Source organism: Hyperolius riggenbachi, chromosome 2, assembly GCF_040937935.1.
Source record: "Hyperolius riggenbachi isolate aHypRig1 chromosome 2, aHypRig1.pri, whole genome shotgun sequence".
NCBI classification, from domain to species: domain Eukaryota; kingdom Metazoa; phylum Chordata; class Amphibia; order Anura; family Hyperoliidae; genus Hyperolius; species Hyperolius riggenbachi.
In genome coordinates this window covers 440,188,379-441,210,878 of record NC_090647.1, presented here as the reverse complement: position 1 = coordinate 441,210,878, position 1,022,500 = coordinate 440,188,379, and the positions used below count along the sequence as shown (strand labels likewise).

The following is a 1,022,500-nucleotide window of genomic DNA, read 5'->3' as shown; positions in this document are numbered from 1 at the left end:
TTTTTTAAAAAAGACTGGGATGGTACTGCCTATTCTGCGGGAGATCTTGGGGGTATATCATCCTCCACACTTTTCTGGGCGTTCACATCCATTGCTTAGAATCCTCGGCAGGCACACATTAGTTTTACCTGCTTGGATCTAAGATCTTACTTAACAGGAGGAGGGGTACATAAAAGTTCCATGGGATAAAAGAAAATATTCCCATGGGGTACACACTTGCATCCTGCATTGTGTAACTAGTGCGGCTACAGGGTCAACCTCCCCTACAGTCCCATACAGTTCCAAAAGAAGCACCAGTGTACGAAAGTCAAGTGTACCAGATCCTCGTTGTGTGTCAAAACTGCAATCTGGGTATCCCATGTAAATATTATAGATGGAACGTGTGCTAAAGTTGTAGGGGCCAAAGTGGGGATCCACCCCCCTACCCCGATCAATTCTATAGCATACTGAAAAGGGTCCATTTATTAATGTATCCAAAGTGCTTATTGCACAAGTTTATTCACTTATGGGTCCTGTGTACTAGGACTTGCAAGCTAATAACCCAGATTCGTTATGGCACCATCGAGGATGTCAGTTGGAAAAAAGACAAGAGGAGAAAAAGGGAGAAGAGGTCGCGCATTCAGGGGAGCGGGGGCCAGTGGCATGCCCAAACCAAAGTTTTAGGGTCCCAAGGTGTCAGGGATAGAAGCAAGCCAGTGGAAGCGGGAGGAGGAAATTGTGCCTGCTAAGACCCAGACACCAGGGTCCCTCACCAGAAAAAACAAGAAAAGGAGAAATGTACCTGCCTGGCCCACAGCATAAATGCATATCGCGGACTCAGGAGGGCATGAGCCAATGGCTAGACAAACTACAGTTTCCAGTCCCGGGAAAATCGGGGTTCAGAACATGCCATTGAAGGCAAAAGAGGGTATGTGCTGTCTAGGACCCGAACAAGAGGGTATGTGCTATCTAGAACCCGAACATAAGGAGTCCAGAACAGTTGAGGAAGAGAGAGGGAGGGGCTTGTCTAATTCATGCCTTGTCACTTAACATTTATCTCATAGTATTGCGGTGCCAGGCCCATCGAGAACAAGGGAAGCTTAGGGATCAAGGAAGCAAGCCAATTCCAGCCTATCATTGAGACCTATTGGTCCCATTGCTTCTGTGCACAGGATTACCCGCAATTCTCGTCGAGTTAACTCGCGATCACGATCGCCACCTCTTCTGGAGGGGCTGACATGCAGGAGACCTGCAAAACTCATGCATTTGGCATTGCCTCTATGCGCTTCCCTTATGTGCTCGATGAGTCGAGGGCACCCCTTCCCAGATTTGATGGACTTAAAATGCTCATTTATTCTCTCTTTAAGGGGCCTGGTGGTTTTGCCTACGTAGTAAAAACCACATGGGCAAAAAACCACATAGGATACAAATTTTGTTTGACAGGTAATAAAGGCCCGTACTTCCCACTGTACCCCTCCTAGACGGTAGTTCACACCCTCTCGCATATAGGGGCAATATCTACACTTCCCACACTTATGATTGCCTTTGGGGCGATTAAGGCTCAGCCAGTTTGATACTGGACATGAACGAAACTCGCTCCGGGTCAAAATGTCACCCAGCGTGGGGGCTCTTCTGTAAGCTATTCTAGGGGGGTCTGGGAACACTCTCTGGAGGGTGGGGTCTCTTGCAACCAATGACCAGTTCTTTTTGACTATCTGGGTTAATTTTTTGGCCATGGGGGTGTAATCAAACGTCAGAGTGAAGCAGTTCGAGGAGCAGTCGCAGGAGCTGACTGCACGTTTAGAGGCACGAAACTACGACAGAGAACTCCTTGCGAAAGCTAGGGATAGAGCTAGAGGCAAGGACAGATCCTCCCTCCTCTCCAGGACCCCTAAAAGCACAAAGAGAGGTCCCTTCACTCTGACGTTTGATTACACCCCCATGGCCAAAAAATTAACCCAGATAGTCAAAAAGAACTGGTCATTGGTTGCAAGAGACCCCACCCTCCAGAGAGTGTTCCCAGACCCCCCTAGAATAGCTTACAGAAGAGCCCCCACGCTGGGTGACATTTTGACCCGGAGCGAGTTTCGTTCATGTCCAGTATCAAACTGGCTGAGCCTTAATCGCCCCAAAGGCAATCATAAGTGTGGGAAGTGTAGATATTGCCCCTATATGCGAGAGGGTGTGAACTACCGTCTAGGAGGGGTACAGTGGGAAGTACGGGCCTTTATTACCTGTCAAACAAAATTTGTATCCTATGTGGTTTTTTGCCCATGTGGTTTTTACTACGTAGGCAAAACCACCAGGCCCCTTAAAGAGAGAATAAATGAGCATTTTAAGTCCATCAAATCTGGGAAGGGGTGCCCTCGACTCATCGAGCACATAAGGGAAGCGCATAGAGGCAATGCCAAATGCATGAGTTTTGCAGGTCTCCTGCATGTCAGCCCCTCCAGAAGAGGTGGCGATCGTGATCGCGAGTTAACTCGACGAGAATTGCGGGTAATCCTGTGCACAGAAGCAATGGGACCAATAGGTCTCAATGATAGGCTGGAATTGGCTTGCTTCCTTGATCCCTAAGCTTCCCTTGTTCTCGATGGGCCTGGCACCGCAATACTATGAGATAAATGTTAAGTGACAAGGCATGAATTAGACAAGCCCCTCCCTCTCTCTTCCTCAACTGTTCTGGACTCCTTATGTTCGGGTTCTAGATAGTACATACCCTCTTGTTCGGGTCCTAGACAGCACATACCCTCTTTTGCCTTCAATGGCATGTTCTGAACCCCGATTTTCCCGGGACTGGAAACTGTAGTTTGTCTAGCCATTGGCTCATGCCCTCCTGAGTCCGCGATATGCATTTATGCTGTGGGCCAGGCAGGTACATTTCTCCTTTTCTTGTTTTTTCTGGTGAGGGACCCTGGTGTCTGGGTCTTAGCAGGCACAATTTCCTCCTCCCGCTTCCACTGGCTTGCTTCTATCCCTGACACCTTGGGACCCTAAAACTTTGGTTTGGGCATGCCACTGGCCCCCGCTCCCCTGAATGCGCGACCTCTTCTCCCTTTTTCTCCTCTTGTCTTTTTTCCAACTGACATCCTCGATGGTGCCATAACGAATCTGGGTTATTAGCTTGCAAGTCCTAGTACACAGGACCCATAAGTGAATAAACTTGTGCAATAAGCACTTTGGATACATTAATAAATGGACCCTTTTCAGTATGCTATAGAATTGATCGGGGTAGGGGGGTGGATCCCCACTTTGGCCCCTACAACTTTAGCACACGTTCCATCTATAATATTTACATGGGATACCCAGATTGCAGTTTTGACACACAACGAGGATCTGGTACACTTGACTTTCGTACACTGGTGCTTCTTTTGGAACTGTATGGGACTGTAGGGGAGGTTGACCCTGTAGCCGCACTAGTTACACAATGCAGGATGCAAGTGTGTACCCCATGGGAATATTTTCTTTTATCCCATGGAACTTTTATGTACCCCTCCTCCTGTTAAGTAAGATCTTAGATCCAAGCAGGTAAAACTAATGTGTGCCTGCCGAGGATTCTAAGCAATGGATGTGAACGCCCAGAAAAGTGTGGAGGATGATATACCCCCAAGATCTCCCGCAGAATAGGCAGTACCATCCCAGTCTTTTTTAAAAAAATAGGGGTTTGGAGTTTTTTATAGAGGTTTTATTACATTTAGAAATAAAGAGGTAATTGTAATTTAGTGGGTAACAAGTGAACATGATCATAACAAAATGATTTCTGTTTTATGTCATAAGTATGCTTACATTTTTGCATCACAATGTTGGTAGAAGTTCCCCTTAATGCACTCATGTTGATTAAGCACAGAGCACTTTAATATGTTTACACTGAATGGAAAATGGTTCAACAATGTTGTTAATAATGCACACGTTATTTTACTTGCACTGCACGTAAGCTGCTTTGAACACATGTATTTGTTGCCACAGCAACCAGAACGCTGCCTACGCTTTTCATGCTGACGCAGCGCATCATCACTTTTCGCCGCTGGTCGGCGCGGCCCCGCCCCTCTCACCCCCGACCCCTAGTGACACCAGCTCCACTACTCAATTGTAGGCGCCCAGGGTGCGGCTTCCAAAGACATATACAGGAAGCCGCACGGCGCTTCTTTGAACACAGGCAAACGAGCACGTGAACAAGCGCCAGTCAGGCGCGAAACGGCGTTGTGCAGTCCCCCCACCCTGGTCACCCACACCCTGATACACCTCAGCGCAGACACCCGCAACAGGTTTGACGCATCAAGAATGTATTTATGCATGCTATATGTTTGACATCATGATGTTATAATGCAATAAACAAGGAAGCGGAACAAGGATACAGTTGCCCGGCTGGCTTTGATGTACCATATGTATTGAGACTTTTTTCCAAGTTACTATACCGGTTGCACGTTCCTTTGCTTTTATGTACATGGTGCCATATAGAGCGCAGAGGTGAAGATTTAAGGGATTCATGCAGGCTGTCTTTCTGCCCTCCCTCAAGAAAATGTACTGAGTGCCGAGTGGTGTATGTTTGCTACAGTGTACTAGAATTATTATAAGTACCCCAAGGGATGTAACACGTTTCGCAGGCACTGCCTGCTTCATCAGGCAATAAAGTAGGGGACAAACAGAATCGTCAATAGCACGTATAGCGCCTCTATTCTGTACTGCATCAACTGATACAAATGTAGCTAGGGTAATGTTTTGATTTTAAAGGACACATTTAAAATCAAAAAGGGGGGGGGGGGAGGAAATGACAGGTGTAAAGAGGCTGCTATATTTATTTCCTTTTAATCACCACCAGTTTTCTGGCAGTATTGCTATTGCTAATCTCTTTGGTTGCAGTAGGGTCTGAAATACACACATGAAAAAAGTTCCATAACAAATCCTGCGTCCCCTCCTGTCCCTGTGTCCGTGCTTTTGCACTACTGCACGTGTGTAGCATGGGCGGCTGTTAGGACAGGAGGAGGACGGGGCCAGGGGGCTGGCGTTTGCACGCACGGGGGCGCGTGCGGAGGGCGAGCACATGCAGGCGGCGGAGACTGGGTTGTGATGGTGGCCTACAGCCCGTTTTTTAAATGGGCTTAGGTCTGCTAGTAGACATATAAATCTGTTAGCGCTCATATGTTTTGTTTCTGCACTGAATGAAGCCTAGATGAGTACCCTATATGCGATTTTAGTATTCACTGCAGCTTTAACTATTCACTTCGTTTTCCAAGAGTCAGAATTTTGTTTATTTGCAGTCTTGATAGGGGGAAAACAGAATGTTCCCTCCATTTGATTTGGATGCCTACAGTGATTTCATTCTGTCGAAAACGTTGCTGCAAGCCTGGATGTAATAAAGCGTTTCCATAGAGAAGGCCTTTTAGCGTACAGGCAGCTATTCATTATAGCAGAGAAATTATTTCTGCCCATAAACAACTTTGTGCACTCAAAGAATATTGATAAATAATTTTAGCAGGAACTGAACTGTTCACATTGCTAGGCATTTACCAGAAAATGCACTGAAGCACAAGATGCCCCCAAATGCTAAATTATTAAGTTTCTCCAAATCAATTAATAAACTCTCTTAGTGTATATGTATATTCAGAGCAGGAATTTCAGTGCAAATATTTTGGCATTGGTACTTTTGGGCACCCAAAATGACATTTACTTTTCCCTGTAAACCTGATTGGTTAGATTTACACTAGATGGGATACCCTACCACATTTCCTGTCACTAGCAAACAAAGATATCTACAGATATTATGTTACGTATAGGATCTGTTTAGATGCGTTCTGATGTCTGTTGCGGTGATAATACGCAAAGTCCCGTGCTGCATGACTTTTCAAAGTCATTACAAAATGCACTTGTTTTTTAACTGACCTGAGGAAGCGGATACTAGCCCATGAAACGTGTTGTCCCCTACCAAGTGTGCTTGAATAAATATTCCTTTTTTACAATTTGATGTTTTTCATCATGAGAGGTAAGCTTGCCTCTCTTTTTATACCTATAAGCCATCAGTCTATTTTTTAAATATCCTGTTTTTTGGGTGCCTCCTACCCCATTATTATATTTTTTTTCAGGACACCAACAGTCTGACATGTCATAGAGGGCATACCATCTATGAAATGTCAGTTGGAACGGACAGTAATGGACAACTAGGGCGATCTCTGTGGACCTTACATAGGATCTGCTGTAATGTCCATGGAATGGTTGCGGTCTAGTGTGAAGCCAGCCTTGGGGTGTGTCATTATTCGGAATAGCATGGTAAAGACAGGTTAGGGTTAGCCATATTGGAGGCTTAACTATTACTGTTAAAGGGGCACTATTGCAAAAAAATGTAAAATTTAAAATATCTGCAAACATGTACAAATAAGAAGTACATTTTTTTCCAGAGTAAAATGAGCCATAAATTACTTTTGTCCTATGTTGCTGTCACTTACAGTAGGTAGTAGAAATCTGGCAGAAGCGACAGGTTTTGGACTACTCCATCTCTTCATGGGGGGATTTGTGTTTTGTCTTGATTTGTGACTAAATGCCCTACCTTTCCCTTATCTGAATGTACTTTCTCCTGCTTTGAAGCAAATTTCTCTTTTCTTTAGTTATCCCCCTTTAGGCTGCTTACACACTAAGACGTTACAGGCGCACGTTAGTGCAGCCTGTAATGCTCCCCCCAACGCACAGCAATGTAACACAAGTGGGCTGTTCACACTGCCCACGTTGCGTTACATGTAACGCTGCATGTTCTCCCGAAGGTGCGGCATGCTACGGCGTTACAGCGGCTTAAGCCGCGTTAGACTGTTTGCACATGCTCAGTCAGGTTGGGGAGGAGCAGAGAGCGTCCATGCACATGGCTAATTAATATTCACTGCACGTTGTGACGTGCAGTGTTTACTTCCTGGTGCGGCCGCTCTGTGCGGTGATTGGCCGACGGGACCACGTGATGCCGCATGCGTCCAAGAGTACGCATCACGGACGCCAGTGAGCTGCACAACGCGGCTCACTCCGACGTCCACATCGAAGAGCACCAGGCCTTGCGTTAGGTGCACGTTATGCGACCTTAACGTAGCACCTAACGCAACGTCTTGGTGTGCAAGTAGCCTTAATGTCTTAGGTCTTAGGTCTGTATGAAAATGTAAAGCCTTGCAGACACACTGGGCCGTATGCAATTAATTATTTCTCCTTAATTTTCTCCTAGGTGATAATTTTAAACTGTGCAATAAAATGCCTTTTAAGCCACCAGAAATCAAGAAAATAATCAAAATAATTTTCATTGTACCTTTCCAACTACTTTTGGTACTTTTTTAGTTAGAAAGTACTGAAAAGTCAGTTTAAATCAAAGATGAAAAATTATCTCCCAGGAGAAAACGCAGATGAAAAAAGTGAATTGCATATGGCCCACTACAGGGTTCTTGGCAGAGGTGGATGGTTAAAGGCATCTGTGCTCAAAAATCTGGCAAATGTACAGCAGCCCCATGTGTTGGTGAGAGGTCTGGACTGCTGATTTTTATTTCACATCAGCTTATCAGCCAGATGAAAGCTGTGCAACTGATTGTTAGGATTTGGAAAACGTTTTGTTCCTTGAGTTGGGTTTTAATGCAGCCATATTGTGTGGGAACATCAGTGGAGCTAAAGATAGAAACAGTGTATTGCTGGTAACTTATGGCAATTCTGTCCACCTCCTCTGGGTTTCCCGCATCAGCTTTGTTTGTCATTCATTAGATGTACAGAACATTGCTCACTTCTCATCAGTATGCCAGTGGTTTTGTTTTTCAGGGAAATTGCTGGTGAAAGCAGCAGTCCTCTCCCAGGGGCCCTCACTCACTCTTGTAATGCTAGCTTTATGCGCTCCTGGGACTTTTCTTGCTCTTACAGCCTTTAAAGATCACTGATAGTGTGTGGAGCTGTCATGGTAACTTCAGGCAGCCCTGTTCTCCCAGCAGACCTTCATTGTAACCTTTCTCTAGCCTTTTGTCATTGAGCAAAGAGAGCGAAACATGATGTAAGAGTCAGCATTAAAGCAGGGATTGTATGCATGGGAAGTGATAATATCTGATCTTACATACAAATCTGTGTATGTACAATATATAGTCAGTTATTTTAACTTGTCTAGAAAATAAATGTTTTTACAGTGTTTTGTGATACAAGTTATTTGGCCCCAAGTTAGGCCCGGTTCACATTAGCGGTCGCCGTCCGGAATCGCCGTGCCGGAGCCGGACCGCATGCAGAACGGACGGAACGGACGCACGGCATAGCAATGAAAGCCTATGCGTCCGTTCACATGCGTCCGTTTCGTCCGGACCGGATCCGGACCTGATCTGGACTCCGGCATAAGACCCAACATGCGCTATTTTTTGGTCCGGCTCCTCCGGCAGCCGTATCCGGAGCGGAGCCGGACTGCACCATCCGGCCAATACAAACCAATGAGAACCGGAGAGCGCACAACACACTGGCTAAAAATCCGGATGTTCTACCCCACTTCCTATGCGTATTGTAGCGGCGATTTTGGATGGGGACACATGGGCAAGCATTTTGGAGTGGAGCAGCAGTGACTTTAAACGTGCTGGAGATGTTGGCAGTATGTCGGAGGTGGAGGTGAGTGCTAAACAGCGGAGGGCCTGATTCCACAGGTCCACCTTCTGCTGACCTCCCAGACCCCAACATTTTTATTTTATTTCTACTATCTTTTGCCAAACGGATCCGGATCGCATCCTGATGAACACCTGATGCAAACTGACCGGATCCGGATCAGAACCGTACGGTTCCGATCCGGATCCGGTCCGGAACCGGTCAGGTCATCTGGTCCGTTTGGCAGAGAACCGCAAGTGTGAACCAGGCCTTAGGCAAAAATCGGTCTGGAAATTGGGTCTCATTCAGTAAGACTGAGCCCAAATTATGATAAAAACAGAGTAATTCAGCGGCCAGTTATAGCTGGAAGCCGTATTATGTCTTTCCCCAGTGTCAATGGCAGCCTGGAGGGGGAATAGTAATTAACCACTTAACGACCGCCCACTGCACATGGGCGGCCGGAAAGTGGATCCCACAAGGACCACCGCATGTACGAGAGGCGGCGGTCCTTGTACGGGCATGCGCGGAGCGATCGCGTCATTCGTGACACGATCCTCTGCCGGGGACTGGCTCCGCCCCCCTCGTGCTGTAACCCGCCGGCCGTTCGGAAGCGCCGGCGGGTTACTAGCACCTGGATCGCCGCATACAAAGTGTATAATACACTTTGTAATGTATACAAAGTATATTATACAGGCTGCCTCCTGCCCTGGTGGTCCCAGTGTCCAAGGGACCACCAGGGCAGGCTGCAGCCACCCTAGTCTGCACCCAAGCACACTGATTTCCCCCCCCCGCCCCCTGATCGCCCACAGCACCCCTCAGACCCCCCCCCCCCCCCCCCTGCCCACCCCCCAGACCCCTGTTTGCACCCAATCACCCATCAATCACTCCCTGTCACTATCTGTAAACGCTATTTTTTTTATTAGGTCCCTAACTGCACCCTGGGGACTCCTGATCTCCCCCCCACCGCTCAGATTCTCCCCAGACCCCCCCCCCCCCTTGTGTACTGTATGCATCTATCCCCCCTGATCACCTGTCAATCACCCATCAATCACCCCCTGTCACTGCCACCCATCAATCAGCCCCTAACCTGCCCCTTGCGGGCAATCTGATCACCCACCCACACCAATAGATCGCCCGCAGATCCGACATCAGATCACCTCCCAAGTGCAGTGTTTACATCTGTTCTCTACCCTAAACACCCACTAATTACCCATCAATCACCCCCTGTCACTGCTACCCACCAGATTAGACCCCTATCTGCCCCTAGGGCACTCAATCACCCACCCACACCCTCAGAACGCCCTCAGACCCCAGCCCTGATCACCTCGCCAGTGCATTGCTTGCATCTATTCCCCCCTCTAATCACACCTTGAGACACCCATCAATCACCTCCTGTCACCCCCCCTAGCACTCCTATCCATCAGATCAGGCCCAATACAACCCGTCATCTAAAAGGCCACCCTGCTTATGACCGGTTCCACAAAATTCGCCCCCTCATAGACCACCTTTCATCAAAATTTGCAGATGCTTATACCCATGAACAGTCATTTTGAGACATTTGGTTTCCAGACTACTCACGGTTTTGGGCCCGTAAAATGCCAGGGCGGTATAGGAACCCCACAAGTGACCCCATTTTAGAAAAGACACCCCAAGGTATTCTGTTAGGTGTATGACGAGTTCATAGAAGATTTTAATTTTTGTCAAAAGTTAGCGGAAATTGATTTTTATTGTTTTTTTTTTCCACAAAGTGTCATTTTTCACTAACTTGTGACAAAAAATAAAATCTTCTATGAACTCACCATACACCGAACAGAATACCTTGGGGTGTCTTCTTTCTAAAATGGGGTCACTTGTGGGGTTTCTATACTGCCCTGGCATTTTAGGGGCCCTAAACCATGAGGAGTAGTCTAGAAAACAAATGCCTCAAAATGACCTGTGAATAGGACGTTGGGCCCCTTAGCGCACCTAGGCTGCAAAAAAGTGTCACACATGTGGTATCGCCGTACTCAGGAGAAGTAGTATAATGTGTTTCGGGGTGTATTTTTACACATACCCATGCTGGGTGGGAGAAATCTCTCTGTAAATGGACAATTGTGTGTAAAAAAAAAAAAAATCAAACAATTGTCGATTACAGAGGTATTTCTCCCACCCAGCATGGGTATGTGTAAAAATACACCCCAAAACACATTATACTACTTCTCCTGAGTACGGCGGTACCACATGTGTGGCACTTTTTTGCACCCTAACTGCGCTAAGGGGCCCAAAGTCCAATGAGCACCTTTAGGCTTTACAGGGGTGCTTACAATTAGGCACCCCCCAAAATGCAAGGACAGTAAACACACCCCACAAATTACCCCATTTTGGAAAGTAAACACTTCAAGGTATTCAGAGAGGAGCATAGTGAGTCCGTGGCAGATTTCATTTTTTTTTTTTGCCGCAAGTTAGCAGAAATGGAAACTTTTTTTTTTGTTTTTTTGTCACAAAGTGTCATTTTCCGCTAACTTGTGCCAAAAAATAAAATCTTCTATTAACTCACCATGCCTCTCAGTGAATACTTTGGGATGACTTCTTTCCAAAATGGGGTCATTTGGGGGGTATTTATACTATCCTGGAATTCTAGCCCCTCATGAAACATGACAGGGGGTCAGAAAAGTCAGAGATGTTTGATACACCATAGTTTGTAAACGCTATAACTTTTACCCAAACCAATAAATATACACTGAATGGGTTTTCTTTTAAATCAAAAACATGTTTGTCCACATTTTTCGTGCTGCATGTATACAGAAATTTTACTTTATTTGAAAAATGTCAGCACAGAACGAGCGAGCAATAAACCGTGAAAGCTGCAGTGGTCTGAATGGAAAAAAAGGGTCTGGGTAAAGCCCACGGTCCTCAAGTGGTTAACACTGGGACATTTGCGGGAGCAGGGTAAGCCGTTTTTTTTTTCCAACTCTATGGCCCTAGTGAAGCTGCGCTTGGTACATGCAGACACACTGTCTCTTACTGGTCATGGTTCATTGAAGGAGAGACAGAAAAGTAAGCAAGTAATTGTATTTGTAGAACGTTCCTGAAATTCCATATTCATATTGTACTTGTTGCATTTTTCTTGAAATTCCATATTCTTCTTTTGGGTTTAAAGTTAAAACTTAAATGGGGGAAAAGAAGTTCAGTTTTACTTACTTGGTGCTTCTTCCAGTCCCTTGTAGCCGTGAAGATCCCTTGGTTTTTCGTCCATACCTCTCTCCTTTTTTGCCTCTGAACTGAAGCAATGCTGGAATACTGTTCATGCACAGTCCTGTCCCCACCTCCTCGATCACGCGCCATTGGTGCACGTAGAACTCTCCAGGCCATGGGAGCGCACAGAACCCTCCAGGCCATGGGAGCGTGATCAGGGGTGCCCCTCGATGGGACAATGCATAAACAGAAGTCCATGACTGGACAACGCAGCGAGTTTTCAGAGGGACACGGCGGCACAAAGGAGAGCCACAGGAGGAAACTGAGGAACCTGCAAGGTTACAAGGTGCTGGAGCAAGCCCTTCTTTCCCCCACTTAAGGTTCACTTTAGGGCTTGAAAATGACAGTTTGAAGTTCTGACACATGTTTCACATCACAATTACATTCCTGCTGCTCATTCAGCTCCTACACCAGAATAACAGCCTTTTAAACTTTTCATCACTATTCTGTTATCGGGAGTGTTTTTTTTCTTCACAGCCATAAAAAAATATTTATGGCTTCTAAATGGTTTTCAGGATAGTTGCCTACCATCCAACTGCACAGATAAAGCACTGGTTTTATAAAGGCACAGGCAAGTGCCAAGTAGGATTGGTACTATATGTTCACATGCATATCTCATCATGCTACATTTCACTTCAGAGGCCTTTTAATTAAGCTGAGCTATTGGATGAGAGGCAAGTACAAAACAGTGGAGTCATCAATCTGTCAGATGAATAGAACAGACTACCATAAAAGAACAAAGGCACTTATGTTTTATACACATAGAAGCATTGTGGCTTGGTGTACATCAAAGTGAAGTGTAGATTGCTCTCGACCATGCATGTGTTCAGCCCCCCCCAGATGCATCTCCAAGGAAACTGAGTACCGGATCAGGTCAGCTGAGTGCATTGTTCCCCCTTAGCATTTTTATCTTTGATATGTACGTGCTCTGTTGTGAAGGCCATAAATTTGCATTCAATCACCACAATGGACACTGGCACAATGGATATTTGTAACAAATCTTGTGGTTGAGGTATAATGTGGGGAGAAAAAGCTGAGTCTATACTTACCTGGGACTTCTTTCAGCCCAATATCTGAGGTCCCTCTGTGTCCCCCGGTCCCCTCCATTATGCCACTGTCACCATATGCGCTGTCCTAACTGCATGAACCACCTCAACTGTGCACCTGTTGCCAGGAGCGCTCTGTGAACACATAGTTCATAAAACCTGCAATTGCGCATGCGCAGAATGCTCCCGGATACAGGAGCACGATCGAGGTAGCACATGGCTGAACATGCGCTGTTGTTCATGACTGAGCCCGTCGCAAATTTTACCAGTTGACAGTGGCAAAACGAAGGGGACCGGAAGGACACCAATGGACCTCAAATGCTTCGAGGTAGAACAACTCAATTTTTTCCCCCTCGCGTAACCGCTCCTTCAAATCATTTGGCTGCCATGAGTAGTGTGTACCTAGCCTAGTTGTTCTTGGAGAGAGACAATTATACTAAATGGTATATTGGCTAAATGGTTAGCACTTTCTCCTTGCTGTGCTTGCTTTTGACAGAAGACTATTCTGCATGGATATTTGTTGTTTACATGTGTTTCATTGCACATTCCAAAAAACACACTGTAAAGGTAAAGTGCACCTAAAATGGTTACAGAAGTTCTAGTCTGAAACTATCCCCATGTACATGGTGCCAGTACTTACATACTGCATTACCTCACTGTCAAGCATTGTCCGCTTCTTCCCCTTTATACACACAGTGACATAGATCCCCACTCGGCCATCTGAGCATATAAACGGGAGTAGAAGGTGAGCAGGATCTCTGTCATTCTTTGAGTACAAAGAGGAGGGAGCTAACCGTGCTTCGAAGTCCATCTTTGGGTGAATGCACTGACAGTTGGGTTGTCCAGAGTTGCACAGCAGGGACCACGTCCCTATAAGTGTGTTGCAGATTGCAAGTACCAGCACCACAGAATGTCTTTTTTTTTTTTTATTTTTTTTTTATTTTAGACCACTTCAGGTACACTTTCATGTACACTTTTTAAATTTGCTTCCCTTAAAATAGCCTTACACTATGTTATGGACTATGAGGATAATGGGGTATATAAGATTGCAATTTCCTCAATGCTTTACCCTGCAAAGCTCTGTGGAAAATGTCGGTGCCATATAAATGCATAATAAATAACAAACTGTAACCCGGTACTTCCTGTGTGGGAAGCATTTGTGCCTGTAACTCAAGGCAGCTCCTTTTGCTTTCCATGCACTGTATAATGAACATTGAAAGCAGGAGAAACATTTCAGGGGATCCAATAGTGCTTTTCACATTGTGGAGGTCAAACACTCAGAAATCGCCACGAATTTTAAAACCGTAATATCAGTTAATTCATGCTTCCTCTTTGACTGCACTTTTTTGGATAGAAGTCTAATTTCTAGTCATCTGTACAGTCAGAATAGTTGCTTTCCAAACCTTGGATTTGTAAAAATAGCTAGTCAATAAAAGCCATTACCTACTACAACCTATTATTTTGAAAGTTTATGTTGAAAACTACGCCCAGGCAGGAATAAACAGCCACAAACTAGAATAGAATAGGTTTCAACTACGGCCATCCAAAATCGGTTAAAGTGGATCTGAGATGAACTTTTATTCATTGCATAATTGTGTTCCTTACATATAGTTTATAGGGCATTCCTCAAGCCAAATACTTTTTTTTAAAATTCCCTATAAACTAAACAAGCCTCGCCCACAGCTTCTCCAAAACGCCAAGGCACTCAGACCCATGTAGCAAGGTAGCTCAGTCTAGGCAGGAGGAGGAGGTGGTTACTAGCCAGAGATTTCAGAAGCAGAGGGGAGGGGGAGTGAATTTTTCACAGGCTGAGGGGTGGAGACACAGTTGCAGATTACCTGTGTAATGATGACAAACAGAACATGGCCACTCTCATTGTATCACAGGAATAAATCATCATAAACTGTTGAAGCTGTATGCCGCCAGATTTGCTGTGTAAACTATCTAAACTTTAGATAAGATATATAGACAAGTTACTTGTTCTAGTTAGTTTTTCATCTCGGATCCACTTTAAATAAATTCAGAACAGCTTGTGTTTCGATCCCAGCCATGCATCACAGGTTTGCTTTTAAAATGTATAAGATGTGTATGCAGAACTTGGAAATCAGTATATAGTATAGTGACTGCAGCAAAATGTCATTTTACAGAGTTTAAAAAACATTTTTATTTGTTTTTTTTAATCAATTTTCTCAACTACAAGGCCCTTTTTGAAAAAAAAAAAATTGGGGACTTGTTCCCATTTTGGGCCATTTGTAAGTTGGAAACTACATTTAGTTTAAAACAAATTCAAAGTACATTGAAATCAACCAAAAAACACAGTTTAGTTTATACTAGTTGTCCAAAGTAAATTATTTATCCATGTTTTCCTATGTATAACACATGACACAACTTACAAACTCCCGGTACCTAACCCGTTTGTAAGTTGGTGTGTATGTATATGTACTGTGTATACTGTATATATTATATTATAATAAATAAATACATATATATATATTGTATATCTTAAAGAAAACCTAAACTGAAAATAAAAATAAAAATAAGCATACACAAGTCATACTTACCTTCCATGTAGTCTACTCCTTAGTGTCTTACTCCTGTCCCACGTCCTGTTTGTTCACTGTGATCAAGGGAATTTTTTCCGTCCTCCATTTTGAAAATAGCCATTACCCATAACCGCTTTCTGGTCAGCACACAGTTAAACTGTAGCATCGCCCATTTGAGCCATAGGGAAACATGGACATTAACGGGCACATTAGTTGTCCACTCAGCTATAACTGACAGCAACTGATATTTTATTGACAGCAACTGATATATTTCAGATCTGACAAAATGTTGTCAGAACTGGAAGGGATCATTGTCAGAAGAAAATAGTGAGCTTCTGAGAGGAACTGATGGCAAGGTAACTATGCAATGTTCATTTCAAGTTACCTCATGTGTTTAGTTTAAATATTTTTACTCAGTACAGGTTCTCTTTAAGTTTCAAAGTTTGCTATGCTGCCTATGTGCTATTTTTAGGTAACTACAGAGCTAAAGGACCACTATAGCGGAAAAAGTAAGCAGTTAAAATCTGTCAGTTTTTGGACTTCTCCTCATGGGGGATTCTCAGGGTTTTCTTTGTTTTCAAAATCATCATCTGAGCACAGCAGTTGCTAAGTCTAACTACCAACATAGTGAGATACCAGCCAGACTCCCTACTCACTTGTGTACTATGCTGGCAGTTAGTCTTGTCAACTGTCAATCAGGGAATGCTTTTGTAAAGAACAAAATAAATACTACCCTCCCATGAGGAATGATCTAGTCCAAAACCTGTCAGATTTTAACTGCTTACCTTTTTTTTGCTACAGTGGTCCTTTAACACGATTTTCATTCTTTTTATTTGCATTTTTAACACCATTCCAAATTTCTTCTGGACCTGATACATGGAAAGTTGTTACAATCTTCTCATGTTAATTGACTGTCCTGGTATGTGTTCTGTCCCTGTATATAGCGAGCTTTTGAATGGGCAGCCAGTGATGAAGTTGCTAGACAGAACCTATGCTATTCTAACATCCTTTATGACGCAAGTAGTATATAGTAGTACTTTGTCATTTGGATAACTGTTCTTGTTGTAACTAAACAGAGGAAAGTAGTTCCCTTTAAGTACCGCACCACTCCAAAATAATAATCAAACATCAACTTTATTCAATATATATAAAAACACTTAAAAACCAAAATGAGCAACCATGTCAAAAATACTGGGGTTACATTCAATAATGAAAAGTACATAAAATCTCCACATAATGTATCAAAAACCAATAATGCACCTATACAAATAAATATGCATAACTGTGAACGTCCACATTGCTACCCAAGCAATGTGAAAAAAGGTAGGAAGCGAACCAGCATCACAGAGGTGAAAGACCGTGATGAAAAGTGAACAAGTGAAAAAACAAAAACAAACAAAGGAGACCAGTACAGTTAGACCAGAGTAAAGTGCTAGAGTGCATGAAAGGTCAGCGTTATAACGCTATGAAGAAAGTGCAGTAATATTGAAAAAGTGCTGTGTGCAACAAGTGACAAGCAGCGACTAGCGCTGTGAAGGAGCTGAAGCTTACCTAAGGTCTATATGTGGAGAAGGAATGACATGGTGAGCCGACCTGCCGTCGCGATTCGCCGCTTTCCGCAATGTAGCGGCTTCCTCTGGGCATGAAAATTTAAAAGTGATCTCGGAAATATAAGGAGAAGGACCAAAGTGGGCGGGCCTATAGATACACCTATCACATACCGTTTGTGCGCGGCCACGCACAACGGGAAGGCTCTGCAGCGCTAAATAGCGCTGCATCACTTCCCTCTCCTACCGCTAGGAATTCTGGGTAATGTAGTCTCCGAGGATAGAATAAGAGGAAATGAATACAAGCTGATGAAAGTGGCAATAGAAGCCACAAATTATAGAAATAATTAAAAATAAGAAAGCACAAGAGATATCATTAAACCATGGTGTATAAATACACCGAACATATATCAAAACAGAATAACAAATGAGTTTAATACTATAAATACCAAGACGCCGCCGATGTCGCCATCATGTGGTCAAAAACCATAAGTACAATAAACATCTTTAACACAATATCAAATAGGTTATAATGCATTAGAATACACATGAAAACATTTTTTCTATTAGAGAACTCTTCAGGAGAAGCCACCAATCCCATATAGGAAGGAATAATCGTCTTCTAGGTTCCAGAACAGGAATTGCAGTCAACTTACTAAAAACAAACAGACAAAAGGAAAATTATTTTATTTTATTTTATTTTATGGTCACGGCTCCTATCAACCAATCTGTTACAATCCTTCAATCCCTCAGGAATGCCCAATTGATATGAAGACAGTAGATCCAACAAAAGAGACAATTTTAGACAAGAGGACTACTCACAAGACCTCCACGTCTCAGGAGCCCCCAAAGACCAACCTAAGTCATGTCAAGTGGTGGAGATGAGAAATCACCACACGAACACCATATGGAACGTGAGGTCTGGTGCATGCATAGAAGGGAGCAAGAAGAAACAAGGAACACGGGGGGAGGAAGAGGTAACCACTCACCAAAGGGCGGGGGGGGGGGGGGGGAAGAAAGGGGGAGGGAGGGGAGGGGAGGGGAAAAGGGGAAGGGGGGTTATTTGTAACTTTCAATGTAAAAATCCCAAAAAGGAGAAGTCCTCATTCAAACCTACCGGTGATCTGGACCCCAAATCAAAGATCCACTTGGTTTCTTGTCTAAGAAGTGCTGCTACCACATTACCGCCCCTGGAAGACAAAACGACATGTTTTAGGCCACATACAGTCCAACCAACAGTACTACCCGCATGGGTTTTCAATGCATGGTCTGCAACCGGGGTAAGTATTTTTCCCTCTGCAGCATCCCTCTCCGCCAAACGAATGGTGGAGAGGTGCTTTTGTATTCTAGTTTTGAGTTTGTTTTTTGTTTGTCCTACATAGTACAAATTGCAGGGGCACCTCAGTAGATATATCACTGCCTCAGTTTGACAATTAATGAATTCATTGATACGGTGTACTCTATTCGTCCTAGGACTACAAACCTCCTTTGTGGGTATCATGAGTGGACAGATGTTGCAACGGCCACATGGAGAGGCTTTACTTTATGGCAAAAAAAAGACAACAGAACAGTGTGGTGAGGATGTGTACACCATACAACACATGTTGGAATGAGTTGAGAGAGGTGATGTCTAGACATTGGCCAATTTTACACACTGACCCAGTGTTGAAGAATTATATTACAGATAGACCGTCTTTAACAGCCAAGAGGGCTCCAAATTTTAAAGATCAATTGTGTAGGAGCCATTTTCAGAGATCTTTGAGCAGAGGCCATGGAGTAAAGGGGAGTTTTCCATGTGGCCGTTGCAACATCTGTCCACTCATGATACCCACAAAGGAGGTTTGTAGTCCTAGGACGAATAGAGTACACCGTATCAATGAATTCATTAATTGTCAAACTGAGGCAGTGATATATCTACTGAGGTGCCCCTGCAATTTGTACTATGTAGGACAAACAAAAAACAAACTCAAAACTAGAATACAAAAGCACCTCTCCACCATTCGTTTGGCGGAGAGGGATGCTGCAGAGGGAAAAATACTTACCCCGGTTGCAGACCATGCATTGAAAACCCATGCGGGTAGTACTGTTGGTTGGACTGTATGTGGCCTAAAACATGTCGTTTTGTCTTCCAGGGGCGGTAATGTGGTAGCAGCACTTCTTAGACAAGAAACCAAGTGGATCTTTGATTTGGGGTCGAGATCACCGGTAGGTTTGAATGAGGACTTCTCCTTTTTGGGATTTTTACATTGAAAGTTACAAATAACCCCCCTTCCCCTTTTCCCCTCCCCCCCCCTCCCTCCCCCTTTCTTCCCCCCCCCCCCCCGCCCTTTGGTGAGTGGTTACCTCTTCCTCCCCCCGTGTTCCTTGTTTCTTCTTGCTCCCTTCTATGCATGCACCAGACCTCACGTTCCATATGGTGTTCGTGTGGTGATTTCTCATCTCCACCACTTGACATGACTTAGGTTGGTCTTTGGGGGCTCCTGAGACGTGGAGGTCTTGTGAGTAGTCCTCTTGTCTAAAATTGTCTCTTTTGTTGGATCTACTGTCTTCATATCAATTGGGCATTCCTGAGGGATTGAAGGATTGTAACAGATTGGTTGATAGGAGCCGTGACCATAAAATAAAATAAAATAAAATAATTTTCCTTTTGTCTGTTTGTTTTTAGTAAGTTGACTGCAATTCCTGTTCTGGAACCTAGAAGACGATTATTCCTTCCTATATGGGATTGGTGGCTTCTCCTGAAGAGTTCTCTAATAGAAAAAATGTTTTCATGTGTATTCTAATGCATTATAACCTATTTGATATTGTGTTAAAGATGTTTATTGTACTTATGGTTTTTGACCACATGATGGCGACATCGGCGGCGTCTTGGTATTTATAGTATTAAACTCATTTGTTATTCTGTTTTGATATATGTTCGGTGTATTTATACACCATGGTTTAATGATATCTCTTGTGCTTTCTTATTTTTAATTATTTCTATAATTTGTGGCTTCTATTGCCACTTTCATCAGCTTGTATTCATTTCCTCTTATTCTATCCTCGGAGACTACATTACCCAGAATTCCTAGCGGTAGGAGAGGGAAGTGATGCAGCGCTATTTAGCGCTGCAGAGCCTTCCCGTTGTGCGTGGCCGCGCACAAACGGTATGTGATAGGTGTATCTATAGGCCCGCCCACTTTGGTCCTTCTCCTTATATTTCCGAGATCACTTTTAAATTTTCATGCCCAGAGGAAGCCGCTACATTGCGGAAAGCGGCGAATCGCGACGGCAGGTCGGCTCACCATGTCATTCCTTCTCCACATATAGACCTTAGGTAAGCTTCAGCTCCTTCACAGCGCTAGTCGCTGCTTGTCACTTGTTGCACACAGCACTTTTTCAATATTACTGCACTTTCTTCATAGCGTTATAACGCTGACCTTTCATGCACTCTAGCACTTTACTCTGGTCTAACTGTACTGGTCTCCTTTGTTTGTTTTTGTTTTTTCACTTGTTCACTTTTCATCACGGTCTTTCACCTCTGTGATGCTGGTTCGCTTCCTACCTTTTTTCACATTGCTTGGGTAGCAATGTGGACGTTCACAGTTATGCATATTTATTTGTATAGGTGCATTATTGGTTTTTGATACATTATGTGGAGATTTTATGTACTTTTCATTATTGAATGTAACCCCAGTATTTTTGACATGGTTGCTCATTTTGGTTTTTAAGTGTTTTTATATATATTGAATAAAGTTGATGTTTGATTATTATTTTGGAGTGGTGCGGTACTTAAAGGGAACTACTTTCCTCTGTTTAGTTACATGTACCTAGATTGTTCCTTTCTGCACACCCATGCAATATTACCCTTATTTTTGGGAAATGGGAGATGGTGCTTGCCCATAATGTTTGTAGAGAACTGTTCTTGTTGTATCTAGTTTCATTCTGCCTGACTGAATAGATACAGTGCAGTGTGAACACCCCCATGCTGTGTAATGTCTGTCTGTGGCTGGAATGAGTTAATGCTGTGAAAGCATCCTTCATCTGATAGGGATGATCATTGGCTGTGATACCTAAGGGAGCCTTGCTGAAGCAGTGATGCAATTTGTATTTACCTATTACAGCCCTTCTAGTGACGGCAAACATATGTATCCGCCTCCTTCTCTTTTTTTTTTTCCTCTTCTTGCTGGGTATGAGCTCATTCCCCTCAGATTTGGTGGTGTAAGTCATTTTACAGCTGCACTTGTCACATTTAACAATATCCAGTCTTTGTTTGAAGCTGCATCTAGACTGAGGGGCTATCAGAGCAACTTCTATTTGTGTCTGTGTCCTGCTAGGAGCGGCTAGAGGCAATGATGAGACGCTCCCATGAACGCAGCCAGCAGCTGGAACAGAAGCAGAAGAGATGGTCCTGGGGAGGTGCCCTGGTAGCTGGAAAAGAGGGTAAGTGCCTCCAGCCTGCATTGCAGGTCTGCAATACTCTGCAATATGTCTCACTTACATGGATTGCAAATATATTCTATATTGCTAATGGTGACCTATATCAGTTAATATGACTAACTAGCTGATTGCTGTGTTTCTGCTCTGACCAGTAGACTGGTGATGTGCTTTATTAGCGTTATCCTGAGATCGGCTGCTTTTGTCTGCACAGATAACTGAAATAAATAAGATGCCTTACTAATTAGCTAAGTAGCGTCTGTTCCTGGTGAAGATCTTATTGATTATTGTGGAAACGCTGACACACTGAGAAATGTAAATGCTACAATAGGAAGCGATTGTACATATTACAGTTATGTCAGTTAGGCCTGGAGTTTAGTCTAGGAGGAGTGTCTGGATCTCCACTAGGCAGCAAACGGGAGTGTGCTGCAGATGATCGATTAACCTCCTGTGACGCTTCGAAAAAAATAAATAAAAATTGGGTGACGTAATGGAATCATGGAGCAGGGGAAGCCTTTGATGGCAGTATAGATCTGTGTTTACTGCTTGCATGTTATTCATTTAATAGCTGTAATTAGGCCTAGTCTATGCTTGCTGGCATTTTATTGTATATATATTTTTGTAACATTTGTCAGTTACTTTTCAGGGGATCTTTTGCATATAAACTGTGATGTGTATTGCCTTTATAATGTATCTTTACTTATAGTTGTGTAATGCATTTCTGTTGGATGGAAAATGATGTATTTTATCACTTCTTGTCTTGCTCTGGTTTTGTGCCGTGCAGGTGACTCAGAATCCCCCCTATCCCCCGTGCTAGGCTTATCTAGCAACACCCCTGACCCTGAGCCTGTGACCTCTGCTGCCGCTGATGAGGCCTCCAATGGTATATTATGAGCACCACACAACCACTGTGTGTCTCAATGTTCAGTCACATTAACGTCATCATCAGCCTAGCTGTCTCCTCTAAACCGTGTATCTGTCATGCTAGTACTTCCTGGAGTGTACCGTGTGCCACTGTGTACATTACTGTGTGTTTCTGATGGAACAGAGCATACTGCATGGCCTGCAGCATCATCACTGTCTTGTGAGCCATCCCACATCATGCTTGCCATTACCATCGCTTGACATTTCTAATGCTGCTGATTAAAAAATGAAATGGCAATAAAAATGTTTTCACAGCTGGTAGTTAACATTTCCATTAACGTATATATTACGCTGACATTTTTATGACACCCCGATGCATAATAATAAAGTCTGGAAAATTGACAATATGTGCATAGCAATCAATTGTTCTTGGCTAATAGGCAATGCAAGCCAAAGTACAGGTAATTAGTAAAGCGTGTGAAGGTGGGCGTTACAAATTGTATATTCGAAGTTGGCCCACCCTGTCAACAGGTGCTATTGAAGCACACCTGAAGTGAGTGATATGGAGGCTGGCCTATTTATTTCCTTTTAAACAATGCAGTTTACCTAGTGGTCCTTCGGAGTCTCTATTTCTCATACTCTTAAGGCTCCTACACACGTCCAACTTGATGCACAACCAACCGCACAACATGACCAACCACACAAGTTATTAACCTGCTAAGTACGTACACACACACCAACCAACTCATTTAAATACTATGCCTGCAAACTTCACAACATGTCTGCATTCAAAAACCATAAAGTTGTTCAAAAGTACACCCATTCCAACCTCCATGATAGTTGGTCAGATTGATCCACCGGTTGAATCTGGCAAACAACCTGTTATCAGTTGGTCATTTGGTTGCTTGGTAGCTGTACACACACACACACAACCTATCTTCCAACAGACAAGTTTGAAAGATAGTTGGACAGATTGTTGGTAGGTGTGTATGAGACTTAACCCCACTGTAACAATTTAAAGTGAACCCAAGGTGAGAATGATATGGAGGCTGGCATATTTATTTTCCTTTTAAACAATACCAGTTTCCTGGCAGCCCTGTTGATCTATTTGGCTGCAGTAGTGTCTGCATAATGGCTAATCTTGTCAGATCTGATAATATCAGAAACACCTGATCTACATATGCTTGTTCAGGGTCTATAGCTAAATGTATGATGCTGGGCATACATGGCTCGATTTTGCCGCTCGATCGATTCCCCGCTCGATTCCGCAGGCGATTCTCTTTTCTTCCACTCGTTTCTTATCTTCTTAGGCAGATGATCAGAAGGATAGCCAGGTAACTGGTATTGCTTAAAAGGAAATAAATATGCCAGCCTCTGTATCCCTCTCACTTCAGTTGTCCTTTAAGTTTTTTTTTTTTTTCTTGATTCAGATTTGCTTGAACTGCCTTGCATCTGATTCACTGTTGAAATGAGCACAGTGAAGTGTGAGCGTTCTTCACTTGAACATCTTATTTAGTAAATGAGCTCCACTCTCAACTGGGTCCTTACCAGGGAGAATCAATGAGATGCAAATATTTCCAGGTTCATGCAGATTTATGTAAATGTTTATGCACATACATGCAGCTTGAAAATGAACCAATCAAGCCCCACCAATTGTTGGTCCATTTTCAAGCTGCATATATTTGCATAAAATGTACATAAATCTGCATGAACTTGGAAATATTTGCGTCTCATTGATCATCCCTAGTCCTTGCATGATTTTTTTTGCTAAGCAAAGGAAATGTTCTTTCCAATATACCTCATCACAACAGACAGGATAGAATAGAAATGATTACAGCAGCTCAGTTGTGATCATGACCACAGGTTGTATTCCTGTGCTAAGGAATGATTTATATTGCTATATATCTGTCTTCTAACAAATAGCTTAGTTATATTTAGGCCTAATAGACATTAGTCACCTTATTCAGTAGGGTGTAGCTGTCCTGTATGTATAGTGTGTAGTCTGTAGTCTGCTTTGACACCGTCAATACATTTTATGTATGTACACGGCAGTCTTGTATACAGTAGCTTACTTGAGCTTCGTGGGACATTAATCTGGGTCTCCTCTATAGGTTTTATTAATTATCTGTCAGGATTTTCTGCCTAGTCATAATCCCCTGTCCTCCATCCCCCAAGACTTTATCTGATGAATAATGCAACAGACACGCCACATTATGTCAGTGGCACAGAATCCAGTAAGCAGTATGCAGATGTGTTCTGCTCAGCAGATTGCAATAAAGAAAATCTTTATTTTGATTGTCGGGAGGATTTGCTGCCATTAATGAATACTGCAGAATTCATACTTGTGAGATTATTACAGTACAGCTTTACTGTAGTGCGTGCCACTGAAGAGGTATGTTTAGCTTTACTATAACTGTATATATAATGTATATGGTCACTTTTTACAACACTGATTGCTTTGCAGTGCTGTATTGATGACAAATTCCAAAGAGGATAGGTTTAATCTGTAAGCAGTGTGGAGTGATGAAATCATTGCATATGTGTCTTTCCAGCCTCCACAGGTTGTTCATAGAGCGCAAACACAGCTGAGGTGCCTAGCGCAACCATTGTTCACATGAAGTGCAGTGCTGTACATTTTAATACGGTGTGTGTGTGTGATCTGCAAGGACATATGAAAGTCCATAGATTTTAATATTACAGTTTGCATCTGTGCAGTGCCTTGCTGTGGGATGCATTACCACACAGCAGCACATTTCCACACAGCACCACAGATTGGATGAAAGCTAAGCACACACAGTTTGCAAGCGTTTAAAGGGGACCTGACATGAGATCTATAGGATGCCATATTTATTTCCTTTTAAACAATACTAGTTGCCTGGCAGTCCTGCTGATCTTACTGGCTGCAGTAGTGACTGAATCACACCTAAAACAAGCATGCAGCTAATCTTGTCAGATTTTTGCCAAAAACACTTGATCTGCACGATTGTTCAGGGTCTATGGCTAAACTATTAGAGGCAGAGTGTCAGCAGGACAGCCAGACCATGCGTATTGTTTAAAATTAAATAACTATATCAGCCTCCATATCGTTCTTTTTTTAACTAGAAAAAATATCTTTAAAAAAATGCACACTAAATCGCTTAAAACAAATTGCATTAGGATGCACAAAATCCCACACAGAAATGCACTGTGGTGTACGGAGTTGAAAACTTATACAAACGTGAATGCACTTTATATCTTTTAGGGAGGGTGTACATTAGCACTAATATAGCACCCTTGTTCCTTCCACTTCTCTTAAAGGGATACTGTAGGGGGGTCGGGGGAAAATGAGCTGAACTTACCCGGGGCTTCTAATGGTCCCCCGCAGACATCCTGTGTTGGCGCAGCCACTCACCGATGCTCCGGCCCCGCCTCCAGTTCACTTCTGGAATTTCTGACTTTAAAGTCAGAAAACCACTGCGCCTGCACTCCCGTGTCCTCGCTCCCGCTGATGTCACCAGGAGTGTACTGCGCAGACACAGACCATACTGGGCCTGCGCTGTGCGCTCTTGATGACATCAGTGGGATCGAGGACACGGGCGTGCAGGCGCAGTGGTTTTCTGACTTTAAAGTCAGAAATTCCAGAAGTGAACTGGAGGCGGGGCCGGAGCATCGGTGAGTGGCTGCGCCAACACAGGATGTCTGCGGGGGACCATTAGAAGCCCCGGGTAAGTTCAGCTCATTTTCCCCCGACCCCCCTACAGTATCCCTTTAAAGGGATACTGTAGGGGGGTCGGGGGAAAATGAGTTGAACTTACCCGGAGCTTCTAAAGGTCCCCCGCAGACATCCTGTGTTGGCGCAGCCACTCAACCGATGGTCCGGCCCCGCCTCCGGTTCACTTCTGAAATTTCAGACTTTAAAGTCTGAAAACCACTGCTCCTGCGTTGCCGTGTTCTCGATCCCGCTGATGTCATCAAGAGCGCACAGCGCAGGCCCAGTATGGTCTGTGTCTGCGCAGTACACTCCTGGTGACATCAGCGGGAGTGAGGACACGGGAGTGCAGGCGCAGTGGTTTTCTGACTTTAAAGTCAGAAATTCCAGAAGTGAACCGGAGGCGGGGCCGGAGCATCGGTGAGTAGCTGCGCCAACACAGGATGTCTGCGGGGGACCATTAGAAGCCCCGGGTAAGTTCAGCTCATTTTCCCCCGACCCCCCCCTACAGTATCCCTTTAAATACACATACTGTTATTACAGTAAATAGAATCCCGAAGAGAGCTTTCCTGCACAGTGAATGGCTATTACACTATATCTCTGAATAGAGGGAAAGCAGCAGGATAGTCTATGCCCCCATGCAGTTACTTTCTTCTGTGGCTAGGAAAATATTACCTTGGAGCAACACTTTTCCACTGAGTGTAATGAATCCCAAGTGGAAGTTGGGCATTCTTCTCAGTCTAGAGCATACATGTCAACTCTGGCCTGCGGGCTAAATCTGGCCCGCAGTGCCATCAAATTTGGCCCACAAGTGGTTTTCCCACTTTGCATTATATTTGGCCCGCAAGCACTTGAATGCTAAGCCTATATGGCTAAGCTTCAAAGCTATGAAGTCACGAGGTTAAAGAAGAGGGGCGAATAGACACAAGGGAATTGTATATGAGAGGGAGGATGGCCACTAGACACCAGGGAATTGTATGGGGGAGGGAGGGGAGCCAATAGACACCAGGCCACTGTATGAGGAAGGGAGGTGGCCACTAGACATTCAGGCCGGCCTGCAACTTGGTCCCAGTTTTCAGTTTAGTCCCACTGTTCATTTGTGTTTGACAACCCAGGTCTAGAGCAAGGTTGACTGTTGGAGTTCCAAGGTATGGCTAACAATAGCAGTGCTGACGTTGTCTTTGTCTCATCTGCTTTGGAGGAGGTTCAGTAGATTTTACAAAGCCTGCTGTTAGGGCTCAACCTTATGTAGCAGAACTTTTGTAAGGTATAATATAGGAAGTCGGCACACCTTAGAACAGATTGGTGCTGTATAGCACAAACTTCTTGACCTGTCACTGATGCCATGGACATGCAGCCTTAGGGCCTATTTCTACTACACGCAGATTCTGGATGCAGACTCCAATGACTGCCTATGGGAAATCTGCATCAGATAAATCGTGTGTAGTGGAAACAGGCCTTTAGGCCTCGTTCACACTATACGCGCTGGCATGCACATTTCGACAGCACGTATAGTATGCGATCAGCAGGAACATCAGAAGTGCATAGAGAGCACTTCTGCCTATGCGTGTTGCGCAGCAGTGTGAGGTGCTATCGCACTTCTGCACGCTTGTTTGCCAAAGTGCTTTGCTGATCCCATTCACTGTAATGAATGAGATTGACGGCGTGCGATCGGGTGCGCTTGCGTCCCAAACGTACGGCCATATGTGTTGCCTAATGTGAACAAGGCAAAATGCTATCGCTATTGGATTTTGTCTTTATAAAAGAACCTGCCATTCTGAAATGTGGTGTATATGATAAATAGCAAAATATCAGTCCACTAGTTCATTATATAGCATTGACATTTCATGGTGTGATTATTATTATTATTATTTTTTATTTATATAGCGCCAGCATCTTCCGTAGCGCTGTACATAATACAAACAATGGGGAACAAATATACATAAGAAATACAAGACACTGTACAGTCATGACATTGAATAGAATAAATATAGATACATACATAGTTGATATGTAGTTGGTACATGTACATATGTTAAAATAACAGCAGTATGAGAAACACTAGGAGGAGGTCCCTGCCCTTGCGGGTTTACAATCTAGAGGGTAGTGGGGAGGAAACAAAAGGGAAGGAAACACAAGGATTAAGTGGATGAGCCAGTGTGCCTTCAGTGCTGCCTGTGATGGCATATATCCTATGTTGCATATTTATTTTCTGGGATACCGACCACCAATAAGCTTCAGCAGGTCTTGCTGTGATTCCCATTGGACTGCAGCATCTATCTTGCAGACTTACTTCTGTGAGGTAAATCGCCATCATTTCACCAGAGCTGAGGAAACTAACACTCCTATTCTGCCTCCTCCCTTCAGTTTGTTAAAGATGTCCCAAAGTCCTTAATCTTACAGGTTTAGAGTCCTACAAGGCTCAGTTAACACTGATGGAGTTAACTTGAAATTACCTTGGGTAATTTTGGTGCAGGGTAAAGCCGAAAAACTGCTCTCCCTGCTCCTGCTGAAACTCCCGACCCACGTTAAATACTATTCCACCTCCGAGTTGTAGCAACTGGGCGAAGGTTCACATAATTCAGGCACCAGCCATTGATGGCGGCCGAATTACATCATGATGCTAACTGTACTGTGTATATGGCCAAATATCCTCCATTGACAAGCTTACAGTAAGGCTCTCGCAACAGTAAGAATGTGACTAATAAGCAGTTATGCAGACAGTGTCAAATAAATTATATCCCTTTACAACCCAACTACTGTAATTACTATGGGTGCTATTTAGTCTTGTAAACCATTCACCAGATGCAAATTTGTGACTTACTGGAAATGAACTATTTTTGAAATGTATATAATGAGCAACATAGCTTACTGCTTTAATAGCCTAGCAAGCATTGAAATGCTCTTCTACTCACAAAGGTGTTTACCACAAGCATCCATCATCAGCCAGCTTGGACATGATGGAGGCAGCCATTTTGTCGGCTTCTTAAATATTTATGAACTGGACAACAGCGATCGCTATAAAAGCTGAGGGGGGGGGGGGGGGGGGAGTTGGCTATGGCCTCACTACTCATTCAGTCATCTAGATAGAAGTATGCTGGCTGTGCAGTGAACCCGTATGCTTGATCCAAGTCAATTAATTATGTCTAGCGGTTATAACAAAAACAAACCGTGTAAGGCCATAGGTGAGCATAACTGCCAGGGAATAGACAACAAAATGCATATACTTACTAAGGCTACAATTCTGTGCTGGGTTTTTATTAAAGATTGTAGCTACCAACATGGCTGCCTCCGGTGTTCAGCTAATGGATATACATATTTATAGCTTACATGAGTGCCTCCTACTGGTTATAAATCATTAATATGGGAACTTGGACTCTAGTTAAAGGCTACAGTATCTTTAACAAACATATGCTAATAGCATTTGATTAATATAAACTATATAAGAGGAGTGTGTGCTTTACCTGAGTCATTTCTTATCTGAATGTCTAATACATCTCTCTGCAGCCTGTGACAAACTGTCCTCTTCTACCATGAGTCTGCAAAGGCCAGTGGACTCGCCAATCAGTAAGAGGCTCTCCGCTTCCACAGCAGCAATCACCCATTCCCCTGACCGAGGCAAGTGTACCCGCCGCCCCTCCTCCTTTCCATATGCTCACTTTGTTTTGCTTTCTCAGTTGTCATTGATGCTTCTCTTCTGGACTTACCAGCAGTATTCTTTATTCTTTCTGTGAATGTTGTCTAGTATTTCATAAAGAGACCCAGTCTTCTTCATGAAAGTGGAAATGATGTGCAGATTCTGTAATCGAAAGCTACCAAATGCCAGTTAGTTCAACATGTTTAGTAAGACAAAAAAAAGTCAGATACTTATGGAGAGGGAAGGCCTTGGATCCTACATATCCTTCCCTGTCCTCTCTTGGAGTTCCCATTTCACCTCATTTAAAATTGCCGCCTCCGGAAGCCTTCAAAATGCATTGGGAGTGCTCCTGTTCCCGAATACCGGCAGCTCTGTACTGCGCATGCCTAGAACGGAGCCACACGTCTTCATGAGCACTAAGAGACACGAGTACACTTGAAGCCTTCCGAGGCTCCCCAATGGGGTTTTTGACCAGTTGGTCAAATACATGCAACGGGGGTGACAGTGCAGGAATAAGGGGACCGAGAGAGGACTTGGAAGGGTTTAAAATCTACAGCATTTCCTCTCCATAGGTAAATATTTTTTTCTTTGCTTCAGTTTTACTTTAAGGAAATCTGTGAACATTAAAGGTGATTGTTGCATCGTCGGCAGTGTAACTTATCTGGTCACTATATTAATGTCTTGTTTTTTCTGTGTGTGTGTGTTCTTGTGCTTCCTCTTCACCCCTCACATGTTCACAGTTTCCATACTGCTGTACGCAGTGTGCTGTAAGCATGATCAGGTGTTGAAATCTGCATCTAGACTTGGAGCCATAAAACAATACTAAAAGTAATACCGTAATTTTATTTTTAGGGGACAAAATGTATAAAAATAGAAAAATTTGCCGAAGTATTTTAACTTGCATTGGTCATTATCATTGTTTCTTATGTCTTAGAGTTAATGTGCAATCTATGCCTTAATTTAGCCATTATAAAGGAACATACTGTAGCTGGGTGGCTGTGAAAGTATTCTAATTGTGGTTTCAAAGACAAACTAAGGTATTGTGATTGATTGTTTTTTATTGCAAAAAAAAATGTATCTGGCTCATAGTTAGCTGCACTCAGAATGCCTCATCCTTCTCCAAACTGTGTAGCTTTTCCAGCATTTGTGCTGATGTGTGCAGTGCCTTTCCTGAGGGCTTTCTGGAGGCTCTTGTGAAAAATTTCCTCAAATTCAAAACACTATTCAGATATATTTAGACCTTGTAATATAAGGCATTTTTAGTAGTAACTTTGTCATCCATTTTTGTTTTGTTTTTTTAACACAAATGCATTTTTTAAAATTGTATGTATTCTGTAGCATTTTTTTTTTAAGTTTTAAAGCGGGTATGAAATCAGAACTGCCTCTCTGCTCTAAAAGATACACAACAGCATAATAACCTTTAAACAATAAACATTACTTTGTTACAGCTGATACAAATCCTAGAATAACTCTGCACTGTTTCTTCTTCCTGATTCATGGAAGCAAACATATTTTTAACAGCCTGTGCTTTCAAATGAGCTTATCTGCCATCTCTGCTGTGGCAGTCATGTGACACAGGGGGGGAGATCAGATTACAACTTGTGATTAGACACAAATGAGGGGGAATTAAACAGGCTAAATTTTCTAAATACATACAGGGTGCACTTCTCTGTGTTCCTTCTGTCCTGTGCAAGAGTTCAGGTCCACTTGAACTGCATTGGTCTGTGACTAAGAAACAAATTGTCCTTTAAAAAAAAAAGCTACAGAATTAAGTATTTTGTAAAGTTTCTCTTTCTGTGCCACCTAAGAGGTAGTAGAGATCTGGCAGAGAGAGACTCTCTAGTTAGAGAGTGCTGGTTGTTGGGCTGGCTTCTCTTGTAGCTGTGTCTGTAATGGGCCATGCAGATTCTTTCCATCCTATTCATCCAAAGAGCCCATGCCTAGTTTGTATATGTTCATGCTTCCAGTCGTCTAAACGTTCCTTACTTTTAGGTGCAGGTGACACCCATTCACATCTTTGAGCTCCGTGTGTCACCATAATAAGAAAATTCTGCAACAGTGAAGAGTGCACTTAACAATAGAGCCTCTCAGCAGTCTGTATTTTTTTATTTTCTATGGCTGTTACATAGTTACATAGTTATTTTGGTTGAAAAAAGACATACGTCCATCGAGTTCAACCAATAGAAATTGTCATAGAAAATACAGATTGTAATGACACATGGCAAGAAAACCATACATTTGTTTTTATGTTAGTTGGACATTAATAAGCCTAAATAGAAATCATTCAGCATTTCCTGAATTATCTGGTGATACGTAATGCTTCCTATGTATCTGCACATGATATTTCTGCAGTTTGCTATTTGGTGGACAGCATGACAATTTGCTTCCCATATGGTTTGAGATAAGATGCTCTTTCAGCCACTAGATGGCACCCTGACATAAAAAGAATTGAGGAGAATCTGGTTCTTCGAAAGAAAAGATGAAATTTGGAGTGCCTGTAGCATGTTTACCATATACGGTATTTATGATGATTGTGCACCAGTCAAATCAATTAATTATTATTCGTCATTTATATATTATGAGGAATATGTGGGAACAGAGGGAACACTCCAAATTCTAAGGTAGGGAAGTAACCTAGGTTGGAAAATCTCAAACTTTCCCAACAAAATTGGAAAACGGGAGGGAGTTGTGGTACCAGTCTTAACTTTTAGGCCGGAACCTACTAGCAGCTTTCTCCTAAGAGCTTGTGATTTGTAAAGCTCTTGCTAATGCAATGCTAAAGGGGATTTTTTAAAAATCACATCCCTCAAGTGGGATCATACCCATAGCATTACATTAGCAAGAGCTTTACAAATCACACAAGCACTAGAAAAGTGCTGCTAGTGTGTCCCATGCCTTAGGGCTGGCTCACACTGGGGGTGTTGCTCTGCCTTGCCTAGGCATAAAGCTAGTGCAATATCACCCTATAACGGCATTCTCGCAGCAGTGTTTCTATGTTTAGAGAGTCAAACTCTTGCTGCATGTATCATTTTTCAGATCGTTTCTGCTTAATATGTACATTCTTTTAAAGTGTACCTGAACTATTGCTTAGGACAGAACTAAAACATATAGAAATGCACCCTGTATGTATTTATAGTGTTTAGCCTGTTGAATTCCCCCTCATCTGTGACTAATCACAACTGTAGTTTGATCTTTCAGCTCTGTCAGCAGGCTGCCTTGGCACAGCAGCAAATCTGTAAATACAGGATGTTAACAATATGTCTGTTTCTAAGAATCGGGAAGTAGAAACCGTGCTGATTTATTGCAGAATTAGTATCAGCTGTAACAATTTTTTTTTCTTTAAAGGTTACTAAGCTGTTGCTTATCTTTTGGAGCAGAGAGGAAGTTCTGAGTTCAGGTCCATTTTAAAAATCGATCTGAAAAAAATGCATTGCAAAAATACAATAGCTTTGCGATTTGTATTTTGCAGTGGGAACTATGCATACTGTCTTTAGGCAGGTGGACTTTTACTGCAACTGATAGCATGTGAATATAGTGAGACCTGTCCACGATATGATCGTAGTCTACATTTTTACTGAAGCACATAGATAGTGATATCATGGCTATGGTGTGTTTGGCAGGGACAGATGACCTTGCAGTGCAGAGTAGCCACGTCTCTGTTTGGGTGTGTCGGCGTGCCTATTGTTTGGTGCTGTGCAGCAGATTACAGGCATCTTGTACAGGAGCCAAAGCTGCAGTAAATCTCTTCAGGCCAGTTAGCGAGACACGCTGTACCACTGTGCTGAGGTTTAAGCAGTGGAACCTGATGTATTCTATAGCTCTATCACTAGCTGAGGAAATCTTTGTCTATTATTTAACCATTATCCTTTATACTAGCAGTCTCTCTAAATGGGAAGCCCTTATATGCTGTACATTATTATCAGTTGTGTTGTTAAAGTGGACCTGAACTCTTGTACAGGATGGAAGAAAAACAGAAAATGCACCCTGTATGTATTTATAGAGGTTAGCTTGTCTAATTCCCCCTCATCTGTGACTAATTACCTGTGTAATTTGATCTCTCAGCGGTCTCAGCTGGCTTCCACGCACAGAGCTAATTGGGGTCCATATGCCCATATGCAATTCACTTTTTCTCCTGAGTTTACTCCTAGGTGATGCCTTTTAAACAACCAGCAAGCAAGAAAATACTCAAAATAATTTTGATAGCACTTTTTCACCTACTTTTGAGTACTTTTTTCCATTGTAAAGTGCTGAAAAGTTATTTTAAAGAGAAGATGAAAATTTACTCCTAGGAGATAACTCAGGAGAAAAAGGTAATTGCATATGGGCCAGGGTGTTAACCATATTTCTGCTTCCATGAAAGCAGGAAGTAGATCCACTGCAGATTTATTGCAGGATTTGTATCCGCTGTAACACAGAAATGTTTATCTTTAAATCATACTATACTGTTGCTTATCTTTTAGAGCAGAGAGGAAGTTCTGAGTTCAGGTCCGCTTTAATGTTTTATGCCGACCTTACATGCACACTATGATTAAAAACCACTTCAGCCTACAGTGTTGTTCAACTTATGCATCCGAGCAACTTTCACCTCCCATTCGTTCACCAATAACTTTATAACTACTTATCACAATTAATTGATCTATATCTTGTTCTTTCCGCCACTAATTAGGCTTTCTTTGGGTGATACATTTTGCTAAGAATTATTTTTTTCTAAATCCATTTTAACAGGAAGAATAAGAAAGAAATGGAAAAAATTCATTATTTCGCAGATTTTGGTCATTATAGTTTGAAATTAATACATGCCACAGTAATTAAAACTCATGTATTTTATTTGCCAATTTGTCCTGGTTATTATACCGTTTAAATGATGTCCCTATCACAATTTATGGTGCTGATATTTTATTTAGAAATAAAGGTGCATTTTTTCAATTTGTGTCCGTCACTATTTACAATCTTATAATTAAAAAAAATATAAGGTACTTATCCGTTAGCCGGGCGCATCCGGCAGGTGGCGCTGTTGTTGATAATTACTTCACGTAACAAAACAGTGAATGTAAACGCCGCGGGTGGCGCTAATTGCATTCCTAGTCAAGATAACAATATGTATATTAAAAAAGTGATTTAATTAAATGAGAAATAAGCCGGCGGCAATGTATCAGATCAAGCCGCCGGCTTTGTGTCTCACTCTCCTCCCCCCTTGCCCTCTCTCGTATAGAGCCCTGGGGGGAACATGCGTGTCCCCCCAGAGTCGTTCGTCGCGGCAGGGAATCCTGCCTGTTTTATTGCGATGACCGACTCTGGGGGTCCTGGCACTGGCAGCCCCCCCCCCCCCCCCAGGGCTGCCAGTGTTCTATACGAGAGAGGGCAAGGGGGGAGGAGAGTGAGACACGAAGCCGGCGACTTGATCTGTTACATTGCCGCCGGGTTATTTCACATTTAATTACATCACTTTTTTAATATACATATTGTTATCTTAACTAGGAATGCAATTAGCGCCACCCGCGGCGTTTACATTCACTGTTTTGTTACGTGAAGTAACTATCATTGGAATTATCAACAACAGCGCCACCTGCCGGATGTGCCCGGTTAACGGATAAGTACCAAATATAATAATATACTCTCTTGACATGCATATTTAAAAAGTTCAGACCCTTAGGTAACTATGTTGTTGTTTTTTGTTTTTTTTTATTGTAATTTTTTTATTTTTTTATATAAAAAAATTTGTTTGGGTAATTTTTGGTGTGGGAGGTAAACCGCTAATTTTAAATGCAATATAATGTAATTAATAAAATATGTATGTGGGTGTAGTTTACTATTTGGCCACGAGATGGCCACAGTTAAAAAGTCCTGGAAGCGAACGATCTCGCTTCCAGGAACTAGAAAGACCGCGGCCTCCAATAAGAGACCATCGGGTTTTCTGCGGGGGACTTAGATCGATGAACGGGAAGTATATTCCCATTCATTGATCGTGGGGCTAAGGGCAGGCAGCGGCAGGAGCAGCACAGTCTATCTGGACAGATATATCCATCCAGACTTAGAGACACTGAAGAAAAAATAATTATAATATCATGAGTTGGTTGTGTAGTAGGGGTAATTACTACAACATTGGTAGCAATGTAGTTTATTTTCAGTTATACAGCTTTTTTTTTTTAATGTATTTTTTTTTTATAACATTGCATCGTTCTTTAATATTTGCAATTTAACATTACTCAGCATTCTAAATGTTTTTACAGGACAGGCAGTGAATTTTTGACCTGTCCTGAACTGTTCTCTGCAAAAGAAAAACACAATACAGTTGAGATAACCTAATCAGAAGTCGTAGAACTCAATGGCTATTTGCATAGATAACTGGAGTTTCTTAACTCTTCCTGTACTGGAAACAAATATTAGACTTATGTATCTGCTCCTAATTCTTTATTTCTTAGCTGTACTACACAACCAATTCATTATATATTATTTTTTATTATTATTTTTTCGCTTCAGTGTCTCTTTAAGTGGTTGTATTCTGTGCAAGCCAGTCTACTGCCACAATTTTTAGGACCTGCCGCAAAGAGGATGACTGAAATTAGTAGCATGAATTTATTTAGTTTATCCAGTATTTAAAAGATGTGGATGCATGTTAAAAAGAAATGTAATTCCAGGTGCTCAGTTGGCTTTGAAGTAGACCTTTCCTAGTGGCCTTCTCTATCCTTGGTGTCTGTATGCTTCTTAAACACGATTTGTTCTAGTTCTTTGCAGATCTATAGAAGATGTTTGGCTGGAAATGTTCTGTGATAACCTCCTCATTAAGCATGTGTATTTTCCCATCCTGCTGTCTGTTGCCCTATTTTGTGGCAGATTTGCTACAAACGTGTGCTGCTAATTGCGATATAGAGAGGTGTCGCAAGCATGTCATTGGTCAATGAGACACAAATCATTTGTAGCCAATACAGATTTTATTATTCATCTTATGCAAATTTATGCAGCTTGAAAACTTGACCTTGAAATTCCGCTACAGCTGCATTTTAGTTGACATTTTTTTAAGCTGTATAAAATTATCTGTGTCTCATAGACTATCCCTACATACAATGTGAAAGCCAATTCTAACAACTTCACCCCAAGGCGGTTTTTACCCTAAAGGACGAGCGATTTTCACCTTTCTGTGCTCATCCCTTCCATTTGCCAATAGCTTAATCACTACTAATCACAATTAAATGATCTATATCTTGTTTTTTTCACCACCAATTGGGCTTTTTGGGGTTGATATTTGTTTTCAGTAATTACATCATTTTCTATGCCTTTTAAAGGGAAATGAGAGGAAAAAATGAAAAAAAATACTTTCTCCAATTTCATCCCTTATGGTTTTAATATAAACACTGCTACTGTACATAAAACCCACACATTTTATCTGCCTATTTGTCCTGGTTGTACTAGGGACATAATTAAAATCTTGTGATAAAGTATGGTGACAATATAATAATTGGAAATAAAGGTGGATTTTTTTCTTTGGTGGTGTTTTTTATTTTCACTATTTTCACGTGCACGTGCGGGAGCATGCATGTGCACCCACGGGAGCGCGCATGTGCACGCGCACTTCGGCAGCAGCACTGTCTGACTTATAAAAACGTCCTGCTAGAGCCTCTTAATGGCTCCAGGACGTTTTTATAAGTCAGCATGACATTAAGTGGTTAAAGGGAAAATTCACAGCATAGTACCATTTGTTTCTTTTCTTTTCTTAAAACAAATTTGGTTTTGTTTGCCATTATTTCATTCCATCGTTTTAGTTTTGTTCTAACGTTCATTTGCTTCCATCCTTCAGCCCATCGTATGTATCTTAGTCCCATGGAAAATTTCATTGTGTCCCGCCTGCTGACTCCAACGCACTCTTCCTTAGCAAGGAGCAAGAGTGTAGCCATGCTATATGAGTCATGTCCTTCCGTGTCAGGTAATGTGGGAAGGAGATTGGCGCTTTAGGAGAAATGTTCTAGCTGTGAGGATCTTACCTTGGTGAAATGTAGATTAAAATGTACCGTACATCCTTTATGATGCTTCATTATACTATCAGTGCTAGTGGAGGGGTGTACAAATGTCCCACAAAATATTCCTGAAAATGATTTGCTCTGTTTTTTAGACTCCCCTCCATTTCTGGTCAGCAAACCCAAAGTCCCACAGAGACAGCATTAGTCCATAGCTTGTCTGTCTCTAGGGCTTTTTGCCTTGGAAGTTAATCATTCCCATAGACTTTCCATGTATTTTCCTTTTATAAGGCTCCACTGCCTATAAGTTAGAAAATTCACAAAAACTTCCAATGTACTCTCTGCCTGGTAGTGAAGAACTTTTGTAGACCTTTGTGGGTTGACCTGCAATAGGTGGAGAGAGGTAGATTACAATGCAGCATCAGAATGTATATATCTAACATGGATAATGCACGGTCCAATCACATCATTTCAGCCATCTGCTTTCTCAGACATGATTGTCCACCGTGCTGATCCTGCCCTTTTTTATGAAAACGCCTGAAAAATGGTCTAGGTTGAGTGCCTAGTTTAGTGCTAACATCCTAGCAATATTTATTTACTACTTATACCTGAGCATGGTGGAACAGATCTATTCCATTTTCTTACATAATTCAAACCATCTTTTTTTTCTGTTTTTGTATTTTATGATTTATGTCATGATTTATTTGCTTTTGTTTTAAGTTAACATACATTTTCAGTGACCAGTAAACCCAAAGCCTAGCTTCTCTTACACTATAATACTGTACAATGTATAACAATGTACATCACTTGCAGAGTTTCTGTGGAATGTTTCAGTAATGTTCAGGCTTATCTAATTCAGATTGCAGTGCCCCATGACAACCAGTTACCAATCATTTTCGCAGTGCAACTACAGTGAGCTTTAAGCAGATTAGTAGCCATGGTTTAGTTTGTTGTTTTACTGAAAATCCCCACAGCGAGGGGCGTGGCAGTTACTTGGCGTACATTTTAAAACCACGGCAAAGTAAATTGGGTGTGAGCTGTTGCAGATAGTAGAATATTAGTAATATTACCAATATTCTACTATCTACTATCGCCTTATTTTATCTTATCCTCACACTAACCTCCCCCACTAAGCTTCCACTTACCAATGCCTAACCCCAATCTACCCCCCCTCCCCCCTCGATGCTCTGTAATACAATAACTTGGCACCCAAAAATATTTTTTGTACCAAAATTAACCCCTAAAGCTTAACTTCCATAGCCAAACAGCACTTATCCGAAGCGCCGGAGCCAAATGGCACTCAACTCTACTATAGCTGAGTGCCTATTGCCACAGTACCGCCGCTATCCATAGAAAGACTTAATCCGTACTCTGGCTTCACTCAGTCACCACCACGTTCCCTGACGCTAGCTGTAGTTTGGTTATATAATTGCCAAACTCCAGTGCCTCCGATGCCCAAATTTTCCTGTAAGCCATATCTGCTAATTACATGAGGGCCCAACAAATGAGATCTCATGAATAGAAGCTGAAAAAAGAATAGGGGTAGATGGAAAAGGAAATTACCTGTGAGGGCTGGAACCCACAAGTGCGTTTTGTTTTCTTTCTTTTTTTTGAGCGCTCAGGTACACTGACCAAATGGGGGAGACATGGGAACAGTTGTTGGCTGTTCCTGTGCCCCCCTATGTGGTCAGTGTAATGATTGGCTGTTCGCATGTCACCTGCCTGTGTTCCCCTATGTGGTCAGTGTACTGGTTAGCTGTTCCTGTGTTACCCTACATAGTCACATAGTCAGTGTAGTGATTATTGGTTACTGTGTCCCCCTATATGGTCAGTGTAGTTTAGGGAGCGTTTGAAAACGCTAGCGTTTTGTAAAAACGCTCAGCTAATGTAAATGGATGGGGCAACTTCCACTGTAGTGATTGCGATTAGAAAAATCACAAACGCAGGACATACAGCGTTTTGGGAGCGTTAGCGATTCAATGTTAAGTATATCATCGCTGGCGTAAGCGCTCATCAAAATCTGCACGGAGCGATTTTGCTAGCATTTTCAAGTTACTGCACACTGTAACAAAATTAAAATTAATTGAAAGGACCAATCAGACTTTAAAACGCTAATCGCTACACAACCGCTGGCAAATTGATACACTTTTTAAAATCGCTCCCTAAAACGCTCATAAAACCGCTTACAAACTGCTCATACAAAATGCTAGCGCTTGCGATTAGCGATTGCGTTTTACAGTGGGTTCCAGGCCTCGTGGGTTCCAGGCCAGATCTGCGAAAAGTATTTAAAGTAGAGATGCAGTGAGATAATAATTCTGGCTTCCATGTAGATGCTATGGACATTATATTCAGATTGGAACAGACTCCGTTGAATGCACTTCCTGTTGATTTTGATTGACTTAATTCCAACCTGTATTCTATTTGCATGATATTTGCTGCAAGCTGGAATTATTAGACCTTCTATAATTGTGAGTTACGGCATATGTTTGGAATAAGTATTTCTTCTTGTTCACTTCACAGGAAGGGTTAAACTCCGGTTCGAGTCTTAGACTCCCTGCACACTGCAAATCCGTTTTGCGATTCCGATTTGCAATTCCGATTTTCCCTGAATGCAATCAACAAAAAAACGGAGGAAAAACACAGCATGCAGTAATGATTAAAAATCGTAATCATATGTAAAAAAACGATGAAAAATTGGAATCGCATGCAGTGTGCAGAAAGCCTCAGGCAGGGTTCACACTTATTAAAACTTGCAAAAACTCGCTTGCTGACAATGCAATGTATTTCAACAGCATTGCATTGATTGTATGCCACTGTGCATGTGCAAATTTTCTGAGTTTAAAATTTGGATGGCCGGTCTTTTTTTTTTTTTTTTTTTTTTCTTCAATTTTTGTTTCAATGCAAGTCAATTCGAACACAGAATTTTATTTTATTTTTTTTTCATGTAAAATTGAATGTGATCTGGAAGATATTTCGATATATTTTTATATAAAATTTACACATGAAAGTTTGTACAAAAGCGAAAAGAAAAATTGCAGACACCGAATCTTGCATATGAAAACAAAAGCTAATGGACAAGCACCATCTATATCCTACAGCTTACTCTCAGGCTGCATTTCCACTTGTGCGGTGCGAATCGCCGTGGTAAAGATTGGCATGCGGATGCGAATTTCTCATGCGGGTCTATGCAAATTTCCATGCGAATTTCCATACGAATTCGCATGGATGACGATGTATGCGAATTTAACCATGGCAGTGCTGGTGTGCTTTTCCATTGTTTCTATGCGAAATACAAATTCGCATACCCAAACCCCTCATGCGAATTTCCTATTAAATACATTGTATGCGATTCGCATAGCGGTATGCGAATTCTGATGGCCCTGCCATGTGAATTTTTTTTCTGCACAGAAAAACGCAAAGGAATCCCGACAAGTGGAAACAGTCCCATTCACTTGTATTGCTATGCGAATTTGCATGCGAAAAACGCATGCGAATTTGCGATAGTGGAAATGGGCCCTTACAGAAAAAACCTAGTAACATAGAAACATAGTTCTGGCTTTTGATGCATTGTTCATGTGAAAAATCACATGTTTTTTCCGCAATAAGTGTGAACTCTCTCCAAAGTAGTAGATCTCGGTAGGCTCAATGTGAAGAAGCACCCCGGGTGTATAGAAATGTTGAAGTAAAACCTCATGTGAAGGAGACCTGCTTCTAAAAGCCAATAATGCATTGTAGGCTAACAGTGTAAAGATCTTTATTGTACTGCGTGTTTCAGTAAAAAGAAAAATACTTGTCATGAAACGATCAATACAGATCAAACTACACATATACATTTATTCCCGGGAAATGAATTTTCAGAGTAGTAATTAAGTGGAAGATTACATGTACATGTTGTTGTTTTTTTAAACCTGAAGTGATATTTCTTTACTTAGTATAAGGCGGTGAGGACAGAATGAACCCATAAGAATCTTTTAGGTTGACTGTAGTTTCTATACAAGTTTCTTGCTATCTGCTTTTGGCATAATACTGGTCTGGTTCTTGGCTTGTATCCTAGAAGAATGTTGGCTTGGAACTCTAGGAAAGTTCATATGAAATGTGTAGTGTACATACCCTTCAATAATTGATATATTTTATGTCCGATATTCTGCTAGTAATGAATGACTCGACAATAACGTGTATGCTGCTGAATAACCATCAAAATTAATGATGTATTTTCCTTCCTTCTTCCTCTGTAATTTTCCTGCTCTACATTCTTTTATTCCTTGCTTTACACTGTAACTCTTTAGTCTGTCATGTGTGTCCTCGTGTAGCCCCTGTTAGTCCTCTCAAAGCTCCTTACAAGTCTTCTCCTGTCCGGAGTGCCGAGCGGAGGAAGACCCTGTTGTCCCCAAATGGAGCAGATGGAGCAAAGATGGCGTCATCCCCTGACTTACAGGTGAGTGGACTGTTATTTGATAGTGAGCCCTCCTTTGTAACCAGAGTGCCAGTGAAAACCCATGCAAACGCAGGGAGATGGTGTCCTGGCCCAGATTAAAACCGGGGAGCCAGAGCTGGAAAGTGAGAGTTCCATCCATTAAGTCACCTTGCTGCCACACCCACTGTGCTGCCCTATTGGAACCTCTATGGAGATTCTTGGGCATCTCTGGAGATGCTGGAATAAATGGCGCCTAGTGTGACTGCATTAAGTGAAGTTTGAGCCCCATGAGAATGCTAAAGTTTGAGCTTATGGCTTAATTCATTTATCATATTTTAATTTTCTGATATTTGTTTTGCTATTTTTTTTGCACTATTAAATATGTTCCAGCTTGTAATAGCAAGAAGAAGAATCGGGGTACTCCTGACACTGCTATGTAATGATTAGTCTTTAATTTGTGCAGTAACTTACATCATTCTTGACAAAAAGACGCCTACCTATTCCCAAGAGGCTGTGGGGTGGTGTCAGTGGGGGCAACGAAGCCTGGCGATCATTTTGCGCTCCTGCACATTGTCAAAGGCTCTAAGTGCTTCAAGCCATTGACAATGCTGAAGAGTACCGTGATAATTCTTCTTCTTGCGTACAAGTTGTTGCCTTCAACCCCCAGGGCACGGTGCAAAGCAACACGAGCCCACAGTCTACCTAACAACCAGTATGCAGGGGGTGGACTGTTAACTGTATCGTGATTGGTCCAGAGTACCTGCTTCTTTTTCCTCCTTTGTTCATATATAGCTTGTAATACTATTCCAGACATTATTTGTGTTTTCTTTTTCTTAACTTTATAGCCTGAAAAGTTAAAGAGAGAAAAACGGCCGACAACTCCTGTACAAGGCAATGGTTTGGGCTCTCCACTCCGAAGATCGGAGTCTCCTGCCTCATTGACCAAGAGATCATCTTCTCCAGCAGCACCAAAGTATGACATCCTAGAGGAGTACTGTGAACAGCTGTTCTTTACTGTAATCTCATTGGCAATGTACAGGGAGTGTGCTGATTACTTCAAACTTGTTTTCTAAGAATGAGCTTGTAATTCAGATTTTGCAAAATGTATACATTACATACCTATTCAAACAGTGGCGGACATACGGCCGTGCAGGCCGTGCCGCCGCACGAGGGCCCCTGAAGTTCTGCTGCTTCAGGGGCCCATTAAGTATTGCAGGTTTTTTTGTTTTGTTTTTTTTTTATTTATTTATTTTTTTTTTTAACCTGGGGGGCCCAACTCCTGTCCTCCCCCCTCACCTCGCCCCCCCCCCCCTCATGCGGCGGGAGAGCGGAAAATACAAGAAGTCTCCGGCCGGGGCGGCAGCTGCCGCTTGGTCTCCAACTTTGGAGACATATCGGAAACTAAGCAGCAGCTGCCTCTAGCGTCTGCTGCAGCCCCGGCCGGAGACTTCCTGTATTTTCTGCTCTCCCGCCGGCTGCAGCGCATACCGGGAGGGGGGCCCCGAGGTGAGTGAGGGAGGATAGGAGTCGGGCCCCCCACCCGGATAGCTACCCACCCGGCTACCTTACCCACCCACCCGGCTACCTACCCCGCTACCTAACCATCCACCCGGCTACCTACCCGGCTACCTAACCAGGCTACCTACCCACCCACCCGGCTACCTAGCTACCCACCCGGCTACCTAACCACCCTGCCGGCTATCTACCTGGCTACCTACCCACCCACCCGGCTACCTAACCACCCTGCCGGCTATCTACCTGGCTACCTACCCACCCGGCTACCTACCCACCCGGCTACCTAGCTACCCACCCGGCTACCTAACCACCCTGCCGGCTACCTACCTGGCTACCTACCCACCCGGCTACCTACCCCGCTACCTAACCATCCACCCGGCTACCTACCCGGCTACCTAACCAGGCTACCTACCCACCCACCCGGCTACCTAGCTACCCACCCGGCTACCTAACCACCCTGCCGGCTACCTACCTGGCTACCTACCCACCCGGCTACCTACCCCGCTACCTAACCATCCACCCGGCTACCTACCCGGCTACCTAACCAGGCTACCTACCCACCCACCCGGCTACCTAGCTACCCACCCGGCTACCTAACCACCCTGCCGGCTATCTACCTGGCTACCTACCCACCCGGCTACCTAACCACCCTGCCGGCTATCTACCTGGCTACCTACCCACCCGGCTACCTACCCACCCGGCTACCTAGCTACCCACCCGGCTACCTAACCACCCTGCCGGCTACCTACCTGGCTACCTACCCACCCGGCTACCTACCCCGCTACCTAACCATCCACCCGGCTACCTACCCGGCTACCTAACCAGGCTACCTACCCACCCACCCGGCTACCTAGCTACCCACCCGGCTACCTAACCACCCTGCCGGCTATCTACCTGGCTACCTACCCACCCGGCTACCTAACCACCCTGCCGGCTATCTACCTGGCTACCTACCCACCCGGCTACCTACCCACCCGGCTACCTAGCTACCCACCCGGCTACCTAACCACCCTGCCGGCTACCTACCTGGCTACCTACCCACCCGGCTACCTACCCCGCTACCTAACCATCCACCCGGCTACCTACCCGGCTACCTAACCAGGCTACCTACCCACCCACCCGGCTACCTAGCTACCCACCCGGCTACCTAACCACCCTGCCGGCTATCTACCTGGCTACCTACCCACCCGGCTACCTAACCACCCTGCCGGCTATCTACCTGGCTACCTACCCACCCGGCTACCTACCCACCCGGCTACCTAGCTACCCACCCGGCTACCTAACCACCCTGCCGGCTACCTACCTGGCTACCTACCCACCCGGCTACCTAGCTACCCACCCGGCTACCTGACCACCCTGCCGGCTATCTACCTGGCTACCTACCCACCCGGCTACCTAGCTACCCACCCGGCTACCTAACCACCCTGCCGGCTATCTACCTGGCTACCTACCCACCCGGCTACCTACCCACCCGGCTACCTAGCTACCCACCCGGCTACCTAACCACCCTGCCGGCTATCTACCTGGCTACCTACCCACCCGCCTACCCAGCCACCCACCAGGCTACCCACCCGGCTACCCAGCCACCCACCAGGCTACTTACCCACCCGGCTAAGGGCTACCTACCTACCCACCCGGCTGCCTACCTACCCACCAGGCTACCTATCCACCCAACCACCCATGGGAGCTGCGCGCCGGATGGAGGCTTGGACAGGAGGTCTGCTGCTGCAGGTGAGTAAATGTTTTTTTTTTATTATTTATTTTAGCAGGTGTATGTTCTGGGCAGGCCTGCCACATGATTGCGTGTATGTTCTGGGCAGGTCTGCCACATGATTGCGTGTATGTTCTGGGCAGGTCTGCCACATGATTGCATGTATGTTCTGGGCAAATTTGCTACATGATTGCATGTGTTTTCTGGGCAAATCTGCCGACATGATTGCACGTATTTTCTGGGCATATCTGCCGACATGATTGCAGGTATTTTCTGGGCATATCTGCCGACATGATTGCAGGTATTTTCTGGGCATATCTGCCGACATGATTGCAGGTATTTTCTGGGCATATCTGCCGACATGATTGCACGTATTTTCTGGGCATATCTGCCGACATGATTGCACGTATTTTCTGGGCATATCTGCCGACATGATTGCACGTATTTTCTGGGCATATCTGCCGACATGATTGCACGTATTTTCTGGGCATATCTGCCGACATGATTGCACGTATTTTCTGGGCATATCTGCCGACATGATTGCACGTATTTTCTGGGCATATCTGCCGACATCATTGCACGTATTTTCTGGGCATATCTGCTGACATCATTGCACGTATTTTCTGGGCATATCTGCTGACATCATTGCACGTATTTTCTGGGCATATCTGCCGACATCATTGCACGTATTTTCTGGGCAAATCTGCCGACATGATTGAATGTATTTTCTGGGCAAATCTGCTCACATTATGTGTATTTTCTTGAGAAAACCTGCACACAATTATGTGAATTTTCTGGGGAAAGGGTCACCAAAACTTGGGCCCACTGTCTTTGCGTTGCACTTTTCAAGGGAACCTGAGGTGAGAATAATATTGAGGCTGCCATATTTCTCTCCTTTTAAGCAATACCAGTTGCCTGGTTGCCGTTCTGGTCCTCTGCCTCTTATTCTTTCAACCATAGACCCTGAACAAGCATGCAGCAGGTCAGGGGTTTCTGACAATATTGTCAGAACTGAGAAGATTAAGCTGCATGCTTGTTGCTGGTGTAATTCAGTTTATTACTGCAGCCAAATAGATCAGCAGGGCCGCCAGGCAACTAGTATTGTTTAAAAGGAAATAAATATGGCAGCCTCCATATCACTCTCACCCCGGGATCACTTTAAATTACAGTTAGCTCCGCCCTTATCCGGTCATTGCCACGCCCATTTTTTGCCGCGGCGCTACGCGCCGCAGGTTCTATCCACGCCCATTTTTTGCCGCAGGTTATAGCTGCACCCATTTTTGGGCGCAGGGGGGCCCACAATTGATATTTTGCACAGGGGCCCACTGCTGCCTGTGTCCGCCACTGTATTCAAATGTAAACGGTTATACTTGCGTTCCATATGTATAATACAAGACCATTCACTCTCTGTAGAAGGGAATTGGGGGACCTACTAACACTGTTTGGGCTGTGGCTATATCGACAGCTTACATTGCAGGTCAAGTTGTAAACTCAGATGATCTAAACTGCAGGGAAGTGTTTCCACTGTACTATCTGTCTAGAATGAAACCATCTCAGAGAGTCCGTTTAAACACAGCGCAGCACCACAGTTTTATGAGAGACAACACTTTTTTTTCCATGTGATGTTCCCCCACGTTACAACAGCCTTATTGCATATGACTAAAGCCTGGTACACACTTTTAATTGACCAATCACTGACCAATTTTACCACCTCCATGTAGTACAAGGGCTTACCCACACAATTTGCTCACAGTATTCAATATCTGTTGACACTTATACTACATAGAGGTGGTAAAATTGGTCAATTGGCCATATCTAATTGAAAGTGTGTACCAGGCTTAAGGCTATGTACACGCTTGTAAATGTCGCCTGAACTATCTTCAAAGATTGCTGTACAAACACGCTTTTCTGATTTTTGGAAAAGTGGCCCCATACTGCAAGAATGTTTTATGAAGTGCTCGCAGGGAACAGGACACTTTGGCAAGCACACTTAAGATTTCTTGTCGAAGCGCTTTGCATTTGCAACCCCATTTTCTGCCTGCGATTTGTTTGCAATTTTTCAGTGGTACAATGTACAGAATTTGGGAATGCGTGTAAACTGCTGTGCAAATGTTAAATTGTGACAAAAAAACACACCTGATTCTACCATTTGTGCTCCCTACCCGAGGACAATTGTTTCAGCCTAAAAATGTGAAGCTTTACATAAGTTGGCATAGTACATATAATTCAAACAAGATTGCTGATCTGGTAGGTCATTTTATTACAAATCTTTGTATTGTGTAAAATGAGATCTTCCGTATCTCATCTATCTTGAGAATTTTTGCATGAAGCTTGTATTTTAGCTACGGTTTAATGTACAGATGAGCCATTACTTGCATCACTAAGTTGTTACTATAAGCACCATCTCACTGATGGAGTCTGAGACTAATGCTGCATACACACTTGAGGTAAAAGTCTTTGGAAAAGGCAAGATCACAGACCAATTGTACCCCCTTCCATGTAGTATGAGAGCCATACTCTACACAGTCTATTCTATGGAGCTGCACTCCCCATCAGATAAAATATTTGCAAGATGCTGCACACAAAGATGCTGTACGCATTCAAAAGATCTCTTCCTGCAATAGATCCATTCCTGCAAAATGCATTCATAGTCTGAGATCTGCAGATCATCATACACACCTTGTTTAACAGACTCAGAGCCGGGACAAGGTCCGTCAGCACCCAAGGCTGAGACACCAAAGTGCGCCCACCATCCCTCCCACCCCAGCGTCACACACTGATTGCTATTAGACTAATGGGTGCCCCAGGGCCCCCAACCTCCCCAACACCTTAATCTCTAGTTATCTGGCTTGCAGTCACTGTCATGTATCCCCTTTTCTTATTTCTTTCTGCTTCAAACACTATTGGGAATGACAGCTGAATGAATTGTGCACCCCCTCCTCCACTGCGCCCTGAGGCTGGAGCCTCTCCAGCCTCTGCCTCGGCCCGGCCCTGAACAGACTTCATCTGCATATCTGGCAATCATCTGCAGATCTGAAAATCCATTCTGGTGGATCTGATCTGCAGATGATCTGCAGATGATTGCCTGTTAAACAAGGTGTGTATGATGATCTGCAGATCTCATAGACTATGAATGCATTTTGCAGGAATGGATCTATTGCAGGATCTTTTGAATGTGTACGGGCATCTTTGTGTGCAGCATCTTGCAAAGATTTTAGCTGATGGGGAGTTCAGCTCAATAGAATAGACTGTAGGTATGGCTCTCATACTACATGGAATGGGGTAAAATTGGTCTGTGATCTTGCCTTTTCCAAAGACTTTTATCTCAAGTGTGTATGCAGCATAAGGCCCATATTCATTTGACTTTTTCTCATCTGAGTTTTCTTCTAGGAGGTAGTTTTTACTCTTCTTTTTAACTCTTTAACAGACAATTTAGTTAGAGGCTTGCAAGTGTTCCATGCCAATTTATTTTACACTTTTTATTTCTTCTTTGTCAGATTCCCTAGCTTCAAATTAGTTCTGCTGTAATGTGTATTTATGAGCATTTGTCACTAGGGGACCATGTGAGACAGTAAAAGAAGACTTCTGCTTTCAGTTTCTATGGTTTGTGCTTGGAGAGAGAAATCCAAGCAAGCCAAATATTTACAGCACAATAGTTCTGCTGAAGACGAAAGCAGTGCATAATCTTAGTGTTATAACTCGTTTACAGCAGTTAACAGGTTTAAAACAACTGTTTTGCACTTTGCAAATGAAAAGTCCCAAAAAGTAGGTGAAAAAGTACTATATAAATGTTTTTAGATTTTCTTAGGAAGTGGGTGGTGTGGAGGCATAACTTCAGGTTCTGGCAGAAGATGGGTTACAGCTGAGTGTGGATGACAACATTGTGGGACTGTATGAGTTCATGTTGCTCTTTCCTCCCATATGTTCATGCATCACCATCACAGCCTAGATTTTTTTTCTATATGTTTTATGATACTGGATTACTTGGATCCTGAGTCCGGCTTCTATAATTTCTCTTCCAGATCACTTTCAAAGTCCTTTACACAGTCTCCAGTAAAAAGCAGCAAGCCTTTCCCATCATCTCCTCTTAAAGCCCAACCCAGCCCAAATACTAGCCAAGATGCACCCAAGAAGAAGGCTGAGAAAACGAAAACCAGTCCTAAGACAGAAGAACATCCTGCAGAAGCCAGATCAGACTCCTCTAAATCAGACAAGAGTTCCTCTCCGGTAGAAAAGAAAGATGCCAATGAAAGTGAGTAATGAAACACTGCAAGCTTTATGGATCTGTTCAGTTGGGGCACACACCAGAATCCAGGTTTAGATGCATACAGACTTCTTGTTGGCCTTCCTTCTGTATGAGGAATTTAAAGTAAGAATGAAGGAGACACCAGTGAGGTCTCACAACTGAAAAGTATTTCTTATATACTATATACTTGAATATGTACACCTTTAGATTTCTGTCATTCAAAATGATCTCTTGTGATGGTTTGAGGTGACTGTATGCCAGTGATCCCTGTGCAGCCATGCCTAATGGTCTGTCTGCTGAGCTGAAGGTGCTGCATACAATATTGGGTGGATACCAAGAAAAACATTGATTGTTAAAAATCTTTTCTGCATTTTGCGTTTCTGCATTTTTGGGTGCGTTTTCATTACGCTTTTGTGTTTTGCACTTTTCATGATTTTTGTTGCGTTTGCGTTTTTTCAGTAGTTCCCCTTTGTCAATGGAGTAAAATACAGTATCGTATGTATATTTTTTTTTAAAAAAAAAGCATCAAAAACACACCTAACTATGCGTCTCCATTGAAATATATTATGAAATGCATTATATTTGTTTTTCCATGTTCCCCATAGACTTACATTGTGGGCAAATCTGCATTTGTACTCCACAAAGATAGCGATTCTGCTCAGTGTGCTCTTAGCCTAATGGTTCTCATACACGGTACAATAAAAATGTTCAATTTTTCCATTTATTCGACCAAAGCGATCGAATCGAATGAAAGTTTAAAAGAATGTTTTTTTCGATCGAGGAAAAATAATCGATTATCCCGTTTTTCCAATAAAAATCTGATTGGACATGTTGGAAAAAAATCTTTGGATTTTTTTTTATTTTTTTTTGAATAATGGAATAATCAAACAAAATGTTCTAATCGGAAAAAAATTGTACCATGTATGGGCACCATTGGACCCATGTCTTGTGTTAAAGAGACTCTGTAACAAAATTTTCAGCCTTATTTCTTCTATCCTATAAGTTCCTATACCTGTTCTAATGTGGTCTGTCTTACTGCAGCCTTTCCTAGTTGCACAGTGGCTGTATTATCTCTGTTATATAATCTAATCTACTTTCTGACGGCTTTTTTGGGCTCAGGCACTCAGGCTGGAATCTGCTTGTGATAGGATAGAAGCTATGCACACCCTCTCCAGGCCCCCTGCAGGCTTTGTGAGAGTCACAGACTGAGCTCCTCTCAGCCTATCACAAGCTGGTTAGCAGCTATGTCTTTTGTTTGTAAACACTGCCTAAATTGGCAATTATGAGCCAAGATCACAGCAGGGAGTGGCAGAAACAGCACATAGGGGCCCAGGAGAACATAATGAATAGAACAGTATGCTTTTTATTGTAAGAATTATAGAGTACATATTCTCTTTAAAGAAGCACTATAGCTCCTGCTATAATAACCTATTGAGATCACACCTGATGAAGCCAGCTGCGTCAAGCGAAATGCATCAGTTATAAAGGTTATTTCCCATTATTTTGTGTCTCCAGTTAGAAGGCAAGGACATCTTCCATTCACTACACCCTAAGGTGCCTCTTTTTTCTACCAATGATCAATCTGTATACCTCTGATGTGTAGTAACTTGCACATCTGTTAAGGCACCATTGATGCTTAACAATACATATACAGGTTTTAGATCATTGATCATTTCCTAAAATATAAGAAGCTGTGCCCATATCTGCATGTAGATTGTAGGTATTGCACTTAATGTAATGTACACTATATATGTAATGGTTAAGCACCCTTTGGCTTTCTTAGCCTTTGTAACAAGACCGTATTCATTGCCTACTGGATTTCCTTCCATATTCCAGGCTCTGGAAAGAACATTGCAGGGACAACTGATGCAGATGAGGCTACAAAGATCCTCGCAGAGAAGAGGCGGCAGGCACGACTGCAGAAGGAGCAGGAGGAACAGGAGAGGCGGGAGCAGGAAGAGGCAGAGAGGTTGGTCCATGCATTGTTATAAGAGTGGCTGTAGTAATCAGAGTAGTTTCATATAAACTGCTTATATTGTGTTCTTTTGATTTGTGAGCTGAAGCAGCAGTGCCTATGCTGGGTTAAGTTACAGCTGGTTTCTTGTACAGTATAAACTAGGAGGCAGGAGTAAGAAAAATTTGCGTTGAGTGTAGAGGGAAGGGAATTGTCATACAGACTTTATTTGCTTCAGGTGTAAAAAACCTTTTCTTCTAGATTTTAGATTGAAAATAAATGGTAGGAAGTAAGAAGCTGTTTATATTGCATATAAAATATATTAAATATTATATTGGGACTTTAGAAAAACTTACTGCAGTTGTTGTTATACTACACTGCAGGTTTTCTTTAGGCCAGTTTTACAACTATTTTTTGTGTTGCAGTGGGGATGCGATGCTCCTGCCACCTCCCACCGCAACGCAAAAAATTGCAAACATGGCCCTGCGACACAGTGCACAGATGGGGTCATATGCTTAGCGCCACGCGTTGCTCAGTGACTTACTTCCTACTGGGCAGGAAGTACATCACGGAGATTCCCTACGGTCCGTGCATGCACGACGCACTGCGCTTTGTCGTTTACACTTCATGCGTCGCCCATAGACTAACATTACCCCAAGCACCGTGCATTAAGCGTTGTGCTTACGGTAATGCACTGTTGCTCTTGTATCAGATCTGCTACTTCCAGCTCACCTCAAGGGACTGCAATAAGTGTGAAAGTCTAGATAGAGTCTATGGAGTCTATGGCATAGACTACCATTGCTTTTGTGGCCCCTTGCAGCAAAACAGGGTAACGCAACGCAAGTTTCACCCAGCTAGTGTAAAAGGGGCCTGAAAGGGGAAATTTTGTTTTGAACCTTTTTATATGCATTTAAAAACAAAGTAAAGAGCCTAAAATGTAGTGGCTGGATGGTGTAATGGTTAAGGGCTCTGCCTCTGACACAGGAGACCAGGGTTTGAATCTAGGCTCTGCCTGTTCAGTAAGCCAGCACCTATTCAGTAGGAGACCTCAGGCAAGTCTCCCTAACACTGCTACTGCCTATAGAGCGCATCCTTGTGGCTGCAGCTCTGGTACTTTGAGTCCGCCAGGAGAAAAGCGCGATATAAATGTTTGCCGTTAATCCCAGTGATAAATTGTCCTGAACAGAAACAAATGTATTTTTACAACAAATGTGGAATGCCATTTAAAGAAATACTCCACTAAGCATTGTGTTTTTTCCAGGGTAGCTGCTTAGTCAATAATGGGGTTAGCCGTCCTATTTAACCCTTACTACCAATGAGCTTTATCCTTTGCTAACCCACGGTTCAGATCTATTCTATAATGGGAAGTGCATTTCCACAGAATGGTATACATATATATCCCATATCCATCCCACAATTCACTACACTTTCAACGGCAGGATCAGGCTATACCTAACAATGCAAGTCCTGCACCTATTAGGAGTTAGTCAGAGTAGCTTCTAGGAACACAGTGCTCTGATTGGCCAGCAGTCATATGACAAACCAGTTTTCATCTTTGAGAAAAGATAACAGAAAAATTTATACTTGCCTACTGGCAATTTTACTTTCCTGGTGCATCTCCATGGCAGCATACTTATGGGTTGACGCCCCCTCAACATAAGACCATATCTCTAAAAGTTTTGAACCCACGGCCCTAGGCCATACTTTTGTATATTCTCTCTCCACAAAGCATTGTTTGTATGCTGCCATGGAGATGCACCAGGAAAGGAAAATTACCTGTAGGTAAGTATACAATTTTCCATTTTCCCTGATGCCTCCATGGCAGCATACTAATGGGATCTACATGGCAATAACCACATCAAAGAGGGGGAACAGGCATGAATGGGAATCAGTTCTCATGCCCACCACTCCTCCATTCTCCTCCGCACCCCTCCACTCTCACCTAAATGCCCCCCTCAGCTTATTCTGGGTTTGGCTATTGTGCGTCCTAGATCGCGTGCCCACTGGCAGTAACGCTATGTGCATGTGGTCACAATTTGTCAGCTCTGGTATGCTTTAAGGCCATCGTATCCACCTGATAATGGAAAATGAATGTCTGCACTGTTGCCTAGCTTGCTGCTCCACAAATGCAAGTGTGTGTTGTGTTTTTATCGCAGGGTAACGCAACAACAGTGCAAGACTTGGTACACTTACCACGTCGTGTTGTGCCGGAAGATCCTGATCGGCCGCTGAGTCGCCGCAAAGTCAACAGCATTTTACCGTTGCACTTTCGCAGCAATGGTGGAAGTAATGAGTCATTAGGCAACCCAGAAAATGTAAATATGTTGGCGGCGGTGCGGCGCACATGCCTCAGGGTCTTATGAATGCCATTTTCTGTGATGCGATGGATCGGAGCATCGCAACTTAATATACACATAGAGCCTGTTGATAAATGTGCGCTTTGAAGGCTTTTAAAGCTAGAACTACAGCTGTTTACTCTAGGACGTTCAATACTGTTGACAATCGTTGTCCAATAGCCCTGCACTGCTTGACCTCCACAGACTTCCACCCCCCCAATCCATTTTTGCTGTTAACAGTATCCAGTTTTCTGGAAATAGGGAAGTACAGATTGAGAGGTTTTGCATTTTCATCCTCTAAGCAAGTGACGCACTCATGTATGGAGTTGTGTATTGGATGATGATGGTCCTTTTTCTTCCCCTGGCATAAAATCCTAGCTAGAACAGCCTGATATGCCACCTGCTCCATCTAACTACTGGGATGGTTGATGTTAATACTCCAATAGACGTAGGCAATAGTCCTTGTCTTACAATTGTTCCCTCTGAGTTTTCTGGACCAAATCAATTAGATTTTCCATCTTGTCTGGAGGATGAGCTATGGTGTTTTTTTTCTGTGTCAAAAAGAACACCTAGATAGATTTTCTGTCTGGAAGGTGAAGGTTGGCTTTTTTTCTGTGTTGATTCACCAACCAAAATGTGTTAGCGATTCTAGAACCACTTCTTGATGTTGTAATATTACTTTTCTTGATTGTGCTAGCAGGAGTAGATTATCCAAATAGCTGTCAATTCTGATTGAGTTCTGAGTAGAGCCACCAATGTATGTAGTACCTTGGAGAAAGTGCTGGTGATGTTAACAGCCCAAATGGAAGAGACGAGAACTTTAGATGACTGTCTTGTATTGTGACATGGATATATGTGTCGCAAAGATCTATCAATAGCATAAGATACTCCAGTTGTACGACAGCAATTATTGTATGTATGGACTCTATCTTGAATCTTTGAGCTTTATGGACTCATTTAAGTATCTCAGATGGATAACTGGTCTCTATCCACCTGATCTTTTTGGTACTAGAAACACTAGCGAGTATACCCCCATGAAATTTTCCAGGATGGGCACCTTTTGAATCACATTTTGATCTAGAAAGTTCTTTTTGAATATTAATTAGATGTTTCTTTTCTGGATTGAAGATGGCATCTTGTTTTTATTTATTTATTTATTTATTGGTGGAGGCCTTTTACATGTCTACGTTTGACCATTCTTGATGGTGTTGGTGGCTCGCATATAGAATAGCAGTTCTGGTACCACCCTTCCACGTGGAAGCCAGAAAGCAGTCATTCACTGGCTACTGGGTGGAGGGGATAATGTGTAACAAGCATAATCGCATATATTTTGGTCAGTGCTGTTCAGGAATGTTATGGTTCCTTTGCGAAGGGGAAGTTGAGGGTTGTACTGCTTATGTTTCTACAGAGATTGTGTGCATAAGGGTGAGATTGTGCTGCAGGCTTTTGCAGGCCATTGGGTGACATTATGGCTCACATAGGACTTGCTATGTTAGGGTCACGATATTTGCACTGTGTTGGGGGGACTATCTGCACATGCTGTGTTGGGGGCAAAACATCTGCTCTAGTTAAATGGGAGACATGAGGGCTGCCCATGTTAATATGCGCGGTCTGCAATACCTAGGCTCAATGTTATGCTTTTCTACATCATTTTATGTATACTCCGGCCCCCCACCAGTCTGAAGTATATTGACCCGGCCCTTGGCCAAAAAAGTTTGGGGACCCCTGATCTATATTCTCTTGCCAGACTTGTCTGTAAGCCTTTAGGTGAGAGCTGACTGGAGAGAGAAACCAACAAAAAGGTTTTGTTGTTGGCTGTGGATTGGTGATGTTTGGTCTATTAGATCTGTGATTGGTTAATTGACTCACCTTCCAATTTCTACAGAATTCTCCTCCAGGCTTGTAAGTCATTGCTTCCTTAAACCTGTTCTGAGATCGATTTCTCTGGAAGGCTTGCTGTCTGCGAAGCCTCCTCTCCTCCAGTTACTATCTTAATGGTTCCTCTCTTCTTTGAAGGGTTTAAAACTTTTTTAGACATGGTCCTATCAGGGTTGAGGGGTGGAGTCAACCCAATAGTAATTCCCAAAAAGAACAAGCCAACTCCGGCTCTCTTGGACACCTCTTTATTGACCCACGAATGAACAGGTACACAATCGTCCCCAGTCTACAACTGTTTCCCGTGCTCTACACGCCGCCTCAGGACACGTGGGGCCTCAATAGTATGCTGCCATGGAGGCACCAGGGCAAGTGTTCTGCTGTATGCCATCATGGTTTAAAAACAAAAATAAACAAGAATTTTTTAAAATGAAATGTATTAATAAAATACAATTTTACGATACAGATGATTGGTGTATACTGCAAGCAATGTATTGATAAGTGCACTTGGTGCCAGCTATTGTAAATAGAGCTCATTTAACAGAACTCATTGTGCTTTAATTACTTTTCTAGACACCTGAATGTGTTCCTCTCTCAAAACAGACATATGTACAGTATGCATATTTTGAGATTGGCTGCCCATAAAGAACCGACACCTATGGAGGGGGAGGGGTTCATGGAGGGGGGGGAGGGAATGTTTAAGTTTATACTTTTCATACTTGAGATGTAAAGAGTCTAATATTTGTGTACTTTATTCTGGATCCTTAGGCTGAGGAAGGAGGAGGAGAGAAGGAAAGCAGAGGAAGAGAAGCAGCGGTTAAAGGAGGAAGCCAAGCTGCTGGCAGAGAAGAAGAGGAAAGAAGAGGAAGAATCAAAGAGAAAAGCAGAAGAAGAAGCAAATAGAAAAGCAGAGGAAGAAAGGCTTCTAAAAGAACAAAAAGAAAAGGAAATGCAGGCTTATCTGGAGAAACAGGTAAACCATTGTTATGTTAGTCCTACATGTACAGGAAAAACATCACTGTATATGTCTTCACATTAATGCACCCACTGATTTACCAACCATTCAGTAACTCTCTGTGGTCTATTACCCTGGAGAGGGCTGCTAAATTCTTGTAACTTAATAGCAGGCTGTTTTAATCTATCCAGCCAGGTCTGCAAATTCATTGATTTAGTCTTAGGGTTCGTTTCCACTATTGCGGTGCAGAATCGCCTGGATTCCACCGCTGTTGAAATTGCATGAAATAGCATGCGGATGCAAATTTTTGCGCGTTTTTTTGCCGCGAATTCGCATAGGTGAGGGTATATGCGAATTTAACCATGTCACTGCCTGTTTGAATTACATTGGTACCTATGCGAATTCGCATGCGAATTCGCATGAAAATTCGCATACCATAGCCGCATGCGAATTTCCTATTAAATACATTAGCGGCGATTCGCATGCATTCCACTCGCAGGCGAATTCGTTGGCTCTTTTGTGCGTTTTTTTACCGCTGAAAAAAACGCACCTCAACAACGCTACAGTGGAAACAGGCCCATCCACTTGCATTACATGTGCGAATCCGCATGCGTTGGACGCATGCGGATTCGCGATAGTGGAAACGAGCCCTTAAAGAAAATTTGAAGCCACCCTGAAAAAATAAGTTAGCTCCCTTTGGAAATGGAAGGGCCTGGATCTCATAGAGCCTTCCCGGTCCTCTCTCCGTGCCCTCAGTCCATCGCTGTACCCCCGTGAAAGGCCTTCAGGACTCCTCTGGGACAGGAGTGCTTATGAAGATGGGGCACATCCATTTTGCATATGCAGGATCACAGTATAAACCCACTTGTCTTCAGAAGTTCTTGGGGATGCAAGTATTTCTGAAGCCTTCATGAGGAATCCCAAGTAGGTATTCGACCAGTAAATCGAATAAGTTTCAGGGGGGATAATGGTGGATGGGAAGACCTTATTGGGATCCTTCCCTCTACATAGGTAAATATCAAACTTTCTTTCAGGTTCGCTTCAGTTTTACCGTGTTACCTACCCAGTTTACATATTTTGATGAACTGTCCCGCGTATCTCATCATCCCTATGTAACCCCAGCAGATCTTGTTACAGCTTATGCTGTTGCCTGAGTTCTACCTTTACATCAATCCCATTAGAAAGAAGAGGCTGAAGTGAAGGCTCGAGAAGCAGCAGAAGCCATGAGAGTGGAAAGGGAACAGATTATACAGCAGATTGAACAAGAGCGCCTGGAAAGGAAGAAGGTGAGTCTCTTGTTGCCATGAGTGAAGATGGCCATAACTGGTTTGGGAATTCAGATGGTATGTAAACAATTTTGTTAATTTTAACCACTTTATCAACAAATCAGTAGATATACGTCCTCTGTGACTTCATCTAAGCCACAAGTCAGTAGATCTACTGACTTGTACAGAAGCAGTGCTGTGCAGGATTGAGCTTGCGCCTGTGCACATTTCTGGCACTATCTGGTGCAGCACTAATTGGTGAATGGGAATATATGTTTCCTGAGCTAATGAGATTGATTTTTACTATTAAAAATACTTTTATTTTCTCATTTCATAGTGAAAAATACCCTCTGTAGCATTATTTCAGAATCAAATATCTTCACCATAAATTGTGACCGGAACATAATCTAAGTTTTGTGATAAGCAGTAAGAATAGCCAAACAGAATGTGTGTTTTTTATCTACAGTAGCACTTTTTATTTTTAAACTGGGATTGGTACAACCGAGAAATGTTTTTTTCTATTTTTTTTCTTTGTTTTCCCATTAAAATTCATAGAAAACAAAATTGTTCGAGGGGGGAAAAATGGCATCCAATGAAAGCGTAGTTTGTTTTGAAAAAAACAACATTTCTGTGTCCTAAGTAGGGATAAAGTTATTTCTGATTAAATAAGGACGTAGCTAAACTGTGAAAACTGCTCTGGCCAATAAGTGGAAAAAAGGTCTTTATGCAAAGTGGTTAAAATGATCATATAAGTATCATCTTGGTTTTTTTTAAGGATATTTCAATGATCCTAAAACTAATAACAGAGGTTGTATAAAAAAAAGCACCCTGAAATGTAGGAATCTAGTGCTTTACAAGGGTTCAGAACCACTGTGTTAAGCTAGCCATACTCAATAATAGCCAGATCTTAAGTCTTGGTGGTTGTGATGAACACTACTACCTTGTCCACTCAGTTTAAGCTAGAACTGATTTAAAATTGATTAAACTTTTAATGTTGTACACCCTATGCAGTACATCACAGCTGCTCACCCTCTGCTGCTCCTCTCCCTACCCATTCCAGACAGAGCTTCTGATATTCCTGATCTCACTTTCATTATTTGGGCACGTTACATTGCATCTGCTATGGATTAGCTGCCCCTAAGTGATGTTAACTCTATTTTTTGGGAAAAATGTATTTGCTGGAAAAAGATTTGAACTCCCATCTGTGCCATGTCAGGACATAGTGCAGTGGCTTCCTGAACGTTTTTAGTGAGTAGTCTGCGTTATTTACATTTACGCCTCCACATCCAGAACTTATTCTTAACAAATACAGGACATCCTGTAATGGGTTTACTACTAAAAATAATAATTTCACTGCAGGTATGTGAATCCAATTGCATACACGTTTTTCAGCCACACCACCGAGTTCTTATATGACCTACCTAATAGACCATCTACTGAAGAAATCCAGTCCAGTTTATCTGCAAGCCTTACACCCTCCAGGGTGCTCCAAGCCATTCTTACACTGTTTATGGTAGGGTTCTCAAACTTTGCACAGTTGGTCAATGCGATTAATATTCAGAAAAGTGGGTGGAGCCTACAAAAGCCAATCAAAAGTCACCTATTGATTTTCAAGAGGAATATTTCATTGCTGCTATTCTTGCACTCTTAATGGCACAAGCTTCAAACCTGGTACAGTTGGTCATTGGGTGACTGGTTCCATATTCCAAAAAGAGGGTGGAGCCAGAGCTATCAGATTTGTTTCATTTCGATGCAAATTATTGATGCCAAAGACCACAAAGATCACAAACTAGGTAATTGAGTAATTGTGTGTTAGGGTTAGAAAAAGTGGGCGGAGCCAACATCAGCCAAATACATACCTGGGCAATGCCGGGCCATCAGCTAGTAGTTAATAAATTCCACAATACCAGGAGAGGGAAGTGAGGAAATTGTGCATGATCCCTGGAATCGTGCATTGTAAAGAACACATTGCGTTATGGACACTGTGGATATGTGTGCAATGTATACTATACACCCCAGCTGATATTTCATCACAACAAGATCAGTCTGAGGCCTGTAAGGATTTGGGGAACAGACTGAATAGTGGACTGCCTTTAAGAAACTTCTGTTTATATTTATTTGCAGAGAATTGATGAGATCATGAAAAGAACCAGGAAGAGTGATGCCCAAGAAACCAAGGTATGCTTTCCTCTGATGCCTTCTATAGGGACCCATACACTTCTCAATCTGCCACCGGATCGACCATTGGATAAATCCTCTCCTGATCGAATCTGGTCAGAGAAGGATCCATTATCTGCCCACACACTGCAGACCGAATTCCAATAGACTTCAACATGAAATCTATTGAAAATCGTCCTAGCACCACCACTGTCTCTGCTTGCCAGCCTGACTAATGGCTAAATGTTTTCTGCCAATCTTTATTTCACTCTTCTCAGTTGCAACCTTTTATACTGGGGAGACGGTGCTGGGGGTTCCGTCGCATTCGTCGCTCGTCCCGATGTCTCATGCTGTTACCACCGCGCACAAAATTGAGCACATCAGCCCGACATCTGACAGCATGTCTGATCAATACATGAAACCAGTTTCGGCCTGAAATTAGTTGAATTGTTGACCAGGCATGCTCTTGGCAGCACTGATTTTGATCTGATGATCGATTGGCAGCCAAGTCGCCTAATGTTTTGCAAGCAACCTCACCTATGCACATGTGGGGTAATTATTCTTGGCTACTTGGAATTCACCTAGCTTAGACACTAATTACCCTACCTCTGCATAGGTGAGGTTACCTGCAAAACATGCACCATTGGGGAGTCACGAGGACAGATTTGAGAAATATTGTGCTAGTCCAACAAGTCTGTATGCAACTAACTGCTTAGTATATAGAACATGCACATAGCTGAGATACCAGAAACCCTCATGTCTCATCTTTGCTTCTATGACTGCTAACCTAAAAGCAGATCACACTTCTGAGTAAATAACAATGATTCTGCTTATGTAGTGTTATTTACTTTGTTTCAGAAGGAGGAGCTAAAACCAGAGATTCAGTCATCTTTAAATTCTGAAAAAGTAACAAAGGAAAATGAAACAGGTGGGTGAATTTATTTAAGTAAACAGTACTATTGTGACACTGGGTAATCACACTGAGAATAAGATAATCATAGTCAGTCAGCTATGGTCAAACACGTAATATCAGATAATCAGCGGTACAAAAGGACTGAGGCAAGGCTAGGTCAAATAACAGGCTAGGTTCATACACTGGTAGTCAGATGGCTGAGGTACAAACAAGGATGAGACAGAGTTGTTAGGCCAGCCGAGGTCTATACCGAGGATCAGATGACTGTATTACAGAGGGATGAGACTAATCAAAGTGAAGGGCACGCCAGGTCATACACGGAATAACAATCAGGATATATCTGGTCTAAGTAGAGTACATATTTATCGGCTGTGTGTGTGTGTGTGTGTATATGTATGTATGTATATGTATATATATATATATATATATATATATATATATATATATATATATATATATATATATATATATATATATATATATATATATATATATATATATATATATATATATATATATATATATATATATATATATATATATATATATAATATATTATTTCTCTGAAAACTAGCTGACTAGGTACAATAGTAAGCCAAGGTCCAGTGCTCAGCAAACTGATCGCTATCACGGAAGGCTATGATATGAAAGAAGTTACTCTGCACCACGAAGCCAAATTAAGTATAAAGGAAGCCCAATTCAAATAATGAAAGTTGTAGTTACTATTTTGTGTCGTCCTGTTTTCATGTGATGATCATTTTTTTTCTGTGGCTAGAGTTAGAGGAACACTGCTCAAAAAGGATATTTATTTTTGAGGTGTTTTTGTAGATGCTGGATAATTACCTTGTTTCTGAGCTCTCTAGGGCTCTACAGCTGTAGGTGTGTGCGATTTTCCTAGTCCTGCATCACTTCTGCAGCCATTACAGTTTCCATGTTGGGTTTCATTTTGTGTCAAGGAATTGGAACAGGTGTGTATAGCTAGGGCCGCTTTTAAGGGCAGCACGGTGGGTCACTGCCCGGGGTGAAGCGGGGGAGGGGGGAGAAGCGGGCTTGTACAGCGTGATGAGAGAAGGGGTGACGTGACTCGCCTCTCTAGGCTCCAGGAATGCACAAGATAATTATTTCTTCTAGATGACCCAATCTCTATGGCTCCAGCAGCATCTGTCATGGTGGGTTATGTCCTGAGACACGCCTCTGGAACCACAGGGATGGAAAGCCTAGGAGGAAGATGGACCATGTGTATAGCTCAGTCTCTCCACCCTTCTGCTTGCCAATCAGCATGTTGGAAGAAGAGCTTTCAGGATACCTAATCTTGGGGGCCCCTCTGGCTACCAACTACTGCGGGGCTGTCTCTGGCTACCTGTACTGGAGGCTACCTAATACTTTAGAGTTACCACTGGCTGTACTGGGGGCTACTGAATACCTATACTGTGGGCTACCCAACACTGCAAACTCGTGCTGAGAGCGTTTTAGCCTAGAAACTGCCCTGTATACAGCTAATCATGGAATGTTCTACTGGACACCACATTGGGATGTTCACAAAGCTTTTTCACCTGTTTTCACCTTGTATATGTTAAATTTTTAAGCTCCCAAAAATATAATATAATTATGGTAAGAAAAGTAATATTGAAATGAAGTTAATCAGGAACAACTTACTTTGAGTGATTATTTTGCTTGTAAATGTGCTGAAAGGTTAATTTTATCAATTAGGTGATAAACCATTTATGAGAAGTTTTGTGAATAGAGCCCACTGTATAGTTTCTCTGGTTCCCTCATGGCAGTATCCAAATTTTGAACATTCCATTGGGTACCATACAAACTTTATAAATGGAACAAATGCGATAGTATGCAGTATTTAGGATGTTTTTATTTTTCTGGCCTGACTGGATCTAATAAGATAATGCAGTTATCTTTTGTGGGGGACATACAGTATTTAAGCCTTAGTTCATACTAGTTCCTACCTGTTGGTAAACAGGAGGCGATTCAATTACTTACAAAATGTTCATACTTTAATACAGCCATTGCTGGGAATTTCCCTTGAAAGTCACTTGATCCAGGGATTGATTCAGAAAAGAGTCCGCTGCTAGGAGAGTGGGTGTTGCTTCCTCCGCTAGTAATGTCCCTTAGGGTGGGTGTGTCTGTCTGGTGGGTGTTGGCCTGGTAGGGATGCTGTGAGCTGGAGTTGCATGTGTCTTCTATATCTTTACAAGTGTGCACAAGCCTCAAGATGTTGCAGCAGTTCTCCATACATCGCATGTTAAATAAAGGACACCAGCAGAGAGTCAATGACGTGATCCCACCCAACTCCTCTTTCTGTGAAGGTATTGACTCTTTGCGGCCAGCACTGCAGTACTTATTTTTCTGTTCAGTTTCTTAGGGCTGTTTCACACTGAAAATCACGACTTTGCTACATGCGGCACTTTTTCCGGATCACAAGGCTGCAGTGTGCATGCTCCAATAGGAAGACACTGCACTAGCGATTTTCCAATCTCTTGAAGCTGCAGCCCAATCGCCCTCCCCCCAGTGTGAAATAGCCCTAACTGCTTGTGTATGAAAGAATTAAACCATTTTCAATATTTTCCCCAGTGTGTTTATAAATGTTGTGTGTACCCCTCATCATCCTGTCATACCTGCAATAAGAAACCATTTTAGACTTTTATAAAGAGACTGGTTAGGGTGTGAAAATACATCTGCCCTGGAAAACTTTACTACATCAATCTCATAGTTCCATGAATGCCCGTTATATGTGTCTTTGTGCCAGGTCCATTAATGTACAATGTGCACTGATAAGTGGGTCATACCGATATCATTTACAGGAAGTGCTATTAACTCTGTAGTGGTTTATGTTAAAGGAAACTTAGGATGCTCTTCGCCCTTCTGTGTGATTCCTCCCTCATGAGCCACCTTCTGGGGTCTGAATCTGTCTTCTGTATAGCTAAGTGGTGTCTAATAATACTAAGCCCACAAGCTCCTTTTCCAGATTGGCGGAAGGAGGAGGGGTAGAGGAACAAACGATGTGGTTGCCAGGACTCTAGGAATCTTTCTCTAGAGGTAGCAAGAATATAACACAATAGAATAAGGAGTAATTCGTGAACAGGGCCATTTCTAGACATTTTGGAACCAATAACAAAAGGAAAGGTTATTTCCAGAAATGATGTTGTTTCCCAAAATGTGTCTATAAAGAATACCAAAATTGTTACTATGCCAGAAACACTTCACTGGTCCAAACTCACTGAGCCTATACAACAAACACTTCCTATAGTTATTATAAATGGTATATGTAGCCGCTTTTGTAAAAGAAAACAACTATTGTTTATATACAACCTAAGTCATTACAAGTCAGAATATTGTCTTGAAAATCTAGAAGACTTGGAACAATCAATAAAGACCAAATCTAAATTAGGACAAAAGTAGCACCTGCAATATCACGGTTATGCTATTCACGGTGGCGTAGTGCTTGGCACTCCCGCCTTGCCACCCTCCCACACCCCAAAAACATACAGATAAGTTACTTGGCTTCCCCCTATATTGGCCCTAGACTATGATACATGCACTACACAATACATGCATAGGCATATGACTATGGGAGAGACTAGATTGTGAGCCCCTCTGAGAGACCTCTAAGCGACAAGACAAAATACTCTGTACAGCACTGCAGAAGATGTCTGTGCTATATAAATTATATTAATTCAGGCCTTGTTTGCTATGCAATTATGTTAAGCTCCTTGCAATGTTTTACACATTTTAACTTGTTTGCACCATGGTCACCTCTTTATCTCCATGTGTCATTTCTGCTGTCTTCTCTGTGTTCTGAAGAAGACTGGCTTCAGATAGAGGCTCATGAGGAAGGGGTGCTCTGAAGGGGAAGTGTACATTGCTGTTTTATAGTCATTTCAGACTGCTAATTCAAGACTAAATAAAGTATCGTGCAAATATTTGTACTGACATGTTTTATGGTTCCCTGGTTAATGTTTTTAGTGCAAATCAATGGGATATCCTCACATCTGGAAGCTAAAGAACCTGCTGTGGCAATCAGTGAGCCAAAACCTCAGGGACTCTTCCCCAATAGTCTGAAAGCAAATGTCGGCCTCGTGCACCTGGATGCCTTCGAAGGAAAATATAGCAGCTTGGATGATTCCACTGATGAAGTTCAGTCAATGGATGTGAGGTATGTCACTGTTAATCATATAATTGGCTTCCTTCAAAGCATCAACATATTGACCCTTATTCAATTCACTTTATCTCCTAAATTTTCTTCGAGGTGATATTTTCACACATTATCAATAAAATGCCTTTTAACGCACAAGCATATAAGAAAATTATCAGAATAATTTTGACAGTACGCTTTCACCTACTTTGTGGTTGTACATTTGAATAAGGCATCTGTTCAAAATGGCTCAGGATAGTGGTAGTCGAATATTTGTAAACTTACCAATATACTACTACAGTCGTACAGAAAATTGTCAGTAATATTTACCAATATTTAATTATGACCTAACCTCTCATACTCTCACACAGAACCCTCCTCTGATGGTGCCTAAACCTTACCCCATGGCCCAAAAGTGGTGCCTAACCCTTAAAGAGACTCTGAAGTCTAATTTTTTACCTCTTTTCTTCATAAATTCCTGTTAAGCATGAATGCCCCCCTTGAATCGCCGCATTCCCGGAGCAGATGGGTTATTCATTGCTGTGTAATTGACCTGCAAAGTTCTATGACTTTGCAGGTCGTAGATTATGCTGCCCTGACACTCAGGGCTTCTCTTACTGGAGAGGCTGAGCTTTGAGCTGTAACTCAGCCTCTCCGCAATCAATCTCCGCGAATCTCCGCCTCCTCCCCGCCCCTCTCAGTGAAAGAAGACTGAAAGGGGCGGGGAGAGGCGGCGATCAGCAGAGATTGACTGCGAAGAGGCAGAGCTACAGCTGAAAGCTCAGCCTCTCCAGGAAGAGAAGCTCCGGAGGTTTTCAGGGCTGTAAATACAGTAATAAATCGCCCATCTGCCACGGGGATGCGGCGAATCTATTGGGGCATTTATGCAGAACAGGATTATATGAAGAAAAGAGGTGAAAAAGGAGACTTCAGAGTCTCTTTAATACCCCCTCCCTGTAGGTGTCTAACCTTAACCCCCCTGTGGGCTACTAACTTAACCCTGCATCTAATCTATATTATAGCGCGCGGCCTTTTAAACAAGAAGCTCCTTGCACCATTTATAACTGCTTTGACTTTTTGGTACTTTTTCAATTGCAGAGTGCTAAAAAGTTAATATGAACAGAAGATGAAAAATTATCTTCTAGGAGAAAACTTAAAGGGGAACTGAAGAGAGAGGTGTATGGAGGCTGTCATGTTTATTTCCTTTTAGACAATACCAGTTGCCTGGCAGCCCTGCTGATCCTCTGCCTCTAATACTATTAACCATAGCCCCTGAACAAGCATTCAGCAGATCAGGTGTTTCAGTGGTTCAGACTTATAAGTCTGATCTGACAAGACTAGCTGCATGCTTGTTTCTGGTTTTAATCAGATACTACTGCAGAGAAATAGACCAGCAGGGCCGCCAGGTAACTGGTATTGATTAAAAGGAAATAAACATGATAGCCTCCATATACCTCTCTCTTCAGTTCCCCTTTAAGAGGAAAAGTGAACTGAATAAGGGCCCCACGTTATTGCATTGCACTGGAAGAGGTTACAGCTAATCATGGAAGAGCCATTTTCATGAGAATACTAGAAAAATGTGTTAGCGAAACTGGCTGTAACAAGAGATGGTGGGAGTAGTTTACACCATTCAGCATAAAAAAAAACCCTGTACAGGTAGTTACAATTTTATATATTACACTTCAGTGGTGTAACAGCTTTGAAGATTAGCTAGAAACTGTTAACCCATAATAGTAATGAGATGAAGATTATATGAATAGAAATATTGGTTTACTTGTACAGACTACCAACAGTATCCTTTTTCTAAAATGCCTTCAAAACACTAATAAAAAAAACAAAAAAAAAATCTGTAATCAGAATTTAGTGTTGCACATTGGGTTTTGTATAAAACGTTGTCGTGCTTTTCTCGCAGTCCAGTATCTAAGGACGAGCTGATATCCATCCCGGAATTTTCACCATTGAATGAAATCAATCCGAGTGTTTCTCTGGAGCAGAATGGGACTGATCACTCCACAGCTTTAGACGATCTGCTGGACTTCACCGGCCAGGCTACCTATTCCAAGATCTCCAGTGAGAGCATACACATTGATGACTGTAACAGAAACCTTATTGATGGATTTAACAGTCCTGGACAGGAACCTAAACTTAACACAATCTGCTGATTTACGCAGCACAGTGTAACATGGGTAATGTATTAGTATATTTTTATGTATATACAATAGAAAAAGTGCCTCATTTAAAGTGTTAGTGTGCATACACCTAAGTGTGCTTAAAATGTCTTGAATTGGAGCCCTGATCAATAAAGCAATATTCTTGGATTAGTGATTTAAACCTCAGTATACAACAGAGGCAAGTCCCCTCCAATATATACAGTATAAGCTGTTGCTCTGTGCTTAAAGGGTACCTGTAGTCAAAGTAAAAAAAAAAGTTAGATATTTACCTCAGTAGGGGGAATCCTCTGGATGGTGCTTCCTCGATCCCTCACGCCCCTCCTGCCCTGTGCCTCGGACCTTGTAAACGGACTGCAACAGTAATTAAAAAGAACCCGAGGTGGGTTTTAGAAATCCTAATTGCACACAGAGGCTGGGTCTGCATATAATGCCCAGCCTCTGTTACTATATTGTTCTCCCCCAGGCCCCCCCAGTCCCCCCCGCGCTCTGCTATCCCCCATAAATCAAACCGCCTTGCTAGCGACACACAGCATGTCAATAGCAGGCTGTTTACATGGCCACTGTCACTCTCGCCGCTCCCCGCCTCCTTCATATCGCCGCTCCCCACTTGCGCCCCTTCCCTCCAATCAGCGGGGAGGAAAGGGACGCAGGCGGGAAGCGGCGATATGAAGGAGGCGGGGGAGCAGCAGAGAGTGACAGTGGCCATGTAAACAGCCTGCTATTGACACGCTGTGTGTCGCTAGCAAGGCGGTTTGATTTATGGGGGCCAGCAGAGCGCAGGGGGGGTCTGGGGGAGAACAATATAGTAACAAAGGCTGGGCATTATATGCAAAATTAGGATTTTTAAAACCCACCTCGGGTTCTCTTTAAGAAAATTGTTCACGGCTGCACTCCTTTCTGTGTACAAGCATGGCACAGGCGCAAAGTACAGCTCACTCCTGTGCAGTAGTACCGAGCAGCTCATGCAGGGGTTTTTCTCCATGCTCGAGCAGCTCCATACTACTGCGCGGACCCATTGGCACCTGCGCAGTACGGCAGCACTTGTACACTGAGGAGAACGTGGCCATGAAGGCAGTGCAGGTATCCAAGCATGCTAAAGCCCATTAGAGTAAAATCACTGCAAGAGAGGAGCCACAACTTCCCTCTAGTGAGAAAGGTATATGGAGGCTGCTACATTTATTTACTTTTAAACAATGCAAATTGCCTGGCTGTCCTGCTGATCATCTGCCTCTATCACTTTTAGCCATAGACTTTAAACAAGCATGAAGATCAGATGTTTAACTGTATTTGCTGCATGCTTGTTTCAGGTGTGTGGTGTGATTCAGACACTACTAATACCAGAAAGATCAGCAGGACTGCCAGGCAACTGGTTTTGTTTAAAATGAAATGAATATGGCAGCCTCCATATGTCTCTCACTCAGAGCCGGATTAAGGACAAATGGAGCCCTAAGCAAGGTAGCAAATTTGGGCCCCCTCCTTCAACCCACTCTGCCCCCCCCCCCCCCCCCCCCCGAACACTAGCAAGTTACTGGGAATTTAGAAGTATATGGATATAAACACATTGTCATTGGGCAGCACGGCGGTTGGCGTTCTCGCCTGACAGCACGGGGGCCCCTGTTTGACTCTCAGCCAGGGCTTTTTCTGCAAAGAGTTTCTATGTTCTCCCCATGTCTGTGTGGGCTTCCTCCGGGCACTCTGGTTTGCTCCCACACCCCAAAAACATACAGAGAAGTTAATTGGCTTCCCCCTAAATTGGCCCTAGACTACAATACATACACTACACAATACATACAGACAGACATATGATGACTATGGTAGGGACTAGATTGTGAGCCCCTCTGAGGGACAGTTAGTGACAAGACAATGTACTCTGCACAGCACTGTGGAGGATTTTGGTGCTATATAAATAGTCATGCTGAAAGTATCCTGCAGAGTGGCCATAGCATACACACATTATTCTCACACATTGCCAGTAAACATATTACTTCCCATGAAAATGTTCACACTGTAATCAGGCTGTCAGCCTCAAACACTCTGACACAATGAAAACACAGGCAAGACCCCCCCTGTATACAGGTTTTTCACCTGAGGAATGTCCTGTCAGTAGAGGCTTGTACACAGCAGGGTCACAGAGGGTGAGGGGAGGATCACACTGACTGCCAGGCTGCCTTTCACTTCAATCCAAGAGATGCCCCACATTATAGCAAAGCACACAATACCTAATGATGTTACAGAGAGCGCTATACAGTCAGCATTCCATGGACATCCCGGATTCACCCCCCTTCTCTGTATAGCCCATGTGTGAAGGAAGAAGAGGGGGAATGATTACTTACGGAATCTGACTCCTGGGCAAAGCATCCTCTATTGCAGTCAGAGCCAGGCACATTCCTCCTGCTTCCTGGTCTCCTCTCCTCATGCCGCTGTGCATTTCAAAACAGCCGCCCCGCTCAGAAACTGAATCCCTCCGCCATCCCGAACTCAGCAATAGTCCTGTCTTCATGTTTGCGAATGTAAGGGGGACTATTTTATGTAGCAGAAGTACACATTCAGGAACCCACTGGGTTAGAACCGGGACACGGGCTTAGAATTAATTAGCATAATCAGGGGCGCCTCTAGGCATAGGCAGTACAGGCCTTTGCCTGGAGTGCCATTGGTCCTGGGGGCGCCATGTTGCTGGATTAAGCCACACCCCCAAATTAAGCCACACCCCCAAATTAAGCCACACCCGTGGACCAAGCCCCATCCCCGTGGGTGTTCTATTACTTGCTTCTGCTTTTCAGTCTCCATATGCCACCTCTGTCCCCTGCGCCTTCCTCTATCCCCCTGTGCCTCCTTCTGAGCCCCTTTGTGCCTTCTTCTGTCTCCCTATGGCTCTTTCTGTCCCCCTCTGCCTCCTTCTGTCTCCCTTTGTGCCTCCTTCTGTCCCCATGCGCCACCACTGTCCCCTGCACCTTCCTCTGTCCCCCGTGCCTTCTTCTGTCTCACTGTGGCTCTTTCTGTCCCCCTCTGCCTCCTTATGTCTCCCCGTGCCTTCTTACATCCTCCTCTGCCATCTTCTGTCCCTTTTTTGTGCCTCCTACTGTCTCGCTGTGCTTCCTTTTGCCCCCCTTTCGGCTATTTTCTGTTCCCTGTGTACCTCCTTCTGTCCCCTGTGTGCCTCCTTCTGTCCCCCTGTGTGCCTCTTTCTGTCCCCCTGTGTGCCTCCTTCAGTCCCCTGTGCCTCCTTCTGTCCTCTTTTGTGCCTCCTTCTGGCTCTCATGCCCTCTTCTGTCCCCCTGTACCCCCCGCTGCCCCTCTGTGTACCTCCTTCTGTCCTCCTATGCCACCTTCTGTCCTCCTTTGTGTCTCATTGTCCCCCATTGTGCCTCCTTTTGTCTCCATTGTGCCTCATTCTGTTCCCATATTCTTCCTGTCCCCTTGTGCCTCCTTCTGTTCTCTTTCGTGACTTCTTCTGACCCTAGTGCCTCCTTCTGTCCCCGTGTGCCTTCTTCAGTCCCCCTGTGCCTCCTTCTGTCCCCCTTTGTGCCTCCTTCTGTCCCCCATTGTGCCTTCTTCTGTCCCCTGTGTGTCTCTTTTAGTCCCCCTGTGACTCCTCCTGTGCTCCTTTGTGACTCCTTGGGCCTGATTCACAAAGCGGTGCAAAGTGTTTGCACGCCTGTGAAAAGCCCTTTATCACGCCTAAACTCAGTTCCCGGGCACAAAGTTTTGCGCGCGATGCGCCCATTAAACCCTAAGGGCGCTGCGCGCGGAGTTGCGCGATTGCACGTGCAAAACTTTGTGCACGGGACTTTGCGCGCGATAAAGAGCACAAAACGGTGCTAACTCAGCAGTGCAAAGGTTATCACGCCTAAAGTCTTTTAGGTGTGATAACTGAGTAATCACCGCTTTGTGAATCAGGCCCCTTGTGTCCCCCTTTGTGCCTCCTTCTGAGCCTCTTGAAAAGGGGGAGGGGCATAGGAGGGGGACCATGGACAGCCCCCCCCCTCCCCTCCGCCAGATGGTGTGTGCCGAGGTGGTGAACTGACAAATAGTAGACTCCGCGCCAGTTCACTGGCCGCAGCCCATAAGCTCACTTATGCAGTCTGCTGAGTCTCTGGGTTGTGGCAGGCAGAGCAGGGCTATGGGAAAATTGGCATCCGAAGCCCTGCACTGAAGACTATTTTCCTGTAGCTCTGCTCTGCCTGTCAGCGCGGAAGTTTTGCAGCCAGAGTTGCTGCACAAAGATCATTGGGGGAGCTGCTGCACGCCGGACGGAGGCCGTGAAAAGGAGACTTCTGCAGGTGAGTTCGTTTTTTTCCTTATAGTTGCAGGCAGGTATCATGGCTATTAGGGAGAACTAATGGGAAGGAGGGGAGGGTAGCCCTGCCTATGTGTATTTTCTAGTGAAACGCTGCCCACATTGCGTATTTTCTGGTGAAACGCTGATGCATTTACATGTATTTTCTGGTGAAACACTGCCGCAGTAAGTGTAATTTCTGGCGAAATGCTGCCGCATGACAATTATTTTCTGGTGAAACATTGCCGCATTAAGATTATTTTCTAGTAAAACGCTGCTGTTTTACGTTTATTGCCTGGTGAAACGCTGCCACATTTTCATGGGGGGGGGGGGGGGGGAGGGGGCGCCAAAAGTTTTCTCGCCTGGAGTGACAAAATGGCTAGAGGCACCCCTGAGCATAATGATGTGCCTGCATGCTGATGGGTTCCCTTAGCCGCACCAGACGTGTAAAAGGTACCGGATTGCATGCTGATGGGGCCCTTTAGTCCCTGCATAGGGCCCTAATCAGCTGCTTGATGTGCCTGGTGGATAATCCGGCCCTGCTCTCACTTAATTTGCCCCTTTAAGCACGGATCCCCTACTTTTTTTGGTCTGAGGACTGATTTGCAGTATGACATTTTTCGGGGAGGGGCAGGGTGGGTGGTCATGGTGTTGGATGTAAAGCGGGAATTTCGCTGGAAGGTGGGAACATGTAGTTATTACAGTGTGTTGCAAGGTCGGGAGGGGGAAGGTTATGGTGATCTGTTGGGGTAAAAGATCGGGTAGGTAAGGGAATAGCGCGTACAGGCAAATGGAATTGGGCCCTCAGCTCCTACACCCACATTTTAACTGGGCCAGGGTTTACCCCACAAACCACCCCACCCCCCAAAGAAAACCAGAAAAAACCCTGCATTTTGGTACAGAGCTGGGCACGGCAGAGCAGTCTTACGATTAGGTGAGCCGGTCCACAGGCCTGGGGTGCCACCAACCCTATTTCCCTCCGCATCCTGCACTTGGGAAGCTCCTGGGCTGGGACGTGGTGGGACTTCTGAGGCTCATGGAAATGCTCTTCTGGCTGCTGGTGTTGAGACTGTGGCAGGGCTGCACACAGGGCTCTGGACCTGCAGTGTGCCTGTATAATCTGGCTGGCTTCTCTCTGTATTTATGCACAGCAGTGCGCAGCACAGCATCACCAAGTGGCGCAGTCTTCTTCTTACTGTGTCACATGTGCTACAGTGTACTTCACACAGCTCTGACAGATGACTTTAAGTAGAGTACAGTGCCAACTGGGGACGTTGTGCTGCCTGCTGCTGTGCATGAATACATACAGATAGAGGCCAGGCCCGCAGACTGGCTCAGAACGTCTTGCCGACAGGCATTGGGCCGCGGATTGGTAGTTGGGTACCCCTGCTTTAAAGCAATATTTAGGGACACAATGTCAGATGCACAGTGGTGCATTAACAGCATAGCATGTGCAGAAATGCTGTGCCCGGTCTCAGTGTCACCACCATTCAGGTCCTCTGTTGCTGCTGGCACTGCCGCTCGGCTCAGGGGACAAGTGCCAATATAGATTTATCCAGGGGTCTAGTCCTGGAAAAAGAGGTGAGTGGACTCACCTTAAAAAAAATCTCTGCGCCGCGCACCAAAAATGGGCGTGGTTAAGCATAGCGTGGGTGTGGTCATGGGTGGGGCCAAATATACATGGCCTTAGCAGTGGTATGAAAGGTCTGCCAGGGGAAGTTTGAGCTCTGCCGTAGTGTATCCCCAAAAAGTAGATGGAATCTGACAGCATTTCACCAAAAATACACATAATCTGGCAGAGGTTCCTCCAAAATACAGATAATATGGCAGTGGTTCCCCCAAAATAGACAATCTGGCAGCAGCAGTTCCCCCAACATACACATAATCTGGAATCAGTTCCCCAAAATATGTGAAACCTGGCAGTGGATCACCCAAAATACATGTAACACCCAAAATACATGTAATCTGGCAGCAGTGGTCCCCCAACATACACAATCTGGCAGCGGTTCCCCAAAATACACGTAATCTGGCATCAGTGGTTCCCCCAAAATAGGTACCCTCAGTATAGCTAGCCAGGTCTATAGGTTTCCCCAGTATAAGTAGCCATGTGTATAGTTGTCCCCAGAATAGGTGGCCAGATGTAGAGATGTCACCAGAATAGGTAGCCAGGTGTATAGATGTCCTCAGAATAGGTGGCCAGGTGTATAGATGTCCCCAGAATAGGTAGCCAGGTCTATAGGTGTCCCCAGTATAGCCAGGTGTCCCCAGTATATGTAACCAGGTGTTCAGGTGTCCCCAGTATAGCCAGGTGTATAGGTGTCCGCAGTATATGTAGCGAGGTGTATAGGTGTCCCCAGTATATGTAGCCAGGTGTATAGGTGCCCCCAGTATAGCCAGGTGTATAGGAGTCCCCAGTATATGTAGCCAGGTGTATAGGTGCCCCCAGTATAGCCAGGTGTATATGTGCCCAGTATATGTAGCCAGGTGTATAGGTGTCCCCAGTATATGTAGCCAGTTGTATAGTGGCCCCAGTATAGCTAGTTGTATAGTGGCCCCAGTATAGCCAGGTGTATAGGTGTCCCCAGTATATGTAGCCAGGTGTATAGTGGCCCCAGTATATGTAGCCAGGTGTATAGGTGCCCCAAGTATAGCCAGGTGTGTGTGTGCCCAGTATATGTAGCCAAGTGTATAGGTGTCCCCAGTATATGTAGCCAGGTGTATAGGTGCCCCCAGTAAAGCCAGGTGTATAGGTGTCCCCAGTATATGTAGCCAGTTGTATAGTGGCCCCAGTATAGCCAGTTGTATAGTGGCCCCAGTATAGCCAGGTGTATATGTGTCCCCAGTATATGTAGCCAGGTGTATAGTGGCCCCAGTATATGTAGTCAGGTGTATAGGTGCCCCAAGTATAGCCAGGTGTGTATGTGCCCAGTATATGTAGCCAGGTGTATAGGTGTCCCCTGTATATGTAGCCAGGTGTATAGTGTCCTCAGTATATGTAGCCAGGTGTATAGGTGTCCCCAGTATATGTAGCCAGGTGTATAGTGGCCCCAGTATAGCCAGGTGTATAGGTGTCCCCAGTATATGTCGCCAGGTGTATAGGTGTCCCCAGTATATGTAGCCAGGTGTCCCCCCAGCTGGAGGGGAGCAGCGCAGTGGAGAGGAGCATTGGGCAGAGCATCGGGGAAGGGCGGACTTTTCCCTCACCTTGGGGCTCCTTTTCCTGGCTCTCCCCTCCAGAACGATTGCGGCGGTGGCTGGCAGCGGGCATCAGTGGGCGGGACTTACCTTCTCCTGTTCCGGCAAGTTGACGCTCTGCATGCCGCTGCTCTGGTCTTCACTAGACCAGACTAGCTGCACGCACAGCGTCAACTCGCCAGAACAGGAGGTAAGTCCCGCCCACTGATGCCCGCTGCCACTGCCAGCCACCGCCGCAATCGTTCTGGAGGGAGAGCCAGGAAGAGGAGCCCCAAGGTGAGGGAAGGGGGGGGGGGGGGGGGGTGAAACGTCCGCCCTTCCCCGCTTCTCTGCCCAATGCTCCTCTCCACTGCGCTGCTCCCCTCCAGGGTGCTAGGGTGGACGACGTCCACTCTCCAATAATAGTAAGTGGACGTCGTCCACCCGCGTTCACGCAGGACTCGACCCCTGGATCTATCAGAGCCCTGGCAGAAGTATGGGGCTCCTATTGGGTTGCAAAAGATCAGTTGTAATTCTCCCTGCACCATGGTGAATTCTCATTGGTCTACCACTCAGTGAACCACTGAAAATCCAGCCTGGTGTTACGGAGGATTCTTATTGGTCTTTTGCAATCCAGTGGGAGCCTGATGCTTCTGCCGGGGCTCCGATAGTTCTGTACTGGCCCATGTCACCCTGCCAAACGGCAGTGCCAGCAGTGGAGGAGGACCCGAGATAAGTGAAGACACAGAAAACCGGTGAATAGAGCATGGAATGGTTGGGGGAGAATAGGCTAGTGAGAATGGACAGCGCCCGTTCCATAGCCTTGCATTGATTCCATGGGCATCCGCAGTGTTTGCCATGTCTGTAAAAATTGTGCAGGTTGGGAACGTGCTCTCTGCTCCCACCCCATTTCCGCACCATTTTAAGTGTCAAGTGTAAATGGATCCTATGCTTAACACAGGATCTGCCTAGTGTGAACCATCCCTTTATTCCCACAATAGACAGAAACCATAAAATATATAGCTTATGCATTTCAGACCAATCAAGGACCCTTTCTCCTAGGTAGTAGTAAGGGCCCTTATATGGTCCAAAACCCACAAGCTGTAGGAAAATCCTAGCTTCTTTCATGAAGTGAAATCACTATTACAAGTATATTGCATTTCTGATCTGAGCCTTAATTAAAAACGTTTTAACCACACTTAATCACACTAACACTTTAAAGCACACCTGCAGTGGAAAAAATGTTAAATTCGACACAGCAATTAAAATGGGACAATTAGAGGTGTGTTGGCTTCTCTTGTCACTGTACAGGCATCACTGTAAGGCAGCAGCTTTTGAGACTGGTAATGAGGTATGGAGAGTTTCATATAGATCCTGATAGTGGTGGTCAAGTAGATGCAAATAACTTCAAGTTTATGCACATTTTTATGCAAATATATGCAGTTTGAAAATGAACCAATCGAGTTTTACCTCAGCAAGATTTGATTGGTTCATTTTCAAGCTGCATACATTTGCATCAAATTTCCATAAATTTGCATCTACTCGAAATTATTTGCTTCTACTTGACATCGTTAGATCCTGATGTCAAATAGATGCATTTTTCTAAGCGCTTTTACAGAGCATTTTTTTAATTCACTTGCTGACGCAAGTCAGGAAGTGAACTCTTTGACCTGGAAAAGAACAATGTATTTATTCTTAAAAACGCTCATGCAATCGCTGCACAAAGCGATTTTGTGAGCGTTTTTGTTTTTCCTATACATTCCATTGAGGCAAAATCGCCTCAAAAATGGTACAGACAGCACTTTGCTGAGCGGATCGTAAACGAACCGCTCAGCTGTGAACTCTCTCATGGGGAATCATTGCAAGTGTGAACAAGCCCTAAATGTGTATATTCCAGTTCAGATGCATTCCTTATTCTTCCTCTCAGAGTGGAGTATGGATAATTAAATGCATCCTTGAGCCACAATGGGAGTTTTTAGTACGTTGTAGAGTGGGTTGTTGACACACAAACACTATCTCATTTTGTGATATGCTGAACTACTAGTTTTCTATTCTCCAGTACAGGAAAAAATGGTATAATTGCTATAATTAAAGGGTCACCCCACTGTCTGTTAAAGAATAAACTCCTGCACATGCTTTAATAGGTAAGACTAGCAAATGCTGCACCATTATAACCATCAATAAAGTACTCAGCCTTTTCAAGTTAGGCAGCTTCATCATTCTGTAGAGTTGATTAATGGCATTGGTATGTTGCATGCTGCAGATTTTCTTTTTTATGATGTGTACACAAATCCACTTTTGATTGGCCAATTACTGACCAATTTTACCTCTTCCATGTACTATGAGCAGATTGAGTAGGTAAGCTCTCATACTACATGAAGGTGGTAAAATCTGCAATTGATTGGGCAATCAGAATTGGAAGTGTATATTACACACGTCCATCCTGAAAGCTCACTGCTCTCATCAGATTTATGAGGCTGGGTCTGTGTGTTGTTCTAACCAGAGCAGTAGGTCCAATACAGTCTGCAGGCACAGGTTTAACGTTACCATTAAACTGCTTAGTGTTCAGGGTGCTTTAGTGTTATATGTCTGTGTAAAATGCATCTCTGTGCAGTTAAAGACCATGTCTTAAATGTATTTTACTTGACCAGTAGTGCTGAATTGAGGCAGCCAGTAGCAGGTTGTGTGGGTGGGACCGCTGTTGATGTTTGGATTGTATATTCTTGTGGCGTAAACTACAAGGAGGAAGACACCGACTGCATTCCTGAGAGAAGTGTGTCCTATAGCAATGACTGTCTGTAATGCAGAGTCTGGGAGAGGCGCATTTGGGCAAGAGACCGCAGCTGTGCAGAGTTTTCAACTTCCCGCATACCCCCACCACAAAGCATGCTGGGAGATGTAGTCACTGGATATGAGAACATCTCTGTACTCTCATCCAGGAACTATATCTCCCGGCATGCATTGTGGCTCACCTGCAACTTTGTCAGGAGGTTGAAAATGCGGCAGCTGCAGTCTCTCCCTGGAGAAGATGGCCGATCCCATACAGTCGGAGGATCAGAGAAGCAGCACCCCACAGTTGAGTAATGACGCTCACCGCACCAGTGGAGGAGAGGAGGGCATGGGAAGCCTCAGTCTAGACTATTTAGCGGCTTCCCTCTATCTAGTAAGTATTTTTTTTTTGTTCACCTCGGGTAAACTTAAATAACATTGACTTTAGCTTAACCACTCAAATACCAGCGGTCTGCCCCCTTAAGGGCCAGAGACCGCTGGTACAATAACGGCGGAATCCCGACGAATCGCCTTATACCCGCTGCAACCACAGTAACCGCCGCATGCCGCGATCCTAAGGACACCCACTCTGCCTTCTCTGACGACAGTCATGTGAGTCAGTCAGGAGCCACTGACTGTGCCTATCAATGTAAGCCTATGGGAGTGGCTTACATTGATAGACACGGCCAGGAGCCAATGAAATCGGCTCCTGATCGGCTCACATGGCTCTGCTGTCATAGAGACAGGCAGAGCAAGTGAGCTGCGGCAAGAGACGTCTGGATTCAGAGGCGATAGCGGCAGGGAGCGACAAAAAAGGCAAATACTGCGCTGCTGCGGCGGTGATTTAAATCTACGCCCTGCAAGCCAGATAACCACCAAAACAGGGCGTAGATTTCAATCACCGTGGTCCTTAAAGAGGAACTGTCGCAAAAATCTTAAAATTTAAAACACCTACAAATAAGAAGTACATTTCTCCCAGAGTAAAATGAGCCATAAATTACTTTTCTCCTATGTTCCTGTCACTTACAATAAGAAGTAGATATCTGTCATTACTGACAGATTTTGGACTAGCCCATCTTCTCATAGGGGGGTTCTCAGTTTTCTTTATTTTTAAAAGTACTTAGTGAATGGCAGTTGCTCCGTCCAACTGCCAAAATAGTGTACAGCAAGCAGGGAGGCTGTCCAGCATCTTTATATAAATCTTTTTCAGGGAATGTCTTTATAAAGAATAAAGGCCATGCTGAGAATCCCCTATAGAGAGATGGACTAGCCCAAAACCTGTCTGTAATGTCAGATTTCTACTACCTACTGTAAGTGACAGCAACAAAGGAGAAAAGTAATTTATGGCTCATTTTACTCTGGAAGAAATTGTATGTGTTTTAAATTTTAAGATTTTCGCAACAGTTCCTCTTTAAGTAGTTAGAGGACATCCAGTGTCAAAATGAAAATCCGGATTTTCATTTTTACTGTAGAAAATAGCTTGGCATTTTTCTCTGCTGAGAGAGAGGAGGCGGGGCCAGGCACCGGAAGTCGGGTGATGCAGGGACTTTGGGACGGCATTGCGGGACAAGACGTCTCGGGTAAATATAACTTTCTTTTACTTGCAGGCTGCCGGATTTTCATTTTGACTCTGGAGGTCCCATTTAAGTTTCATTGTCCTGCTGTACAATAAATCTTTGGCCACTGATGGTATTCACTGATGGATAAGTATCTGCTTGTATTTCTCAGCACTAAGAACACCATTCATTCTGTCCAAATCCCACAACTTTATATACAGAAAGGCAGGCCCAAACGCAAACCTCCACCATGCTTTACTGTTGCCTTCATATGCTCTTTATTTAAAAGGAAGTACCCGCACCATCTTCAGAAATATGCATTTCATTAGATTGAGGCTGCTTACACACCAAGACGTTACAGGCGCACGTTAGTGTGCCTGTAACGCTCCCCCAACGCACAGCAATGTAACACAAGTGGGCTGTTCACACAGCCCACGTTGCGATACATGTAACGCTGCACGTTCTGTGCAAAGTGCAGCATGCTACGGCGTTGGAGCGGCTATAGCCGCGTTAGACTGTTTGCACATGCGCAGTGGGGGGCGGAGAGGAGGCGGGGAGAGCCAGCTACAGTAGCCGCGCACATGGCTACTTAATATTCACTGCACTGGCGGGCGCTGATTGGCCGGCGGGACCACGAGACACTCCGCATCACGTGGTCCCGCTGGCCAATCAGCGCCACTCTGGGAGACATTATAGGACTCGAGCCGCCTAACGCGGCTCACTCTACCGTCGACTCTTGCAGCACCATACGTTGTGTTAGGTGCACGTTATGCGACCTTAACGTGGCACCTAATGCAACGTCTTGGTGTGCAAGAAGCCTTAGAGTTGAGAGCGTATCAAAGAACGGGAACAAAACAGGGATTTCTTTTTATATGGATGCCCTGACAGATGGATATAGTCCTTTCATACAGACTTGATGGGCAGGAGTCGGCCAAAACATTTATTTATTTTAGCAAAAACAAAAAAAATGTTATAATATGCATCAAACTGACTTGAATGATATTTTAAAGGAGGAAATATTCTTCTTAAAACATATTTTTTTCTTTCTCTTAACAGAATGGCAGAATACGTCAGCAAACTTGCTTTGAGCCGACCAATGCTGCTGGCAGTACACAACCCAGCTAGAGCTGAAACTGGATACATTCCAGAGCCAACTATAACCTGCAAGTCTATCTATACCATAAGATGTCTGCATCAGTGAGAGACCAAGCTGCAGCTGCGTAGATCCTGTGTTCAGTAACATCTCTGGAGTACTACAGTAGATATCTTAAGGCTGACATTACAAAGCGTCTTGTGATAGGATGACTTGCCGCCAGTCTATTTTCTTCTCTTATGGGCTTTTGGTTGGCTTGTTCTGTAGTGGAAAAGTCACTTATTATTAAGGCAGGGCGGACGACAGACTTGAGTGAAATAACAAATGTGGAATGTGAGCAGACTGATGTATGCTATATGTTTGGATAAGAAGATTAAATCAGAAGACAACCTTAATTATTTCATTAACCATCCTCCTTCATCCTGCCAATAGATGAACATTGCAATCCAACAGAAGGGCCAGTGTATGAAGTGTATATGTGGAAGGTCTGGTAGACTTGTGTTCTATGGCATTCTTCTTTTTGGATTATAGACTATTTAAGTTATTAGTTGTGCTATATAATGCAGATTAGACACTGAAATGTCAAAACCTTACTCAAAAATGTTTTGGACCAAGAAGGAAAAATGTTGGGGCCTGCTGTGCTGAGAGTAGGTAAGTAATGTTGGGTAGGTCCTGCAGCTCAGCCATGCACTATGAGAAGAGTGAATTAACTTGCTGCTGATTTCATGGTTCCCGCGCAGGTCATTGTGGCCAAACTAAGTGGGCTTTCTAGGATCTCTTCATAACTTTTTAGTATTTAAAGCGTTATTGTACTTAAATGTGTGCTTAAAATAAGGCCCTGATCAATTATCCAGTGTACTTGCCTTATTGAGTTTACTTTAGAACAAAAGTACAAGCTTATCTCTGCCAACGTTTACATTATAAAAATGAGCCAGGATCAGCCCGGACACTCAGTGTTTTCATATGTTATCAGCTCTTCAGCAGAGATTTGCTTGTTCATGCTGGGAATACACGAGTCGATCCGGCGGCTCGAATAGCCGCCGGATCGACTCCTGCTGCCGTCCAGATCGATTCCTGGGGATCGATCCGGCGGGTCATCGGACCTGTTGGAAGTTATCAATCGAGCCATCAGCGGCTCAGTTGATAAGGGCGCATCGATCCGTGTATGCCTAGCAGCAGTATTTCTCAAACAGGTCCTCAACCATCAATAGTATAGGTCTTGCAGGAAACCTGACGTATGCACAATGTGGGTAATTAGCATCTCAGCAGTGCTGATTAAAGCGGAACCATAATGACCTAAACATGAGAAATTATTCAGGATACCCATTTTTACCTTAATTATCGTGGTTTCTGCGTCATAACCGCTGAATAGTCCACAGACTTTCCCTATCGTCCTGTGACCCATCGATCCAGCACGGAGTCTCTCTATTTAAATCCAACAAGGGTTTGTCAAATGTGCTTTCTTGGTCACACTCCCATTCGTGTATGAGTGCAGCAGTGTACTGCATATGCCCAATAGCAGGAAGCCGCTCGTGCATGGCTGTTTACTTCCTGCACAAGCAGTTTCATGCTGCATGTGCAGTATATGTTCAATTATGAATGGAAGCACAGCCGCGGTGATGAAAAGGGTCCCAGCCAGCAGCGGTGGGCTTGGAGAGGATCAGGGAAACCTCTGAAATATCCAAAGGCATCCTAATACTTAGGCAAGAGCCTTAGGCTCCTTTCACAATGTGCATTTTGCGAAAAGATTGTAATGCAACAGAACCGAAAAGTCCCATCCTGTGGTATCACTGCAGTACAACCATACAGTGATGCATGCGGTACAATGAATGCGTGCACTGCCACTGTTAATGTGCATGTTGCCCTGTAACTGCACTGCATGCTGTGCATTACCCTGACAAAATACACTAGAGTTGGGCCGAACCTCCGATTTTAGGTTCGCGAACCGGGTTCGCGAACTTTCGCGGAAGGTTCGGTTCGCGTTAAAGTTCGCGAACCGCAATAGACTTCAATGGGGATGCGAACTTTGAAAAAAAAAAAAATTATGCTGGCCACAAAAGTGATGGAAAAGATGTTTCAAGGGGTCTAACACCTGGAGGGGGGCATGGCGGAGTGGGATACACGCCAAAAGTCACCGGGAAAAATCTGGATTTGACGCAAAGCAGCGTTTTAAGGGCAGAAATCACATTGAATGCTAAATGACAGGCCTAAAGTGCTTTAAAACATCTTGCATGTGTATACATCAATCAGGGAGTGTAATTAAGGTACTGCTTCACACTGACACACCAAACTCCACTGAACAGAACAGGTATGCAGTGGCGGGTTCACTGAACAGAACAGGTATGCAGTGGCGGGTCCACTGAACAGGTATACAGTGGCGGGTCCACTGAACAGAACAGGTATGCAGTGGCGGGTTCACTAAACAGGTATACAGTGGCGGGTCCACTGAACAGAACAGGTATGCAGTGGTGGGTTCACAGAACAGGTATGCAGTGGCAGGATCAATGAACAGGTATGCAGTGGCAGGATCACTGAACAGGTATGCAGTGGCAGGATCAATGAACAGGTATGCAGTGGCAGGATCAATGAACAGGTATGCAGTGGCAGGATCAATGAACAGGTATGCAGTGGCAGGATCACTGAACAGGTATGCAGTGGCAGGATCAATGAACAGGTATGCAGTGGCAGGATCAATGAACAGGTATGCAGTGGCAGGATCAATGAACAGGTATGCAGTGGCAGGATCACTGAACAGGTATGCAGTGGCAGGATCAATGAACAGGTATGCAGTGGCAGGATCAATGAACAGGTATGCAGTGGCAGGATCAATGAACAGGTATGCAGTGGCAGGATCAATGAACAGGTATGCAGTGGCAGGATCAATGAACAGGTATGCAGTGGCAGGATCAATGAACAGGTATGCAGTGGCAGGATCACTGAACAGGTATGCAGTGGCAGGATCAATGAACAGGTATGCAGTGGCAGGATCAATGAACAGGTATGCAGTGGCAGGATCAATAAACAGGTATGCAGCCAGGGACAAGCTAAGGCTAACTAATCTTTCCCTATGAGAGACTGCAGTAGCTCGCCCTACTCTAACTAATGCAGGCACACGAGTGGCCACGGCCGCCGCTGCCTGCCTATATAAGGGGGGGTGGGGCTCCAGGGGCTAGTGTAGCCTAATTGGCTACACTGGGCCTGCTGACTGTGATGTAGAGGGTCAAAGTTGACCCTCAGTGCATTATGGGGCGAACCGCAATGGGGCGAACTTTTCCGCAATAAAGTTCGCGTGCGGTACCCGCACGCGAACCACCTAGGTTCGCGCGAACCAGGTTCGCCGGCGAACCGTTCGGCCCAACTCTAAAATACACCACAATGAATGTGATAGCCCTCTAGGAATCATTTAATCATTGCGCGTTAAGATGCGATGATACTGTCAGTTGTGATTACATGCAATGAACAAAGCAGGTGCGTAACTATAAATCATGGGGACCCCAATGTTCCCTTGCCAACCCCTGGCGACCCTCGCAGCATGGGGCTTACCTTGCAAGGATCAAAAAGCAAGTGTGAACATCATCATCTTCCCACCCATAACAAGTGTAGTCACAAAAACACCTGATCTGAAGGCCTTTATCAGAGGGAATAAAGTAATGGTTGGGGCCCCATTACAGCTCTGAGCCCCCCTTTTGTCGCACGGGCTGCTCCTCTGTATTTACACCCCTGTAACATAGTTTGAAAGGAGCCTAACCTTTTATCCTCACAGGTTTGCTTGGGTACAACTTCAAGCACATTAGTCAAGCAGAGATCAGCACAGACCGCAGCTTGTTTACTATAAGCATAGTCTAGCCGCCTGTATGGTACATACGGAGGTTGACATGCTTCTAACATTAAACAATGTAAGTACATTGTATTATTAATCAAACCTCATTTTAAGTTGTTTTTAAACACATTTAAGTAGGAGTGTAGGAACACTTTGATCATTTATGGTAATACTGTACTTTAATACCTCATCATCCTCATCATTTGGAATGGGCCTGAGTTTGTCTGCTTTACTATACTGTGATCAGAATCTAGGTCTTAAATGTTGTGCTGTAAGGGATTCTATGTTAAAGGGGTACAAAACCAAATATTGCTGCTTTAGTCTCCCTTCTTTACAGTCAGTGTTGTCCGTGGTCTGGGGTGCTCCAGTTTACAGACAGTTGCAGCCCTGGTAGCAGTGTATCCTCATTGCCGCATTTGCTGGAGAGTAGCAGCAGTTTCCATTGCAGCAGGTATAGGTTATGCAGAGAGTAATATGTATGTGACTGCACATGTTTAGTTACGGTGGTTGGCACACATGATGTCCGATGCCATCCTTTCCGTGTTCAGCCCGTCTCCATTTGTACCATCTGTAAAGGGAAAATCAGCAAGGAAGAAAAGCTGATTTCAGAAAGTTTTACTGAATCTTACAAAGAAATTAACTTAATTAAATGAGCAGCCACAGTATTATAATGGGCCAGTATGGTACACGGCAATATGCAACATCCAGCAATCCCAGCAACTAAATGACAGTACTCCTTATTGTTCTGACTACTATAAAGTAAGAAGGCGTAAAATATGCTTGGTTGCCGTATATTTATGGACATCTTTCCTGTCTGGATGAAGGAAAGCTTGCCACTGAGCTATTTATAACATGGTATAATAATAGCAGTAGCAGTAGGGCGCTGCCAATGCCAGTTATTAGAAATCCAGATTCTAGCAGCTTATTTGTATGACTCATGGCAACTGTAATCTGCATGCTACAGACATGCAGTAAATAGTCTATACTTTTTACCATTTCCAGCATTGATAATATCCCCAACCACTTTTCACAGGGTTGTGGCATGGCCATTGTGTAATGCGCTGAAATCCATGTACTGTAGTCAGGACCTTTGTACAGATCTCGCCTGTCCTGATAATTGAAGTAATGGCATTACGTGCACAAATCTGGCGCTGGTTGTATGGAATTCCGTTCTGGCAGTGGCAAAATCATGTACACACACTAGATGCTACTTGGCTGAGGTGACAATACTGGCTGAAAGTTAAGCATTTGTACGGGTTCCCTCCATTTTTCACCTCTAACTCCTCCCATTAGCCACTTCATTATGTGTCGCATGTTGTCTCCCCTTAGTAGCAACAGACTATAGCAGGCTTGGCTCCCAACATTTCTCATTCATTATAGTGAATAGAATTGCACTGCATTGGACAAACAATGCATGCAATCATGCCCTGAGATTTCCGCATGCACTCTGCATTGCTGAAAACATGATCAGCAAAGCACAGATGGGGACAAGACCTAAATCTTAAGGTGGCCATTAATAGTCCAATTTCTAGCGAAAAATCGTTTGAGCAATCAGATAACACTGATCGGATGTGATCGGATTGGTTGTAAATAAGCTCCGTTCATGAGCACAATCGATTACGAACTATTATAAAAACAGTCGTCCGATTTGTATTTTCGGTGTACCAAAATTTGGATTTTTTTTTCTGTCGGTTATGATAGATAGGAAACAAAGATTGGTTCATATATGGTGTAGTGAACGATTTATTACGCTATTTCACTTCCGATCAGAATTATCTGATCACTCAAATTACTTTTTGCTACAAATCGGATGTTTAGTGGCCACCTTAAAGGGGAACTGAAGTGAGAGGTATACGGAGGCTGCCATATTTACTTCCTTTTAATCAATACCAGTTGCCTGGCAGCCCTGCTGGTCTATCTCACTGCAGTAGAGTCTGAGTAACATCAGAACCAAGCATGCAGCTAGTCTTGTCAGATCTGACATTAATGTCAGGTACACCTGATTTGCTGCATGCTTGTTCAGGGGCTATGGCTAAAAGTATTAGAGGCAGAGGATCAGCAGGAGAGCCAGGCAACTGGTAGTGCTTAGATTGAAATAAATATGGCAGCCTCCATATCTCTCTCACTTCAGTTGTCCTTTAAGGATCCAAGACTGCTGAGAGTCTGGCTTCAGAGAGTGCACTGAGGTGTACAAATCCACTAGAAACACTGCCTGCTCTGACAAGTGGCAGAGGCAAAATAAATAACATTAACTATTTGCATCACTGTGAAGAATGATTTAAAAATACATTTATCTTTCTCAAAAAATAATGAAAGGTGCGATTCTGTGCTACTGATGTTCCAGAATGTTCCATAAGGCTGTGAAATATACATGGTAACTGCCATTTTAGTTAGTCATTGTAAACGGAGGTTAATCTCAGCTCATAACATTACATTCTACACGAATTGTATGACAGGCCAACTTCCCAAATAGTCATTTCATTTATAGATGGGTGGTTATAAAAATAAAGGAATCCCCATCTTGGAGCCTGCTGAGAAGAGAATGTTAGGTGACATGGAGGCAGGGCCGGTTCTCTCATGCAGCAAGGTGAAACATTTGCATCAGGCACAGAGATAACAGGGGCAGCATATTAGTAGAGTATTTACATTAACAGCATACAGTCAGAGTAGGAGAAGAAGCGAGACTCACAGCCAGCCAATATGCTATTGTGTTGAGCTGCAGCATGTCATGTGAGAACATTAAATGAAGCAGAACAAATTGTCGGGTGCAATTATTCCAAATCAGGGGAGTGCGTGAGCATCCTCACAAGTTTGCCTCAGGCAGCAAAACGTCTAGAACCGGCCCTGCATGGAGGTAATTAACATCCTGCCCAACCTGCTCATCCCTGAGAGGGAATCTCTCCATTTATACCTTTGCATCTGGACCAGGCTTGCCACAGAGTCTCTCTCCTTATGCTGCATTCTTTATAAGGGAAAAAGATGAGGAAAGGGAGACTTCTTAGTTGCTTAGAAATGTAAGAAGCTTATGAGTGATTCCATCCATTAATATCGTCAAAGTACGACCAATGTTTGACCAATGTTGAAAAACCAAAGAAAATGGTTTCCAAGTCCTGCCAGGCTGTCTTGTTCTGCAGCCCACCTTAGAAAAAAATCAATGTAAGCCATTACTAAGAAATTCATGTTATATGGTAGTCTTAGTTTATAAAGAGATCCCCAAAGCTGACTGTTCACTGCCAAGATATGGGAATCCATTAAAGGGATACTGTAGGGGGGTCGGGGGAAAATGGGCTGAACTTACCCGGGGCTTCTAATGGTCCCCCCGCAGACATCCTGTGTTGGCGTAGCCACTCCCCAATGCTCCGGTCCCGCCTCCGGTTCACTTCTGGAATTTCTGACTTTAAAGTCAGAAAACCACTGTGCCTGCGTTGCCGTGTCCTCGCTCCCGCTGATGTCACCAGGAGTGTACTGCGCAGACACAGACCATACTGGGCCTGCGCTGTGCGCTCTTGATGACATCAGCCGGATCGAGGACACGGCAACGCAGGTGCAGTGGTTTTCTGACTTTAAAGTCAGAAATTCCAGAAGTGAACCGGAGGCGGGACCGGAGCATCGGTGAGCGGCTGCGCGGGCACAGGATGTCTGCGGGGGACCATTAGAAGCCCCGGGTAAGTTCAGCTCATTTTCCCCCTACCCCCCTACAGTATCCCTTTAAGTCACTAAAAATATGCATTGTAATTTCAAAACAAAAATTATTTGTTGTACATAAGATGTGGGAATCGGCAATACAGGACCAGAAATTGTGTCTCAGCCCCTTAGATTCATGTATAGATTTAATATAACGAGAATGTAATCTGTATAAAGATGAAGTGCCATACGTTGTAAATGTCGTTTGTTGTTGAGTGGGTTACTTCATTCGTGTTAAGATGTACATACAGTATATTATTTGTTTATCAGCAATCAGAATTCTGTACACTGTTCTGGGCAGGTGGTGCAAATTACTGTATAGCTGCATAAGACCATTACTGACATACCTAACGCCATTGGGCTCTCATGCAGATGCAAACACTGTACGTGGCTGTAACAAGCCACACTTTACACAATCTTAGACATTCTACTTTAATTAGGAATTAAAAACACAGATGTATATAATCAGAAAGGTGGAGTTAGGCGCATTCACTGAGTCCATAACTGTGCAGGTTCTCTGACAACTAACATGCAATTAAGTATAGTTCCTATGTCATAATTAAAGAGTACCAAGGTTGTAAAACAGAAAAAATGCACTGTAAACCTGTCTTTCAGTTATGCAAGAATTGACGGGTGCCAGGGTTAGTAACTCAATCGCTCGCCCGTAAATTATACATCTGAAAGTCCACTCTTCCCCCTAGTGTTTCCAAAGCTCTGTGGCCACTCCCACCAGTATTACCACAGCCCACCCCACTCAACAGCTGCAGCCTAATAGGTGGCTGCTAAGCTAGGGGTTGGCCTCAACAACACAGGTGGGTGTGGCCACAGAGCTTCAGAAACACTTCAGGAAGATGAGGTGGAGTGTTGGAGTGTAGTCTCAGATGTATGATTTTCAGATGAGGTACTAACCCTGGCTCCCACTGATTTTTGCATAACTAAAACAGAGGTTTACATTACTTGTTTTCTATTTTAAAACATTGGTACTCTTTATTTAATAAGCTACGTGTATTAACGAGAACCTCATGCCAGTTTTGGTAGTAAGATTTTGAGCTGTGAAGGCAGATACCTGAGGCTTCATGTACATACCTGAACTTCTGCAGGACATTCTATTTGTGCATACCAGTACAACACACACAAATGCAGATAGACAAGAGTCTCCTTATAAAAGCAGCACAAGTATGGAAAATATACAGTACAGTCTAGATATTAAAAACTCTCTACAACAAAAAAAGTCTCAGGGAAAGCTCTTAATTGTTCCATGTCAGAAGCACCAGTAACCCAACCCACCTCCAAGCTATTCCAGTTGTGGCTTATCGGATGATGTGACAAGTCAAGGTGAGCTTGTCCACCATCCCCCCTGAGGGTCTTCTCAAATACACTGTAAGGAGTCTGGATACAAAAAGATAGAAGCCACAAAATACTACATGATGTATTTTAAATATTTGATTTGTAAATTATAAATACAGAAGTAGCATTTCTATAGCAAAACTTGTTCCTGCCTGGGTCAGCTTTCCAGAAAAGCATAAAACACAGGATAAATGGACACACATCTGTGTTGCCTCCCACCCATGCCACATATTGTGGAGTGTACAGGTCAGGCAGTGAGCATATTGTGCCCGATCACAGATGTAACATGGGTGACTACTGAAGCTGAACTCTTATGCTACTCAATGAATGGATGCTTGATATTTTCTATTTGGATGCATGTGGCTGCATATTTCTATGCAGACAGTAGAGGATGCTGTAGTATTCACTGCTGTGCACAGCCGGCACGGGGAAATGTGGGAAGGATAGAGACCTGCAGATGTGGCTGTATCATGGTGTAAGGTGTGGATCTTCATGTACTTGTCTATATAAATGTATGAAAATGGTTTTACCGCAGACTGTGGGTATGCAAAGAAATCTCAGAGGTTCTGTTCATAAGCACTGTCTCGTGATCCTTTTTTTTTTTATTTTAAAGACAGGTTTGTAGTAAAGGGCCACTATTGCGAAAAATTGTAAAATTTAAAGTGCATGTGTATAAAAAGTGCGTTTTTATTTCTGAGTAAAATGCACTATAAATTTCTATTCTATTATATATCGCTGTCATTTAGTCCTTCTCATAAGGAATTTTCAGGATTTTCTTTACTTTGGAAAGCACCTATTTAATGACAATTGCTCTGTTCAACTACCAAAAATAGTGTTTAAGAGAGTAGAGGATGGCCCAGCATAATTGTATAGATCCTTACTGCGAATACCCCATAAGGAGATGGACCAGTCCATCTCCTAGATTTTACATTTTACAATTTTCCACGATGGTGGTCCTTTAAGCTCCTAAATTGGCCTTTTGTATTCTGATTTTTACTACAAGAATATAAGCAAAATAAGCTTCAACACATTTCATAGCCACTATTAATCCCAGAGGGTAAAAGCATTGAGGTGTGTGCCCCATCCAACCAATCAGAGATCAGCAATCAGTGACTAGTGAAGTAACCCTGCAGAAGCTGATGTGTGATGGTCTGCAGTGCCAGTTACTGATCTCCACCGCTATTTGCACTATATTTTAGATTAAAGCCTTAAGTCATGAGCTGTTGATTTTAGATTTTTTTTTTTAAACAAATGCTAGAAAATGAACTGTAATGATAAGTGACATTGATGCCGTCATGGTTAATCATAACTGTGTAAAACGTATGAAATGTCACCAGATTTATCCCTAAGGAGTTATGTGTCTATGTTCTGTATAATGGCCACGTCCTGATATTACCCATGCTGTTGGTAACAATCTTGCTGAATGTGCAGTAAAGCTTTAGCATGTTCCTGTGACTTGACAAAATAAAACCCTTGATGTTCATGTGTCCTATTTTTTGTGTGTGTGTGTTTTTTTTAAGCAATACATTGGGTTGTCATATTTTATAATAAATTGTAAGACTGTGTTCTGCGCATATTGAAAAGATGAAATAACTGCAGTTACACAAATAACCAAGATCTGATTCAAATGCCCTAAATATAAATTGACCAATAGGTCCTGGTAAAATTATCCAATAAAGTTACATATAGGTATGTCCCTTTTTAGCCCTCATAAGATGCTAATCTTGATACAGGCAAATAGGGCTTTTGGGGACAAGCAACTTCTCAATATATTCAGAGATGTAGAGACGAGTTCTGAGTCAGATCATCTAATAATTAAAACATATATTTTATTAGAAACACTTAAAACCTATTTAAAAAAATTCACATAGAGCTAGAACAGACACAAGCTGATATAGCTATCACAGTAATCAGTGTTACATACAATAACTATTCCTCATACAATTTTTTGATTGCTCCCCTGTTTGAGGGGAGGGGTTTGAACGGAATTCATTGCCAAGTAGTGACCCCCACTATATAAACTAAAGTGGGGTCACACTGGGATCAGAGTGTCCGTATATACTTTAACCCATTTGCGTTCCGTCGTTTTCACTTGAGCAATGTTCACCTCCCATTGATTAGCCTATAACTTTATCACTACTTATCACAATAAACTGATCTATATCTTGTTGTTTCCGCCACCAATTAGGCTTTCTTTGGGGGGTACATTTTGCTAAGAGCCACTTTACTGTAAATGCATTTTAACAGGAAGAATAAGAAAAAACTGAAAAAATGCATTATTTCTCAGTTTTCAGCCATTATAGTTTTAAAATAATACATGCCTCCATAATTAAAACTCACGTATTGTATTTGCCCATATGTCCCGGTTATTACACCGTTAAAATTATGTCCCTATCACAATGTATGGCGACAATATTTTATTTGGAAATAAAGGTGCATTTTTTCCGTTTTGCATCTATCACTATTTACAAGCTTATAATTAAAAAAATATAGAAATATTTCATCTTTACATTGATGTTTCACCACTGAGGGGTTTTACCCCTTGAACACCTGAGCAATTTTCATCTTTCAACGATCCATCCATTCATTCGTCTATAACTTTATTATTACTTATCACAATGAAATGAACTATATCTTGTTTTTTTCGCCACCAATTAGGCTTTCTTTAGGTGGGACATAATGCCAAGAATTATTTTATTCTAAATGTGTTTTAATGGGAAAATAGGAAAAGATGTGGGGAAAAATATTATTTTTCCGTTTTCGCCCATTATAGTTTTTACATAATGCATGCTACTGTAATTAAAACCCATGAAATGTATTTGCCCATTTGTCCCGGTTATAAAACCATTTAAATTATGTCCCTATCACAATGTTTGGCGCCAATATTTTATTTGGAAATAAAGGTGCATTTTTTTCAGTTTTGCGTCCATCCCTAATTACAAGCCCATAGTTTATAAAGTAACAGTGTTATACCCTCTTGACATAAATATTTAAAAAGTTCAGTCCCTAAGGTAACTATTTATGTTTTTTTTTTATTGTATTTTTGTTTTGTTTTTTTTAAATTACAAAAAAAAAAAATTGGGGAGTGTGGGAGGTAATGAGTTAATTTATTGTGTAATCCAAATTATTTGTATGTGTAGTTTACTATTTGGCCACAAGATGGCCACCGTGAGTCTGTTTACATGCGACCTGTAAGCGTCCGGAAGGACGCTTACAGGAAGCAGTAGGAGGCTGGGAGAATCACTATGATCACGCTGTTTCTAATAGAAGCAGCGGATCATTGCGGGGGCTTAGATCAACGAACGGGAATGGATTTTCCCGTTCATTGATCTCCGGGCGAGCGGGCGGCGGCGTGCACGTGCGGCGGGAGCGCGGACAGCGGCGGTAGCGCGGAAGGTACGGATTTCTCTCTCCCTGGGGGTGAAAGGATGGAAAAAGGGACGGAGAAATTCGTACTGCCGGGGGTAAAGTGGTTAAAAAGTTTAGACCCTTAGGTAAATATTTACATTTTTTTTTTTTATTGTAATGGGTTTTTTTTTTATATTAACCAGTTCGGCCTTTCTGGACGAGCTTTCTCGTCCAGAAAGGCACTACTGCTTTCAATGCGTGGTGCGCGCGATCGGGCGCCCGCGCACCCGCCGCTAGCCCCCCGATCGGTGAATGGGAATATAATTCCCATTCACCGATCTAACTTCCCTGCAGAAATACCAACGCTTTCTATCCAGAGAGCGTGGTATTTCTGCCCCCCAGGAAACTCCTCTGAATTTTGGTTCCTGGATGCGAGATCGTTCGCATCCAGGACTTTTCTCACTGTGGCCATCTTGTGGCAAAATAGTAAACTGCACCCACATACATTTTTAATTAAAGAATTTGCTTATTTTACATGTAAAATAAGCAGTTTCTCTCCCACACCAAAAATTACCCACATACATTTTTTATTAAAAATAAAAATACAATAAAAAAAAAAAAACATAAATAGTTACCCAAGGGTCCAAACTTTTTAAATATACATGTCAAGAGAGTATGTTATTATATTATTTAAAATTATAAGCTTATAAATAGTGATGCACGCAAATTGAAAAAATGCACCTTTATTTCTAAATGAAATATCGGCACCATAAATTGTGATAGGGACATTGTTTAAATAGTGTAATTAATGGGACAGATGGACAAATAAAATACATGGGTTTTAATTACGGTAGCGTATATTAATTTCAAACTATAATGGCCAAAAACTGAGAAATAATGAATTTTTTTCATTTCTTTCTTAATCTTCCTGTTAAAATGGATTTAGAAAAAAATAATTCTTAGCAAAATGTAGCACCCAAAGAAAGCCTAATTAGTGGCGGAAAAAACAAGATATAGATCAATTCATTGTGATAAGTAGCAATAAAGTTATAGGCGAATGAATGGGAGGTGAACGTTGCTCGGATGCATGAGATTTTCGGCACTGCGGCGCTGAACCGGTTAAACATTTTATTTGGGTATTTTTGGGAGGGTGGGATGTAAACCATAGTTTTTTAATGTAATTGTGTGTTGATTTTAATTTTTTTTACTTTTTGTTGTAGTTTTACTTTTTGGCCACAAGATGGCGGCCATGAGTTTGTTTACATGACGTCACTCTAAGCGTAACACACGCTTGACGCATCGGGGAGGGAACGGCCAGAAAAAGTGAAGCTTCCGAGAGAAGCTGTCGCTTTTTCAGCGGGGGAGAGGAATCAGTGATCGGGCACCATAGCCCGATACATTGATTCCGTGGCTACCGAATCCGCGGCCGGGAGTGCGCGTGCACGCGCATGGTTCCTGGACGTAGTTCCTACGTCCAGGAACCAAAATAGGTTAATAGCAATAGATATACAATGGCCTAGATATACTCGACGTGTTTTCGTGAATAAGACGGTTGTATAATTCACTTCTTCAGGAATAGTGTATTATTCTCGGCTTAAAGGCACGAATACACTGGAGACTGGTATCTAAAATATAAACAAAGAACCCAAATGAGCAATAATAGCATTAAATAGCATGGAGCACTGCACACTCTGCACGACCAGACCATGCTATTAGAGAAACACTGCCACCAGAGAACTCACATGTGCAACCAAAACCTCTAAGTGTATTGCAACATCAAAGTATATATCATTTTTTAAATAAGATACCCAATTTACCAAGGTTTGTGATCCCAAAGGAAACATAACACCATATATGGACTGAGACACGGCGGTTTTAGGGTAAATAGCCCATGTTATCAAGTTATTCCGTTTCTCACATCATACGTCCGAAAGGTCAGCTAACAATAAAATGGTTGATAAATTTAAGTACGAAAGACCCTGCTTATTAGGATTTAACACTGATATTTATATGACGACGTGAAGCATAATTAGCATACAAATTGTTAAACAATTCCTTATCGGCAGCATTGCATCATAAATCACAGGTTAAAATCTGCAGATAACCATCGTACGGACATATCATGCAGCTGCGCTAAAACAGTGAAATGAGGATGTAAAATGTAAAGGCTTTCCAGACTATATTCAGAGGTATTATACTGACAATTTATATACGAGTCAATCTCCATCCCCGCCACTGTGTTCCTCCACACAAAGAAGGCGTGGAGGATCACCAATAAAAAATATTCAACTCTGGGAGGCACTTACCCCATCGATGCAAAGGTAGATCTCATATTTGTATATCATTTATATTGCAAGCTCCTAGATGTCATTGTAATTGGAAGCAAAGAGCGTGTTACCTAATATGAGAGACACACAATGTACAATATACATACTCACCTAAAGGATTATTAGGAACACCAGTTAAATTTCTCATTAATGCAATTATCTAATCAACCAATCATATGGCAGTTGTTTCAATGCATTTAGGGGTGTGGTCATGGTCAAGACAATCTCCTGAACTCCAAACTGAATGTCAGAATAAGAAAGAGAGGTGATTTAAGCAATTATGAGACTTATATGGTTGTTGGTACCAGAAGGGCCGGTGTGAGTATTTCACAATCTGCTCAGTTACTGGGATCTTCACGCACAACCATTTCTAGGGGTTACAAAGAATGGTGTGAATAGTGAAAACATCCAGTATGTGGCAGTCCTGTGGACAAAAATGCCTTGTTGATGCTAGAGGTCAGAGGAGAATGGGCCGACTGATTCAAACTGATAGAAGAGCAACGTTGACTGAAATAACCACTCGTTTCAACTGAGGTATGCAGCAAAGCATTTGTGAAGCCACAACTCGCATAACCTTGAGGCAGATGGGCTACAACAGCAGAAGACCCCACCGGGTACCACTCATCTCCACTACAAATAGGGAAAAGAGTCTAAAATTTGCATGAGCTCACCAAAATTGGTCAGTTAAAGACTGGAAAAATGTTGCCTGGTCTGATGAGTCTCGATAGTCAGAATTTGGCATAAACAGAATGAGAACATGGATCCATCATGCCTTGTTACCACTGTGCAGGCTGGTAGTGGGGGTGTAATGGTGTGGGGGATGTTTTCTTGGCACACTTTAGGCCCCTTAGTGCCAACCGGGCATCGTTTAAATGCCACGGGCTACCTGAGCATTGTTTCTGACCATGCCCATCATTTCATGACCACCATGTACCCATCCTCTGATGGCTACTTCCAGCAGGATAATGCACCATGTCACAAAGCTCAAATCATTTCATATTGGTTTCTTGAACATGACAATGAGTTCACTGTACTAAAATGGCCCCCACAGTCACCAGATCTCAACCCAATAGAGCATCTTTGGGAAGTGATGGAACAGGAGCTTCGTGCCCTGGATGTGCATCCCACAAATCTTCATCAACTACAAGATGTTTTCCTATCAATATGGGCCAACATTTCTAAAGAATGCTTTCAGCACCTTGTTGAATCAATGCCATGTAGAATTAAGGCAGTTCTGAAGGCGAAAGGGGGTCAAACACCGTATTAGTATGGTGTTCCTAATAATCCTTTAGGTGAGTGTATATACAGTGGCTTGAAAAAGTATTCGGCCCCCTTGAAGTTTTCCACATTTTGTCACATTGCTGCCACAAACCTGAATCAACTTTATTGGAATTCCACGTGAAAGACCAATACAAAGTGGTGTACACGTGAGAAGTGGAACGAAAATCATACATGGTTCCAAACATTTTTTACAAATCAATAACTGCAAAGTGGATTATTCAGCCCCCTGAGGCAATACTTTGTAGAACCACCTTTTGCTGCAATTACAGCTGCCAGTCTTTTAGGGTATGTCTCTACCAGCTTTGCCCATCTAGACTGAAATCCTTGCCCATTCTTCTTTGCAAAACAGCTCCAGCTCAGTCAGATTAGATGGACAGCGTTTGTGAACATCAGTTTTCAGATCTTGCCACAGATTCTCGATTGGATTTAGATCTGGACTTTGACTGGGCCATTCTAACACATGGATATGTTGTTTTAAAGGGAAGGTTCAGGGACGCTACAAAAAAGGGCCTCTTCTGCGCTTCATTGTGCATTCCACGCTGGCGCGCTGACGTCATCGGACGTCCTCCGGGCTGTACTGTGCAGGCCAGGTCGGGTCGGCCACCGGGAGCGTGCGGAGCGGCGCCGAGGGCACCTCCTGCCTACCACGGCTGGAGGAAGCCCCAGGTAAGTGGATGTGGATTTTTATTTTTTTGTAGCGTCCCTGAACCTTCCCTTTAAGCCATTCAACTGTTGCCCTGGCTTTAGGTATAGGGTCGTTGTCCTGCTGGAAGGTGAACCTCCGCCCTAGTCTCAAGTCCTTTGCAGACTTCAAGAGGTTTTCTTCCAAGATTGCCCTGTATTTGGCTCCATCCATCTTCCCATCAACTCTGACCAGCTTCCCTGTCCCTGCTGAAGAGAAGCACCCCCAGAGCATGATGCTGCCACCACCATATTTGACAGTGGGGATGGTGTGTTCAGAGTGATGTGCCGTGTTAGTTTTTCCGCCACAAATTCGTTTCGCATTTTGGCCAAAAAGTTCCATTTTGGTCTCATCTGACCAGAGCACCTTCTTCCACGTTTGCTGTGTCCCCCACATGGCTTGTGGCAAAATTTCTCTCTGCTTCAAACACAGTTGGGAATGACAGCTGAATGAATTGTGCGCCCCTTCCTACACTGCGCCCTGAGGCTGGAGCCTCTCCAGCCTCTGCCTCGGCCCGGCCCTGGGTGGACGGCCTTGTCTTGGTAGGTTTACCGTTGTGCCATACTCCTTCCATTTCTGAATGATCGCTTGAACAGTGCTCCGTGGGATGTTCAAGGCTTTGGAAGTCTTTATGTAGCCTAAGCCTGCTTTCAATTTCTCAATAACTTTATCCTTGACCTGTCTGGTGTGTTCTTTGTGCTTCATGGTGTTGTTGCTCCCAATATTCTCTTAGACGACCTCTGAGGCCGTCACAGAGCAGCTGTATTTGTACTGACATTAGATTACACACAGGCGCACTCTATTTAGTCATTAGCACTCATCAGGCAATGTCTATGGGCAACTGACTGCACTCAGACCAAAGGGGGCTGAATAATTATGCACACCCCACTTTGCAGTTATTCAGTTGTAAAAAATGTTTGGAATCATGTATGATTTTCGTTCCACTTCTCACGTGTACACCACTTGGTATTGGTCTTTTACGCGGAATTCCAATAAAATTGATTCATGTGGCAGTAATGTGACAAAATGTGGAAAACTTCAAGGGGGCCGAATACTTTTGCAAGCCACTGTATATGTACCCACAAACCAAATGTTAGTCAGACCTACAGAGGTCTGCATGTAAGAACACACACATCCCCAGTGCCCCTGCATAAGAGATCACTCACTTGTCTGTGGGTTGTAAGTCATGGAAAACCAGCTGAAATTTAGCAGAAAACAGAAATCCTGGTAAATAAACCACACTTGCAATAAGCAGTTCTCAGCCTAAACAATCCACTTATTTGGCTTGTATGTGAAAAGGTGTAAAATATCCAAGATCAACAGCTGAATATCAGTACAAATTGAGGTGTTGTTGCTGTATATGCACTAAATGTACGCTATGTATACAGTAGATGATGGAGGAGCGTGTGCTCAGGGGCGTAGCAATAGGGGGTGCAGAGGTTGCGACCACATCGGGCCCCCGAAGGGCCCTTCCTCTACTACAGTATCAGTCCTGTTGGGCCTTTGCTCATTATAATCACTTCTATAGATACTTTGAATAGTGGTAATCATTAACAAACTGTTCCCCATCCCCTTCTTGCACTTCTGACACTGTAGTTGCCATTGGCAGGTTTTTGTGCGCCGTATCAATTGTTATGTTTAGGGTGCTTGGGGGACCCCATTGTAAAACTTGCATCGGGGCCCCCAACTCCTCAGCTACACCACTGGGTGTGCTGCATCAGCGTTCTGCGAAGGGGGAAGGGGGGGGGGGGGGTTGGAAATAGCTAGCTGTTCATTTATCATTCATTTATGGAATGGGGCCTATTCTAAGGGCTAGCTGAGGTGTGGAAAATCTCTCACACACACTACACATTATGGAGCCACTAGTTAGTAACTGGGTCACATACTGTCAGGCCTTGTTCACATTGTGTTCCATTCGCATGGCCGTTAGCGTTGGGTGGTTTTTGGTTTGTCTTTTTATTTTCGATTCCCGGCGCTTGGGTGGGTGATTCGTTTTTGTGCTAAGCGCTTTTCTAAGCGTTTTTCCCGAGCGGTTTTGTAATTCACTCCCTGAAGTCAGGAAGTGAACTCTTTGACCCGGAAAAGAATAAATACAATGTATTTATTCTTAAAAATGGAAACAAAATCGCTGCACAAAGCGATTTTGTGAGCAATTTGCGTTTTTCCTACACCTTCCATTGAGGCGGAATAGTCTCAAAAATGGCCCATGCAATGCTTTTCTGAGCGTATCGGAAACAAACCAGATGTGAACTCAACATAGAGAATCATTGCACAAGCGTTTGAAAAAAGGGCAAAAATGCCCTTAGTGTGAATGAGCTCTAAGGGCCCTTTTCCACCATAGCGTTTGCGATTGCTAAATCGCAAACCACTAGTGATGTTCAAATCTCTACGGTTTTCTTTTTAACATAGGAATCGCGGTAGGTCATTTCCACTACCGCAATTCGTTTTTTTACTTAATCGCGATCGTGCGGCAGAGCGATTATTGCCGTGATTTTGCTATGCAGTGCATAGCATAGCAAAAATAGCAAAATCGTGATTGCAAACGTCGGGAAATCGCCGGGAAATTTTTAACTTTTGCTGAATCACAATCGCTAGCGTTCAGCGCGAATGCTAGCGATTGCTAGTGGAAAAGGGCCCTAAGTGTCTCAGCTACATGGAATCTACCTAGCTGAAACACTAGTAACCCCACCTGTGCATAAGTGAGGCTGCCTGCAAGACATACACCCTTAGGTAGTCACGAGGACAGGTTTGAGAAACACTGTATTAAGATAAAAAAAAAGAAATGTGATTGCATTAATTTTTCAAGAACAATAGTTAGTGTTCTATTTAAAAGGGGAAAAAAATATCTGGGCAGTGTCTGGGGTTAGGTACTCATTGTTCACATGGCAGGCGGTAGGAAAAGAACAGCAGAAAAGCAGAAAAGCACATTATAAAGGGGGGGGGGGGGGGGGGAATATCCAAAGATTGAGATTATGAGATTACTGATGTGATTTGTGAAATATTTCTTGGCCACTAGAGGGTGGTAACGTACAAGAAACGGGCCATGTGGTGTCTAAATTGGCAGCAGAAAAGCACAGGCATATGTTCAGTAAAAGGAAAATGGGCTTGTATTACTTTGAGAATGTCAGAACTGTGGGTATAAAGCAGCCCAGTGAGCCCACACACAGCTTAAATATTTTTGCTTTCCATCTCTTTGGCATCTGGATTCAGTAACATTCCTCAAAACTCTAGTCCCACATAAATAATTTTATTATTATGTTTTCCCATCTGTCATTGTGCTGTACAGAGTGCAACAAATCCATGGCCATGCATAGTTCATAGCGGGCGGGTGTGATGACAGACCTAGGGCCCGTTTTCAAACGGGCTTAGGTCACTAGTTAGTACATAATAGTACACACTACAGCAAGATCATACAGCAACACAGGTGTACATTGTGTTGATAAACCAGTACAAGAAACAGAATGAATGTCCTGCCCTTCTAAGTTTACAATCTACAGTAACTGTGAGCTAATATTTGAGAAAAAAAAATCCCAAAATAAGTGCAAAGCTTCGAAAGTCTTTATAAACCTTTCCAAATACACCTGAAGTAAGAGCAATATGAAGGCTGCCATATTTGTTTCCTTTTAAACAATACCGGACGCCTTGCTTCATCCTGATCTTTCAGGTGTCAGTAGTTGCTGAATCATGCGCAGATCTGCATGCTTGTTCGGGGCTATGGCTAAATGTATAAACGGCAGAGGATCAGAAAGAAAACCAAGTTGAGAAGTACTACCTAAGCCCATTGCAGCTCAGTGTTCCCTACCTTGCTGGCTTAAGCTTTAGGGTGCAAGCATTGCTGAATAATTTTGCATGGGAAATCATTGGCCATACAATTCTATGGGCACTTTCACATCTCTGCGTTGTTATTCTAACTCAATGTGTGCCCTAAGTTTTTGGATAAGGGGTATAAGGATAAGGAATAAGGATGTGCATGCTCCGTAGTCATTGACCATGCTTTAAAATAACGTGTGTGTTATAGTTGGAGATGGCTCGAACCTCCAATTTTAGGTTCCCAAACCTAGAATGCGAACCTCTGCAAAAAGTTTGGTTTACGCAAACTTCCGCAAACCGCAATAGACTTGAATGGGGAAGCGACCTTCGAAAATTAGAAACATTTATGCTGGTCACAAAAGTGATGGAAAAGATGTTTCAAGGGGTCTATCATCTGAGTTTTTGCATGGCGGAGTGGGATACGCGCCAAAAGTCCTGGGGAAAAATCTGGATTTGACGCAAAGCAGCGTTTTAAGGGCCGAAATCACATTGAATGCTAAATTGGAGGCCTAAAGTGCTTTAAAACATCTTGCATGTGTATACATTAATCAGGGAGAGTAATTAGAGTACTGCTTCACACTGATAGATCAAACTCACTGTGTAACGCACCGCACACAGCTGTTTGTGTAGTGATGGCCGTGCTGGACTGGTGCGTACCATGGCAAGAGTGCAGGCCATGGCGGTTTTCAAGCCCATATGGTCGCCGGGCTGAGGTAGCTCAATGACACAACAACAGTGACTGTCCAGCTGATCAAATTTGGTCTGTCCACAATGAAGCAACGACCTTATTATCTTGGGTGTTCCCCCCTCCCCCAGAGACACTCATATAGCCGGCGGTCATTGCTTCATTGTGATACGCAAGCCCCCTCACAGCGGCAAGGTAACGATCACGAAGGGGAATTGACACATGTACATGCCTTTTGTTTTGTTGTTGCAGCTGCAGTGCAGCCAGAAAAATTAGGCAGGCATGTACACGCATCAGAAAAATTATTATAGCGGCCGCTGCTAGCTGCGGCCTTAAGAAAATTAAGGAATCCGCCTGGAGTCCTGGACCCTGTTGGTGGTGGCGGAGAAGGCAGTCAAGCGGCCTGCAGGCAGAGATGCTGTGTGGGGACCGACTTAGTCATGGAGCAGGCAGTTACACGGCGTGCAGGCAGAGATGCTGTGTACGTGGACTGACTTAGTCTTCGGGTGGGCAGTAGCCCTCCGGGATCCATGCCTCATTAATTTTGATAAAGATGAGGTACTGAACACTTTTGTGACTTAGGCGACTTCTCTTCTCAGTGACAATGCCTCCAGCTGAGCTGAAGGTCCTTTCTGACAGGACGCTTGAGGCAGGGAAAGACAGAAGTTGGATGGCAAATTGTCACATCTCTGGCCACAGGTCAAGCCTGCGCACCCAGTAGTCCAAGGGTTCCTCGCTGCTCACGGTGTCTACATCCACACTTAAGGCCAGGTAGTCAGCTACTTGCCGGTCAAGGCGTTGGTGGAGGGTGGATCCGGAAGGGCTAAGGCGAGGCATTGGACTAAAGAATGTCCACATGTCCGACAACATCATGAGATCGCTGGAGCGTCCTGTTCTTGCCTGCATGGACATGGGAGAAGGATTACTGGCAGTGGTACCTTTATTCCGTTGTGCTGTGACATCACCCTTAAACGCTTTGTAAAGCATAGTTGCCAGCTTGTTCTGCATGTGCAGCGTCCTTTCTGCCTTCTGGTGAATTGGAAACATCTCTGCCACTTTGTGCCTATACCGAGGGTCTAGTAGTGTGGCCACCCAGTACAGCTCATTCCACTTTAGTTTTTTTTATACGGGGGTCCCTCAACAGGCTGGACAGCATGAAAGACGCCATCTGCACAAAGTTGGATGCAGACTTACTATCCATCTCTTCTTGTTCTTCCTCACTGATGTCAGCTAAGTTCTCCTCCTCCCCCCAGCCATGAACAATACCACGGGAAAGTTGAGCAGCACAAGCCTCCTCCCGCCTCCTCCTCCTCCAAAACAACACCTTCCTCATCATCTGACTTCTCTTCCCCACACGACTCTTCCTCCTTCTCCTCCTCCCCCCTATGTGCTGCTGCAGGTGTTGAGGAAACATCTGCTTCTGCTGAGAATTCATCCTACAACTCTTCCTCCTGTTCCTGTTCACGCTCCTCCACAGCTTGATCCACCACTCTACGCACGACACGCTCCAGAAAGAAAGCATATGGGATCAAGTCGCTGATGGCGCCTTCACTGCGACTTACCAGGTTTGTCACCTCAAACGGCCGCATGAGCCTGCAGGCATTTCGCATCAGTGTCCAGTACTTCGACCAGAACATCCCCATCTCCCCAGACTGTGTCCTTTGACTGTAGTTGTAGAGATACTGTTTGATGGCTTTCTCCTGTTGTAGCAGGCGGTCGAACATCAGGAGAGTCGAATTCCAGCGAGTCGGGCTATCGCAAATCAAGTGTCTCACCGGCAAGTTGTTTCTCCGCTGAATATCTGCAAAGTGTGCCATGGCTGTGTAAGACTGCCTGAAATGCCCACACACCTTCCTTGACTGCTTTAGGATGTCCTGTAAGCCTAGGTACTTACACACAAATCTCTGAATTATGAGATTCAGCACTTGTGCCATGCAGGGTACATGTGTCAACTTTCCCAAATTCAAAGCCGAAATTAGATTGCTGCCGTTTTCACACACCAAGTTGCCGATCTCCAGTTGGTGCGGGGTGAGCCACTGATCCACCTGTTTGTTAAGAGCAGCCAGGAGAGCTGCTCCAGTGTGACTCTCCGCTTTGAGGCAGGACAGGTCTAAAATGGCGTGACACCGTCATACCTGGCATGCAGCATAGGCCCTGGGGAGCTGGGGCTGTATAGCTGGAGAGGAGATCGCAGCACCAGTAGAGTTGAACTGCCACTCAGCCATGGAGGAGGACGACAGCGAAGAGGATGTAGCAGGGGGAGAGGAGGTGGCAGCAGTCCTGCCTGAAAGCCGTGGAGGTGTCACTAGGTCTGCTGCACAGCCACATACACCCTGCTTGCCAGTGGTCACCAGGTTGACCCAATGGGCTGTGTAAGTAATGTACCTGCCCTGACCATGCTTGGCAGACCAGGCATCCGTGGTCAGATGGACCCTTCACCGAACGCTGTGTGCCAGAGATGACACCACTTGCCTCTCAACTTCATGGTACAGTTTGGGTATCGCCTTTTTGGAGAAATAATTGCGGCCTGGTATCTTCCACTGCGGTGTCCCAATGGCCACAAATTTTCGGAAGGCCTCAGAGTCCACCAGCTGGTATGGTAACAGCTGGCGAGCTAACAATTCCGCCAAGCCAGCTGTCAGACACCGGGCAAGGGGGTGACTGGCAGACATTGGCTTCTTCCGTTTAAAGATTTCTCTCACGGACACCTGGCTGCTGCTGTGGGCAGAGGAGCAGGAACCACTCAAGGTGAGAGGTGGAGTGGAGGAGGGTGCCTGTGATTGTGAATAAAACACCTCATAAACTGCACCAACAGCAGGTACTTCATCCTCCTTCTCCTCACACCTTATGTCCATAGTGTCGCCTAACTCAGACATATGAGGTGGTGTAACTTTCTTAGCGCCTTCATCTTGTTGTAACAATAATGGTTGTGAATCAGTTAATTCCCCACCAAATAATTCCTGCGAAGTGTCAAATGCAGCGGATGTGGTGCTTGTAGTACGGCAAGTGGCTGCGGAAGATGAAGTGTTCTGCGTTAAATAGTCAACCACGTCCAGACAATCTTGGGAGTTGATGGGACGTGCCTTATGCTGTGCACTGTACTTTGGGCCAGGGCGGCCGAAATCATGTCAGCACGACCTCGAACAGACCTGCCGGGTGGCCTGGCTCTGGGTCTGCCCCTGCCTCTTTGTCCATATCAGGGGGATGAAGTGAAAGGTATGCACTGACTTGACTAATACAATGTGCAGTCACACAGGTGCAGTGAAAGGTATGCAGTGACTGGTATTACAATACAATGTGCAGCTGTCACACAGGTGCAGTTAACAGGTATGCACGGAGTGGTATATTACACAGCGTGAAGTCACACAGGTACTGTGAACAATTATGCAATGACTGATATTACAAATTTGCAGCTGTCACACACACAGGTACCGTGAACATGGGCAGTGACACTGCGTGCGCTCACGTAGGTAAATGGGTGCACTGAAGAACAGGTAGGTATATGCAGTGATGGGTATTACAAATGTGCACCTGTCACACACACACACAGGTACCGAACAGGTACAGTGACACTGCGTGCGCTCACGTAGGTAGGTGGGTGCACTGTGAACAACAGGTAAGTATATGTAGTGATGGGTATTACAAATGTACAGCTGTAACACACACACAGGTACCGAACAGGTACAGTGACACTGCGTGCGTTCACGTAGGTAGGTGGGTGCACTGTGAACAACAGGTAGGTATATGCAGTGATGGGTCTTACAAATGTACAGCTGTCACACACACAGGTAGTCACTGAATGTGCTGGCAGTGGCACAGTAGGAATTACCAAGGGGCCAAGGTCCAGCAGCTAAGACTGACTGACAGGGCTGTATATGCAACACAAGTGTCTGTGGGACACACACACACAAAAAAATAGATCACAAGAACAACATTAGCTCTCAAAAGAGCTGTTGAGGATGAGGAGGAGTGCTTTTTAGAAATAAGGATCAGCAAGAAAGAGCAACCTAAGAAGCCTAACTAAGCTTTCCCTAATGTCTCTGCAGCACCTCTCCCTTCTCTAATTACTGCAGCCACACGAGTGAGTGTAATGCCTGACGCTGCCTGCCTTTTATAGGAAGGGGGGGGCTTCAGGAGGGAGTGTAGCCTGATTGGCTACCCTGTGCCTGCTGACTGTGATGTAGTATAGGTGGCGGGTCGAACCGCCATAAAGTTTGCGGTTCACCGCGAACGCGAACCACCGAAGTTCACACGAATAAGTTCCTGGGCGAACCATTCGGGCCATCTCTAGTTATAATGCAGTGTCCATTGCGGCAAACATACATTACACCTACATTATGACATGCACACAGCCTTAAACAATAAGTGATGTCCTTGTCTATGAAAGGAAGGTGAAGTATAGAAAGAAGTGCAGTCACTGACTACAGCTAGAGCATCCAACTTCATTGCTATACTGTATGTTACGGCTAAAGCCAGGAGTTGGCTGAAGTGGGAATTAGCTAGGCATTTCCCACAGTGGCCACAATGTAACATCACCGTCCAGGCAGCCAAAGTCCAACATTGGGCACCCGATGTGCGAAATGGCTTTCCTGACATTTCACTATTTTTTTCTGGTTTCTTGTTACTTTCTTAGACATGACAGAATCTGGAAAGGTGGAAAGGTTAGTGTACGGCAAAGGAGAGGAGGAGGTTAGTGGTAGGCACAGAAGAGGGGAGATTAATTTTAAGCCAAGTAGAGGGAAAGTTAGTGTTAGACAGAGTAGAGAGTAGGGATACTGACCGCGTACAGCGGAATTAATTTTTCCGCGATTCCGGCCGGAATTTGCCATAGCGCTATAGCGGAAATTCCGCGGAACGATGCGTAATTCCGGCGGAATGCGGATTTTTGTACGCCAATCACAAGGAAGCCCCTAGGAGAAGCTTAAAGTGAGAACAACAGGATTTCTTCATGAAAATAGGAATTTCTGCATCAATCAGAGGCTTACAAAAACCACCTAAACGGATTTCTGCATGAAAATCGGAATTATTTCAGCACCAATTAAAGTCTTAACAAAAACCAATCAATCCTATGTTAGCAACCAGCTCCCTAGCTATCTCACCTATCCCAACCATTTTGTATATGTCCCATAGCCTACGCAACACCTCCTGCGGCGCCAAAACCACCACCATGGAACCACCGTCAGGTCCCAAAGCTTACGCGACACCTCCTGCGGCGCAAAAAACACCGCCATGGAGCCACCGCCACATCCCAAAGCTTATGTGACACCTCCTGCGGCGCAAAAAACACCGCCATGGAACCACCGCCACGTCCAAAAGCTTACACGACACCTCCTGCGGCGCAAAAACCACCACCATGGGACCAACGCTAGGTCCCATAGCTTAAGGGGCACCTCCTGCGGTGCCAAAATGACCGCCATGGAACCACCGCAAGGTCCCATGGCTTAAGCGACACCTCCTGCGTTGCTAAAACGACCGCCATGGGACCACCGCTAGGTCCTATGGCGTAAGCGACACCTCCTGCGGTGCCAAAATGACCGCCATGGGACCACCGCTAGGTCCCATGGCGTAAGCAACACCTCCTGCTGCAAAGAAATTAATAAAAAAAAAAAAAAATGACCGGTGGAACAGCCACTAGGTCCCATGGGCTACCATTTAGCAAAAACGAGGTTTCATTTGCGATTACTTTAATTTTTCCCCTGGAATGCGGAATTCCGCGGAAATCTGCAAAATTCCGCGGAAATGTAATGGCGACGGAATTTAGCCCTGGCGGAATTCCGCAATTCCGGCGGAACGGAATTTGCTCTTTCCGATCATCCCTAGTAGAGAGATTAGTGTTAAGCACTAGAGAGGTGGAGGTTAGTGTTAGGCATAGGCCTGCAGGTTACACTTTCAAAAGAAAATGCTTTTGTTGTCCCGCAGTGTGACTGTGTGATGGCCCTGCCCATGTCATCATTCTCCCTGGTAATGGAGGGAGAAGCCAGCGTACGAGGAGCCTGGCCTGTGATCAGAGCTGGAACAGATCTGTACACTGTAAATGAGAGCAACTAATTAATAGGGCTAAAATGTCTTAAGTGGCTTTGCGTGATGTTCGTTAAGCCTTGTTCACATGTACCAGGTATGTCGCCCGGTAGTGATCGGGACTAGATCCCTCAGGCGACAGTGCATGGTTGACTCTGTATAGACATGTTGCTAGCCTCCAGGCTGGGGACATATTCTGCTGCTATGCAAAGTGGAGGAGGGCTTTCAGAGTGGCGCACAAGGAGCAACTGGATGCAAGCGTCCAGTAGTGGCGGTGCTCTATTGCATGCACATCTGAGCGGGCACCTAAAGTGAGAGGGATCTGGAGGCTGCCATATTTATTTCTTTTTAAGCAATACCAGTTGCCTGGCAACCCTGCTGATCCGCTGAGTCTAATACTTTTAGCCACAGCCGCTGAAAAAGCATGCAGCAGATCAGGTGTTGCTGACATTTTTGTCAACTCAAGATGCACTGCTTGCTTATTTCTAGTTTGATTCAGACACCACTGCAGCCAAATAGAACAGCAGGGCTGCTAGGCCGGAAACTGGTATTGTTTAAAGGGAAAAAATATGTCAGCCTCCATATATCTCTCATTCCAGGTTCCCTTTAACGCTATGGAATGGAATCTGGGGTAAGGGGGCAACTAGACAGACAGGATCTGTGTAGAGAAGAGAAGGGGCCACTAGAGAGCGCTGTATAGGGGAGGGGGCATCACTTGAATACCAGGAAACTGTATGGGGGCGGACCACTAGTGACCACTATAGGTGACAGGGGACCACTAGACCACCAGGGAATGTTGTACAGGAGGGACCTCTAGACCACCAGGGAATGCTGTATAGGGGAGGGGGACAACAAGACAGCCATGGAACGCTGTATCGGGGGAATGCTGTACAGGGTTGGAAGGAATAACAGACTACTAGGTAATGCTGTATAGGGGATGGAGGGGCCCATTAGACTACCAGGGAATGCTGTATAAGGGACCACTGGACTACCAGGGAATGCTGTATAAGGGACCATTGGACTACCAGGGAATGCTGTATAAGGGACCATTGGACTACCAGGGAATGTTGTATAGAGGACTACTAGACTACCAGGGAAAACTTTATAACTGGGGTTTTTATTAGACCACCAGGGAATACTGTAAAGGAGAGGGCGGACCACTAGACTAGTAGGGAATACTGTAATGGGGGAAGGGGGGCTGCTAGTGTAACCCGATTAGTCTCTGTGTTCTGCCCCGCCTGAGAGGAATCCACCAGACACTGACTTAAATGCGAATATCAAGAATTTACCTAACAATGGTCAACTGGTAACTTCTCAACCAGTAACAACTTTCAACACAAATATACAGTATATTCTTTTTACAATACAAGTCAGATAAATCTTCTCCTCTTCACAGCCGGTGCACCGGTAAAAGCTGCGGAATGAAATTCAGGTTACTTATAACACTTCTTACAAATAATTGAGCTACAACAGATCTATCTTTTTCTTACAATCATCAACCACTACTCAATACAATATTTGTTCATCACAGTACCATATGCTGATGTATTAGGGCTAGGGGGTAAGAACAGGTCTACTGAGCAATTCAAGTTCTATACAGTCTCTGTCCCTTGTTACCAAGTCCAGTCTATATTGCTCAGCAAAACCTTAGGGTGTCAGGGATTCTCTTCTGTTATGGTACTGAAGCAACCTTCACTTTCTTTGGTTGGTTTATGGCACTGAAATAATTTACACTCTTTGGCCCAGAGGATTTCTCAGACTCTCTTTCTCTATACTGTGGCCCCCAAATAAAATAATAATAAAATAAAATAAAAATAATGAACTAAACAGATAAGGGATCAAAGAAATAAGAAACACAAAGAAAACAAATGCACCCAGATATAGCACTATTATCTCTCCATAGTAAGACCACTCCTTCTTTATGCTGTTTAGATTTCACACTAAATAAAGCTCCAGCTTATGCATAGAGATGGCCCGAACCCCCGATTTTTGTTTTGCAAACCTCTGCAAATGTTCGCAAACATGCGAACTTTCGCGAACCGCAATAGACTTCAATGGGGAGGTGAACTTTGAAAACTAGAAACATTTATGCTGGCCACAAAAGTGATGGAAAAGATGTTTCAAGGGGTCTAACATCTGAGTTTTTGCATGGGGAAGTGGGATACAAGCCAAAAGTCACGGGGAAAAATCTGGATTTGACGCAAAGCAGCGTTTTAAGGGCAAAAATCATATTGCATGCTAAATTGGAGGCCTAAAATGCTTTAAAACATCTTGCATGTATATACATCAATCAGGGAGTGTAATTAGTGTACTGCTTCACACTGACAGAGAAAACTCACTGTGTAACTCACTGCACACAGCTGTTTGTGTAGTGACGGCCGTGCTGGACTGGTGCGCACCATGGCGAGATTGCTCTTCCTCACTCAGTGATGTCAGGTAATGTCTGACTGCCTTATCAACTTTCGATGGTTCTTTCTCTACCATAGTTAAAGCTTACATCTATTTTTTTTAAATTACTTTTTCTGCTGGCTGTTCAGTACCTGTAACAAGAATCTTTTATGGAGGGCAAGTCTGCCATTCATTCAACTGTGTGAAACCTTCGATGGTAGTACTTTCTCAGTACCATGGTGACCACGGGTAATGGCCGGGGAATCAGATATATTCTTCTTATGGTGTATAATCTTCCACTGCACTACCTGTGTGCACTCAAAGTGCAGGCAAAGCAGACAGGTATGCTTTTAGTGGAAAAATATCAATTTATATATTTCTGAATAAAAGGGCAATACAGGCGATATAAGGTAGAAACTTACTTCCAGAGGGTCCCAATCCACTTAGGACCCTCGTTTGGCATCTAGCGCTTCCCACCCAGTGTGGTACTAGCAACCTCAAAGATCGACCCTGCTCAGTGCTGCCCGCTCCTGTCCCGACTAGTTTCGGCTCCTGCCGTCATCAGGGGATAAACCGTTTGTCCCCTGATGACGGCAGGAGCCGAGACTAGTCGACGCTGTGAACTAACACTAATAGATTGACTATCTGGATACGAGGATTTATCCTAACACAGCTGCAAAAATACTCTTCTTGACAAAGTGGTGCGCCACAGTATCTACCACATAGACAGGCATGTACACGCACCAGAAAAATTATTATAGCGGCCTTAAAAATTCAGGAATCCGCCTGGAGTCCTGGACCCTGTTGGTGGTGGCGGAGAAGGCAGTCAAGCGGCCGGCAGACAGTGGTGCTGTGTGGGGAGCGACTTAGTCTTGGGGCAGGCAGCCAGCAGTCACACGGCGTGCAGGCAGAGATGCTGTGTGTGGGGACTGACTTACTCTTTGGGCGGGCAGTAGCCATCCGGGATCCATGCCTCATTCATTTTGATAAAGGTGAGCTACTGAACACTTTTTTTGACTTAGGCGACTTCTCAGTGACAATGCCTCCAGCTGCGCTGAAGGTCCTTTCTGACAGGACGCTTGAGACAGGGCAAGACAGAAGTTGGATGGCAAATTGTGACAGCTCTGGCCACAGGTCAAACCTGCACGCCCAATAGTCCAAGGGTTTATCACTGCTCACAGTGTCTACATCCACACTTAAGGCCAGGTATTCGACTACCTGCCAGTCGAGGCGTCGGTGGAGGGTGGATCCGGAAGGGCTAAGGCAAGGCGTTGGACTAATGAATGTCTGCATGTCCGACATCACCATGAGATCGCTGGAGCGTCCTGTCCTTGCTTGCGTGGACATGGGAGAAGGATTACTGGCAGTGGTACCTTTATTCCGTTGTGCTGTGACATCACTCTTAAACGCATTGTAAAGCATAGTTGCCAGGTTGTTCTGCAAGTGCTGCATCCTTTCTGCCTTCTGGTGATTTGGAAACATCTCCGCCACTTTGTGCCTATACCGAGGGTCTAGTAGCGTGGCCACCCAGTGCAGCTCATTCCACTTGAGCTTTTTTATATGGGGGTCCCTCAACAGGCTGGACAGCACAAAGTTGAATGCAGACGTACTATCCATCTCCTCTTGCTCTTCCTCAGTGATGTCAGCTAAGTTCTCTTCCTCCCCCCAGCCACGAACAATACCACGGGAAAGTTGAACAGCACGAGCCCCCTGCGACACCTGCTGCGGTTTTGCTTCCGCCTCATCCTCCTCCTCCAAAACAACACCTTCTTTCCGTTGAGCAGCACAAGCCTCCTCCCGCCTCCTCCTCCTCCTCCTCCAAAACAACACCTTCCTCATCATCTGACTCCTCTTCCCCACATGACTCTTCCTCCTCCTCCCCCTCTGTGCTGCCGCAGGTGTTGTGGAATTATCTGCTTCTGCAGAGAATTGATCCCACAACTCTTCCTCCTGTTCCTATTCCTGTTCACGCTCCTCCACAGCTTGATCCACCACTCTACGCACGGCACGCTCCAGGAAGAAGGCATATGGGATCAAGTCGCTGGTGGCGCCTTCACTGCGACTCACCGGGTTTGTCACCTCCTCAAACGGCCGCATGAGCCTGCAGGCATTTCGCATCAGTGTTCAGTACTTCGGCCAGAACATCCCCATCTCCCCAGACTGTGTCCTTTGACTGTAGTTATAGAGATACTGTTTGACGGCCTTCTCCTGTTGTAGCAGGCGGTCGAACATCAGGAGGGTCGAATTCTAGCAAGTCAGGCTATTGCAAATCAAGCGTCTCACTGGCAAGTTGTTTCTCCGCTGAATATCTGCAAAGTGTGCCATGGCCGTGTAAGACCTCCTGAAATGCCCACACACCTTCCTGGACTGCTTTAGGATGTTCTCTAAGCCTGCGTACTTACACACAAATCTCTGAATTATGAGATTCAGCACATGTGCCATGCAGGGTACATGTGTCAACTTTTCCAAATTCAAAGCCAAAATGAGATTGCTGCTGTTGTCACACATCACGTTGCCGATCTCCAGTTGGTGCGGGGTCAGCCACTGATTCACCCGTTTGTTCAGAGAAGCCAGGAGAGCTGCTCCAGTGTGACTCTCCGCTTTGAGGCAAGACATGTCTAAGATGGCGTGACACCGTCGTAACTGGCATGCAGCATAGGCCCTGGGGAGCTGGGGCTGTGTAGCTGGAGAGGAGATCGCAGCACCAGTAGAGTTGAACTGCCACTCAGCCAAGGAGGAGGGCGACAGCGAAGAGGATATAGCAGGAGGAGAGGAGGTAACAGCAGGCCTGCCTGCAAGCCGTGGAGGTGTCACTAGGTCCGCTGCACAGCCACGTACTCCCTGCTTGCCAGCGGTCACCAGGTTGACCCAATGGGCTGTGTAAGTAATGTACCTGCCCTGACCATGCTTGGCAGACCAGGCATCCGTGGTCAGATGGACCCTTGACCCAACGCTGTGTGCCAGAGATGACATCACTTGCATCTTAACTTCATGGTACAGTTTGGGTACTTTTTGGAGAAATAATTGCGGCCTGGTATCTTCCACTGTGGTGTCACAATGGCCACAAATTTTCGGAAAGGCCTTAGAGTCCACCAGCTGGTATGGTAACAGCTGGCGAGCTAACAATTCCGCCAAGCCAGCTGTTAGACGCCGGGCAAGGGGTTGACTGGCAGACATTGGCTTCTTCTGCTCAAAGATTTCCCTCATGGACACTCCTGCTGTGGGCAGGAACCGCTAGCAAGAATCCGTCTCCCCTGCACTTCTCGCTCTAGTGACTGTCTTGAACTGTGCGTCATCAGTTCAAGCCGGTCACTAGAGCGAGAAGTGCAGGGGAGACAGATGTCTGCAGTCATTGCGGGCACATTGCGGAGGTAAGCTGCCGCTACTGACTCCAACACCCGGGGGGGCCAGATACACAAGGGGGAGGGGGAGCGCTGAGGTCATTAACCATCACGGGAGCGTGAGGAAGGTAAGCAGCCGCCTGCTGCTGCTACAGACACAAGGGGGAGGGAGAGGAGGCTAGCGGGGGGAGTACTGTGATTTAATCAACGCTGGAGCATGGAGAAGGTGAGTTGCTATTAACACTACAGGGGGTGGGGGGCAGGACTGACAAGGGGGAGGGGGAGAGGAATTACTGCAGTGAAGGGAACACAGGAGGGAGACACATAGGGGATACATGAGGACACCTGGGGGGGCCCAAGACAACACATGGGGGACACAGGAGGACCCATGGGAGACACATAGAAGATACATGAGGACACCTGGGGAGACATGGGGGATGCAGGACAACACATCGGGGACACAGGAGGACCCATGGGAGACACATAGGGGATACACGAGGACACCTGGTGAGACATGAAGGGGGCAGGACAACACATCGGAGATACAGGAGGACCCATGGGAGACACATAGGGCATACACGAGGACACCTGGGGAGACATGGGGGCGCAGGACAACACATCGGGGACACAGGAGGACCCATGGGAGACACATAGGGGATACATGAGGACACCTGGGGGACACAGGACAACACATGAGGGGCACAGGAGGACCCATGGGAGACACATAGGGGATACACGAGGACACCTGGGGAGACATGGGGGTGCAGGACAACACATCGGGGACACAGGAGGACCCATGGGAGACACATAGGGGATACATGAGGACACCTGGGGGACACAGGACAACACATGGAGGGCACAGAAGGACCCATGGGAGACACATAGAAGATACATGAGGACACCAGGGGAGGCATGGGGGCGCAGGACAACACATCGGGGACACAGGAGGACCCATGGGAGACACATAGGGGATACATGAGGACACCTGGGGGACACAGGACAACACATGAGGGGCACAGGAGGACCCATGGGAGACACATAGGGGATACACGAGGACACCTGGGGAGACATGGGGGTGCAGGACAACACATCGGAGACACAGGAGGACCCATGGGAGACACATAGGGGATACATGAGGACACCTGGGGGACACAGGACAACACATGGGGGGCACAGAAGGACCCATGGGAGACACATAGAAGATACATGAGGACACCAGGGGAGGCATGGGGGCGCAGGCCAACACATGGGGGACACAGGATGGCCCATGGGTGACACAGGAAGACACACAGGTGATACATGGGGTGCACAGGAGGACACATGGGAATACAGGAGGACCCATGGGAGAAACAGAAAGACACATAGGGAATACATGAGGACACATGGGGAGACATGTGGGGCACAGGAGGAAACATGGGGATACATGAGGACACATGGGGGGGACACACAGGAGAGCACCATTGGGGAGAACATGTACAAGACGCTCCTGGAACATGGACACACCAGGTTTAGTATATTTTTTTCCCCTGGTTTTTGCCCTCTAAACCTGGGTGCGTCTTATATTCCGGAGCGTCTTATAGGGTGAAAAATACGGGTAATTAGTCAGTGTTGGCACATTGTAAAATATTTCCTCTATCTGATTTACATTCTGAAATTGATATTTGGTGGTGACATCTTTAGTTCTGCCAGGTTGATCTGTATGGAATGTTATCTGCTACTGAGAATTCTATGCTTGTCAGTTGGAAATGATGTTATTTCCCACAATGCATTGAAATTCACAGACAGCAAACTGTCAGGACCATAGTCATGACATTCCACCATGGGAGGGTTTTCACCAGAATGGCCCTCAATTCACTAAGATCATGCTGGAGATAAAAGTCAAGAGAAACTTGCCACCATACAGTGAGAGAGTTATCTTATCTCTTCATTCCTTAAAGGCTGCCATACGCTGGTCGATTGCCACCAGATCAACCAGCAGATAGATCCCTCTGTGATCGAATCTGATCAAAGAGGGATCTATTGGCTGCCTACACTGCAAACAGATTTTGAATCGATTTCACTATGAAACCGATTCACAATCTGTCGAACGATTCGAAATTCTGATCAGAAGAAAATTCATTCACTACACCATTAAAGGACTTACGAGGCCAATAATAGAGAAAAAAAATTAAAAAGTTAGCTACCTGCGTCAGCTTGTAAGGCACGGAGGACGCCATCCGCGCCCTCCGTGCCGTTCCGCTGGGTCCCCGCCGCTCAATAGCCCCCCGAACGGTCCCCGAGCGGCCCGGGTCGGGCTCTCCAGACTGTACAAAGATGGCGGCCGGAGCTGGCCGCGGCTGCGCAGTCCGCATAGCCGCGAGTGCGGCTGCGCAGCTCTAAGGCCAACCCCCCGATCCACGCTACAGGAAACAGCCTGTTACTTGGATCGGGGGGTTGGCTTAGAGCTGCGCAGCCGCGGGCAGCTCCGGCCGCCATCTTTGTACAGTCTGGAGAACCCGACCCGGGCCGCGCGGTCGGGGACCGTTCGGGGGGCTATTGAGCGGCGGGGACCCGGCGGAACGGCACGGAGGGCGCGGACGGCGTCCTCCGTGCCTTACAAGCTGACGCAGGTAGCTAACGTTTTTTATTTTTTTTTCTCTATTATTGGCCTCGTAAGTCCTTTAACAAACTAATCTTTGCTTCCTATCTATCACAGCCAATCAAGAAAATCCAAATTTTAGTTTGACAAAAATCCAGTCGGACGACTATTTTTTATAATCGTTCATAATCGATTGTGCCCATCAATTGAGTTTATTTTCAACCAATCCGATCAGAATTTCTGATTGCTCTAACATTTTTTCGCTAGAAATTGGACCGTTAGTGGCCACCTTAAGAGCTGTGTACAGAGAGGCTGTGTTAGGTGTAATGTAAGATAAGGTAAGAACTGTGAGTGGAGGGCTGTGTTGGGTGTATAGTAATGGAAGAGGCCCATTCACACTGTGGCAATTAGCAGGCGATTACTACTAATCGCCGGATATCGCCAGCACTCTTTAAATGTTTATGACTGCGTCACGCCAATTGGCCTCATGACCTGGGGGCGTGTTGTGCTGGGGATCGTCGCTAGGAGACTGTTAGACGTCAAAACCGCCGTCTATTTACACTGTTTAGCGCTGCGATCTACGGCAGCGATGTACTGGGGACAGTCGTGTCACCCGGTTGTCCCCCGGTGAGGCACAAGAGCGACTGGCTCTCATAGGCTGATGCCTATGACAGCCGAAAGCTGTCATTGGCTGGCGGGTGGAGGGAGAGAGGGCAGGGGAAAAAAAACAAAACGATATTTATCCCCCCTCCAAAATAAGTAAATAAACAAGGCAGCAGTGATTGGAGCCCAGCAGCAGAAAGCAGAAAAAGGGGGGGGGGGGGGGTGGAGGGGATCACTTGTGTGCTGATTTATACCGCCCTGCAGCATGCCCTTAAAGCTGCAGTGGCCTGAATTGTAAAAAATAACCTGGTCACTATGGGGGGTGTAAGCCTATGACCCTGAACTGGTTAAAGATCTAGCACAATATTAGCTACATGGCAGTGATCTCACTGCCGCGATTGTGGGCGATTCCGGCTGATCGCTAAACGTGCTACCTGTAGCATTTTCACATGATTTTAGAGCGATCGCAATTACAATGCTATAAAAGCGATAATCGCGATCACTCAAAAATCACAAGTGTACAGTAATTTTACATCGTTAATCACGGTAAAATCACTAGCACAAAACGCTAGCGATGTGTTTGCAAGTGATAACGGGCCCTAAGAGCTGTGAGTGGAGGGCTCTGTTTTGGGTTTATAGTAATGAAATGTAAGGTATGATAAGTGTTGTGTGTATAGTAATTAGAGATGTCAGCGAACGGTTCGGGAACCGTTCGCTGGCGAACCCCTAACCCTGTACTACTTCCGGGTCACCATGACCGGGAGTAGTAAGTCTGCACTGGGCCGGCGGTGCGCGTCCTTGATCGCGCGCCTGTTGCCGGGCACTTTCTGCACATGTGCGTGACGTCATGAATGACGTCACGCCCATGCGCAGAGATTGTCCAGAAACAGGCGCGCGATAAAAGACGCGCACCGTCGGCCCAGCGCAGCCTTACTACTCCAGGTCATAGCGAAGTAGTATTTGCCCATAGAGATTCGCTAGCGAATGGTTCGCTAACATCTCTTAAGGTGGCCATACACTCGTTAGAATAGCAGCAGATAGATTTCTGATCTATCTGATGTGTTTAGGAACATTTTTTACTAGGAACAGATTTCCAATAGATTTCAGTTTGAAATCTATTGAAAATCGATCTGATGGCATTTTTTTGCCATCAGATTTCCATTAGGGCCAATGCAAAATGATAAGCAATCTGAACAGATCAACCTAGATTTTCCAGCCTGCCAGATCGATTGAAATCGATCGAAATCGGCCGCAAATCGATTGATTGGTCAATCGATTTGCAATCGACCAATTGATCGATCGATTTTGATCGATCAATCGGCCAAAAATCGGCTGAGCGTATGGGCCCCTTAATAGTAATGTAAGATAGTGTGATAAGCTGTAAATAATGTAAGCTGTGAGAAGAGGTCTGTGTATGCTGGGTGTAAATGGGCCCATACACTTATAGATTTGCAACAGATTCGACCATTAGATAGATTTCTATCAGATGCCTGTCAAATCAAATCTGACAGGAATCTATCTGATGTTTGCCACACACTAGGAACAGATTTCTAATAGATTTCAGAATGAAATCTATTGGGAAATTGATTTTTCCATCCTGTCAAATAGATCAAATCGATCGAAATCGGCTGCAAATCGATCGATCTGGGAATTTGATAATCGATTTCTGATCGATTGATGCTATAGAATCGATCAATGGCTGAAATCAACCAGTGTATGGGCCCCTTAAGAAAAGATTTTATACATACCTGGGGCTTCCTCCAGCTCCATCCGCCTGAATTGCTCCCACACCGCCGTGGGAACCAGGTCCCGTTACTGACGTCATCGGAGCCAGCCTACACAGGAGAAGTGCACCCTCTATGTATCTCTTCAGCGGCTGCTGGAGAGACACGCAAACAGCGCACTTCTCCAATGCTGGGCATACACGGCGTCGAGGGAGGCATATCAATCGAGCCTGATGGCTCGATTGATAATATCCGACGTGTCTGATCACCGCGGGGATCGATTCCGCGCTCGATACCCTCGGGCGGACAATATCGACAAATCGAGTGGAAGATAAGTGCCGGCGGGGACGAGCGGGAATCGATCCGGGCGCACGCGCAGACGCGGCGGGAGTCGATCCGGCGCTAATCGGCCGCTGGATCGACCCGTGTATGCCCAGCATTACGCTACACTGGCTCCGACTGACGGCAGTAGCAAGACCCAGTTCTTGTAGCTGCGGCGGGCAGCGGAGGATGGCGGCATGGGAGCGATCCAGGCGGATGGGGCTGGAGAAAGCCCCAGGTAAGGATAACATTTTTTCTTTCATCTCTGGTTCACTTAAATGGAAGATAAAAGCTGTGGGTGGAGGGCTGTGTTGGGTTCTAGTAATGTAAGATAAGTGTTGTGTGTATAGCAATGTAAGATGTGGTGGTGATAACCTGTAATGTTAGCTGTGAGTAGGCTGTGCAGCACACTGAAGTGAATGCAGTAACTAACTGTCGCCAGATCTGCAGTATGTGAGTGCGGGGCTGAGCTCGCCTGTCACTTCCGGGGGAGGACACACACGGCTCTCAGCACAGGCAGCAGCGGTATTAGGTGATCGCTGGGTGTTCGGGCACTTCTAGTGTTGGATTGCAATTGGCGACTGCGAGTCAGTGACCTCTGCTCCATAGACAGCAGCCGCTGCTCTCCGCTCAGGTAAGCTCTTCCCTGGTGGGCTGTGATTAGGGGAGAGCCTGTTATAGACGAGCTGTATGATAGCAGGCAGATTGCTGCAGATAGATAGCAGTGTGAATGAGCGAGGGCATTGCTGCAGAGCACAGCGCTGTACAGAGATAGCAGGGGGTGTGAGGGGGGATCACCTCGTGCTGCTGCTCAGCAAGGCCCCTTCCCTGTAGTGTGATTAGGCAGTGCTGGTATGCCGCTACAATCACTGGTAATCCCCTCCTCCAGGCTGGAAGGCTTCATGCCTCTTTCATTATTGCTCTCTATTGTTCTGCACTCTGATCTCTATTGCTGTACATAGCAGAGGCCAGATTACATGGTGACACGATGCAGCTCCTCTGCACTCATCTGGCATGCTTTCCTGACAAGTGCCGTATGCTCATTATCCTTGCCGCAGAACATTACTCATTGCTGGCTGATGCCATGCTACAATTGTATATTTATGTCATATTGGAGGAACTTTTTTTTTTTTTTAACAAGGGTGAAATATCCCACTAGAAGCTGAGGGGAACGTGCTATTTATTCAGTAAAAGAGCTGGCAATGCTCTACTGCGTATATTGAGGTTTTTCATACATATTTCCCCTTTATCCTCCATGGGCTTATTTTATTGCTTACATTAGGATTATTTTCCACGTTTTGGTGAATTTATTGCTTTCAGTCTTATTGTGTTAATTGATTGGTCTCCCTGTTACTTTAAAGCCATTGTTGTAAAGTTTTTATATAGCACCGACATATTACGCAGCGCTGTGCAGAGTATATTGTCTTGTCACTAACTGTCCCTCAGAGGGACTCACAATCTATTTCCTCCCATAGTCATATGTCTATTTATGTATGTATTGTATTGTGTAGTGCATGTATCAGTCTAGGGCCAATTTAGGGTGAAGCCAATTAATTTATCTGTATGTTTTTGGGATGTGGGAGGAAACCCACACAGACACAGGGAGAACATACAAACTCCTTGCAGATGTTGACCTGGCTGGAATTCGAACCTGGGACCCAGCGCTGCAAGGCGAGAGCGCTAACCACGACGTCACCATGCTGTACTAGTTTCAGGTTTAATAATGTTTTTTATTTGGAGAGTATGGTAGCAGCATCTGTAGAACACTTGATGAGGTGGTGACTATACAGATAAGGTCCATATGATGTGTTATCTCTAGATCAGCGGTTGAGATGGATGGATGGCTGCTGGCGATTGTCCCCGGCGTTAAAAGCTAGAGATCCACATCGTAATTGGGATGAAGTTCATCTCACAGCATTGTTCGATTTTCCTGTTTATTAGACTAAAACAATCGAATGAAAGTCTAAAATTTTTTTTTTTCCGATCAACCAGAACCAGTGGCGTAGCTATTGAGCTCAGGGCCCTGGTGCAAGTTTTACATCCCCCCCCCCCAAGCACTTGCTTGATATGGCACAACAAAACCTGCCAGGGTCATCTATTAGAGGTGCAAGAAGGGGATGGGGAGCAGCGTGTAAATTACTACTATTCGAAGCCTCTATAGAATTGATTATAAACACCACAGGACCAATAAACTTTGGTTTAGGAAGGGCCCCGATGCGGTCGCTACCTCTGCAAACCCTATTGCTACACCCCTGACCTGAACGCTTGCATCGGACAGAAGAAAAACAGAAATGCACCCTGTACGTCAGAGGTCTCAAACTCAATTTACCTGGGGGCTGCAGGAGGCAAAGTCAGGATGAGGCAGGGCCGCATAAGGAATTTCACAATCGCCTCAGCCTGCCCCTCTCACTCTTCCTTCACAGAGAGAGGCGGCGATCCGTGTGGCGATTGACGTGAGGAGGGGCAGAGCTGAAGCTGAAAGCTCTGCCCCTTCCAGGAAATGCCGGCGGATTGCCCCCCGGGCGATTTGGTGCTCTGCAGCCTTCGTTTAGCGGCAGGGATGCGGCGGATTACTTGGGAGCACTGAAGCGATCTATAAGGAAACTTTTGCCAGTGAGGGCCACAAAATATTGTATCGAGGGCCGCAAATGGCCCGCGAGTTTGAGACCCCTGCTGTACGTATATAGAGAGTTTAGCCTGTCTAATTCCCCCCTTATCTGTGACTAGTCACAAGCTGTAATTTGATCTCCCTGCTGTGTCAGCTGACTGCCACTACAGATCTGTTAATTTATAAACTCAGGATGTTAACTATATATCTGCTTCCATAAAATCAAGGAAGTAAACACACTACAGAACAATTGCAGGATTTGTATCAGCAGTAACAAATGTTGTTATTATGATGTTTCATATCTTTTAGAGCAGAGAGGAAGTTCTGAGTTCAGGTGCGCTATAAACTGAACACTGTAGAGCCCTGGTGCCCACCCTACTCTGAAGCCAACACAGTTTGGCCATGAGAGAAAAATTCTATTGTCAACCAAACGCAACTTCTCATTTATACATACAGTTCAGCAACATTCATGCCCTGTTTAAACCATCCAGCTGTAACACACTGCATGTTTTCTGCATTTTCTTCTGGAATTCTGTAGATCTGACAGCACATGTAAATCTGTTTTACATTTAATTTTTTTTATTTTTTTTAGTGCATTGGAAAAAATGCAAAATGGTACGGTTTTCCTCATCCATTTTTACATATAGGAACATGCATGTTATGCATTGAATAGTGTATAATAGTGCACACACAGGTGGTACTCAGGTGGAGTGGGCAGCCACAACACAAAAGGCAAAGTGCAGAAAAGCCTGCATTGCAGATGAAGATGGTTTACACCATGAGAAGACAGTTCAGGACCTCTAGTAACCATTTTCCCAGGCTGAGAGACAGCATTGTCAGTCCTATCCCAGCTCTGATGGCTGTATACACAAGCTGTATTACACTCGGCTAAGGCAGCCATTAAGGACAGCCTTGTTCAAGAATATAGAATAAAGAATCGCATGTGAAAATTGATAAAAAATCGGAATTGCATGTAGTGTTCGAGAGGTCTAAGGCCTCTTGCACACTGCATGCGATTTTGATTTTTAATCGGTTTTTCACAAGCGATTCAGATTTTTAATCTGTACTGCATGCTGCGGTTTTTCTGTGTTTTTCTTTTGATAGCATCCAGGGAAAATCGGAATTGCAAATCGGATTTGCAGTGTGCTGGGAGCCTTAGAGTGATTGGACAAGGCTTTTGTACAGCAATGTATTTTGGCTGGATAGTGTACTGGTTAGGGGCTCTGCCTCTGACACAGGAGACCTCGGCTCAAATCTCGGCTCTTCCTGTTAAGTAAGCCAGCACATACATAGGGAGTCTTGCCCAAGGTCTCCTACTAACACTGCTACTGCCTATAGAGCGTGTCCTAGTGGCTGCAGCTTTGGCGATTTGAGTCCGCCAGGAGAAAAGCTCGATATTCGGTAAATATTATTTGTTTGTCGTTGTGCACAGAATCCCCCATTTTACTAATCTACATGGTAGAAAATAGCCAGATTGGGTAACTGCTTTCTACTTTTCTGTGAGAACTTAGTTTTAGGAACACAAAGCCAATAGAAAAATTGAAATACAGTAGTACTTATTAAGGGTTACAGGAATCTTAGCTGTAGCAGACTTACGTTGTCAAGAGCAGTATTTATCAGTTTATCATGCAATGTTCAGTCCTGTGTGGATGTCAGGGGCCGTGACTGGGTCTCTCAGTATGTAGTGATTTGACCACCACTGCAATACAGACTGGACAGGGAAACTATCCTGCGGCATGTAGGAGCTGTATTCATGCTTGTGCTGCTGTTTTCCTGCGCTTCTCCCCAGAGTAGTGAAAGCAGCAAGTACAGTCTTGTACCACACTAGTCAATGCAGTTATTGACCTCAAATGCTGAGTCGGCAATAACTGCAACAGACAGCCATATGTTGTGTAAGGGCTGCTTTTTTCCCAAATGATTGTTCTTATATTCTTTCAGAGCTCCACTTATTGATTTATATTTTAATTCGACACGTTGGTGAACTTTCAAGAGGCAGTTGAAATTGGGAACATCTTATGTCTGTTTACTTGTATTTCTGTTCCATTCCTCAGTTGACTGTATTTGCATTGGATTCATTGCTGAGGTACTGCACTCTGTGTGATACTTCTGGTGCAGCACTTTGGATACTGCACAGAAGTAGCAATGAGTTTGTTAGAAGAAAATAAATGCACCAACCTTCAAAGCTCAAGCCTCTAGTACACTTGAAATGAGAGCGATATGGAGGCTTCCATATTTATTTCCTTTTAAAGGGAACCCCGAGGTGAGAGGGGTATGGAGGCTGCCATATTTATTTCCTTGTGAACAATGCCAGTTGCCTGGCAGTCCTGCTGATCTTCTGGCATAAGTAGTGTCAGAGTCAAAACCCTGGAACAAGCATATGGCAAATCCAGTAAAACCTTCAGCTGAGTCAGAGTACCTGATTTGCATATGCTTGTTCAGGGTCTATGGATAAAAGTATTAGAAACACCGGATCAGGAGGACAGCCAGGCAACTGGTATTGCTTATAAGGAAAAAAATATGGCAGCCTCCATATCCCTTTCATCTCGGGTTCCCTTTAAACAATACTAGTTGCCTGGAATCCCTTCTGATCTATTTGGCTACAGTAGTATCTGAATCACACACATTAAACAAGCATGCAGCTAATCCAGTCTGACATTAGAGACAGATGATCAGCAGGACATCCAGGTAATTTGTATTGCTTAAAGGACAAATGAAGTGAGAAGAATATGGAGGCAGCCATGTTTATTTCTTTTTAAACATTACCTGCATGGCAGCCCTGCTGATGTATTTGGCTTCAGCAGTGTCTGAATAACGCCAGAAACAAGCATGCCGGTAATCTTGTCTCTCCTAATCTGCATATGCTTGTTTAGGGTCTATGGCTATAGAGGCAGAGAGTCAGCAGGATAGCCAGACAACAGGTATTGCATAAAGTGGACCTGAACTCTTGCACAGGACAGAAGGAAAACAGAGAGAAATGTACCCTGTATGTATAAGCTTGTCTAATTCGTCCTCATTTGTGTCTAATCACAAGTTGCAGTTTGATCTTTCCCCTGTGTCGCCTGACTGCCATGGCAGTGGTGGCAGATGAGCTCATTTGAAAGTACAGGATGTTAACAATATGTCTGCTTCTATAAATCAGGAAGTAGAAACAGTGCAGAGTTATTTTAGGATTTTTATCAGCTGCAACAAAGAAATGTGTGTTTTTGTTTGTTTGTCATTTTTGTTTTTGTCATTATGCTGTTGCGTATCTTTCAGAGCAGAGGACATTCTGAGTTCAGGTCCACTTTAAAAGGAAATACTGTAAATATGGCAGCCTCCATATCCCTCTCGCTTCACTTGTCCTTTAAAAGGAAATAAATGTCAGCCTTCATATCCCTCTCACTATGAACATTTAGAAGGTGGTCTACACCTCTTGCTGTTTGTTAATAAACTATTTCTTGCAAGCAGAGCACAGTTATTTGAATGTCTTTACAGATAATTGAGTATCATTATCTTTCTCCCGCTCTCTATTCTTGGGCCATATTCACGAAGTATTGATAAACTTGCCATGTGCTCGGAAAGCACGGCAGCTTTACTGCTACTTACGCCGACTACGAAGCACAAGTTGAGCTATTTGGGCAACTTTTGTTTCCTAGGTAACAGGCACATTGCTAGGGTAACTCCCTGTGGCCAGCACTGTAGCTCTGTGCTGCTAATGATTGAGGATTGCCACAAAGTTGCACAGCTTGTTACTGCTGCAGTGCGACTATACAGTGAGGCATACAGTCCAATAAAAGTATGCTACACTGCCACTGTAAATGCACGCATTACCCGAATAACTCACAGTATGCTGTGATACTGCGTCGGAACTCGTCACAACACACTTGGTGCGGAAGCCCCATTGGAATATCATTGCAATGCAGTGATGTCCGTTTGCGATGCAACGCAATGGACTGTGTAAAGGGCCCTTATGCGTTACAACAGGAAGTTCTGTGCAGACCATTTTTCTAAGAGAGTATAGATTGCAGGTTACACTGCAGTGCATTTCAGCTGACAGACATTTATGGAAATCCATAGATGGCAGCTATATGGTACCCTTATAGGTATGAACTTGCCAGCTGATGCAGACCCATGCGTGTGAACTTGCACATATTGTTTCTGCTCATGCACAGGCATGCACAATGTGTGTGTCACTTGCATACGCAACATACAGTTTGCATACACACATGCCAATGCTACATGTTTTGTTGCATTTCAGCCTGAAAGATCTGTTGGTATTTATGCTCTGTTTCAACCTTAGTGTTTGTAGAGATGTGTTTTTAATGAGCATTTAATAGCTATATGTGCGCTGAGGCAATGCAGAAGTAGTAGGTAGAAAGGAGCTTTGTAAGCTGTCACATTTGCTGTGTCTCTGCCTTGCTGTGGGATTTGCTGTGCTTTGCAGTAACATGGTGCTTTTTAATAGAGATGATGATTCCTGTAAAACTGCAGTCCTGCTGAGGTGTCTGATTTACCTGCAAAAAAGACACAGGCTCATCTCAAGGCGAGAGACATATGCAGGTTTATATATTAATGTCCTTTTAAACAATCCAGATTGCCTGGCTGTCCTGCTGAGCATCTGCCTCTAATACTTTTAGCCATAGACCCTGAACAAGCATGCAGATCATATGTTTCTGACAAGATTAGCCACATGCTTGTTTCAGGTGTGTGATTCAGACACAACTGCCACTAAGATCAACAGCACTGCCAGGCAACTAGTATTGTTTAAAAGGAAATAAATATCCAATGTAAATATGGATTCCACACATGCCTATGCACCCGTTTTTTGGGGGGTTGTACAAACAGCTGGGAATGGGAAGGGTTAAACACCTGTGTGAATTGGGCCTTTTACTTGTGTGTACAAAGCTATAATATGTTGGAGGGTCTTATCTGAGCTTTTGTTTTTAGGCAGGGGTCGGGTGACACTTGTGAAAATCTGCAGTGTTTTGCTGCAGTGTGAAAATGCATGTGAAAACACACAATTAATTTCTATGGGTCACTGCGTTTTTCAGGAGGCATCTGCATAGCATTTAAAAAAGGAAAAAAATCTGCACTAATGGTCTGCACTACGCACCACTTTGCGGTTCCTCATTGAAAATCCCTGGATACTGGAAAGAAAATATATGTATTAGGCCTCTTGCACACTGCAAGTGATTCTGATTCCGCTTTTTAATCAGTTTTTTACTTCAGATTCCGATTTGCAGTATGCTCCCTGCACACTACAAATCGGAATCTGAATCGGATGTAAAAACTGATTGAGGGCTGGTGCACACCAAAACCTGCTAGCAGATCCGCAAAACGCTAGCAGATTTTTAAACGCTTTTTTTTATTTTTATGAGGCGTTTTGCGGATTGCTGCTGCGGTTTTCAGTATAGTAGATTTCATATATTGTTACAGTAAAGCTGTTACTGAACAGCTTCTGTAACAAAAACGCCTGCAAAACCGCTCTGAACAGGCGTTTTTCAGAGCGGTTTGCGTTTTTCCTATACTTAACATTGGGGCAGAAACTCATCCGAAATCCCAAAAATGCCTCACCCAGGCATTTTTCGTTTCTGCAAAACGCCTGCCGCTCTGGTGTGCACCACCCCATTGAGATACATTGACCAAGCAGATCCGCAGCCGCAAGCGGATCTGAAAACGCGGAAAAAGCCGCTCGGTGTGCACCAGCCCTAAGGGCTGGTGCACACCGAGCGGCTTTTTGGGCGTTTTCAGATCCGCTTGCGGCTGCGGATCTGCTTGGTCAATGTATCTCAATGGGGTGGTGCACACCAGAGCGGCAGGCGTTTTGCAGAAACGAAAAATGCCTGGGTGAGGCATTTTTTGGATTTCGGATGCGTTTCTGCCTCAATGTTAAGTATAGGAAAAACGCAAACCGCTCTGAAAAACGCCTGTTCAGAGCGGTTTTGCAGGCGTTTTTGTTACAGAAGCTGTTCAGTAACAGCTTTACTGTAACAATATATGAAATCTACTATACTGAAAACCGCAGCAGCAATCCGCAAAACGCTAGCAAAACGCCTCATAAAAATAAAAAAAGCATTTAAAAATCTGCTAGCATTTTGCGGATCTGCTAGCGGGTTTTGGTGTGCACCAGCCCTGAAAAGTGGAATCTGAATCGGAATCACTTGCAGTGTGCAAGAGGCCTTAAAATGCCCGCAAAACGCACAGTCATGCGGCAAAACGCCTGCAGGGGAATTGTCTGCAGTTTCCGAAGACACAAGTGTGATCCCTCCCTGAACTGTGTAAAATTATTTAAAATAAACACATGATGTACCTGCAAATGAATATTACATACTTACCTCACTGCCAGTTCCTCTCAGAAGCTGAACATTTTCTTCTTAAGATTCATTCCAGTTCTGACAAGATTTTGTCAGAACTGAAATATATCAGTTGCTGTCAGTTATAGCTGAGAGGAAAACTGATGTACCAGGTACTGTCCATGTTTCCCTATGGCTCAAGTGGGCGATGTTACAATTTAAGTTTGCTGACCAGGAAGCTGTTATAGGGTAAAGGCCATTTTCAAAATGGAGGATGGAGAATTCCATTGATCACAGTGGACAGGCAGGAGAGGAGAAAAAGATTGATGAGTAGACTATGCGGGAAGTATGTATGACGTGTGTATGGTTATTTTGACTTTTCATTTTCAATTCAAGTTCTCTTTAAGTTTTAAGAGATGGGAATTCAGTAGTCAGTTTTATTTGATCTATTTGATTTATCAACCTGCAATAAAGCTACTCATTACTATTTTTTATTTTTTTTTTATACCTTATACGTTACATGTAGACATTTGTTAAGTGGAGTGACATTATGCTATAGCTAATGACATCCAAATGCCTTTGTTCTTTCATTACCTTCAGTCATCTGAGTAGCAGCACTTTAGAAGTGACACCCACCCACCTTGTTTATGACTCTTCCCCCAAGTGCTGTATTAATCCCTAAATTGTGGGAATCACTTTGATTTTTGTTAAAGTTACAGTGTTTATTGTTCATCCAAAAGAGAAGATTATGTATTTAGCAATAACCAGGGGTCACTTGGCAGATTGTTTGGGATTATGTTGAAAGCCAACACCATAAGCTGCTGCTTATCTCCTGCCTGATCTTTTCTTGGTCAGCCCGGCTGCAGAAAGTGTGCTCAAATACAACTGGAGTTCATTTCATGCACTCTACTCTGACTGGTTTATGGTGACTTTTATGAAAGAAAACCATAGTGTATTGTACACAGACTGATGTTTTAATTTTAATATTGAAGACATGGACAGATTTAATACATACCATCATTTAGAAATCAGTCAATACAGTCCTGGAGCCAGCACACTGTTTAGAGCCAGCTCCACTGATAACAGCTGTGATCTTAAAGGCTAGTTCACAGTGCTCAGTTGAGTTGCAGAATTCTGCATGTCAGCTCACTGCCCATATAATTCAATGGGCCTGTTCACAGTACTGTGTTGTAGCTGATCACTTTATTCTCACTTGCTGCATGCAGGCTTTATGTTAAAATGGACCTGAACTCCTCCATAGGGCAGAAGGAAAACCTAGATACATGCACTCTGTATGTATTTAGAGAGTTGAGCCTGTTTAATCCCCCCTCATCTGTGTCTAAGTTGTAATTTAATTTACTCCTGTGTCACATGACTGCCACGGCAGAGATGGCAGAAAAGCTCATTTGAACGTTGAGGATGTTTACAATATGTCTGATTCCATGAATCAGGAAGTAGAAACTGTGCAGATTTATTGCAGGATTTGTATCAGCTGTAACAAAGAAATGGGTTTTGTTTAAAGGTTATTATGCTGTTGCGTATCTTTTAGAGCAGAGAGAACATTCTGAGTTGAGGTCCGCATTAAAGTCTATGTCCAGTCTTCATTGCAATTCACACTCATTACAATCAGGGCTGTGGATTCGGTAAAAAAAATCATTCGACGACTCAGTTTATGAAACCACCGACTCAGACTCCAACTCCGACTCCAAGTACCCAAAATGGCTCTGACTCCGATTCCTCGACTCCGACTCCTTAGTCTATTACTTACCGGGGCTGTAGATTTTGTACAAAAATCATCCGACTCCTGACTCAGACTCCTTGGTTTATAAAACCTCCGACTCCAGGTACCCAAAAATGCTCCGACTGCTCAACTCCGATTCCACAGCCCTGATTATAATACCTGCTTTATGCAAGTGACCACTGTGAACCCAGGGCTAGTTCAGTGCTTAGTTGTCAGCTTGCTGTCCATAAAATTCTATGGGCCTGTTCGCAGTACTTACTTGACCTGAGGAAGCGGCTTACGCCAAGAAACGCGTTGTCACAGTGCTGTTCGCATTTAATAAATGAAATCCTATACAATCTTGTTTCGACTATATCCTAATTTAGAAATTATACGTGTCTTTGGACATAGAGTATTTTTTCTCTTTTCAATCACACAAATTCTCCAATTGGGCTCCTACTATCTTCCAAATCAATCATACCCTACTTAAGCTGGCCACTAACGGTCCAATTTCTAGCGAAAAATCGTTCGCGCAATCAAATTCTGATCGGACGAAAAATCGTTCACTACACCATCAACTAACCAATCATTGCTTCCTATCTATCACGACCACCAAGAAAATCCAAATTTTCGTTCGACATTTTTTTCACTCGTTCATAATCGATTGTATCCACCAATGGAGATTATTTACAACCAATCCGATCAGAATTTCTGATCGCTCAAACGATTTTTCACTAGAAATTGGACCGTTAGTGGCCAGCTTTAGTAGGGTTTAGATCTCGCTAGTACAGTGAGCCGAATATTTTTTCATTTGGAGTTGCGACCGACATCTAGCAAGAAAAGGCAGAGTGGGGGTGGCACTTCCCCCATCTTCGCAAATGAGTGGTTGCCTCCGTGAAGCAACCCACACTTGTGAGTATAACCATACCAGAAGTTACTGTACCCTAAACCCAGCTAGACGATATTACACTAGATCGGGCTCCCGGTGGCCGGGTGTTTTTTGTTTGTGTTTCTTTAGCCTCATCTGTTCGCAGTACTGCATTGTAACTGATCGCTTTATTCTACCTCACTGCATTCAGGCTTTGAATTAAAGTCTATGTCTAGTTTGCTTTTCAGTTCACACTTACTATAATGCGTCCATTATGCAACTGACCACTGTAAACCAAGCCATAAAGAGGAACTTAACCAGTTTACCCCCAAGGGTTTTTACTCTAACGGACCAGAGCAATTTTCACTTGTCAGTGCTCCTCTCTTTTATTCCCTAATAACTTTATTACCAATCACAAGAAAATTATCTATACCTCGTTTTTTTTTTTGCCACCAATTAGGCTTTCTGTGGGTAGTACATTTTGCTAAGAATTTTTTTATTCTAAATGCGTTTTAATGGGAAAAAAACAAAAATATTAAAAAAATATTTCTCAGTTTTCAGCCATTATAATTTTAAAATTAAACATTCTCCTGTGGTTAAACACGCATATTTTATTTGCCGGGTTGTCCCGATTATCAAACCGTTTAAATTATGTCCATATCGCAATGTACGGCGACAATATATTATTTTGAAATATAGGTGTTAGTTTTCTGTTTTTGTCTTTTTGTTCTGGCCATAATTACAAGCCCCTATATAATAAATTAAAATTCATTTCCCCCCATAAAATATAGATTAAAAAAAGCGCAGTCCCTAAGGCAACTATTTATTTATTTTAAGCTGATTAGTATTTACAAGTGTTTTTTTTTTTGGGGGGGGGGGGGGGTTGAAAGTGTAATTTTATTAATAGTGTGTATGTATTTGTGTGTGTATGTACATATGTATGTATGTATATATATATGTATATATATATATATATATATATATATATATATATATATATATATATATATATATATATATATATATATATATATATATATATATATATATATATATATATATATATATATATATATATATATATATATATATATATATATATATATATATATTATACTTTTTGGCCACAAGATGGCGCTAGTGAACACTCTCCCGTATAAGAAGTGATTTATTTATTTATTTATTTATTTTTACACTGCATTAAACTGCGACAGCTTCCTGTTTTTATGAATGGACGCGGCTGCTGTTTGCGGTCGCGTCCATTCACTCCAGGCAGTGCGATTGGGTAGAGGACTGCTCGGTCCTCTTCCCCAATCACTCAGCACGGGATCCCGATGGAAACGACGGCGGTAGCGGCGCGCACACGTGCGGAGCGGTGGCGGGAACGCGCGACGTATTAAAACGTCATGCTGCCATTAACAGGCAAAAGCATGACGTTTTAATACGATAGATTGCCGTTAAATGGTTAAAGGACCAATATCACAAAAAAAATCTTTTCCAACTGCCAAGCAAGCAATATCTCCCTGTGTGCATAGAACTCTCAGTAATGAACATTCCGTACAGATCACGAAGTAGGACTAATGCTAGGTACACACCATACAATTTTGTGTTAGATTTTCTCTTAGATTTACCTGCCAGATAGCTTTTTTTCCATGCTGTAGGTAAATCTAACAGAAGAATCTAACAGAAAATTGTATGGTGTGTACCTAGCATAAGGCCCGGTTCACACTTACGTTAAAAAACGGTCCGTTTGCGGAACAGATACTGTACTGTACAAATAGAGCGGATGCGAATGGATCCAGTGTTAACTTTTGGAACCATTTACATCTGTCCCTTCGAACGCATCCATTCCCCTACGTTATGCTGAACGGACCGCAAGTTTCTTGCAGCACCAATTTTTGTGTACACTGCAGCCCAGTGGACCTGAAACGGAAGCTGAAACCCTGCTTTGGAGGCAATGAGAAAACTGAATGTTTCTACACACTAGTGAAGAAACGGACCATCCTAAATAGAAAAATACACTTTAGGGTTGGGAGGATGTGGGGGAACGGAAACGCAGTGGCAACGGAATGATAACTGATCTAATCGACTGGTGATCGGATCCATTTGACACTCCAACTCAAGTGTGAACCGGGCCTAAAGATGTCACCACTTGTGATACATTTCAGAATGTAAAAGACTAAACACTGAATAATCTATAAATGAGAGCCCTTGTCCAGCCTTCCATTTTAAAGGATACCTGAAGGGAAAAAAATAAACAAAATTCAATATTTACCTCAGTAGTAGAAATTCTCTGGATAGTCCAGAAATCTCCCCCATCCTCCTTAAAGGGACACTGAAGTGAGGATATGGAGGCTGACATATTTAATTTTAAACAATACTGTGACTCCTTCACGATCTTGGCAATGCTGATTACCAAAGAAATCGCATATGCATCATGTTTCAATCAGTCACAAGCAGCCAGAGCTGACAATTTAAAAAACTTTCTCTGCTATGCCAGCACAGCACCCAGCTGACAAACTCAGAAATCAAGGTTGAAAGAATTCCCAAGGGCCCTTTTCCACTGTAAAGTGATGCAAATGCGGCTACCTAGCCGCATCGCATCACTTCCGCTGGCGCCCGCGTCACTTACCCATCTCCTGAAGTGTATGGAGGGGATGGCGGGCGGCTGCGGCCATGCGAGAAAGATTCTTGGAATGCTCCGCACGCAGTGGAAACTGTTCCATTGCCGTGCATTAGTTACAGGACACCCGCGGTGCGATGAGGCTATGTAGCCGCATTGCACCGCATGTTATGGAAACAGGCCCTAAAAGAACCCTTTCACTAGCCTAGCAGTCTCCAGGGGAGTTAACACCTCTAGAAGCTGTACTGGCTAACTGGGATTAGACCTAAATAAAAATAAAACCCCTTCAGCTTCACCTGGGGCTTCCTCCAAGTCTCTGTGTGCCTCGCCGCAGCTCCAATGTCACTCTGTTCTCCGGCCACGAGAGTGGGCGATGCAGAGGGGACAGAAGGTGGTTTTTAAATCTTTACCAGGTGGGTAATAGGCTTTGAACAATCTGTATTAGAGAGCCATCCCTGCTGTGCTCTGTAGCTGACCATGTGAGTGCATTGCAGTAGTATCTTGGCAGGAGGTGATGAGTGGAGGTGTTTACTGTGACATGCGGTGAATGGGTCATTGCAGTAAATCTTAAGCAAATCTTTCTTCATCTGGCACTGCAGTAAATCTTGGCATGTTGAAAATGTCACTACCTGCTTTGTGCAAGCTTGCGAGACGCCATAAGCCAAGGGCACAAAGAGATATATGAGAATTCTGCGAAGCCCAATACACCCAACTATATACAGGTGCCTTGGTTTCAAGAAAACTTAGTTTGACATTTTTACTAGTACATTGTTACAGTACCTGCAAAGCATTATTTTTTTTCTTTTTAATACCATTAAATTACAAAAAATATCAGGGCTACAGAAATTTTGTAGTGTTATAAAGAATGTGCCATCATCCAGTAAAGCAATGCTGAATTGGGAAAAAAAAGTAACATACTTACCTCGATAGTGGAAAGCTTCTGGGTAGTCCAGTGGCTCAGATCCTTCTACATGCCACCTTTCTAACGCTATGCCTTTTCTTATCTTCTGGCTGGGAGTGCGGCCATGGACAAGCATAGCTGCTCAGGGCATATGCAAATACGGTCCACGCATGCCCAGTAGAGGGAAGTGCTTGTGCACAGAGGAATTTCTCCATGCACGGGCACTTCCCTCTTCTGGTTATGCATAGATCACACTCGTGCATGCCCAGTGCGGTAGTGCTGGAGGCCCTGGTCTGTCTGAAGGCGCTCTCTATAGCCATTTTCTGGAAAGGCAAGTTCTGCTCATTTCTTCAACTAGAAATAACAGGCAGTGAACACAGGACAGATGCCGGTACTATTTCCATGCTTGTTGTCATCACCACTTGCCACCCCCTTTTTCGCACTTTTTCTACAGTACTACAATAGAGGGATGCTGGGAAATGTAGTCTAACATCTGTTGTTCTCAGGGCTGTGGAGTCGGTACAAAAACATCCGACTTGTTCTTCCTACTTCTGATGTCACATGGTTTAAATCTCCTGGTAGCACCCAGAGGAGGCAGGAATTGAGAAATAATTTTGTTTTCAAATCACCTGAAACAGGTGTTTTATCAAACACACATTTATTTCTATACACTGTTTTAATCATCTGTCACCTCTTTTTTTTAGTTGGGGCTTGGAGGCCTTTTTTACACTTGACGTGTGTACTGCCGCGACTTATCACAAAAATCGGCCTCCATATGACCCCACGCCACCGTGTGGCGACAGGTCATATGCATAGCGCCACCCCAGGCTAGTGGCGAACTCCCTGCTGGGCAGTAAGTACCTCACTGGGCTTCCCGTCAGTGCATGCTGCATCGCACTGCTCTCCCGATGTGCACATTTGCTGCGTTGCACGTTGATTTACATTGCTGCACAGTGCCGCACGGATCATGTGTTAATGATTTGCCGACTTTGTGTCAGATAGGGTGATTATGGCGCACTGCATTAACTGTGCAAGTTTCCTTTGAATATTATTGCACTTGTGGTAAGAAAGGGTAGCCCAACGCAAGTTTTAAATGCTAGTGTGAAAGGGGCCTTATACCTTAGAAGGTTTTTGTGCATTGGTGTCATCTGCTGACTGAAACCACTACACATGAAACGGCTACACGTAATAAATCATTATCACTTGATTAAAACACGGTACATGCACTTTATGCTGAGTTAAACCTAGTGGTAAGTCTGCATGATGTTTAGTCTTAAGCCCAATCTACACAATACAATTCTTTGTGCAATTTGATTACGATTCTATTTACGATCCGATTAAATCCACCCGTTAGAGCAGCTCCCTCCTTCAACATCTTCAAGGCCCTCAAAACTCACCTTTTCATTCTGGCCTACCACCCCTCACAAGTGCTCCAAACCCACAGCTTAACTCTGGACCCCTACCTTTCGTGTCCCTACCTCTCCCTCTAGATTGTAAGCCTTTGGGCAGGGTCCTCCTCCTTTTGTGTCCTACCTGATCATGCACCTCCATTACTGTGCACCCATGCTATGCATTTGAGTGAACCTAACTTGCCTAATCTCCATGCTCCCATCCAGTGACTAAGCATTACCTTGTACTCCTACTGTGCTGCGTGATCTGGTTTTTCTTGTATTCCTGTATTGTCATATTGCTGTATGTCACCCCTAAATATTGTCTGTAACCTAAACTACTGTCCAGCGCTGCGTAATATGTTGGCGCTTTATAAATAAAATAAATAAATACATGTCCGATCGAGATTCGATTAAATTCGATTTGCCATTGCAAAACAATGGTGTCACGGAAGAGCCGCGAGACCAAAGAGCACAATCTGTTTGCTGCACCAATTGCCATTGACGTGCCAGATCAGAATCTTATGTATATGGATACCAGGCAGTCAGCCTGGGGTCTTCTTTTAAAAATCTAGCTTCCATAGCTGCTAGAGGAAGTCTGTTCCTGAAGCCTTTTGCCTGTTCAATTAGCCAGAAGTGTGAAACCCTAGCTGGAGTCCTGGTGTAAAACTCAAAGGGTGTTATAGCTGGTCACGCTCAGATGATTATTAACACACCAAAAGGTGGCCAAAGGAAGCTAGATCCAGGGGGTCCACTGAAGAACTCAGACACAGAAGCAGCGCTGGGGAACAGATTTAAATGCATGTGGTTTATGATTTCGGTCTGTTAAATGAAAACCGTGTAGAGCACAGCTATGAAATTCATATAGTCTTATTCGTTAAAATCCACCCAATGTGCTGATATAAAATTCATAACCATAACCCGTCCGATTATGGGTGTACGATCCTTCTCGGGGGCAGGACAGCCTAACGCACTCATGCAAGATGTCATATTAATCGGTATTTTCTGACAATTGTGAATCCGCTGTCCGCCTAAATATGACATTTATCGTTTATAAGTTACAGTATTTTACAATTTAGGCTGCTTACACACTGACGTTACAGGCGCACGTTAATGCGCCTGTAACGCTCCCCCAACGCACAGCAATGTAGCACAAGTGGGCTGTTCACACAGCCCACGTTGCGTTACATGTAACGCTGCACGTTGTTCGGAAAGTGCAGCATGCTACGGCGTTGGAGCGGCTATGGCCGCGTTAGACTGTTTGCACATGCGCAGTGGGGGGTGAGAGAAGGCGGGGAGATGCTGCTACAGTAGCCGCGCACATGGCTACTTAATATTCACTGCACTGGCGGATGCTGATTGGCCGGCGGGACCACGTGATGCGGAGTGTCTCGCTCCGCATCACGTGGTCCCGCCAGCCAATCAGCGCCACTCTGGGAGACCTTATGGATAGAGCCGCCTAACGCGGCTCACTCTACCGTCCTCTCCCGAACCACCATACGTTGCATTAGGTGCACGTTATGCGACCTTAACGTGGCACCTAATGCAACGTCTTGGTGTGCAAGTAGCCTAAAGCTCAAAATTCCCCTAGGAGGGGGTGGGCTGTCATTGGTGGGTAATTCAGAGGGGGCAGGTATTGCCACACCCCCCAAACCAGCTTCATCAAAAGCACATTGCCAGCAGGCGGACTGGAGTCCTCCATCTTAACCTCATCTGGATTACAACTAGACCTGCTGCTGGGCAGAGGACCACCCAGCAGCTATCTTGGAACTGTAACATCTGCTTGGATTACAAAATATGCCCAAAGGCCTATGATTCTGAAACCAAGGACTTTGCATTTCTTTTCCCAGAAAGGACATATTTCCACGAACTTAAGTATTTCCTTCCCTTATTTTTATTTTCCATACTGTGCTATTTGTCTCTATAATTGTTGTTTTTAAGGATTTTCTGTATATATTATTTATATTGTTTTCATAATAAACAACGCGAACGTCATTTATGTGTTTGGCTATTATTCAGCAACACAAAACTGAACCCTGGCTTCTGAAGAGTCGCTACTATTGTGGATAGCTAGATAAAATAGTGTGTTTTAACCGTTTTCTATTTTCAGGTCTAGAGTCAGCCAGTCAGTGGATTCCTCTGTCCCATGGTAACAGAGGTGGTGGCAGTTATACCCTAAAAATAGTGTGTGAATTGTATTACCTTAACTTACAGGCTCCCTTCTAGTCGGTCTGCTGCCAAAATCACAGTGGTTTTCGCGCACAGATTGCGACCACAGATTGCATGGTCTGTGTGCTGAAACCGGTTGGAAGGCATTGTGCGGTCCGGCCACTGAGGGGGCTTGTGACAAATGGCGAATCAAATCCTGATCGGACATGTCAGATTTAATTGGATCAAAAATAGAATCGTAATCGAATCGCACAAAGAATCGTATCGTGTAGATTGGGCTTTACCAGCTTGCCTTGGGCTTGGTTTCTCCTAAGAGTCTCTGTTGGGCCCAGCTGTATCCATGCAGCTTGCCTTCATTCAGTATTGTAAACAAGGATACAGCCATGAGTGTGGTAGATAGGTAGGCCCTTGTGGCGAGGCTTATGCTGGAATTTGGGGCTGCCCTTTAATAATAATATATTTGTACCCAGCTGACAATAAAGGTGCGTTTTTTAAAGGACAACTGAAGTGACAGGTATATGGAGACTGCCATATTTATTTATTTTTAAGCAATCTCAGTTGCCAGGCAGCCCTGCTAATCTATTTCACTTCAGTAGTGTCTGAATCACACCAGAAAGAAGCGTGCAGCTAATCTTGTCAGATCTGAAAATAATGTCAGAAACACCTGATCTCCTGCATGCAAGAGGATCAGCAGGACAGCCAGGCAACTGGTATCTTTTTTTAAAAGGAAATTAATATGGCAGCTCCGTATCCCTCTCACTTTGGTTTCCCTTTAAGTTACCTCAGAGGACACCTGTACACATTGTAGATTATCGTTTGAAATGGCCCCAATCAGCTGCCTTGGCCAAGAACAGTCTAGCACAGGCTTTCTCACCCCAGGGTTCCTTGAGGATATTACAGGGGTTCCCTGACATTTCTCCCTCAGGTGAGATTGGCCTCAGATGGAGGAGTGAAAAAGTACCTCTTTGGTCCTCTATATAAAACAAAGGGCTTCATTAGGGTTCAGTATAATAAGGAGCACAGTAATAACAAAAGTATGATAGTGAGGCAGTATTATAAAGAGCCCTATTATAGGGACTCACTATAATTGTAGTAAGTTGGAACTATAATAAGAAACATGACCACAGGTTACTATAATAAGGAGCACTATAGAGGAAGAACATGGAATGGAGATAACAAAGAGGCTGTTACTTAAAGGACCACTATCGCGAAAAAAGTAAGCAGTTAAAGAGGAACTCCAGTGAAAATAATGTAATAGAAAAAGTGCTTCATTTTTACAATAATTATGTATAAATGATTTAGTCAGTGTATGCCCATTGTAAAATCTTTTAAATCCCTGATTTACATTCTGACTTATTACATGGTGACATTTTTACTGTTGGCAGGTGATGTAGCTGCTGCATGCTTTTTTTGGCAGTTGGAAACAGCTGTAAACGGCTATTTCCCACAGTGCAACAAGGTTCACAGACAGGAAACTGCCAGGAGTACCACGGTTCTCAGTTTCTTGCGGGAGGGGTTTCACTACGATATCAGTCATACAGCGCCCCCTGATGGTCTGTTTTTGAAAAGGAATAGATTTCTCATGGGAATATCAGCTACTGATTGGGATAAAGTTCAATTCTTGGTCAGAGTTTCTCTTTAAAGAGAACCCGAGGTGGGTTCTAACATTGCTATATGCATACAGAGGCTGGGTCTGCATATACTGCCCAGCCTCTGTTGCTATACCGATCCCCCCCTAAGTTCCCCCTGCGCCCTGCTATGCCCCCATAAATCATCAGCCGAGCTGTCGACAGTGTGTCCCAGCCGGCTGTTTACTTCTGTAAGTGTCAGTCTCGGCTGCTTCCCCGCCTCCTCCATAGCTCCGGTCCCCGCCCGTGTCCCTTCCCTCCAAACAGCGGGGAGGGAAGGGACGCAGGCGGGGACCGGAGCTATGGAGGAGGCAGGGGAGCAGTCGAGACTGACACTTAGGCCTGGTGCACACCAGAGCAGTTTTCTGAGCGTTTTGAGTTTTTAAATCTGCTGCTAATGTTATCCTATGTGTCTGTGCACACTGGAGCAATGAGGTTTTGTAAAAAACCCCATAGCATTACATTGGGAAGAGCTTTTGAAACCTCTAAAAGCTCTTGCCAATGTAATGCTATGTTTTTTTTTTTTACAAAACCTCATTGCTCCAGTGTGCACAGACACATAGGATAACATTAGCAGCAGATTTAAAAACTCAAAACGCTCAGAAAAACTCCTCAGGTGTGCACCAGGCCTTATAGAAGTGAACAGCCGGCTGTGACACGCTGTGTGTCAACAGCTTGGTTGATGATTTATGAGGGGCATAGCAGAGCGCTGGAGGGGAACTTAGGGGGATCGGTATAACAACAGAGGCTGGGCAGTATATGCAGACCCAGCCTCTGTGTGCAGATAGCATTGTTAGAACCCACCTCGTGTTCTCTTTAAAAGCAGACAGAACTGACAGGTTTTGGACTAGTCTGTCTCTTCATGGGGGTTTTCAGGGTTTTCTTTGTTTTCAGAAGCACTTCCTGAATGGCAGTTTAACTGCCAAAGCATTTTTACCAGACAGCCTCCCCACTCGTTTGCACACTATTTTGGCAGTTAGACTTTGCAACGGCTGTTCTGGAAATGCTATTGAAATCAAAGAAAAAGCTTGAGAATCCCCCATAAGATGGACTGGTCTAAGGCCTCTTGCACACTGCAAGTGATTCCGATTCAGATTCCGCTTTTTAATCAGTTTTTACATCTGATTTGCAGTTTGCTCCATGCACACTGCAAATCGGAATCTGAATCGGATGTAAAAACTGATTAAAAAGCGGAATCTGAATCGGAATCACTTGCAGTGTGCAAGTGGCCTAAAACCTGTCGGTTCTGTCAGCTTTTAACTGGTTACTTTTTTCACGATAGCGGTCCTTTAATAACATTTTTAGCCGCACCTTCTTTTAAAGACCTTTCCTGTCATCTTCATTTGTAAATGTTTCTTCTTTTTATTGTTCTTCTATTCTGCTAATACCTTGCTTACAGCCACCACAAATTCCTGCATACATAGGAAATTCTGCCAGGGTTGTGTTGCATTGCTTTTGTTTGTAATACAGCTTGTTCTATTTTGCTCTGGATGAAAACTGCAAACCTGCTATGACTGTGGTGGTGGGAAGTGTGTGCTTGGTGCGTTCACATACTGGTGTGTTTGCAGTGCATTTATACAGTCCTTCGTATACACAGGCCCTAACATTGACTCCCACAATTTTTTTTGAATATTGTCAGTAGCATACGAGGAAATAAATATGAAGTTATAAATTAAATTTGCATTCATCTGTTTTGCTTCACTTCCTCATTTAGCATCCTTTAAAAAAAAAAAAAAACAGCAGCAGTTAGGACACAGCTAATACTGTATTGTAATTGAGGACACCTATCAGAAAGTCTGCTTAGATTACCTTTTCACCTGTTGAAACTCTGCTTGTATTGGCAGTCCTAGTGTGGCTACTGGGTGGACGAGCAACTTTATAATTGTAGGTGTTGCCTGGCCTTCTATATGACATCTGAAGGGGATGGAATTTGTGTGGGCAGGTGACTAAGCTCTGTGGATGCTGGTTGGGAGATAGCCAGGGGAGCTGGAAAAATGAGGCTGGGTGCAGGTGTTATACAGAAATTCATGACGTTGCCTTGAATTGGGCATTGCATAGAACAAATATTGTTTATGACCATTTACAGATTTAATAATTTTAACCTTCGCTTCATTCTGAATCATACTAGTTTAATGACGGATAGAGAGACAGCTGACTGACAAATCTAAGGATAATATAGTTATCTGTAAAGACAGAAGAATAACTGAACTCTGCCTGAAGGAAACTGCAAATAGACTGAGTTCACTGAGGCAGATCTATTAATGTGTCAGCAGTTATCACTCACAGAGTACTCTCTGTACCACCTTCACGAGTTTCAGTTGCCACTCTCTATCTGACATTCTATGCAGGTATGAAAAGTGTCATATATAACAAGGCTTTTCAACCTGTGGTACAAGTACCACCAGTGGTACTTTGCTGTTGGCCAGGTTTGCCTGCCACTTTATTACCCGCTTGCCACTTGTCCTGGTCCTGTCCTGCCTCCACAAAGTTTGGCTCCTCCTCCCTCGCTCTTTGCTGTGCTACTCTGCAGCATACTTCAGACCTCAGATCAGTGGGGAAGAGACAGCCAGGTAAATAGTGCACAGTAATGGCGCAGATACAGAAAGAGACATCACTGCTCACTTCCTGTACTTGAAGTATACGCGCCGTCACCATGCACTGTTTGCCTGACTGTCACTTCTCTGCTGCTGGCTTACCGATGATCTGAGGTGTGAACAATTCCACAGGGCAGCACAGCAAGGAGTGAGCCGGGCGGAGGAGCCGAACTTTGTGGTGAATCACTGCCTAGCTCTCAGCTCTCTGATAGTGGGTCTAGGCTACCTATAATTATGCAGGGGGGGCGAGCACTGTAATAACAGTGCAGGAGATTAGGGCACAGCCGGCACCATCATAGGCCGAAATAGGGATTACAGTCAGTAACATCGGCGCCATCAGAAGACAGTGCTGAAGTTGCTTTTAAAACACTGCAATTCGGCTTCCAGCAAGAGCCGTATACCAGCTGTATCCTGCGCCCAAGTCTCCCGGCGGGCAGTTCATATGTATGCGGGGGGGGTGGGGAGGGGGAAGAAATTTGCAAGGCTACCTATATAGGCAATCTACCTACAGATTGCCAATACTGACAATATGTAGGCTTGCAATCTAATTGTAGTTGTTTTCCCCACCAATGCTTCCTACTTTTCCCCTCCCATATGCCCTCTTCTTTTCTTAAAGTGTACCTGTAAGAAAAAAGTGCCCCGGGGGGTACTTGCCTCAGGGAAGGGGAGGCCTTTGTATCCTAAAGAGGTTTCCCCCTTCCTCCACAGTAGAAGGGATCCAGCTCTGGGAGCCCCAAAGTTCTCCTTGTCGGTATGTGCGCATACGCAGTAGTATTTGTTTTCCTTGACTGCAGTGCTTGAGTTTAGGTCTTCTTCTTTAAAGAGGTTCTGTGGGATTCTAAAAATCAATCAAACAAGCTGACACTTATCTGGGGCTTCTATCGGCCCTCTGCAGCTGTAATGTCCCGCGCTGTCCTCCTACGATGCTCCGTTTCCCGCTGCCGGTCCCGGTTGCGTCATCGGGAGCTTACTGCACAGCCGCAGTGTAATAACTCGTGTGATTACACTGGGACCAACGGGAAACGGAGCATCGGAAGAGGACGGTGTGGGACATTACCGCTGCAGGGGGCCGATAGAAGCCCCAGGTAAGTGTCAGCTTGTTTGATTCTTAGGATGCAAAAGAACTCCTTTTAAGTGAGAAGAATAAGGTGGCTGCTATATTAATTTCCTTTTAACCACTTTAGCCTACAGGGTTGAGATTTTTTTTTTTACATCTGAGCAACTTTCACCTCCCATTCATTTGCCAATAACTTTAGCACTACTCATTACAATGAATTGATCTATATCTTGTTTTTTCCACCACCAATTAGGCTTTCTGTGGGTGATACATTTTGCTGAGAATTAATTTTATTCTAAATCCATTTTAACAGGAATATTAGAAATGGAAAAAATTCATTATTGCTCAGCTTTTGGCCATTATAGTTTGGTAAATAAAGTACATAGGTTTTAATTATTTGTAGCATGTATTAATTTCAATTTGTCCCGCTTATTACACCATTTAAATTATGTCCCAATCACAACGTATGGCGTCGATATTTAATTTGGAAATAAAGGTGCATTTTTCCAATTTGCGTCCATCACTATTTAGAAGCCCATAATTTAATAAATCATATTGATATACTCCTTTGACATGAATATTTAAAAAGTTCAGACCCTCAGGTAACTATTTATGGGTTTTTTTTTTTTTTTATTATTGTAATTTTTTATTTTAATTTTTTATTAAAACTTGTATGTGGGTAATTTTTGGGTTGGGAGGTAAACAGGGGATTTTTAATGTTTAAAAATGTATTTATTCAGTACAAAGTGTTTTTTAGTGTAGTTTGCTATTTGGCCACAAGATGGCCACAGTCAAAAAGTCCTGGGAGCCATCGATCTTGCTCCCAGGAAGAAGTATGAAGAGGGGTAACTTTTTGATCTCAGAAAAGCCGCAGCGTCTGAAGAGACGCTGTCGGCTTTTCTCCGGGGGGGTCCAATCAGATTTATAATCCCTTTCATTGATCCCAGCGATCGGGGGGGGGGAGTGGGGAGTGCGCGCGACCCGCGGGAGTGCGCGCAGCCTAACTGGACCAAAATGTTCGTCCAGTTAGGCTCAAGTGGTTAAACTATATGAGTTGACTGGCAGCCCTGCTGATCTATGTCTCTGCAGAAGTGTCTGAATCACCAGAAACATGCATGCAGCTAACCTTGTCAGATGTGACAATAATGTCAGAAACACCTGATCTGCATGTGCTTGTTCAGGAGCTGTGGCTAAAAGTATTAGAGACAGAGGATCAGCATGATAGCCAGGTAACTGGCATTGCTTAAGGCTGGTTTCACAGTGAGACGTTGCGTTTTAGGGGACGTTATGGTCGCATAACGTGCCCCTAACGCAACGCCTGGTGGTGTTGGAGCAGGACGCTGCCAAGAGCCGCGTTACAGGCAGCTCTTGGTGCGCCTGCTCTGTCGGAGGCACTGTGGAGACCACGTGAGCGGAGCTCTCCGCATCACATGGTCCCGCCAGCCAATCCGCGGCCGCTCCATGATGTAAACACTGCAAGTGCAGTGAATAATAAGTAGCCATGTGCCTGGCTACGTAGCGGCCTCTCCCCGCCTCCTCTCCGCCCATAAAATGAAAAAAAAAACCCTACTGAGCATGTGCAAACAGTCTAACGTGGCTTAGCCGCGTGTAAAGTACTGCATGCAGTACGTTATGTCGACGTGCTGCGTTACAATGTAACGCAACGTGGGCACTGTGAACAGCCCATTGATTTTTCATTGCTGTGCGTTGCAGGCTGCGCTAATGTGCACCTGTAACATCCCACTGTGAAACCAGTCTAAAAGGAAATAAATATGGCAGCCTCAATATGCCTCTCACTTAATTTCTCCTTCAACTGCTCACTTTTTTCACTGTAGTGGTCCTTTAAACAGTTGAAATTTGACAGTTGGAAAATGACAGTTTAAATAAGACAGTTAGAAAACGGCAGTTAAAAGTTGAATTCATTTTCCTACTGTCATTTTCCAACTGTCAAATTTTAACTGCCATTTTCCAACTGTCAAATTTTAACTGCCATTTTCCAACTGTCAAATTTTAACTGCCATTTTCCAACTGCCATTTTCCAACTGTCACATTTTAACTGCCATTTTCCAACTGTCACATTTTAACTGCCATTTTCCAACTGCCATTTTCCAACTGTCAAATTTTAACTGCCATTTTCCAACTGTCACATTTTAACTGCCACTTTCCAACTGCCATTTTCCAATTGCCATATTTTAACTGCCATTTTCCAACTGCCACATTTTAACTGCCATTTTCCAACTGCCACATTTTAACTGCCATTTTCCAACTGTCACATTTTAACTGCCATTTTCCAACTGTCACATTTTAACTGCCATTTTCCAACTGTCACATTTTAACTGCCATTTTCCAACTGCCACATTTTAACTGCCATTTTCCAACTGTCACATTTTAACTGCCATTTTCCAACTGTCACATTTTAACTGCCATTTTCCAACTGTCACATTTTAACTGCCATTTTCCAACTGTCACATTTTAACTGCCATTTTCCAACTGTCATTTTCCAACAGCCAAATTTCAACAGTTTTTCGACTGCCATTATTTTCCAACTGTCATTTTTCAACTTCCATTTTTCACCAAACACAAGCTTTGAGGTCCTCAATGTTGAATGTTGATTTGCCACCTCATTTTGTGTTCTGGGGGCTAGATTTGCATCACGATTTGCACCGCGATTTGCACAATTTAAAACTGTCTATCTCTAACAGTGACAGGTGTCAGATATGGTGGCTGGATAGTGCAATGGTTAAGGGCTCTGCTATTCAGTAAGCCAGCACCTATTCCGTAAGGAATTCTTTGGGCAAGACACTCTAACACTGCTACTGCATACTGAGTGCGCTCTAGTGGCTGCCTCGCAAGCGCTTTGAGTCCGACAGGAGAATTATTATATGGATAACTGTAGAAAGGGAGTGGTAGAATAAGCCTATGTTGGCTTTTTATCTTCCTATCTTGCTTCCAGTCTAATGACCCATTTATTGGCTTCAGCTTTCATAGTGGTTCTCTTTCCAGGCTAGCAGCACTTTTAGCCACCTTTGAAACCTGTCCACACATTCTCTTACCTTAGTGTTTGGTACTTGTGTTCCTCCAAGATGGTGACCCTCTTTTTCTTGGGCTACTTCAAATGTATTTATTTATTGTGCATTATGGTGATTTATTGTTGCTGAGTTGTTTTTCAGATTAACTTGCACTGGTTTTTTTCTTGATAAAGAGGTACTTTGTTGCTTTGGAATTTTGGATCATCTTGATTACAGAATGAATTACAGATCTGTTTGTATTAATTTTTTGGAGTGCCAACCATTTACTTCTCTTTACAAAAATGTATGGCGCGTGTTTTGCTCTGCATGGCAGTATTAATTGAAATGAGACAGCAGTGTGTTGGCACAGAAATGCATGCAGCAGTTTATTGTCAGAACACACTGCTGCACAGCACATGAGTCTGTAACACATTACTGAAATAAGCTCAGCAATGCAGCAGTGCATCCTGACCTTCGCGGTTGTTATCAAATTACCATTTTAAAGGACCATTACAGTGAAAAGGTAAGCAGTTAAAACCTTTCAGAACCAACATGTTTTGGACTAGTCGAGTTCCTCATTGGGGATACAAAGGGTTTTCTTTGTTTTTTAAAATAATTTCCTAAATGGCAGTTGCTAAGTCTAACTGCCAAAATAGGACCAGCCAGCATCCCTACTCGCACACTATTTTGGCAGTCAGACTTCACAATGGCCGTTCAGCAAATGCTTTTGAAAACAAAGGGAAACCCTGAGACTCCATCGTGAGGAGATGGACTAGTCCAAAACCTGTTAGTTCTGTCAGCTTTTGAAGCAGACCTAAACTGAGAGGTTCCTCTCTGCTCTAAGGAGATAAGCAACAGCATCATAACTTTAAAGAAAAACATTTCTTTGTTACAACTTACAGAAATCTTACAAAAACCCTGCAGTGTTTACTTTCTGGTGTCCTAGGAACACAAAAGGGTTAACCTCCTGTGTTTACATATTAGCCCAAACTATGGCATAGAGTGGCACACCTGACTGCCCTAATTTACACTTGCTGTTTACTTTGTTGATAAGGCCTATTTAGACAGGCTAATCTCTCTAGACCAGGGCTTTGCACCTGTGGTACGCTTGCCACCGGTGGTACTTTGCTGTTGGCCAGGTGGTACACACCAGATTTGCCTGCCACTTTTTTGTCCCCCTGCCACTTGTCCTGGTCCTGTCCTGCCTCCATAAAGTTTGGCTCCTCCACCCTCGCTCCTTGCTGTGCTGCTCTGCAGCATACTTCAGACCTCAGATTAGTGTGGAGGAGACAGCCAGGCCAACGGTGCACAGTGATGGCGCAGATACAGAAAGTGACATCACTGCTCATTTGAAGTTTACACACTGTCACTGTGCACCGCTTGCCTGGCTGTCTCTTCTCTGCGGCTGGCTTACCAATGATCTGAGATGTGAACTATTCCGCAGGGCAGAACAGCAAGGAGTGAGCCGGGCGGGGTAGTCGAACTTTGTGGTGAGTCACTGCCTAGCTCTCAAGTGGTGGGGCCAGGCTACCTATAATTAAGCGTGGGGGTGGGGTGGGACTTGTATGGCTACCTATACTGGCAATCTACCTCTAGATTGCCAATACTAACAATATGTAGGCTAGCAATCTAATTGTAGTTTTTTTTTTCCCCCACCAATGCCTCCTACTTTTCCCCTCCCAAATGCCTTTTTTTCTTAAAGTGTACCTTGTAAGAAAAAAGTGACCCGGGGGGTACTTACCTCAGGGAAGGGGAGGCCTTTGTATCCTAAAGAGGTTTCCCTCTTCCTCCTCAGTAGATGGGATCCAGTGCTGGGAGCTCCATAGTTCTCCTCATCGGTGTGTGCGCATGCGCAGTAGCTGCTCTCCATTCAGGCTCCAGCAGAAACAGCAAGCCCGATCGCATCCAATCTCCTGTGCAGGCACACTGGTGGTACTTGAAAGTTTTCAAGCAATTTTAGTGGTACAATTAGTGGAAAGGTTAAAAAGCCCTGATATATAACTCCTTGAATAGGTGGGAGGAGGGAAACAAAATGTATAAAAAATGAAAAAACATTTGAATGTAATGATCGATCTTACCTCAACCAAGAAATAGTGTATCAAAATGATTTATTGGGACACTAAAAAGACGATGAGTTTCACGGGTCTAACTAGCTTCCTCAGGTGAATAAAGTAGGCGCTCCAAGAACATTGTGATCTGTATACAGGAGAAAAGGTGAATTCAAACAGGCCCAGTGTCTGTGCAGATCACCACGGACTTGGAGCACCTATTAGAGGGTGTTTATTGACCTGAGGAAGCGTACTATATGAGAGGCATATGCATTACTTTTTATTCACTCTATTTAGTGTCCTTGAACGTTCTTTACTGCCATTGATAAGTATGTTATTTCTGTCTTGTTCTAAATCGTTAACAAAGACAACTTTAACAAGACCTGAGGAAGCAGGTAAGAGCCATGAAAAGTGTTGTCTTTTTATTGTCACAAAAAAATACCATCATCCCAGCCTCTATGGAAGCGCAACCGCGCAAAACTGCTTTCAGGCTTATAGAATCTGCAGCGGTACGTGTGTAACCACTGTTCATGTGAATCTATATTGCAGGTTGTGGTGTCACTGAAATAAATGCTTGCACATCATTCGCAACCAAATCATTTCTTCTTCTAATCTTTGATGTTGACACCTTGTGTGGTCTGAGCATGCTGCAGCAGTGTACCAAGGGCGATTGTCGGGTCCATAATGTATTGCGTAAAATGAAGAGCAGAGAGCGTGCATCATCCGTCCAGATTTGTGCATTTATTGCGGATAGGCAAAAACCAGTGCAGATACAATACGGTGCATAACATGAATCATCTGTATTACATGTTTGATGTGCATATCATAGTTGGCAGACTTATCTGTATTCCCGTAATTAGCCCGTCAGTGATGGAGGTGGGAGCATGGGAGTGAGATGGGCCTAGCGACGGCCGTTTCGCGTCCTCCTGGACGCTTGGTCACGCTGCGCTCCACTATGCGCCGGCGACGCTTGGCCACAGTTTACATACGGGAGGGTCCGCCTCCCCTGTGGCGTCACAACGCCGGCGCTGATTGGAGCTCAAGAATTCCTCCAATGGAAGAGTCCGCGACGCATGATGACGTAGACGGTGGCCAAAGGATAACACTGCGTGCGCTCCAGCTTGCCGCATCGGCGTGCGTCATGTCTGACGCGTCCCGCACCACCCAATCACTGCACTGGCAAAAAGCGTGTCGGGCGGCCCAGCCTGCAAATCAATACAGCCGTTCCCGGTTGCTCCAGGATCAAGTATAGATCATTTTTTTGATAGGGTGATGAAAGACATAAAGGCTGAGATATATCAAACCATGGTGCCTAACTTGGATAGCGAGGAGAGGAAAGCCCTGACATGGCTAAAGCAGAATAAGGAGTTGGTGATAAGAGGAGCGGACAAGGGTGGCAACTTGGTTATTATGTCAGCCACCCAATACCAAAACGAGGCCGAGAGGCAATTGGGTGACAGGTCTACATATTGTCCGCTCCAAGTAGACCCAACCCTTAAGTACCAAACAAACCTACGTTCTCTGCTTCGCAGAGGCGTAGAGAGGGGATTTCTTCCACAAAAATTGGCCCGCGATCTGCTTCCTTCCCATCCTCGCTGTCCGGTGTGGTACCATATACCTAAAATGCATAAGTCTGTGACCGCACCGCCGGGACGTCCCATAGTTTCCGGCTGTGGGTCCCTCACGGAGAGGCTGTCCAGATACCTCGACCATCTCCTGCGCCCCCTCCTTAAGGGGGTGCCCTCTTATTTGAGGGATACGTTGGAGGTTCTGCAGATGGTGGAGCGTGCCACGTGGGTCCCCGGTGACAGACTGGCCACTATTGATGTGGTCAGTCTGTACAGCCGTATTCCCCAGGATCTGGGGATTGAAGCTGTTAAGCATTTTTTGAAGCGTACCGATAGAGATGAGGAATATATTGTCTTCGTCTGTGAATGTTTGGATTTTGTATTGAGGCATAATGCCTTCATGTTTGATGGACAATGGTACCATCAGATAGCGGGTACGGCCATGGGGACCCCCGTGGCATGCTCCTTTGCCAACCTCTTTCTGGGGGCGTGGGAGGAGTCTGCTGTGCTCTCGGACAAGAATCCATTCCGTCGGCACATCAGACAATGGTCGAGGTATGTGGACGATGTCCTGGTGGTGTGGTCAGGTACGGACATACAATTTGAGAGCTTTCTGCGCTATATTAATAGCAACACAATTAATATGGAGTTCACTGCAGAGATGAGTGATGTAGCGGTGACTTTTCTTGATTTAAGAATTATGGTTAAGAACAATGATTTGTGTTGCGAAGGATATAGGAAGCCAACGGCAACGAATTCCCTCCTTCACGCTAAAAGTTTTCATCCCCAGCACGTTGTTAAGGCCATTCCATATGGCCAGTATTTGAGACTACGGAGAAATAATGCCGATGATAAAGAATTTGAAATGCAGGCAGCTGATTTAACTAAACGTTTGTCCAATAGGGGTTATGAGGCCACATGGTTGGAGGAGGCATATCATAGGGCTAAATGTCAGTCCAGACAGAGCCTCTTGACATCCAAACAAAGGCCAAGACCGTTGCGGGACCGGATAACGTTTACTTTTGATTACACACCCATGGCCAGTCTAGTCAGGAAAGCCATTTTTACTAACTGGCCCTTGGTAGAAAGGGATGACACCCTGAGGCAGGCCCTTGGCGGCCCCCCGAGGGTGGCATTTAGGAGGGCACCTACGTTAGGTGATATGCTGACTAATAGTGAGTTCATCTCCCCCAAGAAAGGAAATTGGCTGGATACAGGCATGCCCAAAGGGAATCACCGATGTGGGCATTGCAAGTTTTGCCCTCGTATGATTCCCAAGAAGCGTGTACAGGTAGGAAAAGAGAGCTTAGCGGTTAATACCCTAATCACTTGCCAAACTAAATATGTTGTATACGTCCTCTTCTGCCCCTGTGGACGTTATTATATAGGACAAACCACTCGTCCCTTGAAGGAACGAGTGGGAGAACATGTGGGGTCGGTGAAAAGTGGAAAAGGTTGTGCTCGGTTTATTGCTCATATGAGAGATGAACATGAAGGAGATGTAAAGGGGTTAAAATTCGCAGGTTTAGAGAGGATAGATAAGGAGAGGAGGGGTGGGGACAGAGCAAGGAAATTGTTGAGAAGAGAAACCTGGCTAATTTTACAGACTGAAGCCCTGGGCCCTGTTGGCCTCAATGATAAGGTCGAACTCTCTAGTATGTTGGATCCATGACTTATGATGTGTGTCTTCAAGTAAATGAATTTATGTGCGTTTTCAGGGACTGAATGCGCATGATGATTACAACTGCTGGTTGTCCTGTTAGGCGATGAAGCCTCCCCTTCTTGTTTTCCCTTCTCACTCCTGTGTCCTTTCCCTTCTTCTTCCCCCCCCCCCCTGCTCCAGCCTTTTCTTCCCCCCCTCCCCTCCCCCCCCCCCCTGTTTTACCCCTTCCCTTCCTTCCCTTTCCCTCCCCCCTCTCATCGTTTCTACTATGGGTTTCATATTGGATCAGTGAACGATCTAGGAACCATGTAACAGCTTATGAATATATGGAATGATTATATAATGTTTCTGCTCCTCAGCCCCAGCATCCAATTTTAATGTTGAAACACAATTTCACACTCACACAGTTTCTTCACTTAATTGTAATTCACCAGTGGATGAGCCAGTGACGTTTTGATTGACTGCCACATATATATACGGGCAGGATAGTGGATGGATGGCCATGGATGCACCTGACTAGCGTTCCACACGCTTTAATGGACATCACGCACCCTGCCGGAAATTTTGAAACCGGCATTTGTCCCCTGCAATACCAGGATGTAATGTATCCGGGTGGTGGAGTTAGATCAATTTGTTTGCGCTCCACGTGACGCGTGTTTATGCGGCCAGTGGGCCGCCCGACACGCTTTTTGCCAGTGCAGTGATTGGGTGGTGCGGGACGCGTCAGACATGACGCACGCCGATGCGGCAAGCTGGAGCGCACGCAGTGTTATCCTTTGGCCACCGTCTACGTCATCATGCGTCGCGGACTCTTCCATTGGAGGAATTCTTGAGCTCCAATCAGCGCCGGCGTTGTGACGCCACAGGGGAGGCGGACCCTCCCGTATGTAAACTGTGGCCAAGCGTCGCCGGCGCATAGTGGAGCGCAGCGTGACCAAGCGTCCAGGAGGACGCGAAACGGCCGTCGCTAGGCCCATCTCACTCCCATGCTCCCACCTCCATCACTGACGGGCTAATTACGGGAATACAGATAAGTCTGCCAACTATGATATGCACATCAAACATGTAATACAGATGATTCATGTTATGCACCGTATTGTATCTGCACTGGTTTTTGCCTATCCGCAATAAATGCACAAATCTGGACGGATGATGCACGCTCTCTGCTCTTCATTTTACATTGTCCATATCTCTTCCTTCATAGTATAACAGCGGAGCACACGTCCTGCATACAGTGTTTGTATACTAATAAGACTGTCAGTACATTATTGACCACCTGTCCACGTAAAACCCGCCTGAGAGGCTGGAGTCAATAATTCCCCCATTAGAGAGGAGAAGTGCCACGCTATTCCTATTCTCTTTAGTTCAACGCCATAATGTATTGCTCCAGGTTCCACAGAGATCACAGTGCCAATGCAAACTGCTTTCTTCCCATGTTGTGAAAGTTTCTTTGAGATGCAATGGTGTGTCATATAGGTGGTCTTTGTAATATAAAAACACACGTCTCAGTTATGCGGCACCGACAGGGATTGGCTGATGCCGGATAAGTGTGCTTTCTGGTTGTTTGAGACTCCATGCTAAAAATAGTGCCATTCTATATACTTACCATGAACTATGTATTCAATGTCAAAATACAGTAATTACAAATATATGAACCTTGGAGGAGCCATAGAACCTAGTCTTTAACAACAGCCTAAAGGTGGCCACACACAATCTAATAAAATGATCTGATTTCATAAAGTACCAAATGCTTTTAAAAAAAAAAAATATTCTACCATTTTTTTATTTTTTTAAAATAAAAGTTGATCAGCAGTGGTGGCGTTTTCGGATACATTTTTTTTAATGAAAATTGAATTGTGAAGGGTAGATTGTCAATTTCTTAATATATACACCCAAGCAATTTTCTTACGTTTTTTACGTTTTATCATTTAAAAAAAATGGGGAGAAATTGAACACGTGTAGGGAATGGAATGTAATCCTTGAATTGAAAATAATTTTTATAAAAAATTTAATGTTGCGTGGCAACCTTAAGAAGTTGGCCTTCACCAGTGTGAGTACTGCCGGGGATTTGTGCTGGTTGGTTGAGACTGCTGGTTAAGTTGGGTTGCAGATAACTGGGACTCTACTGTGTGTGTATATCCTTGATAACAAGTTTCTTTTCCTGTTTGCTTTGAGCTTTGATGCTTTGTTTAACGTGAACCACGTGGCTATGGTGTGCAAATATCAAAGATAATAGAACAAAGGCATATCTTAATAAACATTTATATATTCCCTAGACTACTGCAAATATGCTGAGGTAAGATAAAGTTTACTTGTCAATACGTTTTTTTTTTCCCCCTTGGACTGTACTATTTATTGCATGTTACGATTCATTACAGAGTGATTGATTACATGTCAGGTAGGCTGGAAACAGATACATGTTTCTACCTATTCTATTCATTCTTTACACCTTTGATTTGTGATGTTTGGTGATACAAACCAGGCCTATTGCCTATATCACATTTCTCGAGATTCCACTGGACACACGCGACCTTTGCCAAACACATTAGCAAACCACACAGCGATACTTCTGTCTTGACATGAATAAAAAGAATGTTGCTCCTGAGCTTGCACATTCTCTGCCTAGGCACCAAAGGAAGTCACATGGGGAAGCTTATGAAGGGAAGGAGCTTGGAATTTTATGGCAGAGCTAAGGACACCAGCTTATGAGCCAGCAAATATATAGTAGATCCCTTTGATCATTTTTCATTAAATAATATTTAGAAGAAATGTGTTTAAATCTTGAACATGTGCTGATGAATTTATTGGTGGCAGGAATGTCGCCAGCAAGGAATCACTACTTGATCCCTCTATGCTGGGAGGGGCAGAGGATGGATTGAGTGGTGGGAGAGTAAAGTCATTGGGCGGCCAGAGTGAGTAATGAGAACCATGGTCTCGGCCAGCGATCGAATGACTCAATCCACTAGGTGGAGCGTTGGCCAAGGCGTCGGAGGCCACTATACACACACTAGATTCTCAGCAGAGGGGGCCATTTGCTGCCGCCTAGGCCCTGTTTCATTTAGCATGTATGTGGGGCTTTAGAAGCATCCATCTCCTTCAAAATACTACAACAGAGGGGGGGGGGGGTACAGAATTGTTTGGCAAGATTCAGTAGTTAAGGCTGTTTTCCATAGGCAGCTGGACTGCGTGCTCAATCAGCAGTTACCAGGCAGCAGCAAGCAGTTGTGAGAGTTCGACAGTCTTTTCAGTGCCTATCAACTGCTTTTGGAAACGTTTCCTGTTTCCACTACATGTGGATTCTGGTTGCAGAAAAACTAACTCCAATAAATGCCTATGGGCCTTTTTCCACTAAACGCGATTTTTCTGATGCTGATTTTCCATAGGCATTCATTGGAGTCAGTTTTCTGCATCCAGAATCCGTGTGTAGTGGAAACGCAGGCCCTTAAGGCTCTTTCACACAGGCAGCTGACAACCGGTGAAGTCACTGCCTGTCACCAATCCATAGTCTGAAGGCGGCCTTAGGCTGTTAGTGTTACCTTTGTGGTCCAGCAATTTCCATCAGGATAACTCACAGCATGCAGTGTGTTACCGTGTGGCGCACACAACTATGAAGTCAATGGACTGCAAGGTGCCCTGTATGATTCACATTGCAGCAGTCAGCTGCAACTTTACATCAGTTGCGTTGCCATCCTAGGTTTTAGTATGCGTAACATATATATAGTGTGAAAGGAGCCTCAGAGGCACACCACCTTCCAAAGCATCGTGTTGAGCTCAGCCAGCTTGGCCACTAGGATGGATTCAAGCAGTCAGTAAGTTTGTAGCTTGCTTTGGGAAACAAAACAAATTTACTTTATCAAACATCCCTATCTTTTTATAAAGACCATAAAAAGGGGCGTAACGGTGCCAAGCTTAGACGCGAACAAGGAAACTTTTTTTTATAACTTCCTCATTGCAAGTTATACTTCTATATACTACTTGTATATAATTATGAGGGAGTGCCTGTTTTAGTTCTGGGAAATATAGTGTATTAAAGACAAAGACCTATTTCTGAAGCTTGCATATTGTTAAGTGGCAATACAGTGCACACTAGTGCTCAAATACTGATTTACTAAATTGAAGCTTGATATAGCTGTAATACAAAACTTTGGCTTAAGGTGCATACACACCTTTGACTTTTATGTTGGGGATCATGACCCGATTTCCTTTGGTCGACATCGCTGGGCCGGCCTGTACAGACGCGTGTCAGCTGTGTAGCGTTCTGTTGCTATCTGGGCTGTGGAGTTGGTGCAAAAATTATCCAACTCCTCAGTTTATGAAACCTCCGACTCCAGGTACCCAAAATTGTTTTGACTCCACAGCCCTTGCAGGACTATGAAGTGGGTAGAAATATCAACCGACTCCTCAGTTTATGAAACCACTGACTCCATGTACCGAAAAAATTGCTCCGACTCAAACTCCAACACCACAGCCCTGGTTGCTATGCGGACGGACGATGGAACGGTGCTTACGTTACGCCACACAGGGGAGCGGTGTGCACAAAGGAGTTGGCTTTCGCTTAGCCAAGTTGATACGCCGGATGGATCGTTTGCAGAGCAGAGGTCAGGGGTTACTGTACACACATTTGAGGTGGTTGTTATAGTTCGGCTGAGAATGCCTCGGTCGGCTTTAGTCAAGCTTGTGTACAACCCTTTAGTTGTGCAATGGCTGAGCAATGTGATTGTATTCTGCCCAGTACATGATATGAAGAGAACAGTGGACTCCTGTAACCCTCTGCACATCAGGAGCTGTGATTGGGTCCATTAAAATCAATAGGGATTGTTGCACGCATGGGCACACTGCCTCGTGGACACACTGCTCGCATCATTAACATTCACATCAGTCATGGCTCCATACAGAAACTACCACACTGCAGACAGCCATAATAAGTTGGTATACTCTGGGCTGGGGGGACTCCTCACACTTTTTTTTCCCTTCCTGCTTGCTACCAGATCCAATAGCTAGGGGCCCCTGTAGTGCTTTGGGGTATGGGATGAATGCCCTGCCTGCAAGCAATTTTTACAAAAGCCAGAGGTGTACCATCTCCATTCTGTTTTCATTGCGGGGGTGGGGGGGGGGGGCACACACTTGTCATTTCTGCTTTACACAAAGCTGAACAGGAGTACCATGTAAAGGTGCTTTTGATATTTGAGCTAAATCTCACATTGACTTATTGAGTTTGACATGCAATAAGCTGCAGTAGTGTATGAGTGGGGTAATGCAAAGTTACTTTTTTTTTTTTTTTTTTAAATTAATCCTACTATTTTGTGCAGTTTCTTTTGGGGGGTAAAGTGGAGAAGGGATGGAGTACCTTTCTTGTGTTTCTGCGTTCCCTCTCTAACTTTCTCTGTGACACCCCGATCTCTTGTTAGCGTTTTTGCTATCTGTGAGACAGGAAGTGAGGGGAATTCATCCTTATTACAGACAGGAAATGCTTACAAATCCAGTACCGGGAAATTCAAAGGGCAGGAGAAACTTGCAACAACCACAGCACTTCTGTATGCAGGTTACAGGCTGCTGGTAATGGGGAAGTCTTTACACTCAGTTGGCTGCCAGTATTCCTCTGATTTCTTTAGGTATGTAAAATCAGTAATGTCATACAATTACATTATTGATTTATATTGAGCCATGAAGTGGCCTCCTCATAAGTAAAAGGACTGCTCAGATGACTTTCCCCGCTGTTTGAATGGTATGGCTTACAAGTCCACCGTGTCCGCACTCCTCTTTTGAATTCGCACCCCACATGGCTGCCAGCATTCTAGCACATTGGGCAGGTGTGTGGTGTCACACATTCAATGCGCCGTCAACCGCGTGGGGCGCAAATCCAGTAAAGGAATGGCAGCAGGCGGTGGAGGGTACAGTATAACTGCACGGGGTACATGTACATTATGAGGGGGCAGTGGCTGAGGGTGACGAGGTGGCGTCACAAGGCCGATTGCTGCCTGTGTTATATGGCAGCCAACGGATTTCTCTCCGATCAGAGAGAAATCTGTCTATTTGTCGATCAGCCACCAAATTCACTAGATTTATGGGCACCTTTATATTGTATAGCTGTGAAGAATAAGTGAGATTTGGATGTCTCAGCGTGTGTTCTTGAAGATTGCTTTTAAATTTCATGTAAATTTGGTTATACTTCATGAATAGTCTGAAATAAAAGCATCATGTATCAGTGTACTTACAGTACAATCTAGATAATGGCTTCTATAAATACGAGGAGTCATTCAGCAAGGGTGCCCATTACACTGCCTTATAACTACCTCGTATCTCATCAAGCTGGAGGAAAAAAAATCTACATTATCAGTGAAAATGATAAATCTGTTATCAGCAATAGCAGCCTTGATATTTCCTATAGAAAGATGTGAGCCGCCAGTGAAATGCTGACTACAATGCGCTGTGTACATCCCCCTCCAGCTGATATTTCACTTGTCCTTTGCAGAAAGACAAGGCGTTTGTGTTTACTCAGCGGATCTGTCGGTTTTTTTGTGGTCGATCATTATATTTCCAGACATAATTTGTGTGCCCTTCATATAATCTAGCATGCTAGTTACACTGGCGGTTGTGACTTACTTGCCATAATCCCCTCATTAGACTAACTCATTCCATAACATTACATTACATATGTGTCATTTCCTCATGCTTAAAGAGACCCTGTTACATAGGCTCAGAAGTAAAATATCTGTGACCATGCAGTTATGTCTAATGCCTAGTCTGTAATGATCACTGGCATGTAGTGCCAAATTCCTGGCGTTCATTCACGTATAGTATTGCCACTTAGTTTGTAAGCATTTGGCACGGTTGTTGTCTCCCCTCTTCCCCCAATCCTCGTTTACCCTTCCCACTGGCTGACTTGAACTGCTTGTTCTTTATAGCAAACCTGTGTGAAGATTAGTAACTTACGAGATAATTGTAGTACAGCTAACACATAGAACATTAGTAGCAAAGAAAAGTCTCATTATCTATTCAAAAGATGTTCTCTGAGCTACAGCCCTGTTTTCTGAAGCACTTAAAGGGACTCGGAGCTGCATTAATTAAAACATTTTATACATACCTGGGGCTTCCTCCAGCCCCATACCCATGGATCGCTCCTACGCCACAGTCCTCAGTCTTCCCGCAGCTCCGATAACCGATCCCCACACTCCCGTAAGTCGGGCCAGTCTACGCAGGAGAAGTGCACCCTCTACGTATACCCAAACAGCACACTTCACTTACGTCAGACTGGCTCCGACTGACAGAAGTGCGGGACCCGGTATCAGAGCTGCGGGAAGACTAAGGACAGTGGTCTGAAGACTGAGTGATCCAAAGGTATGGGGCTGGAGGAAGCCCAAGGTATGTATAAAAAGTTTTTTATTTTATCCAGCTCTGGTACACTTTAAACAACCATGGAACCAACATAATACGCTAAAAGGTTTTCGCGTGGGGGGGCTGGAGGAGAGGGTATCCCTATACGCGGATTGCATGGTGTTATACCTGGAAGACCCCAACAATTCCATAAAAGGTGTACTTGACATATTCAACTCCTTCTTGATATCAGGACTACAGGTTAATTGGAGTAAGTCCAAATTACTCCCTCTCACCCATTGTACCTTAACTAACACTCCACTTGACTCAGTCAGTAGACTTAAATATCTGGGTGTTTGGGTATCTAATAACACTTTGGATTTTTACCAAGATAATCTCCTCCCTTTATTACAAGAAACTAAACGTAAACTTACTGGCTGGAAATGCCTTCCTTTGTCCCTTATTGGCAGAATTAATTTGGTCAAGATGAAACTCTTGCCCAAATATACTTATCTATTTAGGAACTCTCCTATATGGATAAATAAAAACTTCTTTGCACAATTAAATTCGTTGATTAGCACCTTCATATGGAACAATAAAACCCCCCCGCATCAGCCTTAGGAAACTACAAAGACCTTGGAAGGAGGGAGGACTTGCTTTCCCCAATTTTTACAAATACTTTATAGCTAGTCAGTTGGTGACTGCTCATTGGTGGCTCGCTCAAGACCAGTCCAATTCTTCCATGGTTTTAGATGCAGCATATCTGGGCTCTTATGAGGCTCTCACCCAAATTCTATATAGGGGACTGAAGGCGCCATACCCACTGACAGCTAATATGAGAGTTATTGTTAGGGCTTGGAATGTGGTACACTCCTGGTATAATGCCCCACCACATAGACTATCCCCAAATACCCCCATATGGAACAACCCAACCCTTGCCCAATTCTATACTATACCCGACCCAATCATCTGGATAAAGAAGGGTGTCTCCCAATTATCACACATCATATCAAATGGGACCATAATGGACTTTGATAACCTCAAAGAAAATTTCTCTCTTCCAAACAACTATTTCTTTCGGTATTTACAATTAAAACACGCATTTCATGCGCAATTTAAGAGATCAGTAAGTGTACAAACCTCAGAATTAGAGGATATCCTTAGAAATGAAAATCTCCAGAAAACACTCTCTACGCTTTATCAACATATAATCTTACTCACTGAGCCTCACACGGTATACAAACAGCCATGGTCCAATTTGTTTCCTACTATTGATGATGAGGATTGGGAGAATGCCCTTATAAAACCATTCGAATACCTAATTGCCTCAAAAGATAAACTAATTCAATTTAAAATATTACACAGGGCCTATATGACTCGTAGTTGACTTGCAAGATTCCAATCTTCGAGTTCTGCTTCCTGCTGGAGATGTGGGGAAGAACTAGCAAACTTTGACCACATTTTCTGGCTCTGCCCCAGGATAGCCTCACTCTGGGAGGAAATTTGTAAATATATCACTAAAATAACCAAAATAAGGGTCACTCCTGAACCACTACACTGTCTTCTGGGGGAAGTGACGGCCCTAGCCCCTACCAGAGCTCAAAGAACACTTTTGGGTCTATTACTGTTTTACTACAGGAAAAGTATATTATTACAGTGGAAACAACCCGACCCTCCATCAATCCCTTACTGGAAAAACCTAGTAAATTCATCCTTGCACCTATATAAGGCCGCATACATTGCTAGGGGATGTGCTGCTAAATTCCAAAAAGTTTGGGGCATATGGACAAGAAACAGGGAAACGCTCTCTTCAGAATAAAATTTTAGTCTAAAAGAAACTAGGGATCAAAGATGTCTTTCTTTCCTGGGGCTCATACCTGCAACTTACATCACTCCTCGTTAGGTCAACCTATAATAATAATAAAAAAAAAAAAAATGTTCGCTGGGACACGACATAAGAGGAGGGGGAGGATACCTTCAACTTTAAAATGCATCCTTAAGAATACATGCCAAATGTGATATGTGAGGTAATGTAGGAAATGCTACACACTGTATTGCATGCAATATGATACAGAATTAATTATCTGAATGTTGACTCTATTATAGATACAGCTTACTGTTAATACCCAACACCATTTATTGACTTCTTCTTAATGTCTGTACGTTGGAATCCCCAACTGTTTTTAGGGACTGTTGTATCTAAATGTATGTTCTCTTCTCTAAAAACAAATAGAAAGAAACTTTAAAAAAACAACAACCATGGAACAGTGAGAGACAGCTTTTACTGCAGGAAAGTTCAAAGGGTCATTATTTCTGCTTTGTTTGCTAACTTAAAAGACAGTTTGGGTTTTAAAACTGCAACTGTGACAGGATGATGCAATACTCCTTTTCTTTGCTACTAATGTTTTATTCATTATCTGTACTACACATACATTTCATTATATATTTTTTTCCGCTTCAGGTTTGCTTAAAGGACAACTGAAGTGAGATGTATGTGGAGGCTGCCATATTTATTTCCTTTTAAACAATACCAGTTGCCTGGCAGTCCTGCTAGTGTACTTGACTGCAGTAGTGTTTGAATAACACCAGCAACGCCTGATCTGCTGCATGCTTGTTCAGGGGCTAATGTTAAAAGTATTAGAGGCAGAAGATCAGCAGGACAGCCAGGCAATTGGTATTGCTTAAAAGGAAACCAATATATCAGCCTCCGTATCCCTCTCTCTACAGGTATCCTTTATAGGCCATCACTTTGCAGAATCTTATACTTTGTATTCTCGTCAGACCTAGTGCTGTCTGTAACCCTATTTATTGCCCAGTGCTGCATAATATGTTGGCGCTTTATATAAAATAAATATATACTATATATATTTACTTTGCCTTTACTATATTTACCCCTATTTAAGGGGACAGGTTACAGTTTAGATGTTGGTGCTATATAAAATAACAATGATATTCATTTTACTATTATTATTTTTTTCAGGTATGCTACATGTGCACCATTGTACTCTGTAACAAGACAAATTCTAATTCTCTAACCATTCACTGATCCTTCGAGTATGTTCAGGCAAATGTTGTGAATTTTAATAATAAATGTTTGAAAGGATACCCGAGGTGACATGTGACATGATGAGATAGACATGTGTATGTACAGTGCCTAGCACACAAATAACTATGCTGTATTCCTTTTTTTTCTTTCTCTGCCTCTTTCAGGCAGAGAAAGAAAAGAAGGAACACAGCATATTTATTTGCAGTATACCATTAGACAATGCAGTATAACGGCTTGCAGTATACCAATGGACTGCATGCAGTGGTTTACTGTAAAACATGCACGCTAACAGTGACAGTGAAGTACTCTTTTCATTGACTGTATGCTTCACTATATCCAGCGCCCCTTTCCTGCTGTGCTCCTATTCCAGGAAACACAACGCAACTCCCACTGTGAACCGAATGGCTCATACACCCGAGCCACCGTTGTGGCAAGAGCCATAAAATAAAAAAACGCGACAGCTCGTCGACCAGGTCCCTCTGTGCAACAGCCGTACACACGGCGCACAGTGGGACACAGATTAGGTGGAAGCTGTCTCCGAAGGTTCCTCCCCCCCCACCGGAAGCTCCATACAGTGGCTTGCAAAAGTATTCGGCCCCCTTGAAGTTTTCCACATTTTGTCACATTATTGCCACAAACATGAATCAATTTTATTGGAATTTCACATGAAAGACCAGTACAAAGTGGTGTACACGTAAGAAGTGGAATGAAAATCATACATGGTTCCAAACATTTTTTACAAATCAATAACTGCAAAATGGGGTGTGCGTAATTATTCAGCCCCCTTTGGTCTGAGTGCAGTCAGTTGCCCATAGACATTGCCTGATGAGTGCTAATGACTAAATAGAGTGCACCTGTGTGTAATCTAATGTCAGTACAAATGCAGCTGCTCTGTGACAGCCTCAGAGGTTGTCTAAGAGAATATTGGGAGCAACAACACCGTGAAGTCCAAAGAACACACCAGACAGGTCAGGGATAAAGTTATTGAGAAATGTAAAGCAGGCTTAGGCTACAAAAAGATTTCCAAAGCCATGAACATCCCACGGAGCACTGTTCAAGCGATCATTCAGAAATGGAAGGAGTATGGCACAACTGTAAACCTATCAAGACAAGGCCGTCCACCTAAACTCACAGGCCGAACAAGATGAGCGCTAATCAGAAATGCAGTCAAGAGGCCCATGGTGACTCTGGACGAGCTGCAGAGATCTACAGCTCAGGTGGGGGAATCTGTCCATAGGACAACTATTAGTTGTGCCCTGCACAAAGTTGGCTCTTATGGAAGAGTGACAAGAAGAAAGCCATTGTTAACAGAAAAGCATAAGAAGTCCCGTTTGCAGTTTGCCACAAGCCATGTGGGGGACACAGCAAACATGTGGAAGAAGGTGCTCTGGTCAGATGAGACCAAAATGGAACTTTTTAGCCAAAATGCTAAACGCTATGAGTGGCGGAAAACTAACACTGCTCATCACTTTGAACACACCATCCCCACTGTCAAATATGGTGGTGGCAGCATCATGCTCTGGGGGTGTTTCTCTTCAGCAGAGACAGGGAAGCTGGTCAGAGTTAATGGGAAGATGGATGGAGCCAAATACAGGGCAATCTTGGAAGAAAACCTCTTGGAGTCTGCAAAAGACTTGAGACTGGGGCGGAGGTTCACCTTCCAGCAGGACAACGACCCTAAACATAAAGCCAGGGCAACAATGGAATGGTTTAAAACAAAACATATCCATGTGTTAGAATGGCCCAGTCAAAGTCCAGATCTGAATCCAATCGAGAATCTGTGGCAAGATCTGAAAACTGCTGTTCGCAAACGCTGTCCATCTAATCTGACTGAGCTGGAGCTCTTTTGCAAAGAAGAATGGGCAAGGATTTCAGTCTCTAGATGTGCAAAGCTGGTAGAGACATAGCCTAAAAGACTGGCAGCTGTAATTGCAGCAAAAGGTGGTTCTACAAAATATTGACTCAGGGGGCTGAATAATTACGCACACCCCACTTTGCAGTTATTGATTTGTAAAAAATGTTTGGAATAATGTATGATTTTTGTTCCACTTCTCACGTGTACACCACTTTGTATTGGTCTTTCACGTGAAATTCCAATAAAATTGATTCATGTTTGTGGCATTAATGTGACAAAATGTGGAAAACTTCAAGAGTGCCGAATCCTTTTGCAAGCCACTGTACATTGTGTATGGAGTTGCTGTTGCTAGTCCGCATACAAACGGCGGACTAGCGACAGTTGCGTCGAAGTTGCGGCGACAGGTGTTGCCGGCGATTGGCCAAGTTAATCGCCTGGCGACAGCTCTGACAAGCGACTGTTCGTGGCGCGCGCCTCATACACACTGGCGACCTGTCGCTGCAACCACGTGGCAGGCGCGGGTTGCGGCGACAGTTGTAGCCCATGTGTATGAGGTTTAACCTTCATGTACTGTATGTGAAAACCCTTTCCAAATGTCAATCTGCATCATTTCATCAACAGGTTTGTACTGTTGACCTCTCCTTTGGCAATAAGCCAAGACCAATTAACCTGGTTGTAACTTGTTACATGGATGTTAATCCTTTGCACTTGTAAAACAGGATTGTATTTTTATATGTGTTTTTAAGTTTGTTTTACATGTGCTGTTGTACATTCATGCTTTTTGGTGACCTTCAGTGTACCCTTTTATTTGAGACTTCTGCCAAAGAAGGGTAGGGTAGGTTTTTTTCTTTAGGCCTTTTTCACACTGGCATTCAGAAAGGGCTTATTTTAGGCTTCTTTGCAGATAGACAAAATGACAAGGTGTGACTTCCTCATATATTTGAATTGGAGAGTTCACACTAGCTCGAAGGCCCTGTTCACATCTAAAAACGCTAGCAATTACTGCTAGCGTTTTGCGGGAGTGATTTTTCCGCGATTAACACAGAAAAATCACTGGACACTGTTTTGGGAGCAATCACGATTAGCGGTTCTATACATCTTTATCTCAATTGCTCAGGAATCGCCTCTAAAATGCTGCATGTAACGCATTTGCGCTTAACGCTAACCGCAAAACGCCCGCGTTTGCAGCAGTGAGAACACTGCCATAGGCTAACATGGGCTAGCGGTTTGTGGTGAGCAGGAATTGCGTGATTCCCGCTCAAGTGGGAACGAGCCCTTATAGGTAGCATTGGCCTGGCTGTTCATTTGAAAAAAAATGTCCCTTGCTGCATTTTGATGACTATTGGCTGGCATCCTGCTTGTAATGGAGGCAATTTGGAACAACACCCCAAAACTTACAAAACAACTTTAAGGAAATCTTAAAGTAAATCTGTAACAAAAAAAAATAAAAATACAGGAGGGGGAAGCCCCTTTATCCTAATGAGGCTTTGCTGTCCTCTTCACTCTTCATTCTCCAGGATCCAGCATAAGCAGCCCCGGAAAAATCCCCTCCCCTGACAAGCTTTTTGGCTGTGGTGCAGGCGCAGTAGTGGGTGCAATATTTACCTACCACGCTCCTGCTCAGGTGCCATAGCGGCTTTCCAATGGGCTCCAGCAGAAATAACTGAGCCCGTTTGGGTCCGCTCAACTACGCAGGCGTAACTGCACTTACATATAAGTTCTTCTCAGTGCGATGGATATAGTTTAGTTCAGTAGATAGGAGGTGCTTACAATAGTGTTTCTCAACTGAACCTCGGTTACTCCAACAGATCATGGAGGGTCTGGTGAAATTAATGAAAGTGGCAAATACTGATCCAGTAATACCGATTCAATGATAACTACAATGCAAATAATTTGTTAAAAACCTGATCTAGTAAACTTGGTTCACGGTTGTCGCGCTCCTCCGTTGGTAATCTAAATTTTTTCTTGCATTTGTGTCTCGCTCTTTTTCTCTTCACACACTTTTGTATACCGTTTATATTTTTTCTTTTTCAATTATTCTGTTTCTTTCCCAATTTTAAGGGGACACAAGCTGCATGAGTCCTTTTTTGTTATTAATCTGTCAACAGCTGTTCGTAGAAGCTGCTTGTGTGACATAGGCTCTGATGCAAAGCTTTTTCCCATGAGTTGTCTCTCCATTTTTTTTTACCTCGTATTGGTATTCCTTTTCCATATCTAACAAGTAAACTTTTACTTAACCAGGGACAACCTACTGTATTTTAAGTGACTTTTCACTTGCTAAAAAGTTATCCTATAAATAAAGTGAAAAAACTAATGAGAAAGGCCATACACAATACATTTTGTTGGCCGAATTAGACATTAAAGTAAACGAACAAGTCTAAATTAGACAATTAGTCTAATTGGACACACATTGTAGTGGAGTTTTGTGTTTGCGATTGACAGAATGATCAAAATCACAATTGAAATGCAGAACCACAAAGTTGGTTATTGGTGATGTGGATCGCAGTGCTGATGTAATAAAATGTTGTATAGTATATGGAAGGCTTTAGTTATGAGCAGTGGCACTGCATGGCATTAGCTGAAGTGTTGCTATTATGCAAGTCTTAAGGCGCGTACACACACTGGATTCCCGTAGAATACCCGCCTCCGACAGTTTGCCTGTGTGTACAGTCTGTCGGCAGGCTGATAAGGCTGGTTTTGACAAACCCAGCCTTATCAGCCTGACGACAGACTGTACACACAGGCAAACTGTCGGCAGAACGGCCGCCCCGCGGGCAGGTCTGACGACCCGTCGTTTGCGGGAATCCGGCGGGTGTACGCGCCTTTAGCTACGTGCTGCATTTGTTTCTCAGCCCTTGGAGTTCCGGTTTCATTGTCTTATTGTTTTGTCTCTGGAGCGTGTATGTCTGTTAACCCGCCTAATTAATGATACTATAATTGAGATCATTGTGCTTCAAAGTATTTAAACACATGTAATTACACTTCAGAAAACATCTTATGTCGAGCTTCTTAAAAAGTACCTAAAATAAACAAGTTGATGTGAACTAATTGGTGTGTTTGTCATTGTCGCCAAGCAACATAATAAGGAATTACACTGCATCATGTGTATGATTGAAGCGCAATCCATTTATATGATATGTAAATATTTGAAATTGGTTTAGTGCATTGCAGCACCACATCTGGGAGAAATGAAATGATTGCTCTCTCCACCCATAGCTTGGCCTGTAATAATCATACCTCCCTTGCAAAGTCCACTGGGCCCTGGAAGGATGTTATGTCTGAGATTATGTGTGGGATTGCTGTTATTTGCATAAAACTTTAAAACTGACTTTCACTTATCTTTATAGCTTGTCCACGGTACAAGCAGTCCCCAACCTGTCAATGAGACCACCCCAACGAAAATGCAAAATTTATTTACGTGGGAACAAGGAAAACATTTTTTTTCAAAAAGACTGTAGCTTTTGAGAAAATCCATTTAAAAAAAATCAAAGAAAAATGACAATTACTATTATAGAAAATTTCATGTAACATTTCATAATTGCAATTAAGCAAAATTAGCACATTACAATTGTCACAAGGACAGAAGGAGGCACAAAGGGTCATAGAGGAGGAAAAGGTGGTACGGAAGGGCACAGTGGAGGCAGAGGTGGCACAGAGGGTGACATGGGTGGGGAGGGGCAGATGTGACAGAGGGGGGATACTGGAAGCAAAGAGGAGGTACAGGGGACAGAGAAGGCACAGTGTTCTGACTTAAAGGGGCACTATGACGAAACATTTTAACATTTTAAATATGTGCAAACATACCGTATATGAATAAGAAGTACGTTCTTTCCAGAGTAAAATGAGCCATAAATTACTTTTCTGCTATGTTGCTGTCACTTACAGTAGGTAGTAGAAATCTGACAGACGCGACAGGTTTTGGACTTGTCCATCTCTTCATAGGGGATTCTCAGGGATTTATTTTTTTTCAAAAGCATTTAGTGAATGGCAGTTGCACTTTCCAACTGCCAAAAAACTGTGTAGCGAGCAGGGAAACTGGACAGCATCACTGTTTAAATCCTTTTTAGGGAATATACTGTATAAAGAATAAAAACCTTGCTGAGAATCCCCTATGAAGAGAGGGACTAGTCCAAAACCTGTCGCTTCTGTCAGATTTATGCTATCTACTGTAAGTGACAGCAACACAGGAGAAAAGTAATTTATGGCTCATTTTACTCTAAAAAAATGTACTTCTTATGTGTCTGTTTGCACATATTTAAAATTTTTAAATTTTTTTGCCATAGTGCCCCTTTAAAAACGGATGCAGGTTAAAGGGAATGTCCAAGCAAAATAAAAGAATGAGTTTCACTTACCTGGGGCTTCTCCCAGCCCCATGCAGCCATCCTGTGCCCTCGTAGTCACTCACTGCTGCTACAGTCCCCCGCTGGCAGCTTGCCGACCTCGGAGGTCGGCAGGACGCATTGCGTACATTTTTACGCATTCCCGCTAGTGCAGGAACAGTAACACATACATTTTTACGCATTACTGGTTTAATGCGTAAATTTTTACGCAATAAACCAGCAATGCGTAAAAATGTATGTGTTAATGTTCCTGCACTAGCGGGAATGCGTAAAAATGTACGCAATGCGTCCCGCCGACCTCCGAGGTCGGCAAGCTGCCAGCAGGGGACTGGAGCAGCAGTGAGTGACTACGAGGGCACAGGATGGCTGCATGGGGCTGGGAGAAGCCCCAGGTAAGTGAAACTCATTTTTTTATTTTGCTTGGACATTCCCTTTAAGAATGAACCTAGAGTTGTGCATTAACCGGGGACTATTTATACTAGAAATGTACACTTATACATGCAAACATTAAAGGGAAGGTTCAGGGTGGCTCTTAAAAAAATAAAAATGCCCATCCACTTACCTGGGGCTTCCTCCAGCCGTGGGCAGCCAGGACGTGCCCTCGGCGCCGCTCCGCAGGCTCCCGGTCCCCTCCGGTGGCCGACCCGACCTGGCCAGGCCGGCTGCCAGGTCGGGCTCTTCTGCGTTTCAAAATGCGCCTCACGGGGGCGTGCTGACTTCATCGGACGTCCTCCGGGCTGTTCTGTGCAGGCGCAGTAGGAGGGGACCGGGAGCCTGCGGAGCGGCGCCAAGGGCACGTCCTGGCTGCCCACGGCTGGAGGAAGCCCCAGGTAAGTGGATGGGCATTTTTATTAAGAGCCACCCTGAACCTTCCCTTTAAGGTTCTTTTCCCACTGCAGCAGTAAACTAGCATTTTTTTTTTGTTTTGTTTTACCACATCGCTAAACTTACAGTGAACAGATCCTATGTTATAAATAGGATCCAGTCACACTTGTCAGTATGTAACCGATCCGTTGCAGTAAGTGGACTGCACTTCTGTGCCATCCGCGATAATCCCGTACAGACGAGTGCGTTTCCCATATAGCCTATGGTTAGATAATATTATCCAAACATTTTGTATAGCGCTTTTTCTCCTGTTGGACACAAAGCGCTTAAGAGGCCACCTTGCAGTGTTAGGCTCCCTGCACACTGCAAATCCGTTTTCCGATTCTGATTTGCAATTCCGATTTTTCCCAGAATACAATCAACAGAAAATGGAGGAGAAAACGCAGCATGCAGTAACTATTAAAAATCGTAATCGGATGTAAAAAACAATTCGGAATTGCATGCAGTGTGCAGGGAGCCTTGGGGAGTCTTGTCTTGAACGCCTTACTGAATAGGTACTGACCCTAGCCAGGAATAGAACCCTAGTCTATCATGTCAAAGGCGGTGCCATAAATCAGCACACTATCCAGCCACTCAGTTGAAGCGCATCCACGGCAGACTCCAGCCAGACCACAACAGACGATCATAGTGGACACTACACTATCCGCTCCCATGGCGTCCGTGGTCCTGCTGCAGATGGGAAAGCAGCCCAACTCCTGGTACCTTGGGTCGGGTCAGAGTATGTCTGAGTGGGTACCATATCTGAGGCCCTATTGCTCACACTGCCTGGGAAATGAAAGCATGCCATATGATAGAATATGGTAACATATCTGCATCCACTAATTAGAATGCAGGTTGAAAATGTCTGTTGCGATATGCAGTGAACAATTAAAATATCCAGTGGAAAAGGACTAGGTGATCATCGCCATAGGAAGGCATAGGTTCTTTTTATAGGGCAAAGTCAATTGGAATTTAATTAATTGGTCATGATGGTTCAATCAAATCTGCCAGCAATCAAATGGGACATTGATGCATGTATGGCTTGCTTTTAATGTGGTTTATCTATGCTAATTTCAAGTAACCTCTGGATCCTACTGATGTACCCATGGGATACATGTACCGTGTGTTTAAAACCTGGGCTCTAGGAGCTGCTTTGCCAAACATAGTGATATCGGACTGTGAAGAGGTCCACCTTTCAAGCATAATTTCTAGATGCTATTAAAAGAAAATCTGTAAACAAACTGTTCACTCCAAGAGAGACTGAATTGCAGCTTTGTTTTTCCTAGCAAGGTTTTCTGAGCAGCTGCGGTAGTCACTGGTGTGGAGAGAGTGTCAGAGATCTGTCAGGCTGGAGAATCACTTGTAAATGACATAAGTGGGTGTGATCTCCTCAGGTCTCTGAAGAATATGTCATTGCCCACACTTTAAGCAGAGGTTTCCTCTCTGTCAAAACTTGCTCACCTCCCTCTGTAATGCTGTTTTTTTCCCAGCTTCTTTGTTTAGGAACAATTCCATGTTATTCTCATAATCAGCTGTTCTGAATCGTTTGGTGCTCAGCGCAGCCTGTTTCTGTTTCTTTGAAGAAAAAAAACAAAAAATCCACCAAGTCTTAGGCCCCGTTCACACTTGCGTTTTGGCAAATAAACGGACCGGATCCTGACCTGATCCTGATCAGAACCGTACGGTTCCGATCCGGATCCGGTCCGTTTGTATCAGGCATGCATCAGGCTGCCATCCGGATCCGTGGGCAAAAAATAGCGAAATTTGAAAAAAAAATGTTGGGGTCAGCACAAGGTGCACCTGTAGAATCAGGTTCCTCCGCTGTAGGCCTCACCTCCACCTCCGACATTCTGCCAAACAGCTCCAGCACGTCTGTCACTGCTGCTCCACTCCAGACATGCTTGGCCCATGTGTCCCCATCCGAAATGGCCGCTTGCATACGCATAGGAAGTGGGGTAGAACGTCAGGTTTTTGTAGGCAGTGTGTTCTGTGCCTTCCATTCCCCATTGGTTTCTGTGTTCCTGATGGTGCTGTCAGGCTCAGGTCCGGCTCCGGTCCGGGTGCGTGGGCCGGCGATCCGGACCAAAAAAATAGCGCATGTTTGAAAAGAGTCCGGATCCGATCCGGCTCCGTACTGTACGGAACGGACGCGTGTGAACGTCCGCATAGACTTTACATTGCTATGCGGAACGTACGTTCCGTTTGTACAGTATGCGGTCCGGATCAGATCCGGAAAATCCGGATAGCGAACGCTAATGTGAACGGGCCTTAGGCAGGGCACACACTTGTCGCTGCAATATCGCAGACGGTTTTTCATTTTTTCACCGCTTTGCCATCACATTGTTGTTTTTCATTTCCACCTACGATTTTTGCTTTTACTTTGTGGTTTTCCATTTTGCAAGTTTACAGTAGAACAAGACTTGTTTGATATGCGTAAAAAAGCAGGAAGTTCTCAGATATTTTCACCACAGAGAAATGCAAAAAGACAAAACATGGACAACTGCAAAAAAAATTACAAATTCTCAAGTGACCCATTGACTTTAAAGTGAACCCGAGGTGAGAGTGATATGGAGGCTGCCATATTTATTTCCTTAGCAATATCAGCAATATCAGCTGCCTGGCTGTCCTGCATACCCTCTGCCTCTAATACTTATAGCCATAGACCCTGAATAAGCATATGCAGATGAGGTGTTTCTGACAGTATTGTCAGAAGTGACAAGATTGGCCACATGCTTGTTTCTAGTGTAATTCAGACACTACTGCAGCCAGATAGACCAGCAAAGCTGCCAGGCAACTTGTATTTAAAAGGAACCTAAACTGAGAAGGATATGGAATTTTCCTTTTAAAATAATACCAGTTGCCTGACTCTCCTGCTGATCCTGTGTCTCTAATACTTTCAGCCACAGCCCCACAACACGCATGCAGATCAGGTGCTCTGACTGAAGTCAGACTGGATTAGCTGCATGCTTGTTTCAGATGTGTGATTCAGCCACTACTGCAGCCAAAGAGATCAGCAGGACTGCCAAGCAACTGGTATTGTTTAAAAGGAAACATCCATATCACTCTCAGTTAAAGAGGAACTGTAACGACAAAACGGCCCCTGGGGGGTACTCACCTCGGGTGGGGGAAGCCTCAGGATCCTAATGAGGCTTCCCACGCCGTCCTGCGTCCCTCGGGGGTCTTGCTGTAGCCCTCCGTACAGCTGTGACGCAATATTTACCTTCCTGGCTCCTGCGCAGGCGCTCTGATGCCTCTCGGCGCCGAAGTAGGCGGAAATACCCGATCACCGTCGGGTCTGCTCTACTGCGCAGGCGCAAGTTTCCGGCGCCTGCGCAGTAGAGCGGACCCGACGGAGATCGGGTATTTCCGTCTATTTCCGTGCAGAAAGTCGCCACAGCGCCCCCGCTGGAGCCAGCAAAGGTAAATATTGAACTGACAGTCGGCACAGTCGCCGGCTGTTCGGAGGGCTGCGGCGAGACCCCCGTGGGACAGAGGACGGCGTGGGAAGCCTCATTAGGATCCGGAGGCTTCCCCCACCCGAGGTGAGTACCCCCCAGGGGAGATTTTTAATGTTACAGAGTCTCTTTAAGGTTCCCTTTAAAAAGCAAATAAATATGACAGCCTCCATATCACTCTCACCTTGGGTTCACTTTAAAGTGAACCCAAGGTGAGACCAACCCAAGGTGAGACCTGCAACAAAAAAATAGATACTTATCTAGGTAGAGGTAAGCCTCTGGATTTTGAAGTATGCCTGGAGCCCAGTAGGAAATTCAGATGTTTGTCCTTCTATTGTGGATTTTACGGGATTCAGCTATGTGTTTATCTGAGACATATCTAATATGTGCTTCACAAATGTTATTGTATTGTAATAACTGTTCATTACATAATGACATGCCTCCTAATTTGTAGCTGTCTCTCCCAAAAAGATTCCCCCAACCTCTATGCTTGTCCCCCTTCCAATGGTAAATGTGGGTTTTGTGTAATATATGGTGTATGATACAGGGAATGCCAAAGTTGTTGAAAGATTTGGCATCACAGCTGGCTGACAAATCTTCCTTCTTTCCAATGTTTCTTTATTGATGCGCACTCTGAATAAAATCCCAAATTATTTCTGATTTCCTACATTATTCGCATCCCATCATTATTTGCTCATGCTACATTTTTCAGATTGCTTTTTAAACTGTCCTTATAGCTTTCTTCTTACGCAGTATGACCAGAGTATGAGAAGCTCCCTGTTACATTTCTGTTATTGTTCTTGTCTGCAGCCGGTGCTGAGAGAGGCTGAGACCCATGCGGATGTCCTGTATCCTGCTGTTCCCTCAGTGAATAGGTGAAGAATGACGCAGTCTGCAGAGTTCCAATGAAGCCAGCTCAGTCTCCTTTGTACACCTTGACAGCCGTGACACTCATGCATAGTGTGACAACAAAGGTAAAGAGAGACAACGCTTTATTCCAGGCTTATGGAAACTGCTGCATACTAAACCCGGCTCTTGCATACAGATAATAACCTCATACATGTGCCAGCTATTGTGTGTCAGCAATGAGATTCACATTTATTTGTATAATGTTTGTTCACACTTGCTTGTATTATTTCCCAGATATTGCATCCATTTATTTTATTGATTAATAAAGGCCTGACTCCATTCTAAAGCGCTTGCTGAGAACACTGAACAAGTCACAGTAGTTCACATGTGCTCATGAAGCTTACAATCTAATGTCACTAATGCAGTCCTATACTTGTGCACGTGTAAAAGGGACTCGTTTGGGTGAAAACTGACCAACCAAACTACAGCAAAATTGTTTTACCAGGGGAGTTGTTTTTTTTAAAGTATTAAATAAACCTTTTCTAAGTTGAGTGGGTCATAAATCGAGAAGTCCATCACTTCCTCTTTTTTTAACCAGTTATAATATATATGTTACAGGCAAAGTACGAAATCAGGCATTCTATAGAATGCCTGAAGCGATTAGGAAAAACATGAAAAATGTCTGTTTCGTTACGTACTTTGCCGTCGTTCAGGCAAAGTGTAGAATACCCGGTTCTCTATAGAATGCCTGCTTTTTTTCACAGTTTGACTGTAACAGCTGCAATACCTATGCTGTCAGTGAGGAGGCTAGTGATGATGATGGGTGCATGCATGCGGATATTTACTGTTTGTGGAAAGTGCTGCTGTGATGGAGCCTTCAGGTGCTGCCAGGGGGGAGCCCATAAGCAGGAAAGAGAGAAAAGCTGGACATCATGGGCAGGGGGGGGGGAATGGCAGTTGGGTTTTGGCAGTTGAAGGCTAGTAAGGGGGAGGAGCCTGAAAAGCCATGATGCAGCAAAAAAAAAAAAAAAAAAGGTCATGATACAATGCTCTACTTGTAGCAAGATAATAAGCATGTTTTTTTTGTTTGAGAAAATAGAGTCAGAGATTAAAGAAGAGACCAGCCATTGGTTAGACTGACAAAGCCAAGCAGAGGCACAGACAAGAGAGCACTACTGGGAAAAAACAAGTAAGGGCTGGTTCACACCAAGCGGGTTTTTCTGCGTTGTAGCAGCCACTTGCGTCTGCGGATACGCTTGGTCAATGTATCTCAATGGGGTGGTTCACACCAGAGCGGGAGGCGTTTTGCTGAAACGCATACTCCCGGGGTGAGGCATTTTTTGGATTGCAGAGGCATTTCTTTTTACATTTGCCTCCAATGTAAAGTATAGGAAAAACGCAAACCGCTCTGAAAAACGGCAGTTCAGAGCGGTTTTGCAGGCGGTTTTGTTACAGAAGCTGTTCAGTAACAGCTTTACTGTAACAATATATGACATCTACTACACCAAAAACGTTACACAAACCCGCAAAATGCTAGGTGAAACGCTACAGAAAAATAAGAAAAAGCGTTTCAAAAATCTGCTAGCATTTTGCGGATCTGCTAGTGGGTTTTGGTGTGCACCAGGCCTGAGGAAGAGAAAGAGAGAGCTGCAGACATAACAGGAGAGGAGAGAGACAACGTACGTAACCACCAAAAAAACACATTTTGCACCTTGTCGAATCTGCCTAGGCAAAGTACGTAACAAACAGACATCTTGTACTTTGCCTGAAATGCTCAGGCATTCTACAGAATGCCTAGGCATTGTATAGAATGCCGGAATTTCGTACTTTGCCCATAAAAGATAGATAGATAGATAGATAGATAGATAGATAGATAGATAGATAGATAGATAAAAGGCCCATACACGTCGGATTTTCGTGAACGACGGGTCGTTTGAACGTCCCGTCGTTCGCCCGCCAAATCGGGCGTGTGTACAGACTGTCGTTCGCGCGATAAGACTGAGTTTGAGCGATCCGCCCGGCGGATCGCTCAAACTCAGTCTTATCACGCGAACGACACTGTACACACGCCCGATTTATGCGTGCGGACGACTGAACGACGGGACGTTCAGACGACCCGTCCGAAAAAATCCGACGTGTGTATGGGCCGATAGATAGATAGATAGATAGATAGATAGATAGATAGATAGATAGATAGATAGATAGATAGATAGATAGATTTTTTTTTTTTTTTTTTTTTTTTTTTTTTAAGTATGTTTTTGTGTGTCTGTATCGCAATCACTTGAAAAACACCTTGACCAATTTCAACGAAACTTGTTATACAGACTCCTTACTACCTAAGAAGATATGTTCTGGGAGTCTTGCGTCCTCATTGCACAACTGGGTGGAACCACAGCCAATCAGATTTCACCTATTCACATCAAAGGAAAAAAAATGTCAAAGGCTGCCATTCTTACAGCAATAAACTTGCTACAGTTGGTCACTTGGTCGCCAAGGTGAAAAATTCAGGGAAAGTGGGTGGAGCATAAAACAGCCAATCCAATTTCAGCCATTTATTTTCAATGGGAAAATGTCAACTGCGGCCATTCTTACACTGTTAATGGCAAGGTTCTCACACTTGGCACAGTTGGTGACTGGGATTAATATTCAGGAAAGTGGGTGGAGCCTACAACAACCAATCAAAATTCACCTATCGATTATAAAGGGGAATATTTAAATTGCTGCAACTCCTACACTGTTAATGGCAGAGGCGTCAAACCTGGTACAGTCAGTCATTGGGTGACTACAATTCAAATTCAGAAAAGGGGGCAGAGCCACAAATAGCCAATCACATTTTTTTCTTAGTAAACTGTTTCCACTCTCACATTATTGATGCCAAGGACCCCAAAGCTCACAAACTTGGTCATTGACGGACTGTGTGTCAAGGTTAGAAAAAGAGGTTGGACCCGGCAACAACCAAATACATACCTGGGCAATGCTGGGTCATCCATTAGTACATTTTATACCTGTTGGTGCCTTTGGTACATCAATTTTGCTGCTGATTGTCCACCCTTGGTGGAGGAGTGTTACTTCATTCTTCAATTCAGAGAGCGACTTCTTAGTCCAAGTGGGGTTGGGTTTATTTTCCCCACCTGGCTTTACAGTGGTTTCCTTGAAAGTAACCCTGACTTGTGAGTATATTTTCACTAGGCATTTCCTGTACCCCCTGGTGTATTGATATATTACACTATATTGGGCTTTCAGTTGTATCTCCCTTTTGTTTTACAAACCAACCAAACTAGAAGTAGGAGTGCTTGATAGTAATCGAAACCTAGATCTTATGCTGGGAATACACGGTTCGTTTTTGCCTTCGTTTAAACCTTCGTTTCGATTGTGCCTTTTGTCCTTTTCGATCCCGAAATAATCAGTCATACGGTTAATATCACCACCCACGGTTTAGTTTTTTTTTCCGATTCTGATGGTTTCGTTTTTCCAATGATCGAAGGCTGCAAAGAAACGAAACGAAAATCCCTTTTTACAGGGACGGACTAGCATAAACTAATATATAATCGATCTGAACAGCCATCAAGCCTACCAATGGCTCGATTAGATGGATAAAGAGAGATAATATCAAACATGTTCGATCACTAGTCGTTCGTTTTTGGGGTCTATTAATCGAAACTATAATGAGATTATGACTATTTTCACATACGTTTTCAACACTCGATTCGTTTACCGAACGAATCGAAGGTTTAAACGAAGGCAAAAACGAACCGTGTATTCCCAGCATTAGAGCTGCAAAACAAAGATTTACTTTAAATAAATACAGACATCACATGGTATCCATCTAAACCAGCTGTTTATGACTGATGTCTGCACAGCTATTCTCAGGCTCCTGGTTCACCTTTGCTCAGGAACAGGTAAACGGCTAGATTGATTTTTTTTTTTTCAGCTTAATAACACAAGTCTTAACCTCCCTGGCGGTCTATTAAGATCGCCAGGGCGGCTGCGGGAGGGTTTTTTTTTAATTAAAAAAAAACTGTTTCATGCAGCCAACTGAAAGTTGGCTGCATGAAAGCCCACTAGAGGGCGCTCCGGAGGCGTTCTTCCGATCGCCTCCGGCGCCCAGAATAAACAAGGAAGGCCGCAATGAGCAGCCTTCCTTGTTTTGCTTACATCGTCGCCATAGCGACGAGCGGAGTGATGTCATGGACGTCAGCCGACGTCCTGACGTCAGCCGCCTCCGATCCAGCCCTTAGCGCTGGCCGGAAGTTTTATTCCGGCTGCGCAGGGCTCGGGCGGCTGGGGGGACCCTCTTTTGCCGCTGCTCGCGGCGGATCGCTGCAGAGCGGCGGCGATCAGGCAGCACACGCGGCTGGCAAAGTGCCGGCTGCGTGTGCTGCTTTTTATTTCGCTCAAATCGGCCCAGCAGGGCCTGAGCGGCGACCTCCGGCGGTGATGGACGTGTATAGTCGTCCATACCGCTGAGGAGGTTAAGGTGGCCACACACGATACAATAAAATGATCCGATTTGACAGTAATTCGATAAACGATCGTATCTCTCGAAAAAATCGAAAGGTTTTTTTTTTCATTCGACTGAAAAATCTGATCGGATTTCCCGTTTTTTTCCGATTTAAATCGATCCGGAATGCCAGATACTTCTCTTCAATTGCTACTAAAGATTGTATGGTGTGTGTTGGATTGTTAATGTATTAATATACATACCCTAGCAATTTTCTCTGCGTTTCCAATCATTTTTATCATAATTGAGGAAAAAATTGAACATACGTGTGTGGTACATTGGTCATATTTTTGAAATGTTACAATCACTCAGAAAAATTGATTGCAATTCTTAAATTGAACAGATATTTAAAAAATTGTATGGTGTGTGGCCACCTTTAGACATCGGTTCTTGCATGACCACTCCCTCACCACCCCCACCTTCATAGCAATGAATGGGCACAATCGGCAAAGTTTTGCATGTCTGCTTGTAGCTGAATGTCTGACTGCATTGGCTTGAAAGTTGCTGGACTATACCTTGCCTACTCAGGCCTATATGGGCTTTAGGCACCATTCTCAGGCTAATCTTTGTAGCTGATCACCAGACAGCTAGGTTTTCAGGTAACACACTTTCTTATATCAAATGTCTTAATTGAGTTTTTGTAAATTCTGTAGTTTCGGCTAGGTTCACATTAGCACTTGCAATTGCACCAGGGGAGGATAATTTAAACCCTATTGATGCTATCGCTCCTCTGACTTTTGCATGGTAATTTCCCAGAATTACAATGTTGCCCAGGAAAAGGCTAAAAGTCATTGCATGTAGCATGCACTTGATGCAATGTTAAAGGGAACCAGATACGAAGCACCATTGTGTATTTTACCATATATATCAGTAAGAACATTAGAGAAAACACTTAACATGCTCTCTGTTTCATCCTCACTGCTAAAGCTGGCCATACACTGGCCCGATTTGCCGCTGTTTCGACAGCAGATTCGATCACTGGGATCGAATCTGCTGCCAATCGTTCGCGCTACACGCCGAATTTCGATCCATTTTTTCTGATCCCGTCGATCGCTCCGTGCGGAAAATTACCGTCGATCGCCCGCGGGTAGGGAGCGCGTCGCTAGCGGCGTTTGAGTGCCCGACGACCGACGCAATAGAGAGGCAATACATTACCTGCTCCGCCGGTGAGACTGCCCCCGCTGTCACCGCTGCTTCTTCTGGTTTCCGGCATGCTTCAGTTCCTCCTGCCCGGCAGGAAGTTTAAACAGTAGAGGGCGCTCAACTGTTTAAACTTCCTGCCAGGCAGGAAGAAGTAAAGCATGCCGGACCTGGAGACCAGAGCGGAGAAGACAGCGGAGACCTGGGGACTGGAGTCGCGCCGGTGGAGCAGGTAATGTATGCAGAAGGGGGGAGCGGTGGCAGCACCACCACCACAACAGATTGTGAACGGTTTCAGGCTGAAATCGGTTCACAATCTGTCTGCAGTAAAGGTAGCCATACGATCCCTCTCTGATTAGATTTGATCAGAGAGGGATCTATCTGTTGGTCGAATCTGATGGCAAATCGACCAGTGTATGGCTACCTTAAAAGTGTCTGTTAGCAGCTGTGATAAGAATCCCGGACTGAGCATTCAGTCTGGCTTTGCAGGGAATAATTATAGCTCAGTCATTATAGCAGGGCCACAAGGGGGTAGGCTTGGGCTTGAAAAGATACCAGAGAAGACAGACTCCGCTATAATCTTTCCGTAGCAAAGCTAGACTGAGTGCTCAGTTGGGGATTCTTATCAGAGGTGATAACAGTCAGATTAAACAGAGAACAATGAAACAAAGAGCAGATTAGGTGTTTACTGTCATATTCCCACTGATTTATAAGGTAAAATACAAGAGGGTGCTTCAGCTCTGGTTCTCTTTAAGCATGAACATGGGTGTGAATGGCGTCATAGAAATGTTTTTGTTTTCTTTTTATCATTCCCACCTAGGAAACGCCGGCACTCATCACCAGTGTAAATGTAGCCGCAAGGCGCATACAAATGCAAAATACGACTGCAAATTGTCACCAACCAGGATCAAACTCGATCCTATGGGTGACACTACAGCACCCCAATGCTTTACTAGACAACAACCAATGAACATTTTCTGTTGCCATGGAAGAGGGGCGAGGGACATTGGTGCAGCACCAGGGTGGATTTGATTTTAACCAAACTGATTTATTTCTCGAGTCAGTAAGGCTTGATTTAAATGATAGTTTTCTATCATTTAGACTAATTCTTACTGGAATAACTTTAATATGCAAGTAGATGAATATATTTAAAAATAACAACTTTTCATCTTAGTTTTTTTTTTTATCCTTAGTACTACTTGTCTGCTTGCCCCTCCCTCCTCACATTTAGTTTCACTTTCTTGTACAGTTCTATTCCACTCCAAACAATCAGAAAAAAATATTGTTTCTATTCTTTTCACTGAACTTCTTGAAACTTAACACTGAAAGGTTTGATTCTGTATTCATAGCTTTGTAGGACAATAGGATTAAGGTCTTTTTCTCAACTCTGTTCATGTTATAACATTTTTGCTGTGAAGAAGAGGCATGTGATCTCGGCTGAGTCAAATTCAGTTTTTAGAATTGCAAAAGTAAACCAAGCATCTGTGATGATATCTTGTAGGCAGAGAAACTGCCCAATAATCTTTCAAAAACCTTTGGAAGAGCATGACATTGTGAATGTATTAATGGAATGTATTTACCCAAAACATTTAATATATACAGCCTTATTCTACATAATTAAAAACTGTTTATTTCATGATGGAATAACCTTTGGATGGTATTGCTAATATATTTTCCTCAAGCATTTTATTTAAAAGAAAATAATGATTTAAATAAAAAAAATCTGATTTATTTTAAAATCATTGATTTTTACCCATGCTGTGCAGCACAAAAAGTGGCTTCTGACTGCGAAGTTAGAATGGGATCAATGGACTGCTGCTGGTTGTCACTTAATGCAGACCTGATCTCTTGCACATCACACAATGAAAAGGCTTTATTCCACATAGTTGCTGAAAAAATGTCATTTCTCTTTGTACTGTGGTTAGGCAAATAAACCCTATCTAATTAGCAACCGTGAATAGACTGCAGGAGAGCTCTGTCTAGGCACCTTTCCTTATAGTAAACACTAAGGCTTAAAGGGAACCTAAACTGAGAAGGATTTTTCCATTTAAAATACCAGTTGCCTGACTCTCCTGCTGATCCTGCATCTCTAATACTTTTAGCCACAGCCCCTTAACAAGCATGCAGATCAGGTGCTCTGATTGAAGTCAGACTGGATTAGCTGCATGCTTGTTACAGGTGTGTGATTCAGCCACCACTGCAATCAGAGATCATCAGGACTGACCAGCAACTGGTATTGTTTAAAAGGAAACATCCATATCCATCTCAGTTTAGGTTATCACATTGTGGCTAATCTTTTAGAGCAAAGAGGAAGTTCTGAGTTTAGTTCCACTACAAAGGTTCAGATCATTAAAGCAACCTCAGGCGACACCTGTGATCATGCTAAATTCTTGAGATTGTCCTAACCATCCACTTAGGCTGGTAACGCTCTAGCGTGTGTACTGGCCTTCAGATAGCCTCACACAGCCAGCATATCCTACTGGATGACTCTGTTCTAGGTAAGCCTTGCAGAATGTAGAAAGCCTCTTTCTCAGCCTGGAGAAATATCAGAACAGGTCAGCATCTATGCTGCACTATCAGCAGGTTGGTAGAGGTTAAATTCAACCCCTGTATACGGTAAGTCTGCCGGTAGTATGCAGGCAAGCATTTGTTAGCCAGGATACGCAGTGCTTTCTCCTTCCTCTACTAGAAAGAATCTGCCCCATCAGATTGGGCTTTTGAATGAGAACAGTTGTTCATCAAGGGGTGTGTTCAGCAAATTGCCAAGTGTAATGTTTAGGTTTATGTGATTATTTAAATCGCTGTGTAATGTTGTAAGTGTAAGCTAACAAACCTTACAAGTGTAAGCTAATAAACCTGTTCTCAGCTGTGTCTAACAGGGCTTGTTTTGTGTATACAGAGCACGGGTCATTCAGATGCTAGATTTCTGTCACCCTCCACAACTGCTAATGGATTGTTAGGATGAGTACTGTACAGAAACACAGTTAAGCTATAGCCAAGCAGTGTGTATTATTCCTTGGAAATGGAAAGGGGGACAATGGCCAGAGAATAAGAGAGCGTCGTCCTGAGGCGTGGGGGATAAAAAGACAAAATGTACTTGTTTCTCGTTTAGCCATCCACCCTAGGAAATCGCTGAACAATGTCATGGGGCAGCTGTACACACTATAGATTTTTGGCCAAGACAACCCAAAACAATCATCTTGAATGAGAACTATTTAGCACGTATATGATGCTGTAGACATTTTTCAGTTAACGTAATCCTGGTAGCAGACTGTGCATGTATTACATGAGCTAAAATCAAGGTAAAACTGCCACTTTTTTGGGGCCATATATTGGATGTAATTGTATGCAAAGCTTTCCACACCTTACTTACCTTCATAACTGCCTATTTAGGAAGCCATAAATATTTTTTTAGCTAACATGACAGATTTTGGCGGCTTTCTTCCGCTATCTGCTGCTCGACGAATAGAGGAGTAGCTGATCGTCTGAGATTCATTCTGGCAGAGGAAAGAGACATTGTTTAATGCTGCATTCAATTGCTGCCGGTTAAAGTTTGCTTCCTTAAGGCTAATTTCACACCAGGACGTTGCATTAGAGGGGGCGTTAAGGTCGCATAACGTCCCCCTAACTCAACGCCTGTTGGTGCTGGATCTGGACGTCAGAGTGAGCCGCGTTGTGCAGCTCACTCTGGCGTCAGTGATGCCGTGATGCGCACTCTTGTGCGCATGCGGCATCACGTGGTCCCGCCGGCCAATCGCCGTACAGAGCGGCTGCTCCAGGAAGTAGACACTGCACGTCATAACGTGCAGTGCATATTAATTAGCCATGTGCCTGGCCGCTCTCCGCTCCTCCCCAACATTACTGAGCATGTGCAAGCAGTCTAACGCGGCTCAGCCGCGTCCAAAGTACTGCATGCAGTACGTTGTCTTGTGACGCAGCGTTACAATGTAACGCAACGTCCGCACTGTGAACAGCCCCATTGATTTTTCATTACTGTGCGGTGGGCTGCGTTACAGGCTGCTCTAACGTGCGCCTGTAACATGCCACTGTGAAACCAGCCTAAACTGTTCCAATATGCCTTCATCCATCCAACCTACCTTCCTACCATCTGCAGACAAAACTTGTTAGGCCTCTTCCATACTGGAGGCTGAACTGCTTGGCCAGTAGCACAATATCAGTCCTACAGTTGTGAGTTGATCCATGGGTTGGATCGGGCTGTTATCAGTCACTCGTCTAGCCATTTGTCACATGTACACACACCCAGTTATCATTAATCGGAGAACGTTTGGATAATAGTTGGGCAGAAAAAGTTGCACGTGTGTATGAGCCTTAAAGGACCACTATCGTGCAAATGCTAAAATCAAAAATACATGTAAACTCATACAAATGAGAAGTATGTTTCTTCCAGAGTGAAATGAGCCATAAAATCCTTTTTCCCATGCTGCAGTCACTTACAACAGGTAGTAGTAGAAATCTGGCATAATTGACAGGTTTTGGACTAGCCCATCCCTTTATGGGGGATTCTCAGGATTTCCTTTATTTTCAAAAGCACTTAGTAAATGGCAGTTTCTCCGTCCAACTGCCAAAAAGTGTCCAGAGAGCAGGGAGGCTGGCCATCATCTTTGTATAAGGGCTCATTCACACTATGTGCTGCGCTGTCAGTTTTGACGCAACGCACATAGTGTACGATCCACATGGCAACATGAAAGTCCATAGACTTTCATGTTACCATTCACACTACAGGTGTGCGTTCCCATGCGTTACGATGTAACACTTCTGGGGACATAAAATCGCACGACGCACACGTTTCCCGACGGGTAAGGCTGCCGACGTCTGCGCTCTAGCGCTCCACGAAGTGCATTCCGTGCGTTGACCGTGCGATGGCAGCGCAAGCACGAAATCGTGTTCGTGCTTGCGTTGTGTAGTGTGAATGAGCCCTAAATTATTTTGCAGAGTGTAACATACTTCTCATTTTTACGTGTTTACATGTATTTTAAATGTTAGCATTTTCGCGATAGTGGTCCTTTAAAAGTGTTGAATTTTGCTGTACATACTTTACACACAGTGGGGCTGGTGTTCTAAGGCCAGAGAACACAAAGTACAGAAATGATCCAGGAAAACTAGGACTGGATGATTGTCCACTTTCAGATGGTAAGACTTTGCAGCTCTTGCCTGGATCAGGTCAGAATATAGCGACTGCTGAAATGTTACCTGTCTAATAAAAGCGGGACAGTCTTGATTTATCCTGACGGCAGGTGTGTGACTGCAATCACAGTCTCCAGTATAATAACCTTTCAGCAATCTCACAGTTGGGCCTGATTCACAAAGCGGTGCTAACTCTTAGCATGGCCGTTTTCGCGTGAATTTTCGCATTGTGCGCGAAACGATAACGTTTTTGTGCGCAAACGCGAATTTTCACGCGAAATCGATATTGTTTTCACGCAAAAATTAGAGCTTGCGTGCGAAAATGTTATAGTTTTGTGCAGAAATTCGCGATCGCACGCAATGCGAAATTTCGCGCGGAAACGGCCGTGCTAAGAGTTAGCACCGCTTTGTGAATCAGGCCCAGTTTTCTGAAATAACTTAGGTGAAAGTTTCTACCTTTTCCCATTAGCTGAGAAGTTGTAAGTCATCCAGTTCACATTTGCTCAGTCACTTCATTTTATAAGTGTTGTCCTGCCATAGCACGTCAGCCTCATTTACTGTACATGTTAGTTCTACACAACTTTATACTATAGTGTTGAAAATCTTTTTCTGTAAATGTGAGATCATGTTTTTTTCCCCCTTTTTTAGGGCGAGCTATAAAGGATGGCAAAATCCCGATCAAGATCGCCTAGGTGGAAGCCCAGGTACTAAGGAAATGTGCTCATTTTTCTGTGAACCTTTTCTTTTACAGTACTGAATTCCTAGTACACTCTGTAGGGTCACCACAAACACACATTGCTAGTGTAGAGCTAGGTGCCAGATGCTGCTACTTATTCCAAATTGCTTAGTTTCAGGGATCTTTACTGGGATTACAAAATAAATTATTTTTTATATGCATTTAGTTTAGCTTAGTGAATTATTGGACCTTGCCTGTGAGCACTGGCACAAGGATGCGCTGTGGTCAGGGATTTTAATATACAGCAATAAGGTATGCAGTTATCATGTAAAGAAGTGAAGCAGGCACACCATCAATTGCTGGGTGCTTGATGAAATGACATAGGCAATGTCACTGCAATGTCACTTGATTAATATCTATGAACACAGTTCATCAGCACACCAAGTTATATGCAACACACTTTATTGTGCATTGCATCTAACTTGGTGTGCTGATGAACTGTTTTTGTGTTTTAATTATCCGTAATCGGGTGCCCAGGCGGTGAGTTGGGTGCCGGATCCAAGTAGGTTAGTTTTAGGCACTAGAAGGGGGTGTTAATGTTACACACTAGGAGTGGATTGTTAGTATGAGAATGGGGGCCGGGTTAGTCACTAGTAAAATTATTGTGAATTACCAATAATTTTATTAGTGGCATCACCTGGCACCCAAGTCACAGAGTGGCATCTCTACATGTACTCATTTAAAAGGTAGCTGAAGTGACATTACGAGATAAACCTCAACATATAGTACCAATCCTCGTCTGTGTTCATTTTTTCATTGCAAGGGTTAATAAACCAGTGCTGTATCTATGCAGTCAGACTCCCACAATAGCTATCCTGAAAACGAATTAGCGGCTATAAAACTTTTGTGTGATTGTGCAAAATGTTGCAGGCTGTCCCCTTTGTCTTGCTGGATGCAAGTCAAAAGTTACGCTAACTTAATTGAAAGTATTTAATGCCAAAAAATGCTTCTTGCTATAGGGTTAGGCTCAGACGAGTGGCAGAGCAGCAGGAGGTGCAGCGTTTGTGACCACACCGGTGGCCCTCCAACTACTGTTTTATCCCGTTATTGGAAGTATGCTTGTAATTATAACCTCAGTATGTGCATTGAATAGTGGTAATCCTTATTAAATGATTCTCCTCCCTTACTTGAAGTAGATGGGAGGGGAAAAGTGTTAATGCATACTTATCTTATTGAACTATAGGCTCTTCAGGCTCCTTACTGCCTCCCCTCTGTCTTGCTGCTGTATGCCTCATTTGGTACTCGAGATGGATCTTCAGAGTGCATGCGATATTCATCCATGCGTCTTCTCTACACTCATGCCTGCACAGCTGTGTGTAGCAGCCATTGCTACGAGCGACCTGGGCATGCGCAGTTCTGATTCTGTCTGAGCTGCGCATGCCCAGGACACTCAGCCACAGCTGCTGTGCACAACTGTATGATGAAGCACGATGCATGGGGCACACAGTGTACTGGGGGTGCGCCAGGCCCCAACTGGTCCCATTCGCATTCGTCCCCATGGAGCATACAGTTGCAAGACATAGGGGATGCTGTATGCAGTTAGGGGCCTGGAAGCGGAGCAGTGCTTTTCAGCGCTGCTAGATTTGGGCGCAGCCGGCGCCTCCATAGACTTCAATAGGAATCATTCCTATTGAAGCGCTCAGTGAGTAACGTCGGCTCCGTCAGAAGACAGAGCCGAAGTTGCTTAAAAACATAATAATTCGGCCTTCAGCAATCGCTGGAAGCCGAATTATTTCATTCCCCCACTATCCATGTCGGCCTGGAGGGGGAATAGTAATTAAATCGGCCCGGACTTGTGCAGAAGCAGGATCAGCCATATACCGCTGTATCCTGCGCCCAAGTCTACCGGCGCCGATTTCAAATGTACGCCCTGGAAGGGGTCTGAATAGCCTGTAGATAAGCGAAGTAAGTATATAGTAATCCTTTTGTTGCCCTCAGGTAAACTTTAAACCTCTCTCACACTGCAGTTGTTCATGGCAGGATGTGGTAATCCATATCACTTGTAGTGTATAGAGTGCTTGAGGTGAACCAAGGTGAAACCTGTTTTGGGCTCTGTAGCTCTTTAGCTGTGCCACTTATCAAACCCTGTACCTCATTCACATTTGTGCACTGCAGTAGTACGCAGTTTTGTAATGGACTATTGCATGCATTGGTGTGCATTGTGCTCAGAAACACTTTGCAATACATGTAAACGAGTGCTTTAAAAAATTGCATTACAATGTATGTATATGGCTGTGAGGGAAGACAAATAATTTTTATCACTTTTCAGCCTCACCATTTATCCCCCATTTACTCCTATTAAACTATTAAATCACCATATTGCAGGGCCGTAACTAGAATGTATGCCCCCCCCCCCCCCCCCCCCATAAAGATAGTATGGGGCCTCCGGGTCAGATCCTTTTCCATCTGGGCCACAGCTTAAACAGTAGTGCTCAGCCCAACTTGAATGCTCCTACATGGGGGCTTTTGGCAGACAAAAAAGCATTAGGACCACAAGGTCATGTCTGTCCACCCATCTGCCCTCACATGTCTGTAGGCAAACCTTTACTGACTAGTCTTATTTGCTTTTTGCCTTCCATCTGTACTAAGTTACCGAAAGCTGCTGTCTGGTTCATAATGAAGTTCTCAATATTGCCAATGTAAATATATATCGTATGTGGGATTGTGAGGATCACTTTGTTCTAATCATGCATGCCTATAATCAAGACTGAAGCTATTCAAACCATCACTTTGCCATCCTTTTGTGTGTTACATGCTGGGATATGTAGTTCTGACAGAGGTGGTTTCACGTGAACTATATGCTTTCTGAGAGGTGTCTAGCTCTTGTTCTTGAGGGCCAGGAACCTCAGACATTTTATGTATGGCCCTAATTAACAGATGGAAGTGAATAAGGGGAGGTGTGGTTTTCTTATATCTAGTCCTTATTTAGAATTGGTTATATGGAGACTGATTTGGAAAGCATCACTCCACTTTAATGCAGTATTATGATTTATTTCCTTTGTATAATTCTCGACATTGAATAAAACCGAATTAATATATTTATTTTGTAGACCACCTCTGCACAGAAGTCCAGAGCACAACAGACAGAGACCCTTCCAGGATCATTACCACGATGATGATGATGGCTTCCACAGAGACTCAAGAAGACCGGCACACTGGGAGAATGAACGCCGACACAACAATTCCAGAAACACACCCTATAATTACTTTAATGATAATAAGTATGAGCAAGGCTTGCCTGTCTCAGATTTAAGAAGATCTCCATATGATACAGCAAATCGACTGAAGAAAGTATTCTCACCAGAACGACGGGGCGAAAGCAATAGAAGATTACCACCAAAGTGTCCCACAGATACAGAATACAAACATCACAACAGAAACTTCTATAATGATAGAATTCATGAACGGAATGCATATAATAGTGAAAATGTGCATAATAATAGCTTTAAAGCAGTTAGAAGAGAGGACAGTTTTCGTAGACCTTACAACAGAGACTTTGATAGGGATTGGCGTGAGGGTGATGGACACTGGAAGCAACATGATCACCCAAACCAGTACTTTTCACCTCCTAGGAGAAGACCTGAAGAATTTATCGAAAGAAAATCTGTTCAGAAGAGGTAACATATGCACATAGCTAATATCCTCTAATCTTATTTGCACAGATATAGAAGTTGAAATAATTATTTTTATGACTGACTTCTCACTCATGTCATGATGGTTTATGTAAATAGGTTTCCTGAGGATGATTATAGAGAACCTGAGCAGCCTTTCAAGAGATACAGAGAAGCAGAACGGCATGACTTCCGACCACAACCGAGAAGCTCCCAATGGAAAGATGGCCATCCAGAACGACCATATTATGCAGATGAGTGGTCTAAGGACAGAGACCAGAGAGCTCCTAATCCTGTTGTGCATAAGAAACATTCTGGAGAGTTCACCAAATTAGAATATGACTATAGTCATAAATCATCAGTTTATGTACATACTAAGCCCATTTCGTCATATGAGCATGCCGAGAGGCACAACCGTAATGATGAGAAAAAAACAGCACCTAAAAGGACTTCACAACACCACAAATCATCTGACAGAGGTAGTCAAGAAAGGAGGTATGATGATAGGTCTTCAGGAAGTTTCTCTAAATACAGTTCAAGGAAGGATGGTGATAATGACTATTTCAAAAATAATATTGACATGAAGTACCCAAATCATAAGCACAATGATAAAGAGAGAAAAGAGGATCATTACTGGAGAAGAAGAGAGGATGAGAAACCGAAGGATCTGAAATCTCCAAGACACTTGAGTAGCCAAAATCCCCAATCTCAAGACTCCAAAGCTGTATTGAAGATCACCCCTGAAAAGGAAATTAGCCCTGTTAATTTGGCTTTGAAGAAATCAACGGATAAGTATAGGTATTGTTTTTTTGCTTAATGCCATTCTTGATTTTTCTTTCTTGGTTTTTCTGTGAGGCTGAGGTAAAAGTTCATGCTTCTTTCTCCTGTGAAGATGGGAGAAAGTCAAAGATGCTGAAGTATGTTTGCATTCAAAAATTTCCATTCATGGATCAAAATTCAGTGTTTGGTGGAATTGAAGTGGTGAAGCATTGTTTATCTGAGCTATTAATAGAAAGCGCCCATGGTGGGGTTCATTCTAAAAGAAAGAAACACAATACTTAAAAATAAAAATGAAAGCCGAAATAATTCATGCTAGCAAATATGGAAAACAGAAACTTCAAAATATTTTCTTAAAAGGTCATGCTCCCATCATATATGACATGCCTTGTGGATCATATGAACACTGTTCTTCCAAGCCTAATATTTTTCGCGGAAAACATCTTTGGGAATGGTTTACGCGCCCAGTGACTTCACTCTCCAATTAACCTTTGGAAACTAGTTCGACGATTTGATGATTAATTAAATGTTGTTTTTATTCCGCAAAGAAAGGGGGGGACACTTACAAACGTTTCCATGGCGGACTTTTTTCTGGAAAATAAATTGTAGCCTGTCAATCACATTCTCTCTGATTTGTGGAATTTTTGTAAACTGCTGTAACATGGCCTTATTACGCTATAAACTCAAGATCCTGTCCCTCATGCAGTAATCAATGTTAATTATCTTGTTTATTTTTGACTCTGTCATCAAGATGTGTGGGACCATGCCTGAGAAGAAGAAATTATTTTAAACTCGTTTAACTTCATTAACTAGCTGCTGATTTTCTACTTTGAGTATGTCTGGAATTCAACAAATTGTTATGGAAGCCGCCACACCGAATCAAATAAGTTTTGCTTTAATGAGTATTAGCCATTTTAGTGAAGAGGAAATTATTTCTTTACATCCTTTTATATCCTTGAACTCTGTCTCACTAGCTGATTTCTCTCACATGTGACGTAAACTTGTGAATCCGGAATTCAAAGAAAATAAGTTTGCTCTAGATTTTACCACCAATCAAGCTAAGAAACAGTGATGATGTGAGTCGAAGCAACCTCATGCTAACGACGTTAAAAAGGAAAACCACTGGATAAAAATGTGCTACACTTCTTGACATATTATTGGCTTTGACACATAAGTAACACTTAATTATAGCCTCAGAACAAGTAAAACCTTATTTAACTTCACACCTCTGCTGGTAATATGGAAGCCTTAATGCTTAACAGAGCAAGATTCATAATGCCAAGACCAACCAAGAGGCCAACATTGCAAAGTGATGGCTATGATGTCCTCTTCCGTTTAAAGCATGCATTGAAAGTCGCATGAAATTTATCTCGCCTCACAAATTTTTGATAGAGCAGGAAACAAAATTAAGTGATTTGTCAATCCCACCACCACTGAAATATAAGTAAACCAGCAAAAATCCTAATGTAGTATTTGATGATTGCTTGGCTTCATATGCTGCTATGTAAATTTACGTCAACCATTTGGACTCTATTTGTGAACTGGAAGAACAAGAACCGGTGATCAGGTAAGGCGTTATTTTGGTGCTACCATCAAGCTTTCTGCCTTTTAAGTTTAATGTGAACCAGATGTTGTTTAAAGAGACTCTGAAGTCTCGCTAAAATGAGGTTTTTATTTTAAAAACCTCATTAACATTATAGTCTCACCTAAAACGCTGCATTCCTGCAGCTGGACAACCCCCCCCCCCCCCCCCCGATCACCCCAAACTCACGGGGGTACAGGACTTACTTGGTCGTGGATTTTGCTGCCGCGTCAATCAGCGCGTCTCTCCGCCTCTCCCCCGCCGCTCTCAGTAAAGGAACACGGAGAGGGGCGGGGGAGAGGCGGCGATCCGGCGCTGATTGACGCACATAGAGGCAGAGCCTTTATGCGGAAGTTGCCTGCCCGTACCCCCTGTGAGTTTGGGGTGATCGAGGGTGTTTGCAGCCACGGGAATGCGGCGTTTAAGGTGAGACTATAATGTTAATGAGGTTTTTAAAATAAAAACCTCATTTTAGCGAGACTTCAGAGTCTCTTTAAAGGATAACGTTAGTGAGAGGTATGTGGAGGCTGCCTTATTTATTTCCCTTTTAAGCAATATCAGTTGCATGGCTATCATGCTGATCCTCTGCCTCTAATACTTTTAGCCATAGACCCTGAATTACCATACGCAAATCAGATCTTTCTAAGATTATTGTCAGATCTGACAAGACTAGCTACATGCTTGTTTCTGGTGTTATTCAGATACTACTGCAGCCTAATAAGTCAGCAGTGCTACCTGGCAACTGGTATTGACTTTTAAAGGAAATAAATATGGCAGCCTCCATATTCTTCTCATTTCAGTTGTCCTTTAAAGGGAACCTAAACTGAGAAGGATATTTTTTCTTTTAAAGTAATACCAGTTGCCTGACTCTCCTGCTGATCCTGTGTCTTTAATACTTTTAGCCACAGCCCCTCAACAAGCATGCAGATCAGGTGCTCTGACTGACAGCAGACTGGATTAGCTGCATGCTTGTTTCAGGTGTGTGATTTGGCCACTACTACAGCCTTAGAGATCCACAGGACTGCCAGGCAACTGGTATTGTTTAAAAGGAAACATCAATAGCCTTCTCAGTTTAAGTTCCCTTTGAAGGAGTGCTCTCATAGCTTGACTCTTCTTATGAAATAAAACTTCACCGAGTTGATTGCAGTTATCAAATTGATTTCAGGCCTCCACTGTTAACAAACTTTAGTAAGTTCATCATGTCCACAGTGACCAAGTCCACAGCTATTAATTAACTAACCAACATAAATTTGACTATCCGGAATCGCAACATCAAGACTGGTGGCCAGTAGACATTTCAGACCTTCTCTAGCCTGTGTTTAACGTGGCGTGTTCAAACATACTACGAGGGAGAAGAGTCTTGCTATTAAATTTCATTTCTTTAGGTAATTCCAGTATTTCACATGTTTAACTTTCCTGAGTCTCAATAAACACATTCTGTAATCACGATGGCCACTTTCTGCTACATTTGCGCTTCACTGTCTTTCATTTGAAGCCCAACTCCAGGCAATACTTGAAAGTCACTGAGACAGGAAGAGCAGAACACCTGCCAAATGGGGACATATATTGCAATAAACAATTTAAAGGTTTAACCACTAACCCATTGTCTACAGAAAATATTTTTTATTGCAGTCTTTGTCTCTGGTGGAGAAACCTCCACATTATCTTCCATTTGTCCTCTTCTTTACACTGTTGTTTAGAAGTCAGTAAAACTGAACATAGTTTCTAGCTGTTTTCTTTTCTATGCAATACAAACAATTTGGTTGGATGCGGTATATATGTATACATATATATAATTGTGCCATTTTTTTATATTTGTGCCAATGTGTGGTAGAATTTCAGAGGTCATAAGCTGTGTCTATCTTCTAGAGAGCCTCACCAGCTTAAGAACTTGCCCAAAGCCCTGCTACCAAAGTCTGAAGCTGCGCAGATCCAGAGACCATCAGATGGGAAGCAGATTTTGGATCATTATATTGAAAAAAGGTACCCCCTAATTACATTAGGAATGAGTTGTTCTATATTAGAGCCAACCTTGTGATTGAGTCCCAGGGTTATTTTGAATGACTTACATCATGAGTCCCCGGGAAATGATGGGCTGTATCAGTCACAATATTATCTAGAAAGACGATTGATATCTCCATGACAACCTCAAACTGTGGCAGCTCAAATGCACTGTAGGGTCCTTTTTAATAATTTGTCATATTTAAAAAATGGCAGTGATGTTTAATTGTAATTTCTGTACAAATTCCGGAGACACCTATAATTATTAATAAGTATTTATATAGTGCTGACATCTTTTGCAGCCCTTTAAAGAGTTGCCTTGTCACTAAGGGCCTACTTCCGCTAGTGCCGAATTTAGCACGATTCTGCAGCATTTCCGCGCATGCAGGAGGGGCGGGAAACCGCTACCTATCTTTTCAATAGCTTTGCCATCTTGATCGCACTGGTGTGCGAACCTGGACAGCATGCTGCAGATTTCTGTAGCACTGCTTAGCAATTTGGGCTGCGTCTTTACAGCACAAACAGAGCCACAAACGAATCAGAAACTGCCATAGCTCCAAGAGCATTTAAGCCCCAACTGTCCCTCTGAGAGGGCTTCACAGTATTGGGCCTATACATGATAGAGGCCATCAAAGTAAAATTTGCACTTGGGCCCAAAGCACCTTAGTTAAAGGAGAACTGTAGTGCGAGGTATATGGAGGCTGCCATATTTATATACTTTTAAGCAATACCAGGTTGCCTGGCAGCCCTGCTGACCTGTTTGGCTGAAGTAGTAGCGGAATCGCACCAGAAACATGCATGCAGCTAATCTTGTCATATCTGTCAAAATTGTCAGACAAACCTGATCTGCTGCATGCTTGTTCAGGGTCTATGGCTGAAAGTATAATGCTGGGCATACACTGGTCGATCCGGCAGCCGACTGGCCGCCGGATCGACTCCCGCCGTGCCCCCGCCGGCGCTTCTTTTCTTCCGCTCGATTCGCCGCTATTGTCTGCCTGCAGATATCGAGCACGGAATCGATCCCCGCGGTGATCGTACACATCGAATATTATCAATCGAGCCATCAGGCTCGATTGATAAGCCTCCCTCGACGCCGTGTATGCCTAGCTTTAGAAGCAGATGATCAGCAGGATAGCCAGGTAACTGGTATAGCTTAAATAGAAATAAATATGGCAGCCTCCATACACCTCTCTCTCCAGTTCTCCTTTAACCACCCTGGCGTTCTGATTAAATCGCCAGGGTGGCTGCGGGAGGGTTTTTTTTAAATAAAAAAAAAACTATTTCATGCAGCCAACTGAAAGTTGGCTGCATGAAAGCCCACTAGAGGGCGCTCCGGAGGCGATCTTCCGATCGCCTCCGGCGCCCAGAATAAACAAGGAAGGCCGCAATGAGCGGCCTTCCTTGTTTTGCTTATATCGTCGCCATAGCGACGAGCGGAGTGACGTCATCGACGTCAGCCGACGTCGTGACGTCAGCCGCCTCCGATCCAGCCCTTAGCGCTGGCCGGAACTTTTTGTTCCGGCTGCGCAGGGCTCAGGCGGCTAGGGGGGCCCTCTTTCGCCGCTGCTCGCGGCGAATCGCCGCAGAGCGGCGGCGATCAGGCAGCACACGCGGCTGGCAAAGTGCCGGCTGCGTGTGCTGCTTTTTATTTCATCAAAATCGGCCCAGCAGGGCCTGAGCGGCAGCCACTGGCGGTGTTGGACGAGCTGAGCTCGTCCAGACCGCTCAGCTGGTTAAGCCACTGGCTTTGACTACAACCTAAGTTTCCCTGAATTCAGCTAGAACTGGACAGATGTGTTCAGGTGGCAGTGCACTTACCTTTATGGAGTCCCCTGATTAAATTTAATGTTTAAGCAAGCAACATGTTAAGATTTGAACAAACGTTCACTCTTTCAGGAGTAAATCTACTTCCAAGGAAAGACAGATGTCTCAAGATCTTGTAGCCGTGGCTGGAAAGGAGAAGTTTCATCCTGTGTTTGAACACCTGGACTCCTCTGTGAAGGGTGGTGCTGCTGTACAAAGCACCGAATTTACTCACGAAATCATAACCATTATACATGAAGTGAAAGGTAAGGGCAAACACTGTTAAGAGCCTTGAGCTACTGATACAGTGCAGATAACATGTCATTTGTGCCAGCATCAAAGAGCCTACGCAGTCTACGTTTACCTTAGCTGCATACTGCATCCAGATTCTGCTTCCTTTACTGCTTGTGAGTAGAATCCCAATGTGATCTGCCCATCCCTGTGCTGAGTTCCTCCCTGCATAAATTACATCTACAAGATTTGCCCCGCACATAAAACATATATTTTAGACAGAATTTACCATCTCTGGCAATAACAAAGTATAGCGGGACATATTTTAAAGGCATGTCTAGATGGGGGGGGGGGGGGGGGTTGCAGCTGCCCAGAATCCCTCAGACTAGGGCCAGTGCAGTTTCTGGGGACAGGCACAAGTTGAGACGCCAGCATATCTGCAGGTATCCTGCAGCTCACAGCACAGCCCCCTTTAATTCCCTGCTACAGTTGACTTTGGAAAAATTCAAATGTGATCAGCACCCACGGTTTCCAAAGGAAAAAATGGTGGTGTGCTATGACCATCCGACCTCCAGTACCTCTGGGACGGCAGCAAGCCATCCAAAAAAGTGGTCAGCACCTCCACAGTAGCTCTTTTACTTTAAAACATAGCTCTTTATTCAAAAATAGTTAACAGCCATAAAAATAGATGGACAAGGTATGGGGCTGGATTCCAGCGACAGCCCGCTGTTTCAGACCTCTCAGCCTTTCCTCAGGCTGGACAGTCCCACACTAACTCATACTCGCAACACACCATCTTATATACCAGCCTCTCACCACACAAACCAATCAGAAGAGGCTATGCTCTGGAGGACCTGATGGAAGACTGCCGTGGCTAGAAAAGGACCAATGGGATCATGGAGTATAGATCCGCCGTGCAAAACCCAGTATGCACCAGCAAGATCCCTCCACCTTAAAAATAGTGCACTAAATTGCTCATTATAGCGCTGAATATGCTGCAGTGTCCCCAATATCTAGGCATACAGTCACCCAGTGGTCCTGTAAACAAAAGCATTATCTTACAAACTCCCATTCCCCACGCCGCAGCCACCATGTCCCCACCTGATGCATGCACCAATAGAAGAGTCCCAGCGCCGTTCAGCCAATCAACCGCTCTATAGAGAAAAAGGGCGGGGACGAGCGGCGAAATACGGAAGCGGGATCGAGACGGAAACCTGCTCTGCGCTCCAGGTGCAGAGTGGAAGAGATGGTAAAAGAAGTTCACTCCCCTTCTGCGGCCGCCGGCCAATGGTGTGTTAAAATATCAGCATAGCCAGTCAGGGCCGGCCATTCAGACCCAATCGCCGCCCCTCACAAATAATAAACAAAGACATGTGCATCACTGCACTGGCTAGCACGTTATGCGGACAAGACATCCGCATAACCATACCAAAAGAAATACGGCCTGTTGCTGTGAAAAATTAAAAGGGTCATGAACCCATCTCCCGCCCAGCACCACATAAACAATAAAAATTAAAAAACAAAAAAAGCATGCAAAGGCAGGGACTGGGAACTGCAACCAGGGGAGAAAAAGGAGGGGGATTATAATTACCAAACAGCCCTATAGCAATCTCCAGGTCCATCAGATCACACCCCCCACAACCTGTAAGGAGAAAAAGCAAATTACAAAAATAAATACATAAAAATCTCCAAAGAGCATCAGAATACAAATCACAAGAAACAATGATATCCTGACTAACCTTATAAATATCCTCTATCTACCAGGACTCCTAACCCCACAGTCCCCCCCCCCCCCCCCCCCCCCAAATCATTCATCCCTGCCACTATCCTAACACAAAACCCAAATATTATATTATATATTTGAGCCCTGCTGGACCAAAGGTATTAAGTTCGCAGATTCATCTAGCCTCCCTTCTCAGTAATTCCTTAACTCTACTTCCTCCCCTCCAACAACTGGGTACCTGGTCTATCACTTGAACCCTTAATTGTGACACTGAATGTCTGTTGGTCAAAAAATGATTAGAAACTGCCTGTTCCATGCATTTTGTTCGTATTGTGGACTTATGTGAACAGATTCTGTCCTTCAATCTCTGGGTAGTCTGTCCCACGTACCCCAAACCGCATGAACATTTTAAAAGATAGACCACATATGCGGAGTCACAGGTGTAGTAGTCCTTGATGTAATATTTCCTTCCAGTTGATGGATGGGTGAATTTCGGACCTTTGAGGATATTGTTACACATATGGCAACTTAAGCATGGAAAAGTTCCAACGGTTTTTGCTGTCGTGCCTTGCGTAGAGCTAGTCCTCGTATGCATTACTTTGTTCCGGATGGTAGGTGCCCTCCTATAGGACATCAGTAGGGGCTCTGAAAATTCAGGTATATTTGAATATGCCTCTTGAATCACACTCCAGTGCTTCTTAATAACTTTTGAGACTTGTTCACTCGCTGTTGAGAAATTGGTCACGCAAGGAATGCGTTGTCATACTCCTCTTTTCCCTTTTCTTCTTTTTCTTACTTTTTCCTTGTAGAGAGGATCTAGGGTAACCCCTTTCTGTAAATGTTTGCTCCATCTCTCTCAATCTGATTTGGCAAGTCTCAGGATCAGAGACGATCCGTTTGACATATTTTAAAGGCATGTCTAGATGGGGGGGGGGGGGGGGTTACAGCTACCCAGGATCCCTCGGACTAGGGCCGGTGCAGTATCTGGGGACAGGCACAAGTTGAGACACCAGAATATCTGCAGGTATCCTGCAGCTCACAGCACAGCCCCCTTTCATTCCCTGCTACAGTTGACTTTGGATGGAGCAGCAGTGTGTGTACAGAGCATGGAGCAGCTCTAGGGAACTTAAAGTGAACCGAGCATCATTTTTAACACCCAGGGCAGCTCTATACCAAATAAAAAATGCATTCTAAAAACGTGGTTTATTATTAAAAAAAACTTTAATTTTACCTCATTTTTTTACATCTAAGAGTTAAATTAGCCACTTTGTCCGACCGCAAAGGACCTGCGGTCCCTGAGCAGGAGATGGTGAAAACAGATAAGAAATTGCCTCTTTAGACTTAATTGACCACAAACAAACCCCCGTTGTACTTCAAACAGAAAACATCAGTTACAGTTGAAGAATGTCACACCTAGCCTGGATAACAGCACTTTTAAAACAGCAGGGGTTGAGCTTCTGAACAATGTCAGCCCTTGCAACTATTTGAAGCCAAGAGCTGCTTGGATCCCTTTAAGAGTCAGGTATGAGCACAGCCCTGTGCCCTACTGTGTGAATGCTTCACTTTCCCCTTCATTAGCAGTGTCTGCTGTCCTCATTATTATCTGTATCCGAACTGCTCCTGACCGATCCCGTTGTCGGATGGTCAGTTGGACAGGAAATTGCATTGTGTACCCAACATCATGTCCTACCATATTATTATACCGTATTGTGCGTGGCTGCGGGAGATCTTTCAGGATCCCCCCCCCCCTTGAAAATCCTTGGTTTGCCCTTGTGTATATATATATATATATATATATATATATATATATATATATATATATATATATATATATATATATATATATATATATATATATTTCCTGGAAATGCTGAACTGTAACTAACGTGTTCTACAGAAATAAATATATGCAGCTAACCTCAATTGAAACAATTCTATTGAATTCTAGTTAGAGCTGGTCACTGGCTATTTTACAGCTTTCAGATCTAGCCAATTTTTGTATTCTATAAAGAACAATCTTGTCCCTAGTGTCAATGTTATTTTGCATATTCAGGTGCAAAGTGTAGTGCTGGAAATTCTTGTCAGGAGTGGAAGATTGCTGTTTTTTTTACAAGGTTTTTAAAGCACACCTTGCTTGCACCATGTTAAGCCTATTTAAAGAGAGTTTATCAGTAACCCCTAGCGCAGCACAGTCCTTCTTGCTTCCTACTATTCCTTGTTGTTATACACAGCAAGCAAGATCACCACCACCACACCCGATTAGAATACGACTCACCCTCTTGGAAGACCAACAGTATGGTCTAATGGCACCTTGGGGTTATTCCCTGGTCACCCCCGACCAATCGATCTAGATTGCTTCCTGCAGATACTGGGACCTCCGTAGCAGGCTCAATAATTTTCCAATATTCCCACTCTACGTTATTCCTCTTCATATATTCTTATATACAACCTCCAATAAAGAGGCACAACATAGCGTAATACTGCTAGTAAAATTTTAATACTAAAAATTATTGCACTTACACTTTTAAAAGAATGACAGCACATGAGTTTTTAGACGGGCTCTCCCCCGTATATGTGGGCCACCGAGGGCTTTCCGTGGCTGGTATCACCTGCCGCGCGCACTACCCGTCCACTCCTCACCGCACGCTCAGGTCCTTGCGCTCTGCCACTTCCGGGTACCGCCCTACTGGTTTCGTCAATTGACTCATCAGGAGCTCCTGATGAGTCAATTGACGAAACCGGTAGGGCGGTACCCGGAAGTGGCAGAGCGCGAGGACCTGAGCGTGCGGTGAGGAGTGGACGGCTGTGCGCGCGGCAGCTGATACCAGCCTCGGAAAGCCCTCGGTGGCCCACATATACGGGGGAGAGCCCGTCTAAAAACTCATGTGCTGTCATTCTTTTAAAAGTGTAAGTGCAATAATTTTTAGTATTAAAATTTTACTAGCAGTATTACGCTATGTTGTGCCTCTTTATTGGAGGTTGTATATAAGAATATATGAAGAGGAATAACGTAGAGTGGGAATATTGGAAAATTATTGAGCCTGCTACGGAGGTCCCAGTATCTGCAGGAAGCAATCTAGATCGATTGGTCGGGGGGTGACCAGGGAATAACCCCAAGGTGCCATTAGACCATACTGTTGGTCTTCCAAGAGGGTGAGTCGTATTCTAATCGGGTGTGGTGGTGGTGATCTTGCTTGCTGTGTATAACAACAAGGAATAGTAGGAAGCAAGAAGGACTGTGCTGCGCTAGGGGTTACTGATAAACTGTCTACAACTTTTGAAATCCCAGCGCACTGCCTGAACTGTGGACATATTAGTTGGAATACAGAGTGCGCGGTGTTACCCATACTAACCTATTTAAACAGACACTGAAGCGAAAAAAAAACTATGATATTATGATTTGTATGTGTAGTACAGCTAAGAAATAAAACATTAAGATCAGATACATCATTCTAATTGTTTCCAGTACAGGAAGAGTTAAGAAACTCCAGTTGTTATCTCTATACAAAAAAGCCATTATCTCTACCACTTTCAAAAGTTGTGGAGAGGGCAGTTTTCTGACTTTTATTATCTCAACTGTTAGTTAACTATTTACTTTTCCTCTGGCAGAGGAGAGGTCATTAGTTCACAGACTGCTGTGAAAGAATCATTTTGAATGCTGAGTGTTGTGTAATCTGCACATATAAGAGAATTATGCAATGTTGGAAAAAACACTATATACCTGAAAATAAAAATATGAGAATATTTTCTTTGCTGCTAATCTTCTAGTAATTATTCATAGTACACAGCCAATTCATTATATCATATATTTTTTTCGCTTCAGTGTCTCTTTAAAGAGACTCTGTAACATTAAAAAGATCCCCTGGGGGGTACTCACCTCGGGTGGGGGAAGCCTCCGGATCCTAATGAGGCTTCCCACGCCGTCCTCTGTCCCACGGGGGTCTCTCCGCAGCCCTCCGAACAGCCGGCGACTGTGCCGACTGTTAGTTTAATATTTACCTTTGCTGGCTCCAGCGGGGGGCGCTGTGGAGGCTTTCCGTTCCGAACTACACGGAAATACCCGATCTCAGTCGGGTCCGCTCTACTGCGCAGGCGCCGGAAACTTGCGCCTGCGCAGTAGAGCAGACCCGACGGCGATCGGGTATTTCCGTGTAGTTCGGAGCCGACAGCCGTCAGAGCGCCTGCGCTGGAGCCAGGAAGGTAAATAATGACGTCACCGCTGCCCGGACTCCACGGAGGGCTGCAGCGAGACCCCTGACGGATGGAGGACGGCGTGGGAAGCCTCATTAGGATCCGGAGGCTTCCCCCACCCGAGGTGAGTACCCCCCAGGGGATCTTTTTATGTTACAGATCCTCTTTAAGCTGGCTGGACATCTGAGTTTACACTTTAACCACATTCCTTGTCTGCTATGTCATATGCTTTCCTCATCATCATCATCTGCTCTGTGGGGTGGGAGGCTGGTTGCCAGTTGGTTCCCACTTAAACACAGGCAATTTTTCATGGACCCTTTGTGATTTTAAGTGAGATGCATGAAGTAACAGAGAAAAGAGGATTTGGCTTCATAGCTTGAAATTTTACCAATTTGCATTTTTTTCAGCCACCTCAAATAGGTATGTCTTGGGCATGTCACTAGATGAGCTAAGAAATCATCTACTCTCTTCCAACCCAGCTGGAAAGGCGAATATATAGAGTTGCAGTGTAAACTTAGAATTTTGTAATTTATTTGAGATGCTGAAGTTTTGCTCTAAGGAAGGGGTGTCCAAACTTTTTAGGCCAAGGGCTACATCGTCGTTCTGTAGGGTGCTAAGGGTCGAGCTAGCAAAATTAAACACAATCATTTGCTGATTACCCTTGGGTACGCTATGTCTGTGACACTTTGTCAAATATTTCCAAGAGAAATAACCCATATACTGTGTGCAGTTAGCACAGTGGCAGCTGCTAATCCGTGGTTGTTACTGCTGCTGGCACAGTGGCAGCTGCTAATCAGTAACTGCTACTGCATCAGTGGTGGCTGATAGCCTACAAGCGTGCAAATGGGAGGCAGAACAGTGACATAAGGTGGCCCCTGCAGCTGAAGCCTGTGGGCCACATGTAATTAACAGCTGTAGAGAGCTTTGGGGGGGGGGGGGGGGGGGGAGGGCATCAGAAAAGGCTAGGCAGGCCGTATTTGGCCGCCGGGCTGGACTTTCGACATGCCTGCTCTAAGGCAAAACGATGGCCATTTACAAACTGCAGAAAATATTCTTTTTTATATATATTTTTTAGTACAGTATTTTTATAGCGCTGACATCTTCTGCATAGCTTTTAGAGTATTTGTCTTCTAACTAACTGAACTTCAGAGGGCTCACAATCAAACCTACTATAGTCATATGTCCATTGTAGTTTAGGGGCAAGCCAATCAACTTATCTGTATGTTTTGGGGTTGTGGGAGGAAAACTGAGTGCCCGAATGAAACCCATGCAGGCACAGGGAGATCAAATTCCTTGCAGTGCTACAAGGCTCTTGTGCCACTGTGTTATCCATAAAAAATGGTTCTCTATACATATCCTCTTAGCATGTGCTCTACCCTTACATTTAGTATAGCATTTTATGCTTGGGATAAACTACTGCATGGAGTTCCTTAATGTAACTGATGCTCAATTCAAAACCATGCACATTAGTACAATAATATAGCATCCAGCTAATATTATTTATTTATAAAGCGCCAACATATTCTGTGACCCTGTACAAGTAGGAAAAACCAACATGCGGTGCATAATACAGGCAATAGTATACATCAAATATGGACACTGGCGCAAAATACAGAATTGGTAATTACAGTGGCAAATGTAATGTAACATGATGAATAAAATGTATAACAGATTGTAAGATGCGAAATGAATAACAAAATCCAAGACTCAAAACAGCAAGAGAAACCTTGTGTGCTTACAATCTAAAGTTATGGGGGGGTCGATCCTGCTAAGAATAGTCTTCTCTAGAAATATCTGATGGCTTTACAGCTGACTTTGCCCCTTTGGGAAGAGTTCTCTCTCTTTTCTCTGTGTGAAGGATACACTGGTTTAACAGGCAGGACATAAAATCCTCCAGCTGAGACATTGTTAGCACTTCCTATTGCAGTCATTGTTGTTTTTTTTTTATTGTTTCTGGCAGTATTAAACTATTTTTTTGCATTACACTACATGGTTTATTGTAAAAGTCCACTTTTTGGTTGCAAATGAGTCTCAGGTTATGCCGAAGAACATATTTATATTTGACTTTGTCCTTCAATTTCTAGGAAACCATTTCAGGTCCACTAGAATGTCCCTCCATGAACGCTTTAGCAAGCTGCAGGAAGATGGAGACCTGCAGGAGATAAATCCTGATACTCTTGCACCACAAAGCAACCCTGAGATTCACAGGTAAGCTGGTCCAGGAAATACTCCACAATATCTGACTTATGTGTGCTTTGCCTGCCTTAAAGAGACTCTGTAACAAAATGTTGTGCCTTATTTCTTCTGTCCTATAAGTTCCTATTACTGTTCTAATGTGGTCTGTCTTACTGCAGCCTTTCCTACTTGCACTGTCTCTGTAATAAATCTTATCTCCTTTCCTCTGTCGTGTCTGTCGGGCTATGGCTGGAATGTGTGGAATGTGCGGAATGTGCAGCACTGCTTGTCATTGGCAGAAGCTTTACACACCCCCTCCAAGCTCTGCATGAGTCACACCAGATAGCTGTTTACAGCCTATGATACTCTGGTTAGAAGCCATGTCATTTGTTTGTAAACGCTGCCTAAAACTGTTAATTACAAGCCAGAATTGCAGCAGGGAGTGGCAGAAACAGCACAGAGGGACACAGGAGAAAATAAGGAATAAAATGGTATGCTTTTTATTGTAAGAATATTAGAGTACAGATTCTCTTTAAGTTATTCTTGCAGCATTTCTAAAAAAAAACAAAAAACAAAAAAAAACATGCAAGTTTATTTTAGCTGCGGTGACTTTGAGGGTGAGATATTACTGATAGTTAAAATATTGTCAATTTCTCATTACCTGATAGTAACCTGCCCTTTAGCACCTATCAACAAACACCCTTTACATGCCTAACATGAGCCTCCCTCTCCATGCCTAACATTAAAGAGGATCTGTAACCAAGGATTGAAATCCATCCCAATCAGTAGCTGATACCCCATTTCCAGGAGAAATCTTCTCCTTTTCTTGAATAGATCATCAGGGTGGTCTGTATGGCTGATATTGTGGTGAAACCCCTCCCACAGTGTGATGTCAGGACCTAGGTCCTGACAGTTTCCTGTCTGTGAACCTTATTGCGTTGTGAGAAATTAAATCTTCCAACTGCCACACAACCAGAATCTCCCTCTACACTTATGTATAGCTATAAAAGCTTTTAGCCTATTGTATTGTTAGTGCGTGTGGTTATAAATAATGGCAGTTGGTGCTGTCTAGTTTTGTTTTTTTCTTGTCTGCCAGTTGTAAAAATGATTATGTGCATGCTGATTGTGGCTCAAACCTCATGGACAAATTACATGGTGAATATCATTTTATTTCTTGATCTCTCTAATATTTTAACTCCTCACTTTGTAATGTATTGATTTTTTTTCTTCCCCTTTTCGCTAAAGTTCCTTATTAACCCCCCCCCCCCCCCCCCTTCTTTTTCACTAACCATAATGTCCCCTTTATGCTAAACACAAACCTCTGTCCCCACAATCTCATAATCTAACAGCTAGCCCTTTACAGTTCCGTTATATTACAGCCAAACCGCATTATTATCCCCTTCCGCTACAATTCACTTCTTGCCACTGAGTTTGCTACGCTGCAGATGAACGCAGAACTGATCTGTACACTAAGCTATAAAGTAGCTAAGCGTCTGCACCCAAACTAAGCACCCGGCGCTCCTTAGCCACAAATCTACATTGTGATCTGTGGTACTGCCGTTAGCCGTTACAACAAAATTAACTGCTTCCCTAATAATTGCAGAAGACGAATGCTGTTATACTCTGCACATCAAATCATTGTGATAACGTAGTCAAAAAAGAACAAATTTTTAAAAAGACAACTATTTTTTTGACAATATAATATTAGAGAAAATGTGATGTACTGCATAGCACCGTGTATTCTCTTCACTATTATTGATAGTTAAAAATTTCTGTGTTCTTGGTTTTAACATTGCATTTATATAGTCCCTGTCAAGGGGCACTAGTGCATAGCGGCAGTCCGTAGCATAGATTTTTTAAAGCTATTTGCAGTGTGTGAGAGCAATAGATGCCTTTCTGATCAGAGAGTGATCTATCTTTTACCACAAAGGTGGGGTTTACACTCCATAGTGGAGTTAAGGTGAACCAAAATGAACCTGCATAGGAAAAACCCAAAGCATTTGCTCCTAGCCCTGTAGCAATGGTTGTACAGTGCCAGTAGCAATTTAGTTGATGAAATTATTTTGAATGAATATTTTGTCACCATCATTTAATTTTTATTCTGGCAGGAGAATTGACATATCGTTGGAAGAGCTTCAGAACAAATCTCTAAAGAAAACAGTGGAGGTACAACCTGTAAGTATTAGTGAGATAGTCATCTTTTCTGTATAATAAATCCTGCTCCATGCTCCTATACAGGTTATACTTGGTGCAAAGCAGATCACCCAGTCAGGCAAATCTCAGTGACCAGTCATAATGGAAATCACAATCAACTGTGTTTCCTAAAGATCTTTTTCCAGTGGTGCAGGTACATAGCTGTGGGTTACATTGGGAATGTTACAGTGGTCCCCCCAGAAGTGCAGGGTATTTTACTAAAGGGAATGGCATTTATTAGGTTTTCCTGTTTGATTCCTGGCAAATTTGATCATGTTGATTTAATGTGCCAGAAATCTATGTCCCAACTTGTCGGAGCGATCCTAATTTAGAATTATTTTTTTTACCAAAAATCAATTGAGATTATTGATCGGACTGGACGGAAAACCTTTGTTTTTTGGGGGTGAGGCAGGAGTGGATTGACGACCCGTAGTATTGCACTGCATCGAATAGTGCAACGCTGCAGTTTGATCAATTTACAATAGATTTCATGCTGAAATTTAGGTGCAGTAAGCGGAAGGATTCAAGCCCTCTCATCAGTTTTCAATCGGAGAGTGGTCAATCTTCAACCTGGAAGTGTGTGGGTACACTTAAAGGGAACCTGAAGTAAGAGGTATATGGAGGCTGCCGTATGTATTTCCTTTTAAACAATATCAGTAGCTTGGCATCCTGCTGATCCTCAGCCTCTAATACATTTAGCCATAGACCCTGAACAAACTGTGCAGTTTGTTGCCTGCGCAGGGCACTATTGCGGATGGGAGCACAAAGAAGGAGACACATGGGCAGGCCTGCGCAAGCACAGTAAGCCTGTTGGCGAAAACAAAACCAGCTGGCAGTGGGGGACTCGGTGGGTGACTGCGAGGGAACGGGATGGCTGCAGGGGGCTGGTAGAAGCCCCAGGAAAGTTAAAACTGATTTTTTTATTCATGCCTTAAGCATCCCTTTAAGGAATGCCCTCAGTATATGGACTAATTCCAAGCCTCCCAGGAAGAGAGACGAGAACCACCAGATTTAGGGCTATTTCACACGGGAGTTTTTGCAGTGTTTCAGACGCAGCGTTTTTTGGGATCTATCATGGTCCCATTCAAGTGAATGGAGCGTTTAGAGCTGGCTTTTGTAGACTTTCATGAAAGCCTGGCGGTAGATCCCAGCGGTGTCTCATCTCGAAAGCAATATGTTGCTTTCAGAGGCGGAAAACAATTGCAGAGACCCGAACTGCTAGCCTTGAAGGCTTCCCAAAAGCCTTCAAAAGCTAGCATCTAAACGTGGCGCCGAGCAAAAGCTCGGCAGAAGCCCATGTGCAGCAGCCCTAACTAAGGTAAACCTGTGACGAAGGGTACAGGAGGATTTTTACATACCTGGGGTTTTTTTTTCGAGCTCCCTGTAGTCAGCCTGTCAGTTTCCTTGATGTCCTGACTGATCCGCTGTGAAGTCAGTGATCCAGCAGAGTTGTGGGCCACTGTGCTTGCCATGTTCTGGGCTGCACATATCTCCTGCATAGTGTTTCTGTGGCCGGAAATGTTCTGCGCAAGTGCAGTTACAAGGGTACAGGGGCGTGATTGGGGATAATCTGTAACTGAGCCTAATCACTGACCTTAAAGGGGTTGACAGCGTCACAATGGAGGGGACCAGGAGGACATTGAGGGAACTGGCAGGCTACAGGGGGTAAGTAAAAATCCTTTTGCTCCAGTTATCTCAAGTACACTTTAACTATAAGTGAGAGTCACGTATGAGAAAGGTATTTTGCAGTGCCATTTATCCTAGATATTTTTTTTTTATAGTGGCCGTAAAGCATTATGCAAGAATTTGCGGTGATCACCTGGGATGTGTCATGCTTGCGTGTGAATTCAGGATGCGATCGTGCGCTCTGTTTTCTAAATAGGCATTCACTGCTTTTTACGTAATTACGTCAGATCCCCGAGTACTAACATTTCTCTAATATCCTTTATACGTTAAGTAAATAAAAAGCTCCTTTATGTTGATACAAGAAAGCTGATAACTGAATAGGCTTTGAGAAGTCCCATCAGATGACCTCTGGGGTGCGCATACTTCATGCTGATAAACTTTGTGTCCCAGAGGGTTGGCGGTTACAGTAAGGAAACACCTAGAATGCTTGCTTTGTATTCTGTTATAACCTATTATTTGTTCAGCAGGCGTAGAGATTGGAAATGGAGAGCGATGTGTGGCTATAATTGATTTGAGGGGGAGTGATCAGTTTATAAATATTTGCTGATATGCATTAATATATAACTCAGAATGCTTATAATGTTTAATATGGCCTCTTTTCTTGGGAACTCTGTTTATTCACTTTTAACATTGTCCTGTTTATCTCTGCAATGTGAGTGTATTATTTATATGAATTGTATTCTGATAATGGTATAATAAATTGTTTATGCCACAGGATTACATTTTCTGTCAGGAATTACTGGCCCCTTACAGGTTGGGTTGTTTTTGTTGTGTCATTTTCAGTTCATGCCTGAAACAATTAACCTATTTTATATGTTTATTGAGGTTGCGTGCATTTTTTTCTACAAGGAGCAGTATTGTTGATTTACCTTTGAATGATCTTGTTGTTGTTTGACTTACCTGCCTTATTTCAGCTCACCGCATTGAGCTGTGTAGAGCCCTTTGTACCTCAGCCTTTATCTTATTATGCTTCTGTCATATATGCTCAAGCTTTTTAGCCCTTGAGCAAATCACATATTTATTCTTTCTTCTAAAAGTGCCTGTAAACGTTACATACTTGTACGCTAATGGTTTCTGAGATATCTAAAAGACAATATTGCTGCCTGTTGGCTATGAACAATCACAAGTAATGCATGAGATAGATAGGCTGAATATGTCCTAGAGGAGAAATGTGTCTCTTTGGTGAATAGATAAAACTGAAAGATCCGGTATCAGAACTGAACTATGGTACTTCTGGTCCTGAAGCCCTAAGTCCATTTTTTTCTCATTACTTATTTAACTGTACCCAGGACTAAACAAGGGAAAGTCCTAAAGCAATCCAAGCTATGTAGAGAAGCAAAGTGGTGAACAGAACAGTTTTTCATGAGTGAAATGTGCTTGAACTGTAGTACAGCCTAACTTTCTGTCCTCTGTGAATTTAGTTGATGGGCAAGTGATCAATCTGGAGTGACCATGTGATTCCCAAAATAAGAAGAAAATTAGAGGTCTAACTTAATTTCCCAGCATTACAGTGGAAAACCTATGGTTTAAGCAGGGGCGTAGCAATAGGGGTTGCAGAGGTAGCGACCGCATCGGGGCCCTTGGGCCAGAGGGGCCCCGAAGGGCCCTTCCTCAACTACAGTATTAACTCTCTATTGGTCCTGTGCTCATAATAATCACTTCTATAGATACTTTAAATAGTGGTAATCATTAACAAACTGTTCCCCATCCTCTACTTGCACCTCTGACACTGTAGTTGCCATTGGCAGGTTTTGGTGCACCGTATCAATTGCTATGTATATAGTGCTTGGGGGGGGCCCCATTGTAAAACTTGCATCGGGGCCCACAACTCCTTAGCTACGCCACTGGGTTTAAGGTGGCTGTAAAGGGCTGTAACAGGCCGTGAAAATATTTTCCATATTTTAGCTTCTCAGTTCACTGCCCCGCCTCATCCATATTCAGTTCTATTCAAAAGAGATGAGCAGGAACTTGGGTCACTTAGCATGCTGGCACAGCCAACTGTAGACTAGTGGTTGACCGGAAGACCCAAGTTTCTAAACAGGAAGCCAGAATATGCAGGGGTCTTGTCCTGCATATGGATTACCTTTTTTTAACGCTAGGGGCCCTTTTCTATTGCATATGTTCCAATCAAATTTTTGAAACAGTCTTTTGGCCAACTGCAAAGACACACTTGGAAAAATAGAAATGGCGGCGCAGGGGCGTAGCAATAGGGGTTGCAGAGGTTGCGACCGCATCAGGGCCCTTGCACCAGAGGGGTCCCAAGGGCCCTCCCTCAACTACAGTATTAGCTCTCTATTGGTCCTGTACTCATAATAATCACTTCTATAGATAATCTGAATAGTGGTAATCATTAACAAACTATTCTTCATTCCCTTCCTGCTCTGACACTGTAGTTGCCATTGGCAGGTTTTGGTGCGCCGTGGCAATTGTTCAGTGTTCTCCCCAGAATTTTTTTCCAGCCGGGTGGCATGAAAAAGTAGCCGGATGGGGCACAACAGGGGGAATGCAGGACTGATGCAACTCTGCTTACAGCATAGGAGGAGGAAACAAGCTGTCAGCCGGGTGCTCTCCAAAATTAGATGGGTGGAGCATCTGGCCAAAAGAACCTGGGGAGAAAACTGAGCCTCCATATGGCTCTCAGTTCAGGTGTGCTTTAAGAAATACACCATCTGTCTTAACCTTTTACCGACCGCGTCACGCCGATGGGCGTGGCCGCGGCGGCAGCCCCAGGACCGCCTAACGCCGATTGGCATAAAGTCCTGGGGCTCTGTTTTGAATGAAGCATCTCATTCTCGGAGGGCGGAGCTCCGCCCCCCTCTTCAGTCTCCGAGCGGCTATCGCCGCTCGCAGACTGTTAGACGGCGTGATCGCCGTCTAATTACCCGTACAGCGCTGCGATCAGCAGCAGCGCTGTACTGGGGACAGCTGTGTGACACGGCTGTCCCCTTCTGAGCCATAGAGGTGATCGGCTGTCATAGGCTGAAGCCTGACAGCTGATCACAGGGATTAGCCGGCGGGGGGAGGGAGGGGGGTATATAACAAGAAAAAAAAAACACACTTTTTATTAAGAAAATAAACTAACACAAATAAACAAACAAACACTGGGGGGGGGGGGGGGGGGGGCGCGATCAGACCCTACCAACAGAGAGCTCTGTTGGTGGGGAGAAAAGGGGGGAGGAATCACATGTGTGCTGTGTTTTGCAGTCCTGCAGCTTGGCCTTAAAGCTGCAGTGGCCAATTTAATGAAAATGTGCCTGGTCTTTAGGGGGGTTTAACACAGCAGTCCTCAAGAGGTTAAAGGGACTCAGCTGAGAATAGTAAAAAGGTTTATACATACCTGGGGCTTCCTCCAGCTCCATCTGCTAGGATCGCTCCCACACAGCTGCCCGCAGCTTCGGGAACCGTCACTGACGTCAGTCTGCTCCAGTCTATGCAAAAGAAGTGCGCTCTCTACGTATCTCTCCAGTGGCTGCTGGAGAGATGCACAAACAGTGCATTTCTCATGCATAGAATGGAGTCGACTGACGTAAGTGACACGACCCAGTTCCCGAAGCTGCGGGCAGCGTGGGAGCGATCCTAGCAGATGGGGCTGGAGGAAGCCCCAGGTATGTATAAACCTTTTTACTATTTTCAGCTCTGGTACACTTTTTAAAGTGAACAGTGCTTTTTGTTTTATTTGGAGCCACAGAAATCCATCTGACAGTGCAGGTGAAACGGACATCCTATAGTTAACACGTGTCTAGAGCTATACAGTTATATATATTGGGCATCGTTAATGGTACTGATCGACCACGATCATTCAGTCAATGTTTTTGGGGTTGATTCCTCTACCAATCATCTGATTGGTAAAGTTTTCCTTGCTGTTTGTGGACCCCATCCATTGTTTCCGGCTGAATGCATTAATTTGATCAGGAATCGTGTCGCATGTCCATGTCCCTACAGATCACACTGAGAAGCTGCAAATTCACACCTAGATATGAACTGTTTGCATTTTCACATGAAAAAAAAAAAAAGTGCAGCATGGTCTGAAAGGACATGCTGGCCCCTTGTGATTTCAGAGGTTTATTAGTGTATCTTTTGGGTTTAAAAAGGTGGAGGAGGGGAGAATAAACATCAGGACAGAGCTTTATGTGTGCAAACTTGCCTTACTGAGGTCACAGCTGGGCTGCCAGCTACATTCCTTTTGCTTGTACCTGTCAGATCAGAAGGATTTTTTTTCCCTTCAGTGTTGCTGTCTGTGTGCTCCGTGCTCCGTTCTCCAGGCAGCCACAACATCCCACTCTCTGCAGCCAGTCCAGAGCTGCTCCTTGCATCTTGTGACAGCCGGGGGAGGAGATGAGTGATTGCCTGCACTTCCCACTCCTCTCTGCAGTCCTCTAAACCAGAGTTCCCCAACCCTGTCCTCAAGGCCCACCAACAGTACATGTTTTGCAGGAAAACACAAATATTCACAGGTGGAGTAATCAGTGTCTCAGCAGAGCTAATTACCTACCTGTGTGGATATCCACAAAACATGCACCGTTGGTGGGCCTTGAGGACAGGGTTGGGGAACACTGCAACAGTTACAGAAGTGCCATATTTCACAGAGACTTACACGTTCATAAGTAATTACGGATACACATTCAGAGGGGAGGGAGAAGGACAATTGACCTAGTGACGCAACTGTGAGGAGGAAAGGAGGCACCGAATTACAAATTACAAAGCCAAATGGGCCATAGTTTGCCCTGCCCTGCCTTAGCCACACAGGCTTCAGAGTCCCTTCTCTGACTACTACTGACTACTTATGCGCCTCATTCCTGGAAGAGCACTCAGCAGTCAGTAGTACAGATGGTCCCGCATACTGCCGAGCACAAGCCAATGACTGTACAAGCTTGCTGGAAAGCACGAGATCTTGTACACAGAGGAGAGAGCCCATCGTGTGATGCAACTGGGTGGGGCTTATCTCACCCGGGCAGCCCACCCACCTATTTGATCCTGGGGAGAACACTGTTATGTATAGAGTACTTGGTGGGGCCCCATTGTAAAACTTGCATCGGGGCCCACAGCTCCTTAGCTAAGCCACTGAGGCGGAGCAATGTTTCTATTACTAGCGCCACTATGCGGTTCAACTCCTCCTGAAACACAATCACTGTGCATGCTGCATTCTTTCTGTGATTAGGATTGCCAGTGGGAGTACAGGAAAATCATTGCACAGAAAAAGTATGCTGAAATTTGGGACATTTGCAGGGTGCAGTATCTTCAGTGGAGAAGGGCCCCTAAAATAAAAATAAGCTAGAGTTGTCCTCACAAAAGAGGGTTGAAAATTGCAACTGTAAGAAAACTTATTACATACCAACACCCTACCTCCAAGTGTTCCTGCATTGTAGAACCTATCTGTTAGAATAAGTGGGGTGCTCAGAGAAGGATAAAATATCTTAACATGTAAAAGTGAAATGGGCACATAGCTCCTGTAAAGTATCATACAGGCTAAAAGAAGCACTTGAGCTGCCTATATGCACACAGTGCATCTGTTACCTAGAAAAGTTGTTCTGTTAGCCCACAAATTGTTTTCTAGCCTATGAAACATATTATCCCTTTACCTGCATGATAACTTGCAGAAGCTTCAAATGTTTTAAGTGATTTTATACTTTTTGGTAGGGATTTCTTTCATATTCTTGTTTATACCCTCTGTGGATCCACATTTAGCCTCAACAAATGCCAAGTAGTCTTGTTCTCCATCTTTGTTTCCCTGTTCATAATTGGTAAAAGAATCAGTTTGGGTGCTATGTATAAAATACTGCCTTCGTGACATCCCTGGAGCTATGTAGTTAGACAGACGTGTGTGACAGCAACTGTGGTAACTGCAGGCCTGCCTCTAAATTGATTTAGAAGAAGTTTACAACCAGGCAAGTCCGAGTGTAGTTAAAGGGGTTCTTTCGCGAAAAAATTACACAGTTAAAAAATGTGACAGATGACAGGTTTTGGGCCAGTCCATCTTTTTAAGGAGGATTCTCAGGGCTTTCTTTGTTTTCAACAGCATTTCCTGAACAGCAGTTTAACTGCCAAAATAGAAAGATACCAGCCGGCCTCCCTAATCACTTGCACACTATTATGTCAGTTAGATTTTGCAACTGTTGTTCAGGAAATGCTGTTGAAAACAAAGCCCTGAGAATCCCCCTAAAGCTGGCCACTAACGGTCCAATTTGTAGCGAAAAATCGTTCGAGCGATCAGAAATTCTGATCGGATTGGTTGTAAATAATCTCCATTGGTGGACACAATCGATTATGAACGAGTGAAAAAAATGTCGCCCGAATGAATTTTCGTCGAACGAAAATTTGGATTTTCTTGGTGGTCGTGATAGATAGGAAGCAATGATTGGTTAGTTGATGGTGTAGTGAACGATTTTTCGTCCGATCAGAATTTCTGATCGCTCGAACGATTTTTCGCTAGAAATTGGACCGTTAGTGGCCAGCTTTAAAAAGATAGACTGGCCCAAAACCTGTCATCTGTCACATTTTTTAACTGCCTACTTTTTTCGCTAAAGAACTCCTTTAACCTCCTGGGCGATACAATAATATCGCCAGGGGGCGGCGCAGCACATTTTTTTTTAATTATTATTTTTTTTTAATCATGTAGCTAGCCTAGCGCTAGCTACATGATAGCCGCTGTGCAGCGGCATCCCCCCACCCCCTCCGATGGCCTCCGGCAATCAAAGCAAACAGGAAATCCCGTTCAGAACGGGATTTCCTGTTTGGCTTCCCCCGATCGGGATGATTGGCCAGGCTGCGCACGGGGTCTTGGGGGGGGGGGGGGGGGGAGCGGCACGGCGGGTAGCGGCGAATCAGCGCGGAGCGGCGGCGATCAGTATATACACGCAGCTAGCAAAGTACTAGCTGCGTGCAACAAAAAAAAATTATGCAAATCGGCCCACCAGGGCCTGAGAAATCCTCTGTGGCGGTTTACCCCGAGCTCAGCTCGGGATTATCCCCCAGAGGGTTAAACACCTAATCTGTATAGTGGTTTCAGGTCAATGACACAGAATATATTAAAATGAAGACCTGCTGTGATGGCCTCTATATAGTTCTCAGTAGAGGTGTCCTTAATCACCTCTTCTACAACTCATTACACGATAGTCTCACTTGTGTACATTCTGCACCTTTGTCAAATGAAATAAGTTAAGCCCTCCAGGTCAGGCAAACAATCCACCTCCTGCTGCATTCTTGCCTTGTCATATAAGAATGTGAGAAATGCTAATATAGGTGATGCTTTATATACACCTGAGAGTCAGAATAGTCTCCCTGTGTACATTTTACAGGTTAATAGTTACACAGCTTGTAGGTAAAATTACATTTGTACTCTCTATACAGTATATTGTTCAGAAATATGTTGTTGTTACTAACCTGGTACAACCATAAATCTGTCTTAAAATGGTATGAAACTCAAATCACATCTATGGACTAAACCATTAAACACAGCATAAAGCTAATAGTAAAAACACTTATAAATGTTTTCCAAGTTATTGCAAGGGTTAATATGGAAGCGTCTGCTTCACTCGAAAGCTAATTTGTAAGACTGCAGTTGCAGTACTAAAATTATTAGATTGACTTGAGCTAAACTAAAGGTGTAAACCATGCAGAACAGCCTCTGCTGTACTGGGGGGAGGGTGTATAGAATGATCATATTATGCAACACTTCTTATAAAGTATACAGAGCTGTTTCCATCTTCTTGTTCCTGTCAATCTAACGTTGGTTTTACGCCTTACATATGATTACATGAGCTTTGTCAGATCCTACCACATCTGTGTAGCAACAGGATATTATTTACAAGTTAAATCCTGTCTAATTATCCTCATACAAAATACATTTTGATAAGATTACATTACAAAATCAAAGTGTGTAGTATGGGGCTACTCTTATGTCCCTTCCACAGGTTAGGCCCAGTTTTTGTGATATGTTTTAGAACCCATTCAAACACAAGGAGACCATACAAACTCTATGCAAAAATTGTTAATTGAACCCCGGACCCTAGAAATTAAACGTAAGTGCACAGATTACAATGTATATGTTTGTGTTTACCATTCATTCATGTGAACATCATAGTTGCCATTGTTGTATCCCAAAATGCTGCATTTGTATACTTTTAGTTGTAGTACTATACTGTATATATCTGTGGGCTAATCATATTTGAATAAACGTGATTTTGATTTCAATTGTATTTTACATAGTAAAGCACTTTTTGCTAAGGAATGTAGGAAATTATGAATAGGCCTATAGTGTTCAGGATATCCAGAAATTCTAAATGATCTGTCTATCTGTATACCAATTGGTTTGTATAAAAAAGTAATTATTTTCTTCCTTCGTTTCTTAGGCTAGACCGAGAGCTGTTGAAGATCCGCACGACCTGCGGCATGACATAGAGAGGAGGCGGAAACAGAGACTCCACAGTGAACATAATGGTACCACTGATGAAAAATTTGGGGACAGGTTAGTGTTACTAGCTTGTACTGGAGCAGGTTTTTCAGAGCAATTTTTTTTTTGCCGTTCCTTCTGAGTGTGTTAAATGACATCTTTTGTTGGCCTCATGTCTGAAAGTATCGGCACATAAGTAGGAAGGTTAGGGTACAGTTTGTTAGGAATTGCTAGTGTAGGGGAGGTTTTTGTTTATGCTAACTCATATAGGCTGGCTGGTGGTTATAGGGGTTGGCAGGAATGGGGGTTTAGGATTAGGTGATAGTTTTGTGCAACTTTATAACAACATTGATGCAAAAGCAAAAAGAGCTGAATAGATGGTGCTGAAAATCAACAGACCAAATTTATGAGTACTTTAAGGAAGTGTAAGAAAATGTGCTGTATCCTGTTTGTAAAAAATAGTGTCATGCTGACCTTAAAGAGAATCTGTATTGTTAAAATCGCACAAAAGTAAACATACCAGTGCGTTAGGGGACATCTCCTATTCCCCTCTGTCACAATTTCGCCGCTCCCCGCCGCATTAAAAGTGGTTAAAAACAGTTTTTAAAAGTTTGTTTATAAACAAACAAAATGGCCACCAAAACAGGAAGTAGGTTGATGTACAGTATGTCCACACATAGAAAATACATCCATACACAAGCAGGCTGTATACAGCCTTCCTTTTGAATCTCAAGAGATCATTTGTGTGTTTCTTTCCCCCCTGAGGGGGGAGTGCATAGCAGAACCACAACACTGAAGAACTTGGCAGCCTTCCAGACACAGGCTGACAAGTCTGACAAGGGAAAGATACATTGATTTATTACAGAGACTGTGATAGTACAAAGTGCTGCAGTAAGCCAGAACACATTAGAATAGCTTTTGGAACTTGTAGGATGATAAAAAACAGGATGCAATTTTTGTTACGGAGTCTCTTTAAGACGCAGTATCAAGTAATTCCATAATGCAGTCATAATATCTTGTGTGTTCGGATGGACAGAGCCTTTTTGCGGTATCCTAGGCTGTACCAATCATGAATGTAATTCTGGAGTATATTCACAAAAAAAAGTTAAAATTTATGTGCACAGACTGCGAACATAAATTTTATTGGAAGTAATGCAAATTAAAAAACACCTATTTGCATCATTTGCCTTATACAGTCAGTGCGTATGTTGCTTGTATTCCACCATTATGCTAGTTGTGTAATGCGTGTTACGCAAGCAATGCACATGTTGCCGTTCCTTCTGAGTGTGTTAAATGACATCTTTTGTTGGCCTCATGTCTGAAAGTATCGGCACATAAGTAAGAAGGTTAGGGTACAGTTTGTTAGGAATTGCTAGTGTAGGGGAGGTTTTTGTTTATGCTAACTCATATAGGCTGGCTGGTGGTTATAGGGGTTGGCAGGAATGGGGGTTTAGGATTAGGTGATAGTTTTGTGCAACTTTATAACAACATTGATGCAAAAGCAAAAAGAGCTGAATAGATGGTGCTGAAAATCAACAGACCAAATTTATGAGTACTTTAAGGAAGTGTAAGAAAATGTGCTGTATCCTGTTTGTAAAAAATAGTGTCATGCTGACCTTAAGACGCAGTAGCAAGTAAGTAATTCCATAATGCAGTCACAATATCTTGTGTGTTCGAATGGACAGAGCCTTTTTGCGGTATCCTAGGCTGTACCAATCATGAATGTAATTTTGGAGTATATTCACAAAAAAAAGTTAAAATTTATGTGCACAGACTGCGAACATAAATTTTATTGGAAGTAATGCAAATTAAAAAACACCTATTTGCATCATTTGCCTTATACAGTCAGTGCGTATGTTGCTTGTATTCCACCATTATGCTAGTTGTGTAATGCGTGTTACACAAGCAATGCACATGTTGCACATAGAACGCAAGTTATGCAAATAGTGTAACGTGCATTACTTAATTTGCGATACGTCAGTTACAATTTACTTGTGTGGATCTTTTGTGAGCATACGCCTTTGTAACTTGTACCTGTTCTATTTATTGTATAGTGCTTACCTGTTATACTTATTTTATAGTACTGTGTAATGTGCTTGTGCATTATAACTATAAGTATAACCATATTGTGCAAAAATCAAGCTGTAAGCTGAGAAAGATTGCTTTATTGTGATAATTTCTTGATTTGATGAAATTATAGAATGGAAGAGTCTAATAATCTCAATCCTTTAAATTAATTGTAGAGCATGATTTATGAGGCAAGAGGGGCAAAACACTTTGCCCCTTTCTCTCCTGAAATCAATAGGCTGACTTGGAATGGAAACAAAAGCAAGAGGGATATAGCGGCTACCATATTTATTTCTTTTTAAACAATGCACATTGCCTGGCTGTCCTGCTGATTCTCTGCCTTTAGGTGGCCATACACTGGTCGTACATATACTTTGGACATATACAAAGGCGTATGCTCACAAAAGATCCACACAAGTAAATTGTAACGGACGTTACGCAAATTAAGTAATGCACTTTACACTATTTGCATAACTTGCGTTCTATGTGCAACATGTACATTGCTTGTGTGACACGCATTACACAACTAGCATATTGGCGTAATACAAGCAACATACGCACTGACTGTATAAAGCAAGTTATGCAAATAGGGCAACAGGGACAGGAAGTTCAGTGAAGCTGCAGCCCAGCAGAGAAGAGGCAGCGGTGACCGGGAGGACTAGCGCCGGCCGGAGCAGGTAATGTATTGCCGCTGTATTGCGTCGGTTGTCAGGCATACGAACGCCGCTATCGATGCACTCCCGACCCGCCGGCGATCGAGCAAAATCTTCCGCACGGACGGCTCGACGGGAACGATTGATTTTGGACGGAAATCAAGTGTTTGCGCAATGATTTCACAGCAGATTCGATCACAGTGATCGAATCTGCTGTATATTGGCAGGAAAATCGTTAGGTGTATGGGCACCTTTTGATATTTTTAGCCATAGACCCTGAACAAGCTTGCAGATCAGATGTTTCTAATTGAAGTCTAACTGGATTAGCTGCATGCTTGTTTCAGGTGTGTGAAACACACAACTGCCTCCAAAGAGATCAGGATAGCCAGGCAACTGGTATTGCTTTAAAGGAAATTACATATGGAAGCCTTGTTTTAGGTTCCCTTTAAAGTATTTTTCAGTCTTAATTTAAGCAACTGTTGTGAGAAGAATATGGAGACTGCCATATTTATTCCTTCTTAAACAATACCAGTTGCCGGGCAGCCCTGTTGATCTATTTGGCTGCAGTAGTGTCTGAATCACTAGAAACAAGCATGCAGCTAATCTTATCAGATCAGACAATGTCAGAAACATCTGATCTGCTGCATGCTTGTTCAGGGTCTATGGCTAAAAGTATTATGGCCCATACTCACGAGGGACGGCGCGCGCGTGTTGCGGCGACAGGTCGCCCGTGAGTATGGGCCGTTGCACGCGCGCGCACCCCGAACTGTCGTCCGTCGCTCATGTCGCCATGCGATTGAAAGTTTCAATCGCATGGCGACAGTCGCCGCCGCATCCCCGCCGCAACTGTCGCTAGTCCGCGTGAGTACGCGGACTAGCGACAGCAACCTCCATTAAAGTATATGTAGCTTCCGTCGGAGGGAGGAGGAACGTCGGCGACAGCTTCCGCCTCGCCGCTGGTCCCTCTTCCGCGTGTGTACGCGGAGGGACCTGGCGAGGAGCTGTCGCCCACACGCTCACGTGTGCTGGCGACAGGCAACATTTGCAGCCCGTGAGTACGGGCCATTAGAGGCAGAGGATCAGCTGGACAGCCAGCCAACTGGTATTGCTTATAAGTAAATAATTATGGCAGGTTCCATATCCCTTTCACTTCAGTTGTCCTTTAAAGAAAAACATTTCTTTATTACAGCTGATACAAATCCTGCAATAAATCTGCTCTGTTTCTACTTCCTGCTTTCTTGGAAGCAGACATGTTGTTAATGAGCTTATCTGCCCTATCTGAAATGGCAGTCATGTGACGCAGGAAGAGAGCAGATTAGGCAGGCTAAACTCTCTCTAAATACAGGTTGCATGTCTCTGATTTTCTTCTGTCCTGTGCAAGAGTTCAGCTCCACTACGTTTCTGCAATGTGATTGTAGAAGGAGGAGGGGCAGCACTACAGACATGATACAAGCTGGGGGGGGGGGGGGGGGGAGACGGACAGCAGGAGACGAGTGCACAAGAGGCTGCCTTGCTGTGCATGGCTGTCTCTCCTCTGCATGTTTATTTCTTATTACTTTGTTTGGGGGCAGAGGTGTAAAGTAGCATCACTTCTCCTGCTCTTTCCCCCCCCCCCCCCCCCCAGCTGCATTGGACCAGCAGCTGCCATTTTCAACTGCTCTGGCATGGTTACCTGCAGTCTGGGGGAGGAAGGGGAGAATAAAGGAGCCGCTCTGAGACTGCCCTAGACTGCTGGACCCACGTGGCTCTCATCTTTGTAACTCCTGGAAGCTGCTGCTACTGGCCAGGGATGTGTGTGCGTTTTTTGCTTTGCTGCTTCTCTCTTTTCATTGATGAGAGAGAGAGAGAGAGAGAGAGACACCGTTATAAAATAGATCCTATTACTAATTGGAGAGCAGGAGGGAGAATCTGAGCAGGAGTCCCACCCCTTACAACCCGCCCAGCCAATCCCTGCTCCACCAGGAAGCGTGAGGTGGCAGGCAGAGGAGCACTCCTGCAGGGTACAGAATCCGCCTTTGCTATTGTGCGAGGCTGGCGCTGATTGAAAGCAGGCAATGGAGCGCTCCTATGTGAAGTTTCATAAGGTTTACAGCGCTGGATTTTAGGAGCCCCAGGCGGCGGGGTTTCAAATCAGCCGGGCAGCCCGCCCACCTAATTAGCCCTGGGGGGAACACTGTTCAGCCTATGGGGAAGAAGTATGGCAACTTGTGTTTCTACTGGAGCTGATGATCTTGCAGGTGGGACCATGGCTCTGTTATTGGGCCAATCACTGCACTTGCCATGGTCCTGCCCGTGAGACCATCTGATCCAGTAGCAATCCAAGTTGCCATATTTTATTCCCCTTACTGCCGCTAAGACTTACTTTCAGGGTAGGGCTTATATTTTGAGCATGCTCGAAATTCCTTCTAGGGCTTTCCGGTACTTTCAGGGAATATCTTAATTTCAGGGAAAGAGGGTACTTGTGCTTACACAATATGGCTGTGTGTACACAAAAGGGAGCACAGACGGGAATTAGAGGAGTTTCCTAGCTGGCAGTGGTGGGGTTCGAGGACGACATGGGAAACCTCAAGATGCCGCCCTCTTCTTGGTTAAGTATCTGGTATTTGGCGCTGCACCTGCCAGTTAGACTGGCTGGCATGCCATGTAAGCTAAAGTCTTTCTTACTGTGGTGTAGAAAAGATCTGAAACCTCAGATAAAAGTAATGTCCACTGCTTGAGTTTTGGAAGTAGATTCTGTGTTCGGCATGGAACAAGCATGGAGTTGAAACATGCAACACTTGCATGTTAAAGTGAAACTTAAAGGGAACCTTAGCAAAATAAAAAAAAAAGTTTCACTTGCCCCTGCAGCCCTCAAAGCTCCTCGAGTGTCCTCTGGTCCCAGTTTAGTTTTCAGTCACGCGTATTCTTTTCCACCTTGCCGGTGTCGAGCACATCCTGCGCAGGTGTACTGCACCTGTGCAGGACGCGCTTGACGGCGGCAAGACGAACAAGAATACACGCGGCTGGTGGCCGACTCCTACTCGGTTGAAAATGAGACTAATGGGCAGCGGGGACCAGAGGACACAAGGAGCTGTGAGGGCACAGGATGGTTGCAGGGGGCTTGGAGAAGCCCTGGGTAAGTGAAACTTTTTTTTATTTTGCAGGGTTAAGGTGGCCTTTAAGTGAACCTTAAAAAAAAAAAAGGGGTTTCTCTTACCTGGGGCTTCTACCAGCCGCCTGCAGCCACCCTGTGTCTGCGCCATCACTCCACTGCACAGATGCAGTGGCTGGCGACTGGCCTTGTCGCCGAAATCGAAACTTGGGCACTGCGGGCGACAGGAGCATCGAGGAGTGACAGCGCGGGCACAGGGTGGCTGCAGGGGGCTGGTATAAGCCCCAAGTAAGGTTCACTTAAAGGAAACCAGAGCTGAGTAAAAATAAGTGTTATACATACCTGGGGCTTCCTCCAACCCCATCTGCACAGATCGCTCCCACACTGCTGTCCTCAACCTTCTCCTGTGCACATACCCAGTCCCGTAACTTCCTCCAGTCTGCGCAAGAGAAGTGCGCCCTCTATGTATCTTCGTAAGTGGCTGCTGGACAGTAGGCCTGAACGATTTATCGTTTTTAAACCGAAATAGCGATCACGGATATGGCGATTCTGTGATCGTCAGAGTGGCGATTTTTTACAATATCCCGCGCCCTCCCGCTCTGCACTCCCCCTCGCCGCTCTGTATACAAGTTGCAGCGGCTCTCATTCCCGGCGGTTCGCCTGCAAACTTCTTTCTCCCGCTGTGTGCCACCTCTCCTCCTCCGTCATCAGCTCTTTTGGCTTCTTCCTCTGCCTAGCGTGTCAGCTGGGCGGGCGCCGGGCATCAGACTCCGCCCACAGGCTCTCGTTTCCTGCGCTGTGCGCCGCCTCTCCTCCATCATCAGCTCTTTTGGCTTCTTCCTCTTCTTCCTCTGCCTAGCGTGTCATCAGCTGGGCGGGCGCTGCCTCTCCTCCATCATCAGCTCTTTTGGCTTCTTCCTCTTCTTCCTCTGCCTAGCGTGTCATCAGCTGGGCGGGCGCCGGGCATCAGACTCCGCCCACAGGCTCTCACTCGTTTCCCCCTGCAGGACAGTGGAACATCAGAGCTGCCTCAGGTAGACTTTTAGTGGCTGGAAGAAGCCGGCAAGTAAAGCTTTACTTTATTTTACCTCTGAGCCTCCACACACGGGCTCTCACTTGTTTTACCTCTCCCTCCATTGCTAGCTGGGCCTGTCAGTTAAAAATAGTGTGGCAGGCAATCAGGCTTAGGAAATGAAATTACAGGATCACAGTTCAGCACCCGCCTCCTTTGCACAGTAAAATTCTGAATGAGGCTTACAGCCTGCTAAAGCTTCATTTGATGAAAATCGTGGATTCAATTGAAATCGCAATTTCTGACAGAAATCGTGCGATTCAATCTTTTCCTAAAATCGTTCAGGCCTACTGGAGAGGTACGAAAAGATCGCACTTTCCTTGCGTCAGACCGGCTGTAACTGGAGGAACTTTGGGAAACTGGTAACGGCGCCGGAGAAGGCGCAGTACGGCGGCGTGGGAACGATCTGTGGGGATGGAGGAAGCCCCAAGTATGTATAACACTATTTTTACTCCGCTCTGGTACATTGTAAGTTTCACTTTTTAAAAGGAAGTCAGTAATGGCACCTTCCTTGTTCCTCCCACTCCAGGTTTCTCATAATTACCTATCATCAGTTGGGAGACATGCCTATAATAATAGCGACTTGTTAACTGCAGCAATAAAAAAAAGTTTTCCCTGCTTAAGTCTTTACCAGTCAATTTAGCAGGTAGAAAGGGGGCATTATATGTAAAATTTTGTGTTCCACATAAAGAAAAATATAGTACCGCCTTCAATAAATAAAACATGTGCTAGAAATAATATACATCCCATTTACAGCTCTTCCACAGATGATGCTTATTACACAGTCAGATAATGACTAGTAATGCTAGAATCTGTCTCGTTACATTTATTGAATCCATAGAATGGATATGTAAAGTGACCCTGGTACAGGGAGTGACAAAACTAGTAATACTGGTTACTCATTAAATGACCCGCATATACTTGTAGTAAGAAATCAATTTATATCCATGCCGAAAGATCTGGAACATGCTGTACTGGATGGCCTCAAATTACTACTAGTTCCACCCTAAACAATTATTCAGACAACAAAGATGAAGGCCCTATACCAACATTCCTGCTGTGAAAAATGCAACGCACTTGCATTTCCAGGCACTTCTTCCCAACATGATTTTGATTTTATTTATTATAATGGAAATCATAATGCATTTGCGGGAATTTGACAATGCTGCATTTGTATCCATTTAGTTGTGAGGAAGGGACCTAAATAAAGCAGTTTCATGAAGCAATAGCTAAAAGTATCCCCTGAGGCTACTTACACACTAAGACGTTGCGTTTAGGGGACGTTATAGGGCACATAACGTGCCCCTAATGCAACGCCTGGTGCACTCTGATGTGGACATCAGAGTGAGCCACGTTGTGCCGCTAACTCTGGCGTCCGTGATGCGTACTCTTAGATGCATGCAGCATCACGTGGTCCCGCCCGGCCAATCGCCGCACAGAGCGGCCGCTCCAGGAAGTAAACGCTGCACGTCACACCGTGCAGTGAATATTAATTAGTCATGTGCCTGGCTGCTCTCCACTCCTCCCCAACACTACTGAGCATGTGCGTACAGTCTAGCGCATAACGCACAGCATGCAGCACTCTCAACGGATGTGCTGTGTTGCAATGTAACGCAACGTGGGCACTGTGAACGGGCTGATTGATTTTTCATTACTGTGCGGTGGGGCTGCGTTACAGGCTGCACTAACGTGCGCCTGTAACGTCTTACTGTGAAAGCAGCCTTAGTCCTATCTGATATTGCAATGCATTTTCAAACACATTTTGCTTTCTCTCTCTCTCTCTCTCTCTCTCTCTCTCTCTCTCTCTCTCTCTCTCTCTCTCTCTCTCTCTCTCTCTCTCTCTCGTAATAGTCTTGAAAGGTAACTTAGAGGAGCTCAAGTGAGAATAGTGTAATAAATAAAAAGTGCTTCATTCTTACAATAATTATGTATAAATGATTTAGTCAGTGTTTGCCCATTGTAAAATCTTTTAAATCCCTGATTTACATTCTGACATTTATCACATGGTGACATTTTTACTGCTGGCAGGTGATGTGGCTGCTGCTTGCTGTTTTGGCAGTTTGAAACAGCTGTAAACAGCTATTTCCCACAATGCAGCAAGGTTCCCAGACATTAAACTGCCAGGAGTATCATGGTCCTCAGAGTTTCTTGTGGGAGGGGTTTCACCACAATATCAGCCATACAGAGCCCCCTGATGATCCGTTTGTGAAAAGGAATAGATTTCTCATGGGAAAGGGGGTATCAGCTACTAATTGGGATTGGTCACGGTTTCTCTTTAGGTGTGCTTTTTATATTCCCCTAGAAAGGTAGTGTGCCTTTTTCTGCCAGATGGTGTCTCTATACCTCCTGCTGTGCTTTCAGACAAAATGTATTGTTCCTCGAGGTGGATCTGCCAGTCAAGCTATCTGTTTAATTGTCTCTCTGACTAATATGCAGGCAATATTCAGGTGTGTGTGTGTGGGGGGGGGGGGGGGTTGTTTTTACTAAAGACAAAGTCTGAACACTATTGTGATGTTTTGCTGTTAACAACTTAAAAAATACAAATGACAATTGTTTAAAGTGACCCTAGTGTATAGGGATATGGAGGCTGTCATATTTATTTCTTTTTACACCACTCCCACTGTTATGATTTAGGTCTGTGGGTGGAAGTGCCCACTGCATGCATCCTCCAAGCTTGTCAGGCATGGTGGAGTCATAGTGCGTGCGCACACACGCGCACACTAGGGAGCAGGTGCCGCTTTATCATTTATAACTGTAATTCTTTACCTTTACATGAAATAGTTTATCATGTATGACCTGTATTGACATTAACAAAAACCCTGTTTTCTCTGTGCAGTGATGCTTCAGGCAGCTGTTATGGACTACAGTCCCAGGAAACTGGAGAATTACAGACTTTATCCAGGATGAGCAGGTCATCCTTCGACAACTCCACCGGGAGAACTTCAGTAAGTGTTATTAAAGCATCCCTGAACTAGACTTTCCTACAGTTGATCACATCTCTGCCACGTGTTTGAGGTCCATGTTTTGTAGGAAAGCCAAATGAAGTTTGTTTTTTACACGTGGTAAGAAACTAGGAGCAGCCCCCGTAAGTAATGACAATCCCCACAAACCCCCACCCCCGACACACTATTACACTCCTCCCTCATGGGGAGGTTAATTTTTTTATAAAATGTAATGACAGGTGCTCAGTTTGTTTTGAAGGTATGGAATGCTGAATGTTTATGCAACAGAGACCACCCCAGCGCATTATTATTCCCATTCTTACTATTCCGCCGGAAGCTGCGCCAATGTCTGCCTCACCATCTTCCCTCCTCTTCTCAATAGAAACAGACGAGTAGGAGTGCTCGGCCCCCAATGTATTTATTTATTTAAAGACTGCTGAAGCCAAATAATAATAATAAAAACAAAACAGATAATCGCCTATGAGGAGGGATGGCTGTGAATCTTATACAGCCTTCCTGCTCCTCTCTCATGGTCCCCCTGTTCTAGCACTGTGTCCTGGTGATCTTTTATGTATCAGTAGTCTCCATATTTTTCTCACTTCAAGTGGGCTTTCATTTTCTTTGCTAAAACTGGCACATTTATGTAAACTGTCGTTTTTAGTTGTTGGCCCAAGTTACATTAAAACATTGCTTAATCACAGAGAAGCATTAGCTAGAAATGCATGTGAAAATGCCTTACTGGCTTTTCAGACATAAATACACAACGGGGCGTATTTTTTACTTACAAAGACGTGCAAAAGGGGAGCAGCTGGCCAGAGCAACCAATGAGACTTCACTTATTCACCGAAAACGCTAATCGATGCTCTGGACAGTTGCTCCGATTTACGTTGTCCATCGCAGTAAATGAGCCACTTTGTAGAAGTAGTGCAAAACTGTTGACATTTTAGAGATGAAACCCTCAGTCAGATTTACCATAAATAGGCGACTTGTTTACTTAAGGGCTGGTTCAGACGGACGTTCAGAGGCGTTGCGTTCGTTGACGTCGCAGTGGTGTTGCGTTCAAGCTTTCGGGGGCGTTCGCGTTGCGTTCTGATGCGGTCGCGATTTTTCTTCCCCTAGGGGGACATTACCTGTCGCGGTTAACCGCCCCTAGAAGCTACATGTAGCTTCCAGGGGCTACTTGAACGCCAGGGAAAATCGGGACCCGAACGCCACGTTCGTGTAAACGCGCGTAAAAGCTTGGTACAAACGCTCCCATTCACTTGAATGGGAGCGTTTAACGCCAAGCCCTGAACGCTGGCGGTAAACGCTGCACAAGCGTCCGTCTGAACCAGCCCTTACACAGATCTCTCTAAATTTCCACTAGTATGCACTGGAGCCACATTTAGAGGAAAGACCTGTATTTCTTGGCATAGATTGTAATATTTTATTGTATGTTTATTCAGCCAGTAAATCAAGTTTCTTCATGTGTTTTCGCCGCCGAGTGTTAGCTCATCAAGTGCCTGCCTGTGGGTTATCCGATTAGCTCACCTGAGTTTTCCTACCATGTGCTCAGCCTACCACTGCAGAGCTTTGTTTATCCTTTCATTTAGATAAATCATTGATCATTAATACGGCAAACTGCGCTTTGAATGAGCTGCTCATGTATGAGCAAGTGAACACAGCTCATTTCTATTTCTATGAACGTGATCTGATTGTTCCATAATGATGGCCTTGTGAGAGACACCCAGTTACATCCTGTATTTCATTCAGTGTAATGCTACCCATGTTCAGAATTTCCTTTTCTCTGGCGATCTTTTTACTGCGTTTTATGTTTGAGGACATCATTCCAGACATTAGTCGCAAGTAGTTATTACATCGCTCTGGAAACCGCCTCATGGGGAGGTTAATTTTTTTATAAAATGTAATGACAGGTGCTCAGTTTGTTTTGAAGGTATGGAATGCTGAATGTTTATGCAACAGAGACCACCCCAGCGCATTATTATTCCCATTCTTACTATTCCGCCGGAAGCTGCGCCAATGTCTGCCTCACCATCTTCCCTCCTCTTCTCAATAGAAACAGACGAGTAGGAGTGCTCGGCCCCCAATTTATTTATTTATTTAAAGACTGCTGAAGCCAAATAATAATAATAAAAACAAAACAGATAATCGCCTATGAGGAGGGATGGCTGTGAATCTTATACAGCCTTCCTGCTCCTCTCTCATGGTCCCCCTGTTCTAGCACTGTGTCCTGGTGATCTTTTATGTATCAGTAGTCTCCATATTTTTCTCACTTCAAGTGGGCTTTCATTTTCTTTGCTAAAACTGGCACATTTATGTAAACTGTCGTTTTTAGTTGTTGGCCCAAGTTACATTAAAACATTGCTTAATCACAGAGAAGCATTAGCTAGAAATGCATGTGAAAATGCCTTACTGGCTTTTCAGACATAAATACACAACGGGGCGTATTTTTTACTTACAAAGACGTGCAAAAGGGGAGCAGCTGGCCAGAGCAACCAATGAGACTTCACTTATTCACCGAAAACGCTAATCGATGCTCTGGACAGTTGCTCCGATTTACGTTGTCCATCGCAGTAAATGAGCCACTTTGTAGAAGTAGTGCAAAACTGTTGACATTTTAGAGATGAAACCCTCAGTCAGATTTACCATAAATAGGCGACTTGTTTACTTAAGGGCTGGTTCAGACGGACGTTCAGAGGCGTTGCGTTCGTTGGCGTCGCAGTGGTGTTGCGTTCAAGCTTTCGGGGGCGTTCGCGTTGCGTTCTGATGCGGTCGCGATTTTTCTTCCCCTAGGGGGACATTACCTGTCGCGGTTAACCGCCCCTAGAAGCTACATGTAGCTTCCAGGGGCTACTTGAACGCCAGGGAAAATCGGGACCCGAACGCCACGTTCGTGTAAACGCGCGTAAAAGCTTGGTACAAACGCTCCCATTCACTTGAATGGGAGCGTTTAACGCCAAGCCCTGAACGCTGGCGGTAAACGCTGCACAAGCGTCCGTCTGAACCAGCCCTTACACAGATCTCTCTAAATTTCCACTAGTATGCACTGGAGCCACATTTAGAGGAAAGACCTGTATTTCTTGGCATAGATTGTAATATTTTATTGTATGTTTATTCAGCCAGTAAATCAAGTTTCTTCATGTGTTTTCGCCGCCGAGTGTTAGCTCATCAAGTGCCTGCCTGTGGGTTATCCGATTAGCTCACCTGAGTTTTCCTACCATGTGCTCAGCCTACCACTGCAGAGCTTTGTTTATCCTTTCATTTAGATAAATCATTGATCATTAATACGGCAAACTGCGCTTTGAATGAGCTGCTCATGTATGAGCAAGTGAACACAGCTCATTTCTATTTCTATGAACGTGATCTGATTGTTCCATAATGATGGCCTTGTGAGAGACACCCAGTTACATCCTGTATTTCATTCAGTGTAATGCTACCCATGTTCAGAATTTCCTTTTCTCTGGCGATCTTTTTACTGCGTTTTATGTTTGAGGACATCATTCCAGACATTAGTCGCAAGTAGTTATTACATCGCTCTGGAAACCGCCTTTCAGTGACTCACCGCAGCTTTTGTGGTATTATTTTTCACTTTTTCGTTAACATTTTATTCTTAAACTTCTAACTGGACAGTAAAAATACATCAAGTGGGACAGATGGTACTTTTGTAAGAAGAGGATTCGTTGGGTCGATATTGCTGTTAGACTATGCTATGTGCTTATTGGTGCTTTTTTTTTGTAGACTTATATGAGAACGTCTCCAGTGAGCTTTCTAATCCATTACACATCTCAACCACTGCCATTAAAGAAGACACCCACAATGTATCAACTAAAACAATGAAATTGCTTGTAATTGGCTTTCCATAGTTGCTTAAAAAAAGGGGCTGTTTTATTGCTGCAATGGCTTTGCATTGTGGATTTGAGAAGGCTTGTCAGACCTTCTGTATCTGTTGCCACAATGATATGTTTGCGCCAATCAAAAGCACTCATGCTATGGTCTCTGGATCTGCCTAGTTGTTACTATTGCTGTGACTCAGGCTTTTGAAGAAGTCAGTCTCATGCTTGGGAATACACGGGTCATTTTTGCGGCAGATAGATGGTTAGATAGATAATTTCCGACATGTCCGATCTCCCGTTCGATCGTTTTTCGATTCCTCATGGAGGTGAATGGAAAAAGAGAAGAAAAACGAGATTCGAGTGGAGACTCGAGCGGAGAAAACGACCCGTGTATTCCCAGCATAATGCCTAATACATTTGGAGTGACACATAGGAGACCTTGCTCTTTGATGTCACTAATCTGCTGGACTTTGCTTGTTTCTTAAATGGCTAAGCTTATTACTGTTCATCACAATGCTGGACTAAAGGTGTGCAAACATTCACAAATACGGTCATCTGCAGGACTGGGACTTGATCCCTTAGATCCTAGGTTCTCAACGTGTGGTACGCGTACCCCAGGGGGTACTTCTGATGGTTCCAGGGGGTACTCGGGCTTTATGTACTTGGCCAAGAATAACACATTTAGAGTTTTAGAAAATAATAATTCTTGTTTAAACAACACCAAATTAGTGTTTTAGCTAATTAAAAGCAATGGTAAATGCTTGGAAATTGTTTAGAATCAATTATCATGTACTACAATTAATATATATTTGTCAGGGGGTACTTGTGATAATGTTTACTATGCCAGGGGGTACTCGGTGAGTACAGGGTTTTAAAAGGGGTACATACCAATAAAATGTTGAGAAACACTGCCTTAGATGACAGTTTTGGGCAGAGAGTGGTAGAGACACATCACTGGAACAGTAGCAATAGACCTTTTGGCTCAACCGCAAAGTATATCACCTGTCCTATACAAGTAATTACTCCTGCAGTACGGTGGGAGCGTCTGGACAGCATCAGGGCAACAGTGCTCCAAATGAAGTTCACAAAATATGGTTGCCAAGTTTGCAATGAAAAAATCTTTAAGTGTACCTTAAGTGACAGGTGACATGTTGAGATAAACATATAATACTAGCCCTCAACCAGTATGCAGAGACACATCACTGGCCTACAGACTAGTGACGCATTCTGAAGCTATGGAGTAGGGAAGAGGAAAGCCAGTGTAGTGCACAGCGCAGCAGGATGGGTAAGGCGGAAACCATGAGCTTAGCCCAGATGGTCCAGCACTCTCAGCAACACATCGAGGAGGAATGGAGCTGTCCATACACATGCTAGATTCTGGGCAGAGACGGCCCCAATCATGGCTGAGATCTGCCGTGTGTACGAGGTTGAAATATTTTATATGATTATTTTTTCTTGCACCGCTAATGCTCTTGTTTGAAGCCTTAACCAATTTTTTTTGCTGTTCTATGTGTTATTTAAAATTCAGCACTTACTTTAGACCTGCATAAAGTGTGAATTGTGAAGTGCACTTGATTATTTACACATCTGACACCTTTTACTGATCCTGAGTTATGTTAGGGCCGGTTCACATTACAAACACGGACGGCCACGCATGCAGAACGCAACGCATGCAAACGCACGCCATATGCGTTTGTATGCGTTGCATGGCTGATCCCATCACTGAAAAGTGAATGGGACAGCCGCGCATTTTTACAAAATCTGCGTGCAGCATGTGTTCCCGAACCGCACAGGTCCGGAACGCATGCAGTGTGAACATCAGACAGTGCACTCTATGCACTGTCTGATGTCGTGCGTGTCTGCCTCCTGCACGCGTTTCCAAAACGCGGCTGGAAACGTGTGCAGTCTGAACAAGCCCTCAGACCACCTAAAGCTCTCATCTGAGCCTCTAGTAATGGATTATCCAAAGACAGTAAGTCTGGGAGGAGAAGTCAGCATAGCTGTGACATGACTGGGAGGGCAGAGCTACATACCCATATGCAGTACAGTAATATATAATGTTGGAGGTGTTTTTCTGATGCTGAAAATAGGATAATTAATGTAAAAGTGGCTATCCTGAATAATTTACTACATTCTACTATATGTCATTATGGTTCCTCTTTAATCTTTGATGTTTGGCTACTTTTTCACTACCCTCACTTAGCGTGTATGTGGTGGTGGGCAGTTATCTCGTTCCCTATAGGCTGCAGCAGTCGTAAAGCTACACCTGAGTTAGATCTGCATAAGTCGTTCAGGTTCAGCGTTCCAGATGTATTAGAGATATAGGATTAACCTCTCATGTCCCATGTTTTAGCATCATATTTTGCTTCAAACAGAATTTGCCGCTCTGTACAGAGTCATTTAATGCAATGTAACTTATTGTATGTTCTAATATGATTTCTACCTCAGGACAGCAATAGAAGATGTTCTAAAAGTCACTGAAGACCTGTGTTCTGCTTCAGGGTATATGAGTGGTAATATCCCAGCCAATGACAAGTTTCTGTCACCAGACTCCCAGGAGAGAAAACAAAAACCTCACTGTCCTAAATGTGCTGAAAGCCCTCCAACATGCAGGAAATGTATACCTGAGGGGGAGAGAAGCTTGGCTGTAGTGAGTTATAGCATGTAAATCTATAGCAAGCAAGATTTTCTCCATCTAGGTGTTAGCTGTTTAGGGGGTTGAAGGAGGCATTGGCTAAAATACCACTTAAGGTAACCAACTAAAGGTGGCCACACATTTATAGATTTTCAGCAGATTCGACCATCAGATTTCTGTCAGATGCCTGTCAAGTCAAATCTGACAGGAATCTATCTGATGTGTGCCACACACCAGGAACAGATTTCCAATATAATTCAGAATTAAACCTATTGGAAATCGATCTAAATACATTATAGGACCATTAGATCCAATGCAACTCTATGGGCCATCACTCTGCTGCCAGCAGCAGACCAACCTAGATTTTCCATCCAGTCAGATAGATCAAATCGACCAGAATCGGCCACAGATCGATCGATTGACAGATTTGATAGAATTGATTTCTGATCAATTCCATAGAATCGATGGCTAAAATCAGACAGTGTATGGGCCCCTTAACTTTATAATCTACATACAATGAATATAATCAGCAACTAGGTGAACCATTTACATTGCACAAAATTAAAGTAGCGGTTCATTCCCACTCTCCTCATGGGGATATATAAGACATATGGAAATGTCCTTCTGCCACAGCTATGGAAGGTCTTCAGCCCACTAGAGGGGGGGGGGTGCTGTACTGGGAGTATCTCCTGGGAAAGACCCCAACATTTGTGATGCTTAGAACCAACTTCCCTGTGACATTCAGCATTATACACCCGGATCATCATATCAAATAGAACCACATCACTTAATGTATGAGAAAGGTATTTTTAGATCTGCTAACAGAACATGAAAATATAGGCAATTGACCAGTACTATGTCATGATACAGAAGAATCCTTTAATTCCGTGAAACTGTATGGGAAATACTTCCTCGATATACCATTGGCTGCAAAAATCACCTGGATCAAACTTTTGGTGTAAGCTACTTCTATCCTTGGTTGGTAAGATTAATTATGCCCTAAGTACATACTATATAATTCCCTTGTATGGTTTACGCTCTTCAGCAACCCAGAGGAGAGAGAGGGGTTTTTTTTGCAGTTTCAGAGCAAGGTTTATTTTATGGACCGTAATATGCAGAATTTGATCCCTTCAAATCCCACAAGTAAGCAGCTAGGCTGGGGTATGGGTAAGGTTAATATCACAGGAAATCTGGAGGGTCAGGGCGAAGCCCAGCAATCAAGACATTCCTTACATTAATGATATTGAAAAGACATTGGGGTAATTGAAAGCGGATTAGTAATGTAGGTCCATTTGATAAAGATACGTCATTAGGATCTCAAGTAGAATTTGTGGAACTAATATTTGTAGAAGCCCAGGCTGAATGGAAAAGGTTTGGAATAAATCGGTTACATGAAGTGTTAAGTTGTAGAAGTTTCAAATCATTTCAGTATGTATAGCTGTAGGTATTTACAGACAGATTTATTTACAACTCATTTGACAGTTTCCTAATAGAGCTATGGAAAGGCCTGGTTTTGGGTCTGGTCGATGATGTATATCGGGCTTCCTTTACTGAGGATTTAATATTTAGTTTACATACCTTTTATACAAACTGATTGTTCGGTTCAGACCCAATGCTTAAAGATAAGTGGCCAAGGGGTGTTGGGAATAGTGTTTGCGTTCAAATTCAAGATTTTGAATTCAGAAACCCCGAAATATCCGGAACACCACACTTCAGCACCCGAGCAAGAGGACAGGGTCATCGGTAATTCTCGTACTTGGGAGCTTGTGAACTCCACTTGGCCCTGTCCACTTGCTTGGGTGCTGAAGGGAGGTGTTCAGGATAATTCTGGTTTCTGAATTCAATATCCCGAATTCGAATACCAACACTAGTTGGGAAAATCTCTGATGGACAAAAGGACTCTGTTGTTGCATTCCCCTTCTTTCTTTTTTTTATTTTTTTTTTATTTTACCTCATTTAAAATAATTATTATTATTATTGATTTATGAAGCGCCACTGGAGTGCAGCAATTTGTTTCGCAGCGGACGTGGCACCTGTGCTGATGCAAATTCAAATCCAAATCCCTATAGCTGTGCAAAGCACAGCTATGGGAGTTTAGATGCACTCTGCGAAAAATTGCAGCATGCATAATTTTTTCTTCACCCCATGTGATTCAGATGCAGAGTATTGATTTCAATAGGCTGCATTTCTACATCCAAAATCACGTGCAGACGTCGCCTGTAATTTGTGTATAGTGGAAAAGGGTCCTAAGATACAAGCATGGGGTACGTGATAATACAGACAGGGCCAGATCTACCATAAGACACTGTAGGCATGTGCCTACAGGCGCCTGATGATGGAAAGGCAGCACACTCGCCTCCCCAAGTTCCATCCACCTTGCCTTATCTATGCAGATTCTCGAGCGGAGTGTAAATGAGAGGTCACTCAACTGGGTCAGTGACCAAATCTCCCTTCAGTTGGGGTCCCCTCATGCTACCTAATACTACTACTACTTAGTATTAGGTAGCCAGAGCTATCCTCAGTACTAAGGGGCACCTGTAGCTACCTATGATGAGCAAGGGAAGTAAGAGCAGTGAAAGTTGGCCAGCCAGCACACTTGCGGTGCAGTTCGGTGGGTGTTTGTAGTTTCATGGAGTTTGAAGTCTAGGGTGCCAGGACATCTGTGACTATAAGCTCCTGTGGTGTAAATCCAGGCCTGAATACAGACAATATTATACACACGTGTATAGGGTATTGAGTTGACTCATGTTGGGGTCAAGTGAAGAAGGCTATAAATCATAATATGGTGGGGATTAGATTGATATTTTTTGGGGGGGTAAATGTAACGGCAAAGAGGACAGAGTAATCCCTAACCAGACAGACCTCTGCAGTGTATTTGTCTATTTTGCCCAAATTAATTCTATTCTAAATTATAATTTTTTAGCACATCTATCTGTCTTCCCCATACAGTATTTAATAGACCTAGAGATGCAGTAATGCTAATGTTGACAAGCCCAGTGTTGTAGCATTCCCCAGTCATGTGACCAGAAGCCGAGGCATCTCGTCATGAGTCACATGCAGAGAGGCTATGGCCAATGACGTTCAGGCAGAGAAGGCCAATGAGCTGCTACACCTGAAGTAACGTTCCTCCAATTCATGCATGTTGCCAGTTGCCTTCAGTCTTCGGTACATGGCTGGGTTCTTGGGTGACATTAGGTGGCCATTGCATATTATAGTCTTTCATTTTGTTTTTAGACTGCATGATGGATGTAGGATGTCTCATACGCTTATAGATTGCCACCTCTTGTGGCAAAATAATCATTTCCTCTCTGATCCGAGTTGATGCTTTCCATACACAGCACATCACATTTTTCTGCAGGAAATCTATTGAAATTCTATAGAACCGCAGCGTTCCACTGTTCACTGCAGTCCAACGCTATATCCTGCCGCGGATTGACCCAAATCTTCTGTCCAGTCTGATTGATGAAATGGATCGATTTTACGTGAAGATCAATCGAAATTTGGTCAATCGGACATGATGAAACAATAGATTTATGGCAGATTCGATCAGAGTGACAAATTTGCCAGGAATGGAAGGAGTACATGGCCTCCTTAATCCTGACTATAGGCTCATGTTAATGCTACACCTGCTGGGTTGGGTGTTTGTGCAAACCTGCACACGCTTATGTAATCTCATACAAACGTTCAATGACCTCAGCCTATTGATTGCTCATAGAATTCTTCAGTAGCCTGAATTCTAGTGTTTCCTGTTTGATGAATCATGATCTTACATAAACATTTACTGATATGGTTACAAGACGGAGATTAAAGCATATATGTTATAATACGACCAACTTCCTATCTTTCATAATTCATGTAAGGTGTAATTTTGTATGTGCATCTTTATCAGTGTACCTCAAAGCAAGAATGGCTACATAACATATGCAGTTAGTAAACACATTACTTTTCAACAGAACTGAATTCTATCTCATGCATTTTTGGACATGGGAGGTTTTTATTCTTATTTTGTATTTATAAAGCACTGTCATCTGCAGCAGCATGTCAGAGGGTACATAGACGTGCCACTGACTGTCCTACGATGGAACTAATCCCTACCACTGTCACATCATAACTAATGTCTCTAAAGTAGGTTAAGGATGTGGGAGTAACCTAGATTACGGATGCAGCGTTGCCCATGTGTCCAAAGACTGCCAAAGCTCTTCGGAAACCTCTCCCTGCATGGACTCGACCCGACTCAGGCTTGGCAGCTATCAATCAGGCCGGCTGCCCAGCTGAAGCCAGGCTGTGGCCACAAGGGTGGACCTGGCCAGAGCCTCGGCTGCAAATTTGACAAAAAATTACCAGGGCCCGTTCTTTGAGCGGGGCGGAGTAATCACCTGCTTAGAAGGTGGACGTCAGGACAGGTGAGTTTTTAACAACACCACCCTCTTGTCTTCCATCATTCATTTGTGCTTTAGGTACTCTTGAACTCTCTAAACTTTCTCCAGTCATTGCTGTATTCAAATATGAACCAGGCAAGGGTGGGAATCTTAGCCCCTTGTAGCAAGCAGTTGTAAAATATCCATTCCAGGTTTGCTGGATGACTCATGTTCTCTGGCATTCTCCAGCTCAGGAGACTCTTAAGGTGGCCACTAACTAACGATACAATTCGCCAAGCGATCGTTTGTTTCCAATCATTCGTAAGATCAATCAGAAATAATCATTCGGGACCACTAATGGCCGAAAATCTCCTAACCAATCTAATCAGATTTACGGAATCGATCCGAAAACAGGATTGATTTCATTCATCGGATTGTGTAGGAAATGTTCATCCATTAGTGGTCGTGAATGCTTGGAAATGAATGATCGTTCAGTGAATTGCATGGTTAGTGGTCACCTTAAGGAAACCAACCCATACTTACTAAATTGTCTGATCTTCAGTGATTTTCCCGTTGCATAATACAGCTGCGTAATCCTAACACGTTGGTTCCACCCAGTCCGACCCTCTGGTTATAATTTTCCTGCACATCTGCTTTGAACTTGCAGACTCCAAGTTGGTTATTTTATGCCAGTGGATTATATGGTCAGTTTAACAGCCAATCGTTTGTACAGACCGCAAAATGCAGCCACAACTTTATTCAGAACTGCTCCTTCAAAACCAAGTCAATTAAGGCTTGTTCTTTTTACAGTGAAATAAACATCTTGTTGTGAAACCTTGCACAATTGTATTACTGTAAAGCTAACATAGTGTTTCTTATTGCAGAGTTCATATTACAAAGGACAACCTGATGACGAATACTATACTTCAACAAGCGATTCTGAAGACTCAGATGAGATTAGTGAGCCTTACAAGGTGAGATAGTGGCAGCATTTGTCACAATTATGCTCATGTGTAGAGGATGGATATCTCCATGAGTGTCTACAGGTAGGAGCTAGAGGTGGATCGCTCTGCCACTGCTACCACCTCTGAAATCTAACTGCCTACTGCTATGTTTACCACAGATAATCCCCCAGTGCCCCTGTGCCTGGCACACCACTTCCTTCCAGTCTGATCAAATCAGTCATGTTTCTGTGCAGTATAGAGCAATGATAGAAGCACAAATCACATCTAATCTCTTCATTATAAAATGCAATTAAAAACGGTGTGTACACGCCCAGTACTGTTGTCTGCAGGGATTGGGACTCCAAGCTGATCTGAACTTTTGCACAGGAGACTAGGAAACACAGATAAATCCACCCTCTGTCCACCCTGTGTGTGTTTATAGTCAACAGCCTGTCTAATTCTCACTTCTCATTAACGAGCCAGTGTAATTTTTGAGCTGTCAGTTTGGAGCCAGGTGCCTAATTAGTAAGGAAAGGAACCAGTAGTACAATTTGCTTCTACTTTTGTCCCTGATTTAGCATCTTTTTTCATGAGCTTTTTGTCATTCGCTCTAAATGCATTTTTAGCACCTAGTAGGATAATAGAAACTAAATTCGACTCTCATTTAATGGAGGATAATGCTTGCTTTCATTTTACACTATAGGTGTTCAGAAAAAGGTGAGCAAATTGTATGGGCCCTCAGGCATGAAACTCATGAGAATTAATTTTATCTTAATGCAGCTATACACTGGTCGATTGCCACCAGATCGACCAACAGATATGCTGCCCATACACTACACACAGATTTTGAATCAATTTCAGCATGAAATAGTCACAATCTGTGAAGCTGCGCCTGCCTCAGGTCACTCCTGCTTCTCCCACCAGCAACAATACATTTCCTGTTCCGCCGGCGCGAGTCCCTGGGTCAGTGTTGTCCCTTTATCCAGCTGGCCGTCTTCATCTTCACTTCCTGTCCTGTCCTGTGAGAAGGGGGAAGTCCAAACAGTAGAGTGCCCTCTACCGTTTGAACGTCCGCTGGTCACAGGACGGGGATAGGAACTGAAGTGAAGATGGAGAAGAAAGCCAGCTGGAGAAAGGGACAACACGCACCCAGGGACTCGGAACAGGTAAGATTATTGCTGCGTCAGGCGTCGCCAAATCGAATGCTGCTAACGACGCGCTCACAACCCGCCGTCTATCGAGCAAAATTTTCCACATGGACAAATCGATGGAATCGATCGATTTCGGATGGAAATTGGTCGGATCGGTGCTCGTTTGCGTTATCGATTTCACAGCAGATTTGATCACAATTATCGAATCTGCTGTCTATTGGTGGGAAATTCAGAATCGAGTTAGTGTATGGGTGCCTTTACCTTAGCTATATAATATTTCTCCAACACCCTGCAAGCCTAAAAACAAGGTGAGGAAGGTAATTATCAAGTTTGAAGAGGACCTTCAGATGACATATGGCCTCAATTCACTAAGCAGTTTAGACTAGTCTACTGATGGTTTTGTCAGTTGCAACAAAGGGGAATTCACTATTACCAAATGTTTTAGACCTGGTCTAATCCATTTGGTAATTAGGGGTGGGTAAAGCAGGGGAAATGATCAAAAGAAGCAGTTTTACAAGATCTCCTATGCATACAATTAAACTCCTGCATAATTGATTCAAAAGTTTCCATCTTCACATCTAAAATACCTTACAGAATTACTTTACCAACAAGAAATCAGCTGGACTAATATCTGTCAGCAAAAGTGGGCGTGGTCACTCCTTCTTTGCTTTTGTGAATTGTGTAATTACTGAATGTTAGACCAGGTCTAAAAACAGGTCTAAAACATTACACCAAACCATCAGTAGACTAAAAACCATCTGTAGACTAGTCTAAACTGCTTAGTGAAATGAGGCTATATTAGAATGTAGTAAATTATTTAGCACACCCACTCTTACATCAGTTATTCTGGTTTCAGCATCAGAAACTCTTCCTATAGCTGTATATTGGTAGGTGGCCCTGCCCTCCCAGTGATTTTTAGTCTAAGCTGTTTATTATGCAGCTTTCTTTTTGAATTGCACTCTGGGAGACTAGGTGGTGTTTCTAATGACTTCAGAACACACAGCAAACCAACTGCTGTGATGCTCCTTGCCAGCAGCAAAGATGGTGCCACTGGTTATAAATTTTCAGTATGTACATAGAATGAGGAAAGATTTTACAATAGGCAAACACTGACTAAATAATTTTTAAAGTAATATAGTAAAAATAAGCAATTTTAATCATTATTTTCAGTACAGTTCCTCTTTGAGTGAATGTTTGAGCTAAAAACAGCAAGGCTAAATATGATGAATGACAAGCGTCATACATCAGGGCCAATGTCCCATACTTCCATATCCCAGCTTCTGTTAATGGCTAACACTGCACAAAGCTGCTACTTTAAACACTTCAGGATTCTGCGTATGCATAAGTACGCCCCTGAATCCTGAAGCGGTTTCGATGGAAACGGCCGCTCGTGTCTCCGTGAACACCCTGCGAGCCTCCGATCGCGGCTCGCAGGGTAAATGTAAACGCGGGGAAGATTTTCCCCACTGTTTACATGCATACGGCGCTGCTGCACAGCAGCGCCGTAGAGGAGATCGGCAATCCCCGGCCTTTGATTGGCCGGGGATCGCCAGCATCTGATAAGCTGAAGCCTATCTGAGGCGGCGCAGGACAGATTTCCGTCCTGCGCAGCCCATAGTGAAGAGGGGAGGGAGGCAGAGGGAGGAATAGCGCTGCGGAGGGGGGTTTTGAGGAGCCCCCCCCCACCGCTAGGCACAGCAAGCCGGCGGCGATCAGACCCCCCCAGCAGGACATCCCCCTAGTGGGGAAAAAAGGGGGTAAGTCTGATCGCCCTGCCTGCTATCTGATCTGTGCTGCGGGCTGAAGAGCCCCGCAGCACAGATCATCCAAACCACCCGGGACCTGGAAGTGGTTAATAGACACAAGAATACTGCTCTTTACTAGTAGAAATCTAATCATTCCCATACTTTGTACCCTTTATGTTATGAACAGACATGGTTGTTTTTTGAGCTAGACGATGTTAGACTCTGCGTTAGTCAATTTAATGTCTTCTCCACACCCAGCAGTAACCGCACAGACATTACGTTCACCTGCTTACACATTTCTTGCATGTTCAGCTCCATTTCATACAGAAATGAAATAACGATTAACATTTTATTTTTTAGTAGCTGTCAACTGTCCACAATAAATCTGGCACTGGATAAAGGAGATGATTCATGAGTCTCTGGGGCTGGTTCATCTGTGGCAAGGAATGGGAAAAAAAAGCCCATGTTACCCTATAAAATTTTGAAAACTAATCTTAAAAAGCGTTCTGAAAACAAAAACAAGTCTTGAGGCTCTTAACATTTGTTGCCACAGGGTGGCACTGTTGTATCAGAGACTGTAGATTATGCTGCAGCATGTGGAATGTAAAGCTGTACTAGCCTGTAGTCTCATAAGATTGTTCTTGTCCCCCCTGGCAGACTTATAGAAAATTAAAGATTTTTTTTTTTTTTTTTTTACTTAAAGGGATCCCAAACAGAGAAGCATATGGATTTTTCCTTTTAAAATAATACCAGTTGCTTGACTCTCCTGCTGATCCCGTGTTTCTACTACTTTTAGCTACAGCCCCTGAACAAGCATGCAAATCAGCTGCTCTGGCTGAAGTCAGACTGGATTCGCTGCATGCTTGTTGCAGGTGTATGATTCAGCCACTTCTGCAGCCAAATAGATAAGCAGGACTGCCAAGAAACTGGTATTGTTTAAAAGGAAACCTCCATATCCCTCTCAGTTTATGCTCCCTTTAGAGAGAATCTGAAGTAAAAATTGAAAAAAACAAACAAAAAACCAGATACTCGCCTAAGACCAACAGGCGTCGGGAAGGTGGCAGCCCCAGGACCGCCTAACACCGAAAAGCATCAAATCTTGGGGTGGGATTTTACAGGGGATCGCGCACGCTGATTCATCATCAGTCTACCAGCGGTGATCGCTGCCAGGAGACATTTACATTATACAGCGCTGCGATCTACAGCAGCGCTGTACTGGGAACAGCCGTGTCACTCTGCTGTCCCCTGGAGAGGCTACGATCATGATCTCTCATAGGCGGATGTGTGTGAGAGAGGCTAGCCCTGATTGGCTGGTGGGGGGAGAAAGGGGAAATAAAATAAATTAATTAGCAATTTTTAATTTAACCTCTTGAGGACCTCAGTGTTAAACCCCCCCTAATGAGCAGGCAATTTTATGTAAAATGTGCCACTGCAGCTTTAAGGCCAAGCTACAGGACCGCACAACACTGCACACTAGTGATTCTCCCCCCCCCCCCCCTCTTCTCCCCACCAACAGAGCTCTCTGTTGGTGGGGTCTGATCGCCTCCCAGATGTTTGTGTTTTTTTTTTTGTTTTTTTTTAATAAAAAGGTGTTTTTTTTATTTATTACTGTAACCCCCCCTCCCTCCCCCCGCCAGCCAATCCCTGTGATCAGCTGTCATAGGCTTCAGCCTATGACAGCCGATCACTTCTGTGCCTCAGGAGGGGACAGCCGTGTCACATGGCTGTCCCCAGTACAGCGCTGCTGCTGATCGCAGCGATGTACAATGGAATTAGACAGCGGTTTCGCCATCTTAGCCTCCGCTCCGCCCACTGAGCAGGAGATGCGCGCTGGCAGCTTGTGCGCGATCTCCTGCAAAACAGAGCCCCAGGACTTTACGCCAATCGGCGTTAGGCGGTCCTAGGGCTGCCGCCGTGGCCACGCCCATCGGCGTGACGCGGTCGGGAAGAGGTTAAAAGAAAAAGAAATAACTGCCTGCAGCAGCGATCAGAGCCCACCAACAGAAATTTCTGTTGGTGGGCAGTAAAGGAGGGGGGGGAGTGTGTGTGCTTAGTTGTATGGCTCTGCAACACAAAGTTAAAGCTGCAGAGCTTTTAATTGTAAAAAATAGCCTGATCACGGGGTGGGGGATGGGGAGGGGGAGCCTGTGGTCCTTAAGTGGTTAAGCTAGGTTGACAGTGGGTGTTGAGTTCTCTAACAGCAACAGATCAGGAAAGCATCGCTGCACATTATCCGCATGTAGCGTTGCATACAGTCAATGAAAATTATGCTTCACTGTCACTGTTAACATGCATGTTTTACGGGAGCCCACTGAATGCAGTACATTGATTCTACCACACTGTGAACACCGCATCAGTATTGCAGTGCGGCAAGCTGCGTTACAAAGCAGCCGTTACACTGCACCGCAACACACCACTGTGAACCTAGCCTTAAAGGACCACTATCGCCAACATTTTAACCACTTGCCGACCGCGCACTTATACCGCGCGTCGGCAAAGTGGCAGCTGCAGGACCAGCGACGCAGTTCTGCGTCGCCGGCTGCAGGCTAATTAATCAGGAAGCAGCCGCTCGCGCGAGCGGCTGCTTCCTGTCAATTCACGGTGGGGGGCTCCGTGAATAGCCTGCGGGCCGCCGATCGCGGCTCGCAGGCTAAGTGTAAACACAAGCGGAAATAATCCGCTTTTTTTACATTTGTACAACGCTGCTAACAGTAGCAGCGTTGTACCAGATCAGCGATCCCCGGCCAATCAGCGGCCGGGGATCGCTGTCACATGACAGGCAGGAGCCTGTTAGAGGCTGCACAGGACAGATCCGTTCCTGTGCAGCCTCGGATCTCCGGGGAAGGGAGGGAGGGGGGAAATTTCGCCCGCGGAGGGGGCTTAGAGGTGCCCCCCCCCCCCCGCAACACCCAGGCAGGCAGGAGCGATCAGACCCCCCCCCCAGCACATCATCCCCCTAGTGGGGAAAAAAGGGGGGCAATCTGGTCGCTTTGCCTGGTGTTTGATCTGTGCTGGGGACTGCACAGCCCACCCAGCACAGATCAGCTAAAACAGCGCTGGTCCTTAAGGGGGGGTAAAGGCTGGGTCATCAAGTGGTTAAAATCCATGTAAACCCATACAAACAAGAAGTACATTTCTTCCAGAGTAAGATAAGCCATAAATTACTTTTCTCCTATCTTGCTGTCACTTTCAGTAGGTAGTAGAAATCTGACAGAACCAACAGGGTTTGGAATAGCCCATCCTCCTCATGGGGGATTCTCTGGGTTTTCTTTATTTTCAAAAGCGCTTAGTGAATAGCAGTTGCTCTGGGAGTGTGTTGGGAGACTATTCAGCCACTTGATTTATATAAAGATTCTGGCCAGAGTACTGGTTAAGGGCTCTGCCTTTGACATGGGAGACCAGGGTTCGAATCCTGGCTAGGGTCAGTACCTATTCAGTAAGGAGTTCAAGGCAAGACTTCCTAACCCTGCAGGGTGGCCTCCTGAGCGCGTCCCAGTGGCTGCAGCTCTTGAGCGCTTTGACAGGAGAAAAAGTGGCTGCAGCTCTTGAGCGCTTTGACAGGAGAAAAGCGCTATATAAATGTTCAGATTATTATTATTATTATAATTTAAAGGGGTGTCTTTTATAAAAAAAAAAAAAAAAATAAATAAAGACCATGCTGAGAATTCCCCCATGAACAGATGGATTAAACCAAAACCTGTTGGTTCTGTCAGATTTGTACTGCCTACTGTAAGTGACAGCAAGATGGGAGAAAAGTAATTTATGGCTTATTTTAATGCGGAAGAAGCATACTTTTCCTTTGTATGTGTATATGTATATATATATATATATATATATATATATGTATGTATGTATGTATGTATATATATATATATATATATATATATTTTATTTTTTTTAAATGTTTCGCAATAGTGGTCCTTTAATCACATTCTGGAAGCATGTATATAAGCCTTGCTAACATGGCTTCAGCTTTTTGTTAACTTTCTTGTTTTCCTGAATATTTTTAATTGGCTTTATTCTTCTTTTTTTCTGCCCTCAGTTTACCCTTCTCTCTCTCCTTCTTAAAGGGAAGGTTCAGGGTGGATACAAAAAAAATAAAAATGCTTATTCACTTACCTGGGGCTTCCTCCAGCCTGTGGCAGGCAGGACGTACCCTCGGCGCCACTCCACATGCTCCCGGTGGCCTGCCTGGCCAGGTCGGGCTCTTCTGCGCTCCAAAATGCGCCTCACGGGGGCGCGCTGACGTCATCGGACGTCTTCCGGGCTGTACTGCGCAGGCGCAGTAGTTCTGCGCCTGCGCAGTACAGCCCGGAGGACGTCCGATGATGTCAGCGCGCCCCCGTGAGGCACATTTTGGAGCGTAGAAGAGCCCGACCTGGCAGCCAGCCAGGTCGAATCGGCCACCGGAGGAGACCGGGAGCCTGCGGAGCGGCGCCGAGGGCACGTCCTGCCTGCCACGGGCTGGAGGAAGCCCCAGGTAAGTGGATTAGCATTTTTTTTTTTTAATCCATCCTGAACCTTCCCTTAACACCCTTCTGTAACCTCACAAAATGGCTGTTTATCTTTTACGCACCGCTACAGGCTGGTAGTAGAATACTGAAATCTCAGTGTGTGTGTGTGTAAATTACCATTTCTGGGGTATTTGCCTCACAAGTAGGAATGATCAATGAGATGCAAATTTTTCTGAAATTATGCAAAACTGTATGCAAATATGCAGGCTGCCATAGTTCCCCTTTAAGGTGTTGGGGAGGGGCGGGGGCGGGGTTGCCTCCTGGGGCGCCTCTTAGTTTAATAGCAGTCAGTGTGGGAGGGATGGAGGGGCGCACTTTGGTGTTTCAGCCTTGGGGGCTGGAGGACCTTGTCCTAGCTCTGCATGTTCGACCAAACTGGTTGATCATTTATTTTAGGTCCAGGTGGTGCGCCCACAGCTACTGCATCGGGACAGTGTCATATGTGTCCCTTAAAGGTACAATTTTATTGATTTGAAAAAAAGTCACTTCACATTTACTAACAGTCTGTATTACCTGTACCTATGTAGGTGATAGAAGCAACAAGGCAAGAATGTGAAGAATTTAGGTACCTAACACTCAAGAATGTTATAGATCAATAACCATAATTATAGTTAGGTTTTTTTGTTTTGTTTTGTTTTGTTTTTTTGCACAGACTCTACATTGCCCTCAGCAACCAATTAGATTGCAGCTGGTGTTTTCTAGCGCTTACTTATTTTTATAAATCTGTCTCAGTCACTTGGTGATGTTACACAGTTTGCCTATAGATACATTGTGATTCCAGCATAAAGAGTGGATGGCAGTTGCCTGTAGTCACTGCTGCTGCTGTTGTTAGGTTTGCTGAATCTCCCGCTATTTCTCCACCTTGGTGTATATTCACTTTGAAAGACCTGCACAGGACTGTAATATGGATCATTGTACTGGGAATCTGTGCTAGCCGGGATCTTCCCATCATGTTTTGTCATTTGTCTCCGCAGGGATGGAGGAATCCTGCTGCAAGAATATAATGTACTTCCCTGGACTTCATGGACATTCTGCTACACCAAAAGACTTTGAAATGTAGATACATGACTTTCCAGGACTTCTTCAGAGGCCACTGCTATTAAAAGTTCAATAGTCTTGATTAAAGGAAGTAAAAAGCTATTTTTCGGTAGTGGAATGCTGCTCAACTTTTTTCTACGGTTTTCACATTTTTGTAATGATGGCATTGAGATGGAAGATTGCTAGCTTTCCTGCTACCCTTTTTGCAAAAAAATAAAATAAAATGCAGTTCAGAGTTTTTCAAGGAGAGCTTCTCTTCAGCGAGTTTCCTATTTATTGAGCATTTTTCTTAAGCCAAAGCTGTAAAGTGTTTTAACCTGTGAAGCCAATATAACTAGTGAAAAGTAAGCTAGAGCCCTCCCCCCAGATTTCTGGATTCCTGCAGCCACTCCTTCCTGGTAGATGCTTTGTGGAACCTCCCCCCTAGAATCCTGGATTCCTGCAGCCCCCCCCCCCCCCCTCCTAATACATGGTTTGTGCCACCCCCACCTCCCCCCTTCCAATCCTGGGTTCTTGCAGCCTCCCTTTCTGGTACATGCTATGCGGATTTGTTGATTCTTCCTGATGCGTGGTTTGTGTAACACCAGCCCCCCCCCCCCCGAATCCTGGGTTCCTGCAGCCACCCATCCTGGTGCTTGCTTTTGGAACCTCCTCACAGATTCCTTGGTTCTTGCAGCCACTCCCCCTGCTGCATGCATTGTGGAACCTCCCCCCAGAAGCCTGGGCTCCTGCAGCTACCCCTCCGGGTTTTGGAACCTCCTCCCTTCTGCTAGAGCCTCTCTCCCTGGTAAATGCTTTGTGGAGCCTTCCCCTAGAATCCTGGATTCCTGTAGCCCCCCCGATACATGGTTTGTGCCCTCCCCCACCCCATTCTGGGTTCTTGCAGCCTCCCCTCCTGGTACATGTTATGTGTATTTGTTGATTCTTCCTGATGCATGATTTGTATAACCCCCCCCCCCCCCAGCAGCTTCCCCTCCTGGTACATGGTTTTGGAACCTCCTCCCAGACTCCTGGGTTTCTGCTGCCACCACTTCTAATGACCCCCCCTCTTTGAAGAACCACCCCAGAATCCTGGATTCCTGGTGCCACTATTCCTGGTTCATGCTGTGTGGAACCTACTCCTGGGTTCCTGCAGCTACCAATCCTGGTGCACAGTCTGTGGAACCTCCCATCAGATTCCTTGATCCCTGCAGCCAACCCTCCTGCTACATCTTCGTGTCCAGCTCTTCGGCACATTCACTCGCCAATTGTCTCTCCCATTGCATCACTTTTTATATGCATGTACGAGAGGAGGAGGGCTGGCTGGACTCAGACATCAGAGCTGACAGCAATTATATGCAACACCTTGGCATCAGGGAAACTCAGAGAAGAAAAGTCACAGAAGAAAGGTTTGTGGAGGCAGCTGCTTTTAACTAGTTATTTAGACTGCGCAAGTTTGAAAACATAACAGGCTTGCGCGACAGCATGTTTTAGTTTTCTCCATACTGTCTTTTTTTCTTTTTGTGTGTGTGTTTTTGTTAGTTACAAAGTCGTTTATGTTGGCAAGTTTGTGTTTTAATGTTAATAAAGTGCCTGAATTGTTTGATGCTAGCCAATTTCTTCTGTGATTTGACTTATTTGTTCTTGCATGCTATGTCACTGTTCCGGCAATGTATCAATGTGCTGTAATGTGTGTTTATACATTACCTGTCCTGTGTTGCGGTGCCCGTCCCATCTTCCGACGCTCTTCTATTAGCGGCATACACACTGCTGGCGCATAGGATGCCAACACGTGACCACACACACACCATGCTGACAGCGTGTATGCGGCTAATAGAAGAGAGGCGAGGCGGAAGACAAACGGGCACCGTGACGCAGGACAGGTAATGTATAAACGCAAACTTACAGCACATTTACACATTAGGGGAACAGCGGCAGGCTTGGCCTATTCCCGAGAGATTTCATGCTGAAATTGATTGAGAATCAGCCTGCGGTGTATAGGAAGTCGACAGATCTCTCTCTAATCAGATTAGATTAGAGAGCGATTTGTCTCTTGTTTGAATCTGTCCATCATCACTAGGGCCTGGTGCACACCAAAAACCGCTAGCAGATCCGCAAAATGCTAGCAGATTTTGAAACGCTTTTTCTTATTTTTCTGCAGCGTTTCAGCTAGCGTTTTGTGTAGCGGTTTTGGTGTAGTAGATTTCATGTATTGTTACAGTAAAGCTGTTACTGAACAGCTACTGTAACAAAAAACGCCTGGCAAACCGCTCTGAAGTGCCGTTTTTCAGAGTGGTTTGCGGTTTTCCTATACTTAACATTGAGGCAGAAACGCATCCGCAATCCAAAATCTGCAGCAGCCCGGGAGTATGCGTTTCTGCAAAACGCCTCCCGCTCTGGTGTGCACCAGTCCATTGAAATACATTACCCTAGCGGATCCGCACCCGCAAGCAGATCGCAAACCGCAGCGGAAACGCTCCGGTGTGCACTAGGCCTAGGTGTATGGTTACCTTTAGTGGAATACAGCCCTAATAGTACCTATAAGCAATAGACCATGGTTGGGAAAAATGGTCTGTGTAATCCATACATGCACTACCTGGAAAAACAAACTCCGGGGAAATTATTGTCACATGGGAAAAAAAATCTCAGGGAGTAACACATCGCCGTGGAAACCTGAGAATTAGTTAATTTCCGCCATGCAAAACTATTAGATGGGAGCAGCTCTACGAAAAATACTTAGTTTATGTACACAGCGAACAATTGACAGCGCTACTAAGGGCAGGCTGCATTCAAATTACTACCAGCATGAAGTGTGCAAGGACTACTGATAGACATAGTACACACCCTGCATTCAAATGAGATGCACCTGACTACCATTGGAGGATGTAGGTTTCCATAATAGCTTGCATACAAACCCTCCCACCATGATGAGGTCATCCTCAGCTGGGAGGGGCCCTAGTTCCAACTAAATTAAAAACATGCACATGCATACATAACCTGGGTGCGCCGGTAAGTGAAATTCAAAAATGAAATAGAAGGTAGATCAGCGTATCACCTACAGAGATGTGCTCAGCCCCCCCTGAGACAACAAACGCACCTTGTACCCAAAACAGAAGCTTTGCATATACATTAACATTAAATGCAAAACTATTGAGAGCAAAAGCCTTGGCCTGCACTTGGACAACATGAGCAATCCTGAACTCTCACCAACACATCCATGACGCCATACATGCTAGATTCACTGTCGTGTGAACCAGTGTTTGTGGTTTTAAAGGGAACCTAAACTGAGAAGGATATGGATTTTTCCTGTTAAAATAATACCAGTTGCCTGACTCTCCTGCTGATCCTGTGTATATAATACTTTTAGCCACAGCCCCTCAACAAGCATGCAGATCAGGTGCTCTGACTGAAGCCATACTGGATTAGCTGCATGCTTCTTTCAGGAGTGGGATTCAGCCACTACTAGAGCCAAAGAGATCAGCAGGACAAACAAGCAACTGGTATTGTTTAAAAGGAAACATCCATATCCCTCTCAGTTAAGGTTCCCTTTAAATTGGTTTTACATTTTATTTTTTTTTGCAGCTTCCATGATGCTGTTGATAGGTGAGTGGTTAGGGGGGGGACCCTTGTGGGAGCAGTGCCTGCACAGGGCGTCTCTGCTAGTGACATAATCTACGAATCCTCCCCCCTGAATGCTGCCTAATTTATGCAATTCCTGCTAGATTTGGTATGGCAGGCAAAGGGTGTATAACTGTACACTTGATTGGCTGACAAGCGCCTGCTGAACAGGTAGGAAATTGCTAGAGCTGGAAGTGTGCATTTGCTTTTCATGTGTTTTGCAGTCCGCATTCAGGTTAGAGGCAGTGTGGGTGATTCCCCTGGTGGTGAGAGTTCCAGGGCTCACCTGTACCTCCCTTTGCCTGTTGGAGAGTCCGGGGCCACCGACCGTCGTGTAAACCAGTGTTTGTAGATTCTCAGCAGAGGCAGCCCTGATAAGCTCCTAGCTTATGTATGACTTGTTTTAGGTGTATAAAATATATTAAAAGTAAACCCGAGATAAACATAACTGAAGGATTTATACTTCCTTGTAGCTTTCTCTAGCCTCCTGTAGACCGCAGGAGCCCTCTCTGTCAGCCCCGGTAGTCGGGGACTACTGCACATGTGCGTCCCTGGCCACACCTCCTTCGTCACGCTGTGCAGTTAGTTAAGGCTTGTAACTGCGCAGATGCAGAATGCCAGGAGTACGACCAAGGAGGCACACGGCCAGGGCCGCGCATACACAGTAGTCCCCAACTGTCTCAGTTACACTCAAAAAAAAAAAAAAAGCACTTTTTTGCAGTATGTAAAGTCTGCTGTAGGGTAAATCACCAGGATTATGTGGACTAATCTTGTTTCAGTTGAGTAGAAAGACTCCACAGCACTGGCGCACGCAGGGGGGCTACTGATGCCCCGAATCCCCCCGCTGCTCTCCTTGCACGCCGCCTATCGCGGCACCAGCCACCTGTCACGGCACCAGCCGCCGACATGTAATGCAGGGAGGGAGGCCAACATCACTCCTCCCTCCCTCTCAATCAAGTGCCCCCTCCGGAGTCCCTTTGCAGAGAACGCGCAGCGGGCGTTTAGTTTACCCTTCACCCCACTCAATGTGACACCCACCCACTCTTACCCACCCAGAGTGGCACCCTTCTCCCATCCAAAGTGGAGTGGCATCCTACCACCCACCCATGTTGGCACCCTCCCCTGTGCTCTCCCCCCACAATGGCACCCTCCTTCCTACCCACCCAGAGTTGCACCCTTCTCCCACCCAAAGTTGAACCCTACCACTCACCGATGTTGGCACCCTCCTACCCACCCAGAGTGGCACCCTCCTCTTCCCCCACAATGGCACCCTCCTACCCACCCAGAGTGGCATCCTCCTCTCCCCCCAGAGTGGCACCCTCCTCCCCATCTAGAGTGGGACCTTCCTCCTCACCCACTAGCACCCTAGTTTCCACGCAGAGTAGCTCCCTCCTCCCCACCCACAGGCACCCTGCTCCTACCCACTGGCACCCTCCTCCTACATACTGGCACCCTCCTGCTAAATCTAGGGTGTGGCTTAAGGCTGCTTAGGGGGTGTGGCTTGAGTGTCCCTCTTTCTCATCCTCCAAAGTTGGGAGGTATGTACCTTGCTGGTGCTAATGCTTTCCGCTTGCTCCCCGCTTCCTCTCCCGGCGCTTATCCGCATGTTGCACAAAGCTCCGCTGCCCAAGTGCCCAGCTTTACTCACTCATTCAGACTTGCAGACATCAGAATGGCCTGCAGCGATGAATGGGGCGAGCAGTGACAGATAACAGAGCTGTATATACTTCACTTCCTGTATGTGAAGTGTACAGCACTGTCATTGGCTCTCTCTCCTCACTCATCACTGGCCACATTGATGCCTGCAAGTCTGAATGAATGAATGAGTAAAGCCGGGCACTTGGGCAGTGGAGCAGGGGAACTTTATGCAACATAGGCAAATGAGTGCCAGGACTCGGAAGAGAACGCGGCGAGCAAGCGATCAGTGCTAGCCTAGCACCAGTGATCCAGCAGATCGAGAGGAACCTTGCCACACAAGTGGAAGGAAGCAGGTGAGACATTGCCCAGCCCACCAGACTCCAACTTTATTCACTGGCTATATACAGGGGGATCTGGCTATATACACTATATTCAGAGTGATGTGCAGTGTTAGTTTACTGCCACACACAGCGTTTTGCATTTTGGCCAAAAAGTTTCATTTTGGTCTCATCTGACCAAAGCACTTTATTCCACATGTTTGCTGTGTCACCCACATGGCTTGTGGCAAACTGCAAATGGGACTTCTTATGGTGGTCACTAATGATCCAATCCTTTTCATCCAATCTTACCAAATCCACGTAGTATAAGGGTAAATTGAGCGAATATACTGAATAGATACTTCATGCAGTTACCTTTTATTACATAGAAATGGTAAGATTGGATGAAAAAGATTGGATCATTAGTGGCCACCTTTAGGCTTTTCTATTAACAATGGCTTTCTTCTTGCCACTCTTCCATAAAGGCCAACTTTGTGCAGTACACAACTAATAGTTGTCCTATGGACAGATTCCCTTACCTGAGCTGTAGATCTCTGCAGCTCGTCCAGAGTCACCATGGGCCTCTTGACTGCATTTATGATCAGCGCTCTCCTTGTTCTTGCCTGTGAGTTTAGGTGGACGGCCTTGTCTTGGTAGGTTTACAGTTGTGCCATACTCCTTCCATTTTTGAATGATCGCTTGAACAGTGCTCCGTGGGATGTTCAAGGCTTTGGAAATCTTTTTGTAGCCTAAGCCTGCTTTAAATTTCTCAATAACTTTATCCCTGACCTGTCTGGTGTGTTCTTTAGACTTCATGGTGTTGTTGCTCCCAATATTCTCTTAGACAACCTCTGAGGCCATCACAGAGCAGCTGTATTTGTACTGACATTAGATTACACACAGGTGCACTCTATTTAGTCATTAGCACTCATCAGGCAATGTCTATGGGCAACTGACTGCACTCAGACCAAAGGGGGCTGAATAATTACGCACATCCCACTTTGCAGTCATTGATTTGTAAAAAAAAATAATTCTTGGAATCATGTATGATTTTCGTTCCACTTCTCACCTGTACACTTCTTTGTAGTGGTCTTTCACGTGGAATTCCAATAAAATTGATTCATGTTTGTGGCAGTAATGTGACAAAATGTGGAAAACTTCAAGGGGGCCGAATACTTTTGCAAGCCACTGTACAAGGAAGATTTGACTATATACACTGGCTATATACACACTGGTTATATATACAAGGAAGATTTGGCTATATACACACTGGCTATACACAAGGAAGATTTGACTATATACACTGGCTATCCCTAATTTTCCCCCAATTATGATCAAAATGATTGGAAACGCTGACAAAATTGCTAGGGTGTGTATATTAATAAATAGACAATTTAACACACACCATACAATCTTTAGAAGGAAGAAAGAAAAATATCTGGCATTCTGGATCGATAAAAATCGAAGAAAACGGGAAATCTGATCGGATTTTTCAGTCGAATGAAAAAAAAGCTTTCGATTTTTTTCGGGAGATCCGATTGTTTTTATCGAATTGCCGTAAAATCAGATGATTTTATTGTATCGTGTGTGGCCACCTATACACTGGTCGATTTGCCATCAGATCCGACCAACAGATAGATCCCTCTCTGATCGAATCTGATAGAGAGAGATACTATACATGATACTATACATGACTTCATAGCAGAAAATAATCTTATTTCTCAGCATCAACATGGGTTTACTAAAGACAGGTCCTGTTTGACTAACATGCTCAGCTTTTATAAGGTAGTGAATGCTAATATGGATATTGGGAATGCTGTAGATGTGATATACTTGGACTTTGCAAAGGCCTTCGACACTGTTCCCCACAAAAGTCTGGTGCAAAAGTTGAGGATGCAAGGACTGGGGAAGAGTCTGTGTGCATGGATAGGGAACTGGCTAATGGACAGAAAACAAAGAGTTGTGGTCAATGGATCGTACTCAAAATGGGAGACTGTTAGCAGTGGGGTCCCACGGGGGTCTGTTCTGGGTCCAGTGCTCTTCAATTTATTTATTAATGACCTAGTAGATGCATGCAGTAGTGAGCAATGTTGCTATTTTTGCAGATGATACAAAATTGTGCAGAATCATCAACTCTCAGGAAGATAGTGTCATATTGCAACAGGATCTGGATAGGATGGCTATATGGGCACATACATGGCAGATGAAATTCAATGTTGACAAATGTAAAGTCATGCATTTTGGACGTACTAATGGTCTAGCACCATACAAAATAAATGGGATACAGTTGGGGACATCAAACTTGGAGAAGGACTTAGGAGTACTCATCGACAACAAGTTAAATAATCGTACTCAATGCCAAGCAGCTGCAGCCAAAGCTAACAACATTTTGGGATGCATTAACCAGCTGCCGACCGCGTCACGCCAGTAGGCGTGGCCACGGCGGCAGCCCCAGGACCGCCTAACGCCGATTGGCGGAAGGTCCTGTTTAACAGAAATGCGGGCGATCGCGCGCGCATGCGCGCGCACATCGCCCGGCATGACTTGCGGCCCCCCTGTGTCTTCAGCCCGCCGGCCAATTAGCAGCGCCGGCGGGCTGCGATCATTCAAACAGCCCAATCCTTTGCGTATAATACACGTTGTTATGTAAACAACGTGTATTATACTGGCTGCCTCCTCCTCTCCTGGTCACAGCGCGCCCGGACCACCAGGAGAGAGGACGGCAGCCATGCTCAATTAGACCCGCACGTTTCCCTGCTCGATCCCCCACCCGATCGCCGCTGATCACCCCCACTACCCCCCTCACTGGCCCTGCCAAGGCGTCTGACTGAGGTCTGAGTGTCATCTGGTCGCCTGTCACAGCTCTGATCGAGGTCTGTGTGACATGTGAGTGGCATGTGAGTGACATCGTTGCCTGTGCACAGTTTTTTGACTTCTGATTGATTGCGTTGTGATTATTGATCATCTGTGATTGCCCTGTGTTTTCAATTGCTGTATACATTGGTTGGCATCTGACAGCGGCACTGTGATTGATATCTGGTCGCCTGTCACAGCTCTGATCGAGGTCTGAGTGAGATCTATTGTCTGTGCACTGATTTGACATCTGATTGATTGATTGATTAGTGATTGGTATTTGATCATCTGTGATTGCCTGAGATTTCAATTGTTGTTTACATTGGTTGGCATCTGACAGCGGCGCTGTGATTGATATCTGGTCGCCTGTCACAGCTCTGATCGAGGTCTGAGTGACATCTATTGTCTGTGCACTGATTTTTGACGATTGATTGATTGATTAGTGATTGGTATTTGATCATCTGATTGCCTGAGATTTCAATTGCCGTTTACATTGGTTGGCATCTGACAGTGGCACTGTGATTGATATCTGGTCGCCTGTCACAGCTCTGATCGAGGTCTGAGTGAGATCTGAGTGACATCTATTGTCTGTGTACTGATTTTTGACATCTGATTGATTGATTAGTGATTGGTTTTTGATCATCTGTGATTTCCCTGTGATTCCAATTGCTGTTTACATTTGTTGTAATCTGACAGCGGCATTGTGATTGATATCTGGTCGCCTGTCACAGCTCTGATCGAGGTCTGAGTGACATCTATTGCCTGTGCACTGTTTTTTTGGCCAGTGAGTTAGCTAGGCCCCTTTTGTTAGGTAGTTAGCGCCCAGCCCACTACACCGCAATCACTATAAGTCGCTGATTAGCGTCATCACTGTCGCTAATCTGCATTGGTACTATATAGTATCTGTAAGTGATCAGTACTGATCACAGTCAGATCTATATAAGTACGTTAGGGTCACCTTAGAGTAGGCTCCACTAAAAACGCAGTGTTTGCCCGATCAGGTCTGATCGTTCTGCCGCACTTGCGTTCAGCCCTCCCCACCAAGTGAAAGAAATTTTTGTTTTCTGATCACTGCAAAAAAACACAATAGCTGCGACGCTATAAAGATCAGTTTTGATTTTTTTTTTTAAAATCAAAACTGAGCGATCGCAGCTCTTTACTTAACAAATACTCCCATTTGCTAGACAGGTGCATTTTTTCCTGAGTGGTCTCAGAGGAATACCCCCTAAATTTAGCAGCCCAAAATGGCAAAAAAGATGTATTCCCTGCAAGAGGCCTACAGTATTATGGCCGAGTCGGGTGAGAGTGATTGGGACTTCTCATCCGATGAATCCGGCTCAGAATATGAACCTGTAGAGGACAGTGACTCTCTGACCGATAGTTCTGATGACGAGGTTGTGGTCCCTGCTAGCGCCAGGCGTTCCCGACCCCATGTCAGTGGACCACAGGTTGCGCAGGATCAACCTCAAGGCCAGCAGAGTGGTGCTAGCGCTGATCCAGATTTTGATGGTGAGGCATGCACCAACAGCGCAGCACATCCTGGACTTGAAGCCAGTACTTCCGTAGACCCTGGTGAAGTGGCGAGCACCAGCATGGCAGTTGAAACTGGTTCGGTGGTACGTGCAGTAAGACCCCAGTCGCAGCCACCAGAAACACGGGCCCGTAGTACCCCTAGGCTCCCAGAGGTGCTGGCAAACCCTCATTGGAAGTTCCCTAATTCCGCCGCACCCGTAGTGCCCCCTTTCACCGCCCAGTCTGGAGTCCAGGTGGAGACAGATCATCTAGGATCGGCCCTAGACGCTTTTCATCTGATCTTCACCGAGGATCTCTACGACTTAGTCGTGGCAGAGACCAACCGTAAGGCCACACAATTTATCACCGCCAATCCGAACAGCTCCCATGCCCAGCCTTTTCGGTGGAAACAGGTCACAGTTTTCGAATTTAAAATATTTTTGGGCCTTCTCCTTAACATGGGTCTAACTAAAAAAAATGTATTGCGGTCCTATTGGTCTACGCACCCAATACATCACATGCCCATGTACTCTGCTGCCATGTCCAGGTCACGTTTTGAGGACATCCTGCGCTTCCTGCACTTTAATGATGATACAACCTGTCATGAAAGAGGCCACGCTGACTATGACCGGCTCCACAAATTTCGGCCCCTCATAGACCACCTGTCATCCAAATTTGCAGATGCTTACACCCCTGAACAGAACATCTGTATAGACGAGTCCCTCGTACATTTTACCGGGCGCCTTGGCATTAAGCAGTACATCCCAACCAAGCGCGCCCGGTATGGGGTCAAGCTGTATAAGCTCTGTGAAAGGGCCACAGGCTATACATATCGCTTTAGGGTCTATGAGGGCAAAGACACAAAATTGGAGCCGGTCGGATGCCCTGACTACCTGGGGTGCAGTGGCAAGATTGTGTGGGACTTGGTGTCACCCTTATTCCACAAGGGGTACCATCTCTACGTGGACAACTACTACACAAGTGTGGCCCTCTATCAGCATTTGAAGATACTCGGAATTCCCTGCTGTGGCACCGTGCGGCCTAGTCGCCGGGGCTTCCCCCAATATCTCACTGCTACCCGACTTGCACGGGGGGAGAGGGCTGCCTTGTGTAATGACGACCTTCTTGCAGTGAAATGGAAGGACAAGAGGGACGTTTACCTTCTGTCGACCATTCACGGAGACACGACAGTCCAAATTCAGCGAGCAACTGAGGTTGTTGAGAAACCCCTCGCCGTCCACGACTATAATTTAAACATGGGAGGGGTGGACTTCAATGACCAGATGTTGGCTCCCTATTTAGTTTCCCGAAGGACCAGCCGCTGGTATAAGAAAGTGGCTATTTACTTGATTCAATTGGCAATGTACAACAGCTTTGTTCTCTACAGTAAGGCTGGGAGAACAGGATCCTTCCTTAAATTTCAGGAAGAGATCATTTCGGAACTCCTGTATCCAGGAGGGGCCGTGGCCAATCCCCCTAATGTAGTTAGCCGGCTACATGAAAGACACTATGCTTATGTCTTTCCGAGTACCCCAGGTCAACGCACCCCAAGAAAACATTGTCGTGTCTGTAAGAGGGATGGAATGAGGCGTGACACCACTTTTTATTGTCCCTACTGTCCTGACCAGCCTGCCCTATGCATAGGGGAGTGTTTTGAAAAGTTCCACGAACACATTCGCTATTGGAGTAGGGAACGTGAGACACAGTAGTAGTCTCTCAAGGCTCTTTCACACTGGAGCGATGTGTTGCAGCATATTGCCTAGCGAAAGTCCCACTTTGCGGTCCCCCCCTTACGCCGGAAGTGGTTGACTTAAAGCTAGTGCATACCTACGCTACTGCGCGGCTCCTGTGTGTGAAACCAGACATCTGCTTTTGAGAGACCCAAATACATTGGAGTGATGGTTGCAGCAAATTGCCTAGCGAAAGTCCCACTTTGCGGTCCCCCCTTACGCCGGAAGTGGTTGACTTAAAGCTAGTGCATACCTACGCTACTGCGCGACTCCTGTGTGTGAAACCAGACATCTGCTTTTGAGAGACCCAAATACACAGGGCTGCCAGAAACCTCTCCTTTCACTTGGGACAAAGTGCATAGTGTACTTTGCTACATCTCTGTGCGATTTGCGCTTTGCACACTGTCCCATGGGGAAGGAGAAGTTTGTCCTCGGAAGGTAAGTTAAAAACAAACAAAAAAAAAAACAGGTAAGCAAAAGTTCCAAATGTTATTGTTTGGTTAAAAAGGTTTAATAAAGTTTACGAATGTTAATGTTAATGAATTTCTTGCATTGCTGCTTGCTTGTTGTTTTTTTGTATGTTTTTTCTCTCTCTTTTTCCATCCTTTACCCTTCCAGGTGGACCGAGCAAACGACTGATCGACCAACCAGCTGCAGCACTGATGGTGCATCCTGACAGAAGCATTGCGCGTCTGTCAGATTACACACAAGTCGGTGCATGCAGCGCTGCAGGACGAGATTTCTCCTCCGCAGTAAGATACGTTTGTCAAGGCATATGAGCTGAGGGGTGGTGTTGGAGCTCCTATGCTTTGGCAAGCACTTTGTATCAAAACTGGCAAAGGTTTTTTTCATCCACATCGATCGATGTGAATGGATTAATCTGGTTTGCCAGGGCATAGGAGCAAAGTGGGTTTGGAAAATTTTGTGGGCGGTGCTCCTATGTCCTGGCAAACGCCATGCCCCCCTCTTTTTTCACATATTTCGGCAGATATTTTTTCATCCACATTGATCAATGCGAATGTGAGAATCTTTGCCGTTCATTTTTCCTTTTATGGAGAAAAAAATGCATCACCCGTATGCCCAATATAAGGAGTATAGCAGAAACTCCTAATACTGGCCATACATGTAATGATTGTGGAGACGCTAAAATGCCAGGACAGACCCCCACAAGTGACCCCATTTTAGAAAGAAGACACCCCAAGGTATTTGCTGAGGGGCATGGTGAGTTCATAGAAGATTTTATTTTTTGTCATAAGTTAGCAGAAATGGATTTTTTTATTTTTTTTCCCACAAAGTGTCATTTTCCGCTAACTTATGACAAAAAATAAAATTTTATATGAACTCAGTATGCCCCTCGTGGAATACCTTGGGGTCTCTTCTTTCCAAAATGGGGTCATTTCTGGGGTGTTTTACTGTCCTGGAATTGTTTGGTGGGGGCCTAAATTGTGAGCACCCTTGTAAAGCCTAAAGGTGCTCATTGGACTTTGGGCAAGTTTGCGCAGCTAGCCTGCAAAAAAAGTGTCACATATGTGGTATTGCCATTCTTATGAGTAGTAGTATAATGTGTTTTGGGGTGTCTTTCCACACATACCCATGCTGGGTGGGAGAAATATCTCTGTAAATGACAATTTAGTGTAAAAAAATGGAAAAAATTGTCATTTACAGAGATATTTCTCACACACAGGATTGGTTATGTGTGAAATACACCCCAAAACACATTATACTACTATTCCTGAGTACAGCGATACCACACGTGTGACACTTTTTTGCAGCCTAGCTGTGCAAAGGGGCCCAAAGTCCAATGAGTACCTTTAGAATTTCACAGGTCAATTTTAATTATTTGGTTTCCAGACTACTCCTCACAGTTTAGGGCCCCTAAAATGCCAAGGCAGTATAGGAACCCCACAAGTGACCCCATTTTGGAAAGAAGACACCCCAAGGTATTCCATGAGGGGTATGGTGAGTTCATAGAAGATTTTATTTTTTGTCACACGTTAGTGGAAAATGACACTTTGTGAGAAAAAAACCTAAAAAATCCATTTCCACTAACTTGTGTCAAAAAATAAAATATTCTATGAACTCATCATACCCCTCATGGAATACCTTGGGGTGTCTTCTTTCCAAAATGGGATCACTTGTGGGGTTCCTATACTTCTCTGGCATTTTAGGGGCCCAAAACCGTGAGGTGTAGTCTGGAAAACAAATGAGTAAAATTGACCTGTGAAATCCTAAAGGTACTCATTAGACTGTGGGCCCCTTTGCACAGCTAGGCTGCAAGAAGGTGTCACACATGTGGTATCCCCGTACTCAGGAGAAGTAGTATAATGTGTTTTGGGGTGTCTTTTCACACATACCCATGCTGGGTGGGAGAAATATCTCTGTAAATGACAACTTTTTCCATTTTTTTACACACAATTGTCCATTTACAGAGATATTTCTCCCACCCAGCATGGGTATGTGTAAAAATACACCGCAAAACACATTATACTACTTCTCCTGAGTATGGGGATACCACATGTGTGGCACTTTTTTGCACCCTAACTGCGCTAAGGGGCCCAAAGTCCAATGAGTACCTTTAGGATTTCACAGGTCATTTTGAGAAATTTGGTTTCAAGACTACTCCTCACGGTTTAGGGCCCCTAAAATGCCAGGACAGTATAGGAACCCCACAAATTACCTCATTTTAGGCAGAAGACACCCCAAGGTATTCAGTTAGGAGTATGGTGAGTTCATAGAAGATTTTATTTTTTTGTCACAAGTTAGCGGAAATTGATTTTTATTGTTTTTTTCACAAAGTGTCATTTTCCGCTAACTTGTGACAAAAAGTGAAATCTTCTATGAACTCACCATACTCCTAACGGAATACCTTGGGGTGTCTTCTTTCTATAATGGGGTCATTTGTGGTGTTCCTATACTGCCCTGGCATTTTAGGGGTCCTAAACCGTGAGGAGTAGTCTTGAAACCAAATGTCTCAAAATGACCTGTGAAATCCTAAAGGTACTCATTGGACTTTGGGCCCCTTAGCGCAGTTAGGGTGCAAAAAAGTGCCACACATGTGGTATCGCTGTACTTGGGAGAAGTAGTATAATGTGTTTTGGGGTGTATTTTTACACATACCTATGCTGGGTGGGAGAAATATCTTTGTAAATGGACAGTTGTGTGTAAAAAAAATCTAAAAAATCTCATTTACAGAGATATTTCTCCCACCCAGCATGGGTATGTGTAAAAATACACCCCAAAACACATTATACTATTTCTCCTGAGTACGGCGATACCACATGTGTGACACTTTTTTGCAGCCTAGGTGCGCTAAGGGGCCCAAAGTCCTATGAGCACCTTTAGGCTTTACAGGGGTGCTTACAATTTAGCACCCCCAAAATGCCAGGACAGTAAACACACCCCACAAATGACCCCATTTTGGAAAGTAGACATCCCAAAGTATTCAGAGAGGGGCATGGTGAGTCTGTGGCAGGTTTCATTTTTTTTTGTCACAAGTTAGCAGAAATGGAAACTTTTTATTATTATTTTTTTTTGTCACAAAGTGTCATTTTCCGCTAACTTGTGACAAAAAATAAAATCTTCTATGAACTCACCATGCCTCTTAGTGAATACTTTGGGATGTCTTCTTTCCAAAATGGGGTCATTTGGGGGGTATTTATACTATCCTGGAATTCTAGCCCCTCATGAAACATGACAGGGGGTCAGAAAAATCAGAGATGCTGGAAAATAGGAAAATTCACTTTTTGCACCATAGTTTGTAAACGCTATAACTTTTACCCAAACCAATAAATATAGGCTGAATGGGTTTTTTTTAATCAAAAACATGTTTGTCCACATTTTTCGTGCTGCATGTATACAGAAATTTTACTTTATTTGAAAAATGTCAGCACAGAAAGTTAAAAAAATCATTTTTTTGACAAAATTCATGTCTTTTTTGATGAATATAATAAAAAGTACAAATCGCAGCAGCAATTAAATAGCACCAAAAGAAAGCTGTATTAGTGACAAGAAAAGGAGGTAAAATTTGTTTGGGTGGTAAGTTGTATAACCGAGCAATAAACAGTTATAACTGCAGTGGTCTGAATTGTAAAAAATGGCCTGGTCTTTAGGGGGGTTTAGCACTGCAGTCTTCAAGTGGTTAAAAGGGAAATAAAAACTCGAGATACCCCTGTTTAAGTCTCTAGTAAGGCCACATCTGGAATATGGAATTCAGTTCTGGGCACCACATTATAAAAAAGATATTGCAGTTTTAGAGCAGGTGCAGAGACGAGCAACAAAATTGATACGTGGGATGGGAGGTCTCACTTGTCAAGAAAGGTTAGATAAACTGGGTTTATTTAGTCTAGAGAAAAGACGCCTTAGAGGGGATCTAATTAACCACTTGAGGACCTAGGGCTTTACCCCCCTTAAAGAGACTCCGTAACAAAAATTGCATCCTGTTTTTTATCATCCTACAAGTTCCAAAAGCTATTCTAATGTGTTCTGGCTTACTGCAGCACTTTGTACTATCACAGTCTTTGTAATAAATCAATGTATCTTTCCCTTGTCAGACTTGTCAGCCTGTGTCTGGAAGGCTGCCAAGTTCTTCAGTGTTGTGGTTCTGCTATGCACTCCCCCCTCAGGGGGGAAAGAAACACACAAATGATCTCTTGAGATTCAAAAGGAAGGCTGTATATAGCCTGCTTGTGTATGGATGTATTTTCTATGTGTGGACATACTGTACATCAACCTACTTCCTGTTTTGGTGGCCATTTTGTTTGTTTATAAACAAACGTTTTAAAACTGTTTTTAACCACTTTTAATGCGGCGGGGAGCGGCAAAATTGTGACAGAGGGTAATAGGAGATGTCGCTTAACGCACTGGTATGTTTACTTTTGTGCGATTTTCACAATACAGATTCTCTTTAAGGACCGGCCACTTTTTTTCCATTCAGACCACTGCAGCTTTCACGGTTTATTGCTCGCTCATACAACCTACCACCTAAATGAATTTTGGCTCCTTTTCTTGTCACTAATAAAGCTTTCTTTTGGTGCTATTTGATTGCTCCTGCGATTTTTACTTTTTATTATATTCATCAAAAAAGACATGAATTTTGGCAAAAAAATGATTTTTTTAACTTTCTGTGCTGACATCTTTCAAATAAAGTAAAATTTCTGTATACATGCAGCGCGAAAAATGTGGACAAACATGTTTTTGATTAAAAAAAACCCATTCAGTGTATATTTATTGGTTTGGGTAAAAGTTATAGCGTTTACAAACTATGGTGCAAAAAGTGAATTTTCCCATTTTCAAGCATCTATGACTTTTCTGACCACCTGACATGTTTCATGAGGGGCTAGAATTCCAGGATAGTATAAATACCCCCCAAATGACCCCATTTTGGAAAGAAGACATCCCAAAGTATTCACTGAGAGGCATAGTGAGTTCATAGAAGCTATTAATTTTTGTCACAAGTAAGCGGAAAATGACACTTTGTGACAAAAAAAAAAAGTTTCCATTTCTTCTAACTTGCGACAAAAAAAAATGAAATCTGCCACGGACTCACCATGCCCCTCTCTGAATACCTTGAAGTGTCTACTTTCCAAAATGGGGTCATTTGTGGGGTGTGTTTACTGTCCTCGCATTTTGGGGGGTGCTAATTTGTAAGCACCCCTGTAAAGCCTAAAGGTGCTCATTGTACATTGGGCCCCTTAGCGCAGTTAGGCTACAAAAAAGTGCCACACATGTGGTATTGCCATACTCAGGAGAAGTAGTATGTTGTGTTTTGGGGTGTATTTTTATACATACCCATGCTGGGTGGGAGAAATACCTCTGTAAATGACAATCTTTTGTTTTTTTTACACACAATTGTCCATTTACAGAGTTATTTCTCCCACCCAGCATGGGTATGTGTAAAAATACACCCCAAAACACATTGTACTACTTCTCCCGAGTACGGCGATACCACATGTGTGGCACTTTTTTGCACCCTAACTGCGCTAAGGGGCCCAAAGTCCAATGAGTACCTTTAGGATTTCACAGGTCATTTTGAGACATTTGGTTTCAAGACTACTCCTCACGGTTTAGGGCCCCTAAAATGCCAGGACAGTATAGGAACCCCACAAATGACCCCATTTTAGAAAGAAGACACCCCAAGGTATTCTGTTAGTAGTACGGTGAGTTCATAGAAGATTTTATTTTTTGTCACAAGTTAGCGGAAAATGACACTTTGTGAAAAAAACCAATAAAAATAAATTTCCGCTAACTTGTGACAAAAAATAAAATCTTCTATGAACTCACCGTACCACTAACAGAATACCCTGGGGTGTCTTCTTTCTAAAATGGAGTCATTTGTGGGGTTCCTATACTGTCCTGGCGTTTTAGGGGCCCTAAACTGTGAGGAGTAGTCTTGAAACAAAATTTCTCAAAATGACCTGTGAAATCCTAAAGGTACTCATTGGACTTTGGGACCCTTAGCGCAGTTAGGGTGCAAAAAAGTGCCACACATGTGGTATCGCCGTACTCGGGAGAAGTAGTACAATGTGTTTTGGGGTGTATTTTTACACATACCCATGCTGGGTGGGAGAAATAACTCTGTAAATGGACAATTGTGTGTAAAAAAATCAAAAGATACCTGGCCATAGAGCCACTGGCAGCACTAATCAGAAATGAAGGTAGAATTAGGGGGTGGGAAAAGGGTGATATTGTGGAAAAAGTCAGTCTATATGCGGACGACATGCTTTTATATTTATCAGACCCAGGTGAGTCCTTAAGGGTGTCTCTCGCTGTCATTTCTACATTTGGTCTTTTCTCAGGGTTACATATAAATTGGTCCAAATCCTCCATCCTGCCAGTAGATACATTTGCCCCAACGAAAGATCAGTTGGAATCCCCTTTGCAGTGGGTTAGTGTGTTTCGCTACCTTGGTATAAATATATCACGATCAATAACAGAATATGATACCCTTAACCTTGCTCCCCTACTGCAATTTATGATTACAAAACTCCGGGCATGGGAAAAACTACCATTGTCAACTCTGGGTCGTGCCAATATATTCAAAATGATACTGCTCCCTAAGATATTATACGTTACCTGGCATTCCCCTGAATATCTCCCTCCAGCTAAATTTGCGAAACTGAATGCACAACTCACACAGTTCATATGGTCTAATCACAGACATAGATTATCATTATCAGTGCTGCAACGTCCCAAGGATATGGGCGGAATAGCACTACCTGACTGCCACTCATATTATCTAGCAGCTCAGTTGCCTCTACTTTATGATGGATTTAGGGAGGGTAGGGAGACTTTACAGTCTCTTCTCTTCGATGAACTGGGGTTGCAATACACTGACCCACTGTATAATTTATTAAAGGGCAGAGGGGGCATCTCTCACTTTCAAAGACTTCCTCCAACGCTTAAACAAATGTTTATCATCTGGGATAAGGCACACCAAAAGTCATTACATACTAATACGATCAAACATCTCCCGTTATGGGAAAACCAAAGCCTAAAAGAATTTTGTAAGCTTACTGATAATACCTTTTGGATAAATAAGGGGATAAAGTTTCTTTTTCAATTAATGCAGGGAAATATGGTTAAGTCGTTTGCTCAGGTGGCTGAGGAATTCCATTTGCAAACTACCGCCTTCTATAGATATATGCAATTAACCCATGCTCTCTACAAACAATTCGACCTTCTCCCAACAGAGTTAAAAGATACAATTATCTATGACATATTAGGAGGCAGTAGCTCTAAACATCTCATAACTATGCTATATAACGCAATTATCTCCCCTGAAGCTAGTGTCAAAGCTAACTCTCGTAAACTATTATGGGAAATGGATGTTGGCACGATAGATGATCAGGAATGGGAAGACTCCCTTGATAAGGTATTGCTGGTATCCCCACATGCCCCTGATAGGCTGATTTATTTATATGTCCTCCATAGAGCATTTCTCACTCCAGTCCGCCTCTCTAAATTTAAACCCGGAGCCTCTCCAAACTGCCCTAAATGTACGACAGATAGGGGCACCTTTTTCCATATGGTCTGGTCCTGTCCAGAAGTTAACGCATATTGGACTCAAATTCTTAAATGATTACATGGGCTGCCCGATCACATGTGACCCAAAGATTTGCTTACTTCACATTTTTCCATCTACACTCTCGGATAAAAATATCCAGCGTTTTACTTTAGAAGTCCTTCATATAGCCCGAAAGCTTCTTACTCGATATTGGATACTTCCTACAATTCCTACTCGTTCTGAATGGATCAGTAGTGTTAACAAAGTTATCCCATTTCGAAAGGCCATTTATGAAAAAAGAGGCACCCTAACCAAATTTAACAATATCTGGAGAACATGGATAGATTCTCCTCGCACCCGTAGGTAAATTACTTGTTCCTTGTAAGTAACTCCATTAAGTACACCTTCCATGATTTCTTCTTTCTCTTTCTGTGATAAACAACCTACACAGAAATGTCTCCTCCCCCCCGGACCCTTCTCCTCCCCCCCCCCCCCCCCCCGCCCCGCTGGTTTAATCATTACCTTTCTAGGTCTTGATACCAATTTTGAAGTAACAGGCTATGTTATTGTTGTTAATGTTGTTCATGTTGGGATTTAAGCTCTGAAAGCAGATCTGGTTAAGCAACTATCCTTACTGTATTACTGTTCTCCTTTATAAACCTCACTGATATTGTTTATATATATGTCTTATGTAAATCCAGACTATGTATGTCTTATTTTGATCAATAAACTTGATTTGCTTTCAAAAAAAAAAAAAAAAATCAAAAGATTGTCATTTACAGAGGTATTTCTCCCACCTAGCATGGGTATGTGTAAAAATACACCCCAAAACACATTATACTACTTCTCCCGAGTACGGCGATACCACATGTGTGGCACTTTTTTGCACCCTAACTGCGCTAAGGGGCCCAAAGTCCAATGAGTACCTTTAGGATTTCACAGGTCATTTTTGTTTCAAGACTACTCCTCACGGTTTAGGGCCCCTAAAATGCCAGGGCAGTATAGGAACCCCACTAATGACCGCATTTTAGAAAGAAGACACCCCAAGGTATTCCGTTAGGAGTATGGTGAGTTCATAGAAGTTTTTATTTTTTTGTCACAAGTTAGCGGAGATTGATTTTAATTGTTTTTTTTTCACAAAGTGTCATTTTCCGCTAACTTGTGACAAAAAATAAAATCTTCTATGAACTCACCATACTCCTAACGGAATACCTTTGGGTGTCTTCTTTCTAGAATGGGGTCATTTGTGGGGTTCCTATACTGCCCTGGCATTTTAGGGGCCCTAAACCGTGAGGAGTAGTCTTGAAACCAACAATGTCGCAAAATGACCTGTGAAATCCTAAAGGTACTCATTGGACTTTGGGCCCCTTAGTGTACTTAGGGTGCAAAAAAGTGCCACATATGTGGTACCGCCGTACTCAGGAGAAGTAGTATAATGTGTTTTGGGGTGTATTTTTACACATACCCATGCTGGGTGGGATAAATATCTCTGTAAATGACAATTGTTTGATTTTTTTTACACACAATTGTCCATTTACAGAGAGATTTCTCCCACCCTGCATGGGTATGTGTAAAAATACACCCCAAAACACATTATACTACTTCTCCTGAGTACGGCTATACCACATGTGTGACACTTTTTTGCAGCCTAGGTGCGCTAAGGGGCCCAACGTCCTAATCACAGGTCATTTTGAGGCATTTGTTTTCTAGACTACTCCTCACGGTTTAGGACCCCTAAAATGCCAAGGCAGTATAGGAACCCCACAAGTGACCCCATTTTAGAAAGAAGACACCCCAAGGTATTCCGTTAGGTGTATGGCGAGTTCATAGAAGATTTTATTTTTTGTCACAAGTTAGTGAAAAATGACACTTTGTGAAAAAAAAACAAAAATCAATTTCCGCTAACTTTTGACAAAAATAAAATCTTCTATGAACTCGTCATACACCTAACAGAATACATTGGGGTGTCTTTTTTTTTCTAAAATGGGGTCAGTTTGTGGGGTTCCTATACCGCCCTGGCATTTTACGGGCCCAAAACCGTGAGTAGTCTGGAAACCAAATGTCTCAAAATGACTGTTCAGGGGTATAAGCCTCTGAAAATTTTGATGACAGGTGGTCTATGAGGGGGCGAATTTTGTGGAACCGGTCATAAGCAGGGTGGCCTTTTAGATGACAGGTTGTATTGGGCCTGATCTGATGGATAGGAGTGCTAGGGGGTGACAGGAGGTGATTGATGGGTGTCTCAGGGGGTGGTTAGAGGGGAAAATAGATGCAATCAATGCACTGGGGAGGTGATCGGAAGGGGGTCTGAGGGGGATCTGAGGGTTTGGCCAAGTGATCAGGAGCCCACACGGGGCAAATTAGGGCCTGATCTGATGGGTAGGTGTGCTAGGGGGTGACAGGAGGTGATTGATGGGTGTCTCAAGGTGTGATTAGAGGGGGGAATAGATGCAAGCAATGCACTGGCGAGGTGATCAGGGCTGGGGCATGAGGGCATTCTGAGGGTGTGGGCGGGTGATTGAGTGCCCTAGGGGCAGATAGGGGTCTAATCTGATAAGTAGCAGTGACAGGGGGTGATTGATGGGTAATTAGTGGGTGTTTAGGGTAGAGAACAGATATAAACACTGCACTTGGGAGGTGATCTGACGTCGGATCTGCGGGCGAACTATTGGTGTGGGTGGATGATCAGATTGCCCGCAAGGGGCAGGTTAGGGGCTGATTGATGAGTGGCAGTGACAGGGGGTGATTGATGGGCGGCAGTGACAGGGGGTGATTGATGGGTGATTGACAGGTGATTGACAGGTGATCAGTGGGTTATTACAGGGAAGCACAGATGTAAATATTGCACTGGCGAATTGATAAGGGGGGTCTGAGGGCAATCTGAGCGTGTAGGCGGGTGATTGGGTGCCCGCAAGGGGCAGATTAGGGTCTGATCTGATGGGTAACAGTGACAGGTGGTGATAGGGGGTGATTGATGGGTAATTAGTGGGTGTTTAGAGGAGAGAATAGATGTAAACACTGCGCTTGGGTGCTGATCTGATGTCGGATCTGCGGGCGATCTATTGGTGTGGGTGGGTGATCAGATTGCCCGCAAGGGGCAGGTTAGGGGCTGATTGATGGGTGGCAGTGCCAGGGGGTGATTGATGGGTGGCAGTGACAGGGGGTGATTGATGGGTGATTGACAGGTGATCAGTGGGTTATTACAGGGAAGGACAGATGTAAATAATGCCCTGGCGAATTGATAAGGGGGGGTCTGAGGGCAATCTGAGCGTGTAGGCGGGTGATTGGGTGCCCGCAAGGGGCAGATTAGGGTCTGATCTGATGGGTAACAGTGACAGGTGGTGATAGGGGGTGATTGATGGGTAATTAGTGGGTGTTTAGAGGAGAGAATAGATGTAAACACTGCGCTTGGGTGGTGATCTGATGTCGGATCTGCGGGCGATCTATCGGTGTGGGTGGGTGATCAGATTGCCCGCAATGGGCAGGTTAGAGGCCGATTGATGGGTGGCAGTGACAGGGGGTGATTGATGGGTGATTGAGAGGCGATTGACAGGTGATCAGGGGGGATAGATGCATACAGTACACAGGGGGTGGGGGGTCTGGGGGGGGGGGGGGGGTCTGGGGAGAATCTGAGGGGTGGGGGGGTGATCAGGAGGGGGCAGTGGGCAGGGGGGGAGATAAAAAAAAAATTAGCGTTGATAGTGACAGGGAGTGATTGATGGGTGATTAGGGGGGTGATTGGGTGCAAACAGGGGTCTGGGGGGTGGGCAGGGGGGGGTCTGAGGGGTGCTGTGAGCGATCTGGGGCAGGGGGGGAGAAATCAGTGTGCTTGGGTGCAGACTAGGGTGGCTGCAGCCTGCCCTGGTGGTCCCTCGGACACTGGGACCACCAGGGCAGGAGGCAGCCTGTATAATACACTTTGTAAACATTACAAAGTGTATTATGCACTTTGTATGCGGCGATCGCGGGGTTAACATCCCGCCAGCGCTTCCGTATGGCCGGCGGGATGTTGCGGCGGGTGAGCGGTGACAGGCGCCGGCGGAGGATCGCGTCACGGATGACGCGATCGCTCCGCCCATGCCCCTACAAGGACCACCGCCTTTGGGCATGAGCTGGTCCTTGCGGGGTCCATTTCCCGGCCGCCTCTGTGCGTTAGGCGGTCGGGAAGTGGTTAACATGTATAAATACATCAGAGGGCAATATAATAGCTTGGCGGATGAGCTTTTTGTCCCTAGGCCTTCTCAAAGGACTAGAGGACATGATCTGCGCATGGAGGAAAAACGTTTTAGCCATTTATTTAGGAAAGGGTTCTTTACAGTAAGAGTGATTAAGATGTGGAATGCATTGCCACAGGAAGTCGTTATGGCAAACTCTATACCTGCATTTAAAGGGGGCTTAGACGCTTTCCTTGCATTGAAAGACATCGATGGCTACAATTACTAGGTAATGCCTAATGATGTTGATCCAGGGATTTTATCTGATTGCCATCTGGAGTCGGGAAGGAATTTTTTCCCTTTTGGGGCTAATTGTTCCATGCCTTGTAAGGGTTTTTTCGCCTTCCTCTGGATCAACAGGGATATGTGAGGGAGTAGGCTGGTGTTGTACTTTATACTGGTTGAACTCGATGGACGTATGTCTTTTTTCAACCAAAAAAGCTATGTAACTATGTATGGCTGCCTTTACTGCAAACAGATTTTGAATCGATTTCAGCATGAAACCGATCACAATCTGTGAAGCTGTGCGCCGATACTGTTTAAACTTCCTGCCGGGACAGGAAGTTCAGTGAAGCTGGAGGAGTGGAGCACGGAGAAGTGACCGCGGAGAGAGCAGGGACACGCGCCGGCGGAGCAGGTAATGTATTGCAGCTAGTGTGGGTCGTCGGGCATTCGAACTCCGCTATCGACGCACTCCCGACCCGCCGGCGATCGAGCAAAATCTTCCGCATGGACGAATCAATGGGAATGATTGATTTCGGACGAAAATCGATCGTGCTGTCAGCGTTTGCGCAACGATTTCACAGCAGATTCGATCACAGTGATCGAATCTGCTGTATATCGGCGGGAAAATCGTTAGGTGTATGGGCCCCTTAAAGGAAAACTTAAGTGTCCTAAAAAAATGACTTGTACTCACTCGGGGCTCCCCTCAGCCCCCTGAAGCTGAACGGTGCCCTCGCCGTGTCTCTCCAATGCAGCTGGACTCGCCGGCGGCCATTTCCGGTCTGGCCGTCACCGGCCGACAGGCTGGGAACGCGGCTGATTAGCCGCGTTCCTGGCCGCAATAGCATTAAAGAAGGCGCTATTGCGGCCGGGAACGGGGCTAATCAGCCGCGTTCCCAGCTTGTCAGCCGGTGACGGCGAAACCGGAAGTGGCCGCCGGCGAGTCCAGCTGCATCGGAGAGACACGGCGAGGGCACCGTTCAGCTGCAGGGGGCTGAGGGGAGCCCCGGGTGAGTACAAGTCATTTTTTTTAGGACACTTAAGTATTCCTTTAAGGTAATTAACTTTTTTTCTTTGATTCAGCTCGTAGACCCTTTAAATACAGTATTTGAATCTATTAGAACTGAGTGGAACATACTTGACTCTACTTTACGTAAAATCTGTAAAACCACAAATCTTTGGTGTTAATGGAAATCTAAGGTAAAACCTATTGAGTACAATCACTATACTATATAATATCATTTCAGGTGTTTCCCGAACCTACTGACAAAGTTTTGAGTGATCCCTCATGTGGGACTATGAATTATAAAACTATGACTAAAACTTGTATGATCAGGCGTGCTTCATTCCCTCACTCGTGATCTCTTACCAACAGCAAAACACTTATTTTTTTTTATTTTTTTTTTACACCTCATTCTTTATTTTAAAGATTGTTTTTTTGTTTGACGACTACATGTGGAATTTAATTAGTTATTTAAAGTAAACCTGAAATGCAATAATACACAGATTTGATACTTCCCGGGGCTTCCTCCAGCCCCATGAGCACCGATGCGTCCCTCGCCATCCTCCCGAGTGTCTCCGTTCAGCCGTCATCAGTCCCCATAATCTGGCTTAGTCGCACCAGTCGGCTCTTCTGCACATGCGTGGCCCATCCACTTCGGGTAAGTATCAAATCTTTGTATTATGGCATCTCAGGTACACTTTAAACTAAAACTTTACACTTTAAAGGAATACTGTAACATGAAAAGTGCCCCTGGGGGGTACTTACATCCGGAGTGGGAAGCCTCTGGATTCCCCCGTCCTCTTCAGTCTCCGGGATCCAGCGCTGGCTGCCCCAAAATACAGCCAGCAAGTGCGTTGGCTATTGCGCAGGCACAGTAATGCCTGCAATATTGAACTTCCCCGGTCCAACGCAGGCACAGTAGCGGCTTTTCTATGAGCTTGGGTGGAAATAGCTGAGCCCAATCTGATCCACTTTACTGCATAGGCGCTGGACCGGGGAAGGTAAATATTTACATGTCCGATCTTCCGTGATTGGTGGATCCCTGAGGCTTAGGAACCAGAGGCTTTCCCGAACCAAGGAAGTTTTCTTTATTACAGATTTGCTTTAAAGGGAAGGTCCGAGCAAAATAAAATTACTTACTCTGGGTTTCCTCCAGCCCCTGGCACCCGATATGTCCCTTTCTGCAGCTCCGCATTCAGCCGGTGGCCCGTGGTCCCCTCCGTTGCAGATGCCGACCTCGCCAGGGGACCCCAGGCTGGAAGTGGAGCTGCGGCGAGGGACATATCGGCTGCCAGGGGCTGGAGGAAGCCCCAGGTAAGTAGATTTTTTTTCACCTCGCATCTGTGGTATTTAATTTGTGGGCGCTCTCCTAAAGTAATAGGGGGTAGCAGCAGCAGCAGGAAGTGTGCTCACCCAGATCATCTGTAAGTAGACGCGATGACAGATAATAACTTGCATATGTTACAGTATGTAGGTGGATTTGTGTCACTTGCTCATTGCCGTGATGAAGCGCTGATCTTTATGATGCAAAACTGTCGACCATGCACTGGTCTGTTATTTTCTCCTCCATTGATGGAATCAGTTGCCTGTATCTTCCCACTGCTGCTTTACCTCCTTTACTGTATGTTACAGTATACTACTATTTTGGGAGCTGCACTTCTTGCATTTACCAACTTGTGCGCCCACCCTCTACTCGTGCATGTTGTGTTCACAATAGTGGAATATCTGTACATTTACTGATATTGCATTATACCCTTTTACCATAATTAGAATACAGTAGATATAGTAAACTACTTTTCCTGGTCCTTTGAAGTTTACTTTAAAGGCATCCTGTATTGGTAACTTTGTTTTGCTATCACTTACCCTAAGCTCTCACATTACCCCTCCCCTACCTACGCATAACATTAACTCCCCCCATCAATGCCAAAAATGAACACCCCCACCTCCATCTTCACCTACCCCCTCGCTCCATAGCTATCCTCCATCTGCCTGCCACCTCCATAGCAAATTACCGCAGCTCCTGCCGCTAAACTGAGCTCGGCTACAGAGTAGCCATGCTCCATAACAAGTCACTGTTGCTAAATAATGCCCCTACCGCTGCTAATTGTGGAAGTTGACACTTGGCTATTTTATAGCGGGGCAAACTTTCCTTCTCGATGCTGGATTAGCCACAGTTTCAAATTATCAAGCCCAAATTAACTGGTTCAAGTTATAGGTGCCATTGTCTTCCTTATTGACATTCCAGTTTATGATTTAATTTTTGTTCTATTTTTACCCATGGTCCACTTGCACTCATGCATTTCATGTGTGATGGGAGCCCAGCCTGGGGATATGTGCATCGATGTGGAAGAACATGTGCTTATCATTAGTGTTTATTAATGTTGCTGTGCTGCCTAGTTTTTCATCTTGATTCTATAGTGCATTGTAATGTGCTGTTGCTAATTTACAAAAGACTCCAGTGGACATTGCCCGGGGCCTAAGCAGATAAGCAGTTTATAGAAATCAATGTGAGATTAACAGACAAATCAGGTATAAAATGCACACGTATCAGGGAAAGAAAAATATTTGGAAAATACAATTATTAAGGTGTACTTTAAACACTAGCATATATTTTTGTTACCCATGTGCACCTTTTTTGAACAATTGGAATTGCGGCAATTTTACCGCGATTTTAATGCAGGTCAATGGGAATAAAAAAGAAAATCAACTCAGAAAGCGCTGATGGTCAGAAAAACACTCAGAAATCGCTCAGTGTGTCTACAGCCTAATGCCCCTTTCATTGAAAACCGTTCTCTCTAACTCAAGTCTATGTGCTGCAAACATTGCATTACATATACAGTGGGATACGAAAGTTTGGGCAACCTTGTTAATCGTTGTGCTTTTCCTGTATAAATCGTTGGTTGTTACGATGAAAAATGTCAGTTAAATAAATCATATAGGAGACACACACAGTGATATTTGAGAAGTGAAATTAAGTTTATTGGATTTACAGAAAGTGCACAATAATTGTTTAAATACAATTAGACAGGTGCATACATTTGGCCACTGTTGTCATTTTTTTGATTCCAAAACATTTAGAACTAATTATTGGAACTCAAATTGGCTTGGTAAGCTTAGTGACCCCTGACCTACATACACAGGTGAATCCAATTATTAGAAAGAGTATTTAAGGGGGTCATTTGTAAGTTTCCTTCCTCTTTTAATTTTCTATGAAAAGTAGCAACATGGGGGTCTCAAAACAACTCTCAAATGACCTGAAGACTGTTCACCATCATGGTTTAGAGGAAGAATACAGAAAGCTGTCTCAGGGATTTCAGCTGTCTGTTTCCACAGTTAGGAACATATTGAGGAAATGGAAGACCACAGGATCAGTTCAAGTCAAGGCTCACCAAGGCCAGGGGCAAACCCAGGATTTTCAAGGGGGGGGATTCCTGAAAGGTCTCTTTTGGCAAGCTGTGCACTACAGCGCATGCGTTTTCCTACAAAATACACATGATGCACAGCATTTCCCCACAAAATACACACAATGGGCAGTGTTTCCCTACAAAATACACACGATGGAGTAGTATTTTGCTGAAATATATATAACCTGACACCTAAACCCTAAATTAAAGTAACCCTGTGGTGGAGTGTTGGTAGGCATTGGGGATCTGCACGCAAGGCGGACATCTGAACCATAAAAGTGACTGGTGGGGGAGGGGCATGTGGGGATATGCATGAAAGATGAACTTGCAGCCCGGTATCTAAATCCTAAAAGTGAACCTGTAGTGTGTGTGTGTGTCTCCCCACTCCCACACACTACAGGGTCACTTTTAGGGCTATATAAATGCTTAATAATATGGTAGGACATTACACTATGACTATGGTAGGATTAGACTGAGCTCCTCTGAGGACAGTCAGTGGCATGACTATGTACTCTGTAATGTGCTGCAGAATATGTCAGTGCTATATAAATACATAATAATAATATGGTAGGACATTAGGCTATGACTATGGTAGGATTAGAGTGTGAGCTCCTCTGAGGACAGTCAGTGACGTGACTATGTACTCTGTAAAGTGCTGCAGAAGATGTCAGTGCTATATAAATACATAATGATAATATGGTAGGACATTAGACTATGACTATGGTAGGATTAGATTGTGAGCTCCTCTGAGGACAGTCAGTGACATGACTATGTATTCTGTAATGTGCTGCAGAAGATGTCAGTGCTATATAAATACATAATAATATGGTAGGACATTAGATTATGACTATGGTAGGATTAGAGTGTGAGCTCCTTTGAGGACAGTCAGTGACATGAATATGTACTCTGTAATGTGCTGCAGAAGATGTCAGTGCTATATAAATACATAATAATAATAATATGGTAGGACATTAGACTATGACTATGGTAGGATTAGATTGTGAGCTCCTCTGAGGATAGTCAGTGACATGACTACTGTATGTATTCTGTAATGTGCTGCAGGAGATGTCAGTGCTATATAAATACATAATAATAAAATATGGAAGGACATTAGACAAGGACTATGGTAGGCTTAGAGTGTGAGCTCCTCTGAGGACAGTCAGTGACATGACTATGTACTCTGTAATGTGCTGCAGAAGACGTCAGTGCTATATAAATACATAATAATAATAATATGGTAGGACATTAGACTATGGTTATGGTGGGATTAGATTGTGAGCTCCTCTGAGGACAGTCAGTGACTTGAATATGTACACTGTAAAGTGCTGCAGAAGATGCCAGTGCTATATAAATACATAATATTAATATGGTAGGATACCATATATGACTATGGCAGGGACATGACTATGTACTCTGTGAAGTGCTGCTGAAAATGTCAATGCTATATAAATACATATTAATTATATGGTTTCATATTAGACTAGTAACACAGTTATGTACACTGCAAAGTGCTAGGGACATGTGCTTGTTTAGATGCATTTACAATGAGCCATTGCTGATTACTTTTTTCAAGAGGGGGTGGGGGGGCAAAGAGAGGAGGATTGAGGAGGGTATAAGAGAGATAAAAAGAAATGGACAGAGGAGAGGAAGACAGTAAAGGTAGCCATACATCAGGCAACCTGTCGATCGACCATCCAATTAGATTATTATACTCGGATAAAAATCAAGAGCGTGTTCGATCGACGGACGATGTGTCCAATATCTGTCCCAAATTGGTTGCATCTATCGGTCGGACATGCTACATGATGTAGGGCTGACATACTCGATCAGGTGCGTAACGGTATGCAATATCGGGATGAGCAACAAAACCCCCCTAATGTAAAAAGTGCTCACCCCATTCCCCCCCCCCCCCTGCAGTATACTTTACTTGGCGGTGTCCTGTCCTGGTTTCGTCCTCAGACACACACCCCGCGTTGTTGCTGGCGTATTTGTGACATTACACGCGCCCACGTATATGCCGGCAACCACATGGGGCGTGTGTTTTGGAGGCAGACAGAGCCATCGGCAGAAAACCACAAGTAAAGTATACAGCATGGGGCCCAGAGGGGGGACACATTTTACCTCAAGGGGAGGACAACGGTGAGGTGGCGGATGCGGCGTCACGAGGACGATTCCTAAGAGATTTCATACTGAAATCGATCAGAATTTTGGCCTGTGGTGTGTGGGCAGATAACAGATCTTTCTCCGATCACAGAGAGATCTGTCTCTTGTCTTGGCCGCTCTGCCCATACATTGGCACCTTAATAACAATAATAGGGACTGTGTGAAAGTAAAGAGGTATGAGAATTGGGAGGGAGATAGATGTGGAAAAGAGAAAAGGGGGGCATAAGAGAGAGGGGAAGATAAAGTTGAAGAGACAGGAGAGCTTGGGGGGGGGAGATGAATAATGGCAGGGCGATTTCTAACAGGCTCCAGTCTTCACCTCTCTGTTTGGCTGGGACATGCAGAGGAAGCTAATTAAGACATGAAAGAGAGGGAGGGGGTCAGGGGGACACAGGCAGAGATAACAGATTAAAGTCAAACTGCTAATAAACAGTTAATGATCCAGCTTACACAGCGGGCTCTGCTCGGCTGTCACCTCTCCCTGCTAGAGACGCTCCCAGCTGCAGCACAGCACTCCCGACCATCTCTAACCCTTCTGCTCTGCAGATCCATTGCTGGAGGAGCGAGTGGCTGTCTCTCAGAGAAATCCAAACTTGGCGCTCTGCAGCCAGACGGGGGAGGGGCGTCACACGAAGAGCAGGAATTAGAACAGAGCTGCGATGTGCTCTGGCTGCGATGACTGTGACATGACCTTCTGGTGGTCATACTTCATGGGCCCCTTTACAAAATGATCTTGCTGCACAGCCGTTTGTCTGCCCTGGGAGGCGATGCCCCATGGCTGCATACACGGCAGCCCCACTTCCGGTCTAAGTACAGGGGGGGGGTTCCAGACACCCGGAACACCCCCTTCGGTGTGCCAGTGAAGGCAGACCAAGAAAAATCGCGGATAGACAGAAGTGACGAATGGTGAGAACAGTTAGAGTCAACCCACAGACCAGCACCAAAGACCTACAAAATCATCTTGCTGCAAATGGAGTCCCTGTGCATCGTTCAATCATTCAGTGCACGTTACACAAGGAGATGCTGTATGCGAGAGTGTTGCAGAGGAAGCCCACAGCACAAATAAAGCCGCTTGAGGTATGCCAAAGCACATTTGGACAAGCCAGCTTCATGTTGGAATAAGGTGCTGTGGACTAATGAGTTATTTGGGCATAACAAGGGGCATTATGCATAGAGAAAAAAGAACACAGCATTCCAAGAAAAACACCTGCTGCCTACAGTAAAATATGGTGGTGATTCCAATCAGTATCAGCAGATTCTGGAGACCAATGTCCAGGAATCAGTAAAAAAGCTAAAGCTGTGCCTGTAATGATCTGCGGTCGATTTCCACCGGCATCGCACTCCAGGTGTGCTGAAGCAGATGGGAATCCCCACAATCACGGAAGAAGGGTACCGGGTATGTGCAAACACATATGCAGAGGGAAATTCCAACCAGCAGGTGGAGCTGTGGAGTACAGAGAAGCAGGTTCTCTGTACAACCACAGATGTCAATAGGAATTGCACGACTTGAAACAGAACAGAGCAAACAGAAACAAGATAACAAGATAGTAGAGAACAGGAACGGAAACAGACTAAGAATGTCTACCAATGTAGTCGCTCCCCAGCGACGATAGACATATGAAACAGACCAGAGTGTGAAAACCAATCGCACAAGAGGCAATTGCTATCAGAGATACAAGGCTGAATAAAGACAGAGCATAAAGGAAGATACAGCAATAGGTACAATGTGAAGGCCAAGGAAAATAACAAAGCACTAACTGAACGCGGTCACCGCACGTTATGCGCAACAGCGACAAAACACGTTAATGGCACGGACTCCCTTTCCTTAATAATTTATTTAATGTCCTAACTAGATGCGATGTGCCTGGATATATGTATTTATTTTTTTTTCTTGTCACTGACCCCTTTGGCTTGGGTCTAATTCGGTGCACTCCCCCTTCCCCTGTATGATTGTCAGCATGCAGACAGCTTATGCTGTTGTATGTGCATGGTGCACATGGACTAATAACGTTAGCTCCCTTGTGCGATTGGTAAGATGCACTGTCTTTCCCAGGAGAGGAAGTTAGGATGTGTGCTCCTAATCCATTGATAGGTTTGATGCAATGAATGTGTTTGCATGTCTGCACTATGCATGTTACAGGGCCAGAGTTAGGACACCTATGTTTACCTGGGTACTTCTGCGCAGTATAGGTGACTAAGCATAAGAATGCATTCTTCTGTGAACTAAAACCCCGGCTTTTAACTTAGCTGTAGGGATAACAGTTGTGCCTGGATGAGTAAATCTGTGAATGCATTTGTTTGAACATTTGCATGCGAGTGTGCGAAGGGTTAATAGATTTTTGCTGTTTTCTAGCCACACCCCCTTCAGCACCTCCCTTTCCTTAATAATTTATTTAATGTCCTAACTAGAGGCGATGTGCCTGGATATATGTATTTTTTTTCAAGATAGACGGAACAACTCGCTACCAGCCACCGCTGGAGGCAGCGCAATCGCAAGTTCAGGACAAGACAAGATTGACAGAAGGATTCGCTACCAGCCACCGCTGGAGGCAGTGCAATCGCAAGTTCGGGACAAGACAAGATAGACAGAATGATTCGCTACCAGCCACCGCTGGAGGCAGCGCAATCGCAAGTTCAGGACAAGACAAGATTAGGCAGTACAAATACAACACAATACTAACTGCACTAATAGGAATGCCGAATGCACTCCCCAAGAATAACTACACTAGAATATAGACAATATGATCCAAACAGGCTGAGGCTCAAGGTGAGTCTATCAAACAAAAACCTATGACGAGCAAGGAACTCTGGGAGGAAGTGACATATACAGGATCTTCTCAAAAAATTAGCATATTGTGATAAAGTTCATTATTTTCTGTAATGTACTGATAAACATTAGAATTTCATATATTTTAGATTCATTACATACAACTGAAGTAGTTCAAGCCTTTTTATTGTTTTAATATTGATGATTTTGGCATACAGCTCATGAAAACCCCAAATTCCTATCTCAAAAAATTAGCATATTTCATCCGACCAATAAAAGAAAAGTGTTTTTGAAACAAAAAAGTCAACCTTCAAATAATTATGTTCAGTCATGCACTCAATACTTGGTCGGAATCCTTTTGCAGAAATGACTGCTTCAATGCGGCGTGGCATGGAGGCAATCAGCCTGTGGCACTGCTCAAGTGTTATGGAGGCCCAGGATGCTTCGATAGCGGCCTTAAGCTCATCCAGAGTGTTGGGTCTTGCGTCTCTTAACTTTCTCTTCACAATATCCCACATATTCTCTATGGGGTTCAGGTCAGGAGAGTTGGCAGGCTAATTGAGCACAGTAATACCATGGTCAGTAAACCATTTACCAGTGGTTTTGGCACTGTGAGCAGGTGCCAGGTCGTGCTGAAAAATGAAATCTTCATATCCACAAAGCTTTTCAGCAGATGGAAGCATGAACCCACTTTTGAACCAGAAACAGCGGCAGAGGCGCCTGACCTGGGCTACAGAGAAGCAGCACTGGACTGTTGCTCAGTGGTCCAAAGTACTTTTTCGGTTGAAAGCAACTTTTACATGTCATTCGGAAATCAAGGTGCCAGAGTCTGGAGGAAGACTGGGGAAAGGGAAATGCCAAAATGCCTGAAGTCCAGTGTCAAGTGCCCACAGTCAGTGATGGTCTGGGGTGCCATGTCAGCTGCTGGTGTTGGTCCACTGTGTTTTATCAAGGGCAGGGTCAATGCAGCTAGCTATCAGGAGATTTTGGAGCACTTCATGCTTCCATCTGCTGAAAAGCTTTATGGAGATGAAGATTTCATTTTTCAGCACGAACTGGCACCTGCTCACAGTGCCAAAACCACTGGTAAATGGTTTACTGACCATGGTATTACTGTGCTCAATTGGCCTGCCAACTCTCCTGACCTGAACCCCATAGAGAATCTGTGGGATATTGTGAAGCGAAAGTTGAGAGATGCAAGACCCAACACTCTAGATGAGCTTAAGACCGCTATCGAAGCATCCTGGGCCTCCATAACACCTGAGCAGTGCCACAGGCTGATTGCCTCCATGCCACGCCGCATTGAAGCAGCCATTTCTGCAAAAGGATTCCCGACCAAGTATTGAGTGCATAACTGAACATAATTATTTGAAGGTTGACTTTTTTGTTTCAAAAACACTTTTCTTTTATTGGTCGGATGAAATATGCTAATTTTTTGAGATAGGAATTTTGGGTTTTCATGAGCTGTATGCCAAAATCATCAATATTAAAACAATAAAAAGGCTTGAACTACTTCAGTTGTGTGTAATGAATCTAAAATATATGAAAGTCTAATGTTTATTAGTACAGTACAGAAAATAATGAACTTTATCACAATATGCTAATTTTTTGAGAAGATCCTGTATACTGAAAACCTTCCAAGGAAGCAGACATGCAATTTGCATGACAAGTGGATGCAAATCAGTCCACAGCAGCAAGCTGACAAAAAAAAGCCTCTTTTCCTTGGACTGCATTATGCAACCTGCATAAGAAACCAACCAAATGTCCAGGGAAACACGGCCAGCAAAGCTGATTCTAACAGTGCCAAGGCTGGATCTTTCAACAAGACAACGACCCTAAACACTACTCAAAATCCACTAAGGCATTTATGCAGAGTAACAAGTACAACGTTCTGGAATGGCCATCTCAGTCCCCAGACCTGAATATAATTAAAAATCTGTGATGTGAGTTAAAAAGAGCTGTCCATGCTCGGAAGCCATCAAACCTGAATGAACTAGAGATGTTTTGTATAGAGGAATGGTCCAAAATACCTTCAACCAGAATCCAGACCCTCATTGGAACCTATAGAAAGTGTTTAGAGGCTGTAATTTCTGCAAAAGGAGGATCTACTAAGTATTGATTTCATTTATTTTTTTTGTGGTGCCTAAATTTATGCACCTGCTTAATTTTGTTTAAACAATTATTGCACACTTTCTGTAAATCTAATAAACTTCATTTCACTTCTCAAATATCAGTGTGTGTCTCCTATATGATATATTTAACTGACATTTCTTATCGTAACAACCAACAATTTATACAGGAAAATCATGACGATTAACAAGGTTGCCCAAACTTTCGCATCCCACTGTATTTAAGTGCAAATCAATCAGAAATGTAATCAATTAGTTTCAATGAAATGTAATTATTCTTTCACAATGACATCAGAGCAGTCTTCTACCATTTCATATTCATTTGTACTGTGTTTTATGGAAAAGTACAATGTTTTGTTTCATCCCACTTTAAACTGAAAATAGCATTATAAGACTGCAGGGGGAAATTCTATTTACCGTTAGTACTACACACACAATGAGTTATCTCATAGGTTTACTTTCAGTTCAGGATTATTTTAAATCTACAAGTAGGAATGCAGACAGGTGATAAATGTGCACTCATTAACCAACAAACTAGTATATGAGGGGAGTGGATGGGGGGGCAGCTCAGAGCTCACTATTTTTCTAGGGCCTCTTTTGCTCTTGTTCCAGCTTAGTTGCACATCAATCATTCCTAATCTGTCAATCAAAACAATCCATATCAATTTTTTATGCAACAACAGTTGTGTACACAATACTACTTGCATTCAACTACTTGCGTTAAAATGTCATGTTAATTGTATACAGCATACTGGTCATATTTCAAGCTGCATGCAATTGACATGAAATTTGAATGCAAGTAGAACTTCTTTGCATTTCATTGACCATCTCTAGTCCTTTTTCCACACTGTCCCTGGTAATCCAAATAGGTAACCAGCAAAGCTGCTGGTTATTGTGATATGTGCTAGCGATTGTGGAACGCGCATTAACAATATACTCAAGGCTGGATTTATACTTTTTGTGCCCCTGGGCCAAGTATGTTGTGGCTCCCCTTTGTTGTGCAGTAGTGCCCCTCCTTGCCATGTGCAGCCTCCTCTTCCATGTATATCATCCATGTACAGCCCCTCTCTTTCATGAACAACTCCCTTGAGCATCAGTTTCCCTTTTTCATGTGTTGTTACCCATTTTCTGCCTAATTTTTCTTCTGTAGCAGCCCCTATTTCATGTCCAGGTGACCCCTTGGGTTGTAGCTGCCCAAGGCCCGGCCTTTGTAGCCTTTCCCGAGATCGGGCCTAAATATTTACTGTACTGGTTGTAGACATTCCATTACTGAGGATCCTGCCACTCTTCCAGGTGAGAATGCTTCCTGGTCCTCAGACATCACTGAGCATCATCCCAGTATATAGAAGTGACCGCTAATATCCGTCATCAATACGGCACTCAGAGTCTCCTGATCACAGCGAGGAATCACCTGTTTCATTATCTCCATCAGCAGCTTCATCTGTATGGGAAATAACTGTAAGGTTACCTCTATCTCTGCCAGCTAATTGGACATCCTCATCAGAGACGGCACACATAACAAGAGTCAATTCAAAGCCTGTATCCTCATTAGGTGAACATCCCCGCTGATCACAGAAAGCCTGGCATTCCTCAGTCTTCTCATTTTGCAGAAATCTTAGCCCCAGCTGGAATGTTTTCATTACACACAACATGTTAAAAGAAAATCTGATGTGCAACATGTTTTCTGCCACATTAGACTGGGCAATGTTATTCTAGCTGCACCTGCACCCCCCCCCCCCCCCCCCCATTTGTGTGTCTTTACACTGCCTCTTATCAAGGACTTAAAAGCCTGTTCACAAGACTGACCCAATTATCTGCATGTTCTTCTACAATTCCTTTGCTCTGTTACCTTAAAAGCCATTCAACTGTTTCCTAGATGGTGAAACTCTTCTAATTTCTCTTGACACAACCTATTTACTGAAAGGCCTGTTAGCTGGATTTCTCCCAGGGGTGTCTGCCGGACCTGTTTATTACTCTCACTGAAGAACAAGACATCAGTGTTTCTTCAAAAGGAAAGTTCTGTGGAGAAAAAGCAAGCCCTGTCCAGGTCTGAGCTATATACTGCAAGGATGTATTTATTAAATTACGTTCATTGTGGTTGTACAAGATTCACTAACAAATGCTGAATGCATTGTTATATCTATTTGTGCAAGCTCTGGCTTTAACTAGACTTGAAAAGGACCAGTTGCTGAATGTTGGAAGCGTAGGGATCACGATAGCAACCATAGTGTCTGCTATGGGGCCTGTAGCCTGTATGGAGCCTGGCTACCTATACCGGGAGTTGCTACCTACTATGTAGGCTTCCTAATACTGGGGGACATTCTGGATACCAACTATTGAGAGGTACCTAATACTAAGGAGCACCTCTGGCTACCTATATTGGGGGAAACCTCTGGCTACATATGCTGGAGTTACATTTGGCTACCTATAAGGGGAGATGCTACCCAATACTATGGGCCCCCCTGGCTACCCACACATTGCTACTTGGTGTTACCTTAAACTAGGAGTTAGCATTGGCTACCTATACTGAGGAGTGGGGGCTACCCCTGGATACCTATACTGTGGGCACCTCTCGCTACCCATACCGTAGGTCACATCATGCTTTCTATTTTGGGGTATGCTACCTAATACTGGGGTATATGGTATAAGGCAGTGGAACCCAGCGTGACCAAGCATCCAGGAGGGCGAGAAACAGCTGTCACTTGTCCTGCCACCCCACCTCCACTCCCACAGTAGCTCTTGTAGTCCGGGTGAGGACCCTACACAAGGTTGTATCCTGATGCACTTTACTGTTTGATGTAAAGATGCTGCAATAAATCAGTTGGTGTAGGACGGATGGCACATGCCTACTTTTCTTCTTTGACAAATACATGGTATAATCCGACTTTGGGCGCTGCCAAAGAAATATCTTTTTTCATAGAGCAAAGAGTTAAAATTAAAAGTTGTTTTTGCATCACTTGGCGGCAAGTGATTTGATTGTATGTATGTGCACCCTAGTTTTCTGTTAGCCAGCTCCCAGCTGGTATATAGATGGTGATCCTGAATGGTGTAAAATCTATGTTCAGGGTGAGACTGTGAGAGGTGTGACAGGATTACCCATACTGGGGAGCTACCTAATTCTGGGAGGTACCTCTTTGCAGCTAATACTAGTGGGATACCTCTGGGTACCTAATACTGGGGGGCTACCTAAGGGGGGCACCGATTACAAAGACTAACAAAAGGTGTGTGTGTGTGTGGGGGGGGGGGGGGGCACAGACGCAGAATGCTCCAGGGGACAGGAGCGCAATGAGGGGTGCGTGCGTGGCCGAGCCACATGCGCAGAAGACTGTGAATGCCCAGGCTTACAGGGAGTCATAGTGGCATAACGGAGGGGCCGAGGAGGAAGGCAAGGGAGGCCACGGTACTTATGGGGCTAGAGGAATCCCCAGGTAAGTATAAATTAGCCATCTTTGGTTCACTTTAAGGTGTATTATCTACTTTATTCTTCACTGTATGCTTTGTTTGGATACCTATCTTATACTTGACAATAACTACTGCCTCTGTCTTGTAACTAGAAACCATACAGCACCATTGATTCTGTATGTTTAATACATTTTTTTTGTTCTTCTATTATATATGACATATTTCAACTGTATGCTGCATTCATTATTTGATATAACCTGACCGCCTTCTGTGTAAGGGTTTCATACAAAAATCTTTTTTCCTTGTATACATACACAATATTTTGTTCAGATAAAATATACCTTGTACATAACATCAATAGCAACAACAAGACAGGGTGAATGAGAATCAGTAAAATGTAGCTGTGTCAATGTGGAAAGGGATTCCCTTTTAGCTGATATTCCATTTCTGAGGCAGTCACAGAGCCCGGCTCACTGACTCATTTCTCTGCCTGTTTAAGTCTTGACAAAGATCTCATGAGAGGTGGGTGGAATGAGTCAGCTGTGACAGCCATTTATGGTGCATATGCTTCGTATTGCTTGGCTTTTATATTGGAAGTGCCTTGTTGTATTGTAGAGAATGATTAATAATTGAATAAGAGCTGCAGAAGCCCACATAGTCAGTACTGTAAATTACAATTACCTAAGCTGACCTTTACATGTATTGCCAGCAAATGCATTGCTAAGTGCTGCAGGGGCATTATATTAATTATGCATGCCTAGACAAAATATATATGGAGCGATATAAAATGCTTGCACATTTCGATCCACAGATAAGATCCATTCCACTCAGTATTTCCCCCTTTGCAAGTATATTTCAGAACTATTGTGGAAAGTTGTGCTTGAAAAATGTAATAACACAAAAATATTCACCTCCGACTCAATGCAAGGGTTATTATTATTATTATGAAACTTTATGTATAAAGCGTTAACATCTTACGTAGCTCTGTACACAAGATAAGGGAGATTAAAACAAAGTTACACAGGAGCATTACAGCATTTTACAATGGTACACAAAATAGTGATACGTAGATTGCAATGTAGGAATAAATATAGAAGACAAATCACTGAGTCTATATTGTGGCAGAGAAGAGCACACCGGGAGGTAGGCCCAGCCAAACTGGCTTACAATCTAAGAGGTGGGACAGAGGGACACATAAGGGAGGGGAGGGGTTGGAGCTATGATCACGGAGGGTAAGCAATGGTGAACATATGGGTCTTTAGCCCACAGATCTAGGCACTCTCACCTGCCCCTACACCAGAGGTGCCCACACTTTTTCAGCTTCCGAGCTATTTCAAAAATTCTGAATTGAAAATGGTCTACCAAGTAGAATCTATATACAGATGCAAACAACTGCAACACCTGCACAGCGTCAGTGTATCAGTGATTACCACAAGCCATATATTATTTAGATGCATATCATGGAGTCCTTCTCAGTAAGCCAAACAGAACAGTCCTTGACCAAACTGACCATATCATACTTATAATATTATGCTCAGTTTCCAACAAAACTGCAATCAGCAGTAACACCTTATGCTGCTAAATATATCTAAAAAAAATCATAATCTTTTACACTGCAAAGACACAGAGTACAAGATGTACAGTATGTCATTCAGGCAGGCAGTGTGAGATCTACCTAGCAGTCCTTTTAGATCTACTGGTAGATCATGATCTACACAATGGGCACTACACTATGGATATGAGTTCATTGGCAATTTACATTCTCGTGCAATCTACACCGCATATAGTCCATGGGCACTGATAGTCAGAGGGTGGAGAAACACAAACACAAGAAAGTTCATAGTAAATGCTTCAAGTACCACCTGGGCCCCCTCTGCTCCAGAGCCCCATAGCAGCTGTGATGGCTATTGCTACGCCCCTGGGTACTTAAATGTTTATTATACTGTAGATTATACAAAGTACAAAATCCCCAGGTATTCTACAGAATGCCGAAGTTGGGTCAGGCAAAGTACTGGATAAGACAAAGCAAACCGTTTATTGGTTTAAGACAACAGAGAAGAGGAAATAGAAGGTTGTGGGGTTAATGTTTTTGTGTGCACTTTGCTTCAATGTAGAGAACACTGTTGAGACAAATCATTTATCAGTTTTATTTAAAAACACGAATGATGAGGGAACGGAAGGTTACAGGGTTCAGGTTTTTGTGCGCTCTTCGTTTCAATGTAGAGAACACAGTCAAAGGTGAAATAAGATCTAAATCGAATACAGGCTAAATACAGGCCAAAAGGATGAAAATGGACTCTGATGACCAAGATGGCCGCTTGATCTGGGTCCTGCGCGAGATCGGGGAGAACTTTCGCTCCTAGCTGGGTATAACTTACTCTAAACAAGATCAGCCCTGCAGATCCGTGCTCCGGAAGGTTCCGCCATCCCACCCAAGTATGGCATCCAGCACCAGAGCCAGAACTGGAGCTAAAAGTACCGCTGCAAGCTCACCGCCGGAATCTCCTAAGATGGCGCCCGCTCCAGAGATCGAGCCGGATCAACGCTCCGCGGACAGCCAAGAACTCTTCCCTTCTGCTACCTCTCAGACCGGCAAGCCCGCCTCGCTACCGGAGCAAATCACCCTGGACGATCTCAGAAGTATTATACGCCAAGAAGTCACGGGCGCGAACAAGCAACTAGGATGCGAGCTGCTGCGTGAGATCCGCCTCCTCGGACAACGCGCATCCGCCATTGAAGACAGGCTAGACAGCGCTACCGTTGTACTAGAAGGGCATGAAGAAGAGATTTCCTCCCTGCGTGCAGAAGTCCGCTCACTTCACGAAAAGCAAGAGGACTCTGAAAATCGATCACGCAGAGAAAATCTGAGGATCAGAGGTATCCCCGAAACAGTCCAAGACCTACAGGGCTTTGCCACAGCACTCTTCCAGGAACTTCTTCCTAACGTGCCTATCGAGCGCCTTGAAATGGACAGGGTCCACCGAGCTCTGACCCGCCAAACTACTAATGGCGTCCCACGGGATATAATCCTGAAAACGCACCATTACCTGACTAAGGACAAGCTCCTGCAAGCCGCCCGATCCAAGCCTGACCTCTCCTTTCAGGGCTACAAATATCAGTTGTTTGCTGACCTGGCTCCCATCACTCTCGCTAAACGTAAGGAGCTGAAGCCATACTTGCAAATCCTTAAAGAAAAGGAGGTTCGCTACAAATGGGGCTTCCCCTTCCAGTTAATATTTACCTGGCAAGATAAAGTACAAATCATACGCTCCCTAGACGACGCCAGAGATCGATTCCGCTTACTTGGTTTGCCACTGCCGCCACTACCTACGCAAGAATCACAGAGCCAGGCAGAGGCCTCTTCACATCAATCTCCACGGCAGGCTCCATCGGCTTCTAAAGAGCAGCGAGGCCCTAGAAATCGCCAACAAGCCCTACAGCAACTAACGTCTCAGGTTTTCCAGAAAGCACCTTGACCAGCCAGATAAGTGACCTATTACTTGTTTTCGCTCAGAGCCTATTCCCAAATAGGCCCGTTCCTCCTACTAAACGCTGTGTGGCTGGGATGGTTACTCACAGAGGACCAAGCCACCGCGTTCTGGAACATTTATGATTCCCCCGGAGGCTGCCGCCTAGTTGCTGTTACACACTGTTAAGCGGCTTTTCCTTATACTATATGAAACTATGTTTTTCATAGACTCTCCCTGACTAGTGATCGCCAGTATGATTGGAGGCCATCATATAACACGCTGCCTTCCCCCTAAGCCGCACTGTTATTTTTGCACCGGATTACTGACTAATGTTTATACACTACCTGTGGATATGCAGCCGGTTTCACTGTTAGGCATTGAGCTGGCCTAAGCAATGTATTGCTTATCCTACGCCTGGTCTCACTTACTTTAGCTATCTCCATTTATAACTACCGATGTCTAGCACTAATGTTTACTAATTGAGCTTAACTTCATACTTCCAACCCTGCTGCACTTATCCTAAGCATGACTACGGGGTCCCCCCTCCCCTCGCTCCGTGAGGTAATACAGCTAGACTTCACGCTTATTTAGTCTCTTGTGCCAGCCTCCGGTGCGAGATGATGGCGGCCCTTGGAATACTCTACGTCTCATAAAAAACGCTCAATACTGTTGTAATAACGTGTTCATTATGTTATATTAATGTATTGCGGGTTCTCTCAGTTCAAGGCTGCCTTCGCACGTAAGGTACATGTTTGCCCTTGGGTTAGGTTACTAGTTTCCCCGTGGCACCCCCTCCCCTCGTCAAGGGAGCTGCAAGGGGCTCATGTTTGCCCATGCTTGCTCCTCTGGCGAGGCGACGGGAACCCTGATTTATTATTACCTCACGAGACTTAGCCACCCGGAAAATCTTACATATGCACTATAAAATTTAGCTGCGGTCCGCGTCTCTGACATTACTGAGCAGCAACCATCCACTATATATAGCCCTACCCTGCCACACTTTTACACATGCGGCTCTCTGGGCTGTCTACCTTTTCTGACACTTAATGTTATCTAAATACCCTTTTACCATGATGACTTATAGTTCCGCTCTCCCCTCTTCCATCTCGTGCCCCCTCTAGTACCCCACGAGCCCCATTTTGATGTGGCCCCATGGGTACGCATTGATGCTGGATAGCATCAAACCGACTTACAGGAGGGCCCCTGGAGTTTCAGGTGCCCTCCCCTTGCTCCTGTTACTGTTCTTAATGATCTTTCTCTCCTTGCTAATTACCCTCTGCTCTTCCCTCCCCTCTCTTTTTCTCCTTCAAACCTTCAACCTCTTCCTCTCTCACAATGCCCCTGATGCTTCAATCTCACTGGCTCCGCCTTCGGTCTTCATACGCTGGATTTCCCGGCATGGTCCTCTCCTCATACAGTTTTTCTCCACAATACAATGGCTTTGAACATATGCTCCTTAAATGTAAAAGGTTTCAACTCACCTATTAAGCGCTCCAAGGCATTCTCCCACTTCCGTTCCATCCATACGGACATAATATGCTTGCAGGAGACCCACTTCCCTAAATCTTACGCCCCAAAATACCTACATCATACTTTTCCACAGTTCTATACCTCCTGCGCCTCCTCTAAACATAGAGGCATATTAATTGCGTTTAGAAGTTCAGTCAACTTTATCTGTAAAAAAGAGATCAGTGACCCAGACGGTAGGTACCTCATACTTGTGGGATCCATTCACGACGTAGAGATCACCATAGCCTCCTATTATGCCCCTAATACTGACCAACTACCGTTTTTAAAACACTTTGTAGACCTCTTAATGACTCATGCGATAGGGACTATTGTTGCGTGTGGTGACTCCAACCTATGCATACGCCCTCTCATTGACCGCGATAGCCCTAATGCAACCGGCCCTAATCCTGCAGAATTACGCTACGCTAAGCAATTTGAAGATCTTCTTAGATCTGCCTCTTTAGCTGACAGTTGGCGAGAACAACACCCCACCAAAAGAGAGTATACATTTTTCTCACATCCTCACAACTCACAATCCCGCATAGACCACTGCTTCATACACACCAACCTTCTCCCTCAATTAACTAACGCTCAGATAAAAGCAATATCTTGGTCGGACCACTGTGCAGTGATCATAACTCTCGCATCTATAATATCCAGACCCCCCGGGCTACGCTGGTCTCTCAATCACTCGCTCCTCTCTGATCCTACAATTTTTGCTACCCTCGAGGGGCACTTAAAGGATTATTTCCAGTTAAACTCTAACATTGAGGAAGTATCTGACTACACAGTATGGGAGGCACATAAAGCCGTCCTTCGGGGCCACATTATTAGCATTGCCTCTAACCGGAAAAAACGCAGACTGCAAGAATTACACCAACTTGAATCCGAATACGCTAAAGCTGCAGAGTCTATGTCCACCAGCCCCACACCCCACAATAAACAGGTTTATTTCAAAGCGGCAGAAGCACTCAATTTACATTTAACTAGTGCAGCTGAGAAGCGCCTAAGGTGGAACAAGTTCCACTTTTACGTTAACTGTAATAAACCCTCCACAATGCTAGCGCGCAGGTTGAGGCGCACTGACCCGAATTTTAAAGCCCTAAAGCTCCGCATAGATGACACATCCTTCACCAGCAACCCTAGCAAAATAGTACAGATCTTTCGGAAAGGCCTTTCTAAAATCTACCAGACCCCTGCTAATATTAACCCCACGCTTCTTAAAAATACCCTGGATACCTGCCCCCTCCCCCCCCTCGCTGACTCTTTTAAATTAAATCTCGAAAAGGCTATAACCAGCGAAGAGATATCTCTTGCAATTCAATCTCTCAAAATTAATAAAGCCCCCGGCCCAGATGGGTTTCCCTCTACTTATTATAAAAAATTCTCACATATCATCTCACCATATCTACTAAAAGCCTACAACTGCCTCCTAAAGGGGGTAAAACCCGGGGTAGACTCTCTCTCCGCAGCCATCAGTATGATACCTAAACCTAATACCGATCAGACCACCTGGTCCAGCTTCCGTCCTATCTCATTGCTTAATACAGACATTAAGATCTTAGCAAAGATCCTGGCCACTCGGCTCAACGAGGGCATCTGCTCACTGATCGGACTGGACCAGGTGGGTTTTATGCCAGGACGACAGGCGGGGACAATGTTAGGCGCCTGCAGCAGATTATAACCTTAGCGGGGCAGACGGATACTCCCATGATGCTACTCTCCCTTGATATCCAAAAGGCATTTGACACGGTATCTTGGGAGTATCTGTTCCCCTTGCTTGCTCACTGGGGTTTTGGCCCTAATTTTTTATGTTGGGTTAAGGCGCTTTACCATTCTCCACGGGCTTTTATTCATTACTGCGGCTACAGATCTGACGCCTTCCCTGTTCGCAGGGGCACTAGGCAGGGATGCCCCCTATCCCCCCTCTTGTTCGCGCTTGCTATAGAGCCCCTTGCGATACTAATCAATAGGCACGAGGGCATTAGAGGGATCTCCCTGTTTGGTCATCAACATAAACTGTGCATGTATGCTGATGATGTGGTCCTAACACTCACAGATGCCCGCGACTCCTTATCCAACCTAGCAGATATCCTTCTATTATTTGAAGATATTTCCGGCCTCCAGATTAATAGCACTAAATCAAATGCCCTTAATATTTCCCTCCTTCCCGCTGAACTTGAATCCATCCAATCCTCTTTTGCATTTAAGTGGGAAACCACTAAGCTAAAATACTTGGGCGTCTTTATCACACGCACGTATCACTCTATGTACTCTGCAAACTACCCGAGCTTGTTTAAAAACATCCTTCAATCGATGGAATGCTGGAAAAGATACAGCATTTCTTGGATTGGACGTATTGCAGCGACCAAGATGGTAATCCTTCCCAGACTACTCTACGCCTTCCGTGTGCTACCAATAAACATTCCTATTCCGGCCCTCAAACGCCTGCAGTCTTCCATACTTTCATTTATTTGGGGCAAAACCAGACCTAGGGTCCAGAGGAGCACTTTAATTCGCCTAAAAGCTGACGGTGGTTTGGGTGTCCCGAATATTATTGCTTACTATCGAGCTGCTCAGATCTCACAACTTGCTATGTGGCACGAATTAACGCACCCTCCGCTGTGGGTAGCAATAGAGCAATCCATATGCTCCCCCATCTCCATTGGGAACTTGCTCTGGCTACCCCCTGTTAGGCGAAGAAATATTAAAAATTCAATCATTGCACATTCTCTCAAAATCTGGGATACAGTTAAATTTAAAGGCAACCTAGTTTCCCCGCACCTTCCCCTTACCTCCTTCTTAGGTCATCCAGATTTTAAACCTGGACTGGAGAATCCAGCGGCCTTCCGCTGGTGGCACTCAAAAAACCTCACTATACTATATGATTTAGTCACTGACTCAGCAGTTAAACCCTTTGCATGTCTTAAAGAGAAACACCAACTGCCCATAAAAGAATACTTCCGATATCTCCAAATCTCACACTTTTTTTCCCAGGTTACCAAGGGGCATGGCTCCCTCTTGACTCGCACATGCTTTGAACACATATGCGCCTCCAACCCGGGATCCCCGGGCCTGATCTCACTGCTGTACAGGTGCATTGTATCTCCCCCTAGTCTTCCCAAGCCCACATATATAACAAAATGGGAACTCGATCTCAACACCACCCTCGAAAAAGAGGACCTCTCTGACATCTGGACCCTCACCCCACAATGTTCCATTAGTGCCTCCCTCGTGGAGACCCAGTATAAAGTTCTCCTTAGGTGGTATCTCACCCCAGACCGCATTTCAAAATTTGATACTACAAATAATGGCCTATGCTTCCGCGGATGTGGACAGGGGGGGACCCTTTCTCACGTATGGTGGTTCTGTCCGAAGGTCCGGAGGTTCTGGATCAGAATATACCAGGTCATTTATTCCACAATCCAAGCTCAAGTCCCCAGGGTTCCGGAGATAGCACTTCTGGGATTTCGCCCACTGGGCATATCTAACCCCCAGTATAAATTGCTCTCACACATATGCTTAGCAGGTAAGAGAGTCATCGCAGGCGCGTGGAGGTCCCCTACCCTGTCCATATCCAAATTCAGAACCAATTTGAGCAGCGCCCTCTGCTTTGATAAAATGAAGGCTATATTTGATGACTCCCTGCCACGTTTTGAAAAAATCTGGCTCCCATACATCAACCAATACCATGCAAGCTTACCCCAGTCGTTAACCACAGTTTAACCTCCTGCCTAAAAACCTTAGGGCATCCAATACAATTAGAGCATCAATAAATTCTTTCTCTACATATGCAAGCAAGCATTTGAATCAAACACTTTACCCTCCTATGGCCGGAGGCGGTGCCGAGGTTGACCTTTTTCTTACTCTGCTCTTCCTTTTCACTCTTCTCTCTACCCTCTTTCTTCTCCCCCCTTTCCCCTCTTCCCCGCTCTTTCTCTACCCTTTTCCCTTTCTCTTTCTCCTACCCCCCGTGATGGATACAGACACTCTTTAAAAGTATCTCCGGAGGAGGAGCAACTGCTTCGCCCCCCCCCCTACACCAGGGTCCTAGTATCAATGGACCCCATGGCCCTCTCAAACTTATTATAGCCCACCCCCTTGACTGGTGGACCTTGTTTGAACTCACCCAATACAAGTTCAGCCTGTGGCTCCCATTGAGGGCGCTGGTATCTGTTGCCTTCGGGCTGCCAGCCCCCACCCCATATTGCATATGACCTCGCCTTTTCGCGAGACAGTTTGCACTACTAGGATATGTTACCACACTAGGTGGCTGTGAATGTTCACATCTTAGGTATACCGCACTGATATATGACATTCTGTTTATGTTTTTGTTAAGCGAATTATCTTGTTTTGTTTTGTATTTTGTATTATACTTTGCTTTATACTTTATTCAGTTAAACACTTTGAGAAGAAGTCTTGGTGCATATAATAAGTCTTTTTGTAAGCATATTTCTTGCAATGTACACCGTTTTATACAAAATTGTATGTTCTCACTGCTATTTTGCAATTCAATAAAAAATTTTTGGAAAAGAAAAGAAAATGGACTCTGACAAGAAATTCCATCCCACAGCTTTGGAGGGAGGAAGAGGTGGCGGGGTCACCATGCAAGTTTCCGTTCCTGATTATGTCAAGGGACAGAGGGGTGACTCATGCAAGACATTAATGAGCGTGACATAACACATGGATTTTGCTGACTTGAAACTACACTAGGAATTACAAAGCGACTCTTTGCCCAAACATTGCATCCTGAAGAACTTACAAGGAGCCAGCCAGAGACGTTCCCGACCACAAAACACTCTCTTGATCTATCTCTACTGTTCTGTGCTCAGGAAGTGGTGGCTAATGCACCAATGGCTTTATGCACAAAAGGCCAGTAAATGTGCATGTGCCGTGTACAGCAATTTTACTGGTACTAATGCCAGGTGAGCACTGCCTGTTCCTTTGTTAGTGTAACGTGTGTTACCATCACAACACGTTTATTACACTGGTAACGGGCGTGGCGCTAATAGATTGACGGGCGTTTTTCCAGCGGCATTAGTACCTGTAAAATGTATTGGCTTTTTTATGCATCGGGCCCCAAGTGCTAAAAGTTCCTTTGTGAGAAAAACTAAATCAAAGCACATTTCCAAATGCCTTCATGGCCATCTTCCCTGTTGCAACTAGAAGCTCAATGACAGTTCTGCTCTTCTTCTTTGTTTGTTTTTCCTGTAATTCTACCCCGAGCCATCTGATTTTGGGGCAATGCTGTGCCAATCATTTCAGCATCAGCGCTGCATTCCTGATTTGGGAAAAAAAGAGTAATTTGGTCGCCGGCAATAGTTGGTGCCCGAATTATGTGTCCCCCAGAGCAGGGTGAGCCATATTTCAGCTTCACCCTGAGCCGAAATGGCCTGCACTGATAATGAATATAACCACTCTACCATGTGCTTTATGGTTTTTAAATACATCTCATCGATAAAGACAGAAAACAAATTGCGATTTAAAATTACTTACTAATCCCGGTCCCCGCCAGATGCATGTCAGTTGCCCTGTCTTTGTTTTTTTCCCCTCATCAGAATACCTTGGGTTTTTCATTTAAAATGCATTCATGTTGATAAGGGCAATTTGCAGGGTGCTGTTTTCATACTACTTTCCCTTAAAGGACATCCAAAGTGAAAATAAACTGATGAGAAAAAAAATTGTATCTATCCTCCTCCTCCTAAAAATGACATTTTTAGATATCCCATAGTTTTATTTCATATTTAAATCTAGTTTTTAAGTTTTTACTGCTACATTGTCTCTGCTCAATGACACCTGCATTGAAGTATTCCAGAGCGAAAATCTATGAATTAGTGACTCTTTTTTCTCTTTCCTGCTCTCAGAATCCATTTACTGACAGGAAAGTATTTTTATGGCTATAATTACTAATCAGTGAGGTTATGCTATAGTCTGACGCAGTCCCAACCCAGACAGAAACTGTCACTTACATACCCGATGACACAGCACAGTTATTAGTGTGTTTGGCACTGTACATACAAATCTATCTCATAATGTCACGTCACCTCGGTTGTCCTTTAACATTATCAGTCATTGCTAATCATTAGGGCTCTCAATTCACACTTTGGCTAAAAAGGTCCTAGGTATTCTATAGGAGCATCTCATCGCTCCCAAGCCCAAAGCAGATATTCCAAACTTTGCCTAAAAGCCTATTCAGCGGAATGTCTGGATTTCCATACCTTGTCTGTAGCATAGACATGGTGAAGAGCAGATAAGTTGAGATCAAGAGGAGATGATTGGATGAGAGTTATACGTTATGTAGTACTCCTTTAAACAACTGAGTACGCTGGGCACCTGCTACAGATCGCAATCGCTCAGCGTTTTTTGCCAGCATTTTGTACAGTGATTTCCAAAGCTATTTTCAGTGGTTTTTGTAGAAATTTTATTTCTAATGATTGTGATTTTTTTTTGTGGTTCAGGTAGTAAAATCGCTGCAAAATTGCTTTTATACAATGATTTCAAAGTGATTTTGCAGCGTCCCAATCGCTCCAAAAATGAGGCAGGACCCACCATTGCAATTTCCCTAATCGCAATCACTCATGTGGCTTTGCCTTCATTGACTTGCATTAGCATAGCGCTTTTGGAATCACCAGCGATCTCTAATGGGCCATAGCCAGGTGGCCACACACCATACAATTTTTAAATAGTTTTTTTAATTCAAGAATTGCAATCAATATTTCTGACTAATTGTAACATTTCCAATGTACCACACACATGTGTTCAATTTTCTCCCAATTGAAAAAAAATGATTGAAAACTTAGAAAAAAAATGCTTGGGTCTGTACATCAAGTAATTGACAATCTACCACATGCCATACAATTTTGATAAACATTGATCAGAAAAATCCAACATTCCCGATCTGCTTTTATTGAATAAAAACGGGAAATTCAGATTTCTCAAACAAATGAAAAAAAAAGGTTTCGATTTTTTGGGACACCGATCTTATCGAATTGGTGTAAAATATGATATTTTAATTGTATGGTGTGTGGCCACCTTTAGTGTGGGAATTAAATCACACACCACTTTGAACAGTATCTTACACTATTATTATTATTATTGTATTTATAAAGCACCAACATATTACGCAGCGCTGAACAACAAATATATACAATGATACAAGACATAACAAGGTTATACAACATAGAACAAAGTTATACAAGGCAAATTGTACAAAATACACGATCATGCGATATGGGCTGTTGGTTAGGTAGGCCCAGTAATACAAGTACAGGCTGTCATAGGACAGGAGCACACAATCCTGTAGATTACACTAGGGAAAGGAGGACCCTGCCAGAGGCTTACAATCTAAAGGGGTGGGGTGGAAACACAAGGTGGGGGTGTAAAATATTCAGCAGAGAGTTACTGTGTGGTAGGGGGTGGGTAGGCCATCTTAAAGAGGTGGGTTTGAGGGCTTGCTTGAATGTGTTGAAGGAGGGAACAAGTCTGATAGGTGGTGGAACGGCGTTCCAGAGGGTGGGGGCGGCTCTTGAGAAATCTTGCAGGTGGGCATGGGAGTGGGAAATGCGTGGGGCGGTGAGGTGGTCATTGGAGGATCGGAGGGGACGACCTGGTGTATACCTGTGAACAAGTTCCGAGATGTGGGTAGGGCAGGTTTTGTGCACAGATTTATACGCCAGGCATAGAATCTTGAAACTTATCCTGAAACAGATAGGGAGCCAGTGCAGGGATTTACAGAGGGGAGATGTAGATGTGGAGTGGTGCGAAGAATGGATGAGTCTTGCAGCCGCCTTCATCACTGATTGAAGGGGGGCAATGCGTTTCAAGGGGAGGCCAGAAAATATGGAGTTACAGTAATCAAGGTGGTAGATGATGAGGACATGGATGAGCAGTTTGGTCAAGTCTGGGATTAAGCAAGGGGTGAATCTTGGAGATATTACGGACGTGAAATTTGTAGGCTCTGGTGATGTTTTGGATGTGGCGGATGAAAGAGAGGTCAGAGTCCAAGGTAACACCAAGACAGCGGGCCTGGGAGGTAGTGGGAATGGTTGTGTTGTCGATTGTGAGGTGGAAATCTGGGAGGGGTGCAGCAGCATGGGGTGGAAAGATCAGGAGCTCAGTTTTGTCTAGGTTAAGCTTCAGGAACCTAGCTGACATCCAGGAGGAAATTGATGAGAAACATGAGGAGACCTTGTTTATGGTGGTGGTTGAGAGATCAGGGGTATGGAAGTTTACCAATTGAGGAAGTGTATATGGAGAACAGAAGTTGTGAAGGAGGGATTGGATAGGTAGGAGGAGATCCAGGCCAAGGCAAGACCATGGATGCCCATAGACTGTAGTGATTGGAGGAGGAGGGGGTGGTCCACAGCAGTGCTGTCCAACTGGCGTCCCATGGGCCGCATCCGGCTCGCCAGGCCTCCTGCTGCGGCCCCCCAGTCCCCAGAGCGGAGAGGACTTTTTTAAACCCCTTCCTCCGTGCTGCAGCTGCTGTAATGTAAATATTTACACCCCCTCCCCTCGTTCTCCCCTGTGCTGCCGCCTCTAACACACTTCAGGTCGGTGGCGAGCAGGAGATCGGAACCAGCCAGACCAGTACATGGCAGCCGCTTTAAGTGCTGGACGTGACCGATGATGTCACTTCCTGAATTTATATTCACTGTGCGGCTGCCATGCGCCGGTCTGGCTGGCTCCGATCTCCTGCTCCCCGCTGATCTGAGGTGTGTTAGAGTCGGCAGCATGGGGGAGAACGAGGGGAGGAGAGGGGAGGGGGTTTCAATATTTACATTACAGCAGCTGCAGCATGAGGGAAAGGCCAATCTTTGTGCATTTTGTGGGGTAATCTGCGGCCAATCTTTGTTCATTTTGTGGAGAAATTTACGGCCAATCTTTGTGCAATTTTGTGGGGTAATCTGCGGCCAATCTTTATGCATTTTGTGGAGAAATCTGCGGCCAATCTTTGTGCATTTTGTGGAGAAATCTGCAGCCAATCTTTGTGCATTTTGGGGTAAAATCTGCGGCCAATCTTTGTGCATTTTGTGGAGAAATCTGCGGCCAATCTGACTGCATTTTGTGGTGAAATCTGGGGCCAATCTGACTGCATTTTGTGTAGAAATCTGCTGCCAATCTGACTACATTTTGTGGTGAAATCTGCGGCCAATCTTTGTGCATTTTGTAAATAAATCTGCGGCCAATCTTTGTCCATTTTGTGGAGAAATCTGGGGCCAAACTGACTGCATTTTGTGGTGAAATCTGAGGCCAATCTGACTGCATTTTGTGATGAAATCTGCAGCCAATCTGACTGCATTTTGTGATGAAATCTGCAGCCAATCTGACTGCATTTTGTGTAGAAATCTGCGGCCAATCTGACTGCATTTTGTGTAGAAATCTGCGGCCAATCTGACTGCATTTTGTGGAGAAATCTGCGGCCAATCTGACTGCAGTTTGTGGTGAAATCTGGGGCCAATCTGACTGCATTTTGTGGTGAAATCTGGGGCCAATCTGACTGCATTTTGTGGTGAAATCTGGGGCCAATCTGACTGCATTTTGCGGAGAATCTGCTGCCAATCTGGTTGCACTTTGTGTTAGAAATCTGCTATCACTCTAATTGCATTTTGTGGGGATACTTCTGCTAGATTTTTTTTTCCTTTGGGGAGGGGGGGGGGGGATATTTGGGGAGGTCTGCCGGCCCTCCACCATGTGGTCTGGAAAAAAAAACGTCCCTCCATGCCCGCGAAGTTGGACAGCACTGGTCTACGGTATCAAATGCTGCAGAAAGGTCAAGGAGGAGAAGGATGAAATAACTGCCTTCGGCCCTGGCAGGGGTAAGGTCGTTGACCACCTTGGCGAGGGCTGTTTCAGTTGAGTGTGCAGGTCGGAATCCAGACTGTAGGGGGTCAAGTAGGCTATTGGTGTTGATGTATTGGGTAATGCGTTGGTGGACCAGGCGTTCTAGGAATTTAGAGGCATAGGGAAGGAGGGAGATTGGGCGGTAGTCTGAGGGTAGGGATGGGTCGAGTGAGGGTTTTTTCAGCAGAGGAAGTACAGTGGCCTGTTTAAAGGCTTTGGGGAAGGTGCCTGTGGAAAGGGAGAGGTTGAACAAGGAGGTGAGGACTGGGGCCAGGTCAGGGAAGTGGGGGCGAAGGGTGTTTGCAGGTACAGGATCACAGGGGTGAAGTGGTTGGCAAAGTCCTTGGCTGAGAGGGAGCAGCTGGGAGGGGGAGGAGTGGGGTTGAGAAGGGAAATAAAAGGTAGCAAAAAGCCGTCGAGGATTGGAAGTTTGGTTTCCAATCAGTGCTGCAAAGTACCTTTGTTTAGCTTCAGAGAGGGCAGTGTGGAAGAGTAGAAGTTTGGCCTTGTAATCTAGGAAATCAGAATTGAGACGTGATTTCCTCCATTTCCATTCAGCTGCTTGAGTTACTTTCTGTGTGGGTGTTGTGCCAAGGTTGGGGGTTGGGGGGCTTGTTAGGGCAGAAGATTGAGGGGCAGATTGATCTAAAGCAGATGAGAGGGCAAGGTTATATTGTGCAGCCGCTTCATTGGGGCATGTGAGTGTGGGTAGGTGGGAGGAGAGGGAGAGAAGGGGACTTGCTAGGACATTTGGGCTGAGATTACGTAGGTCTCTCTGCCATTGACCAGGCTGTGGGGTGGGGAGAGAAGTGGTTGATGGGGAAATGGTGAAGGTGAGGAGGTGATGGGAGATAGGGAAAGGTGCGATGTCCAGGTTGCTGAGGGAAGTGGGCTTTGAGACAATGAGGTCAAGAGTATGACCAGCGCGGTGGGTGGGGAATTTGTGTGTTGAGAGAGGCCAAGTTGGTGAGGGAGAGTAGCTGTTTGGCAGCAGAAAGTTAGGCTCATCAATAGGTACGTTGAAATCCCAGAGTATGATGGTTGGGAGGTCGGATGACAGGATGTGGGGGAGACAGGAGGCCAGGTTGTCAATGAAGAGTGAAGTTGGAATAGATGGGGGGTGACATAGGACTGCAATGATGGCTGGGAGGGGGTGTACAATCGGATTGCAAGGGCCTCAAAGGATGAAAAGTGCAGGGAAGGGGGTGGTGAGAGGACCCGGAAGGTGCAGGATGCGGAAAGAAGCAGACTCACCTCTCCTCCCTCCAGTCCTGTTGTCAGGTCTGGGGACTGAGGTGCATTCCCCTATAGGAGAGAGCAGCAGCTGTGGTACAGTCAGAGAGGGTGAGCCATGTCTCTGTGAGGGCGAGGAAGGTGAGGGATTTGGAGATTAAGAGCTCATGGATGGATGTGAACTTGTTGCAGACAGATCTGGCATTCCAGAGACCACAAAACAGAGGGAGAGAGTGCCTGAGGGTTGCATGGAGGTGAATGAGATTATTACGGTGTGGTCTGTGGATGCAAGAGGAGTGTGGTGGGGCTGGGAGGGAGGTGGCTGGGAGTTTAGGGACCAGTGGGGGTCTATGGATGGGAGGGTAGAGGGTGGAGAGAGAAAGTAGGGGGACAAGCTGGAGAAGCAAGTGGAGGAATAGCATGTGGTAGTGGTGGGGGGGGGGCAAAGGGTTGGGAGGAATATGGTGGGGGAAGTGTGGGTGAGCCAGGGAAAGGGCAGGGGGGGAGGAGTACATTACGTTGTGTGGTAATGAAGCGGGCAGTGGTTTGGACTGAGGTAGATGTGCAGAGAATGGTGGAAGAGGCATGGAGTAGGAGAGAGGAAGAAAGATGTGTGCAAGGCTTGGGTAGTGATCAGCAATGCAGGTGAGGCTAAAAGGTTAAGGAAGTTACCTTGGTGTAATGCTGAATTCTTCTGAATTGCTGTTGAATTCCGGTAAATTCTGGTTAATTTTCACCCTTTGAAAAGTATTTTCCACATTTTTTCTGGATATTTATTTTTTTCTAATCAAATATAGAGAGTTAAATCATACTGTATATAGGCTTTTATTTTTAGCCTTATATATCTCAGCATATGTTGAACTCTGTATGGCTGACATTACTTGGGCGATCGCCTAGTAGGGTGAGCATAAATGAGCGTGCCAATGTCAATATGCCTGAGAAATGGACAAAACAGAAGGCAATGAATGTGGCAATGGATCACAGTATGAGGGGCAGAAATGTTTATCCTTGTTAATTCCATGTTTGTGAAGGTCAGAAGACTTGATGAGAGGATGTGGGCGAGGTCAGAAGACTTTATGAGAGATTGTGGGAGTTCCATTTTCAATAAAAATCCACATATATCTCAAGACTGTGTATATCCAATCTCAGTATAAAAGTGTACTGGCAGCATGGGGCCAAGAACTCATAGCACATTTAACAGGATTTTCATCTTTCTTTATATCAGGTAAACTTAAAACTAGGGGTCGAGTGGGGCGTGGACGCGGGTGGACGGCCTCCATGTACTTTTTTCTGAGCGTGGACGCTGTCCACCCTGGCATGTGTGGAGGGGAGCAGCGCAGTGGAAGGAGAGCTGTGAGCAGCGGTGGGGAAGGGGGGGCCATCTCCCCCCTCCTTCCCTCACCTTAGGGTGCTCTCCATCCCTTGCTCTCCCCTCCAGAACTAATGTGCGGGCAGCCGGCAGTGAGTGGGACTTACCTCTCCTCGTTTCGGCGCCGGATCTGCATGCCACTGCTCTGGTCTAGACCAGACTAGACTAGCGGCAGTGGAGTGCTCGCGCCGGAACGAGGAGAGGTAAGTCCCGCTCGCTGTCGGCTGCCCGCACATTAGTTCTGGAGGGGAGAGCGAGGGATGGAGAGCCCTAAGGTGAGGGAAGGGGGGGGAGATGGCCACCCTTTCCCGCTGCTGCTCACAGCTCTCCTTCCACTGCGCTGCTCCCCTCATGCTGGGGGACACCTGACTACCTATTCTGGGCACATATTCCCCTGACTACAGATATACTGGGCACATATACCCCCTGACTACATATACTGGGCACATATACACCTGCCTACATATATTGGGCACATATACCCCTGCCTACATATACTGGGCACATATACCCCTGACTACATATACTGGGCACATATACCCCTGGCTATAAATGCTGGGCACATATACCCCTGCCTACATATACTGGGCACATATACTCCTGCTTACATATACTGGGCACAAATACCCCTGTCTACATATACTGGGGACATATACCCCTGTCTACATATACTGGGCACATATACATATATCAGCAGGATTAATTGTTGAGGTGGAGGAAATGCTGCAATGGCAGCTATGGCTATTTGTATGCTACTATGTGTGAACTTAGCAGCGGTGTACGTACCATAGGGCTCCAGGTGCTCACAGCCCCGGGAGTAGCCATGGCTAGGGGTGCCGCTTGGGTGCTCAGTCACTGTGTTCTTCCACCTGGGACCTTTTCTCATAGTTTAAGCAACATTTGGGAAAATAGCAGCAGGCTGTGCATGGGACTCTACTTCCTGCACTAGATGTAGCACCCCTCCCCCTTCCTGACCCCTGGGCAATGTGTCTCCTCGCTCTCTACACACAGACTGCAGTGAGTAAATGTGCAGAACAGCAGGGTGAGTGGAGAGAATGATTGCTGTGCTGCAGCTGGGACATTCACAGGGAGAGGTGGTAGGATGTGTTTAGTGCTTCAGAAGTTGCCTCTCATTAGTAGCCATGTGTATTGGCTGCTATAATACCAGCATACCCTAGCCTAGACTATTGATTATTTATCCCGATTAGAGTAGTTAATCAATAATGCAGGGCAGTCTGCTGTTGCAGAAGCCAGTGATGCAGGTGCTGACAGCCGACTTCTGTAGTAAGCAGAGAAACAAGCTCCAGACAATTTAGATTAGCTTGATTGCATGTAATCTTATCTCATTTCCCAGCTCCCCCTCCCACCCTGTTGTCTTCCCCTACGACCCTTTTCTCTTTGCAGATTTAAGTCGCTTCTTCTAACATCGTGTCCCTGCCAAACAGCACTAGTGATGTCTGCAGTCTGGGTGAGAGATCTTCCTGCCATTTCTCCTCTCCCACCAGGCTCTTGTCTTGTGCCACTACCTCTTTATCCCCCCTCCCCCTATGCACCCCCCTCTTTCGTACGTCCCCCTTTTCTGACTGTCCTCAGAGTAGCTCACAATGTAATCACACCATAGTCATAGTCTAATGTCCTACCATGTTATTGTGTATTTATATACCACTGACATCTTCTGCAGCACTGTATAGAGTACAGAGTTCCATAACGGTTAGTTCCGTCCACATCCTGATGACTACTTTTCCCCAAAAATCTCCCAAAATTTGCAGCAACACGCTCGACACCCCGATCCGTCAACCCTCCCATCTGTCTGTAAATAATCAGCATCGTGGGCCATATGCAACTCCCTTTTTCACCTGAGTTTTCTCCTAGGAGAACATTTTTCATTTTCAATTTAAAATAACTTTCCAGCACTTTTCATCTAAAAAAAGTACCAAAAAGTAGGTGAAAACATACTATCAAAATTATTTAATTATTTTGAGTATTTTCTAGCTTTCTTGTGGCTTAAAGGGCATTTTATTGACAAGTTTAAAAATATAACCTAGGAGAAAAGTCAGGAGAAAAAGTTAATTGCATATAGCCCCCAGTGTTAGCCAGTAATTTTTTATGCAAATTAAGCTGCCCGTGAATTCCGTAAGGAATTCAGCAGCGTCCGTAAAAATTGGCCGCCCGCCCTGTTTCAGGAGGACAGCGGCGCAGTGGAGGAAGAGCTGTTGGCAGCGGTGGAGAAGGGGGGCAATCTCCCCCCCCCCTTCTCTCACCTTTAGTGCTCTCCCTCCCTCGCTGACTGTCCCCTCCTGATCTGTGCGGACTCGGAGTGGCGCTTGGCAGCGGGCGGGACTTACCTTCCGTCTCGCTCCTGCGCCGGAAGTTCTGCTGCTCTGGTCTGGACCAGACCGGAGTAGCGGCAGATCATCCCGCGCCGGCGACGAGAGAAGACGCAGGTAAGTTCCGCTCACTGCCGCCTGCCACTGCGCTACATCTACTGGGCACATATACCTCTGGCTACATCTACTGGGCACATATACCTCTGGCTACATCTACTGGGCACATATACATCTGGCTACATCTACTGGGCACATATAACCCTGGATACATCTACTGGGCACATATACCTCTGGCTACATCTACTGGGCACATATAACCCTGGCTACATCTACTGGGCACATATACATCTGGCTACATCTACTGGGCACATATACCCCCTGGCTACATCTACTGGGCACATATACCTCTGGCTACATCTACTGGGCACATATACCTCTGGCTACATCTACTGGGGACATATACCTCTGGCTACATCTACTGGGCACATATAACCCTGGCTACATCTACTGGGCACATATAACCCTGGCTACCCATGGGCACATATACCTCTGGCTACATCTACTGGGCACATATAACCCTGGCTACATCTACTGGGCACATATAACCCTGGCTACATCTACTGGGCACATATAACCCTGGCTACATCTACTGGGCACATATAACCCTGGCTACATCTACTGGGCACATATAACCCTGGCTACATCTACTGGGCACATATAACCCTGGCTACATCTACTGGGCACATTTACCTCTGGCTACATCTACTGGGCACATATAACCCTGGCTACATCTACTGGGCACATATACCTCTGGCTACATCTACTGGGCACATATACCTCTGGCTACATCTACTGGGCACATATAACCCTGGCTACATCTACTGGGCACATAAAACCCTGGCTACATCTACTGGGCACATATAACCCTGGCTACATCTACTGGGCACATATAACCCTGGCTACATCTACTGGGCACATATACCTCTGGCTACATCTACTGGGCACTTTTAACCCTGGCTACATCTACTGGGCACATATAACCCTGGCTACATCTACTGGGCACATATAAACCTGGCTACATATACTGGGCACATATACCCCTGCCTACATATACTGGGGACATATACCTCTGGCTACATATACTGGGCTCATATATCTGCTGGCTACATATACTGAGGACACTGGCTGTTTGCCATTAAGTGCATTTACTGGTGAAAAGCTGTCTCTTATTATGTGCATTTACTGGTGAAATGCTGTCTCTTATGTGCATTTACTGGTGCAAAGCTGTCTCTTATTATGTGCATTTACTGGTGAAAAGCTGTCTCTTATGTTCATTTACTGGTGAAAAGCTGTCTCTCATTACGTGCATTTACTGGTGAAAGGCTGTCTCTCATTACTTGCATTTACTGGTGAAAAGCTGTCTCTCATTACGTGCATTCACTGGTGAAAAGCTGTCTGTCATTCTGTGCATTTACTGGTGAAAGGCGGTCTCTTATGTGCATTTATTGGTGAAAAGCTGTCTGTCATTACGTGCATTTACTGGTGAAAGGCGGTCTCTTATGTGCATTTACTGGTGAAAAGCTGTCTGTCATTACGTGCATTTACTGGTGAAACGCTGTCTCTCATTATGTGTTTTTACTTGCCATGCCCACTTTAGTCGCCGCAAATTTCCTCGAACATGTTGCCCCCTACCCATTTGACTGCCCCCTCATATGTGCCAGTCTAGAACCGGCCCTGTACCCCTGCCTACATATACTGGGCACATATACCCTTGGCTACCTGTTCTGGGGACATCTATACCCCTGGCCACCTATTCTGGGGACACCTATAGACCTGGGGCTACCTATTTTTGGGGAACCACTGCTGTCAGATTAAATGTATTTTGGGGAACTGCTGCCAGATTATGTGTATGTTGGGGGAATCGCTGCTGCCAGATTACATCTATTTTTTGGGAACCACTGCCATATTATCTGTATTTTGGAAGAACCTCTGCCAGATTACGTGGATTTTTGGTGAAATGCTGTAAGATTACATGTATTTTGGGGGAAGGGGGGGAAACACTATGGCAGAGCTCAAACTTCCCTGGCAGACCTTTCACAGCAATATTAAAATCATGTATATTTGGCTCCACCCATGACCACGCCCACATTCTGTTGCGTGGCCACGCCCATTTTTTCGCCGCGACGCGCTTTGCGCGTCGCAGGGGGTTTTGTCAGTAAAAAAAATCTTTTGTCACTAAATTTTTAGGTATTTGTCAGTAAAAAATAACGTGAAAGGTTGGCAACACTGATAGCCCCGGGTGTCAAATTCCCTAGGTACGCCACTGGAACCTAGCAATGATGATTGCTGAAAGGTTAACGAGTTTGATTTTGTGCTATTTCTATTTTTATTTAACCACTTGAGGACCCACCCTTTACCCCCCCTTAAGGACCAGCGCTGGTTTGAGTGATCTGTGCTGGGTGGGCTCTGCAGCCCCCAGCACAGATCAGGGTGCAGGCAGGGAGATCAGATTGCCCCCCTTTTTTCCCCCCTATGGGGATGATGTGCTGGGGGGGTCTGATCTCTCCTGCCTGCTGTGGGTGGCGGGGGGGGGCACCTCAAAGCCCCCCTCCGCGGCGAAATCCTCCCCCTCCCTCTCCTACCTGGCCCCCTCCTGGAGATCCTGCTGCACAGGACGCTATCCGTCCTGTGCAGCCAGTGACAGGCTGTCTCCTGTCACATGGCGGCGATCCCCGGCCGCTGATTGGCCGGGGATCGCCGATCTGCCTTACGGCGCTGCTGCGCAGCAGCGCCGTACAAATGTAAACAAAGCGGATTATTTCCGCTTGTGTTTACATCTAGCCTGCGAGCCGCCATCGGCGGCCCGCAGGCTATTCACGGAGCCCCCCGCCGTGATTTGACAGGAAGCAGCCGCTCGTACGAGCGGCTGCTTCCTGATTAATTAGGCTGCAGCTGGCGACGCAGTACTGCGTCGCTGGTCCTGCAGCTGCCACTTTGCCGACGCACGTTATGAGTGTGCGGTCGGCAAGTGGTTAATATATCCAGACCATCCTGTGCTCACTGCAGGGGTGTGAGATAACTGTGGCCGCACAACTGCTAATTTCCTAACCTTTCAGGGACCCTACTATGATCTTATATGATCTGAGTTGAAGTTTGCAACCCAATAGCAGCCTCTGTTATGCTGAAATATTATATTCTTCATGTTCGTGTTCTCGAGAGTTTGTGAAACAGTCCAACTGTATCCTGTGTTCTCTCACCCCTTAGATTATAATCTAGATTGGGCAAGGCTTCCGTCTCCTGTCCTCTGTCATGGTTTGTACATACTGGTTGTAATTTGTAATTTACACCCCCTATTATTTTTCTGTAGTGCTGAATAATCTATGGACACTTAATAATAATATTGATAATAATAATAATAATATTAGAATAGCAACACTTAAAGGGCTGGTTCAAACATGCAATTGTTATTTTGCAATGTGAGTTTTTGGCAATTGCACCAGCGATCATCAAAGCGCTGAAAAATCCCTGAAAAACCCTCCAGTGTGAACCGACCCCTAACTCACGGATGTAGGCGTGCCTTTAGTAGAGATAGTCAATGAGATGCAAGTAATCCTGACTTGCATAAAAATGTAATGCATATGGTACAGATCTTGGAATAGGGCAATTCAAATCCACTTCCTGTCAAATTTGATTGGTCTGAGGATGTATACACATATCTAATTTTGATTGGCCAATAATTTCACTTCTATGTAGTACAAGAGCTTACCTTCACAATCCGTTTATAATATTTACATCAGTTGGCCCTCATACTACTTGGAAGTGGCAGGATTGGATGTGTGTATCCAGCTGAATGCCAAGCTGCATCCAAGTTGCTTGAAACGTGCATGCAAATACAATTGTTTGCACATTGTTTGAACTCCTTACTGGATAAGTACTGACCCTAGCCAGGATTTGAACCCTGGTCTCTCCCATGTCAAAGGCGGTGCCCTTAACCAGTACACTCTCCAGCCAGCCAAGTAGAAACTGTGCAGATTTATTTTAGGAATTGTATCAGCTGTAACAAAGAAATGTTTTTGTTTTTTTTGTATATTTTAGAGCAGAGAGGATGTTCTGAGTTCAGGTCCACTTTAAAGAGCACCTCGAGTAAAATGAAAACATTACATATGATGGTGGTTCTTTACCTAAATTGTGGTGGAATGTCAAAGATGTACCCAATAATTCTCACTTACATTGTGTGGACTCCTGTCAAATTCTGTGCAGCCACACCACTCATTGAAAAAAAAAAAAGCCTCTGCACTTCTCCAGCCCAGCTCACAGGTCGGTGTGAGAGAAATGAGGTTACCTACCCTTCTCCTCCTCCAGTCTTGTTGCACCAGTTAAGACCCATCTACACCATACAATTTTTGTCTGATTCGATTCAATCCGACATATTCGATCGGGATTCGATTCGATTCAATTTGTCATTGTTTTTGGTGTAAATGGAGCTTTAAATTTCATAGCCACATCTCATAGGGAGGAGTTTTACCATGATGTACCTGCCAAAGGGGAACTGACCCCTACAAGGCCTGCCCCAAGTCTCCCCCCCCCCCCCCACCACCACCAAGATTTTGGCAGCATAGCAACTCAAATGTCCTGGCTAGCATGCTGCTCCATTAGTCCATGCTCTTCATCTTCATCCTCGGCTGGCTGCATCTTCTCAGTGACCTGCCATATACCATTATGTAACAACATGTGCTGGGTCACTGAGAAGAGGCGCCTTTGTGAGGATAAAGACGAGAAAGCATGGGCTAAGACCTCTTTCAGACGGATGACGAACTGTGGACTTGCTGAGCAGTTCAGCCTCCCGTCTGCCGACCACAAGGGCCGTTCGGATGCAATCAAAATGCAGCCAGATGTCAGCATTTGCAACACCAGGCATGTCAGCACCTGGCAAATGCTGGCGGTACCGGTGCCAGGGAGCCACAACATGTCATGCCGGCGTATGACTGCACCTGCACTCAGATGTGACTCTTTGGGGGTGTGCGCTAGCCCAGGGCCTCTACTAAGGGCGAACAAGGGCTGAGGCGGTGCAGGAGAGCAGCTGGCAGGCAGTGAATATAGCATATAGCAAGAATGCAGCGTGGGTAAATAGGTTTGTTATTTCAATTATTAAAAGTTACAAATAATTATTACTGTTCACAGATGTGTTCGATTGACCTGAGCCCACTTTAAATAATCATTAGGAAGCAGTAGCCATTGCTTGCCCTGATGCTGGATTCAGTGGAGCAGTCGGCACTCCCGGTACTTTGTAATATTCTCAGAGTACAAAAATGTTTACTTTATATCTCTGACCCTTTTTACATTCTAGGCATTACATGCTTTACTGAACATGCCCATATATAATGCTTTCTCTAAACCATGCGCTGAGTAGTATAAAGAAAATCCTGTAAAAATAAACACAAACTTGAAATGTATATTTCTTAAGAAAATGGCAGGCTTCCGGGCTTCCAGTAAAGGCAAGAAGCATTTTTAAAACTTGGAACTTTTCCAGTCTGTAAACAAGAAAATCTCTTACTGGAGATGAAGTTAAGTGGTAGCTTTTGAACTATTTCATACTTAAGTTAAAAGTACAAATATCTGAAATAAAGAAAAATTAGGTTGTTTCACTACTTGTTCACATCAATAATGCAAGTAAAATGCTGAAATATTGGTGATTATATGCTTGCCTGAAGAAGATCATTATGAGTTTGCAATTAAAGATTTCAAAGGCTGCTGTTTGTCACTCAGAATTAGAGTAGGAGTCCCAAAGGTGGGGGGAAGCCTGTGAGAAATTCTGTTTGTGTGAGTGAGAAGGCGTGATTAGATTGGATATGAGAGAAAAAAGAGCAGGTTGCATTTAGGATGATACCTGGAAGTTAGTAACTTGTGGTGGAACCAGACTGGAGACAAATTGTAGGCTGCAAAAGATAGAGCTGAATCCTTTATTTGAGTTACAAGTGTAGAAAATGACATAGAAGAGCAGCATTTAAGGAACAAGAAGAGTGATGAATGGACTGAACAGGTAAGTTTATTAGTAGACCACAAAAAAGGGTGCTCCAAATGTCTAGTCAGGGCATGAGGAAGACACGCACTAGCATTTTCACTGCCTAAGGATTTGAGAGACTTTTTTTTTTTTTTTGGGATGGAGATGACAAGAAGAAGTTCATTTGTAAATGAGAGGTCTGAATGAGAGTAGTGACTCCAAAATGGGACCTAAAAATGGCATTTAGGTGGCCAGTTCAACTTTAAAGGGACCGGGACTTGAAACTCACAGATAGCCAGTGGCTAACACAACATCACAAAATAAACGAGATTGTTGGTGCCACGTATCCAACAGGCATGTGGGTTAAGCCCCTCTGCCGGCGTCAAGACCAATCTCCTAGTGGGGTGTCTATACTAACAGTGGATGCATCTGCATCCTACACATACAATGAGCGTATCCACGTTTGGACATATCTCTGATAAAGGATAAAAAGCCTAAGTACAAGCTTACCTAAGTTGCCCACAGGGCTATGAGCCTGGGGCTTCCTCCAACCTCCTGGTCCCTTGCCAACGTTTTGCTCTTCTCCCTTCTGCCGCTGTGCCCATCTAGAAAAAACACACCTGATTCTAGAAGTATGAACACATATTTACCCCAAATGAGAAATCACTAAGGCCCCATTCACACTTGCGGTTCGAGTCCGCAAGTATCCGGGTCCGGGGGCCGCAAAGAGACCGTACGGGTCTCTGCGGTGGCCACAAGTTGCCACCAGTTGCGGATCCGGAATGTATCAGTTCCGGCTACAATAAAGTAGCCGGAATTAGATACATTGCAGTGCCAGAAAGGCACCGCAAGCATGGGGGATACCAGCATGTAGTCCGGGCCCCCCAATTGGCATAGGACCGGTGCTGGAAGCATCCGGTCCTATTGCCAGTGTGATGAGAAACATCCGTTTCTCATTGCACAGCATGGCTGCATGTTCGGGTCAGGATCCGGCCCGGGTGCGTGGGCCGGATGACCGGACCCGAAAAATAGCGCATGTTGGAAAAGTGTCCGGAGTCCGGATCCGATCCGGCTCCGTTCTGTACGGAACGTACGCATGTGAACGCCCACATAGACTTTGCATTGCTATGCAGAACGTATGTTCCGTTTGTACAGTATACTGTCCGGATCCGATCAGGCGGATCCGGACAGTGAACGCTAATGTGAACCAGGCCTAAAACTTAACTTTTAATAAGTACCATTAAAAAGAACCAAATTTGCTGACCATATTAGTAAAATGTGATATAATGGGCTGAAGGTAAGTATCTTTGGTCAAAGACCACCCTCCAAGCTCACATTATTAAATGTTATAACTCTACACAAAACTCAACATGTTTCATTTCCTCAATTGGAAACTTCGTCAGGAGTGATAAGTGCCCTAGTGATAGAGTGCTACAGTGCTCAAAATAATAAATACATTATAAATATCACATATCTAATACATTTAGGTTTAGCAAAATGACAGAGTAACGGCCACTACCAGCAGCCAGCTGGAATAGGACCGTTAAGCCTTTCCTTTTATAGTGTGGGAATACACCCAGGGGTTGTTGGGTAGGGCGGGTACAGATTACGCCCTTAAACTGGGTGTATTAGTCCCACCCGATTGGTCCTTATAGGAGTCTGTCAAAAAAAGTGACCAATCAAAGGTGAGACCATTTGAATCTATAATGTCTCAAAACAGATGAAAAATTACCTGCATGCAAACCATCTCCGCTAGACGAGGCCACCAGTAAACATAGCACACATTCCCAGAATCAATAATCTCGTTTTCAGAGTGGAAAGAGCAAAAAACAATATGTTTGTATTTTCCTCACTCTGGGCGATAGACGTGCTGAGGGGTGTGATTAGACGTCACTGGGGGAGGCTAACTGACAGTCATTGCTGCCAATAGGCAGCCCCGTAGGACAATGACAAGTAAACACCCCCGTTGCGTATATTGAATAAATTAAAATGTGTCATTGCCAGTGTTTATGCGTTCCAGCCAGGGCTCGGGTAACCTAGGTGACGCATGCGCTGGGCGGGGGAAGCAGTGAATAAATTAACCCTGCGTCTTCCCTATTGGCTCACGCGCTCTGGCTCCAAAGCGGTTGCCTAGGAGACGCGAGCTCTAGATAAAGTCAATAGTTTATCATTGGTAAATGAGGGGGGACAAGTAATTACCTTTCCCACATTGGTTACAGCGCTCCTAGCCGGTTACAGTCACCGAGAAGATGCATATGCTGGGAAGATAGGTGGCAAATCGTCAGCAAGAGATTTGTAACAAATCTGATTGCCCAGAATACCCACCTATGCAGATAGTTTGAAAACATAACCAGTCATCTAGTGCGCATCTTGGATGGCATCATCCATTTATACACATTTTATTTGTCATTGCAGAGCACCTTCTGTTGCCTGTCAGTAAAAAGACCCCTTCATCACCAGTAGGATCAAAATATTGCAATGTATAACAACAATTTGTCAGGGTATACCCCTCAGATGACTATCCCAACATATATAATATAGAAAAAACCTCTAATATGTTGCGAGGGGTCTATCATTAGTTACCACATATAATACATCACATATGTATGTAATTAAACACTCTTTTAAGGTAAAAGGGCACAGGCTTCGTTTAATCAAAAGTTGGACAGTAGGGATTCAATTAGATAATATGGAAAGGCACAAAGAGACAGTTACAATAAATGGATGACCATTGGGAACAGCTTAAATGGGGGATCAGCTATATAAATGGGGCAAAGGTGAATCCCTCATTAAGGCCATGAGGGATAAGGGTTCCCAGTCTATAAATCCAGCGGGCTTCCAGTTGTTTTAACTTTTGGTCCAGATTACCACCTCTGGGGCCCATCGTCCATTTTTGTGTGACTCAGAACTGAAGGCACGTGGGATTACTCCCATGTCTTTCATGCCAGTGCCTGGCAACTGATGTCTTGCGTTTATGGAGGATATCACATAGATGTTCAAGTATCCTCTCCTTAACAGCTCTTATAGTCTCCCCAATATAAAGAAGTGAGCAGGGGCATTGCATAGCATACACGACACCCTCTGTGTCGCAATTGAAAAAGTCGAGCAGTTCAAAGATGTGTCCATCATTAGGGGCCTTAAAACATTTGCATTTCAAAACATTTGTATGTGCCTTGCACCTCCCGCATTTATGCATCCCCTTCAGGGGGCCACTTAGCCTTTCTCGCTGCACCCGTGCAGTCAGTGTTAGCTGGTAAAAAGGAGTGTGTAAGGCTGTCCCCCATATTTTTCCCCCTTCTGTATGTTATTAACGGGGATCGAGGTAGATATTCTTTTAATTGTGGATCAAACTTAAGGATAGACCAATGTCTTCCCACAATTCATTTAACATTATTAGATTGACTTGAAAAAGTACTAATCAATCTTGCTCTACCATCACCTACTTGGGGTTCTCTGATTTTGGGAATCAGTAGATCCTTTCTCTCAACTGCTCGAGCTTTTTCACCCATTATCACCTATTCACCCATTATCACCTATTTGGGGTATGCCTGATCTCAAAATTGTCTCTCTAGTACTTTACATTCCTCATTAAAGGACTATTCCCGCGAATCAATTAATTTTTAACTATCTAACAGTAGATGTATATAGTTTATAGGAGCCTTGCTGTGTCTTTTTTTTTTATTTAGTGATGTCCCTTTAATGTACTGTATGTCACTGAAATCGGAGTCCGTCAGTCCCTTGCATAACGTTGACAGACTTATGTATCTAAATAAACATTGCAGGGGGAGCCTTTTCAGGGTTTGGGGGAAAAAAATGGTTTAGCCCCGCAATCTCAACTGACAATATTATACTGCTTGGGCTTGCCTTTAGCCGTTACACAGAAGGACCCGCTCCCGCTCTCAGGCATCCCACAGGCTGTGAGGGAGGCAGCAGTCAGCGCAGACTTTGCTGCGTAATGAGCCGCTCTCCCTCTTCCTTGATTCACCTGTGGGTCTGTAAATGATGACGTGCGCATCATGAGCAGCTCTGCCATGGTACAGACGTTGCACGTCATCAGGATCCTGAGCAGCGGCGATACACGAGGGCAGCACATACTGTCTCTACCACGGCAGAGCTGCTCATGATGTGCACGTCATCATTGGCAGACCCGCAGGCGAATCAAGGAAGAGGGAGAGCGGCTCATTCCGCAGCAAAGTCTGCGCTGACAGCTGCCTCCCTCAAAGCCTGCGGGATGCTTGAGAGCGGGGGGGATTGGGGGGTCAGTGGGTCCTCCTGTGTAACGGCTAAAGGTAAGCCCGAGCAGTATAATATTGTCAGTTGAGATTGCGGGGCTAAACCATTTTTTCCCCAAACCCTGAAAAGGCTCCCCCTGCAATGTTTATTTAGATTCATAAGTCCGTCAACGTTATGCAAGGGACTGACGGACCCCGATTTCAGTGACATACAGTACATTAAAGGGACATCACAAAAAAAAAAAAAAGACACAGCAAGGCTCCTATATACTAGATACATCTACTGTTAGATAGTTAAAAATTAATTGATTCGCGGGAGTGGTCTTTTAAAATCACTTGTGTTAGTACAGTTCCTGCGAGCTCTTAGGAACTGCCCCTTTGGAATGCCCCTTTTTAGGGGTTCCAGGTGGGAGCAGTTCCAGTGCCAATAATGAATTGGTTGCCGTCGGTTTTCGGAAAAAAAAATTGTATCAAGGCTACCCTCATTATTTTTTGAAATTTGAACATCCAGAAAATGTATTCTGTCTCTATGTATCTCGTGAGTGAAGAACATTCCAATGTCATTGGAATTTAGCTGCTCAACAATATCCACAAACAATGCCCTGGGGCCCTCCCACAAGATGAAGATATCATCTATGAAACGGCCCCAGAAAATGACATGGGAGGTATAGATTGCCAGATCCTCCCCAAACACAAACAAGTCCTCCCACCACCCCAAGAAAAGGTTGGCATATGAGGGGGCACATGCTGTCCCCATAGCACAACCCCTCTTTTGTAAATAATATCTGTTCTGGAACAAAAATTAGTTAATAGTTATAAACTCCAATAACTCCAGAATAAGGGAAGAATGTTCTTTTAAATGGACACTTCTGGACCTTAGGAAATACCTGGTTGCATCGAGACCCATGATCAATGTTGTTATATAGTGATTCAACATCAAGGCTGGCTAACCACATATTCTCCCCGATCTGTATATCGCTTAGTTTATTCAACAGGTCCATAGTGTCTCTAAGGTATGATGGGAGACTTTCAACAAAGGGCCTCATAAAAGAATCAACATATCTGCTAATCTGTTCGGTAAGGCAATTATTCCCCGATACCATAGGGAGACGCGGTGGAGATTTTTATGGACTTTTGGGAGTGCATAAAATGTAGCTACAGTTGGTGATTTGGTCACGATACAGTTATAATAATTTTTGTCAAGAGCGCCTTTGCTCTTTGCCTCCTTAAGTAGACTCTCAAGTTCTTTATAAAAGGTAGCTGTTGGGTTGCCCTATAACTTCTTGTATTGTCTCTCATCTGAAAGAATATTTAGGCACATTTTAATGTATGCCTCCCGAGACAATAGGACAATGTTACCCCCTTTATCTGATTTTTTAATTACAAGCTCATCATTTGTCATTAATTTGTTCACGGCCAACTGTTCATCTTTACTCAGATTATGACCAGTATGATGTCTCATTTTTGCTAACAAATCTCTTACCACAGTATCAGCAAAGGTCTGAATGGTGGGATATCCACTAATACTAGGGCAAAATAACTTTTATTTACCAGATTACTCTTTGGTGCCCCTAGCTGTATTTACCCAATCCTATTCTCCTCCAAGAGGTCATTAAGTGTACTGCGCGCATTTGCGTCCCTTTCTTCATTTCTTTTTGCCTGCATAGTCAGGGAATTCATATATTTGCCAATTTTCTAGCAAACAAATTCATGTCTTTTACTGCATCAAAAAGATCAAAATCTGGTGTGGGTACAAAAGTGAGGCCCTTAGAGAGGACTGAGATCTCATTTTCATTCAAGGCATAGGCCGTGAGATTAATAATTCGCATAGTGTCAATGATGTCTGAATTTACCACTCCTCCTCCCTCCGCTTCCAGTAATGTGCCTTGTAGCCCCATTTGTCCCTTTTCCTCAACTGTCTGGGGGTCTAAGGGGACTGGGGATTTTGACCCCTTGGTCTCCCCCTGCCCTTTTTGGATTTTACTGGTTGCTCCCCTGATTTTGTACTTTTATTAGACTCAGTCTCAGTAGTGGTCTCACTACCAGAGGGAGGATCCTGTGCAGCAGGGTCCTTGGCAGGTATTTTTTTCCAGTTGTAAACCTTTCCATTTTTAAAATCACACCAGTCTCGTACAAACTTTTTATGTTTTTTAGTTTTGATGCTCTCCTTATGACTCCATACTTTTTTCTGTAATTAATCTTCAAGATTTTTACAATCAGGGTGTTCCTTGAAGCCAGTGACTTTTTGGTGTTCAGCTGCTAATTTAACATTGATTTTTTTTCCAGATATTTGACTTTATAGTCTTTTAGAAAAGTCATTAATTCCAAGGTTTGCTTGGTTTTTAAAGCATTCCACCCTGTCACAAATTCATTGTCATCAGTATGTGTATGGAGAGCAACTAAATTTCGGAGACCATGGAAGGTTATTTGTTCTGTTATATATTTATTGAAGCTGGATACCTCCCAACAGCTCCGATTGTGTTCCTTGTACAAATTAAAAATAGATGTAAATGCCTCATCAACTTCAGAGGCAGAAGGGGGGTGGGGGGCAGCGTTAGGTTGAGAGGCGGGTGTATCTTCACATGAGAATACTACTTTTGCCTCTGCTATTAGGCCAGACACATCAGGTATGCTATCTAGAAACCCTGACATTGCTCAAATATGATAATGGTATGGACTTGTTTGTGTTTGGGGAGGATCTGGCAAACTATACCTTCCATGTCATTTTCTGGGGCCATTTCATAGATATCATCATCTTGTGGGACGGCCCCAGGGCATTGTTTGTGGATTTTGTTGAGCAGCTAAATTCCCATGACATTGGAATGCTCTTCACTCACGATACATAGAGACAGAATAAATTTTCTGGATGTTCAAATTTCAAAAAATAATGATGGTAGCCTTGATACAAAATTTTTTCGTAAACCAACAGCAACCAATTCATTATTGGCATGGAACAGCTTCCACCCGGAACCCCTAAAAAGGGGCATTCCAAAGGGGCAGTTCCTAAGAGCTCGGAGGAACTGTACTAATGCAAGTGATTTTAATGAGGAATGTAAAGTACTAGAGAGACAATTTTGAAATCGGGGATACCCCAAAGAGGTGATAATGGGTGCATATGAAAAAGCTCGAGCAGTTAAGAGAAAGGATCTCCTGATTCCCAAAGTCAAAAACCCCAAGTAGGTAATGGTAGAGCAAGATTGATTAGTACTTTTTCAAGTCAATCTAATAATGTTAAACAAACTGTGGGAAGACATTGGTCTATTCTTAAGTTAGATCCACAATTGAAAGAATATCTACCACGATCCCCGTTAATAACATACAGAAGGGGAAAAAATCTGGGGGACAGCCTTACACACTCCTTTTTACTAGCTAACACTGACTGCACGGGGGCAGCGAGAGAGACCTGGCTAAGTGGCCCCCTGAAGGGGATGTATAAATGCGGGAGGTGCAAGGCACATACAAATGTTTTGAAATGCAAAAGTTTTAAGGCCCCTAAAGATGGACGCATCTTTGAACTGCTCGACTTTTTCAATTGCGACACAGAGGGTGTCGTGTGCAGGGCCGGGCCGAGGCATAGGCTGGAGAGGCTCCAGCCTCAGGGCGCAGTGTAGGAGGGGGCGCACAATTCATTGAGCTGTCACTCCTAATTGTGTTTGAAGCAGAAAGAAATAAGAAAAGGGGATACATAGCAGTGATTGCAAGCCAGATAACTAGAGATGAAGGTGTTGGGGAGGTTGTGGGCCCTGTGGCGCCTTTTAGTCTAGTAGCAATCAGTGTGTGACGGCTGGGGTGGCAGGGATAGAGGGGCTTACTTTGGTGTCTCAGCCTTGGGTGCTGGAGGACCTTGTCCCGCCTCTGCGTGTATGCTATACAATGCCCCTGCTTGCTTCTGTATATTGGGGAGACTATAAGAGCTGTCAAGGAGAGGATACTTGAACATCTAGGTGATATCCTCCATAAACGCAAGACATCAGTTGCCAGGCACTGGCATGAAAGACATGGGGGTAATCCCACGTGCCTTCAGTTCTGAGTCATACAAAAATGGAGGATGGGCCCCAGAGGTGGTAATCTGGACCAAAAGTTAAAACAACTGGAAGCCCGCTGGATTTATAGACTGGGAACCCTTAGCCCTCATGGCCTTAATGAGGGATTCACCTTCGCCCCATTTATATAGCTGATCCCCCATTAATCCATTTATTGTAACTGTCTCTTTGTGCCTTTCCATATTATCTAATGGAATCCCTACTGTCCAACTTTTGATTTACATGTATTAAATCAAGTCTGTGCCCTTTTACCTTAAAAGAGTGTCTAATTACACATATATATGTGTTGTATTATATGTGGTAACTAATGATAGACCCCTCTCAACATATTAGAGTTTTTTTCTATATTATATATGTTGGGATAGTCATCTGAGGGGTATACCTTTACAAATTGTTGTTATATATTGCGATATTTTGATCCTATTGGTGATGAAGGGGTCTTTTTACTGACAGGCAATAGAAGGTGCTCTGCAATTACAAATTAAACATGTATAAATGGATGATGCCATCCAAGATGTGCACTAGATGACTGGTTATGTTTTCAAACCATCTGCAGAGGTGAGTATTCTGGGCAATCAGATTTGTTACAAATCTCTTGCTGACGATTTGCCACCTATCTTCTCGGTGACCCTAACTGGCTAGGAGCGCTGTAACCAATGTGAGAAAGGTAATTACTTGTCCCCTTCGTTTACCAACGATACACTATTGACTTTATCTATAGCACGGGTCTCCTAGGCAATCGCTTTGGAGCCGGAGCGCGTGAGCCAATAGGGAAGACGCAGGGTTAATTTATTCACTGCTTCCCCCGCCCAGCGCACGCGTCACCTAGGTTACCCGAGCCCTGGCTGGAATGCATAAACACCGGCAATGACGCATTTTAATTTATTCAATATACGCAACGGGGGTGTCTAGTTATATAGTTATTTGGGTTGAAAAAAGACATACGTCCATCGAGTTCAACCATTACTTGTGGAGGTCCTACGGGAGACACCGCAGCCTATTGGCAGCAATGACTGTCAGCCTCCCCCAGGGATGTTTAATAACACCCCTCAGTGCGTCTATCGTCCAATCAGAGTGAGGAAAATATGAACATATTGTTTTTTGCTCTTTCCTCTCTGAAAACGAGACTATTGATTCTGGGAATGTGTGCTATGTTTACTGGTGGCCTTGTCTAGCGGAGATGCTTTGCATACAGGTAATTTTTCATAAATTTTTCAATGTTTTGAGACATTGTAGATTTAAATGGTCTCGCCTTTGATTGGTCACTTTTTTGTGACAGACTCTTATAAGGACCAAGCCGGTGGGACTAATACACCCAGTTTGGGGGCGTAATCTGTACCCGCCCTACCCAACAACCCCTGGGTGTATTCCCACACTATAAAAGGAAAGGCTTAACGGTCCTATTCCAGCTGGCTGCTGGTAGTGGCCGTTACTCTGTCATTTTGCTAAACCTAAATGTATTAGATATGTGATATTTATAATGTATTTGTTATTTTGAGCACTGTAGCACTCTATCACTAGGGCACTTATCACTCCTGACGAAGTTTCCAATTGAGGAAATGAAACATGTTGAATTTTGTGTAGAGTTATAACATTTAATAATGTGAGCTTGGAGGGTGGTCTTTGACCAAAGATACTTACCTTCAGCCCATTATATCACATTTTACTAATATGGTCAGCAAATTTGGTTTTTTTTAATGGTACTTATTAAAAGTTAAGTTTTAGTGATTTCTCATTTGGGGTAAATATGTGTTTATGCTGTGCGCATCTGAAAGCTGGCCGACTAGGTCAGTTGCAGGCTCCTGTGCATTCATGACCCCGGCCTTGTTTGCACTCCCATGGGCGAGTGCGTTCCTTGCATGTGCAGTAGCGAGATCTGGAGGCGGGGCTGCACATGCAGATTTCAGTGCATCACATCGGCTGAAGGGAGAAAAGCGGATCGATGACGAGGGTCCAGGAAGACTGTATGGGTCTGGAAGATACTCCAGGTAAGTTAAACTGGCCACCTAAATGTCATTCTGGGTTCTCTTTAACCCTAAATAATGACCTTGGTGAGTGGAGTAATCTGTTAATATTAGTACTGTATGTTTAGGTAGGTAAACTAATTCAGAAAGTGAAAATATTACAAAGTCTGCCTTGTCTATATTGAGTTTAGGAAAGTGAAAGGGCGGACGCAAGAAATTAACGTATATCTCCAGTTTTCTAAATATAAAACAATAATCAAATCATCTGCATTCAGTGAAGTATTTAAGGCCTCGTTCACATTATCAAACGGAGATGGCCGTGCGATCGGAAGGCAACGAGTACGATCGCACGTCCTCTGCATTTGCATGCTTTGCGTGGCTGATCACATTCACTTGTAGTGAATGGGACAGCCATGTGCTTGGGCAAAAAATGCGTGCAGCATGCATTGGCGGACCACACTGGTGTGAACATCAGACAGTGCAGTCTATGCATGTCTGATGACGTGTATGTCTGCCTCCCGCTCGCGTTGCCGAAATACGGATGGCAACGCGGGTAATGTGAACGAGGCCTAATAGACTGTATTACCTTAATATATCTGTGATTACAGTGGGTTTTTTTTTATCCTCAGGGTCAACCTTGGAGAAAGCTGCATCTTTGAGAAAGGTTCTTTATTTCACTCTCAGCTGTTATTTTCTTGCTGTACATAATATAAATATATTGCCTTGCTTTGCTCATATACTCACATGTGTTTAACAAGAGTGTGATCAGGTTTATTTGTGTTGTCAGGCTATTTACTGCCATGTGTCTTGTAAAAGGCCTTTTATTGCCAGCATTTTGTGTGTCACAAGCTATCCTAAGACTAAATGCAGGATAATGATGTCTTAAAAGTAAACTGGAATCATAAGTCTGTTTAGAAAAAAAAAAAACTATAAATAACCAATTCCCTTTTTTCGGTTAAATATTATTTGTTTTCTGTTCTGTTTGTTGCTAGAATTGTCACTTCCTTTCCGAACACAGAAGCCGTACGTCAGAATACTTTACCAACTACACTGCTGTTTGTTGAGAAATTAGAAAGAAAAATAATAAATTGCTGGAGACAATAAACATATAGTCATCTCAAGCCGCAGTGAGATGCCTTAGACAGCTGTTCCTGTCTCTCTGCCAAGTATGTTAGTGTACATTCTCATCTTTTTTTTTGCACTGAGAAGTTTTATTGATTTTAAACAAAAATAACAAGTACACTTCAAGTTCACTAGTCCAATTAAGGAAAAATTACATCTAAACCGTAATAGGCCAAAATATGGACATAAGCAGTATCACTTATATACTCTGGTGATCAAGCAACCAATTACATCCTACTTAGCCAGAGTATAAATAGAGGAGAGATCCATTTATTCATCTATTCTTGTGAAAAATCTGCACTTACATTCTGTATTGTTCAGGGTCCCTGTGTATTCCGAAAAACACTGTGTAATGATTTTGTCCTATGTAAATATGATCAATAAATAAAAGAAATGAAGTAATCAATGGATATTTAGTATGTGCTTGCTTACTAAAGCCCTGTACACAGGAGGGCTGTAAAAACAGCCCTGGAGATTTGGGCACAGCCTGCGCCACTATAGGCCGTAATATGAATTACAGCTATAGCGGTGCTCAGTGGGTAATTTGGGCGCCGTAAGACGGAGCACAAATTACAATAAAACACTGTAATTCGGCCACCAGCAATAGCTGGAAGCAGAATTACATCTTTGCCCACTATCCGGCCTGGAGACGGAATAGTAATTAACGCCGCCGGGACTTTTGCAGGAGCAGAGTAAGCCATTTTTTCGGCTTTACCCTGCGCCCAAATCTCCCGGCGGCTTCATCATATGTATGCCTGTACACATGTTACACTTATCTGGCCCTTAATAACCATTGGTAGATCATTAGGGTGACATTTGGGGAACAAGTGTAGAGGAATAATGTATGCTGTTTTGTGGAGAGGGAAAGAGGGATGATGTGCAGCAAATGAGTGAGCGGTGCCCTGCGGTTTAAGAAACAAACACAATGCTGTACAATTGTTTTTCGTTTAGTGATCCCTTGTTGCATAAGAGACAATCATATGATACATTATTAGTAGATAGCCATCCGAACCCGGACGTGGCCCTGGGGTGGCAGCGGAGAGAGAAGAGAAGTGGCGGGGAAGGGCGGACATCTCCCCCCCCCCTTCCCTCACCTTGGGGCTCCCCCTCTCTCTCGCTCCCCCCTTTAGAAGTAAGTGATGCGCCAAGCAGCGGCGGGACACTTAGTATTTTCTCCCTCCCGGCACGAGTGAGCTCTCTGTATCTGTGCGCTGCTGCTCTGGTCTAGTCCAGACCAGCGCAGTGGCGCACAGATACAGAGAGCTCACTTGCGTCGGGACGGAGAGTAGAGTAAGTGTCCCGCCGCTGCCTGCCGCATCACTTAATTCTAAAGGGAGGGAGCGAGAGAGAGGGGGAACCCCAAGGTGAGGGAAGGGGGGGAGAGATGTCCACCCTTCCCCGCCACTTCTCTTCTCTCTCCGCTGCCACTGGGGACACCTATAGATCTGGCTATCTATACTGGGGGCACCTGTCACTACCTAAACTGGGAGGCACCTGTCACTACCTAAACTAGGGACTCCTGTCACTACATACACTGGGGGGGGGGGGTCCCTGTCACTTCCTGAACTGGGGGGCACCTGTCACTACATACACTGGGGGGCTCCTGTCACTACCTAAACTGGGGGGGTACCTGTCACTAACTGAACTGGGGGGCTCCTGTCGCTACCTAAACTGGGGGGCCCTGTCACTACCTAAACTGGGAGGCTCCTGGCGCTACCTAAACTAGGGGGCACCTGTCACTACCTAAACTATCCCGGCCAGCCAGCCCAGCATCACCACCAGCCAACCAGCCCAGAATCACTGTCAAAAAGGCCACAGCATCACCACCAGTCAGGCCAGCATTTACTTCAACCAGCCAAGCACAGCCCAGCATCACTGCCAGCCCAGCCACAGCATCACCGCCAGCCCAGCCACAGCATTACCGCCAGCCCAGCCACAGCATCACCGCCAGCCCGGCCACAGCATTACTGCCAGCCCGGCCACAGCATCACTGCCAGCTTGGCCACAGCATCAACGCCAGGTCTTTCAGCTCACACATCATCCCTAATCCAGCCAAAAACAGTATTGCCAGGCACAGCAGCCAGTAGAGGAGAATTCAGTAACCAGGTGAGAGGTGTCTACCATATTAAGGGGGCATTCTGTCTATTTATGTGAAATTCTGTCTATTTATGTGCCTCATGACTGCTGAATTTGTTTTGTTGGGGGCCTCATGGTTACTGAATTTGTCTTGTTGGGGGCCTCATGGTTACTGAATTTGTCTTGTTGGGGGCCTCATGATTGCTGAATTTGTCTTGTTGGGGGTCACATGATTGCTGAATTTGTCTTGTTGGGGGTCACATGATTGCTGAATTTGTCTTGTTGGGGGTCACATGATTGCTAACTGCGAGACCATGGAAAAAGCTGAATCATCATCGTATGAGACAATAGCATTAAACCTACTTTTCTAGCTAAATAAAACTGGGAGGTTCTAAAAAAATGAATAAATTTTTTAGGAGTAGGATGGATGAAATTGTTTATCTTCACAGTTTATTTTCAACTTGGATTTTCCATAATCTTCATGTATGAGTTAAAATGTTTGTATTTAGTTTAAATTGCTGTTTGCACTTTGCGATAAATAAGTGACTTTTGTGTTGCAGTTTGGGCACTTGGCCTCCAAAAGGTTCGCCACCATTGTCCTAATCTAATGTCCCACCATTGCTAAGTTCATGTAAATTTGTCTCCACCCGTGACCGCACCACATTCTGGTCCATGACCACACCCATTTTTTGGCGTAGCGCGCTGCACAACGTAACCCCATTTTTTGGCGTGCCGTGCGGCCACACAACGTGCCCCGAATCCCCCCCCCCCCCCCTTTATGCCTCCCCCCGCCCCCTGGAAAATTTTCTACGGGCTCCCATGACAGCGGTAGCTGGTCATCACAACATGGTTACTTGCTGAACTCTACAGCTGGGGAGGGGTAATGGTCATTGTACAGTGGTAACTGGAGACTGGAGGGTCTACCAGCAGTTCTAAGGGGTTAGATTCAGTAAGTTTCCATGTATGATTATATAGGCATGCTGGAGCATAGGCCTCACTCAGCATACTTTTCATCCCTTTCCTACAGCCTTCTCCTCTCTTCATTCTGTATTTATTTAAAGGGACACTTAAAGAGAAACTCCGACCAAGAATTGAACTTTATCCCAATCAGTAGCCGATACCCCCTTTTACATGAGAAATCTATTCCTTTTCACAAGCAGACCATCAGGGGACGCTGTATGACTGATAAGTTGGTAAAACCTCTCCCACAAGAATCTCTGAGGACCGTGGTACTCCTGGCAGTTTCCTGTCTGTGAACCTTGTTGCATTGTGGGAAATAGCTGTTTACAGCGGTTTCCAACTGCCAAAAAAGCATGCAGCAGCTACATCACCTGCCAACAGTAAAAATGTCACCATGTAATAAATGTCAGAATGTAAATCAGGGGTTTAAAAGATTTTACAATGGGCAAACACTGACAATATCATTTATACATAATTATTGTAAAAATGAAGCACTTTTTTATTACATTATTTTCACTGGAGTTCCTCTTTAAGCCTGCAAAAAAAATTTCAGTTTTACTCACCTGGGGCTTCTACCAGCCCCCTGCAGTCGTCCTGTGCCCTCACACTCACTCACGGAGCGTCCGGTCCCCCCCGCCAGCTACTTTCACTTTGACAGGCCTGGCGACGCGTAGCCTTCTTCGCGTTCCCGTCCACAATAGCGCTATTGCAGACGGGAACGCAAAGAAGGAGGCGCATGGCCAGGCCTACACAGGCACAGTAAGCCTGTTGGCCGAAATAGTAGCAGGCGGCGGGAACCAGAGGATCTGAGAGTGACTGCGATAGAACAGGATGGCTGCAGGGGCTGGTAGAAGCTCCAGGTGAGTAAAAATGATTTTTTTTTGCAGGGCTTAATGGGGCACTATGGTGAAAAATTGTAAAATTTAAAATATGTGCAAAAATAGACAAATAAGAAGTATGTTTTTTTCCAGAGTAAAATGAGCCATAAATTACTTTTCTCCTATGTTCCTGTCACTTACAGTAGGTAGTAGAAATCTGAAAAAATGACAGGTTTGGACTAGTCCATCTCTTCATAGGGAATTCTCAGCAAGGCTTTTATTCTTTATAAATATTAGATAGATATTCCCTAAAAAAGGATTTAATGATGCTGGCAGCTTCCCTGCTCACTACAAGCGATTTGGCCGATGGCGCCATAGTTTCCTATGGCAGAGTTTCCCCGCGCGATTTGCCTGCGGGGAAACTGCGGATTCGGAGCGGAAACCGCTCCAGTGGAAACGGGCCCTTAAAGGGAACCTTAACTGAGAGTGATATGGATGTTTCCTGTTAAACAATACCAGTTGCCTGGCAGTCCAGCTGATCTCTGTGGCTGCAATAGTGGCTGAATCACACCCTGAAACAAGCATGCCGCTAATCCAGTCTGACTTCAGTCAGAGCACCTGATCTGCATGCTAAAAGTATTAGGGACACAGGATCAGCAGGCGATTCAGGCAACTGGTATTATTTTAAAAGGAAAAATCCATATCCTTCTCAGTTTAGGTTCCCTTTAAGGTGGAGGAAATGCTGCAATGGCAGCTATGGCTATTTGTATGCTACTATGTGTAAACTTAGCAGCGGTGTACCTACCATAGGGCTCCAGGTGCTCACAGCCCCGGGTGTAGCCATGGCTAGGGGTGCCACTTGGGTGCTCAGTCACACTGTGTTCTTCCACCTGGGACCTTTTCTCATAGTTAGGGCAACATTCAGGAAAATAGCAGTGCTGGCAGTAATGCTGGGCTGGCTGGCGGAGATGCTGAATGTTTTGGGATGCTGCTTGTCCCGTTGCTATGGCAATGCGCTTCTCTGTGATCACAGTGGGCGATGTGCAGCCCACATAAGTCTTCTCTTTCCTGGCATGCAGGGGCAGAGCTACAGATGCTTTCCAGCCTGGCTGAGGATCACATGGGTCTGGGCAGCCAGTAAGGGAGGAGCAAGGCTCACTCTTCCCTCATTTGCTGCCCGGCCTCAAGTTAATCCCGGCTGGGCTGGAAAGTATCTGTAGCTCTGCCCCCTGCACACCAGGTAAGAGAATGTATGTGGGCTGCGGACCACCCAGTTTGATGGCTTAGAAGGGCGTCGCTATAGAAGGGGGACAGACTGCATCCCCAAACATGATTTGGGGCACTCACATGTTCATGGAACATTTAACATGATCTGGGGCACTAGCCCCGGATCTTTACCCCTAGTGAAGCGCCTGGTATAAATCCAGGGCTATCAGCTGTGTGAACTCTGCCATGCTGTTGTCAGACAAGAAGATGTTATACTTTATTTATAAAAGAAGAATACAAAATATACATGATTTCCAATGGTAACATAGCAACAACAGTTAAACTGGACCTGAACTCAGAACTTCCTCTCTGCTCTGGAACATACATGGAAATTGTGTATGTTCCAGAGTTCATCAATAGAGATTCTATTATAAATGAGGTGGGGATGACAACGCATATCATCAAACCGCAAATCACATAGTAGTGGCCGTCTTAGGCCTTGTTCACATTGTGTTCGGCTCGCGTGTCCGTCCGCGTTGGGCGGTTTTTGAGGCGTCTTTTTTCCCCGATTCCCAGCGCTTGGGTTTTTGTGCTTAGCGGTTTTCTAAGCATTTTTTCCAAGCGGTTTTGTAATTCACTCCCTGAAGCAAGTCAGGAAGTGAACTCTTTAACCCGTAAAAGAATAGATACAATGTATTTAATCTTGAAAACACAAACGCAATCGCTACATAAATCGATTTTGTGAGCGTTTTGCGTTTATCCTATACCTTACTTGTGACAGAATCGACTCAAAAATGGTTCACGCACCGCTTTACTGACGACCTGCGCTTATATGAATCTTCTCATAGACATTCATTGTCCACGCCATTGAGGGGGCGGGGGGCTAGGGATCGTTTTTAAAAACCACACGCGGGCAAGAAAAAAGCCCGAAACGCTTGCAGTGTGAACAAGCCCTTAAACAGTTTAAAGGAGAACTATAGTGAGAGATATATGGAGGCTGCCATATTTATTTCCTTTTAAGCAATACCAGTTGCCTGGCAGCCCTGCTGGTCTATTTGGCTGAAGTAGTGGCTGAATCACACCAGAAACAAGCATGCAGCTAATCTGGTCATATCTGTCAAATTTGTCAGAAACACCTGACCTGCTGCATGCTTGTTCAGGGGCTGTGGCTGAAAGTATTAGAGGCAGAGGATCAGCAGGACAGCCAGGTAACTGGTTATGCTTAAAGAGAATCTGTATTGTTAAAATCGCACAAAAGTAAACATACCAGTGCGTTAGGGGACATCTCCTATTACCCTCTGTCACAATTTCGCCGCTCCTCGCCGCATTAAAAGTGGTTAAAAACAGTTTTAAAAAGTTTGTTTATAAACAAACAAAATGGCCACCAAAACAGGAAGTAGGTTGATGTACAGTAAGTCCACACATAGAAAATACATCCATACACAAGCAGGCTGTATACAGCCTTCCTTTTGAATCTCAAGAGATCATTTGTGTGTTTCTTTCCCCCTTCTGCTCTCATGCACTGAAGTTTCAGGCTCCTCTTTTTTTCCTGCAAACAGCTTTGCCCTTGTTTGTAATTCCTCAATATGTGAAAGCCCAGCCAGCTCAGAGGACGATTTATCCAGCTTGTAAAAGATAAGAGAGAAGAGAGAAGCTGCTCTAATCTAAATAATACACAGGCAGTGTGCAGAGAGGGGCCTGGAAGGGGGAGTTCATAGCAGAAACACAACACTGAAGAACTTGGCAGCCTTCCAGACACAGGCTGACAAGTCTGACAAGGGAAAGATACATTGATTTATTACAGAGACTGTGATAGCAGAAAGTGCTGCAGTAAGCTAGAACACATTAGAATAGCTTTTGGAACTTGTAGGATGATAAAAAACAGGATGCAATTTTTGTTACGGAGTCTCTTTAAATGGAAATAAATATGGCAGCCTCCATAGCCCTCTCACTACAGTTCTCCTTTAATAAACTAGAAAGATGGGGAGAAAAAAAGAGGTTGCAATTATGAGCCTCGCATGAATTTAAAAACAGAAAACCTTTTATTTAATAGAAAACATTACGTGTCAAATAGATTGCACCTATCCATCAAGATGAACATGCAACATTAAAACAATTAAAAACCAACAGCTGATGCAATTGTGGTTGACCCCATACTCGTACAGACACACACTCATACTGGAATATTGGCCAATTTGGACATGTGGTGACAGGCAACAGCTGCCAAAGGACATAACCCACAAAATTTGTGTCACTGCAGAAATAGGTAATGGATATAAGCAACCGATTGTAAGTATGATGATGTTGAAAATCTCACATTCACCTTGATCTTATATCTATCCTGGATGTTGGATAATGTTTTCTTCAAGACATCCAGATTTGCAAAAGTCAGTGTAATTTCACAACAGTTCCATTCCCTAACCACTTCAGCCCTTAGACGTTTTTAACTTTATGCATCCGAGCAATGTTCACCTCCCATTCATTAGCCTATAACTTTATCACTACTTATCACAATGAACTTATCTATATCTTGTTTTTCCCGCCACCAATTAGGCTTTCTTTGGGTGGTACATTTTGCTAAGAGCTACCTTACTGTAAATGCATTTTAACAGAAAGAATAAGAAAAAAACTGAAAAAATGTATTATTTCTCAGTTTTCGGCCATTATAGTTTTAAAATAATACATGCCTCCATAATTAAAACCCACGTATTGTATTTGCCCATTTGTCCCGGGTATTACACCATTTAAATTATGTCCCTATCACAATGTATGATGAAAATATTTTATTTGGAAATAAAAGTGTATTTTTTCCGTTTTGCATCCATCACTATTTACAAGCTTATAATTAAAAACATTTTTTAAAAGTTTAAACCCTTAGGTAAATATTCTTTTTTTTATTTATTGTAAAAAAAATTGTGTTTTTTAATTATTATTATTATTAATAAACATTTTATTTGGGTATTTTTGGGAGGGTGGGATGTAAATAGTAATTTTTATATCTACCGTATTTCGCGCCGTATAAGACGCTTCGGAATATAAGACGCACCTAGGTTTAGGGGGCAAAAAACAAGGAAAAAAATAAATATACTAAACCTGGTGCGTCCATGTTCCAGGAGCGTCTTGTTGATGTTCTCCCCCAATTGGTGTCGTACTGTGTCCCCTTCTGTCCCAAGTGTGTGTACTACTGTCCCCAGTATGTCAGTGTGTGTCCTGCTGTCCCCAGTATGTCCCCTGCTGCCCCCAGTAAGTCCCTAATGTGTGTTCTGCTGTCCCCAGTATGTCCCCTGCTGCCCCCAGTAAGTCCCCAATGTGTGTTCTGCTGTCCCCAGTATGTCTCTGGTATATACCCTGCTGTCCCCAGTATGTCCCTAGTGTGTCTTGCTGTCCCAGGAATGTTCACTGCTGTCCCTATAGTGTATGTCCTGCTGTCCCCAGGTGTTCCCTGTATGTCCCCAGTACGTGTCCTGCTGTCTTCATTATGTCCCTAGTGTGTGTCATTCTGTCCCTAGGTGTCCCCATTTTGCCTACCGTGTACATCCCCGTGTGGTCCGCAAACACCCGCCGCCGCTTGTGACTATGTTCCCCCTGGGTGGTCCACAACTGCCGCGTATATGTCCGCAAACACCCGCTGCTTGTGTACAATTCCCCCCTCTGTGGTCCGCAACTGCCCGCTTTGCCCTGACATGTGTCGCCGCTGTCCCCCTGTGTAAATAGCTGGACCCCGCTCATCTTACCGAAGTCAGTGCCTTCTGCGGGGATCGGAGACCCGCTTGTACCATCACTTGTGTCGCCGCTGTCCCCCGGTGTAAATAACTGGACCGCGCTCATCTTACCTAAGTCAGTGCCTTCTGCGGGGATCGGAGACCTGGCTTCACACACGCGGCTCCCCCTAGTGAAGGCTTCTGCTGATGACGCAGCAGAAGCAATTACTAGAGTGGAAGTGCGGAAGTGAAGCCAGGTCTCCGATCCCCGCAGAAGGCACTGACTTCGGTAAGATGAGCGGGGTCCAGCTATTTACACGGGGACAGCGGCGACACATGTCAGGGCAAAGCGGGCAGTTGCGGACCACAGAGGGGGGAATTGTACACAAGCAGCGGGTGTTTGCGGACATATACGCGGCAGTTGTGGACCACCCAGGGGGAACATAGTCACAAGCGGCGGCGGGTGTTTGCGGACCACACGGGGAGCAATGAGCACACACGGGGCAGTGCAGGGAATCCCCGACGTGGCGGCGGGTTGCGGTTTGGAAGTCGGGGATTCCCTGCCTTTGCCGTATAAGACGCAGGGACTTTTTCTCCCCATTTTTTGGGGAGAAAAAGTGCGTCTTATACGGCGGAAAATACGGTATATCTATCTATCTATCTATCTATCTATCTATCTATCTATCTATATATATATATATATATATATATATATATATATATATATATATATATTATTATTTTTTTTTATGTAGATGTAGTTTTACTTTTTGGCCACAAGACGGCAACCTTAGGTTTGTTTACATGACGTCACTCTAAGCGTAATGTACGCTTAGAGGGACGTAGGGGGGGCGTAGGAGGCAGTAAAAGCTAGGCTTCCAAGAGAAGCTTTTTTCTGTGGGGTAGAGGAATCAGTGATCGGGCACCATGGCCCAATTCACTGATTCCCTGGCTAACGAACCGCGGGCCGGGAGCGCACATGGCCTCCTAGACGTAGCTTCTACGTCCAGGAGGCGAAAGTAGTTAAATTCTTTGTTGCAGCTGATACAAATCCTAAAATAATTATGCACTATTTCTACTTCCTGTTTTCATGGAAGCAGGCATATTGTTAACAGCCTGTGCTTTCAAATGAGCTTATCTGTCATCTCTGGCGTGGTAGTCAGGTGACACAGGGAAGAGATCAAATTACAACTTCTGATTAGACACAGATGAAGGTGAATTAAACAGGCAAAACTATCTAAATACTGTACATACAGGGTGCACTTTTCTATGGTTTCCTTCTGTCCTGTGCAAGAGTTTAGGTCCACTTTGAAAAAGAATTTTATGCAAGTATTGAACTTCATGTTACTCTGTAGTAGATACCCCCTTTCCCACAAGAAATTTTTACCTTTTCTTAAATAGATAATTAGGGGGTCTGTATGGCTGATATTGTGGTGAAACCCCTCCCTCAGTGTAATGTAATGACCAAGGTCCTGACAGTTTGCTGTCTGTGAACCTTGTTGTATTGTGGAATATAACTGCTGCTAATATATTGTGGGAATAACTGCGTTTTCCAACTGCCAAGCAAGCAGCATCTACCTCTGTGCATAGAAAATTCCGTCCAGATCACCTGGCAGAACTAAAGATGTCACCACCAGTGATACATTTTAGAATGTAAATCAGGGAAAGGAAAGATTTTTACAAAGGGCAAACACTGACAAAATAATCTATAAATAAATATTGTAAAAAATAATCAATTTTATATATTATGTTATTTTCACCAAAGTTCCTCTTTAACTGTCTGCTGTATAATTATACATTTTTTTTTTGTAGAAATACATTATGTAGTCAGTTTTTCCGCCAATTGCTTACAATGCATGACAGGTATGTAATGATCCATTACACACTTAATGTTGCAAAATGACTTGAGTGGTTAACAGCATTCCATACATTTTCTCTGGCTCAGTAAGTTAGTGGATAGTAATTTTCCGCAAGTTGGTAGTACATCAATTATCGTATTTCAAATAATCTAGCGTCATCAATTAGTATGTGGTAGTACCATATGAATGTCATGTGAATATATGCCATTTATTAATAAACCCACAGAAACATTGGACCTGGCTTCCAAAAGCACAGCCTAATGAAATGATCCTGCAGAGGTGGCCTGAATGTATTAAAAAGCATCTCCTACTAGACAGCAATGGCTTTTATCCCTCTCCTCAGTCACTCACCATAGGTCATATTAGGGGTTAATAAAAGATAAGTAGATTAGAAGATGTGCGACTGCGTTCACTTGCACACAGCAAGATTCATATTTCTTAAAGCTATAGGATACAAGCTAGGCATGTATAACTATGACCAGCACTTGTATTCACAGAGAATCTGATCAAATTTTATTCAGAAAATGCAATATCGTGTCATGTGGTAGTGACAAAAAACGTTTATATTGGAAATTTCAATAATGAGCATAAAGCTTCGGAGTCCATGAAAAAGTTCAATCACAAATCATAGTTATGTAGTTAGTTTGGTTGAAAACAGACATCCGTCCTTCAAATTCAACCAGAAAAAAAAAATATTTGTCTTGAACCCAACACATATCCCAGATGATCCAGGGCAAGGCAAAAAACCTTTACAGGCTTGAGATAGAAGTACACTATTCAGGGGCAAACCCAGGATTTTCAAGGGGGATGATTCCTGAAAGGTCTCACTCAGCCACGCACAATACAGTATAATAATTGGTAGGACATCATGCTGGGTACACAAAATGCAATTTCCCGACCGACCAACCGACAGACAAGGGATCAGGAGCAGTGTGGATAAAGATAATAATGAGGACAGTCGACAATGGTAATGAAGGGGAAAGTGAAGCATCACACAGCAGAGCACAGGGCTGTACTCATACCTGGCTCTGTGCTCTGTTAAGTTCCCCAGAGCAGCTCCATGCTCTGTACACACACTGCTGCTACATCCAAAGTCAACTGTAGCAGGGGAAGAAAGGGGGCAGGGCACCACCTAGTGCAGGCAGCAGCACAGCACAGTGCTGTGGGCTGCAGGATACACATTCAGGTGCCTCAACTTGTGCCTGTCTCCAGACACTGCACCAGCCCTATTCTGAGGGGGGATTCTGGGCAGCTGTAATCCCCCCCTGTGTTTGCCTATGCTATTGGATGAAGTAAGGTAAGATAAGCCCCCCGCCGCCCAGGTTTTCTGTGGTCCCTCACTGTGTTATTGGCCAAAACTGAAAACACAGCTGGGAGAAGGAGTGTTCCTGGGTATGGGGACTCTAAAGATATTTATGGGGTGTATCAACCAATTATTTCCACTCTGTCTACTGTCTTTTCCTTTCTCCTGGTTACTCCTAATCCTTTTATTATACCATTATGAAGTGATGGCCCCATCTCAAGCCACATCCATCATCCAGCACCACCTTTAAGATGAAATCACATGTTCTAGTTATCAGACAGTCCAGCCATTATGTTGCAAGAGCTGCTAGCATGTAAAATGGGGTGTTGGGAGGTCTAGGAGTCATTAGGATGAGGAGAGGCCTGAACCCCAAAGACCAGAATGATAAAGGAGCAGGTGTCGAAGGTAGATCAGGCCCCGTGTGGTAAAAATGCTTGAATGGCTGTCCTGTGTGACCTGATTTAAAAACAAAACAAAAAACATACCTAAGGAGAGGGGAGGTTCTGGGTCCTATAGAGCCTTCCCGTACCTCCTACAGTCCCCACGTTCCAGCGCTGGATCCCCCATTAGCAGTCTCCAACTGATGGGTCGGAGACTGGTCACTTCTGGTGAAGCGGAAGGCTTCAGAAATCTTTAGGAGCCGAGTGCTCCTGAAGGTGGCTGTTCCATACGCATGCGTGAGAGTGTACTACGGTCAGAGACTGCTAATGGGGAATCCAGCGCTAAAACGTGGGGACAGTAGGACCTATAAGACTCAGAGCCTTCCCTCTCCTTAGGTGATTATCTGTTTTGTTTTTTAAATCTTGTAAGACTCACTTTAAGGGAGAAGGGTCAAAATATGGCACCATGGGAAAGTATTAGGCGAATACGAACATTGAGTAAAGTTCACAGTAAATGTACATTCACCGCAAACTGCCCGCCATCTCGAACCTTCGTCCATCACTACTGACGACGTGTGTGCGGGATTGGTTATTGAGAGATGGTGATGAATACTGGCACAGTAAACAAGAGTGCAGTCATCAGAGATCTTAAAGATAAGATCTTTAAGATCTCTGATGACTCCCGCACAAAGCACCATGATGGTTTGAACTCTCATTCGTGTCAGTTATTTGCCATCACATGATGTCATGTGTTCCAGTGAATAGAAAGATGGAATGGAAAACCCTCGTCGTCGGGTCAAAACTGGTCCACATGACAGCCCGGGGGCCCCAGGTCTCTCTCACTAGCTGGGGCCCCCAAACCACCATGCGACACCTAGAGGGAAGTGTGGGCAAGCCCTGGACCTCTCACCTCCAGGGAACTCACCCCACCACCTCTAAACTGAATGGCAACTGCAATAAACACAATTGCTAACTTCCAGCTAGAGCTGGAAGTTACAACATTACAGAATGCTGTGGGGGCATCTGACATTTCCATGGACAACAGAGAACTGTAGCAATATGTTGGCTCTTTATACATCAATAATAATAATAATAAATGTAGCCTTTGTAGCCGAACATAATTTTTTGCCTTGCGCGCATGCACACGTGCATCCTCCATATCTCCTGTTGTGATTAGGTGTATAAGGGTAGTGGACAGGTCTACAGTGGGCATGCATGTAAAGAATGGTGTCTTTGCCTTTCCTAGCCATACCTTATATAGCTGGGAGTAAGTGTGCAAGGAAGAAATACACTATTTCTCCACTTCCATCCCCTATAGTTTTAAAATAAACAATGCTTCTGTAAATAAAACCCACACATTTTATTTGTCCATTTGTTCTGGTTATTACAAGGTATATATTTTTGAAATAAAGATGTCTTTTTTGTTTTGTATTTTTTTGTACCCTATCATTAATTACAAGCCCTTATTTGCAAAAATAACAGTAGAATATCCTCTGACATACATAGTAAAAAAAAAAGCTGAGTCCCTATCGTAACTATTTAAGTATTTTTTTTTTATGCTGTCACCTTTTCCAGCTAGAGAAATATCCTGCCTCTATCTGGCCAGCAGACGCCAGTCAGCCAATCAGGTGTACTGTCATACACCCTTTGCCTGCTGTACCAAATCTAGCAGGAATTACATTAATTAGCATTCAGACAGGCAGAGGCAGGATATTGCTCTAGCGGGAAGTAAGCAATTGTGTTTGTTGCAGTTGGCATTCAGTTTAGAGGTGGTGGGGTGAGTTCCCTGGAGGTGAGAGGTCCAGGGCTTGCCCACACTTCCCTCTAGGTGTCGCATGGTGGTTTGGGGGCCCCAGCTAGTGAGAGAGACCTGGGGCCCCCGGGCTGTCATATGGACCAGTGTTTGTGATTTTAAATTTCTTTTTTGCAGTGAGTGGTTAGGGAGGGGACCGTGTGGGAGATGTGCCTACACGGGGCGTCCCTGTAAACGATGCAATTCACGATTGCGTCCAACCGAAGCCTTCCACCTGAATACTAATTTATGTAATTCCTGCTAGATTTGGTACAGCAGGCAAAGGGTGTATGACAGTACACCTGATTGGCTGACTGGCGTCTGCTGGCCAGATTGAGGCAGGATATTGCTCTAGCTGGAAGTTAGCAATTGTGTTTGTTGCAGTTGGCATTCAGTTTAGAGGTGGTGGGGTGAGTTCCCTGGAGGTGAGAGGTCCAGGGCCGGAGCTACCATAGGAAAAAAATAGGCAGTTGTCCCAGGGCCCCAGAGCCTGTAGGGGCCCCCAAGTTGTCCCTCCCCATCTGAACTGTTGCTCCCCAGGGACACTGCAGAGTCTGTTAAGTTGGGGGATGATTGGGGGAGAGTCAGCAGCCAGCTCAGGGGCCCAGGAGGGAAATTTGGTTGCAACAAAGAGCCTCTGATGACGCTTTTTGGTCGGGGTGGTGTCTGTTGGGGGGCCCCCAGGCTAATCTTGCCCTAGGGCCCCCTTGTTACTTGAACCGGCCCTGCTCTAGGTGTCGCATGGTGGTTTGGGGGCCCCAGCTTGTGAGAGAGACCTGGGGCCCCCGGGCTGTCATGTGGACCAGTGTTTGTGAATATCTTAAAAAGTCATTTTCAGGCGAAGGAATATACATACAATTGTTTATTTTATTAGTTTATTTTCGCCTCGGGTGTCCTTTAACCACTTAAGGACCGGGTGCTTTTTGCCTGATCTGTGCAGCGTGGGCTCTCCAGCCCACAGCACAGATCAGGTTTGCAGCATGGCGATCAGACTTCCCCCCCTTTTTTCCCCACTAGGGGGATGTCCTACTGGGGGGGTCTGATCGCTGCCGGCTGCCTGAGATTTGCGGGGGGGGGGGGGGCTCCTCAAAGCCCCCCTCTGCAGCGATTTCCGCCCTCTCTGCCCTTACCTGCTTCTCCCGCAGGCTATGGGCTGCGCAGGACGGATATCCGTCCTGCGCCGTCTAGGATAGGCTTCAGCCTATCAGATGCCGGCGATCCCCGGCCAATCAGAGGCCGGGGATCGCCAATCTCCTTTACGGAGCTGCTGTGCAGCAGCACCGTATGATGTAAACAGGGGGGATTTCTTCCCCGCATGTTTACATTTAGCCTGCGAGCCGCGATCGGCGGCTCGCAGACTGTTCACGGAGACACCCTCCGTGAACTGACATGGAACGGCCGCTCGAACGAGCGGCCGGTTCCTTGTAAAACCACTAACGACCAGCCGCCACCTATCGGCGTTAGAACTCAGGCTTCAGGTTCTGTGCCATACAATGTGTGATTGTTTGGTGGTTTTATATCTAATAATGTATATTGAGTTTATGTATTCATGTTCAGGATCCATTAGTTAAAATTTCCCATGCTTCAATTCATTCCTCTCAGAATTACAGACTTCTCTATTCCTTCTACTTATAATGTTTAAAAGATTGGATAATTAGGTTTCAAAACCGTTCAGAATTTATTCTTAAACTTCTCAGTCAAATGTGATTCTTCGCCTTGATTTTTACCATTTACTGGTAATTCTTGTGTTAAACTCATTTTCAGTCATTAAGGTTTGAAATGTTAGACCTGTGTTCGAAATGATAATAATTTAGAACACAGGTGTCCAACTCAAGGCCTTGTGGGCCGGCGCCGGCCCGCCTCCCCTATTGTATATGCTTCCAATGTCAATGATTGTAAGTAGTAAAAGGAGGAAATGGAAAGCGCCAACCTGTGCTGTGTACAGGCTCACAGCAAACTGGAAGTTACAACATTACAGAATGCTGTGGGGGCATCTGACATTTCCATGGACAACAGAGAACTGTAGCAATATGTTGGCGCTTTATACATCAATAATAATAATAATAATAAATGTAGCCTTTGTAGCCGAACATAATTTTTTGCCTTGCGCGCATGCACACGTGCATCCTCCATATCTCCTGTTGTGATTAGGTGTATAAGGGTAGGGGACAGGTCTACAGTGGGCATGCATGTAAAGAATGTTGTCTTTGCCTTTCCTAGCCATACCTTATATAGCTGGGAGAAAGTGTACAAGGAAGAAATACACTATTGCTCCACTTCCATCCCCTATAGTTTTAAAATAAACAATGCTTCTGTAAATAAAACCCACACATTTTATTTGTCCATTTGTTCTGGTTATTACAAGGTATATATTTTTGAAATAAAGATGTCTTTTTTCTGTTTTGTATTTTTTTGTACCCTATCATTAATTACAAGCCCTTATTTGCAAAAATAACAGTAGTATACCATCTGACATACATAGTAAAAAAAAGCTGAGTCCCTATCTTAACTATTTAAGTATTTTTTTTAATGCTGTCACCTTTTTTTCAAGTGTTTTATTTTGGTCACCTATGGAGGACAGAGGAGGGCTTAATTTATTTTATTGCAATAAAGGAGAGGAGAGGGAGACAATTTATTTTATGTAATTTACATAGTGTAAAATGTTGAAGTAAAATGTGTATTTTTTTTATCACTAGGTGTCCCCACACACACTATTCTGTGCGCTGTGAACTGAGTTCAAAGCACACAGGCAGTGTGGAAAAAATTAAAGTTTAATGTTTAAAACTGTAAACTAGAGTTTGCCATCATTTCTCTTTAAAGCCGGAATAGCCAGAATACCATGCAAAGTTGTATGCTGCAGTTACTAAGATGGAGTTCTATACAAGGGGTTAATCCCAGTTAAATAAAAGACACTCTAGAGCCATCACTTGTGGGACTGATTTCCTGAGGTTTCTCGAGGTGAAGAATACCGGAGAGGCAAAGTGATCTGGTCAGGTGGGGTCAGCTGGAAGCACTGATTAGCAGCTCTCAGGAAAGTCTTGCCATTCATTTCTTTGCTGAGTTATGTCTTTACGTTAGGATAACTGGACTGCACGTTTGTTAATATAAGAAATCTTCCCTGGATTTTATTTGCAGAAAACATTCATGTTTGTTTAAAAATATTATTACAGATTTTTGTACCCTTTATTTAGTTTGTAGTTGTTTGCACTTTCAAAGTCATTTTTTTTGTAAACTCTCTATTTATAAAGTTTTATGAAAACACCGTACAGGAACCGAATGGGAACTAGGATAGGATAAACGGTTGCTGCATTTGATTGGCCATTTTCCAAGCTGCAGACATTTGCATAAATGATTAGCATCTCATTGACCATCTCTACTGCTGACAGTCAGGTGATGGCAACGGAGCTCCATCTCTGGCAATGCCATGTAGTGTATTGTTCAATACTAGGCAGTGATTTTTGGCCATTTTCATTGCCAGATTTATTATCATCCGCATGCCATTAGTGCTAGGCTCCCAGATTTACATCCCTGACAGGATACTAGCTACATGAATATTGTGTGGATTTACTCCAGGTTCTCTACTGCCATCCTACAAACCAAAGCATACTGGTAGTTTAATTAGCTCCAGAATCTCCAGAATCCAGAAAAAAAGGTGGAGCTGGCAATAGGCTCTAGTAGGTAGTAGGGACATTCGACAGCAAGAGTCCATTTTTTATAAACTATAATCAGCAACAGATATCCAGTGTAACTTGACCATATTGATAAATACATACTTGGCTGAATTTGGTTTGGCAGGACTGTCTGACTCCCATTTAGATGCCTTCAACCAGCCAATAAGTCTTGAGACAATATCTGCAGCCTGTATTAAAAAAAACCCTGCCCCTGCGGCGTACATACCTCAGGAGGGGGAAGCCTCTGGATCCTAATGAGGCTTTCCCCATCTTCCTGTGCATCCCCGATCCAGCTCCCCCGAAATTGCATGGTCAAGTGACGTAGCGCCTGCAGCATGCGGTGATATTTAGGGATCCAGCACAGGTCCAGCACCATTTTCCCCCTCAGGCTCTGGCAGAAATAGTCGAGCCCGATCAGGTCCACTCTGCAGTACTACAATACCGCAGACCCAATCGGGCTCAGCTATTTCGGCCGGAGCCCAAAGGGGAAGTACTGCACCTGTGCTGGATCCCAATAATAAATATTGTCATCTGTTGCAGATCGAGGGGGCCAGCGCTGGACCAGGGATGCACAGGAGGATGAGGGAAGCCTCATAAGGATCAAGAGGCTTCCCCCTCCCAAGTTGAGCACGCCCTCCAGGGGAAGTTTTTTTATTTTAATTACAGATTCTCTTTTAAGTCTGCTTTCCCTTATGAGGACCCTGGTCCGGACAGGTTCACTCTTCGTATAAAAAGTTTACACGTATTCTGCTCCCTAAGCTTACAATATTATTCAATGAGATTTTAAGGGTGGAAACGATCCTTTGCTCTTAGTAGTGATCCTTATGGAGAAAAGATGCTTCAGATTGTAAAAGTTAGGTAAGCTAATTTTGCTCCTGAACTGTGATATTAAATTATTCTCAGAGTGTTAGCTGATCATCTAGCCCAATGCTACCAGATCTGATAAGCCCAAATCAGGAAGGGTTTTGACAGGCAGATAATGCAGGTGATACTACAAGACACACTATTCAATTTATAGATTTTTATAAAGTATCATGATATTCCCACTTTCTTACTGGTTTTAGACCTGGAAAAGGCCATTGGTCGGCTTAATTAGTTTCTTTTCTGTACCCTGATTTGGAATTTAACCACGTAATGACAAGCTGACTTATAAAAAACGTCCTGCTAGAGCAGGGGTGCCCACACTTTTTTGACTCGCGAGCTACTTTTAAATTTCCCGAGCTCAAGAGATCTACCAACATTTAAAATAGCCAGGTATAGCTGCCCTTAATATAGATAGCTAGGCAAGCTAGGCATAGGTGTCCCCCATATAGCTAGGCATAGGTGCCCCCCATATAGATAGCTAGGCATAGGTGTCCTCCACATAGATAGCTAGGCATAGGTTTCCACCCACATATAGATAGCTATGTATAGGTGCCCCCCACATATAGATAGCTAGGCATATATGCCCCCCACGTAGATAGCTAGGCATAGGTTCCCCCCACATATGGATAGCTAGGTAAACGTGCCCCCCATATATATATATAGGTAGCTAGGCATATGTGCCTTCCATAAAGATAGTTAGGCATATGTGCCTGCCATAAAGATAGTTCGGCTCCCTCCCTCCACCAGGCGCTGGTCTCATCCACCCCCCTTCACTCACCCTGCATGCCCAGAGGAGCATGCAGCACTGAGACATCTGATAGCGGCGAACAGCGGTGGAGAGGAGAGCGGAGGGTAATGGCGTGTATACAGGCAAAGCACTTCCTGTATACACGTCCTCACCCATGGCTCTCCTCTCCACTGCGGTCACGCAAGGCATGCAGGGTCAGCGACGGAGATCCAGGCGACACATTGAGGACTGGAGAGCGGCAGGCCAGACAAAAGGAGGGGGAGAGCTGGGGAGGAAGGAGGTGGGCGGGACGCGGCTCTTCCATTGCACCCATTGGCTGTGTGCTGCTCTGCATAGGGCAGCAGAGCAGCACAATCAGACGGTACGCCAGTGCTGCATATAGTCAGCGTCTGGCGTACTATTTTAAAATGCCGACGCGATCTACCCAGCAGTCCCGCAACCGCGGGGAGGGCAGCCCGACCTCTCCCTCCCTTCCTCTCCCCGGGCCGCCCTCCGTGCTCCCTCCTCAGATGCAGAGTAATGCGCAGGGAAGCGCTGTAAATAGCTACTCACCTCTCTGGTTCCAATCGCCGATCACTCACTTGCCGCCGGTCTTCTGCTCTGCATAGACACGTATACACACGCTGCTTCCTGCTAGACAGGAAGCAGCGTGTGTATACCCCGCTATGCAGAGTGAACACCAGCGGCAAGTGAGTGATCGGCGATTGGAACCAGAGAGCTGAATAGCTATTTACAGCGCTTCCCTGCGCATTACTCTGCATCTGGGGGGGGGGGGGGCGGCCTGGGGAGAGGAAGGGAGTGAGAGGTCGGGCTGCCCTCCACGCAGCTGCGGCTCCCCCCTCCATTACAGCGCCCTCCTCCCAATAGCACTCAGGGCAGCCGCACGGCCCCTAGAAACGGGCATGCTTGCATCCAAATACAATAGTACTCGAGCCATTAGCGTCAATTGGTTGGTTCATTCTCCAGCCTTCTGCAGTTGTCCCCGGGGGTTTCTACATGAGGAGAAAAGGAAACATGAACATTGGGTTTGGATAATGAAAAAAGAGATACAAAGTTGCAAAGAAGACCCTTACCGATACTCAGCAATATTATCTAGGTAACCTTAATTGATTACTGCCTTTAAGATTCTTATAGGCCTCTGTGTTCTTTAGAATTCTTCTACTTGTAACATAAAGAAAAGGATGTAAATCTCTCAGTTTTCTGTTCAAGCTGGGAATCAGGCCAGTGAACATGTGGATTACAAGTCTTTGCTAACAATTATTCAGTCTTGATCAGTCTATCTTGTTTATAATGCCACAAATCAGTACTTAATATTCACAGCCTACTACTCCAGTACTAAGTCCCAAACAAGAAGTCACACTATATACATCATGAAACACATTACTGTCCTTTTAAGAGTAAAACTTGCAGATGCCAGCTGATGAGAAATGACTTCCTGCTTTAATTGAAAACCAATGAAGCCAAGTCCGCAGAATGCAGCTCCTTCCTCTTTTCTTTCTTCTTCTTCTTCTTCTTCTTTTCAAAATGTAATGCAAAGCTGTAACAAAGCAGTTATAATTCATGTAATCTAGTGAAACATAGCTTCCAACTGTCCCTCTTTTGGAGGGCGAGTCCCTCTTTGAGAACTCATTCCCTCTGTCCCTCTTTCTTCCTCATTTGTCCCTCTTTCAGGACTCGTGTACAGATCTGTGTAAATATATGTATTTTTCTACTGAAAAATGTGTTTAGTTGACTCTAAAAAATGTTAATATGAAAGGAAATTAACCAGGATAGAAAGGACTAGTGTGGTTTGAATTATAAAACATATTTTTCCTATGAAATCTTTATGGTGTGCGTGACTAGGGGTGTGTCTGAGGGGTGGTTAGGGGTGTGGCAGGAGGGTGGCTTAAGTGTCCTTCTTTCTCATCTCAAAAAGTTGGGAAGTATGAAAACAGTTTACTTGTCAATCAAAACTATCATCAGCCTGACTGCGCAGTCACAAACAGCTCCCCATTTACCAGTACAGCAGCACAGTTCACCAGCAATGCTTTCCCAGTCCCTTGTCCTGCTAAAGGTGCCCATACATGGTAGAATTTTTTATTATTATTAGATAATTTAGTTTGATTATTCCGTTAGATGGAATATAAAGATTTTTCCAACATGTCTGGATTTGTATTGAAAAAAATTGATAATTGTTCTTTTTTTCTTGATTGAAAAAAAAAAGGATTCTTTTCTACTACGATGTATGGGTACCATAAATAGCATATATGTTATAGGAGGCGTAGCTACAGATCATGCAATTTCCATAGAAGGTATGATGCATGAAGACAGATGTTTAGGTGCCCCTCCCCTTTATCCCACTAATTATCCAATTTCCACTCTGTGCACCCCCTCTCCTTCCCTGAACTCCATCATTTCCTTAGGGCTCTTTGACATCAGACAACATGTGCAGGAGCCGTCCTCCTGCACGCGTTGAATAGCCTGCGGCGTGTCGTCGGGATGCTGCGGTGCGACGCAATCAGCGGCGGTAGCTATTAATTCACCCGAAGGGAACACGCCGGCTCCCGACAGTTAAAAGCTCCCGGGTGCGTTGTACCGCAACACATCGAAACGCAGCGTCGGGTGTGAAAGGTAAAAATGAAAGTCTATGGACTTTCATTTTACCTTAGTTAACACAGAGTTTCGACTTTGCATTAAAACCCAGCAAATGGGCTCTGGCGTGAAAGAGCCCTTATAGGCACAGGTTGGAGTAACACTAAAAAATAAAAAGAATGCTAAACATGTTGGGGACCCCTAGGCTATTCTTGTTCCTGGGCCCCATAACAGTCCCTGTTGCTGCTAAAGCTGTTGCTATGGCAATGTATTATTGTTACATCACTGATCTAAACACCAACAGGAAAATAATAATGAATTACACAGAACAGTTATCAGACCAGGGCCCATATGCAATTCATTTTTTCTCCTATGTTTTCAACTGGGTGATGTTTTTAAACTTTTCAATAATTTATTTATTTATTGTATTTATAAAGCGCCAACATATTACGCAGCATGTACATGTATTTTAAGCCACCAGAAAGTGATAAAATAATCAGAATAATTTTGATATGTCTTTTTTCACTTATTTTATGTTACTTTTTTAATTGAAAAGTGCTTGAAAGTTACCGTATTTTTTGGACTATAAGACGCACCTAGGTTTAGAGTACAAAAAAAGGGTAAAGAAATGCATAGTAAACCTGGTGCATCCATGGTGAAGCAGCATCTTGTGGATTATGCTCCCTTTGTACCTCATGCCCCCTTGTACCTCCTGTGTCTCCCTCTGTCCTCCTGCATCCCCCGTGTGTCTGCCACTGTCCTCCTTGTGTCCTCCTCTATGTCCCTTTTTGTCCCTGTGTCCTCCTCTGCATGGACACAGTATAAGGAGTCCCCGACATTGCAGTGGGTGGGAGGTTCGTATTGTCAGGAACTCCCTGCATTTGGATTTGCTAAGATTTGCAAAGTGATTTGTTTCCCCCACTTTGGGGGAAGAAAAAGTGAGTCTTATAGTCCCAAAAAATACAGTATTTTAAATAGAAGATGAAAAATTATCTCGTAGGAGAAAACTCAGGAGAAAAAGTGAATTGCATATGGGCCCTGATATGAAAATAACAGACCACAGATATAGTATATTAGTAGTCTTGTCACACACAGCTTAAAGCTGTGTACACACTTTAGATATTTGTCTTCAGCCAAAACGATTATTCCTGATCATTTTGGCCAAAAAATGCAGTGTGTACAGGTGCCCCCAGATGTTGCTAATCTTACTTCTAGTGATCTGGCCAGACAAATTGCCCTCACACTTTTCCATTTGTTTCCCCCCTTGAAGATAATTTCAGGTGAGAAAATGTTAATGTGTGTATCCGACGAGTGGAATGCCATACAGGCCGTACACATTTGATTAAATTTTGAGTGGTGGACCAATGAGAATCCTCCCCGTGCTCAAGGAGGATTCCCATTGGTCTTTTGCAAACCAGTGGGAGTCCCATATACTTATGATGGGGCTATGACCCACATACCAAGTTCTCCAGAGCTGCTCCATGCTCTGTACACACACTGCTGCTCCATGCTCTGTACACACACTGCTGCTCCATGCTCTGTACACACGCTGCTGCTCCATGCTCTGTACACATACTACTGCTCCATGCCCTGTACACATGCTGCTTCTCCATGCTCTGTACACATGCTGCTGCTCCATGCTCTGTACACACACTGCTGCTCCATGCTATGTACACACACTGCTGCTCCATGCTCTGTACACACACTGCTGCTCCATGCTCTGTACACACACTGCTGCTCCATGCTCTGTACACACACTGTTGCTCCGTGCCTTGTACACACACTGCTGCTTCATGCCCTGTACACATGCTGCTGCTCCATGCTCTGTACACACGTTGCTGCTCCATGCTCTGTACACATGCTGCTGCTCCATGCTCTGGTCACACGCTGCTGCTCCATGCTCTGTACACACGCTGCTGCTCCATGCTCTGTACACACACTGCTGCTCCATGCTATGTACACACACTGCTGCTCCATGCTCTGTACACACACTGCTGCTCCATGCTCTGTACACACACTGCTGCTCCATGCTCTGTACACACACTGCTGCTCCATGCCTTGTACACACACTGCTGCTTCATGCCCTGTACACATGCTGCTGCTCCATGCTCTGTACACACGTTGCTGCTCCATGCTCTGTACACATGCTGCTGCTCCATGCTCTGGTCACACGCTGCTGCTCCATCCTCTGTACACACGCTGCTGCTCCATGCTCTGGACACACGCTGCTGCTCCATGCTCTGTACACACACTGCTGCTCCATGCTATGTACACACACTGCTGCTCCATGCTCTGTACACACACTGCTGCTCCATGCTCTGTACACACACTGCTGCTCCATGCTCTGTACACACACTGCTGCTCCATGCCTTGTACACACACTGCTGCTTCATGCCCTGTACACATGCTGCTGCTCCATGCTCTGTACACACGTTGCTGCTCCATGCTCTGTACACATGCTGCTGCTCCATGCTCTGGTCACACGCTGCTGCTCCATGCTCTGTACACACGCTGCTGCTCCATGCTCTGGACACACACTGCTGCTACATCCAAAGTCAACTGTAGCAGGGACAAAAAGGGTGCAGTGCAGTGAGATGCAGGATACCTGCACATATTCTGGTATCTCAACTTGTGCCTGTCCCCAGATACTGCACCTGCCCTGGTCTGGAGACAGACTGCTATTATTTCAAACACATCACAAATTACCTCAAGTTCTTTACAAATTGAGCCCATTAATACCCATTCATAACTTCCAGCAATAAGCAAGCTGTTCATGAAAAGATCTTATGCACAGCTGGATGTTTGTAGTTGATTTCACTGATATTTTCCTAGTAAATGAGTTGCTTTGTGTATTGCATTTGTTTTACCTAATTCTTCCACTATTGCCAGCAGTACGGCATTAGTGCACAGACGTGTAGAAATCAATGGCTGCAGTTTTGAACATTGCTGTTTTACAACAAGGGAATAAAATGTACTGTATGTAAAATAAGCATGCGTTTCTATGAAACGTGGATGGTATTTACATTTTTACAACACCATCTTGATTAGTTTCTGAGACTGCCAGCAAAGTGCACACAGCTCTGAACAGTGCATTATTGCAGAATATAGGGCCAGGATATCAGACATCAGCACAGGAAGAGTGGGGGAGTAGTGAAGGAGATGACTCATCTAGTACAGTTACTGGTGCATGTACTGTACACTTATTCACAAATGTCTGTCTGTCTATCTATCTAGCCAGCCAGCTATAGTAGCCAATGCAAAAATGTATTTCAGTTGAACTGAAGAAGTATTTCTAATTTATAGACAGCAATAGAAAAATGAGTTTAAACTAGACTGAAAGTAATTAAAGCAGCCCAGCATACAGCAAACAGGTTCCCTTTTGAATAAACGTTAGTGAAATGTGCTTAATACAGTGATTGGTTTCTGCTCTCTTTGTCAGTCTAAGGCTCAACACACACCATACAATCTTGGTTGTACAGATTTACCAAATCTATGTAGTATAAGAGCCATCAGATTAAAAATATCTTGAATGATTGATTGGATAAGCTCATATACTACATGAAAGTGGTAAGATTGAACAACCAAGATTGTATGGTGTGTGTTGAGCCTAATAGTGACAGCTTGGTCATGCAGAATCCAGAATGATATCTGTGAGGTAAGGCCGCCATACAGCATTAGATACCATCATGAAGCTCCACTCGAAATTACATCAGATTTCAGCAGGTGACTATTGCTTTTGCAGTCTTCAGTTGGTTGTTGTAGTGCAAGAACTATGTGCAAAGACATCAGACATAGGGCCTAATTCAGTAAACGGTGCTAACCCAGTTAACACGCCTAAAGGCTTTGGGCATGCTAACTAGGGTGCTAAGTAGTTAGCACATGCAAACTACTTAGCACCGTAGTTAGCACATGCAAACTTAGCACCGTAGTTAGCACATGCAAACTTAGCACCGTAGTTAGGACATGCAAACTACTACTTAGCACCGTGCTAACTAGGGTGCTAAGTAGTTTGCATGTGCTGACTATGGTGCTAAGTAGTTTACATGTGCTAACTACGGTGCTAAGTAGTTTACATGTGCTAACTACGGTGCTAAGTAGTTTGCATGTGCTAACTACTTAGCACCCTAGTTAGCACATGCAAAGTGGCTTTTCACTGGCGTGCTAACACTTAGCACCCTTTTCTGAATCAAGCCCATAGACTTCTGTACTGCACAGAAGTGCATGCTTACAATGTACTGTTGCATGTATTTCTGTGTGCCACACAGTGCTGTCCCATTCACTCTAGTAAAATGAGGCTAGCACGTCAGAGAGCAACGCAGGTTCCATCCATTTCTGTAAAATGCACAGCCACCTGCAGTGCAGATCAGTGTGCCTGGGCCCTAAGTGCTCTGACTGAGCACAGGCTGACCACTATTACCAGGAGCCTGGGTTGTCACTGCCATGTCTTCCTTTCATTAGTGATGTAACACTCACTACAGAGATGGCTCTGCCCTTCTTCCCCTCCACAGAGCATAAAGATAGCCAAACAGCATGTTTGTACAGGATGAGGCCATCCACCCACAATGGATGGATACTGCTGTCCAACACATAAGCAGTTGAATAATATCTTCCATCCATAATGATTGACAGATTCAATCGATTTTTGCCAGAAATAAATGAAGTGGACATCGTTTGTGGCATTGATTTATATAGCCCAGTGATGACTAACCTTGGCACTCCAGCTGTGACAAAACTACAAATCCCATCATGCTTCTGCCTTCCCGAATTATGCTTAGAGCTGTCAGAGTATTGCAATGCCTCATGGGACTTGTAGTTCCACCACAGCTGGAGTGCCAAGGTTAGCCATCACTGATATAGCCCATTTAATCAGAGTGAATGAATCTGCCGGATATCAATGGGAAACGTTGGAAAGTGTAGGGCCACCTTTAGAAAGGCAGTTAATAAATGGTTAACTTGAAATAATTTATTGAGGAGATAAGTTATAGACTTGTGAGGTAAATACCTCAAAAGTGCTAATATACCTCAGCCCAGAGCTGGTGGCGAGATAAACAGCCATTTGTAAAAGGCTAAAAGTCAGCAAGAAGATGTACTCTGCACTGCCAATCTGGGCACATTTGTACACCGTCATGAATCTGAACAGCGTCACACTTTTTTAAATACAGGTTTTTTTTATTTTTTTCAAAATTAAAGCAAAGACTCAGCCCAGTATAACAGCAAATGGCTTCTTTTTCCATGCTTTGCTATATTGAATAAAATATTGCAAGATTCCTTGAAATAATGCATGAAATCATGAATAAATCCTTAAAATATCACATGAAATAACAAATCAGCCTTTAAATAAATCATCAGGTAAAATCTTCTATGAACCAGTATAAAAACTGTATTACTTGGATGTCTGTAAAATACCTCCAGTGCAGAAATGATATACATTTATCTATGCTTTCTACAGTATGTGAAATGCGCCCAATGTTCTAAACAGATTCAGATGTCCCTTTTGCAGTCTAGGTACTTGATGATCTGAAAAAAGCAGATACTCACCTAAGGAGAGGGAAGGCTCAGGGTCCTATAGAGCCGTCCCAGTCCCCGTTCCAGCGCTGGCTCCCCCGTAGCAGTATTTGACCAATTTGGTCAAATGCTGCTGTCTCCGGGAGGCTTCGGAAGTCTTCGGGAGCCAGAGTGTATTCCTTATTAACATGTTATAAGAGTGAATACTGAGGTGTGTGCCATTTATGTACACCTGAACTTAAAAGGGATATGGTGGCTGCCATATTTATTTACTTTTACACAATGCCAATTGCTAATTCACTCAAATTTCAGTCAGAAACATCTGATCTGCATGCTTGTTCAGGGTCTATGGCTAAGGGCTCTTTCACACTAAGACGTTGCGTTTGATGCAACGTTAAGGTCGCATAACGTGCCCCTAACGCAACGCATGTTAGCTTTGAAGTTGGACGTTACATTGAACTGCGTTATGCGTCTATTGATGCGTACTTGATGTGTACTTTTTGACGCATACTGATCGAACGAAAACGGCTCATGCGGCACATTTAAAAAAAAAAAAAAACAACATTACTGAGCATGTGCAAACATTCGAACGCAGCGAAATACAAGTATAACGCACAGCATGCTGAACTTTAATTTCACGTGCTGCGTTATACTCCAACTCAACGTGGGCACTGTGAACAGCCCATTGATTTATTATTGCTGTGAGTTGGGCTGTGTTACAAGCTGCTGTAACGTGGGACTTTAACGTCCCACTGTGAAAGCAGCCTTAGGCCACATACACACATCAGACCATGGTCTTTTGAAAATGAACGATCACAGACCAATTTTACCCCCTTCCATGTAGTATGAGAGCCATACCTTCAGAGTCATTTCTATGGAGCTGAACTCCCCATCAGAAAAAATCTTTGCAAGATGCTGCACACACAGATGATGTACAGACACAAAAGATCAGTATTCTGCAAAAGATCTGTTCCTGCCAAAGATCCGTTCCTGCAAAATGCATTCATAGTCTATGAGATCTGCAGATCATCATACACACCTTGTTTAACTCAGGGCTGTGGAGTCGGAGTCATGGAGTCGGAGTCGTGGAGTCGGGCAATTTTGGGTGCCTGGAGTCAGAGTCGGGAAAAAATGCACCGACTCCGACTCCTAATGAATTTGTAACTGTAATTAAACTAGAAAATATGATAAAATGTTCTATTTCTCAGATAATAGTCATTAAAAATAATGTATATATACAGTATATATACAGTAATAGCTGTGCTAAGTCCACAAAAATGAAATAAACCAATCAAAATTAGTTACTTGTGCTGCTTCAATAAAGCAGTCCCCGTATTTTTAAGGTCAGATATACATATCTGATTGTGACTGTATATATGATGTGTACACAGGAATCTCTTATATATACTAAATAACATCTATGCTGTAAGAATAAAGCCTGATGTGTAGCTGTGTCACTAATAGAGATGGTCAACGAGATGGAAATAATTCTGCATTGATGCTGATTTATGCAAATGTATGCACTCCCTTTGCTGATGAAATCAAATAATTTGATATGTTGTTAAAATTTGGTTTGGTGACTACAAATTAAAGGGTACCTGAAACGGATGAAAAGTAAAGTTTTATCCATACCTGGGGCTTCCTCCAGCCCCCTTCAGGCTAATCAGTCCCTCGCTGTCCTTCACCACCCGGATCTTCTGCTATGAGTCCTGGTAATTCAGCCAGTCAGCGCTGTCCGGCCGCATGCCGCTCCCACAGCCAGGAACATTCTGCACCTGCGCAATAGTGCTGCACAGGTGTAGTATGCTCCTGGCGTCGGAGTGTGTGCATGCGCACTACGCCTGACTGGCTCAAGTACCTGGACTCATAGCAGAAGATCCAGGTGGCGGAGGAGGACAACGAGGGACTGATTATCCTGAAGGCGGCTGGAGGAAGCCCCAGGTATGTATAAAACTTTAATTTCATCTGTCTCAGGTTTACTTTGTTACACAGTAGTACTATACTCTACATATGCACTCCCCACAGAGCTGCAGGGAATCCACTGAGAATGCTGTGCACATTGAACACAGAGGTGTTGTCTGTTTACAATCTCCTCATTCCCCTGCAGAGTACCTGCACATAATTCTTACATGTACCCACAGTCACATTGCCTAGGGCCTGATAGATGTTCTTTGTTCCGGTTTGTACCTTTTACAAGTACTCTTACCAAGGACTAGTTTTAGTCTAAAGGGAATAAATATAGTAGTCTACATATCCTTCTCACTTCAGTTGTCTTGTAAAATTCCTAAGCGTTGGCAGTTAAGAGACGAATTTCATGTTACATACTTTTAATCAACAAAATTGTAATATGCAAATTAGAGGAGTCGGAGTCATGGAGTCGGAGTAGGAGTCAGAGTCGATGGAATCCTAAACTGAGGAGTCGGAGTCGGTGGATTTTTGGACCGACTCCACAGCCCTGGTTTAACTGACATTCATCTGCAGATCTGACAATCATCTGCAGATCTGAAAATATATCCTGGTGGATCTGATCTGCAGATGAATGTCTGTTAAACAAGGTGTGTATGATGATGTGCAGATATCATAGACTATGAATGCATTTTGCAGGAACAGATCTTTTGCAGGAACAGATCTTTTGCAGATACTGATCTTTTGAATGTCTACAGCATCCTTGTGTGCAGCATCTTGCAAAGATTTCTGTCTGATGGGGAGTTCAGCTATAATAGACTGTGTAGGTATGGCTCTCATACTACATGGAAGGGGGTAAAATTGGTCTATGATCTTTCATTTTCCAAAGACTATGGTCTGATGTGTGTATGAGAGTATTCGAAACAGAGGCTCAGCAGGACAGCCAGGCAATATGCATTGTTTAAAAGGAATTAATATGTCAGCCTCCATACCCTTCTCAGTTAAGGTGTACATTAAATGTCCAGCACTGTTACATGTTTGGCATCAGAAACCTTTGCATAATCTTGCGATAATATATATTCTACTATGCTCTTTTGATCAAAATGACATTCTAGCATGCCTCAGTGGGGGTATAAGTGGCACACCTTCCTAAGTTTGATGGCGAGAGAGCAGGTTGCTTAGTGACATAGCATAAAAGACTAAAAGCACAGTGTGAACTTTATAAAGCGGCAAGAAAATTACAGATGCAACTATCTTTGAGCACTTTACAAGAAGCACAACAAACTACTCCACATTTTGGATACACAGCCTTCACTAGATCAGGTCACTCAAATCCTGGGAGATATTTATGGCAACACTGCTACAGCTCATATTTTGCAAGCTGTTTCTAAGCTGGTGTCAAAAAGAATATCACTTATCTATCAATACAGTAATTCCCTACAAGATTTATTAGCAGCATAAAGATAAAGGTGCCAGAAGCCACTACCCAGGTGGCTAAAACATACATTTATTTTTGGTCTCAGAAGCATTGTAGTGATCTATAGTAGAATGCAGTAAATTATTCAGGATACCCACACTTTTCTATTTCTTTACTGGTTTTAGCATCAGAAAAACTTCTTGTACCTATATATTGCTGTATATTAGTATACAGCCCAGTGATGCTTAGCCTAGGCTGTTACGCTAAGCGGAATTCTCCTCCCAGAACATCCTGGGAGACCAGGGGCCTTATGCATTTTCTCCTGGGAGATTTTCTCCTGGGAGATAATTTTTCATCTTCGGTTTAAAATAGTTTTCCAGTACTTTTTAACTTTAAAGGGCCACTTAAGTCAAACAAAAAAAATGAGTTTTACTCACCTAGGGCTTCCAATAGCCCCCTGCAGCTCGCCGTCTCCCTCCGATCCTCCTGGCCCCGCCGGCAGCCACTTCCTGTTTCGGTGACAGGAGCTGACAGGCTGGGGACGCGAGTGATTCTTCGCGTTCCCAGACACATTAGCACCCTCTATGCTGCTATATGGTATATGATATATGCTATAGTAGCATAGATGGCGCTATTGTGGCCAGGAACGCGAAAAATCACTCGCGTCTCCAGCCTGTCAGCTCCTGTCACCGAAACAGGAAGTGGCTGCCGGCGGGGCCAGGAGGATCGGAGGGAGACGGCGAGGGCACCGGACAGCTGCAGGGGGCTATTGGAAGCCCTAGGTGAGTAAAACTCATTTTTTTTGTTTGACTTAAGTGTCCCTTTAACCTCCTGAGCGGTATGGACGAGCTCAGCTCGTCCATCACCGCCGGAGGCTGCCGCTCAGGCCCTGCTGGGCCGATTTTTATCAAATAAAGTGCAGCACACGCAGCCGGCACTTTGCCAGCCGCGTGTGCTGCCTGATCGCCGCCGCTCTGCGGCGATTCGCCGCGAGCAGCGGCGAAAGAGGGCCCCCCTAGCCGCCTGAGCCCTGCGCAGCCGGAACAAAAAGTTCCGGCCAGCGCTAAGGGCTGGATCGGAGGCGGCTGACGTCAGGACGTCGGCTGACGTCCATGACGTCACTCCGCTCGTCGCCATGGCGACGATCTAAGCAAAACAAGGAAGGCCGCTCATTGCGGCCTTCCTTGTTTATTATGGGCGCCGGAGGCGATCGGAAGAACGCCTCCGGAGCGCCCTCTAGTGGGCTTTCATGCAGCCAACTTTCAGTTGGCTGCATGAAATAGTTTTTTTTTAATTAAAAAAAAACCCTCCCGCAGCCTCCCTGGCGATCTCAATAGAACGCCGAGGAGGTTAAAGTAGGTGAAAAAGTAATAGTAAAATCATTTTGAGTATTTTCTCGCTTTCTGGTGGCTTAAAAAACATGTTATTGACAAGTTTAAAAACATCACCTAGCTGAAAAAGTGAATTGCATATGGGCACAGGCACTATTTTTACTGGCTTTGGAATTCTCGGTAGAAAACCATTCCACAGAGCAGCACCTGACAGGACTGAATATGTCCCCACTCGTGATACATTTCGAAATGTAAATCAGGGTGAGGACTTTAAGATGGGCAAACACAACCTAAACAATTCATAAATGAGTATTGTAAAACAAAATGAGCAATTGTGTTCACTACAGTTCCTTTTTTATGCCTTCCTTATAGTGGCACTGCAGTGAGAGGGACATGGAGGCTGCCATATTTATTATTTTTCAACAACGCCATTTAGCTGGCTGCCCTGCTTGATCATCCTCTTCTAAATGTTTTAAGCAACCCTGAAATGTTTTCACAAAAAAAGAAAAAAAAAATATACTTAGATACTTATCTTGTCAGTGGGATCACTGTGCCATTCCAGCATAAACACCCCCATCCCCCCCCTCCCGGACCCACACACGCTATCTCCAACTCTCCCCCTTCCCCCTCCAGTGTAGCCATGTCCTCATGCATTGCCACTCCACACCCCATGGTATTGCAATTTCCCCATGTAGAACAACCATTTCCACCCAGTCCCCTTTCCCTACCCAGTAGTAAACACATAGGCAGCACGGTGGCATAGTGGTTAGCACATTTGCCTTGCAGGACTGGGTCCCTGATTAGAATCCCAGCCAGGGCACTATCTGCAGGGAGTTTGTATGTTCTCCCATGTCTGGGTGGGTTCCCTCCGGGCACTCCGGTTTCCTCCCATGACCCAAAAACATAAGGATATGTTAATTGGCTTACCCCATAAAATTAGCCCTGGATTACGATGGGCACTTGTCTATGGTAGGGGTTAGATTGTGAGCCTCTCTGAGGGATAGTTAATGACAAGACTATATACTCTGTACAGTGCTGCAAAAGACGTTGGTGCTATATAAATACAAAATAATAAATAATAACACTAGCGTATCATTCCTCCCTAACCTTGTGTTTGCCCCCACCTCATGCAGTCAGCCAAGAGAAGCACTGGCACAGACCAGCATAGGGACAAGGTATTGAGGATGTAAGGATGAGGGAGAGCGAGGCAGACAGGAGCAGCATAATGGTGTGATGGTAGAGGGGGCGAGCACTTTTGCCTTAGAGCACCAGGCTCCCTGGTTCAAATATGGGCCAGTACACTACCTGCATGGAGCTTGTATGTTTTCCCTGTATTTGTGTGGGTTTTATCCGCCACAACACAAATAAGTTATTTAATCTGTTATAAGGACATATGAACATAGTAGCGATTAGAATGTGAGCTCCTCTGAGGGAAAGTTAGTGACAAGACTACAGCACTATATAAATACAGAATATAATAATTCTGGTTACCATAGAACAGAAAATAATCATGGTTATTTAGTCTAATTAAATGCTCATCTTTACACACCAATCAAATCTAACTCAAGAACACGTTTTGTTGAATTATTATCTTTGCTACATTTATCAGTAATAGAAGAAATGTTCAAATCCCAGCATTACAAAGAGGCAGATGTTTAAATCAATATTTCCAATTGAAGAGCAGTTAAGTTGGCATAAATCCACCATACTACAGGCAGCCTCCTGGCCTGGCTCTGTGTACATGTATGTGCGCTGCTATACGCAGCCTCCTGGCCTGGCTCTGCGTACATGTGTGTGCGCTGCTATACGCAGCCTCCTGGCCTGGCTCTGCATACATGTGTGCCCTGCTATACGCAGCCTTCTGGCCACGCTCTGCGTACATGTGTGTGCCCTGCTATATGCAGCCTCCTGGCCTGGCTCTGCGTACATGTGTGTGCCCTGCTATACGCAGCCTCCTGGCCTGGCTCTGTGTACATGTGTGTGCCCTTATATAAGCAGCCTCCTGGCCTGACTCTGCATACATGTGTGCCCTGCTATACGCAGCCTTCTGACCTGGCTCTGCATACATGTGTGCCCCGCTACACGCAGTCTCCTGGCCTGGCTCTGCATACATGTGTGTACCCTGCTATATGCAGCCTTCTGGCCTGGCTCTGTGTACATGTGTGTGTGCCCTGCTATAAGCAGTCTCCTGGCCTGGCTCTGCGTACATATGTGTGCCCTGCTATAAGCAGTCTCCTGGCCTGGCTCTGCATACATGTGTGTACCCTGCTATATGCAGCCTTCTGGCCTGGCTCTGTGTACATGTGTGTGTGCCCTGCTATAAGCAGTCTCCTGGCCTGGCTCTGCGTACATATGTGTGCCCTGCTATAAGCAGTCTCCTGGCCTGGCTCTGCATACATGTATGTGCCCTGCTATAAACAGTCTCCTGGCCTGGCTCTGCGTACATGTGTGTGCCCTGCTATAAGTAGAAACCTTCTGCCCTGGCTCTGTGTACCTATGTGTGCCCTGCTATAAGCAGCCTCCTGGCCTGGCTCTGCGTACATGTGTGTGCCCTGCTATAAGCAGCCGCCTGGCTCTGCGTACATGTATGTGCCCTGCTATAAGCAGTCTCCTGGCCTGGCTTTGTGTGCATGTGTGTGCACTGCTATAAGCAGCCTCCTGGCCTGGCTCTGCATACATGTGTGTGCCCTGCTATATGCAGCCTCCTGGCCTGGCTCTGCATACATGTGAGCGCCCTGATAAATGCAACCTCCTGCCCTGGCTCTGTGTATGCCCTGTTATAAGCAGCAATTTCCTGCCCTGGCTCTGTGTACATGTGTGTGCCATGTTATAAGCAGTCTCCTGGCTTGGCTCTGCATACATGTGAGCACCTAAATAAATGCAGCCTCCTGGCCTGGCTCTGTGTATATGTGTGTGCCATGTTATAAGCAGCCTCCTGGTCTGGTTCTGTGTACGTGTGCCCTACTATAAACAGCAACCTCCTGCCCCGGTCCTGCATACATGTATGTGCCATGTTATAAGCAGTCTACTAGTTTGGATCTGTGTTTATATGTGTGCTCTGCTATAAGCAGCAGCCTCCTGGCCTTTTTCTGTGTACATGCATGTGCCATTATAAGCAGTTCCCTGGCAACGTTTACATGTGTGTGTCCTGTTATAAGCAGCAGCCTCCTAGCCTGGCTCTGTGTACTTGTGTGACATGTTATAAGCAGTCCCCTGGCCTCAGGGCCGGGCCGAGGCATAGGCTGGAGAGGCTCCAGCCTCAGGGTGCAGTGTAGGAGGGGGCGCACAATTCATTCAGCTGTCATTCCTAATTGTGTATGAAGCAGAAAGAAATAAGAAAAGGGGATACATAGCAGTGACTGCAAGCCAGATAACTAGATATTAAGGTGTTGGGGAGGTTGTGGGCCCTGTGGCCCTCTTAGTCTAATAGCAATCCGTGTGTGACAGCTGAAGTGGGAGGGATGGAGGGGCGCACTTTGGTGTCTCAGCCTTGGGTGCTGGAGGACCTTGTCCCTGCTCTGCCTGGCCTGCTCTGTGTACATGTGTGTACCATGTTAATAAGCAGCAGCCACCTGGACTGGCTCTGTGTGTGCCCTGTTGTAAGCAGCAGCATCTTGACTTGGCTGTGTGTTCCTGTGTGTGACATGTTATAAGCAGCAGCCTCCTGGCCTGGCTCTGTGTACATGTGTGTACTATGTTATACGCAGCAGCCTCCTGACCTGGCTCTGTGTACATGTGTGTACCATGTTATAAGCAGCAGCCTCCTGCCCTGGCTCTGTGTACATGTGTGTACCATGTTATAAGCAGCAGCCTCCTGGCCTGGCTCTGTGTACATGTGTGTAACATGTTGTAAGCAGCAGCATCTTGACCTGGCTGTGTGTGACATGTTATAAGCAGCAGCCTCCTGGCCTGGCTCTGTGTACATGTGTGTACTATGTTATAAGCAGCAGCCTCCTGACCTGGCTCTGTGTACCTGTGTGTACCATGTTATAAGCAGCAGCCTCCTGGCCTGGCTCTGTGTACATGTGTGTACCATGTTGTAAGCAGCAGCATCTTGACCTGGCTGTGTGTGACATGTTATAAGCAGCAGCCTCCTGGCCTGGCTCTGTGTACATGTGTGTACTATGTTATAAGCAGCAGCCTCCTGCCCTGGCTCTGTGTACGTGTGTGTGTGCCCTGCAGAGCAGCCAAGCAGCAAGCAGTAGAAGGAGGAGGCGGAGGAGCTCGGCGGCTCTCGCGAGGCTTTGAAGCCCAGGCACTGAGTCCCCTGAATCAGGCAGCCTGGCAGAGAGCAGCAGCAGCAGCAGTAGTCACGCCGTAGCATCAGTGAGACTCGCACAAACACTGCATGAGCAGCTGCAAGGGGGAGGTGGTGGAGAGGAAGGGGAAATGCAGCTCTCATCATCACACTCACTTTCTTAAACACATCAGCAAATGCTCCTCCACTGGCAGTGCTGACAATAAGCAAGGCTGCTGGATCTCATAGCTCTGGTCCCTCCAATAGCTTCTGCAGCATCCTCCCCCCAGTGTCACTGACACCAAGGTGTCCCCCTGGACCTGTGAATGGCTCTTCTTCAGCGATCTGATCTTTTATTCTACTCTAGCTGCTGATTCCAGTGAAGGATATAATGCTTAGCTGTCACCTATGAGGCTGCGCTGTGTGCTGTACAGAAGCAGGGACAGCTAAGAGGAGGGGGGATCCCTCACCTGTCCACGTTAGGAGCCCCCATTCCAAGCTCACCTGTCATCCTTTCTATAGCAAAGCCTGGAACTTTCAACCTGTATTCCTTGAAATCCGGATTGAACATAAATGGGTGAGTAAGCTTTGCTTTCTTTATTATTCATATTGCACGTTTTTGTAGCATTGATCAACGTCATTTGAGTGGCATAATGGGTTTCTGTGAATGATATTGGAAATGAATTGGAAGCATAGGCATATTGTTGCATATAAAAAATATTTAATGCAGTCAATCATTGACCTGTGGTGTTCGGGTCCCTAAGGTGTCTCAGTCAGCTGTTTGTCCATTTAAAGTAAAATTAAAGATATTGTGATTGGAGTTACCTTTGTAGCAGAAAAGGAGTTGCAAGCTTCTTGTATCAGTCATATGCAAATGATGTTGGAGGGTCAGCATGTGTATCTTTAGAAATATATAGATCAGCGTGGATAAATTCACACCCCCTTTGTAGCCATGCCTTGCTGGGACTTGGTGATTTTACCCTAGAAGCTATTTTTATGAGTAGGATGAGGCTGTTCTGTCAATTCTCAAGGATTTCCTTTGATGCAAGCTAATTTTCTGACCCATCATTTTGACAACAATGTTAAGGGTCCTCCCTGCAGTCATTGTAATACAGTAGTTCTAGTGGTGGTATGTAGAATGCAGCTAGCTGTCACTGTGTGCCACTTTTGGGCTATTGTATGTACAGTATTGGCTTGTTGTTTATAGTCTGCAGTGCATGCTTGTTTTATATGGAACATCTCTGCAAGAGACTAGCTATTGTTGTTGTTGTTTTTTTAAGGAGGCTATGCATTACTACATTGTGTAGCTGATATTAAATTACTTAATACAGTTAATTTTGCAGTTGGTGTTGGCACTAAAATTTCAAGCGCTCATCTACAGGCTTTGGTATTGGCAAGGTCCTTATGCCCCTGTGTGGCAGGAGTATTTGGGGAATCCATGTGGATGGGAATCCTGTGTACCGAAAGGTGTGCGTGGATTCTTTGTCCCACATTGCATTGTGTAAATTGTTCACGGTGGAAAAAAACATCTCATGACAAATGACTGTTGCATTGCCTGAGAGTCCGTAGATTATGAGAATCCGTAGATCACTGTATTGAAACATAGCTTCTGCCCCTAATAGAGATCAGAATCCGATGTAAATCAGAGCAGCTATAGATGATTGCACTAACAAGGTAAACACATGTGTAAAATACACTGATCAGACAAATCATTAAAACCACCTGCTAAAATTGTTTGTGTCTGCTGTGCCACCAAAACAGCGCTGTCCCATGGGCACATGGACTCCAATAGGGGGGGAGGTTCCCAGGGGGTTCCCACAGGCGTTCAATTGGATTGAGATTTAAAGGAATTTAGAAGCCAAAGAAGGAATAATTCTTCTTCATACCAGGAGACCTTCCTCTGCTGTTGTATGTTCTGACGCTCAAGTGCTCACTGTAGATGCTTTGTTGGTGGACAGTGGTCAGCATGGGTAGGCTGAGTGATACACAGCTACACAGCTAGCTACACAGCCCCATATGTATCAGGCCGGGATGCACTGTGGGCTTGATTCAGAAAAGGGTGCTAAGTGTTAGCACGCCAGTGTAAAGCTACTTTGCATGTGCTAACATGCTTTGCACGTGCTAAGTAGTTAGCACATGCAAACTACTTAGCAACGTAGTTAAAACATGTAAACTACTTAGCACCATAGTTAGCACATGTAAACTACTTAGCACCCTAGTTTTAAAAAAAAAAAAAATCTGTGTTTATTCAACAAAGAAAAGGAACATATGACATAATATGCAGTGTAGCAGTGCGCCTCCTAACTTTTCCAACAGTAGCTTCAGCATCAATTATCACTGTGAAAGATGAGAGTATTGTTAACAATAATATAATGATCGTCACATAATATATAGAGCTCAGATTGAATTTAAGTTTCCAAATATTCTATCTTTTACAAGATCATAATTAGCAAGACCAGGGATATCTAACCATGGAGCTTAGCACCCTAGTTAGCACGGTGCTAAGTAGTAGTTTGCATGTCCTAACTACGGTGCTAAGTAGTTTGCATGTGAGCTAACTACGGTGCTAAGTTTGCATGTGCTAACTACGGTGCTAAGTAGTTTGTATGTGCTAACTACTTAGCACCCTAGTTAGCACGCCCAAAGCCTTTAGGCGTGCTAACAGGGTTAACACTGTTTACTGAATCGAGCCCTGTGTGTTGCAACGCCTTTTTCTCATGGCTGGAATTAAGTGTTTAAGCAACTTGTACTTGAGTAGCTCTCCTGTGGTTTTGCTTGTTATACACCACAGAGTGGAGGTGGATGTAGTAGATGAATGTAAGGATCTTATGGTGGAATCTTGAACATCTGAGGCATAACTACTGGTGGAACTAACTTTTCAACTGCAGGAGGGCCCAGGACTATATGGGGGGGGGGGGGGAAGAGGGGAAGAGGGGTTCCATCTTTTTACCCCCCCCCCCCCCCCCGCCTTCACTCCAATACAGGATTCCCCTCCATAACAGGTGATGTAACCACACTTGTTCTGGATGGGTAGTCATGGTGGCTGCATTTGATTTGTGATCACTGCCATATGGGCCTCCTGGCCGTTGTTGTGGCCACCATGCCTGTATGTGGAGGGACCGATCAAAGTTTTGCAGTATGGCCTTATGGTTCTTAATTAAGCCTTGGATCTGGAAGTCCCTTTGATAATAAGGAGGCCTTCAGATATTTGCCTCCTCCCAGTGGAATGGGTTTAGGGGTATAACAATGCCCCCTACAGATTCACACAATGGGCTAAAAGCAAAAAACAAACACATACACCTTGAAAATATTCTTTATTGAAAAAGGACGCAAGATAGAAATGAAAGTCCTTATTTATGTCCTGCATAAAAATGAAGATCAAAATTAGTCTCTTTTGACTGTAGGGACCCATTTTCCAGGTGCCAGGACTTAGGAAATCCCCAATATAATATTGGCTAATAACATTATCAAATATGGCTGTAAGGAACTCCCAAGTTTGTGATTTCACTTTTTTTTTTTTTTTTTTTTAATAACACTATTAATATACATTTCTCAGCAGACCTAGGGACCTGTAGTAGACTGCTGTGGTCCAAAGTATCATTTTAGTTTATTTTGATTGTAGTCATTTTGGAGATCCTTGAGTTCTCTTATAAGCCTCTATACCTAGGGGTTAGCTTTCAAGGTAAAAAAAAAAAAGCCTCATTCAAGGTAAATTGGCAACCTCATTCAGATCTCAGCCACTGATTGCCACTGGTGAATCAGTGTTTTTTCTGTGAAGGTCAATCAGAAGGGATTTTTCTTTTCCTTTGAAGGCTCCCTGTACTTGCAACAGGCACACATTCAGCAGTATTCACAACCAGTCATGGCCAAGTAGTCAACTGTTTGGCTTTCAAAAGGTCCCAAATCTGAACATCGTTGAAATCAAAGGCGAGAGGCACTGGGTTGGGATTAGAAAGACCACAACAGTACCCTATGTTAGACTACCATAATGACATTTTTGCTGTTTTTATAACCTATCTAATGCTGGGAATACACGTTTCGTTTTTGCCTTCATTTTAGCCTTCGATTCGTTCAGTAAACAAATCGAGTGTTGAAAACGTATGTGAAAATAGTCATAATCTCATTATAGTTTCGATTAATAGACCCCAAAAACGAACGACTAGTGATCGAACATGTTTGATATTATCTCTCTTTATCCATCTAATCGAGCCATTGGTAGGCTTGATGGCTGTTCAGATCGATTATATGTTCGTTTATGTTAGTCCGTCCCTGTAAAAAGGGATTGTCGTTTCGTTTCTTTGCAGCCTTTGATTATTGGAAAAACGAAACCATCAGAATCGAAAAAAAAAAAACGAAACCGTGGGTGGTGATATTAACCGTACGTTCGATTATTTCGGGAACGAAAAGGACAAAAGGCACAATCGAAACGAAGGCTAAAACGAAGGCAAAAACGAAACGTGTATTCCCAGCATAACACTAACTTAAAAACATAGACTGCACAGTCTGATGTTCCCACCTATTGCAAATGCATAGGGAGAATTGCATTGCAATGCAGTGCTGTGCCTCATGACAGCCACCTGTATTGCATGCGGAGTGCAGATGCAAATGAGGCCTTACTAACTTAGTTCAACACATTGCACTTGTAATAAAGCAGCAGCCACATACCCATATCTTGTCACACATCTGACTTGACACACTCTGAGTGGTGTTTGTGAGTTCTGACACCTAAGGAACCGCCCACTGTGTTATAGATAGTCAGCTCCTATTATGCTTTGCAGTGCAACAGCATCAAGTCTTGATGGAAACTTTGATGAAATGATGACTTAAAATATTTGAATCAAAAACGACGCTTAAAACAAACCTGAAATGAAAAATGTTCTCAGAACCTGAAGTGAGAGGGATATGGAGGCTGCCATATTTATTTCTTGTTAAACAATACCAGTTTCCTGGCAGTCCTGCTGATCTGTTTGGCTGGCAGTAGCATCCAAATCACTCACCTGAAACACACATGTGGCTATTCTAGCCAGGTTTTGGGCGAAGCACCTGATCTCTATGCTTGTTCTGGATCTGTGGGTAAAAGTATTAGAGGCAGAGGATCAGTGGCGTAGACAGGAAATGTGCATTTTTAGAAAGAAAATAAATGTCAGTTATCATATTCCTTTCACTCCAGGTGTGCTTTGAAATTAAAGGTCAACTGAAGTGAGAGGGATATGGAGGTTGCCATATTTATTTCCTTTTAAGCAACACCAGTTTCCTGGCTATCCTGCGGATCCTTTGCCTCTTATACTTTTAGCCATAGACCCTAAACAAGCATGCAGCACATCAGATGTTTCTGACATTATTTTTAGATCTGACTGGATTAACGGCTTGCTTGCTTCTGGTGTGATTCAGACACTTCTGCAGCCAAATACAGTAGATCAGCAGTTTAAATGGCAATAAATATGGCAGCCACCATATCCCTCTCACTTCAGTTGTCCTTTAAGTAATTCTTGAGCTTTTTCCCTTTTTCAGCACCCTTTACAGTTTACCACTCTTTTCAAAATGCCGAGGTTGTGAACAAGTATATCTTCCCTGGGCATGCACACACTTTTCGAACTGCCAATGCCCAGTAAAAAGAACCACTTGTGCATGTCTTCTTTTCTTCATGCACAAGTGATTCCCTTTACTTGGCATGCGTAGTTCGTGAAGTTGCACACTGTTAGTACATTTATTTTCTTGCATGATTGTGGGTGCTTGTGGAGGCCACAAGCAGCTGTAAACGGTTTTAGCCTTTTGGCCATTGTCTCATGTGAGATATCACAGTGTTGCGCCGCCGCTGCTGGGCATACTGGGGCAGCCCAAGCAAAATATAGAGTAGCACAGGATATAGATATAATATAGAGTAGCGCAGCACTGTAATATTTACCTGAACTGCTGTACACTGGATCTCCTCTTTGTTTTGGGATTTGTGCTGTATGCTACATGTGATCGGGTGCTGGAGGATGTCAGCATACAGTGTGGGTCCTGGTAGATCAGGTAACTGGCTTCTACAGGTAGGGAATGAAGGGGGTGGTCATGGTGTCTTGGTAAGTGTAGTGTGGGTCAGTAATGGGGGGGATAACAGGCCACTATGTGTGTGTTTGTGTGTATGTGCGCGTGTGGGGGGGATTGATCTGCAGGGACGTCCATGAGAATTTTGCTGTAGTCTTCAAATTTGTGACTGTTGCTGTTGACAATAGATCAGTCACTAATTGAATTGGCAATTAAAAGGTTAAATACTTTCAGAACCGACAAACTTCACTTTATTTTACTTTCATTTTTGGGGGTTTCAGACACCCTTTAAAGGGTACGTAAATGAAGAAAAAAATACAAGATGACCATACCTGGGGCTTCCTCTTTGCCCCTATAAGCTTGGTGGCTTCAGATTAAAATGCCCTCCCCTCCATGGGGCTTTGAGATACATATTCTGTCCACTCAAAGCTCCCCCTTCTAATTGCATGCTCAGAAGCCACAGCATGGAGTGTTCTGGACATGTGCAGTTTGGAAACATTTGTAACGGTGCATACCCAGGATGCTCCTGGCCACGGCTGCTATGTACGGCCATGGTAAAACGCACGTGAAGGGGAATGCACAAGTGGACAGAGCATGTTCCCTGCATGGAAGAACAGGGAGCAAAGCTGAAATAATAGGCCATGACTATGCTAGGGATTACACTGGGAGCTCCTCTAAAGGATAGTTAGTGAAATGACTACACAGTAAAGTATTGTGCAAGATGTCAGTGCTATGTAGTGCATTACACTAATAATAATAATAATAATTATGTTCTATTTCTATACTGATCTAACAGTGGGAGACAGCAACAGTGCATTATGTGTTTATATGATTTTCTTTATTATTTTGGGATCCTTAGGCCTTTCAGTGCAGCTCATATCTCAGGAGCCAAGTGGACTCCAATTAACTATGAAAAACATGTATTTAAAATGACTTGCATTCATCTTATACACATGGCTGGGCTATTACCTGCTATTTCTCTATATACTCGGAGTGACGGGTGCTGATGAATATGCCAGTGAAAGTACGTTTCATGGTGATGACAGAGGTATAAGTGTGATAATGATTGGATCATTGTCAGCATAATGTATTCCTCACACCACCCATCAGTAAGCACAGTAAGCAGTTAGGTCACAAACACCAGTGAGGAGGGAGGCAAGGGGAGCAGAAGGCTCTCATCCCAAGATACTGGCTGCAAATAAACCCCCCAATGCAGGGGTACTTCCTCCCATCGTCTGTGTGGCACATCTGATCTTCAAGGCTCCTGCTGGTGTCACATCACTGATCCCATGACAAACCGACATGTGATGTCAATGTGCACATGCAGGAATGGCAAGAAATAGTGATGCAGCAGCAGCAGCAGCAGCAGGGTGATGGCAGGAGGCCTGGCACAGTTAGTAGACTGGTGGCAGAAGCAGTGTTCTCCCCGGGCACTTTTAGCCAGGTGCTCCACTCAGCTAGTTTTGGTGAGCACCCGGCTGTTATCAGCTCACCTCCTCCTATGCTGTAAGCAGAGTTGCACACAGAACGGCCCTGCATTCTCTCATCTCGCCCCACCCGGCAACTTTTTTTTATGCCACCGGCTACTTTTTAATGCCACCCAGCTAAAAATTGCGGGGAGAGCACTGTAGAAGAGAATAGCTACTCCACCATGTTCCATTGCTGTTTGCTCTGCAGTGTTTCTCAACATTTTATTGGTATGTACCCCTTTTAAAACCCTGTTCTCACCAAGTACCCCCTAGCATAGTAAAAATTATCACAAGTACCCCTTGACAAATATATATTTAATCGTAGTACATGATAATTAGTTCTAAACAATGTCCAATCATCTACTATTGCTTTTAATTAGCTAAAACACTTATTTGGTTTTGTTTAAATAAGATTTTATCATTTTCTAAAACTATACATTTTTATTCTTGGTTAGGTATATCAAGCCTGAGTACCCCCTGGAACCATCAGAAGTACCCCCTGGGGTACACGTACCACACGTTGAGAACCTAGGCTGCATAGGAGGGCACCTTGCTACTTAAAGGACAACTGAAGCAAGAGGGATATGGAGGCTGCCATGTTTATTTACTTTTAAACAATACTAGTTGCCTGGCTATCCTGATGTTCCTCTGCCTCTAATAACTATAGACCCTAAATATGCATGCAGATCAGATGTTTCTGTGAAAATCTGACAAGATAGCTGCATGCTTGTTTCTTAAATGTGATTCAGACACTACTGCAGCCTAACAGATCAGCAGGATGCCAGGCAACTGGTATTGTTTAAAAGGAAATAAATATGGCAGCCACCACATCCCTCTGACTTCAGTTGTCCTTTAAATCCTTTTTGAGGTCACTAGACCACTGAATTCGGTTATGGGGGCATCAATCTACTTTATTCTTCTACAGGAGCACCAGGCCACGTCATTCTTTATTATATCACCCCACGTTTACCACACTCGCTATTGTGCTAATTCAGTTTCATTATTTCTTTTACTTCATTGGGCAAACTGCCAAGGAAAGATAATTGTGCAACTGCTATAATTTCTTTTTTGTATGATTATATTCATTCAACATACAAAATATACAAAACAGACCATTGTGTCTGCATTCATTATAGTAAATGATATGTTTACCTACAGTGTATCAGAATCTTTTTGTGATGTTTACCATTGAACAGTAGTTGCTTTTTATCAAGCAGAAATACAGACATGGAGAGAATATATCAGGCAAAATACTAGAAGAATTGGGCACTTTCCTAACCCAGATTTAGCATCTTCTTATTTAGGGTGCATTCACACATCCAATATTAATTGGCCAATTACTGGCCAATTTAACCATCTACATGTAGTATGAGGGCCACAGAGTTGGAATTCTATGAGCAGATTGTGTAGGTAAGCTCTCATACTACATGGAAGTGGTTAAATTAGTCAGTGATATGCCAATCAAAATTGAAGGTACCGGGTTGTGTACCGGGCTTTATTGAAGCATGAAGCATTATTTTGTTTGCCTTTGCAGTCCTGTTTGCCTGCAATTCTGGACTTCTTGAAACCATACTTGTCAGTTCTTTCTTGGGCTGTGGAGTCGGAGTCGAGGAGTCGGAGCAATTTTGGGTACCTGGAGTTGGAGTTGGTGGTTTCCTAAACTGAGGAGTTGGAGTCAGAGTCGGATGATTTTTGTACCAAATCCACAGCCCTGGTAAGAATTAGACTAAGGAGTTGGAGTCAAGGAGTCGGAGCAATTTGGGGTACCTGGAGTCGGAGTCTGTGTTTTCATAAACTGAGGAGTCGGAGGATTCTTGTACCGACTCCACAGCCCTGGTTCTTTCTCACTAAAGCCCCCGAGGTTCCATTTAAACTCAAAGGTTTAAGGCCCTTTTCACAAGGGGGCGTTTCATTGCATTGTGTTACGGCACTGTAATGCTCAGCAATAAAAGTCTATGGGGCCTTTCATACCTGCTCATTGAGATGCACCGTGGCGGAAGTGTAGTTTTTGATGCTTGGCTGCCAGGAGTGCATCCATGCGTTTTCAGACATCTTCAGCAGCAACGGAAGTCATGCAAGTCTATGGCGACGCAGATATTTTAAAGTGACCGCCACGTGTATTTGTGTCACACATGCGCAGAAGCATATTTTGTCAATACACATCCGTGCAATTCATCTTTTCGGCCACAGTAAGTGAGCGCCAGAGGGTCTCATTTCCTGCTTGGCCTGTTGCCAGACGGGGTTACCGTGCATTAATGCGGGAATCCCTAGTGGCTGTTTTTGTCGTTGCTGTGCAATGCGACCCCCACATTGCACCGCAAAGAAAACCCCCAATGCCCAGTATGATACTGGCCTTGGGTCCTTTCACACTATGCACATTGCATTGCGATAAGATTATCACACAATAATGCCAAAAAGTAGCATTGCTTCTGTTAGAAGTACCGTATGATGCGACTGTACAGTGTACTGAACAGTACTATGGAAAGTATGCTTCCCTGCCACTTTAATTGCACCTGCTGTGTGTTACTCCGATGGAACCCGCCGCACCCAATGTACACGTACCATAGGAAAATCCTTGCATGGTGTTGCGATGTGATGTTATTGCCTGTTGCAGCGGGCGCAGTGTGAAAGGACACTAAGAGAGCAGTGTTATCTGTGTGGAAATGAAGAAGTTGAATGGCAAGACGTGCTAAGGGGTTAGTTACAACAATGATGTTGCATCATAAGTTACATCTGCAGAATGTGGAAACTCACATCCACTTGTCAAGAAATGTCAAAGTGTGTTGAATAAGTTACAGCTAACATGAAACATAATATTAAATATACTACTTTATCCTATTGTGATTCATTTTAATCACTTATATAATATCCATCTATGTTTAATCACTTATATAATATCTATCTATGTTCACCGTTTGTGACTTCTAAAGCTTCTACTGTTTTGTTTCATAATGGCATTATTTACACCAAAAAATTGCAGAACTCAAATGTAATCGCAGCAGTATTCGCCTGGGGTTTTGTGTTTTTGTAGTATGCTATGCTTTGTAGTATGCTTTGTTTGCATTTACAATTTTTCAATTCAATACAAGCGCAAACTCAGAAAAATGCAGCTCAACCAGGATTTGCGTTTGGATATGAATTGAAGCGCACTGGTGTGAAATGGCAACCACAATTCTTATTGTCCTACTGCATAGCTTGCAACTTGCTAAATCTATGCAGATCAAAACTCATTTGGTGAGAAAAGATCCTAAGGGGTCTCCTAGGGGATTACAGGGAAAATCCCATTTACAGTAGTTAGATATAATTGGAGTAGTCCAAATTACAGGGGTAAAAAAAGTCCCTGATTGGAACTGCCATCCATAAATAGGCATTAGAATTCCCATCGGGACTGATTCATCAAGATCAGTAAAAGGAAAATGGAGCAAAAGTAAAGACGTTTTTCAGAACAGCCAGACAAGTGTTAACTTTTAAACTACAGTATAGTTTAAACATCTTATGAACATCAAGGCAGCATGTATTAGAAGCTACCCCAAGTTGCGTGTTAACGGGACTGCCCAGCTCATCTGAATCTTTCTGCTCCTATACAGCAGGGCTTTTCAACCTGTGGTACACGTACCACCAGTGGTACTTTGCTCTTGGCCAGGTGGTACATTCCAAGTTTACCTGCTACTTAATTGCCCACCTGACACTTGTCCTGGTCCCGTCCTGCCTCCACAAAGTTCGGCTACCCCCGTCACTGTGCACTGTCCGCCTGGCTATCTCTTCACTGCACCCGGGTTACCACTGATCTGAGGTCTGAACTATTACAAAGGACAGCACAGTGAGGAGCAAGCAAGGGGGAACCGAACTTTGTGGTGAGTCACTGCCCAGCTCTCTGGTGGTGGGGGAGGCTACCTATATTGAAGTGACGGGGGGGGGGGGGGGACTGGATATGCTACCTATATTGGCAATCTACCTACAGACTGCTAATAATGGCAATCTGTAGGCTTGCAGTCTGATTTTAATCCTTTTCCCCACCAATGCCTCCTGCTATTCCCCTCCCATATGCCCCCCCTTTTCTTAAAGTGTACCTGTAAGAAAAAAGTGCCCCGGGAGGAGGAAGCCTCTGGATCCCAAAGAGGCTTCCCCCTTCCTCCTCAGTAGAGGGGATCCAGCGCTGGAACCCCTCAAAGATCTCCTTGTTTGTGTGAGTGCACGCGCAGTAGTGGCTCTCTGCTCGGGCTCCGATGGAAACACACAAGTCTGATCGGGTCATATCTATTGCGCAGGCACACTGGTGGTACTTGAACATTTTCAGGTGATAAAAGTGGTATAGTGAGTTAACAGGTTAAAAAGCCCTGCTATACAGGATACAGAGCAGCAATGATGGAGAAGGTGGGCAAGAAGAGGTCCCTGGTATTGGCCAGTTCCTTGACCTCCAAGGAAATAAAACAAGATGCAGAGCCCATTAGAAGATAATATTTACTCAGGTGAATATGCAGATACTATATAGCACCAGGATCTGAACTTGTACTGTAAACAATGCAATAAAACAAGGATTCTGTCTGGTTGGTCTGCCCAGCAGCTCCTCACTTGTTACAGCTTTCTTGTTTTATCTTGTCTTGATAAGCCAGACCTAGTGTAACCCCCAGGGGTGTAACAACAACTCAGGGGGCCCCTTGCAAAATTGTCATGGGGTCTCCTGGGGTTCAAATTCCTCCTTGCTGTATCCAATCCCTCTCATGCACACACTTTGTCTCAACACCATTGCAGAGTAGCGCAGGGAGCGGAGCAATACTTATTTGCTTCCAGTGATGCCGGGCTCCTCCATGCATCACAGTTGCAACTCAGACATGTATCGGGAGATGGTGAATGGCAGCAGAGATTGTGCAGCTGTGATGCATGGAAGCAGGAGCAGGTAAATATTACACCACTCTCTGTGCTACTCTGCATGGGGTTAGGGGGGAGACTGGAAGAGCAGTCTCTCTCCCTCCCCCCCTCGTGATCATGGGGCTATTGTTACACCCCTGGTACCCCTTCTCAATAAGAAGAAATTGTGATAGAATCCTGCACTATAAATGGTATGGTCCAAAGATCTTATAACTAGCTAATGGATGCCAGAATCCCAAACATTGGAAAGGAATGTAAAGCTATCAAGCCAGTGTTTCTCAAACCGGTCCTCATGACTCCCCAATGGTGGATGTTTTGCAGGCAACCTCACCTATGCACAGGTGGGGTAATTAGTGTATCAGCTAGGGGGATTCCATGTAGCTGAGACAATAATTACCCCACCTGCGTATAGGTGAGGTTGCTTTCAAAACATGCGCCATTGGCGAGTCACGAGGATAGGTTTGAGAAACAATGCAGTAAGCAAGCCTCATGGATTTTATTCAACAAACATGAATTTGCAGCTCTTCAGTTGATGACTTGACATGACTCTGTCATGTGGGTGACTTGCTTTATATATCTGCAGCTCATGGTGACAATAGCGATAACATAACTGTATTGCATGCTTCTCCTGTAGGATCATTGCCCCTGGTGTCAGCATAAATTGGGTCATCCATGCTTGTAATCATTATGCACGGCTGGAAAACGTTGTATTGTCTTTCTCTTGAAGTCACTATTGAAGGTCTCCTTTACCCCTACTGTAGCCCTCATTATCATTATTCTGGTTTGGTTTTGTATGTCCTTGCAGGTACCGCAGGTATTATTATCAGTGGCATACCCCAAAAAAAAAAAACAGTTGTCAGGATGTAGTCGGAGCTAACCGTTATGAAACTCTATACTGCATACACTGTACTCTATGCGGTGCTGCAGAAGATGTCGGTGCAAAGTAAATTCGCAATAATAACATGGTAGGACATATGACTATGGTATGATTAGATTGTAAGGGGGGGGGGGGTTAAAGAGGTAGTGACACAAGACAGAGAGCCTGGTGGGAGAGGAGAAATGGCAGGAAGGATTCAGACATCACCAGTGCTGTTTGGCAGGGACATACTGTTAAAACAAGCCACTGAAATCTGAAAAGAGGATAGGGTCATGGGGAAGACAACAGGGTGGGAGGGGGAGCTGGGTAAAGAGATAAGATTACCTGCAAATAAGAAAATCTAAATTGCCTGGAGCTTGCTTCTCTGCTCACTACAGAAGTCGTCTGTCAGCACCTGTATCACTGGCTTCTGCAATAACAGACTGCCCTGCATTATCAATTAATTACTTTTATCAGGGTAAATAATCAATAGTCCAGGGCACTCTGGTATTACAGCATCTAGTGCGCATGGCTACTAATGACAGGCAAATTCTGAAGCGCTAAACACATCCTGCCACCTCTCCGTGCTAATGTCCCAGCTGCAGCACAGCAATCATTCTCTCTACTCACCCCACTGCTCTGCACATTCACTCACTGCAGGCTGTGTGTAGAGAGCAAGGAGACACATTGCCCATGGGACAGGAAGGGGCAGGGTGCCACATCTAGTGCAGGAAGTAGTACAGTCCCATGCACTGCCAGCTGCTATTTTCCTGAATGTTGCCCTAACTATGAAAAAGTTACCAGGTGGAAGAACACAGGGGCTGTGAGCACCTGCAGCCCTGTGGTAGGTATGCCACTGATTATTATTAATATTATTATTATTTAGTATTTATATAGCAACGACATCTTCCACAGTGCTGTACATAGTATATTGTCTTGTCATCTATCTGTCCCTCAGAGAAGCTCACAATCTAATCCCTACCAGTCATGTGTCTGTTTATGTACTATGTAGTCTATGTATCGTAGTCTAGTGCCAATTTAGGGGGAAGCCAATTAATGTATCTGTATGTGTTTTTGGGATGTAGGAGGAAACCAGAGTGCCCAGAGGAAACACACACAAACTCTGTGCAGATAGTGCCCTGGCTGTGATTCGAACCGGGGACCCAACGCTGCAAGGCAAGAGTGCTAACCAATACCCTAGCTTGCTGCCCTGTCTTTCTTGATAAAATGGTTCCTCCAAAGGTCTTGATACATTGGATATTTCTTTCATGTTTGTTGAATAAAATCCATAAAGAGTGGTGCTTACGAGCTTAATATTTCTCTCCACTCAGGAAACCTGCTATTGTTGCCAATGACTTCTCAATGCGAAGTCCCTATCTGAGACTGCCAGGAATGGCCTATTCTATGCAACAGGCTGTCTTTAGATTGACTGAAAGCTCTATGCAGACATCTGGTAGTGGTAGTAAAGGAATTACATATGCAAGGGCTGAAAATCCTAATAATCCTGATTACCGTACATGCAGGAGACAGTTGCCACCGTTGCATAGAAGCGAAATTTGAATTTTTTGGTCATTACAGAAAATTATACCTGGCTGGAGACTGAAATGGAAATGTATTTTATTAACATTAAATTACAAATGTAATATTTGTTTGACAGTAGTGGAGCATTTCATTTGCAAATGCAATTCGTGGTGTGAATAATACAAGTTAATCCCACAGTATGTGAAGCAGCGGTGTTTAGAAGAGGTGAACGCATGATGCTTTCACAGTCTTTATACTATGATACTGGACCTTTTCTATCTGCATTTAGACTGTACTATTACTGCAGATGAAGTTAATCATCAGATTAGCTTTTCCCAAGATTGCAAGTGCCATTGCCAGAGCCTTGGCTGGTTCCAGGGCAGAGCACACCTAAGCAGTTTCCCACCCAGTGACTTACCTGCCTACTTTAGAACCAAAACTGCTGCTTTATCTTGAAATTTGTAATCTTCAGTGCTTAATAGAAGCAACAGTTATACCAACACATGAAAGCAATTATCAGTGGCGTAACTGAACTATCCCAGGCCTCCTGCAAGATTCAGCAGTTTGCCCCCCCCCCCCCCCACACACACACACACAATGTTATGTGTACGTTACTCCCCCTCTCAGTGTTTGTGCAGATAACAGCCCCCCTCCAATCTTGCAGAGTAGCGCAGTAGCAGAGCTTCACATAAGACAATTCCCCATGAGGAGATGGACTAGTCGAAAACCTTTCAGATCTGTCAGATTTTACTATCTACTGCGAAAAAAAGTAGTTTACTGTGCATTTTATTTTGAGACAAATGTACATCTTATGTAGCCGATGCAGCCATCCAAACAGGTAACTATACAGTACGTGTGAAAAGGAATACTGTGCACCTGTAACATAAACAGTTCCCAAAAAGATTTATTCCGTTCCTTTAGACATACATAATCAGCCTTGACATACTTCAAAGAGAGGTGCCAAACCTGTGTGTGCCGACGTTGTGGTGGTGTGGAGGGGAGAGGTGACCAGGGGAAAATCCGGACGGCACTACAGCCGTTTCTCGCCGCTTGGGCGCTTGCTCACATGCGTGTCCGTGTTTTTCAAAAAATAAAAACGGCATATCGCCGTGCTCTGTGCAAATAAGCATCTATATACACCATTAGCCTATGTGTATGTCATAAAGCTCACCTGTTTCATCCCTGCATTATAGAAAATTATCACTTTATTTCATCCAATAAAACCCTTAAAGGGGACCCCCGAACCTGAAGAAAAACCCTCATTAAAAACCTGGAAGAGCTGGGCGGGACTCTGGAGACCATATACTTTGTGGGTTATATTTAACCCCATCTCTAACGTACCCTTATGAACAAAGGAGGAGGAGGGGAAGGACAATCACATAATTACATTTATGGAGATATTTCTTAAAGAAAAAAGGTGAACTCACGCACCCCATTATTGTGGGGACATCCTCTGTCCCCGCAAATTTTAGAAGTTAGTCGAGTAAAAGGGGGGGAGGAGAGGAGAGTGGGAGTGGAAAGAGAAGAAGAAGAAAGAAAGGGAGGGGCATTGTCCCCCGTCATCCCATGGGGCACCACCTTGCAGACCCATCCCACCTGTTGTGCATAGGGGGAGGACTTTATTAGTCCTTGGTTTAAGGGGGTGCGTTGTGTACCCTACATCCTCTAGCTCGCCCAGGAGTGGATAGGTTCACCCCCATAGTCGGATGTTCGCATGGTGCAGCCCACGGGACCCCAGTTACAGGACAATAAATTAACAACTCTTTTCCTATTTTGTTGGGCCCTATTGGGTCCCTACATGTCCACCTATTGGGGACCTTTTTGAGGTTATATTTTCATTATTGCCCGTTTTTGTACTGCCCGTGCGGACATCCGAACAAACCATACTAGGCACTGTGCCCCTGCCCACGCCTCGCGGAGGACTGTCCAGCCATCACCTCCAAAAAGTTACCCAAAAAAGGGGAAAAGAACAGAAGAATAGAGTTTCCCGGGAGATTCGTTCACCAAAGGGGGGAGTCGGGGTATTCCACCAAGAGAAAAAGAAAAAGGGGGCACCAGGTGTTCTAAGGTTCAAGAAAACACGCCAACTCCAATCTATCATTCAGGCCCAAAGGTCCCATAGCTTCTGAGCGCAGGATGACCCTTGACTCACGTCTGGTCAATTCGCGATCACGGTCACCCCCTCGCCCTGACGGGGCGACATGCAGGAGGCCCGCAAATCTTAAACATCTTGCCCTCCCACCATGTGCCTCCCTTACATGCTCAATCAGTCTAGGGCTACCTTTGCCCGACTTGATTGAGCTGAAATGTTCCCCCACCCTCTCTTTAAGGGGGCGAGTAGTCTTCCCAACATAGTAAAAGAGGCAGGGGCAAAATACCACATAAGAAACAAACTTCGTCTGGCATGTAATAAAGGCTCTCACTTCCCACTGTAAGCCCCCCAAACGGTAATTGGTACCTTCCCACATGTTGGCACAAAAATCGCAGTGACCACACTTGTGGTTACCTTTGGGGCGATTGCTCGATAGCCAATTCCGAATGGGGGGTGAGCGATATTCGCTTCGAATTAGGGTGTCCCCTAAAGTGGGAGCCCTTCTAAATACAACCCTGGGAGGGCTTGGGAACACCTTCTGGAGGGTTGGATCTCTCACTACTACCCCCCAATTTTTCTTTATGATCTCAGTCAACTTAGCTGACATTGGGGTGAAGTCGAAGGTAAGGGTCAGATTATTTTTCCCATTATCCCTTCGATCCTCTGAACCTCTCAGAAGTAGGGAGTTCCTATCCATCTTTCTCGCCCTATCCTGGGCTTGTTCCAGGCAATTCCTGTCATACTTTCTAGCCTCAAGTCTTGCGGTTAGTTCTCGTGCTTGTATCTCAAAGGTCTCCATGTTAGAGTTATTTCGTCTTAGACGGAGGTACTGGCCGTATGGCAGGGAGGTTTTGACATGCTTAGGGTGGAAGCTATGTCTGTGTAGGAGGGAGTTCACAGCAGTATCCTTCCTGTACCCCTCACAGGCCAGCTTGGCCCCATCGGGCCTAATCCTCAGATCCAAGAAACTGATGGATTGCTCGCTTACCTCTGACGTAAAGCGCATATTCACCTGATTATCATCGAGGTAACTCATAAAGGCGTTGAAAACCTCCCGGCCCCCCTGCCACACGACCAGCACATCGTCCACATACCTGGCCCAAATTTTAATGTTCTTCCTGTACGGATTCCTGGGATTGTGGACATAGTCCTCCTCCCAGGCCCCCAAAAAAAGACCCGCATAGGTACATGCCACAGAGGTTCCCATGGCTGTTCCCGACCTCTGGTGGTACCATCTTCCATCTAACATGAAGGCATTGTGTGTCAAAATGAAATTTAGACAATCACAGAGAAATTCCTTGTATCCCTCATCCTTGTTAGTTCTGTCCAGGTACCTCCGGACTGCCCCCACGCCCTCCCCGTGGGGTATCCTGCTATAGAGACTTTCCACATCTATGGTGGCCATAATATAGTCATTTCTCCACTGGATTTTCTCGACCAACTTAATTGCGTCGAGCGTATCCGCCAGGTAGGACGGGACCCCCGACAGGAGAGGGCGTAGCAGGTGGTCGAGGAACCGGGACAGACGTTCCGTCAGGGAGCCACACCCCGAGACGATCGGTCTCCCTGGGGGGCTCTCCGAGGACTTGTGCAATTTGGGAAGATGGTACCACACTGGATTTCGGGGAGACATGGGAAGCAAATCAACCGCTAATCTCTGCGGCATGTACCCTTTTTCCACCCCCCGTCTCAGTAGGGAGCGGAGGCTGGCCTGATACCTTGGGGTGGGATTTCCACCCAATCTCTGGTAGAACTCAGTATTGTTTAATTGCCTGTGGGCCTCGTTGACATAAAACTCACTGGACATGATCACCACATTCCCCCCTTTGTCCGCCTGCTTGATCACCAGGTCGCGGCGTTGTCTTAACCATCTAATGGCAGCCTTATCGGTTTTGTTTAAATTGTCAGGGGCCTGCTGGTAACTGAATTGAAACAATACTAAAACAAATACTAAAAGGTGTGGTGATTACAAGCTTTATGGGAGGCAAAGCACCCTTCGAAACAAGACTTTAACAAATCCCCAGTTGAAGCATATGAGTGCCAGATCTTAAACTCCTTCCTACATTGTACCAAACAGGTAACTATAACAGCTCCCTGCTGCCCCCTCTGCATAGCCTGCCAGGCTGGGGAAGGCACACTTACCCAGCAGCAGGAAAAATTCAGACCTGCAGCAAAATAAAGCAAAACTTTATTTGGCTGCTAAAAGAATAAAGATGCACCGCAATGAATAGTAAAATGTAGTACATTATTGAGAATACTGCATTTTATGTCAGTTATCCTGGTTTCACCATCATAAACACTTCCTATATAGTACTGTATATTGATATGTAATTCTTCCCTCCCAGTGATGCTTAGCCTATGCTATTTAGTTATGCAGCCTTTTGCCCCAGAGCACTCTGGGAGACCAGGTGTTTTTTCTGCTCACTTTGGAACTAGATCTGACATATTTTAAACTAGTCTCCTTGTGGGCAATTCACAGTATTTGCTTTAGGCCAGAAACCCATTAGGAGCGATTTTTCTGAGCACTTTGTGCTTTGAAAACTCTTGCTAATGTAATGCTATAGGTGTGATCCCACTTGAGCGATGTGATTTTATAAAAATCCCCCATAGCATTGCATTAGCCATACCCCCCAACCGTCCCGTTTTCGTCGGGATTCTCCCGATTTGGGGGGCCTCCCGCTATCCTGACCCCCCCCCTCTTGAATCCCGACGGCTGGCAGAGAATGGAGGCGGAAAAACTGATCGAGGCTCCAGCCGCGATACTGAGAGATGCGGGAGCCGGCTTCAATACTTCCTCCCTCTCTGAATGCCCCCTGATGTATGTCCGTGTGCCCCCCCTCCCCTCCCTGTAGGCAGAGTGAGCGCAGCGGGCAGTCAGGTCCTCTTATCGCTGATGCACGCGTACATGTCTCTGGCATCGGACTTCCATGTGCTTCCTGTTTACTATGACATCACAGGAAGCACATGGAGGTCCGATGCCAGAGACAGTGTACGCGTGCATCAGCCAGCGGTAAGAGGACCCGACTGCCCGCTCCGCTGCGCTCACTCTGCCTATAGGGAGGGGAGGAGAGGGGGGCACACGGACATACATTAGGGGGCATTCAGAGAGGGAGGGAGGGAGGAAGTAATGAAGCCGGGCTCCCGCATCCCTCATTATCGCGGCTGGAGTCTCCATCAGTTTTTCCGCCTCCATTCTCTGCCCAGGCACCCCCCCCCCACACACACACACAACTGGCACCCTCCTCCCCACCCACGGGCATTCTCCCCACCCCCTCCACTGACAACCCCCCTACCCACCAAGTGTCAGGGTACCTTGGCCCCTGCACCCTGGCCCCAGGCACCCTTCCCCAGGCACCCTGGCCCCTGCACCCTTGCCCCAGGCACCCTGGCCCCTGCACCCTTCCCCAGGCACCCTGCACCCTCCTTCCCCAGGCACCCTGCACCCTCCTTCCCCAGGCACTCTGCACCCTCCTTCCCCAGGCACTCTGCACCCTTCCGCAGGCACCCTGCCCCAGGCACCCTGGCCCCTGCACCCTTCCCCAGGCACCCTCCTTCCCCAGGCACCCTGCACCCTCCTTCCCCAGGCACCCTGCACCCTCCTTCGCCGGGCACTCTGCACCCTTCCCCAGGCACCCTCCTTCCCCAGGCACCCTGCACTCTTCCCCAGGCACCCTGCCCCTGGCCCCTGCACCCTTCCCCAGGCACCCTGGCCCCTGCACCCTTCCCCAGGCACCCTGGCCCCTGCACCCTTCCCCAGGCACCCTGGCCCCTGCACCCTTCTTCCCCAGGCACCCTGCACCCTTCTTCCCCAGGCACCCTGCACCCTCCTTCCCCAGGCACCCTGCACCCTCCTTCCCCAGGCACCCTGCACCCTCCTTCCCCAGGCACTCTGCACCCTTCCCCAGGCACCCTGCACCCTTCCCCAGGCACCCTGCACCCTTCCCCAGTGTCAGTGTACCCTGGCCCCTGCCCCAGGCACCCTGCCCCTGCACCCTTCCCCAGGCACCCTGCACCCTGTCCCAGGCACCCAGTGCCTGGCCCCTGTCCCAGGCACCCAGTGCCTGGCCCCTGTCCCAGGCACCCAGTGCCTGGCCCCTGTCCCAGGCACCCAGTGACTGGCCCCTGCTCCAGGCACCCAGTCCCTGCACCCTGCTCCAGGCACCCAGTCCCTGCCCCAGGCACCCAGTCCCTGCATCCTTCCTCAGACACCCTGGCCCCAGCACCCTTCCCCAGGCACCCTGTCCCTGCTCCAGGCACCCTGTCCCTGCCCCAGGCACCCTGTCCCTGTCCCAGGCACCCTGCCCCTGCACCCTGTCCCAGGCACCCAGTGCCTGTCCCCTGTCCCAGGCACCCAGTGCCTGGCCCCTGGCCCAGGCACCCAGTGCCTGGCCCCTGTCCCAGGCACCCAGTTCCTGGCCCGTGCTCCTGGCACCCAGTCCCTGCACCCTGCTCCAGTCCCTGCATCCTTCCCCAGACACCCTGGCCCCAGCACCCTTCCCCAGGCACCCTGTCCCTGCTCCAGGCACCCTGTCCCTGCCCCAGGCACCCTGTCCCTGCACCCTGCTCCAGGCACCCAGTCCCTGCCCCAGGCACCCAGTCCCTGCATCCTGCCCCAGACACCTTGGCCCCTGCACCCTTCCCCAGGCACCCTGTCCCTGCACCCAGTCCCTGCACCAGGCAACCTGTCCCTGCACCCTGCTCCAGGCACCAAGTCCCTGCTCCAGGCACCCAGTCCCTGCACCCTGCTCCAGGCACCCAGTCCCTGCACCCTGTCCCTGCTCCAGGCACCCTGTCCTTGCACCCTGCTCCAGGCACCCTGGCCCCTGCACCCTGTCCCTGCACCCTGCCCCTGCACCCAGTCCCAGCACCCAGTCCCAGCACCCTGCCCCAGGCAACCTGTCGACACCCTCCTCCTTCCCACTGACACCCTCCTCCTACCCACTGGCACCTTCCTCCCCCACCCACTAGCACCCTCATTTCCACCCAGTGTCACACTCTCCCACCCACTGGCACCCTCCCCTGCACACTCCCTCCCATTGTCACCCTCTTGCAAAAGCAGGGGTGTGGCTTAAGGCCGCACAGTTGGGAGGTATGCATTAGCAAGAGTTTTTTTAAATCACTAGCGATTAGAAATCTCTCCTAGTGGGTTTCTGGCCTTATTTTTTTTTTACAAAATAACTCCATGGAAAGGATCTATATAAAGATACTGAGTGGACTGCTTATTTGCTTACACTACAGTGGCAGTTGCACAGAGCTTTTGAAAATAATAATAAAAAAACCCCTAAGAATCCCCCAGAAGACTATCTACTGCAAGTGACTGCGAAAAAGGTAGTTTACTGTGCATTTTACTCTGAGACAAGTGTACATCTTACGTGAATGCATACACATGTATTTTACTTTTTTATTTGCAACAGTGGTCGTTTAAGGCGCTCCCAGTCTAATGTCCCCACCATCATGCCTCCCAACTTTTTGAGATGCTAAAGAGGGACACTTAAGCCACGCCCCTGCCACACCCCCACTCACGGCCCCGGCAGGCCCCTAGTCACGCATACCATATAGATTTTATAAGAAAAATATGTTGTTTTATAATGCCAACCACACTGGTCCTTTCTATCCTGGTTCATTATCCTTCATATTAACATTTTAAAATTAGTAATATATCAATTTAAAGGATGTAAATAACGTTTAGAGTCAATCAAACACATTTTTTAGTAGAGAAATATATATATTTCGTATAGAAAGAGGGACAAAGTCCTGAAAGAGGGACAAATGAGGAGGAAAGAGGGACAGGGCTCCCAAAGAGGGACTGTCCCTCTGAAAGAGGGACAGTTGGGAGCTATGCCACCATCCTCTTGGGCCATTTTGGGGGAAGCCAATAAACCTAGCAGTTTGTTTTGGGGATGTAGGAGGAAAGCAGAGTGGCCAGGGGAAACCATTGCGGACACGAGTAGGACATAGCGCACATATGGTGTACAGGTTTTGACTGAATCTAGGACTCTAGCATTGCAAGGTAAAAGAGCTAGTCACCGCCCTGGCATTCTGGGAAAACATACTGTTTTAGCTTCCAAATTAATTGATTTTATCATTAAAAACACGAATGCATGATAAAAAATGAAAATGAAACAAGCTTCAGCTTGTTACATAAAATACATCTGTTTCATTTCTGATAAATATAATGAAGCGTTCCCAAACATTGACATGTTTTATATCAAAGTTAATAGATTTTGGGAACACAATTTTTTTCTTGTAAGTTATTTTTTATAACACTTGCTAAGAATATAAATATGCAAATCGGTTGGTTTATTATAAGGGGGTTATTTAACAGAACCAAAAATAAAAAAATATAGTTTTATTTTATACAGTGAACAGTCTATAATGAAATACATCTGTATGCAAACATATAAGATGTATATTTGTCCTAAAGTAAAATGTACTATAAAACGACTTTTTTTTTCCTATGTCACTGTCACTTATGGTTGGTAATACAAATCTTATAAGGCTTTGGACTAGTCCATCTTCTCATGGGGGATACTGAGGGTTTTCTTTATTTTCAAAAGTACTTATTAAACAGCACTTGTTCAGTGAAACAATCAAAATAGTGTGCAAGCAAGGTGGGAGGCCAGCTGGCATCTTTATATAGATCCTTTCAAGGGAGTGGTTTTGTAAAGAATAAAGGAAATGCTAGTAGTCCAAAACCTGTTATGATTTTATCTACCTAATGTAAGTGACAGCAACATAGGAGAAAAGTCATGTATAGTGCATTGTACTCTGGGAGAGCTGTAGATCTTAGATGTATGCACACACATATCATTTATTTTATTTTATTTATTTTTTTTTGTGACGTGTTCCTTTAGTGAAATGGAAATGGAAGGAAATGAGCTGCTGTGTGCGGTTAGGAAAAGTAAAGCAGGCCATACACTGGCTCGATTCACGGCCGTTTCGACAGCAGATCCGATCCTGGGATCGAATCTGCTGCCAATCGCTTGCGCTAAACGCACCCGCCGATCCGATTCCCTCCCGAAATCGGATCGGTCCGTCGATCGCGCCGTGCGGGAAATTACCCTCGATCGCCCGGCGGTAGGAGCGCGTCGCTTGCGGCGTACGATTCGGGCCCGATCCGAGCATGTATACATTACCTGAAGCTGGCTCCGGGGTCCTCTTCTCCTCGCTGTACCGCATTTCCGCATGTCCCAGTGTACGCTTATACTTCCTGTGTCACTCCGGTGACCAGGAAGTTGAAATAGAGGGCGCTCTATTTGAACTTCCTGGTCACGGAGTAACACAGGAAGCGCCGGGATGGAGCAAGAACAGCGGTGCAGTGCGGAGAAGACGCCCGGGAGCCAGCCTCAGGTAATGTATAGGGGGGGGGGGACAGGCGGCAGGAGCAGCTGAACAGATTGTGATCGGTTTCAGGCTGAAATCGATTCACAATCTGTTTGCAGTAAAGGCAGCCATACGATCCCTATCTGATCAGATTCGATCAGATAGGGATCTGTCAGCTGGTCGATCTAATGGCACATCGACCAGTGTATGGCCACCTTAAGTGGTTGATGTTTTGCATCATTGTAGTTGCAGCCAGTCTCCTCAGGTTCTGATAATCTATCATGGTGGCATAGTGGGCAGCATGGTGGTTTAGTGCCTAGCACTCTTGCCTTGCAGCGCTGGGTCCCCAGGTCCCAGCCAGGGCACGATCTGCAAAGAGTTTGCATGGTCTCCCCGTGTCTGTCTGGGTTTCCTCTGGGCACTCTGGTTTCCTCCCACATCCCAAAAACATACTGATAAGTTAATTTGTTTCTAGCTAAATAGTCCCTAGACTATGACACATACACCACACAATACCTCCATAGACATATGACTATGGTAGGGATTAGATTGTGAGCCCCTCTGAGGGACAGTTAAGTCACAAGACAATATACTCAACACATGAAAACGCACAACTAGTTTTAGGTGTTACACCTGAGGAAGTACAGCTTTGCAGAAGATGTCAGCGCAGTATAAATACTAAATAATAATAATAATAACAACTTTGTTCGTTTTTTTGGGGGGGGGGGGGCTTTTACTTTCCCTGTTATTTTCTGTCTTCCAATGCTAGGGTTACACTAGGCAAAAACAGTCCTATTTCCACAGAACGGACCACAACAGACCAACAGACATGTCCTATGTTTAGCATAGGATCCCTTCAAACAAATGCCATGTCCATTCTGTGCAGTGTCCATTGCAGTGATGGAATGTAAACTATTGACCTGCACAATTTTTCTAGACAGTGGATGGAAGTTGGATGTGCCATAGATAGCATCCTATATATGACATGTCCAATACAACAAACACAAAGGTGACACTGAACAAGGAAGTCATGCTGTGGACGGTGACAGCATATCTGATGTCATCATCTGCGCCACAAACACGTCATAGTGTGAACACAGCCTTATTGTTCCCTTACCATAAAACTTTTCAGGGAGAGCCTTCTTTTCTACTACTGGCAAACAGTCAACCATGAAAGGATGCATCTGCATTGTTTCTGATTTTTGGATTATCTGTCACTCCATTCAGTGCTACATAATATATTAGTGCTATAACAATAAAATATAATAAGAATTTTCCAGTGTTCTAGGAGCAGTTTAATATATGAGACATTGAGCCTGATTTTCGAAGATTATTGCAAACAGTGGCATAGCAATAAGGGATGCTGAGGCTGTGACCACACCAGGGGCCATATGCAATTAACTTTTTCTCCTGTGTTTTCTCCTAGGAGAAAAATGTTCATCTTCAATTTAAATTAACTTTTTAGCACTATAAATTTAAATTTAACTTTTTATAAATATAATTTTGAGTATTTGTTTGCTTGCTGATAGTGTAAAAGCATTTTATTTACCCGTTGTGAAAATATAACTTAGGAGAAAACTTTGGTGAAAAAGTGAATTGCATATGGCCCCAGGGCCCTTGGACCAAAGTCTCTGCCATATCTGGTGCATGTCCCCAATGGTACACTAACCCACCACTCAGTATCATAACAAAAGAGACAGATACAGGGCTGGATTTCTGAGATGGCTACAAAGGCCCAGGTCTTGGGCGGCTGCATATGAAGTGAGAGAGACACTGCAGCATATGAAAAGGAAGTGACAAGAAAGTTGGCCTAATTTAGTTCATAAAAATTCTAAATCTGGCCTTGGACAGAGATAGCACACTTGCTTGCCAGTGAAGTGTATTCACATTGGCATCCCACACACCACTAGTTTTAGGTGTTACACCTAAGGAATGGTTGTATGCATAGATAGGGAACTGGCTAATGGACAGAAAACAAAGAGTTGTGGTCAATGGATCGTACTCAAAATGGGAGACTGTTAGCAGTGGGGTCCCACAGGGGTCTGTTCTGGGTCCAGTGCTGTTCAATGTATTTATTAATGACCTAGTAACCACTGACCTAGTAGATGCAGTAGTGAGCAATGTTGCTATTTTTGCAGATGATACAAAATTGTGCAGAATCATCAACTCTCAGGAAGATAGTGTTATATTGCAACAGGATCTGGATAGGATGGCTATATGGGCACATACATGGCAGATGAAATTCAATGTTGAAAAATGTAAATTCATGCATTTTGGTCGTACCAATGATGTACACCATACAAATTAAATGGGATACAGTTGGGGACATCAAACTTGGAGAAGGACTTAGGAGTACTCTTCAACAACAAGTTAAATAATCGTACTCAATGCCAAGCCGCTGCAGCTAAAGCTAACAACATTTTGGGATGCATTAAAAGGGAAATAAAAACTTGAGATGCTAGCATAATATTGCCCCTGTTTAACTCTCTAGTAAGGCCACATCTGGAATATGGAATTCAGTTCCGGGCACCACATTACAAAAAAGATATTGCAGTTTTAGAGCAGGTGCAGTGACGAGCAACAAAATTGATACTTGGGATGGAAGGTCTCACTTACCAAGAAAGGTTAGATAAACTGGGTTTATTTAGTCTAGAGAAAAGACGTCTTAGAGGGGATCTAATTAACATGTATAAATACATCAGAGGGCAATATAATAGCTTGGCGGATGCGCTTTTTGTCCCTAGGCCTTCTCAAAGGACTAGAGGACATGATCTGCGCATAAAGGAAAAACGTTTTAGCCATTTATTACGAAAGGGTTCTTTACAGTAAGAGTGATTGAGATGCGGAATGCATTGCGACAGGAAGTCGTTATGGCAACTCTATACCTGCATTTAAAGGGGGCTTAGATGCGTTCCTTGCGTTGAAAGACATCCATGGCTACAATTACTAGGTAATGCCTAATGATGTTGATCCAGGGATTTTATCTGATTGCCATCTGGAGTCGGGAAGGAATATTTCCCTTTTGGGGCTAATTGGACCATGCCTTGTAAGGGTTTTTTCGCCTTCCTCTGGATCAACAGGGATATGTGAGGGAGCAGGCTGGTATTGTACTTTATACTGGTTGAACTTGATTTACATATGTCTTTTTTCAAACAAAATAACTATGTAACTATGTATGCAGATGTGTGCTTTTTTGAGAAATTTCCTTTCTCAAAAACACATATGGCCCTGTGCATGTGAGCTAAATTTTCGGTTTCACTACATTAAGGAGCATTTTCTGTATATTATTCTGGAAAATATCCCAGGGAGCCAAACGTCTGGATGTAACCCCAATGATCTGGATGTCATTGGATAGGTCTTGTTCACATTGGGTGTGTTGAGAAACATATAAAAGCGTATGATAAAAAAAAAACGCATACGTTTCTGCATGCTTTAATTCGTGTCTCAGTGCGTTGCAGTGCACTTTTTTTTAAGCATGTTTGCTTATTGTGACAGTTGTCAATAAAGCTTTGTTTTCAAATGAAAATGTATTTTTTTTTCAATTAGGGGTAACTGCACTAAAAAAGCGCACCCATTTACTTGCATTGATGTGCGCTTTACAGCTCAACGCACAGAAATACATGCAACACTACGTTTTTGTAACGCAGCGCATAGATGTGAACCAGGCACATTTGATTACATGGGAAAATCAATACCTTGCAGAACACACAGGGCAATGCGCTGTTAAAAGCGCACAGAAACGACCCTGATGTGAAATTTGGTTCAACTATAAAGCACTTAGTTGTAGCAGTGATGAGTGTGCATTTAATCTGAAGTGGCTGCTCTGAAAATGCTAGCTAAAAATACACATTGAGAGCAATAATACATAACGTTTTGGAAAGCCAAAATATGCAATATATGCCAGATGGGAAAGGCTGCAGTAGCAATCCTCTACACCCCAGGGATAACACAGCAAGCTGCGTTTTATGATTTGTTAAAATGATTATTTTATTTTGTTTCTCCAGAAACAGAAACTTTGAATATTTAACATTTCTGGGAAATGACTGAGCATTTTGTTTTTGTCATGTGTGCTGTTTACAAGTAAGCACATGAAGAAAAAGAGAGGGGCGCTTTGAGCTTGGTTGAAAATAGTCGGGTCACTTCTGCTAGGCAGGTCTCACCTGGTAAAATTGCGGCTGGCACAGCGTACACAGCCTCTGCTCGCTTGCGTCCCACCAAAGCCGAGCCGGGGACCAGGCTCTTGATCGCAGGGGCGGAAGTGACGTCACGTCCCAAGATCCTCCGGGACCAGTTACTATGGCAACCTGGACGCTCGCTAGACAAGCGGGGAGCGATGTTTCAATACTTAAAACTACGCTGCTGCTAGAGGGATCCAGCTGCAGCATAAAATAGGATAAGGTGCAACACACTAAAAGGTGTACTATTAAAGTACAAATTTATTAAAACAAGTAAGCAGCAAAATAGGGAGCAGAAGTCTCTTCAGTAAAAACAGTGCCACCATAGGTGCCTATAATAAAAGCCACATTTTGCTGCAGGATAGGGAAATTTGGGCGCATGGTGGCGGCCGCCGGATTTTCTTTTTTGCCACTAAATGCGTCTTTTTCGCACGTGTATGTGAATTGACGTGCGTTTGCGGCCTTTTTTCAAGTAATTTGCATACGAAAATGATTTAAAAAAAAAAATCTCTTCACCATTTATCACTATTGTTATACGCCTGCAAAAATACATACACGAAAACCGCACCATGTGGAAACTTGTTACAAAGGCGGCCATTTTTTTAGCCTGCAGGGGGAATTTCCTTGTAATGAAAACTGACCCATTGAAATACATTGCGTATTTGAATTCGCGTGCGGCTAATGTATGTGAATTCGCCATAGTGAAAACCGGCCCTTAGGGTTAGGCACCAGTGGGGGGGGGGGGGGGGGTGATCTTAGGGTTAGGCACCACCAGGCAAGGGTTCAGTGTGAGAGAAGGCTTAGGTTTAGCCATAGTAAAATAACGGTAAATATTACTGATATTTTACTATCAAAATGAAGTAGTAGAATATTGATAAGTTTAACGATATTTTACTACTGGCAATCCCCTATTACCTTTTTCCATACGCCTTTTTTACATGTATGCGTTTACCATTCATATCTGTATCTTTAGCATTTGCATATGAACAGACTACTTCTTATTTAATGTGATATACTGTATACAAACCACATACGCACATACACGGCAGATAGGCCGACTTTTTGACACCCACATTTTGGGTGTACAGTGCGGGGGGAGGGGGGGGGTTGACCTAAGTATAGCTGATCACTAAACTTAAGTGCTCTGTGTAGTACATATTATGTGCTGTTTCATCACAGTTGCATAACCAGACACTAGTCACTAGTTTAGCACGCTGTATTGTAGTTGGTTGCGAAAATCGTAAAATAAAACACACATGTAAACACTTACAAATTAGAAGTACATTTCTTCCAGATTAAAATGAGCCATAAATTACTTTTCCCCTATGTTGCTGTCACAGTAGGTAGTAGAAACCCGACAGAACCGGCAGGTTTTGACCCAGCCCATCTCCTTATGGGGGATTCTTGTGGTTTTGTTTATTTTCAGAAGCACTTAGTGAATGGTATTTGTTCTGTCCAACTGTGCAGCGAGCAGGGAGGCTGGCCAGCATCTTTGTATATATCCTTTTCAGGGAATGTCTTTATGAAGAATAAAAGCCTTGCTGAGAATCCGTTATGATGTCAGATTCTCATGTCAGATTTCTACTATTATTATTATTTATTGTATTTATAAAGCGCCAACATATTACGCAGTGCTGGACATTAATTTAGGTTACAGACAATATTTAGGGGTGTCATACAGCAATATGACAATACAGGAATACAAGAAAACCAGATCACACAGCACAGTATGAGTACAAGGTAATGCTTAGTCAGTCACTGGAGGGGAGCATGGAGATTAGGCAAGTTAGGTTCACTCAAATGCATAGCATGGGTGCACAGTAATGGAGGTGCATGATCAGGGAGGACACAAAAGAGGAGGACCCTGCCCAAAGGCTTACAATCTAGAGGGAGAGGTAGGGACACGAGAGGTAGGGGACCAGAGTTCAGCTGTGGGTTTAGAGCAATTGTGAGGGGTGGTAGGCCAGAGTGAAAAGGTGAGTTTGAGGCCTTCTTGAAGGTGTTGAAGGAGGGGGCTGCCCTAATGGGTGGAGGTAGGGAGTTCCATAGTGTTGGAGCGGCTCTTGAGAAGTCTTGGAGGCGTGCATGGGACTGGGTGATGCGGGGGACGGTCAGACAAAGTTCATTGGAAGAGCGGAGTGAGCCTCTAGGTGTGTACCTCTGAGTAAGATCGGAAATGTAGGTTGGACAGGTTTTGTGGACAGATTTGTAGGTCAGACACAATATCTTGAATCTGATTCTGGACTGGATAGGAAGCCAGTGGAGGGATTCACGGAGGGAGCCGCCCTGGTGGAGCGATGGGAGGAGTGGATAATTCTGGCTGCCGCATTCATGATGGACTGCAGTGGGGCTATTCGGGTCATAGGGAAACCAGACAGAAGGGCATTGCAGTAGTCGAGGCGGGAAATTATGAGGGCATGGATGAGGAGTTTGGTGGTGGCAGAGGTCAGGAAAGGGTGAATCTTACAGATGTTACGAAGGTGGAAGTTGCAGGACTTTGTGAGGCTTTGGATGTGGGGAGTGAAGGAGAGTGCGGAGTCCAGGGTGACACCCAGACAGCGGGCTTGAGAGGTAGGGCGAATGGTAGTGTGGTTAACAGTGACCTGCACATCTGGGAGGTCCAGGGATGTCCAGGGTGGGAAGATCATAAATTCCGTTTTGTCTAGATTTAGTTTCAGGAACGTAGCAGACATCCAGGAGGAGATGGCAGATAGGCAGGAGTAGAACTTGTCCATGGTAGTGGTGGATATGTCAGGGGTGTGGAGGTGGATTTGGGTGTCATCTGCATACAGATAATAGTTAAAACCCATGGAGGAGATAACCTTGCCAATGGAGGATGTGTATAGGGAGAACAGTAGGGGGCCAAGGACCGAGCCTTGGGAGACTCCCACTGAGAGGTGGTTGGGGGTGGACGAGGACTCATTGAAGGAGGTCGTGAAGGAACGGTTGGAGAGGTAGGATGAAAGCCAGGTCAGGGCGAGATTGTGAATGCCCATGGATTGGAGGGACTGGAGGAGTAGAGGATGATCTACTGTATCAAAAGCTGCTGAAAGGTCAAGGAGGAGGAGGATGGAGTATTTACCTTCAGCTTTAGCTATGGCAAGGTCATTGACCACTTTGGTGAGAGACGTTTCGGTTGAGTGGGCAGGCCGAAATCCAAATTGCAGTGGGTCTAGTATGAGTTGGCATTGAGGTACTGGGTCAGGCGTTTGTGAACCAGACGCTCAAGGAGTTTTGAGGCAAAGGGGAGGAGGGAGAGCGGGCGGTAGTTGGAGGGTAGCGAGGGGTCAAGGGAGGGTTTCTTGAGCAGGGGCAGTACTGTGACCTGCTTGAAGTCTGATGGGAAGGTGCCTGTGGATAGGGAGAGGTTAAACAGGGTAGTGAGGACTGGGACCAGATCCGTGAAGTGAGGCTGAAGTAGATCAGAAGGGATAGGGTCAAGGGGGGAGGTAGTGGTATGGGAAGTCTGCAGTAGGTGGTTGACTTCCTCAGTGGTAGTAGGAGTGAAGGAGGTGAGGGGAGGATAGGGTGGAGGAGGAGTTGGTTGTGAGCGGGTGGGTGGCTAAATCTGTGGCAGGGGGGGAGGAAACAGAAGGTGGGGGGGGGGGGATTAAGCAGGGAGTTGAATGTGCCAAAAAGATGCTGGGGATTGGAAGCTTGTGCTCCGATGAGCTTGGTAAAGTATTCCTGCTTTGCATGAGCAAGGGCAGTGTGGAACTGCAGCAGGTTAGTCTTGTACTGTAAGAAATCCTGGTTTAGTCGAGTTTTCCTCCATTTTCGTTGAGTGGCACATGTTTCCCTCTGGAGGTTGCGAGTATGGGTAGTGCGCCAGGGCCGGAGGTTAGGGGGTCGGTTGCGGCGGAATATTGGTGGAGCAGCTTTCTCTAGGGCTGATGAGAGAGTTTGGTGATACGGAGCTGCAGCAAGATTAGGACAGGTTAGGGTGGGGAGAGTGGAGGAGAGGCCATGGAGGGAGTCAGCAAGGATGCCAGGGTTGAGCTTGCGTAGGTCTCGCTGCCATTGACCAGGTGGGTGGGCGGGTCGTTTGGAGGTGCCTTCCGTGAGGAGGTTGAAGGTGAGAAGGTAATGGTCTGAGGGTGGAAATGGAGCGATGTCGAGGTCTGGAATGGTGGTGGATTTAGTGAATATAAGGTCGAGAGTGTGACGTGCAGTGTGAGTGGGGGCGTTGGTGTGTTGTACTAGGCCATGTGAGTTGGCTATGGTGAGTAGCCGGGTCACAACAGAGTTCTTGGGTTCATTGATAGTAATATTGAAATCCCCGAGGATGATGGTGGGGAGGTCAGAGGAGAGGATGTGTGGGAGCCAGGAGGCAAGGTTGTCGAGAAATTGTCGTGTGGAGCCCGGAGGGCGGTATAAGACTGCAACAATGGCTGGGAGGGGATTGTAGAGGCGGATAGTGTGGGCCTCAGAGACCGCAGGGTAGGGGGAGCATGTGTTTGTGAGTGGGATGGATGGAAATAAGGTTGGGGCGAGGATGGATGTTGAGGTTATTTGTGGACAGAGAGCTGTGAAGCAGGTAAGCAGGGGATGCTTGTCTGGCAGCAGGCTGTGGCCCAGGGTTAGGTGATATATCACCAGCAGCAAGTAAGAGTAGGAGGGAGAGAGTAAGCAAATGTGAATGGGATTTAAATGTTTGTGAGGTTTTTGAGCTGCTGGAGGGAGAGAGAGATTTCAGGAGAGCTAACAGTTCATGAGAAGCTGTGTAAGGTGAGGAAAGCAGAGCAGATGAAATGAATATGGAGTGTGGTACACTGGGAGGATGCATATTGCAATGCAACTTGTAGATGTTTGCAGACAGGCAGAATATAAGAAAAAGTGCAGTAAACATGGTAAGTGTCAATGATTATCAGCAAGATAGGAGAAAAGTAATTTATGGCTTATTTTACTCTGGAAGAAACATACTTCTTATTTGTATATGTTTACGTGTAATTTGAATTTTACAATTGTAACATACTTCTAATTTGTATATGTTTACACATTTTTTAAACTTTACAGTTGTTCGCAATAGTGATCCTGTAAAGGGAACGTTAACTGAACGGGGGGTAAAGAGTTTCACTTACCTGGGGCTATTACCAGCCCCCTGCAGCAGTCCTGTGCCCTCGGCGCCGCTCTGGAATCCTCTGGTCCCCCGCTGTCACTTAGTTTCGTTTTTGACGACTCACCAGTCGCCGGCCGCCATGCGTATTATTGGACGCATTCACCAATGCAATTAGAGCTATTGCGGACCGCAACGCGTACAAAAATATGTGTTGCCGCATATCTACGCGTACGGAATGCGGCAACGCGTATTTTTGTACGCGTTGCGGTCCGCAATCGCGCTAATTGCATTGGTGAATGCGTCCAATAATACGCATGGCGGCCGGCGACTGGTGAGTCCTCAAAAACGAAACTAAGTGACAGCGGGGGACCAGAGGATTCCAGAGCGGCGCCGAGGGCACAGGACTGCTGCAGGGGGCTGGTAATAGCCCCAGGTAAGTGAAACTCTTTACCCCCTGTTCAGTTAAGGTTCCCTTTAAGGAGGCATGTGAGCTGATGTTGGGACTGATTGGAATCCTGGTGATGTACTTCCTGTTCAGCAGGAAGTACGTCACTGAACGGGGGAGGAAGGGAAGCGGACCTATGAAGATAACCCTGGCAGTGCCCCCTGCCTCAGGGTCATATGAACTACAGATTAGTGCGGTGCGATGATTCCATGGCAGGCTGTCCTGCCAAAGGATCACAAGTGTGAAACCAGCCTCAAACTAATGTTAAATGAACTGAACCCCTGAAAAGATCAGCTCTACTGGTGAAAGGGCTACTGTAAATAATGTTTACAGAATCCTACAGTAGCAGCATTAGCAGAAACTCTTCAGCAGTTTCTCTAAACGGAAATGTCAGTATGTTATGAATGGGCTATACATTTCCTGGTGTAATGCTGTAATATATGGCTATGTGAGAAGAAGTCTCTTCTCCACAACTTTAATAACTGGCTCTTATTTTTTTAATACTCCTTTTTATTCATTATCATACTGCAAACAGAGATACAAGAACTTATATAACTAGACCAGTGTTTGCATTGTTGTAAGAGCTTATATACTGTGGGCAAGCCAATATTTACGCCTGATTAAAGTTCAATCAAAAGCGGTTTCTGCTGCAGACCAAGAACAATAAGGCATGATTTTCCCAGTTGTTTCGGGATTGGACCAGCTGATAAACATTGATCAGTCCTGTAGGTTGTACATCGTTGACTGATCGATATATACAAGAACCCATGGGAACTCGACAGCAACAAAGGAAATGCCATTTTTTATGTTTTTACAGTGTTGTAAATGTGTCTGTGAGTAACTTTTATCATAGTGCAAATTCTCTACTGCCCTTGTTGGAAGTACCAAAAGTTTGATGTCTTGGATACACATTGAAACAAGCCTTTGAGAGTTTTGTCTTTATTATGATTTCTGACCTTTGCCACACCTTTTCCTGTTGTCTATAAACCAAAGAGATCAGAGCACTGTACTGCAGCTGAAGGGCTTTCTCTGGTTTGTGGACTATGGTAACAGAGTTATAGAAGGCAAGACCTGGAAGGTGAATCTAAGGTTGTGCAGTTCCCTGAATGCATTTAGAGAGATAATTAAGGTACTTGCATTTACCCTCTGGTATATGCACATAAAGCATTGGTGTTCTTTTAAGTGTGTTTAAAATAATGTAAAATGAGGCTTCAGTGAGTAATTCAATATAGTATTTAATATAATTAGTTTGCATGCACCCCCAATTACATAATTAGGTAGGGCCACCCCAACATAATTAGCCAGCATCTATTCCAAAATAATGTCTACCCCACAAACATAATTAGGCAGTGCCAAATGGTGCCTTGTAAGTTATAGGTATTCAGTGGTGCTTGCTAAAGAAGAGAAACCATACTTACTTTGAAAGTAGCCAGCAGCCTCTACCATTCTCAACTCTAGCAACAGGCAGAAGTGACCCTGCCATAAGCTAGGCCAGGGCTATAATAAAATATTCAAGCAATGTGGTATGAAAATATATTTGTACCTGTATCACTACAGGAAGTGGGAAGACTCATTCCCCCAAAATGACCATTCGGAGCACCCAGAGCCGGATTAAGACCACACAGGGCCCCAAACAGAGCAACAAATGTATGGCCTCCTCAGTCACCCTTGTTGAAAGGATGTCCCCCCAGTATAGGTGGCCACATGTCCCCCTACTATAGGTAGCAGCCAGATGTCCCCCCAGAATAGATAGCAAGACAACCCCCCACTAAAGGTAGCCAGATGCTCCCCCACTGTAGGTAGCCAGATGACCCCCCCAGTACATATAGTCAGCTGTCACCCCCCAGTATAGGTAGCCAGATGCCCCCCCACCCCATCCAGGCAGCCCGCTATTTCAACAGTATAAGTAGCCAGGTGCCCCCTGGGTATGGATAGCCAGACGACCCCCGACCCCCCCCCCCCCCCCCCCCCAAGTAGAGGTAACCAGATCCAAATTTCTCCCAGCCAGTGTCTCACAGGTGGGTCACATGATAAGAGACCCTAGCTGTCACCGTGAAGAACAGACACTAAAGGGGCCCATACACTGGTCGATTTCAGTGATTGAATCAATCGCAAATCGATGCACAGGATGGAAAATGGAAAATTTAGGTTGATCTGCTGCTGGCAGCAGATCGCTGGTCTATAGAGTTGCATTGGATCTAATGGTGCAGTAATGCTTTTCAATCAATTTTCAATAGATTTCATTCTGACTATTGGAAATCTGTTCCTACTTTGTGGCACACATCAGATAGATTTCTGTCAGATTCGACCTGACAGGCATCTGACAGAAATATATCTGATGGTCAAATCTGCTGCAAATCTATCAGTGTATGGCCACCATAAGAAGCACGTTCAGGTATAACTCGGGTGGTAAAACTAAGGCTAATTAGCTCAGCAATGACAGGAACCAATTGTAAACATCACAAACAGAACTCTAGACTGGGAGCACTCTTGTATGTTTTCTGCCCCGGAACACTGAGAACCAATGTAAATCAGTGGAAGACTAGTGCACACTGTTAGCTGTTTTTCCTATCCAGAAAAAAAAAACTTGACAGCAGTAAAGCAAAGTGTGGATTTTCTATATCAATTAAAGTAGCTTCTGTGAAAAAAAATGCCTGTGTTTTCCCACGTACAGACACACATGGGGAAAAGCGCATGCAGAAAAGCGCGCACAGAAAACTGGGAGACAAGTGTGCTACCAGCCAAAGGCTTTTTAGCAAAGCAGTTTGTAAATGATGATGCTATTATGGAAGAAAAGTTAACTACAGATGTACCTGCTTCTGCTTCTGCTGTTTGGATTGAACTGGATGGAGATCACACAGATCACATTAATCTTTCCAGCCCCCAGCCTATGTCTGACAGCTTTACAAGCTAAGAAGAGAGGAGAGGATGCAGGAGTGAGAGAAACACTTTAGTGTCTTGTCTGTTACAGAGAGCATCATCAGGGCCGGTTTGAGCAACAATGGGGCCCCAGGGCAAAATAAACCTGGGGGCCCCCCCAACATATACCCCGGAACAAAAATCGCATTAAGAGACCTTTTTTGCAGCTGGTATAGTCAGGGTGTGAAGTCCCAATCGGTCAGAGCTCCACATTCTGGCTATCCCAGCCTGCATGGGGGACAGGGGGTTAAAAAGTTTCAGGAGGGGGAAGCCCACATAATTAAAAAAAAAAAAAATTCCCACACTCTAAACATAAAAAAAAAAATTGGGAAAATAGGAAAAAATGCCAGGGATCTTCATACATCCATATTGCGGCTGTATAGCGATCCCTGGCCAAAGGGCTGCGGCTGCGTATGGACCCCCTGAAAACCCCGTCAGGAAATTTATTGCGCTTTCGTTTGATGCATGTAAAATTACACTACCGTTAGGTTTGCTACTAAAAGTGACATTTACCGCATTTAAAAGTATACTTTTTTCCTTCAAAACTTTAAAATCGATTTTCTCAAAAACTATGAGGTCTTTTTGAAAAATTGTTTTTTCCTCTCATTCCTAATGATCTCCTTAACATATCCTGCAAATTTAGGGTTTCTAGCATTTAAGGTGGATTTGCTATTAACCATTAAAGTCGGCAGGTTTTTAAATGTGTACCGGTATTTTTTTTCCTTTGAAACTTTAAAATCGATTTTCTCAAAAACTATAAGGCCGATTTGAAAATTTTTTTTTCCTCTTGTAGCCACTGGGGGCCCCTACAAGCTCTGGGGCCCTGGGGCAGCTGCCTCCTTTGCCTTAATGGTACCGCCGGCCCTGAGCATCATACAGACTTTGTTTTTAACGGACCATAAAGAGTTACATGAACAGGGGCAATAAATCTTTACTGGGGCTGGGGGGCCCGAACTTTCACTAAATCAAAGCAACTACCTCTGTTGCCTGGTCGGTAATCCGACTTTGGGAGCACCCTGAAATGCATTTGGGTGACAGGCCCTGCAGCTCTGGCAGTGCCATTAACAAATAAAGGTTTTGCACACAAAAAAAAAAAGTTTCTCTCTCTCTATATAAAGCTGCTGCTTTGCATATTTTGAAAGCTTACAATGTGATCTCATCACAGCTACATTTTAAATCAAAGGGAATACATTTATACTAAATACTGTTATATTTGTTACTTTCACAAAGTCAATAATTTTTATCGTCTTAGTTGAGAATCATATCTATTGTGGTGGTAGAAATGCGCATATAAATGTGTCTTAATGTGTTGACCTCAGAGAATGGGACGAGAGAGGACGTACTTGCTGACAATATAGATTGGATACAACACAAAGTCCCTCCTTGGGGGATCGGTTTGTAAAAATGGCAAATTACTTTTAAATGGAAGCATTGTCTGTGGTTGGTGTAGAGGCAAAAGCAAAGCTCCAGCACATGTGAGTGTTATTGCTGGAAAATTGATGTAAATTATTAGACAAGAGCGGGATTGTACAGTACCTCATAGGAGGTTTTTGTTGATTTTATGTTATCGTGTGGATGAGTTCTATATGAAATCAGAAATATAGACGTGTAAACTTAACCACTTTACCCCCGCGTGTACGTATTTCTCCGCCCCTTTTTCCATCCTTTAAAAACCAGGGACGGAGAAACACGTACTTTCCGCGTTCCCGACGCTGCCCGCGCTCCCGCTCGTAAACACGCCGCCCGCCGCTAGTAAAACCGCCGCCGCCCGCTCGCCCAGAGATCAATGAACGGGAAAATCCATTCCCGTTCGTTGATCTAAGCCCCGCAATGATCAGCTGCTCTCCTATGGGCAGCGCGATCATTGTGAGAAAAAACTCACGTGTCCAGCCTCCTTATTCTTCCTCCAAGCTTCCGGAAGGAAGCTTGGAGGTCGCATTAAAACAAAAAGTTACTGTGGCCATCTTGTGGCCAAATAGTAAACTACACCCTACACATTTTTCACATACAAATAAATGACTTTTACACATAAAATTAACTCATTACCTCCCACACTCCCCATTTTTTTTTTTTTTTTGTAATTAAAAAAAAATTAAAAAGGAGGCGCATGCGCGAGCCGCGGGAGATGGCCGCATAGGAAGAGTGCTCCGTCCACCGCCGCCGCTAACAGCGATTCCTTCCGCTCCCCCAGCCTCACAGACGGGCGGTTTCGTAGGGGACGATCCCCGCAACACCTCCAGCACCACATGACCGGCAAAGGGGCCCAGAAAACCGCGACCACAGCGGGGACCATGGAGAAATTTCTCCGCCCTCCTCCCAGCCAAGATGGCGCTGAGCACGCAGCCCTCCCAGAAACACATCCCTCTGATCAGGCAAGTGCAGGGGGGGACACACAGCCTCTCACAGCAGCCTTGCTGGAACAAACACTGGCCAGACATTACCACAGCCTCCATGATTCCCTACAAAACGTCATCCGCTCTGCTATACAGGAGGTGAGGGCTGACATATCAGGGCTGGGGGAGCGTACACAGGCACTAGAAGATAGGATGGAAGCCATAACTCTAAAGCAAGCCGACTTAGTTGAGGAGCAGCAACTTATGCAGAATGACATAAAGTCAATACGCACAGCACAGGAGGACATGGAAAACAGGGAACGGAGGCAAAATGTTCGCATTAAAGGGGTATCCATGTCTCTGAAAAGTGAACACATTGAGGCCCATTTGAAAGAACTGTTTCACACCATTCTTCCTGACATCCCAGAGGAAATGTGGAGGATTGACAGAGCCCATAGATCTCTAGGTGAACGACGCCCTGGCGCTCAAAGGCCTAAAGACATCATAGCGAAATTACATTATTATGAAGCTAAAGACGCCCTGTTCAGAGCTCTTAGAAATACAGCCACTATTTCATTTAAAGGAGATGATATTTCCATCTACAATGATCTCTCACTGATTACTTTGGCAAAGCGCAGAGCCCTCAGACCGGTTACACAACTTCTCAGAGACGCTAATATCCCATATAAGTGGGGCTTTCCTTTTCGTCTGATTGTAAACAAACAGGGCCTGATCCTCACTTTATCTGACTTTGATGATGCCCCTCTATTCCTCAAACAAATGGGGCTAAAACTTCCGAACACAGCTATATCTCGCTCATCACCTACGTCTTCACCCCCACGGAAGGTGCGACACATTTCAGAATGGTCGAAAGTTCCAGTTCGCAGTATCACCTACCCTGACAGAGCTGACAACATGGAAGACCAACCATCTGGAACTTGACCAAAGGCCTCAGCCTCTTTCCAATCTATATGTTTTTCATAGAAGAAATGAAAATACCTTCACCATGCCCACTTATTTTTTATACCTGGGCTCCCTGTTCTCCCCCTTTTATGACTTTTATACCTTAACTAAATGTCTACTCCTCAAATTCCACATTGAACTGATTATGCTTCTTATGCAGGCGGTGGAATGAGTATTTCTTTTCCATTTGTGTTGATAATGACTGATGTTTATTGCCTTCTTCCGGGACTCCTCATGTACCTCCGGGGGACCCTTCCTCAATTTGATCAACCGCCCCCGCGGCTGGTCAACCTGAAGAGGTCTCCATATAGGCAACAGTTTTATGTTGCCCTTATACATCGCCACTGGAACAACGGTGGCATCTCTTACCAGCTCACTGCAATTGTTATGTTAAATGTTTCTCTTATTATTGTTATCTCTCCGTATATGCTAGTTTATGTTTTTAGGTCTACTAGGTCTGTCCTTGGATTATCGGCAATCTTTCACATTATCTTAGATTATGGTTAATTTTCTGACTCTGAATACTAAGGGACTAAACACACCTCAGAAAAGGTTCTCTTTATTTAAAGACTTAAAGAGACTAAATATTGACCTAGCTTTTATACAAAAGACTCATATATGCAAAAAAGACCCACCACGTCTCTATAACAAACTATACTCTGAGGTGTGTTTAGCCTCAGGTCCTAAGAAGAAAGCAGGGGTGGCCATTATATACAAAAAAACATTCCCCCTACAGATTTCTAAAATCACCCCTGATCCTAAAGGCCACTATTTAATTCTATCAGGCACCTTGCTAGGAAAACCCATTACTCTAGCTAACGTTTATGTCCCTAACCAGGATCAAATATCATTCCTAACAACTTTCTTTAGGAAACTATTTAAAGTAACTCAGGGCACTTTGCTGATAGGAGGGGATTTTAATTTAGCCTTCTCGGATATAAAAGACCGACATATCCCTCCCCATAAAACTACCATACCCTTACATAGCCGTAACTCCCGCAAATTTAGAACACTTTTGAGACAATATAGACTTTTAGATTTATGGCGGATCTCCAATCCCACCTCTATAGAATTCACCTTTTTCTCTCCACCTCATGCATCTCATTCCAGACTGGACTACCTGTTTTCAACAGCTACCATATTGCCCCTGCTGAGAGAGGCTGAAATACAACCCATTGCATGGTCAGATCACCAAGCAGTTGTCATAGAGATTGATTTATATTCCTATAGTCACAAGCCGAATTTCTGGAGACTAAACGAAACCCTATTACAAGACAAAGAGCTCTTATCCAAATTTACAAAGGAGCTGCAAGCATACTTTGATACAAATGATGGTTCGGTCTCCTCTGTAGGGACACTCTGGGAAGCACACAAGGCTTTTATTAGAGGGTTATTCATCTCAGAAGCTACTAAGCGCAAAAAAACAATGTCATCTAAACTCCTAAATCTTCATTCAAAACTCAAACAGGCACAAAACCTCTATAGGGCCGACCCCTCCCAAACACATTACACTGCCTTACAAACTGTAAAATATGAAATTCAAACTCTCCAATCCGCACAGTTAGAAAAAAGCCTGAGATGGACCAGACAACTTTTTTTTGAACGAGGCAATAAGCCCCACACCATTCTTGCTAGGAAACTCAACCCGAAATCATCCCAACCACTCATTCACTCAGTAAAAGACCCTCAGGGAATTACACATTTTCACCCTCAAAAGATTGCTCAAATCTTCACAGAATATTATCAGCAACTTTATAATCTCCCCCAACCGCCCAACCATTCTGCACATTTACTTAAAATTGATGAATTCCTAAGCCAACTGTCCCTACCAAAATTAACGGAAGATAATATCCGGCTCTTAAACTCCCCTATTACAACAGAGGAAATTTCAGAAATAATTAAATTCCTACCCTCCTCTAAAGCTCCTGGCCCTGACGGCTTAACATACTCCTACTACAAAAAGTTTAAACACATCCTTGCTCCCTATTTGACCATATTAGCCAACACACTTATGGATGGACAAACTGTTCCTCAGTCATTCTTAAACTCCCTAATCACTATGATCCCTAAAGAAGGGAAAGATCCACAACTCCCACAAAGCTACCGTCCAATATCCCTCTTGAATGCTGACCTTAAAATTATTACAAAAACTTTAGCTAATCGCCTGAACCCGATCCTCACAACTGTGATCAACAATGACCAAGTGGGCTTTATAATGGGCCGTCAAGCAGGTGATAATACGAGGAAAGCAATCAATCTGATAGAACTAATGAACAGGTCCAACCGGCCCTCTCTGCTCCTGGGTTTGGACGCAGAGAAGGCCTTTGATAGGCTTTCCTGGTCATTCTTGTTCAAAGTTATGGAACATCAGGGATTTAGCGGACCTTTCCTAACCTTAATAAGATTCCTCTATTCTTCCCCATCCACCTCAGTTAAACTACCCTTTGCATCCCCAATACCTTTTCCCATTCTTAATGGTACACGCCAGGGATGCCCCCTCTCCCCTTTATTATTCGCCCTTAGTATCGAACCACTGGCGTGTGCAATACGACAGAACCCGGACATCACAGGAGTTAAACAGGGAACCAGAGAATATAAAATCTCGCTTTTTGCGGATGACATCCTGTTAACTTTGACTCAGCCTCTCACCTCACTCCCCATACTACATACTATATTAAGGAAATTTGAGTCCATCTCAGGCTTCAAACTCAATCAAGAAAAAACTGAAGCTCTCCCTATCAAGATCCCACAAAACTCACTTGATATCTTACAAAGCTCTTTCCATTATAATTGGAAGACACAGGCCATTAAATACTTAGGTATCAACTTAACCCACTCTTATTCTACCCTATATAAAGCAAATTTCCCATCTCTAATTCAGTCTATACTCTCAGATTTGCACAAATGGACTGCTTTTAAAATATCATGGATTGGCAGAATATATTCTCTCAAAATGAACATATTACCGCGGCTATTATATTTATTTGAGACCCTCCCTGTTAGAGTACCACCCTCACAACTCAGAATACTACAACGTGCCTTTTTAAAATTTGTTTGGAATAATTCCCATCCCAGAATTAACTCCACTATTCTAATGGCATCTCGGGAGCAAGGAGGTCTAGGATTACCCAACCTAAAACTGTACTACCAGGCGGCTCATTTAAGGCAACTCCCTGAATGGTCCGACCTCAAGGTATATACCAAATGGGGTCTCATTGAAGCAATGAGCATCTTCCCAATGTCCCTCCCAGCATTAATTTGGCCCCAGATTCCACCTAAGATCCCTACCGACCAGCTACTCCCTACCATCAAATTTACCTTACAAATATGGCGGGCAACTGCAAAAACGGCCAATCTTAGATCCCCCATATCTCCACTATATCCCATATTGGGAAATCCAGCCTTTATCCCTGGGATGGCAGAAGACTTTATGGCTAGATGGTATACTCTTAAATACACTAACTTCAGCAATTGGATAGATGTACTATCGGGAAATATTGTGACTAAAGAAAAACTAGAAGGCAAAATACAACTCACAGCTAAGCTCAATATGGAATATAATCAAACCTATCATTTTCTAAGATCCCTCTCCAAAGGCAAAAGTCCCCTACTCGAATATACCCCATTTGAACGTCTATGTGATCACAAAGGGCATCAAAAAGGCCTCATCTCATCAATATACACTCTGTTACTTGATAAATCTGGTTCCATTAAACCCAAACATGTTTACATGACAAGATGGGAAAAAGCCTTAGGCCGACCCATAAGCTTGGAGGATTGGTCCTCTATATGGGAAAACGCCAAACATACTTCTATGTGCACACAGATAAAAGAAAACATTTACAAGATACTGTTTAGATGGTACAGAACCCCTGAAGTATTGGCTAAGATCTACCATGAACTCCCTAATACTTGTTGGAGGGGTTGTGGACATATAGGCACACTCGAACACATCTACTGGGCCTGCCCTGTCATTCAACCTCTATGGATAGAAATTCAAACCTTGATCCTAAACGTAACGGGTACTCATATTCCCATGGATCCTATATATATGCTGCTAGGTAAACCCATTCCTAAAACCAAAAAACACACCATGAGACTAATAACCCATATTTTGACGGCTACCAGACTCGCCCTGGCTTCACACTGGCGAAGTCTCTCTATTCCTTCAACTTCCGAAATTATGGCCAAAATTAGATGGACTAAACTGATGGAACTTTTAACAGCTATACTGCGAGACACAGAATCCAAGCATGATAAAATATGGGATCCATGGGAAACATACTTCCTGAACTACAACCCTCCATGATTATAATAGATATCTGCTCTATCAACCAGGACCTGAAGAAACTACGTCTTAAAATACCAGATAATAGACAAACGGACAGACCCACATAAATAGACCTATCTCTCTATCCCTTTTGTTTTTTTTTCTTCTCTTCTTACTCAGTTTTCTTTTTTTTCTATATTGCTCTCCCTTGAGCTAGAGTACTATAAGTCTCCATAGCTTTAAATATCATTTCGATATGAGCAGAAATAATTACTATTAGAATGATACCAATATGTCATAATCTTTTACTACTCACATTGCTTTCCCTTTTGTTTCTCATAAGAGGCATTTGTATGTGTTTAAAATACATTGATCATGCACTATCTCTTATCCAGTTGTTTAAGCTATGTGAATTTCATCAATAAAAATTTGTGTTAAACGAAAAAAAAAAAAAAAAAATTAAAAAATTTACAATTAAAAAAATACATAAATAGTTACCTTAGGGTTGAACTTTTTAAATATTTATGTCAAGAGGGTATAACACTGTTACTTTATAAACTATGGGCTTGTAATTAGGGATGGACGCAAAAATGAAAAAAATGCACCTTTATTTCCAAATAAAATATTGGCGCCAAACATTGTGATAGGGACATAATTTAAATGGTTTTATAACCGGGACAAAAGGGCAAATACGTTTCATGGGTTTTAATTACAGTAGCATGCATTATTTAAAAACTATAATGGCCGAAAACTGAAAAATAATTATTTTTTTCCCCACATTTTTCCTATTTTCCCATTAAAACACATTTAGAAAAAAATAATTCTTGGCATAATGTCCCACCTAAAGAAAGCCTAATTGGTGGCGAAAAAAACAAGATATAGTTCATTTCATTGCGATAAGTAATAATAAAGTTATAGACGAATGAATGGAAGGAGCGCTGAAAGGTGAAAATTGCTCTGGTGCTCAGGGGGTAAAACCCCTCAGTGGTGAAGTGGTTAACATCAGTTGTGTGTAAATTGTTTAAACACTAGGGAAGCTATAGAAATTATAAAGCACAAAATACTGTAAGATAATTCCAATTAATCAGCATGGGTTTACTGAAGATTTGACTTGTCTTACCAACATGCATAGCTTTTATGAAGCGGTGAATGCAATTCCAGATATTGGGAAACAATAGATGTAATGTAGTCAGATGCTGTTCCCCCTACAAGCCTGGTGCAGAAGCTAAGGTTCCAGGTACTAGGAGAAAATACAGTTTTATGTATAGAGAGCTGGCTAAACGTGCTGGCTAAACGTGCTCATTAACAGTACAATATTTAGTGTATTTTTAATCTGATTTTTCAGATAGTTTTTATATGAAAACCGAGAAGACCCACTGGATCCTGAACAATAAATAACTAAACTATCCCCACCGCACAAATAAAGACCGTCTGACCAGTCTAACCTCTGGTGGTCCTCTGACGAAGCCCTTCCCCAAAGGCGAAACATGCTAGTTATTAGGGAAGTTTGTTAAAGAGAACCCAAGGTAGCTTTTTGGGGGGCAGATGGGACGCAGAGGCATGTTCTCTGCCTCATGACATGCCTCTGTGTCCCCCCCACCACCGCTCTCTGCCCCCTCCCCCCACCGCCGCGCTTTAGCCCACAGAGATTAGTGACAATATTTGTCGCTATCCCGGAGATAAACATGCGGGAGAGGGATTCCCTGTTCAAAACGCCTTCCAGAGCTGCCATTGGGCAGCTCTCTCTCCCTGGCCATGCCCCCTGCAGCTCCCCCGCCTTCCTGCACGCTGTGAATGAGAGACTGAATCCCTCATTCCAGCGTCGTGACCCAGAGGTCACAAAAGTGAAAGTGGGCCATTGCGGCTTACAGGAGTGGCGGTTTTGGAGGCTACCTTATTCCGCTCAGCCCCTCGGATCAGAGGTTTTTTTTTATTTCCACCTTGGGCTCTCTTTAAGCATTTTTTTCACCCACACTTACTGTCCTTGTGGACTAGTACAATTTTGTCTCAACTATGATGAAGTAGATTATGCAGGAATTTGATCTGGACTCTCAGGCAGGGAACACACTTGACTTTCAGTTTTCCGCGCGCGTTTTTCTGCATACTTTTTCTGCACACCAAGTGTGTTTTCATGCAGGAAAACGCGCACGTTTTTTCACAGCAGCTGATGTAATTGATAGAGAAAACTGACAAAATGTGCAGAATCAGGATGCAGAATGTCAGTTTTTTTTCTGCGCGCGAACAACACAGTAAGTGTGCACTAGCACATTGATTAACATGAGTTCTCAGTTTTTCTGTGCAGAAAACGCGCACGAAAACTGTCAAGTGTGTTCCCTGCCTCAGGGCTTGTTCACACCTAGGGGGGTTTTGCCTTTTTTAAGCACCGGCTATTTGCAAAATCTCCCTAAAAGTGCTTGTGAAATGATTGCCTATGAGAGTGTTCACATCTGAGCGGTTCAATTCCGCTCACCGAAGCGCTGCCTGTACCATTTTCTGGGTGATTTGCCTATAATGGAAGATAAAGGGAAATCGCAAAGCGCGTGAAAAAATGCTTTGTTTAGCGATTTCCCCAGTGCTTTCATGTATAAATACATTTTATTTATTCATTTCCGGGTGAAAAAGCCTTATCGGGCACATGAGCTTTAACTACCTAAAGACCGCGTCACGCCGATGGGCGTGACCGCGGCGGCAGCCCCAGGACTGGCTAACGCCAATTGGTGTCAAGTCCTGTTGCTGGCTTTTGCAGGAGACCGCGTGCTGCTCCACTTGGTAGGCAGGCGGGGGGAGAGAGGGAGGGGTATTAAAATATAAAGAAAAATGACAAAATGTAATAAAAAAAAACCCACAGAGAGCTCTGTTAAGGGGGGGAGCATCACTTGTGTGCTGAGTTGTGCAGCCCTGCAGCGAGGCCTTAAAGCTGCAGTGGCCTATTTAGAGAAAAATTGCCTGGTCTTAAGGGGGGTTTAGCACTCGGTCCTCAAGTGGCTAACTGGAGTCCTTTACAGGAAGTCATTCACATAACCTGAGTGGCCACTCCTACAGTACCCTTGTGTGTTTGTGTGTGTGTGTGTGTGTGTGGTTTAATATATAGCTATAGTGGCTAAGACCCCACTTGTGCGCATTGGAAAATGGGGTGGCCATGCAATGCACAGCATCACATTTTTGTAGATGTGGTTGTGATTCCCATTCATTATAATGAGTGGGAATTGTAATGCGTTTGCATATTTTCATCGGAGACCATGTGTTGCAATTCCGTGGTGAATCCCAATGCATGGATGGGGACATTTGACAGTGTAGTCTATGTACTTCTGGTGTCCCTGCTGATCTGGTCATAACACATTGCTGCAAGACGCAGCTGTATAATCGAGTGTGGAGAAGGGACCTAATTCAGTTATTGTAATGCAGACCAAATAAAGGGTTTTTACTTTACCAATTTTTTGTTGTTGTTACCAATAAGGCTCTCCCTCTGGAAACGTGTTTTCAACCGGATACCCTTGCTTTATTGGATAGTAAGTTAAAAAAATCATATTCAGTTCCAAGCAACAGTTAAAGGACAACTGAAGCGAGAGGGATATGGAGGCTACCATATGTATTTCCTTTTAAGAAATACCAGGTGCCTGGCTGTCCTGCTGTTCCTCTGCCTCTAATACTTTTAGCCATAGGCCCTGAACAAGCATGCAGCAGATCAGGTGCTACTGACCTTATTGTCAGACTTGACAACATTAGCTGCATGCTTGTTTCTGGTGTTATTCAGACTCTACTGCAGCCTAATAGATCAACAGGTCTGCTAGGCAACTGGTATTGTTTAACAGGAAATAAATACGGCTGCCTCCATATTCTTCTCACTTCAGTTGCTCTTTAAAGAAAACCTGCACTGAAAATGAAAAGTCAAAGTAAACATACACAAGTCACACTTACCTCCCGTGTAGTCTACTCCTCAATCTCTTTCTCCTCTCCTGCGTCCTGTTTGTCCACTGTGATCAAGGGAATTCTCCATCCTCTATTTTGAAAATGGCCATTACCCCATAACCGCTTTCTGGTCAGCACACTGTTAAACTATTAACATCGCCCAGTTGAGCCATAGGAAAACATAGACATTACTGGGCACTTCAGTTGTCCTCTCAGCTATAACTGACAGCAACTGATATACTTCAGTTCTGACAAAATGTTGTCAGAACTGGAAGGGATCATTGTCAGAAGAAAATGGTGAGCTTCTGAGAGGAACTGATGGCAAGGTAACTATTTAATGTTCATTTGAAGTTACCTCATGTGTTTATGTTAAATAATTTTACTCAGTACAGGTTCCCTTTAAGTGACACTATTTTACTGCTGCTTCTAAAATCTTGTCAGGATACATCTTGAATATGGAATTTAGTGTTGGGTACCATATTACAGGACAGATATTAGAGTTTTAGACCAGGTAAAAAAAATCTAAATGAATGCCCTTGTTTTATAATGCATATTGTATGGAATAAACCATTATTTGCACTGCCCAAAACTGTGAGGATTGCTCATAAACCGTTTTTATTTCATTCATTTTTTATAACCTTGCTGGCTGGGTTTACATTGCTGACTTCTTGTGTGAGTGTCATTTGTGGCTTGGTTAGGCTGAATAGCAGTCTGTGAACTGTCCAAACCCCTCCCTTTATCCCATCATCACCCAAAAGAGCTACCGTATGTTGCTGGTAGGGGCAATAGACAGTTTCCCTGTGAGCACACAGCTGACCAAGTGCACCTCCTCTTTTGCTGTGAGCACACAGCTGACCATGTGCACCTCCTCTATCCCTGCGAGCACACAGCTGACCATGTGCACCTCCTCTATGCATTCTACAGAAGGGAGCAGATGGAGTGGGGGGTACAAGCTCAGGTGATGGCTCTGTGCAGAGGAAACAAACTCCCTCTCTCCTGGCAGCTCTGTATGCTATGCTCAGATCTCCGGGTCATGTGACTAACATTCCAGGTGAACATTTGTCTGGAACAGTTGCAATAAGTGGGAACATTTTGAGTTATGGCATAGACACGTATTCCCATTTACTAAGAGTGGAAAATCTGGGAGGGTGAACTGGTGCTTTCAATATAGGGATCGAATGTCTCACTTAGCGGCAAAGATCACACAACCTAACCTTATTTAGCTTTGAAAAGCGATGATTTGAAGGTGATCTAATTAGCATATTAATATATCCGAGGGAAATATGAAAGGTTGGTGAATGAGCGTATCCCTAGATCTGTACGAAGGACAAAGGGACATGGACCGTATGTGAAGGAAAACGGACTGTACCACTTGTTCTGTGCAGTGAGGGTGGTTTAGAAGTGGAATATCTGTATCTGCATATCTATATCTGCATTTGAAAGGGTCTTGAAAGCTTTTTTTTTTTTTTTTTTACATTAAAGGGTGTCCACAGCTATAATTAGAATGTATACGCTGGTGATTCTTAATTCCAGTCAAGGAGACATTTTTACCCTTATAGTGGCTGGATAGTGTAATGGTTAAGGGCTCTGCCTCTGACACAGGAGACCTGGGTTCAAATCTTGGCTCTGCCTGTTCAGTAAGCCAGCACCTATTCAGTAAGGAGTTTCTTGGGCAAGTCTCCTTAACACTGCTACTGCCTACTGAGTGCGCTCTAGTGGCTGCCTCGCAAGCGCTTTGAGTCCGACAGGAGAAAGGCGCTATACAAATACTGCCATTATTATTATTATTATTATACCTTTTCCTTCCTTTGGATTAGGGAACAGGGAATCTTGATAATATGAATAGATGTCTTTTTTTCGACTTAAGATGCCCATTGATAAGATCATTCAGATCAAAAGTAAAGATCGTATTTAATTGATCCACAGAATTAAAGAATCTTACAATCATATCAATATCTTTTACAATCTTATCTATGAAAAATTTGCCATGCCAATCAACCATTTGATGGTTTGATGGAAGAAGTCTAAAAAAAAAAAAAAAAAAAAAAAAAAAGCACCAGGGGCTTCCCCGACCCTCCAGCCCGCAGCAGCGACCCCCACAAAGCTGGCCAGCCACGCCCCTCCTGATCGTGTCCCCATGAATGGCAGCATTTTGCGCATGTGCAGTACTGGTAAATCGCTACTGCACATGCTCTATGCTCCCAGGAACTGGAGCGTGACTAGAGTGCATGGGGTTGGAGGCCGCACACGCACAGTACCCTGTGACTCGCTACGACCGGTCAGCTTTGAGGTGGCTGCTGGCTGGAGGGTCACATAAGAACGGCGGAGGCACAGGAAGACTGCCGTGGGCTGCAAGAAGCCACAGGTAATTTACACTGTTTATTAATTTTTTTTAATAGATTCAAGTAACTCTTGATGGAAACTATCGATAATGTGATTATTCAGAATCCATTGTGCTCAACAGCTCCTCTGTTTTAATGCAATACAATCTGAATAATCTGATCGAAAATACAATTCTCTAAAAATTGTACTGTTAATGGCCACCTTTAGATAGCTATGTAACTAAAAGTGTACCTGCCATTCAGTTTACATCCACCTGCCCCCCCCCCCCCCCCCCCCAACAACAAAAAAAAAATATATATAAATAAATAAATAATCAAATGTCACTTCTTGCATCTATTGCAATAGGGCACTGCTTGAGATACAAGGCCACCTAGAATTCTTATATTGTATATTTTGCCTCTGCTTTTTCCATAAATCTAGAGGCAAACACCATCTTTGGGTATATTGTAGGGGATCTACCATATAATTTAATGATTAAAACAATTCTAAAGATGTACTGTAACTTTGCTCTTTTCAGCAGTGAAATTGATCATGTGATTGCAGCAGGTAGACATTCCCACTTAGCAGTTCCGGTTGGAGGCACTTTCTGTGACATTTTTATATCAGTTCCTGAAATATACATGGAGGTACAAATCAACTATAAAGACTTCTAATTGGGAAAGTATTTTTCTTCTAACTAAAGTGATTCCACCTTTAGTTTTGACCGCTCCTTGCCTCTGCCAAACACGAGACACAGCAATCTGACATAAATGTATCTGCTGTTTTTCTGTTATATTCAGGCTTCTTAAGTTATAAAGCGATTTTAAAATCTGAGTAAACAGGCATAGCAGATGCTGCTGCGACTGAACTTCTAATCCTGATGTCCTACAAAAGCCTCAGTGAAACACAACAGAGCAACAAGCAAAGGCCCACCCAGCCCCTGCTGGCACTGACAACTTTTTATTGCTGGTCCGTCACAATGTTTTGTCCTGCTAGATTAGCAGACAATGTGGAAAGTACGTGGCAGCTCTTGTAACCTTTAGTGGGTTTAAACTTCTCTGCATAAACCACAAATCCATTGCTTAACACTTCCATTGACCTAGAATGTGGTTTGAATACCAATCTTCTTGTACTGGTGACTTGTTAGTGGGACGAGGTATGATAGATTAACAAGGTACAGAATTTCCCATAGCTGTTAACTAATCCCCATTAGACCTGTATTGCTACTATAGATGTGATTTATCAAACATCTGTCTTGTGCCATCAGCTAATGCTGGCCACACATGGATTTTTTATACACGTATTAGTCATTTTTGATCCTATTTAGGAACAAACAGCTCACACATTGTTCAGTGATTCATAGAGTCAATGAGACTATAAAAAGTGTTGGAATAAAATATGTGCCGCCCTCAGAACTTTATCATCTTGTTTTCGAACATTGTCTAAAACATAGTTTGATTCACGATTCTATCAAGAAAACCATTCTGAAACAAGAAAGTCTAATCACTCGCTATTATTATTGATTTGTAAAGCGCCAACCTATTCCATAGTGATGTACAAAGTAAGAAACAAACGTGGGGTACATAATAATACAGACAATGGTATACACCAATATACAAAATAAAATATTGTTACAAAATACAGAATCTATATAAAATACAGATTTGGCTATTACAGTGACAAAAGTAATATGATGAATAAAATGTATAACAAATTTCAAGACACAAAAGGGTGAGAGAGCTCTGCCCTTGCAAGTTTATAATCTAAAGCAGGGCTGTGGAACCTTTTTGGCTGAGAGAGCTATATACGGCATATATTTTAAAATGTAATTCCGTTAGAGCCATACAATATGTTTCAAACTGGGACAGTAGGGCTCACGTCCCCGTTGCCATGATGATGTGTATACAGTTGATCTGCCGGGCTGTGGAAGTGTCAGGCACGTCTTCAGCTTCTATTGGGTTTCAGCAACATCAGCAATTTCCCTGAGAGCCAGACAGGAGAAATACTGACTAACAGCTTGTACAATTAGCTAGCTGACTTGAGGGTTGATTCACTTTGTAGGACGAGATCCCCACACTTTGGCCCAATAGGCTGACTGTCAAGTGACAGGCAGCCTACTGGGCCAATCAAAGTGCAGAGATCTCGTTCTACAAAGTCACTGGATCTGACAGAGTCCAGAGTGGGACAATTGGAACAGCTGTTTGTTTTCGGGTAGCACAAGTAAATTAGTAGTGCACGCTACAGCAGTATAGTGCACTACTTTGAAAATGTTACTTGCGCTACCACACTAAGCTGCTCTGCTTGAGCAGTGTAGCTTAGTGAATCAACCCTTACTGATTTGTCTGTGAGCCAGATGTAGCCATCAAAAGAGCCACATCTGGCTCCTGAGCCATAGGTTCCCTACCCCTGATCTAAAGGATTGGGGAAGGATGGACAAGAGGTGGGGTAGTATACAATAAACATACCTAGAGGCAGTGTGTTTTTAGGTTATCTAGTAAGAAGTACAACTTGACCTTAGGTAAAAGGGAGATTGGCATTATGTAGAGCATATGCTTGTCGGAAAAAGTATTTAAAGAGACACTGAAGCAAATTAATTTTGCCCTTTTTACTTTATAATTCGCTTCAGTGCTCTCAGCACAAGTAAACCGCCACATCCCCGCCGCAAAACGAGGGCTGCAGAGCCCCCAAATCCCTCTGCAAACATCCACGACCAACTTGGTTGTGGATTTTGCTGTGCTGAGAGGCAGAGCTATGAGCTGTAGCTCTGCCTCTCCTGCCATCAATCGCCGCGTAGGTCGCCGCTTCTCCCCGCCCCTCTCTGTGAAGGAAGATTGACAGGGGCAGGGAGAGGCGGCGATCCGCCGCGATTGACAGGGGATTTGGGGGCTCTGCAGCCCTTGTTTTGTGGCGGGGACGCGGCGGTTTACTTGTGTTGAGAGCACTGAAGCGAATTATAAGGTAAAAAGGACAACATTTATTCGCTTCAGTGTCTCTTTAAAGATATCAAAGGTAGGAGAGTGATGGATGTGTTGTGGAAGGGTATTCCAGAGGATGGGTGGAGCATGTGCAAAATCTTGTATACCTGAATGCGAGCAGGTAATTCTGGAGGAGGACAAAAGAAGATCGTGTGCAGATTTTGTTTGGGTTGGTATCTGGAAAGTGCAGGGGAGAGAGATTTTAGAGAGCTTTGTAGGTTAGGGTTAAAAGTTTGAACTGGCTCCTCTGGATAATTGGAAGCCAATGAAGAGCTTATGATATGTACAATTCTCTGCAGCTACATTCAGATGCCTTTTGATAGGTCTGCAGCTTCTCGTCAGATGACTCTGGTGCTATGCGCTCTGTTGTCATCCAATAATTTTTTTTTACATTTATAGCAAGAAGTTGGTCTCAGCACCATTCTTCACAGATACTATTAGTATGTGATTGTAAGGATTAGTATAGTAATGGAGATGGGGTGTAGTACTATGGTTTAAAGGGATACTGTAGGGGGGTCTGGGGAAAATGAGCTGAACTTACCCGGGGCTTCTAATGGTCCCCCGCAGACATCCTGTGTTGGCGCAGCCACTCCCCAATGCTCCGGCCCCGCCTCCGGTTCACTTCTGAAATTCCTGACTTTAAAGTCAGAAAACCACTACGCCTGCGTTGCCGTGTCCTCGCTCCCGCTGATGTCACCAGGAGTGTACTGCGCAGACACAGACCATACTGGGCCTGCACTGTGCGCTCTTGATGACATCAGCGGGATCGAGGACACGGCAACGCAGGCGCAGTGGTTTTCTGACTTTAAAGTCAGAAATTCCAGAAGTGAACCGGAGGCGGGGCCGGAGCATCGGTGAGCGGCTGCGCGGGCACAGGATGTCTGCGGGGGACCATTAGAAGCCCCGGGTAAGTTCAGCTCATTTTCCCCCGACGCCCCTACAGTATCCCTTTAAAGAAGAAGATTGTTAGGTATCACTACTGAGTTATGTTAGTGTTACCATTGATATAGATTATTATTAGCACTATTTTAAACAGTTCAGGTGTGGGTTAGCCTTAAGGTATACATGAATCATAGTTTTAGGCTTAAGATGGTGTTAGGCATTAGATTGCTGTAAATGAGAAGTGTTAGGCCTCGTTCACATTTCTTCAGCGCAGATGGCCGTGTGATCGGAACGCGACGTGTACGATAGCACGCCATCTGCGCTGCTGCCCGCTGCGCTGCTGATCCCATCCATTGACAGTGATGGGGTCAGCTCTGCGCTTGCGGGCAAAATGCAGGCAGCAGTACGCAATCGCTTCATAGCGCATCGTACTGCTGCGCAGCCCAGTAGATGTGAACGGTAGAAGGGCTGTCTATGCCCTTCTGCCGTTCCTGCGTTTCAGCACATCATAGCGCTTCCAAATGCGCACGGAAGCGTGTATGATGTGAACGAGGCCTTAAGGTCTCCATTAACGAAACACTTTGGCGAACGATCAACCTTCTGATCAATCAGATCGGATAGTGTTGATGGTGCCAATTGACATCAAACGATCTTTTATCGACATTTTATCAATCATTTTATCGGTCTATTTCATGGATCGATTCTAACGTTCACATTTATAAAATAGAAAATGCAAAGAACCATTTCCATTGCTGCTTTTTGATTATTTTTAAATGCAATGTCATCCTTGCGCCATTTTGATCGCGATTGAGCTGAATGTTGAAGATGCAAAGGTGCGATTGAATGCTGTAAATGTACGAATAATTTAATAAACTCTGCATTGCCATTATATAGATTGACATGGTTAGCAAGGGGCTCTACGTCAAAATTTTCCAAGGTTTGGGATGTATGGGTTAATAACGAAAGATCTGCCATTGTCAATTTGGATGTAAATTTGAATATTGTGGATTCACTATAACTGTGGTTAATACGCCTTCTGAGTTTGTCTTCAACCTCTTACTCATGTAGTTGCTATTGCAATGTCATTTGTTCTATGGTCCATCTTTGTTAGCTTTATCACGGTATGGCTCTAATATCGTTTATATGTACAATATAAAGGCTCTCATACTGTAGTACTGCAATGCTCCTTCTTACTGTAATGATGTTCTACTGTCAACTGACTGTTGTTAGTGTTGTTTGATTAAAATCAATAAAAAGACTTTCAAAAAAAAAAATGTACGAATAATGGCAATCGCATGCATTTGCATTTTGCGATTCGCAGTAGAAAGAGGCCCTAACTGTGTTGCCTTCAAGAAAATGAGGATGAAAAGAAGGGTTGAGTATCTGTGTCGTGTGTATTTCTATGCTGTATTTTCAGGTTTCTTTTAAGCATACTTTTTAACCAATACCGCAACCAATTAGCTAAATCATTCATAGTGCTATTTTCTTCACAGCAAATTCACATGGATGAATATATAAATATATGAATGTATTCTGTGATTTAAGCTATAAGCATTGCTCATTTTGCTGGAGTTACTGAAAATATATTTTATGGATTGCAGGGATATGTTGCAGAGAGCTTATTAGCATCGGTGTGCAGGTAGCACTTGTCTAATAAGAGATCTCAGCATATGCGGCCGGCTTTGGGCAGCATTTACATTAATAAGGCTGTAATAGAGAGAGCTTTGATCCCATGTTAACCTGTTCAGCCTGCAGATGTGAATAGGCCCTCACACTGTGTCATTGTAATACACAATGGAAATAATACTCACATCTATACTGCTGATCGGCCAATCAGCTCCTCTGCACAACTCTCAGTACTCATTGCAATGGACTGTTCTGCATTCCACAAACAGCCATCATCTTTAGGGCCCATTCACACTTGCTGATCGCAAAACGCTGTTCTCCACACCACAGGAAGCTGCTCGCTTCTACGCTGACCCTGATTTTTTTTATTTAGGTCTGTATCTCACATGGTCCTCTGCCTCTAATACTTTTAGTCATAGACCCTGAACAAGCAAGCATATCAGATGCTCTGACTAAAGTGTGACTGGGTTAGCTGCATGCTTGTTCCAGGTGTGTGATTCAGACACTACTGCAGCCAAAGAGATCAGCAGGTCTGCCAGGCAACTAATATTGCTTAAAAGGAAATAAATATGAAAGCCTCGCTTTAAATTACCTTTAAGTCAAAGAAAGAAGGTTGAATGTACTGCAATGTAATAAAATGGTGTATACTAGATGGCAATATATTTTGCTTTAGCCCTGTGTTTCTTCTGTACGAGGAACAGATAATACGAGTGTGCCTTTATTTATTTATTACAACCCTTTCATTTAATTTTACCCATGTGAATGAGACTGATATTTCTTATTAAACAACAGCCCTATGCTCTCTTTCAATCTAAGTTGAGTCTTTATGGAGCTGTGATCTTGTAAAGATTCCTGCAATTTTCCACATTCCTGACTAGAATCTCTGACTTGATAAAACATCAGCTGGAGAGGTTTCAGGGCAAGACTCTAATATCTAGTAAAGCACTTATAGCATCCGCTTAGCTGCATAGCTGAGTCAATTCTCTTCTAGAATGATATGTACATAATAGAGGATTTCCACCGCAGGACTGAATGGAATGTTAAGGTCACACACAAGCTTGTATACAAGTCTTGCTAACAGAATCAATTTGCCCAATTACAAATCCCAGTGTATATCCTTCAACTGTAAACACGTTGCAGTGCCTGTATTTGGAGTTGTTCAGATGCTTAGCTGAGTATTTCGGGAATACGTGCTGTGCTGCCATTTGACGATATGTACACTATTTATTTCCCTGTTTAACATTGCAAGATGCTAAGAAAACTAGAAGTAGGGTTGGGTTTCTGTGGAAAGCAGTGCAAGAAAACAGAGACCTCAGTATAATTTCCTTTATTACTACAGATATGGCTTATTACTATTATTACTTTGCACTTGTATAGTGCTGTCTGACATCTTACACAAAGTACATAGTCATGTCACTAACTGTCCCTCAGAGGTGCTTACAATCTAATCCTTACCATAGTAAGAGTCTTATGTTTCTACCGCAGACTAAGGACAGTTATCTGGGGAACCAATTTATTTACCTGTATGTGTTTGAGAAGTAGGAGGAATTCAATGCAAACCCAATAAGAACATACAAGCTACATGTAGATAAAGTCTTGCCTCTGGCCAGTTGGCTACTATTATGCTGCTACTTTAATGTGTACATGTATAAAATATATATATATATACAGTGGAGGAAATAATTATTTGACCCCTCACTGATTTTGTAAGTTTGTCCAATGACAAAGAAATGAAAAGTCTCAGAACAGTATCATTTCAATTGTAGGTTTATTTTAACAGTGGCAGATAGCACATCAAAAGGAAAATCGAAAACCCTTGTTTGCAAGCACAGAGGTCAAACGTTTCTTGTAATTGATGACCAAGTTTGCACACATTTTAGGAGGAATGTTGGTCCACTCCTCTTTGCAGATCATCTCTAAATCCCTAAGGTTTTGAGGCTGTCTCTGTGCAACTCTGAGCTTGAGCTCCCTCCATAGGTTTTCTATTGGATTAAGGTCCGGAGACTGACTAGGCCACTCCATGACCTTAATGTGCTTCTTCTTGAGCCACTCCTTTGTTGCCTTTGCTGTATGTTTTGGATCATTGTCGTGCTGGAACACCCATCCACAACCTATTTTCAGTTTCCTGGCAGAGGGAAGGAGGTTGTCATTCAGGATTTCACGATACATGGCTCCGTCCATTTTCCCGTTAATGCGATTAAGTTGTCCTGTGCCCTTAGCAGAAAAACACCTCCAAAGCAAAATGTTTCTACCCCCATGCTTGACGGTGGGGACGGTGTTTTGGATGTCATAGGCAGCATTTTTCTTCCTCCAAACACAGCGAGTTGAGTTAATGCCAAAGAGGTCTATTTTGGTCTCATCAGACCACAGCACCTTCTCCCAGTCACTCACATAATCATTCAGGTGTTCATTAGCAAACTTCAGACGGGCCTGCACATGTGCCTTCTTGAGCAGGGGGATCTTGCGAGCCCTGCAGGATTTTAATCCATTGCGGTGTAATGTGTTTCCAATGGTTTTCTTGGTGACTGTGGTCCCTGCTAATTTGAGGTCATTCACTAACTCCTCCCGTGTAGTTCTAGGATGCTTTTTCACCTTTCTCAGAACCATTGACACCCCACGAGGTGAGATCTTGCGTGGAGCCCCAGAGCGAGGTCGATTGATGGTCATTTTGTGCTCCTTCCATTTTCGAACAATCGCACCAACAGTTGTCACCTTCTCTCCCAGCTTCTTGCTAATGGTTTTGTAGCCCATTCCAGCCTTGTGCAGGTCTACAATTTTGTCTCTGACATCCTTGGACAGCTCTTTGGTCTTTCCCATGTTGGAGAGTTTGGAGTCTGCTTGCTTGATTGATTGATTCTGTGGACAGGTGTCTTTTATACAGGTGACTAGTTAAGACAGGTGTCCTTAATGAGGGTGACTAATTGAGTAGAAGTGTCTAACCACTCTGTGGGAGCCAGAACTCTTAATGGTTGGTAGGGGTTCAAAAACTTATTTCACTCAATGAAATGCAAATCAGTTGCTATCTTTTATTTAAGGTTATTTTTTCGATTTTCCTTTTGATGTGCTATCTGCCACTGTTAAAATAAACCTACCAATGTAATGATACTGTTCTGAGACTTTTCATTTCTTTGTCATTGGACAAACTTACAAAATCAGTGAGGGGTCAAATAATTATTTCCTCCACTACATATATATATATATATATATATATATATATATATATATATATATATATATATATATATATATATATATATATATATTTTTTTTTTCTGCATGTCTTTCCCTGCACTGTATGTTAAAGACTGAGCACTTTCACCCCTGACGAAGTCTCCTTTGTAGGTGAACATGTGAGGATTACTATGGTGCTTTAGCTTTAGTGATTTAGTAATTGTATGAACAAGCTGAGAGAGGAGAGTCAGGTACCTTGAGTGGCATGATCCCTGCTTAATTGTGCTAGATATTTGTGCCTCCACATAGACCAATGATAGGCAAACTTGGCTCTCCAGCTGTTAAAGGACTTACGAGGCCAGATTTGCAAAAAAAACATTAAAAAAGTTAGATACCTGTGCGTGTTTGCAAGGCACGGAGGACGCCGTCCGCGCCCTCCGTGCCGTTCCGCCTGGTCCCCGCTGCTTAATATGCCCCCGAACGGTCCCCGACCGCGCGGCCCGGGTCGTGCTCCCCAGCCTGTACCAAGATGGCCGCCGGAGCTGGCCGCGGCTGCGCAGTCCGCATAGCCGCGAGTGCGGCTGCGCAGCTCTAAGGCCAGAGGTCGGGGGATCCACGTAACAGTAGCGTGGATCGGGGAGTTGGCCTTAGAGCTGCGCAGCCACACTCGCGGCTATGCGGACTGCGCAGCCGCGGCCAGCACCGGCCGCCATCTTTGTGAAGGCTAGAGAGCCCGACCCGGGCCGTGCGGTCGGGGGTCGTTCGGGGGCATATTAAGCAGCGGGGACCAGGCGGAACGGCACGGAGGGCGCGGACGGCGTCCTCCGTGCCTTGCAAACACGCACAGGTATCTAACTTTTTTTATGTTTTTTTTGCAAATCTGGCCTCGTAAGTCCTTTAAGGAACTACAAGTCACACAATGCATTTGCCTGTATGAATCATGACTGTAGCTGTCAGACCCCCTACAACGCATTGTGGGACTTGTAGTTCCTTAACAGCTGGAGAGCCACGTTTGCCTATCACTGACATGCCCAGTTGAACGGGAGACAGAATAATATGTACTCTAACTACAGTGCCTCTTTAAACAAATGTCTGCTTTCGAGTGCTGTACATGCGTCATGTTGGATCATTACAAGTGTAGCAAAAATGTGAACAAATTAGACGTTGCACAATATTAGCTGCATGAACTAATTGCAGTTATACAACTGCTGTTTGATGAACAGTTCGGGCCCGTTCACACTGCACGCGTTTCCAGCCGCGTTTTGGAAACGCGTGCAGGTGGCCAAAACGCACGACATCAGACATTGCATAGAGTGCAATGTCTGATGTTCACACTGCATGCGTTCCGGACCTGTGCAAATGAGAGCCACTAGCAAATGAGAGCCACTAGGTGTCAGTGAGTTAGCTACAGTTGATACATTATAGGACACGTAAAGTGAGAGGGATACGGAGGCTGCCATATTTATTTCCCTTTTAACAATACCAGTTGCCTGGCATCCAACTGATATTTCATGCGTCAGTAGTCACACCTCTGAAACAAGCATGCGGCATATCCAGTCAAACTCCAAATATCTGATGTGCATGCTTGTTCGGGGTTTGTGGTTAAACGTGCTAAAGGCAGATGATCATCCGGATATTCAGGCAATTGGCATTTTTTAAAATCAAATAAATAAGGCGGCCTCCTTATCCCTCTCACTTTAAGTGTCCTTTAATACAGTTGTCAGATAACTGATTGGCATTTGCTAGCTCGTAGCTTTGATTTGCTACCATGATAGTCACATCCTATGTCACTGAGGAGTTTTCTGCTCTTCCTTAGTATTCATCATATGGTCAGTAATAATCGTATACACTGGGAATGCCTGGATAACAGGAAGAGAGTATATGGTCAGTAATAATCTTATGAAGTGAACATTGGGAATGCTTGAATTACATGAAGAGAGTGCATCGAGATCTCTGTTTTTAGCATTTATACGTGTAAAACGCTTGCTGTAATTATTGGGTTTAGAGAACTCAGAAGACGTGGCAGCTTGTTGAGAGCACTGTGAGAATGATAGATTGTTAGAGGTGTTAGTGAATCATCCCTGCCTCCACTCCTCCGAATCTGATCTGTGAATAGCACCCACTGCATGAGCAGAAATGGCAGCTTACTGGAGTCACATTATAATATAGAAATATGATTTTTTTTAAAACCGTTGTACAAAAAAAACCCCTTCTGTGCTCCCATTGTAAATTCACTTCTGAAGTTCTGTTCATGAACCATCCAAAGATTCTGCATACATGCCGAAGCCTTCCCCCCCCCCCCCCCCCCACACACACACACAATGGTTATATATGTTTTACTATACACATTAGGATGAGCAATAGAATTGTGCAGAATTCCCAATTTCATTTTCGCATCGGAATTTGGTATTACTATTTGGAATGCGGAATTCTCAAAGCCGAATTCAGAATTCCGCCATTTGCATTGAAGTCAATGGCACTGACGTTAGTGGTTACTAGCAAAGCCCCCATACATGCAATTATCACCACATATACTGTTAGGGACAGTAGTGGGAACAAGTAAAAAACATTTTTTCAAGAAGACCTTGTAGCTTTTGAGAAAATAGATTAAAAAAAGTTAGTTTTTTAAATACTGTTTATACTGACGTATAAGCCTAAATTTTCAGGATAAAAAATGTGCTGAAAAGTTACCCCCTCATCTTATATGCGAGTCAGTGGAGCAAAACAGATGGTGGAGACGTTTTGTTAATGGCAGAGAAGCGTAAGGATTGTGCACTAGTGATCCTGCTCTAACCAGCTTGCGCCCTGCTGTGTCCATGCCCCACATCCCCTGCAACATGGTGTGCAGAGTGCGCTGCTCAAGACTACCCATGTTCCCTGGCTTGTGGAGCAGAGCATGCAAGCAACGTGTCAGCGGTGCAATGATCGGGGATTCTTTCTGTGTGGCAATCGCTGTGTCTCATATCTATATGATGCCATCTAGTGGTTTCTTTAGACACAGCTGTATGATCCTAGAGCACATCTGGCTATGGGGAGGGGGGCTGACTTGTACTGGGGGAACATCTGGCTACTGTGGAGGGGGCTATACTGGGGAAGGGGCTTATACGCGAATCAATCACTTTTCCCAGTTTCTGAGGGAAAAGTGGGTACCGAGGCTTATACACGGGTTGGCTAATATGCAAGTATATACGGTCGGTAAAATGACTGTAGTACACTTTATGTATGTATGTATGTATTATACATTTTAAGAAAATTGACGGTGTGGGGTCCCCCCTCCCAAGCCTCTTTAACACCTTGTCATCCATGCATGCTGGTATAGCAAGAATGTGGAGCCCAGACTATGTGAGGCTATGGATCATGATCTATACCAGCTTGCTTGACCCATGGTGTTGCGGTCTCTGAGGCAAAGCCTCTCCCTCTCCCCCAGAAATGGACATAAGGCTGTTCCCTACCTCCAGTTTGCAGGAAGAGGTGTGGTCAAAAGGAAAGGGAGTGGGGAGTCATAATAGATTCTGTGAGTCCCCTTTAACACGGGGGACCCCAGATGCTCACCCCCATCAAGTAAAATGGGTATAGAGGTACTAATGTACCCATTACCCATTTACACAAAGTAGAAATACAAATGCAACCATGAAAAAAAGTCCTTTATTATTCTTAATTAACCCTAAATACTTACCTTTAATTAATGGTCACAGGTCAATATCCTTGGAAATGCCTCATGTCAATATCTCCTAACCGTTGATTGAAGGTCTCCGACGCACATGTTGCACATGTCGATCACCACCGTCAGGACTCACCATACTAATGTATAGCAATCTTTGACAAAAGCCTCTTTGACAGTGATTAATTGAGTTGCCTGTTCTTGTACCTGTTCAAAGACTTAAATGCCCTTCTTGCAGTTTAGTGTCAGAAACTGTATTCCATGCTCCAGGTGCGGCCTCTCAAGTGATTTGTACAGAGGAAGTACTATGCTAGCATCTTTTGTTTTTATTTCCCTTTTTATGCATCCTAGATTTTTATTTGTTTTAACTGCTTCTGCTTGGCGTTAAATATGGTGGTTTAACTTATTGCCAGCCAGTGTTCTGAAGTCCTCCAAATCTGAAGTCCCCAGCTGTATCCCATTTAGTTTACGCGGTGCTATACCACCGCCACATAATATTGTATGACATTTCACGTGTCATTAAGCTGCCCATATTGTGAGGGTGTTAGGAGCCTTCCGAAGTATGTCACTATCCTGCCGACTCCTGATATTTCTACATCATTTTGTACAATATGCTAAGATGGCAACATTACTTTCTATTCCATCCTTTAGGTTATTATTAAACACATTCAAGAGAACTGGAGCTGTACTGACCCTTGTTAGTAGCTGTCAGAGTAGCTAAGGCCCAACTACCATGGCTGTGCTGCAGCTTAGATCAGTGCGCTCAGCCATGGAGGCCGTGCTTTGTGGCTGGAGGAAGTGCTGAGAGGAAGTGTTTGGAATACTCGTGACCACCTCTTCAGATCTCCAATTAAGATAGATGTAACGGTATAACAGATGCTCGTTCAGACAAGGACAGAGGATGGGAGTTTGTTATGGGAGTTTATTATGTTTATACAGTGCAGGAGGTGGGTTTGTAAATGATCCATTAGAGTTTACCACATACAGCTGCTCCCAAGTGGCTTTTTTCCTTAGTTGCTTTAGTATTCTTGCTGCACATGTTATATTCAGGTGCCAGTGTCCCTAGTGTACAATATATTAGTTTACCAGGAAATCATAGCAACTCGCCTACAGTTATTCAGCAGATAAATGTGCAAAGAGCATTAATACACAGCAAGCATTCACCAATCGTCTTTCATTGTTTCGTCTGATGACAACCCCTGTGGCTTCATATTCTGTGGGGTGGACCAGAAAACCTAAGGGGTGGATAAGGAAACACTTTAAATGCAAATCAGAGGGAAAATAGTAATTTTTAAATAGCATGGAGCAAGGTTATACATTTTGGAAGCTTTTCATTGTTGATTATGTCAAAATGTTACTTTTCCTCACTTTCTGTTTCTAAGACCTCCATTGAGCTTTGCAGCTTTAAAATAAATATAAGTGGTCCCAGGGAAATGAAGACTGTCCATGCATTCTAATTCTTCCCCACGCTACAAAAAATATTACGTTGTTGCTGTCACCGACAAAAGCTTGTAAGCTGTGGTGTATGAATAGGGGTGCAGAGGTAGCGACTGCACCAGGGCCCCTGGACCAGATGGGCCTACTAAGGGCCATCCAACAGCTTTATTAGCTCTTTATTTGTGATAAGCTGGTAATGATCACTTATATATATATATATGCTTAATTAGTTGTAACCATTAATAGACGTTTCTCCTCCCCGCTTACACCTCTCTGACACTGCAGCAGCCCTTGGCAGGTTTTGGAGCACCATATCAATTGTTCTATATAGAGCGCTTCAGGGGCCCAATGTAAAACTCGCAGTGGAGCCCAAAGCTCCTTAGCTACGCTACTGCTTGAAGACCATGTTCTGGCCATTTGGCGTCCCAGGCGTGGCACTTTTTGCCTGTCCCAGTCTTCAGAACATTAAGATCATCTACTTTAAGGCCAGTGTCCTCTACAAAAAATTTTTGAATGTTTTTTTCTGTGACTGGCGATTTTTTTTTTGATCATTTCTGTGATCTCTTGACATGGGTTCATTTTCACGATTACGAGAACGACGTTTGGTGACGCACTGTCTCGGTGGATCCTTAAGTCTCCATTCCAAATTGGTGCCTACAATCATTTTTGTGGGTCTTTGGACTGTTAAGGTGCCCATTAATGGTACATTTTTCACAAATAGAGAATTCTGAATGATTATTGATTGTTTTCTTAAAGAACTGGTCGATCACAATGGCTGTATTTTTTTCAAACAATAATTTGGATTTTTTTATGCCGTGGATCGATCCTAGAAGCCTATCTACACAGCAATGAATGTTCCTGCACTCCTGCTCTACTGAAAATGTAATGTCTTTCTAAGTACTTATTTTGCTTGCTGAGAAGAGTATGAGAGCACCTTGGAGAAGGTGAGTAGGCTGCAATGTTTTAATATGGCCATCTTTGGCCTGTATTTGCCCTAATGTAATGGAGTCCAAGCAGAATTTAGGGAGGAATAAACATTGATTTGAAAACAGAGAGAAATATGCAAGCTTTATAAAAGATATGAAAACGTTCCTTAAGGCTACTTACACACTAAGACGTTGCGTTTTAGGGGACATTATGGTCGCATATTGTGCCCCTAACGCAACGCATGGTGGTGCGGGAGAGGACGTTAGAGTGAGCCGCGTTAGGCGGCTCTATCCGCATAAGGTCTCCCAGAGTGGCGCTGATTGGCCGGCGGGACAACGTAGTGCAGAGCGAGACACTCCGCATCACGTGGTCCCGCCGGCCAATCAGCGGCAGACAGTGCAGTGCATATTAAGTAGCCATGTGCGCGGCTACTGTAGCGGCATCTCCCCGCCTCCTCTCCGCCACCCACTGAGCATGTGCAAACAGTCTAACGCGGGAACGCACAGCATGGTGCACTTTCACTACAACGTGCAGCGTTACATGCAACGCAACGTGGGCACTGGGAACAGCCCACTTGTGTTACATTGCTGTGCGTTGGAGGAGCGTTACAGGCTGCACTAACGTGCACCTGTAACGTCCCTGTGTGAAAGCAGCCTAAAGTGAACCCACAGACTAAAAATCTACTCAGCAGCACTAAAAAAGGCTTGGTGTTTCTTTAACAGTTTCACAGCATCAGAATTTTGTTTTTCTTACCCAAGCCTCATTTTTAGCTGCACAGAAGAAAACTGCCTGTGCATTTTTCCCCTGATGCTGTGCAAAGCATGATGGGATTTCTGAAGTTGTTGTTCTCATTCTGCTGTTTTGGTGCAATTTTTATTTTTTTTAAATTTGGATTTGAAATTTGATATCTAGTGCGTGCAGCTGGGAGAGGTAATCAGGACACAGGACTGTTGGAACTGTGTCTCATGCTCCCTGTCACCTCCTTTCAACCAAAAAGATGGCTGCCCCCATGATAAAGATGGCTGCCCCATGAAATCACAAACATTTGCCTGTTCTTTTAAAGCAGGGTTGGTAAGAGATTATATTACCTATCTATTTTAAGTAACATAACTAATGTAACTTAATGACAGTATGTTTGTTTAGACTGAAGTTCCCCTTTAACACATTTCTGAAGTGTCATGGTATAGGGATTACCATAGTAGCGCACTAGCCATGGGGGCCCAATCTCAGCGGCAGAGCCATATTACTGTTGAAGGCAATAAGGGGGCTCACTACAGGCCTCCTGAAGACCCAGGGTGGGTCCCCTGAACTGCAGAGTAGTGAGTGGGAATCTGTGGAGAGGTACTTACATCTCCTCACTCCAGCAATATGATCCACCTACCTTCTAAGTATCCCCATCTAGATAGATGGACAGATAGCTTTATAAAGGTGTCTCACATCATGTGACCTGCTGGTATGCGATGAGAGACACAGCTGAAGTTCAGATGATCATCTTCCAGTGCACAGCTGAGCTTACTCCCTGTAGTTGGCTGGTATGCTGGCATCCCCATGTTTTCTCCTGACAAAATGAGGTTGTATTCTCTCAGAAATGAAATTAGCATGATCTTTCAATAAGCTTTCTGGGGCATATTTAATGAAAGCATGTACAGTAAATGTTACTTCAGCTGATACCACGCGGGCTCAACCCGCTTCAGAACAGGCTGTTCTGAAGCGGGTTGAGCCCGCGTGGTATACTAAGGCTGTCTCCCCAGGCGTCTCTCTCTCTCCCCCTGGCCTCACCGGACCTCTGCATCTCCACTCTTCACACCACGTAAGTTACAATTTACATCCTCTGGATTTAATTTATTTTCGCCCAACACTTTACATTTGTGTCTCCAGTCAACCTACACCCTAATTTCCACGCCTGCACTTTTCTGTCTAAGCGATTTTTCGCTGCTTACACACGCTGCTATCTACCTATTGTCCATTGGGATTTTACTAATAATTGGATTTTATTGTCAATTAGCACCTTTAGAGGTCCCTCTTCACTTTAATGCCAGAGGTTTACTTATGATATTATATCTGTATTATAAAGAATTGTTTGATGGAGAGACCCTGTTGGTCATATGTCAGTGACCTTTTTAATTGATTTTATGCATTTCAGATGTTTTTTGGAAAGAATAAAGATTTATACTTGAATATTAGTAGTCTGGTGCTCATTGTAAGATTTGGGGGTGATTCTTTTTCTCCTTTTTCCATGGTACAATGTCTAATGTGCCCCCCCCCCCTTCTTTATAGCACATTCTACATGTTTAAATTAATATTATATCAATCATTTATTAACCATATAATTGATGCATGGTGCGGATCCCTATCTTTTGTTAAGCTTGTTCCAATAGTCTGACATAGATGTCCAATCCCAAACCTCTGGGCACAACATTTAAAGGGCAACTGAAGTGAGAAGAATATGGAGGCTACCATATTTATTTCCTTTTAAGCAATACCAGTTGCCTGGCAGCGCTGCTGATCTAATTGGCTGCAGTAGTGTCTGAATAATATCAGAAACAAGCATACAGCTAATCTTGTCAGATCTGAGAATAATGTCAGAAACACTTGATCTAAAAGTACTAGAGGCAGAGGATTAGCAGGACAGCTAGGCAACTGGAATTGTTTAAAAGGAAATAAATATGGCATCCTCCATATCCTTTTCGCTTCAGTTGTCCTTTTAAGGTCATGTGAGTAAAGTACAGAATGATAAAACCGACACAGTACAAATTAAAGACACCATCACAACTCTCCATTTTGGTCATCACTAACTTCTAACGAAGCCTAACTTCCCCAGTCTCCAAGTGAGCACTGACAATGCTGGAGGCAGATAGCACGCAGGGTCATGTGATCATCCTCATGGATACCCTTGGCTGGAAAATGATGCATTTTGTTTTTTCATCACTGTGGAATGTTTGTTTGTTGTGTGTTCCGAAGTAAGCAGAAACAACACCTGTTACCTCAAGTGCTCTGGTGCTGAAGGCTGCAGAACTAAATAACCTAGGCTAAACATCATTAGGAGGGTGAGATTACATACTACCATACATCTATATATACATGCATATAGGAAGTGTTCCTGATGCTGAAATCAGGATAGCTAACATAAAATTGCGTGTCCTGAATAATGTATTACTTTCTACTATATGTGTCATTGCGGTCCCTCTTTAAGAAATGGCTGTGTAGAGGTTAAAGGAATGACGTTCGAGTTCTGCATTTGTGTGTTGTGCAAGTTTATGTGAAGTTCTGTAATCTTAAGGAAATAGTGGCGATTTTGGTGGCTTAGATTTCAAAATACAGTTCCGAAGTTCACATTTCTGCAAATGCAACAATCTGAACTGCGCGTTTGTCTAGATATATCCTCTGTATTGGTGCTGAAGTAGATGACATATGCATCTGCACTGCTTCTTATGCAGATTAGATGTTTTCATCCTTTTTATCTGCTGATGTCAAGTAGGTGGAATAGCTGAAGAGAGACGTTTAGCATTCAGTGGGTGTGCAGGAAAACGTGGGTATTGTGTGCCACAAATGGACTGCAGTCTTATAACTTCTAGCTTGGCTGGCAGCAGTAGTTATTGGGGTTGTGTTGTAAGGAAAGAAAAATCTAAAAATATTATGTCATTATTGTTATGGCAGAATGAGTCGCCGAAGCATCGGGGAGATTAATTGGCTCGTCAGGAGAGATAAATGCTGCCCTTGGTTCTTTTTATATGCAGACGGCTTCATTGTGTTATCTCATAACTGCCAAGCATTCTGTATCAAATAAACTCTCGGTGGATGCAAACAAGAAACCATGGCAACACTAAAAACGATTTCCGAAGCTTTAGCTCCAGGTCATCAATGGCCTCTAGGTACTTCATAGTACTGTTGTGCCCTAACACTAGGCCATGCTTGCCATAAGTGCCTTCTGGGCTGGTGCCTGGGGCAACACCAAGCCAAAAAATGTATACAACATTGTATTTTTTTTTCCCCACTGTCCACCCTCTGAGATTTATGAGTAAATCCAGTAAAAGGACTTAAAGAGAATCTGTACTCTAAAATTCTTACAATAAACAGCATACCATTCTATTCATTATGTTCTCCTGGGCCCCTCTATGCTATTTCTGCCACTCCCTGCTGCAATCCTGGCTTGTAATTGCCTTGTTTTAGGCAGTGTTTACAAACAAAAGACATGCCTGCTAACCGGAGTGTGATAGGCTGAGAGGAGAGCTTGGAGAGGGTGTGTAAAGCTTCTGCCTATCACATGCAGTGCTGCACATTCCACACATTCCAGCCTGAGCCTAACAGAGCCGTCAGAGGAAAGAGGATAAGATTTATTACAGAGACAGTGCAAATAGAAAAGGCTGCAGTAAGACAGACTACATTAGAACAGCTATAGGAACTTATAGGATAGAAGAAATAAGGCTCAAAATGTTGTTACAGAGTCTCTTTAAAGAGACTCACAGATGAGTCTCACTACAATCTTTTTACTTACCCGGGGCTTCCTTCAGCCCCAAAAGCATGGATGTGTCCCTCGCCGTCCTCCTTAGCACCGCCATTCAGCCGCAATCTCCCCTGGTAAGCGGCTCAGTGACGTCAGCGGCGGAACTTCTGTGCATGCACGGAACTTCTGGGCAAGCGCAGAAGGCCCCACCTGCCGTCACTGAGTCCGACTGAGCCGCTTACCAGGGATTGACTGCAAGAGAACGGCGGTGCTGAGGAGAATGGCGAGGGACACATCCATGCTTATGGGGCCGGTGGAAGCCCCGGGTAAGTAAAAAAACTGCAGTGAGACTCATCTCTGAGTCTCTTTAAAGCCCCATACACACACTCAACAGAAGTCTTTTAGGCTCTACACAACTTTTTTTGTGAAACACCTAAAAAAAATCTCTTGCTATTGTTCAAGCAGCTAATAAGACTGATAAGTCAATCCAAATGTTGAATTGACTTCTTATCAGTCTTATCAGCTGCTTGAACAATAGCAAGAGATTTTTTTTGGTGTTTCACAAAAAAAGTTGTGAGAGTCTAAAAGACAGCTGTTGAGTGTGTGTATGGAGCTTTAAGGCCCATACACACAGCATACTAATGTCTGTACATGCACGTGTTGAGCGACAATGTGTGCAACCGTTGGTTCGTGTGTACACTGCAAAAGGCAAAGACTGTCAGCAGACTGCCTGCAGACACAGCCATGTTTGAGCGATTCAACTGGTGAATCTCTTGTGACTTTTGTCTCACAAACCATCACTTAGTCTGTTGATGTCCTGTTGTGTGTACAAAAGTCTTCTACAGACAGCAGAGTCGCTACCATAATACTACTACTATACGTAGTCTGTGACAGGCAGCTTCCGTTGTGTCTTGACTCTTTCTGTTGTCAGGTGTATACAACTGTCATGTATTCAAATTGTCGCTGCCATAAATATGCTGTTGTCTCTTGTCTGTTTGTCATTGCCTCACACACAACTACAGACAAATGTATGCCATGTGTATGGACCTTTAGAAGAGAGTTGCAGAGACTTCTAAGACAGTCACAGGCCTGTCTGAAGACTGGCTATAGGAATACAACTTCTTTTTCTAGTTTTCTAGCTCACAGGTGTGACAATCCAGCCCCGCGATCCCGTCGAATCTGCTCCCGTTAGCGTACGCAGGAAGTACGGGTGCAGCCGGACAACAAAGACCAGTTGCTGGATCGTCAGTGGAAGAAGGTTAATGCGACAGAGCATGCCAATCCCGTCTAATCTGCTCCCGTTAGCATACGCAGGAAATACGGTGAACAGACTGACAATGAAGATTGATCGCGCAGTTGCCGACAATGTGTAATGGGACAATTCCTCACCAATCCCGTATTACTAGGCCTCTGTTGCCATGCAGGTCTCATGCACTAGAGACTGCTGGAGGCAAATTCACTGTGTGCGTAGTAAACGGTTAAGATTGGTTGGAGGTGCTCATACATGTACCAATCGGTAAACTAAAAATATCGATTTTGCGCTGGAAATTCGGGTAAATACACTGCCACCACTGTCTGATTGAGGAGCAGACAGTCTCCAACTTGGGCGAAGAGACCCCAACGCTATCATAATACGGTAGCCAGCCCAATCACGTTCGACATGCTCCAGTCACCGTTCGGGAAATAGCCCGACAGCTTAAAGACTGTGAGCAATGTGACGTTTAAAGAAGGGTTACTGGGTCCATATATGATGCAATCTCGAATTGTTTGTCCAATCGAGAAACTAAAGTTATCGATTTCACACAGGAAATCGGGTACTAGCTAATCCTAGAAGGAAGAAACGGTTATTTATAACCTAGCTAGCAAATCAACAATTTATAAGCAAATAATAAAACAACGGGGTAGTATGACTGATTCTTCAGAGTCAGATGTTAAGATAGCTTGCTTCCCAAACGGCTTGCTGTTTCTTTGCTTTTTATTTTATTCTGTTTTATTTTCATCAATAACCTAAACATGAGACAGAAGGGACAAAGGTTTTCCAAGAGTTTGTCATCTCTAATGTGTGCCTAGGGTACTATAACAGGCCAATATAAAATGTGTTTTCACATGAAGTATGTGAATTTTATTGAAAGTCATTTAAGATTTAGTAACTCTTTTCTTCTTAAAGTACGGTACATCTCCTTTTCTTTGCTGAACTAAACAAAATCTGTTCTATATAGTACGTTATATATGACCCTTATTCAATTCACTTTTTCTTCTAAGTTTTCTCCTGGGAGATATTTTTTACTTTTATATGTATACTTTTCAGCACTCTGAAATTGAAAAAGTGCTAAAAAGTGGGTGACAATGTACTGTCATAATTATTCTGCGTATTTTCTTGCTTGCTGGTGGCTTAAATGGCAGTTTATTGATTTGGTGAAATAATATCACTTAGGAGAAAACTTATGCTACGTACACACTTGCGAGAACTATCGTTTGCAAGGAACGATAGTTACCAGACGAACGATATTGGAAAGATTGGAATGCAACAATGGGATGCAGCGATCATCATACACATTTTAACGATCGTTCTCGCAGAAAAGAACGATCAGAAGGAAATGTTGCGTACATATTTAGATTAAAAAAAAAAAAACACTGACATGGAGTTACAATAGATACAAATATATGATTGTTAACTTGAACACAAAGTTTAATTAAAATGAGCAATGTAACAATCTTTACGGCCTCGCTACAAAGGAAGTACTGAAGCTGGGCAGAATTCAACGCAGGCGCATTGGCCCTTGTAACGATCGTTCTCGGCCGATGTCTGTACATACTATAGTTTTGTAACGATTGTCGGTAGATACGATCCGTCAGGTTGGATATTTCCATCTTGCCGATGTCGTTCTTTTGTCGTTCGTGTTAATGATCATTGGGTAAAGTTTTTTCCCCGATTGTCGGCGGAACGATCGTTAATTAGCTGTTTCAAACGACCGTGTGCCAGTCGCCAGTGTGTCGCCAGTGTGTACGCAGCATTAGGAGAAAAAGTTGAATTGGATCAGACCCATATGCCCATATGCAGTTCACTTTTTCTCCTGAGTTTTCTCCTAGGTGATATCTTCACACCTTGGTATAAAATGCATTTTAAGCCACCAGCAAGCAAGGAAACACTCAGAATAACTTTGATAGTACCTTTTCACCACCTTTTGGGTACATTTTCAATTGTAAAATGATGAAAAGTTATTTTAAAGAGAAGATAAAAAAGTATCTCCTAGGAGATAACTCAGGTGAAAAAGTGAATTTCAAATGGGCCATAGTGCTTATTTATACTATACATGTAATATCAATATCAGACTTCTTAGATATTTGTGAATCAGTCATCACTCATTGCCAGGAATGACTGATAAATCTGCCGCTGCACAATAGTATAAAGTTTCCAGCCTTGCTATGTTTTCAGCGGCTAATTGGTGGTCATGTGACTGTTCACAGACAGAAAATGTCTGCTTTTGACTGCTGCCAGGTTTACATTAAAATGGACCTGAACTCTTGCAAAGCAAAGAAGGAAAACAGAGAGAAATTCACCCTATGTTTAGAGAGTTTAGCCTGCCTAAGTCTCCCCTCATCTGTCACTAATCACCGGTGTAATTTGATCTCTCAGCTGTGTCAGCTGGCTGCCTCAGCAGAGCAGCTAATTTGTAAACACAACCACTGTCACTGTGACCCCCTTTTAAACAACGCTTTTCGCAGATGGTGAAAACATCACATTTACTGTCCGTGTGAACCAGTCCTTATGCTTTGTGAGACTTTAAAATGTATTGTGTGTCTTTTAGAGAGAGCTTTTGCAATGATTAATACTCACATTATGGTACATCTTAGCATGTTGCTAAATTAGTTCCCTGAAGTCTCAATGATGAATTAAATCAAACTTTCTGTGCAATCATTTGCCCTTTCAGGAGATACTTGCTGAATTTCAAAGTATTTAAATCAATTTCAAAGCGCCAGAGTCTTACACAATTGCATTATGACTAATTGTCCTCAGACTATACAGCAAGTTTGGAGTATTACTCATAGTCCACCTGCCATCCAGCACCCCTTTGCTGTAAGTTCTGCTGAAAGTAACACACATCAATATTTTATTGTGTGATTCTCTGCCAGCAGAAGCAGCTCAGCTCACAGAGTAGGATGACAGCTCTGAAAACACTTGGATGCGTTTGATGTCAGTGTTGCTAATGATTGGAAGCTTCTTAAAGAGACACTGAAGTGGAAAAAAAATTATGATATAATGAATTGGTTGTGTAATACGGATAATTACTAGAATTTTAGTAGTAAAAAAAATATTCTAATATTTTTATTTTCAGTTATATAGTGTTTTTTATAACATTGCATCATTCTCTAACATTTGCAGTTTAGACACTACTCAGCATTCTAAATGCGTATGAGAGAGAACGGCGCCGGAGACTTGGGCGCAGGACACAGCCAGTATATGACTGATCCTGCTGCCGCACAAGTCCGGGCCGTATTAATTACTATTCCCCCTCCAGGCCGACATGGATAGTGGGGGAATGAAATAATTCGGCTTCCAGCAATTGCTGGAAGCCGAATTATTGTTTTAAAAGCAACTTCAGGTCCGTCTTCTGACGGCGCTGAAGTTACTCCCTGTGCCTGCGATAGCCGTAGTTCCTATTACGGCCTATGGTGGCGCCGGCTGCGCCCAAGTCTCCTGCGCTGCTGCGCCTAAGTCTCCAGCGCTGGATTTACCGTGTTCGTTCTAAATGGGTTCAAAAGTTTCCTAGCCTGCTCTGGAAAATCTTCCCTGCAGAGGGAAAAAAGATACATTGGCCTCGATTCATAGAAGTGCTGTTGGGAAGGTAAACTCGAGACGGGAAACACCGCTGTCGGTATTTCAGCCTTCAGGGTGGTAATTCATAAAAATGTTGCCTGTTGAGATATGTGTGCGGAGATATTCCACTGTAGGCTGGCGTTAGGCTGTCGGTAGGCATGCGGAAACAGGAGAAGCTGGCCGAATCCCTCTGTGCGGTGTTCTCTCTGCAGCTGCTTGGGAGGTCTGTCCCATTCACTGCAGTTGATTCCGCACGCTTCTCGCCACATCAGAGGTAGCGGTAATCCCCGTCGGCATACCGCTACCTCTAATCTTTATGAATTGACATTTGTTACTTTTGCTATGATAATCACTGCGCAAGGCGGTGATTTATCACTCTGCTCGCGAATGTCGGCTTTTCATGCGGAAAAAGCCTTTATGAATACAGATTTTGCTGAGTGTTCGGTAAAGTGAGCTGTTTTCAGCATTTCCGCATGCGGGAATGCTTTTAAAGCTTATCTCAAGTGTCTGGCAGAGTTCTCTGCGACTTTGAAAGTCGTGGAGCTCAATGGCTAATTTGCATAAATAACTGGAGTTTCTTAAGGTGCGTACACACGCACGACAGCAGCCAACAACGGGTCCGTCGGCACCTCCCGCTGGGTGGGTGTTCAGCAGACTGTAGTGGGTGTGTACGAACTGTCGGTGGATTGATAAGGCCGTTTCTGAACGATCCGCTGGGCGAAAGTAGGGTTAGGTTAAGGTTAAGCTGTAGGTTAAGCTGTATTTTTGAATAATGAAACGGTTTTTAAAGTAATTATCTTTTTTTTATTTCCCACCTGTTTTACAACGCAACTTATCATTTACATGTTTTAAGCTGGGTGCACACATAGCAGAAACGCTAGTGTACTGGGAAACGCTGTGTTTTATGCAGCAATGTTAGTCTATGGGACGCTGAAGAAGCTACGTTTCACTGCGGTTGTACAGTATGCATTCCGCAAACGCGGGTAGTGTTGCATATTATGCAGGGTGGCTGCCAAAACGCACATAATGAAAGTCTATGGTAACCCATATGCATTGAGTTTTTCATACGTTTTTAATTCAAAATGAAAGATCTGTGAACTATAGCAAACCACAAACGCACCATCCTAAAACGCTACTTTTTCACGCTATCTCATATGTGAACCCAGCCTTAAGATTCACTTTGCGCCAGCTGAAAACGATCTTTATCATTTATTACGATTTCACTATCCAACCTCACCCATTTTTCCACGTGCCTCTATTTCATGCAAGCTTACAATCTTGACATTGCATGTACATATATAACTATAAATGTACAATCACTAATTCACTCACCTGTAAGCAGTACTTACTAAGGGCTGATGTGACTCAGGTTAGGGTTGCCACCTGGCAGCAGGCAGTGTTTGATAAACTCAGTCTGAGTTTGTAGCGTCACATCTCCTACTCTGACAAGCAATTTCTCTTGCATTTCCTTCCTATTTATGGTTGCAAGGTTTGTCTACAACAGCCCCTATTCTTTGGAACCATTTTCGTCCTCTTAACAGATTTGCTCAATTGAACATGTTTAAAAACATTAAAAACACATTTTCAAGCCAGATTCTGCCTTCCAGCCCTAATCATGCATTACCACATAGAAAATAACTCCCACCACCTCCAGCTGTCACCATTACCCTTTCCGATTGTATATAATGGTCTGCGACCTCTTAAGGTGCCAACTAATAATACAATCTTGATTGTACAATCTTACTACTTCTATGTAATATGAGGAACTACCTAAAGTATCCATACAAAGTATAATCAGTGGGTGGTCTTAGGTTTCAAACAGTTTTATTTGCATTCTCCATGTCTCCTGTATTGTGTTTTTTTTAACTACATTTCTTGTTAAGGCCACAACTCTGGCAATGTTTCACCATAAAATAATTGTAATGCGGCAATGTTTAACCATAAAATAATCGTAACGCAGCAATGTTTCACAACAAAATAATTGTATCGCTGCAATGTTTCACCAAAAAATAATCGTAATGTGGCAATGTTTCACCAGAAAATAATTGTAACGCAGCAATGTTTTACCTGAAAATAATCGTAACACGGCAATGTTTCACCAGAAAATAATCGTAATGTGGCAATGTTTCACCAGAAAATAATTGTAACATGGCAATGTTTCACCAGAAATAATTGTAATGCAGCAATGCTTCACCAGAAAAAAAAGTAATGTGGCAATGTTTCACCAGAAATACATCCCACCCCAGTGCTGCGCCTGTGAAAAAAAAGCATTTACTCACCTGCAGAAGACTCCTCTCCCAGCCTCCCTCCGGCGCGGCGGCGCGCATCTCCACCAATGATCTTCCATGCAACAGGTCCTGCTGCACAACTCCCGCGCTGACAAAGGCAGAGCAGGGCTACAGAAAGATGGCGCCTGGAACCCTGTACTGGAGACAAAAATAGACTCCAGTGCAGGGCTTCCCCCCCCCGTTCAGTGCTCCAGGGCAGAGACAGCTGTAGTCATCAGAAGGCCATATCCTTGTACAGCAGTTGCATGTTGCAGCTCATTCCTGGCAGCCCGGGTCAGGCGGTAATGCGCAGGCTCCCGCAGCCAGGAGTGCTCGCCGCATGCACACAAAGCCACAATGACAACCATTAATGAGCTGCGGCGGCAATTTAGGTGAGAAAGGAGGGGGACGGAGGAGAACGGGTGGGGGGGGGGGGGGGGTGGGGGGAGCGGTAGGCATGAGGACTGCAGCCAATACATACCTGCTTCCCATGTTGTTTCACCTCTGGTATCCTTTACATTTATAAAAAAGTATTTCTTAGCAATATGGCATAGTCACATCACACTATGGCCTGACTCATGAATCATTTTTGTGAATTTTCTCACCTTCTTAATAGAATACCTACGCACCTGACAGCAAGCAAAAAAAGGGACTAAAATAAGGCAGTAAACTAATACATTTTAATTAAACCAGTATGAGTAAGTATTGTGCATAATACTCCAGTCATTCTTTATAGTCTAAGGACAATTAGTCACCAATAGTTTTCATGACATTCCCTCTTTGAAACAGATGAAAGTACTATTTATTTCAGCAACTAAGATGTAAAAGTGATGTAAAAGAAGAAACAAAGACAGCAATCATGTTAATTTTATGCATCATTAAGACTCAAAGAATCAACAAAATAAATTAGTTAATGTGTACATGCCTACTTAGAAAGGAAGGTGTGGAAATGTACTAGGGCCATGTAGGCAATGCTCTGATGCCGTGGTTTTCTGATTAGCTTGAAGAAAGAGATACTTAAAGGGAACTTTAACTGAGAGGGATATGGATGTTCCCTTTAAAATAATACCAGTTGCCTGGCAGTCCTTCTGGTCTCTTTGGCCAGAGTAGTGGCTGAATCACACACTAGAAACAAGCAAGCAGCTAACCCAGTCTGCCGTCAGTCAGAGCACCTGATCTGCATGCTTGTTTAGGGGCTCTGGCTAAAAGTATTAAGACACACAGGATCAGCAGGAGAGTCTGGCAACTGGTATTGTTTTAGGAGGAAAAATCCATATCCTTCTCAGTTTAGGTTCCCTTTAAGAGTAAAATAGGGCCTAATATTAAAGCAGGCCCTACATGGGTCTGTGGCAATCCTGCAAAGTTAGTTCTGTCATACTGTATTCGGCTATACAGGTATTCCTGTCATTAAGGGATTTGTATTTTCCCTCTGTGAGGTAAGGTTTCTCCTGATTGGCTGGCGTTTGGTGCAGGGTTAGAAAAAATGCAGATGTGGTGTCAGTCAGGTCTAGAGGTCTGGGATTGGTCGGCAAACAGGTAAGTTTATTTCTGTCAGGTGTTGCTGGAGTTAGGGAAGATTACCTGGACCAGTCAAGAGTGAGTAAGGACTGTATAAAGAGGGTCCGTCCAGCTATTAGTTGCCTGTGGCTATAAGGTGAGTTCCCCGCCCTCCACACCCCTTTTTCTGCAAGAGTCGTGGTCAATCTCTCTCAGTTTAAGTTCTCTTTAACTACCTGAAGACCGCTCCACACCCACGGGCGTTGCCGTGGCTGCCGCCCCAGGACCGCCTAACGCCAATTGGGGCTGCATTTTGTGCGCGCATCTCCTGCTTGGGGGGCGGAGCTCCGCCCCACCTTCAGTCTCCAAGCGGCGTTCGCCACTCGGGAGACTATTAAACGGTGAAACAGCCGTCTTTTCTGTTAGTACAGCGATGCGATCAGCAGCAACGCTGTACTGGGGACAGCCGTGTGACAAGAGAGCAATCAGCTTTCATAGGGTGAAGCCTATGAGAGCCGATCGCCATGATTGGCTGCCTGCAGGGATGGAGGGAGTGAGGGGGAAAAAACATAATAATAAATAGGTAAATTTAATAAAAAAAAAACCCAAACATAAATATTTATTAAAAAAAAAAAAAAACACGTTAGGGGGGGGGGGGGGGGGGGCATCAGACCCCACCAACAGAGAGCTCTGTTGGTGGGGAAAAAAGAGGGAGGATCACTTGTGTGCTCCTTGGCCTTAAAGCTGCAGTGGCCAATTAAACAAAAAAATAGCCTGGTCTTTAGGGGGGTTTAGCACTGTGGTCCTGAAGTGGTTAATGAGGAGCTGTCAGCCATACATTGTCAGAAAAAACCCCCACATATATAAGTAGATAAATACTTGCTCTACTTACATAACATATGTATTGCACTGTTCACATTTTGATTTTAGTGATTTTGGGAGTGGGAGTCATCTCTGCACACCGTGACAAAAAATGGGCATGGCCATGAACCATGATGTGGGTGTGGTCACAGGTGGAGCCAAATTTACATGAACTTAGCAATGTTGGAAACATGAGACTAGGGCTATGGTAGGGACTAGATTGAGCGTGCCTCCGACACAGGTGTCCCCAGTTTAGGTAGTGACAGGGAAACTTAAGCCATGCCCCTGTATGGTTTTAAGAGAGAGAGAGAGTGCGAGCAGGAAGGCAGAGAGAGAGAGCGAGCAGAGAGAGAAAGAGACAGCAGAAAGGCAGAAAGAGAGAGCGAGCAGAAAGGCAGAGAGAGAGACAGCAGAAAGGCAGAGAGAGAGACGGCAGAAAGGCAAAGAGAGAGACAGCAGAAAGGCAGAGAGAGAGAGCGAGCAGAAAGGCAGAGAGAGAGACAGCAGAAAGGCAGAGAGAGACGGCAGAAAGGCAAAGAGAGAGAGAGACAGCAGAAAGGCAGATAGACAGCAGAGAGGCAGAGAGAGAGAGGGAGAGAGAGCACAGAAAGGGAGAGAGAGAGACAGCAGAAAGTCAGAGAGAGAGCAGAAAGGCAGCGCGAGAGAGACAGCATAGAAGCAGAGAGAGAGAGAGCACAGAAAGGGAGAAAGACAGCAGAAAGGCAGAGAGAGAGTGAGAGAGAGAGAGAGACAGCAGAGAGAGAGAGAGAGTGACAGCAAAAAGGGACGTCAGCAAGGCAGAGAGAGTATAGTTGCCCCCAGTATAGCTAGTATAGTTGCCCCCAGTATAGTTAGTATAGTTGCCCCCAGTATAACTAGAATAGTTGCTGCCAGTATTACTAGTATAGTTGCCCCCAGTATAACTAGTATAGTTGCCCCCAGTGTAGGTAGTATAGTCACCCCCAGTATAGCTAGTATAGTTGTCCCATATTAGTATAGTTGCCCCCAGTGTGGGTAGTATAGTCGCCCCCAGTATAGCTAGTATAGTTTTCCCCAGTATTAGTATAGTCGCCCCCAGTATAGCATAGTTGCCCCTGGTATGGGGGAAGCTTGGAAGGAGGGACAGCGGCAGGGAGGGGGGCCAGACACCCCACCTCCCTCACCTGGGTCCCTTCCTTCTGGCGCTTCCCCCTCCAAATTAGCAGCGGCAAACAGAATCGAGCACCAGCGGACGGAGAGGAGCCGCCCACCTTCTTCCTGCGTTACAAGCGATGGCGCACAGCGTCATCGTCATGTGACACTGGTCTCCTACTTCCCCGCCGCTCACTGTGCTTCCGCTAATCAGGAAGCACAGAGTGGTGGAGAAGGTGGTGACCAGTGTCACTTGACGATGATGCTGCGCGCCATCGCCTGGAATGCAGGAAGAAAGTGAGTAATTCCTCTCCACCGCTGATGCCCACTTCTGTTTGCCGCTGCTAATTTGGCCTGAAGGAGGGGACCCAGGTAAGGGAGGTGGGGGGTCTGGGCCCCCTCCCCGCCGCTGTCCCCGCTGCCCCTCCTTTTGTGTTGCTTTCTCCTCCTGCGGGTTCGGGTGGCTGGGGGGGGGGGGGGGCAGCAGCTGGCCAGGGGGGGGGGGGGACCAATGTGCGGATGACCATGCACCTAATCTCTGAGATACTGGATAAGCCCAAAGACTTTCACACGAAAAATTGTCATGTGGGCATTTTTGGATAAATCCAATATATACTGCTCCGTGAGGCCGTTCTTCTGGCCTGCATGACTATTACACTAAAATGGCTGGTACCAATGTCTCCTCTTTTGGAAGATTGGATTAAAAGCATCAGTGTTAACGTACCACTTGTTAAATTAGCATATAGGTGAAACTTGAAAAATTTCATTTATGTCAGTAATTCTGATCTAGACTGAGAGGCCATTTAAAAGGAACCTGGAGTGAGAAGAATATGGAGGCTGCCATATTTAATTCCTTTTAAGCAATACCAGTTGCCTGGCTGTCGTGCTGATCCTCTGCCTCTAATACTTTTAGCCATAGACCCTGAACAAGCATATGCAGATCAGGTGTTTCTGACATTATTGTCAGATTTGACAAGATTACCTGCATGCTTCTTTCTGGTGTGATTAATTTACTACTGCAGCCAAATAGATCAGCAGGCTTTCAGGCAACTGGTATTATTTAAAAGGAAATAAATATGCAGCCTCCATATACTTCTTGCTTCAGGTTCCCTTTAAAGGTTCAAGAACCCTTTGTAGTTTTTTTGGATTAATTAGCTGATTAGACTGACCTTTTGAGCCTAGAATACTGAACTTTATCACGATATTCTAACTTTCTGAGATTTTGATTTTGGGGTTTTCATAAGCTGTGAGCCATTATCATCACTCTTATAACAAATAAAGGCTTGGAGTATCTTGCTTTTGCATGTAATGAGTCTATTTCATGTGCTGTATTAGTTTCACCTTTTAAGTTGAATTACTGACATAAATGAACTTCAGCACGAAAGTCTAATTTTTCAAGTTTCACCTGTATATGTATAGAGGTTGCCCTCAGTAGTTCTTTAAAGTATGGCTTAAATGGATGGAGTCGCCCCTTACTGTATCAGATAATAATCAAGGGTAATGCTATATTAGATCTTTGATTTTATTTACCCTACCCCCAGCTGTATGAATGTACTACTCATCAACTACATGATGTTTATGATGGGCTATCACTCTTGACTTTGCAATGTGCTATTGTGTTTATGTTCTAGTTTGGCAATTTTTTATTTTTTTTTGTCAGTTACACACCAGGTCCTCCCCCCCCCCCCCCTTTTGAGAAATTTGTGAAGCTTTACAGTTGGCATCAGACATTAAGTTGTATGAACTTACCTTATATTGTACTAATTGTCTATGACTTTGGCCTTTCTTTAATAATGCCACCCTACCATACTTTTTTTGTGTAGAGCTATTGCCATTTCTCATGAGACAATGTCCATTAATAATGTAGTACATTAGACAGGCATTCCTCACTGTTAAACACATCATAGACAGACACAGTGCAAAGATGTGAGCCTTGGCAGATGCTTGCTTATTCCGGCTGCCCCGTAGTTGCCTATTGTAGCAAGTTGCCAATAACAACTTCTGCCATCTGGTGACATTTCCTACATGCAAAGCAACAGAAATTACTGGCAATTTGGGAAGCTGGCAGCAGAATGGAGACCTGGTAGGGCTGGGTTTCCAGACACAAGAATTGTTGAGAACTGGCAGCAGTAAAGAGACCTGGCTGAGCTGGGTTTCCAGGAACAAGGATTCCAGTGAGTTGACAAAGCCATGCATGCTGGGAAGCCATGGACTTTTAGGCTCAGTTCCCACTTGTGTAGAAAACCTTTTTACACCTCCGATAAATGCAGGTGTGGGATCTACTTCCACTTGTGAGAAAACAAAAACAAATGCAGAGTCCCAACCTGCTCCTTTTTTTCCCCCGTATGAGCTGATGCATTGTCCATAGCCACCTATTGTGCTAACTAAATGTTTCTCATGTGTACCCCTTTTTAAAGCCTGTGCTGGCCAAGTACCCCCTGGTATGGTAAAGACTCTCTCAAGTACCTCTTGATACAGATATATTTAATAGTAATACATAATAATCATTTCTAAACTGTTTCCAAACATTTACTATTGCTTTTAATTAGCTGAGATACTAGTTTGGTTGTTGTTTATATAGGATTTATTGTTTTCTGAAACTATAAATTTGTTTAACTTAATTAAATACATGAAGAAAGAATAACAATGCCTCAGCGCAAAAAGTAACTAACGGTGCAGGGCAAACCTTGGTGTAAAAGCCACAGTACGTTTGACAGGAGTTCTCTCACCTCTAAGAGAGTAAAAAGTGCTCCGCAAAAGGACCCAAACTTGCTGTAATCCCGATATCCTACACCGCGGACTGCGGGTTACCATCAATGCGAGCAGCTCTCCTCTCGCTGTACAAATCTCGCTGGGTCGGCTTCTGGTCACGTGGTGTACGCTCCTTCCGTTTTCCGCTCCCTGTGCGTTCCAGATACTCACAGCTCAAGCGTGTGTACGCCGTATGGCGGCTGAAAGAGAGTATGAAAACAATAGTGCACACTGCGGGGAAAGAAGGAGCCACGCACGGAGATCCACTTACTAGGGATAATCTTGTTTAATAGCACATAGTATGTAACCTCCACTCCCGACTCGAGTTTCTGCTCTTGCCTTCGTCAGGGGGTGGGGTTACGAGCTTAGGAAGTTACATATATAGACATAACCCCTCCCTTCAACAGCGGTGAGGGGGTTTGGATACAAATAGGTACAATTCATGATAAAAACAATGTAAAAACGATAAAACAATAATAAAAATGGCAGTATTTTAAACCATAAGAGACAGTCATTACCAGGCTCCACATAATTCACTCATCTCTTATAAAGCAATTGAGATCAATATTGGCATTAAGGCCATTAGGTGACAGACTCTGCAGTTGGAAAATCCAGCGTGTTTCCAGCTGTGATAATCCTTTGATCACACTGCCACCCCTCCAATGGGGTTTTATTAAATCTATTCCATAGCACTTGACCCCGCAGGGTTTTTATTGTGAAATTTTAAAAAATGCTCAGGGACACTGTGCGCTTTTTTATCCGGGTGTCCCTGAGCATTTTTTAAAATTTCACAATAGAAACCCTGCGGGGGTCAAGTGCTATGGAATAGATTTAATGCCAATATTGATCTCAATTGCTTTATAAGAGATGAGTGAATTATGTGGAGCCTGGTAATGACTGTCTCTTATGGTTTAAAATACTGCCATTTTTATTATTGTTTTATCGTTTTTACATTGTTTTTATCATGAATTGTACCTATTTGTATCCAAACCCCCTCACCGCTGTTGAAGGGAGGGGTTATGTCTATATATGTAACTTCCTAAGCTCGTAACCCCACCCCCTGACGAAGGCAAGAGCCGAAACTCGAGTCGGGAGTGGAGGTTACATACTATGTGCTATTAAACAAGATTATCCCTAGTAAGTGGATCTCCGTGCGTGGCTCCTTCTTTCCCCGCAGTGTGCACTATTGTTTTCATACTCTCTTTCAGCCGCCATACGGCGTACACACGCTTGAGCTGTGAGTATCTGGAACGCACAGGGAGCGGAAAACGGAAGGAGCGTACACCACGTGACCAGAAGCCGACCCAGCGAGATTTGTACAGCGAGAGGAGAGCTGCTCGCATTGATGGTAACCCGCAGTCCGCGGTGTAGGATATCGGGATTACAGCAAGTTTGGGTCCTTTTGCGGAGCACTTTTTACTCTCTTAGAGGTGGGAGAACTCCTGTCAAACGTACTGTGGCTTTTACACCAAGGTTTGCCCTGCACCGTTAGTCACTTTTTGCGCTGAGGCATTGCTATTGTTTCTTCATTCTCACTTTGGGCTGTGAAGCCAGCCCGCCTATCAGCTGCATCACACATCTAGATCTGCGCTGCTTTACTTACCATTAATTAAATACATGAAGCCCTGGACCCATCAGAAGTGCCCCATGGGGTACGTGTACCACAGGTTGAGAATCTAGGTGCTAACGTATCCGCCCAGAACGTGAATGCATCAAGAAAGTGGTTCAATGTCCGCTCTGATCCGAATGGGCCACTGCAAATGGGAACTGAGTTTTAAAGATTTGTTAAAGGATTTTATCTTAGCTACAGAAAAAGATTAAAAAAAGAACAAGCACAAAGCAAGCTGGAGACCAACACAAGAAGGAATAGATACAGTGTGGTAGGGAAGCTGCATGGATAAATAATCAACACTGAATCAAGTTCAGAAGCTGCCCTGGATTCCAGGATCATGACATGCCCATTAGGAGTAGTGGTCCATAATCCCTTGCAAGGTGCTCTGGCCAAGACTGGGTAATCCCTTAGATACTGGGGCCATTGACAGCCCTCGCCTACCTCTAGTGGCAGAGTCAACAGCGCATGCTTTAAGAAGCATGGCCAAGATTCCATTGCGGTAATGGAGAGGTACATTGATGCCAGCAGTAGTTTGGACTCTGGAGAGCAATGAAGAGGCATGTTAATTACTGGCAAGGAGTGATGATAACACGACAATGTCCGGACTTGAAAATGAGCATGAAAAATATTTAGACAAGACAAATAACATTTATGTCCTGCTTTTCTCCTGGGGGACTTAAAGCGCCAGAGCTGCAGCCACTAGGACGTGCTCTATAGGCAGTACCAGTGTTAGGGAGACTTGCCTAAGGTCTCCTACTGAATAGGTGCTGGCTTACTGAACAGGCAGAGCTGAGATTCGAACCCTGGTCTCTTGTGTCAGAGGCAGAGCCCTTAACTATTACACCTTCAAGCTAACCTACCAGGACAAGGGGTTAAATTAGTGAGCGGAGTGTAACGTTTTCTCTTTAATGGTGGTTTTTTCATTTTGTTTTGTTTTGTTTTTTTGCTGTTGGGCAGATTTACACATATAGGTTTTATTCAGTCACACGTCAATCAATATCCTTAGTTGGATGGCGTTGCCATAGCGAGCCCTGTAAAAATGATTGATACCATGCTTCAGATGGTGTTGTCTAAGAAAATTCTGGGCTGAAAGAAACCTCTTGCTTTTATTGGTAAAATATAAATGAGGAGAAGCACATGCTCAACTTTAAAAGCACATGGCTTCAGTATGATGATCCTATAAAAATCTGAATAATTTCTGTATATTTATTTAACAAAGAGAAGTTGGATTTCCAGTAGTCTAGCAGATATGGAGGAATTGGCAGTCATAGCAGGCACTAAATCTGTGTGTCTGGAGCTCGTTATTGAATCTGGGTTCATTGCCAGACAGACAAATAAGTTGTGCGAGCAGCTGTGTGACGGCAGCATTTCAAATGAGTCCTGGATGTCCGTCTGCAGTGTTCTCGTTGTTCATTTTGTCTTGTAGTTGCCAGACTGACATTTGACCTCCACCATAATCACATGTGTAAGTGATTAAGGCGATATCTTATGGATACCTTTGTTACTTAATTAGACATCACTGACCTTTTCTCTTTTCAATTAATTAATGGGTCTACTAGCATTCAAAATGTGAGAGGCTTTGGGTTATTTACTAGATAACAGGTGTACCTATAACCATATTAGTGGGGAGGGCAATGGTGTGGCCTCATGTTGTGAGCCTCCAGTGCATTAAAAAAGCCCTGATTTTAAAGTGTACCTGATGTGACATGATGAGATAACAATGGGTACATATAGTTCTAGCCCTACTAAGAAATTGTCTGAAGATCCTTTCTGCTTTCCAGTTCAGGAAGAGTTAAACAACTTGAGTTGATATCAGTGTAAATGAGCATGTTTCATTTAGTCCGTTTTCCTAAAAAGTAAATAGAAGCCAAAACAGCTGAGAAACAGGGAGACGAGGCTTCTACTAGGTTTACTGGAAAGTTCAAAGGGTCATTACTTCTGTTTGTTTTGTTTTGTTTTTCAATCAGAAAGGCAGAAATGTCATGCTTCTGTTCAGAAAGAAGATGCCGAAAATGTAGCCTTAAAACTGAAGATAAAAATATGAGATTCTGTTCTGTGTTTATTTTACCTTTAGTGAAATACATACAATGAATCATCTCATAAGTTTATTTTCACTTCAGATTCACTTTAAGCCTAACCTTTATACTAAGGTCACCATTTATCAAGACAAGGCAATATAACAGGTCACAACTTACTTGTGGTTAACTTTTCAAAGTCTGATGGTCACTTTTATAACAACAAATATAATAAAATAAAAGGTGGATACAGTTTAGATAGGAGGCTGAATGCTGTGTATCCTGAAAAAAATATGACTACCTAGTTGACAAAGGAAATATTGTCATAGATAAAATAGGCATAATGGCAGTAGAGACTCACTTAAACGTTGGTCATTTGATCATGAAGTTTAAAATGGAACTCTACTCAGAACTTCCTCTCTACTCTAAGGCCTCTTTCCCACCAAGACGTCGCGTTTTCGGGGACGTTAAGGTCGCATAACGTGCCCCTAACGCAACGCGTGGTGGTGTTGAAGTTGGACGTCAGATTGAGCTGCTTTATGTGGCTCTCAAAGCAGACGCTCCAGGATAGTGATGGGAAGTCTAGATCTTTTTAAGGATTCGGATCATTCGAATCGGATCGTTTAAAAGATCCTGATCTTTGAGCCGAATCATTTGAATCAATTTACTAGGGAAGCAGACTGGGGGTAAAATGACTAGCAGGACACGACTTTCCCTGCACTGTACATTCTGTATGTTCCTGTTTCATCCAGACAGACATCCACTGTGAGCCGAATCTTTCATTGTGATGATCTGGATGATTCGACTCACAAAAAAGATCCGGATCAAATGAACGATTCATTCGTGATCCAGACAACACTACAGTCCCACCACGAGTCACCACAGTGCAGTGAATATTAATTAGCCATGTGGCTGGCCGCTGAGGAGGAGGGGCGACCTCCTCCTCCAACATTACTGAGCATGTGCAAACAGTCTTAAGCAGCCCATACACTCAGCCGATTTTCTGGCCGACCGATCGATCGCGATCGATCGCAAATCGGTTGGCCAATCGACCGATCGACGGCCGATTTCGATCGATTTCGATGGATTTCCATCGAACTTGCAGGGTGGAAAATTTAGGTCGATCTGATGAGATTGCTTATCAGTTTGCATTGGCCTTAATGGAAATCTGATGGCAAAAAAATGCCATCAGATCGAATTTCAACAGATTTCAAACTGAAATCTATTGGAATTCTATCCTGGTAAAAAATGTTCTAAAAACGCATCAGATAGATCATCAGATGCATTTCTTATCTGTCTGCTGCCAATCTGACGAGTGTATGGGCACCTTAACGCTCCTTAGCCCAGTATAAGGTACAGCATGCAGCACTTTGTTTAACCACTTCAGCCTTCAGTCGTTTTCACTTTATGCATCCGAGCAATTTTCACCTCCCATTCATTCGCCTATAACTTTATCACTACTTATCACAATGAACTGATCTATATCTTGTTTTTTCCACCACCAATTAGGCTTTCTTTGGGTGGTACATTTTGCTAAGAGCCACTTTAATGTACATACATTTTAACAGGAAGAATAAGAAAAAAACGGAAAAAAATCATTATTTCTCAGTTTTCAGCCATTATAGTTTTAAAATAATACATGCCTCCATAATTAAAACTCATGTATTGTATTTACCCATATGTCCCGGTTATTACACCGTTAAAATTATGTCCCTATCACAATGTATGGCGACAATATTTTATTTGGAAATAAAGGTGCATTTTTTCTGTTTTGCAGCTATCACTATTTACAAGTTTAAAATAAAAAAAAAAAATAGAAATATTTCATCTTTACATTGATATTTAAAAAGTTTAGACCCGTAGGTAAATATTTACATGTTTGATTTTTTTTATTGTAATGTTTTTATTTTTATTTTTTATATTAAACATTTTATTTGGGTATTTTGTGGGAGGGTGGGATGTCATGACATCACTTCTGCATATTCAACGTGGTGTTCACAATTACTGTGCGCCCGCTCTCACTGGCTGAATGGTCGCCGGCTGATTCTAAGGTCTGACTCTGGCTGTCACTAAGGTGAGGGGGGCGTCTGTCACTACCTAAACTGGGGGTCCCTGTCACTACCTAACCTGGGGGGCTCCTGTCACTACTTAAACTGGGGGCTCCTGTTACTACATATACTGGGGGGTCCCTGTCATTACCTGAATTGGGGGGCTCCTGTCACTACCTAAACTGGGGGCTTCTGTCACTACATACACTGGGGGGTCCCTGTAACTACCTGAACTGGGGGGCCCTGTCACTACCTAAACTGGGGGCTCCTGGCGCTACCTAAACTAAAGGGCACCTTTCACTATCTAAACTATCCAGGCCAGCCAGCCCAGCATCACCACCAGCCAACCAGCCCAGAATCACTGTCAAAAAAGCCACAGCATCACCACCAGTCAGGCCAGCATTTACTTCAACCAGCCAAGCACAGCCCAGCATCACCGCCAGCCAGGCTAGCCCAGCATCACCGCCAGCCAGGCCACAGCATCACCACCAGCCAGTTCACAGCATCGCCATTAGCCAGCCCAGCCACAGCGTCACCGCCACAGCATCACCGCCGGCCCAGCCACAGCATCACCGCCGGCCCAGCCACAGCATCACCGCCGGCCCAGCCACAGCATCACCGCCGGCCCAGCCACAGCATCACCGCCAGCCCAGCCACAGCATCACCGCCAGCCCAGCCACAGCATTACCAACAGCCCGGCCACAGCATCACCGCCAGCCAGGCCACAGCATCACTGCCTGGCCTTTCAGCCCACACATCATCCCCCATCCAGCCATAAACAGTATTGCCAGGCCAGCCAGGCACAACAGCCAGTAGAGGAGAATTGAGAAGCCAGGTGAGAGGTGTCTACCATATTAAGGGGGAATTCTGCCAATTTATGTGAAATGCTGTCTATTTATGTGCCTCATGACTGCTGAATTTGTCTTGTTGGGGGCCTCATGGTTACTGAATTTGTCTTGTTGGGGGCCTCATGATTGCTGAATTTATCTTGATGGGGGCCTCATGATTGCTGAATTTGTCTTGTTGGGGGTCACATGATTGCTGAATTTGTCTTGTTGGGGGCCTCATGATTGCTGAATTTATCTTGATGGGGGCCTCATGATTGCTGAATTTGTCTTGTTGGGGGTCACATGATTGCTAACTGCGAGACTATAGGAAAAGCTGAATCATCATCATATGAGACAATAGCAATAGCATAAACCTACTTTTTTTTTAGCTTTTTAAAACAGAAAATAAAACTGGGAGGTTCTAAAAAAATGAATACATTTTTCAGGAGTAGGATGGATGAAATTGTTTATCTTCACAGTTTATTTTCAACTTGGATTTTTCATAATGTTCATGTATGAGTTAAAACGTTTGTATTTAGTTTAAATTGCTGTTGGCACTTTGCAATAGATAAGTGACTTTTGGGTTGCAGTTTGGGCACTTGGCCTCCAAAAGGTTCGCCACCACTGTCCTGATCTAATGTCCCACCATTGCTAAGTTCATGTAAATTTGTCTCCACCCGTGACCACACCTACATTCTGGTCCATGACCACACCCATTTTTCGGCACGGCACGCTATGCACGCCGTACAACGTAACCCCAATTTTCGGTGCACCACTTCTTCCCCTCATTTTTGTCCCCCACTGGAAAATTTTCTGTGGACGCCCATGAGAGAGCTAATACTGAAGTTGAGGGAGGGCCCCTTGGGGCCCCTCTGGCCCCAGGGCTCCGATGCATTCGCAACCGCTGCACCCCCTATTGCTATGCCCCTGGTTCAATGCAATTTGCAAGAGGTAAGCTTTAATATAAACTTGCTAGTGGAGTCTGCTGTGAGTACAACATGCTAACATCTGGAGCACTGAGAAATGTCACATGATCAGTTAAGCAGCAGTTGGAAAGCAGAATCTGATTGGTTTGGTACTTACCAAGTGATATGAAAGACAGATTATTGATTTTTAAATGCTGTACAGAATACGCTGTTTCTGAACTAATCATTCTGTTCTTAATTAAGAAGTGTGTGGGAAGTCCAGGGGTGGATTGATGTGTATCTAATGAACTACTATATACACTTGCAGATAAGTTGGCATCTTTAACCCTGAAAATCAGGCTTAGAATAGGGTTGGCTAATCTGTGAGTCAAATCTATGATCACCCTTCCTCCCCACATTCCCCCAAGACTCCCATGTGTCCTCCAGTTTCCTGCGTGCTATACAGAGCATGCTGTCATTTATAGTTACCTCTTCCAGGTGCCAGCACAAGCTTCTGTATAGTCAGACCTTTTGTGAGATGGTAACTTCAGCCTCAAGACCACAGGGCAGATTTATTATATTAGTTTATGATAGTTTTTTCTTCCTACTTCCTATTTCATCACAATAGGAAAAAAAACTATAATCTGCTTAAGTTCTGAAAGTAAAGTCACTACTTAAAAAATAAGATGACTTTTACACTAGTTTTGCATACATTTCTAGAAATGCTGTACTGGTAGAACACAGTGAAAAACCAGTACAAAGCTGCCGTAGAAAAAAGACGCAGAACATTTATATTGTGCCCTTCTCCTGGCACACTCAAAGCTCTACAGCTGCAGCCACTAGGACGCGCTCAGTAGGCACTAGGCAGTAGCAGGGTTAGGGAGTCTTGCCCAAGGTCTCCTACTGCATAGGTGCTGGGTTACTGAACAGGAAGAGGCAAGATTTGAACCCTGTTCCCTGTGTCAGAGGCAGAGCCCTAACCATCACACTATCCAGCCAGTTGATACCACTCCTAAAACTCGTGCAAAGCTATCACACTGGGGGACTGACTGTCAGCTTATACTGTATGCTGTGTTTATTCCCCACATGATTGAATTAAAGTTCTCTTTCGCAGCTGTCTGTCAAATCTCTTCCTTGTAAAGCCTGGCCAGCAACTATAGTGTGAGATAGAAAAGCAGAAGTATGCTGACTGATTGACATCATAAGTCCATCCTACCCTAAGCAGTGCTCTGATTGCTGCTATTTTAGCATTAAAATTCAACTGTGAGTCCCCTTTTCTCTGTTAAAACTGCCATAGTACATCTCACCTCACACAGAGGATTCTCACAGATAAGAATTCAAATGTGATCAGCACCCACGATTTTCAAAAGACATAATTGTGGTGGTGTGCTATGACCCTCCGTCCGTCAGTACGTCTAGGACGACAACAAACGATCCAAAAAAATGGTCAGCACCTCCACAATAGCTCCTTTACGTTAAAACATAGCTCTTTATTCAAAAATTCTTAAAAGCCATTAAAATAGATGGACAAGGTATGGGGCTGGATTCCAGCGACAGCCCGCTGTTTCAGACCTCTCAGCCTTTCCTCAGGCTGGACAGTCCCCCACTAAATCATACTCACGACACACCATCTTTTATACCAACCTCTCACCACACAAACCAATCAGAGAAGGTTGTGTTCCGGAGAACCTGATGGAAGACTGCTATGGCTTAAGAAGGACCAATGAGATCATGGAGTATGGATCCACCGTGCAGAACCCAGTACGCACCAGCGAGATCCCTCCGCCTCTAAATAGTGCACAAATAGATTGCTCATTATAGCGCTGAAAATCACCTTGTTATGTCGGCGATCCGCGCCCCACATTCATTGCCAAAGTGTCACTAGTATCCAGGCATACAATCACCCATTGATCCTATAAAGCATAAAAAGGTATTATTTCTCTTACCCCCATCCCTGACATTGCAGCCGTCAAGTCCCTGCCTGAATCGTGCACCAATAGAAAGATTCAACCTCCGCTCAGCCAATCAGATGCTCTAAGATGGTACAATAGGGTGGAGACCTACGGCATCATGCGGAAGCAGTGCCAAAATGGAAACCCGCTCTGCGCTCCAAGCGCAGAGCGGAAGATCTGGCATCATGTTGAGAAAATTGTACACTCCCCTTCTACTCAGGGCCAAGTCACCGCCCCTCGCAAAAATAAACAAAACACGTACGAATCAAAACAGATTAGCATGGTATGCGGACAAAACTTCCGCATAACCATGCCATATATAATGCGGCCTGTTACAACAAAGTATTAAAGGGGAACATGTGCCTATCTCCCGCTCCGCACCAACAATACAGCAACATACAATAGCAGGGGCCGGCAGCTACAACTAAAAAAATAAGAAAAACAGGAAGGGAGGGGGGAAGGGGAAAAAGGAAAGAGAATACAGCCCATTAGCCGTCCCCGGGTTCACCAAAACGCACCCCCACAACCTGCAAGGAGAGAGAACATATTACAAAATTGAACATAAAAATACAATCAAAGAGCATCAAAAATACATATTAAGAAACCATAACATTCTAGCTACCCCTAAAAATATCTGTCTACCAGGACTCCTAGCCCCACAGTGCTACCCTCCCCACTCGCCCACCCCTCTATCCTAACACAAAACCTAAATCATACTCTTTATTGAGCCCTGCTAGGCCAAAGGTGTTCAATTCACGGATCCATCTGGCCTCCCTTCTCAGTAACTCCTTGACTCTACTTCCTCCCCTCCAACCACTAGGTACCTGATCTATTACTTGGACCCTTAATTGTGACACTGATGCTCTGTTGGTCAAAAAATGATTAGAAACTGCCTGTTCAATGCATTTTGTTTGTATTGTTGACTTGTGTGAACAAAATCTGTCCTTCAATCTCTGCGTAGTCTGTCCCACATACCCTAAACCGCATGGACATTTTAAAAGATAGACCACATATGTGGAGTCACAAGTGTAGTAGTCCTTGATGGGGTATTTTCTTCCAGTTAAAGGATGGGTAAATTCCAGACCCTTAGGCTGGTTGCACACCAGGACGTTGCGTTTTAGGGGACGTTATGGTCGCATAACGTGCCCCTAACACAACGCCTGGTGCTCCCTGCTTTGGACGTCAGAGTGAGCCGCGTTGTGCAGCTCACTCTGGCGTCCGTGATGCCGTGATGCGCACTTTTGGACGCATGCGGCATCACGTGGTCCCGCCGGCCAATCGCCGCACAGAGCGGCCGCTCCAGGAAGTAAACACTGCACGTCACTGAGTGCAGTGAATATTAATTAGCCATGTGCCTGGCCGCTCTCCTCTCCTCCCCAATGTTACTGAGCATGTGCAAGCAGTCTAACGCGGCTCTGTCGCTTACAAAGTACTGCATGCAGTACGTTACATTATGGCGCAGCGTTACACTGTAACGCAACGTGGGCACTGTGAACAGCCCATTGATTTTTCATTGCTGTGCGGTGGGCTGCGTTACAGGCTGCACTAACGTGCGCCTGTAACGTCCCACTGTGAAACCAGCCTTAAGGATATTGTTGCACATATGACAACTTAAGCACGGAAAAGTTCCAACGACTTTTGCTGTTGTGTCTTGAATGGAACTAGTCCTTGTATGCATCACCTTATTCCGGATGGTAGGTGCCCTCCTATAGGACATCAATGTGGGCTCTAAAAATTCAGGTTAATTTGGATATGCCTCACGGATCACATTCCAATGCTTCTTGATAACTTTCGAGACTTGTTCACTTGCTGTTGAGAAAGTGGTCACGCAAGGAATGAGCTGTGTCTTACTCCTCCTCTCCCTCTTTTTCTTACTTTTTCTCTGCAGGGAGGATCTAGGGTAACCCCTTTCCGTAAATTTTTCTTCCATTTCTCTCAATCTTATTTGACAGGTCTCAGGATCAGAAACGACCCGTTTGACCCTCGTGTGCTGTCCCTCAGGGATATTCTCAACGATGTGCCTGGGATGAAAACTAGAATATTCTAATACTGCATTTTTTTCAGTCTTCTTCACATATAAATCTGTACTCAGAGTCCCATCACAGAATGTAACCAAAGTGTCCAAGTAAGAAATTTCCTTGTCACTAGAGTGTGCCGTTAATTTAATTGATGGGCAACTGTTACCCAGGTCTCGGATGAAAGTATCTAAGTCTGAACGTGGCCCCGTCCAAGCGCAAAAAACGTCGTCGATATATCGCCACCAACAATGCGCAAACCGACGAAAAAGCGGATGAGGATATACAAACGCCTCCTCATATGCTCCCATAAAAAGATTAGCGTAGGACGGGGCCACAATCGAACCCATCGCCGTACCCCTTTTCTGTATATAAAAGTCCTCAAACTTGAAATAATTCCAATGTAAAATAATAGTAAGGAGTTCCCTTATGAACCGCCTCTGATCAGTCGACATATCCGATTGTGTTAAAAGGTACCAATCCACAACTTCAATTCCATCCTCATGTGGTATAGCAGTGTATACGCTTTCAACATCTAAAGTGACTAGAAGTACTGATTGATCTTGTTGTAGGTTCAGTGTTTGAAGTTTTTCCAGAAAAATATTAGTATCCCTTAAAAATGAATCAAGTTGCTCAACCAGTGGTTGTAAAAGTTTGTCAACAAAAATAGCAAGAGTAACAAAAATAGACTCTACTCCAGACACGATAGGCCTGCCAGGAGGTTCTCTTAGATTCTTGTGTTTTTGATCTTTGTGATCTTTCTCTAGTCTTCCATATACATGTTCCTGTTGTAATTGCTGACCAATCTCCATATCATAGTACGAGGTGTTCATCCTCACCACTGCTCCCCCTTTATCCGCAGGGCGGATTGTAATGTCCTTGTTCCCTTGCAGATTTTTTAGAGCCTCCCTCTCTTCTTCTGCCAGATTTAATCTCTGTTCCCATTCCTTTTTCCGGGAAGGACTTTTCAATCTGAGCAAGATCTACATTCACATTTTTAAAGTAACGATCAATGACCACATTACTGGGGGGATTAAAATAACTCTTGTTCCTCAAGCCCATTTCCTTTAAATGGAAGACATCTTCCTCCAGGGATGGTGTCCTACTAGTCTGGGGAAAAAAAGATGAAGTACTGAAAAAAACTTTCAAACGTAGAGTACGAAAAAATTGAAAAAGTTCTAAATCAAGTTGGAAAAAGTCAGGCTGAGAAGTCGGGCAAAAATTTAGGCCGTGATTAAGGACCTCAGTCTCCACTGGACTCAGGTCATAATCTGAAATGTTGATAACTAAGTTCCCTTTTTCTTCTGTCTCAGGACCATTTTGTCGGCCGTCTTCTTTGTGTTTTATGAGTTGATACCTCCTCCCTCCTCTCCTCCGGCGTTTCTTTGCTGTATTGTTGGGGAGGCCTCCCTGGATGCAGATAAAAAATCAGAGCCTGTTGTAACAGGCCGCATTATATATGGCATGGTTATGCGGAAGTTTTGTCCGCATACCATGCTAATCTGTTTTGATTCGTACGTGTTTTTTTTATTTTTGCGAGGGGCGGTGACTTGGCCCCGATAGCCGGCCCTGCGTGGAAGGGGAGTGTACAATTTTCTCAACATGATGCCAGATCTTCCGCTCTGCGCTTGGAGCGCAGAGCGGGTTTCCGTTCTGGCGCTGCTTCCGCATGATGCCGTAGGTCTCCGCCCTATTGTACCATCTTAGAGCATCTGATTGGCTGAGCGGAGGTTGAATCTTTCTATTGGTGCACGATTCAGGCAGGGATTTGGCGGCTGCAACGTCAGGGATAGGGGTAAGATAAATAATACCTTTTTATGCTTCATAGGATCAATGGGTGATTGTATGCCTGGATACTAGTGACACTTTGGCAATGAATGTGGGGCGCGGATCGCCGACATAACAGGGTGATTTTCAGCGCTATAATGAGCAATCTATTTGTGCACTATTTAGAGGCGGAGGGATCTCGCTGGTGCGTACTGGGTTCTGCACGGTGGATCCATACTCCATGATCTCATTGGTCCTCCTTAAGCCATAGCAGTCTTCCATCAGGTCCTCCGGAACGCAACCTCCTCTGATTGGTTTGTGTGGTGAGAGGTTAATATAAAAGATGGTGTGTCGTGAGTATGAGTTAGTGTGGGACTGTCCAGCCTGAGGAAAGGCTGAGAGGTCTGAAACAGCGGGCTGTCGCTGGAATCCAGCCCCATACCTTGTCCATCTATTTTAATGGCTTTTAAGAATTTTTGAATAAAGAGCTATGTTTTAACGTAAATGAGCTATTGTGGAGGTGCTGACCACTTTTTTGGATCGATTCTCTCACAGATTGCATCAATTCTGGGTCACAACGCTGGATGGGGGGGAGAGATTCTCACTCAGTGCGCAAGAAGGCAAGGAAGAGGCAGGGGGCGTGGCCAGGGAGAGAGAGCTGGTAGCCCAATGGCAGCTCTGAAAATCCTGCCAAAAGGCTGCCAGTGTTCGTTTTGAGCAGGGAATCCCTCTCCTCCCATTACCCTCTGGAATAGCGACAAATATTGTCGCTAATTTCTGGGGGCTATAGCATGGCGGCGGTGGGGCAGAGAGTGGCGTGGGGTGGAAAGCACGGGCAAACCCAGGATTTCCAAGGGGGAGATTCCTGAAAGGTCTCCCTCAGCCACGCACAATACAGTATAATAGTATGGTAGGACATCATGCTGGGTACACATAATGCAATATCCTGGAACTCTTGTTAGGTTTTATTTTTTCATACATCAAGCCTAACATAGTTTGCGTTTAATGGTTATAGGCAGCACAGTCACAGTACTCCAGTGCTAGGTCTTCAGAGCATGGAGGAGGGGGTCTGCAGACTGGCTGGTAATATACTGCCCACATATTTCATGATTTTACAGTCATTGTGGAGTCATCAGTGTGGTCACTAAGAATGAACATAATCTCAACATACTGTTTACCTTTTTTTCTTTTAATTTAAAATGAATGTCCATTGCTAGCAGTAGAATGTCTACTTTTAGTGCTTTTTTCGTGTCGTTCTAACTTTGCAAAATAAATAAAGAGGAACTGGTATATATTGTTGTTTTTACTAGTTCTTCATAGAATGTCAGTGTTATCATTTTGTATTTTTATTTTTAGAACCTGCATTTTAAACTTTAGCTTTGTGCTGAGGGAGAAATTTCACAGTTTAACTTTCTGTTCCTCTTTAGTTCGGCCTTAGTGTTTACCGCAAGTGGCTGTGCATGCCAATTGCTTTGACGTCTGACTTGTCATGCAATTTTCTGCTTATTACCGTAGTTCTGTAGTGTTTGCAATGTTTAGAGGTGCAGTCACTCTTATGAAAGAAAATACCTGTACTGCTTTCTCAGGGCATTTAGGCCTGGTGCACACCAGAGGAGTTTTTCTGAGCGTTTTGAGTTTTTAAATCTGCTGCTAATGTTATCCTATGTGTCTGTGCACACTGGAGCAATGAGGTTTTGTAAAAAAAAAACCATAGCATTACATTGGTAATGGCCTAACTGAGCATTCCAGTGTCTCACATAGTACATCCTAAGCAACCAGTGCATACATTAGTGTACACATGTGCAATCACTAAAGGCTAGCAACGCATCTATTTTACACGGCACATGACTGAGCATTATGGGTAATGAGGAGAATAGTGACCTTGCCATGTGCTTTGATAAGATGAACTGGCAGTCTGAATCTCTCACTGAAGCATCAGGGTTGCCGTATGTACACACACTAGACTATCTACAAAGGTGGCCCTGACTAGCCACCGCCATGGACAACACTCTAACATGTGTAGGAAACTCAGAGGCTACATGAAGGCAAGATGAAGCTCAAAGTTGGATACTTACCTCAGTTATTATTATTTTGTAACCTAATGGTTACCTCAGTAGAGGGAAGCCTCTGTATCCCCAGCCTCCTTGACTCCACCAATCCAGCAGGGCTTGTCACATATGTTAACATGACTGCGCTCCCCTCTGTGTACGAGAGCAGCTGCACTGTGCAGGTGAGCAGTGTTGGGGTAAATATCTAAGTTTGGGGTTGAAGCACAAAACATTGGTAATATTACCGTGCACACATAGCGCACGGTAATATTGCCTTTAATTTGCCTGCAATGGTAACATGTGTTACTAACGGTAATGCTTGTCAGTAACGGTAGCAACAGTTACTGTTAATAAAATATATCTAAATTATAAATTACAGTTTCAATAGGAGTATATATAGCGTGACACAGTCATATTATTCCAGGGTACAGGTCCTCTTTTACAGTCTCAAGGTAAACAGCATGTAGTGTTCATTCAACTTTAAAGAGGAACTGTAACATAAAAATATCCCCTGGGGGGTACTCACCTCGGGTGGGGGAAGCCTCCGGATCCTAATGAGGCTTCCCACGCCGTCCTCCATCCGTCAGGGGTCTCGCTGCAGCCCTCCGTGGAGTCCGGGCAGCGGTGACGTCATTATTTACCTTCCTGGCTCCTGCGCAGGCGCTCTGACGGCTTTCCATTCCGAACTACACGGAAATACCCGATCGCCGTCGGGTCCGCTCTACTGCGCAGGCGCAAGTCTCCTGCGCCTGCGCAGTAGAGCGGACCCGAATGAGATCGGGTATTTCCGTGTAGTTCGGAATGGAAAGCCGCCACAGCGCCCCCGCTGGAGCCAGCAAAGGTAAATATTGAAATGACAGTCGGCACAGTCGCCGGCTGTTCGGAGGGCTGCGGAGAGACCCCCGTGGGACAGAGGACGGCGTGGGAAGCCTCATTAGGATCCGGAGGCTTCCCCCACCCGAGGTGAGTACCCCCCAGGGGATGTTTTTAATGTTACAGAGTCTCTTTAAAGCGGACCCAAACCAAACATTTTTTAAATTCAAAATATTTAGTTGCACCACTCTGACACATACAAAGATAAATAAACACTCCTTCAAGCCTATGAGCATTTCAGTGCATGCTTTTCACCCTTCTCTTTTCATAACTAGGATTATACAGGTAGCAGCCATTAGCAATTCCTCCTTTGCTGGACACCATCTACTCCATCAGTTTGCCGGATTCTGTCCTGGAAATTTGAAAGGAAGGGAGGGGTTCCTCCAATAAATGTAAAATATTTTATATTTGTCATCATGCAGCTGAAAAAAGGCTGCTATTTATTATTATAATTTAGAAAATAGATTTTATTTCTGAAATCTTGTATTTTTAATTTGGGTCCACTTTAAGGGACTTCTGGCTTTCTACACTTCCACCACACCCGGATATGGAAAGGGACTCACCCTTTACTAAGACCACCAGTTTGGTCTTAGTTAGGCACTGGGGTTATTCCCGGGTCACCCCCGACCACTGCGATCTATGGTTGTAGGTCCCCCCGACACTGCTCTCTCTCAGATATAATGGTCAGTCGTTACACAGTGCATAGACTACATATATGTATTGCCATTCAAACCTTTTCTTGGCTGGAGGTGCTCTTTAATGTAAAATTGGGTATCCTGAATAATGTATTACTGTTGACTATGTGTCCCTGTGGTGCCTGTCAGGCTTGTCTGGCTACCTGCTATAGGTCAGACTGTATGCTCATATGACTGACCTATAACCCAGCCCTAACACCTGCGTAAACTCCTGCCTAGTAACAAACTACAAAAACCCTGCAGGCAGATGTAGCATACAACCTGGCAAATAGCAATCACCAAACACAGCAAGGTAATATAAACACAGTATACTTGAATAGTCACCTGAGGCCTAAGAGCTGAGGCAATCCAGACGATAGCATAATCACAATACAGATGCGTAGTAGTCAATCAGGCCGAGATCAGGAGCAGGCAGCGTTCATGCAAAGTCCTTTAACAATCCGAGGTTGGCAACAGGTAATCCGATAGAGATGCGTGGTCAGGTACAACCCGGGTCGATAACAGGTGATCAGAAGAGATGCAGTCAGGTGCAAGCCGGGTCAGCAAAAAGTAATCCAATCTGCAAGAAGCTTGATCTAGAGACAGACAGAAGTCCGCAGCAAGACAAACACTTGGTGTGAGCGCAATCTCCGCTACAAGCCCAGCATAGGCTATCACGGGCGAAGACTGAGGGCGCTCACCTTTCTTTTATAGAAGGGCTAACCAATCAAGAGTAACAGAATCCAAAACAACCAATCATTCTTCAAATCAGCTCACACGACGGTACACATGCTGCTACTGTTTACTGCGGTGAAGCGCGTACTGAGGACGCGTCTGCTGCTTAGGCAATAGGGAAGAAGCGCCATGCGCTCCACTGACATCAGAGCCTCGCCGAGACCCAGAGGCTTGCACCGCAGCGTGGGTCTCGGCGTTCCGCCGCCATATTCGGCAAGGTTTTATAGTGCCTCTTTAAAGCGGAATATAACCCTGCATTTCAACTTTGCTCTAAAACATTATTTACAGTATATTATATGCAACCAGCATTTTTTTTTTCACTAGACCAGCATTGGAAGGGTTACACAGAGTTTTAAAGTTCCTGGAGATTTCTGCAGACGCATCCGAAGCTGAAATAGATACATTTTGTTTACATAAATGTATCTAAGTGTTGAATGTTACACACTTTGGCTGTCCTCCAGCTCAGTCAGAGAGAGTGAGTCACATTCAACACTTAGATACATTTATGTAAACAAAATGTATCTATTTCAGCTTCGGATGCATCTGCAGAAATCTCCAGGAACTTTAAAACTCTGTGTAACCCTTCCAATGCTGGTCTAGTAAAAAAATATGCTGGTTGCATATAATATGCTGTAAATAATGTTTTAGAGCAAAGTTGAAATGCAGGGTCATATTCCGCTTTAAAGTGTACCTGGACTCTTGCACAGGATAGAAGAAAAACATAGAGAAATGCACCCAGTTAGAGAGTTTAGCCTGTCTAATTCCCCCTCATCTGTGTCTAATCACAAGTTCTCTGTGGTTTTCTGTGTTTTCCATGGTTTTCTGTACAATATGATCATAAAAATCTGTTTGAATGATCGCATGTGAGGAAAATATTGTACTGTTAATGGGCAAAGATTAAAGCCACTGCTACTATGTCCTTAAGATTAACATAAAAATGATGTTTTATGATCGTTACATGGAACTGTGTACATACATAGGTTGTAATGATTTGCATCATGCTCATATTCCTTTATATATTTGTCTTTTCAGTGGATGCGATAGTGGAGTTTGACTACAAGGCTCAGCATGATGATGAGCTGACTATAGTTGCTGGTGAAATTATCACCAAAATCAAAAAAGAAGATGGCGGATGGTGGGAAGGAGAGCTGAAAGGAAGGAGAGGCCTGTTCCCTGACAACTTTGTACGAGTGAGTACCTGTTACTGTTAAAGCACATCACTTTCACTTTCAGGGGCTAAATTAGGAAAAAAGAACATAAAACCAACTTCCCTTGACTGTGTCTGGAAACTTAAGGAATTGTATAGAAAACCACACAGCTAACCACTTTTTTTCATATCTATTTTATACCATGGGAACTGCTCAAAGCAAGTATTGCGATGTCGTGAGTTCCTTGTAGATTAAGTTATTTTGTGACTAGTGAAGGTTTTTTTGTGCAAATTATAACAAACTAAAATTGAAGGTTTGTAACAAAAACAGGTAAAAATGAACAGTTAAAGTGGACCTGAACTCTTGCACAGGACAGAAGCAAATTATAGAAAAATGCACCATGTATTAGAGTTTAGCCTGTCTAATTCCCCCTCAGCTGTGACTAATCACAGTTGTAATTTGATCTCTCAGCTGTGTCTGCTCAGAAATCTCTGCTGCCTTGGCAGTGCAGCTAACTTGTAACCACAGGAAGTTAACCCTATGTCTGCTTCCATGAAAGCAGTAGGTAACAATAACATTTCTATAGCACTTTTCTCCCATAGGACTCAAAGCGCGTAGGCTCTCTCAGATTCAGTAGTTGGTAGTAGGATGAAGTATTGGATGAAGCAGACACACGGCATATTTATTGCAGGATTTGTATAAGCTGTAACAAAGAAATGATTTTCTTTAAAAGGTTATTATGCTGGTGTGCATCTTTTAGAAATTTAGAGCAAAGATGAAGTCCTGAGTTCAGGTCCACTTTAAATGTTGCTATTGCTAAAAAGTAAATACGGTAATCCTTTTCATGTCAGCTCTGTTGCAAATATTTCCACACAGTTTATTAGTTTATTTTAATATATGCATGCAAAAACAGCTATTCCAAGCGGCTCCTAACAAAAAGACCAAATCTGATTGTCAGCCTGCACTTGGATAGCCTGGATGTCAAAAAGAGACAAAGGCATTATTCAATATATTTTTTACGAGTGTTCCCTGATGACGGCGCAAGGCCGAAACCGGTAGGAACTGGAGACTGGGCAACTTATATGAGATCGTTTTTTTTTATTTTAAATGTGTACTGGGTTACACTATAAGCTTTTAACTACTAAGGGTCCCTGTCAAAAGGACCCTGGAAGTAAGTCATTGTATATGTGATGTAGATTCAGCTTCTAATAAATGTTTATGTGATTCTTGGATGGAGAAGTGACCTTTCTCAATTTATTTCTGGTGATGGTCACTGTGGAAATATGCTTTTGAGCACTGTGGGGTTACTGCAGATGCCGATTTGAGTACCAAGCGCTGTGGATTTGTATGCATTTTTCTTGGAACCGATTGTGGATGTGGTTTATCCTGAGCAGCTGGTGGAACATACACATGAGATAAAGTTTGGATCAGCGCCTGTATATACTACAAAATACGTGAATATATATTTTTACGCTAAGTTTTCTCTTCGGTGGCATTTTCACACCTTAAAAATTAAACGTCTTGTAAGTCACCAGCAAGCAAGAATAATTTGGCAGTACCTTTTTAACTACTTTTTGGTACTTTTTCAACTGTAGAGTGCTAAAAGGTTATTTTAAACAGAAGATAAAAAAATTATCTCTAAGGAGAAAAAGTGAATTGAATAAGGGCCATGATGTCCTCATAGGCACAGTCATCCAGAAAGATTGGTATTTGTGGGTATAAAAGCGGACCCAAACCAAACATTTTTTTAAATCAAAATATTTAGTTGCACCACTCTGACACATTCAGAGCCCATTTCCACTATAGCGTTGCGGAATCGCCGGCAAATCACCGCAGGAAAATTGCATGCGGGTGCGATTCTGCATGCGTTTTTTGCCGCGATTTCGCATGCGATTTCGCATAGGTTAGGGTGATGCGATTTTAACCATGTCACTGCCTGTGTGAATTACCATGGGTACCTATGCGAAATCGCATGCAAAATCACGGCAAAAACCGCATGGGGAAAACGCATGCGATTTCCCTATTAAATACATTGCGTGCAATTCGCCTGCATTCCACACGCAGGCGAATTCTGAGGGCCCTACCCTGCAGATTTTTTCTGCACAGAAAAACGTGCAGGAAAACGCACAAGTGGAAACAGTCCCATCCACTTGTACTAGCTGTGCGAATCCGCATGCGGGCAACGCATTCGGATTCACGATAGTGGAAACGGGCCCACAAAGATAAATAAACACTCCTTCAAGCCTATGAGCATTTCAGTGCATGCTTTTCACCCTTCTCTTTGCATAGCTAGTGTTATACAGGGGGAGCCATTAGCAGTTCCTCCATTGCCGGACACCATCTACTCCACCAGTTTGCCGGATTCTGTCCTGGCAATATGAAAGGAAGGGAGGGGTTTCTCCAATAAATGTAAAATATTTTATATTTGTCATCATGCAACTGAAAAAAGGCCGCTATTTATTATTATAATTTAGAAAATAGATTTTATTTCTGAAATCTTGTATTTTTAATTTGGGTCCACTTTAAGTGCCCCCAGCAGTGTGCTGTTGCCATGGCTGCCAAGAAGTGAAGTTTAAACTTTCTGACAATGATAGAAATTCATAAAAGGCTAGATATTGGAATGTGAAGGTAATTAAAGACATTGATTTTAGTGTGACTTGAGTAACACTGATTTGTTTGTAATCAAGTTTTCTTTTACTTTGATTCTAATATTTGATTTTAATACGGTTGGTCCAGAAGAAGGCAAAATCAATTTATGGTCTGGTGAGAGAGAGGCTGAGGCCTCATTGACTCCATTGTCTGCAGCCATATCAGTTTCATGTACTAGTTACCGCACATGATTGATAGCTTTCGATTTTTGGTGCAAGATAAGGCACTTTTTAATGGGAAAGACATAAAATCTACATTTATTATTATTATTTTGTATTGTTTTTATCCCCTGCAGTCTTTTATAGAGTGTACAGTGACAGGACCATTTTTCTTAGGGGCGGGGGTTGATGGAGCCAATTAACTTATTTGTATGTTCTTCTGGTATGCGTGGACCAACAATTGTGGACAAGCACCATCATAAATAATAGTCAAATTCAAGGGTTTTGTGTAATTACACAGAGGGGTATGTGCTAATGGGCAATTAACAGTATATAGCAGCCAAGAGAAAAAGTACCCACTAGAAACAGCACCAAACCACTCAAGGATCATTCAAAAATATATACATTTTTATTGATGAACAGTAAACACGAATATAAAAAAAAACAATAAAAAAATCACCAAAGGGTGATTATGGCGGTACACATCAGGATAATAAACCAACCTCATACTAGTGCCATATTAATAATGTAAATCACAAGACTCAATGTCATAATACAATCAGCCAGGGCCAAAGTGCAAGTGCTACACAATACTATAAATTAGATTATAATGCACAATGCCCAAATAAGGTGCAGAATTAGAAAAAAAAATCACAACAGCTCTCTAAATGTTATGCAAAAAGTAACAGAAAAAGGTTTATAAATTTCAAAAATACAATCCCTGTGTAAAATTGTAAACATGGATTACAAGCATCCAGGGCCAGGGATAAGTGATAGAGAAAAAAACAAGACCAAAATGGTTTCAAGTGTAAGAAATAACACCAAACAGGAGGTGCAAATAACACAGGTAAGGCAAATAAGCTGAAGGTAAATGGCAGAGTAAATGAAAGATAAGAAAAGGCACCAAACTTACATGACAGAGGTTGGAAGGATTAAGTGGGTACCGCCGCTCGCCTTAATGCATCTCACGGGCTCAACCCGCTTCTGAAGGAGGCCTCCTTCAGAAGCGGGTTGAGCCCGCGAGATGCATTAAGGCGAGCACCTTATTCCAAAATGAAGCTGGCTTGTCCAAATGTGCTTTAGCATACCTCAAGCACTGCAGCTCTGTTTGTGCTGTGGGCGCAGAAAAGGCTTCCTCTGCATCACTCTCGCATACAGCATCTCCTTGTGTAAAGTGTGCCGAATGGTTGAACGATGCACAGTGACTCCATCTGCAGCAAGTTGATGTTGTAGGTCTTTGGTGCTGGTCTTTGGGTTGACTCTGAATGTTCTCACCATTAGTCGCTTCTGTTTATCCAAGATTTTTCTTGGTCTGCCACTTCGAGCCTTAACTTGAACTGAGCCTGTGGTCTTCCATTTCCTCAGTATGTTCCTAACTGTGGAAACAGACAGCTGACATATCTGAGACAGCTTTCTGTATACTTTCCCTAAACTATAATGGTGAACAATCTTTGTTTTCAGGTCATTTGAGGGTTGTTTTCAGACCCCCATGTTGCTACTCTTTAGAGTAAATTAAAAGAGGTGGGAAACTTACAATTGTCTCCCTTAAATACTCTTTCTCATAATTGGATTCACCTGTGTATGTAGGTCAGGGGTCACTGAGCTTACCAAGCCAATTTGAGTTCCAATAATCAGTACTAAAGGTTTTGGAATCAATAAAATGACAACAGTGCCCAAATTTATGCATCTGCCCAATTTTATTTAAACAATTATTGCGCACTTTTTGTAAATCCAATAAACTTCATTTACTTTCTCAAATATCACTGTGTGTGTCTCCTATATGATATATTTAACTAACATTTTTTATCATAACAACCAATGATTTATACAGGAAAATCATGACAATTAACAAGGTTGCCCAAACTTTCACATGCCACTGAATATATGTATATATCAGTGCGGTGGCCATAAATGTATGCATTTGTGGTGTGAAGAAGCTCAAGGACTTGCTGGAGTTACTAGTGGCTGTGGTTGGTGGTAGAGTGCCCAGAATCTCATGCCTGGAGTCTGGAAGAGATTACTTTTTTCTGTTTCAGAAGATGTACATGGATTTTATGGGGTTAGTGAAAGGGGTGTTGGTGAGATCACTGCATTTTCTTCCCATTCTCATCTGCAGAAAGCTTGGTGCTGGTCTTCAGCAGCGTACCACATGGTTATTGGTCGCTACCTGGGAAGACATTAAGTATCTCAATGCCTTTACAGTAACAAAACCTTCCCCTCACATAATGGAAGAGCTTAATGTGTTAAGCATATTCCTATGTTATGCTGGATTGTACGGCTATCGGTAAGGCAAATAGCACCATCTTATTGTATCTGGCATTACCGTCCATGCAGACTATGCATACGTAAGCTGAATATTCATTTCTCATTTGCATTGTGAATGCATCCTTTAATATAATACAGTTCCTTCAGCCTGAGGCCTATTCTCCTTCCGTTTAGTAATTGACCAAAAAATGTGAGATAACCTTGGCATGCTTCAATCATGATATAGTGTAGTCAGCAAATAAAATTGACTTAGGTTAATTATTTTATAAGGACATTTTTTTGATTTAACTTCATAGTCTTTGCCTTTGATTTCTAAATTATCTATGTACACATTTGTGTTGAAGTCAGATAAGGAAATTTGACTGCCAGGCAACTGACTGACAGCGATAATAATGCTTAAAGCAAACCTGAACAAAAAATGAAAAGTCAGAATAAACATACACATTTCATACTTGCCTCCAGTGGTGTAGAAATAAGGGATGCAAGGGTTGCAACTGCACCAGGGCCCTGGGACTAGAGGCGCTCCTTCATCCATCTTATTAATTTTTAATTGGTTCTATGATGGTAATGAACACCTCCATGGCCTCAATTCATAAAAGGCTTTGCGGTAAAAAAATCTGGGAGGGAAAATACTGCATTTGGTAATTTAGACCTTTGTGTGGTAATTCATAAAGATTTTCACAGCTGCCTTTGAAGTTCGGTAAATTACCGCAGCCCATTGAGCGGTACAGCAGAAGTGTGGCTTCACAGACTCACAGAGACTTCGGCTCCCTGCACAGACTCACAGAGACTACAGTTCCCTGCACAGACTCACAGAGACTTTGGTTCCCTGCACAGACTCACAGAGACTTCGGCTTCCTGCACAGACTCACAGAGACTTTGGTTCCCTGCACAGACTCACAGAGACTTCGGTTCCCTGCACAGACTTACAGAGACTTCGGTTTCCTGCACAGACTCACTGAGACTTCGGTTCCCTGCACAGACTCACAGTGACTTCGGTTCTCTTCACAGACTCACAGAGACTTCGGTTCCATACAAAGACTCACAGAGACTTCGGCTCCCTGCACAGACTCAGAGACTTTGGCTCCCTGCACAGAATCACAGAGACTTCGGCTCCCAGCACAGACTCACAGAGACTTCTGCTTCCTGCACAGACTCACAGAGACTTCGGCTTCCTGCACACACTCACAGAGATTTTGGCTCCCTGCACAGACTCACAGAGACTTTGGTTCCATGCACAGACTCACAGAGACTTTGGTTCCCTGCACAGACTCACAGAGACTTCGGTTCCCTGCACAGACTCACAGAGACTTTGGTTTCCTGCACAGACTCATAGAGACTTTGGTTCCCTGCACAGACTCACAGAGACTTTGGTTCCCTGCACAGACTCACAGAGACTTTGGTTCCCTGCACAGACTCACAGAGACTTCGGTTCCCTGCACAGACTCACAGAGACTTTGGTTCCCTGCACAGACTCACAGAGACTTCGCATTGTTAAGACCTCACCAGAGGTGTCAGTAATTATCGTCTGACTTACCGCTTGTTGAAGGCTTTATGAATTGACATTTGCTGACAATTTACTGACATGTTTCGGAGGGAATTACAGCCAAGTCGGTAATTTACCTCACTGCTCGGTAATTTCAGTTTTTCATGCGGTAACAGCCTTTATGAATTGACACTTTGCTAAGTGCTTGGGAAAGTCTGCTGTTTTCAGCATTACCGCATGCGGTAACGCTTTATGAATTGAGGCCAATATGTGCATTTAGTAGTAGTAATCCTTATCTAACTGTGATTACACCTCTCTGACACTGAAATTGTCTTTGGTAGGTTTTGGGACTTCTTATCAACAGAGTGCTTGGGGTCCCAGGTAAAACTCACACTGGGGCCCCAAGCTCCTTCGTTACGCCACTGCTTACCTTGCATGTAGACTACTCATCAACCACTTTCTCCTCTCCTGTGTCTTGTTTGTCTGCTGTGATCAATGGAACTTTCTGTCCTCCATTTTAAAAATGTCCGTTACCCCATAACAGCTTCCTGGTCAGCACACTGTTAAACTGTGCTATTGCCCACTTGAGCCATAGGGAACCATGGACATTACCTTGCTCATCAGTTGTCCTTTCAGTTATAACTGATAGCAACTGCTGTATAAATAACAGCAACTGATATATTTCAGCTTGGATAAAATCTTGTCAGAACTGGAAGGAATCGTTGTAAGAAGAAAATGGTGAGCTTCTGAGAGGAACTAATGGCGAGGTAAGTATGTAATATTAATTTGCAAGTACATCATTTGTTTATTTTAAATAATAATTTTAAATAATTTTTCTTAGTTCTGGTTCACTTTAATGTTTAACTTGTTAAAATGACATTGTTTTGTATAATCTGTCCATTAAATTGTTTGGGGGGGGGGGGGGGGGGGGGGCATGCGAGTTGCAGTCATTGTTCCCTGCTCCTGGATTTCTGTCTGCCTCCCTCTGTTGGCTCAGTAGAATCTCTCCTGATTTTTTACAATACAATTATGTATACCCTGGTAACATTTAGTACAACTTCAAGGCATTATTAATTTAAATGCCTTTATTCAATTCACTTTCTCTCCAAGGAGATATTTTTTTCTGTTTAAAATAACTTTTCAGCATTGTGTAATTGAAAAAGTAAAAACAAATTAAAAAAAAAAAATAGGTGAAAAGGTATTGTCAAGCTGGAGGTGGAGGTCGGGGTGGGTGACATCATGCATATTTAGTGGTCTTGCCCTGAAATCATTCAGTCTTGGAGACCAGGACCTTTGCTTAAGATATTTAGTGGTCTTGCCCTGATATAGTTCAGTTTTGGAGACAAGGACCCTTGTTCAAGATATTATGGGGGGAGGAGGGGGGGGACATGATGGATGTTGTTGTGTGGTGAGAGAGGAGATGGGCCGTCAGATGTACTACATCCTGGGGTGTAGTGATTATATAGAATACCAGTGAATTGCAAGAAGTTGTACTTAAAGTGGACCCAAATTAAAAATACAAGATTTCAGAAATAAAATCTATTTTCTAAATTATAATGATAAATGGCAGCTTTTTTTCAGCTGCATGATGGCAAATATAAAATATTTTACATTTTTTGGAGGAACCCCTCCCTTCCTTTCAAATTGCCGGGACAGAATCCGGCAAACTGATGGAGTAGGTGGTGTCCAGCAAAGGAGGAATTGCTAACGGCTGCCACCTGTATAACCCTAGTTGTGAAAAGAGAAGGCTGAAAAGCATGCACTGAAATGCTTTATTTGTTTGTTTATTTATCCTTGTATGTGTCAAAGTGGTGCTACTAAATATTTTGAATTAAAAAAACGTTTGGTTTGGGTCCGCTTTAAAGCACCCTGACCCCTGGCCTGGTCCCCAATACTTTTGATATTGTTTTATTACTGGTGCTGTGGCTAGCACACAGCACCATCCTTCCAACTCCAGCGCCCCCAGTGGCCCTGTTCTGCCATCAAATATGGTGGGGAGGAGGTGGCAGTTCTTCCTTCTTCCTGTCCTTAGACCTGCCCCCTTCACTCGCCACTATAGTTCCTCATATGATTTACTGCTCACAGCACGCAGGGGAGCTGTGTGCGGGCATGTGGTGATTGAGATCGGAAAGGATATCCAACCTCAAATACCACAAGATCGCACACAGCGCAGCTCGGGTTTAGGGTCTAAAAGCTGTGCAATTTTTTCACAAGCTTTTAGACCATACAAACAAGAAAAAAGCATACCACAGAGAGATTTGCAGCAGCTCCTGAATATAACTCATTCAGGTATGGGATTATCGCTCTGAGCTACGGATTTCCGTCCCGAGATTGACTTGTTTACCGCTATGGAGGTTAAAAGTTATTTAAATAGAAGATTAAAAATTATCTCCTTGGGAGAAAAAGTGAGTTGGATAAGGGTCTTCAGCGTCAGCTTATGCAATTTACTTCTTCTCCTAGTTTTCTCCTAGGTGATTTGTTTACACCTTGTCAGTAAAAGGAATTTTAAGCCACTAGCAAGCAAGAAAATACTTTCTTATAATTTTGAAAATAATTTCTTATAATTTTGATAGAACTTTTTCACCTACATTTTGGTAATTTTTCAATTGCAAAGCGCTGAAAACTTAATCCTTGGTACATTCAGTGTCCAGAACTCCACAAATCAACTGAAAGCAGTTGTCCCAAAATGCACTGACTGCAGGGCACAGCCACCAACACTGGGGCTTGATCTCCAGTTGTCCCACATCCCTGAAAACTTATTTTGAAGAGAAGATTAAACATTATCTTCTTGGATAAAACTCAGGAGAAAATGTTAAATTGCATATGGCTCAGTGTGTTGCTACCAGATATTCATGGTAGATCTGGTTTCTCTCATTTCTAAAGTTGTGACTGGGGATTTAGGGAATTTCTCAGTACATTTTTTTTTCTTGCATAACCACTTGCCGACCGCACACTCATAACGTGCGTCGGCAAAGTGGCAGCTGCAGGACCAGCGACGCAGTACTGCGTCGCCAGCTGCAGCCTAATTAATCAGGAAGCAGCCGCTCGTACGAGCGGCTGCTTCCTGTCAAATCACGGCGGGGGGCTCCGTGAATAGCCTGCGGGCCGCCGATGGCGGCTCGCAGGCTAGATGTAAACACAAGCGGAAATAATCCGCTTTGTTTACATTTGTACGGCGCTGCTGCGCAGCAGCGCCGTAAGGCAGATCGGCGATCCCCGGCCAATCAGCGGCCGGGGATCGCCGCCATGTGACAGGGGACGTCCTGTCACTGGCTGCACAGGACGGATAGCGTCCTGTGCAGCCCAGATCTCCCGGGGGAGCAGGTAGGAGAGGGAGGGGGAGAATGTCGCCGCGGAGGGGGGCTTTGAGGTGCCCCCCCCGCCACCCACAGCAGGCAGGAGAGATCAGACCCCCCCAGCACATCATCCCCATAGGGGGGAAAAAAGGGGGGCAATCTGATCTCCCTGCCTGCACCCTGATCTGTGCTGGGGGCTGCAGAGCCCACCCAGCACAGATCAATCAAACCAGCGCTGGTCCTTAAGGGGGGGTAAAGGTTGGGTCCTCAAGTGGATAAAGCAAATACACCTACTAGGACCAGAATGGGAATTTCAAACAGGGGGGCAACCCTAGAGAAGTGTTGGAGCATGGTAAGAATTTATGAGAAAGGAAGTCATTAGAAGGTTATTGGAGGAATGGAGAGGACAGGTAGGGGCGTATTTGTGTACGATGTGAGAAATATGTGTGATGAGAGTAGTTGAGTGATATAAAGGTGAAGCATGGTAAATTCAATTTTTTAAAATAGCTTATTTTGACAATGCTTTCAATGTTTCTCGCCTGTTGTTCGGTTACTTGTTACCAATCCATGTAACCAGGCATGGGCTCACGAGTCCCTAAGGACTCAAATTCATGATTTAAATGAGGCTTAATTGCCTCAGGTGTGCGACTGGATGAAAAGGGGTTAGTTACCCATAAGTCCGTCCTCCCTGCACTCCAAACAGCTTGCATGCGTTCTATTGGACGCGTTGCATGCCTCACCACCGCGCACTTACTCCTTCCGGCTTGAAGGAGTAAGTGCGCGGTGGTGAGGCATGCAACGCGTCCAATAGGACGCATGCAAGCTGCTTGGAGCGCAGGGAGGACGACGGACTTATGGGTAACTAACCCCTTCAGATCCAGCCGCACACCTGAGGCAATTAAGCCTCATTTAAATCACGAATTCGAGTCCTTAGGGACTTGTAACTACTCGTGAGCCCATGCCTGCATCTAACAAAATTAGCAACAGAAAATTATAAATTATGCAGCGCGGTGGCGTAGTGGTTAGGGCTCTCGCCTTGCAGCGCTGGGGCCCCAGTTCGAATCCCAGCCAGGTCAACATCTACAAGGAGTTTATATGTTCTCCCTGTGTTTGTGTGCGTTTCCTCCGGGCACTCCGATTTTCTCCCACATCCCCCCCCCCCCCCCCAAAAAAAAAATGCAGATAAGTTAATTGGCTTTTCCCTAAAATTGGCCTTAGACTATGATACATGCACTACATGATACATATATAGACATATGACTATGGTAGGAATTAGATTGTGAGCCCCTCTGAAGGACAGTCAGGCTTTGTTCACATCAAAAATCGAAATCGCTGATGCTGCACGCTGTGATTTCGTGTAAAGCACTTTACACGAAAAAGTGTTTTTTTCACTTCCTGACGCAAGTCAGGAATTCAACTCTTTGACCCGGAAAAGAATAAATACATTGTATTCATTCTTAACAGCGCTGGGGAAATCACTATACAAATCGCTTTTTCATTGAGCAAAAATCCTCATAAAATGGTACAGGCAGCGTTTTACTGAATGGATCAGAAACGAACAGCTCAGATGTGAACACTTTCATAGGGAATCAATGCACAAGCTTTTTAGGGTGATTTTCAAAATCGCTGTTGCTTGAAAAAAGGGCAAAAAAAATTGATGTGAATGAGCCCTTAGTGACAAGACAATATACTCTGTACAGCGCTGCGTAATATATTGGCGCTATTTACATATTTAAATCAAGAAAAAATAAATTTTACTCTGGGACAAATGTACATTTTTTAGGCACAGACATGTAATTTACATTTTGCTAATTTTTGCAGTAGTGATCCTTAATCTACACCCTTCTACCGTGTTTTCCCAAAAATAAGACCTGTCTTATATTAATTTTTCCTTAAAAATATGTGCTAGGGCTTATTTTCGGGGAGGACTTATATTTTGTGGTGCTAGCCAGATCTCCCTTCAGTATTTAGCTAGATCTCCCCCAGTATATAGCCAGAAACACCTAGTGTATACCCACACACCCTCCCACTCCCCAGTATATAGAAACAAAAAAAACCCTATTATGTAGCCAGTGTATATAGGCATATTCCCCCCTCTCCACGCTCCTGCCGCAGACACTAACACCTCTCCACTTAGACATCCAGTACAATCAGGACAAAACACAGTAAGCTTCTGACAGAGTTGCGCTGCTGCCGCCGTCAATTTACCTCCCTGCTGCTGGCCCCCTCCTCCAGAAAGTCGGATCCCCCTCCGTTTTCAATGTGCATAATTCAAATATCAGACCAGCGGAAAAGCAGATAAACTTGTACAGTATCAATGCCGCCGTATACAGGAAGTGATCTCTGTTTACTTCCTGTATACATCAGCGCTGTTACTATACAACTTTAGATGCCTTTCCCCGCTGATCTGAGATCTGCATTATGAACAGCATAAGCCGGAGGGGGATCCGATTTGCTGGAGGAGGGGGGCCAGCAGCAGGGAGGTAAATTATCAGCGGCGGTGCGGGCGGGGCTTGGCGGTGCTCGGCGGTATGGAGGATTGCGGGGGTGGGGTGGGGAGTTGTCTTATTTTCGGGGAATGTCTTATATTTCAAGCATGCGGGGATGTCTTAATTTAGGGGCAAGACGGTACAAACCCTTCTTCACAAAGCCTGACCCAGAGTGATGCATCTAACTGATATTTACTGTTGTTACCCTAACCCTACCTAAAGCTAAACATTTAGTGTTGAAATTTTAATATTTGTCACTTTGCTCAAATCGAGTACTCCTTGCCAAAATTTTAATAGCTGGCACTTTGGCTTTTACGTAGTGGAAGTCTGGTGCCCAAATCAAGCAGTTGCAGGTGGAACAACAATTGGGGCTGCAAAACTCCCCCACGCAAAATCGCCCAAATATAAGGTGCCAAATCTAACATTTCCCAGTTGGCAAGCTTGTGCGGAGCTTAAAGTGAATAGCCGGAGTTTTTGATTGATTATGCAGTGATTTTATCTAAATCATAATTATTTTTATCACTGCAAAATATACCTATAATTTCAGTCTTAATCCTTTAATGGTGCAGAATGATTCTGCACTAAAAATGCTAGTTTTTAATGTGTGATTATTTCATTCCTGCACAGCAGCAATTTTCATAGCCGGAAAAAGAGCAAACCAGAGTCAAAAATGTGTTTAATAAGTTAAATGCACGCACAGATATAATGAGCGGTAATGAGGTGTTTCCAACTGCTTTTGTGGGGCCTGTTGGCTTTGTGATTCACAATTTAAACCTCTAATTGGTGTGAATGGGCACTGGAAATCTGTCTCTTGCATTTGTCTTTCTCGGCATACATGAGGTGACTGTTCAGTCGCCTGAAATGCTTGTCCTGTATTCAAGTATCAGTGGAGACCGGGGTCCACTCATCCTGCCACCAATGTCGCATGCGTAAAAGGAACTTTAGCAAAAAGAGTAAAAAATCAAAACATTGCAATACCTACTGCTACTAAATTGCAAATAGATGAGTGATAAAGAAATGATTGATATTTGCCATGTAATTTGTTCATATTGTTTGATGAACCACATTCAGCCTGCACATCATCATCTTCACTACTGGTAGACAAGAAAAATAAATACAGCTCCAACATCTACAGCCATTATCTACAACCACACCCACTAACATGGCGATAGGCTAAAATATATATATATATATATACACACACGCACACACACACACGCACGCACGCACGCACACACACACACACACACACACACACACACACACACACACACACACACACACACACACACACACACACACACACACACACACACACACACACACACACACGGTTGCAAAAGTATTCAGCCCCCTTGAAGTTTTGCACATTTTGTCACATTACTGCCACAAACATGCATCAATTGTATTGAAATTCCATGTGAAAGACCAATACAAAGTGGTGTACAGGTGAGAAGTGGATCGAAAATCATACATCATTCCAAACATTTTTTACAAATAAATAACTGCAAAGTGGGGTGTGCGTAATTATTCAGCCCCCTGAGTCTATACTTTGTAGAGCCACCTTTTGCTGCAATTACAGCTGCCAGTCTTTTAGGGTATGTCTCTACCAGCTTTGCACATCTAGAGACTGAAATCCTTTCCCATTCTTATTTGCAAAACAGCTCCAGCTAAGCCAGATTAGATGGACAGCGTTTGTGAACAGCAGTTTTCAGATCTTGCCACAGATTCTCGATTGGATTTAGATCTGGACTTTGACTGGGCCATTCTAACACATGGATATGTTTTGTTTTAAACCATTCCATTGTTGCCCTGGCTTTATGTTTAGGGTCATTGTCCTGCTGGAAGGTGAACATCCGCCTCAGTCTCAAGTCTTTTGCAGTCTCCAAGAGGTTTTCTTCCAAGTTTGCCCTGTATTTGGCTCCATCCCAGAGCCGGGACAAGGTCCTCCAGCACCCAAGGCTGAGACACCAAAGTGCGCCCCTCCATCCCTCCCACCTCAGCTGTCACACACTGATTACTATTAGACTAAGAGGGCCACAGGGCCCACAACCTCTCCAACACCTTAATATCTAGTCATCTGGCTTGCAGTCACTGCTATGTATCCCCTTTTCTTATTTCTTTCTGCTTCATACACAATTAGGAATGACAGCTGAATAAATTGTGCGCCCCCTCCTACACTGCGCCCTGAGGCTGGAGCCTCTCCAGCCTATGCCTCGGCCCGGCCCTGCTCCATCCATCTTCCCATCAACTCTGACTAGCTTCCCTGTCCCTGCTGAAGAGATGCACCCCCCGAGCATGATGCTGCCACCACCATATTTGACAGTGGGGATGGTGTGTTCAGAGTGATGTGCAGTGTTAGTTTTCTGCCACACATAGCGTTTGGCATTTTGGCCAAAAAGTTCCATTTTGGTCTCATCTGACCAGAGCACCTTCTTCCACATGGTTGCTGTCTCCCCCACATGGCTTGTGGCAAACTGCAAACGGGACTTCTTATGCTTTCTGTTAACAATGCCTTTCTTCTTGACACTCTTCCATAAAGGCCAACTTTGTACATTGCATGACTAATAGTTGTCCTATGGACAGAGTCTCCCACCTGAGCTGTAGATCTCTGCAGCTCGTCCAGAGTCACCATAGGGCTCTTGACTGCATTTCTGATCAGTGCTCTCCTTGTTCGGCCTGTGAGTTTAGGTGGATGGCCTTATCTTGGTAGGTTTACAGTTGTGCCATACTCCTTCCATTTCTGAATGATCGCTTGAACAGTGTTCCGTGGAATGTTCAAGGCTTTGGAAATCTTTTTGTAGCCTAAGCCTGCTTTAAATTTCTTAATAACTTGATCCCTGACCTGTCTTGTGTGTTCTTTGGACTTCACGGTGTTGTTGCTCCCAATATTTTCTTAGACAACCTCCGAGGCCCTCACAGAGCAGCTGTATTTGTACTGACATTAGATTACACACAGGTGCACTCTATTTAGTCATTAGCACTCATCAGGCAATGTCTATAGGCAACTGACTGCACTCAGATCAAAGGGGGCCGAATAATTATGCACACACCACTTTGCAGTTATTTATTTGTAAAAAAAATGTTTGGAATCATGTATGATTTTCGTTCCACTTCTCATGTGTACACCACTTTGTGTTGGTCTTTCATGTGGAATTCCAATAAAATTGATTCATGTTTGTGGCAGTAATATGACAAAATGTGGAAAACTTCAAGGGTTTTCACATTATTTTTGCAACCCACTGTATATATATATATATACAGTATGTGTTTGGTGCAACAGTAATGATAGAGATACTCGCTATTCCCAGAGGAGCAGGGAGATATGAATATACAGTATCTATGTAACACAGGAATACAAATTCCAGCAAGCTGGAGATACAGGATCTTTTCAAAAAATTAGCATATTGTGATAAAGTTCATTATTTTCTGTAATGTACTGATAAACATTAGACTTTCATATATTTTAAATTCAAATACACACAACTGAAACAGTTCAAGCCTTGTTTTGTTTCAATATTGATGATTTTGGCATACAGCTCATGAAAACCCAAATTTCCTATCTCAAAAAATTAGCATATTTCATCCGACCAATAAAAGAAAAGTGTTTTTAAAACAAAAAAAGTCAACCTTCAAATAATTATGTTCAGTTATGCACTCAATACTTGGTCGGGAATCTTTTTGCAGAAATGACTGCTTCAATGTGGCGTGGCATGGAGGCAATCAGCCTGTGGCACTGCTCAGGTGTTATGGAGGCCCAGGATGCTTCGATAGCGGCCTTAAGCTCATCCAGAGTGTTGGGTCTTGCGTCTCTCAACTTTCTCTTCACAATATCCCACAGATTCTCTATAGTGTTCAGGTCAGGAGAGTTGGCAGGCCAATTGAGCACAGTAATACCATGGTCAGTAAACCATTTACCAGTGGTGTTGGCACTGTGAGCAGGTGCCAGGTCGTGCTGAAAAATGAAATCTTCATCTCCAGAAAGCTTTTCAGCAGATGGAAGCATGAAGTGCTCCAAAATCTCCTGATAGCTAGCTGCATTGACCCTGCCCTTGATAAAACACAGTGGACCAACACCAGCAGCTGACATGGCACCCCAGACCATCACTGACTGTGGGTACTTGACACTGGACTTCAGGCATTTTGGCATTTCCCTCTCCCCAGTCTTCCTCCAGACTCTGGAACCTTGATTTACGAATGCCATGTAAGGGCCCTTTTCCACTAGCAATCGCTAGCGTTCACGCTGAACGCTAGCGATTGCTGAATCGCAATTAGCGGCGATTCCCCGACGTTCGCGGCCGCGATTTTGCTATGCTATGCACTGCATAGCAAAATCGCGGCAAAAGTCGCTCCGCGGCGCGATCGCGATCAAGTAAAAAACGAATCGCGGTAGTGGAAATGACCTACCGCGATTCCTATGTTAAAAAGCAAACCGTAGCGATTGTAAAATCGCTAGCGGTTTGCGTTTTTGCGATTCAGCCAGCGCAAACGCGCTGGTGGAAAAGGGCCCTAAAAGTTGCTTTCATCCGAAAAAAGTACTTTGGACCACTGAGCAACAGTCCAGTGCTGCTTCTCTGTAGCCCAGGTCAGTAGGGTATTGTACCAGTCAGGCGCTTCTGCCTCTGTTTCTGGTTCAAAAGTGGGTTCATGCTTCCATCTGCTGAAAAGCTTTATGGAGATGAAGATTTCATTTTTCAGCACGACCTGGCACCTGCTCACAGTGCCAAAACCACTGGTAAATGGTTTACCGACCATGGTATTACTGTGCTCAATTGGCCTGCCAACTCTCCTGACCGAAACCCCATAGAGAATCTGTGGGATATTGTGAAGAGAAAGTTGAGAGACGCAAGATCCAACACTCTGGATGAGCTTAAGGCCGTTATCGAAGCATCCTGGGCCTCCACAACACCTGAGCAGTGCCACAGGCTGATTGCCTCCATGCCACGCCGCATTGAAGCAGTCATTTCTGCAAAAGGATTCCCGACCAAGTATTAAGTGCATAACTGAACATGATTATTTGAAGGTTGACTTTTTTTGTTTTGAAAACACTTTTCTATTATTGGTTGGATGAAATATGCTAATTTTTTGAGATAGGAAATTTGCGTTTTCATGAGCTGTATGCCAAAATCATCAATATTAAAACAATAAAAGGCTTGAACTACTTCAGTTGTGTGTATTTGAATCTAAAATATATGAAAGTCTAATGCTTATCAGTACATTACAGAAAATAATGAACTTTATCACAATATGCTAATTTTTTGAGAAGATCCTGTACATGCAATAGTAAGATAGTTCACCCGAGGCGTGGGTGAAACTATACTAACAACGAGTGTACTGATCACCCAAGGAGTGGGTGATTCAGACTGTACTGTAGTCACTATTACCTGAGGGGCAGGTAGAGGTGATAATACTGTAGTGACTATACATGCAATAGTAAGATTGTTCACCCGAGGCGTGGGTGAAACTATACTAACAATGAGTGTACGGATCACCCAAGGAGTGGGTGATTCAGACTGTACTGCAGCTACTGACTACCTGAGGAGCAGCTGATTCAGATAGTACTGCAGCTACTGACCACCTGAGGAGCAGGTGATTCAGATAGTACTGCAGCTACTGACCACCTGAGGAGCAGGTGATTCAGAAAGTACTACAGACAAAGCAGGTGATACTGGCAGATAATCCCTCACCAGTGACTAGGCTCACTGGTGAGGATCGAAGAGTCAGACAAGCAGGATTGGCAACGAGCGGACAAATACGGTACAGAGACAGAAAGCTAGATCAGAGCAGTATTTCAGGCAGAGTCTGCAACTATATCAGATAGGCAAAGGTACAGAAGAGTAGTCAAGCTAGCAGAAGGTCATAACAAATAATACAATTCAATTAGTACTTTAAGCTATCAACAGAATCTGGCTAAGTGTGGATCCCCAGCTCCAGCTGGTTCTAGCACACTTTGGGATCTGACTAGGTCTGAGTGCTAACACGTAGCATTTGCAACAGCAAACGCGGAGCAACTGAATGACCTGTCCTATATATACTGCAAGCGCTCCACAGCGCCGCCCCAGTCACTCAGCCAATCCAGAGCATAGCTAGAGTCAGCTGATCGCCGGATCAGCTGACTCCCCTTCTAGATGCATAAAGGTCCTGTCGCCTGGCGCGCGCGTAGCCCTTAGTCTGTGAGCAATAGAAGGACCAGGCAGAGCACCAGCGTGTAGCCGCGCGGCGGAGACTGCCGGATGTGACGCGGATATAGCCGCCATGCCGCTCGCTGTTGCGGCCATATCTCCGCTATTCATTACATATATATACTGAATATATATATATATATATATATATATATATATATATATATATATACAGGCTGTCCCCGACGTACGAACAACCCGCCGATGCGAATGGCATTGATTCTGTGTTTCCATGGGAACAAGTACAAAAATTTTTTTTTTTTAATTGGACTTTTTTAGTTTTTGAGAAAATTGATTTAAAAAAAATTCCAAGAAAACATAGCTTTTCACGTACGGGGCAGAGGTGACACAGAGGGGGGCACAGAGGAGGTACAGGGGACAGAGATGGCACAGTGTTCTGACTTAAGAACAGATTCAGAGTAAGAATGAACCTACAGTCCCTATCTCCTTTGTTAACCGGGGACTACCTGTATATACACACACAGAGGGAGATATTGACCGCGGCTGAACTGGAGATCACAGGAGGACGGCGAGGGACACATCCATGCTTTTGGGGCTGGAGGAGGCCCCGGGTAAGTAAAAAACTGTGGTGAGACTCATCTCTGAGTCTCTATAAAGACTAAAAAGACTTAAGTTATACAGTATATTGTAGATTAGAAATAGGAGGACTAATAACTGGTTGCCTTTTATCCTCCCGAGAAGATCCAGGATGACATAAATGCCTTTATTTTTAACATAAAAATCCAGCCTTTCTAAATGTCTTAATCAATGTGAGCTTAAATGATGTAATGCATATCAAATATAATTTATTTCTGCAGTCTACGCAGAGTCTCATTTGCTATCATTTCCATTGCTTATTTATGACACACAATGCCAAATGTAAAACTTATTAATGCAGAAATGTGGAGATGTAATTTTTAAAGGTGAAATTAGAATGATAAGTTATCTAGACATAATGTGCTAAAATAACCTTTTGCAATTCATTAGTAAAATTCAAATGATTATTTTTCTAAAGTGTGTGTCTGGTTATAGAGATGGAACAGTCTTGCTTTCCTTGGGGTCAGGCTGAAATTCCCATTCTAGTTCTAGATATCGTTTTCGTTATTAGAGAAATGTTGATGTACAGATCTCTGCGTAAGCGATCTGTCTCCAGCATCATGCTCTTTCTAGCCTCCTATTGGTTTAGGTTTTGGGGAGTGATCATCTAGTCTCTTCTCTGAAGGCCTGTTCACAGCGGTCTTAGTACTAAGTGATTTTGCATTCTCCACCAACTCTATCCAGGGATTCCCTTTATTAATATGGTGCAGTTCACACCGCCAGTCGTGCGGTGCCATAAATAAAATATATATATCTGGATTCATTTTGAAGCAAAGGATAAGTGCCTAACATTTACTTGCATCCAGCTGCATTGTGCACCAAGGCAGCCGCCACCAGTAATGCTGAGCCACGCACACTCCACAGTACCACAGGCAACACGAACAGAGCTTGAGTGTTGCCGTTTCTTTAAACAGTACTCTTCACCACTTGACTGTGACAGATCTCTCTGTATCTGTTAGATCAGTGATTAGTATTTATCAGTGAGAAAAAAGAGAATTGGAAGGAGTTAGCTTCTCTCTCTTAACTGGGTTGTTCAGAGTTCCAATTAGATCATGAAATTGTGATTTTGAGCAAAGTAAAATGTTATCGTAAATTTATTTTTGTTTTGGTCTGTTTACCAAACCGAATGCACAGAGTTCCCCAAACAGATACTCTCTTTCATTTTCCTGAGGAAGCGAGTTAACCCCATGAAACGTATTGCCTGTAAGAGTCTTTAGGTAGGAACAATCTCCTTTTTAAACCGTTTTTAGTGTATTTTATCCTTGCTGGTGCCTCTGTTTACTGATTATCTGCAGATCTTTGTCCACCCTTAGTGGAGGGGTGTTACTCCTTCTTTACTACAGAGAGCAACTGTGACATCACTCTCCAATTCCTGTTCCCTTTGCCGCAGTGTACATTTCAGCCTCAGACCCTGAGGGAATCCTGAAGGCATTCAGCACTACAGGCAAAGTAACCTTTTTGATTGCTTCATGAGTCCATACACAATACAATTTCGATTTTATGTACAATTGATATAATCTGTGATCTCATATAGAGATCGGGTTGCTGCGCATTAGCATGCGGATACGCAAATCTAACTCTAGCTAGTCCTGTAAGGAAAAGGGGTTAATTCAACAACTTTACTAGAGATAGCAAAATATAACAATATTAATAACTTTTATGGTAACGTTCTCTCAGGAAATGCGGAAATCTTTGCAGAGGTTTCCGAACAAGGACTTAGACAAACAATTTTTAATTGTTTATTTTATAATAAAATAATGCATAAACTAAATACAGCAAATTAACAGATTGATATAGTGTATAAAGTAATGGGAATACAAGTGAAAATCACTGGATAATGTCTGTGGCAGTCTGTAGAATTACCTTGTCCTTTGAAATTGTAAGTCCAAAACAGAAGATATAATAAAGTTCTGTGGGTAATAGTTCAATAATAACAGTCCAGATCCTGGATGGTATGTGGATACTGGCAGAGACTCTCCTGACAGCCTGTGTCCAGCAGTTTTAAATAATTCTCTGCTGGAGGGTGGAGATGGTAATAGGAGATTGGTCGTGCCTTCTACATGCTCCAGCTCCACCCGCTGTTATGACAGGCAGAAAGAAATATGAAATACCTGAAATTATCGTAATGCGGCGTCAGTTGATCAGAACCCGCAGATAATGATACATGCATATTCCTGGCTTTCTCTACTTTATTCAGAGCATAAACACATATTAGTTCTCATATTTGATTTCAGAGCAAACCATATTTTTGTCACAGAAGGTGCTAGACGAACGCTTTGTGGCTCAAACCCCCAAGTTGGTCGTGGATATTTGCAGAGGGATTTTGGGCCTCTGCAGCCCTCATTTTGCGGTGGGGACGCGGCGGTTTACTTGTCATGAGAGCACTGAAGCGAATTATAAGGTAAAATGGGCCAAATTAGTTCGCTTCAGTGTCTCTTTAAGGGTATACTCTGAATCATGCTTTGTGTGCTGGATTTCATGTGATGGCACAGGTGAATCCGTGACAGCAACTTTTTAACCTGAGTGGGGTTGGCTTTGTTTTCCTCACCTGCTTCTACAGTGGTTGCCTTTGAGGTAACCTGTGTTTGTAAGCATAACTACATTTGATACACCATCTCCCAAAATGTTCCCATTATACTAACTTACTACCCCATATTGGCCTCTCAGTACTTTCTCTTTTTGTTTTACAAGTCATATATAGCACTAGTCCTACAACGAAATTGTCTGAAGTCCCATTATATTTTGCTTCAATGTAAGTATAAAAAACTAGAGCTGTTATATATGCTAATGAGGCAGTCAGAAAGTTAGCTTAGCGTCCTGAAAAATAAATTGAAATCAAAAACCTTTTTATTTGGATGAGGTAACAATACAATGCATCCGTTTGTTTTGCAGCTGAATGAGGCACATTTTACATCAGACTGTCATGGCTACTGTTTAGATTTCAGTCTTAAAGAGAATCTGTAACATAAAAAAGTTCCCCTGGGATGTACTCACCTCAGTAGTGGGAAGCCTCTGGATCCAATCGATACTTCCCCGTCCTCCTCCGTCTCATGGCGACAGTGATCAAGCTCCCTGAACTGCGGGAATGTAAATGTTTACCTTCACGGCTCCAGCGCAAGCGTAGTAGCGGCATTCGGCTCCGAAGTAGGTGGAAATACCAGATCGCGGTTGGGTTCACTCTACTGCGCAGGCGCAAGTCTCCTGCGCAGTAGAGTGGACCCGACTAAGATCGGCTATTACTGAGCGGAGAGCCGCAACAGCACCCCCACTGGAACAGTGAAAGGTAAATATTGCACAGCCTAAGAAATTGTCGGCTGTGCATTCTGTGGGCTGCAGCGAGACCACCGTGGGACACAGGAGGACGGGGGAAGCCTCATTAGGATCCGGAGGCTTCCCCCTACCGAGGTGAGTACCCCCCAGGGGAACATTTTTTAATTACGGAGTCTCTTTAAAAATGAAGCTCTTAAGCTGAAAATAAAATTCTAGTTCTATGTTACTAATGTTCTATTTACCATTAGTACTACACATATAATTATTTATCTTGTATGTATATTTTCAATTCAGGCTTGCTTTAACTACCTAAAGACCGCGCGTCACGCCGTCCATTAGCATAGTATGGCGCTGTGATCTAAGCCAGCGCTGTACTGGGGACAGCCGTGTGACACGGCTGTCCCCCTAGGACACAGGAGAGCGATCGGCTCTCATAGGCTGAAGCTTATGACAGCCGATCACCATCATTGGCTGGCTGGGGGGAGGGAGGAAGTTAGAGGAAAACAAATAAATAAATAGGGAAATTTAATTAAAAAAAAACAAAAAAAACATAAATATTTATAAAAAGCCCCCAAACACTGGGGGAGCGATCAGAACCCACCAACAGAGAGCTCTGTTGGTGGGGAGAAAGGGGGGGGGTCACTTGTGTGCTAAGTTGTGCGGCCCTGCAGCGAGGCCTTAAAGCTGCAGTGGCCAATTTAGCAAAAAAAGGCCTGGTCTTTAGTGGGGTTTAGCACTATGGTCCTCAAATGAATGTTGGTGTGTTATTTTTCTCTTGCTTTACTGGATTTGTTGGCAAAATGTTCCCTTTCAAATCCCTTTTCTTTCTTTGTAACCTATGTAAGCATTATATTCTTATTGATAGAAAACCTTTTTACCTTTATAGTTGCGTAAAGTTTGTGTAGGACAGAAAGTAAGGCAGAGTGAATGTAAATTATTTCAAGTGTATGGGGGAGCTTCTGTGTAATTACTATTCTGGGCCATTTACCAAGCTGAACACAAACAGCTATTCACACCCTATTCACGTGCTGACTACTGTGCTCATATTGTGCTTTAGCAGGTAAAAGCAAAGATGTGCACAACTTAACTGTGTTCCGCAGGGCCCCTGCAGAGTCTTTGGCAGAGCAGTGTCTCACCTGTTCTGGCGGGCATGCGCCTCTGTCAGTCCATGACTCCATGCACTCTCTCCGGCTTCCTCATTACGGGAGTGCATCACCTCCGTGATCTGACGCATGTTATTACGTTATATCATGCCACAGAGAAGATACAGCCAGTGGTGGATGAAGACGTGAGTGCACGGAGCCACAGACTGACAGCGGAGCGCGCCTGCCGGGACAGGTGAGACGCTATGCTGACGAAGACTCTGCAGGGGCCACGGGGAGCAACAGTTGAGTTGAGGGGGCCCTACAGGCTCTGGGGCCCTAAGACATTTGCCCCCCCCCCCCTTTGCCTCCAGGGTAGTGCTGGCCCTGTGATTTACAAATACATCCTTCATCTTTCTGCTCGGGCCAGTGAGGCTTGTAGACATAGAAGGATGTATGCAGAAAGCCTACATTTATCTTAGTGGCAGGTGCGGTCGGCAGTGCACAGGATACAATACAAAACAAAATAGCAGGGTGCTGGACCTGCTTCATACATGCTATTGGCAGAGTCACACAGATGAAGCAATTCAGACGAGAAAGTCAAAGTATCCTAATCAATAATTCAATATACTGGTATTATTTATTTTACCCTTTTTTACCCCCAGTATGTGTTGTATAAGCAGTTACAGTGTACGTATAGTGATTGTAAAGTAGCTACAGTGTATGCTGTTCTTTGCTTGAATAATATGTTTTGTCCCCACTGCTTCAATACTTGTCATCTGGCGTTCTATATTTCTTATTATCCCTCTACTGAAGCACTGATAACATCCACAGGCAATGATTACTGCCAGGAATACAGGTTGCTGATGAGTCATGTATGTAATGCACCAGCAGAGATAAGCTTCTGTTTTAAAATGTCAGTAATACAAGTACATTGCATTAGTGATCAGAGCCTTGATTTGAAGTTATTTTTGGTACAATTTAAGTATGAGTATATGAGCACTGTAAGGGGAATGCCAGTGTACCTACACTGCACAGAACGTGGCTGCACTGTACCTCCGCTGCTCAATATACCTCCACTGCACAGAACGTGGCTGCAATGTACCTCCGCTGCTCAATATACCTCCACTGCACAGCACGTGGCTGCAATGTACCTCCGCTGCTCAATATACCTCCACTGCACAGCACGTGGCTGCAATGTACCTCCGCTGCACAGTACGTGGCTGCAATGTACCTCCGCTGCACAGCACGTGGCTGCAATGTACCCTTCACTTCAGTGCATTTCAAAGTAATTCCTTAGGCTTGATTCACAAAGCGGTGCTAACAGTTATTACCCTGGTGAAAAGCCCCTTATCACGCCTAAACTCAGTTTAGGCGTGATAAGTTTAGGCATGATAAGTTTAGGCATGATAAGTTTAGGCGTGATAGCACCGCAGTGCACAGCTGATCAAAAGTTTTGCGCTAGCAAAGTCTGGTGCACTTCACATAGGGCTCGATTCACAAAGCGGTGCTAACCCAGTTAGAGCCTTTAGGCGTGATAACCATTGCACTACGCTGGTGAAAAGCCAGTTTAGGTGTGATAAGTTTAGATGTGATAAGTTTAGGTGTGATAAGTTTAGGCATGCTAAGTTTAGATAAGTGTAGATAGCGTGCAAAGTCCCGCACGCAAAGCAGCGCCATTAAACTCTATGCAAAGTGTACCAGACTTTGCTAGCGCAAAACTTTTGATCAGCTGTGCACTGCGGTGCTAATGCAGTTGGTGCTTAAACTTATCATGCCTAAACTTATCACACCTAAACTTATCATGCCTAAACTTATCACACTTAAACTTATCACACCTAAACTTATCATGCCTAAACTGAGTTTAGGCGTGATAAAGGGCTTTTCACCAGCGTGCTAACTGTTAGCACCGCTTTGTGAATCAGGCCCATAGGCCTCGATTCACAAAGCGGTGATAACCCAGTTATCACGCCTAAAAGACTTTAGGCGTGATAACCTTTTCACCACTGAGTTATCACCGCTTTTTCCTGCTCTTCGCGCGAAGTTACCGCGCGTATGCGCGTGAGAGCGCGCGCAAAGTCCCATAGGGCTTAATGGGAGCTTCGCGCGAAGCGTCGGGTGCTGCGCGCGCACTTACGCGCGTACGCGCGGTAACTTCGCGCGAGTTTCTTCTTATCATGCCTAAAGTGAGTTTAGGCGTGATAAGGGGCTTTTCACTGGCGTGCAAACACTTTGCACCGCTTTGTGAATCGAGCCCATAGAGTGTAATGGCGTTGCTTTGCGCGCGGGACTTTGCGTGCAATCTAAACTTATCACGCCTAAACTTATCACGCCTAAACTTATCACACCTAAACTGGCTTTTCACCAGCGTGGTGCAATGGTTATCACACCTAAAGTCTTTTAGGCGTGCTAACTGGGTTAGCACCGCTTTGTGAATCGAGCCCCATGGCTGACATACCACTTCTATCTGCACTCAAGCTGGCAATGTTTGTGCAAACAATGGACATTTCCAGTCACGTGTTTATTTGATATTTTAAAGGGAATCTGTGGTGAGAAGGATATGGAGGCTGCCATATTTATTACCTTGTAAACAATGACAATCGCATACGTAGTGTTGGGGTAAAAACCATGGAACAAGCAGATTGCTAATTAAGTAAAACCTGAGTCAGCTGAGTCAGAGTACCTGATCTGCTGCATGCTTGTTTAGGGTATATGGCTAAAGTATTAGAGACACAGAATCAGAAGGACTGCCAGGCAACTGGCATTGTTTAAAAGCAAATAAATATGGCAGCCTCCATATCCCTCTCACCTCGGGTTTCCTTTAATCAGATATCAATTTAGAATGCCCTAGCGGTTCATAGATATTTATTCAATTTAATATTAAATGGAATGTCTAATCTGTTAAAAACATTTCACTGTTTACAAACATAAAGAATATTATTTTTAAAAATGAGCATTGTAGCTTCTCTGTGGAGGAGAGGAGGAGAATGGACAACGTGGGGTTCTGTGATAACTTGTACAGTTCCTGTAAAACACTTCAGTAGCAGAGGTTTGTCCGTTATTTATGTTTGCATATACAGCAATGTTACCAGTAGAGACCTGCTAATTATACATATAATTATATGTCAGGTGGGATAGACAGCAGGCTTATGCACAAAATAATTAGTGGCAGTGAAAGTCTAAAATAAACCACCTCTGCTTTAATCTACCATATGCGTGTGCCTTCAAGTGAAATGCCAGTTTTGTTGAGAAATAAACAGTCCCTCCAGATCAGCTCTACATATTGCGAGGAGTTTACCAAACACTATTTCATCTCTTTACCTCACTTTTATGGTAATCTAACACCAGCCATTCGCAAATGTTACTAACAGAAAATACTAAATACCCTGTTTCCCCAAAAATAAGGCCTACATGGAAAATAAGCCCTAGCATGATATAGATGCTCGAAAAATATAAGCCCTACTCCAAAATAACCCCAAGTTACACTTCATAAAAAAAAGTCAATTATAAATAGTAATAGGTAGAATGAAGGCACCCAATGTGTATTCTATTTTAGTATTTTAAAATTCAAATAAAAAAATATAATACAAAGAGAGGCAATCGCTTACTTCTCCAGAAGATATAGACACCAGTTCAACTGAAAAAAAGTTTTTATTCAAAAAGGCGAGGCGCCTACACTTTATCCCCTATGCTATCCAGGCATTTTGTGTTGACCCGAGGAAGCGGGCCATGACCCATGAAACACGTTGTCAGATTGCTTTTTGAATAAAAAAAATTGTTCCCAGTTGAACTGGTGTCTATGTCTTCTGGAGACCTAAGCAATTACCTCTCTTTTTATCATATATATATTTTTGTATTTTTAAATACTAAAATAGAACACACATTGGGCATCCATCCTACCCACTACCAGCAGAGGCGCCTCTAGGCACCAGCTGATAAGCCAACTGCCTGGAGCGGCATATTTATCTGGGGGCGCTTCCAGAGAGAAAAAAAAAATATTTTTCCTGTCTTTAGAGACTGAAAACTGAGGGTGCGGAGATAACAAGTTCTAATGAAAGCATCTGCTGCTCAGCCTCTCATAAGGAGTCTACAAAACTTTTGTCTACAACTCTTTGTATGACGTATGACGTATGACGTCCCCTAATTAGTAGTCTGTCTGTTCACTCCTGTCCCGCCCCTTCTTTCCCTCCTTATGACCATGAAAAGAAAACAAAGAAGAGGAGGATGCTGTCTTTCTGGGAAGCAGGTACAAGGCATTCCAGAACAGACTGGCCAGGGGCAGAGGGGAGAGATTTTCCTCCAGGCTGCTGGTACAGAGCCTGGTGCTTTGAGGTTTTTCTTGTATAAGGCAATGTGAAGCACTAGGCTGGCTGAGGAGGCTTGCCTTATGCTGAGTCCAAAGGAAAAAACTCTGTCTGCTCTCTCACCATTGTAAAGTCTGCATGTGGACAGCTTGATAAGGTATTACACAGGGTGAACAGTTTTCAACTGTCCCTAGACTCCAGGAGGGCTGCTGCAGCCTTGTGTGAGAGATTGGCAGGGCAGGAGTCACATTACAGGCAAGTAGCCTCTGTGTGGTATGGGACTGCAATACTATCTAAGCTCTCTGCTCCATCTCAGTATCTCTCCACTTCTCTTCTCTACCTTATTAACCTTTGTTTCCCCCTTGCCCTAGTGCTGGCTGTCTTCTTGTCATGCTGGAAAGCTAAATAAAAGTTCTTTTCTCCCCTCTCTCTGGATAGTGTAATGGTTAAGGACTTTGCCTCTGGCACTGGCGACCTGGGTTCAAACCTCAGCAAACCTCAGTTATTCCTGCTCAGTAAGCCAGCACCTATTCAGTAGGGGACCTTGGGCAAGACTCCCTAACACTGCTACTGCCTATAGAGTGCGTCCTACTGGCTACAGCTCCTGAGTCCGCCAGGAGAAAAATGCAATATAAATGTTCCTTGTCATTCTCTACTTTGCCCCCCTCCACCTCTTACCCTCACAATTTAATCACCCCGATCTTGTTATTAGTAACCCTAGCCTATAACTGTCAATACATGCATTCATTTTTACTGACAGATTCTTACACTAGGATTGAATCCGGTGATTACCAACCACCTAGATCGATTATACTTTCGATCAATGAATCTGTTGCAAAAATGTATCAAAATTACGATCAAACAGTACATTTTTCAATTGGACACAGTGGTATAGAGGCGGTAGATCGGCGGCTCGTAGTATTGCACTGAACCACTACTGTCATACGATTATTTTCTGGGGAAATGCTGCAGCATTGTGATTATTTTAATGGGGGGGGGGGGATGGCACAGATTTCCTTTCAAAAGGGCCATAGGCGCCCCTGACTACCAGTCAGACCTGAAAGTCTATCGTACTACAGGAGAGCGACCATCCAGTATTCAGCAGGACCTGGAGTACCAAGCAGGGATGGTGAATTCCCATACGGTGGTTGCAGGGAGTATATATTTATTGTGAGTATATATTTATATGAGTTTATCCTCCCGAAACCTAACGATGCTGCACCATTGGGCTCCCGCTTTCTCCCTACTTCTCACCTAAATATTCTTGGCCACTACAAGAATCACCAAAGAAAAACCCTGTATAGCTACGGTATACATGTGAAAAAGTAAAATCTGTTGGCAAAATGTAGATTGGTTTTACTAGAAAATGACCCCTAACACATCTTTTGGAGTAAAAACTAATACAAGGCCCCATTTTATTTTTGAGTAAACATGGTATGAGTATATGTCTATTATGACCACATAGTCACTCCTAGGTATGTAGTGAAGCACAAAGCCTTATTTTCTGTGCTGCTAAAAATAATATAGGAAGATTGGACTTTGGGGGCATTCTGTTCTCTGAAAACTATAGAGGATAGTTTGCATTAAAAAAGTGAAATCCCACTTTTTTCCATTCTAGTTGTGATAATGTAGAAAGTGGTTAAAAACATTTGGATATTTTTATTGTTGTCTATATCCCATATGAGATTTCTGCCATCGCTTCCTATCCTGGACCCACTGTGAATTTTTAAAATTTCAGTATGAAAACTGATAGTCTGGGGGCTGGAAATGAAATACAGCAATACAAACTATGTAACTATGTAAACTAGTTGGGTTTTGCAAATGATTTATTTGCCGCTGTCTTTATCACTGTTGGAGAGAATTCTCTTACCTCTTGTCTTGTCTGCCATGGCCTATTGGGCCATAGAAATGTGATCCATGCCCCTCAATATCTTCTCGATACTTCCTTCTTCACAGACAGAAGGAGGCAGTATCAAGAGGATGTAGAAAGGTGGTAACCAGGGTTAGATAACCCACACCGCCGTGGCCTGCATAATGCTCAGTTTCAGTTTAGACTCAGTTTTGCTTTGTCCACTCATCCTTACTCACCAACTTTATTGCCCATTTCTGTAGTTATGTGCAGCTTACCTCCCTTGGTGTCACCAATCTTGGATCTAGGACTATGCCATGTCTACCGAGTCCCATCTAATCTGAGCTCCCATACACCAATGTTATGTTGCAAGCGCTTTCATTTACCTAACACTAGGTTATGCGAGCAAAGGCCACCCAAGACTATGTAGTAGCAATAAAGTCCTAGCACCCATCATACTATTAAGTGCTCAGGAGGGTAGGAGGTCAAATACTCTGCATAATTACAGAAAAGGGCAGAAGAAGTAGTGATGAACAAGTCAGCACTAGCTCAGCAGTTGTTTGTTCCTTAGTTTAGGGTGCTGATTGACTTTAAGGCGCATCTGTTCTATCAGCATCCCATAATCTAGAATGTTTTATAGGATAGTTGTCTCTTGAAATTACAAGATGAAAAGATTCATGTTGATAAAGCTGAGAGAGATGAAAGAAAACTCTAAATATAGTCTAAATATTTAAGACACCAGGAAATGGAAGCCGCCAAGTTTACAGAGCACAGTGTAAACACCTGCGCACGTGTCTGTCTCTCCACTCAGAGGACAGGAAAAGTGTCTTTCTTCGCTCTCGCTTGCAAGCTGGTCTCCGCTGTCACATTTGTATACAGTATAGCGCATACTGCATTGCGAGCAGGAACTTATGAAGCCGATCACTGCTCAAGAAGCAAATTTAAAGCGGATCTGAACTCAGAACTTCCTCTCTGCTCTAAAAGATAAGCAACAGCATAATAACATTTAAAGAAAACAGCTGATGCAAATCTGCAGTTTGTCTACTTCCTGCTTTCATGGAAGCAGATATATTGTTAACATCCTGTGTTTCCAATTAGCTCTCTGCCCTGTTACAGATAAAGGGGAGTTAGAGAGTCTAAACTTCCTAAATCCTTCTGTCCTAACAAACACACAAGGTGTGAGACCTATGGAAGCTGCCATAATTATTTTCTTTTAAACAATACCAGTTGCCTGGCAGTGCTGCTGATCTTTCTGGTCAGTAGGGTCTAAATGACACACCTGAAACAAGCATCTAGCTAATTTTGTCATAGACCTCTGATCTGCATGCTTGTTCAGGGTCTATGGCTTATACGGAACCTTAACTGAGCTAAGCAAAAAAAAGTTTCACTTACCTGGGGCTTCCAGCCCCCTGCAGATATCCTGTGCCTGCACCGTCTCAAACCGATCCTCCGGTCTCCCGCCGGCAGCTAGTTTAGTTTTTGATAGGCCGTGCGCATACTCGATTGCGCTTCCGCTGCCATGGCTGTCCTGCGCAGGTGCAGAATGCGCGCCTTGCCTGCGTTTGCATGTTAGTACGCATACTGTGTCTGTGCAGGACAGCCACAGCGTTGGGAGCGTGATCAAGTACACGAGCGGCCACAGCCGTGCAGGCCCACTGGGCCGCGACTGGTCGGTCACCAAAAACAAAACTAGCTGCCTGCGGGGAACCGGAGGATCGATTTGAGGCGGCGTGGACACAGGGCGTCTGCAGGGGGCTGGGGAAAGCCCCAGGTAAGTGAAACTTGTTTTTCTTAGTTTAGTTAATGTTCGCTTTAAAGTATTAGAGGCAGAGGATCAGCAGGACAGACAGACAATGGGCAATGTTTAAAAGGAAACAAACATTTCAGCCTCCATAGCCCTCTCATCTTGGGTTCCCTTTAACATAAATCTGGCTCATATGGAATGGACACCGTTTGGATTTTATTCAGGTCACCGGTTTGATTTTATTCAGTACAGCAGCTCAAAGTGTGAAATAAACAAAATGCAGCAGGACATGACAACTGAGAATAAGCCATCCTCATATTTCAAAGATCTGACTGAAATCTAGTTGCTATGAAATGCTGCGCTTACATCATTGCTGCACTTTGCCGTCGTTCAGGAATTGTGTTTCTAGTCAAAGCAGTAAAAGGTGCTGAAGGTTACAGATAATTACAATGCAAATCATAGCCTGCTTTCAAGACACAAGACCTTTTATTTATGACTCATTCTATAGCTAACTGCAATTCAACTTATTTCCGAATAAAAATGAGCTGAAGACAAACAAAGGGTAAAAATCTTTCCATATAACGTGTTTCACGTGTTTTAGGGAGCCTCTGAGCTGTCTCCCCAGATTTCTGCATAGGCCACATATGCCCTAGTCTATGGCAGCAGAGACAGACCTGGACTCAGAACTTCATCTCTATTCTAAAAGATAAGCAAAAACATATTAACCTTTAAATAAAAAGATTTGTTTGTTACAGATTGCACTAATCCTGCCATACATCTGCAGTGTGTCTGCTTCCTGCGTTCATGGAAGAAGACATAGGGTAAACATCATGTGTTTAAAAATCAGCTGCTCTGCCGAGCAAGCCTGCTGACAGCTGACAGAGCTGAGAATTGTGATTAGTCACAGATGAGGGGGGGATTAGACAGGCTAAACTATCTAAATACATACAGGGTGCATTTCTCTCTGTTTTCCTTTTGTCCTGTGCAAGTGTTCAGGTCAACTTTAATGTAAAATGGCCAAAACATTAAAAGCACGTCCAGTATGCAGCTCATCAACTTGCCTTTGGTTAATCCAGATAGGAGTTTTGAATCAGGATGATACCATTTATTGGCTAACTTAGAGATGAATAAACAGTGAGCTTTCAGCTTATAAAAAGCCTTCGTTCATAATCCAAATAGTCAAGGTTATAGTCCAGGTGATTATCTCCCAAGAGACATACCGTAATACCATTTGTCCAAATGTAAGGATCAGAGACCGAAGGTCCCAATGGGCAAGGAGACAAAATATAACCCAATCTCTACTATGCATATACAAATACAAACAAATCAAACAATAAGTACAATAAGTAAAGAAGGAGAAAATGACAAGATCATTTTCTCCCACATCAGTGTCACTTGATGTGGAATTTGATTGGAAACCAACAAATTACTACTTTCTGGATGGGTGGTGCCAGCACTGCTATTCTATATGCGGACCACCAATATTTAAAGATGTAGCTGACCGCATCTATAAGTAATACATTTTGTGTGTGTGTGTGTGGGGGGGGGTCGGTAAAAAGCCTCAGAGGGCCATATTCGGCCTGCGGGCCTTAGTTTGAGTACCACTGCTTTATGGCATCAATAGATATGAAAAGAGTAGTGAAAATAATGTAGTTAATACTATTGTTTGTTTTTTTGTTTATTTATAAAATTAATTTATAAATTATTTAGTCAGTGTTTGCCCATTGTAAAATCTTTCCTCACCCTTTTCCTGATTTACATTCTGAAATGTATCACAGGTGGTGACATCTTTAGTCCTGTTAGGTGCAGCTCTGCGTAATGCTTGTTTCTGAGGATTCCAAAGCCAGTGCAAATAATGCCTGGTTTCCCAGAATGCTCTGAGAGGAGAATTTTGCATAGCTACACAGCCTAGGCTAAGTATCACTGGAAGTGGCGGAGCTACATACCAATATACACAAACATATACAGTAGATATAAGAAGTGTTTCTGATGCTGAAACCAGGAAAATTACTGTAAAAGTGCAGACATGTGCTTGGCCCAGGCAAGCAAATATGCACAACATAATCGTGATCGTGTGATGGCTGCATTGTCTCAGACCCAGCCTATGTGTATGCAAACATTAGTCTCTGAGCTGCACTGGATAGGAGCATTATGAACGTTATTAAACAGTACGCTAACTCTAATTGACTAAAATCTATTGTGCTTAGCTCCAGCTCTGTACCATTTCAATCTTAAGCTTGGTGCATGAGACAATACAGTGACTGGGCAGGCAGAAAGAAAGTGCTTCACAGGAAGACACATGGGTGACATTGCTGTTCTGCAGAAAGAATTGCCTAATATATGTATGTGAGGCTTGGGTACCAGAGATACACTGTATATATTTCACTGGCCTCCTAAGACATCCATTTTTAACAGTACGAAAATGATTCAAGCATCATATTGATGTGCTAGAAATTGCATGAAGACTGGGAATCTTTCACATGACCATGAGAGATTTCAATACTGTGGAGTTTGGACAATACTTACCCATTATTCTAACGTAAATACGACAGTACTTTCCAGATTTATTAGAGCTCTAGATAGTGTTGTACCAATGGAGTCCAAGGACCTTGCAAAGGAGACAAAAAAACAAGACAGGGACTTTAGGAGCCCCTGATAGTGTAGCATGTTCAGGGTATGGGACACTCAACAACAGTATGTGCAGAATACTCACAAGGATTGGTTGCAAGACCAGCAACCACAGTGTAACGGCTGGTGAGGAAAGCCCATCCTCACTCGGGTTCTTTGGTCTTCGTCAATGTAGGTCGCTCTCCAGGAAAAGGAAAAGGGGTGTAAGGGTTCCAAGGAACCAACACACACGGGCAGGGGGTTGGTGTGGGATATTAATGGGAGGGAGGAGGCGCCCCAAGATGTGATGTGTGGAATGGATAATGTAAGCTAGATAAAACATGCATAAGTAGGCTTACCTCTAAAAGAAGGGGGTAGCCCAAAAAAGTAATAACATTTTTAATAGAAACCAGACACTTGAATGATAACGCGTTTTGCGGATTGCAGTCCGCTTCCTCAGATCAAATAACAAAAGTGTCTCAATACTAGCGATTTGCAAGCAGGGAGCGCCTCTATCTATATCACTCTATAGAGGTGCTCCCTGCTTGCAAATCGCATCTTGGGGCGACCTCCTCCCTCCCAGTAATATTAGAGCTCTAAAACTATTGTAAGAATAAAATTGTGAAAACCCCAATCCAGCACATCTAAATCAACCTCTTTGATGGACACAGAAATATACTTGAATCATAGACCTAGGGCCATATGCAATACATTTTTTCACCTGAGTTTTCTCCTATGTGATATTTTCCCACCATGCCATAAAATGCCTTGTAAACCACCGGCAAGCAAGAAAACACTCAAAATAAATTTGATAGTAGTTTTTCACCAACTTTTGGGTACATTTTTAATTGTAAAATGCTGACAAGTTACTTTTTAGAGAAGATGAAAATGATCTTCTAGGAGATAACTCAGGTGAAGTTTATTGCATATGGGCCCTACTGTGATATCAGTGATCATATGGCTATAGCTCTGTAACGCACAGGGTTATGCACATTATTTTTTTTTGAAGTATCAGTTTAGGCATGTAAAGTCTTACTGTTCAATACTTATATAACACATACGGTAAAATGGCAACAAGCAGATAACCACATGAGCAGGCACAAATGTTGCACTTGTTATCTGCCCGTTATTTTATATGTTATTTCATTAACAGCCATTAGGTTTTGAGTGGTAAGACTTTATGCGCATACTTATGTAAAATAACGTGCAAATGATGCGTTACAGCATAATGCTGCTTTGTGAATGGTGATGAAAATCAGTAAGAAAATATATGTAAAAGGGGTGAGGCTTCTTGCACACTACATGTGATTCCGATTTTTTTATACAATCCGATTTTTGATTCAGATTAAAAAAAGTACTGCATGTGGCTATGTTTTTAAATCAGGATCAAAAATCGTATCGTATAAAAAATCTGAGTCGCATGTAGTGTGCAAGAGGCGGTGGCCTAACACAGCTATGGACACACTAACAAAAATATTGATATGGTGTTTTTTTTTTCACTTTAAAATTGTATTGGCAGTTTTCAAACATGCAGTGGCATAGGGTTGCTGATGATGTAAGTCCAGACAGGCCGCTGTTTCAGGGGGCCTGCCCTGGAACCTGCATCATCCACTGCATCCACTTTACATTGAGGTTAATGTGATGAATGTTGCCATTATCTGTTATTCGCATAGTGGTCATCTCTTTCCTATTTTGTAATTATTTGTGCATTTGCCCTTGAGAAGAAGGATCTGGGGAGGTTGTGCAATGCTGACGGTCTCAAGTTCTGTAGGGTAAGATCCACTGTAAAATCTGCAAGGATGTCCAGCCGTGGCCTTGTAGTTATGCCACAGCATGTCAGTGAGATTTGCTTTGAAAGTGCCAGTCTTCATTTAGGCAGTTGCAGGATGAGTAAACGCAGGTCCAGGTGTACAGTTCAGTTTATTTCTTGGCACTTCTCATATATGGTATAAATGGCTAACTCTATGCAGTGTTATAGAGTCTTTGTACTTTTTATACTTTAGCTGTGCTTTTAAATGGTGATATCCTGTGTTGATACTCTGTGGTTAACCCTAATTTGCTTCACTGACTGTGCTTCCTAGTGTGACTTATGCTGTGCTGCTGGTTATGGCATGACAATGGCTTTAATGAAAGCATTCTGTGCTTTAGTGGGTTATTTAAGTAGTGGCACCGTTTATGTGCACATGCTCACAAGGCAAATAATTAAAACAAAATCTATATTGACTATAAGCAGGGCCAAGGTCCTCCAGCGCCCAAAGCAGGGATGCCAAAATGATACACAGTTCAAATTGCTATCATTTTTGAATTCAGTGGCATAGAGATCACCACAGCAGCCATAGCGGCTGTTATGGGGCCCATAGCCATGGGGGCCCTGGTGTCCTCTGTACTTCAGAGGGGGCTAATTTAGCTACCTATACTTTAGGGGTGCTAATCTGGCTACCTATATGTCAGGAGGGTTTTTCTGGCTACCTGTACCTTGGGGGGGTTGTTTATCTGGCTACCTATACCAGGGGTGGGGGTATAATATGGCTACCTTTACTTTAGGTAGCTATTCTGGTGGCCTATATATTGGGGAGGGGGGGGGGGGCTTGGCTACCTATACTTTGGTGAAGACTTATCAGGCTACCTATACTTTAGGGGGGCTAATCTGGCTACCTATAATGGTGGCTCCTCTGGCTACTCATACTGCGGGTACCTCTAGTTACTCATATTGTGTCTAACTATACTGGGGTTGACCTTATACTGGGAGTAGCTCCCTCTCTAGCTGCTGGGGGGCTACCTGGGCTGCAAAGGTAAAACAATGGAGGGGTGCATTCAACATTTTGCTACGAGGCCTCTGATTTCTTGCTATGCCCGTGCTTGAATTCCAGTGATTTTTGCTAATGATTGTATTTCTGTTAAAGGACTTCCGAGGCCAAATTTAATAAAATCACACTGTACCTTTTTATTATCATAATCCACGGAGGACGTCCTGCCCGTCCTCCGCTCCGTTCCGCCATCAATGCAGGATTTTCCGTTCCCCTATGGCTTGGCCCGACCCCACCGAACTGGTCGCATCGATTCCACCTGTAAGATGGCCGCCGCCATGCTCCGCGGCTGCGCAGTACGCTTTGCCGCTAGCGCGACTGCGCAGCCTATCCCCGCCTTCTGCTGCGTATTAGGTCCCGGCATGCTCCCTAAGTGTAGGGCAATAGGCTGCACAGTCGCGCTAGCAGCAAAGCGTACTGCGCAACCGCGGAGCATAGCGGCGGCCATCTTACAGGTGGAATCGATGCGACCCGTTTGGTGGGGTCGGGCCAAGCCATAGGGGAACGGAAACACCTGCATTGATGGCGGAACGGAGTGGAGGACGGGCAGGACGTCCTCCGTGGATTATGATAATAAAAAGGTACAGTGTGATTTTATTAATTTTGGCCTCGGAAGTCCTTTAAACATAGTTTTTCATGTTTACGTTCACTGCTTTGTCTTTTGGCCTTACTGGTATGACTCTATCACAGGCCTGTTACACCCAATACTTTTTCCAGTTTAGAGTGGATTATAAATTATGACAGTTCACATATTATACTATTAAATTCTTAGGAATGTAGAAATGCCCGTTCTCTCCACAAACACAAGGCATGAAATATTATCCGCAGTCAAGAATATTTAGGCTTGCCCTAATGTAATAGTTAGGAAAGCTACTGTATGTCTCCATTGGGACAATTGACTGCCACTATCCATGCTCTTCACTGGGCTCAATTGGGTGTGAGAGACTTAATGGATCAGATACTCAGATCCTGGTATGAAGCAAATGATTTCATGAATAATACCTTATTATGGTCCTCACAAGTCATTGCGTTTTTGAATTGGGAAGAAAAATTTGAAAATCTCAGCAGAAGATAATTAGTACCAATGATCGTGGGTGTGGATGGGGAGTCCATATAGAAAATATATCTTTAAAGAGGAACTGTAGTGAAAATAATGCATTGAATGAAATTGCTTATTTTTTACAATATTTATTTATAGATTATTTAGTCAATATTTGCATTGTGTAAAATCTTTCCTCTTCCTAATTTATATTCTGAAATGTATCACTGGTGATGACATCTTTAGTTCTGCCAGGTGATCTGTGTGGAATGTTCCTTACTGAGAGTTCTATGCACAGAGGGAAATACTGGCTGCTTTGCTCAGGAACCATTATAACTGAGTCTGTCTTCTCTGATGTCTTTTCAAGCCCAAGCCTGCCCCCTTCTGGCTCTGCTATAATGACTCAGCTATAATGATTCCTGAGCAAAGGAAGCGTTCCGCTTGCCCCCCGCCGTATCTCTGGCAGGTTTTTGCCCCTGTCTGATCGGCCTTCTTTGCCTCCTTCTGCCGAAATCCTAGATCCTCCTCTGGAGGTCCGACCACATTGTGTGCAGCTGGTGCGTGGTCTATGGGACAATCCTCAGGACAATGCGCAGGAGTCTCAAGCCACAATTGATTCACCTCAGGGAGCCATCAAAGCGGATTTAAAGGTTAGTGATCTGGGGACAGTGACTGGTCTATCTAATCTGTCCGCAGCCGCATATATAGCAGCACATGCTTCCTTTGAGGATGTACATCCACCACACACTGTTCATCCCATTCTGGGTGCCCCTTGTACCACTGGCTCTACAGTGGGTGTGACTGAGCCTGATTTGTCAGTACAAGGACATACCTCCCTACAGAACTCTGTGCCTTCTGATGAACATTTGATTGCACTTGGCGATTTGGACTATGATCCTGATAGATCCTCGAGGTTTGCAGCAGTGTTTTCGAGACATTTGGGAGCCTCTTCTAATATTAACTCAGAGGCAACGCTCAAATCTGCTTTTATACAACTTGAGGATCTTATGTTGAAAGAGACTAAAGTGTGGTGGGACCTCACCAGTCTCAAGCAATACGTGGCGGAAAACATTATTCCACGTGGCTTGAGAATTAGGAAGGTTCCGACCACTATATACTCAGATAATTTTGTTGTGGAATGGAACGCCATTTTGAGCGATTGTTCAATTAAATTGATGAAATTGATTATTGTCTATGAGGAACAACGATTGGTTGATTTACGACTGCAGGTTTCGGAGATCAAGGGGACTCTTTCCAAACTCGACACGTTGCAGCAGTATGATGAATTAAACAAAAGACTGCTAGATAGCGTGTCGAGGCTTGAGTCTTTGATCACCGACACCAAACGAGTTAAGTATTTACGTGATGTCAACGATTACAATAAGGGTGTTGTTTACGAGTGGGGTCGTTGGGAGGCTACTTTTCGGTCACCCAGACCTACCTCCCGTCGACCCAGAAATAAACCGTCCAAGAAGGTTACTTTCAGCTCACCCGAAACGTCTGACTCTCAGTCAGAGTTATCGGATGCGTCTGGAGTACAGGCATATGGGGCAATTGGTGGTACAAATCCTGCTACAGGTTCCAACAATCAGTTGTCAAAAAACCAGCAGTCCATTCCTTCCCTACCCGCCCAGCACAAGAGGCACAACAAATACAAATACAACAAGAAAAAGGGTCGAGGCGGACGAGGAGAGGGGGTATAAAACACAAGAAGCATAGACTAGTAACTTCAGTTCCTGATTGCGCCACCCATACAGTTGTTAATCTTTCAGCCATCATTTTGTCCGCCTCTGAGCTCGCACTACTTTCACGGGGGCTTTCCTTTGCCCCTTCTACCCACTTTGATGTGTTTTCCACACTCATAGACGTGAACAAATTTGTTAGGTCTGTTCTCCTGAGAAAGCATTTTATTGACGGGCAGACTGCGGTTGGAGCGGAGCATGATTTATCTGATGGTGGAGGTGCGGTCTTGCCTGATATAAGAAGCTTTCGGGACACTAAATCACTTTTGTCTTTGGAGCAATTGCTCTCAGAGACTGTCCCCTTGGTTTCTGAAAGTGATGTCAGGCCTACCTCTATCCGCAATCCAGCCTTTTATCCGACAACTGCCCGCAGTCCCCCCGTTGATGCTTTCCAGGAGGTTGTAGAAAGAGAACTACTCGAATTAGCTTCTGTCAAAGCCTTGGGCCTCCGCGATAACCTCTCCCCGGCCGAAAAGCGGGCCCTCTCCTCCCTTAAAGATAATGTACGTATTGTCATTAGGAATGCGGATAAGGGGGGAGCAGTGGTCGTGCTAGATAGGGATGTGTATCGCATGGAGGCACTGAGGCAGCTCCGGGATGTGGTCACTTATTCTCCTCTGAGATGTGACCCTACGGCGGAGTTTAGCAGACAGCTACTTTCACTCTTGTCCTTGGGTGAAAGCTTGGGAGTAATCTCCCAGCGACTAGCGGAGTATCTCGCTGTGTCTTCGCCTGTTGTCCCGGTGTTTCATCACCTGCCCAAGATACACAAACAGGGGTTTCCCCCAGAGGGCAGGCCAATTGTGGCCGGGATAGGCTCTCTGGGGGAGCGCCTGGGCGACTGGGTAGATGAACACCTACAACCTTTAGTGCGACGTCTTCCCGGTTACATACGAGACACCAAGCATGTGCTTAGCAGTTTTTTACACTTTCAATGGCATGTCCACTACAGTTGGATAGCCATTGATGTTAAGTCACTATACTCCTGCATTCCTCATGCTCTCGCTTTGGACGCTTTGGATTATCACATGGCGAGATACTCCGCTTTTTCTACGGACCTTCAGTTCTTCGTCGGGCGTGCCGTCCAATATCTGCTTACCCACAATTATTTTCTTTTTGAATCTGATTTTTATGTACAACGTTGTGGAGCTTCAATGGGAGCGAAATTTTCTCCCTCACTGGCCAACTTATACATGGGCTGGTGGGAGGAGCTCCATTTGTTTGGTGACTCCAATATTTATTCGAGTCACATTGTGTGGTATGGCAGATATATAGACGACCTGTTGGTCGTCTGGGACGGCACGCACGACGAGGCGCATAAATTTGTGGAGCTTCTTAATGCGAACTCTTTGAACTTAGTGTTCACTTTTCAGTGGACCTCCTCTGAGGTCAACTATCTTGACCTCACATTGAAGGGGGACCCTGCCTCTGCCTCTGTGGTTTCTGGCACGTATCGCAAGCCGTGCAGTGGCAACTCCACCCTGAGGGCCAACAGCTGCCATCCGTCCCACACCATCCGTGCAGTTCCCGTGGGTGAGTCTATCCGGGCACGTCGGAATTGTTCTGATGGCTTGGCCCTTGGCGTGGAGCTGGACACTGTGGGGTTGCGTCTGGAGGAGCGTGGCTACCCTAGGTGGATGATAGAGAGGGGTAGGAGGCGGGCCATGATGAGAACTAGGGAGGAATTATTGACTTCTGGCTCCCGCAGAGTGCAGCCACGATTCAATAATGATACGACCTTTGTGACCACGTATAGTCTAGAATATCAACAAATTACGCAGATTGTGAAGAAATCCCTTCCCGTGTTACAGGCGGACGAAACTCTGAATCAGATCATTAAGCAGGGAGTTAGATTTGCCAGTAGGAGGGCCCCCACACTTGGGAGCATTTTGTCACCTAGCCTTCTTTCCTCTAGCACGCAAAGACCGTGCTGGCTCACCACCCCTGGCTCTTATAGATGCAATTTTTCAACTTGCCATTACTGTGCTGTCCACACACCCACTCGTTCTATTGTTTCTTTCTGCAATGGTAAAACCTTTCCTATCAAACAATACATGAACTGTGACACGAGGGGCACGATTTACCTTGTCTCGTGTTCCTCGTGCCATCTTCAATATGTGGGGTGCACTACTAGACACCTCAGACAACGTATAGCTGAACACTACAGGGGGGCTGGCTGGCTGACTCTGGAAGTGTCAAACGTAGCGAAGCACTTTAGATCGGTCCATTTGGGTGACATGTCCTCTTTCTCATTCCAGGGTATTGAGCGTGTCCTAAGGCCTGTGAGAGGAGGGGACGTTTACAAACGTCTCCTCACCAGGGAGGCCTATTGGATTTTCCAATTAGGGACACGCTCACCGGGAGGGCTTAACGCTAGATGGGACATTAATACAGTCACCTAAACGGATCGCATGATCATTCAAGTGTATATTATATATTTTTTTTGCCTTTTGTTTTTACATAAGTGTATACATGATCACATGTGTTAACTTTTGTATTCCATGTAGGGGTTTAAATTTATGCTGCTTGATGTCACCTGGTGCATAATCGCATGCATTTGTATTTTTATGCTTTTTATAATGTTTTTATACATTGGATTATCTCAATGTGGGGATTTATTGTGTTTCCCTTTTTCACTCCTTCCCCCTTCATTGTTTTGTATGCACTACTCTTTGTGGGTGGGGTCACTTGAGCATGTGGTATTGGGTGTAACCTCACTCTATTTATGAGTCACCCTTTCTCATTTGCGCCTATGCTATGATTAAGGGCGTGTAACGCCCGAAACATGTCAGCATGTGGTGCTGGTTCTTAGCTTGTATGTGTAACTATTGAATAAAGCCATAGTGATTTCATCGACATCGTGCGGACTTCACTTTCTACATCCTTGAGCAAAGCCAGACTGAATGCTCAATCAGGGATTTTATCAGGGCTGATAACAAGCAGGCTGAGCAGTGAAGGATGTAACCGAGAGCAGGGTAGGTGTTTTCTCTAATGTTCCCACTGATATATATGGTAAAATGCATGAGGGTGCTTCGTCTCTGGTTCACTTTAAAGTCCCTCTTTAAGAAACATGACTTCTGCAGGTGAGAATCTCACAGAATTAATAGCAGTACATGAGGTGCTTTACAAACATCACATCTGCTCTAGAACAATCATGGAAAAATATTTACAGACATGTTAGCTGTTGGCACATAAACATTGCCAAGGGGGCATCAAAAGCACACTTGAAAAGAGACTGTCCCTGGAGATATTTTCATGGGCAGAACACAATGTTCTTTCACTAACTGCTCTGTATATTCAGTACGTAAAGTACGTAAAACTTATAGTGGATTTCCTAAGCAGGAGAACTTCAGACCTTATGGAATGGAAATTGAATCTGGAAGTGCTACCTAATAGTTCACAAATAAGGACTACTGTGCTGTAGAGATGCTGACTGATTTAACCCGTTTCAGATGATGACCTTTGTTTACATCTGTTTTTGAATACAGTTAGTGCCTAATTTGCAATCTTATGTGGATGATACCATGATGCCAACTGAGCATACAAAATGTGCTCCTATTGTTTCCTGATGCTCTTGTGATTAAATGTCTTAGCTTATATATTACATAATTGTATACAGTGCTATGAAAAATAGGCAGATAAATGCTACATATTTGAGGCATCTCTGGCACTGACTGCACATAACAATTTTTCGACAGGCACACAGTCCCTTCTAAAGACCTTTATTTGAAAAATCTTGAAACTATATGAGATTTTTGGACATTTACGCATGAAAAATGCCTCTGCATAAAAAACGTATTTTTGGAGGAAAAGTTCACCATTGATTCCCTGCAAACATGGCACTGTCCAGGATTTTGTACACTTTGTACACCCTTTTAAAAGAAATTCTGGCTGCAGAGATGCCTTGAATGGAGAGGACAAAGGGGTTAGCAGATGAGGCAGTGAGCCTCCAATGCTAGCTATGACAAATTATAAACTTGTATGAAAAGGTGTGTTTTAAGAGTAATTTGAAGGTTTCCAGGTTTGGAGCATGATGACATGCTATGGAAGAGAGTTCCAATATAGAGGTGACTCTCCGGAGAAATCCTGGATGTGAGTGTGAGAGGAGGAGACCAGACTGCAGGAGTCTCATAGGAGGAGCAAATGTCCCAGGAAGGATGGAATCTGGAGAGGAAATATATCTAGGGGTTAGGACTTTAAACTGGATCCTTCGGGTAATTGGCAGACAGTGGAGGGATTGGCAGAGGAAGGCAGCATTAGAGGAGCAGGATTTTTTAGCTATCAGGAGTAGATGCTTCTGGTGTGTCCACTGAAGGGTAATGTTCAGGAACTTCTTCTCAGTAAACAGGTGTGGATTAAACAGTCTGGGAACTGGAATATAAATTGCATATCAGAATCAGAATCGTTTATTTCGCCAAGCATAACTGGGTCATGCCCGGAATTGGGTTTGGCACAGCACATACATAGCTACCGAGTGGTACATGGACAAAAGGCGATACAAAAAGAACATGACAGTAATACAAAAATGCTCAAATATGTAAGTACACCAATATACATTCAGCGTCAGTGTGCCACTTTACAGGCGCCCTGCTGAAGTCTACCAAAGTGTGCAGGGAAAAAGTCAATCAGTTTAAATGTGGTGGCTGGTGCCTAGATTGTTTGAGCAAGAAACGTGTTCCTTTTGCAGACCGCTACTTTGCAGTCGGTAGGGCACTGATAGAGGGTGGAATAATGTTAAGAGAGTTCAGGAAGCCAACGGCTGCAGGGAAGAAAGAGTTCTTATGTCTGGTGGTCTTGGTGGGAATGACCCGAAGTCTCCGGCCCAGCGGTAGAAGGGTGAAGAAGCAGTGGCCTGGGTGTGAGGGGTCACTTGCGATCTTCAGTGACCTGGCACGCAGTCTTGTGTTATACAGGAGGTCAAGCGGGGGGAGAGGTCTCCCAATGATCCTCTCCGCTGACCTGATGATCCTCTGTAGTTTATGCCTGTCGCTGGCTCCCGCGTACCAGACCAAGATGGAGGAGCAGAGGATGGATTCGATGGTGGCTGAGTAGAATCGAGTTAGAATCTCCTGCTCCATGCCGAACTTCCTCAGTTGGCGGAGGAAGAAGATCCTCTGCTGGGCTTTCCGCTGGGTTGCCGTGATGTTGGCCTTTCAGCTGAGATCGCTGGAGATGGTAGTGCCCAGAAGGCGAGCGCAGGGCACTCTGGCCACCTCGGTGCCGTCGATGTAGATGGGAGGGGGGTTGGGGGAAGACTTCCTAAAGTCAATTATTAGCTCAACGGTTTTGGCCATGTTGAGCACCAGACTGTTTTCCTTGCACCAGTGGCATATTCTCTCCACCTGCTGCTGATACTCCTGGATGTTATTCTTGGTGACGAGGCCGACAATGGTGGTGTCATCAGCGAATTTTATGACTTTGACAGAGACCGCTGTGGATCTGCAGTTGTTTGTATAGAGGGAGAACAGCAGCGGGGAAAGGAAGCAGCCCTGGGGTGCCCCTGTGTTGGTTGTCATCTCTCGCGAGTAGATGTCCCCCAGCTTGACAACTTGAGATCTGTTAGAGAGGAAGTCCGTGATCCATAAACGCAGAGTGGGGTGGACCCCAAGTGTGGCTAGAACATTCTGGAGGATGCGTGGGCATATAGTGTTAAATGCTGAGCTGAAGTCTAGTAGCAGTACTCCGGCATACGCATCTGGTCTGTCGAGATGGTTGTAGATGGATTCGAGGCAAATGTTTAGGGCATCATCGGTAGACCTGTTCGCCCTGTAGGCGAACTGGAGTGGGTCCAGTAGTGGCAGGGTGTAGAGCCTGAGGATGGATAGGACCACTCTCTCTAGGGACTTCATGATGACAGATGTCAGGGCCACCGGCCTGAAGTTATTGAGGTCGGAGATGCCTTGTTTCTTGGGAACAGGTATGATGGTGGACCTCTTGAAGCACGCAGGTAATCTGCCCTCTGTCAGTGACTTACTGAAGATGGCAGAGAGGACGGGAGTGAGTTGCCACGAGCAGGTTTTGAGGCAGGCTGGGGACACGCCGTCGGGGCCCGTGGACACCCACCCACCTTCAGGGAGAGTGAGTCATTACTTGGGTCGCTAGTCTCACGGGCTGGGGGGGGTGCCCCCCATGGCATATACCGTGTTGTGCAGATCTTTATTTAGAAAGTGAAAGGTGCACTTTAAAATGTCCCAAAATTGAAGGTAAAAAGCTTGCTAAAGCAGTTCTACATGCTGAAGGAAAGAGGAAACACTCAACTTCCAAGGTCTTAAAAAATAAATAATTGACAGGGTAACATTATTTCCACTCATATTCTTCTGTGATTTCAGTATTGGCATCTGCCAGAAACATTTACTAGCAGTGGCTTGGAACCCTCCATGAAACAAGTGTATTTTTCATTAGGGATTAGGTTATCAACTCCCACACAGATGAGTTCTTGGCCCATCTTTAGGGTGAGCACAAGCTTAATGGCTTGGCTGCCTATGTTTAGACTCATAGTGAGTTGTATTCTGATCCAGGCCCTGGCACTGCAGTGAGTGAGCAGTCATTCATTGCAGTTTTAGAATGCAGAAAGTGAAACGTTGCTAGAGCCTGAGAAGGGATTTCAGTATTTACATTGTGACGATAAAGCAATAAATTGCTTCTGCTAGTTGAGTGCTGGATTCTTCTAATAATTATAACATTGAAGTAGCATTTAACAGTTGGCTTTTCATTTCACAGTTTGCCTTTGGGATCTAATCCTAGTTGACCTTCTGGTTAGTCACATCAAATGTGTTTTTCAAGTGCTGATGAACCCTGGATCACACTAAGAAATTTCTTTAAGCGATCAAAAGAGTGAAAATACGCTGATAATTTTCAATGGCTAAAATTTAATTAGGGCGGGCAACAGTGAGTATAGCAATAATTACCAACATTTATTTATAAAAAAGCATTTGTTGAACTTTAGGTTAAGTATTACCCGATTTCAAGTGGATAATCATTCAGGGCTGTGGCCCCAGAATGCTAGGGAAAATATAACTCATAGAAAAATGATCACTTTCCTGGTGGTTTTGGGTCATCCTGAGCTGCTTGGGCTATCTGTTGTACTGGTCCAAGCCCTATCCCATAGAGCGATATTAGTCCCTGCCATGCACTGATGAGGACCAACAGTCCAAAACAGGATGTCTGCATGTTCGGTTGATGTGGCTCTGTAAAATGTAAGCCTGGCTTCAGGGCATAAAAAGATTGCATTGTCAGTATTGATGCATTGTGAGAAGCCACAGTAGCTCCTTTTGGTCTCTTTTAGCCCCCTATACTTTCCTAGTGGTTCTGGGTCACCCTAAGCTGCTTGGGTATTCTGTTGTAGAGAGAGAGACATATCGATCCCTGCCATGTACTGATGAGGACCAACAGTCTGTCTGCATGTTGGGTTGAGGTGGCTCTGTAAAATGTATAAGCTATAGGTTTGCGATACACCAGCAGTTCTAGATGTAAAGCTAGCTTCATGGGCATAAAGAGATAATTTGCATAGTCAGTATTGATGCATTCTGGGAAGCCACAGTAGCTCACTTAAAGCTGGATTATCACAAATATCTTCTATTTTAAGAAGCAAGCTGCATGCACAATTTTATGTAGAAGCTCCTAGAAATCAGGCAGGTGATCCAATCACAGTCACCTTGCTCAGAGGCTCAATCTTCCAATGCTTTTCTACTATCTACAGTAATTCCACAGGATCAATCAACTCAGAATGTGTGAATATTTATCCACCATCAAAATCAATTTAATGCAATCCGGCCAAACATTCAATATGTATCTTGACCGGGCTGCCTTAAATTGGTTTTGATGGTGGATAAATATCAGGCTACATGGTTAGAACTTTCTTATAGCTGGCACACTGATTGAACATTGCCTATATATGGTTCATACTGTGGGACTGCATGCAAATGCTGTTTCTTAATATTGGTCTAACTGAGTTTGTGTGGGATTGGAAAGTGTAAATGGAGTTTCCAAGCACTGGAGGATTGAGAAGCTGAGCAAGGTGACTGTGATTGGGTCATCTGCCTGATTTCTAAGAGCCTCTACACAAAGTTGTGCATACAACTTGCATGCATGCACATACATAACGACGTCCTCCTATGTACAGGATTGATATACCCTGTTAAATCTACGGGAGTGATGTCTGTGATTGAGTCATTGCTCAAGATTAAGGACTGTCTCAGAGAAGAATCTAGCATGTGTACAGGAGCTCCCAGATGTTACCTAAAAATCCGACACGCTGCATCTTTTAGCGACTACAACACCCAAGCAACCCCTGAGCGCATTCCTCTTCTCCTCACCAAGCCACTCTATCGCGCATTGTCACTCTTCCTCCATCCATAGCAACAGATGTATTGTTAGCTTTTAGGCCAAATACAAATCTGTACAGCATTCTGCCCCAAACTATCTTTTAAGGGATCGAGTCTTGAGTTCACCTTGTTTTCCTCATAAGTCACATGGTAGTTATTGGCCATGTATATTATCTATAGATTTCCACCGAGGGCAGTCAAATTGTACTTGCTATTGCCTTTCAATCTGAGATACAGAAAGAGTTCACCCAAGAGTCTGGTGTTAATAGAGAGTTGGGCCTGCCTAACTTCTGTTATTGTATAGATGGTTTGTGGGAATGCCCATGAGTGGGAGAACAATGATGAAATTTGTTTTTTATAATTAGCATCTACTTTATTTTTCTTTCTAAATACGGTAGTTAATTTTAAAGTGGACCTGAACTCTTGCTAAGGACAAAAGGAAAACATAAATAAATGCACCCTGAATGTATTCAGAGGGTTTAGCCTGTCTACTTCCCCCTCATCTGTGTCTAATCACAAGTTGTAATTTGATATCTCCCCCGTGTCACCTGAAGGCAGATAAGGCAGATAAGCTCATTTCAAAGCACAGGATGTTAACAATATGGGCTTGATTCAGTAAACGGTGCTAACCCAGTTAGCACGCCTAAAAACTTTAGGCGTGATAACTAGGGTGCTAACTGGGTTAGCACCGTTTACTAAATTCACATCGCGCGCAAAGTCCCACACTAAAAACTTTGCGTGCGCACAGCGCGGTGTGTGTGAAATGTCGCATCGTGGTGCGACAAAAACGGTGCACCCGATGCGCCTATAAGGTCGCATTGGGTGCGACTTTAACGTCACATGGTGCGATGTTAAGGTCGCATCCAATGCAACCTTATAGGCGCATCGGGTGCCCTGTTTTCGCTGTGCGCGCTCAAAGTTTTGCGCGCGGGACTTTGCGCGCGATGTGAATTTAGTAAAGAGTGCTAACCCAGTTAGCACCCTAGTTATCACGCCCAAAGTCTTTAGATGTGAATTTATCATGCCTAAACTAACTTTAGGCGTGATATAGGGCTTTTCACAGGCGTGCTAACACTTAGCACGGTTTACTGAATCGAGCCCTATGTCTGCTTCCATGAAAACAGGAAGTAGATACACTGGAGATTTATTGTAGGATTTGGATCAGCTGTAACAAAGAAATGTTTTTCTTTAAAGGTTATTATGCTGTTGCGTATCTTTTAGAGTAGAGAGGAAGTTCTGAGTTTAGGTCCGCTTTAATAAAACAAGCTATGTAATCTATTAACCACTGAATATATATATATTTTACCTGTATTTGGGCCATATTAGAGTAGAATCTTGTTATAGTAGACTCTGGAATAGTAAACTTCTGGCTATAGTAAACTCTGTCCCAAGATCCTGACTATGCACCTGTATGAATACACAATGCATGACCAATCCTGATATAGTAAACTTCTGATAAACTACTTGGCCAGGTCTCTTGAAGTTTACTTTAATGGGATTCTACTGTGCCTTAATATTGGGCACCACTAAACTAGATAATACCTACCAATAGTGAAATCTCTTGTTACAATACTTGTAGATCTAAAGGAAAAACAATTTACCTCTGCGTTTTACAGCTTTCTGCTTCTGCCATTTTATTTGTGAACTCTTTTGGGTTTGTGTGAATAATACCCAAGAGACAAGGAACTGCAGATGTTAAATGGTTTAGAAGCCAGTTCTCCAGATACATTAGTGGCAAGCAGAAAATGCGAAGGCTGTCTGGACAAGTTACAGCCTGACAAAAACAGAAAGAGGATATCGCTGTGAAACATTAGCAGCCTAATACAGCCAGGCTGATGGAGGATTAAACGCCAGCCTCTGTCCAGCTTTTTCTACAGGAAAACCCATCTCAGTGGCGAGATCACTTTCTTTATTATTTCCATGTTTCACAATTTAATTGGTAGTATGTCAGCATGCGCTGTTCACAACTACTTTCTAAATTAGTTATTTCTCCTTTGTGTATACTGCATACAGCTATGCAATAGAAGCACCGTATAAAAAAATGCTGTTATGTTGGAAGAGCCCTTTAAATCATTACTCCATTTTACTTTCCAGAATGAGGATGTTGGTTAGATAGATAACATTGATGTGAACCAAAGTACTGGTGCCCCTCCACTTTTTCCAAAAGAATCTACATTTTCTGTGACATAAATTAAAGTGAATTGAAGTAAAGGGCATGCACTATTGTTTATTCCATAGTCTGCAGGGTACATCCCAGAATATGGAAAGATTTAGAGAGGCACTGTGACCAAGGAATTGAACTTCATCCCAATCAGTAGCTGATACTCCTTTCCCCATGAGAAATGTTTACCTTTTCTCAAATAGATCATCAGGGATGTCTGTATGGCTAATATTGTGGTGAAACCCCTCCCACCGTGTGATGTCAGGACCTAGGCCCTGACATCACATTGTGAGAAATGACCACAATGTGGTCCAACTGCCAAGCAACCAGTATCTCCGTCTGTGCATATGTATATCTATATAAATATAACCTTTAGCCTATCACATTGTTAGAGGGTGTGGTTATAGATAATGGAAGTTGGTGCTGTTTCTTTTTTTCTTGTCTGCCAGTAGTAAAAATGATGACTTACAGGCTGATTGTGGATCAAATAATATGAACAAATGACATGTCGAATATCAATCATTTCTTGATCTCTCTTCTATTTTTTAACTTCTCACTTTGCAATGTATTGATTGATTTTTTTCCCTTTTCACTTAAAGTGGATCCGAGGTGAACTTTGACTCATTGCATAATTGTGTTCCTTTCCTATTGTCTATAGGGCATTTCTCAAGCCAAATACTTTTTTGTTTTTGTTTTAATGCTCTAATTTCCTATAAACTAAACAAGCCACGCCCACAGCTTCTCCAGAGAGCCTTGGCAGTAGCAAGGGCTCATGGGAGCTCAGTCTGGGCAGGAGGAGGGGAAGGTGTTACTAGCCATTGATTTCAGAGGCAGAGTGGAGGAGGGAGGAGGAGAGGAGATTAGGTGTTTTTTGCTCAAGATGCAGATAAGCCTGCCTCTGTGTAATGTTTACAAACAACATGGCTGCTGTCATTGTATCACAGGAAGACATAATCATATTCTATTAAAGCTGTTTGCAGCTAGATATGCTGTGTAAACTATCTAAACTTTAGATAAGATATATAGACAAGTTACTTGTTATAGTTAGTTTTTCATCTCGAATCCGCTTTAAGTTCCCCTTTAATGTGTGTCTTCCTTTTTCCTAATCAAATAAAAAAAACTAAAAAATCCATATAATTATTATTATATTTTGTTTATATAATGCAAACATCTTCTTAGTGTTATACCTAGTACAAAACAAGTAGCGGAGAGCATAGATACATGAGAAGTTCAAAACTCTGTGCATTCAGGACATTCAGAAATACAAGTACAAATACATATATAGTTGATGTGTGGTTTGAGACATCACCAATACTTCACCAGTACATGCTCATATGATACCTTACAGCAGAATAAGAAACACTAGGAGGAGATCATCAATGGGTTGATGATATTTGGGAAGGAGACATGGGTTAGGGGATGAAGAAGTGAACCACCGATTCTCCCTACAGCATAGCAAATTATAGGCTTTTCTGAACATGTGTGATTTGAGTACATTTGAAGGTTTCCAGGCTCGAGCGTGATGAACAGGTTGTGTGAAAGTGTTCCAAATGAGAGGTGATGCGCATGAGAAATCCTAGATACAGGAGTAAGAGGTGGTGACCAAGCAAGAGGACAAGAGTGTCTCTGGGAGGGGCGAAGGCTCCGAATGGGATGGTATCAGGAGATTAATGAGAAAGTGTAAGGAAGCAACAACCTGTGCAGAGCTTTTTGTGATCGGGTAAGGAGTTTTAACTGAATCCTTTGGGTAATAGGTAGCCAATACAGAGCTTGGCAGAGAGGAGCTGCATCAGAGGAGCAGGAGGAGAGGTGGATGAGGTGGGCAGCAGAGTTCATTAGGGACGGGAGAGATGCCAGTCTGGATTTATATATATTTGAAGTACTTTAACAAGCTGTTATACCTGTGTTTGCTCTGGTGTTTACAAATGTCTGCGTCCTATAACTTTGCATTCTTCACAGTGAAAGCAGACATGCATCGCTCTTGGTTAGTTGTAAGATTGATTAAGTGATTAGTTTCAGCATTGGGACTGCTGAGCCACCACCCCCAAAAACCCAATGCCTGCAGAATATGTTTTGGGGGAGGGGGCCTGGGGTGAATAGAGACGTAATACATTTTACTTCCTGCTTTGTGCAAGCTTTTAAACCAGTTGGACAAAAATAAAGAAGAGAACTCTGGGTGTCTTTACCAAAAAGCCACATTCCATTGGCATGGTTTTTAGCATAAAAAACGTTATAGCAGCTGAAGACTGATGGTGACAGTTAATGTTTAATAACATTCAGTTTTAAAATGACATTCATGAGGCTGATACCAGTTGCACAGATGTTTGTACTACAGTAGAGCAACCTTTTAACATCTTCTTGTAAATATTCTAGCAAAAGAGAATTACATGGGTATAATCATTGGCGCCCGTAACCTAATATTTCATAGCACACCATTTTAAGGCAAATACTGCTGTCCAATGCTTTCTGTAGTTCAGAATAATATCTCTGAATAAGTCTCATCTGACATTTTAGCAAACTTTTTCATTTGCTTTAGGGACTATTTGGTTTCCTTCCCAGCCTGTGAGATTTAGCTCTTTCCATATATGGTGTATTGGGTTCAGATCAGTTCACTTTAGACTAGTGCAGTGCTTACTTTTCAACCATATTATGGTACTTCAGTTGTGTGTTGTTAGTAGTTACACTTGACCTGTGACTGAAACATAGCTTTGTTAACACTTGGTAGTATGTTTTGCTTAAAAATGCTGTGATAATCTTATGAGTTCATTGTTCTCTGTGTATGTTCATAACACTTTATACCTAGGGATGGCAATGCTCAAGAGAACTCACGGAGAAGCATGTGATCAGTTTGATCAGCTGAAGGATTTTTAATGCTCTGATTTGTTGGTCATGATCACGTGTTAAACCAGGAAGTCATCACCACAAATCAGAACCTTACAAACCGATCAGCTGATCAAACTGGTCACATACGTCTACATGAGTTCTCCTAAGTATTGCCTTCCCTTCTTATACCATAGATACCAAATGAACCATTATGGTTCTATCTTTGTCTTTTTTAAAGCAGGAATGGCGTTTTATTGTTACATTTTTTTAAATCAGTGAATACAGAGCTACACCAGGTCTATGTTGCTTTCATCTGTTCAAAGGACATTCTCGCCCAGCGGGGCTGTGTCTGCCAACATGACTTTTTGGCAGTATGCTGCCTGATTTTTATGTCTTACTGGACTTTCTAACTTGGAGGACTTGTAATGTACACCACACCAGGAATAGCATAGGCCACACTACAGGAACAATATGGGGATTACCAGTGGTGTAACTAAGGAACATGGGGCCCCAGTGTGAGTGTTACATGGGGCCCCCTTAGCACTCTATTGATATGGAGCCTCAAAACCAAGGACAGCTGCAGTGTCAGAAAGGTGTATTTAGAGTAAGGAAACAGTTTGTTAAAGGTTACCACTATTCATTGCACATATAGAGGTTATCATTACCAGCATAGTCCCAATCAAAAGCTAGTAAGCTAGAAATCCAGGGGCCCCTACGCGGTCGCAACCTCTGCATCCCGTATTGCTGTGCCACTGGATTACTAAACTGAATATTGCGCGTTTGTTATTTGAAACGGGGTATATAGGTAGGAAACAACTAGTGCCTAGTTTTTGTATATGTTTATCCATCTTCACTAAATTAAAATATGTAAAAAATGTACAGTAGGCATGCGTGTGTGTGTGTGTGTGTGTGTGTGTGTGTGTGTGTGTGTGTGTGTGTGTGTGTGTGTGTGTGTGTGCGTGTGTGTGTGTGCGTGTGTGTGTGTGTGTGTACAGTGTGTGTGTGTGTGTGTGTGTGTGTGTGTGTATGTGTGTGTGTACAGTGCATGTGTGTGTGTGTGTGTACAGTGTGTGTGTGTGTGTGTGTGTGTGTGTGTGTGTGTACAGTGCATGTGTGTGTGTTGTGTGTGTGTGTGTATGTGTGTGTGTGTACAGTGCGTGTGTGTGTGTGTACAGTGTGTGTGTGTGTGTGTACAGTGCGTGTGTGTGTGTTGTGTGTGTGTGTTGTGTGTCAGTGTGTACAGTACGTGCGTGTGTGTGTTGTGTGTGTGTGTACAGTGCGTGTGTATGTGTGTGTGTGTGTGTGTGTGTGTGTACAGTGCGTGTGTGTGTGTAGTGTATATGTGTGTGTTGTGTGTGTGTGCGTGTGTGTACAGAGCGTGTGTGTCTGTGTTGTTTGTGTGTCAGTGTGTACAGTGCGTGTGTGTGTGTGTGTGTGTGTGTGTGTACAGTGCGTGTGTGTGTGTGTGTGTGTGTGTGTACAGTGCGTGTGTGTGTGTAGTGTATATGTGTGTGTGTGTGTGTAGTGTATATGTGTGTGTGTTGTGTGTGTGTGTGTGTGTGTGTGTGTACAGTGCGTGTGTGTGTGTGTACAGTGTGTGTGTGTGTGTGTGTGTGTGTGTGTGCGCGTGTGTTTACCAGAATTAGAAACAAGGCCCATTTTTGCCTTCCGTGAAGTATGGATGTGACCATGCCCTCTGCAAGGATATCAACTTGTGTATTCAGCTAGAGTCTTGGAAAACAGGATTAGGCCATGAAAAATGTCCATGTCAATATGGTGGCCTGGATCTCATCTACTCTGCCTAGATAGAAAAGGTAGGGGAGATAGGGCTGAGGTTTGCCATTTGCCTTTGTCACTGGCCAGAAGCAAAGGATAAAGCCAATGGAACTGCATGCCCAGGTCCTCCAAGGTGCCACTCACAGGGTTGATGACACAACACCTTCTATATGTGCACATTTAATACTCTGCTGCCAGTAAATTGAGTTACAAGGGTATGGCATATGTTTCTGGTGCATTTCCTCTATAAGTAATAGGAACCCTTTTAGCAAATGATTCTCAACTGGTGTTTTTTTCAGCTAAATTAAATCCAGTGTTGGCTAATGAGCTGCCTAAATTATGAGGTGCTGAATGGTGACAAGTTGATCATATATGTATGTGTTTATCATATAATTAACACTACAAAGCTGGTTGCACAAACTGTCATTATCTGTAGTGGTAACAAGTACCATTTGTGGAATCCTGTTGGTAACAGAATGGCCATGTAGTGTTACGATATTGGAGGCAGCAGGGAAAAAACTGTTACAAAGCTCGATGATAATACTGATTACCTTATCAGCTGAGTGCTGTTTGGTTCTATTGAATGATGATAGAAGATAATGAGAGAAGTACCGCATACAGCAGCACACGAAAATGGGTGTAGAGTAGCGTATAAAAAAGCAAGCTAATTTCATTTTGCTGGCAAACTGGGCAAATCTCATGCAATCCATCCAACTATGGGAAATTGTTTTAACTGTTGAAATGAAATTTATTCATTAACTAATAAGCTGTGCATTTTATTCCTCCTAAGTCCTCATAAGCACCAGCAGTAGCCTTAGATAGCTCGGTTTTCAAGATCAGTGGTGTAGTAATACGGGATGAAAAAGTTACCACTGCACCGGGGTCCTTGGGCCAGAGGGGCCCCAAGGGAACCCACCTCAACTGTAGTATTAACTCTTTAATGGTCCTGTTCTGGAAATGGTCACTTCTACAGATGCTTTGAATAGTAGTAATAATTAACAAGTAGTAAACTTGTAGCAATATGTCTTGGCGCTCCTAGTGGCTGATTTCCTGCAGTCACCCTGTGCTCATGAAACACACATACAGGTGACCAAGATAAACAGCATAACTAGATCATAAAAGCAGATACTCACATTTTGGGTCTTGAAAAACAGGGACCCACATAAATCATCAGAGTATAAAATTGGCATACACTGGTGCAAACCGATCAGAAGCAGTAGAAGAAGTGACAACATTCCATTCCCGAGTGGTTTCGACATTCCACCATCGTCAGGGGTGCTTGGAGAGTGAGCTAAATGTGGGCAATAAATAACTTACTTACTCCTCCTCCATTGAGCTGTGTCATTTCCGGGAGGAATGAGGGAGGAAAGTGCCAATTGGCTGAAGTGGAGCACGTGACCTCAATCACCTGATTTAGTCAGAGTCATGTGACACACATCACTAAATGTAAAACTAGTTGGTAAAAAATGCGGTGATCGCATTGCAATTATGCGATGGGAACGCATTGCACCACACCGCATAGTCCAATGGGCTCGATTCAGTAAACGGTGCTAACCCAGTTAGCACGCCTAAAGGCTTTGGGCATGCTAACTAGGGTGCTAAGTAGTTAGCACATACAAACTACTTAGCACCGTAGTTAGCACATGCAAACTTAGCACCGTAGTTAGCACATGCAAACTACTTAGCACCGTAGTTAGGACATGCAAACTACTACTTAACACCCTGCTAATTAGGGTGCTAAGCTTCATGGTTAGATACCCCTGGTCTTGCTAATTATGATCTTGTAAAAGATAGAATATTTGGAAATTTAAATTCAATCTGAGCTCTATATATTTTGTGACGATCATTATATTATGGTTAACAATACCTCTCATCTTCCACAGTGATAATTGATGCTGAAGCTACTGTTGGAAAAGTTAGGAGGCGCACTGCTACACTGCATATTCTGTCATATGTTCCTTTTCTTTGTTGAATAAACACTGATTTTTAAAAAAAAAACTAGGATGCTAAGTAGTTTACATGTGCTAACTACGGTGCTAAGTAGTTTGCATGTGCTAACTACAGTGCTAAGTAGTTTGCATGTGCTAACTACGGTGCTAAGTAGTTTGCATGTGCTAACTACTTAGCACATGCAAAGCATGTTAGCACATGCAAAGTGGCTTTTCACTGGCGTGCTAACACTTAGCACCCTTTTCTGAATCAAGCCCAATAGATGTAATATTTGTATAGATGGTACACGCATAAACAGCTTCCGGGTAAGCCAATGTCATGGCGCATTGTTACGGCAACTGGCAACGAGATGTATTTAATAATTGTTAAACTGTTCCCCATACCCTTCTTGCCCCTTTGATGTTGTGGTTGTCCGTGGCAGGTTTGGGGGGGGGGGGGTGCAGTATAAAACCTGCACTGGGGCCCATAGATTCTTATCTACGCCACTGTTCAAGATGCATACATTTAAATAAAATAAGCATAACATTTGAATCGACTTGGAATTATGCGCATCTCATTGACCATCCCAACTAATCTTATGTCAATAAACTGAGAACATCTCTTATGCATAATAAACACTGTCAATGTCCACTTTCAACATTTGTATAACTAATTGACTCTCATGGAGGAATCTAACAATAATATGGTGTCTGAGCTCATAATCCATTTACTTTGGCTAGTGATCTATCAGTTGCCATTCAGGGACTTGTCTGTTTGAAAACTGCATTTGTAACCCACTGAAACCGACGCTTCCTTGCTGCAAGTACATTCAGAATGTTTCTTCCTATAGATGTCATCCAGCGGCCATCACTAGTGAGCCTATACACCCCATGAGACTCATAAATCTTCGTCCATGTCAAAATGGAAAATACTGTTTTTATGTTCCAACACCCTCAGCAGTTTCATGCAGGGTCAGGACAAGATCCAGCATTTTGTTGTTTTTGGGTCCAGGCAAACATTCAAGGCCCAGGATAATCTTATGAGGCATTTGGGACTGGTTATTGCGTGTTAACTTGATGATGAACACAGCTCATCTTAGAAAGCAGAGGGAAGGCAAAGCAGATCTCAGGAAACCCTCTGCTCCTAATAGATCAATAAAAGTCGCTCTGCCTCAGCATCTGATAGAAACCAGCAGACAAATCTCATTTACATGCCTGTGTGCAGAGTCACTGCGAGCACTGGAAACACTGGCCTGTATTACGCAGAAATAACAATCCCTCTCATCTACTGAAGAAGATCTTTATAAGAAGTGCCAGACTGGAATAGAATAAATGTTTGTTTGTTTTTCTATGGGGAGACACAAATGCTATATGATTATATTGGTACTGATTATGCGGGTCAAGGAAAAGAACTATTGAACTAAATCAAGTATGGTAAACAATCCTGATGGGATCAATGAAACATTGGAACATTTTTTTTCATGTTCTGCTTAAAGAATAAATAACGTTTTAGAAATGTTACAGTAAAAAGGCACTAAAGAGCCACCTAGGTAATATGAATATAAACCATAAGCCATTAGTGTCTGGCCCTCACACAAGTAGACGCTGGCAGTTCTATACACTTTCCTGGCTTCAAAGCCGGTAGCCTCATCTGCAGTAGGACTTTAAACAAGCCAAGGTAAAGAATGTGAAGATGTGAAGAAAGTGTTTCTACTGCCTGGTGTACAGTAACAGTCACTAATTTACTGCAGCCATGCCTGGCACCATTCCTCCTCCGCTTTTAGCATATTGTATATGTAGAAGGTGGATCTGGAGAAAGAAAGCTGCTGTAGAGAAGGCAGGAAGCTGTTGTGTCTCCTGTCAGTAGGCTGCAGTACTTCAGTTAAATGCAGTAGCAAAAGTAATAATCTGCAACAGTTTGCAACAACAAATGGTCCAGTGGCCATAGGACCACCCATAATAGATCAATATGCCTCCCTAGTGCGTATTGACCCTATGAGTGCTGCCATTACATCCTCTCATTTGAATTGCTGCCATTATATACCCCATTTAACAGGTGCCGCCATTATGTGCCCCATACAACAGGTGCTGCCGTTAAATCCCCCTTCCCCGAAATATTACTTAAAGAGACTCAGAGATGAGTCTCACTGCAGTTTTTTACTTACCTGGGGCTTCCGACAGCCCCATAAGCATAGATGTTTGCCTCGCTGTCCTCCTCAGTGCTGCCGTTCTTCCGCAGTCAACCCCCACCCAGTAAGCAGCTCAGTCGGACTCAGTCTGACTGATAGACGTCAGCCGGCGCCTTCTGCGCTTGCGCAGAAGGTCCACGCATGCGCAGAAGATGTCACTGAGCCGCTTACCGGGGACCACTGCGACTGAAGGAGTCATCGTAGGAGGACGGCGAGGGACACAGCCATGCTTATGGGACTGGAGGAAGCCCCGGGCAAGTAAAAAAACTGTAGTGAAACTCTTATCTGAGTCTCTTTAAACTCCCATCAGTCAGGTTAACCTTTTTTTTATCTCCATGTGCCACTTGTCACACACTAGTAACTGTTTGTTTAGCAGCATTAACATGAAGTCCTCCCCCAATTCTTGCAACTCATAGGTGAGGAGTGTGTGATGCTGCTACAAGGGATTGAAAACCTTGTGAAAAGTTGATTAATGGATTATGTGGGGAAATAATCAGAAGGTGCACCGTCTCAATTACTTGAAAATGGCTGTAACTTTCCAGACTACTTATATACGGTACATAATTAAATCATGTTTTGTAGTGATGTAGAAAGTAAGGCCCGGGGTCCATTAGCGGCACTTTTCCCGAAAATCTAAAGCGATCTTCAAGAAATGTGATTTTTCCCTGCATACCTTCAACATGATCGCTCTAAAGATGTGTTTGTTTACTTCAGTGCTGCAGTAGACACCCTCACAGAGTTCCACTTTTACAGTGTTTTGCCAATCGCTGGCAATCAGCATGGGCTGCAAAAGCACTACTAGTGGGCCCCAGTCCTAATATACAAACACAAGTACACAGCTTGCTTAGAACAGCATGCACAAGCTGAATGTACAGGTATAGCAGACCATGTGCAGCCATAAAAAGAAACAGCACAGGGCAGGGGCTGCTACTCTTAATAGCTTACAATCTAATGAGACAAGGTAGAAGCACTGCTGCTCTAGGTATCTTTTGCACTTTTCTTTATAAAACTGCTCTAATGAGTGGACTGCAGGTGTTTTCAGTGTGTGATGTTTAAGGAAGTGGAGAAAAAAACAAGTAGATTTTCTGAAGAATGTAACTAGGTCATACTGTTTGCTTGTCTGCAAAGGTGAGTTTAAACCTTGAAGGTTTCCGGAGTGTGATTAGTCACTAATGAAAATTCTGCTAACATGCAAATGTGCCAGTCAAACCCAGTAGATGCTGATCAATTAGTTGCATCTGGTTAATGAACTAGCAGCTAGGCTTTAATTGGCTGACTCAGGATATACACGTTAGCACAATGTTTTTGCTCATGATGAGATGTGATTTAGGATTCCAAGCAGGGCCGGCCCTACCATAGACACAAAGGGGGCAGTAGCCCCAGGGCCTCGGAGCCTGTAGGGGCCCCCAAGATGTCTCTGCTCAAACTTATCTGTTGCTCTCCGGGTCCTTTACAGAGTCTTTGGCAGAGTAGCATCTCACATGTGCTGGAATGGCAGATGAGATGCTACACTGCCAAAGACTCTGCAGGGGCCCCAGAGAGCACGTTTTTGGTAGGTGATGGGGGTGGTGGGACAACAGCCCTCTCAGGGGCCCTGCAGAGAAATTCAGCTGCAACAAAGCTGCTTTTTGGTTGGGGGTGTCTGTGGTGGGCCCCTGTGTTCATTTTGCCCTGGGGCCCCATTGTTACTAGAAACGGCCCTGATTCCAAGGAGAAGAGGCTGGTGGAAGGATTAGGAGAGAAGGGCAACATCTTGAGATGTGAATGAGTCGGGCAGTAGAGTTCACTGTGGTCTGGGCTGCTGCCAGTCTGTTTCTCGATGGACCACAAAAGATGATATTAAAATAGAGGAGGATGTTAATTTTATATTTTACAGTAAACTGCATTATTTTGTCATGATATACTATGGCTTGTTCTATTGAAGAAATGTTTTGAAAATGTGACCATGATGCAAAAAAAAATAAAAAATATAATAATAATTGGTAAGAAGGAAAACTTAGAAATGTATAGCCATACTCTTAAAGGGGACCCTAACTGAGAGGGATATGGATGTTTCCTTTTAAACAATACAAGTTGCTTGGCAGCCCTGCTGATCTCTATGGCTGCAGTAGTGGCTGAATCACACACCTGAAACAAGCATGCAGCTAATCCAGTCTGACTTCAGTCAGAGCACCTGATCTGCATGCTTGTTCAGGGGCTGTGGCTACAAGTATTAGAGACACAGGATCAGCAGGAGAGTCAGTCAACTGGTATTATTTTAAAATGAAAAATCCATATCCTTCTCAGTTTAGGTTCCCTTTAACAATCTCATATCATAATGTCCATTGTTATCTGAATAGTGTACTATAATGCATTTGCTACAGACCACATGTAACCAGAAAAGATACTTTTACAGCCAAACTGCATGCATATGGGCAACAGAAGAGAAAAGGCATGGGTTACGTGGAAAGATTGTTTCTTATACCCATTAGGCTCAACACACACCATACAATCTAGGTTGTTCAATCTTACCACTTTCATGTAGTATAAGAGCTTTTACAATCAATCATCCAAGGTATTTTTAATCTGTTGGCCCTTATACTACATTGATTTGGTAAATCTGTACAACCAAGATTGTATGGTGTGTGTTGAGCTTAACAGTTAACCTGGCAACAGGCCAGACCACCTAGAAGATAAAATAACAATGTAACAACATGTAGAAAGATATGCCTCAGATCAATACATAGTTGCAGGTTGGCCTGTATTTCAGAGGGAAATAGTCTGGCATTCAGGAATGCCAAAATAAACAAGTGGCTTTTCAACTTGGACTTAAATGCTTCCAGGGATGGAGATGTCCTGATTGGGTGAGGCAGGGAGTTCCAAAGTGTAGGTGCAGCATGCAGTGGCATATCGGTAATATGACGCCTATGGCAAACACTAAAACTGTGCCCCCCTTACCGAGGCCCCCTTTCCCTGTAAAAACAGCATATTAAACTTTTAAACTAACATTCCATCCAGCTTGCTTGGCAGTTTGAAACAACTGTTATTTCCCATAATGCAACAAGGTTCACAGACAAAAACACTGTCAGAACCATGGCCATTACATCACACTGTGAGAGGGGTTTCACCACAATATCAGTCACACAGATCCCCTGAAGATCTATTTGAGAAAAAGTAAAGCTTTGTCGTGGGAAAGGGGGTATCGGCTACTGATTAGGAAGAAGTTCAATCCTGGGTTAAAGTTCCTTTTAAGACTTCTGTCAGGATTTGATATGGTATGTCCTGTTTTGATATCTAGGATTCAGTCTTGTGACCATTTCTGCAATAGTATGAGTGAGGGGAGTATTCCATATATCTGTTACATTAATAATGGTGGAATCTGTTAAATAATGTGATATATGTGGATGAGAGGAAAGAGGAATAGGATTGCTCCCCCACACACTACACCTCACATTTTATCAGGAGCCACAGAAACAGAGTTGAAAGCTGCTTTACCCTTTGCAGAATTACACAGGCCAGCCACCTTCACTGTGCTCCAATGTAAATGACAGGCAGGCAGTCATGCGTGGGTAGCAGTCCATGAGCTCAGTGCTGTTACTGCAGTAGAAAATATACTGTAGGTAAATGAGCAATGATGTTATATACATGAGGATAGGCCTGCTTTAGCTGCATCCTATTCATTTAAAGGGGCGCTTTCACCTAGATTAGAAGCCAGTCTGTACACTAGCATTTAAAAGTTTGGAGTCACTGAAAAAATCTCCTTATTTCCCATGAAAATATACATGAAATGTGTTTGAATAGAAAGTATAGCAAAATGAACATTGACAACATTAGAAACAGTATTTAATTGAAATACTGTAATAATGATGACCTTCAACTAACCAAAACAAAAGTTTGCTTTCCTAAAACAGAAAGAATTTGCGATAATTCAGGTTGGAGTGAGCTCGAGATGTCTCCCAGGCACCACTGCTGAATATATGCAAATTAACCAAACTAACCAGTAGACTTCTTCCTTAAAGAGGAACTGTATTGAAAGAATATAATGAATAAAATTGCTTGTTGTTTACAGTATTCATTTATAAATTATTTTGTCAGTGTTTGCCCTTTGTAAAATCTTTCCTCTCCCTGATTTACATTCTGAAAATGATCACTGGTGGTGACATCTTCAGTTCTGACAAGTGATGTACGTTACCGAGAGTTCTATGCACAGAGCTAGATATTGCTTGCTTGGCAGTAGGAAAAAGCCTTTATTCTTCACAATGCAACAAGGTTCACAGACAGACAGACCTGTCAGGACCATGGTCATGACATCACACTGTGGGAGGGGTTTCACAATAATATCAGCCGTACAGTCCCCCCTGATGATCTATTCAAGAAAAGGTAAACGTTTGTCATGGGAAAGCTACTCATTGGGATGATTTTCAATCCTTGGTTAGAGCTCCTCTTTAAAGGGACCTGAGTGCCAAATATTACTAGTATATAGAACAAACCTCCTCTTAGTGAAGTTTTGTAAATGCTGCGGGTTTTTGCCGTGGGCAGTCTGCTCCATAGCCCCCCATCTATATGAGTGCATTCATCTTCTCTCTCCCTGTGCTGCAGGTTGAAGAACTGATGGCGTCACGCATCTGAGGCAGTGCATGCCAGGAAATGTAGTCCATTCATGTGATTACATTTTCCGGCCCTTTTTTTGCTGAACCTACATTAGGGTACTATATGTGTAAGATTAATTCCTTTCATGTGTATGTAATTTACATTGGAGGTACTCTAACTACAATGGGAGTTTGTTTAACTGCTTCCGGACTGAAGCAGTACGAATCTACATCCTGCAGATGGTGCTGCGGCTCTGACAGGACGTAGATTTTACTGCTTCGGAAATGAGCATCTCCGCTGCTGCGCTAATCGTGCCTCTTTCTCCCTGCCACAATTCGCTCACCCTGCAGTCTATATGATGGCAGAGCTGTGTAAGCAGGTCAGGAGCTGCTTTCATTGGCTCCTGAACGCGTGACCACTGTAAGGCAATCCTATTGGCTTATATTGATGAACAGGGTCAGGAGACAAAGAATGCGGGCGCTCTGCCGTTATAGAGACGGCAAAGAGAGGGACCTGCGGTGATGCGGGAGTGGCGGGTATGTGCGGTGATTCATCAGTATGCAGCGGTTTTTGGTACTAGCAAAAACCGGGGGCTAGAGACTGCTGGTACGCAAGGGGCAAGAGACTGCTAGGCAGCATCTGTATTGTATGCATGCTTCCAAAACTCAAGCCTAACCTAAACTGCGAATTCTTTGTACTCAGGGAGTACATAGGCATAGGCTGGAGAGGCTCCAGCCTCAGGGCGCAGTGTAGGAGGGGGCGCACAACTCACTCAGCTGTAATTCCTAATTGTGTTTGAAGCAGAAAGAAATAAGAAAAGGGGATACATGGCAGTGACTGCAAGCCAGATAACTAGAGATTAAGGTGTTGGGGAGGTTGTGGGCCCTGTGGCGCCTCTTAGTCTAATAGCAATCAGTATGTGACGGTTTGGGAGGCAGGGCTGGAGGGGCGCACTTTGCTGTCTCAGCCTTGGGTGCTGGAGGACCTTGTCCCGGCTCTGTTTGTACTGATAACTGTGCAGAGACCTTTATTCACTCCCTTATAGGAAGTTTAGAGATCAAATTATGACAATTAAACACAACTACAGTATATCAATGACCATTATTTGAAATAATGAACAAATTGCTTGATTTATACAAAATGTAACTTATATAAACTCTTCTGAGAACACTAACCTGGCATAAACTGAAACCCCTTTGTGTATACTGTACTTGTGTATACTGTACTACCAGTTTCCTTTGCTATAAAAAAGTCAGTTTATTAGTAAATGTTTCATTAAGCTTCTGTTAGGGGACTTTGGCTCGGCCAACATTTCGACGTCTGCCTCCCAGATGTACAATGATGATGGTTATGTCATCTGTAAGTATATTCTGGTGGATGTGTACTTTGGAGTTTAAAGGCCTCATCTGGGGTTATTTTATGGGCACTTAGGTTTCTTTCAGCACAATCTTTTTGGAAAAATTGAATTATTAAACGTCCAGTTCAGGCACATATTTTACATGCTTTTTATAGAACACAATATCAAGAATGATAAGTTTTAGATTATTCAGTCCTCAGTGACTGTCAATTTCCTCCTCACACCTAGTGGTCTGAAACATTGTTCCTTTAATCGTGTGCTCATGCAGATAGGAGAGTGATTACTCTGTGCCTAAAACCACACCTCCCTGTTGACTCATAGCCTATCATGAGGCAAGGCATGGCTGCAGACTAATCTAGAGAGGAGGAGTGAGTAGGCGACTGAAGGTTTATGAACTGCTGCTGCACATATTTTTCTGCATCTTGCAAAAACGGTTTTGGGGGCAACTTGTTGAAAATAATGTTGTACTGTACTAAAAGGAACCCAAGGTGAGAGACCTGTGGAAGCTGCCATATTTATTTTCTTTTAAACAATGCCAGTTGCATGGCTAGCCTGCTGATCTTTCTGGCCAGTAGTGTCTGAATCACACACCTAAAACAAGCTTGCAGCTAATCTCTAATTTTTGTCAGAAACATCTGATCTGCATGCTTGTCCAGGGTCTATGGCTAAAAGCATTAGAGGTAGTGGATTAGCAGGGCAGCCAGGCAATGTGCATTGTTTAAAAGGAAATAAAAATATGACAGCCTTCGTACGTCTCTCACCTTGGGTTCACTTTAAATCTATATAAGAAACAAGTGCCTGAAATAGAGCTTTAAGATACTTTTAGCAACAAGATTGTTCCACTAGGTACACATTTCCATTGAGATATTAGTATTATACAAGAGAGGTTAATTGGTTCTGCCCAAAGGCTTGTAGGAAGCTGGGTGTGACAATAGCTAGTTATCACAGTATTTATACATGATTGTTATAAGAAAGCACTAGCTTGCCTGCAGTAATGCAGTTATTAGCCAGTAATGTGAACTATTGTTGCCTGCCTGGAATTTATGTAAGATTAAAAAAAAAGGTCTTTAGAATTCCAAACTGTTAAAGCAGCTTGAAGAAAATTATCTGCATTGATTTATGAAAGTCATTCTCTGTATGAAACCCTGTAGCTCTCATTAATATGGAAGAGGAAAGCCTCAGCTAATTGATACAGGGAGGAAGAATCTGTCCGCTGGGCCTCAAGGCAAAGAAGAACTGCTGGTGGCTGCCTAATTGCTCCACGTTCGTTAATTTTCTCGAGGCAGATGGTCAGACCAAGTGCTACTTGTGACGTTTTGTCAGCTGAAATGACAGATGAAATTTGTATACAGTGCTAGGTATATCTGGTAGGCAATCTTTAGTGAGTAAATGCCACAGTGCCACGTTATTTAGGATGCACAGTACAGGTGAACTTAGATAATGCCACTAGTGCTACAATCAGCTTGGATGGATGTCAGTCTGTAGTAGTGCGGCTGGCGGGAGCAATAACCGGCATGTTTCTGGTAATCTTGGTGCCCTGTCACAGGATGGTGCTGCTGGTGATACAGATCTGCCGCTTTGACTTCCAAAAATACACTCAACAGTCTGCATGTTGTTCCAGTTCCAGCACTGTTTGAAATACAGTGGTTGTAATCAGCACTGCACAGCTTGTTAGCTGGGGAGCTCTAGGGATTCCCATCTCCTCACTGGCGTAGATACCATGTTGTGATGATTAAAACAATGTCATCTGCAAGGTGACCGAGGGGAGGGGCCAGACTTGTTTCTGCATACCTCATTCGGTAATCCTGTTTTAAAAAATGTAGGAAAATTATTTTCCTGTGCTTGCATAAAAATTTGCAAATTTTCATTATAGTGCCCCTTTAAAGGACACCTAAAGAGAGATGGATATCCTAGGCAAACCTGGTCGTGGTGGTGGGGTGGGGGGGGGGGGGGAGGATTACAGCTGCCCAGAATCCCCCCTCAGACCAGGGGCGGTGCAGTGTCTGGGGACAGGCACAAGTTGAGACACCAGAATATCTGCAGGTATCCTGCAGCTCACAGCACTGCCCCCTTTCTTTTCCTGCTACAGTTGACTTTGGATGTAGCAGCAGCGTGTGTACAGAGCATGGAGCAGCAGTGTGTGTACAGAGCATGGAGCAGCAGTGTGTGTACAGGGCAAGGAGCAGCAGTGTGTACTTAGCATGGAGCAGCAGTGTGTGTACAGAGCATGGAGCAGCAGTGTGTGTACAGAGCATGGAGCAGCAGTGTGTGTACAGAGCATGGAGCAGCAGTGTGTGTACAGAGCATGGAGCAGCAGCGTGTGTACAGAGCATGGAGCAGCAGTGTGTGTACAGAGCATGGAGCAGCAGCGTGTGTACGGAGCATGGAGCAGCAGCGTGTGTACAGAGCATGGAGCAGCAGTGTGTGTACAGAGCATGGAGCAGCAGCGTGTGTACAGAGCATGGAGCAGCAGCGTGTGTACAGAGCATGGAGCAGCAGCGTGTGTACAGAGCATGGAGCAGCAGCGTGTGTACAGAGCATGGAGCAGCAACGTGTGTACAGAGCTTGAGAACTTAACAGAGTTAGGAATGAGCACAGCCCTGTGCCCTGCTGTGTGAATGCTTCACTTTCCCCTTCATTATTCATTTGCCCCTGGGTATGGAGGCTGCCATATTTATTTATTTATTTATTAACAATGCCAGTTTCCTGGTATCTTGCTGATCTTTCATGCATTGGTGGTGTCAGAATCACACACTTGAAAAAAAAACATCTGATCTGCATGCTGAATTAGAGTGTATGGCTAAAGCATAGGGCCCATGGCCCAACCATCCCAATTTGAGTAGGACAGTCAGGGTTCGAGCCCCTGTCCTGTGTCCCGCCCCCCTTATTTATGAAGTTCCAATATATTTAAAGCTTCTGCTGCAGCTGCTTATGCAGAGCTACTCTTCATCACTCTGCAGGCTGCAAGAGAGAGGCAAAGCATACTGCACCCACACCCACTGCTACCTCTGTAGACCTTTCAAGCAGCCAACCAGATGCTGGATGGCTTTACACTGTATGGACAGCAGGTGGCAGCAGTGATGATGGCTATGTGAAGAGGCACCTCTCCTGCCAGCCATAGTTGTCAGTGTCCCTTTAGTGGTGAGTCAAGGAAACTGGAGGAAGGCCAGGATAAAGGTCAGAGAGCTGAGGAGGACAGCCTGGAAGTGATCAGAGAGAGGAGAGGAATCAGAGAGGGATAGGTGAAATTAGCACTCACTACAAATTACCACAGTAGGGCTTGGTTCACACATAAATCTGTACATTTCTGTTCCAGTCCTGTCCTGTCAGTTTTGCATTTGTTTTCTATCAGTTTTACCTGACAAGATTGAAACTGTACACATTTTGTGTGTGAACACACCCCTACAAAACTGACAACATGTCCGATCTGAATTTCGATCGATTTTTCGTTTTTTCCGATCGTTTTTTAAAAATCATTTTTAAATGGATTTTCGTTCAGTTCTATGAAAATCGATCAAAAAATCATTGAAAAAAACAGAAAAACGAAAAATCTATTGAAATTCAGATCGGACATGTTGGAAATAATTGATCTGGCAAGTAAAAATTAAAAAGTGGTTTATTGAGCATTGTTTATTAGGACTGTGGTAATGTGCTTAAATTATGTTGGCAAAGCTTCTAGTTTTCCCTTTTTGGGAAGGACAATCCCTTCGTTGGAACCAAATGTCTCTTTTTCATAACTGATATACAGATCTCTACAGATATATGTATTTCTCTACTAAAATATGCTTAGGTGACTCTAAACTTTATTCCCAACCTCTAAATTGATGTAAAGCTTATTTTATGTCTTTTACTCAAATTATTCATAGTGTGTGTGAGTAGGGCGTGTTGTGGGTGTGGCTGAAAGTGCATCAGGGATGTCTGTAAATGTCCCCTCTTTCGTATCTCATAAATTTGGGAGGTATGGCTAAAGCTTTAGGGAGGCAGAGGATCGGCCGGTCAGCCAGGCAATTTGCATGGTTTAAAAGAAAATAATTATGGCAGCGTCCATATCCCTCTCAGTTTAGGTGTCCTTTAAATTCTGATCTCCACCATTTGCATTTGTGTGACCACTACTAAAGACTTGTAGAAGCTTCCGCAACTTCAGAATAAAGTGGCACCTACTTGTTAATTAGAGTACTGTATACACAGTGCTTTTTCTGTGGAATACATCACATTGTACTAATAAGCTTGCACTTAAAGGGACACCAAGCAGTGCTGAAACAACGGAAAGATGCATATCATTTTAAAGCTCTCTTTCTCCTCTTTCAAATGATATATAAACCACCACCCTACGCCTTTTAGTTTTCGCTATTTTCGCGATTGAAATTGCCGCGGCCTGCGATTTCGATCGCAAAAATAGAGAATTGCGCAAAAATAGAGAAAACGAAAAGGCGTAGGGCCGCGGTTTAGGTGTCGCCAGAAAGAGGAGAAAGAGAGCTTTAAAATGATATCCATCTTTTCATAGTTACATTGTATTACACAGGGTGACTTTTTCTGCTGAATGGAGCTGCTGACTTTGAGAAAAAGTCGCTCTGTGTAATACAATGTAACTATGGAAAGATGGATATCATTTTAAAGCTCTCTTTCTCCTCTTTCTGGCGACACCTAAACCGCGGCCCTACGCCTTTTAGTTTTCTCTATTTTCGTGATCGAAATCGCGTCCGCTGCAATTTCAATCGCGAAAATAGCGAAAACTAAAAGGCATAGGGCGGCGGTTTATATATCATTGGAAAGAGGAGAAAGAGAACTTTAAAATGATATGCATCTTTCCATAGTTTCTGCACTGCCCGGAGTCCCTTTAAAGGACAACTGAAGTGAGAGGGATATGTAGGCTGCCATATTTATTTCCTTTTAAACAATACCAGTTGCCTGGCAGCACTGCTGGTCTATTTGGTTGCAGGAGTGTTTGAATAACCCTAAAAAACAAGCATGCAGCTAATCTTGTGAGATCTAACAATAATTTCAGAAACACCTAATATGTTGCATGCTTGTTCAGGGTCTATGGCTAAAAGTATTAGAGGCAGAGGATTAGCAGGGCTGCCAGGCAGTTGGTATTACTTAAATGGAAATATGGCAGCCTCCATATCCATCTTGTTACACTTGTCCTTTAACCAAATAAATGTAGAATATAACAGATTGATTTCACCCACTATTATCAAAGGAATTGGAAAGGGCCCTTTATTTGTTGACTTGTTGACTGTAGAAACCAAACTATGTAGGTTGTTATCAGTAATTCTGAACATCTCCTGCGACTGTATCATGTCTCAAATATCGTGGTAAGCTCTAGTGTGATTCCTGGTGGTTGCGACTGCCTCCAAGTATCTGTAGTTGAGAGAGACCAGGAGCCCAGTGGTTCTATATCGTTTGTACAATTAGGTGTAATAAATGATGAGAATATTATACTCACAAGGGTGGGGTACAAACACATGCAAACAGCGTTAGAGCCTATGGGAAAACAACCGTTCCGCTTGGTATTCCAGGTTTTCTTTGCAGGTGCTGGTTGGTCACAAGCCTTGGATTTATTGGAAACACAAAGTTTGCAATATATGACCCCGAAGGGTTATAGCTAGTCTAAAAAAAATTGCTGGAGGCGCACTGTTTTTCTAATATCAAGTGTATATATATATATATATATATATATATATATATATATATATATATATATATATATATATTAGGAGTAAATACCTGTAGATCTTACCTTAAAGGTAAGTATAAGTTTTATTGATTCACATAAGACAACGCGTTTCATGGGTGATGGCCCGCTTTTTCAGGGCAATACAAAAATGCCTTGTTAGCAGTAACCACGGACGTGAGTTCTTCTTTTTCCTTATGTGCATGCATAAAACGTATACTTACCTTTGTGGTTTGCCTTAAAGGAGGCTAGATGTATTTACTTCTAATATATATATATATATATATATATATATATATATATATATATATATATATATATATATATATATATATATATATATATATATATATATATTGATATAAGATGCACAGGGTGCCTCCAACGGTGTTTTTTAGACTCAAATATTATGGAATTCATTACAGGAGCTGGCCTGCCTCATCACATGCTACCAGTCTGTAAAATCATTACTTGAATGTAATATAACTTGTATATTATATATATGTATATAACTTGTAAAAATGCACATAAGTAATTCTGGTGACATTTGTTATTTGGATTGCAGTTTGTAAGATGTTTATATACAGAACTGCCAACATGTTAATTTAAACAGATGAAGGAAAGCAAGTCATAACAGAAAAATGAACGTAAATGCATGTTGCCTGGATGATAATGTACATACTCTAATTAGTATGCCGATCTCTTAGCATGCTGTTATATTGCTTTCCCTTGTTAGTGAGATGTGACTGCATTGGGGCAGAGCCAGGACAAGGTTCCCCAGCACCCATGACTGAAACACCAAAGCGCGCCCCTCCATCCTTCCCACCGCAGCCGTCACACACTGATTGCTATTAGACTAAGAAATGCCCCAAAGCTTCCAACCACCTCCCCCCCCCCCCAAAAAAAATCTAATCTCTAGTTATCTGGCTTGCAGTCGTTGCCATGTTTACCCTTTCCTTATTTCTCTGTGCTTCAAACACAATAAGGGAGTGATAGCTGAGTGAGTTGTGTGCCCCCTCCTACACTGCGCCCTGAGGCTGGAGCCTCTCTTGCCTCTGCCTCGGCCCTGCATTGGGGTTAGAAGGTAACATCAGGTGCAAGATTAGAATTGTATCCAATTCAGAAATGTATGTCTTCAATGTAATTGTCATTTTCTTGTTAAATCATTACCTAATAACCAGAGGCATGGCTAAACTCTGTTGGCCCTGCAAAATCCTGCACACATCCACTATCCTCCCAGCCCCCTGCTTACAGTGAGGTGATAGGTCCTTACTACTCTCTTCACTGTAGCAGCACATCTTACAGGCTATATCCCTTGTGGCTCCCGTCTCTGCATGTCATGTGACATGCATCAGGAGCAGAGTAAGGACCTGTCACTCCGCTGGAAGCAGGTAATGCACTTCGCTGTCGCTGCTCTGCGTCTCACTACAGGAACGGGCTCTATTATTCTCCAGGCCTCCCCTGCTAATAACGTTATGGAACCGGGATTACATTTATATTTTTTTGCCCCTCCCAGGCAATCTTCTTGTGCTCCTCTCCCTCTATGCCCAGCTTTCACTTTCATGTACAGTGACTTCCCTCATTCATGTGCGGCCCTTACTTCCATGTACAGCAGTTCCCCTCTTCCAGATGGAGCCCTCACTTCCATGTACAGCTCCTCCCCATTCCAGATGGAGCCCTCACTTCCATGTACAGCTCCTCCCCTCTTCCAGATGGAGCCCTCACTTCCATGTACAGCTGCTCCCCTCTTCCAGGTGGAGCCCTCACTTCCATGTACAGCTGCTCCCCTCTTCCAGGTGGAGCCCTCACTTCCATGTACAGCTGCTCCCCCTTCCAGATGGAGCCCTCACTTCCATGTACAGCTGCTCCCCCTTCCAGATGGAGCCCTTACTTCCATGTACAGCAGTTCCCCTCTTCCAGATGGAGCCCTCACTTTCATATACAGCTGCTCCCCCTTCCAGATGGAGCCCTCACTTCCATGTACAGCTCCTCCCCTCTTCCAGATGGAGCCCTCACTTCCATGTACAGCTGCTCCCCTCTTCCAGGTGGAGCCCTCACTTCCATGTACAGCTGCTCCCCTCTTCCAGGTGGAGCTCTCACTTCCATATACAACTGCTCCCCCTTCCAGATGGAGCCCTCACTTCCATGTACAGCTGTTCCCCTCTTCCAGATGGAGCCCTCACTTCCATGTACAGCTGCTCTCTTCCTGGTGGAGCCCTCACTTCAATGTACAGCTGTTCCCCTCTTCCAGATGGAGCCCTCACTTCCATATACAACTGCTCTCTTCCTGGTGGAGCCCTCACTTCCATGTACAGCAGTTTCTCTCTTCCTGGTGGAGCCCTCACTTCCATGTACAGCAGTTTCTCTCTTCCTGGTGGAGCCCTCACTTCCATGTACAGCAGTTTCTCTCTTCCAGATGGAGCCCTCACTTCCATGTTCAGATGCTCCCATATTCCAGGTTATGCCCTCACTCATGTACAGCTTCTCTCCTCTTCCAGATGGAGCCCTCACTTCCATGTACAGCTGCTGCTGTCCTCTTCCATGTGCAGCCCTTATTTCCATACAGCCTGTTCGCCTCTTCCAGGTGGTGCCCTCTCTTCCATGTACAGCTTCTCTTCTATTCCACATATGGCAGGCCCCCCACTTCCATGTAGAGCTTGTCACATATTCAATGTAGAGTCCTTATTTCCATGTACAGCTTCTCCCCTCTTCCATGTGCAGCCCCAACTTCTATGTACAATTGCTCCCCTCTTCTAGATGGAGCCCCCACTTACATGTACAACTACTACCCACTTCCAGGTGTAACCTTAATTTCCATGTACAGAAGCTACCATGTAGAGCCCTCAATTCCATGTACAGCAGTTCCTCTCTTTTCAGATGGAGCCTCTCTTTCATTTACATTACCATGTGCAGTGCCCTTTGCATGTGCTGCCTTTTTGAGTTCCTTGTGCCATCTGTACTAAACTGCAGCTATGAGTGAAAGAAACTGATTTTGCTTTGCTCCTCACTGATTCCTTTGGCTGACAGATAGCCAGAGAAAATGGACTGGAATATCTAACCATCTAACATGCTAGAGACATTTTCTGGGAACTGCATCTACATACCACAATGAGCAATTCATTTTGCTATTTAAATGTATTAATTGGAAAGCTAAGCTTCCTTTTTATGGCTTTCAAACTAACATGCCACGCTTCAACCGAGAGGCTAACCAAGAGATATTAAATATTTATAGCATATGCCTCAAGGCATTAGATTGTAGTGTACTTAACACAGGAGTCTGTCAATAGCCGGGACTTTCCCTCTGTTACTTGTCACATGTAATATTTATGAAATCCTTTCGTTTATCTAGTCTTGGCCAGTAAAGAAATCTCTCCATCCAGTGACCTTACAGCACAGTTACACTGATAAGCCATTCTGTTATTTATACCACAGGAGTGTTTTTCAAACCAGGTACCACAAATAGTACATGTTGTCTATATTTTCTGTTACATGTTACTGACTAATAATTATTTACAAATGCATGTGCTGAATGTGGAATTTTAGGTCCTTTTACTGCATGTAGGAGCAGCAGAGTGTTGTACTGTGTTAGCCATCAGTAAAAGCAAGACGTTTTGACATTGTGCGTAGCCTGACCACGTTATTATTGAATGAGTCTGTGGTATGTGATGGCTAAGCAAACACGTGGTTTTATCTTTTTGTCATAAATTAGCTAGCATCCCTGTGAAGCTCTCTTGATGTTGTAATTAAGGCATCCAATGACATTTATTTCAGAACAATGTATCTCCTTTTTAATGTCCAGTGTATATAAGCTGTGTTCTAAATGTTGTCAGTATACAAGAATCAGTCTGATGAAGACTTATTACTCTTCTTCTACGATAGCCAATAAATGGTATCATCCTTATTCAAAACTTCTTGCTTTTACTGCATGTGTACCTGAAGTAATACTGCATGTCTTCAATGATGCTGAGATACAGAACTGACCTATTTGCATACAGACTCTCCCTTTTAACCCTTTACAATCCATTTTTCGTATCACCCACATCCCCCTGGCACATACTTACGTAATTATTTCGGCGGGGGAGGGGGGGCAGGCATGGGTGATTGCAGGAGTGCTAAGTGGCAGGGTTCTCAGAGGGTCTCTACCTCCTCAAACCAGAGCGAGGAAGTGACCTAGCATCAGTGAGGGGGGTGGGGCTGGAACCTGCTTGCATGATGTAAAGCAGAAGAACCGAGAGCCCAATATAGTGTAGTATGTATTGGAACAGGGAGAAATAATGAATCGTAAGTATTATGCTTACAAACCTGAGTTACCCCTGAGGTAACCACTGTATAGGCAGGTGGGGAGATTAGGTCTGTCCCCACTCAGGACTAAGATGTCGCTCTCTGTAGATAGAAGAAAGGGGGTGTACCGCCTTTCCACCAGGGGTGGAAAACTTGATATAGGGATGTACAGAGGCGCCAAAAGGATAAAATATGCTAAAAAGTTTTAAACATTCAGGTGGCGGGCCAGCCACACCAAAACAGACACGATGCTGTCGCTTGAGATAGTAGTCATTTATTCACATACTCCTAGATAAAACTGCAACGCGTTTCACGGGCACAATCCCACTTTATCAGGCAATAAACAACCGGAGTATCACACAACTCTGGGTCCAAGAACAGCTTGGCACCTCAGCGGTGGGTGGGGCCAGTGTTAATCAAAGTGTCAGACTTAGTCCTACACTTTGATCCACAGAGGCTGACTCTGTGTCAGATTTTATCTGGCAACAGCACCACTAGCTGCAGCCATGTTTTCCTGTGTCAGACTATGTCTGACTTTGGACCTACTGTAGCCTAGGCTAAACCTTACTGCCAGTCCGGGGTTGCATACCAAAATACAGCAATATATACACATAGTAAGTGTTTTTGATGATGAAACCAGAATAAATAACCCAAAATTGCATAGCCTGAATAATGCATTACATTCTACTATACACAGTAGGTTCTTTATTATTTTTTTTATAGTAACAAAGATAATTTCATTCTACTATATGTGTATGGGGTACCTAAGATGGGCCTTTCATCAATAATGCCATTTACTTGCATTTTTTTGTCTTTACCTCTATTTTAACCACTTTACCCCCGCGCGTACGTATTTCTCCGTCCCTTTTTCCATCCTTTAACCCCCAGGGACGGAGAAATACGTACTTTCCGCGCTCCCGCCGCTGTCCCCGCTCCCGCTCAGAAACACGCCGCCCGCCGCTAGTAAACACGCCGCCGCCCGCTCGCCCGGAAATCAATGAACGGGAAAATCCATTCCCGTTCGTTGATCTCAGCCCCGCAATGATCCGCTGCCGCTCGGCTGAGCAGCGCGACCATTGTGGGGAAAAAAAAAAGTTCTCAGCCTCTTTCTACTTCCTGCAAGCGTTCTTCCGGATGCTTGCAGGTCGCATAAACAAAATGTTACTGTGGCCATCTTGTGGCCAAATAGTAAAACTACATCCAAAGCATTTTTTACATAGAAATAAACTAGTTTAACACACAAAATTAACCCTTTACCTCCCACACTGCCCATTTTTTTTCTTATAATGTAAAAAAAAAAATTACAATTAAAAAAAAAATACATAAATAGTTACCTTAGGGACTGAACTTTTTAAATATTTATGTCAAGAGGGTATAACACTGTTACTTTATAAACTATGGGCTTGTAATTAGGGATGGACGCAAAACTGAAAAAAATTCACCTTTATTTCCAATTAAAATATTGGCGCCAAACATTGTGATAGGGACCTAATTTAAATGGTTTTATAACCGGGACAAAAGGGCAAATACATTTCATGGGTTTTAATTACAGTAGCATGCATTATTTAAAAACTATAAAGGCCAAAAACTGAAAAACAATAATTTTTTTACCACGTTTTTTCCTATTTTCCCATTAAAACACATTTAGAATAAAATAATGCTTGGCATAATGTCCCACCTAAAGAAAGCCTAATTGGTGGCGAAAAGAACAAGATATAGTTCATTTCATTGCGATAAGTAATGATAAAGTTATAGACGAATGAATGGAAGGAGCGCTGAAAGGTGAAAATTGCTCTGGTGCTCAGGGGGTAAAACCCCTCAGTTGGGAAGTGGTTAATGTCATGACATGCTATTTGTTGTGTGTACAGGATAAGCTGGAGTGCTGGTAGAAAACTAGCTAATGTGTGTACTGACCCCTGATCCAATAATCGGCATCCAACATGTGCCTTTCCTTCTGTTATTGTAAATTGTATGCACTGCTTAATATATCTGTTCAAATCTTACCAGCATTTCAGCTCATCCAACAAATATACAGACATAGTATGACTGAATAATGTTGCCATAGCATTCATTTGTAAAATGTTTAATTAGTGGTTTTTTTTCCCCTAGCTGGTTTTTATAGTTGAGTTTAACCCTACAACACACACACATTACTGTTTTTCCTACTTTACTTGTAGACCATTTGTGTTGTATGCATGATGAGATTTGCAATATAGATTGCGCCCTTAAAAAATGTCTCAGGTACATGATAAACACATTAGTTGTATAGTAATGCATGCTCCCAATGTAGCGTCTGGTGTTTGATTGTACAGGATTCATGAAGGGACTGGCCTTAAAGAGACTCCGTAACAAAAATTGCATCCTGTTTTTTATCATCCTACAAGTTCCAAAAGCTATTCTAATGTGTTTTGGCTTACTACAGCACTTTCTGCTATCACAGTCTCTGTAATAAATCAATGTATCTTTCCCCTGTCAGACTTGTCGGCCTGTGTCTGGAAGGCTGCCAAGTTCTTCAGTGTTGTGGTTCTGCTATGAACTCCCCCTTCCTGGCCCCTCTATGCACACTGCCTGTGTGTTATTTAGGATTAGAGCAGCTTCTCTCTTCTCTCTTATCTTTTACAAGCTGGATAAATCGTCCTCTGAGCTGGCTGGGCTTTCACATACTGAAGAAATACAAACAAAGGCAAAGCTGTTTGCAGGAAGAAACGAGCAGCCTGAAACTTCAGTGCATGAGAACAGAAGGGGGAAAGAAACACACAAATGATCTCTTGAGATTCAAAAGGAAGGGTGTATACAGCCTGCTTGTGTATGGATGTATTTTCTATGTGTGGACATACTGTACATCAACCTACTTCCTGTTTTGGTGGCCATTTTGTTTGTTTATAAACAAACTTTTTAACCACTTAGCAACTTCTGCCACGCTTTTCTACGTCCTTATTTACAAACACCTATAAACACATATAAATATTTGGTTCTGTTTTCTATTTTTAGAAAACTGAATATGTATAGCACCATCTTGTGGACAAAAAGTAAAACTACTTCCAAATACACCATTATTCACTTACCATAGGAACATTAAGCACATTTTCATTATTTTTGAAACTCCTTCACCCCTCACCCAAAATAAAATATTATTGCCATACTTTGTACTAGGGACATAATTTAAACATTGTAAAAACCGGGACAAATTGGCAAATAAAATGTGACTGCTTTATCTACAATAGCACAATTTATTTTTAAACTACAATGGCTGAAAGCTGAGAAATGGTGATTTTTTTCATTTTTTTCTTCTTCTTCCTTGTCAAATCAGTATAAAATAATATAATTCTTAGCATAAAGTACTGCCCAAAGAAAGCCTAGTTTTTCCCGTAAAAATAATGTATATATCATTTCAGTGTTATAATTAGTGATAAAGTTATTACCGAATGAATGGGAAGAGCTTTTGAAGGGGAAAAAACCTGTGGTAGAGAAGTGGTTAAAACTGTTTTTAACCACTTTTAATGCGGCGAGGAGCGGCGAAATTGTGACAGAGGGTAATAGGAGATATCCCCTAACGCACTGGTATGTTTACTTTTGTGCGATTTTAACAATACAGATTCTCTTTAACCTTGTGATTGAAATTTACTGCGGCTTTTTTTTGCCAGGGTGTAGATTTCACTCACTGCCACCGCGCCGTCCACTCGTTCATGGCGCTGTAACCACTTGCTCTTCTGTCACGTTGACAGCAGAGCTTCCACGACAGAGCAGAGCTTTCCTTTCATTGCCTCCTGACCCCATGATTGTTGTGAGCCAATCACAGTAATCACAGGTGTTAAAAAGGGCATGGAGGGCTCTGGTCTTAAAGGGGCTATAACTAGGAATAGCCAATGTTATACAGACTTGGCAATGAATGTGTCAATGTTCTTATGTAAGCAGACAATGAATGCATTAGGTAAACAGTGGCTGGATGTGCTATAGGATGCAAAAGGTACCCTGCATATGAGTGTCAACTGACAGATGGAGGCGCCCCCAAAAAATTATACAACAATTAAAACCAGTTTAAAAATGAGAGGGATAGTTGACTTAGCTCTCCCATGGGTTTCAAAGCAGTCAAACACAGCCAATATAACTTGATTGACAATGCGTTTCATGGGCATTTCCCACTTCATTAGGTCAAGTGTAACCACCAAGGACAGTTTAAGATAAAAAGGGACCCTGGGCAGAAATGAACATGGGGCCTACTTCATTGCAGTACTCTACTGACCGTGAAGTGGTTGTGACCTCCTCAATCCTTGACCTGGGAGACTTTAAGGGGCTTGGGGCCCTTGGTATTTCTCCTTTTGTATTAGTTTACACTCTTGTATTAGTTGGTCCTGGCAACTCCTGCCATTAAGACAGCAGGTGAGCATAAATCCCCCAAATCACTATTGGTATGGCTGATCACCAGCTGCTAGTGGCCAAGTTCCCTCTGATTCACACTAGTTTTTTTTCATGTATCGTACTTGGAGATGCATAATGAATCCACATTCCTTTATCACATCGTGTTTTCTAATGCAGTGATAATGTGAGATTAAGCTAACTCCCAGAACTGCTTATTATCATGGGAGGGGACGCACAGTGCTCTGCTATGGTGCAGTCATTTGAAGAGTTGGAGCAAACATTTCAGCGCCCTGATTAGACAGCCTAAGAAGTTGTGCACTGAAAATAATGGTTAGCTAATTAGCTGTTGATTTACTAACTATTAGTGACTTTAAATAGCAGCTATAGTCACACAAGTCATATCTCGGAAACAGCATTTTCTGACATGTTTATCTGTCATGGTGTGAGCAGTGGGTGGAAGGAAAGAAGCAGAAGTTAGTGTGTAACAAACACGCCATTTACAAGAAGTAACAAAAACCCAACAGAGATGTTAAAACAACCCTGACGTGATATAAAACGTAACAAAAGATTACATTTAAGATCCTAGCTCAGTTACAAAGCCCTTTACAGTGTAGCTCCAGATTATATAGCTGCATTTACCTTCAGATACCTACCTACCTATATGTAACATCTACTCTGCTAACAGTATTCTCCTCTCATCCTCTCTTGTCGCCTTTTTCTTATTCACACATAAGACTTCACTTGAATTTCTCCACTTCTCTGGAACTCCCTTCCACAAACTGTTTTGGGACTTACCCACCCATTACCATCTTTAAGCACAAACTGAAACCTCATCTCTTCAGGCAAGCATGTAATCTTACATAGGACACTCTAAACTCTAATCAGCTGCCATGCTGTTGTGTGGTACGTAGCTTTAATTTCTAGAGGCTTCTCGCCAAAGGAGTGTGTACGACATGAGATGGAGAATCTTGTACACATGTGCATGCTTCCCTAATCATTGCTGGACATTGCACCGCCACAGCTGCACAAGATTCCTCCATCAGCCTGCTTGATACCAGTTTCTAAGATCTGATGACACCCTGCTGAGATCTGACTCCCCCCCCCCCCCCCATCCCTCTTGTCGCAGTATTTAGCTAATCGGGGGCTATGGGGGCCTGCTCCTGTACATAATGCAGAGCAGCAACAGAGCGTTATACACTACCTACTTTCAGTGGCAGGACAGGCCCTCTTCACTCCTTTACAGTGTACAAAAAAAAACAAAAAAAAGCAATCACCATGCAGTTTCCGTCCCCGCATGTCATGTGACAGAGATGGAAGCCACATGGTGATTGGCTGTACGCTGAACACAGAAGTGGAGAGAAGAGAACCTGTCCTGCCACCAGGAGGTAATGTACAATGGTCCACTGCCGCTCTGCATTATGTACAGGAGCGGGCCCCCCCCCCCCAGCGACAGCGTGTTGGTGGGTGGCTATTGTTATGTCCCTGGCTTCTTTATATAAGACCTAGGTTATAAGTTAATTGGCTTCCCTCTAATTGGCCCTAGACTATGATACGTACTCTACACAATACATACATAGATGTATGCAGGGCCAGAATTCTGGAAAGGCCACAAAGGCCCAGGCCTAGGGCGGCTGCAGCAAGGGGGCACCTGTATAAGAAAGAGGGGTTGCTACACATAAAAGAGAAGGCTGCAAATGGGGGGCACCACATGAAAGAGAGGATATGATGCCCAACAGCGTTGTACGGTATGTGAAATAAAGAAGCTACAGTAAATGGATGTTACACATGGAAGAGGGGGCCACACATGGAATGGGAGGGGTGCTGCTGCACATGGAAGGGGAGCCACAACATACTTGGCCTAGGCGCAGAAAGTATAAATCCAGTCCAGGACGTATGACTATGGTAGGGATTAGATTGTGAGGGACAGTTAAGTGACAACACAATATACTACTTTGTACAGCGCTGCGGAAGATGTCGGCACTATATAAATACTAAATAATAATAATAGGGATGCTGGCTTCACCTTAGAATATTGTTTTTTTTCTAAACAACTTTGCCTGTTTTGCCTGGGAGAAGCCTTGCTTAGCAGCCAATGCAGCCTTCTGTGAGGAGAAATAAAGCAACCCCACACAGATCACTTCAGAACTGTGCTGAGGTCATGCAGGTCATGCAGTTGTGATTTTGGTTGCATAAAAATAGAATATAGATCTGTTTTTATCCCAGATATACTCCATTTGCCTTATACAGTGGAGGAGGGAAGCAGGAGCAGTAAAATCCTGGAAACTGCACATACACTGCAAGTAACATACTATACTGTATATTTCCATGCATGTGACTGTAACCCGGCAGTTCTCATCTGAAACCATTAGAAGAAGTCTTCGATTTTCTGACCTTGTCTTGTATTTAGACAGGATTATTAAATGGGATTATATTGGCTGCTTGTGTGGGAATGCGTTTATCGAAGCAGAAAGCATTGTAGCGAGAGGTAAAGTCACACGCGATACATATCACAGACGGTGGGTGGGGATGTGCTGGAGATGTGCAGATAGACCCAGCGCTGATTGCTTGTCTCGCTCATCCTATCTTTGTTGATTGATATTCAGCACATACAACCTCCCAAAATAGGACAAGTAGGGATGCTTAAGCTTCACCCAGAACATTTCTGTGCGTTTTATGGGAGCGCTGATAAAGTGGCAAATTACACAGATGTACATAACCTATTTAATTGTCACATTCATTTATTGCATGCAGTGGCGTTCTTTAGTGTAGGATTGCTTTGGGAATCTCCCAGCTCCAAATGTTGACATGTCTACAAGCAGAGGAAGCCATCGCTGCATGCGTTTTATAAACAGTAGGAGGAAGATACAGGCATATAGTGTCATTTACAAATCAAGGTCACAACTCTCAGTAATTAAAATAAGCCTTCTGGTTTTATAGCGCGAATCCTCTTGTCAGATTGCATGACAGTATTAAAGAGATTCTTTTTCCCTCCTTTAGAATAATTACTTTGCATAATGAGAACAATTATATTGTATATCTATCAGCTGGAACCATCATGTTAAATTGAATATTCGCAGGCATAAACACTATCCTGACAAGATATCGGATGTTTAAATGCTTAAACTATGGTACCTAAGAGACTTTGCCATTCCTTTCACACATTCATTTTCATAACCAGTCCTATTAACCATTTGTAACGATTGTGGAATTCTCTCCGTGATCAGCGCACAAGGCGTGCGCTGACACGGCGGAAATCCTCCACAAGCGTATAATTTGCGGGAACCCAGCAAAAGGTGCAATGCACCTGTAGAGGGAAATTCCTGTCGACAGGTGGAGCTGTGGAGCGCAGAGGAACAGCTCCTCTACCCTGCCACAGACGCCAGACAGGAATTGTACGAAGGGAAGAAACGCAGGGCAAGATAGCCCTGAAAGAGAGAGATCAAAGCGACAGAGGGTATGTGTGTCCACCAATCTAGTCGCCAAACTGCGACGATGAACACACAACCATGAAGATAAAGTGAGAAGGCAATCGCCAGAGATGGCAATTGCTAACAGCGACACAAGACCGAATAAGCACAGATGAGGAATGTATGTATGTCCACCAATCTAGCCGCCAACCTGCGACGGTGGACACACAACAGAAGAAACCAAGTGAGAACGCAATCGCAAGAGAAGCGATTGCGGAAGAGAATGAGCACAGGGACAGAATGTATGTATGTGCCCCAATCTAGTCGCCAAACCGCGACGGTGCACATACAACAGCAGATATGAAATAGGAACGCAATCGCGAGAGAGGCAATTGCCAGAGGTGACACAAGGCTACAGCAAGGCAGAGCACGAGAGTAGCAAAGGCACAGCAAATCATACAATAAGAAGATAAAGAAAATAACAAACGCTAACTAAATGCGAACACCACCGCACTCATTCGCAACCGTGCACGTGTTTATGCGCGGTCTCCGCGTGTTAAGCACAACAGAGACAAGCACGCCTAACTAACCACCAACAGACAAACATGAAACAGAGGACGCGAGCGCTTGCTTAACGGTTACCTCACCGAGCCTCCAGCAAGCGTTTGTAGCAGACAAGACAGATACACGAAAACAGGAATAAGTGAGAGATACAATCCACTGCTCTTTCCGCTAGAGTGAGTGCGATCCAAGTATAGAAACAGAGCGAGCTGGATCCACTGCTCTTTCCGCCAGAGCAAGTGCGATCAAAGTACAGCAAGAGAGATGGAGATCAGACGGATCCACAGCACTAGCGCCAGGTGAGTGCGATCCAGGCAAGACAGATTAGAAGGAGCTACCAGTAACAACCGCTGTTCCGGTTAGCACCCAGACACACAGAACGATCTCCTGTCGATCACCGCTGGGACAGGACAATCGTTACAGACAAATAAACAGATATGCAATCCTAACTGCACTAGGGAACCTGCCTAGTGCAGTCCCAAGAATTACTCTAAGCTAATCTTTAAACAATGAGCAAGGCTGACACTCCAGGAGTGTTTCACAGGACTAACCCTTATGACCAGCCCAGGTCTGTGATATCACATGGTATTTATAGAGCAAGCCTACAAAGGATGTGGCTAGGCAATCTGCATGACAAACATATGCAAATTCCTCAGCAGCAAGCTGCAAAACTGACAAAAGGTCTCTCTTCCAGAGACCTGCAGAATGCAGACCTGAACCGTGGTCAAAAAGCTGCCTGCCTGGGCAGGCAGCCGAGCGGATCCTCACACCATTCTAATATTCCATCATACAAGAGAATAGATAATTATTATTTATTATTACTATTCACTGCTTTCATAGATATTATAAATTCTATTTTGTATTGTTCAAAGGTAGAGGTGCAAAATGCATTGATTCACATGGCCCTAGTATCTTAGGTTATTATGTCCCACAGATGATACCTCCTCCAGGACATGTGTGAGCAGGGCTGGGCGGAGGCAGAGGCACAATAGGCTCCAGCCTCTGGGCACATAGCTTCAAGGGAGTCACTGTGCTCCCCCTTCCCCCATATGCATAATTACAGTTGGTACTGACAGACAGGGATTACAGCACACATCCAAATCCTTCGGACTCCAGGCACTTGAGGTCCAGGTCTCATCTGTCTTCTCTGCAGCATAGCTCTGTACATCCTGATTCTCAGATCAGGTAGTAGCATCAGCGGCGCTGCTGAAAAGACAGACAAGACCTGGACCTCTAGTGCCTGGAGTCTAGCGCAGAACTCTGCCGGTTAGGGGAGTGCAATGGGGTGCGCATGCGGAGTATGCCCTGATTTGGGAAATTACCGGGACCCATAGCGGAGAATTCAGGCAGGGTAGAAGGACGGCAAGGAACCGATCATCTTTTAAAGCTGGCTTACTTTAAAAGAAAATGAAAAGAGGAAAGATACGCTCTTCAAAGCCCACTGTCTTTCTATATACCGTATTTCTTTTTTCTACATTGTAGAAAAAAAATCCCACTATTGTGCCTATTCAGCTAGTAGCCAATAAGAAGTCCTTATCTGCATGACCACACATATGCTTCACCCAGCTACCTCAATGTAATATACAGGTGTGTCCTTAGAGGGAACCCGAGGTGAGAGGCATATGGAGGCTGACATACAGTCTGTACTTCTTTTTAAACAATACAAGTTGCCTGGCAGCCCTGCTGATCTTTCGGAATCACGCACCTGAAACAAGCATGTCACTAATCCAGTCAGACTTCAGTCAGAAAAATCTGATCTGCACGCTTGTTCAAGGTCTGTGGCTAAATATATTAAATGCAGAGGATCAGCAGGACAGCTAGTCAATCTGCATTGTTTAAAAGGAAATAAATGTCAGTCTACATATCCCTCACGCCTCAGGTTCCCTTGAAGCCCCCCCCTGTAGGGGTTGTTTTTATTCAAAAGTCTGTTGAAAAGTCCAAATATACATACATATCTGTAGGGAGTAAGACTTTAGTAGAATGTTGTGTATGCAAAAGCCAAAGTAATAGTCTAGATTAGAACCTTATTGTTTTTTTCTTGTCAAGAAAAAACAAAAAACAAAACAAATACATTTGTTTCGACCGCCTACAGAATGCATTTTCGTTAGATACAGATGTTTTGCCATAATGGTTGTTGTGATGTCTGAAAAGACAGGATGTATTACTATCCTCTCAGGTTAAACTGTCTGCTACAGCTAAAGTGACCTAGATGCCATTTTAATGTGACACCTATATTGATGGAGACCGCAGAGGGAGCACGGTGACATTTTATGTGATGTTACCTTGGTGAATCTAAAGCAAGCCTTTTTACGTGTGACTTCATCCCATATTTCTCTCTTCCTTTTCCAGGAACTAAAGAAAGACATTAAAAAAGACCTAAGCAGTAAACCTCCAGACAGACCCAACCAGGCCATATCTAATGGCAGTGCCTTGCTGTCCAGTGAAGCGGCAGTGCGAGGAACGGGAAAAGGTAACCGATATGCCTGTCTTTGTACACAACCTTCGCATTCTCCTCAGTTTTTTTATAATTGTGGGATAATGGGACTAAAAAATAAGACGTTTTCACACTTAATCTAAAACAAACTTAAACAGTAAAATGTGATATTATGAAGAAGTAAGCAGGTCACAGATATTAAACACTTTTCCGTTATATAAGTTTTCTGAATGTCTTTTTTATGCTTCTCTAGAGACAGTGGAGAAATATTATTGCCTCGCTTTATAGGCTTATATTATTTTTTGTGCTAGCTACCCATATGGTTTGTTGCTTTGTATTGCAAGCTTTTCCACAGACATTTTATTCTTAACGTTATTATCCTTATTGTGTGATATTCCACAAAGTGTTGAAGTGGTCTTAACAGAATGTTAACACCTTGCGAGTGCTGTTATTCAGGTGTCGGTGGCTTTTCACACTATTTCTGTCATCCGCGGTGACCAGACCTTGATACGTTACAGTCTGCAAGACAGCGCATTGTCACAAATGGCTGCATAGATGGAAAGTTCTTTAAAAGGGAATTTTATTTTAAATGTATTTTACAAGTCCAAAAACTGTTATTCTAAATTAATAATTATTGCAAACCTGAACTGAAAATAAACTGATTAAATAACCAATTGTATTCATGGTCCTACTTCTAAATAGGACATACTGGAATCTCACAGTCTTATTTTGTGTTCAAAAGCTAGAAATATAAGTTTAAGGCCCTTTCACACTGGGGCGCCCCACTGCAGCCTAATGAAAGTCTATGGTGGGGTAGTTCACAGAGTAATCCCCGAAAGGGAGGGGGGGGGGAGTTGTTATGCTATTCCTGAGACCCAATCAACAGTTCATAGAAGTTCATAGAAGATTTTATTTTTTGTCACAAGTTAGCAGAAATTGATTTTTATTGTTTTGTTTTTTTCACAAAGTGTCATTTTCCACTAACTTGTGACAAAAAATAAAATCTTCTATGAACTCACCATACACCTAACGGAATACCTTGGGGTGTCTTCTTTCTAAAATGGGGTCATTTGTGGGGTTCCTATACTGCCCTGGCATTTTAGGGGCCCTAAACCGTGAGGAGTAGTCTAGAAACCAAATGCCTCAAAATGACCTGTAAAATCCATGCTGGGTGGGAGAAATATCTCTGTAAATTAAATTTTTTTGATTTTTTTACACACAATTGTCCATTTACAGAGATATTTCTCCCACCCAGCATGGGTATGTGTAAAAATACACCCCCAAACACATTATACTACTTCTGAGTACGGCGATACCACATGTGTGACACTTTTTTCCAGCCTAGGTGCGTCAAGGGGCCCAAAGTCCTATGAGTACCGTATTTTTCGGACCATAAGACGCTCCGGACCATAAGACGCACTTAGTTTTAGAGGTCAAAAACCAAGGAAAAAAATTACACTAAACCAGGTGCATCCATGGTGCAGGGGCATCTTGTGGTGCTTCTTTAACCAAACTGTCTCCGTTATCCCCCCAACACAGTAATACCCTCCAGGTACAGTAATCCCCTGCCCCAATCCCAATTACAGTAATACCCCACCAGTTACAATAATACATCACTAGTTATGTCCCTTCCTTCCACCCCACTTACAGTAATCCTCCGCACGGTTACAGTAATCTCCCCGTTACAATAATACCCCCACAGTAACAGTAATACCCCACCAGTTTAAGTAATCTCCTGTCCCCCACTACAGTTACAGAAATACCCCTCAGTTATAGTAAACTCCTGTCCCCAACCCCGTCACAGAATTACTTCCTCTCCCCCCCTTATAGTAATTTACTGCCCACCACACCAGTTAGAGTATGCTGTATGGATTCCATCACTTACGCTTCCTCAGCCCTCATGATCCTTCATCTGTCTGACTACAATTTCTTGACGGGAGAAGAATGGAGAAGTCGGCATCTGCGGACCCCACTGTCTATTGCAGGGAACTAGACAATTGTACAGGTTGCGGTGTGGTGGGAGTTACTGAGCACCACGCTCAGAACCGGAGGTCACCAGCGTTGATAAGCGGACTGACATCATTCAGGAGTGCGGGAGGGTCAAGAGGCAGCGCGAGCAGCCGCATCGCCAGAGCAGAACAGCCATCATCACTTCCTGGCAGCCGCTGCCCCTTCGTCCACGCGGTACATGATGTCCTCCATCCTCCAGCCCATGCACTTCCAAGTTCTCGTTGCCGCTGCTGGAGGATCCCCAGCTGCGGACATCTGAGCTTCGGCTCAGCCAAGCACCACCCGCTGATGTTAGACCAGGCATCCTCCCCTTTAGCCGTCAGCGGGTAAGTGACAGCGTGTTAACGCTGCTACAAGCTGCTTCATTCACTTCTTGGCAGCCGCTGCCCCTTTGTCCACGCGGTACACGAGGTCCTCCATCCTCCAGCTCATGCACTTCTGAGTTCTCATTGCCGCTGCCCGAGGATCCCCAGCCGCGGACATCTGAGCTTCGGCTCAGCCAAGCGCCACCCGCTGACGTTAGACCAGGCATCCTCCCCTTAGCCTTCAGCGTGTAAGTGACAGCTGCTTCAGCCTCCAGCTCCTCTCTTTTTTTAGCGGCAGGCAGCGATACGTGCACCATGCAGCTATACGCAGCCCTTAGCTCCTGTTCGTCTGCCGACTGCCAGCAGTTGATAGGTAGCGCCAGGCAGATTAAACCTTCGGTGAGGGGCCGCAAGCAGAGCTTACAGCCTTACTCTGTAATGCTCAGGCCCTCCCTGCACTTCAATGTTGCAGCCGAGATAAGTGGGAGGGGGGAAGGACAGGCAGTGGCGTCAACCGAAAATCTAGCAATCGGACCATAAGACGCACTGACTTCTCCTCTCCATTTTTGGGGGAGAAAAAGTGCGTCTTATGGTCCGAAAAATATGGTACCTTTAGGATTTCACAGGTCATTTTGAGGCATTTGGTTTCCAGACTACTCCTACTGGTTTAGGGCCCCTAAAATGCCAGGGCAGTTTAGGAACCCCACAAGTGACCCCATTTTACAAAGACAACACCCCAAGGTATTCCGTTAGGAAGGAGTTAGGAGTATGGTGAGTTCATAGAAGATTTTATTTTTTGTCACAAGTTAGCGGAAATTAATTTTTATAGTTTTTTTCACAAAGTGTCATTTTCCGCTAACTTGTGAGAAAAAAATAAAATCTTCTATGAACTCACCATACACCTAACGGAATACCTTGGGGTGTCTTCTTTCTAAAATGGGGTCACTTGTGGAGTTCCTATACTGCCCTGGTATTTTAGGGGTCCAAAACCGTGAGGAGTAGTCTGGAAACCAAATGCCTCAATGACTGTTCAGGGGTATAAGCATCTGCAAATTTTGATGAAAGGTGGTCTACGAGGGGCCAAATTTTGTGGAACCGGTCATAAGCAGGGTGGCCTCTTAGATGACAGGTTGTATTGGCACTGAAGTGCAAGAAGCGCAGGATGTTCTCAAATTGAGACCTGGACATGGCAGCAGAGAACATGGGCATGTATTGGGTGCATAGACCAATAAGACCGCAATACAATCTTTTTGACTAGACCCATGTTAAGGAGAAGGCCCAAAAAATGTTAAGTTTGGAAACTTGGAGTGGTTTCCACCGAAAAGGCTGGGCATGGTAGCTTCTCGGATTGGCGGTTGCGTATTGTGTGGCATAATAGTTGGTCTCAGCCACAATTAAGTTTTAGAGATCCACGGTGCAGAACAGATGAAAAAAGTCTAGGGCCGATCCTAGATTATCTGTCTCCACCTGGACTCCAGACTTGGCCGCGAAAGGGGGCAGTATGGGTGTGGCGGAACCAGGGGATTGCCAATTGGGATTTGCTAGCACCTCTGGGAGGCTATTGGTAGTACGGGCCCGTTTTGCTGGTGGCTGCGACTCGGGTCTTAATGCATGTGCCACCGAACCAGTTTGTACTACCTTGCTGGTGCTCGCCACTTCACCAGGGTCTATGGTAGTACTGGTAGGTCCAAGAGATGCTACGCTGCTGGTGCATGCCTCACCAAGAAAACTCGGATCAGCGCTAGCACCACTCTGCTGCCCTTGAGTCTGACCCTGCGCCACCTGCGGTCCAGTGACATGGGGTGTGGTACGCTTGGCTCTAGCCGGGACCTCAACCTCGTCATTGCTATCGGTCAGAGAACCACTGCTGTTCACCGGTTCGTATTCTGACCCGGATGATTCGTGGGATGAGGCTTCCCAATCGCACTCACCCCACTGGGCCAGAATCTCGGCGGCCTCTTCAGCAGAATACCCCTTTTTTGCCATGGTGGACTGCTAAATTTAGGGGGTATTCCTCTGAGACTACCCAGGAAAAAGAGCACCTACCTAGGAAAAGGGAGTACTTGTGAAGTAGAAAGCTGTGGTCACTGAGTTTTGATTAAAAAAAATCAAAACTGATCTTTACAACGCCACAGCTATTGTACAGTGTTTTTTGCAGTGATCAGAAAAAAAAATTCTGTCACTGCGGAGGGGCGGGCTGAACGCCGCAAGTGCAGACGAACGATCAGGCCTGATCGGTCAAACACTGCGTTTTTAGTGTATCCTAGTGACCCTAATATAGATCTGACTGTGATCAGTAATGGTCACTTACAGATACTATATAGTAGCAATGCTGATTAGCGACAGTGATGATGCTAATCAGCAACTAATTAGTGACTGCGGTGTGGTGGGCTGGGTGCTAACTGACGCTAACTACCCAACGAAGGGCCCTAACTAAATAACTGGCCTAACTGTTAACACTAGTGATACTAAAAAAGTGACAGTTTTCATTGATCACTGTTTTTAGACCACTAGGATAGTGACAGGGGGGTGATCGGGGGGGGGGGGGGGGGGTTCTGAGGGTGTGGGCGGGTGATCAGAAGCCCGCAGGGGGCAGATTAGGGGCTGATCTGATGGGTAGGAGTGCTAGGGGGGTGACGGGGTGACTGGAGGTGATTGATGGGTGTCTCAGGGGGGGATTAGATGGGAGGATAGATGCAATCAATGCACTGGGGAGGTGATCAGGGGGGTCTGAGGGGTCTCTGAGGGTGTGGGCGGGTGTTTGGGTGCCTGCAAGGGGCAGATTAGGGTCTGATCTGATGGGTAGCAGTGACAGGGGGTGACGGGGTGATTGATAGGTGATCAGTAGGTGATTACAGGGGAGAATATATGCAAGCAATGCACTGGCGAGTTGATCAGAGGGTGTGGGCGGGTGATTGGGTGCCCGCAAGGGGCAGATTATGGTCTGATCTGATGGGTAGCAGTGACAGGTGGTGACGGGGTGATTAATGGGTAATCAGTGGGTGATTACAGGGGAGAATAGATGTAAATAATGCATTGGGGAGGTGATCAGGTAGGGGGAGGGTCTAAGGGCGATCTGAGGGTGTGGGCGGGTGTTTGGGTGCCTGCAAGGGGCAGATTAGGGTCTGATCTGAGGGGTAGCAGTGACGGGGTGATTGATAGGTGATCAGTAGGTAAATACAGGGGAGAATATATGCAAGCAATGCACTGGCGAGTTGATCAGAGGGGGTCTGAGGGCAATCTGAGGGTGTGGGCGGGTGATTAGGTGCCCGCAAGGGGCAGATTAGGGTCTGATTTGATGGGTAGCAGTGACAGGTGGTGACGGGGTGAATGATGGGTGATTGATGGGTGATCAGTGGGTGATTAGAGAGGAGAACAGATGTAAACAATGCACTTAGAAGGTGATCTGAGGGCGGGTCTGCGGGCGATCTGAGGGTGTGGGCGAGTGATCAGGTGCCTGCAAGGGGCATGTTAGGGTCTGATCTGATGGGTGTGTGTGTGTTTAGATACACAGCTGCCTTCTCCCTTCGTGGTCGCTCAATCACTGAGACCACCAGGGGAGGAGGCAGCCTGTATAATACACTTTGTATACATAACAAAGTATATTATACACTTACTAACGTGTGATCGGAGGGTTAACAACCCGCCGGTGCTGCTAATTGGCTGGCGGGTTGACATCACGGGTGGCCGGAGCCTAATGCCGGCGGATGCGCGCGCATCTCTGCGCGCGATCCCCGGCTAATCAGTCCCCCAGGTGCCGCTGCCGATAGGCGTTACGCGGTCCTGGGGGTGCCACCTTGCCTACGCCCATAGGTAGTGGGCGGTCGCCAAGTGGTTAAGCAATCTGACCTCCAGCAGCCAGGTATCTCAGGGTTTTGTGGCCATCTACTGGTTGCAAAAGGTGCATTTGAAATATATATATGTACTACCGGTATGTCATATATATTTGTAGTACTGGTACATAATTTTAAAAAAATCAACTTTATATATTTCTGTTAAAGAGAATCTGTATTGTTAAAATCGCACAAAAGTAAACATACCAGTGCGTTAGGGGACATCTCCTATTACCCTCTGTCACAATTTCGCCGCTCCTCGCCGCATTAAAAGTGTTTAAAAACAGTTTTAAAAAGTTTGTTTATAAACAAACAAAATGGCCACCAAAACAGGAAGTAGATTGATGTACAGTATGTCCACACATAGAAAATACATTCATACACAAGCAGGCTGTATACACCCTTCCTTTTGAATCTCAAGAGATCATTTGTGTGTTTCTTTCCCCCTGCAGCTATCTTCTTCCACTGAAGTGTCAGGCTGTTTATTCCTGCAGAGTGCAGACAGCTCTGCCTGTATGTAATTCCTCAGTATGTGAAAGCCCAGCCAGCTCAGAGGAGGATTTATCCAGCTTGTAAAAGATAAGAGAGAAGAGAGAAGCTGCCCTAATCTAAATAATACACAGGCAGTGTGCAGAGAGGGGCCTGGAGGGGGGAGATGCATCACAGAACCACAACACTGAAGAACTTGGCAGCCTTCCAGACACAGGCCTGACAAGTCTGACAAGAGAGAGATAAGTTGATTTATTACAGAGATGGTGATAGTAGAACGTGCTGCAGTAAGCCAGAACACATTAGAATAGCTTTTGGAACTTGTAGGATGATAAAAAACAGGATGCAATTTTTGTTACGGAGTCTCTTTAAGCTTTCAACAAATATTTAGAGCTGTTACTAAATCCTAATACTTAAAAATCAGAGTCTTCTAAAGGAAGGTTATAAGATCTCTCTGAAAGCCATGATAAATATTTGTACTTTGCCTGAGATTCCCCCAAGTACGTCATTTTCCACCTATAAATCATAAAACTATGATGGGCTGCAGTCATGAGCCAGGTGTTCCACAGCCAGCATCTCTAACATGCATTCCTGATCAGATCATGTTTTGTTTAGTTAAAGAAAGTGAATAGCAGTTCCCTAAGCAAAAAGAGGAGAAAACATTTTTTTGTAAGACTTATTGGTCCTTTCCAGAAATGTAAATTTGATATCAGTTATATCTTAACGGGAAATGATTTTGTAGGGCGCTTATGTGCCTGACTCATTTATCCCAGCAGCTAATGGATTGGAATAGCTCCAAAATGCCAGCACTGCTTTCTTTAATATGGTGAAAATAGCCTTTATTTCACAAGATTTTTAAAGAGCCACTATGATGAAAATCTAAAATATAAAATACACCTGTAAATATACATCACCCGGAGAAAAATGTACTGTAAGTGACTTTATTTCTATGTAGCTGTCCCCTACAGTAGGTATCATTAATCCACTGTCTCTGATCTCTCACCAACAGGATTTGGACTATCATATCTATTAATGGGGATACTCAAAGCTTCCTTTATCCTTAATGTGTGGGCAAATGTACACCAAGCATGTATACTGTATGTACTCATGTTTAAAATTTTCAGTTTTCATCACTGTGTCTCTTACCCGAGATAAATACAACAAAAAGATTAATTCTTAGCTGGGGTTTCCTCCAGTTCCCTGTAGTCTGTGGGCTCCCTCTGTGTCTCTCCGTTCCCATCTGTTCCGTTGCAGTCAGCCTTAGTAAAGTCCTCAATTGAGCCAGCCAGGGACTACTGTGCAGGTGTTGCCCTTACTGCGCATGCCTGGCCCTGGCTGCACGTCACCTTGGTCACACTCCCATAGCTGGGAGCTTTCTGTTCAGTTACATGGCTTAACTAACTGTGCAGGTGCAGAATGTGACCAAGGAGGTGCATGGCCAGGCACATCCGCACATGCTCAGTAGCCCGCATGCTCAGTAGCCCGCATGCTCAGTAGCCCGGGACTACTGGGGCTGACAATGAGAGACCGGACTGGACGCCCCATGTAACTATAAATCCTTTTGTTGTATTTATCTCAGGTTTACTTTAAAAAAAAATGAACCCGAGGTGAGAGTTATATGGAGGCTGCTTCTGCCGTTCACATCTACTGCGCTGCGAAGCAGTACAATGCACTATGATGCGCTTGCATACTGCTGCCTGCATTTTGTCCGCAAGCGCAGAGCTGACCCCATCACTGTCAATGGATGGGATCAGCAGCACAGCGGGTAGCGGCGCAGATGGCGTGCAATTGCACGTGTTGCGTTCTGATTGCACGGCCATCTGCATTGAAGAGATGTTAACAAGGCCTTATCCATTCAGTTTCAGCTATAGAAGCTTCTCCCTGCTCTGCCCCACCCCTTCCTTCCCTCTTTTCTCAATTACATTACAGCTGTGTACACAGACTGGGATTATGTTGCCCATAACTATCATTACTTGATCGTTAGGGTGACGGTACGGAAAACAAGTGCAGTACAGACATGTTGTTGCCTAAAGCTAAGCAACATGTGCTGTAGTGGAGAGGGGAGAGGGACGATGGAGAGAAAAAAACAGTTTCTGGTGACCTAGAAAGTATGAGTACAATGGGCTTAGTGCTTGTCCCGTGGGACAGATTAGTAAACAACATTGGGGGCAGCTGTACACAGGCTAGATTCTCGGCTGAGTCAGTCTTTCGTCTGAAGATCATCTAGCATGTGTCTGGTGCTTTAAAGAGGAAATGTCACGAAAATCTTAATATTTAAACCGCATACAAATAAGAAGTAGATTTCTTCCAGAGTAAAATGAGCCATGCATTACTTTTCTCCTATGTTGCTGTCACTTACAGTAAGTAGTACAAATCTGACATTACCGACAGGTTTAGGGTTAGTCCATCTCTTCATCAGGGATTCTCAGCATGGCCTTTATTCTTTATAAAGACATTCCCTGAAAAAGATTTATACAAAGATGCTGGCCAGCCTCCCTGCTTACCTTACACTTCTTTGGTAGTTGGATGGAGCAACTGCCATTCACTAAGTGCTTTTAAAAAATAAAGAAAAGCCTGAGAACCCCCCATGAGAAGATGGGCTAGTCCAAAATTTGTCGGTAATGTCAGATTTCTACTTCCTGTAAGTGACAAACACAGGAGAAAAGTAATTTATGGCTCATTTTACTCTGGAAGAAACGCACTTCCTATTTGTATATGTTTACATGTACTTTAAATTTTAAGATTTTGGCGACAGCGGTCCTTTAAAGAATACATTATTTAGAATGAGAAAAGAGTGGCAGACGTGGGTAATGTAATTTTCAGAATTTACAGAGAGCAAGATGGCAGTCCCATGACACAAAGACAATCCAGTCTTCAGTTCTTGCCAGGCAGGAATGCGCATTAGTAAATCAACGTTATTTAGGGATGCAGAGCATGGCAAATAAGCAAATAAGCAAAAGTTTTGTTCCGATTTGCTTTAAAATCACATCAGTCCAAGTGTCAAAATGACAGCAATCAACCTTGTTCTGGTATCTGATCTCTCATGCAGTCATTCCATAATTACTGAAAAAAAGCAATAGATACACAGACTAACTTCCCATCAATCAACAACAATACCGTTTGTTCAACTCTGGTGGCAGACTGCAGCCTGAGTAATCTCAACCACCCTTTGCTGTCACCTAATACACATATAATGTCAACAGTGCCAGTAAATCACATCTCCAAGGAGATACGCCATAAAATCTTCTTCAAACATGGAAGTGATGGCACACACAGTAACCTGCCATGACATCAGCACGCTGGCTTAGAGAGAAAAATATTTCACCGCTCCTTTTGTGACAGCTGTAGCAATATCATAACTCCCAACTGTCCCTTTTTTGGAGGGACAGTCGTCTTTGGGAACCAATTCTCTTTGTCCCTCTTTGTTCCTCATTTGTCCCTCTTTCAGGACTAACGCACAGATCTGTGTAAATATATGTATTTTTCTCCTGAAAAATAATTTTAATTAATTCTAAGCTTTATTCCCACCCTTTAAATTGATATATTTTTACTTTTAAATGTAATTATGAAACAAAACTAATGCTGATAGAAAAGACCATGCATGAGCGAGACTGCACTGCGCAGGCACCCGCAGGCCGGTTTCACACTGCATAGTGCGGTGCAGGGACCGCACAGCCAAAAACAGGCCTTTGGGGAGTAACTTGTTAGTACGCGGTAATCCCTGTCTGGCAACAGGCCAAGCAGGAAATGATGCTCATTTCCTATGGTTGAATCGATGACGTGTGTGGAAGCATATTGCTAAAATATGCTTCCGACGTTGCACCACACATAAAACATGCAGTGGTCAGTTTAAAAAACATGCGTTGCCATAGACATACATGATTTCTGGTCCACCACACATTGCCACAGGAGCCGTATGTTAACGTAGACGCTCTTGTTAGACAGGGTACTACCCCACAGACTTTCATTGGCCTAGCAAAATGCCGCACCGCACCAGTGAGAAAGGCCTTTTAAGGTTAGAGGAGCCGTGCAAAAGCAGTTCTGCACTACTGCACAGACGCGCTTTTACAGGGAGGGGCGCAAGGCCGCAAGCAATATTCAACATTAAGTCAAATATAGTATAAAGGATCTCAGTGCAGAAAAAGAGGGGCATAGGAGGACCAGGGAAGCCTCTGGACTATCCAGAGACTTCCCTCTACTGAGGTTCATAAGTATCTATAGCTTTTTTCTGACTACAGGTACTCTTTAAAGAAATCCTGAGCCAAAGCTCGGGATCAAAGTCAGATACTCACCTTAAAGCGGAATATAATCCTGCATTTCTTCTTTGCTCTAAAAAATTATTTACAGCATATTATATACAGCCAGCATTTTTTTTTACTAGAACAGCATTCAAAGGGTTACACACAGGACTTAAAAGGTCAGTGCAGAGAAACCTGGATGCATCCTAAGTGAGAGAGAGTGAGAGATACTGTTATCTTGTGTTTACTAAATTGTATCAAGTGAGGAATGTGACACATTCTCTGACTGTGCAGAAGCTGGTGGACACAAAGGAACTCAAAGCATTTCTGCCTTTAATACATAATGAATAAAACCAGTTATAACTAAAATGCAAAGTCAGCACTCAAAGCAAAAAACTGTACTTTTGGGAACTTGTCATTTCTAAATGAATAATAATACTTAACAAATATGATAACCGTATGGCATATAAAAGTATTATGTATTATTGAATATTATGCCAGGGTTTTATACTGCTTTTAACTATTTGACATTCCTGGACGTGAAACTCACGTCCAGGAAGCCATGTGCGCTCCTGCGTGTCCACGCGGCCGATCGCGCGCGTGCACGCGCGCTCCCGGCCGGCGGTTTGTTAGCCAGTGAATCAGGGAATCGGGCAACGGTGCCCGATCACTGATTCCTCTCCCCCACAGAAAAAGCGACAGCTTCTCTCGGAAGCTACGCTTTTTCTGCTTCCTATGTCGCTCTAAGCGTACGTGGTACGCTTAGAGTGACGTCACTGTAAACAACTCATGGCTGCCATCTTGTGGCCAAAAAGTAAACTACATCTAAATGTTAAATATAAATAAAAATACACATATATTTACAAAAAAAAATACAATTTCAATCCCACCCTCCCAAAAATACCCACATAAAATGTTTAATTAAAAAAAACAAAAAACATTACAATAAAAAAAAAAAACACAAATATTTACCTAAGGGTCTAAACTTTTTAAATATATATGTAAAGATGAAATATTTCTTTTTTTTTATTATAAGCTTGTAAATAGTGATGAATGCAAAACGGAAAAAATGCACTTTTATTTCCAAATAAAATATTGTCGCCATACATTGTGATAGGGACATAATTTAAATGGTGTAATACCCGGGACAAATGGGCATATACAATACGTGGGTTTTAATTATGGAGGCATGTATTATTTTAAAACTATAATTGCCGAAAAGTGAGAAAAAATGATTTGTTTCCGTTTTTTTCTTATTCTTCCTTTTAAAATGCATTTACAGTAAAGTGGCTCTTAGTAAAATGTACCCCCCAAAGAAAGCCTAATTGGTGGCGGAAAAAACAAGATATAGATCAGTTCATTGTGATAAGTAGTAATAAAGTTATAGGCTAATGAATGGGAGGTGAACATTGTTCGGATGCATGAAGCGAAAAACGACTGAATGCGAACTGGTTAAGAGAGGGAAGCCTCAAGATTCTAACCTATCCTACTCAGATGTCCCCAGTTGCAGAGCGCAGCTCCTCCCCAGATAGGGGACGCGCTCCTTCTCATCTTGCAGCGTGGCCACTCAGTAGACACACCAGCATGGTCACGCAATCACTGTAGCGTGGTGCCCTCTGCTCCGGCCTGCTGCGCATGCACAGACAGGCTTATGTGGCCACGATAGCGGGGGAAGAGCTGCACAGCCCCAATGTGATTAGCAACAATGCATTGACGCTAATCTTCTGGGGGGCCAGATACAATCCTGAGACTTTCCCCTCTTTAGGTCATTATTTAATATTGTATCCGAGCTTCGGCTCAGGATCACTTTAAGACTGTCACTCGGAGGCAGACATTTGATTTCTGTATGACTTGACCTACAGAATCCAAATTGTCCAAACACAGCGCTTTGCCATAAGATTTACATGAGCTTTGGTGCTCTGTGTGGCCACTTTGATGGTTCTCTGAACTTGGCTTGTGAAATGCGTATTTATGATATTTCAGGCGGGCGCTTTAGAGAGATATTTATCTATAGCTTTGGTTCCATCTCTGGAGCAGAAAGCGGCTACAATGCTTAAGCTGTAATAATGTGTTAGAGCTGAAATACGAATGAGCAGAACGCTTGCAGTTATATTAATGGGTGATTATTCTTGTTTACAATCTGTAAACCAAGTGACATTTATGAAGCCGTTTACTAAGGTGAAACGTATGTCAGCAGAACAGCAGAGCTTCTGAGTCGCTGAAATTGTAACCGTTATTGCCAGTTATATGATATGCTGTGTACTTTGCTTTTAATTAGTTTAGATCAACATCTAGCTGTGTATATAGAGACTGCTGGTGCTGCCTCAAGACGTGTTTCTGTTGTTATAGAATAAATAGTTGCCTGTACATCTAGCGATTTTGGCGGCCGACTCATGGCCCCCGGCCACATCCCCCAAATTTTAGATGAACCCCCCAGTGCACCACTGTCTCCCAAGTGTCTGCCGCTGTGTCTGCATTCTTCTTCCTCATTGGTACGTGTGTGATACAGTGGCTGAATAATGTACTGGTTAAAGGAATACTTAAGTCACCTAAAAAAAATGACTTTTACTCACTCGGGGCTGAGGGGAGCCCCGGGTGAGTAAAAGTCATTTTTTTTAGGTGACTTATGTATTCCTTTAAGGGCTCTGCCTCTGACACACGGAGACCTGGTTTCGAATCTTGGCTCTTCCTGTTCAGTAAGCCAACACCTATTCAGTAGGAGAGCTTGGGCAAGACTCTTTAACACTGCTAATGCTCTAGAGCACATCCTAGTGGCTGTAGCTCTGGTGCTTTGAGTCTGCCAGGAGAAAAGCGTAATATAAATGTTATTTTTCTTGTCTTTATATCACACCTATGCTCCACATGCAATACGCCGGTGACCACACAGGGTACCAGTGAGGAAGAAGAATGTGAACACAGTGGCACACACACTAAAGTAAACAGGGACAGGTAAAGTATTAATGCACAGGCACTGGGGAGTCCATCTTACATATGGGGGGACACGGCCGGGGATTTCCGTCACATTTGTTGTTTAGGATTATCACAGGATGCTATCGCCACGCACCCGACTGAGCACATCAGCCCAAGATTATCCAGCATGTCTGATTGATTTTGGCCTGAAATTGGTTGAATCATCAATCAGGCATGCTTTTTGCGGCACTCATTTTCATCCGATTCTATAATAATTGTTTAATCGGATGGTTGATTGGCCGCTAAGTCGAGAGATGTATGTTCACACCATATGTAAAAACTGATTGCTAACTTTAAACTTGGTAATCTGTGGCCACAATTCAAAAGTGGAGCTTTTGAGACACACTCTAGGGTAATTACAGCAGGAGATCAAATTACTGCGCGCCACCTTAGAAATCAGAATGTCCTCTTTTAAAAGTTGTGATAACTGTTAAAACTGGAGAACAAAGAAGTGGAGATCAGGTTTATATGAAAAGGGCGCCTGTAAAAAAGGGCGCCTGGTGGAGCCCATATATACCAACTTCGGCTACAAAAAAGGCGCCTGGTGTAGCCCATATAAAAACTTTGGCTACAAAAAAAAAAGGAGCCTGGTGTAGCCCATATAAAAACTTTGGCTACAAAAAAGGCACCTGGTGTAGCCCATATAAAAACTTCGGCTACAAAAAAAGGCGCCTGGTGTAGTCCATATAAAAACTTCAGCTACAAAAAACTCCGGGATGTGTTGATTACTATTCCCCCTCCAGGCCGCCATGGATAGTGGAGGAATGAAATAATTCGGCTTTCAGCGCTTGTAGCCCATATAAAAACTTCGGCTACAAAAATACTCCGGGATGTGTTAATTACTATTCCCCCTCCAGGCCTCCATAGATAATGGGGGAATGAAATAATTCGGCTTCCAGTAGCCCATATAAAAACTTAGGCTACAAAAAAAGGCGCCTTGTGTAGCCCATATAAAAACTTCGGCTACAAAAAAAAGGCAATAATATGGGCTACATAGGTGCACCCTACTGTACCCGAAAACCTTGTAGCCGAAAAAAATATGGGCTACAAAGGGGCGCCCTACTGTAGCCGAAAACCTTGTAGCCGAAAAAATATGGGCTACAAAGGGGAGCCCGCTTGTAGCCTATATCAAAACTCGGGCGCCCTTTTCTACAACTTGTAGCCCATATTTCCAGAAATAACATTGATGTCTATGGCGGCGCCCTTTTCATACAGGCAGCTCAGGCGCCCTTTTCAACCGATACCTGGAGATCTGTTAGCAGATAACCACTTTTTAAAAGCAGGCCCCAGTATATCGCAACTAATGTTTAATAACATTACAGTTTTTGCATTACTTATTTTAATTGCTTTATATACGTAGCACCAGCATTTTCCTTGGCATTGTACAACAGAATGAAGGTATAAAAATACAATATAAACAATACAACAATTAACAATACAAGACAGTGGTGGATTACAGTTTATGCAAATCAACTGCAGATCTTTACATAGGGGAGGAATCGGATCATATGTACGCACATTACACAGCATATAAGACAAAGGGCCTTACGATCTAAGAAGATGTATGGGCAGATCGACCAAGAGACAGATCTCTCCCTGATCCAATCTGATTGAGAGATGTGTTGCCTGCCCCATGCACCACAGGCCGATCGATTTCAGCATGAAATTTCTCATCCGCCACCTTGCCCGCCACCTGTGCCATCCCCCCTAATGTAAAATGTGCCCCCCCCTTCCCCTGTGCCCGGTTCAGTATACTTTTCCTGTCCTTATCTGCTGCTGACTCTGAGCTCCCTCCGCATACACGCACCCCACATGTGCCCACGTTATGCCGGCAACCACGTGGGGTGCGTGTATGAAGACAGAGCATGGAGCCAGCAGTGGACACGGACAGGTGAAGTATACTGCACCACAGGGGGCACATTTTGCATAGCGAGGAGGGTTCAGTTGCATTTATCGCTGATTCTGATATCGCACACCTTCACCGCCGCCCAGCCGATCGAGCATGTTGGCCCTACATCTTGCAGCATGTGGAGTCGATACATGCAACTAATTTTATCCCGAAATTGGTTGCATCGTTGATGGGGCATGCTCTTGGTGGCATCGGTTTTCATCCGATTATAGTAATTGAATCAGATGGTCAATTGTCTGCCAAGTCGTCTGATGTATTAAGAGTTAAGGGATAGGACAATAGGTGGGGGGAAGCTGTGTATGAGATGTGAAAGTTGTGAAAGTTGTGGTTGGTGGTCAAGGTCTCCTGAAGTGTGGGGCCCACAGGCAGCGTTTTTGCAGTGCTGGCAATTGGCAAAGCGCTGTAACAGAGGAACCCTATAGGGGTGCTTCCACTTGTAAAGGAAAGTGTTGCGTGTAGCATTGTGGGAGTTGGGGTGTTTCCAGCCTTTTTGTCACACCAGGCAAGAAGTGCTGTGTCACCCCCACTCCCCCCAAAAAACAAAACACACACACACACTAGAGAATATAGCCATCATGTTGCATTTTGTTGCACAGTCCCTTCCTGCACTACCCCAGCTTAGTGAGTAAATGCCGAGAATAGTGCAGCAGAAGCTGTGCACTGACCTCTCTGCAAGAGTCCAGTGCTGTGCTTCCTCCTTTCCGCTCACCACTCACCCTAGTGCCCAGTATCTCCTACCGCATGTAGCGTGATTACACGCTACATGAGGAGAATGAGGTGCCAGCACTAGAAGGAGCAGAAAACGGACAGGGTGGTCGCACAGACACAGCACTGGACTCCAGAGTGGAGGTTAGAGCATAGCTCCTGCTGCTATACTCTGCCTCTACACACTGAACACTGAGAGCGCAGGAGGAGGATGGGAACAGATAGTGGGACAAGTGGACAGAAGAGGGCACAAAGGGAGACATAAGGAGGCACAGAGGGACGCTCACAGAGTCGGATCATCCACAAAGTATGTAGGCAGGTGACTAAGGCCTGGAGAGAGTCAGGGGCCTGGTTTATGCTACCCTCCAACAAATCTTGCCTAAAAAGCTAGATGGCCATCAAGGGTGGGTCCAAAGTCATTTCTTGTCTAAATTTCACCTAAATCCATCTCTGGATGCACGGGAAGGGGGGGGGGGGCAGAGGTGGAAAAGGGGGACTGAAGGTGACAGATGGAGGCACTAGGAGACAAAAAGAGGCACAAACACCAGTGGCCCCTGTTGGAAGTGATACCAAAGCCATGGCATTTAAAGAGACTCTGTAACAAAAATTGCATCCTGTTTTTTATCATCCTACAAGTTCCAAAAGCTATTCTAATGTGTTCTGGCTTACTGCAGCACTTTGTACTATCACAGTCTCTGTAATAAATCAACTCATCTCTCTCTTGTCAGACTTGTCAGCCTGTGTCTGGAAGGCTGCCAAGTTCTTCAGTGTTGTGGTTCTGCTATGAACTCCCCTTCCAGGCCCCTCTATGCACACTGCCTGTGTGTTATTTAGGATTAGAGTAGCTTCTCTCTTCTCTCTTATCTTTTACAAGCTGGATAAATCGTCCTCTGAGCTGACTGGGCTTTCACATACTGAGGAATTACATACAGGCAGAGCTGTCTGCACTCTGCAGGAAGAAACAGCCTGACACTTCAGTGGAAGATAGCTGCAGGGGGAAAGAAACACACAAATGATCTCTTGAGTTTCAAAAGGAATGCTGTATACAGCCTGCTTGTGTATGGATGTATTTTCTATGTGTGGGCATACTGTACATCAACCTACTTCCTGTTTTGGTGGCCATTTTGTTTGTTTATAAACAAACTTTTTAAAACTGTTTTTAACCACTTTTAATGCGGCGAGGAGCGGCAAAATTGTGACAGAGGGTAATAGATGTCCCCTAACGCACTGGTATGTTTACTTTTGTGCGATTTTAACAATACAGATTCTCTTTAATGGCTGCAGAGAGGAATCACAATTGCTCTGGGACTCACAGGACTTCCACAATTTAGAAATTGTGAGTATTTTGCGATTTCTGAAAGATGCTGCCAGTGGGCCCCAGGCCTTACTGAGACAATATGCTTGCCTGAAGAAGTGAGTTTTTAGGTTACATGTGGTGAGTGGCGGATGTGTTATGTGGGGGAAATGCAGAGGATGGCGCAGAATGGAGAGAAATCTTGTAAGCAGGAGTGAAAAGAGGTGACCAGAGAGGAAGACAGTAGAATATTGTTTGTATAGCAGAGATCGTGTGTAGGATGACATCTGAAAATAAGTTTATTTATTTAAAAAAGAGCTATTTACTTCTACTTATTTACTTATTTATTTACTTTCTGAGTATTTGTGCTGCAGTAATTATAATATATGTTTTGTCAGACTGATTGATTCTGTAAGTTGTGCAGGTGTTCAGGAGGGATGCGGCCCTCAGTCCCTGATGTGGCTCTAGCCACTAGGAAAACTATACATCATTGGATATGTAATGCAGATATGGCAACATGAAAAAGCTTGCATGTGCGAGGTCTCATGGAATATTGTATTCAGGCAAATGAACATGAATAAAAAAAGATAAATTATAATAATAAATGTTACAGCAGTAACTCAAAGAGGGCACACTCTGACACCATCTTTAAGACACCCTTTAAATTGCTAGGCTATACTGGTATTTTTTTTAGCTGCATTAAAATGTGACTGGCCTACAAAATGTGTGTAACAAACCTGGATACACTCAGATTTTTTAGTATTGCAGTCCCCAAGTCTTATTGCAGCCGAAGCATTCAGCTCTGCTGCCAGCTCCCTGTCATTGCCCAGCATCCCGGGCTGATTGATGTTCTGTGTCAGAAGAGCGAGGGGAATTTGGGATTCATCATCAAAAAGGTTCCAAGCCTTGGAACAAGAGAACAAGATAAAAAAATAATGACCAGTATTCTTCAAAATGATATATACAGTATATGGGAAATCCACTTACCTTTTCTCCATTCGGATTGTGTAGGCTGACAAAACAGCAGCTTTTGCAATCTAAAAAACATATGTAATTTGGCTAATTGTTAAATTGTATAAATGACTTATATATTACTAACAAATCTGAACTTGTGAATTACAAACACGTTTTAGAGACATGCTATTTAGTTTGCAGAATCTCCCTGGTGTAATGATGCACATACATGTGGTGATAAAAACAATTGTTTTCTAGTTCAGTTTGATTGTTTTGTCAAATTGACTGAGATTAGAACGTTTCATAACAATAAATTCTGTTCAAACCGTTCTGTTCTTTTCGCCTTGTTCTGTTCCCCCCTTATCGATAAGCCCTTCCTGATGCCTCATTCTAACCTACTTTTTTTAGCAATTATCCATTCCGTATGCCTTACTATAACCTTCTTTAGCAATAATCCTTTTCTGATGTCTCGCCCTAATTTACCTTTTAGCTATAATCTCTTCCTGATGCCTCACTCTAACATACTCCTTAGCGATAATCCCTTCCTGATGCCTCACTCTAACCTACCCCCTTAGCGATAATCCCTTCCTGATGCCTCATTCTAACCTACACCTTAGTGATAATCCCTTCCTGATGCGTCACTCTAACCTACCCCCTTAGTGACAATCCCTCCCTGTTGCCTCACTCTAACCTACACCTTAGTGATAATCCCTTCCTGATGCGTCACTCTAACCTACCCCCTTAGTGACAATCCCTCCCTGTTGCCTCACTCTAACCTACCCCATTAGTGATAATCCCTTCCTGATGCATCACTCTAACCTACCCCCTTAGTGACAATCCCTCCCTGTTGCCTCACTCTAACCTACCCCATTAGTGATAATCCCTTCCTGATGCATCACTCTAACCTACCCCCTTAGCGATATTCCCTCCCTGTTGCCTCACTCTAACCTACCCCCTTCGCGATATTCCCTCCCTGTTGCCTCACTCTAACCTACCCCCTTCGCGATAATCCCTTCCTGATGCCTCACTCTAACCTACCCCCTTAGCGATATTCCCTCCCTGTTGCCTCACTCTAACCTACCCCCTTCGCGATATTCCCTCCCTGTTGCCTCACTCTAACCTACCCCCTTCGCGATAATCCCTTCCTGATGCCTCACTCTAACCTACCCCCTTAGCGATAATCCCTTCCTGTTGCCTCACTCTAACCTACCCCTTAGCTATAATCCAGGGGCGGACATACGGCCGTGCAGGCCGTGCCGCCGCACGAGGGCCCCTGAAGTTCCGTTTTCTTCAGGGGCCCATGGCATTAAGTACTTTTTTTTTTTTTTTTTAATATTTTTTTTTTTTTTATTATTTTATTCCCGGGGGCCCCCCGACTCCTATCCTCCCTCCCTCCCTCACCTCGGGGGCCCCCTCCCGATATGCGCGGCGGGAGAGCGAGCGAGCGGCAAATGCAGGAAGGGCTCTCCAGGCATCCGCTAGAGGCCCAGCCGCTTGGTCTCCAATATGTCTCCAGTTGGAGACATATTGGAGACTCAGCGGCTGGGCCTCTAGCGGATGCCTGGAGAGCCCTGAAGACTTCCTGCATTTGCCGCTCACTCTCCCGCCGCGCATATCGGGAGGGGGCCCCCCGAGGTGAGGAAGGAAGGGAGGGAGGGAGGATAGGAGTCGGGCCCCCCACCCGGATAGCTACCCACCCGGCTACCTACCCACCCGGCTACCTACCTACCCACCCGACTACCTAACCACCCACCAGGCTTCCTACCTACCTACCCACCCGGCTACCTACCCACCCACCCAACTACCTAACCACCCACCCGGCTACCTACCCACCCACCAGGCTTCCTACCTAACCACCCACTCAACTACCTAACCACCCACCCGGCTACCTACCCACCCGGCTACCTACCCACCCGGCTACCTACCTACCTACCCGGCTACCTACCTAACCACCCACCCGGCTACCTACCTAACCACCCACCCGGCTACCTACCGGGCTAGTTACCAACCCACCCACCAGGCTACCTACCCACCCACCCGGCTACCCGGCTACCTACCTAACCACCCACCCGGCTACCTACCTAACCACCCACCTGGCTACCTACCTAACCACCCACCCGGCTACCTACCGGGCTAGTTACCAACCCACCCACCAGGTTACCTACCCACCCACCAGGCTACCTACCTACCCACCCACCAGGCTACCTACCCACCCACCAGGCTTCCTACCTACCCACCCGGCTACCTACCTACCCACCAGGCTACCTACCCACCCACCAGGCTACCTACCTACCCACCCACCAGGCTACCTACCCACCCACCAGGCTTCCTACCTACCCACCCGGCTACCTACCTACCCACCCGGCTACCTACCCACCCACCAGGCTTCCTACCTACCCACCCGGCTACCTACCTAACCACCCACCCGGCTACCTACCTACCCACCCACCCGGCTACCCACCTACCCACCCACCCGGCTACCCACCCACCAGGCTTCCTACCTAACCACCCACCCGGCTACCTACCTAACCACCCACCCGGCTACCTACCGGGCTAGTTACCAGCCCACCCACCAGGCTACCTACCCACCCACCCGGCTACCCACGCACCCACCAGGCTACCTACCTACCCACCCACCGGGCTACCTACCTACCTACCGGGCTAGTTACCCACCCACCTACCAGGCTACCTACCCACCCGGCTACCTACCCACCCACCCACCAGGCTACCTACCCACCCACCCACCAGGCTACCAACCCACCCACTCAACCAGGCTACCAACCCACCCACCCACTCACCCACCCACTAGGCTACCTATCCACCCAACCACCCATGGGAGCTGCGCGCCGGATGGAGGCTGGGACAGGAGGTCTGCTGCTGCAGGTGAGTAAATGTTTTTGTTTTATTTATATTAGCAGGTGTATGTTCTGGGCAGGTCTGCCACATGATTGCATGTATTTTCTTCGCAAATCTGCCGACATGATTGCATGTATTTTCTGGGCATATCTGCCGACATGATTGCACGTATTTTCTGGGCATATCTGCCGACTTGTTTGCACGTATTTTCTGGGCATATCTGCCGACTTGATTGCATGTATTTTCTGGGCATATCTGCCGACTTGTTTGCACGTATTTTCTGGGCATATCTGCCGACTTGTTTGCACGTATTTTCTGGGCATATCTGCCGACTTGTTTGCACGTATTTTCTGGGCATATCTGCCGACTTGATTGCACGTATTTTCTGGGCATATCTGCCGACTTGATTGCACGTATTTTCTGGGCATATCTGCCGACTTGATTGCACATATTTTCTGGGCATATCTGCCGACATGATTGCACGTATTTTCTGGGCATATCTGCCGACATGATTGCACGTATTTTCTGGGCATATATGTGTATTTTCTTGAGAAAACCTGCACAATTATGTGAATTTTCTGGGGAAAGGGTCACCAAAACTTGGGCCCACTGTCTTTGCGTTGCACTTTTCAAGGGAACCTGAGGTGAGAATAATATTGAGGCTGCCATATTTCTCTCCTTTTAAGCAATACCAGTTGCCTGGCTGCCGTGCTGGTCCTCTGCCTCTTATTCTTTCAACCATAGACCCTGAACAAGCATGCAGCAGGTCAGGGGTTTCTGACAATATTGTCAGAACTGAGAAGATTAGCTGCATGCTTGTTGCTGGTGTAATTCAGTTTATTACTGCAGCCAAATAGATCAGCAGGGCCGCCAGGCAACTAGTATTGTTTAAAAGGAAATAAACCCTCACCCCGGGTTCGCTTTAAGTTACAGTTAGCTCCGCCCTCATCCGGTCATTGCCACGCCCATTTTTTTGACGCGGCGCTACGCGCCGCAGGTTCTGTCCACTAATTTTTGCCGCGGCGCGCTTCGCGCGCCGCAGGTTGTAGCCACGCCCATATTTTGCCGCGGCGCGCTACGCGCGACGCAGGTCATAGGGGGCCCACAATTACAATTTTGCACAGGGGCCCACTGCTGGCTGTGTCCGCCACTGCTATAATCCCTTCCTGTTGCCTCACTGTAACCTCCTCACTTAGTGATAATCCCTTCCTGATGCCTCATTCTAACCTACACCTTAGTGATAATACCTTCCCGATGCCTCATTGTAACCTACCCCTTAGTGATAATCCCTTCCTGATGCTGACTGTAACCTCCTCCCTTAGTGATAATCCCTTCCTGATGCCTCACTATAACCTCCCCCTTAGTGATAATACCTTCCCGTTGCCTCATTCTAACCTACCCCTTAGCTATAATCCCTTCCTGTTGTCTCACTCTAACCTCCCTCCTTAGCGATAATCCCTTATAAATGCCTCACTCTAAGCTACCTCTCAGTGGTAACCGCTTCCTGATGCCTCACTCTAACCTCCCCCCTTAGCGATAACCCCTTCCTGATGCCTAACCTAAACCTTCCCTCAGAACATATTAACTGCTTTTTTAAATATAACCTCAGCCTGACTGATGGTTTTTCTGAAAAGGTAATCCTTTCAAAACCTTCTCTTTTAACAGTTTTAATTAATTGTATCCTTTTTTTCCAACCTGTCCTTTTGTATTTCTAATTCATGTCACTAAGATTCCCTTAGTGGGTTCACAGTCCAGTGTTCCCACCACAGACTAGTGCCTACAGTGGCTGGATAAGGGCAGCGATTAAAGCAGACCCAAACCAAACATTTTTTAATTCAAAATATTTAGTTGCAGCACTCTGACACATACAAAGATAAATAAACACTCCTTCAAGCCTATGAGCATTTCAGTGCATGCTTTTCACCCTCCTCTTTTCATAACTAGGGTTATACAGGTGGCAGCCATTAGCAATTCCTCCTTTGCTGGACACCATCTACTCCACCAGTTTGCCGGATTATTTGCCGGCAATATGAAAGGAAGGGAGGGGTTTCTCCAATAAATGTAAAATATTTTATATTTGTCATCATGCGGCTGAAAAAAGGCTGCTATTTATTATTATAGTTTAGAAAATAGATTTCATTTCTGAAATCTTCTATTTTTAATTTGGGTCCACTTTAAGGGCACTGCCTCTTGACATAGGAGAGCAGGGTTCAAATCCTTGGCTCTTCCTATTCAGTAAGCCAGTACCTATTCAGTAAAAAGTCATTGGGCAAGATTTCTCAAGGCTGCAGGATGGCTTATTGAACAAGCCTTTAGTGGCTGCAGCTCTCAAGCGCATTGAGTCAGACAGGAGAAAAGCATTATATAAATGATTTCATTATTATTTATTATTAGGGCCTGGTTGAGAATTAGGCGCCTGGTAAAGATTTGGAAACAAAACCAATTATGTGTGGTGATATTAGCACTGACCATGTGAAACTTGTGATACAAAGTATGTTACACCACCTATTTGAATCCATTGGCTTATGAATCCAAGTTTGTGAGTTAATTGGTTTTACTTTCTGTATGCATCATTTGTATTGGTAATGCTTAGCAACTACTGCAATGCCCTCAAAAGACATTCAACGCCTGCAGCTAGTACAGAATGCTGCCAAAAGACTGTCAACAAGCCAACTACGCCAGTGCCACATAACACCTATTCTTTGCTCACTCCTCTGGCTATCCATGAAATGGAGAATCCTCTTCAAAAGCAGCATACTAACATTCAATTCTCTCCACAACCTAGGGCCCAGATAACCCCCAGAGTCCAACTAAAACCCTTTGGAGCCATAGTCGTCTGTCATGCTGCCCCTACCCTTTGGATTACCTCGAACCATGGAGCATGTAAATCAAAACTGAAAAACCACCTGTTTAGCCATGGGTTACTGGTAGGCGTTTATTATCTCGAGTTACAGATTTCCCAGAAAGCTCATGGTGAACCATCGAGTCGGGTGCACGGATGGGCCGTGCAAGTGCAGTTGCTCCCAGCTTCGCCTGAAGTCACCACACTAACTGGGGCCGCCAGTGGGACCGCGGACGGGACTCAGGTGGCGCCAAGGGACCTCATGGTCTACGGGTGGCTGGAGGAAGCCCCAGGTAAGTGCAAATTTGCTTTTAATAGGTCTGCTCAGGGTCCCTTTAAAAGGAAATGAACATCTCGGGTTCACTTTAATGAAGTGCCGATTTTCTACTGTTATTAATGTATTCAGAGAGAGTAGTTTTCTAGCTCCTGTTTACATGACGTGTAATCTATTGCCCCGAGCACAGTTTGTTACAGTATTTCTGTTATTAAACAGCAATAAAGGCTGCACAGCAGTTCCAACCCTCCCCTGCTCAATAGTTTGGGGGGTAAAGTTAAACTATCATGTCAAAACAGCACATAATATTATAGACTAATGTAATATGAATTTGCCTAATCAAGCATTTATGTGTCATCCGATTTGCTGGTTAATTCCCTATTACACGTGGATACTGTTCCTGGCCGTGAAAACGTCCATCTGAAAGTGTTCTATAACAAACATGGCAGCAGTGTGATTTATGATGCTATACATCTGGATAATGACATCTACTTTCCAGGGGGCAGTGTAAATTGATTGTGTGTCAGCCTATAAGCGGAGCATGTGCAATTTATTGCCACAATCCAGAGGTGACATTATAGTCCAATAGCACTCATATGATGTCTGCAGAACACACTGCGCAGTCCCAATTAACAGCTTTCTGCTGTCACTTCAACAAGTATAGTTTTACTCTAATTGCAGTTTAAATGACCTATTGCCGCTTCATTCGCCTAGACCAGATTTTCTGCTATTATAGATGGCTTTTCATTATGAGTCATACTAACCAGGAGCAAATATAACTTAACTGCTTACTGTACTGTATCCATAGGACTCCTGTGCATTTTTGTTATTTATATCTGAAAGTAAATCCATATAAGAATCTTTCCTAGGAATTACTAAATGGCAGCTGTACACTGCTTTTCTGAGGAATATGAAATTCATTATTGATCTTCGGTTGTGTTATTGTTTTGACAAATGCTTATTTTAAGAATCGGGGAATATGTGAAGTGGCACAGGGCATATTTATAAACACAGGGATCAATTCAACAGGAATTAAGGTACTTAAAGGGAACCTTAAGTAAATGTAAAAAAAAAAAAGAGTTTCACTTACCTGGGGCTTCGCCACCCAGGAACGATCCTCCGATCCCCTGCAGTGGTTTAGTTCCTGACTACTCAGCCAGTCGATGGCGACTGCGTGTGTCCTTGATCACGCTTCCACTGCTGGGAGCGTCCTGCGCATGCGCAGTAGGAGGAAATCTCGTACTGTGCATATGCAGGACGCTCCTGGTGACGGGAGCGTAATCGAGGACTCGCATGCCCAGGGCCGCGCAGGCGCAGTGGTTACCACTGGCTGAATCGTCAGGAACAAAACTCAGCTGCTGCGGGGGACCGGAGGATCGTTCCAGGACGGCGCAGGCAAAGGGCGGCTTTTTAAGTTTACTTTAGTTTCCCTTTAAAGCAACTCTGAAGCAAAAATAAACATATGAGGTAATGGCCCATATGCAATTCACTTTTTCACCTGAGTTTTCTCCTAAATTCTAAAACCCTGCTACCGAGGTCCATATGCAATTAATTTGTTCGCCCGAGTTTTCTCCCAGGTGATATTTTTAAACTTGTCAATAAAATTATTTTTACATCACCAGCAAGCAAAAAAAAATACTCATAATAATTTTGACAGTACTTTTTCACCTACATTTTGGTACTTTTTCCATTGCAAAGTGGTGAAAATGTATTATAAATTGCAGATTAAATATTATCTCCTAGGAGAAAACTCAGGAGAAAAAGTGAATTGCATATGGGCCCTGGTGTCATTTTCAAAATAACATTCAAAATAGGCAATCAGATAATCCATAACTATTGTATAGGTGTACATTATGAAGTTGTGATGTACTTGCTTGTCTGAACCTAGAGCAAGAGCACTACAGAAGATGTTGGCACTATATAAATAACTAATAATAACGTTTTATGACTGCTGGTGCCAAAGAGTAGTCACCCTCTGTTCAAAATTAGTTTTGGACTGGTATGCTCCCATACAACATGGAAATTATAAAATTGGCCAGAGATTGGCCAATTAAAATTGGATGTGTGTACGCACCCTTAGCTGGGAAACCTTTTTTTAAATTTATACTATTAAAGTGAACCTAAAGCCACGGGAAAAAAAGGAGATGAACTCACCTGGGGCTTCCCTCAGCCCCCTGCAGCCGATCGGTGCCCTCGCCGTGCCTCTGCTATGCTTCTGCACCCGCCGGTGAACACTTCCGGGTTTGGCCGTCACCGGCCGACAGGCATGGGAACGCGAGTGATTGTTCACGTTCCCAGCCTGAATATCGCCCCCTATGCTGCTATTGCGGCCAGGAGGCTGTTTTTTTTTTTTTTGTCAGAGAAATCAGAGTTTTCCATTACTGTAGTAGTGGAACCCAATTTTTAAAAAGCTGTATCTGTTGCTTGTGACTGTTTTCTCTTCTTGTATTTAAAGTCTGAAGCTAATTAAAAAATAAAAAAACAGATACTTAGGTAAGGAATGGGAAAGCTCTGGGTCCTCATGAGCCTTGCCGTTCTTCTCACGGTCCCCACGTTCCAGCGTTGGATCCCTGGTTCAAATCTCCCACCACGGGAGGCTTCGTAAGACAGGCGGCTCTGTACGGCACATGTGCGAGCGCATGAGACAGCGTGCTCGCGCATGTGCAGTACTGAGCGGCCTGTCTTCAGGAGCACTCGGGCGGCCAAAGACTTCCAAGACCTTGGGGAGCAGCAGAGAGCAGTCTCCGACCGATCACTCGGAGACTGCTAATCGGGGAGCCAGTGCAGGAACGATGGGACCAGGAGAGGAATGGGAAGGCTCTATAGGACCCAGAGCCTTCCCTCTCCTTAGGTGAGCATCTTTTTTTTTTAATTTTAAATTGCTCAGACTCCCTTTAAAGAGAAACTGTAGTGAAAATAATGTAATGTTTGTTTTTTTGAGAATTCCAATGCTAGTAAAAATCATGCCTGGTTGCCTAGACTGCTCTGGGAGGAGAATTCCACATAGTCAAACAGCCCAGGCTAACATCACTGGAAGGGCGGGGCTACATAGCAATATTTAGCAATATGTAAATATAGGAAGTGTCTCTGATGCTGAAACCAGGAACATTATCATGAAAGTGGGTAGCCTGAATAATTACCTGTATTCTACTATATGTCACTGCAGGGCCTCTTTAACCTCCCTGGCGGTTTATTTATTTTGCCAGGGAGGCTGCAATGTGGTTTTTTTTTAATAAAAAAAAAAATATTTCATGCAGCCAACTGAAAGTTGGCTGCATGAAAGCCCACTAGAGGGCGCTCCTGAACCGTACTTTCGATCGCCTCCGGCAATCGAAAGTAACAAGATAGGCCGCAATGAGCGGCCTATCTTGTTTCGCTTTCCTCGTCGACATGGCGACGAGCGGAGTGACGTCATGGACGTCAGTCGACGTCCTGACGTCAGAGCCGCCCGATCCAGCCCCTAGCGCCGGCCGGAACTGTTTGTTCCGGCTGCGCTGGGCTCGGGCGGCTGGGGGGACCCTCTTTCGCCGCTGCACGCGGCGGATCGCCGCGGAGCGGCGGCGATCGGGCAGCACACGCGGCTGCCAAAGTGCCAGCTGCGTGTGCTGCTTTTTTCAGAACTAAAATCGGCCCAGCAGGGCCTGAGCGGCGACCTCCGGCGGCATACCCCGAGCTCAGCTCGGGATTACCGCCAAGGAGGTTAAAGGAATTCCGGATTGTTGGAATTGCTATGCTAACCTCATTATACATTTCCAATGATCATATATTAACCACTTCGGGACCAGCACCCTCTGCCCCCTTAAGGACCAGAGGGTGCTGGTCCAGTAAACCGCCGCTCTCCGACGAATCGGCGCCGGTCTGTCCCTGCCACAGGCTACTCTCTCTGCCGTCGGTATGACGGCAGAGCGCTGTGCGCCGGTCAGGTCATTTTTCAGCACGACCTGGCACCTGCTCACAGTGCCAAAACCACTGGTAAATGGTTTACTGACCATGGTATTACTGTGCTCAATTGGCCTGCCAACTCTCCTGACCTGAACCCCATAGAGAATCTGTGGAATATTGTAAAGAGAAAGTTGAGAGACGCAAGACCCAACACTCTGGATGAGCTTAAGGCCGCTATCGAAGCATCCTGGGCCTCCATAACACCTGAGCAGTGCCACAGGCTGATTGCCTCCATGCCACGCCGCATTGAAGCAGTCATTTCTGCAAAAGGATTCCCGACCAAGTATTGAGTGCATAACTGACCATAATTATTTGAAGGTTGTCCTGAATGAGTCACGGAGTGTGACGAAGCGCGTAGGGCGGAGTCGGAGGCGCGCTGACGTCATAGGAGGAAGTTGCAGGCAGAGCTGTCCGTGCTGCTTAGTAATATCCGCGGTGAGCGGTTACGGAATAGTTTGTAAAGCCTGCATTTATTTTTACTTTTTTACTATTTTTAATAAATGGATTTTATTGCCATCTGATGACTCCATCACTCCTTGGCTGGCCGGATAAACCGAGGTGGATTGATATGCAATATAGCAAGACACGCTTCCGGTGAGTGTACCCACAAAGGGGGAGCTGAGCAGTAAACTTCTATCCTGGTGGTGGCACTACCCCCTGGAGTGCGGCACGGGGTGCTTACCTTAGCCAGTTGAAAACAGTGCTGGGCACTATGTGCAATTTTTTATTTCTTTTGCAGGGTTTAGTAAGCGCAGTGATCTTGTGTGGATTGACTTTTCTTTTATTGGTCGGATGAAATATGCTAATTTTTTGAGATAGGAATTTTGGGTTTTCATGAGCTGTATGCCAAAATCAACAATATTAAAACAATAAAAGGCTTGAACTACTTCAGTTGTGTGTAATGAATCTACAATATATGAAAGTCTAATGTTTATCAGTACATTACAGAAGATAATGAACTTTATCACAATATGCAAATTTTTTGAGAAGATCCTGTAGATAAGTAAAGTACAACACTGTAACCAAGCAGCTCAGGGTGACCCAAAACCACAAGGAGAGTATAGGGGACTAAAAGAGACCTAAAAGCCCTCCTACCAAAAAGCAATGCTTAGTTTGCTTTGCCTTCCTAAAACAGAAGGAAGTTACAATAATTTAGCTTTAAGTGAACATCTGTGGTTACCCACAATGCACCGCTACTGATTACGCTAATTATCTCTTTATGCCCCTGAAAGCCAGGCTAGCATCCAGAACCGCTGGTGTCTAGCAAGCTCTGTAAAATTTAAAGCCATAGGCTTGCTATACACCAGCGGTTCTAGATGCTAGCCTGGCTTTCAGGGGCAGAAAAGAATAATAGTGCCTCTGCATATTTTATAATGTTTCCACAATCATAACAGCCTTGAGCAAATTATGAAGAATCCTGATATTTACATGCAGCACACAATTAACATCCTTCTCTTCCCTGATTCGACGGGTGGGTAGGAATTATTTGTATCTGTTGGCTCTTGGATACAGAGACACTAGATTTTATTTTTTTGTAATGGGAAGCATGTTTGCATACACAGAGAATTTACTACTGTAAAGCTGGCTGAATTAAACATTATAGATAGTGCTCCTATGGAGGCCATACACGATACAATCAAATTTATCAATTTAAAAAAAATGAATTTTTTTCCCAATCGAGCAAAAACAATCGAGTTATGTTTTTTATGAAAATTTGATTGGATGTGTTAGAAAAATCTGATATATACTGTAAATGTAAAAACAGAATGCTTTATTCGATCATTTTTTTAAAAATTAGTTCGATCTTACAAATTATTTGTTCAAGTGGGAAGGTCGATCATATCTCTTTGGTTTAAAAACAAAAAAAAATGAATTTTCAGATCAGCATCAAAGTCTGAGTATTTTCTTGGTGTTCATTACAACTAAAATCATCAACGTCCACCCGTCCTACAATGGATTTCAGTTGGCCATTCAGACTGATTCAACCTCTATATCAAGCTGGTGTCATATCTAGCAAACATCTTTGTCCATTCCTATTGGAACTGTCCAATCTATACTACAGTAGAACAAAAGTAAAATGTAACTTTTATTGAATATATATTAAAATGCAATTGTCTACAAACGTAGCTGTAACGATTGGTGTCAGCACACAGAGTTTATCTGATTATTGATGATCTGCAGTATCACCAATAATACAGATGTTATACCTGATTATATGGTGATCTGCAGAATCGCCAATAATACAAGTATAGCTTGACACAGGACACCTAAATGTTGTGTGAGTGTTTGGTGCAACAGTAACAAAGGTTATCTCCCGAGGAGCGGGAGATACAAACACTACTGCAGCCAAGGATTCCCTGAAGAGCAGGGAATTGGACTGCACTGCAGCCAGTGGACACCTGAGGTGCAGGTGACCTCTGACTGTGTAGACACTAACCTCCTTAAGAGGAGGAGATGGAGATTGTACTGCAGCCAGGGATTCCCTGAAGGATCGGGAATCAGACTGTACTGCAGCCAAGGATTCCCCGATGGGCTGGGAATCAGACTGTACTGCAGCCAGTGGACTCCTATGGGTAAAGTCCCCTGACTGGACTGTAAGGAGGTCTCAGCCTTACAGCCAATGGACACCTAGAGAGTTGGTGTCACAAGAAGTACAGTGAGGCTGTTCACCCAAGAGACGAGTGACAGCCAGAAGGGTCATACAGGCCAGGTCGGCAACACACGAGCAGATAAAGTACAGAGACAGAAGACTGATACGGTATCCGGGTACAGGCAAGGTTGGCAACGGGTAGACAGATAGGCAAGGTACCGAATCAGTAAGCAGGAGAGAGGTCATCAAAGCCAGGGATCCTAACAGGTAACAGTAAAGCACAATCCTAGTCTGAGGTGTGAGGTCCTTGGTCTCAACACCTGGGAACTAGTCTGAAGAATAACAATAGTAACACAGCAATCTCCTAGTCTTAGGTGTGAGGTCCATGGTCTCAACACCTGGGAACTAGTCTGAAGTATAACAGTAGTAACACAGCAATCTCCTAGTCTTAGATGTAAGGTCCTTGGTCTCAACACCTGGGAACTAGTCTGAGGTATAACAGTAGTAACACAGCAATCTCCTAGTCTTAGGTGTGAGGTCCTTGGTCTCAACACCTGGGAACTAGTCTGAAGTATAACAGTACAATAACACAATGGAGCCTAAAGCGGAATCTGGCTAAGTGTGAATTCCCAGCTCCAACTGGTTCTAACACACTGTAAGATCTGACTGAGGTCTGAGTGCTCACACGTGAGTATTCGCAACGGCAGACAACCTGCAACTGACAAGCAAGTCCTATATATACTTTCAGCGCTCTGCAGCGCCGCCACAGCCCCTCAGCCAATCCAGAGTCCAGCTGGGATCAGCTGATCGGCCTGATCAGCTGATTCCTCTTCTGCTGGCATAAAGGTCCTGTAGCCTGGTGCGCGCGCGCGTTGCTCTCCATCTGTGTGCACTAGAAGGACCAGACGAACCAGAGACATGTTGCTGCGTGGAAAAGGCCGCCGGCTTGAACGCGGAGACTGCCGCTTTTCCGCGCGGCGGTATCTCCGCTATTCATTACAGTACCCCCCCCCCCCCGAGAAGTGGACTCCGGACACTTCCCACCCGGCTTCCCAGGGTGTAAGTCATGAAACTCTTTCTTTAATTCTTCCGCATGCATGCGACAATCCGGCACCCAAGTTCTCTCCTCCAGACCATACCCTTTCCAGTGGACCAGATACTGCACAGAATTTTGCACTAAGCGAGAATCCAGAATCTTCTCGATATCATACTCAGGTCGGTCATCGACCATCACGGGGGGGGGGGGGGGGGGAGGAATCCACGTGCACTGCCGGCTTCAACAGAGACACATGGAATGATCTCACACCTCTCATGTTGGCTGGGAGATCAATCGCATAAGTGACATTATTAATCTTTCTGGTCACTGGATATGGTCCTATAAATCTAGGTCCCAGTTTGGGTGACGATTGTTTTAAGGCCAAATGCCGAGTGGATACCCACACCATGTCCCCTGGAGAAAACTTCCACTCTACAGACCGCCTTTTATCTGGCTGTTTCTTCTGAGTCTGGAAAGCTTTCCCCATGTTCCTCTTAACCATTTCACAAATTTCCCTCAATGCTCTCTGCCAATCCTCCAAGGCCAGAAATGGGGTAGATGCCACCGGTAACGGGGCAAACTTGGGTGATCTCCCCGAAACTACCTGAAATGGGGAAAATCCTGAAGAGGAACTCTTCAGATTGTTATGTGCGAATTCCGCAAATGGCAAAAATTTTACCCAATCGGACTGTGCATCTGCCACATAACATCTGAGAAATTGCTCAAGGGACTGGTTAACACTCTCGGTCTGGCCATTGGTCTGTGGGTGGTAGCCTGATGAAAATTCAAGGTCCATACCCAGCTGATGGCAAAAGGCTTTCCAAAACTTAGACACAAACTGGACTCCCCGATCTGATACCACATTCTCCGGAATGCCATGCAGCCGGAAAACGTGCTGCATAAAGAGATCAGCCAATTTCTGGGCCGAGGGGAGTCCTTTCAATGGAACGAAATGAGCCATCTTACTGAACCTATCTACTACCACCCAAATGACCTTCTTGCCCTCAGACCTGGGGAGTTCTCCTACAAAATCCATGGACAAATGAGTCCATGGTTCACTTGGCACTGGTAAGGGCTGTAATGTACCCACAGGTGCCTGGCGAGAGGGCTTGCTTCTAGTACAAACTGCACATTCCCTCACAAACTACTTACAATCTGTTGCTAGTGTAGGCCACCATGCACATCTGGCCAACAAATCCTGAGTTCTGGTGTCCCCTGGATGACCTGCATTCTTATGGGAATGGAACAGCTGTAAGAGTTGCAGGTGAAAGGGTAGTGGTACAAACATAACTCCCTCCGGCTTCCCCTTTGGAACATCCTGTTGGTAAGGACTCAGAGTGGCTGTCCATTATATCCAGTTCTCAGTAGCTGCCAGGACTACCTTCTGAGGTAGGCTAGTTTCAGGGGTTGAGGGCTGCACTGTCTCGGGCTTGAAACACCTAGATAGGGCAGCTTTGACGTTCTTACTACCTGGTGTACATGTTATAACAAATCTGAATCTTGAAAAGAACAAGACCACCGGGCCTGGCGAGGACTAAGTCTTTTGGCGCCCTCTATGTACTCCAAGTTCTTATGATCCGTATAAACTGTGATAGTATACTCTGCCCCTTCCAGCCAATGTCGCCACTCTTCAAAAGCTAGTTTAATGGCCAAAAGCTCTCGATTGCCAATGTCGTAGTTTTTCTCTGCAGGTGAGAATCTACGGGAAAAGTAAGCACACAGGTGAAGTTTGCCCTGCAAACCAGAGCGTTGAGACACTACAGCCCCCACCCCAACCTCCGAGGCATCGACCTCCACTATAAAGGGGAAGGTGACATCCACATGTCTCAAAATGGGTGCAGAACAGAACAGTTTTTTCAGAGTAGAAAAAGCAGAATGCGCCTCTGCTGACCAGTGGTAAGTATCAGCCCCCTTCTTAGTGAGACTGGTGAGGGGTGAAACTACCGAGGAGTACCCTTTGATGAATCTCCTGTAGTAATTGGCAAAACCCAAGAATCTTTGGAGTGCCTTCAAACCTACAGGCTGAGGCCACTCCAAAACAGCAGAGACCTTTTCTGGATCCATGGAGAGGCCAGACGTAGAGATAATATACCCCAAGAAGGAAACGGACGTAACCTCGAAGAGGCATTTTTCCAACTTAGCATAAAGTGAATTCTGTCTTAATTTCTTTAACACAAATTTGACGTGCTTACGATGTTCCAACAGATTGGGAGAAAAGATCAGTATGTCGTCTAGTTACACTAAGACGAATTTCCCCAGCACCTCCCTAAATACCTCATTTATCCACTCCTGGAAGACTGCAGGAGCGCTACACAACCCGAAGAGCATAACCAGATACTCGTAGTGCCCGTCGGGCGTGTTGAAGGCCGTCTTCCATTCGTCACCATCTCAAATTCGTACCAGGTTGTATGCGGCTCTTACCGTAAATCCAGTTTAGAGAAGATCTTAGCATTGGTCACCTGAGCGAAAAAATCATCAATCAAAGGCAATGGATAACGATTTTTCACTGTAATTTTATTTAAACCTTGGTAGTCAATGCAGGGGCGGAGGCCTCCATCCTTTTTCTGTACGAAAAAGAATCCTGCCCCAGCTGGTGAGCGAGAAGGGCGGATAAAACCTTTGGCCAAATTCTCTTTGATGTACTCCTGCATTGCCACTTTTTCAGGTCCTGATAGATTATAAAGGTGACCTGTTGGAGGCATACAACCAGATCTTAAATCAATGGGACAATCGAAAGTACGGTGAGGAGGGAGTTTATCTGAAGATTTAGTACAGAACACATCAGCAAATTCTGCGTACTGTACTGGCACACCTTTACCCTGAATCTTGGTGGCACCCACGGTTACCTTCTCCAAACAGTGATGATGACAATGGGCCGACCAGCTCTTTAGCTGACCTGAAGCCCAGTCAATCTGAGGGGAGTGAAGTTGTAACCATGGAATACCAAGAATAATGGTGGAGGTTGTCATATGCAGGACCAGAAATTGTAAACTCTCTTTGTGTAGTACCCCGACATTACACACCAACACAGGGGTCTGAGAAAGAGGTTGTCTACTTTGCAAAGGAGAGTCATCTACTGCAGTGACCAAAATCTGTTGGTCTAAAGGGAGCAAGGGAATCCCCATTCTTTTTGCAATATCATAATCTATAAAGTTAGCCGCAGAACCAGAGTCTATAAAGGCTTCGGTGGAGACAGTCTGACCCTCCCATGTGATAGAACAGGGAAGGAGCAGACGATTATTGTTTAGAGGTAATGACTGCTCGCCTAGGGTATTACCTTTGACTACACCTAGGCGGCAGCGTTTCCCGACTTCTTAGGACAATTCTGAACCTTGTGACCCTCCTCTGCACAGTATAAACAGAGTCTTTCTGATTTCCTGCGATTCTTTTCCACCTGCGTTAATCTAGAGTGTCCAATTTGCATTGGCTCAGGTGGAGGCAACACAGGTGGGGAGGAGGCGTAGGAGACATATCTTACAGCATTTCTACCCCGGGTCTGTTTTTGATAGCGTAAACGGCGATCAACCCGTACTGCCAAAGAGATTGCCTCGTCAATGGACTTGGGTTCAGGATGTCCTAACAATAAATCAGAAACTGCATCTGATAAACCTGACAAAAATCAGTCTAACAATGCATATGTTCCCCACCTAACTGACACAGCCCACTTCCTGAATTCTGCTGCGTAAACCTCTACCGGATCTCGACCCTGACGCAGAGTCTTAAGCTTCCGCTCAGCGGTGGAAGCAATATCCGGATCATCATATATAATGGCCATAGCCTTAAAAAATTCCTGATCTGATGTCAGAGCCTCATGCTCTGCATGAAGGCTATATGCCCATGTTTGTGAGTCCCCTGATAAAAGGGTCTTAATAAATGTAATTCTCTGTGTTTCAGTTCCCGACAAATTAGGTCTTAACTCAAAATAAGACAGCACTCGATTTCTAAAGTTCTGAAAGTCAGATCTATGTCCAGAAAACTTTTCAGGTACAGACATTCGAAAGGTCTGTAACTGGAGGGGATCGCACTGCATTCACAGCCGTTTGGAGGACCTGTATTGACCCAGACAAAGCGGTGATCTGAATCTGTTGGCCATCAAGCACCCTGATGAAATTTTCCACCGAGGTGGCTAGTCCGTCAATTCGGCTGTGGAGTGTGTCCATATTGTTTTTGGTCTGCCGTTCTGTAATGATTGGTGTCAGCACACAGAGTGTATCTGATTATTGATGAGCTGCAGTATCACCAATAATACAGATGTTATACCTGATTATATGGTGATCTGCAGTATCACCAATAATACAAGTATAGCTTGACACAGGACACCTAAATGTAGTGTGAGTGTTTGGTGCAACAGTAAGAAAGGTTATCTCCCGAGGAGCGGGAGATACAGACACTACTGCAGCCAAGGATTCCCTGAAGAGCAGGGAATTGGACTGCACTGCAGCCAGTGGTCACCTGAGGTGCAGGTGACCTCTGACTGTGTAGACACTAACCTCCTTAAGAGGAGGAGATGGAGATTGTACTGCAGCCAGGGATTCCCTGAAGGATCGGAAATCAGACTGTACTGCAGCCAATGATTCCCCGATGGGCTTGGAATCAGACTGTACTGCAGCCAGTGGACTCCTATGGGTAAAGTCCCCTGACTGGACTGTAAGGAGGTCTCCCTGTGGAGCAGGCAGCCTTACAGCCAATGGACACCTAGAGAGTTGGTGTCACAAAAAGTACAGTGAGGCATCTCACCCAAGAGACGAGTGACAGCCAGAAGGGTCATACAGGCCAGGTCGGCAACACATGAGCAGATAAAGTACAGATACAGAAGATTGATATGGTATCCGGGTACAGGCAAGGTTGGCAACGGGTAGACAGATAGGCAAGGTACCAAATCAGTAAGCAGGAGAGAGGTCAGCAAAGCCAGGGATCATAACAGGTAACAGTAAAGCACAATCCTAGTCTGAGGTGTGAGGTCCTTGGTCTCAACACCTGGGAACTAGTCTGAAGTATAACAGTAGTAACACAGCAATCTCCTAGTCTTAGGTGTGAGGTCCTTGGTCTCAACACCTGGGAACTAGTCTGAAGTATAACAGTAGTAACACAGCAATCTCCTAGTCTTAGGTGTGAGGTCCTTGGTCTCAACACCTGGGAACTAGTCTGAAGTATAACAGTAGTAACACAGCAATCTCCTAGTCTTAGGTGTGAGGTCCTTGGTCTCAACACCTGGGAACTAGTCTGAAGTATAACAGTACAATAACACAATAGAGCCTAAAGCGGAATCTGGGTAAGTGTGAATTCCCAGCTCCCACTGGTTCTAACACACTGTAAGATCTGACTGAGGTCTGAGTGCTCATACGTGAATATTCGCAACGGCAGACAACCTGCAACTGACAAGCAAGTCCTATATATACTTGCAGCGCTCCGCAGCGCCGCCCCAGCCCCTCAGCCAATCCAGAGTCCAGCTGGGATCAGCTGATCGGCCTGATCAGCTGATTCCCCTTCTGCTGGCATAAAGGTCCTGTCGCCTGGCGCGTTGCTCTCCATCTGTGTGCACTAGAAGGACCAGGCGAACCAGAGACATGTTGCTGCGTGGAAATGGCCGCCGGCTTGAACGCGGAGACCGCCGCCCTGCTGCTTGTCCGCGCGGCGGTATCTCCGCTAATCATTACAGTAGCGAGTAACACTTTAACCACTTGAGGACCATGGGCTTAAACCTCCAGAGTGACCTGGCTATTCTTTAACAATTAGGCCAATGCAGCTTTAAGGCCTCGCTGCAGGGCCGTACAACTCGGCACACAAGTGATCCCCCCCTTTTCTGCCCACCAACAGAGCTTTCTGTTGGTGCCGTGTGCTGTAATTGCTGCAGGGTTGTGTCACATGGCTGTCCCAAGTACAGCGCTGCCACAGATAGCAGCGCTGTACTATGTAAATAGACGGTGGTTTTGCCATCTAACAATCTAACTGCTGCTGGGAAACTGATGTCGGAGCGGAGATGCGCACGCATTGGCACATGCGATCTGGGGCTGCTGCCACGTTCACACCAATTGGCGTTACGTCGTCAGCTAGGGGTTAATGCCAGCGTTATACAGCTACCAGCTCTGGCTTCTACCACCATAAATGCACAGGAGTCATCAAAAAGATGAGGTGGTCCTGGTCAGGATCAAGATATCTTCCTCAAAGACTGATATCCTGTATAATAAAACTGCTCTGTCCCTGCTTCATCCTCCTGACACTGTGTCCGTGTGTTTTACCTACTGCGCATATGTAGCCATTTAGACAGGAGGAGGACGGGGCCAGGGGGATGGGTATATGTGGGCGGGCGGGCGTGTGTGCATGCATGTGCTCTTACATGTGGCAGTGGTCATAGGGGCAGGAGGGAAGAGGGGTTGTGAGGGACCAGTCAATGTTATATTAACGGGCTTAGGCCCACCCAGTAATAGAATAAACTAGCTGGTTTCCTCTGGAATCTTTGTCAAATAGCTGGCTGCGAGTACACTGGTCTAGCTGGACTTTCAAGTACACCAAAGTGGATTTTCAAGTACACCAAAAAAAGGGTCTATTTGAAAAGGGCGCCTGGAAAAAAGGGTGCCTGGTGGAGCCCATATATGCCAAATTCGGCTACAAAAAAGGCGCCTGGTGTAACCCATATACCAACTTTGGCTACAAAGGGTGCCTGGTGTAGCCCATATACCAACTTCTGTTACAAAGGGCACCTGGTGTAGCCCATATAACAACTTCGGCTACAAAGGGCGCCTGGTGTAACCCATATATTCCAAATTCGGCTACAAAGGGCGTCCGGTGTAGCCCATATATGTCAAATTCAGCTACAAAGGGCGCCTGGTGTAGCCCACATATGCCAAATTCGGCTACAAAGAGCACATGCTGTAGCCCAAATATGCCAAATTCAGCTACAAAGGGCGCCTGGTGTAGCCCACATATGTCAAATTTGGCTACAAAGGGCACCTGTTGTAGCTCCTATATGCCATATAGTTTTAGTTTATAAAAAGTATGCTGTTATAGGCAAAATTTTTGGGCTATAAAAGGGCTCTAGACAGGGGCGTAGGGCCTGTGGTCGCAACGGTCGCCACGGCGACCGGGCCCGGCTCCTGAAGAGGCGGGGGAGGGGCCCGGGGGGGGGGGGGCATGTCTTTTTGTAGTGCCCGTGCGGCCCGTGCGCGATATTGGGAGGGGGAAGCCGCGGCGAGGGCAGCCCGACCTCTCCCTCCCTTCCTTCCTCTCCCCGGGCCCCCCCCCCCTTCAAATGCAGAGTGCGCGGCGCACGGAAGCGCTGTAGCAGGCAGAACTCACCTCCGTCCCTGCGTTCCAAGCGCCGCTGATCTCCTCCCGCTCTGGCTGTATAGATGCTGATACACACTGCTTCCGGCTAAACAGGAAGCAGTGTGTAACAACATCTATGCAGCCAGAGCGGGAGGAGATCAGCGGCGCAGGGACGGAGGTGAGTTCTGCCTGCTACAGCGCTTCCGTGCGCCGCGCACTCTGCATTTGAAGGGGGGGGGGGGGCCCCGGGGAGAGGAAGGAAGGGAGGGAGAGGTCGGGCTGCCCTCCCCGCAGCTGCGGCTCCCCCCTTCATTATGGGGGGGGGGGGGCACCTACCTAATCCTGGGGGGGCAGCTACCTACCTAATCCTGGGGGGGCAGCTACCTACCTAACCTATCCTGGGGGGGCAGCTACCTACCTAACCTATCCTGGGGGGGCAGCTACCTACCTAACCTATCCTGGGGGGGGGCAGCTACCTACCTAACCTATCCTGGGGGGGCAGCAACCTATCTAACCTATCCTGGGGGGCAGCTACCTACCTAATCTATCCTGGGGGGGCAGCTACCCACCTAACCTATCCTGGGGGGGCAGCTACCTACCTAATCTATCCTGGGGGGCAGCTACCTACTCTAATCTATCCTGGGGGGCAGCTACCTACTCTAATCTATCCTGGGGGGCAGCTACCTACTCTAACCTATCCTGGGGGGCAGCTACCTACTCTAACCTATCCCGGGGGGCAGCTACCTACTCTAACCTATTCTGGGGGGCAGCTACCTACTCTAACCTATCCTAGGGGGCAGCTACCTACTCTAACCTATCCCGGGGGGCAGCTACCTACTCTAACCTATCCCGGGGGGCAGCTACCTACTCTAACCTATCCCGGGGGGGCAGCTACCTACTCTAACCTATCCCGGGGGGGGCAGCTACCTACTCTAACCTATCCCGGGGGGCAGCTACCTACTCTAACCTATCCCGGGGGCAGCTACCTACTCTAACCTATTCTGGGGGGCAGCTACCTATTCTAACCTATCCTGGGGGCAGCTACCTAATCTAACCTATCCTGGGGGAAAGCTACCTAATCTATCCTGGGGGGCAGCTACCTAACCTATACTGGGGGGCACCTACCTCATCTAACCTATACTGGTGGGCAGCTACCTAATCTAACCTATACTGGGGGGCACCTACCTATCTAACCTGGGGGCACTTACTTGTCTAACCTGTATTCGGGGCACCTAGCTAGCCTATACAGGTGGCAACTATACTGGCTACCTATATTGGAGGCACCTACCTAACTAACCTATACTGGGGGCACCTACCTATCTAACCTATGCTGGGGGCAACTATTCTGGCTACCTATATTAGAGGCACCCACCTAGCTAACCTGTACTGGGGGCACCTATCTATCTAACCTATACCGGCGGCGCCTGCCTATCTAACCTATACTGGGGGCAACTATACTGGCTACCTATGCTGGAGGCACCTACCTGGCTAACCTATACCGGGGGCAACTATACTGGCTTACCTATGCCTGGCTACCTATACTGGGGGGACCTATAGCTGGCTATAGGGATTTGGATATGTGTGTGCGTCGGGTGTTGCCAGGGGAGGGGGGCTGTTGTTGCCGTGGGGGGGCCCACATCCAGATTCCGCATCGGGGCCCAGAGGTTTGTAGCTACGCCACTGGCTCTAGATATAGCTGAGAAAAGTGATTACTATGACCTAACTTCTCCATACTCTCACACAGAACCCTCCCCTGATGGTGCCTAACCCTAACCCCTCCCTGGTGGTGCATAACCCTAACCCCTCCCTGGTGGTGCCTAACCCTAACCCCTCCCTGGTGGTGCCAAACCCTAAGCCTCTGGTGATTACTATGACCTAACTTCTCCCTACTCCCACACAGAACCCTCCACTAACCCTAAGCCCCCCCCCCCCTGGTGGTTCCTAACCCTAAGTCCCCCCTGGTGGTGCCTAAATCTAACACTCCCCTGGTGGTGCCTAACCCTAACACTCCCCTGGTGGTGCCTAACCCTAACACTCCCCTGGTGGTGCCTAACCCTAACACTCCCCTGGTGGTGCCTAACCCTGAGACCCCCCAGATGGTGCCTAACCATAAGACCGCCCAGGTGGTGCCTAACCATAAGACCGCCCAGGTGGTGCCTAACCCTAAGACTCCCCTGGTGGTGCATAACCCTAAGGCTCCCCAGGTGGTGCCTAACCCAAAGACCCCCCTGGTGGTGCCTAACCCAAAGACCCCCCTGGTGGTGCCTAACCCTAAGACACCTCTGGTGGTGCCTAACCCTAATACTCCCTGGTGGTGCCTAACCCTAAGACTTCCCTGGTGGTGCCTAACCCTAAACCCCCTAGTGGTGCCTAACCCTTAGCCTCCCCGCTTGTGATGCCTAATTCTAACCCCCCTTGCACCCTCAAAGATCTTGGCTATAAAAGGTTGCCCTTTTGTAGCAGAATCAAAAACCTTGTAGTTAAAAATCTTGTAGCTAAATAAAAAATATGGGTTACAAAGAGGCGCCTTTTTGTAGCAGAATCAAAAACCTTGCAGCCGAATAAAAAATATGGGCTACAAAGGGGTGCCCTACTGTAGCCAAAAACCTTGTACCCGAAAAAATATGGGCTACAAAGGAGTGCCCTTCTGTAGCCGAAAACCTTGTAGCCGAAAAAATATGGGCTACAAAGGGGCGCCCTTTTGTAGTCTAAAAACTTGTAGCCGAAAAAAAGTATGGGCTACAAAGGGGCGCCCTATTGTAGCCAAAACCTTGTAGCCAAAAATATGGGCTACAAAGGGGCGCCCGCTTGTAACCTATATCAAAACTCGAGCGCCCTTTTCACCAACTTGTAGCCCATATTTCCAAGAATAACATTGATGTCTATGGAGGCGCCCTTTTCAAACAGGCAGCTCAGGCTCCCTTTTCAACTGATCCCCCAAAAAAACCCAATATGTTTTGCCCATAGCACAGGGCTTCGTCAGAGGATCACAATAGGTGTATATGGATTACTGACTACAGAAAACAAATCCATCACAATATCAGAACTGTCTCATAGGACCCGATCCAATTCACATTTTCTCCTAAGTTTTTTCCTAGGAGATACTTTTTCATCTTTTGTTTAAAAGTATGTTCCAGCTTGCTAATGAGGTGTGAATAAGTTACCTAGGAGAAAACTTGGAGAAAAAGTGAACTGGATCAGGCCCATAGTGTTGTGGCCCAAGTCAGATCCAGCTGTATACCATACCTTGCTCTCCCAGGTCCCCCTGCAGAAGTGCCTGCATTTGCTGCAGAGTGACATATGCGTTTAAGTGAGTTTTAGATTCGAAAAACAGAAAACAAAATTGAGAACAAACACTCATTTGGGAGTTCGGTAGTTTAAAGACTGTCTGTGCAATTATGTTTTACAGTGTGCACCTGCAAACCTAGCTGCCTCTTTGTATTGTATAATTAGAGTGAGTTCAGTGAGTGATTATACTGTGATCATCTCACAGGAGGATATTTTGTATTATAGCAGACTAAACAGGAAGTACTGTTCTATCATTCGCTTATCCCTTGACAACCCCACGTAGAACTTTTCATTTACATTCAGAACGAATATGGTGATTCTCAAACAAGCTTGTCTTTTTGATGCAAAATACAAGAATTCATACTAAGCTGCTGCCTTTTGTATGAAAGATCTGGCACCATTGGGTCAGTATTCTAGAGCATAAATTCTCAATAAGAGTTATGCTTACCCCAGGGGATACTTATGCAAATAGTTTACTGTATCAGAATAAGTCATACATTGTATATTCATGCAGGTGCATGGTCGGGACCTGGGGACTGAGTTTACTATAACTAGAGGTTTACTATGTCAAAGTTTATTATAGTTACAGATTATTCAGCAAGCTCATGGTGAACCAGAAATCTTAGGAGTGTGTGAGGCTGGATTCACACTAGAAACTAGCGTTAACGATGCATGGTGTTCATCGCACCGTCAATAACCGGCGTTCAGGGAACAGCACGCAATTGCGTGGAGTTCCCTGTCTGGCCACTGGCCAAGCAGGAAGTGACGCACGCTTGCCGTCACTTCCTGCTTTGGGTATACAGAAGCATATTTTTAAAATATTCTTCCGCGGCATGTGTGCTGCAACGTCACAAAAAAACATGCATCGCCATTGACTAACATGACTTCCGGGTTGATGCAGATCGCCAAAAGTCAATGCAGCACCGTAGTGTTCACATAGTTCTGGCCCTGCTTCGAGGATGCGGCGAAAACGTTAAATTTACTTTACAAGTATGAAATGTTACCTTAGGAGTATGAAAGCGTCCATAGACTTTCATTGCACTGCACTGCGCCGGTGTAAAGGGCCCTAGGGGGCTACAAAGGACCAAAAAGCCATCTTACTAAAATGTTATCCAAAACAAAAGTTTGCCTACTTAGAACAGAAGGTATTTTCGATTATTCAGATTGGAATGATCCTAATGGTGGCCATACATGGTACAATAAAAATGTTAGATTATCCCGTTTATTCGATCTAAATGATCGAATCGAATGAAAGTTGAAAATATTTTTTTTTTCGATCAAGAAATTCGAACGATTATCCCATTTTTTCGAGAAAAATCAGATCGGACATGCTGGAAAAATCTTTATATTCGATCTAACGGAATAATCAAACTAAATTATCTAGTCGAAAAAAAAATGAAAAATTGTACCATTTATGGCCACCCTACGATGCATCACTGCTGAATATGCAAATCATTCTTAGTTGTCTCTGTAAGCTAAACACACCTCCAGATCCGCTGGAACGCAATGATGCATCAGCTTGTTAATTGTACAGAGTTTAACTTGTTAATTGTACAGAGTTTCATTAAACGAGATTCTACTGAATTGTGCTTTTGTCTACTTTTCTGCAGTGCATATCAGTGACATTGTGGACAGAAGCAAAGTACTGTGTTGAGGCCCTAATAGACACGACAGCAATTCCATTCCAGTGTCCTTGAATGGAATTGCTGGAAAGGGGCCACATGTGCACTAAAATGTGTGCCTTCAGTACGAGCATGTTGCCAAGCACGCGGGAGGATACAGACATGCGTGCCCCCTGGTTGACGTAGGCAGCAAGTGCACATGCAGACGGGGTACACACATGCTGACATATGGGGACGGGCATGCGGTGGTCGCTGCTTTGCTTCTAGTACCTGTTTTTGAACCAGGCCTAATTTGCCTAGTAAATGAATGAGCTCATAACCGCATCAGAGAGAGTCCAGTAGCAATGGAGTGCTGTGCGTTGAGACTGCCACCTGCATTGCACACAGCACAGAAGTGGGGTAGGGACTTTACGGTTACTCATCACCTTTGTACAAAAAGACCTGTACTGCCTGAAATTCTTTCTAGTGTGAGCATTGCACAGGATCACCTGATTGACTCCACCACTAGCTGAATCCAGAGAGGAGAAGAAATGGGGAAAAAAAGTTTACTGCAGTCTGCCAGGCACATTGAAACAGTTTTCTGTTCACCACTTTGCTTCTGTACACTGTTGGTACTCACGTAGCATCCTCATTGCTATTAGAAAAAGTGTATTGGTCACCTTTTGGTTCAGTTGGGTTTTAAAGTAAACCTGTAATTAGTTGGATATGGAGGCTGCCAATGCCATGCTCATCTGCTTTTCAAAATACTGTTTTGTAATTTGTATAGAAAAGTGGTATTAGCGCTCCTTGAGTAATGCAACCTCCAATATCTTAATAGTAAATGTCACAATTCTAAACAGGTAGATCGCTATACAACTGGGGGTAGCAATTCCCCCTAAAACCGCTAGATTGAAAATGTCTGTACAGCGCTCGCTCCTCATAGTTTTTCACCACCAAAAAGGTTCATACACACAGTTCCACTTTATAACATTGTCTCCAGTCTCTGGTAAAAATAAATACTCTCACCGATGTTGACCGGCTGATTTGTCGTAGATCAGCTATACACGTATCAAAGAAGAGCTTCACTTCTTTCTTTCTCCTGCCAACGTCTCACATGTGGCTCCACTTATACCTCAAAGGAAGACATATAACATGGCATAGTGTGAACCTGTCTTTAACTTGCAAATTTCCACACATACAAAGTGAGTGCACCCCTGCAAACGTGAGTGCACCTCTCTGTGCGTGTCCGTGCTACACCTTCACCGGAACTAGGAGAAATTCCTGCTCACCAGATGCTAATGCTGACCAATTTAGACCAGCTTAGAATCGCATGGGTGTCACAGCTCTAGTTTTTCCTCAGCAGTCCTCCAATGCTGTCAGCAACTCATCTCACAGTTCCTCAGAAAAGGGGATTACAAAGCACATAGTGTGAACCTGTCATATCACTTATGACCTATAACCCAGTGCTCGTGCAAAAATTCAGTGTACCCCGCTCCGGGCACCCTCCTCTCTGTGTTGTCCACCAAACAATTACACACTAATCGCTCACCAGATATTCTGCTGATCACGCAGAGACCAGCTATCAGCGCTTATGGTATCACAGGAATAGGGTCTTTACCAGTAACGTTGTTCTGTACCTATAAACTAAGTGACTTTGAGCTCAGTCTATGCTCTACACTCTACAGTGCCTCATGTCCATACGGAAGCCACATGTGAGACGTTGGCAGGAGAAAGAAAGAAGTGAAGCTCTTCTTTGATACGTGTATAGCTGATCTATGACAAATCAGCCGGTCAACATCGGTGAGAGTATTTATTTTTACCAGAGACTGGAGACAATGTTATAAAGTTGAACTGTGTGTATGAACCTTTTTGGTGGTGAAAAACTATGAGGAGTGAGCGCTGTACAGACATTTTCATTCTGTTTTGTAATTTTTTGGCAACTACCCTGTCTGTGTATGTCTTGGGGGTGTGAGTGGAAACCCACACACACAGAGATAGCCTTGATTCACAAAAGGGTGTTAACTGAGTTATCACGCCTAAAAGCTTTGTACATGCAAACTAGAGTGCTAAGCAGTTTGCTTTTTATTGTATATTGTTGGATCAATTGGATCATGTACTATTATGATATTGCACTTTATGATGACTCATGACACCACCCATGTCACCCATTATCTAGTGATATATAATATTTATTCAATAACTATGTCTATTTCCATTATTTGGATCTTTTTGTGCTACAAACGCACCTTTACAAGGACAGTCAGAGTTACTGTATTTTTCAAAACTAATTACACAAAGGATACATTATAAAAATGTTTATTAATATTAAATACTGATGTTGTTTAAACATTCTGTAGTCCCTGCATATGTAGATCATGATCTAGATCTTGTAGTTCCCGCATATGTAGATCTTGTAGTTCCTACATATGTAGATCTTGTAGTTCCTACATATGTAGATCTTGTAGTTTCCTTATATGTACAGTAGATCTTGTGGTTCCTGCATCTGTTGATTTTGTAGTTCCTGCATCTGTAGATGTTGTAGTTCCTGCATATGTAGATCCTGTGGTTCCTGCGTACGTAGATCTTGAAGTTCCTGCATATGTAGATATTGTAGTTCCTGCATATGTAGTTCTTGTAGTTCCTGCATCTGTAAATCTTGTAGTTCCTGTGTATGTAGATCCTGTGGTTCCTGCATATGTAGATCTTGAAGTTCCTGCATATGTAGATCTTGTAGTTCCTGCATCTGTAGATCTTGTACTTCCTGTGTATGTAGAGCTTGTGGTTCCTGCATATATAGATCTTGTGGTTCCTCCATATGTAGATCTTGTACTGTAGTTCCTGCATCTGTAGATCTTGTAGTTCATTCATATGTAGATCTTGTTGGCTTCAGCAGGGCAGCTATATATTCTAAAAAGTAAACTTAACAAACACATTATTACCTGCTTATACTGTTTACTCTCAGTCTCAGTAAAGCTATGTTTTATAAGCTAGTTCAAAAAACAGAGTCCTCTAGTTCGATCAATTGGCCAAAAAAATGATACCGTGTAAATAGAGGTGTCCCTGGTATTCCTCCTGTGTTTTCACCCCTTTATAGACTACACAAGGCTTCCAGTGTCCTTGAAAGGAATTACTGGCAGGAAGGCACTTGTGTGCAGTAAAATGTCTCCCATCAGGACCAGCACAAGTGGGATTGTCAGTGTGTGATATACATGGCGACCCTGTAGTGTGACAGGGAGAGATACTCCATGTATAAGGGTGCATTGAGTAGACAATAAACAAGGGTAAGCACAATGTTAAGGGTCTATGAATGTAATCTATATGTGTGTTAGGTAATTGATCAGTGGCTGTAATTAGGAACAAGGAAGTAGTGGTGGAGTAAGTGCTGCAATTAACATGAACATATTTGGCCAAAAGATCTTAAAGGGAGAGGGATATGGATGTTTCCTGTTAAACAATACCAGTTGCTTGGCAGTCCTGCTGATCTCTTTGGCTGCAGTATTGGCTCTCACACACACCTGAAACAAGCATGCAGCTAATCCAGTCTGACTTCAGTCAGAGCACCCGATCTGCATTGCTTGTTGAGGGGCTGTGGCTAAAAGTATTAGAGACACAGGATCAGCAGGAGAGTCAGGCAACTGGTAATATTTTAAAAGGACAAATCCATGTCCTTCTCATCTTAGGTTCCCTTTAAGCCTGCCACCAACGCCAAGGTAGACTCTTCTTGGGCAGGACCTACAGTACACTATGCTACCCTAATCTAATAGCTGCTAGTCATCTTTCACCTCATGCATATCTCTGTGAGTTGAAAGTGAACATGAGCTCCAAAAGTCTGTTGTTATGTTTTGTTTTTTGGGGTTTTTTTTTAGTAAAAGGTAATTCTATTAATTTATTAAAAAGTAGATTCTCCTCTGAAGCAGGATTAGCTATGTGCCAGTACGGTGTCTCAGTGATGTTCCATTCCTGACATATTCCCTCTGCCTCTGTGAAGACCAGCAACAAATCTACATCGAAGAAGTGGAGTATCAAAGGAATGGGACTTCAGAGTTTGATGGGAGTTTGATGCCCCATTTCTCAGGTATTCCCATTTCCTCCCTGAAGGCTAGCAGAAAGTTGGAATATCTGCAGAATGGGACGTTATTTAGACGTTCAAAGTTTAGGTACACTTTAAGCCTCACTTAAAGAGACTCTGAAGTGAGTCTCAATTACGTTTTTTAATTAGTATTTATGTAAAGCAGTATAAGCGCTTCCTCATAGAGGCAGAGCTTATGGCTGTAGCTCTGCCTCTTGGCACGTCAATCTCCGCTGTTTGCCGCCTCTCCCCGCCCCTCTCAATCTGCCTTCACAGAGAGGGACGGGGGAGAGGCGGCAATTGACGCTCATGGAAGCAGAGCTGCAGCTCATAGCTCTGCCTCCATGAGCAGCAAAATCCACGACCAAGAAAGTCAGGGATTTTGCAGAAGACATTTGGGGGTAAAAACCCCTTGTTTTGCTGCGGGGATGCGGCGGTTTAGCATGCCCTATACTGCTTTACATAAATATTATTTAAAAACGGAAATTGAGACTCACTTCAGAGTCTCTTTAACCCTACATCTCTTAACCTGTGCACTCTACCCTATCACTACAGACACTGAGAGTCTGTCTAACCCTACGTCTCCTAACCTGCATGCTGTACCCTATTACTATACTCACAGTGAATCTATCTAACCCTACATCTCTTAACCTGTGCACTCTACCCTATCACTACAGTCACTGAGAGTCTGTCTAACCCTACGTCTTCTAACCTGCATGCTGTACCCTATTACTATACTCACAGTGAATCTATCTAACCCTACATCTCTTTACCTGTGCACTCTACCCTATCACTACAGTCACTGAGAGTCTGTCTAACCCTACGTCTCCTAACCTGCATGCTGTACCCTATTACTATACTCACAGTGAATCTATCTAACCCTGCATCTAACCTGCATGCTCTACCCTATCACTACTCTCAGTGAGTCACTCTAGTAACGTCACATCTATGTATTTTGTCCTTCTTTCTTAAAGTGAGCAATATTAGATATTTTTAATAATTTAGAAATTATCTTGATTAGATGGAGGTTCAGCCACATAACTTTGCACTGCATTGAGAGGTGCAAGGTTAGTGACATAATTGTAATGTAATTTGGAAATTAGATGAAATATCTTGATGCAAGGTGGTAATCAGGTAAAGGTTCAACATCAGGGCAATATAGATCTTTTATCTTAACCACACAAAAAATAGAATAGTACATGCCCAGCTTTATTCTGGTTGTGTGTGGTCCGGTATGGTTCTTATCCAGCTCTGAAACATGCCTGATGAAGAAACTTAAAGTTTCGAAAGCTTGCAAAGGAATCTTGTATAGTTAGTCATTAAAGGTATCACCTAAACAACTTTTGTTGTTATGTCTACAGCTTTATTCTGTCTCTCAGTACACTCATTTGTGTCAGTCTTAACATTATAAGTATAATAAGGAAAAAAAACTAAGAACATTTGGCAAGGGGCAGGGGGTGTTTTTTTCTTTTTTACTTTTTTTGAGGGTGGGGGTGGGGGGGGGGCTAAAATAAAAGAAGTAAAAATGGCAAAGTAAGTCATTGTCATCTGTGTCAGTCTTAGGACTTACGAGGCGAAGATGGTGATAAAAAGTTAAATACCTCTTCAGTTTTATGACCCTTAGGGGACGCCAACCGCCATGCGCAGTTCTGTTCTGCAAAAACTTTTAGAATGCTGAATAATGTGTAAACTGCAAATATTAGAGAATGATGCAATGTTATAAAAAAAAAAAAAAAAAAGCTGTAAAACTGAAAATAAAAATATGAGAATATTTTTTTTGCTACCAATGTTCTAGTAATTATCCCTACTACACAACCAATTCATGATATCATCATTATTTCTTTCGCTTCAGTGTCTCTTTAAGAGCTGATCCAGGCCTTTCTTTCTTTGATAAATGCTGCTGTTCTTTTGCAGTCAGAAAGAGATAATAATGTCAATCTTCTAAATGAATACTCCACTCTCAGCAGGCAGCAGTGTGTAGGTAGACAACAAGGCTCTTTAGTATTCAGGGATATTAATAATACATGCATTGGCAATTCTTTTCTTTCGACATGCTATGAAAAATTATTGAAGTGTTATATTATTTATAGAGGAATCGAGATTTCACTTCAACACTGGGGTTGCTGTAGGTAACAACCCCAGGTGAGAAGCAGTGTATATGGAGGCTGACATATTTATTTCCTTTTAAACAATGCACATTGCCTGGCTGTTCAGCTGATTCTCTGCCTCTAATACTTTTAGCTATAGACCCTGAGCAAGCCTGCAGATCAGATGTTTCTGACAAGAGTAGCTGCATGTTTGCTTCAGGTGACAGTGGTCCTTTAAACATCCAAAATGAAAGTAGAACTACTTTCCTACTCTGCCCTAGTGATAAGACATGTTACTTTGCTCTACAGATGGTGCCCTTTTTCACCAGGAATGTGAGTGTTAGAAACTCACCTGGAGGCTCCTGCGATGCGACCGCTCCAGGTAAAAATCATGCCGCGTCCTCCACTTCCGGGTGTCGGCAGCCGTTCTCTGCTGGTGACGCGCACGCGGAGGATCAGCGTGCGCTTAGTGGTGGGCGGGTGTTTTGCTCCTCTCGGACGCAGTATGGTCTTAGGTGGTGACAGAGGTAGTGTCAGCTGACTGGGTAGTCAGCTGACACTTAGGCAGGATGTTTTTGTTATATCAGCTGATAGCTGTCACGCAGCCAGGATGTTTTGTTTGTCAGCTGACAAGCAGTCAGCTGACATGTATTGATCTGCTTGTGTCAGCTGATCCCTCTGTCAGCTGACACTTGAACAGTATGATGGCAAGCGTGTGATTGGCTCCTGTGTGCATGTGGCCAGCCACTGATTGGTTGCATGGAGTATTTAAACCTGCTGAGTGCACTCTGTCATTGCCAGTGATTGCTTTAGCTGTATGCTCTTGTCTCCTGTTGGGCTCTGGTGAGTTATCTAGTTCACTCTATGTTCAGCTCCTATACCTTGTACCTACAAGGCCTGGGTGTAACCAAAGTCAGGCTGGTGTTATTTCCTCACCTCCCGTTCAAGCGCGGACGCGCCACACAGGGTGAAGAAGGTGGTGTTGGATTGGGGATAGGAGCTGAGCTGTGAGCTTATATCTTACCAAGCCTGACAGTAAGTTTCATTTTCAATTATTTTTTATTTGTAGCAACATATTTAGGTAAACTCTCATTAATTGGTCAGTGATTGGCCAATACACACATCCAGCTTTGACTGGCCAATGTTACCATCTCCATATAGTACGGGAGCCCACCTACACGATTTGTTCATAGTATTCAAAATCTGTTGGCCCTCATGCTTCATGAAGGTGATAGCATTGGGCAGTCATTGGCCAATCAAAATCTAAGGTGTGTACCAGGCAGGGTTAGATCTCAAAAAGGAGGGTTAGGATTAGATGTTGATATTGGTACACACTTTTGATTATGATTGGCCTATCACTGACCAGTTTTATCACCTCCATGTAGTATGAGAGTTTACCTACACAATCTGCTCACAGTATTTAATATCTGTTGACCCTCATACTACATGGAGTTGGTAAAAAGGCTCTGTGATTGGCCAATCATAATTGAAAGTGTGTACCAGGCTTAGGGATAGTTAGATTTAGATGGTATAGGGTTAGGGCTAGATCTGAATAAGAGGTTAGAGTTAGACACTGATATGAGCAATGGGCAAAGTGCTGAAAACCAATCTAAAGCCTTTGTCAAAAATATGCATATCTTACAGAGATGGTCAATGAGATTCTAATAAACCCAGCGTGTACGCAAACTTCATACAAATTGTATGCAGCTGGGAACTGTATACTGTTGTAACAGATCTGTTAAACTCTACATAGCGACACTGCTAGTCTCCACGTACGCCCATTATTTCCGCTGCATAAAACTGTGCAGAAATATCTTTTCACTTGCCTATATGTGTATTGTTCAGAAGAAATGACAAAAAGGCCTCGGCATCTAAAACTTAGGTCAAAGGGCTATATTTTTATTTTCTTGTGATGGTAAGGCTAAACAGCTAAGTCTGCAGTTGAAATGCTGAATACCATGAATACATGCATGTAAATTATGATCACAACCCCCCCCCCCCCCCCCAAAAAAAATGATATTGGAATGTACAGTAGGCACCTATGCTAAGATCTCGGTTAGGAGTTACAACACTTGTAAAAGGTTATTGCAGTCTAACCCACTCTGGATGCTTGTTCACCCACTGGCCTACATCTTGCCCTCCCTTTCCCTTCACCTGGCACAAGTGCCACTGCTGCTCCTCCCCTTCCACCCCTATATGAAGAGTGATGCAGGGAAGTATGGCACAAACATCTGCTCTAGTGGTTGTCAACCTGAAACCTCGCCAAAAGCCTTGTACATAAACTAGATAATCAGTTTGGCATGTGCACCTACTCTTAAAGGATACTTTAGTCCTTTTTAAAATTCAAAAATGGACGGAGCCCAGCCATAGGTGCCTCAGTATAGGTTAGCCAGCTATAGGTGCCACAGTATAGGTTAGCCAGCTATAGGTGCCACAGTATAGGTTAGCCAGCTATAGGTGCCACAGTATAGGTTAGCCAGCCATAGGTGCCCCAAGGATAAGTTAGCCAGCCATAGGCCCCTCCCCATTCCCCTGCACACTGGGGGATTACAGAGAGGGAGAGGGGAGCAGTGGCACAGTAGGACTAAACTGCAAGTGCACATGGGCCTTTTTACACTATTCCTTAAGATCCCATCCAAATTTCAGGCAAAACCCTCAAAATACATTAAGTCAAATAAAACAACTTTTTTTGCCCTATAAATACTATTTCAGTAGTGGATGTTATTGAACCATTACAGGCCTCTTGCTTTGGTGGGTTTCCGTCAGGCATTAGTGGGTTTCCTCCAGTTCAGTATTCTCACAAAGTTTCAGCAGCTCAGCTGATTTCTACCTAAGTGGGCTACAGTATACATTTTATGTGAGAAGTGGTAATAAATTAGCCTTGAGTTACAAAAGAACAGTATTATTAATGTGGCAACTCACGTTTTGCATCATACTCTGAGATTTTCCGCATTACAACACTGATGTGATTCATTTCCTTTCTGTGGCTCTCCAGCAAATCTACCAGAACACAAAACAGCTTCAGATTCTTCAAAACTTTGTAATAAAAAAAAAAAAAAAACATTCTTACAGTCAATTTTTCACTTATTCATTAGTTTGTGTTCGTTAATGCTTTCATGTCCACTACGAATACTTCAAATAAATGTGACCTTATCTGCATCTTGAGGTGGCAGACATGCTTAGTACAGTATGTTTCTTCTGTAACTTCTTTCCAATAGATGATTGGTGCTCTCTGATGTCTTGCCTGAATGGTACCTACCATCTCGTCAGTGATGTTAGCACTGTAAACAATAAAGGGAGAATTCACATTTTCAGCCTTTTCGAATTGTGTTGTGTTTCGCCCAAACATTTGAATTAAAGAAGTAAAGTAAACTTGTTCCCTAATCCTGTAAAGTAAAGCAGACATGTGAAAACATATATGTTGCCACCTGAGCTTTGGCTGGATAGTGTACAGGTTAAGGGCTCTGCCTCTGACACAGGAGACCTGGGTTCAAACCTCGGCTCTTCCTGTTCAGTAAGCCAGCTTTCTGTTCAGTAAGCCAACAATCAGTGAGGAGACCTTGGGCAAGTCTCCTTAACACTGCTACTGCCTATAGAGTGTGCCCTAGTGGCTACAGCTCTGGCGCTTTGAGTCCACCAGGAGAAAAGCGCAATATAAATGTAATTTGTCTTGTCACCTTATTAAAAAGAATTTGTAGTGCATTGTAAACATTGTGGTGCAATAATATATAATATGAATAATAATAAATAATGATAATAATGATAGAAAAAATGCACAAAAAAGGAAATTATAGAATAGTATTGTGTGCTAAACCGTATAAGAAGGGAACGATGAGGATGGGCGTGGATGTAGTATCTCTGGCAAGTCATCTTGTGGCAAAGATACATTGATGATATCTTGTTTTTTTTAAGCTAGATATGTATCGACCCTACTGGAGCTTGCTTTTAAAAACAATGACTGTGTTTTGAGATAGACTTGTACATATGACTATTAGCAGTTCTGACATGCAATATTGCACCTGCTGCATCACCATGTGGACGATACCATATCAATAAGGAAGTACTTGGGCAGGACTTCCTAACACTCCCCCCCCTTAGAGGATGCAGCTCTTGTGCACTCTGAGTCCTACAGGAGAAATGCGCTATACAAATGGGATAGGATTATAGGATTATTATAATTTCTTAGACAAACAGTAGCGCTGTATGATCCACCTCAGAATGCTACTACCATGCACTTATTCCACCTCCAGAGATCCCACATGTGCCTCTTTCGCACCTAGATGTGCAACTCAGTGCACCAGAAAAAAGGAGATAAGGGATTCTCTCAGTGGAAATTTCAGAAGACAATTTATTTGAGTAAAAAATCTCCAGGAATACAGCAAATAAAACTCACATTCAGAGGGTCCTACTCCAGTAGGGACCCTCTTGGTAATAATCACTTCCCACTCTGTGTGGTACTTACTCAAATAATTTGTGTCTTTTGAAATTTCCACTGAGAGAATCCCTTATCTCCTTTTTTCTGGTGCACTGAGTTGCACATCTAGGTGCAAAAGAGGCACATGTGGGATCTCTGGAGGTGGAATAAGCGCCTGGTAGCATTCTGACGTGGATTATACAGCACTACTGTTTGTCTAATATATACTGCATGTGGTGAGAAAGATAAACCTTTACAGCGGCTGCAGTGTGAGAGCTGAAGTACAAAAAATGCTACCACCTTGGGGCGCCTCTTGTGAAAAGATTTGCTATTATAATTTCTTGGTTTACTTGCTGGTGGTATTTATGCACCTAGTCAGTTGACTTCCAATATGGGCCAGCAGGTGTCCCTCCTGCAAAGCTATCTGGGTATGAACTTACAATCTGAGGGAAACTAGTTATCCTACTTTAAAGGACCACTATCGCAAAAAAATTTAAAGTACATGTAAACATATACAAATTAGAAATATGTTTCTAAAATGAGCCAGAAAATATTTTTCTCCTATGTTGCTGTCACTTACAGTAGGTAGTAGAAATCTGACAGAACCGACAGGTTGTAAACAAGTCCATCTCTTCATAGTGGATTCTCAGCAAGGCTTTTCTTTTGTATAAAGACACTCTCTGAAAAGGATTTATGCAAAGATGCTGGCCAGGCCAGCCTCCCTGTTCGCTGCACACTTTTTTGGCGGTTGGACAGAGCAACTGCCATTTACTACTTGCTCTCGAAAGTAAACAAAACCGTGAGAATCCCCCATGAGGAGATAGGATTGTCCAAAACCTGTCGGTTCTGTCAGATTTATATTGCCTACTGTAAGTGACAGCAACGTAAGACAAAAGTAATTTATGGCTCATTTTGCTCGTTAAGAACCATACTTCTTATTGGTATGTGTTTATGTGTATTTTTAATTTTAAAATGTTTGCGATAATGTTCCTTTAAATGAATATGTGAGCATTCTGCCATGACTTATACTCATTACTATGGTTCACAATTATTTTTTTCTAACTACAGTGGTCTCTATATGTTTTGTCACTGTAGCATTATGTACAGTTGGTGTTTTGTGAATATGTGTATATACAGGTATTTGACTATGTAGAATCCATCAGTCTGTTTTTTTCGATATTAGAATTCTGTAAATTAGAAGCCATATATGCTAGTGGTGGTCTATGGGAATAGAAGATGTCCGCCTATATACATATAAATACATAATGGTTGCAAAATATTAGATTTGCTTGGTTTAACGTTTTACATGCAGTTATACGTTATAAAGGGATGTGCGTTATAGTGTGATGTATACTGCCTATTCTGCACTGGTCTGCATTGCATTCTTTAACCACTAGATGGCAATGTACATTAACACCATTTAAAAGGGGTTTAACAGTGACAATAATAAAAATAATAGTAATTTTTATTTTTTGTCATTTCATTTTTTATTTATATATTATTGCACTACTAGTAGACCCAAGCGCGTTTAAAAAACGGGCTCTAGGTCTTTTTTCTGACTCTGCCACCAGAGTGCATGCGCGCGCCTGCAGAGCAAGCACACAATCGCTGGAGGGCGCGCACCCACCGCACACCCGCACTCGCCCACCTCGCTCGCCCGCCTCGCTCCCTGGTTCCATCCAGCTGTCCGTTACTGTACACATGCGCAGTAGCAAAAACCAGGGACACAGTGACAGCTGGACGCAGCGACACAGGGATTTTATTGTACAAGATAGATGGAGTTAGAAATGAAGGTCCCATTTCATTGGCCACAGTGCAGACTTCAGTGGGTGGATCTCTGGGTGTGCAAGTGCAATAGTGCCTCACTTGGGCATTGGGGCATTTTCCCTTAGACACCAGGATCTGCTGTACATGTGCAAGGTGGTATTCATGAATACCTAGAATTACCTTGCCTGGGCACCATATCTGAATGGAACATTTGCTTTTCTGAAACAGAACATTAAGCACGTGTGGAATGGAAATTATGGAGGCTGAGGAAGTAGCCAGCACATTGCGGTAGGTGGGGCTGCCCATGAGGGATCAGGTAATTGTGGAAAGGGCGTCTGGTAATTTGAGTGCAGGGAGAACCTGAAAGACAGCGCTCCCTGCTCTAGGAATATTGGGGAATATAAGAAATATATTATTCTACTTACTACCGGCTATTGTCGGCACTCAAATTCTGGTGTTTTTTTCATAATTCGGATTGAAATGAAGGGGTTTATCTTTCTCAACTAAAGTGGAATCTTAAGCCTTAAGAGAGTCTGAAATGCCGCAGTCCCGCGGCACAATGAGGTCGAGAAAATTCAGGGCTTCTTCCGGTTAGAGGCAGAGCTTTGTGCAGTAGCTCTGCCTCTACTAGCGTCAATCTCCGCGGATCATTGCCTCCTCCCGCCCCTCTCAGTTTGGCAGGGAGAGGTGGAGATTCGCAGAGATTGATTGCGGAGAGGCAGAGCTACTGCACAAAGCTCTGCCTCCCCCGGGCAGCAAAATCCACGACCTGGAAATTTGTGGGTATTTGCCCCAGGATTTTGATGGGATAAAACCTTGTTGTGCCGCGGGGATGTGGCGTTTCAGCTCTGGCATTAATGCTGAAGAGGACTGCAATGTAAAAAGAGCAATATTTTTTACGCTTCAGACTCTCTTTAACCCCAGGTACAAGGTATGCCACCCAGCAGGAATCGGGACTAGATCCCTCTGGCAACAGTCTGTGCAAGGCTGTATAGACACGCATTCTGTGGCTATGCGGGGTGGAGGAAGGCCGATGGAGTGGCGCACAAGAAACATCACAGTGCGGGTGGAGTGAGTGGGGAGAAAAATGCCAGCATACAGCTGAGATTTTAGCCACCTTGGACAAGTTTAATCTAAGGCCTCTTGCACACTGCACGCGATTCCGATTCCGCTTTTTAATCAGTTTTTACATCCGATTCAGATTCTGATTTGCAGTTTTCTCCGTGCACACTGCAAATCGGAATCTGAATCGGATGTAAAAACTGATTAAAAAGCGGAATCTGAATCGGAATCGTGTGCAGTGTGCAGTGTGCAGTGTGCAAGAGGCCTTACATGTGTACAAACATACCTTTACTTTCAGGCCCCTTTTACACTGCACACAGTGGGTTGCTGTGTGGTACTCTCACCGACCGCTGCTCGTCTCAAGGGAGGTGAAAGTGCATGGAGACTTTCATATTTACACGTTACACAAATGCCGTGTCCATTTCCCCACAATGCCGTCACAAGGTCTGCAGTGCGTTACTGCATGAACCATGCCCACCGCACAGATAATGCAGTAATGCAAGTCAATGGGCGATGCAGGCAGTGTATATGGCGGAACACAGCACGCATGCGCAGACTGACGGAAATCCCAGTGATGTACTTCCCTCCCTGCTGTGAGTATGTCACTGAGCGGGCCTATGCATATGACCCTGTCACAGCACCTTGGAGCAGGGTCATATAAAGAAGGATTTGTGCGGTGCAGTGCTGGGTACCCTGCCATGCGATCACCGCTATAGTAGAAAACCGGCCTGATGGTTTTAATGTTGATCTATCATTTTTTTTATCCTATTCATACTGTATATCATGTGTCAGACAACTAGCTAAAGAAAGTGTTTCAGAAATATTAAAACTTTCTCCGCTCATAACATTTGAAGGACAAATAACTTTTTCAGTGCTGTGAATTACAAATTTTGCTCCTGCTCAACGTCCAACTCAATGAGAGTTCAGACAATTTCCCTTTCAAGTCTTTGAGATATGTAGAACTGACCTGGAGGGGATTGCTTCCTGTTTCTTAGCAAAAGCAGAATGTAATATTAGAGAGGACTGTACCAGGAATGGTGCTGATATACTCTGCATTTGCCATATTGCTTTCAGGCCATTATTTTTCCCCTATACCGGTCACTTGTGTTCTTTTTATAGGAAGTTGAAGAAGGTTTTATTATGCTGGTATTTTAAAAAATGTTAACTGCTGTTTTTGCTGTCTAGTACACACATAGAAAGTTAGGGTGCATACATACATCCAATTTTGATTGGACAATTTTACCACTTCCATCTAGTATGAGCACCAAAAGATTGTGAATTCTATGAACAGATTGTGTAGGTAAGTTCTATGTATGTAAGAGACTAGCATCCCAGCACTCAGGTCTACAAATCTATGCACTGGTCTGGAAAAGTATGGCTCGCTGTCGTTTTTAGAATGACCTTGTAGGGCGTGCTGTAGCCTGAAGTATACAGTTATGCAAATTCAGTAAACGGAGAGGGAGGCTGGCACCGCAGTTCAAACTTTTATTCAAATTCTCAAGTCCCGGAGTCCAGTGCTGGCCTCTCAGAATGCTGATCCCGGAAGCCTCCTTGGACGTGATCACTGCATGGTGGCGCATAAGCACGCTAAGGAACTTGCCACTCTCTTCCAACCTTGTAGCCGTAGTGGGGGGCAGAACTACAGCACTGGTGCGAAGGCCAGGGTATTTAAACCCTGGCTAATCGCTGCTCAGTGCTGTTCTGTCAGAGCAGCTGCGGTGTGATCCCACACCATCTGTGAGCTGGTCACACTTTCCTTTCCAGCCTTGTCAGTCCGTTCAGTTCAGTCAGTTTAGTCATCCCTGTCTGTCCGCTCAGTCCTGTCCCTCTGGTCAGTCCTGTCCGTTCAGTCCATCAGTCTGGTCCAGTTCAATTGGTCCTTTCAGTTCAATTACCAGTCAGCCCTGTCACACCAGTCCTGTCTTGCCAGTCCCGCCTTAGGTTGATCATTAGTTTGTCCTTCTTCCACAGGGTTTGCCCCTCCTGTTCTTTTTGTCACTGGTGGGGCAGCCCTGGGGGTTATGACCTGGTTGGCATCAGGCAGCAAAGTAGTCCTTCAACCACTAGGGGTAACAGCTCATCATCCCTTGCAGGGTGCTCACTTATTGTCCACGCCTCGGGGGTGCCTGCCCCAATCATGGGTGCCGTAATCAACAGGACCTGGACAGTGGGGTTGCTCTTGCGGGTAGGATTTAATTATTTTCTCCCCACAAAGGGGAGGGCACAGATCAAACATTGCTGAGAAAAGTGCAGCCTATAGCAGCAACAGTCTGTGCTACACATTATTTAAATTTTGTTTTTCATGAAAGGGTTGACATCTATTTACAAAGCACACAGTACTCATTGAATTCTAGGCTGGCAGTTATGTGTGGCTACTTAGTTATCGAGAATGAAGACTCAACAGCATATTGCTTGCTTGGGTAGAGCAGACACACCGCAGCACTGTGTAAGAATGGGCACAATGGCATTTATGTTCTTCCTATCTGGGTAACCATTTTGCTTTTACATGCCTATGATATTTGACTTGATAGCTCTTGACCAGCAGATGCTTGCATCATTTTAGAAAGCTGCCGCTATTTTAGTGAATCAGACCAGGGACTTTCTAATATTATCTTGGCAAAAGGCCTGTTATATCGGTAACAGTAAATTCGGGCGCCTGAGGCTAGTGGACAAATCGGGCGCCGCCATTCACTCCTATAATAAATATCGTTTAATGGGCGCCCGATAGGAAAAAAGGGCGCCGGAGAAAAATAACGTTTTAAAAGCGGCGCCCGGAGACTTAATGTTTTATTACTGCTTCTCATGATTACACATTATTTAATGATTTATACATTTTTAAATATTATTTTTAAACGAAAAACAGTACAATATTTTTTTTCAAACATTATTTTTAAACGAAAAACAGTACTTTTTTTTTTTTTTTTTTTTTTACATTATTTTTAAACGAAAAAACCAACAGGGGGGCCTTAGGTTTAGGCACCAACAGGGGGGTCTTAGGTTTAGGCACCAACAGGGGGTCTTAGGTTTAGGCACCAAAAGGGGGGTCTTAGGTTTAGGCACCAACAGGGGGGTCTTAGGTTTAGGCACCAACAGGGGGTCTTAGGTTTAGGCATCAACAGGGGGGTCTTAGGTTTAGGCACCAACAGGGGGGTCTTAGGTTTAGGCACTAACAGGGGGGTCTTAGGTTTAGGCACTAACAGGGGGGTCTTAGGTTTAGGCACCAACAGGGGGGTCTTAGGTTTAGGCACTAACAGGGGGGTCTAGGGGTTAGGGGTAGGTACAGGGAGGGTTACTTAGGCACCAACAGGGGGGGTCTTAGGTTTAGGCATCAACAGGGGGGTCTAGGGGTTAGGGGTAGGTACAGGGAGGGTTACTTAGTAATTTTTTTTTTTAAACGTTATTATACGTTTCACTATTTAAACGAAAGATTAACGTTTTTACAATTGCCGATTTAATGCACATTATTTAATGATTTATAACTTTATAAAACATTAATTTTAAACGAAATACAGTACAATACATTTTTAAACGTTATCCATGCTTATCGTTAAAAACCCGGCGCCCTTTTTTCCCAGCGCCCCTTTTTAACGTACGCTGTTATATCTACAATGCCAGCATCTGCAACTTCAAATGCATGCTCTGGCAAGCGTCAATGAAGGAGGATAGTGAAGTCTGACTGCAGCATTTATTATTGATCAGAACTCCAGTGGTTCTGTGTGTGATCTCTTATGTTTACATTTGTTCCTTCTTCAGTACAGGCTTGCTTATAATACACATAGTGATGGCGGCAGTGCAAAGAGAACAGAACAGCTTTGAAATTAGACAGGAAATATTCAGGCTCTGGAGAATTAATCTTGCAGTTTTCATGAGGATGAAGTCAAGCATGCTTGGTATACAGAGAACGGTTATCCAGAGAATACATTGCTTAATTAATGTAGACTTCATGGCATGAGCTGTCCAATGCGAGAGCAAGAAGACACTTAACGGGCCATAGTTTCATATAATGAAGAAACTTTCATAGTATGCTGATAATTGTATTATTACTTTAGTTCCAGTAATCAGGGCAGTTTGAGGCTGTTTGTTTACTGTCTTCATTTTTTGCTAGGTGCCCTCTGTAAGCATTTATTTATCATGTATTTATATAGTGCTGACGAATTCTGCAATATGAATGTGATGAATCTTCCGCAGCACTTTACGGAGTACATAGTCATGTCATTGACTGGTCCTCGGAGGGACTCACCATCTAACCCCTCTTATAGTCTTAGTTTTTGTTGTGGGGGTGTGGGGCTACTTTATCGATATAGGATGAGTTTTTTATGCTGAAAACAGGAAAATTACCATAAAAGTGGGTATCCTTAATAATTTACTGCATTATATTATATGACACTACATGTCCTTTAAGAACATGAAGGTTTGGGGTCAGTGAATTTAACTTCATGTTTCTTTTTATCTTGTCACTTGTTTAGGTGAACGAACAAGGAGAAGAAGGTGTCAAGTTGCCTTTAGTTATATGCCCCAAAATGAGGATGAACTTGAACTTAAAGTTGGAGAGATCATTGAAGTACTTGGAGAGGTGAGCATTTGTTTTATATAAGTGATTAATGTAGCATCTTGGACCAAAGCTTGAAAATACAACCAAGATCCTGAAAGGTTGGTTCAGTAATGTCGATGTTTTGCTTGAAAGGTTGTGAACCCTTTTAAACTTCCAGTTTTTTACATACACATAACCATGTTCTCCTGCCAATCCTGTCAAAATCATGGCTCCCCTCTTCTTTCCCATTTCTGCAGCTGCTGGTAGCATTCTGTATTGCAGTAAATTGTGTGCAGTATAGCACCTGCCCCCTCAGGGACATTTTAAGCAAAGGCATTTCAGGCCATTGCCTAGAGTGCAATTGATCCTGTGGGGCACCATGCCCCTGATAAACCATTTATACTGCCTGGACGTGATTGCCACATCCAGGAGGCTGCTGTAGCGCACGTGCGCGCATGTGTTGCCCCTTGTTATCCCAGAGATCAATGAATGGGAACATGTTTCCCATTCATCGATCTAAGTCCCTGCTAGAAAGACCAACAGTTTTTTTTTCAGAAACCGCCATCTTTCTAATGAAAAAAAAAAAGTTTCCTTTTACATTTTTTTGGGGACTGTGGCCATCTTGTGGCCAAATAGTAAAACTACATCTACATACATTTTCAATGAAATAAACAGACATTATTACATTTAAAATGAACTTTGCCACACCAAAAATTACCCAAGTCAAATTTTTTATGATAATAAAATTTACAATAAAAAAGAACCCCAAACATAAATAGTTAGCTAAGGGTCTGAACTTTTTTAATATGGATGTGAAGTGGGTATATTACGAACATTTTTTAAATTATACGTTTGTAAATAGTGATGGGCGCAAAACTGAAAAAATGCACCTTTACTTTCAAATAAAATATTGGTGCCATACTTTGTGATAGGCACATAATTTAAATGGTGTAATAACCGGGACAAATGGGCAAATAAAATACATGGGTTTTAATTATGGTAGTATGTATTATTTTAAAGCTATAATGGCCGAAAACTGAAAAATAATGAATTTTTTCCATTTTTTTCTTAATATTCCTGTGAAAATGCATTTAGAAAAAAATAATTCTTAGCAAAATGTACCACCCAAAGAAAGCCTAATTGATTGGCAGAAAAATCAAGATATAGACCCATTAATTGTGATAATTAGTGATAAAGTTATTGGTGAATGAATGGGAGGTGAAAATTGCTCAGATGCATAAGGCGAAAAATCCCCGCAGGCTGCAATGGTTAAGCCCCACCCCTGAACTAAGCCCCTAAATGAAGCCATGCCCCCACTGGATTTTCTGTCCCCTTGTGCCCCCTTCAGTCCCCCTTGCCAAATCTGCCCCCCTGTGTGTCCCCTTGTGCCTGCTTCTGTCCCCTTGTGCCACCTTTAGTCCCTCTGTGCCTCCTTCTGTCCCCCTTTGTGCCTATTTCAGTCCTCCTGTACCTTCTTATATCCCCCTTTGCAACTCCTTCTGTATCCCCTGTGCCTCCTTTTGTACCCCATGCTTCTTTCTTTCCCCCTGTGCCTCCTTCTGTCTGTGCTACCTCTTCCCCCTATGCATCCCTCTGTCCCCCTTTGCACCTCCTTCTTTCTCTCCTTGTGCCTCCTTCTGTTCCCCTTTGTGCCTCCTTCAGTCCCCCAGTGCCTCCTTCTGCCCCCCTTTGCCTCATTCTGTCCCCTGTACCTCTTTCTGTCCCCATTGCTCTTCCTTGTGTTCCTCTTTGTACCTCCTTGTATCCCCCTTTATGCCTTCTTCTGGCCCCCTTTGTGCCTCCCTCTGTCCTCTTGTGTGCCTGTTCCCCCCCCCCCCCTCCCCTGCTCTCCCCCAGCCCAGTGTGTAAAGGCAGAGTATAGCACAGCAGAAGCTCTGACCATCCTGTCCTGTTTCCTGCTCCCTCTAGTGCTGGCACTTCACTCTCTCCTCATGTCACTCTCCTCATGTCGCCTGTAATCACGCTACATGCAGTAGGAGATACTAAGCACTTGGGCGAGTGGTGAGCGGACGGGCAGGAGCACTGGATTCCAGCAGAGAGCTAAGAGCAGAACCACTGCTGCACTATACTTTGCTTTTACACACTGGGCTGGGGTAATGCAGGAAGGGGGTGTACAATGAAATGCAACAGGAACCGTGGGTTGTTTGGGTCTCAGGGACTCCCTGTATTATGTATCCACCCTATACATCACATGGTTTATAGGATGGGACGAATCCACAATTTCTTCGAATCCGAATCCGAATCTAAAAAGGTTCTCGAATGTCTCGAACCTTTCGAATCCCGAATCTAACGAATCCTGCACATAAGAATTGTGCGATCCATGGAATAGTTGCCCGCAGTATAGGTACCCAGGCATAGGTGCCCGCAGTATAGGTAGCTAGATAAAGGTGTCTTCAGTATAGCTAGCAAGGTATAGGGGCCTTCACTATAGGTTGCAGGGTAAAGTGGCCTTCAGTATAGGCAGCAGGGTATAGTGGCCTTCAGTATAGGCAGCAGGGTATTGTGGCCTTTATTATAGGCAGCCGGGTATAGTGGCCTTCATTATAGGCATCAGGGTATAGGGGTCTTCAGTATAGGCAGCAGGGTATAGGGGCCTTCAGTATAGGCAACAGGGTATAGTGGCCTTCATTATAGGCAGCCGGGTATAGTGGCCTTTATTATAGGCAGCAGGGTATAGGGGTCTTCAGTATAGGCAGCAGGGTATAGGGGCCTTCAGTATAGGTAGCAGAGTATAGGGGGCTTCAGTATAGGTATCAGGGTATAGGGGCCTTCAGTATAGGTATCAGGGTATAGGGGGCTTCAGTATAGGCAGCAGGGTATAGGGGCCTTCAGTATAGGTAGCAGGGTATAGGGGGCTTCAGTATAGGCAGCAGGGTATAGGGGCCTTCAGTATAGGTAGCAGGGTATAGGGAGCTTCAGTATAGTTAGCAGGCTATGGGGGTGCTTCAGTATAGTTAGCAGGCTATGAGGGGCTGCAGCATAGGTAGCTGGGTAAGGGGGCTTCAGTATAGGTAGCTGGGTAAGGGGGCTTCAGTATAGGTAGCTAGGTAAGGGGGCTTCAGTATAGGTAGCTGGGTAAGGGGGCTTCAGTATAGGTAGCTGGGTAAGGGGGCTTCAGTATAGGTAGCTGGGTAAGGGGGCTTCAGTATAGGTAGCTGGGTAAGGGGACTTCAGTATAGGCAGCAGGCTATGAGGGTGCTTCAGTATAGGTAGCAGGCTATGGGGGTGCTTCAGTATAGGTAGCAGGCTATGGGGGTGCTTCAGTATAGGTAGCAGGCTATGGGGGTGCTTCAGTATAGATAACAGGCTATGGGGGTGCTTCAGTATAGTTAACAGGCTATGGGGAGCTTCAGTATAGTTAGGCTATGGGGGCTTCAGTATAGGTAGCAGGCTATGGGGGGGCTTCAGTATAGGTAGTAGGCTATGGGGGGGCTTCAGTATAGGTAGCAGGCTATGGGGGGGGCTTCATTATGGGTGGCACATATCCTCCTCCCTCCCCCCGCAGCCTCCTCCGCTTGTCCCCCTGTATAAATAAGGAGAAGCAGCCTCTCACCTCCAGCATCAGCGTGGAGCCCGGAGCGGCAGACTTCTCCCTTCACTTCCTAGTTCCCCCTAGTGGCCGTCGGACCGGCTCTTACTAATGACGCGTAGTAAGAGCCGGTCACTAGGGGGAATAAGGAAGTCTGCAGGAGGTCTGCCACTCTGGGCTCCACGCTGGAGGTGAGAGGCTGCATCTTCTTATTTATGCAGGGGGCGAGTGGAGGAGGCGCGGGTAGCAGGAGGAGGACAATTGCGAGCGGGTTAAGCGGCGGATGCACGGCGATGCAGCTTCGGGATTCGGCGGATTTGGCGAACGGAGAATGGCGTCGGGATTCGATTCCACGAATCTCGAATATTTTCTAATATTCGAGGGATTCATGGATTCGCCGGATTCGTCATCCCATCCCTAGTTTATATTCTCTAGTGTGTGGGTGTTGGGGGGGTGAAACAAGACTTCTTGCCTGGGGTGACAAAAAGGCTAGAAACGGCCCTGCTCCGAGTAGTACGAGTTGAATAAATAGAGGGGCATTATGCTGGGATGGTGGGCTATAGGAGGATCCGGGATCCTCTAGACCATCCAGAGATTTTCCACTACTCAGGTAAGTATTTAACTTTTTTTATTTACTTACCTCAGATGCACTTTAAAGTGGAATATAACCCAGTATTTCTTCTTTGCTCGAAAAGATTATTTACAGCATATAATATACTAACACAATGTTGTTGTTTTTTAGTAAAACAGCATTTAAAGGGTTACATCACAGGACTGACTTTTTTCTCCTGCAGGGGCTGCCGCATCCAAACTGGTGATTAGCTTATCTTCTGCATACATTCTTTACTTGATACAATTAAGTAAACATTCTCTGGCTGTGTAGAAACTTATGCTAATGAGTCCTGGAGTGAAAGACAAGTCAGAAATCACCGATGGCTGCATTTAAAACAGAATTACAACAGTTGTGAATAAAATGCACAAGCAGCTTTCAAAGTAAATAAACTGAACTTTGGGAAGTTATAATGTCTAAAAGAATAATAATACGTGTGCACAAAAGCAAATATGATAATTGTTTGGGTTATAAAAAGTAGGAAAACCCATTTTTGTTGAATATTTTGTCAGAGTTTTAAACCGCTTTAAGTACAAGTACACTTTAAGAGAATGAGATTAGAAAAATATGTCATTTTTATTGGGTTACAAAATAATATTCACAAATCACAATACAGTAGATCTCTTTCTTTTTGAAAATAGTTTTACTTTGTATGACTTTATTTGTAATGTTAATAGCATGCAGTGGGTGAACATTCAGAGAAGTGCCTTTACTATTTTTAATATAAAGTGTGCAGCATATGTAGGCGTTCAAGTGGAGCTTGTGTTGTGTTGGTTTTGTACAACCCACATAGAGACCTATTAAGCTTGTAATGATGTATCGCAATTGCAATAATTAGTTAACTAACGTCTGAATCTGGAGGTTTTCTTGTGGGCTATAGGTATTGGTGAGTTTTAAAGGCCTGGTATTTAAAGGGGAAAAATGTATGAATTAATGTAGCCAGTCATTACAGTTTATTCCTGTATGTTTAGTTTCTTTTGTTTAAAAGTCATTTGAGAGTTTTTTAAGGGACCACATAAAAGTTTACTCATTTAAGGCTACTTGCACACCAAGACGTTGCGTTAGGTGCTACGTTAAGGTTGCATAACGTGCGCCTAATGCAACGTATGGTGGTGCGGGAGAGGACGGTAGAGTGAGCCGCGTTAGGCGGCTCTATCCGTATAAGGTCTCCCAGAGTGGCGCTGATTGGCCGGCGGGACCACGTGATGCGGAGCGAGACACTCCGCATCACGTGGTCCCGCCGGCCAATCAGCGGCCGCCAGTGCAATGAATATTAAGTAGCCATGTGCGCGGCTACTGTAGCAGCATCTCCCCGCCTCTTCTCACCCCCCACTGCGCATGTGCAAACAGTCTAACGCGGCTGTAGCCGCTCTAACGCCGTAGCATGCTGCACTTTCCGAACAACGTGCAGCGTTACATGTAACGCAACGTGGGCTGTGTGAACAGCCCACTTGTGTTACATTGCTGTGCGTTGGAGGAGCGTTACAGGCACACTAACGTGCGCCTGTAACGTCTTAGTGTGTAAGCAGCCTAAGGAGATAAGGAATTATGGATGGTTTTTGTATACTAGGCATTTGTATCCAGTGAGTAATCTTACAAATGGTCAGGCAGCAGCTCTATAGTTTAGAGAGCATTAGCCTACCAGCAAAGCAGAGTGAGATCCTGAATGTGTTGTGGTCCCCTTCAGCTTTGTTTACCAGCTTCTGTAGCCATCAGCAAGAGGAGTTGTAGTGCCTTGGGGGCTTAGCCTCCTCCTCCTTCCAAAGTATCACACCCACTGATGGTCAGTGCGGAGCTCTTTGTATCAAAACAGGTTTTATCACAGAGCCTTTCATATCACAGCGCCTCAATGCAAATTTGCAGCTATGGGGTGCCTGGGTCTTAATTCTGTGCCAGTGTTTAGCTGTCAGATCGCCGATGGCAGCTGTAACACTGAATAGCATCACTAGTTTTTTTCCTTTACTTTCTGTGGCACTGACTGTATTCAGCAGTTACCTGCACTGTGGTGGCTGAGCCAGAAGGAGTCATATCACAAAACCATTGTCATGTGCTTTGGGTATGCATGGCACTATAATAGGACTAGAAGATACAAAACCACTCTCAAGTTAAATTTAGCTTAATATTAACCTGTTTTGTATAACTGAGCTGTACCTTTTATAGTGAAATTTGTATGTTCATTTACAAAATTATTTTATATTGTTTTCTGTGCATATTTGTACACCATACCATTGGATACTTATATACTTTGTATGCTGAAAATTTTTCAATAAAAATTATTGTAAACGAGTATGCATGGCAAAGTATTGAGTATGCAGCATTGTGCTGAAATGCAAATGTGTGAACAGAAAAAAAACTGACCTGTAGTGAAACGTATAAGATTCCATCACCTGTGGTGTACATTACATCAGTTAGTTAAAGTGAACCGAGCACTATTTTAACAACTGACCTGCACTAATTCTTCCCCATCATACAAGTTTACTACTGCAACTCTTTTTTCCCCATTTGTGTTTACAAAGATAATAATTATAAGTCACTTTCTCATCTCCCTACCACAGGAGCTTGTGCGGTCGGCTGCTTGCAGGGATTCCTGGAATGCCAGGAATGCCTTGCACAGAATCCTGGGTAGTGCAGTTCTCAGCTAAGTACATGTTACCGCTAGAGCATCCCCGGGCACACCTGCCTGCACAAGCCAGCCGCTCAGCTGTGACAGAGATAGTGAGAGCAGATCCAGCTCACACAAGATTTATTGCTGGGGGTGGGGTAATGTACTTAGGATAACTGATTTTACATCAAGGGAACAGAGAGGAAAACCTTGCTGGTCTTTATGGCACTTAGGGCCCTTTTCCACTAGCAATCGCTAGCGTTCACGCTGAACGCTAGCGATTGCTGAATCGCAATTAGCGGCGATTCCCCGACGTTCGCGGCCGCGATTTTGCTATGCTATGCACTGCATAGCAAAATCGCGGCAAAAGTCGCTCCGCGGCGCGATCGCGATCAAGTAAAAAACGAATCGCGGTAGTGGAAATTACCTACCGCGATTCCTATGTTAAAAAGCAAACCGTAGCGATTGTAAAATCGCTAGCGGTTTGCGGTTTTGCGATTCAGCCAGCGCAAACGCGCTGGTGGAAAAGGGCCCTAACGCTCAAGGTGTCAGAGCAAATGTGAGAGAGCACAGTGAAACTAGTAGCCCCCTTTAGAGATGTCCCGAACGGTTCGCCTGCGAACGGTTCCAGGCGAACTTTGGGTGGTTCGTGCTCACCTGCGAAGGCGAACTTTTGCGGAAGTTCGATTCACCCCATAATGCTCCATTAGGGTCAACATCACAGTCAGCAGGCACATTGTAGCCAATCAGGCTACACTCAGCCCTGAAGCCCCCCTCCTCCCCCCCCCCCCCCCCTTATATAAGGCAGGCTCTGGCGGCCATGACACTCACTCGTGTGCCTGCTGCAAATAGACAGACTAGGGAGAGCTGCTGCAGATTTTTTCTCCTAGGGAAAAATTAGTTAGGCTCTTGGCTTGTGTTAGCTTGCTCCTGGCTGATTGTTATTGCTAAAATAGCACCCCCACCCTCAACAGCTCTTTTGAGAGATAATGTTTTCCTGATGCTTTTTTTTTGTTTTGTTGGTGTATTGCTCACTGACACTGACATTATACAGCCCTATCTGTTGCAGCTGAACCTTGGTAATTGCTATTACTGTGCCAGCCAGGCCCTGCCTAACTATCTATACTGGGACACCTACTTATGCCTACCTAACTACTGGGGCACCTACTTACCTATACGGGGACACCTAGCTACCTACCTATACTAGGGGACCTACCTATGCCTACCTACCTATACTGGGACTCCTACCTATGCCTAGCTAACTATTGGATGAGCAGAAATGGATCCGCAAACCAGGCCGGGTTGACGTGTAACAGGCTGATATTTTATTGAAGAAATCCACAGACAGTGCAATAAAATCACAGGATCAACTCACGCGTATCGGGCCTACCATCTGCCCTTAATCGTAGTTAAACTACGATCCTTTTTTGCTCATCTACTTCGTTATGGCTTGGCTGACCTGATCCTGCACCGACTGTGTGACGCCTGGGGGTATAGAGCGTTTATGAACTTACTTTGTCGTTTAGCTAACTATTGGGACACCTACCTATGCTTACCTACCTATACTGGGTCTCCTACCTATGCCTATCTAACTACTAAGGCACCTACCTACCTATACTAGGACTCCTACCTATGCCTAGCTAACTACTGGGACACCTACCTATGCCTACCTACCTATACTGGGACTCCTACCTATGCCTAGCTAACTACTGGGGCACCTACCTATGCCTATCTACCTATACTGGGACACCTACCTATGCCTACCTACCAATAATGGGACTTCTACCTATGCCTAGCTAACTATTGGGGCACCTACCTATGCCTATCTACCTATACTGGGACACCTACCTATGCCTACCTACCTATACTGGGACTCCTACCTATGCCTACCTACATACAAGAAGATAATAAGGTCGTTGCTTCGTTGTGGACAGACCAAATTTGATCAGCTGGACAGTCACTGTTGTTCTATCATTGAGCTACCACAGCCCGACCATATGGGCTGGAAAACTGCCACGGCCTGCACTCTGGCCATGTTGCGCACCAGTCCAGCACGGCCGTCACTACGCAAACAGCTGTTTGCGGTGCGTTACACAGTGAGTTTGGTGTGTCAGTGTGAAGCAGTACTCTAATTACACTCCCTGAATGATGTATACACATGCAAGATGTTTGAAAGCACTTTAGGCCTGCAATTTAGCATTCAATTTGATTTCTGCCCTTAAAACGCTGCTTTGCGTCAAATCCAGATTTTTCCCCGGGACTTTTGGTGTCTATCCCACTTCGCCACCTGGGGGTCCAGGTGTTAGACCCCTTGAAACATGTTATCTATCACTTTTCTGGCCAGCATAAGTGTTTCTAGTTTTCAAAGTTCGCCTCCCCATTGAAGTCTATTGTGGTTCACAAACTTTTATGCGAACCGAACCCTCTGCGGAAGTTCGCGAACGGGGTTCGCGAACCGAAAATCGGAGGTTCACGACATCTCTAGCCCCCTTGAGAATGCTGGACTTTTACTAATAAACCATGGCACTGTCCAGCCCTGCAAGTGTGTTCCCTGACTAAAGTTGGCAATAAAAATCACAGGACAGTCTCACAGCTCTGCATTTGCAAGAAGTTTTGCATCTGCTCTGCCTTTGTGATTCAAGTTCAGATCCCCTCACTTGACCTGCAAGAAGCCATGATCTTTAAAATGTTTGTTTTTATTATAGTGTGTATAAACTGTGCTGCGGTCTCCCTGCATCGCAAACTATTGGTAAAGATGGAAGTGCCGGTGGTTAAAGACAACTGAGCTCGTGTAGCCCTCTGTCCCTGTGATGGTCCCCATCCTACCATCCTGTCTGCAGCCAGCCGCACTTCAAAGGACCTGTGTCTGAACCTCGCTCCTGGCTGCAATGCATGCTGAAAGCTTTATGCAGCAATTATTATTTATATAGCGCTGACATCTTCTGCAGCGCTGTACAGAGTATATTGTCTTGTCACTAACTGTCCCTCAGAGGGGCTCACAATATAATCCCTACCGTAGTCATATTTCTATGTATGTATCGTGTAGTGTATGTATCAAAATCTAGGGACAATTTTTAGGGGGAAACCATAACTTATCTGTACGTTTTTGGGATGTGGAAGGAAACCGGAGTGCATCGAGGAAACCCACGAACACACGAGGAGAACATATAAACTTCTTGCAGATGTTGACCTGGCTGGGAATAACCACAACTCCATTGTGCTGCCCATAATGCATGCTGGGAGCTGTAGTTTGTAGATGTCCGTGCATCTCCTGCCGGGGAGATGTATTTACTACAGCTCCCAGCATGTATTGCCGGCGGTAGCAAGCTTCAGGCGTGGGTCCTTTGAAGAGTGGCCTGCTGCATGACATGCGCAAAAGCACTGACACAGGGACATGGGACGCTGGGACACTTGTGATAGGTAGGATTTGGGTATAGCACTGACATATTTTGCAGCACTTTACGGAGTACATAATCATGCCAGGCACTATTTCTGCCATTGATCTAAAATCCAAATGCAATCACCAGAGCGGGGGATGCTAGAGTCAACAAGACTATAAAGAAGCATTGCCCATGTAGCAGTCCAAGTTGCTACCCACAAAATATCAGATGGATTACAGTAGCTGATCTATAAGGGCCCGTTTCCACTAGCCACGGCTGCGAGATGCGCAGTGGCACTTCCTGCTCTGCAGGAAAGCTGATGAATCCCATGAGCCATACCACGCACGGTTATGGGATTTGCAGCCACCGGAGCGAAAACTGTGGCCAGTGTCGGCCGAATCACTAGGTTAAGCGACTCGGCCGGTGGCGCCATAGTTTCCTATGGGAGAGTTTCCCCGCGCGATTTGCCTGCTAGGAAACTCTGCGGATTCGGCCCGGTTTCCACTCTAGTAGAAACGGGCCCTAAATGCTGGCTCCCCCCAACTCTGTGACAGGACCAGGACATGCACACAGGGAAACTTCTGTGCTTCTGCAGGGATTGCTATTTGCTACTGTTTAGTTTACACATACCTCAGATAATGAATCATCACACTTGGGGAAGGACAGACTTCTGAGACACAGCCCTGCAAGAATGGGTTGTGTTTACCTAATAAATCAAATCAAATCAAAGATAGCTTTATTGGCATGACCAAGATTCATACAGGTATTGCCAAAGCAAGGGGAAAAAGGGGGACATGAAAGGAGATGGGGTAGGGGGACAATGGCTAAGCAGTCTGTGCAGCGCCTATGCATACAAATGGCGCCGCATTAAAAAGATACGCTTATCGTTATTTATCGTTAGTACTGCATAATAATGGCGCACAGGGAAAAAAGAAGAAAAACGCCACACAGTAACATTATTTATCAATAGTGCCGTTCATATGCCAAACAGCAGACGTTATTGTGCACAGTAACGTTATTTATCAATAGCGCCCTACATAAGCCAAACTGCAGAAGTTATTTAACTGCAAAACAGTGAATGGATTTAATATAACACTGTCAAGGTTAGGGTTAGGCACCACCAGGGGAGATTTAGGGTTGGGCACCACCAGGGAGGTCTTAGGGTTAGGCATCACCAGGGGGGGTCTTAGGGTTAGGCACCACCAGGGGGGTGGTTAGGGTTAGGCACCACCAGGGCGGTTTAGGGTTAGGCACCACCAGGGGGGTCTTAGGGTTAGGCACCACCAGGGGGGTCTTAGGGTTAGGCACCACCAGGGGGGGGGGTTAGGGTTAGGCACCACCAGGGGGGTGGTTAGGGTTAGGCACCACCAGGGGGGTAGTTAGGCACCATCAGGGGGGGTCTTAGGGTTAGGCACCACCAGGGGGTGGTTAGGGTTAGGCACCACCAGGGGGGTGGTTAGGGTTAGGCACCACCAGGGGGGTCTTAGGGTAAGGCACCACCAGGGGGGTGGTTATGGTTAGGCACCACCAGGGGGGGGTTAGGGATAGGTGCAGAGAGGGTTCTTTGTGTTAACGCTAAATAACGATAAGGCTTTTAAGTTAAATAGCGATAAGCGACCAACGGATTAGCGGCAACACCGTGCGCCATTATTCTCAGGCGCCATTTTCAGATGGACCCATATTTTTCAACTGTGTTATGTATCTAGAAAGGCTAAATCTTGTTATTGCTCGGCACAGACAGTGGGGAGGCAGCCAAGGTACCTGAGTGCAGCTGGTGCCATGCTCACACTTGACATGCTGCTTTTTTTGCCACCATCTAAAATCATTGTCATTGGGCTGCATTAAATTGTAGCCAAAAAGAACTCCGTGTCCAGCAGACAGGAGCCCAATAAACGCGCTCTTCAGAAAGAGGGGTTATTGTGACATGTGGCTGCTGCACAAGCTCACCAGGGACCAAAACACAAGACAGAAAACTCACCCCCCCCCCCCCCCCCACACACACACACACACACACACACACACACACTGACTTCAATGGATTTTACACTTGACTCCTACAGAGACCTGTAATTTTTGACTTATCTGAGTAATTGATCCCCACCAATAGACTGATGTAGCGTGTGAGCTCAGTGCTCCTTATGGAGGGATAATTATTTGCTTTTTAGTAAAGTAACTTGTATTCTTTGTGTGGGACATTGTTTAGCCTCTCAGGTTGCTTGCCATAGCTTTTTTATTTAAAGAGAACCCAATCAGCGGGGAGGGAAGGGATGCGGGCAGGGACCGGAGCTATGGAGGAGGTGGGGAAGCGGTAGAGACTGACAGATGAAGAGGTAAACAGCTGGCTGCAACACGCTGTGTGTCGACAGCTCAGCGACTTATGGGGGGCAAGCAGAGCGCGGGGGGGGGGGGGGGGGGGGTGGTAGAGAGGAGCAGTAAAGCAACAGAGGCTGGGCAGTATTTGCAGACCTAGCATCTGTGTGCTGATGGCATTCTTAGAACCCACCTCGGGTTCTCTTTAAAAGTGTAAGACCAGCCATAATGTCTAAAGTACCCCTGAACTGGAGGCAACCATAATTATTTCCTTTTAATAATACCAGTTGCCTCGCAGTCCAGCTGATCTCTTTGGCTGCAGCAGTGTCTTAATCACACACCTGAAATAAGCATGTCAGGCAATGGGTATTGTTTCAAAGAAAATAAATATGGCAGCCTCCATATCCCTCTATGTTCAGATGTGTGTTAATTTTAGTTGTGGATATAATTTGTAAGGCTGGATCCACAAAGCGCTTTTGTGAGTGCTTGCGTTTGATTAGCGCTTGCTGAGCGCTTTTTAAAAAATCACTCCCATTCACTTTCATTAAAATCGTGTTAAAGATCGTGTACAAATTGATACAATCATGTGCGTTTTTCACATATATGTGATCGCAGCAATTGCGGTGATTTTTTTTTACCGCAATTTTAGTGAAAGTGAATGGGAGCGATTTTTAAAAAAAACGCTCTGCAAGTGCTAATCAAACGCAAGCGCCCACAAAAGCGCTTACAATGTGAATCCGGCCTCAGGGCTAGACCTGCAGTCAGGATTTTCTTAGAATGGTTTTACTTTCCCCCACGCTGGTATTTTATTGTATCTGTGTCACGACTGGTAAAGAGTTCTTTTCACTTACCTTTCTTAATGGCTGTTACTGGGGAAACTGAACCAAGGTGGCAACAATAGTCTGACACCAGGTCTAAACTACACCTATGACTCTGAATCTAAAATGAAAAAAAAATTGGCTTGCGTTTCACTTTTGCAGTGACTACCAGATCCACAGTACCTCTAAATCCCTAAAAGGAAGGCTGTCTGCTGGGTTTTCCCAACAATGTACTCTATACAAACAGCACATTAATACCCATCATCCAGAGCAGTCATGGGGAGCTTCACTACTGGGGGTTTGATGAGAGGTCCACAAAGAGCAGACACAGTGTGTGGTGACCAAAATCATTATTAGTGATAAGTCTCAGATAAAAGTTTAATGTACACCTGTACACACTTGTAATAGTCATCCAAAATGATCTTTGATGATCATTTCTGGTTACCTAAGTTGCAAATGTGTTGAGGCTTTTAACACACTCTAACCACCAGGGCCGGTTCAAGTAACAGTTGGGCCCTAGGGCAAAATTAGCCTGGGAGCCCCCCAACAGACCCCCCCCCCCCCCGACCAAAAAGCGTCATTAGAGGCCTCTGTTGCAGCCGAATTTCTGTCCTGGGCCCTTGAGCTGGCTGCTGACCCTCCCACAAACACCTCCCAACTTAACAGACTCTGCAGAGTCCCTGGGGAGCAACAGTTAAGATGGGGGATTGACAACTTGGGGGCCCCTACAGGCTCTGGGGCCCTGGGGCAATTGCCCATTTTTTCCTATGGTAGCTCCAGCCCTGCTAACCACACAGGCAGGTATCCCCAGAGGAGACAGATACGGCACACAATTTATCCCTAGACACACCACAAGAGGAGGATTTACTCATAGTTGACTTCAATGAAGACACAAACATTTAGGCCAATTTGTTCTAATTTTATTTTATACTGCCTGAATACAGGTAAAATTGTATTTACAATTGTCATGGGGTCATCTCACCCCGGGATCCAGAAGAAGGCGAAAAAACCCCCAGAGGCAAGTTAGGTCTGATTTGTGCCTCGGAGGGGAAAAAATTCCTTCTTGACTCCTATGTGGCAGTCGGTTTTTACCCTGGATCCCAGGTATCTCCCCAGATCATGCTGCCTCGCTGTCTTTGCTGGGCATCTTCTGTCTTCTCTTCTTATCTGGTTGGGAATCTTCTGTCACCTCTTGCAGAGACATCCACAGATGGTGGGGGGATTCTGGCTACATATAAAAGGAGGGGGGAAGGTCCAGCCTACCTATACAAGGGGGGAATATGGCTACCTTTGCTGTGGAGGATCTGGTTACCTATGCAAGGGGGGACTCTGACTACCTATACTAGGGGGTACTCTGGGGAAACATAAGTGGCAGAATGCTACCTTTACTGGTGGGAATGTAGCTACTTAAGGCCCATACACACGGGTACGGCCGTCGCTGTAGCCACGTGGCACGCGCGTGTTGCGGCGACAGGTCGCCCGTGTGTATAACGCGCGCACCCCGAACCGTCTCCCGTCGGAGCTGTCGCCAGGCGATTGACATGTTCAATCGCCGGCTACAGCTGTCGCCGCGACTTCGCCAGAACTGTCGCTAGTCCCGCTTGAGTACGCGGGCTAGCGACAGGAGACCTACGCGAGTGAATGGAGCATCCGGCCGGGGGATGCTCCATTCACAAACCGCTTCTGCCGCGTCTCTGCCTTTCTGGCGAGACGTGTGGACAGCTGTCGCTCCCTGTTCGCGTGCGCGCATGCTACGGGGGACAATTGTCCCCCGTGAGTATGTAGCTTTATACTGAGGGTAGGCGGCACATAATGTTACCTTTCCTTCGGGGGGGGGGGGGGAGGGGAAATACAGCTACCTATACTTAGGGGGGACTCTGGCTAGCTATACAGGGGAAGGGAGAGGGAGGGGATCTGACTACCTATACAAGGGAGGCTATGGCTGCCTGTACTTATCTCTCGCTATTTTTAATGGAGTCTCTTGTTACCTATACATAGGAGGGGACTAAGACCTAACTACACTAGGGTTGTTTTTGCCTAACTATACTGGGGGGAGGGGGGCTATAAGGCTCCTAAACTGGTGGAACATAAGGCTTCCTAAACTGGTAGGAGTCTGGCTACACATATGTTTATGATCAGAGCGTCTTGGTCTGATCTATACAAGAGGGGTCTGAGCCCCATAAAGTGTCTGCCACGGGACTAAAAAGCCTCCTGTGGCCATGCGGTAAAAGAATGTCAAATCCAGTAATATGGAAATCCATGGAGGGAGAACCAGGTGCACTCGATATGAGCGGATGTTCTGCGATCTGCCCTAATCCAGGAAGCGCCCCTACGTCTTCATGCACCGGTTACATCACCTCAACCAGGAGATCCACTATGTGTCTGACCAGAGAGTCTAGGTCTGATCTATACAAGAGGGGTCTGAGCCCCACAATGCGTCTGACCAGAGCGTATAGCTCTGATCTATACAAGAGGGGTCTGAGCCCCACAATGTGTCTGACCAGAGCGTATAGCTCTGATCTATACAAGAGGGGTCTGAGCCCCACAATGCGTCTGCCACGGGGCTAAAAAGCCTCCCATGACCATACGGTGAAAGAAAGTCAAATCCGGTAATATGGAAATCCATGGAGGGAGACCCAGGTGCACTCAATATGAGCGGATGTTCCGCCATCTGCCCTAATCCAGGAAACGCCCTTACGTCCTCATGCACCTGTTACATCACCTCAACAAGGAGATCCACTATGTGTCATGTCCGATAATAAAGTGAATATTCAGTGTTTGAAGTGGCCTTGATGGAAATAAAGCTGCGAGAGCTCTCAGGATGTTTCTGGCCCTCGCACTAGCCACATAGCATTCTGATGGTTACCAAGGACTTGCCATGCTGCTGCTGCTGCAACCCCATTGGTGGAATAGGCTCTTCACCCAGAGAGTCCTGCACATCCCCCCACTGACCACATGGGAAAGAGCTGTAACCCCCGCTGGCCACTACACTCTGCCTATCACTACCTACTGGCAATTATAATCCACCCATCATTACCTGCTAGCCACTACAATCCAATTATTACTACCTTCTGGTCAATACAATCTACCTGTAACCCCCTGCAGGCCACTACAATCCACCTATTACTATCTGCTGGCCACTATAATCCACCTAATACTACATGCTGGCCACTACAATCTACCTACCATTACCTGCTGGCCACTACAGTCCACCTATTACTACCTGCTGGTCAGTGCAATCTACCTGCCACTACTTGCTGACCACTACAAACTACCTATCACTATCTGCTGGCCACTACAATCTACCTAATACTACCTGCTGACCACTACAATCTACCTATCAGTACCTGCTGTCCAGTACAATCTACCTGTCACTACCTGCTGGCCACTACAATCTACCTGTCACTACCTGCTGGCCACTACAATCTATATGTCACTACCTGCTGGCCATTGTAGTTTACCTATTACTACCTGATGGTCAGTACAATCTACCTGTCACTACCTGCTGGCCACTATAATCCACTTATTACTACCTGCTGGCCACTTCAATTTACCTATGACTACTTGCTGGTCACTATAATCCCCCTATGACTACTTGCTGCCCACCACAATCTACCTGTCATTATCTGCTGGTCACTAAAATGTATCCATCACTACCTGCTGGCCACTGCAATCTACCAGTCACTACCTGCTGCCCATTACAATCTACCTATCACTATCTGCTGCCCACTACAATCTACCTATCACTATCTGTTGATCACTATATTTTACCTATCACTACTTGCCAGCCACTAGAATCTAACATTTGTCCCTTACTAGAATTTAATAATAATGCGATAATAATTTAATGATCAATACCTGACTGTCACTACAATCTGCCCATAACTACCTGCCGACATACCTATCTGCCCATACCTACCTGCCAGTAGAATCAGTTTTTGTCTTTGTATGTGTGTGGGGATGACACAGGTTGCCTCTCCTGGGGAGCCAAGTAGGTCACACATGGTCTTGCAAGCTGGCAAGCCATCATCACTGAAAGAGATCAGAAAGACAACGTGTTAGTTTAGTCCAACAACGAGATACAATAAATATTTCAACATTCAGTTGCATATTATGCATACTATTGTGCATGGTCAAACTGACCATTCCTACTGCTGATCTTAGTGAAGGTGGGGGGAATCAGATTCCAGGGAGGTCTTTCCTGGTTATTGTAGTTAGGATCCCATTGAGCAATATGTACAGTGTGCTGTACTCATCCGCTGGATGTATATCTACAACCTTATATGGAGATCATATATTATTTATGTTGTGAATACTGTGCTGGAGTGGCAGAACTGTGAATTATGGGACAAAATAAAGACTTACCACCTCCATGTCACCAGTCCTCCAGGAACAGGCCCGCCCGGGAGAAGGGGCCACCATACGGTCGCGGAGTCTCTGTCAGGGGGGGAGAAAACATGTTGATCAGTCATACTGTTCACACAAAATAATGATCTCAAAATCAAATGAGATTACATTGAAATAGTTCTAGTTTTGTAAAGGAAAGTGTTTTTTTCCCCCTAGTTATTACAGTTCATATTTTGCATACAAAAGATGCTCACTTTGGGTGAATGGTAGGGAGTTCAAAATCAATCCATTCCTTACCTGTACTTCAAAATGGGTGGTATATTTGATCATCTGCCCGTGCGGTCTACAATATGTGGGCCGTACGGGCAGAACTACAAAGAAACGATTCTCTGAACATATTTATAATATTCGACATCCAGATGACAAAAAGCACAGCATCCCTGAGCATTTTTCTCAGTGCCATGGGAGATCTCCAGATGGCATAAAATGCTTTGCTATTGATAGTGTGAAACCGCATTGGAGGGGTGGTAACACTGTAAAAATCTTATCACAGCTAGAGACACGGTGGATTTACCAGTTAGATACACTCAAACCTGGGGGCTTAAATGCCCATATAGATCTAAACTGTTTCATTAAAGATGAATAAGCTCACTATATTGGTCTTATATATATTTTTAATTTTAATACTTTTATTGTTTATTTTCAGGATATAGCTGGTTCTATAACTCATTTTTAGATTATAAATTTCTTATGTATTGACTATTACCTTTCATGTATCGATTTTGTATTGAAGATGTATGTGTCCCTTCCCTCCTCCTGTAGTGTCGGCAACTAAACGGGATGGAGGGGGGAGGGCTTGTGCAATTAACCAATGATGTTCACCTATATAAGTTTTTTGAAATGTGTATAATGTATCCCCTGATGAAGGCGTAAGGGCCGAAATCCGGATCGGGATACACATTGTTACATGCAATAAACCAAAGAAATTGTCCGTAAGTGTATTCATTTGCGCAGCTAACCAACTTTGGGCGCAGTCTGCACAATTAGGTTGTCCCCTCTGTGTTTCCGTACTCAGGAAACAGCCGACAGTAGCCTGAGCAGTCAGTGGAACGCAGCGGGTGACGTCACATCCGACGGACGGAGAGGAAGACGCTCTCATCATCTCTGCGCGAGTTTTGATCCGCGCTGCATCCGAGGGATTTCCCCAGGCCCCGCGATTGATCGGAGTGAGGCTAGGAGGGTCTCCCACACCTGGGGTACAGTGCCAGCATACTTCAGAGAGGTACTGTTTAACTAGACACGAAGGAACCGGCATTTGTTCCCATACGGGATAGAACCTTGTGGCTGGTGTCCATGGTTGTTTGAGAAGAGTTATCCTTTCAGGATTTATTCCACTGCGATTTATCACATTGTGATTATAACCTTGAGCGCCGGGTGCTCCAGTTTTTGTACTATCAAAGCTGCTCAAAAAGTCTCACTAAATGTTGCAGCTGCATGGTATAGTGCAGTCAGCATGAAATCTAAATCTATTGATATACAGCTTTGACTGATTGATGCAGTGCAATGCTATGTGCCACTGATCTACCGCCATGCCTCCCCACCTCTATTTGTTCAAGTAAAAATCGATAAAAATGATGATTGATGTGTCACATTGTGCTATAGATTCTCATGACAGGGAAATTTGATGTGTGTATGGCTCACTTTAGTATTGGTCTGTCAGAGGCAAAATACTAGACAACGTGACAGAAATCCCTATTTATCACTTTAGGGTAGGTATGATTCTAGCACCAATTAGATTCAGCTGTAGGGATAAAAATGTATGTTGCAGTTACCAATACTCCACTACATAAGCTTTGTAACACATTTTTCATGTGCAGTTTTGGCTCTCCTTCCCCATTGATCAACTCAATCTGCTTAATCCTCTTACAGAGAGACCTAATTTCTCACACCTGACCCTAAACTCCCATCATAAGGGGTAACCTGTTTCCTGACAGCTAGGACTGACCTCTTTCCAATATTAACCCCTTCCTTATGGCTAATCCTAAACTGCCCCCCTAATATTAACATCTTTCTGATGCCTAACCAGCCGGTCACTAGCGACTAAAACTTACTAAACCTAAATCCCTCCCCCCCCCCAGCACACACTACCTACCTATGGTCCAACCCTAAACTACCCCCGCACACACTATCTACCTGACGCCTAACCATTAACCCCCCCCCACACACACACACACACAGACTACCTACCTGATACCTAAACTCTTTCCCATCCCTACTAGCATAATTTCTTTCCCATCCCTACTAGGATAATTTCCCCTCCCCAGGAAACACTACCTGCCTAACATTTAAACCTAAACTCCCCCTCCCCCCCAGCACACACTACCTGCACACGCTACCTACCTAATGCCTAGACCCCCCCCCCCCCCCATACACTACCTGCCTAATGTCTAAACCTAAACTACCCCCCTCCCCTGCACACACTCTCTACCTAACGCCTAACCCTTACCTAATGCCTAAATCTAAACTCCCCGCGCACACCACCTACCTAATGCCTAACCCTTAACCCCCCCACCCCACCCAAACTACCTGCCTAAAGCCTAACCCTTAAACCCCTACTAGAATAATCCCCCCCCCCCATCTTCCCAGGAAACACTACCTGCCTAATGTCTAAACTACCCCCCCCCCCCCGCACACACTATCTACCAAACGCCTAACCCTGCTGTACCATCACCTGCTATTTACCGGGTGTCCATATTTCTGCTCCGCCGCGCAAATACTGATATATTTCACATTGCGCCTATTGCGGCACCCAATTACACGACTTGCCGCATGCACCCTTTTTTAACCTTTACTTATGCGCAGGAAAGAAACTGACATCCTGCGGCATAATTCTGCACATTCTGCGCATCTTTTTTATTACATTAGGAGCTGTGAAAAAAATGTGGGCGTTTTTCTGCATACAAACACACATGGTGTGACGAAAACACACAGAAAACTGAAAGCCAAGTGTCCCGTGCATTATGGTGGATGAAATACGGTATTCCCTTTACAAGTCTCTTACGTGTAGGAGCAGGTTCACTCAACCGGAAGAGTGGGTGCACTCTCCGACCTGTCTTCTGATCCCAGGACTTCTGGATAGCCAGGGCAGTCGGCATGGCATTCCTGGTTCTTTCACGGTGCTGGAAAGAGAAATATATATTAAATTTTGAATGAACACAGAGAACAATAAATATTCTACCTGATTAGCACTAATTAGGGTTAATTAGCTGCAATAGGGAGGAATAATAATACTCACCAGAGATCTCTGCACTTCAACGAGCTGTGAGTACAGCAGGATGGCGTCAGGGCTGGGTGTGATGATGAGTGGTGGTCTGGAGAAGAGACGCCGCACTGTAGAAAAAAAACAAAACATCACATTAAGCACAAGAAAATGTAAATTCCTTATGGACTTTTGATGGGAGAGATAATAAAGGCATGTTTCTTGCTAGTTTTGCCCTAAAAGGCATCCCTCCCTCTTATTTGACAAAGTTGGGAGGTTTGCTACAGACACACTGCCAAGTGTTTTGCAAGTGTTTGCGATGCATTTGCAATTTGAAAAACGCATTCCAATTGACTTGAATGATACTTGCCGCAAAATTACCATGATTTAGAAAAACCGCACCAACATCGATTTCAAAACACAAACACATTGCAAACGCTTGGCCGTGTCTCTCAGCCTAAACTACTATGGGGCATTACCCTTAGGATGCAGTTGCTATGGCAACATAGAAAAGCCTCCCTGGTGGTAAGCTTGACCTGAGCTCTGGTTTGGAGAGATGAGCTACGAGCGGTAAGCCCGAGCTCAGGTCGGGTTAGGGAATTCCCTGGCTTTTAGGAGTCCGGCGCACGATCGCTGCTGCGCAGCGGGACTCCAGCATCTCCCCCAGCTCTCCCCGGCCTTTCTGCGTACATCGCTGGCTGCCGGGCTCCCCATAGCCCCGCTCTTGTTCCGGGGGCCCGGCGGCCAATCAGAGCGGCGGCGTGATGTCACGGGGCGGGACAAAAATGTAAAGTGGCCCTGAAGAGTCGCACAGGGCTGAAGAAAAAAAACAGATCTGCATGTGTTTTTACATATATACTGTATAAATACAGTATATACTGTGTGCACACAGTATATATATGGGGGGGGGTGGGAGAGTTTAAAAAAAATAAAAAATAAATAGTAAAAAATAATAATAAAAATAACTTAAATATTGATAAAAAAATAAACACTGGGGGGGGGGGGGGGGGGGGGATTAATCAGACCCCACCAACAGAGAGCTCTGTTGGTGGCGGGAAAAGAGGGGGGATCACTTGTGTGCTGTGTTGTGCGGCCCTGCAGCTTAGCCTTAAAGCTGCAGTGGCCAATTGCAGGAAAAACAGCCTGGTCTTTAGGTAGGTTTAGCACTGTGGTCCTCAAGTGGTTAAGTCTAATTACCAATATAGTGTGCAAGCGAGTAGAGAGGCTGGCTGGTGTCTTACTATTTTGGCTTAGAATCTGCAGTTCAGAAAATGCTTTTGAATTACAGGTTCAACTATCTTCACACCAAGAGGCTGTTGTTATATCAGTGAGGAAAGTCCTACATTAAAACCAGTTGATAATATTGTACTCTGCTCTAGTAACACAAAAAGTAGTCAATTACTACCAGTTTGTATTGGACGGGGCTAATATAGCAACAAGGGAAGGTCCCAGTCAATACAAGTTAAATCAGGTGTTTCGATAATAGTGAAAGCTTAGTATATACTAAGCTAAGCATGTACTAACTTGCTTAAAGTGGACCCAAACCAAACATTTTTTTAATTCAAAATATTTAGTTGCACCACTCTGACACATACAAAAATAAATAAACACTCCTTCAAGCCTATGAGCATTTCAGTGCATGCTTTTCACCCTCCTCTTTGCATAACTAGGGTTATACAGGTGGCAGCCATTAGCAATTCCTCCTTTGCCGGACACCACCTACTCCAGCATTTTGCCGGATTCTGTCCCAGCAATATGAAAGGAAGGGAGGGGTTCCTCCAATAAATGTAAAATATTTTATATTTGTCATCATGCAGCTGAAAAAAGGCTTATATTTATTATTATAATTTAGAAAATAGATTTTATTCCTGAAATCTTGTATTTTTAATTTGGGTCCACTTTAAGGCCCCTTTTACACTTGCCTTGCAACTGTGCGTTGAGTTACCGCAGGGCAATGCAACGACAATACAAGGTAATGGGGCATAGCACAATTAACGTGTCATGCCAGAAGTGCCTGATTGTCCGCTGAGCCGCCGCAGAGTCAACAGCGTGTTCGACTTCTGCGGAGATGCAATGGTGGTGGAAGTTATGTAAGTCAATCGGTGACGCAGGGATTTTAAATATGTTGCCTGCGGCAGTACGGCGCGCATGCGCGGAATGACGGAGATACGATGTAAAGACCCGGGAATCCCAGTGACGTACTTCCTGTGCATCCGGGAGTACGTCATGCAGCATATAACTGTTGCACACTCTGCCGCAGGGGTTATATAGATTAATTTTTTGCGTTGCGATAGTGCGGAGCATCATACTGCAAACACAATGGCCAGGTGTAAAAACAGCCTTAGGATGCAGTTGCTGTAGCAACTTGGAAAGACCTTGGTTTCAACTACAAAAAAGGCAGTAACTAAATTAATCAGCCCAGTGGCGTAACTAAGTAGCTTGGGGCCCCAGTGCAAGTTTTACATGGGGACCTAAGCACTGTATTGATATGGAGCCCCAAAACCTATCAAGGACAGCTGCAGTGCCCATGAGGTGTAATCAGAATAAGGAAACCGTTTCTTAATGATTACCACTGTGCAATGCTCTTATAGAGATGTTTATTACCAGCATAACACCAATGAAAAGCAAATAAGAAGGATGAAGGAAGGCTTCTAGTGGGCCCCTCTAAACTGCATCCCCTATTGCTGTGCCACTGAATCAGCCAAAGTTTCTACTCTTTTGGATTGCAGTTGCTATGGGAACATGGAAAGGCCTCAGTATCGTGATAGGAAATTTGGGCGCATGAGGCAAGTGGACAAAAAAGGCGCCGCCATTCACTCCCATAATAAATATAATTTGATGGGCGACGAATAGAACAAAAGGTCGCCCGGAGATTATTAACGGTTTAAACTGGTGCCCGGAGATTATTAACGTTTTCAAACTACGCTTGTGAAGATTTAAGTGTACAGAATGCGCCTGTAACGAATAACGTTTATAAAAATACTAAACATATCTATCTAAAACGTTATTTAAAATGTTATCCCTTACTGTTTGTAAAACTTTATTATTCACATAATAAAGTGATCAGTAAGTATATTGTAATATATTTTTTACAGTCACTATTTGTGAAACATTATTATCCACACAATAAAGCGATCACTAACTAGGGTTAGGCACCACCAGGGGGGAATTGGGGTTAGGCACCGCCAGGCAGGTCTTAGGGTCAGGCACTAATAGGGGGGTCCTAGGGTTAGGCACCACCAGGGGGGTCCTAGGGTTAGGCACCACCAGGGGGGTCTTATGGTTAGGCACCACCAGGGGAGATTTAGGGTAAAGGCCCATACACACGTCGGATTTTAGCGAACGACCCGTCGTTTGAACGTTCCGTCGTTCGGACGTTTTCGCGTCAAATCCGACGTGTGTACAGACTATCGTTCGGGTGATAAGACTGGTTACCAGCGATCCGCCCGGCGGATCGTTGGTGACCAGTCTTATCACCCGAACGATAGTCTGTACACACGTCGGATTTGACGCGAAAACGTCCGAACGACGGAACGTTCAAACGACGGGTCGTTCGCTAAAATCCGACGTGTGTATGGGCCTTTAGGCACCACCAGGGGGGATTAAGGTTAGGCACCACCAGGGGGGTCTTAGGGCTAGGCACCACCAGGGGGGGGTCTTAGGGTAAGGCACCACCAGGGGGATTTAGGGTTAGGCACCACCAGGGGGTCTTAGGGTTAGGCACCACCTGGGGGGGTCACCATCGGGGGGGGGGGGGGGGGGTCTAAGGGTTAGGGATAGGTAGAGGGAGGGCTATAAACAATATTTTACGATTTTATTGCATGAAGAAATGATAAATGAAGGTTATACACAATATTATACAATTATAATGATTATACATATATTATCGTTTTTTAACAAACGTAATTATAAGTTTTACTTTTAAAACGGAAAATTATTATTTTCGCAATTTGCAATTTCATACACATTATTAAATATTTTATTAATTTGTAAAAAATTATTGTAAACTAAATACAACACAATGTTTTTATATGTTACCGCTTATCGTTTACACCACGCGCCCTTTTTCCCCGACGCCCTTTTTGCATGTATGCCTCAGTATCTATTACTAGTTGACATAAGGGTGCAGTTGCCACAGTAATGGTAAAGTCCCTTGTACACACATGTTACATCAGCAGGAGTATGATGCTGTGGCAACATGGAAAGGCAGTGGCGTAGCTAAGGAGTTGTGGGCCCCAGTGCAAGTTTTCAATCCCCCCCCCCCCTCCCAGCACTCTATACGTAACAATTGATACGGCACACCAAAACCTGCCAAGAACAAGCACAGTGTCAAAGGTGCAAAGGTGCAAGAAGGGGATGGGGAACAGTTTGATTACTGATGATGATTACTACAATTCAAAGCATCTATAGAAGTGATCATTACCGGCACAGGACCAATAAAGAGCTAATACTGTGGCTGAAAGTGGACCCCCTGGCCCAAGGGCCCTGGTGCGGACGCTACCTCTGCATCCCCTATTGCTACACCACTGTGGAAAGGCCTAGATTTAAAAAACATATTAACCCTTAATAGATAGGGATAGACATTTGTTATATAAACGCTAAATACTACTAATAAATCTCCTCCCTTGGAAACCCCCTATGGCTAATAATGTGAACATCTAGTGGAGATATGTGGAAACATAGTGTCATATTGTGTGTACTGCTGATACTTACAGTGTCCAGCCAGAGTCCAGATTCTGCCACAAATGATGAAAAACTGCCAGGCAAGGACTGCTGGCACTAGGCAGAGCCAAACGTAGCAGAGCAGTTGGAAAAACATGTTGTAGAAGTAAGATATAGCCAAATTCAGGGATCAGTTCAGGGAGAACACCAGGTATGCTGCTGCATCAAATGCTGCTAAGCCTGGAGTGACAGTTGAGGTGGCTCATGCAGCAGCTTGAGACCATAACTGCCACTGCTGGAGGCTGGCTCATGCAGCAGTGTGAGACCATAACTGCCACTGCTAGAGGCTGGCTCATGCCGCATCATGTGACCATAGCTGATGACAACAGATAGCACAGCAATGATAATGATTAGAATGGTGCTTTTTCTCTACTATAATATGCAGAAAATAGAAGCAGTGAGTACAATGCTCCTCAGGATTTTTAAATAACCTTTTTTTGTATGTTCACAGTAGACAGGACCATAGATGGACAAGTACAAGAACAATAAATATATGGCATTTTGGATGACTTGAAAACCGTGTGTGTGTGTGTGTGTGTGTGTGTGTGTGTGTGTGTGTGTGTGTGTGTGTGTGTGTGTGTGTGTGTGTGTGTGTGTGTGTGTGTGTGTGTGTGTGTGTGTGTGTGTGTGTGTGTGTGTGTGTGTGTGTGTGTGTGTGTGTGTGTGTGTGTGTGTGTGTGTGTGTGTGTGTGTGTGTGTAGATACATACATACATACGTACATATGTTTCGGCCAAAACCAGAAATCAGCCAATTCTAGAATTGCCCAGCCATTTCTAGAACTGGCCGATTTGACGTCGGCCAAAGTCCAAAATGGTGGGAATTTCTGACATTGGCCGGCCAGTTCTAGAAACGGCCAAAGTCCAAAACGCACAAATCCCAAAACATCTCGGGTCCTGTCCAGCACCATGAATGGCACTTGGAACTTCCTCTCTGCTCTGAAAGATACTGCATAATAATATTTTTAAAGAAAAGTATTTCTTAGTTACAGCTGATACAAATGTGGGTGCTTTGCTGGGGGGCTGTGCATGGCTGGGGGGGTCTTTGCTGGGTGCTTTGCATGGCTGTGGGTGCTTTGCTGGGTGCTTTGCATGGCTGTGGGTGCTTTGCTGGGGGGGTATGCATGGCTGTGGGTGCTTTGCTGGGGGCTGTGCATGGCTGTGGGTGCTTTGCTGGGGGGCTGTGCATGGCTGTGGGTGCTTTGCTGGGGGGCATGTGATTAGTGACAGAGGAGGGGGAATTAAGTCACAGCACGTTCTGGCCGGCCAAAGTCCAAAATGTTTAGTCGTTTCTTATTTTGCCCGCATGAGCCGGCCACTTCGCATTCTGACCGGCCAGTGGCCAGACTTCGGGTTCTGGCCGTAACATATATATATATATATATATATATATATATATATATATATATATATATATATATATATATATATAATATATATGACACTCAGTTGGTTAGTGGTTTAATAGTCAGAAACTGTTGCAGTCATGGCCTCAGTAATTCCGCTTCTCATTTCTAAGTGTCAGGTTTATACCCACAGTTCCTGTTACCAGATGTCTTGTATAGCAAGATATACAATCACAAGTAGACCTAAGCCCGTTTAAAAACGGACTCTAGGTCTGTGTTTAAACCCCTTTCCTCCACCTTTCCACCTATCCTCCCGTCACCGCCGTCACTGCCGCACATTCCCCTGCCAAGAAAGCAAGATTCACAGTCATTTCTACTTGATTCTCAGCAGTGATTCTCTATGAGATGAAGCTAGAGGGTGAGTATGATGTCTGGGAAAGGAATAAGCTTGAACCATTCTCCACTCACCCAAAATGAAGATGTTTGTTTGGGCGGAGTTCCACATCAGTAAACTGATGTCTATATATAACACGTCTGCTTGAGCAAACCCCAAAACCAACAAAACATTTCCATAGCTCACATTGCTGATCATTCTCCTTTACAGCATGTACGCCTGCTCACAAGCACAAACTATCATCTACCTGTAAAAATAAACCGTAATAATTCTTCTGCATCCAAATGTAACCTAAATATTTCCAGAGCAGTAATCATTTGTGTTATTATTATGTCATGTGCTGCGCCGCCTACAGAAGACTCACTCCTAACTGTGCTATCAGAGTTGAGCATCTTGCATATAGCTAAGAAATGGTTCATACATATTTGCTACAATGCTGAAACTGTGCTAACAAGCTTTTAAAATATCTTGTTTATATTAAAAAATGTTTAAACATATTTGGTTAGAGACCTTTTCTGCTAAAAGGGTTAGCCCTTTATATTTTAATTTCATTTGGGAATAGGACACCTATTGTAAGGCTTCTAGGCTATCACTGGTTACCTTTCATATCCTATATCCTACTCTCCACTATGCTCTTTGCCTGAAGTCAAGCCCCTGCTTGAATGGAGGACTAAACATGTCAAAGCGACTTCGGTTGCCCCCAGGACTTATGTAATATACAGTATATTATCTAAGGCCGAGGAAACCAATGAAGTACCAGTAAGTCAAGGAGAGACAGAGTCCAGAAAGTAGACCAAAGGTCAATACTGGGGGCTAGATGACTGTCATTTCAGGGGTCAGTCAAACTCAAGGTCAGGAGCAAGCCAGGGGTCATACGGGGAAGATTTAATAGCCAGATGGATGACCAGGGATCAAACAGGGACTCAGTCATTAGATCAGAAGTCAAGACAGGTTGCAAACCAAAACATACTGGTCAAGCAAAGGGTAGTTACAACACAACAGTCCAACGCACACCCACGGGCAATGAGGCACTGAATGAGACAGGTTATTGGGAAAGGGTCCAATCAAGTGGGACTAAAGGACCAACGGCCAACTGGCTACTCATGACACTAGAATTAAAACACTCTCCTCCAACAGCACCTCTCATGGCACCTCTCGTTTTCGGGCGGAGCCGAGAGCTGAATGTGCTGACAATGGAAGACTGATCTGATACAGGCAAACGCCCGCAGACTAGCGAGTTGACATGCTGTTATATGGTTTTTTAATGTAAGTGCAATACTTTTTAAATTAAAAGTGGTTTTACACTATACGACTTCAATTTTTAGTTACTATAGACAGAAGCGATAGTGAGTGGGGTAAGCAGAGGAGACCCAACGGTGGTGGTAGCCCCCTAATTTCCTATTGGCATAAGGTGGCACTTGGGTTGATAAATGACTGGCATAAACCATCTGCACTATCATTTGTTCATTTTTTCAGAGGTGTGGTTCGCAACAAGGACTATTGATTGAAATTATCAGATGTCTGGAAATTGTGTGCTACTGCAAGGGAATTTTAATTTACTTGTGGACAAGCTGGTCTGGAGAAGAACGCTCGACGAGAAGTGGAGCTTTTTTAATACTAAATCTGACTCCAATATTGTATGTGAAGCTCAGTGAGACTTTGTACTTGTGAACCTGTAGAAATGGTTTGGGTGATTCCACTGTGGCGTGTGTGTTCATTTTGGTGGCAGAAGGGTTAATTTTTCACAGCAGAAAGTGGCAAATAAAACAGCAGAGATCAAGCTCCTACTTTTGATGTCCAAACCATGAACTCTGTAGAGCTGTAGATATTGTGTAAGGCAATGATTTCCATAGCAGCACCAAGTGTCTGTTGCTACATGTCCCTGTCTAGTCTACAATGTCACAGCTCTGTGCGGTGTTAATGGCGTGCTGGACATTGGCCTGTCTGCTCTCCTGCCCTGATCACACGTCAATGTTTTGATGGCAAATTAGTGGAAATGTGTTCATTAGTATGCAGTTTTATTGGAAGTTTTATATCAATGTGTGCTTCTGCAGCTGCTGTTTTGCCCATTCATATTAGGAGCCATCTGCCATTCTGTACTTGTAGTGGAGGTGACTGGCTGGATATAAACACCTGATTTTCATGATCTATGTTCCCCCTTAAAGAGGGGAATGATATACGGTTTGCATAATTCTCCATGTAACCCAGTACTGTGATTAGTAAAGGACCATTGAATGCATTTTAACACACAGTCAGTCAGTGTAAATACCTGTTTCTCTCTTTAAAGTGAACCCGAGGTGAAAATAAACTAATGAGATAAACTATTATATTTATCCTCCTACTCCTAAAAATGACTTTTTAAGACATCCCAGGATTTTATTTTATATTTAAACATTTAGAAAGTAGATTGAATGTTTTGTTGTCTCTGCTCAGTTGCAGTCTATTAGGTGTCCCTAAATGAAAATACATGAACTATATTGACCCTTTCTCTCTCCATCTGCTCTCAGAAATATGTAGAAAATGTATTTTCCCACAAAAAAACTTTTATGGTTGTAATTTGCTTATCAGTGATGTTTACTATATTCCTGACAAGGTTCTGACAAGACAGAGGCTGTCATTTCCAGCCTTAAAAATTAACTATTTCAGGCAACAAAATAAAACAAGCAAAACACCCTGGCTATTAATATGCTTTGTACTGTACATACACATGTTTATCTCATCATGTCACATGTCACCTCGAGTACACTTTAAATTAGACTAATGTAATGACACACATTTGAACCACTTAGCTGCATTTCACAGTGGTATGTATGGATAAGCCTATGCTGTAATGCAGAGTGAAGAAAGGGGAGGACACATAGATGATGATGCTTGTCCTGTGTTACTGGGCTGGCTAAATCAGAATCATCTTATTCACCAAGCATGACTGGGTCGTGCCTGGAATTGGGTTTGGCATACAGGACTAAAAGTATGAGATAGGACACGCAGTATTTGGAAGAGGAATACAAATCAAACACAGCAGAGTAACACTATATACATAATATACAGCAGTGTAAATATGATCTGTTGGTAACAGTGAACTCTTAAGGGGGGAGAGCATGGAGAGAGTTCAGGAAGTTGACAGCAGATGGGAAAAGACTGTTCTTGAGCCTTGAGGTCTTGGTGGAGATTGCCCCGAACCTCCGACCTACTGAAGGACTGGCTGGATAGATATACAATTCAATATTTCACATATATGCATTTGAAATGTGGAGTAAGCTGTCTGCCTGCCACCTTTAAATTCATAAGACCATATCCATGAAAAACCACTACACTAGCAGCCTCATCACATTGACTGATTTCACAGCCTAATGCTGTATGACAGAGCTGTTTAGTTCACACAGTCCCAATGAGGGTTTATTGGTATGGGCTGCATGGCTTGGGAAGCTGGGGGATAAGCTGCAATGGAAGCTCTCCTTGAATAACTGAAGAACTATGAAAGGTTAGTATTGGTAAAGGTTTTCAGTCAAATAGACACCCAAATTAGGAAGATTATTGGGAGATGGTGCATTGTATCTATAGTACTCTGCAGGGGCCCAGTGGGAGCAGTATAGCGGTATAGCTGGGGGGGGGGCAGCTATACTGCTCCCACTGGGCCACTCAAGAGTACTAGAAGCAGCAGAGCACACTCTCATTTACCTGTCCTTTGTGCTTCCGTGATCTTCCATGATCTCCTGGTTCCCATTCTCCGTGACCCGGCAGCATGCACATATTCACTTTACACCGCTAGGTCACTGATTAGGGGCAGCAGGAGATTACGGAAGCACACAGGAAGGAGTGCACCAGCCGAACAGGTGAGTGAGAGTGCTCTCTGATGAATATTCCTTAGGGTCACCGGGTGAGTGATATAGCTGGGGGGAGACCTGGGGGGACGTCACCGGCTTTTGGGGAGCGGTGTACAATGGATTTGTAGATTCTGTTAAAAATCAGTGTATATTGGTAGATCCCTCTCTCAATGTCGATCTGAGAAGGCTCTACCCTTTGGGCATGAAAGGGGTGAAAATCTGCCATTGTATGGCAGGCTTTGGGTGACAGGTTAGGATTAATATTAGGTGTCAGGAAAAAGTTGCAGCTTGAACGTAGGTTAGGGTTGGGTATCAGGAATTCATTTACACGAGGGATAGGTTAGGTTGAGGCATCAAGAAAAAGTTAACATTGGGGAGAAAAACAGTATTATTTATAATTGGCTAATGTTTTATTGTGGAAAAGTGCACATGAGGAATGATGCTTCTGTGCCAGTTGCTGCCCTTACATTGACAGATGCAGGTGACATCATGATGTTTGGATCGATGGGGAGACTGAAAAATGTCCCATTCTCAATGTAAATGCCAGGGATAGGAGAAACCGCAAACTGGCACTAAATGCGTCAGGGATGGATCAAAAACCACATTGGGCTTACCTGCAGCGTGCTCCAAGACAGTCCATAAATACCAAGCCAAAAAGGAAAAAGAGATGGGCACCGCTGTGTAAAATACCCTTTGTTGTGGCTGGGTAGACACAATGTTTAAAGCAGTAGGGGGAAAGGAGATGTCTGAACGCTGTTTCGCAGGGATTAACCCTGCTTCATCAGAGACATTTTGATAATAAAACAGACATGCTTTAAATAAAGTAGCCATCACGCTTACCACCTTGTCTCTGTCCTTGTTGTAAATGCCAACTGTTAGACAATGGTGAGTACTGTACTTTGTGGGCAGCAGTTGCAGTGAGGAAGCATAGTTTTAGTGGCTCTGAACAGGCTGGGAAACCTGCAAAACCACTGCCAGGCTGACTGTCTATACCCCCACCCATGTTCACACTGGAGGCATAAATGACTAGCACTACATTTGCATTGGTGTCCAGACTTCTTCTTTTGCCAGGGTAGGTTGGCCAAGGGTAAGCCCCCAGAGTGGGAGAGATTTGTATTTGCTAAAGAACACAAGCTCTTACAGTATGTAGCTCATAGCTCGTAGAAAACAGTGATTGGTGTTTTTTTTTTTTGTTGTTTGTTTTTTTTTTACAGCTGAGCATACTGAACAGTAAAGTAGACCATTAACAATGCGAGTAAAGCAGGGATCGTGTTCCTGATCATGTTTTCATACGTGTTTTCCACGCATAATTTTTCATTTGCAATAATTTGTTTTGTAGTAAAATAGGTATAAGTGCACAGTTTGCGGGGGAAAAGCACAACGCTGTCTGAAAACCATGTATGGAAAACTTAAAGAGGAACTTAAGCCAAGAATTGAACTTCATCCCAATCAGTAGCTGATGCCACCTTTCCCACGGGAAATCTTTACCTTTTCTCTAATAGTGCATCAGGGTGGTCTGTGTGGCTAGAGTACATATTATATAGGCGCCAGGCAGTTGGCTACACTCCCCGTAGGCATTAAATACTGTACCCCTCTGAGGGAGATGTAATTCGGGGTCTGGCGATTGCGGGATCCCCAAATTACTCTTACGTGAGTCGCGCAGCATAGCATTGCTGCTGTGACGGGGCCCAGCTTCGGCGCTAAAATGAACTGATTCGGTGTGGCTGAATGTGGTGAAACCATCCCACAGTGTGATGTCGTGACCAAGGTCCTGACAGTTTACTGTCTGGGAATCTCATTGCATTGTGGGAAATAATGGTTGTTTCCAACTGCCAAGCAAGCAATATCTCCTTACGCAGAAATCACCTGACAGGAGTAAAGATGTCACTACCTGTTATACATTTCAGAATGTAGATCAGGGTGAGAAAAGATTTTACAATAAGTTAACACTGACAAAATAATTTATAAATGAATATTGTAAAAAAGAAGGCATTTTATTCATTGCTATTTTCACTATAGTTCCTCTTAATGTAATTTTCCAACATGTTGTTATACATTATTTTTTACTGACTTTTGCCACCTAAGAGCAGATATTTTTCAAATGAAATTCTACTTCAAGTAGTACACAAGTCATTTTGTAATTATCATTCATTTTGCTGCCCACTATGCATCAATGGCTACAATGCTCAAACAGCGATGTTTTTTCAAGAAAGAAATCTGTACATTTTAGTGTAATTTGAAAATGACTGACTGCCCTGTAACTCTCCTATTCCTGCATGTGTAATTTGCTGCACACAGCTGGAAGCATTGCAACTCTGAATAGGCATTAGCTGCAATGTAGAGATTACCTCGGTACTCAGTAGGAATTCCTCAGGAATTAGGCTTCAGAAAGGAGAAAATCTAGACAAATTATGCTAACTCTTCCCCGCTTTTTTATAACCTAAAAAAAAACATATTATTTGTTCACCAATAATGCAGTCAATTTTCCAAAGCTAAATTATTGTCCTTGTTGTATAAGAGTTCCGATTTTATTCAGTACTCAGTCAGTATTTAGTAAATTCACTGTGTACTACAGTATATGCCTCACATACATTTGATTGGAAATCATAGGCAGGTTCTTCTCACTCACCACTCATATTCTGCTTCTTGTGTGCAGGTGGAGGAAGGCTGGTGGGAGGGAATACTCAATGGAAAGATGGGAATGTTCCCTTCCAACTTCATCAAGGACATTGGGCAGGAAACTGAAATTGGAGCGAATTTTGAAGAACATCAGATAAAACAAGGTAAGACAATCCTGTTATATTGTAAGTAAAAGAAGGTAATTCATAAACAGATCAGCTGCAACTTGAAAACTTCTGACAAATGTCATGAATAACATTGATTAATCATTACAAGGGCCCTGTCAAGGGCTCAGATGTACTAGGCAGCAAATGAACAACCAGTTCTAAAACATAGTGTATTTGAAAGGCAGCTTAACAATCTGAGGCACTTCACGTTTGCCATGGACCAAGATTGTGATGGTTGGACAACTGGTTAAGAGCATCTTGAAAAATGTCAGATTTGTGGGGGTGTTCTCTTTATGCAGTGGTTAGTAACTACTAAAGGTGGTCCAAGCAGGGACAACTAATAAGCAAACAACAGGGGTTCATCTTGGCCAGATTTGTACTTTTTCCTCCCCTGGGACAACTTTCTTGTGGCCCCCCTTTCAGGTACAGCAACCACCTCCATGTTCAACAAACACCCTCTTTCATTTGTAACATGCATGCGCAGAAGTCCCTCTCTTTCATGTACAGCTCCCTTAGTTAGCAGCTCCCCTCTTTGATTAGTTTCTTGCAATTAGCAGCCTCCCTTTTCTATCTGCAGCTTCTTCTTCCATATGCAGCAGTCACTCTTCTATCTCCAGTGCCCTATTGGGCAGCAGCCTCCCAAGGCCCAGGCCTTTGAGGCCTTTCCAGAAAGCTAATCTGCCTAGCTCCAACTCCCAGAAGAGTCACACAAACTACTGAAAAATATAATACTGCAATGAGAGAAAGATGTCAGAGAAATCAGTTAATTGAAGCATTCTATTGTGGGGCTGCATAGCTGAAGACTAGTCAGGATGCCCATGCTCTCCTCTGCTCAAAATGCCTACAAGGGGCACATGAGCATCAATAAGGGACCATGAAGCAATGGAAGATGGTGTCTTGATCCGATGAATCACATTTTCTTATAGATCATGTGAATGGCTGGTTGCATGTGCATTTCTCAGTGGGAGGCGCTGGTAAAACAAGTCCAAGTCCATGAAGATCCATCTCACAATTTACAAGACTTTAAAGACCGGCAGCTTATGTCCTGCTGGCAGTAGTAGCAGTAGAGTGTTGCACCATCTTAGCCATCAGTAAAAGCAAGAAGTTTTGAATCAGGATGATACCATTTATTGGGTTAGCCAATAAATGGTATCATCCTAATTGAAAAATTCTTGGTCCTTCTGCCAAGTGACTCTTCTTTCTGAGGAAATCTTTCAAGGTGCTCCATACTGTGATGGATAAGCGTTGTTTTGGCAGTACAAGAGGAACCTTTTCAATTTCAAACAGTTGATTTTAGTGGTGTGTGTGTGTCCGTCCGTCCGTCCAAAATCTGTCAGTAATATCAGATTTGTACTACCTACTGTAAGTGACAGCAACATAGGAGAAAAGTAATTTATGACTCATTTTACTCTGGGAGAAATGCACTTCTTATTTGTATGTATTTTAAATTTTAAGATTTTTCAACAGTTCCTCTTTAACTGTATGAGGATATGTCCTGAATACACTTTTTACCTTGAGACATCAGTGAGGACCATCTCCTTTTGTGTGTGTGTACAGTTTTAAAAATTTACAAATAATAAGTATGCTTATTCAGCATTTGATCTACGCATTAGTTCCTTCATTCTTCTCATCTCTTATATTCCTACAGGTGTTTGAAAATGGCTAGACAATTAAAAGCAGTTGTGAGTGTTATGAGTTATAAATGCTTATCAGGAATATATCTGTATAGATATATTGAATATATCTGAATATATCTGTATAAGTATCTGCTGCCATATATACTGTGTTGTCTATGGCTGCTCTGTGCAGGTATACAAATAGCGTCAGAGCCTGATGTGGTCTTGCAGCCATGTGTGCATATGTATACTTGTGATGCATATATGTGAGAGTCCATGTGTCTACAGATGTGCACATCCAGAGCTGCTGGTGAAACCAAAGGGTCTATATTTAGGAATAGTTTACTTACAATGCTGTCTTATTCTGCTACAGAGTTAAAGTGTACCCAAGGCAATATTTGACATGATGAGATAAACATATAATCAAATCAAAGATAGCTTTATTGGCATGACCAAGCTTCAATACAGGCATTGCCAAAGCAGGGGGGATGAGGGACATGGGATGCGGTGGGGGTACAGTGAGTTAGCAGTTCGTGGACATTTGGGGGGAGGGAGTTTACAGTTCATTTATGCTCCTCTCAGTTTGTGGCATGCTGTGACATAGTGTGCAGCGATTGTCACTGTGGATTTCTCTTCTCCTAGTAGAATGCACTGTTTTCTCTCATCCTCTAATGCAGGGGTAGGGAACCTTTTTGGCTGAGAGAGCCATAAACACGACATATTTTAAGATGAAATTCGGTGAGAGCCATACAATATGTTTAAAACTAAATACAAAATTTCCCCACAAATGCAATCTCATTGGCAGACGATTTCCCCTCAAATGCAATCTCATTGGCAGACGATTTCCCCACAAATGCAATCTCATTGGCAGACGATTTCCCCACAAATGCAATCTCATTGGCAGACGATTTCCCCACAAATGCAGTCTCATTGGCAGACGATTTCCCCACAAATGCAATCTCATTGGCAGACGATTTCCCCACAAATGCAATCTCATTGGCAGACGATTTCCCCACAAATGCAGTCTCATTGGCAGACGATTTCCCCACAAATGCAATCTCATTGGCAGACTGTTTCCCCACAAATGCAATCTCATTGGCAGACGATTTCCCCACAAATGCAATCTCATTGGCAGACTGTTTCCCCACAAATGCAATCTCATTGGCAGACGATTTCCCCACAAATGCAGTCTCATTGGCAGACGATTTCCCCACAAATGCAATCTCATTGGCAGACGATTTCCCCACAAATGCAGTCTCATTGGCAGACTATTTCTCCACAAATGCAATCTCATTGGCAGACGATTTCCCCACAAAGGAACTCTCATTGGCAGAAGATTTCCCCACAAATGCAATCTCATTGGCAGACGATTTCCCCACAAATGAACTCTCATTGGCAGAAGATTTCCCCACAAATGAACTGACCAGACTGTAGTGACCTCCTGAACAGTGACCACGACAGCGGCTGCTGCTGCTGCTGCTGGCTTGTGCACTAGTGCGCTCCGGAGCAGTAGTGGCTGGCTGCGTAGCTATGGGTGCGGCTGCCTCCGGCTCGCACGTTGTCGGGTCGGCTCCTACCCCCGCCAAGCTGCCTCAGTTCCCGCTGGCTGCGCCCACGTGTCACACGTAATGTGTGACATCACTGTTTCACAGGCAGCGCCAGCATCAGCGCATCCATCTGGGTCGGGCAGAAAAGGCGTTCTGGCGCGGGAGGCGGTGCCGATGAAGGAGGCACACATAAATACAAAGACCCGGCATGGAGGAGGGGGTGGCGGCACAGATTAGTAAACACAGGCTCTCTGGCCGCTCTGTCACACGTCTTTTAGCGAGCCAGAGAGCCATATGCAGGCATGAAAAGAGCCATATATGGCTTGCGAGCCATAGGTTCCCGACCCCTGCTCTGTGTGAAAGTCTGGAAATACTTCCATCAGTTTCTGGCCGGGTATGCATGGCCTGGCCAGGCGCGCTCCCCCACTGCACTCCAGTCCCTGGGAGCCACACGGGGAGATGCTGAGGCACAAGCGGCCTTAACCACCTTAGCGGTATGGACGAGCTCAGCTCGTCCATTACCGCCAGAGGGTGCCGCTCAGGCCCTGCTAGGCCGATTTGGATGAAATAAAGAGCAGCACACGCAGCCGGCAATTTGCCAGCCGTGTGTGCTGCCCGATCGCCGCCGCTCTGCGGCGATCCGCCGCGAGCAGCGGCGAAAGAGGGTCCTCCCAGCCGCCTGAGCCCTGCGCAGCCGGAACAAATAGTTCCGGCCAGCGCTAAGGGCTGGATCGGAGGCGGCTGACGTCAGGACGTCGGCTGACGTCCATGACGTCGCTCCGCTCGTCGCCATGGCGACAGGAGAAGCCAAACACGGAAGGCTGCTCATTGCGGCCTTCCGTGTTACTTTTGGCCGCCGGAGGCGATCAGAAGAACGCCTCCGGAGCGCCATCTAGTGGGCTTTCATGCAGCCAACTTTCAGTTGGCTGCATGAAATAGTTTTTTTTTTATTTAAAAAAAACCCTCATGCAGCCACCCTGGCGATCTTAATAGAACGCCAGGGTGGTTAAAGAGTAACTGTTAGGCATGAAAAACAAAATCAATTCTCTATTTCTATCTGTTGATCATATACAGTGGGTTGCAAAAGTATTCGGCCCCCTTGAAGTTTTCCACTTTTGTCACATTACTGCCACAAACATGCATTAATTTTATTGAAATTCCACGCGAAAGACCAATACAAAGTGGTGTACATGTGAGAAGTGGATCGAAAATTATACATCATTCCAAATACTTTGTAGAACCACCTTTTGCTGCAATTACAGCTGCCAGTCTTTTAGGGTATGTCTCTACCAGCTTTGCACATCTAGAGACTGAAATCCTTGCCCATTCTTCTTTGCAAAACAGCTCCAGCTCAGTCAGATTAGATGGACAGCGTTTGTGAACAGCAGTTTTCAGATCTTGCCACAGATTCTCGATTGGATTTAGATCTGGACTTTGACTGGGCCATTCTAACACATAGATATGTTTTGTTTTAAACCATTCCATTGTTGCCCTGGCTTTATGTTTAGGGTCATTGTCCTGCTGGAAGGTGAACCTCCGCCCCAATCTCAAGTCTTTTGCAGTCTCCAAGAGGTTTTCTTCCAAGTTTGCCCTGTATTTGGCTATTTTGGCTCCATCCTTCTTCCCATCAAGTCTGACCAGCTTTCCTGTCCCTGCTGAAGAGACAGCCCTGCTGCCACCACCATATTTGACAGTGAGGATGGTGCGTTCAGAGTGATGTGCAGTGTTAGTTTTCCGCCACACATAGCGTTTTGCATTTTGACCAAAAACTTCCATTTTGGTCTCATCTGACCAGAGCACCTTCTTCCACATAGTTGCTGTGTCCCCCACATGGATTGTGGCAAACTGCAAACGGGACTTCTTATGCTTTCTGTTAACAATGCCTTTCTTCTTGCCACTCTTCCATAAAGGCCAACTTTGTACAGTGCACGACTAATAGTTATCCTATGGACAGAGTCTCCCACCTGAGCTGTAGATCTCTGCAGCTCGTCCAGAGTCACCATGGGCCTCTTGACTGCATTTCTGATCAGCACTCTCCTTGTTCGGCCTGTGAATTTAGGTGGATGGCCTTGTCTTGGTAGGTTTACAGTTGTGCCATACTCCTTCCATTTCTGAATGATCGCTTGAACAGTGCTCCTTGGGATGTTCAAGGATTTGGAAATCTTTTTGTAGCCTAAGCCTGCTTTAAATTTCTCAATAACTTGATCCCTGACCTGTCTTGTGTGTTATTTGGACTTCACAGTGTTGTTGCTCCCAATATTCTCTTAGACAACCTCTGAGGCCCTCACAAAGCAGCTGTATTTGTACTGACATTAGATTACACACAGGTGCACTCTATTTAGTCATGAGCACTCATCAGGCAATGTCTATAGGCAACTGACTGCACTCAGATTAAAGGGGGCCGAATAATTATGCACACACCACTTTGCAGTTATTTATTTGTAAAAAATGTTTGGAATCGTGTATGATTTTCGTTCCACTTCTCACGTGTACACCACTTTGTGTTGGTCTTTCACGTGGAATTCCAATAACATCATGTTCATGTAATTCATGTTTGTGGCAGTAATGTGACAAAATGTGGAAAACTTCATGGGGGCCGAATACTTTTGCAACCCACTGTAAAAGGAATGCTAAAAAGGCAATGCAGAGCTTTAAAATTAATCTTACTTTTTTTATTGCAGAGATTAATCCTCATGACCCCAGCTCCTTAGTACGCAGCCAGTAATCAGCCGCAAAAGAGAAGTCGCAGTGCAGGCTGGGGCGGGGGAGTTTCTGCACAGACACAGCTAGTTCAGCCTGATTGGCTGCAGCCTGTGTCACTCTCACTCCTTTTTCTCTCATTGGCTGCCTCCCATGACTGTCCATGTCTGCCCCTCCCCACACTCAAGCTCGACAGGCAACTCAGCCGATTCATGTGGGCAGTGGCTGCCACCACCGCATCGCATCCATGGGGACCCCTGTCCCTGCTACCATTTCCTTAGGGATATCCTGCATTTACAATCAACACTCGTTATTGGTGTGGGGAGGAGGGGGGAGTAAGGGAGGAAATTACCTCACCATTGGCTTCAGTTTTTATTTTATAAAGTTCACTGAAATCAACACTTGGACCATGCATGTAAGTAGAGCTAGTATTTATCTACTTATATATGTTGTTTTTTTTATCTGGCATAGTATGGCTGACAGATCCTCTTTAAAGGGGCTTAAGGAAGCCCCAGGAAAGTATGGTACCTGAGACGCTTCTCGTCTCAGGTACACTTAAAGGCTGGTTCAAATTCAGAGCACAATACAGCTTTACATGCAGCAAATACAGTGCTCCTTGTAGGATATCTGGTTTCCAGGGAGTTTTCTGTATCCTGATCCACACTATAGAATAGCACTTTTGATATTGTTTTATGTAAACGAAATATTTTTAGATTTATATAGTAAGGCACTGTTGTTATATTCTCTGATATTAAAGGGTGATGATCAGAGATGGTTATTCTAGGCTTATGGCTGGATGGTGTAATGGTTAAGGGTTCTGCCTCTGACACAGGAGACCAGGGTTCGAATCTCGGCTCTGCCTGTTCAGTAAGCCAGCACCTATTCAGTAGGAGACCTTTGGCAAGACTCTCTAACACTGCTACTGCCTATAGAGCGCGCCCTAGTGGCTGCTGCTCTGGCGCTTTGAGTCCGCCAGGAGAAAAGCGCGATATAAATGTTATTTGTCTTGTCTTTGTCTTATGCCTTGCTACTGTCAGCATTTACTCCCCACCTCCTTCCAAACTACTTGCCTTAAAAAATGCAATCATTTGATGCTGCAACTACATCTTGGTGCAAAAATGCTATTTGTGCAAGACTGTGCTATCAGAGATGGTATTACAGGGAAGTTAGTATGAAAAGATAATGCTGGGCAGCTTGGCAATTTCATAGTAGAATGTCTATAGAGAGTGCAATTGGTGACTTAAACATGCCTGTTAACCAGAGGGTTCATGAATCTGTACTTTACATTTGCAAAAATGTATAGAAACATGTATTGTGTTTTTGCTTTTTGTTTTTTACTATGTATGCATAGTAAAAAACTATGTATGTATGCATTCTCACCCACATAAATACATCCAAGTTTAGTGGCTTTCAAGTCTTTCGTTCTATTAAAATATTAAAATGATATGGTAATATACATCAATTGATGTTTGAAATTGAATACCTCCACCTGCTGTTCATAAAGAGTACTGCAGTATGTCTTACTAGGGATTCATTCCATTCATGATACACGGTAGTTGTCTCTTTCAGCAATTCTCAGTGTGAAGGAATATGCCAGCGAGCAGGATGATTACCACGGGTGATGGGGCCCGACTACAAAATTATTGTATGTCCTCAGCTTTCTTTTTTATCATTAAAGAAATCCAACTCATAAATAGTTTTTACTGTATCATCTGCCTGTGTAGCCCTCTAGATCTGTTCCCTTTTCTGCCTGTATTACATTGGACTGGACAGCCCTGATCTGGACTGGACCACAATGGACTGGATAGTAGAGATGGCCCGACCGGTTCGCCGGAAGTTCGGTTCGCCCCCGTAATGCTCCATTAGGGTCAACTTTGACCCTCTACATCACAGTCAGCAGGCACATTGTAGCCAATCAGGCTACACTCCCTCGTGGAGCCACTTCCCCCTTATAAAAAGCAGGCTCCACCGGCCATTACACTCACTCATGTGCCTGCAGTAGTAAGAGGAGGGACAGCTGCTGGCAGACTCTCATAGGGAAAGATTAGTTAGGTTGTTGTAGGCTTGTTAGCTTGCTCCTTGCTGATTCTTATTGCTAAAATAGCACCCCACAACAGCTCTTTTGAGAGCTAATCTTGTTCTTGTTACCTATTTTTTTTTCTGTGTGTCCCACTGACAGACACTTGTTGCATAGACAGCCTTGCTAATTCATACTGCGTGTGTGCCACTGCTAGCCAGGCCCAGCACATTCAGTGACTACCTGTGTGTGTGACAGGTGCACATTGTAATACCCAATACTGCATATACCTACCTGTTGTGTTCAGTGCACCCACCTCATCACTGCATATACCTACCTGTTGTGTTCAGTGCACCCACCTCATCTCTGCATATACCTACCTGTTGTGTTCAGTGAACTCACCTCATCACTGCATATACCTACCTGTTGTGTTCAGTGAACCCACCTCATCACTGCATATACCTACCTGTTGTGTTCAGTGAACCCACCTCATCACTGCATATACCTACCTGTTGTGTTCAGTGGCATGCTTTGCGGAAATGCAGCGGAGAAACAACTTGCCGGTGAGACGCTTGATATGTGATAGCCCGACTCGCTGGAAATCGACCCTGGTCATGTTCTCTCGCCTGCTAGAACAGGAGAAAGCCGTCACCCAGTACCTGTATAATTACAGTAGAAGGAAACAATCTGGGGAGATGGGGATGTTGTGGCCCAACAACTGGACACTAATGCGAAATGCATGCAGGCTCATGCGGCCGTTTGAGGAGGTGACCAACCTGGTGAGTCGCAGTGAAGGCACCATTAGACTTGCCCTCCATAACAGATTCTCGTTAAAGGATTTAAAGTTGATTCATTTCACATATACAGCAGGGCCTCGGAAGTCCTCCTGTATTGTTATTTTTGGTCACTATCTCGGGACATGCATGCCATGCCTGCTGCCTTCCTTGGATGTACGGGGGTGGTAGCCGTTTCTAAGGCTCCCACTCCGAACCGGAATCAAATCAGGATTCCCCAGCCGTTACCCGTGGTCACTCGCAATGGCAGACTTGCCCTCCATAAGATTCTCGTTGCAGGTACTGAACAGCAAGCAGAACAAGTATTTAGAAAAATAGATGTAAGCTTTAACAATGGTAGAGAAAGAACCATTGAAAGTTGATAAGGCAGTCAGACATTGCCTGACATCACTGAGTGAGGAAGAGCAATCTCGCTATGGTGCGCACCAGTCCAGCACGGCCGTCACTACGCAAACTGCTGTTTGCGGTGCGTTACACAGTGAGTTTGGTGTGTCAGTGTGAAGGAGTACTCTAATTACACTCCCTGATTGATGTAGACACATGCAAGATGTTTTAAAGCACTTTAGGCCTGCAATTTAGCATTCAATGTGATTTCTGCCCTTAAAATGCTGCTTTGCGTCAAATCCAGATTTTCCCCCCGGACTTTTGGCGTGTATCCCACTCCGCCATGCCCCCCTCCAGGTGTTAGACCCCTTGAAACATCTTTTCCATCACTTTTGTGGCCAGCCTAATTTTTTCTAGTTTTCAAAGTTCGCCTCCCCATTGAAGTCTATTTCGGTTTGCGCGAACCAAACTTTTGCTGTAAGTTTGCGAACTGGGCTCGTGAACCTAAAATTGGAGGTTCGGGCCATTTCTAATGGACAGTCCTGATCTGGACCACAATAGACTGGACCGCCCTGATCTGGACTGGACCACAATGGACTGGACAGCCCTGATGTAGACCACAATGTACTGGACCGCCCTGATCTAGACTGAACCCCAATGGACTGCACAGCCTTGATCTGGACTGGACCAAAATGAACTGAACAACCCTAATCTGTATTGGACCACAATGGACTGGACAGCCCTGATCTGGACCACAATGTACTGGACCGCCCTAATCTGGACTGGATCGCCCTGATCTGGACCACAATGTACTGGAGCGCCCTAATCTGGACTGGACCGCCCTGATCTGGACCACAGTGTACTGGACAGCCCAGATCTGGACTGGACCACAATGGTCTCAAATTTGTCAGTTACTTTGAGGGTAGTCTAATAGAGGCAGTTGCATTGTAAACTATGTGTACAGTGCCTGTATAAATCTTTACCCAGTGAGACATTTTGGGACCCCCTTTAATACTGGACACCAGCAGTAGGGAAAGGTAATATACCGGTAATTGTTTTTTGTTTTGATTCCAAATTAAATACCTTCTTTATACAGTAGTAATGCAGACATCTTCATTTGAATCTCGAACAAATTAGTGTGATTGTTTATTATTCGACTTGAAAGTGGGGTCCAATCTCTTCTTATTTGTGACATAAGGGATCACAGCCTACTGTTGCTCTGTGTAAATGTAAGGGCAGCGGGTTTTTTTTCTTACTAGCCAATAATATTTAGTTTACATTTCTGAAATTCCTTGAGAAATACAGCAAAGTCCCCATTATCCAGCACCGGATATATCACCTGATGCCGGATACATGTGCTTGACGATTGCTTGAGCAACCGGCCGAAGAAGCACAAACCTCCCCCTTTCTGCTGCATAAAATACTCACCAAGCCTCCAGCGATGTCCTGTAGCTCCTAGCAGGCTCCTGTTGGCTTTGTGATGTCCTCCGTGTATGACTTTCCTGGGTGTCACATAACCCTGGTCAGTTCAAATGACATGTCGGGGGCGTGTACGGATGCCAGAAAGCCAATAGGAGCTGCAGAACGTCGCTGGAGGCTCGGTGAGTATTTTGTGGCCAGCGAACCCCCAAAACCCCAAATAATAGTCCCAGTTGTCCCCTCAGGAATGCCGTATAGTTGAGACTTACGGTTGCCTTAGTTTTGGATAACAGGGACTTTGCTGTATTCTGATTGGCCACAAATTCATTTCCTCATTTTGTTCATTGCTCTTTGTGTGGCGAAATAAGACTAAAATAGCATTATTAACATAAGGAAGTAGGGGGTGTTAACCCTGAGTGTGCAGTGATACATTTTGTTATCATTGCTAGGAAGAAAAAGTTAAATAACGTTGTCGAAATTAATTCTTTTAAAGGCTAACTAAATTATTCAAGGTTTTTAAAGATTAGCATTTCCTTTTTAGGCATATTCTCAGATGAAGGCAAAATTGACAGTACAAAATATGTACATGTTCTGATCAAAGTCAGTGTTTACAGATAAAATGCAAATGTAGTGAGCAGAACTCATCAGTACCAAATGTAGTGAATGTTTCACAGTTAGGTCTGAGCAGCCCAGGACACCATTTCATTGTGTTTTTGTGTTTATGTTGTGCTGTCATTTTCTCCAGAGTATATTCATCATAATGCACACAAGCTGAAGTCTTTGCCATGTTTTTTGTCCACTTGACCTTACTATTAGTTTCTGGTATGTGGGAGGAAACAGTGCCCAATACATTACCCACACAAACACAAGAAAAACATACAAACTCCATGCATATAGTGTTCTTACCAGGAATCTAACCTGAGACTTCAATGCTACATGGGAAGGGGAGAAGTAGTGTAACTATGGGGAAGCAGCAGCAGCGGTAGTGCTTGGGCTTACCTCTTCCAGCGTCAGGCTGAGAGCAAGGCAGACCCAGGGCCGGATTTTCCATAAGGCACTATAGGCTCGTGCCCACAGGCACTTAATGGTGAAAAGGCGGCTGATTCCCCCGATTGCTTCCCTCCCTCTTTCCCTATGCGAAGTCTTGAGCAGAGAGTAATGAGAGGTTACTCACCTGGCTCTCTGCATTCCACTGAATAGTTCTCCTTTCAGTTGGCAGCAACACTAGGTACCTAAAACTAAGGGGCACCTGTGGCTGCTTAATATTGGGGTCATTTTGGCTACTTTATACTAAGGGGCACCTGTGGCCAGGGCCGGGCCGAGGCATAGGCTGGAGAGGCTCCAGCCTCAGGGCGCAGTGTAGGAGGGGGCGCAGAATTCATTCAGCTGTCATTTCTAATTGTGTTTGAAGCAGAAAGAAATAATAAAAGGGGATACATGGCAGTGACTGCAAGCCAGATAACTAGAAATTAAGGTGTTGGGGAGGTTGTGGGCCCTGTGGTGCCTCTTAGTCTAATAGCAATCAGTGTGTGACGGCTGGGGTGGCAGGGATGGAGGGGCGCACTTTGGTGTCTCAGCCTTGGGTGCTGGAGGACCTTGTCCCGGCTCTGCCTGTGGCTACCTATGCTGGGCAAAGGAAGTAATGGAGAGGTAATAGCTGGGCCAGCCAGTACACTTGTGGTGCGGTTTAGCAGGGGTTTGTGGATTTGTGTAGGCCGAAGTCTAAGATGCCAGAACATTTGTGCCTACATGCTCAGGTGATGTAAATCCAGGCCTGGCTAGACCACTAGACCAAGAGCAGGACAGAGGGGACCAAATGGTATGGAAGGAGGGCTCCAGTGGACGAGGGAAAAAAGAAGTCTGTGCAGTGTTGAACTGGGAGGTGGGAAACCTGAGGAAATCCACTTGCTGGCCAAGCAGTAATAAGGTTTTGCTGCTCACAGTGAAGACTTGCTGCAGGTTCACAGTGGGAGTGATAACACAGGGTTTCTGCTGCTTGGCCAGCAGGTGGATTTCCTCAGTTTTTCCACCTCCCAGTCCGACACTGAGTCTGTGCCCCCTCCCAGATCTCTCCTTCTTCTTCATTTGTCCTTTTTTCAGAATTGATGTTCAAAGCTATGTAAATAGACTGATGTGTGTTTAATTGACTCAAAACTTTAAACTGATATAGTTCTTATTTTTCAAATATTAATACGAATGAAAACGAATGGTAATAGAAAGGACCAGTATTATTTGAACTATAAAACCGGTTTTTGTTTACACATTTTTTGTGGTATACATGATAAGGGGCGTGGTGGAGGCGTGTTTAGAGGCGTGGCAGGGTCATGTCTTAAAGGTGTCCATATTTCTTATCTCAAAATGTTGGAAGGTATGACATTGCTACCTGTGCGGTGCTGCGGTAGGCTGTTAAAATGTGATAAATATCTGGCAGGTGTGTATGTGTAACATACATCTAATCTATTATGAATAGACCCCCCAGAATCGGTCTGTCATAGTTTGTAAATTGAATGTGCTAGAAGCACATTGTACTGACAGTCTGTTAAACAATGCTCAGCTTCCTGTCTGCTGAAGAGCAGCAATGACCTTATTTAAAAGATGCTTTACATTTTCATTCAGGAGATTGAATTGCGCGAGTCTCGCTTCCCTGGCTGTATTAACCTTGCAGCGTTTACTGGGAAGCTCTTAACTCTGCTCATGTTATATGAGTTAAAAGCCATTATTTTCCCAAGGCTGCTCTTGAGCCTGAGAGCTGGGGCCTGACTGGCATTGTGTCTCACAACTCAGCCTGTTATCAGACCATCACTGGCAGGCTGGTCAGATGAGTCCCATAATTGTTTTTCTGTGTTTCAGACAAGATCTGAGTGACAGGAGTATTCCACCTGCCACTGCTGCAAGCCCAACACATTATAGGGAGTGCCCTCTGCAATCCTGACAGTGGCTGGTCTCCTTTTTATGATAAAGTAAAACAAGGCATCAACCTAGTAATATCATAAACTTTGTATATTATTATTATTCAGTATTTATATAGCACTGACATCGTCTCCAGTGCTGTACAGGGAGTGCAGAATTATTCGGCAAGTTGTATTTTTGAGGAATAATTTTATTATTGAACAACCATGTTCTCAATGAACCCAAAAAATGAATTAATATCAAAGCTAAATATTTTTGAAAGTAGTTTTTAGTTTGTTTTTAGTTTTAGCTATTTTAGAGGGGATATCTGTGTGTGCAGGTGACTATTGCTGTGCATAATTATTAGGCAACTTAACAAAAAACAAATATATACCCATTTCAATTATTTATTTTTACCAGTGAAACCAATATAACATCTCAACATTCACAAATATACATTTCTGACATTCAAAAACAAAACAAAAACATATCAGTGAACAATATAGCCACCTTTCTTTGCAAGGACACTCAAAAGCCTGCCATCTATGGAATCTGTCAGGGTTTTGATCTGTTCACCATCAACATTGCGTGCAGCAGCAACCACAGCCCCCCAGACACTGTTCAGAGAGGTGTACTGTTTTCCCTCCTTGTAAATCTCGCATTTTATGATGGATCACAGGTTCTCAATGGGGTTCAGATCAGGTGAACAAGGAGGCCATGTCATTAGTTTTTCTTCTTTTATACCCTTTCTTGCCAGCCACGCTGTGGAGTACTTGGACGCGTGTGATGGAGCATTGTCCTGCATGAAAATCATGTTTTTCTTGAAGGATGCAGACTTCTTCCTGTACCACTGCTTGAAGAAGGTGTCTTCCAGAAACTGGCAGTAGGACTGGGAGTTGAGCTTGACTCCATCCTCAACCCGAAAAGGCCCCACAAGCTCATCTTTGATGATACCAGCCCAAACCAGTACTCCACCTCCACCTTGCTGGAGTCTGAGTCGGACTGGAGCTCTCTGCCCTTTACCAATCCAGCCACGGGCCCATCCATCTGGCCCATCAAGACTTACTCTCATTTCATCAGTCCATAAAACTTTAGAAAAATCAGTCTTGAGATATTTCTTGGCCCAGTCTTGACGTTTCAGCTTGTGTGTCTTGTTCAGTGGTGGTCGTCTTTCAGCCTTTCTTACCTTGGCCATGTCTCTGAGTATTGCACACCTTGTGCTTTTGGGCACTCCAGTGATGTTGCAGCTCTGAAATATGCGCCTTGGTTTTTCCACATGCTTCTTGCGACCCTGTTGACTATTTTGAATGAAACGCTTGATTGTTCGATCATCACGCTTCAGAAGCTTTGCAATTTTGAGAGTGCTGCATCCCTCTGCAAGATATCTCACTATTTTTGACTTTTCTGAGCCTGTCAAGTCCTTCTTTTGACCCATTTTGCCAAAGGAAAGGAAGTTGCCTAATAATTATGCACACCTGATATAGGGTGTTGATGTCATTAGACCACACCCCTTCTCATTACAGAGATGCACATCACCTAATATGCTTAATTGGTAGTAGGCTTTCAAGCCTATACAGCTTGGAGTAAGACAACATGCATAAAGAGGATGATGTGGTCAAAATATTCATTTGCCTAATAATTCTGCACTCCCTGTATATAGTCTTGTCACTAACTGTCCCTCACAGGGCTTCACAATCTCACCATAACCCCACCATAGTCATTGTAGACTAGGGGCAATTTATGCTGGGCACACACAATGCTATTTCCCGTATAGTCGACGGGAATCGGATGATTATTTCTGTCATGTCCAAACTACTCCAGTTCAATAACGGAATTTATTTTCCGAAGTTATCACGGAAAAATTGATCCTATTATCGTTCGAGAACACTTTGGACATCTGCACACTATGTAATTTCCTGTCAGATTACCCGTTGATTCACAAGAGGGAGACCTGGCAGGTAGCTCTAACCCTTACAGGAGAAGAGGAGCCATAGAATATTTGTTTTATCACTGGATATCCACTTCAAAGAGGACCAAGCTTGTAAAATAAATAACATGTAATGTAAACCTCTGTGTTAGTGATGCAAGAATCGGCAGGTGCCAGGGTTAGTAACTCATCCACTCCATCCGTAAATTACCCGCCCATGGCATATAAAATTTACACCAACTTAAAATGAACTGCATTTCATCAACCATTTCTATCTGCATGAAGAGTGACAAGACTGAACTTATACACCATGTAAGTCAAAAAAGGGCGCCCTGCACCCTCCTACCATTGATGCCTAACCCTAATCGTCCCCACCACAACCCCAGTGGCTAACCCTTCCTACCCAACAACACCTAACCTTAACTGACCGTCCCCGCTAACCACCCCCCACCACGCCTAATCTTAACTGTCTCTGCCGCTGCAAACCCCCCGCACACTCCTAACCTAACCCCGCCACTACCACCGCAACCCCCCCCCCCCCCCCCTTACTCCTAACTTCCACTGTGAGACCCCACACCTAACCTTAACTGTCCCCGGCATCAGGAAAAAAAGGCAAAAACTTTAATTTTCGGGCACTGCCATAGTAATTATTGACAATGAGGGGAAATGTAGGCCCCCACAATTCCCGATAAATATTGAGAGTTGGCCCCCACTCTCTGTATTTATTGGGCACCGAAATTTCCCCTCCTTGACAGATCTGATTTCCGATCATGTTTTCTGATCGAATGATTGTCCAATTGGTTTTCTGATCACCTCTGTACAAAATTCATCCGAAATCAAATCGGACCTGTTGGAAATTATCGAATCGACCCATAAGTCTGACGGGAAATTGCATGGTGTGTGCCAGGCATAAGTTTGTCTTCAGCTGTTTAGAGCCAGTTCACATGAAAACGGTCCGTTTAGCAGACCATAACACACTGGATCCCAATGGGTGTGCACGGATGAATAGCATTCGTTCACATCGCTCCGTTGGAACAGATACGCTTGGCCTGTTCTACCAAACGGGATGCAAGTTTGGTGAGGGAGCGATTTTTCCAGGTCGATGGATGCGTCGCATCCACCGCATGATAACGGAAATGGAGATAACGGATCAAAAAAGGATGCCCAATAAAATTTGATCTGTTTCACAGATCAGTTTTTACACAGATCAATTTTTGACCAGTACAGTGAACTGGTCCTAATTCACACTAATAATAGTCACAAATGTAACGTTGTTTTTTTTTGCACGAGAAATAAAAATGAAACAAAAAGGAAATGAAAGCACTAAACAAATAACGGATTCCTTGCAAGAGGCAGGGCTAGCACTTTCAGCTAATTAGACTGTGACATTGCACTGTATAGCATGGTCCTGGGCACTGTTTGCCAAGTCTCCAGCCGTCAGTGTGAAATCTAGAGATGGCAGTAGATTCATGTTTATTAATTGAATGGCAGCAGACAGATGCATGCTCATTAAGTGTCACAGAATAAGGTTCAGGAAGTGATGTCACTTTCCTTCTTTAACATGAATAACGGCCAGTGATTGTCAGGCAGTGACATCACCCAGAGACCAGCTATGATAAAAACCTTTAACTCTCCGCATCGCTGGCGATTGTTAAAAACCCGGAGCTAATAATGCAGCATATGTATTGAGCCACCAATGAACAATATGTTATCATCTTAAAGATCTGTACTTGTATGTGGCTGAGGATATTTTTTTCAGATTACAATAGATCAATCTCTTCACTTCTGCTGTTCCTGATCCCAGGACAGCTGATATTTACAAAGAGTCCTTTTCTACAATTCTCTTCCAATTCAAACACTGGTTAAATTTCCAAGGATAATATATTCAGTATATACGGTATATAATATGCACTAGTTAAAAGGCCTGCCTGAAAAACAGGTGCTAGGCTGCCATCCCCCCCCCCCCCACGCAACGCAAGCACTGCCGCCCTGCGCACCAAAGCATGTGCACACGTACGCCTTTCCCCCTGCCTCGTCCTCCTCGCTGTCTGAAGTTCATCCGCACAACACACGGACACAGGTGGACACAGCGATAGGGATCTTATTATATGGGATATACAGTATATATATATATATATATATATATATATATATATATATATATATATATATATATATATATTGTACATTCTAGTGTAACAGAGGACTGACTCTCTAGCAATAATTAGCATAAGGTAACACACACTGTTCACATTATAACGTGTACATTATTTTCATAGCTTGAAAAATTGCTATGTAATGTGCTTGGTATCGCACACGTTATCCAGAAACACACTGTAGAAAGGCCCGTAACAACGCATAGTTATGAACATGACCAGATTGTAACTTTGCCCTCTTGGTTGTAAGCTCGCAAGGGCAGGGACCTTCCCTATGTACGTATATATGTGTACTTGTATGCAGGGTCGTAACTAGAAATCACCAGGCCCCCTGCGATACTTTGGATGGGGACCCCTCCCAACAGGGTAGGGGCTGGGCGCTGTACAGAAGAAAACTGAATAGGGACTGTCTACAAATCTTTGTCTGCAAAACTTTGATTCCTTATCAGTGGCTGAGCAGATGCAGTAATTAGAACAATTGTGCAGAGAGCAGAAAGTTTTTTCTCTGTGCCCTTAGTTGTCTGTCCCTCAAGACTGGGCCCCCTGTGGCTTCTGGGCCCCCCTGCAAATGCATCCCTTGCAGGGTCTATTGTTACGCCCCTGCTTGTATGGCTGGATGTCCTGATTGTAGAGTTTCAAACTTCTCTTGTACCTGTTCCCCAAGGTTTGTTTTGTACCAGTATGTACAGCGCTAAGGAAGGTGTTAGCACTATATATAGATAATAAAAAATAATAATAATGACCCTACATCATGAAGCAATGCGCATGGTGTGAACACACCTTTAAAGTGGAATAAACCTCTGACATAACATTCAATAAAAATGTGTTTTCCTACTTCCCATGCAGTTACTATATTTGCTTTTGTGCATAATAATATTGCCTGTTTACAAATTACAATGTCCCAAAGTACAGTTTATCTGCTATTAAAACTGCCATTGCATTTTATTGCATAGCTGCTGTATTTATGTATTAAAATCTATCCAGTGATCACTTCTCATATCTCTCTGCTTCTACAGCAGAGAGCTCATTTTCAGTACAGCTAGGTATGTAGCAGTTCTAAATGAATGTAAACAAAATAAAATATTATTACCTCTTTGGATGTGGCCAGAAGCTGCCCACTGAAGGAAGGAGCTTTCCACTGAAGAACAAAATGCTGTGTTTAACTGTTTGAATGCTATTCGGCTACATTTTTTTTTGTGGTAGTAGATTTTATGTTGTAAATAATTTTTTAGAGCAAAGAAATGCTGAGTTTCACTACGTAGGGGTAAATTGGGGAATCTTGCAAAAATCCGCATTATTTTGCTATGCACAGGATGTATTCACTAAACTGTGACGCTAATTAGGCTTCCAGGAGAAAGCGAAAGTAAATTTTAACTTTTTTTTTTTTTTAAGAGGTAGTTCTTAGAACTTAACCCAGGGTGTCAAACTTACACCAGAGTTAAAACTTGAAAGTTTAGTTCCACGTTAAGCCCCTTATTGGCATGAAGTGAAGTGAACAATTCTTTACATTGACCAAAGAGCTGCCAGTATTTTAGAGCCACATGAATTAATCAAATAAATAAATGAAAGACTTTCTATTTAAAAGGCGTTGTATTACCCCTGCTCAGTTTTTTTTTAATCAATGCGAAGCTGAAACACAAAGTCTCCCTGAAAGCTTTAGTTCAAATGATACCATTAATTCTGCTTTAAAACTAATCAGCGGTGCGTACCTGGTTGAAAGCAGTTCAATTAGCTAATTACCTCCTGTGCACCGCATGTCCTTTTTAAAGTCCATTATGTCTGTTTAAAGGAGTTTTTTAAAATTCCTTTTATACCGTCTAAGGAAGGGTAATGTCAGTTTTCCAGAATGTTAAAATGAGTGGGCAATAATTATTGCTGCAGATGGAGATGCTAGAAGACTTCAAGTAATTCAGCAGCTCCAGCTCTCATTACTGTGCGGGCATCTTGCCAAAGAAAAGGCACAAGGACAGACAGGTACTCGTGAGAGCCAAGTACGCAAAGGAGAACATAGGACAGTGTGATTTGTGGGTAGAACTAAAGTATTGCTTAGAATACAATTAACAAAAGAATAATTAAAGGACTGAAAACCAGTGTTCATGTGCTGGGTTTCTGTTACGCAAAACTGTAGTTTGTGGGCATTTCAGGTGACAGTCTACTGTGTGTACTGTTAAAGTGAACAAGTACAAACACTTTTATTACTGTATATTTGTGCATAGTTACAGGATGCTCTTTTAAATAGTTTGTTTTACATTGGATTGATTTTGAAGTTCTTTAGAGGTAACCTAAAGTGAGAGTGATATTACAGTAGTAAGTAGAAATCTGACGGAACTGACAGGTTTTTGACTAGTCCACCTCTTCATGGGGGATTCTCAGTATTTAATTTATTCTTTACCAAAGCACTCCCTGGAAAGGATCAATACAAAGATGCAGGCCGCCCACACTACCTGTTTGCACATTATTCTGGCAGTTGGACAGAGCAACTGCCATTCACTGAGGCATTGTTCACATCTAAAATCTGACAGCAGCGATTTTTGATTTTTTTTTTAGCATTTTTTTTCTCTCCCGGGGCTCCACTGCGCGCTACGATTTTGTGCAAAGCGATTTGGTAATCGCTTTTACAGAGCGATTCAGCTTTGTCACTTCCTGACGTCAGTCAGGAAGTGAACTCTTTGACCCGGAAAAGAATAAATACAATGTATTTATTCTTAAAAACGTGAACTCAATTGCTGCAGAAATCGATTTTGTGAGCGTTTTGTGTCTTTCCTATACCTTCCCTTCGAGGCAAAATCCCCTCAAAAATGGTACAGGCACCGCTTTACTGAGCTGATCGAAAACAAACCGCTCAGATGTGAACTCTCTCATAGGGAATCATTGCACAAGCGTTTTTAGGGCAATTTTGAAAATCGCCTGTGCTTAAAAAAGTGCTGAAAATGCCCTAGATGTGAACGAGCCCTGAGTGCTTTTGACAAAACCCTGATAATCCCCTACAAGGAAATGGGCTAATCCAAACCCTGTCAGTGCAACATAAGAGAAAAGTAATTTATAGCACATTTTAGTCGGAGAAGAAATGTACTTTTTATATGTGTTTTCAAGTATTTTAAATTTTACAGTTTTTCATGATACTGGTCCTTTATTTATGTATTTAATTTTAAACAATTCATATTGGCTGGCTGTCCTGCTGATCTTCTGCCTCCAACACATGTAGGCAGCCATAGACCCTGAACAAGCATGCAGATCAGATTTTTCTGCCAAAAATCTGACAAGATTAACTTGATGTTTGTTTTAAAGGGGTTCTGTGGGATTCTAAAAATCAAACAAGCTGACACTTATCTGGGGCTTCTATGGGCCCTGCAGCTGTAATGTCCCACGCTGTCCTCCTCTGATTACCCGTTCCCGGTTTAATATTTGTCCAAGTAGACGAATAGTGCTCGCTCCCACGCGCGTCATCGGAAGCTTACTGCGCAGTTTGAAGTTTTCTTGTACTGCGCCTGCACAGTAAGCTCCCAATGACGTACGCGGCCATGGCGTAATCACTCGTGTGATTACATCGGGACCGGCGGCGGGGAACAGAGAATTGGAACATTATTGCTGCAGGGGGCCGATAGAAGCCCCAGGTAAGTGTCAGCTTGTTTGATTTTTAGGATGCAAGAGAACTCCTTTAAGGCTGGTACACACAATGCAATTTCTCGTCAGATCAAGGGGTCGAATGAGTAATTTCCTGGCATGTTTGATCTGCTTCAGATTGCGGACGGAAGTGATTTTCAGATCAGTACTGCACGATCGGGAGTAGATCGGACCTTATCGATTAGATGGGAAATTGCCTTGTGTATACCAGCCGTTAGGTGTGTGATTGAGACACTATTGAGAGGTGTGTGATTAAGACACTATTGAAGCCAGTAAGATTAGCAGGATTCCAGGAAACAGGTATTGTTTTGAAGGAAATAAATACGGCAGCCTACATATACCTCTTACGTCAGGTGTCCTTTAAGTTAAATCATAGGTTGGACTGTGGGAATAGTTGTATATTACTGGATTGCGAAAGCAACACCAAGATGCCACAGGTTAAAAGAGGTGTCTCTTGTAACTATTAGCAAAGACTGAGTAAATACATACTCTTTGGCCCCGTTGCGGTATAATGACCACTTTGTAAGGCGGCTTACCGCATTGCAATGCACCACCTATGGGTTGGTCACAGTGTGGCAGGCGCATTGTGGTATAGTGGTTTGCAGTATGGTAACGCACCAGGGGCTTGATTCATGAAAGTGCAATAACTGCTAGCACGGCGATCTGCCGCGCGCAAAGTTTGGTTCTTTTGGTAATCTGAAGTGGAGAGAGGTCAGAGAAGGTGGCATGTGGGCCCTTTGCCACCCACTAAGCCCAAGGCACCTGCCTAGGTTGCCTGGTGGATGATCCTGCTCTGCTCGCAATAACTGAACTGAAAATCAGGAAACTGGTTGGATTTTCTAGGCCAAAAAACTTTGTCTTGAGATTAGTGTAAAATTGAAGGTGTCACCATAGTGTATACACACATATATATATATATATATATATATATATATATATATATATATATATATATATATATATATATATATATATATATATATATATATAGTACATGTTCAGTGTTATGTAACTGTCATAAAGAGTGATCATTGGATGACTGCAGTCTGTTCCCATGAGCTCTTTCAACCTCTGACTTTGATTTTGTGTTTGATAAACCCCTATACAAACCACAAAACCACAATGACTTTCATAATCTTGTTTTTACCTTTGCAATGTATTTTGCTTTCTACAGTTGCTATCATCTGAAAAGCTTGTCATGGCAATTACTGTCTCCTTTCTTGCAGGCTTCAGAGATACTGCTGGCTCAGAGAGTGATGGCGGGGACTCCAAATCAGAAGGGACCAATGGAACAAGTGGAGCAGAAAGTCAAGCAAAAAAGATCAGGGGATTTGGCTTTGGGGATATTTTCAAAGACAAACCAATTAAACTGAGGCCAAGGTCAATGGAAATGGAAAATGACATCGCTCCTGTTGAAAAGGTAAATACTGTATATATGCATGTTGTATATATGCACATTATTATTATTATTATTTATTGTATTTATAAAGCGCCAACATATTACGCAGCGCTGGACAATAAATAGGGATACATACATTGCAACAAGGAGTGTCAGACAGAGAGGTAGCAAACGGTTATTCAACATAGCACAAGGTTATACATACAATTAGGGTATAAAATGCGGTTTACAGAGACCCGGCAAAACAAGTACGAGTTAGTCCATGAGAAGGGTGTAATTGCTGGGGTAGTAAAATTAAGAAGGACACACGAAGGGAGGGGGGAGGCCCTGCCAAGGCTTACAATCTAAAGGGTGGGGGGACATATAAGGTAGGACTGTGGATGGGTGATTGACAGTGAGTTAGAGTGTGGTAGATATGGGGTAGGCTATTTTAAAGAAATGTGTTTTGAGGGCTTGCTTGAAGGTGTTGAAGGAAGGAACGAGTCTGAGGGGGAGTGGAAGAGAGTTCCATAGGGTGGGGGCAGCTCTTGAGAAGTCTTGTAAGCGTGCATGGGAATGAGAAATGCGTGGGGAGGTCAGGCGGAGATCATTGAAGGACCGGAGGGGACGGGCAAGTATATATCTGTTGACAAGCTCAGAAATGTAGGTTGGGCAGGTCTTGTGCACAGATTTGTAGGTAAGGCACAAAACCTTAAAACTGATCCTGAAGCTGATAGGGAGCCAGTGTAGGGCTTTGCAGAGGTGAAAAGTGGAAGCATAGTAGTGGGAAAGTCTGATGAGTCTAGCTGCTGCATTCATGACTGATTGAAGGGGTACAATGCGTTTTAAGGGGAGGCCAGATAGTACGGCATTGCAGTAGTCAAGGCGGGAGATGATGAGGGCATGGATGAGAAGCTTGGAAGTGTCTGGGGTCAGAAAGGGGCGGATTTTGGAGATGTTTCGAAGGTGGAAGTTGCAGGTTCTGGTAACATTTTGGATGTGTTGGCTGAAGGAGAGGGCAGAGTCTAGGGTGACGCCCAGGCAGCGGGCCTGGGAGGTAGGGCGGATGGTAGTGCTGTTGATAGTGATGTGAATATCTGGGAGGGGTGGTGCAGAGCGGGGCGGGAAAATTATGAGTTGTTTTATCCAGGTTAAACTTCAGGAACCTAGCTGACATCCAGGAGGTGGGAGGAGAGATCAGGGGTGTGGAGAGAGATTTGGGTATCATCGGCATATAGGTGGTATTTGAAGCCCAGGGAGATGACTTTGCCAATAGAGGAGATGTAAATTGAGAACAGTAGGGGGCCCAGAACAGAGCCCTGGGGGACTCCAACCGAGAGGGGTGTGGGAGTTGAGGAGGAACCATTAAAAGAGGTGGTGAAGTGGCGATTAGAGAGGTATGAGGAGATCCAGGCAAGGGCACATACATGTTGTTGGCTGTATGCATGCGTATGACATGTTTGCGTTGTATATGGTAGAGGGAGCACACTTGCCCCAGCATACCATATGGGGCGAGCTTTGGGCACTGACATCACTGGCAATGAGCACTAACCTCACTGTTGCTGCTTCGCAGTGACCTCATTTGTACTGGGCACTGCATTTGCTGGCACTAATATTGACCTCATGGTGCTGGGCTCTTGGCTAGCTGTTACTGGGTATGGACCTCACTGGCACTGGACACTGAATTTGCTGACACTAATATTGACCTCATGGTGCTAAGCACTGGCCTAACTGTTACTGGGTATGGTCCTCATTGGCACTGGGCACTGCATTTGCTGGCACTTATAATGACCTCATGGTGCTGGGCACTAGCCTGTTACTGGCTATGGAGCTCACTGGCACTGGGCACTGAATTTGTTGGCACTAATATTAACCTCATGGTGATGGGCCTTGGCCTAGCTGTTAACTGGGTATGGACCTCACTGGCACTGAATTTTCTAGCACTAATATTGACCTCAAGGTGCTAAGCACTGGCCTAACTGTTATTGGGTATGGTCCTCATTGGCACTGGGCCAGGCCCGGATTTACATCACAGGAGCCTATAGGCACAGAGGTCCTGGCCCCCTAGACTTTACCCTCCATTAATCTACAAACTGCACTGCAAATGTACTGACTAGCCCAACTGTCACTTCTCCCTTACTTCCCCTGCCCATCTGGTAGCTACAGGTGTCTCCTAGTATTAGGTACCCAGAAGTACCCTAAGCATTAAGTAGCTAGAGGTGCCCCTGACTGAAGTGAGATCTGGTCAGTGGAATACAGAGAGCAGGGTGAGTAACCTCTCATTTATACTTTGCTCAGGACTCTGCATAGGGAAGAAGGGAGGGAGACACTTGGGGAGGGGATTGAGCCTCCTTTCCATCATCAGGCGCCTGTAGGCACGTTCCTACAATGCCTTATGGTAAATCTGGCCCTGCACTGGGCACTGAATTTGCTGGCCCTAATATTGACCTCATGGTGCTGGGCACTGGCCTAACAGTTACTGGGTACTGATCTCACTGGCATTGGCACTAACCTCACTGGCACTGATACTGACCTCACTAGCAGTGGACACTGACTTCATTGGCTGTAATTCTGTCACCGGCCAAGTGACAGGCTGTGTGTTTATGATGGTAGCACGACACAAAGCTTGTGGAAATCGAGCGCTGTTAAAACAGCGCAGGAGATTTGGGTGCAGACGGTGTCACCATAAGCCATAAAATGAATTACAGCTATCGCAGCGCACAGTGAGTAAATTTGGAGCCGTCAGAAGACGGAGCTTAAATTACTTTTAAAACACTGTAATTTCGGCCACCAGCAATGGCCGAAAGCCAAATTACATCATTCCCTACAATCCACATCGACCTGGTAGGGGAATAGTAATTACGGTAACGCCACCGGGACTTGAGCAGGGTAAGCCATATATAGGCTGTACCCTACGCCCGAGTCTCCCAGCGGCATATTCATAGGTTCGCTGTGGTAATATGGAATGGCTGTAGCAGTCTCTTTACTGGGGCTGGCAGCATTCTCTGTTACATGATTGGGGAACATTAGAAAATAATGAAATTAGATTCCTGCAAATGATTCACAGGTGGTGTTTTAATTCTAAAGAGATTGTGTTTTGAAAAACCTGGAGAATGAGCCAGCATGACTTTAAAGGGAACCCATAGTGGGAGGAATATGGAGGCTGCTATATTGCTATCACATTGAAAAATGCCATCTGCCAATCTACTGTGCTGATCCTGAGTCACCCCTTGCAACAAGCATGCAGCCGATGGAGTCAGAGAATGAATAAGAACTCCTTGTGTGATTACTCATGCCTGGCTCATTGATTTAAAAGGAATTGGAGGCAGAGAAGGAGCTAAGCAACTAGGCAGGTTATATTTTTAAGGGAAAGTCAGATGCAACCATCCATGCTCCTCTCAGTTTAGGTCTGCTTGAAAATGAGGAAACAAGTATTTGAATAATACATTTTTTGAGTAGTTTACAGAACCTCTATGCCCGCATGTATACCTTTACTGCACCTATGCCAGGGGTGACAAACTCAATCACGTAAGGGGCCAAAATCTAAAACCTAGTCAAAGGCCTAATTGTTTATTAAGTTTTAACAATTATTGGACAGTCTCAAACTAAGTGGCGTTACTATAAAAAAAATGGAAGGCTAGCTTCCCCCCACCCCCCTTCTGTAGAGTAGCGCAGTAGAGCAGTTTAATATTTACCTGCCCCAGTGCTGCTTCAGAAGAAAAGGATCAAGATGAAATGTGGCCCAAAGCAAGATGCTAGCCTTCACTTCTCCCATAGTCTTTTAGGTAAGTTGAGGGGTTGGGGGGTCGTTACCAGACACACAAGAAGGGTGGATCCCCAGAGGGGCCCCATGTTGCTGAATAGAAAGGGCCTGAAAAGTTTGCCGGCGGTTAGTTCCTGGCGAACGTCTGCTGTTCGCCGTTCGCATTTAACGCAAATTGTTTTGTAAAATATTTGCATTCACATTTTTTACATTGAAGTCACTGGCCTGTCATATTTTCAAAAAGACCTTATAGTTTTTGAGAAAATCGATGTTAACCACTTCGGGACCACAGTCTTTTCGCCCCTTAAGGACCGGCCACTTTTTTTCCATTCAGACCACTGCAGCTTTCACGGTTTATTGCTCGCTCATACAACCTACCACCTAAATGAATTTTGGCTCCTTTTCTTGTCACTAATAAAGCTTTCTTTTGGTGCGATTTGATTGCTCCTGCGATTTTTACTTTTTATTATATTCAGCAAAAAAGACATGAATTTTGGCAAAAAAATGATTTTTTTAACTTTCTGTGCTGACATTTTTCAAATAAAGTAAAATTTCTGTATACATGCAGCGCGAAAAATGTGGACAAACATGTTTTTGATAAAAAAAAAAACATTCAGTGTATATTTATTGGTTTGGGTAAAAGTTATAGCGTTTACAAACTATGGTGCAAAAAGTGAATTTTCCCATTTTCAAGCATCTATGACTTTTCTGACCCCCTGTCATGTTTCATGAGGGGCTAGAATTCCAGGATAGTATAAATACCCCCCAAATGACCCCATTTTGGAAAGAAGACATCCCAAAGTATTCACTGAGAGGCATAGTGAGTTCATAGAAGATATTATTTTTTGTCACAAGTAAGCGGAAAATGACACTTTGTGACAAAAAAAAAAAAAAAAAAAAGTTTCCATTTCTGCTAACTTGCGACAAAAAAAAATGAAATCTGCCACGGACTCACTATGCTCCTCTCTGAATACCTTGAAGTGTCTACTTTCCAAAATGGGGTCATTTGTGGGGTGTGTTTACTGTCCTGACATTTTGGGGGGTGCTAAATTGTAAGCACCCCTGTAAAGCCTAAAGGTGCTCATTGGACTTTGGACCCCTTAGCGCAGTTAGGCTGCAAAAAAGTGCCACACATGTGGTATCGCCGTACTCGGGAGAAGTAGTACAATGTGTTTTGGGGTGTATTTTTACACATACCCATGCTGGGTGGGAGAAATAGCTCTGTAAATGACAATGTTTTCACTTTTTTTACACACAATTGTCCATTTACAGAGTTATTTCTCCCACCCAGCATGGGTATGTGTAAAAATACACCCCAAAACACATTATACTACTTCTCCCGAGTACGGCGATACCACATGTGTGGCACTTTTTTGCACCCTAACTGCGCTAAAGGGCCCAAAGTCCAATGAGTACCTTTAGGATTTCACAGGTCATTTTGCGGAATTTGATTTCCAGACTACTCCTCACGGTTTAGGGCCCCTAAAATGCCAGGGCAGTATAGGAACCCCACAAATGACCCCATTTTAGAAAGAAGACACCCCAAGGTATTCCGTTAGGAGTATGGTGAGTTCATAGAAGATTTTATTTTTTGTCAAAAGTTAGCGGAAAATTGATTTTTATTGTTTTTTTCACAAAGTGTCATTTTCCACTAACTTGTGCCAAAAAATAAAATCTTCTATGAACTTACCATACTCCTAACGGAATACCTTGGGGTGTCTTCTTTCTAAAATGGGGTCATTTGTGGGGTTCCTATACTGCCCTGGCATTTTAGGGGCCCTAAACCGTGAGGAGTAGTCTGGAAATCAAATTCCGCAAAATGACCTGTGAAATCCTAAAGATACTCATTGGACTTTGGGCCCTTTAGCGCAGTTAGGGTGCAAAAAAGTGCCACACATGTGGTATCGCCGTACTCGGGAGAAGTAGTACAATGTGTTTTGGGGTGTATTTTTACACATACCCATGCTGGGTGGGAGAAATAACTCTGTAAATGGACAATTGTGTGTAAAAAAATCTAAAGATTGTCATTTACAGAGGTATTTCTCCCACCCAGCATGGGTATGTGTAAAAATACAACCCAAAACACATTATACTACTTCTCCCGAGTACGGCAATACCACATGTGTGGCACTTTTTTGCACCCTAACTGCGCTAAAGGGCCCAAAGTCCAATGAGTACCTTTAGGATTTCACAGGTCATTTTGCGGAATTTGATTTCCAGACTACTCCTCACGGTTTAGGGCCCCTAAAATGCCAGGGCAGTATAGGAACCCCACAAATGACCCCATTTTAGAAAGAAGACACCCCAAGGTATTCCGTTAGGAGTATGGTGAGTTCATAGAAGATTTTATTTTTTGGCACAAGTTAGTGGAAAATGACACTTTGTGGAAAAAAACAATAAAAATCAATTTTCCGCTAACTTTTGACAAAAAATAAAATCTTCTATGAACTTACCATACTCCTAACGGAATACCTTGGGGTGTCTTCTTTCTAAAATGGGGTCATTTGTGGGGTTCCTATACTGCCCTGGCATTTTAGGGGCCCTAAACCGTAAGGAGTAGTCTGGAAATCAAATTCCGCAAAATGACCTGTGAAATCCTAAAGATACTCATTGGACTTTGGGCCCTTTAGCGCAGTTAGGGTGCAAAAAAGTGCCACACATGTGGTATCGCCGTACTCGGGAGAAGTAGTACAATGTGTTTTGGGGTGTATTTTTACACATACCCATGCTGGGTGGGAGAAATAACTCTGTAAATGGACAATTGTGTGTAAAAAAATCAAAAGATTGTCATTTACAGAGGTATTTCTCCCACCCAGCATGGGTATGTGTAAAAATACACCCCAAAACACATTATACTACTTCTCCCGAGTTCGGCAATACCACATGTGTGGCACTTTTTTGCACCCTAACTGCGCTAAAGGGCCCAAAGTCCAATGAGTACCTTTAGGATTTCACAGGTCATTTTGCGGAATTTGATTTCCAGACTACTCCTCACGGTTTAGGGCCCCTAAAATGCCAGGGCAGTATAGGAACCCCACAAATGACCCCATTTTAGAAAGAAGACACCCCAAGGTATTCCGTTAGGAGTATGGTGAGTTCATAGAAGATTTTATTTTTTGTCACAAGTTAGTGGAAAATGACACTTTGTGAAAAAAACAATAAAAATCAATTTTCCGCTAACTTTTGACAAAAAATAAAATCTTCTGTGAACTTACCATACTCCTAACGGAATACCTTGGGGTGTCTTCTTTCTAAAATGGGGTCATTTGTGGGGTTCCTATACTGCCCTGGCATTTTAGGGGCCCTAAACCGTAAGGAGTAGTCTGGAAATCAAATTCCGCAAAATGACCTGTGAAATCCTAAAGATACTCATTGGACTTTGGGCCCTTTAGCGCAGTTAGGGTGCAAAAAAGTGCCACACATGTGGTATCGCCGTACTCGGGAGAAGTAGTACAATGTGTTTTGGGGTGTATTTTTACACATACCCATGCTGGGTGGGAGAAATAACTCTGTAAATGGACAATTGTGTGTAAAAAAATCAAAAGATTGTCATTTACAGAGGTATTTCTCCCACCCAGCATGGGTATGTGTAAAAATACACCCCAAACCACATTATACTACTTCTCCCGAGTTCGGCAATACCACATGTGTGGCACTTTTTTGCACCCTAACTGCGCTAAGGGGCCCAGAGTCCAATGAGTACCTTTAGGCTTTACAGGGGTGCTCAAAATTTAGCACCCCGCCCACTTGCCAGGACAGTTAACAAACCCCACAAATGACCCCATTTTGGAAAGAATACACGCTAAGGTATTCCATGAGGGCCATGGTGAGTTCATAGAAAATTTTATTTTTTGTCACAAGTTAGCGGAAAATGACATTTTGTGAAAAAAAACAAAAAACCACAATTTCTGCTAACTTGTGACAAAAAATAAAACATTCTATGAACTCACCATGCACCTCACGGAATACTTTGGGGTGTCCTCTTTCCAAAATGGCATCATTCGTGGGGTCTGTCCTGGCATTTTAGGGTCTCTGCAATCATTACATGTATGGCCAGTATTAGGAGTTTCTGCTATACTCCTTATATTGGGCATAAGGGTAATGCACTGTGGGCTGAAAGGAAAAATGAACGTCAAACAATCAATCAATGTGGATGAAAAAATATCTGCCAAAAAATTTGAAAAAAAAAAAAAAAAGAGAGGAGGAAGGCGTCTGCCAGGACATAGGAGCTGCCGCCCCAAAAATCCAAACCCACCAGCTCGTATGCCCTGGCAAACCTGATTTATCCATTCACACTGATCGATGTGGATGAACAAATCATTGCCAGAGTTCTTTTTTGATACAAAGTGTTTGCCAAAGCATATGAATCCCCAACACCACTCCTCGGCCCATATGCCTCGGCAAACGTATCTTTTTGACTGCGGAGGAGAAATCTCGTCCTGCAGCGCTGCATGCACCGACTTGTGTGTAAGCTGACAGACGCGCAATGTTCTGTCAGGATGCACCATCAGTGCTGCAGCTGATTGGTCAGTCTGGATAGAAAAAAAGAGAGAAGAAAAAAAGACAAAACAATACAAAAAGGAGGGGAAGGCGTCTGCCAGGACATAGGAGCTGCCGCCCCAAAAATCCAAACCCACCAGCTCGTATGCCCTGGCAAACCTGATTTATCCATTCACACCGACCGATGTGGATGAACAAATCATTGCCAGAGTTCTTTTTTGATACAAAGTGTTTGCCAAAGCATATGAATCCCCAACACCACTCCTCGGCCCATATGCCTCGGCAAACGTATCTTTTTGACTGCGGAGGAGAAATCTCGTCCTGCAGCGCTGCATGCACCGACTTGTGTGTAAGCTGACAGACGCGCAATGTTCTGTCAGGATGCACCATCAGTACTGCAGCTGGTTAGTCGTTCGCTCGGTCCACCTGGAAGGTTATTGGATGGAAAAAGAGAAAAAAAAAATACAAAAAAACCCAAAAAACAAGCAAGCAGCAAAGCAATTACTTCATTAACATTAATAACCTTTGAACTTTTTTACTTAAAAACTTAACATTGCAAACCAAACATTAACTTCTTTGCTTACCTGTTTTTTGTTTTTTTTTGTTTTTTTTAACTTACCTCCCGAGGACAAACCTCTCCTCCCCCATGGAACAATGTGCGAAGTGCAAATCGCACAGAGTTGTGGCGAAATACATTACGCAATTTGTCCCAAGTGAAAGGAGAGGTTTCTGGCAGCCCTGTGTATTAGGGTCCCTGGAAACCCGATGTTTGGTTTCACACTGCATATTGACATATCCGGTGGGTCGAGCCCGCCGCACCGTATCGTCCAAAACAGACCTTCAGACAATACCACAAGAGTAGCATTCGGCCTAGTAATGGACTGCGTCGCCATAGACTAACATGACTTCCGGGCCGATCGATATTGCCACAGAAGCCACGCAGTAACGTAGGCATGCACTAGCGTTAAGTCACTTCCGGCGTAGGGGGGGACCGCAAAGTGTGACTTTTGCTAGGCATTTTGCCCCAACGCATCGCAGCAGTGTGAAATAGCACTGAGAGACCCTTGTGTGCCTACCGCTGTGTGTGGAGTTCCCTACTCTCTAATAGTGTACCTGCTCGTGGTACCTCTCAAAACACTCCCCTAGGCATAGGCCAGGCTGGTCAGGACAGGTGGGACAATAAACGGTGGTGTCACGCCTTATTCCAGCCCTGCTGCAGACACGACAGCGTTTTCTTCGGATTCGTTGACCTGGGGTAGTCGGAATTGGATAGGCGTAATGCCTTCCATGCAGCCGGCTAGTTGCATCTTGGGGTTGGGCCACGGCACCTCCTGGATACAGGAGTTCCATCATGATCTGTTTATTAAATTGAATAAACGATCCAGTTCTCCCAGCCTTACTGTAGAGAACAAAGCTGTTGTAAATTGCCAATTGAATGAGGTAAAAAGACACTTTTTTATACCAGCGTCTTGTTTTTCGGGAAACTAAATAGGGCGCTAACCTCTGGTCATTGAAGTCCACCCCTCCCATGTTAGTATTATACTCGTGGGCGACAAGGGGTTTTTCAATGACCTCAGTTCGCCGTTGAATTTCAACTGTCGTGTCTGCGTGAATGGTGGACAGGAAGTAAACCTCCCTCTTGTCCTTCCATTTCACCGCGAGCAGGTCGTCAGCACACAAGGCGGCCCTCTGCCCCCGCTTAAGTCTGGTGGTAATGAGCCGTTGGGGGAAGCCCCGGCGACTAGGCCGCACGGTGCCACAGCATCGGATTTTTTCTATTTTTAAGTGCTGAAAGAGGGCCACACTTGTGTAATAATTGTCCACAAAAAGATGGTACCCCTTCTGGAACAAGGGTGACACCAAGTCCCACACAACCTTTCCACTGCTCCCCAGGTAGTCAGGGCATCCGACCGGCTCCAATTTGGAGTCTTTTCCCTCATAGACCCTAAAATAAGATGTATAGCCTGTGGCCCTTTCACAGAGCTTATACAGTTTCACCCCATACCGGGCGCGCTTGTTTGGGATGTACTGTTTGATGCGAAGGCGCCCGGTAAAGCGTATGAGGGACTCGTCTACGCAGATGTCCTGGTCAGGGGTATAAGCATCTGCAAATCTGGATGACAGGTGGTCTATGAGGGGTCGAATTTTGTGGAGCCGGTCAAAATCAGGGTGGTCACTTCGATGACAGGTTTCGTTGTCATTGAAGTGCAGGAAGCGCAGGATGTTCTCAAATCGTGTCCTGGACATGGCAGCAGAGTACAGGGGAACATGATGTGCTGGGTCCGTAGACCAATAAGACCGCAACACATTCTGCTTTACTAGTCCCGTGTGAAGGAGAAGGCCCAAAAAAATTTTCATTTCGGAAACTTGGACTGGTTTCCACCGAAAAGGCTGGGCAAGGAACTTTTCCGGATTGGCGGTTATATATTGTGTGGCCTTACGGTTGGTCTCTGCCACAATTAAGTCCAAGAGATCCTGGGTGAAGAACAGATAGAAAAAGTCTAGGGCCGATCCTAGATTATCTGTCTCCACCTGGACTCCAGACTGGGCGGTGAAAGGGGGAAGTACGGGTGCGGCGGAATCAGGGGATTGCCAATTTGGGTTTGCCAGCACCTCTGGTAAATTAGGGGTAGTACGGGCCCGTCTTCTTGGTGGCTGCGACTGGGATCTTACTGCACGTGCCACCGAACCAGTTTCAACTTCCATGCTGGTGCTCGCCACTTCACCAGGGTCTACGGAAGTACTGGTTCTAGGTCCAGGAGATGTTGTGCTGCTGGTGCCTGCCCCACCATGAAATCTCAGACCAGCACGAACACCACTCTGCTGCCCTTGAGGCTGATCCTGCGCCACCTGCGGTCCAACAACATGGGGTGTGGTACGCCTGGCTTTAGCCGGGACCTCAACCTCATCATCACTATCGGTCAGTGAGCCACTGCTCAATTCAGGTTCAAACTCTGACCCGGAAGATTCATCAAATGAGGCGTCCCAATCGTCCTCATCCGACTGGGCCATGTACCTGAGAACCTCATCATCGGAATACCCCTTTCTTGCCATGGTGGGCTGCTAAATTTAGGGGGTATTCCTCTGAGACTACCCAGAAAAAAAGAGCACCTACCTAGCAAAAGGGAGTATTTGAGAGGTAGAAAGCTGTGGTCACTGAGTTTTGATAAAAAAATAAATCAAAACTGAGGTTTACAGTGCCACAGCTATTGTACAGTGTTTTTTGCAGTGATCAGAAAAAAAATTCTGTCACTGCGGTGGGGCGGGCTGAACGCAAGTGCAGGCGAACGATCAGGCCTGATCGGGCAAACACTGCGTTTTTTTTGTGGATCCTAGTGACCCTAATAGATCTGACTGCGATCAGTAATGATCACTTACAGATACTATATAGTACCAATGTTGATTAGCGACAGTGATGACGCTAATTAGTGACTGTGGTGCAGTGGGCTGAGCACTAACTGACACTTACAAAGGGGCCTAGCTAACTGGCCTAACTGCTAACACTAGTGATACTAAAAAAGTGACAGTTTTCACTGATCACTGTTTTTAGATCACTAGGATAGTGACAGGGGGGTGGTGGTGAGTGGGGAATCAGAGGCAATCAGAAACAATCACAGGACAATCAAAGGCAATCGCAGGCCAATCACAGGGCACTCAATTCACGGGACAATCAAAGGCAATCACGGGACAATCAAAGCCAATCACAGGCCAATCAAACCAATCACGGCACAATCAAAGCCAATCACGGGACAATCAAAGCCAATCACAGGCCAATCACAGGCCGATCACGGGACAAAGCCGATCACGGGACAATCAAAGCCAATCACAGGCCAATCAAAGCCAATCACAGGCCAATCAAAGCCAATCACAGGCCAATCACGGGACAATCACGGGACAATCACGGGACAATCAAATACAATTACAGCACAATCAAATTGAATGTCAGCACAATGAAATTGAATGTCAGCACAATCAAATGCAATTACAGCACAATCAAATACAATGCACTGGGAAGGTGATTGGGGGGGGGGGGGAGGGGGGGGGTCTGAGGGCGATCAGAGGGTGTGGGGGGTTGACTAGGTGTCCGCACGGGGCAGACTGGGTCCTGATCTGGTGGGTGGCAGACACAGGGGGTGACGATAGGAGATCAGTGAGGGATTACAGGGGAGAATAGATGTAAACAATGCACTGGGGAGGTTATCAGCAGGGGGGGGGGCTGAGGGCAATCTGAGGGTCTGGGTGGGTGATCAGGTGCCCCCAAGGGACAGTTTAGGGTCTGCGCTGATGGGTGGTGGTGACAAGGGGTGATAGACAGGTGATAGATGGGTGATAGACAGGTGATCAGTGGGTAAGGCAGCTATATAGCTGTATACAGCATACAGGGGGGTGGTCTGGGAGGGGGGTCTGGGGGGGATCTGAGGGTAGGGGGGGTGATCAGGGGACCCTAGGGGGCAGTTAGGGACCTAACCTAGAGGATAGCGTCCCTAGATAGTGACAGGGAGTGATTGATGGGTTTTTAGGTGGGTGGTGGGGTGCAGATACTGGTGTGCTGGGGTGGTCAGGGGGGGTTCTGAGGGCTGGGGTGGGCGATCGGGGGGTCTGTGTGGGGCAACGTGCGCTGGTATACTTGTCTGATAGGGCTGCCTGTCCTCTCTGATGGTCGCACGACGAGTGACCATCAGCGGAGGAGGCAGCCAGTATAATACACTTTGTTACCATAACAAAGTGTATTATACACTCTGATTGGCCGGATCGCGGAGGTTTGAAACCCGCCGGCGCTGCTGATTGGCCGGCGGGTTTCCGAGTAGGGTGGGCGGAGCCTATTGCCGGCGGCGATCGCGTCATTGATGACGCGATCGCCGCACAGCCGCCGCTGATGCCGCCCCCGCCGATGGGCGTATTGCGGTCGTTTGGGACCGGTCTTTGCCGCCGCCCATCGGCTGGGGGCGGTCGTTAAGTGGTTAATGTTAGAAGAAAAAAGTCACTGCGTTAAAATGACAGATAATGTATTAGCATGTATATAAATGTATTTATTTTTTTTAATATGTTCAGAGTGTGGGAAATATTAAAAAATGATGTGGGGTCCCCCCTCCCGAGCCTCTTTAGCTCCTATAGTAACAATAAATGAAGAAAAAACCATGCACAGGGGGGCTGAAACTGTCACTGCAGGAATGCAAAAAGCCAATACATGAGTTGTAAATCCAATGAATAGAAAAAAGGGGCTTTGCACATCCCTTAATAAAACTTCACTTTTAATTGTAGAAAAAATAAAACGGCATACATTACATATTCCATGCAATACTGAGAGAGGTACTAGGCTGGTGGGGAGGTCGACAGCTGTTTTGCGCACCATTACATGCTGTGGCGCATCATCAGGACACTCACCCCTTGTGTGTTCACCCCTTAAATCAGCCTTTATCAACCTTTTTACCCTGGAGGAACCCTGCAAATAACTTTTGGATCTCGAGGAACCCCTGCAAACAATTTTTTGATCTTGAGGAACCTCTGCATTTATTTTGCAGGAAGCATGGTCTTTAAAAGTATGTATATCTGTTTATTTCATTACTCCCTATTACACTGTTACTCATTATACTGTCTCCTGAGCCCCCAATTTAGTGCTTCTTGTTACAGTACCACCTATTATAGTGTGCTCTATTATGCTTCCCCCACGATAGGGGAAAATCCCAAGGAACCCCTGCAGAGTACTCAAGGAACCCTGGGGTTCCAGGGAACCCTGGTTGAGAAAGCCTGCCTTAAATAAATAAACACTTACCCCATTAACAGTGGAGTGCCTCTTTAGCTCCTTGTTCCCATGCAGGCTGGGATAGCCAGAATGTGGAGCCCCGGCCACGTGGGGCTTCGCACCCTAAGCTAGGTCAAGCCTCCCCCTTCCCCCAGAGCCCTTGTCCAATCCATGGACAAGGGGCTCTTCCCCACCTCCGGTGCTGTAGGAGGAGGTGGGGGTTGACAATGTCCTGGGGAGGATTCATGGTGGCAATAGATATCAGAAAAAAAGGGATTGTTGCGTGCACCTTCCGTCCAGTGAATGATTTTATTATCATCAACAGCGACAGCTGATGCTTGAGGATACAGACATCCAAAAACACTGTATGTGTAGCAAAACAGTTCAACCTGATATAAACCAATTCTTACATATCTTCGGTGCAGGTTCAGTGGTACGGGAGGTGGGTGCAGGCACTGAAAGGTGGGGCGACGGCCGTTTCGCGTCTGTCTGACGCTTGGTCACGCGTTCCACTAAAGTGAGGAGGTGAGTCTTCCGGTAAATGACGGGATAAGTCCCGCCCCTTCCGGGATCGTCACTTCCTTTGGTGCAAGGCTTGTAGCCTAGGAGACCAGGACGCTAGTTTGCAATATTGTTGAATAAACAAAGCCCATGTATGACGTTGCCATCAAGCTCATGACGCGCTGTCTAATTAAAGCAGCGCGTCATGTTAGCAGCCAAACGGAGCACTTTTCCGTGCTACACGGATTAAGGCTGTGGCGGTCCGTAATATTTAAACGGTTTTTGAGTCCATAATACTTAGACGGAAAATGGCTGGAGGAAAATTAGTCTCCTACCACCGCTCGTTGCAAGTTGCGGTTAAAACCTCCCGCACTTACAACTAACTATGGGGATGGCCGGTCATAGATGGGTGGCGTCAAGGTCTCGTAGGCCAGGACTAAGTGAACATACATGGTGACAGTGGGTTAAAAATAGTGAGGTTGCTAGGAAGCACATAACAGGGTCACATCACGATACTAGTATCTAGCAAGGGGCACAAACATACTGCAACCAGTCTCAGATAGCCCAGCATTAATTTTCACCTGGGATATCAAAAGGCTATGAGGTCAGGATAATATCCCTAGTCAGGTACACAAGATCAAAACTAGGTAACAGAATGAGCTAATATAAACAAATATCCGATAATCTACCAGAAATAATTAACATTAAACAACTAATAAAGAGCAGTGGCTACTGACAGGCATAAACTGACATAGAAGTGACCGGTAGGGAAGTACAGGGAGATATAGGGAAATACTTAAGGATCTAACATACATGATAATTCTGTTTTGTCATTTAGACCCAAAGGGCCCATTGCGTCAGTTCTTAAAATCAATTTCGTTTCTCTCCTCAATAGAAGTCTTTCCCGATCGCCTCCCCTATGAGGGACGTCTTGTTTTTCTATGGCTGCAAATCTAATAGATCTGCCATTACCACCATGAAACTCCCTCATGTGTGTTATAAAACGGGCACAACCCTTCCCTGATTTAACAGAATTAACATGTTCACCCACTCTGACTTTGAGGGGTCTGGTGGTTTGACCGATATAATATCGATCGCATGGGCAGAGTATTACATAGACCACGAAGTCCGTCTGGCATGTGAAGAAGCCTTTTAGCTCTATCGTTTCCTTACCCAAACGGATGTGTTTTTTAGTATAAATATTTTTACACAGATGGCAGTGCCCACATCTGAAATTCCCTGATGGAAGAGCCGCACTCAGCCAGTCTCTAGATACCGGACTAATAAATTCACTGCTGGTTAGAATATTTCTTAATGTTGGAGCCTTCCTAAAGGCCACCCGAGGGGGTTTGGTAGAAAGGAAGTTCAGATCAGGATCCCGTGTAATCATGGACCAATTCGAGTAGACTAAGCTTCGTATTTGTTTTGCCATAGGTGAATAATCAAATATAAAGGTAACTTTCTCACTATTGTTACAACTTCTGGTTTTAGGAGCCAACAGGGCTCTCCTCTCTTGTTTCTTTGCTCTCTGTCTCGATGCTTTCAAAACATCTGCGTCATAGCCTCTACTTCTGAATCTAGAGGTCAATTCCTCTGCTTGGCTGTCAAAATCTGCCTCTCTACTGTTGTTCCTCCTCAACCTTAAATATTGGCCATAAGGAATGGCTTGGATTACATGCCCTGGATGGAAGCTACGTGCGTGGAGAACCGAGTTGGTGGCAATAGCCTTCCTATATCCTTTACTGATCAAAATATCATTCTCCACTATTAGCCTCAAATCCAGGAATGTAACTTCAGAATCATGAATCTCAGATGTGAACTGCATATTTATTGTATTAACATTCAAATATTGCATAAAGAGGTCGAACTCCTCTGTTGTACCCGACCACACCACCAGGACGTCGTCCACATATCTCGACCATTGCCTGACATGCCCCCGATACGGATTGTGATCGCTGAGCACCGCAGACTCCTCCCACGCCCCCAAAAAGAGGTTAGCATAGGTGCACGCCACCGGGGTCCCCATTGCTGTCCCAGACACCTGTTGGTACCACTCCCGGTCAAACAAAAAAGCATTGTTGGTCAGTACAAATTCCAGACATTCCAGAATGTACTCCACATATCTTAAGTCTTTATTTGTGCGCAACAGGAATTGTCTGACCGCGGCGATACCCAGTGTGTGTGGTATGCGGCTATAAAGACTGACCACATCGATAGTGGCCAGCCTGTCGCCGGGAACCCAGGTGGCGCGCTCCACCATGCGTAAAACCTCTAGGGTGTCCTTCAAATAAGAAGGCACCCCTTCCAATAGGGGGCGTAGGAGGTGGTCGAGATATCTGGACAGTCTCTCCGTGAGGGATCATGATTCATGGTGGCATCTGGGGGTCCCCTTTAAGATGGGGACCCCCTAGATACCAGCCCCCTCTACAGGAGAAATGAGTATAGGGGTACCTAGTACCCCTTACCAAATTCCATAAAGAGTTAAATGAAATAAAAACACGACAACGAGAAAAATCCTTTAATAATCTTAATTAACCAGAAATACTTACCTGTACCTTTAAAAAAAATGTTCTCATGCCAATATCCTCGGTAATGTCCCATGCCAATATGCTCTATCTTGACACCTTGATTGAAGATCTCTGACGATCCGCACAAATGCCGCCACACACCACCGCTCCTCGCGCAGCTCTAGCTATACTAAGTATAGCTAGAGCCAAAGCATCTTTGAATTTGGTTCCAAGGCTCCCCATTGGTCTATTAACCCTCCTGGCGATTTGCTAAAAATCTGTCAGGGGGCAGCAAATCTTTTTTTTTTAATTTTTTTTACATGATAGCCGCTGCTCAGCGGCATCCCCCCAGCCCCTCCGATCGCCTCTGGCGATCGGCGATCAGGAGATCCCGTTCAAAGAACGGGATCTCCTGGAGGGCTTCCCCGTCGCCATGGCGACGGGGCGGGATGACGTCACCAACGTCGTGACGTCAAAGGGGATTCCGATCCACCCCATAGAGCTGCCTGGCACTGATTGGCCAGGCAGCGCACGGGTTCTGGGGGGGGGGAGGAGGCTGCGGCGCGACGGATAGCGGCGGATCGGCGGGTAGCGGCGGCGATCGGGCACTGCACGCAGCTAGCAAAGTGCTAGCTGCGTGCAGCAAAAAAAAATTATGCAAATCGGCCCAGCGGGGCCTGAGCGGTGCCTTCCGGCGGCATAGCCGGAGCTCAGCTCGGGCTTACCGCCAGGAAGGTTAACAGACCAATGGGACGCCTTGGAACCAAATTTAACCACTTAAGGACCACAGGCTTTAAACTCTCCCTAGTGAACATTGCGCAAAAGGTGGATCAGCGCAACACCAGGCCGCCTCCGAATGGCCTCCAATCAGAGATGCGCTGAGCCCCCCCAGGAACTACAAACGCACCTTGAACCCAAACAGAAGCTCTGCATATACAACAAAAGCATGGCTGTTAAGTGGGAGCAGCTGACCAAAAACAAATTAAATTAGTACATAGCAAGGAAATGAGCAGCGCTACTTAAAAACAGACTAGTGCCTACCTGCAAAAGAGTGCAAGCCCCACTTGTGGGGTCGAATACACACCTAGCATACACATGACCTGTCTAGCACTGGAGGATGTTGGTTTCCTGTAACAGCTTGCATGCAACCTATTAAGTACTCGTCCCTCCCACTGCGAAGAAGTCAATCCTCCATGGGAGGGGCCTAACACTAACTAAATCCTAACCTATGTATATGCATAGCCTGGGTGCGCTACCAAGTAAAATTGAAAAATCGAAAATTGCGCAAAAGGTGGATCAGCACAACACCAGGCCGCCTCCGAATGGCCTCCAATCAGAGATGCGCTGAGCCCCCCCAGGAACTACAAACGCACCTTGAACCCAAACAGAAGCTCTGCATATACAACCCCCTAGTGAACAGGCTATTTTTTACAAATTAGGCTCCTGCAGCTTTAAGGCCTCGCTCTATGTTGAGCTCTATGTTGGTGGGCTCTGATCCCTGCTGGGATATTTGTTTATTTTTTCTTTGTTATTTATTTGTTGCTCAGCTCCCAAAGACATGAACCTATGAGAACCGCTTGCTCTTTTGCCTCCAGAGGGGACAGCCGAGTGACACGGCTGTTCCCAGTACAGCGCTGCTGTGGAACGCAGCAATGTACAATGTAAATAGACGGCGAACGCCGTCTAACAGTCTACTAGCGCCGCTGGGAGACTGATGACGGAGCGGAGCTCCATCATTTAAGCAGGAATGTGCCCCGGGACTTCACACCAATTGACGTGGAGCGGTCGGCAAGGAGCTAAAGATGGTTTGAGCTCTGCTATACTAAGTATAGCTAGAGATCCGTCTACATCCGCGGCTTTCCACTCTCCTCCTCGTACACCATACCCTTTAGCCTCCACTGACACTGGTACCCTGGAGCACCCATAGCACCCTGATATCAGGGTGGAACGGCCGGCGGCCGATGAAACATTTACCACACCCAGGGCCATGTGCAATTCACTTTTTCTCCTGAGTTTTCTACTAGGTGATATTTTTTAACTTGTCAATAAAATGCCTTCTAAGCCACCAGCAAGCAAGGAAAAACTAAATATAATGTTGATAATACTTTTTTACCTACTTTTCTGTACTTTTTTAATTGAAAAGTGCTTGAAAATTATTTTAAATAGGAGATGAAACATTATCTCCTAGAAGAAAACTCAGGAGAAAAAGTTAATTGCATATGGCCCCCAGAGTGTGAAGTTTAAAATCAATTTTCTCAAAAGCGATAAGGTCTTAATGATTTTTTTTCCCTTGTACCCACTGTCCTTCTCCACATACGCTGTAAATTTAGTGTTTCTAGCACTTAAAGGACAACTGACGTGAGAGGAGTGTGGAGGCTGCCATGATTATTTCCTTTTAAACAATACCAGTTGCCTGGCAGCCCTGCTGTATATTTGGAAGCAAGCATGCAGCTAATCTTGTCAAATCTGACAATATTGTCAGAAATACAGTGGTTTGCAAAAGTATTCGGCCCCCTTGAAGATTTCCACATTTTGTCATATTACTGCCACAAACATGAATCAATTTTATTGGAATTCCACATGAAAGACCAATACAAAGTGGTGTACACGTGAGAAGTGGAACGAAAATCATACATGATTCCAAACATTTAAAAAACAAAAATAACTGCAAAGTGGAGTGTGCGTAATTATTCAGCCCCCTGAGTCAATACTTTGTAGAACCACCTTTTGCTGCAATTACAGCTGCTAGTCTTTTAGGGTATGTCTCTACCAGCTTTGCACATCTACAGACTGAAATCCTTGCCCATTCTATTTTGCAAAACAGCTCCAGCTCAGTCAGATTAGATGGACAGCGTTTGTGAACAGCAGTTTTCAGATCTTGCCACAGATTCTCGATTGGATTTAGATCTGGCCTTTGACTGGGCCATTCTAACACATGGATAGGTTTTGTTTTAAACCATTTCATTGTTGCCCTGGCTTTATGTTTAGGGTCATTGTCCTGCTGGAAGGTGAACATCCACCCCAGGCCCAAGTCCTTTGCAGACTCCACGAGGTTTTCTTCCAAGATTGCCCTGTATTTGGCTCCATCCATCTTCCCATCAACTCTGACCAGCTTCCCTGTCCCTGCTGAAGAGAAGCACCCCCCAAGCATGATGCTGCCACCACCATATTTGACAGTGGGGATGGTGTGTTCAGAGTGATGTGCAGTGTTAGTTTTCCACCACATAGCGTTTTGCATTTTGGCCAAAAAGTTCCATTTTGGTCTCATCTGACCAGAGCACCTTCTTCCACATGTTTGCTGTGTCCCCCACATGGCTTGTGGCAAACTGCAAACGGGACTCCTTATGCTTTTCTGTTAACAATGACTTTCTTTTCGCCATTTTTCCATAAAGGCCAACTTTGTGCAGTGCACGACTAATAGTTGTCCTAAGGACAGATTCCCCCACCTGAGCTGTAGATCTCTGCAGCCCGACCAGAGTCACCATGGGCCTCTTGACTGCATTTCTGATCAGCGCTCTCCTTGTTCGGCTTGTGAGTTTAGGTGGACAGCCTTGTCTTGGTAGGTTTACAGTTGTGCCATACTCCTTCCATTTCTGAATGATCGCTTGAACAGTGCTCCCTGGGATGTTCAAGGCTTTGGAAAATCTTTTTGTAGCCTAAGCCTGCTTTAAATTTCTCAATAACTTTATCCCTGACCTGTCTGGTGTGTTCTTTGGACTTCATGGTGTTGTTGCTCCCAATATTCTCAACCTCTGAGGCCATCACAGAGCAGCTGTATTTGTACTGACTTTAGATTACACACAGGTGCACTCTATTTAGTCATTAGTACTCATCAGGCAATGTCTATAGGCAACTGACTGCACTCAGACCAAAGGGGGCTGAATAATTATGCACACCCCACTTTGCAGTTATTGATTTGTAAAAAAAAGTTCGATGACGTACGGCTCATTGAATTGTAATAATTCATTTGCTGAGGAGCGGCTTATTACACAGCGGCTCAATGAGCCGTACGTCATGAGGGGTAGAGCCACGGGATGGACGGCAGAGCCGGCTCATTAGCCGCTCGTCATCATTAACAGACAGGCGGTTAAAGGCTGGATAGGGAGATCAGCTCATTGCGCAGCAAAGTCTGCGCTGACAGCTGCTTCCCTCACAGCCTGTGGAAATCTATAGTGCGAGGGTCCTTTGGCTGTATGGGGAAGACGGGCAGCAGGTGAGCCCGTGCATAACAGTTTTCGGCAGTTAATAAAACAGGGCTAAACCATCTGTTTTTTTTTCTCTAAACCTGAAAAAGCTCCCCCTGCTGTGACTGCTAATTACAAAAGTCCGTCAGCGTTATGTGAGGGACTGAGGGGCGCAGATTACAGTGATGTGCACTTTGTAAATTGTTGTATACACTTTCTATTGTTCAAATGAAAGTTTATGCCAGTGCAGTGCCTCCCTCTTTAGATTTATAGCAGCAAATATGTACCCATTGGACATAGCAGCAAATATGTACCCATTGGACATAGTAGCAAATATGTACCCATTGGTCATAGTAGCAAATATGTCCAGAGAGTCCAAAGAAATCCCGCTACACCAGATGGTGGGATGTATCAAAACGACCTTTATTTGTAATCCAACAATGTTGCAATAAAAGCTTACGCGTATCGGAGCAACGGCTCCTTAATCATAGCTGAAGCTATGATTAAGGAGCCGTTGCTCCGATACGCGTGAGCTTTTATTGCAACATTGCTTTTCCTCTAAGCTCTCCTGAATTGGTTTGTATTTGCCTTTCTATGTCCTTAAAGCACATCCTAACCAGAACCAACAGATCCTCGTACTTTCTGCAGTGCTGTAAATAACTATGGCTCAAATTTGCAGTGCATTACATTTTTCTGACACTGTGTCATTTTGGTTAGAAACAGCTTAATTACATTGAAGATTTCTGTTTCAAATATTTATACTGTGCATTTTTTTTTAACAGCAAGTATATGTTCCTGATGCGAAGAGAAACTCCGTCGTTAAAGAGTACCCAAGCCGAAGCTTGGGTACAAAATTAGATACTTACCTAAAGAGAGAGAAGCCTAAGATTCCTATTGAGGCTTCCCTTCCTGCTGTGTGGTCTCCCGTCACTGAGCGCAGCCCCCCAGAAGATTAGAGACAATGCATCCTACGGGGTCCACGCAGCTCTTCTTCCTCTAGCGTGGCCGTGCAATAGCTAGCCCATCCCGGGCACGCATGCACAGTAAGCCGGAGCCAAGGGCTCAGTGGTACTGCTTGCGTGGCTGGGCTTGCGTGGCTACTGCAAGGCCCCGCTTCAGGAAGAAGAGCTGCGTGGCCCTGATATGTAGGGGGCTGCACTCAGCAACGAGGGGCTATAGATCAGCAAGTAGAATCCTGAGGCTTCCCTTTCTTAAGGTACGTATCTGATTTTGATCCCGAGCTTCAGATTGGGATCACTTTAATAATAAAGGCAAACAAATTAGACAGATATGAGCTTTTTGTACTGATTCCACGTTACACTTTCCCCATTCATATTACAGAATAAGAGCTGGAATCTGATTGGTTGGTATTAGCCTGACAGCTGTGGTCTCCTTTGCAGAATCAATTAATAGATGGAGCTGTCCCAAAAAGTAAAAAAATTATTAAAAACTGTTTAAAAAGGAGTGGTATAGTTGGCATACTTCTGTGGATTTCATAGCAGCCAAGATAGCCATTATAACTCGATTGAGATTCAAGAGTTTTTTGCACAAAGTAGGGCCAGACAATGCATTTTTACGAGCATTTCCTGATTCATCAGGTCAATAATTAAAAAAAAAGTGCCTTTAGCCAGATAAAGTTAGACTTGAGCAACTCAGTGAAATCCACAGGAGAGGTAAACCAACTATCCTCCTCATTCATTCAGTCGACCACCACTCTTCCTGACCATACAGTATGTACTTCTGCCAGATGTCTCCGTTAATCACTGCTTCTTTTAGCTGTTACGCACATTTTTGAACACCTCCATCTATCAATTGATACTAATCTCTCATCTGTGTTTTGGGAGGTTGTGTTTTTAGCATAGCTCTTGTCCAGGACCTACCTAACTACCAGGAACGCAAACGTTGAGGACCCTCACCAGCCCGAACTGGGATGGGAACACCTCCTTAAGGCTTATTGGTGGTTGCAGTTCTATTACAAACTGAAGTTTGTGAGTCACTCTCTTTACCTCTTTAGCCTGGTGTTCTAATATAGTGCACTATTGGCTCTTGGTATTTTTGTCTCCCTTCTGCTTTTTATCAGTCCATAGATTACCGTGGCCCGCCCCCTTCAGATTCTTTGCAGAATAACTCTGCTAAACATTTAACAAAGTCTGAGGATTCTCTAAATACACATCCGGGCAGTTTCACTAAATCAAAGGAGAGAGCCCTTGAGTTCCAAGCAGCAGCTATTGTGAGTTTTGTAGCGGTGAATATGTAGTTAACTAGTTTGTTTTGTGGCTTGGTAAGGTTGGAATAGGGAAGACCTAATAGTGTGTGAGTAGGATTCTTAGGCATGGGCTCGTTGACTAAGGAGGAGGCCCATGTGCACACTCTCAGCCAGAGCCTCCGAACTTTAGGGCATTTCCACCAAATATGGTCGTGGGTACCTGGGGAGCTACATCCTCTAAAACAATTCGGAGAGCGGTCCTTATTGAACTTGGCCAAGCGGGCAGGAACTAGGTACCAGCGAAGGAGCAATTTATAGTTAACTTCCACTAGATCAGCATTTATAGAGATTTTAGGGATGTTGGCCCAGATATCGGAGAGGTCTTCAGTTCCTATAGTGATACCCAAGTCCTTCTCCCAGTCAGTGATGTATTTAGGTTTATGGCAGTTTCTTGCTTATTTGTCATCCCAGGCACAAAAACCTTTGTCAAACACCATCCTCCCCCCATCCCTTAGAAAAAAAAAACACACACCCATATGATAAAAACCATGTGCCCTATAGTACCGGCTGCCACCACGCACAACACATCAAAACAGCATCAAGGATGCCCACAGAACACGTTCTAACATTAGGCCCACACAGAACAATTTCCGGTATCATGTCATTCACTTTGCAGGGTCAGATTATCTAGCAAGACTTTTTTCTGAATATTTTCAGAAGATTAACTGAATATAACACATCAGTTGTTTGTAAAGAGTTAAACATTCAAAACTGTTGCATGGTTGTATTATTTGAATAACTTCTTTCCAACTTGCTTTGTCCTTGGAATTATTTCTGGCTGTGTTACTTTTTCCTATTTAAATCATTTGTTTGAAATGGAATTATGAAGGAAGCCAGATTAGTACTGCACAATATATCTGCCCACACACGTCTACCACCAGGATGTTTTTACATTAATTCTTGGCTTCTTCTGGTATTCCTGCGGTATACTAGAGTGTGACATACACTTATTATTAAATGCCCATATCTCACTCTGGCTTCTAAATATAAATCATGCTGCAGAGTGAGGTGTTTTAGTAACATCACTCTAATTCAGTGAAATAATGCAAATATCCAGGGCCGGATTTACCATAAGGCACTGTAGGCACGTGCCTACAGGCGCCTGATGATGGAAAGGCAGCCCACTCCCCTCTGAGCGCCTCCCTCCCTCCTTCCTTATACAGAGTCCTGATAAGAGTGTAAATGAGAGGTTACTCACCCTGCTCTCTGTATTCCACTGATGAGATCTCCCTTCTGTCAGGGGCATCTCTAGCTACTTAATACTGTAGTTCCTCTAGCTACCTAATACTTGAGTACCTCTAGCTACTTCATATTGAGGGTACCTCTGGCTACCTATTACTAAGGGGTAGGGATGATCAGAAAGTGCAGTTTTTCGATTCCGCGGCATTGCGGAATTCCGTCCGCGTTGAATTCTGTAACCGTTACATTCCGTTGGATTTTTGCGTAATCCCGCGTTCCGACGGAAAAATTTCAGTAATCTCAATTGAAATCTCGTTTTTGATAAATCGTGGGCCATGGGACCTAGTGGCTGTTCCACCGGTTTATATCGATCCGGAATTCCAGATACTTCTCTTAAATTTTTTGAAAGATTGATTGGTGTGTGTTAGATTGCCAATTTATTAATATACACACCCTACCAATTTTCTCAGAGTTTCCAATCATTTTTATCATAATTGGGGAAAAATTGTACATACAGTAGGTGTGTGGTACATTGGTCAGATTTTTGAAATGTTACAATCAGTCAGAAAAATTGATTGCAATTCTTAAATTGAGCAGATATTTAAAAAATATGGCATGGTGTGTGGCCACCAGAGGATGGCTGCATAAAGCATGCAGCTACCAGGAAGAAGAGGAGACCCGATGCAGTGCATCCGCTCGGTGGATCAGTCAAAACCAGTCTTATCAGTCTTACGACAGCTTGTACTCAAGTGCAACTGTCGTCAGAACGACCTGTAGTTTGAAAAAGTCTGGCGTGTGTACGCGCCTTTAGGCTGTGATAGGCTGTGATAGGTACATTACATTGACTATGGTATGGATTAGATTTAAACCCCACTGAGGACAGTCAGTGACATGACTTTGGACTCTGTAAAGCAGTGAGGAAGATGTCAGCCAGAGGCGTCACTAGGGTTGGTGTCACCAGGTGCAGAAACTTGTGGTGTCACTCCTCTCTTACCCCATGACCCTTTAACCTCACCAGTAGTATCGTTCCGTTACTGGTTACTGTCATTTGTTGAGAATGGAGTTGGGATGGGGCTATTCTTGACCCATTTGCTGGAGACACTTGCTATTGGGGGTGGGTGGATAGAAGGGACACCTTTACTAAGCGCTGAATAGGGGGATGTTAAGGTGATCGCCACATGGCCCTGGTGGCCTCTGAACTCTGTTGTCAGCTCAGCATGGGGAATACAAAGGGAGAAGAGCATGAGGAAGAAGTACATCAGGCACTAGTCTGCTCTATATTTACATAGCCTTACTCCGCTCTTTTTTAGCCAGGAGCTTGGTGTCACCTCTTTGTTGGTGACACCTGGTCGCACCCCTCTACTAAAGCCACAGATTAATTATAATACCACTGCAGAAAAGGCATCTGCAGGGAATATTGGCTCTATTTGAAGAAGAGCTTGGGCTGAAAGGCAGAGAAAGTCTCTATTTATTCATTAAAACTATTTAAATTGCAAGTCTGTAATTGAGGAGACTTTAGCAACAAATGTACTATGTAAAATGTAACTTTTTCAATATACAGTAGTCTGTGGCCAAAAAACTGTTTGTTTGTTTTTTTGTTTTTTTCTAACTTAAGCAATAAATCTAATAAGATGCCTTTGGGAGTGATTAATACGCCTGAGGAGCCTTTTATAAACTGGGGTGTATTATATTGGGGAATGTGTGAGGAGGACTAAGGAGTGAATGATGGATGACACCAGAATGCTCCTTTTTATAAACAGACCTCTATTTTGTTCCATGTGCCTTAAACCATTATTAGTATTGAACGGTTCATTGTGAAAGTTTTGCTATTTAAATACTGAAGCCTTTATGTGCATTGCTTTAGTCTTGCCAATGTTATGGTCCATTTAAGCTGTAGAAGATTACACAGATATCAAGTGGTTTTATGACTCTGCCTAGAATTCTCACAGATTCCCTGATTATACCAATAAGAACAGAGAATCCTGGCTTCTCACCTTGAGCTAGAACATTTGAATATGTATTAGGGAGGTGCTTAAGGGGGTGTGGCAAATAAAACAGCAAAATTAGTAAGCCCTCTGCACACTCTCATGCACATTTTCCTGCAAATTCATTCATGCAGATCAATCATGCAGGAACCAACGGTATCCCTACAGCTTAGTTAAAAGCCAGTGTCTTCGTTACCAGAAAAAAAGTATTTTGCGTAGTCGCATACACCCCGTCTTATAACAGTAAAATTAGAATTACGAATTTGAATTGAGAATGAGAATTTGCATGTGAGTGTGCAGAGGGCTTACTAATTTTGCTGGTCATTGTGCCAAGCATGTGCTTGCATGTTTGATTGGGCTGAAAGATCTGTGGTCAGCATAAAGCTGCTTATAGACGTGAAACCATTTTTGTAACATTTAATTGTAAAGCATGCTCTCAACAGAATGACCATGCACAAATCAGTTTGCTAGTGGGAAAGACAAACATTTATATTGCGCTTTTCTCCTGGCGGACTTAAAGCGCCAGAGCTGCAGCCACTAGGGTGCGCTCTATAGGCAGTAGCAGTGTTAGGGAGACTTGCCTAAGGTCTCCTGCTGAATAGGTGCTGGCTTACTGAACAGGCAGAGCCTAGATTTGAACCCTGGTCTCCGGTGTCAGAGGCAATGCCCTTAACCATTACACTATCCAGCCACCCCATGATCATACACTGAGCAGACTACTGTTATTTTTCCCCCCAAAAAAAATCTTTATTTAAGCGAAATGATAATCATAATATTACAAACTGTAGATAAAACATAACAAATTTCCACACACAATAGCAGAATTATTATTTCAAATATAGCTTTGTTTTGCGTTTATAATGCTTAATAAATCCGCTTAATAAAGGCTATATGAATTTCTACCATGAGTTTAGCTGTATCATTAACTTGAAAAACACAAAAAGAAAAACTTCCATGTGAAAGCATGTGTGCTGTAGATATAACACTAACACAGAATGTTGAGAAGAAATGTTAGTAGGAATATTCCGAAGGGTGTCCAGGAATATACAACCTGGAACAGTCTAACCGTTTAAGCCAATGTTCTTGACTCTTGAGAGAGGTTAGCTAACACACTAAGAAATGTGAGTTAGAGTGATGCCCACTTTAATTCACTGCATATCACAAGTACACACATCTTCCTATTCCAACCACATTACAGGCCAATCAGAATTACCTTAGTGAGAGAGTTTACCCTCAGGCGTATGTGCCCTCAGCCCCCAAGTTTATCAGGGCTAACCAAGAATAATCAGGAATATCCGTAAGTGTTTAAGAGGATCTATGAATGCCCCAACAAGGCCCAGGTCTGTCTAAGTGTTTTTAAAATTGTATACTCTTCTGTGCTTTTAAAGTCTATCCGTTGTGCCCATGTGATGGTAAACTTGTGTATCCTGTCCAATTTGACTGCTCTAAGCTCTTCCGTGCTATAAATAAAGTCAATTTTCGTCAGCCATTCCTTCATGGAGGGTATTTTAGCTGACTTCCACCACTTGGGAACAATGGTTTTTGCAGCATTGAGAAGGTAGATCAGGAGGGAGTTTTTGTAGGTTTTTATAGACATGTCATTATGGTGCAGGAGCATGGTCAATTTATTAAAAAGGACTTGGAAAGAGGAGATTTTCCCTGCCCATTTATGTACCAGTTTCCAATGTCTCATCATTTTAGGACAGTCCCACCATGTTCATAAGTGGCCGGGGAGAATCACAGCGCCAGCACTTTGTTGCATTCTCAGGGATTATTTTGTTTAGTGCAGCTGGAGTTTTATGCCATCTAGTTAAGAGTTTGTAGTTGGCTTCTTGGATAGAGGAATTTACTGAGCATTTGTGGGTTAGAAGATGTTTTCCCAGTCCACCTCTCCAATGCTATCTTCCTCGCCCTTTTCCCACTTGTCAGTGAATGGCAATGGTGTTTCTTGGTCCAAGTTTTCCAGGACCTTATACATCAAAGAAACTGTATGGGGAACTTCCTTGCCAGTATGGCATATCTCTTCAAAACCCGACAAAGATCTGCAAAATTGCGATTTATTAGAACTGTTGCTGATATGTGAGTAAATTTGCCGCAAAGGCCATGGGGGAATCTTGAAATTTTGATGAGTATCAACAATCTTACCCTTCACAACAAATTGGCATACTTTGTATTCAGGGTTGTATTGCCTGTGTTTGAAGAAATGGATCTGTTACTACTGGACCAAAATCAAAGTTGTACGCGAAACTTTTCAATGGGCTCTTAATATATGAAAGTTTGAACATGCTGCAAGCTTTCTGGAAAGTTAATAGCATACTGTTAATGAGAGTACTTTCTCGTATGCTATTCTCTGCTACAGGGTTTGGAATCCATGAAACACATCTGTTTGCCCCAGAATTTGTTCATCTAAATCTACCCACAACTTTGCCTCCCTATGACATGACCAGTCGTTAATCCTGGTAAGAAGGCAGGCCATATGATATCTTTCAAAGTTTGGCAATGCCACTCTTCTTTTCTGTTTAGGTAAGTATAGTATACATCTGTTTACTCTCAGTGCAGATTTGTTCCATATGAATGCTCCCACCGTACGTTGGAGTTCACTCAGGAATTGTTTGGGCAGTTGAATTGGAATAGCTTGCAGCATATACAAGATACATGGAAGTTCATTCACTTTAATTACTGCTATCCACCCAAACCATGACATGGTGAGTCCCTCCCATTTTATAAGATCTAGAAGTATCTTGGATTGGATATCTAGGAAGTTCTGCCTAAAGAGCAAGCCGGTATCACAGGACAAGTTTAATACCCAGATAGGTGATTGTTCCCTCACTCCACTTTAAAGGTAAGGATTGTTTGAGTTCCATAACCTTCTCTTCAGGAATTGTGATATTAACCCCCTTGCCGGTTATCCCGAGCTCAGCTCGGGGTAACCTGCGCAGGAGGATTCCTCAGGCCCCTCTGGGCCGATTTCTATCAAATAAAAAGCAGCACACGCAGCCGGCACTTTGCCAGCCGCGTGTGCTACCTGATCGTCGCCGCAGCGCGGCGATCCGCCGCGTGCAGCGGCGAAAGAGGGTCCCCCCAGCCGCCCGAGCCCAGCGCAGCCGGAACAAACAGTTCCGGCCAGCGCTAAGGGCTGGATCCGAGGCGGCAGACGTCAGGACGTCGGCTGACGTCCATGACGTCACTCCGCTCGTCGCCATGGCGACGAGGAAAGCGAAACAAGGAAGGCCGCTCATTGCGGCCTTCCTTGTTACTTTTGATCGCCGGAGGCGATCGAAAGTGCGGATCCGGAGCGCCCTCTAGTGGGCTTTCATGCAGCCAACTTTCAGTTGGCTGCATGAAATAGTTTTTTTTTAATTTAAAAAAAACCCTCCCGCAGCCTCCCTGGCGATTTTAATAGAACGCCAGGGAGGTTAAGAATCTCCGATTTGGTGAGGTCCATTTTAAAGTTGGACATATATTCATTAGTTTTAAAAATCTGTAGAACTGCTTTTATGGAGGAGTCAGGGGCAGTCAGGAATAATAGAACGTCGTCTGCGAATGCGGCTATTTTAAAGCACAGGTTACCTACTTTTACCATGTAGCCAGCTGGCAACTCACCATGGGGTTCCACGCCCTCTGCTCCTCCGCCCCCTTCCCTTTCTCTGCCTGCCTCTCACTTGGTGATGACGCTGCGGGGTCGGGTGGGGGGCGGGGTGGCGTCCTCCGGCCACCCGGCGCCATTTTAGGCCGACAGTCGCCGCACAGCCAGCATACCGCTGAGCCTGCCCTGATGATGCTGGTACTCTGACCAGTGAAACCGGTTGGCCTGAGGGCTCTATTCCTTGACCAGACACCCTGTGTTGGGTACCCGGGATCGCCTATGGTCCTCTTTTCTTACACCACTGCTGAATGGGCCTTGGATGAGTATATACTTATCATCTCTATGCCATAATTGATGATTCTGCAAACTGACCATATTACAACTTTTATCCTTTGGAACTGTCTTTTATGGATAGTATGACATTGTGCTGGGAGTCTGCTGACTTGAATTGGTTTGGACTGTGCTGATGCTCAAAACTATTGTGGTGATATTCATTACTGTGATGACTCAGAATGGCCTTCTCATTGAACCTGATAATTGGAGATGGGGCTGCATAAGGAATTTTTCCTGGCGGACTGTTACTATCTCATACTCCTATCTTTGAATGGCTGTGTGTTCATCATACATGAAGCTTGCTTGATGTGAACATTCATCATTTGTGCAACCTGTCATACCAAACTATCAGCATTTGTACCCCAGCTGCATCATCTCATTGGGAACTATCTAGGAGAAAACTGCATAAGAATTATATCCTGGCAGACTATTTTTTTTCCCTCCGTGTGTTACCAGAGGAATTATACACCTTATAGATACTCCCTCTATCAACCAGCTTACTAATGTTTACTACCAACTGTTCAGTTTCTATTTGAGTGGCACTTTTTTTATACTCAAGGCATCAAAAAAACTTTTTGGAATAGGGGATCCCTTTATGTACAACTTTTTTGAACTAGCTAGTTCTTTACACCTTTGATGATTTTTCTTGGCAACTGCTGTGTGATTAATATAATGAGATCTATCACCTTTAGCGAAGGTGTCTTCCCATAATCAGTGGTGTTCTGGTCAATTTTATTACTCTGCTTATATTATTGGTGATTAATAAAGTATTTTGTATTTTTATAATACCTTTTCTCCTCCATATCTTTGTTTACAATTTGTCTTACTAGAGTCTTAGACTCAGGAGGAGACTCCACTATTTGAAAGTTATTATTTTTTTTACCTTCTTGTCTCGGCGTACCTACTTTTACCCCTTGAATGGATATGTTTCCATTCACGTGTCTGATGAAAGGCTCTAATGTTAAGATGAATATTAAGGGTGATAGAGGACAACCTTGGCGTGTACCGTTTTTAAGAGGAAAAAAATTAGAGAGACATCCATTCACTTTTATCTGTGCTCTTGGATTAGCATACAGTGACATGATCTTTTGTTTCAAATTGTCCCCCACCTCAATGTAATTCAAAGTTTCTTCCATAAAGTCCTATGCTACTCTGCCGAAGGCCTTCTCCGCATCAACTGAGAGGAGAAGACCCTCGACTTTTCGCTGTGTCATATATTCTATCAGGGTAATGGCTTTGGTTGTATTGTAAGAGGGTATAACTTGTATCAAGCGGTTTGCAATAACTTTGCTGAACAATTTTGTGTCCACATTAAGTAAGGAGATGAGTCTGTAATCGGTACAATTTGTGTCATCTTTCCCTTTTTTGGGTATTATCGTAATATGCGCCGCTTGCATCTCTGTCGGTAGTGGTTTGTCGTCAGGCTGTTTCCTGTAGCGTGGATCGGGGGGTTGGCTCTAGAGCTACACAGCCGCACTAGCGGCTATGCAGAGTGCGCAGCCGCTGCCAGCGCCGGCGGCCATCTTTATGCAGGCAGGAGAGCCCAACCCTGGCCGTGGGGTCATGAGCCGTTCGGGGGGGCTATGAGCGGCGGGACCCGGCGGAACAGCACGGAGGGTGCGGACGGCGTACTTCGTGTCCTCCAAAGTTATGCAGGTATCTAACTTTTTTTTTATTTTTTTTGGAACATTTGGCCTCGGAAGTCCTTTAAGGCAAGCCTAGTTTGGTAATAAGAGAAAAGTCCACCTGTAAAGGGAAAACTGTTAGTGGATTGCGTAATCATGTACTACTCACTAGCGTTCAACGGTAGTAATCACGTAACATTGAAAAGAAGATGAAGTAGCTTTTCTGTATAATCTTTCCATATACAGTATTATATATGTCTAGCAGTTCTATTCGATCTGCTCTCTGTATCCCTAGTGGATCTTTAAATACTAGGCCTAGTTTGTAGAAGTAGAAGGGCGATGACATAGTCCATGCCTGCACTGAGGCCTTAATCTTCGGCATAATGTTAATGCAGGTGTTAATAAAAGTAGCATCGGTTGTGCACTAGCCCCAAAAGTTGCATGGTAAAAAGCGAGAAAAAAAGAGAACAAGAGTCAAAAAGTTCAAGTATGCCGAGTAGGTTATCAACTGTGACTGCCGTCAGGGTTTTCAAAGTGTGAATCAACATAGAAAAATAAGTACTTAGCTTTCTTCCTGGGAAGTATGTGCTGAGGAATCATCTGATGTATGAGGGCTTCTCTGCTTGTCTTTGTTGTAAGGAGTCCCCATGTTTACTCGTCCCCTTCTTTGCCTGTTTTTAGCTCTGTTCTGACTAGGTTCTCCCGTTGATGGCCATGGTGCTGAAATGCCAAACTGGAGCTTCCATTCTTTCAGGTCAGGGACTTTAATTTGAAGTGCATCACAGAAAGACTCCAGCTCCTCCGGTGTTTGCAGCGTGTACCAACGGTCCTGAAAAGAGGCACTCAAACCAAAGGGGAATCGCCATTTATATATGATTTCCTTATCTTTCACTAGTTTTAGCAGAGGTTTAAGGGCCCATCTTTGTGTAATAGGAGATAAGTCCTGAAATATGGTCACTTCAGCTTCATTAAAGAAAATCTTCTCTTGATTTCTCGCAGCCTTAACAATTTCTTCCTTAAGGGCAAATGAGGCTAGACAACATATTACGTCTCTTGGAGCGTCTGCATCACCACCTCTTTGCTTCAGGGCTCTATGCAGTCGCACGAATTCTATGGCGGAATTTGCCTCCCTCTCTAGTAGGTTATTGAACAGTGAATGTAATGCCTCCGTGAGTTGCACAGGCTGAATTGATTCGGGAAGGCCTTTTATTCTGAGATTATTCCTCCTGCCCAGATTATCTAAATCTTCCATAATACGAAAGGCTTGCTGTAGTTGGTAGTCCTGTTTAGTGGACTGTTTCTTCAGCCGTTTAATGTCTCCTGCTTGGGCCACTTTGGCTGTTAGTGTTTGTATGTCGCCCCATACTGAATCGACGGCCGCCTGAAATGCGTTTTTTAGTTCTCCTGCTACACCAGTTAAGTCCCCAAGAGGCAGTACCTTGACAGGTGGTTGAGATCCATCGGTATCTCCCCTGGCCATTTCTCCAGCTGCCATTAGATCTCTGAGCGTGCTCTCTGGATCCGGCGCCATCTTGCTTCTTGTAATATCTCCGGTAGCAGCTTTCTGCTGTTTGAAGATTTTGGGGATACCTCTCTGCGACTGCTTCGGTGAGGTCTCTTTCTGCCTTCCAGCTTGCTTCCCCTGCTTTTCCTTCTCCTTTACCATCGCCAAAAGACAGTTTCTGCTGCTAAATTATAGCGAAAGGCACTTGTCTCCCTGGAGCACTCCTTCTAAGCAGCCATCCTTGTTGGCTTCCGGTCACGCCCCGCCCAGACTACTGTTATTGATTACAGATATATATAACACTGACATCTTCCATAGCACTTAAAGGATAACTGTAAGCTATAAAAAAAAGAGTTTCACTTAACTGGAGCTTCTACCGGCTCCCTGCAGACGTCCTGTGCCCGTGCTGGGACAAAACGATCCTTTGGTCCATCGCCGCAGCTCACTTCCATTTTCTGCGACTTTAATGTCAAGCCCAGTTAGGCGCAGTACTAGTGAAGTCACTAACTGTCCCTCAGAGGAGCTCACAGACTAATCCCACCATAGCCATAGTCTCATGAGCCTAAGGCCAATTTTTAGGGAGAACCAATTATCTGTACAGCTTTAGGATGTGGAAGAAAACTGAAGTGCCTAGAGAAAATCCACACACATGGTGAGAACATACTAACTCCATGCAGATATGAACCATGGATTCCAGTGCTGAAAGGGGAGAATGCCATCTATTATACCAAGAACAACTTACAGTGTAAATATAACAAAGGTAAGCCTGGTGAATAGACATAAAGAACTATGATATTTCATCTGGAATTTCACTGTGTTGTGGCCACACTGTGATTCCATCAATTAAACTGATGTAGCTACACAGTGTGATGGGAGATCTGGACAGAAGATGATGAGGTCACAGGGTAGCTAATAAGCTAGGTACACACATTGGATAAAAGTCTTTGGAAAACGTAAGATCAAAGACCAATGTAACCACGTCCATGTAGTATGAGAGCAAAATGTATTCATATGATATCTGGAGATCTCATACACACCTTGTTTAATGGACAGTCATCTACAGATCAGATCTACCGGGATAGATCTGAAAGACTGAAAAATAAATATCTTTGGTCTGGCTCTTTTGAGGTCTTTTGTGAACTTTTTAAAGCTGCATACCCACCTGTCGATTTTCCCAACGACTGGAGATTTTCAAATGACGTCGCAAGCAGGGACGGAATGGGGGCGGGGGGGGGGGGGGGGGGGTTCAAGCGGGTATCTTGCCCCAGGCGCAGTTTGTTAAGAAGGCAGCAAAATTTGGATGGGGAATGGCAGTTTAGGCGCCAAAACCTGACCTTGCCCCAGGCGCAACTTGGTCTACATCCGCTTCTGGTCGCAAGGTGGGTACAGGCGCACGATCACGAACATTGCCTAGTGTCGCGCCGATGACGACGGACCGACACGGCGCATCGGATCTTTTAGATCCCTTACGACACAGCGCAAAGCACCGCGGTGAGTACGAAGCCTTACAAAGATTATCTGCAGACTTGATCTTTGATCGCTCACTTTTCAAAGATTTATCTTGTGTGTACCCTGCTTTAGTATTCAAAATCTGTTGGCCCCCATACTACATAGAGGCGGTCAAATTGGTCTTTGATCTTTCATTTTCCACAAATGTTCACTTATAGCTGAATTATTGCAGATTTCCTTGTTTTAAGAAGGCAAATACACCAAGCTTTGCTTTTTTTAGTAGGAGGGCTTTTTGGTCCCTTTTATCCCCCTATACATTCCTAGTAGTTTGGGTCACCCTGAGCTGCTTGGTTACTCTGTTGTACTGGTCCAAGCCCTATCTCATACAGCCTTATCAATCCCTGCCATGTACTGATGAGGACCAAAAGTCCGAAACAGGCTGTCTACATGTGGGTTTGATATGGCTGTGTAAAATTTAAAGCTATAGGCTTGCTATACACCAGCGGTTCTGGATGCTTGCTTGACTTACCAAGGGCGAAAAGGGATAATTTGCATATTCAGTAGTAGTGCATTGTGGGTAACCACAAATGTTCACTTATAGCTGAATTATTGCACCCTGAGCTGCTTGGTTACTCTGTTATCTGATGTGTGTACCCAGCTTTTAGGACCCACTTTTATGATGTTGACTCAGGGCTTTAAATCACAGTTTCTCCTAAAACTTGTGTGTGGTCAGGACAAAGATTCTTAGAGCATGGAGGAGTAAAGATGTTTCATAGGTCATCATTACTATGTGTGGGAGCTGACTACACATAAAGGCCAGCTAATTTGTGTGTATGTTTGTGTGACCATCAAATCTTCATACTTAGATCCTTAACCAAAATAACAGTTAAGGCCCATACACACGCTCAACAAAAGTCTTTTAAATGCACAGTTTACAAACAACTTTTGTTGTTGAAACAAACCAAAAATGTTGTTTGCTATTGTTCAAACAACTGATAAGACACAACTCAAGTCAATCCAACAGTTGGATTGACTTGTGCTACGTCTTATTAGTTGTTTGAACAATAACAAACAACTTTTTTGGTTTGTTTCAACAACAAAAGTTGTTTGTAAACTGTGCATTTAAAAGACTTTTGTTGAGCGTGTATATGGGCCTTTAGGTTCCCACAAAAGTCCTAGTGGAGTTAGGTCTTTACAATTGTTATATCTCTGTTATACCTCATTAGTTTATTTGATCCCCAGTTTAATACTCTGCTCATATATCAGCCAGTGGAATGAGCAGTATGGACCGCATGAATATTTTTAGCTACTGGAATTTTTAGATCTTATAAAAATAAGCTCCAATTGATATGGCTAAGAGACTGGCATTATTCATGTATATAAAAGCATTATAAAAAGGTACAGATATTTCTTTCAGAGCAGTTTCCCATTTGGCTTCCTGGGAAAACAGTGGCAGTGTCTATAGGAAATAAGCCCTCCATTGTCATACTGGCAGCATTATATTATTGGCTGTCCTCTCTGGGAAAGAGCAGGAAGCCTGTTGCGTGAGATTGTTTCCTATAATAGCCCTAATGTTACCTTTCAAGTCCACTGTTTTCATTTATTGCAGGAAACCTGATCTATTTATGTGTCAAGCTTACAGTACATTTACGAGGTAGCATCTTTTTTCATTCTCATATTCAGGATTTCAGGGCATGGAACGCTACCTTTAAGATGAAACTCCCACTTGACAATTTTAGTAAAAAAAGATCACAAATTAAGTTGAATGCTTTTTTGTGTAGGAAAAACAAACATTCCCTTGGATGCAAATGAACATAATGTTGGTGGTCATTGTAACTGACCATCAGAGTTTATTTGGTGAATCTGCTCATAATTCTTACAATGTAGCACTAACTACATTTTTTTGTTAATAGACATGCATGGTGTAATCCCACTATACATTATTATGCCTCTACTAGTTCATTCTGCCTTTTCCTTTGGGTCTTTTTGTCTGCATGGGAGCCGCCATCTTGCTGCTGAGGTCAGCACAGCATTTAAATACAGTGACTTTTCTTTGGTCTGTGTAGAGACTTGACGTTTTAATATGTAGATGTGTGTCACTAGAATCGGCCCTGCTTACTAGACACAAAGATTGAGAGCCTGCCTTTATCCTTCATCTGCAGACTTGCCCTTATTCACTGCAGAACAATGTCTGCAGAAACAGGGCCTATTTACCCCATATCAGGCAGCAGACTGGAGGTGTGTCAGTGCAGCAGTGAGTTTTTCCATTTACCACTGGGTTGGTTGCTGTGGTTACAGGATGTTCTCTCGATATTAAGCTGGGAAAGAACATTTGTTCTGATGATGATAGATCTTTTGGGCAGTGGACAAATGGCCAGAACTCGTGATATTTAGTGTTTTAGCTGACCAAAGTGTAATAGCTATGGTTTTCTAAAGTCACAAGGGTGGAGTTTCTAATCAGTTCAGTACTTTTTAATTTTTTTTATAATTCCATCAGTGCAGAACGAGTGTGAGCAAGGTAATTGTAGGTGCATAGCCATGGGCTGCAGTGGCATCAAATGAGTCAGTGGAAAAGAACGTACATGTGTTCGCTTGCCGTATTGCGAACTGCCACAGCAGACCGTTAAACAATGGTGGGGAAGGGGGGCTGCTGCTTTACACAAATTAGACTCTCTGTCAAAATGATGGCTCTGAGCAATTATTTGCCGATGATTATCCAGTGTGTGGATAAGACTTGAAGGACAGTTATCGCAAAAATATTGTTACATTTTAAATACATATATATAAGATGTGCATTTCTCCCAGATTAAAATGCACTATGAATTACTTTTCTCCTACATTCCTGAGATTTACAATAGGTAGAGAACATCTGACCAATCTGGTTTGGACTAGTCCATCTTCTCATGGAAGATTCTCATGGATAGTGTAATGGTTAAGGGCTCTGCCTCTGACACATGTGAACTGGGTTCGAATCTTGTCTCTTCCTGTTCAGTAAGCCAGCAACTATTCAGTAAGGAGTTATTGGGCGAGTCTCCCTTGGGGCTTGTTCACACTATGATCGTTTGCATATTTTTTTAAGCACTGGGGATTTTAGAAATCGCCCTAAAAGCGCTTGTGGAATGATGAGTGTTCACATATGAGCAGTTTGTTTCCGATCTGCTTCCAAAAGCGCTGCCTGTGCCATTTTCTGAGCGCTTTGGCTCAATGTGCATAGGGGCAGGGGCGTGTCTGGGTAATGTAGAGCCTATGGCAAACACTGAAATTGCCCCTCCCACACACACACGCCTTGGTTAGAGCCCCTTTCCCCTCTGAAAACAGCATCCTTTCTGTTGTACATGTGTTATGGTTGCCTGTGTTTTTTTGATTTTTGATATTGCAGAAGGAGATATTTCTCCTTAATTCCTCTCTGACCTTTTTTCCAACACTAAAGGTGCCCATACATGGTACAATTTTTTTCAAATTTTTTCGATTAAATGATTTAGTTTGATTATTCCGTTAGATCGAATATAAAGATTTTTCCAGCATGTCCAATCACATTTTTCTTGAAAAACAGGATAATCGTTAGAATTTCTTGATCGAAAAAAAATATTTTCAACTTTCATTCGGAAAATCGAACATTTTTATTGTATCGTGTATGGGCACCATAAGCCAAGTGAGCTCTACATACGTAAATTAAGTAGCCATATTCCCCCAGATAACAAAAATAATCTGATCTGAGGGATGAGTGGTGGGGAGGCACAGGGCAGGCATGGGGACACAGCGCAGGGTCAGGCATGGTGCCCATGGTGCTGTGGCACCCATGGCACAACAAGCCATGCCTGCACCCCTCTAGATACGCCTTTGCATAGGGAAATCGCTAAGCGCTTTAAAAAGCGCTTTGCATAGCGATTTCCCGAGCGCTTTTAAGAATAAATACATTGTATTTATTTTTTTCCGGGTCAAAGAGTTCACTTCCTGACTGATGTCAGGAAGTGAAAATCTCAATCGCTCATCAAAAGCACTTAGAAAATAACTTACACAAAATCGCCCAATGCACAGAAAACGCCGGGAAATTGTGCACAAAAACGATCAGTGCTTGTGATTTATAATGTGAACAAAGCCTAACACTGCTACTGCCTACTGAGCGTGCCCTAGTGGCTGCAGCTCTGGCGCTTTGAGTCCGCCAGGATAAAAGAGCGATATGTTATTTGTCTTGTCTTTGTCTATCTCCTTTATTAAATTGTAACGCAAAAAGATGGGCAAAGGCCTCTGATATGAAACGCTCCCCAACTAGAGTAGCGTTTCCCATCGGGGACCTCCACTGTCTAATTTTCTGCATTGGAAATATTTTGCAAGAAATGTGTTAAGCCTGTGCCCATCTTTTTGTTCTACAACTGTGGATATACAGTGGGTTGCAAAAGTATTCGGCCCCCTTGAAGTTTTCCACATTTTGTCACATTACTGCCACAAACATGCATCAATTTTATTGGAATTCCACGTGAAAGACCAATACAAAGTGGTGTACATGTGAGAAGTGGATCGAAAATCATACATCATTCCAAACATTTTTTACAAATAAATAACTGCAAAGTGGGGTGTGTGTAATTATTCGGCCCCCTGAGTCAATACTTTGTAGAACCACCTTTTGCTGCAATTACAGCTGCCAGTCTTTTAGGGTATGTCTCTACCAGCTTTGCACATCTAGAGACTGAAATCCTTGCCCACTCTTCTTTGCAAAACAGCTCCAGCCCAGTCAGATTAGATGGACAGCGCTTGTGAACAGCAGTTTTCAGATCTTGCCACAGATTCTCGATTGGATTTAGATCTGGACTTTGCCTGGGCCATTCTAACACATAGATATGTTTTGTTTTAAACTATTCCATTGTTGCCCTGGCTTTATGTTTAGTGTCATTGTCCTGCTGGAAGGTGAACCTCCACCCCAGTCTCAAGTCTTTTGCAGTCTCCAAGAGGTTTTCTTCCAAGTTTGCCCTGTATTTGGCTCCATCCATCTTCCCATCAACTCTGACCAGCTTCTCTGTCCCTGCTGAAGAGAAGCATGATGCTGCCACCACCATATTTGACAGTGGGGATGGTGTGTTCAGAGTGATGTGCAGTGTTAGTTTTCCGCCACACAAAGCGTTTTGCATTTTGGCCAAAAAGTTCCATTTTGGTCTCATCTGACCAGAGCACCTTCTTCCACATGGTTGCTGTGTCCCCCACATGGCTTGTGGCACACTGCAAATGGGACTTCTTATGCTTTTTGTTAACAATGCCTTTCTTCTTGCCACTCTTCCATAAAGGCCAACTTTGTACAGTGCATGACTAATAGTTGTCCTATGGACACATTCCCCCACCTGAGCTGTAGATCTCTGCAGGTCGTCCAGAGTCACCATGGGCCTCTTGACTGCATTTCTGATCAGCGCTCTCCTTGTTCGGCCAGTGAGTTTAGGTGGATGGCCTTGTCTTGGTAGGTTTACAGTTGTGCCATACTCCTTCCATTTCTGAATGATCGCTTGAACAGTGCTCCGTGGGATGTTCAAGGCTTTGGAAATCTTTTTGTAGCCCAAGCCTGCTTTAAATTTCTCAATAACTTGATCCCTGACCTGTCTTGTGTGTTCTTTGGACTGCACGGTGTTGTTGCTCCCAATATTCTCTTAGACAACCTCTGAGGCCCTCACAGAGCAGCTGTATTTGTACTGACATTAGATTACACACAGGTGCACTCTATTTAGTCATTAGCACTCATCAGGCAATGTCTATAGGCAACTGACTGCATTTAGATCAAAGGGGGATAATTACTTATGCACACCCCACTTTGCAGTTATTTATTTGTAAAAAATGTTTGGAGTCATGTATGATTCTTGTTCCACTTCTCATGTGTACATCACTTTGTGTTGGTCTTTCATGTGGAATTCCAATAAAATTGATTCATGTTTGTGGCAGTAATGTGACAAAATGTGGAAAACCTCAAGGGGGCCGAATACTTTTGCAACCCACTGTATGTTCCTGGATGTGATGGTTGCATGGCTGATTATAGACATGATGGCATTTTTTAATGATGAACCATGGATTTGCTGAGTGCAAGTCGTCTGTCTCACTTAGTGTACTTTTATAAAGAATAAAGGAGATTCAATAAGGAAAGGATCTATACAAAGATAACAGCCAGCCTCCCTACTCATTTGCACACTCTTTTGGCAGTTGGACAGAGCCCTTTAGTAGGTGGTTTTGACTTTTGAGAATAAAGAAAAAAAAAACTGAAAATCCCACAGGAGAAGATGGACTAGTCTAAAACCTGTCAGATCTGTAATATTTTACTGCCTATTGTAGCTACAGGAACATAGATGAAAAGTAATTGATATTACATTTTAATCTGAGAGAAATGGACTTTTTATACGTACCGTATGCAGTGGCGTTCCTACTGTAGGGCGCAGGGGGGGCGTGGCGCACCAGGTTACAGACAGCTAGGAAGTGTCGCCATGACCCCCCACAGCAGCAGAGCAGGAGGGGGAAGCAGCGCTAGAAGGAAGGTCAGTGGGGGCAGCGGTGGGGAGGGGGGACATATCCCCCCCCTCCCTCACCTGGGACCTCTCCTTCTGCCTCTCTCCCCCTCCATAGATTACCGGGTGCAGGGGCGGAGAGGAGGCATGCGGAGAATTACTCACCACTTCCGCGTTCCAAGCGCTGACAGCGTCATGTCGTCACAGATCTCCGCCTTCAATGCCGCCCACTGTGCTTCCTGATTGGAAGCACAGTGGGCGGCATTGAAGGCGGAAATCTGTGACGACATGACGCTGTCAGCGCTTGGAACGCGGAAGTGGTGAGTAATTCTCTGCATGCCTCCTTGCCGCCCCTGCACTTGCCGCCAGTAATCTATGGAGGGGGAGAGAGGCAGAAGGAGGGGTCCCAGGTGAGGAAGCGGGGGGGGGGGGGGATATGTCCCCTCTCCCCACCGCTGCCCCTCCTTCTAGCGCTGATTCCCCCCTCCTGGGGCATCTATACTGGGGGCAACTGTACTAGCTATACTGGGGGCAACTAAACTAGCTATACTGGGAGCAACTATACTGGGGGCAACTATACTAGCTATACTGGGGGCAACTATACTGGGGGCAACTAAACTAGCTATACTGGGGGCAACTATACTAGCTATACTGGGGACAACTATAATAGCTATACTGGGGGCAACTATACTAGCTATACTGGGGGCAACTATACTAGCTATACTGGGGGCAACTACACTAGCTTCACTGGGGGCAACTATACTAGCTTCACTGGGGGCAGCTATACTGGGGAAACTGTACTAGCTATACTGGGGGCAACTATACTAGCAATACTGGGGCAACTATACTAGCTAATACTTTAAATTACAGTTAGCTCCGCCCTCATCCGGTCATGACCACGCTATTTTTTTTCCACGAAGCAGGTTGTGGCCACGCCCATTTTTTTTAGGGGGGGTCTTTTAATACCCAGCACCGGGTGCCAAATGCCCTAGGTACGTCACTGACCGTATGTATAAGAATACACATGCATTTTAAATGTACAATTTTTTATGATAGTGGCCCTTTTACATTGAGACATTAGATTGAATGTGTTTAATATGAATGTATATTTGTCATACTCAGTGTGATAGTTTGCTGTCGTATCCATTCTGGTATACAATAAATGAAAAAGTGCAGGATTTCATACAGGATACCAGTAGGAAAGTTGTCAGCCGTCTCTGTGAATAGCACACCCATTTTCAAACTGCAAAATGAAACTCCAGCCATTGATGTAGTGATATTGCAGAGTCTTCCTACTCTGACTGCAGAGCTGTTCCTGCTGCATCACTGCTCACACAAGCCAACATCACAGAGTGCCTTTTGGGAGCGAAGGAGGGAAAAGAGTGGAAAGCCACAGCATCAAGTCTCCCAACTGGTGAACAGCTCCAAGCTTCCTGTGTAATAAACAAATGTAAGCTTTGTTTTCCTGCAAGCTCATTTGGCCCTAAGTGTGACTCAGTATTAGGCTGTGTCTGTCAGGCTTTGTGTATTTAGCTGCTTAAAGGAAGTGGGAGGATTTTGGGTGCTGACTTCTTGGACACTTTTACACAGCAAGGACTTTTGCACAATGGGAGATGAGGTATTTAATTGTTTAATATTTGTATTTATTCTAATATATACAACATATGATGTGGCAGGAAAGCTCTGCTCGGGAAACAGGGAGGAAAAAAAAGACACAGGACTTCATTCATCTGAGTGAATTCTCGCTCTGTTCTGAGGATCCACAGAAAGTTTCTGGCTTGTGGAGAGTGAGGATCTTCATCAGAGAAAGATGATTGCTGTGTTACTGATTACTGTGTGAAGCCTTCTCCTGTCCTGGAATATGAGGCACATTTCATTTTATAAGACTGCATTTCCAGATGTTTTCCATCTTTTCCTCATTTAGGTTTTCTCCCCGTGAGATCCCTCATGAAGGAAGCAGGGAGATGTGTAGCTTCTTTCCTATAATCAAGTTGTGCCCATTTTATGTTTTTCTGCATTCAAAATATGGTTTGTGAGAAACTTTTCTGCAGAAATGTTCCTCTGGACGGGGAGATGTTTGTTGTTATCAGACTTGAATGTTTCTGATTATGCTTGGTTTATGATTATACTACTTTATGTTTCAATAGTATACTTGCTTAAAATACCCTAAAATGAATGTTATGAGTCTCTGCAAGGTACCTATATGACTGATTTTGCTTTTGTTGTAAAATACAAGCTTATTCCCCACAATATCGCCATAACAGAATGAGCCAGCGTCGGCCCGTACAACTATATTCAGGGCATTATTGATTGGGGCCTCATCGATAATACTAAACCACAGTTGTAACTATGCCCAGCAAGGATGCAGCTGCGTGCGCATGCCAGGAATGCTGCCTACTGCGCTCACGCGGTGGGCAGGCTTTGGGTTGTGGGGCTCTGTGGCTGGTGCTATGTGCGATTATATTGAGAATGGCAGGTTAGGGCTCTGCGGCAGTTGTGGTGTACGATTCTTTTGAGAATCACAGGTTTACTGTTTTTTTAAATCATTTTAAATGCACGTTAAATGCGTGTTAAGCTTTTGTTTGTGTGGCATTGGTGTGTGATTTAGGATATGTGTTTATATTGTCTGATCAGTTAAAGCTGCTAGATTTAGTGATATGCAGTAAAGGTGCATTCACACTATATCCACATTGCAGAATAATTCTGTATGTCGCTCACTGCCCACACAACTCTGTACACTGTATATTGTCTTGTCACTTAACTGTCCCTCAGAGGGGTGCACATTCTAATCCCTACCATAGTCATATGCTATATCGTGTAGTGTATGTATCATAGACTAGGGCCAATTTTAGGGGGAAGCTGATAAACTTACCAGTATGTTATTGGAATGACACAGACTCCGTGCACATAATGCCCTGGCAGGGATTTGAACCAGGGAGGCGAGAGTGCTAACCACTACACCACCCTATGGGCTGCAACCCGCTAGGAATCGCTGCGTCACTTTCAACTCGCTCCTGCACTGTGTGCCTAGGGTGATTGCGATCACAATTGGCTCTGTTTAGAGCTGTACAGCACTTCCGATAAATGTTTCATCTTTTTTAAATAAACTTTATTATACCAGGTGTCCCAATTTCTAGCTTCCCTTCTTAGCTCCGGGCCCTAAAGCAAGCGGTCATAGGTGCTTCTCTAAGACCAATCAGAGAAGTGCTTGGGAACGCTTCTGCTAGGGGGCGGGGCTATGGACGGAAGCCGGACATTGGGACACCCAGTAAGTATCATTAACTTTATTTAAAATTAAGATTGCTCGGCCCTCAAATTGATGCTAAATCGCTTTTCAAAGCGATTTTGCAGTTCTTCTATACTTAGCATTGAGGGCAAACACGCTCAAAATGCTGCATATCCTGCAATTGTGGTTAGCCCTAATCACAATCGCACTAGTGGGTTCAGCCCGAATTAAACACATTGGCAAAGCGTTGTTTGAAATCGCTGGTATTTGTTGGCGATCCAAAAATGCTGCCAAAAATGCTCTAGTGGGTCCCAGCCCTGCGGGTCTGTTTACATCTATCTGCATGCAGGCGTTGCATTGATGTGTACAGAATAATATGTGCAGTGACCACTGCAGTTCATGCACCTGAGTGCGTTATGCAACACGCACAGTGTGACTACAACCTAATAGTGTGTGGCTCATAGGACTGTCATGGCATGCTGGGACTTGTAGTTCCACTGCACATTGATATCTTGATCAGAATGTCATAAGAAGGCTGTTAAGGATTAGGATTATGCCATGTACATAATTTCTCTATTTTAACAAAAAAAACTTTAAAAAGACAAATATTTGCTTCCCAGACCTCAAAAATGCTTCAGGAATGAGCTTCATCCCAGAATACAGCATGTGTGCTTGAGATTGCCTTCCCAATATCATCTTGCCACAAGGGGCAACGAGTGTGTCCACACCAGGCATGAGTTAGTCTTCCTGCTAATAGGCTTAATAAGGAGAAATAATGTAAATACTACATGTAGCTTTTGTTTATGTAAGGGCCTATTGACACGCATGGGTACCCAGTAAGGCCTATTCATACCCATTGGTACATCTGCCGATCTGTGAAGGAGCAACTGCCATTCTGTATAATGCAGCCCTGCATGTTGCTACCCACTGATCCTTTGCCATTATCACCGGCGCTGTTGGTCCCCACCCCACAAACATTTGTTGCCCTGATACTCCTTCCCTTGCCCCAAACCACTTCAGTGCCAAATTGCTGCTTCCCCAGATATGGTATATAGGCCTATCTTGTAAACCAGCGGGGCCGGGAGGCAGCAACTTAGCAAAGAGGTAGCTCAAGGGGTCCCCTCTCTACCCTAAAAAATTTGGTTTGTGTAGGAGGCCTAACATCTATGAAAAATCAGGCTGAGCGTGCATGAGATGAGACAACAGCACTCTGTAACACAAGCAGACCCTGCAAACCATCTTTAAAGCTCTCGCAGGAGCTCGCCATTGGTCCACAGTCTGGACCAATGAGAATCCCCCATGAGGAGAATTTTCATTGGTCTGTTAAACTGACCATAATAATCCTCCTGAAGGAGGATTTTTATTGGTTCAGACCGTGGACCAATAAGAAGCCGTTGCGGGAGCTTCAAAGATACTTCGCTGTGGGGGACCTAGTATTACAAAGGCAACACAATACCAGTGAGGGGGGCAGATGTTTGCCTCCTACATTATCGAACCAACCTACATTCTTATGATTTTTATGTCCCCCTCCCTAACCCTAATCTTAAGTCTTTAGCCTATGCATGTAGGCTGATTCGATACGCCAGCAGAAATGATGGCTCACCAGCCGGTAGTGACCGTCTGAGCTGCTGGGGTGGGGAGCATTGGCCAGGAGCAGATTCATTCATCTAATGAGATCAAAGGAGAGGGGAGACGAAAGACTAATGATAAGTAAGTTGACTGAATTTATTGATGAAAAACAGAAGAATACAGAAGAAGTTTTTTCTCTTTTAATAAAGTTTAAGTGTGCTTATTACACTAAATAGATATAGGGTCAAAAGTGACCTTCTATACCGAATTACCTGCAAGGGATCAGACCTCTTCTGGGAATGCCTTATTAAACCTAAGCCCCCATGATATGGACAAGGGATCTGTAGGAGAGGGGTAGGATTTGTCACCCCTCTCTTCAAGTGGAAGCGCTCTCCTGCAGAGCCCCATATCATGTACCATGTGGGCTAGTATGGCGGACCCCCAGGCAGATTGACTGGCTATACCAGCCAACATTGGTGAGAAGGGGTTAATGAAAGCTTGGAAAAGGGTTTGGGAGAAAGCTACATTTTTTTTATTGAAAAAGATATTGCCATGCAACAAAATCGTGAGTCCATAGAGGAGACAAATTAGCTCTAATGCAGTTCCAAACACATCTGGCCCACGAAAAACATATTCTGCCCAGCAATGTAACGAGGCCCCAAGGATCCCAAGAAAAAATTCCGTAGAGCCCTCTAACCCCGTCCTTCTCTATTGCCCCATGCGTGCAGCTCAGAGGCACACATGTCCGAAAAGCCCCCCTGCTTTGTTTTCTTATGCACTCAAAGTACAGCAGCTTTCACCGAAGTTTTCTAACAGAAAAGAGAGTGTCAAAGTTTGCTGCCAATCACTGGACTTATACTGGTGTTACTGGTGTTAAAAATGTGTATCAAAAGCTCTTGCTCTATGCACCTAATGATTCGTGTAGCAAGGTTGGAGTTTATGGTCTGTACTAAAAAAAAAGTACTGTTGCCATTGTTACAGAAAAATTCAACTTCAGGTTACTGATAATTTGGTAAATATTTAGCAGCAAATTAAAATGGAAATAATTATTTTTAATCATTATATTAGAAAAAGGCTTGTGCAGCACTGATCTGTGATCTGTAACAAACGTTGGATAGGCAGCTGCGGTGAACAGCGCTACCACCGCAGCTGCTTCCAGCTCCCTGCCTAGCAATCTATCCGTGCCTCAGGCATCTAGCACGCCGAGGACGGGTCTGTCAGCCGCACATAGGGTTGCATTGTCGCGTGTGTGCGCGCACAGACAGGACCTTTATGCGGGTAGGAGGCGCGTCAGCTGACCGGCCGGTCGGCTGACGTCAGAGGAGACGCTCGCCGCTCCTCATTGGCTGATAGGAGGGGGCGTGCCGGAGGGGTCTCCTCTGCTTCAAAAGCCTAGCTGAATCACTCGCAACTTGTCTGCTGTTGCGAATACTTGGTGTTAGCGCTCAGACCTTAGATAGTTCCGGTGTGATTTGAACCGGGAGGAAACCGGGGATTTCACACAAGGTAGGAATTGTTTGATAGCCTTAAAGATTATTCATTACTGTGTTATTATCTGTGCATGACCCTGGCTCGTTCTGACTACTCTTCTGCTCAGTGATTCTGTACCTCTGCCCATCTGATCTTGCTGCCGACTCTGCCTGTTTATACTTTCCTGTCTCTGCCTTACGATTTTGTACTGCATCTGTCTGTCTGTTGCCAACCCGATCTGTCTGACCACTCTACTCTCACCAGAGGGCCCTTGACTCTGGTGAGGGGCGCTGTACTGTTAGTACCCACCAGCTCCTCTGGTGAGGTATAGCTAAACCTATCAGTACTACTGTTGCACCAATCACTATATTGCTATTTGCTGTCACATAAGCCTTCTGATATACTTGTATTATAGGTGATTCTGCAGATCAACATATAATCAGGTATATATCTGCATTATAGGTGATACTGCAGATCGCCTAATAATCAGAATTCTGTTCCTTGCTGACACAAATCGTTACAAATGATCTTACTAATTTTATAATGAAGGTGGAGTCTTCCTTTGATCGTGTGATTCTACTCCAATTAGCTGTTTTATAGCATGTCCTTCTTACTTTTTTCATGCTATTTACTTGACAGTTTGGTGTCAATTCACCAGAGAGGATTTACTAAGAGAAAAAAGGTAGGTAGTTTATCTCATGAGGTATTTTAACACGCTGGAGTCAATTCACCAGTGTGAGAGGACAGAGAGAAAAGTGTTGGATAGCAGGGGATAATGGAGAGATATGCATGAGGAAAGTGTGAGAAAGCAGAGAGTTAGGTAATCGGTATTAATGATTTACATGGGATACTTTTCCTCTCTGTAAGCTTGAAAGTGAAGCATTGTGGGTAGGAGGCGGAGTTTTACCACTACGTGACCAGAGTATTCCCGCCTTTTACTGCCGGATCATATCATAAATCATATCACGAGTGAGTCTGAACTTCTTCACCACCTCTGTCTCAGTAAAATTATCAAGAACTGTTCTCAACACGAAAAATACGAGGGGCTATTAAACAGACCTTCCTCCTGCGCCTTCGTCTCCTCATAATAGAAGCAAGCTCTAAGGCCTAGTGCACACCAGAGCGGTTCTGCTGTGGTTTGCGATCCGCTTGCGGCTGCGGATACGCTTGGGTAATGTATTTCAATGGGCTGGTGCACACCAGAGCGGGAGGCGTTTTGCAGAAACGCATACTCCCGGGCTGCTGCAGATTTTGGATTGCGGAGGCGTTTCTGCTCAATGTTAAGTATAGGAAAAATGCAAACCGCTCTGAAAAACGGCACTTCAGAGCGGTTTGCCAGGCGGTTTTTGTTACAGTAGCTGTTCAGTAACAGCTTTACTGTAACAATACATGAAATCTACTACACCAAAAACGCTTCACAAAACCGCAAAATGCTAGCTGAAACGTTACAGAAAAAGAAGAAAAAGCGTTTCAAAATCTGCTAGCATTTTGCGGATCTGCTAGCGGTTTTTGGTGTGCACCAGGCCTAACAGAGTAAGCTCAAAAGGCTCCATCTTCCACAGCAGCAGCTGCTGTGTGAAAACCACGATATCTCCAGGTTCATTCAGGGGATAAAGAGATGAAAAAATAATGAATGGCCACACCCCCTTTCTTCCCTGGTGAATTGTGATTTGGAGAAAAACTAACTACTAACTATTACTTATTTATCTCATACTTCTCTCACATTTATCTCTTGCATTTCTCTCTGTCGATATTTTCCCCTATACTTCTGGAGAATTGCTATTTGGAGATATCACAGGAGGTAAATTACCTCCCAAGAGATAAATAGGTTGGTAACCTCTGGTGAATTGACGCCTTTGTCTTAAGTGCAATGCCATCAATTTATCATAGTACTATAACATAGAGAGAGGCCTCCTGCAGAACCACTAATCACAGCAGTGCAAGCCACTATACAATACATAAAAGAGCTATGAGTCTGCTAATATAAATGCCAGTGTTCTCATGCATTAATAAAATATAAGCTATTTGGCATTCTGTTAATACATTCTGTATAGCAGGTTAATATTGTTGATGTTGCTTGCCTGCGGTGCTGTTCCCAAGGACTATTGATAGGATCTCTGTTACGTGTGGGCTTATCGCTCTCTGAAAAAGTTGTCGTGTATGATGAGATGAATGTATATTTGTGAACAGAACTATCTGGAGTGTTTGCAGAAGATTTAATAGGATCCTGCATCTTCATAGTTAAAGACTAATTCCATTAAGTTTAATACGATTGAATAAGAGTACCAGTACCTTCTGTGATGCCTATCAAAAGATTTGCTCTTCAGAAGTTACCCATTGAAAACTTATTTAACACCCCTAGATGGTCTGTATAGGCACATCTTTGACTAGTTCCCCTGGGAATTGGTCAGAGTGCCACAAATACGTTATTGAGAGACAGTTGAGTGTAAAGTTGCATCTCATTGTTGACACATGTGGGGACAGCATATCAAACTCACTATAGTGAGCTAAATGTATGCCAAGATACAATAGGACAGTAGCACAATTATAAGCTATGAGAACATTTCTGACAAGTTCCTGTTGGATATGTTCAGAGGGTCCGTTTGTGGCAACGGTGCCGACAAGGAGGACACACGAAGCCTCTGAACTATTCAGGTGCTTCCATCTACCTAGGTAAGTATCTAATCTTTTTTTTTTCAGGCAGGTTGAGTTCGCTTTGAAATCTTTGTTGTCTCAGGTGGATGATGACAGTTTTCAATGTTTAACAGCTCCCATCTGAAAGTGTTTACCAATGTGTTACCTGTTCTGTACTTTCAGAAATGTTTATCTTCCATGCAAGAGTTTTATGATGTAATTAGTTATCAGTGAGAGATCACTACCGAATCAAGTCCAACTGCAGATGAGGTGTCATAGCCCTGGATTACTAAGTGTCCATTTCCACTACTGTATATGTGGCTGTCACTGTTTTTCTGCATGCAAAAATGAATTGGATCACACAGTTTGCGTAGTTTATGAAATCACCAACTCTGGTTCCAGGTATCCAAAACTGCTCCGACTCCGACGCTTCGACTTCAACTTCTTAGTCTAATACTTACAAGGGCTGTGGAGTTTGTACAAAAATCATCTGACGCCGACTTTAACTCCGACTCCTCAGTTTATGAAACCTCTGACTCCGACTCCAGGTACTCAAATAGCTCAGACTCCTCAACTCAAACTTCACAGCCCTGGTAAAATCAATGGGCTGTGCCCATGCAATGAGTTTTCTCATGTTCTTCCTTCACACAGAACCTATTTGTAATATAGAGACCACCTGTGCTGTACTTACCAACACAAAATTCCATTGGCATTTGCTGCAGTATGTTTATTTATTCCTAATAAGCTTCTGCATTGGACCAAGGTTTGTGGAGGGTTTTCTGTATGTTCTAGTTGATCATGTACCATGGTTGTAGGTATGGAAATAGGACATGGAGGTTTGTGCTCTTCTGGCTTGTCTGCAGTTATTGAATTTGGCTAATGGTTGTAGCCTAGTTCCAGCACTATATGTGTAGCTATACTCAGTATAGAATCATACCAAGTAAAATAGAAGGCCAACAAGTCTTTCAGTGCCACAATCCCTCCAGATCAGCCTTATTGCGCTGTAGCACAAATGTCTGCAAAATGACTTGTCCATTTATGTTGTGCCAACATTTTTTTTTCTTTTTAGTTTATTAATATATAACATAAACCTGTTTTACGGCTATGAATCTACAGAACAGTGATAGCAGCAGCTGGTTGTTTTTAGCCCTAAATACTGATGAATTGTTTAAACTGTGCCTGAATAAGAGACGTGTACATTCTTCTCTGAAGCATGATTAGCCACATACCTTTACTTTGTCTCTGTGATTTCTAATCTGATGTTGTGTGGAGCAAAATGGTAACCAATCCACGTGGGTAGATATTAATGCCACATCTGATAGTATATGGCTACCTTAAAGGTTTTATTTATTTTTGCTCAACTATTATCAGCTGCAAGGCTTTTAATATTCTGTAATGTGTGTGCCCAATCAGCTCCTAGTCAGAGTGTGGTTAATAGATTTGCCAGGCCGGCAGCTCAATGTGTCCCCCACAGTCAGATGAGAAACACGCTAGGATTCACCTTCTGTCCCCCCACCTGAAATCTGACTAGCCATTGTACTGGTGCAGAGGACTGGCAATCACCTTACCAGGGGGTGAAGAAGGGGACATGGCAGGGGTGGAGTGTCCAAACACCAGGACTCACCAGGGCTGAGAAGAGACTCTTTAATGAGAGCGTTCTGTGATGCTGAGGTGGCAAGGCTGTATAGTACACAGTATAGTATACAGCCTTGCTATCTGTTTGTTGCCATGCAAACATGGCTGGCATTAACACTTTAGCAGACAATTTACTTAGAGGCTTGCTAGTGCTCCAGGGCAATTCATTTTATTTCTTATTTGTTATATTTCCTTGCTTCTAATTAGTACTGCTGTAATGCATGATATGTATGGCAACTTGTCACCAGGGGGTAGTGTGAGACAATATCAGAGGACTTCTGCTTTCAGTTTCTATATTTCTGCTAGTAGAGAGAGAACAAAGCATTCCAAGAATTTACAGCATAACGAGTTCTGCCAACTGAGGTCAAGAGCAGTGCACTTATCTCACATGAGGTAACTCTATTGAAGCTGCTAATGGGTTAAATACAGTACACTGTGAAACCAGATAGGTTCCCTTTCAGGGACTCTAAATATGGAAACTTCATTGTAAAAACACAATGTCAGTGTCAAGGATCACCATTTGTGTAAGAGGAAGACCTGTAATGAGAGATTTGTGTTTCACTTATTTGCCTTCATCCAGCTTGTGTACTGGTAGATGGATCCATTGGACATCTTACTTTTACATGGCTTGGACACACCTCCATCTTTATGGGATAACAAAGAGAGATACCTTTTAGACACATTTCTATCACACCCATTGTCATGCATGACACTATAAATTCATGAGCAAATGCCCATATTCATAATTCAAAACAAGTTGGCTACTTTTCCTTCATATCCCCATTTGTAAATAGGCAACATAAAAATACTAGTATAGAGGATGGGAATAAAGATTACAGGTACTCGAGCACATTTTTAGAATGGAAATATGTATATTTTTATACATATCAGTACATAAGTCCTGAAAGAAGGACAAATGAAGAAAGAAGCACAGAGGAATTCAGTTCCAAAAGGATTGTTTCTCAAACAAAAGTACATTTGGGAGCTATTATTATTATTATTATTTAGTATTTATATAGCGCCGACATATTACGCAGCGCTGTACAATATGCAGAATGGCAGAAGTGTAACAGGACCCATGTACACCACTCATGCCGTTTACTGTACACTATAAACCTTGAAGAGTTACTGATTTAATTTAGATATTTTTCCGCAAAAGCAGATTGAGTTTATTGATGGTTTTAATTACTAACCACAGCCTACAAATTACATGCCTGAAATTTCTGTAATGAGAAACACCCACAACAACTAGAACATGTACTCAACAGTCAAACACATTCCTGAGAGCTCTGAATAGGAAAGCTGAGGCATACTAAACAGGTGAATGCAATCAGATTAATCTTATTAACAGTGATTAGGAGCTGTAATCGCACGCCTGTACCCACATCTTCAGATCGCAGAAACGATCGCATCATTCAAAAATCACCAGTCTTCCAAAAAAATCGCTGTAAAAATCAGGTAATGGGTAAGACCATTTATAGTTCAGTATTCTATATACACTCTTTTTTTCTTCCTGTCCAGAACCATATTACAGTGATTGCACTTTGCTCCCCCCTTGTTTTTGTGCAAGTCTATGGAGAGTTTACGATCATGAGCAAATGGGCTGAAGCCTGGTCTGGCAGTCCTCCAGTGCAGGTCTTTTACATTATTTAGGATATACTGATCTGATATATCTGAAGGCTGTTTTAACGGTTGTAAGAGACTTCTGTACACCCTGCTCTTGATTCCAGTAAATGTATTAATTGTCTGATTTTGTTTGATTTTGCTTCAGGATATTGTAGTAGCAAATTAAAAAAGCACTGTAGTGACATACTGTATAGTAGATTGAGCACAGTTTCAAGCGGTAGGAGCACCAATGAACCTGAAGGTGTGCCTAGACCCCTGCCCCAGTGCCTCTTGGGGCCCTCTGTAGTCAACAATGCAATCGGGTCGGCACCACCAAAGTAGTATAAAGCTCTTTTATTCCATGAAGCAGTGACAGACGCTGTTTCGGGCTATGTAGCCCTTTCTCAAACTGCTAGTAACAAAGTGCACACAAACCTAGCCACCTTATATACACCCACAAAAAGGGGTCGGAAACACTAAAAACGGACCTGATGGGAAACAGATAAACACTTACCACGTGTAACAACGTGTCCATACGTAGTATGCTGTAGTGAGCATAACATCATGCGGGTCAAAGGAACCAGCTGACGCCCCGCACCACGAGCACACATCCAATTGCAACTCAGGTGCGCAATGACGTCAGACGCCGCTCCCGCAGCCAATCGCGGAGAGCGCAACCCCACCGTCCAGCCAACATGGCTGTGGGCAGATACAAGCCACGCCCATCGACGTAGAGAGGAATCATATGTTAATGGGAGTAATCACTCCCCACAGAGTCCGCCCTCCGCAGCGTGCGCGGAGAAAACATATAGTCAATATGCAACAAAGCTTAACGCGACCAATCAGCTTACGCTACTCAAGCAATGCATGCCAAAAGCCTGAGTCCATCACAAAGCCTCACCACGCCCCCGTTGCCAGATAAACAGAGCAACATACGGGGTTAATCAGTTCACAGGCGTAGACCCAATACATTAAGGCAGTGTAAGTTACATTGATCCGCACATGTACATGCACACACAGCATTGTAACAATGTATTAAATATAAAAATTACTTACAGTAATCTCCCATCTGATCCGTATAGCAATATTCTAAAAACATCAGAGCTACTGTGAGACAATCTATAAATAAATACAGAAGAAAACATGAAATGGTTACACCAGACACCCATACACAGGGAGATCAAATGCAGCCTCTTTGCGCAGTAATGCTTTATCCCTGTCTGCACCTCTCCAATTAGAAGGAATACTATCAATTACAGTCACTCTCAGCTGGGAAACTGAATGTTTATGCTCATGAAAGTGATCTGCTACAGCTAAAGGACAGGATAAATTACGAATGTTGGAGTTATGAGACGCTACTCTGTCCTTCAATCGCTGGGTGGTCTTACCTATATAGGCGAGACCACATGGACATTTTAACATGTATATTACATATGTAGAATCACAATTATATAATCCATAAATCTTGAGTGGGGCACACAGAGAGGGATGTGAAAAAGTATCTCCCCTTATGACATTATTGCACATGTGGCAATTGAGGCAGGGGTACATACCCCGACGTGTGGTATTTGGGCCTTTGTTCTTAGTTATTTTAGTACTAATTTTGTCACGAACAGTTGGTGCTCTCTGAAATGACATTAGTGGTGGGTACCGAAATTCTGGAACCGATGGGAGTCCGTCCCTGAGAGTATGCCAATGCCTGCGAATGATCTGTGAGATCCCTTCGCTGCAGACATTGAAAGTGGAGACAAACGGTAATCTTGGGCCAATCCTCCTGGTACCTCCTCCTGTCCTTGGTTTGAGGCTGTGATCGGGATAACCACGTGCCTTGAATTTGTCCATCATCTCACGCCCACGCGCATGCCTCATTTGGTCACTACTGACTATTCTATTAACATGGGATAATTGGCTGCATGGAATGCTGTCCTTGGTGCTCTTGGGGTGAAAACTATTATAGTGAAGAACAGAATTCCAATCTGTCTGCTTAACATACAGATCAGTACTCACACCCAAGTCACCAATGGACACCAAAACGTCCAAAAAAGGGACACTTGTTCTGTCAGCATGTACCGTGAGGCGCACGTGGGCGCAAGACGCATGGAGCTGGGATATGAACTCATGCAGCTCGTTCAGTGGCCCCCTCCACACGCAAAAGATGTTGTCAATAAATCTCCACCAGCATAAAGCATGCTGGTGGAACAATGTATTAGTATAAACAAAGGCCTCTTCAAAGAGGCCCATGAAGAGATTTGCATAGGAGGGGGCCACATTCGAGCCCATCGCTGTGCCACGTCGTTGTAGATAATACGCCCCTGAAAAAGAAAAGTAGTTAAATTTCAACACTATTTCTAAAAGAGCAATAGCAAACCGGCGTTGTTCCAACGTGAGATCTGTACACGCCATTAAGTACCAATCAACCGCCTCTACACCTCCATCGTGTGGGATGGAGGTGTAGAGGCTCTCAACATCCATTGTCACCAAAAAGATGTCCTCATTAGCAACAGATAACCCTCGCAACTTTTCCAAAAACATGGACGTATCCTTAAGATATGATGGAATATTTTGCACAATCGGCTGTAACAGGCCATCAAGAAACTTGGCGAGGGGTACAAAGATAGACCCAATACCCGCCACAATGGGTCTCCCAGGTGGCCTGTCAAGTCTCTTGTGGATCTTTGGCAAAATGTACAATTGAGGGGTAATGGGGTGATCCTCCCTAAGAAATCGAAACAAACCCAAATCAATAAGACCTTTTTGCAATGCTTCATTTAATACTAAATCTATCTTGTTGCGTATCATATTGATGGGATCAAATGCAATGGGTTCATAAACAGCTAGATCAGTTAATTGACGATACACCTCAGCCTCATACATACTGGTATCCATCACCACCACTGCCCCACCGTTGTCAGCAGGGCGGACAGTGATGGCTGGATTATTTTGTAAAGAGTCAAGGGCCCTACGTTGTGGCAAAGTCAAATTGCGTTGTACATGAAACATGCCCTTGGAAAAACTGTATTCCAGTTTCTTCAGATCCTCCTGGACCTTGCTCACAAAAGTATCAATGACTGGATGACTCGGGGGGATGAAAGAACTTGGGTTTCGCAACCCTAGGGTCTTAAGTTCAAAACGTCCCTCCACTGTGTTGGCTGAAGTAGGAAACTGAGGAAGAGTCGCAAAAAACTGCTTGAGCTTGATCGTTCTAAAGAAACGGTACAGTTCCTGGTCAAGTGTAAAGAAATCTGGAAAATTTGTCGGGCAGAACGACAGGCCGAGTTCCAATACATCAGTCTCATCCTTAGACAGGCAGTACGAAGATATATTGACCACAAGAGAGTCACCTACTTTCTTGGTCGCAGGATCCGAGGACTGGCTTGCTGAGGTGGCCTCTTTGCTCCTCCTGTGCCTGCAGCCGCCCCTCCGTCTCCTCCTGGAGCTCCCACGTTTGGGGAGACATCTCCTAGATCAGCATTAGAGGAGTCTGAAGGCGAACCGGCATCCGAACCAGAAGCCGGGACTCGAGGTTTGCGACCTCTAGGGGGCTTGCCTCCCCTAGGTATGGGTCGACGTGGCTTGGATTGACGTTGCCATGCATACACATATCCAGACAAATAATCTAACGAATCACGTGTAAACTTGCCCCTCTTTTCATTTTGGATCGCCTTTTCAAATGTCTCCATCTTATTGTCAAGGCCATGCATATTGACTATATGTTTTCTCCGTGCACGCTGCGGAGGGCGGACTCTGTGGGGAGTGATTACTCCCATTAACATATGATTCCTCTCTACGTCGATGGGCGTGGCTTGTATCTGCCCACAGCCATGTTGGCTGGACGGTGGGGTTGCGCTCTCCGCGATTGGCTGCGGGAGCGGCGTCTGACGTCATTGCGCACCTGAGTTGCAATTGGATGTGCGCTCGTGGTGCGGGGCGTCAGCTGGTTCCTTTGACCCGCATGATGTTATGCTCACTACAGCATACTACGTATGGACACGTTGTTACACGTGGTAAGTGTTTATCTGTTTCCCATCAGGTCCGTTTTTAGTGTTTCCGCCCTCTTTGTGGGTGTATATAAGGTGGCTAGGTTTGTGTGCACTTTGTTACTAGCAGTTTGAGAAAGGGCTATATAGCCCGAAACAGCGTCTGTCACTGCTTCATGGAATAAAAGAGCTTTATACTACTTTGGTGGTGCCGACCCGATTGCATTGTTGACTAGTAGATTGAGCACTGCAACAGGTGAAGCCTGGAGAGGGAATCTGGGCGCTGGCAGATGCTTCTGGTTAGACTGCCGTGGCGTGCACAGACAGTGAAAACGTTGCAGACGTCACTGCTCATACAATGTGATGTCACACATACTGGTGTGGTAGATAAGGCTAATGGTGGGTGCAGGGATCGAGTAGCTTGACAGCTGCTTCGCGCGCTTGCACTACCACGGAGGCTAACCAGAGCCTCATCTACCATCTACCGGTATGTGTGACGTTGCTTTGTATGAGTGTGTGAATTGTCTTTGTTGAAGACGCACGATTAAAACAGCTTGCATAGCAGTGCCGACTGCAACGTTTTCTTTCTACATTTACATATAGTAGAATGTAGTAAATTATTCCTGATACCCACTTTTATGTTAATTATACCAATTTCAGCATTAGAAACAGTTCCTATATATTTCCAAAGACTGTTCCCGACCATTATCATTGATATTACACTGTACCTTTCACCTGACCCCAACAGTTCACTTAACCCGTGGCTAGCAATTACCTATCCAGTTATCTAGCCAGTATCACTAATTTTCTTCTAGAACTATAATCTAAAAAGATATTTCTGCAGTGCAGACACTGACTGTAGTAAAACCATGCTTTCTTAGTGTAGGAACGCGTTAAGTCAAAGGCTTTTATTGCTGTCTTACTCCCGGTTGTGCAGATTTTAATAACTCCCTGATCATCTGACAGAACGCCTAGAATCAAGTGAGAGGCTGGCTGTATAAAAACCTGACTGAGGTTCTAAACTTTTCCCACGCTATGCTGAGCTAAAATTATAGCATTTGGCTCAAGTTGCTGTGACTGTGGCTCTGCATATGTGAGTGTTAAAGGCGAAATCCATACAAGATGTATTATTGAGGCTTTACTGGAATGAATCTTATGAGAAGCTCCTGAATCAGACACTAGGTCTAGGCAGACCACTGTAAAATTACTTCTACAGAAAATCCAAGAGGTTAGATGATAAAGTGATACCTGAACTCTCCAGTTTGGACCTCATACAATACCAGGGCTGTGGAGTTGGTACAAAAATCATCCGACTCCAACTCTGATTCCTCAGTTTATGAAACCACCAACTCCAACTCCAGGTGCCCAAAATTGCTTCGACTCCTCGACTCCGACTCTACAGCCCTTGCAGGGCTATGGAGTGGGAACAAAAATCATCTGACTCCTTAGTTTATGAAACCACCAACTCCACTCCAGGTACCTAAAAATTGGTCTGACTCCTCGACTCTGATTCCAACTCTGACTCCAAAGCCCTGCACAATACTCTGCACAGTCCACAGCAATCTTGTGTCTTCTCTTTCTTTTCTAGTGTTTAGAATTTTTTGGCGAAATTGTTCTTTTGCATATTTTATATGATTTACAGCTGCTGTTGATTCACAACACAGCACTCCAAATAGTCCACCAGAGTGGCTACATCCTCAGAGGACTCTCCTAATATGAATTACTTAATGTAAAACAGAAGACAAGATCTGCACTAATTCAACAAGCCAAATCTGTATTCAGTAGATATGTCCATAAAGCTAAAAACCTCAGTTATCTGTAGCTAACATGTTTTAGGCCATCAGGGTCATTAACCATACTTGGTGGTCCAAAACATGTTTTTTGCATTTACATTAGTCTGACTTCCTAGATGTATAGCCACACTGTAACCCCATTACGTTACTCACCTTCTTTCCCATCTCATTGCTATTTTAGATGCTCCAGCCCATCCTGTTTTTATAGTTGTAGAAAGCTTTCTATTTTGGAAGAAGTGGTGAAACAATTACTCTATAGAACTGCACAATACATTCTCATTTTGCCAGACAATCACACAAACAAAGACAATGATGTGGCGCTGGACAAAACTGAGATATCAATGCATAATAAGAATGATTAGATCAACATGTTCTACTAGTGTTTCTGAGTTTGGAGTCCATTTCTGCTAAAATTTGTTTACCGGTAATTGTTTTGTAGTATAAGGTTCAGCTGGTGCTGGTTTAGCAAATTATGTTAACTGTGCATTGCCCTTCTCCCAAAAATCCATATTCCAACAGTGGCCGAGGGCAAAAAGTCTGTTTTCTAAATATTAGCAACAACGAACCACCCCCATGCATACCACCACTGCACATTGGCTTGGCCTGACCAGCGTTGCCATTCGTTTAGAATGCCATTCTGGTTAGAGAAACATAAGGTATGTCTGGCAGTTGTGCGGTTAGATTTTTGTTTATTGCAAGAACTGTCATTGTCACTCTTCAAGTAGCTTGAAAAAGCAAATCTCAAAGCCCCTAGTATAATGGTAAAATGTAAACTGTGTCTTCAGATTCCGCAACAGTACCTGCAGTATTTTGATCTCGGGAAGATTATAAATGAGACACTTTTAAAGCAAATCACAAACCTACTAGTATAACAGCATGGGACAAACTTGGGCTTTATATATAGCAACAGCAAATGGAACAAAGTCAATCTTTTAAAAATAAAATAGTGGAAAATATACACGCTCTAGAGTTTCACAGCTCAAGTCAGTGCTTATGATGATGATTGCTGACACAGATTCTAAACTACATTAGCACTATAGTTCAGTGCTTGCCTGGCTTGCACATCATGGCTACCAGCACTAAGTACCACTCTGTCAATGCTATACTAAGGCCCCCATCCCACCCTCCTTTGGATAGCTATCTCCTCTGCAGCAGAGAAATGAGACCTTATAAGAACACAAGACTGAAATGAGTGCTCCACAATGTAGGTGGGGAAAATTTACTGATGACGCAAGCAACCAATAGGATGCCTGATGCCTTGAAGTTGGTGGATGATGTTTCCTGCTTCATGTTGGTTGCTGATTGGAGACCCCCAGCATTATGGTCTTGCCCACCAAACCCCGGAATGTGGCATAAATATTGGCATAGTTCAGGGCTGGCTCAGCCAAACCAAACTGCCAATTAGTGATGGTCATGTATAGGAGAACTCATGGAGAACCATGTGATCAGTTTGGCAAATTGATAGATATGGAAGTCTCTGATTTGCTGGTCCTGATCATGTGCTAAAGGACGTGATCACAGCAAATCAGAGCTTTGCAAATCTATCAGCTGATCAAACAAATCACATGCTTCTCCATGAGTTCTCCTAAACATTTCCAACACTACTGCCAATATTTGGGCTGATTTGACCTTTGACCTGAATTAACATTATTTATATAGTGTTGACATTGTCTGCAGTACTGTACAGAGTATATAGGCGCTTACAATCCAAACCCTACCATTGCATGTGTCTATCATGGTCTAGGGCCAATTTTAGAAGGAAACTACAAAACTTATCTACATGTTTTGGGGATGTGGAAGGAGACCGTAGTGCCTGGAGGAAACCCACACAGATACGGGGAGAACATACAAACTCCTTGCAGATTGTGTCCTGGCAATAATTAGAACCGGGGACCCAGCCCTGCAAGGCAAGAGTGCTATCTACTACGCCACCGTGCCGTCTAAACAGCAGCCATATTTTTACAGAGTACAACAAAGCCATGCACTTTCCTTTCTCTTCTTTACGTATAAAATAGCATATGTTTTCACTCTGCACATTCTTATATGTTCCCAGTATATGCACAGCACCAGTGAGTGGGGTGGACAATGGAGAGAGTTGCACAATAGATGTCAGAAACAGCCTGGTTTGGAGGACATGTATCTCTATAGGAAGATGTGCTGCGTTCCTCATGAACCTTCCCTGCACCACAGCAATGCAGCTGTTTTCACTTTATTTCTCATTGGACGTGCAGTTCTGTTTACTGACTTCCTGACTCATCGCCCGCTATATAGAAAGCTGTAGTGATACTGTAGACTACAAGGGCATCGAAGATCACGTCAGCAAACTGCACACTTATTACAGGATACAGGCAGAGGCAGCACAAATACAAGCTTCAGGGTCATTAGAGACTATAGATACATGCAGCCCAGCGCTTCATCACAGTGTGAGGATGTTCATCATCACTACCTGCATGGGTTACTGTGGTAATGCATAGCGACACAGGCAGACTCTGACTTCAGGCTGCTTATCATCATAGGGTGCAGCCATTAATAATCACCAGTGTCTTCACAATCACTGAACATAAATATAGACAACATACCACAGGACTCCTGACTCCATCGTCATCCGACGCACAGAGCCAAACTGCCTGCCTTGGAACTTTATACATATTAATCAGCTTTGAGTTGTAAGTATGTTTTCACTTCATTCAGATCTGTTGTTTTATCAGCCTTTTTATTTGCGTATCAGATTAGATTGTACATAGCCTTAAGCTCTTTATAGACATAACTGCAGTTACTGTATTATTGCATAAACTGCCAGGAATATGCTAGCTGGAGTCTCTAATTTGCAGTCATTTGATGTGTCTGTATTCAGAATGGAATAAAGAGAGCGTGAGTTCAAGTTGGCAGTCTAAGTACCCCATTAGGGAGCGCCAAAGTGGTTTCTGGAACCACACACTGAAATTGGTCCCAGGCACTCACAAAACTATTACTAGTGACATTTTCAGGTAATCTGTACGGCTACTGAATTTCATTTTATTTGTAATATAATCAAATAATAATCTGTAGATATCTAAAGCTGTTTTAAAGTTTTTCTTTGAGCACTCTAACTTTTGCTTCTTAGAGGCCCGTACTGGTGCTCAGTAAGTGTTGAGTGACAGCTTAAAGCGGACCTGAACTCAAAACTTCCTCTCTGCTCTAAGAGAGAGGCAACGGCATAATGACCTTTAAACAAAAAACATTTCTTTTTACAGCTTACAGAAATCCTGCAATAAATCTGCTGTGTGACTACTTCCTGTTTTCATGCAAACAGACATAGGGTTAACATCCTGTGTTTACAAAATAGCTGCTCTGCCGAGGCCGCCGAGATGCCTGATCTGGTACAGCTGAGGAATCAAATTACACTTGTGATTAGTCACAGATGAGAGGGAATTAGACAGGCTAAACTCTCTAAATACATACAGAGTGGATTTCTCTATGTTTTCCTCCTGTCCTGTGCAAGAGCTCAGGTCCACATTAACGACTAGTCACTATGTAAATACTTTGCAGAGCGGCATCTTCTTTTCTATGTAGACGGGTGAGGGAAACAAGTAGGGACAAAAATAGCCTAGTTAGAGTAGTTAGTTGTTGGTGATCTAAACCTGTAGATTACTAATGACATTGGCAGCAACTCCTTGGAACACCTGTACTGAGTCTAGATTTTTGACAAAGATACCGTAATCACAATTGATCTTCTTTGGAGATTAAAATGTAGTTTCTGTATGTAGCTTAACTGTGAGGCAGGGTTCACACTTGCCAAAGTTCGGGTGCAATTTTCCTTTTTACCAAACCAGATGCGCCGCACATCCTTATTATTATTATAATTGATTTATATAGCGCCATCACCTTACATGGTGATGTACAACATGGCTTCTGATTGAAGTCATGTTTATTCAAACACAGGCACTTTGATTGGGTCAGGGAACACATGTTCCCTTTCGCCAATCGCCCACGTGAATGTCCCGCCGTAAACGAGCAGCAGTAGAGTGCACACACACTTTCACCCGCTGCTGATTGACAGGACACACCTGTACATCCTGTTTGAGCAAGGGGTGCACAAACTGGATGCTTATAAACATCAAGTTTATGCTAATTGGTTAAATAAGAAGGAGCTAGGTTGTAAAGTCTTTGTAGGTTAGCATCAGGATTTTGAATTGTGTCCTTGTGTAACTGGCAGTCAATGAGGAGACTGACAAGACTGGCTTAGAGCTGGAGAAGCGCGAGGAGAGATGGATGAGTCATGCAGCAGAGTTCATGATGGACTGTAATGGGGTGAAACAGTTAGCAGGTAGGCCACAAAGCAGAGTGTTGCAGACAGTAGATGTGAGATAATCAGGACATGCACTAGAAGTTTGGTAGTGTCCTGTGTGAGAAAAGGGCGGGTGCGGGAGATGTTTTTTAGGTGGCACAACAAGTGGAGGTTAGTTTTGTAAATGTGTGGTTTGAATGAGAGCCTCAAGTCCAGTATTATACCTAGGCTGTGCGCCTGGGAAAAGAGGGTTATTGAAGTGCCATCAACAGAAATTGTGAAGTCGTACAGGGGTGTTGAATTGTGGGGTGGAAAAATTACCATTTAGATCTTGTCCATGTTGAGTTTCAGAAAACGGGAGGACATGAAGGAGGAGATAGACAGTCAGCAACGCATGCTGTTAGAGTAGCCAAAAGGTAGATTTGAGTATCGCTAGAGTATAGGTGGTAGCTGGCCAAGACCATAAGTGTAGATATTGAAAAGTACAGGTCTGAGGACTGAGCCTTGGGGAACTTTAAGGTGGAGGTGGTGCTGGAGTTAGAAACTCTGAAGGTCCTATCTGTGAGATAAGAGGAAAGTCAGGATAGAGCAAAACCCTAAACCCATGGATGAGAGGAATTGGAGAAGGAGCGGCTCAACGCCGGGACGTCACTGCTCGTCCGCGGGTATGCGCGGATCGATTCCCGCTTGTCCCCGTGGGCACTTCCTTCTCAGCGCTTATCAGCGCTGCGTTTGTGCCTATTGTCCGCCCGCGGGGATCGAGCCGGGAATCGATCCACACGGTGATCGGACATGTCGGAAATTATCAAATGAGCCATCAGCGGCTCGATTGATAAGAAGAATCTGGGCCGTGTATGCCCAGCATTACACTATGTCAGAAGTGGAAGAGAGATCTAAGAGGATGAGAATAGAGGTGTTGAGATTTAGCAGTTGCCAGGACTTTTGTTACTTTGAGTAGGGCAGTTTCGGCTGAGTGACTTGGGTGGAATCCAGATTTGAGGTCATCAGAGAATTAGTGGTGAGGTGACGGACTAATGCCCCATACTCACGGGCAACATTTCTGGCCTGTCGCTAGCACACGGGAGCGAGTGCGCGAAAGGCCGGCGACAGCTCGTCGCCAGCTCCCTCCGCATACACACGGCGGAGGGACCTGGCAACTGATGCGGTGGAAGCTGTCGCTGAAGTTCCTCCCCCCGCCGGAAGCTGAGGGTATTCCTTGGTGGTTGCTGTCGCTAGTCCGCATACTCAAGCGGACTAGCGACAGTTGCGGCGGAGTTGCGTCGGCAACTGTCGCCGGGCGATTGACCGCGCCAATCGCCTGGCGACAGCAGCGACGAGCGACGGTTCGGGGTGCGCGCCCGTGCAACGGCTCATACTCACGGGCGACCTGTCGCGACAATTGTAGCCCGTGAGTATGGGCCATAAGTCTGAGTAAATGTGTTGCTCAAGTAGTTTGGAAGAGAAGGGGAGGAGAGAGATAGGATGGTAGTTGTGTAGGAAAAAGGAGTCAACAGAAAGATTTTTTTGAGTATAGGCATGATGAGGGCTTGCTTGAGTGTAAATAGAAAAAGGCCTTTGGAGAGAGAAAAGTTGTTAATTAATGGCTGGTTCACAGTAGTTCAGGTTTCCTGCAATTTTTGTGTTGCAGCCTGGTGCAATTGCTTTGAACACCACATGCCTTTATTGTGTTTTTTACATTATCTACTGTGGAAAAAACTGAATTTTTTTCTGCATAGGAATGCATATGGTGTACAGAAAAAATGCTTGCAAATGTATGTGTGAACCTAGCCTTAAAGAAGGCAAAAAAAAAGATGAAAACTCTTGAGTTGAGGTGGCCACAAATTGTCCAATTTCAAAGAATATTGATTGGCCAATGCAATAAATGCAATCAGACGGACACGACCTTACCCCTACCTGCGCCGAACATTAACCTTCTCCCTATCTATCCCTAACACTTACCTACTCCTTACAAATGCCTAACACTATAGCCAAATGCTGTAGCCAATAACAGTTGTCAGCATATATATTTAGTATATACATTAGCCAATACAATTACTCAGATATCTGTGTGCTGCAGCTGATCCAGAGTTCAGCTGTATAATACCATGACATCTTGTACCTTAGTGGCCCCAAAATGATTGCTGTTGATCGAATGGTGATGGATGTTTAGCTTGATGGCTTAATAAACCACAACTTTTTCAGAAATTGGTGGGTGGATTGTTTGGCTTTGTAGTATTTTAGCAGTTGAGTTGGCATCTCAGTCATAAAACTAGCACATTTAAGGATGTCTGGCATAAAAACCTCCCTATTTGTTTCATGACAGTTGTGTTTTAAAGTCAGACTTGGGTCAAAACTTTTTTGAAATACAGTATTGGCTTCTTTAAAGTAGCAGGGACAGCCATACTATCCCATGGGGGGGAAAAAAACATACATAAGTAGATAACTACTTTCATTACATATGTACAGTCCACGTTTTGATTTCAGTGAAATTTATATATTAAAAAAAAAAAAAGAGAAAACTGTTCCAGGCATTTTCCATCCTTACTACCGCTGACTGAAGCCAATCCTGATGTCATTTCCTACCTTACTCTTTTTTTTTCTCCTAGAAACTGCTATTTCAGCAGCTTCTGCAGAGGGGTGAGTTGTATTTTCCTACTAAACTTCATCCTGTCACACTGAACTGCCCTCAGCCAATCAGTTAAGAGCAGGAATGAGGGGGGGGGAGGCGGGGGGATAGCAAGCTTCCCTCTAATTGGCAATGTACCAGAATACAACCAGGCTGACTGAGATAAAATTAATTACAGCAGAAACATTTATGATTATATTGGAATGCTTGTGATGCAGACTGCGTGTAGACTACCTAATAAACACAAAGCAGTGGGTAAACAGAATTTGATTTTGTGGTTGACAATCCCAATTTAAAAAAAGAATACTTTTGCAAACAATACCCATCATGCATTACTTCAAGTGTTGGAGCCATGGGTATAGTTCCTTTTTAGTTCTTTTAGTTCTTCCTTTTTACCTTTCGTAAGGCAGGAAGGGCATTCAGAGATGATCATACAATTAAGAAATTACTAGATAAAAGGCCCGCCTGTTGCAAAACGGGCGCCAGGCCTTGGACATGCCCCCCTCCTCCGAAGCACGCGTGCACACATCCGCAACCCACATGCGCTCACCGCCGCGCACGAATGCACATGCACACGTCCGCCACTCCCCTGTTCCTCTGCTCTCTGAAGTCTGTCCATGTGGCACGCATGCTTGCCAGGCACAACACAGGGACACAGGAGGATGCAGCAACAGGGACATTATTATACAGGGTACACATTATGAAAGGATGCTAATCTGTAAATAGTATTAAATGGAGCGGTGTTTTTGTTGCTGTCTGCATCCTTGATAGGGCAATTTTTTTGTCCTCTCTTTCCACCATCCCATCAAAAGAGGCCAGAAATCAAAGCACAAATAATTTTAATATCTAAACGCCAGTATTCCTGCATGAAAATGACTCCTTGATAAATGGCTTAGAAGCTGTCTGACAAACCCGCTGGTGAGATATTCCCGATTGTAAAATTATCAGTCAGGGCTACTCGCAGCTCATGAAACTTTCACAAATTTGCATTTCATTAATGAAAACAAAGAAAGGACTAATTCACTCTGGAGACTGATGATCCTGAGGAAAAGGCATGCCAGTATCTTCCCTGCAAGGCTGCTGGCCGCTTTTCCCAAACCACGATCCATCTCCCAGCTTGAGATCTCTCTATGTGTGCCAGCGGAAAACGCTTCCTCACAAGCTGGAGGCTCCTGGCAGTCTGATAGCCGTGCATGTCCTTGGAAGTCGTTTGAAGGGTTAATTACAAGGCGACAAAATAACGTCCCAAACGATTGGCAGCGCCATCCCAGCAGCTTGACAATTTTCAGATGAATAAAGGGTAATTGCGCTGGTCACAACTGATTATAGGCAACTGGAATAAAAGTCATGCAGATTAGGTAATTACTATTGGCAGAACGTTCTTTTTTATTTTTTCCCCCGTTACTTTTTTATTTCATCCATCGCAGTGTGATATCTGACATGAGCCTGAATGTCTCATCATTTAGGATGGAGTTGATTGGAGGCTGTACAGTTTCTAGTTTGGGTGAATGCAGCACTGCTTGGTCTGGCTGATGTTTTGAAAGCTAATCTTATCTGACTGTCAGAAGAGCTGTCAGCTGTGTTTATCTTGGTAAGCAGGCTGAATAATGAAACCCAATCAGACTTTCCAATATACACAGCAAGCAAGTGGGTGCATATGAATACACAAATAATGGGCTTTCTGTGCCTGCAGTGCTTGAACAGCGACTTCATGGAAAGAAATAGACAAGAAATATTCCTCACATACTTCGTCAATGCTAGTTATTACTGTTTTACCTTACCCTTGGGTGTATAGACTCATAAAGAGAACCTGTCACTTGAGATGGCCGATGAGTTCTGTCTTGCATGCTAATTAAAAGGACAACTGAAGTGAGAGGGATATGGAGACTGTCATATGCATTTCATTTTAAGTGATACCAGTTGCCTGGCTATTCTGCTGACCCTTCCTCTAATACATTTAGATATAGACCCTGAACAAGCATATGCAGATCAGGTGTTTCTGACATTATTGATCAGACAAGATTATCTGCATGCTTGTTTCTGGTGTTATTCAGATACTACTGCAGCCAAATAGATCAGCAGGGCTGCCAGGCAACTGCTATTGTTTAAAAGGACAGACAGTGATGTGAAAAACTATTTGCCCCCTTCCTGATTTCTTATTCTTTTGCATGTTTGTCACACTTAAATGTTTCTGCTCATCAAAAATCATTAACTATTAGTCAAAGATAACATAATTGAACACAAAATGCAGTTTTAAATGATGGTTTTTATTATTTAGTGAGAAAAAAAACTCAAAACCTACATGGCCCTGTGTGAGAAAGAGATTGCCCCCTGAACCTAATAACTGGTTGGGCCACCCTTAGCAGCAATAACTGCAATCAAGCGTTTGCGATAACTTGCAACGAGTCTTTTACAGCGCTCTGGAGGAATTTTGGCCCACACATCTTTGCAGAATTGTTGTAATTCAGCTTTATTTGAGGGTTTTCTAGCATGAACCGCATTTTTAAGGTCATGCCACAACATCTCAATTGGATTCAGGTCAGGACTTTGACTAGGCCACTCCAAAGTCTTCATTTTGTTTTTCTTCAGCCATTCAGAGGTGGATTTGCTGGTGTGTTTTGGGTCATTGTCCTGCTGCAGCACCCAAGATCGCTTCAGCTTGAGTTGACGAACAGATGGCCGGACATTCTCCTTCAGGATTTTTTGGTAGACAGTAGAATTCATGGTTCCATCTATCACAGCAACCCTTCCAAGTCCTGAAGCAGCAAAACAACCCCAGACCATCACACTACCACCACCATATTTTACTGTTGGTATGATGTTCTTTTGCTGAAATGCTGTGTTACTTCTACGCCAGATGTAACGGGACACGCACGTTTCAAAAAGTTCAACTTTTGTATCGTCGGTCCGCAAGGTATTTTCCCAAAAGTCTTCGCAATCATTGAGATGTTTTTTAGCAAAATTGAGACGAGCCTTAATGTTCTTTTTGCTTAAAAGTGGTTTGCGCCGTGGGTATCTGCCATGCAGGCCATTTTTGCCCAGTCTCTTTCTTATGGTGGAGTCGTGAACACTGACCTTAATTGAGGCAAGTGAGGCCTGCAGTTCTTTAGATGTTGTCCTAGGGTCTTTTGTGGCCTCTCGGATGAGTTTTCTCTGCGCTCTTGGGGTAATTTTGGTCGGCCGGCCACTCCTGGGAAGGTTCATCACTGTTCCATGTTTTTGCCATTTGTGGATAATGGCTCTCACTGTGGTTCGCTGGAGTCCCAAAGCTTTAGAAATGGCTTTATAACCTTTACCAGACTGATAGATCTCAATTACTTTTTGTTCTCATTTGTTCCTGAATTTCTTTGGATCTTGGCATGGTGTCTAGCTTTTGAGGTGCTTTTGGTCTACTTCTCTGTGTCAGATAGCTCCTATTTAAGTGATTTCTTGATTGAAACAGGTGTGGCAGTAATCAGGCCTGGGGGTGACTACAGAAATTGCACTCAGGTGTGATAAACCACAGTTAAGTTATTTTTTTAACAAGGGGGGCAATCACTTTTTCACACAGGGCCATGTAGGTTTTGAGGTTTTTTTCTCACTAAATAATAAAAATCATAATTTAAAACTGCATTTTGTGTTCAATTATGTTATAATTATATTATGTTATGGTATCTTTGACTAATAGTTAACGGTTTTTGATGAGCAGAAACATTTAAGTGTGACAAACATGCAAAAGAATAAGAAATCAGGAAGGGGGCAAATAGTTTTTCACATCACTGTAACTATAGCAGCCTCCATATCCTTCTCACTTCACTTGTCCGGTAAATTGCATGCAGCTTTAAAGTAAGCCAATCAAATGTACTTCCTGCTGAGTGTGATTGGCCCGATTCCAAGCTGCATGAAATTTGCATGCAACTTATAATTATCAGTTTCTCTTTGACTATCTCTGTCTGTCACTTTGCAGAACTAATGATAATACCAAATCACATCCACTTTGTGGCACCTACACTAAATACGTGCAACTCTGTCAATATGTTATTGTAGTTTAAAGGTGGCCACAAATTGTCCAGTTTCAAAAAATATTGATTGGCCAATGCAATAAATGCAATTGGACGGACACGATCGATCAGGTCCACTAATGGGTAGGGAACACATACCCAATCTGATCAATGGAGTCAATCCGTTTCTGGGATCTGTTCTATTGGTCGGATTGGGTATGTGTTCCTGTTAGTGGACCTGATTGATCGTTTCCCACCGATCGCATCTATTGGATCAGTCAGTAGATTGTTCTGGAAATTGGACCATTAGTGGCCACCTTTAGATGAAGTGGAGAAGATTTAGAGCAGGGGTGCCCATTAGGTAGATCGCGATCTACCGGAAGATCGCTAAGGACTTCATGGAAGATCCCGCCCCCTCTACATTTTCCATTCTGCATATACAATTGTGCTCCTAAAATTGTACATAGGTAGATCATTTTGACTTGCTAATTTTTTAAAGTAGCTCACAAGCCGGATAAGTGTGGGCACCACTGAGTAAAGGCTCATACACACGGGGCACAACTGCCGCCACAAACACGTGGCACGCGCATGTTGCGGCGACAGGTTCTCCGTGTGTATGAGGCACGCGCCACAAACTGTCGCTACTCAGAGCTGTTGCCAGGCGATTGACTTGGCCAATCGCCGGCAACAGCTGTCTCAGCAACCGTCGCTAGTCTGCCACGCGTACTGCGTGTGTATGTGCGGACTAGCAACAGCTACCCACAGCTAGAAGGGAGCATCCGGCGGGAGGCCGAACCTTTGGCGACAGCTTTCGCCACGTCTCTGCCTGTCGTGTAGACAGCTGTCGCTCAGGTGGAGCTGTCACCGAGCTGTTGCGCACACGACTCCTGTGTGCTAGCAACAGCTACAACGGTGCCTCATGTGTATGAGGCTTTAGAGCCTCTGTCAGCTCGTTAGTACTATGTGTGAATTCTTAACACTTCCTGTCTCTTTGATATACAGATCTGTGTAGTGAACCTGTGGTGTGCTCAGGAAAGGAACTAAAACCTGACACAGGTGTCGCCTTGTGCCTACTGTATATATATATATATATATGTATATATATATATGTATATATATATATATATATATATATATATATATATATATATATACAGCAAAGTCCCAGTTATCCGGGACTCCGGCAACTGGAAATTTCAACTAACCGGCTTGCCTGAGGGGGATAACGGGGACAGTGCTTTGAGAGGTTTGCAGGGCATTGTGAGTTAGAAAATACTTACCGAGCCTCCAGGCGCCGTCTTCTACCCTTTCTCCAACTTCCTTCGGCTTTCTGGCGACCATGCCTGACTCCTGGAGTGTCACCTAACCTGATGCGATCAGTTGACATGCCAGGAGCCGTATACAGGATGCCAGATGACCAATCCCCTCCTTTTGCTGTATGGGGCGGGAGGTTTGTACTTTTTCGGCAAGCACCGCCTGTGCCGGATACAGAGGACTTTGCTGTACCGTAGTAAATTGCTACTTTATAAGGGGCTCCTGTGGTCTCTGTGTTTTTGTATTTCTCTAGAAGGGCCTTGGGTCCAGAGCTGGGACAAGGTCCTCCAGCACCCAAGGCTGAGACACCAAAGTGCGCCCCTCCAGCCCTCCCACCCCAGCCGTCACACACTGATTGCTATTAGACTAAGAGGGCCACAGGGCCCACAACCTCCCCAACACCTTAATATCTAGTTATCTGGCTTGCAGTCACTGCTATGTATCCCCTTTTCTTATTTTTTTCTGCTTCAAAAACAATTAGGAATGACAGCTGAATGAATTGTGCGCCCCCTCCTACACTGCGCCCTGAGGCTGGAGCCTCTCCAGCCTATGCCTCGGCCTGGCCCTGCTTGGGTCCACTCCAGATATTTTTTTGTATTAAGTCAGCACTTTGCTTAGGGTGGTTTCCACTAGTGGAGAGAGACGCTGGCATTCAGCATGCCGATTACGCTTTGCTTTGTATTTTTTAATGCATGCGAATTCAGAAGCAGCCTATTGATTTCAGTAAGCTGAGATTCTGGATCTGTATTCGTGTGCATGAAATTGGGTGCAATCAGCCCTAGTGGAAATGGGCCTTAAGGGTAATTACAGCATGAATTACACTTATAGATTCCTGACTGTTACACAAGATGATGAAGAAATTGAAGTAACGGGAAGTGAGAGTTGATTTACAAAGTTCAGCCTCTGGCAGGATCATGCTGTGGCCATGTTATCATCACGTGAATAGAGCTTTCTCTCCTAAACTATGCTTGTGTTTCTTCAAACTGCAAAGATAACTGAATGCTGAAAGGGCACTGATATTTCTTGTGTGGCAGAGCTGCTGAATGCGCATTATATTCAGGGCTGGTCTAAAGGTTTTATGGTGCTATAGCAATGTCCTCATCCAGACCATCCTTTATTAGTTTCCATAGTACTACTACAAAGGTTTTTTTTAATTTTTTGAACTAATGCTAGAAATAATTTTTGATTTAATGTTAGACATAAAAAGAGACACAACTAAGTTATTTATGCATTGAAGGATTCCTGATTCCTGACCTGAGGTAAAGGTACCTGAGATAAGCACAGAGGAATGTTCTTGCTAGATCCACACACCTCTGTGCATTGCCTGTTCCTCTCTTTACTCCACCGATGAGGCAGGCTTGCAACAATGTTCCCTTCTATCGCCCTCCCATTGCCTCCTTTTCCTTGCCCCATAAGGTGAGTGAATGGGTGTGGTGATATACTGGGGTGCTTATGATATAAGGAATACAGGAACATATTTCTTTCATTTTTCTGACTGTATCATATGGGATTGTATGTCAGCCAGTCTGGCTTTTGGAAGGTGTCACCTGGATAATGTCTGTATGTAGATTAAATTTGCATTGAGGGCAGAGATCAAGAGAACTGCCATTGTCTTCATTTAATAGACCAGTCACCTTCAATAGGCAAAGGAACCTGGACAGTAATTAGGAACTGTCTAGCTCGCCTCTAAATAGGAGATGGCTATTCAGGCCAATACTGTCAACAATGTGTTTGTCACCTGTAACGTGGACTAGGGAAGTCTTTTCATGTATGTACTAAAATACACTTTAACCTGGGGGAAATTGGAGGTTAAGGAAGTCTTTTGTTGTGTGTGGGCTATAGTACATTTTTCACATGTGGATGTTAGATCTCTGGAAATCAAATTATGTCTGAGGATGTAATTAAATCTAGTTCCCCCCGTCCAAACAGGCTTACAGCCTCAAGGCAAATATTCCATTATAAAAAAACGGGGACAGATACCTAAAATCAGTCCTCTTCTGACGGTAGCTGCAGCTGGACTCCCGGCCCAAGCTAAGGGGCTCCTGGTCAAGCCAGAGCTGTGTCCGTCCACAAAAGTCCAAGGTTCTTCTATCTGGATCCCTGTATTTTGGTAAGCAAATCGCTTGGTGTGTATCTTTGTAAACTCTTAATTTTGTAACCTTTTATTTTGTTTTTTGTAATCTTTTGTATATATTCTGTTCTGCATAGTTCCACTTTTTTCCTGGAATATTAAATTATTATTTAATAAGCTTGACTTCTGCTGTACTAAACTAACACTCATAGCCTAGAGGAGACTGCAGTGTAGCTGTGTATAAGTCCATGCCTAATTGTATGCTTGAGCAACACTACGATATGAAATTGCAATTGCATTGTGTGCATGGGGCACTTCTGCGCTCGACAGCCGAGTGGGAAGTCTAACAGTATCTTTCGGAACGACTGTTAGTGGTTTTGCTTCACTACCGTGTGAGATTGCAACTGTGTGTGTGTGTGCGTGGCGTTCTCGTATTCGGCCTAAGCACAAAGCTGACCCAAATACGTAAACGCAGATTGCGTATTGAGCACTCGACAGCTGAGTGAACGTGTCTAGCAAACCGCTAGTGTTGGCAGTAAGGAGCTTTATAGGGGTCACAGCCTTGTTTGTAGCTTGAATAAGGCTGTCCCCCGCTTGATCTGGTCAAACCCGCAGTCGGGAACCGTATACGGAGGCGTGCCACGGGCCGGTTCCTGACAGTGGGTAGGGAAGATGAGGAAATGGAAGGGTGATAGGAGGAAATATCACAACAAGCATCATCCTGTCTGAAAATTTGACAGAAAGTCTAATTTTTCAAAGAATTATGGACACAAGGAGAGAAACATGAATATACCTCTGTGCTTACCTTAGGTAGTTTTGCCTTGGGTAAGGTATGCCTAAAACAATAACCATGGATCTGAGACCCATGCAGTTATTGTATTAGAGTGGACCTGAACTCTTGCACTCGACAGTAGGAAAACATAGAGACATGCACCCTGTATGTACTTATAGAGTTTAGCCTGTCTAATCTAATTCACCATCATCTGTGACTAATCACCACTGTAATTTGATCTCTCAGCTGTGTCACCTCAGGAATCTCCTCTGCCATGGCAGAGCAGCTAATTTGTAAACACGGGATGTTATCTATATGTCTGCTTCCATGAAAGCAGCAGACTCACTTCAGATTTATTGCAGGATTTTCTGTCAGCTGTAACAAAAGAAATGTTTTTTCTTTACAGGATCTTTTAGAGCAGAGAGGAAGTTCTGAGTTCAGGTCTGCTTTAAGAGGGCAAAGTACATACAGGCACCACAGTCCCCATTCTCATAGAAAGTGATTTCACGCACAAGTTGTTGCTGGATAGCAAACATGCAAGAAGCTAAGACTATATATTTCTCTAATCATTTCTCTAATAAAGAAGATTTGTGCTAGCAGTCTCCTAACTTAAAGACTGTCTACAGGCAAACTATAAAAAAACTTAATTGGAAGTTTAAAGTAATTATAGACCTAAAGTCATGGCGCTTGGTTTTCTGTGGAACCAGGACACGTACTGAGTTAATAAGTTCTTGTTCTTTCCTATCAGTAAAATGAAGATATTGACAGTCGTTTGAAGTCATATTGCTTCCTGACTGATGATGGTTTTGACAGTCTGGCTAAAGGTGCCCATACACTCGTCAGATTAGCAGCAGATAGATCATCAGATGGAATTCTTATCTATCTGGTGTGTAAAAGGAACATTTTTTACTAGAATAGAATTCCAATAGATTTCAGTTTGAAATCTATTGAAAAACAAGTTGATGGCATTTTTTGCCATCAGATTTCCATTAGGGCCAATGCAAAATGATAAGCAATCTCAACAGATCGACCTAGATTTTCCACCCTGCCAGTTCGATGGAAATCCATCGAAATCGATTGAAATCGGCCGTCGAACGGTCGATTGGACAGCCGATTTGCGATCGATCGATTTTGATCGATCGGTCGGCCAGAAAATCGGCTGAGTGTATGGGCCCCTTAAGGAAGTATGGAGACAAACGGGGCAATTCATTGGGGTATTTAATAAAAAGAAGGGTAAGATCATATTAGCAAAGGGATAAGGGGTACAAACAAAAGGTAAGAAGAGTCAACAAGCTAAACATAAGATGATAATATGTACCGTATTGGATAGTGGAGGATGACACATCAGCAGATCAGTAACTGGCTAATAACGTCTAGGTCACATGATATGCTTGCATGAAGAAGTTATTCATTAGGTTGCCTTTGACGATTGCAAGCATGGATAAGTGCCAAACAGATCATTTCCAGAGGAGATCTTCATGACGATGATACTATATTAATTACTTTTTATTACCGAACTATAAATAGACAGTTATTAAGCATTTTACAGGCTGACAGAACTGGAAGCAGAATCAATGTTAGATTTACAGAGGGTTTTCAATGTATGCCAGACTTCTGTTCCAGGGTGTATAAATACATCCAAAGCTTGGCAGATGAGCTTTATCTCCTCTAGGGCTGTATGAAGGACAAGAGGACATGATTATGCATGATGGATGGGAGATTTCACCACCTGTTTACACAGGGTTCCTTCACAGTAACATGTATCTTACCACAAGACTTACCGTATTTGTGGGAAATGTTCTACTAGATTAAAAAGGGTCTTGGATGGTGTTGAAGGGCATCCACAGTTATGATTGCTAGGTGAGGGAAGAGAGGATGATAACTTGATTTAATCAGGAAGATAATTTCAAGGATAAAGAGGTTGACCTTGATGGACCAATGTCTTTTTTTCAGCCTTGATAACAAAAGGTGGGCATATGTTAGTCAATGGCCACCAGATCAACCATCTGATAGATACCCCTCTGATTGAATCTGATCAGAGAGGGATTTATTACCTGGCCACACACTGCACATCGATTTCCAAAAGATTTCAGCATGAAGTATATTGGAAAATGTAGCACTGCCACCTCCACTTATCAGGTCGCCCCTCATGTTTCCCCCCTCCCCCTTCCTCAGTCAGTGATGCATGTAGCAGCAGCTCACCTATTTGCCACGTGCCTCCTCTGCGGTGATGTCAGTACGTGAGATGGGGTTATGGGGTACAGGTGTTGCCGGCAGAGAAGGCTTTAGAGGAATACAGGACTCATGCCACCAGACAGGTTAGCTGATTTCACACTCAACACAGGTCGCAAATCAAGTAATTTATGGGCACCTTTATGGATATTTGGAGAATATGGCCCTGTGTAATTATGAAAGATAGATGTAAATAAAATGTAGTGTAAATTAATGGTAACTGATTATTTACTACATTTATAAAGCACCAACATATTACATTGCACTGGACAATTTTTACTTATTATTCTTATTGTATTCATAAAGGGCCAACATTGCACAGCACTGAACAATAAATACATATAATGGTACAAAGGATTTAACGTAACAAGGTTATACAACATGGGACAAAGTTATACAAGGCAAACGGTACAACATACATGATTGTGCAATTTTGAGCTGGTCAGGTAGGACCTAACCAGTCAAGTAAGAGGCAGTCATTGGAAAGGAGCACAATGATGGGGGCACATGATCATGTAGAATACAATAGGGAAGGGAGGACCCTGCCAAAGGCTTACAATCTAAGGGGAGGGGAGATGGACACACTAGGTAGGGCTGTAGAATAAATATTCAGCAGAGAGTTAAGGTGGCCATACATCAAAACACACAATTTGCGCACTTTCCTACCTTTATCTGGTCAGCAGGCACGAATCAGGTATACTGTCATACACCCTTTGCCTGCTGTACCAGATCTTACCATAGACAAAGCAAGATGTTCCCTGCATAAACCGCACCACTCCATATGGGTCAATATTGACCCATATGGAGTGATGCGGTTTATGCAGTGACATTTTGCTTTGTCTATGGTATATACTGTTTCTAGTTCCTTTCTGCACACCCATTTACTACCCCTCACCCTTGGGGTTTGGCTGATAGTGCTTGCCCATTTTTTGTGGTTCATATTGCTGTAACAAATCTGGCAGGAATTGCATAAATTAGCATTCAGGTGGGAGGCTTCGGTTGGACGTAATCGTAGACTACATTTTTTACAGATACGCCGCGTGTAGGCATCTCCCACACATTCCCCTCCCTAACCACTCACCTGTCAATCGCATCCTAAAAGATGCAAAAAAGAAATTTAAAATCACAAACACTGGTTCGCATGACAGCCGGAGGCCCCAGTCTTTCTCACTGGCAGGGGCCCCAAACCCACCATGCTTTGTCTATGGTAAGATCTGGTACAGCAGGCAAAGGGTGTATGACAGTATACCTGATTGGTGCCTGCTGACCAGATAAAGGTAGGAAAGTGCCCAGAGGGAAGTGTGGGCGGGCCCTGGACCTCTCACCACCAGGGAATTGAATGCTAACTGCAAAACACACAATTTGCTCACTCCCAGCTAAAGCACTTTCCTACCTTTATCTGGTCAGCAGGCGTCAGTCAGCCAATCAGGTATATTGTCATACACCCTTTGCCTGCTGTACCAGATCTAGCAGGAATTGCATAAATTAGCATTCAGGTGGGAGGCTTCGGTTCAACGTAATCGTAGATGGGAACATAATCTTTTACAGGGACGCCCCGTGTAGGCACATCTCCCACATGGTCCCCGCCCTAACCATTCACCTGTCAACCGCATTCTGGAAGCTTCTGCGCCTGCTGACCAGATAAAGGTAGGAAAGTGCTTTAATTGGGAGTGAGCAAATTGTGTGTTTTGCAGTTAGCATTCAGTTCAGAGGCAGTGGGGGTGAATTCCCTGGTGGTGAGAGGTCCAGGGCCCGCCCGCACTTCCCTCTGGGTATCACATGGTGTTTTGGGGGCCCCAGCCAGTGAGAGAGACTGGGGCCCCCGGCTGTCATGTGAACCAGTGTTTGTGGCCATATATCAGTTGACTTGGCGGCCGATCGAACATCCAATTCGATTATAATAATGGAATTTGATGAAAATTGGTGCTGCCAAGTGCATGCCTGACTGACAAAGCGACCAATTTTTGGACGCGCATGCTGCAAGATGCCGGGCCGAAGTTGGTTGGTGTGCAGCGGTATGGCGGCAATTTCCGGAACGAGCGACGAGACAAAGAAACCCCCGCTGCTACTGTCGCAATGTATAAATGTGCCTGGTGTGTGCATTTGTATGTTACCTGTCCTGTAGCAGCCTCCACGCGGTGTCTGTAACCTCCGGACGGCTCTCTGTAAACGACATTGGCGCAGTGTCTGACGTCGGCACACAACGTCTGACGTCATACAGTAAGCGCCAGTGGCATGTATAGATAGCCGCCCGGAGGATTATGGACACCGCGCGGAGGCTGCTACAGGACAGGTAACGTATAAATGCACACACGGGGGGGAGGGGCACATTAAACATTAAGGGAAGCGGCAGTGTGGACTCAGCTGATTCCCTGAATATTTCCTGCTGAAATCGGATGGGAATTGGCCAGTAGTGTATGGGCAGAATCAACAAAATACAAATTTATCTCTAATCTGATTAGAGATAAATTTGTCTCTTTGTGGAATCTGCCCATCATTCTCAGGTCTAGGGGTACCTTAACTGTGTGGTAGGGGGTGGGTAGGCAAGTTACAAAGGTACAATTCTTTAAAGGATGGTAGACGTATCGTAACAAGGTTATACAGCAACGGACAAAGTTATACAAGGCAAACGGTACAAGATACATGACCATGTGATTTTAGGGCTGGGTGGCAGGTCCAGTAATTCAACTGATGTAGTCATGTCCTGGGAAATGCATATTATTTGTGTGAGTAAGCTTACCTAATTTTATATATATATATATATATATATATATATATATATATATATATATATATATATATATATATATATATATAAACAATACTTGACTTGTTTGAGGTAACTTTAGGTAAACGGGGGTGGTCAGATATAAGGTCATGGCCAGGTTGACGTGTTAATGTGACTGTGGAAGTGATGCAAGAGGAGGAGGTAACATGAGCACCACATGCACACAGCAACTTATCTTGGAGAGAAAAAACAGTCATCTTGGGAGGCTTTGAAAGCTGGTTGACAGGTCTCTCAATACAAATTGATCAGTCGGCTAAAGCGGCTAAAGCGTGACCTTGTTCTAGACGTGTTTGCAATCTGAGTCTGTGAAAAAATGGGTGGGTCTGGTGAAAGTTATCTCATGTCTAGGTCTGGCTTTATTGTGAAAGGTTATTAATAGACACCTATGTAAAGATAGCATTCTTTTTTAGAGAGTTGTTTCATTTGGAATCTGGGATGAAGGGTTATCGCTGGCTCTTGAGTTCTGTTTTCTTCTCACCGTCTGTCTGTATCTGAGCTGGAAGCCTGATTACAACACACCCACAGAAATGTTCAACTATTACATATTTCCCCTTTGTCTCAGCTAATAGTCATACATGGGAACCATGCTCGGATTGGGGACAGTCCATTTGTAGCTATGTGTGAAAGCCGATCTTTATTGAATATTATCCTATGTGTAACATTTTCAGTGACCAGTGTGAGCAGCTTAGTGGGACAGGAAGGGTTGGGCACAATTAATCACTCAGGCTTGATTCTCATTCCATAAACAGTTGGACACCGAGTCACTTTAATGCACGCTTCAGTACATGTGACATTATGTAAGTGCAGTTACCCTTATACTTAAGTGATATTTGAAGAAAATGACCCATCGATCAATATTTTGATGTGCTGAAATATAATGTCTTGTATTTTAGACAATGGGGAAAAAACTGCCACCAACGATGACATCGCAAGAATCTCAGAAGATGGAAACAGAAAATAAAACTAAACGTAAGTTATGTTATTAAAATTTTTGCAGTGTAGTGGTGGCCACATGTTACAATTTTTCTGTTAGATTTTACCACAATTCAATTAAAATGATCCATTGTGTGAAAAAAATCGAGAGAAAATATTTTTTCGATCGATAAATTTGATCTAAATTGTAATTTTTTTTAAATTAAAATCGGTCGGAAAGGTTAGAAAAATCAGATCAATTTTGTCAGAAATTGAATGGTGTGTGGAAGGTTGTATGAAAGTAATTCGACCTAATTTTAAGTTTACATTCAAGAATAAAAAAAAAACTTTTACTGTCCAATTGATAAATTAGATGAAAACAAATGGGGAACAGATTTGAGAATGTAAGGTAATTTTTTTAATGTTGTTTGTGTTGTGTGTCTTCATACTGTACATTGCAGTGATGGCACAGAGAACCCATGCACATTTATAAATGAAAAATGTATATATTATTACATCTAATTTATATCTTTTATTTGATTGTTTTTGTTGTGATTGTTTTTGGTTACAAGACTAATTTTTCGTTGGACCAAAAAAAAAACAAAAAAAAAAACAACAAGTTGTCTAATCGAATGTGTGTGGCCACCATAACAGTTGTGGGTAAACATAAGATTGCGGGCTGTGAGTCAATCTTCATGAACAGCAATCACACGCTCTACTGATAGCTGCACCGTTATTTTCCCTACTGGCCGGTGGAGTTTTGTGGTGTGCATCTGGTTGGCACAGATGCCCCCAGTTTGTCCGTGTATCTCTAGTCTTTATTGCTGACTGGGCCTTACAGAACTGTTTATTTATGCAACAGCCTGATGAAGGGCATATTACAGCCCGAAACAAATGTGTCGTTGCCTGAATAGCTAATTGTTTTACCACGTCAAGCCAGATTACAGTATTTGTTAGTCTCATGAAAAGTCTCTTGTTTGCATATACTTGATTGTTGCTCATGAAGATTGATTCCACGGATCAAAAATGTTTTTATGGATGTCTATTTTTGTATTTTTGTACTTGTGTCAGTAAAGTTGGACTAAGTTTTTGTACTGCAAGACTGAGCTTTAGCGTTTTTACAGTCCTTTTCTTTTCCTATAGAAACATAGTAAATGTGGGTGTGGTAGATCACCTGTTGAGAGGAATGTGTGTTTTTGCCCTTCCTCTAGAAAGGGTCATAGCTAGAAAGGATCATACCCGATTATACACTAACTGTCTTTGTGAGTCATGCATGAACTGGATGGGGAGAGTCTCTGAGACAACACCAACTGCATATAGTCATAATCCTGACTAATAGACACAATAGTTACCCGCTTACATGTCTACAGGTACATGTAAAAAAAGTGCCCAGTAAAAAGCGTGCCAGATATTGCCGCTAGTAGAATATTACCGATATTCTGCAGCTTAATTACGATAGTAAAATATCAGTAATCTTTACCAATTTTACAATGAGCTAGCCCTACTCTCACAGAATCCTCTCTCCACCGATGCCTAACCCTAAGACCCCCCTTGTGGTGTCTAACTTTGACTCCCCCTGAGGGTGTCTAATATTAACACACATAGATTTTGTCCAGTGGGACACGCATGCGGTAATTTATGCACACACATGCTTTGCACATATACCATAAAAATTATGTTCCTATGCCTTAATGTTCGTGAATAGGGCAAACAACCTTTGTGGAATTAGCCTTGTAGTCTTTTAACTAGTGAACCCAAAGTTCCATTTAATATTGTTTGTCCTTCTCTGGTACATAATTGAATTACTACTAATGATTATATATAGCACAGATATTTTTTCACAAGTGGCATAATAAAGTTTCCCAGCCTAGCCATTATGAACTGATTTTCCTCCTTGGCGTGGATTGCTTCTTGCCTTGAGGATAACGTCAGACTTGGCAAGCTCCAGTCTCTGATTATACTCTGTAATAGGAAATAACTCCTACTGATTGTAACTATAAATGCCCTTCCCTTTCAAGATTTTCTTGCCTGCTTTGAATAGAAAATGCACAAATGCCTTCCTATTTTTCTCTGTATTTTGGGATCTGCCCTCGAATGAATCACTGCCTATTTCAAATTACTGAGACAATTAAAGCCATGTACCATTCTGTTAATTACCTAGAAACAGGTATGTTTATCCTAATGTTTATATGTTGTGATATAACCTGTGTGAAATATCAGGTTCATAAGGCATGGCAACAAGCTTGTCTATAGTGGCACCATACGGAGAACTGAATCTCACACTGTGGTCCATAGACCACTAGTTGGCTGTGAGTGTGTTGCAGGCCACCAGTGGCACCATGCTGAGAACTGATTCTCACATGGTGGTCCATAGACCATTAGTTGACTGTGTATGTGTGCTGGCCAGTGGCCACTAGTGGCACCACGCTGAGAACTGATTCTCCAACGGTGGTCTATAGACCACTGGTTGGCTGTGAGTGTGTGCTGGCCACCAGTGGCATCATGCTGAGAACTGATTCTCACATGGTGGTCCATAGACTACTGGTTGGCTGTCAGTGTGTGCTGGCCACCAGTGGCACCACGCTGAGAACTTGATTCTCTCACAGTGGTCCATAGACCACTGGTTAGCTGTGAGTCTGTGCTGGACACTATCAGCTTTTGTAGACTCTTTATTGACGGGGCAAAGGACAGAAGTATTTGCTATATCATCTGATGCAAGCAGGAGTCACTCTGCATAGTCATGGCTGATGTCATCAGTGAGGTTGAAGGGGAGTGTATTTCCTCAGCATATCACTTGTTGATAGCTGTTGTTCTCTTTAACCACTTGAGGACTGCAGTGTTAAACCCCCCTAAAGACCAGGCCATTTGTTAACAAAAAGGGCCACTGCAGCTTTAAGGCCTCGCACAACACAGCACACAAAAATCGTAAAAAAGCGCTGCATGCACCGCATTTGCATTTACCGCAAATTGCCGGAAATTGCAGCAGTGAGATCACTGCCATATATTTTACATTACACTAGCGTTTTTAAAAGTACTAGCGATTGCCGGCGATTCAGCAATTAGTGATAAATGGCTTACAAGCCTGCGCAGGTCTACTTTTTCAAGCACACACCCAACCCGCCCCCGCAGCCCTGCTACCCGGTGAATCTGGTACCCAGTCCCGTTAACCACACCCGGCCCGCAACCCGATTAAATCATAATGGGTATTCGAACCTGACCCACATGTCAGGTAACCTGCGGGTACCCGACCTGATGCCCTGTGCGGGTCTAATTTTTCAAACCTGACCCGCAACCCGCTTTCTGGTGAATGTAGTACCCGCACCCGCAGACCCACTACCCGCACCCGACCCGTAACCCGATTAAAATCAAAGCAGTTACCCGAAACCAACCCACATTTCGGGTAACCCACGGGTACCTGACCCGATGCAGGCATCTAAAACGCCTGTTAATCGCCCCTGTGTGAATGGACCCTTAGGCCTGGGACCTGCTAGCAGTATGTTACTAAGCTGTTACTAAGCAGTTGTGATTTGAAAAGCTTTGCCAATGTAATGCTATGGGTGTTATCCCACTTGAGCAATGTGATTTTATAATAATCCCCATTAGCAAGAGCTTTTTCAAATCACTGGCGCTTAGAAAAGGTTGCTAGTTGGTTTGAGCCCTAAGACTTGGTTCCCACTGTGCCGGACAAAAAATTGATCCTGTAAAAACAGACCCATTTTCTTTTTAAACCGATCAGTATGTTACAATGACATCAGTTTTTCATTCCATTTTCACGTTGCCACCTGCTCGGTACCTGTCATCGTCACATTCTCGTTCCACCGCTGCCAGGGTCCTATTCTTGGCAGTAATGGCGGTATACAGAGATGTGAAAAACGATTTGCCCCCTTCCTTATTTCTTATTCTTTTGCATGTTTGTCACACTTAAATGTTTCTGCTCATCAAAAACCGTTAACTATTAGTCAAAGATAACATAATTGAACACAAAATGCAGTTTTAAATGATGGTTTTTATTATTTAGTGAGAAAAAAAACTTAAAACCTACATGGCCCTGTGTGAAAAAGAAATTGCCCCCTGAACCTAATAACTGGTTGAGCCACCCTTAGCAGCAATAACTGCAATCAAGCGTTTGCGATAACTTGCAACGAGTCTTTTACAGCGCTCTGGAGGAATTTTGGCCCACTCATCAATGCAGAATTGTTGCAATTCAGCTTTATTTGAGGGTTTTCTAGCATGAACCGCCTTTTTAAGGTCATGCCACAACATCTCAATAGGATTCAGGTCAGGACTTTGACTAGGCCACTCCAAAGTCTTAATTTTGTTTTTCTTCAGCCATTCAGAGGTGGATTTGCTGGTGTGTTTTGGGTCATTGTCCTGCTGCAGCACCCAAGATCGCTTCAGCTTGAGTTGACGAACAGATGGCCGGACAGTCTCCTTCAGGATTTTTTGGTAGACAGTAGAATTCATGGTTCCATCTATCACAGCAAGCCTTCCAGGTCCTGAAGCAGCAAAACAACCCCAGACCATCATACTACTACCACCATATTTTACTGTTGGTATGATGTTCTTTTGCTGAAATGCTGTATTACTTCTACGCCAGATGTAACGGGACACGCACCTTCCAAAAAGTTCACCTTTTGTCTCGTCGGTCCACAAGGTATTTTCCCCAAAGTCTTGGCAATCATTGAGATGTTTTTTAGCAAAATTGAGATGAGGCTTAATGTTCTTTTTGCTTAAAAGTGGTTTGCGCTTTGGATATCTGCCATGCAGGCCGTTTTTGCCCAGTCTCTTATGGTGGAGTCGTGAACACTGACCTTAATTGAGGCAAGTGAGGCCTGCAGTTCTTTAGATGTTATCCTGTGGTCTTTTGTGGCCTCTCGGATGAGTTTTCTCTGCGCTCTTGGGGTAATTTTGGTCGGCCGGCCACTCCTGGGAAGGTTCATCACTGTTCCATGTTTTTGCCATTTGTGGATAATGGCTCTCACTGTGGTTCGCTGGAGTCCCAAAGCTTTAGAAATGGCTTTATAACCTTTACCAGACTGATAGATCTCAATTACTTTTGTTCTCATTTGTTCCTGAATTTCTTTGGATCTTGGCATGATGTCTAGCTTTTGAGGTGCTTTTGGTCTACTTCTGTGTCAGATAGCTCCTATTTAAGTGATTTCTTGATTGAAACAGGTGTGGCAGTAATCAGGCCTAGGGGTGACTACAGAAATTGAACTCAGGTGTGATAAACCACAGTTAAGTTATCTTTTAACAAAGGGGCAATTTCTTTTTCACACAGGGCCATGTAGATTTGGAGTTTTTTTTCTCACTAAATAATAAAAACCATCATTTAAAACTGCATTTTGTGTTCAATTATGTTATCTTTGACTAATAGTTAACGGTTTTTGATGAGCAGAAACATTTAAGTGTGACAAACATGCAAAAGAATAAGAAATCAGGAAGGGGGCAAATAGTTTTTCACATCACTCGATATATTCGAGAGACCCATTAGAAGCATCAGGCTGCCATTGGTTTGCAAAAGATTAGTGAGAATCCTCCCTGAATGCAAAGGAGGAATAATATCACTCAGTGAAACAATGAGAATCCTCTCTGGGCAGCCCAACGGTGGGAGTTGTTGGGTGGAGCACTGGTGTAGTTCTGCTGCTTGGCACTGGTTAGTCACCTATACATCTGTCCTCACCCTACTGCTCCTCCCCACATCTTGTTCCTGAACCATTCCTCCCTCTACAGACACTGGACAGAGATTAAATAGCAGATCACCCACTCCAGCAACACCTAGTGCAAGTGACACGCCACACTGCATCCCATGAGGCCACTAGCCTGCCACATCTTACATACCGGTATTTACTCCACCTATATATTATATCATCTTTTGGTCAAATTATGTGCAGTGGATAAGGGCATAGTCTGGAAAAAAGATACAACCTCTTTTGGGATTTCTTTGCTGTCAGTGTCCCCATGGGAAATCTAAATCAGAATTTACCAATCATGAATTGTGCTGTCTATAAGCCCAGAATTTATGCATAGTTTGTAATTAGAACTGCAATTAGAAGTAAATCTAGGGTACGTACAAACATACAATTTTTATTGGCCAATGGTTGACCAATTTTACCACTCCTGTTGTATAAGGGCCAACATATTTTGAATATTATGCACAAATTGTGCAGGTAAGCTCTCATACTACACATAGGTGGTAAAATTGGTCAACCAAAATTGGATATGTGTACCCAGCCTAAATCCTGATAAACACATTCAATTGTGATTAGCCAATAACAGGCCAATCTTATCACCTCCATATACAGTAGTATGAGGGTCAACAGATTCTGAATACTATGATCAGATTGTGTAGGTAAACTTTCTTACTACATAGAAGTGGTTAAATTGATCTGTGATTGGCCAATCAACATTGAAGGCATATACCAAGCTTTAGTTTAGGCATTGTCCTCAGCAACCAATCAAATGTTGGCTATAGGTAAGATCTTCAGTTTATTTTGGCCTGTGTTGCATTCTGTGGGAATATTATGTAGCACCTGTTGACATCTGTCACCCTATGTTTGCATACTAATTACTGTTGCTAAATAAATCATACAAAATGTTTACTTTTCTTTAACAGCCAAGGAATATTGTAAAGTTCTCTTCCCATATGAAGCCGCCAATGAAGATGAATTGACAATCAGGGAAGGTGAAATTGTGATCGTTGTAAACAAGGTAATTTACTGAGTAACGTGCAAATTGGATATTCTTTCTGTCAGTTTCAATTTAGAAGACTGGAACGAATGTTTCCTCTTGATTTATACAGTCTGCTGTTTTATATGCTGGTATATGTATGACTGTAATAGAGCCCAAACATGCATATTTCACCAATCTACTAAATGGAAGAGAAGTCCTGAATGTGGCATCATATCCTTATAATCCAAGCATGATGCCCTGTCATAGTGTATTTACACTAAGCATTGATAGGGCCTGACACATTAAGCTGCAGTATACATATCGCATGCTTAATAATAAACAGGCTAAACTCTCTAAATACATATTGCATATGCATTTCTATGTTTTCCTTCTGTGATGTGCAAGTGGTGAGTTCAGGTCCACTTTAAAACAAAAACTCCGATACCATGTATTGGCTAAAGCTACTAACATACTTTGGATCCTCTCTGGAAAAATTGTTCGTAATTGTCTCGGTCACAAATCTAAAGTGCATACAGGTGCCCCGCAATGTTGTTGGCCTTCTCTGCTACAATCAGCCAGATCATATTGCCTTACCCGATACCTCGTTTGTTCTGTGGGAAATTTAAGGGATTGTTTCCACTACACATGGATTCTGGTTACTGAAAACTGACTCCAATGACTGCCTATGGGAAATCTGCATCAGAAGAATCGTGTTTAGTGGAAACAGGCCCATAGGCATTCATTGAAATCAGATTTTCTGCATCCAGAATCCGCGTGTAGTGGAAACAGGCCCTAAAGGAAGTTCCTATAGTGCAGTGCTGGTTACTCATCCTCTCCCTCCCCTCTCTATAGAACAGCACACGGCTTCCATCTGCTAGAAGCTTTGCTAAACTTTGGTTTGTTTTCCAGACTTAAAGTACCCCTGAACCGGGGTAAAATCTATTAAATGAAGCCCATGGTGGGTAAGATTACCTTTGTAGAAGTGGGCTGCTGCTGCTCATTGTCCTCGGTGGTTTCCCCCCCCCCCCCCCCCCCCCCCCCGTTCCCAGGAGCTACCACACAACCCAGAAATTCCTATGAATGGTGCAGGGCTATTCAGAAGTATTCAGGCATGAGTTTTGAGCTGCGCCTGTGCAGTGAAAGAAAGCACTCGTGAACAAGCGCTCGTTTTCTCTGTGTGGTTTGGAATTTGCGTCTGTGCAGTTCCAATTTACGTGCCATCGCTAGAGGGAGCTTCCTGGTTTTCATATTCAGCTGAAGGATCCATTGAATATGAAGACCATCGGGGACAGGGGGACCCAGAGGACAACGAGCAGTGGCACCATACTCATACAAAGGTAATCTAGTAATGCAGTCATTTCTTTTAGCACCGGTTCAGGAGTACTTAAATTGCCAGAAATTACCTTTTTCAATTGTCCAGACAAAGAGTAAAGGTCAGCGATGTATTGGCAGATCAATCAAGAGACAGATCTCTCTGATCAGAGAGAGATCTGTTGGCTGCACATGTTTTCCGCAGGCTGATTCCCAACCAATTTCAGCATAAAATCTTTTAGGAATTGACCTTGTGACGCACATCCGCTGCCTCGCCGCCTCCATTGCTGTCCTCCCAAATGTTAATGTGCCTTTCATGCATTGAAATAGTTTACCTCTCCACTGCCGCCGCTAATGCCCAATTCTCCAGCTTTCACATTGGCGTCCTACGTGACGTCACACACTTTCCACGTGCTATATGCCTGGAAGTCATGGGGTGCGCCAATGCGGAAGCATCTGGACATTAGCAGTGGGTGGTCGGACAGGTAAAGTTTTTAAATGCATGGGCACAGGGGGACCGGTAGGGGCTTCCGTCCCATTTGTCGCTCATCCCAATTTCACACGCCGTTACCACCGCGCATTCGATCGACCACGCCAGAGGTTTCCCAGCATATATCCGATCACTACTTTGGACCAATTCAGATCAATGTGCATGTGGAAGGGCCCTAAGGATATCACATTTATATGTATTATTTCTTTACAAACATTGTTTAAATACATCATTTAGAAGACAACCTCTAAGGAAAGATATGAAAAACAGGATATCATCAGTAAAAGCGGCAGTCTTATTTTCCTAGGATGCTGCTCATGTAGCTTTAATACTATGATTTAATTTAATCTAACCTTCTGAAGAAGCACCTTGAGGATAAGAACAAAAAATAGAAGGGAAAGAGGACAGCCCTGATGTTTCCATTACTGATGCAAAGTGGATCTGAAAGAATCCCATTAACTTTAATTTGGTCAGAAGTGGAAAAAAAAAGTTCTATTATCTTCTGAAGTAGCGGGGGTCAAATCAAGTTTATCTAGGTTTACTCTCATAAAATCCATTCCATAGAAAGCTTTCTCGGCATCAGTGGCTAAAATCGTTTTCAAAGCCACAACAGTTTTGCCTAGTACACACCATACAATTTTCTGTTATTTTCTGTTAGATTTTCTGTAGAGAATGGTCATTATCTCTGTTGCATTGTCTTCTGGTTATCTCCTAAGTAGAACAGTGCCTAATTGCTAGGCAGATAGATGGTTAGATAAATAATTTCCAACTTGTTGAAAATTATCTATCTGTCAGGTAAATCTAACAGAATATTGTATGGTGTGTACCTAGCAGTCCGTTTACATAAATCAAGCACTAGCTTAGAAACTAAAGCTGGCCATATAATCTTGTCAATTTTTCCCATAGACATCCAGCCAATTCAGTAATTTGACCAAATCTGCTAGAAATCAATGCGCCAACATGATCAACCGATTGGTTTTCAGAAGAAAAAAATCAAATTGGTCGATCATACCAGATGGAAGATTTTAATTGGTGGCAGGTCAGGAGCCGAGGCAGATCAATGGCCCATAGCAATGCATTGCATTGAAGAATGCAGTGCTGCATTTAGACCCTATAGTTCTCCTATTCTCCCCTCCTGCTGCACACTGCTCTGCCGTGGGATATGCCGGAGACTCTCCTTCCACCTCCATAGCAACAGAATGCAGAATCTTGACAGTGCATTCTCGTCCTGAGGAAGAGTCCATTGTGTCTTTCAGGCTCCCTGCTTGTTAGTGCCTGATTGTTGCTGCCCCACAAACATGATAATATTAATAGTATGATTTATATTATTATGAAGAATCATTGGGGCATATTCACTAATCAGCGTTAAAATTGGGTCAAACTCTGACATTCAATAAAAATGTGTTTTTCTACTTTTTATTACCCATACAGTTATCGTAATTTGCTTTTGTGCACACATAATATTGTCTGTTTATAAATTACAAATTCCCAAAGTACAGTTTATATGCTCTGAAATCCGCTATTGCATTTTATTGCATAGCTGCTGTATTTATATATTAAAATCTAAGTAGTGATCTAGAGCAGCTATTTCTGCTTCTCAGCTCAATTTTGGCAGTTTGCTAATCTTTGCTAAATGCATCTCACTAAGGAATTTAAACAAAAGATAATGTTATCACCTCTTCCGATGTGGCTTTCCACTGAAGCAAGGACCTTTCCACTGAAGAACAAAGTGCTGTGTTATAGGGCTGGTTCACACGGGCGTCTGCTGAGCTTTTGCTTGGCATTGCGTTCAAACGCCAGCGTTTAAACGCCAGCGTTTAAAAGCTAGCTTTTGAAGGCTTTTGAAAAGCGTTCAAGGCTAGCAGTTCTGGTCTCTGCTATTGTTTCCTCGCGTTTACCGCCTCTGAAAGCAGCATGTTGCTTTTGAGACTAGACGCAACGCTGGGATCTACTGCCAGGCTTTCATGAAAGCCTGCAAGAGCCAGCTCTAAACGCTCCCATTCACTTGCATGGGATGGCAGTAGATCCCAAAAAACGCTGCGTCTGAAACGCTGCGTTAAACGCCACAAAAACGCCCGTCTGAACCAGCCCTAACTGTTTGAAAGCTCTTCTTCTACAATATCTTTTTTGTGGTAGTAGATATAATGCTGTAAATAATCTTTTAGAACAAATTGGTCTGTGCAGGTAGTGTAGGATGTGTTACCATAGCTGGACAAGCAGTACTAAGGTAACGTTGGATGTGCTAATTGCGCAATGTGCACTGCATAATTTGCGGAAGTAACTGTAAACTTACTGAAGTTGATTTCAGAATTAAATATTTTTCTCTAGGATATACGCTGTAATACTGAAATATTGTTTTCACCCATTTTCAACTTTTCTGTTTGCCATATACTGATCAGAACCAAAAATCAGAAACAAGCTGTCTACATGTGGGGTTGATGTGGCTGTGTAAAATTTAAAGCTATAGGCTTGCTATACACCAGCGGTTCTGGATGCTAGCCTGGCATATGCAGTAGTGGTGCATTGTGGGTAACCACAAGTGTTCACTTTAACCACTTGCCGACCGCCCACTACCTATGGGCGTCGGCAAAGTGGCACCCCCAGGACCACGTAACGCCGATGGGCGGCAGTACCTGGGGGACTGAACAGCCGGGGATCGCGCGCATAGATGCACGCGCATCCACGGCATTAGGCTCCGCCCACCCGCGACATCAACCCGCCGGCTATTTAGAAGCGCCAGCGGGTTGTTAACCCCCGATCTGCCGCATAGTAAGTGTATAATACACATTGTAATGTATACAAAGTGTATTATACACGCTGCCTCCTGCCTTGGTGGTCCCAGTGATCGAGGGACCACCAGGGCAGGAGGCAGCCCCCCTAGGAAACACACGTACACACACACACTGATCCTGCCCCCTGATCGCCCACAGCACCCCTCAGACCCCCGATCACCCCCTCAGACCACTGTTTGCACCCAATCACCCCCCCCCCCTAATCACCCATCAATCACCCCGTCACTATCTGTCAACGCTATATTTTAGATTAGGTCCTAAACTGCCCCCTGGGGGCTCCTGATCACCCCCCCCCCGCACCCTCAGATCCTTCCCAGACCCCCCCCCCCTGTGTACTGTATACATATATTCTCCCTTGTAATCACCCACTGATCACCTGTCAATCACCCATCAATCACCCCCTGTCACTGCCACCCATCAGATCAGATCCTAACCTGCCCCTTGCGGGAACCTGATCACCCGCCCATACTCTCAGATCGACCACAGACCCGCCCTCAGATCACCTCCCAAGTGCATTGTTTACATCTGTTCTCCCCTCTAATCACCCACTGATCACCCATCAATCACCCCCTGTCACTACTACCCATCAGATCAGACCCTCATCTGCCCCTTGCGGGCACCCAATTACCCGGCCACACCCTCAGATCGACCTCAGACCCCCCCCCCCCCCCCCTGATCACCTTGCCAGCGCATTGCTTGCATCTATTCTTCCCTCTAATCACACCCTGATCACCTATCAATCACCCCGTCACCCCCTATCACCACCTGTCACTGCTACCCATCAGATCAGACCCTCATCTGCCCCTTGTGGGCACCCAATCATCCGCCCACACCCTCAGATCGCCCTCAGACCCCCCCCCCCCCTGATCACATCGCCAGTGCATTGCTTGCGTTTATTCTCCCCTCTAATAACACCCTGATCACCTATCAATCACCCTGTCACCCCCTGTCTCCACCTGTCACTGCTACCCATCAGATCAGACCCTAATCTGCCCCTTGCGTGTACCCAAACACCCGCCCACACCCTCAGATCGCCCTCAGACCCCCCCCCCCCTAAACACCTACCCAGTGCATTATTTACATCTGTTCTCCCCTCTAATCACCCACTGATCACCCATCAATCACCCCCTGTCACTGCTACCCATCAGATCAGATGCTAATCTGCCCCTTGCAGGCACCCAGTTACCTGCCCACACCCTCAGATCACCCTCAGACCCCCCTGATCACCTCGTCAGTGCATTGCTTGCATCTATTCTCCCCTCTAATCACACCCTGATCACCTATCAATCACCCCCTCTCACCACCTGTCACTGCTACCCATCAGATCAGACCCTATTCTGCCCCTTGCGGGCACCCAAACACCTGCTTTACACCCTCAGATCACCCTTAGTCCCCCCTGATAACCTCCCCAGTGCATTATTTACATCTGTTCTCCCCTCTAATCACCCACTGATCACCCATCAATCACCCCCTCTCACCACCTGTCACTGCTACCCATCAGATCAGACCCTAATCTGCCCCTTGCAGGTACCCAATTACCCGCCCACAACCTCAGATCGCCCCCAGACCCCCCTTGATCACCTCCCCAGTGCATTGCTTGCATCTATTCCCCCCTCTAATCACACCCTGAGACACACATCAATCACCTCCTGTCACTACCTGTCACCCCCTAGCACACCTACCCATCATATCAGGCCCTAATTTGCCCTGTGTGGGCTCCTGATCACTCGGCCAAACCCTCAGATCCCCCTCAAACCCCATTCCGATCTCTTCCCCAGTGCATTGATTGCATCTATTCTCCCCTCTAATCACCCCACTGAGACACCCATCAATCTCCTCCTGTCACCACCTGTCACCCCCTAGCACTCCTATCCATCAGATCAGGCCCTAATCTGCCCCCTGCAGGCTTCTGATCACCCGGCCAAACCCTCACCCGCCCCACCGCAGTGACAGAATTATTTTTTTTCTGATCACTGCTGGTCTTTACGACTTAATTGTGGCTGAGACCAACCGTTATGCCACACAATACGCAACCGCCAATCCAAGAGGCTACCATGCCCAGCCTTTTCGGTGGAAACCACTCCAAGTTTCCGAACGCAACATTTTTTGGGGCCTTCTCCTTAACATGGGTCTAGTCAAAAATAAAATCTTCTATGAACTCACCATACTCCTAACAGAATACCTTGGGGTGTCGTTTTTCTAAAATGGGGTCACTTGTGGGGTTCCTAAACTGCCCTGGAATTTTAGGGGCCCTAAACCATGAGGAGTAGTCTGGAAATCAAATGCCTCAAAATGACCTGTAAAATCCTTAAGGTACTCATAGGACTTTGGGCCCCTTAGCGCACCTAGGCTGCAAAAAAGTGTCACACACATGTGGTATCGCCGTACTCAGGAGAAGTAGTATAATGTGTTTTGGGGTTAAAAAAAAATCATTTTTTTGACAAAATTCATGTCTTTTTTGATGAATATAATAAAAACTAAAAATCACAGCAGCAATCAAATAGCACCAAAAGAAAGCTGTATTAGTGACAAGAGAAGGAGGTAAAATTAATTTAGGTGGTAGGTTGTATGACCGAGCAATAAACTATTAAACCTGTAGTGGTCTGAATGGAATAAAAGTGTCTGGTCCTTAAAGGGAAGGTCCAAGCAAAATAGACATCAGAGGTCGGCGGGCCGCATTGCGTAAATTTTTACGCATTCCCGCTAGTGCAGGAACTTTAACACATACATTTTTACGCGTTACTGATTTAATGTACGCATTGAACCACTAACGCGTAAAAATGTATGTGTTAATGTTCCTGCACTAGCAGGAATGCGTAAAAATGATAGCAATGCGGCCCGCCGACCTCCGAGGTCGGCATGCTGCCAGCGGGGGACTGGAGCAGCAGTGAGTGACTACGAGGGCACAGGATGGCTGCATGGGGCTGGTAGAAGCCCCAGGTAAGTAAAACTCATTTTTTTATTTTGCTTGGACCTTCCCTTTAAGGGGTTTTAAGACTGCAGTCCTTAAGTGGTTAAGCTGAATTATTGCAAGTTTCCTTCTGTTTTAAGAAAATAAATCACACCAACTTTTCTGAGATACAAGAAAACTACCAAACTACCAAGAAAAAATGCAAGAAAAAGATGAAGCTGTAAAAGACTGTGCATCTTGCTGCGGGAGCAGAGCGGGAATGTGTGCTTCATCCACACAGTGACAAATGTAGGCAGCTTTTGGCAGGAACACTGACAGTCATCACATTCTGTGTCTGTTCAATATATCCTGTGTTCTCTGCTAACAAATCATCTGTGCTAGAATATTTCATTTTCTTCTATTACAAACAATATGCTGTAACAGTGTAAGATATGAACTAATCAAAAACACACTGGCCAAAGCCAGCTGACCATGGATCTGCCCTGTGAATTGTCCCTAGATGGATACAGAAAATGATGCTGAGTTGCGATGCAGCACTTGAGGGAATGCACGCTTCAGCCTGTCTCGCATGTACAATGTCTCAGTAGTTGTAGATGGAATGATTATTTAGCTCCATTGTGTTAGTTGGACTGACAATGAAGCTCACCTAGCAAGAACAGGAAAATGTGCACCCGTGTCATGCAGGTGTACCCGGGCTGGACTATGCTTTTCTCCCACCTAGGCTATATCGTGTCACCCCTCCTTCTCACTTATTCCATGGTTATTTCCATACCCTGATTTCAATAGCAATCACTGGTACTTACACATTAGCTCCTCAACCACAGATTCGGCATGAACAGCTGATTGGGCCGACTCCCCTCTCCACTGCCTAACACTAACTTTTTGCATACAACAACATTGTCCTTTCACGTACAGCAGCCTCCATGTGCATCCCACAATGCAAAGCTTCTTCTTCCATGTACAGGAGCCCTCTTTACATACAGCAGTCAACATCTACCACCTTTGTACAGCAGCCCATCTATATCAAGCAACAATCCCATGTGCAGGCCTGGATTTATATCACAAGAACCTATAGACAGAGATGTCCAGACACCATAGACTTCATCCTCCATGAACCTAAAAACCCCAGCTGAACTGCACCGTAAGTGTGCTGGCTGTCCCAGATGTCACTTCTCCCTTACTTCGCTTACCCATCATAGGTAGCTATAGGTGTCCCTTAGCATGAAGTAGCCCGAGGTACCTTCAGTACTAAGTAGCTAGAGGTGCGTCTGACTGAAGGGAGATCTCGTCAGTGGAATGCCGAGAGCTGGGCAAGTTACCTCTCATTTACACTCTCATCAGGACTTTGCATCGGGAAGGAAGGAGAAAGGCACCCGAGGAGGGGAGTGAGCAGCCTTTTCATCATCAGGTGCCTGTAGGCACATGCCTACAGTGCCTTATGTGCGACATCCTGCCTCCCAAACCAGCTGCAGGATCGCATAGGCAACATCACCTTTATTCCTTCTGCAGCCTTACATGTACAAACGTCCAATTCCTTTTGCAGCCCCCATATGGTGCCTCCTTCCTGGTGTATTGCCTGTGGGACATTTGCAGGACCCCAACCCTGCAGCTTACTGGCACATTCTTCAATTTAGGGAAATGAGTTAAGAATCTTGTCTTTACCAATACTGGGGTTATGAAGAGGAACAAACACAATTAACCACATGTTAGGAATGGCCATGCTAGGGTCTAGTGGTGGTTCCCTACTGGAAAATTATCCAGTCCTTTAACTTTATGCAGTACATTTATGCAGTACATTTCCTTTCACAGCCCATAGTCTGCTACAGTGACAGTAGGTGGAGAGTAAATTGCTTTTACCTCTCTGTACTTCTTGGTGTGCGTCTATACTGTGAGTGGAAGACGGTAAAGGACAAATAATTGTCCCTGTAAGTGCATGGTAGAGGTATGAGGTGTCCTGACTTCTCTATAAGCCCCTTTCACAAACATCTAGCCAGGGCCAGGTATCATCAGTACTGCCTGCTCTGTCAAATCTAGAAATACAAAACATTCCTTCTAAAAGCCACCCACTTACTAACTCCAGCTTGTAAAGTGGAAGACTGGTTTTCCTCTCATTTCCTGCCTTCTGCTTCAGGACTCATCCCTCAATGTGTGGAATATGATCTGCTGTGTGTCCACCTCTGATTATCATTATTATGGATTTATACAGCACCATCTTCCATAACGCTGTACAATACACAGAACATAGTACATACAACTGATTGGACAGTGAGAGGGTTTAGAAAATACACAACTGAACAGCTCAGCTTGAACATACATACATAGAGGTGGAAGATAAATACACACATTACAGAGCAGTACTCAAACACTATAGGAGAGATGTATGCCCTTTCTAGCTTACACTCTAAGGAGTTAAGGGGTAGAAAAAAATAAGTCAAGCAAGCTATTCACAAGGTAATTACATGGTGAATGTTGACGGGATAGAGTGGGCGTTGCTAGCCCCAAACATCAGTGGCACATGCCACAGATCTATTCTGGCGTGCCCATGAGGTCCCCCAGGCAGAGTCGGAGCTGTGGAGCTTCTATGGGGGCATGCTGGGAGCTGTAGTGCCTCAATGGCCGATATGCTGGGTGCTGTGGTGTCTCTATGGGGGTATTCTGGGTGCTGTGCTGCCTTTATGGGGGCTTGCAGGGAGCTGTGGTTATTCTATGGGGGCATGCTGGGAATTGTGGTGCCTCAATGGGAAGCCTGTAGGAAGGGGTCCACTAAAAGGTCAGGGAAGGCAATGGAGGGACAGCCAGACAACCTGGTAGCAAGCCAGTTCCCCAGCAGAAAGCCAGACCATCCAGCACAGAAGCCAAGTAACTATGCCTATTTATGTTTAAGTAACACTGCCTATTTATGTGATATGCTGCATTTATTTATTTATTGTAGTCATTTATTGTAGTCATCCAACATTTTGCTGGGCAAGCCTACTTAGACCGCTGATAAGTTCATGTAAATTTGGCTCCACCCATGACCACACCCACATTCTGGTGTGTGGCCATACCCATTTTTTGTCTGGAGTGCCCAAAAGTGCCCTGGTTCTCTTAGCAATGCCAATGGAGTGCTTTAGGTAAGACTGTATGCCTTCCTTTAGATGTGGGTTCTTAAGTTGTGCTTAACGATAGTAAGGGCGGGTGAGCGCTAAACAGGTTGTGGAAGGGAGTTCCAAATGAGGGAAGAAAATTGAGAAAAGTTCTGTATGTGGTAAAAAGAGAAGCTGTACCTAGAGAATGATGAGAGAAAAATGCTGTCCTCCATAAATGTGGTTTGATTTATGGAGGACAGCAGAGCGCAGGGGGGCCTGGGGGGGGGGGGGGGCAGTATAGTAACAGAGGCTGGTCATTGCATGCAGAACCAGCCTCTGTGTCCTGATGGCATTCTTAAAACCCACCTCGTGTTCCCTTTAAAGAGAATCTGTACTGTCCGATTTGTACAATAAAAAAAATATGAATCGAGTCACTGTAATCTCCTGGATCCCTCTTTTCCGTCGCCGACGCTCCCCGACACAATCCTGGCTTTTAATCGCCAGTTTTAGGCAGTGTTTACCAACAAAAAACATGGCCGCTAACCAGGAAGTGATGTTTGTGTATGTATATACAGTACAGACTAAAAGTTAGGACACACCTTCTTTATAAAGAGTTTTCTTTATATTCATGACTATGAACATTGTAGATTCATACTGAAGGCATCCAAACTATGAATTAACACATGTGGAAGTATAATACACAGGCCCGTTTCTAGGGCCATGCGGGGCGTGCCGCCGCCCGGGGCGCTGTTGGGAGGGGGGCGCTATAATGAAGGGGGGAGCCGCGGGGAGGGCAGCCCAACCTCTCCCTCCCTCTCCTCTCCCGGGCGCCCTCCGTGCTCCCCCCTCAGATGCAGAGTCCGTGAGCAGGCAGGAAGCGCTGTTTACAACTCACCTGCCTGGCTCCAAGCGCTGCTCTCTCGCCGCCGGTCTCCTCTCTCTGTATACATACTGATACACACGCTGCTTCCTGTTTAGCCGGAAGCAGCATGTGTATCAGTATGTATACAGAGAGGAAAAGACCGGCGGCGAGAGAGCAGCGCTTGGAGCCTACAGGTGAGTTGTAAACAGCGCTTCCTGCCTGCTCAAGGACTCTGCATCTGAGGGGGGAGCACGGAGGGCGCCCGGGAGAGGAGAGGGAGGGAGAGGTCAGGCTGCCCTCCCCGTGGCTCCGGCTCCCCCCTCCATTATAGGGGACAGCTACCTATCTAAACTATCCTGGGGGCACCTACCTAATCTAACCTACGCTGGGGGGCAGCTACCTAATCTAACCTACGCTGGGGGGCAGCTACCTATCTAACCTACATTGGGGGGCTGCTACCTATCTAACCTATACGGGGGGGCACCTACCTAATCTAACCTACGCTGGGGGGCAGTTACCTATCTAACCTATCCTGGGGGCAGCTACCTAATCTAACCTACGCTGGGGGGCAGCTACCTAGTCTAACCTACGCTGAGGGGCTGCTACCTATCTAACCTACGCTGGGGGGCACCTACCTATTTAACCTTTACTGGGGGGCACCTACCTAATCTAACCTACACTGGGGGGCAGCTACCTATCTAACCTACACTGGGGGGCAGCTACCTATCTAACCTACACTGGGGGGCAGCTACCTAATCTAACCTACGCTGGGGGGCAGCTACCTATCTAAACTACACTGGGGGGCAGCTACCTAATCTAACCTACACTGGGGGGCAGCTGCCTATCTAACCTACACTGGGGGGCAGCTACCTAATCTAACCTATACTGGGGGGCAGCTACCTATCTAACCTATACTGGGGGGCACCTACCTAACTTATACTGGGGGGCACCTACCTAACCTATACTGGGGGGCAGCTACCTAATCTAACCTATACTGGGGGCACCTACCTATCTAACCTATACTGGGGGGGGGGGGCAGCTAACTAATATAACCTATACTGGGGGGCACCTGTCTAATATAGCCTATACTAGGGGGCAGCTACCTAATCTAACCTACACTGGGGGGCACCTACCTATCTAACCTATACTGAGGGGCACCTACCTATCTAACCTATACTGGGGGGGCAGCTACCTATCTAACCTATACTGGGGGCACTTATCTAACCTGTATTGGGGGCACCTACCTAGCTAGCCTATACAGGTGGCAACTATACTGGCTACCTATATTGCAGGCACCTACCTAAATAACCTATACTGGGGGCACCTACCTATCTAACTATGCTGGAGCAACTATTCTGGCTACCTATATTAGAGGCACCCACCTAGCTAACCTGTACTGGAACACCTACCTATCTAACTTATACCGGGGGCGCCTGCCTATCTAACCTATACTGGGGGCAACTATACTGGCTACCTATACTGGAGGCACCTACCTGGCTAACCTATAGCGGGGGCAACTATACTGGCTCACCTATGCCTGTTTTTCGAAGGGGGTAGGAGGCGCCCGTACAGTGTATTCAGTGTTCCCTTTATACAAAGAGACTCCACTTGATGAATGGTTAGGAGGGTTTATTTAGCACAATAGACAACGCGTTTCGCGGTCCAAGCCGCTTCCTCAGGTCAATTACAGGTGCAGGCACACAGATGACGATGGGATGCGGGAACTTCTTCCTTATTTTGGAGAAGCAGGAAGACTTTTCCTCTCACCCGGATGTCATGGGACATCCGGGTGAGAGGAAAAGTTTGTATAAAGGGAGCACTGAATACACTGTACGGGCGCCTCCTACCCCCTTCGAAAAACAATCCTGTATTACCCCACGCGTGGGGTCCTTCACGACTAAAGAGAAGTGAAGACTTTTTCTAAGGAGCAGCGACCGACTACCATAAAGACCGAGTGGGGACGGGACTTCCCCACACGCCTATACAAGTGGTTGCCTTAAAGCAACCTACACTTGTGAGTATAATTTACTCGTAATTTTAATTCCTTTATCTGAAGGTAATACACCATAAGGGCTCCTGGTACCCCTGCGGTTTTTTTCTTTTCTTTTCTTCACTATCAACCAGATCACCTATGCCTGGCTACCTATCCTGGGGTACCTATTCTTGGCTACCTATACTGGGGGGACCTATACTAAGTGCTACTAGACCTGGCTAACCTATACTGCGGGCACCCATACTTTGCTGGGGGGGGGCGCAATCTTTACACCCTCGCCCTGGGTGCATTTTAGCCTAGAAACTGCACTGATAATACATAACCAAAAAGTGTGAACCAACTGAAAATGTAATATTCTATGTTCTTCAAAGTAGCCACCTTTTGCTTTGGTTACTGCTTTGCACACTCTTGGCATTCTCTTGATGAGCTTCAAGAGGTAGTCACCTGAAATGGTTTTCACTTCACAGGTGTGCTCTGTCAGGTTTAATAAGTGGGATTTCTTGCCTTATAAATGGGGTTGGGACAATGTTCATAATCATGAAAATAAAGAAAATTCTTTGAATGAGAAGGTGTGTCCAAACTTTTGATCTGTACTGTATATATACAGTGGGTTGCAAAAGTATTCGGCCCCCTTGAAGTTGAAATTTTGATACATTACTGCCACAAACATGCATTAATTTTATTGGAATTCCACGTGAAAGACCAATACAAAGTGGTGTACATGTGAGAAGTGGATCGAAAATCATACATCATTCCAAACATTTTTTACAAATAAATAACTGCAAAGTAGGGTGTGCGTAATTATTCAGCCCCCTGAGTCAATACTTTGTAGAACCACCTTTTGCTGCAATTACAGCTGCCAGTCTTTTAGGGTATGTCTCTACCAGCTTTGCACATCTAGAGACTGAAATCCTTGCCCATTCTTCTTTGCAAAACAGCTCCAGCTCAGTCAGATTAGATGGACAGCGTTTGTGAACAGCAGTTTTCAGATCCTGCCACAGATTCTCGATTGGATTTAGATCTGGACTTTGACTGGGCCATTCTAACACATGGATATGTTTTGTTTTAAACCATTCCATTATTGCCCTGGCTTTATGTTTAGGGTCATTGTCCTGCTGGAAGGTGAACCTCTGCCCCAGTCTCAAGTCTTTTGCCGTCTCCAAGAGGTTTTCTTCCAAGTTTGCCCTGTATTTGGCTCCATCCATCTTCCCATCAACTCTGACCAGCTTCCCTGTCCCTGCTGAAGAGATGCACCCCCCGAGCATGATGCTGCCACCACCATATTTGACAGTGGGGATGGTGTGTTCAGAGTGATGTGCAGCGTTAGTTTTCTGCCACACATAGCGTTTTGCATTTTGGCCAAAAAGTTCCATTTTGGTGTCATCTGACCAGAGCACCTTCTTCCACATGGTTGCTGTGTCCCCCAGATGGCTTGTGGCAAACTGCAAACGGGACTTCTTATGCTTTCTGTTAACCATGCCTTTCTTCCTGCCACTCTTCTATAAAGGCCAACTTTGTACAGTGCACGACTAATAGTTATCCTATGGACAGAGTCTCCCACCTGAGCTGTAGATCTCTGCAGCTCGTCCAGAGTCACCATGGGCCTCTTGACTGCATTTCTGATCAGCGCTCTCCTTGTTCGGCCTGTGAGTTTAGGTGGATGACCTTGTCTTGGTAGGTTTACAGTTGTGCCATACTCCTTCCATTTCTGAATGATCGCTTGAACAGTGCTCCGTGGGATGTTCAAGGCTTTGGAAATCTTTTTATAGCCCAAGCCTGCTTTAAATTTCTCAATAACTTGATCCCTGACCTGTCTTGTGTGTTCTTTGGACTTCACGGTGTTGTTGCTCCCAATATTCTCTTAGACAACCTCTGAGGCCGTCACAGAGCAGCTGTATCTGTACTGACATTAGATTACACACAGGTGCACTCTATTTAGTTATTAGCACTCATCAGGCAATGTCTATAGGCAACTGACTGCACTCAGATCAAAGGGAGCCCGAATAATTATGCACACACCACTTTGCAGTTATTTATTTGTAAAAAATGTTTGGAATCATGTATGATTTTCGTTCCACTTCTCACGTGTACAACACTTTGTGTTGGTCTTTCATGTGGAATTCCAATAAAATTGATTCATGTTTGTGGCAGTAATATGACAAAATGTGGAAAACTTCAAGGGGGCCGAATACTTTTGCAACCCACTGTATATATATTAAAAACACACACACACACACACATACACTAATATGTGTGTGTGTGTGTGTGTATATATATATATATATATATATATATATATATATATATATATATATATATATATATATATATATATATATATATATATATATATACAGTATATATCATCTTACAGTATACTACAAGTTTTTATTACATAGTGGATTCTCACAGTTTCTGAGCATGTGACAGGAAGCTCCCTCCCCTCTCAGCCTCACAAACTGCTGAAACTGAGAGCAGAGAGTGAGGAGTAAACAAAGCACACAGAGCCTGCAGGGGGCGTGCATAACTTGTATTCATTACAACAGAGGCAGCCCATTCCTGCCTGGGTCGACAAAGCTTGACAAAGAAAAGAAGATTAGATATATTACAGAGACAGTGCAACTAGAAAAGGCTGCAGTAATCCAGACCACATTAAAACAGGTATAGGAATTTATAGGATAGAAGAAATAAGGCTGAAAATTTTGTTACAGGGGCCCATATGCAATTCACTTTTTCTCCTGACTTTACTCCTAGGAGATAATTTTTCATCTTCAATTTAAAATAACTTTTTAGCACTTTGCAATGGAAAAGGTACAAACAAGTAGGTGGAAATTACTATCAAAATTATTTTTAGTATTTGTTTGCTTGCTGGTGGTTTAACCACCTTAGCGGTATGGACGAGCTCAGCTCGTCCATTACCGCCTGAGGGTGCCGCTCAGGCCCTGCTGGGCCGATTTGGATGAAATAAAGAGCAGCACACGCAGCCGGCACTTTGCCAGCCGCGTGTGCTGCCCGATCGCCGCCGCTCTGCGGCGATCCGCCGCGAGCAGCGGCGAAAGAGGGTCCCCCCAGCCGCCTGAGCCCTGCGCAGCCGGAACAAATAGTTCCGGCCAGCGCTAAGGGCTGGATCGGAGGCGGCTGACGTCAGGACGTCGGCTGACGTCCATGACGTCACTCCGCTCGTCGCCATGGCGACAGGAGAAGCCAAACACGGAAGGCTGCTCATTGCGGCCTTCCGTGTTACTTTTGGCCGCCGGAGGCGATCAGAAGAACACCTCCGGAGCGCCATCTAGTGGGCTTTCATGCAGCCAACTTTCAGTTGGCTGCATGAAATAGTTTTTTTTTAATTTAAAAAAAACCCTCATGCAGCCGCCCTGGCGATCTTAATAGAACGCCAGGGTGGTTAAAAGACATTTTATTTACAAGTTGTGAAAATATCACCTAGGAGAAAACTCAGGTGACAAAGTGAATTGCATATGCCCCAGAGTCTCTTTAAGGCTAGAGCAGGCTTTCCAATGGCCAGCTGGAGTGGATTGTGCAGTATCCGGTTTGGTGGTCTATTGTGGTCTGTATAGAGTTAGAAGTGGATGCGGTTCATATATAGGCTTCTATCATAAACACAATCTGATTGTGGGGATCTAATTAACATGTATAAATACGTCAGAGGGCAATATAGAAGCTTGCCGGATGAGCTTTTTGTCTCTAGGCTTTCACAAAGGACTAGAGGACATGATCTGCGCATGGAGGAAAAACATTTTAGCCATTTATTTAGGAAAGGGATCTTTACAGTAAGAGTGATTAAGATGTGGAAAGCATTGCCACAGGAAGTATTTATGGGAAATTCTATATCTGCATTTAAAGGGTGCTTAGATGCTTTCCTTGCGTTGAAAGACATCAATGACTATAATTACTAGGTAATGCCCAGTGGTGGGGATCCAGGGATTTTATCTGATTGCCATCTGGAGTCAGCAAGGCATTTTTTTCCCTTTTGGTGCTAATTGGACCATGCCTTGTAAGGGTTTTTCGCCTTCCTCTGGATCATCAGGGATATGTGAGGGAGGCTGGTGTTGTACCTTATTTTCTGGATGAACTCGATGGACATATGTCTTTTTTCAACCCAAATAACTATGTAACTGTAATTAACATGCAGGTCAGGACTTTGTGTTCCATGGACCCCAATGGATCCACTGCAAAATGACATTTGTGAATAGATCCTATTAAGAATATAAGATTGACATGTGTATTTTGTGAACCGTAAAACAGACAAAAATTGTCTGTTTTTCCACTTGAATGTCAACCAGGGCTAAGAGCTTTGTTGGTGAGAATTAGAATCTTGAATGGTATCCTTTGTCTGAAAGGCTGCCAGTGGGGGGACTGGCAAAACTGGAAGGAAAAAAACATTTTCACTTCTGATTTAAAAAAATGAGGCCAGGTGGGAGAGAGGAGGGTTGGACAGGTTAGATAAACAAACACAGCAAGTAAATTAAAGCAGATCTCTAGGATTTTCCAAGGCCGTGAAAGCTTTCCCCAGAAACAAATAATATTAATATTTGTTTTCTTTATTAGTATCTTATTCCCAGTGTTGAATACAATGATAACACTTTCTCTCTTCCAGGGAGATGTGTAACTTCCATGGCTAGGGATGTACTTCTTGCAGTGCTGAGAGTGGGAGGTGCGACTAGACTTCTAGAGTACCAGACCTTGCTATGCAGTATAGGAAATAGAAGAGGGTGTTGTGGTCATTTGAATGCTATATACATCACAAAAATAATGTACAGTAATTGTAAAGATTCTTAAAAAATAGCATTACTTAAAGGAGAGTTTATGTTCTTGGTCTTTGAAAATCCTTGAGATTAGCTTTAAATGTGAAGCTTTATACGTAACTAAAATGATTCCAAATACCATGAGCTATGTGGGCATTCCATTTACTAAAAGTAGTCATAGTGAACCATACTGCATTCAATCACATGTCCCAGCCACCGGGTCTCTCCACTGACATCATTCCTTGGATCCACTTGACTACTTTTACATAACTATATAATCTATGTGAATGTTATTAACTAATTTGCCTGTCCTTACCAACTTAATATCTCCCAACCTATTTGTTAAAAGCCGAGCTTAACTTTAAGTAGGTGGGATTTCAACCAGCAATGGAAAAATAATAATTGGACATGTAGGCAGCAGTTTTGGATAGTCAATAATCGCCAGCAATTCCAAAAAATTCTTTACCAAGGTATTTAAATGGTGGATAACACACTAGAGCGATTGCGATTAGGGCTAATCTCAAGACATGCGGCACTTTGGGCGCGTGTGCCCTCCAAGAATTCAAGGGCTGCAAAATCGCTTTTGTATTATTTTTAAAAGCAATCTTGAAGTAATTTGGTTACTTCCGATTACCGGCTGCAAAAAGCTGCATCAAAGTTAAAGAGCCGTAGATGCGGAATAGATTCCAACTACTGCGGTCCAGAGACGGTAAAGGTACACACATAATTGTTGGCTGAGACGTCCAATGATCATGTGTGTGTGTACAAAGGCTGCCCAATCAATCATGCTCAGGTGTCGTTAAGGATCTTTTAAGCCAGATCCTTAACGGCTTCCAATGCTCAAGCAGGACCAATCATGTTATTTCCAGTAACTCCACCTCAAGCAATCTGCTCTGTCGTGTGCCGCTCGTTGTCACTCTGCCCCCTCCATAAGCAACAAAACACATCGCTAGCCTAAAGGGCTGTACAGCACCTGTCCCGGAATTATTGCCCAATGTTTCCTTTTCAGATCCCCCAATGGGTGACAGTTATCGCATGTGTGTAAATAGCTTTAGGTCTTGTCAGCCTGGGCTGTCTGTGGTTGTCATAAGTAGGAACTGGGAGCCTGAGAACAGTTAGTTTAGATAACACTATTTTCCTGTTTGCGGCTGAAAGTCTGAAAGTGGTAGATCATGCTGGCTGGTATGTTCTCTGCTTAGCTGTGTACTCTGGCTGGTATGTATTCTGCCATCAATCAGGCATCATTCCTCTCTATTCTGTTAGGGCCCATTTCCACTTGTGACGCACGCTTCTGCGAGATGCACGGCGTTACCTCCTGGTGTGCGGCTACGCAGATGAATCCCATCAGCCATGCAAGGCTAGGATTCGCAGCCTCCCACACCATTTCGGATGGTAATGTCGGCCAAATCACTAGCGCAAGCAATTCGGCCGGTGGCGCCATTCTACCCTATGGCAGAGTTTCCCCGTGCAATTTGCCTGCAGGGAAACTTGGCGGATTCAGGCCCTTAAGAAGGAAGCAGCCACTGGTAGTGGTGTACTGTGGCTGGAAAAATGTGTGGTGTGTGTGGCTAGGAGTGTGTTTGTGTGTGTTTTGGGGTGGGGGAGTGGAAAATATAGCTATCTAAAGTTTTTTTTTTTTTACCCCTATTGATATCTTCTTGCTGTCTGTCCCGGAGATCTAAAAATATCCAAACATCTTATGTTTGTGGGATATTTGCATTTAGCTCAGATTATTTTATTTATTTTGTTATGTTATACATAAATATAAATCCTGTTTTAAGTGGCTCTTTTTAATGTGTTATATATAAATTGCTTTACTAAAACAAAGATTGTAGAACTGCAACATCAGCAAATCTATGAGTGGAAGAGTAGACTTTCTTAATGCTAATTAAACCTAATTGGGTGTAATTTCCCATAAAATGTGCCATTATGGTATATTACAAACCAGCTGAAACATTGTAATGTCATTCAGACGCACAATAACAAAGGAAGCTCTGTAGAAGCCCTGCAGTGGTTAGCTTTAAGCAGTTAAAGTGACAGTGTACACCGTTCTTTATGTTCTGAAAGTTGTAGAAATAAAGCCTAAGCTTGGTTTTTGCCCTTGCTTTGTGCTGCCTAATCTATATATCGCAGAGATAAAACAAATGTTGTCCTAAATCATAATTTGGCTCATTTGCAAAAACTGTGGGTCCATAGAGCTGGTACCAGACGTCAGCTACTTACAATTCTGAGCGGACAAAGACTTGTCAGAAATGGAAGGAATTGCTGTAAGAAGAAAATGGTGAGCTTCTGAGAGGAACTGATGGCGAGGTAACTATGTAATATTCATTTGCAGGGACATTGTGTGTTTTTTTTAAATCATTTTACTTGGTTCCATTTCACGTTAAGCACTTGAATTTGGTGGACATATTATTCATGTAGTTATACATTTGGCTGAAAAATAGATTTTTCAAGTTTTATCTGTTAAGCCGGGTACACACCATGCAATTTCCTGTCAGATAGATGGGTCAAATTGATAATTTACGACAGGTCCGATCTGATTTCCGATTGTCTTTCTAATCGATTTGCATAGAAGTGGTCAGAAAATCGATCAGAAAAACGATTGGAAATCCAATCGGATCTGTCTTGACCAATCTGTCTGATGTGAAATTGCATGGTGTGTACCAGGCATCAGATCAGTGACATTTGTCATCTGTTACATAAAGTGATGACCTATCTAAACACTCAATTCATATATAATCAGGTAATCCAGGGGCGTAACTAGAAATCACTGGGCCCCCCTGCAAAACTTTGGATGGAGCCCCCCTCCCCCCTCGCTTTCTGCACCGGTAAACTGAGAACCAATCTTAATCAGTTGGCTAGTGCACATTACAATGTGTTTTCCCCAAGCAGATACAAACAGACAGCAGTGGAGCACTGCAGACATTTTCTCTATCAATTACATTCACTTCTGTGATAAAATGTGCATGTAGAACTGGCTCTGCAGACTTCTCCAGCATCACTACAGTACGCAGCACTTGTGGAGGGTTAGAGAGGTTGGGGGCCGGGTGCTGCATACAAGACCCTGCTGCACACTGAATAGGGACTGTCTACAAATCTTTGTCTACAAAACTTTGTATGATTCATTATCAGTGGCTGAGCAGATGCAGTCATTAGAACAATTGTGCAGAGAGCAGAACGTTTTTTTCTCTGTGGCGTTAGTTGTCGTCAGTCTCTCAGGACAGGGAAAAGAAGCTTCTCCCCCCCACAGGGCCTCCTGTGGCTTCTGGACCCCCCTGCGGCTGCATCCCTTGCAGGGTCTATTGTTATGCCCCTGAGGTAATCCTTTCACAGCATGGTTGTTGTGAGTAATCTTTGCTGTTCTACATAGGAATCAAATGTGAAAGAAGATATCTCTTCCTGCATGACCAGCATTAGACTCGGTGGAGCCTGGCAGTTGGAAATGCTACCTTTTTTGTTCATGTTTTCACAGGGTTTACTATATGTAATAATGTAACCAATCAATTGCCTGCAGTAGATAGGCCCACTGTAACACAGTGTCTATTTCTTCCAGGATTGCGTGGATGCAGGTTGGTGGGAAGGAGAGGTCAATGGCAGGAGAGGAGTATTTCCAGACAATTTTGTCAAGCTAATTCTTCCTGACTTGGAGAAAGAAATCCATGTAAGTACAGTACACAAAGGTAGTTAGTGATTATTATTGTAACTATGATTCTCTAGCTTTGTGACTTGTGTGCAGACATGCTTGTAGCCATTGGGCAGATTAATAACCTTAGTATATATAGTGCCTATATTAATCTTTATGATTGTTTTCAGCACACTAAGGGCTTGATTAACAAAACGGTGTTAACTGTTAGCACGCTGTGAAAAGTGCTTCACGTGAAAGTTTGCGTGATAACGGTTATCGAGCATTCGCACGTTAACGCAAATTTTCGCACGGTAACAGTTGCGTTCACGCGATAAATTTGTGAAAACACACGAAAAGCCGTGCTAACAGTTAGCACAGTTTTGTGAATCAAGGCCTAAAGGTGCACATTAAGATAACATTTTATGAAGGATTATTTATTTCTATCAGAAAAATCAGCCGATTATTTCCAGTTTAATAAACTCATTGACTCAAGAATTATACTAATAATGAGCCCCTAGAGGTGCCCACTTTAAAGGTGTACAATCTTTTTTGTCCAATATTACAATTTCTGTGTAATAGACTGCCTAAAGTATCCATTCAATATATTCACTCAGTGTACTCTTCTACTGTATAGATTTGGTAAAATTGGACAAAAAAGATTGGCCATTAGTGGCCATTATTAGATTGGGCATTGTCATTAGATTTGTAGCTTTACAGTTGTCAGTTAACCTATTGCCACGCCCTCTCCCTTACTTACAATGAAGAGTGGTGCGGAAGACTGCCTTCTAGCCACACCCTCTCCCCTACTTACAATAAAGTGGGGTACATAAGACTGCTTTCTAGCCACACCTTCTCCCCTACTTACAATGGAGATTAATACGTAAGACTCCCTTCCAGCCACCCCCTCTTACCTACTTACAATGGAGAGTGGTACATAAGACTTTGTTCTAGCCACACCCTCTTCTCTACTTACTATGGAGAGTGGTATGTAAGACTACCTCCTAGCCACAGCCTCTCGCCTACTTGCAATGGAGAGTGGTATGTAAGACTGCCTCCTAGTTACACCCTTACTCCTATACTTATAATGGAGAATGTTACATAAAACTGCTTTCTAGCCACACCTTCTCTCCTACTTACAGTGTAGAGTGGTACATAGGAGTGCCTTCTACTCACACCCTCTCCCCTACATTCAATGAAGTATGATACATAAGACTGCTTTCTAGCCAAACCCTCCTCTCCCCTACTTACAATAGAGAGTGGTACATAGGACTGCCTTCTAGCCACACCCTCTCCCCTACTTGAAATGACATGTGATACGCAAGACTGATTTCTAGCCACACCCTCTCCCGTGCATACATGGAGAGTGGTACATAGTACTGCCTTCATAGCCACACCCTCTCCCCTACTTGAAATGAGGTGTTACGTAAGACTGCTTTCTAGCCACTCCCTCTCCCGTACTTACATGGAGAGTGGTACATAGGACTGCCTTCTAGCCACACCCTCTTCCCTACTTGAAATGAAGTGTGGTAAGTTTGATATGTAAGACTGCTTTTTAGCCACACCCTCTCCTGTACTTACATGGAGAGTGGTACATAGGACTGCCTTCATAGCCATGCTCCTCCTGGAATCAGTAATTAAGATGTGACCAGTCTACAGCCGGAGCCTTGGTGCAAAGTCGGTATATGGAATATATTCTGCATTTCTGGAAAATATACACAAATGAGAGAGATATGGAGGCTGCCATATTTATTTCCTTTATTGCAATATAAGTTGCCTGGCAGCCTTACTATTTGGCTGCAGTAGTGTCTTAATCACACCAGAAACAAGCATGCAGCTAATCTTGTCAGATCTGACAATGCCATGTGTCAGAAACTCCTGATATGCTGCATGCTTGTTCAGGGCCTATGGCCAAAAGTATTAGAGGCAGATGATCAGCAGGATAGCCAGGTAACTGGTATTGCTTAAAAAAAATATGGCATCCTCCATATCCCTCTCGCTACATTTGTCTTTTAAGCGCTCATTAAATTGTTTCCATGCTGGAAAGCTGCAGCAGTTCTACTGAGTGAATTGTTGCTGGGAGCAATGGATTTAGCAAGTGTGCTGTTCCTGGGAGAAGAGATAAAGCAGGAAGTCCCATTACACCCGAGGGCCATGCAGTTGCAGTCAGTGTCAGGACATCACAGCTTGTGTTACACTCATGAAATATATTGAGAGGTAAACACAAATTACAGCTGTTAAAAAGCAGCAGAAATCATCCAGGCCTGAGGTAATAAATGGAGTGTTGGCCTGCAGCATGACGTCTGCCTGTCAATTTAACAATGGCTTCCTAAAATAGGCCTGACCAGACCTCGGAAATCATGAGTGAAATGGCAGTAATTACAGAGTTCCTATTTAATTCACTGAAGGCCGGAATTGACACCCACCAATGTGGGTCAGATGAAGTCATCCATTATAGTGAGTGAAAGATCTCTGGCATAATAGCAGACATGGCTGCACTGAAGGATGCAGATGAGACCCCTGAGAGCTTTTTAACACATACAATCAATTTTTACTTCCCAATAACATGCTTAGCCAGTAAAGTCATGTCATGCATGCCGCAATTGTTCCTCCTTTGTCTTTCTGCCTAGAAATACTGCTGCTCAACTGTCTGTGTATATCCAAGATAACAACCTGACCTGTTACCAGTTCATAACTAGCCAGGAAATTAACTACAATAATGTATGTTTGAATATTGGTTTTAAAACATTACATTCAAAAGTCCCACTTTTGACACCGGGTGGACACAGTGTACATGGGCTTATGTGTGTGCAGACTGTCAAAAGTGACACTGCCGACCACCTCGTTTCTTGGCCGCTACATGTATTTAATAAATGTGTAGGTGGACCACCACTACGGTGGCCAACAGACTATTAGGAAATGAGTATGTACAGTATATGTACAGTATGTCCACTCATTCACTTTTCACTTCAGTGGAACTGTGCGAATCTGCAGTGGCAGCTGGATGCAGGTCTAGATGGGGCATAACTACATAGTAGGGGACCCCGGAGATTGAGCCCCCCACCTCCATCAGTGGGGATGGCAGAAACTAGGGGGGCTCAGTGCTGTTGGTATGCAAAGCAGCAGCAGAGAGTTATACGGTGGTTATATGGCAGTAATACAGGTCCTCTTCACTCCCCTTCAGCATATAGGTGCCCTGCAGCCAGCTAATCACTATGCGGCTATAGTGATTGACTGACTGCATAGCACTTGTACGCTGATGGGGAGTGAAGAGGACCTGTATTGCTGCCGGGAGCAGGTAATATTAAATGCCCTGCTGCCACTCTAGATATCTCCCACAGGACCAGGCCCTCCAAGCCATCCTGTCAGGGGTCACGGGAGCCATTGTCACACCCGTAGGTCTAGAAGTGGAATGTTGCACACGTTTGTTTGTACACTGCTGCTTGCTTAGTGCTTACGCAATTGTGGCAACACCAAGGCGAGGGCTTGCAATTTGCAATAGATTAGTAAATTTTAATAGTAAATTGGGATCCAGTTTACCCAGCAATAGCACATACATAGATGAGAGTTAAAAAAAAAAACCAACATATAACAATTTGTATTTCTTCCCTCATCTTATAAAGTCAAATCTAATACTGGGAGTAAGTGAGCGAACTGTGTATTGCGTTTTAAATTATGCAAGATAAACACCTAAGATTGCCTGCCCTTTCCTATTGGCGGTAGCGTAATCGCAGGGGAATATTATACGCAATGTAAATATGCACCTGCAATGCCTCAGAAGATCTTTCATCAGCAAACGCATTAGGATATGTAAAAAGCACATTAGCCTGTGTTAGTGTATGCAGCATTCATATTTATTTCAGGATTATAGGTGTTTTATGTGAATAAGGTTTATACCCCATAATACTTAGAAGACAAGTGTAGCTAAATGCCTGTGAAATGTTTGGAAGGCTTTTAAATACACATGAGTGAGCAGCTTTTTTTTTAGAACACCTATAAAGAGGCAAAAGTAAGCAACAAGGTGTCCATTAAACTATGTCACATTAAAAGTAAATGTGACACTTTATTCTACAAACTAATGCTTAATGCCAGTGGGATAGTGGTTGTTGGGGTACACTATACATGGGGGAGCCCGGCAAGCAGAGGTGGCTGCACAGATTTCCAAAAGATTTCAGCATGAAATCTAATCTGTTTGCACTACACTGGTAACAGTGCCATCCCGCCCATGATGCCAACTATACTAGCTACCTGTACTGGGGCAAGTATACTGCCTATACTAGGGCAACTTTACTACCTATACTGGGGGAACTATACTACATATACGGGGCAACTATACTAGCTATACTGGAGGCTACTATACTGGGGGCAACTATACTACCTACCTTTACTGGGGCAACAATACTATCTACCTATACTTGGGCAACTATACTGGCTACCTATACTGGGGGCAAATACACCTGGCTACCCTATACAGGGGGCACCTATACCTGGCTACCTACCTGTAAGGGTGAAAATTCGGGTGATGGCCAAATTTACCAACCATCTGCCAGTGCATGGGCACCTTTAGAAATCATCAGCTCGTTTTTAACAGCTTTTAGTGAACAAAGATGTGAATGGTTAACATATGATTTGTATTTTAATGTTGTTGTTTTACTTTGCAGAGACCTAAGAAGCCACCCCCTCCATCCGCACCCCTAAACAAGGCTGGATCAGGTACATGGACATCTCATTTGTTTACTAACTCACAAGTACTATATCAGTTTTATTATTTTTATAACTTTTCTTTAGAAGAAACTTATCTAATGGGATTATGTGAAATAAAAAATGGATACGCATTTAAAATGGGGCTGTCATTACAAGCATATGGGAGATGACGCTGCTGACTGCTATAGACCTTCACTGCTTACTCCCTGTCCAGGAACAAGCATGCAGTCAGTGATGTTATGCCTGCACTCTAGTTCTGGGGACAGAATTTTTTCCAGTTCCTCTTGCATTTTAAATTGCAGTTGGCTTTGGTTTTCTAAATTTGCTTCATGTATTTATCCATAAATTATTTACTTAATGGCAACCTGAAGTGAGAGGGATATGGAGGCTGCTATATATGCTTTTCAAAGTATAGACACTATTTATATCAGTGCCTATGGCAACACCCTAACATTACCGTAATTGTGGCAGATTGGCAGCAGGGGTTGGTTAAGGTTAGGCATGGAGGAGACAGTTAAGGCTAGGCGTAGAGGATGGTGTTTCCCCCCCTGTGAAACTTTCGATGCCCCCCCTCCCCTTGCCAATGGCGTAGCTAAGAAGCTGTAGGCCCCAGTGCAAGTTTTACATTGGGCCGCTCTATACACTGTATACATAACAATTTATGTGGCACACCAAAACCAGCAAAGGACAACAGAGTGTCAGAGGTGAAGAAGCGGATGGGAAGCAGTGTGTTAATGATCACTACTATTCAAAGCATCTAAGGAAGTGAATATTATCAGCACAGGACCAATAAAGAGCTAATACTATGGTTGAGGGTAGGGCCGTTGGGGCCCCTCTAGCCCAAGGGCCCTGATGCAGTCGCAACCTCTGCAGCCCTTTTGCTACGCCACTGCCCTCAGCCAATCTCCAATCCCCCCAACACAAATTGGAAAGACAAGCCGGGCAGGATATTTATAAAAAAAACAACAACATACTAACAGTATAAGTAGCCAGGTATAGGTGCCTCCAGTATAGGTAGGCAGGTATTGGTGCCCCAGTATAGGTTAGCCAGGTCTGTAGGTGCCCCCAGTATAGGTTAGCCAAGTCTAGACGTGCTCCCAGTATAGTTAGCCAGATAGGTTTCCCAGTATAGGTTAGCCAGGTATAGGTGCCCCCCAGTATAGCTAGGCAGGTAAAGGTGCCCCAGTATAGGTTAGCCAGGTCTATAGTTGCCTCCAGTATAGGCAGCATGGAGGGGGGAGTAGCAGGCACACAGTGGTGGGGAGGGGGGCCAGACTCTCCCCTCACCTCTGACCCCCTTCAGTGTTCCCGGCTCCCCCTCCAGAAATGAGTGCAGTGGCAGGGAACTCGCCTCTTCCTGGTTCCAGGTGGTGACGGAGCTCTGCGTGCCTCCAGCTTCTATGTCTCCAACACTGCTGACTCTACTTCCTGATTAGCGATGTTCGAGACATAGAAGATGGAGGCACACAGAGTGGGGGCGCTGAATGGGGGGGCGCAGCATACCAATGCTCTGTGCTTACTCCCCCCTTCCTGCTGCTAAAAATGTCCCTGGGCATTCCCCCAACCAGGCTTCACACACCCCCATGGCTCCCCCCCCCCTGCACCTACTATTATTATGCCCTTGGACATCAGAAAGGAGAGGCGGGGGGGGGGGGGGTAGGCTGTGTGAGAATAGTGTAATGTTAAGTTGTAGTAAAACATCACTATTATTTACTTGTATTTTATTATGATAATGTGCATGTCTGTGAATGTTACCAGTATTCTACTAGCCTGAAATTGGGTGCCCAAAATTCCTCGTGCCCCTTTTTTATGCCAACTGGACTGCCAGGTAACTGGGATTGATTAAAGAGAAATAAATATAGCAGCCTCCTTATACCTCTCACCTCAGGTTCACTAAGCTGCTGATTCTGCACACGTGAATGTAAAGATAATAGGCCTATCACTCTTACTACCCCCTTTATGCAGAGCAGCAGCGCAGTGTGCACATACCTACACTGGGATGCGAAAGTTTGGGCAACCTTGTTAAACGTCATGATTTTCCTGTATAAATTGTTGGTTGTTATGATAAAAAATGTCAGTTAAATATATCATATAGGAGACACACACAGTGATATTTGAAAAGTGAAATGTAGTTTATTGAATTTACAGAAAGTGTGCAATAATTGTTTAAACAAAATTAGGCAGGTGCATAAATTTGGGCACCACAAAAAAAATAAATGAAATCAATATTTAGTAGATCCTTCTTTTGCAGAAATTACAGCCTCTAACCGCTTCCTGTAGGTTCCAATAAGAATATGGATTCTGGTTGAAGGTATTTTGGACCATTCCTCTTTACAAAACATCTCTAGTTTATTCAGGTTTGATGGCTTCCAAGCGTGGACAGCTCTCTTTAACTCACAGCACAGATTTTTATTTATATTCAGATGGCCATTCCAGAACGTTGTACTTGTTCCTCTGTATGAATGCCTTAGTGAATTTTGAGCAGTGTTTAGGGTCGTTGTCTTGTTGAAAGATCCAGCCCCGGCACAACTTCAGCTTTGTCACTGATTACTGGACATTGGTCTCCAGAATCTGCTGATACTGAATGGAATTCATGCGTCCCTCAACTTTGAAAATATTTCCTGTCCCTGCACTGACTACACAGCCCCACAGCATGATGAAACCACCACCATATTTTACTGAAGGTAGCAGGTGTTTTTCTTGGAATGCTGTGCTTTTTTTCCTCCATGCATAACGCCCTTTGTTATGCCCAAATAACTCAATTTTAGTTTCATCAGTCCACAGCACCTTATTCAAAAATGAAGCTGGCTTGTCCAAATGTGGTTTAGCATATCTCCAGCGGTTCTGTTCATGCTGAGGGCTTCCTCTGCATCACTCTTGCATACTGCATCCCCTTTTGTAAAGTGCGCCGAATGGTTAAACTATGCACAGTGACTCCATCTGCAGCAAGATGATGGTGTAGGTCTTTGGTGGTGGTCTGTGGGTTGACTCTGACTGTTCTCACCATTCGTCGCTTCTGTCTATCCAAGATTTTTCTTGGTCTGCCACTTCGAGCCTTAACTCGAACTGAGCCTGTGGTCTTCCTTTCTGTATCCTTCCCCTAAACCATGATGGTGAACAATCTTTGTCTTCAGGTCCTTTGAGAGTTGTTTTGAACCCCCATGTTGCTACTCTTCTGCGTAATTAAAAGAGGAGGGAAACTTACAATTGACCCTTAAATACTGTTTCTCATAATTGGATTCACCTGTGTATGTAGGTCAGGGGTCACTGAGCTGACCAAGCCAATTTGAGTTCCAATAATTTGTTTTCAAGGTTTTGGAATCAATAAAATGACAACAGTGCCCAAATGTATGCACCTGCCTAATTTTGTTGAAACTATTGCGCACTTTCTGTAAATCCAATAAACTTAATTTCACTTCTCAAATATCACTGTGTGTCTCCTATATGATATATTTAACTGACGTTTTTTATCGTAACAACCAAAGATTTATACAGGAAAATCATAACGATTAATAAGATTGCCCAAACTTTCGCATCCCACTGTATGAGGAATGCTGGTGCATGCTGCGGAGTAAAGAGGAGACAACGTAGCCATATGTGCATGTGGTACTGCCGCTCTCATTAAGGGGGGCTTCAGGGATGCAGGCATGTTTTTTTAGCATAGGGCCCTTGAATAAATGGGGAGGAGGCATGCAGCCTAGTTATGCTCCTGATATAATTTTTTGCCCAATTTAATCATTTTCTTGACTGAAAATAGTATCTTAACCTCTTGAGGACCATGGTGTTAAACCCCCCTAGTGACCAGGCTAATTTCAGTTTAATTGGCCACTGCAGCTTTAAGGCCAAGCTGCAGGGCCGTACAACTCTGCACAAAAGTGATCCCCTCCTCCTTTTCTCCCCAACAACAGAGCTCTCTGTTGGTGGGGTCTGATCGCTCCCCCATTTTTTTTAAATAAACATTATTGTTTGTTTGTTTTTTTAACTGTTTCTTTAAATGCTATCCCTCCTTCCCTCCCTCCAGCCAGCCAATTATGGCGATCGGCTGTCATAGGCTTCTGCCTATGACAGCCGATCGCTCTTTTGTCCCCCAGAGGGACAGCCATGTCACACGGCTGTCCCCAGTACAGCGCTGCTGCTGATCGCAGCGCTGTACATGTAAATACATGGCGGTTTCGCCGTGTAACAGTCTTCCGAGCGGCGATCGCCGATTGGAGACTGAAGGCAGAGCTCTGCTCCGCCCACCAAGCAGGAGATGCGCGCGATCTCCTGCAAACTGCTGCCCCAGGACTTTACCCCAATCGGCGTTAGCTGGTCCTGGAGCAGCCGCCGCGGCCACGCCCATTGGCGTGATACGGTCGGCAAGCGGTTATGTGATAATTGTATGGTGTGTATTTTTGCTCTTGCAATAGTTTATGGACATAAATGCACAACAGAGCAAGGTAAAAATCTGCCTAAATTGTAAAAATCCCTAGTAATGTAGCTGACAAAGAGGGCTAATTAGGACTGATTTTTCTCAACAAAAGTGCAGTATTACTTTAATACAAGTCGGATTGTTTCAATCAGTTTCCATTTTTGTATTCATTTTGGTTTAATGTCATAAGGGACTGACTCACAGAAGAAGAGATTACTGGCACAGTGACCCCAGATGTAATCACATTCCTGAGAAAAGAGAGGTGGACAGGCCTTGTTCCACAGAGTGTCACTTTACATATGTCTCCGTCTCCCCCTGCAGGAGGACTGTGAAATCTTATAGGTTGACATTGCATGGATGAATAGAAAGTAGGCTGCATCCCAGGCTAGACAAGATAATCTTATTTCCATCAAGGTGTCCTGACTAAGCCTCTTCCATTACATTGTGTTACAGGTTTCCCAGGGGTATGCAGTACTTTTCAGTTCTGTAATCCCTCAGCAGTGCCTAGAATGATTAATGTCCATTCCTTGTCGTGACATTTTTTTTTTTTACTGCAGTGGGCACATCAGACAGGAAACAGGAAGTCAGGAAAATACCTCCTGAAAGGCCGGAAACTCTGCCACATAGGCCTGAGGAAAAGGGTGAGTAGCACTCTAGAGAACTACCATTAGTGGCTCTTTAACATTAATTCACTGTGACCAAATCTGTTCTTTACTTGTAATAAATCAAAATGTAAACTAATACATTATTTGCTCATCGGTAATAAGATGCTCTAATTCAATCCAGCACTAAATTCAGTCCACAGGTTTTTTGTACCCTTTTTTTCACTTTTTAATTGTTATCTTTTACTCTTTATTCTTCATTTTAATGATTGTTTTTTGGGTAGCATCGGGTGGCTCAGGTTTGATTGTCGTGTGCATGGAACTTTTGCATATGTACACTATTTATTGTATTATGTGACCTGTGTTAACTATCATCAATTACGTTACTGCATACCTGGGTTACTCCCTTTACATACTCTTTAATTGAATTTGTTTGTATTTAATGCCTTTTACCGGATTATCTACCTTTATAGCAGATTAGGTACCTTATTGTATATATTTTGTTGTCTACCAATTAAAGTTTGTACAACTATATCACTATTTCCAGCTCTGTTTATCTTTACATGTTAACTTCGTATGATTTACCGGAGATATTTGGGAACCTCTGGCATTAAGAGAGCAGCAGGTGAAATATTACTGACCCCACCGGGTCTTCCGGACAGTATAATAACATGGTGAACTTTGTCCAGTCTGGGAGTATTGAAACTTTGTAGATATAAAACGTGATAAAGAGTGAAATAATGTCAGTGTGTCATATTAACAGAATTTCAGAAAACATAAAATCATTATTTATTATGCTTTGCCCTTAACACATAATAATATTAACCTTTTGCACTCCAACCACCTGTGACATAGACAACAATTAAGCCCCACAAATGTGTTAAAATGAAGGATATTATGGCACCATACTTCTAGAAAAACTGTGGTATTTTGCATTATACCAGTACACCAATGACTCTGTGTGCAAGCTAACCTAATAGAAAGCTGTGCATTCAGAAAATTAGCAGTGCTGGATATTACATTGTGTTTCCACTTTAAGGAGTAGATCCATTATGATTTGGGTTACAGATAAACTCCAGGCGACTTAGCCATTCTGTTCAGAGAGCCATAGGGACTCCACAAGAAGCACTGCCTGACAGATTCCACTGAAAATATGCCCTCTAATTTTTTTTTTGCCCATTAGAAGAAGCATTGATATGACTGATGGGATAGTCACTCTTTCAGCTTTCCATAAGCTAGGCATAAAGTATGAGGAGTATTCCCAGTGTGGAAAACGATTGATTTCCAGCATGAATTTTAAGGATAGATCGCTTTATTAACTTCCAGGACTCAAATTCAATCACGTTTCAGCAGAAATCTAAAAAAAACAAAACATTGATTGCAGTACAGAGATACACAGCCAATGAAAATGCACCATTCCAGGCCAGGATGAATGTTACACATGGAAGTGGGGGCTGCACACAGTATGGGAACGGGCTGCTGCACGTGAATGTTACACATGGAAGTGGGGGCTGCACACAGTATGGGAAGGGGCTGCTGCACATGAATGTTACACATGGAAGTGGGGGCTGCACACAGTATGGGAACGGGCTGCTGCACGTGAATGTTACACATGGAAGTGGGGGCTGCACACAGTATGGGAAGGGGCTGCTGCACGTGAATGTTACACATGGAAGTGGGGTCTGCACACAGTATGGGAAGGGGCTGCTGCACATGAATGTTACACATGGAAGTGGGGGCTGCACACAGTATGGGAAGGGGCTGCTGCACGTAAATGTTACACATGGAAGTGGGGTCTGCACACAGTATGGTAAGGGGCTGCTGCACGTGAATGTTACACATGGAAGTGGGGCTGCACACAGTATGGGAACGGGCTGCTGCACATGAATGTTACACATGGAAGTGGGGGCTGCACACAGTATGGGAAGGGGCTGCTGCACATGAATGTTACACATGGAAGTGGGGGCTGCACACAGTATGGGAAGGGGCTGCTGCACATGAATGTTACACATGGAAGTGGGGGCTGCACACAGTATTGGAAGGGGCTGCTGCACATGAATGTTACACATGGAAGTGGGGGCTGCACACAGTATGAGAAGGAGGGGCTGCTGCATGTGAATGTTACACATGGAAGTGTGGCTGCACACAGTATGGGAATGGGCTGCTGCACATGAATGTTACACATGGAAGTGGGGGCTGCACACAGTATGGGAAGGGGCTGCTGCACATGAATGTTACACATGGAAGTGGGGTCTGCACACAGTATGGGAAGGGGCTGCTGCACGTGAATGTTACACATGGAAGTGGGGGCTGCACACAATATGGCAAGGGGCTGCTGCACATGAATGTTACACATGGAAGTGGGGGCTGCACACAGTATGGGAAGGGGCTGCTGCACATGAATGTCACACATGGAAGTGGGGGCTGCACACAGTATGGGAAGGAGGGGCTGCTGCATGTGAATGTTACACATGGAAGTGGGGCTGCACACCGTGTGGGAAGGGGCTGCTGCACATGAATGTTACACATGGAAGTGGGGGCTGCACACAGTATGGGAAGGGGCTGCTGCACATGAATGTTACACATGGAAGTGGGGGCTGCACACAGTATGGGAAGGAGGGGCTGCTGCACGTGAATGTTACACATGGAAGCGGGGCTGCACACAGTATGGGAAGGAGGGGCTGCTGCACATGAATGTTACACATGGAAGTGGGGCTGCACACAGTATGGGAAGGGGCTGCTGCACATGAATGTTACACATGGAAGTGGGGTCTGCACACAGTATGGGAAGGGGCTGCTGCACGTGAATGTTACACATGGAAGTGGGGGCTGCACACAGTATGGGAAGGAGGGGCTGCTGCACGTGAATGTTACACATGGAAGTGGGGGCTGCACACAGTATGGGAAGGGGCTGCTGCACATGAATGTTACACATGGAAGTGGGGGCTGCACACAGTATGGGAAGGGGCTGCTGCACATGAATGTTACACATGGAAGTGGGGGCTGCACACAGTATGGGGAGGGGCTGCTGCACATGAATGTTACACATGGAAGTGGGGCTGCACACAGTATGGGAAGGGGCTGCTGCACATGAATGTTACACATGGAAGTGGGGGCTGCACACAGTATGGGAAGGGACTGCTGCACATGGAAAGAGACTCGCAAGAAAGTTTATTGCAGATTTATTTGAAAGTTACAATGCTGAAAGGTGGACAGAGGAGGAATGTAAAATATGCACCTGACTTGTCAGGGGAGGGAGGTGGCATGATGGAAGCTGACACCCTATGTAGGGACGCAGTGCCTTGCTGTACAGTCACAAAGGTTGCCCAAGCCTAAGGCTTGCCCTTCGAGTATATGTGGCTGTTGGAACAATATAACACATCTGGTACAAGTTAGTACACATCACGGACACTGATGTGCAAATTAGAAAAATTCAGTTTAAACTAAATTTGGTAAGTAATGCAACTAAAGTGCTAGCTCCTGTAACGTTATGTAATATGAAGGTATGTTCTGTTACAGAGAGGCCTGATAGAGATCATAAAATAGAAACCTCTCTGAAGCACTCAGTGCCTGCCATACCTCCAAAGAAGCCACGTCCTCCAAAGACGACATCTTCTAGTAAAGCCGGCACACTCCCACCAAGAAGACCAGAGAGGCCAGCAGGCCCTGCAACGCACACAAGGTAATGCCATATGCTATGGTGATCCCTAGCTTGGTGCCCTGATGCTGTATCTGCTGTTCAGGAGCTTAGAAGACATCTGTTGTGAAGCACATCATCTAACATCATACAGAATAATGATAAATGATAGAACAATTCATAACATACTCCATGAGTTATAAAAACAAAAAATAAAACGTACACATGTTATATACAGAAAATACGTTACTCAAAATACCGGTGTAAATCTATAATCATTTTTATGTACACGATGGATTTTTAGGTTGAAATGTTGCCCTGGAAATTCAGTGGAGTTGCAATGATAAATATACAGGCAGATGAAATATAAAAGCATTACAGCTTAATTAGCTAATTAATAGCACCTGTCATATCAATTGTATACTATTCAGGGCTTCTTTGATATGTAAATCAGCAGTGCCCATTTAGGTTTTAAAGTTACAAATCAAAAGTTACCATCCTTTCTTAATAAATGATTCTGATTCTGATTCTGAACGTTATGTATAAAAATTCCAAAAACCAAATTGTTTAAAAGAGCTCTGTAATTTCCCCTCCTGCAGATGTCACCCAAGGCAGCTGCCTGGTTTGCTCATGCCTAACAATGGCCCTGATTATGCACACTATAAAAATTATGCTATACCATGTGATAAACATGCAAGGTATTATAAAATAAATGTCCATTCTCAGCTTAAGTTAAACAAAGGGTACTAAAGAAATATAAAGGCTCAAATTCCATCATATCATCTTTTTATTTCATGCTGTTGTGCTTTCTAATACCTGTAACCTGCTAAAATACCTGTAACTTAAAAAAAACAAAAAACATTTATACTTCCCTGCCATCATGTCCAGTTTCCAGGAGCCCCATCTTTAAAGTCACAGATTTAGTTTTGTTGAACCAGAAATGCAGTGTTATGAACACTACTGTACAGTGTTGGACAGGAACTCCTTCCCATGACGTTGTCCCCAAGACCTTACCAGCCGCAGGTATAGATATGCATTAGACATATTGCATTCTACGCATTGATATCTTGATGTAAGTGCATTTCAGACCAGCATCATGGCTGAGGAGGAACAAAGGGCTGGTCTAACACACTAGAACTTTTGCTGAATAACTACGGTAAATAGTGCTGAATAACTGCAGCAATTACGGTAAATCGATGATTGTACCAATGCGGTCAGGTTACCAATGAACTCGGTTTCACAGACATCCGTAAAGGACATTTAATTATTATTATTTTAACATTTCTTTTTCAAGCTGACTTTAAACCGTAAACTCGCATTTCATTTTGTTGTTGTTTATATAAGGATTCAGATGTCGATTACGGTAATTATAATTTCTTTCTCTGCAAGACTTTCAGGTTTTGTGACTCTCCCCTGGCTATTACATGGTCAGTCATTGGTTCTGGTTACCCCCATAATATGCTATAGCCAGAAACCTGGGTAGTCCAGCTGCAGGGGATTAGTACCTTTGTCCTGGCCTTGTATGGGGGAGTTCAGGCACAGCAGTCATCACTCTGGTTTTGCTGCTCTGGAGTCCTTGGTTTAAACCACAGCGAAGAAACTCTCCGCACAGAGTATGCATGTTTTCTCTGGGTTTGCATGGTGTTATTTTCTAAAGGATAATAGTAGGTTAATTGGCTTTCCCGAAAACCATAAATAAAACTGTTCCTAGATTGCGGTAGGGACGTTAGACTTTGAGTTCCATTTAGGGACAAGGACAAGTGTAATGTTCTCTGTAATATGCCAGTGATATGTAATGCAAGAAATACGTTATATAGTCAATTACGGTACTGCTAGCAAATGCCACTGGATACTATGAGCAGGTGATTTAACACATCACTGCCCACTCAATTCTGTAATATGGGTTTTGGGTGGAATTATGCTTTAATAACCCATCACAGTAGATTCACTTCTAGGCAAGGCTTTTTATTATTTATAAGTTAAAATTAGATAATGGATCAACAGTACGTATGTGTATACAGCAGAGGAAGCATAAGGCAGTGTCTGCAATAACGTGTATACAGTAGAGGAAGCATAAGGCAGTGTCTGCAATAACTTGTGTATACAGCAGAGGAAGCATAAGGCAGTGTTTGTAATAACTTGTGTATACAGCAGAGGAAGCATTAGGCAGTGTCTGCAATAACTTGTGTATACAGTAGAGGAAGCATAAGGCAGTGTCTGCAATAACGTGTATATAGCAGAGGAAGCATAAGGCAGTGTCTGCAATAACGTGTATACAGTAGAGGAAGCATAAGGCAGTGTCTGCAATAACTTGTGTATACAGCAGAGGAAGCATAAGGCAGTGTTTGTAATAACTTGTGTATACAGTAGAGGAAGCATAAGGCAGCGTCTGCAATAACTTGTGTATATAGCAGAGGAAGCATAAGGCAGTGTCTGCAATAACTTGTGTATATAGCAGAGGAAGCATAAGGCAGTGTCTGCAATAACTTGTGTATATAGCAGAGGAAGCATAAGGCAGTGTCTGCAATAACTTGTGTATACAGCAGAGGAAGCATAAGGCAGCGTCTGCAATAACTTGTGTATACAGCTTAGGATGCATAAGGCAGTGTCTGCAATAACTTGTGTATACAGCTTAGGATGCATAAGGCAGTGTCTGCAATAACTTGCTGTACTTTGACACAACAAAGGTGACTTCTGCGGCCATTATGTAATGTGAGTATGATGTTCTAATGAAGGAGTTATATTTATCTTCTAGCACTTGCTGAGCTGAGGACAGTTAAGAAAGCTGTTTTGTAGTATGTCAGCAATTCACGGCAGGAATGTGGCTACAAGTGCTCTTAGTTACACTAGTGCTGAACTTATTTAAGAGCACCTAATAAATTATATACATCTACTGAACCATTTCCATAGAGCAGGAGATACTGATTCATCATTGTGATCATGTTCCTCCAGTATAAATGCTTTTCCACATAAGTCTTTGATTTATTGCAGTGTAAATGCTTTTCTTCCAGTTTCCTTATACAATCCATAAAAGTCCATTCAGTTCACATTTAATGTCTTTCAGGATGGAAATTTATGCTTTAAGTAGGCATCAGTGGTTTAAACACTTGGCAAATTTTCATGTTGCTGCAGTTTTTGTCTTTGCCCCTTCCTGGCTATGATGATCATAATGCTAACTTGTCATTGAAGACCTCAATTATTTGTTATTCTATTACATAGATAAACCAATGAAAGAACCTAACAACATCACTTGATGTCCTAAGGGCTCTTTTACACTGCAAATGAGAAACTTATTTATTTTCTTTGTGATTTTCTGCGATTTTCAGCAATTGCTTTTCGACATTTTGGTTGGCTGCTAAAACCACAAGGAGAATTGCAGAAGAAATGCAAAATACGATTGCTTTCAGATCACAGTAGCATAAAGGGCTTCCTGTGATTTTCTTCTGCTTGCAAAACACTTTTGTCTGGCGGATGACACAACGCTGATAGCATTTTAGTGCTGAAAAGTTCAAAGGGTCATTAATCTGGTTGTCGGGTTGTTTTTGCAGCTCAATGAAACAGATATTACATCAAACTGCCATAGCTGTTATTTAGAATTCAATCTTGAAAATGTAGCTTTTTGACTGAAAATAAAATTATGAGACTCTTTTCTATAATACTAATGTTTGATTCAACGTTAGTGCTACACATACAATCCCTTTTAATTTAATTTCAAATAAGGCAGTGAGCTATGGAAAATCTCTCCAGTCACATAAGTACAACGTATTAATGTTTTGCATTAGGTACTGTATGCTTATGTGTTCTGCAGACATTACGTAAGAGATCTTTTCAGTAATATTTTGCTGTTGTACCACACAGGAGTGAAAGCCCGAAGGCCGAGGTGGGAATCAGTACTGTATCCAGCACTCCAGACAGAGACTCATCAGATAAGAGCAATGACATTGGTAAGTCCTGGACGTGTTCCTGTCAGGTTATAAATATCTCCAGCAGAGTCCCTGCTCTGTCATACGTGCTGACAGATTCATGCACATCCTAAATACCAGCCTACATATTGCCTTTTAATAACCCTCTGCAGAGCTTGTAGTGTTTTATATCAAGCGCTGCACTGTAAACAAACATCAGAACACAGTCCTGGCAGAGCAAGCTTGTATTACGGCTGTGGCCTTATTTACAAAAGTCTACAATTTGTGAATTATTATAAAAAAATTTTTTGTGCATGTCGTTTAAATTTCCTTGAACCTCCGTACTTTATTCTTGTAAGGTATTTTCTTTAAAACATGTTTTTGTACACACCAGTGATACTAAATAGGAACTGTATTTTTTTTTTTTTTTTGCTTCAGTGTCACTTTAATGTTTCCCAAAAAAACCTGTCATTGCAATTACATTTTAGTCAGTCGGGGAATACAAACAAAAAGTTTTACTCTTTCACAGTAGGACGGTGCGTTAGTGCAACGCATATAGACTTTAACTTGGATGTTATTGTGCATTATTTAAAGCTGCGTTAAGTGTTATGATGTCTTTCTTTTCGCGTCTCTGGGTGCGCCATTTTCGTCGCACAGTGATGACTATAAATGAAAAAACATTACTGATCATGTGCAACACAAATAACGCAGCAGATTCATTGCTAAACGCACAGCATGCAGCACTCTCTAATAACGCTACACATTACACACAAACGCAATGTGTGCACTGTGAATGTCGCACAGACTTAGTATTGCTCTGCGTTAGTCTGCGTTGAAACATTTTCTAACGTGCGACTTTAACGTCAAACTGTGAAAGAGGCCTTACTTCCAATACAAAAAAAGTTTTTCCTCATGTTTGCTAAACCTGAGCTTGTACTGCCATTGTCTGCCAGATCTAAAGTAGCATACACCTAACGATTTTCCTGCCGAAATACAGAAAATTAGATCACTGTGATCGAATCTGCTGTGAAATTGTTGCGCAAACGCTGACAGAACGATCGATTTCCGTCCGAAATCAATCGTTCACGTCGATTTCCGTCGATCTGTCCGTGCAGAAGATTTTGCTCGATCGCCAGTGGGTCGGGAGTGCATCGATAGCGGTGTTCGAATGCCCAACGACCGACGCTACCGGAAATACATTACTTGCTCCGGCCGGCGTGTGTCCCCTGGTCTCCGCTGTCCCTACTCCGTGCACGGCTCCTCCAGCTTCACTGAACTTCCTGTCCCGGCAGGAAGTTTAAACAGTAGAGCGCCCTCTACTGTTTAAACTTCCCTGGCAGGAAGTTCAGTGAAGCTGGAGGAGCCGAGCACGGTGAAGAAGACGGCGGAGAACAGGGGACACACGCCGGCCGGAGCAGGTAATGTATGTGGCAGGAGGGGGCGGCGGCAACGACAGCTTCACAGATTGTGATCGGTTTCATGCCAAAATCGATTCACAATCTGTTTGCAGTAAAGGCAGCCAATACGATCCCTCTCTGATGAAATTCGATCAGAGAGGGATCTATCTGTTGGTCGGATCTGATGGCAAATCGACCAGTGTATGGCTACCTTTATGAGTCCAAATAACAAAAAAAAAAGTTAAGTACCTGAATTTAATTTGAATGCATGGAGACGCCATCCGCACCCTCCGTGCCGTTCCGCTGGGTCCCCGCAGTTCAATAGTCCCCCCGGGCCGCTCCCGACCCCACAGCCCGGGTCGGGTTCTCCTGCCTCCACTAAAATGGCCGCCGGAGCTGGCCGCGGCTGCGCAGTCCGCATAGACGCGAGTGCGGCTGCGCAGCTCTAGAACCTCCCCCCGATCCACGCTACAGGAGACAGCCTGTATGGTAGGGCAGGGAAATGTCTGCTCCCTGCATCGCACCTCTCCTAGAGCAGAATTACAGCAGGACTAGCAAATCAAAAGCTTCCAGCAGAAGCCCTTGAATAGCTATATGTTACAGCATGAGCCATCACTTGATATAATGTTGAATGGCCATGAGAACACAGCAAACCTAGAAGGTGGATGGGTTGTTTGCCTACATTGCTGACTCTGCATCACTAGTACTCATTGGGATGACATGATGTAAAGCCCCATACAATTTTTTATTCGATTCGATGCAATCCGACATGTCTGATTGGGATTCGATTAATTTTTCCATTGTTCTGTTCGTTCGGACATGTCGGATGGAATCGAATAAATGAATCAAATTGAATCGAATCGCTTAAAAAATTGTATGGTGTAGATGGGTCTTAAAGGTGCATACACACGCACTACTTCCGCCAACGACGGGTCCGTCAGACCCTCCCGCTGGGCGGCCGTTCAGCCGACAGTAGTGTGTGTGTACGCGCTGTCGGCAGACTGATGAGGCTGTTTCTGAACGATCCGCTCAGCGTGTGTACGCACCTTTAGACTGTTCTTGCATTTCTTCTGAGTAGTGATGTGAAAAAATCATCTCCTAATTGTGTCCCACCCAAGAGGCAGCATCTGGGATTAGCAAATCAAAGTTTCTAGCACATGATCCATTCAACCAGTAGGTGTATTCATTACTCAGATTGCTGGCCTCAACTTCCTGCCTCATTGGTGATAATGGTTATGATGTTAGAAGAATGGTTCACTGATCACTACTGCCGAGTTAGAATATACAGCAGAACAGAGTGTGAAGTGTGGTAGGTTCAATGGGAATACTATAGGAGAAATGGAAGTGTCAGCTCCAAACAAGAGATATGTAGTAAGTGTAATAAATGAAATAGAGGAACTACAAAGAAAATAAATGTGTTACTTGATCCTATACCCCCCCCCCCCCCCTCCCGGCCTGTCTCCAATGCTTGTATGTTTGTTGTTTATTAATGAGAGCTCCATGAGACCCAGAACATATAGGAGTCTCAGGAAGGAGTTCATGGAAGCCAGCTCTGTACAGAAATTAGAATTTGGGTCTACTGTATGTATCTGGTGAAAGCCTTACCTTTGGTGGTTGGTGGAGGATTATGTTATTTCAGGAAATGGACACGCAGCATCAGAAACTTATTTATCAGACTGTCTTGAGTCATGCTGATCCGTTTGCTTAGATTATTTTGTTACTGTTACAGGACTGCTTGTGGATAAAATTGTATTAACTCCGTAGCACTACCGCTGTATAATTGACATATTAATTATGATGTCTTGTATTGAACAACAAGATAACATTTGAATAAGTTTCAAAGTCTTATCTTCCTGATCAGCAAATGCAAGGAACACATGTTAATGGTGAATATTAAATCACAGTTTTAAAAAAATGAATCAGAAAGGAATACTTTATTGAACTGTACTGCATTAATCCAAACAATTATAGATAAAGCAGCAGACAAACATGAAAGAGCCCCCCACCCAGCAGATCAGAAAAATACATACAAAATACACTTTAAAGTTGTGTGCACTATAACATATGAAGCTAATGGGAAAAAAGTACATATAGGCATAAGTGGACACATTGTTTCCGAATGGTGCATAAATATCTCAAAGCCCAAAATGATAAGCAAGTATCACCAACATTGGTGTAACTAAAATGCCGCTCCTATTGGATATAACCCATTACAAAAGTCAATGCTCAATCTCTTTACAAAGCATATGAGTATTTCTTGGTTACACACATTTGAGTAATGAACGTATGCAAGGATTTTGCTAAACACTTCAGTTATAAATCCTCTGTGGATGAGAAGGTGATTGGAGTTTGTGGCGCAAAGGAGACAAATTACACCCCCAGTTCTGGCCTGTAGCTGGGCAGAGAAGACCAAATAGAGCAATATGCCTGCAGCTCCCAATGCTAGAAAACTCAGGCCACAACAGAGTACATAGCAATGCATGGCCAGACAATCACATCCTGCCCCAAGTCCTGCCCACAAAACCTCTCGCAGCTGAGTCCTGCCCAGATCCACCTCATGCGTTTACACTGATACCAGCTGATCCAGCACAAAGCATGCTGAATGCAACACAAATTTACTAACATGATCAAGAAACCACCAATAGTGACTTTGATATAATCGTATAGCAGAAGGATTCACTCCTGATCAGTGGACAGTCTAACCATTTTGACTGGATAGTCAGGAGTGAAAGCTGCGCCATGTGTACACGATCCAGGACATGATCCCTAGTGCAACACCTCAGGGCCTCAGGTCCTTTATGCATGCCAAGTTCCATCTACTGTGTGTGCAAGGATTTAGATTCTCTAACAGATTCAGGTAATACTGTCATTTAGCTATGTCCACACACAGCAGATGCCTGGAGAACACGTGTGACAGGTTGACTTAACCTGTAACTTTGCCGGTGCCTTGTCTCAGCTGGATTGCTCCTACAGCTTCAGGAAATACCCAAACGAACACAAGAGACGGCACACCACTGGCTGCAAACAATTTTGCTGTATTCAGAACAAGTGCAAACTACATGTTACGGATATTACATCCTTCTTCAGGTGTTAACCACTTGAGGACCGTGGGCTTTACCCCCCTTAACCACCTTAGCGGTATGGACGAGCTCAGCTCGTCCATTACCGCCAGAGGGTGCCGCTCAGGCCCTGCTGGGCCGATTTTGATCAAATAAAAAGCAGCACACGCAGCCGGCACTTTGCCAGCCGCGTGTGCTGCCTGATCGCCGCCGCTCTGCGGCGATTCGCCGCGAGCAGCGGCGACAGAGGGTCCTGATAGCCGCCTGAGCCATGCGCAGCCGGAACAAATGGTTCCGGCCAGCGCTAAGGGCTGGATCGGAGGCGGCTGACGTCGGCTGACTTCCATGACGTCACTCCGCTCGTCGCCATGGTGACGAGGTAAGCGAAGAAACGGAAGGCCGCTCATTGCGGCCTTCCGTGTTACTTCTGGCCGCCGGAGGCGATCAGAAGAACGCCTCCGGAGTGCCCTCTAGTGGGCTTTCATGCAGCCAACTTTCAGTTGGCTGCATGAAATAGTTTTTTTTTAATTAAAAAAAAAACCCTCCCGCAGCCGCCCTGGCGATCTTAATAGAACGCCAGGGTGGTTAAGGACCGGCCACTTTTTTTTCCATTCAGACCACTGCAGCTTTCACGGTTTATTGCTCGCTCATACAACCTACCACCTAAATGAATTTTGGTTCCTTTTCTTGTCACTAATAAAGCTTTCTTTTGGTGCTATTTGATTGCTCCTGCGATTTTTACTTTTTATTATATTCATCAAAAAAGACATGAATTTTGGCAAAAAAATGATTTTTTTAACTTTGTGTGCTGACATTTTTCAAATAAAGTAAAATTTCTGTATACATGCAGCACGAAAAATGTGGACAAACATGTTTTGATTTAAAAAAACCCATTCAGTGTATATTTATTGGTTTGGGTAAAAGTTATAGCGTTTACAAACTATGGTGCAAAAAGTGAATTTTCCCATTTTCAAGCATCTATGACTTTTCTGACCACCTGACATGTTTCATGAGGGGCTAGAATTCCAGGATAGTATAAATACCCCCCAAATGACCCCATTTTGGAAAGAAGACATCCCAAAGTATTCACTGAGAGGCATAGTGAGTTCATAGAAGATATTAATTTTTGTCACAAGTAAGCGGAAAATGACACTTTGTGACAAAAAAAAAAAGTTTCCATTTCTTCTAACTTGCGACAAAAAAAATGAAATCTGCCACGGACTCACCATGCCCCTCTCTGAATACCTTGAAGTGTCTACTTTCCAAAATGGGGTCATTTGTGGGGTGTGTTTACTGTCCTCGCATTTTGGGGGGTGCTAATTTGTAAGCACCCATGTAAAGCCTAAAGGTGCTCATTGGACTTTGGGCCCCTTAGCGCAGTTAGGCTGCAAAAAAGTGCCACACATGTGGTATTGCCGTACTCAGGATAAGTAGTATAATTTGTTTTGGGGTGTATTTTTACACATACCCATGCTGGGTGGGAGAAATATCTCTGTAAATGACAATTTTTTTATTTTTTTTACACACAATTGTCCATTTACAGAGATCTTTCTCCCACTCAGCATGGGTATGTGTAAAAATACACCCCAAAACACATTATACTACTTCTCCTGAGTACGGCGATACCACATGTGTGGCACTTTTTTGCACCCTAACTGCGCTAAGGGGCCCAAAGTCCAATGAGTACCTTTAGGATTTCACAGGTCATTTTGAGAAATTTCGTTTCAAGACTACTCCTCACGGTTTAGGGCCCCTAAAATGCCAGGACAGTATAGGAACCCCACAAATGACCCCATTTTAGAAAGAAGACACCCCAAGGTATTCCGTTAGTAGTACGGTGAGTTCATAGAAGATTTTATTTTTTGTCACAAGTTAGCGGAAAATGACACTTTGTGAAAAAAAAACCAATAAAAATCAATTTCCGCTAACTTGTGACAAAAAATAAAATCTTCTATGAACTCACCGTACTACTAACAGAATACCTTTGGGTGTCTTCTTTCTAAAATGGAGTCATTTGTGGGGTTCCTATACTGTCCTGGCATTTTAGGGGCCCTAAACCGTGAGGAGTAGTCTTGAAACAAAATTTCTCAAAATGACCTGTGAACTCCTAAAGGTACTCATTGGACTTTGGGCCCCTTAGCGCAGTTAGGGTGCAAAAAAGTGCCACACATGTGGTATCGCCGTACTCGGGAGAAGTAGTACAATGTGTTTTGGGGTGTATTTTTACACATACCCATGCTGGGTGGGAGAAATAACTCTGTAAATGGACAATTGTGTGTAAAAAAATCAAAAGATTGTCATTTACAGAGGTATTTCTCCCACCCAGCATGGGTATGTGTAAAAATACACCCCAAAACACATTATACTACTTCTCCCGAGTACGGCGATACCACATGATTGGCACTTTTTTGCAGCCTAACTGCGCTAAGGGGCCCAAAGTCCAATGAGTACCTTTAGGATGTCACAGGTCATTTTTGTTTCAAGACTACTCCTCACGGTTTAGGGCCCCTAAAATGCCAGGGCAGTATAGGAACCCCACTAATGACCCCATTTTAGAAAGAAGACACCCCAAGGTATTCCTGTAGGAGTATGGTGAGTTCATAGAAGTTTTTATTTTTTTGTCACAAGTTAGCGGAAATTGATTTTAATTGTTTTTTTTTCACAAAGTGTCATTTTCCGCTAACTTGTGACAAAAAATAAAATCTTCTATGAACTCACCATACTCCTAACGGAATACCTTTGGGTGTCTTCTTTCTAGAATGGGGTCATTTGTGGGGTTCCTATACTGCCCTGGCATTTTAGGGGCCCTAAACCGTGAGGAGTAGTCTTGAAACAAAAATGACCTGTGAAATCCTAAAGGTACTCATTGGACTTTGGGCCCCTTAGCGCAGTTAGGCTGCAAAAAAGTGCCAATCATGTGGTATCGCCGTACTCGGGAGAAGTAGTATAATGTGTTTTGGGGTGTATTTTTACACATACCCATGGTGGGTGGGAGAAATACCTCTGTAAATGACAATTGTTTGATTTTTTTTACACACAATTGTCCATTTACAGAGAGATTTCTCCCACCCAGCATGGGTATGTGTAAAAATACACCCCAAAACACATTATACTACTTTTCCTGAGTACGGCGATACCACATGTGTGACACTTTTTTGCAGCCTAGGTGCGCTAAGGGGCCCAACGTCCTAATCACAGGTCATTTTGAGGCATTTGTTTTCTAGACTACTCCTCACGGTTTAGGGCCCCTAAAATGCCAGGGCAGTATAGGAACCCCACAAGTGACCCCATTTTAGAAAGAAGACACCCCAAGGTATTCCGTTAGGTGTATGGCGAGTTCATAGAAGATTTTATTTTTTGTCACAAGTTAGTGAAAAATGACACTTTGTGGAAAAAAAAACAAAAATCAATTTCCGCTAACTTTTGACAAAAAATAAAATCTTCTATGAACTCGTCATACACCTAACAGAATACATTGGGGTGTCTTTTTTTTAAAATGGGGTCAGTTTGTAGGGTTCCTATACCGCCCTGGCATTTTACGGGCCCAAAACCGTGAGTAGTCTGGAAACCAAATGTCTCAAAATGACTGTTCGGGGGTATAAGCATCTGCAAATTTTGATGACAGGTGGTCTATGAGGGGGCGAATTTTGTGGAACCGGTCATATGCAGGGTGGCCTTTTAGATGACAGGTTGTATTGGGCCTGATCTGATGGATAGGAGTGCTAGGGGGGTGACAGGAGGTGATTGATGGGTGTCTCAGGGGGTGGTTAGAGGGGAAAATAGATGCAATCAATGCACTGGGGAGGTGATCGGAAGGGGGTCTGATTGATGAGTGGCAGTGACAGGGGGTGATTGATGGGTGGCAGTGCCAGGGGGTGATTGATGGGTGGCAGTGCCAGGGGGTGATTGATGGGTGATTGACAGGTGATCAGTGGGTTATTACAGGGAAGAACAGGTGTAACTAATGCACTGGCAAATTGATAAGGGGGGGGGGGTCTGAGGGCAATCTGAGCGTGTAGGCGGGTGATTGGGTGCCCGCAAGGGGCAGATTAGGGTCTGATCTGATGGGTAACAGTGACAGGTGGTGATAGGGGGTGATTGATGGGTAATTAGTGGGTAATTAGTGGGTGTTTAGAGGAGACAATAGATGTAAACACTGCGCTTGGGTGGTGATCTGATGTCGGATCTGCGGGCGATCTATTGGTGTGGGTGGGTGATCAGATTGCCCGCAAGGGGCAGGTTAGGGGCTGATTGATGGGTGGCAGTGACAGGGGGTGATTGATGGGTGGCAGTGACAGGGGGTGATTGATGGGTGATTGACAGGTGATCAGTGGGTTATTACAGGGAAGAACAGATGTAAATAATGCCCTGGCGAATTGATAAGGGGGGGGGGTCTCAGGGCAATCTGAGCGTGTAGGCGGGTGATTGGGTGCCAGCAAGGGGCAGATTAGGGTCTGATCTGATGGGTAACAGTGACAGGTGGTGATAGTGGGTGATTGATGGGTAATTAGTGGGTGTTTAGAGGAGAGAATAGATGTAAACACTGCGTTTGGGTGGTGATCTGATCTCGGATCTGCGGGCGATCTATTGGTGTGGGTGGGTGATCAGATTGCCCGCAAGGGGCAGGTTAGGGGCTGATTGATGGGTGGCAGTGACAGGGGGTGATTGATGGGTGGCAGTGACAGGGGGTGATTGATGGGTGATTGACAGGTGATCAGTGGGTTATTACAGGGAAGGACAGATGTAAATAATGCCCTGGCAAATTGATAAGGGGGGGGTCTGAGGGCAATCTGAGCGTGTAGGCGGGTGATTGGGTGCCCGCAAGGGGCAGATTAGGGTCTGATCTGATGGGTAACAGTGACAGGTGGTGATAGGGGTGATTGATGGGTGATTGATGGGTAATTAGTGGGTGTTTAGAGGAGAGAATAGATGTAAACACTGCGTTTGGGTGGTGATCGGATGTCGGGTTTGCGGGCGATCTATTGGTGTGGGTGGGTGATCAGATTGCCCACAAGGGGCAGGTTAGGGGCTGATTGATGGGTGGCAGTGACAGGGGGTGATTGATGGGTGATTGACAGGTGATTGACAGATGATCAGGGGGGATAGATGCATACAGTACACAGGGGGGGGGGGGGTCTGGGGAGAATCTGAGGGGTGGGGGGTGATCAGGAGGGGGCAGTGGGCAGGGGGGGGGATAAAAAAAATAGCGTTGACAGATAGTGACAGGGAGTGATTGATGGGTGATTAGGGGGGTGATTGGGTGCAAACAGGGGTCTGGGGGGTGGGCAGGGGGGGGGGGGGTCTGAGGGGTGCTGTGGCCGATCTGGGGCAGGGGGGGGGGGAGAAATCAGTGTGCTTGGGTGCGACATAGGGTGGCTGCAGCCTGCCCTGGTGGTCCCTCGGACACTGAGACCACCAGGGCAGGAGGCAGCCTGTATAATACACTTTGTAAACATTACAAAGTGTATTATACACTTTGTATGCGGCGATCGTCGGGTTAACATCCCGCCGGCGCTTCCGTATGGCCAGCGGGATGTTGCGGCGGGTGTACGGAGACAGGCGCCGGCGGAGGATCGCGTCACGGATGACGCGATCGCTCCGCCCATGCCCTTACAAGGACCGCCGCCTCTGTGGGTGAGCTGGTCCTTGCGGGCTCCACTTCCCGGCCGCCCCTGTGCGTTAGGCGGTCGGGAAGTGGTTAAACAGCAAATGAATGTACATACACCATTATAAGTACTCAAGAGAGGGCCACCACACCCAACATAAGTGGCTCCACCCCCTCCCCCTTAACCCATTGTCCAGTGTCCATCAAAAAACATCCACCTCACGGTCATATGGCAGTCCATATCGGCTACCAATGAAAAAGCAAAAAACTGACCCGTTATCCAGGCACTTCCGACAATGGACTGCCACTGACCCACATATAAAAAAACATACAATCAATAGCATGTAAATGCCGGCAACATTCAAATCATAGATAACAAATACTGTAATTTAGCAATGCACTGACGAGTTGGTTTTTTTTTTCAATTCGCTTTAGAAACAGGTGCTAACTTACCGTAATTTGAAAAATCGGCTAAAGCTATTCCAGGATGAGAATTTATTTTATGATCAAAGTCAACCTGCTTATCATTCAGTACATGTGCTCTCATGTCATTTTAATCAATGTATGCTTATGAAGTGTCCAGACATAGTCATTCCCTGAATCATCTATTACCACTCAAAGCATATTTTAAAGCCACATGGATCAAACCATCCACAAGTTTCAGTCACAAGTGAAATTGTTGCTTCATATCATAAATTGGTTCAGAAATAAAATAAATCGGTGCTGTTAAATCAAATTATATTTCTTGTTTTAAATTTAGAAAGCCCTTCCCATCCTGATCTGTTAAATAGAGAAAAACTGAAATAAAGGAATCAATATACATTCCCACACCTCTAGGGAGGTAATCAGAACTCAGGAATGTAACTAAAGGCCCATAAACACGTCGGATTTTAGCGAACGACCCGTCGTTTGAACGTTCCGTCGTTCGGACGTTTTCGCGTCAAATCCGACGTGTGTACAGACTATCGTTCGGGTGATAAGACTGGTTACCAGCGATCCGCCCGGCGGATCGTTGGTAACCAGTCTTATCGCCCGAACGATAGTCTGTGCACACGTCGGATTTGACGCGAAAACGTCCGAACGACGGGTCGTTCGCTAAAATCCGACGTGTGTATGGGCCTTAAGACACATTGGCCCCTTACCTTACCTACCGTTGGTGACCCTCACAGCCGGGTGCCAATCTTGCAAGAATAGTGTGGCCATCATAATCTTCACACCTATAACAAGTGTAGCCACAAAACTACCTGATCTGGATGGACCCCTTTATCAGAAGGAGGGAAGTTGAGGCCCCCTCACAGCTCTGGGCCACCCTGCGGGGCTGTTACCTTGTAGTTACACCCCTGTCAGATTACTTATCTGACCACTCATTTTTCAGCTAAGGATAAGGTATTTGCCATCATTTTTTATTTGAATATCGGAAACAGTAATAGGAGTTGAAGATTATTATTATAAAGTAAAGCTGAAGTGATTGGAATATTGAGACAGCCATGTTAACTTATCTTGAGGAAAATGGCAGTTTCCTGTCTTTTATTTTGATGTCTTGGCTTTAGTAGTGAGTGAGATCTCACAGATTCACGCAGCCAGTGGAGACAGAGTGCAGTCAGAACTCTAATCTGCATACATGTAGGTCACTCATTCAGAGTAATAGCAAAAAAGGATCAGCCAATTAGGCTATGTTCACAGTGGGGTGTTGCAGAACAATGAAACAATCTTATTGTAAAGTACAGTTGCAATGCATAACCTGTACGATGTTCACAGTGTGGCCAGTATGGTGAGATCTAATGCTGGGGATACACGGTACGTTTCTCTACCGTGTATCGAGCAGCTGATCCGGCCAGCTGATAATATTCAGCTGGTCCGATCACGCTGCTCGACCCCCGCCCACTCGATCCCCGCCAGCGGGCAATGGCAGGGAATCGAGCAGCTGATAAGGAGCGCTGGCGAGGACGAGCGGTAATCGATCCGCGCGGTCAAGCGGGGACGCTGCGGGGGCCAATCCGGCGGCTAATTGGCTGCCGGATCGACCCGTGTATTCCCAGCATAACGCTGTGTGGCATCCCAATGCACCGCATGTAGTGCATTACTGCATAACGCGCGTGTTAACAGTGACAGTGAAGCATACTTATCACTGACTGTATACTGCACTGTATACACCGCTACGGTCATATAACGTGTGGTGTGACGTTTTTGTTTCGTTGCTTTCCTGTTTTTACAGGAAACCCAATGCAGCTCCCACTGTGCATGTAACCTTAACCTTTTTTTAGGAAATATATAGTAGTGTATTCCATATTTCTCTTTAAATAAGATCCCTATAGCTTTCTAGCATCATTCAGTAGTATTTGGATACTACACTTGTACACTGCAAATAAACCGGTTTCTCCCATGTGCTGAATGCAATATCACCTCCACTATCATTAGGCAGCGCATTTTCATCCATGACTTTTCCTTATTACTATTATTAGTCATAGGAGATAATGTAAGGCTCACTGGTGAGTGTGCTAAGCTAGACTCTGCTGGGGAGGCAAGTTCTCTGGTGTAAACAGATCATGAAAGAGATGATGACATTTGTCACTTCTCCAATATCATCTGCTTCGGTCAGTCAATAGAGTAGCAGCTACTCTGTTCCTCTGCAGCTACGAGCAGCGGGAGACCAAATCTTTTTGCCTTGTGTGCCAGGTAAGATTTTATTGCATCGCCCTGGCAGCACCCAAGCTTAAATCTGAATATAATTACATTTTTTAGCACCATACCTCAGTAGTACTGATGATAGGAACTCAAGTAAGAACAGTTGGAACATAGAACCTGGCAGTCTTTAGTCCTAGCCCTGTTCTTATTAACATTGTCTCAGTTCATTCATGTTTGAATGTGTAAGACGAGCACTATAGCTTGTGCAGTAATTCCTCAATTTATGCAAACAAAGCAGCCTTGCAGATTAGTGATGGGGATTCCTTGTAGTGATGGGGAGGGGAGGGGCTTATGTAATCCCCTTACCAGATATACAGCTTTAGCAACATGTGACGTAACGCTACCTAGTGAGGCTATATGTAGTATTTAATATTGCCTGTTAGATTTTGTTGTTGTTGTTGTTGCATTTTAGGGGTATTGTGAGAGTAAAAAACATTATTTTATTCTGTAATGTCTTCTGCTTCTGTTTATGTCATTATGGTTGATATCATTTATTTCTGGAGAGTTATTGCTTTTATCTCTTTTCATAAAAGAAAATAAGAGTTGCTGTCAGTTGACACATTTTGTATTCGGTTTCGTAAATTAATTTTTCCACGCGCCTTGCAAATAATTTATAGCCACAGATGTCATTCTGCAATTGGATGCTGATCGGAGAGATATCTCAGCTGAATAGCACTGGGAATTTGTAATTTAGTTTTATGTCTGGAAAGTGCCAGTCAGATCGGCTATCATTCAGTCATGCAGATAACATCAACACAAAACACAGGGCTGTTACAGGGCCGGACATGTTTTAGGGAGCAGAATCAGCCGTTTTATGGGCATTATACTAAGAATGTGCCAGTGTTCATACCAATTTAATTGTCATTCCTCTGCAGTCCAGGAGTGTAGAGAAACTGGCAATGACATATGTCAGAAGACTCACTCACAGTCAGCATTGTGAATCATGCTGCTAAATTAATTCAAATTAATTCAATAAACTTTATGCTTTTTTGGTATTTTTGCTTCTGCATTTTAGTTACTTGTTGCTTTTAGGTCAAAAGTGTTTGTTAGATTGTATAGAACTTCATTAGTCTGGGTTAATTTACCAGACTGACAGTCTTCTTTTTCAGTGTGCATGTCTGTAAATTATAGTTTTGATTGTTCAAGCTACAATGGGGCTCCCGGGACAAAAGACAAAAGTAACTAGGGAGTCCCCCCTAGCAACGCCCAACACCCATCCCCCCCCCAAAGCCCCTGAGCCAACTCAAAGGACCTATCCGTCCCACTACACTATCAGCCACACAAAATCATTAGGTGTCCATTATATGTCCCCAGAAGCATTCTTGGGAACCCCATTGTTTCCCTCCTAATTTTGTACACACATTGGGGTCTTACCTAATCCAGGCAGGACACAGGAGGCAGCACCATGCTCTACACTCCGGACTTCTCCCCACGGCGCTTCTCTTCCTCACTCCCTGCAAGCATGTATGGGGTCACCACACCATAGCTGGAGGGGAGGGGACGCACACCTTGGGGGCCCCTACAGGCTCTTGGGCCCTGGGGCAATTACCCCTTTTGCCTCCATGGAAGTGCCAGTCCTAATTATAAGGAGCTAATTAGGAAAGGTAGAAGATTATTCATTTGGTTCCAAGTTAAAATGCAGTTAAAATTGTTAAAGTAATGCCACAATTTTCCAAAAGATTAAGGCTAGGTTCACATTTGGCATTACATTCCCTCTAACACCAGGAATGCAACGCACCAGGTAATCTCCACATTGCATCACAGTGAAGCATACAGTCAATGAAAAGTATGATTTACTGTTACTAATAATGTGCGCATTTGTGGTAATGATGCTACATGCCGTTATGATGCAATACACCTGCCACACGCTCAACGTCGCATAGGTGGTGCATTGTAGTGCGGCAAGCCGAGTTACAAAGCGGCCGTTATGACCACTGTGAATGTAGCCTTACTGTATAAAAAAAATATATTGAACACTCAACTCCCAAGTGTATGGAGGCTAGGGGCCATTCAAAATGACAGTTTTCTGCTGTAGCCCCGCCCATTGAGTGAGGTGCAGTTCCTCACAGCCTGATTTGTCCTGAGAACTGTGAGAAGCTTGTGTTGACATTGTACTGGTTGCACTGTGATACAATTTAATAATTAACGTAGTAGGAGGTGCACTAGTGGAGTACCACGGCCACGAGTGCACGCTACGCTGACAGGACCACGCGCAGCATGCTAGCACTAATATTAACCCGCATTAAATGTGCGTGGTAGGTTTAATAAATTAAGCCCAATGTCTCTCTGTTGCTCCATTTGAGCAATGAATGAGCTGGGAAATTTGGGTGCAGGGTGAAGCCAAAAAACATCTCACTCTGCTGTGGCAAATTTCCCCGCGGTGTTAATTACTAGTCCTTCTCCAAACTGTCGTTCAGTGGGGTAAGACGCAATTTGGCTTCCAGCTATTGCTGGCTGCAAAATTATGCTGTTTTTATTGTAATGTTGGCACTGCCTTTTGACATTGCCCACATTATTCACTAAGCGCCACATTACGGCCTATGGCGGCGCCCAAATCTTGTCGGACGCACGGCGCCTTTTTAACTTGACTCCCCATTTGAAGCCTGCAGTGTGTTGTCTGTTATTATTTATGTCACTGTGTATCGCTGGGCAGGCATAGTGTACCTGCAGGGGACTTGGCAGTGACTGACCAGGTTCATAGGGACCATTTTTGATGTTCAGTAGATGGGAAATATTTGCATTTTTAGGATATTGTGTATCTTACAGCTCCACACTGAAGATCACATCTGAGCATGATTGTGCACCCTGCAGATACCCAGACATTGATAGTAGATCAATCCACTTCCTCTATTTTCTATCCCTTGGGCTGAGCCATGAGTGACCTGCAGGTGCTCCAAGCATTCCATCTGGCCAGATTCACTTTTCTACATCAGGTGGCTTTTCTACATTATATGCACTATATTATGCTATACTGCCTGTTTGGGAAAATTGTCAGCTACAGGGACTTCATAAAGAGTACAGAAATGCAGTTTAATGTAAGTTGGTTCTCAGATCTTTGTGTAACTTGAATTATCACCGATCTGCATTAATACTTAAGCTTCTCGGCCTTCGCCAATTCAATGGCAGTTATATTGGAAGACACACAAAAGGGCACAAAAAGGTCGACCTACATTAATTTTTCTGTGAAACTTTGCGGTGTTGAGCTGTGAGAACTGTATGGAAATGAGCGCAGTGAGTAGGTGTGTTGGTTAATCAGAGCAGAACAAAACTTTCAGTCTTCTTAATATCATTGAGTTTCCTTCAGGGCTTTTAATCTAAATCACTTTATTTGAGGTGAATACACACCATGGTGGACCTTAATAAGTTAGAGAATAACAGACCTGCGTTTCTGACATAACTATTAGTGGTGGACAAATCCAACAGGGGGCCCCTGTGCAGAATAAATCGAGGGGCCCCATGTGAGTGGCCATAATCACAACAGATTATGGTTGGATCCAAATAATGTTGATAACCTAAAAGTACATGAATCTAGGTTACATTCTGTAGGCACTGTGTGAATGTAGCACACATTCCATACTTGTGTATGATTGGGCCACAGGCAAATATCACGGTTCCTCCTGGGTTTCAGAGATAAATACACAGATAAGAGCCTACAGAATAATTATGCCCTAACTGTGGTGCAGCTGTATGGGCCCTAGAGGGCGTTAGGCCCTGTGTGACTGCATAGCCTGCACGGGCCCATGTCTGCCTCTGATAACTACAGCCTTAGCAGTCCACACAGATACTATGGAGTCTGTCAGTTCCAGGTACAGTGAGGGCCTAATTGTCAGTTAACACTTGCCTCTTCATGGTACAATCGGATTACACAACTTGCCCAATGTGCCCATGGGGTTTTCACTAATATGCAAAGCTGCTCAGGAAAGTAGTCTATTCCCATTTTCCTGTCAGAATTCAATCTTTTAGACTGAAAAATAAGATGCTTCTAAAGACAAATCTACAGGTCACTAAAAACAGCAACAAACATTTTTACCACATGGAGCAAAAATAATCACTACAGGGCCTGTACAGACATAGACATTTAGTACAGTGACTGCACATTCAACAATGTAGGCATCTACATAAGGACCGGGCTTGTTTTGCTTGATCTGTGCTGCGTGGGCTCTCCAGCCCGCAGCACAGATCGTGAATGTGGCAGGGCGATCAGACTTCCCCCCCTTTTTTCCCCACTAGGGGAATGTCCTGCTGGGGGGGGTCTGATCGCCGCCGCTCTGTGTGGCCGAGCGGGGGGCTCCTCAAAGCCCCCCTCCGCAGTGATTCCCAGCCTCCCTGTCCTTCCCTCCCTCCCCTCCTTCCTATGGGCGGCACAGGACGGCGATCCGTCCTGCGCCGCCTCTGATAGGCTTCAGCCTATCAGATGCCGGCGATCCCCGGCCAATCAGAGGCCAGGGATCGCCGATCTCCTTTACGACGCTGCTGCACAGCAGTACCGTATGATGTAAACACAAGGGATTTCTTTCCCGCGTGTTTACATTTAGCCTACGAGCCGCGATCGGAGGCTCGCAGGCTGTTCATGGAGACACCTTCTGTGAACTGACATGGAAAGGCCGCTCGTCCGATGCTGCTCGTTTCCATGTAGAACCACTTACGACCTGAATACTTGACTCTTTCTTTGCGTATGAAATTATCCACAAATTCATATTTTCAGAAACCAACAGAAAACATGCATTTTCCCAGGCCAATACAGTGAAAATCACAAACCACAATTGCAATCACAGACATGAAAAAAATGCACCAAAAATCACATGCTGCAAAAGTGCAAAAATCATGATCTCCTCGTAGTTTGTTTTTTTGATTTGTAGTGAAAAATGCCCAAGGGTCAAGGACTGTAAAGTGTTTCTGAAAAGGCCAAGAAGGCCCGGGCTTTTGGCGGCTGCAGCCCAAGGGAGCACCTGAACATGAGAGAGGCGTGGTTACATATGAAATAGGAGGCTGACAATGCGGAGCAATAGAAAAACAGAGGCTGAAGTTCAAGGGAGCTGTTCAAAAAAGAGAGGGGCGTCAGTACATGGATAATACACATCGGAGAAGAAACTGCACATGGAAAGGGTGGGGCGCTTCTGCACATGAAAATGGAGCCAAAGCACAGAATTAGGGGCACAAATGCATAAATCTGGTCTTGGTATTTACTATTAACAATACTATTAACAAAGTGAGCATGGTGGTTCAATATGTACTGGGTTAACCACTTAACGACCGGCTAACGCCGATAGGTGGCGGCATCTCATATCTGTATACAATGGATGGCTCTTGTTATAGAGCTCTGGATGCCCCTGATCTGTGCTTATTAGGTCTTTGGTGGCAAACCAATTTTGTTTGGCCATTCCTTAGGTCAGGCAAAGTAGTTTGAGGAGCGTGTGGAATCATGTTCCCTGTGGCCAGAGGATATGACATCATAACAATAAACTGTCCACAGTTTTTTTTCCTATACTTCTAACACAAATGCAAAATTAAAAAAAGATGCAGCAGACAGAGCATGTGTTTGTATTCAGGCACAAATCTCACTGCGAAAGTGGAAATGGATGGCCATGTTTGCTATTTTATTGCTTCCTATTTTATTGCACATGTCCATGCGATCAGCAAATCACAACAAAATTCATGCAGTGCAAAATAGGCCTGGGAAAGACTTTTAATAGTCAGTGTACCTATGTACACCCTAATTATGTGACCCTCTGGCAATTAAAGAAAAATAGTAGTAAGGGGAAAAAAATAAATAAATACATTTGTTTTTAATAGACATTCATATGCACAGAGGGAAATACTGGTTGCTTGGCAGTTGAAAACAGCTGTTATTTCCCACAATGCAACAAGGTTCACAGAAAGGAAACTGTCATGACCATGGTCCTGACATCATAATGTGGGAGGGGATTCACCACAATATCAAGCACACAGGCTGACCACCCGGAGCATTCTATGATATATGTGGTTTGGCTTGAAATGCCCTCTTTGAATTGGGTCCTGTATGTCCTGAAGAGGCGTGTCATACAGGTAATACAGCTGTAGACCAGACCAGCTGTAACATGGCAAATAAAGAAGCTTGATTGGAGAGTGCCGGAGTCCACAGCTTCTTTTGTTGACCTCTGTGAATCAGCTCCATTTGCTCCTGTTTTATGCCAATTATGCTTGTATAAAATTTGAGTTATTCACCACCCTGTGGATATAAGCAAGTAGCAGCCATATTTTTCTGACCTCAGTAACCTAACTAACTTATGTGTGTCAGTAAGTAGCGCTCCCAGAAATATACCTCACCCATTTTCCACAGACAATAATGAAAGGTGTATACAGTATGTACGGAGCTATATATATTAACATTTACAATAAAGTGATGGAGAATAGAAGTCGGTGTTATGTACATTGTGTGGCACTGTGCCTTATCTTATGCTGTGCTTTAAGTGAACTTGAACTCTTGCACAGGACTGAAGGAAAACATAGAAAAATGCACCCCCTGTATGCATTTAGAGAGTTTGGCCTGTCTAATCCCCCCTCATCTGTGTCTAATCATAAGTTGTAATTTGATCTCTCCCCGTGTCACTAGACTGTCACAGCAGAGATGGCAGATAAGCTCATTGGAAAGCACAGGATGTTAACAATATGTCTGCTTCCATGAATCAGGAAGTAGAAACGATGCAGATTTATTGCAGGATTTGTATCAGCTGTAACAAAGAAATGTTTTTGTTTAAAAGTTATTATGCTGTTGTGCATCTTTTAGAGCAGATGGGAAATTCTGAGTTCAGGTTCACTTTTATAGTAAGAAAAAAAGGCCAGAAGATAGAGGGTGAAAAAGGGAGTGGATTTGGAACCATGTAAATTATTTGAAGGGAATACTATGTCTTAGGAGCTCAATCATCTAAGTTTTGAATCAGGATGATACCATTTATTGGCTAACTTACAGATAAATAAAAAGTAAGCTTTCGGCTAATAAGCCTTCATCGGGCTTGGTTCCTGCACGGTACAACACTGTACAGGCTCAGTCATGTGATCTCAAACTGAGATTTCAAGCCTTGCATACTGTCTCATATTAATGGTGTTATGGTTCCATCTTTAAATGATGCTTCTCTTTTCCATTCATTTTCCATATTTCAAGCTTTCCTCATTTGCATCTCTTTACCATGGGTAACTACTCTTCTTCCATTGATGAGGGTAAGACTTTCTCACCTCTTTTCTGTGCAGAGAGTGTCTTAGCTTTAGAATGCATGCCTTCACTGCCTACTGTTACTGCCCTTCTCAGTGCCGGCTCTCCAGTATATCGCCATAAGCTTTCCATACTATCACATGGAATGCTGTCAGTCTCCTTCCGTGGAACGGTTACACCCTAGCCTAGATGGATGCTGTCTGTAGTTATAGCTTGAAGACTGGTCCATACCAGGACCGTCAATATAAAACTAGAAGGGCAAATTCAGATTTGCTTCATATATTTTATGTTATTTCATGCCTCTACCCATTCTAGGGACAAACATTTCATTATTTAGGTACAAGTCTCCTTCCCAATGTGAGATCTAAAGCAATATACGGCTTTCAGCGTTGTGATGGTAAAGGCACTTAGGACAAACTGTCCTTGTACAATTATTAGTTAAGTATAAAAAGTGTAGCTGGCAGCATTTAGAAGGGATTTCATTAATTTTGGTTGCTATTAACCTGCCTGTGAGCATGATTACAATCACTAACTACAATTATGTTAAATGTAAGGTTATTTGCTGGCACTAACAAAGTATCTTACACAAAGAAAGCAATACCATGAGGAGATCTCTACATTGTCCCCGGCTGGTTACATAACTAACACCACTAAAGGTGTTAGAATGCACAGGCAATAGCCCCAAGTATCTGCAGACACAAGTTGGAATGCTGGGAGCACTTACTTTCTCCTGTGTAAGCCAATGGTCTATCTGTAATCCTACTCCATGTGCCTATGCAATCAATCACAATCTGATCCATCCTACCACAAAAAAGCAAATCAAGCAATAAAAGCAGGAGTTCTATTGAAAAACCCTGGACCTGCAGCATTACACTGATACAGCACCATGCTATGGTCATCTATCAACTACCACTCCTGCCCCCAATGGATGGAATTTATCCATTAGGTCCAATCGATTTCAGATCAGAGGTGAACAAACATTTTAGGGCAATCAGTAACTGGCAGATTCCATCACAGTGACTGGGAATTGAACTAAAAAATTGATACATGTATAGGTAGCTTAAGAAAGAGCCCCCCTCCCCCCCACACGCACACATTGACCCCTTTATATATACAGTATCCTGCTGACATACAACAGTGGTGACCTAATCCAGCTGTTGGTGCTACAGGTCTGTACTAACTACACACCTTAAAACACTTTCTACACACAGAAGTTGCTATTTGTAATTGCCTGGGAATGACCGGAGCAGCAGTTGGTTTGTCTTTGCTAGCTTGGATGCCCGGTTTTTGTGTGCACATCTGAAACTGTAGTGAAAATAACAAAATAAATAAAATAGCTTACTGTATGTGTTTATAATATCCATGGATAAATTAAGTCATTGTTTACCCGTTGTAAAATATTTCCTCACTCCATTTTTCATTCTGAAATTGATCACCGGCAGCAATATCTTTAGTCCTGTCAGATGATCTCTGCAGAATGTTTGTGTATTGAAGGTTCTGAAGCCAGTAGAAACTATACATGGTCTCCTAGAATGCTGGGAGGAGGGTAGAAGGGTTAGACTTCTGCAAACAGCCTAGCCTAAGAATCACTGGTACTGCAGGGATGCATACCAATATACAGCAATCTATAGATATATAAAGTGTTTCTGATGCTGAAACCAGGGAAATTAACATAAAAGGTGGGCATCTTGAATAATTTACTGCAATCTACTAAATGTCACTACAGTGCCTTAAAGTAGAGTGACCAGATTTTTGTGGGCCCAACCAGAAACGGGGAGGGGGGGGGGGCAATAAGTGGGGGGACTGAGGAGCGCGCAGTGACGAAGACTGGGGGCGGGGGGTTGCGGCGCGCGCAGCGGCGAAAAATGGGCGTGGCCATGACATTGTATGGGCGGAGCTAACGTAATGATGTAACAGCGAGGCATAAGAAAGCAGTGTTTACGCCATGATGTGGTCAAATGAGACTTTGCTTCATGGGTGTGCAGAAACTGTGTGATGCTAATAGTATACCGAAACCCCAAAGCAGCAAACATAGCCATCTATGACCATTAAATAATAAATGCAGTAACAGTTACACCGGACACCAGAAAATAAACGCAATGGGCAACATGTCAGCACAAAATAAACGCAATGCGGGCAACATGTCAGTATAAAATAAACGCAATGCGGACAAACATGTCAGTACAAAATAAACGCAATGCGGGCAAACATGTCAGTACAAAATAAACGCAATGCGGGCAAACATGTCAGTGCAAAATAAACGCAATGCGGGCAACTTGTCAGTACAAAATAAACGCAATGCGTGCAACATGTCAGTACAGTATAAACGCAATGCGGGCAACATGTCAGTATAAAATAAACGCAATGTGGGCAACATGTCAGTACAAAATAAACGCAATGCGGGCAAACATGTCAGTACAAAATAAACGCAATGCGGGCAACATGTCAGTACAAAATAAACGCAATGCGGGCAAACATGTCAGTACAAAATAAACGCAATGCGGGCAACATGTCAGTACAAAATAAACGCAATGCGGGCAAAGATGTCAGTACAAAATAAACGCAATGCGGGCAAACATGTCAGTACAAAATAAATGCAATGCGGGCAAACATGTCAGTACAAAATAAATGCAATGCGGGCAAACATGTCAGTACAAAATAAACGCAATGCGGGCAAACATGTCAGTACAAAATAAACGCAATGCGGGCAAACATTTCACCAGAAAATTAACGCAATGCGGGCAAACATTTCACCAGAAAATAAACGCAATGCGGCCAAACATTTCACCAGAAAATAAACGCAATGCGGCCAAACATTTCACCAGAAAATAAACGCAATGCGGCCAAACATTTCACCAGAAAATAAACGCAATGCGGCCAAACATTTCACCAGAAAATAAACGCAATGCGGGCAAACATTTCACCAGAAAATAAACGCAATGCGGGCAAACATTTCACCAGAAAATTAACGCAATGCGGGCAAACATTTCACCAGAAAATTAACGCAATGCGGGCAAACATTTCACCAGAAAATTAACGCAATGCGGGCAAACATTTCACCAGAAAATTAACGCAATGCGGGAAAACATTTCACCAGAAAATTAACGCAATGCGGGCAAACATTTCACCAGAAAATTAACGCAATGCGGGCAAACATTTCACCAGAAAATTAACGCAATGGGAGCACATTTCACCTGGAAAAGAAAGCATTTACTCACCTGGCAGAAGTCTCCGGCCTCTGACGCGCTGCTCCCGGGACCACCTTCCTCCTTCTCTTGTCTCCTGCGCTGACAGGGCTACGGCAAGATGGCGACCGAAGCCCTGTACTGGAGACACAAATAGTCTCCAGTACAGGGCTCCGGCAGCCATCTTGCCGTAGCCCTGCTCGCCTGCCGGTGTTGGAACAGACACCGGAAGACTAAGGAGGCTGGAGCGGGGCTGCAGGCAATGAACTGGCACGGTGTCTATAGACGCTGCTGCCAGTTCATGAGGATAGAGTGGCCAGAGTCCCGAGGCCGGGACGTCCCGCTACTAAAAGCGGGACGTTTCCCGGGGCCTCATGCTGCCTGGGACAGCGGACCCCGAATCCGGGACGCGTCCCGGGCAATCCAGGACGTCTGGTCACTCTACTTAAAGAGAAGCTGTCAACCATACTATCTCAGAAAAAAAAACACATATATAAGTAGATAAATACTTGCTCTACTTACATAACATATGTATTGCACTGTCCACGTTTTGATTTTAGTGATTTTTCTATAGTAAAAAAAAAAGAGAAAATCCTTCTTAGCATTTTTCATTTTTTTTCAAGTGTGGCTATTTTGAAGCCAATCCTGATATAATTTCCTCCCTTAGTCTCCTCTGCATTGTATATGCATTGCCCGCCCTTCACTGTAGAAAGTGCATTGTCTCAGCATGGCCAATCAGAGAGGAGCAGAGGTGTGGGAAGGGAAAACAGGAGGGAAAGAGGCTTCTGCCAATCGGGCTGCATTAGTTAAGTCTGAGGGGAAATAGAGAAGCAAAAAAGGACAACCCAGTATGCCCTGCAACTTTGTTTTTGCATACCAAATTTTGTATGTACCAAATAAGAGTGAGGTAAACTGGGGAATGATCATTTATCAACAAGAAAAGTAATAATGATTTTAACTTTAGGATTGCCTGGTTAGCATCCTTATTACTTGTTTACCAGATAAAAATAAAGAATTGATTTTTTATTTTTTGCCCAGCAGTTAAGCTTTAAAGAACATGTAATGGTGAGTGAAGGTATTCCTTGCATTAGTTTCTAGAAGAATATTGACTGAAGAAAAGATAATTGTTAAACATAAAGCTGACTCAGGTAGGGCTGATCCAAGTTTTCTCCCAGGTGATATTTTCACATTATAAATAAAATACCAGCAAGCACAAAAATACTCAGAATAATTTTGACATTACTTATTTGCCTGCTTTTTGGTTCTTTTTCAATTGCAAAGTGCAAAAAAATTATTTTAAACTGAAGTTGGTCCATTATCTCCTTGGAATAATACGTTTTTAATCAGGATTATACCACTTATTTGCTAATTTAGAGATTATTAGTCTGACGAAGGATCAAAAGCCAAAAGCTTTCTCTTATTTATCTCTAGGTTAGCCAATAAATGGTATCATCCTGATTCAAAACTTCTTGTTTTTACTGATGGCTAACACGGTGCAATACTCTGCTATCTCCTATGAGAAAACTAATGGCCCATACTCACGAGGGACTTTTGTCGCCTCAACACGCGGCGCGCGCGTGTTGCGGCGACAGGTCGCCCGTGAGAATGGGCCGTTGCACGCGCGCGCACCCCGAACTGTCGCCCGTCGCTCATGTCGCCGTGCGATTGAAAGTTTCAATCGCATGGCGACAGTCGCCGCCGCACCTCCGCCGCAACTGTCGCTAGTCCGAGTGAGTATGCGGACTAGCGACAGCAACCTCCATTAAAGTATATGGAGCTTCCGGCGGAGGGAGGAGGAACGTCGGCGACAGCTTCCGCCTCGCCGCTGGTCCCTCTTCCGCGTGTGTACGCGGAGGGACGTGGCGAGGAGCTGTTGCCGGCCTGTCGCCCACACGCTCACGTGTGCTGGCGACAGGCAACATTTGCAGCCCGTGAGTACGGGCCATTAGAGAATGAATGAATTGGTTTGGGCCCACAGACTCCTATACTATCGAGCATTATGTTACGTACAAACGTATGAATCATGTTACTCAACCCAATCTTTTATGGTTGTTCCAGACAGTGGCAATATGTTAGTACACATTTCCCTTCAGATCTGGAGTCAGCCTGCTTGGTAAAATTACTTAGCTGAAGTTGAATATATTTGGGAGCTGTTTACAATTATAGCTCTACAGCAGAAGGTCTTCAGCTACGTCTTCCCTCTCTCTCTACATAAGAATGAACATGCATGCTAGCCTGACTAGTCTCTTCTTGTACATATTCACTTCTGTCATGATGGTTATCAGATCATGCTTTCGGTGTCCTCCAACCAGGGTTAAGCTTAGTATACCAATATACCTGATGCAATAGGAGGGAGAGAAAGGATACAATGGCTATATGTCTCAGTCTCTGAAGTGGCTTGTGTTTATTGCACGGGACCAGCTAGAACCATTTATCCAGAACTAAACTAACCACCCAGCAGTCTCAACCAACCAGCACAAATTGCCAGCAATACTCACAGTGGTAAATGCCAGCTTCTAAGGCTGTGTGCTCTGCTGTTCTTGACTGGGTTTCACGGCTCCCCCAGCATTAATATACTTTCAATTACTGTATTTTAAGATTGAATACAGAGGTCATGGTATGTATATAGTGTGAGGTATCGTACTGTATTAGCTGGGCCTATTTTTAACATTGAGTCTCAAACCACCAGAAAGCACACTTATCCAGCAACAGCCAAACCCCATCAGTGCCAGATTTAGACAGTGAAAGTACTGTATACACTCAGCCAGGAATCAGGACACATACACTTACATAATGGTTCCTGGGGTCCAGCTGGAAGATAAAGCATAGTACCAGAATTAAGGGTCCTCCGATATATTGCCGGGGCGGCACTAGGATTTTTTTTATTGAAAGCGCTATTCAGGTGCTGGATCCACTGGTGGGGTAGCAGTCGACCTGACCTCCGCAGACACAGTGCCAAAAAATGGGTGTGTGGAACACAGCGTGACCAAGACAAACGGCCGTCGCTAGGCCCACCTTTGTCCCTCACTCCCACCTCCATCTATAGCAACCTGCACAGCTACAATCAAGGTATTTACATGTTGGTTGTATAACTCTAATTGTCACGTTGTTTCATGAACACTTGCAATACATCGAATGATATGGACGGAAGGTGCACGCTCTTCTTTCGCTTCCTGCTACAAGATTTGCATACTTTCTTCTTCCAGTCATTAGCGGAGCACACGTCTAGCAAGTAGTGGAATAGAGAGCAGGCTGCTGCAAGTAGATCTGCCACCATTACAAACTTTCTCACGAGGCTGATGATGCACTTAAAGGGGCCACACTTTCTTTTTTCTTGATATAAACAAAATGGTGTGTCCATGCACTGGAAAGTGGCCATGGTAATGGCAGGGCCAAATGTACATGAACTTAGCAGGGGTGTAATTTGCAGACAGTGGACTTAAGCAGCAAAGCTTTGAATGAAGCCATAACTACCCCCCCCCCCCCCATGGTAGGACATCACACTAGGATTATGGTAGGGGATAGGGATTGGATTGTAGGCTTCCCTGAGGACATGACAGGAATGACATGACTATGTACTCTGTAAATTGCTCCAGCCCAAGTTACCAAGTCTTGTACCCCTTGTAATATAGGTGGCCAGAGATGTTACCCCCCTTCCTCCCCTTGTAAAATAAATGACCAGATGTTGCCCCCTCCCTCCCCTTTCAGTATATAGATGGCCAGAGATGTTTCTCCCCTCCCTTCCCTTGTAGTATATAGGTGACCAGATGCTTTTCCCTCCCCTTGTAGTATATAGGTGACCAGATGCTTTTCCCTCCCCTTGTAGTATATAGGTGGCCAGAGATGTTCACCCTTCCCCTTGTAGTATATAGAAGGCCGGTGATGCTTTTCCCTTCCCTCCCCTTGTAGTATATAGGTGGCCACAGATGCACAGCAGTGGCTGATGAGGAAGGGGAAGAGGAAGCCTTGGCGCTGGAGTAGAGTGGAGAGGTGAGTGAGACTCTCATTGGGCTGGCTGTCTCTTCTCGCTTCCATTTGCCGGTTGCCCTACAATCAATGGAGGTGCTATTGGGCAGCTAGGGGGTGGTATTGCACCAGCAAGCCCCTCTTCTGGTGCCGCCCCAGTATGTTCCAAATACATTCCTGTTCACGATGTGTGTGATTTACTTATACTATACTTCCCTAGACAAATAGCAGAAACGCCATGTACTAACTTCAGTGGTGCTGTGTGTGTGCTGTGTATGCCAGACCCTGGAAAACACTAGCACACCTATACCTCTCTGTATTCATTAAACTTACATGGTGTCTCTGAGCATAATACAAATTATTACTTTTGCTCTAATGTGGTTTGTATGCTCAATCATATATATAACATCCTGTAGGTATTTTAATGGCTGCTAGAAATGCATTTTTATAGAATTACACCAATTTACAGGAGCACAGTTCGCTCAGCGTTGACCATGTGAGGCTAATTCTCAATTCTGTTGTTCTGCTGAGTGTGTAATTCCAGTGATATGATGTTATAAAGTATATAAGCACAGTTCCAATTATCCTCACAGTATAAGCATACACAGCATGATCGTGATTATGTGCAGTGAGCTCATGATTTCATCTTAATGATCACTACACACTGTGCCCTCACGTACATAGAATATGTATGCTTTTACTGCAATAAAATGTACGTATAAAATGAACAGCTTCCAATTCTGAGTCTTTTCATCTAATTTGCTGAATAATTTATTTCATTACCAATTCTAGATGAATCTTATATGATGGCTGTTTATAAAACACTCTTTTTCCTGGCACTATGGCAGCAACACTTATCAGCCAAGTCATGTTTATATCATGTATATCTGTCTGCCATTGCTGTCTTCTGAAGTGATTTCCTGATCAGTATCTGCCCTGGCCTAGTGATTCCTGCCAGTTCATGGTGTCAGGGAAGTGCCAGGAGGATGGCAGTATCTTGACACTCCATCCCAATCGGTATCGCTAGCTTTAGGAAATAGCGATGTTAGGGCAGTTTAGGGATACGGTTTTTATTATGATTAGGGTTATGTGCATGGCTGAGATAAGTGTTAGCTAATAAATTAGTGTTGGGTAAGTTTTCAAGAGTAATTCCAGTTTTCACTGAGAAAAATCCATTGCTTTTTGCTTCAACTTTATACATTGCAGGTATTAATGGCAACGATTATTCAAGCTGCTTTACTTTGCTTTTATGTAATTAGAAAGCACAGTGTTGCAAACAGACTGTTAGATAGAGTGTCAAAGGAAAGCAAGGTGATTTCTTGCACACTACTGGTTAGATTGGAGGCTGTGTGCCCAAACTTATTGGTGTAGAGGTTTGGTGTATGCAACCAATACCACAGCTATCTGCTAGGGCTACAGCATCCACTGCCTGCAGACACTGGAAGGTGAGGATCACGGTTGTCCGTTAGGGTTAAGGTTAAACATCAAAAAAAGGGATTTTGTGAGGTAAACATGAGCTTGTGTAGGAAATCGATATGGTTGAATATATTGCATCAAAAACTAGATATTGCACCACATTTCTTACATTTGGACAAACTTGGAGTCACAAAGAGTTGGATATATCTGAATAGTGACTGAAGAACAACTAAATACAGCATTCAGTGTTTCTAAGATTTTCACACAGGCAGTAATAGTTCAGTAATTTACCAGAAACCTGTGTGACAATTCACTTAATTGTTTACCTCATGTGATATTACATTCAGTATTTGATGAATTATTGCATTGCAGGGTAAATGGATGATAGATGTGATACAGGCAGCATTTTTGTTCTATTATTTTTACTTACAAGTGAAGAAGTCCAAAATGCATAAAATTAACATACAATTTGTATCCGCTCAGAACCATTAAGCTGAGTACACACGTACGATAACGATCATTCAAAAACGAACAATAACGACAATCGGACCGATAATCGTGCGTTCCAAATTTTCCAACGATCGTTTTTTTGGACGATAACGACCGTTATCGTTCAATCTGACCGATCCAACCCGGCGGATTTTTTTTCGAAAGATAATCGTTCAATCGTTGCAGTGTGTACAAAGATCGTCCGATAATGATTATCTGTGGAGTAGTACGCATGTTCTTATTGCTTGTCATAACGTCACTTCCGTTTGCGCACGCATTTTTTTATCGTTCGTCGTTCAGTACTTTATACTTATATCGTTCACGTGTGTACACAATCGTTCATTACGAATGATCTTTTCGGTCTAATTTGAATATCGCGTAAACGTCACGAATCGTTCGTAATGAACGATCTTTATCGGACGTGTATACGAACCTTATGTATCTTATTACCCATTTTAGGTAGCTAAATAATAATAATGTAAGATTAGGGAAATATGTTTTTATTATTGATTTTCTTATTTCCCTGAATAGTTTAATTAGTTTTCACCTTTTTCTCTGCTCTGTTTCCCCCCTTCTATAACTTTCCGAATGGCTGTTTGTTAGTTACCAACAGCTGCGGGCTGGAGATAAATACCATCTCGCTTGTTTTACCACATGCTTTATTCTTTGTGAATTAACATTAAAGTCGGTAATTTACCTCAATAGTTTGTAATTTTAGTTTTCCATGGGGTAACAACCTTAATGAATTGGCATATCACAAAATGTTGAGTAAAATCAGCTTGTTTTCTGCTTTACCGCATACGCTAATGCTTACTAAACTGAAGCCAGTGTTGCCAAGATTCAGAAGTGTGTGTCAAGTATAAGCAGTTGCCATGGCCACTATTACCATTACCTCTCCATACTGAAATAAGGCTCTCTGTTCTGAAATAAAGCTCTAGAATTGTATAACATTGATATTTTGTTAGTAAATTCTTCAAGTATTACAATGGATACATTGAATCCGAAGACATAACAACAAGGTGATACCTTAAGGGCCCGTTTCCACTATTGTGGTGCGGAATCGCCGGGAAATCACCGCTGACGAAATTGCATGCGGGTGCGATTCCGCATGCGTTTTTCCCGCAATTTCGCATGCGATTTCGCATAGGGTAGTATGTATGCGAGTTTAACCATGTCACTGCCTGTGGGAATTAACATTGGTCCCTATGCGAAATCGCATGCGAAATCGCGGGAAAAAACGCATGCCAAAACCACATGCGATTTCCCTATAAAATACATTGTATGCGATTCGCATAGCGGAGTGCGGGGAGCGAATTCTGACGGCTCTGCCGTGCAGATTTTCCCCACACACAAATACGCTCAGCAATACGGACAAGTGGAAACAGGCCCATCCACTTGTATTGGCAGACAACGCATGCGGATTCGTGATAGTGGAAACGGGCCCTTAATAACTAACTGTGCAAGAGTTCTTTGCAAACTTTTGAAAATGTAAGTTTCTTCTTTAGGCATGATACAGAACTGCATCAGAACCATACAAAAGTGGAACGGAACTGGACTTGTGTATTATTCTGTGTCAGTTCTCTATCATGCCTAAAGAAGAAACTTAGTTTCAAAACCTTGCAAAGCAATCTTGTACAGTTAGTCATTAGGTAGGTATCAGGTATCACTGACCTAAACAACTTTTGTTATCCTTTCTTTGGGTTCTCTCCATGTCTAACACCGGACCACACACAAATGGTTACATTGAAGTTTTTTTCCTGGGAATATAAACTTTTGTTTCATCATATTTCACCCCTATGAAACCTTGAGGGCCCTTTAACACTGGGGTGGTGCATCAAATTGACTCCAGTGCAAATCCCTATGGGATCTTTCATATTACCTGCAACAGGGTGCGGTCCGCTGGAAGTCCTCGAACTGTCGCTGGTCCAGAACTACATTACCACGCGGCGACTTGCGGCAATCTGCGTTGCCTTGGAAGTCATGTTAAGCAACGCTGGAATTTTTAAACATTTTCCGTTGCGGCGCTTATGCACATTTTTACAATATGCTTCCATGCACTTTTGCGTACCCCGAAGCAAGAAGTGACCGCAAGCGTGCATCACTTCCTGCTTGGCCAGATGACAGATGGGGAATACCATGTAGTAATGCGGTATTCCCCGAAGGGCTGTTTTTGGTGGGGTGCGCGACTGCCGCAACACACTGCCAGTTTTCAGTGTGAAACCAGCCTTAAATGTATGTGAACTGGCAAATCACTTGATGAGGAAATAAACATGGTAGCACCTCCCTGCTGCTCCACTGCAATGTCATTTTAGCGACAAGAACAAATTAATTGTAATTTTGGACAGAACACTGCTTTGCGCGTCACACGTGTTTATCATCCATGCCTGCTGTTTACCTTTTTCTGCATTATTAGAAGTCAGACTTATAGAAATGCCTTTTAAAGAGAAACTGTGACCAAGAATTGAACTTCATCCCAATCAGTAGGTGATACCCCATTTCCCATGAGAAATATTTTCCTTTTCAAAAACGGATCAGCTCTGTATGGCTGATATTGTGGTGAAACCCCTCCCACAGTGCGATGTCAGGACAATGGTCCTGACAGTTTCCTGTCTGTGAACCTCATTGCATTGTGGGAAATAACAGCTGTTTACAGCTGATTCCAACTGCCAAAAAACATCTCCTTCCACTGACATCACCTGCCAGTAGTAAAAATGTCACCATGTGGTAAATGTCAGAATGTAAATCAGGGAGAGGAAATATTTTACAATGGGCAAACACTGACTAAATCATTTATACATAATTATTGTAAAATGAAGCACCTTTTTTATTACATTATTTTCACTGGAGTTACTCTTTAAGTGGTCTTTGCTATGTCCCTTTAAGTTTCAAGGCTATTTTCTACATCAATCAGAAAGGCCATCTTAACTGTGATTTAAAATTCCATTGCTCTGAGGATTAATAGTGCGCCTTTTCCTTCCAAGCTTGGCCAGCCTGCGGATTAGTACATTTAATTACACTGGATGATAAGTAAGTGCTTAATGCTCTGCCCAGTGGTGACACGAAAGTTTCAGACACTTCATTTAAGGGCCTGTGAATAAATATTGGCGGAGGTACAGCTGACTAAGGATGCACATCCAACATACACTCTGCAGCTTTTTACTGAGCAATAATTTTTTGTGTACATTTCACATTTATGAAAAATGACATTGACGGTCACACATTATTTATATTATTTCTTTTTAAGTGGAGCCAAAGCTTTCAAACTAAATAGTGCAGCAAACAGACAGTTTTCTTTTTAGTGAGGACATCAGGCCCGGATTTACATCATAGAAGCCTATAGGCACAGATGTCCTGGAACCCTAGATTCCACCTTCCATAAACCTACAAACCCCCAACAAACCACACGACAAGTGTGCTGGCTGGCCCAGCTGTCAATTATCCCTTAGTTCCCTTTCCTAGCATAGGACCTACAGGTGCCCCTTAGTGTTAGGTAGCCAGAGGTACCCTCAGTATTAAGTTGCCTCTGAATGAAGGGAGATCTCGTTAGGTTACTCACCCAGCTCTCGGCATTCCACTCTCATGTACATTCCATTCAGGACTCTGCATAGGGAAGGAGGGAGGCACTCAAGTAGCAGAGTGAACCGCCTTTCGGTCATTAGCCGCCTGTAGTCACGTGCCTACTGTGCCTTATGATAAATTCAGCCCTGCAGGGCATGCTAAAACCCTACTTCAGCCTCCTATTTTTTAATGTATATGATAGTAATTTTGCATTAATTGGCAATCCACAAAGGTTTCTGCATTGCATGCTCTTCTGTATATTGCAGTAAATATAGTTAAAACCCTTGTTTAGCTGGTGACTGGGTACAGTGGCTCCATTTCCTGTGGAGAGGACAGTGTAGTTGTAGTTGACAGACAGCTGTCGGAATACCTCCTACTATTTTATTACCACCTCCCAGGGGATCCAGATGCCGGCAGCCATTCTCCTTCCTGTCCTCGGAGGCTCTGAATCACTCTGGTGAGGTTGCCATCGGCGATCTCTCTACAGGGTTACAGCACCACATAGAGGACAGAGGGAAAATTGCAGCGCTGGATTCCAGGGAGGTGAGTAAGTTCTGGGGCTGCTGCAGGCATTCTTGTGGCATGATTTTTTCCTGATTTTAGGGTCTGAAACGTGCTGAAAAGACCCTAAAATCCGGAAATAATCATACCGCCAAGGAGGTTGATAGGAAATAAATACGGTAGCCTCCATAGGTCTCTCACCTCGGGTTCCGCCTTAACAAATAGTGTATACACAGCATAAAAAGGTGCAGTATTTTCTGTCAAATACATGGATTATTTTTAGGAATGTAGACATTTCATAGTTGGACTGAAAAACTTTTTAGTTTGGTGGGAAGAGAGTAGAAAGTGGTGTCCTTTGCTCTTCTCCACCCTAAAAAGATATTTTCATTTTGGGTGGAATTCTAATAGTGAACTCAGGACATTTAAAGAAATAACACAGAAATCATCTTGCAGTTCCTTTTCTTAGAATGAAGTGTCGGACTCTGCACAGGACTGCCTTGCCCACCACTGATCTATCAGCCTGCTTCACCACTGACAGGTCTTACATGATTGCCTTCAGGGAAAAACTCTCACATTTTCAGGTTCACAGAGCCTCTCTTCCTTGTGCATAAAAAGGAATACATTTTCCCCTGAATGTGTTTTGATCGCTTGTCTTTCCAGATTGAATTATGTGTACAATATATGCCATCCAATTTTACTGTCACTCTTTAACAGTATAGCCTTGAGCTGCTCCCAGCATGCCTGACTGCTCGTGCTTTCTTGCTTGCCTTCTGTACTAGTTGTTACACTGCGGTTTTGATAACTGCTGTGAACTAACTTGCATGCTGTTTTATGGGGTCACGTGTTCATGTAACCACCTGCCAATGTTGGTTTTGACCCATTCACACTGCAGTTTTTATAGCATGAGCAACAGAACAGAATGGTTTTCAGCCAGGGTGTTTGCAGTATCTATGCTTCTATATTATTTGTTTTTATGTAATGATTTTTTCATATGTGGAAGCGTTGTTAATACAGGGTGATCCCATGTATAGGTAGGATACAGCCACCCTTTCTGCTTCATATAATTTACAGTACTTCCTGGATGTATAGAATGCAAACATATTATGCAGTGTTTTACAGAGTACATAAAACTATTACCGTAATGTCTCTAGTACCTTCTACAATCATACACATGTAGTCATCTGTGGGCAAATTGAGTCAGGAACCAGTGGCGTACCTATGGGCCTCTCCAAGCACTCTATACGTAACACTTAAAACGGCGCTACAAAACCTGCCAAGGTCATTCACAGTTTTAGAGGTGCAAGAAGGGGATGAGGAACAGTTTGTTAATGACTACTACTATTCAAAGCATCTATAAAAGTGATTGTTACCAGCACAGGACCAATAGAGAGCTAATACTTTGGTTAAGGAAGGGCCTCATGGGGCCTCTCTGACCCAAGGGCCTCGATGCGGTCGCTACCTTTGCAACCCCTATTGCTATGCCACTGTCAGGAACCACCACTGAGCTCTGTGTTGCAGGGTTGTGAAGACCAACTATCCTGGGGAGGCCTACACAAATGTGAGGAGAGCTACATTCACAAAGCAGCCACTGTGGGAGCATCTGTGCGGGGGGGGGGGGGGGGGGGTTCCCCCCACTTTCCAAGGCATTTCAGTATTGCCCAGACACAGTAAATAAGATACAAGAATCACAAGGGGCAGATATGTGTGCAGTGAATCATGGACTTGCTGTACTACTCATGCTACTGTGATATTTTACTACCACTTCCAATGGCTATATGTGTGTGTTTTGGGGTACACCCAGTCATTGTGCCGGCATGTTTGTGGGGATCACAGCACTTATATCCAAACCTTCCAATTTTTGCATTTATTTACTGTCTGGTTTGTGGTGATTTATAGAGATGCATGGCATTTGTTCCTTAAAGGGGCGCTATGGCGAATTACTGTTTAAATTAATGCAGCATAAAATTAAGCCAGCATCCAAAAGAAGCTGCAATAAAAAAGATTTAGTTTAAAAAAAAATAAACAGAGCTGCTTGCTCCGTCACTTTAGCTTTCAGTATCCCCTTATTTGCATCCTAAGCGTCGGACTAAACAGATCAGTACATTACTTATGGGGAACATCTGGTATGACTGTTTATTTTTTTCATAAATAACTTCCCTGTCATCTGGTTGTTTTGGTTTCTCCGCACTCACTAGCGGAGCCGCCCGCTACAAACAGTCATACCAGATGTTCCCCATAAGTAATGTACTGATCTGTTTAGTCCGACGCTTAGGATGCAAATGAGGGGATACTGAAAGCTAAAGTGACGGAGCAAGCAGCTCTGTTTTTTTTTTTTAAACTAAAGCTTTTTTATTTCAGCTTCTTTAGGATACTGGCTTAATTTTATGCTGAATTAATTTAAACAGTAATTCACCATAGCGCCCCTTTAATAAAGAGGCACTAAGATGTCCCAAAACATTGGATTATTGTAGCATTGCATAAAGATTTAAAAGGTGTGCCGACTTGTATCTACAAGACTGCCTGTCAGGTACTTTCCATATATACTTTATTTTGCAAAAAGTACAGATGTACAATGCACAAAACTTTATGTTCTCCTATATGATGCAAACGCATGCATTTACAGTATCACATGCATTAAGAATGGGAAAGTGTACAAGGGCTTTGTATTGTACCTCTTGCCACAGAGCTTGGAGTGTCAACTTGTATCCATAATGGCTGACGATTATGTGTCGCCATACACCATATAGCACCGCACTCCAAATATTAGGGTATACCAGATGGTGTGCATCACTAATCCATCTACAATGCAAATTTTAAAGTAGCTCGCGAGCTGAAAAAGTGTGGGCACCCCTGATCTACATATATGACTGTTTTCAGATTACACTGCAATGCTATTGGACTTATTTTGCTGCCCAAACCTCTTCAACACCACATGAGATAGTGAGGGGTCTGAAGAGGGGCACCAGCCAGGTTTTTCTGTGTGCCCAGATCACCTGATTCCTCCCACCTCCTACTGATGTGGCCATTACTGCAGCACTGCACCTGATTCCTCCCACCTTATCCTCCTACTGCTGTGGCCATTACTGCAGCACTGCACCTGATTCCTCCCACCTTATCCTCCTACTGCTGTGGCCATTACTGCAGCACTGCACCTGATTCCTCCCACCTTCTCCCCCTACTGCTGTGGCCATTACTGCAGCACTGCACCTGATTCCTCCCACCTTCTCCCCCTACTGCTGTGGCCATTACTGCAGCACTGCACCTGCTTCCTCCCACCTTCTCCCCCTACTGCTGTGTTCATTACTGCAGCACTGCGCCTGCTTCCTCCCACCTTCTCCCCCTACTGCTGTGGCCATTACTGCAGCACTGCGCCTGCTTCCTCCCACCTTCTCCTCCTACTGCTGTGGCCATTACTGCAGCACTGCACCTGATTCCTCCCACCTTCTCCCCCTACTGCTGTGGCCATTACTGCAGCACTGCACCTGCTTCCTCCCACCTTCTCCCCCTACTGCTGTGGCCATTACTGCAGCACTGCACCTGCTTCCTCCCACCTTCTCCCCCTACTGCTGTGGCCATTACTGCAGCACTGCGCCTGCTTCCTCCCACCTTCTCCCCCTACTGCTGTGGCCATTACTGCAGCACTGCGCCTGCTTCCTTCCACCTTCTCCCCCTACTGCTGTGGCCATTACTGCAGCACTGCGCCTGCTTCCTCCCACCTTCTCCCCCTACAGCTGTGGCCATTACTGCAGCACTGCACCTGCTTCCTCACACCTTCTCCCCCTACTGCTGTGGCCATTACTGCAGCACTGCACCTGCTCCCTCCCACCTTCTCCACCTACTGCTGTGGCCATTACTGCAGCTCAGCAGAGTCTTTTTTTCCCTTTCTCTTTTCGGTGAGTAAAAGAAAAAGCATTTTAACCCTTCCCACATCATTCACATGGGTCTTTATAAATGATAAAAGTAAAATAGCAGGATAAAATGTTTTCTTAATGCAGGCAGAGTGGTGTGATGAAAGACACACTGGACTTTTATCAACACACTGGAGAGGTAGTAGGAAGGGTTAAATGCTTTAGCACAGGCTGAGCACTGTGGAACTCTGCTGAGTTGCAGTACTAGCAACAAAGAGTTAAACTCTTAACAATAAAAGGAGGAAACAGTAAAAAAGGGCGCAGGTGGCTAGTGGACAAATCGGGCGCCGCCATTCACTCCCATAATAATTATCGTTTACTGGGCACCGAACAGGAAAAAAGGGCGCCCGAGAATAATAACGTTTACCAACGGCGCCCGAAGATTTTTCATGTTTTATAACTGCTTGTGATGGTTTACGTTTCCTATTTCAATAAAACATTATTTTAAAAGTTATCCCTTAGTGTTTGTAAAACATTATTATTCACGAAACAAAGCGATCAGTACGTAACGTAAATTGTACTATATTTTATCCCTTACTGTTTTTAAAACATTATTGTACACACAATACAGTGATCTCTAAGGAGGGTCTTAGGTTTAGGCACCATCAGGGGCGTCTTAGGTTTAGGCACCAACAGGGGGGTCTTAGGTTTAGGCACCAACAGGGGGGGTCTTAGGTTTAGGCACCAACAGGGGGGTCTTAGGTTTAGGCACCAACAGGGGGGGGTCTTAGTTTTAGGCACCAACAGGGGGGTCTTAGGTTTAGGCACCAACAGGGGGGGTCTTAGGTTTAGGCACCAACAGGGGGGGGCTTAGGTTTAGGCACCAACAGGGGGGTCTTAGGTTTAGGCACCAACAGGGGGGGTCTTAGGTTTAGGCACCAACAGGGGGGTCTTAGGTTTAGGCACCAACAGGGGGGGGGTCTTAGTTTTAGGCACCAACAGGGGGGTCTTAGGTTTAGGCACCAACAGGGGGGGTCTTAGGTTTAGGCACCAACAGGGGGGTCTTAGGTTTAGGCACCAACAGGGGGGGTCTTAGGTGTAGGCACCAACAGGGGGGTCTTAGGTTTAGGCACCAACAGGGGGGTCTAGGGGTTAGGGGTAGGTACAGGGAGGGTTACTTAGTAAAAAAAATTTAAACGTTATTATACGTTTCACAATTTAAACGGAAGATTAACGTTTTTACAATCGCCCTTTTTTCCCAGCGCCCTTTTTTCCCAGCGCCCCTTTTTAACGTACACATAAAAGGAAGAGGTGGTTGAAGTCAGCTGATCTGCTTTGTGCTGGGGAAGCAGCCTCTGCTCTCCTGCCAGCTGAATATTTTGTAGACAGATCTCTTTTGACTTCTCAAACAGGAATTTCATGGACTGCTTGCATTAAATATATAAGTCCCCTATTCCCCTTTACTAGCAATGAGAAATCCAGTAAATTGAACTTGGGCTTATTAACTGAAATGTTGCCATTTGTGGGTTTTATTTTGCAGATGTCGAAGGCTTTGATTCGGTAGTTTCAGCTGGAGAGAAGCTTAGTCATCCTACTGCATCCAGACCCAAATCCAGCGGGAGACGGCCACCCTCACAGTCGCTGACATCGGTATGCTTCTTGCCTGCTAGACACGTCTTCATGAAGAAATTCCTGCTTGTTACATCTTCTCATGAAGGGAATTCAGTGTGGGGGAGGATATCAGGGGACATGCTGCAAATGTTAATGAATAATACAAATACATTTTGCATGGATTCCAATGAGAAGCAGATATCTGCATTACTTTACAGAGCATTCCGGTATATTCACTAAACACCATTAAAGTCACTGTGCGCAAACAGCAGTTTTACCATTTATACAACTGACATATCATGTTTTACATGAATTAGCACAACTCATGTTACCCAGATAATGCATGCATTGCTCCTATACCATACCTTACTCTATTATCTAGGTAACATGCACATTGCTAGTATAACACACGTTATGCAAGTCACATAAAACACCTTATACCAGCAACATGCACATTACCTAGGTAATTTGAGTTGCCCTACTTGAACAATACACAGTATGCCAGTTGTGTAAATACCAGTAAAACTGCCTTGCGCTGTGTCTGCAAAGTGATTTTACTTGTGATTAGTGAATACCCGCCAAACTGTGCAATAGCTAGTATGACAGGAAAGCTTATAATCCTCTCATAACATTTGTATAGCGCTTTTCTCCTGTTGGACTTAAAGCGCTCAAGAGCTGCAGCCACTAAAGGCACGTTTAAGGGGCAACCCTGCAGTGTTAGGAAATTTTGCCCAAGGACTTCTTAGCTTAATTAGTTATGATGCTAACATGTGAACCTTCCCATTGGAGAACATGGCCGGTGTGTTCACATGCACTGAGGCATTGTGTTATAGCATAATGTGCGTAGTGTGAGCTGGGCCTTAAAGAGAAACTCCAACCAAGAATTGAACTTTATCCCAATCAGTAGCTGATACCCCCTTTTACATGAGAAATATAATGCTTTTCACAAACAGACCATCAGGGGGCGCTGTATGACTGATTTTGTGCTGAAACCCCTCCCACAAGAAGCTCTGAGTACCGCGGTACTTTTGGCAGTTTGTTACAATGTAACAAGGCTCACAGACAGGAATTAGCTGTTTACAGCTGTCTCTAGCAGCCAAAACAGCTAGGAGCAGCTACATAACCTGCCCACAGTAAAAATGTCACCATGTAATAAATGTCAGAATGTAAATCGGGGAGAGAAAAGATTTTACAATGGGAAAACACTGACTAAATCATTTATACATAATTATGGTAAAAAATTAAGCACTTTTTTACTACATTATTTTCACTGGAGTTCCTCTTTAAGTGTTCTGTACTGATAATCACTCCAAAAAAATAAACATTTGAAACAACTTTTTACGCTTTCATTGATGTAATTTAGGGGAAGTTGTGTATTATATGTATTGGAAAATGTAAAAAGATGAGCACGTTTTAAATAAGGCACAAGTGGAGGAGACTTTGTAATTCTGCTTCATTTTACAAAACTTTACCTGATAGATGAAATCATGTAGCTGGTGCTGAGCTGTGATGGTGGTCTGAATCTGCTGCATATGAAACCCCTATTAGACCCATAATTAGTGATACGTGAGATGCTAGAGGGGCTGAACTAAAAATCATCGGACCCCCCTTACTAAACTTTGATGGAGCCCACCAATATTCCCACCCATATTCTTGACTATCCCTGGGGACCCTCACAGCCTAGAGAGCCATCTTGCAGGGATCATAAAATACATGTGGACATCATAATGTTCACACTCATAACAAGTGTAGCCACAAAAACATCTGATCTGAAGGATGGACTCCTTTTGTCAGTGGTAGTGAAGTAGTAGTTGGGGCCCCCTTACAACTTTAGGCTCCCCAGCGGCTGTTCCCCTGTAGTTACGTCCTAGAGATGTATATGAGGTACAACTGCTTGCATTCCTGAATTAAGGTATGTACACACGTCTGATATTTCTGAACGACTTGTCGTTCAAACTGGTCATTTGCACGACAGTTTGGCATGTGTACGAACAATCGTAAAGCTGGCCACTAACGGTCCAATTTTTAGCGAAAAATCGTTCGAGCGATCAGAAATTCTGATCGGATTGCTTGTAAATAATCTCCATTGGTGGACACAATCGATTATGAACGAGTGAAAAAAATGTCGCCCGAATGAATTTTCGTCGAACGAAAATTTGGATTTTCTTGGTGGTCGTGATAGATAGGAAGAAATGATTGGTTAGTTGATGGTGTAGTGAACGATTTTTCGTCCGATCAGAATTTCTGATCGCTCGAACGATTTTTCACTAGAAATTGGACCGTTAGTGGCCAGCTTAAGACTGATAGCAACAGTTTTGACTGATCCGCTTGGCGGATCCGTGGACTAACTGTCATTCAAACGACAGTTAGGTCCGTAGATGTGTACAAACAACTAGTTGTTTGAAAGTCTGTTAGTTTGGCACTAAAAAACATTCAAACAACAAGTTGTTTGATCAGTCTTTAATCTAGTCCACAGGTGTCAAACTCCAGGCCTGGAGGCCCAGCTCCATGCCAGTGTTTAGGATGGACTGAGAAAAAGAGGAATGTGTTCTACCTGATGGACCACACCTTTCCTGATTCAGACCTGTCAATTAATTTGAGCTGTCTCAAAAATGTGTGAGGACCTTGGCCCTCGTAGGACCGGTTTGACATACCTGATCTAGTCTATTGCTTTATCCGGTCCATTGTCCATAATCAAGTTGGTTAAACGACATGTAAATTAGCATTTCAAACAACTTGTTGGTCAGTGTGTACAAGATGTCTGAACGACTTGTTGTTTGAACTACAGGTTGTTCAAATGACAAATCATTAAGAAATATCAGACATGTGTACGCACCTTTACAGGACTCTCTTGAGATCAATAGATCAGATCTAAAAGTCATCTGATATTGGAAAAAGCACAAGCAAAATAAAAAAAACTTTATTGAAGCATAATCCTCTCTGGAATACCTTGTAGTCTTTTATCATTCTGCTATCCATTGCTGACATTGAAAAGATGTGCAGAGAAGGGGCTGTTGCAGGAGCTGATGGAGGAAACAGCTTTAAACAGCTAAATGCTGATCTGATGAACTCATACCTTATGATTAGTCCCATTTGTTACAATTTTGTTATCTAACCCTTAGGCAGTATTGATGAATTATTACAGAGCAATTAAGGACTTGGTTAACCATGCAAGTGTTAGTGTTAGCTTATTACTGCAGGTTATGAGTTGAGTCACTCAATGTAGGCCCTTTTTTCCAATGTAGTAACTGAATCTTCATAACTCCACATGTTTATATGATCACTTTCTTGGCAGTCATCCCTTTCCAGTCCAGACTTCTTTGATTCTCCCAGTCCGGAGGATGATAAGGAAGAGCTTAATAACCTGACACAGAGATCAGTAGACTCAACCAAGAAAACCTCCCGACCTTCCACAGCATCACAGGTAAGTTGCCTTGATCTGTTTTGCTAGAAATATACAATGATTTTAATGCAAACCATTAAATGCGGCAGCCTAGTATTGTGTATTTCCCTGTTGTGCCCACATTACATCTCTACCCCATTCAAGCATGGACTCCACTAGACTTCTAACGGTGGGGTTTTGATAACTGGCATCAAGACATTCATTAGCAGCAGATCTTTTAAGTCCTGTAAGCTGCAAGGTGGGGCCTCCATGGAGGACTGGACTTGCTTTAACAGCACATCCCCAAATGCTCAAGTGGATTGTCATCAGACTGAGCTACCTTATGCCACTGTTTCATGGCCCAGTTTTGACACTCTCATGCTCATTGTAAGTGCTTTTATTGTGGCCAGGGACCGCATGGGCGCTCTGAGTGATATGGGTCTATGCAGCAAGTTTCAATACACAGTGTTTTCTTGCACCAGATATGCTCTCACCTAGGAGTCTAGCCATTACAGGTTGACCCTTGTCCTTGTCACTCAGATCCTGATGCCTGCCCATTTTTTATTTTATTTTTTTTTTGCTTTTAACTTAGTCTTTATGAACTCACTGTTGGCTTTCTACTTAATATGTCCCTCTTTTTGAAAGGTGCCATTGAAACAATTAATGTTATCCACTTCACCTGTCGCTAGTTTTAATCTTGAAGCTAATTGGTGTAAACTGTGCTGAGTAATGTTTCTTTGGGTTACATAATGGTACAGCATTTGACCTTATCATTTTAGCCTGCTTTATACACATACTACGTGGCAGTCTCTTACTGTACCATAGCTGTGACATTCTATAGTACTTGCATACACATCAAAAGGAATGCTGATACCTGTAAAAACCAACCAAATAAATTGCCTAAATACACAACTCATTCTTTAGGAATATAGGAGGAAACCAGAGCAGGCAAATGCGGCCCACCAAGCCGTCTCTGGTGGCCCCTGAAGCTCTTCACAGTTATTAATTCCATGCGGCCCACAGGCCATAGCTGGGGTGCCGCATGCAGGAGCAACCTTGTATTTCCACTTTACCACCCCATTTGCTAGCCTGTAGGTTATCAGCCACTAATGTAGCAGTAGCAGCCACTGATTAGCATCTATCACTTTTTCCAGCAACAAGTAAAATGTACTGATTAGCAGCTACCACTGTGTCAGTAGCACTATGCCTGCATATTGAAAGGGACATGCTAACTGCACACTGTATATTGGTTATTTCCATGGAAATGTTTTACTTGACAAAATGCCACAGTCATAGTGTACCAAATGGCAATCAGCAAAATTGTGTTTTATTTTGCTATTTCGGCCCCTAGCATTCTCAAGAATGGAGATATGGCCCTTGGCCTAAAAAGTTTGGACACCCGTGATGTAGAGGGAACCAACAACCAATACAGAGTATATACTTTACAAACTCCATGTAAACCTAGAACTAGTCTAGTTCAAACCTGGCACAGCATCAGCCCTTTTAGATCAAAGTGTCGTACTAAGTCCAGCACTTCAATTACTGCCATCCCCATCCTCTGCCACTGCGCCATGTAATTTAGATACTACATGGTTGCATTTGGGCTTGTCACTAGGGCGCCATTGATGGATCCAGTCCGGCACAGTGTCACCCTATGTGGATCAAAGTGTCAGACAATGCACAACACTTTAATTCCCTCCGTGATCACACTGCGATGCGTAATTGCAAAATTACCCTAGCGGCCCCTCCCACAGATGCTGCGTCACCTCCTTTGCTCTAGTGCGAGTAAGTAGAGACCCTCCAGATCCCTGCCGCTGCGGCACGTCCCTGCTCACCCATAGCATTACTGATTTGTTTTGGTTTGCTTGTATTCATAAGGATGTGTCTATTGCATTAAGCTGCTGTTGTTGCTTTTCCAGTTGCCGGATAACAGAGCTGCATTGCCCCCAAAACCCGGAGGCTTGATTTCCAGTGTTAGCTTTTCACACGGAGGCTCCGGTGCGCCATCAGCATTTCATTCTGTCACCTCAAGCAGTCACAGGTCCAACTCTCCGTCCTTTGTGAATTCTGACTCAAGACACAAAGCTGAAAGCAACCAGTCCACACTGGAGGAGCTGCAATTACAAGTGAAGGAGCTGAGAAGCATCATTGAGACTATGAAGGACCAGCAAAAGTAAGCACTACAGTGTGACATTCAGCTGCTGCATGCTGCTCTTACGTGCCCCATCTGCTTAGGGGGTTTATCTTTGCTTTATCCTGGGTGCTTATTTCATCAGCAGTCACTGCAATGAGTGAATCAGTGAGGACTATGGTAAAGACCAATTACGTAAAGATAAGTCATTATTAATGGATGAGAAAAAAAGAAAAGAGAGGAAAAAAAGGAAAGAGCTTAATGACACTTTGAAGTATTGGAGGCTTTCTATGTAAAACAACTTCTCTGCTCCTCCTTGAGAACTCAAATAGGAATCCAGTGGTTACTGTCCACTTACATATACATTGTGCATGCCATTTTTTAATTATATACACATACTTCAGAAACTTTAATGGTATTAACCTCTTAAAGAAAACCTTTAATGAGAAAAACCTCCCCTGGGGGGTACTCACTTCGAGTGGGGGAAGCTTCCGGATCCTATTGAGGCTTCCCCTGTCCTGCTCGGTCCCACGGCTGCGGAGATAAAGCTCCTTGAACAGCGGGAATGTAAATATTTACTTTCCCGGCTCCAGCGCATGCACAGTATTGGCTCTCCGCTCGGAGATAGACGGAAATAGCTGATCGCTATCGGCCCGCTCTACTGCGCAGTAGAGCCGACCCGACAGAGATCGGCTATTTTTGCCTATCTCCGTGCGGAGAGCCGCAACAGCACCCCCTGCTGGAGCCAGGAAAGGTAAATAAATCAGCGCTTGTCAGGCTTGTCGAAGGAGGATTCCGGGCCACTTCAGGGGAGCCAGCACTGGACTGCCTGCAGCTACAGGGGAGTGGGAAGCCTTATTGGGACCCTGAGGCTTTCCCCTCCTGAGGTGAGTACCCCCCTGGGGAACTTTTTTTTTGTTACAGGTTCTCTTTAAGGACCATAGGCTTACATCCCCCTAGTGACCAGGCTATTTTTTACAATTCAGTGCTCTGCAGCTTTAATAGCTTGCAGCACACAAACCAACCCCCACATCCCCCCCCCCTTCCTTTTATGCCCACTAACAGAGCTTTCTGTTGGTGGGGTCTGATCGCTGCTGCAGGCTTTTTTTAAAAAAAATTTTAAAATAAAATTAATTATTTTATTATTAAATTTTCCCTCCCCCTGATGGCCAATCAGAGCTATCCTCTCTCATAGGCATTAGCCTATGAGAGGGGGATCACGTTTGGAGCCTCTCCAGGGGACAGCTAAGTGACACGGCTATCTCCAGTACAGCGCTGCATTAGATCACAGCGCTTTACATTGTAAATAGACGGTGCTTTCACCGTCTAGCAGTCTGCTAGCGCCTATTGCTGCTGGCAGACTGATGACGGAGTGGAGCTCCGTCACTCAAGCGGGGATGAGCGCACATCGGTGCACACAATCCCTTGCAAAACAATCTGCTAGGACTTGACGCCAATTGGCGTTAGGCGGTCCTGGGGGAGCCACCTTGCGGCCGCCAATCGGCGTTAGGCAGTTGTAAGGTGTCTAAAACACAGAGGCTGTAGACACGCTATGAGTGCTTTCTGAGTGCTTTTCTGACCATCAGCACTTTCTGAACATTAAAAAAAATGCTCCAGTTGACTTGCATTGACTTTTAGAAAAGTCGGAGCATTTTTTTTTCAGAAAGCACTAATGGTCAGAAAAGCACTCAAAAAGAGCTCATAATGTGTCTACAGCAGGCTTTCTCAACCAGGGTTCCCTGGAACCCCAGGGTTCCTTGAGGACTCTGCAGGGGTTCCTTGGCATTTTACCCCATCGTGGGGGAAGTATAATAGAGCACACTATAATAGGTGGTACTGTAACAAGAAGCACTAAATTGGGGGGTCAGGAGACAGTATAATGAGTGGCAGTGTAGTAGGGGTAGTGAAATTAGCAGCCTAACCTATTTAAAGACCATACCTCATGAAAAATAAATGTAGGGGTTCCTCGAGACCAAAAAATTGTTTGCAGGAGTTCCTTGAGATCCAAAAGTTATTTACAGGGTTCCTCCAAGGTAAAAGGGTTGAGAAAGGCTGGTCTACAGCCTGAGAGAGATACCGTATGTATAAACAATGCACATTGCCTGGCTATCCTGCTGATCCTCTGCCTTTAATACTTTTAGCCATAGACCCTGAACAAACCTGCAGATCATGTGCTCTGACTGAAGTCTGACTGGATTGGCCACATGCTTGCTTCAGGTGTACGATTCTGACACTTCTGCAGACAAAGAGATCAGCAGGGTTGCCAGGCAACTGGTATTGTTTAAAAGGAAATAAAAATTGCAGCCTCTAAGTTCAAGTATACTTTAACCATTCCTGCCGCCTGTTCGTGATTGTCACGCCCCGATGGCTGCTGCCTTGCTGTTGCCGGCGTCTGCACACTCCCGTGCGCAATCGCGTGCCCGTGCCGTCCCCCGGTAGCCCGGAGATTAATAAATGGGAACATAGCTCCCTTTCATTGATCTAAGTCCCCAGCAGAAAAACTGACGGCTTCTTATCAGAGGCCTTGGTCTTTCTGACGAAAGGAAAGGTTTCCCGTCCTCTCCGCAAGCACTTCGCTTCTAGGGCTAAAAAAAAATGAATCTCACTGTGGCTATCTTGTGGCCAAATAGTAAAACTACATCTACATAAAAATTTTTAATCAAATAAACCCACATTATTACATTCAAAATTAACTTTTTACCTCCCACACCAAAAATTACCCAAATAACATTTTTAAAGCGGTTTAAAACCCTGACATAACATTCAATAAAAACATGTTTTCCTACTTTTTATATGCCATATATATCAGACCCTAAAAATCATACCCCTAAATAGATCTGTGGCAGCCCTGCACATTCCACACCTCCAATGGATCCAATTTGGGATTACTGCTCTGAGCTGTGGATTTTCATCCCGAGCCTAACTCGGGGTTACTGCTAAGGAGGTTAAGGCACAGTGCTTCTTTATGGACATTGAACCAAGGTCCTGGCAGGAGAGCAGTATATGGCACAGTTGCCACTCATACAAAGTTTTCCTTCCAGTGACAGTCCAGCTGTCTGTAGCAGCAAGTATCTAAATTTTCTTAAAGCACCATTATCACAAAAAAAGTAACATTTAAAATGCATACATATAAATACAGGTTTACGGTGAAGGTACCCAAGAATGTAAAAGTAATTATTAACAGCTTAAGAAGGCGAGGCGGTGGTAAAACGTACTTCTCCTGAAGAGCAATAGCCTATACCTTGAAGGCGCTCGTATTGTTTTACCCTAAACGACACAGATTTTTTTGTGGGTATTACTGACCTAGGGAAGCAGGTAAAGCCCGTGAAACGCGCTGTCGTACCCTATTATTGTGCAAATAAAGCTTCAAATTGATCAAAGTCGTATTGACTATTGTTCAGGAGAGGTACGTTTTACCACCATCTCTCCTTCTTCAGCTGTTTTTAACCATTATTTTTTCATTTTTGGGAGCCTCCACCTTCAACCTATGAACAAATACAACTTCTTTGGAGTTGTTTTCTTTCAGTTCAGTCCCATTTAGAGGACTCCTCTAAGAACCAGTAGCCCGACTGATGAGGACCCACGTAAAGCCAAATGGTGGCGGGAATTTCACCACATGCCATATTAGTAACCACCAATATGGCATACGGGGAAATTCCCGCCACCACTCTTCTCTTGCAACCAGTTAAGTGTGAGTGAACCTATTTACTCAGCTTGTTTTCTCTATACCATGACGTATTGCACTATTGGCTCCTGTGTTTTATTATTGTGTTTTTTTGGTCCTTTGACTTTCCGGGTCCTTCCTTTTCCAAGAATACATATAAAATGTATATTTCTTTCAGAGCAAAATGCACTTTAAATTACCTTTTTCCTATGTTACTGTCACTTACAGTAGGGAGTAAGGAGCTGACAGATTTTGGACTAGTCCATCTCCTAATGGGAGATTCTCAGTGTTTCCCTTATTATATTATTAAGTGACAGCGACTAAGAAAACAATGTAATTCATAATGTGTCTCACTGTGAGAGAAAAAACGTGTGTGTGTGTGTGTGTGTGTGTGTGTGTGTGTGTGTGTGTGTGTGTGTGTGTGTGTGTGTGTGTGTGTGTGTGTGTGTGTGTGTGTGTGTGTGTGTGTGTGTGTGTGTGTGTGTGTGTGTGTGTGTGTGTGTGTGTTTCTTTGGCATATACAGTACAACCTCGTTATAGTAAACTGTGATATCGTAGACACTAGAATTCTAAATATAGTAACCTTCTGATATAGTCAACTACTTGGCCAGGTCCCTTGAAGTTTTCTATAAAGGGATATTACTGTAGTACGGTAGTGGTCTGGTGTCTTCAAATGCTCTCTTATCATTAAACATAATAGTTGTGGGCTGTCTGGACCTGACGTGACTAAAGAATCATATACAGAAGAAGCGTTCTCAAGAGAGGAAATGAGGATTAGATAATAACATAACAATGCATGACATCAGGATAAGAAGTTAATGAACATCTCTATAATAAAGTCACATACAACCCCTTCACAATCATATCCCACCTCTTGTTTCCACCCCATTCCTTTAGATTGTAAGCTCGCAAGGGCAGGGCTCTCACCCTTTTGTGTCATGGACTGTTATTAATTTAATTGCTTGCACACTGTTAGACATTTATACATTTTAGTCATCATGTTAAATCAAATTGTAATCAGCAGTGCTGTATCTTGTATCAGTGTTTATATTTGATGTATAGCATTGTCTGTATCATTATGTATCCCTTGTTTGTTTTCTTACATTGTACAGCGCCACGGAATATGTTGGCGCTTTATAAATAAATAATAATAATAATAATATTCTTCCCCATTCTTTCCACTTAAAGAGTACCAAGCTTGTAAAATAGAAAAGGTAATGTCAACTTCTGTTTTAGTGATGCAAGTATTGGTGGGTGCCACGGTCAGTAACTCACCCACCCTCCTAAAAAATCAATATACATCTGGATCTCAAACCCACGCCTAGCAAAATTGCCATGGTTTTTCCCCAAATTGTTTTCCAAGCTCTGTGGGCACCCCCACCTGTGTTTCTATGGCCCGTCCCTAGTGTGATGATCAGCAGATGTCTGCTTGGTTCTGGCTTGGATGCGAAGGACAAAGTCCTGGATAATGACTGTTGTTGCAAGTTAGCAACAACATTATCTGGTAGATTAGTATGGGATCCAGGGCTGGTGTGTATTGGGAGAAGGGTGGGCCTTACACGCCACTCCTCCAAGTCTAAGCCTGAGTCTGGCAGACGGAGGGTTAAGTGGTACACCTGTGGGAATTTGCATAAGAGGCTGCATCACTCAGAATGCGGTGGGCTGTATGTGGAGCAAGCAGGCTCCAGAAAGGTTGTGCAGCCGAGAGGGCTGACAGGCCTGTAGCAGCAGGGAAGTTGCTAATGCGGAAGTGCTGGAAGGGAGTTGGACTCCAGTACTGGTAAACCAGGAGAAGCCTGGAAAATGGTGAGTGGCACCAGGACTGCCATTAGGCCCGTGGCAGGGTGTCACTAAAAAGCCAGTGTGGGTGAAGAAGGCTGTATATTTTTGTGCTGTGCCTACAGTTTGATTACTGAATACCCAGAGTGGTTTATTTTGTTGCTGTTTATGGACATTGTTTGACTGACAATAAAGCTGGATTGTTTTATTTTTACCCTAAAAAGACTCACTGGCTGGTGTGTTGTGACCCTTGATACTGCTGACCTACTCTACCAATGAGTTAAAACCCCCAGAATATCACACCAGCTTCACATCCGTGGCTTAATAGGTGGCTGACGAGCTGGGGGAAGGCTCCAGCAATGTAGATGGGGGTGGCCACAGAGCTTTGGAATCACTTTGGGCAGCTGCGGGTTTGGAGTTTCAGACGTTTAATGAGTTATTAACCTTGACACTTCATATTGCATAACTAACACAGAGTTTTACATTAAGGGCTCTTTTCACACTTATAATTTTACAACCTTGGTCCCCTTTAATAAGAGCTGCTTACAAGCATTGTGTATTAGTAACTTTACACCGTCATGTGTGTCTTGTATTAGCTGTATCTGAAGTCATATCACAGAACTGAAGCTCTGTGCATGCTGCAATGCTTTAATCCTGATGATTAGTTTGATTATTTTCCAATTTCACATCCCATACTGTGCATATTAAGCTCTGCCTGTACCTCTGAAAGCTTTGACTTTAATTAATCTCCCCAGCAAGACACATTCTAATTATGGCCTGACTTACCATGACTGAGAGCCAGTAATTTCCCTTTCTAGATTATAGTCAGTCTGTGGGCTATCTGAACAGCAGAAAAACAAAACCCCCCACAAACTATAGACCCAAGATATCAATATATCAAAGAGCAGGAAACCACTATCAAAAGCCATTCTCGCTTAGCAATTTGTAGGCTTGATTTTCAAATGGAGGATAAATGGTCATTAAATGAAAGAAGAAATTAGACTGATATGAATCAAAAGAAAGAGCTGGACACCCTCATAACGGCTACAGCGGGGGTGCGATCTGGGGAACTCAAGTACAGAGTTTTCACTCTCAGATTTCCTGAGAGATGTCACTCTTATGCTAGGTACACACCATACAATTTTGTGTTAGATGGTTCGATAGATAATTTCCAACTTGTCCGATCTTATGTTAGATCGTTTTTCTGATCGATTTCTCATAGAAGTGAATGGAAATAGATAAAAAAAGATAACAGAATCGAATCGGAAATCAACCAAAAAACGCATCATGTGTACCCAGCATTAAGCATGGTAAAGTAGGCCTGAAAGTCCAAATGCAGTCTTCCTCAATAACCATATCACCCCACATCACATCAGAAAACCATATTCATTTAAAGAATGCCAAACTTTATATACAGACACAGAACATTCATATTGCGCTTTTCTCCTGGCGGACTCAAGCCTCAGAGCTGCAGCCACTGGGGCGCACTCTATAGGCAGTAGCAATGTTAGGGAGTCTTGCCCAAGGTCTCCTACTGAATAGGTGCTGGCTTACTGAACAGGCAGAGCCGAGATTCGAACCCTGAGCCCTTGACCATTACACTATCCATCCATACCTTTTACTTAAAGTGTTTACTATGTACATGTACTATGTAGTTTCACTTCCCTCCATCTGTCAGTAAACCAGCTGTTACATGCTGCTCAGCATCTATGGCATTCCTTTGAAAAGCTCTATTTTTTGTGCCTTGCTGCAATCCGTTTCATTAGTAACGCTGTAGTTGTGGGTTTACATGTTGGTAAAAGGAGCACTATCGCAAAAATTATTGTAACATTTAACCGCTTCTGGATGGTGGTGATTGAAATCTAGGCCCTGTTTTAATTCTCTAATACCTGCCACGTTCTTGACTGGGTTCATGGGTAGTAATGTTTCCTGAGTACATGGAGAATATGTATGAATCCAAGACAACTTTGACATTCCAGCTCCTGTCAATAACTGGAATGCCTGTTTTGTGTATCCTTATCCTTCAGAACTGAACTCTACATAAATAAAAGCTTGCTAACCCAAACTATTGTCTTTATTTTCTAGAAAAGAGATTAAACAGTTATTGTCAGAACTGGATGAAGAAAAGAAGATCCGTTTACGGCTACAGGTACAGCATGCACTAATATCAGCCTGCTAATCCCAATGTGTGTAATCACTTTCTAGGGAGTTATCTTATCAGACGTCCCTGCTCTGTCAGCCAGTAAGAAATCAAAATAGACAAGTTCAAGCTAAGGTGGGATCTGATTGATCTATTTTAAAACAGCATACATTTGCATAATTCTGAATCAATTTGGCATCATCTTCATTTTGTTAACCATAACTATCAGTCAGCTGAAAATATATAAAATGCTAAGCGTTTTGACTCTACTGGTTTCATGACAGGTGCTTTGAATCCATTGGCTGCATATCAGTTGGTCTGACTCCACTCGCTGCATATCGGGAGAGCTGACTCCACTGATTGCATGCCTGGACTTCTGACTCTGCTAACTGTGTGCCAGGTGCTCTGACTGCTGGCCATCAGTTGCCCTGACTGTACTAGTTGCCTATCTGGAGACCTGACTCCACTTGTTACATGCCAGGTTATCTGACTCCACTAGCTGCATATCAGAAGATCTGATGCCGGGAATACACGGGACGTTTCCGCGGCTCGATTATGCCGCCCGATCGATTCTCGCTCGTCCCCGCGGGTTATTATCTTATCTTCTGCTCTGCTCTTATCTTTTTCTATTGTCCCGCCCGCGGTATCGAGCGCGGAATCGATCCCGCGGGTTGATCGGACACTTCGGAAATTGTCAATCGAGCCATCTAAGCCGCGGAAATCCACCGTGTATTCCCTGCATAACTCCACACTGCATCATAACGTCTTCTAAACAATGGTGGAGGTGGCTAAATACGGAAAGAAGGGAGCTGTGAGAAGTCTGTGGTAGGAGTTTGCATGGTAGCTGTGTGACATTAGAAGTTTTGCCAAAGAGGTAGACTGTGCAAGAGCAGGAAATGGGCAGAAAGGTGCCTACAAGTGACATCTTACGCATTATGATGAAGCCTCCATGTCCATCATAGACTAGCTTTTTACTGGTGGATAAAAAGGCTGTTGCCAAATCACAGGGTTAGGTTTAACAAGGTGAATCTGTACTTTGTGGAGCAATTTAGCTTGTGTTTTATGTGCATATGACGTCATCTTTAAACCTGGGTGGGATGTACGTTAAGCTTCCAAGCTCTTCCTTGTCCTTACTGAAACCTTGTTTTTTTTTAGTTGGACGTCAATGAAATTAAGAAATCTCTTCAGTCCAAATGAATGAACCTCGACTGGCTAATAACTTTCATCTACTGGAAGTCATGAATGAAGAACTGTTCTTCCCTCCCAGGCCAAAATATTTTTGGTGCCAAATGATTTCAAATTCGCCTCAAACTCTCGGAAAGCACAACGGCAGCTCTACCAACAAAGAAGCCCCCTGGCGACGTTTGTAGTGCGCGGCACACATATTTATCAGACAACTCCGAGTTGTGCTCAAGTGTTCCTCTTACAACTGCAAATGAAGGAAACTCAGGCAGTTTTGCTTCAGAGTGGTACTTTTTTATGATATTTTTCCATGAATAATGTGTATTTCAGATTATCTGTTTACAAGCTTTATAATTTTACCTTTTTTTGGTATGTGTGTGTGTGTGTCTTTTATCTCAGACTCCTGAATTCTTTGTACAACGTGCAATTATGTAACTATAATTGTCTATCTATTTTTCCTTCCCAGATATATCAGCTTACATCTACTGTATGGCAATGACTTTACACGTACAGATGCAATGTACTCTCCAACAATGTGATAAAATGCTTCTGAAACCAGTTCTCACTGTACCTAGGAATGTGTGTTCAGAACAGAAAAAAAAGAGTTTAAATATCATTTGTGCCTTTTTTGTTTTGCTTAGTCCAGATTTGCAAAAACAGTTCAGTGTTAATCCTAAGTACTCCATTAATAACTTTTTTTTTTAATCTAAAGTGACAACATGCTCAGGGCAGCCATCAGAGTCCATATAAAGATTGTGGGCCCCAAGGTAAACATCTGGAACCTCCCTACAAGGTGAAATTTCGGACAGCGCCCCCTTGGGCTCAATACTGGAGTACCGCTCCTGATGGCAGCCCTGTTGTTGTTCCATCAAATGTAAGGAACTTCGTATGAATGCTGTCTTTGTGAAAAAGCTTGAATTACTTTTGTGTGTGTGGCCACTCCGCCTCCTGAGCATTTCTGAACCAGGAAGACTTAGGTCCTTTTCCATGATGCCATGTAGCTTTCCCTGACAAACTGCCAGCATGACAGAGTAGAAAGGGCAGAGGCAGGTGCATAATTGTACAGGGATGGGGATTAACTGCTTCAACATTGAAAAGAAAGTGGTTGAAAGTATGAATTGGTTGTATATAAGAGTTTTGTCATTTCCTCATTTTATGCAATATGCTACATTTTAGATATAGAGGCAGTCTTTACATAGACTTCCCATAGTATTCCCTTGCCTCTGCTCACCCCAACAGTTGGAAGCATTTATGTGGGATTTGTCAATTGAGTCAGGTGGCCCATAGAGACTAATCTAGTCATCTTGCCACACAAGTACCACCTCTCATTTTACACATACATCCCAACTTTTTGCGTTAAGAAAGAGGGACACTATTAGACACGTCCGTGCCACACTTCTAATCATGCGTAACCACACTCCTAGTCACACATATCACATAGAATTCATAAGCAAAAGATGTGGTTTTATCATTCAAATGACAGTGGTCTTTCCTCTCATCATTAGTTATTTCATTATAACATTTAAAAGTAAAAAATATCAATTTAAAGGGTGGTAAGAGTTTAAATGAATGAAAATTATTTTTTTTTCAGGAGAAAAATACATATATTTACACATCTGTACATCAGTCATGAAAGAGGAACAAATGAGGGAGAAAGAGGGACAGAGGGCTTTGGTTCCCAAAGCGGGATTGTCCCTCCAAAAAAAGGGACAGTTGGGAGCTATAGGTTTACTCTTTCAGCATTAACACCAGATCATAAATGGCGGTGTGGAGAAACCGATGCCCACAGGAAGTGCTCCCTCAGGCTTTTATTTGAGGGCAGTTGGGGAGAGTGGATAATTGAAGTTTATGTCACAGCTTAGCATATCATTAAGATAACATCTGTTCAGAGATGTTTATGAATACACCTTGATAAATAAGAGGTATCTCTACAGGGGGCAGTGTTGCATTTGACAACAGTTGCCTGACTCTTTCTTATCTGATTTAGAGATCCCATCACTGGTTACCCTGAAAGTGTTGTTTTCACTGACCTTCCCAGTGCTCCTGTGTTCCTCAGGAGACATGCCCTACCACTTACAGGTTTCCTGAGGGGAAGTCTACCTGTGACTGATCTGATGGGTCACCTAGGAACTGCAGTCAGGTGTTCACAGATGTCAGTAGAGGCCAGAGGACATATAGGCTAGAGGCTCTTCAGAGCAGTGCAAGAAAGCTCTTCTATTTTTCAGTACAACCAGTGGTGTGATGTCACTGCATAAGGCCATCAGCCTGTTCACTGAGATGAAGGACCAAGTGGCACACCCTCCATCCATGATGTATATAGTGCTTGGTCTAGGTCAGGGCTTTTCAACCCTGTCCTCAAGTACCACCAACAGTGCATGTTTTGCAGAAAACCACAAACATTCACAGGTGAGGTAATTAGTGTCTCAGCAGAGCTGATTAACTGCCTCTGTGGATTTCCACAAAACATGCACTGTTGGTGGTACTTGAGGACAGGGTTGAAAAGCCCTGGTCTAGGTGGCTGGAAACCATCCTAACAAATTGTTTGAATAAGCCCGTCTCTTTCATCAGACTATCCTGGTGTGCTGACCATTTTGTGACTGGTTCACAGAGATGGCTGCTATCAGCTGCATAGTTAGATATACCACTCATCCTCAATAGAGAGATCTTGATTGATCAGGCTGTATTTTAAACAAATATTTGTCTAATGCTGTAAAATTACAGCTGTCCATTAGTACAGTGAATTTGTCACATTCAATGACATAACTAAACTAACAATTCTACCAAAGTGATGGCACCCTGTACTTGCTGGAAGTACCTGTGACTACCTGTAAATGCTGGTGTCCCAGCATGCATTGTATCCTCCCTGGCTGGAATTAAAGCGCTAGCACAATATTAACCTATGGCAGTGATCCCACTGCCGCGATTGCCACCGATCGTGGGTGTTTCGTGATTAGCGGCAATCGCAAAACGTGTTCCCTGCAGCATTTTGCCGAGATTCTGGAGCGATCACTATACAGTGCTGAATCACGAGCGTGTACAGTGATTTTACTGCACTAATCACTGTAAAATTACCCGCACAAAACGGTAGCGCTAAATGCCGTTTAGCGACTCACAAGTGTGAATGGGCCCTCAGTGAAATTCCACATTTTTCTTTTACATTTTGTAGTTTTATATTAGTACAAATTATTTCAATTAAAGCCTGCTGTGCATATCAGGAGGGCCATCCATTAAGTTCAACCAAACTATGTAACTTCGGAGAAGCAATAGCAGTACCAGTCAGAAAACGCGACTCACCCATTACACACTGTGCTGACAGGAAGGCTGCGTTATGCATGTAGCTGTCTCTGCACTCAGAGAGGATTATCAGTTTGGCTCGAAAATGAGGTACTTTTAGGCAGTGCAAGATGGCTGCACTATGGCCGTGCTGTTGGCTTGGATATATTTTGTGACGTGGTAAGTTCACTGTAAAGCTCAACACACACCATACAATCTTGGTTGTACAGATTTACCAAATCTATGTAGTGTAAGGGTCAACAGATTGAAAATACCTTGAATGATTGATTGGATAAGCTCTTATACTACATAAAAGTGGTAAGATTGAACAACCAAGATTGTATGGTGTGTGTTGAGCCTAAGTCTTCCCCTTCTGGTCAGTGCTACTGGGAGATAAACACGCCCCCTCATTGCTTGGGATGAGGAAAACAAAGCGATGCAAGCATCCAACTCACAATGCAATAACATTTGTATTTATTACAGTAGTTTTGAAACAAATACTATAGATCTATACAGGAGTATTCTTGGAAACGTCTATGAAAAATAATAATAATTTATGAGACTTCAGTATTGACAGATATGAAAGGACTGTATATATATATTTTTCCTTCATTCCTCATTATGAATAATGTAATGTTAATGGGTGTAAGAAAATAATAGTGTCAGAAGGAAGCATGGAGAGAGCTAGAAAGTCAATGGGAATACGGTAGCTGCAGTAAAGAATAGGAATCCATTCATATTTCCTTTTTTGGAATAACACAGCTGAAGCCTTATTTACAAGGAAAGGCAAAGAATTATAGCAATCTTGAAGCGAAAAAAAACCCGTATGATATAATGAATTGTATGTGTAGTACGGATAATTAATAGAACATTAGTAGTAAAGCAGAGCCTCATACTTTTATTTTCAGTTATATAGCTTTTTTTTAATAACATTGCATCAACTGTCACAGTTGCAGCTTTAAAACCAAACTGTCTTCAAAGCTATAAAACAAAGCAGAAATAACTACCTTTTTAAATTTCCAGCTGTAAAACCTTATCTCAAGCTGTCTCACTGTCTCTTGGCTGTTTAAGGAGAAACTCCGACCAAGAATTGAACTTTATCCCAATCAGTAGCTGATACCCCCTTTTACACGAGAAATCTATTTGTTTTCACAAACAGACCATCAGGGGGCGCTGTATGACTGATATTGTGGTGAAACCCCTCCAACAAAGAAATTCTAAGTACGTACTCTTGGCAGTTTCCTGTTGCATTGTGGGAAATAGCTGTTTACAGCTGTTTCCAACTGCCAAAACAGCATGCAGCAGCAACATTACTTGTCAGCAGTAAAAATGTCACCAGTAAAAATGTCACCATGTGATAAATGTCAGAATATAAATCAGTCATTTAAAATATTTTACAATGGGCAAACACTAAATCATTTATACATAATTATTGTAAAAATGAAGCACTTTTTTATTACATTATTTTAACTGGAGTTCCTCTTTAAGTGCTTCAGGAAACTGGATTGTATTGGACCCAGTTGCTCAGAGCTCTTTTGCATAGATAACAACTGAAGTTTGTTTATTTGTTTTTTAACTCTTCCTGTACTGGAAAAACAATGAGACGCTTTTCTTTGCTACTAATGTTCTATTTCTTAGCTGTACTACACATACAATTAATTATCTCATAAGTTTATTTTCCGGTTTGCTTTAAAAGCCTTCTATTAGTTTTCATGTTCAGTCAGAAAGCAGTACTGCATTTATTGGGAATCTGTTAAGGTCCTTTCAAGCTGAATCAGTTGCTGTCAGTTTCAGAGCCCTTCCACACAGAGTTGTGTTGCATGGCAATGCGATGGCAGTAAGGCATACTTTCATTGTACTGTATGCCTCACCGTATGGTTGTACTGCAGTAGTAACGCACGCTGCAACTTTTCAGCTAAGTTGTGTTGCGATCTGATGGGCTGAAAGAGCCCATAACTTAAAGGGATACTGTAGGGGGGTCGGGGGAAAATGAGCTGAACTTACCCGGGGCTTCTAATGGTCCCCCGCAGACATCCTGTGCCCGCGCAGCCGCTCACCGATGCTCCGGCCCCGCCTCCGGTTCACTTCTGGAATTTCTGACTTTAAAGTCAGAAAACCACTGCGCCTGCGTTGCCGTGTCCTCGATCCCGCTGATGTCATCAAGAGCGCACAGCGCAGGCCCAGTATGGTCTGTGTCTGCGCAGTACACTCCTGGTGACATCAGCAGGAGCGAGGACATGGCAACGCAGGCGCAGTGGTTTTCTGACTCTAAAGTCAGAGATTCCAGAAGTGAACTGGAGGCGGGGCCGGAGCATTGGGGAGTGGCTGCGCCAACACAGGATGTCTGCGGGGGACCATTAGAAGCCCCGGGTAAGTTCAGCTCATTTTCCCCCGACCCCCCTACAGTATCCCTTTAAGGTGAAGGTAATGTCGTTGTTTCCCTATGGGTCAGTTCACATTATAACTGATCATTTAAAATGCATCAGTTTTTCAGCATTTACAGTAGACTCATTATAGTTAACGCTTATATAGTAAACCTCTGGCTATAATAAACTTTATCCCCAGGTCCTGATCATACATCTGTATGAATATACAATTAATCCTGGTATAGTAAACTTCTGATATAGTAAACGACTTGGTCAGGTCCCTTGGAGTTTACTATAAAGGTATTCTACTGTAGTGTGAAAATGGCCTTATGGTCAGAAATTGCAGAAACTGAAAGTACTGGCAGAGTGTCGTGTGCAAATACCTACAGAAATCCTTCCATCAGTGTCTGTGCATGGTGGCGGTCCACAAACACCCAGCTTCCGCCACTCAGAGCTTATTCTTGCCACCATCATCCAACAAGAGGGCCTCGCGCTGCAACACTGGGCCATGATCTCCGCTCTGAGGTGGGCACACATCGTCAGGCACATAAAGACTAGTTTAAGAAATGTGGTGATTGAGGAAATCTGCTCACTGTGTTCTTAATACTGTGCAATGAATTATACCCTTACTGGCAGACAGTGGGGACGTGATAAGTAGAGATGGTCAATTAGATGCTAATCATTTTAAGTTGGTGTGACTATTATGTTCATTTTATGCAACTTCAAATTGGATAAAGACCATCAGTTACTAAGTATCCATGCTGCAAAAAGTGAACATAAAAGTAGCACCAAATGAAATGTATCGCCGTTTCAAATGCCATCTCTAATCATAAGTGATGCACAAAAAACTGCCCTGGATTATACTGTATGTAGTAAAAGACTGGGTAATATTGAGTTATATTGGATCATAGTGGTAGTTGCTGGATGATTAGCAAACTAGTAGTTGTATCTTATGTCTTGGTGCCCATAGCAAAGTTTTGGGATTTTTTTTGTTTTTGCTTTTCAGCAAACCAAAATGTCCATTAAACAAATAAATATATACAGTTGCTGTGGATGCTGCATGTAACTGAAGTCAAACCACCACTAACGCCACACTGTTTAATGACCATGACTATGACCTGATATGACCCAAGTGAGGGCAGCAAATCGTAGCCACATAGCGACAGACAATGTTGTATGAATCCACTGCAGGTTTTCCAGATCACTTACTACACCGCCAACAGTGGGCCACTGCCTTTTGTGGTATCGTTTTTGATGTCACTACTGAACTTGCTTAAAGAGGAACTCCAGTGAAAATAATGTAATAAAAAGTGCTTAATTTTTACAATAATTATGTATAAATAATTTAGTCAGTGTTTTCCCATTGTAAAATTTTTCCTCTCCCTAATTTGCCTTCTGACATTTACCACATGGTGACATTTTTACTGCTGCCAGGTGATGTCAGTGGAAAGAGATGCTTGCTTTTTTGGCAGTTGGACCCAGCTATAAACAGCTGTTATTTCCCACAATGCAATGAGGTTCACAGACAGGAAACTGTCAGGACCATGGTCCTGACATCACACTGTGGGAGGGGTTTCACCACAATATCAGCCATACAGAGCTGATCCGTTTGTGAAAAGGAAAAGATTTCTCATGGGAAAGGGGGTATCAGCTACTGATTGGAATGAAGTTCAGTTATTGGTCACAGTTTCTCTTTAAGCCTGCTGAAAGTAATTATCTGATGGGTTATTTACTTCACTCTGCTGCTGTTTACTCTATAATGCACAGGTCCAAGTCTGACTTATTTATTAAAATTTGTGTTTTGTAACAAGGAAGGTAAGGGCTTCTTTACACAAACTGCAAAAACGCACCACATCTGCTATATGCTGTATGGCCCGGTTCACACTGCAACGCAAACACAGTGACGCATTTTCACATTACCTTCTGTTTCCATCTGCTGCACTTGTGTCGCCACTTGTCCGCTGTACCATCCTCTGTTGTCCCCGCTAGTCCCAAAACTGAGAGACCCGAAGAAGCATGGAGCTCCCTGTTGGAATGTAAAAAATCAATGTGAATCCTACCTAGCAACAGGAAGGATACTCCTTGGTCCATCATGAACCAGATAATGTTTCCTGTAGCAACAGGATCACAGCACGATTTTGATACAATTGCAGAAAAATGTAGCAGGTCGGTATTTTGCATTTGCGGTTCAGTCCGTGCACGTTGCGTTTGCACTCCGATTGACTGTGAAGGCATCCTATTAATAACATAGGATGTGTTCACCATCCGATTTTGCATTTTTCTGCCTTCTGGAGAATGCTGAATCCTTTCCTGCAGTGTGAACGCGGCCTTTTTCTGAACGCGTCTTTTCAGATTCAGTCTGAATACAGCAGCACGCAGGGTTTGGAAAATGCAACATAGCTGCAGTTAAGACGTGGTAAATATCTGTACACAAGTCCTTATATACTTAAATATAACCAGTATTTAAAGGCTATTAGATGCACTCATTGAAGTTTAGAGTGATGAAGCATTTTAGTCTTAAAGAGTAACTGTTAGGCTGCAAAAGCTAATTTAAACCTCTATTCTCCTGTGTTAAACAGTTTAGAAGGAGGCCAAAAAAGGCAATACTGAAGTTAAAACTCTCTCTTACTTTGATGTTTGCTGAACAGCAAGGCTCTTTATTCCCAAGCTCCTAAGGAGGCCTGCAGGCCGCATAACAGATACTGCAAAGCATTCTGGGGCTACTTCTTCTCCCCACTGCACTCCCTTGGTCCTCCCCTTCATTTTCCTATCCCGCCCTAAGGCTGTTCTCACAGTGAGAAGTTACAGGCTCATGTTACAGCAGCAGCCCAACTCACAGCACTGAAAAATCAATGTGCTGTTCACAGGGCACATGTTCCATTAGAGTATACTGCAGGAGTCCTCTATTGTTCCTAGCCACATGGCTAATTAATATTCACTGCACAGTAGTGTTGTCCGGACCATGAACCATTAGGATTTTTGATCCTGATCTATCTTTTTTGTGAGTCGAATCAGGAAGCAGGGTAAGGGAGGATATTACATCACAATTGGCTTCATACAAGACAGACAAACATGGAACCTGCCATGAGCTGTCAGGAGCAACATTCTCTGCAAATACTATATAAAAATTCTGTGAAATCCAAACGTGGACAGTGAAATGCATATGCAATGTAAGTACAGCCAATATTTAGCTACTGATATATGTGTTTTTTTTTTTCTGAGACCCTATACCTAACAGCTCCTCTTTAAGGTTCAGATAAATCTATTTTTACCCAGTCAGAATGAGCATGGACACCCAGAGGAGACATTTGCTAAGGAATGTCAGCATTTGTAGTTGGTACAGCACACACAACCAATTAAAGTGCAATAGCAACCTCTAGTGGTGGATATTAAAAAAGTCAGTGTGTAAAAATAGGAATGCTTTGAACCACATGAAGACAGAAAGTATGAATGAAAAGTAGCAATAGATTTATATACACTGATTTCATACATTCTATAGGGTATATGCATCGTTGTGGTGGTATTGAAGACTATTGTAGAATGATTAAATTGTCCAGAGCACTGGAATTTAAAATGCCAGACTCTGGAGTCCATGTAGAGAGACACAAGGGCTGACTTACTAATGTTAGAGGACATAAATAATCCAGCAAACATGTTAGTTGGGTACAGTTAGATTTGGCACTGTTAGATTGGATATTGTTTTTGGAACCATGGCTGTGTTTTTGTTGTCACCTAACCATAACACCCCCCCCCCCCCCCCCTCATGAAAATATTTATGCCAAAAAAACTCCTTTCTGACCTCAAACCACCCACACCCCTCTCCATGCCAAGCTAAATCCACATTCCTGTTGCCTAGTCCTGTCTTCCTCACCTAACAAAATCCCCCTTCCCGATCTCTGGTGCTCATCCCACCTCTGGCAAAATCTTCTTGGGGGCTCTTAATTATACGTCTAAAGTCGATGTTTTATCCAACTACCGGCATGAAAACCACCTGCTTCACAAATGGTCTTCTATTAGGTGGCAAAAGTTTGCAACCCTTGCCTTTGTCATTAGCAAAGAATCCTGAATGGTTAGTGAATAAGCGCTGGCGATGTTGTAATTGCCCTCTAGCACCCACACTGAGAGCTTATATTTAACAAGTTCAGGGCAGCCTACATTTGCAGGTGTCTACTTATGCATTATCACTAGCCTTCCACTATTGAATGTGATCTCACCCAGGCAAAGCTTGCAAACCGAGATTTTAAAAAAAAATTCAATAAGCTTACAAAATCTTAGATTTTTCGAGTGGTCTTCAGTTCAGTTAATCAACCCTAATCTGTATTTAAAATTAAAACATGGCACATATGGAATTAACTTTTTCACCTAAGTTTTCTCCTAGGAGATAATTTTTCGGGCCATATGCAATTCATTTTTCACCTGAGTTTTCTCCTAGGAGATAATTTTTCATCGATTTAAAATAACTTCCAAGCACTTTTTAACTAAAAAAAGTACCAAAAAGTAGGTGAAAAAGTACTTTCAAAATTATTTTGAGTGTTTTCTGGTTGCTTAAAAGGAATTTCATTGGCACGTTTACAAATATCACCTAGGAGAAAACTCAGGAGAAAAAGTTAATTGCATATGGGCCTTCATCTCTTATTTAGACTAATTTTTCAGCACTTTGCAATTGAAAAATTTCCAAAAAGAAGGTTAAAATGTGCTATCAAAATTATGTTAAAGGACTTACGAGGCCAATCATTGAGAAAAAAAATAAAAAAAAGTTAGCTACCTGCGTCAGCTTGTAAGGCACGGAGGACGCCGTCCGCGCCCTCTGTGCCGTTCCGCCGGGTCCCCGCCGCTCAGTAGCCTCCCGAACGGTCCCCGACCGCGCGGCCAGGTTCGGGCTCTCCAGACTGTACAAAGATGGCGGCCAGAGCTGGCCGCGGCTGCGCAGTCCGCATAGCCACGAGTGCGGCTGCGCAGCTCTAAGGCCAACCCTCCCGATCCACGCTACCGGAAACAGCCTGTTACGTGGATCGGGGGGTTGGCCTTAGAGCTGCGCAGCCGCAGGCAGCTCCGGCCGCCATCTTTGTACAGTCTGGAGAGCCCGACCCTGGCCGCGCGGGGGGCTACTGACTACTGGACCATTCGGGGGGCTACTGAGCGGCGGAGACCCGGCGGAACGGCACGGAGGGCGCGGACGGTGTCCTCCGTGCCTTACAAGCTGACCGGGTAGCTAACTTTTTTAATTTTTTTTCTCAATGATTGGCCTCGTAAGTCCTTTAAGTATTTTCTTGCTTTCTGGTGGTGTAAAAAACATTTTATTGACACGTTTGAAAAGATCACCTAAGAGAAAACTCAAGAGAAAAAGTGAATTACATATGGGCTCATGTCTCAAAAACATGCTGAAATGTCACTTCCTATGAGATAGTGAATCTGAATAAGAGTGCCTCTACGAATGGTCCTTGGAAAGAGTTATATGGTGACATCAGAATTTGATGACATTCAGCATTAGTCTACAAGTAGATAATGGGAATTCTGAGATTTGGCTGAATATAACAGCCATGCAGAAGTAGTCTCCATGCTGACCGAAACACTGCTCAGTAACAGAAACAGTAGCTCCTCCAGCACTGAATTGTGCATCCCAAAACCACAACTCTCCTGGAGGTAAAACTCTCGTTTCAAGATGCTGTCCAAATTTACTTGGTGAAATATGTTTAGCTTTATTGTAAACCTGACTTTGGATACCGCATAGGGAAATAACAGTGAGGCTACAAGTCTCTGCATTGGTGCAGAGGTTGGAGGATGACATCACGGAGGGCGTGGCTGCATCAGTTCATGCAAGAGTCCCAAGAAATGCTTTTGTAGTCTATTTACTGCCTGCTTCTTCATGCCTGTGCTTTGCACACAAAAGATAAGAAATATCTGGCGATCTCATACACACTTTGTTTAACGAAAGATCATCGGCAGACCGTATCCACCGGGATGGGTTTGAAAGATTCAGAGACAAATATCTGTGATCAATATTTTTGGAGGTCTTTTGCAAACTTTTTTACAATGGTTATCGGCAGATCGATTGTTGATTATTCGTTTTTTTCAAAGACTTTGATCTCATCTGTGTATGCAGCTTTACTACAAGATCCACCTTTGAACTAGAGATGATGAAGACAGCTATGTTGTATGCTTCAACATTTATCACTGTAACAGCGCAGCCGTCATATGTGATGGGAGCTCATTAGAGTGGCTGTTCTTGGAATTACATTTGCTGTCATACATCACACTAATCTGGGGATCAAACATATAAGATATCATGATACATGATTGTTTACTGGTCTGTACAAACACAGTACATCTTATGAAATACCATATCATTGTTACATGATAAAATTCTGTGCGAGAAATGTATGTAGCATAGAATAGAATCCTGGTGGAAGATACATCATCCTATGTATGGAGGAGCTGGGAAGATTCTCTATATAAAAAGCATTCTAAATAAACAGGAAAAGAAGGTGCAAACGGATCAGAACAGATCTTCTTCTATAGCTTGTACTTCTGTTGCCCAACGGCCTAAGAAGCACAGAGTGGCTAATGTGGTCAATGGAATGATTAGTCTCTGGCTGGGTGTACACATAGCAGAAATGCTAGAGTTGCAGAAAACGCTGCGTTTTTGCCTCTAATAAGAGTCTATGGGCCGCAGGAAAAAAAATCGCATGTAAAAACGCATATGCGTTTTCTATGCGTTTTCAAAGCTACATTTTTAAAAACGCTGGTTTTGTTACATATTATGCAGGAATGCTGCCAAACGCACATAATGAAAGTCAATGTGAACGCAATGGCATGCGTTTTTCATGCGTTTTTATGTGTTTTCCCCCAATTTTTTTATACAGTTTTTTCGCTTCATGTTGTCTTCCAGGTGATTTGCATAAATGGAAATACAAAAACGCATGGAAAACACATACAATACGCATATGTGTTATGTATCTGCAAATCGCACATGCATTAAAACGCATGAAAAATGCATCGCAAACGCACATGACATAAAATGCAGCCATTCACACTATGTCATATTTGAATGCAGCCTGCAGTGATGAGTAGTCTGCTGTTAATCAATCCTTTGCTACTTAACCACTTGCCGACCGCGCACTCATAACGCGCGTCGGCAAAGTGGCAGCTGCAGGACCAGCGACGCAGTATTGCGTCGCCAGCTGCAGGCTGATTAATCAGGAAGCAGCCGCTCGTGCGAGCGGCTGCTTCCTGTCAATTCACGGCGGGGGGCTCCGTGAATAGCCTGCGGGCCGCCGATGGCGGCTCGCAGGCTAAATGTAAACACAAGCGGAAATAATCCGCTTTGTTTACATTTGTACGGCGCTGCTGCGCAGCAGCGCCGTAAGGCAGATCGGCGATCCCCGGCCAATCAGCGGCCGGGGATCGCCGCCATGTGACAGGGGACGTCCCGTCACTGGCTGCACAGGACGGATAGCGTCCTGTGCAGCCCGGATCTCTCCAGGGGGGGCCAGGTAGGAGAGGGAGGGGGAGGATTTCGCCGCGGAGGGGGGCTTTGAGGTGCCCCCCCCCGCAACACCCGCAGGCAGGAGCGATCAGACCCCCCCAGCACATCATCCCCCTAGTGGGGAAAAAAGGGGGGCGATCTGGTCGCTCTGCCTGCACGCTGATCTGTGCTGGGGGCTGCAGAGCCCACCCAGCACAGATCAGCTACAACAGCGCTGGTCGTTAAGGGGGGGTAAAGGGTGGGTCCTCAAGTGGTTAAAGAGAACCAGAGACGAAGCACCCTCATGTATTTTACCATATATATCAATGGGAACATGACATTAAACACCTACTCAGCTCTTTGCTTCATTATTCACTGCTCTGTCTTCTTGTTTTCAGCTATGATAAAATGTCAGACTGAGCATTCAGTCTAGCTTTGCCCAAGAAATGATTATAGCTGAGTCAGTCTTCTGTGATGTCTTTTCAAGCCCAAGCCCGCCCCCTCCTGGCTCTGCTTTCTTGCTACGAGTATACATAGCAGGAAGTCCTGGGGCTGCCTTTGCGTTCACGCCCATCGGCGTAAAGCGGTCGGCAAGTAGTTAAACAATGTTGCCCGACGTTAGGTTACATTGCCGCAAGTATCGCCTGGTGGATACTTGCCTTAAAGAGAACCCGAGGTGGGATTTTATTATGCTAGTGGGGCACAGAGGCTGGTTGTGCACACTAACACCAGCCTCTGTTGCCCCATGGTGTGCCTCCGAGACCCCCCTGCGCGCCGCTATACCCCCCGCAGTGCTGGCGACACGCAGCGTGTCACCAGCACAATGTTTACCTAAGCGATGTCTGTCAGCGCCGCTCCCCCGCCTCCTCCGTATCGGCGCTACCCGCCTGTGTCCCTTCCCTCCCGCTGATTGGAGGGAAGTGACGCGGGCGGGTAGCGCCGATACGGAGGAGGCGGGGGAGCGGCGCTGACAGACAGCGCTTAGGTAAACATTGTGCTGGCGACACGCTGCGTGTCGCCAGCACTGCGGGGGCATAGCGGCGCGCAGGGTGGTCTTGGAGGCACACCATGGGGCAACAGAGGCTGGTGTTAGTGTGCACAACCAGCCTTTGTGCCCCACTAGCATAATAAAATCCCACCTCGGGTTCTCTTTAAGATCACTGCTCTGTTTTCCCAATAAAAAGTATTATTATTGCCATCTGTGCTTCAAAAGAAAATGTTCCTGGTAGGTGGGAAAGCCCAGCGTGGTTTCGTTTCCTATCCATTATGTCAAATTATAAGGCTCCAGGAGATAGAGAAAGAAAAAAATTTAACCATTTCAGGCACTTTGAAAATAAGAAGGAAAGAAAAGAAGACTGTTCTTTGGAGTTATTAAGGGGTGACTAATCTTTTGGAACAGATTCATTTTGAGTATAATTCTGATTCATTATAACTTAAACTGTTAATTGGTTTATATATGCCAAAAGCAGGGCTGGATTTGTACTCTTTACCGCCCAAGGCCACTGTCACCCCCTTTAGTAGGTAGCGAGATGACCCCTCCCCCTTCCCTCTAGTATATGTAGCCTGATGACCCCCCCCAGTATAGGTAGCCAGATGACCCCTCCCCCTTCCATCCAGTATAGCCAGAAGACCCCTTCTCTCTAGTATAGGTATCCTGATAAACCTTCCAGTATGAGTAGCCAGATAACCCTTCCTCCCTTTCCCTCCAGTATAGGTAGCCAGATGACTCCATTAATCCCCCCCTTCCTTTTCAGTATAGGTAGCCAGCTCGCCTTCACACCACAGGAGCCATCAGTGTTACTCATGACTCCACTCGTCTCCAGTGCAGAAGCTTCCTCTTCCTTTCCATCTCCAATGTTGCCCAAGTCCATAGCCACTGTACACAATGCAAAAGGCACAGAGAGCTAGGTGGTCAGGCACTCTCCTCGGGGCTGGATTTACCTATGGAAAGGCGGCTCACTCCTATCCCCTAGCGTCTCCCTCCCTCCTTAAGTCCGCAGAGTCCCGAACAGAGCGTAAATTCGAGGTTACTCACCCAGCTCTCTGCCTTTCACTGAGGAGATCTCCCTACTTTCGGGAGCACCACTACATACTTATTATTGAGGGTACTTCTGGCTACCTAATACTAAGGGACACCTGTAGCTACCTATGATGGGCAAAGGACGCACAGGAAAAGTGACAGCTTGGCCATCCAGTACACCTGCAGTGCAGTTCGGCAGGCATTTGTAGGATCATGGAGGGTGAAGTCTAGGGTACCAGGACATCTGTGCCTATAGGCTCCTGTGATGTAAATCCGGGCCTGACTCTCCTGATCTCACTGCATTGCAGCATTTGCAAGCTGCACCAAATGCTGCACCAGTTTAGCCTGCTGCCTTGGCGCCCTTGCTCCTGTGGTGCCATTGGCTAGGTGGCCTTGGCCTAAATCCGGCCCTGACCAAAAGACAATGTAAAGCAGGTGAGGGAGTATGGTGGATGTTCTAGCTGTTTGCAGCAAGAGAAATGGCCGCAAGACAGAAAAAAAATGGTGGCCGTTTTATAGAAAGAAATGTTGAGCCTGATTTTCAGAACTAAATTTCTTCCAAGCAGGAGAATATAAGTGAACCTGAAAAACTGGCCTCTATTACAAGACACTTTACACTGTGGTCACATGGAAGCAACTGATATTACACAAGCTTTGATTCACTAACCTTGGCAGCCCTTTCTATGATCAGATATGACTCAATATTAAGCAATATTAATAGACCCAGGCCTGGCTTGCTAATCGCATTTGCCTCCAATGGTCCTAGACTAGGAAACAGGGCTGTCTCTACACTTTTTTACCGCCTGAGGCAAACGTGTGAGGATGCGCCCCCCCCAACCCATCAACCTCCGGAACGTAGCATCCCCCACTCTGTCTCCCTCCCCACTTGTCAGATCGCGTCCTCCGCTCCATCTATAACAGCAGGGCTACAATAATATGGCCTGCCGATGTCCACAAATGCGGATGCTGGCGGGCATTTTCTTGTAGCCCTGCTGTAATAGATGGAGTGAAGGACGAAATCTGACAAGCGAGGACGTGGCAACACATATGTGGTTGTGCCATGTCCGGGTGGCCGTGCTTCTAGACGGGCAGCGGTAAGGTGGGCGGTGGCAGACCAGGCGACTCTTCTCTTCCTGTCTCTGCCTGGTGCCACCCCCACACTTCCAACGCCTAAGGAAGCTGCGTCATTGGCGGGACTACCCTGCTAGGAAAACCATACAATATCATTACCTCACCTACACACTTCATAACCCAGTGTCATCCCTAGAGATGGCTAGTGAGATGCTAAAGCTTTCAGCTTGCATACAGTTCATACAGTTGTGATACAGATTGCATGCAGATTGAAATTTGGCCAATCAGATGCAGTTTTTGATTGGTGTGGTTGGCCCAGGTCCAAGCTGCATACAATATGCACTATATTTGCCTTCACACTAAATATATTAGCAACCCATTGACCAACTCTAGTCATCACTCGTTATGGTCAAGGGGGGGGGGTGCAAATTATTTGATACTGATTTATGCAAATTATGTGTGGAAATGCATGCAGCTTGAAAATAGACCAATTAAATCCCGCCAAGGTGGAATTTCACTGGTGTATTTTATAGCTGCATAAAGTTACATAATCCTGCATCAACTCAGAATTATTTGCAATTTATTGACCATCCTTTGTCATCACTAGGGATGGCAATGCTTAGAACTCATGGAGAACCATGTGATCAGTTTGATTAGCTAAACGATTTGTAAGGTTCTGATTTGCATGTCATGATCACGTGTTAAACCAGGAAGTCATTACAGCGAATCAGAACCTTACAAATCTATCAGCTGATCAAACTGATCACATGCTGCTCCATGAATTCTCCAAACATTGCCATTTCTAGTCATTACTGCTCCTTCCACCTATCTCCTTTCTCCAGCACTTGCCAACCAATTCCAAGACTACAAACTATGATAGTTAATGGCATCCTCAACTGTAGGTTTTCCTCAATGTTTTACCACATAAAGGATACTATGTCACTGAAGTGGCTTGTGTGAAAGCATTGCATGCTGCCTGAAAAAACATATCTTTACATGTAAATTTAACTCATTTAACCACAATTTTAAACCAAAACCAGTGAGTTCCACTTCCTGCTGTAAAGTTGCTCTCTGTATATGATGTACGGGGCCAGCAATGGTGAGTCTTAGGCCTGGAGCAAACTAGAGCGTTTTTTTGAGCATTTATGGAGCGCTTTCAATTGCTAGCGATTTCCCTAAACGATCTGCCAATGTAAATGGATGGGACTGATTCCACTAGAGCGATTGCGATAGTGTTTTGCGCTTTCTAGTGGGTTCCAGGCCTAAGGCGCTCTCGCAGTCGCTAGCGATTTGTGATTTCCCTGCTCCTATACAATTCATTAGAATGGAAACTCTCCCAAACTGCTGCATGTCCTGCGACTGCGATTTCCCTAATTGCAACCGATCTAGTGGAATTTGTACCATCCATTTACATTGGCAGAGCGTTTAGGGGAAATCACTAGCAATTTAAAGTGCTCCCTAAATGCTCAAAAAAACCCCCGCTGTAGTGGGTCCCAGGCCTCAGAAGGTCCAGCATGGGATGAATGTTTCTATACAGATTTGTTGTGCTTGCAGGAATTCCCATGTGACCCATGTGTGTCTCTTCTCTTTATTACATTTTACAGACTTCCTCTACTTGTAATTTATATTTATCACATGAAAATAAGGTGTAAATGATGTTTTCATTTTATTATCACCACCGTGTCTGAGCAAAACAACGTTCTACTAAACCAAGTAAATCCCACATCTCGGGTTATTGCCGTGAATACATTTCATGCATATTTAGTGAAGGTTGTTTTTTAATTGGGTTTTTTATAATATCCCTGGTATTTATGTATTGTCACTTGCCACTCTGTTGTAAGCTTCATAATGATGAAAAAAAAGAATGTTTTTATATAGAAAACCTGTGGTTGTGTCATTTTTTACATATAGTGGTAATATATGGAGAGAAACATTTGAGTGAGGGAATAAAGTTAACTCTTTAGCAGCCAATTTATTTAGAGGCTTGCAAGTGTTCCAGGTCAATGTATTTTAGCACATTTTTTATTTCTTATTTGTTTTATTTCCCTACTTCTAATTAGTACTGCTGCAATGTGTATGCGTGGCCACTTGTCACTAGGGAGCAGTGTGAGACAATAACAGAGGACTTCTGCTCCCAGTTTCTCTATTTTCTGCTAGAGGAAAGAGATCAAAGCATTTCAAGAATTTACAGCACAACGAGTTGCACTTATCTCAGATGTGTTGATAATGGGTTAAAATATAAGGCTACTTTTATACTATGCATGTATTGTGTTGCACATCCTGAAAAATAGGATCACAACGTGGAAATGTTGTATTGTACATACCGCAACTGATACAGCAACCATGCACAGATGTGAATGTACCATTACAATATAATCATATTGCACTGCAATGCAATAATATTGTCTGTGACAATGTGATGGATGCAATGTGAAAGCAACCTAAAGCTGTGTACACATGTCAGATATAAATCTTTGGAAAATGAGGAATCAATCTGCTGCATGGGTTTAGCAGGAAGCTTTGAACAATGGATCCTTCGAATGATGTACACATGCAAACGACCCAAGAAATGCTTTTGTAGTCCACTTCCTTCCTTCTTGCTCATGCTTTCACTATTTACGCAGAAGTTACTAAATATCTGACGATCTTATACGCACCTTGTGGAAAGGACGATTGTGTCATCAGAAGAAATCAGCTGGGAAGAATTTGACAGATTGAGTAACAAACATCTTTGGTCGGTCATTAGGTAACATTCTGTCAGGCCCTGTTCACAGTGATCAATTCACTGCCCATACAATTCTACGAGCCTGTTCACAGTACTGTGTTGTAACTGATCACGTTATTCTAACTCGCTGCTTTGTTTAAAAGTCTATGTCCAGTCTCCATTGAAGTTTACAGTTATTATAGTCCTACCTAATAAATCCCCTGTGTCTCTGCGTCCCTTATCCCTGTGTGTGCGCTTTTCCGTAGTGCGCATGTGCAGGGACGCAGAGACACTGAGGGAGAATGACGCGTGGCTTGCAGGGGAGGACGGGGCCAAGGGGCGAGTGTGTGCGTGCATGCGGCAGGCAGGCACACACATGGCAGGTGCATGCGTGCTGACATGCGGTGGTGACAGACCTAGAGCCCATTTGTAAATGGGCTTAGGGCGCTTAGTGCATTATAACGTGTGCGTTATGCAACTGACCACTGTGAACTTAGCCTCGAGGATTATCTTCAGATCCGTCATTGATCATTCGTTTCTACAGACTTTCAACTCATATGCAGGCAGAGAAAAAGATGAGAAATGCCGGCACTGCTGTAAACTGCTTGTTTATTCATAACACATGGTGCAATATCGTGCAATAATTTATGCATATTGAGAAGTAACATACCGGTTTGCTGGTAAAGCTGTGCGGTGGGTGCTGGGGGATGAGAGCCTTACAGCCGTTTCGCGCAGATGCGCTTCTACGGAGGCTGCGGAGGGCGGCTGTCTGCTGTCAGTTTAAATCCTAAACAGATCAGCATGCAGCCAATTGCTGCTAAAGGCACCGCCTCCTCTCCACCAAGAGTGGCCAATAACATGCTGGGTTACAGTTCAATCCAGCATGGGACGCATGGGGAGTAGCACTTCCTGGATACGGTGGCCTAAATAGGACAAACCTATTAGATGTCCTTTGCAAGTCTGCATAAGGCTATCGTATCATAGATGGAGCTCAAGGCTTCCATCTAGTGACAGGAAAAATGTATAGCGGCCTGGACTTTTTACAAGGGGAAATTAAAGTGCACCCACCGCAAAGCTTTACCAGCAAATCGGTATGTTACTTCTCAATATGCATACATTTGAATCCACGATATTGCACCATGTGTTATGAATAAACAAGCAGTTTACAGCAGTGCCGGCATTTCTCATCTTTTTCTCTGATGATATGCCCTCCCCACGTTAATGCTTTAATTTTCTTTGGTAATGCTAAATGTATTTGGTCCTGCCAATAAAGCTTTTTTGGATTGGATTGGATTGGATACATTGCCCTAGGATACCGTTTGAGCGCTAACACTACTGGACCCTTTTTAGATGACTGTATTGCAGTGTTGCGAACCGGTCAATAGAGGTTGAGTAACAGATATAACAGGAAGAGCGCAACATCTGTGGACATTTTTTCATATCACTTCTGATTGGTATACCTACAGAGATGCGCTGAGCCCCTCCCCTGAGACAAGAAACTTACCTTGTAACCAACACAGAATCTGTGCATATACATTAATATTAAATGCAAAACTATAAGAAGGGAGCAGCTAGCCGAAAAAACCTACAGTTTATGTACACAGCGAACAATGGACAGCGCTACTTAGGACAGACTGCATCCAAATGACTACCAGCATGAAGTGTGCAAGGACTATTAGTAGACAAAGTAGTACACACCCTGCATTCAAATGAGATGCACCTGACTACCACTGGAGGATGTTAGTTTCCATAATAGCTTGCATGCAAATTTTCAAGTACTTGACCCTCCCACCATGATGAGGTCATCATGGGCTGGGAGGGGCCCTAGCTCTAACTAAATGAAACCATGCATATGCATAACCTGGGTGTGACATGAAGTAAATTAAAAATACAAAAGTCAAAAGAAGGTAGATCAGCGCATCAACAGGCGGCCTCCAATTGTTATACCTACCCCAGTGTCCAACTAGAATCCTTTGGAGTCAGAACCTTCTTTCATGCTGCCCCTACCCTTTGGAATGTTTTGCCACACCCAATAAAGACAGCTCCTACCCTGGAGGCATTAAAATGAAAATTGAAAAGCCATCTGTTTAGTCTATTTAGTCGGGGAACGGAGCATAGGAGGACGGCGCAGGACATTACAGCTGCAGGGGGCCGAGAGAAGCCCCAGGTAAGTGTCAGTTTGTTTGTTTTTTAGAATGCAAAGAACACCTTTAAGTTAATTAAAAGATAAAAATGCCCCTAACAAATATATGCGTCAACAGGTTCTTGAAAGATGGAGAGTGTGTGCATTATAACACTAACAAACATGCACAGTGTCTGGAAAACTGCGCATAAAAGGTTGCAACTGGACACAGACTGGCCCCAATGGATATTCAAGCTAAGGGTCCTTTTACACTACATCAGTAAATCAGCTGATACCTTTCAGTAAGGATTCATTTTTATGTTATTTCTCAGTTCAGTTGAATAATACAAAAAGAATTTGAACATGCTGGGGCTCTGCAGGCCTGTCGGGCTGACCCATAGTCAGCAAATCTAGTCCATGAAAAAGTCCACAAAGAAAGGCGAGGAACTGCTCAGGACTGACTGGAGATTGCTGAGGACAAAAATCAACTGGAGTCTGTATGGAGCTGCATGGAGTCTGCATCAACTTGGATGGAGTCTGCACACGACTGGAATCGGCTGGAGGCTGCACACGACTGGAATCGGCTGGAGGCTGTACAGGAGATGAAGCGACTGGAGGCTGCACAGGAGATGAGGCGGATGGAGGCTGCACAGGAGATGAGGCGGATGGAGGCTGCACAGGAGCAATAGAGGCTGTAGGGAAGTATTTGCGTTTTGGTTTCCTCAACACTGGGACAGACTTTAATGCAGATACTGGCAACTGTGAGGACCAAGGTGTAGATCTGATGGCCGTTTGCTTAGTAGCGCATTTCTTCTGGTCAGTAGAGACAGGCAAGTCATAATACACAGATTTTCCTGCAATCCAGCCCGCAGAGTGTTGCATCCAGCCCGCAGAGTGTTGCATCCAGCCCGCAGAGTGTTGCATCCAGCCCGCAGAGTGTTGCATCCAGCCCGCAGAGTGTTGCATCCAGCCCGCAGAGTGTTGCATCCAGCCCGCAGAGTGTTGCATCCAGCCCGCAGAGTGTTGCATCCAGCCCGCAGAGTGTTGCATCCAGCCCGCAGAGTGTTGCTCCTTGCCTGCAGAACTTTGCTCCTTGCCTGCAGAACTTTGCTCCTTGTCCGCACAGACTGTATTGGGATCTCAGCCAACGGTCCAGCCAAGCGCTCAGCCAACGGTCCAGCCAAGCGCTCAGCCAACGGTCCAGCCAAGCGCTCAGCCAACGGTCCAGCCAAGCGCTCAGCCAACGGTCCAGCCAAGCGCTCAGCCAACGGTCCAGCCAAGCGCTCAGCCAACGGTCCAGCCAAGCGCTCAGCCAACGGCCCAGTTCCATGAGGTTATGCAAGCTGCTGCCCAGCCTTCACAGACTTTTGTTGCTGATGTTCCTGATGGTGCCCGGCCTGCTACTGTTCTTGCTTCTCCTGGTAGTGCCTGGCTTGCTGGACTACTTGAGGGCACCCAGTTTACCATCCAGCCTGTTGCTACCTTTTCTGAGACTATTCAGTCTGTTGCTAGTATGCCTGCAGCACTACCTGAAGTTTTCCAGTTTACTGCTCAGATGTCACAGACCTCTGCTGTTGCTTCCAAGTCTGGCGACTCTGCTGTTGCTTCCAAGTCTGGCGACTCTGCTGTTGCTTCCAAGTCTGGCGACTCTGCTGTTGCTTCCAAGTCTGGCGACTCTGCTGTTGCTTCCAAGTCTGGCGACTCTGCTGTTGCTTCCAAGTCTGGCGACTCTGCTGTTGCTTCCAAGTCTGGCGACTCTGCTGTTGCTTCCAAGTCTGGCGACTCTGCTGTTGCTTCCAAGTCTGGCGACTCTGCTGTTGCTTCCAAGTCTGGCGACTCTGCTGTTGCTTCCAAGTCTGGCGACTCTGCTGTTGCTTCCAAGTCTGGCGACTCTGCTGTTGCCTCCAAGTCTGGCGACTCTGCTGTTGCCTCCAAGTCTGGCGACTCTGCTGTTGCCTCCAAGTCTGGCGACTCTGCTGTTGCCTCCAAGTCTGGCGACTCTGCTGTTGCCTCCAAGTCTGGCGACTCTGCTGTTGCCTCCAAGTCTGGCGACTCTGCTGTTGCCTCCAAGTCTGGCGACTCTGCTGTTGCCTCCAAGTCTGGCGACTCTGCTGTTGCCTCCAAGTCTGGCGACTCTGCTGTTGCCTCCAAGTCTGGCGACTCTGCTGTTGCCTCCAAGTCTGGCGACTCTGCTGTTGCCTCCAAGTCTGGCGACTCTGCTGTTGCCTCCAAGTCTGGCGACTCTGCTGTTGCCTCCAAGTCTGGCGACTCTGCTGTTGCCTCCAAGTCTGGCGACTCTGCTGTTGCCTCCAAGTCTGGCGACTCTGCTGTTGCCTCCAAGTCTGGCGACTCTGCTGTTGCCTCCAAGTCTGGCGACTCTGCTGTTGCCTCCAAGTCTGCAGTTCCTGCTCCTGTTGCTTCCAAGTCTACAGACTCCTGCTCCTGCTGCTGCTCAGCCACCACAGACTCCTGCTGCTGTTGCTGCTCAGCCACCACAGACTCCTGCTGCTGTTGCTGCTCAGCCACCACAGACTCCTGCTGCTGCTGCTGCTCAGCCACCACAGACTGCTGCTGCTGCTCAGCCACCACAGACTGCTGCTGCTGCTCAGCCACCACAGACTGCTGCTGCTGCTGCTCAGCCACCACAGACTGCTGCTGCTGCTCAGCCACCACAGACTGCTGCTGCTGCTGCTGCTCAGCCACCACAGACTGCTGCTGCTGCTGCTGCTCAGCCACCACAGACTGCTGCTGCTGCTGCTCAGCCACCACAGACTGCTGCTGCTGCTGCTCAGCCACCACAGACTGCTGCTGCTGCTGCTCAGCCACCACAGACTGCTGCTGCTGCTGCTCAGCCACCACAGACTGCTGCTGCTGCTGCTCAGCCACCACAGACTGCTGCTGCTGCTGCTCAGCCACCACAGACTGCTGCTGCTGCTGCTCAGCCACCACAGACTGCTGCTGCTGCTGCTCAGCCACCACAGATTACTGCGATTACTGCTGCTCAGCCACCACAGATTACTGCTGCTCAGCCACCACAGACTCTTCCTGCTGCTGCTGTTGTGGTCCAGCCACTACAGAGTCCTGCTGCTGTGTTGGTCCAGCCACTACCAACTCCTACTGCTGCTGCTGTCCAGTTACCTCAATCTGTTGCTGATCTTCCTCCAGATGGTTTCCTGTCCATTGCCCCGATTGATGGTTTCCTGTCTTCTTTCCAGCCTGATGTCTGCCAGTCCACTGCCAAGCTACCTCCTGAACCTGCTCTTCCTCTTGATGGCACCCAGTCTACGGCTAATGCTTGCCACTTCGCTGCCATGCCTAAGGTCTACCAGCCTGATATGTGCTTGAGTGAGGACCTGCCTATTGCCTGGCAGGGCACTTTCCTACCTGATGTTTACCAGGCCACTGCTCTGCCTGGTGCTTTGTCTGATATATGCCAGTTTACCATGCTGTCTGATGCCTACCAGCCTGGTGTTCTTCTTGATGTCTTTTATCTCCAGTTCCTAATTCAGCATCCTGAGATACAAAGTGAAAAATTAAATTTTCTGTTTCCCTCCCTGCCCACCCAGTGTTGGCAGAAATTGTCAACCTTCCTGTATGATTTCCTTTCTGCCGCCTTTTGGGATCCTGGCGGTAGTGGTATATGGTCTTGTTGGAGCGTCCTGAGGCCGCTCCTTAAGGGGGGGGTTATGTTAGGAATATGGTCATGCCACTTCCTGCCTGCTGGTGGCAGCATTGTGTTGAACTCTGAACTTCCTTTATTCCACCAGCAGATGGCTCTAGAGACTTTGCAGGACCTGAACTTTCCTTGTTCCACCACTGGGTGGCTCTATGCCGGCTGGAGACAGCTCTGCCACTGCAAGGGTTGCTCTCTATGGACTTTGCTTGTCAATCATGCTGCAGGTGTGTCCTCCTTATTTAAGAGCCCTGCAAGGAGCAACCTTTGCCAGAACTTTGTGCTCGCTAGCTGGAGTATCTGGACAACCCTGGTTCTCTGGTATCCTGTATCCCTGTATCTGTTATCCTGTTTCTGAACCTAGATTCTGTCTGACCTCGTTTACTGCCTGCTCCTTGTGTACCGTGATTGCTCGATTGTTGCCGACCTATGCTTTGTCCTGACTGTGATTTTGTGCCTGCCTTCTTGTACTGCGTTTGGTGTATATATTGTATATCTTTGTCCGGTGTATCTGTGTGTGTATATATATCCTGTATATATTTAGGTAGATAGATAGGGATTGGGGTTTTTGCATCTTGCCTTGATTGTATGGTGTGTATGTATGTGGTGGTTGCGTTCTTGTATATAATTGCCACCATATTCTCTGACTGCTGTACATAGTGTTATGTGTGCTGCTGCATTGATATTGCATAATACTATATGCACGATTGTAAATAAACCTTCTTGCATAGTTTATTCCTGTCTCAGTGTCTGTGTTGCTGCAAACTGCAATCAATCCCAGTTTCTCCGTTCGGGCTCATGACAAATGCTTTTCTGCAAGCGTACAAATAAGCATTTTGCAGCTTTCGGTGGGGCTTCCCCGTGATCGTTCTTTTTCACCCCCGCAGGGGGACATGGGAGTGCATCACTAAACGACTCTGAAAGTAGATGGCAGCAGTAGAGAAGCTGCTCATTCTTTCGATTAGACAGCGCTTAAACAGCAAGCGCCGCAGCCATCCTGTAATGCCCGTGTGAGCCAGCCCTTAAAGGACAACCGAGGTGACATGTAACATGATGAGATAGACATGGGTATGTACAGTGCCAAGCGCAAAAATAACTATACTGTGTTCCTTTTTTTCTTTTTCTGCCTGAAAGAGTTAAATATCAGGTATGTAAGTGGCTGACTCAGTCCTGACTCAGACAGGAAGAGAGTACAGGGTGAGCCTAGCAGAAAATGGCTTGTGAGAGCAGGAAAGAGATAACAAGGTTCAATAGTTCATAGATTTTAGCTCTGGCATACTTCAATGAATGTGTCATCGAGAAAAATCAATAAAACGGTTAAAACTTTAAAAGTAAATTTAAACATAAAATAAAACTGTGGAATATTTTAAAATGTCACTTTTAGTGGAAGTGGAAGGAAGATAGATACAATTGTTTATTTCATTAGTTTATTTTCGCGTCGGGTGTCCTTTAAAGGCTATATTATATGTTGCTTTTTATATATTGCTAAAACAGTATACACAGTAGTAGCAGTATTGAGTGAAGCCATGTAATTACCAGATTGTTATTCTGCACAAAGTTTTCTAACAGAGTGTCCTGAACTTTGAATGGGTGATTTTAATACTTAGTAAAACTCATTTGTGACCCCCTCAGGCTCTAAAGCCCATCATGGTGCTCCTGGAAGTAGGGAAAATTACACAGCTTGAGAACCTTTCTGCTCCAATCAGGGCTGGAAAGCAGCCATGCAAAGACATTAGTGTAATAAACCTGTAAGGAGCTAAAAGCAATAACAAGAGACTTTCTGCACACTCCACTTGCCAGGACACAATATATGTTCAGCAAGAAGGATCATATAAAATAGGATTATGATAATACAAAAATCTGCATCAAACTCTACACAACAATTTGGTATGCTAAGTATAGTTATTAAATAATATTCAAGCCGCAGCTCAGGCTTTGTTTTTTGATATGCATAACCGAACACTTTTTTAAATTCATTATGAAAGTACTAGTTCAGCCTTCCATTTCTTAATTCATATGATAACACATTTGTTTTAAACAGCAACGGCTAAAGTCGAGTACATTTCAACTCTACTTTTTACAATACATTTGGTGAAAGTACCTGGCAAGCTTCTGACAGGGTGCATTCAGTAGCTACTCATTGCCAGGAGAGTAGAAGCCCCCCCCCCCCCTCCCCCAGGTAAAAGCAGATCACCTGCAGTCAGCACTGCAACTCTCCATCCTACTGCAAAAAGAGTACCCTGCTAAATCCCTGAACATATTGCACATTGGTCAGCATAATAGCAGTCTCATGCTGTGCCCCTTACCCTTTAGAGCTTTTCCTGGTGCTCTAGCAGAGGCGTAGCTAGGGTTTCCAGCGCCCGGGGACAAAGACTATTAATGCGCCCTGTAAGGTCAAAAAAGGGGCGTCGGCATGGTAATGGGTGGGGCCAAATATACATGACCTTAGCAGTGGTGTAAAAGGTCTGGCAGGGAAGTTTGAGCTCTGCCATAGTGTTTCCCCCCAAAATACATGTAATCTGACAGCATTTCACCAAAAATACATGTAATTTGGCAGAGGTTCCTCCAAAATACAGATATTTGACAATGGTTGCCCCAAAATAGACACAATCTGGCAGCAGTGGTTCCCCCAACATACATATAATCTGGCAGCTGTTCCCCAAAATACACTTAATCTGGCAGCAGCGGTTCCCCAAAAATACAGTTAATCTGGCAGCAGTTTCCCCAAAATAGGTGCCCCCAGTATAGGTAACCAGGTCTATAGGTGTCCCCAGTGGTAGTAACCAGGTAAATAAATTAAAAAAAAACCACAGGTCACAGCTGGGCGCCCCTAGGGACCCAGCGCCCGGGGGCACTTGTCCTACCCCGCCCACCCCTAGCTACGCCCCTGTGCTCTAGTGGTCTCCTTTGTCCTTATGGTATTCCCTAGTGGCCCCACCCTCCTCTTTATGTTCTGGTGGTCTAGTGGTACCACCCCATCCATCTCACAGTATTCCTTGGTGGTCTAGTGGACCCCATCCCCCTTACAGTAAGCCCTGGTGGTTAAGTGGTTCCCCCATCCTCATATAACTTCCCCTGGTTGTCTAGCAGCCCCTGGCACCTTCACAGTATTCACTGGTGGTCTAGTGGTCCCTCCTCCCCTTTACAGTATGCCCTGGGTTTTGGTTTAGTGGTCCCCCCATTCCCCTCGCAGTATTGATCTAGTTGTCCCTTTCCCCCTTACAGTATTCTTTGGTGGTCAAGTGCCCCCCCCCCCCCTCCCCTTTATAGTATGCCCTGGTTATCTAGTGGTTGCCCTATCCCCCTCACAGTATTCCCTAGTAGTTCCCCCACCTCAAAAAGCTTTCTGTGGTCTAGTCCCCCCCCCCCCCCTTACAGCAGGTCCAGGTGGTCTATTGGAGCCCTGCCCCATATCCCTATAGCTTTACTTGGTGGTTTATTGGATCCCCCCTTAACCAGCAGCCGTCTTGTTTAACCCATCCCACGGCGCGTCCCACGCTGCGTTCCAAGCCGCATCATGTGACTACTACGCTTCCTCCTTCAACCCGGAAGGAGGAAGCAGTGGTAGTCACGTGACCGCAAGTTGGAACTAGTGTTGGCGAACACCTGGATGTTCGGGTTCGGGCCGAACAGGCCGAACATGGGCCAGATGTTCGGCATGTTCGGCCCGAACCCCGAACTCAATGGAAGTCAATGGGACCCCCGAACATGCCGCAATACGGCCCCCCTATGGGGTCGCAGGCATAAGGGGGGAGCATGCCCCGATCGCGGGGGGGGGGGGGAAATTCCCCCCACCCCCTCCGCTAGCGCTCCCCCCCTCTGCCCGCTTCCCCATAAAAAAAGTTTTCTGAAAGTTAATAGTACCGGTGGCTGGCTGCAGTGGCTGGCTGGCAGTGGTGTGAGTGAGGAGGAGGAGTCCGACTAGGACGCGTCACGCGTACCCTCATATGCGTCATCACGTAGAGGACGTGAGGTCAGAGAAAGGGCGGAAGTACCACAAGGGTACTACCGCTGAACTGCCCGCTGCCCGGCCTCAACTCGTCCTAGTCGGACTCCTCCTCCTCACTCACCACTGCCAGCCAGCCACTGCAGCCAGCCACCGGTACTATTAACTTTCAGAAAACTTTTTTTATGGGGAAGCGGGCAGAGGGGGGAGCGCTAGCGGAGGGGGTGGGGGGAATTTCCGACCCCCCCCCCCCCCACGATCGGGGCATGCTCCCCCCTTATGCCTGCGACCCCATAGGGGGGCCATATTCGGGCGAACAGGGCCCTGTTCGGCCGAACAGGGGCCCTGTTCGGCCCTGTTCGGCGGGCATTGAGTAGTTCGGGCGAACCCGAACTAAAAAGGCCGAACACCATCAGGTGTTCGGCCGAACTCGAACATCACCCGAACAGGGTGATGTTCTGCAGAACCCGAACAGTGGCGAACACTGTTCGCCCAACACTAGTTGGAACGCGGTGTGAGACGCGATGTGGGACGGGTTAAAAAAGATGGCTTCTGGGTAAGTTTAACCCCACCCGCCCAGCTGCACTAATTATCTGGATGAAATCCGAATGAAACTCATTCGGATTTCATCCGGAGCTCATGCCTGGTTAGCATCCTTATTACTTATTTACCAGATAAAAATAAAGATTTGATTTTATGCCAGACAGTTACTCTTTTTAAGGAGTCCTGCTTTTTTTCCTTTTCCATATATGTTTCTACTGGTGGAGTATTAAGAGCGGTGGCAAGGGATAGACTCGCAGTGTGGTAGAAGACCCATAGATTGCATGTGGGAGCTGACCAGCATGTCAGAACTTTGTGGTTTGAGCTCTTTTAGTCTTGTATGTGCTTCTTGTAGCAGACACCTGCACAGCAAGGCACTTGCTATATACATGGGAAAAGCTTCAGTGATGTGGGCTGATTGTAAACGGGCACATGTAAGCCCAGGGATATGGCTGCCAGCAGTGATTCTTCACAATGAGGCACAGAGACCAGTAACTAACAAGGGGATGCAAATAGTTTATAAACTAGTATATTAATAGCCAGTAACTAAGAAGGGCATATAAATAGTTCAAACAACAACATATTAAGAGCCAGCAACTAACAAGGGCATATAAATAGTTCATAGACCAGTGTATTAATAGCCTACATGTAACATCACTAGAGCATGTGAAGAGGTCATACACTAGCACATTTATACTAGCACACTTATACTATACTTAAAGAGAAACTCCAACCAAGAATTGAACTTTATCCCAATCAGTAGCTGATACCCCCTTTTACATGAGAAATCTTTTCCTGTTCACAAACAGACCATCAGGGGGCGCTGTATGGCTGATACTGTGGTAAAACCCCTCCCACAAGAAACTGAGGACCGTGGTACTCCTGGCAGTTTCCTGTCTGTGAACCTTGTTGCATTGTGGGAATTAGCTGTCTACACCTGTTTCCAACTGCAAAAAAGCATGCAGCAGCTACATAACCTGCCAACAGTAAACATGTCACCATGTAATAAATGTCAGAATGTAAATCAGGGATTTAAAAGATTTTACAATGGGCAAACACTGACTAAATCATTTATACATCATTATTGTAAAAATGAAGCACTTTTTTTATTACATTATTTTCACTGGAGTTCCTCTTTAAAGGTAAAAGGTGGAATCACATGAGAACATATGAATCGCATATGAAGAGCTTATAATAACCTATATTAAACTATGACACATTGACATGTAACAGATGACATCACAAGGACATTTAAATAGGTCATAGATAAGGTTAGTACATTGATAGGTAAGAGTGACATCTCAAGGGTATATTATTACTGCAGGTCATAGAATAGTGCACTGATAGGTGGGAGGTAACATCATATAGTCACATGACTAGGTCATTGACTCAGAAGGGTACAAGAAAAGGTCATAAATTATACACACATACCGGTAGTGTCAGCCCCATTACCCCTCCACAAGCCTTGGACAAGTCTATAAATATAGGCCAGCAGCAGGAAGTGAGCTGTGTGGAAGAGCTGGAAAAGATTTCTCACCAGAGATTCTATAAACAAGATACAAGACTGCAATCTGTACACATTAGCTGGGACATGCATGCTTGTGTAATTGCTCCCATTTTGAGGTGATTGAATAGCATCATAAATCTTTACAGAGGAAACCCCAGTAAGCACGCCCCCCTCCCTGCTTCTGTTAGTTGTCAGAAGTGGGAAAGGGGGCCTTGAAAAGAGTAAATCATATATTTCACCTCCTTTACAGTATTGTGTTCATTGTTCCCCACTCAAGCCGCATTAACCACGTCACCTTCACTTTGGCCATGTCAGGATCCCTCCTGTAGCGTGTTCTGTCCGTTGCAGTGGAGCTGCAAACGGACAGTTCTGGCTTATCTGCTTGCATTCGGTTGTGCATTTGCAATGGGTCTCATTGTCATTTGCAATCGCTCCGCAGTTCTGGGCAGCTCAGGATGCTGTCATCATTCCACCAATTGCTTGCTGCAGCTGGGTTGCGGGCCGGATAGCCCTGGATTTCCTGCATGCATGTGGTTACATAATTCTGCATGTATTTTTTATGGGGGTCCTTTGCATTCACAGCCAGCTAGCAAATGGTAATCAAGCCAGCTCAGGATTGAGTGATTACCATTCAGCTGTGTGGAAATTTACATACTTGCATTCATTGGTTGATGCCGGCATAAATGTCTGCCTCCCATTTTAGACTTTGCCTGACATAGCGGTCAGTACGCTGGTCTGCTGGGCACTTTGTCACTCTGTATAGATCTGTTATTGTAGTTCAATGAGACCTTATTACTTGTGCTTTAGCTAGTTTTTTGATAAATATATATGCAGACTTGCTAATATATATTTATCCGTTAGTTGAGCCGTTTGTTATTTTTCTGTATGGGTTTATATGAAAAGGGTGCCTTTAAAAAAAGGGCGCCTGGTGGAGCCCATATATACCAATTTCGGCTACAAAAAAGGCGCCTGGTGTAGCCCATATAAACTTCGGCTACAAAAAAAGGCGCCTGGTGTAGCCCATATAAACTTCGGCTACAAAAAAGGCGCCTGGTGTAGCCTATATACACTTCGCCTACAAAAAAGGTGCCTGGTGTAGCACATATAACCTTCGGCTACAAAAAAAAGGCGCCTGGTGTAGCCCATATAAGCTTCGGCTGCAAAAAAGGCGTCTGGTGTAGCCCATATAAAAACTTCGGCTACAAAAAAAACTCCGGGATGTGTTAATTACTATTCCCCCTCCATGCCGCCATGGATAGTGGGGTAATGAAATAATTCGGCTTCCAGCGCTTGTAGCCCATATAAAAACTTCGGGTACAAAAAAAGGCGCCTGGTGTAGCCCATATAAACTTCGGCTACAAAAAAGGCGCCTGGTGTAGCCCATATAAACTTCGGCTACAAAAAAGGCGTCTAGTGTAGCCCATATAAAAACTTCGGCTACAAAAAAGGCGCCTGGTGTAGCCCATATCAAAACTCGGGCGCCCTTTTCTACACCTTGTAACCCATATTTCCAGAAATAACATTGATGTCTATGTCGGCGCCCTTTTCATACAGGCAGCTCAGGCGCCCTTTTCAACCGATACCTTCTGTATTATTGTGTATTGCCTTGTTTCCATTCCTGATGGACGTTCGCTGCATCCACGGTGGGTCAAGAAGTCCACTGTCCTGATAGCTTGGATTCTGCCATCACCACGTTGGTGACTGGTAGTATTCCTGCTACTCCAGTTTCTGGGAACGTAACTAAAGGCTGCAGTTGCTATTAGTTATGTTCTTTCCTGTAGTCTTGCCTGTGTGGATGCTTGCTGGTGACTGATTGTTAACCTGCTTGCTCTGCTTCTGTGAGCGGTGGTTGCTACTAGTTACGCTCCAGTCTATAGTCCTGTCTTGTATCTGTCTGAATGCTTGCTATCGCTAGGGCAGCGCTTAGACTTGCTAGCGTTCTGTCTGTCTGTTCGTTCTTTGGTTACTCAGACCATAGGCAGCGCAATATCGCACTGCGCTGCCATTGTGTCTTATCTGAAGCGATATCGGAAGCCCAGAGCTGCAGTTGCTCTGGACAACCTGTGTAGCCTCTTACATTATCCAGCTGCTTAGCCTTGTTGCGCTGGGTGGTCAGAAAGTATGGCCCCCCAGCATTACAGGCCATGTCTATACATATAGGCAGAGCTGACAGCAGGAAGTCCGTTGAATAGAAGAGCTTGAAGAAGGCATGTTTCCCTCCAGAAACGCTGCAATTAGCGCAATAGTTTCTGACATGACAGGCAGCATATCAAACTTAGGGTGCTGGAATAGAACCCCAAAAGTCTTACAATTTACAGATCTCACTAATATTATAAATGTGAAAGTTCGGATGTTTGGAAGTTTGCTACTCAATCACACAAAATTGGCTGAACGGATTTGAATGAAATTTGGCACACACATAGTACATTACCTGGAATAACATATAGGATACTTTTTAGCCTTATAACCAAAAAGTGGGTGGAGACAAATTCAAATGTCACTGGGAAAATGTAAACTGAAGCCATTCTTACACTGTTAATGGCAGAGTTCTCAAACGTTGCTCAGTTGGTCCCTGGGTGATTGGGATTAATATTCAGAAAAGTGGGTGGAGCCTACACAAGCCAATCAAAATTCACTTATTGATTTTTCAAGGGGAGTATTTAATTGCTGCCATTCTTGCACTGTTAATGGTGTTAAAGGCACAAGCCTCAAACCTGGTACAGTTGGGCACTGGGTGACTGGGGTTCAAATTCAGAAAAGGAGGTGAAGCCACAAACAGCTAATCAGATTTGTTTCATTTCAATGCAAATTATTGATGCCAAAGACCGCAAAGCTCACAAACTTGGTCATTGAGTAATTGTGTGTTAAGGTTAGAAAAAGTGGGCGCAGCCAACACCAGCCAAATACATACTGGGCAACGCCGGGTCATCAGCTAGTAATAAATAGTACAGCACTCATACAATAGAGTATATTATTTACACATTGGACAAATGTGTAAGGAGTCTCAAGAGACCCCTGAACACATTAATTGGGGCAGTGCGCATATTGGAATGCTCCAATTTAGGTTTGAAGGGCTCCCTTGGCAATCAACAGTTGGAATGATGCTTTATGAGTAATCAGAGGCCATGTACCTTCTTACTAGCCACACCCATCTACTGCTATGGCTATAGGAGCCATGGACTATAGATGAGAAGGACCCCCACATTAGCAGGGGTTCTCTCTGCTTGTTACTAGCTTCTACAGCTGGGAAGCAGGGCAGCCATAGCTTCAAAAAGGGTTGTCAAGCTGTTTTTTTTTTCTTCTTCTTCTTTCCATCATCTGAATTTATTCAGCACCTTGGAAAGCTGAATGCACTGTGTAAATGAGCCGAAATGGCCTCAGCACATAATAAATAGTGGTGACTCACACACGGGGCTTGATTCACAAAGCCGTGCAAACTGTTTAGCACGGGTGTGCTAAGCAGTTTGCACGTGAAGTGCCGTTCGTGGACTTTTGCGCGCGCAAAGTGCCGCGATTCGCGGCAAATTGCGCACGCAAAAGTCCACGATTGCTAACCCGTGATAAACAGTTTGCACGGCTTTGTGAATCAAGCCCACTGTCTTTTTCTGCTGTTAGTGAATCAGGTGTATCTGGAGATAGTAAATGCACAGGGTATTGCAGGTCACTGCAGTCTTACCGAATCATCCCATAGTGGCACACGTAACACACCTTGCTTAGTTGCCAGACTAAAGCTGTGTACACAAAATATATTTTCATAACCGAATATGGTGGCTAGGTAGTGTAATGGTTAAGGGCTCTGCCTCTGACACAGGTGACTTGGGTTCAAATCGCAGCTCGACCTGTTTAGTAAGCCAGCACCTATTCAGTTGGTGACCTTGGGCAAGACTCCCTAACACTGCTACTGCCTATAGAGCAGGTCCTAGTGTCTGCAGCTCTGGTGCTTTGAGCCCAGCAGGAGAAAAGTGAATATAAATGTTCTGTGTAATAATAATAAATGGTTTATTTGAGCAACTATTATTGAAGGTGTCACTGTAGCTTAAGCCGTAGACAACAAGTATCCTAAAAAAAATTAATGGTTTTAATCTGCAAATAAATCTTATACCATTTAATTATTTAGCCTCTGGTCATAGTCACTTTTAGCAGCATTATTTTAGTGGATACCATGAATACCTGTCACCAGGAAAAGATGTAAATATTATTTTACCATTGTACACTCCCCTCTATTGAAATTATGGCTGTAGAAGATAACCTCTATCTCTGAGACTTATGTGATATAATAATCAGGTGGTAAAAGCTTTAGAACTGGTCTTGGCTACAATTATTTCTGAGTACAACCACTGGCAAGCATGGATTTGGTAGTAACATTATAACAAAATTGTAATGCTAGTACTACCTCTAGTGGTTAGCTGGAGAAGTTGCAGCAACACTATGGATTGGCTTGGAGCTAAAATCTTGGAATTATTGATTTAAAATGCAGCAGCTTTTTCTTAAAACAGAAGTTATTCACACATCACAAACCAACAGGAAAACAAAAACCCAAAATGTACTTAAATGTATTAGTGAAAGGTCAGTTATTGATGTCATTCCTTTAGGAAACCATGGTGCCCTTATAAAGCTGTTACTAGGCAGGCTGTGTCCTCAAATCCTTACTGCAGAATTCTCTTAATGAAAAAGCACGGACGTGTGTCTGACCTTGTGAAATCATTGGTGCCACAGGGGTGGAAGAGAAGCACCAATCCATCTGGTCTACGGCAACACTATTAAAACATACAAACCTACCTTCATTATTGCACATGATTGTTTTCAGGGTTGAGAAATGGACTAAACCCTACTTAAGGGACAACTGTAGTGAGAGGTATATGGAGGCTGCCATATTTGGTTCCTTAAAAGCAATACTAGTTGCCTGGCTATGCTGCTGATCCTTTACCTCTAATACTTTTAGTCATAAACCCCTGAACAATCATATGCAGATCAGCTGTTTCTGACTTTATTGTCAGATCTGACAAGATGCATGCTTGTTTCTGGTGTGAGTCAGACACTACTGCAGCCAAAAAGATCAGTAGAAAAAAATACATATATCCAGGCACATCGCCTCTAGTTAGGACATTAACCACTTAACATCTCAGTCGTTTTCAGCTTATGCATCCGAGCAATGTTCACCTCCCATTCATTAGCCTATAACTTTATCACTACTTATCACAATGAACTGATCTATATCTTGTTTTTTCCGCCACCAATTAGGCTTTCTTTGGGGGGTACATTTTGCTAAGAGCCACTTTACTGTAAATGCATTTTAACAGGAAGAATAAGAAAAAAAATGAAAAAATTCATTATTTGTCAGTTTTCGGCCATTATAGCTTTAAAATAATACATGCCTCCATTATTAAAACCCACGTATTGTTATTGCCCATTTGTCACGGTTATTTCACCATTTAAATTATGTCCCTATCACAATGTATCGCGACAATATTTTATTTGGAAATAAAAGAGTATTTTTTCCGTTTTGCATACATCACTATTTACAAGCTTATAAAAAAAAAAATAGAGAGAAATATTTCATCTTTACATAGATATTTAAAAAGTTTAGACCCTTAGGTAAATATTTATGTGTTTTTGTTTTTTTTATAGTAATGTTTTTTTTGGTTTTATTTATTAAACATTTTATGTGGGCATTTTTGGGAGGGTGGGTTTTAAAAGTGTTTTATTTGGGGAAATATTGGTGTATTGTAATGTTTTTGGGCATTTACATGTAGTTTTACTTTTTGGCCACAAGATGGCAATCTCGATTTTTTTTTACATGACGTCACTCTAAGCGTACAATGTACGCTTAGAGGGACACAGCTTCAGAAAGAGCGAAGCTTCCGAGAGAAGCTGTCGCTTTTTCAGCGGGGGAGAGGAATCAATGATCGGGCTCCCCAGCCCGATACATTGATTCCGTGGCTACCGACTCCACGGCCGGGAGTGCGCGTGCACGCGCGCGATCGGCCGTGGGAGCGCGCGGGAGCGCGCCTATCCTCCTTGACGTTTTTATACGTCAAGGAAGACAAAGTGGTTAAGTAAGTTATTAAGGAAAGGGAGGTGCTGAAGGGGGTGTGGCTAGAAAACAGCAAATATCTATTAACCCTTCGCACTCTCACATGCAAATGTTCAAACAAATGCATTCACAGATTCACTCATCCAGGCACAACTGTTATCCCTACAGCTAAGTTAAAAGCCGGGGTTTTAGTTCACAGAAGAATGCATTCTTATGCTTAGTCACCTAAACTGCACAGAAGTACCCAGGTAAACATAGGTGGCCTAACTCTGGCCCTGTAACATGCATAGTGCAGACATGCAAACACATTCATTGCATCAAACCTATCAATGGATTAGGAGCACACATCCTGACGTCCTCTCCTGGGACAGACAGTGCATCTTACCAATCGCACAAGGGAGCTAACGTTATGAGTCCATGTGCACCATGCACATACACCAGCATAAGCTGTGTGCATGCTGACAACACATACAGGGGAAGGAGGGAGTGCACTGAATTAGACCCTAGCCACAGGGGTCAGTGACAAGAAAAAATACATATATCCAGGCACATCACCTCTAGTTAGGACATTAAGTAAGTTATTAAGGAAAGGGAGGTGCTGAAGGGGGTGTGGCTAGAAAACAGCAAAAATCTATTAACCCTTCGCACTCTCACATGCAAATGTTCAAACAAATGCATTCACAGATTCACTCATCCAGGAACAACTGTTATCCCTACAGCTAAGTTAACCACTTCCCAACTGAGGGGTTTTACCCCCTGACCACCAGAGCAATTTTCACCTTTCAGCGCTCCTTCCATTCATTCGTCTATAATTTTATCATTACTTATCGCAATTAAATGAACTATATCTTGTTTTTTTCGCCACCAATTAGGCTTTCTTTAGGTGGTACATTATGCCAAGAATAATTTTATTCTAAATGTGTTTTAATGTGAAAATAGGAAAAAATGTGGGAAAAAATTTATTATTTTTCAGTTTTCGGCCTTTATAGTTTTTAAATAATGCATGCTACTGTAATTAAAACCCATTAAATGTATATGCCTATTTATCCCGGTTATAAAACCGTTTAAATTATGTCCCTATCACAATGTTTGCCGCCAATATTTTAGTTGGAAATAAAGGTGCATTTTTTTCAGTTTTGCGTCCATCCCTAATTACAAGCCCATAGTTTATAAAGTAACAGTGTTATACCCTCTTGACCTAAATATTTAAAAAGTTCAGTCCCTAACGTAACTATTTATGTATTTTTTTTAAATTGTAAATTTTTTTTTTTTTTTTTTAATTACAAAAAAAAAAAAATTGGGGAGTGTGGGAGGTAAGGAGTTAATTTTTTGTGTAAAACAAGTTTATTTGTGTGTAAAAAATGGTTAGGGTGTAGTTTTACTATTTGGCCACAAGATGGCAACATTACCAATTTGTTTCATGCGACCTGCAAGCGTCCTTCCGGACGCTTGCAGGAAGTAGAAAGAGGCTAGGACTTTGTTATTTTTTCACAATGATCGCGCTGCTCAGCCGAGCGGCAGCAGATCATTGCGGGGCTTAGATCAACGAACGGGAATGGATTTTCCCGTTCGTTGATCTCTGGGCGAGCGGGCGGCGGCGTGTTTACTAGCGACGGGCGGCGTGTTTACGAGCGGGAGCGCGGACAGCGGCGGGAGTGCGCAAAGTACGGATTTCTCCGTCCCTGGGGGTGAAAGGATGGTTAAAGGGGCGGAGAAATCCGTACGCGCAGGGGAAAAGTGGTTAAAAGTCGGGGTTTTAAAAAGATCAGTAGGGCTGCCAGGCAACTGATATTGTTTAAAAGTAATTAAATATGGTAGCCTCCATATTCTTGTCACTACAGTTGTCCTTTAACTGGTTTATATATGTGCATGCTTTTTGCTGGCCAAGGACAATAATCAGGCAGGGCCGGGCCGAGGCAGAGGCGAGAGAAGCTCTAGCCTCAGGGCGCAGTGTAGGCGGGGCGCACAACTCACTCAGCTATAATTCCCCTATTGTGTTTGAAGCAAAGGGAAATAAGAAAAGGGTATATGTGGCATTGACTGCAAGCCAGATAACTAAAGATTAAGGTGTTGGCAGCCCTGGGGCACCTCTTAGTCTAATAGTAATCAGTGTGTGATGCCTGTAGTGGGAGGGATGGAGAAGCACACTTTGGCGTCTCAGCTGTGGGTACTGGGGGACCTTGTCCCGGCTCTGTAATCAGGGCTCTTTTTGGTACAGCAAACTAAGTTGTAGCCCAGGGCAGTCCCTGCTGCAGAGAGTGCAAAGGACCATACCAAGCATACTGTTCCCTCTGTAATTGTACATGAAAACTTAGTGTAAATATATGTATACTGGAATGATTGAAATAATAATATCAACAACAATGGCGTAGCTAAAGACCTTTGGTCCCTGACTGTCCCATGTGGAATTTGGATTTGAGTCCCCCCTTGGCAATTTATTTGCGACCTAGCTCAGAACTCCTCACCCCCACCCCAACAATCAAACACAAGCCCCAAAAAGGTACAGGAGCTCAATAATTCACACACCACTCAATTTATGGTGTGAAAATTCATGAGTCCAACAATCTATATTTTTTAAATACGGTAATTGATGGATGCACTGTCTGTCCACGTTTCCATTCAGTCACACAGCAAAAAACAACTTAGAGGGCTGGTGCACACCAGAGCGGTTCCGGAGCCTTTTTAAAAACGCTTGCAGGGGGGAAACCGGTTAGCTAATGAAAGTGAATGGGATGGTGCACACCAGAGCGGCCTATTTTTTTCCACAAACACAAACTCGGGAGCTGCAGCAGTTTTTTAGATTTCTGAGGCGTTTCTGCCTCAATGTCAAAGTATAGGAAAGTGGAAAACTGCTCTGAAAAACGCTAGATCAGAGCGGTTTTCCAGGCGTTTTTGTTACAGTAGCTGTTCAGTAAAAGCTTTACTATAACAATATTTGTAATCTTCTACACAAAAACGCTCCAAAAAACGCTAGGCATGTTTAGAAAACGTCTCTAAACATGCCTAGAATTGCTCTGAAATCTGCTTCAAAAACCTCTAGCGTTCAGATCTGCTAGAGGTTTTTGGTGTGCACTGGGCCTTACAGAGGGGAGAAGCTAGCAAGCCAAATGTACTAAGTGGAGTTCTCGGCGGGAGGTGGGGGATCAAAACCCATTGTTTGGCAGGGCTCACATGACAATGGATGCATTATGGTGCGTTCCCAGTGTATATTACAAATACATTGCATCTATTGCATGTCTGTTGCAGCTGGCCAGGCTGGTACTGTTGTGCATAAATCACTGCATGCCGCTCAGGTTTCTCCACTGCCACTCGTGTTGCCACTGCTGCTGTCTCAGTGAACAAGTGCCGCAGTAATCATGGAAGCCCTCGCAGAAGCATACTTGAGCATGCTGGGTCACCCTGTTGGACTGAGACAAACTAATGGGAATCCCCCCTACCCAGGGAGTATTCTCAATGGTCCACCTCTCGGAGGAAAAAGAGGTAATCTTTATTTTGCCCTGGTATGGGCAGCCAGATGTCCTCCATAATATAGGTAGCCTGATGCCCTCTAAGATGTCCTCTTCGTATAGGTATTCAGATGCCCCCCAGTATAGGTAACCGGATGTTTCCCAAGTATAGGTAGCCAGATATCACCCCAGTATAGGTAGCCACATATCTTCCCAGTATAGCTAGACAGATGCCCCCCTACTATATATAGACAGATACCCCCCCCCCCCAGAATAGGTAGCCAGATGCCTCCCCAGTATAGGTAGCCACATGTCTGTGCCGGGATAGGGAGCCAAGTGCCACTCCGTATAAATACCCACTTATTCCTCCAGGATAGGTGACTAGATGCTTCCCCCTCCCCAGTATAGGTAGCCTCATGTTCCCTCACTATAAATTGTCACCTGTTTTATCTAGTATAAGACCCCACCCCTCTGCAGAGTTACAAACGACGTTTGCAGAGAAGTGTCTCACCTCTCCAGACTCCATTCTTGCATCTTACTCTGCTCTGTACTTTGCGTCATCTCCATGGCTCCAGCCGACCTCTCTAATCATGTGACCCACTAGCACCGGGTCATGGGGCCTGTCCCATTTCTACATAAGGCCCTAGGTGGGACCCCCCTTAACGCCAGACGTTCCCTCAGGGCCCAAGGCAGTTGTCAATTGCTTTAGTTGCTTGTTCGGTTATCCGGCCCTGCTCCTAGCTGTCCCCTTTTACTGCTTCAATCCCTCTTTTTGAACAAAATATCTTTGTTCTTATTTCTTCCTTATTTGTCCCCCTTCCAGGTCTGATGGACAGGTCTGTATAAATATCTAAAAATGTGTTTCTATGGCTTTAAACTTTATCTCTACCCTTTTAATTAACATGTTTCTTATTTTCGATTGCTATGGCAAAGAACATTTGGTCCTATAGAAAGGACAACTATAATCTGAGTGATGGAAATATGTGTTTTGCCCATTCATTCTTTCATTTAGGGGGTGACTGGGGTACGGCAGGGATGTGTCTTTATGGTGTACCTCTTACCTCAAAAAGTTGGGTGGTAAGAAGATTCTGAATATTAGTTTCAAAGAAGTCCCATAAAAGTGCTCAGTGAGGTGAGTTTGACAGTCATGTGGATGCAGTGCAGTGCCAGAGACTGTAATAACAGCAGAGCAGTGTGTTCCAGCACTTACATATCTCATATACACGGATGAATCTGGGGGTGGAATACTTCATAGGTGGATAAATAAGTCCCTTTTAATTACTTTTTATTGTTTTATAGTTCTACAGTATTTCCAGGAAAGATGAACTATAATCACAAAAACAAACAGAAAAAAGCAAACAGCCGTGCAAAAAGCCACAGTGGAAAATGAAGCTATAGGAAAAGATTAGCTGAAAAGACGTATCCATTGATTAAACACTTGTCAGTAAATAAAGTTCGCTGGGTAAATTACCTTATCTTCCATATTACATTTGTGAAGAGGTCCATTGTCAAGCAATAAGAGACTGTGAATTTTTACTGTACCTAGAGATGAGTGAAATGTGTTTTTAGAGGGAGTAAAACAGAAATTATAATTCCATAGCCAGCTGAGTCTAAAGCCTAGTACACACTTTCAATTATGATCGGCCAATCATCTGAATGCACAGCGTTTAAATGATGAGCGCTGAGGTCATTGTTTACCGTCACAGCCCTAAAGGTCTAAAAGGCCTCATTGTTCTTGTTTGAAACCCCTCAAAGCCCTTCTGCTTTCTGCCTGCTAGTGGCAGTATTGCCTCTGGCTGCCTGAACTTCCACTGTCCACCAGTAAGTGGCCCAACCCAGTCTGGAAACATGCGTTTCTGTCACCTGGCAGGAAGCAGTACTCAATTCTTTGGGCAACGGTTCACTGCTGAAATGCGTCACTAGCCTCTGTCTGAGAGCGGCTGCTACTACATCTATGTGTATCTGGCAGGATGCATTTCATGTCTGTGTGGAAGAGGCCTACCTAATACAAAAAACAGTAAGCAATGGAATTGGCAGGCTGGTAGTCATCAGTAGAATTTAGTGATAGGCAGGCTGTGATCAGTAGATTCTAGTTGCAGGCAAGAAGTAACAGATAGTCAGGCATTAGGTGACAGGTAGTAGACTACTGCTAAGCTGCAGTGAGTGCTGAGCAGTAATGGGTGCTAAGTTGCAGGTGGTGCTAAACAATGCTGGGTGCTGGCTATGGAGGGTACTGGGTGCCATGTGGGTGTAGGCTTTGGCAGGTACTGGGTGCCATGGTGCTGCTGGGTATGGGTCATAGAGTTACTAGATGCCATTTGGGTGGTGGGTGAAGGCTATGGGGTGCACTGGGTGCTGAATGTGTGCTATGTTATTGCTGAGTGTCATGTAGATGCTGGGTGTGGGATATGTGGGTGCTGGGTGGCATTTGGGTGCAGGCTATGTGGATTCTGGGTGCAAGTTAGGGGAGGTACTGGGTACAGAGCAGGAGCAAGGTGCAGGCTATGTGGATACTTATGTAACCTGATTCATCCCTTGTTCAGCCCCGACTGAGAGGAATCCACCAGACACTGACTTGAATGCGAATATCAAGAATTTATTTGTGACCTAAACAATGGTCAACTGGTAACTTCTCAACCAGTAACAACTCTCAACACAAATATATATATATTCTTGTCACATTAAGAGTCAGTTTAATCTTCTCCTCTTCACAGCCGGTGTATCGGTAAAAAGCTGCGGAATGAAATTCAGGTTACTTACAATACTTCTCACAAATAAATGAGCTACAACAGTTCTACTTTCTTTGTTACAATCATCAACCACTACTCAATACAACACTTGTTCATCACAGTACCATATGCTGAGGTATAAGGACTTGGGCAAAAACAGGTCTACTGAGCAACTTCAGTTCTAGCAGTCTCTGTCCCTTGATACCAAGTCCAAGATCAGCAAAACCTTAGGTATTAGAATTTCTCTTTCTTTACAGTACTGAAGCAGCTTTTACTTTTTGGGTAAGGCATTGAAATGAATTCCACTCTTTGGCTCAGAGGATTTCTCAGACTCCCTTTCTCTCTATACTGTGGCCCCAAAATAAAATAATAATAAAATAAAAATAACCAAATAAACCAATAAGGGATCAAATAAATAAAAAAGAAATAAAAGAAACAAAACTAACCAATGCACCCTGGTACAGCACCACTATCCCTCTTTAGCAAGACAACTCTTTCTTTATGCTGTTTAGATCTCACACTTTATGAATCTCCATCTTATGCACTGGCAACACTTGGGTAACAATCTCTGTTGACTCCTTGGGCCTGATTCACAAAGCGGTGCTAACAGTTAGCACCGTGGTGAAAAGCCCTTTATCACGCCTAAACTCTGTTTAGGCATGATAAGTTTAGGTGTGATAAGTTTAGGTGTGATAAGTTTAGGTGTGATAAGTTTTTAGGCGTGATAAGTTTAAGCAACAACTGGGTTAGCACCGCAGTGCACAGCTGATCAAAAGTTTTGCGCTAGCAAAGTCTGGTGCACTTCGCATAGAGTTTAATGGCGCTGCTTTGCGTGCGGGACTTTGCATGCGATGTAAACTTATCTAAACTTATCATGCCTAAACTTATCATGCCTAAACTTATCATGCCTAAACTGAGTTTAGGCATGATAAAAATGGTTATCATGCCTAAAGTCTTTAACTGGGTTATCACCGCTTTGTGAATGAAGCCCCTTCTCTCTATCTGGTGCTATGTTCCTTGTACTGTAGTTCATTCACAGCATGCAGAGTGACTCCAGTACAACTTTTCTCTGTTTCTGCTGCTGGTAAGTTAACGGTTCTTGCTGTGTTTAGCTGACAGGTTTTCTTTATCTTAAATTCTCTCTCTTCTTTCTCACAGGCTTTGCACTTTGGTAGAACATATATCACTTATCATTTACTTTACTGTTATGCTGTTGGTGTATATATGTATATATATTGAGGGTATACTGAGTGCCAGGTGGGTGCTGGAAGTGGGCTATGTGGGTGCTGGGTGCCATGCAGTGCTGGATGTCCTTATGGATGTACCAGGAGCCACATGGGTGCTTGGTGTGGAGTATGTGGGGTACTGAGTGACATGTGGGCTATATGGGTGCTGAGTAAGTGGGTACAAGACATGGGTGTCCTGTGGGTGCGGGCTACGGGAGATACTGGGTGGTGTGGGTGGGGCTACGGGAGATACTGGGTGGTGTGGGTGGGGCTACGGGAGATACTGGGTGGTGTGGGTGGGGCTACAGGAGATACTGGGTGGTGTGAGTGGGGCTACGGGAGACACTGGGTGCTAGGTGTCAAGTGAGTGAAGCTATCCAGGGGTTAGAGGGTGCCATGTGAGTGAGGATAGGAAAGTGTACTGGGTATCATGAGGGTGGGGCTAGGGGATGTTGCTGCATATGTCCCTGGCTCTAGTGGACAGTGGTTCAGGGTCCCTGTTGCAAGTGGCAGAGGAGAGTGGAAGAGGGCAGGATCTCTTTCATTACTCACTTTTTCGTATGCCTCTCTTCTCTCCCAATGATGACGAGCAAAGTGGAGTTCAGGGGAAGAGTCACCTACTCCCGCCTCCTTCAGATGGTTCCTCCCTCTCTGCTGCATGGCTGGTCAACTGCAGTGTGGGGGCTCATTGGAAGGAGACGGGAGGCACAGGACAGATTTGGGAAATGTGCTGAGCTTGTCTCCCATGGACCATGCCACGGGAGACAGGCTCAGCATGGGACTATGCTGCAGCATACCACTACTTAGGACAAATGCTCTAGGCCACGTCCTCGAGTTTCTGTCCATAAAAACGGCACTGAATACACTGACGTCCATAGAGACTGATGTATGACAGTTATTACTGGTAATGTAGGTACAAATTGTTTAACTGTTGCAGGCTGTGAGTATTGGACATGGTTCGAGGTATATGAAGGGTTAACAGGAGGAAGAGAGTGAAAATGAGAGGACAGAATCTCAGACCAGGCATCAAGTAGCTTTGCAGCTGATTCACACTTGCAGAGTTTTTGCACATTCAGAGACTGAGTCGCACACATACAGGCCCTTATAAATTCCTCTTCTTGATTGGCATAATATTCAACAAACCTCTGCCTATCCTTCCTCAAATAATCAAATAAATGTTCAATTTGATCAGAATTAAATTTAAAATCAAATGTATTTCTTACAGGCAGGGCATGAGATATGGAGCTGGGAGATAACACTTTCTGCCAAGCAGACAATAGAAGTGAAGCCTTTCCAGATTTGCATAGGCCTTGATTGATCAAGGATTGCAGAGAGTTAATGCATGTTTGCACAGTTTGTTTATCCTTGTTATTAAAATAATCAAAAAAACCCACTTGATCATCTTCTAACAAATTAATCAAGGCTTCAATTTTAAGCAAATTGTAAGGTGGTAAATACCCATCAGAAACTGTAGGGAACGCAAGATCATACCAGATTTTGATTATGCATTCAAAATCCTGTGAGTCAAACGATCCATCCTTAACAAGTCCATAAACCTGACTAATTAACTTCAGCAGATCTTCCCTCGGATAATCAGCAAAGAAAGTGCGGCATTCTTGCTCAGATTCCTCAGCCAAAAATGCATAGTAATCAAGATCTTGTAGATTCATTCTGACAGATAACTCAGTATACAGTGTAGCTGCAGCAATCAGTAATTGGCCAGAACTTCTGTCATGAGCCCGAACGGAGAAACTGGGATTGATTGCAGTTTGCAGCAACACAGACACTGAGACAGGAATAAACTATGCAAGAAGGTTTATTTACAATCGTGCATATAGTATTATGCAATATCAATGCAGCAGCACACATAACACTATGTACAGCAGTCAGAGAATATGGTGGCAATTATATACAAGAACGCAACCACCACATACATACACACCATACAATCAAGGCAAGATGCAAAAACCCCAATCCCTATCTATCTATCTACCTAAATATATACAGGATATATATACACACACAGATACACCGGACAAAGATATACAATATATACACCAAACGCAGTACAAGAAGGCAGGCACAAAATCACAGTCAGGACAAAGCATAGGTCGACAACAATCGAGCAATCACGGTACACAAGGAGCAGGCAGTAAACGAGGTCAGACAGAATCTAGGTTCAGAAACAGGATAACAGATACAGGGATACAGGATACCAGAGAACCAGGGTTGTCCAGATACTCCAGCTAGCGAGCACAAAGTTCTGGCAAAGGTTGCTCCTTGCAGGGCTCTTAAATAAGGAGGACACACCTGCAGCATGATTGACAAGCAAAGTCCATAGAGAGCAACCCTTGCAGTGGCAGAGCTGTCTCCAGCCGGCATAGAGCCACCCAGTGGTGGAACAAGGAAAGTTCAGGTCCTGCAAAGTCTCTAGAGCCATCTGCTGGTGGAATAAAGGAAGTTCAGAGTTCAACACAATGCTGCCACCAGCAGGCAGGAAGTGGCATGACCATATTCCTAACAGCATTTGAGCGAGATGCCAGGCTTTCTGGCTCAGAGCCCAGCTGAACCAAGCCTTACTCTGATGAACTATGGGCCACATTCACAAAGGTTCTGTAAAATTGTCATGTGCAGGGAGCCATTTCCATTAATGCCACTGACAAGGTAGCATGCATTGCGCAATTAGCCAAAACTGCATTACTTCGGTAACACAAGCTCTGATAGAGTAACACTTGCTATTCAAGCAGTGTAACTTGCATTACCCTAGCAACACATTACCAAGGTTACGCAGATCACCCTAATTACGCAACACACACTATTGTAACATTCTCTGGAGATGCAGCTGCGGGCAGTCAGGATACCCTCGCAGCTGCTTCGGTTTCTCTGTCGGGCGTTTCTCCCGTTCCTACGGCGTCTAACACACAGAGGATGGGATTGTCAGTGGCTCATAGGGTGGCTTTGTCACGCGCGCGTGCGCACAGACAGGACCTTTGTGCGGGGAGGAGGCGCGTCAGCTGACCTGCCGGTCGGCTGACGTCAGAGGAGACTCTCTGCGTTTCCGATTGGCTGATGGGTAAGGGCGTGTCCGAGGGGTCTCCTCCGCTTATTAAGCCTTCTGGAGTCACTTGCAACCTGTCTGCTGTTGCGAATGCTTCGTGTTAGCACTCAGACCTTAGATAGATCCGGTGTGCTTTGATCCGGGAGGAAACCGGGGATTTCACACAAGACTAGGATTTATTACTAACATTGTTGTTATTACTTGATATTCTGTGTTTGACTCTGGCTCTCTTCTGACTTCGCTTTCGCTTATCGATGTCTGAGCTCCATCTAGCTCTACCCCTTTCCTGCAGCGACCAAAGGGCCCAGAGAAAAAGCAGGAAGGAGGTTGGGAACAGGAGCAACTGCCTTGCATTGTCACTGTCTGCATCCCATGGTGCAGTGCACTGGAGACCTTGCAGAAAAGAAGATTTAGATGCTGCGGCTGCTTGCTACAACGAATTTGGTAATTTAGTGCTACGCTGTCTTGTGTCTCCTGTCCTCCTGTGTGTCCCTTGTCTTCTGCCCCCTCCCCCCAGCCTACTGTGTGTCTCCATGGGGGGGGGGGGGGCAGGTGGTTTGCCCAGAGTTGGGCCCAGAATTTTCTGAAGGCCCTGTAAAGATGTCATAGATGGTTGCAACAGATTAAGCCCCACACCCCCAACCGAAAATCTGAGGAGGAGATTTAGGAGGTAAGCCCCACTCTCACTCACCACACCATCCTCAGTCAGTCAGCACACTCTGTGCTACCCTGCACCGTCAGTAGTGGTCAGGGCTGTTTTTAACAAAAGAAGTTCCAGGTGGTCGTCTGGACTCTGGAGCACTATTGGGTCTCAAGAGCACAACACTATGTATGTCCATGTGGCCCCTATTCTGCTCAAAGTACTTTCCAGCTTCCAGTCTCCACTTCCTATTACTTTTGCTGCCTCCGTCCTGTTGGAGCAGTAGGTCCAAAGACAGTGCAGCTTTGTTCCACACGTGTGTGGCCGAAGATAATTGCCTGCTACCGGAAGATCCAGAAGGCTTTGGATGGTGTAGAGGGAGCGATCTATGTGGAGGGGGCTGGAGGAAGCCCCAGGTATGTATAAACCTTTTGCCTCCTTTCGCCTCAGGTACACTTAACGTGAAAATTTACACCGTACAGTGCTATAACAATCTTAACTAATAAAAAAAATAGCCTTCACTCCACTTGTACTGCTGAATAAAATTAATAGGCTTTAGTGTTAGCGTTTTCAAAAGTGTTGTGTAAGTGACTGATCCATACATCTTCTTTTCCCTCCCAGTTGGGGTGTGCTTTTACATGGATGGCAACACATATGGCAGTGTTGCCACAAGCAGAAGAGGGTCCTGGGCAGCAAGGGAGAGCTAGAAGAGGCTCTGGACCATCCAGAGATTTGCCTTTACTGAGGTCTGTATCTAAATCCCCCAACCCCCCTTTGTCACAGGTTTGCTTGTGTTGTCACTAAGCAGGAAGGATGGACTGTTATTCTGTCCTATTACATGCACATGAAAATGTCCACAGGGTACAATGAACAGCTCATTTAATGCAATGAGATATTAGCTGCTGAGAGATGGCACTTTAGAGGACAGTGAGTAATTGAATTACAGTTTGCACAGATAACCAAATGATATTTATTTAGCAGTTCAGCTCAATACTGCTTTTTGCTTTTTCAGTAGGTATGCTCTGAAACGTCACACTATTAGTCGCCTTTTCCCTCAATATCGAACCTTTCAAAAAGAACTTTAAATGCTGGATGGTAGGAGTATATATAATGGGCACAATACAAGCCAAACTGATGTATGCATTTGGATGTAAGCTGTTTATAGCTGATCGGTGGGATCACCAAATCCCATAGCAGGGCCATTTGGGAATAAGATAAGCTAGACATGAATGGATTCTGGAAGGTGCATGGAGTGTTATTTCAAGGCTCACCAGCAGAGGAGCAGGTGACCCCTTTTGAGTGCATTCTAAACCGATAAGACACCAAATAGACGTAATGCTAACTGTATTGAAAATAACTATTGCAAGTACCGGTACATAGAAATAAATCATGAATAAGCATTGCAAAATATATACCAAGCAACAATAGCCCAAGTAACTCAAAGCCAAAACACAGCACATAGACACAATCCCTAGTTCAAGCAGACCTGAACTCACAACTTCCTCTCTTATCTAAAACATAAGCAACAGCATAATAACCTTCAAAGAAAAACATTTCTTTATTACAGCTTACAGAACTCCTGCAATAAATCTGCAGTGTAGCTACTTCCTGCTTTCATGGAAGCAGGGTTAATATTCTGTGTGTACATATTAGCGGTGCCTGCTGAGAACTGCAAATTTCTGTGCTGACAAAGCTGAGAGATCAAATTACACTTGTGATTACTTGAAGATGAGGGGGGATTAGACAGGCTCTTCTCTCTAAAAACACACAGGGTGCATTTCTCTTTGTTTTCCTTGGGTTCTGTGAAGAGTTCAGGTCCACTTTAACTAACTACCGGTAACTGAGACTATACCACATTATACATGTAAATATAGAACTGAGGATAAGAGAACAAATCAGCATAAAAAAAGCTAAAGGAGGAGGAGTCCTGTAGCGTCCAGCAACAATCAGAGACCTACTAACAATCATAGCTTTGGCAACTTTCTTGGAAGGGCTGAGTCCTTAAACAGAGAGTTCACAGCTTCTGCATTGATTGATCTCAAATATTGCAAAAGGACATCTGTCCCAGGATAGTGAAACAGCAAAACAATCCTGGCACATGATACCGCCAGCAGGTGAAGCAGGGGGTTGCATATTGCGTCAGAGTCTGCAAAGGGATGCCTGCTTGTGGATAATGAAATAAGCCCAGTGTAGATCAGACACAAAATACCACCCACAGGCAAAACAAGAAGTTGCAGGATTAATACCAAGATTATTCTTGCACTGGCTTTATAAACCTACTCCAGAGTTTTTCAAGAGATAAAGAAAACTTCTGGGGGATACTTGCCTCAGGAGGGGGAAGCCTCTGGATCCCCCATCCTCGTCCATCCCAGCAATCCAGCGCTGCAACCCCCCCCCCAAACAGCGGCGAGGTAAATATTTGCCTACTGTGAACCAGAACAGGAGAAATAGCTGCTCTTCATGTGGGCTAAGGCACGAATAGCCGAGCCCGATCCGTATCTGCTCTACTGTGCAGGCTCCTGCGCAGTGTTTGTCAGGCTTTATCGAGGAAGTTTTGGGGGAGCTAGCGCTGGATTCCCTGAAGCTACAGAGGATGGGGAACCCTCATTTTGACCCTGAGGCTTTCCCCTTCCATGGTATCTCCCAGAGGGAGATTTTTTTGTCACAGGTTCTCTTTAAGGCAATTAGCAAGCTTACAAACTTTAGGGTAGGAACATACTAGGCAGAATTGCATAAGCGTTTTCCACTATGTGCTATAGGGAAAACTCATGCAATTCTGCCTACTGTGTTCCTTCCTTTAGATCAGGGGTCAGGAACCTTTTTGACTTAGAGAGCCATAAATGCCACATATTTTAAAATGTAATTCGTGACAGCCATACAATATGTTTCAAACTGAGACAGCGTGCATGCGCAGCAGAGGGCTCACGCCCCTGTTGTCATGGTGATGTGTATACAGTAGATCCGCTGAGCTGCGGAAGTGTCAGACACGTCTTCAGCTGCCCTTGGTGTCACGGAACAGCCGTAAGAAACGTAAACGCAACCGCAGTCGGTTTCCTGCCTCGATTGCCGTTGCGCTGCCAAATCAGAATCTCATGTCTGTGGATACCAGGCAGTCCAGCCTGGAGGGTCTCTGCTGTCTTCATAAGAGCAGCAGAGTTCTTTTCATGAAACCTGGTGCCTGTGACCTGTTAGCCAGAGGTGTAAACTCAAAGCTTGTCCAAGCTGATTTCACATTCAGATGTTAATTAAAGGAACCAAAAGGTCCTTTTCATACAGGGAGATCCCAGGAAGCTAGTCACAGCTTGACACCAGACAGCCTGGCTGCAGCCTTACCAGGAAGAAATGAATATATTATATAATTTTTTGCCTATTTACAGAATACAGTAAATAGGGTAGTTATGAGAGCGGTATCATTGGATCCGTAGGGTCATGCTGAATCTCTTGATACCAGTCGAGAGGGGCCCGGGGCCCCTACAACCGAGGTATGAATCTTCTCAGGAACCTGACCCGCTGCCCTAGTCATGTCTGATGTCATATTAATCTGTATTTTCCAACAAGTATGAATGTGTTATCCCCCTAAATATAACGTGTATCGTTCATGAGTTACGGCATTTTATAAGTTTAGCCCTAAAATCTCTCAGAGGGAATAAACTTTTATTAATTAGTGGGTAACTCAGAGGGGGTCGGCATTGCCACACCTCCAAACCAGCTTCACCAAAAGCACATGGCCGGCAGGCGGGCCCTCAGTCCTCCAAATTCCACCTTCACGAAAGCACACTGCCAGCCAGGGGACTATGTGGTTGGCGGCCATCTTGTCTGAGCTGAAACAAAGGACACATGGCTAGCGGCCATCTTGATCGGCCATCTTGTCTGAACTGAACAAAGGACATGTTCCATTTTGCTTGGATTTTAAACTTTGCTGAAACTGAACAAAAGGAACTCTACAAGTTTTCCCAGAACGGACATATTTCCCCAAACCCTAAGTATTTTCTCCTTTTTATTTCATACTGGCTATTAATGTTTCCATAATTGTTGATTTTAATAATTGTCTGTATTAATTATTTATATTGCCGTGAATAAAAGACTTCATCAAAGTCATTCACTGTTCCGCTACCCTGCTTATCAGCCGCACAACTGACCCAGACTTCTGAAGAGACGCTACTATTGTTGATATCTAGACAGAATAGAGTGTGTTTAACCATTTTAATTTGCAGGTCGAGAAATAACCAGTTAGTGAGTTCATCTGACTCAGGAAACAGAGGTGGTGGCAGTTATACCCTGAAATAGTGTGTAAAGTTGTAATTACCGTACCTCACAGGCTCCCTTCTGGTTTGTCTGCGGCCAATTCCCAACGGTTCCTATGCATTGACTGCGACCAGAGTTCGCACGATCCATGCGCTGGCACCGTTTGGAAGGCATTTCGTGGTCTGACCACTAGGGCTCCTGTGACACTTGGGTTTCAGCAACACCAGCAATTTCCCCGAGAGCCAGACAGGAGAAATACTGACTAACAGCTTGTACAATTAGCTAACTGACTTGTGGGTTGATTCACTTTGTAGGTCGAGATCCCCGCACTTTGTCCCAATTGGCTGCCTGTCAAGTAACAAGCAAAGTGCAGGGATTTCGTCCTACAAAGTCACTAGACCTGACAGGATCCAGAATGGGACAATTAGAGCAGTCGTTAGTTTTGGGGGTAGCACAAGTAAGTTAGTAGTGCATGCTACAGCAGTAATGTGCCTACTCTGAAAATTTTACTTGCTCTGCCACACTAAGCTGCGCTGCTTGAGCAGTATAGCTTTAGTGAATCAACCCCTACTGATGTCTGTGAGCCAGCCAGATGTAGCCATCAAAAGAGCCACAACTGGCTCCCAAGCCATAGGTTCCCTACCCCTGCTTTAGATTGTATACTTGCAAGGCCAGGGCTCTCTCTCACCCTTTTGTGTTTTGCAATGATTTTATTCATCATGTTATATTTGTCACTGTAATTAGCAATTCTGTATTTTACCAGTGTCTATATTTGGTATACACCATTGTCTTTATTATTTTGTACCCCATATTTGTTTCTTAGTTTTTACAGTGCCACATAATATGGGGGTGCTCTATAAGTCAATGATAATGAAAATAAGTTTGGTGGTTGTCCCATTTTTTTATATGCATTTTTTCTATATTTACCTAATGTAATTTAGCTAAAGATATATTGTCTCTTCCTAATAACTAGGGATGATCACTAAGATGCAGATTTTTCATAGTTTATGCAAATTCATGTACATTTTTAAACAAATATATGCAGCTTGAAAATGGACCAATCAACTCCCACCCAAGTTTAAACTGATTGATCCATTTTCAAGCTGCATATAGTTGCATAAAAAACTACATACATTTTCATAAACTAGGAAATATTTGCGTATCATTGATCATACCTACTTAGAACTTGTCATACAGGTGTGCCTCACCTTACAAAATGTGAAACTGTACAACATGCTTCTTTTCTATAGCAATCCATGTCAAAATACCCTCTGCTATAGAAATGCATATTTGTAATGTGGAGAAAAGGCACTCTAGGTGGCTTGATGACATCCCAACGCTGAAAGTGACGTATGAAGCTACCACAGCTCCAAAACTGTTCTCTTGCTAGAGTGAGAGTGTGGATAACACATTACTGCTACACAGCATATCTATCTGTCAGACAGGACATATCTGTACACCAAGAGAGTGGCCACATTCTCTAATGCCAACGCTGTAATGTGCCTTAAAGTGAACCTAAAGCCAGTTAAAAAAAATGAGATGAACTCACCTGGGGCTTCCCTCAGCCCCCTGCAGCCGATCGGTGCCCTCGCAGCTCCGCTCCGATGCCTCTGGACCCGCCGGCGACGACTTCCGGTTTCGCCGTCACCGGCCGACAGGCATGGGAACGTGAGTGATTGTTCACGTTCCCAGCCTGTATATCGCCCCCTATGCTGCTATTGCGACCTCCTGGCCGCAATAGCAGCATAGGGGGCGATATACAGGCTGGGAACGCGGACAATCACTCGCGTTCCCATGCCTGTCGGCCGGTGACGGCGAAACCGGAAGTCGTCGCCGGCGGGTCCAGAGGCATCGGAGCGGAGCTGCAAGGGCACCGATCGGCTGCAGGGGGCTGAGGGAAGCCCCAGGTGAGTTCATCTCATTTTTTTTAACTGGCTTTAGGTTCACTTTAAAGGTGGCCACACACGATACAATAAAATGATCCGATTTTACAGTAATTCGATAAAAACGATCGTATCTCTCAAAAAAATCAAAAGCTTTTTTTTCATTCGACTGAAAAATCCGATCGGATTTCCCGTTTTTTTTCGATTTAAATCGATCCGGAATGCCAGATATTTCTCTTCAATTTCTACTAAAGATTGTATGGTGTGTGTTGGATTGTTTATTATTAACCACTTAAAGGGGAACTTCAGCCTAAACAAACATACTTTCATCAAGTGACATTAGTTATGTTAATTAAAATAGATAGGTAATATAATCTCTTACCCACCCTGTTTAAAAAGAACAGGCAAATGTTTGTGATTCATGGGGGCTGCCATCTTTGTCATGGGGGCAGCCATCTTTTTGGTTGAAAGGAGGCGACAAGGAGCAGGAGACACAGTTCCAACTGTCCTGTGTACTGATCACCCCTCCCAGCTGCACGTGCTAGGCTTCAAATGTCAAATTCAAAATGTAAAAAAAAAATTGCATCAAAAGAGCAGAACGAGAACAACAAAATCAGAAATCCCATCATGCTTTGCACAGCATCAGGGGAAAAAAGCCCGGGCAGTTTTCTTCTGTGCAGCCAAAAATGAGGCTTGTATAAGAGAAACAAAGTTCTGATGCTGTGAAACTGTTAAAGAAACACCAGGCCTTTTCAGTGCTGCTGAGTCAATTTTTAGTCCGGAGGTTCACTTTAACAACCTCTGCCACGCTTATCTACGCCCCTTTAAAATTCACCTGAGTCACAGGGGCGTAGATAGGCAACTCCTGTTTATTTTCCTGCTGTGCGCGTTCGCGTCCGCGTTCGCGTGCACGCGGACGTGCATACGCGTCGGGCACCCGCTGGTCTGTGATTGACTGATGTGAACATGTGTTCACAAAGCCAATGACAGTGCTTATTCATGCAGAATGTGTGTAAACATTGTATCAGTCACTATGCTGTTACAGTTACTGAGATCACTCGTAAGAGGATCTCAGATAACTAACACAGCATTAGTGACTGATCAGCATCAGTGAGGTTTTTTTTAAATAAATTATACCCCCATTAAGCCCATTAACCCTTGCCTCCCTTAAATGTGAAAATTGCTGTGGTTTTTAGGTGAAAAACCCCGTGGTAGAGAAGTGGTTAATATACACACCCTAGCAATTTTCTCTGAGTTTCCAATCATTTTTATCATAATTGAGGAAAAAATTGAACATAGGTGTGTGGTACATTGGTCATATTTTTGAAATGTTACAATCAGTCAGAAAAATTAATTGCAACTCTTAAATTGAACAGATATTTAAAAAATTGTATGGTGTGTGGCCACCTTTAGGTGTATACACACCTTTGATAGATGTCCCCCACCGGGGATCAGAACGTGATCCCCTTGGGTGACATTGCTGGGCCAGGCATGCGCTGCGTTGCTATGAGGTGGGGACGATAGAGGGACAACGAGTGGTGTCTGCGTGACGTCACGCGGTGGGCGGGGGAGTGGTGCAAACAATGGGATCGTTATTGCTGGGGGCAGGGCCGGATTTACCATAAGGCACTGTAGGCATGTGCCTACAGGCGCCTGATGATGGAAAAGCGGCTCACTCCCCTTCAGTCGGGGGCACCACTAACTACTTAATACTAAGGATACCTCTGGCTACCTAATGCTAAGGGACACCTGAAGCTACCTATGACGAGCAAGGGAAGTAAGGGAGAAGTAACATCTGGGAAAGCCAGCACACTTGTGGTTTGGTTCGGTGGGGGTTTGTAGGTTCATGGAGTGTGGAGTCTGGGTTGCCAGGACATCTGTGCCTATAGGCTCCTGTGATGTAAATCTGGGCCTGGCTGGGGGTGAGTAGATTCACCCAGCGGCGGATTGTTGGCAGGCTAGGGGTCACCGGCTCACCGGCTGCCGTCCACATGCTGCTCTATGAATTCATCCTTCTTTCCCTTCATGTATGATTGTCTTTCTATACTAGCTCATTATAGCCAAGTTGTATGTAATGAAATGGATTGTCCATTACCATAGACTCCAGACTCTGCCTTATTGCTCCAATGAGTGATCTCTCAATCACTAATTGTGATTTTATAATCAAGATTGTTTCATTAGTGGACACCTTTAAAGAAATGGCATAGATTGTATTTTATTATATTTTTTTTTTTTCATTCATGTTCCGTTCACAATGTAATTCTATGCATATACAGTATAGATTAGATAAAATACAAGTAGTCAGATAGTTATCTATGTCTATGTTTAGCTGCACCAATATACAATGCAGTTGTTATCACTATGTCCATACATGCTATTTACTGTACAAACTCAGTCTTGGTAGAGGAGTCATATTGTGTCTCGAGTACGATGTAGCATTGCCTCTAAACCCATTAGGATAAAGTTAATAGCTCTATTTTTTAAAGCAAACCGGAAGCGAAGAAAAAAACAATTATGAGATACTGAATTGTATGTGTAGTACGTATAATGAATAGAACATTAGTAGCAAAGAAAAGAGTCTCATATTTTTATTTTCAGTTACATAGTTTTTTTTTATAATATTGCATCATACTGTCACAGTTGCAGTTTTTAAACCACACTCTGTATTTTAAGCTATAAAACACAGCAGAAATAATGACCCTCTGAACTTTCCTGCAGTAAAACCATATTTCAAGCTGTTTCTCACTGTTTCCTAGCTGTTTAAGTGCTTCATAACACAGGACTGTATCCGACCCAGTTGGGTTGAATAGCTCTGAGAAGGTCTTTTGCATAGATAACTGAGTTTTTTTCTTAACTCTTACTGTACTGGAAAACAATTTGAGACTCTTCTTTGCTACAAATGTTCTATTTCTTAGCTGTACTACACAAAAAATGCATTATCTCATAATTTTGCTTCAGGTTTGCTTTAAAGGTAGAATAAACTGCGTAGAATATATGTTTGTGTCAGTAGGCACAGGTCCAGTACATATATTGTGTTTCCCATAAAGTAAGACATCCCCTGAGAATAAGCCCTAGCAGGAATTCCTAGCATGCTTGAAATATAAGACGTCCCCTAGCTAAGCCCTAGCTAGCAGCCCACATGACACCAGCAAGCCACACTCAATACAAAGCCTGGATACAGGAGAGCAGCAGTAAAATGTGAGTTCTACAGTCCTGTATCAGCAGCACTTCACCTCTTCACCTTTTCCCAGGACACACACACAGCTTATCCTATCACAGCTCTGGGGAGCCTGACAGAGTTCTCTGCAAGAAATAGACTCTTATGCTGGGAATACACGGGTCGATTCTGGCGCTCGATTCTGCGCCAACTCGTTTTGCCCTCTCCATTCTCTTATCTTCCGCTTGTTTTTCTTATCTTTTTTCAATTCACTTCAATGAGAATTCAAAACAAAAAGATCGAACGGTGATCCGACATGTCGAAAATTATCTATCAAGCCATCTTATCAGCTCAGAATCGAGCCGTGTATTCCCAACATAACCCACATGATCAGCAGAATCAATTTCTTGTAAGTGAGAGCCAATATCTGCAAACCACAAGCTCTGTGTATGCTGCTTGTTTTTCAGCATGGCATACAGTATATACTGTACATTTTGTAAAGGAAAACTACCAGTGTTTCCCCCAAAAATAAGACATCCTCTGAAAATAAACCCTAGCACATCTTTTGGAGCAAAAAATAATATAAGACAGTGTCTTATTTTCAGGGAAACACGGGTATGGATGTAGCTGATTACTTTGGACTCCTGTAATTGCTGCTAGTCAGAATAGCGATAATGTACTGTTACCATTATTCTAACAGCTGTATCTCAATGCTTTCCCCTTACTCGCGGCCCGCGGGCCATTTGCGGCCCTCGATACAATATTTTGTGGCCCTCGCCGGCAAAAGCTTCCTTATAGTTTGCTTCAGTGCTCCCAAGTAATCCGCCTCATCCCCGGCGCTAAACGAGGGCTGCAGAGCCCCCAAATCGCCCGGGGGGCAATCCGCCGGCATTTCCTGGAAGGGGCAGAGCTTTCAGCATGGATCGCCGCCTCTCCCCGCCCCTCTCTGTGAAGGAAGAGTGAGAGGGGCGGGCAGAGGCGGCGATGCGCCGCGATTGTGAAATCCCTTATGCGGCCCAGCCTCATCCTGACTTTGCCTCCTGCGTCCCCCAGGTAAATTGAGTTTGAGACCCCTGCCTTACCCTAATGTATTCACCGTGTCTTCTAACCTTACCCTACCCCCTCACTATAACCACCCTAAACCCACACCATACCCTAACCTTAGACCCTAGCAGGTACTCACCTCAGGTTATTAATGAAGGTTTTCCAACTCAGCAGTAACAATAGTCAATGTAATGCAAATCGTTCCTAGCTGATGCAGGATTTTGCAAATTCTGTTTGCAAAATTTACCAATGGAATTTTGCCGTAGTGCACGTAATTTATCTATTTTCAAGCTGGATAATTTTGCATACAGAATTTGCATAATCCTACATGAATGTGGAACAATTTGCATTTTATTGAGCAGCCCTACTTAGCAGACTGCTGAAGATATAGTGGTCAGTGTTAGGGGACTTACATGTGGACTGAAAACTGACATCCGAAGCAATCACACAATCACAAATTACATGTTTTTCCATCCAATGTAACTAGCAAAAGCTGCATACACAGTCTATATAAATTGTGGCTATATTAGGTGATTGTTTAGGAGCAATTATTGTACAGATGATACTCACCTCTCGGCCAAGCCAACTATTCTGTTCAGTGTGTGTGTGTGTGTGTGTGTGTGTGTGTGTGTGTGTGGGGGGGGGGGGCGTTAAGACAAGCAGAAGTCCCCCCACGGCAGGAATGACAATAGTGGTCAGTCAATATAAGATGATCACTGAAGAAGGTGAGGCAATGATCTTAAAGGACTTGGGTACTTAGTTCATTACAAAGAAAGAGCTTGGTGACAAGAATTTGGAATGTGTACATAAGTTTAGGAGGATTCAGGATCCTTTCAACCTACAATGCAGAAGCAAAATTAAAAAAAGCCTCCTTATATTAATTAGCAAGGTGAGATGTAGTACTAGTGATGAGTCACATTGTACCTTTATAAATAAAGACAATAGTATAGTTAGAGTGAGGAAGATGCCCTCACCTCATCTTTCATAACTTTTGATATAGAAGTGCTGAAAAGTTCATGGCACGACCCACTTCCCAAAAGCTGAATGTAATTGTATCACTTTAGTCAGAAAGATTTTTTTAATCATCTCTGTATTGAATGTTAACGACGGTATGAAATTTCCATGTTTAACTCCTGGCTATCATGAAGTTCCTATTTCTATGGAAGAAATACGTGAGTGTACGAGACAAACATTACCTGGCATGTGACCATCATACTCAGCTGTAAAGATGTGGTGTGCCAAAAGGCAGCAAGATCTGGAAGGTCTGTCACTGCTGTGATAAGCAAGGCATTCTGGGGACTATCAACCACTGCCAACTGATATAACCCTTCAAAGGACAAACATTTCAACAGCACGCTTTCAAAATCATAAAGCTAATAGATATTCTTGTCTATTGAAAATCCAAGTCCATTTTCAATAGACGTCAGGGCATCATGTCGCTCAGTATCCAGGTTGTATTTCCAGATGGCATTAAATAGGATGTATCCGATCCAAGCTGTACAGCATTCATACTAACATTTATACCACAAGAGTTCGCTTAAGGTAAATTCCAGGATATGTTCTTCCAAACTGTAAAAATCCAGTATTGCACCACAGCTAGAATAGCTAGAGGTATTCACTCACTTCATAAATATGTCATAAGAATTATTATGATTACAAAATAACCCACATGGAGTCTATTTGGGTAAATATTTATGGTGAAAATAACAGTTGTCAATTGCTTATTGGGGTGTGCTATAGGCTGCCACTTATCCATGATACTGCAGAACTGCAACTATTACAGCAGGTTGGAAAAGCTACAAGTAAAAGTAAGGTTATAGTTATGGGTGACTTCAACTGTCCAGACATCAGTTGGGTTATTGAAGCCAGTGTCACATGCCTTGACGGCTGGAGACCAGTATGCTGAGGACAGTAACTCTTGCAGCTTATCAACTGTTGGCCCTAGAATGGGTACAAGGACCAACAGTTAACACGGGGCAGAAGCGCTGACAGGACTCATGGCGTGACTCCTGGGCGTGTGACCTGGAAGGAACTGGAGCAGTTCCACAAACTGAATCTGGTGATGCAATGACTCGGAGCAGAGATTCATCAGCAACCGATTGGCTCTCAGAAAGGCCAAAGTGGGTAGTAAATCGGATTCTAGGACAGGCAATTGGTCAGCAGAAGACTGAATTCTCAGACCGGTAGACGTCAGCTACAAATTACTGGTACTCGTAGATAGAAAAGTCTGGCAAGTCATTGGGAAGTCAGACGGGCCAAGGTCAGCAACAGCATACATAGGAACATGGTACAGACAGACACAAAGATCAGGTCACAGGAATACACAACTAGTCTAGCTGCAATACAACAGCACTGGATAGTGGCACTCTCCAGACTTAAATAGGCCGTTTGAGTGCAAATCTTGTAACACAATGCGCACGGAAACGCACATACGTCACTGCGCACTCACGCCAGTGAATGGCAAAAATATGTACAGACACCTGGACACGCGTGCATGCGCCCAGCACCTACTGTAATGCCTTGCGGTGTCAATGCTTGCGCCGTAATACATAACACACATAGGCGCAAATCGCCAGGCATAGGGATCCGACGAGAAGCAGAAGGATGTCTGCCGACAAAACATCCGCTCATACCAGACGCCTCGTCTGAACAGGTAACTGACCATGACAGCTACTCATTAAAGTAAAAGTGGCAGATTTCCAGTGACACTACGGGAAGTTACTTCACTCAAATTGTAATGGTACCAACTAGAGGGAATGCGCTACTGGATTTGGTCATTTCAAATAGACCAGATAATAATAATAGATTAATAGCAGGGGTCGAGTGGTGCGTGGACGTGGGTGGACGACGTCCACTTATTATTACCACAGCGTGGATGCCGTCCACCCTGGCATGTTCGGATGGGAACAGCGCAGTGGAAGGAGAGCTGTGAGCAGCGGTGGAGAAGGGGGGCCATCTCCCCTCCCTTACCTCACCTTGGGGCTCTCCCTCCCTCGCTCTCCTCTCCAGAAGTAACGTGCGGGCAGCCGGCAGCGGGCGGGACTTGCCTCTCCTCGTTCCGGCGCCGGATCTGCGTGCCACTGCTCTGGACCAGACCAGACTAGCGGTAGTGGAATGCTCGCGCCGGAACGAGGAGAGGTAAGTCCTACCCGCTGCCGGCTGCCCGCACGTTACTTCTGGAGGGGAGAGCGAGGGATGGAGAGCCTTAAGGTGAGGGAAGGGGGGGGGGGGGGAGATGGACCTCCTTCTCCACCGCTGCTCACAGCTCTCCTTCCACTGCGCTGCTCCCCTCATGCTGGGGGGACACCTGACTACCTATTCTGGGGACATATACCCCTGACTACATGTATAATGGGCACATATATACCCCTGACTACATATACTGGGAACATATACCCCTGGCTACATATACTGGGTACATATACCCCTGGCTACATATACTGGGCACATATGCCCCCTGACTACATACACTGGGCACATATACCCCCTGACTACATATACTGGGCACACATACATCTGCCTACATATACTGGGCACATATACCCCTGCCTACATATACTGGGACATATACCCCTGCCTACATATACTGGGCACATATACCCCTGACTACATATACTGGGCACATATACCTCTGGCTACATTTACTGGACACATATACCTCTGGCTACATATACTGGGCACATATACCCCTGACTACATATACTGGGCACATATACCTCTGGCTACATATACTGAGCACATATACCCCTGACTACATATAGTGGGGACATATACCCCTGCCTACATATACTGGGCACATATACCCCTGTCTACATACACTGGGGGCATATACCCCTGGCTACATATACTGGGCACATCTACCCCTGGCTACATATACTGGGCACATATGCCCCTGGCTACATATACTGGGCACATATACCCCTGGCTACATATACTGGGCACATATACCCCTGGCTACATATACTGGGCACATATACCCCTGGCTACATATACTGGGCACATATACCCCTGGCTACATATACTGGGGACATATACCCCCTGGCTACATATAATGGGGACATATACCCCTGGCTACATATACTGGGACATATACCCCTGCCTAGATATACTGGGCACATATACCCCTGGCTACATATACTGGGACATTTACCCCTGACTACATATACTGGGCACATATAACCCTGGCTATATATACTGGGCACACATACCCCTAATACATAGACTGGGACATATACCCCTGACTACATATACTGGCACATATATACCCCTGACTACATATACTGGGACATATACCCCTGGCTACATATAATGGGACATATACCCCTGGCTACATATACTGGGACATATACCCCTGGCTACATATACTGGGACATATACCCCTGGCTACATATACTGGGACATATACCCCTGGCTATATATACTGGGCACATATACCCCTGACTACATATACTGCGCACATATACCCCTGGCTACATATACTGGGCACATATACCCCTGGCTACATATACTGGGCACATATACCCCTGGCTACATATACTGGGCACATATACCCCTGGCTACATATACTGGGCACATATACCCCTGGCTACATATACTGGGCACATATACCCCTGGCTACATATACTGGGCACGTATACCCCTGGCTACATATACTGGGCACGTATACCCCTGGCTACATATACTGGGCACGTATACCTCTGGCTACATATACTGGGGACATATACCCATGGCTACATATACTGGGCACGTATACCCCTGGCTACATATACTAGGCACGTATACCTCTGGCTACATATACTGGGCACACATACATCTGCCTACATATACTGGGCACATATACCCCTGCCTACATATACTGGGACATATACCCCTGCCTACATATACTGGGCACATATACCCCTGACTACATATACTGGGCACATATACCTCTGGCTACATTTACTGGACACATATACCTCTGGCTACATATACTGGGCACATATACCCCTGACTACATATACTGGGCACATATACCTCTGGCTACATATACTGAGCACATATACCCCAGACTACATATACTGGGGACATATACCCCTGTCTACATATACTGGGCACATATACCCCTGCCTACATACACTGGGGGCATCTACCCCTGGCTACATATACTGGGCACATATGCCCCTGGCTACATATACTGGGCACATATACCCCTGGCTACATATACTGGGCACATATACCCCTGGCTACATATACTGGGGACATATACCCCCTGGCTACATATAATGGGACATATACCCCTGGCTACATATACTGGGACATATACCCCTGCCTAGATATACTGGGCACATATACCCCTGGCTACATATACTGGGACATTTACCCCTGACTACATATACTGGGCACATATACCTCTGGCTACATATACTGGGACATATACCCCTGACTACATATACTGGGCACATATAACCCTGGCTACATATACTGGGCACATATACCCCTAACTACATAGACTGGGACATATACCCCTGACTACATATACTGGCACATATATACCCCTGACTACATATACTGGGACATATACCCCTGGCTACATATACTGGGACATATAACCCTGGCTACATATACTGGGACATATACCCCTGGCTACATATACTGGGACATATACCCCTGGCTACATATACTGGGACATATACCCCTGGCTACATATACTGGGCACATATACCCCTGACTACATATACTGGGCACATATACCCCTGGCTACATATACTGGGCACATATACCCCTGGCTACATATACTGGGCACATATACCCCTGGCTACATATACTGGGCACATATACCCCTGGCTACATATACTGGGCACATACACCCCTGGCTACATATACTGGGCACATATACCCCTGGCTACATATACTGGGCACGTATACCCCTGGCTACATATACTGGGCACGTATACCTCTGGCTACATATACTGGGGACATATACCCATGGCTACATATACTGGGCACGTATACCCCTGGCTACATATACTAGGCACATATACCTCTGGCTACATATACTGGGGACTACTATACTCATGGCTACTTATACTGGGGACACCTATAGACCTGGCTACCTATACTGGGCACATATACCCCTAACTACATATACTGGGACATATACCCCTGACTACATATACTGGCACATATACAGTGATGTGAAAAACTATTTGCCCCCTTCTTGATTTCTTATTCTTTTGCATGTTTGTCACACTTAAATGTTTCTGCTCATCAAAAACCATTAACTATTAGTCAAAGATAACATAATTGAACACAAAATGCAGTTTTAAATGATGGTTTTTATTATTTAGTGGGAAAAACAACCTCCAAATCTACATGGCCCTGTGTGAAAAAGTGATTGCCCCCCTTGTTAAAAAATAACTTAACTGTGGTTATCACAGCTGAGTTCAATTTCTGTAGTCCCCTCTAGGCCTGATTACTGCTACACCTGTTTCAATCAAGAAATCACTTAAATAGGAGCTATCTGACACAGAGAAGTAGACCAAAAGCACCTCAAAAGCTACACATCATGCCAAGATCCAAAGAAATTCAGGAACAAATGAGAACAAAAGTAATTGAGATCTATCAGTCTGGTAAAGGCTATAAAGCCATTTCTAAAGCTTTGGGACTCCAGCGAACCACAGTGAGGGCCATTATCCACAAATGGCAAAAACATGAAACAGTGATGAACCTTCCCAGGAGTGGCCGGCCGACCACAATTACCCCAAGAGCGCAGAGAAAACTCATCCAAGAGGTCACAAAAGACACCAGGACAACATCTAAAGAACTGCAGGCCTCACTTGCCTCAATTAAGGTCAGTGTTCACGACTCCACCATAAGAAAGAGACTGGGCAAAAATGGCCTGCATGGCAGATATCCAAGGCGCAAACCACTTTTAAGCAAAAAGAACATTAAGGCTCGTCTCAACTTTGCTAAAAAACATCTCAATGATTGCCAAGACTTTTGGAAAAATACCTTGTGGACCGACGAGACAAAAGTTGAACTTTTTGGAAGGTGCGTGTCCCGTTACATCTGGCGTAGAAGTAACACAGCATTTCAGCAAAAGAACATCCTACCAACAGTAAAATATGGTTGTGGTAGTGTGATGGTCTGGGGTTGTTTTGCTGCTTCAGGACCTGGAAGGCTTGCTATGATAGATGGAACCATGAATTCTACTGTCTACCAAAAAATCCTGAAGGAGAATGTCCGGCCATCTGTTCGTCAACTCAAGCTGAAGCGATCTTGGGTGCTGCAGCAGGACAATGACCCAACACCCACCAGCAAATGCACCTCTGAATGGCTGAAGTAAAACAAAATTAAGACTTTGGAGAGACCTAGTCAAAGTCCTGACCTGAATCCTATTGAGATGCCTTAAAAAGGCGGTTCATGCTAGAAAACCTTCAAATAAAGCTGAATTACAACAATTCTGCAAAGATGAATGGGCCAAAATGCCTCCAGAGCGCTTTAAAAGACTCGTTGCAAGTTATCGCAAACGCTTGATTGCAGTTATTGCTGCTAAGGGTGGCCCAACCAGTTATTAGGTTCAGGGGACATTTTCTGTTTCACACAGGGCAATGTAGGTTTGGAGTTTTTTTTCTCGCTAAATAATAAAAACCATCATTTAAAACTGCATTTTGTGTTCAATTATGTTATCTTTGACTAATAGTTAACGGTTTTTAATGAGCAGAAACATTTGAGTGTCACAAACATGCAAAAGAATAAGAAATCAGGAAGGGGGCAAATAGTTTTTCACATCACTGTATACCCCTGACTACATATACTGGGACATATACCCCTGGCTACATATACTGGGACATATACCCCTGCCTACATATACTGGGCACATATACCCATGGCTACATATACTGGGCACATATACTGCTGGCTACATATACTGGCACATATACCCCTGGCTACATATGCTAGGCACATGTACCCCTGGCTACATATACTGGGCACATATACCCCTGGCTACATATACTGGGCACGTATACCCCTGGCTACATATACTGGGGACATATACCCCTGGCTACATATACTAGACACATATACCTCTGGCTACATATACTGGGGACTACTATACTCATAGCTACTTATACTGGGGACACCTATAGACCTGGCTACCTATGCTGGGGGTACCTATTTTGGGGGAACTGCTGTCAGATTATCTGCATTTTTGTGGAACCGCTGTTATGTATTTTGGGGAACAGCTGCCAGATTATGTGTATGTTAGGGGAACGGCTGCTGCCAGATTACACGTATTTTGGGGAACTGCTGCCAGATTGTGTATGTTTGGGGGACCTCTGTTGCCAGATTATATGTATTTTGGGTGTTACGTGTATTTTGGGTGATCCGCTGCCAGGTTTCGCGTATTTTGGGGAACTGCTTCCAAATTATGTGTATGTTGGGGGAACTGCTGCTGCCACATTATCTATTTTGGGGGAACCACTGCCGTATTATCTGTATTTTACGAGGAACTTCTACCAGATTATGTATCTTTTTGGTGAAATGCTGACAGATTACATCTATTTTGGGGGATACACTACGGCAGAGCTCAAACTTCCCCGGCAGACCTTTTACATCACTGCTAAGGTCATGTATATTTGGCCCCACCCATGACCACGTCCACAATTATGCATGGCCACGCCCATTTTCGGCTGGGTTTTCCAGGTGAGTCCACTCACCTCTTTTCCCAGGACTAGACTCCTGATTAATAGTATCAAATGAGTGGGTTCAAGAACATTTTGTACATGATTTAGAGGTTACTAAAGCCAAAAAAAATCAACAGGACTGCCAGGCAGTGGTATAGTTTAAAAGGAAATAAATATTGCAGCCAACAAATGCCTCTTACTTAAAGAGAACATGTACTGAGTAAAAATATTTAAAATAAACACATGAGGTAACTTCAAATGATCATTGCATAGTTACCTTGCCATCAGTTCCTCTCAGAAGCTCACCATTTTCTTCTAACAATAATCCCTTTCAGTTCTGACAATATTTTGTCAGATTTGAAATATATCAGTTGCTGTCAGTTATAGCTGAGAGGAAAACTGATGTACCAGGTACTGTCCATGTTTCCCTATGGCTCAAGTGGGCGATGTTACAGTTTAACTGTGTGCTGACCAGAAAGCTGTTATGGGTAATGGCCATTTTCAAAATGGAGGACGGAAAATTCCCTTGATCACAGTGAACAAACAGGACGCGGGACAGGAGAAAGACACTGAGGAGTAGACTACATGGAAGGTAAGTATGACTTGTGTATGCTTATTTTGACTTTTAACTTTTCAGTTCAGGTTTTCGTTAAGGTTTCGTTTAAATGTAACACTCTTGCAGAATTGATCAGCAAAGCGCATGCAGCAACTTCAGGGAAATGACAAACAGCTCCACAGTAAAATATATGCAGCAGAAAACAAACTGACACTTTTAAGTGTAAAATATCGGTATTAACTACTGATATTTTAGTATGGTTAAAGGACCACTATCGCGAAAAAAGTAGGCAGTTAAAATTCTCCGGATTTTCTTTGCTTTCAACAGCATTTCCTAAAGATTTAATGGCCAAAATAGTAAGATACCAGCCAGCCTCCCTACTCACTTTGCAACTGCTGTTCAGGAAATGCTGTTGAAAACAAAGAAACCCTTGAGAATGCCCCAAGAGAAGATAGACTAGCCCAAAACCTATCGGTTCTGTCAGATTTTAACTGCCTACTTTTTTCACGATAGTGGTCCTTTAAGCCTACTCTCAAACAGAACCCTCCCCCTCTGAAGCCTAACCGTAAGCCCCGCCCCTCCCACACAAACTTACTACTAATGCCCAAACCGCCCCCCCCCCCCCCCACACACACAACTTACCTACCTGATGCCTAACCCTAAATCCCCCTGCACAAATTTCCTGATGTCTAACCCTAAACCCACCCTTCCACCGCCAACCCCACCGCAAGAAAAAAATGTAATTTCTCGGGTGCCGCCTATTGAAATATTGGCTGGCTGTACCAGCACCCACTATTCATTGGGTGCTGTGGGTGCCCAAAATTACCCCACAATGCCGATATTTCAATAGGCTCTTATGGCGGCCCCAAACTTTCAGGACTAGTGGGCGAACTGCCTGCTTCGCTGTGCTGTTATGAATTGAAATATTAAGGTGTGTGACCTTTTTGCGGACAGACAATGTAGCTTTAGGACATACATGTTAGTTCAGAGTCTGCATACAGCAAGATGGATTATCATGGTCCATTACAATGCATTTATGTGAACAGGCTCATAGAACTGAATGGGCAGTGAGATGACATGTACATTTATTCTGCAATGCAACTAATGCAGTGTGAACTAAGTCCCTAGTCTTACGAATTTTCAATCCGTCTTGGATCAAACATTTTTTCAGCATTGTTTTAAATAGAATCTGTAATCTCATGAAAGCATCTAATGCAGTAGTGTGCAGATTCCTCGAGGCAGTTTTGGCTTCTGAGAATGCAAGGCAGTCCTGTTGTTTCCTGGTTTTGTGAAACTTTCTCAGTGTGCTCTCTCAGCAGTCTGCTGTCAGATAAATTATTTGACTGTATTTGAATGTTTAGTTCACTATAGTTTTATAAAATGTATATATACATTTTTCTGTCACCAAAATAGAGTTTTGCATCTCTTTGCATGCTGTTTTGTGGTACAAATGCAGGAGGCAATGCTCTGCCAGAGAAGCTGTGTGTCTAGCATGGCTTCCTAATGAGAGGCTGCCCTGTGAGGTTTGCAGCCAGTCGTGTGTGTAGTCTCTGGTGTTTTCCGTGCAAGTGACAGGCAGCGTGTGTCCTTACAATGCGGAGGGTGACAACAGCAGGGTGTGTTTCTTCGGCCCCCTGTCATTATTAGAGGAAGTCCTTGGAAGCTCAGCCCTTTTCCCTGTACAGCTGCCACTCCCGACTCTCCACTGTCCCCCATACACAGCCTGTCACGGCGGGGTCACTCAGCACTGTCCCAGTGTCCTGTCATCTGACTGCTGGAGGCTCCGGCGTGTGAGTTACCGGAGGAGGTGCCATTCACATGTGAGAGAGCAGAGGGGAGTGACCCTTCTCCCACCCTTCCAGAGCTGCTGCTGCGGGACAAGACGAGAGGCCAGATAAGAACATCAGAGCGCGGGGAGCTGAGAGGAGTCAGGGGGGGTACAATGACTGCAACCCCGGGGCGCTCACACACCCACATCTCTAGAAAGTGACTCGTCCCCCTCAGAGGCTGCCAGGCTGCACTACAACCCCAGTGCTGCTTGGCACTGGTATTACCTGGAAGTCTAGCTGTGTAGCAGGAATGCCCATGAAGTTACTTTGTGTCTGCTGCCTGTGACAGTAACCCTTTCATTACCCAAGCAGCTCATGCTGACCCAGAACCACTAGGAAGGTATATAGGGGACATTGCAACTCTTGTGATAAAACACACTGGTGGACAGTGAGCTCAGGTCTGGCACTGCATCAGCTTTATCCTAGTATGACTCTTCTCTCTGACCATTGAAGTGCTGCTTCCCCACAGCTGCTGGAGTTACATTACAAACGTGACTGGAGCTCTGATGACCTAATTTACTATATATTTTGTACACAAGTTCAGAGGAGCTGTTTTGCCCTTGGGAGTCCATTTATTACTACCCTAGCATAATTTACACGCACAGATAGAAAAGATGGTCTATGTGCCCTTTGCTGGATAATTTTCTTATCCAAGTGGTTAGTCAGACTTCCAAGTGCCTAATAACAGTGGATTTTGCTATGTGGGGAGGAATAGAGGCGACTATGGAGAGCAATGGGCTTTTTTCAGCTGTACAAGTTGCATCTGAGATGGGGGTCTCTGGAAGGGAGCAGGGGGGATCAGTGGGTGACCCTCAGTGCAGCTCTGCATCTGGAGCACCAGCAGCAAGTTCTGGCCCTGAACCACCTCCTGGAGAAGGATCTCAATGGATAAGCAAGCAGAGATCACTAAGAGTGGTGTATGTTCTGAATGATGGCCTCAAATCAGCCATGGGGGGCAGCCCAGAATCTGGTGCCCTGCACTGCCTGCGCCGAGCCTGCGAGGGTGAGGGGGCACAACTCACCAGTGTCAACTTCGGGGAACTGGACTTCGGGGAAACTGCTGTGCTGGATACCTTCTATGATGCAGGTAAGACAACTAATGGTTCACAGTTTGAGTTGGATACAAATCTTCAACTTTTCATAAAACAAATGATTTTACCTTGATTCAGTATTCAAGAGTAAGGTAATGGAAATTGAGGCTAAGCTCACAGGATGCTCTGCAAAAAGATCAGAAGACATAACAAGTTGTTTAGGTAATACATTTAATCACTTTTCCTTGCAAGCTTTCGAGAAATTGTTTCTTTGTCAGCCTGAGACAAAAAAAAGTATCCATACATACCTGGTGCTTCCTCCAGCCCCCTTCAGGCGGTTTGGTTCCCTCGCTAACATCTTGGGCTGCCTCAATCCTTGTCTAACCTTTCAAGTATATTTATCAGTCGCTGCCTACTGCTCATGTGCAGCCTGTCTACGCACGCGGTCCCCCATCGCACTTCTGTCGCCAGTGCAGAACGCTCCAGGTGACCGGGAGCATGGCAAGCGAGCCAACAGCATGAAGGGGTCTGGAGAAAGCCACATGTATATATGGATTTTTTTTTCATCTCACGTACACTTTAAGAAGAAACTTTAAGTTTTGAAAGCTTGCAAGCAAATCTTGTACAGTTTGCAAATGTATTACCTTAACAACATTTGTTGTCATGCTTTCAGATTTTCTCAGTGACTAAAGCCCCCATACATACGCTAGATTTAAGTCGGCTTAGGCGGCCGACAACCACTGCCTAATGCTGGGGATATACGGTACGCTTCTGTACCATGTATCGAGCCGCTGATGCGCCCAGCTGATCATTTCCGACAGGTCCGATGACTCGCCGACTCGATACCATCCTCGATCCCCGCGGGCAGACAATAGCGGGGAGTCGAGCGGAAGATAAGGAAGCGCCGCGGGGGGACGAGCGGGAATCGATCCGGGCGGCGGTGGGGACACGGCGGGAGTCCATGCGGCGGCTAATCGAGCCGCCAGGTCGACCCATGTATGCCCAGCATAAGTCAATATTTCGGCATGTGTACAGCAGCCCCCGACCGTTGCCCAGCAAGTGGACAGCCAGGTGGATCAACTTGGCCGAGCAATGGTCGATATCTTTGTTCATGCTGCAGCCCTGTGTAATGTCATGTCTGTGCCGCTCCATCAGCCCTCTGCCTTCCCGCATTACAACACAACACGTTGTCAGCGGTACAGCTGACTCTGTGTCTGTACAACCTCCATCTATAACAAGGATATATAGAGTTCACAAAATAGTCAGGAAACCAGCAAAATTGACATTGAACTTTTTTCTTTTCAATTTTCCAAAAAGTGCAAATATTGTGCAGAATCCATCAGTGCATTAATTTATCCATAGACATATTTAATGCAATGCAAGTGGAGGATAAATGTTTAAGGCAGGTGATAATGTTGACATGTTTCGAGTCGCAATGACTCTTCTTCAGGCCTTTATACATACAAAGTATATCTGAATCTCATAAACTGACAATATAAGACCAAAAACATCTGGACAATCATTAAACCAGGACATACCACCAGACAGATGCCAAACAAGGTAGCCGCATAGGAGCAGGACAGCCCGGGGCTGTTGCTTTTATCTTTGTATAAAGCACTGTTTTTACAAGGCTTAAAGGGAAGGAGAAAGGTGTTTAAAAAAATTAGATCTACTTACCTGGGGCTTCCTCCAGCCCCTGGCAGCCAATAAGGCCCTCGCCGTAGCTCCGATCCCAGCCGGTGGCTCTAGGTCCACTCCGTTGCAGATGCCGACCTCGCTAGGTCGACATCTTCTGCCCCTGCACACCGCTTGTGATCGCACTCACGTGGTCTGGAGCACTCTGCGCAGGCTGTTTCGACAGACACATAGGCTGCCAGGGGCTGGAGGAAGCTCCAGGTAAGTAGATCTTATTTTTTTAAACACCCCGCACCTTCCCTTTAAACCAGAAACTGAACCACATAGGAGTGTCAAAATTCATTGCCAATAAATAGACTAGTGCAGGCATTCTAAATAAGAACCAATACTAATACCAAACTCCTGCTCTGTGAATCCAATTACTGATGCTGAAAGGTGGGATTTTCCATACAAACAGTTCTCCAGTCAGAATACAGAGAGATTGATTGCCAAGGTTACAATGAAGCACACTGTGATTGCTGTCAGATTTTGAATTTTATACCTGGCTGCAGATCGAAGTTGAAGTTTGAAGTGAAAAGTTTTAATAAAGTTAAACTGCAAAAACACCTGAAGAGCACTCATCTGTTTATAGCAAGGTTGTAATGAAAAATTTCTCTTTAGATAGAATTAGCATAATTTAAATGGATTTCACCATTCTGCTCCATCAATTCCCTCAGCTGAGTTCATCTTGAGTGAGGCTTACCATTGGGTCATGAAAACATTTTGGCTCTCCTCGCTTTGCACTTAGCATTGGTGCAGAGGCTGAACAGTGACATCATCTGTACACAAATTTATAGTATTTGGCTTCAAGCCACAATTCCTTACCGCATGTGGTAAAGCAGAAAGCAGCTGATTTTCCCAACATTTTGTTAAGTGTGAATTCACTAAAGGTGTTACAGCATGGAAAACTGAAATGACCTATTAGTGAGGTAAATTATTGACTTGCACGGTAAATACCTCATCCATGTGAATTCACAAAAATTAGAGCATGCGGTAAAACAAGGAGATGTTCGGTATTTTACCCCCAGCCCGGAGCTGTCGGTAACTAACAAACAGCCGTTCAGAAAGTTATAGAAGGGACGAAACATAACAGGGAAAATGGTAAAAACATATTAAACTATTCAGGAAAATAAGAAAGTTAATAATAACAACATACCGTATGTGCCTAATTTCACAACATTAGTATGTGCTGTGGTAATTAAAAATGCTTAAAGAGACACTGAAGCGAAAAAAAATATATGATATAGTGAATTGGTTGTGTACTATGAATAATTACTAGAAGATTAGCAGCAAAGAAAATATTCTCATATTTTTATTTTCAGGTATATAGTGTATTTTCTAACATTGCATCATTCTATAATATGTGCAGATTTCACAACATTCAGCATTCAAAATGAGTCTTTCAGAGCAGTCTGTGAAGTAATGACCTCTCCTCTAGCATAGGAAAAGAAAACAGTTCAGATAATAAAAGTCAGATAACAGCCCTCTCCACGACTAAACTTAGTCGGAGAGTTAATGGCTTGTTTGCATAGAGATAGCAACTGGAGTTTCTTAACTCTTCCTGTACTGGAAACAATTAGACTGATGTATCTGATCTTAATGTTTTATTTCTTAGCTGTACTACACATACAAATCATAATATCATAATTTTTTTTTCCGCTTCAGTGTCTCTTTAATAAGATAGTAATAGTTCTGAGCAGATAAAAATGTTATGGTCATTTTATGCACCTTGGATTTGCACTTTACTTTTCAGCATAATAAAAAAAGAAATGCTATTGGCACTAGTCTAATTTAGGGAACCCAGCAGGAAACCTCATAGGGAAATTCAGCTAACATAATTGGGTAGATGGCACCCTCTCAAACTGCTAGGTTTCCAATAGGCAGTAGTAAATTACGACCACACTATTTGGCCAATCACAACGCTTCCTGTTGTAGAGGGTGCAGTGATTGGACCACTGTTCCCTATAAGGTTTCCTGCTGAGTCCCCTAAACTAGACTATCGTCCATGCTATCTGTATCACATGTTTCATCTATGTTCCTTGCACTGCAATAATCCATGAAATACTGAATGGAATACTGCATGATTCCTTAAAATACCAAATTAAATACTGCATCAGGTACAAATCTTAGTGAATTGTCATGCAGTTTTTCTGTAAATCACCAAACTATTGCCGCATGTGTAAAAATCTTAGTGAATTTTGAAACAGAAAAGACTAAAACACTGAGGCACTGAAGCTTTTTCCAAGGAGATATTTTGTCATTCTATGTTCAAAGTAAAACTGAAGTAATTATAAAAAAAAGTCTGATACTTACTTAGGCCTCTTTAACATGGGCATCTGACAGGCGGGTGCTTATTAGTGCTCAGTACCGGGCCTCCCCATGGAGTCAGATATGAACGTGGCTGCAGCCGTGCTTAGACGTTGCAGTCCTCTGTTGGTGGGTAAAACCACTGTGTGTCAGCATTTCACACGTGTGGTGTTAACATCACTGCAATTCTGTTGCATTTAAATTGCTCCTGAATTGCACTGACGGGCGGCAGATTGGACACTGAACTGCTTGGCAAGTGTGCAGTTCAGGCTCCCATCTGAATTAGGCTTCATGGAGAGGGAATGTTCTGGATCCTGTTGAGCCTTCCGTGTCTCCTTTCAGTCCCCTCGTTCCAGTACTGTCCCCCTGGTTAGACTAACCAATTTAGTACTCATGTTTCCGAGTGCTCCCCAAGACAGACACAACATGCACTCACACATGGGCAGTACAGAGCCACCTGTCTTCAGAAGCACGTGGTATGCTGGAACGAGGGGACAGGGAAGGCTTTATAAGATCCAGAGCCTTCCCTCTCCATAGGTAAGTATCTGCCTTGTTTGTCTGTTTGTTTGTTTTTTAAAGTAGCTACAGATTTGCTTTAAAATAACCTTTCAACGCTCTGAAATTGAAAAAGTACCAAGTAGATTAAAAAGTATTGTCAAAAGGGAATTGAATAAGGGCCTGTATGTGGTATTTTGAATTTGAATTGAAGCCAATGAACATGATTCACAAAGCTTTTTCACCTGTTTTAATCTTTCACCTTATCTATGTTACATTTTTAAGATAATCTAAATGCAAATGGGTTGGGAACTCCTGTGGTGGCTCAATCCTCAGCCAGGAGAGTTAAATAACGCCAGTGCACTCCTCCAAGCAGGTTCACCCCCCCTGCTCTACACGGTGATACTAGATATGTTAGGTAGAGGCACTCCACAGACAGGAACTTGCGTTCACGTTTCATCGCAATGTCAATACACTACATGTTACGCGATCCGCCCTTCAGCAGGTGATGAAGGGTGGAGCCCGTAACGTAGTTTATTGACATTGCTATTAAACGTGAACGCAAGTTCCTGCTTGTGGAGTGCCTCTTCCTAACGTATCTAGTACATTTTTAAGATCACAAAGCAATATAAGAAAAATAATATTGAAATGAAGTTAGTCAGAAATAACTTACTTGGAGTGATTATTTTGCTGAAAGGTTATTTTTATTAATCAGGAGAAAAATAAGTCATTTATGAGAAGTTTTGTGAATTGACTCCAATGTGTGGTGATTGGTCTACCCTTGTAGTCACAGTTTTTGATACCATGGACCACTCTCACCCTTCCTATCTTCTGGTCTTCACTGAATGGTTGCTCTGCACTGTGCTCCTCCCCTGAAAACACAAGAAGGCACCCTTATCGACTGGCAGTCCCAATCTGCTGTCCAATCAGATGCAGATAATTCTGGCTTGTTTGCAAATTCTTTGCAAATTGTAAGCAGCATGGAATTTGGCCAATCAGACTGATTGCTGCAGGTTCAAGATAGGTCTGCTTCTGCAATAGCTAGTAACATTAGGTTGTGTCGCAACAGACCCTCTTAACGCACTGTAACATGCTGCAATTCAAATTCTGCTCAGTTCACACCTCATCAGTTCACACTAAGTTGGTACACCATAGAACATACAGGGCTTGATTCACTAAGACAAATAGCATGCGTTATCAGAGTTAACACGCCTTATCAAAGTTAACTTGACAGGCAGCCTATTGGGCCAATCAAAGTGCAGGGATTATGTCCTTTAGGGCACTTTTCCACTAGAGGCGATTGCGATGCTGAATCTCAAAATTGCAAATCACTAGCGATTTTAAAATCGCTAGGGTTTGCTACACAACATAGGAATCACGGTAGGTAATTTCCACTACCGCGATTCGTTTTTTACTAAAGCGCGATCACGCCACGGCGCAATTTTTGCCGCAATTTTGCTATGCAGTGCATTGCATAGCAAAATCACAATCGCAATTGCCGGGGAAAATTAGGACTTTGCTGAATTGCAATCGCTAGCGTTTAGCGCAAACGTTAGCGATTGCTAGTGGAAAAGGGCCCTAAAAGTGATTGGATCCACAGGGGCTCAGGGCAGGACGAGTGGCACTCTTGTCATTGCCAATTAGCAGGCATAAGTTTGTAGTGCTTGCTATGCTACTCTGATAAGGTGTGTTAACTCTGATAACGCGTGTTAACCCTGATAAGGTGTGTTAACTTTGATAATGTGTTTTAACTCTGATAAGGCACGCTATTTGTCTTAGTGAATCAAGCCCATAGTGTGTTGCTATGATTGCACAGTTAGTTGTACAGTTGTTGAAGTGCATATCAGTGAAGGTGCAAATCATTCAGTTGCTCTGTTGCCTGCATTACATTGCATGCCACTGCAAATGTTTTTGGTTGTATTATGTATTTACGAAACAAGGCTATACCAAAGTAATGTGCTTTTCCAGTTCAAATCAAGCTGCTGGATATGATATAATTCTGGATTCACACTGTGTGCATTGCACAACGCACGCGTTATGATGTGTGTCAACTGCAAGAACTTTATACATCAATACAAAGCCTGCATGCAGTGAGTTAGAACAATGCGATTATTCAATTGCATTACAATGCAGAGATGTGAACAGGCCCATAGAGGTGTATGGGCAGTGAGGTAACATGAAGAACTATTGTGCTGCACAGCTGAGCACTGTGAACTTGGGCTTTTCATGACTTTCTCTGTCACTCTCTAACACCAGAGCCAACACTCTGAGGGCTAGTTCACAGTGCATCAGTTGCATTTCAGAATAATTCTGCATGTCAGCTCACTGCCCATACAATCCTATGGGCCTGTTCACATCTCTGCGTTGTAACGGATCGCGTTATTTTAACTCGCTGCAGGCAGGCTTTGTATTAACTTCTATGTCTTGTCTCCATGGCAAAAAAGAAACACAGAATAGGGATACCAAGAGCCAAATATAGTGTAGTATGTACTGGTCATTGAATGAGAATGGTAGAGTAATAAAGCTATACTCACAAAGTATAGTGTCCTCTTCATATAGCGTCCTCTGCTAGTGAATCATTACAGAGGCGCTTGGGTGAGTGACGACAGACCTGCATGGTGAGTCTCCCTTCACTTTTAAAGAAACGTTCCCTTGTTTTACTTTTACCTTGTTAAGTGTTCACCATTTGTCCCCGCGGCTTTAATCTTACTTGATGACTGGATGACTTTTATTTTTCTTTGCCTTATTCCCTGCCTCTATCTGTCCTCCACACTACCAACATCCCTCGCCTCCTCCACCCTCCTCCCTACTGTTATCCCACCCCAATAATGGCCAAATCTTTTTTCTCCATTCTAAATGTACTCAACACTTTAATTGTTGGCATCATACCTTTTTGTGCTTATTATTGCTTTTTATGATTTATATGCAAGTCTTACTTAGCCAACTGTCCCTTATCCACAGTGTGTACCCCTTATCCATTGTCTGAGGAAGCGGGATTACACTTACAAAATGAGTTGCATTACCCCCTGGAGTATGTAAATATTGTAATAATAATAATAAAAAATACTAATAAAAATAATGTTTAATTGATTATTATTTTGGTAATTCCTATGTCTGCTTGGAGGAAGTCCACCACTGCCTCCTCAAGTTTTAAACTTCTTAGACATTTTTATCCTGTTGGCGCCTCTGTATCCAGACTATGCTTGTCTCCATTGCAGTTCACACAAATTTGAACACATGTGTTATGCAATGCACCAATCTGAATCCAGCCTAAAGAACCAGAAATGTGAACTTTGGAGACAAATTTGTGACACTAATTTAGGCAGAAAGAGGAGCACCTCTGAGAAGTAAATGATTTTTTACTTTGATGGATAGAGTGGTGATTAGAGTGATTTATGAATCAAGCTACTCTTGCTGGTGAGCGGTGCACACCACTAGGCAACACATTGCCGCAGTCTCTAGTGCTGTGCAGCATGTCCCTGATCAATATACCTGTGGAGTCTCCCAACCTTCTCTCAAAAATACTGCCAAAGAGACTGTTTTAATTGTGTTATATGCCACAGCACATTGGAGTGAAGCATTTCATGGGCATTACTGAGCATTGTGTGCAATGGTTGAGCAAGCCCCACATTTTCCCTATAGACGATGCAAGAGGAATGGACCAATACTGAGTTCATATGGAATGGTCATTTATCTCATGATCATTGGGATGCTGAGGGGCTTTTTGGCCCATGTGTAGTTGGTTGACTTGTAGCAGTGGGAGGTTTAGGGGTTGCTCAGCCTACATCAGTGGCCTTTGCTGTTACAGTGTGACCTTGTGTTCTTGAACTACTAGTACCATTTCTTCATCTTGTGTCCTTTCTGAGGTATTTAAAGGACATTTTTTCATGACTGGAAGAAAAATGAGTCATGCTGAAAGCCTGTGGGAAAAAAAAACAATTGTGTTTGTTAGGACAGATTACAAATTCATCCTGTGGAGAGAAACAAATATAACTTTATTTTATCTATGACAACACTCTAATGCTGGGTACACACGATGCATTTTTTCGGCAGATAGATGGTTCGATATATAAATTCCAACATGTCCGATATTATTTCCGATCGTTTTTCTGTTCGATTTCTCATAGCAGTGAATGGAAATTGATAAGAAAAGATAAGAGAATCGAGCAGAAAATCGATTGGTCGTAAAATCAACTGAGAAAAAAAAACGCTTTGTGTGTACCTAGCATTATACCAACTATACTGCTCTACATGTAATGCATGGTGGATTTAGTTGATTTTTTTCAAACAATGCAATCACATTTTAAACAATGCAATAACATTGGACTTCATGGAAGGCATTGGAAACATGCAAGTCCCCAAGCGCTTGCAAAGAGGGTTGCATCGATACTGCACATGTGCAAGCCCAGACTCTCGCGTGTGCAGAACAGAGACACAAGTACTCATCAAGATCTGCCCAAGGAGTGCCAAAGGCATACAGTGCTGCCCATAATTATTCATACCCCTGGCAAATTTTTACTTAAAGAGACTCAGAGCTGAATATACAAGATTTATACATACCTGGAACTTCCTCCAGCCCCATCTGCCCAACGCCACCGTCCTCAGCCTTCTCTGTGTTCTACACTGTGTCCAGTAACTTCTGCCAGTCGGGGCCAGTCTAAGCATGCACAGTGCCCTCCCTCCAAACTGCACAGGCACATGCGTAAGGCAGGCGCCGGAGGGACAGAGGGAGTCACTGTGCATGCGTAAAACTGGCCGTGTCTGGCCGAAGTCACGGACCCGGTGCAGAAGAAGGAGAAGGCTGAGGACAGCGGCATGGGAGCAATCCGTGCGTATGGGGCTAGTGGAAGCCCCAGGTATGTATAAATCTTGTATAATCATTTATCTCTGAGTCTCTTTAGAGTTACTTTTATTCAACCAGCAAGTAATTTTTGACGGTAAATGACATAGGTGCCTCCCAAAAGATAAGGCGATGTACAAGAGGCATTATTGTGGGGGGGGAAAAAAATTTCTCAGCTTTTATTTACATTTGAGCAAAAAGTTTCCAGTCCAAAATTATTCATACCTTTCACAAACTGTCACGATCTGTGGGGAAATTCAAAGTTCTATACCATTCCAAATAGTCCAAGCTGTTCTAAAGCATCCTAATTACCCTGATTAATTGGGAACAGCTGTTTTAATCAACTCAACAGGTGAAAAACAGCAGCTCGCTGCAGTTGGCTTGTGGACAGTCATGGCTAAGATAGAAGAGCTCAGTGAGGACCTGCGGCTGTGCATTGTGGCTGCTCACAAGTCAGGAAAGGGCTACAAGGCCATTTCTAAATGTTTTTCAAGTTCCAGTGGCTACAGCGCAAAGCATTATTAAAAAAATACAAGATGTTCCGCACTGTGGAAAATCTCAGAGGACGTGGTGGGAAGTCAAAAGTGACACCTGTGCTGGCCAGGAGGAGAGTGAGAGAGGTGAAAAAGAATCCAAGGATCACCACCAAGTCCATCCTGGTGAATCTGGGCTCTTATGTAGGATGTTCACACTTCACCCACCTAGTAGGCCTAGTTGTAGACCTTCGTGCCGGTGCCCGACTCCTGCAGGTACACCACTCCTGCAGCCAACAATGTAGTAACACAAATACGGAGACGGCACACAAAGGGCTTCAGTAAATCACTGTATTAGCAGCATACAGAGGCACACACACTACATGTTTTGGGTGGAGCCCTTCCTCACACCTGAGGAAGGGCTTCGCCCGAAACATGTCATGTGTGTGCCTCTGTATGCTGCTAATACAGTGATTTACTAAAGCCCTTTGTGTGCCCTCTCCGTATTTGTTTTAGTTTTACTAAATCTGGGCTCTACTGGTGTCAATGTCTCAAGGCAGACAATCCAACGGACACTGCACACTGCAGGGTTCCACGGATGCAGACCGAGGAGAATGCCATTTCTCCAGATAAGGCACACAAAAGCTTGCTTGGCCTTTAAAAATGCTCATCTGGACAAGGAAGAAGACTTCTGGTCTTCTGTGTTATGGTCAGATGAAACAAAAATTGAATTGTTGGGTCTGAGTGATGTTTCCTTCATTTGGCGTAAAGAAGGAGAGGCCTTCAACCTAAAAAACACCATCTCCACCATCTGTTTTTCAGCCAGTGGACCAGGGAACCTAATCACAGTAACCATGCGGTTTACTGAAAAAAGAGCAATACATTAAAGGGAACCAGAGAGGAACGAGGGGTGAAAAAAGGCAAAGATTTTATACATACCTGGGGCTTCTTCCAGCCCCATAAGCCTGAATCGCTCCTACGCCGCCGTCCTCAGCTTCCTGGATCCGCCGGTACCGGGCCCGTCACTTCCGGCGGACGCGGCCAATTGTCCGCATCACAGGGGCTCCCTCCATACATGTACGCATGCGGCTGCGCAGTAAGCAGCCACATGCGTATCTGTATGGGGAGAGCACCCTGTGATGCGGAGAATTGGCCGCGTCCGCCGGCCGACTTGCCGACTCGCGGCAATGACGGGACCCAGTGGCGGCGATTCCAGGCAGCGGAGGACGGCGGCGTGGGAGCGATCCGTGCGTATGGGGCTGGAGGAAGCCCCAGGTATGTATCGTTCATCCTCTCTGGTTCCCTTTAAGATTCTCAATGACAACATCAGGCAGTCTGCAGAGAAACTTGGCATTGGGCACCAGTGGACATTTCAGCATGACAATGACCCAAAACACACAGCAAAAGTGGTGAAGAAATGGTTAGTTGACAACAACATAAACATTTTGTAGTGGCCCAGCCAGAGTCCTGAAATGAAAATCTGTGGAGGGAGCTAAAGATCAGGGTGATGGCAGGAAAAAACCTCCAACCTGAAAGATTTGGAACTCGTTGCTAAAGATGAAAGGGCAAAAGTACCTGTGGAGACATGCAAAAAACTAGTATTTAATTATAGGAAGCGTTTGATTGCTGTTATAGCCAATAAAGGTTTTTCTATTGATTATTGAGAAGGGTATGAATAATTTTGGACTGGACACTTTTTGCTCAAATGTAAATAAAAGCTGAGAAATGTTTTTACCCACAATAATGCCTCTTGTACATCGTCTTGTTATCTTTTGGGAGACATTTATGTAATTTCCTGTCAAAAAATTACTTGCTGTTTGAATAAAAGTAACTTTAAGTCAAAATTTGCCAGAGATATGAATAATTATGGGCATCACTGTATTTGACCTGATGGACCAGGAGGGTAGGGGCGGAACAAGGGGGCAAAGAAGATCGGGAAGGCTTGGAAGCGATCGGAAACACTCACGTTCCTGAGTGCTTGCAAAGACAGGGACATCCATACTGCGCATGTGCGAGGCCAGACTCACGCGTGTGCAGTACAGGGACACAAGTACTTCTGAAGGCTGCCCAAGGAGTGCCAAAGGCGTATTCGACCTGCTGGTCGAATAAATTTCACCTGCGGAACAAGGGTGAAATGAGGGGATGGACGGAGAAACGACCGCGAAATCTCTTTGGGATCTTGAACCTTATCTTTTCTTTGGTGAGTATCTGAGTCTTTTTTTAAGTCACTTCAGGTTTGCTCTAAGGACTAACAGATTGGAAATACTTTGAACGTGAGAGATTAATCAGTTCATGGCTTTTGTATATTTATGTATTAGTACCAGTACCAGTCACTCTCTGTATTAATGTCTTGCCACTGAACACTTGTCATTCACATATGCACACACTATGACCACTTTACATTCCATTCATTGATATTTACAAACTGTTGTCTTATACCACAGAATGATTGAAAAACCCACAAATAGTTTGATATTTGTTAAATTGATCAAAATATTGAGCCAGGTGAATTATTGAATAACCTGATAAAAAACTTGTATGTTTTACCATTTCAGTTCAGATATATAGATCTAGGCTACATTCACTGTGGAAGTTGCGTTGCGTTCTCTGTAAATACAGAAAGGCAACACAATGGAACAAAAAAGTCACAGCACATGTTATGTGAACTTTAGGCTGCATATAGTGAAGCATACAGTCAACGAAAGTATGCTTCACTGCATCTGTTAATGCACACATTAAGTGGTAATGCTTTGCATGCAGTGCGTTGGGATACTGTGGTGCATTGGATCTCAAAGCTCCTCATGCACCCTGAGCTTAGCATACATGTACTATTGCAGTGCGATTTTCTGCGTTAAGATGCCCCAATAAAGTAACACCACCACGCACCACTGTGGACGTAGCCTTATGGGGCATTCACAATATACGTATTGCGTTGCATTATAATTCGCACATTATTTTTCATAGCATGAATATTGTTTCGGTAACATGATTAGCAGAGCAGATATTATCCAGAAACACAGCGTGTAAAGTATCAGCATTATAAGTTTTTGAGTGGGCACTCCTTTCAAAGGCTGGGTGCTTGATACGGTGGCATAGGCAATGTTGCCAAACAGATCAAAATCCAAACGATAGTTTGTAAGAGTGTGTAAAGTTTGTAGTCTGCCACAATACAGAGATGTCATCAATTGTACAGGCAGTGCATTCGCATGCCGCAGTGTGCAGCAACACACTGTGCAGCATTACGGGTAGTGTGCACACAGTATCTGAATCTATTCTGTTATTTGTTATTGTAGTTTGCGTTACAGATTGCAGCATAACATCTCCTTCTTTTCCTCTGCTGTGCATGGAACAGGAAGGACTGCTTAGCAGAGAGCCCAGCACTTTCCTGTACACTGATGGGGAAATATATCACCTGAAATGATCAGGAAAAACATTTATCTTAAGCCCCCATTACCTGTAGTTTAACAAAAATGAGAAGTGCAAATGTCCTTTGGGGATGGGGGACGAGAGGGGTCAAAACGGTTATACGTTTCACTTACAGTAATTTACAACCAATATTTATGGAAAATTTATAGGACAAATAAGAGGAATGGGATGCAAATGTTACATACTGGAAAAAAAAAGAAAATCTGATGAGGTCAGTAATTCATTTCTCAGTTATAGGACCCTAGTGAGGAGCCTGAGAGGGCTGGGAACTTCATGCTCCCTGGCATCAAAGCTGGCATTTTAGCTGCAGCTATAAATCTGCTGTCAATGTTATTTAAATTATGAGCCAGAATAGCTGTGTGGACATGTGTTGTGTCATAATATGTGATGTGGAGTAAATCACAGTGACACGAGTACATTGTCAAGGGAACAATCGAAGGCTCTAGACACGACTTGTAGCTGTTAGTAAGACATTTATCTTGGTGCAATAATTGCGTCTGGCATGGAATTGATTTCCACAATTAGCTTTACACGCCAGTGTACACGCCATTTAATTCTTTTTATTGCTTTTATTGCCTTGAATCAGGAGCACTGTTTTCATCTAGAAAGTGGATGTAATGATGTGTCTTGAGGGCTCTGCTACACAGAAGTTCTATAGTGTGCTTATCCTTATTTAAATGGGCAGTGTGCCTGTTAAAACAGAAAAATGCCACACCTGCCTCCAGTGGCTCTGGGCCCCAGTGCAAGTTTTACACTGGGCCCCCTCAAGCGCTCTATACATAACAATTGATATGCAGCACCCGAACCAGCCATGGACTGGAGAACAGTCTATTAATAGTTACAACTAATCATTATTTTCACTGGCTTTGTAGTTGCTGCAGATAATTAAACCTCTGTCAGGGCTTGTTCACACTAGGGGCGTTTTCTGCCTTTTTTCAAGTGCAGGTGATTTTTAAAATTGCCCACAAAACACTTATGCAATGAATCTTTATGAGAAGGTTCAAATCAGCGCGGTTTGTGTGCTGTGCGTTCAGCAAAGCGGTGCTTGTACCATTTCTGGGGCGTTTTTGCTATAATGGACGGTATAGGAAGAGCGCTAAACGCTCATAAAACCTCATTATGCGGCGATTGCGTTTGCGGTACATTGTATTTATTCTTTTCCGGGTCAAAGAGTTCTCTTCCTGGCTTGCGTCAGGCAGGGAATCTCAAAACCGCTCTGGAAAAGCACTTAGAAAAGTGCTTGTTGTAAAAAATGCAGTGGAGCGCCGGGAGGAGGGGGGGAGGGGGGGGGGGGTAAACCGCACAAAAACGCAGAACGTTTGCGTTTTCATTTTTTGGTGTAAATGAGGCCATAGGGCTACTTCCAGTGTATCTGTATGCACAGAGTTTAGCTCCACCCAGCTGCATTATATAGTGGCTTCTTCACAGACCTCCAGTCAGCAAGGTTGAAACTGCAAAATTTCCATAATAATCTTCTCTGCATGTTTCTACCAGCAGAGACATTTTCATGAAAACGTATTGACTTTGCAAGATTTCTTGGACTTTTTTTTGTTTTTTTGTGCAAAAATTTCAGTGAAGTGAAAAAAAAGGTCATATCTAGGCCCCATCCCTCCAAACTCAATAAACTGCAATAAAAACAAAGTGGTAGAATTCAGAATTAATCCGCTAATATACTTTAAATAAATAACTGTCTATTGAATCTATAACTTGAACCAACAAGTATAGAAACTGCCTCAGTGACCAGTAGCGCTTCTGCTTGGGCAACAGCTTTCCACTTCCAAATAACAGGTCAAATATTTATCTACTAGCTAGCCGACCCGTGGCGTAGCATACGCCGCATAAGGTGGTAGCGGGCTGGAAGGGGGTATTGGGCACAGCGGCGGGGAAGGGGGTTGGACCCCCCTCCCTCACCTGGGTCCCCCATCTGCGCTTCCCCTCTAGCTGAAGTTTAGCAGCAGCCGCCGCTATTAGTAAGAGGCAGCGGACCGACCCGCGGCGTAACATACGCCGCATAAGGTGGTAGCGGGCTGGAAGGGGGTATTGGGCACAGCGGCGGGGAGGGGGGTTGGACCCCCCTCCCTCACCTGGGTCCCCCATCTGTGCTTCCCCTCTAGCTGAAGTTTAGCAGCAGCCGCCGCTATTAGTAAGAGGCAGCGGACCGACCCGCGGCGTTACATACGCCGCATAAGGAGGTAGGGGGCAGGAAAAGGGTATTGGGCACAGCGGCGGGGAGGGGGGTTGGACCCCCCTCCCTCACCTGGGTCCCCCATCTGCGCTTCCCCTCTAGCTGAAGTTTAGCAGCAGCCGCCGCTATTAGTAAGAGGCAGCGGACCGACCCGCGGCGTTACATACGCCGCATAAGGGGGTAGGGGGCAGGAAGGGGGTATTGGGCACAGCGGCGGGGAGGGGGGTTGGACCCCCCCCCCCTCCCTCACCTGGGTCCCCCATCTGCGCTCCCCCTCTAGCTGAAGTTTAGCAGCAGCCGCCGCTATTAGTAAGAGGCAGTGGGCGGGGATGACTCACCTCTTCCCCGTTCCAGCGTGTGTTCCACTGTCGTCACTTCCTACCCGCTACCCCCTCCAGCTCGACAGACCCCCTCCAGCTCGGCGGCAACTAGGACCGACCCTGGGGGCAGGGCTCTACTTCTTCTTGCTTTGACTGGGCCCTTATTCTGCTTGGACCGGCCCCGGGGGCAGGGCGCTACTTCTTTTTCTTGCTTGAAGGTTGAGGCACGTAGCCTATTATACTGTATATACAGGTTTCCTTGCCACTTACCACAGTTGTGAAGTGAAAATCATTTTAGGTCCAGAAAGGTGAGAGTGCAGTCTGCCATGCGAGGGGAACCTGATGATCAGTTCCAAGTAATACTTTAGGGTGCATGTAGGAGTCACTGGAACTTAGTTTGCTTCTGTAGGACTCTGTATAACGATGCCTAAGATGTACAATTTAATTTTTGCTTAGTAACTACAAAGTCACTTTAAGTAGTAAAATGATTTTGACAGGTTTATAGGCAATATCTGTTCTGTAATTCTTTAAATGTACATGGTATTTTGCCTAAGGTCTCACTTCTTGTGTTTAAATAGACAGTTAAAACATGAACATACAGTATAATTTGCCATAAACAGATACACATTAAATACAACAGGTTACACAGCTAACACTTTAGTATGTGCAGCCTTTTATTTTTATAAGACACTTGCACTGTTTAAAGTTATATAAAGATATTGAAAAGGCTATTATAAACTAGTTTCTTAATGCGCAGCAATGTTGAATGCAGGAGGAACAGATATTAATCATTTTCATGGTAATGGCCCTTAGCTGTTAAGGTGGCCATAGATATAGCAATTTGGCTATACGTTCGACCATTCGATTGGATTATTTTATCGAATCGAGTGTGTTCCAGAATTCCCGAATGATAAAAAGTGGCTCATTTCATGTCGAATTTACCAGCTTAGTCAATCGAGCAGGATATGAGATATCGGTCGATCGCACAGGAAGCAGCTACTGTTCACATGTCATTCGATCAACTCTGAATCTATTTTTGCATTCAGAGCATGGAGACACCACATCAGTCAGACTGATTAGTGAAGGTGAATCGCATATGATATCGCTTGTAGTGTGTGGGTCACTAGCAGGGCTGTGGAGTCGGTACAAAAATCTACCTACTCCGACTCCTCGGGTTAGGATTCCACCGACTCCGACTCTTCAACTCCGACTCCACTAATTTGCATATTACAATTTTGTTGATTGAAAGTATATAACATGAAGTGCATCTCTTAACTGCCAACACTTAGGAATTTTAAAATACAACTGAAGTGAGAGGTATATGGAGGCTGCCATATTTATTCCATTTTAAACAATACCAGTTACCTGGCTAGCCGGCTGATCTTCTGCCTCTAATACTTTTAGTCATAGACTAAAACTAGTCCTTGGTAAGAGTACTTGTAGAAGATAGAAACAAAGAACATCTATTAGGCCCTAGGCAATGTGACTGTGGGTACATGTAAGAGTGATGTGCAGGTACTCTGCAGGGAAATGAGGGGATTCTTCCTCTATTACACATTCTTCATGCACAATCTGAACCAGGTTTATGGGTGATAGACAACACCTCTGTTTTCAATGTGCACAACATTCTCAGTGGATTCTGTCACGGGATCCCTTGTGGCCGGACCGCAAATTGCCTTCCAATCGGTTTCAGCACACAGACCATGCAAGCTGTGGTCGCAGTTGGTGCGCAGAAACTGCTGGAAATTTGGCAGCAGACCGACTAGGAGGGAGCCTGTGAGTTACGGTAATTACAAATTCCACACTATTTCAGGGTATAACTGCCACCACCTCTGTTAGCATGAGACAGAGGAACTCACTGACTGGCTGAGCCTAGACCTGCAAATAAAACGGTTAAACACACTCTATTCTGTCTAGCTAGCGACAATAGTAGCGTCTCTTCAGAAACCGGGTTCAGTTTGTGCGGCTGAATAGCAGGGTAGCTGAATCAATAAAGGACGGTTAGCGTCTTTTATTAAAGTGACTCTGTAACAAAAATTACAACGTTTTTTCTACCATCCTACAAGTTCCTAAACCTATTCTAATGTGTTCTGGCTTACTGCAGCTCTTTCTACTATAACCATCTCTGTAATAAATCAATGTATCTTTCCCCTGTCAGACTTGTCGGCCTGTGTCTGGAAGGCTGCCAAGTTCTTCAGTGTTGAACTGTTCCTCTATGCACACTCCAGTGTGTGTTTTATTTACATAAGCCAGCAGCTTCTCTGCTATCTTATCAGTGATAGAAGAGAGCTGGATAAAAATCCTCCTCTGGAGGCTGTGAAAGGAGCTGGTCTGTCACATACTGAGGAATTAACGACATAGGCAGAGCTGTCTGCAGGAAGCCTGTAATGTTCAGTGCATGAGAGAAGCTGGGGACAGAAGGTAAACACACACAAGTGATCTCTTGAGATTCAGAAGTAAGGCTGTATACAGCCTGCTTGTGTATGGATGTATTTTCTATGTGTGGACATATTGTACATCAACCTACTTCCTGTTTTGGTGGCCATTTTGTTTGTTTATAAACAAACTTTTTAAAACTGTTTTTGACTACTTTTAATGCGGCGGGGAGCGGTGAAATTGTGACAGAGGGTAATAGGAGATGTCCCCTAACACACTGGTATGTTTACTTTTGTGCGATTTTAACAATACAGAATCTCTTTAAGAATGCAACATAAATAATTAATACATACAGAAAATTATTAAAATCAACAATTATAGAAACATTAATAGCCAGTATGAAAAATAAAAAAAGAGAAAATACTTAGTTCGTGGAAAGATGTCCTTTCTGGGAAAATCATAAGTTTTGTTGGGTTCAGTTCAGTTCAGTTAGCAATGTCCAAACAAACCAGGTGCCAGCATGTCCTCAAACTGGCAGGGATATAATCAGGATGATGTTCAGAGTGAAGGACACTGAGTTTGGCTCCTCTGCCATTCTTATGCCCCTGATCTAGTAGGAGGGAATGAGGTCGGGAGCCACACACCCCCTTAGAATATGAGAGGAGTCCTCCCCTTGTCCTGGAGACCAGAAATCATTCCTAACAATATATGGGCTCTATCTCACAGAACCATACAGGTCAGGGCAGATTTACTAACATTTTCAGGTCCATCCCGATTTACCCAGCACCCTGATACCAAACATGAAGGGTAAGACTCCTGTGGTATCATCAGGGCACTTTCAAACTGCCTAACTGGCAGTCTTTACCTCAGAATGTTCTGAAACTTTCTCAGAACCAGCGCCGGACACAGCTCGGCACTCTCTGTGAGTTTGGAGGACCGGGCAGCCTTGTAACACAGGAAATATGACAAATATAGTAGTTTATGGAATATTATATACATCTGGGATTTACAGCAGGTCATTTCTAGGGGAAGGCTCTTTTGAAGCTTGGGGCAGCAAGCTACGTGTCAGCTCCCCTGCTGGGATTGTAGCCAGAGAGTCTAACTCTTTCCCCAATAAATTGGTTCTGCCATGCTGCTTATCAACTTCATCTGATGGATGGGCCATTAGCACAGCTGGGTGTCGGGGGACACTCTGCAGCAGGCTCCTGCCTTTTGGTGGAAGGAGGAAAAAATATCAGTCTTTTAGAAATGTCAGTTTCTGATCGCTTGCCATGACTGCGCAAATCTAATCAGGAAATCAAAAAAATCGACTGCGAATCTTTCAGATTCGCCCACGTTTCTCACGGCTGTTCCGTGACAGTTTCCCTGCAGCTATGTGGGGAGTGCATATGTAGAGTATAGTACTACTGTGTAACAAAGTAAACCTGAGACAGATGAAATTAAAGTTTTATATATACATGGGGCTTCCTCCAGCCCCCTTCAGGCTAATCAGTCCCTCCCTGTCCTCCTCCGCCACCTGAATCTTCTGCTATGGGTCCAGGTACTTGAGCCAGTCGGGAGTAGTGCGCATGTGCTCACACTCTGCCGCCGGGAGCGTACTACACCTGCACAGCACTATCGCACAGGTACAGAATACTCCTGGCTGTGGGAGCGGCACACGGCCGGACTGCGCTGACTGGCTGAATTACCGGGACTCATAGCAGAAGATCTAGGTGGCGGAGGTAGACAGCGAGGGACTGATTAGTCTGAAGGGGGCTGGAGGAAGCCCCAGGTATGTATAAAACTTTTCTTTTCATCTGTCTCAGGTAACCTTTAGTTCGTAGTCATCAAACCAAATTTTAACAACATTTCAAATTATTTGATTTCATGAGCAAAGGGAGTGCATACATTTGCATAAACCAGCATCAATACAGAATTATTTGCATCTCATTGACCATCTCTGTTAGTGACACAGCTACACATCAGGCTTTATTCTTACAGCATAGTATATGTAAGAGTATTTAGTGTATATATAAGAGATTCCTGTGTACACATCATATATACTGTACACTACAGTCACAATCAGATATGTATCTCTGACTTTAAAAATACGCAGACTGCTTTGTTGAAGCAGCACAAGTAACTATTTGATTGGTTTATTTTATTTTTGTGGACTAAGCACAGCTATTACTGTATATATAAATGATTTATGATGACTATTATCTGAGAAATGGAACATTTTATCATATTTTCTATTTTAAATTCAGTCGGAGTCGGTGCATTTTCTCCCTACTCCGCCTCCAGGTACCCAAAAATTGCCCTGACTCCGACTCCTCGACTCCGACTCCACAGCCCTGGTCACTAGTCCATTGACTTTCCATCAACCAAACTGAAGTCGATTCCTTAATGAAGTTGATTGCTTTGTCGATTGAATCAGATTGAATCAGAATCACTAGACTTTAACACAACAAGAGTGCAAACGAATTTTATTTACAGCTTCCTTTACAGGCACAGTGGGCTTGATTCACAAAGCGGTGCTTACTGTTAGCACGCCTGTAAAAACCCCCTTAGCACGTCTAAACAAACTTTTCGCGCGTAAAACTTTATGCGCGTAAAACTTTACGCGCGCACTACACAGAGCGCAGGGCGCTCCGCGCGAAGTGCCCATTAAAGCCTATGGGACTTAGCACGCGCATAGGACTTTGCGCGCGCAAAACGCGCAAAACGTGCGATCTGATTGAGAAATCTGGTGCTAACCTACTTATCACCCTGGTTAGCACGTCTAAAGACTTTAGACGTGCTAAGTAGGTTAGCACCGCTTTGTGAATCAAGCCCAGTATGTATTTATACATATTGGTGTATTGATCAAAACCTGAAAAACCCATAGTCTAAGCAAAATTCATTGTAATAAAGGGATGAAATTCAGGGTTCAAAATCTACAAAAAACGATGCCACAGCACGGATAACTGCCATATAAAAAATAACTTTTATTATTCATACCTATAAAACACACCTACAAACCCCCATAATAAAATGCCCTCTAATAGGGTACTACCAGTGAGAGTCCCACAGTGCGCACTGTAATGTTGAAAAAAAAAGCCAAACATAATCGCCTACACACCTGGGGCTTGATTCACAAAGCGGTGCTAACTGTTAGCACGCCTGTGAAAACCCCCTTAGCACGTCTAAACAAGCTTTTCGCGCATAAAACTTTATGCGCGCAAAACTTTATGCGCATAAAACTTTACGCGCGTACTGCACAGAGCGCAGGGCGCTCCGCGCGAAGTGCCCATTAAAGCCTATGGGACTTAGCGCGCGTAAAACTTTGCGCGCATAAAACTTTGCGCGCGCAAAGTTAGCACGCGATCTGATTGAGAAATCCGGTGCTAACCTACTTAGCACCCTGGTTAGCGCGTCTAAAGACTTTAGACGTGCTAAGTAGGTTAGCACCGCTTTGTGAATCAAGCCCCTGATCTGAGGCCTCTGATGAAAAACATCCATGCAGATATGTCCATCCAAAAAGTATATAGATATATATATCAGTAAAATACTGGTTGAATATCAACAAAAAAGGATGCTGGTCCAGAACTTGCAAAAGTCCATGTACTGTGTGCCTATTCTGCTAGAATGCACAAATCACCATATAAACAGCCTTAACTGGTGTAAAAATCAGGAATTATTGTCCATATGCTGCCAACTGTGCCTTTTTGTATAAAGCCATGAGTATAACAGAGCCAAAAAACAATTAGAACGGTCTCACCATATTTGCCACCCTTTCGCAGTGGAGTCGCTGGATGCTTCCAGTAAATTATAAACAGACCTTGCTTCACCGCTCTGGCGACGTCTCGCCTTGTGGTTATCAAAGCTCCATGTTGTACTCTCGGCTGCCTTAATAAGGTAGATGCAGTCCCAGTCGGCGTAAAAGTCACCACGGTCCCACTGTTCAGGCACTGTAGCAGCACATCCCAAACGCACAGTGAGGGGCTGTCACACGTGTCGACCGATTTCACCGGACGCGCCGGTTTTCTCAAGACCATCTCTGCATGGATGTTTTTCATCAGAGGCCTCAGATCAGGTGTTTAGGCGATTATTTTTTTCAACATTACAGTGTGCACTGTGGGACTCTCACTGGTAGTACCCTATTAGAGGGCATTTTATTATGGGGGTTTGTAGGTGTGTTTTATAGGTATGAATAATAAAAGTTATTTTTTATATGGCAGTTATCCGTGCTGTGGCATAGTTTTTTGTAGATTTTGAACCCTGAATTTCATCCCTTTATTCAATGAATTTTGCTTAGACACAGTATGTAGTAAGACCTTTGTTACTAGAACACACTGTCACCCTGTGGTTATAGCTGGTAATAGATAGATGTACACATTAACCACTTGAGGACCTAGGGCTTTACCCCCCTTAAGGACCGGCCACTTTTTTTCCATTCAGACCACTGCAGCTTTCACGGTTTATTGCTCGCTCATACAACCTACCACCTAAATGAATTTTGGCTCCTTTTCTTGTCACTAATAAAGCTTTCTTTTGATGCTATTTGATTGCTCCTGCGATTTTTACTTTTTATTATATTCATCAAAAAAGACATGAATTTTGGCAAAAAAATGATTTTTTTTACTTTCTGTGCTGACAGTTTTCAAATAAAGTAAAATTTCTGTATACATGCAGCGCGAAAAATGTGGACAAACATGTTTTTGATAAAAAAAAAACCATTCAGTGTATATTTATTGGTTTGGGTAAAAGTTATAGCGTTTACAAACTATGGTGCCAAAAGTGAATTTTCCCATTTTCAAGCATCTCTGACTTTTCTGACCCCCTGTCATGTTTCATGAGGGGCTAGAATTCCAGGATAGTATAAATACCCCCCAAATGACCCCATTTTGGAAAGAAGACATCCCAAAGTATTCACTGAGAGGCATAGTGAGTTCATAGAAGATATTATTTTTTGTCACAAGTAAGCGGAAAATGACACTTTGTGAGGAAAAAAAAAAAAAAAAAAAGTTTCCATTTCTTCTAACTTGCGACAAAAAAAAATGAAATCTGCCACGGACTCACCATGCCCCTCTCTGAATACCTTGAAGGGTCTACTTTCCAAAATGGGATCATTTGTGGGGTGTGTTTACTGTCCTGACATTTTGGGGGGTGCTAAATTGTAAGCACCCCTGTAAAGCCTAAAGGTGCTCATTGGACTTTGGACCCCTTAGCGCAGTTAGGCTGCAAAAAAGTGCCACACATGTGGTATTGCCGTACTCAGGAGAAGTAGTATAATGTGTTTTGGGGTGTATTTTTACACATACCCATGCTGGGTGGGAGAAATATCTCTGTAAATGACAATTTGTTAATTTTTTTTACACACAATTGTCCATTTACAGAGATATTTCTCCCACTCAGCATGGGTATGTGTAAAAATACACCACAAAACACATTATACTACTTCTCCTGAGTACGGTGATACCACATGTGTGGCACTTTTTTGCACCCTAACTGCGCTAAAGGGCCCAAAGTCCAATGAGTACCTTTAGGATTTCACAGGTCATTTTGAGAAATTTCGTTTCAAGACTACTCCTCACGGTTTAGGGCCCCTAAAATGCCAGGGCAGTATAGGAACCCCACAAATGACCCCATTTTAGAAAGAAGACACCCCAAGGTATTCCGTTAGTAGTATGGCGAGTTCATAGAAGATTTTATTTTTTGTCACAAGTTAGCGGAAAATGACACTTTGTGAAAAAACACAATTAAAATCAATTTCCGCTAACTTTTGACAAAAAATAAAATCTTCTATGAACTCACCATACTCCTAACGGAATACCTTGGGGTGTCTTCTTTCTAAAATGGGGTCATTTGTGGGGTTCCTATACTGCCCTGGCATTTTAGGGGCCCTAAACCGTGAGGAGTAGTCTTGAAACCAAATGTCGCAAAATGACCTGTGAAATCCTAAAGGTACTCATTGGACTTTGGGCCCTTTAGCGCAGTTAGGGTGCAAAAAAGTGCCACACATGTGGTATCGCCATACTCGGGAGAAGTAGTACAATGTGTTTTGGGGTGTATTTTTACACATACCCATGCTGGGTGGGAGAAATACCTCTGTAAATGGACAATTGTGTGTAAAAAAATCAAAAGATTGTCATTTACAGAGGTATTTCTCCCACCCAGCATGGGTATGTGTAAAAATACACCCCAAAACACATTGTACTACTTCTCCCGAGTACGGCGATACCACATGTGTGGCACTTTTTTGCACCCTAACTGCACTAAGGGGCCCAAAGTCCAATGAGTACCTTTAGGATTTCACAGGTCATTTTTGTTTCAAGACTACTCCTCACGGTTTAGGGCCCCTAAAATGCCAGGGCAGTATAGGAACCCCACTAATGACCCCATTTTAGAAAGAAGACACCCCAAGGTATTCCGTTAGGAGTATGGTGAGTTCATAGAAGTTTTTATTTTTTTGTCACAAGTTAGCGGAAATTGATTTTAATAGTTTTTTTTCACAAAGTGTCATTTTCCGCTAACTTGTGACAAAAAATAAAATCTTCTATGAACTCACCATACTCCGTACGGAATACCTTTGGGTGTCTTCTTTCTAGAATGGGGTCATTTGTGGGGTTCCTATACTGCCCTGGCATTTTAGGGGCCCTAAACCGTGAGGAGTAGTCTTGAAACCAAATGTCGCAAAATGACCTGTGAAATCCTAAAGGTACTCATTGGACTTTGGGCCCCTTAGCGTACTTAGGGTGTAAAAAAGTGCCACACATGTGGTACCGCTGTACTCAGGAGAAGTAGTATAATGCGTTTTGGGGTGTATTTTTACACATACCCATGCTAAGTGGGAGAAATATCTCTGTAAATGACAATTGTTTGATTTTTTTACACACAATTGTCCATTTACATAGAAATTTCTCCCACCCAGCATGGGTATGTGTAAAAATACACCCCAAAACACATTATACTACTTTTCCTGAGTACGGCGGTACCACATGTGTGACACTTTTTTGCAGCCTAGGTGCGCTAAGGGGCCCAACGTCCTATTCACAGGTCATTTTGAAGCATTTGTTTTCTAGACTACTCCTCGCGGTTTAGGGCCCCTAAAATGCCAGGGCAGTATAGGAACCCCACAAGTGACCCCATTTTAGAAAGAAGACACCCCAAGGTATTCCGTTAGGTGTATGGCGAGTTCATAGAAGATTTTATTTTTTGTCACAAGTTAGTGAAAAATGACACTTTGTGAAAAAAAACCAATAAAAATTAATTTCCGCTAACTTTTGACAAAAAATTAAATCTTCTATGAACTCGTCATACACCTAACATAATACCTTGGGGTGTCTTTTTTTTCTAAAATGGGGTCACTTGTGGGGTTCCTATACCGCCCTGGCATTTTACAGGCTCAAAACCGTGAGTAGTCTGGAAACCAAATGTCTCAAAATGACTGTTCAGGGGTATAAGCATCTGCAAATTTTGATGACAGGTGGTCTATGAGGGGGCGAATTTTGTGGAACCGGTCATAAGCAGGGTGGCCTTTTAGATGACAGGTTGTATTGGGCCTGATCTGATGGATAGGAGTGCTAGGGGGGTGACAGGAGGTGATTGATGGGTGTCTCAGGGGGTGGTTAGAGGGGAAAATAGATGCAATCCATGCACTGGGGAGGTGATCGGAAGGGGGTCTGAGGGTTTGGACGAGTGATCAGGAGCCCACACGGGGCAAATTGGGGCCTGATCTGATGGGTAGGTGTGCTAGGGGGTGACAGGAGGTGATTGATGGGTGTCTCAAGGTGTGATTAGAGGGGGGAATGGATGCAAGCAATGCACTGGCGAGGTGATCAGGGCTGGGGTCTGAGGGCATTCTGAGGGTGTGGGCGGGTAATTGAGTGCCCTAGGGGCAGATAGGGGTCTAATCTGATAGGTAGCAGTGACAGGGGGTGATTGATGGGTAATTAGTGGGTGTTTAGGGTAGAGAATAGATGGAAACACTGCGCTTGGGTGGTGATCTGATGTCGGATCTGCGGGCGATCTATTGGTGTGGGTGGGTGATCAGTTTGCCCGCAAGGGGCAGGTTAGGGGCTGATTGATGGGTGGCAGTGACAGCGGGTGATTGATGGGTGGCAGTGACAGGGGGTGATTGATGGGTGGCAGTGACAGGGGGTGATTGATGGGTGATTGATAGGTGATTGACAGGTAATCAGTGGGTTATTACAGGGGAGAACAGATGTAAATATTGCACTGGCGAATTGATAAGGGGGGGTCTGAGGGCAATCTGAGCGTGTAGGCGGGCGATTGGGTGCCCGCAAGGGGCAGATTAGGGTCTGATCTGATAGGTAACAGTGACAGGTGGTGATAGGGAGTGATTGATGGGTGATTGATGGGTAATTAGTGGGTGTTTAGAGGAGAGAATAGATGGAAACACTGCGCTTGGGTGGTGATCTGATGTCGGATCTGCGGGCGATCTATTGGTGTGGGTGGGTGATCAGATTGCCCGCAAGGGGCAGGTTAGGGGCTGATTGTTGGGTGGCAGTGACAGGGGGTGATTGATGGGTGATAGGTGATTGGCAGGTGATTGACAGGTGATCAGTGGGTTATTACAGGGAAGGACAGATGTAATTAATGCACTGGCGAATTGATAAGGGGGGGGGGGGTCTGAGGGCAATCTGAGCGTGTGGGCGGGTGATTGGGTGCCCGCAAGGGGCAGATTAGGGTCTGATCTGATAGGTAACAGTGACAGGTGGTGATAGGGGGTGATTGATGGGTAATTAGTGGGTGTTTAGAGAAGATAACAGATGTAAACGATACATTTGGGAGGTAATCTGACGGCGAGTTTGCGGGCGATCTAATGGTGTGGGTGGGTGATCAGATTGCCCGCAAGGGGCAGGTTAGGGGCTGATTGATGGGTGGCAGTGACAGGGGGTGACAGGGGGTGATTGATGGGTGATAGGTGATTGGCAGGTGATTGACAGGTGATCAGTGGGTTATTACAGGGAAGAACAGATGTAATTAATGCACTGGTGAATTGATAAGGGGGGGTCAGAGGGCAATCTGAGCGTGTGGGCGGGTGATTGGGTGCCCGCAAGGGGCAGATTAGGGTCTGATCTGATAGGTAACAGTGACAGGTGGTGATAGGGGGTGATTGATGGGTAATTAGTGGGTGTTTAGAGAAGATAACAGATGTAAACGATACATTTGGGAGGTAATCTGACGGCGGGTTTGCGGGCGATCTAATGGTGTGGGTGGGTGATCAGATTGCCCGCAAGGGGCAGGTTAGGGGCTGATTGATGGGTGGCAGTGACAGGGGGTGATTGATGGGTGATAGGTGATTGGCAGGTGATTGACAGGTGATCAGTGGGTTATTACAGGGAAGAACAGATGTAATTAATGCACTGGTGAATTGATAAGGGGGGGTCAGAGGGCAATCTGAGCGTGTGGGCGGGTGATTGGGTGCCCGCAAGGGGCAGATTAGGGTCTGATCTGATAGGTAAAAGTGACAAGTGGTGATAGGGGGTGATTGATGGGTGATTGATGGGTAATTAGTGGGTGTTTAGAGGAGAGAATAGATGTAAACAATGGATTTGGGAGGTGATCTGATGTCGGATCTGTGGGCGATCTATTGGTGTGGGGGGGGTGATCAGATTGCCCGCAAGGGGCAGGTTAGGGGCTGATTGATGGGTGGCAGTGACAGGGGGTGATTGATGGGTGATTGATGGGTGATTGATGGGTGATTGACGGGTGATTGACAGGTGATTGACAGGTGATCAGGGGGATAGATGCATACAGTAAACAGGGGGGGGGGGGGGGGTCTGGGGAGAATCTGAGGGGTGGGGGGTGATCAGGAGGGGGCAGGGAGCAGGGGGGGGGGGATAAAAAAAAAATAGCGTTGACAGATAGTGACAGGGAGTGATTGATGGGTGATTAGGGGGGTGATTGGGTGCAAACAGGGGTCTGGGGGGTGGGCAGGGGGGGGTCTGATGGGTGCTGTGGGCGATCTGGGGCAGGGGGGGGAGAAATCAGTGTGCTTGGGTGCAGACTAGGGTGGCTGCAGCCTGCCCTGGTGGTCCCTCGGACACTGGGACCACCAGGGCAGGAGGCAGCATGTATAATACACTTTGTAAACATTACAAAGTGTATTATACACTTTGTATGCGGCGATCGCGGGGTTAACATCCCGCCGGCGCTTCCGTATAGCCGGCGGGATGTTGCGGCGAGCGAGCGGTGACAGGCGCCGGCGGAGGATCGCGTCACGGATGACGCGATCGCTCCGCCCATGCCCTTAAATGGACCGCCGCCTCTGTGGGTGAGGCCGTCCTGCAGGGCTCCACTTCCCCGCCGCCCCTGTGTAGTGGGCGGTCGGGAAGTGGTTAAGTTGTTGCTAAATACCCATTCCAACAAGAGACATTACCAGATGACTACCAGTCAGGTGTTTGTAGTGAGATTGGTCAACAACTCCCTGTCTGTATGGCTTTGACTCTGTTGCAAATTTACAGGATACAGCAAGATCCCGAGTATCCGGCACAGGCGTGAATTGCCTGATCCCTGGATACATGTGCTTGCCGGTTGTTTGAGCAAATAGCCAGAAATAACACCAACCTCCTCCTGTGTGGCCAAAGCTACTTACCAATCCTCCAGGTGCTGTCTTCTATATTTCCTGTAGTTACCAGTGGCTTTCTGGTGTCCTCTATGCATGGTTCCCAGCATGTCATGTGACCGTAGGCCACATGACATGCCAGGACCCGTATATGGACGCCGGAAGGACCCCGGGAGCTGCAGGAAACATAGAAGATGATGCCTGGAGGATTGATAAGTCACTTCTGCAAACTATGCAAATTAGAAAAGTTCTGCCCCCCGTTATCCCCCTTGGACATGTTAGTTGAGACTTCCGGATGCCTGAGTTCCGGGTAACTGGACTTTGCTGTAATTTCGTAAATGCAAACTTGAATTTCATGCATGTTTCTAAACAGCCTAAACTGAGGACTCCCTTTACAGATAATTTACAAAGGTTCTTTCTTTCATTCACTCTCACCTCTCTCTCATACATCACAGGTGGCTGTGTGTTTTGCTCTTGTTGCAGAGCTGACACCATATTCAAATATACTGAATGGAACATATGTGTGTTGTGCACAAAATGCACACACCAGTTTGTTGCCAGATTGCACATTAGTGTGCCCGTCTGACACTGCTATTTATGTCTGATGTCCCTGTGTATTGTACTGATATGTACTGCTGAAATCCGCTAAGCAGTGTGACAGCATGTGCTGGCCCTTATAATGTTAAATGGTAAAAATATGCACATGGAAGACAACTATACCAATTACCGTATGTCAACGTAGATAAGCTGAATTTTGAGCACCAAAAAAGGCTAGAAAGTGTAGGGGTCAGCTTTTCTGTGGGTGTACACCCCCATCTGGCAATAAAAGGTCCTCTTTGAGACCTGCAGTGGGACCCCTGAAATGCATAGTGAGAGCGGAGTGGTACTTCTCCAGGCCCCAGTGACAAGATCATCGTCCTTCTTCTCCCAGATTCCCGGTTTCCATGGCACCAGCAGCATCTCTCATCTCAAGACGTGTCTGTTACGTGATGTGAGACACCGCTTGACCCATAGTGTCCGGGACTCCGGGAAAGTAAGGATGGTGATCTTGTTGCTTCTTGCTATTTTTTCCTGCTCACATTGTGCATATGGGGCATCACTTACTTCCTAATTGCTGGAGGATACCTCTGGCTACCTATACAGCTGTAACTGTAACTTACTACTTATGTTGGGGGGGGGCACCTTTGGCTACCTATACAGGGGGGGACTATCACTGACTTCCTTTACTGTGGGGGCAACTTTGGCTACCAATACAGGGGAACTATCACTGACTACCTACTCACCCTTGTAGTTAGCAGTATCATCCCCTATATAGGGGATGCTACTGTTAACTACAAGGGTGAGTAGGTAGTCAGTGATAGTTGGGGGATAGTTGCATATATTGGGGGGACAACCTTGGCTGTCTGTACTTGGAGGACTACCACTGACTACCTCTACCGTGCTCGTCACATTATGAGATGGGGCGCTTAAATCATAGAGGGGCATCTAGAGAAGGTAAATTGCTGGTGGGGCCTGTAGAGGGGAGTCACTGCTCCCATGTGCTCCGCAGCTGCTACCCTGCATTGGAGGGAGGAGGCTACTTCTGGTTACCCGTATAGGGAAGTCCTTCTGGATACCTACACTTGGTGGGCTAATTCTGACTACATATTCTGAGGGAGGTGCTATTTCTGGCTACCTGTACTGGAAGGGGTCCGTTGGCTACCTATATTGGGGGCTACCTATACTGGAGGGTACTTTTGACTACCTATATTGGGGTGTACCTCTGGCTATCTCTACTGTGGGGGCTACCGCTTACTACCAATACTGGGGGGTCACATCTAGCTACTTATACAGGGGTGCTACTTTTGGCTACCTGTACTGGGAAGGCTACCTAATATTAGGAGGTACCTCTGGCTACCATTACTAGATGGCTACTTAATACCAAGAGACACTTCTGGCTACTTAAAATTTGGTGGCACAAAGCAACCTTAATAATGTAATTTTTTGCTATGGGGCCCCATGATTTTCTAGCATATGTTGCATGTATAGTTCTTCATTTCCTATATGGTTCATTTGTAAGCTTTAAAGTGGTGACATTGACCACTATGCCAGAGAGGAAATCATTACAGCATAAAACACGTCCTGTTTCCCACCTCTCAGCCTAGACTAAATGAGATGAGACAAAACAGCCCTGGCACAGATTTAGGTGACACAGTGCATTCTTTTCCCATTGTTTTCATTGATGAATCTGGCAGGACGTTTCTCTCTCCGATTCATTGTCAGACTGACAGAGAAAAAGAGATCTATTAATATCCACAGCTACACTATTTCTAAGTACATATAGCACAGTTCATGTTAACACAAGGAAAAAGTTCATTATGTTTAGTATAACTCTACTGTAGAAGCTTAGTGAGAACTCCGGTCACATGATCCTCTCAATGCGCACATGCTAACATACTAACAGAAACATATCTCTGTTCATCAGGAATAGCCATTTGATAAGCTTTGACAATGTCTGGCAATGGGGTGGTGTCTGAACAGTACAAATATTAAGCAGTGGTCAACTACCAGTGTCGACCCATTGATACTTATGACACAGCATGTACATACATAGATAGCCTATATCGAATAAAAAAAACAATTTATTTGTAATGAGACATCCAATGCTATATTGAATCGTATATTATAAACCGAGCTGTCAAAACATGTCTGCCCCCATGTGTATCAAGCATAGATCCCTTCTAATACCAAATCGGTATTATTAAAGCTATGGGGAATTCCAGGTCCCAGAGGGATCATACACCTGGAACCACCCCTGAGAACTAACCTAATAAAACCAGGGATCCATGAATGGAGTATTATCGCTTATCTGGAAAATCCCAACTGCGGAGGTGCCAAAAAATCAGCTCCTAAGTTAGGTAGAGGAAAGAGTGAGGTTTTAGAATAAGGGGAGAGTAAGAAGGAAAGGGAGAGAGATAAGAGAAGACGAAAGAAACAGAAAAGGGAGAGGTTCAGTGGTGGTACCCGAGGGCACATGCCCTCCGCTAAAGTGGGAGGGTGCCAAGGGACCGGTCCCTAGTTATCCAAAAGTGACTAGAAACGTCAGAAAAATTAGTCCATCAGATCTGCATTGGTGGCCCTATCAGATTTTTAAAAGCATCTGAGGCCTCGTATTCAGACCATGGGGCCCAGGTGCTGCTATATTGTTCATTCTTGTTGTGATAGAGATAGAGTCAGGTGTTCCATTTGATCTATAGTCTGTAGTTCCTTTAACCATTCAGAGACCATTGGGGGTTGGGTTGACTTCCAGTGGCGAGCTATCATAATTCTAGCTGCATTGATCATATGTTTTGAGAGAGATTTCTTGTATCTCCCTATGCTTCTAGGTGTATTGTGTAGAAGGTAGTATGCAGGGTGATCCGAGGGGTCTACTCCCGTTACTTGGGCCATTATTGATTTAACTGAAGACCAGAATGGGGTCAGGTCCAGGCAGCTCCAGAAGATATGGAAGAGCGTTCCTGAACGAGAATCACAGCGCGATCGGCCCGAAAATGCTGTATGCAGCGTTTTTGCAATTGATCACAAACGCTGCAGTGTGAATGTATCTACAGGGATACATTAGCAGCAGTGCTTAGCTGATCAGCAAAGCGTCGAAAAAGTGCCCAGTGTGAACTAGCCCTAAGCTAAAGCTTAAAAACTGCTTCCTATGCTGAGCATTGCCAAACTTTGCCAAATCCAAGAGCTAGATCTGCTTGCTTGTGCCATTTATGGATTTCTGCTGAATCTATAGGCTTGCTGAACAGACACCTATTACCCAGCAATGTACTGATTTCATTGTGCACTATGCAGAAGAAGAAAGCCTCTGTTCCTCCCTAATGTGACCGGTAAAATGATAATGTCTATGCAGAGCTGTGAGCTTTGCTTTTTGTTCCTACGATGCTCATTATGACCAAATGTTTATTGCTGACACGAGTCTCTTGTTGACCTGACTGGATAAGTTAGTGATTTACCTAGGTGAACAGTGTGGGGACCGACTTGTTTGGCAGCACTGTGATTTGTTGTATGCTTATCATATTCTCTGTCCCTAGTATTGTCCGTAGTGAACAAAATCCAATCGCTGTGGTTGGCAGCCATTACAGGTGTCCAAGGCCAATTATAGATGACACAAGGGGTTAATTAGTTAGCTAGGGGTTAACAAAAAAAAAAAAAAGAGGATTTCAACTTTTTTTTTATTTAACTTTGTGACTCATTATTGGAGTGCATGCACAAGCTTGTGCACATGCAGCAGGGATGAACGCTTACGCACTTGATTGCAGCAACAGCTTTTAGTGCTGGATGTGAGTCTCAAGTCCAGGAATCTTTAGAGAAGAAGATTCTGACGTGAGACTCACATCATGGAGCCTGAACTGGTTAACCACTTTGTATCTTGGATGTATTTCCTATGTCCAAAAAGTAGGTTGCTCATGCCTCCTGGACGTAGGAGCTATGTCACAGGGAAACCCCCCCAGAAGCGGACGATTGCGCACGTGCATGTGGTCCTTCTACCCGATCGGTGCCCCGTTAAGCCACAATGATCGCAAATACAAAGATTAACTTACTAACATTAAAAGGAACGTTGCCCATGGAAATAGCACTACTCAATGTCTCAAGAATAATTAATTTTATTGGTATCAAAAAATATCTGAACAAGATTGTAAACAATTTAAAAACAATTCAAACTTTCACACCTCTCAGATGGCCGGCTGGCCTCCATCCTTGCTTGCACTTAATTTTGGCAGTTGGACTGGTCAATTGCCATCCAGCAAGTAATTTTAAAAATAAAGAAAATCCAGAGACTCTCCCATAAGGAGATGGACTAGTCCAAAACCTGTTGCATTATGAAAGCATTGCTCCATATGTACATAATGCAGATTGTGCTATTTGCAGAACTCATCTTATATTGCTCTCGTAAATGCCAGTAAAATTGCCGCAAAATAGTCAATAAACAGTATTATGCTAAGACCCATGCTTACCCGCGTGGTCTTCCCTAGACATGGGAAAGGCTTATGACCTTAAAACTTGGGCATATATGAATGCAATCCTTACCAAATTTGGTTTCACTGGCAGATATTTGCATGTTATAAGTGCGTTATACTCCACCCCTAGTGTTTTCCTTAAACTTCCGACGGCATCTAGAACCTCCTTTCCTATTGAAAGAGGCACAAGACAGGTGCCCCCTCTCCCCGGGTATTTTTGCCCTTATTATTGAACCCCTACACTTGTATCAGAAACAACCCTGACATAATGGGGGTCTCTATAGGTATATCCCCAACCTGTGGTCCGCGGCCCACTGGTGGTCCGCAGGACGTTTTCAGTTGGGCCGCGGGACTGTCCTCTTGCCTGCCCACTCCGCCCGTCCCCCTCCGCGGCCGCCGCTGCTGTTACCTCTGGCGGCCGCTTAGTCTCTTATATTCCCCTTCTCTCTCTTGCCAGCGTGAGATTCACAGCAGCGCACCCTGCGGCTGATGTGATAGAGAGGGAGAGAGCAGAACAGAGAGAGCGGCTTCCTGTAGCGGCGCGCCGTTACTATGGAAACCGCTCTATCATTCCTGCTTCCTCCCTCTCCATCACAGCAGCCGCGGGGCGCGCTGCAGTGCAGTGAATCATACTCCGGCGGCAGCGAGAGAGAGGGGAATATAAGAGACCACCGGCAGAAGTAACTTCAGCGGCGGCCGCGGGGGGCGGGTCGGTGGTGTTTGCTATACTGGGGCATAATATACTGGCTGTAATGGGGCACTATACTAGCTATATTGGGGCACTATACTAGCTATACTGGGGCATACTAGCTATACTGGGGCACTATACTAGCTATACTGGGGCACTATACTAGCTGTACTGGGTACTATACTATCTATACTACGGCATACTAGCTATACTGGGGCACTATACTAGCTATACTGGGGCATACTAGCTATACTGGGGCACTATACTAGCTATACTGGGGCACTATACTAGCTATACTGGGCACAATACTAGCTATACTGGGGCACTATAGTAAACTATACTAGCTATACTGGGCACTATACTAGCTATACTGGGGCACACTAGCTATACTAGGGCACTATACTAGCTATACTGGGCACTATACTAGCTATACTGGGTCACTATAGTAAACTATACTAGCTATACTGGGCACTATACTAGCTATACTGGGGCATACTAGCTATGCTGGGGCACTATACTAGCTATACTGTGGCACTATACTAACTATACTGGGGCACCATACTACCTATACCCGGGCATACTAGCTATACTGGGGCACTACCTACCCATACTGGACACTATACTAGCTATACTGGGCACTATACTGGGCACTATATTAGCTTTACTGGGGTAACTGTACTAGCCATACTAAGGCAACTAAACTCCCTATACTGGGGCAACTATGCTAACTATGCACCCCCCCCCCCCCCGTAACCCGCTGTGCACGACACTGTTTACTAGGACGCTCCCCCCCCCCCCCCACCCCTGCGGGCCCCCGAGAAAAGTTTGGGTCAGAAAGTGGTCCCCGGGCCGGAAAAGGTTGGGGACCCCTGGTCTACAAGACAAGCTTGTTTGCCAACGATATTTTACTGACTCTCACCAGCACTTCTATACCAAATTTATTAAATGTCATCTCTGGCTTTTTAAGATTTCACCTAAATGTTGATAAGACCAAGATTTTGATGTCTAAAGCTGGTGTTCAAACAGGGAAGGATTTAGCTTCCTCCCTTAACCTAATATACAGAGATAAGTACTTAAAATATTCTGAAACATCTGTAAAAGTAGCTTACTGTATCAGGAGTTTACTATATCAGAAATTGTCATACTTAAAGGATACCCGAACTGACATGTGACATGATGAGATAGACATGTGTATGTACAGTGCCTAGCACACAAATAACTATCAGGTGTTCCTTTTTTTCTTTCTCTGCCTGAAAGAGTTAAATATCAGGTATGTAAGAGGCTGACTCAGTCCTGACTCAGACAGGAAGTGTCTACAGTGTGACCCTTACTGATAAGAAATTCCAACTATAAAACACTTTCCTAGCAGAAAATGGCTTCTGAGAACAAAAAAGAGGTAAAAAGGGGAATTTCTTATCAGTGAGGGTCACACTGTAGTCACTTCCTGTCTGAGTCAGGACTGAGTCAGCCACTTACATACCTGATATTTAACTCTTTCAGGCAGAGAAAGAAAAAAAAGGAACACAACATAGTTAATTGTGTGCTTGGCACTGTACATACACATGTCTATCTCATCTTGTCACGTGTCAGTTTGGGTATCCTTTATCTGGGAATAAACTTGACTAGAGACCCTACAGAACTGTTTAAATACAATTATCCCTCATTAGTCCATACACTTATGCAGGATTCACAAGTTTGGAGTAAATATAACATATCATTAACAGGTCGACTGAACTCTACTAAAATTACCGTTACCCCAGATTCTGTACTTGTTCCGAGTTCTCCCTGTAAGGGTCCCCATGACTCTACTGAATAAACTCCAACGTGCCTGTTTTTACTTTTTCTGGAACAATAAGCACCCTCGAATTAATAGAAAGTTTTTACTCTGGTCCCATTCTAGGTGAGGTTTGGGGATGCCGTCCATTAAAAATTACTACAAAGCGGCTCAATTGGCACAATTAGTGCAAATCAATACTAACGAGCATGTTCCTTTGTGGGTAACCTTGGAATCCAACCTCCTTTTCCCCTTAACTCTTAGGGGCGTAATGTGGGTGCGACAGATAAACATTGACCGTATTAGGTCCAAATCACCAGTTTCAGCCCCCTCACTGTCATTGTGGAAGGCTTGTTGATTTAAGAACTCTATGCAGTCTCCCACCTCTTTGATGATGGATCTGCTCTGCAACCCAGACTTTATACCGGGCCAAGACTGTGGAGCGTTCAGATGGTGGGCTCTTCACAAACCTACCTTTTTGGACGGTTTGTCCAATCATTTAAACTAATGACTCGTCAATATTTTATTCAGACTTTTTATACTCCCCCATCTGAGGACTTTAGAATGTGCCAGGTATTTCATTTTCTGGGATCTCTCCCAGTACCAAGCGACAGTTTTGAAATTCCTTCCAGAGTTTAGGTTCTTGCAACAGCAAGGAGGGTTATAGCCCGTAATTGGCTTTCCCCAGGTCTCCCAGTGGTGGAAGTATTTTCCATAATTTCAGACATTGCTAGCAGCTCATATTTAGGCAAGAGTGGCAGACAATATGTTAGGATTCTATAACACTTGGACCCCCTGGATCACTTGGTTAGAGAATAGTAACCTTTCGCATACAGTATATTGCATGACCTCTAATATTTAAGTCTGCTTAAATTACAAACTATATGCTTTTTGATGGAACCTGAGATCGTTTTGCTATTATTCTGTATTTACGGTATGTGTTTTGGTTAACAGGATATAGCTGCCTTACGCTGTAAGTGCTTATTGTTCTTTATTATTGCTATAGCCCCTGCCATGGTTTTATTTGGAATTTTAGCCATGTTCTTTGAAAATTCAATAAAGGTTTTTGAAACTAAAATGCATTTAGAAGAAAATAGTTCATCGCAAAAAGTACCACCCAAAGAAAGCCTAATTGGTGGCGAAAGAAAAAGTAGTGAAAGGTTATTGATAAATTAATAGGAGGAGCGTACAAATGTGAAAATTGCTCTGGTCCTTGAGGGGTACACCACCTGTAGTGGTCAATTGGTTAAGCTGATAAACTTGATCAATAAAAGACAAAAATAGATTTCAGCTTTTTAAATCACCATCTGACACTTCCATGACCACCTTTTCTGTTTCTCAATTCCCTTACAATTTTGTATGCAGCAAGCTGTTACCTGACATATTTCCTTCCTCTCTCTTCCTATTTACCTCATTGCAATGAGAATGTGTTCTTATATTACTATATGTAGACGTTTGAATGCTGAGTCCATATGCTCAGGATGTGATGAAGAGAGTTACTCCTAAAAGCTAATCTTTGGAGAAACTACATTTAGTGTTTTTAATAAAAAGCATAATTTCCTGTAATCAACCTCTTTTTTTAATTGCTTCCTGGAATCCCTTCAGTATCTGCAGTATCATGCCTTCTTTGGATGGATTACGTTTGCTGAGTCAGCTACTTCTGCAACCTCCTGTGAATCATTCTCAGGCTAGCATGTGGTGAAGAATTGCTTTATTAACACTGAAGGGCAGAGATGTTTGTATACATGTGGGACTGGAATGTCACAATTTGCGGGAGGAAAATGTATCAATCATCTCATCCACTAGTACAGAAAAAGGAAGTGATCCATTTCTTAATACAACATGGGCAGAGTCTGTCTTAATCAGCTGTGACACTGCGGGGTAGAGCCCGGCATTGAATTCCTCACTGTATTTGTGTTGGTTTAAGCCTTTATTTTCTAAGCACCAATTCGCAGCATCAGTTCACCCAGTAAATAGCTTTGCTTTGACTTGCAATAATACAGAGCAGAAGTTGGCGTGTTTGCAGTGCTGTGAATTTCCACTGTCACATGAATGTTCAGGCTGAACAAACGTTTTCCAGAAAAGTAGTGCTACAAACAGACACACCTTCGCTTCACCTAAAGACATTTATAAAACAATTTTTACTCATGGTATAACACTTTGCTTGCTGTGTCTTAGAAGCTGTTATCTTTGTAAGGAAGGGCATAGCAGGTTTTATGGATGGTTTGCTAGCTTGTAGTGCAGAGAGCATAGAGGGCATCAGTATCTGCCTTTTTAATGATCTGGTAGAGTACAGCTCAGGTATGTACAGACAATAGACAGTAGCTTAGAAAATGCTGTCCTGTGCCTTGACAGAGGGGACCCTGTGTGGCCCCGAAATGATATGGCTAGACGGTCAGTTGGTGTTCATGGTGTGATGTAACTATAAATGGATGGTCCCTGATATATATATTATATATCCTCTATAATAAAACCCCTTTGTCTCTGTGTCCCATGTCCCTACGTGCTACTGCGCATGTGCCGCGGGTGCGGTGGGCACGCGCGCATGCGTGGTGACTGTGCGGCGGTGGCGGCGGTCCCGGGAGGATGAGAGGGGAGGTAGGTAGATGGGGTTTAATCACAGACCTAGAGCCCGTTTTTAAACGGGCTTAGGTCTACTAGTATATATATATATGAAGAGAGAGAGAATATTCTGATTCTTAGTCCGACACTTTGATCTCTGGGGCCTGACGCTGTGTCGGAATAGATCGGGTGGCAGCGCAGGCAGCGGGAGCCCAAATACAATACTTATATTAATACAAAACACAATATTTATATTAAGTGGTACAATGATTCTTTAGGGGATCAAAGTATCAGACTTTGTCCGACACTTTGATCAGAGAGGTCTAACGCCATGTCGGATTAGATCTGATGGTGTTGCTGCCAGCAGCAGCCACAGTGCTCCTAGTCAGACACAGTCTGACATCAGGAGCTGTGGACAATGCTCCACTGGAACAGAAAGGGTTAGAGAATTTTTTTTTCTATTCATAATAATCTCTTCTGAAAATGTGAAATATTTATAAAGCATCAACATATTTAATGGTGCTGTACAAAGTAAGAAACAAACATGGGGTACTAAACAATAAAGACAATGGTAAACACCAATATACGAAATACAAGTTGGTACAAAATACAGAATTGGTAATTACAGTGACCAAAGTAACGTGATTATTAAATGTATGTATAAGAAATTCCAAGACACAAAAGGGTGAGAGAACTCTGCCCTTAGGAGCTTACAATCTAAAGGAATGGGTGGGGGGGAGAGGGGAGGAGTTGAGGTAGTATACAATATTTATACCTAGAGGTAGTGTTTTTTTTAGGTTATCAAGTAAGGAGTATAACTTGGCCAGAGGACAAAGGGGGAATGGCCTAAGTTAGAGCGTATTCTTTTCAGAAAAAGTGAGTTTTGAGGGAGCATTTAAAGAGAACTCGAGGTGGGTTTTAAAAATCCTAATTGCACACAGAGGCTGGATCTGCATATAATGCCCAGCCTCTGTTACTATATTGTTCTCCCCCAGACCCTCCCCTGCACTCTGCTATCCCCCATAAATCAAACCGCCTTGCTAGCGACACACAGCGTGTCTATAACAGGCTGGTTACATGGCCACTGTCACTCTCTGCCGCTCCCCTGCCTCCTCCATATCGCCGCTCACCGCCTGCGTCCCTTCCCTCCCCGCTGATTGGAGGGAAGGGATGCAGGCGGGGAGTGGCGATATGGAGGAGGCGGGGGAGCGGTAGATAGTGACAGTGGCCATGTAACCAGCCTGTTATAGACACGCTGTGTGTCGCTAGCAAGGCGGTTTGATTTATGGGGGCCAGCAGAGCGCAGGGGGGTCTGGGGGAGAACAATATAGTAACAGAGTTTGGGCATTATATGCAGACCCAGCCTCTGTGTGCAATTAGGATTTTTAAAACCCACCTCGGGTTCTCTTTAAAGCGGACCCAAACCAAACATTTTTTTAATTCAAAATATTTAGTTGCATCACTCTGACACATACAAAGATAAATAAACACTCCTTCAAGCCTATGAGCATTTCAGTGCATGCTTTTCACCCTCCTCTTTGCATAACTAGGGTTATACTGGGGGCAGCCATTAGCAATTCCTCCTTTGCTGGACACCATCTACTCCACCAGTTTGCCGGATTCTGTCCCGGCAATATGAAAGGAAGGGAGGGGTTTCTCCAATAAATGTAAAATATTTTATATTTGTCATCATGCAGCTGAAAAAAGGCTGCTATTTATTATTATAATTTAGAAAATAGATTTTATTTCTGAAATCTTGTGTTTTTAGTTTGGGTCCACTTTAAAGATTTAAAAGGTAGGAGAGTGACAGATATGTTTTGGAAGGGGATTCCAGAGAAGAGGTGAAGCAGGTGCGAAACCGTGTATACTTGAATGCAAGGAAGTTATTCTAGAACAGGACAAAAGAAGGTCATGTGCAGATCTGAGATTGCCGTTGCATTGGTATCTGTAAACTAGTGGAGATGTACAGGGAAAACAGAGTGTGGAGAGCTTTATAGGTTTGGTTAATAGCAATAGTCTAGACCAGTCTTTCTCAACATGTTAATGGTATGTACCACTTTTAAAACGCTGTACTCACCAAGTACCCCCTAGTATAGTAAGCATTATCACAAGTACTCCTTGACAAATACAGTGTGATGCTTAAGTTTGGGCAACCTTGTTAATCGTCATGATTTTCCTGTATAAATTGTTGGTTGTTACGATAAAAAGTCAGTTAAATATATCATATAGGAGACACACACAGTGATATTTGAGAAGTGAAATGAAGTTTGTTGAATTTACAGAAAGTGTGCAATAATTGTTTAAACAAAATTAGGCGGGTGCATAAATTTGGGCACTGTTGTTAGAACTAATTACTGGAACTCAAATTGGCTTGGTAAGCTCAGTGACCCCTGACCTACATACACAGGTGAATCCAACTATGAGAAAGAGTTTTTAAGGGGGTCAATTGTAAGTTTCCCTCCTCTTTTAATTTTCTCTGAAGAGTAGCAACATGGGGGTCTTAAAACAACTCTCAAATGAGGCTCTAAGTGGCAGACCAAGAAAAATCTCAGATAGACAGAAGCGATGAATGATGAGAACAGTCAGTCAACCCACAGACCAGCACCAAAGACCTACAACATCATCTTGCTGCAGATGGAGTCAATGTGCATCATTCAACCATTCGGCGCACTTTACACAAGCAGATGCTGTATGCGAGAGTGATGCGCAGGAAGCCTTTTCTCCGCCAACAGCACAAACAGAGCCGCTTGAGGTATGCTAAAACACATTTGGACAAGCCAGCTTCATTTTGGAATAAGGTGCTGTGTACTGATAAAACTAAAATTGAGTTATTTGGGCATAACAAGGGGCGTTATGCATGGAGGAAAAAGAACACAGCATTCCAAGAAAAATACCTGCTACCTACAGTAAAATATGGTGGTTGTTCCATCATACTGTGGGGCTGTGTGACCAGTGCAGGGACTGGGAATCTTGTCAAAGTTGAGGGATGCATGGATTCTACTCAGTATCAGCAGATTCTGGAGACCAATGTCCAGGAATCAGTGACAAAGCTTAAGCTGCGCCAGGCTGGATCTTTCAACATTAACAACCTTAAACACTGCTCAAAATCCACTAAGGCATTTATGCAGAGGAACGAGTGCAATGTTGAATGGAATGGCCATCTCAGTCCTCAGACCGGAATATAATTGAAAATCTGTGTTGTGAGTTATCCATGCTCAGAAGCCATCAAACCTGAATGAACTAGAGATGTTTTGTAAAGTGAAATAGTCCAAAATACCTTCAACCAGAATCCAGACTCTCATTGGAACCTACAGGAAGCGTTTAGAGGCTGTAATTTCTGCAAAAGGAGGCTCTTCTAAATATTGATTTCATTTCTTTTTTGTGGTTCCCAAATGTATGTACCTGCCTAATTTTGTTTAAACAATTATTGCACACTTTCTATAAATCCAATAAACTTAATTTCACTTCTCAAATATCACTGTGTGTGTCTCCTATATGATATATTAAACTGACATTTTTTTATCATAACAGCCAACTACTTACAGTATATAGGAAAATCATGACGATTAACAAGGTTGCCCAAACCTTCGCACCCCACTGTATATATTTAATCGTAGTATATAATTGATTCTAAACAATTTCCAAGCATTTACCATTACTTTTAATTAACTAAAACTTTATATTGATGTTGCTTAAATAAGAGTTATCATTTTCTAAAACTCTAAATTTGTTATTCTTAAGTATATCAAGCCCGAGTACCCCCTGGAACCATCGGAAGTAACCCCTGGGGTACGCGTACCACACGTTGAGAACCTATGGTCTAGACGAAATATTATAAGAGCATGTATTAACATTTTAGTAGTATCCTGAGTGAGAAAAGGATGGAAGCAAGATATGTTTTTGAGTAGGAGATAACAGGAGCTGGTTATGGAGAGAGGAGTCAAATGTTACCCCTAAGTACTGTGCTTTGGGAACTGAAGTTATAGGGGTGCTATTAACATTTATTGTTATTTCAGACAGGCAGTGAAGTATTTTTGTTTGATCTTCGGATAGGGTGCAGATAACACAACAACAGCTTTTCATGAAGGAATAGTTAAGGGGTCAATAATGGCCTGACAGGCAAGCCGAATTATCACACTTCCATATAATGATCACTTTCAATAACACTCCACGATCAATCTCAACTCAATATGTGGTCAAACCCCCCACCCCCCAGCAGCTCTCTCTTGCCCTCTTCTATGAAGATTTACCAACATATCCAGTCACGCTTTCAATCAATAAACTGCTTGGATGTGCTGTTGCCAATGCATTTCCAGGACATTGGGTCATAGCGATTGAATTGGTCAGTAAAGTCGATATGTGTGTGTCTAGCTTAAGGAATATGGAACCGTTTCTGAGCAATGATTTTGAGTATAAAGCTATTTCAAGCTATAGCAGATGCAGAAGAGTTGCTATAACTTCAAATTCCTCACATTCTTTGTGAAGTGAACTTAGAACTTGCTTCACGTTAGGAGGGATAGGGGACCTTTTTTACATTACTGAGCACAATAGTGATGCAAACTGTGAAAATAAGTTTTAAGGTCATCTGTTTTCGTGGCTAATATACAGTGTGCCCATCTTTTCTTCTGCTGTGTGTTTGTGAATGTGTATACTTCCGATTTTCCAAGAAGACCATTGCAGTCTTTGACTTATTCTATTTTGGTTCTGCCTGTCCAGTCAGTTAAAATGCAGGGCGGCAGACATAGTGTGAAGTCTAAAGGTGGCTACTAATGATCCAATCTTTTTCATCCAATCTTACCATTTCTATGTAATATAAGGTAACTGCCTGAAGTATCCATTCACTATATTCACTCAATTAACCCTTATACTACATGGATTTGGTAAGATTGGATGTAAAAGATTGGATCATTAGTGGCCACCATAAGGCTAAATAGTTCAGGAAAATTAGTTGGAGCCCAGGCAACCAGAATACACATTGATGTTGTCTTTAACTCACAGCACCATTCCCCTACCAAAGAAGATAGCTTACATGTATTTCTGGGACTGGAGGCCTGTTGTCAGGATCTCTCCTGTAGCATGTTCTGTCGCTTGCAGTGGAGCTGCAACTGGGCAGTTCTGACTTGTCTGCTTGCATTCGGTTGCTCATTCGCAGTGAGTCTTATCATCATTTGCAATCACTCTGCAGTTCAGAGCAGTTCAGGATGCTGTCAGGATTCCTCCTATGGTTTGCTGCAGTTGAGCTACAGCCAGATAGCCCTGGATTTCCTACATGCATGTTATTGCATAGTACTGCATGCATTTGTTATGATAATCTTTCAGCTGGCAAATGGTAATCAAACCAGCTCAGGATTGAATGATTACCATTCAGCTGTGTGGACATTTGCATACCTGCATCCATTGGCTGATGCCGGCATAAAAGTTTGCCTCCCATTTCAGACTGTGCCCGACATAGCGGTCAGTACGCTGGTCTGCTGGGCACTTTGTTACTCTGTATAGATCTGTTATTGTAGTTCAATGTGACCTTATTACTTGTGCTTTAGCTAGTTTCTTGATAAATATATATGCCGACTTGCTAATATATATTTATCCGTTAGTTCAGCGCTGCGTAATATGTTGGCGCTTTATAAATACAATAAATAAATAAATAAAATAAATAAATAAATATTTGAGCGGTTTGTTATTTTTCTGTATTATTGTGTATTGCCTTGTTTCCATGCCTGATGGAAGTTCGCTGCATCCGCGGTGGGTCAGTGAAGTCCACTATCCTGATGGCTTGGATTCTGCCATCACCACGTTGGTGACTGGTAGTATTCCTGCTACTCTAGTTTATGGGAACGTAACTATAGGCTGCAGTTGCTATTAGTTACGTTCTTTCCTGTAATCTTGCCTGTGTGGATGCTTGCTGGTGACTGGTTGTGAAAGTGCTTGCTCTGCTTCTGTGGACGTGACTGTGAGCGGTGGTTGCTACTAGTTACGCTCCAGTCTATAGTCCTGTTTTGTATCTGTCTGAATGCTTGCTATCGCTAGGGCAGCGCTTAGTCTTGCTAGCGTTCTGTCTGTCTGTTTGTTCTTTGTCTGGTTACTCAGACCATAGGCAGCGCAATATTGCACTGCGCTTCCATTGTGTTTTATTTGTAGCGATATCAGAAGCCCAGAGCTGCAGTTGCTCTGGACAACCTGTATAGCCTCTTCCATTATCCAGCTGCTTAGCCTTGTTGCGCTAGGTGGTCAAAGTATGCCCCCCCCCAGCATTACACCTGTTTTGTGTTATGAGGGTGAAATGCCACCATAGGGAGCACTGCCACCCAGCTGTCCACAGAGGCAAATAGCCGTGGACAGTAGAATGTGCATGTTCTCTGCTGGGCACCGCTAGGGACACGCATGTACCAGAATACTAACCAATATACGCCAAACATTTTGAATTGTTTCGGACTGTTGTGGAATTATGTTATGTGTGATTTATAAAAGCTGCTTAAAATTATGATAAACCGTTTCCTCCCCTAACTAAAAATCACACAAGTACCACAGTTTTAAAACAACTCAAAATACATTATTTAGCATGAAATCTTTTGGGAATTGGCCTTGTGATGCCACCCCTGGCCACTGCCTCCATATTGTTTTATGTCCCCAGATTCTGTGCAGTTATACGTTACATTGGGGGGACCCCAGTAAAACATTAGGTAGGACAGCGGCCGGGGGTTTCCGTCATGCTTGTCGCTCCCGATTATTGCACCACGATCCAGCATGTTGGCCTGAGATTTTCCAGCATGTCCGAGCGTTACATGCAACTAATTCCGGCATGAAATTGAATGAGGGCGCGTTTCCACTTGAGCGGCGCGCATCTGCGAGATGTGCGCCGGCTCTTCCGGGTCTGCGGGGAAAGCAGATGAATGCACGGCTATGGGAACCGCAGACTCCCTCACCGATTCGGATGGGAAAGCCGGCCGAATCGCTAGCGATTAGCCCGGCGTTACCATTGCACCCTATGGCAGAGTTTCCCCGCACTATTCGCCTGCGGGGAAACTCTGCGGATTCACGGCGGTTACCGCTCAAGTGGAAACGTGCCCTGAATTGTCATGCTCTTGGCACGATTTTCATCAGATTTGGTAATAATGATTGGATCTGATGATCGTTCAGCTGCCAAGTCTACAGATGTATGGCCACCTTTAGTGTGTAGTATGCAGATCTATACCATAATACAAATACTTATTATCAATATCCATCTTTGCAGTGCCTAAAAATGTCAGGGCCCATGTCTGCAGGAAGATCTCGTGAGCCATTATCTGCATTGCTGGTATTGTCCAGATGGTGTGTGCTGAAGGACAGGATCATAGGTCAGGTGGAGCTGCTGATTGGCCAGTACTGCCTAAACATTGCTGTCAGCATTTCAAGGTCTCTTCACAACCTATTGTTATGTATCAGCCTGCTTGCCTAGGTTGTGATGTTGTTTATGTGCAGATAATTGCAGTTTGGCTGTGTTGAATTGTAAATGAGCTCTGCACAGATGATGTATTACAGCAAAACTGACACTTTCTTGACTAGTCTGGGTCTGTAAAGCTCAAGTGCTCTTGTGCAACAGAAGAGTGTTTCCTATTCACTTCACTTCAGCCTGTCATAATGTTAGTGATTCAGAGATCAGGAATCGTCTGCTGGAAACATGCAGCATTTTCACAGCCGGCAATAATCGGCAAAAGAATGAAAGGGTTTGAAGTGAGATTGCAGTTTTCTAAGTAATAGTGCCCATGTATAGGAAGACAGACTCCAGTGTGATATAAAAAGCATCTTAGTGGTAGGAGTTTTAATACTTAAAGAGAATCTGTACTCTAATATTCTTACACTAAAAAGCATACCATTCTATTCCTTATTTTCTCCTCTGCCCCTCTGTGCTGTTTCTGCCACTCTCTGCTGCAATCCTGGCTTGTAATTAAGTTTTAGGCAGTGTTTACAAACAAACTAACCAGCTTGTGATAGGCTCACATAAACAGAGTGTGTGAGTCATACAGAGTGTGCAGGGGGCCTGCAGAGGGTGTGTATCGCTTCTATCCAATCACAAGCAGCCCTGCACATTCCACATATTCAAGCCCGACAGACACGACAGAGGAAAGAAGATAAGATTTATTACAGAGACAGTGCAATTAGGAAAGGCTGCAGTAAGCCAGAGCACATTAGAACAGGCAAAGGAACTTATAGGATAGAAGAACTAAGGCTGAAAAATTTGTCACAGAGTCTCTTTAAAGAGAACTGTAGGGAAAATATCATTAAATTGCTTATTTTTGTACAATATTCACTTACAAATTAATTAGTCAGTGTGTGTCCATTGTAAAATATTCCCTCTCCATGATTTACATTCTGAAATTTATCACTGGTGGTGACATCTTTAGTTCTGCCTGGTTATCTATATGGAATGATGATTACTGAGGGAGATGCTGCTTGTTAGGCAGGCGGAAAAAGCCTTTATTTTCCACAATGCAATCAAGTTCACAGACAACAAACTGTCAGGACCGTGGTCATGACATCACACTGTTTGAGCGGTTTCACTACAATATCAACAATACAGAGAAAAGGTAAAGATTTCTCATGGGGAAGGGAGTCTCAGCTACTGATTAGAATGAAGTTCAATCCTTGGTTAAAGTTCCTCTTTAAAAGACACCCGAAGTGAAAATAAAGAAATGAAATAAACAATTGTATCTACCTTCCTTCTCCTAAAAATGACTTTTTAAAATATTCCACAGTTTTATTTTCTGTTTGAATCTATTTTTTTTAAGTTTTAACAGTTTTATTGTTTTTGCTCAATGACACATTCATGGAAGTATGCAAGAGCTAAAATCTATGAACTATTGATCCTTTTTATCGCTTTCCTCCTCTCACAAGCCATTTCCTGCTAGGAAAGTGTTTTATAGTTTGAATTTCTTATCAGTGAGGCTCACACTGTAGTCACTATGGGCTATAGCGCAAATAGCTGGAGAGGGAGTGGGGGACCCAAGTGAGGGGGGCCCACCCCCCTCCCGGCCGCTGCGTCCGCTGCTACCCTTCCTAGCTGCTACCCCCCCCCCCCCCCAGGCTACCTGGGTACATGGTTACACCTATGGGGAGGGTTGGGGGGGGGAGGAGGAGGTGAGTAGGCAATCCGGGTCTCCCTCCGTTTTTGTGTGCAAAATAGCCTGTGAATATGGAGATCTGTTTTTGTATTGCCTTTCGCTACCCCTCCATGTATCTGGAGTCCATTAAGTCTCGACAAGTCCGGACTCTCCATTCAGTTTTTCAAAATGGATCGCCCACGGATCCGTTTTTGAAGTGTGTGCAGACTGCCCCTATTTTTAACATTGGTATCCGTGGCTCCGGTTTTGGTCCGGGCCAAAAAACGGAGCCACGGATACGTTTTTAAAACAAATGTGAATCGACCCTAATGTAGCTTTAGAATGCAGAGACATTTTGATAGTACCAATAAAGAACCCTGAGACCTTTTTTGCTCAGCCCGATAGCAGGAACCTCAGTCATCCTGTGTGCTATTGTTACAGAATGAAGTATATATAGCACAGGAAAATCCTCATAAAAATAGTAAGCTTAGCACTACAGCTTTATTACATTGTTGTGGCAGACATTGTCACAGCATTTCCTCTGTACTCGCAGGGCATTGCAAACTTCTGCCGTATCAGCATTTCTCGGACAGCAGCTGAGCTTTGAAATAAACACCATCCTTTTACATTTCTGTAAATGTAATTTTTTCTGAACACTTATTGCAATGTAATGGCAATTTAATTTCCCTGTAGGCTTTTAGAGTGGTCGGTCACCAACATGACATCTTTGGGCTGCGTGTCCTCCAGACTGTGGCCCATGAGAAAAATTTCTATTATCAACCTAACTTATCCCAGCATGAAATCTGGTAACATGCAGCTCTAAAGCACTACTGTAAGTGCCACATTTGTCCTGTTTCGTAACACACAGCTCTTATGCATCTGCAGGAATTGTGGCCATATTTGGGTCAGAAGATCATCAGTAATGGGAACCTGGAGTATAACATGCATCCTGTGGTAATGTTAGGGGCAATTTGTGAGTCCACCACCACAGAACTAGAAGTTTCCATTTCCTTGATTTAATTCTATCCCTGGGTCACTGAATATTTCCAAATCAGAAGATTTTTTTGCTCATCACTAGTAATTACAATGGAACTGGATGTATCCTGTTTGGTGGTTTTCTGAGTAATCTGTGTGACAAATTAAATACAAAGCCTGTACAATAACATCAGTAGGAGCTCTTATATGTTTGTAACTTAGCCTATTATACTCTGTACAATAAATCCGCTAAAGGTAAAGCTTGCTTGGTTCCCTGTGCTTTGCCTGTCATACTTTCTCTTTCTTCTGCATTAACAAATCCATCGGCGTGTGTTCTCCTTGAAAGTTAGTTTCCCAGAAATGGGTGTTTTGAGGTGATTAGTGTAAAGTGTACATTCCAGGCACTGTGTGAGGCTCTGCCATATAGAAAGGCATGCCTGAGCTTGCTGTGTGTCAGCTTGCAATCTCACTAATGCAAAACATGATGAAACTGCTGATGTTATGTGGCAGAGTCTGATGTTTTAAAAGACCATTCTAAAAAATTTTTATACTTACAGCAAACCTTCCTGAAAGGAAAAATCAGACACTTACCTGGGTAGAGGGAAGCCTCTGTATCCTCCAGACTCTGAGGAACCATAGCTAGGACCATTGCTAGGCCCGCGTATTAGAGTCCCGTCAAGGGCCGTCTTTCAGCTACAGCATAAGATTTTGAGCATACATGAAAAAAGGGCGCATGAGATTGCCGCTAGTAGAGTATTACTAAATTTCGCGATTTTCTACTACTGGATTCTAATAGTAAAATATTGCTAATCTTTTTTACTGTGACCAAACCTAACCCTACCTTCTCACAGAACCCTCCACAACCGATGCCTAACCCTAACCCCCTCCAAGTGGTGCGTAACCCTTACCCCATCCTTTCCCCTGGTGGCACCAACCCCCCCGGGGGGCGCCTAACTCCCCCCCCCTGTGCCTAAACCTTAACCCCTCCCTCCTGCTGCAGAGCCACTATTTGCAGCAAATAAGGTAAATTTCAGCTCCCAGAGGCGCCCGCGCCATATATGCAATGGCGCAATTTGTATATCCGCATGCCTCAGCTCCCGTGAATCTTTTATAATGGCTGTGATTTGCGTCAAAGAAGGTACATTTTGGTGCCCGATAGTCGCCATGCGACAAAATTTACCTTCTTTGTTGAAAATTGCGGCTTTTATAATAGGCTCCTATGGTGGTGCCTGTTTTTTGGTAACGGCCCCTGCATCCTTCCCCCCCCCCCCCCCCCCCGATTTGCATTTTGATTGCTGTCATAGTGGTTATTATCATTTCAAAATGTGTATTGAATAATAGTAATTATACATTTGAAGGTTTCCAGGTTCGGCGCATGACGAACAGGCTGTGGGAGAGAGTTCCAAAGGAGAGGGACAGCCTCTGAGAAGTCTTGGATGGGAGAGTGAGAGGAGGTGACCAGGTTAGAAGACAAAAGGGTCTCCGATGAGGAACAGAGGATCCGGACAGGGAGGTATCTGGAGATTAACCACTTAATCCTATCTGGACGGATATATCCCCCTCCAGATAGGCTACCCTGCTGTCGCTGCCTGGTGTGCACGATCGCACATGCCCCCGCGTGCTCCTGCCGCCTTCCGTTAGCTCGGAGATCAATGAATGCGAACAAATTTCCCATTCATTGATCTAAGTCCCTGTACCGACACCGCCAGCGAGACGGCTCCGTCTTTCACAAATCCCCTTCTGTCCCATCCACTCATGCATGCAGAAGTGAGCTGCGAGGGCATCTTGTGGCCAAATTGTAAAATTACATCTGGAAATAAAAATTTCCAGAGCATGACATTTTTTTACTTTTAAAATTAGCCCCTTATCTCCCACACTCCCTGATAGGTACACATACATTTTTTTGTAAAAAAATAAAAATATATACAGGATCTTCTCAAAAAAATAGCATATTGTGATAAAAAAACAGAGGCGCCAATAGAGTAAAATATGATACCAAATTAAAACAAATTAAAATGTGGGTGGCAGTGGTGGACTTGCCTACCCCCACTAAGACAAGGACCACTTTGTATGGTTAACAATGTAAATTTAATCAATTTAGTACTCCAAATTAACAATCAATTTGCAACGCGTTTCACGGGACACAAGCCCGCTTCCTCAGGCAAAACACATAAGAAGGAGCAACTGGAACGAGAAAACATGAAAGAAACCCATATAACTCAAAATAAATTAACACAAAATAAAACCAAAAAATTAAAAACTCATCCTAGGACCAATAGCAGATATCAATATACCTAAAATCAAATCAAATCGGTGGCTAAATCAGCCATAAAAACTAATTTGCCTTAAAAATGTCAGATTTGGTCAAAGTTGGACAGGACTTGGTTGGGGTGAGGGAACAGGGGAATAGGGTGAGATAAAAAGGGGGGGGGGGGGGGAAGGTTGGTTCGATTGGTATGGGATTGGAATAATAGCAGGGAGAAAAAAGGGGGGGGGCGGGGCAACCAGATGGACAGGAGGGGGACGGGGAGGGAAAAAGCGGAGAACTGAAGGAGACATAACATGTTATTCAACATAAATTTGTCATATACTGATTAAAGATATATGCCATCAAGCATATATACACATGCAAAGGTATGTGTGCAAAAACTCTTTTCAGTACAGGAGGGATCTGCATCTACATGTAGTCATCACCCTATTGATATGCATGATTGCACATGTTCGTACCCTGTTATCATTATTAAGTACAGAGTCAGTGGAAACACTTACCCTAGTAGCAGTCCGTGCTAGCGTGGCGCCTTTGTGAAGATTGGACGCCACGCTCGCTACTATATATAATCCCCATTGTGAATGAGCGGCAGATGTTGGTGGGCGGGGTTTGCCGTGTGCAAGTGATGACGATGTCCGCCACGAGACTATTGGTACCTGGCTTGGGCGACCAACACAGGTGGGCGGGGTTCGTTGCGTGTCAGTAAAGACGCATTCCGCCGCCAGATTGGTGGTTACTGGCTCCGGCGGAAGTACGTCATCTAGGGGCAGGAAGCCCAGGCCGCCATGTTTGTTGAGGTCAAGTAGCCGCTACCGAATGGGAAGGAGGGTGTCATGTGATTAAACACTGCAGGTGTTTGCCTTATAACATCTTTGATGTCATAATCAATGTACAAACAGTGTACAAAGTGCCATACTGTTAAACATATTGGGGGGGGAGACTTAGGCTTGAGTGATTTAGTCAACATCAGTGGATCATAATATATATATATATATATATATATATATATATATATATATATATCTCTGTGCGTCTACCCCCTCTACTGGTCAAATTCTATACTACTATTTCAAAAGTGACAGACTAGATGTATTATAATTTTAATATTATAACTGATTGAGTAGGGACCATAGTTATTAAGTATTTGTCACGTTTCGGAGGAATACATATATAGTTATGGGAAAAATACCCTTCTAATCGTGGATGACCCATGCACTGACTATATATAATATAATATAATTTCTCTTTTCTCTTGTACGTGTATACATATGCACACGCCCACACATGTACACATGCGCACACGCACACAGACACACGTACACACACACATACATACACATACCCACACCCCCATACACATAATAATAATATTAACCATATGAAAAAAGTAAGTTAATAAAATAAATAAACATACGGTAACCCATATGCATAATACAATATGATGCAGTGGTCATAATTATATAAAATTCTTTCACGTAGAGATGAGATAAAGGAACGACATAAAAAGAGAGCGGCGTATAGAGGAGATAAAACCAACATAGTACCACTAGAAGGTCTTTTCTAATTGTTCATTGAGACCCAAGGGTACCAAGGTTTTTAAGGTTTGTATCCAAAACATCTCTCTATTTTTGAGTGTCTGGATTGCATTGGTTGTTAGAGGATTGATATGTTCCAGAGCTATGAAGGAAACTTCGGTGACATTCCTATTATGAACTAGATCAAAATGTCTCGATAAGCTGTGTGTGGGTAGACCCCTCAGGATATTTCGTCTATGCTGTCCAATTCTCTCTCGTAATTGCTGGCTGGTGCGTCCTACATATTGGATCTTGCAGGGACATGTGGCTACATAGATTACCAATCTACAGTCGCAATCTATGTGTTTTTTTATTGGATAAATGATCTTATTGCTCGCTGCTACTAGATGGTCCGTGTTGGTTATGAATGTGCAGGCTAGGCAGCGAGTTTTGTTACATGCGCAGGAGCCAGCTGGTAGGGGTGGAGTCTTGTTTTTAATCCTAATTTTGCTTGGTGCCAGTAGATTACGGAGATTTGGGGCTCTACGATACGTAATAATGGGTTTCCTAGGGATGCAACCTTGTAGAAATGGGTCTTGTTGTAGGATTTCCCATCTGTGCGTTAGGATATTTTTAATGTTTGTATGTTGGGCATTATATTTAGTAATAAACCGTAACATAGTTTCAGAATCATTGGATGTAATGTCTGCTGCTTTGGGAGTTTTTTGGGGGTATTTGGCTCTGAATTTGGCGTTCTGTATGAGTTTTTTGGGGTATTTCCTTTCTCTAAATTTATTTACTAGGATCTTAGACTGTGTTTCATAATCTATTAAATCTGTGCAATTTTTACGAATGCGTTTAAATTGGTTGTAAGGGGTGTTGGTTGTCCATGGTTTGTGATGAAAACTGTTAAAATGAATATAACTGTTGGAATCTACCTGTTTGAAGTGTGTTTTGGTCTTGATTTTTCCTTTGTCATGAAACAGAACTAGGTCTAGAAATTCCAAGGACAAGTTGTTAGATTGTGAAGTAAAAGAGAGCTTGGCTCTATTTGAGTTCAAATAGCTGAGAAACTTTGGGATCAGTGATGTATCACCCCGCCAGATAAACACCAAGTCATCAATATACCTCTTGTACAGTACAATATGGTTTCGGAAGGGGTTATTGTTATAGATGTAAATAGTTTCAAGAAGGCCCATGGCCAGATTGGCGTAGCTGGGGGCAAAGCTGCTGCCCATAGCCGTGTCCCCTATTTGTTGATAGATGGTATCCATAAATGAGAAATAATTATGTGTCAGTATGAATTCTACACACTGTAGTATGAAGCTTTTCTGTCTTTGTGGCATATCGGAGTCTGTAAGTGTTTCCACTGACTCTGTACTTAATAATGATAACAGGGTACGAACATGTGCAATCATGCATATCAATAGGGTGATGACTACATGTAGATGCAGATCCCTCCTGTACTGAAAAGAGTTTTTGCACACATACCTTTGCATGTGTATATATGCTTGATGGCATATATCTTTAATCAGTATATGACAAATTTATGTTGAATAACATGTTATGTCTCCTTCAGTTCTCCGCTTTTTCCCTCCCCGTCCCCCTCCTGTCCATCTGGTTGCCCCGCCCCCCCCCCCTTTTTTCTCCCTGCTATTATTCCAATCCCATACCAATCGAACCAACCTTCCCCCCCCCCCCTTTTTATCTCACCCTATTCCCCTGTTCCCTCACCCCAACCAAGTCCTGTCCAACTTTGACCAAATCTGACATTTTTAAGGCAAATTAGTTTTTATGGCTGATTTAGCCACCGATTTGATTTGATTTTAGGTATATTGATATCTGCTATTGGTCCTAGGATGAGTTTTTAATTTTTTGGTTTTATTTTGTGTTAATTTATTTTGAGTTCTATGGGTTTCTTTCATGTTTTCTCGTTCCAGTTGCTCCTTCTTATGTGTTTTGCCTGAGGAAGCGGGCTTGTGTCCCGTGAAACGCGTTGCAAATTGATTGTTAATTTGGAGTACTAAATTGATTAAATTTACATTGTTAACCATACAAAGTGGTCCTTGTCTTAGTGGGGGTAGGCAAGTCCACCACTGCCACCCACATTTTAATTTGTTTTAATTTAGTATCATATTTTACTCTATTGGCGCCTCTGTTTTTCTTATCACGTGATATCCACCTGGTGGATGGGTGTGGACACCCTCTTTCTTCTACGCAGAGAGCGACTTTTTAAACCTGAGCGGGGACAGGTCTGATCTCCCCGTCTGCGATGCAAGTGGTTGCCTAACTTGGCAACCTACAAATTGTGAGTATAATTTCACCATTTGTTCTCACGACAAATACACCAACAATATTACACTATCGGGGGCTCTCGATTTTTCCCTCTTCTTCTTTTACATATTGTGATAAAGTTCATGATTTTCTGTAATGTACTGATAAACATTAGACTTTCATATATTTTAGATTCATTACACTACAACTGAAGTAGTTCAAGCATTTTATTGTTTTAATATTGATGATTTTGGCATACAGCTCATGAAAACTCAAAATTCCTATCTCAAAAAATTAGCATATTTAATCCGACCAATAAAAGAAAAGTGTTTTTAAAACAAAAAAAGTCAACCTTCAAATAATTATGTTCAGTTATGCACTCAATACTTGGTCGGGAATCCTTTTGCAGAAAAGCCTGCTTCAATGCGGCGTGGCATGGAGGCAATCAGCCTGTGGCACTGCTTAGGTGTTATGGAGGCCCAGGATGCTTCGATAGCGGCCTTAAGCTCATCCAGAGTGTTGGGTCTTGCGTCTCTCAACTTTCTTTTCACAATATCCCACAGATTCTCTATGGGGTTCAGGTCAGGAGAGTTGGCAGGCCAATTGAGCACAGTAATACCATGGTCGGTAAACCATTTACCAGTAGTTTTGGCACTGTGAGCAGGTGCCAGGTCGTGCTGAAAAATGAAATCTTTATCTCGATAAAGCTTTTCAGCAGATGGAAGCATTAAGTGCTCCAAAATCTCCTGCAACTCAGCAACAATAGGTTTAGCAAGACCTTACCAGAGGAGCTGGTGGATACTTATTAGAACACAGTAACAATAAGTTTAGCAAGACCTCACCAGAGGAGCTGGTGGGTACTTATAGAACACAGTAATAATACGTTTAGCAAGACCTCACCAGAGGAGCTGGTGGGTACTTATAGAACACAGTAACAATAAGTTTAGCTGAGCCTCACCAGAGGAGCTGGTGGGCACTATTAGAATACAGGAACTGATTAGTTTAGCTGAGCCTCACCAGAGGAGCTGGTGGGCACTATTAGAATACAGTAACTGATTAGATTCGCTGAGCCTCACCAGAGGAGCTGGTGGGCACTATTAGAATACAGTAACTGATTAGTTTAGCTGAGCCTCACCAGAGGAGCTGGTGGACACTATTGAGAATACCTCACCAGTGGTGAGGGCCCACTGGTGAGTTGGAGCGTCAGACAGGCTAGGTTCAGCAACTAAGAAGCAGATACAGTACAGAGTCAAAAGGCAAAAGAGTAGTAGGTAATCAGGCAGGGATTCGGCAACTAGATCAGATGGGCAGAAGTACAAAGACGAATAGCAATTAGCAGAGTCAGAGGTTAGCCTGAGTCATACACAGAATATCAATAATATACAGTAAACAATCTCCTAGTCTTGTGTGAAATCCCTGGTTTCCTCCCAGATCAAAGCACACCGGATACTAGTCTAAGGTCTGAGCGCTAGCACATAAGTATTCGCAACCGCAGACAAGTTGCGAGTGAGCAGCGCCGGCTTAAGAAGCAGAGGAAACCTCCAAGCCGCGCCTACTCCAATCAGCCAATCCTGAGCGGCGAACGTCCGCTCTGACATCAGCCGACCAGCGGGTCAGCTGACGCGCCTCCTCCCAGCATAAAGGTCCCGTCTACACAGAAACCTTATGTGCAAATGACAATTCCGTCCTCGGCGTGCTAGACGCCGAGGGAACGGAAAAAGACTCTGAATAGGCAACCGAAGCGGCTGCGGAGACACCCTGTGTGCCCGCAGCCGCATATGTTACAGCACTGTTGTCATTTTATTGATTCCAAAACCTTTAAAACTAATTATTGGAACTCAAATTGGCTTGGTAAGCTCAGTGACCCACGACCTACATACACAGGTGAATCCAAGTATGAGAAAGAGTATTTAAGGGGGTCAATTGTAAGTTTCCTTCCTCTTTTAATTTTCTATGAAGAGTAGCAATATGGGGGTCTCAAAACAACTCTCAAATGACCTGAAGACAAAGATTGCTAACCATCATGGTTTAGGGGAAGGATACAGAAAGCTGTCTCAGAGATTTCAGCTGTCTGTTTCCCCAGTTAGGAACATATTGAGAAAATGGAAGACTCAGGCTCAGTTCAAGTTAAGGCTCGAAGTGTCAGACCAAGAAAAATCTCGGATAGACAGAAGTGATGAATGGTGAGAACAGTCAGAGTCAACCCACAGACCAGCACCAAAGACCTGCACAACATCATCTGGCTGCAGATGGAGTCACTGTGCAACGTTCAACCATTTGACGCACTTTACACAAGGAGATACTGTATGCAAGCATGATGCAGAGGAAGCCCATAGCACAAATAGAGCTGCTTGAGGTATGATAAAGCACATTTGGATAAGCCAGCTTCATTTTGGAATAAGGTGCTGTGGACTGATGAGTTATTTGGGCATAACAAGGGGTGTTATGCATGGAGGAAAAAGAACACAGCATTCCAAGAAAAACACCTGCTACCTACAGTAAAATATGGTGGTGTTTCCATCATGCTTTGGGGCTGTGTGGCCAGTGCAGGGACTGGAAATCTTGTCAAAGTTGAGGGACGCATGGATTCCACTCAGTATCAGCCGATTCTAGAGACCAATGTCCAGGAATCAGTGACAAAGCTGAAGCTTCATAGAGGCTGGATCTTTCAACAAGACAATGACCCTAAACACTGCTCAAAATCCACTTAGGCATTCATGCAGAGGAACAAGTACAATGTTCTGGAATGGCCTTCTCAGTCCCCAACCCTGAATATAATTGAAAATCTGTGGTGTGAGTTAAAGGGAGCTGTCCATGGTCGGAAGCCATCAAACCTGAATGAACTAGAGATGTTTTGTATAGAGGAATTATTTTTATTATTATTTAGTATTTATATAGTGCCAACATCTTACACAGCGCTGTACAGAGTATGTTGTCACCTAACTGTCCCTCAGAGGGGCTCACAATCTAATTCCTACCAAAGTCATATGTCTATGACTACCATATTCATATGTATCTATCATGTAGTGTATGTATCGTAGTCTAGGGCCAATATTAGGGGGAAGCCAATTAACTTATCTGTATGTTTTTTTGGGGATGTGGGAGGAAACCGGAGTACCTGGAGGAAACCCACACAGACAGTGAGAGAACATACAAACTACTTGCAGATGTTGATCTGGCTGGGATTTGAACCAGGGACCCAGCGCTGCAAGGCGAGAGCGCTAACCACTACACCACCGTGCTGGTCCAAAATACCTTTAATCAGAATCCAGACCCTCATTGGAACCTACAGGAAGCGTTTAGAGGCTGTAATTTCTGCAAAAGGAGGACCTACTAAATATTGATTTCATTTATTTTTTGTGGTGCCCAAATTTATGCACCTGCTTAATTTTTTATCAAACAATTATTGCACACTTTCTGTAAATCCAATAAACTTCATTTCACTTCTCAATTATCACTGTGTGTGTCTCCTATTTGAAATATTTAACTGACATTTTTTATCGTAACAACCAACAATTTATACAGGAAAATCATGATGATTAACAGAGTTGCCCAGTCTTTCGCATCCCACTGTAAGTGATGGACGTAAAACTGAAAAAATGCACCTTTATTTCCAAATAAAATATTGGTGCTATACATTGTGATAGGGACATAATGTATACTGTGTAATAACCTGGACAAATGGAAAAGTAAAATACATGGGTTTCAATTACGGTAGCATGTATTATTTTAAAACTATAATGGCCGAAACCTGAGAAATAATGATTCCATGATTCCATTTTTTTCTTAATCTTCCTGTTAAAATGGATTTATAATAAAATAATTATTAACAAAATGTACCACCCAAAGACAGCCTAAATGGTGGCAGAAAAAACAAGATATAGATCATTTCATTGTGATAAGTAGTGATAAATTTATTGGTGAACGAATGGGAGGTGAATGTTGCTCGGATGCATAAGGTGAAACGACACTGAAGGCTGAACTGGTTAAAGAGGAAATGTATGGAGGTGACAGCTTGTGTAGAGCTTTGTATGCAAGCGTGAGAAGTTTAAACTGGATCCTTTTGGTAACTTGTAACCAATGGAGAGATTGGCAGAGAGGGGTTGCCTCAGAGGATCTGGAAGAGAGGTGGATGAGACGGGCAGCAGAGTTTAGTAGGGACTGGAGAGGTGCCAATCTGCTTTTTGGTAAATCACAGAGGAGGTGTTACAGTAGTCAAGACGGGTGATGATTAGAGCATGTACAAGCATTTTGGTTGCCTCTTGTGAGAGGAAGGGATTGATTCTGGAATTTTTTTTTGAGATGGAAGTTGAAGGAGGTAGTTAAAGTGTTGATATGTTGTATAAATGAGAGCTCAGAGTACAGAATTACCCCCAGACAGCGAGCTTTAGGAGTTGAGGTTATTGGGGTGTTATCTACATTGAATGGGACTATGGGAGGTGGAAAAGAGAGTGAAGGTGGAAGTATAACAATCTGATGACATGAATGTAGATACAGCAGAAAGACAGTCAGGGACTTTAGATAGTAGTGTGGAGAGGTCTGGGGCAGATCAATATATTTATTATACTGCATATGCAGTGTTGGGTTTGGAGTTTAGTGTAAAGTTTGCTCTGTGGTTGATGGCTTTGTAGCTACAGAGCAGTATGCAGGTGTTGCATGTGACTACAGTTGCACAACCACTATTTTACTAACCTTTATCAAACCTCACTATGATTGAATATGACGCACGTTAGGCTTGACAGTTCTAACAGCACACAATTGTAAAGGTGGCCACACACCATACATTTTTTTTAAATATCTGTTCAAATGAAGAATTGCAATCAATTTTTCTGACTTATTTTAACATTTTAAAAATATGACCAATGTAACACACATGTATGTTTAATTTTTCTCCAATTGTGATAAAAATGATTGGAAACTCTGAGAAAATTGCTTGGGTGTGTATATTAATAAATTGACAATCTAACACACACCATATAATCTTTAGAAATGTTGAAGACAAGTTTCCAGCGATCCAGATCGATAAAAATTGAAAAAAAAATGGAAATCCAATCAGATGTTTCAGTCGAATGAAAAAAAGCTTTTGATTTTTTCAGGAGATCCAATCATATTTATCGAATTGCCATAATATCGGATCATTTTATAGTATTGTGTGTGGCCACCTTCAGGTTTGCTGGATCACACAGATACTCCACTACACCTTAGCAAGTCATTGCACTTATGAGTAATGCCTAGTACACACCATACAATTTTCTGTTAGATTTTTCTGTTAGATTTTCTGTATTAGATTATTTTCTGTAGAGACTGGTCATTATCTTTGGTGCATTGTCTTCTGGTTATCTCCTGAGTAGAACAATGTCTAATTGCTAGGCAGATAGATGGTTAGATAGATAATTTCCAACATGTTGGAAATTATCTATCTGGCAGGTAAATTTTACAGAAAATCTAACAGAGAATTCTATGGTGTGTACCTAGCATAAGACATGCTGAAATGGCTGGAGGCTTGTTGGATTATGCTTGTGCTGTGCTTTGATGTCTATAGGATAGCTAAGACCTCAGATCAAGTAAGTAACTAAAATAAGACTAAAATAAGATTAAATGTAAACCTTTCATAAACAGTTCTGCTCAGCACACAGCAATTTAACAGTGAATACTGTATTTATATTCTTGCAAAAGCACATTTTTAACATGTTCATGTAAAACCTAACAAGATAGTTCTGTTGACCTTGAAAAGTACCACAGCACTTACCGGTAGGTACTACAGGAAGAACATTATTGCAACCAAGAATACACATCCCAATGTATAAAAGTGTATCAGGCAATTGTAGTCACAGAGCCTGATGCATTGTTATTTAAAAGGGAAAAAGAAAATACCAGCTGCCATTTTTCTTTGGTTTTTGGCTGGATGAGAAAAGCTGACACTGCTCCTAATCTACTGTGATAATCTAGTTTAGATTATGTAGGAGGCAGGTGCTCTCCATGGTGCTGAGTCTTCTCTTATGTTACCCCTCCAAATACAAACCAGCTCAGAACCCAGATATACAAGCTTCTTATTGTCAGCGTCAGCCAGTTTATGAATCAAGCCGCTTGCATGTCCTACAGAATTAGGACGCACTGCAGAGAATGTGTGAAAATTTATCATATGCTTCCAAAGCAATGGTACACAACAAGGATGGGTACTTGAGTGCCTCCAAGTAGCAGGTGCTAGTTTTGGGTGAGGTGTTTGTGTGCTACCTGTTACAGTGAGTGGGTAAGAAATAGCCACACCCTTCAAGGTGAATAAGGCCAGTGTGTGGTGCCATCTCAGGGAAGAATTTAGCATTGTGAACAACCTGCTGCCTGTCCCTCTCCCTGGGAATAAGCTGCTTGCAAGTCTACATTCTGAGCTGGTTAACAGTCGAGCGCTGTTGTGACATGTCAGCAGCACCGTCAGGCCATACTCTACTACTTTATCAGCTGATTGCCATAGGGGGAACGCTAATCTGCAATGCTTGGAATAGCCATTGCCAACATAAATTACGTCCTTGCACTATTTACCCATGCACTGTTTCACAGAGCAGTGTCACCCGTCCCCCCCCCCCCCCCCCTTCATTATTTCTGAGAGACTCAGCCTCTCTTGTATACTCTTTTTATCAGCAGTGTTATTACTGACCAGGGGATTGTTTAGCATAACACAACTTTCCAAGTCTTTTGTTGTGACACACCTTTCATGAAACATGTTACTGGCATCAAAGTTCAAAATGAGCAGACTTTTTTTTTTCATAAAAATGTCTAATTAATAATATTTTTTATTGTACTATATCCAATTAAGTATGGAGTTTAAATGGATTGCAAAGTATTGTAATTGTACAGAGACGCTTATCGTGACCTTAAAGAGACACTGAAGCGAGACTAAATCTCGCTTCAGGTCATATATATAGCAGGGGCACGTGTGCCCCTGCTAAAACGCCGCTATCCCGCGGCTTAACGGGGGTCCCTTCACCCCAAACCCACCCCCCGCAAACCTGGGTCGGAAAAAGGTCGCTGGAGCTGATCTTCCTGGAGGCAGGGCTAACGGCTGCAGCCCTGCCTCCAGTCGCGTCTATCAGACGCGCATCGCCGCCTCTCCCCCGCCCCTCTCAGTGAAGGAAGACTGAGAGGGGCGGGGGAGAGGCGGAGGTACGCGTCTGACAGACGCGCATGGGGCAGGGCTGCGGCGGTCAGCCCTGCCCCAACCAGGAAGCGCTCCCCCGCTGCTCGGAGGGGGTTTGGGGGGACAGGGACCCCCGTTAAGCCGCGCTACAGCGGCGTTTTAGCAGGGGCACGCATGCCCCTGCTAGCTATGAGGTCTGAAGCGAGATCTATTCTCGCTTCAGACTCTCTTTAAGACTGCACTGTATGTACTCCTGTTGATTATTGCCTGAAGAAGCGGGAATATACCTGCGAAACGCGTTGCACTGTATGTTGGAGTATATAAATAAATTTGTTTGTACTAAAACGACAGTATCATGTCTGCTTCGGGGAGATGTGTCCACCACCGCCTCCTGAGGAATTTTAAAGTTTTTAGATATATTTTATTCTGTTGGCGCCTCTGTTCTCCTTACAATATCAGCATCCACCCCTTGTGGGGGGGTTGAATTCCCTTTCTTCTTCTAATCTACAGAGAGCGACCTCTTAATCCTGAGTGAGGACAGGCCTAATCTCCTCACCTGCCTACACAGTGGTTGCCTAATTGGTAACCCTGAACTTGTGAGTATATCTATCATATACTTTTCCATTTACCCATCACCCAACTTACTACACTATATTGGGCTCTCGGTGTCCCTTCTTTTTACAAAGTATTGTAATGTTAGAATTTTATACAGTGCTTCAACTTTTTTTTATTTGTGAAAGAATGGCTGTTAGGGGTTGTACTGCACTTTAAAATGCATTCAGTATATCAGTGCAGAATAATTTGACTTTAAAGAGTAACTGTTAGGCTACAAAAGCTAATTTAAACCTCTATTCTCCTGTGTTAAACAGTTTAGAAGGAAGCCAAAAAGGCAATACTGAAGTTAAAAATCTCTCTTACTTTGTTGTTGGCTGAATAGCAATCCTCTTTATTCCAAAGCTCCTAAGGAGGCCGCAGGCTGCATAACAGATACTGCAGAGCATGCTGGGGCTGCTTATTCTCCCTACTGCACTCCCTTGGTCCTCCCCTTCATTTCCCTATCCCACCCTAAGGCTGCTTTCACAGTGGGAAGTTACAGGCTCATGTTACAGCAGCCTGTAACTTTCAGCCCAACTCACAGCACTGAAAAATCAATGTGCTGTTCACAGTGCACATGTTGCGTTAGAGTATACTGTACGAGTCCACTATTGTTCCTAGCCACATGTCTATTTAATATTCACTGCACAGTAGTGTTGTCCGGATCATGAACGATGCGGATCTTTGATCCAGATCTTTTTTGTGAGTGGAATCATCCGAGATTCGGTTCACAGTGGATGTCTGGAAGAAACAGGAACTGCAGCTTCTCTCACTCTGCTGCAAATGATTCAAAGATTCGGTTCAAAGATCCGGATCTTTTCAATGATCCGATTTGAATCATTGAAAAGATCCGGACTTCCCAGTATAGAACTAAAACAGCTCACCTCTGTTCATCTGACAGCCTCCCCGGGACAATCGCCCGCACCCAACCCCCCCAACTGACAGCATGATCGCCCGCACCCCCATCCTTGCGCCCCCCCCGAGTGACAGACAATAGGCCCCATTAGACCAGAGACTGGTGGGAGTGTCTGAGGGCTGGAACTTGGGAGGGCATCAATCAGGAAGCAGGGATGTTACATCACAATTGGCTTCAAGACAGACACACATGGAACCTGCCATGAGCTGTCAGGAGCATCAATCTCTGCAAATACTATATAAAAATTCTGTGAAATCCAAACGTGGACAGTGAAATGCATATGCAATGTAAGTACAGCCAATATTTAGCTACTGATATATGTGTTTTTTACCCTATACCTAACAGTTCCTCTTTAAGAATTTTAATTGGGAATTCCAAGCAGCAGTTCAATGTGTTAAATATTGTAAGAGTCATATAATGTCAGGGTAAAATATGTTTACTCTAAACTTTTATGATTTCCACAAATCCTACTGTATATACCTTTATTATTGTTATTATTTTTATGTATTTTTATTACTACTACTAACTACATTGCAGACTTCTTTGTGATATAAAGTGAGCCCATTGGCAAGTGTCCTTAAAAAGAAAATCCACACAAACACACACCCTCCACATTGTAAATCAATCAAAAAAACTGGAACAAGCCATTGCAATAAATGCAATGCAATTAAAAAATACATGTAAAAAAGGAACTTGTTATATGACAGGATATAAAAAGCACTTCAAATGTGAATGTCTCATAGTTGCTAGGGAGGCAAACCTCCTAACATACAATAACATTAAACATCAGAGATGTTTCGGAATGTACTATGGTCTTCTCTGATCCTCTGTTTTGTGTACACACTGCACCTCTGATGCCCAAACTAGCAGTAAAATAACATGCTTTACTGCTGCAGAAACTTGCCATGCCCCATCCCTGCCAGCCATGCAGCACTGATTGGTTGCAGTGTGACCAGTCAGTAGACACAGGCCTTCTCAAATGAGATGATATTTGTAGTCACACTGGTAGGAGGGGGCACGGTGAAGTACAGGCATGAAGAGTGCATGGAAAGTTATGTCATTTGTTATGGTTCTAGCTTAAATGTACCATTGTTGTTTCATGTATCTTTAGCAGTGTTGTTGATGCAACTATGTAAACTTCAGTAAGTATGGCATTATTTAACACCTGGGTGGAAAAGCAGCACAGTTCGAAGCCTCACCATTTCAGTAGCTCTGGCTGCTGTCCCTGTTAGGGCTCTCCTACACCCTAGCAGGTCCCCTAATTTGGCAATACCTCCTAATGTACAAGTTGTAACAAATGTTGGAGAGGCAGCCGCGGTGAACAGCGCTACCACCGCAGCTGCCTCCAGCTCCCTGTCTGGCAATGTATCCGTGCCTCAGGCGTCTAGCACGCCGAGGACGGGTCTGTCAGTTGCACATAGGGCTGCTTTGTTGCGCGCGCACAGACAGGAGGACCTTTATGCAGAGAGGAGGCGCGTCAGCTGACCGGCCGGTTGGCTGATGTCAGAGGAGAAGCTCGCCGCTCCTCATTGGCTGATAGGAGGGGGCGTGCCAGAAGGGTCTCCTCTGCTTCATAAGCCTAGCTGAATCACTCGCAACTTGTCTGCTGTTGCGAATACTTGGTGTTAGCGCTCAGACCCTTAGATAGTTCCGGTGTGCTTTGATCCGGGAGGAAACCGGGGATTTCACACTAGATAGGAATTGTTTGATAGCCTTAAATATTATACTACTGTGTTATTATTTGTGTATGACTCTGGCTCGTTCTGACTACTCTTCTGCTCAGTGATTCTGTACCTCTGCCCATCTGATCTTGCTGCCGACTCTGCCTGTTTATACCTTCCAGTCTCTGCCTTCCGATTTTGTACTGCATCTGTCTGTCTGTTGCCAAACCCGATCTGTCTGACCACTCTACTCTCACCAGAGGGCCCTTGACTCTGGTGAGGGGCGCTGTACTGTTAGTACCCACCAGCTCCTCTGGTGAGGTATTGCTAAACCTATCAGTACTACTGTGTAACGATTGGTGTCAGCAAAACAGATCTGCAGTATCACCAATAATACAGATGCTATACCTGATTATGTGGTGATGTGCAGAATCACCAATAATGCTAGTATAGCCAGACACAGGACAACCAATGTGAGATAGTGTTTGGTGCAACAGTAATGAGGAAGAGGAGATCTCCAGAGGAGCGGGTGACTCAGACTGTACTGCAGCCAATGATCACCTGAGGAGCAGGTGATTCAGACTGTACTGCAACCAGTGGACACCTGAGGAGCAGGGACCACTGACTGTGCTGCAAGGATGATCACCTGAGGAGCAGGCGATTAAGACTATACTGCAGCCAGTGGACACCTGAGGAGCAGGGACCACTGACTGTGCTGCAAAGGATGATCACCTGAGGAGCAGGTGATTAAGACTATACTGCAGCTAGTGGACACCTGAGGAGCAGGTGTTACAGACAGTGCTGCAAAGGCTACTACAGATCCCTCACCAGTTGCTAGGCCCACTGGTGAGGACAGGAAGGTCAGACAAGCAGAGTAGGCAACCTACGGGCAGATAAAGTACAAAGACAGAAGGCTGATTCAGTGTTAAGTTCAGGCAGAGTCGGCAACATGAATCAGATGGGCAGAGGTACAGAATCAACAAGCAGGAGAATAGTCAAAGGAAGCAGAAGGTCATAACAGATAATACAATGCAATTAGTATTTTAAGCTATCAACAGAATCTGGCTAAGTGTGGATCCCCACTCCCCAGCTCCAGCTGGTTCTAGCACACTTTGGGATCTGACTAGGGTCTGAGCGCTAACACGTTAGCATTCGCAACAGCAGACACGGGGCAACTGACAGACTAGTACTATATATACAGAGATGCCCCGCAGCGCCGCCTCCATCACTCAGCCAATCCAAAGTACCGTTGGAGTCAGCTGACTTGGCAGATGAGCTGACTTCCCTTCTATTCGCATAAAGGTCCTGTCGGTAGCCCTCAATCTATGTGTAATAGAAGGACCAGGCAGAGCAGCAGCATGTAACTGCGCGGCAGAGGCCGCCATGCCGCTTGCCTCTGCGGCAGTATCTCCGCTATCTATTACATACTGTTGCACCAATCACATTGCTATTTGTTGTCACCACAGCTTCTGATATACCAGTATTATAGGTGATTCTGCAGATCACCATATAATCAGGTATACATCTGCATTATAGGTGATACTGCAGATCACCTATAATCAGAATTCTGTTATTTGCTGACACAAATCGTTACACAAGTACAGCCTTTCTCCTTCCTACCATTGCATGTCTCCTCCCACCCTGTCCAAGCCCCCTGTTTAAATATTATCTGTATGGAGTTTGTGTTTGTGTGAGCTCCCTCTGGGTGCTCTGATTTTCTCCCAAAAACAAACAGATAAGTTAAAGTTGAAGTGTACCCGAGGCAAACCTCCTAAAGGCAAATAATTAGATACTTACCTAAGATGAGGGAAGCCCTTGGATCCTGCATGACCAAGTGCTGGCGCCTGCCACAGAGATGGATGCTGGTACAAGTGGAAACCTGTCCTTACATCATTACTAAATGGAAAGACAGGAAAGGGTATGAGAAATGTTCTAGGAGGATGGAGTTATTCGTAATTAGAGTATGAGAAGTAGGCTTAGACCGTTGATGCATAGCCTTCCGATGTTGCAGTACTTTATTGGTCTATAGGAAGCAGTATATTACGTGTCTGATAATACTTTACAACAATTGACTAGAGATAACCAGAGTAGTTTATCACTTTTCTTTTCAATGCAAACATATATAGTATTTCCTGATGAAGTCATCACCCTGCAGATAAGGCTTCCAAGAAACAGTTACTACTACAGACCTGATGAAACAATATATTTCACACTGAATATATTTTCAATACATTTTTTACACAAAAAACTTGTAGCATTAGAAATGGGAAGTTGGGTAAACACACAACTTCGGTTTTAAGTTATTACTTCTTTTACTGAGTAAAAACAGACAAAAGTCCATTTAACCACTTAAGGACCACGGGCTTAAAACCCCCTAAAGATCAGGCCATTTTTTGCAAAATAGGTCACTGCAGCTTTAAGGCCTTGCTGCAGGGCCGTACAACTCAGCACGCAAGTGATTCCCCCTCCCTTTTCTGTCCACCAACAGAGCCCTCTTTTGGTGGGCTATGATCCCTGCCAGAATGCTTTTTTATTTTTTTTACAAATATTTATTCCTTTATTTTTTGAATAAATGTTGCTATTTTTTTTTAACTCCCCCTCCCTCCCCCCGCCAGCCAATCAGCGTGATAGGCTTCAGCCATAGGCTTCAGAGGATCAGTGTCTTGCCTCCCAAGGGGACAGCCGATTGGCACGGCTGTCCCCAGTACAGCGCTGCCGTAGATCATAACGCTGTACACAGTAAATAGTTTCGCCGTCCAACAGTCTCCCAGTGGCGATCGCCGCTGGGAGACTGATGACGGAGCGGAGCTCTGTCATTCAAGCAGGGATGCGTCACGCGATTTCCTGCAAAAAACGCCCCCAGTACTTTACGTCAATCGGCGTTAATCGGGTCTGGGGCTGGCGCCGCGTTCACGCCGTCCAACCTCCAGCTAGCGCAGCAAGGGCTGGGACTCACTAAGAATCTACAGAAAAAAAAATTTGCCAAGGTTTCAGGGGAATCACCGCCATTCACTTACATTACCTCAAAACTTAAGAATATCACTAAACTGATACTGTACGTCCATCGTAACCAATATAGATGTAATTAAATATAACAACTTGTATCCGCCCATGTTAATGGAGGTTATTTTGTTTTGGCTTTAACATGTATAGACTATGGCGAGTCCTTTTTAACCACTTTGAACTAAATAAAAGTTAGGTTTTAAAAATATATTCATTCTCTTTGGATAAATGGTATGTCCTTTTGAAAGTCCCAATAAGAGGCCTTTGAAAGTCTCAATTAGAGGCCTTACTGAGTGCTAAACATATAAATAGGGATTTTGTGGATCCTGGCAATTTTGTTCTATTGATTGTAACTCTGCTCTGAGAAACTGTTAAGTTTTATTATATGTACCCAACATATAGGTCTGGAGTTTAACTCAGTCTGCAGGCATACATTGTCATGCATTCAGATTGATTCTGTTAGTTCTAAACCCCTTTTACTTTGCATATTTCCCATGCTGCCTGAAGCATTTGTTGGGAAACATGACACAACATTTTTCTCAAGGGCTATAGTTCTATTTTTAGTTGGCTATTAAACCAGAATGAAGTAAAATCTTAATTTAGCACAGTATTTTTTTATCAGCTGTGATATCAAAGGATCTTTGTTTGTCTTTTCCAAAACTGAAATACAAACATCTGGTTCTTAGGGCTCTAGCCTCTTTCACACTAGGAGCTGATGCGTTTTGACGGATCGCTGCTAGGATGCGGTAAGCGGGGTAACATGAAAGTCTATTGACTTTCATGTTACCTTTCACATTGGACAAAGTTTTCCAGATCGTTACGTTTTCCCGTCGGGTGAATTAGAACTAGCATTGCTGATCAGCATTGAACCGCAACTTCCCGACTTCACGCCATAGGTCATAACACGTGCACAAAAAAGGTTTTGTACGAGCGTTGCCTAGTGTGAAAGAGCCCTTATAGTACATAGATTGTACTTATTATTTATTTTGAGTTATAGATTGAGGGGTTTCAATCCAGCTGATACCCTCAAAAAGTGTGTTTGTTCTAAGTTACCATACTTCTTAAGGTTGTTACTTTAGCGTGATAAATGTTTTATTTTTTCATACAGATGTTGCTGTAGTGGACATGAGTGACGTGGGCAGACAGCCTTCTCTCTTCTATCACCTTGGAGTTAGAGAAAGCTTTGACATGGCTAATAATGTTATTATTTATCATGACACTGACCCTGATACATCATTATCCCTCAAGGTAATAAACATTTATTTAAACCTTCTTTTGTAAACAGTGTAAAAAGTTAGATGTGTACTAACCTGAGGCCATCTACATCCATGTCTCAGTTGTGTTCTACAACAAGCTTTTGGGTAAGAAAGCATTTAATAGCATCAATAATAGAATGACCCTTCAACAGTTAGATGTGATTCTTTAGCAGAAATGGTAGGTACTGTATTGGTAAAATCCAGTGGAAAGTCTGAAGCAAAATTAAAATACAAACAAACAAAAAAACAGATACTTAGCTAAGGAGGGGGAAGGCTCTGGGTCCTATAGAGCCCTCCCATTCTCCTCAAAGTGTCCTCGTTTCCCAGAAGGCTCCTTTGTTTGAATCTTCTGTTGCAGGAGACTTGGGCTCCCGAAAACCAGCGACTAACTGTGCACACGCAAGTGTGCGAGAGAGCATGCTCTCACTTGTGCAGTAAAGAACAGCCTGTCTTCAGGAGCCTGAGTGGTTCCGAAGACCAGCGGAAGCAAGAAGTCTATGACTGATCAGTTGTAGACTGCTAACGGGGGAGCCTGCGAGGGAACACGGACACCGTGAGGAGAATGGGAAGGCTCTATAGGACTCCTTAGGTGAGTATCTGTTTTTTATTTTTATTTTCGCTTCAGACTCCCTTTAAAGCAGAATGAAACACAAAATAAAAACCATATTCAAGTGAAAAATGTGCCCTTGAAAATATATATAATCTGTTTTACCATGTAAATAAAGCATGATTCCAGCCTTACTTCTAAATATTTGATTCTCAAACCCTTTATGAACCTATGCCAAGAACGTGCCACTGTGCATTCTGGGGCAGGTTTTTTTTTCTATACCTGCAGCCCAAGAGAAACTGAATACTCCTGAGGCTTCCTCTGCCAGTTTTAATTTTTGATCTGCAGCTGCCTCTATCTTTGCTAGCACTCAGAAAGCTTGTCTGATTGATTCCAGAACTGCATATCATACATTAAACCTCATGAAGGAAGTCTTGGAGTCTTTGGCATCTCTCAGGCTGCAGGGACAGGAAAAAAAAACCTGTCCCAGAATCAGGGCCAGTGCCCCCATTGAGGCAAAGGGGTAATTCCCACAGGGCCCTCAAGCACTGTGGCCGCCTCCCTCCCCCAAGTCTTCCCCAGCTTCAAATATGTCCTCCCTAGGACCCTTGAGCTGGCATGGTTCATCCCTCCTGTTCTTATCACTGGTGGGGCAGCCCTGGGGGTCGTGAGCTGGTGGGCACCAGGTAACAAAGAAGCCTGTTGCCCGATAGAGGTGGCGGCCCATCATCCCTTGCAGGGTACGCTGGTGAAGACCTGTGCTTACTTAGACCCCACACCCTAGAGGTGCCTGCACCAATTACTGGTGCTGAGATCAACAGGACCCTGACTGTGTGGGTATGTGGAGGGAGAAGGGGACTGAGGAATCCAAAAGCATCCTTTAATATTGGGATTTCAAATATATGCCTCTTCCCAGGTAAGTAGGCAAAGGGTTAATTTATGATGGATTAGTTGATTTCTTGCACAGCTTGTCTGCTATTCTAGGTGCCCCCATAGACTGGAATCTAAATTTGCGGCTATCACGCGCCTGGTGCTCCACATAGACGCAGGTGATCAGCTACTGAAGAATTGCTGAGTAGCCAAGTGCCCTGGGAGCCTGGACTAGAGAGTGCTCGAACTGTTCGCCTGGTGAATAGATTGCAGCGAACAAGGGGTGTTCGCCCTCTCAGGCGAACACATGGAGTGTTCAACCCATCCACTATACATTATAATGGAGCCAAACTTTGACCGCTCATCCCAGAGTCAGCAGGTACACGACAGCCAAATAGCTATCCATCCCACCTGGACCCCCCACCTATCAGAAACCCAGCTCTAAAGGCCATTTTGCAGCCTGTGTTTGGCTTCTGTGCTAGGCAGCTCAGGGAGAGTGGGCTACTAACAGGGAGAGCGTTAGGTAGGTCTGTGATCTATGTCAGATTCTTGCTGCTACCACATTGTCCTGAACAGCTAAGACCCTTCTTAGGGCTGGTACATTGTTTCTCTTGTTGTTGTATTGCATTGCTGTTCTGTGTCCAGTGCACAAGTTAGCTGTTGGAGACAGGACTGCTGGTCCTAGTAGTGCACCGACCATAACCCACTAATCCTTCACCACCACTACTGGCATCTAGTACCCACTACTGCCCCTGTATAAGACCTCAGTGCAGAATCAGTGTTTTTTTTGGTCACTTAACTGTCATTGAACTACCTCAGCTCGACCACAATCGCCTGCACTCCCGCAAACGTACGCACAGGCCACTCCACACCACTACACAAAGACTGCCGCAGAGAGGACTAACATTTATGTCCTGGAGGTGTCGACTAGTAAAAACAATGATTTGCTCATCTGATGCAAACACTGAAGCTCTTTGTGGCTGTTTGCAGTGCGTAACACGCAGCATTTCATCTGTCAGTGTGAACCAGGCATAACCCTTACATTACCTTATCGCAATGTACGCACGCCGGATGTTTTAAAGCACTTCATTCCACAAATTTAGGAATATACTTTGATTTCTGCCCTTTAGACAAGAAAACACGACTCTGCGTTAACTACGTAATTATTGGTGGGACTTTTGCCATGGATCCCCCTCCGGCATGCCACGGTCCAGGCGTTAGGCCCATTGAAAAAACTTTTCCATCACTTTTGTGATCAGAAACAGTTCCTATAGGTTTTAAAATTCGCTGGCCAATTGAAGTCTATGGAGGTTCGGCAGATTCGCCTGCTAGTGAACTTTTGCAGAAATTCTGTTTCGAAGTTAGCAAATTGTTCGTGCCATCACTAGCCTGGACACCAGTGATCAGCTACAACCGGCTACTCAGTAGCTGAGCACAGGATCTCTGTTAATTATTTGTGCTTCGCTACTGAGTAGCTGGCTATGTAATAGCGGGTGGCTTTAGTATTGAATAGCCACTGCTCTGCTACACTGTAGCAAAGTGACAAATATCATAGTATGCGGTGCCAGGGGAGCTCTAGATATCGGCAATGGTGCTTAGCTATGATCCAGCCAAACTTTGGATAGAGGTATGGGGATAGTTAGGTGCATAGTGTTAGTGAATAGTGTAGGGGGAGGATATAGGAAGTATTAACCTGCCTGGCGTTCTGATTCCCGCGGCCCTGCGGCCGCAGGAACGGTTTTTGCACATATTTTTTTTCTTTTTCATGTAGCTAGCCTAACGCTAGCTACATGATTCCTACCTCCCTGCGGCGTCCCTCCCACCCCTCCGATCGCCGCCGCCGCAATGGCCCGTCCGGAAATCCCGTTCTGAACGGGATTTTCTGGAGGGCTTCCCCCGTCGCAATGGCAACGCACGTCGTGACGTCATCGACGTCGTGACGTCACAGGGAGACCCGATCCACCCCTCAACGCTGCCTGGCACTGATTGGCCAGGCAGTGCACTCACCTGGGGGGGCCCTGCATCGCGGTGGGTAGCGGCGGATCGGCGGCAGCGATCGGGTAAGGCATGCAGCAAGCAAAGTGCTTGCTGTGTGTTTTTAAAAAAAATTATTCAAATCGGCCCAGCGGGGCATGAGCGGTCACCTCCACCATCTCTGGACGAGCCTAGCTCGTCCAGAACGCTAGGGAGGTTTAAGGGAGAAGAAGTTAGTGTTAGGCATTCAGGAAGGGTTTTGATTTGGGAGAGGAGTTAGTGTTAGGTATCTAGATATGGATATGCTTAGGGATGGAAGTTGGTGTTAGGATATGCATAGGGAGGCAAATTAGTGTTGGTTAACTAAAAAAGAGTGAGGGGGTTAGTGTTAGGCGTCAGGAAAGCTAATAATGGAATATCGGTAATACAATATTACCATTTTTTTTCAACTATCTGCAATACCTGGCGCCCAACTGAGCTAGCTCCTTGATAATATCTACTCCATTTATGACCCCCTACCTATTTACCAAAAATGTTTTTTAAAAATCCCACATCGAGAAAAAAATTAGGGCATTTATTTTTTTGGCAAAAAAGAAAAAATAGGTTTTAACGAAATAAACACACATTTTTTTAAATTTGTCAATATAATCAATTTTAAGAAATGTTCTGTTTTTCTTTTGTAATACACTGCATTTTTCTGTATCCTTTTTTCATTTGTCCTTTTCTGTGACAAAAAAAACCCAAATATGTGGTAATTTTTGTTTGTGTCCTTTATTTTACCTTAGGATATGGTGGCTCAAAAGAATACTGTAAGTATAAATAACATTTATTTGATTAACTTTCTTCCCATGAATATCTTATTTTGTGTTGTCTGCTGTGTTTGTCTATAAATATAAAAGTAAGCAGCTACAGTCTGCAGTCTGCAGAATCTATAAAATGTGACTAATGGTGGCCATACACTGGTTGATTTTTTTGCATCGATATCAGGCTGATTCGATCATTTGATCGAATATGCTACAAATTGATGCAGAAAACGATTCCCGCTTGATAGATTTTTAGCCCAAATTCAGTCAATTCAGTCGACTGCGCTGGATGGAAGATTTCAGTCGGGTTGGGTTTGATTTTGCGACTTTCGTAGTTTTTGTGCTGCATTGTGTCAATACAATTGATATTAGACAAGATTTTGCTGCAGCGTCATTGGGTAAATATCGCTTGTTTACCAGATCTAACAGTAATTCAGTGGTGTATGCCTTGCTTTAGGGACATGACACAGTTTAATACAAGTGTCAGCCACTGCTAGTTTTGGACTGACCTAATGAGTACCTTTATTGTCACCTGCCCACCTCCCCCAACTCCTGTAGGGGCCTTGTCTTCTCACCTGAGCACCTGTCTCAGTTTCAACACTGGAGACAGATTAACTAATGGGGAATCACCTGCATTTATGGGATGGGAACAAAGTTTCTAGTCTGTCTCAGCTGTAAACTGGCTATATTTTAAATTTATCACACTTAATCTACTACCACTATATCTTCATTTACTAGACTAGTGGAAAGGTATAAACGTATAATAGAAAGGTAAAGGATAGATTAAACTTGTATGCAAAACTGGTCTGAAATTGCTCATAGCAAGCAGTCTACTAAAAGATAAACTTCAAGGGGGTGCCACATAGAAGACTTCTACTTATCATTTTCATTTGCTTTCATAAATGTCTCTCAATACCTGAATGATTCATACATGGAAACTCAAAATGTGCACTTTTATAACAAATATGCATATTTGCATTGCTGATATTTCATATTGCCAAGTGCAGAGTCAGAATATGTCCTCCAGTTAATCAGATTATATCTGAGTGTTTTTTTCCCAGGCTCCCATCTTCCATTTCCTTAGTGCTGTTAATGGGAAATTTATAGACCTTCTGATATTGCAAGTACATGTTTATATATCTACACTGGGAATTTTTCCTCTGAGGATATAAAATATATATGCACTGGAAATGGCCATTATTTAACAGCTATGCATATGTCTCTACTATTTCACCCTTAATACCCTATTTAACCCTTAAACCCCTTAAATATATTTCTTAGCTACAGTATGCACAGTTAGGCCTTATCACCACTTGGGCAGTGCTGCGCACGGTTTCAGCAATACACAAAATGTGCACTATGCAAGGACATAAGTGCGTAGACTGCAGTGTCTGATATTTCCATTTGTGCACTGCAATTTACTGCAGTAACACAACACACAGTTGCGTGTATTTTTGTGTGATCTCATTCATTACAATTAATGGGATCTGCACCTGATAGGAGAGTAAATGCACATGGCGTGCATTTCTATGTAGGATGCACAGCCACCTGTGTTGCAGGCAAGGCTTTAAGGTGGCCACTAACGATCCAATCTTTTTCATCCAATTTTAACAAATCTATGTAGTATAGAGATAAATTGAGTCAATATATTGAATGGATACTTTAGGCAGTTCCCTCATATTATTATATATTACATGGTTGAATGAAAAAAATTGGATCATTAGTGGCTACCATTAGAGGGATGTGCTGTATGAAGAACTGTAACTTCTTAAACTCACATTGATATTTAGACTTTGAGGGATGACTCAGATGTACAAAGCTGACTCAGGGCCCTGTAGTTCTATTCAAAGGGCTGCAGTAGGCTTCTCCTCATCCTCTCCCAGTGTAAATGTGTGTTAGTCTACTGATACATATATATGTTTTAAATTGAATCTGAAGTGAGAGGAATATTGAGGCTGTCATCTTCATTCTTTTATAAACAAACCCAGTTCCCTGGGGGTGTCATGCTGAGCTTTAGGCTTTGGTTGTTTTGGAGTCACACATCTGCAACAAGTATGCAGCCAGTGAATTCAAACCTCAGTCAAATCATCTGATCTGCATGCTGATTCTAATCCAGTGATTTAGGAGCCCTTATTCAATTCTCTTTTTCTCCTAAGTTTTGTCCTAGGAGATCATTTTTCATCTGCTGCTTAAAGAGAACCCGAGGCGGGGTTCTTACAACGCAATCCCCATACAGAGGCTGGGTCTGCCTATAGAGCCCAGCCTCTGTTGCTATTTAGCTTCCCCCAAAGCCCCCCCTGCGCGCTGTGAGACCCCATAAAACACAGCCGCGCTGTGCGGGCTGTGTTTCTCTCTGTAATGTCAGTCTCCGCTCTCCCCCACCTCCTGAATAGCTCCGGTCCCCTGTATGGGGATTGCGTTGTAAGAACCCCGGACCGGGATCTCTTTAAAATAACTTTTTTTAGTATTCTGCAATTGAAAAAGCAGGTGAATTAGTAAAGCAGATAATCTCAGAGCTGTGCACCGGCCACCCAGCCTGAAATGGGCGCTGCTATAGCTACATTGCTATAGTTTGCTGTCCGCGCAAGGGTAATTTGGAGTGCTGCTGCAGTGTAATTGCTGGACCCCAAATTACTTCTCCCTCCCAGTTGCTAGTGTGGCGGCACTTGTAAACGGACAGAAGCTCAGCCGACAAGCCCTTGTTGAGTAGGTTCAGAGGGTTCCAACTCTGAAATGGCGAGCTGGAAGGCGACGGAGTAAGCCTCTGGATCAAATAGAGGCATCCCTCTACTGAGGTTAGTATTTAACTTTTTTTCAAAATTTGCCTTCAGGTACACTTTTTAAGAGACAGGCTATTTAAATTCTTGTGCATGCCCCAATCATATAACATATCAATTACTGCAACATCCTACCAAAAAAAAAACGGACCATAACATCATTAATGCTTCCTGAAATTTGCAGCTCATCTTCTCTCCCTTTCCTCCTGCTCCTCTGTTGCTGCCCCTCTTTATCAGCCGCTCAGTTGGCTGCCAATTTCACAATGAAAACCTTTTTCTGAAATTTTCTGATTGCTGGTGTTTTGAAAGGTGGTTCATATAATCAAATGCGTTATTTAACACTGGAGTGGTCCTTTTTTTTAAAAAAAAATTGTGAAACTGCTGCATCTAACATTTTTTTGCAGTGACTGTACAGAGTACAAAGGAGCAAAAGCTCTATTACAATTGCTCCAAAATTGCTAATTACAAAGCACTTTTTGGTGTGAAACAGCCCATACAAAGGTCTCCATAAGTTGCCCTTTCCTCATTTATTTCTAGCTACCATCCTGCTGGCACCCTTTACTCCTAACATGAAACTCTTCTTTCCTTTTCTATTTTTGTCACCTCCCCTTACTCTCACATCAAAGATAAAATAATAATTTTTGGGAAAGAAATAAAAAGGTATTTGCATTCGTTATTTTATCTTAAATAGCTGTTTCCCTAATGTAAAGAAGGAAACCAGTAGAGGAAAAATGGAAAAACCATTCATGTACTTAAATAAGACAGCTGTCACGTGTAATATGTAGCCACATTAGCAAATCATCTACTTTCGGTATGTCGTTACTGCACTTATGCAACCAGCCTTATGAAATCACCTCAGTGTCCTTACTTCATTTGTGTTTGTAATTAAGAAATGCGTTCCAGTTGAAGAAAGGCCAAATCTAACTTCCATGAGTAACAGCCAAAAGCCAGAATGATTTGTAGTTACGTGTTTTCCCACATCACATTGTATTTACAATAATCTTATTTATGAGCTTTTAATTGGGAAATGTGAAAAAGCATACAGGCGTGAAAAAGAAAACTTGAAATGCAGTTTATTTGAGGACAAATATCCAGCAGTGGCTGACACTTGTATTAAGCGTTACTTCATTATTTAGAAGACAACGCATTTGAAAGAAAAGAGAAATCAACTATGGGGCCTGCTTAGAAAGGCCCGGTCCAACATAAGTTATAGCTACCCCTCTGTCCCCAGGAACACACCTTGCATTTTCCCTACAGCTTTTGACATCTTGCAAGAGCTTCCAGACTCACTGCCATGTGACCAATGATTTTTCTTATTATTGTCAATTTTTTATTATCGCACGGCCCGTTTGTCTCTTTGTAATAGTTTGTGGTGATTAACAATTCGATATTTGTGTTCATTATGATAAATACAGTAAAATCTCATTACAGTAAACTCTTGCTATAGTAAACGCAGTCCTCTGGTATCGATCATGTGCCTGTATAAATATACATTGTATGACGTATCCTGATATAGTAAACTTCTGACATAGTAAACTACTTGGCCAGGCCCTTGGAGCTTACTTTTTTTACTTACACTTTTATAAGTGTTGATAACGATATATACAAGAAGAACCAATGGTCACAAGTGGAGGACTAACAAGTGGTTCCAGAGAAGGTACTTTAGCTAATAATTAGACATCATTTTAGGAACATTTACACACACACACAAAAAAAAATCAATCTCTGCATCCGAGTACCTACACAGACCTAGGAAAACATTTGTGCCTGGAGTGCTTTAAGAAGCCTGTTGTTTTGTACCATTAATTAACCAGTTTGAACTGCCTGCTGGTAAACTGAGAAGCAGAAATAAGAAAATAATTTTCCTACATCTCCACTGACCCAAGAGGTGGAAGCCATAGTGGCAAATGAAATCTACGAGATGCTGATCAATTATCCTGGCAACTATGGTAATTAATCACTTGCCAGTTAATGGATTGGCAGAAATGTACTTTCTTTGCCTAACACAGTTTCTACTTACTGGATCAGCGAAGATTTGCATATTAGAAAAACTTCCCTCCCGAATGTAGTCACATATGTACAACATCAGGTATGGTTGACAATAAGTAAGGCCTTGATATTTAAAGCGGACCCAAACCAAACATTTTTTTAATTCAAAATATTTAGTTGCACCACTCTGACACATCCAAAGATAAATAAACACTCCTTCAGTCCTATGAGCATTTCAGTGCATGCTTTTCACCCTTCTCTTTTCATAACTAGGGTTATACAGGTGGCAGCCATTAGCAATTCCTCCTTTGCCGGACACCGCCTACTCCACCAGTTTTCCGGATTCTGTCCCGGCAATATGAAAGGAAGGGAGGGGTTCCTCCAATAAATGTAAAATATTTTATATTTGTCATCATGCAGCTGAAAAAAGGCTGCTATGTATTATTATAATTTAGAAAATAGATTTTATTTCTGAAATCTTGTATTTTTAATTTGGGTCCACTTTAAAATTAGCAGAGTTGCGTTCCTTCACCAAGTGCTCAGGCGGTAAAATGTCTTAACCACTTAAGGACCAGGGGATTTTGGAATGATCGGTGCTGCGTGGGCTCTACAGCCCGCAGCACCGATCAGGTAAAAGGCAGGGCGATCAGACTTCCCCCCTTTTTTCCCCACTAGGGGGATGTCCTGCAGGGGGGGTCTGATCGCCGCCGGCTACTATTGATTTGCGGGGGGGGGGGGCTCCTCAAAGCCCCCCTCCGCAGCGCTTTCCGGGCTCCACTGCTTTCCCTCCCTCTCCCTTCTCCTGTGTGCGGCGCAGGACGGATATCCGTCCTGCGCCTGATAGAATAGGCTTCTGCCTATCAGATGCCGGCGATCCCCGGCCAATCAGAGGCCGGGGATCGCCGATCTACGTCACGGCGCTGCTGCGCAGCAGCGCCGTGTGATGTAAACAGCGGGGATTCTTTCCCCGCATGTTTACATTATGCGTGCGAGCCGCGATCGGCGGCTCGCACACTGTTCACGGAGGCAGTCTCCGTGAACTGGCATGGAAAGGCCGCTTTCATGCTATACTACTAACGACCCGCCGACGCCTATGGGCGTCAGGTGGTCGTTAAGTGGTTAAAGGGCCACGCCCATCATTTTCTTTTTTATAAATCTTCCATTTAGCATAGAAATTAATGTTTAAAATGTCCATAAATACTTTAAATTTAGCACTGTCAGTTCACCACCGATTCCCCATGGGAGTCTAGCAGAGGAGCAGTGTATTCTGGATAAAGAGGCATGGCCAAGTCATTCCCTATGGGGTCTAGCAGAGGAGCAGTGTATTCTAGAAAAAGAGGCATGGCCAAGTCATTCCCTATGGGGTCTAGCAGAGGAGCAGTGTATTCTGGTAAAAGAGGCATGGCCAAGTCATTCCCCATGGGAGTCTAGCAGAGGAGCAGTGTATTCTGGAAAAAGAGGCATGGCCAAGTCATTCCCTATGGGGTCTAGTGGAGGAGCAGTGTATTCTGGTCGTTAAGTGGTTAAAGGGCCACTGACATCATTTTCTTTTTTATAAATCTTCCATTTAGCATAGAAATTAATGTTTAAAATGTCCATAAATACTTTAAATTTAGCACTGTCAGTTCACCACCGATTCCCCATGGGAGTCTAGCAGAGGAGCAGTGTATTCTGGATAAAGAGGCATGGCCAAGTCATTCCCTATGGGGTCTAGCAGAGGAGCAGTGTATTCTGGAAAAAGAGGCATGGCCAAGTCACTCCCAATGGAGTCTAGTGGAGGAGCAGTGTCTGCTGGAAGGGAACGTATGGCCAAGTCATTCTCCATGGGATCTAGTGGAGGACCATTGTCTGCTGGAAGGGAACGTATGGCCAAGTTGCAGCTCACCACCTCTCAAGCCTTCTCCAATTGGAGTCAGTATCAGCCCAGTTAGGGTGCTTACATCCAAAAGCAGCTACTACCAGAGAACTTAGGAGGGCAAGGAAAGCCAAGCTGGCCCCTTGCATTTGCTAAAGAGCAATGATATGCTAATACTTCTAGCCTCTGTGAAAATGTAATGCAAGTTAAAGACAGCTTGGAATAAACAGTACAGAGATGACATGAATGAAGTGTAATCCTAGTGTCTGCTGTTATAATGATAAGATAGTTTGGACATGGCTGTTGCTGCTGAGTTGTGGTGTTGATGCTGTCTGGATTCCATTATTTTCAGCACATTGTTTAAATAAATAAAGCAGTGGTGCTCAGACACAGATACAGTGCACAGCAACTTACTGCTACTCTTGCAAACTGTGGCCAATTAGTGGTTTTATTGTTCTTACTTTTACATAAAATGACCTGGCATCCATCTTTTTTGTAACAGTATTGTAAACTAGTCGTATCCAGAGTATTTGTTGTTAAGAACCTTGTGTACAGCTAAACAGTAGCTGCTAAAGATGGTCAATGAATTCTAGTTACCTGTATGTTACAGAGGAGGTGTGTTATAGGATCCAACATACAGTATGCTTAAAGGGAACCTGAACTGAGTAAAATTATTTAAAATAAATACATGACGTAGCTGCAAATGACTGTTACATACTTACCTCACCATCAGTTCCTCTCAGAAGCTCACCATTTCCTTCTTACTGTGATCCCATCCAGTTCTGACAATATTTTGTCAGAACTGAAATATACCACTTTCTGTCAGTTATATATCAGCTGCTGTCAGTTACAACTGAATGTGCAAGGTAATGTCCATGTTTCCCTATGGCTCAAGTGGGCGATATTACAGTTTAAAGCGGAATATAACCCAGCATTTCAACTTTGCTCTAAAACATTATTTACAGCGTATTATATGCAACCAGCATTTTTTTTTTTACTAGACCAGCATCGGAAGGGTTACACACAGAGCTTTAAAGTTCTGTGGAGAGAAATGCAGATGCATCCGAAGTTTAGATAGATACATTTAAGTAAACACAATGCAACAAGTGGTGAATTTGACACACACTCTAACTGTGCAGGAGCTCCCGGACACAGGGAGAGAGTGAGTCACATTCCCCACGTGTTACATTGTGTTTACTTAAATGTATCTATCTAAACATGGATGCGTCTGCATTTCTCTCCACAGAACTTTAAAGGTCTGTGTGTAACCCTTCCAATGCTGGTCTAGTAAAAAAAATGGTGGTTGCATATAATATGCTGTAAATAATGTTTTAGAGCAAAGTTGAAATGCTGGGTTATATTCCGCTTTAACAGTGTGCTGGCTAGGAAGCTGTTATGGGGTAATGGCCATTTTCAAAATGGAGGACGGAGAATTCCATTGATCACAGTGGACAAACAGGATACAGGAGAGGAGAAAGAGATTGATAAGTAGACTTCACGGGAGGTAAGTATGACCTGTGTATGTTTATTTTGACCTTTCATTTTCAGTTCAGGTTCTGTTTAAACTCATTTTTAAGAAAGCTTTTTTTTTTTCAGAAAATGGGAACAGAAATAAAGGAATAGCAATTTATGAACAATAATACACAGAACATTCAAATTGCGCTTTTCTCTGACAGACTCAAAGCACCCAGAGATGCAGCCACTAGGGTGCGCTCTATGGGAAGTAGCAGTGTTAGGGAGTCTTGCTTAGGCAAGACTCCCTAACATTGCTACTGCCTACTGAGCGTGCCCTTACTGAATAGGCGCTAGCTTACTGTACAGGAAGAAAACCCTGGTCTTCTGTGTCAGAATCAGAGCCCTTAACTAAAAATTAAGTAGTTTGCTGTAACAAATGATTATGCGTTACCTTCATTTATTTTTGAATAATGAATAGGATTACTGAAAAAAAGAATTTGCCATTCTGGTCTTTAATAAGTAATTTGTGTAGGCACCTTGAGCATTGAGTAGCATGCTATGCCTAACATACACAGCGGTTGATTGCTGCATGGAGATGTGAGGTGAATCTGTGCTGCTTATTAGCAGAACAGGAATACAATTTAATTGTGTAGTTGGTTGCTATAGATACTTTGACGCTTTTCTAAGTTCCCTTTTATGTGGAACGTGTCAGAGTGTCTGAAGCTACTTATATCAGGTTGTAAGCTGAATGTATCCAGCAGGGTCGTGCACATTAAGATTTCTTATTTATCAAAGGACATGTTGTGCCTGTGTGACTCCTGCAGTTCTGGACTGCTCACAGCTATAGATGAACACAGATGGAAGACAGAAAGTGCTTACCTTGAAGAGATGGTCTGCAGTGGGTATTATAATGACAGATTGCTTTTGCTAAGCAGCAGAGGGGAAGTTTATAAATCCCAGTGTGCCGCCTTACAACCACTTAGGGTTCAGCAAACCACTCTAGGTTTACTGCGCATAGTAGTTGAATAGATGTGAAACTGACACTTTAATAATTTATACCAGTGAATTGGATCAATAACCAACTTTTTCTTTATATGTGTCAAAGATTCGAACAGCGGGATCACTGAACATAGTTGAAGTTTCTCGCCTCCCCTCCTCAACCTCTGCTACGTGCGCATGCACACACACGCACACATGCGCACAAACACACACACACACACTGCAAAGGCTTAGCTTCACCATCAAATTATTGTAGTGTAAGATTAAAGGATACCACAACTGACATGTGACATGATGAGATAGACATGTGTATGTACAGTGCCTAGCACACAAATAACTATGCTGTGTTCCTTTTTTTCTTTCTCTGCCTGAAAGCGTTAAATATCAGGTATGCAAGTGGCTGACTCAGTCCTGACTCAGACAGGAAGTGACTACAGTGTGAGCCTCACTGATAAGAAATTCCACTTTTTTTTATCTTTCCTACTCTCAGAACCCATTTTCTGCTAGGAATATGTTTTATTTTCTTTCTTTAATTTCTTATCAGTGAGGGTCACACTGTAGTCACTTCCTGTCTGAGTCAGGACTGAGTCAGCAATTACATACCTGATATTTAACTCTTTCAGGCAGAGAAAGAAAAAAAGGAACACAGCATAGTTATTTGTGTGATAGGCACTGTACATACACACGTCTATCTCATTATGTCACATGTCAGTTCGGGTATCCTTTAAGTGGATTTAAAACATGGAGTTCTGATCAGCTATACAATATACTGTACTTGCATTATTAGCTCCATTTTATAATACTTCCATGTCACTTTACATGCTTCCAGCGGTGGAAGTGGTTCTCCCACCTCTCCTCACTGCAGCCTCACTCCCTACAGTATGTGGTTCATCCCACTGATGTCAGCAAGCTTTAAGCTGGCTCTAGATAGCTTAGCATTGGGTTGTTTTGGTGCCAGTGAGCAGCAAATTGCTAGAAAAAATTAACATTAGTCCCTTCACCCCCCAACCACCAGCCCAAATCCTCCCCCACCTCCCAGTAAAATACTGTTCCTTCTCCATGTCCTACTCTGGGGTAAAACCCTTTCTGAAAGAGTAGGGGAAGATGTCCTGTGTACCTTGCACAGTCACACACAATGATTCCAGGTGTGCAGCCCTGTATATACAGTAGTTGGTACATCTAATTGCATCTAGGGAAGAAACAAAGTAAAGGTAGGCAAATTGCATGTACAGTAGAGTCTCGATATAATAAACTGATGTACAGTAGAGTCCCGGTTAACTAGAAATCAGGCATCTTGCAGTCTCAACTAACCGGAATGCCTGGTGAGAGAGAATGCGGACGTTTCTTCCAACATTTGCAGAGTCGTGTGCAGCAGAAGCTACAGTACTTACCAATCCTCCGGGCGCTGGTCTTCTTCACTCCTGTAGCTCCCATCGGATTTGCAGCGTTCTCGTATGGCTCCCTGGCGTCTCACATGACCCATCTGAGCTATGTACGGAGGACAACGATAAACCGCTGGAATCTGCAAGACTGAAGAAGACCAGTGCCTGAGGGATTTGCAAGTGATTGCCACTGCTGCGTACCACTTTGCCTGTCATTGGGGGGGGGGGGGGGGGGGGGGAGGTGGGTGTAGGTTATATTGTAACTCCAGTTGTGTGACTTCTCAAGCAACCAGCACGAACACATATCCAGTGTCAGGCAATCCCCACCTGTGCCGAATAAATGAGACTATACTGTAGTAATCTTCTGGCTAGTAAACTAAGTCCCCAGGTCCCCACCATGCACTTGTTTGAATATACAATGTATGACTAATATTGATATAGTACACTTCTGATATAGTAAACTACTTATCCATGTTGCTTGAAGTTTGCTATAAAGGGATTCTCCTGTAGTTTTAAACAGCCCGGAAGGGTGTATGCAATAAACTGTGTTTAGCAGAATTACGTGTGTAAAGTCTTACTGCACAATGAATAGAGCAGAATGCATTGCATGTAATGTATTGCATTCTGTTCTACTGATCGTGTGGTAAATGTGTACGTAAAGTGGTGTGAAAAACTATTTGCCCCCTTCCTGATTTCTTATTCTTTTGCATGTTTGTCACACTTAAATGTTTCTGCTCATCAAAAACCGTTAACTATTAGTCAAAGATAACATAATTGAACACAAAATGCAGTTTTAAATGATGGTTTTTATTATTTAGTGAGAAAAAAAACTCAAAACGTACATGGCCCTGTGTGAAAAAGAAATTGCCCCCTGAACCTAATAACTGGTTGGGCCACCCTTAGCAGCAATAACTGCAATCAAGCGTTTGCGATAACTTGCAACAAGTATTTTACAGCGCTCTGGAGGAATTTTGGCCCACTCATCTTTGCAGAATTGTTGTAATTCATCTTTATTTGAGGGGTTTCTAGCATGAACCGCCTTTTTAAGGTCATGCCACAACATCTCAATAGGATTCAGGTCAGGACTTTGACTAGGCCACTCCAAAGTCTTCATTTTGTTTTTCTTCAGCCATTCAGAGGTGGATTTGCTGGTGTGTTTTGGGTCCTTGTCCTGCTGCAGCACCCAAGATTGCTTCAGCTTGAGTTGACGAACAGATGGCCGGACATTCTCCTTCAGGATTTTTTGGTAGACAGTAGAATTCATGGTTCCATCTATCACAGCAAGCCTTCCAGGTCCTGAAGCAGCAAAACAACCTCAGACCATCACACTACCAACACCATATTTTACTCTTGGTATGATGTTCTTTTGCTGAAATGCTGTGTTACTTCTACGCCAGATGTAACGGGACACGCACCTTCCAAAAAGTTCAACTTTTGTCTCGTCGGCCCACAAGGTATTTTCCCAAAAGTCTTGGCAATCATTGAGATGTTTTTTAGCAAAATTGAGACGAGCCTTAATGTTCTTTTTGCTTAAAAGTGGTTTGCGCCTTGGATATCTGCCATGCAGGCCGTTTTTGCCCAGTCTCTTTCTTATGGTGGAGTCATGAACACTGACCTTAATTGAGGCAAGTGAGGCCTGCAGTTCTTTAGATGTTGTCCTGGGGTCTTTGTGGCCTCTCGGATGAGTTTTCTCTGCACTCTTGGGGTAATTTTGGTCGGCCGGCCACTCCTGGGAAGGTTCATCATTGTTCCATGTTTTTACCATTTGTGGATAATGGCTCTCACTGTGGTTCGCTGGAGTCCCAAAGCTTTAGAAATGGCTTTATAACCTTTACCAGACTGATAGATCTCAATTACAGTACTTTTGTTCTAATTTGTTCCTGAATTTCTTTGGATCTTGGCATGATGTCTAGCTTTTGAGGTGCTTTTGGTCTACTTCTCTGTGTCAGATAGCTCCTATTTAAGTGATTTCTTGATTGAAACAGGTGTGGCAGTAATCAGGCCTGGGGATGACTACAGAAATTGAACTCAGGTGTGATAAACCACAGTTAAGTTATTTTTTAACAAGGGGGAGCAATCACTTTTTCACACAGGGCCATGTAGATTTGGAGTTTTTTTTTCTCACTAAATAATAAAAACCATCATTTAAAACTGCATTTTGTGTTCAATTATGTTATCTTTGACTAATAGTTAACGGTTTTTGATGAGCAGAAACATTTAAGTGTGACAAACATGCAAAAGAATAAGAAATCAGGAAGGGGGCAAATAGTTTTTCACACCACTGTATGTAATTTTGCTTAGCGCAGTTTATTTTATACACCCCTTAGTATTTAGCATGTTATCTTGTAGAAACAGGCAGCTCCACGGGCAGGCAGTCACTTCTTTCACATAATTCCTTCCAAATTTAAAATATTATGCTCCTCCTGCCTGAGCAATGACTCAATGGTGACTCAATCAACGTGAAATTCCCTCCATTCATATACTAATAATTATTTCTGTAATGTGACACTCCCACCTCCAAAACAATCTCCATCTTAACTTACCAAACAAACTGTTCCCTCTTTAGTATTAGCAAGCCCCCTTCTAACACACCCCCCTCTTAAAAAACAACAAAAACCCTTTTCAATGTGAGAAACCACTCATCCTCTGTGTCCTAGCAACCCCTTTCTAAAGTTACCCCCTACAAAATAACCCTTTTCTGAACTTATAGAAAAGAAAGACATCCCCCTCCATGTCATGGAAATAACATCTCTAATCTAAAGACAGGTCCATCATTTTTTTGGATCTAAAGGTCAAACCAGATGGGGACAGATTGGTGTGTGAGGGATACAGGAAGGCCACAGCCGTAAACTCTCTGCTACACAGGAACAGTTTCTATCCTAAACATGTTAAAACCTCTCTGCCATACGGCCAGTATTTACGTCCAAGACGAAACAATACCAGCTTGGACACATTTGAGGTGCAATCGCAAGAGCTAACTGCACGATTGCAGGCGAGAAATTATGACAAGGAACTTCTCGCGAAAGCTAGGGATAGAGACAGAGACAGGTCCTCCCTAATCTCTAGGACCCCCAGGTGTAAAGAGAAAGGTCCATTCACTTTAACGTTTGATTACACCCCCATGGCGAAGAAATTAACACAGATTGTTAAGAAAAACTGGTCACTAGTAGCAAGAGTCCCCGCCCTCCGGACAGTGTTTCCTGACCCCCCCAGGATAGCGTATAGAAATGCCCCCACATTGGGCGACATTCTAACTCGGAGTGAGTTTCGCTCATGTCCAACTACAAATTGGTTGGGCACTAGCCGCCCTAGGGGTAATTACAAATGTGGCAAATGTAAATATTGCCCCTATATGCGGGAAGGTATCAACTACCGCCTGGGAGGGGTGCATTGGGAGGTGCGGGATTTCATCACCTGTCAAACAAAGTTTGTATCTTATGTGGTATTTTGTCCTTGTGATTTATACTATGTTGGCAAAACCACTAGGCCCCTAAAAGAAAGAATAAATGAGCATTTCAAATCCATAAAGTCGTGGAAAGGGGTGCCCCCGACTCATCGAACACATAAGGGAAGTGCATGGAGGCAATGCCAAATGCCTGAAATTTGCAGGTCTCCTGCATGTTAGCTCCTCCAGGAGAGGGGGTGACCGCGATCGTGAGCTAACTCGACGAGAATCGCGGGTAATTCTACGCACAGAAGCAATGGGACCAATAGGTCTTAATGATGGGCTGGAATTGGCTTGCTTCCTTGATCCATAGCTCCCCTATGTTTGAAGGGTCTGGGACATTGAATTTGTCGGATAAAAGGTGTTGTCCATATAAATAAGGTACCCCTAGAATGCACCGTGGAGGTTCGGATCCTTGCCCCCCTCCTTTCTCCCGGTTCTCTGGTCCTTTCCATCTTAGGTTACCACAGATTTCACGACCTGTGCTCTTTTCTCCTCCTCCTTGTGTTGGGCTTTGGTTTCTTTGGGACTCCAGGCTGCAGTTTGCCCTGTTCTGATCTTCACCCCCTTGCATGGATTGCCTCTCTTTTTCTTCCCCTTTTTCTCCTGTCCTTCCCCCCCCCCCCTTCTTTTCTGATGGTGCCAGAACAGACTTGGGTACCCGTTAATGAAGGTCCCGGTGTACAGGACTCAAAAGTGCATTGGGCACTGTTGACCCATTAATAAATGGACCAACTTCAGTATGTGCTGGGAATGGATGAGGAGGGGGCAGACCCGCCCCCTGCCCTGGAGATTTAGGCACATACAATATTCATGCAAGGTGCCCAATCTGTGATTCTGGTAAATCAGCTTGGATCCCGGGTGACTATTTTTTTTCCTGCCCCTCCTCTTTTTCTCTTTTTTTCAATGTAAAGGTAATATGAGTTTCGCAGCCATATGTAATAGACTGTGACCATGTACCTAATGGGGACCTTTTCTCCACTCCCCTCCTGTTAGGGTCGCATGTATCCTCCTTTCTCTTTAATGTAGGATAATACGTTAAAGAGACTCCGTAACAAAAATTGCATCCTGTTTTTTATCATCCTACAAGTTCAAAAAGCTATTCTAATGTGTTCTGGCTTACTGCAGCACTTTATACTATCACTGTCTCTGTAATAAATAAATGTATCTTTCCCCTGTCAGACTTGTCAGCCTGTGTCTGGAAGGCTGCCAAGTTCTTCAGTGTTGTGGTTCTGCTATGAACTTCCCCCTCCAGGCCCCTCTCTGCACACTGCCTGTGTGTTATTTAGGATTAGAGCAGCTTCTCTCTTATCTTTTACAAGCTGGATAAATCGTCCTCTGAGCTGGCTGGGCTTTCACATACTGAAGAATTACAGACAAGGGCAAAGCAGGAAGAAACAAGCAGCCTGAAACTTCAGTGCATGAGAACAGGGGGAAATAAACACACAAATGATCTCTTGAGATTCAAAAGGAAGGCTGTATACAGCCTGCTTGTGTATGGATGTATTTTCTATGTGTGGACATACTGTACATCAACCTACTTCCTGTTTTGGTGGCCATTTTGTTTGTTTATAAACAAACTTTTAAAAACTGTTTTTAACCACTTTTAATGCGGCGAGGAGCGACGAAATTGTGTCAGAGGGTAATAGGAGATGTCCCCTAACGCACTGGTATGTTTACTTTTGTGCGATTTTAACAATACAGATTCTCTTTAAGGCAGGGGAAAAAATCTTAAAACCAAGTGGATACCTCCGGAGACTTTAGTAGGTGGATGTGGGCAGTCGGAACTATATAGGAGATAATGTATCTCCAAGGTTTTCTTCAAGATCGGCAGTGTCACCCCCAGTCTTTTTAATAGGATTTGGGGTCTTTTAGGGATTTTATAATAATAAAAAGGTGTTTTTAACCTATTGGGCAGAGAGTTAATATAAGGATAGTAAGGGAACGTTGCTTCATGCCACTGTGGGCATACACATTATGTTCACACAAAGTTTATTCACATGGGAGTTAATGTAAGGATAGTAAGGGAACGTTGCTTCATGCCACTGTGGGATTCACATGGAAAAATGCACAATGTTCAAATAAGCACAAGTCACTTTAATGTAATTATATATGGTTAATGTTATAGCACAGTAATGTTTATCCTGAGCACTCTTGGTAATGCACACTGTATTTATGTATTTATGTATGCCACTTGAAGTACACAATGTATCTGTCGCCATAGCGACCTGAATCGGCGCATACGCTTGCTTTGTCTAGCTTATGCAGCGCACTATCATTCTTCGCCGCTGGACGGCGTGGCCTCACCCCTGACCCCTGTGACATCAACTCCTTACACCAATCACAAGCGCCGAGGGTGCGGCTTCCAGATTTTATACAGGAAGCCGCACGGCGCTATTATGATTACAAGACACAAGCACGTGAACAAGCGCCAGTCAGGCACGAAACGGCGTAGTGCAGTCCCCCCACCCTGGTCACCCGAACCTTGGCACACCTCAGCACAGACACCTGGAACAGGTTTGACACAACTAAGAGCTACAAATATGTATGTATCATGTTTGGCATGAAGATGAATTAAAGCGGATCAAGGTGACAGTTGCCCGGCTCATTTTGATGTACTATGTGCATGCTGACTTCTTTCTAGTGATTTGCACTGGTTGCACGTCCCTTGCCTTTTGTTCATATGCTGCAATACAGGAATGCTTTGAGGTGAAGTTTTGTGCCGTTAGAAGAGACATATGCAGGCTGCTTCTTCTGTTCCTCCTCAAGATCTAAATACTGAGTGCCGAGTGGTGTATGTTTCTGCAGTGTACTATACTAATCTAAAGACTGTCCTAAATTCCTAAATTAACACCATTACTAATGTAAAAAATGTTTCCTCCTTCATGCCTCAGTATTACCCACCTAACATGATTCCCTACCCTAGTGTACCCTGATACCTAACTACAGAAAACTATTGTTCATCAATGTTAGAAACCCCCCCCCCCCCCCACACACACACACACACCTAATACCAGCCCATCCCCCTCCTCCCAAGTAAAGGAAAATGCCCCAGAATACCCACAAGGTGAAGCAGACAATGAAATCCTTAGCAGCAAGGCTCCTCATCGCCCTCATTGGATGTACCCAGTGCTGAAACATAAATGGCCATGATTACATGGGATGGCTTTAGTGCTACTGGTTTTGGTGCAACATTCAGGGTAGGAACACACTAGGCAGAATCGCATATGCATTTTCCACTATATTCTATGGAAAACGCATATGCGATTCTGCCGAGTGTGTTCCTACCCTCAAAAGAAGAGGAAAATCCTGCATCAAAGCTGCTTTACATGGAAGTATTAAGTTTGGACCCTTAAAATCACCAACAGATGCCTTCATAGAGCAGTAATTATATTCTATTATTTCATGGGTGCCAGAATACACAGCATTTTGCTAAAAACAGCCCACACATACAGTATGCAGCCACAGATGCTGCAGCCTTCCATTTATAAATTGGCAGCCCTAAATTTGAGCCCCATAGAGCAGTACATGGAGGCACCTGTTGTGCTGCTGGATCTTTACTACCTGTTGAAATAACACAAGTGTAACCATAACGATTATGAGGCACAGACTACTTAAGAAATGATTAATGTGGGATATGTGTTTTTCTAATCAGAAGGGAAGTAACAAATCACATTATTGTGTGTGCATTTATCTTAATGTTCTCATTTTAAGAATGTATACACGGAGGAGTGGTGGAGAGGCAGCAGCATAGGTCATTACACTCCCCCAGAACAAGTAATTACATCTCAGCAGTTTCATTTACCCAGGCCTTGTTGAGCTCTTAATATGAATGCTGAGATTTATGGAAGCTCAGGGAGTTCTGTTTCATAGATGAAGGAGATTGTGAAGCGCACTGAAGCATACAGTTTGTATTGCTCGCTTTTGATTCATACGGCAAAAGATTTGTATACAGTTTTATGCTACCTATCCATCCAGAGAATCATTAGACTGTCTTGGGGAATATGCAAAGAAAAATAGACTTGAGATTTGAAGGAGGCAACCAGATTATGGATTTCACCTTTAAGAGGATAAAAACCCCAAACATTAGCTTTATACTAACAATAGCAATATGATCTGCTAGACTTATGCTGGGAATAACCAATGAGATTTTTCAGCAGATTTACTGTCTGATATCTCATGGTGTTTTCTCAGCATTACATTAGGTTCAGCAAACTGGCATATGTACCACAAATATCAAGTTATCTGCAGCTGAAATTGTGGCCTTCACTATAAAGCTTTGCCTAAAATTGTACTCATGCTGAAAATAAATCGCTTTTACAGTCACTTGACTGAAGTAAAGGGTATCAGGGAAGCATTACTAACTATAGTGGGATGCAAAAGTTTGGGCAACCTTGTTAATTGTCATGATTTTCCTGTATAAATCGTTGGTTGTTACGATAAAAAATGTCAGTTAAATATATCATATAGGTATAGGAGACACATATAGTGATATTTGAGAAGTGAAATTAAGTGTTTTGGATTTACAGAAAGTGTGCAATAATTGTTTAACTAAAATTAGGCAGGTACATACTGTAAATTTGGACAATGTTGTCATTTTATTGATTCCAAAACCTTTAGAACTAATTATTGGAACTTAAATTGGCTTGGTAAGCTCAGTGACCCCTGACCTACATACACAGGTGAATCTAATTATGAGAAAGAGTATTTAACCACCCTGGCGTTCTATTAGAACGGCCAGGGCGGCGACGCAGCACATTTTTTTTTTAAATCATGTAGCTAGCCTAGCACTAGCTACATGATAGCCACTGTGCAGCGGCATCCCCCCGCCTCTTCCGATCGCCTCTGGCGATCAGAGCAAACAGGAAATCCCGTTCAGAACGGGATTTCCTGTTTGGCTACCCCCGTCCCCATGGCGACGATCAGGATGACGTCATCCACGTCATCCACGTCATGGCGTCAGAGGAAGTCCCGATCCACCCCTTAGTGCTGCCTGGCACTGATAGGCTAGGCTGCACACGGGGTCTCGGGGGGGGGGGGGCTGTTACGTGGCAGGTAGCGGCTGCGATCGGTATAAACACGCAGCTATCAAAGTGCTAGCTGCTTGTTTTAAAAAAAAAACTTATGAAAATCGGCTGACCAGGGTCAGAGCAATCTAGCGGCGGTCATGGATGAGCTGAGCTCGTCCATACCGCTATGCTGGCTAAGGGTGTCGATTGTAAGCTTCCCTTCTCTTTTAATTTTCTCTGAAGAGTAGCAACATGGGGGTCTCAAAACAACTCTCAAATGACCTGAAGACAAAGATTGTTTACCATCATGGCTTAGAGGAAGGATACAGAAAGCTGTCTCAGAGATTTCAGCTGTGTGTTTCCACAGTTAGGAACATATTGAGGAAATGGAAGACCACAGGCTCAGTTCAAGTTAAGGGTCAAAGTGTCAGACCAAGAAAAATCTCGGATAAACAAAAGCGACGAATGGTAAAGACAGCTAGAGTCAACCCACAGACCAACACCAAAGACCTACAACATCATCTAGCTGCAGATGGAGTCACTGTGCATTGTTCAACCATTCGGCGCACTTTACACAAGGAGATGCTGTATGCAAAAGTGAGGCAGAGGAAGCCTTTTCTCCACCCACAGCACAAACAGAGCCGCTTGAGCAAAAGCACATTTGGACAAGCCAGCTTCATTTTGGAATAAGGTGCTGTGGACTGATGAAACTAAAATTTAGTTATTTGGGCATAATGAGGGGCGTAATGCATGGTGGAAAAACAATGCAGCATTCCAAGAAAAACACCTGCTACCTACAGTAAAATATGGCGGTTCCCTCATGCGGTGGGGCTGTGTGGCCAGTGCAGGGACTGGGAATCTTGTCAAAGTTGAGGGACGCATGGATTGCACTCAGTATCAGCAGATTCTGGAGACCATTGTCCAGGAATCAGTGACAAAGCTGAAGCTGCGCCAGGGCTGGATCTTTCAACAAGTCAATGACCCTAAACACTGCTCAAAATCCACTAAGGCATTCATGAAGAGTAACAAGTACAGTACAATGTTCTGGAATGGCCACCTCAGTCCCCAGACCTATATATAATTGAAAAGCTGTGGTGTGAGTTTAAGGGACTCCGAGCAGTGCAGTAACTATGGAAAGATGCATGCTTAAAGGCATACCCACAGGCACTGCTCGAAGTCCCTTTGAAGAGAGCTGTCCATGCTCGGAAGCCATCAAACCTGAATGAACTAGAGATGTTTTGTAAAGAGGAATGGTCCAAAATGCCTTCAACCAGAATCCAGACTCTCATTGGAACCTAAAGGAAGCATTTATAGGCTGTCATTTCTGCAAAAGGAGGATCTGCTAAATATTAATTTCATTTATTTTTTGTGGTGCCCAGACTCATGCACCTGCCTAATTTTATTTAAACAATTATTGCACACTTTTTGTAAATCCAATAAACTTAATTTCATTTCTCAAATATCACTGTGTGTGTCTCCTATATCAGTGTTTCTCAACATTTTATTGGAATGTAACCCTTTTAAAACCCTTTACACCCCAAGTACCCACCTAACAAAGTAAACATTATCACAAGTACCCCTTGACAAATATATATTTAATCGTAGTACATGATAATTGGTTCAATTTCTAAGCATTTACTATTGCTTTTCATTAGCTAAAATACTAATTTTGTGCTGTTTAAATAAGATTTATCATTTTCGAAAACTCTGAATTAGTTATTCTTGGCTAAGTATATTAAGCCCGAGTACCCCCTGGAACCATCAGAAGTACCCCCTGGGGTATGCGTACCACATGTTGAGAACCTAGGTCCTATATGATGTATTTAACTGACATTTTTTATCGTAACAACCAACAATTTATACAGGAAAATCATGACAATTAACAAGGTTGCCCAAACTTTCGCATCCCACTGTAACTAACTAACTAACTAACTAACTGCGTTACATATATTCTGGTATTCACTCTGGTATTTTTTATTTTTATTGTGCTCCCCAGGGCCCCTGCATGCTCCATTCACACATGGGGCTGGATTCACAAAGCTGTGCTAACTCATAGCACTCATAGCACAGTTGCACTAGCATTTTACGCGCATTATATAGCGTGTAACGGTTTTCGCACGCAATCTCAAATTTTTACAGGAAAATGCGCGCATTTTCGCACCAAAATTCGCGTTAGTGCGCGAAAAACATTACAAGCATTATAACGCCTGCAAAACGCTAGCGCGGCCGAACTATAAGTTAGCACGGCTTTGGGAATCAAGCCCCATGTCTGAAAGGAGCCTGCAGGGGCCCTCGGGAGCACAATAAAAATAAAAAATACGATAGTAATCAAATATATGTAACCCAAAACGCTGCACACAAAACGCTGCACGGCTTTGTGAATCAAGCCCATTGTGCGGTGCAATTTGCATGCAGCATAAGATCCCACCGCAGCGCACCATTACATACACTTTGCTCCCTGTGGCAGACATCCGCGACAGGGAAAGCACAGTGACCCGACCCCCGAACGTCTAAGCCAATGATGTCAGACATGTCAAACCCCTCAGTCACATGCACACTTCCGGACAGTGTGCCACAGGATTTGCCCATATTCGCACCGCTACCGCAAACAACTTAAAAATTCTTTGCAGTGCCGTTGACTTCCATTGCGTCATGTACCACACACACCATGCAGCAATGCGCTTCCGTCATGCTGCGGGTACTGTGGCTGTGTCTCACAGACATAAATGGCCACTGTGACAAACTACAGCGGGGAGGGTACAGCAACGCAATGTGATGTGGTAAGTGTGAAAGGGGCCACAAAGTTTTCGCCAGCAAAGCGGGAGTGCTGCTCCATTAGTCCATGCGCTTCAGTCTTCATCCTCACAGGGGTGCCTCTCCTCAGTGACCTGGTGCATGTTGTTACAAAATGAAGTGTACCGGATCACTGAGAGGATGCGGTCATACGAGAATGAAGACAAACGTGCACAGACTAATGGAGAAGCGCACCTGCTGGGATGGGTGAGCACAAATTGGGGGAGCCCGGCAGCACTCAATTGCATCTATAGTAGTGCCTTCCCTGGGTATAGGGCTGGGCTGGGCTCACACAAATGGTTTAACAGTGCAATTACCAAACAGTGACCACTCACTTAAATGCCTGTCGTAAAACAGTTGCCGTACAATTGCTGTATTGTGAAACTGGTTGGCCCAATTTGTGTCAAAACACTAACTGCAATTTGTATCATTGTTTGACATGCGGTATAATTAGCAAGCAGTCATGGACACTCCATATAGCTATTCATAGGTGATCAGATGTACATACATAAATGCCACCATCAGGTATTCATGTAGCAGCTACCCGCAAACACTTGATGGTTCAACACAGTGGCTGTTAAAGCGGACCTGAACTCAGTACTTCCTCTCTTGTCTAAAACATACGAAACAGCATAACCTTTAAAGAAAAACATTTCTTTGTTACAGCTGATAGAAATCCTGCAAAAACTCTGCAGTTTATCTACTTCCTGCTTTCATGGAAGCAGACATTTTGTTAACAGCCTGTGCTTTTCAATTAGCCTCTCTGCCGTGGCAGGCAACTGACACAGCTGAGAGATCAGATTACAACTTGTGATTAGACACAGATGAGGGGGAATTAGACAGGCTAAACTCTCTAAATACATACAGGGTGCATTTATCTATGTTTTCCTTCTGTCCTGTACAAAAGTCTGGGTCCACTTTAAGTGCACAAAGCTGTCATGGTGTGATGTTATGCAATCAGTTTTACTTCCTCCTTGTGCAGATTTATGTACCAATGAGACAGAGAGAAGGAGATTACTGGGAATCTGGAAATCTTTTTCCAGCAAGACAAACACTGTTGCTGTGTTTTCTAGCAGATTTTCCCCCAAAAAGTTATTACAGTTATAGAGTGTGAGAGATCCACAAGAGGCATTCAATAATGAACAGAAAACTATCTGTGCCCCAAAATGGGCCGAACCAAAAGTCTGTATCTTCTGTATGTTCTTCCTGAGCCAGGCTTTTATACTTATAATAATATAATATTTTAGTCTGTGATGTTCCTGTCCTTATATATCCCAACCTCCTTTCTTAATTAATTCCTGCCTGTACTGTCTCTCCCTCCCTCTTGAGTAAAAGTGCTATCTCAAAGACACTTGGGCTGGGTTTACACTATTACAGGTTTGTGCCGTGGATGGTGACGTTGTTATGAAGAGTAGAATGTGCATGAGTTGCTTTCAGGAAGTAAGACAACATATTTCAAATGCAAGCAGCAAAGCACAAAAGCTTTACTCTATGCCAAAATAGTTGTTTAGGCATAATACCGTGTAATGTTTATATAGTTGCATTCTCAAAGCAATACCTTTTCTGGGTGTGACATATTCTCTATAGAGATGGAAGGGACATTTTGCATTCAGTGCTGTGCCTTGATACAATGCCAATTGCTTTTTTTTTTTTTACCAGGATACATAGGGATGTAGAAATTGTGTATGCACAAAGTACCTGTTATGTATAAGGTATCTAATGCTAGCCTATGGGAGTGGCCAGACATGTAAGCATATTGGTATAGGTTTGCCTGTGGTTTGATTGTCATCTAGTTATGTTGACTCAGGCCCGGTTCACATTAGCGTTCCCTGTCCGGATCGGATTCGGACCGTATACTGTACAAACGGAACGTACGTTCCGCATAGCAATGCAAAGTCTATGCGGACGTTCACATGCGTACGTTCCGTACAGAACGGAGCCGGATCGGATCCGGACTCCGGACACTTTTCCAACATGCGCTATTTTTCGGGTCCGGATCATCCGGCCCACGCACCCGGACCGGAGCCTGACTGCACCATCCGGAAATAGAAACCTATGGGGAACGGAAAGCACAGAACACACAGGATACAAACACCTGACGTTCTACCCCACTTCCTATGCGTATTCTAGCGGCCATTTCGGATGGGGACACATGGGCAGCAATGGAGCAGCAGTGACCTTACGTGCTGGAGCTGTTTGGCAGTATGTCGGAGGTGGAGGTGAGGCCTAAACGGCGGAGGACCTGATTCTACAGGTGCGCCAGGTGCACCTTCTGCTGACCCCAACAATTTTTTATTTTATTTCGCTGTTTTTACCACACGGATCCGGATGGCAGCCTGATGCATGCCTGATGCAAACGGACCGGATCCGGATCGGATCCGGATAGGAACCATATGGTTCCGATCCGGATCAGGTCCTGATCCGATCCGGTCCGTTTGGATGCCAAAACGCAAGTGTGAACTTAAAGGACTACTGTAGGGTGGTCGGGGGAAAATGAGTTGAACTTACCCAGGGCTTCTAATGGTCCCCCACAGACAGCCTGTGCAGCCACTTACTGATGCTCCGGGCCCCACCTCCAGTTCACTTCTGGAATTTCCGACTTTAAAGTTGGAAAACCATTGTGCCTGCATGGCCGTGTCCTCGCTCCGACGATGTCACCAGGAGTGTACTGTGCAGGCACAGACCATACTGGGCCAACGCAATACACTCCTGGTGACGTCAGCGGGAGGGAGGGTGCGGCTGCGCAGGCTCAGTGGTTTTCCGACTTTAAAGTCGGAAATTCCAGAAGTGAACCGGAGGCGGGGCCCCGAGCATCGGTGAGTGGCTGCGTGGGCACAGGATGTCTGTGGGGAACTATTAAAAGGCCCGGGTAAGTTCAACTCATTTCCCCCGACCCCCCTACAGTAGTCCTTTATTGGACTACTGTACTGCGCAGTACGCTCCTGGTGATTTCAGCGGAAGCGAGGACATGGCCATGCAGGCGCAGTGGTTGTCAGACTTTAAAGTCAGAAATTCCAGAAGTGAACCGGAGGCAGGGACAGGAACATCGGTGAGTGGCTGTGCAGGCACAAGAACCATTAGAAGCCCCAGGTAAGTTCAACTCTTTTTCCCCCTAGCCCCCTACAGCAGTCCTTTAAGTCGCAGGAGGTTGGTGGAGGAAGTATAGAAACCTTCAACTGGCAGTCTCTCTTGGGGTTAGGTTGATGGGGTACAGTGATCAGAGTGGACTTTTAAATATTTGTACTCAGTCCCTCAAGGATATTCCTATGCAGTTTATAAGTATTGGTAATCCACTTACCTCACCCAGCAGTTTAGCTACTTTACATTATTATGAAGTTGGCAACTGATGAAGTGTACTGACCTAAAAACTATAAACCTGCATTGTATGTTAATGACAAATGGAGTTGATGTACTCCTCTTCGTTTACGCATGGTTGTTCCAGATTCATATATTGCATAACTAACACTCATGGCCCAGAATAGGAGGGTCAACTGTCTAGATGAAGACAATGCAGTCTACCTACACCAGTGAAATAGGTAGAATGTTGGCTTGTTAAGTGGTTTGGCTGTATTTAGGAAGTACCTCAGAATCTCCTTCACTCATTATAATTTAAGAAGTCACTCTGCAGGAGCGATGCAACTTCTTTCAGAACAGTGGTGTAAGAACAGGTGAAATTGCTGTGCACTCGCTACTTGCGCACTGCAATTTTACTGCAGGTTGGTGAATATGCCCCATGATGTTGTGTTTTGGTTTTGTTGTACTTGAGTATAGTGACTTTTATCAGGATGTGAATGTCTTGTGGTAGAACATAGTAGCACCAGATTTCTGCATCATGTAGTATTCCTTGTATGAACCTAGTAATGGATGAGCAGTGAACATACATTTCCTTGTTTTCGGAAACTTTCTGAAACGTGGCTGGTGGAGCATGGCTGTCTCTGATCAGCTGAGTGACAGATCTCACTGAGTGCCTTCCATGCTCAGTCGCTTTAGGACCCCCAGCTTAGAAAAGATAATTATTTTCCCATTCCCAAGATTTCTACTTTGAATATTCCCACAAACCACAATGGAAAGCCGATGTTCCATCACTGTACAGTATCATGATCAGTTGAGCCATTTTTGTTTATATTTGTTTATAGCACAATGTTATTTATACTTTATATGTTTTGATTTCAGGCCTCTAGTGGCAACTATTACTTCATTTCGTACATTTTGACACCCTGCGGGGATTACCTTTGCTGTGAGAGTGATGCCCAGCGGAGGGCCTCGGAGTACATGCAGCCAAACTGGGATAACCTCTTAGGACCATTATGTGTTCCCCTCATCGACAGGTTCATCAGCTTGCTGAAAGACATACATGTTACTTCATGGTAAGTATGATGTGATGCATGGTAGTAAAGTAACCATGCAGCTTTATGGAGAGATAGGATGCTGAGTACCATGGAGAACATAGACTACAACCTTTACTAAAACAGTCTATCTAAAGTGTTTCTGCAGTGATAAAAAAAAAGTTCATCTCCTTTCCCATCCACTCACCAATACTTTTGTATTTCCTTAATGATTTTTCTTGGAAACTAGTGATGCATCATGACTTCCAGTTGTTTGCCTATAAATTAATAGGCACCCTGCCTGCTACTCTGGTATTACCACTTCACAGGCTCCCACAATTCACTGCTTCCTGGTTGTGGGCAAAGTGCCCAAAATAGTCATTTGTAGCCACATAAGATACTTATCATCATGAGACTCTTCTGAACTGCAGTGCTGGCCACAAATTATTAATCCTGTACTAGCACAGGGAGGTGGTTGGAAAATGTAGGTGATCTGTGCTGATTTGAAAAGCCTGGCTTGTGCCTCCACCTTGACTATCTCATGTGGGTGGTGATGGTATGGGGATTAAACCATATTTTCGTGCAGTAAAATTGTGCAACAGGCTTGGCAATAATGGAACTGCAGGATGTATCCAGCCAGGTAATTTTAATATATTTATAGCCCAAGTATAGACATCCAAAGCGCAAAACATTGTGCAGTGCTGATTAACCCTTAGACTGCCATGGATATCTATAGTTATTTCTGTGTTTCTGCATCCATACGCCACGGATATCTAATGACGTTTCGGTACAAAACTACTTCTGCCTGCAGTGGACATCTATAGGTGTTTTTGTTTCCTCCTACTCCTTTACCACAAATGCAAAAAGGCATTTAGTACAAAGTTTTGGCTCAGTGCCAACTCTACTCCGTTTTTGCAGAATTATGGAAATGGTACTGCAAATTTATACACCTTGAAAATTGACTAAACAAATGCTTTCACTGCAAGATTTGTTTAGTCTATTTATATTTTAGATTATTATAACAATTAGCATAATTCTCTAATCCAGCGCTGCATAATATGTTGGTGCTTTATAAATACAATAAATAAATAAATGAAATAATGATTAGCATAATTCTCCATCATCTGAAATGTATTTGCACCTCAATGACAATCCTACTGACTACAGTAATGTGGACTTTGGTACACGTAGATTTGGGCAAGACATTGAGTAAACACAATTCAAATATAGCTGACACAGGCTTGTAGCTTTTTAAAAAGTAGCTGGAAGACTCATTGTTAAAACAAATTAACCTGCAAATGCATTATAAAATGGAAGGTTAAACTAGAACTTTTGACAAGAAAGTTTTTAAAAGCAAAGCTGAGGCAAATCTCGAGTGAAAAATCCTTATTTGCCTAAGGAGGCTTCCCACCCTGTCCTGAAGACCTCTGCCACTATCTAGGACCCTTTAGAACAGCGGGGCTGCACTACTCTTCTGGCGAGAGCTTGGCCATGCTGCACTCATGCAAATACAGCAGCTGCTCATGCACAAGCGGCTCCTGCTTGCTGCACAGGCGTGGCCATAATCACACAGGCACAGTACAGCTGTGCTCACATCTGAAGAGGAGTGTGGCCTCAATGTTCATTCCCGGAAGCCCTTGTCGGAATTCCTTCGTGGAGTGGGAAACCACAATAGGACCCAGAGGCTTCTTTCTTCATAGGTAAGTGTAAGGCTTGACAGGCTATGTCCTCACTCAGTCCCTATGCCCCAATCTATTACCGCAGCTTTGAGCCCGGCCCACGTCTTCACCTATAGACAAGCCCCCGCGTGAACAGGACACATTATTTGTCTCCTGACTACGGTTACCCCCAGGTCTTAACGTGCAAGGCATACAGACTGATATAAAGAGGAATAGCCTGTTAGAGCCCTAATGAGGCTAGTAACACAGTTTAACAGTTCAGCAGTATCACACAGGGTTATTACCTGGATTCAGAGTAATGAAGCAATCAGCGTTGTGTCTGTACTAGCAGACATATCGATTGCAGATTATCCAGTAACAAGAGAGGGATCAAGAAATCCACAGGCAGAGTTCAGGTAATGAGTAAACCAGATATGATGCAGTTCAGACAAGACTTCATACAAAGTTATTCAACGGGTGATGATTATTGATCTGAGTTATGAAATAGTTCAAGCAGATTTGCATGCAGTATTATGCAACCGATAATAGATGATGCAAGTTATGACACAGTTCCTTTTAGTCTGCATGCAAAGTTATTCAACAGGTAACAGATGCTCCAGATGATATGTGACAAAATTTATGCACACTGTTTAGTTGGCTGATAAGGAATGTACTCTTATACTTATCGTCCAGTTCAAGTAGCATGCAAGGGGTATCTGGTAACAGTCCAAGGTCAGTCCGGGCGGCAAGCAAGGGGTGTCTGGTAACTAGCAGAGGTTGGTCCAGGCGGCAAGCAAGGGAATAACAGGCAAGGTCGGTTCAGGCAGCAGACAAGGATTTCCAGGAATCAAGCAGAGGTTAATCACAACAGACAAGAATAGTCAAATACAAGCCAAGGTCAATATCCAGAGTGTCAATAGCAATTGAGTGAGCACCCAGCAACTAGCCAAAGCTATGCTTATCACGGGCGATAACCGGGAGCACTCTGCGGGTTTAAATACAATACATCATCCAATCAGTGGCCGGCCACACTCCGCACATCCAATCACACAGCAAAGCCCTGCCTAGTTGTCAACTGTAAAATCAGCTGACACCGCTCGGTCAGCTGACCAGAGTCAGCTTACTATTGTTTACCTTTGCGGAGGGCGTACTGGGAACGCGCCCTCCGCCTATCAGAATGTGTGGTCTGTGAGCCCTCGGCAGCGTCATCAGCGGGGAACAAGCGCAGAGACCCGGAAGCAGCGGATTCCGATCAGGTCTCGGCAGAATCAACATTGACAACAGATATATTCTTTATAGTAAGTATGTGTTTTTGTACCCAAGGTATACTTAAAAGCACATTATTTTTGTTTCCATTGCCTAAAGAGGAACGCTCGCGAAAATCTTAAAATTTAAAACACATACAAATAAGAAGTACATTTCTCCTAGAGTAAAATGAGCCATAAATTACTTTTCACCTATGTTGCTGTCACTTACAGTAAGTAGTAGAAATCCGACATTACCAACAGATTTTGGACTAGCCCATCGTCTCATAGGGGAGTTCTCAGGGTTTTCTTTATTTTTAAAAGCACTTAGTGAATTGCAGTTGCCCGTCCAACTGCCAAAATAGTGTGCAGCGATCAGGGAGGCTGGCCAGCATCTTTGTATTAATCATTTTCAGGGAATGTCTTTATAAAGAATAAAGGCCATGCTGAGAATCCCCTATAGAGAGATGGACTAGCCCAAAATCTGTCGGTAATGTCAGATTTGTACTACCTACTGTAAGTGACAGCAATATAGGAGAAAAGTAATGTATGGCTCATTTTACTCTTGGAGAAATGTACTTCTTATTTGTATGTGTTTTAAATTTTAAGATTTTCACGATGGTTCCTCTTTAAGTTATCTCAACTGAATGTTTGTTATGATATAAGAGTGTATAAGCACTAGCGTGTTTTAATAATAACAAATGTTGTCTCTTTCAGTGCTTACTACAAAGAGACTTTGTTGAATGACATAAGGAAAGCCAGAGAAAAATACCAAGGAGATGAACTTGCCAAGGAGCTGGCCCGAATTAAATTACGAATGGATAACACAGAAGTACTGACCTCGGATATTGTAATCAACCTTCTCCTTTCTTACCGTGACATCCAAGTAAGATAACAGCAAGAGATATATTGTTCAATATATCATAATAGTGCACTACATGGAGTCTGTTAAGTAACCGATATTATTAGTAAAGTACTGTGTATCCTGGGAGAATATACAGTGGGATGCGAAAGTTTGGGCAACCTTGTTATTCGTCATGATTTTCCTGTACAAATCGGTGGTTGTTACGATAAAAATGTCAGTTAAATATATCATATAGGAGACACACACAGTGATATTTGAGAAGTGAAATTAAGTTTATTGGATTTACAGAAAGTGTGCAATAATTGTTTAAACAAAATTAGGCAGGTGCATAAAATTGGGCACCACAAAATAAGAAATGAAATCAATATCTAGATCCTCCTTTTGCAGAAATTACAGCCTCTAAACGCTTCCTGTAGGTTCCAATGAGAGTCTGGATTCAGGTATTTTGGACCAATCCTGTTTACAAAACATCTCTAGTTCATTCAGGTTTGATGGCTTCCGAGCATAGACAGCTCTCTTTAACTCACACCACAGATGTTCAATTATATTCAGGTCTGGGGACTGAGATGGCCATTTCAGAACATTGAACTTGTTCCTCTGCATGAATGCCTTAGTGGATTTTGAGCAGTGTTTAGGGTTGTTGTCTTGTTGAAAGATCCAGCCCTGGCACAGCTTCAACTTTGTCACCGATTCCTGGACATTGGTCTCCAGAATCTGCTGATACTGAGTGGAATCCATGCGTCTCTCAACTTTGACAAGATTCCCAGTCCCTGCACTGGCCACAAAGCCCCACAACATGGTGGAACCACCACCAAATTTTACTGTAGGTAGCAGGTGTTTTTCTTGGAATGCTGTGTTCTTTTTCCTCCATGTATAACGCCCCTTGTTATGCCCAAACAACTCAATTTTAGTTTCATCAGTCCACAGCACCTTATTTCAAAATGAAGCTGGCTTTTCCAAATGTGCTTTAGCATTTCTGTTTGTGCTGTGGGCGGAGTAAAGGCTTCCTCTGCATCTCTCGCTCATACAGCATCTCCTTGTGTAAAGTGCGCCGAATGGTTGAACAATGCACAGTGACTCCATCTGCAGCTAGATGATGTTGTAGGTCTTTGGTGCTGGTCTGTAGGTTGACTCTGACTTTTCTCATAATTTTTCGCTTCTCTCTATCTGAGATTTTTCTTGGTCTGACACTTCGAGCCTTAACTTGAACAGAATCTGTGGTCTTCCATTTCCTCATTATGTTCCTAACTGTGGAAACAGACAGCTGAAATCTCTGAGACAGCTTTCTGTATCCTTCCCCTAAACCATGATGGTGAACAATCTTTGTCTTCAGGTCATTTGAGAGTTGTTTTGCGACCACTATGTTGCTACTCTTCAGAGAAAATTAAAAGAGGAGGGAAACTTACAAATGACCCCCTTAAATACTCTTTCTCAGAATTGGATTCACCTGTGTATGTAGGTCAGGGGTCACTAAGCTTACCAAGCCAATTTGAGTTCCAATAATTATTTCTAAAGGTTTTGGAATCAATAAAATGACAACAGTGCCTACATTTATGCACCTGCCTAATTTTATTTAAACAATTATTGCACACTTTCTGTAAATCCAATAAACTTAATTTCACTTCTCAAATATTACTGTGTGTGTCTCCTACATGATATATTTAAGTGACATTGTTTATCGTAGCAACCAACGATTTATACAGGAAAATCATGATGATTAACAAGGTTGCCCAAACTTTTGCATCCCACTGTATATGCAGGAAATAAATAATGAGCATTGCTCTCACCGCCCGTCCGCCTTTAGTAGTGATAGTACTAGTAAACCTTCCCATCCACAAGTCCCCATTGGACACGAGAACCGCCGCCCACGCCCCTCCCTGTGTTATCATAAGCCAGCGCTGATCTGCTGTCACCAAAGAGAGTAAGAATCAGAAAAATGTATTTCCCCAAGTACCTGGAATTGATTGTGGCACTATAGGGTCATTGATTGTACAGTAACATACAGTGGTACACAGTAATAAACAGTATGGTGTACAAGCATACAGTTGTGCCATACAACAGTGGTGCATGAACATACAGTAGCCTCAGCAATAATATGAATCAGATGTCTCCGCAGTTTGACCTTGGAGAAAGGACAAGGAGAGACAGAAAGATATGAAGAGAAAAGTGAATCCCCTTTGTGTTGCAGCAGAACCTGGATGGCTAGGGAACTGAATCAGTGTTCTGGCTAGGCCGCTGACTCCCACAGCAGTGGTGGGATTTTGTTTGTCCCGGCTGGCACAGCGGTGGTGAGGACTGGATCCCCTGTTGTGCAGAAGCCGCATGAGAGAGGACCCTGGTGTGATACCAGCCTGGGGTTTTGAGATGGAGGCAGGATCCCTTGTAGCAGTGATTTAGGGCTGGGGGGGGGGGGGGGGGGGGCTCCCTGATTAGTGGCACCAACTTCAACTTGCTGAATTGTACAGGGGTGACCAGGAAGTAAAAGCTGTGCACAAGACAGGAGGCACAGCAATGGGAGAGTGAGTGTGGTCAGACAACAGGCTACCTATGGGGGGATGGGGAGGGGGAGGAGTTGACACATGTAGCTATCTTTATTGGGACACACACCTAATACTGGGGTCATATCAGGCTACCTATGGGGGGGGGCTAATACTGGGGCACATCTAGCTACCTATAATAAGGAAGACAATGGTGTGGGCACATCTTGCTGCCTATACTGGGAGAAGGGTACATCTGGCTCTCTGTCCTGGTTGGGGCGCTGCCTAATACTGGGTGTACATCTGGCTATCTGTCCTGTCCTGGGGAGGAGGGCCACCTAATCCTGTGATTACATCTCGCTGGGGGGTACATCTTCCTACTTACACTGGGGGAGGTGCGATCTACTTACAGCTAGGTCTACATCTGCTACCTACACTGGGGCAGACATAGTTTGCGGGGGGGGGGGGGGGGAATCTGGGGGGGGGTTTGCACTCTTCAGATTCTCCACCTCTCTGCCCTGGTGTCTAATATCAGGTTAATACTGGAAGGGGTAGAGATTAAACATTTATAATTATTAATGTACTGGAAATAGGACTTTAATAACTGACTTTGTCCCCAATTCATGTAATTAGAGTCACATAAACGGTTTCAAATCCTCTTTGTAAAATTAAAATTATAAACTGATCATGTGGTACTCTGTATTAAGAGATTTGTATTGGACATTGTAAAAGGATGAGCGGTGGGTGGCTACAGAATTCACAAGGGAAAATGTTTAATCGGCCTTAATTGCCTTGTAGATCACTAACATATTGGCAAGAGAAAGTAACAAAACCTCAAAGCAGATAACAGTTCATATAATCTAATTTAGAGCAGTAGAAGCTGAATCAAGTTGCTTTTTAATTTAAAGAGAACCTGATATGAGAAGAAGAGCGTTATTGCTTTCTTCACTTTAAAAATACTACGTACTTGATTGTTATGTAGACTCTGCCTTTAATAAAGAAAAAAACAAAGGAAAAAAAAAAAAAGAATGAGATAAACAATTGTATCTGTAGTCTTCCTAAATAGAGCATTCCTAGAATCACACAGTTTTATTTTGTGTTTAAAAGCTAAAATGTATGTTTAACCTTTCATTGTCTCAGTTAAACGACACAGTCTTTTGAGGTTTTACAGCACCCACATTGAACTATATACAGAATGGCAATATGCACAGTGAGGTAAAATACAAGATCAGATTTTTTGACATAACAAAATTACATACTTATGGAATTATATATCAAAGCAAACAGGGGAGGAGGCTAGTTCAGGCCATCTGGGGGTTACCCTTCTTTCAAAATGCTTGTGAATCCCCCCCTTCCCCAATACATTCGAAAAAGTAGCATCGTGAAATTCCCTCCAAAATGAACGTTAAAACAAGTACATTATTGTCAGTTACTTAAAGAGAACCCGTGACTAAGAATTGAACTTCATCCCAATCAGTAGCTGATACCCCCTTTTACATGAGAAATCTATTCCTTTTCACAAATGGATCATCAGGGGGCGCTGTATGACTGATATTGTGGTGAAACTCCTCCCACAAGAAATTCTGAGGAACATGGTACTCCAGGCAGTTTCCTGTCTGTGAACCCTGTTGCATTGTGGGAAATAGCTGTTTACAGCTGTTTCCAACTGCCACAACAGAAAGCAGCAGCTACATCACCTGTCAGCAGTAAAAATGTTATCATGTGATAAATGTCAGAATATAAATCAGGGATTTAAAAGATTTTACAATGGGAAAACACTGACTAAATTATTTATACATAATTATTGTAAAAATTAAGCACTTTTTTATTACATTATTTTCACTGGAGTTCCTCTTTAAAGCTATGGCTTCTGTAGAAAAACACATAGAGTAATACTGATCTTGTGTACATTGGAATCAGGTAGGTGTAGAACCATCGTAGGATTACCATATGGCTCACGTAACAAGTAAAATTAAAGCAAATCTCTTTTAATACATATGTAGAGGGAAGGTACTGCATACCATAGAGCCTCAGTCAGTCCCATTGTTCCTGCGCTGTCCCCCTTCGGCACTCCCCAGGCAGCCTTCAGAAGTACTTGCGACCCCAAGTAGCTTGGAAGACATTTGAAAGTGGAGTAGAGAAAATTCAGTGCTTGGTTATTCATTAGAGGCACGGGTGAAAGCAAACAAACATCCATAATGCTCATGTGCAAGCCCGGTAGATCCACTGGTATACGTTTATCCAGATCTTTTTCACCTTTGGGCAATCCCACTAGATGTGAAGATAGGTAGCCTGAGCCTGGCAGCTTCTAAAACTATGGCCAGTTGACTCTCTTGAAAACTTTATCATTTAAGAGGGGATCACATACTATATACATAACACTTTATAGTTAGCTTCTATGGTACCTGAACAAATTGAGATTTTAAGAATTTGTTTCCATATATTTTCCAGGACTTCCATAGCAAGCGTGATGCCAAGATCCCTTTCCCATTTTGATCACCTTGTTCACCAATATTAGGATTGGAGAATTTAATCTTGATACATTTTTTGAAATAAGGCCAGGGATCTACGGACCTTTTTATTTATTAATTTCCTACACTCAAAAGTGTTTCTCGACCAAGAGTTTTATGGTTTGTAATTAGTTGTCGTTAGAGTCACGCCACAGTGTGACTCAAGTCCCACCAATGAGAAGGTGTGTGTGTTTATCTCAGCATGTCACAGGTCAATTCAGATACCCTTAAATGACTGACCCACAGCAAGGATGCCTATCAGATGTTATGCCTTTAGTGGCTTCATGCCTATTCGAAGCATGTAACCCAAACTCTACTGGATCTCCACATCTACCGCTGAGTACCCGCACATTGTACAAAGTTGGAAGGAACAGGAAAAGTTCACTTTCCCTTTGATTTCTTGTGATTCCAGAACCACTTGTTCTTGTGATTCCTGAACTACTGATTTTTTATTTCTGTTATTGCAGACCTCTCTGCTTACGGCTTTGTGGGCATAAAATATCCCCAAAGAGCTCAGAAGGTTTGTGGGTGGCTGTCCTGTATCTCCAAAGTAAATAGACAAATACCGGTACTTTCTATCTATTCCTGCTGGATATTTACAATGTACATAGCATTCAATCCCTTATGTCAGTTGAAGGCAGCTCCTCCATCACTCTCTTAATTTCTCTTTTTTGGAGGCTTTGAAGAAATAAATGCGGATTGTAGGTTTTTGTGATCATTACATTACTAGTCATGGTTCCTGTGCAGATGTCGTGAAGATTTGTTTTGTTTCATTTCAGGATTATGATGCCATGGTCAGACTAGTGGAAACTCTGGAAATGCTGCCAACCTGTGATTTGGCAGATCAGCATAATATAAAGTTTCACTACGCCTTTGCTCTCAATCGGTAAGAATCTCATGTTGGTATACTTATCTGTTAGTCAGACTTGAATTTCAGTTCAGTCTGAGAAGCCACACATGACAGCACAACATCAGAATATGTCTCAATATGTTGCATTCATGCTGAATCTAGAGAACATGAGTGTGCATTATTAAAGTAGAACTCTTTTTAACTAATAATGCCCCAGGCATTGCTACACTGATGAAAAAAATGCTATGGCAATGTAACAAAAAAGGTCCTTTTATGCATTTTTTTCAAAAGAGAATCAGGACTACCACCTATGCTGGTTGGCAAATGCAGCAGTATGATGGTGTCACCATGATTGGCATCTTGGACAGAGTTATATGTGGGCAAACCTCACCCTACTCCCACCCACTCAATGCTCATAACTTTTTCAATAACATTTAAATATCAAACAAAGTTGTGAGCAGAGCTGCTTATCTTTAACTGGAAGCTGTGCTTCTGTGTTTTCTGGTAGCATCTTTTCAAAGGCACAGAGAGAGCAGAAAGAGAAGCTTCACTCCTCCTTGGTGGACAGCTGTAACCAACACGTTGGCTTATCTGTAGCTCAACCTACTTGTATGTGCATCCCTCTCTTGTCAACTCTAGGCACTGTAATGTTTTTAAATAATGGATACATCTATAGAATGAAAGTTTTCAAATTGAAACCATTACTGTATTTAGGATGGACTGAGATACAGGCAGACTTGAAGTAGCATGTTACTTTATCTAGCAGCAGATAAACACCTGTGTGTCACTTATGTCTGCAGGGACAAGATTCATTTTGATAATTCAGTTGAAAAAGCAATGCTGATGTGCCAGAAGAAAGCAAATTATTAGATTTTAGCTTACAAAGATAATTTCTGTTGGTTGCCATGGGCAAATGTTCTTCATACCTGAAACATTATCATAACCATCAGTAAATAACATTTCAGAACTCCATGAAGCATTAAATCAAAGTATCCACTTTGTTGTATGAATTATTATGTTATTAACTTCTTAAACATTTTCATTTACCTATGATATGCTTAGAATACCGTAGTTGCTGTTACTGTCACTTTCAGTCTTGTATGTGAATATTGTTTCATGGGACTAAACAGGTCTGTCTTTTCTAAAGCCCCATATACAAATTAGATTAAAGTTGGCTGAGGCAGTTGATAATGACCGCCTAAGCCGAATATCCGATGTGTGTACAGCAGACCCCAACCAGACCGCCGCTTGGCCAGCGATAATTATTGATTATGCTCCACAAAAAGGATAGAACTTGTTTTTTGAGAGAATTTGAAAGATGGCGATTTGTTTTGGTATCTGAGTGTAAGCCTAGCCTTAGAGCTCTGCTATACCTGAGATGCATGGTAACTTGTGAGCACATCAGTTCTGATGGATACCCCATTTGCGGTACGGTACTTTAACCACTTCCATACCAGCAGTCTCTGCAGCATTAAGGGCCAGAGACTGCTGGTACGGTAAAACGCTGCTTCCCGACGAATTGCCACACATACCCGCCGCTGTTGCCACTCACGACGCTGCCCCATCGCCGCAGGCTTCTCTCTCTGCTGTCTCTATAACGGCAGAGTGCTGACAGACGGTCAGGAACTGCTTTCATTGGCTCCTGACTCTGTCTATCAATTGGAGCCAATGTGATTGTGATCATGCAGTCAGGAGCCAATGAAAGCGTCTCCTGACCTGCTTACAAGCTCTGCCGTCTTATAGACAGCAGAGTGAGCAAATTGCGGCGGCTTCAGAGCATCGAGAACGGCGGGGGCGCGTTGTTCATCAGGACGTTGAATCTACGTCCCGTCAGGGCCGCAGCACCACCTGCTGGATGTAGATTCATACTGCATTGGTCCAGAACCAGTTAATTTGTGTGGTAAGTGAAATGTTTGTAAATAAATGCATCTGATTTGTTAGCAAGCAGTGTAATTGCTTATCAGAATCAGAATCAGAATCAGAATTTATTATCGCCAAGTACAACGGTGGATTGTACCCGGAATTGGTTTTGGCGCATACAGGGTCGTCGATGAAAAAGAAAAACAGGAATAGCATACGGTTAAGCATACATAGACATGGGACAAGCATACATAGGACAACATTACAGCTTGTGCGTATAATTAAGCAGAGTACAGCATCGCATACAGTTAAGCATGGTACATACATATAAACAATAAAAAAGCAACAGTAAAAAGCAAAACAGAGCATTACAGCATACACGTACAGTTAACGAAATACAAAACATAGCAAGAAC

The 1,022,500-nt window shown here is 44.0% G+C and overlaps 4 protein-coding genes across 16 annotated transcripts in view; all 4 read left to right on the top strand.

Moving 5' to 3' along the window:
• Window positions 1-82,044, top strand: part of MAP7D2 (MAP7 domain containing 2) — a 179,033-nt gene extending 96,989 nt beyond the window's left edge. For 2 of the 8 annotated variants that reach the window (XM_068269998.1, XM_068269999.1), the window contains exons 4-19: window positions 21,231-21,336; window positions 22,115-22,213; window positions 29,390-29,500; window positions 37,315-37,440; window positions 41,758-41,906; window positions 42,731-42,858; window positions 49,134-49,363; window positions 51,194-51,326; window positions 56,291-56,495; window positions 57,659-57,763; window positions 59,867-59,920; window positions 60,758-60,827; window positions 63,023-63,133; window positions 64,791-64,980; window positions 66,872-67,145; window positions 79,962-82,044. In XM_068269998.1, the coding sequence (XP_068126099.1) occupies window positions 21,231-21,336; window positions 22,115-22,213; window positions 29,390-29,500; window positions 37,315-37,440; window positions 41,758-41,906; window positions 42,731-42,858; window positions 49,134-49,363; window positions 51,194-51,326; window positions 56,291-56,495; window positions 57,659-57,763; window positions 59,867-59,920; window positions 60,758-60,827; window positions 63,023-63,133; window positions 64,791-64,980; window positions 66,872-67,121 (2,067 nt within the window). In that variant the 3' untranslated portion in view covers window positions 67,122-67,145; window positions 79,962-82,044. Of the gene's footprint in view, window positions 1-21,035; window positions 21,115-21,230; window positions 21,337-22,114; window positions 22,214-29,389; window positions 29,501-37,314; window positions 37,441-41,757; window positions 41,907-42,730; window positions 42,859-49,133; window positions 49,364-51,193; window positions 51,327-56,290; window positions 56,496-57,658; window positions 57,764-59,866; window positions 59,921-60,757; window positions 60,828-63,022; window positions 63,134-64,790; window positions 64,981-66,871; window positions 67,146-79,961 lie in introns of those variants that run through there. The other 6 variants (XM_068270005.1, XM_068270000.1, XM_068270001.1 and 3 more) reach the window with 6 other exon arrangements.
• Window positions 82,045-118,453: 36,409 nt separating this feature from the next.
• BCLAF3 (BCLAF1 and THRAP3 family member 3) lies at window positions 118,454-245,302 on the top strand. The gene is made up of 13 exons (XM_068269997.1): window positions 118,454-118,589; window positions 171,755-171,918; window positions 183,228-183,283; window positions 186,366-186,932; window positions 187,047-187,724; window positions 191,155-191,268; window positions 193,183-193,355; window positions 201,319-201,442; window positions 203,518-203,584; window positions 213,637-213,752; window positions 223,397-223,505; window positions 235,213-235,302; window positions 243,657-245,302. Exons 3-13 carry the CDS (start codon window positions 183,243-183,245, stop codon window positions 243,684-243,686), a joined length of 2,109 nt encoding a protein of 702 aa, XP_068126098.1. The 5' UTR covers window positions 118,454-118,589; window positions 171,755-171,918; window positions 183,228-183,242; the 3' UTR covers window positions 243,687-245,302.
• A 79,497-nt stretch (window positions 245,303-324,799) lies between these two features.
• LOC137546932 (SH3 domain-containing kinase-binding protein 1-like) lies at window positions 324,800-841,446 on the top strand. 6 transcript variants are annotated; one of them, XM_068269991.1, is made up of 19 exons: window positions 324,800-324,880; window positions 330,360-330,410; window positions 457,638-457,795; window positions 543,078-543,198; window positions 605,430-605,536; window positions 639,311-639,437; window positions 661,680-661,873; window positions 742,285-742,360; window positions 748,920-749,014; window positions 770,719-770,826; window positions 775,449-775,500; window positions 780,460-780,543; window positions 784,024-784,186; window positions 788,000-788,085; window positions 826,482-826,591; window positions 829,848-829,976; window positions 831,854-832,107; window positions 839,594-839,657; window positions 840,804-841,446. In XM_068269991.1, exons 2-19 carry the CDS (start codon window positions 330,404-330,406, stop codon window positions 840,843-840,845), a joined length of 1,977 nt encoding a protein of 658 aa, XP_068126092.1. In that variant the 5' UTR covers window positions 324,800-324,880; window positions 330,360-330,403; the 3' UTR covers window positions 840,846-841,446. The 6 variants fall into 6 exon arrangements, with proteins under 6 accessions (XP_068126092.1, XP_068126093.1, XP_068126094.1 ...); XM_068269992.1 differs by lacking the exons at window positions 324,800-324,880; window positions 330,360-330,410 and adding an exon at window positions 356,201-356,707; XM_068269993.1 differs by lacking the exons at window positions 324,800-324,880; window positions 330,360-330,410 and adding an exon at window positions 433,571-433,592.
• Window positions 841,447-909,906: 68,460 nt separating this feature from the next.
• LOC137545218 (mitogen-activated protein kinase kinase kinase 15-like) lies at window positions 909,907-1,020,265 on the top strand. The gene is made up of 6 exons (XM_068266342.1): window positions 909,907-911,117; window positions 980,251-980,390; window positions 984,575-984,598; window positions 1,010,470-1,010,663; window positions 1,014,241-1,014,409; window positions 1,020,155-1,020,265. The coding sequence occupies exons 1-6, from the start codon at window positions 910,652-910,654 to the stop codon at window positions 1,020,263-1,020,265; spliced, it is 1,104 nt and encodes a 367-aa protein (XP_068122443.1). The 5' UTR covers window positions 909,907-910,651.
• The last annotated feature ends 2,235 nt before the right edge of the window (window positions 1,020,266-1,022,500 follow it).

What these genes read in the sequence shown, in the direction of transcription:
- LOC137546932 (XM_068269991.1), top strand. An exon ending in ACATCGCTCCTGTTGAAAAG is followed by an intron (nt 661,874 to 742,284) that starts GTAAATACTGTA and finishes CTTGTATTTTAG; the next exon opens with ACAATGGGGAAAAAACTGCC. An exon ending in GACCTTCCACAGCATCACAG is followed by an intron (nt 829,977 to 831,853) that starts GTAAGTTGCCTT and finishes TTGCTTTTCCAG; the next exon opens with TTGCCGGATAACAGAGCTGC.
- BCLAF3 (XM_068269997.1), top strand. Translation starts at nt 183,243, where the DNA reads ATGGCAAAATCCCGATCAAGATCGCCTAGGTGGAAGCCCAG. An exon ending in AAATCAACGGATAAGTATAG is followed by an intron (nt 187,725 to 191,154) that starts GTATTGTTTTTT and finishes TCTATCTTCTAG; the next exon opens with AGAGCCTCACCAGCTTAAGA. An exon ending in CATTATACATGAAGTGAAAG is followed by an intron (nt 193,356 to 201,318) that starts GTAAGGGCAAAC and finishes TTCAATTTCTAG; the next exon opens with GAAACCATTTCAGGTCCACT.
- LOC137545218 (XM_068266342.1), top strand. Translation starts at nt 910,652, where the DNA reads ATGTGCCCTTTGCTGGATAATTTTCTTATCCAAGTGGTTAGTCAGACT. An exon ending in TGGTGGCTCAAAAGAATACT is followed by an intron (nt 984,599 to 1,010,469) that starts GTAAGTATAAAT and finishes TTTTGATTTCAG; the next exon opens with GCCTCTAGTGGCAACTATTA. An exon ending in GACATACATGTTACTTCATG is followed by an intron (nt 1,010,664 to 1,014,240) that starts GTAAGTATGATG and finishes TGTCTCTTTCAG; the next exon opens with TGCTTACTACAAAGAGACTT.